We start from the raw sequence: 842,183 nt of genomic DNA on the forward strand, positions 1-842,183 counted from the left end.
CGGCGTAAGTCAGTGAATCGTGAATCGACTCGTGCGGATGTCGTTTCAAGAGAACTTTACACAGACGCGATTCTTGTAAAAGGATCGGCGCCATCTGGACCACAGCCGCGTACCCGCGTCTCCCGGTAATTCTCACAGCGCGGCGATTATCCGTATAAAACGCGCCGCGCGATTTCATCTTATTTCCTTCATCGCTCGTCATGCGCGTCCCGCGCTTCTCGATCCTCTGAAACAAGATCGGTCGGTTAAAATCGGATGGATAGAGATCCCTTCTCGGCGGCGGCGTATCGAGACGATGTTTAAGTGGTCGCGGCGGCGCGCGGCGCGGCGGTGCAATTCCAAGCTGTCACATATAATAGTTAAGACGATCGTGGATATAATAATCCCGCGGTACCTGTGTATACACACCACTTTCGGTAAGGATATTATACGTTTATCGAGTCTTCGCGATCAGTCGAGACTAGTCTCGCGAGTTGAAAGGAATCGAGCTGTTTATCTAGATCAATAGTCGAGCTTATGCCGGCCGTTTCGGTGTCGGCGTCGAGAGTCGTTGATCTTCACCTTCCTCCCGTATCGGACGTTATCGATCGCGATCTCTCGCCTTGTGCCTATCGAGAGAGCGACGCTCAAGTGCGTGTACGACGTCGTGCTCTCAGCACGTAAACTGCTCTTTACGACCTGCCAAGACCTCGCCTCTTACCTCAATCATCCGGTTACCGGTAATTACGATCATCGATCGTCCAGAACCAATTACGTCGGCAATTTTTACCGAGTAATTCGATCGCCATCGCGGAGGAGAGGATCCACGCGATGCGTAGCCAATAACCGGTACGACGTTACATTATGGTGGGACGATTATATTCGATTTTCGCACCGGCGATTGCCTCGACGCCGCGCCGCGGCCGCGCCGGTCGGCCGCGGTACGGCGGCGCGCATACGTGAACACGTGACGCCGCTGGATGAAATCATTCGGCATTGAAATGGACCGCTTCCTCGAGTCATCGTAATCATTTCTTACTTCTCGTTAGAATGAAGGGGATATTACGGTGCACGTCGCGCGAGTTACAGAAAGGAGCAAACACGAGGAGGAGTAGCAAGTTGGCGTTGCTTCACAGAAACGCGAAACGGTGTATCAATATTTGTTTTTGCGTTAGCGAAAAATAAAGGCGCTCGACCGTCACCGTTTGCCGATAGAGGTATACCTAAAACGTCGGGCAGAGAGTCCGCGAACGGAAGAGAAGAACCATTTCTCGCCGCGAGTGTTTTCTGGCTTAGCAGCGATTAAGCCATTTGTAATTTGCACAATTGGTTTCTTCGACGGTGATAAACCAGCCGTAGGTTTTCCGCGAGTGCAATTGGCATCGCCATTAAGTCGCCTCGTTCGAGCCACCTTCTTGCCGATCCTCATCCCTCGTCGCGTCGCCCGGCGAAGGCCGGGGCGCATCTTTAACGAGCGTTTTCTTTTGACCCTCGACGACGAACAATGGACATCGCGATGGCCGGAAGGGGCTGCAAGAAACGTCGCTGCACAAATCCGATTTCGCAAAAAAACCCCTCGAGCACGACGATGTGAAAGACGCGGAGCGGAGGCGCGATGAATGCCGGCTCTCGCCTCTCGGAGGAACTGCGCTTCTCGGAACGCGCTCTTGCGCGCTTTTTCCCGCGCTTGCCTCTGGAACGAACCTTTACTTGGGACACAAGTATCTACGCGTATAAAGGGTCGCTTTCAATGCCGTGACGCTTTCGCGAGATCCGGATTGACACCCGAGGCGAATCGGCGCGGCCGGCGAGTCGGCCGGTCGAGGGCGTCGAGATGAGTAAGGGTCGCGGCGAGTCGAAGAATCGCGACGTTTCTCTATCGTCGAGCGAGGATTTCCTCACTTTCCGATTTGGATTCAAAATTCGGACCTCGTAACACACCAGAGAACTCGTAACGTTCATGCCCAAAGCGGAACGGATCGGTCATTGACCTCTCGCTCGAGCGATCGCCTATTTTGCCTGGTGCGTTTTACTGTATCGTCTCATGGACATGGAGATGTATCCTGGTGAGGTGTGTGAAAAACAAACAGATGATTACGACGAAGGCGACGAGAGAGAAAGAGAAAGAGAGAGAGAGAGAGAGAGAGACAGAGAGAGATCTACTGTATGTGGGTTCCCGAGCATGTGACGAAAGTGTACGGGACATTGACTCTCTTCGTGGATGACGCGCCTCGTGGAAACGGAGAGTTCTTCCTCCTCCGGAGTTCGTTGAAACTGAAAACACGTTATTAAGCCGAAGAGAGAAGATAAAGATTGGGCAACGCGGAACGACGACGTGAGCGTGCGGTCAGTAGCGATGTGCGGTAAGTAGCAGGCTACTTGCTTATTTTTTTCATCAGTGGTCATTCCGGAAAGCGCTTGTTTATACAGCCGCAAACGTGCAAGACCGTGCAAGACCAGACTGAGTGCATACAATGCTCTTAGTCATATCTCGCTAAAAAATGACGCACGTTTATGCTTGAATATCTATTAACGTCGTTATACGTGACTTAAGCAACACGTAAGCGAAAGAGGAGTTAGAGGATACGTTCGATTTTTTGCGAATAGGTATATAAGTTACTGGAAATAGTTAATTGCTTGAATGTGAAATATCTATATCATTTTTAATAAAAGCTGTGCGGCAGTTTGAAAGGGTTAACAGCGTGCTGGAGAGGCCGTCCAGGAAAAAGAACAAAGAAGCGGACGGTAAGCTCCCCGTATCATTCGTGATTTTCCGGTAGCCGGTGTGTCGGTGAGCAATCTGATCCCGGGACAACGGTTCGGAAGCATCGGTTGACAGTAAAATATCAGCAGGTACTACTCACGGTATGGCCGCGATAGGATCGGGAGGAGGCGAGCAAGGTATATATGTGTACAGGCGCATCGCGGGGGGAAGAGTCAGGGTACTCCGATGCCTCCCCGTGATGCCAGTCCCGGGATACTGTTAGCCACCGATGAATGATAACCGCATATCGCGATACGCGCGGACGATACACAATGGGGAGTAAAAGGGAGGATGTATTGGTCAGGAAATCGCCGCGGTTACGTTTCTGAAATAGAATGCGTATTGAAATCGATAAGTAACTCAGAACTCAGCCACGCTCGCGGAACGCCCGCCCGCGTTGTCCGATATTTCGCGAGAGCCGGCGAAGTATCTCCGGCATCTCGATCAGGTTGTGGGAAATCGTCACTTTCGGTTTTTGCATTTATTGCTAGGCTTGGTTAGAAAATCCCCATGATAAGAAATTTTCGAATTTCCTGCGATTAATGTAGATAGCTTTTAATCGAACCAAACTGGCCACATTTATTGATTGATATCACAATTGATATCAATCAGGTTGATTAAAAGCTACCTGCGTTAATTATTCAATTTTATTTACCGACGAAGCAAAGTCATTGTTTTTGTTTTTTTCTGCGATTATTCCAAAATTTAGCACATTTTGTGCCGTCTGAAGAAAGTCGAGGTACGATTATTTTTCACAAATATAGCGCTTCGTTACGTAATTGAGTATGACTTTGGCATTTCACAAGCCTTTACTTTATCCTTGCGCAAAAAGGGAATCGAGTACTCGCGAGATAGAAGAGAAGAGAGAAAAATGCGCTTGTGTAATTTCACTCGGCAATGCATAACGTGTGCACGTCCGACGGAAAGAAAATAGAGACGCGTACGAGGAGGGAAAAGCGCGATGGGGCAGAGACAGTTCATCTACGGGATCCGCATAATTACGAGATCACGTCCGTCCGAGACGTCTTCGACGCGTCTCGAACGGAGTTGCGCGGAGAGAGTCTGTTAATGTAACCTAAGGGCTTCCAGGTTCATTGTCACCTGGGCGAGAACTCGCCTTTGTTTACCTCCGGTAAGTGTTCACGACCAGCGGTGTACACTTATCGCCGTCGATCTCTCTGTACGTCTTTCTTCCTTACGCCGTCTGGTTAATGAACTGAGATCCGCCCCTAAAGAACGACGATGACGACGACGAGGACGGCAATTCACGTACCTCCTCGCGGCAGGAACGCGTTCCCCGTAACTTCGTTGTAATTAGACATTGAGATTCAATTGCGTGATTGTCCTCGTAATTAACGAGATGATACCGTGTGATGGCATCGCGTCTTCCGGCCTTCGTGGATTACGCGCCGTGTGGCGTTTTGATATCACAGAATTGCTAAACTTTCCTTTTCAGAACAGAGAAGACATACAATACAAATATGAAAAAAAATTTTTTTAAACGCATACTTCATTTTTTAATACTTAATCATTCTCTCTATTTTATAGAATATACCATGTTGATAATACAATATTCAATACTATTTGATATAATTTTATGGATTTCTGAAAATAGGTGATGTTTTACATTTACACAAATACTTGACAGTTCTATAGATTACCAAAAATGTCTTGATATTAATATTATTAAGCAGAGTGCCGCGTGAGAAAGACGAAAATGCAGTTTAAAGAGCGCTCCCAATGTGGAAGTGTTTTAGAGGCACGTATAACGACCTGGATTTGATATAACGGCACGAACTGACGGCATCTTTCCCACTCTCTCCTTTCACCCGTCCTCGTTGTATCTCGCGGGCTCATAATATCTAACGGGCTGGCTTATATGAGCTCGAGCCAGCGTCACTGTGTGCGTTAGAGCATACGAAAAGCCGTAAAGACGAATCGATCGTCTCGGAAATCACGCGCAAATTTATTCGCATCGAATAATTGCGCGTATCGCGCGCGTCCCGCGCGTGAGCCGTTTCTCATACCGGTCTTAACACACACGCGGGGCAAGCGTATATTCCCACGCGCAAAGACAACGTCTTAGAAGCGCGCGTGCGTATTTCGCGCGCGGAGAGTCTATCGGCCGATTGTAATTCCCCGGCCGATAAAGGCCGCGATAATGTTCGAGCAAAATAATTGACTTCTCGTGTTTAGCGGCGGGGCGAACCGTTAGTCCCAGGCGCTTTGGGGCGATACCAGATATCCTCGTTTATCGGATCAATGCGCGTGATATTGATGTACTCCCGTAACTCCCACAGACACCCTGACACAAATCTCGATTCTCTTTTCGCCTCGTGTTACCATCAACCACGCGAATTGTACTTGGAACGCCAACTCCGTCGTCGGAATACTTCGGTCTCGTGTGAAGTATATGGAGCATGGGATATCGCTGTATCATTGACTGCCTTTTGACTTCGTTTATTATCACGAGCCTGTTCTCGAATCGATCGAGAATAATCGGCATCGCTGACGAAACAATCTTCAGGTAACACGGTAGCAAGTCAATATATAAACACGAGTCACGAGTCTTTGCGGTTCTATAATAGTGACTCGAGTTCTCAAAAGAGACCTACAAGAACGCATATTTTAATATATTTAAATACAATGTTATTCTAAATTATCGCTTCCTGGATTGGGAGCTATTTAGATTACTCGAGCTGTATCTAAATTGAGAATTTTTAAAACTATTTCTCTTCTCATACTCGTGTTAAATATTTGGATTGTATTCGGATTACCAAATTAAGCCTCTGGAGTTATCTCGAGCTTCACTTCCTTTTATCCTTTTATTGGACGAGAACCACATTTTATGCGGTGCCATTAGGTACGCCGTGTTTACGCGCCGCGCCGCCGTAGTACCCGGCGATCATTCGAGAAATCATTTGAACGGACGAGCTCAGTATGTTCCGCGTGTCCGATCGGATGCCTCCCGATAGGCGCGATACGGATTTAGCCGGTGCGACGTTATATTTAGCCTGGGAAAGATCTTATCGGGACTGGTTAGACCGGCGCTATGTCTCTACGTAACGATTATGCCGCGCCGCGCAATCGCAAAAGTTCGATTCGGACGCGTCGTAAACCGGCTTTCGATAGCTTCGTATAGGAGCCGTTTTAACGGGGATATCGAGAGTCATCGGGCGTCGTTAGTCTCGTGGGATTCCGCGCGCGCGATCTCCCTCGCTCCAGCTTCACCCGACCAGTTTTGTACTTGACGCGTTCGCCATCCCCGTCCTGCGGCGCGGAGGGAACGGCGATGGCATACCGTGGCGGCGCGCGCACGGTGACGATTATTTATCTCGTTAATATAATACAGATTATTTTACAACCTTAAGATAAGTGACGTTGCGGCGTCTTATTAGCGTGTGTTTCTCACGTTTCCGTGCCGCGCTTGTTCGAGGAAGTATTAAAGCAGGTTAACGCCGTGTAGGACGATAATCTCCGGCATCTATAACGTCGCAACCGTGTAAAAGAATCACATTGAGCACGATCGAGCTCGGAGTCGTTATAACCCAGTATTGATGCTTAACATCGAAATGAAGTGCCGACGTTGTGTACTTCGATTCGATATTTAAGATAGATAACTGTCGAGAACTTTTTGGTTGTCGTCGGTAGTTTGAAAATTAGCATTTAGTAATTAGAAGGTATCTTTTTTAAGGAGACGTTAATAGGCGTATTAAAAATATATTTTCTATAACTATTATCATACAAGATATATATATATAATCGCAAGTAAATTTTTTAATATAAAATGTCAAAGTGCCAAAAACAAAAATTTATAAATATTTAAATAGAAGTATCCTTCGCCAGCTTGGCATTCATCTCGGCTCGAGTGGGAGGGATGCGGCCGGAGATATATGCATCCGTTAAGATGCTATACGCACGCGAGCATTGTGAAATATAATATCGCCCTCCCGATAAGATTTTTCATCGATCTCGATCGCGCGTCACGGCCATTTAATTGAATACCGCCGACGACGCGGCGGCAGTCTCCCCTGCTCCTGCGGGGAAGAACTTGACGGATTAACGATTATTCGCCCGAGGCTAATCGATTTTAATTTCAATCTCGCGCTACGCGGCGGCGAAAACAGCCCGCGCTACACCCGTCTGCCGCGGAGATAGATACTCATCGCTTCTCGTATCTCGCGCTTTTCTCTCTTTTCTCACTCCTGCGCGAGGAAGGAAGGCCTGGCCTCTCTCGATTTTTCGTCTTCACGCACGCACGGCTGCTTAACGAGCGGGCGCGTACGTCGCGTCGCCGTCGTATCGCGAAAAGCTGACTGGAAAATCATCCCATTAAGGCGCGTTTAGCCCGTCGTCGGTCGACGATACCGTAAAAATAAATCGCCGGCAAATTGCGGGAGCGTGATGCGCTCGCGGCGACGGCTGCGACGCGACGCGACGCGGCGATAGAGCGGGCGTAACCCCTGCGCGTTACCTCTGACAATGATAATTGGACTCGTCACGTTCCCCGCGCCGCGGCGCCCGTCCGACGTCAATTTAACGATTAATCGAGGAAAAATGTCCCTCGGGTCGAGCGCTGCGCTGTGCCGCCCAAGTACGATCGGCTCAAGTACGCTGGTTGCGAAGCAACTAGCAAACTATGAGGCACCTTGTCTGCGGAATTAATTTCTCGGCCGATCACGCGTCGCTCATAAACGTCACGTGAGGCACGCATCGGCGGAACTCTCATCCTCTCGCTGCGAGATCAGCCTTCACCTTCACGCCGACGCCTCATGTTAAAACAGGCATCGCCGCGGCGAATCTCATCGCTGCAAATTAACATTATCGGTTGTATCGATGTGCCTTTGTAAGCATCGTTAACCGCTTTTACATTCTAGCCTGCTTATTTAACGGCTCTGTGCTCTGTTTCTCCCGTGAACTATCATATCTCGGTGAACGCTGGGTATTAGATAGGGCATATCCTGACTCCTGGTCGCTTTTCACGGCCCGGCGGGGAAAAGAACTACGAAACGCTCGTGAAACGTATCGTTTAAACTTTCGCTCTCTTTGTCGCTTCTTTTTTTCGAGTTCTTCGACTTCGTGGCCATCGGAGCGCGACGCCCCGGCCGGCCGTCGACCGTCGCTCCCGCGCGCGCGTCATTCGCGCAAAATGATAACGATCTGTTTATACAACGTGGCCATTTTTTTCTCCCGCATTCTCGTCTAATTTCCAACGTGAGAGACCCGGCTAAAACAAGTATCCGGTAGCTGATTATCCTCCCGTAACCATAACACGCATATCATATTGAAAACTCGTTCGCCCGAGGCCCTGAAGGAGAAAGAGTAGCGCGGCGACGGCGGCGGAGGAAAGAGAAAAAGAAGCGAACGCGCAGTTCTCTCTCTCTCTCTCGAGAAGGGAAGAAGGCCGAACAAGAGCAACGAGACGCGATGAAGAAGCCGATGCAGTCATGGTCCGATAAGCGAGTATCTATGCTGAGCGGGGAGAGAGAGAGAGAGGGAGAGAGACACTTTGCGCACGGCTATCTTTCGTCTAAATATAGCTCGGCAGGATTTTAAAACTGCGTTGCGTGTATCCTAGATACCCGAAGTACCCCCGCCAAGGCACGCCGCCAACCTTGCCCCGATCGTCATCGGACTCCGTGGAAAATCGCCAATCGGGTTTTACTCTCACTGCGAGGAGTCCAGGCGACTCTAATCGACGGACATCGCTAGATTATTATTATTCCTTCTCGGTTAGAGTCTAGCGATGTTGCAGCGAAATATCGGGTTATTTTTATCATACCTTTCTTTGCCAGTTTTATATGAATACAAGCGTACATGCTCGAAGTCGAAGTCACGTTGGACGCTATCTTTTGTCCGCTTGTTCGATAACGATGCTTCTCACGCATATCGCGACGCATCTATCGCGACGACGCGACGTCCGTGTAACATTCAGATGCGGAGCAACGCCACGCGATCGTACTCGCGCGCGGAATGAAAATAAAAAAAGCGGATTCTCGATTAAACCCGTTCCCGTCGACGCATCATCGTCGACGTCGGACGTTTCTTCGGTCATCGATCATGCGCGCGAAGGACTCGAATCCGATTTTTTATTTCGCGACGCGCAGCTCATCCGCACGCGGGCAAAAAACGTGGAAGGAAGCTTTAAACCGACGCACTGTCCCTCCGCTGCGCACTGCTCCGAGCTATTATGGTAAGCGAGCGTCATAGTTTATTGCACCTAATAACACGTGGTAAAAAGCAGCCGGACGAGATTCGCTCGCTCGCCGAAGCGGGAAGCTTCCTCGAGCCGCGCGACGGACGCCGCGTGTATGTACTATACGCGCGACCTCGTGATCGCCGATCGATTTTACGCACTGCACAGACTGCGCACCGCGATCCGCAACCTGATGAGCCTTTTCCCCCCGATGAAGCGCGAGATGTCCCCGCGCGAGGCGAGGTAATTATTTTATATGGCTGCAAGTTCCGCGATAGGATTAGACGCAGCTAGTAGTTGACTGTATAATCACGGTTATTCGGGCTCGGCAGTTCGAGAGCGCTTCCAGATTGCAGCATCAAAGTATCGGGAACCTGCGAGATGAGATTTTGCACTCGCGGGAAATAATCTCGAAGCGTCTAACGAACGTGACGTGTTCACACGCTTCGTTCGCCCGTGTTAGAGAAAACCAGCGCTCGTTCTACTGTCAGAAATGATTTCCCGAATGGCGAGGAGCGCGAAGTGCATTATCGAAATCGGCGTCAATCGAGGTTAACCTGGAAACAGACGCCTAATTTTTAAATATGACATGGGGCGATTTTTACAACCCCCATTAAAAGTCGTTGCTTTTAATTTCATTTTTTTTTTATTGTTCTATAATTTATCAGTATATTTAAGGACAATATGTGTATAGATATTTACTCAACATTTTTTAAAAAAGTAAAAAAAAAAATTTTAAACAGTAGAAGCACATTAAAATTACCGTAACGCGAGCATCATTTTTTCGATACTAGGATGTAAAAATTTCTCTATACGCCCGTTAAATGTGAATGAATCACATACTGACGAACATGCGAGGAACTAAATGGTGCATCTACGTGACACCCAACAAAGTTGAAAAATTTAGAGAGCATTTAAAAAGAGCTTTAAAAAAAAACGCCACATTTGTTTGTCGATTGTTTCGCTGTTAATCGAGAATAACTGCAAGGCTCGCCCAAGGTGAGTAGCTTCGCGCGTGCAAAATGCGTCACTTTTTCATCAACCGTCGTCGTGCGCGGCGAGCGCGAATCCTCTTTACCGGCTTCATATAAACGACTTCCCCGATTTTAAATAACGTACTGAATGATTTACAATACGGTGCCCGCCGTACGTCAGCCAGGCAGTACCGAGACAGGTCGCAACGCGCTACGCATACTTATATGGTTAATATTCAGATGAAAAGTTACGACCGCGCGGTTTTCATCGCGTCGACAAGTTATCACGTTTAAAACGCGCTCGCGTAATATAATGGGTGCGCATTAATGTATTCGTTGAGCAGCGATATTTTTGCACGTCCGGCGTATCCCAAGCGGCTTCTCGCGACAGCGGGAATTATCAAGATACAACGTAGCTTGTAATTAGAATACATCCCTTGTGGCTGTGCCACTCTTACTGGCGCCCTACAATGAGCGCCGATAGTCCGCTCGTTAGCATTATCGGCGTAACGGTACGACAGATAGATTTTCCCGGCGTTCGATTACGGAGTCGCGGTCGCGGTCGCGGCCGCTCGTTGTGTCCCGACGTTGGTTGTCCCTACGAGATAACGAAACGCACGTTGTATTCCGCGCGTTCGCCATTCGTCGCCAATTATCTCCGAGTCGGTAAATCACTCGCCGACACTCGCTATTTGTCAACGGCGCGGCGCGGCTATCACCGGATAGCCGGTTTCCCGCGCGGGGGAAGAGCGAGAGAGCGATAATCACTTATTTCGACGTGTCAACAGGTTGATAATTAATCGTTCGCCTGGCGGGTGGATCGTGAAACGATCGACGATGCGCGCGTTGGGCCGCTGCTCGCTGCTGTCATCGGCCGATCGCCGAGTCCGAGAAAATAGAGAAACCACGCGCGCGGGGGGGGGCGGGGGGCGGGGTGCTTGATCGATTTTGAGCAAGGAGATAAAAACCAAGGTGGTCAGACGCACGGCACTCGACCGGCACTCCGCAACGACCTCGTGTGCATGGTATACTCGAGTCACGGGGAGAAGGAGAAAAAATTTTCCCGCGCGTCGCGCGAGTTCGCGCGAAGGAGAAAAAAAATAGTTCGGCGGAGATCGCATAAATCACGTCACCGTGCGCGCGACGGAGCTAACAACGTTGCGGATGCAATTATATTATAGCATCGACGACGGATCAAAAATCGAAACAGGTTTTCACCGCGACGGCGCTTCATCATTCGCGCCGCGAACGCGTTTTCTTCGAAAACGCATTCACCCGACCGGCCGGGACACAATCTGCCGTCAAAGGCGACGACAACGCGAGAGGCGAAAAATGGACGAAAACGAAGGGCCCTTCGTAAAGGGACGTCCGTCGGTACGGACGATACAATTACACGCTATATACATAGAACTGCACGGGGCATAAGTAACATGATTAATGGACGATAACGCAATTACGCCATGATACGCCTCGCGTGCATCATTCTCTCTCTCTCTCTCTCTCTCTCTCTCTCTCTCTCTCTCTCTCTCTCTCTCTCTCTCTTTCTCTCTTTCATGCGTGCAAGTGCGTGTCGCACCGTTTCGTTCGGTCCGCCTCGTGCACGCTCGTTTTCCACGCGGCCTCGTGCAAAACGTCCACCCTTATACATCATCCGCTTTCGTTCCGCCTGTCCCGCTCTTTTACCCTGGTTTCGTATACGTCTACCCCTATCAGCCCTTAATCGTCGCATTTAGTCTTTTGGGGACGTCGTGTGAAGGCTTGAAAAGAATAGACGCGTTAAAGACGGATACTCTGATGAATCTGGAATTGATTTTGCTTCAATAAACTTCTGAAGCATCTATTCATTTTAGTATTATAAGCAATTAAGAAAGAACGATTCTGGGAACAATTAAATATTGGAAATGGATGATTGAAATCTATAGATCAGCAACTTTTTAGAAAATATTAATTATATTTTATTTTAACAGAATTTTAATTTCGAGTTTGCGATGTGTAGTGTGTAGTGTATAAAGAATTGTCGAAACCCATCCGAGAGAAGCGTACAAAAAAGTGGCTGACGCATGTGTAAACATGGATGCCCGATTCTGGAAGATGATTCGATACGAACCGGCTGAAGATTATTTATATCCGTTGCGTCGTTGCTTGCAGATGTAAGTAAAAGCGTTATAAGATAAGATAGATTAGAGATTATCGCGTTAATGTATCAAGACGCCAGAGGACTCGAACGTTGCCGAGGAGGATGACGCGGCGCGCCGTAGCCGCGGTCGCCGACGATGACGATGACTCATGCAAATGTGTATTCCTCGCGCGCGGATTCCGGATCCGGTTTTCTTTTCGTGTTAATGAATTCGCGATCGCGCCTGCAGTTGATTAGAACAGGACGGCGAGCGCACGATCGGACGGTAAATTGCTAAGAGGAAAAGTCTTGCAAGCGCGCTAAGTTACGCCGAGTTGCATCCCAGGAGAGCGCTAGATTATCTCTCCTCGCTAAAAATATTTATTATATTAGTACTTTCACGTTTCAATTCTAAAAGTACGTAGTACGAATGCCACAACGTGGTATAATTAGTTCTGATTTAATATTTCTGAAACGTGGTTGTATCGACCGATGCAATTTCGCTTGATTATTCATCGTTCTATTCGGATGGCAAGAGATGTATTTTGCCTTGGGCGCTCGTCCTTGCATTGTTGCAATATTTCTCGTTGTTTCAGAACGGATTCCGCGCTCCAATTAGTTCAGGAGTCCGATAGATCGCGAACTTTCGATGATTATTGAAAGATTCTCTCGCGCAACTCCAATGAAATCGGGTTCTCCGTCAAGAAAGGTTTTTCGTAGAAGCGATCGAAATGTCCGATTAAAGCAAAGTTTGATCTAGTTCATCTTTTAAGACTTTAAAATTAGGTCGCAATATTTTTAAAATTTTATCTTTCGGTCAAGATAGAAGGTGCGTCGTCTTAAATGCATCGCCAGTTTTGTTGTACCAAGACTCACGTCATCATCCACCAAGAATCCGAGCGAAATGGGCGAAGCGGAAGCGCCTGGATAAAGTGAGGTCTGATCTTAACAGTTATGACAAAACTGTCGATTAGTAAAACCGACCGGCGACACGAGGATGGCCAAGTCGTAAAAAGATACGGACCAACGGGAAAACGCATTCTGTTATTTGCAATATACATACAGACACGGAAGGTTGATTGAGTTCAAAGCTGGGAAGGCGGAGGAAAAGAGAGAGAGAGGGAGAGAGAGAGAGAGAGAGAGAGAAAGAGGTCGTGGTTCCTGCTGCGATAACGAAATAACCCGAATGACCGAAGACACGTAGACTCGTTAACCCTCGTGCTCGACGAACGGTAACGACGATGCAACTTCGACGTTAGTCACCGCTAATAATTCTGACGCCCAATGACGATCGAATGCACGGACGGAGATCAACTTAATGACTGGATTCATCATCGACGATAGTCGCCGTTCAGCGACTTGTCAGCCGCGGACACGGTCAAGAGGTCCTGACAGGATTATACGGCGTCTGGACGCATTGATTTGAATTCTAACATGTGTGTAATCATGCTTGCATAACGCGACAATCGAGCGCGGAATTAGCGCTTTAGCGAACTCGAAATCGATTTTCGCCTCGAAACTATATATATTAATACCTTCAGTATTATGAGCAGTTAGAAGTAAGGAACTTAACAAAATTTAAACATTACGATAATAAGAATAAACGATTGAAACTTGTGGCTTGTTACTTCTTCCTTCAATAATAAATAGATCTTGATTTCACTGTTCTTCTAAGAACAATCGTTTACATTTAGCAATTGTTTAAATGAAAGAATATTGACTTTGATTGACATTAATCAATATAACTCCCAAAGTAATAGGCACTTTGGTATTCTATCGTCTTGAATAATCGATTCCGCTTTTCTACGTCGCGATGAACAGTTAGTTTTCTGGATACGAGAGTCGCGCACATATTTGTCGAAGCGTGACTGCACGACTTTCGTCAATGGTCTCTCGAGTCTCGACATACCTTCTCTCGCTGTATGGACTGTTTCGAGAAGATCGATACTCCGTCGTCTTTTAAGAGGGCACGAAGTCTTCTGGAAGTCGTCTGGGGTCTGTGGGACCGGCCATTGTTTCTGGCGAATCGCCAGGAATCGGAAAGCGCCTACTTTCCGTCAATCGTGATCCATCGCGCCGTTTCTTGAATAACACACACACACACACACACACACACGCACACATACACACACACACACACACACACACACGCACACATACACACACACACTAGCCCCGTCACTATTCGCGCCTAGTTGGTGTACGAAGCGGCGCTGGAACGACCTGGCGTTCACCAGGGAAAAGTTTTCATTCGTCTAAACTCTTCTCTAAAGTTTTTCGCAAACGATAAATCTCCGCTTGATTTAGCGATCTTGATTTCCGAGAAGTTTGAACGCGCGGGGAAAAAAAATTGGCGACTACGACCATCATCGTTCGCAGGTTTTGCAAGCTCGACTCGTTACGAAAACCCCGCTGATGAATGTCGCGACGTTCGTCGAAGGGTATAAGACGAAACGCGCATACGACTATAAACTCAGCATGACGCAGCGTTCGCCGTAGATTTGCGATTCGACAACAGGAATTTTCATCGTGTCGTTAAGGAAAGGAATTTATCACGGAAAATCTACGCGAGTCGGGACTCGCGCGTTGTTATAACGGGACACGTATTTAAGTCTCCATTCACAGGACCGTGGACAGTCCTTGCAACGGAATCGGCATCGGCACCGCGCACGGGTTTAACCTTCTGCGCCATTAGATTCCATTAAATTTCTTTGTTCCTTCCCGGAACGCGCGCATTGCCAAGCAAATGTAATTAAGGGGATAGTTCACTATTGCCTCATTCGAGTATACGACTATAGGCGATTTGTATTATACTGTGAATATTTATCGATAATATATTAAAACGCGTGTCTTTACACCTTTAGAAATCTCATCTTACCTATTGTCTTGATAATTAGCCGCGTCATTTTAATCAAATACATTTGGATTATTTTTAACTAAGTTTGTGTTCCACGATTTTTCGATCGTCCCCAGCAAACGAACACATTCTCACCGACGCACCCTTTGTCACTCCAGACAAAAAGCAATCGGATGTCATTAATTCCGAACTCAGTGCAGAGTCGCCACTTCATAAGCTTCGTAACGGGACACGCGTCTTAATACCCGCGGATGGGAAGGTAGCCCTCGTCGTGAAAAAAAGCGCCGGCTCTCCGCGAGACTTTAACCTCGAAGCCATAACCATTAGGTTCCATTAAATTCCACCGATCCTCTTGGAACACGCATGCACTACCGTAGTTAGAAGGTTCCCCTGATACTGGCGGCGGCGGCGGGTCGGCGGCATTCCTCGTACAACATCACCGTACATTGAGCGGACGTCGGGTCCCCTTCGACGTCCATTCGTACTGCGACCCGCTCCGCGGCGAGTTTATGGAATCGCGCGCGCGCGCGCGCGTAAACGCTCCGGCGTAATCCACGGTGCCAATTAAGCTCCCGCTCTATCTCGATAACAATAAGCTTCGTTTCAATTAGCAGAGGAGAACGATTTCCGCGCATGCCGTTCGATACGCCGCTGCGTGCTTGTCCATCCGATGAAACTTATACGCTTAACTGCAGCCTACAATCCTATAACGTAGATGGACAAGATAAACGGTTGAGTTTAACGGAATTAATTAATGCCGATTGATGTTGTATCATATATACGAACAAAGTTTCTACCGTCTTTAGTATTTCGGAGGAGTAACTTCCAAAACAATTAGAAAAGTATAGCATTTTTTGTATATTTTAGACATTTTTTCAAATAATTGCTATATTTTTATTTGCACCTGTCACACGTTCAATTTGCTCTTTTAACGTCACTTATCTTATTTCAAAATCCGTATACAAGAGAAATCTGAAAGAGTAGGCCGTACACGTACGTTATATCTTCTAGATGTCAGCTTTGGTCAACAACAGTAAAGAATTATTGTTATTATCATTAGTATAGTCATCGAAGTGTGACTTGTGATGTACGCCGCTGATGTCGAAATGTGTATTACACGTTCATAATTTTGCAATTCGGTAACTGACATGTTTACGACCCCGTTATTATTCGCCATGCATGTAACGCGTCGGTTTAACGAAGAATCTGATTTCATCGTGCCAGTTCTAATATTATTAATGCCAAGTGAATGTCGATTATCTTCAGCAGCCTCCCCGACGTCACGTCCGTCGGTCCCAACGAGGAAGCGGCAAACGAGTTTCGCGTAGGTGCGAACACGCAACGCTTAAGTCAGTTATGCAGCGGAATCGCTCGCCGTGGACGGTAAAATAGAGGGACAAGTATCGCGCGCGCGTACGGGGTTTACTTTACGCCGGGGATGTACCGGCGGCGAGCGGCGATCGCCGTGCTCTCGCACGCTTCCGCGATCGCCGATCTCGTATGCTGCCCCGTCTATCTTGGTCCCGCGTACGCGGATGTATCTCGCGATATAATTGCGACGAGAAATAGAAGAGAAAGGGAAATCTACATCTTCCGAACGAGGCTGTCTTCCTTTACACGACAGGATTCTATTAAGATTCGAATGTAAGCAAGAGGAGTGACCGTTTCACCACCATTTTAACGCCACGAGAGATATATTGTGTCTTTTATATATACTTTGTTGAAGATAGTTTCCACCGTCGGAAAAATGTCAAGGCGGAATCCGTGAGATATGTGCATGCAACGTAGACACAAAGTTGTGGCGCACACGATGTGCGCTCTATTGTCGTCATCGATCACACGGCGACGACACTGGTTATACAAGCCCGAGGCATCGCGACGTGCAACTTCATCTATAGCTTCAGATGGTCCACGATAAGCTTTGTCGTCGACCAGGCAATCTACGGTTTCCCGGTTATCAGGATGGCACGATTCCGAATGCTTTCAATAACCACCGCGGGGTCAATCGAGAATCGAGCGGTCATAACATTTCAATGTCTTCACCTCAATACCCGTTCGTTTCATTTCGCAATGTATATATCTCTCATCGTTACGTTCCAACCGCTTGATAGAAATACCAACACGGCGGCGAGAGTATGGCGGAAGAGATTTAGTCGGGGGGAGCAACATATTCTGCAGATTTTATTCGCCGAGTTCAGTTTCGGTGTTCTTTCTCGTGGAAAGGAGACTTTTTTCCTTTCCCCGAAATATTTATTCTCGGAGCACGTGCGAGTTCCACTCAAGCAATTATTTGCTTTTATTTGCGGGCGATTTTACACGCGCATTATCGCGTATTATTAAAAGTAATTGTATTAGGAAAATGAATATAATAATAGTTGATCGGACGAAGAATAGAATAAGAAAAAATGTATTTTAAAAACATTATTAATGTAGTACTAATAAATCCTTGGTTTTCCGGCATAAAAGACTGCGGACGTTTTTGCGGGCTCGGGCTGTTTCCGATCGGCGAAACTACCGGCGCGGCGGCCGGTGCCGTTCCCTCGTGGTGGGTGGTTCCTTGCGACTTCAACAGACCTTGACTTCGTGTGTCGCGCCGCTAGAAGAGTTTACGAGCCTTCGCCAGCCCGTCAAAGGCGGTAACACGACACTGATTACTATTTCACGAACTAAACTACACGAGACCACACGGTGCTGCATTCACCCGGACCCACGTGGCTCCGTGCGAGCCACCCTTTTTCTTGGATCTTCGTATCATTCTTCCATCGTCTACGACTCTCCGTCAGTTCCGAATAAAACAAGATGTCCGACGATCAACCGCGAGAAGGGTCTGCTTTGGGAATTCTCAGAGTATTGTGTTACGGTCTGACGGTATTTAATAATCCAGAACTTCGTCGGCACAAAGCAAGACCGTTAGATCACAAATTACAACTACTATCATGTTCTCATATTTTTCTTTAGATGATAACCAATAGAACATTGATATTCGTGTAATAGTCGTTAATTTTATCAATTTTGTCGAATCGAAGTAAGTGAATTGCGTAATGTGATTTAACATGCTAATAAGGACGACGGCTGCGCTGTCTCTGATGCTGATGCTGCAACCGCCTAGCATTTGTAATCCCGGGCTAGATAAATTTTTAATGCCTCGTGCCTTCGTGAATCCGCCGATTCTAATTGCGGTACGCGACCGACATGAGGCGCGAAACGAGGAAGTGAGCCGCTGCCCGATTCTCGTCGACAATTTCGGGTCATTAACCTGCCGCCGCCGCGCTCGCCGGTGGAGAGAGGCCGGGGGATTAAGAAATACCATATATAATTCTTTGAAAAGGACTACCATCGCGGTAATCACCATTCCTCCTGCTTACGTACATCACCCAGAACTGCAACCAGGAGGAAGGTAGTTGACCTGCCGCCGCGTTGTGCTCCGCGCGCGATTCACGGCACGGCTCTTCGCCGAAGAGGTGTACGTGGAGAAGAGTGACGTTCTCTCTAATTTTTTGAGAAATTGGCTTTCCTCGCGTGGATGAAAGATGTCATTTACAGGAAGTAAATCCCTGGAACCGGCATACGGCGCGGACAGCTGTACGCGCGCGGTGTTCGGAATATTTTGAAATTCAAACGTCTTTCGCGAGTTGTAATCAAAATCACTGCCAGACAAATTACACGTGCCTTCATTCGTGCGCGAATGACGTCTCTCCTAATTACTGCATTAATGTGTTCTCGCTTTGGGATAGTTTGCGTAAAGCATTCCGCCTGTTGCGGAGGCCTTGAATCCATCGCGCGGCGATCCAAATTTGACTTGCGAGCCAACGCCAAGTTGCACGTTACGAAACGTATCTTTATCGTGTTAGGAAAACGCTTTGGAACGCTTAATCTTCCGTCTTGGTCATGCTACCATGTAGCGTAACATCGAAACACCAAGGTTCGTGCGACTTACAAAGTCGGTTAGCGTGGCACGACACGCAACGCGCAACGTGTAGCGCGAAGTTTCGATCGTCTAATTCTGGTCGGACACGAAATCCACCAGGGGAGGGTCGAAGACGAGCGAGGGACGTTGGATAAAGGGTAATCGTCGCCGCTGTGCATCCCTCTCTCTCTCTTTCTTTCTCTAAATCAGTAACACGGCTTTCTAACACGTATAATAACTTTCCCATGTACAACTCGGGATGCGAAGCTCACTCTCTCAAAGAGGGAATTAAATTCTCATTATATCGTACGCGCGAGTGTCTCTTATCGGTGAATCCGTGTAGCGTCGAGGCACTCTAACGCACCTTTGGCGCGTCACGCAAACTTCATCAACGCGGTTTTGCGTGCGCGTGTGCGCATATGCCTGTGACATAAACACTGATTATCCCGCCTAATATCATTTTTGCGCGATCTCCCCATGCGCGTCTGTTGGAGCTGGAAATCTCTCCGCAGTCCCGGTGTAGCTGCCGCAAGGTCTCGCGACAGCAGTCCTACCGTGTTTTCAACGTAACTGTTGTTGATGACTCCCAACATTATCCGCCCAGCGCAATGACTTCAGGGAAGAACTGTTCCGGCACCGAGAAAAATACATTGTTTCCTGGATAACGTTTCGTCGCGTGTGTAGCCATTGTCCTATTAAGATATTACTCGTACGAGTAAGAACGATCGTCTTCCGGCACCTTGGCAGACTTCCTCCTGTCAAACGTTCCGTACAAAACGTTCGTTGCCCTTGGCGCGCACGTGAAGATACGTGGGAGACGGATCAACGACGAGGGAGGTTCAACGTCGCCATCAACAATCGGTATTTATTGACCGAACGTCGACGACGGTGCGCGTCCGTGACGTTTCCCAGACATCCATTTCAGAATTTATCTCGCGGCTTTTGCCGCTTGAAATTGGTTCCGAGTAACAGCCGAGCGCTAAGCTATCCTAGAAGGGCTCGCTAATGGGTTAAGTTAGGTAAAAATGTCCGCGTAAAGCGGAATGTTACTTCCTCGGACCGAACAAACGAACGTAACGAGGGAACCTCGCGTTACAATGTGTCTCTTTGACTAGAAGCAACTTAGCGCTGTATCCGAGAGCGTTTCCTTCTCCATATTTAGGGCCGGTCTCACCAACATTGTACTGTTCAGCGACGTCCGTTATTTTTTTTCTTCTCGTTTCCGACGTGATAATTCAAGACGTATAACTGCCGACGATTCTTAAATATTCGTACAACCATTTCTACACTGAAAAGCGTCGCGAATTTATGATCCGTAAACATGACTATAACCACCGCGTTTCCGATCTTCGCGCTATGCAATAAGCAATCGAGTCATGAAACCAAAGCTGATAATTAACCGATACCGTAATCGACCGATGCGACGTCCTTGACTGTGCCGAGCATGACGATCATCGACGATTGACGGAACCCGAAGAAATTGGCGGAAGGTCTAATAAATTCGCCGGTGATTATCGAGAAGCGATCGAAGGTCCGATACAACCGCCGATGTCTGCGTCGGTAGGATAGAAAGTACCAATCGCCATTATTCGATGGAGTTGATTGATCGTAATCGTCGTAAACACGAGACACGAGTCGACGATTACGTCAGCGGCAGCAGCCGATGATAACGATCGGCGTAAGTAATTCCATAGCATCGTGATGCGTTTGACTGGAGAATAATGTCACTCTGCAAGTCAATTTTCTCCAAGCTATGACCGTATAGAAGAAGACATGTGCGTAGCAAAAAGATTTCCCTCGACGATTTTTTTGTCGGTTCAAACCACGATAATCAATTCAACACATTTGACAAGTGTAAATAAAAATAAAAATATCTATTAATACTTTTATTTTTGCCATATTTTTATTTTCTGAATCAGGGATAATGTAAGTGCGAATGTCTACGAGAAGTTGAGGAATTCTAATTGTTGAAGCTAAAGCAGGAACTCGCAGTGAGACCAGAGATCGTTAAGGAAGTCGATGCGCGCGGGAGAGGGATGCCCTGGAGTCGTTAAACGGGACACAGAATCGCCGAGCGGATACTATTTTGCCGAAAAAGGTGAGAATTCCTCGCTTATTACATGCTATGTTCTTTCTCTGAATATCATCGGCATTCTTCTTCTCTTCACTTTTCTGAGTCGGTTGGTTACATAAATATTTTTGTTTCACTAATTTCTCGTTCTAAAAATCGATAGAGATAGATTTTATAATTATCCTCAATAAGCAAATAATGGAAAATAAGTCTTTAATATTATATCCTTTTACATTACGAATAAATAAAAAACTCGTATGATTAAGGACGCTGACAGCAGATGCAATGTCCAATCGGTTCAACTCTGATCATGACCCCGACGTGGTCTCATTACGTTGCTCTACGACGCGGTATAGCATTAAAACATTGCGTAATAACGCCCGGATTCTAATCGGGGCTCTAATCAAGGCATAATACCGCACGGTCGCGGCGATATGGCGGACGGAGGCAGGATTCGATCCGTTACTCCCGCCGGCCTGACGAGCAAATTTACGACGAGGTATATCCTTCCGTCCTCGGTAATATATCATATTCCAAGATTCATTATCTCCGGATAATGCGCCTCGACTACGCGCGCGTACGTACGTACGTACGTACGTGGGTATATATCCTGGAATCCACCCCGCTGCTAATACCCTTTATTATCCCGGACGATCCCTTTTCCATGTCGCTCAAGATACCAATTAGCGCGCGTCAATGTTGTCCGACGCGTACATCGAGCGCGCAGAGCGCTCGTCGGAAGCGTCGTAAGACGTTCCGCGAGTCTTAGGATGCCTCTCCGTAGGCAACCGCGTCCTTGCCCGAGGCTGCGCGCGAGTATTTATAGTCGATGATATCCTAGACTCCTCTCTCTCTCTCTCCTGTCTCCCTTTTCTTTTCATCGCGGAGCTGCCGCTGTTTCTTCGTCGCCGTCGTCGACGTCGCTTACGTCGGCGCTCTTCCCACCCAAGAGGCGCATCTCTTCCTCGTTTCTCATCTTTTCCCACTTGCTGTCATCTCGTGAATCACCGTGCTATCGGCCGTGGCGCCCGTCGTCCGTCGTCCTACGTTCGCCAAGGTGTTCCCATCATGCGAGCATGTCAGTTTCATTCACATGCCCCGGGAAAAAGCCGACTCCCGCGTATGGGAGGGCTGAGTATCGGGGTGATATCGGGGAAACAGGAAAGAGCCCTTTGATCGCTAATAGATTATATTATACGACGAAGCGATACTTTCGTCCGTTAATACGTTTACGTTGAGCAAGACCTCCAGTCAACAAGGGGAGCGCTGCCATTGCAGTTCGAGGAACGGAAGTCTGTATATAGGTATCTTTCTTCCTCGATGCTCTTGAGAAGATGCGCGTCGCTCCTCCTCTCTCGCCGATGTAATCGATAAATAACTCGATCACAGCGAAACGCTGGCAGAGCTTCGCTTCGCTTTGCAGGATGATTTTAATATAGATTTTAATGGTATTGGTTCGTTTCGCTTCTCTCGTTAGCCGTCGAGGAAATCTGTCACAAAGGGTATTACTTCCGCGAACGTTTCTGCCGTGGGCGCACGCACACCTGTCGCGCGTTCACGTCAATGGCGCGGGACGAAATCTTCGCCGGGCACTCGAGGCACGATGTGTTTTCCCGTCCGCTCCCGGAAAGCAAAGTTCCCAATTAGCCGTGAGTGCCATTAGTCGCGGGACGATGACGCGGAGGGGAGATGGCCGGTTCGCTTTCCTGGCGAGATAACCCGGCGGGCGCGAGTTGAACGACACACGGCGCACACCGGATGTCGTCTCTTTCTTGGCCGCTTTGTTTCCTCCGCTGTTCCGAGGCGTGAGTTCTCTCGACCAAGGGAAAAAAAAACAGTAAGTACATTGTCTGCCGCCGGGCAATGTCAAGGTCCGCCACCATTATTGGGCTGTTTACACGTAAACTCGTGGGTCATTCAGCGGGAAACAAAACGTCACGCGTGCAAGCTCTCATGGAAGAGTCCGGGTTGGTGGTGCGAGATCGTTTGAGCAACACTCGTTAGAGATATTCGCTTTTTTATTCAGTCCTTTGCAATTATACTCTAAATAAATTTACAACGCGCATTCCTTTATATTTATTTGTCCATTTTACGCCTGCCAATGACTTGTTATTTTTAATAAGGAAAAGAAAGAAAAATTTTCCTGAGGCATCTATAAATATAATTTGGCAATGTTATTTATGATACAGCTCGTTTTACTCTGTAACACGCACGACACTCTTACGGGGCGTCCCCTTATAACATATTCTACCCAACTTGTGTGTACGTAGGAAACGTGTTTTTGACGAGCTGATTTTGCATCAGTGGTCTGTAGCGAAAAGTTTGACAAGCGGCAATCTCTACGGCGTGAAGGCAATTAAAGTGTAATCTTCGGGTTTATTCCCTCAGCGACGTTCGAGGGGACAGAAGTCGAGAAAAAGAACTCCGTGCGGGCAACCTAACGAGACCGGGGAACGCGACGCGTCTTCTCCCGGCGGGACAGGGGGTTGATGACGCGACCACGGGTATATCGTCCTTTTCAAAACGGAAATACCGAATGACATCACGAACCGGTCAGCGTGCAGCGCGCGATTGGAGGCTGCGCGGCAATCCGCGAGTTCGAGATTCGTCGGCGGTGTCGTAGTGCAGGATATGATTGCGATCTCCTCTGCGCGCCGCGGTGTGTTTCTTTTCTTCTTCCTCTCGCGCGCGGGTCCGCAATCGCTTGCGCATCGACGTCGCCGCGCCGCCGCCAGCCGCGCCAGCAGGATGACTAAACGTGAGCGTGAGAAGGATCCTCCTGTCAGGCGCGAACGGTCAGGGACAGTTAGACTCGCGTAGCGTTCGACAAACGAAGTCGGCATCTTCGAAAAGAATGGAGCGCCCCGACAACGCATCCGGACAATCATTTTGTAATACTCGAAAGCGTCCCGCTGCGAGGCGGGATTTAAGAGCCGTTATAACAGCCGATTCGCGATGTAACACTATGATACATTAGATAATGTGCGACCAATTTGGAATACGTTGAAATAAGATGATATCGATTTGAGGGAGAACTTAAAAGAGGGACATGTCGTTTAAATTTAGTTAAAAATTGTTTAGAGAGAAAGAGAGAGAGAGAGAGAGAGAGAGAGAGAGAGAGAGAGAGAGGATAATTCTAAATAATAGTATTTTATAAATACTAATGACTACAACATAAAATCAGATTTAATGATTAAATAAATCTTGTATATCGTTTCCTCGAGATTTTAATTTCTCAAAAAATTTAAAGTTTAGCGTTTTCCTAAAAAAGAGTAACTTCTTCTTAATATATTTTCGCAAGAAAATAATATTTCTATATATATATATATATATATATATTTTTTTTATTGCATTGGCAGACACGTAGCGTAAATAGGATTAAAGCATAACAAATCGAGTAAAATTATCTTCTACGTTTCCATCGAGATTTTCGCAATTCAAGGTGGCTGTCGATTATAAACATCTATAATTATCGACCAGTTAACGTAACTCGTCCTGAGAAAAACAGCAGCGCGATAATAATCATCGTTCATGATAAAATAAAACAGTTTTACTGTGGCTCGGAACTCGATTTTCATTAGCCTCTAAATACCGTAATTTATTTTCATTATGTCGTTCAACGAGCTATATAATAAGTACAAGGCAGCGTGCGTGTATTACACGCGATAGATACAGCACTACGATGATGTCACGATTCTTCAAGGAATCGCATATATTTAATGTTGCAATATTGATATCGTGTATTCGTTTTGTCTCGCATGAGTTTTTCATTATCGACATTTGCATATCGCGTGCGTAAACATTTTGCGATGCGTTAAAGTTTCAATATCTTTAGCAGTAAAATATGGAAAGGCCTATTTGAATCTTAATCAATATTTTTAATTAATTAACTTTTATCGTTTCGCCTTCGTTAACTATTATGGCTGATGGTCACGTTACACCTTGGTTGATATCTTATTAACACCATGACGATTATGGTCGCACATTAATTAAATCAGCTTTTAATTACTGTAAAAGTTGAATACATGCACGCACGCGTAATAATTAATAACCTACAAGCCGAAAAAAGTTGTAAACGTTCGATACGAACCGGACGCTTGTAGCTGATCCAGAACAACTTTTTCATCTCCGTCCGTTCCGTCCGTTCTTTTCTCGGTGCTCCTTTTTTCACTCGCGTCTTCGTCCCCTTGCCGGCTGTGTATCGCTCCCTCTACACGTTTTTTCTTCCCTGGTTCTCTCTGCATATTGATAAGAGATTTTAGCTGGCGCGCGCGCAAAATCTCGGAGATGAAAGGCGCTGTAAAAAATGCAATAAACTGTAAGCTAATTTTTGAGATCAAAGCGGATCGCGCGCGCGGGAGACCTCCGCGTCGCGTCGTCATGTTCCCGGCGACTTCACTCTCGTTGAGTTCGTATAAAGTGCGTGCGACGACGAGCAAACGTTGTGGTACTCCGCCCTTCGTTATTGTGCTTTCATTTCCTTTATCGCGCGTACGCGTATTGTACAACGAAATTAATTTTCCCTAATAGCTTTTAAAAAAAAAAGTAACCTAGTTATCTAAATGCTAAATGCAATTCCTACAGCAGAAAGATTCAGTTATTTAATTTGAAAAATATATATATATATTTTTTTTAGTTTTAATTTTACTCTTTTACCCTTTATACAGATATTGTTTGGAGGAAACGAATATATCGGTGAGCTAATAATGGACGGTGTGAATCCTTAAGTAGGAATTTGAGAAACCAATGAGTTTTTTTCATTTGGCGAGTGACGCGGGTGATGGATTAAATCTGGCTGATACATCGGCTGTTTTACAGGATGCGTTGTGCGTGGGCGCCGAAATTAATTTGCAATTAATTGGCAAAGCGCTGCAGGACACGTTCGAGAGTGGGTGAGGAAATCCTTCTCCATTTCCACGTGCCGGCTTAGGTGCCGGCGGCGGCGTGTCGATTAAATTTGGAAATTACGCGCATGTGTCTGATACATGCGTGTAGAATAGAGGAACGCTAAAACGAAAGGAGAGGAGATTGGCATCGCGAAATATACAATGGAGCCTAACACTCGATCCTCTTATTCGGGGAAAGTCGACTTTGAGATAAAAAAGAAATTTACAGTTAAAATGAAGAACCGTCGCGTCGGGGGGGCTATCTTTCGTATATCTTTCACCGAGCCGCCCTTTCAATTCAAAGAAGACAATTTTTTTTATCCAATGCAAGATTATCTCTCACAGCGGCCGCCTCGAAAATCTTCCAGAAACCACACGTGTTCTAACTCTCGGTTTCGACGAAAGCACGGAATATACGCCGTGAGATGCACTATTAATTGAGTCCATATGTTTATTAATCGTGCGCATCGCGCGCGTCGGCCTAATAGCGTACCTTGTTTAGAGCGATCCCTCTAATCGCGATCTCGATTTTTTGCCCGTCACCCGACGAAAGTTGCTAGTCAGACCGGGCGGGATGGTCCAGACGGTTTTTGCGGCCGAGCCCGCGCTCCGATACGCGTGTATGCGTGAACGTTCTACCGTGATGCTCACGTATATTCACACGCGTGCACGCGATTGTCGGAAATTATAGCTCTCGTATCACATTGGTTTATCCACGCCGTGTTGAAACAACCCCACGTTATTCGCGATTACCACCCCTATTAGTCTCCGTTCGTGACGTCGTCGAGCCAAATGAAACAGGATGGGAAACGAGAGCCCTCGTTGATCGCGGAGGGAATCAGTTATCCCCGACCGACCCGATGAGATTTCCACGATAATGATAATAATATAGTTAGCCCCCGTCGCGCGAGGGGTTACGACTCTTGGACGCGCGAAGAAAGAAGAATCTAATTTTCTCGCCTAACGAGATTAATTCGTTCAGCGATGCCCTGGCCGCGCGACAGTGAGACGCGAGAGATTCGTTTAATTTCAGATGATTGGGTGGCGGCCCGCTTGGAGCTATATCTCTCTCTCGTGATTCCATTTTGAAAGAGTCAACGGCACTTTATAACAACTTGCTGCAAGGTGGTCGACGGTTTCTCATGATTAAGAATTCTTGAGACATGGGAACTGATCGGAATTTATGTTAATTACGCTAAGTTGTACGTTATTTAGTGTTTGGAGTTAAGAAATTGAGTTTTTTATTACATGAATTAATTTTACATATAGCCTACATATATTGCTCTTTCGTTTCTCTCTCGTTTGAGCGACATCGATATAAAATATTTTATCTACCGTTGAATCCTAGTATTTATTTTCTTGTCTAGCGTCGAATTTACTTCCAAGACTTCGCATTATAATCATCAAACCAGATAATTAAGATAATTATTTTTATATTACGATATTGACGAATAAGATTTCGATAGCACGTCTATATGCTTTGAGAATTTTATGAGTTCAAACGCAAAAGAGAATTTTCGTTATTCTTGTTATTTATTTATTCATGTGTTTAGAAAAAGAGATACACGTTACAAATATGGTCGTAAATGGTATACATGTATAACATTACGCGGAGTTATTACACTGTTGACACGAATTCTCTTTTAAAAGTAGATAATTTTTAGAAGTAAACGGGCATTCGCATTTCGTTTCAAGTTCGTTCAAGTTGCTAATTGTCGTCGTGCGAAACGTGAGAGGCCAGCGGTCCAGGTCCGACCTTGACCACCGAGTGGGACCGGACCGGAGCGGTACCGGAAACGGCGGAAACGCACGAGTGAGACGCTGCATCGGAATGTCGCGTCCGGTAAGATGTATACGGGGTAAAGAGCGCGGCGTGACGCGATGACCGCGACCTCGCTCGCCGGACGCAATCTCGCGTGGAATCTGGCGGACGGTTCGTTCGTTCGAAAACGATGTACCAGTTAGATAGGGGGCCACTGGACTAGCGGTTCCTTTTTTTTCCCTTCTTCTCGTATACGACGCGTCAGGCAGGCCACGAGCGCATACCGGCGCGATGCCCGGTGGGGCTCACGACGACGATGGCGCGGTGGGTCCACTAGGCCTCCGCGGTATACCTGTCGCGATAGGGCAGCGCGGACGGAGACAGTGGTTGTCGTTTGCGAATGAGTAAGTTACCAGTGCCGTTGTCGTTTCCTGGAAACTAGGTAAATGGATCTGGATCATTGGAGCGAATCGTCCATCGTGAGCGACTGCGCTCCGCTCGCTCGCTCGCGTCTCCGCGCCGAGGGGTACATTGGCCTGTGCATAACGATATGCGGATTCGCTCTGAGAAATTGCTCGGGAGATTGCGATACGACGTTCATCGAGACCGCTATCGATGTATCGGCGATATTATCCGGCGAGCGGCGGGTGGTTCATTGAGACAAAGAGACCCGATTAATCTCGGGCTGGATATACGCTTTGCCGGGACATAACCGAGATGCAAACTAACGGTTAACCGACCCTTCAGGCAATATACTTGGAATACGCCGATCGGCCGATGGAATACGAGAATTAGATCCGAACGTTTATGCCGGCAAAGTCGTTGACTCGGACGAATATAATTATAAAATAAATACACAATGGTCAATGTGGGAGAAAAAAAGATGACAAATGTTAACAACAGCAAATGTATAAATTAATGCATGCAAGAGCAAATAGCAGATATGCATTAAATAAATTAGATTAGATTATTCTTTGAATTACAATTGTTTTCAAATTCGTTTTCGTAATAAGATCTCGTGTGATAAGAGAATAAGATTCACTTTCTAATGATTTAAATCAGTATCGTTTCATTTATCGGCGTTTGACGAACATCGTATGATTTTGTGTCGCTAAAAAGTTAAGTGGTTTCAGGACTGGCGCGCTCGAGTTTGTAACAATGTGTACAAAGACTTCGCAGACAGGCTCTTCCATTAAAGTCGCAGGGGTGAAGGACCGGAGCCGGAGCAATTAATCGAGAGAGGCTCTCTCGCCTGAGTCTGAAATAAATTAATCGGGCGGCGCGGGGTAAATCGGCCGACAACGAAAGATAAATGAGCAGCCGGTGGCACATCCTTATCGCCAGATTAAAATGCCAATTAATTTTCGGTGCCGGGGCTATATAGCGCGATCCCCACGCAGGTTATCAGCGTGGTACGCGGGCGTGCCCGCGGTATGCCGGCTGAATAAATGCATGAAGAATCGATCCCCGCGAGCGCGGCCGATCAGAAAATCAACATCCGCGTTCCCCGGAATTTCCGTGTGCGCATCGCGAGGTAATCAGGAATGCATCCAGGATGCCGGGATTCTTGGTCTATCCGAAACGAGAATTCCGTGAATTACGTCTAGAATCAGGGCTACTCACGGCGACGCACGTTGAATATCAATGACGATACCGCAGAGCTCTTTCCGCCGTATTCGTGGCCGCAGGGTCATACGGCTGGAGGGCCAGATCTAGAGCCCTTCGTCCTCGATACGTTATCTAATTGCTCGCATCTAATTGCCGTCATTACGTCCCTCTTCTAACGCACTTTAGAATAGAAATGATAAAAGAAACAATTCTCTCTTTCCGAAAGCGAGTACGTTTTTAAACAAACTATGCCTTTTGTTGTCAAAGTGTGCAGGTGAAAACCACACATTTTGATGCATGATTAAAAGGACTGTCACATAAATTGTTTTCCTTTTTAATTTAAACTTAAACTCGTCACATATCGAAGTTGGAACGTGTGTTCTACAATATAGTAAAATATTACCAAAGGTAGAAGAAATGTAAAGAGAGTATAGGTTTCGTAGATTTTTATAAAAATGTTCCTACAGCTCTGCCGCGCGCAAGAATTACAGGGAACGTTGCACGACATTAAGAAGGGGGATGTTATTTGGGTTCCATTTACCGCTTATGACTTTATATGCGGGATAGGTACGACAAGATGAGTTTAAATAAACGTCGCCTTTACGAATATTTACGTAATACCCCGGCCGGCATTAAAATAATTGCTCCGCTCATTACCGGTAATCGTGCCCCGCAAAGAAACTCTTTGAAGTCACGAAGACGTGATCCTCCACGATCTTATGCGGATCTTCGTGACTCGGAGAATCCGTGGAGGAATCTTCCCAAGGATGCGCCGGTTGTCCGATTGGATCCTGCGGAAGGAAGCGTATCATCTCGCGAGTTTCTTACGCGGGACGAGCGCGCGACGTCCTATAGCGTATATACGCACGGGGATAAGTACGTGCATACCGTACACGCAGATCGCCCGGCGATCCTGTTTAATTACGGGGATCGTAGTAGCGCGACAGATGCCGTGAAGAGGCGCCTCGTCGATTTTCTGGGAAGAGAAGACACAGAAGCCCCGTCGCGTTGCTTCCCGCGTCCACGTCCGCGTCCTCGTCGCCGCGCTCGGCGTCGTGCTCGTCGACGGGCGAACAGCCTGCGAGCAGGAGAAGAGAGAGAGAGAGAGAGAGAGAGAGTCTTTGATATTTATAGTGCCGTACGCCGAGAGACCCGTAAAAACACCCGGCGATTCGCAATCCTGAAATAACAGGTTACCTCGGAGCGGAGTAAACGGGAGGAGCAGAGCGCGCGCAGGGCAGAGTCCTGCAAGAACCCTGAAGAGGGCGAGGAGGATGAGAGAAGAAGGAGAAGAAGCAGAAGAAGAAGATGAGCAGGGAGGAGAACGAGACGCGGTGGAACGACGGCAGGGCGAGGGGGAGGGGCGGGAAGGGGAGGCCGTGAGTGGTTCGGCCTGTAAGAAGGAGCAGGTTTCTATTTATACCGCGTCACCGCGAATCAAAGACCCTGCGGAGTACGTAGGGAAGTCAAGAAGGGTACTCGTTCTCCTCTTTCTTTTTGCTACTCGCGCGTACTTTCCTTCTCTCTCTTTCTCTTTCGCCCATCAGCCCTCTTACTTTTTCTCGCGGTACGCCCTCCCTCCGCTGTACGGACCTCGCCGAAAATTGGTAAATGAGCCGTTGGTATTCGCCGAACGTTCGCGACGTTCCATCTTCCTGCACCCGGCTTACACGTTTAACGTGCGACAACCTTTTTGGGCAGACGTATTACGGCGATGCCCGGTACCTGACAGGGCTCTCTCCCCCCCCGGCCCTCGTCGTTGGCGATCCACTTCACCCCTTTTTCTTCGTACTTCGCTCCTCCTCACGTCCTCTTCCTGAAGCTTTTTCCGAGAAGCTGATTAATGAACGTGACAGGTTTTGGGCGCTTCGCTAATGTTGCGATTCACGAGTGGAAGCGAAGCGATGTGTCACTCTGGTGACAGGTCCGACAAGAACGAACAAGAAGTCTGCGGGAAGAGAAACGCCCGATACCCCTTGAAATTAACTATTTCTGGAATTGTCCATAATGATTCCAAGAGAGTTTATGACTCTAAAGGAAAAAGTACAAAAATTTAACTTCTTATACATTTCAAAAACTGCGTGGTTCACGTTTATATACGAATGTGATGCGCAATTTGTCATTTGACCGTTCAATTTTCTTTAAGAGCAATTTCTTATTTTCAGATTAAAATACAAAATTGCACTTCATAAGATGAATGCTCACGCACAGTCGGATCCATCCGGACGGGACCCTCCGTCGGCAGAGGAGAATAGAGTGGCATGCAAAGAGAAGCGAGAAGCGGAAGAAGCGGGAAAAGAATAGGCACGTCGTGCGGCGTACGTGATGTATCTTTATATGGTTTAGTCGCAAGCGCAAGGGAAAGACGAGTGGAAACAGTAAGAAGCGTGGAAACCTTTCGCGCAGTAACAGTTAGTCCATTGTTAGCAACGCAGAGCCACGTGTTAACACTTTGGACATTATCTATTCGTTAGCTGGATTCACTGGTGTAAATATCCTGCAGAATCGGAAAACAAGATAAGAATGTTATAATCAAATATTTATTGTGACACAACGCGTCATTTTAAAACGGTATGTACAACATATGTGCATTTTAAATAAAAAGACCAAAAAGATCACAAATTTTTGCTGCAAACTTCGTTAACGCTGCCAATATCGCGTGAAAATTTACAATAGCCCGTATGTATATATTTCTTCTTTTTCGCAGATGCTTTACTGATTAAAGATTGATGTTCATTCTTGCGTTTTCGATGTTACCGCTTTTCCGTCTTCTTGCCTAGTAACCTCGAAATCTACGAAATGTACATTCTGTTTCTCCACGAGTTCGCCGGTATCATCCGTCCACCAGCTGTCAGCATGCAGAGAGAACTGGGCAACGCAACGCGGCAAAAACCGAATTGGGAAACGAAACTCCTCGAGCGTGACGGCGACCGTCGCTGCGCTCCAGTCAACCTTGACCAGGACACATCGACGCTCGCGGAACGTCGTGTTCACCAGGCGTATGCACGACTACGTCTCTGAACGTTGCCCAAAACGGATGTATTCCGTCGATGATATGGTTTACGATCACCTCGCGAGCACCGGTACACCGCGCGTTAAGACACCGAGTCTCGCACCGAATCATAACGGTGTTCGCCAAAGAAAAGAACGAAAAAAAATATGCCAAGGACCGACTCGTCGGTCATTATACGAATTATTTGTTTCGTAAAAACAGGGTTGATTTGCAGTCCTTAATACTGTCTTATTTACCATCACGCGAAATTTGACGATGTTAATTTCTGACTGACGGCAATTGTGTGCCGTCTGACTTTTGCTTCGCGAGTAATTTTGGAGCTAACAAAATCAAACGAGAATACCAGAAAACGTTATATAAGTTTGCAAAAGATTCAAGTTTCGAGAATTGCTCAGAAAAGGGGGATTTTACCTGTCTAAATAGTTAAAAGTTGCTTTTATCTTCATTAAATGCAAGTCCAACGTACGGAATTACCGGAAAGTATTCTCGCGCGGTATTTCTTCGAATGAGACTTGTTAGATTAGGCTTCGTCATGAAACAAAATCGCGAAAAGATTCAGTTATTGACGTTTCGACGTGATCAAAGGTCCTTCACGCACGTCGAATCCTGCAGGCAGAGCAAAGGCCACCGGATCGGAAGGTGGGAGGAAGTCTAAGTCGAGCGGAAGACGGCTCCATCTAATCGAATTTCCCCCTTCGTCCCGTCCTCTTGTTCCTCTGCCTTTCGCCTCTATCTGTGCAAGTCTCGAGGAGAAGCCGCCGCTCGCCGGGAAGAGTGATTTATTCGTCAATGGGCGACGGTACAGGTAGGTCGTAAAGTTCACGATGGAAATAGGATTTCAGCGGACAGGTACGGTGTGTATACTCCTCGCGAAAGAAGCCGCGCGCATCTCCTGCGCTTCTGCGGCCTCCGCTTCTTCTTCCTCGTCCTCTCTCTCTCTCTCTCTTTCTCTCCTCTTTCACGCCAGGTCGGGGTGCCGTGTCGTAATAAGAATGACAGGTTTCCACCGGTTGCGCGTCGGTGTATTTCTACGGTTGACACGTAGAATCCTCGTTAGGCCGGAAAGGATTCGCGAATAAATCACCGGCGGTGTATTAACAGCGACGGTAATTTCGTGGCACGAATTACCGATCATACACGGAGGCTACCTACCTACCGACCTCTCAGATTCCCGGAGACTCGCGCGGTGTGTGTCGGCGATTTAAGGCGCGTGTAAATCATCGGCCGTGGACCGTTTAACGTCGATAACGTCCATTTACTTCCCTTCTTTCGCGGCACTTTTTTCCTCAGTTTTCGCTTCTCTTTATTTTCTTTATCGCGCATATGTGTCGCGGCGAACTTCGTTCGCGGTAACGTCGCGCCGCGCATGGGAAGAAGTTATTCACCAGTGGCGTACGTTCCTGTGAAATTGCGCCTACGTATCCGCCGCAATCTATAAGAGACCGCGGAAGTGGACGATAAAGCCATTAATGAGATGTTTCGATAGCGGCCTGCCTAAGGATACAAGCTGCGCGGAGGACTCTCGCGCGCGAGGCAATTTCCGCAATACGTGAAGATCTTGGCGCCTTCGGGGCCGCGCGCCGCGGTGCGAAAAGTAACAACGGAAGAATGCGCCTGGGAATGCGTGGCAGGCTCATTTAAATTCCTATCATTCGTTATCAGAGCTGCCCCCGGTGGACTCTTATTTTACCGTACGTTATCTTCGCACCGTAATCGAGCGGGAAGCGGCAAAGGGAGAGAGAGAGAAAGAGAGAGTAGACGCGAGGAGGTCGAGGGTGAGAGATGCGCGGGAGGATAAGAAAGACGACGAGGGGAGGTGAGAGGGAGAGGAAAGAGAGCAACCAGGTTGGCGCCACGGAGGTACAGGATCAGCCAAGCGTGACGGTAATATGCGAAACACATTGCGCTCGCCAACGGTGCGTCTAATCCGATCGGGATTGCCGTGGAACGTGTAAGGCCGCGCCGCGCGCGGCAAAGTGTTACGCGCGCTGCATGGTCGTGCAGCAAGTTCACGGTTGCGTTGCGCTGCGACGCGTTGCGTATAGGCGCATTTGCGTGTGTATATGCGTGCGGCGATATGCTTCGCCGCGACATATCCGGGGGTGAACCCATCTGTCGCGCGGGACAGTTTCTGGGGGGTGCGATGACGAATATGCCTTTTATAGGTATATAGGATTTTCCGAACTATGACCCGCAACGCGCGGTCCATATCTTTAAAGGGCGATAGGGTATGAATGAAGCGTATCAGTATCCAGCCGAGTCACTCCGTGATATACGTTTAGCATGGTAGCAATATATTATGTGGACACCGCGATGACTAATTCGATAGAATCACTTTAAATGCAGACTAACGATTAAACTAATCAATTTCCATGAAATTATGTATAAGGCTATATGGAGCCTATTTATGAAATTTCATCGGAATTGATTAGCCAGTCTTTATTAAAAGTGACTCCATTATAGTCATCGCAATGTTCAGACTTTGCAATACGTGTCAAAACAGTAATTTATACTTGTGCATTTTATGTTCTCGTTGCGTAAAAAACATCTGACTAATTGTAAGTTTCTGGAAAATCTACTTTCCTTATTTCTAGGAGCGAAGGTGTTTTAAAATCGAATTTTTTTAACCGCAAGCGTTCGTCATTACGTCTTTTTCTTCCTCATTTCATCTTCATTAAGGAATCTCTATAAGGAATGTTAATATATTAATGTATTAACAAAGCATAAATAATTAATTATGTGTTGAGCATCAGCGTATATTCTTGAAATGAAAGATATGGTGGAAAATCCGGAACAAGAATCACTAACGAAATTATCATGATTACCAGCGAACTTCGTTGGCAATGCCGCCAGCATAATTAAGGCGTTACGTCTGCCGGCAAAACGTACCTGTAATTACTTGTTTATCTTCGCCATTAAGGCTTACTCCTGCCGAGCAGAAGTATTCATTTTAATACATTACACGAATTCTCGCGATGCCTCGGTGACTGCCGTAACCACGCGCGGTTCCCACGCGCGTGCACTCTGGTAATACGCGTCTGTTACGCATCGTGTGCCGAATGTTAGCAGCGGGATGGCTCGCAAGTCGCGGTAATATAGGGATTCCAGTCGGGCGTATCTAGCGTGCGCGCCTCTTAACGAAATACAGGGGGCTCCAGACCGCCTGCAAATTTTTTTCTCGAGCGTGTGCCAACTAGCTGGAACGTGGAAGGCGGCTAACGTTGGCTAGCGCACAGTGTTGGCAGCCGATAAAAATAGAAGCCAGGAAGAATGCGAAGATTCTTATATCGTTGGCAAGGTGCAGCAAGCACGTCGATCACGCCGCGCTGTTCGTTCGTCGCGCTCTAAGATCACCCATCTCATGGCAAAGTCGGCGTTCGGTGTCCTTTCGTACAGGATATCTCAGAACTATTAAATGTTCTTTCAGTCACAGATTTTATGATAATTAACTGTAATAATTTTATAAAAAATTTAAAGACATTTTTTCTTATCAAAAATATTGAAAAAAATCATTATCCTAATATCTTAATATTTTATATTAAATTTATCTTATATATTTTTTGATTTTATATATTAAATTTGTGAAAATAAAATTTAATTAATATTGAATTGAAATTTTGGAAATGTAATTATTGGTGCTATTGAACAATGACTTATTTTCTCACTTTGCATTTGATAATTCTAAGATATATTCTATAGGTATTACGTATATGTATAAGAGTATACTCTTCTCAAGTTTCTCTATTGACTGAGTTCCAGTTCGATTCAGTCCGTACTCGGTTCGCATAAAATTGCTCTTTCCACAATGGTGCGACGAATAGTCTTTATGGAATCCATTCTGGCTGGATTTGAGGGGACAATGTTTTCGAGCTTGCACAGCAGGCGGCAATCCCGAAAATCAATACTCGCGTAAAATCCGGTTGTCGTAGGTTATCATAGGTTTGAACGAAAAATCCTTTTATGCATTTTTAAAATAGCAGTATTATCCTTATCGCATTCGAGAGCACTTTCGAAGATGTCACTTGCGACTAAGATTAGCAGTACGATTTAATGATATATAATTTAACAAAATACAATAGTGTGATATTTTTGGGAGTATTGATTTTCAAGCAACGTCGTTATCGACGATAAATTAATCGAATTTGGCGTCAAGTGACAGTGATAAACAGTCGGATCCAGAATGACTAGAAACCGTTTCATGAGCTTTTTAAAGCGAAACGAGCCGTGTGATTAGATCAATAATCTATAGAAACCCCATGGAGCACAGAGGATAATGACTTAATTCACGCATGGAGTTCGTTCCATTGTCATATTAGGAGAGATTATCAGCAATGATGACCGAGATATAAAAGAAATCTACAAAACATACCGTTATACCGCTTTTATTGAACCAATATTCCATTTCGCAATTTATTAAAAAAAAAAAAACATCGCGCAAGAGCAGATTAAATAATACAATAAATTAAATCATTTATAAAAGATTAATACTCGTATACGACTGTGACTAGGTTTTTTTAACAACATATAAAATATTCATAAAAATGTTGGACTATTTTTCATATAATTTTTTTTTATATACATGCTATTGTACTCATAATAATCTAATGTTAATTACTGGAGAAAAATATTTTTCTGTATTCTCACGTTATACATTTGAACTCGTGTTTGTACTTCCTGAATATGTATAATATACTCTTTTTCCAGGGATTCTCTCGCTAAGTTTTCGTTGGCTTTCCGGATCAAGATCGAAACTGAAAGCCGACATTAGCGTTAGAAGCAGGAGGAAGCGAATCCACTTCTGTTCCCTGCGCCTTCGTATACCGCGATGCGGCGCAGATTCGTATCTACGATTTCCTCTCGAAGCGTTTCAAACGTGACCGCGTGTGCATACACCCACCCACGTATATATCACGCGCACGCACCTGTATACGGACGGGCGTATGTAGGAAATTTACAGGTAAACAACATCGCGGGCGCGCACACGGACCAGCAGCATTCGCACGTACGGGTTTCGTGCTGGTGCACCCTAGAAAAATTCTCCCGTAATTTTCTCGTGCCGGTATCGTGTTTCTCGTAATGATGTTACGGCTGTGCTGTGTGCGCGCGGCGCCGCGGGGTCCGTGAACTCCTTGCTTTGATCGATACGGCGAAGGAAAATCAACGCTGGGAATTTCTCATTTATCAGAGTACGCGGCGGGAAGACCGGCGGAAGAACCGACGCACGGCGAACCGCAATGGGCAATGGGAGGAAGCAATCGAGAATGACGTGACATCTTTGTGATTCGCTTAATTTTGGAGTGAGCTCACCTTCCTGTTTTAGGAATATGATTGGGCTATATCGCTTTTTGTCACAGTAAAAAATAATCTGAATCACTGATAGTTCGTTACTATCGCATAAATATAGTTGTATGAGCGAAAGTCGTGAAATAATTCATGAATGGAGAACGAGTGCGTAAAGCATGCGTATATACAAAATTGCATTTTCAAAGCGAGCAGTACGAGTAGATTCGTTCTCCCGTTTGTTACAATTGCCCCACGTTTCTTCTGCGAAATCATAAAAATGCAAATGTGCGCGCATAAGCGCGAGCGAGCGGATGCGTTCGCGATTGTTTCGCGAAAAAAATGCAGCCGCCACGAGTCTTATTCGATTTTATGGAATCCTACAGGAGTCGACGGCGCGTCGAGAGACGTCGCGGGAAAATCTCGATGATTATTCGTGCGCGCAAGTAATTTGCCGGCATTAACCCGATAGTAAATTCCTGCAGTCGCATGAATCGTGCGAATTTCGCGAACGTGAATACGGCGCTACATACAATAAGACTACCGTCGCACTTAAATGCACCGGTTAATGCGGCCAATCGTTAGCAAGGAAGGAATTTGTTCGCGACCTGCACCGCGCCGCGGAAATACAAGTTTGATGCATTTCTGCATTTAATTCGCGGCGACGGCATTAGCCGAACTCTCGGATTAGTCACGAGACTAGTCATGGAGGCGTAAAAAGGGGAACATCACCGACGCGGAAGGTGCGAGCGAGAAATGTAAGAAACGCTTCAAACAGGAAGTACTATCCCGCGCTGCGCTAAACGAGATTTAATTGCTCATGAAGTCCTTACAAGTGCGCGCGCAAGCGTTTAATCAGTGACAACGATTTGATCGAATTAAGACGTTCAGTGCCTCGGGTTCTTTCTGGTCTTTCGTTTTTTTTTTTAGAAATGAAGTAATGATCGAGAAAGAACGAGAGAGAGAGAGAGAGAGAGAGAGAGAGAGAGAGAGAGAGAGAGAGAAATACTGATTTTTCATTTCTTCGCGTTTATTCCTATTCAACTACGCGTGCATAATAACGTCAAATTATACATTGCACCGAGTAATTGTCAGGTGAAACAAGCCAGTTTAACGGTTAGTAACCTTGCAGATGAGCCTATTGTAAAATTGCAGCTCTCGCACTTGGCTGCTTCGGGGAATATACGTGTATTATTCTATATGTAACGTATTATGAATGATATGTTGTATCCAGCAATCTCCTTTTAAAAACAAATTACTGATACGCAGATTTTAAAAGAGATATCAGCTTTTTGTACTATCGAAATATCGATCTCTTTGTTATGCATAATAACGTGCTAATAACATAAAGAATATTGACTACACATTCGACATCGATATAATCATCATCATGATCGCTTGTTTCCACTGATATGTTTTATGACTGAGCAATATCGCTGACATGAATCGGCGCATACGCGGATCTATTCATAATCGAACGGTACACCTGGCTCTCCCATTCGACCAATTTCGCCGCTGTCCCTCGTCCCGAAACGCGACGTGATACGCCTTTAATCTTACAGAGTAAAAAGAAACGGTCAACGGACTAAAAAAAAAAAAAAAAGCGAGCGGCGCTCGCTCGCGGAAACTAATTTCGTGGAGGTAATCACCTGTCGGCGGATACTCGAACGTAAATCTCACTGTCGTCGTATGAGACCCGTCGTGATACAGTTTTGTCAGAGCAACGGTACCATCGGAACGTGCGCCCGTCCCTTTTTTTGTGACACTTCTTTTACGTGAGGTTCGATTCGACCGTCATCTAAGACCCGCCCGGGTGAAGAAATTTCGACGACGTACGGTATCGCGTAGGAATGCGTAAAAAAAAACGATCCAATCGTCGACGATGTTGCAATGAAATGTATTGTGCTTCTGAAGTAAATCATGTTTCAATTTTGCTCGAGGAGACGATAGAATTGTAACAAGATTTTTAGATTTACGTAATTAATTCTTAACGTTAAATTTTTATTTTATTTGAATTAATTTAAATTAATACTTTACGAGATTGCTTTTTCTGTTCTTCTGCCAAATTGTTATCTTTATCAGATTTTTGGAAACGATTAGCGTGTTAACAGTTTTCTTAAAAGACGGAAGGCAAGGATGTTAAGGATACAATGCTTGCATCGCGCAAAGTTCCTTTCGGATGTTAAACGTCGAAATCGAAAGGGCGAAACAGCAGACTCCGCTTTGTTACAGCCTGATATACACAAAGACTCGGAGAGGTAGCCGCCGGAGTAGGGCGGTACGCGTCGGAATCAAACGGCAACCTGCGCATTGTGTGCCCGGAGAGGGCGAAGGAATTGGAAAAACGAGATGCGCACGGCACGTGAGCAAACGCAGCCACCACGACGCATGAAGACCTTCTCGAGTATCCACTTCGCGTCAAAGGGTCTGTCTGTCTTCCCCATTCGTTCTGTCTCACTCGAACGAACGTAGTAATCAAACCGCCCGCGCCCCAATGTCGTTTCCCTCCCCCTCGGCTCTTGTAAACAGAATCACCCTCTGAAAGGAGAATCAATTTTCCCGCGGGCGAAAAGGAGAGAGAGAGAGAGAGAGAGAGAGAGAGAGAGAGAGAGAGAGAGAGAGAGAGAGAGAGAGAGAGAGAGAGAGAGAGAGAGAGAGAGAGAGAGAGAGAGAGAGAGAGAGAGAGAGAGAGAGAGAGAGAGAGAGAGAGAGAGAGAGAGAGCGGCGGAAGGTTCGTATCCACCGGCGATTGGATTTGACGTTCTTCGTCCATTATCAATATTTGAATGATGCTTCAGTGAAGAATTGACGGAACTCAGGAATGACGAAGAGTGACGCGGAAAATGGTTATTGATTTGAATTTTGCGAGGCCTGCTGATATGTTTGTCGGCGATTCGCGGGAGATAATTTATGGTTTAATTTCCGGATCTTCGGCTACAACGCTGTATCGTGCTGTCGACTTGGCCCTATATAGGAAATTAATAACGCACGTCGACCGGGACAAGGTGACCGCCATGGTGGCGATAAATCAGGAGATGTTCAGCGACTAATCGCTATGTTAAAGTCTCATAGAACTTCAGTTTATAGTAGTACAGTAAAATAGTACGAAATTACTAAGAGCCGAGCGTTACCGAGCATAATTCCCTCATAAACGTCGAAATCAAATAGTTACACTCGGTCGAGCACCTAGACTTGAGCTCGAGGACCGAGTAAATACACCTAATTTCGAACGTGCTCCATTCGGGATAACTATGACAATCATCCGCCATAATTTATGACTTGAGTTCAGGGTCGCGTGGCGGTAGACGCATTGAAAGGTAAATTTTTGTATTTTTCATTTCCGACGGGAAATGTACATACTTGACGAAACTGGAGCGTGTCAAAGATGGAGAAATGACGTGCAGGTCGCGTTTCAGTGCATCTCACCTGGTATTTACTCCAAAATCCGATGTCACAAGCAGGTGCGATGAATTCGAAAATATATGCATCAGAGAGGATGCCATCTCGAATCGTTTCGTCATACATTCACGAAAACCTTCCGCCTTCCTGCCTTTCTTCCATACGCCCGACATAGCGAGGATTTACTCTCTTATGCCGGATTTCGAATGCAATGTGATGTCATTCTTCTCTGAGAGCGCGTATGCGCCCACGCATGTGTGCCCGATGTCTCCCATTGTAATCCAACCTGCCAGTATCAGTCGAAATCAATGAGACCCGATGAGACAGCTGCGAGCTAAACAGGAAAGCCTCGGATTATGCCGTCCCTCACAAGAATCCAATCACCAGTAATTGATATTTGATTCAACGCGCAAACATTTTCTGACGTGCCATTAAATTGTTTTGCAAGCCTGTGATTGTATATGAATCTTTGAAATATTTCGCTAAATGGTTTTTATGATTGCTTGATAAGCTATAGAGAAAGAGAAAGAGAAAGAGAGAAAGCGAGAGAAAAGGATAACATGGTAGAAATATTATGAAAATAACAAAAAAAAAAGAGAAAAATCGTAAATGGATATTCGGCGATCTGGCTTCCGCTTCCTGTCATCTACCCTCTCACGTATGACGCGAGTCACCCCTAAATCTGTAGCTCAGTTTGAGATTAAAGTCATTTTTCATATCGTGACCGCGGTGTTTCAACCGGTGACACACGAGAAATGGAATATTTAAAATAATGGAACCAGTTAGGGAGACAACAGAGGAGATTAAGTTTTTATTATTGATAAAGCTAATAAAAAAACATATAGAAAATATTGAATAAAAATTTATAAAAAATTAATAGAAACTGTTTGTCATAGAAATCCGAGATCATATTGTTTAGTCGTATATTTATTATAACATTAACATAGGTTCTTCAATTTAATAATTCTAATAGTTTCCTGCATAGGTAATCGTATTTTAATAAAAAAATTAATAAATAAAAGATCGCTTTTGGGGTATAATGTCGCAACGCTTTTAATTTAGCTATCTAAAATCAAAGTCCAAGTCTCGGTCAATTTTTTTCTAAATTGAATATTCGGTTATTAGCAAAGTACTTTCTCCCTTCACGTAGCCGGCATTAATATTTATTGGTCCATTTGCGAGAAGCAGCGTCGAACAGACGCCGGACGTATTACAACGCGGGAGAAGATTCGATAAACTTCAACTCCAATATCATTGTCTTCCCCGTGAAAAAAATTTATTCGCTGAAAAGAAGATTTGAGAGAGGAATAATTTGCAAGCGTGTGCATTGTGGGTGTACTCTCTCCGCGCCGTCGGAGCTCCCTGGATGCTTTAAAAGCATCATCGTCCCATGCTCTCCGACCAGCCCTAGCAACGCTATTGATTTCCTACATCCCCTGCGAGAACTATCTCGCAGAATTTACCCTCTTTCGTGGAAATGCGCCCTGCAAGATCATGATACTCTCGTACACCGTGCAATAAAGCATCCGTTAATACGAGCCCATCATATAATTCCGCTTTAATAACATGAGAAAGAAAAACTTTAACGATGATTACAAAAGAACTGTACTCGAGACTTTCTCATTTTACGTTTTCAGCTTATAGATTTACGTTGCGAGTTTGTTATGTCGTTATCCGACATGACGCGAATAATTTCTACGATAATATCACAAACTCCTTATCTACATTTCCCGCAAAGTGAATGTAATATATGTAGTGAACAATGCCTACAAGGCGGAACGATTCGGAGTGACATTTCCGTCGTGCACTCGCCAATGCAATATTTGAGAAATCCATACGGTCGGATAAGTTTGACATGATTCCGCAAAATGCACTCCGTGTATTGAAATTTATTTTTACCTCCTACCCCTATAATTGACAGCGATATGCGGATCTGCAACATTGCGGAAATAGCATCGGGCCAGGTCACGTTTGCCATCAGACACAGAGTGAAAAATTGTAAAGCGAGCCACGAAATCGATGATAATGCAGACGTCGCGAACGCGAGACGTTTATTCTTACTCAGAATCTGAAATACGTATTCGCGATAGCACGTGCGCTGCGGGGACGCATGACCGTTTTTCGCGTTATTTCAACGTTGGCAGCGTGCTCTGCGTCGTGATGTCAACGGCGAAACGGGTCCAGGAAGAGAAGTCTTCCGTCATATTCTACGTGCATCGTGGAAACCTGACGCAATCGCAAAATATGGGTACGTGTAATTGTATTGTAAATCTAATGTGTACGTGCATGTATGAACGTTTTAAATAAAATAAATATCGATACAGTTTTATCTTTCTTCTCAAATATTTAAAGAAATCGTCTGAATCGTCCATTTAAAATTCTTTTATTCCTTTCAACTTGTCAATCTTGAATGATATCTTAATTTAATAAAACAATGCCTGTATAATCCAACGTTTTCTTTAAACTATCAGTAAAATTATATGAAAAATTAAAATTTAAATATAAAATAAAGATTTGAATACAAAAGACGTAAGAAACCATACGTATTACCCAACACTCAAATAATTTTCTCTTTTCCTCGAAATAGCGGCTCGTGTCATTTTGTGACGCTCTCAATCGACGTTGATCTCAACTGTTCGCTTATTACGCGTTTCAAATGGGGTGAATCGCAAAGCGGTATTGGAGTCACCGTCCACCTCGGGATCTCGCTCGAGCGCATACGTTGCAGGGCGTGAAAATATTGTACGGTGCGCTTATACATAAATTCCGATGTTTACGGTCTATCGAGGAATACTGCTCGCGAACCCAGGCGGTGACATCCCCGTCGCACGCGCACGTGTGCACACCGATGTTCGCGCTTCCGCCTGCACACGTACGCTCCCGTAAAGAGTCCGGCAAATATATCGCCGGGTTTACACGCGACGGCGACGACTTTACCGGAAAACCGCGCCCGATCGTCCCGTTCTCCCCCTCCTCCCCCCCAGGGTCCTTTTTCTCGCTCTAGTATCGAGTCGGCCAGGAGGTCCGCATAATATCTCCATTTGCCGAAGCGACGATGTGCGGTACCGGCCGCACGTTTATTTACGAGACGGGCGTCGCAGTTAAATCGCAGATAGCAACGCAGATTTGCCGCGCCGACAACAACGGTGTCTCTCGCCGCGCCAGGAAGAGACTCCTTTAGAACCCTGATGGCCAGGACAAGGAGAAGAAAGGGAGTGCGCGCGGTCGGCACAAGTCGAGGACTCGCGCTGACTACGCGCGGTTGTAATATCGCGGTTGACCTATCCGTCCGTGAGAGCCGCTCTGCAATTCCATCGGGAACGGGATTGCGCCGACAACTCGCCGGTGAATCGCGCGGTGTCGATACGTAACGTCCGACGAACGGAGTCGCCAAGTTCGCCGCACGGCAAATGTCGCAAGGCCGTTCGTCGACTTGTTGCCCGCTCCGAGTAATATCGAGGGACGCGTCTCGGCGAGCGCGCGCTCGCGGCTGGTTTCTCTCTGTGGAATACTGAGATAAGGTGCATAATCCAATCGAGAAGAGAAGTTATACTTAGGTATTTCTCAAACTTGTCAATCTTTAATATGTTTCACATCACACATTCTTTTGCTTTGGAAATAAACAAAGATTATTTTTCTTTAGTAGAATTAGATATAACTAGATAGTTTTAGAAAGAAAACGGTTTAACAGATTGAAAGTTTTATTATATTACATAAAGAAATATAAATATTTTTTCATTATAATCTTTGCTGTAGAATTAAATTTAGAACGTTGTAAAGTTACTGGTGGATTTCAAGATAATTTCGTTTCAATGTCGAATACATTTATGGTTATCGTGTACCGTTGCATACTATTATGTTGCATCAGCCTGAATTTTCAACCTTATGCTAAGTGCAGTCTACGCATTGTGTCAAAATGTGTGATGTGTTAGCGACGCGATGACAAAAGCGACATCCTTTTCGGTCTAATTAGATAATTTCTATGTGAGATAGCGGTTTGTGTCTTAATTTGGATGGCAATAAAGTCAATGGAATTACCGTCAATGTGATGCCCACGACAAATTCATTTCACATTTACGTATAAACGACTCGATCGAACTTGAATTTTACGGTCCCCGTCGATAATCTTGGTATGAAGCGCACTACGACCGTGATACCTGCATCCGTGTTGCTCTAAACCGTCGACAGACGCTTTCTGCGAACGAGTCAACGTTACGTCATGTGAAAATTTTAAAATTATTGTGACCATTGATATATGTATAATTATTATAGAGAAATGGTAAAAAGAGGATGTCAATAAAAGTTTTGCGCATTTTCATCAATCGCGAATCTCTTCAAGATTCTGATCATCATAGCTCCATCACAATATATGGAGGTAAGACGCAACGATTGTCCGACATGTCGCGAGCGTATCAAAAAGGTCGGAGAGAGGAAGGGAACAATTTCACCCCGCGCGGCGGTGGACGAGGGAGAAAGTGTAACCGATCTTCGAGAGCTCGAAATCGAAAGTAATTTCCTCGGTCTCGCTCTTTCTTTGCCTCCTTTCTCCTTTCTACAGAAGCCCACGATCATTCTTTCTCCCTGACCGAGATCCAGGTCAAGTTCACTGTCTGTGCTCGACAGTGTTTTTCTCTCTTTCTCATTTCACTTTCTCCCCTCTCGTCACCCTGCTCAGCGCCCGTCCGCTCTCTCTCTCTTTCTCTCTTTTTCTCTATCTCACTTTCTCTCTTCTTGGTGGTACACTGCTCGATCTCCGCTCTCACCGGCGCTTATGCAAGAAGCATTATGCCATCGGCGGCAATTTCATTCGTACGTCGTGACTCCGACAAACGCGGTCGCGGTGAGTTATTATGTCAGTGTCAATGGCACCGATCTTGGAAGAGAAAGATCCCCGGATGGTTAGCGAGTACCAGTTTCGTCGTGCGCACGGTTCGCTGAACCGAATTCCCCTCCCTTGGCGTTCGATGAGCCAAGGTGAACCAAGGTGAGTCGAGGTGGATACATCATCTCAGATATCTCTCGCAAGGTACATCGCGCAGGGCTCCGCTGGCTCCGATGCTTTACGGCTGCACTCGTCTACCCGATGAACTCCTCTCCGTCGTAAATATGGACGATGCACTGTGTACGAACGTACGTACGAATAGCGGCTGGAGAGGAGGGACAATGTCGGTTAACTTCCTGGACATCGCCAAGGTTTATCGGCGAGCACCGACAATTAACGATCGCCCGGTTGTTGAGAGAATTTTTGTATGTTTTCGAAGAGGAATGTGATGCAAATATCTTACAAGGACGGAAGATATACATAATTGGATAAATTACGTACGAAATTATACTGAAGGACGCTGTGTCGAATATCGAATAATTTTTCGAGGTACGTTTTGTTCGAAAAGAAAAATAAAACGCGATGGTATATCTTGCGCCGTTAGGATAACTTTGCATAGTAATTACGCACGCGTATCAGTCTTATAATCTATAAATCTGATAAATGGACTATCGATTTGCAATTAGATAAACGCGCGTAATAAATTGCTTTACATATACGTTCCTTCTAATTACATTCTTGATGAGATCATCTTTAAAATCATCCTTTCGCAGAACGTGGCTGGGATTCTGTGTATTTTATCAACCTTTATGTGGTCGATTAATGATCGCACGGAAAGAGAAGAGCCGGGGGAACGATTCACGGGAAATAACGTTACTTCTCCGTGATACACACGAGGTATCCCATGTAAAAATCGATCAAAAGAAGCGCGTCTTGTCTCACGACGGGAATGAATGGAGGAGGTAGAAATTCGGTGAAGATTTCACCGTAAGATTTTTTTCTCGGAACGAACGGAGAAGAGATTTTTGGCCCAGCTGCGAGCTTACCGTCGCGTGTGCTCAACGATGTAAAGGATTGATAGTGAGTCAGCGGATTGAATTTCTGATGGCATTGACCAACGTTTACGTCAAATTCCCGGATAAACTTTAACGTAATTTTATTCTGCTTTTCGATAATATATAGTCGAGTCACGGTAGTAAAAGAAAATTAAATATAATCAATTCAAATATGTAATACTAAATGCTCGAATTTATTTGGAGAAAGCTTTAATAAATTACAAAAATTAGTCGATACTTTAAATTTTAATTACTTTCTGATCATTTCTCCTCTCGCGCTGGCATCGCATCTCAACTTCCAAAAACTCGAAGAACGAGCGTCACGAGCGAGAGGTCGCACAACAGGTACACTCGCATCGACGCGCGTAGCGCTAATGCGCGTATCTGCGACGGGCGTAATCCGCCGTTTCTGGCGTTTATGCGCACTCGCGCTTGCGCATCGTTGCGGCGCGGCGACCGACGGGTGTTCCTCGTCGTGCGGCTCCTCTTCGGTTCACGGTCCATTCGCCGATGACACCTAATACGTATACCAGGACAATCCGCGCGCGTTCATTCGCGAGTCGAACAGCTAAGCCAAGGATGCCGTTGAAGAGAAAGCACCGGACAAAAGGGATACCCTTCCATCCCGCGGCCGATACCCAGGACGTTACACGCGTTAGTCCTGCGAACATGCCGTTGGTGGTCGAACGCTGAGAAAAAAGGAAAGAGGGAGGACGAAAAAGAGAAAGATGAGAAGCACAGTTGGAAGGAGGGGAGGGAGAGGCTGGCGCGAGCAAGAGGTAACGTGAGAGAGGAAGAGAGAGAGAGAGGAAACGAAATAGAGTAGGAGAGGAAGTGTGTACGTGAGAGGGAGCGAGAATGGAAGGAAAAAGAGAGGATGCTCTCTCCGGTGTATAGCCTGCGGGTACACATCTCCTCGCGCTGCTCCCCCGCCAATCCGCGCGCGCGGCGTGGGGCGAGTTTAAGGTAGGGGGCCGCACGACGCGCACGGCGGTGGTGGCGGTGGTGCGCTGCGCTGCGCTGCGGTGGCGGCGGCGGCGGCGGTGGCGGTGGCGGTGGCGGCGGCGCGGCTGCCAAGGTATTTAAGGTACCGTGAACCGGCGGCGCACGAGTAGTTCACTTCTGTTCGGTGTGGTGTTGCGGTGATTTTGAGGGATCAGCTAAAGAGAGCGAAAGAGAGAGAGAGAGAGAGAGAGAGAGATAGAGAGAGCGAGAGAGCGAGAGAGCGAGAGAGAGAGAAGGGGGGTGAGAGAGAGAGAGAGAGAGAGAGAAGAGAGAGTAAATTCTTACGCTCGCATACGCTCGTCAAGGGTGCGAGAGAAGAGCCCGGGTTCCCTTTAAAAGACAATCGTCGCATCGCGGCTTCGGAGCAAGCACGTTAGTTTTACTGTAAATCTGCCGGTAGATTCGCGTCCGACACGGTGCGAAATAACTAACTAAATCGACCGTACATCGAGAGGGGATCACGTCGCCGCATCGAGCCGTCAGGGTCGTCCGCCGTCGACGACCGTGCTGGATAGGTAAGTGATCACGAAGAGTATACTTAGTGCCGGTTTTCTCCCTGCACGGCCGGTCGGCCGAGGGTGGATAAGTGATGAAGCGGCTTGGTCGCGCCTCCTTCAATGACACCAAGTGATCAAGATCAGTGATTCGGTTGCACGCGGCTGTGACAGGCCGCGATAACGACATGATCGTTGTGATCGTCGTCGACGTTTGTCGTCGCCGTGGATTTTAAGGACTGTGATGATGTGCACCACCAAAAGAATGTCCCGATTCACAAGTGATTCCGAGATGAAAGGAGAGATTTAAGAATTTGCACACGGAAATTCGGATGTTCCGTTTTCGAGAGGGGTAATAGTGAAATAACTTTGTTGCACGGAAAATCTTTCTGCACTTTGTGTTGCCGTGATTAGAATTCGTTTATCACGCGCGATTGATTTGTCTTAGAAAACACATGAAATTTGTTACGAGGATTAGGAAAGATTGCACAATTTTTGATAGCAAATTTTTAGATATTTACAGAACGTCCTTTTTACTTTTTGAAAAATACTTTCGTTGCTTTTGCTGTACATGTGGAATCATAAAGTAACAATCAATTTTTGTTGAATATTTCACTTACATAAATACGGTTGTTTCATTAATATATAATCAGCAAGAAACGATCGACCAAATTGATTGTTGTACATCGATTCTTAGATGAATAAGAAAATATCACGGGAATAATTTTTTTTCTCACTTCGCGTGAAAATGGACCGAGAGTCAAACCAAAAAGAGCGGTCCGTACCGCCTAAATAATTCAAGGCGGCGGCGGCGTACAATAGGTATGCGTGTCGATCTGCAACCAGCGAAGGATAATCAGACGTGCACGAACGCTTCGTACAATTACGAAACGATGTTTCAATACTGAGCCAAACATCAATACGTGAATACCAAGGAAACACCTCCGTTCAAATCCATAGAATACACCAGGATCTTGGGCATCCGCGATATCCGGAAGATCATGCGGGATAGTCGCGAAACGGTGCAACGAAAACAACGAAATTACAATCCATACAGTCGAAACAAATTATATTTCGTACAAAATTTATTTGAGCGAGATCAATTGCAAGTTTTCTGATCAAACTTATGAATAATAACGTAAATATTCTGAAAAATTAGAAATTTTTTCGAAACCCTGATCGAACTCGTCGCAGTTTGTGCCTCTATATGGAATCAAACAGCCGAAAGTATATCAATTTTTCTAAACGACACTATTCGGGGAGAATTTTAAAACAGGCCGCGCGGTCCTACATAATGAGTCATAGAAATGGGGATCGGAATAATGGGTCCGCGTGCGAGAGAGCGGCACACGATAACAGAGACGAAAAATGCAAACTAGAGGAATCTACGGAGACCCCTCCTCCTCCTCTTTGTACGTCGTCGGAGTAGACCGCTTAGGCGTTCTTTCCGATGATGATGGAGAGAGACACGCGTGAATAAACGGGACATTCCTACGGTGGATCGAATTCTCCTCTCAATCTCACGGAAACCATGACGGTGACGACGACGACGACGATCACGGCGACGACAACCATCGGCAATGCTGCATGACGCGGCGCCTCGCGCTCGAGCACGTGCAACCGCTGTTGCTGTTACGTTCGCGGTCGATTGTTGCTATTTTCCTGGACGGTGCGCCGCGATCTCGTCGTTCGCGAAGCAATCTTGCTCCACGCAAAAACGAACGGTCGGCAAGTCCGTCACGGTCGACGTGCGTCCGATAGCTCGCCTATCGCGTAACGATCAACGGGCGTGATATATTAAATCGCATTTCAACGGAAACGCGAGGTTTCTGCGATGAACAGTTAACTCTCTGCATATCGACCATAATAACGCTGCGATTCTCGTAGCCAAGTGCGATGTTGCGTTCTAATACACAGTACTAGTTATATAGGAGGCTTACAATATCTGCGTCGCTACCGTAACTTTTTGAACGTTAGAAGTAATGTTTCTTCAACGATTTTATTCTCGCTCTTTATTTCTTAATGTATGACTGAACGTTAACTAGAAAATTGCATTATTTATATGTCGTGGAAAGCTTTTTCCACGCTACCAAGTCATTACTTTGGCACTATATTTATTTGAAATTCAGTCACTAATTTGTTTAACTAAATTAATTAAAAATTACCAAGTTGTGAAAAGATTCAACGTCTGAGAAAATTTTGCTTGTAAGGAAAAATGGATTCCGCAGAATCCATATATAAAGGGAAATACCGGGAATACGCTACAAAGTACTCATTATTGAACGTTAATTAGGAAGATCAACCTGTGTCTACAACGATGGTCGCGCGCTTGTTACGTAGAACGACGAAAATGAAACGTGTTAATGGAGTGTAAATAAGAATCGTGTCTCGGCAGACACGCGATCTTAGGAAGGGCAATAACCGGAGAGAGAATCCGAAGTTTGTTGGTCCATAGATAGACGGTGAGAGCGTCCTTAAGCCGCTGAATGATTATTTTGCGATCAGCCCACAAGCCAGCAGTGCTGAGTCGCGCAACTTCTCGACAGGACATTCGCTATTTCCTTTCCTTAGTACTGTTATCCACATACTCGATGCTTTGACTAAGATTTTGCTGGTTCATATTTTTTTTATACATTTTTTTATTTCATAACATTTGATTAATTACATTTTATTCTGATGAGTGTAATTTTTCACTCGACAAGTCTGTCTTTTAAATAAATTTTCCTCGCTTTTTTATTTACATTATATTTAATCGTAAACAATCATCTTACGAACTAAATAATAATTTGTAAAATTAAAGTTTATGAAATGAATTAACGGTTCACGATTTTTTCCGTCGGATTAATAAAAATAAAATCACGCAGATTATCACACCTAAAATATATCGAGGTCTTAATGGTATCATTAAATTCTCTGCGAAATGTCGTACGTGTCTACGTCAGGCCCGCTTTAGATTCTCACTTGACCGAAAGCTCGAATCGCATATTCACGAAACGGTAAAAATGAGAAAGGCGAACGGTGTGTGCCGAAGCAATGTATTCGTCATGAGCACACGCTACAATAAGTTTCAAAAGGACGAGGCGCGTGTCGGATCGTCGCCGTCGTCGGACTTTGAATGACGGACGCTTCACGTGACTCTCAAAGCGATCGATCGTATGAGCGTATTGAGCCGATAATCTTCCCGATAAACAGTGTTGCGGATAAAAAAAAAATAACAACAACGGGAGACGCTTGGACGGCCGTCGGCCTCCAGTTATAAAAGAACAGCGCGTTACAAACAACGTGTATAAAAATACCGAGTTATACACATCTATATAGGCTCGCTCCTATAGCGCGTGAAATGAGCTCGCGGATTCAATCGCACGCATCAATTCTTCGGTCACGTAGGACAATACCGTAGAAATCGGATGGTTTTGCTGAATTTAGTTGATACTTTGGGAAATCGATCAAAGTCCTGGGACGTTGACCCGCAGCTCTGTGCAGACGAGACGAAATAGGAACGTGCGAAAATACCATTTGGAAATTTGGTATTGCAAAATGCACTCGGTATGTGTGTGTGTGTGTGTGTGTGTGTACCTTCGATCAATAAATCGAGTTGGACATTCAGTCGTGAAATATGAATGATAAATTATCGGGTTTCTGTTATCCGCACAACGAGGTGTGACACTGCTTCAGACACGCAAGAATTTTGAGCATCACGTACGAGAGCCGTGCTCTATCGGCTGTCGCGGTATCACAGACGCGACACTGCTTCTAGTACGCTCGCGGCAGTCATTAAATATTATTACGCGAAACACTTGTCCATTCTTCTCGACGTTTATCAACGGTATTTTTTTTCCTTTTTATTTCGCCCATTGACGTCCGAATGGTTTCTCTCTCGTCCGATCGAAATATCGCGAATGCGCGTCCGGTCGAGTACTTTTTTATTCCGCGTGTGTTCGACCGTTCTTCGATATCGAATGCGGTTTATGACTTCTGTCCGGTAACCAGTCATGTACTCGATAAAAATCGGCTACTCGGTCTCGGCGAGATCGGAGAGAATTTCAATGCGCGCACGAATCGCGCCCCACGCCACCTTGGAACCCGTCCCACGTATAATGCACGATCTCACGAACGGTTTTCAGGACGCTAATCGGCATATAGGCGCGGTTTGATTTCCCCGTTCACATTCAATATCATTTTTTACGCTTCGTGATTTTTTCGTGATTACGATAAAGTGTTAAGTAAGTACGTAATTAATGCTAGACCGAGGAATATTCGAATTATAATCAACAATGTATTATAATAAAATGTATGAAGAAAATATGCGAGAAAAATTATTGTATACTAAAAAGTTATAAGCTTCTATTTTTTTGTAATGGTTATATTACATAAAATTATTCTGCAATACGCTATTTATACGCTATTAAAAAAAGATAATTTATATAATAATTTGGAAAATCTGTTTAAACATATAATTTAAAAAGAGACGTATATATTATACATAGATATAATATGTATGTATGCATTGATTAACTAATATGCTAAACGATTATGCAGAGTACAATTTTTTAAAGAAGTAAACATAAGATACGTGGAGATAAATGTCATATAAATGTCATATAAAAGTGAAAAGTCATATCGCTTGGGAGGTCATGCACATTCGAACTCAGTTACGCGGTCGAAATATTTGAGAAATACTTTTATTTCGGCATAAACGAAAATAAAGGTAACCCAATTTGCGTTGTGGGTTTTATTTTTTCTTCTTTCAGCGAACCTGCACCGTTGGCCTAGTTCCGCTAATAATATAAGAGTACCTGTCGGCCTGTGCGTCGGTCGACCGTCGGAATTGTCATCGGCAACTGGTCGGTGACCTGTCTGCGTCTCTCTTCTTCGCGACACGCGCCTCCTCCGTTCCTTCTTTCGCGGCCTGTCCTTTCTCCTTGTGAATCAGCATGCAAACAGGGACAGGAACAGGTCGCGAATACGAGTGCACGCGACTCGCCGATGACTTATCCGCCAAATAATTCGTAACATCCGCGTCGACCTAGTAGCGATGATTTATGAGTGGGACGACAGCGTGGATAGACAGTGCAGGTATACTGCTACCGAGCATACTAACGAATACCACATAACCGTAAGATATGGGCCGATATACTATGTTAACTATGTGGATCGTCGCAGCTATCAGTGGCCTGTTAGCAGGTTGCCGCTGGTGTGTCTGCTCATATCGAGCACGATTACTCTCTCACGACTATACTTGGTAGAGGTGGGTTAACGTCTGCTCGATATCGAGAATTAATCTCCATTGGTAATCGGTTTCTTGTATGGTAACGGTAAATTATCCGTCCAGGGGCGTTCAGCCACTGCGCTCTCGCTGTTCACTGTTCACTCTGTTCTTGATTATCGTCGTGGGGTTTGTAATTAACCGGTTAATTCGCTATGTGACACGATCATATTATCGCGACGTTCAATACGCGTGAATATCCTGAAGAAACGCGAAAAATAGAGAAAAAGAAACATACAGATTTAGCCGCCGAAAAAGTAGAGCGTGACTGTGACGCACGGGAAATCCCCGCAGAGCGCTGTCACTATAATACTAAACGCTCGTGGTCCTCGCCTACCTACAACTTCCTACGATTGTTGTCAGAATATTCGCACGATTATCTCTTGCGAGGCAAATGAGATAGATATCCCGGAGAGCGAGCTAATCGAAAATGATGTAACGAGTCACGTTCTATTTTCTTCCCTAACTACTCGCCATTTATAGATTGAAAATGAGAAAATCATGAAATTTGTTTAATTAAGTTTTAGAGACATAGACATAGATAAAGAAATATCATTCGTAGTTTAATTAAAGAAATGTGCCAAACAAACATATTTTTTCAAGGAAAAGGCGATTTTAAATTCGTCGAAAAGCCGATTGTTTAAAATATTATTTGCGAATTTGGGTAATTTTTTTCTTTTTGATTTTACGAAAATTGCTTGCGACGCTCTCTCGCACGCAACTTAATTAGTATCATTTGTCCTTGACGAAGGGGATGATTCGCGACAACCCCTCACTTTTAACTTTCTTGAGCGGTTGCTCGTTCACGTGGAAAGAGGAATTGTCGCTTAACGAGCACAATCGTTAATCGTCCGCGTGTAGTATACAGGCGAAAGTCGCTCGACCGTGAAGAACGAACTCTGGAACTCGTGGCGTTGGTACCCTCGATTTATCTATTCTGGTATACGCGACGGAGCCACGAGCGTCGCTGCGCGTGACGGCCATTCCGAGATTAATAACGTCGAAGAATCTCACCTTCTCATTCTGCCTCTCATTGGCGAGTGGAGCCTCCACGGTTTCGCCGACTCCTTCACCGCCGCGGCGCGGCGGACAACGAAGGAAGAGCAGAAAGGAAAAAAAAGGAAAAGAGAAAAAAAGGACGAGGAAAAGGGGGCAAGGGAAGAGAAGGGCAGGGAGGAAAGGGGGAGGGAGCAACGGGAGGAAATGCCGGCCTAGTGGAACACGATCTTACCTTGATGAAGACCATTTACGGAGTCTTGTAATAAGATAGTAACAGACTGCAGCTCCTCCTCGATCGTTCTATCTCGAACGTATGAAGAATAGCAGCTCACCTTCTTCTCTCGTTTGCTCTTCCGTTCGTTTCCTTGTCCTCTGCCGCGCTACGCCGCGCGCCGCGTCGTTCGGCCTGTTCGCTCATTCTTTCTCTTTCACTTGTTTTGTTCTATTTCGCTTCGTTTCGCTACATTTTCTAGCCTTTCCCCGGTAGACCGCGTCCAGCTGGTGGCCGCGGTGCGCGCAACGCCGGCTGGAACTCGGTGGGGTTTCCAGAGGGATATTGAGGTAGAGAGGTTCGCGAGAGAGACTCTTCCGGGTTTCGCGTGGAGGGCGACGCGAAGCACGACCACCGAGATGCCGAACCGCATCGGGCTGATCCAAACGTTGCTACAATATCAATGTAACTGGTTCGTTTTCAATTGCAGGCACGCACTCGAGGTAACCATAGGTACATATCACAGCAATGATCCCTCGTCATAATTGAGAATCATTGAGGACGTACCTAGCGATTGCTCGAGGTCTTCTGAGATCGACAATCGTCATAAGGATATGAATCCCACAATGATCGTTAAATCATCCAGGATATATCTCCAGCAACGATAGATATCAAGCATACTTCTGATCATTTTTACGAGATATGGATTTAATCTTCTTCGTTATTAGCATATTGAGTAGTTATTAAGCTAAGACGGTAGCGTCAGTGGGACAAGAACTAATCGGGATAAAACCAGTCCGTCACGTAGCGTCCGCGCTACTTCGCACCGCAACTTAACGACGTGTCGTTTCGTGGGTGTCCCCGGCGGCGATTATCGTCGTTCCGAGGCTTGACAACGTACGAGCCTCGTCGACAGGATTTGTCGTCCCGCGAGCCCGCCTCGGAGCTATAGGCCTGCAACCGGCCAGAAGTCGGCGGAGATCATATCTCGCGTCTACACCGGGTAAGACAACTCCACAGGCAACTGGCGCTGGGTGGCTGCTCCTCGTGGTCCGCGTGGCCTCGCATCCGGTTCGCCATCGTTATATTATTTCCCGTGTGCGCCTTGTCCCCCTGGACTAGAAGGTGATCTTTACTGGCGTGTAGCCGGGTGAACTGGCAGCCTCTCTAGCGCACTATTTATTTATACAGAGAAGCGAAGGTGATCCCTTGCACCTGGGCATAGGTCACAATGACGTTTCGCTGTACGCCTTGAGCACGAGCCGAGCATGGTCGTCACGCTCTTTTACTTCATCGATCCTTCGACACCTGAGGCCGCAATGGCCGCATACGCGATTGTATCTTTGATACGCTCGAGAGCTTGATTCACGAGGAGTCTCTTGTGAAGCTTTCTTAATTATTTTCGATTTTATTTAACGGCAGAAAATGCTCGTTTGCTCTCGCGAGCTTTGCTCGAGTTATTTGTTCTTATGCTGTCTTTGTAAGATAATGTCATTATAAAACCTCGTTTAAAGTTTACCGCAGTAAAATAAATTTGATTGATCTCTTAAAGGAGAACCGAGAGAAAGAAATGATATATATAAAATAATATCCTGAAGAGTAATTTAATCTCCCGTTATGTGACCAGAGATTCACATTTTAGGAAAATAAATAAAAGTCGCGACATATACTCCAGACTTTCGCACACACTCGTGAGCGCTTCCTAGAAGTTAAGAATCGTTCAGCGATCGTCCTGCATTTCCTTGTACTGGTTTCCTAGTCGGGACGTCGCGTCGTGTCGGTCGATCTGGAAACCTCGTATAAGAAATCACTATCGTGACTCGCTAAGGCCATCGAGCGTGTTACTTCGGTAAAGCCCAGGCAGGCACAGATGCGCATGTCTCCTCCTGGCAGAGAATAGAATCACCGTTTCTTCAAACGCGCCTCCTGCCCTCGCGCTGTCCCGTCATTATAGTTCCTTCACCTCGGCATTACGTGGAAATCTGCACGCCGAGGTCACCCTCCGTGGGATTTTTCCGAATCATTTACCGTGGAAATATAGTATTTGACAAATCTGTAATTATAACGTTCTCGTAAAACGTCTCGCTGAGCAGGCGCGCTTTATCAAGTCCTCCTGCGTCTGTAATCGAAAAGGCGAAAGGAAGGAAGAGGAAGACGTTTGCCGGCGCTAAATACACTTCCACTGTGCGGCCGAAAGTCCGAAAGACTTTCCCATGGCACATTGGTGTTTGCCCAACGTCGATTCGCCCGCTAAGTGGCGTGGCACCCCGACTTGTTAAAGGACTCCGCTTTTCCGGTTCATACGATACAACGACGCTCCGCGCGCTGCCGCGTCGCGTCGCGCCGCGCCCAAAGCAAACTGGCTGTGTTTCAGGGATTCCGTGTAAACGGCAAGGCAAACAGGCGATGAACGCCTTGCGCGCCCGCGATGAACACCAGACTTGGAGAGTTTCCCCGATGTGTACACAGGCACGTCGAGGGCGAAGAAAAGAACTCCTGCTCCCACGCGCGGCAACTCGTTCACCGCTCGTTCGTCCGCTCGTCGCGCAGGGAGACACGCTGTTATGACTGCCATTATTATTGTAATTACTTCAGAACCCCTATCTACACGCAATGCACCGCGGCGCATTTGCATGAAATTCTGCGCTTCTGCTGGACGTAACCAGCATGTCGAGATAGGCTGTGTTTAAGAGAAGTAGCATAAGTAGGATAAAGGCTCGCATATACCTGCCGTACCAACGACGGCAAGTTTCATACGAAATGTAACCAGATTTCCAGATCTGTGCTCGAAAATATTAATTGTAAGTATACTCGAAGAATATACCGGATAGGACAAAATAAGCTATAGGATTAGCTAAGACAGGAGCTCATGAATTTATTCGTCCGGAAAATTATCACGGTAATAACCATAGGCGTGTCCGGTTCGCGGGCCGCTTTTACTGTTTTCTCGAGGAATTATGGGACGCAGTCCATGAAGCCCGTATACGCTTCGCATCGCGACGTTATCGACATCTGCTGATAATTATTACACTGTACGGAACTGACATGTTTATGTCACGTCGGCTCGTTATATTTGGCAATTATTTGCCACATAAATCAGGGATCTACGTACGCGCCCGGCAATTTCCGCATTCGATCTTGCGGCGCGAGCGTGTCGGCAAATATTTGCGATTACTTACCCGCGGTCATTCGCGCTTCATGTTCCTCGGTACTTCTCCTGCCTGGGTCCTCCCATTATACTCGGTTGAGATTCGAGAAGACGTTAAGATACTCTCTCGAGAGTGCTATAAGATAATCCACCATCCTCGGAACGTCCAATCGACATTCTGTGAAAATATCGAAGGCTACACATAGTACACATACTCGATGTACGTACAATCGTACAAGTTTATCATTCCACAAAGTTGTATAATGTTACGATCAAAATAACATCCAGAAAAAAATTATTTTACGTGCAACATAATGTAATTATAAGCCATCGTAAAATGATAGAGCGCTTATGAAAATAAATTCTCTCTTCCGGAGTACATATTCGATCTTATACTCCGTACGCGTCACCTAATTTAGAAGAATGACGATGGCGAATTCCATCTATAGCGGTGCCACCGACAACCCTTTTTACATATATTTAATGTTTTTTTTTCTGCCCGAGAGAATTATCATACCATTTTGCCACGCCGCACGCTATTTGGAGTGATTCGCGATCGCGTTGGCCGAACCTCGCGGCAGAGCTTCTCATTTGATAGGTGCGAAATGATGCCTAACCACAGAGAGGCCTAACATCAACGATAGATTGATGGTAGCGTTGGGCTACCAAGGCGATGAAAGCTCGCGCTCGCGAGAGCAGCTCGCCGTGATGCGTTAGAATACAGAGCAGCCGCGACGGCAGCGGCGTTGGCATCTCCTGATGCCTGGCTACGCCAAAGGACGGGGAATGTCGGTACCGCTGTACCGCTAGTTTGCATAATAATTAATCACCGGTGCTCCTCATAACGGGCGATTTCCGCCGCTCCTTGAGATTGTAGCTAGGCTACGGCAACCAATAATATCGCGGCGGTGGCGGCGGCGGTGGCGGCGGTGGATAGCGGACGAACCGGCTCTTAGCGAAAACCCGAACAACGGAGGAAGGAAGAGAGATGCATCGACAGCCGGCGCGGGAATAATCAAGCATTAACCAGTACATCCGTGCGGCGTTCGATTAGGATCGAGGATGATCCCCGTCATCTCTGAAAGGAAATCGGCGAACGATTAACAGAACGGAAAGATAGCGGGCACGCAACATATCTCGCGCGGAATTGCGCTCCCTTTATTCACGAAGCGCCTCGGACACGTTTATAGATTTCTCTCTCGAGAGGAATAAGAATGGAAGTGAGAAAGGGTACCCCAGTTTGCTTTTTCGTGCGCCTTAGGCTCAAAATGTATGTTACATTAACGCAGTTCATTGAGCAACCACGCCTTCATTTGGTGTCAGAGTTAGATCCGGAGCATTGTTTCTTCGTCGGGCTTTAAGAGAGATTCCTTATCGTTATCTACCGCACGATATATCATTCGTTTATCGCTATCGGGACGGCATTCGATACAACGAGCGTAAAATAGAATACATGCGGGATTAATCGTATTTCATTCCGCCGGGGGTTACTGTTAGCAGGATGTACCGGTTCCTCCGTTGGTGATATTACATATACGTTTGATTAAACGGCCACGATTATGTTCCTACGATAATTAAGTGGGTACCGTTGTTGTTCGGAATCTCTGATCGAAGATATTGTTCTTACCGTAATTATACGATGGCGCGTTACATATTCATCGATGCAATGCCGTAACGCATACTCGTTTTGAAATTTTGCCCACGACTGAGAGTGTGCAAAAAAATGATCGCAACGCGCGATGCGATTAACGTGTCTGGACGGTATCCGAAGATGCAAAAAAATTCTAATCGAGATTCATCGCGTTGGAATTTTCGACTGGTCCATTAAATCGCGTGCCTTTCCAAGAATCTATTAACTCAAACTTGGTCCAGCCCAACGGCCATTATCACGGGAGTATCATACTGAATTATGCGCCTTGCAGACGAGCACGAGATGCTGTTTTGTTGGGGGAAGGGTGTGTAATTGATGGGCTTTAATGGGCTGAAGATTATAACGTGCCGTGTTTTAATTACCGTGATCGTAGCGTGTCTTCTTGTTATTATGCGGCCTGATATGAACTGGCGCGATTAAACGCGCTCTAAACTTTATGATTACTCGCGACGCACTCTTCCTGCCAATAAATGTGACGGCGACACCATTCTGCTCGCCGCGATCTTCGATTAACGATTACTCTCCGCGGTAATAATTTACCACGCACATCAGCTCTCGATCTCGCGTGGACTTCTTACGTAGTAATTCATGGTTAACGTACTCCTAATCGACGTAATTGCCTTGCCGAGACGAAAGTACGAGACTAATAAATTCATATTCTTTAACGCGTTTTATTGTATATATTATTTATACGTCGTATATTAGAGAAAGTCGAATTATTTAATTTTTTAAGAATAACTTTAATTTTAATTTTAATTCTAATTTTTTTATCGCGATAACATACGTTTAGTTTATAAAAGTAATCTAATATAATTCTAATTAGCATTACATACAAAATGATGAATTTAATAGACTCTGATAATACTTTAAATGCTGCGTAACTATTTTCGCGGAAACAATATTTAGGAGCATGTGTAACGAAAATGCAGCGCAAGAATGGGCGCTACGTGCCGGATAAAACAGCCACTTATGGATTATCCGTGAAGAAGTCGTTGCATTCCCGAGGCTTTCTTCGTGTTTACACGAGCGTGGCATTTCTCGCTGGAAACTTGCCGCTTGCTCCGTAGGTTTGCTCTCAAAGGGCCCGTTCGTGAGTAAATGGTGCGACGAACAGGAAAAGACTATCAACGTGGAAAAGGAAGCAGCATCGTCGTAAAATCATTTGTCAATAATTTTGAAAAAAAAGAGGATAGGATATTATCCTTTATAAATTTAATGTCATCTTTAAGCGTGACAAAATAAAAACGAGGAGCTCCGAAATGCAGAATAGTTAAAATATCGCGGAAAGGGAAAACGAAATAGGAGGTAAAACGGAAGTTGCTTAGCTTCGCGTGAATTTTTCAGAATGAAGGGGAAAACGAAGAACGGGCCGTGTAAGTACGTCTCGTATCAACCAAGAAACTCAGGAGCATGACGGACGAACGAGGAAGATGAGATTACACCTTCGTTAATTTTTTTCTCCTCCGATATATGTCGGAGATATAAGCAGGCGTACGGAGCCTAGACGAACGTAAAGAAGTAACTTACAGCCGAGTTATGTGCGTGGTATTAATATCTAGTTAATTGCGTAGTGGCGAGAGGCGTACCTTACGCTGGTGAGTAAATATAAAATGCAATATTCCGAGGTATTTGAATGAGAGCATGTTTAGATCGAGTTCGTGTCTGGAAGCATCGTGGCTCGATTGCAATATATATTTAACGTACTTTACTAGTATCTCAGCAGCTCTATTAGTAGAAATTTTACGATCAAGCGAAATGTCTTGATCTTGTACTAATCTTATGATTTGTGATGACATCTGTTAAACCAAGGTGGTCACGATGATCGCAATGCTGATGAAAAAAAGCTAATAATATTATTATATATTTAGCTTGCGATGTAAGAAATAAAAGTATCAGGAATATTATTTATTTAAAAATGCTGGCTATGTTTTTAAAAAAAATTAGCATAAATTACTTTATTGGTGCAAATGCCTTGAAAAATGTAATCATAGAATCTTTCCGAGCGGTACAAATGTATATGCGTTTATTAGCTGCGCATTTGGCGGAAATGAAGAGAGGAAGCAGAAAAAAAGAAACGAGGAAGATGCGTATCTCGCGAGATTGTAGGCGAGGAAGATGCGTCTTTTTATGAGATATTACGATATCGATAAAGAGGCGTATCTTGCGATAATGCGCGTTATTACGTGCTGCCGAGCAAACCAGCAATCGATGGAACGACCGATCGATCGATCGAGGGGACGTTTCAATCGCGACCAGTGGATGATAGGCGTGTACCTATACCCTGTATCATAATGAGTCCTCTCGGGTTTCTCATAGCACAGTTGAACGACTGCTATCATAAAAAAATAGGATAAATGAATTTACTGCGTAAAAACCGATTAGCCTATATACCCAAAATTTATTTTTAGCTGGATATTCTGATGGCACCGCAAAGAGTATATATTAACCTCGATATTAACGGAACTAAAATTACGACTGTTTATAGTGTGTGTGTGTGTGTGTGTGCACTATGTCCCGCTAAAGACCAGAGATCATCGTACCGGTAACAAAGTAGAGAGCGTGTCTCCACAACATTTAATTTCTTATTACGAGATTTCTACCGTGCTATCATGGTTTTCTTGTCTTGATTATTTCGAAGATAGGTCAAGCATCTTTGAGCACTTTTTTTACCCCATTCTTTTATTTTTCCTGCACGTTCCGATTAAATCAAATTAACATCTCGTATAACGCGATAAATGAATTCAACTCACGAAGATTTGTGCCAAATTGGAAAAATCTGTGGCAAGTAGCGAATTTAACGCCTTCCTGTATTCGCCATAAACTGACAAGTAAAACATGAAATCGCGCGTTTTGACGTCTGAGATTAGTAGCAGGTAAAATGCGAACCGCCGTAAACGCGCGAACGGGCCTGATATGGGCGAGGGTTGCGCCGCGCCGTCGGGGACCGCGGGAGAACACGAGGAGTCCGGGTGGTTTATCCCGCGCAGCGCGTAATTCTAGCTCAGGTAGGTTTATAAATAGAGGCCGTGTACGTGTTGCTGACCTGTTGCTCGAGAGCACCCTCGTGTGAACGTCGGGGCCCTGAGTAATCGAACCCCGTTGTTCCGAGAGTGCCTTCTCTCCTCGCCGCCTCACGTACCGTCGTTCGTGTCCAAAAGCGAGCCGAGCTGAGCCGCGCGCGCCTAGGAGAGATCATTAGGCGTAATGAATACCCGATAGTCCCTTAACTCGCAATATAATCGCCTCGGAGAAACTCCAAACACGATCGCGGGCATTCGGTGTTCTGCGCGCTCCGAACAGCCTCACGCCGAGCATTACTGCGATAATGACCGCTCCGCACGAACCACGCTGCGAATTTCAACGATGACCACCATGTAATCGGCGAGGAACACGCGACCTCACAGCTTACATGGAAACACGTGCGACGTGTCTTATAACCGCGCACAAATAAAATTCATACGGGACAGCGCGGGACATGGGTCGCTAGAGTTCTCCGTGTCGCGATCTCTCGCGTCTCGATGACTTCTCCAAATAGCAACGGTCAGTTTCAAGCTCGAGAGATTGCCCGCTGATGATCGCGTAACAAGGTCCTCGCCGTCAACTTGTCCTGCCGCCGGCCGCACGCCGAGAGACTGTTCAGTTTACCTGGCACGCGGAAGTCACCTCTTCAGGGACCGCGAGGGCTACCTCGAGCGCCAAACTCGGCATGCGACCATATGTACCATGCGGCATGCGATATACGAGGGAAAAGCAAAGAAGCGAAAGAGAGAAAAAGGGAAAATGGGGAAGAATACGCGGCATAGGCATTTTCCTGTTAATTGTCGTAATTAATCGTGAGAGTTCCTCGAGACAAACGGAGGTTGGAGAATATCTCTAATAGTGGAAAAGTCATGAAATTTCATCGTTCATTCTGCAATCTGCACGGCGTCAGTCGTAATTACTCGTAACACGTTTGATACGCTACGGATTCGCCTCTTTGATCCCATGATCCATCCGTTCACTATTTGCAGCCGTAAAATTAGAAATGTGCGCTATGTTCGTAGACGTGTGTTTCCTCCGCTCGTTTGTCAAGATTCACTATCCCTGTGTTTCTTTAATCACTGCCAGTGCTGAAAATCTATAGTTTACGTCACATACACAGGAACACAGCCTGTGTATCAGATACAGTAAATTCGTCCTGCGCGATCCTCTCACTCCGACTTCCTTCGTGCCGGCATTCAAAGCGCCTTCCTATTAACGGAACTAAAATTACGACTGTTGCACTATGTCCCGCTAAAGACCAGAGATCATCGTACAGTACCGGTAACAAAATAGAGATCGTGTCTCTCGCAATATTCTTTGTACGCGCGGCTATGTAATTTTATACTCATTGAAAGATTCCACGTTTCCTTGGCATGCCGATTTTATCGATAGCTGTCTGACTTTCGTATTAGTTAAACCTTGTCATTCAGAAAATTGCTTGTTCTTTTCCCACATAACTCTCGCGCAAATAAAAATAGTAACCAAATTGTTTGGCCAATTTAATGTAAATGCTAAATTTTGTAAATTATGAGATACATAGATGCTTCGTATTAATTTGAAAATCTCAAATTATGTAGGTGATATATACTCATTCCTGTAAAACTCTCAAGGACACGATAGAGACATTATTGATGTACGCTAGACCGACATACTGTTATGCCAATAAAGCGCTCGGGATGGACCAGTACTCGCGCTGTCAATTATCGGGTTTTTAGTCGTCGAAACTTGCGTAGTCCTCAAAGAAGATGAAGCAGCACGTCGGCGGCTCGAGCATCGGATATCCCTTTTACGAGAGGCGGACAGGTCCGTTATTCATTCCCCGACTCGTACGATACCAACGTGTACGAAGTACCACCTTGCCGGAAGTACGCGCTTTCAGTCGCCGAGCATTTGTTGTCATAAATTGTTAACCGCGTCATTACTCGTGCGGACGTCGTAAATAAAACAATGTTGCAGTTGTACAAATCAATTTCAGAATTTTCAATGGGCGTTTCGTGGCACGGCGGTAAGGAAGATCCGCGAGCTTAAACAAGAGATTAAGCAGCTTCTTTACGAGAAATGTGTATTTCGTTACGTCTCTCTATATAAATTGATATGTCCACGTCGCACAGTCGCACAGTCGCGAAATCAGTTCCCGCTCCTTAAACTATACGCGCACGAACGCTCGCACGCATGCACGCACTCACGCACGCGCACACCGGTTATCGAACTGCGGATTTGCATAATGTGCAACGCGAGACGCGTGATTAAATGAACTGCGCGTGCCGATGACGACAAGCGCCAAAATACCATGCTCAATCGTTCTGTATGCAGATCTGAGCCGTCGAGCCGATTCTAAACGGTGGCGGTGATGCGACTCCTCTCTGAATGTCGGTCGATCTGACTGGTTCCAATCTGATTAGTGAACGCGAACGGCGAGCAAAACCGGGACACGGCATTCACGACGCGAACTTCGCCCACGGTCTCCTTTGCCGGTCGGTTGTATATAAGGAGGTTTGTTCCCAGGTGAAGGTAATCATATTCCGCGTTCCACGATAATGGTGAACGAACGCAGCCTCTGGGCCGTAACGGAACCTCTGCCACCAGCCTGCACCCCGGCCTCTGTGTCGGGTCCCGTGTGGGTGCACCTATAGCTTAGCTGCACCTCCATACCTTCTCTAAGCCAAACTCCTATGTTGCTGCAATTATCGCACGACCGGCTGTTATCTCGGCAAGCACCGTCCTCCTCCCCCACGATCGTTATCGTTACCATCTTGTTCCTAAGCGCGGACAAGGCGGACTAGCCTCTGAACTTGACCTGACCTCGTGACCAGCCGCAATCGGGCCTGGCACCGGCCGGCAACGTACAACGCGAACGCTAATAACAATTAATTTGCTGTTATCCATAATTGAATGAATACTTACTCCGCCATCGGCGGCTGGAAACCTCACGTGAAAAAGGATCCCGTTGCGGTTGCAGGAGCTCGATAGCGATCGTTATTATTACTCGGCGTGAGGGTTACCTCAGCGTGAACGAGCCGGAGAGTAATACGCTCGCCGGGATAATCACGACGTATTAATTAGTGCATTAATTAGAGCGGAGGCGTTGCCTTACTTCGCGTTTAACGTACTACACTACTCACTCTCGTTGTTGTTGCTGAGTGGTATTACTCGCCGTTCTGAGCCTCGCGTCCAACGTAATTTATCGTGAGCGTGAAAGTGAAATCGGGCAAGGCTCTCTTTGCTTCGACATTCGTTAGCGTTACCGTTTTTGAAGTTCCTCGTAAATTATCGTCGACAATACCATTCTCGTCGATTCAGAATGCTCGTGCTGAGAAACCTGACGACTGTTACCGGATTGACCATAAATTATCTGTGACTGTGCTAACTGTTCATGCTCGTTAAATGTGCAAGCTTATTTGAGAAGAACTCTTATTTAAAAAAGTACATTAGTTTTATGACATATTTCTTAAACTAATATGATTCAATTCTTCAATTGAGTAATTAGACTTCTTTGTTGAGGTTTATAAAAATTATATCATTTTTAATAGACGATTCTTGTAGGAATTGTCTCTAAATAAAATCTATATACAAATACGAGCTCCAGTATTTGTGAAAAATATGTAATGGAGAAGAATAGCGATGTTCTTGAATTCATTGTGCCAGATATTAAATATGTAGAGAACGGAGAAAACATTTCTCTATATTTTGAATAATTCACACGTAACCGCAGTAAATTATAATCGACAACTCGGAGAGGAGCGGATCCCGTTACGAGCGGGCACTCGAGCTCTGAGTTACGAGGATTTGGAGAGAGTCAGAGGTTTCCAGCGCGTGCATACGTAGCACGTAGCACGTATACGATCGGTGGTCGTCAGCGCGTGCTGCAACCGGAAGATGTCATCGCCGGCAATTACGACCGGAACGAACGCAAATTTATCGGCGACAAACATGCCGCGCGTAGCTCGCAGGCCAGACGCGACGCCGCCGTCTGCAACGATGCACTTGGATGCGCGTCGCGCCTTGTAAACGCGCGCATCCGAAGACACGGTGCCTTCCGTCGCGGCGCGGTCGTACCGAGAGCGCAAGTGGAATTAGTCTCGGTTCGACGGACGCGCCTACCGCTCGTTTCTGGACGAGAGCAAGATGGAAAGTAATGAATGCACCTTACGACGAATCAGGGTGAATCGACGAGAATGCCGATCGTGCCGATCGAGGGAAAGAGAGAGAATGAGGGAGACGAAGACCGGCCGGTGCCGGAATGGAGCCGGGCCGATATTTCCATTCACAACGCATCACCACACGGGTGTGTCGTTTCTGGGTTGCGAACACGGCCCGCGCGCACCTACCGAACGTGAGATACGGGAGAAATGTGGTCTTATCGGGAGTCACTTCTCGGAAGAACAGACGAATGGGTATGAAAATTAAAAGAGATTAATGACTCGCTCTGAGTATATTATTAAAAATCCCTTTGCTTAATATCTTCAGAGATTTTATTTATTAAAATTCTATTTAGGAAAGAGAGAGAGAGAGATCAGAGTTGACATTTGAATTATATCTTGAGGACAGAATTGGGTAACTTTAAATCTGTATGTATGTATATTGCAAGTGAAATGAAATAAGAACTTAGACCATGTAAGTTTAGAAGCTATAATTGTTTCGCGGATTACCGCGAATAAAGAAGCTGCAACGACAGTCGAGTATTACATTTGTAAAGTTCGCGGAAAAAATTCGTATTTCTACTATGCTCATGCGATCCGACCCTGGCCAGCACTCGGGCTGAAGCTATAGAGGTGCGTGCGCGTATTAGCGGTATGCGCTCGTACCCATTCACCGGATTCCCCTGTTCAATGGACTGTACCGTGAATACGCAATGACGTAAGGGTCCCCGTTGCTTCGCCAGATAGTCTCAACGTATTGCGGACTCAAATGTCCGTGTCGCGGCGCGGCTCATAGCGCAGAAATATCTCGCGGACTTATCCATTGGTGCGAGATTCATTACGATCGGCCGGGATGTAATTTACTGCGCGGCTAGTATGAAACGGACGTTAACGAGCGAGCGCGAGTTTAGGTGTCGCGACTCGCATTGCTTCTTTTTCCATTTCTTCTTCTTCTTCTCTTCCTCCTCTTTTCCTCCTTCTCTGGACTACAATGAGCTGCCGGTGGATGTTCCAGGAGAAGAGTGGCAGAGGAGGAAATATACGTAGGGGAAAAGATGAAGTCGACAGGTAGAAGAGAAACTACCTACGCGCTCTCGCACGCGCTTCTCTCTTTTATCTCGGTACCGCTTTGTATTAGGCCGCTGTCGCACGGTTGGTATGCGCCGCCGGCTTCGCCAAAGTCCTCCTTTTCTTCCTGCCCAGAGATTCTTATTTTTCCTCCTCCTCTTCCGCCTCCTCCGCTTCCTCCTCCTTTATCGCGTTTACCAGCTAACTCAGCGCTCCTAAGTAATTTCTTTCGGTCAAGAACCCGCAGATACGATCATCGCCCCTTTCCTCTTTCCTCCCTCTATACATTGGAACGGAGAAATGTAAACGCGCTGACATTCAATTTTATAGAGCCCACTTGAAAATTGAACTTTTATCATGAAATTTTTTTTTTACTCACGCTCTTTTTCGCGCGTCTATTCCCTTATCGGGCGAGCGAGGCTCTGCACCATCCCGCTGGCCAGCGGTATATGAACGAAGGAGGTTGAGCACACAGCGGGCTCGTGCAAACATGCGTGCTCATTCCCACGCACCCACGCCTCTCATAGCTGGCTTACGCTCCAGGTAGACAGACGAATCGCATTTAGCCTCCCGCCGCGACGCAAATGCGTCAAATGTTTTCTCGCGTTGCGAATTTCGCGTCTTGACACCGTGATACATTGTATACCTTAAGGCTAATTCTACCAACACCGATTAACTCTCTACAGCGTTTATCTGTTCTTTTTCTCGCGACTGTCTGTTTTCCTGACACTGATTACATACAGATATACTAATATATAATTATTAATATATTGTTATTGCTTTATATTATATGTTCATTTACATAATTAATACTTAGTCCATTATGTATGTTATATCTTATATTGTTAGTCGCGTATGAGATCGAGCTGTGTGCGGCCTGCATCAGGCTCGCGAGGAGCGATCGGTCAAAGTGCAGAGGTGCGTCTAGCTCCAGACGCGACCACTGTGTCCGTCCAGCTGTCATCCTGTCAGATCAGGGCGAGAGTTACATGGTAGAATGCCACGTGACGAGATAGATATGCCTTTAAGCCGCCTCATGATAGAATAGATAAGCGTACAATGGCTCGTTATACTTTCGCGCGTATGCAGATAACGCGAAAAAATTCTCAAACCCGTCGCTGAGTAGGTTTGAATCCAAGCGATGAATCGAGCGATTGCATTTGTGATCTAATACTAAATGATATAAGGCGCCACCCATGTTTGCGTTAGAGCATTTTAATATTATTCATTGGCATTTGATAATTATTGAATAATCGATGATGTAAATAAACTTTAATTATATTTAAACGAAGACATATATATGTAGAATACTTAGAATTCTGTAAGTAACAAATAACTTAAACTTTAAATAGAATTTCGTAATCCTAGCTTCTTCTTAAATTAGCTCTTAAACTAGCCCGACCGCACATTTTATATGTAGCCGCACAAGAGACCAAAGCTTAGTTTATGTTCGCATGGGTAATGTAAGCTAACGAAAGCATCATTTACGTGTTGCAGGGTACGGAAGAAGAGTGCCGACATGTCGGCGTTGAACGCCGCGCTTTGTAGACGCGGAATAATCCTCTGGCTGGCCGCCGTCCTACTGCTGGCGTCACGATCCACGCATTCTGGTGAGTTTTTGCAGAAATGCCTCAGTGTACTTCTAGCTCTCTTTCTTTCGTCTGGCTTCAACGCCTTGGACACGCTTGAGCCGCCGTACAAAACGTGAGTCATTTATTTGATAGAGAGACCGTGAACGCGCGGACTCCCACGAGGAAATAAGAGATAGACAGGCAAGAAATATTTTCGCTCGCCCGAGAAGACGCGATCGGATTATTTCTGCTTGTGGCTTGCTCGAAGTCAGATTGTATTTCCACCGAATCATACATAAATGCTGTCCATCCATAAATGTAGCAAAATATGCTGGAATCGTAAAAAAGAAAAAAAAAAGTTTTTGCTTCCACTTTGATGTTGTGTTTACTCTTTTTACACTTTGAATACTGACAAGAAGTTGAATATTGCGGTAATAGAGACCAAAGAGAAAAAGAGAGTAAAAGTAATCTCGGATGAAGATGAGAAAAGTCTTTCTCGTAACTCAAGCATGTTTTATTGCATTTATGATGGAAACTAGTTTTCTGAAGGGCAAAAGAAGAGTGATTCTATTAAAGTACGCATATCTCGCGATAAATAAAGTCGAGTCGCGTTATTTTGCGAGATTAGAATAGAAATACGATGGAAAGACTTAAATCGGGCGTAAATGCGCGTATACCGTGCATTGAAATTAATTTCTGAAAATCAGAGTCGGGAGCAGAGACGATCACTTCCGTGACCGTCTTTCTTGTACCGTCTGGTGTGACTAACGCAGAGTCGGCCAGCCAATGTTTGAATGAGCGAGCCACGTTCTGTCAGGCCGTCGAACCTATCCGTGTGTCTCCCTTCTTCTCTGGCAACGGGGAGAGCATTACCTCATAATGCTCACCTCTGGCATCGGTGGTGTCGAGGCCCAAGGTGCTTTCCCATGGACCTGGCACACCATATTCGTTCTTCGACCACTCTCGGGTCGCCTTTAGGCGGTCGGTCGGTCGCCTCCTTCCTATCGTGAACCTCGTTCCGCCAGGTTCCGCGAACTTCTTCCCTTTACGTCGAGCTGGTTTAAAACGGTACGCCTGGACCTCTCTCGAGTTCTGGTATCGATATCAGAAGAAGACGATCCAGTTAAAACGGGGCCTTCAATTGTCGTCGCTCGTGTCATGAATTATTTCCGGGTATAGAAAAACGATGATAGATTCAGTAGCCGCAGTAGTCGACCGCAAATTCGTAAAATGCGTCTCGGTGTCGACAGAAAAAGGCTTCGTCATTCCCGTAATTCGTTATTCGAGAAAGTAATTTCGCATCTTGTGGTCAAGAGGCTGCAAAGAAGACGAACCTATTTCGCACAGGCGCTCATGACGATCGATTGATCGATCGGCCGATAGGGGAGCGTTCTCAGAAAAGCTATGATACTATGAACACGACGTGCAAAAACGTTGCATCGTCAATGAAGGCTTATTGAAGATGCGTCAGTTTTGTTTCTCCCCTTCATCAATCGGCCGTCGGTGTTTCAGCGAAGAGCAGGTGTGGTTAAACCGACGGAATCGATTGAATTCCACGACTCACCCGGCGTGTCTTCCCCCGTTCTTCTTTCCCTCCTTCCTTCCCTCCGCTTGGAAATCGCTAGGCGATTCTGTGACTCTCTATCGCATGCACGCTCGTATCCTTTTTGTTCCTCGGGCTTTTCTCGAGCGGGCAGCAAGGACGATCGAGATCGACGCGTTCGATCACCGGCGATCCATCAGGCGGCGGACAAGTTTTACTGGATTATGCGTATCTTCCTTTGGACGCAGCGGGCATTTGCGAGATACTTGCATTCAAAGGAAATCAGCAATATCGCCGGCTTCGAGAGGCAACAGGTTTCCATTGTAAAAAAGCGTTTACCTATCGTGTTGTATTACCACTCGCGTAGCAATAATTTTCTTCTCAAGTCCACTGTCAGATTATCAGATTTACTTGATATATTAAATTGCATTTGACGGACTTTTCAAATTGGATTTAAAAAACAGCGAAAAACTACAAGCGACATTCGTCTCTTATGATTTTTTGCAACCGTGTCAAATTGTTACATGTTTATGCGATCATAATTATTATGCGCGATCGGAGATACGGCAGTTATTAAGTATTGTATAGATATCACTTCTCAGTAATATATAAATAAACGTTATTATCGAAATTCCTTGAGACAATCATTTATCACACTTGACCAGAATTTATGTTCGATCGGTATGAGTACGGCTCGTGAATTCCGTAAATTCCCTTCGTCTCTTTCACTTCGTTCAAAATTTACACAAATCGTTTCTTGCATTAGCATCGAAAAAAAAAGAAAGAAGAAGAAGAAGCAAAAAATACGGCACAATAAAATTTATTTTTTCGGTAAGCGGAGGAATCAATTTCGGAGTCCCACCCGGAAGTGATCTAAGTCTCTGAAGTCAATCGAGAGAAAAAACGCGTCTCGGCGCACGGTCCTTCGCGTAGCGGTTCCTCCACGGCTGCATCCACGTGATGCTGTGTGAATTCTGGTCAAACCTGTAAGCCCTAAGGAGCAATCAGTCGACATGCCCACATCGGGATGTCATTGACCGCGTACCTCACCGTTCGCCACTTACGGTCCACCGTACGTTATCCACCGGAGTCGCATCTGACCCCTAAGGCGTTCCATATTTATGCTTAATGCTTAGCAAAGTGTCGTTATCGTCGAGTATCATCAAACTCTCTCGTGGCGAGCTTGTCGCGTCGCAACGGCGCGGAGTAGAATCCGGATGGTATTGCACGCGGCGCGGAGCGCATAAAAATTCGCCGAGATATATGGTGACGTGGATCGCATACAGTTACGCACATATTAAATCTACTCGAGTGTCTTATGCGAAACGTAATTGTACAAATCAATCTATAAATCTGCTCGAAAGACTTTTACACGTCCGAAACTGGGCGCTCTGCATGGATCCTCCGAATTACAGATCGCGAATGAAATCAGATCATACGAAATTCATCCGAAATGAAATCCCCGAAATAAATCTATCGTGAAATCTTGCACGGGAGCAAAATAATGAGAGTGCTAAGGGGATCTAATGTATTTTTGATAGCGAGTGCGAATACATTTCGCGCTGTCAATTCAGACGAGAAAAAGCTCTCGCCCTAAGAGGGTATAGAAAGGACTCGTTGTAACCGGTACGTCATAAGAGGACTCCACTCCCTCGTCCTCGCGCGCGTACTCTTCAGAGCTCTTCTCTCTTTCTCTCTCGTCTATGTACCTTCTTGACTACTTACTGAGATGGTGAGGTCAGCAGCGGTCATCCGACGAAAGGTATAACGGAACGCGTGGGTGCAACGTCAGCGTGACACGGATTAAATCGGTTGCGATAGATTCATTTTGGAAAATGGGTGTTTCGCTTTCGCAAGGCATAATTTAAGGGCGATATCCGCGCATCCACGGCATCGCATTCAACGTCGGCTAGATCCAATCGCACATACGAAACATTCTCGCGCAACGAAGTGAATCGCGGTTCAAAGATCTCGAGCCCCTTATCGGAAATGAGTGTTTCTTTCCCGAGTCGGGAATTATTCTCATTACCGGACCTAACGGTGCGCGGACTCGCATCATAATGTAGGAAGTGGCAATGAACTCAATCCCGTGTGATTGGGAAGATATAATTTATGATTGTCCTCGAAAGGGGCACCATTGCGCTAGAAACAGTACGGCGCGTATTACGCCAGAACCGGTCGGCCAGGTTTCCACAGCGTTACCTTCCGGATACCCATGACATTGACATTAACATTCTCGTCGATACAAACAAATAGCGTTATTTTTCTGCTCCTTCCCCGTAGTTGGAATTTATTTCGATAAAGTTACACGGCGAGTGGGTTGCGTAATTTCCGAGTAACTGGCGGTCTTTCGAGATGGGCTTTGCCGAGGAAAGTTCCGTCATGACAAGTCTTTCTTCTCGCGTACGCACACACACACACACGCGCGCGCACACACACACACACACACACACACACACACACACACACACACACACACAAAGGGAAATTATTCCATCATCTTTTTCATCAGTGTGCGAAAAGACTGTCTTGGTGAGCGCACAACGGAGGAAACCGCGACCTTGGAGAATGCGTAATGCAGAATTTCGTGCACGCAATACGCCAGGGGCTGGCTGCGGTGCCAGGTGTTCATCGGAGCGTGTGCGGTTGATGGTAATGAACTTTCGCGAGGCAAGGCCGCCGGGAATGATTTCATAACGCGAGCGCAACAGCTCCGTGTTCTCCTGTTCTCCGCGGTGTGTAACAGCATCGTTCGCGCGCGCGTACGCGGAGAAAGGAACGGGTCAGGTCGCGGCACGTTGCGGGAGGAATCGAGAGGGTCGCCCTCGAAGCGGGAACGAGACAATTGCGGGTGGGGAAACGACACACGGAGAGGAAACAGGAAGACTCGGCGGTACGTTGACTTACATAATGACTCCCCGCGACTCCTCGAGATACACGTATATGTGCGTGCATGTGTATGCGATATGTATAAGCGCGATCCTCTGTCCTTGATTACGAGCGAGGCGGCCGAAGAACGCATAAATCTCGCGCGCGGAAATTATATTCGAGGGAAGATACGTTTATTGTTGACACCGATAAACTCCCCTACATTGTCCTTTTTCTATGTGACCAAGATTGATTTAGAGTCTACGTTCCGCATACACCTCGAGAGAAGTTTGCGCGAGAGATCTTTAGAACGTACCTTAGCCGATGCACTTCCGCGCGCGGCTTTGTACAATCTGTTTCATTCGGAATTGCATTTTTGCATCCAGAGGTAACGGAACATTATCTCGCCGCGTGAGATTTATTGGACGACTCTCACTGCACTTCTTCCGAGAGAGGTAATGCGCGATGCGCGCCTTTCGATTTCGAAAAGGTAAGAATTAAATGTAAAAAACCAAGCGGATCGACGATCGAAATCATTGTGCTTCATCGCGTTGCAATTTGCTGTTATTACAGTCAAAATGCGTCGCGATTTTTTTGTCAGCATCTCCCGGTTGTATGTGCTCAATGTCCCGTTAGTCCGTCGACGGTAATTTATCGTTACCGGTGAAGAAGCGAAGAAAATGCTTGCTCGCGCGGCAAAAAGTTGTCTTTCAGTTTTTGGTGCGCATCGTCGTAAGACTCGATGGACCGTTCAAAAGATGCGAAAATTCTCCGCTGATTCCAGGAAAGAATCGAATCAATGATGATTGCAGCAAACATCTTTCTCTCTTCCTCCTTCAATTTTCTGTCACGGTATACCCCTCGCTATCCGATAAGCTGCTTTTATTCAGTAACAGTCCAATTGTCTCATTATGCGTTTAATTACCACGAGTGCATATCGTTGTTCGTATTGAATGATCATATTGTGTCGTTGTAGTTAAACGCTCGCATAATGAAGATCACGTACAGAGATTACAATCGTGTACACGAAGCCTCGACACCTTGACCGTGGTCTCCGTGAAGGGAGGTGCGACGTAATAATTTAGTCTGACCATTGTGCGAGACAAGAATCGTCTCGGTAGGCCACGCGTACGTGATGGGTTCGTATAACGTGGAGGCACGCGGCTCGGGCTCCGGTTTGCTCGTGGGACTGACGAGACACAACCAAGCGTCCATTCAACCATCGTTGGGCTTCCCGGTACAAGTTCAGTTCACTGGAAATCACCTGCATCGCGGAATGCTAATTCTTGAATATCGCGAAACTCGCTTCCATGTGTTGTGTAAAGGTACATTGATGGATAATGAGTTCTTGGAAACGATGTATGTATCGAATATAAAGTTCATGTCGATATCTAATCTTGGAAAAATGTATTGATAAATTTTAATAAAATAATATATTTTTTTTTATGTTTGGATAATCCGTACTTTATACACATTGCACGGATGTCGTTTAGAATTTTTCATGTAATATAAAGCTAAATGCTACTTCGAAGATGAGAGAGCAAGAATGAAGGCGGTCGGACCGGTATAAATAATGCTCATTGTGCGATTTCTCGGTGAAAACATCTCAGTGATTGTACTTCGGGAAAGTATCCTGTCATGTTTCAGGAACAATCGAACTCAAGTCCTGGGCGCGACACTCCAATTTTAAAAAAGAGATTGCAAAAGGCATAGTCGCGTAAAAAAAGAATGGGCTCGCAAAGGGAGACACGCGATTATTGTACGCGAATGTCCGCACGGATTGCGCGCGAGAGGAAGAGCCAAATGGAATTCACTATTCCATGCGCACTCACCATGCAACTCATATGACTAGGGCGAGGGTGTTAACGAGAATTCGCCCACGTGTATTTCGCGCCATATGACGCTTCCACTCGTTCCGTTGTTAAGCCCCGGTACACCCTCGAGAGACGACGAATGCGTCCCGCCAGTAATTACTATGATAAACTGCACGCGGGAGACGCATTGACGTCCACCCCTGCAAATTTCCCCGAGCTTATTCGGCAATCCCGTTTTATGCTTTTTGCTTTTCATTAACTTCAACTTCACGTACACGCCCGCGCCTGTAGTCTACCTGTCGCGGCAAGCTCGATCGCATAGCACTAACAGTTGTGTTTCTTTCATTGCAGCGCCGGTATATGACCAAGATACCACACAGATTACAGAGTACGATGGAGGTATGTATATCACACCTGGTTTTGTTGCATTTAATTAACTGTCACGTACGCTAGCAATGTGACATTAATTGTAATTTGAGAAGTCCCATGCGTCATACTTTAATTCAAAGTAAAAGGATTAAAAGAGAATTATTATACATGATTTTTATACATTATAAAATAAAAAATTTTTCTGAATTTTTCGAAATTGAATTTATTCGTTTCATTTCGCAAGAAATATAATAATGTTGCGAAAATTTTAATCGCGTTGTGTAATTACGATATTTTAGAGACTCGGTATCTAATTAATGTTAAATTATTTTCTAGTCACCGCTGGATGTTACTTCAACTACCAGCGGTATCAAGAAGGCGACAGGATTATGACGAGTGAACCATGCCTAAACTGCACATGCCACAATCGAATGTTGATGTGCTACTTGAAGGTCTGCCCCTTCACGAAAGCGATCGGTCAGGATTGCACGGTGGAGAAACGTCCGGATCAATGTTGTCCCGTGATCAATTGTCCGGAAGTACCGGTTCAGTTGTTAACGTCGACGACAAGCGCACCGGCGACCTCGGACTCCACGGAAGTCGGTTTCCACGACAATTATGGCTGTCATGTCGACAAGAGGTTTTACGCAGACGGCGCTATGCTGCCGTTGGATCATCACAATCCTTGTGAGCTTTGCTACTGCATTAGAAATAGAACCACTTGCGTCATGCAAGAGTGTACTTTACGAGTGGCTGGATGTAAACCGGTCTATCAACCGGGTGTATGTTGCCCGATCAAGTACAATTGCGGTAAGTAATTGCGTCGTCCTATGATATCTCGGTGTTATTTCGTGCTGAAAAGTGCTCATAATTATTGATTCTTTGCGTAGAATACGATGAGGAACCTAGCACCACGGTTGGTCCAACTCCCGGTCTCATTATGACCACAACGCTACCTCCTGGCGTGTTACCTCAGTGTTATTATGAGGATAAAGTCTACGAAGACGGCGATCTGATTTATTCCACTCAGCCTTGCCAGCATTGCTATTGCTTCCGAGGCGAAATCGCTTGCGCGGTGCAAAATTGCGGAACGCCGATGCAAGAGCATGGAAAGAATTGTACGGCCTTACCGCCACCGGAAGGAGAATGTTGTCCGACCACATACCAGTGTGGTAAGTAATTTCACGTAATAACTAATAGTTGCGATGTATTATGTAACTCAACGATCTAATAGACGTTATTAGTCAATGAATATTACGCATTAAAGGATATGCTCGTGTATGCTTATTACAGAAGAAAAAGGAATTACCACGGTACAAGATGAAGGTGAAGAACAGCTTCCGGAACAAGTACCACGTGACCAAATTACCGAATCCCCGGCGCTGGTTGACCAGGAAGATCAGCAAGAGAAGGGAGAACATCCTCAGGAGGAAATATTCCCGGGTATAGACAATAATATACCGCAAGAGGGAGAAGAAGAAAAGAATGTTGAAGGAACTATCGAACATATTACTCAGGGACCCGTTCCGTCTACCGAAAAACCTGAACAACAACCTGAAGAACAGCCCGCAACATTACCAGCAGAAGAGATAGAAACTACTACTATTGAAAAAGAATCCACTCCTTCTCACGAACATGTTACCGAAATTTCTGCTGAAATAACATCGGAAAAGCCAGGATCAGCGGAAGTGCCCTCTGAAGTAGAAACAGCAAAACCGGAAGCACCTACGACAGTACAAGAAGCTGAAGAAAGTTTAATTACAGAAGCACCTGCCACTAAATTACCGGAAACTTCATCTATCGCGGAAAACTTACCAGAAGAGGTATTAACGACAGAACATATACCTGAAGAACACGTAAGCACAGAAGAGAATATAATTGAAAAAGAACATGGTATTTCTATTACTGAAAAGGAACAACCGATTGAACCTTCCATTACTGAAGCAACGCAGACTGAAGGTCCAATAAAAGAAGAAGAAACTACTAGCCCGCACGAAGAATTATCAACGCAAACACAAAAAGAGATAACCGAGGTAGAGAGAACAACAGAAGAAGAACAAATTAGCGTAACGCAAACGCCGGAAAGACCGGAGATTTTGACTGAAATCATTGAAGTAACATCGTCAACTGAAGAGCCTGGTATCAGCACTGAATCGGTCAGCAAGCAGCCAAAGGAAAGTGAAAGTAAACCAGAAAATATTCCAGGTGAATTCTTGGCAACGCAAACGGAATCACCGAAAGAAGAAGAAACTGTGACTGCCGCTCATGAAATATCTAGTACTGAACAAATCATCACTGAGAAAGAAAAAGAATCGTATCCAACGGAAACCGCTGTTACGGAAGAGATTCATTCGACTGAAGTAAGCGGTCCTTCTACAGAACAACCTGCCGAAGAACAGAAACCAGTAGTATCTGAGGTTGAAAAGGAACAACGACCGGAAGAGACATCTGAGCATGCAATTGAAGAGCAAGCTACTGTCGCCGCTAAGAAAGAAGATGCCGGGTTGACTGAGAGTCCAGTGACGGGCGAAGGAGAATCAACTTCAGAAATTCCAATTCAAGGCCCAACTGGCATACCGATTCCCGAACGAAGCCCAGAACAGAAGGCAGAAGACCAGAACGTGTATCATGTGACGGAAGACTATCACGGTGTTACGCATCCAGAAATTAGTCCCGATAATCTTATAACTGAGTCTCCGCAAAAAATATCTACAATGTATCCCCCACAGGAACAAGAGACTACGCTAGCCCCATCAGAAGGAACTGTAAAACCGATTGTGACGGAAGGTGCTGAAGTATCGACAGAAGGAACCGCGAAGCCGACACTAGAACAAGCTACGGAAATAAATTTATCAACTCAGCGTGAACCTGAAATCACTACAATCTCTGAAGAAACGAAAACGGAAAGCACACCTGCTGTCATTGAAGTTCAGGCTAGCACGGACTCTTCTGCAACTACTATCGCTCAAGAAGTATTAGAAGAAGAAGCTAAGAAATCTAGTGTGCCAGAAGAGACAGGAACTAAAATATTACAAACGGAAATTCAATTAACAGAAAAGACTCCCAGTAGTGAAGAAATTCCTACAAAAGGACCTAGCGTTGAAGAATCTAGTGAAAGTTCTGAGGAAGTCAGTGGCGAGAAAGGTGAGAAAGAAGTGCAACCAAAGAAGGAAGAGGAAATAGAAACGCAACCTCCAATCGTAACAGAACCAGCTTCCGAAAAACCCGCATCAATCCCAGCGGAACATTCGACAGTGCCTTCGGATCTTGAAAAAGAACATGCTACGGAAGGTGAACATGTTACTACTGTAAGTCCTTTTGAGCAATCAATGCACGTGCCAACACAAGTCGAAGAGAAAAAAACTGAAATAGTTTCTGTGGAAAAAGAACCAGTTACTGAAAAACCAGTTGAGGAACGTGTTACAGAACATCCCGTTGCAACACCAGGCATAACTGGTGAAGAAGAAAAAGAATTACAAACCGAAGAACCTGTTTTGAAAGAGGAGCAAACCACGGAAGCGATAAAGACGATAGAAACTGAAGAAAAACTTACAACGCAGATACCTGCTGTCGAAGAAAGAATAACTGAGCAACCTGAACAATATTCTACAGAGAAAGCTTTGGAAGAAGTTGTTACAGAAAGCCATGGTCCGGAGGAAATAAGTACGAAAGACGTGTCAACAGAAAGTGCAGAACAACAAACTGCAATAACGATAACAGAAAAAGAACCATTTAAGAAAACTGTAGAATTGAAACCAACGGAAGTTACTCCAATTGAACAAACAGAATTGCCCGTTGAACATCCCATTGAAGCAGGTGAAATTGAAAAAGAAGGTGAAGAAAAGATTTCTGTGCCTGTATCCACGGAGGAAGTGCAAACAGAAATACCTGCAGTTGAAATTGGAGTCACTGAGACAATGGCCGGGGAAATAGAAAAGACTGAGCCATCCGTCAGCGGAGAATATATACCAAGTCAGCCTTCAATTCCTTCAGATCGCAAGGAAGATCAGGGACCTATTGAACCAGAACAAATAACGCAGAAACCAGAAAAAGAAATAACTGATACGCCCGAAGAACCACAGAAGCCGACAGTACCTTCTGAAGAGGAAACATCTCATATTCCATCTTTGGAAGGTGTTGTTACCGAATCTGTTCTACCCCAAGAAAAACCGGCCGAGGGTAGCACAACTGAATCTGCTGCTGTTAGCGAAACTGTTATACCGGAACAGCCTGAAATACCGAGCGAACAACCGGAAAAAGTCGCAACCGAACCATCCGAACAGGAGGAACAAACTCAGGAACCAATCATTGAGGAACAGCCAGAGGTACATGAAACATCCAGTCCTGTACCTCACAAAGAGTCTTCCATAATTCCTGAAATTCCTGAAAGACCAGTTGAAGGCGAAGAAGTTAGTAAGACAACCGAAATCGCAGAAGGAAGTACGACGGTACCAGTATTAATTTCTGAGGCATCAACTGAGCTGCCTGGATTTGAAGAAGCTACGAAGCCCGAAGTTCCTATCGAAAAGGAAATTACACCTGCGACTGAATCTGTATCTCCAGAAAAAGAGCAACCGGAAATACAAGAGCAAGTCACGCAACCATCGATAAAAGAAGAAATACCAAGTAAGGAAAAAGATGAAACAACAGGCTCAGTTGAAATATCCACTGAAGAAAGTATAACTCCTGAAACATTTGAAGTGCCGATTATTAAGGAACAACCACAGAAACCCGAAGAAGAAGAAATTATTAAAAAACCTACTATCACGGAGGTGCCTGTTCATGAAGAAAAAGAGGAATATTCAACGGTTGCTCCAAAAGAAACACCTGAGGTGACAATTATTACTGAAATACCACCAAAGGGTGTACTTCAATATACAACAAATATTCCTGAAGAGACTTCTGTAGAAGGAGAGAGTACGTCGGAGATCGTGCCTCGTCCAGCGGGTATTCCAGGAGAAGGTAACTGCCTCGTTGAAGGACAATCTTATAGCAATAATTCGGCGGTTCCTCCGGCAAACGCGTGCCAGACTAGTTGTCGTTGTATCAGCAGCATTGTACAATGCGAACTCGTGCAATGTCCTGCCCCGCCAACGCACCTATCGAATTGCATGCCAGTTCACACGAACGGAGAATCTTGCTGCCCAATGTACGCTTGTGATTTCACACCGACTGACAAATTGGAATCTGACAGTCATGTAATCGAACCTCATGTTCCCGAAGCAGAAGGAGAAATTCAGAAAAATGTTCCGCCTACGGAGATATCAACAGAAACTATGGCAGAATCGAGTACGTTAGCTGGTGAGATTAATACGCCAGAATCACAACCCTTGGAAATTACTGTTACTCCATCTGAAGAAGAGATAACAACTGAGAGGCAGCAGACCACTCTCAAACCTATTGAAATAGTTTATGAACAGCCAACTACACTTAGGCAACCTATTGAGCAATATCCTGAAGAACAAACCATTAGTCCGGTGTCTGAAACATCACAAGAATCTGCCAGTCAAATACCCGAAGAAGAACATACCGTGCTACCTAAGGTAGGAGAAACTACCGAAGGAAAAGTTATCAAAGAAGGTATAACAGAATCAGCAGCTTCGACCGAGCAACCGCAGGAGGAGATTGGGGAGAAGCAAGTTACTGTTAGTGGCGAAGTAATTACTTCCACGCATGAACCTATAGAACAAGAACCTCACGCCACCGAAGAAACTGTTACAATTCCAAAAGAAAAAGAGACTTTTGTCCCTGTCGAAGTAGAAGTTACGACCATAGCCGCTGGCAAAGATGAAGAAATTATTACGCCAACCAAAGAGGAGAAACCTACTGAAGATAAAGGTATCGAAGAACAACCTACGCTTAAACCAATTGAAGAAATCGAAAAAGAACAACCAGAAGAAGAAAAAATTCCACTAAAGCCAACCTCTGAAGAACCTGTTATTGCTGAGGAACACGAAATATCTACAAAATCGGAAGAAATTGTGACAGGGAAACCAGAAATTTCAAAAGAACAACAAACTGTCAAACCAACCGAGTATGAGAGTACTTCAGTTCCTGAAATTCAGTCGACAACTGAGTATAAACCCGAAAGTGAAATAAAACAAGAGACAGTCACATCAACTAAAACTGAGGCACCAGAAGCCCAAACAAAATTGCCTGATATCGTTCCAAGCGAAATAGAAACACAGAAGCCAATTATACCTGTTGAATCAACGACATTGATACATGATCATACGGTAAGTGAAGAAGCGCCGATAGAAGAATATACGACTATAAAATCTTTGGAAATTTCCACGGAAGAAAACACGAAGACGGAGCCGGGTATTTCAACTCAAGCTCCTGTAATTGAAGAAGAGCACGTTACCATTCCTGTCTTGCCTGTTGAATTGCCTGGCGAGGAAACCACTAAACTAGTCGAAGAATCTACTCCTGCAGTTTCCCATGAAGAAGTATTGCCAGGAATAACGGAAAGCGCAATAGCAAAAGAAACTACAGAACACGCTGAAAAGCATACAGAACCATCGGTTACAGAACCATCGGAACACGAAGAAGAACCATTAGCCACAAAATCTCCTGAAGAAAAACCATTCGAAACTGAATCTCCGGTCATAACCGAAGAACCAGCAAAAACTACTGAAACAGAAGCAGAACACGAGAAACCTACTGAAACCAGCGTTCCTCACGAACCGGAAAGTACGCCAGTCTCGGTTGAGAAGCATCCGGAAACTACACCTGAAATTGAATCTCATACGCCTGAATTACCTACCGAAAAACCCACTATAGTCGAAGAAATATCAACAGCGTCTGTATCTGGAGAAGAAGCTGGCGAGCAAGCCACTACATCGATCGTAAAAGAAACTGAGCCAAGTCTGAGCGAAGTGACTAAACAGCCGATTATCCCAGAATCCAAAACACCAGTTGTAGAGGAAGAACACGTCACCGTCCCGATCGAAGAACAAACTCCAAAATCCGAGGAGTCTCCTGTCGAGGAACAGACTGTTGCTTCTCCTAGTCCCGGTGAAGAAGAGATAACAGAGGGTGGTGTTTCGACAGAAGTGGCCGTACCGGTAACGAGTCAAGAGGAACAGACAACTGAAAAGGCTATAGAAATTGTCAAACCAGAAACGCAATTGCCCGATTTAACGGAGGAGGATACCGTTATTCCTGAAATTTCCAAGGAAGAGCAGAAACCTGAAATTGGAATAACGGAAGAACCTGGTAAAGAGGAACCGACTACGATTCCGGAACTAACAGAAGCGGGCAAGAAAGAAACGGAAGAAGCTGTTAAAGAGGAAGCTGTGACGCCTGCTAGTACTACAGAGTACAAACAAGAAGAAATTGAACCAGTTGTGAAAATTCAAGAACCAATAGAAACAACGACTCTTCCAAAAGAACAGAAACCAGAAAAGGACAGTCAAGTTACCGAGGCTAGTTTACCGGAACATCCAGTGAATGAACAAGCGACAACTGTGGCAAGTTTGATACCCGAAGAACATCCAACGATGCCGGTAAAGACAGAAGAACAAAGCACCCTTGAACCTGAATATCAGACAACGTTATCTACTCCAGAAGAAGAAGTATCGAAACCAGCAACTGAGATTAGTGGAGTGGAGAAACTTTCACCCGAAGGAGAAACCGTTACAATTGAAAGTACGGAGAAACCGGAGAAACCTGTTACAAAACTCGAAGTAAGTTCAACTGAAAAGCCTGAAGAAGTTCCATTCGAAACGGAAAAGCCGGCTGAACCAGAACAGGAAACAGAGTCGCCCGAACAAGGTGAAACTACTACGAAAATAATTGAGAGTGCAGTGACAAAAGAAACATTACCGGAAGAAGTGGTTCCAGTCAAAGTGACTCCAAAAATTGAAGAGAAACCAACAGAAGTTTCTACAATAGGAGGAGAAGAAGAAGCACATGTTACGGAACCTATTTCAGTTGAAACGACTTCCGTTCATGAGGAAGAACAACCATCGATAATCAAATTACAGCCTACTGAAAGGCCTCTTCCTTCTGAGGAAGAAACTCCTGCAGGAGAAATTCAGCCTAGCCAACCTGAAGAAGAAGGAGAGGCTCATCCAACTGTACCCGAAGAGAGTCATCCGAGTACAACTGAAGAACCTCAGTTTACCACGGAACATGCACCCGAAGAAGTTATTACGCTAAAAGCAGAAGAACAGCCAGCAACTTCTTCAGAAGCTGTCACTACTGTTGAGGGTCCAATCAAGGTTTCTGATGTGAAACCAACTGAATTGCCTGAGGAGACAGCTACCGTCGGACCGGTAGTACCAGAAGAACCTGAATCTCAGATCCCGATAAAGTCCGAAGAAATTCCGCAACCGGAAACGCCAATCGAGGAACCTATCATAAAGACGCAGCCGTTACCTACGGAATTACCAAGCGGAGGAATTACGGAAGAAATTCCCGAAGAGGAACCTATTCATCCACAAGAAGGCGAAGGTCATCCTCACATCACTGACCATTTCCCGGAGGCTACTCCGAAACCTGAGACCGATTATAACTTCCCCGAGCAAAGACCGGCGACCACCTTGGCTCCCCATATTCCGGAATATCCTGATCAACCCGGAATATCGGGCGAGGACACTCATTTCCCCATGCCCGGTGGTAGTTATCCGAATCCCGACGATGATTATGGCGAGGAGGATTATGGTGGACCAGGCACCTGCCGATACGGCGGCAAGGTCTACGTTTCAGCGCAACAGATACCCAGGGACGACCCGTGCGACTTTTGTTTCTGCTTCAGGAGCGACATTATCTGTCTTCAACAGAGCTGTCCACCGCCTATTCCGGGCTGTCATGAGGAACCGATCAGCGGTTTTTGCTGCCCCAGATACGAGTGCCCTGTATCGATGGCCACGGCTCTTAATTTGACCACTACCACCACCACGACTACGACCACGTTACCACCGCTCTTCCACCCGCACGCTTACAAAGGTTCCGCGAGACGAAGTGGCTGCCAGGTTCGTGGCCAGGCCTATCGAGTGGGAGAAGTTATTAAGTCGGCGTCTGGACCCTGTCTCCGCTGCATGTAAGTTTATGAAAAAATATTTCTCTATATATTCCCTACACTGAGAAAAAAATATTTAGATATGCTGCCAATAGCTTATTTACTTAATATAATACACATATTTTTTTATTTAAAATTAAATAATTTTACTTAATTTAAATGAAAATATTTAATTCTAAATAAATATGTGTATTATATTAAGTAGATAAGCTATTGACAGCAATCTAAATAAACATTTTTTTTCTCAGTGTACCTATCTATAAATTGCCTTTTATATTAACTCTATGCGTGTTATTTCTAAAATAACCTAACGCGAATTGTTGCAAAATTTTAGTTGCGGAGGTGACGGTAACATGAATTGTGACCCACGAGTATGCAGTCCGGAACCGATGCTGAGGCAAATGATTGCTGCGACTACAGATGCCAAGAGGAGGAGATGAGCCGCCGAATTAAATCATGGGATTCATCTCTACAAGGAAGCACATAAGACGAGCACGAGGACTAGAAAGTCGACAGCAGGAAAAAATCCAGTGTTGTATAAAAGTGAATTAAAATTATTCTAAACTGTCTAAACGTCGCGCGGAACACAGACAATAGTGTGCTTCGGCGATCACGAACTGAGTGGCCAAAACGTAAACGTTTATATTAATAATATTATATTATGTTATATAAAAAGAGAAAGAGCGACGGGGTGAGAGAGAGAGAGAGAGAGAGAGAGAGAGAGAGAAAGTGAAAGAGAGAAAGAGTAGAGAGAGAGAGGAAGGAAGAAAGCAATAATACCGGTCGGAGAATCGTAGGAGATTAATTGTTTTATCGGTGCTAATATGCGAACACGGAAGAAAAAAGCAGCGTGAATGTAAAAAATACAGGCAAAAAAAGAAGAAAAAAGAAAAAATCGTGATAATTCCGCGTTCTCTCTCGCGTGGGATATTTTATACATGCCCTAAAAAGACAAGAAAGAGAAGAAATTACTGAACGTACGAGACTTATGACTGTGCCTTTGTCAGTGTCGAATATCAGCGGCACTGCTTTCGTTTCGGCAACGAACGCCGTCCGCAGCCACGGTCATCGTCGTCGGTATTAATAAAAAAAAGAAAAAGGAAACACGAAGAAAGAGAGAGAGTTGCAATCGGCGACTCCTATAGGTGACGGGAGAAAAAGAAGGTGAGAAGAAATGCGACGAATGCGTTTTATACGACGCACATGAAACGAAAAAAAGAAAAAAAAAAAAAGAAAAAAGAAGAATAAGAATAGAAAGAAAAATTTAATGCGCCAACCCCGAATGGGTCACGCAGTGATACTGAAACAGCGGAGGATTCGTATGAATCGTACGAAGGATACCTCGATTCGCAAATCGTCTAGCATAGCTAGAAGCTTTTTTAAATGTTTTTTTTCTACCGCAAACTATACATACGTCCACGGTATCCCTCCTACGACGTAACGCCGTAAATTGGGAAATATGGGAGAGAAATGAGATTACGATATCCGCGGCATGTCCTCACGGCTTTTACGGTGTTACTGCGACAATCTTAAGCGACGACGATATATGTCATTATTTGCTACGCGTGTTCTGAATCGTTTATTCAGCTGCTACGTGTGCCCCGATGATCGGGACACATTACTCAAGTTTGCTGACGTTCACGCGCACTCGGACACGATCGAGATTAATGGATCGGCATAACCAGAGCCGGCCGTGCTTCCAGTATTTTTAAGCCGCGAGGATCCAAAGATCCTTCTCTTTTCAAGGAAGAACTTTCGATCGAGCCATCTTTTTTTCTTCTTTTTTCAATCGATCCGTCAATACCATACATATATAGTGCCAACGATCGTGTCCTATGTGTGTCCTATCGCGAGTATGTGTATGTGCGTAAGTGTGATGCATGTGATATGTTAAAGAAGAGAGAGAAAGAGAGGGAGAGAGAGAGAGAAAGAAAGCCAGAGAGACGAAAGATACACGCATCTCAAAGCTCAAACAGCGGCTCGCGCGGAGGACCGATCCGAGAATTTGCTTCTCCGGCGAGCTGGCGTCATTATACATAAATATAGATATAAATATATATATAAATATATATACATTTATATAATTCTTTATATACACTGTACCCTCCTCTGATAATAATACTTAATGATAACGATGTTCTATACGTTTGTACGAAAGTATAGCTGTTAAGAGAACGAGATGAGAGATAATCGCCCGTACCGGTTCTCCAGTCTCAAAGTATCGCGTTAGAAAAGAGAAAACGATAAGAACTTTCGGGATCTCTTTCCAAGTCAATTATTTATCTCGGTAGCGATGATACTCGACTCGCACGATCGTCGTCTAATAACGAAAGCAACGTCACGCTTTGAGACTCTGGAATTCCGCGGGCTCTCTTTAGTGTAATATTGTAATAAATAGAACGAATGTTTTATATATATATATATATATATATATATATATATATATATATATATATATATATATATATAAATTGTCGCACGAAATACTGCGCATACTGTCTGTATAATAATCGAACGAAGACGAGTCAACGTTCGGTCTTCCTGATATCAGCGGCCCGTTAATCCTAGTTACTCGTTTATTAATAACTAAGCCCGTATCTGCCCCTCCAGGAGAACAGCTTCTTGCGAAGAACCATTATGAACGTGTTTTTTCTCTTTTTCTTCACGTAAAGGATCTCTTTCAACTTGAAAGACCAACGTATTCATGGAGCTTCCACGACAACTTGATCGTGATATACAAAGCGGCCATATTATTACTGTCACTGTTCTCAGACGTGAATGAAACAAATCTCTCATGCAATAATCGATAATAAATTTTTTGATATACGAAACGTTTTTGTGTTTTATGATTATAATAAAGTTACAAAAATGATAAGCGCGCTGCGACGTTCTCGTGGAGAAAAAGTTGAGCCGAAAGTTTTCAAGTACTCGTATATAAACTTTCGTACATCTTTTCACAATCGGGCGAATGTACGTTCGAATAGGTCGAGAAGAGAGAAAGTATCGGTGTCGCATAACTCTCAATTAACTGAGATAACGTTGACGAAATAAGCGCGCGATTTTCGTGCTTGTCTTCCATCGAGATGAAAATTTATCACGCCGGCGAGCAACGCGAAAGTAACTAAAACCTATTTGCTCAAGGCTCATTGAAAGTTTATACGTGGTTGTAGTCGAGTCAGTTCTTCCCAAGCCAATATTCACTAGCGATTGTAGTCCAAATCTAGTATTTATATCTCGATATCAACCCTTTTTCCCCTTCCCCTCAATCATAGCGAGATCATAATAATTATCGAAGGTAAATATAAGTGTCGAGTGTTTACGATAAGTACGATATTATGCATGTAGGCGTAAGGTGGACGTACCGTGTGCTGGATATACGTAGAACGCATGTAAGACTAGCGTCAAAGACAGGCCGGGCGGCAGCGAGGAGTCCGCACATATCTACGTACGCATCAAAGCGCACGGAGCGACCAATTCCTGTTTGTTCAGCATCAACTGCCTCACAGCGTGCGATCGAACGATCGAAGGTCCTCACGTCGGGAGACTTTCTCGCGATCCGACATGATCACTGTGACGGAAAGCTTTGAATCGGTATGCTCGCGCATATAAGCGCGCATAATCTAATATATGGCGCGTGGCGCGGTTGACGAAATGACGAGGGACGCTTGATCCTTCCGACGGATTTCTCGACCCCTCTTTTTTACACGTGAGTACGATCGCAGTCGCGCGAGCTGCTATGCGAAATGTAACTCGACATCGTTCGCCGCGAATTTTATTATACTATGTGATAAACGGGATAAATGAGAGCGAGCCGGGAGAGAAAGAGAGAGAGAGAGTCCCGGCGGTGTCGACTGTATGGAAATAGGCTAGGTTCGACAGTACGTGCTAGTATAAAGTGTCCTTTTATATGAATAAAAGATTTTGTATGTCAACCCTGTGCATCTCTGTGCGCCTCGTGCATTTTGTGCAAATAACCTGCCGTTCAAAGATTTTAGTTTGACCGAAAATAATATAACAGAAAGTAATAAAAATAATATTAACTATTTTATAAAATTTAATTAAATCGCTTTGCAATACTTGGCAATTAAAGGTAAGACTGCATATCTCGCGGTAAGGCATTATCAATTTGCTTTTCAATAAAAAAAAAAAAAAAAAAAAAATTCCGACTTACCGACCCGATGCGCAACAGGCGGAGTTACTCAGCCACGTAGCTACGATGATACTGTAACATACAAACATATAAGATTTAAATTAAAGAAGCGCTCAAAATAATCAACATTTCAAAAGATAATTCTTAATTCATTATATTGGCCTCTTAATAAGTCATCTTTGAATAAAATATTTAGCAATACAATTACTGTTTACCGAAAAAGATCTTTATAGGAATAAAATTTTAGATAATTTCTCTGTCTTTAATTACTATTAACTTATCGAAATGAAACAATTCGAATAAATAAAAACGAATTATGAATTTTATGTAGCTAAGAGATGATACTTACCCCAAGGTTGCTCCGCCGATGCCCGATGTCTCTCTCGGACCTCCTCCTCCTCTCAGGACGTCAACTGGCCAGCTCCTCTCACCGCACAGGACACAGAGGACACTCGCGAGAAACACTCTCGGATAACAAATTACAATCGCGCGCGGACTAATTATCAGCAAAAGTCTTTCTCGCGCGATGATACTGTACGGCACTCCCGTTTATAAAGCCCATGAGAAGAATATTCCGTCAAGTACGCCGTAATATTCTTCAAATAGGCTTTGAAAAAGTCTTTTAGTCCGAATACTTGTACGGCACTCCCGAAACAAACGCGACGAACCGGCTGCGGTTCGTTTGTTCAATTAAATCGGCGGACGGAGGGTACGTTAGAGCTTCCCCGTCTTTGGATTTTTGATTTTTATCCAAGCAGAACGAGAGTTTTGTTTGGGTAAAATCCTCGTACTGGGTACTGGGCCTTCCCACCTCGCCAAGATCGTACCCATGGGGAAGGAAATACTTTACTCTGTAATATAAAAGCAGATAATATAAAATTAAATTATATGAGATATATTTTTCCCAAAATATTTTCACATTTTCTAACGCGGATTTTTCAGGAAAATTTGAAAGAATCGCGACGTTGGTTGCCCCGATTCGTACCGCGTTACGTTTAATGACGACGAAATGTTCGAAGATGTCGGTAACTTGGCGCGCGACACCACGCGAATCAAGTGGACGGCTAGTAAAGACACGCAGTTAATTAATCAAAAATGCAATTAAAATTAAATGTCGCACGCACAGTACGAGATCGAGCACGATAAATCTCGCGAATGTAAAACTTTACTGTTAATACCTTGCACGAGAAGTCGCGGATTGTTAACTTAAGCGCGGCATACACGAAAATAAGAAATATTAATTAACTGGTGTTGTACGTATCACGGCGCGTGCTATTACTCGAATTACTCGATAGGATTTCACGTTGTCATTCTTTTCGAAAAGAATCGGAGGATAGCTCGCATTACAATTCCGGCATGCACAGCGTTCAAAGCACGACACGTCGAGAGTCCAATCCTGATATATATGGCGGCGAGACCGCGAGACGAACGATTATCGCCCGTGAATGCACAACGAAACGGCGAATCACTCACGAATCACATAATTACAATTGCAATTGCCATACCTTTGCCTCGACGTCTCCGTCTCGAGCGATTCACGCGACACATTCCGATTCATTCCGACATTGTCCGACAGACACTTTCGATAAATGTACATTGCGAATTGTTGAGCGCGTAGTCGACAGGAGTGCCAATCGCAGAAAAAAGCGCGTTCCGAAAAACACACAGCACCCACAGCCACAGCACGGAGCACGGACGGACAGACGATAGACGGACGCGCGAAGCAGTGAGCACGAATACTTCGCAATAACTGTCCGAAATTTACCGGGAGAATGACCGAATGATTTCCGCAGGTAACGATACTCCGAACACCGAAGAAAACAAGCGGCAAGGCCGCTCACCGACAAGCACGATCGATCGCGCGCCGACCTCGAAGGTACGCCGTTCCTACGTTCAACGATCGCGGCCGACGCGGCCTAGTATGGCCGAGTATGGCGTCTGGTTACTGCCGCTGCGCGCTGCTGCGCCGCGCCGCCGCGCCGGCGGCTCGGAGCGGCGGAACGTGATTGGTCAGATCCGGGGGCTCGACTCGCGAGCCAATCGCGTTCGAATCTCGCCCGACCGTGCGGCAGCAACGGCGCAAGTAATACGGGACATGTTTGGACATGTTCAATGTCGGTGCGAGACGTTGTCGGTCCTGTTCCTGTAATTTCCTTCTCGTGAACGAGAAGAAATTTGGTTACGGGGTGTTGCAAGCTGAACGTATACGCCGGATATTCCGTTCCTTCTTCATGTCGACTGAAACGAGTGAGATGCCGTCGCTAGACGAAATGAACGTCGAATGCCGTGCCGGACGCCGTACATATCACCCTGCCGGCTGTGATTTGGCGGGTCTTATCCTGCAGTGCGCCGACGCTGGTGATTGAATGGTGAGTGAATTATACATATGTTAGAAATAAATGATTCGCAGCGCGATATACATTCGAGTCTTAATGGAATCGTTGTTCCGCGTGTCGCAGTGAAACGACCCAGTGAGAAATGACCCGTCGAATTGACGTCTATCGACGGGTCGTCTCACTGGGGATAACCTCGGAATTCACATCTCCCGTGTGTGTCTCCGGACTCCGTTTCAATTTCTTCGAATGAGTGAATCGCGCGGGAAGACGCTTCAATAATGCGAATAACTTGAACCTCTTGTGCGTGACTTAATAATTAATTAAGTGATTGAAGAGAACGATCGCGCGTTTGACGTTCGCATTTTGCTTGCCGCGATCGCAATAACGATCGCGAACGAGGGAGCGAGCTTGCTCCGAAATGCGTATGAATATCGAGAGTACGAATAGTTGAAATGTGCATCCGCACGAATACAATTTCGTTTTTCGTGCAAAAACAGACACGTAATTCATCGTTACGTTTACAAATGTTTCAAATTTATTTATATGTGCTTTTTTTTATTCCTCCTAACCTTTACTTTATAGAAAATTAACATTAAATTGTATCGTTTGTAAAAAATTTCGTCGCAATTGTTCTTACAGCGCGGTGATCGCGCATACCATAAAAGACGATAAATCGTCGTCGTCAAGGTACTTAAAAATTATAAAACATTTTCTGTTGCTTGTTCCTCAAATATTCGTTTTGCTTACGAAATTTTTCATAAAAGATAAAAGCCTGTACTGTTTCGTATTTTCGTATTTTTAAATTGATATAAGAGTCCGAGTTGTTTGAAGTTCTGAGTTTAGATCAGAGCTGCCAACATCGGGCAACGAATTCTACATTTTCGCCGGCTACGCAAGCAGATTTTGCTAAAGATAAAGGTATATACGGACGAATATTGCTGTTTTGTGCGGATTGTCCAAGAGACAAATAAGCGAAAATGTAAACGTACGCTTCTGCAAAATAAACGCAGTTAAGGAGAGGCGTGATTGGAAAAACGTTTCAAGTCGGTATCGCGAATATCGGGTGAAGGGTTACGTTCCTAGACGAACGCGCGTTGGCAACGCGTGTTTTGACGCATATCGTATTGTCAAAGTGGTGATATATCTCTCGGTGTTCGCGCTGACGAGAGACATCGTGTTCCGCGATTTTTTGAACGAGATACGCGAAGGAATTGTTGTCAACGAGCGATGGAGGCCGGTGCGAGTACGGGTACTCGTACGACGCGTTTTATGATGGAGGGCGTCGGCGCCCGAGTGATTCGTGGACCGGAATGGAAATGGGGAAAGCAGGTTAGAACTGAGAGGTTAACTGAGTTAAACGCGATATTTTCCGGAGCACGCGATACTTTCCTCCCGCGGAATTACTCGCGGCAAATGCTCTCCCGCTCTCCGTATCTTGTGACGACGATTCGAAAATTTTTTCGAAAAAAATGTGTCTGTAAAACACTAATTTAGTTTGGTGTAAGGTTACTCCGATATTGTTTATTTCGTGTAATATTTCGTAATTAATCGAATCACAGATGCATTGCGCATTTACTTAAATTACTATTAGATTTTACAATATTATGTATAAAATATCGTAATTTTTAATAGGCAGATAATTTTACGATAATAGGAGTAACATCTGTATTTGGAGTCATGCATATTTTACTGGCAAGCATAGCCATATTGTTAGAAAGATTTCTTACATTAGCAACAGAGATCTAAAGGGTATTTTAATTATTATGGTTGTATCGTGTTTAATAGGATGGCGGAGAAGGTCACGTGGGTACCGTCAGAAATTTCGAATCGCCAGAAGAGGTTGTGGTTGTCTGGGATAATGGCACAGCAGCTAATTATCGATGTTCCGGGGCCTTTGATCTGCGTATACTGGATTCTGCGCCAACAGGAGTGAAGCACGATGGCACAATGTGTGATACTTGTCGCCAGCAGCCTATCTTTGGAATAAGGTGGAAGTGCGCTGAATGCGGCAACTACGATCTTTGTTCCATTTGCTACCATGGGGATAAACATCACCTGCGACACAGATTTTTTCGTATTGCTACACCAGGAAGTGAAAGAGTTTTGCTAGAACCTCGTAGAAAAAGCAAAAAGGTATAAACAATGACTCTCAATTTTATTATTTGGAAATTACTTACTATGTTGTGTTTTGTTAATTAATATTTTAATATAGATTGCGATTCGTGGTATATTTCCTGGTGCAAGAGTTGTTCGAGGTGTGGATTGGCAGTGGGAAGATCAAGATGGTGGGAATGGTCGTCGCGGAAAAGTTAATGAAATACAAGACTGGTCTGCAGCTAGTCCACGCTCAGCGGCTTACGTTATTTGGGATAATGGTGCTAAAAATTTGTATAGAGTCGGTTTTGAAGGAATGGTTAGTATTATAACGTTAACTGCTTTGTAATAAAAATAGCTTTATATATTGATATATAATATATAATATATATTTCAGGCTGACTTAAAAGTGGTTAATGATGCCAAAGGACAAACAGTGTATAGAGATCATTTGCCGTTATTAGGTGAGCAAGGTCCAGGCCGAACGGGTCCTCATGGTCTGCAAATTGGTGATCAGGTGAATAGTTTATTCTTTATTTACGATTTGTTACGCACAAAGCATATAAAAAATTATAACTATTTCTTCATATCTACAGGTTAATGTCGATTTGGAATTAGAAATTGTACAGTCACTACAACATGGCCATGGAGGTTGGACGGACGGCATGTTTGAATGTCTCGGCACTACCGGAACGGTCGTTGGTATTGATGAAGATCATGACATTGTTGTCTCTTATCCAAGTGGTAATCGATGGACTTTCAATCCTGCTGTACTCACTAAAGTCCAGATACCCGTCCCTGTTACTAGTTCAAGTTCCGACAATCAGACATTTGCTGTCGGAGATTTGGTTCAAATTTGCCATGATATAGAAAAAATAAAATTACTCCAGCGTGGTCATGGAGAATGGGCTGAGGCAATGGCTCCAGTAAGTATTTTTGAATAATAAAACTGTGAAATTTTTATTTCTGTCTGTTTTTATATTTTATTAGTTTTAATTCTGAATCAGCATTTAATTCTGAATGATCTTTTTTAGACCTTGGGAAAGATAGGTAGAGTACAGCAAATATATCACGATGGAGACTTAAAAGTAGAAGTTTGTAGTACATCATGGACGTATAATCCTCAAGCTGTCACAAAAGTTGCTAGTAGCGACGGAAGTGTTCCAGGAAACAGTAGTGGTGGTAAGTGTACAATAAACTGAACTAATTACCTATTTAATAAATCATATACTTCGAATTTAATATGTACTGTAATGTGTGTATTGTTTTATTTTCTAGAACGGTTATCAGCGTTATTAAAGAAATTATTCGAGACACATGTCTCTGGTGACGTCAATGAAGAATTAGTAAAAACTGCAGCGAATGGCGACGCTGCTAAATGCGAGGAATGCTTAAAACGGCCAGAAGCCGATGTTAACGGTGTATTTGCCGGCCACACTGCCTTGCAAGCTGCAAGTCAAAACGGTCATTTAGAAGTTATTAAAATACTTCTCCGGTTCAGCGCGGATGTAGAAATGGAAGTAAGTATTTTTTTTTTACAAATTGAATGAAGATATCAGATGTACACCGGACTGCATTTACTTATATCGCGTTTTTGGAAAATAGGACAAAGATGGTGATAGAGCCGTACATCACGCTGCTTTTGGAGATGAGCCAGGTGTTATGGCGCTTCTCGCTGGTGCCGGCGCCGATTTAAACGCTCGAAATAAAAGGCGTCAGACAGCTCTTCATATCGCAGTTAATAAAGGACACGCTGGTGTTGTGCGAACTTTGTTGGAATTAGGCTGCCATCCGAGTCTACAGGTAAGTGCATGCAATTTTTGTCATATTTCATATTTGTACCGATATTCTCTAGCATTCGTTTTCAGAATGTTGTGTGTAAGCGTTTATTATGTATTATACGAGTTGAAAACTATGATTGTATCAGACATATTTTGGATATATATGCAATTAAAAATATTTTAATTATAAAATTTTGCGAATAATAATCTTATTTTGCTTACATAAGCTTACGTAATATTTAGGCAGTTATAACATTTTATAGTAATTATTTACAATAAAATCATAGAAGTCATTTTAATATTTAAAATTCAATGATGATGAACGATAATGTTTTTATTTTCTTGCTTAAAAGTTTATCGTATTATATACATATAGTAAATTATATGTAAACAATGTATTAATATTTTATTAATAATTATGGTTAGAAAAATTGCATAGAATCAACTCTGATACATAGCTTAAACGAGATATCTGTTTATTCAGTCACGAAGTAAATCAACGACTTAGAGAAAACCACGGGTTTATTGTAGGAGATTGTACTGGAATGAAATCTCGTGAAATATAACCAAAAGCGGAGGTTTCGGTGGTGGGCCGCAAGGGAGGATAAAGGAAAGAGGGTGGGGGTTGTTTATTTTATTCTTGAACTGTCTGAACATGATATATTTGTGGTATTCCGCCCTCCAATGATTTATGCCGGTCTGAAATTGCGTAAACGAACACCTCCTACTACAACCCTTTTTCTTCTTCCAACATTTTGCTTCTCGTTTTCCTTCTTTCGTTTCCGACGATGTTCAGCTCTTTTCTGAGGATGTAACCTAATAGTACGATGTTTGTTTAATATATAGCCAGTTTAGTCTTTTATTTTGATAAATCTGAAGCTTTATATATCTTACAAGCCTTACAAAGAGATTTTCTTAAAGCTTTTTTAAAATTTTCGTAGTTTACTGTTATATTATTATTTATAATTATTAAATTAAGGAAATAGAAAAGAGAAAAAGAAAGATGAATTTTTACGAAGTAGTTTTTAATTGAGTAGATATATTATACTTGCAAGTTTACATGATATAAGATATAAGACAATGGTCATACACATATTGAAAAGATAAATATTTATCTTTCTTCTTTTTCGTAAAAGCATTTTTCATAAAGCACGTACATGCAACGGTACCGTGCAAACGCGGTTTACTTGGAATAAAGAAAATAAATTTGAGTCTGAGGCGTGAAGGAGACGTAATAAGGGTAAAAAGCAAAGAGAGAGGGAGAGAGCAGAAGGATTGCGAAAAAGAAAAAAAGGTGTTGGTGGGTAGTGTTGAAGAAGGAGGGAGATTCCAATCAGGATATATCGGCATATATATTACCCTTCTTGCCTCGATATTTGAGAGCGAAGTCTGCGAAGCTGACGGGTATAGCCGCGCACACAGCTGTATTTTATTATTGATGGCATCGGGGATGCTTATAAATCTTCTTCGCGTTGAATGGTCACCGTGTGGCTGTTTATTGATATTGCAAATGCTTGAAGCATTGACATCACATTTTATCATCTTCACACCCGCGGTCGTACTACATTCAGTTTATTTTCTTCTTGTATCATATTCGGTTTTATTGTTTAGATTATTTTACTCCTATAATTTTACGTCGACCATTTCTCATCGTTTTTTGACACCGACGCGATATTTGCGCACGAGTGCCGGATATACGAATGTGAATTAGTGTTAATTCACCTTTGTTACACGGGTATCTCCTCATTTGCAGGAGACTTAATTAATTCAGTTATCTGACTCGAGGAAGCCTCGAATTCCACCTGCGTTACGAGTGTCGCGGGATTGTGTTTGAGAATACGTGTTGCGCATAATCAAGACACGCTGTGTATATTTGGTGCTTCAGCAATGGGGTATAACACTGCGGATCCCTATTTCCTTTCGAAACAATTAGAAACCTGAAGACAACTAGAAACGTTTTCTGCGATAAACAACATTTACGTGCTTGGCATTTATTAACGATCGCTTTTTCCATTTTTTAAATATATTTTTTTCAAAATTTGTCTAGAAAACTAAAAAGAATTCTTAGTTTAAATGATTTTTTATTTATTTTTTTAATTTAGAAGCAGACAATTTTTTAATATAAAGTAGTCTTTTGATAAGCATTTTATGAAAGAAATTTGTTTGAAGAGTTTGTTAGAAAAGTACATATAAGTAATTACATTAAATTATCGCAAAAGCTTTTTCTTATAGCGCTCGCCAACAGTTTGGAGAAGTAATTAAGAAAGTTAGGCAATAGCCTTCTCATTTTCATAATCACCGCACAAAATGGTATAAATTAACAGTAAATGTAAATCAACGATGTTTTTACGCGATGCCAGGGTGTATTGCGACCGTCGTGATATACCGTTCATATATTTCATCAAGCCAGGAGCATAAGACTCGCGAAAATATGCTTGCATTAGCGCTCGCAGAATTACGGTTCATGTCTGTTTCTTCTCAGCTATGCTCTTATTCCACATTTACAGCTGACATTTGCATAATTGCACTTTTTAACAGCGCTAAGAAATTTTTTGATGAAAAGTTATTTAGGAGTTATATTGTTGAAACCCCAAGCTTTTAAAGAGTTTTATTATTTAGCTAATTTTTATAGGATTCTTCTATGAAATTCGCAAAGTTATAATTGATGTGATGTATTATCATTTTTATTCGACGTTTATATATAATTTTTGTTCTACGGTAACAGTTCGACGATTCTCTTGCGATCTTATTTCTTCCTTTCGCAGAAGTTTTGGAAAAAAAAAACTCCTTTTTTCCGCGTTGCGCATCGCCGAGCGTACTTTTCGCGAAGAAATAAAATTTCAACGATCACGTACGTATGTACCAGACAAGAAAGAGCAGACTTCCGCGTTCAGCACGTGCGCGAAATTCCGACAAGTCGATCCGACAATACCGGCGTGGGCGGCGGGAGGGAATGGGAAGGGCGAGAAGAATTTTTGCGATCGCGCTATCATCCTGTCTGCTTCGTTGAAGGATCGGACTAATCGAAATACCGGACGTCTTTGGAGCTGTTACGTGTATAGGCGCCCCCTGCGGGTGTAGCAACCTCTTGTTGCTACCGTTAAAATCGGGCTAGTCATTCTTACGGCTTCCACTGTTCATTTTGAGATATTCGAGGAAAAATATCGACATGGTCTAGGTTTTATCTGCGATATCAACTTCTCTCCTTCGTCCTCTTTCCTTTTTTACGACTATACGATTGAAAGATAATCGGAAAATTATCGTGAAGGTCTGAGTGAAAGAGATCATCTGTCTATTAATTTTATTATTGATATAGTTAAATAAAGAAAATATATTTTTGGTAATGTTTGTATCGTACGTGACAAGAAACCGATTGTGTCCGATATAACAATTGTCGACGGTATGTATTGCGTGCATTTCGGCCAATGAGGATTAATCGCTTTGGAGAAACGTCGCCCTCTCATAATTCTGTACAACTCAATATATCCCGACATGACGTTTCAGTCGAGACCATTCTATTTTACGAGCGCAGTCAGAACATACTGTACACGCTATAATTGAGTTTAATTGTGTTCGCTATGCGGCTAGTACCGTTGAATAAATGCCTGAAACAAATCGTAGACAATCCGTGCTACGTGAATTCGATTGAATATTATCAATAATAACTGGCACTTCGATTTGTTACAGAAATTCCTATTTGTTTTAGCACTCGTACATCGTACAGTTATCTTATCGAACCGTAAATAATTGCACGATTTATGAGATGAATATTTGATTCCTTCGTTAATCGTTTCCTTCAGGCAGTAGTATTCGCGAGAGGAAAATCTTGAGGAGTAACACAAATACAATTCGGTATAGTTCTTTACTCCATCGTGCGAATAATGCATTCGATCGAACCGATAGTCCTTGTGCCGATGCGACCGTCTTATACGTGGAGAAAAAGTGGTTGGTTTCAGAATGGGAGATGCGACGCTCTGCGCGCGGGGGGTTAAAATCGGAGAAAGAGTGCCTATATAGCTCTGTGACCCCTATTACAAATCCAATACCCACCTAGTACGTGTCTCCCTCTTTCGCTCCCTGCGTCTTTCTTTCTCTTCTCGATCCATCTCGATGTTACCGCCTATAGCCGCATTCTATAGCTACGACGTTGCTATAAAACATATTCGCTGACTGAGACAATATTCCCCTCGGTACTGCAGACTCGACAGAAGTAACGCTCTCTCGGGCCACATATTCACGCAGAATTTCAAAAGGATTCATAGCAATTAAATCATTAATTTTACATAATTTATTATTCATTTTTTAGTACTTTGTATTTTTTTATGTATATGTTGATTTAATGTCAATATAATTGTTCAATTAGAGACAAATAATTTTTATGTTCTTCAAAAACTTTGGAAATAAATATTTTGTCTATATCGTATCCCTGTCTAAACCGAAAAGCTCTTGAGGCCGATAGAATTCAGAAGCTTCTTTTTCAAAGAATGTGATATACTTTTATGCAGCTGCTGCGTACTATTCCCAGCATGCATTGCCATTCGCTTCCTTTCCGGAATAGCGAACTACCTCGTTGGTAGTCGAAAAATGCCTCGGTCCCAAGCCAATCCCTCAAGAAGAACACGGACAGAGCGTTTTAAATAAATACCTGAATAGATTCCCCGTGTAAACGGATTTAACACTTCGCTTTTACAACGTAGGAGATACGACTCGAAATGTATTCTTGCATTTTGCATGCGTTTTCGTGAGCAGAATCTCGTTCTGATTGCAGTCCTTTGATACGTTTGTACCAGACGTAAAGCAGATATATGATCTGTTTTCCATTTCTAAAATCGCGCACTTAAATTTGATGTATCTTTTAAATTGTTGAAATTTTCCTGAAAAATGCACGTCGTTGATAGAACGTAATTCGCTGAGCGGCTTGATCTTCGGACCACGGAAATGAATGTAATCCGAATACTCATTGATGGTTAGTTCATGTCGACATTTTTGTTTGAAGTTGAGCTAGTATGTATTCGGTTGATGTAAGGGATCATGACAAAAGCTTTCCTTTATACATGTATCGTAGCTAGCGTAATGTCGGGCTTAGAACGTCAGTAGAAGAGGGTCGTAAAACGGGAAGCGTATTACATGAGTAGTAACGAAGCGGGCGAAGTACACGTTGATTATTTTTACAGTTACGGCTGTGTTCTGCGTTTCTAGACCACGGGTTTATAAAATGGATATTTCAAAATAGCTCTGATGCATCGCAGAAGTTTATTATTCGATACGACGCTATAAAGGCGTAGAGTGTACCGTATTCTCTTCTCAAAATATCAGATTGATTAAAAACCCGATCCTATTCTGTATGATCCTTGTATTAAAAAGAAGCAAAAAAAAAAAAAAATAGAAGAGGAGTACAGTACATGAGAATGGTATATGAATTTTGTTGCATTCCTCTCTTCGATATTATATTGGAAAATAAAATTATAAAACGGGATATTTTTGCCCGTACGATGGATAGGATGGCTGAATAGATTCGTTATTTGCTTACACTCGAAAAATATGTTGAGAAATGTTCGTTAAAGACTACAATAACAATGCGACTCGCGTTGTTCGGAGCGACATTAAACTTGCCACAGTGATTAAGGGGTGGTTTCGCCTGGCGACGGAGGTAACGCAAGAACAAGAAACAGCAACAAACTCTTAGGCGGTGCCTGCTGTACTCAAGTACTTAGGCGGAGAGTCCCTTCGTCGAATAGCGACCGTGCAAGTGACGGGCTGCAGCACTCAACCTCCAAAACTTAAGCGTGTTTATGCTAGCCTCGCCACTTGCGGCTCTCCGAGGGGTGATTCGGCAGCTGCTTCCCAAGGATTAACACAGAGTCCTTCGAGACGTCGCTCTGATAACACGCGAGTGGCTTATTCATAAGCAAGCTTGTAATGACCATCGGCTTTCCTCCGCGCAAATTATTTCGCTTTTGTAAAATTGATTCTAGATTTTTATTCTATTGTTATGGATATATTACTGCGATCGATAATATGTCCATTTTGCCGAGTAGATAAGTTTATTCAGTTTATTCGAGGTGTAAAATTAAATATTTGGCAAGTTTACGGGCAAACGAGCAACGAGGAGAATTTCGAATTGGTGAATAATCCTCGATTGTGGTTATGGGTCGTGACATCATATTCGAAGTTTCCGATGAAACTTCTGATACAATGACAGTCGGTATTAACATTCGATATTCTACAGTCGTAAACCTAGGGAAAGGTCTGCGGATGTGCACAGCAGCTTTCCCTCTATTACTTCTCCCTTGCCATTTCTCTCTCTCTCTCTCTCTCTCTCTCTCTCTCTCTCTCTCTCTCTCTCTCTCTCCTTTCCCTTCGATTTGCTTAGGTATTTGTAAGTGCGTTTGTGTGTTGGCACACGTTTATATGACGTTATTGTGTATTAACACGGCTTGACGCGAACTCAACGAAGTCTAGAAAGTTAGCTCGTAAATTCCGCCTGATATTTGTACATGGGATGCGTCATAGTTTGCGTTATCGATGATACTAAATGAAGGTTTGTAACTTCGATAATAAAATTTTGCCTCGTAGTCGCGTAACTTGTACGAGCTAACACCCGAGCTATTGCGCATTTGCATGCAAAAATGAATGTGGCGCGAATACTGCGTGTACGAATGATCTATACCGACGTGTATTGATTACATATACGACGTGGAAAATGGTAGCGAAATTTATATTGCCATATTTACAATTTTATGTAAAACCATAATATTGCGTTAACCGAACGCAAGAGTTCTACATACATTCTATACAGATTTGCAGTATTTGCATTAACTTCGAATTTCCATTGCGCCAGAACCTTTGCGTGTTGTTCTAAAATGGATCGAGGCAGATTGCCTGAAATAACAATGGTATCAGGAGATAAAGTATTACTGCCTCACAGCCGGTTGTTCTATCTTTCTCCTCTGGTGTCCCTCGTTTCAGTCCTTCTGTGTGATCGCCTGAAAATCACAATTTCAAATCTTTTTAAATTTCAGTTTACGCATGTTAAAAATTAATATTTTTTTGTCGAGAAATTTTTTTTATTCTACGATGTTATTGCAATTATTTTTATTTTTGTTGACATTTTAATTGAATTATTTAGTCACGTCCGTATTCAAAAGAAGAATTAGGAGAGTAGAAGTGCTTATCCATGCTGTATAATTGAAATTTATTATATTTTCTTTATCATATGGAATACGGATTATATAAAATGAACGAATAGGTTTGGTCAGGACGACTAAATGTTGCTGAGATTTGTGATCGTTTTACGTAGTGCTTTTATTTCTACTCAATTGGTACCCCGATACGATGTAACATTGCTACATGACAGGATTTATTCGCGTGTTGGACATTAAATGTTTCATTGCGCGTATCTTTAACGAGATTGGATCAATTTGAGTATTTTACAGGGCCTTATATTCGTCTTTCGAATTTTCTGGCGGAATTCGTGCAGGTAATCAAATTTTATAGACACGAACACGGTTTCTTTCTCCCTATACGTGCTTTAGAACGAAGCAATTTTGCGAGAACAAAGAACGTATTAATATCTTTAAGTGAAACTCAAATCGATTTTATTATGCTATACGTTATCAAGTACGAAATCCATTTACTTAATTGGATCAAAGTTATTTCGTTAATTAGAAATATTTGTATTTATACGATGATATTTAAGTTTTATCTTGCAAACATGTTCAAAAGTAATCTTGGTATCTTGATTTATGCATGTATGCGTACCAATATGACGCATAAAATGTAAACACGGGGAAAGTTTTTAAGGGCTCTCTCGTTCAATGTTGAGGAAGTTTATTTGCCTTTTATGTGCCTTCGGAGTCTCGTTGTTCGGGCACTTGCGCTACACAGTAACAAATTATCTCGGTATCAGTCTACATTCTTATGTATGATGAAAAGATGGATAATAGCGGCACTTGAGATTGATAGTTATTGTAGGTACTTGACTTCTCTCGATTTGTTTTTGCATTTAATTCTGAAAATATACGCCTTGATATTTTATTCGCCTGTGAGAATATATTTAATTTCTTTTATTTTTAATAATTGCCAAACTACATTTCTATATTATCGTTCCTTTGCAAAGTTTTAAAATGAAACGTACATCGGCATCATTAAAAGTCTCGAGATTATAGTTTCGTTTTGTTTTTTATGCGGCCTTTTTGCACCCGCTACACTCGTGCAACGTTTCTTTCTCATCGAGATTTTTATAGCTCTCTTGAAAATATTTCACGTACTAAATCCTTGAGATAATAATCTGCTCGTTTTTGAGAAGTATTCTTACATTACAGCGGGATAAAAATTCATGCCCGACGAAACTCTTAAACTAACTTGCAACTTTGAATATCGTTACGTCACATTGGAGTTGGCAAACGGGGAAGATGCACTATTTCTAAGGAGATGGCATAAAATTGTCATGTATGTCGAGACACCATCTCGCGATCGTTTTGCCACTTTGTAGCCCAGAACAACTGCTAAACACTTAAGAGAGAAGTTTACGTAGACTAGTAACATACGAAATAGCGTCTTGTTTGTTAAATTCGCGACTCACGTGCCTTGTAGCACGTGCTGTAATTTAATGTCTTATTCTGAAATGCCATTGCTTTAATCATATCTTATTACGCAGTTCCTTGACGAATTTATGTAACTGGATTTTAATGACAATACAATCAAAATATTGGAAGTAATTTTATGTTACAGAGACTTATATATGTGATCAATAATTTTCAAGGGTATTTAAATATATGGAGCATCGTTCTTAATTATTTTTTAAGAACATGTGACATATGTTATTTTTTTATGTATTTCTTTGTATTACGTTCGCTGTGTTTCGACTTTTTTTTTATTGTGAGTAGACAAGAGAGAAAATTTAATGGAATGCACTAAAGACTAAAGCGAAATAAGAGCGCGCGGTTTTATGAAGAAACGAACATTCGGAAATATGCATTAGCATATTGTGACGGCTAAAGTCATCGGAGGGGTAAAAGCGAAATTTATATCTCTATCTCTCTTGTTTTTCATGGTGAAATTCGGGGATTAAACTAACCCCGCCGGCTTCTTTCTACATCGACTTCGCGCCGCTCGCTTTCATCTCCGATCCGGCGTCGTCTACTCTTAATAGGCCATATTATCTCTCAGCCGGAAAGCTCGGGTAATTTTAAAAGTTTTCCTCGTATCGGCCCCATAGTGATGCTCCTGGCGCTTTCCCGGGGAACGACAGATAAAAGCGTAGTGAGGGTGGACGAAGAAACGTGGCATTGTGTATGCAGAAAAAAAGAATGCTTAAAAAGAAGAGAGATACTCATATAGATTTTTAGTGTATTAAAACAATTTTATTAATTTTTATTAATTTTTATTGCGCGATTGTCAGACGAATTCAGTGTGTTGAATAACGTAGATTAATGCACGCCAACTGGCATCCAGATATATATAGCGATAAAAGTTTGTATGAGACAAGCATTAGTAATTTTATCGCATTTGTATACTTGTTGAATTCTCTATCGGAGAGATGTACCGGGCACACTCAAGATAAATCGTCGTCTATATTCTCTTTGTCGAGTAATTACATCTGCTCTGACTTGTCGCATGCTGCGCAGTGATACGCTAATGTTACGTAACCAGCAAGAAAGACTACTGTCCTATTTGTCTGTACGACGTATCCCATGTTGGCGACGGTCCTTCTTCGTCTTGGATTCGCCGGAGGCTACCTCACAAAAAGCAAGAGATACGCAGACGGTGTGTGCAAAGAGAAAAACAGCGTGTATTATACGTTGATACACGTAGCGTGGAGCGAGATAGGTCAAAGATCCGAGGAAGATGCGGCTGAGACGTAGACGAACGTTGTAGGTAGCTACCAGGTAGCACATCTTCCCGCTTGCACAGCTTGAACTACGTGCGCAAATCTACAAACGAGTAGACGTATACAAACCAGAGCATACGCTCACGCACCGAGCTGACGATATTCCGCCGGCAATGCTTCTGCATTATAATGTTTGCGCCCTTGTTTATTTTACCTTGTTTATGCTGTTGTGGTCCGTAGAGGAGTGCCTGGGATTATTTTGCACGAGAGATAACTATAATATTACTCTCTTGCTCTCCTTTTCTCTCTTTCTTCTCGACATCAATCTTCTTAATACTCTTTTGCTGCGCTATCTAACTTTTCGTTATTCCTCTTCGTTAGATGTCTCTCTCCATTTCGCAGATACAAACCGGTATACGTATACAATGCTGCAAAACAAATATTGATTAGAATTTGTGCAATTATAATAGGTAGCAATTTTAGAAGAATCTACTGAGTAGACTTTGTTGAAGCTGAAAAGCTACTTTTCTCTCTAAGTATAAGACGACATTCTTCTCGGTGAAAATTTAAAATTTCCGTTGATCCGTCGGGAAATTCCTTTCCTTCCCGTGAGGTATGTTGCTTCCTTCGTCGCGTTCATCGTGCCTCAGTGAAATGAGAAAGAAGAAACATTTTGAAATGCATTGAACGTCACGTACGAAGACAAATGTTACATTGTTAAGTCTGTTCCAAGTCAATGTCGGAAAATCAACAGTTTTTCCGTCATATTTTATCGGGACAAAATTTCGATTCATAAATTTTCCACGTGATATAATATACATAGAATGACTCACATTAAAAGCGCAAAAAGATACATAAATTGTATTTGTTTTACATCGCGGATGCGCATCGTGGTAAAGGACACACGATTACATTTACAAACGTGAAAATGATAGCACGATAATTTTTGTTTCTCCAAATGCGTTGTCGCCATAACTCGACGATGCGGGATACGATCGTGTATTTAGTGCGCCATTAGTTCCCGAGTGTCTAAACACTTTGGGACACAGTGGTAAATGGCAGACGGTAGTATAGCGCAATGGATCGTTTAACTAGGGTTTATCGGTAAGTAAGCAAGATCCACATTAATATTTCATTCACTAATGCGCGACGTTAGTCGAGGTTCTCTCCGTTCTACCACATGTAATTTAGATTTATAGCAGTAATGTTATTTTCTTTCTAAGCAATCGGGAAAGCTTAGAATCTTTTTTTCTAGTCGAAAGATTTTGGGATTTTAATAACGTTCTAGTGATATTAGAATATTTTTTATTTTGTTCTTGAAATTTATCATTTTATCAAATATATTCTTTTTTTATCGCTGTTTTTTATTTATTTATATGATAAATCGGTTATATATATATATAGAAAGTTTGCCAGGTCTGTCACGTAATTGTGAATTTATAGAGTATTCTTTATCGATCCCAACGGCATCTTCGATTCTACCCCTTTTTCCGTATTAACGCCGTAATGTTCGTTCCAATCTTCTTTGGCGCAACCGACTTTTTCAGTCCGGCAGCATTTATTTAGCCGAGACTTAACGTGGATTAATGCGTCCCTTACGGGGACGATGCTCTGTATCCGTGGAATCCCCGCGTGGCCTTTTAGGTTCCGTAGACGGTCGTGCACGCGACGACGTAAATTTTCGGAAGTTTTTCTCTCAGTTAAGATTTACCAGACTTATCGGATCACGTCGGCGTGTCTCCATAGTTGCCGCTCCGAACTTCTTCCGTATCATTTACAGAAGTATCGTTCAACGGCGATTCGAATGTCGTCTTCTGACATGCATCATCCATCGGCCGTTGCCATCGCGGACGTATCTGCGAACTTTTGGTGAGACTTCCGTTAGAATTCTTTTTACGTGACTGATGCGTGCGAGGACTGACATAAATTCTCGGGAAAGTTTCTGCGCGTACATCCAGTAGCATCGGTGTTTTCGCAGGAACTTTCTTCTGGATTTTCTCGGTCCGTACGGACGAAACTGATGCGAGTTTCATTCGCAGGCCTGTCGACCGTTGTGTTCGAGACCTCTTCAGGGGCACTCTTACCCTCGAATATCTTCTTTCGGGGTACGTTTCAGACTGAAACGTTGAGAAGGCGAGAAAAGTACGGGAGAAGTGGTCGTTGTTTGCCGGAAAATGGAACGTTTCGTTCTGAGTGAACTATACGTAATAGTGTTCTAGCGTTTACAACTTCGCTCGCTATCTTGGTTTTTACTCTACCGTTTTACAGATTTTTTCCAGCATCGTAAGTCATGCGTATGTCACATGCTTACTCTTTTTTTTATTAAACGTACGATTATTTAATTTGTTTTTTATGGTTTAAATTGGATGTCTGCAATGGAAAACTAAATATTATCGAAACGGTTATGTCACGAGTAAAATTGTTCAATAGTTGTTTGAGAATCGACCCTCAAAATGTTCTGCAACTTTAAATTTAATCGATATTAAATTTAGAGAGGTCATTTTATGTTCACACATACACATGCATACACACATACATAGAGATAGAACGTACTTTTGCACCTGTACATTATCGCGTGCATTATCGTGAACCAATCTTCATTCTCTCCTGTTACCGTTATACCATCTGCGGAATTTTAACGTAATGTTACGATTAGAATTTACTACTGCCAATGAAAAACTTTGCTACGACGCAGATCGACGAAACGAATTGATTCCTGCGTATTTTTATTTGCATTTTTTTTTCTTCGCTTCTCTGTTTCTATATCTGTTTATCGTAAGGACATTCGGATAAGGTTTTCGTCGAATACAGTAGTGCATCCGTATCGGAAATGAAATGAGTAGGAAAATCGAGTGAATTGGATTTGAATTCACTTTTCGTTAAATTATTCGTATCGTCGCAGTCAAGTGATCATTGCCGTAAAACTGAACCGGCAGTGCTTTTTAAATCATAAACAAAATTGAGGTTCAAGGCTGCATCTATAATGTCTTATATACACATGAAAAATTGAGAGATTTTTTTAGTTTACATTTATTAGCGATATGAATTTATATAAGTAAGTTTTCAACATTCATACTGATTAGATTGAAGTTATGATATTGAATGATGTTATTAGTCGCTAAAGTTTTCGTAACAGGAACAGAGAAAGATAGCGGTAATATGGTATGCCAACTCTTATGGATGGTACCATATATCTTTGCTCGAATGATTAAGAAGTCAGAATATCTGAGAAATTCTACTTGTAATATTCCGTATTTGACAAACAGGATAACTATATATTGTTGTCAAGAGACACGGTAGTGTCTCGCGTCAAGTACACGCGCAGCGCGAGACCGCCGTGACTCTTTTACGCACGAGTTGCATATTTATTAATCGAATACATTATTTCTAAGTGATGTTTCTTTAAGTAAGAATTTAATTGGAGTAATATAGGCTAACGGACAAATTTTAGTAATCGTTTGACGAAAAGATTTAACAATAAAAATATTTTGTTAAATGTATGACCGTAATCTAATAGTCTTAATTAAACTGAATTTTTTCTTTTTTTATTTTTTACAAGTTCTCTACGCAAACGCAATAAACGATTTTGTCTATTTTTACTTTTTGTTTTATTATATTTTTCGTACATTACGTCTTACAATAGTCGAGGTGACACGAATAACGATTTAAGGATGTCTCCTGGTTACGCTTCTCATTCCCTGATTTCTGAAACAAGATAGTCTTCTCGAATTGTAGAAATCTGGCCATGTTCGGCCTTTTTTCCAGATATAACTCTGCCGTTGTGGATGGACGAGAGAAGACCGTTCCTTTTCCTCTTTCCCTGTGTTCCTTTTTCTCGTTTTTTCCCCCCGTAGTTCCTTCGCCGTGTCTTCTTCTTTTCGCCCCGTCTTTCCATCTCGGCGAAGAAACAGAGGGATGCGTTTATCTCTGATGAATTTATGCCTCTTTTTATATTAAGGACACGCCGCGTTTCCGTTCGCCGAAACTTCACTACACACTTATCCCGCGCCATCCTCCGACTAGTTGAAGTATCCGGGCTTCATTTCTTTATGCCAGACTATCGTTGTTTATTCGTGTTTCGTGAGGCGGATCGCGATTTCGAGATAAAGGCTCGGAAGCCGGATAAAGCTGGTCCGCGGGATCAGGAAACTCCCTGTTTTTCAGCGGATTCTTAAAGGGGTGAATTTATTATGGGCGTCACTCTTGGCTCGGTCTTGGCCAGCTTGATACGTGATGCACGAGATTGCTTCCGCGAAAATTGCTTTCGGATATAGGAGCTCGGGATTTCGTAGCTAAAATGACGACCTATGTGGACTCCTTGATAAATTGACGTTAATAAATTAACGTATCGAATGCAGAACGGATTTACGGATGGTTTTAAAATTAAGAATTAATATTCGTTTACAAGTTTTATCTTTGCATTAGTATGCGCAAGTAATTGTTACCGCGTCGAAAATTCTGCAAATGAGTTACTGCGTTATTGTTTTATCATTTCCTCAATTAAAACTCGTTGGTATGGTATTCTCGCAGAGAGAGAGAGAGAGAGAGAGAGAGAGAGAGAGAGAGGGAGAGAGAGAGAGCTTTTATCGGGTCAGCCGTCGAATGGCTGCATAATATCTCGGAAATTTACATAATGCCGATAGCGGCTGCGAGCGAGCTTCTTTCTTTTATATTACTGCAATGCTTTTCTTCTAGCAAGCTGCCGTAAATGGAGCTGAAGTTTCGCGTGTCGCCAATTTAGGACTACGTCCCATTATCGATAGTTTGCAGTCTGTAATTAGTGGAAGCGTCGTTATCTTCGGTCCTGCCAGGCTGTTACGCCCTCTCGAAGACGAGGTCGGTACGGAGACTAACAGGAATTTTAGATTAAAGATGTCCCGTAGTCAAACTAGTTAATAAAAAGATTAATGCGCGCGTAATAGCTGAAGGCAGACGCGGAGTTTATATTAGCTTTGCGAGAAATCAATTTTCTCGCGCCTCTTAAATATTTTCTTTTCGATCTATAAATATCTTCGTTAATTACTTGGAAATTGTTTAGTGTCTTGCAAGTTTCCAGACTTACTCATTCACTCAGCAAGTGCGTATTTAAATATTATCAAGGAAAGTAACCATTAAGATATTACGCTTTTTTTTAATAATCTTATATTTTTTCTCCTTTTTCTTTATCTTTTGTTCCATTGCTTTATTAATTATTCACGTATAGGTTCTTCTACAAGATTTTTTGACGGTGAAACTTTTCGTTTTTCTGCGGATGTTATCTCATGTCCATGATACGAGGCAAATAACATTTTCGGGTACACCCGGTCGGAAGTGTCGTTCAATCTACCCTCGGTTATCGAGCTTCTCTCGATTCCTCCGAAACAATGGATGCGCTCAGCGGCTTAGTGTGTTTCGCGTCTTAAAGAAATACATCCGCGGATACGATTTCTATGAGAATGGTTAGCCTTCTCAAATGCAATTCGAGAGTATACGCTGCATCGTCAGCATTGCTTCGTTTTCCAGTCGATACGACCGCGGCCTGAAACGATGACGACGACGAAGACGACGGCGAGGACCAATAGCAGATGGCATTCCATTCGGTCAGTCACGTACCACGTCCAGTACAAGGTATTCTCGTTGATTCGGATCGTGGAAAGAGCCCGATTGGCGTTCAAGCGCAACCGTTACCGCGCTGTTGGAATTACGGTCTGAGAGCCGTTCCGGGGTTCCTGCCACACGTTCTTAACAATAATGGTAATGATATCAACCATGTGCCGCGGCGTATGGCGCGATGTCACGGGTCGCGACACCGTGTGGCGAATGTCTTTCGGATTAGGAGAATTGGATAATGTCAAGCGATCCACTCTCATAAACGACTTTGATCTGTATCTAATTTACCTTTAGAGTAGCTTCGTAGCGTCAAGTATTCGACTGTGCGTTTGTGTGTGGCGCGTGATGTATGAATGTGTCGATATTATACTGCGAGAGAAATTTGATCGAATATCTTCCTCGGTTATCGCGACATAGGCTCGGTGTGCAGCACAGCTCGATGATGCGCGCATGTGCGTTTGATATTAAAAATTATCATTTTTCTTAATGGTATGCGGTGGTTCTCTTTCCACAGTGCAATTATCGGCTATCGACCAAGGGTCGAGTCGATTTGATCTCCGCGGTTAATTTGTACGCTTGTGCTCGGATGTATACGTATGCTTGCTCTACTTTTTCTTCTCTCGATAGAGCACAGCGCGTTATGGGCGCGTGCAAACATACTGGATGAAGATTGCACCTTCAGCTTTGTGTTCGAGTTTGCTCTCCGGGTCTGCACGAACACGTACATTCCTGACGAGTTTGCACTTGTTCAACAGCGGCCAAGAGTGATGCACAATTGCGCTATACTTGCTATAGCGTCACCGGTAGAGTTTTCCCGCTAATTACGTCGAATGTTAGCCTAGTCCGGTAATGCACGCGTGCAAGCTCGAAATAATCTGCCAACTTTCCAACGTTGCTCGTTTGCATTCTACGATCCATTCATTCTGCACCGCAGCCGCGTCTGCTTTCGTCGTGGAAAATCGCGGATCGGTGGGTCGCTCAAAGTGAACTGTTGCGCGCTCCCAATTTGCAGTTACCGAGATTTAGGATTCCACGAGAGTCATGGGACGATGCCTGACGGTGTTGACGCATACGAGGATCGACGAATTTATTTCAGGCTAATTAAATCGCTGATTTTCCGGCAAGAGCACAGTGAAGTTAAACCGCAAAGTTAATCTCGTGAAAAACGCAGAAAATGAACGTTGTTATTTCACACTTATGAAAATTCACGTTATTTTATGTAATGCATAATGATATATATATATATATATATATATATATATACATACATTAGGGTGTGTCATTTTGGGGCATCTTTTTTTTTTTCATTTTACGAATAGCATATATACTTCCAGGAAGGTAAAATAAGATACCTGTTAAAATTTTAGCCCTTAATATTAATATTAACAGGTCGCTCATCGCGATTTTTTATTTTTCATTTAGTAAGACAGAAATAATTTATAACTATCTAACAAACAGTTATACAGCATTGCGCCAACAAGTTTTATAAAATTTATCAAACTTTAACTTTGAATATCTTTTGAACGGTTGAATTTATGAAAAAATGATAAGAGATCTTTTTGTAGAGCGGTAAATTTACTACAGAAAATCTATGTGGCGCAATGCTGTATTACTGTTTGTTAGATAGCTATAAAATTTTTTCTATCTTACTAAATAAAAAATAAAAAATTGCGATAAGCGACCTGTTAATATTAAGGGCTAAAATTTTAAGAGGTATTTTATTTTATCTTTCTGGAAGTATATATGCTATTCGTAAAATGAAAAAAAAAGTTGCCCCAAAATGACACCCTAATATACATATATATATATATATATATATATATATATATATATATATATATATATTAGGGTGTCATTTTGGGGCAACTTTATATATATATATATATATATATTGTTGGAACGATTAACGCGTAATGTTTTAAGATATAATTATTTTGCATCATAAATTCGTGTTTTTTTTTTTTTAGAATAAATTAGACTGCAATTCAAATTCGCATTCTCGTTGAATCGATCGATTCCGCAAACGTAATGTTTCGAATTCAACGTGAAAATTATAATACGCCATGTGCGACGCGCATTTACGTTTCGCGAGGGAATTACTCTCAATTGTTATAGATAATTCTATTTGCTAGTTACATTGTCCGAGCAGTACTAATGAGATGGGCGAATCGAAATATGTTTCGGTAATAAATTGTACGCTCGCGGTAACCGTATTACGAAATTATCGCGAAGTTAAATCAGACGGCGTTGTATCGTACACTGTAAACGTGTCGTATCCAACGTCGTTTGCGTTTCATTTGCACCCAGACTGACGCTGATTTAGAGGCGCGCGTCGTACCGTTGCGAAGTACTTCTCTTTATCTTAATACCGTAGCCGGTAATCCCCGTTGCGCGCACACCGATCTTCGGGCTCTCGTCCATTGTTGCGATCGAACAAATAGCTTCCTGATGCCACGCGATCCATTCAGCTTAGCCCAATTCGCTCGAATGGGCCCCGGGGTTCCTCTCGGCTCGGCGATACGAATGGGAATTGCTTACCGCATTCGCAGGAACGACGCCAGCGGTCGCATAGAGGCGCACGTTAAAATCGGGATGTAATTGTCGTCGAATTCAACCGCGTACATTCGCGTCGTCATTTGTTCATTCGTTAGAATCCCCGGTCTCTCCGGTGTCGCGCGCAATTTCCCGATCTCGGACGTGGCCGAACTACCGTTTCTCGTTCAACAGAATCATCGGACAAGCTGAATTTTCGCCTTCAAATTGAATCGGACACGCGCAGTAATCAAGCGAATTAAAGACGGATTGCGATTCTTCATATCTCGTCATTGTAAGATTTTATTCCATGTATTGAAATTAGTTGATTTTACTGAAATGATAATTACGAGAATATATTCATATTTTAATTTTTAATTTCAAATACAATCGACTTTTCGTTGATTCCGATTTTATTTTAAAGTAAATGAAAATTTTTCTTTTATTCGTACAAAACGTATATAGTATCAGCTGGTTACGAATTTATATCTTGATGTTTATCAAAGTAAAAATCTTTAAAAAGCACGATTTTAGTGATATTTTTGAGATCAAATTTAGAAGCGAAAGTGAGATTGAAGAATAACTTTGCGATAGGGCAAAAGATACACATGTGTAAAATAGAGGAAAGATCTCTCGTGAAATGTAAGATAAAAAGAATTCAAAGAAGAGAAAGAGAGAGAAAGACTGGTCTCGAAGGCTCCAGTCACGTGGAGGTTTAATCCTGTGCAATAAACTGGCCCGTCACCCCGTGGACTGCTGGTATACCTGCGTCGCTATCCGTTACATCCGTCGTTTCATCAGAGCCACCGTTATCTTCTTCCACCTATACTCCCGTCTCTACATCTCCTTGCACTTTGCACCCTGTTGCGACGAATCAGTAGATCCGTCGGTACCACGCATGTATCCCTCAGGTTTCTCGGATTACCTTCGCATTCCGATTGTTTCTCGCTAAAACAGACCACCGAGGTTTTGCTGTAATATTTATTTGATTATTTGATATCTTTAGAAACTCCAATTTTTATTTCTTATGAAAGATAGTTGAGCGGTGTAATTTGTATGAAGTTATTTTAGAACATCATTAACGGAATATAATTGTGAAAAGATGCTGTAAGAATTTTTTAGACGTGAGAATTTCTTAATACAGGATATGTCTAAAAATCTTTTTAGACATATTTTATATCTTAAAAGTTGATGCAAAGACAGAGAGGGAAATACTAACAATATTTGAATTAACACTTGATGAGATTAACTTGCTTCTAGATAGATCCTATTTGAAATAAGATTAGCAGTACAATACTATCCAAATATAATTCCGCTAATTGCACGTTGAAAGCAGTTGTCACCATAGTGTAGCGTTACGAATCGCTAGAATTTAGCCTTGTAATGTTATAGCTTCGAGCTTCTGTAATGGCGTAACTCATTCTCCCTTGGATACAAGGCATGGTTTACTATTGCTTTGCTGCACATAGGATTATCGGGTTACATTAATAATGCGTAGCAGCACGAGCGAATTGCGGTTATGTAGAATTGATACGGATGCTTTACTTATCTTTTAATTTTTATTACCATAACAGAATAATGCTTTTTATGTTTAACTCTATGGAACAGTATAAAAGTAGTTTTTTTTAAATTCATAATAAATGGATTAAAAGTAAGATTTTATTCAATTTTCTAATCACACTTGATTATCCTCTCTTGCGATTATCAAAAAACAGTAGTTCAACGGCTATAATTGTGATTAAATTTTATTAATATTTATTAATCTGGTAAAACGGTGCGCTTTAAATTTCGATTCGTTTTGCGTATCGATTTACATGAACGCGAGACTGTTAAAATGATAAAAAATCATGTACATTGCATTATGTAATTCAATCATCACGGTCGGATATAAATACCATCGAAAATTTTACAATTTTGTGGAGGTGATTATTTCCTCAGTCGTCGCACCACCGCGCCGGTGCAATATCGTTATCAAGATTATTGTATCTTAATAAACTGCAGAAGTATCTTAGACAAGAAAGGAAGAGAGAGAGAAAGAAATGCTTCTTTTTTATTTTTTTTTCCGCTCGTTTCGCCACTGTTACGCTGGCTCGTCTGCGACAGCGGTCGGCGAGTGCGCCGGGCGTATTTAATTCTCAAGAAAATGGCCCGATCGTTTGTCACGTCACCTGACATTTCCTAAGTCGCTAGAAATGTATCCGGCGAAAATAATGAAACCTCTATTTCATCTTTTTTTATTTCATTTTGCCGCATCGGCTCGTCGCACCGGCTCGTCTCATTTGATCTATCATTGGGGTCCGAGATATTTTGGGAAACATGATAATCCTGTCCCCAATTAGGGTGACACAGATATACATCAAAATAATTAATCTTGATTTTCTTTTTATAAAATTAAAATAATCTGTCCTCGTATTTTTCTCCTTCATTTATTTTGAGATGGGATTGTATTTAATTATTGTATGTATTTAGTTAACACAGAGTGAGTTGTTTTTTAATAAAAATGTTGAGATACCAACAGTATAGAAATTATAGATAATCAAAGATAAATATATCTTTCTGTAAATGAAGTTTATTTTTTTATTTAAAGATGAATCTATGAAGTTTATCGTTTTTTAACTACAATATAAGAAAATTAATATTCTTTTTTTGTTATTTTAACGTTTCTAACTTAGCGCGACAAATAATACAAGTTCGTATTTTTTTTCAGTTCTAACTTTGTTTGGCAAGTTTCTATTCCATGCAATATATCAGATTCTTGTTGTTTTGCAGAATAAAAATGCAACGTTTAAATAACGAAACGCAAAACGGTGCTTTCGATAATTCTCCGCGGGCTCTTTATGTTTACGTGACGCATCATGCCGAGCAAATGTTAAATTTTACCGTATTTGTCGTCATTAAGCTATTACGTTCCAACACTGGAGTTTTGCGACTGGTAATGTTTTCTACTCGACATATATGAGGAAAAGTGGATATAAAATACCGGCTATTTACTCTACCGGAAATTTAATTTTTCCACTGCCTGCGCTTATGGTTAACAAATATTAAAACTCTTTTATTTGAAAATTCCATCAACAAAATTTTAGAGTTTTTATTGTTATACACATAAATTTATGGAAATACCTTTTTTCTTTTAATAAATGAATGTTGGTATACCAATCTGTAATTGTCCTCTATAAAGATAAAAAAGATTGAGACTAATAAACGTCGTAAAGTACATTACAAATAGCCGATTGCGACTTGATATTGCAGCTCGGACGTACGTGATTGCGAGTAGTGCACAAAGCGATACCATTCTGTTGGCATTCGATAGTTTCGTTTTGTCATCTGGTTTCCAAAAAGTTACCGACATTGTCGCTTTATCGTTGGTTTATGGACGCTTTTACGTCCGATATGCCGGAGATTGGTTCTTCGTCTTTATCGAGAGATAGTGGGACGAGGATAGACCGTCATAGAGATGCAGCGAACAGACTGCAGTCCTGCCGGAATCACTCGGCGATCCGATTTGGCAGTTTCGTGGGGAAATGGGAATTCCAATAACCGTCGTCTTACAATACTGACATACTGAGAGAAGTCACTCGGTCTTAATGCATCGTAATTTTTAGATTTGTCAGTTTTTTTCATCGAAAAACTTGCCCGTTTTCCGTGACCTTTTCTCTTCGCTTCTAGCCAATTGTAATCGTTAGAAAAGCATCCTTGCTTTCTTATGCGAAAGCAGATGCTTGCTCTTTTAGTTACGCAAAGCAGAAAGATAGTTATTGCTTCGTAGAGAAGAGTAAGAGCTTTGTTTTTCGGTTGGCACACGTATGTGATAGTGGATATAAGCGGTAACACCAGGATGAAGGGAAATGAGAGAGAACGCGAGAGCATATGGGAGCAAACGCGTTCTAAGCTAGACATCTTGGCATGAACGCGTTGCATACTTTTTGCGTTATAATATTTATAGTAATTTTACTCTCCAGTTTGCATCGTTCCGTAAGGGGCAATATGCACTCTCCGAAATTAGTACATAGAACGCAAAAATATCTTGCCTTGCCGTACTCTTGGCTCGATATAATTTCCGTTTGCTCTTTGCCTTACTTCTTTTTTTTTTTGCCTTGACTTTTCGTCGTGCTCCAACTTTCCCGACGTGATAATGCACCTGCTGACGGATAAATGTTTCACGCAATACAGCGCTTTATATTCCCGAAAATCATGTCACTCGCATTTTCATATTTTTCGCTCGAGTCAACGTGGACTACGTACATTTTTTGACACAATGTTAGATCGTGAATACGGCTTGCGTCTATTTTTAGATTTTCTGTGCTGTTTTTCGAAAGATTGAACGACTCCATTTACAGCTCTCAGAATGATTCAGTCCATTATTTTTCCTTAATAAGGTAATTCGGCGATCACTTTTCGAAAGCTCGACTGGACGAGACGAGGATAATCCTGACAGAGCAGCTCTCAAGCATAAACAAAGCGATCCTGTCGCATCATTAGGGTGCTAGGTTTGAATAACGGTCGAACGGGGCCGTTTTACTGTCCGGTTCTAATTCGGTAACTCAATCTTTGTCAAGTAAATCAATTTGGGCGTCGTTGGAGCCGCATCAGTTTACCGGTTCATTGCATCACCGGTCCCTTTTACCCTTTTGCTCGTTTACTCTTCCCTTTGGTCTGCCGTTGACCACCACCCACAGCCAAAGCTGCCGGATTCTGCTGGCATTAGCGTTAGTCCTCATCTAATCAGAGACTTCGACAATCGCGGTTATACTGTAATTGTCCGAGTTTAACCTTCTCTTATTCTTTTCCGTACTTTTCAATTTTAATTAATTCATAACGATATAATACGATTAAAATATATTTTTATTTATAATTTTATAACATAATTCTTTAATGTGTGATAAACTAGTGTACAATTATTAGAAATTAATTACTTACTGACTTGACTTATTTGAACATAAAATTTACAACAAAATTAACATAAGTATTTTTGTTCTTTTAATTTTTTAAACTATTTATTAATTAATTTTTGTCATTTGTTTGTGAGAAATTTTATTAATTTAACTTAATGAGTTAGTTTTACTGAAGTCTCTCTCAATATGTAAAGTTTGATTTTATCATAATAATGACGGCAGTCATTAATTTAGATAGCGAGAACGATCGTCATGGAAATAAGAGGTCCTGATGATGTAACGTTATTTACGCGTCGGTATCCCATCGTTTTTCGTTCTTTTTATCAACCTGTTAGCTTCGCTCGAGATGAATCCATAAAGCACCTCTAGACAGAGGCTGCTGAGTGAAGCTGACGTGCGCGAAGGGTATTCTGGGTGATTTACGACGTTTAAAATTAACGGCGAGTCTCGCAAGGTAGGAGACGGTATAGGAAACGACCATTTTCTGCTGTTGTCGGTACTCTTCTTGCTGCTCGAAATGTCACGCAGTTCTCGGCTCTCTAATTGAAAATAAGCGAGCCGAAAAACGTACATTTCTTTGTTTTCTATATAACTCGCTGCTAATTATGATTCGCGCGAGAGATAAAGAAAATGCTGCAATTTTGAAGCAATAACGTTTAATCTTGTTAGATTTTAGAAAAAAAATCAAATAAAAAACATTATTTGAGCATGGAAACTTGCACTTGTTTAATGAAGGTGAAAGTATATTTAATTTTTTTTTAAGTATTACGTTAAACCAAGAAAAATGTATCTACATTGTTTTTAGAATTGATCTAGAATTCTGTATATGTAACTCGAGATTTTTCTTTTTTTTCCTGCAGGATTACGATTAATGTGTATACTGTGATAATTTGAGCATCGATGTCAATTTGATCGGCGATATATAAGTTGTATGTGTAAGTTAACGTTATAGACAAGATATTGACGCGCGACACGCGGTTAAATGCAACCGTATCGCCGTACACGCGCAGGAAAGAGGATAAAAGAAATAGGGGATGATCGATGGGCGAGGTGCGATCGCAGTGAGCGTACCATGTAGGGTTAACGAAACGAGAGTAATCCCCAGGCAATTACACCAGTTAACTCGAGCAAAAGCGTTAGCCCAATAAGCTCGTTGATTGTCTCGAGTTATCCCGGACTACTCCCGCAGGGGACGGTTTTATCAATTTTTATGACCTGGCCGTGGAGGCAGTAATATCTGGCAACCTGATACAGTTGTGTAATAGGATCGCCAATGACCGGAACCCCGCCTCGTTTTGTCGAACCAGTATTCAGGAGCGAATAAAACAGTATACTTCCAACGAAACGTTTCCTAGGCCATAATAGGCGCTCACGCCTCACCATTTACATTCTTCGCATCAATTTCTGCGAATGCTTTAGTTACATGTCATTGTTTGCGCGGTAAAGGCTGTTATTCTTCGAAGTAGCGAGAAGTCGAGATGTCGAATATCACGTTGCTGTGTAACAATCTAACCACCGTAGTATGCAGTCATATGATTTTTTGATATGACGAGGAAAAGAGATATTTTTTAAATTCATTAGGGTTTTTTGATATGATGAAAAAAGATATTTTTTTTAAATTTATTAGGGCGACACTACAATAATGACTTCTACCCCCTTTTCTCCTTTTTCTGAATTAAAAAAGAGATTTTATAAATTTATTAGGGAGACATTATACAATAATGATTTTTACTTTTTTTTCTGAATTAAGCGTCTCCCATGTAGACGCATAAAATGGTAACGATCATGCCTCCTCAGTAGAGCGGGACGCATTGTGTACCAGGGCGATCCAAGCGAGCGTTACTCTCGCGCACCATAAATTACGGCGTCCGAGCACGTACAGAGGCGTTTCAGAAATTATTCAACTGTCTCCGCGGGATTGCCGGGCAAAAATACAAAGGCATGATTTATATTCGATCGTGCTTCTTATGCATTGAATGTTCGCGATGCCGGGCACGTGCGGTTAAAGAAATGGAAAGAGCGCATAGAACGTGTTCGCGTCTTCTCGTTTCTCGACCTCACTTCCTATTACGGCGATTTCCAATATTTGACCGAGCTTATGCCTAATCATGGAGGAATGACCGCGTTGCTAAACGTCACCGAGCGAATCTCTTATGTTGAGTTTTTAACGTATCGATGACCAATCGAATAGGCGTGATCTATGTAGGATTAAAGAGATTAAAAAACAAGTGACATAGCGTTGCGAAACGAAGATCAGAACGTCTTCGTCCACGCCTTCTCGATGTAGAGAGTATCTGAGAGTAGACGGAAGAAAATAGGAGAGAATCCGAAAGGCGGAAGGTGCGGAATAGGACGAGACAGAAGTGGAGAAACATCTATCGCGCTTGCGGAGTGGCGTTACGGAGGCAGAAGTGGCTACGTAACTTATATTCTGATTTATTGTTACACTTTATGCATCGTAATGTTCGCTACTCTATAAAATGTTCAGCGCGCGGAAAGACAACCACGGCATGGATCCTCGTCTGTATCGCGAGTTTTCGCGGAAAGGGTCTCATTATTTACTTAAGGTGCACGACTTGCCTTTTACTCGCTTTTCGTCGGCCATATCTACGAAGAAAGAGAGTGTCGGGTAACGTCGATGTCGAAGAATGTAGACAAAAATTACGTAAAATATTGATTAGATTTTATGGACACGAATTTATCTTCAGTAAGGACCGTAAGTGAAACTAGATTGTTACGGGCTATTTAAGCAATATCTTTGGTATTCGAGAGATAAATATTTTTTCTTACATTTATACACTGAGAAAAAAATATTTTAATCCAAAAAAATATTTATTAGGTGGCTTCTAATAGCATTATTTACTTACTTTTTACACATATTTATTTACAATTAGATATTTTTATTCAATTGAAATAAAAATATTTAATTTTAAATAAATATGTGTAAAAAATAAATAAATATGCTATTAGGAGGCTCCTAATAAATATTTTTTTGGATTTTTTTTAGTGTATATATGGGAAATATAAAATGCAATCCAAGCTTAGGAGACAATGGATGAAATCGGAAAATGAGCGAAAATCTAAAAAATTATAGTATACTTTATTTGAAAATATGTATATTATACAGATAAATTTGTTATTTTTCACAGAGAAATGGAATTTGCTGCTGGTTTATAATAACAAATTGGCATAGGAAAAAAAGGATTAATTAGAAATTTGTGGAATTAAATTGTTAATAATTGTACAATCCATTTCGGCAAAATATTTGTGATTCACGAGGCACGACGAAAATCCGCAGAATTGGTGAAATTTCCATCATCACATCAACTGACCTATTTTTTTTTTAAAGCCTGTCGAATATTTTTGTTGTTAAAATGGACATCACCGCGTGCGTCGGCCATAATACCCCTGCGTGTTATGCGAGCAATTCGCACGATCTACATCGTCGTTTCAGCTCGTAAAATCAATTCGGCCTTTATCGACGGATTAGAGTATCTCCCCTGATTCGAGAGCGATAGTAACGCTCGGGCGGACAAGCGGTGTCACCGTGTAAACCATACAAATTGCACGCCCGTATAACAATTCACGGTCCAACGCCTCCTCTCTGGTTGCACGCTCTACCCGGCTCGATTTTTGACACGAAAACATTATAGGCTCATTATTGTGCTCATCGGGGCGTTTATCGACAAGAGAGGTCGATCTCTTGCTCGCCTTTGAAGCTGACGCGCGGTGGTTCAACAGTCGTACTGGCAGTAACGAGCGACCTTTCTAAACATTTCATTACGAGTAAAAAACATGATATAGATGATTCACGCCCGTTCGGATGAAAGATCTTGAACATTTTTTTTAATTTGTTGCTATAATATCGTTTTTTGTCACAATTTGAATTTTGTAATCTATTTTGCAAGATGAATACGAATTGCATACGAATAGTATAAATAAAGCGATGAAAAAACATCGGTCAATCTAGACCTGACCACGGGGAAACTCTTTTCCTGGTGTTTTAATAATTCCAATAATCGAGCCGGTAGAATAGTTAGGCAAACCGCAGTTTTCGCGATACGCGGTCGGTTGGCGGTCGCGATTCACTTTCTATTATTTTCTCGATGGCGCAGCGGGAGATTAATGTAGGTTGAACACCGGTGCGGAGAGCGTGCCTGCACTACTAAACCATAGTCGTCGGTAGCTCTCGGCAGCTAGTGGCAGTCGGGACTAGCAGCTATAGACTCGTCTAGTTGGTAGCTGCGGCGCGTCTCGCTCGTTATAACCACAGACTTGCTACTGGGGTTGGTCGAGGGAGGGTGGGTGGATGGAAATACAGGGGTTGGAGAAGCCAACTGGAGAGATGTATATAAGTCCTACATGCGAGGAATAAACGTTGCATGCTGGTAGCGTCCACGCCCCACGTCCAGGGCGCCTGTAATATGTCGGTTAGGTCAAGCGGATTCTGTCGTGCGAACGAAACGGTGGCTATGCTCCGACTGTATATAACCACAAGGTGTGACGGAGTTGAACTGATTTCAGAATGGTCAAAGGTGTGACTAATTATTTCCACATCAGTTATACACGGGCGAGAACACGCGGGAATATCGATTTGCAGAAACACAACCAAGCCGTTACAAATTCTTTCCACAATATTATTGACTTTATAAGAAGATAGTTGAAAATTTATATTTTCTAGTTTATCTTATACTCACGGCAACGACAGATTTCTTGATGTCGAGACCTTATACGCGTACCGTCACCGAATCTTACGTGCCGAAACTGCCGACGTGATAGAAGATCGGTAGAAATCTTCTGTGCTATAAAGCACGGAAGCTTCGAGATATTCGTCGAACCAGCGCTCGTTACAGCCTGACGCCTCGTCGTTGGCGGCGGCGGAGACGACGGTGAGGTGGTGAGTGGATTTAAACGTTCACACTAGATTACGCAAATGGGACGATAATGCGGCGAATCATTTCCGCGCGGAACCATCGAATAACTCGATCCACCTTCCACGATAGGTTTTCTACCCCTCCCTACTGAATGTTCTCTCTCTCTCTCTCTCTCTCTCTCTCTCTCTCTCTCTCTCTCTCTCTCTCTCTCTCTCTCTCTCTTTCTTCCCTCTCTCTCTTCCCGTTTCAACCTGAGTCTTTCGACAGGGATTTTCTCGATGTCGTACGGTGTTACTTACCGATTTGCATGGCATGGAAACGACTTGCCCGGGTCGCTTCAAAATTTCATGCAAATAGTAACGGCCTCGCCGTTCCTAGACCGTCCGAGACCATTTGGCCAGCATAACGCACGGCCGGGACAACTTTACGGTGTTTAACTTTGGGGAAATGCGGCTGTTTTTATTTTGCGAAATATTCTTGGCACAGATGCGCTTTCGTGGCGATAAAGAATGATAATTCCAGTTCGTGAACCAATATGATACATCTACATTATATCTCGAGATGAAACCATACATTATCATTTGAACATTCTAATGATTTTATATGACGTCTCGGAGACGAAAGTTTATTTCGATGTATGCGTTTTAATAACTCTGCATACGTCTAGAGAAGTATCTTCCAAAGCGCAACATCCAGCGTAACGCCTTTTTGAAATCCGTCGAACCGCATGATATGGAGTAAGGTTACGAAGTTCGGGCGCACATGCTGCTATCATGTTCCGCGTAGAAAGCAGTTACGTTAAAGCGTAGGAGGTGGGTGCAACTAGAATTACGTATGCAACTAGGTGCGCTCGCCAAAACGACTTACCTGAAATTTAATGCGCCAGGTTATCTTTTGGAAACTCCAATTTCTATGGATTGTCTTTACGATCTTCTTTATGACCGCAAACTGGATAGATAATCGAAGTGATTAACGTTACAAGCATATAAACGGTATCATTACGACACAGAATTTCTTAGAATTATTACTTGCAATTAATATATATATTCGCGCGAGGCCGGCATATACGATTCATTCATTTTATTTCATTTTATATCATTCGCGCTTGAATGAGCTTTTAGCTTTTAGAAATATGGAGGGACGACGAATGTGCCTTCGATCACGTAAAGACGTTACTTTGATCGAAGGAATGGCCGTCGACTTTACGGAGACAGCCAACAAGGCATTTTTCGCGGGGGAGCACTATTTCATGCAGATGGAAGACTCTCTGGAGGATGATTTATTCGTTGCACGTAGGAAATACCGAGGGAAATGGGACTTATACACAAGCCGAACGACGGAACGTATCGTGAATGTTCTTCGGCATATTTTTTTTTACGATAGATTTGTCAGGGGGATATAGTTGGTTATATTCGGCGGTTCCAATTCTGTCATGCAAATTGATAAATATTTTAAATTCAAATTTTTTATCGGCTTATTTTTATCTCGACTGTAACAATAGATTAAATTCTACAATAAATATGTTAAATTCCCAGCTTTAATGGTGCTTTTTCGTTTTTTTTTTTTTTTATAAAATAATATATTTTTAGAGATTTGCCGCAGAGAACAAAGAACAAATTTTCCTAGTTATTCATGACCAACGAAACGTAGAATATTCTTCGTCTTCTATCCTTATATGATACATTGTCATTTTCAGTTACGGTTGTAGAACGATGAGATATTCTCACGATGCATATAAGTCAGAGAGACTGCAAGGATGATAAATCCCACACGTGCCTTTAGGTTGGCCGTGTTATTGCTGCCGAGTACGGGGCGAGATGAATCCGGGGATGACGATGGTCTCGCGTGTCTTGTAATTCCATACATTCGCGATCGCCCTTCTTCGTCGCCGTCCTCTTGGACTCTTCATTCTCACTTCGTCCCTTTTCGGTAGATCTCTCTGGCTGCGGATATGTCGGCTATCCTGATATTCATCCCGTGACACTCAAACGCCCCGAATACCGTCGTCGGAACATATACAGCTCACGTACCGGTTTAATATAGGCACGACGGTAACACTGGGACTGTTCCATTTCGCGCACAGTATACGCGCCGCATACATGCGTTTTTCAAGTGGTAGGAAGGCGCCGATGTGTCCTCGAGAAGAGCGACCAAAGGACCTCGCCAAGACTCTCGCCATTATTATCGTCGAGCGTTTCGACGACTCGCCGCGTACGTGCCTCCGTTCATGCGACAAGTATTTGACAGGTGTCAACGGTCCAGGCATGCGAGAAGCACCTAAAGTAAAATCGACACGGTTGAAACATGGAATTTCTTTACGCACCGAATTCTTTAGCGACACTAAAGACTGTCGCGTGTCACGTATGCTTATACGAGTTTAGTAATTTGCATAACGCGACACGTTCACGCGCCGACGACAGATCCGCGGTTTTTGAGGCAATAGTTGAGGCAGTGTCATGTACCGGGACTATAAATCAGACACTGCCGACGTGACCCTCGCTTCGCGGCTCACGGGAACGGAACGTTGCATTGACAGCCATAAACATGTCACCGTGCGGAACATCTCTGGTGCGGGCTCTGATGTATTGCGTATTATTTTAGTTATTGGCATCCGCGAAGGGACACTCGGCCCAAGTATGATTTCCCAAATGGACTCGCTCGCGAAATGTGACGATTTATGAAATGTTCACGTGGAATTAATTAGTTGTTGCATTATTGTACTTATTTTTAACCTTATATGAATCCCAGTGTTAACAACGAGAAAGGAATGATAGTTTAGTTTTGCATTTGGTCAGGAAGCAGATTAATTGTTAATTAGATCGTAAACATCTTTTCAGCCGCGAAAGTTTGTCGGTAAGCGGTTTGCGTGAATCCGGCAGATTACTTTTGAGCAATGGTCGGTTGGGCATTTACATCCCGCGGCGATTATAACACCCGTGGAATTAAGCAGTATAAAATATTCATGGGTAAAACCTTTATGAGCGGGGGTTATGCGCGAGCGTATATTATTTTATTACCTAGTGGACGTTGCATAATGTTCACGCAGCACGTAGGCGGGGACGCGGGGTCGATTGTTACGATGTCCTCTATTGTTTTATATATATTATAATTTGTCACCGCGCTGTCCAACCGTCCAAAGCATCGCCCATCCTACCGACCTAACCGGCTCGGCATTTTGCCAGATATAATTCGACTTTTTGGTAGAGATTCACGCGTGTTTGCGCGCCGTTATAACGTTATATTCGTTCGAAATCTAATTCCGTGATAACAAATCAACTTAATCGGAAACGTGGTATTAAATGGCCGAGATAGATGAACACAGACCGTTGAATTGCAATAAATTTAGATACGTTTGGAATATTGATCACTGTGCAAATGTAATTGCACTGTGCGTTATTCAATATCATTTATTATTAATGGATCAATTGCGGATATGAATTATTGTACCGTGCATGCGAGGATTTGTCTCGCTCGAAATTATGTTATTCCGAACATGCACTACGCGCGTTATATAAGTAACCAATTTTAAACTTCAATTAATTGTGATTACCGTAGAATGGTGTTGTGTTCCAGAAATGTTCTTTTTGTCTCGCGAATACAAATATTGCTATATACGCTACAATATTTCCGTCAGCCGGAGCTGCCGGATAGCTACCGCGCCGGAACTCCGATTCCGATTTCCGCAATATTTGGACACATAAATTACAATTTGTACGTAATGAGGTAAATAATTTGGTCAACTGTTGTACGACGAATCGATATCGGTGACGATATCGGTTTTTTTTTGCCTCGTAGATCGTCAAGTATCGGTCGGATGTGGCGACGCATAAAAGCTCGACGCAGAGAACTGCTACGCGGCTAGAGGGTGATCGAAACTAGAGAACCTTTATGCGGGGGGATGAGAAAAGACGACGCGCGCGCAGCTCGTGTAGAAGTTTACGTGTGCGTATAAGGAGGTGGAATTGTGTGCGAGTGGGTCCAGTTAGGTGCTACTTTATTATACGGGCAGTAACTGCCGCCATAAACATAGCAAACACAGCCAGGGCAGGCCACGCTTCTGGCCCCATGGTCTCAATCGGTACGGTACACATTCTCCTCATGTACCTCTCTCGCCACCTTTTCCCAATTTTATTTTATCCTCACCAGCAAGAATGTCTAATCGCTACATTCGCCCGTCCGTCCGCCTGCTCGTTTCTTCGTCACCGACCGATCGGTCGGGAGATCGCTGCACCTGGGGGTGAGTTTGAAATGAACTCTCGACCCCTTTCGGACTGTCCCATCAGAGAGGATTAGATTTTATGGGTCGTTAGTCGGAATGAGACTGTCTATAATCGCCGAGAACTTAGAAATAGAGCGTGGCTGATTTTCGAGGCCATTAGTGTTTAACTGGCCGCCATTCAGTACGTTGTGTTTTTGCGTGAATTTATCTTCTCTTTTGCAAAGATTTTTCCAGATTCTCCAATTACGCGATTAAACACTGGCTATCGTGTTATGGAAGCCAGAGGAAGGTATAGAATTTTATTACTTTTGTTGCTCGATATCGGTAACAATATTCACATATTCACAGGGTTATAACCTTTGAGATATTACGGTGCTAGAATTCGTAATATAAAAAGCATTAGGGTTAAGGTACCTTTTTACAGTTCTGGAAACGAGGTCAATTGCATCCAGACTTAAGCTTTGTTCGTACGTGACGCAAACGTTTTCAGCGTTCTCCAAGATACGATAGGTTACTCCGGGAGTAATTCTGACTGTGTGACCCGCCGCGTCGCCCTCTTGCCCGTCGAGTTATCTCTGCAGTATCTGCCGCATAAATCAGGAGCCGTGGATTACGAAGCTAAGACCGCGGAAGTAACGGGATTAACGTACATCGCCGGTTAAGGGCGGGCGCGGGCGCGTTGCGCTTCGTGGTGTGGCGTAAACTCCATAATTAGAAGGATGAAACGTGGCTGCGTTACGTGTCTATGAGCTATCACTTGTCCGCTTGTCCGAATTATGTGTATCCGCTTGAAATTTCCCGCGAGCCATTATTCGTCAGTGATTATTTGTATAATTCGAACATCGCAAAGGCATCTGTAGATAGCCCTGTGGCTCGTAGATGAGAAGCGTATAGATGAGAAGTACCAGGAGCGATCTATCCTTTCAGCACTGAGACGAGTTTGTTTTCTTACGTAAGAACCGTATCGCGCGACCTGGTTTTCGTTGTTATAGTACCATGTTTCCGGCGTCGCGCGATACTCTGTTGGTTCTTGCCATTAGACCGAACTAGCGGTCTATTCTCGTAAATATCAACCCGCGTTTCTTATCCCGATTCTCTCGACTTTCTAAAGTAATTTTGGAATTAGCTGCCGAAACTGTAGATTGCGAGGAAGCTCATTCTACTTTGAACGGCGGAGTTTGCAAACATATAAACTTAGTTGTCAAGGTGTTACTTCAGCTCGCCCGCTTTCGGCTGATGAGAAGTTTCTGTCGCGAGAGCAATGCAATTTTTGAAAAAGAAGCAACGATCGATCGTATTTTCTTAGGGGCTGATGTAATTAAAATTTACGACAAACAACGATCGAGTCTCGACAGCGAGAATAAAGACTTAACGGCGATGTTTCATCGATTATTCCGTAGTCCGTACTCCGCTATCGAAACAAACTAGACACTTATATTTATGTCATGGTTATATATCGACGATAGAAGCATTGCGGGAAAATATAGAGCACAACAGGCGTGGTCGACGGTTAACAGTTGGGTCACGTTGTTCTTGCAGTCGCAAATACTTTAATCTCGTGCTCATCCTACCAGTCGCTTCGCGAGCTTTTCGTCCGCGCCGAGACTTCCTTTTCCTTCGTTCGCGTCGCGTGGTGAAAATGTCCTCGTCTAGCCGATGTCGGATAGACTGAGATAGAAACGAGCCGGTAAGTCTCGCTTCTTAGCCAGCTTGGAGAATAACGCGGCGCCTTCTCGGCGCTCGAAAATCCTTTGCGCGTGAGCATCGGGGTCTCGCGTGTATATTGTTCGATCCCCGATGTATGACCAGAATTATAGAGATTTACGCGAATTTTCCGGAATTTATGTACGTATTCGTGAAAATTGACGCTGAGTTAGAGCTCTAGTACCGCACGCTAGGCGGTGCGGTAAACTATAAGTTTCGACATTTATAGCAGAGCTAAAATTTATGTCGCGAGTCGAAATCGCGTCAGCGTACTTTATTAGCGCGACGAAAGTAATATATTTGAATAGGGGATGGATCTAATCGTATAATTGTCGGGATTCGCGTCTCTTCCAGCTAGATGGTACTCTCTCCATTATTCCGACGAAAAGTAAATTGCAATGGTTTGGACGGTTACCAAGAAACGGTACGAATGCGAGTTAGCGGCAGGAAAATAGATCTCGAATATACGCGGCAACTGCACGAGCAACGTGTAAACCGGGGTTTCTGGTTTCAGCGGATTATTTACGATAGTTCGCCGTAACATTTTTCAGAAGTTTATAATGTGGCGAAATATTCACGATTCAGCGCTCTCCCAAAAATTCGAATGAAAAGGTTCATGTTTGTGTTTTCGAAGTTTTGACATAAAATCTTCTTTATACTGTTACGTAGCGATACATTAGTGCTTTGTTGCGAAAGTATTATAGATTATAATACATAGAATATAATAACTGATTCAAAAATAAGTTGATCATAATATATAGATTTGTATTTATCTCAAATACAAATGTTTGTCTAGTTTACTTTAATGTGTGTCATTTTTTGTTTAATTTCTCGGATATTGACATCAATTTCAAATTAACTAAAACAGGTAAATATCATCTTAGAAAGAGCGAAGCAAACAACCAGAGGCAATGAAACTCCCGTGTCCGTTGTGTGCTTGATCTTTTCTTTTCACTCTATCTCTCCTGTCGTCCTTTACTCCCCTGCGCCACAAACGGACCACTTCTATTTCTCCGGTCCAGGTCGGTCACCGTTTTCCAAGACCCCTCCACTCTTGACACTCGAGAGAATAATTTAGAGAGCACTTTGGTGGTGACGGCGACGGCGACGGCGACGGCGGCAACGGTGGCGGTGGCGGTGGCGGTGGCGACGACGACAACGACGACTCTACCCAACCAGCAACCCACTCCGACCGAAGATGTCTTTCCACTCGCTTTTCCACTTTCTTCCTTTTGCCGCGCCCGCTTTATGAATTGTCTGGTCCGAAGTTATGGCCCGCCCGGGAAACCGTAAACTACCGGCAGCGCCGTCGCGAATCAACCGGAGGTGGACTGCCGGTGACGTTCGCGGGACCCTTTCGCAGAGAATCTTCGACAGACTTCCGGTTGCTAGCGTCGGTTGCACTATCAGCGGCATCGCTGTCTTTCTTAGCGAGGGTTACCTCGACTTAAATTAGAATCGAGTGATCGTCAAATGTTCATCGACTTATGGACAATTCCGACCTCGTTCTCTCGTTTAAAATAATCATTTAAAATAATCGCTCCGACATTTGTTTGCGCGTTTTCTACAATATATGACAAATGCGATTTATACACAGTATTATATTAATCCGGATTATAGACGAGAAAAAAAATACATTAACCACATGCAATAGAACGCGCAATGCGTAAGCGTCGCGTATCGATCATTGCGCAATTAAACGTAGTAGAGAGCGAAGCGAGATGACATTTGGACGTTGCAAGCTTTCTCTGATGGATGACAGTTCTTGCTGCTTTGGGCGACGCACCGATACTCGATGATATTTTGATAGCCAGATCGACGTTGACACAATGACAAGTTTGCGTCTGATGCGCGCGAGAGAACGCGGCGGTGCCGCAGAGTAGTATCGCAGAGAGACAAGAGCATGACTAAACCAATACTTTGATGGATGATGCCATCACTCGAGCATGACATCAATATACGAATGTTTGAAGGAACGCGCTGTCGGAAAGAAAATAGGTGTCGCGAGAAAACATTTGTATACCGCCACGCGTTTTATAAATGTGATGTACGTATTATTGCAAAGGGATAAAGTCTTGTTTTACATTTTGTTATTCATCTATTTATAAGATATCTCGATATCTTACAAAAATTCTTACTTCAGTAAATTCTTTTGGTAAATTAAAGTGTTGGTACTTGCTAAACATTCATATAAACATGTTGCGTCTCTGACAACGACCACGATTTTAAATTTACTTTTTCTCGAGCTTATTCGTTAATTAATCTTTGTTTTTGCGCGTGCAATGCTAAAGGGGTATCATATTTGTCCGATCACTGGCGCGGAAACGCGTGACATACATCGGCGCAACGGTCTCCGATAAAGTTACGCGTCGTTCGTCTCTCTATGACTCTCGTTTTATGAGTACGGAAAAGAAGATTGGTCAAAGAGAAAGAGAGGAGACGATGGTTTTCGTGACTACGAAATATAGTCGGGACCCTTTTGTCGCTACAAAGAGCGAGCCCGCGGCGAAGAGCTCGGCGGAGCGAGGGGCGCGTTAATACTAAAAGCAATAAGCAAGGAGTGGTCACGGTTTGGACGGGGTGCGGATACAGGGTTTTTCGAAGTTATTGTTGTGACCACCACTATTCCGCCCGGCTAGCATCTCCACTACCCTTTCTTGACTCGCCTTGCTAAATTAAATTTTGCTCCGTGTGCGGAAGACTGCGTAACCAAAGATCGGGAAAAGTTTGTTGGCATCGAGAGAAAATTATATAGGGTATAATTTTCTGATTCTCTTGAGTATTTTTACATTAGCGCATTTCTTGATTAGGAAAACAGTTTGATTAGGAAAACAGGAAAACAGTCGCTTTGCCGTTTTTTCTCGGTGTAAAATAGCAGTGCATCAGGTTTATAATAAATAAATATTTTTGCGTACCGTCGATCAACTCACGCTCACTAAAAATTTGAGTGATCCCGAAGTAGAGAAATGTCTATATACTTCTCTAGCGCATGCATGATTGTAAACCGCAGGAAATGGCGCATTCATTTGAAAAAGATATCTTTTTGACGATATAAAAATGTTTTTTCATCTTGGTTTATTCTCTGCCTTTTTATTTTGAACCAATTTCACAATATTTTCGCTTGTATGATATTTTCTCTTGAGTCCAATATTTTCCTTTGTTCTTCCTTCTTTTTATATCGCTGTATACCGGTGTATTGTACTGCGGCGATTCAGCAAGCACGACGAGTTACGGACTCTCTCTGTCATAAAGCGCAGAGCGGCGAACTCGCGCACGACGTGCTCAGAAAAAACGATCTCATCAGGATGTTTCGATTCGGGAGAATTGTATTTGGCGGCGCCGTGTCCGGGATTAAGCGTCGCGCGACTCGACTACGAAAGAACTGGGTCATCGATCCCCAATATAATTTTAAATTAGCGCACATGGTCAGTATATCATCGCACGTATTGCCTCCCCGGATTCGGAAAAGATCGGTCGAAGAAACAATTTCAATATGACGCGTCTCACCTTATTGCGTTTTGTTTTCCCTTGTTATCTGGCTCGGCATTTCGAAAATTTTTATTCGCGACGATTTATCAGCTTAATCGGCTCCCGGCCGATTCGCGCAGTACACAATGAATCGCAGCATCACGGCATCGCCGCTCTGCGTAATCCTCGCGCCGGCAATTTATATTAATTAGCCCGTTCGCGCGCGGGACCATTCGCGCTCAACATAAATTACCGCTGCTAATGATGAATGTCAGATATAAACGTAATATTATGCGACCGTGCAGCTGTGTACGAGTGCCGCGCGTCCGGGGGTTGCCTTCACCCTCACGCTGCCAAGTAGATCCGGGTCGTTAGAGGCGCGCACCAGTCAGCCATACGTGACAGCGCGTACATGTATGCACATACACTCGTCGCCAAATCAACGTTTCTGTATGATGATTACCATCCGTCGACACGCACAGTAACACGGCTATACGATTCGACATTATCTCCAACCGCGGTGATTACAAATCATTGATCAAAAATTAGCAAACCGCGCAATGATTGCCGTTTTAATAAGTGCTTCTATTTGAGCTCATTTATGTCATTCGCTCGTTACATAATGTATCGCTATAGCTGTGCGATTTTGAAGCGTATGGCAAATGTAAATGTAATGAAGATTTAAAGTTAGAGATGAGATATAAATAAGTTAATTTTTCCGGTATAATTTATGGTTTCCTAGCTATTATTATAGCCTATATATTATAGAAATTAAATGTTAATTAAAATCTTACATAACATGCTGTTTTATTCTCGTGATCAAATCTCGAATTTCTAACTGCATTGTATTTTAGTAATTTAACCTAGATTCGCTTGATGGGGCAATTAGCACAATCGCGACGTTCTGACTTGGCGGAGATAAGCAGGGAAATACACGAGGAACTTGCGTAAGCGCAGATATATCGTGAATATTTTGACAGATGTCTAGCTTTATTTAGCGTGCTTCGCTTACTGACGGACAAGGCGTCATAAACGCCTCCGTGCGCATTTAAGAGTCGAATAACAAGTCCGGGCACGATCAGTGTAACGAGTTAGCCAACTCTTGTTTTTAGCACTTGCCACTTTTATTCAGCCAGCCGAAGAATCTTGCAGCCTCTGCATTTCCACAGTCTACTCGGAAATCCACCAGCCTTCTTCTCTTCTCCTGTCTCCTCCTCTTCTTCCGTAGGCGTTCGGGTCTGTACACGACCCGCATACCAGTTCTTGTCTTTGCGAAGCGCCTTTATCCGATTTTGTCTCGTTGGTGCATCGGCCAAAGGAATCCCCGGGCCTCCTCCTCAAAAGTGGAAATACTGGGTGGGAAAGGTTGGTTGCAATCAAGCGCGGGTACGGACTTTGAGGGTGCTCCATCCCGTTTTCTCACGTAGATTCCTGTCGCGACTCGAGCCTTACCTTACTTCTCTTCCCCCAAATCGAAGAAATCAGGGGCTGAGGTAACAACGGAGGTGAAAGGGATGCTCTTCTCTCTCTTTCTCCATCTCTCAGTACTCTTATCCTCCCTTCGTCCCTTCTCATCCTTCGGTTTTAGCGAAATCGATCGTCGTTGTGAAAAAGGAGTTATAAGCTTACTGCGGGATTCGCCTTTGCGATCATTCCTAGTTACATTAGATTTGACGAGGATGCGGTCTAAAAGCTCGCTCGAGCGGATAGTCAAACACTAAAATTCGGTTTGACATTTGTTCGAATGGATTGCTTTTATCTGAGAATCGATAGTACGGAACAAGCTTCGTGTAATTATCGTCGAAATACTGAATTATGTGCAATATATTTGAAAAATGTTTCATCAATGGGAATATAAACATACATGGAATGCGATAGTAATATGCTGTCTATAAATCTAACAAGTAGTCATACAACAATTTAATTCAATGCAGTATACATTTATTTAGAGAAAGCGATACCTAGTACTTGGAATACCGTTAACTCTCTGTAACAATGGAAACAGCAGCTTCTTCGCTACGTTGCAATCGTCAGTCACGTTGAATGATTGCTTCTCCGATTTCGAATGATGACCGCATTGAAATCCGAGTTCGCTTTACGTTTTGCTGATGTCTTAGAGTTCTCATTAGTTAGCTCGTCGTCTTCGACGAGCCAAACGGCTGGGGGCGGGGGGGGGGGAAGAATTAGCGATGTCAATATTTGCGGTGCAATCAACTCGCTTCGGCTTCCCATCCCCGTCGTCGATTTATCTCCCCCTCCACTTCTCTTCCGTCCTGGCTTCGACACCGACGCTGATTGTCATCCACACTTCCAGGCTGCTCGCCTGCGTTGTTGCTGTTGTCTTTTCTCATTTCGCCGGCTCGTTTACCTGATCTATACATAGCGTCACCGATAGCAACGAGCGCCGACGCCCAGGTATCCGTTTTAGCCTGAGTAAATTTGGGGAACATGCTCTTTCGCGGGACGGATATCCGTAAACGTTTATTTGGTTTTCCGAATGTGCCTGTATTCTTCATCGTTCTCAATTTATTAAGTAGCGAGTGGCATTACTTCGCGTCGCGTAAATATTTTTTTATTTTTATTTTCAACCGTGTTATCTAGCAAACTACAACGATATGTGACAAAGTTACGCGCGGTAGAATCCGCGTACGGACCATTTGTACTTCTTACATTTGACAAGTCTCTAGCAATTTGTCGGCGTTAGGAATGATCGAGCGTCTCGGAACGGATCGTGACGCCTGGGATGGCCGGCGGCGGTGAATCGCGACGGTCGCGGCGTGAAGGAAGAAGAGAAATGTTGAAATTAAAGTTTTCGCAAGTTATTTGAACGCTATCTGTGGCGCGTGTGGTATGAATTGAATGTCATTTGTTGGACTTAAACGAGTGGGCGGCGGTGAGATATAAAGAAGGAGAATTGCTGGGGAGACGGACGGAGCAGAGGGGTTATAATGCAAACTCTTTCCCAGAAGGAACTGCGGGGGCGTTGAATGGGAGAAGGACCACATCGGTGGAAAAGCGCGCGTCAGCGTCGCAAATTGAAAGTCCGCATTCAGGGACCTACTATTTTCTCTCTCTCGTACAAATCTTTGTTTGCGGTCTAAGTCGTTGTAATCCTCAGAAATCAAGGATGCTGCCGATAGTCATCACAGTTTTCGAAAGGTAGCAGTCATTATTTATTGACGAATTGATTACTGGAACGTTATCTGTAATGTGATCGAGTCCATAAATGTTTCTATAAATTGTAATTTTTTTAAATACTGTAAAATTGCTCGCAAAATTGCTTGTTTAATTGCGTATTCATACAATAATTAATGCAATTATATCTCGCGATTTCTCTTGATTGCTCTTTCTTAGTGAGGATAATAGCCGAAAATAATGTACGAGATTCTGAGATCAGGTAAATAAGACAGGGTCCCGTGACTGTCGCACGATCTTTGCCCCCAACTAGTTTCATTCGCCTCGACGGCATTTTCCCTCGACCTCTCGCTTTCCTCTTCGCTTTGCCTCCATTTTCAGCCCTGCCTTCTTTCTCGTCCACCTTTGCTACCTCTCTTTCTCTCTCTTTCTCGTTATCTCTCTCTTTCTCCCCTTTACCCTCACCTAGTGGCGTGACACATGGCCAGCATTTATAGCGCGAGATAGCGCCGGCGGTTCTCGACAGCGCCGGCAGATTTATCCTCCACGGTTATTGGAGTTATACAAAGGATTTTTCCAACTGATCCCATAAAGTATCTGTGCCTGATGCCCTATTATTTACGCAGCCGGCAGCGGCTGATGCCGCGAAAGTGCGCTCTAGCTTTTCGCTCTTCCTAGTTTTTGCGCCGGAATGCGAGCGTCGTCATGAGCTTGTCGCAGATGCTATTTTACGCTCCGTCGTTTTCGATTTATCGTAAAAGCGGTACCTCATCGATATCGCCTTTTCATCGAGTGAATTATTGTCGTTGATGGGCGTCGACGGTATAGAGCATGCAAAATTATCTTTTTCTGAAGAGAATTTAGTAAATTCATTAGTTCAACGACGCTGAATGTAAATATATTTAACGTTATTTGTTATTCCAAACGAAACAATTATCAGTCACAGCGAAAAGAATATCTAGAATTCTTTTTTCAAGCGCTTGTTAAAAGCTTTTGTGGCAACCATTCTAAAGTCCATCATTCTTATCACGCGTGTTTTCAAACGCAAATACTTGCATTGTCTGCAAACTGCACGCGTTACACCGGCCCATCGTTGTAGTGTTTATCCCTATGCTCGCTCGTTCGTTCATTCGTTCATTCGTTCGTTCGTTCGTCCGTTCGTCCGTTCGTTCATCCATTTGTTTGCTAGCGACGAGTTCGTACCGCGTTGTTCGGCATTAATGGATGGCCCCTGTTTCCGTACGTTTTATCGCCAACTGAAGCTCATATAGGTATCGTTCGAATCGTAACCGCCGGAGCCAAAACTGGCCGAAGCATTGATCCAGTTCTGTAGAATCCAGGTGAATTGTGCGGTTCCACTCGTTGTCTACGGTGATCCTGTCTTTGAATTCTTTCGGGTTAAAAACGACTTACAATTCTGGAAAGATTAACGATACTGGTGGAACAGAGAGAAACGATATAGAATATCAGATTAAAAGCACGTATAAAATTAGACATGCGTGCATTATATATTTGACATTTAACACAAATGGAAAATATTTTAAAAAAATATATATATATGGTTAAACTATTTTTAAAAATAAAATATTTTAAATGAAATAAATAAAAACCAATATTTCTCTTTAATTAATTTGTTCAATAATACTTATAATCTCGTGTTACCAGTGATTAAGATTCTACGTCGTGTAACATATCTCGGGATATTTTATCGGTTTTTATTTTCGTGCACTTTAATTATCGGAAAATGGAATATACGTAACAGAAGAGAATATTTTCTTGCTTGCAGGACTCTGAAGGCGACACACCCCTTCACGACGCGATCTCTAAGAAACGGGATGACATGTTGGCTCTGTTGTTGGACCACGCCGCAGACATCACCCTCACCAACAACAATGGCTTCAACGCTCTGCACCACGCTGCTCTTCGTGGCAACCCAAGGTGAGTGCTTCAACGTTTTCAGATGTGATGCTTTTGTCCGCGACGCTGAACGCGCCGTCGCTCTAGAATTTAACCGTCAGGTAGCGAGAGCTGTGGCGAAGAGAGATACCAATAAACAGCTTGCGCCGGATAACAATTACGCGCGCCTCGCTTCGTAGGACTAATGGATCACCGTGTCCATGTATTTTGAGAATCCGCACAAAAATGCGAGAAATATTGCGTTAATCTGACGCACGTTTGATTACCATTATGTTTGTGCGTTAATTGATATTTTACTTATGCGCACGATTGTGACCAAGAATTTTAATCAATATGATAGAGAGATACCAGAGTCTTTTTATCCGAGATACGAGCGTTTAAGCTAAACGTCGGTCGTGTACAACGGGTTTTCTGGTACGGGGCTTTTTTTCCGCAAGAAGTTACGAGTGAGATTTTCCAACGGCATGTCCAATCGGCTCGTTCTTTCTTCCGTTTTCTTTGTTCTCTTGTTCGACGAATCATAAAAGAACGTCGAACCACAGATGTTCCCGAAGCTGTCGTCGTCGTCTCGACGAAGTCTAATCGATCCGGTCATTCTCGAGAGGTAGCGAGTCAATTTTACCTCGATTCTCACCTTCCGTTCTCCCGTTCAATTTAGCCACGCGGACTCTCGGAGCTTTTCGAGATTTGCCCACTTCTAGTTATTACTTCTCGAGACGCAAAGACGGAGTAACGAGAATGATACGAACGGATATTCCAATGGGGGCGATATCTGGTTTGAAACTACATTGCTTCGGCTGAAATAACATTATTTCGTAACGACGATTCGGTTTGCTTATCCGTCCGAAATGTCATCTTTTACAAAGGAGAAAAATAATACTAGAAATTAGAGAGTTCTTTACAGTTTTTTAAAAATAAATATGTGGCTCTGTCTTGTGGCAATCTTATTTTTTTTATCGTCTGTTATGTTTGTTTTCGTTCGAGAATGCGGATATTAACAAATTTGGAAACTTTCAACAAAGAATGATAGATTATATTGTCTTACTCTTTTATACTTTTTTGTATTTCTCTTCTTCGTCTCGTTTTGTCTGTCTTTCTTTTCGTTTTTCTCGTACGAGAGGTTTATTTCAACATTTTGCATCTGCTTCTCGATTCAGAAAATCGAGGCATTAGATGCATATAGTAGTCTTATATGGTCACGATTATTGGGTATTTATTTTCAACTTTTCAGTCGGATCATGTAAATGTCGGTGATTCGCAGTTGCTTTCGCTCTGCGACGATGTTATCGCTGAAATAACAGAAAAATTTTCACCGTGCAGCAAAAACGAGACGATATCGAAATTCGCAGATTATTTGCATAGATTTCCTTAATCTTAAGTACATTAACAGTACCGTGAAATGAAATACCGTGGAATTAGAGTAAATGTAATTCTTGCCACAATAAAGATTTTAAAATATATATTTATATGTATATATTAGAGCAGCTAATTGATTATATTATATCTTATACAAGAAACAAAACTGCAATCTTTATTAATTACAACATAAAGTTGTACTGATATGTAATTTTATCTTACTATATTTTCATTTATATAAAGGTTCCCTTTTTAGAGTTGATTGCGCGATAAATTTTTATTTAGTCGTATTGTCATGTTTTAATTGACAATAAGGAAGAGTAAAATATCGTGGAACAAATTTCTCTGATAAATCAACTCATATTTCATACTTCTATTGTCATATCAATGTACATAAGATTAACGTGCATTGGTACGCGGATATTTACTTTTGTTCCGTTATTATCAACTGGAAAACCAGCGACAAAAGTGATTTAATAAGGTCAAAAGGCGAAAGGTTTCCGATTAAATAGGCGTTAGATTCGGATATCGCTTTGATCGAATGTCCCGATGATTCAGTATATACCACCTACATTATAATTCGAGACAAGCGTTACGAGGCATTAGTGAGAACTCGATATCGTTATAATTATTCCTATCTCTCTGAGCGAACGATAAGGATAATCGTCCGAGGAGTATCTACATCGAGAAATGTCAACCTCGCCGCCAGTCACGTCATAGCTGGGGTAATTATATAGCGACTATCTTATGTAGGAAAGACGCTCGAGGGTGACTCGAAACTAATTCAGACTAGGATAGTCTGCGGTAAATGAGTACTCGAAACCGATGAGGTTTACTTTGCCTTTCATTATATAGACCGAAGAGCGAACGTTTCGCGGTGCGGAATACTTACAAGTTGGCACCGCAATCACAGAAACGTATTAGCGTCGAGATAGACGGAACGTACTTAAAGCGTGCCGTACTATCAAGGATAGTTTACTCTTCGCGAAGAAACAGTGATCTCTGATAAACATAATCATAGTATTCGCGCGCGTTCGATACAAGCGCGATACGGTTAGTCATCGTTGTAAAAGTAAGCGTCTCGTACGTGATTGTTCGGTCTGAATGCGAGTTTAAAGCGTCAGCGAATACGTGTCCGTGTTCATTACATCGGTGGCATTCCTAAAGTACATTTAGATAAAGACGAATGTCGGGTGTATTCACTGCGACCAATTTCGCTCTCCTTCGTGCCCCAGTATTCTTCAGTCTTGCTCCCGGTCATGGACGGGCCGCAGCCTTTCTTACGGCTCTCTCAGCTGCCCTTTCCTGACCTCTGCTCGTGCCCTGTCGGCCTTTTCCCGCGTTTGCACTCGCCTTCCGAAGGAGAGCCGTCGGTTTCTCTCAAGACCTATGCTGTAGCGCTCTGATGTAGCCGAACGAACGGACGTCCGGAGACGTAATTTCCTGCTCTCTGGTGCGGCCTGCCGACTCCCGTTCTCCCTCCATTGCCCTTGCCTTTCGCCAAGTCTGCCGCTTTGTAGGGTACATTCTCCGAGGGTTGTCGACGAAACTTCTCTCGTTTTCCATGCTTCTGCCCACGGTTTCTGTACGCTTCCGAATTAGGGTCGACCGGCCAAACGTGATTGCGAACACTCGCAAAGGTACTCGCGCAACATTTACAAAGCCTTGCAATTATTATAAATCAATCATATGTTAATAAATTATATCTGGTGATAGGAAAAGTTAATGTGTTATTTTTACCGAACAATAATCGAGAGATCGGTGGATCGTTCTAACTAAAAAAAATCTTTGCATTTTTAAATTATTTATATTTAGGGAAATTTTTTTTTGATTGAAATATCTATTATTAATTATTCAAAATACATACTCCGTGAAACTTCATTATTATTACACTAAATTGTTAATTATATTGTATTTATGTATATTATTACTAAATCCATTGTGTCTCTGATGCTAAACCTTTTCAAAGGATTATTGCCACAACATAATAAATTTCCACTCTACTCTGTGGGAGCAGAGCAGCGTGAAGTTACTGTATAATAAATAGTGCATCAGCGTTACATTATCGACGATGAGTATTCTATGAGCCATAATATTTTTAAGGCTATCGAAATACAGTAAACCCGATTGCAATAATGCTTTATCGTTGTAAAAATAGAGAACGGTCAATACGCGGGCGTTACAGTGGAAGGGCACTAAAATTTGTCGTTTATGCTATCTCTTTGTTATTGCCGTATATCACAATAGCTGTTATTCAACCGTGATGGTCTAATCATTATGCTCGCGGACAGAGATACAAACACGAGTTATATACTGCATTTTACCACATGAATCGGATCACCCCCTCTGGCGTTAAACATTGCGGTACCATCCGCGTGTCGATCTCTGATTGACGTAAATCACGAAATTGATAGTTAAAATTGTCATCCTTTGTAACGCCTACCATTGTAAAGAAATTGTGTAACTGCCTCGCCTGTGTAGATTAACGCTTTGTTAATTACAGTTTTTAATGCGATCGTTACATTTCGCGATATCGTATTCTATATACTTGTATTTTTCATCACCGACGTACGCGAGGTCGTGACAGTCTACGACGAAGTTATACCGCCCCGCGCTCTGATGTCTCGCGCGGTTTGATTATGTTAGTCACACACGCGGCACTCGGTGCCGTTGATCCAGTAACGTGCACACATCGCACGCCCGAGAGCCGCTTTGATCTTCCCTCGTAGAGCCGTATATTCTGATTGTGACACGACGAGTCAGAACAGCGCAAGATCCCCGCTCCGGCAGTCAATTCCGCTTGTTTTGTATTATTTCGCCAGGACGACGCGACGGTCACGTATATGTTCTGCCGAAGAGCTTTGCCAGGGGACGAGAGTCCAGTGGTGGCTCGTGATTAAAATTTTGTTACCACGTAGCCTCGCGACTGATTTCGTGCGGCTTTGTACATTAACGTGTCGTCTATCCATTCAGGTAGTTTAAGTGATCTCTACGCAAATACACTTAATTATCGCCGACATTTCTTTCAATCTGGGCCGATTTGGTTACGCCTCGCTTAAACTGTCATCCCCATTTCTTTTCTCCCGAAGGAGTAAAATACTGCAGAATTCATCCCACGTTATGCGCGGACTTTCGAGTTATGGCAGGACTTTCGTGCCGCGTTTCAATTGGTATTCCCGGGCACGCTCGCGCGCGAAGAAATAACGGCAGTAGAAAGTAGTAGTAGTAGTAGTAGTAGTAGTAGAAAAATAAAACGGAGAGAAGCACAGAGAGGAACGGCAGAGAAACTCGCGGGTATTCGGCCGTACATTTCGTTTCGCGCGCTAAGACGTTCCGATCGACAGCCGTAAACTTCGGAATAGTTGTCGGAATAATTAGCTTCGGTTCTCTCACTACTCGGATGCTTGTCGTAGCTAAGTCAGGGTTTTGCTCCATAGGAAGCACGGCGCGGAAGGATAGAAAGGGTTTGCGCGGAATGGTGCTAACGATAAAGGCAGGAGATAATCATTTAAATAGCTCGTCGAGCGCAAGCCATTTAATTTGCTTTGGCGAGGATCTAATTACTTCCAATAGTTTGTTAATTTTATTCGCCTACTTTGCCACCATTAAATAATTATTACGGCACAACGGTGGCGCGAGCGGGGGGAAGGGGAGAGAACGAAGCTCGTCGCAGACGATACGGGACGCTATAAGAGAAAGCAAGTTCAAGGAGTTTCGAAAACGACGACGACCCCCATTTCCGCATACGACTCCCGTGCGCCGCGTTAAGGAACGAGTCCGTTCAGTGCAATTCTATTCAGTTTGACTTTAGTCTTAAACGAAAAACTCTCTATGTTACATGCAATGTTACGAATTGATCTCAACCGATCGAATGCAGTCCGTTCGCTGCTTAGGTCGTAGCTATTACGCGAATAAAGGGGGAAATGAAAAGGGGGCAAAGTTTCGCGAAGCGCGTATCATAACAGAATCTTGTATCTTATAAGCAGAATTTTATGTATTCGATTTTATACGTCGCAGGTGTATGATGGAAAATGCTTAGTTTATTTTGTGAAGTTCGTAAACGAGCATGCACATTTTTCGCAGTTTCGAGTTAGTTTGGGTCACTTCACAAATGTTAACCGAAACGGAAGCGCTGAGAGAGAGAGAGAGAGAGGGGGGAGAGAGAGAGAGACAGAGAGCGTAGAGTAATACCTGTAAGATATTCTCGACGCACGATATGCTCGCGTCTGTGTACATTATATTGGCGAATGTGCAAGAATATGTCTAAGCTCGCAAGCAGAGCTTTCCGCGCGCGCGAGCACGCGCGGTACCGTTCTCCAAGGCTTAAACTACAATGGCACGCTAACTACAGTCGTAGTCGTGGTACATAATAATGCGATGGCACCACAGAGACGAGCACGACCGATAATGTGCGCCGCGAACGCGCGCGCGCGCGCGCGTGGGCGATTATGCATGTGCGCGAACGAGAGGCGGGATGCACCAACCGCGTTATATCTATATCGAGTTATAATAGTTCTCGTGTTAAATCGCATGAGAGCCAAATCGCTTGGAACTAACCCCAGAGTATTCCCACACCTCCGCGATCTCTCTCGTTGTCTGTGCCTCACCTTGCGCCTCCTCCCATCTTGCCGGTCTCCCGCAACCTAGCTTTCCCGCCAACCTTAGGATATAATGCTGCCGTTTTCCACTAAAAATTATGCATTCAACCGTTGTTGGAACCTTTCTTTCTCGCTCTGCTCCCGATGGCTCTCCGGCCATTAATTAGGAACCGTAAGAAGCCACGACTTCTCCAGATTCGATCGAGTTACAACGTTATATTCTCCAAGATATATCGCCGGTGAAATCATAAAAAGCGTCAAGCTCTTTCACGAAAACTTTTTATCGTCCCCTAAAGCCGTCTGTTCCCGTAGAGGTGTAAAATATCGCCGCAGTAGGAGTTCCCGTTAGTACAACAGTAATTTTCTAATGATGGAAAGGGTCCTCGTGTATTTTTTTGCCTATTTCTGCCACATGTCTTAGAAGTGCCGGGCTTAGAAAAATTTCGATGGTTCGAGTTTCAATTTATCACGCTTAATTCGCAACAATAAAGCGGCTATTTTTACTCTCGCCGCACTGTAGTTAGACGGAACATCGAGTTTCCAGGACCGTATTTCTTGCGAGAAAATTTATTTGCGCTCTTTAGTGGGACGGCTAGCTCGCTGGATACGCGCGTTGAGAATTACTTTCCCAGCAATGTTCATTACGACGATTCTACTATGGTGAGATTGATAGCGAATTGAGCTATTTTGCGAATATTTTTCCATAAATAAGAATTATAGATTTTTCTTCTCAAAATTTTAAATTTGTTACTTTTTGAAGACACATATTGCACACATTTTCTTTAAAATTAATTAAATGTCGCGATGTTTATCCGCTCAATACTGTAGTTTGTTCTTACTATATTTGACTAAGTAACTGTAATTTTTTGTAACTAAGATTACATTGTTTTCTAATTAACACAATTTCTAGTAATTCGCAATTGTGATACTCGTTACCATCATTACCGAAATAATAATCATTAAGAGTCTCATTAAACGATATAAAATAGCACGGTATTTCGTCGTATTTACAGCCACGGGTCCCTAATATTCTCTCAGCGAATACTTGTGAAGATTCTCGGCCGAATAATGAGACGCAATGTTCCTTGAAAGGATTCACAGGGTTAGAAAACATTCCGCGAAACGTACGAGCCACGACACGGTTTTCGTGCGAAGATTTGGCTTCGGATTAAACGACCTACCCTGAATTCGCGGCGTTCCCTCGTAAATTGCACCGAAGAATCCGATATTAATGGTAGCTAGAATCGCGCGCCCGTGGTATGGAACCTGAGCCGAGGTCGTGGATACACGAGGTCGGCGATTGCTTGTTCTGCCGAAGTAGGGTAGACGGGGCTGACAAAGCACGATCAGTGCAGTCTGGCGAGTTCGAGGTATTCCAACAAGAGGATCACGATGGTTTTAAGCGCGCGGATACGGGTACATGCGACGAGATCGCCTACCCCAGGCATAGCTCGTAAACCAAATTCGAAAGATCCAGATTACCTTGCGATAGGAATGATGTCACAGAAGATACGAATAAATGAATGATCATTGTAATTAGACAAAGTCTAATTGAGACATGCGATTTAACAATCAAATAATTGTATATTTTAGTATGCAATTCTTTAGGAAGTATGCTATTCTTGTGATTCGTAATTGCGAAATACCGATGGGTGAGAAGGTTGCATACATCTTACGTTGAATCAACGCTCATCGACTTGTATGTTCTATGTACAACTTTGCGGGATGATTGTAAGAAGTGACGTCAGCGTTTATCAAATCTTTCGAAGGTTTCGACTTAGGAAGCCAGTTTCCAGGTCGCTAGACTGCTAAGCCGCTATTCCACTTCCTTTTTCTCTTCCTGTTCTTCTTAAATCCCTTTTCCTTTCCCTCTATTTCCTACGTCTTCCTTCTCCTCCTCTTCCTCCTTAGAGTTTTTCTTTTTACTTTATTCCTCTCGCTTTCGCATCGTACGTTTCTTTTTCTCTCTACTATTTTCTCGGAAATTGGTTAGTTGCTTCCAATTCTGCGCAGGACTAAGGAAAGGAAACGCGGAGCAGCATTCCTTTGTTTCTTCTACTTTGTCTTTGGCCCCGTTGAAACTTTCGTATCCGGAGTTACCTCAACTTTTTTTTCTTCTACACCATCCGTCGATTCTTCTCTTCTCCTCGCCTATACCGCGCATCGTCGCGAAACTTATTCGGTTAGCGTCTCTATCGCGTCCGCTTGATCGTCGACGAGCAATTCTGTGATTGAACAAAGGCAGTGGTTTTTATTTAATTGATTTATTTATAGTTTATTTATTTAATTGACTTTACAATTGATTTTTTTAATTATTTAAATAGCCATATTATTCGAAATTATATATGTATTCTTATAAAGAGGAAGAATTAATCGGCGAAGTCTCTAACATTTATTTAAATTTGCTACGAAATTATCAAGAGTTTGGACGGAGCAAGCGCTCGGATAATTTTTCTGAAATTTTTGAAGTTGCGCTCTGTCACGTGTATCACTCCACGTGCGTCCGGTGCAACATCGTATTTCACGTCGTCGCGTTACACTTGCGGATAAGTGATTTCGTTTTAAATTCGCCGCACGCATCTGTAATTAGTTTAACTCCGTTCCGAGAATTTATTAAGAAGAGAAGAAGGTGCTGTGCGAGACACCCTCGCGCTCTTTTACGTTCCGCACGCGTTGCAAGCCGACGCTGCTGTTGCTGCTCAACCCCTCCGAGGATAGCTACGTGCTCGGAGATTTATCTCGACTCGACCGAGCGCTAGTTCCGTCACTTCCGCCATAATTGTCTGAGAGAGATTTTTAAAGTTCGAGAGTACTTCGGAGTCCTCATGTTGTACTCTACAATCGTGCCGAAGTGTCTACACGTGTCCTCGCGCACGCGTGCCTCGTTTGACTTGGCCATTTTGTTTCCGATTGTCTTTCTCTTATTCCCGATTGTGCATTATAGTACTGAAGATTCACTGGAAGGACAGAAACGTGGAAGAAGAACCAGGACGACGATTCGTGCATTTCAATTAAGGCAATTAAGCTATAGTTATAGCGATGCTTTTTTTTTGTTTCGTTTTAACTTAAATCGCGAGTTTTTTTTTCTTTGAAGATCGTCCGAAAAAAGATTTCACGTTGTCCGTGTACGTTTAGTAAATTCTTGACAAAGGTGCGAAGAAACGATGAATCTTTAACTTTCGAAAACGAGAGCTATATCAATGAGGCATTATACACAGAATTGCGAGAGCAGCGCGTCTCCAAATAATCCCTTTCACCCGTCGCCAAAGGAAATAGGTTCCCGAGTTCGCACGGAACATCCTCTTCAATATCTCTCTTTCTGTACGCCCGGTAATAAATCGCCAGCGAACTAATATTCCTGCGGCGATATTGCTGGTAATATTACCATGGTAAATGATCTCGATCACCGTTCTCGAGGGAGCCCTGCACATCGATATTAAAATAGGAATTCACATAGTCCTCGAGGAGATTTAATTTAATTTAACGTATGCAACATGGGTTGTTATTACAATGATCGATTTTACACTGCGTTTAATCGGAAATATTTTCGTTTAATTAAACGCGTTATTTTTTGCCAAGTTAGTTATTTATTGTTGATTTAGTTTCTGAATATCTTAACGACGTTTTCTCTCTCTCTTTCTCTTTCTCTTTAATTAGTCGTAATTATTATTTTTCGAGATAGAGCGTCCTTATTAGATAACCAGCTAATATATTTAACGAGAGGAACGATTATATAAGACGACAGCGATATTGCGCCGCGTGTTCGCGAAGTAATTGCATCCTCGGCGCGTAGCGCTTCTTGACTCTAAACGGATCGGTTTTCGTTCCTGGTCTTTTCTACTTAGGATACATTCAAGTGCCTAGTTAAATCCTCGTGATCTTAAATTTAAGTGCAGTACCGGGAGTTGTTAAGCCGCGTTTTATAGGATCCCGTTGCTGTCTTTACGGAGGCGTCATTTGCCGTTTCTCGAATCTGAAGTAGGAGGGTGGGAGAGTGGACGAGAGTCGACGAAGGCGACGAAGAACGATGAAAGATATATATAGGAAAGGGAGAAAGATCTAATCTCATAGAAATATCACTCTGCTGCTGCAATTTCGCAATCAATCGTTAATGCTCAAAGGGAACGCTTTCGGCTGATCCTTTGTCGCGGCGTCTTCCTTCCTTTCGTGCTCTCTTTGCTTTCCGCTCGCTCTCTTTGTCTCCTCGAGTGAAACGATTATTTATGATGCGCCACGTTAAATCGAACTCTTTTGCTCGCCGTGGCGATATCTTGGATTTCAGGATTGACCGAAACTTTGTCCCGATTATAGATCTAGTGGAGCGTAAGAGACGACGATCGTTTTAGGTCAACTTATCTACGAGTTTGCAGTTTTAGATGTGCATCGAAGATTCACGCGAGATTATGTTGTCAGGACCGGCAAATGGATGACTTTCGTTACGTTGATTAAAGTTTCGCGTGTTGTTCAGTCGGACGGTAATTACGTTATTTGCGTTTAATGCCGCTGAAGTTAACTGATAGATGAACAAAAGTATGTCGACTAACTCGTAGCAAGCGCGAAACAGTTTTAGATCAATTCGTTAATTCTTCCATTATTTTATATTCGCTATTTTTATGGCGATTTTAAATAAAGTTGGTTAAATTCAGTAACAAGTTTGTTATCTAATTTTGAACGTTGCAAGACATTTAATAATTGCACGGACATCAAGAGTACATTCGTAGAATTCTATTTTACCTAAAAATTCTGACGCCAAATTTTCTAAAATACCAACCAGCAAGCACGCGCACTCATCTTTTCGCTCGGATGTTCTTGCTTACTTGTTCGTTATCGCGGAAAGCGATCTCCGCCCCGGATGACGCGGAGGTGCGAAATGTAAAATGGGCCGTTTTATCAAAGACGAAATTCGCCCGGAGACTGAAATTTGTCCAACGTAGCGGAAACCCGGGATTACGATGGCGGGCCTGACTCTTTCTCGCTCCCGTCTACGGCTGTTCCGTACCTCGCTCATTTTCATCTTCCTTCTCGCGTCCCGGTTCCTTACGCCCTTCCTTCTTTGAGAAAAAGGGTAACAAAGTGTTAAAGTTTTAATCCGAGAAGGAGCGCGCCGCGCACGGACGAGGAGCGAGAAACTGCGGGTGGAAAAGACCGTGAGAAGACTGGAAAGAATGAGAAGTAGAGAAAAGAACGAAAAAGAACGGCGGCAAGAGGGGGACAGAAAAGAGGACAGAAAATGGGAGCGGTTACAAAGTTACAGACAGCGAGAAGAAGACGAGACGACGACGGAAGGAGTAAGGAACTGCGATAGAACGGAAGAGAGAGGACGTAAGAAGGAAACGGGGCGGCGTGTTGGGGAGAGGGGTGCGCCAGGAAAGTCTTTGTAATCGCAGTTTTCTACTTTTTCCTGGAGTCGTAGCGGAGGGTGAGTCGAGCCTGGGAGAGGTGAATCTAGATTCCAGGTAAGTGGGTGGGGTAGATGGAGCGACGAGGACCGGGCGAGAGAGGGTAATGCTGGTGGAGAATAGGGACAGCGGGGACGCGGAAGAACGGGGAACTCTCGGTAATGGTAAGGGTAGATGGGTCGGTGCAAGGGTGTGCTTGAACAGGGATTTACGGAATTTATCACTTGAATTCCCTGTAAAGGATTAGCAGACATTCCCTCGCTCCGGTGGAGACGTAGGGGGTTACTGCAGTGGGTTACCTACCCTACGAACTTCTTGGGACGATGGCGCCGCCTGCTGGCTCTGCGAATACGACTCGCCCCACCCATATATGCCCTCGAATTTCGATTGCGGTGACTGAAACGCATCGAGGTCCATCATTTTATATCATTAATGTATACAATTTAGTTTTCACTGTACAAAGATTGAATGTCGTCATATTATCTCACTGATTTTTGTTAGGCTAGCTTTATTATAATATATTATTCTGAGAAACGACAATGTAGAAGTTTAAAATGCTCTCTATTAAACTCTATTTAAACTCTATTAAACTTGATTAAACTTTATTAAACTCTATTGAACTCTATTAAATTTCCATAAATAAAAATATTAATGATTATGGTGATAACTTTCTTTTCCGTCGATGCATTAAAAGAGAAGACTGCATCGGTCTGATATCGTTAACAGCTGTCGAATCACTCGCAGCATCCGTAATCGTGGGGAGTGTTCGAAAACGGGTCGTATTGAAATATCTTGCGATGTTATCGGACGATACTGCCGTTCCTTCCGCCTGCATGGTATTTCTCGAGTGAGTATTCAGCACCAGTTGGATTTCTTCAGGACGACCCTTCGCGTCGTATCGTCTGCATTTTACGAGTCTCGAATTGTCCGACTCGGAACTTTCTTCTTGGATTCCGCCACACGCCACATGAAGCGACCATACGAAGTTAGAATATCTAAGATTTTTCTTCATGATCCGTGGAATTAGAGGCGACATGCAGGCAACGTGACAATTTCCGGCGATCTGTTTTCACGATTTTTAAATCTTATTTTCTCATTTGAGAGATATACGATATTGATTTCGGTGTACTTTCCAAATAATATTTTCTACGCTCAGATATTCCATCCGAATGCATTATGTTGTAATTTCAAAAGACACAGTTTTAGATGGCAAAGATGTAAAATTTGCGTAATATGCACACATTATTTTTGAAACTTTTGGACTTTTGACTTTTGACATTGATGTAATTGTTTTTGTCCATTTTGTTGCAGCATTTATATTTGTTGTGATACTATAAATTATAGATAATTTTAATATTAATTAAAACAACATATAGCAACTTGAAGCGCGCTAGCTTCGAGTTTTTTTTTTATGGATGTGTCATCGTGCGGCAGAAGGACAAAGTCATCGTGCCTAAAGAGCGCGATTCTCAGCGGCGTTGTTGTGTGTACCGGCAATTCGATCGACTCCCGCTTTTCTGCCGATTTGCTCTCACAACATCTCGAAGAGAAAATATCTGTCGGGAATAAGCGTCCGCGGCGCGTTCCTCTTTTTTTCCCTTTATTTCTTTACCGTTCCATCTCACCCTGCGTCCGTATCAATCGACGACAGTCGTGACCGTCCCGGCGGAGGCTAAAGCAAACCTTGGCCCGATCTCTTTGCGCGGTCCCATCCATCCCCTAACGTAAACGTAAACACGATATCTATATACAAGGAAGACCATTCGAGCGGGAGCGAGGTTGCACCACGTGCCGGGGTAATATATCGACGGCTAATAAAATATGAAAGGCTCCCTTCTGTATACACGATTTCTTACCTTTCTCTCTTGTCGCGCGAGAAAATCGAGGGTCGAATGCGTCGAGAGGCGACAGGTGCTACGAACAAGAGCCGTCGTTCCTCCGGCGAAAATTCACTAAAAGGATGGACAGATTGTAAATTTTACAATTTTCTCAGAGATTTCTTTTGGATGAAGTCCTAATAATATTAAAATCAATCTTCGATATTTCTTAAATTTGTTACGTAAATTTTGTCTCTAATCGAAGAGACATCTGACAAAAGCCAGGTTTTTGGACAGAGGAACTTTTTGGAAGTTTACGCGTTAATTTTGCGGGATAATTATTTTTAAATCTATATTTCTTGCTTCTTACGAATTCGTTGAAATAGCGAAGATCGAGGTGGCGTGCGCGGAAAATGAAGTAAAGCGGAACTTTACGACGATGAAGTACTCATGCATTATTAGAATTACTCACTGCTAAAAACGAAAGGACTAGGAGGAAAACGTGGTATATGCGAGGAGAGAAGTTGAGGAATTATTCCGCGGCTTTTCTAAGCGACGCGTAATGCCGGGCGAGCTCGCCGAGTAATCAGGATGCGCGTTGCGAATTCCGGGGTTTCTTCACGAACCATCAGCAACCTCGGAAGTAACCGCTCCCGCGTAGAGCAACGCACGTTCGAAACTAACACAATGCACCGATACTTCTGTTCTGCGCGCACTAAGGCGAAGGGGGAGGGGGAGAGGACAGGGATAGAACGTTACATAGAACGGCGTACATACAACGCGTATATATAAGAGGAACTCGAAGTACGGCCATATCGTGCGGCAGCAGGGCAATTCGAACTCAAAAGCTTCCAAACATCTTCAATATAAGTTAGGGAACTGTACTTAGGTTACCTCCGTAACCAGGCTCGCGCATACGAAACAGTCCTGGAATAGTTGCGCGATATTCTCCTTATTGCAAATAGTATATCGCTTCTTGCCCGTGGCCTCTCCCCTCCCGCCTCCCGCCTCGCCTCCTCCCTCTAATTAGCTCTTGAATTAGACGCGCGAATTAATTGACCGTTGTGCTTCGAAAACGAACCGAGATATGTCGATGGCACGCAACACGGGCAACACGGACAACACGGGCAGAATCCTAACGCGGGGAATGCGGACGCGGACGCGGGTCCGCGTATGCGGGTTGCGCGATTTTCCGAACGCACAGCTCGCGGGGCATCGGACTGATCGACTCGCCGTGGGGTTAATTTCGTTGCTCGCCGATTCTGCGCGCGATGTGTTGAAATGGCGTTGATGATGTTCAACACGCGCGGCCGAGTTCATTAAGTTTGACGCCCACACCGCCTGATTACGGACGAGCAGATTTAATCATCGCAATTTCACGGTCCGTCGTTCGCGGTCGGTGTTATCGTAAACTATCAGAATATTCCGGTACTATAATGTGCGTACCGGCCGGCCCGATTCGAAGATCTATTGTGCGCACGGCGACGCGTCGAATTAATTTAGCGTTCGACGAGAGCTCAACTCGATCATTAATCGCGATTAATGTAATCGATTCGCTTGTTTTGACGAGCGCGATTAATTACGTCATTGACGAATCGTGTTTTGCAAATTAAAAAACGTTCTTCGAAACTTGTTAATGGAGAAATTACACGTGTGAGCGCGATTCGTGTCGATTCGTTACCGCGGCGTTCGCGTGCGATGACAGTGTGCATTTTCGCAGACAATTATAATAGGACTAGAAGCCTGTCCTTGGCGGCATAGATGCATCGATTGCACGCATTTGCGCCTCTTTCTTTCTATCTCTTTCTCTAGCGATATATGTAGCTTATGCACGCTCGGTTCGCTTGGCGTATATCCGCATTTGCATGGCTATGTAAATACACATTATAATGACAACCGGCCGGTACAGTATTGCCTTGGCTACACAGCTACGCTCCCTCACGGAGCAAACACGAGAACGGACCGTTACTCTTGCTTCCCGGAAGTAAATCGAAAATCTCACGAGGACGGAGGAAGATGCAATCTTCGGGTTGCTGTCTTCGGTGCGAAGGGGAAAATAGCACGCGATGCAATAATTTCACCATCAAGTAACGAGGAGAAGCTGCGATAGGTAGCTAACTAAAATATTAAATCGCTGTCAAAGAAAGTTAGAAGAACTTCCGCAGTAATATATTAAAATTGTCGTACAAAAGGTTTTCAAGCTTTCAGATGAATATCCGTTAAATTACAATTTTTACTTTTGATTTGCATATCTACTTTTAATTTAAAGTTTTTCTGTTTTGAATTTTTAGTAAAATGTTGTATGACATCGGGTAATTTTAATAGGTGTCTGCTTGCGCGTAACATTATACTCGAGAATAGTTTATTATTATTACGGACTTCTGTGTGTTTAGCAAGAAAGGGTCTCGTTTTAAATTATCATACATAATACCTATCACGCGCACTTATCATTCTGGAAACTTTGACTTTGGCAAGTTAGATACGCGAATCTACATTTTTCCCCGAGCGGGACACTTGCGCTCGCTTATCTGCATTTTTTAAAGAGGGAAGCGCGATACTTAACGCTTCTTATCTTCGATATACACGGAACTGCACACGCCGGCCGAAGTCAAGAATATTTAATGGGGCGTGGAGAAGCACCGGCAAGCGCGCAAATAAATTTCGCGGTGAGTTTATCGTCTGTGAAAATGTACTTTCGATTCCTCTCAATTTCACGAATCTCTCCGGCGCATTTTCGTATCGAACGCAAAACGAATTTTTATTGTTACGCTCGGCGGGGTAGAATGGCTCGCGCCGATCGTGTTACTTCCAGGAGCTCGTTCGATCCGCTATCCGTTCGGCGTCTCAGTTAGCGATCCATTCCGCGCGGGATTCGCGTCGCCGTGAATCACCGTTTGATCGGACGACGGCGATTTGTCGTTTCGTTTGCTGACCACAGATCGCCGGAAGAATGGCCTCGGAAGTGCTACCCGCTGAAGTGTCCGTCGATTCCATTGGACTCATCCTTATATTTATCTGCCTCAGGTTTTTCAGTCGTTTCGACGGGTCGTCGTGAACTTGCTTGCTGGCGAATTCAGATAGGAGGGAGCAGGGGAAACTCACTCGCATACATCGAACAGAAACTGTTTTCCCAGCGAGCGGGAACCGGTAGAGCATGCGGATCCGCGAGGTCGCACAATGTATCTTTCCTTTCCGTCCTCCGTGCTTTCACGAAAAGTTTTTCCGCACGCCAGCTTCTGGGCAACACGGCCGGACGGACGGCGACAAAACATCTATCCGCGTCGTTGACGTCCGCGTCGGCGTCGGCGTCGTGTGCGAGCATCACGAGCGCGACGCGTGCGAGTTTTCTGTTTTGCCGGAACTACTTTCCCGGAAGAGCTTTTTGTCTCATTTCTGCCCCTTGCCGTTTCCTCTTCGTCCGCGGTATCGTCGTTCTCTGCTTCTCTTTCTACGAAAAGAGAAGCGTCCCGGTGAGTTCAAGAAAGTTGTTCCATTCCTGGCGCAAGTATGACACAAGTGAATCCACCGAAGCTTCCCGTGAAAGAGCACGGAAATGCTTTTTATCCGCGTTTCTGGCTTCCCTTCCAAGTCGCTCAGACGTCCTATGTCTTCGTGAGAAACCGTCGAAACCGCGTATTGCACGTCGATGATTGGTTTGTTGAAATATAATTTACGTACACGCCGCGGTTTACTATCCGCGATCAAAGAAGTATCTGTTTTCTTTGGTTTTTCGAGGAATCACTGATGATACACCGCGGACTTTGTTCGAAGAACTTGTTTGCCGCATTGTCGCTCGTCGGAATTCGCGCAGCTTTAAATTACGTAGCGTGACATTTGCTGTGTTCGCATCCTCCTTCACGAGACTAAGATATCGTCGCGCGAGGTGCCTGGCTTACCGAAGTTCCATTTCGCGGAACTTGGAGTAGCTCCGCTGCCGTCGATGGGAATGAGGCGGGGGCGGCCAAGAGGCAAAAGCACAACTTTGCGAGACAGTACAGCCGGAAGTTCCACGCTGAGTCTGGCGAGAATTTACTTTTGCCGGTTGTTTCTTTCTCGTTCTTCTCTCAATCCTTCCATCCGTTTTCCTTTTTTGGTTTATTCGATTCTTTTTTTTTCTTTATCTTTTTTCTACGCACCGCCGATCGTACAATTCATCTTCGAAAATTCGTTTCGTGTCATAGATAATAATTTTCACATAGTTTTGAATAACTCGGGGTTATGTACAGGCATTGCATGTATGTATACTCGGTTAACGGCCCGCAGATTCGCGCAATTACGAGTTCTACTGCTCCGCCAATTTGATCGCGTGCGATCGTCCAAATTACCTCGAAATGGCGCGCAGAACTACCGTCCGCGATTTACATGTAAATCGCGGGAACACGGTGAACAGTCTTCGTATTCTCTCCTATCGTTGCCGGTTATTCTATTTGTCCCAACGAGGTCCTCCGTCGAAGTGTTATAGCGTGCGAATGGAAAAAAGGGATATGCTCCTTCACCGTCGCCGCGTCGTAGAGAGATCTTTTCTCGCAATCGCGCGATTTAACGCTGAATACTCCGCACGTTAGAGCGCGGCGTTCGTGCGGAGTTATCACCGGCGGTGATTTGCGGCGCAAAGGATTCCGGTTCGCGGTCGTTATAGAAATCTAGGACAAGTTTTAGAGTGTGAGCGACTCTAGAAATAAGTATTTAACCTCGATCCTTGCCATATCCAACTATTCTAAATCCAGTATGCAAGTGGAGTAGATAGCTGATAGGAGATACCAGATAGCGAAGTGCAGCGTTGCATGCATCTACCTGCGACGGGAGGGAGCTGCTTCGGGGACGGGGAGCGAAGAGAACCGAGACAGACTCGTTCGAAGTAGCCTGAATGGACACGAAATAGGTCGAGTCGATGTTGCCTACGTGAGCTGCCTCAAGGAGAAACATTCGTAATGCTCGCTTTGAGGGCAGATATCGGTCGCCGCGAAGTAACCGGACGCGGAAATAAAAAAAAAAGCGTGACGGAGGTTACTTAGCGATAACGTATCGGTTTAATGCGTTCATCGCCAAAGACTTTTTTTGTTAACGTTGCAGTATTTATCCAAATTTCTTAGATTTACATAATTCTCTCTCTCTCTCTCTCTTTCTCTTTCTCTCTCTCTCTCTCGGTATACTGTAATGAAAGCGACCTGAATAGTAATCGGTGCAAGATAAACGGTGCATTTTGTTGTACAAAAAAGAGGTAGAAAATGTGCTTTTTCAAGTTAGAACGTTCCGCTGCGAAACCTTCGAGAACCTTCCACCTAGAAGAGTCCGTTGTCGAGCTATACACAGTATCGTGAAATCGCATTTAAACTTATCGTCATTTTACAAATGTCGCAAGAAGCAGACAGTGAAGCGGAAATAAAAGGGACCGGGGAGAAGTCCGTACTTCGTGGAGATCGTGATCCGAAATAACAGTCACTTCGATCCGCGTGGCTTAAGTTCCAAACTTCGGAAATGGTTCTACTGCAGATTGAACCTTATATTATCTTCAGGCAAAAGGATAACGATTTCAAGTCTGGAACCTTCACTTTCTGAGGGTCGCCAAGTTGTAGAACGATAAAGACGTTAGGAAATGTCGAGTTAATCTCAAGAGACAGTAGAGATTTCGCGCACGTGCGCAAAGAAAGAAAATGGCGGGACATTAGAAAACTAACATGAAAGTCGTACAGTTTTAAAGACGAAATCTTCTGTTATAGAATTGCTACGGTATTCTAGTGTGTTATATTATATAGCGTTTTTCACTGGGAGAACTAGTGCGCACTGAGTGCGCACTCGTCATGGGCAACGTGTTTCACTGGGCATTTCGGTGCGCATGAAAACGGTGCGTGCTGTTTCACTGGAAAGTCTAGTGCCGAGTTTTCGCACTTTAGTGCAAGAATTCGGCACGAGCTCTGAGAGACGGTGCCAGTTTAGTGCAATATGGCTGGGCGGGATGCACGATTAATATTTGAGCTGTTAGATTTGCTTTCATCATCATCATCATCTAGCAGTGATGAAGATAATTTTTTACAAGAAAAAAATCCGCGAAAAATTCCAAAGATTGCAAACTTTCTTCAGGTAGTACATAACCTTACGGATAAGGATGTAAGCATACATATATGTACATTTTATTATCTTTATAGATTATAATTTGTATTATTATTGTATTATTATGTAAAACAATAATATGTTTTGTATAAATTAGTATCAATATTACAAATAATTATATTATTATAGTTTAAAAGTCATTTTCGCGTTACACGAACAACAGCCTACAAGATAATAGAGATGTATGCACATTCTGGATTCTATCCATCTGATCGGAGCAAAGGAGGTAGCGAACCTACCACTCCAGAATTGGATATTTTGTCATTTTCACAAATTCTTTGTAAATTATCATTGATGTCCGATAACTTTAAAACTCATGAATCATGGATCTTTCTTGGAATTTCAGTAAAGACATCAATCAATCTTTTTCGTGCATCACATATATCCTGTAATGTAATTGCAGGAATATCGTGCCTATTATATATGTATATATATATATATATATATATATATATATATATATATATATATATATATATATAGCATGTATGTCAATAATTATTAACACTAATTTAAGAATTAGGCGAGTAAAGTATATATAAATTAAAATTATTTATAAAGATATATAAATTTTTAGGTTGCTGGTTTTCCTAATGTGATTGGTTGTGTCGATGGGACGTCGATTAAAGTTCGAACACCAGCACATAAAATAAAGTCCACTTACGTAAATAGGCACGATATTCCTGCAATTACATTACAGGGTATATGTGATGCTCGAAAAAGATTCATTGATGTCTTCACTGGGATTCCAGGAAAGATCCATGATTCCCGAGTTTTAAAGTTATCGGACATCAATGATAATTTACAAAAAATTTGTGAAGGGAAATTTCATATATTGGGAGATGCGGCATACCCTATAAGGGAATGGCTAATGATTCCCTATAGGGATTATGGAAATCTGTCCGATAAACAGAAAAAATTTAATAAGAAGTTTTGTGCAACACGAGTACTGATAAAGCTTTCCATATTCAGAGCGACAAATATGCACAGAACTGCACTGAGATGTTTAGCTGGAAGCGCAAGAAATTCGCACTTTCAGTGCACTCGGACAGTGCCATCTGAACTCAACGAGTTTTCGGTGCGCACTCAGTGCTATCCAGTGAAAAACGCTATTAGTTTGTAAATTGTACTTCCCTATGGCTGCTCTCGATCCTCGCCGCTTTCAGGATAGAACCGCGTCGTTTCTTAAACTAATACGGTAATCACCGTCGCGGAACGATCGTTGATGCCACGGCCGGAACGACAGTGGCGGAGGCAATGGCTGCGGTCGCCGGCATTAGGGGTTTTAGGGAGGATTTGCAGGTTCGAGGGCGCAGAGATGTAGGCGGGCAGAAGAGGGAAGCAGAATGGAAGGCCAGCTCGGGATTTTGGTCGGAGGTCGGACCGAGCTTGCACTGTTCACGGCGATTAATTCATTGCCGCTTACCGCATACCGCTTTTTGCTCCTCGAATCGCTTGCGTCCTACTTGCGTCTGCCTTTCTCGATTCCCTTCGTCGTCCCACGCGCGCAGCCTTCGTTCTTCGCTCCGTTGTCCGATTCTATACTGCCGCGGCTATTCGAAACAATCTCGGTGTTTTCTTTCTCAGGCACGTATCGCAAGAACGTGGTCCATGGCTGGCTGAAGCCGCGTTAAGCCGAAAGTGGTGGGAATCGATGCGGCCCGCTTGCCTGTTTGCCACTCGCGATGCTCGTACACACACGCGTGCACACACGTTGAATTTAACCGTTCGCTTTACTCGTGGGAATTTGAAATGCAAAACGGAAACGCGAGCGGACGCCGATAGCGCAGGCAGGCTGCCGCGTGGAATTTTCTGTGGTCGCGACGTCCCCGTGCGCTTTGCTGTCGGCGGTGGTATCGATGTGGCGCGTTAACACTTTTTGATTTCGCCGATGCTGTCGCAATTGACGAGAAGTTGATTGGTACAGCGTGCAAAAAGTGCCCGTGTATCACGCTGTATTCGCTGATAAATATCTATTGTTGTATATATAAGTCTGGCGTATTTATTCTCTACAATATTTTACTTGCATGTACACACACATTTATTCTTGCGCATTGTTTCTTTCCCTTTTCACCGTTATATACTTTTAATTATACGAAACTAAAATTATTCACATTCTAGATTAAATTATAATGAAGGAAATTATCGAAAGTAATTTTATTACTTTACCATAGATAATAGAAGGGTTAAGGATTTTTTTTTCTGCAGAACTTGGACGGATTAGTATCGATTTCTCTCAATGGTGTTCGTATATCTCGATAGAATTTTAAGGGCGTAAAAGCGGGGCAATGAGAAAACGCGCTTTCAACGACGTATCCGTCAGTCGCATTATCGAGCGTAACGAGGAAAGGAAGGGGGAAGAGAGGAGGGAACCGGGAATTACGGTTTCATCCATCGTGCCACGACCAAGTCAAAAGAGAGATTTCCGGTAATTTCCGCGCCCTAAAACGTTTCCGCCAATGGCGCCAGATATCGCGGAATAGCGAGTGTGGCACGACGTGAGTTTCCTAAGGCCGCTGATTTCTATGAACCGTGATTTATCGCCTTTCAGGAGCCCTTTCTACAACCGCGCAGCGACGACGACGTGATTCGGCATCGAGCGAAGCGTGAATCATTTCAAAATTTCTCGTATTCCGTGGCGAAAAAAGCGCCACGATTCTCCTCGTTTCGTCATTTTCAAGCGCATCGACCCCCCGATAAATTTACATCGTCCTGATATTTATGATATCCATAAATAAATAATTCCGGGACGCGCTCCATCCGAAATGTGTCCGCTGGACGCATAAATAATCGACGACAGAGGATATCAGTTTTGTAGAACGGGACATCCATCGCGATCGGGGAGCTATCGAACCTTATTTTTAAATATAAATAAACAAAGGCTGGTTGCCCAACCAATCGTTCGTCCGGAAGGCGATGTGCGAACTCGTAACGAAGTCGCGCAATAATCGCGATCAATTGATTTGACGTTAATGGAATAGACGTTTACGATGTGTCAGGTTTGCAAGATTGTTGGACATGTTCATAAAAATAATCCTGGTAATTGACAGTAAAAAAACTGTGGCAACAAATATTAATTTTATCCCCATAATAGCCGTGCCGTCGTGCTTTTTATCACTTCCCTGTCCTTTCGCGCCTTGATCAACGTATACAGCCGCCATGGCCCTTCGCGTCATTCGCGCGCCCTGTTTCAGCCCTACATTGCGCCCTTCGCAATCTTCTCCCTTTTCACCTTTTTTTTCTCGTTTGTTTTGTTATCGTTATTTCGTCCCTCCCCGTTTCGTCTCGTCTATCCGCTACTATCTCGTTATTCTTTCCTCCCCCTTCGCCTGGTCTTTCGATTCCTGGGCAAATATCTCGGTTAGCCTGTTGGCAACTTCAGCTGAACGGTGCAATTTTTCACCTTTTTATAGAAACACCCTCGATAAAAACTATCATTGAACCATATTCGTCTCCCAGGTGGCTTTGTGCACAGGGCTTTTTAGCCTAGCATATTGCTGGATCCACGCCGGAGATTTGACAGAATAATGCAACCTTATGCACAATCAGTCTAATGACAATGGATTAATTAATCACTGCGTTGGAACGCTCGACGTACATTGGAGAAAGTCGGTCGTTAGGGAGATCGATTTTGAAGTTTCTATCTAAACGTGTTTCAAAGTTTTTTTGTGCTTGACGTTTTTATTTGCGCGAATATATCCTGTTTCGTATAATATTTAGATCACAAAAAATGCAAGAAAATTCATCATTTAACTGTCTATAAATATATCGTCAAGTCGTATCTAAAAATACTGTTTTACATTTTTACATAAACCGTCATTTTATATCAATCATAAAAAAAATCCAAAAATATTAATTAATTTAAACGTACTTCAGTTTCTTTGGCTATTGAATTGAGGTAGTATCAGGTAGTCTAAATTAAAATATGCAATATTTTAAATCTTAAATTATTGATTTTTGCGGAATTACCGGTCTCTGCGGATCGCGCGCGGGATTTTATACGGCACCTTCAGGGAAATTGACTCGCAAAGCGTACGTACTGTTGGTACAAAGGAGATTCATAAGGCAGGACTGCGGAATATCTCATAAGATAAACCAATATTATAAATTATTCGGATCCATTTCAAGGAGCCGCGGCAAAGGCGAAGCTCCGAGCGAGTGGCTTCCGCATAATGCGAAATGGTATAATAACTGGCACGAAGGCGACCTTCCATCAGCCGCTGCCATCTTGAATTTACGGAAAAATTATCTTATCACCTCGCTCTTCATTTCACGCCACGAAATGAATCCCCGACCATTTTCGAAGACGCGTTTACCTTCGTCGGACAAAGACTTAGTGGTTCCGGCAGACGAGAAGCGAGATCGAGAGAACGCATAAATTTTATTGCCGGTCTTCTATTATCTCGGGACATATCCCGAATGAATATAAACCGCCGCTCGCGAAAAATGACATGCTTGATAAGACGGCCTCTTTAAGTTACGGTGTTGAGAAAAGCGCGTCGGAGCGCGACATCCATTGTCCGTGGCAAGAATCCCACCCATTGTGCATCGAAATAGTATCCGATGGCGGCTTTAACGAATCTTCAGACACCGAAGTAGCTTCTGTCTCTCGCACGAAAGCGATTCTAAGACCTTTAGATACCGCGGACGCTGTTGCGGTGAATGCACATTGAACGGCATTCAGTTAACTACGGGGCAGCTTCTCTCGCGGCTTTGTAAGGGAGGGAGGATTTCTCAAGATAGATCCTGCGGAGAGGTCGGCCAATGCCGCCACAACACCGCAAGGTTCAACTCGGATGGTCGCATGGGGATTTGGGGTTTTACGTTGGTCAGGTTGCACCAACAAGCCTCGAAACCTTATCTCGAAATCGCCGCTGGCTCGGGCCATCCTATAGGATCGCCCCGACAGCTGCTCCGGTTCGCCGCGATTAACGACGGCTTATAAAACCAATGTTCCTCCGTCTCAAATTAGAGTACGAAGTACGGCCAGCTATCGCGAAACTTTCCGCTGGATCTGGAAATTGGATCCGCACCGAACTGGGAGGAGGGGGGGGGAGGAGAGCGCGACCCAATTATACGAGAGGTTCTATCTCGGCTGTATAAGATTCGTTAACCGGCCGAATTATCGCTAAAGAAAACTTTGCGTCTGTATATATATCGCGACAAAGCGATATACAGTAAACGCGTCGCCTGGAATCTGATTAATCTTCGCGAACCGATTCAGGGCTAATGGCAAATATTGTCCTTCCGTCCGGCACTTTTGTAGTCCTTGATGCCGCGCGAGAGCTTCGAGTACACCGGGAAAGAGTAGCGAACGGCTGATTAAACAGCACGCCGCATGTTCCGCCTCGAGTAATTAAAGAACCCCCCCGGAGCCTCCGGATCTCGAGCACGCCGAATAAACTTCGTATCCCGGTTGCCAGAAACGAGAGGTATTTACCGACACTGCAAAGACTGCGGTGTCTATCTGGTCCCACTCTCCGTTTTCTTCCTATCACCTTGGCTTGCCGCACGTCCTCTCTTTCTCTTTCCGCCATTTCTGCCTCTCTTATCCGCGCGCGCGAGAAGTTGGATTAGATAAGTTTGCCGTTTAGCTAGCTGCGGATGGGCTTGGCTTAGCTGATCCGTGCCGAGTCTCTCCGATTTCGGTTTTGTTTGATTTGCCTCAGTTTGGCGCGAGAAACGAAGTCTCCCCGGCTGTCTGTGAGAAGTGCCGTCGCTCAAGTGGTTTCCGGCCTGTTATTGGCCCGGCAGTCTCGCGCGACGTCGCGTCGCGGGTTTTCCGCCTGCGAACTTTTGACTTGACGAATACCCCGGTTCCTGTCCCGATACGCCGTATTCAATTTCCATCGATACGTAAGGGCCGTATTGCGCGGTCTGTGGAAATCTCGGAGTTTCCCAATACTCGGATTGACCGGGTGTAGCGTGTAAAACAGGGTCGCTCACTCTATCGGATGTATAGAGTGAATTTGGTTTCATTGGCTCTAACTTTCTAACTTTTTTACCATTTCTACGCACAACGAGCGAATCTAAATATCCATCGACTTTTTCTAGTCTCGTCTTAGTTCGTGTATGATATCATCGAACTTTACAATAGCAGTTTACTTTTGAATACTTAGAATAAATGTTATCGATGGAATATTAAATATGAAGCAGGTAGACAAAACTCTGTTTTATCGAATACGAAATAAGAAAGAAAAAGAGTGGTAGCAACATTTTTCTCTTTTTAGAGAATGCAAGATTATGTTTTGCTTATATTTGCTATATATGAATATGCAATGAAACAAAGAAGTAAGAGCAGTCAATGTTCTAAATTTCTATACAGTACCGAACATGAATGTTACATTTTCTTCTCTATTTTTCATGTTTTATAATTTGTGAGTTTGTTTACACGTTTCTCGAGGTCTCATTAAAGAAAGACGTTAGCGCAATTAATTTATTCCACGATCGAGTGACTAATCTTCTCGAATGTCGATTTTAAAGGCGGCTACGTGTAATTTGCGAAAGTACTAAAGGAATCCAGTCGGTTGTCGAGCAACGGGATTACTCTATGCTAACTAATCCCCGTGTGGTGGATCCTGCGAAGATGTCGACTTAATTTCTCGGTCCCCCGAGTAATTTGTTCCGGATAGCGGCGGGCATTAAGTAGATGTAGACCCATCTAGGCTCCATGACGGGCTTCCCCTCATGTCTCACCGCGCTTCGGCAGCTGAAAAGGGGTCTCAACGTATCTGCGAAAGTGGGGGACGAACGATAGCCAGGAGTAATTTTACGGGGGCCGAGCAATCCACCTTACCATGACCTCTCTTCTCTAGGACCGTCCTTTCTTATCTTTCTCTATCCACCTTCGTTCTCTCTTGTCTTCCGTTCGCCCGTCGCCGCCTCGAGCTCCTTTCCCTTCTCGTATAAGAACTTAAGTGGTTATTTTCTCCGGAGATATGGGACGTGCACGACGAGCGATGAAAGCCCTCTGTAGGACACAGCTCTGTTCTTCCCGCTAACAGGTGAAGATAGCTCGCGTACGCCATCGCGAGTAAACCGAGCACCGAATGTTATGTGAGATAGGGATAATGTTTCGTGTTTTTACCAGTCTGAAAATACTTTGCGCAGTCCTAGACACGATGTCGTCTCTCGACTGACATTGTCGCGACATGATAAAATGTAAAGCTCGAGACATGCAAGGATTTGCTAGAAATGTCACAAGAGTATAATAAGGTGTAGTATTTGCATCAGGGATGTCTTGCGTGATGACATTGCGTAATTTTTTGTTAAGAAATCCTGGATTTATTAGGTTTGTTATTTATACATTGTTTTAATTCAAACTAATTATTGTTCACGATAGAATCATCGTGTTATTGTTATCATGACGGAATAATGCGATCTTGGAAAACGAGGCTGAATACCGTTAAATCTCGTTGACGAAGGTCGACCGACATTTAGTTAGCATAATTACTCTCATGTAGGCCAAGCGCTATCGCGGCGAATCTCCCGAGGTAGTGATAAAGCGTGAACGGAAGGAGCCTAACGGAGGTCAGGGAGAGACAACAATGAGAGAAGCCTCTTATCGGATTCGCAGTCGTCGTTAATTAGAAGGTTTACGGCGGGAGGCAATATTCGGAAAAAGAAGTAGGATGGAAACGCGCGAATGTGTGCTGGCTGTTTCGCTAAAACATACATATTGGCAAAAGGCTCATTGGCCGCGAGCCCAAGAGCGGATGTTTTCGCGGTCTAACTACGTTACTAATTTGATGTTACGCGAATTAAAGTTAATAAATAACACAGTTTGCGCGCAACCTGAATGCTACCGTGTTCTTGTGACCGGTAATGACTGGACATTACGTCTGCAAAACTAATTCCTTCGGTATAATAGCGAGGCTGCGCACGCCAAATCGTTAACGATGCCTGGCTCCGTATCTGCTTATTTTACACATACACGTGCGTAGTGGCATATTGATTATGTTTCTTTTTATCGTTTCCAGATTAGCGAATAGCATCCGTATACTTACTCAGAGCTGAATTAGATATTATCTTGGGTTTGATTTAGAATTTAGAATCTTTTTTGCAAAACAAAAAATACTGAGATATTTTTTAAATTATATAAACGGTTTAAAATTTTTCAAAAATTTTACGAGAGGAAAAAGCGCGATACATGATGCGCCTCAATGCATCTTATGCATGGAATAAAAGAGCTTTTACTTTTCCTCTTCGTAATTTTGTTTGACTTTATATCTCTTCGGGAAATAATATTAAAAGTAGTAAACTCGATAATCTTATTCTTAGCTAGAATTATGATGGAGAAGAGGACTACACAAGCTATTGCGATAAAAAGTTCTTGTAAAACTGTATTTATGTGAGTTTCACGTCGACTTTACACTGATGGGAGTTTTAGTTTTTAACATTATCCAGGTTACAGCGTCATGCCTGAGAGCATTAGGAACTTCAAGATCCGCGACGTTTGCGGATTTACCATCGCCGTTGAATTTTAATATTTTAAAGCAAACGGATAACGCATTATTCATAGCAGGCGCGGCGCATAATGCGTATTCATGACGATGAATGATTAATTCGATTATTACGGGCAAGCGTATCGACAAGTGCATCACCGTCGTCGTCGGTCGAAGAGTAATTACGGGCCGCGCATTTCAAAACAGCCCGGTTTCTTGCATATTAACACGGCTTGTGCCGCGCGGAGGCAGGAACGTTAATAATCACTTAACGGGCTTTAAAGTTACATCACGCCAGCCTGGCTAGGAGCTTAGTTTTGTTCGAGATTTATGGGCCGCGCGCAGTTTCGAGAACACCCCAACGGTGTTATAGGTATACATGCGCCGCCATTTCGGGAGAGCCCGGTTTTCACCATAGCTTTAGCGGATACGCACCGGAACATTCATCGGGATTAGTACCACGGAACGGTACCGCGTATACGTGTATACTTGCCATGCGGATCCTGCAAACATTTCCGTTAATATATTAATTCTCAAGTGTCGCCGAAGGAAGCCGACAGGATGCAACAAAACGTGCACGGGTTCATTGTGTTTATGGTTGTCTTGAAGTTGGTTTTGAAAATCAATTATATATTTTCAAAATATTTTCGTAATGTTTCCACGATCAATTATCTAAATTTTGCATCCATCAGAAAACCTTTCAATTTATAATGTATATACACAAAATATTCTCGAAATGGTTTAAACGTGTTTTTGCAACACTCCCGCGATTGTTTGCCTCTGGGATCTCTCACGGTGTCGAGCGGTTTCAAGGGACGCCGTATTTACTTTCTCGAAAGAGGGAAACAGGGAAGCGCTAGCTGCGTGATATGTCAAAACGGATGCTATGTAGATCGCCGAGTATCCACATCGCGTTTTCTTTCGACACTACGCAACGCGTCTTGAGAATTCAACGAGTACCACAAAAAGGGATCCCGTGAAAGAAAGTCACGGTTTCGTCGGCTAGGCGTTTCGCATGGATGTGAGATGATGCATCGCGGACCGGCTAGGTAAACGTTGCATTTGCATCTAAAAGAGTCTGCCAGTAGTTTATATGAAAATGTAAAATGAAAAAATATTTCACATTGGATCTCTTCCGCGCTATGTTCTCTCTTTCTCCCTCTCTCTCTCTCTCTCTCTCTCTCTCTCTCTCTCTCTCTCTCTCTTTCTCCCTCTCTCTCTCTCTCTCTCTCTCTCTCTCCTCTCTTCCTCCCCTTTTCTTCTTCGTTCTCTGTTCCGTTTCCTTTCGATCTCACTTCTCTCTTCTAAGCTGCTTGGCGAGCACTGTCTGCACGAACTGCACCACAAACGTAGCCAGTAGAATCAATTTTCTTCCTTCGCTGGGAGGAATTGGAAGGTTACCACAAATATTTACCCAGACCTATTAAAGGCACGCAACGCGCCGTCGCGGAAAACGATTGGTAGTCTGCAATCGATATTCGCCGGTCGATATCTTTGTGCGTACTGTTTTTTGAAACAGCAGATATATCGTAATGCGAGTTTTTCCTGCAGACTTTCGACTGTGCATTGATAGCATGGGAAAGATATCGCCTTGTATAAAATTCATCAGCGAAGTGACGCTTCACGACCAAGATGGAAACACTTTGCGTTGTATATCTTTATTATAGATACATACAGGTCGAGAGATGGAGTCGTTACCGGCGAGACACCATCTGTTCCCGGCAGAAATTTCATCCCCGCGTAAAAAGCGAGCGCAAGGATCGGGGAAGGGTGGATATAGCTAGCATCTACACGATGACCCGACAAAATGTTGTTGGCTCTCTGTATAGCGCCGCGGTAAATCCACCGGTTCGTTGGGTGCTACCTGATCCGAACCAAGTGGTGGATTTACTCTTGGGCTCTAAGAGGCGATAACTTGCGGTTATGTTATCGGAATTGCGCTTTAACGCGGGAACCACCGGAGCGTGAATCGCCGGTATCTCATAATGAAAAATGTGGCGGGACTCGTCGCTACCGTCGATGTATCAACGTATCCCTCAAATCATTCGCACAATCACTACTGATATAAATTAACGAAGGAAATTTAGACTCTATATCTGTTACCGTTACGTTGCGAATTCTTTTCTCTTAGAATTGCAGAATATCTAAATTTTGTGCATAAATTTGTATGAATTTCCTAAACGCGCACGCGAGGAGGTAGAATCGTAAAAGCGAAATATATTCGACCCCCGCAAAACGCATACGGAATACAGACGTCGTTGAAGTTAACCGGGGCAGCGGATAGCGCACGCGTTTCAGACATAATTGCGAGATGGCGTAGAAAAATAGGTGAATAGGTACGCGAAGTGGTGGAGAGAGTTCTCTTTGCTGCCCCTTGTCGACCGTAGCAGGAATGACCCTCTATATTACCCAAAAGCGCCCGAGGTAGCGCGGCGAGAGAGCGACTTTGATAACGCGCTTAACTAAGCGACTAAACGGATGTAAATCTATGCAGATTGCCTGCTGACAAAAATCTCGCGTACTTACTCGAGAGCTCGCGCGGGCTCGACTCCGCGGGCTGCTCTCCGACTCCGACGCGACGGTAGTTTCCTGCAGGCGGAGTGTGCACTTAAAGGACACCCTTGGGACGAATTAGGTCGCTAATGGCGCGTCGTCGGGTCGCGATAGGTACCAACTTCGGGGACGCTTCTCGTTGTTTAACGGCGCGTCTATTCCACGCGAATCCGCAGCGCCGTGTCTGATTCCCGCATCCGACTTCCACTTTCCAGTGTCGCGCGCGCGCACGCGAATTATCGCCGCTACGAGACACAACAATACGGAGTGTGGCTATTCGGGGACGTGTATATGTCTATGAGCTCTTCGAGCTCGAGGCTTGTCGTACGACCGCATATTTCCGGCCCGATTGTCAGCGCCTTTCTCGCTACCGCGCGATTAAACGCGACCGAAGGAAGGTTTTTCTTTGTCCCGGCAAAATAAAAGGCACCGCGAATCGACGCTTTTTCCCACGGGACTCAGATCCTAGGTGATCGTTTAATTGGCAATCCACGAGGGAGAAAGGGCGCAGCGGCACACCAACCCACGAAATAAAACGGCTGCCGGCAACCGTAGATACCGACTCTCAACCTAACTCGATGGCTCGTTCGGATTGGCGTGGTTTCACATGGGGGTGAGAGAAAAAGAGAGAGAGAGAGAGGGGGGGTCGGACCGGATAACAAAACCCGTGCAATGTAAATGTATGTAGATTGGTCGCTCTTTTTGCGGCACTGTGTGTGCAATTTAGCACCGTGGCACTCTCCACCCTCGTCTACTCTCTCTCTGTTCAGTTCCGTCCGTCCCTCTCTCTTTTTCCTACACATTTCTATACTATTATTTTCCCTCTCCCTTTTCCTACACGTCCCTTTTATCCTCACTCGCTCTTTCCTGCTGTCTCCGAATAATCACCTTCTCTGGTAATTACACCCCCGCTTATCGCTGACCCCCGAGTTCCCTGATTTATGCCGCTCTGTTCGCTGACGTCTAACGACCTCCAACGTTACGTATCGGCATTTGCCTCGGCGCTTTCCCAATGCAACGCTCCCGTCATCGTTTCTATCGGAATGCGATCATTCATCCGCGCGGTAACGTTAAACGTTGCCACGCCGTTGAACGCTGCACCCCGCTTTATTCCACCCCCAAACGTATCCCGCATTCGGACACGACGGCGCGACGTACGGCGTGCAACGATGATGAACGGACGTAGAAGCTATGCGACATTAGTCAGCTTTTATGGATTAAATTGCCCGTTGACTTTAGTCGCTCATTTTGTATGAAAAATAAGCTTAAAATTCTTATTTTGTTCTGTACTTATATATATCATTATTTAAAAAAACAAATCCATTAATTTGAACTTGATCGATTTTTCTTCATAATTCTTTGATCGATCCTCGTTCTCTCTCTCTCTCTCTCTCTCTCTCTCTCTCTCTATATATATATATATATATATATATATATATATATATTTAACGCTATGATTTAAGCGCGATGAAAATTTCATTGAATCTAATCAGATTACAAAAATCTAATCTTTCATATCGTTACTGACGGTCTCTCAAACTATCGATTTTTTGAAGCGCTCGAGACTAACGAATGCTGCACGTGACGTGAAAATAAGTCGTTGCCGTTCTTTCTTGGTAGGTAGTGTGAGATTCTCCTTCAAAGGCGATGCAACCTAGGTTGCCGTCGGAAGGTAGGATAACGTTGGTTCATTAATAAAACCTTTAGGAGAAGTCTAGCGAGAGGGACAGAGAGATTGAAAACTCGAGGATTTGAGCTGGTAATCGGCAAATAAACGACATGGACACGCGGACTAACCAGTAATAACGCGCGCAAGTGGTTTAATCCATCACTGATATCGGTGGAAGCTATATTAATGGCCGAGCACTCCCGCAGACTACAAGAAACGATCATAATGAAGTAAGTGATCTGCCATGGCATCGTTCATCACGAATTGCGGTTAAACTTTCAATCTCTTAGTTTAAATCTTCTATGGAGAAGAGAATCTAAAGAGAATAATTGCATTCAAATAATGTAGTAAAGTTGTATTAAAATTTATCGAAAGACTCAAATGGAATCGAAAACTTTGATTTTATCATATATTGTGAATCATTCCCATGTAATCGTACAAGGAATATTTTTTTCTATATAGGCAATATTTTTTACGACCTTTTAGAATCTTATTTCGTCGTCAAACTGTCGCTAATGCGTAGAGGTCGAAAAAATTGTTCCGCTTTTTTTTCTTCGAAGGTTCAGAATCACTGAACTCTGTCGTCACGGCATCGCGATTATTCGTCGGAGGACAAGAAGCCGCCGTCGAAACGCGTGCGTGTTTGCGTAATGGCGTTACCATGCCTATAGTCCTTGACGTGTCGGGTATACGGGGCCCCTACATGTTGCAGTTACGTTCCGAGTCCCATGGAATCCCAGAGTGTGCCTAGGAAGCAATTCGGTCCTAGGAAACTCCATCAATCAGCTCGCGGTGCAGACGGTTTAAAAGCAGTCACTTTTCCGGCCGACGTTACCGGCTCGTACTTCATTCGGTCTGTACCGACGCCCTCCTCGTGCTCCCTGTTCCTCTTCGATCCGCCTTTCTCATCAACCTACGCACCCATGCCATCTCTCTCCCTCTCTCTCTCTCTCTCTCTCTCTTTCTCTCTCTTTTTCTCTCTTTCCCTTTTTTTGAGATTTTGAACCGACGCAATTTCATATTTTGCATATTTTTTTAGGTACGCTAACATGTTAATATATGTTAGGTAAAGATGGAGAGATAGAGATAGATGGATAGATAAATAGATAGATAGATAAAGAGAGAACATTTATGTTGTAACATTGCCTTTGTTTCGTTGTTAAACCAATTATTTTAGGAAGCAAGGAAAAAATATTTTTTTGTGTAAAATGAAATTTAAGACTATATATAATAAGCTACATAGAAAGAAATCTATTCTTTTAAACTAAAAAATATTTTTTACTCCGACCAAACTGACTTTTTTTACGTACGCTTTTAAAGTTCTTTCTTTTGACTTGAGCGTCTATCTCGGTACATAAAGGGTAAGTGTAGTCGAAGTGCGTTTTATTGCGACATCTTGGTAAATTATTTTCATCTCGCCCTCGCGCATCTAAGTGAGAAAACGAGAGACGAAAGTGTGGCGGCGACGAGCAGGAGACGAGCCAATATTGGTTGCCTGTCGGTGACGTGCGCGACTGCATTTACAAGACTTAATGGAGGAAAGGTTGTTCGAAACGCGCGCACGTACATGTATTCCCGCGCACGATGGAAATATTCCGATAACTCAGCAAATCGATCGAAAATTTTATCTGTTTTAGCGAAAATTAACCAAATTTTGTTTCAGTTTATTGGAGATAAATTTATTTCGAGTTAAATGTAAATGTCGCGAATGAAAATCCGTAGGATTAAGGAATTAATTTAAAAAATACGATTTTCGATATTCTTGGATTTATAAATTGGAAATACCGGCAGATGTGACAATGAGGGAAATAATTTTTAAATTTTCGATTCAAAACTGATGTCGTCGCGACGAGGATACAATCTCGTTACGTCGATCCGCCGTTCGGAATCGCCGCGCGATAACTATGTCTCTATATACATATGCAACGCCTGCGTATTCTAGATAAATACGAGTTTGTAGAACTGCGCCGCTCTATTCGTGAGACCGCAACAAAAGCAATTACATATTGCTGGACGGTATGAATGGACAATGGGCACGCATAATGAACATATTGCATCGGCATCAACGGTGGTTAGTTGTGTCGGGCGACGCAGTAGTTTCGCTGAACCGCGCCGCAAAATGAGTGCGTGCCACATTTATGCGGATTCGTGGACAATTTGACCGGAAACCGCATTCGGTCGTACGGGTGTAGAATTTCGTAATTATGCGATTCACGCTTCCTGGACGCGCACTTGTCTTTTCGTTTCGCTGTTATCTCGTGTCTCTCGCTTCTGATCGTGCCTCAGAAACTTTTTTTTTACAAGGATAATACGTGCCAGCTGTATGTAAGCCTTATTGCAACGAAACGCTATGCATGCGCAAATATAGACCATTAATTTTAGCACATGTACGTGTACGTGTAGCTCGGATCAGACGTCTTTTTCCACTATTTTCGCGCCATCAGCGTCGCAATATCGCGCCGGCAGATCAGGCGTGTAAGGCATAAAAATCTCGACTCGCGAACGAGAGCGAGAGTACAAAAATGAGACTGCTCTCTCGTCTGAAGATGGGATAACGAAGAAGGGATCGAAGATCGTTCGGAGGCGATGCGGGCGATCTCGAGCCGGGTGGAAATTCGAACGGACGCGAACGGTAGAGAAATCTAGGGGCGAGCAGAACGGAGAGAACGACGAGGGAAGAGGAATACGAATGCCGCGAGTTGTCAATTCTACGGATCTCTTTGGCGAATCGAGCTTTCGAGTTTCGTCCGTAGCGAAGGGCGAGAGGGCATTGCAGCGACCGATAGTCGGCGATAGCGATAGTCGGTGAAGTTAAGAGAGACACGAGGGGAGAAAAGGGCACGGCATAGATCGCAGATAGCCGCAAAGGAAGGAGGAACTTCTCGGCAAGAAAACCACGATAAATCTATCGGCGGGACACTCCTACGACCGTGGATAGAGAGAGGCTCTCCGCCTATCTTACATCTATTGTAAGGTTCGGAACGGTCTCGTAGCCACTGCTATTGTGAGCGCGATCCTTAATTCCATCCGATTTCTATCGGCGCCGCCGAATGTAAAGAGAAAGAATCGAGTGAGGGTAGTAAGGGAAAGAGACTGCGGCGCGCGAAATCCCTTAAAGCCAGTTTCACTTTCGAATGAGACAACGTCGTCTAATCAGCAGGAAGAATGCGCGTGGCATTGGCGGTTGAGAAAATTAGTTTCAGTATACTATAAATCTCCAACATCTTTGTGTCTCTTCGTTTGTTCGACATGAAATATGACAGGAAATAAAGACTTCTGAGACATGAAACCTGAAAGGTGCGCGACGGGTGAAATTATCACCTATAAATTTTTGTAATATAAGAGTCATTTATTTATTATTTGTTCGATCTCGTTATCGTAGCAGAGAATATACCATAACTGGAACCGACTGGAACAGTGTAATTTTTAATAAGTAGTAATTATTGTTCGCACGATTGCAGCCGATTTAAATTTAATCGAGCTTGCAGTTTTATTAATAAGAAATCATTGAACGGTGGCGGGGATCATAGAACAATGGCGACGATTTACTCCTTTGATACTCCCAGTTTCAGCTCAAGTTTTACCTTCGAAATCTTCCCCGCGCGCTGAGAGAGAAGCGCCGATGAATATGCATTTTACCGTAACTTTGCACATAAAACGGTTTATCTTATATACCGGTCTTCACGGACGCTCGTCGATTCGAGATTTTCAAGTGGAGAGGGTCTAGCAGTTTGTAGAACGTACACCTCGAAGCAGACTAGTTCGCAGCGTTCGGTTCGCATGTGTGATATACGACAGAAGTTATCCGAAGTCTGGATATTGGAATTTTAATATGCGTTACAATCGACCGATCCTATCCTCCCTCGGACCCTCTCTCTCTCCCAACCACCGACGTGGTCGCCATCTATTCCCCATCGCTGTCTCTCGTCGTCCTCCGACATTAGTTTGCGATCTTCCATCTTCTCTCGATCTTCCTCGTGTGCACGTCCTCTTTCCATGTCCGCGTGGAAAGTAGGACGCCATTAATCCAAGGATTCTTTCGTTCGAGCGCTACTTTGGCCGAGAGAGTAGATAAATCCTTTAAGCGCGCACGGTCGCCGACTGTTCCGCAACATTCGGCAGCGCGGCAGCGCAAAAATTTATAGAGAATTTTGCGAAACAAGAAAGAGAGAAAGGGATATCTCCTAGGATATCTCTTTTTATGTTTATTCTAGCTATCTGAGGGAGATAAATTTCAACACATAATTTATATTATAATATATAAATTATTTCTATTAATTTTTTTTTTATTGATCTCTACAATTGCATCTCTACAACTGCCGATTATGCAATTATTGAATTTAAATCGAACTAAAGACAGAACTTCTCAATTCAAAAAATAAGTTTTTGATAAATCTTGAGAGTTTATATAATAACACTAAATACAACTTTTACATGTTGACCGAAGTGCATACGGAAGATTCAGTGATTCGCTCGGTGTGTTATGGGGGTTTTCTATTTATCGAAAAGGCGAGCGGTTTATTTCGGCCATAAATCAATTGTCCATGCATGCGATGCATCAGAATGGGTGGGTATGCATTCGGTATGCATAAAACGGCATTGGCCACCTCTCGCGCGTCCCAAACCCCATTTCCACTCCCGCAACAGCCTCCCCCTCCCACACCAATCCTTTCCGCTGTTCCGGCCCGTCTACCTTGTTATATCGACAAACGTATAGTGCTACTGCTGGTACAGTACAACGTATCTTCGACTGCAAGAGCGTGCAAAATGTTGTTGAAATTATCATAAAATTTCGTGAATCTAATTTATCCTAAAAGCTGTGCTATTCTTCACGCGCAATAAATTCTTACACTGAAATATATTTTTATAACTGATTTTGTCTTAAAATTAATAATTAAACAGTTTTCTTTTTCATCGAAATGCGTTAAATCAAAATTAGGGAATGTGATTTTGTATTATTATTTTATATCCGACGTATCGATATTATTCTTTTATTTGTTCGAAATAGAAATTTTGATATCCATAAGGGTACCATCGTTCCGGTGGATAGCCGTCTGTCTCGTCGTTATACCACCTTTCAATCTAGCGCGTCGTTTTGATATGAATACGTGGATTGCGATATGAAACGAATACCGGGTCGACGTTTTCTCAATGACCATTTATCATACGTGAAAGCACGTCGGAGCGACATAGGAAGATGCCCCGTCAGCCCCCGACGTCGTCGTCGAGGGGGCAATCTTCTCTTTCTTCCATCGCGTGGCGGACGGCGTCTGCCGGGGGGGAAAAATCAGGGCCAGGAGTGCGTCCCCTTCAATAAGGATCGATATTTTTGCGAGGTGTGTACGTCAAAGCGCCGGTGAATTATGGGCATAATAACGTCGTGCCATCGACGCGGCGCGCGGCGGGACGCGAGAGAGGGAATAAGTGTTGTGCCGAGCGCCCTGGAACGGCATATATCAAGTCGAGGATCGGGCCAGTTAACAGCTCCGCCGCGGCTGTACATCACTTTGGGCACAATAAGCAAACGTGGATTTGATGTCCTTCGCCGGCATATCTGGAATTGCGATTAGCCGGCGATGCCGCGAATGCCGGTACGTGTCCGGTTGAATTTGCAGTATCAAGAGCCGGCCGAAAACAATGGTGCATCTGGGGCAGTTCGTAATTGCACGCGGTATCTTTGCTAGCTCGTTCGCGAGATGAAACTGCCGAGACGCATGGCCGAGCGTGCATCGATCGATTCGATTAATTTCCGTTATCCCGTATCGGCATTGCCACGAAGACTTCTAAATTAATCGGCGTTTCTTCTCGGCTTTTCGATTTATGTCCCTATAGCCGTGCCAGGGAGGAACGCGAGTCCTCCAACGAGCTAAGAAAGCGAACCCGAAGGTTTCCGTAGCGAGAGGTGGAGGGGGGGGATTGTAATAGCGGTATAATGAGTTTTCTTCCGCGGCATTGTTTTGCCGCGAGTAATTCTGTGCTGCCAAGCTCCCGGGCGTGGGATTCGCGTTTACGTATCGCGCATTACGCGGGAGGGCGCGGCAAGACGTAGGACCAAAAACACGGAATTGCTACTGGACTGGTAGGTCGCAACGGGTATAGCGCGGTGCAACATAGCGCACGTCGCCACGAGTTATACCTAATGAGTAATACAGGTAATCACCATTATTTTTAAATCTCATTAACGTTTCCCAGTGTACATTATTCTCCGCGGCTGAACAAACACACGTGGGGCCAGTTTGTCCCGCCATTTCCCCTGTCGACGTCGTCCCTTTTCTACCCGGGCGCAACCATTTTCACCTCCACACCTCATCCCCCGGCGCCTCGAAATTTCATTATTTAATACAATTGCAGCGATATTAAACGCATAAATCATGATAATGAGCAACCGGTGTTTCGCCAATAGAGGCCACGGCGCGCTGATTGGTAATTCTCATATTACCGCAGCGAAATCGAATACCGAAACTCGACATGACTATTCGTTTCTCCGATCCTCGATTGTAGCACAGAACTCGATATCTCAAAGATACAGCTTGAACTTCAGACAATCATATAAACGACAAAATATAGTTTATTGATTGAAAGAGAATCGTCTTGCAATCTTTTTGTTACACTTATCACTTTGATCTAGTATATATTTTGACAATTCAGTCGAGATACTTTTTATTCTATAACAATTGAGAAGTCTGTGTGTGTGTGTGTGTGTGTGTGTGTGTGTGTGTAAGATGTTCTAAATATGATCTACAATAATCGCGCAACTGTTAATAACTATATTATTTCTCTATATATAGGTTAATTTAAAATTACTTTAAATAGGTAATAGGATGTTATGCAAAAGATTATATCTCTTAGAAATGAGAGATCCGAAATTTATATTATTTATTATAATACTGAAACAATCGTTAACAATGTTTTAGTAAAATGATGGTTCGCCCGTGTACAAGGTATACAGCTAACGCTGACCATGTCTATCGTTACGGGCTTCCGATTTCGAGCCCGCGCGGATTTACTAGGTGACCAAGCATCCAAGTAACAAGGATCAGCGTAAATGTGCGAGATCGCGTCAGAGCTTTATCCGGTTAATTAACTGCCGGGAATTGCTGGTTTCTACGATACGCATGAATTTACAGCCAATTTCCAGCAATATTCTCAATTAGGATGGGGACGCCCGAGCGTAAATTGTTACGGGACCTGCACTGACTCGATCAGCGATTGATGGTCGAAAATAGCCGTCTCGCTTATGCAACCAGCTCGCACCCAATTTGCATACATTTCTTGTCAACGCTTGTATTGCGCGTCCGTTCTATTAGGATTTTTTCTCTGAGATCCTGAATATTCTAATAATAAAGAAAAAATTTCTAATAAGTTAAATATCTTAATAATATCTTAATGAAATATTAGGATTTTCTCTGAGATTCTATTATTATTTTACGAGATCATAAATTGAGGTTACATTTTTTATTACGCATAAGCAAAAGATATCTACATATAATTTTTCAAAAAATAATATCTAACAATGTAATAAAATAGTGTGAGCATCTACGAAAGCATTCTCAATTTTTATTAATGTAACTGTCGACCAATAGATCTCTTGATGAATCTCGAGCCAATCTTCTTTTATACAGGACTTTTTCAGACCTCGTATAAACTTCTTTATATAGAGAAAGTGACGATCAAATGGTTTATAGGCATTATTCGCATGTCGAACTTATCGCGAAAGATCTTCGAAAGAAATTTCATCAGCGGCGCGGAAAATCGCGGTATGGATAGCGATGATCGATAGGAAGATCTCAGCGGTTCGGGGTTACCGATTGTAACGCGGAAAAGTTTTGGTCACACCGTTGACGGCCAGGATAATATACGGAAGCGCGACAAATACTAAAAATTGCAGCTCGCTAAAAAGCTCTAAGTGAAAAGTTTCCAAGCACTGCGGCCATCGTTGTCGTCGACGTCAACATCACCGTCGCGAAGTGGCCCAACGACACTTCCCACCACGTTACGAGAAAAACTATCGCCCCTTCGTTGCACTGAGAGTGAGACTATGCCGTCACTTAATGAAGAACGCTGGGCGGTCCAGGGATAAATATAAACAACTCCACTTTGGAGACCGACCACGTCGTACGACATAATTTAATACGTAACGAGAAGTTTCCCGCTTAGACACACACACACACTCTCCCTCTCCCTCCCTTCCTCCCTCTCTCTTCTTCTCTCTTTCTCTCTCTTTCTCCAATGGTGAAGATTTGTATTAAGGTTAGTATCTATCCGGGAAACTTGGTTGTGGACAGTTCAAACCATTCTCACCTCGTTTCCTACCCTTATAATTTGTTGCAACGACGAATCCACGATTAAATTAAATTATTTCCGAGGTATTTCTTTACGCTACTCTCTGCCACGTTGTCTTTTTTTTTCTTTGTAAATTAAAGCTATTGATAGTCGTATCATTATTTCTTTTGAACATTATCTGCAGCCTAAATTTAATAATTTTAGAAAATGTGCCAATATACGGTCCCTAGATCTTTTGTGTTTAATAATGCATTGTAATTTGCTGTGTTTTTCGAGATACGTATGGGTATCGGTTTTATTAAATTGATTATCTATTTAATTATATATTATATGATGGTACTATTCCAGCTACAGCTAGAAACTGCGTTTCAAGACCGACAGTATTTGGCGCGTAGTTTGCTCTAAGTGGACATTCTACATATAAATTAACGCGAAAAATATTACTAGGCACAAAGAATACAGCCAGATTTTCTATTTACTTAATTGTTATCTTCAGTCATGTTTCACTTATACGATCAAATTTTATTTAGATCAATTTTCGACCTGTACAGCTTTAATGAGATGTATTTAATATTTCGCGCGTCCACACAAAGATATCATTATTCTTTTTTTCTAAAAAGCATTTATATATATAATTATTAATTAATAAAAATTGATGTCAATGTATTTTACAAAAGTGTAGAAATTTTGAAATTATCAAGCACAAAGCAATATTAACGTTTATTTATTAGCGTGCTGATTTAGTTTTCATATATTTTGCATCTCATAATCAGTCTATATGAATAACAAAAAATTTTCTCTGCTCGATCATTTTATCGATAATAGGATTTAGCAATGGATAGTAATTTAACATACCTAATAAACGGTATAAAGCCGCCGGGCGCACAATAACAATTACAACAACGATTTACCGGCGCGGCAGTTTCGGTTCAGAACTTGGAACCGTAAGCTCGTTGAAAACTGCCGCGGCGTGGCTCATGATCGGTAATGCATATTATACACCGCGTGCATTTACATACATATGTAAATATGTACACGCACGTACAACGCGTACGTATGACTTTGTAGGCGTCTATTATGCAAATACATATGCATGAATACGACGCATGCGAAATACACTGTTTCGCGTGCTCGTGAGAAAATGTATGGACTCGCTATTCACCGTGGTATTCGCTGTCGTATCCGCGATAATTATACTTCTTCGAAATTCATTGAGCTCGCGGGATGATCGTATTCTCTCTTTCGCGCCGCGGTATCTCCTTTCAGGGAACGGAAGAAGGGGGGGGCCGACTGCATCCCAAATGCGATTGCTCCATCAAAATGCCGTCCGTGTCTTGGCCCATTATTAACTTTGTTTTAAAAATCGCGCGAACCCTACGCTCGGAGAATGTCGGTGATGGTTAACGATCTTTTTGGTCGATCGTGGCGGTGCTTAAAAAAAAAAAAGCTTCAAATTAATGGCTCTACGTGCTTAAACGCCAGTAAAGAAAAATGACGGCGCGTCCTCTTTCCCTCTCTCGCCGTCTCGTCCGCATTTGCTCGTTATGCTCGTCGGTCCGTGGCGTCGGCGTCGCAACCACGGAGCGAGTTCCCTAAAAAAAAGAGCGACGAGAAAAAAATAATAAGAATTAGGCCTTGCCGCCATCGCTGTCCGCCTATTGTTGTTATTTTACCGAGTTGGCTCGGCGAAATGAAGAATAACAGGTTTAAAGGCATACAAAGTGAAGACACAAGTATTGAACGTTATGTTCAATTACAAAATAGAGTGTATTTTGCGAAATGGAAGCCGAATGTGATCCGAGCGTCCAAGGAAGCCCGGAATTGCTTTTCTCGCGTATTATAGAACAGAAAGAAGTTTAGTCACTTCAGGAAGTGGAAAATCATCCGAGGGAACTCTACTTACGTATGCCAAGTAAATTGTGGCAGTTTCTTTTATCGTCCTCGTAACCGTTAAAGGAGCGGTGGTTTCGCGCGAGGGTGACGTTTTTTCACTTTTCTTCTCTCCGCCCTCTTGTTCCTTGCGTTTCGCAAGGTTTCTTCCCTGGATAGTGGTTTTTTCAAGGAAGACGGCCCGAGACAGAATCTATATTCTCGTAAATAAATCTTTATTTTGCTACGTATGGGCGTATTTTTACGCACAAAAACCAATACTTTCGCAGAAAAAGGAAGGGAAGAAATAGAAATGGTGATTTGATAAAATGTATATAATACCGTATAGATCTTGAATGGCAAGTACTAAATGAGTATATATTGAAAATGTTAAAAAATACAAGGTATTATTATCGCTATCGATTGTTCGTCAAAACATCAAGCGACGCATTTTATCTATTTCTTGTATGCGCTTTCGAAGACTGCGAGCTTCCATCTACTTTGGTGGAAACGAAGAATAACAACTCTGGAAAAAAGCTCTCTCTTTCTCTTTTACGACGGCGCTGATCCGTGCGCGAACAAATGTTCGGTATATTAGTACGACGAAATGAGTTGTGCAAGTGTTTCACCTCGCGTAAGATCGAGTGCCGTAAAACAAATGGCAAACTACGGATTGCCGACGCATTTTCGCTTCCGCCGCGCCTGCCACCGACGACGAGTACTTTTCCATCTGCACGCTGAAAGTCTCGAAGTGATATTACCCCACGCGAAATAAAGTGTCGGGTGTGCTACGAGCGACGGTCAAGTATCGGAACGAGGTAGCAAGATGACGGAGAATCTTAGCGCTTTTACGCCAAGGAACACGTCTTTTTTTCACTGCGAACTTTCGCACATGTCGCATATACTGCACCTTTTCTCCGCATTTGCAGGGGGACACGTTTTATTTTACGATTTTAAATCTTTTTTTTTAGCACTCTGTCTGCAATATTTCTAATTAGAATAATAAATGAAGTATAATTTCTCTTATGGATACTCGCGTATTATAGAAAACACCTGTGTACGTGTTTCTATGGAAACATGATGACTTTGGCGTTCATCGGAAAAGAGAGAATGAAAAAGGAGGAGAGTGAGAAATCGTGTCGCATGTGGGTCGATCGCATGACCACGGGCAATTGCTCTTCCACAATTTGAAGCTTATCGACCTGACATGGGCCAAGTTTCGATATACAATTAACGACTGCCCCGTTCTCCGTCAGCTAACAAAGGGAATTTTATTTCGTAGCGATTTAATTGCTCGCCGTGGAGCCTCTTTTTCTCTGTTCCAGTTAATTCGAAGTTTACGCGAGGGTGGGCGAACGCGGCAGGAGGAGGCAGAGACGGTGGAAAGGACCTTAAATGCAAGACGAATTTAGGTAGATTTAAATTTAACACGGTTAACGACCTTACGACGCACTTTGCTACCCTCGAGGCTGCTTTACGTTCCGTTATCTCTCTCTCTCTCTCTCTCTCTCTCTCTCTCTCTCTCTCTCTCTCTCTCTCTCTCTCTCTCTCTCTTTTTCTCTCTCTTCTCTCTATGCTCACTCTTGCGCTGCATCTCCCTCTCTACTCCCCCTCTTTTCTCTCTTTCCGTCTCTCCGTTCATTGCAATTGGCACATTCGCGCGCATCGATTTTCAGGGGCCACGCCCATAGACTTTGGATTATATACGGTCTTCCGCATCAGCACTTTGGGACATTTTGCAGATTAGGACATTTCGCGAGCGACGTATTCGCCAAGGCGAAACGAAACAGTAGCTACTTTGGATTCATTAAAGAGACCCTCTCTCCACACACACACACACACACACACACACACACACACACACACACACACACACACACACACACACACACACACACATTTCGCGTACGGGTGAGGCAACCTCGTCGCGACACCCCGATTTTCCCCGAGCGAAGAGGGGGGTTTGTGGGGCGTGGAACGCTGTTTGGATTACCCTCTCGTCGAGCACGTTTGATTGCTCTTTATCATTAATTATTCCGCCATTTAACGTGCGACATTGAATTTTCAGCAAATATTCAGACCCTTTTCCGATTGCGCAAGGGTTAAATAATTCTTATTGCGTAAAACACGATTTATTAGACTCACGTCTCATAGGATTGATCGCGATCCCTCAACCCTCCGTCTCCATTGCGTAATTTAATTAAAATCAGGTCGTTTGAAAATATGGTCGAGCTGTGAAACGTTATAAACTACATAAACGAAAGAAGTTCTTTTCGCAAGAAGGAACAACCGGATGAAGAAAGGCATATTGCGGTTACTATGTATTTTTTGTAATTATTTTTCTGCACACCTTTCTCCGGAGATATTGTCGATTTTTATGTTTATTATATTCATTATTTTTTATATTTACCGCTTAAGCTGGACAACAAGAATTTAAAGACATCGCAGTGACGCATCGGGTGGCTGCATGACCAACCAGGTAGTGAGTTAAAATTTTAATCAAGACTTTTATGTGACCAGCACCGTGGCGCCGCGCGGTCGAAGTCTGAGAGAGACAAAAGACCTATGGCAGAGAGAGCTGCTCCGCGTTCTACGATGCTGGTCCGTTGGCTGCTTCTTTTCGTCGTAAAATGCATATTGGATATTTTTACGACAACGGTAGGGAGAGCGCGCAAAGGCGATTAGCTGTTTTTAGAGACATCAGTTTCGAGGAGGGTGGATACTCCGCGTTTTTCGGATCAGGCGATTTCAACGTTGGGAAAAAACGGTCTGGTTTTTCCCTTCCTAAAGGTTAACCGTATATAACTTTGAGATTTTAATGCAGAAAAGCGGAAACGTACTTAACAATTTTTTTAATTTTGATGAATGTTATAAGAAACTCGTTAAAGAAACAGGAATATTTTATACGAAACTTTATATGAGTTTTCAACTGGAAGTTTTATAAGCAAATTGAATTTAAAACATGTCAGATATTTATCAACTTATTATTGCTCTATTTTACTTGATGCAATTATTTGAATCTAAATATTTTAGTTTGAAAGAAAATAAAAATGTCAATTAGCGATTTTAATTATTTATTAGTCAACAAGAACGAGAAAAATAACGAATGAATGGGAAGAATACGCGGCGGACTCTGCGACATTTCACGATCGTTGGTCTCCCGATATTCTATCTCGGTCACATCTTGCATGACATCGCCATCGCGGCATCGAGTTTGTTTTACACGCCAGCTCGGCAGAACGTGACCATTCTCGAGTTACTAATATCAAAGCCCTTTATACGCGGTGATGAACAAAGGCACGGAGAGAAAAAAACGGTACGTGACAACGAGAAGTATCAGGGCTCGAAGGATTAACGCTTTATTACGAGGTCGGCTTTAAGTCGAAGTCTTTTAGCCATCAGTTATATCCGGGCCAAAGACCGTTTCTTTTGTGCATCAAGTTTTTGCAAGGTACATCAAACTCGCGTTCTCGACTATAATTTTTCACATAAATACAAAGTATTGTATCGTGGGCGAATTTGAGGCGCAAGGATTAAAGTTCGATAACTTTGAGCGAATACAATACTGTTAGATGTACGCTTAACACGTAAGAAGAAACTGTATTTTTACGCTTCGCGTGCCAAATCACGACTCCAAAACTGTCGTTTGCACGATAAAAGAAGAGCGCGTCCGTAATTGGGATACAGTGATCTAGTGTATCGCTATCCCGTATTTTGAACATGATTTTGTAACTTTGATGTTCGCCTACAGTGTATAAAATAGGATCATGTACGCGTGTGTTTTATGAAATTTCCAAGAATATACATTATACGCGATAGAGAGACTCGAAGAGCTGTTCCCTGAGCGCGTGCTATATGAAACTGCAGGGTATTGTACATTCGATACTCCGTATCGTTTAATGAAATTCTATCGACGCGCAGAATGTTCGGAAAATATGAGGCGCGACAGGGCGAGAATTTAATATTCCGTAGGCGGGGGGTGGCCGGATTTGCAAATGTTATACTACCATCGGCGCCGTGCGAAAACGCCGTGCGAACTTCTCCCGCTTGACATCCGAGAAACGCAACGGCGTGCAGAAATTCGGCATGCGTCTTATGGAAGACGATTCCGGAGAGATTTAAAATATTAGCTCGCACACGAAGTTCGAGGGTAATCCTCTTGCGAATCAGCGTCATTTTCCGGCTTGTCGCGTCCAGGCGCACCGACTTCGATTCGAAACTTCGATTATCGCGTTTTCATTCGGCGGCAATGCGAAACCGTCACGCGGGAACTGTGAATCGCGCTCCTATATAGTAGTCTGCCGTTCTTAATTATTCGCGCGAGAAAGCATCACCGCGAAATTATTTCCGCGGAACGCAACGTGCCGAGATGACACGCACCGCCGCAGTTACGGTGGCGGGTAGATGCGCGGCGGGTGATACGAGAAACACGAGCCGACGCGACGCGACGCGGAAAGCGGTGTCTTGGCTTGCTGATGCTGTTTCCCCGGTATTATACTCGGCGTTATGCACCAACAATTCGGGCCGCGTTTAATCAACTGAGCATCGCACCCCAATTGTGCAGATGCCGTCGCGCGTTTGCCTCGCGTCGCGTCGCTCACATCAAGCACCGGGTTTCACAGCATGTTTCGTGGATGGATTAAATTTTTGAGATACGCGTCACCTGCGTTGCTCTGCCGACGGAGCAGGCATAATTGCACGCACCGACTGTCGAGATATTAATTATGGCGATGTCACGTAATTTGTTTGTTATGATATGGGTATTTACTGATGTGCCGTTTTTCGATGCCCTCGCTGCTATTTGAACTTGTTGAGGGACAGTAAAAGGACAGTAAACACATGAAAATTTCTGTCAGATTTTTTTTGAACATGTTTACAATTAAAATATTTTTACATATTATATTACGGAAAAAGATGCTGGATTTTAAAGATTTATTATTTGCCACGACTGCCACCTTTACTTAAATGAATTGGTTTTCATTTTGTTCTAACAAGCATATCTACTCTGTTATATTTGTTTATTGTGGCGAAAAAGGTCGTCGACAATAATCATTCTATAAAGTCGCTGGGATATAACCACGAATTGATAATGGATTCGTAAATCGAGATAGAATTCAATTTCGTTGCATATATGGAATCCTTTTTTTATAACGAGTTGGATCACATCGAAGATGAAACTTGATGGACCGTGTATACCGCCAATACATCCAAAACGTCTTGTTTGGATGTTTTTTTATATTTCTATTTTTGTATATTTTTTTAATCATGCCGATGTATTATCGGCATCGCCAACTATAACGAGAAATAAAAGACACTTTTTTATCGCAGATGATAAGTAAGTATCGAAGATTACACAAGATTAAATGTATCAGCTTTAACGATCGAAGAGAGCACTCCCTGAGCAATTTTATTTTATTCTTCTTTTTTTAATTACTCTCCTGCGTTTCATCCTCGTTTCATTTGAGGGAGGTCAAATATTTCCGAGGATGATCACATTGTCAATTCTTAGTATGAATCACGAATTTCTATTTTCTATGATTCGCCGAAGATGATAATGGACTGAGGCTTACGGTCAACGTGACGCTACAAATGCTTTGGAGCGTTCTTCTTCTCTTTCTTTCTTCATTGAAAGAAAAGAGAAGAGGAATGCTTCGAAGCATTTGTAGCGTCACGTTGACCGTAGCCTGAAACGGTTGCAGAGATGCAATTCGGAGATACAATGAAGTTTCGAGATGAAAAGTCGAGGTTTATTATTTGGTCCTATTTTTCACACCTTTATCTTCGTATTTTATTATGTACCACGGCTTTTGCATTTCTTCTTTGTTCAATAATCCAATAGTCCAATTTCACTAACTCTTACGCACGCGAGTCTTGGATTTTCTTTTATACTCGCCGCTATTAGTCACTGCTTGCACAATCTCTCCCGCTCTTCTACATATATATTACATGCACAGCCTTTTTGATTTATCCCCAATACTTTGTTTATTCAAAGATTTTTCTTTTTTTGCGTTCCTTTGTAATTTTTGCCGTACTGTGAGAAGAAATTCTATTCAGTGTGTTATATTTAATGATGCATTTTTACGCATTTTTTTTCCACGATTAATTCAGTTTTGCATTATTTTACATTTTGAGTATAGGACATTATTCATTTATAACTGATATTGCATTTTCTATAGAGATTCCGTAGAAAATGAAAATACCTATTGTTGTATTATAATAACTACACACAGCTAAATATATTTCTATTTTATATAACGTATTCCTATATTTTGGAAAATAAATCTTGTAGCTTTTAAAACGTAGAAACTAGTTTAGATTGAAAACAATAATTTGCTTCTCATCACGAAGAGTTCCAAGCTCAATCATCGAGGAAGACAAGATATAATTTCTACCCACCTACGGTACGTTAAGTACTTTTAGACAAAAGCAATGAATTAGCTGGGTTGTAGAAAAAGAAAAGAAGAACCGATGTCGCAGAGGGAAAAGTTCTCATCCATCTTTACCGCGAGGACAGCATAATTATAGATTTTTAATCAGCCGATTGAAATGCAAATATCTGCCTATAGCGAAGGTTGGTTCGTAATGCTAGGATGAAATTGTCGAGACAGAGAGGGAGAGAGAGAGAAGGGTGGGAGGGAGGGGAGAAAGATAGAGAGATAGAGAGAGAGAGAGAAGAGAAGGCATGAAATCCGTAATGCCGACATAAACTTTCAGCAGGGAGAGAGGAACGAAATCAATACTTCAATATCCGCAGTAATAGCAGCCGGAGTTAACAAGGGTCTGATTGAGCCGGAGTTTGCTCGCGAGTTAGCGATGTTTCGAGTCTCACGATCCGAGGAATCGGATTTATACGCCATTGTACCTGCTCGTTTGTCCCTTGCGGAGAATACCGTATTGCTTGTCCTCTCTGCCGTTCTCGTACTTTTGTTGCGGCAAAACGTCGCGTCGCGTCGCGTCGTGTCACGTCGAATTTGCGCGATCGACGAAAATATCGATCGACGAAAAATACGCCAAGTCGTGGACTGCGGCTGCTCTTACATCGATTTATTTAGCACACCTGCAGCGCTATACAACGGTGTGCTTCAAGCTTGAGTTTAATGCACGCTCGACACGTCCCATGTTTGTTTGCAAAACAGTATTTGCGAGCACCACGGATCGCCGGATCGGCGAGTTAATTCGGTCGATAATCCTTCCCTCGTTTCTTCCGTCAGTAAGGAAAAACAACCAAAGGGACATTGGCGAAGTTTCTGATTAATGGAAGAGTCTTTTGTGCTTTTTGTAGTTCGAAGCAAATAAGTGATCCATTGTGAGTAGCTTGCGCGAGATGGAAGTCGATGGAAGTTGGGAATACAGACAAAGCAAAAGCTATGGACCGAACGGCTCGTCAGTTCATTATCGTCTTTGTAGCCCATATCCGATAAGTCCAAGCGAATAGCGGAACGACTCAGCATCCTTCAGCATTGATCCACTCCCGCTTTTGGAGATACAAAAACATTTTTAATATTTGATAGTAGTATTCTGGCACTGACCGACACATATCCGGGAATCTTCTGTAGTGCTCGCGCTTCGTCCGTACATCAGATGCGGAAATAAATCTTCTTTTCTGCGTGGAATAAGAGAACTCCGCGACTCGGACTATTTTCAAAAGGATAGACGGGATATTTTTACAGAGCTCTTTTGTAGCGCAAGATATAATTTCCCCGTTATCTTGTGTAAGAAGTTATTTTTCCATAAAGTAGTATATATACCTACAGTAGTATACTTTGGACATACCTTTCAAAAGCCAAGTTCATTATTGAACCGTATATGTTTCGCGTGCAGTATTTTTCTCCGAGTTTATAATACTTTGTTGCAGCAAATAATTCGGTCACTCGATGTTTTTATCAAACGCAGTGACCAAGCGCAGTGACCAAACGCAGCAGCTAGCCGCGCCATCGGAATTCCGGTTAATTATTCGCTTCACTACCTCACCGTATATGCTATGCGGAACCGTAATGCGAGAACCGTATATGCTATATACGAACGAATGACGGCGGGCGCTCGGTTCTTTCCGTTGTTTTCGGATGGGCGATCCGGCGTAACTATGCCCTATTCGTTATGCGTCGCCGTAAGTCTCTCTTGCCGGACAGCGGCGCTTAATCGCGCGCAAAACGCTCTCGCATGCCGGGGAATAAACGATGCGAGACCTCGGGTTTACGAGCGTCGGCAATAAAATCCGCCGCTGGGAAGTAGAAAAATCGAGAGCAAACTAAGGTCATCGTCTCTCACGCGCCGCTGCTTATTTGCATACCTGTTTACGGAGTCGCTATGTGCAAACACACGGCGCGGTGTGACGCGTGACGGCTCAATTATACTGAAATTACCCCAGATTTTGCGCGCGAGTCTCGTAGCGACTTGCCACGAAGCGAAAGGGTGCGCGCTAATTATGGTAACGTGACGAGTCAGGCGAGTATTTTAACGGCTGATGTCTATAATAGATACGCAAGTTAAGAGAATTGATAAGAAAAATTAATCCTTGCAATGCAGCAACCAAAAAATTTTATTTACTAAACAGTCGTATTAATAAAATATATAAGAGAGATTTTACGTTATTATAGTTTTTATATTAGACTTTGCAGTATGTGTTTTACAATATATGAAAAACAAATATTAATTATACATATCCTGTGACCATGTGACATAAATCTGCAGCTGTAACTGTGTCCAGTGATAATATGGAAAAATAATAAACACCAGTGAAATTTTTCAGTAACTGCCTCTCAGTGCCATCTGCTCTCAAACTCAGCTCGTTTTTTTTTTTCTAAACACTTTTTACATTTATCCGGCCAATTTGGTCAATACAGCAGATCTGAACTGATGATTCCACCTCGCGGCTTCGCGATCGTTCAAAGATAATAGGATTGCCGGCACACTTCCGTGAGCTTAGAATCTTGCGACCCCGAAGAATTTCCTCTCGAATCCACCCCCATCGTATTAATACAAATGCGCAAGTTGGCGGGAGAGAGATGGTTGGGATGTACGGAAAAGGTGCACTAGAGGATAAACGCGCTAGAGTCTGAGGAAATTGCATTCCCCGCATCAATCTCTGTCGTGAGGGGGACTAGGGAAGGGTGCGGGGGAGGGACAGGGTAGTTGCTCGTGAAACGACGACCGGGGGCGAAGACGGGGAAAGGGCCTTTGGAATTTTTCAATATACCTATGCCGTAGCGCATTGCTCTCTCTCTCTCTCTCTCTCTCTCTCTCTCTTTTTCTCTCTTTTATCTCTCTCCTTCTCTCTCGTATTGTTTCACATAATTACGGGTACGAGAAAAACTAGCAGCCGTAGCACGCTTCGGAATCGCCGGAAAGATTTCGTTTTTCTGGATCGATGACTGCACCCTCGATTCCGCGTGCCTGCCGTTTGTTCAAAAGAACGGCGCGAAATGTTGCGAAAAGCTTCGTTCGAGTTTGTCCGTGCTTTATCCCCTCATGATATAACAGCTCTTTCTTTTTTTTTGTTTTCACTTTTTTTGCGACTTATCTGTTTTTTTTCGAAATATTCGTCAATTTCGGGAAAAAATGTGAGACCGCAACAGAGATTGGATATGACGAAGTCACGCAACTACATCAAACACGTAATGCGTCGGGGCGACAGCGAAATGTAAAATCGAAATGAATACCGAATATCGGTGAATCCGGAGTGTTCCGTTAATTAACGGTCTTTGAGCAACGGAATTACTATTGATGAGCTCTCGGATCCCCGTGATGGAAGCGTCGATGCGACCGCAGTCTCTACTAATATAGATCGACGAGCATGGCTCTTGCAATATACACCTCTACCTTTCGACGGAATAACGATTGATTATTCATATTATAGTTTTATTTACACGAGCAAGCTTTCCTGCGATATTACAGACAAATTCCTAGCGAACTTTTAATACTTCTTTCGAGACATACATTATTTATAACCAGGAGGTAGATATACTGGCGGTTTTCCACGATATTCCATTCGACGTCATTCGTTTCACCTGCAAAAAAACAGCGGGGTTTCTCGGCCACGAAGAATAGGGAGCGGTGCAGAAATTAAAAAGGCACGAAAGCGTGAATAGGCAAACGCGACGATAGGTCACGACGACGGGACTCGAAGAAACGGGCGGAATAGCTGCAATATGCGCGTGGCGAGTCGGAGGGTGCACCGGAGTTCAATATCGGGACGTACACTGGCGCGCGCGAGTGCGTCACGCACGCGATCACACGACATCGACGTGAGTGCGAACAGAAGGCGGGCCGAGAGTCTCGGTTTGCTTTTATTGTAATATGTGTCGCGACGATTATTGAAAAGCGCGAGAAAGTGTTTTCTCGCGGCGGGGGACGCACCGCTGTGCTGTTCTCCAATCGCGACCACTTCTGACCGAGAAGTTATTGGCTGTGTTTCTTCTTAACGCCATCCAATATCAAAGTTAATATTGCCGCCAACAACTCCTTGAACTCCCACCGCCACCGCGCCACGGCACCGCCGCCGTCGCACCCTTCCCGGGCCGCGTGATTAGGCGAGGTCCGCTCTCGAGTTTCTCGCTCCCAAAGCTCCCGCCCCTGGGGTAAAACTTCCGCGACTCCGTGATGTGTTACTATAACCCCGACGTGGGGTGCAGGGGGAGGATCGGGGAGCGAGTTTTATCGGATATATTGGGAAATCTTCATCAGCCGCGTGGGAGCTTAAGAGTCTCGTGGCTTCGAGGGTCGACTTCGTAACCGCCGCCGGTATTACGTGCGAGTTATAAGTTACTGATTTTGTGTGTTCCGCAAATCGCCCCCGCGATGCCGATCCCCTCGCGAGAGAGATGTTATGACAGGATTTCATTTTCTTCCTTTTTCTCCAAAATATGTCATTAAATATCGCTCTAATTGATATAATCTATAAAAAACAATATTTTATATAATTTGTTTGAAATTTGTATTTATATATTCTATTGCGACCACAAGAAATGAATAATGCACGCTTATCGAAGATCATTGTCGCGAATAATACTCGGAAAATAAATATAGTCTTCTTATGAATATCCATCACGTTTCATGAGAATTCTCCTTTATCAGCCTCATAAATGACCGTCGGTTTAAACTGACGGAAACTCCCGGGGGCGAAAAAGGGTGACGTATCACCATTCGTTGACGTGCCAGTTCGCGTTTCGCATACGATAATTCCGATAACACCTCTAACGACACTTTTGTAATTTCGGCAAAACAATTTCCGGGGAACGAGAGAGAGAGAGAGAGAGAGAGAGAGAGAGAGAGAACGCGGCTCTCCGCTGCGGTTATAATGAGCAGCCATAAGCACGTAACGCAGCGTGAGGCCACACATACTTCCGCCGCCGCCGCAGCGGGGCCTTATGTTACGACTTACGTTAGGTACGTGCTTACGGTTACCATTACGATCATGCGGCAGCTTAAGACGCGGCGGCTAAGCTAAGCACGACTTCACCGAGCACGTTTATCAACAAACAGTTCTTGCAACAGCCTGTTCCTAATAATCTCTCTAATTTATCAACCCTCTCGCGAAACGTGGGACAACTTTCGCTCGGAAATTTCTGGCGCTACGTGTTCCGATAAGTTATGCGCGCGTACAACGGGACCGAGCGTGCCGTCCGTAAATCACGGCGTTACGTTCCACACATTAAGATGCAATTCGACTTGTGAGCAGTCGCTGTGACCGTTTACGCTCGAGTGAAAAGGATACCTTTGTCCTGCTATGTTTACCCGATTCTGACAGTCTGCTATATCGTAACTATAATTCGATAAAATTTATAATATAAAATACCTTATCGTTTTAACGATGAACGGATGGTATTTTCTTAATGCAAATTTTGAGACGTAACTAATAACGCAAATTTTCTACAATTCTTTCCATTGATATTTCTCTCTCTCTCTCTCTCTCTCTCTCTCTCTCTCTCTCTCTCTCTCTCTCTCTCTCTCTCTCAGTTTTTATCTTAGACGCGATACCGCCAGCTCATCAGAAACTCGTGATCTTCGTTATCGTTCTTCGCTCGGCAGAGTCTCGGACGAATAGCGAGAAAATGTTAAAACGTGGAAAGAGTCGGTGTCGCTTAGACCGAAGAAGGAACGGAGAAGTCTAGGAGAAGACTTTATCTAAACACGACGGGGTGTCGCGTGATGGATCACTGCCAGCGTACGGCTAGGCGGATTCAGCGGAGACCACACCGCGATCTTTCTCTACGAAGATCACTCGAATGCACTTCGGAGAGTTATCTAGCCGTGATAGCGATAACAACTTGCCGTGAGCGTATACGAGCCTCGCTTCTTCGTCATTCTATGCGGCGCGCGCTCGCCTGCGGAAACTTTTCGCAGTAAAACTTAGATGTAGTCCCTGTAGGCATCTAGTTTCCAACGAGGATTTCTCTTATGTCGACTTTGGGAGCTCGTTACGTGGTGAAGTAATGAGTAGACGTTTCAACTCGCCGTAAAGGGTGATTTGCGTTTTCTTATGCTGGTTTCCCGGCTCTCTCTCTCTCTCTCTCTCTCTCTCTCTCTCTCTCTTTGTCTAACGCGTGTCTTGTTGAAATGATTTATCGATTATATCTGCACGATATTGTACAGCAGAGTTCGAGTACGCGTGGGTGCAGTTCTCTCGGAATGAAGAACTTCGTTAGAAAGAATGTGTATGTCTACTTTATTACAAGTCCGTTTGGAAATTGAAAAAGTTCCCGATATAACGGCACATATATAGATAATGCTCATTGCTGCAGCTCGCAAAGTTTAAATTGATTATACTTTCGACTTCGGGAAGATTCATTCGAGGACGAGTTGATAGTCTCGAATAAAACGTACAATGAGATAAGCCTCGCGTATGTTGTAACAATAAGATCGTAGACGAGGCCGGCCGGGAAAGAAAGTATTGTATTTAAGAGAACAATAGATTTCAAGATTGCCGCACTGCCCGACGTTAACATTTGCTTCGATTCCGTTGAACAAGCGAATTCTCTAAAGAACGCAAAAGTAAATTCCATTTCTATGATCCACTATAATTGGATTAAATTTCTCAGTGCTTGTACGATTTTTTCCCTTGCGTTATTACGCGTAGTTATACATTTGCGTGGCTTTAAATTCTCGGCACACCGAGTGCCAGGCTTCTCGATGTAGGAACTTTTAAAAATTATAACTCTGTACATCTCAATAACATAACGAAACAAAAATGCTAATCGTTGAATACGACTTATTCGCCAAAAGCAATATCATTCGGCGAGCAAAAGCTTTCCTTTTCTCGCGCGATTGCTTTTGATCAATTCAGTCGATTGCCAGGATACGCGCGCTGCTTTGATACTAAGGCCCGATGACTTATTCATCGTGTGGTTTTTGCCGAGTTTATATCATCTTTAACGACTAAGTAAGTGCGCAAAGCGAAAGAAAATGGTAGAAAATCCGAGACTCAGTCATGCCGCCACAGTTGCAAGATACAAGCTATCTTCTTTTAATTTCTTACTTCGTCCTTTTCTTCATTAATTGTAAGTGTAATTTTATAATAATTGCAATCATATAAGATATTTTTTTAGATTATTTGAGAGGTTTTGTAAATTTTTCGATATGCTGCATTTTGAAATATGTTTGTGTAATTTATGTTCTAAAGATTCACATATTATTAAAACATTTACAAAAATTTTGTGAAGATACGAAAAGTTTAATAAAGAATAATTAACTTTTTTGATGATGCTCTTAAAATACCGAAAAGCTCCCGAGTACATTTGGCTGTGAATGTTTATTAGGAATTGCATGAAGAGCGTCCAAAAAACATTGTTTCCATAAACGCAAAATAAATGAAACGGAAAGAAAGAAAATTCGCGCGCACAAACACACGCATGTTCGATGATCTCGCGCAAGAACATTACCGAATCGACGAAGCCCCAGACCATTTATTTAAAACCAACTCCGAGGATGGTAGGTAAGCGAAGGGGACCGCTGCTGGACCGTTTCGGACTGACGTACGAGTATTACTCTGCGGCATAATTGCGCCGTAACTCAGTCGACGCCTCCCAGCGACTGTTCTAATAACGATGATACCGTGGGACGAGCTAGCCAAGGGAATTTTTAACTGCGGTGAATTTGGTTAGTACGCGATGTACGATCCCCTGGTTGGTTCCTCCACGCAGACGACGCAACCCTCCTACGCGATTCTCCCACCCTATTTCACCTTTTTGACAGAAAAAAAATCTAGAAAGTTTCGGAAAAGCGTTTCTTCCTTAATGGAAAGTAGAATGGTCCAAGTTCCGACTTTCTCGTAGAAATTATTACCACGCCAAGTTCGTGGACGCTCCTTTGCCGTTATAGAAGACCAAAAGTGGCCGGGACGAGGGCAGGGTGGTCTGGGTTAAAGGCCGGCCTGAGGAAAATAACGGCGATAAAAAGCCGATCGCTCTCGCGGACTATGCATTTCCTCTGCTTCCGCCAGTGCCTGTCTAACGTAGTGATTTATTGAGAGAGAGAGAGAGAGAGAGAGAGAGAGAAGAAAAGAGAGTCGACGATTGGATATTGATCATTGTAATTCTCATATATCCGCGAATGTCACGAATAGAGAACGATGCTACATATACAACGAATCAGAATGATTCTTAATTTAGGATATTTTTTTATCGCTCTGGAACTGAATGCCGTAAGACGAGAGATTTGTTAAATGTGTTCGCTATTGAGTCACGGTCGCGAAATAAATGGACCAAAATGATCGCAAAATTTTCTTCTTCCGCATATTCCGTCGAACTTCAGTAATTCAGGAATTTTCGGAAAACATTTGTCGATGCCATCGATCAGGGTCCGTTCGCTCGTGTAACTGGATCTCTCCTAGTTTCACGATTTTGGTTGCGTTTCAGAAGATTCTTGAAAAGCCATTACGCAAACAACGCGAAAGAAACTGGAAGAAGGACATTCTTTTATTTGCGTAGAAATTCGCGGAGACTTGGTGGATCTTTAATTAAGCTTCATCAATATTATGAATCTTTATAGAAATACTTTAGTAAGAGAAGAATAGGAGAAACGCAAGTTATTTGTCAATTTGTAAAATTTTACATTTCTAGTTTGTTAATCATTCTTAACGCTATATATATCGGTATATATAATAGAAGTATATATTACATAATATACTTAAATTAAATTTACGCAAACGCATTGCTAAAGAAAACTGCAATTCAAGAATCTGCGACTTGTAAAAGCCTTATGATTTTGTGGCGATATAATCGCCATCGACATTCAACTTGGTCCGCGACAGCCTTCGAAGTACATTAATCTCTGCGGCTGCAATAGAGAGAGAGGAGGAGGATAAAGAGAAAAAGGAAGCGTATGAACGTGCGAGGAATGAAACTCGCGAGGACTGATCGATAAGACGAAGAAAAGAGAGAAAGAAAAAGAGAGAAAAAGAGAGAGAGAGTGAGAGAGAGAGAAAGAGAGAGAAACAGCTGCAACGGTAGCGGCAGTAAGGAAAACTTTTGCTCGGCGCGGATGCAGGGTGTCGCAAAAAGAGACGTCACGTACGCGGCACCTGACTACCACGCCAGGACGCATCGGGCACTATCGTCGTCGTCGTGGTCGTGGTCGTCGTCATCGTCGTCGTCGTCGTCGTCCCTCCTCCGAGGAGTCGTTTCCACCCCATCGAGATCACGAGGAAAGTACCGTCGCTAGCTGGGCTAATTCCGAGCCTCGTCTCCAAGTCCGTTCCCGTCTTCCATCCGTTTCCGCCGTTCGTTCGTAAAGTATCCTGCTACGTGACGTCGCATCGCGTACAGTTAGCGGCAGAAACGAGCGGCACCGCCCCGATGCTTCGACGAGCTGTTCTCTACGTCGCTGGTCGTCGACGAAACAAACTCCCAAGAAGAATGCACGGACAAAAGCGTAACGAGAACGATCACGCCCGACATTCGCCTCGAGGCGATGGACAGGCGAAATAGCCTTGAATTCTTTGCACTCTGGTAAAGGATCAAGGAGACACATGAGAATGATGTTTTTGCACCCAAGTGAAGAAGACACGATAAAAGTGTTATTTATCCATTGTATTTGGACATTTTGCTAGATTTGGTGTTTTGTGTGTGGTTTTTTTTTTTATTTTTTTTTATTTTTTTATTTAAAGGGATAGCTCCTTGTTACGGCATACTTATATCAAGAAGAACGAGAACGCTGAGACGGAAACGAAACGACGCATAATTTTACGTATTACACGAGTCCTTGAAACGAGAATATGAAATGTAATCTTACGGGGATTCCTTGCCGCGGTTTCGCCATCGGCTGAATGAATGTTGATTAGACTGCCAGACGCTTGCGCTTGCCCTAAATAAAGTTCGTTATCGCGCCGGTTCTTTAATATGAATGTCGATGAAAATGTAGAGAGAGATGGAGAAAGAGCGTTCCTTGCGCGCCCTTCTTCTTGTAACTCGTCTCCGACTGTAATGATGTTACCGGAGTTCAGAGACAGAGTTTATTCTCGCCGCGCCACCGGGAGGAGTACGTGGCAGCCGACGGAGGCAAGGTAAGGTAGGTTAGGTAGGTAGGTATCTCCTTCCTGGAGCTTCTCCCGGTGTTTTATAAGCCTGATGAATGTGGATTAGACTTCTCGGGCGTTCCCATTCTCTTCAGCGCCGCTCGTTTTGTCCTTGCACGTCTGGTTTTCTTCTTTATCATCGTCTTCGCCTCTTTTCTCTTAGCTTCTACCTCCTACTCCTCTCCTCTCCTTCTTCTTCCCCCGTCTTCTTCTTACACGGATTTCCTTCAAGATTATGCAGATCCGACATCCTTGCCACTATTTTCTTGCGCCACCACGGCGAGAAGCTAATTTTTGCACTAACCGTTTGACTCTGAAGATAAATGTTGGCTGGCGGCACTTCATTCTAAGGGGAAAAACGATCGATCGCCGCTCCGTCGTATTTAGGTATTGAACGACTATCGAGAACGCTTTTAACCCAGGTTCTACGATCGTCCAGCAGATTTATGCATGGCCACGGGATAAAGAACCACCTTGGGTTTCAACGTTGCGCTCGTGTTCTTACACTGATACGACGAAACGGTAATTTTCTAAAAAGAGAAAACGAGAGAATAGAAGATACAAAGATATCCTGGGGCTATGTGTATCGAGCGGCAAATAACATGGCCCGGAAATCGATAATCCACTACCGGACACTGTAGTCGGTACTCTCCACCGCGGAAATCCCTTGAAAATTCCGTTCGCTATAATCCGGAACAATTGGCGGAAAATGCTTGGGAAAATCAATTTACGGTTATAAACCGTCCGACAAAATCCGGGATAAATGCGCACGATAAAGCCGTACGGGGAGGACGATCTTCCACACACCATTGACGATCGCGGCGTAATTAGCGACGCGGCCGACGATCCCCAATCTTTTCATCTTCTGCCTTCGCTCGCTATTCTGTCCAGTCCTCCTTTCCCTCGCGGCAACCGTTCACTTCAATCTTTTCAGGAAATAACGAGGAGTCCAGCTATCCGGCCGGATGAAAAATGCTCCTTGAAACACGAAGTGGGCGACACCGGCAGATGCCGGTTAGAACGACTCTCGAGGCAGAAGACAGATGTCAAGCCGTTACGTGAGGTCCCGCTAACTACGTAATTACATCGTTCCCAGCTCGCCGGACCGCTGTCTCTTTTGCATCTCGACTATCTCTCTCTCTTTTTCTCTCTCTCGGCTCCTGTCCTCCGCGCGTGTCTCGCGTCCGTCCGAGAAACGCTAAAATTACCAAATATTCAGGGCAGAATTGCTGACGCGTGTGCTCTCCGACTGCCAACGACTCGCTTCACTCTCTCCGACTTGCCGCCGTTGTCGCGGACACGCCGCCTATGCGAGATTAAATGAAAATTTCGTTCGCGGAGAATCTCTCTCGGATTTAGGTGAATCTCAGATATGCGGTGAAATATGTTGGAGACACATATTTCGTCAGATATGTTTGTTCTTAAAATTATCGACAATCTCTTGCTAACTCGAGTTTGATTTTTTTGCTGAATAAGATTTGGCTAAATTTTACTTTAAATTTCTTTTTTTAACCAAAAAGTCTATTTTTTATGATTTAAATGTTTTATTTCAATATATTTTTATATTACTATATACTGTTTTGTCTGCGATATGTTCTCCGTTTCATCACGAAATCGTTAAGTACTACAAAAGTTTCTTTATACGCGGCAAGCCTCTAATTACTTTGCGAAGAATTTTGCAACAATTATGCCTTCGCTTGGCAGAGACAACGATTATACGATCAAACAATTAAGTATGGTTACTTGCCAACGATTCATGCATACATGCATGAAGTGGCTAAGTGCTGGTCGTGTAATCATTAGCATAATGATTAGCATAATTAATGCCGTCGGGGGTTAGTTTACCGCGTTATCGTCAATAATTAATGCTGACTTATCTCCGGCGCGCGATGATAATATAGCGAGCATTAATTATAACCCGTAGTCTTAGGACGCGCGAGCGCGCAGTTGGTTGTCTAGTTCCGGGATCTTTCTGCGAGTCCCCGAAATCTCAACGTAATTAAATTGCAAACGTTCACAACGACACGTTGAACAAAAAGCAACTGCATGACACGATTAAAAATGTCGATTGCGATCGATTTCGTTAGTTAATCATTCGGAAATCAGTTTTATCACGCTTTTACTCGCCGAGGAAAGAAACGTAGACGGGATTGAGTGGCCCGGGATTGATTGCTCAACGACCGATGTTCAATGACGAAGTTAAAATGAGCATCTACGCCGGCAGGACCGGTTGACTTTTCCGGTTAATTAATTTACACACCGTGTGCCGAATTACCGTAGCGACGCGACGTGAGCGATGGCTCCTATCGTCGGGAGCCGATAGGATCCCATGCTCCAGATGCTAATTGTTTGCCCACTTCGATTAATTAACCGGCCGTTTATCAATGAATAACTGTCGCCGATTGTAAAGTGTAATTAATTGGCCGCATGACGTAGCCGCCGCCACCGACCTGTTCGTAATTTCGTGGAATTGTCGGCTTTGCTCTCTCCCTCATTTTCTCTCTTGTCCACCCTTTCTCCAATCTCTCGCACGTTCCCACCCTCTCTTCCCACTTCTCTCTTTTCCTGTCTCTGTCTATTGGCAAAATTGCAGACAACTGTGCTTCGCAGTCGTTTCCGCGCGATAGCATCGATACCCAAAAGTTACGAGCGACGTCGCGCGATAAAATCGGCAAATTGTAATTGAAAAATCGCCGGCGCCTCTATTCCTACTAATTTATAAATTGTGTTGCTACCGCGCCATTGCCTTTAAGCTGATTAAAGCCATTAATCGTTGATAAAATTGTGTATACGCTGTCATTTGGATTTTGCACCGCCCGCGTGAAATTCCTCAATATCTGATAAATCTTCATGCAAATATTTATGCGCATAAATGAAGCCAGTATTTAAAAACATATGCGAGCACTCTAAGTACCTATTATACAAATAATTTATATATATTTTGTTGTTTAATAACTTTAATAACTGGAAAATTTTTTATTCTAGCATTATGTCATGATCACATGCACACACAATGGTTATCGACAGTTCATATAAAACTAATGCTCGAGCTTATCATTATAAAATACTGGCCATTTATGAAAAATATTGACTCGATAAATATATATACATCGAATAATGCAGCGACCCAGGATATGAAATCGCGTGAAGTATAAATAACGCGCGCCAGCAAAGATATAACCGTAATTCTTGACGTAGATTCCGTTCCATCTCAGTCGCTTTAAAGGATTGATGCAAATAACGCAAACGTTTCGCTTCTCTGAAAATCCTCGCCAGGGAAATATTCCTAGTGAATTGAATGCTTCATCGTAGTATTATCATATACTCGCGCGTTTAATGCCCGAGAAGTTAGCTCTTCAAGAAGATTACAGAAAATGCATCGAGACACGCGATTAATGATTCTTCGTTGCGCGCTTTTGTGAAGAGATCTCAAAATCGCTACTGTGACTGATTATCGCTGGAAGAAACCGCTTCGCTTTACGCTTTATGAATACATCTATAATATAACAATGCGTGCGGGCTTTCAGTTTTATCCGATCGCAGGAGAACTTTCGCTAATTTATCCGCTACGTCCGTATATTCAGCATGCCTGCATGACTCGCGAGAGACCGGAGATTCATAGGACAGACGTATCTGGCGGATGTTGAAGAGTACCTATGTCGTTGAGAAGAGCAACGCGGACGATAGTCGAGGCGGGCCACGGGATCTCGCAGTAATTAGGCAGGCTAATCACCCCCGGCCACGTTATCTTAATGGTCGCCGTTATGCCGTGACGTCGCAACTACCCCTTGTCTGTGCTGGTATAGTTTAATTGCTCCGATAGGTTTCGTGCCATCTCCCGGAGCAGAGAATATCAGACCGATGTCGATGGGTCGTCCGCAATGGGCGCGAGGCTTTATCATCTTCCGGTCTGGTATCTGTGGCGAAAACAATTTTTGGACTGCGCCTGCATTAGGAATTCTGTCGCGCGTGCGACGTGAGTAGCGTCGCAAAGATGAATCATGATTCGCTATCGTACGTGTCCAATACCGGATTCTTTCCAATTTTATTCGAAATCCTTCAGCACCAAACAAGAACTAACTCTTTTGATATTACAAACGGCCAAAATTATACAAATGCAACATATAAGAATGATAACATTTGTACGAATAATAATATATTTTGATGTTCTTGACTGTGGTTAATAACGATAAATAGATTATAAAATTGAACCAGATGCTCTGAGAAAATTACCGACAGTCAAATGTAATAATGGCTTATAAAAAAAGAATAAATATCTCTCTTAATAAATAAAGATTCAATATTGATATAATTAATAGAGCGTTATTGAATGTGCCAACGGATTTCACTGAACATTAAGACGTATCCGCTGACACGTAAAAACGACGCCGCTGTCTGCCGTTCATCGAGAGACCAACTCGCTTACACGTAAACGCAATTAACTCCGAGTCAAGTGAAACCAGGTCAAACGTAACGTTACGTCGGCACCATGCTGTAGCTAGATGTTCGAAGTTCCGTCGCAACGAATCACTGTATCACTATATATGCAAAGGAATTATCTACTAATTTACATTAATGTTGCGCTTTGTGTCTACGATAATAACCACATCCGACGATGCGCGGGAATGAAATAAGGGGTAAAATTATGCGCTAAAATTTTCACGGATTTTGATCGATGCAATTTGCATTTATTATTCATGATTTTTTATCGATTACTTCACAAATGCACCGGAGTGACAGATTTATTTGACCGTTTAACTTGCGTAATAAAGCTATGAATACGAGATTGACACGAGTTTACGCTACAGGAAAGATTGGACAACGTTGATTAAATTCTATCGCGGATTGTTTCAAATTTCCATCTCATTATCACTGACATCCCCAGACCGGATCATTGCTTATTGAAACGGGCAATATCATTCAGTCTCAGCTGGCATACGTTTGGTGCACCGTTTGTCAAATCACTTATTCTGGAAATTATGCTACCATTATCGATATTTTAATTTTCAAAAATATAAGCTCAATTGTTATTTGTTATCATAAAAAGGTAATCGTGAAATCAGAGAAGCACTGAAATATCAGTATTTCGGAGATTATCTATACAGAGAAACTAAGAAAAGTTGTAAGTCGATCAGGAAGCAATTTCATTACTTCGTCTAGAATTGCTATCCAATTTAAAAGAAACTGCAATGCTATTTCTAAAGCGAATTATAGCCCACTGATATCGAAACGAATAGCAGACGAATAGCAAAGGCTCTTATTGGATTTTATCTCACGTGCGTCCTATGAATAGACATTAGAAAAGTTAGAAATTTTTTTTTTTTGTAAACCCTAATGCTTTTTCCGATATTTGTACTCTACGTGCATACAGATTGTTCCAAAAATTACAAATTTTCTCTTGGCTACAAATACTAATTTTATTTTCTAGCAAAAATAATCAAAAGATTAAAAAATTGTTAAGATGGTATCCAATTGGATTTTTGTTACAAGTATTAACTCTGCGGAAAGTTTGATTGACTTTTGATACAAACGCGCGCTCCGTATATAGCAGCGCGATTTTTGCATTGGTCGCATTTCTCTCGCGCACAGCGCAAGACAATTCCGTTGAATTTCGAGTCACATACGCCTCATGAATCGACATTTACGAAATTGCGAAATACAGAGAGGCCGCCTGTTTTACCTCGTTATGTGTTTGCAACTTACTTAGGAAAATAAACTGCATCGCTGGCGCGTGTACAGCAGACGACGCGCTCTTTTTGTCGTGTCGCGCAATTCCGGATGAATAAATAATTCGCGGAATTTCGAATCGTGACGCTTCTTACGGGAAGGCGTAGCGCGAGATTCGGCAACGCCGAGCATTAGCATTTGCGAAGTCGACGTTCGTGTTTGGTTTGTTCTTGTGGCATAAACGCACCTTTAGGTTTCTCATTTTGCAAAAAAAAAAAAGAAGAAAAAAGGATGGAAACACTGGCGTAACTCGCGCAGAAATGCCTTCTGTTTTTTCTCCGGTGACATTTGCGCGCAGATGTCCGTCATAACCCGCAACCGTATTTTTCCGCGGCGCGACAGCGCGGCGTTTCGTAATAATAATTCTGGTGAAATTTAAACAAGAGATTTTATTTTCATTATGCGCCGGGCGTTGGAATGATTCGAAATGAAACACCGCACCCGCGGACTAGACCGTTTTATGAATATTAACAGCGCGACGGTATCGCAATGTTGACAAGCTTGCATCAACTTTTGACAATAATTTCGTTCATGGACGAATATCGATCGTAATTTCTCCTGACCCGCGAGAACCGTACGAATAAAACTTTTTTTTCAATTAATTCCAAAATTATTTCAATTACGCCGCGGAAAAGAAATGATTTTAATGCAAACAAAATTTTTGGAGTGCACGTTTTATTTTACAATTCCAATATTAAAGGTTGGTTAGAACAGCGGTCTGATGGCGCCATTTTCCTCTTTTTCTCTCAATTTCCCGCTGCTTCTATTATAGAACGAATGTTCGATTACCGTAAGTTTACCGTGGCAGGAAAAACAGAGAGCCAAAATCTAAATTGTGTCGGCAGAGCTTACATCCCTCTGTCGAGAGAGTTAAATCTTCTTTTTCCGATTCCCAACCAAGGTTCTTCGGAAAAAATCTTGTCTTTATCGCTCGCCCGCGCCTTTAAGTCGCACCGCTCTCCCGGAGCTACTTTAATGATCGAAATAATGATTGAATATTACGGTAACGGTATTTAACTTCTCCCGCGCGAGAGCGGGTCGCTAGAGATGAGAAAAGTTGAAATGGGAAATGGAATTGGATGCATAACCGCCTGCCCTGCCTGGAGTGGAGAACGCGACGAAAACTAGAGAGATTCAGGCGGACTCTCACACTCGCCACTTCCATCCTCGACGTAGCTTTTTCGTCCTCCACGTTTATATCCGTCGTCCCCTGCGCCGCGTTACGACCATAATCTGGCGCCCCCCTCACACCAATAATGTCACCCCACCGAAGGGGCGCGAGTAATTCTTTCGACTTGTTGAACGTTAATTGAAGGCGTTGCCAGCGTGACACCGTAAAAGTTTTCGTATTACCGCCTACAGCGTTGTGAAAAACCTCTCGGAATTAATTTTCTAATGAGTTACGATTATCTGGCGAATACGTGGAGAGAATTTGGAGTAATTAGTTGTAGGAGCGGCTATATATTCTCCATCCCAGCTGCGCCATGCTGCTTCTTTTTTTTGTTTTAATTATTTTTACTTTTCTCATCTACCGAGATTTGCACGGTAATTTCGTCGTATCTTCGAAACAGCGAATAGATCTTTCGAATAGACTTTAACGAAGGTTAATTGAAGGTGCTGTTAGCGCAAGGAGAAGTTGCTTGATTTCCTTGCCGTGATTTTTTAATGAAGACACAGATCACAACCCGCGTTTATTAAAAATGACAGGGCGAAGCATTATAGCGGTATCGCGCGCTAATATCATTAAATTTGCGTCTTTCACGGGTTTTTTCTGATGTTTTATGGATAGAAGAGAAATAAATATTCGAACTTCTTAATTAAATTTTCGTCCGCAAATCGTCTTTGTGTTAAGACATTAAATGTCTAAGCTTATGATTGATCGTCGCAAAGCACGATTAATATTACGTTAAACCACCTCAAGACTTAGGTGCAAGAACTTATAGCGTCAGGATCACTCGACGTATCACACTAAAACCATGATCGAGGATAGAACACAAGCGGCTCAAAGGGCAAGAGTTGGACAGTCTATTCTGACTTGGGATTTAATCAAACGAGAACATATAACGATGATAAGTTAGATGTTCTCCTAACTTAATTAACTAACATGCGCTTAACATATAATTAGATATATGTACTTTACATGAAAATATACTATTCAAAGTTATTTTTAATAAAAGAATACGATAATTTTTTTCTCTATGGCTTGGGTGTATTTTGTAGACGATAACCTTTGTTTTATTTGTCTTGAAGCCAAAATTCGGTTAATAATCAAACGTTGTTATTCTATTAATTTAAAAATAGCTTCTCCAATGAAATAAATAAAATAATAAAATAATAAAAAATGATAAAATTGCCCGAATTAAAATTCGCGAATTTGAGAGAAATTTTTGTTCGATGAGAATTTCTTAACGAAGGGATAACTTTATGAGTTTTAAAAAATTAACTTTTATAAGTTAATTCCACTTGTAGTCGAATATTAATTATCTACATGAGCCATGCGAAATCATTAAACGTCAATGTCTTCAGTAAACCTTGAAGAGGAGGCCCCCTCTATATCCCTATATATGTCCCATCGGTCCTAAAAGTTCACGGAGATTATCCTAAACCGGGATTATGTCCGTCGATATATGACTTTACCAGCGTCACATCTGTTCCCCTGCGGATAGCATCAATTATTTTCACATTTAAGACATCGTAGGAGATCGTTATTATCAAATAGACTTTTCTCAAAGCCGTTATTATTATATCATGCTCGAATCGGGTAGTTACTAATAATGTCGCATTACATCACTAATTTCGTATCCTAAGCATAAAATTATGTACACAGTTTTTGTCGTTCAGTTTTATTAATTTATTATACGCTTCTCCCGCGCGAAAGAGTACACTGTAAATTTTTTAGTAAAGATTCCTGTGAAGCCAAATGATGAATTCACGCTGTTTGTCAATGGATATCTAATTGTTCATTTGCCTTAAATATTTCTATTTTAATATTTTAATTTTAGGCTCAATTCATAAAACATTTAACATTGGAAATTAAGAAGTTGAAAAGCATCGTCTGATTGAATTTTTTGAAAAAAATCAGTTTCAAGAAATGTAACTGGTTTTACAACTTGCACATTATGTTTCTCGCGCAATTACTACTTTCATAAATCTGTTCTGGTTTATTATTTTTCTTCGTTTCTCGCGTAACCAGAGTCGTAAAATAAGTAGAAAGATATGTATATGTTATATTTTTTAATATTCTCGTTGCAATGCGCGTTCTGTGTATCTATATTAGCAAGATTTAATGTGTTTTTTGCATATTAAATCATCTTAGCTCTCGTGAATTCGCGTGAAAAGTTTTTCTCGATTCTTAACAATTTGCAAGTATCGAATGGTCGTAAATCGCAACGTGGGGAAACGATAATCGCGAACCGCTCGTAAATCCAGTGGACCTCATTTTCCAGGTATCTGTATCTACCATGAAATATGTTTTTCCATGGCCATATTATCATGCTTCTAAGCAATTTACGGCATAACATTTTTGCTGAAATATAAGGTAACATAAACACCTTTGAAAGCTCGAAACGTAATTTGTTTTTTACATAAAACCGTTCTATTCTGTTTACATTGATTTGAAACCCACTTTAAAAAATGCCTAAAAAAACAGGCTGAAAAAACCTCTGTTATATACGTTAATATTTCACTTTGCAAATATTCTCATATGCGTAATATAAATTTTTATAATATTATACGTAATAATTTCATAGTGTATTGATGTTTCCACGATAGTGCAAATATTTTCTTGGTTTTTCGATTCTGCCATAACGTGAATAAGGGGGAAAAAACGCGCGTTTGTGATTACTGTTTAAAAAGCAAGATATCCTTTTAATTGCTTCCAGTATTGGCCGACGTTTACATTCGCTTTGACGCGAGTGTAACGCGGAAAAAAGAAAGATAAACGAGCTTTGGCTGACAGCCGGCTCAAAATTTCGTTTAAAAATATCCAATTTAATTCCTGAAAATGCGTGGTTACGTGCGCATAAGCCGACTATGTAGCGCGGCTTTCGGACGGATCTTTTCAAATTTACATCGACGTATTAAATCACATTGAATTATGCGCTATCACGTAATACCATGTGATCGTTTCGAGTTGCCATCGGCGCGCCCGAATACGTCTGCATAAACGGTGTGTTGCACGATGAACGCGGTATTTAAAGCGTCGCATTTTGCAGAATTGTTGTAATAAAGAAATCAAATGTGAAAAGAAATTTATAATTTATTTTACTGTAATGTTAACGACATTATAATGTACATTATATTGTACACATTTATTGCCTTGTTCTTAATTTTTTCAAAGATTGAAATTTTTATTTATCGAGAGAAAGATGTGTAAATTTATTGTTAATTATTTCTACGTAGCTACAGAAACAGTTATTGAAGATTTTTGTATATGCTTGATCAAAGATCTGAATTATCATTGATTGGGTGATAAATAATTTATATCATTTGAAGTTATATTCGTTAAATTGTAGTACTGTTATAAGAAGATATTAAATTCTGTTCACAGAATATGTTTTCAAAAATACACACAAAAATTAAGTAACTAGCAAAGAAATGAAAAAAAAAAATCAGTGAAGCTTAATGATTTGATCGATATGAAGAAATGGAATTCAAGTCTGTAATTGAATTTTGTTTGACTAGAAGTGAGTAAAAGGAAATGTCCTAGATGGAAAATATAAGGCACGTCGACATTGGCATCAGTAGTAAAAGTCGTTGTTACCCGTATATTACTCGTTTCGCCGGTAATTATAAGACAGTTAAATTGCGCGGCATATGTCGCAGGTAATCTTGTGGAAGGACGTTGCCGTGCATGGTAAGCGCGTATAGCACGGTGGGTTTCCGAATTGTCGCGGCAGTTTCTTGATCCCGAGGCTAGCTTCGATCTTGGCAGCATGCCAGACCTCGGTGGACCAGGAACCGGACGCGCCCGTGCAACGACCGATGTCGAGCCTTGTTTCGCCACGTGTCCGGAACTCGCGCGACTCACAAGGAGAATAAATTCTTCAACGGACTGCGGTAACGATTGTGACGATGCGCGACGACGGCGTATCGAAACGTCTCCGGCGAAACGCGTGAATTAATTAATAAATCGAAGTAGTGTGCGATCAGGTCTCGGATTGTGAATATAAGAATACACGTAATCCGTTTGCGCGGGAGGATGATTTTAAAAAATTGCCGACTACTCACGGTGGGGCAACCGGCCAAACTTTTTTCCTGAGAAAGGATCGTTCGTTGTTACAGCCGCCACGCATAAACTCCTCTTTACTTACGTCCGGCTGCTAAGAGAAACACGGTCGCGTGGCAGTTGCTCGAAAGCCTGTTCGTTTCCCTCGAAACAGGACATCGCCAAAACTCGGGCGATTTAATGGTCCAAGACTCCGTTACATGTATCGCCGTTACTCTCCGCGCGCGAAACTTTTTCTTTACGGTGATCTACCTCGCCCTCACCGAACTCTCGAAACATGCCCCATTTGGAAACCAAAGTGAGTTACTGGTTTCGGCGAAACTTCTCGGCGGAATCAGCAGACTTCTCTACTTTCTTTATCCCTATCCTTGAGAATATTATTATCCTAAAGTACATTCGTAAATTGCTAACAATATAATAAACAATTAGATTTTCATTTCATCCGACTACAATTGGCAAATAATCATCGTGACGATTCGACCATTGGTCTTGGTCTCTTAATCGTGAAGACGATTAATCGAAAATGAGATGATTATATATATAAGTATTAAAGATTATTAACGTCTTGACGATAAAGGGACCAAAACCAATGGTCGAATCGTCACGATGATTATATTTGCCAATTGTAGTCGGATGAAATGAAAGTCTAATTGAATATTATTATCACTTAGAAATCTTTATGTTCATATTTATAATCATCTCGGCAACATAAGTTTTTTTTCTTGACGTCTAAACTAAATATGGTTAGAATTTTATTTATACATGAGTATATATTTTATCTCGTTTATTTATCGGAGCATGAAGTATTTATATAAAGAGATGATTAAATTTTAAATGGTTAACTATTTCAATAACAATTACGTTAACGTCTGTAAGTAAAGCTTAATAAAATCAATTAATATTTTAATTGCGGATATATTTGTAAATTTCTTTTTCTCCAAAGTTATTACTTGCTATTAATGGTACATCATTTGAGTTCCGTCCGCTATACCTGAATTTTATTCGCGGCAATATTACCCACGAATACTACCAGTCACGTCTATTTTATTTCTCGACTTTTCGCCTCAGTGCTCCAGAACGACATCGATGCGCTACAGCTGAGCGAAACAGCTCCAATCGTTTTCGCGAAACACGATGGTACCCAAAGTTCTCCGATTTAATGTGCCTTGACTTCGTTACGTATTACTATTGTGGTACGCCATGGCCGTTGCGCTCTTCGTTGGAGGCTGTAACAGTTGTTAACTTTGCGAAAGCGCGGCTTTTATTGTCGTTTGAAAACAGGCGTTGTTTCGAACTTACATTTTCTCTCGAGTGCATCAAGCATCCTTGAATAGCTAACACTTGTTCTCTTGTATCCATCGTTAAAGTATCTTAGTATTTACGATTACGATCGCGCACGCGCGACCGAATTACCTGAAGTTTCCTGCAAAGCAGTTTTTAGTATTTTATCGTTATGTGCTTTTGAAGAAAAATGCGGTTATTCTCTGTAAATGTCTCAGACTTCTACAAATCAGATCTAGCTAAATTAATAAAAGACTTATTAAATAAATCAAACTGACTTGTCATAAATCAAGGATTAGATATTATAGTATTAAAACAAAGGTCTTAAAAAAACCAACGAACTACACTTACATCGCCTTGAGTTGGGATATCCGCGATATCGTGACAAGCGATTCACAAAAGAGAGGGCGAAAATTGTTGAGGGGGACAACTGCATACAAGCGCGGAAGACGGGGAGCTGAGACAGTGCAGCGGCGACGGCGGCCTGGTAGCTTTGTCTTCGATGAACGGTAACTGGGGAAACGGTAACGTCCGACGGACAACAATGGGTTATTGTGTAAAGGTAGAGACGTGCTAGCATAGCGTCTCCGCTGATATACAACCCCGCCGGCGTGCAACTCCGGCTACGACACCGAGGAGCCATCCCGAAGGGCATCTAGGTTCGCCAACAGCTAGGACGAAACCATGCAGCATCTCGATGCAAGACAGAGAGAGAGAGAGAGAGAGAGAGAGAGAGAACCCTAATTACCATACTACATGGTTAATCTTCGAGATCCAGAATGGCGACGGGACTGGGAACAATGTTCGCTTTCCTCTCAGTCCACCCTCTCGCCCCGTTCATTTCGCTATCTCGCGATAGCTGTAACGTAAATGCTCCCTTACGGCAGCGATGGACTACGACGACCTCGATTAGAGGTCCTATAGCTTTTCACCGGGGACAACTCAATGTTTCTGCGAATGTCGATACGACGCGTAGCGTAACTTCGTATTTAAAAGATTCAGCCTCTTAAAAAGGAAAATGTTGATTTTGTATACTTGGTGTAATAATAATTCATATGTATGGGTGTGTATGTGTATATGAGTGTGTGTGTGTGTATATGTATATCATCTGCAACTTGGTGAGAACTGTTGGCGGAATTTTACGTACTACGTTTCATCTCTTCTCTTTATTTATGTTACTCTCTGCGGTCGGGACCAAAAGGGTTGCCGCACTCAACGAGTAATTATTCAAACAAGTGGTATTACCGTCTATCTCTCAGCTATTTCCACCTTTTTCGCCCCGCGTACCAAGGGCGAAATTGGTGGTGCGAAATATTTGGCTCGCCGGAAGACGTGAATGCGGACTCGCGCGGAGATGTCTGCGTTATATAGACCGAAACAGCGGTATACGCGTGATATAAAGTTAGGGGAAAATGACGGGAAAGGGGAGAGGAAGTAAGTTACAGTTATACCGGCTAACGTTGCGAATGAAGAGTTATGCCGAGCTCTCCTTGACTTACTGGCTGGCTCAGCAGGGATTAAAACGCCTCTAACACGAGGACCATCTTTATTCACCCTCCCATGGGCCACCAACCCTATTGCGAAGCTTGTGGCGTTGGCTGGCATGATAATGCACATCGTCTAATTTCGCAAAGTCTCGCTCGCGCGAGCATACTCGATAACTTCTTTGCCTCCTCTAATGTTTACATAATTTGCGTCGAATCAGAAAGCAATGTTTAATGTATATTTGTCGTGAGAAATGCCGATCAATTATAAAAAATTGAACGCGATATTTCTTAATATAATATTTGTTTATTTTGCAAAACACACGCGCCGAAGAATTAGATAATTTTACACTGTAAAATCATCGTTTTTTTTCTAATGACAAATAATTATTTAAAAAATGCTATTTTTGAAATTTATAAGTAGTAGTGCAACGTAAACTCTATCCATTTTAGAAAATAGAATTTGAGAGCCTCACCAGCATATGTCGGACGGTCTTCTAACCCCCTTCGCGCCTGTGTTAGCCGATGGTAATTAGAGTAATCGCTAGTCCTGGTGATAATAAGAGGCATGCCGAGACAATCTTGCGGCTTGCACGCTCAGATTAACCCGACTGTGTTGCCCGTAGTGTGTCGGACTAAATTTTGAGGAAGCGACTTAGGGCACAACGCCGGCACATACAGTTAGCAGAGCAATATACTTAATTGGACGCATTTTAGAGACGGAGAACCGTTAGCCACGGATTTAGAATTTATTGCACTGACCGTACTCTCCGTTAAGAATGTTATTTATATTACGTATCCGCTATCCCCGTGGCATAATATAGCAAATTAATAATTAATCCCACTTTTCGACAAAAATAGTTTTTAAATGTTTGTACATGTACATATACGTATATGTATTAAATCATACAAAATTTTGAAGTATATACGTATACTATGTATAATTCACAAAGAGATACATATATTTATAAAATATTTTCTATACTAAAATAGTTTCAGAATTTATATATTACTAAAGCGACCGAAAGAATGTCTTCGACGGATTTAAGTTGCGTTCGGGAAACTGCAATAAGGCGATGCAAAATAATTACAGAAAGGCCGGCGCGTACGCGGGTGACGTACGCTTGAATACGTAACAAAGATGATGAATGCTTTCTGGTTTCCATTTCCTCGATTCCCGCCTCGCTGATACGCCGGTGCCGGCGCGCATTACCATAAAGCATTAATATGCCAGACTCCACAGAGGCTGTCTGCGAAAGTGGCGTCGGTATCTCCGTGGAACGGTGGAAGAACTTGAGACAGAAAGAGAGCCCACCCGCCTGATGTGCTAGATACGCGCGGGCGGAGGATCCTTAAAAGACACATCCATCGGCAGTTTTTCACGCGCGGTACCTATCTGCCAGAGTATCTTACCAAGCCTGCGATATAAATGCATGCCAATGTCGCGTCTTTCGCGAGATGGAATGAATTTGTCAGCCGGTCGTAGATATCGCTCGAAGAGTCGGTTCTCGCGTCCAAGACCTTCTCGTCCTGGATTGGATCTTTTCCGATCTCACCCATCGGGTGTCCATGAATGGAAAGGGGAAGATCGATCCGCGTGATAACGCGCGTCTCGAAGGATCAAAGATCAAGTAGAAAGCTTGGAGCGACGAAGAAGTACACACGGAAGACAATGACGATGGGATTCGGAAATGTAGAGAGAACCGCGGAAAGCGGAGAGAACTAGCTACAGAAAGAAAGAGAAGGAGAGGGAAAGAGTGTGAGAGAAACTTGGCAGTGAAAACAAAATGAAGAAGAGACGAAAACGTGAGAATCGAAGAGACGAGAGGACAAACGCACACAGTAAAAAATAAAACGTAATTTTAACATTTTTTACATGTCCCAGAAAGACCACTCTAAATTTTAAGTTAAAATGACTCATTCATCATGTGTTACTTGTTGACAAATTAAAAATGTTAATTAATTGACACTATACTTTACATTTATATTTGTTCTTTTGACTTTATTTTTCAAGTTATATTAACACGTGATATTAATTATTTTACAGATTTTATTTAAATTATGTGTAAATTTTACTTAAATTATGTGTAATAGAAACATTTAATTTTAGTAAATTTAATTATTTTTTATGTCAAAGTTTACAATTATTTGAAAGTTTACGTTTAACTTTTGTTTATGTGTTAAAATAACTTTAAGACATGTTGATTTTTTAAAGTAATTGTGTTAAAAGAACTCAAAATAATATTTAATTTTTAAATGACATATATAAAGTGTCAAGTTATCACGTTGACATAAATGTAACACATGAAAATGTTATAAGAAAAAAATAACATAGCTGTTGTATGTTAATTTTACATTGAAATAATAATTAAATCTTGGCGACACAAGAAAATTTTAACATATGGACCGCTATGTACAGTACACACGTTTTTTCTTGTGCAAGGAGCAGACGCGGAAGAAAGAAGTAGTCAGGGAAGCCTAATTTCGCAGTTTTTGTGTAAGAGTGCAAAGGCTGGCTCAATCTGACTCCGCATTGGCACGAATGAACTTGTCGATCGGAGAACGACTTGTTTCTGCCTTACTTATCGAGGTGAAAGGCTTTTATTTCTGGAGAACACTGCCGCGGCACTTGTACGTTTAGCGTTACGAGGTGCTCGCGAGTCGGTAACGGGAATGAAAAGTAATTGCGCGAAATGGGGTAACCGTTCGTTGAAGCGTTACGAGACCTCGTTCCAGATTTTCGAGCTCGGCCAAATTAAATCGATCGCATTAGCGAAACTCTCGGTCGATTTCCACATTAAGAAAGTAGAGCGGCGCAATTCTTCTTCATTGACACGTATAAAAATGTAAATGAACGGTAAAATGCCGTGAGTGGGTTAATTTGCGAGATCTCTCCAAAATTAGGCAGTGCATGCAATAAAAAGGAATTTTCGAATTTATTTATAGGTACATAGTACTCTCTCAATTAACTACATCAACACACATGGATTAATATTTTATAAACATATTGGATTATATGTTTCTCCTTATTAAATTAAGTTTGGAATTTTCTATTTTTTTACCTTTATTCAAATTAAAAGTTATTAAGTTGTATTTTAAAAATATATCTGTAAATTGATCAACGATTTATAGATGAAGCAAATAGAAGGAAAGGAGATATCCGGTATAACTCAAAACCCGATGGGATATTAGACTTTAGTGGTAGTACATCGATTTATCGACAATAATCCTTTCACGGCCGCGGATTGTCGACTTAGGATAATTCGGAGCTGTAATATCTCCGGTGGCCCGACCGCCGTAACAAACCTGTCCAAAAGAAATCCTCAGACGCCAAAATTCCGCGGCGGATACGCGAGATCCAATAATATCAGCGCTATATATCTCTTAGTATTAGTGCGGCAATGTCGATCCAAGTATCCTGGCTACGGCCCAACCGACCATTGCCAGCAGAATAGAATTATTTTCTATCTTTCGTCTCGCGACGAGAGAGAAACCGGCTTGAATTATGAACGCGAGTTTCGTTCTCACGAGACAGATCGGCCGCGTGAAGCCAGGCGATATCTCGGATTAATATATATCGAATTTATCGAGCAATATGAATCTAATGGATAGTAAGTAGATATTGCCGCGTTGGTTTCTACGGCTTGGACTCTAGATACGATAAAATTTGGACGATACGCGCGTCAAGGCGACGACGCGTTCGAATCTGGCTTGAGTCCAGGCGGCAATATCGAAAAGTGAGAACACGAATTGGAAATAGAATTTTGTCATTTATTTGTGTGTTTTTTTTAAGACTAAATTACAATTTAAATTATTATGTCTATGTAAAAATTATTATCTTCATTGTTATATTTATCTTGTGATCACTGACACTGACGTTAAGACTCAACTTCAAAGATTTTCATAGATAAATCAATGAATTCCGATAGTGTATATTGTACGCGACACTTGTATACATCTGCGAGATATTCGATAAAATATTAACAATACGCAACAACACAAAGGGGGCTGGCGTGAATTCAAATGGTGATTTCGGGGGATATGGAATTGTTTTCTCTTGGCTGTACGTCGTTCGTTTCGAGCTACGGGAATCGATGTCGCGATGGGTGGCCATGCGTGACGCGGGCGAGAGAATGTCAAGCCAGGTGCATAAATCGTTCCGATACATTTGATTTCTCCTTCCTCCGTTCGCATTACAGTGGAACGCGCGCGCGATAACCGATCCGGCGTGGCCCCGGTTTCGAGCAAGTTGCTGCGGAACTGGATATCGCTGGTAGAAGATTCCGAATGTCATCGAAACGGGAAAGGGTGGCTGCGCGTTGGAATCAGTCGGGATGGGACTCTGAAGAAATCGCGAAAGAAGGCGCATAAATTCCGCGGCCTGTCTCCGGACCACTGCGAATTAATTTTTTTTGCCAATGATAATGTACGAAACGTCATTGACATTTTCATCAATGAGGAATGTAATCCCATGATAATTGAAACATTGAAAATTTTGTGAACACTGGTAATTTAAATAAGTAATTTTGTAACTCGTATATTGCGACTTGAGAGATTGAACTATATCGTATAAAAATTATAGTGAGTGCTCTAACCATGACATTTAGAAAGCATTCTCTGGCAGCACTATTATCCGTGTTAATTCAGTTTTGTTATAACTATGGCTTAGATCTCTTTCTACGTAGTTCTCGCTTCAATTATTATATGCTGCGTATCTCGGCATCGCTGAAATAGGTTGTAAAAACAAGAGACAAATGCTTTTAGTGAAGATAAAAAGCGAAAGTGTTTACTGCAATTTCTTACAAAGCAAACACAAAGCACAAATATTAATGTACTCGTTCTAATTGCATTGGTATATTTTCCCCGAAATATTTTTGTCGATAAGTAAAAGTGCAAACATTCGTCGAGCTTTATTCATAAATTTATTTTTTGCTGTCTCTGAAAGGACAAAATGTTGTTCATATTTCCCGACAGCGTTGATTTTAAACACAATGTCAAAACGCAGTGCCGAAACGTTGCGATTCCGTTCTCTGAAAATGCTAATTCGGAACTTTTCCGATTGTGACTTCGCGCACCGCTTTCGGCAAAGGCGCTTCCGCATTCTCGTGCGGAAAGGCCGCCTAGTTTCGAAATAGAACGCAGCTATTCCGCGTTGTCCCGCGTTCGCGGCAGAGAGAGAGAGAGAGAGAGAGAGAGAGAGAGAGACGCGTGATGATTTAGTTGACAGTTTTATGGAACGGCGTGTAGTACGATGTAGCAACGAAGATAAGTAGGGCGCGAATGAAACGGCGCTCCGGAGCCCTATCCTCGTGCAGGCAGCAAATAAAGATCACCGCCATCTCCTAGCTTGGAGAATGCCAGGACTTGATGAATTTAGCTGCCGGCGACGACGACGCGGTGTTTCCGGCCCTCTTGCTTCCGGTTTCCCATGTTTAACACCCTCGTATGACACGGATAAGCGCGCGTTTCCGCTAAGATCAAGCCGAAGGTTTTACTAGTTTGGGCGATGTAGCTGCAGTAGGATTCTCGCGCATGTTCGTTGTTTTTCACTTTTTTTTATTAACATAAGTTTGTTACTTGGTAAAGATATCAAGTCAAATTATCATAAAAGTAATCCATTTATTAAGTGCGATTATCTTTTAATAATATTCTGTGATTTTTTTCTATAATAGCTTACATGTTAAAATTTCTTTTAATTTTGTCTAAGGAATAAGGTATGTAGCACATTTTTTATTTCTACATTAACAATCGCAAGTATAAAATTCTTATATACTTAAAAAATATTATACTTATACTTTAAAATATTTTTATACTTTAGAAACAAGCTACTATGTTGATATTTATTCGACCATTTGAATCTTTCTCATTTCAACGAAGATTGTTCGACCGCGAAGAGCGAGATTTTACTGGCTTTTATCTCGCAGTAATTTCTTTTCGGAAAAATTCCCTCTTTTCGAAGAGGGCACGAGAGGAAAGAAAAATCGATCTAAGGAGAATCCACTATCGGCGCGGCGGTGGGATTGCTAATGAAAATAAGCGGGGTTGTCAGCTAATTGCACAAGACGGGTCGGCGGTACTCGTTAAGCGGTTCCACCTTAAAATTGTCCTGTTAAACGGCACATGGCCCGGTTCACTGCTGCGGTGGTATCAACGCGGGCACCATCGCTTGGAAACACGTCAGATTTACGAGGGCAGACGAAGTTAATTATCTAGCGGTATGCCGGCAAAATAATTACCGCCACAATTACGTCGAAGGATTTTATTTCTTTTAACCGAAATATCCAGGAATTTAATAAAATATTTGTTTCTGGTGCCCGCTGCACCATCGCACTAACTCACGATGAACGAGCCCCGATCACCCTCGCAATAATTTTTTAATTAAATCACAGTATTTTACGAACAATTTTTATCGGAATTCACAAAATTCTATTTACGCATGAAGATTTAATCCATGTGATATTCAATTAATAGTTGGAAATTCTGACAATTGCAAAAAAAAAACAAATAAAACAATATTATTTTGATGATAATTAAATGTGGATTCTTTAGAATTTTATATTTAACTCTATCGCAATTCTTAATATTACCTACTACACGTTTGCAGTATTCAACTCTCGATGAGTAGTACAGATCTACCTATAGCGAGACAATCTTTTACTACTTGAACGACTCGAATATTTTATACCTCTACTCTACTGCAATTTTCTACTGCTTTACCAATGTTGGTCATAATTTTTATATTAGTATAATTTGTTATGACCCAAGAAAACCCTGACTCCAGCATTTTTTTTTTTTTTATAACTACAAGATCAAACAATAAAATTTTAATGTAATAGATAATGAATTTTTAATTAGGTAATGAGATAACAAAAAATCAGTGAATAAATGAAGTCTATAGAAAATGCGCGATATAAAAAAGAAATTCAAGACAGAGGTTAAAAGAGACTCTGAACATCCCAGGGAAGTTAATGAAGCACGACGGTAGAATGAGAAAGCTGTATGCCGTGGATAATTAAACCGAAGGCGCTGTATCTGTCTACGTCTAACGGCCACTTGAGCGCAAATTGCAAGGACGTACGTCTGGCGTTCGCGCATCCTCCGAATAGTCGATTTGACATAACGGGCTCGTAAAACGGACGATTAAGCGAAGATTAACTTCTCGAGTCACGAAACGCGTTAGTCGCGGACAGGGGAAAACCAAAAACTATCGCTCCCTTCGTTTACTCTCGGTTTTCTCCGATCCCCTTTGCGTTTATGCCTATCGTGCTATACGAAATATCCCTACGGATAGCAATGAGATTTAAAGGATTCCATTAATAGGGTTACTCCGTTGTGTCATTATGGGGTCGTAACCGTTTCCTATGTTAGGTCTACCTTGTATATAGAATGTTGTTTTTGCTTCCAGGTGTTTTTTCTTAAATTTTATTAGCGCATTTGATAGATTTAATATGTATTGCAAAATAAACTTCTACGCAAGTAGGTAAGTAATAATGAAACTGATAATACGACAAGGCAAAACATTTTCAGTAATAGGCCCATATAGGCATTTCGTCGAGAAATAAAAAAGATTTAACATTCAAGATAATTAAATTGTATTATTTACTTCAAAATTTTTGTAAGGAATCGATGGAATTGAAAAAAGTGAATGATTGCTCTATTTTATAATATCCACTGTTAAGAATGATTGAAGTCAGAAGGTGTTGATTATAAAAGTCTAAACGATTTTTAGTAATAAGTGAAATAATAATTGTTAGACGAAAAATCTTCTCGCTATCGTTCGTCTGATCTTATCATAATGTATCCCTGATGTTGATTTAGAATTAATGAAAACGCGCCTGTGAGAATGCAAAAAGAAAGAGATCGAAAGAGGATGCGACGCTAACTTTTCGGTTTTGTAACACATACGATTGTTTGGCGCATAAAATGCCATAATTCAGAAAAATCGGGCATTTTCTCGTCTGATCGTTGCGACCAAATTTTCACGAGCGCGACGAAGGAAAAGGGTGAGGAGGAAATGAAAGGTGGCCGTACGTACCGAGGCAATTCGTCCCAAAATAGTTCTTTCTCCGGTCGGATCTTGTCCACGTAGAAGCACCGCAGAAGTAGACACATAAATTTCTCTATCTCCGCGCTCATTACAATTTTATCTTTGCTCCGTTTGATTTATTCCGAAAGTTTAGTAACTTTACCATTGTGTTCACGGACCGAGGAAGATTGCATTGTGCGCCGGGGTACCTAAGGAGGGCAGCAAAAGAAGACCAAGTTTCGTGCACGATATGCTACCGAGTCGTAGGAATATTTCGTTGTGCCATGGTTTAGAACGTGTTTTTTCTTCCGTCGACTCTTGGCTTGGCTTTAATTAAAATCTAAAAGGAGCCACGCACGTGGAAGCTGATGCGAAATGCAAAACATTCCTTTTTAATGTTTAAAAATTACTAATTATATGTTTGAAAAAACTGGAAGAAAAATGTATTTTAAAAAAATATTTGTTTATCGGCATGTTTCATACAAGTACAAGAAACATTTATTACGCATATTTTATTTTGATATAAAATAATAATATGAAAAAATTTGAGTTAAATCAGAATAGATTTTATCTTTTTTATGCACTTGTCTTAAAATAGTCAGTTTTTTGCTTTTTAGTCAGAACCTGGCAACGAAGACTTACGTATTCGCATACATTGATTCGCAAGAAATATAACAGATAGTCGTTGGTACAAGCAGTGCAAATTATCTCTCGATTTGCTGACTCGAATTACTTGCAATCACGTCGTTCGAGGTCGATACGACGCGCGACGTGTTCGGTGTGTACACGTAGGCTACAGAAGATTACGTCGATTATGGCTCGTAAACGCAACCGTAGTTCGCGGACCGCGCTTAAACTGACACGTCATCTTTAACGACCCCGCAGTCGTAAAAGCGTGTCACTGTTACTTTCCATCCGGCTCCCGGAACCCGACGAAACAATCCCTGTAAATCAGCCCTCGCTGTCCGTCCGAGCCTTTTCCCTCAACCGACCGGCTCATTCGAATAGCACTATACTTCGTAAAATATGAATGCGAGAAGGGATTACGGCGAACGCAGGAGGAAAAGGGGATTTCGAGCTTGGTCCCGGCGAAGGTCGTCGATAGATCGTTGTACTTATTAATTATTACATCAAACTCCTAATTACTAGTCGCGTGTAACCGCATCTAATTATTGAAAGTAAATCTTAAAATTTACATTCATGTCCGTGAAAGAGAAATTTTTACTACATTGCTATATTATATTTTACTTTTCACTACATTACTATTGTATTTTATTTTTTTGTGTTGCAGGTAAGAGATATAATTAAACGATGATTTTGCGAAACGTCACTAACATCAGTAACATCATATGCGGTAAGTTTTTTCTGATAATCAGCATCCGCCGATTATCTTGGATGAATTTCTGATATACGGTTTTCTTCCTCTACTTGCGAATCTCTCCCTATTCACATCACATACCCCCGGTTCACGTCGGTCGTTACTCTCGATCCTTCCCCGGAATCGTATGCATGTGCACGTCTACGAGCGACAAATCTAGGACACCATCTGTTGTTAGCGCGAGAGAAGTGGAGAGAAGGACGTCCGTGGCAGTGCCACTGACATAATTATGATTAATTATAATACCCTACGCGCTGAATGCCAGACTACGGCGACACGCCGCCGCCAAGTCGTACATGCGCTCTAATGTAGTCAACCGATAAGATATTCTCCCCATCGAGATGACTGTGTCACGGAAATCGCATTAAAAACGTAGCAGTGCACAATTGAGGTGCCATGCGATTTTACGGCTGCGATGCTATATCCCTTTTTAGAGATGGCAATTATACTCCTTATTTTTTAATTGAAACGCTTATTTTGGACGGCACATTTACCGAAATGACAAATTTCACGAAAAGCTCAAAAAGGCTAGGCCGAAAAAAGACGCTGAGATATATACTGCAAGAAATAAGTAGGTCGCATTGATTTGAACGAAACACCGTAGCGCAGTAAAAATAATTTTTATAGGATGTATTTTTTAATATTGATAACGGCAGCACCGCGCGCGGAATGAATGATTTTGACCATGCCGATATCGAAAATACATGTGATCTACTCTCTATTTGCGTATATCGTTATTGCGCATCACCAAAAGCCGCGACCATTATCGTATACTCTATGAACCACAATTTATTAGCACGGCCTGCCCCAAGCTCGTATACATTCCTACGCTATTTAAATCCATACGTACATTTATAACTCGTATATTCACAGAGCGCTTATTAATTGAATAATAACGACTAGATATTTTCGCGATATCTCTTGCGCGCGTATTATCCGGAACCGTATTTCAATGGCGTTATCGCGCATTTCGAATTAATTTTCGCTCACGTACTTTCATTTTAAGAGATGTACGGAGTTTCACGTATTGATTTCTAAATCCGTCTTAGAATAAAATTTTATCTTTGCGTGTGTTGCAACTGGTGGTACCAGCATATTTAGACCTTTGATTAGAACGGGTCGCCAATTTACTGTTTCGAACTCCAATACGATTATCAACTGTTAATACCCGAGTTAAGTGGCTTTGGAATCTAACTCAGTCTAACCGCTCTCTCTGCATGATGCTAATCTCTATTGATTAATTTCATCGATCGATTACAGACTTACGAGAAATAATCTGCCGTATCTATTTTTAGCAAAATTTCGTCATTCACCTTTGTATTTAAATAATCTTATTAGTCGTTCTCAGTCATATTTGGTTATCAGTACTATATTTTAAGTGATACAAGAATCGTATTAAATAATTCAATGTTAAATTTTTATGTTAGAATCTTAAAAATGCATCATTTTTTTTAACTGAAAATTCTATGAAACTAATAGAAATTTATTAAATAAATATAAAATTTGATAAAATATTAAACAAGTTTTTATTATGCATGGTGAAATAAAATTGTGAAATAAAATGTAAATAAAGTATAACAATAAACATATAAACAAACGTATAAACAAATAACGTATAAACAAGCAAAGATCGCGTATTTATTTTTTTTAATAATTTCAAAAATTTGTGTTTTTTAATATTCAATGATTCACGCATTTTGTTTGTTACAATATAAGGAATAAAAGTTTAATTGCGCATTCAGAGAAACTATAGGCATTTATATGAGACCTAAGCCTAAACGCCTCAAGATTTTGCGAATAAGTGAGCTTTAAAGCGTCGCTTCATCCCTAATTACAAGACAAAGGAGCAAATGCTATAGATTAGCTCATTAGCAGAACGCTTGTCTCGTAATACAATTAATTCATCCCAAGGCAACGCCTCTCGCATGTATCTCACCCCGCGCCATAGCTCGTCTTTCGAGGAGAGTAGACGATAGCGAAGAGATCGATAAAGCGGACTCAAGGCAATTAAAATCGATCATTGTACCGCGACGTGTCTATTTCAGAATCGGGAGAACGTTGCACAATCTCGCGTTTTTATGGTACTGAATAATAACATATTTTCTTGGTTGGATAACAGCCATCCGCGCGTCCGGCAGAGCTTGATTAATTAATCATGGACGAGCTGGCGCGCGAGCCCAACTATCTTCGAGTTATTACTCTTTGCATGTTCGATAATAAGAGTCTGATATTGCAGAGTGATTTATAGCTCGCACATTTGCTTGGCAAGAATCGTGGCTCTTAAAATTCAAATGACAATGAGACGGCGCGCGGGCGAACGTCGTCGTGTTCGGCAGCGAATGAAGCCAAGCGCGGCGGCAACCGTTGTTTCCGCAGGTATCACGCCGCATTGTTACGCGAATAGTAGCAACGTTCCGCAATTAGTCAGCGGTTGATGATCTCGTTTGCTTTAGTATTATTGCGCCCCGTACAATATCCGCCGCTCTCCTTTCGCCTGGCGCCGCACATCTCTCCCGATATTGCATTACTCCGCGCTTTCGAAACGCAACTTACCTCCCTCGCGGAGCTACTCCGCCGGATTACGAATCAACAAATTTCATCGAGTGTACCCGCCGCGGTAGCGTAATCCACTGTGTCGTGCAGAAACCGGCTGATGCCCGGCTGCCTTTTGATGTGCCACGGCAAAAGCCATCCTAAGTGGATCTTTGTTACATTCTACCGCGTCTCACTGTCGACGTCCCCTGGAGCACTCTGGCATTTCGCCTTTGGCATCGATATTTGTACACTTGTACACTTCTTTGAAAATATATGGAATATAATCGGGTGAAAAAAAAATTCTAACTTTGTTTTTGAAATCTAAGATAAAGTTAAAGGGGTTATTTTAATTATTAAAATTAATTATTGTCTCGCGTAAATATTGACGTTTGGATGAACGAATAACTTTGAAGTGATAGCAACGAATATTTTCAATATGAATATTTCAACTGTAATATCAAGAATAAATAGACGGAAATGTAAAGAAAAATCAACGATCACGCGCGCGTGAGTTTTAGTAACGAGCTATTTCGATGCTGCGCTGGACGTAATCGAAAGAGAATTCAAAGGGAATCGAGTCGATCAATTGAACGACAACTGCTCCGTGAGAGGCTTAATTACCTGACGTTAGCGAAAATCTCAATTTAACTGTTATTTTTCCGGCTTGTCGTTTATCTTGCCGCGGTTCTTCCGGCGAGCTGGGCCCTTAATATTCCCGGGCGTGTAGAGGCGAAGGAACGTTTACGGCGCCATAGGTATTCCGGGATGCTTTTTTAAGTCCGAACATTAAAAACATCGTTAGCCCGTTCCGTGAGGAGGGTCGGCTGAAGAGTGTGGAGAGAGAGAGGGGCCGGTTGGGAATGTAATTAAGTGCGGTCCAAGATTTACTGCCGCTGCCTCGTAGACCCGTAGCCGCCGAAGAGAGCGGCGTAGTCCCAGCAGCGGCAGACTCTCTCTCGAGTGTCCTTTTAAACGTCAGGTTATGAATTTAGCGAAGCACGCGCGATGATAGAAATTATTCGCCAAACTCGCTCTCTCTTCTCATGTCCCTGTCCAAATTTTCATTTTCTCCGGCGGAAATTTATCGGCGTGAAGACTCGTACATACGTAGAGCGGGAAGAGGTGACGGAGGCGATTTCCGAGGTCTAACGATGTCTATCAAGAACACGCGTTTAGAATAACGCGTTTTACATTAACTGGGGAGAACTTAAGTTTGTAATAAGAAATTTTTGTTGTCGGCAACACAAAATTTAATTTGGATAAAAAATGATTATAACGTTAATGCATTATCTATTATCGTTATTTAGTTGCGATAATTTGTTCGATTTTAAAATAAATTTTTCTAGTCTGCTGTGGATGATACCGTGACATACGAGTATTAAAGCGATCTTTTCCCAACATGTAGTACGTGCAGTTGTTTTCACGCTTGACGCTCAGCATAGGTAAAATCTATCATCCACTTTACTATTCCGGTCGACCGGCTAACTAATCCGGTGCCCAAAACATCTGGGACCATCCGACTAAGAGGGCTCACTGTGAAACCTCACGAACTTTCGCTCCCTAATCATTATTCACCGTCAAGGCTTAGGTCAGCAAGCCGAAATTTATCAAACATCCTTTGACTACGATTTATCATTTGATGCGCGATCTTGATACAGTTAACTGTAGACAGTTGAGAACATATTTGTGTGTGTGTGTGTGTGTGTGTGTGTGTGTGTGTGTGTGTGTGTGTGTGTGTGTGTGTGTCTCGTACATCGTGTCTTTATGATTAAATATAGACGGTTTATCTTTTCACGTGTAACTTAATTAACCCGGAGAGAAACGGAAAAACGAATCGACACTGACGTTATATTTAATGGGTATCCAGCAGCACAAGTAGCGATATTCGCTTCTCGATGTGAAACGAATATCTACTACGGGCGTCAAGTTTATCGCGAGGTGCTACGCTCACCGACGTCTCGAAAGTTGTAACAGCCACCGTCGCTTTTCCGGGAGCAGCGGGGAACTTAGCGGCGTCCTGAACCGGCCATAAATCGTGAAAGAAATTCCGAAAGTGTCGCCGTTACGCGGTACTTGTCGTGTTTCCTACCGTCCGCGAGAGCACCGTGGGCCCCGTCGTTTTTCGCATCGCCAGGGAAATCGGTCTCGCGCGGTAAATACTGGAGGATCGTCCGGGAACGATAATAGGTTAGCGTTGCCGCGTATGGCTAACGCGTCGTCATAACCGTTATCCAGTTATTGCTCGCTGTTCTCTTTTCACGGCCCAGGTAGCCGCCCGCGCGTTTCCTGAACGCGCGAATCCTGCACGGTGTTACTTGTTTCCTTCTTTTTCTTACTCCTTTCGCGAGGGTCGGGAAAGCGGTCGTAGGTAAATTTGCATGAGACGCCACGGAATCGCTCGGCACGGAATTAACTCTCGTTTTAAGAGCGTCATAATGGCGCGTAGTGTCCCGTGGATGCGTTCTCGCGCGGCTTCTGCGATGGTGGTTTAACGGCGACAGTAATTATCGAGTAAACGAAGCTATCACGCGCGTTCCTCGAAGTGGCGTAATTAGATTTTTATCGGCGCTTCAAGCGGTACATTCGTGTGCGGAATGTTTAAGGAGGAATTAATTTAGCGGCAATTCAGAGCTTGTAAAAACGTGTCCGGGATATTCTGCTCGTAACTCAATAAACGCAATTTACACGATAGAAGAGAGAAAGAGAGAGAGAGAAAAGGTATCTCAGTAGAGCTAGTTGTGACACGACGAATCTTGGATAATTGTAAAATCGAAGAAGAAAACTAATTAAATCGAGAAAGATAAACTTAATAGAAGAGGCAAGAAAGGTTTCTATCGTTTGAAATTAAAATTATGTCGGATAAAAATTTCTATTATCAGCGCACGAACCACTTAAAGGATTAACTATATATAATTGCCTGGTGATAGTTCGTTCGTTTGTACTTAATTCTCGGCGCCTTATGCATTTTATCGCTGCTTGGAGGTTACTCTTAAATTTTACGACTTCGGCCTGTACGTGTCTTAAATTAAATGAATAATTAAGGTGAGGTCGAGAGAACAAGCGAACAGTACTCGCGATGCATCTGCGACTGCGGCGGCGGCCGATATGCAGTTTCGCGCATCCGCGCCGCCACATATCACGCAACTTCGCTCACTACTCACCGGCGAGAGCGGCTTTGGCCTCTCTGTCGCCGGAAACGCCGTGGTACCCCACCGTCGTTGTTAGAACTTGGATAAGAAAATATTCGGAAGAGATTCTTCCCGCTGCTATACACGACAACGACAGCTAGGGAGATATGTGAAAACGACGTTCGCCATTTCATATCGTTAGAAAGGATTTTCTCCATTTATTATTTTTTTATTGGTAATAAGTAAATATAGACTATTTGGTCAGCCGTGTCGCTAATATCATTTTCGCAATATTTAAAATTTAATAAATTTTGTTTTATAATTACGATTAATTTAACTTGACCAAATAAATTATGATTTATGTTTGGCAAAAAGAAAATATTGCTGTACGTAATGGAGATATAGACGCCGCTTTCACATCAAAAATTGGATTGGTTGAGGTCGCTTCGATCTCGGAAAATCTAGCGCGGCTGAATACGTTATTAATGGTATCCTTAATTCATACAAATTGGATTAATGTACAGGAGTTCGTTTCGGTTTCTGTGTTAGCTAGTCTTCGCATGTAGGAAATAAAGGGAAATAAAAGAGATCTATACATTCGGGGCCCGTATGTACATGCGCATGTTGGTCCATGTGTGTAAATGTGTATCTAGAGAGAATGAAGGAGAAAGAGGGGTTAGAGGGGTTACAGGGGAAGAGAGCAAAACCATCGGAAAATGGACCAGTTGAGCAGAACGAGAAGGAACGACGTGGTTCGTTAACGCTTTCATTGGAGAGCGATTCTTCACAAAGCCAATATAACGGGGCTCCGAGTTCTCATTTACTGCCTCACGTATAGATAACGCGATGACTACGTTTATCCGCTGTAGGCTCCCGCAGGCCATATGGATTCGCTTAAATCGTCAATGAAAATCGTTCATTGCTGATACATGGCTGACATTTTTATGAAGCTTTTTGAGTTTTGAATCGCAAAATATCGTTAGATGATTCACTTCATACTTAATGAACGATACTTCGTCTACTTGCTTATATTGGACAAAGATGTCCGTTAAATTCTTAAATGTATAATACGAAATCTTATGTTTGCGAAATAAAATTACGCGACGAGATCGGCGCGGCGCGCGGCGCGACGGCGCAACAATAGAAGTTCTAAGAAGAATGAAATGGATGAGGTGAAGTGTGTGCGTAAGTGATAAAGAACTAAAATAATATCGCCATCGTCATGTTGTTATATTTTTAATGGAGAGATCGTGGGATGAAATATACGTCGTCGTATTTCAGTAAGAAATTTCTACGGCAAATTACATCTACGGGCCTTTGTGTGAGCCATTAATAACGACTACGCGAAATATAGCGAGCGCGGTGAAACATGATTCGCATTCGGATGAACCTTCGTGTAATAACGGCACGTTAAACTCGGAACAGATAAAGCCGGCGCTAAAGTTGGCGGTGTTCTTCGTTAGAGGATCTCGGGGAGGGGTGAGGGCGAGGATAGCGGCGGGTTAAAAACTTTTTACGGCCGTTGTAGATCCACTTTCTGTGATTTTACGTGACGTTTTTGCCCGGACGACTTTCAAAGTCGAACTCACCGCGAGATATTACCACGTATTTTCCATCACGAGCGGTCGAGGTGCGAGTGTGGCACGTGATTGCGACGATCTTACTTCGATTGATCAATCAGGATGCCCATTCAGTCGGCAGCGTTTTTTCCACAATTACCTTGATAGCTTACAGCGTCTCGAATCTTTTCGATTTTAAGAAAAACTTTGCTTAGTTACGAACAAATTATAGAAAATATGTAACCGACGCACTATTGCAAGATATACAGTAAATAGTCCATTTTACTAATAAACCAAAGGAGATAGATTTTGTCATGTCTGAATGATCGGTTTGCTAAAAGATGATCGCTAATCTCTGTGCCTATTTTTTATCCAATTGGTGGGTGCGCTTATTTTATAGAAATGTAAAGATACAGTTTTAATAATATTTTATTAGCAAATAACTTGTGAAAGAAAGCGAGCCATAAAGCGTTTCAACATCAACAATCCCATTATTGCGGTTCTGTTTTTATATTTTATTTTTTTTACTGTCAACGTTGCGACATCATATTGTTTTATCATCTCCTGTTTTTTAGCATCCGTGGTCTGCAAAGGGTAGCGGTGTTATGCTTTCATGCGACTGCGTATAGGCTTTATACAAACAAAAAAGAAAATTGAATGTTGACTATCCGGTCGATGCGTTTGATTTTTTTGTAATAAACAAATAGTCTTCTGCAGAAACATTGAAATAAGTAAATGATATTTTTCTATGTTTATAATTTTTGTACAATAATATAACAGAAAATATTGCTCTTTAAAATATGTCTATAAAAAATTATAATATATCTTGGTCAAACTTTATGCTAAAGATGTTATCTTTGAAGTGAATTTTTCCAAGCAAAAGGTATATTTGTTTAACAAATTTTGTATTAAAAGTTTATTAATTTATCTCAAAAATATTTCCTGCATTTTTTTCTCGAAAATAATTCCATGATTTTTAATATTTTATGAGAAACTTACGGCACAGTCTCACAGCACATGCCCGTCTTTTATCGCCGGGTTGTATCGTTAAAGTCTCGCGAGAAAAAATTGACTTCTGCGATTTCGCAGAATCTCTTAGAATGATGTTCATCGAATGCCATAATCGTATTCGATATCACCATGCAAGATGGGCGATATGGGTATGCGTCTTTGTGTATATATGTGCGAATGTGTGTGTTTAAGTAACGGCGCCACGTTACGTCGCTTTACGTTACGACGTCGGTTGTAACATTATTCATAAGTGGAGGACTATGCACACTTCATAAACATAACGCACACCAACCACGGACGCGCGACGCTGCAGCACCCTGGAAATGTCCACACTATCGGCAGCATTGTGATAACGCGCGGGAGCGAGGTACATAGAAAGCGATGCGCTCTGGGAAGATCGATGATAACGCGTTGCGTGAATACCGACCACCGCTGTGTTGATACGTATACAATAGCAAAATCATGGGAATCCATTTATGTTTCGCATAATTCACTAAGGACGAACGAGATGACTATTATCGCGTTGAGAAGCGCTAGTGACGTATACGAGAGTGATGTAGCTACAAAACGAATATTTCCCCTTTTATGTACCGAACATTTCAAAGTGGTGATTATTTGGATTGCTCTGGAATTCGAACAACAGCCTTAATTGTTTTAGGATATATTTTACAGTTCTACATCTCACAAATGTGTGTGTGTGTGTGTGTGTGAATTTGAAATCATATTTAATATGTAGAACGTCATACACACAATAATGTAATATCTGACGTTGTCACATGGGGGGAAGCGTGGTATCATATTAAATTGTTATTCCAGCGGGATGCAAATTGTCAAGGCAATTTGGGTCGAGTACCATGATTACTTAGGCGAAACTGCAAGCGCCGGGTAAAACGCAACTGCTGCCAGAAAGTAGAATGGTAGACTGTACTACGTACGAATGTGTGTGTGTGTGTGTGCCTCGCGCGAATACCTTATAGGACTTGCTCTTTCATTTCTTGAAAGTATGTGTATACGACTTCCAGAGCGAACTATAAACCCCCGCCGGAGCTTATCCTCTCGGTGACTCCGAACTTCATCGCTCGCGATATTCATAACCATCTTTTGTCGTGCGCCGTCCATTGTCCATCGCTTTTTGCTCTTGTCACTCCGCTCCGTTCACCAACGCGGATCACTTTTCCGACGAAACAAACAGCCTTCATCGGGGCTACTTTTATTAAACCCCGCGTCACGTGCCGCAAACTCTAAACCTATACGAGTGCGCGACATTACCGCGAGAAAATGTCACATATAACGCCGGCAGACGTACGATGTATTTCCCATGTGGGATACGAGGAAAATATTGACTCCGGAACTTTTCTTACGTCCTGAAGAGAAAAAAAAACACGGCGCCGCGCGGAGAAGGCGGATATGTGTATGCGTAGCACGGAGTGAGAGACGGGTGCAACGACAAAATTAACCTCGCTCGACGACAAATATGGATATTGATGTTCCATTTGGTTACACGTGTCGCAAATTGCGCGCGACAAATTCTAACGCCGCTAACTAAACTGATGCTGTTATCCGTGCTGATGGAAAAAGTGTCATTTATCGTATTCATTAGATTGCATTTATTTATGCGGCGCGCTTCCGACGTGAGTTTGCATCTCAACGATTAATAAATTTAAAAAAAGAAAAAAAGAAATACAATGCCGGAATGAGAGATGGCATATGAAGAGATTTCAGCGGATAAACGCGCCGTATATATAATACGTTTTAATTGTCAATATGCTCCGCTCCGCTCCATAGATTTATATTCCGCATAATAAACGTTTTCCGTGACACTACATCGTTGTTGCAATTCACGCGCGATGCGACGCTCATTGCAACGTTGTTTAATTATTCCGGTATCGTGAAACATGATCGCGGGACATTCTCTATTTACCGAGAGCGTTAATCGCGAGTGACGCGGACTACGGCAACTGATTTGCAGAAACTATTTTTCTTGATTATTATGAGAGAGCGATACAACCTGATACAACCTACGCGCCGCGCGCTATCGATAGCCTTGTGAAATTTAAGCGTTCCTGGCACGGATGGCGAACTGCTTTCTCCGGGTGGAATTTAGTTTAAAGCCCGGTGAAATTTATCTGAACTCTTCACGCTGGCCACGGGCGCCGCGCCGGAGCGGCCCGTATGCCCGGGATGAGGCCATAATTTTGAGAAACGCCTCCCACCGGTTACCTCGACAATTCTCGGCGTAATGTCCGCGACAATTCATTCCCAAATGGCCCGAACGGCAATTCTTAGCCGGCTTCGTGCACAAATCTTACGTACACACCGAGCCCCGAGGAAATACATTTAGGTCGCGCAGGTACGTTTTCACCTACTAATGCCCGATTTTACGTTCGTATCTATCTACCACGCCCACGCAGTGCTTCTGGATAAATTCTCCGGGAATATTTTCACCGAAAACATTCCGCACCACCACCGCGACCGCCGCAGTCACCGCCGTTGCCACCGTCGTCGCGCAAGAAAGAATCGTACGTTGTAAAAATTTTTTTGGTTTTTTACAAAGACGCGCCTGAAAATATTACAATCATATCACATAAATGTAGCAGACGTGTTTAAGGACAAATAGCTTTGAGGACACAGAACGACCTCAAAACAGCTGCGAGGATATATATTAATTAACGGTGATTCTCGCATGCGAATGAATGATCGCGCATAAATTCTAAGAGGATGAATAACTGTGTGGAACGGAATATCGATACGCCGCAAATTCCATTCACCTTCGACATGTGCGCGCACACACCTGTACGTACACACGTACGCGTACTTACACAAATGCCTTTTCGAATTAGAATTAACGCGGTCGTATGTTCAGAAAATCCCACGGTAGCTGACCTAGCTGTTAAGCTAACCATAAACCCCAATCACATGTATAAAATGTACACGTACGTATACTAATGCAGCTGCGACGCGTGCATTTATACGAATGCACGTAGAGCAAGCAGGTGTAACTGAGAGCGCGAGTCGGTTTTGGTTCAACGTTAAGTCTGAAACACGCGGGGATATCGTCTGGAGAATCCTTGTTTCAGCAAATCTCTTGGATTTTGCGTAAAATCTAACGAACAGAGTGATCCGAGCGACGTTAATCGGCGAGATATACTCGTATATACGTCACGTGGGATCTTACTTTGATAATTAATCAGGATAAGTAATGTCGAGAATGTAGGAAGGCATATGAGAAAGGTTGTTTCTAATTAACTTTTTAATTAGAAAAAAGATTAACTTCAAATATAGGTCAAGGAATTTATAGATGAAAAGATTGACGGGGTAGTTCCGGAACACTTTGTATATACACAAAGCCGGCGGAGGTAATGCTGACAAAGCGCGCGGCATAAATTTGTGCACAGTTACACAAAGAACGATTGCCAAGCGAGATGCAGAAGTTTGTTGCTTTTTGGAAAGTCCATCAAAGAGTTCTCCCTACTACAGGCAAATTATCGACATTCAGTATTTTGAATGCCGAAAGTTTTCATTTACGATGAATAGATATTCATCTTGGGCACTCGGCCGGGCGGTCCCCCGCTTGCTCTATTGTCGCCGTTTCATTTGAAACTTTTAAATTATTCCCCATTAATACTGCCGGAACTTTCCGCAGTATTAATTCCGAGGCTCCATTAGCCGTGTTAATATTGGTCTGGAAAGACCGTCAACTTTATACGACGCTCACACACATGTGAATTATTAATCCGAGTTGAGATATCAGACTAGAGAGTTGATTCAATTCCAAAATTATCTGCCCTCGAAATGCGACTTTCACGGTCGTCGAATCGATATCGCAGACGTGATAACACCTTTCGCGACTACAAGTGATTCATGGCCGAGCCAGGTGATGCAATAAGGAAAGTAAACAGACGTGTCGCACAAATGAATTTTGACGCGAGTTTTTTGGATCGTGCTTTCGCATTAATTATTGTTAGTTTAAAATTATTCGCGATAATTATCCGAATTTTAGGAAAAATGAAATTTATCTTGCATGTTAAATCTCCCGTTAATGATGGACGCATCTCTTGTCGAATAATAAGGCAGTTGTCAGCTATTTTCGTTGCGACGCATCTTCGTTTTCCATCATAGTGTGAGAAAACTGTGGCCGTATTTGTATAATGTTAATGGTAACAAGGACAAACGCGCGCATCAGAAATCATAAGTGATTTCCCGAGTGACATTACATCATTCCGCATTCCGATTCTTGCAAATAGTAGGACGTGACGGGAGAAGAGACGAAACGCGGAAGAAACCGGAGAAGAGAATATGTTCTTTACTCGTAGAGATAGGCGGGGAAAAATAGTCGAAATATCAGAGAACTGCGGAATGACGTTGCCTCCTGGGAAGACAGATGCGCGAGCTTCGAGAGGCTGTGTACCGAAACTTTGTTTCAAATCCGGTAGGTTGTTTGATTCAACAAGCTTCCCCGGATAACACCCCCCCCCTTTCCAACATTACTTACGTCGAACCTTGAATGAATATTGCATTTAGGATTGACGTTATCAATATTAAATAGGAGAGCTAAAAATGAATTTTAATTGGAATTAAATATCTATATGTTTAGTAGCGCTGTCTTAAAATTAATTTAATTGATGTAAGGGAAAAAATGAAGCCTCTTTCTCTCTGATTAGAAAATTTTCGTTTACTGATAATATATTTTTGAAAATATGCAAGTCACAAAATTTTATAAAATGATAATTCTTATTGCGACGAATCATTTAGATGAATGATTAAACTTTCATGGTCCCTAGACGACGCTGCTTCCTTCTTATCGGTCGAAGATCTTTTCATACGATCGCGTTGATAAAATATGCAGGATCAGAAAAAGACTATGTCTCGCTCCCGAGAGCCGAAACTTTCTCCATTTTCCGATATGAATTAATAAATGGCAACGGTAAGAATGTAACCCTTGAGATAAGAAGATATATATTACGTAGTGGGTAGAGAGTTTGGGATGAGGCAGAGAACGCGAGTAATGAATCTGTATGCTTACAAAAGGGATACTCATTAGCTTTTGCAGTATACACGAGAACTGTAATAAAACGATTAAAAAATTCCATTTGGCTGAATCGATGTAATTTAATTTCCGTCGAGCCCCGGCCCACGTTTCAACGTTCGCGCACACATTTCGCGGCTTTGGGCTTTAATACAGTCCAAGTAAGTTAGCGATGCAGTTGCAAACGGCAGCGAATTTAACTAGCCACGCATATATTAACCGCGAATTTGTTGACCGTTCGTTAAATTGTAACCTACATTTATACGCAGTAATACGATCCATCGATCCCCCGCTTTGCTGTGTCGAGCCGTTTATCGAGCCGTTTATCGAGCCGGGTTCTCGAACGACGACGCTTGGCAACGAATAGCGCATTAAATGAATTAACTTGGTATTCACCGGATATCGACCGATCGCAGGCTCAGCCACACCTACGCGTTGCATTTGCTCGTCAATTTAAAGTTGCTCGTTAGTTTGTCAGCTTTCAGCCAACTTGTAACTGCGCGTTGCACCGTCATCATAACCATCTGCATAATAAATAGCTACCGGTGATGCTGGTGGTGACGAACACCAGGAAGTTAACCGAATAACTACGGGTTTATCTGCTATTTATTACTGCAAGTATTAATTTGTAATTGACTCAACTGTTACGGTCATCAATTGCTTATATAATTCAACGATTTTTAGATAAAGGAAATTAAATGACCAGCTTTAACTATTTTTAGATGAAAATATTTAACCAGAGTCGGAAAATATATGTATTATTTTGCAAGAATGAATTACTGAGAGAAACGCAGATATTTAAAAAAAAACGCAAATAGAAAATTTTTTATTGTTATTACCGGAAAATTGGATTAAAGGTGGGTATTGTTGGAACGCTATTTTTAGATGCTCCCAATAGCACGCGCGACAGATCTGCGACGACACACACGAGATCGTAACTACAAACACGTACTTCAGGATGCTATCATGGCTGGAACATTCCAAATTCATGGAATTTTTCGCTGGGCGCGTTAGCCGAAGATTGGACAGAAACTCAATGCCATAAGTTCCGCTCTGGTTGTGCTTCTTTATGAATATTTTAAAGTGATATTTTAACCGATATTTAGGTCCTGCCATCTTCGTTATCGTTTCCGACACCTCGAGCGGGAAAGTATTCATGTTTTCCGTCGATAATTCTAGTTTAAATCTACGCGAGTAACTGCCACATCTAAAATTCTGCATATTTTTTGAAGTGTCAACGTTGCTTCTTATATTGTTAGAAACGATAGAGTAATTATATACAGTTATAATTTAATAGTTCAAGAAAAGCTTAAATACTGGTCAATTATGAGTAGAACAGATTTTATTCAATCGAGATGACAATCGAATGAGGTCGGTGACAAAATGAGGCGACGATATCCGTCGCACGGATAAACGGCGATTATCGCGTTTTAATTAAAGCTTTATTATCCGGTGGCGAAAACTTGTTATTGGGTAATTATTCCGGTGGCAGGAAAGTCTACTTAGCCACGGCACTCGTTGCGGTGCGCCGGAGTAGGTACTTAAATCCTGATGTAGTTTGGATGGAGAGAAGCCACCACCCGTTGTCAAAGAAATCTCTCTTTCTCTCCCCCTTTCTCTCTCTCTCTTTCTCCCTCCCTTTGTTTCTCTCATGAACCTGTTGTTTCTCTCACTCTCTCGTTCCATCACGACCACCGTCTCATTCCAAAGCCGCCGCTTCCCACCATGGCCGCTTATAACATCCCTGAACTTTAAATTGGTAGAGCGCATTCAAGAGCGTTAATATCTTCCCGCGGGAACCACTCAGGTGCCTTGCACCTTCGATGTTTCGCGAGAAATCCGCAGTATCTGGCAACGGCGATGCGTATAGCACTATCTTCCAGGTAAACGGCCCAACTTCGCACGAGACTTTTTCCCAAGAATTGTAGCGTTTATAATGGACAGTAATTTAACATTGGCGTAGGAGTCAAGGAATGAGTGTTTAATTAAAAATAACATTTATTCTATCACGGTAACAATTAAATTCACTTGAAAAATGCCACAAATTACATTTTTGTTAAAATTGAGCTATGTATACATAATATGCGTGTATAATTGCGGTTTCCGTTATTCCAATATGCCAATATATCTAAAACTCCGCCGAAATTTTCTAAGTTTTGGTCGACTATTTTTACGCAGAAACAATTCATGAAAAGTTCCTTTTTTAATGAACAAAGATTTTTAGGGGAGCTTAAGAGTATAATCGAAATTAAGTAGCTGGCAAAAGCAAGAGTTTTCAATTTACGGCAGCTACGAGTAAAGTTTTCAATTAGAGTTCACAAATAGGAATTAAACTTCGGTCCACCGAAACGAGGGTTTATCCGCGTTAATTTCGAGTTACGCTAAGCCGGACGCGCGACTCGCTTAAAATTCATATGTATTTATATTAAGCCGGGTTGACAGCGCGTCAAGTTCGCCCCAGAAACCTTATACGTTTGTAACGTTGCCGCGTTAACCCGGGCGAAGGAAGATCACCAGGTAGCGTCACCCGACCCTGATTTACTGGCTGATATTTCCGCCACGATGTTACGAAGTGGCCGTATCGGTACCTACCGCAGCGATCTTTATGAACTCACAACCATTAAACTCGATATTTATTCGGGAGGGGCGTAAAATTGTAAATCAACCCCAAAATGGGACGCTGTTAAATTTCATCGCGGTGAATAATACGGCTACTTTAAAATGCGCCGCGATAGCACCAAATAACGCACACGCGTATACAAAAAACAGCATATTGTGAAAAATATATTTTATGACAATGTATTATGCGTATATCGCTATATATTTTTGGTTACTATGTATACTGGCATATTTTATCTTGTTAATAAAAAATAAAATTTTTAACAGCGCTTCTGATATTTCTTGCTTTTAATCGGGAACGTCTATCGGTTACTAATTTGTTATAATCCTCTCCATAATCCTACTAGGCAATGAGCTAAACATTTTTTATATAATTCCTTCGTAATCTGGTCTTAAATTATTCAACCGTATCAACCAGCTCGATAAGATTAGCGAAACGATGCGTCTTCTGTCGTAGCTTCTCGATAATTCCTGATTACGAGCGGAGCGTGGCCGGCAGTATGCGATTTAAAAGAAATTATGGCCATCTTATTTACGTTGTCCGGATATCGGCTTCGGGTCGCACTATTTCATGGGGATTTAGGGTGTGCAATTAACAGATAAAATCTCTCGCTCTTTTTCTGGCTCTTAAAAGCTCCTAAAAGATAGAGTTACTTGCCGTGGCCCGCACTCTAGACAAACGCAACAATTTATACAACATTAAGCAATGTCAGAACCTTTTCTCCTACCTAGTCGCCCCGTGTGTGTGTGTGTGTGTGTGTGTGTGTGTGTGTGTGTGTGTGTGTGTGTTCTTCCGTTCTGCAAAGAGGTCCGGCAAAGCGACCTCGCGTGATTTAACGATCCCATTAATCGTGCGTCGCGAGTGTATCTCAGAAAAGTAACGGGGTAAGACGACACGATGGATTTAAATTGTCGGGATGATAGCGCGCTGGGATAACGGGAACGTCGTTATCCCGTTAACCCTCTCGCTGGCGAAAAAGGTGCATCCAGGGGCACGAAGCGATTCCCAGAAATACCCTCGGTCGAGGGTCGCAGACGGGGGGGAGGTGAAGACACCCGGTTCTCAGAGATTCAAGTATCTCATTTTTGACCCACTCGATACGAGTCGAAGTGGCGGGCAGAGACTACCCCTCGGCACTTTCGAGGATCGTAATGCGAAAGTATCAAGCGAGCGATTTCTTTCGCGTCTTCGTCGTTTTGCGTGTCGCCGGCGAGCCATTTTTGGTGTACACGTCGAATAGGTTATCTCGTTTGTTCGGTGTGACTCCGCCGCGCCGTGTCGGGACCAATCTCGCCGAAACAGAGATCACGACATTTTCGCCCTCCGTTTCGCGCATTGTTCGCACACCTCCACCGTTTAATATACGCTTGATCGGCGCTATTCACAAATTTACGCAATACGCGATAGGAATAACGGTATCGAACGAGTAAAAGCATCAATGACCTGTTAAATCGGAACGTTTCTAGCCGCGATCAATCCGATTTCTCGCGAACTCATCAATAATCGCGATATCCCGCGGAACAGTTATCGGTGGGCCGTGCGATTTACAGTTTGCGTCGTCGCAATACGTTAATAGTCTACAAATGGTCAAGCTATTACGGTGCAGATATAAAAATATTTTTCCCGGCCGTTCACGGAGCGAAATACATCCGGAGCGGTATTACCGAGAGCGTAGAGAAGATCGAACGTTTTATAGGGAGGGGAAAGGGGGGGGGAGGGGGTCATCAGCCATGAGACTTCCTGTCGTCGGGACCGGGATCCTTGAGACAAATCGTTATTATTTCGCGTCCGGAGGCTATGATTTTTCAACGATTCCGACTGAACGCCATCGACGAAACGGCGGCGCATAAATCCGCGGTGTAGGAAATAGTTTTCACAGGCGATCATACGATCGAAACGATATACCGACGTGCTTTCTCAGAACGTCGCATTGGTGGTTGAACGGTTATTCGGATATTTCCTTATAGATGCAAGGAAGAAGCATTCCGATCATCCCGGACGTTTCAGATGACTATGCAGATTATTGTGATAGATGATACATGGACAGTAACAGTAGTAACACTGGTAAGAATAACAGTGGATCCGTCGGGATGATGAAATTTTCTTAACATTAAACTCGTTAAACGACAATTCCACTGAAATAAAATTTGTTTAATAAAATTAACTAAAATGAGATTGCAACTGGAGTGAAACCAAATTCTGTTTTTAGTCAAATATGTGCTTTGAAATGGATAAAGTTTCAAGCGAAAAGTACGACTGCAGGAAGAACGTATAATCGTTTAAGCCGAGACTTAAAACTCTCGTTTAACCGAGACAAAGTAATTGTCGTTTTATAGTTACTGATATTTGCACACCTATTACATCCTCGCAATTTTCCGCGATTTATTTTAACCTGCTGTATTGTCGTGAATATATATCGAATAGTTGGGATACGATTCTGCAGAATTTTTTCGTTTAAACTCACATTATGATTTCGACATGTGTACAGCTCTTGTATTGCTTCATCATATCGATGACGCGAAGTGACTAATCAAAACGATCCATGCAACTGAAAGTGATGCTCTATTTCTAAGTTGAAACATTTTTCGAATTTTGCTCTTTGAAAATGGTACATCGCAGTGCGTAATGATTCGGCTAACAACAGCTCCAAGAAAAACAATCTGCAGAAATGCGAATAAATTTCTCTCGCCACGACACACTTATTCTGTTCCATGTTCTACATAGATATGCAAGTAACACGATCTCGACTGTATACACGAATGCGCGTATATTTATCGAGGCTACCGCAGTTCGTGACGATAGTTTACTTCGCTAAAATATTAATTAAATTTGTTTTTCAACCATTCGATATAGCTCTCATCATCTTTCATCATTATATCTCAGAACTTTTTAATTGGATTTGTCGATCAAATGTCCGAATTATTTTAATATGTATTTTAATTTGACGATATCAATTTACGAAATAAGTCGGTAATTTCAACTAAAAGATGGTCATCTGTTTGTGAGTCAACTTCGTCATTTTCGTTTTGTTGAATTCGGCGTCATCGTTGATTTCCGTATCATTTTCTCCCGAAACTCATCTCCATCAATGTGACGAATGACGTTTGACAGCGAAAGATGAGAAAAGAGTGATTTCTCTTATCTTTGTTCTCAGAGTTTTGTCATAGAAATTGCCGTCGAAATGATCGACCAAAATTGTCGCTTATCATATATAGTGGTTAGGCATTCAGCCAACTCAGGTACAATGAACTTGCCCGATCCGAACCACCCTCATTCCTTTTCCAATAGAATAGTACTGCTGAATTTGACGCATTCTCGTGACACTAGTCCGATTTTTCCATAAATGATCAATTTTTTAACTCGACATTGTGAGTATCGTTTGGTTAACATCGTATTCCACTGATACGTCGCGTTTAATAAACTTCTAAAGATTACTCTCGCCGCGTAGCCATGTATTTCCTGCTTATTATATTTGCATTACATCATGCAAAATCGTGTTACACGCTTCGAAGGACGCGATGTGGAGCGTTCTTTCTGCAGTTGCAATGTTGTTATGCGTCGTCGGTTAGATCATATGCTGTTGCGAATGCGGTAACATAACGTCCACGTAATTATTCCCGCAAAGATATTTTTATGTAGCTGCAGAGTACGTTATGTAAACATCATCGTGAAAAGTCTAATAAATTTTATTAATACATTTGCAGTTTTCTCTATTTATATACAACTGTGATACAGTGAGATTTTTATAATCTATTACCATTTTGTACTAAATTTTTGCATTTCGAAAGGAATGAAATTAATATGACGTTAACAAATAAAGAACAAATTTTACTATTTTAACAAATCAGAGAAATAAAATTCAATACAGAAAATGCTATGATTTTTTTCTTTTTCCTTGTATTAATTTTTTGTAAATTCTAGTAAATTAAAAAAAGCTAACAGTGAATTATGTCAGTTTTATTTTACAGTTACAGAATAAAGCTGAGATCGAAAGCATACAATTATATAATTCGGTATTATTATAAAACAAAGGTAAATATAATTTTTCTAAATCTAAGTTTTAAGTGAATGAAATTTGTTTATGGAATAGTTGATCGACTATTTAAATTGCCATTAAAACAGTAGATTATATTATTTGCATATAACAATTAAAATTTGCTGTGATTAGTATGCTTGTCTTATATAAGTTCCCAGTGTTCGGAATATTTATATTAAAAACAGGCCAATTTATAAAGACTCTTCATCGCCTACGTTGATTTTAATCGACGGTTCTCTTTTTTGAACGTTTATTTTTTTTTTTAAGTTTTTTAGCATTTATTATTTTTGATAGAATTTAATGTAATTCAAAAGTATCTCTAAAATATTCAATATACACATATTTAATACTTAATAATGTATATATATATACAATATGTAAAATATATAATAACTAAATATACAACACATTTAAATTTCATTACGAATCAGGTGAAAATGACGTGAAATATTTAGAATGAATGACATTAATCCGAACTATATGATAAATCTCCCGCACAATCAATATTACTGCCAATATCGCGCGATATATGATTTTATGAACTTTTATAACGATCTAATGTTATAATAAAATTAATAAATAAATTAAATAAGTAATTCTCTAATATGATACATTAACAATGTATCATATTTACAACAGTACCTGTATATTGTTATAAAATCAGGTATTTTAGGATTTCAATATTAAACAAACGAGAGTTTTCGTTCGTTTTATATTAAACGTAAATTGATAATCTATGATTATCGATTTCTGTTCCGCGATGGAACATTTTAGTGGATCACGTCATATTATTTTGTTTTATCTTATGCAAAACCAAGTTATTGATGAATATATTGTTCCATTATATATATGTATATGGAATAAATATACAATTAATAACTGTTACTGTATTTTTTATTAAAAAACTTATGTAAAATATATGTAATTAGTTATTGCTTATTAGTTATTGTATTAGTTATGGTTATGTTATTGGTTTGATTGGTTACATATTTGAGCATATTATATTTTAATTATGTTTTACATAGAATTTTTAATAGAATAATGCATGATAAAAGATCGTTATGATATCATTGCAGGCAATTTTATATCACAAATAGCTGCAGCCACTGTAACACTATAAAAGAATGCACAGGATTGCAGAATATAGCGTATTTAAGAAAATAAATTATTTTACGTACCTTCAAAAATAACAAAAAAGATTCGCATCTTGGACAATTGTCATGAATTGATTTTATTTATTTAGATTATGTATCTATCACACACACACAGAGAAAATATCTTCTTTTATTCTTTACATTCTTTAGAATTTTTCTTCTTTTTCAATTAAAAAACTTTAAACAAACTTTGAATTGAAATAATAAAACAATTGTTCAATAATTTATTCAAAAATATAATCTCATTTTTTTTTTTTTATAAAGCTGCCCCAGATAGCTGACTATAAAATTACTACAATTAAGTGTACTTCGTCTAATAATAAGTTTAATCCCGAATTTTTTTTAATTATATTAAAATGTATTTTAGTTTTAGATTTAAACTAAAATTTTATCTTGTAAAGACAGTTTATCTTTTTTTTATTATTAAGAAACATTGGAAACTTCTAAAAATATATGGCAGTACCTATAGTAAAATTTAATAATAAAAAGAAGCAATAATAATTTTACAGTCATATATTTTTATAAACTTCCAATATATATATGACCGTAATATTATTATTACTTTTTTTTATTATTATCGACGTTAGACAACGAGCTTCAACTGCGTTTTATTCGATGAATTTTCGCTCTTCTCGATATTATGTTATTCTTACCTTTTCTCTCGCAAAGTTTGCATTGTTAGAGCATTGGCAAGATACAAAAACGTGTCCGAGTACTTTTGCCGTTCCTATGTACACGAGTGGCGATTTGCATTTGCGGTAAAACCGGGAGCTCGCCGCTCAAACGAGCGTTTAAATATTTTTATGCCGGGGAGAACTTCGAAAGCATTTTCAATTAAAAGTTTGAACCGTCTTTTCTGCATGTAGCTTCGCTCTTGGACTTCTGTTCCTCAAAGATTCATCACCGCGTTAATAATGCGATATGTGAATTGCGCTCGGTCGACTAGCCCCTCGATATTCACATCGATAGATTTTCTAGTTTTAAATTGCATTACACTCTTGCGGCTTTTAAAAGAGCGCGAAAAGTTGCGAGGAACGAAATTATAGGTAATGAAACAAATTACTGTATCTCAGAGCTTAACTAAAAGTACTTTGATTTAAGAAAATAACAGATATAAAACTTTATAATATATTACAGTATTATATGAGATATTAATTTTTCTTCAAAGTATACAAAATTCAATTTTTCGACAATTTTAGAAAAGACAGTAGATGTATGTTATTTCTATTGTTAATTAATTCCTATTTTGAATATAACTGAAACTGTATCTGTTTGTTATTTCTCAATGTATATACATAAATACATATGTGATCTGTAATTTCAAATTAAATTTTGACATTAATTCTGCATTTGTATTATAATAGGTATCGATAAAATTTTATTTCTGTATTGCATTTGTATATTATATATTATATCCATGACAAATTATTTTTTCTTTTTGTTTTGAAAATTGATATAAAAATATTTAGGGGCATGATACGTAAAGAGACATTTGCGGTCAAATTTGAAATACGGACTTAATATAGCTACCTATTATTTCCGAGAATACATGACATAATGAGTCTTTGTTCTTAATAATATCGTTCTGATATTTAGCACATATTATTACGTTTGAATAATAATTACTATAATTGGAACGTTATGTCAATAGTTATGATATATAATTATCGATTTTTACTCATACAATGTTAATTAATTTGACTTTATTAATTACGTGTGTTTGTTATTGCAATCCTTAGTTAATAATGCATTTAATTAATTAAAGTAGCTACAGATTGTAACTTTGTCCACTAAATGGGATGAAGTCACGCTTCTGTCGACAGTACCGCAATTAATTTAAATTTTACACAGAACAAATTTCGAACGAATGAAATTATTGTCCCTCATTAATCAGCAGCAACCCGAATCAAATTTCCAACGTTTTTCTCGAAATGTTCTAATTTCCTTCGTATAATTTAATCGTGCTAGGCGACTCGCTCATTCGCATTCGGTAAACTTCTATCGACGCACAGGACCTGCTTTACTAATTAAAACTTAGTAAAAGCGCGCGAGCAAAAATATATTTCCATTTTCATTCTCGAATCTCGTAAAAACAACCGTGACAAATAAATTCCCGTCGGCGCGGCGCGTTACAAAGTTTAGAAGCGCAGCCGACGTAATGACGATGCATGTGCATTATGCATTAAACAAAAGCGTCAGACACGGGGCGCGCCGACGGGAAAAGTGTTAAACATCGCCCGGAGCCAACGGGTTCAACGCGAGTGTCCTCGTGACAGAAGTACCTCGACGATATAATGGACGTCTCACCCGCACACGCCATAAATGGAAGCAAAAAGCGTTTTGTTTTGCATCGCTCCCCGTGGCGTCATTTCGACCAACCGACTTGTCGAAAACTGTAACCGGTGTGTGCCCGATACGGCCCGGTTCGATCACATAGCGCATAGCGGAAAACATATAGCGGAAGGATATCGGATCGGTCGTTTTCGCGAATGCTATCGCCATGAACGTCCACAGGCAATGAGCAGCAGATAAAAGCGCGTGTAAAAAAAAAAATTTATCAGAGATCATTCGAAACTACCATTAACGGTTAAGAATGTGTTTTCTGACGTGCACGTTTTTAAATTAATTGAATGAAGAGGTATAATTTAAGGCGTGATACGTTTGCATTAAAATGTCAGATATAGAAATTATTTCAAGATATGTCACTCTGCTCTTGTTAACGAAACGATCTTCTCGAAGTAACGGCACTTCCGCAAATTAGTCGTTCGACAACCCTTTGGCATCGTTACGCATCGCGCCGGCTGCAGTCCTTTTTTCAAATTACCTTTTTGATTTATGCCTGCGCGCGGCCGTCGTATCCCCGCGCGCCCGCTTTTCCCATTTACATGCAGATGTCACCGCACGAACGATGTAATTGGACGTAGTGCGCTTATGAAACAGGAAATGCAAACGCGCTTTGGAGAACGACGAGCACTCGCGTGCTCTCGAGACCCACGTCTCTTCCTCTCGTGAAGAATCTCTCGTGAAGAATTTTTTACTCGTAATTTAATCGCAATTTTTTAATCGTGATTTCTTTACTATCGAGCCGTTTACTTTTTGAGAAGAAATCTAGTTTTCATGAACTTTTAAATACTTGAAAAACTTTTTGAAATCTTTTTACCAATCTCGTGCAATGGATCATGAAGAAAATCACTGAAAGCTTTTCAAGAGGTAACGATATTGTTTGATTCTGAAACTACATATATTTGCTACACATTTTAAATAAAAATATAAAAATGTCTTTGTTGAAAAGCGCTGAAAGTGAATGGACGGAGCTCAGCGAAAGGGAAACGAATGTCAAAATAAAATGTGTAAATTTCTCGAGAAAGTTTTGCTCGAACGAGCTGTGAATGTGTGCGTTTATATCGAAAGAAAAATTCTTATACAAATTGCCGTTATTTTCGGGATAAGCAAGAAGTAAAGCAGGCGCGTAAAAAAGCATAATGTCGAGCGTCGCGAAAAGACAAACACACTCAAGAAACAAATAGTTCTTACCTACCACCCAGCAATGCGATGTTACATTAGACGGGCACGAGCTAGTGCGCTGATAAAAAGAAATTTAATTGCGTCTAATTTCAGCAACACGTAGGAGAGAATCACGGCGCGTAGGAGAGAAATCATTTAACCGTATTCTGGCTGCATATAAAGAATGCTCCAAAACTCGCTCACCTCGTAGCCACTAGCCACTTGAATTGCTTCGATCGTTTTTCCTATTTGATCGCCACACACGCGCGAACTTTTAGATTATTGCCACGCAGGGGCCTAAAGAATTTATCGATAGTTCTAACATAGTTTCGGAGAGATATTCAGCCGTTATCACGATGCCAGTTGCAAAAGTCCCTGCTGGTCGATCTGCTTTTGAAACGTACTGAAGAATTCGCAAACTCTCCCGCGGGACGCTTCGCGATTCCGCGCTGCCGTTTTCGCACTCGGGGCGTGAAGCCGCCCTCAGCCCTCAGCGCGCTCCTTCCCCCCTGCACGCTGATTTATTATTCGTAGAAAATTTATTCGCGGCGGTCGACCGGTCGCGTATGTGCGTTGCACGCGCGCATAAACGCCGGGCCGATAACGATATACCATCGCTCGTGTATTCGGTCGGCCGTGTAAGCGAGAGGACAAAGGGAAAATCTGCCGCGCGATAAATTCCGGAAATCAATTCGATTTGCGAAGCACAGCGCGCGCGGCAGCGGCAACGACGACGGGCGGCCGCGGCGGTATATAGCGTTCTAGCCGACGGACGTGGAGTGGTGCGAACTAATATAATAGTGGGCACAAGAGAGAGGGTGGGCGAGGAAGCGCGATAAATAATAATTATTGCAACCAAGCTCGCGGCTAATGCACGATGCCCCCTCGGCCACCGCGCCGCTGCCCTCCAGCTAGCACAACCTTCCCTCCCCTTCGTCCTCCTCCGCGCGCGCCTGAAAATATAGCGCGCGCGGTGAGTGATAATTGCATTTCGAGGCTGGTAACGGTGCTGGGAGGTGGTACAATTTCCGTTACATTGTATACGCGGTTGTACTTTAGCCCCGCATGGACTGCTGCCATATAGCGCGGCTCGCTTATCGCTCATCCTGAATTGTTATTATTTGGACACGTTTAACCGTAAGGGCGGTACATGCGGACGTTTTCGAGAAGTTGGCGCGTCAAGCGTGTGGATTTTAAGTGCTTTAAACGCGAGAAAATTGGCGCCTCATTCGCGTGACGGTGATAAAATTAGAGCACTACTACGCCCGCACTCGGAATTGCTCGGCAATAGAAAATTGGATATTTTCAGCAGGACGATACAAAAAATCTGGAATCATATTAGATACTTAATTTTATAGTAATAATTTTCCTTAATTTCAACCAAATCGATTAATTATATATGTGGAACGCTCCGAATTTTTCTTATACTCTGATTTTCGGTATGGAAAAATGCATTTCGCGATATTTTTTGAAATAGCAGGATTCTGTCGAGTGGGTCTGCAGACGTTATTGAATTTGAAGCACCTCGTTGTCCGCTTTTCTGATAACCGCGGCTTGAGAGAGCTGCTGAGAACGAAATGCGAAGATCTGCGGCGCAGAGGTGGAATATAAAGGCAAGTTTTCTTATGGAAATTCAGCGAAGTTTAGCCGCGCACGAAAATATGACAGTCGCACGACCGGAATGCGTGTCTTCGCGCTAAATTCATACGTCATAATTCTCGCCGCGCTTTCTTACCATGCATCGCTATTTCTTGTACCGTGCCATTTTATAAATGGGCATTAAAATAGAAAGACAGCAGAACGAGAGATAACACACGCGATACATTTAGCGATATTATTCTTGGATTATATATATGCTTTTGAGATAGATCTGGACTATATTCGCCCTCACTTTCAACGTTTGCACCATGAATTGTAGCTCTGCAACCTGCGACGGAATCGGGTCGCGATGGTGTGCGCGGCGGTTAAAAGAATCGCCGTGTCTTCCGTTTGCAAGAGCAAAAAGGACTGCTCGCGCGGAAATGTATATCCGATTTAACGAGCCGCGACAGCGCGAGCGGCGGAGAACGCGGTCTTGCTACCGGGACGGTAAAGTTTCGTCTTCAGGAACAGAATAACAAGTTCATCCTCGCGGTCGACGGAGAATCCGGAACGCAGTCTCTCCTTGGCTTGGATATTACCCGCGAGGCCGTCCGTAAGCGAGCAAAGAATATCGTTTCATTTTCCTAAGGCACACCGCGGTCATAAATTCTACGTAGCGCGGTACAACAACCGGCCCGAAGAAAGAGGGTGGCTGGATACGTGGCTGGCGAAAGGAAGCGAGAACGAGGACGATTGGGGAAGGAGAGGCTGCGTGCTCGAAAGATAATTAAAATGTCTTGGCGTCCTGCGCCAAGGCGCGAGTTATGGCCCGAAGTTGCCACAGTGGCATAAGCGGGGCATCCGACGGCTTTGCCGAGGGAGGGGGGAGGGGGGGGGGGTACTGACTCGCGCAATTCCCGTAACGGCGCGGTGCGAGTTAACGAGCTGTGAACCCATGAACCTTGTAGCAGCCTTTGCGGCGGAGAATGCTGCGCGAAATGCGCGTTAGATCTTTCGGATTCACCGGGATCAAAGAGGAAAAAGGCATTCTCTCTTTCTTTCGCTCTCCTTTTACAGTAATATGTTACAGTAATACTAAAATTTTAGAATATGACTCTATTACGCTACTGTAAATATATGTTTTTAATTTATCTGATTTCTTTTTTAGCTGTTAATGGTTTTCTTTTTCCATTATATTTATGATTAAGAAACGAGAGGATTCAGATTTAATGACGCCCTAACATTCGCAACAGTCTACTATTTGCAGCTTTTAACGCTCAGGTTTTCAATTATGTACTTCATACATTTCACACGGAAGAATTTAATGAAAGAGAGAAAATAGAAAGTTATACACAATGCAAAAGCCTTCTCTTTCTTCGCGTGCGTACCCATCCCACGGAACAGTGTCCTAAATCTATTTTCTGAAAACGATAGAATTGACGCCAGTGCGGTTTAGTCTGATTCCCGCAACAGCGAGAGTTAACGAGCTGTGAATTCGCCACCGGTGCTCGGTAGGAAGAGAGCCGGTGCAAACGGCGACGATCTCGCGTCTGGGACGGACAACAGAAAACCAGTCGCAATTGCGAGCGGGAAGCACCGCAAAGCGCGCGGTTGGCAAAGGTGAATAGTTATAACGGGACGTGAATTCATAAGCGCTACGAGAATCAGTGTCTATGAATAAAATGCTGAATTGATATTGCAAATAATAGGAATTGCAGTTTTAATTAACGTTTCGCAAAGAGAGGCTATCGCGAATTAGATCGGATAAATATTGAAAATCGAAAATCGGATTGAAATCTTCTCGGGACGAGCAAGATGATTATTTTAAACGGTATTATTATTTTTCGGAATTTTACAAAACATTATAAGGATTTGAGGTAATTCGAATAAAAGGCAACTTACATCATGGCTTATTCTGCTACTTGCTATTTTCGTAGAACTATATGAAACTCCACGCAGCTTCCGGTTTGCACGAAACTCTTGAACGTAAACGAACCGCACACCATTTCCGCAAGTTCCAACAACGTACAAGACATTAACAGAAAAAGTAAGGCTCCCATATTTTAATACTGTCAAAAGAGAAATTTGTGCGCGACCGCACGTCGTTCATGCCAGAGAATATGTACAAGCTATGAAAGTGTAACTAAAGCAGAGCTATATGAATAACACAGTGGATTTTTGAAAATAGGACGGAACGAACAGGTTCCTTCGAAGGTTCAGTAATTCGATTATTTTATTTGAGAATTGTTTCTAACGTATTACAATTATGTTGGAAGTTTTCGATAGCCCGCAAGATAAAGATGAAACCCGTCCGTCAGTTTGGGTTTCCACGACGAGTTATCGGTTCCTGCAGAATTTCCACAACAGTCCGGGTTAACGAGCCGTGAACGCGTGAACACACCGTAGAAGTGTTACTACGTGATGCAGAGAATCCAGTAGGAAGCAAACCTTTCTGCTAAATTGAGCGTATATAATGATAATGGTGGGAGACAAGGAATCCATCCGAGGTGACGGACCCTTTTGACCTAGACCGTTAGAACACTAAGAAAATTCATTAAGGACCAACCAAAATGTTGCCCAACGACGCGACAGGATGCTCTATATCATTAGGTATCGTTATATGAAATTGACTCAAATACCTGTATCGCATTTAGAAATCATTATAAATATTGCGGTCTCTAGAGTCAAAACTTAACGAATTTGCGTGATATTGACGAGTATATTAGCATGACGAATATAAACGTTTATTTTGACAACCCGTATCAGATAAAGGAACAGTTTAACTCTCGTTACCGAACCGTTAACATTAAAGATATCTCTCATTAATTCTAGAGATCTTCTCCCATGCCTAATTATAAAGATCACAATATGTCATGAATGTTTTATGGGAATCTATTCTACAATTTGAATAAAACGATTAGAAGTTTTTTTTTTTTATTTATGTAGGTATGTCATTTTAGAATCTCTTTTTATCATAGAAAAGTGGCAGTTCCAAATTGTATAAAATCGGATATATTTTTATTGCGGAAATTTAATCAATACATTTTAATGTAAAAAATGTTTACACTATATATTCACTATTTTATCAGCAGAATAAAACGCGGACGAATTTGCTTGTTGAATTTTCAAACCGCACCGCATAGGCATTTTATTTAACCAGCTGTATTTTTGATGTTAGAATTAAATGGTTACATGGAAATGGCTGATTCAGTGAAATTTTCAATTACAGGCGCTCGTACGTTATCGCCTCTATCGAATCCTCTATCCGGAAAATGTCTGATTAAACGGACGCGTTATTGCGGCAAAAAAAAATTTGTAACGTTAACGAGTTGCATATTGAGGAATATTACGTAAAAAGTATGCGGTATATTACTACGGTAGATTACTACACTGCATTTCTCTGTGCAGTCGACGTCCATTATCGAGCCATTCAATCAGTCATTCCCAATATCACACGTACCACCCAAAGATATTAAATCGCCTGCGATGCCGTAGTACAATATCGTTACTACGTTTCTCCGCATTATACTTACGATCTAAAGTTACGTCGATCGTCTCTGTCAAATAAAGCGCCGATATTTTTCAACATATCGATGAATCTGTGTTACGATCTGTAATTATGAAAAATACGTGTCTATTCATAGAAATCAATGATCGTAGAACCTATATTATTCTCTCCGATCTCATTCGATAAAAGATTATCCGCGATTCGGATAATAGCGAACACGTCGCACTCTTCAAGTAAAATCCGAATGCAAAATGCAATCATATCATTCTCTTTTTTTATCGCGCGATATTCTGTCAATCACAAATCTCTTATTTCGAAAGGAGATGTATCAAAGCAACAGTCAGGCAAGGAAGAGTATAAAATATACTTTTGTGGTTTTTTAAGAAAAATATTAGTTAATGTATCAGTAGGTATTTAACATACGTATTTTGAAAACATTTTAACTTTTAAAACATTTTTATATACATTCGTTTATATGTTTATAGATTGAAACGATTCTTCTACTGAGATTTTTTTTATACATATATATATATATATATATATATATATATATAAATTATGAAAATAATAACAATATATAATATATTTGATGGAATTATATTTAATTCAATAAAAAATATATAACTTTTTATTTTAAAGACATTGATATACGCGTTGTTGTCGGACACAGGATTTGTCTGGCAATGGTAAAAGGCTCTTTTACAGAGTACCTTTCGACCTGACGAAGTTGTACATTCGTTCGATCGGTAGCTGCATCCTGTGTGATTTATCGCTAGCCTTATCGCCGTTAGCGGCGGCCCTTCGATAGCGCTGATCGTTTCCTATATTTTACAGCCGTCATGATTTATCGTTCGTTTCGCGAGTTCCCCGGCGCAATTATCAGTAACTCCTGCTGCGCAACAGAGATTAGAAGCCGCCCCCGATCGCATTACTCGACTCGCAATTTTATCGGCTTTAACTATCGACGCAACCCTGGCTACGATTATAAAGTGCTTCACGGTAGCAAGCTGAGCTGCAATTTTTCCAATCGTACCAGCTAATCTTTGAGTTTTCTTCCGCGAGAAGGCGAAGACAAATTTCGATAGTGTATTAGTGCAAATCCTAATGTGTTCAATAATAATTCTAATGTTATTAACAATTAAATGTATTCTGGATACTCTTGCAAAGAGATTAATTAGCAAAAAATTTTTTACAAGAATGAATATCTATTAATTTTGATGAATAATTTTGATTCTATCCGATTTAAATATACCCAATAAATGCCGCCGCACGATTACTTTGGGAGAGAGAGAGAGAGAGAGAGAGAGAGAGAGAGAGAGAGAGAGAGAGAGAGAGGAAGTAGATCATATAATTAAATTATTTTACACAAAAAATAGTGGTTAATATATAGAATAAAAGCGCTACGCACGTAATGCCCGTTCTCTTATCGAGCGAAATGTCGCGACATGTTCGACTCGTGCTTTAATTAAACCTGCCAAATTTATGTTCGGTAACTGAATTTCCTGCGGAATTAATCTCGAATAAAGTATACCGCTTATGTCGCACAACGCGTGGCGTACATATCTAGAGTATTATGTACTTAGCAAGCGAATCTAATCCTATCATAATGTATCTCGTACCGAAAGTACATTGTTTAAAGTATATAGTTTTATGAACGTAGAAAAAATATAGTTATTTTTTTTTTCATGTATGAATTTTATCATGTATGAATAGTTTTATCCCGAAAATAGTTTTATCAGAGCGAAAGAATTAAAACGATGCAGCCGAGTTATTTAAGCTATTTTTGAGCTACCCTACTCAAGAATCGCATAATTAAAATTCATTGAGCTCTGAGGAGAGAAATAATTACATTCATTGCATATATAACTTCATCCGTGCGACAGTAGTGGACAGATATGTGAAACGTGGGCATTTGTCGATAGGGTACGGCACTATTATATAGGTATAATGTTTTTGGTTTCCGGGTATATTTTCAGCGTACGAAACAAATGGATCTCCTAAATCTTTTGTCGTTCGTCACGATATCAGTAGCACGTCCATGTGCCGCGAGAGCCAAGCGTGGAAAAAAGGCTACGAATGCAAGGCAACTCGGTACGTATGGAAATTCTTTGACGGGAAGCGAGCCAGGAATCGAAGGGCGGGCGCAGGACGGCCGAGACATTATCTATGGAAAGAGCAGGAGAGGTCGTTATGGAATGGTGGTGCACGAGCGGTTCGATTCTACTGCCTTGCCCATAGCAGAAAGAACACCGGTGGCCCCGCTTTATCCACAGGGCCGGTTTAAAGCTACTGGTGCGATCGTTGTAACTTGTAACTACCGAACGCCATTTTCAGAATGCAGAGCTGAGAGTACCAGTCTCGCGAAAGGAAAATAAAAAATAAAGAGCGAGGGGAAAAGAAAGAGAGGACGCGATCTCTTGAAGTCTGAATAAATGATGTTCTATAAAGCGATTGAATTCTTTATCTTCTTTTCGCGATCTTTCACGTTTCAAATTATTCGCTGGCGTTACACATATATCCAAAACAGTTCAAACCGGCCCTGCTAACCCATCACCCCTTCGCCCGCTCTCTAGCGCCGGCGGAGGTTGCTTTAAAATGTCTAGGTGGTGTGGTGGCGTGATGCCGTGATCAGCAGGGCGTACTACTCTCCCGAACGTGCAGCGGTTCTCATTTAGGAAATCTCATCTTTATCCGCAAGGTCATCGCGATCGCTACGTTTCGTTTCATCGCCGCCGCCGGCGATTATTAATTCTGTCATGGCTTACGTAATAATATCTTTGCTGTCGTTTTTCTGCCATATCGAACCGTTCATTCTAACTGGCGATCAATCGATATTTCTATAGCATTATCCATTTCTATCGGCTTCCAATTACAATGCCAATAATCTGTCTACTTATCTTTGATATTTTTTCTTACTGCACTGCAAGTAATTCAGTTTAAAATTTCATGCTGATATTACATTTATCGTGACAAAGCTATTTTTGACAGAAACCGTAGATTGACTTCGAATATCAACGATGGCGATTGCAGTGTCGCGGAAAGTTAAATCTCACGCCCTGTTATTATTCATCGCGTGGGCAGTTTTGTTTATGGATCCTACGGAATAGTCATTTTTTACTAAGATGGATGTCCGGCGTTAAACGCGAAATGGAATGGCCAAAGCTATATGCGTGGCTGGCATCGCGAATCGGCTTGAACCAGAGTCCGTAATAAATTATCTCGATTCTGATAGGGCTTTCTATATTCATATCCATTTTTCAGGGTACTCTAATTTTCTTCCGCTTATTATATCGCTTTTGTTTCACATCTCTTTCTGGCCATTTGCCATCGCGCCTCGGTATTTCTCTTATCGACGAACGCGCGTCTTTTCGACGCGCTCAGACACGACGAAGTGCATACTTGCGGCATGCAAGTTATAACGTATTCTCAAACACTCGAGACGAAGTCAGCGGTAGTTTCAACGCGCGAGACCGCCTCTCGGCGTAGATAACGTATTGCAGAAATATGGAGGATTATACGAGATCTATCTCCGCCGTGTTTCACTTTACTACGCGTTACAGCGCCGCATGTTAGCTGCTATAACTCCGCGGACGTTCCTCTCGTATGTTTAACTTCTTCGAGTTATTATGCGGAAGTAACGCAATCTATCTCGACCTACGTAAACGGGAATACATTACGCACAAGCACGTACCGAGTCTCTAGTGCGTGACGCAACGGCTTTTATCAGTATCTCTTGCGATGAAAGGGGTGCTTCAATTATTTTTATTAATTATTACATTTGGAAGTTTGCACGCTCTAGATTAAAATTCACTATCAATATAGTATTTTTTTCACATTCAGTTATTTAATATTATTTAATAAATTTTTTTAGACAAAAATTATACATATACCGTTATCTGTGCTATTACAAAATAACAGGGTCTCTCTTAAAACAGATCAAATTAATATAAACGATTTGTTACTAAGAAAACTCCAAGTCCATTGGATAATTGAAGAAGGAGCGTAACCCCAATCAACGTTCGATTTCTGCCCATCAACGTAAGAGTATAAATCGAGATCCACCAACAGACGGACCAAACAGACGTTACATCGAAAGGACGTCAACCTATCGCACCTAAGAGTATTGCGAAATCCCACGATAATCCATCACAGGAAGGAACAACCCTTCACCCGTGCTAACAGCTTTGCGATTCTCACGATGACGAAAACGACGAGGACGAGAACGAGGGCGAGGACGACGACGACGACGTCAGCGGCTCATCCTTCTCTCCTCTGCCTTCCTCTCGTTACGACGCCCGTCTTCCTTTCTCCGACTATTATTCTATCTTCAACACTCACGTATAAACGCAATACACACGCGCGCGCACACACACACACACACACACACACACACACACAGTTTCGCGCAATCCGCGTCGGCAGAGAGATCCTGCAAGTCCGCAAGCTATACCTTCCTGGGTATAACTCGGGGAAGGAATGGCTGCCTTGGATTATTCAGCGCGGAATGGACATCTTTCCCCGGAACGTAATATTAATATGTCCTCTTCTGTGCGAGGTGGCGCGGAGACAATGGCGGAGATTGTGTTGAATACAGTAATCAGAGGGCGGATTGCGAGTCCCCATGGGACTTTGCCGCGTCTCCTCGCTCGGTTGCCTCGTTGCTTCTCCTCTCTTCGTGCCGCCGACCGTCGTCGTTGATCCCGCAAGAACGGCCTCACCGACGAGAGGGTGCTCCTCGACGACGCTCGCTTCCTTCCTACCTACCGTTTGCCTCGGTCTTACATACGTTAGACCCCACTTAAACGGTTTCCTTAAGATTTGCTCGCGCCGCGTGTGCCACTACAGGATGCTGCAGTTAATTGGAAACAGGAAGGGTCGGCGAATTTTATTGTGTCCCGAGAGAATGCCCCCGTGAGAGCTGTAACCCTTCCCCGTATTATAAGCTTCTATTTATTATTAAAGTGAAAGGGAATCTGAATTTTTCACATCTTCCACGAGGTTTTTTTATATGACCATAGACATAGACCCTTGAGGGATCTTCGGGGAAAATTTGTCTTCGCGTTTAATGGCGGATAGACGCGCTGTCCGTTCGGGCTTTCTTCGCTAATAAATATCGCTATAAATCAGACAAATATCATATTGGTGATTTACGCCCTTCATTAGGTGCGCTATAATATAACACAAAGCTACTAAATCTTAGTCCCCACGACTCACCGTAATTGATTACCGTGCAGATCTTGTTAGCGACAAGTCGAATCTCAGTGACCTATCGATGGCGCAGCGCACTTATCTTATATCTTCGCCCGTAATTGAATCTTGCTGGTGCGCTCTGTGCTCGAATATTAATTACCAAACCGCGTGACTTTGATTTACTGCGCGTTTGTTGGTCAGCGTCTCCCGATGTTCCGCATTTACACGGAACCTGATTGATCTAACAATAAGTCGCGATTCAATCACTACTTTTTCAAGTGTTACCAGCTCCGGTGCCACTCAACGCGTGTGACTGACGCGTCTTAATTACGAGTGAATCAAACGAGATAATTAACGTTCTCATCGACGGTGAAATTAAACTGGTATAGAGTGCACCAGGTAGCTCCTATAATCTTCGAGCGCAATTAACCCGCCGCGACACTGACTCCCTATCGTGCTCGCGTGATACGCGGTAATGGAACAAAACGAGATATTTCAACAATTGCAAACAGACTTGGTGCTCATGGCAGTTTACAGGCCACGCGGCATATATGATTACGATGCATACGCGTTTACGCAGTGTGCATACGGTGACGGCGGATGTGGAGAACGCGGGACGGTGTCGGAACGGTAACGAGCGCGCACAGCCTTTGGGGAGCAGTTGGCGCCCTCGAGGGTGGCAGCGCGACTTTATTGCAGCAATAAGAGTTATCACCCGGCGATAACTGCCCCCATAACTTCCTCGCGCGATGAATACATTCTCGCGTGCTTGCGTGCTCGCGTTCTCTCTCTCTCTCTTCTTTGAACGCGCTTCTGCGTTGTTCGTCGCTACAGTATCTCGCAGCATCTCGCGCGCGACACACTTTATCCGCGCCATCGTCCTCTCAAATTGCCTCTTGCTTCTTCTGTTTCTCCTTCTTGTCTTCTTTGCCTCGCCTCTTTATTCTGCTACGGACAACGAGCACGATCCCTTCTCATTTTACCTTCTACCCCTCGACGCAACGTCCTCATCCGTCTCACAGCACTCGCGCGACATGCGTTCCGACTTATTCCACCGTTCTACCGGGTAACAGCTGACCGTTCTCACATTTTGGACGAAAAATAAGCAAGCTCGAAACCCGCCGGGAAAATCAACCAGCTGGTCGGACCACCGGCCGTTGTCCTTGATGCGAAAAATACAAGGTATCTTGATAAACGTGCGTAACGCGTGGCTTTTGGCTCTTGGGTAGCCGCGCAATTTTTCTGCGATAATAACTTACACAATATGTCTATATATTAAATTAAAAATATGCGAAGTTGACAGATTTAATACGATACGACATAATTTACTGACAGAAATCATTCGGTTTCGAGAGATAAATATATTTTTACATCTTCATCATTTATATTACGCACATCTCTATTAGGCCTTTCTCTATTATATTTAAGGAGAATCTCCTTCTAAATATCTATTTCCTCGATAAACATTATAATCCACATATGTATAGCTCAACATCTCATCTCTATAGTATTAGACTTATAAGATGATCCTCGTAGCGTGATGTACCTCCATCATACGCTCAACTTTTCGATCATGTACGTGAGGCGCAGAGGTGAGCTTTATTTTATTTCACGCGAGCGAGAAAGCTCGGCGGATACGAAAGTATGGCGGTATCTCGAAGCTCGCTAAGTTCAGGAGACATGCGGGTACGCGCGCACATGAAATCGCAGGTGTTATCACGTGTCGACCGACTAGTTGTATCGGTATTAACGACGACAAGTCGGTGGCCACGCACGCAATCGCAACAGTCACGGGAGATTACTTTTTCTCAAGGTAGCCAGCCGGCGAGGCCCGCAATTAGTACCACGAGAAACTCTACCCGATTAGAACAATCTGATGTGTCATGGAAATGCCGCTTTTCACGCTGCGCAAAAGTCATGCATGTTGCACCGATATCATCGTCTCTTATTAATGCGTAACGTCCAATACGTAACGAAACGATATTCTGCATCCTAATTATTGTACAAATACAGAATTGTGTCGGATTTTGATATTGGTTTATTTGTACCGATGGCCAATTTATTTTGTATTCAGCATTATTTAAAGAATTTCTTCATCTCGATAAAATATTTATACTGCTGTTGTTTACCGCGATAATATTACAAAGCGCGGCTTGTACCTCTTCCCCATCGACGAATTCCATCAATGGAAAAACTATATATATATATATATATATATATATATATATATATATCGCACCTTCTATCGTATTTTTTGTAATAAAATTCACATCGGGTTGTTGTACAATAATTTCGCAAACATATGCAGAATTAATAAACCCTCGAATAAACCTCTCTCTTCTTTCTCTGCTGCGCGGTTTTAATTGGCACAAACAGCCAGTGTCATTAAGATCAATTAAAAAATTGCTATCTAATTGAAACTCCACTCGCGAATTTATTTACACCGTAAATGTCATTTGCGAACACACACGGCAAATATAACCGCGAGTATCAAAAATTGGATCTTGCGAATCAGAGATCGATCGCTCGGTTGCCGGGGACAAATCGGATGATCTCGTTATTCCGAGCAAGATCGTAACACACCGGTAGCCAGTTCCAGACATCCTCTCGCCCGCTTCTTCTCGTCCCTTTGTTTCCGCACACTCTTCTTTCCCATCTCCGACGTCGAAATTGCCGGCGAAATATTTCGGCTTCCAATGTTGCGCGATTAATTCGAAAAGTGAGGTGCAATATCCGAAATTACGGCACACATTTCTCTCACACCGGCCGCAATAACGAAGAGAAAACGGCACAACTGGTAACAACGTATTGCGCGATTAACGGAACTGCGAGACTGCGGGCTATGTGTGTGTGTGTGTGTGTGTGTGTGTTTGCCATCGTGCTGCACCGCCCACGAAATTTCCGATTTATCTGGAAAGCGCACATCTTGCATACTCGCTAACTCCACGAGCCACCGATCGAACTTAAACAATTTTAATGTATGTAATATAATATATCAAGGAAAACAAATATATCAGATTATATGATATCAAGGAATCTATGAAATTTATATCGTTGTTTAAGCCACGAATTCCGACAATTATGTGTAAGTAAATTTCATAATGTGATATACGAAAATTCATTATTTTTCTTTTAAATTTATAAAATATAAATGTATTAAAGAACACTTTAAAAATCGGGACTAATATGAGACGTATCTTTAGAGTCGCTTAAAATGTCTAATCTCCGTATTTTTATAGGACCATATATATTACCGACTACTGTGGGGAAAGTACTATAGGATCGTAATGATATCGGCGTTCAGCTCCAGTTTAGTCGATATTAAAGTCCGACTTTATATTGACAAAACTTTGGTAGGTTACCCCACGTGCCATTAGTGTGCATTAGAAGTCACGTAATCGATAACGGGTGTCGAGAAAGTAGCTTGGTAACCTCAGACAGAAGCGTTAAGGAACGAGAAATGGCGGGCTTGAAGTCTTCTTCACCCATCGCTCGTATGTTGAAACGTTGTTAATAATAGACGGGTGTATATTACAGGCAACCTTATATAACTATTGTCTGACGCGCTGTGTTATCTTCTGAAAAATGTTTCCCGTTTTTAACCCGATGCCCCATCTCTCGCGCACGCCTTTCCGCCGTCCTTCTTGTCGGCGTTCTTGCGCAAAATATGGAAATACAAATATTTAAGTATAATTTTCACCGTAAGGCAAAATAAATACGCCATCTCCTCGCTTTCCTTTCGCGTTCACTCTCACACATTAACTCTTGGAATAAATATGTAAAAGTCTTAGCGCGCCGAGAAATAACCGTACCCTCAACCCTTTTGGTAAGTTGACCGCGTTGTAACTCAAACACGCGCCGGCTAAAGGAACTCAATTACTCTTGGTATTAAATTTTCAATGCAGTACACGTCTCGAATACTGCTCGATCATAGCAAGCATCTTTTTCAGCGACTTGTGAAATTTTCGCGTGCATGGATTATAGATATCTATTAATAGTTTTATTTGATTTTATATGTGGAAAAAGTTAGCTTATTTGATCCAATTGACATGCTGTCAATAACGCTTGGCATTTTTGCTTCTAAAAATTGATCACTTTACTTCGAGATGATACGTTGAAACGTTTGAAACGTATAATGTATTGGCTCTTACTTATCATAGATTGATATATAAGAAGTTGCAATATTACGTCGAGACGACGTGATTAATATAGATATGTACGATGAGCAATAGGGTAATCGACGATGAGAAGAATGTGCGAATAATTTTAAAAGATTCATCTTCTGTTCGAAGGGTGATACTGTGAGGTGAAGAGACAGATAACGCGTACAATGGTATGCGGGCACGGTGCTGACCCCAATGACACAACAAAGAACAGTGGAAGAGTGCTTTCTCAGAATCGCGGCGACGAGCGCGGGTCGGGAACGATCGGGTAGACAATGTTTAAATGCTTTTCGATACGAGAGAGAGATGGAGCGCGAATTCCTACAAGCTCGAAAGAGACCCTCGTGGAACCGATGCCCGTTCTTCGCCTACCTTCAGCCACTGTAGAAGAGAAGGGGAGAGAGAGGAGGATCGGCGGCGTGGATGGCGGAAGCCGGTCTCTCTTGGTGGGAGATTCGGTGTGTCGGGAAGGGAGGATTTTCTGGGCAATGGTGAGAGAGAAGACTCGCGGAAGACGAGCTACGAAAGGCAGAGACAGAAGGACGCGAGCAGGGTTGAGAAAGGATAAAGAAGGATCCCGGAAGATAGTCAGCGAGAGAGAGACGCACGAAAGGTGTGTTTCTATGTATGTGTCTCAGAGTCTGTATGTCTGTGTGTGTGTGTTGAAGGGTGTGCGTGCTCGTGTAGCGGATAGAGAGCGGCGCTGATAAAACCGGTTGGTTGAAGCGAGACGAACAGAAGGGGTGAAACGACGAAGAGCGTGCGAACCCCGAAAGAGGAGCTCCGCTGCGGCGGTGGCGGCGGCGCGCGGCGGCAGGTGCGGAGCGAGGAGGAAGAAGAGACGGAAATCGCGACAAAGACGGGACCAGCCTCTTCCAGAAGAGCGAGCGAGAGAGAAGCGGGGACAAGGAAGGGGAGAAGAGCAGGACAGAAGGGGTGAGAACGGGAAGAAAGAGAGAGAGAGAAAGCGAGAGAAACAGAAACGCCGCGAAGAAGATCGACGACGGGAAGGGGTGGCAGAAATCGTGCGCGCGAGATGGGACGAGAGTCTCACCCTGTGCGGAACGGAGATAGGATTCTGAGGATGGCAAAGGTGGCGGTGAGGGGCGGGAGGGGGGAGTGGTTCCCGCTGTACTCGACTGGCGCACGAATGTGAGAGAGATGGCGACGGGGAGGGAGCCGGCGCGAGGGTGGCCGAGGAGGGCGACGCAGCGAGAGGGGCAACCAGTGGGATGCGGGGGGAGGGGAGGGCTCACGGGCGTGCTGGGTGGATGGGTGCTGGTACGGTTTTCAAGAGGAAAGAGAAGGAGAGGGGTGAGAGCAGCGAGTGGTTGGTGCATTATTGATCCCAGTGTATGCGGACTGGGCAAAAAGAGGAGCCTCCGGCTCGGCCCGAGAAAGAGACGGAGCGATACATCCCCGGCGTACGGGGGCGAGAAGGAGACACCGCCGCGCAGACCGATCTCGCAGACAGATATTAGAAATGCGTTCGCCTCTTACCCGGCATGCGGCGGCACCCGCTGACGAATCCGCAAGAAGAATCGAGGAAAGAGGAAGAAAGAAAGATATCCATCCGCGATGCGGTGAATTCACACCTGGCTGGATAATTCGAAGTAGGTGGCGAAGCATAGGGGTTAGCGAAGAAGGGACGGCGAGAGGAGTGCCAAGGGAGATCGCACGAGGAATAATCCAATCCTGAATGTTCCGGCGATCCTGGATATCCCGAATACAGTGAATCGCGTTTTAAGTCGCGGTATTATCCGGGGATGAATTATTCAGGGAAGACGATAGATACCGTTCTTGTTTCGAGGTCGCTCTGATGGAACTCGTATATATATCCTTTATGTGCGCCACCGATACCCGTACTCTCGAACACGCAAGGAATGACGAGGGAAAAAACGATAATGCGACGCGTTACGTCGTTTTATTGTACGATGTGGCGAGCGCCGGTTTTACCGATCGACGAACGATCGAAAAGGAGGAAAGGAGAGAAAGAGAGAGAGAGAGAGACGATTAAGTCTTTAATGGCGAGAATCCTTTTCCAGCAAATGTATATTTGTCCTCCACGATTCTCTTGTCCTCGCGAAAAGCGCTTTACCCGTTATTCCGTCTGTCTCGACATAATCTCGATATTTTTCTAGAAAAATCGCGATCTCAACAAAAGCGGATGTGGTCGAATGGACCGAACTCGCTTTGTTGCACAGGTATAGTAACAACATTATGGACATTGTGATTATCTTTTGTTTGTTCATTTCGTTTTTAAATAAGCTACTATTTCCTGGATTAATCCTTTCGCTTTCAGACACGGTGGACATATTATTTCTTTTTACGAAATAATAAATATTTATTATCGCTACATACATACAGATACTAATTATACCAGTGACATTTCTATTACAATTTCATTATTTAGTCTATTCTAATGTCAGAGTTTATTTTAATCCTAATTTTTTGTTTTTATAACTTAATGATACATTACAATAAACTAAGCGTTTTATTTCTCACAATCTATTAGTTGTCCGGAAAATTTGTTTACGTTATTAACACGAATCTTTAGCCTTTCCCATTTTTAATATGGTAGCAAAATAATATTTTTATAAGCGAATTTGTGAAGAATTGAATGAATCACCGTCTTTTAGTGGCATGACGTTTCGTTAATAAAAATAAGGTTTACTGGATTACAATATCTTTTGTTTTCGTAGAATCAGCCTCGAGTGATCTCTATCGTTCTCTCGTACGATCGAATCTGCAACGAGCATTCAAAGCCTCCTAGAGTGTCCAGCGCGCGATCAATCACTGATATAAATCACGACTGTACCGGTATACGACACTACCGGTATTCTTTTCAGTTATTTATTATACGTCGAATTTAATGGCTTCGCCACGCGCAATCGACACAGTTTCAAAGAGTATAATAAGTCCGCCGTTATCGATCTCTCCGTCGACATGCCGTTCGATCGACGTTGTTGCCGATAGGAACGCCGGCGCGCGCGAACGTTACCGGGAAGAATTATAGAAAGCCTTTGTCAGGGAACGCTATTCATAATGCCATTCACGCGCGCGCGTACTATGAAATTTATTTAAAAAAAGAAAAAAAATGTCCCCGGCCAGAACTCATTAATTAGACCGATGGACATTTTATACGACCGGTGAATAATTCAGGCCATTACCGTCAGCACGTTTTAAACGTTCCACAAATGAATGCTGGGAATTCTGCGAATTCCGGAAATTTCGCTGGAAACTCATGTGCGACCGGACATTTCCGCGCACAAGTGTTCAGCCTCCCGCGAGTATCGTGTCGAAATTCACGCAAGTTTTCCGCCGTCAGTTATTCCCTGCCATGGATATTTGACGAGGCATATAAAGCCGTATCACGGTCATAATAGCCCTCAAAGGCATTATCGAGAGCCCGGGCGTCGAATGGACCGCGCTTAAAATGGCACGCTCTTGCGGTGTCGAACGCGCACGCAAAAGCGAAACACCCGACCGACGGTCCTCTTTTTCACTTCTGATTAATAAAGCGGGAGAAATAATTGTTATTATTGCAAACCGATCGATCTGTTTCATCAATCCCCGAATAATGACAAGTCTTTTCGTGTCTTTGTTATAACGTACTCTTATAGGTACGCATTTGATACGTATATATTGACGGAAAGTTATGCATTGCCGAAAACGATAAATAACGTACGCCGTTGCGCAAATGAACAGCGCGTTTTTCGAACATGGCGAAAGTAAATCGACAGCTTCCGAAATACGTCGCGAAAAATCTCTCGCTCTGCTCGGCTCGGTCGAAGTAAACGCCGATTTTTCTCCTTCCTCGGGCTATCCATTTCTGCCTCACGGCCTTACAATCTGGACGCGATAAGTGGCGAAGCACGGCGAAATGGATTTTCCCGACGAATCCGTCCGGTGAGTAAAGATGCATAGCTTTTCTATCGCCGTCCTTCCCCTCCCCTGCCGCGCAAGCTTCCCTAATTAAATTCATTAAGTAATTAGCGCCGAAACAATAGGGATTTAGAATAAGGTGCATCGCCGTGACCATTGGCCCGCCGGAGTCCACGCGGACCATATTTCATGGACTTTTAAGCAGTGTTTCCATGTCTGTTTCGAAACACAATAGAGCTACTTCGCTTTGAATACGCTTATCTGTACTCCCTGCATCCGTTCTACCTGAAATTTATAACTGGTACGTACCTCCTGTACGAGTCACAAGTTCGGCGCTAATAGTCGACTATTTTCGCATTAATATTCAAATTTCAGATTACATTCTTCCGAGCAATGTGTTCGCGTATTTTATTTTGACATGTAAATCCACGTGCGCCTAGTTTGACGTGAAAATTTTATTGCTTCACTTCTACCTACATTTTCATTAGTAGAAGGCATCGCGTATGTGTATGTGTGAGTGTGCGTGAGACATGTCGCGCGTCGTATATTAAAACTTATTACACGCAACGCTATTTGCATCATTGCAGGTTTGCATCATACATATATTCAGCAACGTAGAATAAAAAATTTAACTTCTTTTTTAACTTATTTTTCTCCACTTGTTTTTTCACTTATTTTACCCAAACAATTAACTAATTAGTTATTATTTGCAAATTTTTTCTTAAAGACTTTCGTGTCCAAAATGTCCATCATACAAAGAATTCATGAGAAAAATTCATTTTTTACTCAATATTTCGATTCATATTGGAATTTCAATGGTTCCGAAGCCATGCTGATTTGATTCGAGCTTTTTGTAGTAGGGAGAATATTAAAATGCATCACGCGTTAGATTTATATAAAATGTACGCCGCGCGTAGCACGAGAGTGAATAAACGAAAACGTGAACGAGACATTTGCAATCGATACATTTTGCGACAGAAAAGGATAAAAACAATATTGGATATCTTATACATTTTTTATGTACGACCCAGTTTTCAAATACTGCGCATGGCTGCAAAACGTTATGAATTGCTATGCTACGGTTGCTATTCTTCAACAACAAAATATAGCGCATATAAAACTTGCCTGGATTAAGACTAATGCACGAATAAATTTTTCCTGTCATGCAATATATCAGTTTAACTTGATTTTTCATTCAACATTTCGCTCGACACACTTATAGAAAAGCTCGTCTTATATTTCTGTTGAATCGCACGCGTGTAAAATTCATTTTTTGACGTACACTGACGCTTGTTTGGGCATTTACTATTACACGCACTCACGATATTGCGTTTTTCTTCCTTTTTTTTTTGTTTTCTGCACTGCGTCTCGTCAGTAGCGTCAGTGCCTTCATGCGCGGATGTTTTTGAAAACGTTGACCACGGCGCGGCGAACGAACTCGACTTGGGAAGTATAACGACGACCCTTGTATTGAGAGCAAAGAGTTTTAATGAATGAGTTCTTTATGCCCAACCGTCCCTTTTATTTTCCCCCGCGGCAGATTAAACGCGGCGCCTATAGTTATAGTGCCAGCGCGATGAAGCAAGATACAAAATGCGCTACCTAATACTAATTTATATTACCGATATTGGTTACTGATATCCTATATAAAAAAGCCGGTAATATTTTATACAAAAAAGTATGAAATATAACTTAAATATGTTAATCGATAAATCAATGTCACGCTAATTACATCTCTTACCTATAATTCATTTTTCGTCTATCGATTCATGCACATTGAGTTTTGTGTACGCTGTCTAAGTATATATTTACGAAATGAGCACAAAAGCAAATACGAACGTAGATAATTGAAAAAAAGAAAAAAAATTGTACGGTGGTCCTCGAATTTTGCATAGACGTGCTTGTTATTTTTAACCCACGCAGATCTGCGTCCGTTCCGGTAACTGTTCCGATTTAAGGTAATGGTCGTTTTTACTCCAACACGCTTGTATATTGCACGCTACCGCATTTAATACACCCTGCGCCTTCTGCACAGAGATGCGTCGCAGCGCGTCTATTTAATTCTCAGCGCCGAGCCGAGGATATTAGGCAAGCTGTGCTTTACAAAAGATTTTCCTCCGCTCATTCTGGAGAGAATTCAGCGTAAAGCATAGGTAAAAAATTTTTTGAATAACTTTTGGACTGCATTAATGAAGTTTGTTTTAATCTCACGAAAATCACAGTGGAAGATAAACGCAAGAATAATGTTATTTTTTAAACAAATTTTTCATCATAAATTTTCGGTGTCTCGTAACTTTCACTTGAATTATAAAGAGTGGGAAATACGGATCTGGTACTGTTTGCTTTCTCTCGAAATGCTGACAAACGCAGGCCACGATGGCAAAGATATAAACGGAAGCCAGCATGTAAAACTAGTCGTAGGTGCGAAGTGCGGACTTTACGAGCGAGATCTGCGCCGAACGACAGGCAGACCGAGAGGGATGGGGACGGTCCGTGTCGCGGTCGCGATGATGGATCAAATAAACGAGCATTTCCATAGCGATTCTGTGTCCAACATAAACACTATCGTTTATCATTCGCATGTTGCGCTCAGCCACTTTTATCTCTATTTCATTTTACGATGTCGAAGATCATCATTTTCAAACAAGATTTACCAGCAAGTATGAAGTCCAGAAAAGTTTTTTTTTAATCTGGAGACGAATTGAGTTTTCAAGAACAAAATCATTATTTCTGTTTATTAATATAGATGGAACGTTTTTAGAAAAATGCATATCATTATAAAAATGTTATTTGTATGCGCTCATATATAATTATATAAAAATTTTGAGATTTTAGAAAGAGAATATTAATTGTTAGAAAAATTAGCTTCAATATTTCATTACTTAGCAATGCATGATTTTATGTATCATATTAATAATAAATTATATTAAATTTATTGAGAGAATCTGTGCAATATACGCTCGTTTATGTCTCACGTCTCGATCTCCTATGTTTCGATTCTTCTTTTCTCGCGTTCACACAACGAATGGCGAATACAATCGAGAGAAAACGCTGACATACGTCGATAAGGACATAGAAAGTCCGTGCAAATTCTCTCCGAGGCAGGAAGCGGATACTTTACTAGCGAGGTCTCGCTATGAATGACAATCACTAAGGTAAAACCGACGTCAACCGAGGGCAGAGGGTAAAGAAAGCCGAAGAGGAAGTGGGAGCTCTCATAAAGGATGATCAGCTCGTAAAACTGATCGCTCCTCGATAACCTGGAGCAGCACGATGGCAACCTCAGGGCTGTCGGCTTATCTTCGCGGTACAACAGGTTAGCTAGAAAATAAGCAAGGTCGTAGCCCTGCAAGTGCACCACCATCTCACCCGCCACATTAAAGGATCTCAGAGACAATCTCGAAGAATATTGACCGGGTCAGTCGATACGAATATATAACATAATTCGATGGCGCGATGCATGCATGTCTTCGTCAGATAAGTGGTTGCAATTGTATTGCACTTGATTGTATTCGGTGCACGATAAGAACGACATTCTGGTGTGTATCATCGTGTTTTTCGAGACGTACGACTAATCGGGGGGGGGGGGGGGGGGGGGATTGAACGAGCACGCACGCTCCACGAAATTCTCATTTAATTCTCGTCTAAAAACGATTGCCGGATAAAAAGACAGATATTAGAGTGCGGTCGCGGCGGTTAGGTAACCGGAAATACGCGGCCGCTTAGACTGCCGAGTCACGTTCTCGTACGGGGAATTAAATAATGCCTTAGCGCGGTTAGATAGTAGAAAAATGTGCGGCACGTTCGCAATTTTATCTCCTGATTTGTTTACTTACGTTTATTCTCGTATTCCTCCTGGGAGAGATCGTGAATTTATTCAGAAAGACGACGGTGGTCGGGGGAGGAGGGTGTACCGGCAAAGGGTGTAGAAGGGAGAAAATAGCAGTGGGTGGCGAGGGTACCGAGGAGGGAGGGGAAGTTCGGCGAGGCTGGAGGATGGTGTTAGTCACGAGTTGGAGAAGCAACCGAAGGCAGCCTTTGCTCCATTTTTAAAATTCTTTCCGGCCTTCTTCGACGCTCCTCCGCTTTGGCTGTAGTGCGGGTGAAAAGTCACGTAAACGACAGAGGGAAAGGGCAATTTCCCTCCCCTCCCCTCTTTCCCCCTTCCGTTATCTTTTTTTACGGGGTCGCGGAATGTGCATACCAGGAGCGTGTATCCATATCCGGTAGACGTTTGTCAGACCGTTTTCGTTTTTACTTCCCGGCTTATCGCGCCGTTATACGCGCGCGCTTCTTATTTTTGCCCCGATCATTTTGACTTTTGAGAAATGCAAATCGTATCATGATTCGATTAAATGCGCCGTTTTATGGTCGTGTTTTATTAACACGGAACGCCTATAATTCGCAACCCGCTTATAATGCAAAATTAAATTGTTATCACGGTCCGCTTATTACGATTTAATAATTATTTTATTCGCTCCATGTGAATTCTGATTAAAATGCTCCCTTGGAAATATTATCATGTTTGGTTTAATTTCGCCATCATGAGTGCATGTTATTGATTATAACATAAATATACGTCTCTCGATGGCCGCAATAACGTCTGTAATTGAGGATATCTCGAGTTAATTATTGTTATGCCATGCGATATCGCTCTTCTTTGACCATATACAATCCTTTGTCACTATACCAGTATGCTTAATATTGCTCCGAGAAAGCTTTTCGACATTTCTTCCACCTGACTGATGAAATTATCGTGTTCAGGAACACATTGCCCTGCGATAACGCTGTCGCTGCTATTATACGTTTGGTTTTCCTCGCTCCCCGAGTGAACTATCGCTACGTCTTCATATAACGCTCGTTAGGGTCAACGACCTGAAAGTCTCCGCCGAACGCCACGAAGGTGTTCGGCATGTTGTGAGTAATTGCTGCAGTTGCAGCGGCAGCGCCGGCGTGAATACAGTAAACTCGCTTGAAATTAAATCAATGTGAGATCCTGGTCGGGGTCGGCAGGTCTTGCCGGTGTAGTCGCAACGTTCCACGGCGCATAGCGCTTACCTAAACCATTTTGTGTCTTGGTCGCTTACATCTCCTGTAAGATCATCGTCATGGCCGGCGGGACGACGAAGTTTCACGGTACAAATCGCGGGACACCTGTGATCCAGGCGATACGTAAACTTCGTCGGATCAGGGTCCGCAGCTTTCGAGATCGACGTTGATTCTTGCTCGACGTAAGCGACCGCGGACCTGCGTTCTCTTTCACTTTCTCTCATTGTCGAGATAACTCTTTTTCACTCTTTTACTCTCTCATTCTCGAAAGCGCTCTCTCCCTTACTCTCGAAGGCTCTCTCTCTCTCTCTCTCTCTCTCTCTCTCTCTCTCTCTCTCTCTCTCTCTCTCTCTCTCTCTCTCTCTCTCTTTCTCTCTCTTTCTCTCTCTTTCTCTCTTTTTGCGAGAAATATATTGAATTCACAGCTTGTTATTTATAATTCCTTGTTACAAAACGGGCCAATATACGGCAAAACGTTTTGACGTTAAATATCGTTGGATTCGCGATTCGTCAAAGTTGACTATCGATTAAGCCTCCGTCGTGGCGCGAGCATGACATTTATAGCAGCAAAGGGAGACTGCGGAAACATTTATGCAGACAGTCGACGCTTTCCCGGTTGATGTAACACCCCTAACGGAACGCACGTACGTACATTTCTATGACTGATTCACGAATTTGCTGATATGCATGATTCATGCACGCATACGAGTTCGCGACATCATACATGGTTCTCTCTCTCTCTCTCTCTCTCTCTCTCTCTCTCTCTCTTTCTCTCTCTTTTTCTCCTTCTCTCTCTCTCTCTCTTTCTCTTTGGATGCATCCCTCGACTCGATTTAATGAAATCCGCGATTAATTTCTTGCTGTTTAATCTCTACACAGCATTTGCGATATTAAAGTTTGATAACAACATAATTCAAAATTTATAATTATAAATGCGACAACGACAATTTAATTCGTAACATATTTATTTTGTACAAAACTTAACGATGTCGAATGAATCCTGATGTAATCGCTAACGATCATTATCTTATCGTACAATGTAGGAATCGAGAAAGTATTGCAGAGGCGACTGCATCGGGGATTTAGCGGAATTAAGAATAACATCATTAGAGAGAGGCTAAAGTGGCCCGACGTTTTGTGCAACATTTCAGTCGAAAACGTTCGTTCGCCGAGTCTAATTACACGATGCCGCGCATACAGCAGCTGCACGACGCATTCCGGGATGCAATTTCTGCAAGTTGACCGTATAACGGCTAACTCATTTCGCCGCGATGAAATCGTGTAATTATCTGCAAAACATTACTTTCATAAATGTGGCGCGATACACTTTGCAAATGCAAATTGCGATGTATATTTAATTGTTTATGAGAGGAAAAAAAATGAAGATAAAAAACAACTCTTATACTTTATTTTTCTGACCGAGAAAAAAGGAAGAGAGAGAGAGAATCTCTTCTAAATATTATAAAATAATTGGAAAATACGATGCTTTGTTAAATATGCGAAATCAACATCCGATATCGATCTCAGGACTACGTTGTATCAGGTTACTTGCCGGTGCAGTTCCGGCAACATAACTCGAATAGAAGGATATCCGCAAACATCCTGTGGGGAATCGTATTCGAAAGGAACATATCGCCGTTCCCGTATAGCCCAATGATATGCCCCAGGCATGCATACGTTCCATCAGCCGCGGCGCATATCTCGACGCATTTCGCGCATGGCTGATCAGCGCAATAGATAATTTATCCGCAATATATTGGAGCTATACGAACGCGGATGCTGTACATGGCACCCGGGTACAAATCGGTTTATAAGGAAACGACGAGGAAATGGGTCGTCTAACCGAAAATAGTGATATTAAAATATTAAACGAGAGAAACGATGCATTGAAAATAATATCAAACGTTATTTATTATTATTTTCATAACAAAATTGAATTTATTGCAATAATTAATATTAATTATTGTAATGTTTTGGTTTGATAATTAATATTTAATTAATTTTATTGGAGGGTGTGTTTGCTTGCTATTTATATTCTTCAAATTACATAGCGATTGCTCGACACACGAGGGCGAATTTTTCAAATTATACTCAACTTTTTTCCCGTCATTTTATTTTCAAATAGCTCGATTTCTAATATACTCGATTCGAATGGTGACTGAGGAGCGGTGAACGCGAATGCTTATATCTCACGTTACGTTCATTGCCATTTCTGCAACGCGATTAATCGTGACAATGTTCCTGAAACAGAAAGCGATTGCGCGATATTCCTGAAACGGAGTTATGTGTCCATTTGTACATGTACACGTGGCATCTACGGCGCATCAGTGGTACATCTCACGCATAGTCGATCGATGCCACGGATATTCCTCGAGGCACGTAATTTGAACGTAGGTGAAGCGCGATTTGCGACCTAACGTAAGAGATGACAAGCGAGATGAGCAGTCACGTCCTCACGTCTGATTGTCACGCGTAACTAGCTGCACACTACATGCTCACTCGACATTTTATACAATTACATCGCTTTATCAGTCCGTTTGCTGTCCGGATGCTGTTAGTCGACTGAATGAATATATATGTGATACATAAATCACGAATTATTCTTGCAATACAATGAGATATAAAAGTAAATAACGAAATATCAATAAAATATAGAATTATTCCGCGTCATCGTCTGGAACGCGGTCACGTGTATCCCTCATCAGCATCAAGCACGCGCTCGCCGCACGTAATGCATTTCGTGTATCGATTGTACGAGATTATCCTGTGCTGTGCGGCGGAATTCGGACCGATCTTGCGATAACTGCAGTTCATTAGCAGCTCGAACCGGAAGCACCCGAGGCGGCACATAATTCGAGCTTTCTCGTGCCGCGCGCCTCACGTTGCCTCGTCGTGCCTCGTCATGCACAAGGCCATACCGGTAACGCGAGTCGTGGAGCGCAAAGCACACGGCCGACAATGACGGTGATACTTAGGACGACAATCCGGGGATTGATTACGTATACGATTAACGTGGCTGCGGTGGCTGCGCGCCACCCGAGCCGCGAGATTACAACGCGGCCAATTATTGCGCCTACGTTTTGCAGTCCTATTATTACGGTTTTCGTTTCGGGATTATTAGATTTAGGTTCCCGATAGACCGATGATTGACGCTCATCAGCTATATCTAGAATTTCGAGTGTACCTAACGAACGAACCAAGTCACGCTATATCTGATACTGAAGGTATACTCTAATTTGAAGTTGTAATTGCGCGCAAAGCATGGAAAATATAATATATTAATCAAATGGCATTTATTATATATTAGAAAATGTGATTATGAGTAAGACAAATAGGCTATGAAAGATTTAAATTAAGAAAGTATAAAACAAACACATTTTAAAGTATCATAATTACACATTAGCATGTTTTTTATTAAGTAATTAATAAATTAATTTTAAAAGATTGCTACATGACACATAAGATATTCCCTGTTCTCTTATTTATTCTTATATATGACGTGCATATTGAAAAAAATTTGAGTATTTATTTTTTTTTCAGCAGTTTCTATGATATTTCATCCTGGAAAGAAGCTAAATAAAAAAACTTAAAATAGGATTTTACTTATAATTTTATTTTACTTTTTTTTCTTGCAGTATTTATCAAAGCAATAATTCAAATTTAATCAATTTTAACATATTTAATATTATAATTACCCAAATATTATATTATTAATTTGTCATAATGACACATTTTCATGTGATCTCTAGTTTATTTTCTGAAAATCTGTGTATAGAGTGCTAAAAAAAATATAAGAAATGTAATGATATCTTTATCGGACTTGGAAATAACATATTTGTTAGATCATCATTTATTACTTTTTGTCGAGTTTAGTCTATCTATTAGTATCTATTATTTTTCTTTTTATACTCACAAATTCTTCTTAAAAATTTTAGACTATAATTGCTATCGCGTAATTAATATTTTGTCGTATAATAGGACATTAAAATGTGTCAATAAATGATATTAATATAAACCCTATTCTATATAAGCTTCATATGTGTGCATCCTTGCATGCGCAATAAATCAATATCATGCACATATAATCCAGGATTAAATATCACTATTAATCTATTCTAGCCCATCCATTTCAAGGCAGTGGATATCTATGAGATATGGCATTTTTACGTGTAATATTCTTATATTCTTAACCTGATACACACGTCAACATATATCTAACTGTATATTATGCATGTATATTCGATACAATTTTCAAAGATCCATTACCTCAAATTAAAATAAAATATGATTCATGACTCACCGATACGATGTGCAGCAGCGGAGTTGTAGACTGCGTTGTCATCTGTAACATACAAATATTCAAATTATAGCAATGTCAAGAATAATTAATTATTTCAAATAATGATTGTTATGCGGTAAAACAATTATTATGAACGATAAATTTCGTAACAATTTTGTTTCGATTAATTAGATAACAGAAGAGTGATACATCACACTTACCCTATAGTTGCTCCGCAGTTGCCCGATGCCTGCCAAACCACCACCTCCTCTCAGATTTCTTCATTGAATACACACCCGCGAAAACACAGTTAATTACGATCACGCGACAGTTTTACACTCCTGAGTTTAATTATATACAACGTGCATTATATCGTAATTCGATGGAAGATCAACGTGAAGAAAGTTAATGAACAAATCTAAAACGGTTGAAGATTTTAACAAATTATTGATATAAAAACATCGTATTTATATCGCTTGGTCGATGAAATTAAAGATGACGTTAAAGTACAAGGTTGAGATTAATAAATACAGTTGTATTTATTAATTAAATCAGGACGTTTGTTTCGAAGCCAATCCATTATGTACTCGCGATATTCCGACCGACATTAATGTCCCAAAAGAGATTGATGGCTAATTGTATTTTAATCGCTCGGTTCAATGATTCAATTGTCACTCTGCGCTCTCGCGATACAAAAATAATAGGTACATTACATTTGAATGAATGAGAAATGATAACTCTTAAATATACGTAAAAAACGACCACATTTCGATGAGCAATATAGACGGCACTCGAATATGATCTCTAAATATCCGTAAAGTACAAGCGTATTTTCTCATGGTATTAATCGTGAACGTGTTTCAACGGATGATAACGCGAGCGCGGCGGCTTGTGCTGCCTGTAGGCTCGAGTGTCGGTGCCTGAATGATAGCGCGACCTTTTATATGTACGCAACAGTCCGACGACTTTGTGTACGTAACAGCGCGGCGAGCTATGTATACTCCGCGGGAGATAAGTGTGGAATTTTTCTGTGTGTTGACCGAATTAGATATACGTTAAATATATTTCGTTCTCCCGTTTCGAATTAATTATTGATCAACGGTCTATACAACCCGCGACTTTTCCACTACTGTCGAATTAATCGCGATTTGTATATTTATATTTTATATTCACACTCCGTGCTTTCAACGCGAAAATGATAAGCACATTACATCCAGATCGACGAAAAGTTCGCTGCGCACGAAATGAAACGCCGTTTAAACCCACATAACTTTATAACGAGATAATTATCGCCTTGTAAATATCGCGGAGCAATAATTTATAATTGTCGTTCCACTACGCGATTTTTATTCCAAATTAATGAATCAGGTGAAATATTATACCTGTTTCGACAGGCTTGCGAGAGTAAATTAATCGCACGGAAGTACAGAGTAGCTAAATGCTCGTAGGGAATGATCGCTTTTGGCGTCTCCTAGTACCTGTCACTATCGCGTTTCGAGAGATAATGCGACAACATACGGAGCGGCTCGCGCTGCTGCTTAATTGTAGGTCCGAGACTACGCGAGAATTCGTAACACGTCGACTTTTATACTTTATATAAAAAGCAAGCATCGTGCATCATGTATTAGCCTGTTTATCTCCTGCGAGATATTTAACGTATTACAAAATAAACGTATAATACGCTAAATATTCCGTACTTTATAATACAAAATAATTATTAAACGGTCGCGCGGCTTTTTGTTACTCCACCGACAATTTGTATAATTCAGCATTCTTAATCCGAAAATGGAATTGTGTTTAAATCGGTAAAAAACATAAAGAATTAAATAATTGGTAAACAGTTAAGCTCTTTACTGTTACAGGATTGATTGTTGTAATTTATGTAGTGTTTATATGTGTAAAAACAATTAAACAATAAAAATCAGAAACGTCAGAACTGTGAAAATCGCCAATAAATGAAAAATCGTATAAATTGCGGGTTTGAACACGTAAATTCCAGTATAGTTGATCGTTAGTCGATAATATTTGTAGTTTAAACATTTTTGAAATTTTCATATTTGACATTATACTCGACCCTAAATTAATCTGCGCTATATTAAATTTATAATTACTAAATTATTAAATTTATATTAAAATATTGTAGTAGCAATGAGATAGTCTGTACAGAATATTTTATTGTTAGACACATGATATGATCAATGTAAGAAATATTGATTTGGCGAGAAGATTGGATTCCTAAAATGTTTGACGTCAGTGTCTTGTAACGAATATTCTTGAAGTAAAAATAAAATAAAACGGTATTCCAGAGATACATCGAAGAACACGCGATGGAAAATATATTCTACATTCTACAACAGTGAAGCGAGTTTCACGGGTAACGTAGATCGGAAGAAAACTCGTTATCGCATTCTTACAACACACGTACGACGCAATCGATACGCATCGCGATAGGGACGAAGTTTATGGCTCCCGCATGAATTATCTCTTGCGTGCCTTCCCAGTTTCTTCGGCGCATACGACAAAACGCCGATAGGCGCCACTTTGTCTCGGGGATCGATATCGCGACGGTGGCACCGCCGATATAGAGAATATCGCTTTTGATAGATTAACCGCTCGCTGCGCCTTTGTTATCCTACGCGATCTAACGAGGTGCGTCTTTGAGATCTGCAGCGAGACGATGGAAGCTGCATCCGCTCGTTATCAACCAGACGGGGATGGCTAATGCGATCGGAAGTAAATCGAGAAACGAGCGATTCGTATGATTCGCTTTTGTGTGCGGTAACACGTTTCGAGTCGATTAGAGACTACTGTTAAAGAAATGCAAATGTCATAATTGAAAGAAAATGTTTCTATATGCGTGAATCGCATTTATATATATATATATACGCGCTCCTACTCCATTTATTCATTATGTTCATTTTATTAAGATTCAATGGCTTTCGGAGAACTGTCAATAGTATTGCGTCTTTGAAAAATAGCGCCATATAAGATTGTAGTAGGAAACGAACGGCGACACGATTTTTTACGACGTGATTACTCGCGCGAATTAATCCATCGTTTCCATTTGAAAAATTTACAATGGAATTGCGCGAATAAGTATATAATAAAGTAGAGAGACGGAAGCCCCCCTCGTATTCCCGTCTCATAAATCGCTGCTTATCTCGCGCAACGTGATCCACACGGAGCCATTATCATGCTAATTCACGATTACCTGTCCTGCACCCCTCCGTACTCGCTCACGCCTCCGAATCTGCCGTTACTATCTGGCTGCGCCTGGTTACGTTAAATTGATGTCGCAACCGTGATCCAAGAGTCGATTACGATGACGTGCTATTAAATTGGCACTCTCAAATATAATCGTGCAATCAAATATGTGCGCTACCTATACTTGTTAATAAGATACGCGTGCATGCTTCGTATGTGGTATAAATTTTTGATATTTTTCCCCACAAAAACTTATCAGTCTCATTATATGAGAAATTCTGGCGTTAGAAAGATGTTGAGTTTAAAGCTAGATATATGGATATAAATTAACTTAAATAACTTTTTTCTAACACGTACTCGACGTATACAAAAAAATTTGCTGCAAAACCTATTTTTGAAGTTTTCTAAGTTTTTCTCGTTTAACATCCTAGCAAATCAAATATAGAAGAAAACTTACTTAAATATAAACACTTAACTTATTTACTGGAAACATTAATTTGATACTAAATGCTATAGGTATACCTATAATATTGCAAGTGTAATGGTAACTACTTTTAAATAATGTGTGTGGTTATTGTTAATCGTCGCCTTGTAAAGAGATCGAAAATTTCTGTATACACTAACTACCTATAGTCTAAGATTTATTAATTATAATATCTAAAGAGAATAAGACCTAAAAAAAGAAAATTTTCTAAGAATGTTTAAAATATTTATTATCATGAAGAAACAATTTACGAGAAAATCAAATTTTCTTCTTAAAAGATGACAAGATTTGGGTAGAAGATTAAATTAAAATTAAAATTCAACGTAAAATTTAAAGCTGCTACGAGAGACAGAGCAGTTAATCAAAAGCTCAGCTATTCCCATATTCTTACGTCGTTCATCGCGACGTCCATTCACTGTTAATTAAGCGGATAATTAACATGGTCGCGCTCTTTCTCTATGTTCCGAAAATCTAGGATCCTCGTAAAGCCGCAAAAATATAGCAATTAGCCCGTTGAGGCAGATCCTGTGCTATGCGGTTCTGTTGTTGTAGCCGGGCTAGGGGCGAAAGTATATGACCGAGAACGAGTCAACCGAGAAAAAGCTCCGGGCAATTTCCGACGTTTGTTTTGTACGTGGCTGTTTTTCGCGCGAGCTAATTCCTTCAATTGATTAATAAATATCTCCTCTGCGGACCTTCTATTATCCGCATTCTAGAAATTTCGCCTCATTTTTCTTCACTTATACTGTCGTCAAGGCATTATTTCGCGCAAAAATTTATGCACGTTATTATCGAAATACTCCTTTGGTTTTTCTTTATCCATTATTACATATATATGCAGTATATTAATTATTTAAAGAATATAATATTAGATACGATTATTATATATCTTTTTTTTTTAACAATTAATCTTTCGACAATTATATTCATAGTGATGTGAAAACTAAAACATATGTATATCATATATATAATCTGACTGCATACCATTTTAAACCATATTAGTTCAAAAGGCTATGCGCACCATTGTTAATTAATTGCATAATTAATAAAACTATATTATTGAAGTTATTAATATCTACGAAACGCAATTCGCGCGTACAATATGCGAGTCGCCAATCAATTGCGTGCGATATCGAATCAGCCTATCGATTTGTACGAGGTACCTCGTGTAATATTGATTCACGTATCGGTTGAAGTTACATGAGCATCGAAGCAGGGTCGTGACACGTCGAGAACGAGATATTATCCACACGCCTACGCATGATCCCCGAAGATGTGCGTGCGTGCGTGGCGTATAAGCATGGATACCGATTATTTATTCGATAGCAGCTAATGCCGGGGTTTCCGCGTTAAATTCCACGTTTCAGGCTATCACATTTCTTAGTCGTGTGAAAGATACGCGTAGGGTGTATCAAAAATTGCGGCAAAAAGAGAAAATATTTATATTCGAGTCTATCTGGCGCCGCGACTAGCCGTTTTCCTTTCCTTCCCTTCCTTCTTCCGTTCCACTCTCGTTTTAGGAAAAAAAAATGATTTAAATCTTGCGACTCCCGCAGGCTGCAATTTGACAAGCAATATCATCCGTGCAAGAAGAGGCGCGTCGAGCTTAGCCGGATTCTTATTACTGTCGGATCTACCAAAATAAATTAAAGAACTAAACGAGACTGCTGGATTGCATTTTTACATCGCCGGACTGCGATATTTATGCGATTTTAAATAAACGCTATTTATTCTAACAGTAACTATTTTTTTCGAAACGAATCAATATTCAATTCTAAATATAGTGACAATTATTTATATATTTTTTTTAATATATGAGGAGAATTCTGGCTTCTGTAGATGTTTGCTTGCCAAAAATGGTATGTGTTCCTGCCAAATATGTTGGTTTTTTTTAGATGTGTATAAATGTACAATCGATATCGCAGATCGTGACTATCAGTTTCCAGCTTTAAATGTCGAATCCGCGGGCGATCTTTACGAGTGTCATACCGGAAGCCAAAGGGCGACGGTATACAAAATCCGCCAGGGAATTTCGCGTTGACAATGAATTACGGAAAACAGGCAATTTCGCGGGAAACTCGTACGGACCGACTTGCTGCGGGGGAGGACAGGAAGGGTGCTCGGGAGTGGGTCGGTCGGGTGGCCACAAAAAGTGCAGCCAGTGGGACGACAAATCAAATTTTCGCTCCGGCTGCACGGAGCCATGGCCCATTGTTGCTTTTTATATGCAAAGCAGGGTTAAATTATGGCGGGGGAAAGGAGGCGAACGGTGGCGGCGGATCCTGCGGCCCGGGTCAGACCATTGTGCTACTTGCTGACCGGAAGCATCATTGTACTACTACTACCGTGAGAGCGGTAACCGCTATTTAAATGTATTTCGTCCACTGTTCCTAACCATGGCCGAACACGCGCGGTGCACTCCGGCGAAATACTCGAGATGCACTTTGCCACTTCTCCTACTCGATGTATCGTAACAGTAAATTATGACGGGAAGACGGAACGACGGCAAATTTCTACGAGAGGCAAAGATAAAGGTCTGGCGATAAAGAAGAATATATTAGAACACGTCGAGCACCCTATTTTATTAAAGTTTTTTTCTATTATAAATGGGTTTCATAAATTTTATTTTCTGTCTTATCTACTTCTTGCATATTTGTATCTATGCTTTTTTTTTATTTAGATACTTTAGGGGAATATTTATATATAAATACTGTGCGTGTATTTTCGCTATTGCTGTTGTGACACCGCATGCACTCTACCAAAATTGCAACATAAGCGCATGTTTATACGATGCACTATATAGGGAAGAGTACAAACGCGCGGCGTTTTACGCATTTTTGCGCTTTCGGTTAAAATGTTTGAATGGGCAACCCAATAACGTAATAAACGAAACGATATAAATGCGAAGCCATGTTCGCTGGAAAGTGCAGAACGATACAATTTGTCTGAAAGTAAATCCGCCAGATTTTTTGTCCGCGGCAATGGCGTTCAAAATATAGACGATCACCTGGTGAATTTTCATCAAGCTCGATGTCTAGCGTATTTGAAATGGGTACTCGTTTACTCCTCGAGTTTAACGATAGGCGATAATTAATCGTTAATAAATAGCTTTAGTTGAAACAACTTCCCGAACGTGCTACCGTAATCACTTTAAAGCCTCTTTGAAGGCCCTTTCACGATCGCATAGCGGAGACCGATAACGCTATATTAAAATTGACGCGGTGATACGATTAATGCAAACGCAGTTGGATCACCTGCAGATCGATCGAAGCGGCTCGTTCGTTTACACGATCGACCAGCCGACACACTCAGTATCCCAATATCACGATCCATGCACTTGCAACATGCTTGTTGCAACACACGCTGCGGTTACGCGCATCATCGTCACCGCCGCAGCCGCCGCGGCCGCCATCGTCATCCTCTTCACCCGATCATCGTCATCATCGCGATCATCATCGTTATTGTCGTCATCGGCGGTGGCATTATCGTTATTATCGGTCGGTCACCGTTGCGTTTCAACGGCGCCCGCGGACACCCGCCGTATTTATCGATTGAATTTAGCATAATCCCGTATTCTACGGACGGCACATAACTGGCCGCAATTCACCGCTCAATTCCATATACCGCGATGCGTCATGCCGCGTGCAACGCGTGGACAAGACTTCTGCCCACACTGCGTTTCACGCACAGCTGTGGCCACGTTACAGTTACGAGGAAGGCCCAGTTTGGTCGCGCGAATTATCAAGCAAATGCTTGGATGGATGTGCCAACGATGTAAGAGATTAAGCGAGGAGAGATGGTTTTTATATAGTCAAGATGAGTAAGAAGACGAAATTTGCGAATTTATTTCAGGGAACGAAATGAATGGACATCAGTTCTTCGTAATACAAAACTTATACTAAAAGTATACAAGTTTTCTGTTATTGAAAACAGGACTGAAAATTTCGAGTTTTGCCCCAATTTTATAAACTCCATTAAGTTCAATATGTGGAGTAAAGTGTCCTGAGGAAAACTGGACCAAAAATGGCATATTGTTTTCTTAAAAGCTACGAAATATCGTAACGAAACACGAAAACACTCGAAATTTTCGGTGCCGTCTTCAATGATAGACAACTCCAATATTTTTAATAAATTTGTATTACAAATTAATTTTCTACATTTCAAATATAGTAGCAAATAACACCTAACGGAGACCTGTGTATATATTCAGTCTTTTTCCTGAAACAGATTCGCAAATTTCGTTGTCAATTTGACTATACAAATCTTCTGTCCTTTAAGGACAAGACGTTTGAAATACGAAATGGCAACAAATTGCCGAACGTCATTCCCTTCTGCTCAATTTGTAAGAAAATCTTGCACGCGCGCGGCGCACAAGAACCAATGTGTCAAAAGTGTGAAGTTGAAAACAATTCCGATGCCGTTTCCAACGAAGGAAAGGTTGCCGAGCTTTCTAGAAAATTACTAACTATTTCATTTTAATATGATTTAATGGAGGGATTGTGTTAAACGAATTTTCAATGGTTTCGCGATTTTCTTATTGCGCTAACCCGGTTTCGCGAAGATCATTGAGATATATCGCGAGAGATCAAATGCTTTCGCCTGAAAAGTTATTAGGTGACATTTTGTAATCTTTTTTTTAGTATTTTTTAAGATTTTTTTTTTTTTTAGTGTTTTACACGACAATGCGCGCGGCTTAATATCTTGAAGATTAATCGTAGCGACGCGCGTTTAACCTGCAGTCGGAAATTTGCAAATCGCGTAAACTAGTATTCTCCGCAAAAAGGAACGAAGAAGAAAGTCGATGCTCGCGCGGGTTGGGTTTTGGGATGGTATAGTACGCGTTCTCGCTCACAACATAACTCCCGCAAAATTTACTGGCTGCAGAACCGTGCAGCCCGCCACCACGATTTACCTGCACTTTTATCGCGCCGTATATATATAGAAATACACATGTACGTGTATATACGTATATACGACGGGGGAGACCCAGCTGTCGGGTGCACGAGCTCGTAAGTATTTCCGTACACACAGTTCACAAGTGGTATTTGCACGCTCGTGTACATCGCACGTACGTGTACATAAATACATCAAAATAAAGGAACGAGAGAAGAATCAACGAGGGGCAGGAATGCGATTTCGTGCAGTAGGTCGAAAGCCGCTTTAACTGATATTAAATATATACTTATACGTACACGGTAGATTAGAAGATATCGAAATTACGTATACCAAATATAGTCGCAAAATTCAATCTGCGTTCTTTGATAGCGCCGTTAAAGTTTTCCGGATATTGTGAAGTTTATTCGCCGTTTAGTGGAGCCGCCAAGCGATACGTGGATGAATTGTGCGACCCGTGGATTTTTATGAGTTATAGTGGATCGACGGTAATCACAAAATTTCACGAGTATTTTTATATCGCTCGCCCGTGCAAAACGCATGTGCGAAATACATACGAGTTATCGATGGGAAAATTTACGGCCTATTTATGGTGCTTTACGACATCGCGATATCTGATAAATTGCAGCGGTACAGCGCTGCTTCTTGAATGAAATTCATCCATCGAATCACGCTCGAATTAATACTCTTTTTTGCGTTTCGTGTTTCACTTGCGATAATAAGAAGCAAAACAATAAATGGATTATTGGAATAAGTTAAAATTGAAAGAACTGTTACGCCGTAAAAATTAGTTGTAGTATATTATCCAATCGCATTATTGATCAAGACAAGTTACTTTAATCGGAGCTTGAAGCGATAATCGAAATTGAAAGTTCAAAAATGATAACATGCAATTAACGATAGAGCGAACGCAGGAGTGACGAGCATTCGCGTTTCACGTTTAACCAAACGATAACGCGCGCTCGCGTCAAACGCGATTTTCTGCCGTGCGGTTTAATTACTTCGCTTGCATGCTTTCACTCGCGTGGCTAATATTCTGTCAAAGAGCATCACCGTATCTATAATGTTCGCGAATTCCTGCCTCCGGGGCTACCCTCGCGATAACGAGGATCGAAGGTGGAGCGCTAGAAAAAGAGAGGAGAAATGCGGAAAGAAAGAGAAAAAGGGAGAGGGAGAAAAAGCATCGAAACGACGCGGACAAAAAAATCGCTCTTGTGCGATTGAAATACGATGAACGGTTTGATCGGGTTTCCGATGGACGAGCGAAACTCCACATAAAGTTAATACTCACAGCGGCTACGACACGCTAAAATACACACGTGCGCGGCTATGTATATATATCACGCGGATTTTCTCATGGGATTTCTAGCCCGGTGACGGAAGTCGGTCGAATTTTTTTTTTGTTTTCCTTTCTGTCGTCCGTTTCTTTTTTTCTCTTTTTCCTTTTTTTTGTGTGTTATTTCCTATCAGTCGGAGAACTGAACGGATGATTATTGGGTTTTCAAACGGAGTACGCGACGCGAATTTATTTTTAGATTTCCAAGGCACACAGGCGAGTTATACCTGTAACCGTAACTAGCGTCCAATTACATCGTGAATCTTTATATTAATCGACGAACGCGTTAAGCGGGCCGATATATATCGGCAATTTGATTTCTACTTGGATTTTTTTTCTAATATTTACGAACGCGCGTGCAAGCTCGCTAATTTCACAGAGCGAAATGGTACCGTGAATTTAGCTTCTACACGGCAAACGGTTTGCACGTTTCTGCCGGCGATTGCGTTACAGTTAACGAATCATTCCTGATTCTCTGAAACGAATAGTTGGCTCGTCGTTGCAACGTTTCAGAAAAAAACGGATGCAAACTGAATCGACAAAAAAGACTTAAAAACAGGCGCATACATGTATACGCGAGAAAACAATAATGCAAACGACGATCGTGGAGAATAATAATGAAATATTACGGACTACAGATATCGTTATAAATCATTTTTTTATCTTGTTTCTGTTTATCAGAAAATTTTTAAAGCTCGTCATATTTTACTTATTTATTTTCTCCGACTGTTTTTTAACTTCCCCCAAGTTTCCAAGTTTACTTGTCATAAGGCCGCCGGTGGTATCGGCGATACCAGAAGATAACGGAAACTAATCCGGTCGATATGGATCGAGTTCAAGCGCGAAACGGGCGCGGGAGAGTTCGCGAGATGCATTAAATCCGCGCCGAACTCTTGCGCCGAAACTTGCCAGCAATACCACCGCGGTCTCGTTTCATCGTTTTCGCCGATCCATCCACCCCTGGCGGCGGCTGGCTTTAGGTGCCGCGACGGAGTGTGTACATAAACGTGAAATCCATTAACGCGAGATCGCTCCACACATTCGCGCACATACCTGAGATCCGTCTGTGTACACGCGCACGCTCGCGCTCGCGCGAAAGACATATTACGGTCGTCCTTCCGACGTGAAAGCGTCGTCAACGGATCGGGGCGCGTCGTGTTAGCGAATTATTTCCTCGCCGTATAGTACAAATGTCCTTTGCGCGGATCACGAAGAGAAATTTCGGAAAGTCGATTTCTCTGAAAATTTTAAAGTTAATTATAGATTGACTTTTCAAGCTGTTTTTCTTTTACGACATATTAGATCTATCAAATCTGTAGGAAATAAACTTCTTAATAAATCAGTTCTTGAAATATTTCTAAAAGCTTGAATGACCCAGAAAAATATTAAGCGATATTAATATCACTTTGGATTGCTATTAACGATTTTCACGTATAGGCGGCTTGCATTAAACTGATTGTACTGTAATATTTCCAACGCAACTGATAGCCGCGTCTGACCAATATCGGCCGCTACTACTTGCGCTGCATTAAACTGACACAGGCCACAAAAAATACTGAAAGAAAGAAATTAAATTTTTTTGTTCCTTTTTAATCCTTTAATAATGTATTCTTTTTTTCGCGCACTGAACACAACAAAAGATTTAATAAAAAAGAACAAATAATGTGTAAAAAGTAGAGTCACGGGAATCGCCGGAAGGTTCTTATCATTCACAATGTCGAATTGCTGCAATTGCGAATGGCGCGACGAAACTTTGAAACACAAACGAATTTTACCAAAAGCATCGCCGAGGGAATGCCAGCTTTTCATTCGGTCAGCTTCAGGCGAAATATCATTTCGCGGCGATAAGCTGGCGCGATGCGGCCGGGGCCGGGACCGTGCGCGCGTAAAAGCGCGTATGCGTAACGCACACACACCCGTGTGCTAATATCTATCCGACCGGCCGCGGTATATATTATACCGTCGCGTCGCGGTTTCGTATTTGCATCGCCATGTTGCGATGATGTTATCTCGCGAAATTGCACACCGCGCCGTGTAACGAATGCAACTCGATTCGCTCCGCGGATACAGATGGATATTTTTAATACAGGCTCATTACAAGAACTGTACGGAGAAATATATGGTAATTACACGCCTACATGTGTAATACAAATCCAGTACGTCCGTTATTCGAGGAAGAGGGGTTAAATGCCGCCTATACGTCATCGATACGATCACATCCAAGCCGTGGGGGATATTTCGAATTCCGAACGTCGGATTAAAACGCGATCGCTTCGGTCGAAGGAGTACTAAATACCAATTCGTCCAAATCGGAGATTCCTTGGGGAAACGTTCCGATGGTGCGCGTTTTCACATGCGTTTGACCTATACGTGTGCTGCTCGGATTCTCTCTTTCCGGTGAAATTTATTCCCGGATCGGGCACACGTCGAAACGGAAGCATTTGAGCGACACACGTAGAGCGTCGCGACATGGAAACGAGATTTACAGGTTCCGTCAAAGACGCGGCATCTGATGAACGATAGACGACGACGAGAAGGACAGGTGTAGGACGGACCCTTCGCTTTTCGATAGCGTGCTATCGTTCAGTTTGCTTTCCATAAACAGGAAAAACCAACGTGTACCAATCTCCCTCGCCCTAACCACGCTTCACTCCAGGAAGCTCTCTTTTCCTCCCTTTCCCTCTCTCTCTCTCCTCTCTCTTTTTCTCTCTCTCTTTCTCTCTCTCTTTCTCTTTCTCTTTCTCTCTTTGACAGCTCCAAAAATCTCGCATGTGTACTACCCACCAGCCTACCGCATTTATCTTGGTCATCCCTATCACGTGGGAGAGAGAAAGAGGGAAACAGAAACCAAGGGTGAGAGGGATGGAAATCACCCCCGGAATGTAAATCACCGGCATTTCGAAAGCCTCGCGGGGTACTCCGGATTTGCGGTCGATCCGATCTCATTTATCGGCGCGCCGTCATTTTTCTCGCTTCCAAGTTGGATCGCCCTACAGACGACACGTTCATTAATCGCAATTAAACGCGCTTGCGTTACATCGTGGTTCGAACTGCGTGGCGAGTAATTTCTCCAACGATGCGTGAGAGCCGACACCTGTCGTGTACAACGCGTTCTAATCTTCAAAGCCTCAGATTTGACGACGGAATTTCCCGTGAATTAATCTTGATTGAACGAGTCTTTCTCGGCTATGTCAACAATTCATGTTAAATACCCTCGCGGTCGGAAGTACCTTCTCGAAACATTTGTAATGGAAAAATCGGTCCGAAAAATCGATCGAAGGATTCGTGATTAAAGTTTGATGTAACTAAAATGAAGTACCCTTATAAGTTTTCTCTCTCTCTCTCTCTCTCTCTCTCTCTCTCTCTCTCTTTCTCCCTCTCCCTCTCTTGAATACATACGTGTATCATTACGCAATTCGTAGTAAGGTATTAACATAGCACTAGAATACATAATTTATCCCCGCGGACTTGGTTCGTGTGCGCCTGCTGGATCTCTCCCGGGCGAGTCAATATTTGCCGACGTCATGGAATTTCCGCTAGTGCAGCGTCGCGCGACCAGGTATCTGATAGATACGCGAGCGAACGTTAGCTTTGCCAGATACGTCGCTGTTGCGAGCCGCGACTGCCGGTGAAGCATGTAAGACGATCCTGATCGACAGGGATCGATCTGAATCTGGAAACGATCCGAATTCGAGTCGATCTGTATCGCGCGGACGCGAAAGCTCCCGACTCGACGTCGTCGCGATAACGATTGAATTCCGAAAATTAGTTTGGGAGACTCGGACGAACGGACGGAATCGAAAATATCGGGTGTCGAAGCGCTTATTTGTATGCATTCTGCTTCATATAGCCGGCCGCATGTAATTATAATAAATTGCGATTGCCGGTCAACCGAGTCGTGCGAATCTGCGCATATGCGCGCTCGAATCAACGTTAATCAATAACGTTAAATTGCTGCCGATAAATTATATCCTGTGAAATTACAACGAATTACAAAAATTAATTAAAAACTGACGGCCCGGTGCCCCCGCGCCCTCGCGTAATCCCTTTTCCCCGTTGCACACCGACGCACTCGGCTTATTTGTAAATCGCATTTTGCGCGTGATTCCAAGTTTATTTCCCGAACAGATATTTTTCGCGTGTATTAAATTAACGTATAATTGCTGTTACACTGACGACGCAATCGTTCCATTTCATCATTCACTCTCCGCGCGCGCTTCTATATGCAGTAGAAACAGTAGAAATAAAATAAACACGCGGTGTCCGTCGAAAGCAATCGTCCGACCCAGCGGATAATTCCACTCAGCGTTCGAGGATTTTTTTTTGTGAAAAATGAAAGATATACGAGCGCTTACGGAATAACGGTCGTATCGGATTTCCGCGTTTGTTTTACCGCGTATTTGTTAAGTGCGTACGTGCGTGAGCGCACCGTGCTTTTTCGACTTACTCAAACCTTACCTCGCGTCCCCCAGGAAGAAGAGACTCACGGTCGCAGGATCGCATCAGGATACCAAAGTTCATCCATCCGTCCATCTCTTCCTCCTCCGTGCGGAATCGTGCCGGCGCGGCGCGTCGAAAACGCGGCCGGCGACGGTGACAAATAATTCCAGGGTTCATCACTTTTCCGGCAGCGACAAGGGGTAGAGAAACGTACATTCGAACGTTCCGCCCTTTGACTGTATTTGTGACTCGTCGAGTGCGGATCCGCGCCGCGGCTCGGCGCGTCACGATGCACGTATACGCGCGCGAGTATGCGCGCGAGTATGTGTGTATTCGCGATACTCTCTCGTAAATGCGCGATACTCCCCCGCAATTTACATATTGTCGCGCGGCAAAAGCCGCGCCGCTCGCGGCCATTTCTCGCCGACCTCCTTTTTCCCGCGAAAAGTTCCCGCCCGCTTACTTTACCGACGCGATCCTCCACCCCTTCATCGATATGCCGAGGCAATCGCCTCTCCGTTCGATCACCTTCGCTCGACCTGTGTGCTGATTTCGCGCGGAATGTGCAGCCACAGCCTGGAGGAAGACGCCGTCCCGATAGAGGGATATTCTGGATATTCACCGTCATCGTCGCCTCGCGAACGAGAATATTTCCCATCTCGGCGTCCTCGATCGCACGCGCTCTCTAAGCGAGTTTCTTAAATATAATTAGTATCCGCCACAGACATGCGACGTTCCTCTGATGTGAAAATAGGTGAGAACGATGTTACCGCGCGCGCGCGCGACGGATTATCGGGAAATATTTTGATGACGGATTTTTCTTCGTGAAAAAATATGGGCGAGCGTGCGATGTATTTCGTTTTCTCCGCTTTCTTTTGTGATGATAGATACCCGATATGTGCTTTTTTTTTGAAGGATTCTCTCTTCCTCTCTTTTTTTCTTTCTCCAGTTTTTTGTTTGCGCGAGAGCAAATAAAAAATAAAACATTTTTTTGTAATAGTGAAACTTACGTTTAATTAAAAAATGAAATGTGGAATATGTAAAGTGTGTACAATATAATTAGGGAATATAATGTTTAAATTTGTAAACCTGTGAGAAGAAGAAAAAATAACTGTCGAGTAAGAAGGAGCATTAATCTAAACGAAGAGTTGCTTGTTCGAGTACGAAGGGTGTCAGCTGTGAGTGACGCCCTAGTCACCCTCCTTTGATTCCCTTATTCCTGCAACCGTTTCCAACCAAACCGCCGCATTACTTTGCGCTCCAGTATTATTAATGTACGATTTCGAATTGACGCATTTACGTCTCTTTTTCACGAATGTGTTTCCCTCTTTTAATTTACCTTGTCCTCAGTAGATCCGCAAAGTCCTTGTGACAACAAAATTCTTAATTAAAATCTGGCTTGTTTTTTTGCTTTCATCAATCTATTTTCAGAGAGACAGGAAAAAGAGATTTGACGAATTAATATTCCGCATTTTTAATGTTAAGAATAGTTAATTTCTTAAATTTATTTATGCGTTACATCCCGTCAAGAGTGTGTTTTCGATCTATTTGTTTCATTAAGTATGTCTTTTTGTTTATACTTTAAAATAAACACGTATTTCTCTTGTTTCAGGTAAGTGAAGTATCGAAACCTCTGCCGAGGATGCATTTTGACATCGCTGACGCGGTGAGTGACCAGATTTGTCAAGATACTAACCCGAGAACGCGAAAGACAATTCTATCGCGTTCCATCAACGCGCATTTGCATATCAATCTTTTAGCAGGGTGTTTATATATTACAGCGACTATTTATCGTCGAAATGACATTAATCGTTCTCGTACCGAAATATGCCGGCGCGTCCGCGTTTTTTGCGAAATAAATATTTTAGCGAAACATTTAACGTTGTGGGGAAATTAATTCGCGAAATCGTGGGAAAAAATTAGGAGAGAAATGTACGCGCTTATAGGGCGTTCATTTCGCGTATGGCCGGAAAGGAGAAATGATTATTTTACTTCTGACAGAAATAAATAGATCGAGTATTTTATACGCGGAACTTTAGTGACGTTGCGCATATTACGGTATCGCAAAGTTATTCTGCTCGCGAAACGCTGGAAGCGCGATTTACTGTTTTGTGGAAAGTACTTTCCCCCATTTGCGTCAAAGAGAGAGTTGAGGGAGAGCCCTGAGAGAGAGAGAGAGAGAGAGAGAGAGAGAGAGAGAGAGAGAGAGGACAGCAACGTGTTAAAAAGCGAGTAGAACGAGGGAAATGCACTCAGAGCAGAGATGAGAAAAGTTTTGTTGACTTGGCTGAAATTTAATTTCGACTGGGAATATCGCGCAGAGTCCACCGACATTTATATTAATTCAAGATTCGCTCGCGTATCATTCTGCCGATTGATTGACCACCCTGACAAATTAACGATTTTATTCAAGGTAAACGTACCTTTGCGTCCTCCGATATCCATTCCAGAAAGATAAAGCGAAATATTTAAGAATATTTTTACACGCGGTCCCGCTCGCTATTTTTAATTCACGTTTAATTGAGCACATACACCGTTTATTTTTGAAGAGGACTTCTCTCTTTTTTCTCTCTCTCTCTCTCTCTCTCTCAATCGTAGAATTTTATTTTCATTACATGGAAAATGTCGCGCGCGTACTTCATCGCGAAATCACGGTGACGGTTCATTTAACCCCTTTATGCCCAACCGATATCGGTTTCGATGCAAACCAGTTTCCAGGACCAATTTCCGTTGTTGTGATAACATCAACTGTTTGTTATTTCTTTATGAATCAGATGTTTTTGAGCTTAATAAAAAGAGAGAAAGAGAGAGACTATTTGCAATGACATTCAGTGCGTTCGTACTTGATTGTAGTTTATTTACACGTCTACAAATACAAACACGTAATTCTTCTTTCTTTACGTTATTTTATTTACGCGCGAAAATTAAATTTTATATTTTATATCGGAGGAGAGAGACGGGGAGAACGAGAATTCGAAATTACCGCGTACAAGTGCAGATACGAAAGAGTTAATTATCTGTAGTGCGATGCTTTTCTTATCTATGTGGAAGCCTCTAATGCCGCTTGATCGCTCTGGGCATTGTCCTTTTCGGACACCAATGCCAATGCTGCAACGGTGGCATTTGTGCGCCCCGCGGGATACCGGGCACCACGCGGCGCGAAGGCGGTTCGCGTTCTCGGCCAGCAAGACTACGCTTCAACATGGTGATGACGATTAATTGATCGCACCTCGGACAAAGGGCGAAGCAAAATGCGTCCCGCGAAATACCTGACTAAAACGCGACCGTAGCGTAGTGCCGTTGTCGTCGATGTTAGATCATCGCTGCGGGTCCGCAGCAGTAAAGTCACGTTTTACGATCGCAGTTATAACGTGAATTAGAACGCCATGTCGTAAATACTGCGGTACATTTTCCCCTGGTTCTCCAACGATGCGAGCAACAACACGCACGCACACACGTCGCTTTGTAAACGTATAAATCACGTTGCGTATTTGCTAAAGAGATTTTTATTAAGCTTCAGTAGTGCGCATATGATATAAATTTTTATTTCGTGTTATTGGCTCGGAATGCTCGGATTGCCATCCACGCTATTTGGAAAGCATCAGTCGTATAGGCAGAATCTACAAAAGGATTCTCCGTGGAAACTGGTTCGCATTTCCCTCTGTGAAGGAAGGAGCGCGACGGGTAAATAGATAATAAAACCTTATATTATATTTCTTACTTAATTCCAGGAGAAAAGTTAATTTACAGGATTTTATCTTGAAGCTTAATCATGCCATCAGATATCTAACATTACAGATTCACAAATCGTGAAAAAAAAAATATCATATGCATCATGTTTTGCTTTGAAGGTAAAAGGTCGTTTCAAAATTTAATAATAAACCTCGGTTTCACGACTATGTTGCTTTTTCGGGGACATTTCGTACATGATATGGGCAGGGGTCGAAGTTTTCAATCCCGCGAGACATCAGACACTCGCGCAAAACGTAATCGTCTCGGATTGAATTTCAGCCGCGGTCGGAGAATCTGATTCAGAACAGCTTCGACGCGACGATGGGACGGGTTGGCGGGGTGGCAGTCGGGTGGTGGGTAGGTGGTAGGCGAAGGTTGTAAATGCCGTCGTATTTAGGGAACCGATCCCACGCTCAAGGCTAGGGCTCGGCTGGCAGGCAGGCAGGCAGGCAGGCAGGCAAGCAGAGCTCGCGTGTCTAGACCGGAAGTGGTTCTCGTGTTAGGCGTGGCTCCTTGATATACAACCCCTTGTATCTCACGCAGCAGCAGCTACCCGAGTGCCCCCGCGTCGGTATGCTTCCTCCTGCTGCTGTGCACGTACGGGATGTCCAATAACCTTTGCCTAACCCCTTGAGGCGGAACGAAGTCGATCGATCTCGAGTCGGCCGACTCGGAAGTTATCCGGTGACCACTGATTTCTGTTCTCCCCACGGTAGGAAGAAGGGTTGCTTTCGTTCTGTCTGCCATTCATTCTCGTCGAGAAATCTCGCGCTCCGCCTCTTTCGCGGTGAAGTTTACCGCTGTAATTCAGCATCGATCCAAAATGAGTCGCAGTTTTTAGAAACACTCGCATAACAAAACGACCGTAATCGTTCCGACGATCAATTCCAGGATGTTGAACGTTAAGAATATTTCGAATCATGCGGCGTAAATTTCGCTGAACATGGTGAGCCTCGAGTGGCAAAGCTACTCGTGCAGCTTGTATATGATCAAAGAAAGTATATGATCAAGAGTTTAGTAAACGAATAATTTCGTTCTACTAATTATTACATCATATAATATACCGTTATATACATACATATATCGTATAGCGTAATATTACCCAATTACCTGATGGTGCGATCTACTGTAATAACAACGTCCTTGTTCGTATTGACATAGTGATCAACCGCAGCTGTGAATACCTAGGGCATTTATCGATCAAGCATAAATTGTCTGCATTTGATTTGTCCCATTATCGGGTTATTTCCACAAACTAACAATCGTGCTTTGCGTCGACCAAGTATGTCGACACTAATTTACTGGCGAAACATTTCATTAACTTTATTCAAAATCAAATCCTTATAAAATACACACAATTTTTTATTTATATATATTAAATAGTTCTCTATTTTTCTCTAGTTCTTTTTTTAATCATAATTATTTGAAAACAAAATATTGAAGATTAAATTACTTATCAACAATTGTTAGATCATAATGTGACTTGTTATTTATCATACCACTTCAAAAGTTGTAGCTAATTCTAAATAAATAAAATTATTATTTAAAAGATACAATTCTCCTTGAAATTATCTGTTTGCATGTTATTGTAATACAAATAAAAGAAGCCTTATCTACCATAACAGATGCTGGGAGATAACGAGCTAAGTACTGATGTTGAAAATCTTGTCGAGTTTATTAATTTAAATTGATTACAGTTGAAAAAATTTATCATCCAGCCTAATTATATTACAGTTGTTTTATCAAGTCGATCTTTCCTCATTACGTGTTCCACATGAGGCATCCAATTAGCGAACGTATAATTAACACTTTTTTTCGTATTTTAAATACTATAGCTTAAAGTTGTATCATGTTTCGATCATGCAATAATTCAATGCCTATTATTATATAGGTATAAAAAACTTTGCCGTAATATTTGTTAAAACTCTGAACGATCAAAGAACCATTTAGCATGCACCTCAAAGTTCTTAAATTGGTCAACTACTCGAAGTTTTACTTATTCATACGTTTGTATGTTTCCTCAATGATTTTGTATCTTGAACGTGAAAAACAACTTGAGGTAATTCGAGTTTTCGAGATGAAATAACCATTTATTCCGCAACAAAACGTAATTGAATAATGGCGTGATCGAGCCGCGAGCTCCGTCGAACGATACATAAATTGTTTTAACCGGAGAGAATGTCACATTGGTCGGTTGATCACAATATATATCGTAATTTGATAATTAATAGTAACTAATGCCTTCAGTTATCGTGCCAGTAACACGTATCGATACGCATAATTTTGCGCTCGCACGCGCGTACTATTTGGACTAGAAGTAATTTGTCGCATAATACGACTTGTACTTGCAATAGGTACACTATGGGTATTGTACATAATGCTATAATGTGTGTGATCGCCCATTTCATTACATTTATCGTCGTGCGCTAACTTTTGGTAGTCTATATCCTGCACATATTACAATTCGACTCTACTAGCATTTATATCATGTATCGGAATATTAGCATCTTATCTGAAAACAAATAATATATATTTATAATAATAGTTATGTATAGATTATATTTTATTAAAATGGTGAAATCAATGATCTTTTACTGCAAACTATGTACAATTCCGCTCATTACGCAACATCATACAAATCATGACGTTCCATGATAATCTTTATAAAAGCTACTCAGAATAACGAGATGTATCAATATTGGATACTTCGTACTTCAACAAAGAGCACTAGGATCAAGATTAATCAAGTTTCATGAGAATATGTCACATAAAATGAAAAGATATTTCTCAATAATTTTAGAATAATAATTATAGAAATATGCGACAGATATATATTTTTAATTTTTCAAAATGTTGAAATAATAGGGGATGTGCTAAAACGATTTAATTACGATTTTATTCCTAAATTCGAAGGAAGGTGCGACGAAATTAAACGTTCGCCTGCAGACGAGTTGAAACTGAGATCTCGGTCGGAAATCCGAAAAAAAAGCGCGTTTTGCTACAGGATCGCGTCCCATGTAACTCATAATGCGTGTGCGACAAGGGCTTTTCTAATTCCGGTAGCCGCAAGAAAACTGGGACAACGCTGTCGGCGGTACTTATATCACCCCCATTTACCATCGCACCGGCACCGCGCGCCGGCTTCGCCTTCGCCACCGACACGGCAGGCGACATCACCGCGGACGAGATTACATTACTTAGAGGCCCCTACTTTGCGGTCTTGTGAAATGCACTCAAACTAATTTGCGCCCGGGAGCTCAGCACCATCCCCCTATCTTCCCCTCTTTTTTCTTCGTCACTGCCTCGCGCGGTGGCTGCGGACGCAGATGAATCCTTTTGACGCGTTAATCCAACTTTGCTCTCGCGGCTTTGGACTCATTTTGAGCGAGAGCGAAAGGAAGATGGAGAAGAGAGCGAGAGAGAGAGAGAGAGAGACCGTGCTTGTGGGTGGTTAACGAGGAAAAATTTTAATTGGTCATTGAGAATGTGTATGGGTCGAATAAGCACGCAACTGAGAGATCTTGCACGGTCTTTTATGTTTTCAACTTCTCCTATCTTCGCGTATCTTTCACGTTCTTCAATGTCGTTGAGAGATAAGTAATTTTCCGTTATGCCTCCAAATTTCCCAAGTTCATTGATACACGTACCTATACTTCCTTCAAGAGTCTCTTAAAATCAGACTGTTGTTCAAATTACTCACTCTTATTGTCCTCAATACATAACTTGTTACGTAATTGAATTTATTTATATTCTGAAATAACTTTTTTTTCTGCGGATTGATATTAATAATCTAATTAAATAACAAAATTTATTAGATAATTCTATTTGTCCGCATATTCTGATCATTCCATATATGTCGTTTGACATATATTAATTTAATTTCTTGATTTATGAATCGAGCACGCTTTTCTGTATTTTTAATATTGAAAAATAATCTTGGGATATATCTATATCCGAATTTAAAATATCTGCCAACTTTATCTGCATAAAAGCCATTAAGCACGATTACACCACATTAGCAAATATTCCGAGAAGGAAAATGGAAAGAGAGATTAATCGCTTCGCTATCACTCACCATTCCATCGACGATACCTCCCGACGCGTTAGGATTATCAAACTGCAGTAAATGCGTTATCGCTTTCGTCGATGAGTATCAGATCGGAGTAGTGAATGATCGTCCGCGATTTTATTCGGAAACTGAATATCGGCTGTCCGAGATTTTTTTCGGTAAAAGTGCATATACGCGCATCAATAATTAACCTTTATTAACTTGTCGCGCTAATGAAACGTATATCGGGGTGAAATTTAATTAAAACAGGTATTTAGGTCGAGTGACCATCTGACTACCATTGACATCATCATTATCGTCGTTATCATCATCGTAGACGAATTAGAATATTAGCTTCTTGCCCTGTTTTCGTTCCTCCGTGACTCGGAAGATGCCACTTAAATCCTTCAATTACCATATCTTGGCGATGAGATGGCCACTATGTGAAGAAAAACGAAATTTTTAAAACATAGGAGCCGTACAATCATGCCGTTCTACATTATTGAACTTCCAATGCTGACTTTCAATTGTTACTTGACTGACTGTAATTAATTCGTAATTGTTATTCGCGAAAACTAAATATATCGTAAATCGTAAAATTAGTGTTCTGTTTTCTTCTTCTGTTATTTTTCGTTTTCTTCTGTTATTAAAACCTCTACGAAGTTTATATATCGCTCATAAAGCGAACAGCGGATACACATTACACAGTAATCATTATACACGAGAAAGATCGTTAATGTCTTTTCCTTTCTTTGCAGTATAATAGAATTATTAAAAAAGTATTCGACAACTGTGCGAAGCCGGCGACAATAACGCTATTACGAGAGGTCCGCATTCGACGCCTGAAGTGCCGCAAATTTATACAATTAAGTTTAATAAACGCTGGAATAATCAGAAGCGTAATTGTTGTTGCGACGAATAATTAAAAAATAATTGCACTTGTCTCCTACCAACGACAAGAGACGCGTATTGTTTTTTTTTTTTTTTTGCATTCGCTGCGCCATTCCGCGTTTTATCCTTTTACTATATCTCTATGTTCGTTTTCGTGCTCCCTTTTACCGTAATTCTATGTAAATTTTAAAATTATCTTTTGTTAATGCATTCTTTATCTAAATTGATCTGAGATGCTTAAGAATGCTAATTAATGGCTAATAAAACTGTTTTGTATAAAAGATTTCTTTTTTTTTTTTTAATATTTTTTATGTGTGAAATTATACGTCGAATATATTGAGATCTTTGTCCAAGTATCTTTAAAAAATGTATGTGTATGTTTGATTTTTTATTTTTTATAAATTATAATATGCGGAGAGACAAAAAAAAATACACACATATATTTTAACAATATTATATCTAGGATTCTTTTTTGCTTCTAGGATTACTATTTATCTCAGTTACTATTATTCGAGATACGTGCAACGAATCCTACTTATCTAGCGTACTTGGCCTATTTAATTTTTTTTTCTTTGAGAATATTCTATATATTAACATTATATTTCTACGCGTTTCAAACAACTTCTTCTCGGAATATAACAGGTTTTTATTATTTTTCTTCTCATTAATTTTTGCCCCCTCAACTTACTTTCGGATTTGTTGATTTACTATATGTTTGCGCGATATATATCACATGTCGCAATAGCAATTTGCTGCACACTACGAGACTGCTCGCCGGAACAGCCCGCTGTAGTTTCCAGTACCGAGAGAACCGGCCACAAAAGGGGATTTAATGACGAAATCCGGATTTAGTGAGGCGATTCTGTCGGATATAAGTGCCCGGAGAGTCGTAAGATCGTTTATATACTAGCCGTTATTCGTAGACTTAACTTTTATACAGGCGGCAGTTATCGCGCGGAACTACGCCGCTGCAGTAAATTTTCAACAAACGCCGTGACTCAGGGAGCTTTTAAAGCTCACGGGAAAGTATCGTTCCGACGAATCCTGTCGATGGCTGTAAAGCGGACGTAGACATGAACGTCGTCGCTATAGCAAGCTCAAATGAAATGTCGGATAATATGATGGATCATTCATTTGTCAACTCTGTCAAATTGATTCTGCACCGAATCCCCAAGAGAGGCTTAAATATATATAAATCTTAATTTATACATATGTATACATAACGCTTCTTACAATTATTTTATTATTTCACTGATATCGCAGATATCTTATACGTAATTTTTCTTTTCTTTCATTCTCTCACTCACTCGACGCTCGACAAAGAAATTCGAAGTTAATAATACTTGTCCATTTTAGAAAACGATAAAAGCGAGCACGGTCGAAGTCTCAAAGTGGAACTCAATGGGCCAATATATTTTAGAATTCCACTGATATTCCTTACGTTACACGTTACCTTCTGCAAAAAGCCTTTTTTGTCAAAACGTCACCGATTTGATATTCTTGCCTGTCCTGTCCACAAGTGCTCGATAATCTCAATCTCGCCATACACAAGAGCACGCTAACACAACACAGCCATTTTATTGCCTGCGTACCAATGACGGGCGTTTACGATCAACTTATGGATCTTATTTCCCATGCCACGTGTGTGAACCGGTACGCTTCCACGTGCTACTAGAATATACGTAAAAATCGCACACAGTTCAGCTTACATAACGCCGCTTTAGTTTTTTCGAAAATGTATGCATCTTTACTAGTGTCTCGTGAACTACTGTCCAAGTTGTCCGGACGGTTGGTAACTGTCACTTTGTTCTCACAGTCACGAACTCGCACTAACTGGATGAACGGCGGCGGCGATCGTATGTCGTGTCGGCGATCTCTCGGGGTTGATGTCTAATGTCAACTACAGCTGGTTGAAGGGGACCAAATGCGTCAATTGGCGATATATTTGACCCGTGTTCAACCAGCTAAGCTTAACATTACATGGGGGCTCTCGCTTGCGTCCATCTTCTCTCTTGCTGGTTCGCGTAGGCTCGCGTAGCTTCCTTCCCGAACGAGTCGCGGAATCCGCGCGACTTCGCGTTACCTCTTACGCTCACTCGCTCTGTGTGCTCCGTGTGCTCGTCCATCCGTGAATGTCGAACGCAGAATCGTCGGCGCCTCTGATTCTGCTCGTGACATTTTGTGCCTCTCGATCCGTACTAGCCGATAGCAGCGCGCACCGCGTTACATTGTGGCTAATTGCTGACCTTTACTTCCGGACTTTACCCGACATTATGACAGACCGTCGACGTTTGGGATCGACAGGCGGGCACGGCGGTTAGCCGAAGAGGAAAGAAACGTATCGAGCGCACAACGACCACTTGAAAAAGTATCGTTTCGTTATATTTTTGTTCTTTGCATTTTTTTGAAAATGTCCGTACGTCGATCGTCGAAGCAAAGAGAATGAAATTCAAGCAAAGTGACACTTCCGAAAGTTACACAAATATCAATGTCGACAATCCAGAGAGCGATCGATTTCGGACACGGTTTGAAGTGGATTGACAGAGACAATAGCGTTATCGTATACGTTCGTTGCGGAAGGGAGAAGCGGGATCAGAATCGTGTCTTTAAGCCGCGCCGGTGCCTTCCGGGCGACCATTAAGGATGTCTTTGTGCGCGGCGACAGAACGAAGGGAGGTTATTGGCAGGAAGAGGGACATTAAGACGGCAACAATGGACCTCGACTCGAGCCGCCGAGCCATCCTCACCGTCGTTCTACGCCTTCCGTCCTGCCGCCCTCGCGTTACAGCCATTTCTGCAATCTGCCGATACCAGGTCAAGCGAGCTTGACAGAATCTCACGTGAAGAATCAGCGTGGAATTTCGAGAAAATCTTTCTTGACGCGCCGAATATTGAAGATGGTAACGTTTGTGAAGCATGCTCCGGAAAAAGGTATCATTTCGTATGCGACAGGATGGATCCCAAACGTCGACGATCGCGCCGTTATTGCGTCGAGAAGAAATCGGAGGGAATGTGACGCGTGCGTGCGCGCGCGCGCGCGTGCGAATAACTATTCTAGGCCCGGCATGATGCGCGAGTAACACGAGACGCGTGCGTTTAAATATATCTCGCGACCATGCACGAAGTCTTGTCGCTGGTCCCGCTCGTCCGTAGCCGTCGCGCGTTTCATCGAGAGTAACGAATTTCTAGTCGATTATGGCAGTATACCGCGGAAAAAAACGAAAATCAGCGGCGAATGGAGCGAAGCAGAACAGAGGGTGAGGCATGAGGAGGAGAGGATTCTGCGCGATCCTCGCGAACGGAAGGAGAGTCGAGGGTCTCGATAAAACGTCTCCGCTCGACCAACGTCAAATATGGCAATGCGATACGCCTCGCGTACGAGGCGTCGTCCATTGATCTCGAGCTCATACCTTGATGCCGATCCTCCGGGCTCGCCGAACGCCCTGGATTCTGCCCTGAATCAGTTTCCGATGCAAAGACGGCAACCGAGAGTTGCATCACTCTGAAATAGGCACAACACGTATACCAAGCTTCGCGTTCTTCTTCTTTCGTACGAAACTCTCGCGACACTATTTTACAGCAAGACAATAACCACCATTCACAGTCGACCATCGTATATCGTCGCCGAATTATTGAATGTAGCACTGCACCATTCCGCATTCGTGATTACGCGAGCCGGCGCCGAGTGTCGTCGTCGCGACGCGAATATTTCAGACGCTCGCGCGATTCTCTCGCGAACGTCCCGTTTTCGCGTATTTTTAGAAAAATTATGCAACGACGCGCGATGTTTTATGCCAGGGCGCGCACCTGGCTTCGTACATACATACTTCACTCCACGAATCGGATAAAATAGGCTCTCCTTGGATTCATAGCTCGATAGGGTACAAAGAATGTCGATAACAGCAAGGTCGTTGTCATCGTGAAGAAACTTTTACACCGTTAATACGATAAGCGCAACAATATTTCTTTTTGCATCTACTTGATGTTGTTCTTCAAGAGGTTTGCGAACGGATCGAGGCAACAAATTGAAAAATCGCCTTAACGAATCACGGAAGATATTGGACGGTCGTCGAAGTTCCCAGTTTCGTTGGACTGTTCTGCGGCACTCTGCTTCGTTCGCTTCGTTCGCTTGGTCGATGATATTTTCGTCGACGACGGCGAATCGCGACTGCTGCGTGTATTATGTGTACGCGGATGTGCGTGAGTTGTGTGTGAGTAGAAAGGGGAGAGAGAGAGAGAGAGAGAGAGAGAGAGAGAGAGAGAGAGAGAGAGAGAGAGAGAGAGAGAGAGAGAGAGAGAGAGAGAGAGAGGATAGATGAAGGAGGGGCGGCGACGGAATATCTACCGGCCTATATCCGGAGCGAGTCTTTTCATAAAATCACTTTTTTCCCCGTAGCGAATTTCGCGGTGTTTAGTGTCAAAATCTGCACTTGTGGCAATGATCAATCTGCACGTTGATTATAATTATAGCCAATTATCGTTTCGAAATCATTGCTACTCAAAGAGATTGACAGCGCGCGGTGCGAAAACACCAATTACGCTAACGATTGAACTGGCTCGAATTTACGAATTAACGGAAGTTGACTGACGCAACGTTAATATTCTAGGTATTCGACACGCGAAACTGACAAACTCTCGAGCGAAAAGGCGCATATACCCAGCGAATTCTCATGCAATATTCCGCATAGCGGAATATGCATACGCGCCGGGTAAATGTCGATAGGTAACGGGCTCGATATCGAATACCGTATTTTAAGTTCCATTCAACTTTTAGCCCGTCGTCAGTCCGCTTTTACCGTTTCACTTTTATCCAGTTTCGATTTTCTTGCCTCGTGTCCGACGATAATCGAGCCGTCTCGTCCCGTATATCGTCCCGTAACCGAAGTACCGAGCTTGGTGACGATCGACGAGGAGAGAGACGACGAGAACGGCTCTTCAAGGCCCGACTCGCCGCGGAGAGATCGGTCGGGATTTCTATTTGGATGACACGACGTTATACCGCGGTCTATAGGAGCGCGCAAAAATAAGCGATCTAAAGTTAGACGCGGTCTTAGGACGTTGCGCTAATTCTAACGCTCGTCCATCACCTTCGATTCTCAAGATACGCATCGGGTCATCTCTCGCGAGTAACCTCTATCTTTCGAAAATATTCTAACGATATCGTGGAAAGATGTCAAGAGCGGGCGATTATTTTACTTGCAGCCGAGAACCGTTCATGTAAAAATAAAGTCGGAGATATCTCGCGAAGGATTTTTCCTTCGGAATAAATAACGAGGGAACGATCGAAAATATTAATGAATGTTTAACGCCTCTCAACCGAGAGCAGACTTGGCGCAGTTCACGTTGAATATCGAAGAAACGACGGTCAAAGTTGAATTGAAGGATTTATCTCGGCTCTCTTAATTTTTGCTCTAACAAGAAAAGTTTAGGCTGCTAATGAAGTTGAGTTTTAAATTAGTCTCGCAGTAAAGCAAGCCGTTTGAGATTAATAATTCAGAGGCGCTTGCTCGGCCGGGTGTAAAAGCGAACGGTGACGAAGAGAGCACAACCGGATGAGTAATTTTGTTTACGCTCGGAATACTTTGCGGATACGAGTCAGTTAGGCGGATGATTTTATCGAAGAAATTCAATGACAGATTATCACTGCTTATTATTTTGTCCGATGTTTGATTTACGATTTCAAAAATCCAGTACCAACTGTTCAAATAGTAAAAAAGCATATTCCCGCTAAATGTGAGAATAAAACAGAGAAAGTATTTCGAGAGAGAGAAGACGTATCTGACTGCAAACGATAGGCATCGAGTTCCGATAGACTCCTACGCACAGTTACAAAAGCCGAGAGATAGAGTTTGAACAACTTCCGTCGCTGTTAACTTAGACACGGTTTTGAACTTCCGATTCGTAGGGTTCCAATATCCAATGAGCACGAGCTCAAGCTCTTTGAGCGTCAGAAATAGTTTCCGACGCTTTTTAACCTTGACTCGAGCTGCAACGAAAGACGTAGCCGTCATACTTGAGGAAACAGTTTGATGCGCTCACAGTTCAGATTACTACCGTGATTTGAGACTTTATTGCGAGGAAATGGTAGAAGCGCATCTCGTCGACGTCCGTCGGACGTCGTCCGAAGCGTCCGCGTGTTTTAAAGTCGACGTGCCCTCGAAGGCCAGCCGATATCTCTTCAACACGCCGCTATTATTAGACTGACAATGGACAAACTCCGTGCCCAACAAGTCCTCACGCCGCGAGTCGTGCTATTCTTGTCAATTCACCACTGACTGCACGCACGAAAAGACGTGCCTCTTGCCGACAATTCGAGGCTCGTTCCGAGATCACATTTGTTATCGAACGATCGAAGCGAACGCGCCCCTTTAAGAGACGTCTCAAAACCCTCCGGAATACGGCAATCTTCGATGTTTGACGTTTTCCGTTTACGTCAATTCTATCGTTTTTGTACATCTCTATGGAGAGCCGCGATTTATAACCAGTTGCGCATAAACATCAAACGTGCTGTTCTTGAGACGCGTCGAAAAAATAATTACGAATATTTTATTAGCCGAATATTACATCGCGATCTTTGTTTGAAACACACGCGTCGTTTCGTAATGCACAGCCTACGGCAGTAAATCGTCTGGTCTGTTTGTGATGGCATATCTATTAGTGTGATACGCGTTCGACCACACGCTACTGTCTCTCTTGCGGCACGTCTGACTTGACGTTACCGTCTCTCCTTGTGCCGTGCTCGGCCGTATCCAGCGGCGTTTCTACTGTCGCGTGACGTTTCTACTGCGGCGCGCGGTGACCCGTCACGTACGACCACGCGTCGAGTGGCGGCCGTGACTACTGGTCGTAGCGGTCTACCGGGGAAGCGCGACCCTTTAGCTTCGTCCCTGTCGAGGGTTCGTCGTGGATGTTGGCTTACACGCTGGGCTACGTCTCCTTGCAGCAGCACTCTGCCGCAGCTGCGGCACCGCTCGAAAAATTGTAGGATGCGTATGCGTGAGTATACGTGTGTGTATGTATGCACGGAGATAAATGTATGCATCGGAAGAGGAAAAAAAGGGACATAGAGAAAAACAGGAAGATAATGCATCAGAGTAAGGCAGACGGAGAACGAAAGAGAAAGAGAAGATGAGAAATGGACAGAGAAAGGAAAAGAGAGGGAAAGAGGAAGAGAAAGAGAGGAAGAGAGAGAGAGAGAGAGAGAGAGAGAGAGAGAGAGAGAGAGAGAGAGAAGCGACGATAGCGAGATCCTCGACGGTCCGATCAGAACGTGAACGTACTACTTGGTGGGCGTCCGGGCCCGCACTGTGCAGCCGACGGCAGGCGTCGCGACGCTTCCCCGCCCGAACATGCGAGCTCCGTGCTATACGAGGGGTAGGGGGTGAGAGGGTAAAAAGGAGGGAGGGAGACACCGGCGCCCCGCACGCCTGCGTACCAGCGTACCACGACCCTTCGTGGCAGGAACGCACCAACCCTGTCCTATCCACCCGAATACCCACCCATTCCACGCGCGCGCACACACTCGCGCACACGTACACACAGACGCGCACCACCGCTTTCGCCCGCTCACCCTCGGCTCAACCCCGCCATACCGCTCCAACCACCCACCCCCGGCGTGCTCAAGCAAACCGACCACCTACACACACACCCGACTCTCACCCTACCGCTCCCCTCCATCGTCCCACGCCCGTCACTATGGAAAATATGAATTTGGGTCAGATACCAGCCGCCGTGCCCTAATGAACCTTTAATGTGACCCATTTCTTTCTTTCCTCCGCTCGCCGACGTGAAACAGCTTTCTCCCTCTCCCTCCCGCGCTCTCGTCGTTTCCCCGCCCTCATCTTCTTTCGTTCTTTATACCTGCGTGCGTCTCGTCTGCTATGGCGCACGCATGTTTCGAACTTTCTTCCGAGATCTTTCTCTCTCTCTCTCTCTTTTTTTCGCGTGCCACTCCTATTCTCTCTGTTCCGCAACCGAGCGAAGGACGGTCCTAAGGGTCGTCGTCACGGCTGAGTTTGTTGGCACGATTGCGCCGCGTCTGGCTATTACGTTGTTGAACGACACCTACCTACCGCCCTTTGCGCGGATGTTAGCCCTTGACAATTGTTCTTTTTGCTCCAGTTACATATTACAACTTACACCGCACGCTTGTATTCGTTACGCATTCTTGTGTAACCGCATCCAGCTTCGAGAGTTTTAGTCCTTTCACACAAACGCATGCGTTGCACATGTTATATGACTAAAATAGAACTACTATGATATATTTACAGTATCGTTGCGTAATGTTTCTCTCTATCTTACGAAAGTGTAAAAAACACGTTGTGTGATGGTGCGATAAAGGTTAAAATTTATTCCACATTGTTAATTGTGGGACATGAGCGCGGATAACGTCGTTCATATTCAACGATCTATAATTAAATATTGCATGACAGTCAGCACCGATACTAATATTGGTGCGCTATTCTCGGCTAATATTTCTGAACTTATTCGCTCGTGCTTCGCATTCCAGCGTATCGATCATCTCATATGATTTAGCTTGATAATCGAAAGCGAAAAAATTTATCTCAACTTTATCTCATTAACGCATGACATTGACGACTGAATAATTTTCGTTAAAAATATACATTTTCTTAGAATAATGTATTAAATTTTGAAATATCTGAAGATAGTATTAAATTCCAAAAATGTATAGATAATATATGAATTTGAAGGAGCATTATATCTTTCAATAATAATTAGTAAAATAAATATTTCGATGTTTACCTACTTTCCTTAGTTATTTTCATATTTTGCAATCAAGAGAAATTGCTTTGATGCGACATAAGTAAAGGCCAAAATATGACGTGCAACGATGGGATTTTACGAATGGTAAAATATTTGTAGTGTGTGCAACGACGCTCGTGTAAAAAAGCGACGATGTGCTTTTAAGATTAGCTTTATTTTTTCGGAAGCAATCTGGACTGAAAACATGCAATCGCCGCGTTAAAAGATTTAAAGTCATGGACCGTACGTGTGCGCGATCGTCGTAAAGGAGCACTTATACGTTCGAGGATCGTATTTCTCGAACATTAAATTCAACTTTTGTCGGACAAAATGAGTGAATATCACCCTTTTGCTAGATTTTACGAAATTTTTCTGCTTAATCATAGTTTTTTAAATTTCTACATTTTTAATTACATGTCACAAATACATGCAACAAGATACTTTAGAAGCGGAATATTCTATTCTATATTTAAGAACGAACAGAAAATCATTATTGCAATTGCTTTAAATAGATTTCAATTAAAACTAAATTGTGGTAATTTCTTTGTACGTTTCCTGATGTACATTTATAACCGACTAAAAGTCATATTTTGCCGGCACAGAGCAAACTTCCGATCCGCAATTATGTATATTTGTATTTCTTTTTGTCGTTTTCTCATTTTGCTACAAAGTGATTACTAGCGCATATTTAACAATTACTTTTTGCTTTCCTTGAAACATCTTCTATTTATAGTAAGTAATTAAGGAGCGTATATATACACATCGACAACGCCCTATTATCGATAACGTCGACCGATTAGAATTGCATTTTCAACGCGTTTGCAGTGGCCTGTTGTATCGAATTAAAATCTGATGTAAATCACTTATAATTATGGTGCGTCGCGTGTATATTACACGACACGAGAGTTTACTCGGCACGCTATGTTCGTTAAATATGGCTGATGTAGGGACGAAAGAAGTAGATGTCCGGTCGTATTTCGCGATAAAAGCTTTGCGATCAGAATTATCAGAACGATCGATTAGTTCACGCTCTTTTTCGGCAATTAAGTAGACAAACTCGTTGCGATGTATTCGCTCTCTTTCGTTTGACATTTCGCACTGTCGATGAATGAAAGCGCATCAGTGAATGGGACATGGGTTGAGCATCGCGTGACTGTCGAGCCACACATCCATACACAAAACACATCTACGTAGGACACACACACACACACATATACATGGTTTCTTTTCGAGGAAAATACATGCAGAAGATGATTCACGAAGATTTGACGTGACTGCAAAATCTGATTTTCGAATAGAATCTTACGTAACGAAATGCAAATTCGACTATTCAATTATGAATGTGTAAAAGATTATGACTATTAACATTTCAAAAGAAATTAAAGCAATTATATAATGCATGCAATGAGATAACAAAAATAACAACACTATTATTCTCTTTAAGAACAAAGTCGTATTTAACTTAAACTTTATAAATTGCTGACTTATTTTATTCATTTATTTATGAACGTACACGAGAGTTACGGGGATATTGCAGTCTCATTTGCTTGACTAGAATTATTCGAGAAAAATAAGGAAGACAGAGACAGCCTAGACGTGGTACAGTGGAAAACAATGGTCCTTAACGAGTCCGTAAATAATTGATTTGGAAAAGTTACAGAAACAACACCAGCATCCCGAGCTAATGCAGCGTACAATATACCAGTATACCTTCCACCCGAATCTATTTTCCTATCTATCTCTCTTTCTCTCTCTTTCTCTCTCTTCTCTTTTACTCTCGACCTCTTTTTCCTCTCTTCAAAGCGGGTTATAAAATCCATTATCGCCGCGATAAATATTAAACTTCTCTTTTCGCTTTCGTTTCTCCGCGTGAAATTGCTCTGCGCCGTTAATGGCCTTGTTATCGATTCGCGCCGTCAAAGAAAACACCTTTTGCGAGGGTGAGCCATGAGGCGCGATAGCGCACCCCGCAAATAATCCGTCTTCCGTCGAATTTGTGCCACGCGCGTTCTCATTAATTTCTCACGTCCCGAGCGACGGAAAACCCTTCGGATTCGCATTAAGACGCTACGAGCCGAGTCGAAGCGTGCGAGACAAAAAAGTAACATTTGAGATAAGATGCAGCAGTTGCGATTCACGCGATTCCCGTAATAGCGCGTGTATAAAAACGTTATAACGCCGGGCATGATTTTTTTCCATCTTCGCGAAAAAGCTATACATGGTAAGAAAAAGTAGAAACAGATTCAAAATTGAATATTCTAGAAAATAATAATAGATATTCTATAAAAAGTATGTTATATTTTGTTCCTGCGGTATAAAGAATGTTACTATTCGTTGCAATGATGAAAATATATATCTAACGTGACAGGCTTCATTTAAATTCAGTTCATGCAAAACGATGTCGCTACCAAACGGACAAAATTAAATTAAACGTCTGAAAGACGGCTTAAAGTCGGACATCTGCTTTCGCGAGAAACGTAATATCGCGCTCTCGTATCTCGAGTACCCGTAATCCCACATCGGGTCGCGAAAAATTGCGTTCTTTTCGGCGACAATTTCTTCATCGTTGTGCCCGACTATACGAACTCTCGATTCCTTCGGAGCTGAGGAGGAAAGGGGAAAAGGGAGAACTAAACTCGTCGTTACAGGGTTAATCGTCGTTCCGTCCTTAATCACTGCGCTCGATGGCACGGATATTGTTTGACAATTTGTCATCCGGCGCACTCGACGTTTATTGCGCTCTCGCGCACATTTATTACATCGGCGCAGTCCGATCTTGCGGCGGGTAATTATGAGTGCCGCTATCACTGTCCGTGCAGTATACATCCATTCATTCCGTTCGCGGCGCAATGTAAAAGCTCGCGCGGCGCAGCGCGGCATGAAATATGCATCGGTCTTCATTGATAATTATGCAACCTGATAACGCGCGCGTCCGGACTCGCACGGGCATTTCCATTTCTCTCTTATTAAAAATAAAACCAACAGGCGCACGCTCGCCGTCCTCTGTCGTATTTTTCGTTCTCCACCATATTTACCGCCTTTATCTCTTCATATATTTTGTGCGCAAATGCGCCTGATCGTTGCTTTAATTCGATTCTCATCTTGCATATTATGATCATGGATGACCAGGTTATTGTTGAAAACTTTTATCTCTTTTTACCTTTTTTGTGCGCTAATTAGCTATTTAAATTGTTTTTACAAAGCGATATAGTACACGCTCGAGTTATCTACTTGTCCTATTTTACGCGCTTTTTCGTTCCTGTTCTTTACATTATTATATATTCCGTTTTATTTCTTTTTTATACGCAGATCCTTTTTCTCTTAGTTTTTTTCATTTGCTTTGCATTTTTCTTCTATGAACTGACTCTCTTTTGTTGCTCGCCATTGCGTTTCTCTTGTACTCTATTCTCTTTCGGCTCTTTTACATGTATCTTTTCCCACACACACATCCTCAGTCTTCTCTATTTTTTAATGTACAGTGATACAGTCGTGAATCGTTTTATCGTCGACGAAGAACGCTTTCCCAGTCGGAACTTCAATTCAATCGCATCGTATGTCCACAAAATGATATACGCGATGCATTCCCGTTCGCATGTGCATGCCCATAGCGCGACGTAGGCACGAAAAGGAGAGGATAATGTTTCGCCTCGGCTTTATCTTGGCTTTGTCGATGGCACGTTCGTTACTTTAACGAGCTCGCTCCTTTTTTATATCTTTCCGCTGTTCCAAATACGACGTCGGGAAAAACGATTTACTGGAAATTGAAAAACGAATTCAATTTCATAGAGTCGATTTGCACTCTCTCTCTCTCTTTCTCTGACATTCTTCAAAAAATCAATCGCACTTTACATTTCTATTCCTGAGCTAAAACATCAGTCAACGCACCTACTATTAACTTCTTATCAAAGTTAAATTCACAGAGAAAGTGGTTCAGGTAGACTCACGACGAGGTCGGAGGGCGTAATCTGTGACCTCGTTACGTTTCAACGATGAGTGGTGACTTTTCATCGACCTTTCGCGCAGATACAAAAGGGGCGCGCAAGCGAGCCATTAAGTCGAGTTAGCGACGTCGGTACACACCCTTAGGAATCAGGTGGGGACGTGTCCGATAAACGTAGGCGAGCACAGCACGAGTCGAGACCCTGTCGAGCGACTGTACGAGTGGCAGTCGGCCACCACCGACGTGATTAGCTAAGTGATTGGAACCCCACCCTGCCGGTTGAGGGCCGATAACCCATTACGCCCTGTGATTTCCTTTCTTCCGCGCGCGACCAAGGATCTCCTTCTTCATGACTACGAATATTTTATCGGTTGCTTTCGACAACGGCATCGTCGATCGATTGGTTAACGGGAAAATTCACGGTTTTGTCAAGCCGTATTTTCTTCAAGATTAAGTTAATCGACAAGCTATATTGTACAGCTTGTTTGATGTTAATATTTAAAATGTGAATCTTTCGCAAAAGTTGCTATAATGATTTGCATCGTTACACGACGCTTGTAAAAAATATTGAATATAAACGTTGAACTTTTCACGATGGAAACAAAGATTGTTTTCTTAGAAATTTTACACTGATAACAAATCTGTCGATCTCTCAACATTGTTTCCTATATATAATACTCAATATCATCGTTGATTTTTTTTTTAGATTCTTCATCTTCCTGTCTTTATTTTTTATCTTTTTTTTTTATTTTCTCATGCTTTCAATTGCGATCCATGTAACTCAGGATACATTACCGTTTGTAAAGAGGACTTGATTTTACCGCGACTGTTTACCAAATCACGCGATCGATCCCGTGCATGCCGTGCGCTCTTTTCGAGCTGTCCGTTCGTCGTCGTACATCCCCTTTAGAAGATCACGTTACAAGCCGGTCGACCCGCAACCCGATAGTTACCAATGTGTCGGCTGACACTTTTCCACCGTGCGATAATGTTACGAACAAACTTGGGCTCCGCTCGCGGAATTAGATCGTGCGCGTCGAATCATCGCTTTAAGTGTCATTCAAATCGCGTTGTGGCTCATGGGTGCAGTCGTTTCGATAAAAGCTATCGATAAAATCGTGGACTTTGATATACGCGCGACATCCTTGAAACCGATTATGGCGCAAACTATATGTCACACGTCGCATTGTTCTCCTCAAACTATATACACGAATCCATTCGCCATCCAATTAGCACGTGCCTCTCGCCATGCAATACGACTTCCAATTATTAGATTTATTACATTGTCAGCCATCGGCCGGTAGGCGTCATCGTCTTTCGTGGCCAATTCTCGGCGCGAAACGCGATTTACAATTACGACGCAGCCGAGGTTTGCGAGCCCGCGCGAGAGCTCGTCCCACTTTGTCTCCGTCGTTCGCCTTCGGAAAATTATGAATTCCGCCGATTTAATTTGATTCAGAAGTTTCGCATCGGCGGCACAATTAGTTTACCTCGTTATCCCCATAATATAATGAGCTAAGTTTGCGAGCAGTCGATCACGCTCGAGCTGCGAAAGTCACTCGAACAAGAATTTCAAAGCCGTCATTCTCGTCGGCGGGATGGTCGCTAATTTTACACGTACGTCACACCCGAAACTACCGAAACGTCGACTTACAGTTCATCCTGCATTTGGCAAAACTAAGGAAATAACTGTAATGTATTGAGAAGTGCTCGCGCATTAATTTCTATACAAATCTATAAGATACAAAATATTTACACATGTGAAGATGAAGATCGCAAATCTGGATGGTGAAGAAAAATGGAGATCCATCTTGTACGTCACTTTAACTAAACATAGAATTAAAACCAAATTAACCTCCTCACTTTGAGATGAAATCTCTGCATAATGTTTCCTACGTCATACGGTAGAAGCTGCACGGCGTCATAAATACTTGGCGACGGCGGTTTCGCGCAACAATGCAATTGCTGGTCGCATCTCATTTGCGACGCGGGGCAAATTTGTAATCGTAAGAAAGGGATTTGGGACGCGGGCCAACGCGATAGTCGTTCGATCGATCGGTTGGCCGGTGGTTTTGAGAGATATGCTTAATAAAGCGTCGAGCGCGCTCGGCGACGCTCTCTGAGCGCGACGGCCGTGGGTCTAATATCAACGTAAATGCAACTGTTTTGTATGCTAATTGACTCATATACATATACATATGCTACTCAACCCGCATCGCTACCCGCTAAATAGATAGACCTGATGCGCCGAGGGTGCATAACGGCGCTCCGCCCGGTACTCTCGCGCGGAGACACGACAGGCGCGCCAGCGGAGCCCATTTGTGTCCAGCAGCTTGTAACTCCGTGTCAACCTTGCGTCCACATACTCCCGCCAGGATGTCAAGCCAGATATACAATTTGTTAGTGCCGCGATATTAGAGAAAAGGAGAGAAACAGAGATCGAAGAAAGACATGCGTACGCGTGTTGCGCCGCATATTTGCGTTGTATCGAACATACGGTAGCCGAATGAATTATTGCCGAATAATTAAAAAAAGTAATCAACTAATTTTTTGAAATATTACAGTTATATCGCGACACAAAGTTGCTAAACATCCTATTTCTCTACTTTTATTTAGTGTCTTTCACATTTTAATACGATGAGTAATGTTGTCTAATATAAATATAATTTTATTTATTTATAAAGAACGCACACACACACAAAATACATATTAAAGATTTTATATTTTGTACATATACAAAATACAAAATATGTACGTATACAAAATGTAAAATCTTTGCTAAATATGTATTTTGTGTGTATATGTGTGTGTTCTTTATATATAAATAAAATTATATTTATATTAGACAACATTACATACTTATCATACTAAAATGCATATATATAATATATATATGTGTGTATATATACATACATATACTTATATATAGGAAGAAGTAAGAAAGATAGAAGAATGACAAATTTTACATACTTCGCGTCGTGCGAGAAGTTTCAAAGGGCATAGACATTTACGGAGCTCCATAGCAGTTCGATGCTATTACACAACGAACGTATATACATCGAAAACGTACGCCACGAGTGCTTTCCAACGGATGTACACGTCGCGAACAAGTCACATGTGCCGAATGCAGCTCGCTTTTACTGAGCTCGCTGGCAACTCGATGTCGATGTTGTTGCATTCCTGTTTTCATAAATGCATCCGAAACGTCAAACATACCGTATGCGCCGTTTACAGCCGTCGTAAGTTGGAAGAGCGAGAGTGTTGACTAAATAAACCATACTTCTCCGACGTTTTTACGGCCGCGTCTCCCGGATTGTACGGCTAACCATAAATTTACAATTTCTCTAATGACTTAATTGGAAGGCTAACATTTGATTTACCTTTGGTATTTTATTTAATTAACAAACGAACTTGTAATTATTTAATACTGAAATTAAAAAATAAAATATATCTAAATATATATAGAATTCACAAAAGTGACAAACATTACGAAATTCTTTACGAGGTTGTTTTTTTTCTCTTGCATATAATGATATACCATGATCAGTCACTTTGTTGATGAATTCAATTTTGACAAACGATACGAAAACACATTACTCAGTTTCCAATGTTATGTTTATTGCCCGAGATTTATTGAACAGACCGCCGTTTTTACCAATTGCCATGTTTGTTTACATATTCAGCGGTTATATAGAGAACTATTTGGCCGAAAACTGAATCAGCGCGTTACTGTTTGTTATACAGCCACTGGCGATAGCATTACGAAAGCCAATCGTAGTTTATATCATTAAAAACAGTCGTCGCATCGTCGGTAATTTCAAGATTATACAATTTATCAGGACGAGAATTATGCTGTAATAACGCATCGTAAAACATATCTATCTGCCTTGAATAATTCGAGATTTTATTTACACAGAATACATCGCATTTAAATATATTAATTTAAAAGAAACTCCGTCATTTCTAATACTTTTTATATCAGAGATAATTAATTAATTAAATTAATGTAAAAATAAAAAAATAGATGTATTTTCTCAAGCTTAATAGCTCCGTGTTATTTTAAGTTAAATTTTTTTTCCAGTAAATACAACGCGCTTTCAATCACGTTACATGTGACTTACTGATATACATTTTTAAAATTAAATTTAAATAACGTTATCGTAACACTTTATGTATTTTATACATTAAATTAGATAATAATTAGTAACTATTACACAAACTTTTTCGTCTATCTTGAAAAACATATAGTGTGTCCTATCAAGCTATTTGACGTCAGTAAACGCGAGCGAGAGCAAAAGCGAATATGTCAGCACAAAGTCGCCTCATTTTACATCCCAATAAACCGGTATTAGCTGCCGTAATAAATACTCGGCGCGCATTGTTTGCGCCGATAGCAGCTTCATCCGTTTGTTGATTAAAGCCGACGTATAATTCTTGAATAATTCGAAATGAACCCGCGATTATCTGCGATTAGTTACACTGACGCGTATTATGAACGAGAAGCGAGTAATTAATGCGAGTCGGCACATTAATTTATCGCAAGATACGCATATTCAAAGAACCGTGTAATCCGTAATACGATCGTCCTAAATATCTTAGAACTTTTGAGCTACATAATAGCGAGCAGTTGCGGCTTAAGTCGAAGAGAATTGGCCGAACGAACCGCCTCAACGGATTTACTCTCTGGCGCTTTATGAACTTTATAAAGCCCAAAGGCCATGAACTCGGTTCTATCCTCATCATTGCTCGTCATCGACAAGCACGCTGCTTCGAATCGTGATTCATCCGGATCAGCTTTTATCCCCGGCTACCGATTCTGTTGAGTGCGCCGATTTTAACGATCACCATAAAGACCGATCGAAATTTATAGAATAGGCTGTTAATGGTCGATGTGCCATTCCCCGACTGCAATCTGACTCCGGACTTGCTAGAGCCACTGCAGAATTTCAAACGGCTCTGTGCTACGCGAATGGGATCCATTAAGATAGAATATTAATCGCTCCTACACGATCGTATCATGGCGAGATGTAATCTCTCGTCGTCGTGTTCTTTCTCCTTTACTCGGGCAAATATAATCTGCATTTTGATCTGAATTCACACGATGATAGTATATCTAGTTAAATATTTAACACGTTTGCTGCGTGAGAGAGAAGATATATAGTTCGCTTAGCGCGACAAGATTTTCCAGATTTTATCTCGATATACGTGACACATATATATGTAACAATTTTAATCGCTCATTAGGAGTTTTAATTGGCTCCGGGCGCGTGAATGTGGACATATCGATGAAAAATAAATGCGCCAAAACGCATTGAAGCATAAAGTATAAAAAATTAATTGATCACACACAATGTACTAGCGAAATATAGTGATTCTAATTCAGAGAGCGGTTAAACGTCGATCAACGTGTAGCCACGCTCCATCAGCGGCCGGCGCGTCTGACCACAGCGTTCCATTACTACTGCCGCGTCTCTTCGGTCGTTCGGCTCGCAGCTGGCTGATAAAAGTACTCCATAAAATGCTGTAATGGCCGTAACTGCATCGATGCGGGGAAGGAGTGAGATGACGGGTGGAGAGTGCCGCTCATGCGATATTCTGCCTTTCCCATGTCATTACGGCAATACGCGACTTTATTCGTCATGCGCTATTTCGGGCCGTCTGGATGCATCATATTCATGCACGCGTGTTATATTCAGTCTACTTTAGCTATGATCGCTAGATGTATAAGTTACAGTTCTGTCATTCGTCGTATTTATATTTTGGAATAAAATTAACTATTAATTACATCCAACTGTATGGGGAAATATGTTAAGTTAAATGTAACATACTCTGATATAATTAATTGATAGAAAAAAATTGCAAAAATACAGAGAGAACTAATTGCGCGATCCGTATTAAAATACGGCTGTTGGCTTTGCCTGTTTTCTAAGAAAATTCACGTCTACAGAGATAACGATAATGTAGTGTTCCCCCGTCGAGTTTCTTTGTGTTTTCTCCGACGATTGTGTTTGCGCGGAGTGTATTTGATCAGACCGCGCGATACGCACGCGTTACTCTCTCACGCCAGCTGACGAAAATAAATCGCGAAGACACGAAAACACGCTTATCTTGTGCCCAATTATAACGTATACGCAATCGTAATTAACAGTAACATCTGGCAAAAGTGTCGGGGGTTTCTATCCTGGGAAAGATCTCGCGGGAGCCGCGTCTTAACTGGCGGAATCGTTAAACATTTCTAACGAAATTTAAACTTTGCTCGAGCCTCCTTCGGAGGCACGCGGGCGCGCCGCTATCTGAACGTCGACAGAACGCATCGGTGTAAACAACCAACTTTCTAATTACCCACATCTGCTACCGGCGGACGCGATTCTCTCTTCTCCGATACTCAAGTTACCTACTATAGTTTGTCTGAATCGACGCTGAACTTTATACTCGAGATAGAACCTCTGAAGCTCTGAGAGGTTGCGCGATCATTAGAACAAGGCTCTCCGGTTCGGTTCATATGCGAATCGTTTGCAAACGCGAAGGCTCGTCTCGGCCAATCTTAAGCAATTGAACCGAGGTTGCAAACGCAGTTTGTGCGTTGACAGCGACGAGCGACGTCGCACTGTTAGACCGTTAAGGCTCTGTTTCGACGAACCCCCAGCCGACGCCTATCGGCTGGTGCGCAAGCTCCCTTGGCTTGCCCAGAGAGCCTGAAACACGGAGCGCCTCGTGTCCCTGAACACTTTGCTCGCCGCAAGCGTAAACCCGTCCTCCACCACCACTACCGCCGCCGTCGTCGTCGCTGCCACCGGTAACCGTCCTCGATCCTTCTCTCTCTCTTTCTCTCTCTCTCTCTCTCTCTCTCTCTCTCTCTCTCTCTCTCTCTCTCTCTCTCTCTCTCTCTCTTTCTCTGTCTCTGCCTCTCTCTTTTTCTCCCCCAACTGGCCACCACTGCCGCACAGCACACCCTGCAGACACGAACGGGCTCGTTCTTTCACCCCAAACAGTCGAGAGCAACGACGAGTTCTCGTAGTTTTATTAAGGCTTGTAGGGTGTTTAGGATGTTGAGTGAAGTGACGCTCGCGACTGTCGACTTCTTCTGCCGCTAGTTTAACGCTTATATCATGAGGGCGGGATAACACGATCCTGTTACCGCTGCTGCATTCAGTAAGCAAACCGTTTAATACTCTCTACTCGTTGCTTTTTATCCACGTGGAAATTGGCGCAATCGGTTTTCGATCGCCACGATACATATAAATGTTCAGAAATCGAATTTCCCAGGTCTCGTGATGAAAAATGCGAATTAATCTCGAATATACGAAAATACTTTCGAGAATACCTCTATTCGCCTTAAGCGCGGTTCTCGGTCATTTGCATTCAATGTCAACGCAGTCGTACAAGACTGACCCACGTGTACTCGCATTCGTCGAGCATATCTATGAGATGAGTGTGCTTCTGATCCCTTAATGGTTCGTCCTAGATCGTTTTGCAGAACGGCGGCGAGGATTCGCACGCTCGGTTAGGTCGTTTGTACGCGTTAAAATCGCCCGACGTCACGCGAATTGCCATTCTCCGTCACGTACCGTACCGTGATTTTAGCCAAACCGAGATAAAACAGGCCGGTGTGTCTTACGTGTCCCCCGTATCTCCATCTAGTTTCTCCTCGTAAAGCGTCGTAATGGGTACATGCAGTCTCCTGCTCACGCGCCACGATATAAGAAGTTTATCCTTGCATTTTCACCCGCGGGAAAAGGATTTGCCACGCCCTACAGGACCGTGAACTATAACCATTATGCCAAGATGCACCGTGCTCGTTCTCTATATAAGCTGCGCATATATCTTATGACAATATTAATGCACTGTGCTCAATAGATTCGCACTCATTTTGATCGAGCTTCTTCGATATCTTAAAAATCTGATATCGAAAAGCAGCAGAGTCGACCAGAGACGCATTAACTATTTAAAATGCTTCTCGAACTTGCCAAGTAGAATAAAATCATGTTAATGCGCACTCTGATCGCACATATTCGTATCCGTTCGCAATCGTGCCCCCTTGTAAACCGTTTCGAAGCGGAAAAAAGGATGAGAAGGGCTAGGTAACGACAGGGAACGATGGATAGGGATGGATACGAGAAAGGGAGAAATAACATGAAAATGTTGGCTCCACTCCAAAGAGCTTGCCAAGTCTCAAACGACTACTAAATCAAAATACCTAGCTACCCGGGGCCGGTCGGCGCACCAGCCGAGTTAAATTTTATTCCAAATCCTTTTATCGCAAAACCTATTTCCGCGGAAAAATGTAAATCTTGGTTACCGAGCACCCTGGCGTCGTCCACCTTCGTTCAAATCGCGTACCGTCCGCCATTTCTTTTTCCGTGTCCCAACTCTCCGACGATACCGTCGCGTTACGGCCTTCTTCCGCTCCTCGTCGGAACGATACTTAAACTTTTCCCCGGACATACTTAGAATATTCCGCGTGATACATGGATCCTATTGTTCCGCGTGAAATAAAATCGCGCGAAAAGCGCCCGCATTACTCGTTCACGATCGAAATTTCTCATATGACACAAACTACTTCTATTCTAGATTATATACTTTATAACATAGCCTCACAATCCTTTTGATTTTATAGTCAACATTCCATACCTAACAACATTTCCGTGATATGTCTCTTAAAACATATTCGATTCCCGATAACACAATATGAGAGCCACTAAATCTATTTCTCTTTGTCATGTTCTTATTTTTCTGAGGAAGATCTAAATTTTTACGAGTTGCTTTTATACAATAACAATTTTTTTCGAGAAATTTTTTATTATTAGTTTTGAGTTCTGCGCTTCTATCAATTATAAAAAGATTAACGTGGAGCTCTCATTTTCCTAAAGACTTTTAAAAAAGAGAATACTTAAAAATTGAGAAAACTTTTCTCAATTTAGTATTACATTTAAATATCAGAATATGTTAAATAACTTGAATTCAAAAATATCTAAAACCCAAAAAGTTGTACATTATTAGAAGAAAGAAAAAAGTACATCCATGATTGGGGACGCTGTCGATAAAAGAATTCTTAAACTCAACGCGCGCACCTGCCGCGTGATATTTGTAAGATTAAAGTCGAACGCGAAAGATAGTAGAGCATCGGGTGCCACGGAAACGCGACAGTGCCAGGGAACTCAAGGATGCCACAAAGCACGACTTGGAAAATCCCCAAGATCCCCCCCGCATCTAACGTTACTCGACGTAATTGAGTCCACGGTCGTCGTGTTCACCGTGAAAACATGTACAGCGGAGAAAGGTCATCGGTTCTCGGGCCGGAATTAAACGAGCTCTTGAATAAAGTCGAGTTGTACCGATTTCGAGGTTTTTTCACGCCCACAGAGGTGTGAATTCGAGATTCGAGGATCGGTCGAGAAGAGCCATAAAGTACGAGCGTTCTCGAAGAACTTGCGGCACTCGAAGTGTTTGAGTCGGATCGAGTGTTTTAGCTCGCGCGGAGCTTCGAGTCCGGTCTTCGGGCGTCTTTCTGGTTACGAAAACTTCTGCTTTTAAGAGGGATTCTGTAAAAACGTATTAACTCCGAGTCGAGTGGAATCACGTTAGGTCGTTTCTTCCTTTCTCCGTCTCTTTCCCTCACCTAGGTTACCTCAAATTTCGTCCCCCTGGACAAGATATATTTTTATCTTTAGATGGCTGTGCTTTCATATATAGCATCCTGAGGCGAGCCAACGAGAAATAATTTCTGTAGATTTGCGTTGTTTTGTTGCCCGCAATTTGGTCCCACGATAGAGCCGTGTTTCAACGCGTTGAGCGTGTTGAGCGAGTCACGAATGTAAATTCTCGGGAAAGTTTTGACCAGTGGAAGGAACGTCCTCACGTATACAATAGCGAGACACCGGAAATACTTGGGATAACAAAACTAATATTGATTCGAATCTATTTTCATTCAAGAATTAACGGGACACTTCCAGTCATGAATTTCCTCGAGTTTTGATTTACCGCAGTTTATCGAATCATAATTCGATCCCTGAATTTGCTGGTATATTCAATTACTTAATAACTTGCATCTAATTTCGAGATATGTTTGCTGAGTTTATTAATGTAACGTGGAATCGCAACAACGATATAATTACATTTTTAAGTGTAACAATTTTTTATTTTTTAATATCTTTTTTAAATTTTGCAATTTTTAAATGCACTGCATTATGCACTTATTTAATTGTTTAAAGTCTATTAGTCTAAAACAATTAGATTTTAAAAACTGCGATTTGCGAATAATCAGTGCCACTTTATCTGCAACATATCGCGCAACTTTTAATAGGATGTAACATTCGAGGTCTTTGCTGCGTCACTCTCTGAAAGAAAATGAGAGAGAGAGAGAGAGAGAGAGAGAGAGAGAGAGAGAGAGAGAGAGAGAGAGAGAGAGAGAGAGAGAGAGAGAAAACAGAGTTCGGTTACGTCCGCAGGAAGAAACAATTTCGACGAAGTAGCGATGTTTTGCTACCTTCGCCATCTCATCGTAAATGCAAATTCCCGCGAGAAGTTCCGATGGAAGGAACTTCCGAGTACAACGCAAGGCAACAGCGAGGCGCTTTTGGTGGAGGGCGGGCGCGGGGGTGATGAATTTTTAATAAATTATTCATTAGGGGCGGAGAAACGCGCAGCCGAATTGTCGGCTGCGAAGAAACCGATCGAACCGGGCGCGTCCATTAATCGGATATAAAGATGCGAGTAGCTCGGCGGCTCCTTATCGCCCTGACGGGATGGAGCAGAGATGGAGAGAGACGAGGTAGCAAGAGACGAAAAATATATCCGAAGCGGCGCGGGATAAGGGCGAAAAATACGTCTCAGTCATCAATTCTTGCTCCCCCTTTCTCGAGCCCAAGCTAGATGGATCCCATTCATACGTAGGTGATTAATTGATCAGCGAAGGCTCGCAGAGAAATCGTTCCGATGATCTCGATGATCCCGACCGACAATCGTGCCGCGTCCGCAGATGCATCGCTCAAGGGTTCGCGAAAGCGCGAGTTGTTACGCGAGAAATTTTAATTCTCAACGTTACCTCCGTCGTCGACGCTACCAGGCGCGTCGTCGACGAACAGTTAACCGATCGTTCGCGAGATTTCCTTTCCGGAAACCAGGAAATCTTAGCGAGAGCGCGCAAACTCGCGAAACTACTCGTCGATTCACTATGACAAATTAATCGTGTACTACAGTGATTGATCGCCCCGATGCCCCCAACGGACTAATACTCGGTAAAAAGTAACGTTTATGGAAAGTGGATGATCGATCAATCGCTGTCCGCGCTCGCTCTCACCGGCGAATTTTAATTTCGCGTATTTGTTTGCGTGGGAGTTCCCGCGAGCGGAAGTGCATTTGCATCGTTACAGAGGCGCTCTCTCTCCTCGCTTCTCGCGCAACGAAACAATTTACTATACCCTTAGACGTCGCGCCAATGACGGATAGGTGGTGTAACGGAACTCCCACGATCGAAGGAACGGAGGTGAAGAAAAATAGCGTTCGTCTCCGGCAGCGTTCGCTCAAAAATGCGATTATGATCGAAATTTCATTATCGGGGCCCCTCGCCGTCTTCGAAAGCTTGTCAACGCCCGCCGGCGTGCCACGTTACATAACCAGGAGGCTATATCGGAAATCCCCAAAGTGTACTTTAACCATCCTCGAAAAATTCTCGCGTCTTCTTCCAAGTCCGCCTCTCGCCGCAAGTAAAGGCACTAGGAGGCGTTCTTTTGCAAAAGGTACATCGTCACAATTTAAAAAATAAAAAAACTAAGTGCGATAGTTTTTCCCTCGTAAAATATATTTATTTGGCATCGTTGAGGAACACAATACGGTTCTGTTTGACGAAGTAACATTGGCGTAGCGAACGTCAGGATCGATGAGCACGATTCTCGCGAGCAAATCTAACTTTCAACAGTTTCGCGAAGTAATGCTTAGAAGTTTCTTTGCTAAATACGGTAGTAAACATATTTTCGTAACGCTTCGTTACATATATGTAGACATGAAACTTTTAACGTCGCAGAGTTCTATAACGGCGTGTTTAACAAACAGAACGATATTCTTTATCAAAAAGTGATACTTTGTTCTTCACAAAAATATTGTTTTTATTTTACTGCAGTAACCACGATTTACCACAGCGATTACTCAATTAATCGTGCTAATTTTCATGGTGACCTTAATTTCATGGTCCGCGAGGTGCGAGAACAAATCTGTCAGCCTGTTTTTTCTCGCCACCAGTGTCCCCGTTGGGTTTCGGCGCGGGCTGTAGGGCGCGGACACTCTTGGCGCGGCCATTCATCAGCGTGAAATATTTTATTAAACGACCCGTCGCTTTTCGCTCCCGGCGGCCGGCATACAAATTCGAAGAGCGTCAAGCAGCGGCCTCGATTCATCACAGCTATATACGTCTGCTGCCGCCGCCGCCGCCGCCTGTGTTCTCGGACCAACCGGAGAACTTTGTATCGTATCTTGCATGATTTGTCTTCCGCCTTGTGTTCTTGATTACGCGTTTTAAATCCCCGTTAATTTTCCGCCACGACGCTGCTGAATTTTTTTCGAAGAAATCAATCGTTGCTGGATTAATCCAATTTGCAGCGAAATGGTACGATAATTATGAGCCGAAGCTGCGAAAAGACAGATGGGTAGCGCTGATAAAGAAATTTGCATCTTTTTTTTTCTGCAAAGAAATATTTTTTAAATTTTTTAACTTTAATCTTCAACATTTCTTGCGATGCATCTTAAGAAATCTGCATTGACATGCTAAATTACTAACATTTTTTATGTACACTATTATTTAATGTATATTATTATTTTTTTAATGAGCAAAGCGTTTCTCGAATATATAATAAAATGATCAATTTGCCTAAACACATTTCTTTTTTTTTTTATTCTTATATGACTTAAAATTTATAGTAAGTTTTGTTACACACCACGAGAAAAAACCGAGGAAAAAACATTTCTGGCATAATGTGAAAATAAAGAGGAATTTGCGTGCTAGGACAATCAAGAAAGGAACATTGACACGATTACATGATACCGTCTAATAGATGAAAGGACCGAGAAAGCAAGAAAGAAGCAGGACGCCGCGGCGCCCTGGAGCAAAGGCGAGGTGTAGACAAGGGGAGCGAGGTAGAAAGAAATGGTTAAGGCCACCCGAGATTAGGGGCGAAGGGATCGGGTCTCCAGGGCGAATAGAATAATAGAATAAGATTGATGCCGGCGAGTAAATTGAACGTTACGAGTGACGACAGTGCGACAAAGCCCGCAAATAATTCTCCTCGGCGGCTGTAATTTATTTTTCGCGCGGAATGGAGGCGGCGGTCTCGCAAAGGTGCACCGCGGCCGACGGAAGTGCCTTCGTCGCGGTACGATTTGTTCGTTCGGCATAGCGGAAAGCTCTTCGGCTGCTGGTTGGGATTGAAGGGTCTGGCGCGATAAAGAAGGTGGGCCTGGGATCCGCAGCGAGAACGGATTTCTTTCGTGCTTATACGAAAGGAGAAAGAGTTATGCACACCCGCGATACGAATCCCCGGGCGCATCGCATCCGGTGCAAATTCGGACGCGTCGCATAAGCGATTTACATTCTGCGATTTACCGACCCTGACACTTAAGCGGGGGGGGGGGGATTGAGAGATTTCCAGAATAGTTTTCTATATACTCTAAGAAATGTGCGGTAAAACGGACTCAAGCCCCTTTTAACGCCGGAGGCGTCAATGTTAGGGAGGCATTTTACGGAAACGCGTGTTTTTTATCGGCACTTCGCACCAGTGGAAAATGGAGGAGTGCTCTCGGACAGTATAGACTTCGGTATTATAAAATGAAGGCTGGAACGTAAAAAGTGGAGCGGAAGACTTTTGGACCAAGTCCAAGTTTTCCTTAGGTTGCGCTACGAAGTACCGTAAGGGAATAAATTCGGCGTGGCGGCGGTCGAAGGACGTTGCGAGAACGCCAAGTCGACTCCTTCGAGGTTTTCCCGAAACTTGAAAAATAATTGATGACACGTTGCGAGGTAGAATTCGAAATCAAGTCGGATTAAAAGATCAGAGATAGTGCCCGTGGTTTTCTATTTTGGCGAATTTGCGAAGACGCAAAGGAGAGATAGGGAGGGAATAATTTAACGAGAGGAGTATCATCGGGTCGGAGCTTACTAATGTAAGCGATAAGAACAGTTTAAACGAATTCAATGAAGTCGCTCGTCTACCGTGAATTTAATGCCGGCAAAGTACCGAAAACAAAGAAAAAAAGACCGCCGAAAAAGGAACGAAAGAACTCAAAGTGAGGAGGAAGATCAAAAGAGACTCGGCGACAGGATCTTGGTATTCCATGCATTCCCTTGTAACTTTTATTCGCGAATGTGTGTGAAAGAAAGCGTGTCCCGAAAGAATCAGAAAAAATAGCATAGGGAATGAGTTAATTTTTCTGAGACTCTCGTCTGTTCCAAAAGGAAAGAATTTTGTTAGTTAACACGTTACTTTATATCGCTTATTAAATGCTTTTTTGCTACCGCTCAAGTTTCTAACTTAAGAAATTTCGAAAGAATCTCAGAAGCATCCAGGACTCATGAAAAATTCAGAAAAATTCTTTCCCTTCATAAATAAACGAGCCGGATCCGGAAGAGTTAAAAACCTGAAAAATCGTATGCATCCGTCTTGCCGTTTGCAAAGGCGTTTCTTAGAAGAATGTCGCGGAGGACGCGACGGTGGCGTAGGAATTAAGAATACTTCTCAAGGAAGATTTCGTTCTAGTTCAAGAAAGAGACGAGATGGTTTCGCAGCGGTAAAAATTCCAAATTTTAAGCCAGCGAAATTTCACGCTCGCGAGATTTTCAATGGAATCGGGACACCGCTGTCTCGCTCTTGCGAGAGAAACGTTTGAGCGAATGAAGAAAACTCTAATGTCGACGTGTCTCTTGAATGTGCAGTCAGATAGATACGACAGGTGGGTCGAATCACCCAACTGTGAATAAAATCGTGAGTGGTTTCGATTTAAATCGTAAATAGGAAACATTTTAGATATATTTTTCGTAAATTATTTCAAGTGTGATTTAATTTCTAAAAGAAAGCTTGCCGAAGAAACGAATTAAAAGAGCATGAAAAGGATACAACACATAGATAAATTAGATTGAAAATGGGAGGTCACAAAAATCACACTAAAAATCTTTTCAGCAGAAAAGTAATCCAAAATTCTTAGGAAAAATTCAAAGCATAGCTGGTCCTGTCTTTCATGTCACTTCTGACATGATTGAAGAAATAAAGGGAGAAAATTTAAAGAGAGAATTAAACGTCGGAAACTAAATACCGTTCTTTGCTAAGAATTTCTCGAAACGTATTGAGAAGGACAGAGTCGAAATAATTCACGCGGAATTCTCGATGTCGTTCCCGCGGTTACTCGTCGAAGGATCGAAAGGAAGAAAGAGTACTCTGGAAAATGTACGAAGGCGAGTTCTTTTAAGACGAGAAATCAGAGCGAGCCTTATCTAGATAGGCCGCCATTCCGCCTCGAAGGAGAGGAACGAAGGAAAGCCCCATGCGACAAAAACTCACGGCAAAAAGGAAGAAATAACAGGATGCTGGGAAAGAAAAAGGAGGGGAGATAACTGCTGTATTAAGATTGCTAATCTAAATGAACGCTCGTTCCGGTCCACCGGCGGTTTATCCGGCACAACGACCGTTCTTTTTAAAACGTCTTAACGGTATCCTCAATGATCGTTAGTCCAAGTTTTCAACTGTCACCGACGCACGATAATCAATTTCGTCGACCTAGCTCGGGCAAAGTCCGTTTCTGCAAACGCGATATAAGCGATCGATCGATACATCACCAATTAACGCAATTCGCGTTTAATTTTTCAGCAGACGACACAACTTCTGCCATAGGCGTCCTGGACTAATCCACCAAATCCACGAGGCAACGGTAATTACTGCGGATTATTGCCGGTTGCCTTGTAGCTAAATCCGTGTAACAAGCTACATTCAAATGCACACAGCGATGAATGTGTTTGTCATCGTAGCAATTATATTTACTATTTACCTGTAAAGCGTGAAACGGAAATCGAAAAGCACTCAGTAGCAATATTAGTAAAATATTTTTGATACTAAGAAATATATAGAAGAAAGTTTAAAAATTCTCTCTTTTCATGAATTATCTATATAAGAATAATTATAAAAACTTGGAAAATTTTTCGAAGAAATCGGCTTTGAATGTCTCGCCTTGTCATTTAAGAGACGAAATGCGATACGCAACGTCGATACGGCATTGATGTTGGCAATCTCGGTGAAAACTAACTTTCCGGAACGAAGGCTTGAAAGCGGAGCAGCCTGCGTACGAGTGCGCGAGCTGCGAACGAGTTATTTAAAATTGAAATATCGAGAGTGCTTCGAAGAAGCAGTTTAATTGAATTTAGATGTATTCCACGATCAAATACCGTACCGTCCGTGCCGCGTGATCCGCGACAATCGGCTGGCTATTAAATCCGACCGGGGCTCCGACTTTAATTTCGCCACGTGCGGAACGGGAACGGACGCTTTTACCGCGACCGCATCAAATAATTTGGCGAACGCACGTTGACGGATATGCGGGATTGGAAGCGACGCCGAGCAAATAGAATCGGGCGTGACGAAATTAATTACTTTTTTCCCATCTCTTACTTGCTCGCTCGCTCGCTCGCTCGCTCGTCCCTCGGCGCTCCGTTTCGTCGTACAACTACTTTGTCTATGTGATCCTCTTTTCGAATCTCCAGTTTCCACCGCGCAACGTTATCTTGCAACGTCGTTTTCCACTTCCATGTTCATTCCCATTAGAATGATTCGCTCGGCCGTTTACTCGGCGGCTTCTGCAAGTCAAACCTTGTAATCGAACCGTATCCAGCCAACATTTCCATTGTTAGTCCAACTCGTAACGAAATTAAAGAGAATCCTTTATCTTGCTTGGTTGACATTCATTTGTTACTCGTTGAAAAATCGATGAGTCGCGTTCGATAAAAAGCTGAACTATTAAATAACCAATAAATTTCGATAACTTATATTTTTATAAATATATATTATACGTGATCTTTCGAGATTGCCATTTGCAAAAATTAAAATATCCTGTTTTGATTAACTAAATTAATAATTCTGTTTATACGGGAATTTGTCATACACCTTGCGGTAATAATATCAATGCTCGTATATCAGTACTGCACATTTGAGGCGCAATCAATAAGCCATTGTTGAAATTTGTAACCGGATCGTATTGCTTTTTCGTTTTCCTTAAAACTTCCTCGCGCCTGCTCGGGTGTGCTGCAAGTCTCGACGCGCTTTCTTACGCTTCCGCTTCGCAACGCACGATCGTCGAGAAAAGACGCCGTACGGGAAGGCAGCATGTCGGGGAAGGAGGGTAAATTCGCAAGGCAAAGCGGTGGCAAGGGGTTGGTCGGAGAGAGGGGTTTCTCGCAGAAAGGACCGAGCGAGCTATGAAATACGACTCAGCTATCCTCCAACGCCAACCACCGCTCGACGTTCCTGGAGGCGTCGGCAGCCACCTAATGCGGATACAATGGTCGACAGTTGTTGCCGGCTACGGTGCTTCTTGCGCGTCGCTTTTTTACGCCGCGCCGCGTTGAGCGCGTCGGGCCAGCTGCGTTCCTTCTTCGTCGCGGAGACGAGAAAAATCTATCCGCAACGGAGATAGGCGCGCGCCTTTTGCAAAGTATACTTCGTAGTGTCCTCAGCAAAACAAAAGGGAATCTCTAATTAGACGGCATTATCTCTCCCACGACTTTAATCGTTCTATAATTGTTGCTCTAACTCTCTCGTCTCTATCAAACATGATGGATGTAAGATATCAATCGGAGTAATATGGCACAATTTGGGAACATTTGATGAAGAATCAGAAAAGCGGTAATTATTTATTTAACCCGGGAACGAAAACGTGATTTTTTTTGCGTAAATGATCATTTGGAGTGATTCTTACACCCCAATTAAAAATTATTGTTATTAATTACATATTTGTATATTTTTTATTGTTCTGTAATTTAATATTTGAGGACAATATGTACATAGATTTACTTAACATTTTCTGAAAAAAGTAAGGAGAAACCAAAAGAATTAAAAAATGAAAGAAGAACATTAAAATTACTGTAACGTGAGCTTCATTTTTTCGATACTGGGGTGTAAAAATCACCCCAGGCGCTCATTTTTCCTGGTTAATATACATTATGAAATTATAATAAAGCGCTGACGACCGTCAATTAAATACCGTCAAAAAATACGACACCGCTGCTATCAGAGTTTAAACTCACAATTATTATAAAACTAAACAGTTCTAATAAGAAGTCTGCAAGTTTGAAAGAATAATTCGTTTCATCGCAAAAAGACTATTTACGTTTTGTAGTTAGGAATAACAATAACGAATGTACTTTATTACCTTGATATAGAACGAGATATGCCGGTTGGAAGCCTAGAAGGCGTTTAAATCACGAGGGGTATAAGTGAAATGTATAATATAAAACCATTACGGTTATCCCGGGCTAAAGCCGGCAACGTCATTAGGATCCACCCGATGGTCGCGGCCGTATTGTTGCTGCGCGTTCGCGAGCTGCCGCACGTTCCATTTTCACGTAACGCACACACATTTCCCTGGATAGGGCTATCCCTCGCGGTCGTTTTATCGATACGAACGACGCCCGCGTGCCTGCAGATCGCCTGATTACGCTCTCCCGGAAAATCATCAGCGAACTTCCTCAACATCCTCTTCGTTTGTGCCCACTTTGCTTTCTCCTCCTCTCCCTTCTCTCTCTCTCTCTCTTTCTCTTTCTCTCTCTCGCTTTGTCTCTATTTATCTCGTTTCATCCTTGGAAACTTCGCTATTCGAGCATGGCCCGCAAAGTAATTATGTAGCCGACGAAACATCTATCGTGCGGAATGCAACGCGACTAGAAATACGTGATGAGGTGAGGGAATTAGATGCTCGTATTTCTGTCGCGCGAAATCTTCAAAATTGTTGGGAATTACTAAACAATCTAATAACTGATAAATTAGTTTTTGATAATTGGTTATTTCTCATGACTCTTATCTCTCACAACGAAAATTGTGAAATAATTGCACGGGAAAAGAGATTTCTATATATTAACAAAATAGATATGTATTGGATCAGAATTATTCTGTGAGAATTATCACTCTTCGTCAAATTAGGATTTAGTCCTTAGAAAAAATTCGTCGAAGACTTACGTTAAGAATTCAAGTCATAAATTTCAGTTTCCAGCCACCTTCTTAGAACGTCAGCCGATGATTAAGCCCCTAAGGTTTGTCTGAAGGGCAAAAAAGAACGGTGGATAAAGGGGTAATCCATGGTCACTTAGAAAGAAAATCGACGGGAATGCGGTTTCTTGCGCGATTCTTTCTTCGCAAGCAAACAGTTACCGCGAGACAAACGCACGCAGCATCTTCCGTAAACGACACTTGTTGTCGCACGATGTCACGCGTCGATCGCGAGTAGTTAAGATAATTGTCATGTAAAGAGATAAGAACATTCGTGATTCGCATCGTATCTGCGATGGACGGTAATGTTTCCATATCGACGAAAAGAATGTTTCCTCTTGCGGAAAATGTCCGATTTTTCGAATTCGATACTTCTGGCCGTTTAAATTTCGCGTTATCGAGACCGAAGTTTCCATCTTCCATCTCATTTTTCGACGAAATATGGACTCGTTGGCCGCGCAAACACTCGCGTATGTTTCTTTTAATATTCCTGTTTGTATATATATTTCACGTAATTCGCGGCAGACCGGCATTATTATATCGAAATAGATTCAATATTGTATCGAGGAATACGATACGAATATTGAATATTAATTATTATCAAGAGATATACGGTAGTGCCTCGCACCAAGTGTACGTTAAAAAATACGCTACCTGATATTACAGTAATTATTTTATATTATCTTACATCGCTTTATTATTTTATTCATAGTTTCATTATTTTTTAATATTTCTGTTCACAAAAACCACATATCGAAGAGTCATAACAAACTTTGACACAGTCCATCTCGCTCCACAAGCTTAGCGAGAGCCGCTAAATCGGTTACGGTCGCATTCCTCTCGATGACGAGCTGAGGAGCGACGAGCGACCAAGTGAAAATCATCCCCGTCTCTCACGGAATGACTCGCTTCGTCATTTCTTTAATATCGCGATTTCGAGGCCTTGCTATCCTCGATAGTATGATTGCGCGACAAAAGCGGAGCGTTGACGAATAGGCGAGAAAAGTATCGGCGCGATTCCTCGAAACCGCAACTCTTTCTCCCTATCGTTCCCCTTCGTTCTTTCCGTTCTTTCTCGTGCCAACAAGCAAACGGCGTTGGTAGCAGTCCCGGTGGTGGCATCTCCCATCGTACACACAGTGTTTTATAACCAACGCTCCTCCCGGCGTAAAAACACACACGATCGCCAACGGTTAACGCCAGAACGTCGCTGCTGAATGTTCCTGCACTTTATTCCTTGTTCTTCCTCTCTCTTTCTCTCTTTCTCCTCCGATGTTGTCGTTTCTCCCGGATTTTATACGACCGCTATCCACACCGACAGCGAATGCGCCTCTTCCGCTTTTTACTGCTGAACAATACACAATTCTGTCCTTCCGTAGAGATATCCCTACGGTGAACACGCGCTCTAGCTTGCTCGCGAAATGCGCCGCGTCGCGCCGCATCGAGGGTGGCTTCGTTTACATTCGAGTCTACTGTTCATCCCGAGCACGAGCGCACTCGAGGGTTGTTTCGAGTGATCGAGAGCGTATATATTGCACGTGCAATGGGGAGCATATTAATACGGAAGCTTTATGAATATCGGATCACTTGTTATCGCTTTCGCACGATGAATTTTTTTTGTTGGAGAACGCTTTGATAGGTATCGCCTTCTCAACTGTTGGTGCACAATATAGATTTTCAAAATCTTTAGAAACAACCTAATTACAAATTTCTTAAAACTTAATTATATAATATGAATTATATAATATATATATAACCATATTTTTTTTAATTGTAACATTAATAAAGTATATTCTAAACGTTAAGTATAGAAAAAATCTTAACATGAAAATATCACTATTATAATAATTTCCGATTTATAATTTATAAATTAAAAATTAACATGATTAGAGTGGACTAATATAATAATATCACGTAAAATTTAGTCGACTTATATAACTGTACCTGCATGCACATCGATTTATTATCTACTATTAGTTTTTACAGTTCAAGTAACATCGATCTTTATCGTTCAACTGATTTTGCTTTTTAGTCTTATAGTAGTAAGTATATAATAGCAATTAGAGTTGATATTGACAAATTGCTAATTTTAATTGTTAATTGCTGTTTTAACCGTGCAAATAATGAATTAATATAATTTTATTTTTTTTTAAATTATTAAATCCAAAAAAAAAATCCAAATTTTTAAAGATACAGTTTATTTCTATTTTAATGAAAGAATTTCTTTAATTAAACTTTTGATTTAAGTTAATTTATTAACGATGATGCGTAGATTAGTCCACTTATCAATATTAATTAGAAATGCAGGGCACAACATTTTTACAATACATTTATTCATTTAAGAATCGAAACGATCGAAAATAAATTTACAAATCTTTATTTCGTAACTTTTACGATCAGCTTTTTAATGTCTGGATTGGAGAGTATCCCGCGCTCTAAATTTCTCGTAAATTCAAATGTAATTTTATTATATCTTTATATATCTATTCTAGATCTATTCTTTTTAGATTAGATTAGATTAGCGCGAAGTAATAGAGACGAATCGCCAAACTGTATGGCGAACGTCAAGCCGATAAGCTGCGTTATGAGTCACTGCGTGTGTCGCCGTACCATCCTTCGAGACGCGATAGCTGATGCTAAAAGAAAATATGATCGTTCTCAACGAATGTTTAATGAATATCGATCGGTCGGCGTGATTAGTTATCTCCGACGATTAATAACGTGAAATCACATCGAGTCGACACGCTTTAGTAAAGCAAATATAATTTCGCGTGATATATTCATCGGAAGTAGAAGCCGAATTGTTTTATCGCGATATTTGTGGCAATATTAGGGCAGAATAATACATGGATTACCGTCTCGAGCGATTGAAGTAACGGAAAGCCGTGATACATTACGCGTGATTTTCACGCGAGCCTATAATTTCGAACAGTCCAATCTATCTCGATTGGCGAATGTGCAGAATAGATCGAACCCGAATCGAACAGTGCTGTAATTCACATTTAATTAGTAACTGTAGCAATTAATCTCGCGCCCTGGTATTTATCAAACATGTAGTGTAAATCCGTCGAGTTTACACACATCTCGTTAAAATTCTGTACCGTTTTAAATTTATCCATGCCGTTAACTATCTCCGTGTTGTAAAGTAATAAAGTATATTGCGTCGAGGGTGATGAGCATCGGGAGTGTCGTGCAACGTGTCGCGCGATCGTAATTAACCGTATATCTTCGCGAGTGAGTGTTTTGTGAGTGCCATGTGAAGGGACAAAAACTTGAGAGGAGGAGCAGGTCTCGCGGACATCGGGCGACAGCGGAGCAATCGTGATGTGACTTATACTTTATTATTCACTTGTTATTTGCGGAATTGTATATAATGATTTTCTATACGCGTAATAACAATTTTGGAAAATATTGATTATTTTTGGCGTTGCTATAATGTGGATATATATTTTCAGTCGAGTTGAACGCAATTTCAAATTTCAACGTAGTTTAACTCCGCTGCTGCACATTATATCGATGAATCAAGAATTTTAATTTAATTTGAGGAAACGGATCTGCGAAAATTGCAACAGATTAATATCTGCAAAATATAATACAGAACAATTGTTAAGTATATATATATTTTTTTTCTATCTTTTCTTTTTCTTTCCTAAATATCTCTTTAATAGAATTTAAAGTCTGCCTCTCTTTATCAGAGTTAAAATGGTTATATAAATTGGTGCAAAAGAGCAATCACATATTTTTAACACATATATTACAAGCAAAAATAAAAGAACAGAAAATATTTTGCATCCAACTAGTACAATATAACTAACTTATTTGATGAAAACCCTAATAATTATTGATTGTATTTGTTTTTACAACGCACTAATTTATTCTCTTAATTTTCAATAGTTTATCCACTCATCGATTTTATAATATTGGAAAATGAAATGACGAGAGAGATAATAAATATTTTGTCACAACAGAAGAACTGTTTATTTAAATTATTTTAGAAGTAAAAATAGTTACATATCAATTATATGAAAATATTTGATACTCTAAATTTTCAATATGTTTTTCAATATATATCAAAAATAATTCTCTGGAAATAAAATAACGAAATATTTATATTGACATAAAAATTTGTAAAGATAGATAGAAAATATGAAAAATGAATATTAATAGCAACATTAAAGCGTATGGAACATTACTGCGTTATTTCTCAAAATGAGTAAAACATGATATACTGAATTTGGATGAGTAACTGACTGAAAAGTTTATCTTATTTTATCTGTACCTATTGATAAAATAATATTTATAATTATCATGTCTTTACTATCTAATGCGTTCTTGCGTTAAACGATGTCAATCTGCTATGAATCAGTATGGGGTACAAATAATACGTTTAATACTGAAGATGTAATACTCATAGCCAGAATAAAAAATTTTTGAATTTCTTATGGCATAAAAAATCAATTATAAACAAAACATCAATTAGATAATAAATCAATATCCATCAATTAGTAAAACAAATTGATATGTGCGTTAACACAATTATGGGCCATGCGAAATTTACGCAAAACCATGACTTTAGATAGCTTACAAACTGAAAAATGTGCAGTTTTCAACGTTTTTATAGAATTTTCAATTTTAATTAGTCTCCAAAATGCGCTTTTAAAGTACTGTAGAGATGTGTGGGATATTATGTATAAAAAATACACTATATTTTATTTTAAGTTACTTTTTCATTATAACATAACCGAAGAGAATTTCTTTTCAGAGCCGAATACTCATAGAACCGAGATGGAAAGGATTTTTTGAATGCAATTTTTGACTTTTGATAATAAATCGTAGATTATACATAGTTCAAGGATGACTTGTTCCACCGGTGCGTGTTCCGGATTAATTTTTATTTATATTCCAGCTACCCCACGACGTTATTCTACTCTATGTTTTAGCAGGCGAACCGCAGCTCCCCGTAAATATCGCACGAGCGCACGCATTTACGTACATTCGCAAACTGCAGTTTGGCAAACGTCCACTTCTAAATTCGAATTTACGTGAGTTCGCGGTAAAGCTGCGCCCCGGCATTATTTTAAATCACCGTCTATCGCCCGTATATCGATCGCGCGCGCTCCACTTCGAACACACACGCGAACAATGTAACAAATTAAATTCACGTTACACGTGTGTAAGCTTCACATTCACCGCTCTTCCGTCGCGCGTAAAATTAGCCCTTTTGTTCCTGACGTTTCTAACATGGACTTAATTTGTGTTAATTTCATAACAATTATCTTAAATTCCTATATTTAATTCACACACATTTTTTAACTGAGAGTCATAATATAACGTTATAACTGCAGTGTCTATAATTATTTGTGGAAAGCATGCATTAGAGCGAATAAAATAAATCAATAAATGCTAGTACTTTTTGCGAACTTACTATTACTCGATTTGTAATATATACAGACACAAATACAGTTTTAGAATTTAGAACTGGGAAAATGGGTGTCAGAAGGGTTAAATTATAACGACCTTTTGTCTAATAATTGTATATACGCAGGTGTCCGATTGACAATTTTAATCGATCGTCAGACACAGCGCAAATAGTCTATGCGCTAACGATTGTTCGATTTGAGATATTTTACACGAGTACAAATACAATTCCCTATATACGAATACAAATATTCTATATACGTTTTCGCAAATACACCAACAAGCGCGCCATGTATGCTTACGATTCGCCGCTTTGTAAATGGCCCACCTATTTACATCGTTGTGATTTGTGCATCGGAATTCGTTTACGATCTATTCTCGCGACTCGCATATACTCGTACATATGCCACACGCAAAAGGTATAACGCGGTAAATCCGCGTTTTTTGCAAAAGGAAAAAGAGAGACGAGAGAAAAAGTACCTCGGCACGTATACGCAACCTTGTCTGGCTTATCATCGTGACTTATCGGTCCACCTTTCACCGACATGGGTAGTGTTCGAGAAAGTCGTTATCCGAGAGCAACGCTTATCTCCTGCTAACTCTTTTACTCGCGTGGCAATAGCCGTACGAAGATCGCCGCAGCACTAAATCTGCTCCGCGATTTGCCGCGCCTCCATTCTCCTCGCGTAAACGCTGCTTTCACGCAACGTCGCTTGATTTTTCTCGCGCGAATTCTGGACGGGAAAAACAATACGCCATTCTGCATCTTGCAAATGTACCGACCAACGCGCAACCTCGTCCGATACGATCGCGAATTGCAATCGCCGATAAGTAGTGTACGTACAGTGTCGTGTTCGAGGGATACTCGAAACAGCAAAGAACGAGAGATTGTTCTCTTCCTTTTCTGTTCCCTTTTTTTCTTCGATTTTATCGAGCAGGCAATTAATTCCAATTTAAAGATGAATTAGTCCGACCAATTGCACAGCAGTTTCCAAGATGTGATACATATAGTATGTATAAATTGTGTATGTATGCTATACATATTTTCTATCAATTTGAGTGCCATGTCACTCATATCTGGGGGACGCGTACTGCAAAGACCTCGTCATCCATTTGTGAGTGACGGTCTTAATTACTCGATTAAGAATAATTTTACTAAATGTTTAAAACATCTCAAAGCAATAATATATTAAAATAATACATTATATTAAGTTCAATGCCGAAATCAGCTTAGCACTCAAAGTGATATACATATACAATATACATTAAGTCACTGTATGCATGTATATATACTTTCAAAAGATTGAATGCTCTCTGGATATTTTGGTGTTCAAAATCAAGAGCATCTCAGCTTTCTATCGTGAGATTTTCTTACTAAAATGACGCACGACCTCATAAATCAGAAAATAATTATAGTAAAACTTGACACAAATTTATAACATATAATTTGCAATTATAACATTATATAGGTAATTTCTAAATTTTAATTATTTACAGATTTTAATACGATTCCCCGATTTTTTAATTTGATCAATGTCATTCTTCGCGTATACATGGCAACAAATGTTTCTTGAGGCAGAACTCTTTCCACGAACTCGTTCCATCGATGGTGGCTATGAGTTATGGCTGATAATTATTTGAAGCCTCGGAACAAAGGAGGGTCGTATCGTGGCAGGAGGATTAGAACGGGAGAAACATGTAAGCCGCGTAAATGATAACGGCGAACATCACGCGGAGCAGTACGATAAGACTTAATTGCGGCCTTGTTGTTCTTCCTCTCGGCCTCCTTCTCGTTTGTTCTTTCCCCATCCTGACGAATATCCCAGTCTTTCAATTTTCCGCCGCGCAACGATCTTCTACGTCTTCGAAGGATATTCGTTTTCCTCAACGTTGCTCGGACTTTTCTTTGCTCTCGCCTGCGAAATTCAATAAAATACGAGAGAGCGTTACTCGCCAGTAGTTTCCAGATAAAGTTAGGTCCCACACCGAACGCGATGTTGTGCCCTCCGCAAACGATCGGGATTTCACAAAATCGGAAAATACAAAAATGCCAATAGGATAGAACGCGAAACTGTTTTAACGTCCATCGCGCAATCAACTGCGACTGAAGAGTAACGCGAGTTTCCCGTGACAGGAATCACGCGTTGGTTCGCGTGTTTTAGATGTTATTCGTTTCTACATTCGTGCGAGATGCTACTGGTTTTACGACTAAAGATTTACAACTATCTTATGTTAAGTCGTTTGCGTATTTCGCGCAAATCTTGACTTCTCGTCTTTCTGGGGTATGTAGTTTTTTATTTGACATCACTCGAGGACACGCCGGAAGTTATGCACTTTATTATACGTTACGTAACATGGTAGCGCATTTCAATTAAATTAAATTGCAACGCGCATGCCAAACTGTCCGCACGCGCGCGCCCGCGAAATGCTCTAACCGCTTTAAAACGGTCGTTCTCCTCTTCGCCCGCGTCCGCTTTATTCCATTTTGTACAACGTCCGCGCTATGTCCGCAGGACAATAGCACGGAAGAACCGGATCCCATTGTATATAACCCTCTCTTTCCTTTCCGACTCCCGCGGCTACCAATTTAAAATTAATTGCAAAACTCGCGAAGAGCGCGAAGAGCTTCCTGTTCCCTCTGATTTATACTTGCGTTTCCTCGCGTCAAAAATTCCGCTCACTCTGACCGAAGGCTACTCGTTTTATCCCGGTCACTTTCAAATTTATGAACGTCACAAAATGTAAAATATAAAAATAAATTTACAAAATCGAAAATAATAAATGTTTATTGAACGGTTTATTTTAAATTGAAACTCCAATTGCGCGTTATACGTAGATAAATTCTGATGTCAAAATTCATCATCGAAAATCGTTCAAAAACGGAGATGGCCGGTCACCATGGCAGGATCTTCAATTTTGCGAACGTCTCTCGGGGTCGATGGAGATTCCCTTTTTTTTTAACGTTGAAATCCGATCGCATGCAGATGCAATCGTCAGGTATAAATCCGACGTGATGACGTGCTGGTTTCGCCGAGTGCAGGTCGTGCAATTCGATCGACTCTCTTCACGCGCGCGAGCTGTCCGGAAAATAGCTGGAAAAAGGCGTATGCAAACGCGAGCCATTCGAAGATACGCAGATGTTACCATCAGTGATACCGATGCGCTCGATCGTGAATCGGGATTTTTGCGACCGTCCACGCGATTTAGGAAATTAGTCTCACGTTGAAATTAAGCGCGGACGCAGTTGTTCATGCACTTCGAATCGCAGTCGATTCATCGCATCTTTCCGTTTTAATCAATCTCCCATAGGAGGAAACAAAAAGATTAGTCCGGACGGAAACGCACATGACGAAGCTGTAACAATAAATAAATGACGTCGATACGTCCACTCGAACGAGGTCCCGATACAGACGGATATTTGGTTTTATAAAAACGCGAATAAAATCCGATTATTTACGAGTGGAATCGGAATCCTGCGATGCGCGATGTAACTGTACGTGACATTTTTCCGACGCGATATAACTCTTTGTAAATGCCGCTTTGACATCGAATTAAGTTACGGTCTTCACGTTCCGATTCGTATTTCGTTTTTCGAGTTGTCTTCTCTTTTAAGCTCCGAGTTATTCGCATCCAAACCCATATTACGCGACGTTAAAATTCTCATTACTTTTCATTTTTTACAATATATTTTATTCAATTCTGTATTATAGAAATTGCAGATATTACATTCTTTCTAAAGTCAGAAGATGTAACAAATAAAAACTTGTGATTTATGCTTAGACATGAATATTTTTAAATAAAATTTTCATTGCGGAAGAGTAGGTATAAATTTTTTCGAGACTCGAGCTTGTGACTTAAAATGTATGTATGTTTAAATAATAATACTTTCAGGAATTCTTGAACTCTAATTTTAATCAGAATTTAAAAAAGTTAATATAGGTAATATATATAATGAAAAATTAGAGACAGAGATTGAATGAATAATGTGTTTAACAAGTATGGCATAATCATATTATTTGCATTACGAAAAAGTGCTTGATGCGGAAACTATAAATCGGATATTTAAATGAAAAGCGGTGATTAGAGAAGAGACGTAATGAAATATGGATTAACGAGCGAAGATTCTATCGTTCTGATGAGAGAATCGCGCGCGCGCATTTATTTTCACCTCTTCAGCAAAGCGATTCTAGAGAATGTCAAACAGCGCACCGTACGAAATACAAGAAGAGTGTTTCATATGTCATTTGGATTTCAAAAAAAGTATAGTATTCTCATTTATCCCTCCGAAGAAGGGTGCATTGGTAATTAAATCGCACTGTCGGCGTCACAGTATAATGAAGATTAAATCACACGAATGTAGATAATGAAATTTATTTTTACAAAGGCTTTTCTGTATAATTAAAGTCTACTTTTTTTTTATCAAGCATCATGCCTGATAAGTTTCTGGAAAAATATGATGTATGATGCGGTCTTCTTACTTTTTAATATTTTAGTATTGATTATTTTAATGAAGTCCTAATTTACGTCGGAAATTCTAATAGGGATTATTTGAAATTATCTAAATTATAAAAATTCAATTCTGTTATTTTTATTTATAATGTGTTTATTAAAAACCCAGGGATTTTTGACACGGTATATCACGCGGGATTACGCGCAAACCAACACGCTGTATCGATTTTGAAGGGATTTTCGCAAATTGGATATTACGTTGTATATGAGTGCGCGATTGAGGATTACGGAACGATAAGCTGATCGATACGTAATTGGAAATATCTGGTCGCGGGTTCAGTTTCGGTTTCAGGCCGATTTCATAATCTCAACGCAACAATGAACTTGTCGGCGTCGTTACACGCTCGACTTGCCTACTTTGTTCGTGCGGTAATTTCTATTAGTGAATCAACGATCCGTACTATGTGATAATTAGCCATGCACCGGCATGCGATGCAATTGCGACTTACATTTCGCGAAAACGGTTGGCTGTATAATACGAGATAAAACTTAACGCAAATGCACCCTCATCCCGCACTCAAATGAATATTAACAGTTGGTTTACAGTTGATTTTAATACAGAAAGAGAGAGAGAAAGAGAGAGAACGTCAAACATTTAAAAGGATACATGATAACTAATAATTTTGACTAAGACTTAAGTTTATAAATAATATTCTTTTATAATAAATAATTCTTAACATCAAATATTTCTAGTATCTCCATTTTTACTATATTCTAGTATCTCCAGTGAATAAAGTTTATTGTAAAATCGATATTGTAACGACTTGCCATAAAAACCAAACCGTGAATAACTTTAACGAACAGTCACGTCTTCCGAGTACATCTACAGCATCTTACAGCATCAAGAAAGAGACGCAAAATTTCGAAATTTCGTGAATTTCCGGGTGCCAGACGGAATGCTTCGAATTGCAGTCGAAGCGAAAGTTAAATCGATATGACTAGCATGCTGTCGCTCGGTGACGTATGTGGTTCGTTTCATCCTACCCAGCAGCCTCTCATCCTCACTCGAGTTCCTTCGATCTCTTTCACTAAGATCAACCGACAGCGATGCTAGTCGATCAATTCGCTGCACTCGTCTATCTCTAAACTCACTTGGAAAAGGGGTCACACCGAACACTTTCTTGCGTCTCCTCTTCGTCTTATTCGCCTTACTATCTTGTAGCTCCTTAACTGCTTGGAAACGCTGATGCCACAATCGTCTCCTTAGAGTTCTCTAGCTCACGTCGCAGAAATCTGCTGATCCCGGCGACTTCCTTCTCGAGCAGATATTTAAGCAGATCAATTACATGAAGAGACATTCTAAACTTGGCTGTCGCTCGCGCGGAAACAGCGCAGATATACAACGAGAGACCGCTTCTGTACAGATTATCATAAAACTGACGTTTACTGTGACGTTGATGAGAAGAGAGGCGAAATCGGGGCTTGATTCAAATGATCGTTGATATCATAATTGACATGTTTTTCAGGAGAAAAACAATTTTTTTTTTTGCGTCATATAAAATTTTATTTATTGTTTTTTTTGCTGGAAATGAAAACACTCTGTCGGCGATTTCCGCTGTACTACATGATCGGTACACGGTCGCTCTCTCATAATTTTAATGGATACTTCATAAATTTCATCCCTGCCGAAATTATTCAACGGCGCACTCCGCTTTATTCAACGGGTGAAAAAAAAAAATCTCGCGAAATCATAAATCCGAACTCGGGCGCGTGGAAAGTTTCGCCGGCTATTCCGGATCCGGGCCCGCCGAGCGTAATCCCTCCCTCGCAAACGAGCTGACATTTTACAACGTATCGCAGACAGGTCATTATTATTCCGTATCGAGTGCGCGCGTCAGTAGACATTGTCTATTCTCATCCGATCCGACCGGTCGCGATGTGCTCATCTGGCTGACTCAACGAAATTGCAATAAAAAAGAAGCAAGAGAAAGAGCCATGACAGAGTGCACGAAGTGCCTAACTCCGATACGCATCCATAAACGCGTTTATCGTCAGGCAGCGTCGGTACCGGGCCGCGAGTGCGGCACACAGCCTCGCAGTCAACGTATACCCGCGGGTCATTATAATATTCAAGAGACACTAGATCAGATTTTATTCACACCAGCCATCATAAACCTCGGAATTGATGTCCTCGCGGATACGTTTGCCCCATGTCCCGAACGGGTGCGACATCAAGTAGGACGGAACCGTGTGGGACGGTGCCCTCTTGACTTCCGCGATACTGAATGGTAAGCTTAAAAATTTTATTTCCCTATACGTATTTCCCTACTTACATTCTTAAAAGACGGAATTGATTGTATCGCGAAGCATATTGATCTTTATATATCACAGAGATAATATTAAACATACATTGCGTATATAATGCGAATTTAAAATAACTTGTATTAACTTTTTAATACTCGAATCGGATCGAATGGATTGTGATCGTGGATTGGATGGATTTTGAATCGAAAATTTCTGCATAATCCGTTGCACAACCGTAGCGTACAAAAATGTTAAATTTTACGATTTAAAATTAAATTTTAGTCCGCGATTGCAATCTCATTTATATTAGAATAAATATCGCCTCAATGGCATCGATAGCAAAAATTATTATTTATATTCATTTACTCTTTTTTTTTAGTTTTTTTAAATTTACATTTATGAAATTAATTGTGAAATTTTTTAAGTAACGAATTTAAAAAATGTAATTTTTGTACCCTATACGCCTTCTTTCTTTATACGGGGTGACGGTAAAGAAATGAAAAGGCTGACGACGCGATCGATTGAAATAAAAATCGCCAGTTTTCCTTCTCGAAATGGGATAATAGCACGAGGGGAGAAAATGACGACACGAGGCACGAAATAAGCAGCACCAGACCCCAAGAGTCTCCGACACGAGCCCGCAATAGCATCGGCGGCAGATTCAATTTAAGATAGCCGCGAACTCTGGACTCTGAATGCAGTCTACTATATTAGAGTTCATAGAAGTTTAGTGTATATAGCACAGTACACTGCCGGTGCGGTGCGATGGGAGTCGAGCTGAATTATGCCGCCGCAACCTTATAACCGCCCCTACGATATCCACTCTACGAATTTATAATTTCACATAAATGGACGGATGGCGTTAAACGGCGATTAAAGCTACCACGATGTAATCCCTCGAATCCTCGAACAGTGAGCTCCTGTGGGAAATTCTCACGGAAGCTTCTTCATGGAAAATCCGCGTGATACTACCTCGGCGGTTAGCCCAAAATTGCTCAAAATTATTTTGTACGATTAAATTTTTCCTAAATTATAAGTAAATTTCATGCAGCATGAGGAAGTAACGAAAACGAATTACACACACAGCCGCGTTCTTATAAAAGTATAATATCTTGAATCTTTAAATATAATTTAAATATAATTTAAAGATTCAAAGATTTTTATATATGTGATGTATACACTTAAGAATTAAGACATTTGAAATCGAAATCTGGGCGATCTCCAATATCGTTTTGCAATTATCCGTTCTTGTACGTCGATGGGGGGGGAGGGAGTGGCTGACAAGATTAATAGTAGCTGCTTCTTGTAACGTAAATCCTCGTCCCGACGCAATTTCCAAGGGAGATCCCTATTTCGACTCTGCATTCTCGAATTGATCAGAATTTTAAGTCCGCATGGTTTCCACGCGATTTTTCTTCTACCTATCTACTTTAGAACGAGTCTTAAGACGGTACCTTTTAGGATAGATACCCTGCGCGCTGACCTCCGTCTTCATCGCGAAGAGATTGGATCTCGTTTATTTAATCGAAATTGCGATCGCGGTTTAGAGACCGCGTGCGATCTTTGTTGCCGGGCCAAATGCGCCAAGAAAAGATTGCTATAATAAAGGAGCTATAATAAGAGCGAAATAATGAAGACTACATTAATGCATTATATGCATTCTATATAGAATCCACTAATATTGTTACAGCTATTTTACAAAAGTGTCTCACGAATGTATATTAAATATTTATATAATTTAGATTAACTGAAAAATTCGCGCACGCAAAAAAGTGCAGTTTTTATATTGCGCCTGTTAATAACTCTATAAAAGCACGGATCATATAATAAAGTAATCCTTTTTCATAAGACTACAAAACTTTCCGGAAATGTTAAATAACGATAAAAAAGTGATAGAGAGGAGCAAGGAAAGATGCGAATTGTAAGAAAAGCGCGTGCGGAATGCAAAAGCGGAGACATATCGGCGAGCGCGCAAGCGACGAGCTTCATGAGAAGGTTTTACGGTGGGAGCTCGCGGCTCCTCCTCGGCACGCTCGAGCAACCGAGCGGAAAATCGGAAGTAGCAATATAGGCTAGCCAAGACAGAGCAACGGCGTCCTCGGGGTGTACGGTGCCGGTTTCAATTCGGGTGCCTCCGTGCCATTCGGAAACAGCCATTAAAGACAAACCTGTCCCCGATCGAGTCGATCGAGCTCATCGAACCTTTCGGAATTCTACCGTCCGCTTCCTCCCTCTCTCCCGCCTTCTATCAAGCCAAATACGCGGTAAGGATAGAGATGGGAGTTTGCATAGGATTCCCGCTGATCTAAAATTCGAAAAAGGCCGCGGAGCGGACGATGACGGATCAATACACGCGCACCGGGCTCTCTTCCTTGGCCTCTTCGCCTTTCCTCCCCCGCCCAATCACCGCGAGGAACTCACCGCGATTCCTTTCGTGCACTCCGCCCCGTATAATGAGGCCACTATATAAGCTTTCTCCCCCTCCCCCCGTCGCAGTTGATCCTTTTATATGATAATTGCAACGTATTTGCCACAGACTGTGTATAAACGGACGGGGTTTTATTGAGAAACGAAGCGCCGTATTGTGCTCGCTAACGCGGACTCCAACGGATTCGATACGACTTTCTCGCCGCCGCGGCCGGCTTTAGCTCGCTCTGAACCCTCCACTCGTCTGCCCGTTCTGCAAATCTTCCCATCGGACGATTTCAAAGGGGGAAAAACACCTTTACGCACCCTGCATTTCGCACGCGCGTATTATGGCTGTGGAGCTTATCAAGGCAGTCGCATATTGTTTGAAACTCGTTATGTACAATTCTCGCTATTGACAGATATGATCGAGTATGACTGAAATCATTACAGTTCTTAATCCTTTAATGAACGCGGCAAATCGCTTACTTGGAATACTATGGACTTGTTTATCCTTTTCTTTTAAGTGGTAGAATCTTTGTTTGCGCGCGCAGCCATCAAGATATTAGATAATTAAAGATTTAATATATATATATATATATATATATATAAAATAGTGCAACATTAAATTTAGTTTCCAAATCAGTTTTAAATTTTCCGATGAGATCTTCTTTGCTCGTCTAACACCACAGATCATTCTGGCGGGGCCAATAACGCGTCTAATTTATCTGCAGCGTCGCTTAGAAGCGCACTTTGCCAGCGCACTAAATATTCATGCAATGTCATCTTAGGTGCTTGGTGACGGTAGTTTAATGCCCCGAGGGTTCTAAGCAATTTCGAAGAGAAGATTATGTTTCCGCGGACAGAAGCGGCCGCTGAATGAAGGCGCTCGCCGAAGTGAGAGGTTTCGCGAGGAATAGGGTGCGAGGATGGGCGGACGAGAGGGGTGCGCATTGCCGGAGCAGGGTAGCGAGCAAGGGAGAAATGCGGGAAAAAGTGAAACTAATTTTTGTTCGAGCCTGAGCTTTCACCGGTCTCTTCTTTTCCTTTCCATCCGCGTCGGCAGCCCTGCCGCCTCTTCTAGCTATCCCTACCTGCCCTGCTTGCCTATCCACCTCCCTTTCGTCTTTGGAAAGTTTCCTCTGCTTACCTAGCAGGAAGTTGGTATCCGTGGTACGTTAATCCCGCAAATAGATGACTTTACGAAATAGTATGGGGGGAGGGGAGGGCGAGGTTGTCTGGGAGATCCGGGCGTATTCCACGGTAAAAAGGATAAGCTCTGTCTCGCAACTCCTCTCTCTCTCTCTCTCTCTCTCTCTCTCTCTCTCTCTCTCTCTCTCTCTCTCTCTCTCTCTCTCTCTCTCTCTCCCCTAAAGAAGAGATACCTCGTCGCTCCCTATCGCCCGCAGTATACTTCGGGCATGGCGTTAGGGCTGATACCGTTCGTTCGTTCGTTCGTTCGGATACCAGCCGCATCCGCGGCGCCTACGCCTTCGCTCTTTCATACACCTCTCTACGTATCGTCAAGGTTACTGCGTATTTTCGGGACTGAGTTGAAAATTTTGCGAGCTCACGCAAATCGCACGATCGTAAATCGTAACATAAATAGTCTGGATAATCGAATACTGTGCGGGATCGTAAAGGTTGGCAAATCGAATTATTTGAATACCTATGGTATATATGGAAGTGCGAGAACTCACTATAAAGTACCTTCAAAATTATTCGTTGAAATTTTGATTTAAGTCATTCAGGTAACAGTTTTATAACGTAAGATTATGTTGTTTTCGTCGTTTGATAATAATATAGAACTTCGTGTATAAAGCGTAACACGTTTGACGCACGGAAGTTTATTAGAATCCTTTTTCTATAATACGTATCGTGATCCAGCATATATCTTTTCAACGATTATTATTATTATAAGCCTAAATTTCGTAATATTCTTCGCAATTCTTCGTCTATACCTAATTTTCGTCATTAGGACCTTAAAGCATGATACGAAAACTGTACCGAATCCATGCCGTTTCAAACTCTGTAAGGTACCATTGTAACCAACCGAACAGGAAACCGACAACAAAAGGACACTCCTTGCGCCGCGGGCTCTGGGCGTCTTTCTCGGAGAGAGTTGAGAGAAGCGTGCGAGAGGCGGATAGCAGCGGAAAGGGCGAGTTAAGCGAGCATTTAAACAGTCTGACAGTTAAATTTAGACTATCCCCTACTGTACTATCATATCCAAAGCCTCTGATCTACAACAATCTCGAGACTTGAAACCAGTATTCCCTCCCTCCTCTCCCTCTCTCATTTAGTCCCGGGCGTCCAATTTGCATACAATTGCACCTGTGTTTCATTAACCCGTACATATTTACACGCACGGTACAAGCACGATGGTATACGAGCGTCCAGTCGCGTTTACGAGATATCGACACGTTTACGCGCCCAAAGCAAAATCCGATGGGATTGACGATTGACCATCTCGCTCTGAAAGAACCGGCAGCCGCAGACTTGTGCGTATTTCAAAACCCGTCTGTGTTAATTGGACGATTTCACGTATAATACGTACGATGTGACATGACGCAGCTCCGTGAGATTATATTTGTACATTTCAACGTGTCCGCTAACGAGTAAACCGTATATCTTTGCATTTCATTCTTTGTTCGTGCAACTGAATCAAAATTGACAAAAAGATTTCTTTTGGCAACATGACTCGTCTGAGACAATTAGAAATATTAAAAATATTTCTAATTTCGACTGTGCGTGCATCGCTTTTTGTGTTTGAAAAAAATCTGACTGTAATTCGACGGCAGCGAAGGCAACGCAAGATTATATTGCCGGAGAGAAACGTTGCTAGTAAAGTCTTAATTGAAAATCAGATGACAAGGTTTGTCGGCGCATTTGATTACTCGTCGAGCGTTTCATCCGGCATGATTTTGCGGCTGAGGTTCAACGTAGACACATCGCACGACGGACGAGTTAAAGGCGCGCCGCGCGAAATTACACTATAAATTATATATCATTTCCGCGTATACGTCCGTGCATTTGTAACCACTATAAATCAAGGGAGCTCCAGGTAACGGCGCACACGTACGTTATGCTTTCAGCTTGCATCCGGTAGAATGCGAGCAGTCACTCCCGCGCCTCTCCCGCGGATAAATGTCTTTTTGGTCTAACCGTCTTTCCGAGCACGCGGCGATATATTTCTCGCAAATTATTTGGAAATTGTGACGCGTGATATTTGCAGAAAGCGGTTGAAATCGAGAAAAGATAACGCAACACTCTCGAGAATTAATTGAAAGAATACCGATCCCGATTGCATATATGTAACTTGCCATCCGTTTTATTTTATATACTAAAATTACGCATTGTAAAAGTAATGTGTAAATTACTATAATTTTTTACAATATTATTGGCACTAGACGTATCGAGTGCCGACGTCATTTCCAGGGTCGTATTCCAAGATGTTTTACGTGTACTTCCGCTTTATATATCCGGCAACGTAAGTATCGTCCCATCTATTTGCTTCGCACGGCGAGTATCTACTCAATCTGTCAGACTCTCCGATATCTCTCCTCCGAACACATTTGCGTTAGCAGGACTGTAAAGCAGATGCAAATACGTCGGTATTGCTGTGCTTCCGTCTCCCGTCGAAGAGCAAAGCATATAAAATATTTAATACCCGCGACTGAGATACAGACAGACAAAACGACCGCGTGTCTCATAAATACTTCTTTTGCATGCATGTATTTTCCGCGAGAGAGAGTCGGGGAGTTTCTTTCCTCGAGAAAGAAATGAAATTTCGGGAAATTACAATTGATTATCGATTACTCAAGGATCTCCGTAATGTCTCGCGCAATTTGTACGCATCGAAGGACTCGATATTCTCGGACGTATACGGATTGGAATGGTAGACACATAAGATCGAAACTCTCCCGGTTTCGCGAGCGTCGCGATTTTCTCAATGTTTGCAATATTTCAAGGAAACCCGTCACCTCTCCCGCCGCAACAATCTCACGGATTGTCGCGGCGACAATCGCCGGCGATATTAAGCGATAAATTTCGAAACAGACGGCGTGCGCGCACCAACGTTGACGGCAAAAACAATAAACCCGAAACTACATTAATCCTTTGTCTCGCGATGACGAGCAATTGCTTCGGGGCTATCCTTTTGTCCCGGTTTCGATCCTTCTCGACGCAATAGCGAAAGGATTTTTCCGAAGAATAATTCTTCTCTCGTCGTCTCGGTATCGGTATTTAATCTTGGACTGTCTTGGAGTATTCACTTCGCATTCTCGACACCTCGAGCTACGCATTTCTGTACGTATTCGCGGAGCGCATGTCTATGTTTACAATAGCCTCGCCGATGTTTTTTTTTTATCGCACTGCGAATCAAGCGAAATCTTGCACCTATATCTGTGATCTTCGAGCCGGTCCAATTCGAGCGTGACGAAAATGAAAATTCAAAATTTTTAAGACAGCTTCTAGCACGTTTTGGCGTACACGTTTTTCGAATGATCGATTCGTTGCAAATTCGTTACAATTATTACAATTGCACAACGCATTATCAGTTTAATTAGTTTAACTATACTTTATCTAAGCACATTATAAATTTGATAAGTTGATTCTCTTTTCACTTTTGTTTTGTAGTTTTTACATAATTTTGATCAATTTGAATTGTCCGATAACTGGACAAGAGTGAAACATTTTATTTAAACTTCACGTAAAGCTGCGCACAATCTTGGACATTGCGAAATCCTTCTTCGAAGGTAAAAAGAAAGTCTGAAGCGAACCAAATCCGGTATGCGTCCACTCAATCACCTCGGATTACATCCGGGGCGAATGCACTTCTTACGACCCTATGAAGTCGCAGTACTAAGACGTTAGAGGCGAGATTTTCGCTCGCGCTCACGTTCGCGTATGCGCGAGGAAAACTTGCGGAGAGATGACGAGGGTACCTTGTCAAAAGGTACATTGTCGTAACGAGTCGTAAAAAAGGCCCTAAAGGCTAAAACACACCGTAAGATGACCGGTCGGTCATCCAAATGGAAAAAGGGTCTTCGACGGGTGTAAAAGCTTCCTCGGCATGTCGTTAAGAACATAACGTTGCGTTGAGTACTTTTAACAGACGCGGAAAATGTTGAGAGGAACGCGCAGAACTTTATTCACGTTCGTTGAATTTTGCATTTACGCGAATAGCAGAAGTTTGAGAAGAAAAACAGGGTAAAAATAAGGGCGATGCGTATAGAGTAAAACAGATAATGCGTTTTATTGCGCAAAAAGCTCGGCATAATTTAGGAAAGTTTCAGTTAAGTGGGACAAACTCGTAGAGAGTGTAAAAGCTTTCCGCGAAGTTCGCGTAAAACCTCAAAATCCTATTCTTTAAATTTCTTAAACGCACATCTCGCAAAACACTCCGTATAAACGCCGAAATTCATAGTGGCATTTTTACAAGCGCGCGCGATGTATGAGTATGCGCCTGTCTTTGCGTATAATATACAACGCTATTCCGACTTTAGCACCGCGCGTGCTCGCGTGATTCTCTCAGATATCCTGCAAGGACACGTTGGCGTCCGAAATAGGAAAAGTGTTGGCGTGCAGCCCGTAATTTGGGCAGCTTAAAAAGAGATTTATTAGAAACAGGAGAGCGACGTAATAACCGCGTCGACTATCGACTTTTTTTGCATAACGTCGTAAGGAAATTTGGGGGAATCGATAGAGCGTGATTTCCTCGCGGAAGTGAAAAGATAAAAAATGAAATTTTTCGCACATACTCGCCGAATCCTTTCTGTCGCGAGGGTTTTGAATTAAAGTGAGAGAAATATATTTATTTTTACACGATAAATTATAACTATTATTTACCAGACATTGAATTCTTATGACATGAAGTGTTCGCGGCGAGCGCGATACGCGACGAACAAATATCGACGTGGCAAAGTGAGATGTGGCGCCTGCCAGACGTTAGTTGCCGAAGTGGGGTGTAGCTCGTATTTTGCGAAAGTTAAGAAAAATGCTCTCGTGCACGTGCACGGCTTGTATGTATATTTTATGCTTTTCTCGCGACTTGCTGAGGTCGGTCGTGCAGTTTCCCGTCGTATGTGAAGCACGGGTTGAAACTCGTTTGCGTGAAAAATTCTACGTGCGACTTCGAGAATAGTATATAGCTGCATATATTCTACTTAATCGTAAATTATTTCAATAGCGAGTATGGCTATTTAAAGAACTGAAACGACTTGTGATGACAAAATTAGAGTTCCGTATGGCAAACAATAAGAAATTTGTATTTTTATCATTTAGACACACCCGGTCCTAAAACTATTATATTTAAACATTATATTATCTTACATTAGATAAAAGTTTGACTCTTAATTTACTAGAATACAATTATGTTCAATCTTGCTGCTTAAGTTTTCTAAAAAGGTTTTTAATGCTTTTAATATTATAAAAATGCACAAAAGACACGAATTTTTTCGGAAAACTCGGACTAGAAGATGGGTTCATCCACACACGTGCAACTCCCATAAATAAGCTTGCTTGCAAGCTAAGGCCCTTACTCCCGACATCGCGTGATTCGAATGTTCGCGTAACAATGTTTCGAGGACGAGTAAAGCAATTGATTTCTACGTGGCAAAGTTCCAGTCGGGCGAGAAACGGAATCGAGGGTTGAAAACTCTGTTTCCACCCCCGTCCTTCTCGCCGCGTAACTTCCTGTCGACCCTTTCGAAAGGCGAAAGCAAATTTGTCATCGGCTCGGACAAGCAGCGACGCCGGACCGCGCGTCTCGCATCATAATTCTTCGACATCCTCTCCAATTCCCCGGGCCGATTCGCCGACGCCGATTTGCCAGCCGATGGCGGCGGCACAGATCGACGGCTGCGAGAACTTTTGAACTCGAAAACTTTCGAGCGACTCGGTGATTGCCCTCGGTCAAAAATTTCGATTAAATACCCGGGATTAAAATCAATTATTTAAAAAATACTACGTGAGATATATAAATTGAAATATCAGTTATACAAAAAAAATTACATTTCTACTCGACTAAAATTAAGTGAAAATTTCGTAACATATTTATCTTAATTTGTTTATTTATTTTAAGTTTTGTGTAATGTTTTATACGATTTTTTTATACGGCTATAAGTACCATATAATGTATATAAATGCTTTATTTCGCGAGACAGATCTTGTATTACACTGATTTAAATTACGTATCTTCGTAATGATCAGCGTGGAGTTAATAATTGGAAAGCTACCACGAAGTGGAAAGCTACTCCGTGCTTACGCAGCTTTTCCTAAACAAGTCAATCAATCACGCAGATTAAATCCTTGTCAGCAAAACTCTCGAGGTGGTCGTAAATTTTAAACACGCGAGATGCAGCGTCCTTGGCTGCGATCGATACCTCGACATCGGCGTCCCTCAAGACTAAGACGCCTCCTCACGTTAATAACGTTATGCGCGATAACCGTTTACGTATTAAAGATATTATTAGATTTGCGAAAGTAGAGCCACTTAACTCCTTAAAGCGCGCATCGTCAACTTGCTGCGATCCTGTAGCCATCTATCTTTTCTAAACAATAATATTATCAAACAGGAGATATTATCTCAACCGTGCATTATACTCAATTTCTCCGATTCTGACAGTAAATTTTTTGCGAAGAAAGATATCGAGGAACGAACAGAATCTTTGTTAATCGTTTAGTCACGCGAAACGAGTACCTATACATATATTGCGTTAATATCGCGGCCTGTTCCTAGTGGGACCCGTCCGACTGGAACCTGACCGGGGGGGACTTGGAATCCCAGAATAGCTGGCGGACCGAGGATAGTTTGTTATAATTAGCGGTCCAGACGGTGACCGCGATACCGTATCGTCGTTTCGAGCCGTTGTGGCGCGCGATGGGGCTAATGCCCGCATTCAAACACTAATTCCGACCAAAGTGCTGGACGAACTTTAGCATCGCGCTTTCTACTTGAGTTCGCTATGGCTCTACTGGGACAATAGCGGATGAGATCCGGACTTAACGATCGGCTTCGAGTTCGTCGCAATGCTGTCCGCGGGCGTGATCCGAAAGCCCATTCGAAATTCAGGTTAATACCGTGGTACCTTGTAGACAGTATAAGAACGGTGTTTCTCGCGTCAACTAGTACTTTTATATTGCTGTAAGCAAGAAAAATTAGTCTTCTAATATAAAAACACTTAAAACTTTTAAAACGAATAAATAAAGTGGCCAAACAAAATTTTGAGAGAAAGAGAATATTTTATATAATTTTCTAATCTTCATAATGACAAACATCTTATTTATTTACATAATATATGCAAATAAATTTATATTATAAATTTGCTCCGTGTATAGTTATTGCGCTATATTTTTCAATTGTGGCGAGCGGATATTACTTATGAAAATGATTTGTATAGGAATATCTTCTGTGTGCGATAAATCATTCCACATAGTGCGCCGGACTACTCTAGAATGCATAACGTAATATCCGGAGGAAAGAAATTGTAACTTGTCAAAATTCGCTGGCTTGAATTAAATTCCCCACTCGGATAAAGGCCAAGGATCAACTTAGGATGATCGTCATAACGAAATCTAACTATCGGATAAAATAAAAACAGCGATCGCATCTTAAAAAGAATTCTTTTGTTCGACGTGAAGTCGCAGGCGAGAAATGATTTGCAATCGCAGAATCCTTGCGATGCGCTTCGAGATTCCATTTCCATCTGACGATGGCAGCTTATCGCGATTACGAGGAATAGAGAAAGAGAGAGAGAGAGAGAGAGAGAAAAAGAGAGAAAGTGGGAAGGAGACACGTAACAATATTAATCTAAAACTTGGCCGCTGAAACTTTGCCCGCCGTCATTTAATTTTCTTCGAGTCCCACCGCGCTCGAAAAAGAAGAAGGTGTGCCCCGCAAGTGAAGATTTCTACATCTCCCGGTATCCCTCTCACGTCATCCCCCGTCTCGGTGGGAGAGTGCGCGAGGTTAGACTCTGACCCTTATTTTAAAGTCCTCCTACCCGGAGCTCTTCGCCGGGACCTCTCGAACCCTTCTCGCCTGTGGGAGCTTCTTCGGCTCGGCTCTGCTCCGCTCGATCATTTAAAAGTACAATTTGTCAATTTCTTCGACGGTGCGACGTAGCATGTAGCCGGTGAGAAAGAGAGACCGTGAAGATGAGAGAGAGAGAGAGAGAGAGAGAGATAGAGAGAGAGAGGGAATGAAGGGAGAGCGTAAATTGCCGTATTTTCGAGCCGACCTGTCAATGAGCCAAGATGAACTGCCGGCCAATTTTACTAATTAATGTTTACCGACGCCTTCCGGTTAACGTCGTAAAAAGTTCAGTCCACTTTGCTCTTTTTCCCCGCTTTGTCAGCTTCTTTCATCGGAGTTGCTACTGCTACCGCTGCTATTGCTGCTGCTGCTGCTGTTACTACTACTAGTAGTAGTCCTCTTCTCGTGCTCTTCTTTTCACGGCGAAGCCTTCGACGGGGATTTTTTGTTTCTCGCAGAATCCTGAAGACCACCAAGAAAATTCCTTCCTCGGACGTCGATGATTAATGCTCGGTCGGTGACGTTAAGATTGCCAAGTCAGTGACATAAGATTTTTACCGGACCGCGCAACAAATTTCAAAGCTGATTTACGAGATTCCGCATTATATCACATTCGGCGCGTTATTGGCAGTTAATTATATTTAATTATTAATCCACGATGAAATGGCTCGTTGACGAAGGCGAGCTTTTATTTTATATTTCTTATTTTATATTTACGTTTACATATATAATTATCGTGTCAAAGCTGAATTATTGATGACATTTTATTTTTAAAGTTATTTACGCAATAACAGCGATCATGTATACGGTCCGCTTTTAATTTATCGTATATTTCTGTTCTATTAAAAAACGGCAGCTAATTATTCATTCGTGCTTTCAAGAAAACAAATTACCTTAATTACAGTGATTTCTTCTTTCTTCCACACCGAGCACGAAGACGAACGATCTTGAATATTCTTAATATTCTTAATTAAAATTAGTCCAACCTTGTTGTAACTTTGATATTTTATTTTACTTATTATATGGCGATTTAAATCAAGCTCACAAATTTCGCCGAGGAAAGATCAGAGCGAGGATCAGAGTCTCCGCGCTTCCAAAAATATGATCTAATTAAACGTCGTAAATTATATTAAAAATTGTAAAACTAAAACTACTACGAACACACAATCATACGAAATTCTTTAATTTCTTTCGTAATAATGTCGGTGTCATTCGGCATAAATTTAGCATCGCTCGTGAGATATTTGTCTCGAAGTCGCGCGCGTATTCCACGAGTAAATTTAACGAAGGCCAGGTAGTTCGAGGATTTCGAATTATGGCTTTCGTGCACAGGGTGATCGGACTGGCGAACTTGCCGACATAAACTTACTAACCGACGTCGGCTGGACGACCATAAATTTCGTATCACGCTGCCTCCCTTCCTCCGTTTACCCTCCCGGCTTCCTCTTATTCTTGGCATCCCCCGCGAGAACCTGCCCTGCCACACGGGGTCGGCAGAAATTCCGCGGGAAATGCCTCCATCCGCGCGCCCGTGGTTCGCGTTTCTCATTGATTGCATTCTTTTGTACTTTGTGGCAGTATGAAGTTACTGACTGTCGGTCGGAAACTTAGTTGCTGGCGATCGGGGTCGTTACGAGGAGGGTTGGCACAGGATATACGGAAAGGGGGAGAAAGAGCGTTGGAAGTAGATGGCGGCGGAAGTTTTTCCTCGTAAGTTCCGTTCGCGCGAGTTTAGGCTCTCGTAAGAAGAAGAGGAATGGTTTGATAGTGCAGAGTGTAAAAGAGGAGGAGGAGGAGGGGAAGAGGTCTCGGCTAGGGAAGTTACGCGAAATTAGAGAGCCGATAAAAGAGTCCGGGATAAATGGCGGACGAATTTCATTAGGCAACTGTTCGGTTGAATATTCTGTCGAGTCTCAGCTCGTCTCTGTCCCTCCTTTTCTCTCTCGGCTCTCTTTATCCCGAATGCCTTTGTTCCTATCGCAGTCTCGATGGAGCTCTCTCGTGGCGGTTCTAATTGATAACTCACCGCCAGTCGAGCAAAACTTTCGGTAAATACAGAACGAAGGCGATGCACCGCCCATCAAGTTCCGTAGCAGTTGAGCGATACCGGAATATCGATCGCGGAAATGTGATTATTTAAATTACGACGTCGGATTTATTGTTACTGAAATCTTATGCGTCGTAATCTAGATCGCCGGGAACTCGTCACGAGAATATAACCGTGGAATTTTAGAGAGCCGCCGAAATTGTATAAATTAGATTTCTCTATAGAAATATCTCGCGAATAGATAAAACGAATTTATTACAATGGTCAATTTATCTACTTTAAATGCTCAAAGCGTGCGCATCACTAAACGAAGAAAGAACGGACGTTTTCGGATTTTTATGAGATAAAAAAAATCACATTGTTAAATGGTTAAATCGCATCAGAGACATCTGGTCGCAAGTTGATTGAATCACCGCGCTTTCAACGCCAATGTCCATGTCGTAAAATTCGCGTTATCCCGCGCAACAAATTGCAAATTATACCACGCTCATTATGATTCATGCGGAGTATTCCCTAAAGCGCAGCGGCGGTGTATATGGCCGCTCGTTCATTCGCCCACTCTCGGCCGTGTATTCCCCGCCCGCGCGGGGCGAAAGACGCGGAAGAGCAACAACGAGCGAGCCGCAGAGTTTCTGCCGTCGTCATCGTTACGGATGTGCGGAAACATTGAAACCCTTTTACATTCCGCGCCCGCGGTGATCCAGCGCCTCGCGGAGCGCACAAACCGGGTAACGCGCCGCTGTAAATTTTCCAAGGAATTCTTGCGAGTTATTCGCTTTCGTGCACGCGCCCGCTGCTTTCAAGCGAGATGATGTCGGGCGCAGCCCCCGAAGGCTTCTCATTAAAATTCGTTGCACGCAAACCGATGCAACGCGTAACGCTAGGTAGCACCCATTCTTTTCTATTTCGGTGCTTTCTCACAAACAAACGTCATGAGGATGTGCTGTATAAAAATTCGGAAATTACATTTTTATCCGCAATGAGATAAATCTTGTTATCTTTGTTATCTTTGAAATATAACACATAAAATGTTCTTAAAACGAGATACCTATTGATATTATAGAAAATTAATGTTCCCATTTAATATAAGAGTGTCAATTCCGAAAGCGAGCGTTTGCTCTTTAAGTCCCATGATGCACGGAGATAGCCGGCAGGTTTACAACCGCTGCTGTAACCATTTTATCCTAAACAACCGACGCTCGTCCGAGGTCGTCCTAAGCGTCTTCGCCAGCAGGTGCACCGAAACGCTTGCACGCGCGGCGAGTAAGTGGCGCATCTTTGTAACGACCGGCACATACAAGTTTCGTCGATAGAAGGGAGGTCGTTCTAGAGCAAGCGGGTCGATCTTCCGGAGTTGTGCAAGAGAGGTGAGAGAGAAGGAAAGAGAGAGAGAGAGAGAGAGAGAGAGAGAGAGAACAATGTGATACGTCGATGCTGTCCATGCCACGGATGCTGTTCCTCGCGGTGGGCAAGCGGGATGCGCGCATGTTCGATATCTCGCGACTGCAATTCCCGGAATTAGCAGAATGCGGAACGGCCTCCACGAATGATCGAGCTTTGACGCTATTCCCGTTACGATCGGGTTTCCTATCCTCCTTCTCTCCCTCTCCTTCTCTCACTTCGAGGCCAACCGGATACATAATCGTGACTAAAGCGAATCCGACCCGAATCCCCGTGTCCTGTACAACAGGTTGCCATAAATCCCTCGCGGCAAGCAGACGTGGCCGTCATAAATGCGATATTAATTCAATTCGAATTAACGTATGTCGCGATATACGTTTATTTCGCGCCACGAGTGACTTTCATAAAGATTATAGACACGCTAATTATAATTTAATCGAAGAAAAATTATTTGAATCAAAAAGTATAAATTCTCTTCAAAACAAGCAAAGAGCTGATTTTATTATCGAAATATGGGCAATAATGAACACTTTAGGGATTTTCAGTTTTATATATTGCGATATAAAGATTGTAATAATTGTAGAATATTAATGTCGACACGAGAAAACAGATGGCTGTATTTAGAGTAAACTTTTGCGACGAAAATACACATGAGATAATGAGTAAGCTAACAATAAGTCAATAGTCTCCTTTCGCAACGTCATCGCGTCTTAAATATGGATGCTTAATTGTGCGCTAAGGAGAAGCCCATTGGACCTGTGCGCGCCATACAACAGGTTGCCATAAATCATTCATTCGCCAACCTGTCTATTATGATCCCCGTCCATTGGGGTCGCGCTTACGTCAATAATCAAACGTTGACGTTATTAGGATAGGATGGAAAAATTAGTAAAGGAAGAGATTCGGTTAATACAGCGGCAACTCGATCGCAATAGTATTTGTTCTATAATATATAGATTTTTACAAAAGGAATACATATCGTAATTTTACGCGTATTCTTTTAAATTATTTAAACAGCTTTTGAGAAGAGATTGATTTATCTTTTATACCTTTCATAGTCCCATATGTATGTAACCCAACACCGCCTAGTATTGTATATAACATACTTTTCTACCTTTTGAACGAACGAATATATCGACACGGTCGAATGATGCTCGTCGAGGAAATATCTCGTCCCAGTGAACGAACGTACATAAATCGCCTTTGGTAATTCAGTAGAATAACGTCGGACTCATAAATCCCATAAACTATGATATACTGCCGGCGTACGCTCGACCAGTCTCTAACGCGCGAAAGTGCATCTACCTAACTGGAAAAGCCAATATCAATTGTTTAAGTCTTCGAATGGAAGCAGAATAAGCACTGAAAGTTATGCTTGCCGTGATAGAGATTTAATGCGAGTTTTTATACCTCGTATACTATTTGTACGTGTCGAAAAGTTACAACTTTGAAAGAAGAAAAAGAAAAAAAAACAGAATGGTACATAACAATGCTCACGTTAATGTACAATTGCAAAACTGTTTTTTGAACTTTTGTGTATCTCGTACACGCGAGTTAAGTTTAGCAACAACTTTGGCGGAAAAACATGGTCGAAACATCGACGATGCGGTTGTAGCATAATAATTGGTACGATAACAAGTTTATATACTCTCGAAACAAACTACAATTCGTTATCGCGACCGCAGCTCAGATCGCGGTTTGACTACGTTATCGCGGCTTGCAAAATTGTAAGCATATTCGCCATTTTGTACGGTAGTTTGTCAAGACCATTAATACTACTGTCGTACTTTTGATCGCATATTAATATCGGCCCCACGCCAATGATACGAACGATACGAGCAAAACAAAATTGCCCCGCGGTCTTGGAAACGAGGAAATCGCATTAACAAAGAACCACTTCTGCGTTGCATCAAGTTTGAATCCATAAATTCTGTAATATATTTTTACCAGATGATCTGTGGACTTTTTATCAGTCAACTTTTTATCAGCAAAAATTTCCGGAAACTTTCGATTATATAAATGTCCAATGGAAACGAAAGTTTTTTTTACAAATTAAAGTTTAAAACAATAAATAACCCGCAGAGCTTTATTTCTCGGATAACTTCAGATCAGCTTTAGCTTACTTATACAATTAGCTACATTTTATTCTTTATTGGTTTCTCTTATCAAGACATATAACTCTTGGTGATAGGAAAGTTGCGATAAGCAATAATTTCACATAATATTTTTGAGAGAAGTAACGTAAATTACTTTGAAAATATTCGGAATGTAGAAATCATTAAAAAGAAGCTTTAGAGAGAATGCTTTGAGTCGACGGTAAAACTGTATAATATTCTGTAATCTCGCGGAGACGATATTACTAGTAGACGTCACGCTTTCGTTCCAAGTGGCAGGCTGACATGTCGGGATTATATTGAGAGAATACATGGGTGATTCTACTTTAATTAAATCTTGTTGATACGATCGATAATACCACCCTGTTTTCTAATAAAGGGGGCTCCACCGTGCAGAATACCTACCGACAAGCAGGGACTGCCTGACGCAACGCAAAATCTCATTAGATCTTAGATCTATCCTTACCTCAGTCAATCGCACCACCTGACACAGAAACTGCGGTTAACATTAACGTAACGCTGTTAACGCGCGGCTGATCAGCTCCTCTTCGCACTGCGGATTCCTCGCAATTTGCAAATTTTGAGTTACAACGAGACAAGCGTGTTCGCGCACCGCGAGAAAATGGCGAGACACAGAAATTAATCCGTGTCACAGTTATCATCCCATCTGAGACTTGCCGACATTGAGAGAGTTTGCACAAAATTAATCCGAAGAATTAAATTTTATCTACTTATAATATGTCTATACTATGCAACTGTACTTTCCAAAACCTCTCTTTTCCATTTATATTTACAAAATTACCAGAAATCTTTTCTAATATTTTTTTCTTCATTGAAATATTAAAATTTAGCGTTATAGACTTAAATCGGAGCACGATTTTTTTAGAAAGTTTAGTCCTGAGTTTAGCCTGAAGAGGCTATTTTAATAAATTAGTGAAATTTATTAATCGCGAATTGGAAACTAGAGCGAGGTCTACGTTTCCAAGTAGTTCGATGCACCCTTCATCCGGCGTCGGTCGAAACGAATGGAAATGAAATGGCAGATATAACGAAAGCGCGAGAGAAACACGCGGTCGAAGAGGGTGCATTCCAGGGGTAGAGAATGAACGGCAAAGGGAAGCAAAGGGAAACGAAGAGAGCGAGAGGGAACGATAGAGTTTATGATACTTCCCCAAAACGAGGCGTATCGATCGCCGAATAGAGCCGCGGTTCAGCGGCAGACCTATTTCCTCTGTCAGGCCTGTTTGCCAGTTGCCTACACGGTGTTTTGTGATGAGGATTTTGGCGGCCGGCCAAATTCATTTCAAATGGACGTATTACATCATGAGTTTAGCGAATCAATGTTTTGTTGGCACATAATGTGACTACGTAAACGCATATCATCGTGCTAGTACAGTTCGCATATATTTATTAAAAGTAAGCTCTCCTGCCTCAGGATATATTTATTAAAAGTATTCAAAGTAATATTCAAACTACGGAAAGAATTTAATATTTAAACTACGGAAAGACATGAGAATCACCTATTATTCTGCTGGAACGAAGAGTAGTCCACTGTTTGTTGCGATTTTCAATTCTCATCGTTGACTTGCTTTTTCTAAAACTAAGATATGCGGGATTTAGAGTAAGGATTAATTTGGAACTTACGGGAAAGTTAACGCTTGCCTTAAACTTCATATTAATCCAAAGGAAAGAAGTTAGGAAGAGTAGAAGATACCTAATCTGCTTTAAACCAGCTTCAGTCTTGATGGAAATCGATTTATCCATTTGAACATGAACTTCAAACTTGATTTCTACGGTCAAGACATCGCGGAGAATGTAACGATTTCCAGAGAGAAAAGTTTTACAGTTAAAGATTGATGTATTTGAGATATTTTAATTAATTATTATAATAAGATTAAAACAAGTAAATTTTACCTCCTTTAAAATGAGGTCAAAGTAAAGTTTGTTCAAAAGCGCGAAGATATCTTGAAGACAAAACGGATATTTTAAGTTTCGAACTTATTCAAGTTATTCTTATAATTTATTCTTTATATATAAATAATACAAATAATTTTTCGACATACAAATCCCGATAATATATCTCTCTAAGATTACGTGATAATTTTGCGTGTCGCTTCCGCCCATCTGAGAAATCCGGCAACGCCATGACAGGCTCTTTCCATAAAAATGGAATAAAGATGAAACGAAATGTTTCCTTGATCGGATACGATACGAAATGCAGCTCCGCCGATTGTTTGCTCTCGCATAACTTTCGCTGTCCGACACCGTCCGTTACGTTTCAAAGAAACTGCCTTCCTGTTTACTGCTCTGTGTCGCGGGCGATTCGCACAATTTTCGGGTCCCGTACACGAACGAGGATTCGTAAATTCCTACCGATAATGGCTTTCACACGATACGTGGATAACAGTAATCTCGCGAGAAGGACGAGCTGAATCGTCAATCGACACAAAGTATGGCGCCACACTAGATAACTCTGAATAACATCTACAAAATTCATACGACCGAATCCAAGATTGATCTTTTTTTATCAACGTAGTCGTTTATTTATCATATACATTTTACATTACGTCTTAGTTAATTATCCATTGTTCATTAATTGTTTTAATCATAAAACTTAAAATTTTGTTAAGCTTATTTCAAAATAAAATGAAGGTGATAGTTTTGTTATCTATTTACACAGACTTAATGGATCATGACAATTCCTAGATTTTCAATAGAAAAGATAAAGCATCAAACTTTTTAGGCGCGAAAAGTAAAGTAGATAGGAATCTCGGAGGTATACTTTTTTCCCCGCAACGATCATGAGTCTTCATCCGAGACATTCATCTTCGCTCTCATCAATTTTTCAATTTTGCGTCGGCTTCGTCCGACGTGATGCACGCTCAGAAAGTCTATTTGCCCTTGATATAGGATGGGAGTTGCAACGAAGTGAATTTACCGGAAGAAGGCACTTACCTCGCGTTACATCGATGGTAAGTCTTCTTTTTTTAAGTCGACAAATGTGAGTCGCATCTTACTGCGATACACTCTCCTCTTGTTTCTCAATATCAAGCTTCCTTTTTTCGTTTTTATAACCTACTTTTTTACTGATTTTTAGTACAATATGTAAAATACAAGGCAATAACATGACCGTAAATATCACGTGTTTACGAGAATAAAAATGTCTTTGTATATAAAAAACAAGAATAATCAAAGTTTCGAGCCAATTTCCTTTTATTTTTAGAAACAAAAAAGATTATTTTTTTTTACCTGTCTTTCGAAAGAAATTTTAAAAATTCAAAAAATTACTAAAATATTTTTTACATGTGAAGTTTTCAAATATTTTAGTCAATAATATGTTTTTCACACAAATCATGTGTTAATCCACTAGTAATCCAGAGCTTAGTATCTTTATAATTTAAGGTAACATTAGATAATTTCAAGTATAGTAAGCGCTAACTTTTTGATAAAAATAAAAATATTTTATGGAAAGGGTACATTCTAGACATCAAACGAAATCGAAACGTGATCATTTTTGGCACTGCAACTAACAACTAACGAACAGTTTCTGTACAACCGGAAGTCGCGTCGTGTGCAATTTTTATTTTATTTTATGCACACGTTGTTCCTTCGAAAGAAGCGCCGGCGTAACGGCGGCAACGTGACCGTTATTAAAAGGTTCGGCATCGCCAGATTTCGTGAATCTAGTGTTTTGCCGGCCGATAGAATTAAATTATATATTCACCATCAGAATCGAGTTTTGCCCTCCGAAACGTCGCGTCGCGTCGCGGCGCAGCATGGCTTTGCCCGCGATGCTCATCCTGGCGCGGCATTCCTGTTTGTTTCGTTGATTTATGAAGCATGGCGGGGACACAAAACACAACGAGACTCTCACCCCGCACACGCTACGTGGCCCATCTCTCTCTCGCTCTCTCTCTCTCTTTCTCTCCCCCGTTCCCCCGTTTCACCCCCGTCGACTGCATCCTCGCAATGCCACAGCAAAATAGAACAACGGTGCGGTGACGTCACGTGTAACCACGCCTATGCTCAACCTGTTCTCTCTCTTTCCGTCTCTCTTTCTCTCTATCTCTCTAGCGGAACTACCCCCGGGTGCATCGCCGCCACCCTGCTACCCTCGCTCGCCACGGTATAACGCAGCCACCAATTCACTTTGTGCAGTTTTATGCATATTCATTCGGCGTCGTAATAGCCCCCGCCATTAATTCGTTGTCCCGACCCTTGTGCCCCGGCTACATGTAAATCCAATATGTCGGGTCCGTGTAACCGCGACTTGCATCCGCTTTCAGACGCTCTCGCAGAGTTACGAAACGAAATGCGTTTACCGAATTATCGCGGGGAGGAATTTTGTACAGCTTATTACAATTTACAATCATCGATAAATTTGTTCACACAGTTAAAAAAAATTCTTTTGATATAGTGAAAGATGAATGAAGATTGTAAACATTAACATTGTAACGCTAACAGACAGAGTGGAATTTAAAGATTAAAGGGTACATATCTTCGAGAATAGGAAAGAGAGAAACGAGATAGACGTGGGAAGATCACGGTAGAAAGAAGGGAGCTCATTCTAAGGTTTCAAACAGCACGACCGTTATCCGTTGTCGGACTCGTTACCCCGAAGTAGCCGCCGTTGCAGAGAAAGACGGCTACGGCGTCTGCAACGGGCAAGGACAGTCTAGGAAATTTAACGAAACACCGAATCGATTTGGTCACGGAGCAGCTGGCCAGGGACAGAAGCAATCAGAAGTCAGGAGGAAGCTCGTATCGGAGAATGAGGCCGGTTGGTCCACCCGAGGGGGTAGCTGAAGGAAGAGACTAGGGGCGAGGGTAGAGAAGAGGACCAAACTGGGTATACACGGTAGAAGGAGCCAGGATTCCGAAGATCGAAGACGACCGAGAAGAAGAGTGTTAACTGGTAGGACAGAGGAGAGAGAGAGAGAGAGAGAGAGAGAGAGAGAGAGAGAAATGGTTTAATACGAGATAGGAAAGGGACGAAATGAACGGAGGTTAGAGAATAGGTTGGTTTAACTCGCGCTATTTGAGATAATTGATAGCCAGGAATGGGCTCACGTTCCCTGCTCCAGTTGCCCTATATATGTTGAGAGAGAGCGAGAGAGAGAAAACGCTGCATCTAGATGCACACTCGGATCCGACGCAATTTCCTCTCTCCAACTGGACAGAGAAAAAGAGAGGGCGAGAGAAAGAGAGAGGACTACATTAGCGATACCAAGCCACACCATCGTCGACCGTCAGAGAATTCCGTTTACGAATCCCGGGTACGCGATCTTCTTTCGTGATTCCGCGTCACTGACCGGAAAAGGGCCCCGTTGAAATATTTATTGCGGACTCAGAGTGAATAAGAGCGCAGACTGACTCGAGCGACTCGATTCTCACCGCGCGCGATGGGCTAAAAGCGATGTCTTGCTTAATAACGCGTTGTAACATCGCGGATGATACGGGAGGATTATTCCGGAAGGAGGAAACGCAACCGAGCGCGAGGATAATCGGCATATTTTGTCGAAACGTCAGCGAGAGAACGAAATTTTCGGAAAATTTTTATGGGCTATCAAGGCAGATTTTATATGAATAACACATAACATTCTTAAGCATGTTAAAGGAAATGAAATCTGAAAGGATTATGAAATGAGTTGCGAATATGGAAAATATATCGATTTAATAAGAATAAAATTATTATCAATTGAATATTGTCATGGCGTTGCAAGTTTCGCTCAAAAAGATAATATAGATAATTTTAGAATCGCATTAATATTCAAGAGTAAACTAGCAATTTGCAATTGAACGTAGGAATTCTCGTTAGAGAAGATCAGTGAATTGTTTTGAAAATTTTAGTCCATTGAAATAGTCCGTATTTTGTATAGTATCTTAAGATTCTCTATTCTTTGATCTTTGATTTCCAACAATTCTTTGATTCTCTAATTCTGAGATTCTCTAATCCTTTAGATTCGGTATTCTTTGATCTTTGAATACAAACAATTGCAGAGTTTATTGGAACTTAATTTAATGAAATTTAATGAACTGATTAAGAAATTCGTTTCTACAGTTTTCTTACAATTTCTAATATCTACGATCGACATTACAGAATAAAAATAACATATTTAATTTTTTTTTATTTAACGAAACATAAAGGCGTAATTATGTATATAAAATTTCCTTTCTTTTGCTTCCTATTACAGAGAACACATCGATTGTTCTCGTTTCGAGGTATTGGTGTATTTCATGATCGCGCGATATATTAACTATGCAGTCGGGCCATTATATGACTCGGTGATTATTCGCGTTGAAATTAATTGTTAATAAAGTAGCCGTTAACTGAAGCGTGCGCGCGGTACACAGAGAGTGCGAGTTTTCAGCATTTATCGTGGACGGACGAGGTAGAAAAGCGCAATGCGGGCCAGGAAGAAGGAGGAGGAAGATAATGAAAATGGAGGGTGGAAAAAGGACACGGCATCCACCGATAACGTAACGATATTATCCTCGACGGAGGACGATGATTACCGGCACAAAGAGATATGCGGCCGGTATATTCCGTGTAGCCGGCAGTCCGTAACGATCGAGACAAACTACTCCTAATTCCGGGCCCGCCCGCTCGCCATTGTGAAAATGCTCTTGCTACACAACGGCGGCTTCTCTCTCGCTTGTTGTTGCTGGTAGGTGGTGCGTTGTTGCTGGATACCGGCGGTGAGCAGCAAATTGGATTACACTATCGACACCCTGCTACCAGCGGCTACAAGGTAACAAGGCCGCGCGCACATAGAGAAATCAACGTTCTTATACATTCACGATGTCATTTTCGAAATCGCCGGACGTCATTTTGTTACTTCGCGATCGATCTCATTCCCTTTGGAATCTTTTAGGACCTATTCAGAGAGAGATCTCTGAATTTTTCATGCACCGTTCTTATGTAAAAATTTCAAGGACTTCTAGACGGGGAATGTTTGAATGAACGACCTTTATGATAAGAGATAGTCTTTATCAAAAATAAATCAATTTATTAACTAAGCTAAATATATGAAATTAAAGATTATCTCACAGATTTTTTTACATGTGTACGAAAGGGTAAAGCAACAAAAATTTTGATTCAAGTTGATTATCGGTAGCATAATGAATAATTAACTGCGAAAGTTAGTGCATAATCGTACTAAAATACCCCTCGATGGTTCGAGGGTTAATATCGCATATCTCGAGAAGTATCTCGAAAATGCAAGGCGCGATCTGACTCGAGGACACGAAAGTATCCGCCAGGATTCTAATTGAATTTATCGTCTAATTAGAGTATCTCTAAGATTAATACGCAGATTTAATTTTGGAACGTAATTGAAAGACTATTCTCGTCTCCGCGTACTTTCCTTCTATTAATAATTCAGCGATGAAGATATAGATATAGATACAATATGCATAGCCGCACTCATCGCTCTCCCTAGACAATAATTGCTTTTATCTACATTGATTAAGATAACTCGATGACAAATTCGCCTTAGTCCTGATGGTAACTTCATCTCAACACTTAATACGCGAAGACCGAGAGAGATACGAGACACGGTCACACCTTCACGAGAACATGGGAAGAATTAAATTGGGACGAGAGAAACCACATTTAAAGATGGTTATAAAGTTGTATAACATGTCATGTATTAACAACTACACCAGAATTAAGAAAATCAATTAACCAATAAAGAAACTTGTTTATTGTATAGTATACCATTTTACAATGGTATATTACTTGCAAGGAAAATGTGTATGTAAATATTTATTTGAGATATTTTACATTGCCTCAGCTGTATCATTCTCTCTGAAAATAGCTATTCTTTGGATTCTGATTAAATAATTCCTCGTGGCATTCTTGCTTGCGGCGAAGTGTTATTTTCAATTACAGCAAAAGCAGCTATTTATTAAATTCTACACATTCAAGTTTTCTCTTTGTGAGTATTTGCGTCAACGCGGAAAGTGGGTCAAGCATATTCTCTTTCGATTGAATCGAACAAAATAGGCGAAAGTTTCCGTATACAATGTGTAAACTCTTGAATTGAACTATTTAAGATTATCTGTTCAATTTTCAAGAACTCGACTTAACCACACGGTACAAAGGAACCCCCAAATTTTATAGAAAATTTCATCAGACTGGAAGAGCAAATGGTGAGAGAATGCATATATTTTGCTTTCATATCTTATTTTCAAAACAAGTTTATCGCTATATGTTGAGCACGCGCTCGCATAATTCCGCAAAAAAAATTTATAGTTGCGTATGAATATACATCAGTTATGTTATTTCGCGAATTATTCGCATTATATTCCGACTTAAATTTACTTCGTAGCTATCATTCTCCGTATACGAGACTGAATTATTTCAGTTGGTAGTATGCTAACTATTTAACCGGTTCCATGCATTATACCGTGTCTAGTCTCTCAAAGTCTTGCTGTGCGCTCTTCAAGGATATAGTGCCGAAATTTACGATACATGAAACAGACGTATCCTGATTTAAGAGGTACACGTATACCACGATTATTCCCTCAGGTCACTCCAACCGGACGTTTCGAGCGGAATATTGACCGTATCAGAAATTAAACCGCAACACCGTCATTCCATCCCCAAGAGCGTATACCTCCATCGTCTCTCTTATTTATACGACGGGAAGGACTATGCGCGTGATGATCATTCCGATGCACATGAATGTACTAAGTTTTGTCGAGATGTCCCCGGGTTTAACTAACTAAAAATTTACGACGTGTAAAATAGAGAAACCCTAATTCGGGAAACGGGGGCATCGTGCGCGACTTTACCGCTCGGGCTTTCTGCCCGGTAGCGGAATACGGAAGACTACTTGCGTTCGGATAAGTGGATAGTTCGTTCTAAGTAGCCGTATCGGCCAACCACTACCATTTCCGGGATAACGACCGATCCATGCGGAGAATGTGTTGAACATCAACGTGTATTAAAGGCGGGTTGCATAGCCGAAAGTTCCAATCTTTATCGCGAGTAGAATAAAGCAATAAACGTTGGAAAGGAGACAACCGATATCATCTGACTTGACTTGGAAAACAAATAAATGAAATGGAATCGACGTGATAGAGGGCCTCGTTTTAAATTTAAATCACGGAATGGATATTGCCAAGATATTAAAATATTTACCGATACGCAAGTGTTTTCCGTTACGTTTCCGGCATCACGCTAATCGTGCCCCGTTCCGCGGCTGATCGATGATACGTGGGGCTGTACAAATTATAATTCGATATCATACATGTAAACGACTATATTGGATTTTATAGATAAATAATGCATGTGTGTGTGTGTGTGTGTGTGTGATCCGGCTGGGTTCTCTAGGTCGTCCCATATTGCGCCATGTTTACGTTTGTCCCGGCGCAGACGTCGATGAATATTCATACGCTAGTTTATACATACCTAATTTACCATTTTCCGTTGAAGCGTTTACCCCCTCTGCACCCTCTACTCCTCCTCGGTCGATCGGGTCGCGGGCACGTTCATCAGACCGATAAAAGTAATAACCAATCTCTCTATCTGTGACTTTCTCTCTCTCTCTCTCTCTCTCTCTCTCTCTCTCTTTCTCTCTCTCTCCTTCTTGATGTATCACGCATACTTCTCGTATAACGTCGCAGACCAACGCAAGCCGCATTTTGTGCACGATAAATTGCTAGCGCACAGTACGGTAATAACGATGACACAGAGTAGCAGCTACGCTGACTACGACAGGTTCGACTCATTTTCTCGGGCGTGTGCGCGGCGTGTAAAGTAGGAACGTCCCAATTTGGCGCGAACGGTCCGTCGGAGCTCGGCTTTACGGCCGCACTTCCGGCATCATAACCGGAAAGTGGCTGGAGGTCACTCTGCGCGGAACGGGTAAGTGGACAGCTTTGTGCGGAGGTGACCAGCTGTATCGGAACAGGAGAGTTGGATATTAAACCGACCGGGTCCCGCATGGGCGACTTACGGGTCGACCTGTGCCAAAACCTGCGCACGCACGCCCGACCTCGTTCTCAACGCTAAACCTCAGGACCGCGTATTAGCTTGAGGTCCTTCCGGCGAGTTATCGCCATCCGGAGAAAAGCTACTCGCGAACCGGCCCGTATGTCGATGGCCACTTCGTCGTAAAAACACTAAAACGTCCTGTTTAGTCTAACACATGGTGTTAGACGGAGCAGATGCCACCGTGATTAAGGTATATCGCTGATACCCTTGTGATCGATTTCATTCTCAAGTACCGTAGCCGTAAAATTCCTGAACTGCATGAAACAATCTCGATAATTCTGTACACCGACTATCTTTCAAACAGAAATCGCGGCTGGCTATAATCCATATTCATAACAATTTTATTACAAGTTCTTCGCTGGGAAAATAAGTAATGTAATTTGTTACCTTTTTAAAAATATGAATTCCAAATAATATATGCACATATATAGATTTTTAACATGAATAATATTACAACGAAAAAATAAAATCAAAATAAATAAAAAGTCAGAGATTAGATTAGACGCTTCCCTGAAAATTCATGAAATTTGTAGTTAACACGATTTGGAATTCAGATTCTCAGTTATTATATACTTATATAGTTTAACGAGAATTGATGAATGCATTAACACACTTTTCTAACTTTATATAAATTGTGCGCATCACACATGCGAGTTACTTATGTATACTTTTGTCATGTATGTAACGTGCCCTTTGCACTATTTTCTGAAAGCAAGGTACGATTTACCGGTCCGCTTTTTATTGCGCGGGTCTACTTGTATTCCCGAGCATACGAGAGTCGGAAAAATCGCCGACGTGCATCACGAGAAAGGAAACTGGCGCGTCGGTGCTTATACGCTCGTTGCATACTAGTCCACGTGATAACGTTAACAAAAAGGCGTATCGCGTGTTACTTTAGATGCGATCTTCCTCTCTCCCCCTCGCATACGCGGTTGGAAATATTTCACAAATATTTCAGTCTCGCGGATTTACGTTGGCGGTCGCGCTGTAGTTCTCGGGGAGACGTCGACGTAAGAAAATGTAACAAGTTTATTCTCCCTGCTTACTGGAGCAGACTGTTAAGGCGCATACCGTGAATTACCATTCGACCCTGTCCCTCGTGCTTGCAATTTGAAAAGTCTCCGTCTCCTCTCGCGCCACGACGAACAAATTGCCTAGGCAGATAAAAACGAGTCCGTTTTCCCGACTAAAATTAACTATATACCTTCTTTCCCGAGACGCGCGACAAATTTCATTGTTCCACGCGCTCCGCGTTACGCTTTCGAAAGGGGTCAGAAGAAGCCGCGATAGTGCTCGTCAAAAAGTTTCTCACGCGCAACGGAATAAAACGGAGAGGTAATAATGTTATCAGCGCGATAACTTTACGAAGTAATTACGGCAGCCATTTAAACACCGTTTGTTAACTGTAGCCGTTAAAAGAATGAATCATCGCGTGCGAGCAGCGCTTCTAACGATCGCGTGTTCACCTCGTGGAATCTCGTCCGCGGTTAAGGTCTTTTTTTTTTAAGATAAGCTACCGTCGCTTGTCGCTTTAACGAGAACGGAGACGTATCCCCGCAGGGATGACTGATCCGCATAGCGGCATTGACATTTGGATCTGGTAAACCCGCACGGATCCGAGCTCAGTACACTGCAGCACTGCAGACGTCACATACACGCTCATATATATACACACGTTTTGAGTGATGTAATAAATAAATGTAATAAATATTTGAAAAAGAGTGGGAAGCAAAATACAATATAATTTAAGAAGAATAAATAAAGTAAAGAGCCCCATACACGTGTTTAATATAAATGGAGCAGAATAGTGAAACTTAAAACTTGCTTTTAATCAATGTTTCTTAATATAAAGAATGAAGATGCAATCTTATACAGATTTTAACGTTCTTACTGATATCTGGACGAGCATTATTGAATGTTTGATTATGTCGTTTATATGTCGCAATTATTAATTTGATTTCTCACTAACAATAAGATAAATATTTGATATCTCTTAAATTCTCAGATTACATTTTCTCACCAAGATAGATATTTAATATCCCATTACATATTACATTTTTATTTTATTTATCAAGAACCTAATTTTGCGCGATGCTTAAAGTCGAGTTGAAATCGAAAATTAAAGTTAATGGAAATTACGCAACCCGATGAAATAAAATAGAAGCGAAATCCGTGCAACCATCACTTTTTTATGACGGAAATTATGATGCTTGTTACGGATAGGTATAAAGTTGAATAACGTCGTGACCAGCGAGTGAGCGAGCGTGATAACTTACGTCTTTGCTTTATATACGCCTTCTGCAAGAAACGATCTCCGTCGTATTATTTCATAAAACCGTAACGCACAGAGCTTGCGTTTCATATTTTTTCGCAGTCGACTCGCGGGAATCTCGCGCGATATTCGACGAGCTTTATCTCGCCGGTGAGAAGAAAAAAAGGCGGCGCAACGAAAGCGCGCCAAGTCTGTCGATGGGGAGACGAATTTATGTTCTACCGGGCAAAGAAATTAATATATCAACGCCGCCGGAGAATCTTCGCGGCTCTTTTCACCCCGACGCCCGACGCCGCGATATGTCTGACATGAAAAAATGGATCGAGAACGATCGCACTCGGTATTGATACCGTTCTCCTTTTCACGAGGCACGCTATCCCACGAACCACGAAATTCTGACATCGATGAGAACTTCGCGCGTATGCAGAAAATAGATAAGTCCGTCTTTTTATCATTGCGGTCATAGAACGCTTTCAAATTCAACCCCTGTACGATTTTTTTGGGACTCGAAAATGAATTTTGCAAGGTTGAGTATCAGCCAATAAGCTGCAGTAGCAATATCGAGACATCGCGAGGATGTATCGATCGGTGATCGGACGAGCGAGATAGAATAGACTAGCGAGAAGCACGGGGAGTTTGGAAAGATACATTTGTATCCTCGACACCATGTAGTTTGCGCGGAAAGATAAAAGTGCAAGACATTCTCGGATCATCAGCATAATCCCTTTCTCGCATCACGTATATCGGTTTGTCTCTGACCTATCTTTTTTAAGGAATCACTGCACTGAATCTTTTTCTCGTTCGTGATATAGAAAGAGATATAGAAGGAAAACGGTCCGTGGAAAAAGAAAAAAAAATTACATCCAGTTGGACCGTAACTTTTCTATCGGGCGCAGAATCTCGGACGAAAAATGCTGACGTTATCAAAGATTTTTCGTATGAAGACTCGTTATAAACCAACCAGAAGTAATGGCACGTATTTAGGGGTATTTGTCGATTCATTAAAATTCTTTGCAAAAGTGCGCTTGGTTCACTTGATTGTTATCGATAAATTTTCCCTCAGTCAAAATGAGAGACAGATAATCCGAGAAATTAGAGATCTATCGATGATTAGAACGTATGGGCTTTGTATAAATCGGACTGAGCGGCTTCACGACGGAAATGGGGAGCCGCGCTTCTCCACGCTGATGAACGCTAGTGAAATTCGTGCAAAGGCAACATCGTCCGAGGATAAGCACGTTTGATCTCGCGAAACCAAAGACGGTGGAACGCGAAGGATTCGCCCGGCGCGGGCGGTTATGCGTATGCGTAACCATGGGACTCGTGGGAGTAAATATTGACGCAAGCCGCCCGGCATACGTTATGGTGATTATACGGCCGTAACCAACAGCCTTATCCGAGATCTCCGTTACACGCGCTTAGTCCGCGCTTGGTCCAACGAACCCACGTAGAATTACCTATTAAGGGAAGAAATCTATATGATGAGGAGAATTTTTCTACACCAGGAAATTACTCGCAATTCGTATCAGATTAGCTTCATCCAGATTTCACCTTACTTTATACAGTGACACCTAAATAAAATATTGCCTTCGCAGCGGGACACCAGAAAGCGATTGAAAATTCCGAGGGGGCCACGCCGTATTAACACGCCTTTGAGTGTCACGATTATGACGATTAGATCGGATTGATCGAGGACTACCGTAGCGTTGATCGATGGTTTCGTTCAGTGAGGTGACCGTGAATGAATTTTATCGCGCTCGTAGCGGCGTACGGTCGTAATAATGTTGACCGCTGCGATGATAACGCGGTACGAAAGGTACACCTGGTATACCTGGCCGACCGATATAATAACAGCGAAGTATGAATATATTCAGGCCTCTCGCACGTTCCCTACCGCGGAGAAGGTTGATATACATATCGGTGCGTCGGTACACGCATATATGAATCGAGTATGCCGCGGCGCGATTCTGTCAGCGACGTAGTAACAAAAGTTAATGTTTTCACTCGTTTCCTTCGGAGCCGTTTGCGGGAGTTCTGACGGCGACATATGGGAACGTAACGTATAGCGTTATTATTCAGCAGACACGCTTGTGAATATCGCACCCTCCGCTTCGCGCGATAATGCTACGTCACAATCGTTACGGAATAAATAAGCCTTGAAACGACGCCGCGTAATCCGCCGAGGCGTTATCGTATATCCCTAACTTCCGAATTGCATCTATCACGGGACAAGCTAAATCGCGTTAGTCACAACTGTTAATGCGATACGGCTGTAAAAGGAAAAAGAACGACGGGAGACTTCAAGAGCTTCTCTATGACGATATTTTTTTCCAAGAACGGAATGTACGAAATGTTTCGCCACTGATTCCATTTTATTACGCACTAACCATTATTTTTTTAGTTACGCTAGCTTTCAACTTATAAATTCTTTCCTTTTCATGGCACATAAAAGCTGTTACATATTTAAAACTTATGTCTTTATATTTCTGCTGCACATTCGCGTGTATATCTTTGTTGATTTTACACCGTATGTTTTAAACACACACATGTATATATATCTTTCCTACGCGTTTCTCGATAAGATTCTATAATGCAAATTTCTCCGAGTACTGAATTATTTATCAGAGAAAGAAATCTCGTATTTTAATTTATGAAAATGTGCACGAATAACAATTATGCAAGTACGTTTAGCGCCAATGCAAACTTATCTTCGTTCATTTAGTCTTTTCAGCCAAGCGCCTTAACAACACGAGCAACAGATTAATCGGGTGCGTGTATTTGTAGCGGACATCGATGCGCGATAAGACGTTCGTAATATGCATCGATCCATCTTTAGTCCATCCACGCGTAGCCAATCAGTTCGTCGTCTTCGCTTGTGAAACGACGTATCTGACAAACGGTAATTAATATACATCGCGTCCGATATCCCAACGAGTAAAACTATTAATCGCCCCGGATAAGACAGCTTGTTCGCTACACGCGGCACTGCATGATAATATCGAATCGTTAACCCCCGGACGTCACGCCTCATATAACACCCGTCACACATTTAATGTTTAACGAAACTGTCCAAATCTGAATTTTATATATTTTAGGAAACAATAATATGAGCCATAAATAAATCTCCCATTTTGGAAGACAGCTGTGTAAAAGCGCGTAATGCAAACTAATTGCTTTCGGTGCGATTACTTTTGTGATTTTATAAAGAGAAAATTTTTTACTTTCTCTTTTCCTGCATGCGTTAAGATAAATAGCTACGATGTGTAATTCACTTTTCATCAAGGCGGTACCCTTTGTATCCTTACGTTCGTTGGCTACCGAAGCAACAGATTAGGCAGCTGCGTATATGCTTAGCGGCAGAATGCACAATGTATCAAGAGACACGGTAGTGTCTCGCGCCAAGTACACGCGGAGCGAGACCGACCGTGACTCTTTTACGCGACGCGACGGGTTGCGAGTACCCGAGATGTTGAGATCTCGATAACGAGTGAACGGATCAAGTTCTAAGTAGGCTTGATCGATAGCTTGGGGTCCAATTAGGGGGGGGTTTCTCTTATAATATTCCGCTACGTGCCCTACGAGCGGAGATATTGCGACGCAAAGTCCAAATATGAAAATTTATTTTTAAGATACTCCTCCTCCTCCTCCTCCTCCTCCTCCTAACGCCGCGATCTATCAGAGAAACGTCACTTTCACTTTTTCGCCGCTGGCGGCGCTTTCGCGCAGTGCAGATAGTGCGTTCGTGGTTCAGTTAATAAACGTGTGTGTACTGCGCGCAGTGCAGATAGTGCGTTTAGCGCGCTATCAGTCAGTTCAATTAACTATCAAAATCGAGAGACACAGAGTGCGTTCCGTTTCATGCATGATGCGCATAATGCATAATTTATCCTTGTCGTTCACTATTGAGTTAACGGAAAAGAAGATTCTCTACGCTTGGCAGAAAATGCCGCTAGGGAATTTTTAAGTCGATTCTTATGAATTAAGCTTGAATTCGATGTCTAGGTATCCCAGGTTGCCAATTACGAGGTCCAGATAGTGCGCTTCATAGTTTTCGGTGTCCAGGTGTAATAACACGTTGAATTCGATGTCTACGTGTCCCAGGTTGCCGATGACGAGGTCCTCATAGTGCGCTCCGTAGTTTTCGGTGTCTACGTGTATTAATACTTTGAATTCGATGTCCACGTGTCCCAGGTTGCCGATGACGGGATCCAGATAGTGCGCTTCAGAGTTTTCGGTGTCCATGTGTAATCGTACGTTGAATTCGATGTCCAGGTGTCCCAGGTTGCCGATGACGAGGTCCACATAGTGCGCTCCGTAGTTTTCGGTGTCTACGTGTATTAATATCTTGAATTCGATGTCCACGTGTTCCAGGTTGCCGATGACGGGATCCAAATAGTGCGCTTCATAGTTTTTGGTGTCCAGGTGTAATCGTACGTTGAATTCGATGTCTAGGTGTCCCAGGTTGCCGATGACAAGGTCCACATAGTGCGCTCCGTAGTTTTCGGTGTCTACGTGTATTAATACCTTGAATTCGATGTCCACGTGTCCCAGGTTGCCGATGACGGGATCCAGATAGTGCGCTTCATAGTTTTCGGTGTCCAGGTGTAATCGTACGTTGAATTCGATGTCTAGGTGTCCCAGGTTGCCGATGATGATGTCTAGATAGTGAGTTCCGTAATTTTCGGTGTCTACGTGTATTTATACCTTGAATTCGATGTTTAGGTGTCCCAGGTTGCTGATGACGAGGTCCAGATATCGCGCTCCGTAGTTTTCGGTGTCTAGGTGTAATAATACCTCGAATTCGATGTCCACGTGTCCCAGGTTGCCAATGACGAGATCCAGATAGTGCGCTTCATAGTTTTCGGTGTCCAGGTGTAATCGTACGTTGAATTCGATGTCTAAGTGTCCCAGGTTGCCGATGACAAGGTCCACATAATGCGCTCCGTAGTTTTCGGTGTCTACGTGTATTAATACCTTGGATTTGATGTCCACGTATCCCAGGTTACCGATGACGGGATCCAGATAGTGCGCTTCATAATTTTTGGTGTCTACGTGTATTAATACCTTGAATTCGATGTCTAGGTGTCCCAGGTTGCCGATGACGAGGTCCACATAGTGAGCTCCGTAGTTTTCGGTGTCTACGTGTATTAATACCTTGAAATTTATGTCTAAGTGTCCCAGGTTGCTGATGACGAGGTCCAGATAGCGCGCTCTGCAGTTTTTGGTGTCTAGGTGTAATAATACCTCGAATTCGATGTCTACGTGTTCCAGGTTGCCGATGACGAGGTCCACATAGTGCGCTTCATAGTTTTTGGTGTCTAGGTGTATTAATAACTTTAAATCTGAAGGGGTGCGTTCAGCCGATACTCCGCTAGCCTAGCAATTGTGAGCAGTCGCTCGTTTTCGCTCGTATCCTCTCCTTTTAATCCATTAGGTCAAAAGAGAGGAAACGAGCAAAAACGAGCGTCTGCTCACGATTGCTAGGCTAGCGGAGTATCGGCTGAACGCACCTAATGTAGGACACGTAGATATCGAATTCGAGGTATTAATACATGTAGACACCGAAAACTACGAAACGCACTATGCAGACCTCGTCATCGGCAACTTGGAACACGTGGCCATCGAATTCAAGGTATTAATACACCTGGACACCGAAAACTATAGAGCGCACTATGTGGACCTCGTCATCGGCAACCTGGGACACCTAGACATTAAATTCAAGCTTGATTCATAATAATCGACTTAAAATTTCCCTAGCGGCAGAATTAGAATTATGTCATGACATAATAAAAATCGCTAAAGTAAAATTATGTCTAGACATAATAAAAATTGGATGAATTAAAATTATGTCTGACGTAAAAATAATTATCAACAATATCGATACCTGAAGATATCCGGTACATATACAGTTGCAAACAACATTCAGTAAGACACGCAAATAAAAATAAATAAAGAATTTTACAGTTAACGACTTATTAACATTAATCATGCTTTATTGAGATTATGTTTTATGTTGAAATTGAAAAATATATACAAGGTGTACAACTAAAAGGGTTACAGATTATTATTTAAAAAAAACTAAGCAAAATATTAAATTGTTGTTTTCTTTAGAAATAATAGTCCGTAACAATTTTAGCTTCATACCTTGTATTATATACTGTTTATAAGATTATAAGATATATTGTTTATAAGATTAAGATGCGTAACACTACAAAAAAGCGTGATATCCGTACAATTACCTTTTTAAAAAAAAGGTAAATGAGAGCGCCAAGTACACGCATAGTAGTGTATATGTATTATGTTGTTACCCTGTTATGTTGTTACCTCGAAAAAAACAAAGTGGTAGTATTATACCTCCAAATAGCTTTACCCTATACATACTGTTTATAAAATGCGTAATATACTACAAAAAGGCGTGATATCCGCACAAAATTACCTTTTTTAAAAAAAGGTAAAAAAAGGCGCCAAGTACACGTATAGTAGTGTATATGTTGTTACCTAAAAAAAAAAGAAAGTGGTAGTATTATACCTCGAAAAAACCTAAGTAACAAGTGGTAGATCTTTATATCTCGAAATTTCTCGAAAAAATTAAGCAGTAGTATCTTTATTTCCGAAAAATTATAACCCAAGTGATACACGTCACAAAATTATGTTATTTTATCAAAAAGAAGAGTCGCGTTTTAAGTGATCTATTACAATTACAAAAAAGAAATGATATCTCTTTAAATTAGAGCGCCAATTACAGAGAGAACATGTATATTGCCTCAAAAATTAATTGTTGCACTACTTTGAAAAATCTTTACATTGTGTCAATTAGAAAAGAATGTATGATAACAATTTTATAAGATTAAAAAATTTTATTTAAATTTAACAAGGGAATACAAGGTATTTAAATACAAAGTTTACATGTGTATTTTTTAATGGTCACAAAGAATTACAGAGGTAACAGTACAAAATACAAATATTTTATTAAAATATTTAATCCAACGAGGGAATACAATTTGTATTTAAATATAAAGTTTATATATGTATTTTTCAATAGAATAAAAGATTTAATCACAAAGAATTACAAAGGTAACAGTACAAAATAAAAATATTTTATTAAAATACATAAATTTTTCTTGTAAAAAAACTTGGCGCTGTTAGACCTCGAAATTTTAAATAAATAAGGACAACAGTAAATAAAAATAATTCAGAGAAGAATGCGATGGGAGTAATATTAAATGATTATCAGCGTGGATGTGGGAGTGAATGATATGGGTGTGCGTGACGACGCGGACGGCGGATAATGCGGCTTATAATTAAGTATAGAATAAATTTATTTATTTATTTAAAATTTTGAGGTCTAACAGCGCCAAGTTTTTTTACAAGAAAAATTTATGTATTTTAATAAAATATTTTTATTTTGTACTGTTACCTTTGTAATTCTTTGTGATTAAATATTTTATTCTATTGAAAAATACATATATAAACTTTATATTTAAATACAAATTGTATTCCCTCGTTGGATTAAATATTTTAATAAAATATTTGTATTTTGTACTGTTACCTCTGTAATTCTTTGTGACCATTAAAAAATACACATGTAAACTTTGTATTTAAATACCTTGTATTCCCTTGTTAAATTTAAATAAAATTTTTTAATCTTATAAAATTGTTATCATACATTCTTTTCTAATTGACACAATGTAAAGATTTTTCAAAGTAGTGCAACAATTAATTTTGAGGCAATATACATGTTCTCTCTGTAATTGGCGCTCTAATTTAAAGAGATATCATTTCTTTTTTGTAATTGTAATAGATCACTTAAAACGCGACTCTTCTTTTTGATAAAATAACATAATTTTGTGACGTGTATCACTTGGGTTATAATTTTTCGGAAATAAAGATACTACTGCTTAAATTTTTTCGAGAAATTTCGAGATATAAAGATCTACCACTTGTTACTTAGGTTTTTTCGAGGTATAATACTACCACTTTCTTTTTTTTTTAGGTGTAATCTATATCGATCCATCTTAGATGCATTGACACATAACCGATTAGACCTCCTCGGCCAATGAAACGATGTAGCGAGTAAACCAAAACATCTTCCCAGCTTGCGGTTCTTCTCAGGTTACATCGAGTATTATTAGTCGAGCATTACAACGATCAATATTAGTCTATTTTAGTAATAGAACGCATTGATATTTCAGGCCGACGAATAACTATCAATAGGAGACAGTGATGTTGATAAAGATTATAAAAATAGAAGGGAAAAAATGGTTTTTTTTCTTTTAAAATTGCAACGATACATCGAAAGTACTTAGGTACTTTTATCCTATTATATATCATAAAACTTATTTTATTCATAATTATTCTCGATTTCTGTTAATTTTTGTACCACTTAATTATACAATAACCTTTATGTGAAATAATTTCTTTGTGTCAATACAAAATATACTAATATTGAATTATTTTATTTCAATTTTCATACGAAAAATGAGAAAAACGTTGTGCTCTCACTCGAGGGAAGCTCGACAGGGGCCGTCGCAGCGATCGTAAATTAGTGATATCAGAATGATGCCGCGGCTTCTCGGCAACACGAGTGATGGAAATGGAGTAAGGGTACACACATAAAAAAAATCATTCTACAGCCAAGGAAAGCACTTATTTATTTTATTTTATATTTTACTTCTTTTATATATAAGTAAGTTTTCTTACAGCAAAGAATATTTCCTTACTAATAGTTTTCAAAAATATCTCGATACAAGTTTTTTTTTGAAAACCAGAATATTGTTTTGAGCAAATGTAATTTTTACAATGACTTTACGGTAGATTTGCGGATACATAACTTTATCAAATACTTAGTCATTGCAAGAATTACATTTACTCAAAACAATATTCTGGTTTTCCAAAAAATACTTGTATCAAGATATTTTTGAAAACTATTAGTAAGGAAATATCCTTTGCTGTAAGAAAAACTTACTTAAAAGAAATAAAATAAAATAAGTAAGTGTTTTCCTTATTGGCCGTAGAATGATTACTTTTCTCCGTGTAGGCTGACTGGGCATATACCAACCGTGATTTTAGTTATCGTTCGTCAGTCGGGATACCGGAGAAGCCACACGGTCCCATTCGGGTATCACTATCACCGAGTGTGCGATAACCTTGTGTAAAAGAAAAGTCGGCAGAGAATTATAAATTATAAAAATATTTTTTCCAAGCTCTAGAGAGAGAGAGAATCTATCCATTTCGGGGCAATAGATCGCAATATATATTACGCAATATATTAGTTTATTCGTAATATACTTCCCTCGACATCGAAAGAAAAAAATAACTCACCGGTCGAGATGCGCAACAGCGGAGTTAATACCCTGCGTTGATCTGTAACATATATAAATATTTTCAGATTAAAACAGTGTCCGAGAATCGATACTCGAAGTAAATAATTATATCGCACTCGTTAAATATTTAAAACGTTATTTTAACGAATATCTGATTTTTAAACGCTAATATACAAGAAACGATCGCAGTCACCGGCTGCATATTTCCGCCTTAACTCATTTGCATAATTAATCCGCGAAAAATCGTACGCAAGTAATACGACCGTGCGAGTAAGAGAGAGACGCGACGTTCGCGACGCGATGTAGGCTGCGGTCCACTTGACGCTACAAATGCTTTGGAGCGTTCTTCTTCTCCTTCTTTCTTCATTGAAAGAAAAGAGAAGAAAAATGCTTCGAAACATTTGTAGCGTCAAGTGGACCGCAGCTATAGTATATCTCTTCTCCGAAATTGCGGCCGGAGTTAACCCTCGAACGAGTAATGAATATCACGTAATGGGCGAATCAAGACGCGCTTGAGAAAGTGACGGAATCCGTTATATAGAACAGCAAAATAATAAATGAAGAATAATTACTCACCTCACGGTTGCCCCGCTGTCGCCCGATGCCTCCCAGGCCTCGTCCTCCTCTGCTCGAGCCTCCTTCGTTGGTCCACCGACGCACTCGCGACTCACGACGCGGCGTCCGGCGTCGTTCACGCGCGAAAATCGACGATATCGTCGCTCGTGATCGCGCGACAGTTTCGACACTTTGCACGGCACCACACCGGTATTAATCTCGCGACCCGGCGCGTACTTCTGTTACACGGCAACGGACAAATTGTAGGAACGACGCCACACGATCCGCTTGCCGTCCCGCAGGTAGACGCTAAATGGCGTCGAGAGAATTTCGTAAATCGGCCAACTTCACTCGTCACTCTTGCCGGGAGCAACCGTCGCGTCGCGAGAACGCTGGTTTACTCCGGTTAAATCAACGATTTATGTATATGTACGCAGCGTAGCTACGCGGCTATGCCCCACGATCGTCAAATATCAAAACGACGCGATTGAATACGAAGTTGAAACGTGCAACGTTAATAGAGACTGGTGATCTGTGATCGATAATTAAACACGTCGCCGGTCACGGCGTTGCTCGATTTTAGAATCCGCCCGTATCCTTTTATCCGCGTGTTCCGAAAACTTCGTTCCGAAGACCGCGCGAGAACGCACGACACGTTGACGGTTGAGAAAAGCGAGACCGATCGCCCGAAAGAACGTAATCGAACGCGATGTACCTCGGTATATCCGTATAAATTCCGCGAAGCACGTGTATCGAATGAATATTCGATAGATATATCGCACATTTTTCGTATTAATCTGAATCGGAGCCGGCGATTCTCGTGTATTACTCCGGGCGATCCGAGAGCGAGAGCAACGACGTCGGAGCGGGCCGCGAGCGCCGCGGTAACACGAGACACGAGTAACGGCGGGTAGAGAGAGGAAAGTCAAAGGGAGTAGGGGGAGTAGGCACGCGCGCGTTTGGTATGCGTAAACAACCTGAGTTCAGCCTACCCCCCCCCCCCCACTGCCACCACTACTTACGTTACCGCGGCGCGCGCGACCCGCTGTGACGTCGTTATACTCTCGGCTGACACGAATCGCCAGTGCGGCAGTTGAGATTACGAAAAACTGTGAAGTGTGATACACATCGAATGTTCATTTGATACATATATGTGCTTCGCGGAATTTATACGCGGATACCGAGGTATTTCGCATTCGATTACGTTCTTTCGGACCGATCGGTCTCGCTCTTCTCCTCAACCGTCAACGTGTCGTGCGTTCTCGCGCGGTCTTCAGAACGTTTCGACGAGCGGTTTGTCCTGGCCGTTTTCGGAGCAGCACTGCTTGTGAAGGCGAAGGCCATTACTTACGTAGGAAGAAGAAGGTCTTCGGAATGAAGTTTTCGGAACACGGCTGGATTACGAACGCACCCTACATCGAGTAACGCCGCGAGTGCCGCGACATGTTTAATTAGTGACCACAGATCACAGCCTCTATTAACGCGTCGTACGTTTTACTTCGTATTTCATCGCGTCTCGATATCCGGCGATCGCGGGTGATGGATACAGTGTGGGTGACGGATACGGATAGATAAATCGATGATTTAATCGACGAGTTAACCAAAATTGCCTCACAAGCAGTTAAGTGTAGCGTTCTCGCGACGGTTGGCTCCCGCCGAGAGTGGCGAGTGAAGTTGGCCAATTTACGAAATTCTCTCTCGACGCCATTTAGCGTCTACCTGCGGAACGGCAAGCGTCTGACGGGCGTCAAGCGGATCGTGTGGCTTCGTTCCTAGCCTCTCCGCCGTAATTTTTCCGTTGCCGCGTAACAGAGTACGCGGTACGCGCCGGGTCGCGAGATTAATACCGGTGGTGCCGTGCAAAGTGTCGAAAGTGTCGCGCGATCATAAGATATCGTCGATTTTCGTGCGCGAACGTCGCCGCGTCGCGTGTCGGGCGAGTGAGCGCGCAGACGGAGATGCGACAACGGACAACGGAGGAGGATCGCGGAGAGGAGGACGGGCTGGACGGGTCCTGGGAGAGGCATCGGCATCGGGCGCGACAGCGGGGCAACCGTGAGGTGAGTAATTATTATTCATTTATTATATTTTGTCATTCCCCCTTAACGCGATTCTCCGTCACTTTCTCAAGCGCGTCTTGATTTGTTCGGTTACGTGATATTCATTACTCGTTCGAAATGGATATAGGCTCGGAAATGGATTCCGTTTCCAGACTGGAGCCTTAGAAAATATATTTTATAATTTATAATCCTCGGCCCACTTTTTATTACGCAAGTCTAACTCGCACTCGGCGATCGTGATATACCTGAATAGAGAACCGCGGCTTCTCCGGTATCCCGATTGATAAGCAACTGCGAAAATCGCCGAGCAAATGAGCGCACCGTGCCATAATCCAGAAGTGACGGGACAATGAAATGGGATAGCGATAAGAGGATGAATTTTAGCGCAAATAATTGCCCCTATACGGGGCGAGATCATCCTCGCGCGCCGACCGTAAAATGCGCCACGTCGCGTCGGGCGAATCTCGCGAGCGCGATACTACCGCGTTTGTCTTGCGAAATTCGCCGTTTGAGTCGCGTCGCGACTGGCGACTGCTCATCGACGAACTTACGCTCGCAGAAGTCAGGAATCCTTGTTTGTTCTGGATGGTTTGCTCCATTTACGGCGCGCGGATAGAGACAGATGCGATATTGCCGTCTCACTGTCAGGCAGTTTGCCCGCCCCTCCGTACGCTTCGATTTCGATACCTTTGGAATCAATCTCCTCAGGGATTTTACGGTTAAAAGAAGGACACGGGGACAAAAATATTAATTAAAAATACTCGTATAAATTTTTTAATCTGTAATTTAAGTATTTTATTCGAACGTTTCAAAGTAAAATATCGATACAGACTTTTCTCTTTACTTTCTTCTTTCTACTTGCGAGTTACAGGCTATTTCAGTTGTACAATTATAAATTTAATTAAGATATTGACGTCGAGTCGGAATTTAAGCGACGTGTTATCTAGAAACTTTAAATTATAACAGGTTATTACGGCACAAATTCGAGAGTTCTTCGTGCAACCTTCAAGCGACTCGAATTTATAATTATGCAGCAAATCGTGAAAATTGAAAATAAATTTCCATCGCACGCGGTCGTCATCGTCAGAGTAACCGACTATATAGAATGTAGAGCCTTACTATGCCCGTACGCGAGGGCCATCCAATTTGCGAAAATGATTTTTACCGTGCAACGATGGGCTCTGGATGACGAGTGGTCCGCTTGTTCGTAAATCAAGGAAACTCCGTTTCGGCGCGCGATTGTTAATTGTTGTCGTTGCGCGTCGTCCGTTGTTCTTCGCAGTTTAATGAATCCGCGCGACTTGAGGCAAGCAATCAACTCGCGATAAAATCGGAAGATATAATCGAGAAATCTAGAGGCCATCGAGTCGTTGAGGATTGTCCGCCGGTTCGGAAGCGGTTCCGACGAAAAGTAATCGTGGCGACAACGGTAAGGGTAGTATTGGAGCGGGGAGAAGAGTCCTCGAAGTTCAATGTAGCGACGATACGATCGAATACGCTCCTTCGGCGCATTCGGGGAACGAATAAATCGCGTGTCCATACAAATCGGCGTGGCTGTTTGGTGCATCTTGTCCCGGATTGCTACGGTTCGTTTCTCTCTCTCTCTCTCTCTCTCTCTCTCTCTCTCTCTCTCTCTCTCTCTCTCTCTCTCTCTCTCTCTCTCTCTCTCTCTCTCTCGTTCTCGATTTGCGAACACATTGTGCATTCAATATTCAATCAATGCAAAATTCACCATTTTTTCAATATTTACGTGTTGATTTCAGAGAGCTGGGAAATCGAACCATCGTGCAAAAGTCAGTTCTTACGGTATTATAATGAACTAGTCATCAATTGCGATTGCATATACATACATACGTGATAAGTGACACGAATAAAAAATCTGTTAGAAAGCTATTGTTTTGTCTGGATACAATGTAATTAAAATTCAACGAAAGTTATCGATTAAGACACAGATGAGATGTTGACTTGTATCTCAGAATGTATTGGGCGCTCGATACTCTTCTGTCAATTTCAAATTTTTGGCGGAATTCTTGTTACATTTGGTTGATCGATTGGATTTGGTTGATTGACGTTTGTTGCGTATGTGCTGAAACGCTAGAAAACTCGCTAGGAAAATAATTTTTCAGATATAAAATGGATTTACCGGAATCTTTTCACTGTTAAAAAGCCCGCTCTCTTACTGATTCATTTATTCGTACTATTGCTGCTACAATCGGATCGCAATACAAATCCCGGTCGATTTTAAAACCCACCGGAAACTCGATATTACCCGTTGATTTTCTAACTATTTGGAGTTTCAATTGCGCACATTTTATGTAAAGATTTTTGCACAGTTTATTGTTATGTCAATATCACGATACAAGATTGCAATTGACAATCTTTTTCAAAAATATATAACACATAAATGTTTTCCAAACATTAAAAAAAATTAATTTTAACAAAAGATGTAAAAAAATATTATATCTTTTTAAACCGAGATTTAAACTTTTTTTTCGATATTAGAAAAATTATATAACATACAAGAAAGAAATACAGATTTTTTAAAAAGGTTAAAAAGTCGCTACTTTCTTTTTTCTTTTAGATTGTGTATAGATGTTTAAAAATATTTGAGACAAATATGAGACAAATTCTAATTTTTTTTTACACGTTCCGTATAGTTTTCTGTTAAATCGTTCGCTCTTCCCGTCGAGATTATATTCGACCGACAAAGTCCTAACGAAGAGAGAGTAGTCGAATAAATTGCGGAGTAAATTCGATTCGCGTATACCAGTGGCGTTTCCAAGTTTTTGATCTTCCAAGTTTGCGAGCGAAGCGCATACATACGAAGAGAGCGATGTTTCGCCCTTTGGTATATGCGCGCTTAGTCGCGCGCCCCACGCATCTCAAATCGCAATGTAATCCAGAATTGGCTCCACCTCGAATTTCGAGGCATATTCGATATGCGATGCTAATGCAACTTTCGCCCGCACCACCGTCATTTTCGAATTGTATCGATAATAAAGCGTACTCGATCATCCGCGACCGAAATACTTCAACGCGAAACTCGCGTGTCCCTCTCACTTTATTTCTTTTGTTCTACTTTCTGGAACTCCAAATTTTAATTATTGAGATTTTATTTTTAATTTTGTTTATCGCATCGAAATGAAAATAGAAAGTTATTTTATCACGTTCAGTTTAATATTTTATAAATCTTTCTCTATACATAGATATAAATTTTATATACTTATATATATATAAGTGCAAATAATTTTTTTACTTCTTTAAGATGAATTGTAGATTCTCTCTCTCTCTCTCAGTGGAATATCGTGAATAACCGAGCTGTTGTGAACTAACTTTTTAGCATAGCGCGCTGAAAATGGAGCACAATCTCAAGTTCCTTACGCTGGAAACGTTTTGGAAATTCGATACCTCTTCGCCGACTTTCCTCTGCTATTACTTCCGCTACCATCGAACTTCTCCGCACTTTCCCGTCTAAAGGAAAGTGCCGCGGTCTTTTCCCTCGGAAACGCACTTCTCTGATAGCGGCAAAGTTTTTTCGTTTGCGGCGAGCGTTTTGTCAAAATCTTGCCGTCGGGTCAAATAGTTGGTAACGTCGCTTTTTTCATGGGAAAACGATACAGTCGGGGACGGGTCTCATATAAAATGTCACGAGCACGTTTCATTCTGGCGAGTCTTTAAAAAGATATAACGGCGCGCAATAGATAAAGACTTTTGCTTCTTTCTCTCGGACCTCGAAAGTATCGCAAATATATACATCTTCGCGATGTAGAGACAGAACATACGAGATCGCCGGAACGTCCGACATCCGCGGGATAAATGTACGACGGAACTGGAAACATGCAAAACGGTACATCATCCTGTCTCGCCGGCGAACAAACCAGATCCGCGGACGAGCGATGGATGCTTCGCCGGCGAAACAAACCGTGCGTCGTGCGGGGGAATACAGATGGAATACACCTCTCTCCTTTTCTTTCCTTACCTCTCTCTTCATTTGCCGACAAGCAGTCTTTCTGAGAAAATAAATTTATGTAATACAGAGTTACAAAATTTAGACTTTGTAACGTTGATCTTTTTTTTTTTAATTTTAGTATTGTGTAGCAACTATCATATAAAACTATAATGTAGACCGGCCTCTGACAAGTAAGTGAATAAAATTAAATCGATGTTATCAAGAATGTGCATCAAGAAAGTGTCAGAAAAAAAGAACTAGGTATTGAAGTCAAGCGAATCGAGTTTGCCGGACAAAACAAGTGGCTATCGGATCCGCGTAAATAATTCGCGAGAGGGTGAAATACGGACCGCTCGATATCGGGGGTCGAGGGACAGGACGCCATGGAGAGATTATGTTCTCGAATCGAGCTGCTGGTCGCGCACGCACGTTTTCTCTATCGGACGAGCTCACTTCGCATAGGTCGGCGAGGATCTACCGAGGTGAAGGAGAAAGAGAGACGCGTAGAGCGCTTTTCCGTGCCGGGATAAGCCTGGAAAACAGCGATTTTGTAGCCCCGGCCACGTAGGCCGCTCTTAGTGGTGCCGTGGATACTGACCTGAGTACTCTCTACCTCAAGGTACCCGATTCGGGCTTATATGGCTGAAGTCGACCGTCTACTTTCGCATACGTTCACCGTAGTACCGTGGGTGGTTAGAGGCTACTTTATCGCATGGGCTCCGAGTGGAAAATTTAGTAAAGATAGCTGACCGCCACAAATTGACGGCATTCATTCTCGTAAACTGGGTTAGAGGTGGCTATTTTGGCCGGAGAATAATAATTGACGGCGATAACTGCGGGGTGCGAATCTTTCTGAGCGGAATTCTCGTCGATCTCTGTCGCCTTCAATGTCCTCAATCGTGGACATATCTGTTTTGTATACGTAATATGCAAATTTATGATTTTAGTTACTGCCATACATATACATCTTGTCCAGATGCATGTCCTGAATTGTTGATTTACGTCTGTCAAGCTTAAAATTGATGAATGAATTTTTAGTCTATTTATCTCTTCAGCTTTGAAATATTGAAAACAAGAAAGATAACTAATTATCGTTGCGTTGAATATTAATTTTGTACAGTTTAATTAATTCAATTTTAAAATAACATACGAATAACTATTCTACGACATAACTGTTGAAATAACAATGTTTTACTTAAACTGCCTTCTTACTGCGGGCTATTATTTTTACGCGAATCTAATGGAATATGCGAATACCTGTATTATTTTCGAAGAGTTATATAAACAGTATATTTTTCTGAGGGATCGGTTCGCAGTTTATAACTCCATACATCTATTATTCTTATATGAAACAATAAACAGAAAGTCACATAATATTTACTGACGATATCATATCTAATATATCGACATTTGATGTAAGATATCTTTCGTTACAATAAACAGAACAACAAATATGCATTTTTCTATAAATTCCGTAACTGATAGACATAGGCCCGGGTGAATTTGATCGATCCCCGTTGTTACCGCGCGATCTGACATTTCCAAATCATTAAGATACCAACGAACATCGCTAATTCAAATATTGTTTTACACGGTGACGGATCTTAAAACGAAGTCCTTACTCGCGCGACTCTTTCGCCGAAACGTCGCGAGTCGTTCGCGGTTTTTCGTCACGTCGAACAAAGTTGCGCCGTTAGTTCTGGTAATTAGAGAAACGTCGGCTGACGATGACGGGACGGTATTATCTCGCGTATCTCTCTCTCCTTCTTGAAACCTACTGCGATCTTGACAGAGCGAAAACGCGCGAACGAGATTTATCCGCGCGAAGATACCGGCGTGCGTCAGACCTAGGCGGACGGACGGAGTCGTTGTTCGGCGAGCGTCGTCGAAATAATCGTCAGTCGAGATAAAAACCGACTGCAGACAAAGCAAGTAAGGGGATGAAGGAGGAAGAGAGAGAAAGAAAATTCCCGACGACGACGATAAACATGGAGCGAAGACGGGATGATAATATCGCTCGCAAAAGAGTCGACAATGCCGGCTCGTTATCGCATTCATACCGTTCTCATTCGTGCGACGGGCGTCAAGCTGCGATGGACCAAAAGCGTGAGAGATCGGGAGAGAAAAAGGAAGACGGCAAAGAACAAGCGGCGCAACAGAAACGAAGAGATCAAGCGCATTGCGAGAGCGCATCGAATAAGGAGAAGCTGCGCTCGGTTGCCTGCCCGTTCATCTCACCCGCGCGCTTCAACTTATTGAAGCAGATTGGCCTTTTTATGAGGGCGTAAAAACATGAGATAACAACGACAGGGGCGAGCCCTCGCGTTATGTCGTTGATGTAGAGGCCGGGGCCGTTCGTGAGTAGCTGTATAAGCTCGACGCGGTGCTGCCGGCAGCATGAGAGAGCTACGCGGATGAACTTAACGAGGCGTTTCGCTTCACGGAGCAAACTACCCGCCGGAACTTTCGTAATATGCGAAATTTTTGCGCGTGCTCGCCTTCCAACCATTTCGAAAACGCAACTGCTTCTCTGCGAGATCACATAGCGTTAAACGAGAACGGCCAGGCTGAGATGGATCAGTTTTCCCGACGATAGACATAGTTATTTTCGAGGCGTGCAAAGAATATGAGTGAACCGTGAGTTTTTAGTATCATACGATTAGAAATATGGGCTTTTTATTTTGCATTACATTATTAATATGTTTCGGTGAAATATAAACAAATGTGTATCTAAGTTTCTATTAACCCTCCGTGAACACCGTTATTTTTACCGGTTTCGTTGTTTCCCTGGGTCCATTTTGTCCAGCCTGCCGGATCCTGGCGTCCCTTGGCGAGTGAGTTCTCAGTACTAACAACTTTTTTTAGAGAAGCGAGGCCAGACTTCGCCCTTTCATTATTTCGGAGATATTTGATGAGCTCAAAATTTCGTTTGGGCCCAAAAAGACCCAGAGGGGTGACGGAGGGTTAAATTTTACGAAAGTATATTGTTATTTGTTTTTAAACTAAACATTTATAGAAATCTGAATTTATATTCATAAATTTTGATGAGTTTTAATCGTTGATAATTATTTCTTCGTTTTCAAGATACTAATAGAAGATGGGAGAATTTTCTGACTTGCTGTCTGCAGTATTTATATGCAAAAATTTTATTGCTATAATATTTTAAATATATAATTAAAGCTGAATCTATTTTTAAGACATGAGAAAGTTTAATATTTTAACATTTTTAAGATTAGAACGCAAAAAATCTTACTTAAATATGTCATTGCGTTAAATAAGTAAGTTTAGAGACGGGAATCAAAAATAAAGAAATATATGTATATAATGCAGGGCGCAGTTTCTTCAATATTTCTAGGAATATAATTACTTTACAGTATGTTTAAAGTTAGCAGGTTAGAGCAACGATGCCCGATCGATCGAACGAGCGTAATGGATGTCGATCGGTAGTGGTGGCGCGATTTTTTAACGCGTTCCAACGTTTTTCACGATGACGTTCCCCGGGAAATCGGAAGCTGCTCGCTGCAGCCGCGACGCGCTCGGAATAGCGGAATGCGAGGAACTCGCGGAGGCTTTGAGGGAAATTGAATCGTAAAAATGCAGTATTCATCGTATGACGAAGCCCCGTTGAGGCGTTCACAACGGAATTCATCCTCTTGTCGGCGGAGATGTTAAGGCAAGGAGCTAAGGATAGCCGAAACGTATACAGGCTATCATTCCGCCATCAAAAAATCTTTTAATAACACGTTTTCTCTCCAGATGATTTGATTTTTTCTCAGCGAAAACTTGTAAGAGAGCCTGATTGCAGAATTAATTTTTAGCGAAAATAAACATATTTTCACGAACTAAATTCTAAAAAAAAATCAAGTGCAGTTTAGTCGTTTTCGATTAAATTTTTTACCCTTTTCCTTTTTTGTATTACTCATTGTCAGATATAAAATTATTTGATGAAATTTGAGGCTATTCTTGTTAAATCTAATATCGAAAATGTGGAATTTTGTTGCAAGTTTTTTCGTTCTTGTTAAAAATAGTATTCTTTAAATGCAGAAATCTTTTATCTCTGAACAAAAACTTGGAACACCCTGTACATATTTTCACGACGTAAGCATTACAGTCACAATTGTAAAAAGACAAATTTTCATAGGTATATCTGTCGCGCAGAACGGATACGCGTGTCTTTTTCCCTCGTTAATATTTTAAAGCGTTCATATTACGGTTATCACAAAACCGTTATAAAATCTTCGACCCGGAAATCCTTCAAAATTTTGGCGACACTCCAAGCCTTTACATTCCGTTTGCTTTGATTTCTCCGTGCATGAATACGTCGACAAACTTACAGAGATGCCGAGGCGTGACCGTTGTGATGTGCGTCACAGAGGCAGAAATTAAAGTGGCGAAAATAAATTATATATCAACTATTCTTTTAACTGTGTCATTCTGAATATCAGTTACGATGGAATATATCTTCATTTGCAATACGAAACATATACATATATGTTTATCGTTTGATACGCTGAATAGAAAAAGAAGATTCACTTTTTATGTGAACGCGACCAAGACTCTAGCTTACGAATTCGAAATGATGAATATCGTGTTAGAATCGGGATCCCTGTCAATCTTGTAGTGTATTGATTGCTCATAATGGCCATAATGAAAGAATCCTATCCATTCTGTTATATCAGTTAACACTAAGCTGAAGCTTGGCGGCCAGGGAAAACACGAAACACCGAATGACAAAAGAATGACGGAAGATTCAAGGTGATCAGCGTACAGCATGTATGTACGCTGAATAAATAGTTTATATTCGTGCAAGTGAGAGCGTTAAGTAGCCAGGTGTTGCGGCTTGAATTCGTTGTTTACCACATCGATACCCGTGTTGTGTGTCCTTTTCTTCGTTGTTTACATGCAACGTCTATGCATACCCCAGAGGATCGATCAGCATTAAAAGGATACGAACACTCGCTTTCTCATCAGAGTCGTTTCGTATAATTCCGCAATGTGTTTTGTACTTTGATAATTAAACGATCGGTACCTATTGTCTCGCATCTCGCGAGACACAAGATGTTATCTCTTTTATTTCTTAATCTATTAGGAATATATAGTTTTTCACTTCTTATATTATAACATGCATAAAAACACAAAATAACACAAAATAAAGACCAAAGAATTTATTGTTTTTATTGTAATAAAATAATAAAGATCTTTTATTGAAATAAAAACTTCACGAATTATGAAGGATATTAGAATAAGAGGCTGAGATAAATCCATTCTATTTGTAAGGTTTATACAAAATCATCCCATATATCGCTTGGCTGACAATTCGGTCTGCATTGCTGTAATACTTTATTACGAAGCATTCGAGCATAAGTGGCTCCTCTTATTTATCCGAAAGCGAAGGAGACTTCGATGAGTCGCATTGGTCGGCTATAAAATATCGGTAAAAGAGCGTGTAATAAAAACGGTCGAGTAGCGAAATCGTGAGCTGCTTTATTGCCTTCGTAAACTCTAGCACATTTATTTTGTTTATCCTATCCAAATGTAAATTTACAATTGCAAATACCTTAATTGCTCATTTGGTCGCTAACACATCGCGTATTTCTTTTTGATAACAAAAAATTTGACGATTGCTATTTAAAGTCGTATTTCACATTTTGAAGACTAAATCTTAAACTTTGTATTTTTATTTGAAAAATATCCCGTAGCCCCCTATACTTCCTCTGGAAATGGATAGTATTATATTATATACGACAATTCTCTGTTTATATCGTTAAAATTCAGGGGATAATTTATGCGGCACTCAAACTGCGCATAATCCCGTGGTCTAATCGTGTGATCGCGCTCAGGCGTTTGACACACATACGGAATCGATTTCAACCGGCTTTTGGCGCGTGCCGATGCTATCCAAGTGATTTATTCTGTTTACCTAAATGTGATTTCTCCGGGATATTCAATTATAAAATTGATTCGCAGACATCCGAAAGAATCGTGCTTTTGGCCACGCAATCGAGACGAAATTGTATTTTTAACGATTTTCCATTCTGGGATTTCGGAAGGACAGTATATCTGTCGGCGAAGCACGAATGGATCTCGCCCGGATTTCTCGGGAAATGAAAACGTCAGATGATTTATTCTGTTTACCGAAGGTTATGATAATCGCGCAAACAAACGTCCGTATGCGATAGGCGCGTATAGCGTTTCCATATAACACGCAACTCCCGGCAATTAATAAATGCCCTCGTTCGCCGGCATAAAGCTAATATTATTATCAATTTTTATTATTGCTCCGCGGGAAATTCGATATATTCTCGAAGGGAAAACGGGGCCTCGATGACACTCGCGCGACGTACCCGCGTCGACAAATCGAATCGATTCCCGACCCGGATTCCGGACAAGATAGAGGCGGACGAATGATTCGTTCAGTAGCAAGGGCACGGGACGCAACTGAATGTCAAACATCTCGCGGGCGAAATCGGGCGACGGAAGTGGAACAATGAATTTATCGCCGCGACGCATTTCCGCGTCGGAATTCGTGTACGTCCATCGCGATGTCCCGTGCTGTGAAGTCGGATGATGAGTAATCCTCTCGAGTTATCTTCTACAGCACGTGCGAGAGTTCGTATATCTCCGACTCGAAGAGAAAAACAAACGCAAAAAAAAAATATATATATAGTACATATGTATATATAGTGTCGCGCAATCGTTATCGCATTTCTCTCATTTCAAACTCTGCGTTGTAATTTTTTGTACGGCAAAGATATTGATCAAATTGAGTGACGCGCGATATATAATTATATACAAGAAATATATTATCCACAATAACTAACAATACTGTTGTCTTTTCTTGCAGGTAAGTTCGTAAGACGTCGAAGATGATTAATTACTCGAGCGCCGTTAATGTAAGTAAACTAATGTAAGTCGATCCCTAATTGATAAGCTTCCAGCCATCCATATATTTTTTGCGAGTGCCGCGTAAAGATTTTTTTTTCTTTGAAAAGGAGAGAAACGAGATACACAGCCTCGTCACGGCAGTGTTTTATAGGGAAGGCCATCATCTTCGTTCCGTGATTTATGAGGATCATCGCTCGTTTCCTTCCCTCAGTTCACTATTGTTACGTCTCGGCAGTATTTTTTGGTTGACACCCTAAGTGGTGTTCTCGCGCATAATATACGTCAGGCTCTCGTAAAGATTCCGACGGCAGGAGAAAAGCTCAATCATAGCGTCGGACACGCGCTCCCCATCGAAGCGGGAACCGATTCCAGCCTAACAAAATCGAAAAAAGTGAAACGCTATTGAGACGGATAACATTATCTCATTCGTGGAACACGCGCAATACACTAAAAACCATGTTACTTCGGATAAAAAGAAACAGCACCTGCCACGAAAAATAGTACGATAACGATGATAACTATAGCCTACGAGAAACACATAAAATTTTTGCAATCTGGCGAATATTTACGCAGCAAATCGGATTTTTTTTTAAAGAGATACAGCAAATTCAATTGTGTATCTCGAATATCAATGCCATCGCGATAATTCAACCGCGAGGATAGAACGCATATATTGCAAAATACTGCAACGCTCACATCGCAGCATCGATGTACTATTTATAATTTCGGAATGTATTTGCGATGATGCCTAACTTAATCTCTTTTAACGGAGGTGTCTTCGCGATGGAGAGAGATCTCGTTGCAATATTTATCGGCGCGTCGTCATCGAGATGCAGATTATATCGCGTTATCGCTCTCTCTTTCTTTCTCTCGCTCGCGCCGATATATAAATTTCGCCGAGGCGTCGAAAAAGGTGCACGTCTATCAAAATGTAAATTACGGCGTACCCGCCGCCGAAGATCGTTTTTCCGACTTCTCGTCGCGAATTACCGTTTGATTCCCGGCGGACGGACGCGCGCGTCGATGACGATCGGTCACGAACGCGTTGACATAGCGCGCAATGACTTTTTCTCCCCCTTTTAGAAAAGCCATTCGTATCGGCGTACAGTTTTACGGCTCTATGGTTCTATCATCTGAATTCCGCCAGCAGCGATCTGTTCCACCATTCTCCTCTCTCAACTCTGTCTCCCTCGTTCTCGCACCCTATCTATCTGTTCCGTCTCCCCTTTTCCCCTCTCGCGTCCCGCCTCGCCATCGCGCTGTCGCACGAGACACTACGTAACTATTGTCCCATGAAATTGGACGTCATTCATGTACCGGATGTCCATGACTCTTTCACGGCCGGCACCGCATCGAACGCCGTAACGACTAACGACCGAGCACGCGAACCAACGGACACTGCTCCTCTGAAAGACCTAATTTCTGATATTCCGGATATAAACGCGTGTAATCGGATCCTGTGCATATCGCACCAAATCGCGTAACCGCGGAGCCACGATCCGAAAATAATTTTAAAAAACAATAACATAGATTCACCTTAATGCGCGCGAATTATTTTTATATAGTTACTTACTTTTTCCCGAGCTATCGTTATTATCAGTTTTAACCCTCCGTAGTCACACCTATTTTTTCAAACAATGAAGTCACTCTGGGTCATTTTGACCCGAGACGAACTTTGACCGTTCGCCATTTGACCATTTATTCACCGATTGTGTTGAAAAAATTCTCGAATGCACTTGCGATATTGCTAAATTGATTGCTATAAAAAAAGAAGGGCCTCAGGAATTTTTAACATATAAAAAAAATTTGCGAAAAATTTTTTTTTGTTTTTTGAACTACAGCTAGAGGACGTCATGCCCGCCAATTTTCAAGTTATCGCGCTAGATATTTACGAGCAAAGTTGAGGTTCGGGTCAAATTGACCCGGTGTGACAACGGAGGGTTAAATTACATCCCTGGAAAATTACATCAAAAGATAAGAAAATTTTGAATTTTTCTGAATTTTTTAATTGAGAGTTTTATATATTTGTGAAACGTTCCTTATAATCTTTAATTTTTACATTCGCTTCCAAGTTTCGTAGAGTTTGTCAAGCTGTCGCACGACCGAGACAACAGTGCGGGGTGCTCCGCGGTGTACATATACATATATATACACACTTATACATATATAATATATATATCACGGTCTCTCTAGATATTTGCAACAGTGTTGCTCCTCCTCGTTGCAAGGTGCACGCAGCAGGGCTCGTTCATCACGACGATCTAATAACCTCCGCCCTGACGACGGCGTATATAGAAACGTGCCATCTAACGCTGGCTAGATGGACAGCTCGCTTTGTCGCAGAAATTACGGGATTCCAAGCACCAGCGAATTCTCCGCCTCTCCTCTTCGACATCTCTCTTTCTCTCTCTCTCTCTCTCGTCTCATCTGCGGTGTTACTCTCTCCCTTTCGATATTCGCTATCCGCCCTATCTCCGGATTTCTTCTGCATGGTCCTCTTCGACGTTCGCCGCGTTCTTTTGTGCGCCTTCTATTGTCTACGATTGGAATGACCCCATCCGTGTCCACTTTTCGAGGACACCGTATGAAGCTCCACGCTTGTTCTATTCAAACCGCAGAACGACGAGGCTCGATGGTGGCCCGTTATATACGGCTCTGAAATACAAGAGACTCTTTTCTCTACTCTTCTCTCTCTTTTTCTCTCTCCGTCTCTCTTTTGTCTGGCACGAGTGTTTACTTTCGTGCATTGTTTCTACGAGAAGACGAGATTTTTCCTACGAGCGAAAGCGATTGTACAGGATTGCGTGGAGTAAGACGCAATCTGCGATGTTTAGGTTCTATAATACTCGGTTCGAAAGAGACAAAATCAGAGGAAATGATCGCGATTCGAAGGAATCAGGGTGCTGAGATAGTTGTGGAGAGGCACATACGGTTCTCTCTCTTTCTCTCTCTCTCTCTCTCTCTCTCTCTCTCTCTCTCTCTCTCTCTCTCTCTCTCTCTCCTCCCCTCAATGCGTAAAATCGAACATTCCGTAAAAAATTCTGTGAGTGATTTGTTCAATCTCCATGCGAGCCTGTCCCAATACACCATAAGCTTTTTATCGTGAAATATATTTTCAACTGACATATCGGGCGTTGTCTTACAAATACACGCTTGAAATAAAACTCTTCCACATCCCTTCCACATCCATGTTTCTGTTTCATGATGCGGAAAAATTTTATCGCCTCAAAATAAATTCGATTTACATCATTGTCGCATCCGATCCTTGAAATGAGTATAATAAATATAAAGATGCTCAGATTAGGGATTATGCGCGATAATGAGATGGCTACAAAAAGGACTTTAGATTTGTTTCGCGGATATAAATGTTGTTTCCGATCCTTTTTATATAAATTATTGTCATTTAAATTAAATGACAAAGCATTAATTTTTAATGCAAAATATAAATAAAAACTATAATTTTTATATAAAATTTATTTCAAAATTATTTTAAACTAAATCTATAGCGAATGAAAGACTCGATATTTTTATGTCAGAAAGCGTAAGAAAATAATGAGATGGGATGAGGTAAGTGCGTCGGCGTCAATTTCCGCCGTATGCGATTGAAAGATGTACGGGGATGAAATCTCGGGAAGGTGCCGAGTATCGATAGATATTATCTCGTAGTTAGTCGAGATCCTTTGACTTCCTCTCGGCACGCTGACTGGCATCGCAATCGGATCAGGAGCCATGCCGCATTGCGGGGTGCATCGGCGCATTTTCCGAGTACCACCTTTCGTTCGTACGCTTTCTCTCTCCTGCTTTCTTTTTTCATAGACCCCCCCCTTTCCTTTCTTTCTCTGCTCATCGTTTTCTTCCTTTTGCTCGTCTTTCGTCCGCCCCCTCCTATTGCATACTTCTCTAAGACTAGACTGCCGAGCATTCCACGTTCTTTCAGACCGCGTGGTTCTTATTCGTATTTGCCCCGTAATTACCAAGAAGAAATTCTCGGAAAAAGGTACGTCGTCAAAAGACCAGATCTCGACTGAAAGAAGAGAGAATCGGCGTCTGCCGACGAAATTTCATTATTTCCGCGAACGAGTGAGCGATTCTTTGGTCAAAATGACTCGGCTCGTAGAGTATTTCCGCGGCGATTCAATTTAAAATTAACAGGATAATCAGCTAGCAATATTTGTTCATGTTGTATCGCTTCAGCGCTTCGTTTTTCTTTCTCGATTTTCCAATATCTCGCTGTCTTTATCGACCTGACATATTCGATGTCCATTTTCGTCTCAATTATTTGCAAGATGTTTTCGCGCTATTCACACGAAGTATGAAAAGATCACGGGTCATAACGATTATACATAATTTTCCGTCTACCAATGAACATTCATTCGTAATTCGATGCGTTATTCTTACTACCGTCCATATTACGGACGAATGTAATGACGTTAATTGAAAGAGAAACTTGCAAGAAGTTGATAACTCGCCGACTGGAAATCTATGTACCTCGATAATAGATGCTGGGATTGATTTTTCCGATTTTCTCGTAATTACGTTGTGAATCACGTGAATGTGATTCGGTCGGAGCGTTAGAAGTCGAAGTCCGGTTATTTAAATTATGAATTCAGAGCGAATTCAAAAGTTCCGTGAGAGGGAGGTGGGAAACTACTTCACCGGCACCTTGCGCCATGATTTACGTTTGATGAGGAGTAACCATTTGTAAAGTTCACGCCTGCAAACACGGTAAGACGTAAGCGAGAAACTTGCAACTGAACTTCCGCGAATAAGCGGAAAAGAAGCGTCGATGTGTTTACCGCGCGGCAAAAATGTCTGAAAAACTTTTCATAAACACGACGTTGTTTATCGGGAGATTCAAACGTTTTCGCAGGCCCTTTCTTTTTGAGCGCGCTGCAACTTTATTCTTTGTTTGACTTTGACGTCAAAAGGGCCGGTATAAGCACCCAGAGATAAAAACATAAATATCTCTGACGCGCTACTTTCCCGGATGGTATTTTATTCATTCGAAAAAAATGCGAAATAAAGTACGCTCTACTTTCGTTTTACCTCATAAACGTCCGCATAAAGATATCACGTGAAGCTTTTTACAAAACTTTTATTAATCTTGTACAATGTACAAAGCTTTCTGGTAATTATATAATTGTCTTTAGAACATGATAGTTTTTACATTTTTACGTTTTAAATTTAAAATTATTTTAGAACTCGAAATAACAAAATTACGCGAAATAAAAGGTCTAACTGTAATATAAATTACACAATATGATTGTGTGAAACATTGAATGTTCGTATATAGGTATTTGTACTCAGTTCATCTAAACCTTGAAAAAATTTCAGCAAATATAGCACGTATGTCGATTACAATACAGGCGCATTTCGGATAAAATAAATAAATGTTTATTTTATCCGACAGATATCTTAAACACGTTTTTTGTTAAGATAGAAATAGCACGCTTGTTTTCTTTTCTCCGCCGCAAAATTTACGTCGCCATGTCGAAAAAGCGGGACGATGACAAATCATTTTTCCTCACGAGTGGGAGATCCCCCCTACACGTATCATTCCACACAAATCATTTCCATTTTTTACGACATTTATCGATATATTTTGATACATTGTGTATGTGTGGATATTATTATTAAAAATACGCTTAATTTTGTAACGTATCCAATAATCTTTATGCACTTTGTGATTGTACAATAATAAGCATTTTATATTATTTAATGCCTTTGTACTGTTCTCGATGTAATGTTTTGTATAAATTATGATCTTGTTATAGTAACGTCTCTCTCTTTATATCTTATTATTATAAATTAATTATTTCAATTAATTGAGATTATATGGAGAGAAAGAGAGGGATTCGAATTCCAATTGAAATACAGCAAATAATATTGAATTATATACAATAGGAGATAATTAAGATACAGAATGTAGATAATACCATTTTTAATATAATAATTGAAAGATATAGTTAATTATTTCATTTGAAAGCAAGATAGGTGTTAGCTAGCGTTGTTTGGTCCATCTCCATTCTCGAAGACAAATTCAAGTGTCATGATATTCTAATGTTAAACGGAATATTCCTCGGCACTATCCGGAGCTAGTTAACCGTGTCGCGATCGTCACCCAGTATACCCTGCAGTCGTTGCGTCCGTCCGGGTGCAGCGGTGCCAGCCGGCGCGGAGCTGCTGAGTATTGAGCGTGGGATCGGACGGAGGGTGGCTGGCCGACGAAGGGGTTGCTGATGGCGCGAGGGTGGGGTGCCACGCTGTTCTGGTACGCCAACCCCCGCCCATGTTTCGTCCATCCCACCCGCACGCGCGTACTGTCCTGCAACCCTTTTCCGTCCGTGTCCTTCTCTTCGCGACCCTCGGACCTGTATTTATATCACGGGACTAAGCCAAGCCGGACCCTGACCATATACAGGGACCGGTTGGTCGAAGAAGCGTGCCATTAGACCCTGGTGAACTTCAAGACAAGGATATCGGTTCCGATGCTATCATTACGACGATTTGTCATTGTTATCTTTTGAGAGAAACCTGAGACCTTATTTTTACCTTCCACTTTACGCTATGACCTTCTTTCAAACTTCGTATCATTTGCCCACGAATTTAAAATAATTACAGATTTTGAAGGAATAGATTACATTAAGCTACTATTTAAAGTGTACTTTTGTGTTAATTGTTACTCTTAAGAAACAATTCAAACTTCTTCGATAGATTATCTCTTATTATCTCAAAAGACATTAGCCTAGTTTTGTTGCAAGAATTCTATATCATCTTTAACGTTTGTAAAATATCGTAATAACTCGGTTTAATTTTTTTAAGTATAGATAAAACAAATTATTGTACGTAACGTTACGCTTAAGAAAGGAACATTCCGGACGAATATTCGCATCCGCGTGAGATGGACAGACGATATTGCCAACAAGAGGAACATCGAAGGAACGTAAAACATGAAGAACGCTGGCTGCTTGCCTCCTAGCGAATTCTTAAGCGGTAGGGGGGAAGCGAATCTAAGAGCGCGAGGTAAAGTTGCCTCTATACCTCGACCGGGTCTGTAAATCAACCGAAATGCTTGGGAATTGAGTTGTGGCACCCGCGGGGCCAACAGTGCCTTACCACAAACTACGCCTGCAGGGAGGGACGCGGTACTTCTAGTTATACATACGTGTCGCTGAAGTGCGGGGAAGGAACGAAAGGTGGTCGCCCGGGAACCTAGGTCCCGTCCATTGGAATCCCGACTTTACCTCCATACCGCACGAACAATTCCCCCACTTTTGGCGAAAGTCTCGAAAATTCTGACAATACTCACGCGAGTAGGTGCATGCAATATGATATCACTCGATATCTATTCGAAGAAGAGAATTAAATTTAAATTTTCGGATAAACCCCGATTTTCTCTATACAACGATGTTTTTCTCATTTTCCTTCTATTTTTAGAAATTAACATTTATATGACAATAGCTAACACATCTACGTTTGTTCGAATTTTCTATTTCCAAGTCTCTAATAGAGACTTGTTACGTCAATTATCGCTGTTTCTCTTTTCCTTCATGATGCGTATTTTGCTCGTGTTTATTTTTACTCCTACAATTCTTTTTTTTTTTGTGTGTGAAACTGTTAGCGAGCCTATTTTCTTTCCAATTCTAACGATAGCTTGAACCATTATGTAACTTTGCCGATGTTTTACCCGATTAAATGGCAGTATCTTTTAATAACCAAATTTTCTACGTTATCTGGCCCAGGTATCTCGTTTCGCAAAGCTATTACGGAACTTGGCTGAAATTACGGTCACATATATTCCGTAGATTAGTGTCCTATAAAGAACTTTTGCTATTTTCCAGTTTGCCATTCGACATTCGTATTTTTCTATTTGATTTTAGTTCTTTTAACACTAGTGAGTATTCGAATTACCTTGTCCACCTATATTACCTATCATTATCATTGTAAAAAAATACTTGAAAAGTTACAATATTTTGAAAATCAAATATTACGTACATTTATTTTTGGTTTTTTATCAATAAAAATATTAAATATAGTACATACTTAAAAATGTAAATTTTTGTCGTCGTTGAGAAAAACTGAAATTGATGAAAAGTACAAAACATTTAGAATTATCCCGTTTCCGAGATTGTCGTTTTTTAACATCGTATTATAAATAGAGAAATATAATCGCAAATATATAATCGCACAGCGACCGGTCACTGGTCCGCGTAAAAATTAATTACGTCGGTGTGACGGTAATTTATCATCGTTGACACCGAAATGAATTTCACAGTGAAATATCCGCTAATTAGTCAGACGTAGAAGTAAAAATGAATGCGACAATCGAACCGGTTCATTTAAAATGAAGCGATGCACAATGATCTGTACACAATGCTTATGTCATCCTATTTATATATGCGTGTAATCATCCCTAAAATTCACGTTTCGCATATACGTATGTACATACGTATAGCGTATTAGCATGGAATACACTACAGGCATATAGGGTCCATATAATTAAGATATTAATATTGCAGCTATTTTAACGGATAGAATTTGCACGGAACAGCGTAAATAAAATTTACGATAGCATAGTTTATGGACTAACTACTATGTATAGTTTGAAATTTGTAGCGTTTTAAAAGAATTTCATTTATTTACGACACGCAATTCATGTGCTCGTTATATTTTGCGGTACATTTGATTCCCTTTGTTAATAATTAAACCTGCATACTGCGTGCTACTGGCGCAGAATTAATGGACGCAAATATTGGCGGTACGCGAGTATGGCTCATCTGATGTCAGATAATTCAGTTATTATGTCCTACGAACGACGAGATAATTTTTTATTTTGTCGAATATAAGCGTTGAACGGGACACTCTTTACTTGGCCAATTACGTGGTTACGTTAAAAAGGGACTTTTATATTCGGTTATCAAATATTATTAAACTTCGCGCGCGCTATACACACAGATGCGATTTTATGGGCTCGCTATTACAGCACGCGCGCTTTCGCTCTTGTGCCCTGCAGGGTCACAAAAGAGATATGCAGAGTTCACACGAATATGTACTACTATATACCCTACCACCGCGCACCACACACCTCCGCCGGATATATCGAACCCTTATGCATAATGCATTAAGGGATGACGGGAAATATGGATATATTACTCGCCAGAGGCCAATGTTATTCTCCCTCGCGTCTCACTGGCTAATGTTGATAAGGAACCAACGGAGCCACACAAACGTTCGCAACGGAGACGAACGACGTTCATTAAGGCGAACTTTACGATCATTGCCGTTATCCGACGACGTCTTAAAAGACGTGCCGCCGAGGTTGATGTGACTGCAGATCTTGAAAAGTCGCGATTTCGTAAAATCGACTTAAATCGGACTCGAACGATTTTGCACTTGGAGTAAAGAGAGCTTTTGAAACTAATCAGCTTTGGTACTGATCGAGATACTTATTGTTATAGATGTCAAAGGCTGATAAATTTTTAGTATTAAATGTAAATCGATATTTATTCTCTATTAGCGCAAACCAATCTCATCTTATAACGATCACTCGTAAAGATCGTTTTATACTAACGTATCAAACACTACGAATGGTGATCGTAGTTCGTGAAAATAACGTGAAAATTTCTGCTGGACGTGACCCCGCGCCATGCAAATCCCACAAGAAATATTAACGGGGATTTAACCGATATCGGGAGCATAACGCATAGGTATTTTCTGCACGAATTGGGCTATTTTGATGGGAAAAAAACCAAATGCCTCGTTGCGTATGTTTTTTTTCCCTGGAATACAAATCATCAACGAATTTGACGCGAATTTTGATCCTCGCAAGTTCTGTTCGTTTTCGATAAGATTGACTCAATTAGCAAATCTAGCCCGTTCAATTAAACGACCGTTGCGAGTTTGAGCCTGTTGAGAAATGAATTTTGTCCCGATGGACACGCGACTCTCGCAGCTGCAGCGCCATTAGAAGATATGGCAAAAGTACGGCGATGGTCTCGGTTCTGATCTCCCAGTGGGGACCTTGGTTTTCCGGCTGGCCACAATTCATCGTTAACATCTAACACGAGCTCGTCTCTGCGGGCGAGTCAGTTTATTCAGCGCACCCGTACCATGCGCGCGTTTGTACCAGGAATGATCGAAAAACATTTTTATCCGAAAAATCAACCTTTAACTGTAACGCCAAATATTCTTTTAGCGATCGAAAAATACATGTAAAACATTTTATTTGGATCAAACAACATTTTTGCAGCTCAAATCTTATGAAGTTTGTACATGTGCATATATATATGCATATTGCATTTATTATTTTTGATAGTATGGTTGTAAAATGTTATTTTAACGTGAAACCGCAGATGCGAAAATATTTACTGAAACTAGAATTAGTACGACATACGCAATACAAATTGTTTTTTACAAATAAAATGTTTTATCATATTCCAAACTGCATCAACGGCAATAAAACAACATACGATATATTGACCACGATGCGAATATAATGTTTTACGTCTCGATAAAGGTATATTTCTTTTGTATAATATATAAAAGCAAGTGTCTTTTGATTATCTCTATAAACGTTCGTACAATCATACGAGCACGTTCGATGTGGCGAAAGCAGCAGTTTCTTACGGCGATCATTATTATAGCACGCATTTGATCCATTTTTCGCGTTATCACGGTGAGCACGATTCAACGAGCAAGCCCCACATTACGGCAAGTAGAAATCGGTAGGAATGAAAGAACATGGGACCATTGTTTGGATTAAATGAAAGAAGAATCTCGACGTGGTTTGCAATCTACACAGAGAAAAATCAAAACGTGGCTGTTACTCACAAAGTACGTTGAAAAATGCGGGAAAATAAGCAAGATAATATTATGATTGTGACGTATCTCGTTGGGTATATCCGTTATAAATTGTAATTACGCGGGTTCAATAAATATCCGGCACGGCCGCAAATTAATTAGTCGTGTAAAAGCCTCAGGAATGATTCATCGGCGACATAGTCGGCCGAGCGCGGCCGATGTTTACACGCATCCGGCTTTGTGTCGACGTCACACCAGCCGTGTGTATTGGCCTGTAATTTGGACAGCTGATTCTGGATAACCCCCTGACCGATCGCGTTGACCGACCCGAAAGGAAATTATGATTTTCGTTGTTGATCATTCAACTAATCCTGGCCGGTAATTATCCAGTTCTGTCGCTTTTGCCATAATCCGCGGCGAAGCAAGCGCATGCAAATTGCAAAACGACGTCGGATATCGTAAACACGCTTCGACACACGGAATATAATATTTACGGCACTAATGCGAGGGATCGCGAAAATTTGCGCTATAGTGTTCGGTATCAGTGGTATCACGAAATATTTCAAATAATTCAGAATCTAGTTTTTTACTTGGCCAATGTTGGTCGAACGCCATTCTCTTTTGAATTTTTATGACAAAAAATTACGAAGAGAGAGAGAGAGAGAGAGAGAGAGAGAGAGAGAGAGAGAGAAAGAAAGAGAGAGTACAAATTCCGCAGTATGCCGCATTTTTTAAAAACTCCAGACAAATCCAGGCCAATCGAGATAATCCGTCGAGCAAGACCGAGCGCTCTCGCTTATCGATTTCTGATCCGATCAAATCGGAACGGATTTGGAAAACGGCTCTCGAGCTCGCGCGACAAACACATTACTCATCGGGAATAGTGTTTGTCAGCCTGATTTCCGCGCAAAATTTTCCGCCGGCTGCGACACGGTCACACGGTATAAACTCCAATGTATAATTGTCGCATTATCTGGTAATGCGAATCTACGATGGCGATGCGGATCGCGAAGTAGGCGGTCGTGAATCGCGCGCGTATTACAAATGGCAAAAGCCCGGCGGGCAGAGAGGGCAGTAAGGACGAGGGAGGCTGGGGTAATAGGGCGGTTCGGCGGTTATTAAAGGGGATCTATATTGTCGGTCGCAGCGATCGTAAATCTCCTCTTCCGCGACGCAAAATTGTGGGAGTTAAGCCACGATCGGCTCTTGATCTATCGATCAAAGGAGCTTCGGTTACGTTACGAAACATGCTGTCGTGAATGATAACTGTCCGATAGAGACTGTACTCCGTAGCTGACTGACAACGCTGGATGCTGGATATCCTGTGACCTACTATCGCCACTCGCAATCGAGGTCGATCCATCGTAATTATATAGGGATAAATCGCGAGCGCATTTCGCCGCAACTCCGAAACGTAAATTGTTTTGCAAATTGCATTGTACCGGATGAGGGTAGTGATAAAGAGATACAAATTGAACGATGTTATTGATATATAATAATATTTGTCGTTGGCAATTAGACTTTAATTGGCCTGCTTTAACAAATGTCATTGCTCGAAACAGATTTCATAATTGCCATAAATTCTCTGAATTTTGTTCCGTCTTTTCTACCGACACTCCGCGCGATCCAGCATGTACACTCTTATAATATGAATTTCATTATTTTTTAGTGTAATAATAAAATCTTATAATTAACACATACGTATATGTGTATTAATATATATATATATATATATATATATATATATATATATATAGTACATGTTAGAAAAAGGAGTTGTGAATAATCTCTTCAATTTCTCCGATTAAGAATTTTTTTCAATTTTTTTGCTTGACGTTTGACGGTCATTTTATGAAACGCATGGCATATGAAAACAGTTTGAAAGAAAGTCTGAGATTTTCAACAAGTTGGCGACTTTTTAATATTCCCCGCATAATAAGCGATCCCGCACCGTTTGCTTCTCGTTTTCGCTGAACTTTCAACAACCTTAGCGCGAGCGCGCGGTGTATATTAACGAAGACGACGACGAAGAAGACGAAGTTAGAGCAGGCGGAATGTCAAATGGAACGTATAAGCCGGAGGTCAGGATAAATGAATTCTTTTTTTTTTATGATTTTCCTCTTCGCCGAGTCTATATCTTCTCGTTCTTTTCTCTCTTTTCTCTTAAGTACGTAATGTCATTAAAATGATTGCTAACTTTAGCATCGAAATACATAAACATAATATTAAGCTTGTTCTTTATATAAGGTGACTTATATAAAGAACTCCGCGGAAAGCTAACTTTTCCTTATAAGACCTCCAATTAAAGTATCGAGTAATATAATTCGACTTACATTTATTTTTTAAGCACGGGATGCAATTTCAAGATTGTTTCACAAAAATCACGTCTCTAAAACCGTCGCGATGCTTCGAATCGTTCGAGTTCCATTGTTAGGATTGTCCGGACAATTTATGAGATCCCATAGCGCACCTTTATCCACTCACTGCCTCGATCGTAGAGAGAAAAGGAGTCGACAACGGTTTCTCTTATTTTCCTACTCGATCGCGGCGGCAGCTATCGCCGGCGTTCTAAAACGGGCCCGCACCCAATAGCCCTTCGATTCCCGGGGCTTTCCGTCGATCCAGCGGACGATAGCGCGAGCTGGCAGGCCGTTGACGCGTCATCGATGCCTCGAAACAGGCGATAAATTCGGGGACCAAGGGCTGTAACATCGAGTTCGCGCATCGTCAGGCGAGAACAAACACGAGTTCACTCGAAACTGCGGCGACTTTTACGGCGGCCATCAAAATCGCGCGATTTAGTTTTTTTGTTCAACAAGATTCGCGGATGACGATGATGCAAGAAGTAAAATTGTCCCTCAATTTTTTTCTCAACAACAGCCGCACTAAATCTGAAAAACAATGAACAAAAATCATTTATTTTCATCGATCTTTTATTATGCCAAGCACACAAAAAGGTCGTCTGGCGACGAACAAAGAATTTTCCCCGGGTTGAAAAAATTCGACGAATCCGAATTTGATTATCGGAACGTGCCGGCGGCGAGTATGTTGGTCGAGGGGTAAGGGAAGAAGGAGTAATCGAAGAAGGAATTCGCGAAACGCATCCCGAATCCGACGTGATTGTCTTCGACTTCAACGGCCACGATCGCTCGCTCTTGCTCTTCATTCCCATTCACGTATATTTCCCGGGTCACGAGTTTACGGTCAGAGCCGTAATCGAACCGGCGGGCCCCGACTGCGACTCCTTTCATTGCCCGCGTAAAACGTTTCGATTTGCAATTTCGCCGCACTTAACTGCCGAGCTGTCTTTCGAGGCCGTTTAGATAGAGAAGGTATTCGGTCGAATCGGTCCCGTGCCCAACCATTCCTCTCGTATTGTCTATCCGAGAAAAACGGTGCACCACCCTCAATTCTAATGGCCCGCTTTCGCCTCGAAACGCTAAAAGTGTATTACGATCGTGCATCGGCTTGCATGACAAATATATCTGGCTTTTTACAAGCGTCCAGCTGACGAGGCAAACACGTTGAATCGCGCGCCTGACGGGCGATTTCGATCATCAGTTCAATCGCGAACGGGAAAGCGATGTTGGAGTCAGCGGAAAACGATATTGGAGGGTATTTAATTGTTAACATGAAAAAGAATTCACTATTGCAACGTTTGCGATACGATTAAATAGTCGTAATTGTATGATATGGACTTTTTCAAAAATAATGTAAGCGTTTTTGTTTTTGTTTATACGCTTTTGTTTATACGTTTCTCGTTTATATTCTCGTGCTTTATTTTATTAAGCAAATATTTAATTTAAAATTATTATTTTGTTAATCAAACGTTGAAGCAACGAGTGCTCTTAGGGTAAACAAAAAGAAAAGTTTTTTCCGAAGTAAACTTCAAAAAGATGTACATATAGATAGATAAATTAACAAAAACTTTGTTTTGTCCGCGAATTTTAATTAGAAACTTTCATACTTACATATATGGAATGACGAAAATAAAAAATCGCGAAAGATGATTTGATATTACAAGAATACTCGACAAAGGGGTCAGTTCCATTCCAAGATCCGATCGCTAAAATTTGGAGAGGGATGGAAGGGAGGGAAAGTGGGAGATTTTGCGTATATGCATCATCGTTGCGAACGATAATGGGTTATATACACGATCGTATAGAACCGTATTTTCCGGTTTTACGATTCCATTTTGCCAATTACGGAGGCGAGCATCGCCACTTGATTCGACTGTTTTGGGGCTGGGGGGGGGGGTCGGAGAGCGGAAGGGAAAAGGAGAACTATCGAGCGAGGGCCAGCCCAGCGCACTGACTCCACTAACCGAAAACTCCGGGCAGACTTCGGGACGCCTGGACGAGACAGCGGAGCGCCACGAAACCGAGGGTAAACGGAAATGGCAGAGTCTTTCTGAGGGCGCCTCCACACCACCCTTTATCCTCTCACAAACCCCTCGCTCGTAAGTGGTACCGAGGGCTGGTACACCACCGATAAATTACGCCGCGGGATTATGGTATCGTTTATATGTCCAACGTTTACAGTTTGCGATATTTGCGAATCAGTTGCTTCGCAAGTAAATTTGAATTAGAAATTATGTGTTAAAAGAGTGTACACATTTAAGCTCGATAAACAACTCCTCGTTAACGAGGAAGCGTGGATGTGTTTTACTTTTAGAAGTACTTTAGTGTATTTTACTTTGCCTGCTGTATTTGTCATTGCATAATTTCAGCATTTATTATTTAATTATAAATTATATGATAAGCATTATTTATAAATATTTTATATTAATAATTTATATTAAAATATTAGTTTTAAAAAATTTCCTAATAAATTTAACATTTTTGAATGGGTCAGCGACATCAAAAGTACCGTTTTGAATACAATATAAAAGAATTAATTCTAAAATGATATACTCTTGAAACATTATAGTGAAAGATGTAATAAAGATGAAATTGATTGAAAGAGGATTAAATATGTCAGGTTCGATTATAGCTTCATAACAGCTGGATGTATCTATCAAAATGATTAAAAATCACAAGACACGGAATGTAAAGCTACGACCGTAAACGCGCCGAAGTTTTTGTTTATTCGAAAGAAATCAGTAATGATTTTTCGTGCCGATCTATTCTATATATTTTGAACGTGAAATTGCACGACTGCATCACAGATAAATTTGGCAAAAATTTGCAACTTCATACATCGCACTATTAAGATTTAAATTAATTTTCCAACGATTGTTAGGGAAAATGCAAAAAAAATAAAATAATATACAATATAGAAACCGACACATTTGACAGGCGTTGTTTTTCTCAATCGTGAGAGTTACTGATATCGTCGACAATAATTATACTTTTAATCTTAATATTTAATCCTATAATATCATCTCTGAATTAATTGTAACGGTGAAAATCATTGACGAAATATAATCAAAATCTTTTGCTTTTGTATTTTGCTATACATAAATATAAGGATGTTTGTTTTTGTAGTATTATTCGAAAAATTAATTAAGAAAAATTAGAATTAAAAGTAAAAAAATCAAAATTTTTAATTTATATTCTTAATTTATTACTGCGATAGCACTACTTTTTTAATTATTTATTCGGACAAAATTTTATTGATAAAAAGAACGAAATTTTCCATATATTAAATACACCTTTAAAACATCAATTGCATATATCATTCTTGGAAGGAAACTGCGCCATATGGCGGGTAAAATGGAGTAAATAGAAATTGCCTCGCGTTTGGCCACTATTTCATGAGAGTAGCACAAATATCCATTTTAGTTTAGTAAGAGAATTTCGTGAGAAACTCTGTAGTCTTGCGAATGGTAACTGCGATCGTCGAGATATGGAATTAGGTAGGACATTCGAGATACTAGGTTCTGAAACAAGAACAATTCCGTGTATTACATGCGAATAGAAATTTTAAGGGAACGTGAGAAGAAATCTTATCTGTGGATGCAAGTATCTTAGGCTTGTACTTATAGTCATATTTCTGCTGAAAAAGTTAGCTAAAACCAATTTTTAGACGCATGATATACACAATTTAATAAATAGATCTTGAATGTCAATTTGATATGATATTTGCAATTGTAATGGAGGAATTCGGATAAAGTTTATCTTGAGATACTGCCTCTGACAATGAGTTGTGTTTCTCACGGTTCAATTATTGATTTTTGAGGGATATATGTACATGTATATCAATAGTTTTTAAACTTTTTGCGGAGATGATTTAAGAAGAGAACTATTATTTACATAAAAAATTGGACTTAAAGTTCAAGAATTTTTAAAACATTAAAGTAACATCTGAATATATCAGCCGTAAATTTAATATTTATATGATATTTATTTGGAATTATTTGTTTGAGGAATAAACTTGAGGAATCTTTGTGTTACTTATTTGAAAAAATATTCAAGGAAATTATTAGGGGTATTCAAATAAGTTAAAGTTTAACGGTTTGACAGGTTATGTCGAGTTAAAGTCGAGTAAAAAGTTAATTAATTAACTTTGGGCGCGCTACTCTTTAAGGTTATGCAAAATACATAAGTGACTCATTAACCTATCACATTAATCTTTGGGTTAAAAGTTTAAAAATTAACTTATTTTTACCCGATTTTAACCCGACATAACCTGTCAAACCGTTAAACTCTAACTTATTTGAATACCCCTATTGTGTTATGTAAGTCTTTTTCTTTATACTATATCCGCAAAGCAATATATATATATATATATATATATAAAATCGTGTAATTTTAATAAATTTAAAAAAGGAATTTAATAAAATTACACATTTTTGCGACAATTTATAATTTGATATTTCCCGTTTTGTTAAAATTATATCTAATATTTTATTTAATAAAATTACAATGACAATTTTTCCCTTTTTGGATAAAATCTGGAAATAATATAACAATAAATCAATTTATATAAATAATTTTTCGATTAAAATAAAGATAAACTTCATTCTTTGAACAATAGATTTAATAATTCTTTTTAAATTGGGTAGATTAACATCGACTATTTAAAGTTGTTTAAAAAAAAAGAACAATTCATATATGCTATTAACAGAGTATACATTTATATGTACATCAAACAGATTAAAGCAAATGTTGTCCTCAATTAGATTTCGAGTAACAAAATATTTTCATTTCAAAACGTTTTTTTAACCGGAACAGAATTAATTGTTATTTCAGGCAACGCTAACAAAAGTTTATAAAACGAGGTATAAAATATAGTAACATCAAGAGACACGGTAGTGTCTCGCGCCAAGTACACGCGGAGCGAGACCGACCGTGACTCTTTTACGCGACGCGACGGGTTGCGAGTACCCGAGATGTTGAGATCTCGATAACGAGTGAACGGATCAAGTTCTAAGTAGGCTTGATCGATAGCTTGGGGTCCAATTAGGGGGGGGTTTCTCTCATAATATTCCGCTACGTGCCCTACGAGCGGAGATATTGCGACGCAAAGTCCAAATGTGAAAATTTATTTTTAAGATACTTCTTCTACTAACGCCGACGTCTGATATGATGACGTCATAATCAGAAACGTTACTTTCACTTTTTCGACGCTGGCGGCGCAGGTATCGCTAGTTTCGATATCGCGCGCGTATTTCGAAATTAGGTCGATAGACTTATCGGTCAGAAGGAAGATTTCTATTTAGGTAAATTAGGTATATATATAAATAATATATATTGAGTTAACGGAAAAGAAGATTCTCTACGCTTGGCAGAAAATGCCGCTAGGGAATTTTTAAGTCGATTCTTATGAATTAAGCTTGAATGCGATGTCTAGGTATCCCAGGTTGCCGATGACGAGGTCCAGATAGTGCGCTTCATAGTTTTTGGTGTCCAGGTGTAATCGTACGTTGAATTCGATGTCTAGGTGTCCCAGGTTGCCAATGACGAGGTCCACATAGTGCGCTTCGTAGTTTTTGGTGTCCAGGTGTAATAATACGTTGAATGCGATGTCTAGGTGTTCCAGGTTGCCGATGATGATGTCTAGATAGTGAGTTCCGTAGTTTTCGGTGTCTACGTGTATTTATACCTTGAATTCGATGTTTAGGTGTCCCAGGTTGCTGATGACGAGTTCCAGATATCGCGCTCCGTAGTTTTCGGTGTCTAGGTGTAATAATACTTCGAATTCGATGTTCACGTGTCCCAGGTTGCCGATGACGAGATCCAGATAGTGCGCTTCATAGTTTTTGGTGTCCAGGTGTAATCGTACGTTGAATTCGATGTCTAGGTGTCCCAGGTTGCCGATGACAAGGTCTACATAGTGCGCTTCGTAGTTTTCGGTGTCCAGGTGTAATAATACGTTGAATGCGATGTCTAGGTGTTCCAGGTTGCCGATGATGAAATTTAGATAGTGAGTTCCGTAGTTTTAGGTGTCTACGTGTATTTATACCTTGAATTCTATGTTTAGGTGTCCCAGGTTGCTGATGACGAGGTCCAGATATCGCGCTCCGTAGTTTTCGGTGTCTAGGTGTAATAATACTTCGAATTCGATGTTTACGTGTCCCAGGTTGCCGATGACGAGATCCAGATAGTGCGCTTCATAGTTTTCGGGGTCCAGGTGTAATCGTACGTTGAATTCGATGTATAGGTGTCCCAGGTTGCCGATGACAAGGTCTACATAGTGCGCTTCGTAGTTTTCGGTGTCCAGGTGTAATAATACGTTGAATGCGATGTCTAGGTGTTCCAGGTTGCCGATGATGAAATTTAGATAGTGAGTTCCGTAGTTTTAGGTGTCTACGTGTATTTATACCTTGAATTCTATGTTTAGGTGTCCCAGGTTGCTGATGACGAGGTCCAGATATCGCGCTCCGTAGTTTTCGGTGTCTAGGTGTAATAATACTTCGAATTCGATGTTTACGTGTCCCAGGTTGCCGATGACGAGATCCAGATAGTGCGCTTCATAGTTTTCGGGGTCCAGGTGTAATCGTACGTTGAATTCGATGTCTAGGTGTCCCAGGTTGCCGATGACAAGGTCTACATAGTGCGCTTCGTAGTTTTCGGTGTCCAGGTGTAATAATACGTTGAATGCGATGTCCACGTGTCCCAGGTTGCCGATGACGAGGTCCACACAGTGCGCTTCGTAGTTTTCGGTGTCCAGGTGTAATAATACGTTGAATGCGATGTCTACGTGTCCCAGGTTGCCGATGACGAGGTCCACACAGTGCGCTCCGTAGTTTTTGGTGTCTACGTGTATTAATATCTTGAATTCGATGTCCACGTGTCTCAGGTTGCCGATGACGAGGTCCACACAGTGCGCTTCGTAGTTTTCGGTGTCCAGGTGTAATAATACGTTGAATTCGATGTCCACGTGTCCCAGGTTGCCGATGACGAGGTCCACACAGTGCGCTTCGTAGTTTTCGGTGTCCAGGTGTAATAATACGTTGAATGCGATGTCTACGTGTCCCAGGTTGCCGATGACGAGGTCCACATAGTGCGCTCCGTAGTTTTCGGTGTCTACGTGTATTAATACCTTGAATTCGATGTCCACGTGTCCCAGGTTGCCGATGACGAGGTCCACACAGTGCGCTTCGTAGTTTTCGGTGTCCAGGTGTAATAATACGTTGAATGCGATGTCTACGTGTCCCAGGTTGCCGATGACGAGGTCCACACAGTGCGCTCCATAGTTTTTGGTGTCTACGTGTATTAATATCTTGAATTCGATGTCCACGTGTCTCAGGTTGCCGATGACGGGATCCAGATAATGCGCTTCATAGATTTCGGTGTCCAGGTGTAATAATACGTTGAATTCGATGTCTACGTGTCCCAGGTTGCCGATGACGAGGTCCACATAGTGCGCTCCGTAGTTTTTGGTGTCTACGTGTATTAATATCTTGAATTCGATGTCCACGAGTCCCAGGTTGCCGATGACGGGATCCAGATAATGCGCTTCATAGTTTTCGGTGTCCAGGTGTAATAATACGTTGAATGCGATGTCTACGTGTCCCAGGTTGCCGATGACGAGGTCCACACAGTGCGCTCCGTAGTTTTTGGTGTCTACGTGTATTAATATCTTGAATTCGATGTCCACGTGTCTCAGGTTGCCGATGACGAGGTCCACACAGTGCGCTTCGTAGTTTTCGGTGTCCAGGTGTAATCGTACGTTGAATTCGATGTCTAGGTGTCCCAGGTTGCCGATGACGAGGTCCACATAGTGCGCTCCGTAGTTTTCGGTGTCTACGTGTATTAATACCTTGAATTCGATGTCCACGTGTCCCAGGTTGCCGATGACGAGGTCCACACAGTGCGCTTCATAGTTTTCGGTGTCCAGGTGTAATAATACGTTGAATTCGATGTCCACGTGTCCCAGGTTGCCGATGACGAGGTCCACACAGTGCGCTTCGTAGTTTTCGGTGTCCAGGTGTAATAATATGTTGAATGCGATGTCTACGTGTCCCAGGTTGCCGATGACGAGGTCCACATAGTGCGCTCCGTAGTTTTCGGTGTCTACGTGTATTAATACCTTGAATTCGATGTCCACGTGTCCCAGGTTGCCGATGACGAGGTCCACACAGTGCGCTTCGTAGTTTTCGGTGTCCAGGTGTAATAATACGTTGAATGCGATGTCTACGTGTCCCAGGTTGCCGATGACGAGGTCCACACAGTGCGCTCCATAGTTTTTGGTGTCTACGTGTATTAATATCTTGAATTCGATGTCCACGTGTCTCAGGTTGCCGATGACGGGATCCAGATAATGCGCTTCATAGATTTCGGTGTCCAGGTGTAATAATACGTTGAATTCGATGTCTACGTGTCCCAGGTTGCCGATGACGAGGTCCACATAGTGCGCTCCGTAGTTTTTGGTGTCTACGTGTATTAATATCTTGAATTCGATGTCCACGAGTCCCAGGTTGCCGATGACGGGATCCAGATAATGCGCTTCATAGTTTTCGGTGTCCAGGTGTAATCGTACGTTGAATTCGATGTCTAGGTATCCCAGGTTGCCGATGACAAGGTCCACATAGTGCGCTCCGTAGTTTTCGGTGTCCACGTGTCCCAGGTTGCCGATGACGAGGTCCAGATATCGCGCTCCGTATTTTTCGGTGTCTAGGTGTAATAATACCTCGAATTTGATGTTCACGTGTCCCAGGTTGCCGATGACGAGATCCAGATAGTGCGCTTCATAGTTTTTGGTGTCCAGGTGTAATTGTACGTTGAATTCGATGTCTAGGTGTCCCAGGTTGCCGATGACGAGGTCCACATAGTGCGCTCCGTAGTTTTTGGTGTCTACGTGTATTAATACCTTGAAATTGATGTCTAGGTGTCCCAGGTTGCTGATGACGAGGTCCACATAATGCGCTTCATAGTTTTTGGTGTCTAGGTGTATTAATAACTTTAAATCTGAATGGGTGCGTTCAGCCGATACTCCGCTAGCCTAGCAATCGTGAGCAGTTGCTCGTTTGTGCTCGTTTCTTCTCTTTTTAATCCAGTAAGTCAAAAAAGAGGAAACGAGCGAAAACGAGCGACTGCTCACGATTGCTAGGCTAGCAAAGTATCGGCTGAACGCACCCAATGTAGGACACGTAGATATCGAATTCGAGGTATTAATACATGTAGACACCGAAAACTACGAAGCGCACTATGTGGACCTCGTCATCGGCAACTTGGAACACGTGGCCATCAAATTCAAGGTATTAATACACCTGGACACCGAAAACTATAGAGCGCGCTATGTGGACCTCGTCATCGGCAACCTGGGACACCTAAACATTGAATTCAAGCTTGATTCATAAAAATCGACTTAAAATTTCCTTAGCGGCAGAATTAAAATTATGTCATGACATAATAAAAATCGCTGAATTAAAATTATGTCTAGACATAATAAAAATTGGACAAAAATTATGTTTAGACATAATAAAAATTGGATGAATTAAAATTATGTCTGACGTAAAAATAATTTTTGGAAAAAGTTGGTAAGAAATAATTTATACAAGCAACGTAATATACATGCATATTATACATAAAAGCAATGTCCGGCAATGTGTATATATATATATTTACAACTTCAGACACATTTCTTTATAAGGTGTAATTTTTTTTGTTAAGATTAAGATGCGTAACACTACAAAAAGGCGTGATATCCGTACAAAATTACCTTTTTCAAAAAAAAGGTAAAAAAATGCGCCAAGTACACGCATAGTAGTACATATATGTATTATGTTGTTACCTCGAAAAAAACAAAGTGGTAGTATTATACCTCGAAATAACACCTTGTACATACTGTTTATACAATGCGTAATACTACAAAAAGGCGTGATATCTGTACAAAATTACCTTTTTTAAAAAAAAGGTAAAGAAAGGCGCCAAGTACACGCATAGTAGTGTATATGTTGTTACCTCGAAAAAAAAAAACAGTGGTAGTATTATACCTTAAAAAAATCTAAGTAACAAGTGGTAGACGAAATCTTTGTATCTTGAAAAATCTCGAAAAAACCTAAACAGTGGTATCTTCACCTAAAAAAAAAACAAAGTAGTAGTATTATACCTCGAAAAAACCTAAGTAACAAGTGGTGGACGTAAGCTTTGTATCTCCAAAAATCTCATCACAAAATTACGTTACCTTATCAAAAAATGAGTCGCGCTTCAAGTGATCTATTATTACAATTACAAAAAAGAAATGATATCTCTTTTTAAATTACAGCGCCAATTACAGAGAACATACACTGAGAAAAAAAATTTGTCAATCCCAAGAAATATTTAGTCCGATACGTTCAACTAAACATTTTAGTTAGTTAACTAAACATTAGTTGAATTAATTAATTCTTGATTAAAGAAACGAAATAAATTGTTGAAACAACTAATATTTAGTTAACTAACTAAAATGTTTAGTTGAACGTATCAAACTAAATATTTCTTGGGATTAACAATTTTTTTTCTCAGTATATTTTTCGAGATACAAAGATTACGTCTGCCACTTGTTACTTAGGTTTTTTCGAGGTATAATATTACTACTGCTTTTCTTCGATTAGAATAAAAAATTGAATCATGAAGAATTACACAGAGGTAACAGTACAAAATACAAATATTTTATTAAAATATTTAAACCCAACAAGGGAATACAAGGTATTTAAATACAAAGTTTATATATGTATTTTAAAAGATTTAATCGCATCGCAAAGAATTACAGAGGTAACAGTACAAAAAATAAAAATATTTTATTAAAATACATAAATTTTTCTTGTCAAAAAACTTGGCGCTGCTAGAGAGAGAGAGAGAGAGAGAGAGAGAGAGAGAGAGAGAGAGAGAGAGAGAGAGAGAGAGAGAGAGAGAGAGAGAGAGAGAGAGAGAGAGAGAGAGACCTTTTACAAATGTAAATATTACTTATTCTATACTTATTCTATACTTTTAATTCTAATCGCTTTAAAAATCTAAACTTATCCTAACTTATCCTATACTTAATAATAAGCCGCATTATTCACCGTCACACACATACACACACACACACACACACACACACACACACACACACACACACACACACACACACACACACACACACACACACACACACACACACACACACACACATCGCCCACACACACATCGCCCACACACACATCGCCCACACCCACTCGCTCGCACACACACACCAAGCTGACCTAATTTTAAGGTCTAGCAGCGCCAAGTTTTTTGACAAGAAAAATTTATGTATTTTAATAAAATATTTTTATTTTTTGTACTGTTACCTCTGTAATTCTTTGCGATGCGATTAAATCTTTTAAAATACATATATAAACTTTGTATTTAAATACCTTGTATTCCCTTGTTGGGTTTAAATATTTTAATAAAATATTTGTATTTTGTACTGTTACCTCTGTGTAATTCTTCATGATTCAATTTTTTATTCTAATCGAAGAAAAGCAGTAGTAATATTATACCTCGAAAAAACCTAAGTAACAAGTGGCAGACGTAATCTTTGTATCTCGAAAAATATACTGAGAAAAAAAATTGTTAATCCCAAGAAATATTTAGTTTGATACGTTCAACTAAACATTTTAGTTAGTTAACTAAATATTAGTTGTTTCAACAATTTATTTCGTTTCTTTAATCAAGAATTAATTAATTCAACTAATGTTTAGTTAACTAACTAAAATGTTTAGTTGAACGTATCGGACTAAATATTTCTTGGGATTGACAAATTTTTTTTCTCAGTGTATGTTCTCTGTAATTGGCGCTGTAATTTAAAAAGAGATATCATTTCTTTTTTGTAATTGTAATAATAGATCACTTGAAGCGCGACTCATTTTTTGATAAGGTAACGTAATTTTGTGATGAGATTTTTGGAGATACAAAGCTTACGTCCACCACTTGTTACTTAGGTTTTTTCGAGGTATAATACTACTACTTTGTTTTTTTTTTAGGTGAATTCTCATTTACCGAACAAATTGATTTATTGTCGATAAATTTATTAATCGCGGCGTGTAAACCTTTTGGTATTTATTTATACGCGGGCGTTCTAATATATATATATATATATATTATATATATATTATATATATATATTATATTATATTATATATATATTATATATATATATATAAGGTTTTTAATTTTATTAGATATAATTTTTTATTTACGTCGCTTGAAAACAAGACATTCTTTTTAATATTTACCGTTTATTGTGCGTATAAATATATCACCATATGTCTCAGTGATCGAATTGGTAAAACATTTTTTTCATCAGTTGATTGATTTATCGAAGTTAATCAAAACAAAAAAAAAATATTTGACGTATAGTTGTTTCATAGAAAAATAACGTTAAATATTTCGTTTTACGGTTTGTGTGTATTTGGCTTTCATATCTATTATAACATGCAAAACGACGCGACGTACGCAAGGTTACTGCCCGCCGTGCTGTCATTTGCGCGACGAACTTCGAGCGAGCTAGTAAGAGACGCGTGTTACTCCGTGTATCATCGTGTTATCTGTCGAAATACACGGTCGCAAGTACCGGGAAACGCTAAACGAAATATTATTTCGTACGAATGATTGACTGAGGCATCATAGTCCCGCGCGTAATTTAGCTCCTGCGATTTAATGACTATCCAACTATTTGTAACAAAACAAATATTCCGCGCGATTTATTAATTTCATTTCGGAATCGATGGAGATTATAAAGTATTGTTTTGTCGCGATATTTTTACGTGCTTGGTCGACAATGATTTCTTTGATAGCTAGTACCTAGATTCGAACGTATCTTGCATTGTCGTGTTTTTGAGTTTTTTGCAGATTTAAACGTAATTTGTTGTTTTGAATTAAATACGAATCACCTGCAGATGATATAACAAAACACCTCGAAATATATTGCGCATACAGTATTAAATTTTGATTGTATATTTTTGGATGATCGGGTTTCGATGGGATTTCGTCGCGATTTAAAATAGTAAAATACGTCGCGTGCGATTAACTTTGGAAGTGCCGTGCAAAATGCGGGCGATTATTCTATTGTGATGTTTAATACGTGCGATTGTAATTAACTGTGTTTTCGCGAATGCTGTGTTATATGAGTGCAACGAATTGAAAAAATTTGAAAAAAAAAAAACTACTTAAATGGATATTACACATGCGTCTCGTGCGAGAATCCTCGCGGACTCCTCGCGGATTTGCAAGACAAGCTAAAACATCCAACATTCTTAGCGACTCATGATTTATTAACGGCCTCCTGCCGCCAGGTGTTTGGGCCTTTCACCGCGTTGTGAAATATCGCACTTCCTGATTTAAAGTTGCAATAAAAAGGGAGGTAAAGAAATAGAAACCACCGTCGGCCTAAGAGCAGAAGTGCACACAGATGGCAAGGCATAAATTAAACCTCAATAAAACGGATCGCGTCAGCCTTTTCACTCCCCTACATTTCTTACCGACATTATCCCGACCGATGTTTGACCGGGAAGCGCAGAGGCGGTTTTACCCCGTTATCGCGCACCGTACAGAATTTCAGTGTGGTATTATACGCAACGTTTATCCTATATCCGCGATAATTTATTGATGGCGATATAATAAGACTCAACCGCAGGAGACGGATCGATTTTAAATCTTCTTTTTTCCGAGATCAACTCTAAACTTGGTGATGTATTCTACAGGAAAGGTATCTATATTTCATTCTGCTTAAACTTATAATTCCTGATTTAATTTCTGATGAGTTTTTCTATTTTTAAGCAATACAATAGGAATTATAATTTATCAACAAATAATAATCTGTTTTTGCTACACCATATAAATTTCACAATATTGATGTCATAATCTGTAATCTTTATTGTTAGTAGAGAAGATTAAAATGTGTATACATTAATATATCGCAATTGATATAATATTTTATTACTCAAAGAATACAGTTACTCACGAAATTGATAAAATGTTTTAAAAATTTTATGAAAGTTTTTAATATTGCAAAAATGGAGAAGAGGGAGCAGACATTAAAAACAAATTTTTATAATTTATATATTATTAGAAAAATATAAAAATAAAAGGTATAGGTTAATCTCTAAAATAATAAGCTTCTATTAACAAATAATAATAGTAATAAATTGTATTTTTCGAAATGCTTGATCAATTTCGTGAGTTACTACATTTTTCTGGAAGCAATTAGATTTTTGTTTTGGGGAGTTATTATTTGTCGCGACCATATTTTTGTCGTTTGCGAACCTTCGGTAGATCCTCGAGGTAAGAACGAAAATTCTCGGTTTTCTTGAACGTATATGTCGTATAAAAGAAGTGAGTTCTATTTCGTAAGAAAAAAAACAGATGAGGATCTAACGGCAGCGAGAAAGCACCGATTTAAATCGTAACAACCTGGTCACGATTTCATTTTCTCACCTCTGTAAACGAAAAAAGGTGTCGGTCGTGCAGGTTACACTTACAAAGACCCGGGAGTAATGTTATGAGCACCATTAATTACCGCATAATCTACTTTTCTCGCTAAGACCGAATTAAGACTGATTTTTACCGTTATTTCCATCGTCGAGAGAGTTATAAATAACAAAGAGACCAGCCGTTAATTCTAACAATGTCTGCCAAAACGCATTTATCTTTTTCACTATTCGCTGTCCATTATATTTTATCGTCTAACACGCCAATAAATAATAACATTTAAATAAAATACTTAAAAATTAACAAATTATATAGGCAAATAAAGCTTCCTATTATATCGCAACGGAGATTTTTGATTTTGATATAATTTTTTTAGCAATATCAAGATTATGTTTTTTATACATGTATACATACATACATATCGCATTTATATATATACATAAATGTGTATTATATATATATATATATATATATATATATATATATGTGTGTATGTATGTATATAAATGCGGTTCTATTCGTTTTATGTTATTCAAATACTGGACGATTTCGCTTCCACCATTAGCTATTCGTTTCGCCCGTTTCCACCCCACTATCCGATGACCTCATAAATAACGTTATTTATTCGCGAATTTGTTTTTGCTCGTACGCACCCCAGCACGATACGCTGGAAACGCCGACGGAATGCATAAATACGTTTTCCCGTCGTTTCCCATCGTCGGTACCGATTGGCTCGCGTATCGAACGCTTCCAATTGGCGAACCACGTGTCGTCCGTAAAATCATGGAACCCAAACAAGTTTGGAAGTTTAATATCTCTCCTCTCACTTTTATGAGATACTTTCGCAAACTAATTTTGACTTTCGACTTTTAACTTTATCTAATTTTATGGGCTAGAAATTTTAAATTACTATATATTTTAATTCTTAATTCAGTTGACTTTTATATATGACATATGATCAATATATTGATGCAGGTCAATATATCTGAAAAATATTTAAACTTTTATATTACTATTTATACGAGAACGAGCACAGCTTATTTTACGGTTTATTAGCCGCAAAAGTTTTATATCATAAATAAATTTTTTGTTTGAAGAACGCGAGAATAATTTACGTGAGAAATAAAGCATTCATAAAATTTGTTAAAGTATGAACGCAAAAATCCTCGGAGATCAAAATAATCGACAAGAAATAGATAATATGGGTTACATTCCATCGCTTTAACCGCGTCGTTGAAAATCCGTTTTCCGCAATGATTTTCTAACTATCGTAGGTATATAGAGGCATTCTCCGGAAAAGCAGGTACTTCACGGATATTAAAGTACAAGTAGATTCAGATCCCGCCTGACAGTTATTTATCAGCCATGAATCATTCGTGAAGCCCAACGTGAAACGCGACTTTTTAAAGAGTAGATGATGCAGAGTTCGGACGACGTTACTCTGCAGCAGTCAAGCATGCATTTGAACTTCAACGATGAGACTACACGCGTATCTGTCGTGGAAAAATTTGAAAAGAAAAAAAAAGGAATATATTAAAGTAACGTTTAGAGTAATGTCGAAATTGTTGCTCTTAATTATCGGAACTTTTCATCCCCGTTTTCTGCAACCACTTATTGTCGGCGATAATACAATAATTTGTTTTCGCGCGCAGTGGATTAATCGGCAGATCCGATTTTTTCCGAAACAACGCGCCGACAGTCGCGCGTACTAATGCCACGCGGATTCTGCAGCGAAATAAAATGTGTAATCGAGCAGAGACGCGAAATGCTCGAATCGCATGGCATACGAGATTCTCGATCAGCTAAAACTTTAAAACCGTACACGTTCCATTCGCTCCGCTATAATCGTTAATCCCTCACATTACGGTAAAATTTTCTTAATACTTGGATACTTCAATACATTAGGTACTTTTTTATCGCCATTTTTGGGTGTTAGATGCGTACGTGTGACACAATTTTTTTCTGGGGGAAAAAAAAGACATATTGTATTATTATTTTTGTAACACACGCGTGTCCGTTTACCGCGACGAAACCGCACGTCAGCGCGAGTCGCCGAACGGCGGATAAATTTTATCATATACATATATACAGAGCCGTTGCCTTCGTTTATCCGGAGCTATCGATCGTGCCGGCCGCGCCCGCGATGCACCATTCGCAAGAACGGTCGCGTTAATTTGCAACACATGCGGAAGTTCCGAACTTCCGATGCGCGAGGACGAATGGTGCGTGCGAATGCGGTTGCGTTCCGACTGCGCGGCGGGATTTCGCAAGTAGAAAGGGAGAGCGAGAGCGAGACGGAGAGAAGGGCGCGATCGCGCAACGATTCGGTATCGATCCTACGGACTGTATCGCCGAGCGGCATTTAATTAATGCGCTTTAGGTGAGCGTGCAGTTTTGCTAACGTTCGCCGATACGTACACGACGAATATCAATCTTAAGTCAAGCGAGGAGATAACCGAGTCCATGGTATAGCGCAAAACGCGGCCATCATCCCCTCCGTACCGCCGATGTTGATGACGATCGTCATTGTACACGCTGGATGACGATGTCCAGAATTGCCTCGACCGGAATCGATCGCAAATGATAAGCGCGGATATAATTATATGTTCTTTTGCTAGAAACACATTTATAAAAAACATTATATAAAATTTTAACGCGCACACGTTGAGATACAAGGATAAAAGACAATTAAATTAACACTTTTCTCGTAATTATGAAAATATAATTAGATAAAAATATTCTCGGGGAAATATAATATGTAAGCAAAGGATATTTCAATATCGCTGCCTATTTCTTGGCGCTTCTTATTTTACCTCCTTTAATCGCTCTGATTTCATTTCGATTAGCTTCGTCGATACGTTATTAAGTATACGAACCATAAACGGCGCGAATCAATTTCAATGAATTTTTATAAACTCCACGCGCGTTATCGCGGCGAAATTAATATTCCGCGAAGACACAAACGTCGGTATTAATAAAATAAAGGATCTATCCGGAGGATCATATATTTTTTATTTTGCAGTGCGAAAAAAATGACGTGAAAGGGTGGAAATTGGCACGATCGATCCGGCGCTATTTAAATTGCGCAACGATTACTCCCGATAGCCGCGCATTGCGGAGACAAGTATAGGCACACACCGGACAGACAGGCGGTTTTGAGTCATCGTCTCTCCCCCCTGATCCCTTCTCCCTTTGATTCGCGCCGCTAATTGATTTAATTGATTTTGCACGCGCTACGTCATTATTAATGCGTGTAAACGTGAACGCGGCCGTGAGCCCCCGCCTCGCGACACATTAAAATCAGCGATCCCATCGAGTTGCTGGGCAATAACGCACGATACCGAGAGACACGGTGGCCGTTCATCCAGCAGCGGCAACTGCCGCTTCAGAAACGGCCTCGCGAATCAACGATGCACGAACGCTCGTTGAAACATATCCAAAACCCCGACCGCGACACGTTCGATCGTTTGTCTAGCTAATTTTGCTCTTTTTTTTTATTTGCATTTTATTTCGTGATTTCGGTGATATTTAGCTCATTTTTTCAGCAGGTGATTACATATTTCGATAGAAATTAATCTTTAAGCGAAAAGGGAAAAATGTTAAAGAATTCTAAATTTATGTGACAAAAATCAACCCGAAAAGATTAGAAAGATATTTAACACACATATACTATAATGCGTTGTTTGTTTTTTTTTTTTTTTATGTTTTGTACAGTCCGAAATTTATTTTATATTACGTAAAAGATATAATTATATTTTCTAATAACAAACTTACATTCTATACACAGCGCGAATAATTGTATAAAGATAAAATAGCGCAAAATTAATTACCAGCATGATATGATCAGCATGAAGATCCTATCCGCAAATAATATTAAAATAATGCAGTTGAAGTGCATAGGTAAGGAACATCTCTCCGAGTAATCGACTTCGATTCATCCCGAAATCAATTACATTTGTGGCGTAAATGCTCGATCATAATTCAACACCGCCTGTTTGCCAGGCTGTCCATGCTCTTTACGCCTACATCGTGTCTCTGCCGACAGCAGAGATGATGCCTACCATATATGACAAGGCTATAGTGAACAGGTCATGTCTCGCTTATATTACCACATTTTCCCTCAAAATTACAGTACACAATGTATGCATAGAATTAATTAATTAATTAGCAGGTTTGTGTAAACTGATATATGAATAGATGTATACAGAGTAGTCTATAGTTTGCTATTTTAATGTTTATGACTTCGGTATATTCAGATATTTTCTTAGCGAAAAATGATACACACATTCCATACACATATATATATATATATATATATATATATATATGTATATGGAGAATGTGTGTATCATTTTTATATATAAACGTATATATTTTAATAGATAGATAAATTTATTATAGCTAAGACGAATTCCGCAAAGACATGAAAATTAATGTACCTAATTAAATAGAAAATATATTATGCATAACATTAAGGTGATAAAGCTACTAATTACAAAAAAGCTTTATTAATTGCATCGTAATTAATGTTAACGACAAATACGCAGCCAAATATATCTTTCGGAGATTAAAGCGAATCACAAAATAATCCGCTAATCCAAGTCGCTCCGTCGAACACTGGCATGATGAAAACAATAAATCCGCGAGAAAGTTTCCTCGGATCGACCAAACGGGCGAAGCAACCCGGTTCTCTTATTACGGTGAATTTCTGCCGCAAGTCGCTTCATTTCAAGCGTGCATGCCGTATAACTTACTACCAATAGAAGAAAGAGAGCATTAATTATCGATATTATCGTCTTTTATGATCACTAATTTTAGCGAAAAAGTAATTATTTTTGCTTGAAATTTTATGATGCTTGCGATCTCTGCCGCTGCTTTAAATTAATATTTAAACATATCGATTTATATGATATTATATAGAATATAAATATGATATATTATACAATATTTAAATATATTATACATATGTATACTTTGCACATATAATCGTCCATACAAAACTTAAAAAAGAAATGCGTTGGCGCATTTTCAAGTGACGCATCTATCTTACTGCATGTTAACTTTACGCGACGCGAAACGCCGGCCGTCTGCGAAACGCACAACGCGCAACTGTATTGCCATGAGCGCCCAAATGGCTAACAAGACCGAAATCAAGGAGCGGCAGCTCAGTTCGCCGCGCTGAAAAACGGTAATTAATTTCTTGCGATCTCTGTCGCACGACGCGAGAACGACCCCGCGGGAGAAGTTCTACCGAATCCGCAAGTCCGTTTTTATGAGGTGCACATCGGCGCGGAAACAATTAAAGGCAGTAGGATTCAGCTCCGGAGGGAATTAAAGGACGAAGCTCAAGTGTGCTGAGATGTCTTTCCTGAAAGAGTGAGAGAGATTCCTCCGCCACTGTCGATTATCCGCGCAGCGATCTGAGCCCCGGCGCGGCGCAAGAAATTCCGTATCGATTGCATCGACACGGAATGTCCGAGAAATAGCGCAGTTTGTCCAAACAATTAGATACTAAAAAGCTGAAGTAAGGGAAGAGACGATTGTTTCTTCGCGTAAACTTCGTCTCGCGCAGTAATAATTTCTAAAAACATCGCAGTCCGTCGAGGAAAATCGCCAAGTTTCGGGCTACGAAAGCATTGACGTCAAAGGGAATCCGTGCGGAACGGAAGCTTTCTCGATGTCGTCCCGGTATCGATCACGTTTTTGGTCCCGGAGATGTCAGAGCGTCTTAACGTTCTCAAAACACGTCCGACTTGCCTGGCAAAGATCTAAGCTATACCCCTGAGATTTCGTATTAGCTGCGCAGCGCGAATGCCCGACACGAACCCACAGGCAGCTCTATGTAGGATTTAGCCTCTTTCGGTCTGCGGCGCCGCCGGGTTCCCGATGCTTGCCGAGCACTCGGATGACGTCCTCGAGCGGATGCAAGTCCTGCGGGAGAGCCAGCTGGTTCTTGTATCCGGAACACGCGGGGATCGACCCGCTGGGTGTAGCACCAGCGCACGGAGTAGTCTGCAAGTTTTCATTGGAGAATCAAGTTTGCGCGTTATCGATCATCGGACGACTCAGAGGTCGAGAACAAAGCGCACACCTGATCGATCGTTTTCTCGGGAGGAAAGATTACTCGCGACCTGTCGACCCCGAGGAGCGCAGCAACTCGTTCAATGCATTTACGGAATTTTTCCTGGGAAAAAAAGAGAGAGAGAGAGAGAGAGAGAGAGAGAGAGAGAGAGACTTCGTATACATATATAAAGATGTAAAGATAAAAAAAGTTTTCTTTTTAATCTTTTGTTTATTAAGTATTAAATGATTCTTTTTGAACGAAACTTATATTCTCTCGAAGCTTAAGAGATCCATATAATACTAAAAATATCAAGTTTATAAAACAAACGTTTTGCAAAATTTTCTTCATGGATGCAAAAGAAGAGCCGAAAGTTATGGAACAATTTAGATATCAATCTAGATATTCTGTAGTGTAGATAGTTCACGTAGTATTTAAATTCTGATGAACTGAGCTTAAAATCATAATTTTCATAATTTTATAGCATAATAAAGTGAAGTATTATATTTCGCGTCGTATGAATCTGGTTACCCCAACGAGGCTGTAGAGTGTATAGTGCATCAAAACCGATTAGTAGAGCGCGTTTCGGTCAACTCGCGCTCGCGGATTCGAGTTAAAACCAATAACAATCGGCGTTGTTTTAAATTACCCTGTGGGAGCGGATGGCGATAGGCAGACGGACATCGCGGGTAGGAACGTATCGCCGTGTGTATCCATCTGGATCAACCGTACTCCAGGACCCATCTGGGATAGATGGTCTGGCTCCGGCTGCGTCAGCTCCGGTAATGTCGTTACCGCTATCGTCGTAATCATATTTCGCCGTGCAAGACCACCCCACCAAACGAGATTACGCCACTGACGGCGAGGATAGCGAGGAGAAAAAGAGTGAATGAAAGAGAGAGAGAGAGAGAGAGAGAGAGAGAGAGAGAGAGGGAAACTGAGCGGAAAGGAAACTATTAAAATAAAAGGAGAAACGAGGGAGGGGAGGGAAATAGGGAAGGAGGGAAAAGAGTGAAAGAGAACGGGGCTGCGCGCATTCAGCGAGCGAGGGCTTGGAGGGGGCAGCTTACCTTTGGCTCTCATTTACATCGACATTATGCATTCAGACCTCATGTGCCTTAACCCGGCCATGCGGGCTTGATTCAATCTCGCGAAACGAGCTGCGAGGTATCGCTCGGGGTGTACCGCGCACTTTGCGGTCGAGGAAAACGACGAGGAGGAGGCGCGTTGCATATGGTATATTCGCGACGCGCGCATCCGATGACGAGGCGAAAATTGGATATTTTCGGGGTGTTTCGCGATCGAGCGCGAGCGCCGAACGTATCATCGCCGTTTATCTACATTTGCAGGCAATCGTTCCGCGTTCATAGTCAATCGCCCGTCGCGTTCTTTCCGCGAACGTCTCGCCGGTATTTTCATGTAGAAGGAACGGAAGTAAAGCGATCCCGACGTTTCGTGAGAATTATGCGTGTTGGAAATAGCGAGAGAATCGATTTAGACGGCCACGATACTCCCGACAGAGATTAAAAAATTTGCAGAAGTTGTGATGCATCATATAATCACAATTTTACCTTTTAGGGATGCGTTAAACGCTATAATTGGAAAACTGGTGAGAAACAGTGAAGGAAAAATAGGAAGCTAGCTATTTCTTTTATTCTCACATTTTTTTAATTTTTTCACAAAATATATTTGAAATATAAAACTTGAGCGTTATTTTGCTGCATATAGAATTTGTTTATCGACAAAAAATCGCGTATTTTTGTAGAGAATGATGAATTTCCCGATTCGGCGAAGGTGTGGCGAAACGTGCGAAAGATAATTCGATTACCGTGCGAGAGATCCGTTCGCTCGTGGTCGCCACTTTGTTGTTTACTTTGAAACCTCCCCTTCTCTGCCTGCTTAAAATGCATTGGCTCGTGCATGGCACATCTATCGGGCCAGCAACATTTGCCTTGCATAATTTTACGACCGAAAATTGATAATGTCATTTCTCGCGGTACGCGACGGTAATCGTTATTTCGTTCTATCAGACACGTCGACATTAATTAGAGTTGCACGCGCGAATTATCAACGATTGCACGCCGCGCTGAACGTCATTTCGCGGAACACTTGCCGATCGACACGAACACGAAACGGATGTAGAGCTGCGTGCTGGAAAGCGAAATAACGGAAATAATAATTAAACATATGATAAGGGACGACTGTACAGGTTGTGATATTGATTTTTTATAATCAACTAATAGTAATTTATATTTACGAAATTATATTACATTTATATATATACTGCACATAAATATTGAAATAATAAAATCCATAAGGAAGTGTGTGCTGAAAAAATTATATAGAGCACGTAATACAATTCACATATAGATTATTTGATATATAGTTTGCTTGTGTGTTATACTAATATTATTAATACAAAATATTATATACATATTTCATAATTTTTTAAGTAAATTTGTATAATAGAGAGATTATAGTTTAGAGTTTTCTCTTATAATATAGTAATATAAAACTACGGCGTTTTCTCCCTTTGATTGCATAGTAATATATAAAACTAAAAATAATAATATTTTAGATTTTTGGCAACATTAATTAATGTTTTATTAGTAAATGCTAATTAAAAATGAAAAATGAAATATAAATGGTATATAATAAATATAAATTAAAAATAAAAATAAAAAATCCGACTTATTTAACAATGCGCACAAAACAATTATGTCCATTTTCATCAACTTTATTTATTTTTAATGCTTCTCACTTTCGTGATGTTATGTTTAACAGATGTAAGCGTTAAGGCATTTGCGATGTATGTAATAAACAATGTCTTCTTTTACGATATTGCAAACTTCCGTGGAAATTGCGGTTTTCATTTAAAAAAAAAATGGAAGGAGAAGCGTTGAAAGATGGCATATCCGGAGCAAAGCGCGATAGAATACAGGACGAAGAAGGCGTGCAGCGGGCGTATAAACCGGATGTCCCGGGATTCCACGGGCAGCGTAATATCGTAAAGCCGATTTCGCTGCCCGGATAGGAAAAGGGCGGCGGCGGTGGCGGTAGGAACGGTAAAGCCTTTTCCACATGCGCGTGTTTGCCCATGCGGATGTGTAAGTGGAATAAATTTCGCGGCAACAATTCGACGACGATCCCGCTCCAATCGGCGGATACGCGCGAGAGGATCCTTCGCCGGTTGCGCGGCGGTCCCCGGGACCCAAACGACGATCCCCGCGCTTTATCGGGATCTCGACTGGCTGATGGATTCGGCCCCATTCTGCTGTCGCGTTCTGCCCCAAATCTATTCCGTTTTATTGCCCTTCTGATACATAAATTTTTATTCAATTTGATTTGCCGCCATTGCTATGGTAATAGGACGGGAAGGGGTGCGCGCACAACTTTGCTTTCCCTCCAAATCTCCCTCTCTCTTCCTCTCTTCCTTTCCCTCTTCCTCGCTTGTTCTCGTCTTTCCTTGTCGTCACTTCCTCGACCCGCTTTCACTCTTTCCTCCTTTTTCGCGATCAGCGATTACTCGAAAAGGATGACATTTCGCGACTTTCGCTCACTCTAATGCGTCATTATAGCTCGGCGACCCTTCTGAAAGACGATGTTATGTCATGCGCATTAAATAGTCTTTCAGATTTACGAAGCATAATGTTTTCACTTTTTTTTTCTTCAAATCCTTTTCTATATAGCTTTGATACTTGCAATACCGAAGAAAGTACTTTGGAAAGCCGTGTACTTCTTAGCCATGTTAATTATTTTTACGCTAATTTTTTCTTGATTAATAGAAAAAACTAATTTTTGTATATCACAAAGAAGATATGTGCACTCAGTACGAAGAACTTGTTTGATTACACGACTATTTGAAAATAAGTCTTATTATAACACTCATGCGTACAATTCTACTTTTTTGTAAGCTTTTATAAGAAGAAAGTATTTATTTCTTAAAAATATCTGCATATATTTTAACATTCTTTGTTTATATCTTTTGAATTGCCTTTCTCATACTATAATACTCTTTGTGAATACGTCATTACAATAGCCTTTTAATCGTTCTACTAACAATTATTATTACTAATTGAAACTTTACTATATATAAGACGGGATTTATCGGAAGGCAGAATGTTAAAAAAGTGTTTCTCATGCATCTTAAAAAACGGGACGCGTTTTCCCGACTGATCGAGGCGTAAATAGTCGAGGAATCTCGCGGAAGATCGAATTTGGATCGGTGCCCATGAAAAATCCGCCGCGATCGTCGTCGCCAGGAAATTCCGGGATCCTTCGATTTTCACCGCGCGAAGTCGCGTCGGAGTGTCGGGGTGTTTATCGGGTCGCTGCTGCCGGATTTTCGGTATGCGGTTCACGGAGAACAACCCATCCCTGGCCAGCCCGAGCTCCTACGTCGCCCCGCGGCCCTGACGCGCAGCACGTGACCCGTGGAGCCCCCGAAAGGGCCGTAGACAGGGTGGCGAATGGTGGAGGGTAGTCGGAGGCGCGAGGGAGGCTGCACGAAGCGGCACGTGACACACATATTGCCATACCTTTCGGGAATCTCGAGCCAAAAGGCGGCTTTTCTCCGTCCTCCTGCCGCGAGAGAGACGTAGTATGATAGAAAAACTAATCTACCCGATTAAATTTCTAATTCGCGCCCGCGGTTTTCTCGCGAAGATCCGACGGCCGATAGCGACGATAGAGCTCGAGGCATTTATGAGAAGAGCTATCTTTTATCTCGCGGTGAATCAGTCACCGTGAATCAGTCAGCTTATTTTCATCGCACTCGCGAGGAAAGGAGAGAAAGGAAATAGAATAAAATGGAATAAGTGTATTATATCTGAAGTTTTTTTTAAAAGAATATAAAGAATTCCAGATATGCTATATGAAAGTATGAAATACAAAAGAATAATTAGACTCAGAATTCTTTAACGATCTTTATTTTACCGACAATCTGTCGATCTCTCAGTGCACAGTCGATGTTTTCTTTATTAAAATCTATCCTAATACAAAAATAACTTTTTATTTGTAAGCTATTGCAAATAACATTTCTCTAGATTTATTTAGCTCTTAAAAATTAATTGAATATTTAAATGAAATATATAAAAAAAATTATCAAGAAAATTAATGGCGTTCAGATTGATACTAATATGGGAATTATTTCAAAATGTATACCAGAGAACTGAAACGGCGAATTCACGAGACGAATGTCGATGATTCAGAGCGACGACCGTGCGATAATTCGTCAGAGACGAGCAATATCGGATGGTAAGAGCGTAATTGAATTTGTTTGTTCGACGATTCTACTTTTTCTGCGGTGCGTCGACGGAAACTTGTTTTCCGATTAATCAACGTGTCACGGTGTATCTTTCCGCGGTTACCTTACGTCCTCGCGCCTTCGAGTTACGTAGCCGCTAACTTTATTCCATTAATATCGGTCGCGGCTGTGTGTTGACGCCCGGCTTTTTAGCGTACCCGAAACTTCGCGCAAAATAATTATTCTCGCGTAGCTTTAACGCGCTGTAAAACATCTCGACTCGATGTTGTGATAAAAAAACTGTTAAAAACCTACCCGATAACAACATTCTTCTCTTTGCTTCCTTCACTAGAAACACCTTTTTTTTTTTAACTAGTGCGAGTCATAAAAATTCCGATGTCACAAAAATATGAGCAATTAGAAAAAATAATTTGGCGATTTATTAGGTTATATTTAAAGCATCTTTATACATATATATATAAAGGTACGCATGATAATCGGAGCTGGAATGTAGAATAACGTTCAAGAGGATTGCATGGCCAGACGCCAAAGCGCCTTAACGCTCGGCAACGTTCCTTACGTTTCTGAAACGCATTTCACCATGTTGCTTAAGTTAGGAGCCGCTGGATCGAGATTCCGTATGTAGGTATTTATATTTTGTTATGCGTTTAATGCAAATTACTATCTGCCGGCTGGTTATTCAGCATGGAACAGCTCTCTTCGACCGTAAATCTTATTGATTATAAGACTCGCGATCTAGCATTTCAGTCTCATAATAACGACGATGATGGAGAAATTTAACTGTTGCAAAGCGCGAATGAACCAAGTTCGTAATTTATGAAGAGATAATGAACACATCATTTAAACTGACCGTAATTTGTAATATAATCAACAAAAATCGCAATATACTGTTTAAAATAATTGCAAAATTATCATGGGTAGTAATATTGTTCTACATCCTTATTAAAGTCGTATATCAAAGGTAGGAATAAAAATTTCCAGTAAAGGTAGAAAATACGAGATAAGATTCGTTATTAAAGTACAGAATATAAAGTGAATCATGCAGATTGCAGACCTGGCGACCCTTGCGCTCTGCAACCGTGGAAACAATTCAGAGAAATAATGACTCCGTGAAGAATAACTCGGCCAAAATGAAATCATTTTCGATATCGTTGAGGAAAACAGGATGATTACATTCTCCAATATGGCCGACGAGGCCGGAAGCGTATTATATCAAGTGAGTTTACAGATTAAATATTGAGGGCCGAGCCCAGAGATTTGACGGGCCATAATTTAATCCTTCTCATAATGTCGTATTCTATTAACGGCGGACGAGAATTGATGTACAAACCGGGATGAATTTTCCGTGCTCGATTTACATGAGAATATGAAATATGCATCTTTAATTCTCTCTCTCTCTTTCTCTCTCTCCCCCCTCCCTCTCCTCCTTTCTCTTCTCTTTCATTCTATGATTAAAATATTGAAGCATAGTTTTACTGCTTCCCAACGAGCAAAATAATTTTCCAAGTAACCGAGTTTTGGCCGAACTTAGTTCTTAACGTATAGATACATACGCAATCTTTCGTATAAATATAATTTTATTTTTGCAAATTTAGTTATTTTCTTGCGAAAACATTTGAACGTAATTTATTCCTCAATCCGTGAAAGAGGTCTCTTTTTTTGTGTTACTCTTATTTGAATTTTAAAAAGATTTAAGTCATACGTAGAGCAGGAAAAGCTTGCGCATTTAAGTTGCGCATTAAATTCTTCGTGAAAAAATTGTTGAAAATGTATCTTGGAAAAGCGGAGACGGACGCTTTTTGATCTTTGAAATGCGTTGCCGTGCTGTGCTTCGAATTAAATCCTCGGCTGAAAATTAAAGCTTTTACTCGGGCTCGCCGAGGTTACGCTTTAATATCGCGAAACATCGCGCGAAATAGCTAGTTTACGTCGGTCCGTTAAAGGGACTAATTGCGCGCGCGAATAATACAAAAGTTCTTTAATTAAGCGAGACCACTGTTGCGGCAAGTCATTATCGCGATATTAGTAAAAAATTCGAGGACTCTATAACTTGCGTTACGCGCAAAGCACCGGCGGAAGATTATTATACCGTTATACTGGATTTAATGCGAGGTGCTCTCGTTGTCAGCCGGATATTTCGAGTGGTTTTCCAGGCTGCAATTTTATACCGTATTAAGCCCGCAGAACCGACCGCTATGAACGATGCCTGCTCGTAAGGTTTCCATCAAAATTGAGAATCGTGTCCTACGGTAAATCCAGCGTATGGGTATTAGCTTCGATAAATTACATTAATTGTCGCTGAAGAAAAATCGTGGTAGATTACAATAAAACACAATACATTCAGGCGGAGTAAACTGTCGCTGTAAGAATTGCATCACGACAAACTCACCCCGTCGCTTTTCGTCCTGTGTGACAAGGATAGATAAAATAAAGAACGATTCGCGCCGCTATTTATTATCGGATGCATCGATTATGAAGGCCGAGCGTGATAAAATATGGGTCGCGACCGAAGATTGCGAGCGAGAGTGGGAATATAAGATTCATACGGGCCACCGTCATTGATCCTTATAATTCATCGAAAGCCGTTCGAAGCACACTCGCGTGAGATATTACCATGTGAAGTAGAAACTGCAGGGAGAAAATAAGCAGTAGTAATAACAGCAGTAGAAAGTGTTTATTGCTGTCCTAAAATTAGCCTGCTTGTAAAAAAATAAGAGAAAATAAGCAATGAAAAATTCAGTAATGTATCTTAAGAATGGCTATAACAGTAATTCATAGCCATTAATCTTTGCCTAGCGTAGAAAGGTAATTTAAAGTAAAATAAATATTGATAAAGTATTATATGCAGAAGATTAAGGAGTTTATTTTTGAGGACATTGAGCAAATCGAGTTTGTAAATAACGATAGATAAGTGAACCCCAAATAAAAAGGTCGTTACAGAAGAAACATCAATAGCTATATCGATCAATCTTAAAAAAATTTAAATATAATTAATAAGTGATTAATAAGATGTGATAAGATAATATAGATAAAGGGAAACGCGCGGAAGGAATTCTCGCGATTACCAGAAATAGACAGGATCGCCTTCTTTTTCTTGCAAGAGGGACGTGGAAGATGGTGGGGTTGGATCCCGGGCCCGGGCCAAGACAATTCAATAAGCTCGGCGGAGTGTGGATTTTTCTGATTAGCCGGCGAAGTTGGATGGGTGGCCGTGCGTGATCGTCCTGCCGAAACGTCGGCGGTCGCCGCAGGAAAGGGCCGCGTTTACTTTAAAAGTTCAAACGCGCGTCTCGAGCCGCTCGGCTATTCGTGTCATGCCCGGAGAAGTGCACTCAACGTCTCCGACCCGGAGGGCCGAGTTTCAATCGGTGTCGAAGCGCCACTTCGTGAGCCGCTTGCAGTCTTCGCCATCGCGCGGTTCCATCGATCGCTCTAGTGAACAATTTAATTGTGACATCGCCACTTCTCGTTTGAAATCATAGTGTAATCGTGAAATCGGTATCATAGTCGATGATGGGGAGTATTAAAGACTAGATAATGGAACTTTTATTTATATATATAAAAGATTTCATATTTTTAATTTTTTAATCTTATACTTATAATATTGTATTATTATAAATAATTATTATAGAGGGAATATTCTTTCATCTATTTTTGGAACTAATCTATATTATAATACAGTATCTCGAAATATGCGGGACCACGGCTCCTTCAACGAGTAATCAGGGTGTCTTTTCGGCCGCGTCTCGAGATGGCCAGATATATCGAAGAATCAAGGGATAGCTAGAGCGAGGAGCGGGGAGGTAAGCTTTGAGAGTTAGGCGGCGACTCGGCTCCAAGAAACTAGGAAAGCTGACGTTTCGCTTACGTGCAGAAACTGGCAAGCGCGTGGATATATTCTCTCGTCTAGATGGATTTATCGAGCGAGCATCGAGAGCCTCCCCCATTGAAAACGACGAAAATTGAACGGACGTACGCAAAAAAAAAGGAGGATGAGAGAGACGGAACTCTCGAGTTTTACCATCGCGCTCGCGACGTCGCAGTGAGCCGGTTTTTCCGAACGCGCGCGAGATAGTCTCGACGGGAAAACGCGTTCCGTGACTCAATCTGGAGATCGTCCATCCGTTGACTTTGATAAACGAACATATGCGGCGCGGGCGATTCTTCCCATAGGAAAGTTTCGTCCGGCTTGGGACAGCCCCAAAATTCGTGAGGGCGAGCCAACACATTAGGTCAGCCTGCGATGTTTCAACGAAACGCTAACGTTCACGTAATCACTCACCCTAAGGTAGAAGAGAACCAACTTTTGGAAAATTAAATTTATCTAGGTTGCGAAATAGAATGTAGCAACGGGAGTTCATAAATATTTCTACACGTATATATTTACCATTATTTTAGAGCGATTGTTTTTTATTCAAGATTTCATCACACATGCATGCGGCGCACAGAAAACGTTTGTTGAGAAAAATTGTTAGAGTAATATTTAAACTTCTATTTTAGCTAAAATGCTTCTAAAAGTCCAAAAATTCTCGTAAGATTTTTATCCAGATAAAAATTGCGACTTTATAAGATATGTAAAAGATTTATGTATTTAGATGATATCCGCTTGGAGGACCCTGCAAATGGCCATTCGAGCGAAGGACAGGGGAGAGAGAGAGAGAGAGAGAGAGAGAGAGAGAGAGAGAGAGAGAGAGAGAGAGAGAGAGAGAGAGAGAGAGAGAGAGAGAGAGAGAGAGAGAGAGATTTGTTCACGGAATGAAACATGTCGATATCGAAATTCGGTTAACTACTAGTGTTCGCAGCCGCAACGACGCGACGGGCGGCGGCCACTGACAAGACAGGAACGCCGGCAATTAATGGGAGGTGGGACTTAATTAGTACAATCTCAACAGCGTCCACCTACCCGCGTCCTTTCTCGTTGTGTCCCTAAATACCGCCTGTTACGGGACATTCTCGTGGGGATAAGGTAATGTTCTCTCGGAAACCCGACTAAACGTGATCCTAACGAAGCCACATACTAAAACCTATGATTATTCAAGAAATAATATCTCGTAATTAGATTTCTATCTGGAAAATAAGTACTACATTTTTTACATGATAAACAGGATATTTCATCGACATCTCCTTCGTTTGTTGTTTCTTCGACCGACTTAAAATCGAATTAGTAAAAATTTTGCACATTAAACTTGAGACTTGCAAATAGACAACATACATGTATGTACATATAATAAAACACAGTGAATTTGAATTATTTTCGCTGTTATTTTAAGTTCTATTAAACTCTCAAAAATTTCCACGGTATAATATGATCAAGACTTTTTTTAATGATAACATAATTATTAGATATGGTATTTTTGAAGGGGTATGCAATAACTTACATTTCTCTTTTGCAATAAAGATTTTAAGAATTAAAATCAAAGAGAACGAGGGCGTTACAAGTCTCTTCGCCTTCTCGCGCTACCCGCTAATTAAACCAGTTTGATAAGGTGTCGGCGCACTCGAGTCTTTCTGCAGTCCGACCGCATCACGTGGACGCGTAACAGTCGCTATTCCAATCGTCATAAATTGTCGCGCTGAACGTGACGATCGTACCGAATAGCCAATACACCCCGCGCGATTCTGTCATTCGATCCTCGTAGCCGCCGCTACCGGGTGCTACGTAACCAACGGACCCCTTTTCCCGGGACTTTTGACCACCGATTCATCTCTGCCATGCTGCGTTATCGATCCGCCGGAAACGTGCCAAGGTTGCATCCAAGCTATCCATGGTTATCATGAAGCGCCGCCATATAATGCATCCTTTAAATCCTCTCCACTATTTCCCAACCCTCGAGATGACGTCTTTGGAATGACTTTTGCGCGACTAAAGTTTAGCATTTAGGTAAAACGATCTTTCCTCGCATAACGATTTTAGAAATGATTTCAGAAATTCTTAATCAAAATCTATAAGCAGTTTCCCGGATTTCCAATCGACTTTAGATTAGGAAATGTGTAGACAAGGAAGAGACTATATGGAAAAATATTTTTTCTCACGAATATCTCTCACCAAATTAGGTAGATTCATTTAAACGGCAGACGCGTTATTATTCGACGGTGATTAGCATAATCGGACGGTCTGTGTAACACGTACGGCAAATAGACAAAACGCGACGAGCGATGCCAATTAGCAGGTGCCGACGTTAATGCAAATGGCGGCATTAGCCGATAATACCGGGGGTAATATTATTATTTCACGGCAATAATATGAGCGTAATTCATTCGGCTTAATCAAGAACATTACTGCCACGAGAAGCGCAAATCTATTTTACCGTCGATAAATTCGTGCGCACCTATGCAAACGTAATGTACTACCCAGTGAACCTCGAGTCAAATTGCGGGATTGTTCGCCAAAATTCGCGAGACCGTTGCGTGAAGTTATATAGAATAATCAACAACGATGTTGTAAGAAGATTATTGGAAATACATGTATGCCACAACATAACACACACACACACACACACACACACACTCTCTCTCTCTCTCTCTCTCTTTCTTTGAAAAAATTATAAAATTATATCAGAGAAATAAAACACTTAATAATAGAATTTAATAGAACTTACATAATAATTATATATTATCTAATATATGATAATTATTTGATAATTGGAATAATTTTTCTAATAATATTTAATAATAACAGCCTCTCTTTAATGATAGAAATTGCTGTCGCAGAGTAAAACTCTTCGTGCAACAATTAATAATAATTTTTGGGAGGTTCTTATTTCTTGACGAGACATAATCTTGGGCTGGAATATCAGGGGAGGATCTGTGACGAATCTGTCCCAAAGTTACAACGCGAATCATAACTTGCACATTCACCTAATCGCGTTACATGGCGCGCTCGCTCGACAATCAGAATATACGCTCTGGTTCTCGTTACGTAAACCATAATCGATCGCACCGCAGTCACTGACGTCACTGGCTGACCATCGTTATGACCGACACTGAATCTTTTTTCGAGCACCAAAACCAGATACCGCGCGATATTGTATTCCTATGCAATACGCGAGATTACACCTGCAGCCGAATACGTCACCGATCGCCGCGCAACCGGGCACCGGTCGGCGGCCCGCACACCGGAAATAGACTCTGTAACCGGAGAACTTATTTCTGGAAACATGGCCGCGGTTGTACGTGGGGTCCTATTTCGGGCTCGAAAACAGCGTCCAGCCGCTGTTGCGTCCTCTTCCTCGCCCGCTCGCCCGTTTTCTTCCGTGTCTCGCCCTCCTCGGCGCTGCAATCAAATCGAGCGATTGAAAATCAGAGGAAACAAATGGCAAATCTGACGCGATTAATCATTAATGTAAAAGATAATTTAGCGAAAAGATAAGCTATCAGCTATAAAAACTCGGGCGATACGAAGAAGGATACGAAGAGACGACGAGCTCTCTGTCATCGCGCTAAGAATGACGAAAGAGCTCGTGAGGGTAATAAAAGTGGTGACCACATGGTAGCGGCAAAGCCATAAATAGAGGCCGCGGAGGACCATATGTACGTGGAACGATGCCTGAGCCATATCGGTGTTGGTTACGCGAAAGCAATCTATTTCTGGCGGCTGGCTGCTGCCGATCCCCGAATCCGTAGCGCGGAGGACGCAAGCCCGCAAAATTTTATCTTCGCACCGTTTATTACTAACTCCTTTACGCGGCACTATTATCTTCTCTGTCATTATCCTTTTGATCCTTGTTCCTATCCTCGCCCTTTCCGATCATCACGAGTCTCCGTTTTCGTCAACGTCGACGACAACTCCGGAAATCCCTCGATTCTCCGACGATGACTTCCTCCTCGCGACGACTCACCAAGACGCAGCTCCATACTTCTTTACATTCCATACGTCACATTCACTATGGGAAGTAAGGAAGCACGGAACGGTCGCCCGGTACTACAGGCAAAGCTTAGGTCATCCAAGTTCCGACTTGCTCTCGAAGTGAGAGCTTTTCTATTTTGTCCCAACTGCTGCCGGATACGACACTTCTCGCAACAATCTCTCTTTGCGAATGCACCGGTATTACGTAATTTGTACTGCGGATCCTGAAAGATCCTGAAACACACTCCAACGAGGAGTACCTGGCGCGTCGGGAGCGCTCGTACCCTCTCGTACCCCGGAAGATCCTTTCGACTCAGCATTCTGGTTCCTTCCGACAGGGAAATTATTACTTGGCGGCCGATCATCGAGAAAGTTTCTGACTTCCTCGAGACTTCGAATCCTGCCAACCCGGGTGACCGCTTCGGACTGAATGCTACCAAAGCCTCTAGCACGGTCTCTTCGGAACGAGCCCTCTAAAAATGGCTGCACAGATCCCATTGGCCTTTCCTCTCGAGTGACGAGGAGCCGACACCCCCCTCGTCGTCGTCGTGTGCAGATGTAAGCTTACACTCGAGACGGCTACCATGCGACGGCTCGGCTCGGCTCGGCTCGGCTCAGCTTCTCGGCTCCCTCGCGTAGCGCCTCGCCGCGCCAAATTTGTCTTTACCCGAAAATAGTCAGTCCCACGGCTGCCACCACATGGTGTGACTATTCCTGGTCCAGACTCGAGTGATAACTTACCCAGGCCTCTCTGTCTCATTCCTCTCCTCCTCTTTCTCCTTCATCTTCTTCTCCTCCTACCCTTCGTCGTTTTCTTTATCTTCGTGTTCTTCTCCGCTTTCTTCTGCTTCTGTGCCGTACAAAGGCGTGCACGTGATCTCTCGTGTCTCTTGGTAGACGCAAACCAAAGGTGGACATTTAAAGCGGAGTGGAGAGCTTCGTTACATGACACAGTAATTTATTGCGAAAAATATCACCTCAGCCTGGATTCGAATCTGAACCTTCCTACATTCTGTACGAGCTAAACCATTGAGACGTGTAGTGATATTTATCGCAATAAATTTAAGGTGTTAAAGTGAATAAACAATAATAAGATCGACACCAATAATTTTTTTTAAGTTAACGGTGTATAACCAAATCAGTAACTTCTACTTCACCAGTGAATAATCAACGGAAAAGATTTTTTTATTTGACCTTTTAATTTTAATTGTAATTAAAATCTCATGGTCGAAACGACGCGACGTGGCGATTATAACTGATCAAAATCAATGGTATTGTCGTGACAATTATAATTAATAAAAATAGCAAGTTAAGTCAAGTAAAGAAAATTTTTTTTAATCTTTACTCTTTTTTATAAAGTTAATGATCCTTATAAAAGATTATTTGAATACCGTTTTATAACGAATTTAAAATTAAAAATTCCTGCAAAAGAAGAAGTTAATTTTATAAATTTCTCTGTGATGAAACGCCGCGCGTAACTCACTATTTTTACTTACCTCGCGTAATCAGACATGACACAAGGAAAGTTGTAAGTTGCAAAAATAAATTTGAAGAAAAGTCGTGTTTAAAAAAAATCCTGTTTTACCTTTCAAATACATACTCCTTATGTTTATCTCGCATTTTACAAATGCTTTCGCAATTGAAATCTTTATATAGTCTTTAGTGGCGCTATCGTGCTTGACATGCAGTGATTTCTTCACCAAAAAGTGACTTTTTGAAGATATCGTTACGTCAGCAGCCATGTTGATGTTAACTCTATGCCTCGTCGTCACCGATTACACTCATCTACCACATATCGACCAGATTGTATATCCGACGTAACGGTATGTCGCGATATTTCGGGGGTGGGACATTTGGCAGCTGCCATTGGCGACCAAGCAGATGTCTAATTTCTGGTGAACTTCTTCGTGCGAAAACAAAGTTGGACCGCTGTCGACGTTAATTCTCGAGGTGTCGCGCCGTCGATCGTTAACCCGATCGTTATCGGCAACGATCAACGTCAATGACGATTCTCTCCCGGTACTAATGGCGTTACGGTCGTGGACACCGTTAAGAACGATGATAAATACAGTATCGTAAATGGGCGAAAGCTGAATTACAGGATCATACGTCTCGCGGTATTATTTATAGAAAGATATGCGCGACGATAATGGCTGCTGGCGTGCGGCCAGTGCCTCTGCGATTTTAGTATCGCGCACAGAGCGCGGCGATTAATATCAATTTTATACTTTACTACTCGTCGTCGTTTATGTCACCGATCGATCACGCGACTACCTTGTAATCGCTTGCCTCTTGCATTATACCGTCGACGAATCTCCGCGTTGTAGCGCAAACCTTTTACGAGACAGAGAGAGAGAGAGAGAGAGAGAGAGAGAGAGAGAGAGAGAGAGAGAGAGAGAGAGCTTTATTTGCCAATGAATCGGGGAACGTCGGGCGGAAATCAGAGTCTCATGAATGACACTCGAGCTACGGGATCAGCGCAAACTCGGTCCCACTATATTTGCAATATATCGTCCTCGTATCATCACGCTTCGCATACATTGTTGCAATTCGGTCAAGAATGTTGTTTTGATGATGTGATACCGAAATACATCCCGACAAACAGCCTCGCCGAGCGGCATTGCAAATTCTCCGGCTCCCAAGTGGCGCGAGTCCAATTTTCGCGTTGCAGGAAAACGGCAGAAAAATGTAACGATAATTCTTATTTGAAAATCTTCTTGATATCCCACTTTGGGACCTACAAATTCTCTCCGTTCGGCGTGTTTATGTAAAAAACGCCGGTGTCGAGAATAATTTTCCAAGAAACTTTTACATTTTATTAGAAATACCAAAATAAACTTACATCACTTGACAGTTAATAGACTTCTCAAGCATGATTTATTTTATAACATTTTTTATGAAAAATTTATATAACGGATTTTGCGTCATCGGAATATCAATCCGGATAGCGGAGATTAGAAAACTTGTCACCTAGCTTGCCGACACGTTACAACACATATCGCTCCGCTGCCTAACAGTCTGCGGAGACGCTCGTGGATTCTCGCGCAAGTTGAACGTCCAACTTCCCTTCGCGGCATTAGCTGCTTGCGCGTCTGTCAACGACAGATTTCTCGGTGAATTCGGAATCCATTTTTCCCGGCGAGAAGTTCAACGGAGCGCTCGGGCTGCACATCTCGCACGTACGATATAAACTTACGGTGTCACTTCTACCGGACGACTTTCCGAGACGAAGAACTTGGTCGCGACGGCCGACTCTCTGGCGTCTAAAATTACTGGCAGCCGAAGACGTTGCACATCCGCGAAAGTCGACGCGGTCCGGTGAGCCGTGCGAAACGAGTCTACGCGCTAATACCGTCTCTATTTTTGGGCGTCGTCGTCGTCGTCGTCGTCGTCGTCGTCGTCGTCGTCGTCGTCGTCGTCGTCGTCGTCGTCGTCGTCGTCGTCGTCGTCGTCGTCGTCGTCGTCGTCGTCGTCGTCGTCGTCGTCTTCGTCGTCGGCACCGGCATCAGCGTCGGCGTCATGACGGAGATGACTTTCGAAAGCGCAAGAAAAGGAGCAAACGAGAAAATGTCGCTGCTCTTTCTGACCTTGCACCCGAGGATTATTCGGAATGGGCAAAGTTTACTTGAATGAACATCAGCTAGAGTAAGGTGGGGCTATTTGAATTAGTTAAAGAAAAAATCGAGCAAAAAATTTTCAAGATAAAATCAAAAAAGCCCTCCCTATTTTAAAAATTGAAAAGCTCTTCGAATCCCCGTCTTGAAAATTTGACCCAAATAGCCCCACCTTACCCTATGATATAAGTTATAATCCCGAAATTTGATAAGTGAAATAATGAGACAAAATGCATTTCAACCAATAATAATATATATATATATTCAGAGATATTTTTTTCTTCTTTCCAAAATAAAAAGTATGCAAAATTCTTTTGCGGCTAACATAACATTGACATAGCTATAATATCTTTGTAAATTATGTTGAACGCGAATGTAACAGCAAACAATATTATTATTACTTTTTTATAATTTTTAAATAATGTTATTTTAATTTTGACCCGAGAGGCAAAATGAATATTGAAATCTTACACAATCTTCCGCTCTTGAAATTCATCTTTTTAGTGAAAATCTTATCCCGCGCGCTTATTTCGACTTTATCAGAATTTTAATCCATCAAAACTTATTAATTAACGTGCTTAACATGGGACCGGATAAGTTGTGAAGAGAATGACGTCTGATCGAATTTATTCCGAGGGGAAAATTTACTTCAAATTTTTGTCAAGGAGCCACTAGACACTTGATACATCCTCGTATCTATCGCTGGAGCAATTTAATGATTTTAGCATGCGGCACATGGCGGAGAATAATTAAAGAGAACGTCGTTTCCTTCGTTCTCCGGGAGGAGGAGGAAGACGGGGAGCGCTTTTCCTTAGCGGAGGCGCCGCAGCCCCCGCCGCTCTCGTGTATCGGGTTACGAGTTCGTCGTTGAAAATAGCCTTTACTTGCGTACTAATGGCGAAGACTCGAAGTAACCCCGACTGAGATACACGGCGCAGGTCGAAAGCCGCGCACACTTTCTCTCTTTCCCTCTCTCTCTCGCTCTCTGTCTCTCGGAAGAGAGATGTCGGTTGGATCTCGCGCTAATGAAAGAAAACCGCGAGGAAACCTCGGGAAAAAGAAACGACCGCGAGTTGCGGCCTCGCTAATTATCGTTAACTTAGTACAGGAAAAAGATGAAACATCATCCTGCCTGGAGTGACGTAGTCTTCCTCGATTTTTCCCGATTCCGCCACGGTGTTTTCGACGTCCAAGGAGAAATCGCATTCTGAAGATCGAACATACACGCGAGTAATTTACATGCCGAATTCGATACATCCTCTTTTCTTACATCAGAAACAGAAAGATGATAACACACATATACACACTCCGCGTCTCTCTCTCTCTCTCTCTCTCTCTCTCTCTCTCTCTCTCTCTCTGCAATCTCTCTCGTTGCAATTTCATTCTCATGGCATTGAAACAGCCGCCGGCGCTTCTTCGCGAATAGACAAGACGATGGCGATAGCGCGAGGTACCTAGGAGATTCCCGATATGCCGTTGGAATTCTATGCACGGCCGGGAGGATGGTATTTACTTACATCGAATCATGCCCCGAAATTACTTTTACCCCCTTTGGATACGCCACGAACGTTTCACTTGCAATCTCTCAAGCCCGCAAGAATCCGCTTGTTATTAGACCGAACGCATCCAGGCTTCTCCAGAATTATTTTCAAGTGACTAGACGTTATTTAGGAAATTCTTGACTTCTGACATCAATAGCTGAAAGAGCTGTACATGTATTGCTGGGAATACAGCAGCGCTCTTTTCCAATATCCGGATCATATCTACGAAACTTTTGACTTTTGCGATTAAAGAAACATCCAATGATATTGGAATAACCTCGTTATTTTTTTGAAAAAAAAAGAAAATCACGAAGTTCTGAAATAGCTGAGTCTTATTTGCGACTTTTTATATTTCTGATATTTGTGACTAAACAAATTTTCGGTGATCGTAGAAAATGTCGTATAAAGATTTTTTCTTTATCGATTTGAGAATAAATAAGTTATCGTTATTTCAAAATGTTTTTCGCATTATTGTTAAAGATATACAATTCTATAAGTACATCAAATGGGGCTTCTTGTTTTTTACGTATAGTGAGACGTTTCTTACACATCACAATCCTTTGACTCCTTTAGAGAATCCTCACGAAATACTTTTCGCTCGTGTGCGAGAGAGACAATCGTGCAATTTTTTAAGAGGATTCATATTGTCATCGAAATCTAATGTACTTTTTTTCTTGAAAATATCATTTCCACGCGACAGATATCTTAAAACAACGACAGCTCGCGTCTTTTGTTGTGAGAAAAATCGAGAAAGTTTCACTGTTTATTTGTTAGGTTGGAGACATAAATGAGTCTCGGTTTCGATTCCGGCGAAGAAAAAGCCCTTTCAAAATACTTCAGAAAATACTTTCTGGCTCACGTTATGTGGATTTTTTGGAACCGCCTATATGTGCGGGAAGAAGCGGAAGCTGCGACAGGAAGTTGGCGAAACGCGAGAGAGGAAAACATAAAGGGCCCGAAGGAAGCCACTTTTCAGGCGTCTAGGAAATCCGAATAAGAAACCTAGAAGTCAACCCCTGGTCATGGGGGCGGAACGTGCTCGCTTTTTGTCTCGTGACAAATCTGTGTAACTTTATTTGAGAGCGTCGCAAGAGAAGTTAATGCTGTTTGTCTCGCGGTAGCTCGGGGGAACGCGCGAATTGCGCGACCAAAAAGTTTGCGAAACACCGAAAACAGGGTGAACTACCTGACGTGCCCCGCTTTGCCACCGGAAGCGGACCAAGAATGGACGTTTCTTTATTACGTCCTCGACGATCCTTGTTTGTATTATCTGACCCTTTTTATTCTCTTGTTACAATATTTTTAACTATTGATAAAGATGTATCTATATAATTTTTCTCGCTTTTATAATCGTATTACATTAATAATAAACTTCCATTTATATTTTGCGAAATTTATTAAATTCTAAAACTTATAAAAAGGGATATGTATTATTACATTCAAATCTGTATTCATGATGATATTATAGAAACAAAAAAAAGTAATTTTTGGGGAGTTGTATGCTTTTTTTATTCGTGACTTCACATAATAACTGTTGAGGAACTAAATGGTTAATGGGGGTTAATAGGGAATGGATTGATTGACTGAGCAAAATAAAGCATTCACGCTACAACGACCTATGCAAAGTTACAGGTATATGTACGAGCAAAAAACGGGCGTTTATGCGGATAAACTCTCGAGTGTGCATTGTACCACGGAATTCGATATCGTCGGATGGATACATTTTTTTTTTTTTTTTTTTTCCGGCACTTTCGCATTCATTTTTTTGTGGACGCGATCCAGATCGGCATTTGTGCCAGAATATGCGTATTCGAAAATATTTATCGTCAGAAACACCGAATTAGACGGAATTACATGATTTTAATTACGGTGGATGCATGTGATAAAATTGTAATAAAATTTAATTTGATGTTAGGTAATTCATTATGTGCACATTGAGAAGGAACAGGCTCTGTTTGTCGTAATTAATTACGCGTAGTAATTAATTACTTTTAGTAATTAATTCTTAAGTAATTACGACGAAAACATGCCAAAATTCTTTCATATCTATGTAAAATTCGTCGCAGAGCTCAGCAAACGTATTCGTCTCTTTTCTCATTTCCTTTTCTATAACTTCTGGAGCTTCGCCAAAGCGCGACAAACCGGAAGAGTTGCTCAAACTAATGACAAGAGCGATTCAAAACACTGGATTATTATAGCCATTATAAGAGTCCGATCGCAGCCTCTCTGTCGCTTTTACTTCGGGGAGACACGGGGGCGAACGCTTTGAAACTCTGCACGAGCATCCGAGACAGCAATTTGATGATGCAGTAAAACTTCCGGCGCGTACTACGAATTTAAGGCGAGTATTAATGGGCGTATTAATTAAGAACGCATTAATTCCGATATCACTGGGAAACTTTGCGCATATCTATATGCGATCTCGCGTATTTTTTTTATGCGCTGCTACCAGAGACTCATTTTAAGGTCTACTTAATACGTTCGTTGTTAGTTCGTCATTTTGAAAAAAAAAAACGTGCATGATAGATTACTTCTTATAAACTGCAATATAAAAGCGCAATTAATTAAATAGTTTTTACTTCGACATAAAAAATTATTCTCTCATCGCGTCATTCCAAAATAGTGATTAAACCCCAATTTTAATTTTAACATTCGCTATTTTAACATAACGTTGTCGCAAAATAACGCGAACCGGCATGTATCAAAAAACTTCTAAATGTATTAATATGCAAATTATGACAGAAGACATCCCGCATCTCGCCGTTTGAATATTATACTTTTTCGTATCAAATGTCATCATAAAAAAATCACATCCACGCGCTCATAGCTGGCGGAAAAAGACAAGATATAAATTTACGAGAGGAATGCGGGCCGTGATTTTGCCATCTCGCGTGCCACGACGCGACGCGGGAAAGAATTATTGCGAAACGATAAGGGACAAAAAAGAGACTTGGATGCTCTCCCAGCTCGTATAACTGCACGGTGACATAAGTCTTTAACGATGGTGATCGTGCGGAAAATTCTTTTGTGTCCGCAGGACACGCTGTCACTATTAACGATCATTGACCGTCATCTCAGGGAGAACAATGAACCGAATTAATTAACGCTAAACTAATTATCAAGTTTCACAAAGGCGATTTAACGCATCGTGTTTTAAAAGCGTTTGATACGTAACTTTACGTTTTCAGTGCCGTTGAGGAAGGTTTGAAATAGCGTGGGAATACCTTTAATTAAAGGAGCTTGAATTCACTTATTATTGAAATCGATGTTATATAATAAATTTGACGTCACTTTTGTTAGGTAATATTCGTTAGATACACAACGAACAGATATTGCATGCCACTTTATACGTATACGCAATTTATTACCGATCGTGTAAGCGTCCTAGTTAATCTTCTCTTGACCATTTTCCCGATGTTTTGCGTAATGGTGGTGTGCTTTCGGTGTTTGGAGCACAAGCTTATACACTGCTTCAACATCATCGACGCCTTCTCGATGTGTTCCTGCACATGACAAAATTGTTAAAGAATTAGCTAATCTAATGCGATTCTAGGGTGGACGAATACAAAAAAATATTTGGAACATAACGGAAGAAACATAATAAACAATCGGAATACTTGTTCGAATGTAAACATCGCCTCTCTATAGGTACGCGAACACGCTATAGCCCCCAGAGAATGGTACAGGCTACTGTCCGCCCATGGCTCCATAATTTTTCTCGCCTCGTCGAAGTCATTGTTGGAAGAAACAGTGAATCGCCTTTTTCGACTCCATTATCGCTGTATCCAAATTCATAGACGCGAGTCTGAGACAAGATTTTTCCTCTTAAGAGGTTTGCAACGTCGAAAGGATCGAAAATGACGACAGATTCATTCGTAATCGAGTCCGACGGGCGAATCGCGAACTTACGAGGACACGGGCGCGAGAGACGTAAACACCCTCCAGCAGACGGGATGATATGTTTCAGAGCCAAAATATCTCTTCCTCCGCACCTACCTAAGGCCGACCGACTAAAGACGGATAGACGTGTTTTCGTCGGAGGAATCGAATAAGCAAAATAAACGGGACGGAATTCATTCAAGAAAAACGCGGCGTCGCCGACATCACCATCCGTCGTACTTCATGCCGGAATCATTTTCATTCCTCGTACTCTTTCTTCTTCGCACCCCCGCCCCCCTCTTTTTCGGCTGAAAACTTCTCACTCTCGATTCGGGCATATACATTGTCCTAGCGCGGCAAACAGAATTGCTTAATATTAGCGGTCGAAATCGTATACATTATCGCGAGGATGCAGATAATTTCTATAATATAATAACGAATTTAAATGTGATTAATGTAGATGCTGGACGTTATGCCCAAATATAGAATTGGCAACAAGAATTGTGAATCGAGTATCTATAAACTGTAGATCATTATATGTTTATATATAGACATTCTAGATTTCTTATGAACAATTACTCAAAAATTATCGAATTATATCATAGATATATTAAAATGATTGAAAAACGATAATTGCAATGCCAATACAGCAGTACAGTGTAACTGTTTTTATTTTTAACAAATGCATACGCGAAAAAGCCGTTTAGCGCAATATGATTTGAACATTATTGTAAAGATTAATAACACAACACGTTCTCTCTCTAAAAGAGTTCTCTAAAAGAGTTCTCTCTCTAAAGTTTTTAGTAATAACACACGCTGCAACGTTGCATTTTGAAAGTAAAGAGATTACGGATACAGTTTGGCAATTTTACCGAAAATCGAGTATCCTTGTTATGAGTGCTTTTACAAGAGAACAGAAAATCATGATTAAAGAGATTTATTCGTTGCCAATTTATTCGTTTATTCGACCAGAAATACCATTTAAATGTGGCTACAGCTAATGGAGGTGTTTAAACTCTTTCACAGTTTGTTAAGCTCTCTTTTTGCACCGCAAAAATTACAATTTCCTGCAGAATATGAGGATACTACCAGGCGCTTGCTTTATGTACATAGTTAAAGAGTTTAACGTTTACGCGTGTCGACGCGAAATATACGGAATTCGGATAGAGATTAATTTTGATCGTAATTATGTATGAAGAAAATAAAGCTAATAGCGGTAACGTATATATTTGCACTACGTAATCAACGATGTTAATAACGATAGTACTAATAATATTCGCGGTAAAATAAACAACGTTCGTTAATAATTACAATATGAAAATACTATGGACGGTAAGATGATTGTAATATACTTGTCGTACTCGGCATAACATGTCATATACTATAATGGAACTTTGGCATAAAGATATACATTTCAAAAGCAATTAGCAAAGAGAGTAATTATCAAATTACCGTAAAAGTATTAAAATTATTTAGAAAATGTTAAAGATAAATACGATAATGCTACAACTTAAAAAGCGCTAATGAAAGACTATAGAATCAAAAGATTTAAAAAATCTTCTAATTTCAATGCACTCATTAAATTACGATTTCGAGATGTTTAGCGTTGGTTTCCAGCTTTGGTCCCGTCAATCCTTCGATCGTAATAAAATTTATATATTTGGGAATTTAATTTTCCGCTTCGACAGGCATCCCCGTGGAAGTCACTAGATCCATCCGTGCGGGCATGGGGAATGAGCTCGCGCCGCCCTTCCCTCCCAGCCCGAATTAAAATGACGAGTGCAGCTATCACGGGTGACTTACCCCGTGGTGCACCTGCGACTCGTCTGGCGGTGCCATCGCCGTCATATTTTATGCCAAAGTCATTTCCATCGCCGCGGAAAAGTTCCACCCGCCCCGTCCGCCCCCGCGCCTTTTGCAATAACTTTTAAAGGAACTCAGAATTAATATATTTTTTTCAGGAAGACCTTGGTGCTTTCTCAACCGCTATCGCTCTCTTTCTCTCTTTTTCCCTTACCCCCTTCCCCCTTTTTCCCCTTCTTTTCTTTTCTCGGCTAGGTATTGAACGCATAAATTACACGATTTTACCGAACGCGATCGAAGTATTTTCTTCCTTTTCTTTTCGTTCTTTTTTTTGTGAGTTTTTTTCCTTTTCTTTTCTTTCACGTAAGTTCTCTTTTGTCATGAAATTTTTTTTAGCATTGCGCTTTGTGTATGCGATTATTGTTCTGCTCTTTCTTACGTCAATACTGTATCTTTCAGTTCATCTTTATACTTAATTCAAGGTTTCTCGTTTTAGTACACGAACCGCGATCTACTCACTGCATAATATATTTGTATAAGTTAGTTTACACATCGTTACATTTACACTCTGTATGTAATTTCTTATGGCAAAAGCGCGCCCAAGGAAATAATACACTTTAAAATAAGTTTAATTTAATAATTATATTATTAATATATCTCTGATTCTATATTATTTATATCGTTGCATAAATAATAATAATTCTGTCAGATATTTCCAGAATTAATAAAAATTAATGTATTGTTATTATATAGTGGCTAGCAATTAGCATTATATTACAATTCAAATAAATTTATCATTAATAGTTATTGATTAATTAATTTGTTATTAATTGCTTTTAGAAATTGTTTTACTACGAAAGATATGTTGTATAAAAGATATTCGTTTCACCACTGTAATCGCGAGATTCAATCGTTATCGTTTTCATTTCTTATATCGCGACTCTTTTCTTTTTTCCCTCTCGCTAGCATTTTTGTTCTTCGATCGCAACGCCGTCCATTCTGGCACCAACCCGGAACGTTCCAACCCCGCGACGTCCAAACTTTACGGATAGAATTAGTTGGTAGTTGTGATTTAGTTTTGGTTCGATTACCTGCCTTCTCGAAGTCCCCCTCTCCCCGTTTCAACCCCCGCGGGGTCCGCCGACTAATCCTTTCATAGGTACTATCCTCGGAGAATTTCAATTTTCATCACGGCGGCGGCTGCGAGATTTCGTTAACCCTTAACCCTTCCAAGATAAGCCAATTCACATATACAAATTTGGCAAACGACTTTCATTTAGATAATGACTTTCAAACATAATATCTTTCAGTAGAAAAGAAATAGTTTTCAATTAGCATGCAAAAAATGAGAAAAAATATTTAGTTAAATTTACAGTTTAATTTATACAGCTGTTGTATATTTTGTCAAATCCTTTTATTACAAAAAATGTAACATTGCATATTAAAGTAATGATGGCACTGCGTAATGTTGTGTATATAAAGTAATAAAGAAAGAAACTATAGGCTAGAAATTGCATTGCGAGGCAATCTAAGACGTAAGTCAAAATATAGACACGTGAGAAAAACGCGTAAATTCTGACATTCGTTTCTCTAACTTTTCGCGGAGACTTTACTTGGTTTGTTAGTATTTACGGGAATGCTCTATTCGGGACACCTCGCGCGAAAGAATCGGAAATGCCCGTCGAAAGAACAACGTCACGAAGTGGCAGCTTCGGCAACGAGGCCGGGGGAAAAATACGGAGGAAAAGCGCTCCAGTAAGGGAGAAACAAAATTAGAAGGACGCGGAAGCACTTTGAGAAGTTCCTCGCTTAATCCGGATCTAACTTCCGGTATTCGGTACTCACGGCAAATTCCAATTTTCGTCGGACACTTTGCCGATGAAGTTTCGCGAGACGACGGCGCGGCGTGGAAGAAAACTCCCGCGCGCAGGAGATTTCGATTTTTCTCCCGTGAGTTTCCTTTGGTTTTAATCCCGCCGCATAAAAGGAGAAATAAAGCAAAAAGAATGAAAAAAAAAGCGAGAACGTGACGGGTCGAAGTATTAAGAAGAGGAGGAGGAGGAGGAGGGGGGGGCCGACGGGATCGGGGGCACCGGCTCTTTCGCTGGGTGCGCCAACTCCGATGGAGGCGCCCGGAAATTGCGTCACGGTATAGCGACCAACGTTTCTCATGGTTTCTGCATATTAGAGCGCGTCCATCCTCTCCCCCTTTCCCCCCCCCCCGCACGATATCGTCCCGTCACCCACGAACGGACATCGCCGATTCGAACTGGCCGTGCGTTCCTTCCTGATTCACCGAATCGGCTGGATTCGCCGAATTTAAACTCAGAGACCCGATACAGAGGCTGTATGAAAGCTTATATAATCACGCGATGATTAGAGCGTCTGTGGAATTTCTTGAGATAATTTACTCTTAGAATTCGTGATTCTCTTCGCAGTCTTTCATTATTACGCGTCTTTGCAATTGACCTCGAATTAGAGTTCCATTAACATATAAAGGCCCGCACGAGATTATATAATCAAACGTGACGTTCTAATCGAAATGAAATGATAATGAATCAAGCACTGTGTACTTGCATTTGAATTCGTTTTACGGAAGTATTTGTTGCAGGATGAGAAAACGAATTCAGAAAAAGTATAGAGTGCAAATTTTCATTGTTTATTTTATATTGTCTTTTTCTTTGACGATAAGAGAGAGAAAAGAATCTGCTGTCGTCGAATATTAGAAACTAATTTATCTCACGCACGATCGACGGACGGGAAGGGCGCGGCGCGAAAATCGGAGCTCTAGTTTATTGCGCAAAGTTTTTGATCGAATCGGATGTCGCGCGAATGACTGAAAGAAAATCCGAATACTTCGGAGCCATCAGCTGAGGAGTGCCGCCGTCGCGTCGGGGCGGGCAAACGAAAGGGAAGATAAATGGAATTCCGCCGGAATTCCGCGAGGCTGCGGCGGATAAATGTTTTAGGGACTGGAGGCCCTCGTGGTTTCTCAGTAATCCGTCGGTGAAATGCCACGGGAAGACTCATCTCGCCGAGAAAGATCGCAGTTTCCGATTTTATCTTAGCGCTAAATGAACGCGAGTGTGCCATTATCCTATTGCGATCGGAGGTGCAATCGGTTGAAAGAATCGCACTTCTGATATATAGTACAATGATTGTCGTATTTGACGTATTTTAATAATGTTTTTTTTTTTTATATCTTCAAATCAAGAAGGAATATTTATATATTTTATTTTCTGAAGTATTGTCGCGAATAATAATTTATTTATGGAAAAGCTAATGGAGAAAATCACGATAAGTTGTAAGGAGTAAAATATAATGTTACACGAACACATAGTAAGATAACAAGGTACAAAAAGCAATTAATTGGAAGGCAAAGACATTTTTCTAATATTGCGATTAATTGAAATATAAGCAATAAACGCATGTCTGATAATATGCATGTTCTGTCAACAAATAAAAGACACGTGCACATCTTCTGGAAATAAATTTGAGACGAAAAAGGACAAAGAGACAGGTTCTGCAATAAAACTTGCTTCATTCTCCTTTTATATTTCATTCTGCGTTTCGCACATTATACTTTCATTATATTCTAGTCTACTTCCTAAAATGCTCGATTTCCTTTCTAATTATACATATCTATCGCTAGAACGTACTTGACCAATGACATTGCGTTTTCGTAGGCTATTAATCCGTTGATAATTCCCCTTCCCTTCCTTCCTGAGTCGGACACGAAACAATCCCGCGTTTCGACAATGATAAGCGGAATTATTTCCCGCCGCGGCTCGCTCGACTCACTGTGGCCGCTCTCGAGATCATCCTCTCTATATCTCTTTCTCTTTCTCTCTCTCTCTCTCTCTCTCTCTCTCTCTCGCTTTCTCTCTCTCTCTCTCATCTCTCTCTCTCTCTCTCTCTCCTCTCTATCTCTTTCTCTTTCTCTCTCTCTCTCTCTCTCTCTCTCTCTCTCGCTTTCTCGCTTTCTGCATTCGGCCTCAAAATCCTCTCGATATCACTCGCGACGGACGGACGGAGGAATCGCAGCTGCGAGAATTCGCGACGGCAACGACGACGGTGGCGGCGGGCAACGAATACTGAAATAATCGCGAGTCCGCGCTATATTTAGCGAAGCGTTGCGTGCGGACGGAATGATTCCGCGTGCGATCTCGCGCGCCTTTAGCTCATCCCGACGACGAGCTTCCATTCCGCGATCGGCACGACGAGGAATTAAGCGGTATCGATCGTCAGCGATCCGACGATGACGACAACGAAGAAGCGTCCGGTCTTTCTCTGTCTCTCTCTCTCTCTCTCTCTCTCTCTCTCTCTCTCTCTCTCTCTCTCTCTCTCTCTCTCTCTCTCTCTCTCTCTCTGTCTCTCCCTTCCCCCCTCGGGTCAACCGCTCGTGCTCTCATTGTCATTTTGCACACGCTCGTGTCAATTATATTTAGCGTGTCACCGCGTGATCTCTCACTGACTCACTGCACGTCGCGGATCGAAGCACGGGAGACGGCGCGAGCCTCTCGTCGGATCGGACATTCGCAGCTCTCCCATGCAGCTCGGGAGGAACAGAGGCACGCGTGTGTGTCGTTTGGGGCCCGCCGTGGCATCGGGTTCTCGGTAGACTCTGCCGACCGCGATGATGCCACGGCCGTCGCTGACTCACTAAATGCCCGATATATGCGTGCGCGAACCGCGCGCGCGAAGCGCGAAGCGAGTCCGACTCGCGTCTCGCTCGTGAACGTGATCAACAGTTTTATATATATATCCGGAGATTTTATTTCAAGTCTCCTCAAACTCCGTAAAATTGCGCCTGATTTGTCTCCAATCTGTCAAGATTAATCTGCTAATACACGTCTGAGATTTGCCAAAATAGAAAATATTGAAAAATAAAGCTGACAGAAAATCCAACAGAGAATTTTTAAGCTTCTGATAAAATAAGGCGTTGACGAAATTAAATTCACGAAGAGGTCAATAGCAGAAAGAGAACGCACGTATATACTCGTATATATATATATATACGCAACAATCTATATAATTTTGAAATTAAATTATATTGTTAAACGAGGAAAACTTGCTGAAGCTTTTTATATAGTTAAAAACCAAGAAAAAATATTAAAGTAAAAAGTTAAAATTTTTATAACAAGATTATAGATTGTTAAGTTTTGATTTAAGAAAGAAGCTCTTCTCTTTTCCTGTATCAAGAAAATCCCGTGCGAATCTATATGTTTCGCCCTCAGATCATCTTCGTTTATAATCTGAGCTACCGAATGACGTCGGTGTCTCTAATCCCGACACGATACGTCAATAAATGGTGATTTGAAGTCGTAATGATCAGCCGCGAATTGGTGTGTCAGCGTAACGGTATATTAAGTAGTACGTCGGGAGTGCCTAACGACGGTTCATTGATGCCAATAAAGGAATAGAGACGTCGACGGCGGACAAAAGTCCTCGTCGACGAGCGACGGGAAATTAATCGCGGTAATAATATCGCGCGTCGCGCGATATACGCCGCCTAAAGTGAGGCGGGAGTATTTATGCGGGTCCGGGCCCGCGACGATTGCGACGAGTTTCGTCTTTGAGTGCCGCACGAAATGCGACAGGATGATATTAAAACCCGGAGACTGACAGGAGAACGCAATAACCAGAGCGTCGCTCGCTCGCGCTCGCTCATTTCTATTTATTACATCGCGTGAGGCTGCCGTTGTAATTGCGATAATTATCAGCGACCTTAAATCAACGTCGCGACGCCTTTCATTCGTGTATACGAGATCCTACGCAAAACTCAACGCGAATTTTGAATGAAGGGCAATAAATTCTCTCGAGCGACGTGTTAGAACTAAACAGGAAAACACAAAAGTCAAAATTTATATCTTTGTATCTTCCTAGCCGATATTTTGTAATTTGGTATACTTATTGTTTATACATATGTGCATACCGCAAAATAGATATCATTTGATTTTAAAATACATATCATTTTATGTATCTTATTGTTTTAGATCGGTTAAGACTCATTAAGATGTACTTACACGTTATGAGAGTGGACTAATTATTGCATCTAAAAGTGATCGAAATGATATCTATATTATTCAAGACACAGATACATATATTTTTTTAAATTGCTTTAGAAGCAACGCTAGTGAACCAGGCGACCTTAATCGCCACATTATTCCTATCGTTTCACTCGTAATTATTTCAGCAAGCCGTGAAAATTGAGGCGGGAAGGAAAAAAAAAGAGCCGCGGTACAACGAGAGCGGAATAAAATCAACGGGGGAACCGGTCAATGACGCAATAAAATCGCGCGCGCGTCGTCGATGCCGGGCACGAGTACGTACCCGGACATAATTGGCAAAGTAATCGATTTATGGTTATTAACGCGGTAACGGTAACACTCGCGATCATTTGCATATATTCATGACAGGGAGAGTCGGCTGTGACTCGCGGCCGCTGTCGCTGCTGCTCGAGCCGCCGCGGGTCGAGGTGCCGCAATCGCACTTGGATGCAAAACCCGCATCCCTTAGACCGCATTAATGAAAAACGACGCCGCTTACGCGCCATAAAAATTTGATGGTCTCCCACGGAGCGAGACAACGACGGTCGACATCTATAACAGCATCATGAATTTAACGCAGATATTATTACTCCCGTATACGCCGCGACTCCCGCAAGCACATTATAATACAATCGATATATGTATAGACAATAATTTTTGACAGATCATTTTACTTTAACGCTAAGAATAAAATAAATATGTGATTAGGATTATTAGACACAAATTTTGACCATTAAATCATGCTTCGCTGATTTTTCTTCCCGTAGCATTCTTCATAATTTAATTTGTCATGCGTGAAAAAAAAAAATCTTTTTTTTTTAATTTTTTTAAGTAACTGTGTTACTTGTACTTTACAACAACACAGAAATATTATGAGCCTATTTACTAAAATTTCCGCAAACTCCTGCAGTCGGTTTTCTGATTCCGCGAAACTATCGTGACGCATAACTGACGAGGCATCTCTCTGAAAGATGGGAAAGAGAACGCGGGATGGCCTCCTGAGCCGTTTGCGAGATATTTCGAAACATATGCAGGAATCACATGTGTGATGAGACACACGCGTCTATCCCCCTCATACCACAGCAATGGCAACCGCCTCGAAGAGGTCCCCTCGACGAATGCCCTAAGAAACAGCTGTCCCTGTCTCTCTTCGCCACCTTACCATGGGGTCCCATCTCTACCATATCGAATAGTTAGAAATATACGCCAGATACACGGAAGTGTATCGTCTAATAAGAAAACTTGGAATAATGTTGTAAAGATGCGCAAGCAAACGAAAATTAACGTATCATATAATCTCGAAAAAATTTCTTTTGTGGTGTGTATTGATATATTGATATCAAAATATGTTAAATTATAATTAGTTCATAAAAGTTAATAAAATTGAACAGTCTATAAGAAAAAGAGGATAATAATAGAACGTGCATATTGTATACAAATGAAATAATCATATAAAATAGAACAAAATACGTTGCAGAAAATAGAAAACATGTGTGCGCGCGTCTTTATGTTTTATTCAGAACGTTTCTAGAGAGACGTGGAAATTAATTAGGGCAACTCGTTACAAGATAATTTGAACTAAAATTGCGAGGGTGGCGGGAAATGGATTTTCCGCTTTGAGGGTGCAATCGCGGCTTTTTGTCTTAATGCCTCGCATCTCGTTTAATTTCAGTGCGATGCGGGTGCTGCTGTCGAAATTGCCGCGACCCTGGATCGTCGACGAGAAGAAAGATGATGGTTACACTGCCCTTCATTTGGCTGCCCTTAACAATCACGTGGAGGTTGCGGAACAATTGGCACGCGCCGGAAAAGCTGATCTGGATCTGCAGAACGTGAATCTGCAAACCGCTCTGCATCTGGCGGTCGAGCGACAACACACGCAGATCGTCCGGGTACGGATTATTGTCTATTTTTTTACTATTGTTTATTTGTTATTGTATATTTTCGCGAATACCTGCGAAAACCGTTCGCTCCAATTTCGACGCTTTCAATTTGGAACATTTTTGTAAAAAAATTGTGGTATTTAATGGTAATCAAATTTATAATAAACACTAGAATACATTTTTTTCAATCGACATCTGGTAATGGATAATTCGAGTCGTTGTTCTTTCCCCGGACGAGGATCGATAGTTCATTTTACGATAATTTATCCGATCGCAGCTGTTGGTTCGCGAAGGCGCGAATCTGAATGTCGCCGATAAGGATGGAGACACGCCTCTGCACGAGGCCCTTCGACATCACACGTTGTCGCAATTGCGGCAGCTGCAGGACGTGCAGGACGTAGGACGGCTGCTGATGGGCCTGGGCACTCAGGGCCAGGACAAGAAGAGCAGCTCCTTCATCGCATGCTTCCTCGCGGCGCACGGCGCCGACCTGGAGCTCAAGAACAAAAAGGGCCAGACACCTTTGGACCTTTGTCCGGATCCGAATCTCTGCAAGACTCTCACCACCTGTCACAAGGATAAAGAGTCGTTAGTACCTATTTGGGAGAGGAGAGGAGCGCTTTCGAGTCTCTTTCCCCCTTAACTTCAAACTGGATTTTATAGGAACGCCCCCCATTTATTAAAAAATGTTGAACATAATTTCTGAGGTATAGACCTTTTTTTTCAAGATTTTGCTCAACATAATAATCTGTTGGTGGAATTTGTAGGAATTTATCTTTCGCAAAAACTTTGATTTATTTAATACGATTTAATAAGAGAGAGAGAACAAAAGATTTGATCGCGAAGAATTAAAACGCGAATTCGTACAATTGATTGCCTCGTTACGTGCTCCACGTCTAATTCCCTGTGCAATTACACCATACATCGCCGTATCTCTTAGGATAATAATATTCGGTAACGTGTAGCTACCTTTTCCAGGCACGACATCGACGAACCCCCTGTCCCATCGGCGGCGATCGACGAGTGTCTCGTATGCTCCGATGGCAAACGAGAGATGCTGTTCGGTCCCTGTGGGCACGTTGCTTGTTGTAACGCCTGTGCGCCGAGGGTGAAGAAATGTCTGATTTGTCGTGAAAATGTTCTCTCTCGAGTAAAGGTAAAATATTGACGCTATTATTGTATTTTCCTATTATTACTATTATTATATTATACAATGTAATATATATAATGCCATTTTTATTTTTAAAACTTGCTTTTTTAATAACTAATTTTATATTAATATTAGATTTATAAATTCCCTGTCAATTGTGTTTTAATAATGTCCTTAATAATAATTATTATCCTTTTCGACGGTTGTATGAATTTGTTTATAGAAAATGAACTTTTCTCTATGAGAGAAAAATCAATTTTATCTTTATACATCAGCAATACGTTTCCAGTGGCCTCAATTTAATCTTTTGTAAAGCCGCTGAAGTTTTAGTCACGCAATAAGTTACTCCTTTCATCGATATGACTCGATACAGCCGCACGCTGCGCTGTCACTTCGCAGACCGACGATTGTTGACCGAATAGTCCCGTTCTGTCCTGGAATAGATCCTCGAAACTGTAAACGCGCATTCTACCCATCTCCTGCCTTGGCGCAATAATGGTCGTTTGTTCCCAGATCGAAGAATGCGTGGTGTGTTCGGATCGCAAGGCGGGCGTGCTGTTCCGCCCGTGCGGACACATGTGCGCCTGCGAGAGCTGCGCGGCCCTGATGAAGAAGTGCGTGCAATGCCGGGCCCAGATACAGCACATGGTACCGCTCTCGGTCTGCTGCGGCGGCGGCGGTGATGTCACCTACGTGAAGGGGTGCAACGCCTCAGGTATCAACGTCCCGCTTCGCACAGCCTCTCCTCGCCTATCCTCGCATCTATCTAATCGCACGGAATATATTGAACTGCTCCCACATAACGATTAGATAGCCTCACCTCTAATCTCGCTTGGAATATACACGGACTATTCTCAAAATCGTATCCGCACGGTTCACGCGTGCATTTTCTGCCTTCCAATAATTAAGATAATGAACGGGATCGAAGGGTGAATCGGATTGAAGATTGCCTTTAATCCGCGAACGGCCTGATTTCGTTTTTCTTTTCACGTATAGTCATTTGGAGTGATTATTACACCTCAATTAAAAGTTATTGTTATTAATTACATATTGTATATTTTTTATTGTTATATAACTTATTAGTATTTGAAGGCAATAGATTTACTTAAATTAAAATATTTTGGAAAAAGTAAAGAGGAACGAGAAAAATATTAAAAAACGAAAACATTAAAATTGTGGCGTGAGCTTTATTTTTTCGACGCTGGTGTAAAAATCACCAGGCGCACGTTCCTGGGTTAAAAAGTGGTCGCAAAAGTAGCTAACACACGTATATATCTGATACTCTTCGAATTATTAAATGTAAAAAGTATTTCAAAAATTATAAAATATGTCTAATTTTTCTATATTTACTGACAACCCATAATGCAAACTTTTTGATGTAATCTATTGCACAACCGTTTTGTATATTAATTTCGATGTTTTCTCTAGTTAAAATATTCATTTTGCTATTGAGATATAACGTTAATGATATTGCGAGTAAAAATATGAATTGCGATAAGTAAATATAAACGCATCGCTTAGCGATGCTGCCGTTGTTGGGGAATTGGCGAGACTTTTCTTCTTTATTTTTTCTTTCTTTTTTTTTTTTTAACCAACTATTATGCTTCGAAGGAACAATATCCGAAGTCAAGGCGGATCCCGAAGAAGAGCCGACGCCCTTGAACAACACTGGGGCTGGGGAAGCTCTCCTAATGAACAACGGCAGCCGAGATACTTCCCACAGCGACATACAAAAACTACAGCAGCAATTGCAGGACATCAAGGAGCAGGTACGTGTCCCTTCCGCGTCTCGCTTCGTTATGCGCCGCTTTAATGAAACGAATAATTTAATTTGTGTCGAAGAAAGAAGTCCGCACCGCGCTCCGTACAATTACCTCTCGCTCTCGAAAAACCGGAATACGTTTTCTCGGGCTGTATTTCAAGCCTTCTTGTCGCGAGTGCCGCAACAACTTCAACCGTGACGCTTCCTAGTTTTTACTTCATTAGTTTCAAGAAAGATTCAAGAAGTTAGATTATAACTGAATTAGAAGAATTCGATTAGAAGAAATTAATTTTGTTTTATTCGACTTCGAGCGGGATTTTAAGAAAATCTAAACTTTCTAAAAGATACAGAATGTTATAAATAAAGGTATACGTGACAAGAATCGGAAACTCCTGGAAACCATTCGAGTGTAATAGCGCAGCTTGAATAAACTGATTTATACTCATGACGGGCTACTGAATTCGGAACACCGTGCAGAATAATTTGCGAAAGTCCTATTCTCTTATTGTTGCAGACCATGTGCCCGGTTTGTCTGGACCGTCTGAAAAACATGATCTTCCTGTGCGGACATGGTACTTGCCAAATGTGCGGCGACCGGATGTCGGAGTGTCCAATATGTCGCAAGGCGGTAGACAAACGCATTCTACTCTACTAAAAATAAAAGACTGTCACCGGCCACATTGCGCGCTTAAGTTTTTCCGAGAGAACGATTGTATGACGGACGAATTATAATCCACGACGATCCACGACACTTCGCGAGAGAAAATGTTTTCTCCTTCGTCCCGTTTATTTCTGACAGTATCATGCCAAGTTGAATCGCAAAGTAACGTTGTTTAAAAAAAAAAAATCACGATATTCGATGGCGTAACATTGAAGAATAGTGAAGATATTAAATGTCTCTCTTCTCTCGAGCTGCGGTTTATAGATAAAAATGTAAACTGATTGATAAACGACCCGCGATAAGTATAAGTACGCACAATTATTATTTATTATTCACATCTCTAATAAGAGAAACTCGTTGCATGATAGATAATGTATTATGCTGTTAAAGTTGCGTTTATATGTAGCCGTACGGCTATCAATATGTAGGTGTAACATATTTCCAATAAGCTTCCTACAAAAACCTTTATTTACCATTTATGAATACTGTCGTCTTTCTGCATTGATAAAAAATTCAGAAAATCCTCAGTAGACGTTAAAAAGTTCTTCCGAATATCAATAGAAATAATAATTTTATATCCATCTTGAATAATTCTCACATAGATTGCCAAAATTAATAATAAGTATAAAAATATTGCATTTTAATTGTTTGATTTTTCAAAGTATACAAATAAAAGAAGAAATATAATAAGATGATTTATCGTTGTTGAGTAGCTATTATAATCTGCTAATATACGTGATGTTACATAAATTGTTAAAAATATTTTCGATACAATGCAGTGATGGATCTACATCTACAGCGGCAAAGTAACGAAGCTATATGTTCAATTTCTTTTTTCTCAACTTTATAATTGATATATTAATTATATATTTGAACGTAATAATTATATTAATTGACATAAAACTTATATTGATCATATTTTCGAAGTTTTAATATTTCAAAGATAAATGACTTAACATATAAGTTTATATTAATAATATTGTTTATATCAATTTTGACAGTAATGAATATATATACATATATACACATATACGAAAGATATATACATAAGATATACATATGCATATATGTATATGAGATACGTATATATATGTATATATGTATAATTTTATATTTATAGAATGGATCTTTTTTCAGAAATATTAGCTTTAGCTCTAAAAACACTGATCCTATCGTATACCTATGTCTTATGAAGCTATTAAAGACATATAGTATATCCTCTTTTCTTTTTTTATGTCAGTTTTGATGCATTTCTTGTATATATTTCATGTAAGCGCTTTTGCTTATAAATAATTGCCGAATGTGAATGAGTGAGTTTTATGTTATTTGATTATCAGTTTGTAGTCAAGTACTTGATGATTAGCTCAATTTCAAAAATTATTTATATTGGTATATATCACGACGCTCGATAAGACGTAATTTTAGACGAAAAATATGAAGTAATGAATATATAAAATAGAATGATTTATATTTGAAAGCCATTCCTATTTTGACAGTATTTCTAATACTTATTTTATTACTGTCTTTCTCGAGGTTTATTTCAATATATATCACTATATAATCATCAATATACAATGCGAATTATATGATATTATAAATAATATAAATAAAATTGTGTGACAACAGTCTGAGCTGCGATAATCATGTCGCAAATGTGTCCCCATACAGGGGACAGGAAAGATTATATTATCGCATTATCGTTGATTGCTTCGATGTATTTTATCTAGTATAATGAAATAAAGGAATTTTGTATATACAAATTCGCCGTACGAATTCCTTTATTAAATGTCATTCAATAGAATTGTAATTAAATTGTATGATAAATTAATTATTGCTCGGACTAAAAATAAGTGTAAGAAACAAGATATACGAAAAATTATTTATTTTCATCGAGGATTTGAATTTCATATACATAGAGCCACATTTATGTTGATAATCGAATGTACATATCTCCGCTCACCTGCTTTCTTGAGTCTACGGATAACATACTCAGCTAGAAATCCACAAAGGAAGTATAGAATTTACACGCGCGATATATGGACATCTATTCCAGTCTCATACCATTATTTATCCCTAAATCTGAAGACTGCACTGCATCTTCCGTTAAAAGGATTCTCCCATTTTATTTTATGAACAATTCGTATAAAAGACTATCTCATGCATTCGCACAACACTTTCGCAACGCTAACGGCACTTACGTTGTCAAAATTAGACCGAATGCAGTGACAAGCCAACATGGAGATCTATCTCGTAAAGAAAATCGATCGAGTATATAAAACATAGAGTATTCGCTTATGAAGAAGAGAAAAAAGATGTGCATTCATATGTAAATATATAGAACGATAAAAAAAAATCGCGTTTCCGTTTTCACGTACACCGGCGTTGCTAAATAATTTACTATGACCAGGCGCTAAGACATGTGTGCGTAAGCATAAATATCTCAGTAATATTATTATATTAAATATTTTAATTACATTAATTTAATAGCTTTCTAATTGTTTTCTGCTTCGTTATTGATATTTAGTCGATTACGACATTCGAAGCTGTCGCAAAACTGCAAGACAGATTACATATTTATTTATTTATTTTTTTAATTTTTCTCTTTTGCGATGTGATCAGGTTACATTATCATCGATTAGATTAGAGCTAAATTTTACCTCTTCGCAATCCACATCTTACCATTATATTACGATCGCTCCCATTATAACGAGTGGGCTACAAGGTATTTCAGATTTGTGTTGGAATTCTGTCTAATGACAACGAAGCTTCCGATTATCATCTTCATTGTATCAATGGATCGCGAAAAAAAAGCGCGCTATTTTTAACATTCAGACGACGAGTTCAGGTTGGGTGGTGAAAGTTTCTTGGTCCGAGTAAGACGATCTAACTCCGCTGCTGCGTCATTACACATCGTTGCCTTGTCCACCGGTGTAGCATCTGAAGTACGAAATGTCTCTTTCAGTACATTTTTATTATAAGTAGAAGTTATTATTATACATACCAAGTTTCATGGGACTTGTTCCTACGCTACCCGGCGCTCCCGGTGAACCGGGCTGCACTCCAGTCTTCTTGTAGAGAAGAGAATTGAAGAAATTAGCTAAGACACCCTCCCCGGACGGTGTCGCGCCGCTACCCTTGGGATCCAGTTTTTTGTTCGGTGACGCGACCTATTCGCAAAATCATTAGTGTCTGTCCATTGTTGAGAAAAGGAGTTTTACTACTCGTAATGGACAGATCATACCACATAGATTAGAACATGCTTTCAAATGTTAACTGCAATAACCACAAGAGATGACGGCTGGAATTGAAATTACGTGGAGAGTTAAACGACACATGTACAGTGGACTGTCGGGAATTTTTGTACATAATTTATCGTCGTGATTTATCGGCTTTAGGATTAAATTACTGTATGTTAAATGGAATAAATGACTTTGCACGGTAAGACACTTTTGTCACTATGTTAATGAACTGCAACTACATTGTCATTCTATGAAGTGACTTCATTAGATACATTAAGCAGGTTTTCTAAAAGGCGCGTAAGCTCTTAATACACGAAGGACAAAAATACATTTACTCTTAACATCAAATAAATGGATCTGTACAAATGAACGAAACAGTTACGTGACAATTATGTATAATGAATGAAATAACTGGCACAAATGTATATCGGGTTACAGACTTAATAGTTCCGTATGTAAAAGATGAGATTAATGAATCACTCGCACGATTTTATAATTGCAGTGAGAAAATTAGTGACAATGCTGTGGTTCTTTGATTTGACACGCAACACGAAGAGCATGCTCCATTTGTAAATGGTATAACCTGTATAACTGGTCCAGGGCTTGCCTGATTCCGAGTCGTTGGAGAACGAGTAGGGTCTTTTAAGCCCGACAGAGCTGCTTGCTGCCGCGCGAGAAAAGCTTGCTCATCTTCCGCCTGAACCTCCATTTCTCTAGCAACGCACTATATCAATAACAGATAAAATATTCAGCTAGTACATTTGCATCATGTCAGAAAAGTTGTATATATTAGGGGGCGCAAAGCAGTAATACGAAGCGGTACGACAGCATACTTTTCGATTCGTTGCTGGCTGTGCGATAACATCGCGATAGTAATCGTTTGCCTTCATGGATTGTAAATTCTCGTGCAAAATACTAATCTTCTTCATGTTATCCCAACCAGCAGGTCTAAAAATAATGCGCAATGCAAATAATTTTAACATATGCACGCATGAAGAAAAGAAAAAAAATTTTTAGTCGCGTCAATCAGATGGTCTTACATAAGTACTGCATCCTTTTCGACGACCAATGCCGGTGTTCTGAACGGTAAAGAGTAAATTCTATGCGTTAAATATTTATAAAGCAAATCACAGTTCTTGTCTTCCTTTGCCGATGTGTAGAAGAGACCCGCGCCGTATTGTAAGCAAAACCGCCTGATCCATTGTTGCATGAAGTCGAAGTGCTCGTCTCTGTGAACAAAAAGGAAATAACCGATGCGAGATTAACGTTTGTTAATGATTTGCATTACCACTTGAATTTTTCACTCGATACTCACTTATAATCCTGTTCCTTTTCAAGAGTGGACATATAATCAGTTTTCGTTACGACTACGACGACGTCTAGGCCTAAATTGGTTGTAAGTACTCCTTCCGGTAAGGGTAAGCCTTCGGCGGTATCGTCGTCCAGATTACGACTTGTACGTCGCAAAGGACTTCCAGGATCAAGTTCATCTCCTGGTTCTGTATAGTCTTGCCACTTCTTAATATCTAGCGAAATAAAACGTATGTAACAATGTTTCTCAAGAAGCTTGACATTTACTTTCTACCAGCAAAAACACGCATTGCAAATATTAGTCTTAACTTTGATCATTAAAAATGAAAAAAGCGAGAAGTAATCAAAGTGGCGAGCGATATTTACATTATTAATGGCGTTTACAAGCAATGGTACAGCACTACATAATCATCCTACTTTTATCCTACTTACTAAGCTGCCTGCATCGTTGCCTAGTATCATTATCTAAAGGTAATTTGTCAATGTGATCGCCTAACAATGCCGCCCACGATTGAAGCTGATCGAGAATGGCCCATGGTGTGGTCATGGCAGCGACCAACATAACAAGCGTATGTGGAAACCTCTCTTTGTTCAGAGCATATCTCAGAAGATTTGCGTGACCCGGGTCTCCATCTAGAACCCATACGGACAGTCTCGTATGATCTGCAAAGAAATCAAACATCACATTATTTGTCAATATCAAGCTGTAATTAAGCAACAATCCAAATATCTATCTTATCAGCCGTCTAAACGATTATCTTAATTTCATGCTAACCGTCTCTGTAATCATCTCTCACGTCGATATATGCAAATTCTAGCCCAGAACCTTTCTTCGGGTCCTCTACACCTTGTAGTTTAGCTATAAGCGTAGTTTTCCCGCTCTCATTGTCACCTGAAAAAATATGTAATCCTATTTCTGCAAAAATCAATTAAAAACGTAACATTTACCAAATTATTGCTGTGTATTATATTTGCCGTTAATAATTTGTCGAAGGAGACAGATACGTTCCTTTATACAACGTGCTCTAAATGTATGAGCACAACTGAACGCAGATAGCACGCAGAATGCATCTTGTCGATATAACCTTACGCGCTTCGACAAAACGTCACGCGCGAATAAATGAAATAATCGCGACGAGAGGACGGATTTGTCTCCTACGAGCGAGTAGCACGGATATGACGACAAAGCGCTTTTTTCTGTCGATGACACACGCGTCAAGCAACGGAATAGCTACTTAATATGCGTGCTACATCGAGCGATCGGGGACCCGTGCCGAGTATTTTACCTAGAACGAGGACATTTTTGTTCGACGGCAGCTTGTTGTTGCCGCTGTTTTGCACTTCCGCCAGGATAGACGACCTGCAAAGCATACGATAAATGTCGAGTGAGGCACGATCGAGTCAAACGCGTAATTTTTCTCACGCAGCAAAGATGTGTCACGCGAAGCGGAGAGCATCTCACGCTCGCTCTCTTTCTCTCAAAAACGAAACGGCCGTTTCGCGGCGTGATCTCAATATATATACGGTTAACGTCGCGCGGGCTACGGCACGTACCACAAGTTGTCCTTATTCTCGATGTCCTCTTTCTTTTTTGTCTGAAAGCCATTGCTCTGCACCATCGTATCAACCATCGTCGCTGCCATCATCCATTTGACAGGCACAAGGATATCGATTGCAAGTTGCAAGCGCGCGAGCGGCGGCGCGGGTGTGGTGGAGTCCACAGTCGCGGCTCGCGAGGTCGAGCGCGTATCGCATTTCGATTCCGATTCGACCGGCGCCGAGTAAATCGACCTCGGCGATTGTCGAAGCGCGCGTTTGAAATTGCAGACACGCCGCGAGATCTAGGCTGCGGTCCATTTGATGTTACAAGTTCTTCGAAGCGTTCTTTTTCTTCTTCTTTCTTGAAAGAAAGAAGAAGAAGAATGCTTCGAAGCATTTGTAGCATCAAATGGACCGCAGCCCTAATCCCGTGAGATTAAAAAAAAAAAAAAAAAAACACTTGTGATGTGCGCTACACGCGTTACTTTATTCTACCTAGTCACCTAGTGGTTAATTATTATATACGGTGTTTGATAATATCATAATATCATAATTTTAATAACAAAACGATTGTCGTTCGCATAAAGTATCATTTATTAAATCTAATTTATTCACATATATATTGCAATTGTATGTATCTTCGTGCCTCGTCTCAACTCGCGTAGAACTCCTTCAGATACTCGGCCTTCGGTTTCAGTATGACTCCATCCTTGAGACTGACCAGCCAGCCCGGTTCCAGACCGTAAAACATTTGCCGCGGATCCTTGCGCTCGCACAACATCTCGTAATCGGGATCGTCCTCGATCTTCGGTAATTCGTAGCCGTACTTTTGCGCCAGTACCAGTCGTTCGTGAGAGATCTTCTCGGGATCGGCCAGGTACCCTCTCGAAGCGGCGCTGGAATAATATTCTAAGCAATCCGTCGGCGGCGGAAGCCTACGCGGTATTGGTTCACCTATACATTATGGAAAAGAAGGCACGTATAAAAAAAAGGCACTTAGATTATTTTCCAGAAGTGAAAGGTATATCCTTAAAACTACCTCTGTTGAAGAATAATTCTGTATCGGACATGGCATGAAGGCAGTGCGTGTCATAGTAGGCGGTTGTAATTACACCACCATTTCTCTCAATCGCGGCGATTACAGGCTCGCTGGCCCACTGCACCTCTATGTTTATTTTGGCATTAAAGCAATGTGCCCCCTTGAAACAGAGAGTTCCCTTATTACATTCTCAGAATACACAATATATCACAACCTATATATATATATATATATATATATACATATATATATATATAATATATATATTGTAAATCACACACACACGAGACATTACCTGATCTGTTAAATGAACTCCGGCATGTTTATGGTGCACATTTATATTGTACAAACCAGTGTTTATCAATGATACGAGATCGATTGGTCTACTGATATCTAGCCGATTTGTGTCGATATACATTTGCAGCATTTGTAAAGAGAGCGGTGGATATTCTCGTCTCAAGCTGAAAACGCACAGAATTTATTTTCTTAGAAGAGAATCCAACGTGTATGGTTTCTTATAAATCCATCAAACTTACTGGTGTCCTTTATAATAAGGTTCCTTGCCGAATCTCAGATAAAAGGGGGTATTGCCAGTCTCGTAACCCAGACGCAAATAATTTTGTCTTTGGGTGGCGCCCTTGTTTCCACAACCATGCTTATCACCACCGTGTTGACCTCTACCACGTTTCTGTACATGAGAATAATCAGGGAGATTAAAATAAAGTAACATCTTAGCGTTATATTAAAAGTGTACGTGTAATGTAACTCAATAATTCTTATTTCGTTGCACGCAAAATATAAATGTATAACTATATAATATATAATGGCATATAAATACTGTATTATATATAAATATTATAGTTACACTATATTAAATATTATAATTGATAAATCATAGAAAATGAATCCGGTCCGGCGTCACAGTGTCACGCCGGATTAACATTCTAATTGCATAAATTCGTGTATTTAAACTTTCGTAAGCTGAAAAATTGTGTCTTCTGCGTTTTTGCGTTACAATTATCCTGTATAAAGACTACATCTTACAGGCTGTTTCGTCGAGCCAGGATTATTTTTTATGTTTCCTAACGACAGTCTGGGTAGCACTCTCAACATAGACAATGCCAGATCTTTTCCTTGCTTCCCAGCCATGTCGGTGTCGGTAACTCGTCGTTAACCAATTCTTCGATATGAACAAATTCGTATTTAATAATTGTGCACGCCGATATTGGAGCATCCATAAACTTTCTAACCTAAAAAACTATCTCGCGCGACATCCACCATGCCACCATCCACCATCCACCTGCAGCCTGCAGTCGGCCGGTATCGATCAGTATCGATTGATGGAAAATGGAAAGGAGAATGAATGAGGTGTAGTCGGTGTAGTCGGTGTAGAGAATGCAATTGAAAGTGAACAGGTGACGGGAGGTATTTAACAAGCCAGCCAAGGATGGTGGGTGTTTTGAATGATTCCGACAGCGAGGACGAGCTGCCGCCTGGTTGGGAGGAGAGGACGACATTGGATGGAAACGTCTATTATGTGAAGTAATTATACGACAGTGCACTTCCATGCGAAATGACCTTTGATCTTTCGACGGAAATCAAAGGTTGTTTTGCACATCGTGCAGCTGGGATATAAGAACGTAATTTAACGAGATACCGTGTTGCAGTCACTATACCAAGGGCACGCAATGGACGCATCCTAGAACTGGTCGTAAAAAGATCGTCAACGGAGGTATATGTTTGTTTTCTCTATTATTCATCATTTTATATCAGATGAGATTGATAGCATTAAAACAAAAAAGTAGAACAATATGAGTATAATGTCATCAAATCATATTTCTTAACTTATTTGAAAGTGTTTTAAAAGTTAATAGATATAAGTAGATAGAAATAAAACACAAGATTAAATTTAAAAATCAAATAGATTTGCCAACTGGATGGGAGAGATGTGTATCAGATGACGGTAAAGTTCTATACATCGATCACGCAAATCGTACAACAACCTACACTGATCCACGATTAGCATTCGCTACCGAGTACAGAGAGATGTCTCAAGTATTGCGACAAAGATTTGATGCAAGTAGCACTGCCCTGGCGGTGTTACATGGCCGAGATCTGCGCAACAAAGTTGCTCTCGTTACGGGAGCTAATGCAGGCATTGGTAAGCGAGAATAGTTATAGCAATTATTCTTATCCTTTAACTAATTAACACTTTCTGTATACAGGATATGAAACAGCAAGATCATTAGCTTTACACGGCTGCGATGTGATATTAGCTTGTAGAGATGTAGAAAAGGCCAATGAAGCTATAAGGCGTATTCGACAAGAGAAGGATACTGCAAGTTGTGTAGCTTTAAAAATGAACTTGTCATCACTGAGCGGCGTACGTGAAGCTGTTGAGGAGTTCAAGCTAAAATTCAAGTACGTTTGTAACGCATAGCTATAAATTATTTTGATATTACTTTGTTACTACGTGAAATTTCCTAATCTTTCAGGTCTCTGCACATTCTTATATTAAATGCCGGCGTGTTTGGAATACCTTATCAACTTACAGAGGACGGTTACGAGACGACGTTTCAAGTCAATCACCTGGCGCAGTTTTATTTGACGCTTCTGTTGAAACAGACTATACAGAACACCAACAATCCTAGGATCGTAGTGGTTTCCAGCGAATCGCACAGGTTGTATCTCGATATATTCTCCAATGTAATATTAATTAAATCGAGAATTTTTGTAACCAGATACATTTGTTGTACAGATTTTCATTGATACGGACTGTAGAAGACCTTCATCAGTTAACTTTGTCTCCACCGGCATATAAGTATTGGGCGATGAACGCATACAACGTATCGAAGCTCTGTAATATTCTATTTGCGCAAGAACTGGCGCGGCAATGGCCCTCCGTAAGCGTATTTGCTTGTCATCCCGGTAACCTGGTGTCTACATCCCTATCGCGTCATTGGTGGCTATACCGATTGTTGTTCGCTTTAGTACGGCCGTTCACGAAATCATTGGTATGTGTATGATATAAATCTCATAAATTCGAAGTATAGGTTCCAATGGAAATCCGTGCGAATATAGAAAACGGGCTAACTTTTACATATCTTCCTTGAATTGAATCGATTTAATTAGGTGTAGGAGGGGGGGGGGAGATTTTACTACTCCAACCGGAGCTGTGTTTCAAGTCTGACAAATTTAGTCGGCGCGCAGTCAAGGTTGGAAGATATGTAAAATAGAAATAAAAATAAAACTTATGCGCATTGTTTACCGCGCCTGGTTCTTAGCCCGTTTTCTATATTTGTAAATCTCATAATTTATGCATAGTGCTATAGGTTTAAACTTCGAAGAATGAACTTTAAAATAACACAAAAAGATAGATTTGTCCATCTTTTTCTTTCGTACTCTAACATTTCATACTCGAATGATATATTTATAAGAAGTCAAAGAAAGTTTTCAGGTCTAATATAAGCTTATTCAGAGTTGCATTTTTCAATGCTTCATTCTTTGTATTACGCGCGTTGTACTACGCGCTTCTGATTTATGTTTATATTATAATCTTGAAGAACAGATAGGATAATGAATTAAATAAAACTCATTGCAGCAACAAGGAGCGAGCACGACAGTATTCTGCGCTACTGCACCCGAGTTGGAAGGTGTAACAGGTAGCTACTTCAACAACTGTTGTCGTTGTCAACCAACGAACGCTGCGCTGGATCCTGCATTAGCTGCGCGATTGTGGACTCTCAGTCAGGATATGATAGCAGATGCTTTAAAAAGAGATAGGGATAATTGCGGAGACTAAAGCATTAGCTTTATAGATGAAATCTAAAGAAATACTAATATTTTTATATTATCATACTATAATATATAAAACCCGAGTGTTTGTCTGTCTGTCTGTCCGCGAACTTCTCATTCGTTAATGGACCGAATTTCAAAGCATTGTATCAAGAGACACGGTAGTGTCTCGCGCCAAGTACACGCGGAGCGAGACCGACCGTGACTCTTTTACGCGACGCGACGGGTTGCGAGTACCCGAGATGTTGAGATCTCGATAACGAGTGAACGGATCAAGTTCTAAGTAGGCTTGATCGATATATGAAGTATACATTGTATAAAATGTATAATTTTTCGTTACCAATCTTTTTGAAAACCGGTTCCGACATTTTTTCAATTTCTCGGGAAATAATTGACCGAATCTTAAACGGGGATTGCCATGATGTGTATAATAATGTAAGAAATAATTAAACTATTGGTGATTTGTAGTAGATTTTGGTAAAGATGAAAGAATATTATTGTTGGAGTTTGAATAAAAATGATAACAGCACAATACGATACTATCTTTGGCTTTGAACTTTCTTATATTCGTTGAAAGATCATGTAATCCATTTACTGCATTGACCCACTTTTCCAACAAACTTCTCTTATCTCTCTAGTGAAACCGAGTGCGTTTTTTTACATCAGTGCAACGAGAATGTATGTTACGCATGCCGGATTTTATAGGTCAGTTGTCTGATGAACTCCGCAACCGCCAATTACCTGAATGTCATGTCGCACAATGAAACGTTGGGGATCGGTACCCTGAACGCGATGGCTGAAATCTTGCCTTTCAGCTCGGGGATAATTTTGGTTAATGACTTGGCCGCGCCGATCGCGGTCGGAATGATATTCTGGAGTGCGCTTCTACCGTCCCTCCACAATGCCATAGGTCGAAGCTGCAACAAAATATAATCGTGCAAAGCACACACATGAAACTTTTATAACGATTATTTAGGTTCTTTAACCCGCTGTGCAATAAATAATTATATATATATATATATATATATATATATAATTATTTCATATATTTTAGTATTTATATATATCATTATGTTGCATCATATTAACAATAATTCATTTATTATATATGTAATATTTCTTAATATTTTAATTTCTTTCATTTTTTTAAGCGCGCATTGTTAACATTGTACATCGTTAACAATAATTCTGCATAATTTTTATTAAAACTATCAGACACGATTGTATCTCGCGCCAACTATGGACAACGAGTAGGAAAAAGAGAGATAACGAAGAGAGAAGTGAGACAGAATACTGCTTTATTTCGCGCATGCGCACTTCATTTTTCGAGAAACCTAACCCACCTGACCTAACCTGATGATTCACAGAACACAAAAATAAAATAATATAAAGGAAAAGCTGAACAAAATACATAGGTTTAGCAACGTTGTGTTATTGTGGAGATACTTTTAAAAGCAAAAATTGTTCCTTGAAAATGGTGTTTTGAGACAGTTGGTTGATAAAAATAAGAAAAATAAAAGAAAATGGATTATCGCGAAGTATTATCCACTTTGCTGTCCAGTTCTGATGGTTAGAATTTAAAGATATTTTACTGATAGTAAATCAAATTAATATTCTGATTAAGACAATATATACAGCATTTTTTAGCTAAATCTAATTTATATAATAATTATAGATCAGGCTACAAATTTTGATGACAGGGTGGCACAAATAATTCAGAAGGTAAAACCGCTTCTGTCAGAAGACGTGAGACAATCTATCAAAGATTTTTCTATAAGGTAAAATTTGGTATTGTGTGTATTGAAGTACTATATAAATTATATATAAATTTCTATACACATAAAAATTCTATTTATAGAAAACAATACCTTCACATATTAAGTTACATATTGCACGGTATTAAACAAGGAAATGTAAAAGTAGATACCGATGCACCTTTCAATGTGAGCCAGTATCAGTCTTTGAAAAATGCTGTGGAATTTATAACATTAATTGGAATTAAGCCCTTTCTATTACCTGGTGTAGGTATAGATATAGATAAATTATGCGTAGCTTCAACAATTACTCAGGAAGAAGACTTGAGCAGTCTGGAGGTAAAGTATTGTGTAATTTATGTATTATGTAATTTGTATAATCATTTTTCTCTATTATACGGACTTTGTGTTTCAGAAATATGAACGATTATGTTTTTCAACACACTTACTCTTAGATCTTTTCGATGATCTCAATTTACGACCGGCTGTACTTTTAAGAATCGGCCCTCTAATAGCCGCTCTATTACAATTGTCTCATGCTCCGCTAGCTAAACCATCGAACGAAGTTCGGCCAATGAATTTAAATGACCAAGAGTTTTATATGACAGTGGAGGAATATCAAAGGCTACAGAATCGTCAAAAGGCATTTCACACTAAATTTATTTCGCTATTAAGTAATTGTCCACGTAACATATGTTTTCGGGAATTAATGGCAATTTGTGGAATGCAAAATACACCAAGGTGGCTACGTAGAGAAACTCAGAACTATCTAATTAACATGCTTATGCAACCGGATGGAGTATCATCGTTAATCGCCACAATTTATAACGATGGTTTAGACCTGGGTGCGGATTGGAAAAAATTAGATACTCTTTCTCGGCTGATAACAGCAACTCATGGAAAGAACGTCGATCAATATTATGAAGCCGTATGTCCGCAGGTAGGCTAGGAGCTATTTAAAGAAATAATGTATATAAAATACATTATATCTATATATATTTGTATATATAATACAAAAGTAATTCAGAATTACATTTTTTTTTTTTTTTTTTTTTTTAGATTTTAGATCTGTTTTCCTCTGATAAGTTTAAGCATGGCACAATAATTGCAAACTGCTGTATTAAATCCCTGTATGATTACAATTCACGTGCTTGTCAGAAGTTTATTATAGAAGTCGTTTGTGCACCTCTAACAACGAAGAAAGAACCACATGTTATAAAATCTGAAAAAGAGGTTGAACGGTGTATAGAAATATTAACAAAATGTTTTTTAACGGAGGACGCCAAGTTCAAGCATCTACCTTGCAAAGTTATTTTGCACGTTGCCACGCCTCTATTTTGCCTGTACGATAAAGTCCGTGAAAGTGCTTGCTCATTAAAGACGAATTTACGACAATTGTTATTAAAAATCTTCGAGGAAGATACAACGCGGGAAAAGCTTTATTCAGCTTTTCTAGGACACGACACTTCAGCGGGATTTGGGAATTATGTGTCATCAGAATTTGGGCCGACTGGCGGTATCGAGATTATTGGTTTGAATGAAAGTTTGGACTACGAAAAACTAGCTGATACCATTTTCGACCTAGTGTCCACCGCTAGAGACTTATCTCCCAGCTTATTTTGTTACATGTTAAAGTTCCTGTCAAATCAAAATAAATGGACCTGCGAAATTGAACAACCGAAAACATTGGAGACCGAAGATGATAAAATAGAACGCATCACGATGCAGTTAGCGGCTCATAAACTTCTGTCACAATTAGCCAGCACAAGTACCGTTCAAGACGCACAGGTGAAAGATCCCGAACCACTGCTGTCGTTTATAAAATCATTGTTCGACGATTATACAAAAAGCCGTTCGGATAAAACCGAAGAAAACGATTGCGAAATGCTGTACATCAGCTTAATGTGGATCAAAATGATTCTGCTTGAGAAGAGTGCAGCAATCAAGATCGATCTATTCAAAGATTTTAAAACATTTTTAGAAGATCACCTGAAAAATGCCAATATGCCGACACAAATTAAATCGTTAATCAGCGAAGTGGTTGCCTGTATCACGACACATGATTCCCGACCCAGATCCGAAAGGAAATACTATCAAGACTTGTCCAGTTCGTCGGACAAATTTGATGAAGCCTTGAAGGATCTCGCGGACCCATTACTTCCTGTTCGGGCGCATGGTCTTGTGACACTCACGAAACTGATCGAGACTAAAGATCCTTATGCTATTGCGCGTAATGCGACCATTTTGCGTTTATTTGAGGTAAATATTTCGATCGCTCGCTTACTACGCGTTCTGCAAGTTTGTAATTGTTTGTACTCACTTACATATTTGGTTACAGGAGAATTTGAAGCACGAGGATTCGTTCATATATCTGGCATCTATCAACGGACTATGCGCATTAGCAACTGCATTTCCAGAAAAAGTTATAGAAACGCTGATGCTTGAATACATTGATATGCCTAAACGTGCCGCAATCTCGGAAATAACTGTTGAAACTAGGATAAAGCTCGGGGAAATACTAGTCAAGACAACGAGAGCCCTGGGTATGTAGAAATTCCTTTTTTATTATTTTCATATATACAGCTAAAATTTCCTATAAATCCCTTATCATTTTCATTAATTTTATTCTATACGGAACGTGATTAAATTTTACGTGGTAACAAAATTGTTAATAAATTATCGTTATTCGAAATACTGGACATAAGTCCGATAGACGATAGAAGAAAATAAAACAGGACGTATCAAAATGCGACAAGAGCGAGTCATAAGATCTTGAGGCAAGTTTTTAATAAGAATCAGGAGTAATCAGAATATGAAATTTTGCAGGTGAAATGAGCGTGGTTCAAAAAAACACGCTGGTTAACGGTTTTTTGTGCGCAATCCGCGATACAGATCCCTTTGTACGAGCCTCTGGTCTCTCTTGCTTAGGGGAACTCTGTAAAGTATTGAACTACCGTCTGGGAAACATTCTCACCGAAGTACGTATATAAGAAACTCGCAGAGCACAAGATATCGAAGAGATCTTTAAACTTGATCTTAACGTTTTCAGATTCTCTACTGCATCACATGTATATTGAAAACAGACAAAGTACCTGAATGTCGGCGTGCCGCTGTGCTGGTCGCAACGCTTCTGTTTCGTGGTCTCGACCGGGACTTGTTGAGCACCTGTACCAGCGATATGATCGATCTGTACCGCGAATTGCGCATTTTGCGAGACGACAAAGATCCCGTGCTGCAGCTTCATGTTCAGTTAGCCTTAGAGGAGATCGACCGCATCATGCGGGACTCTCTATTCACGGGATTTCCCACATTAAAAAAGACGATATCGGAGTTAGATTCAATGTCCATTCGGTAACGCAATAAAACGCACATTTGATCTTATGATCGCCATTCCACTCCCGATTAAAATAAAAAAATAATTAACTAAATCTAATAAAATATTTTCTGTAAATGATATACTTAGGTACCTAAGATGCACGCGACAAGACAAACGAATAAATTATTGAAAAATATCGCATGTTGCATCATGTACATGATTATTTCTTGTACCTATTTTCGTCCTTAAAACGAACGCGAAATCGAAACCTAATATATCGAGAAAATTAACTACGTGATGATCGTTCAACAAAAAGAACAAAGCGAACGAAATATGATGCATAATCCAGTCACCGTCGCGGCAGTTCAAGGACGCATACGCTTTTTTTCTTGCAAAAATTACTTAAAATTTATGGCGACGACACCGTCCGATTGACATTATAAGAACGTTGTATCTTCGGAAAAGAATCCAGCTAAACGAATGTGATCTCGTTTAAGGCAGACGTACAGCCGTTGCGGCTGCGGCGTGGAAGCTGGCGAAGGTCGCGGCATTATCGCCCGTAAAATAAATTCTTTGCACGATGGTTCGGGAAACATTCTGTATCGACTATCTTCCGCACTTGTATCCTTATGGGTGTTACCGACGGACGTCATCATATGAGCGGCCTGAAACAAAGCCGAAATATTTTATGTTTGAATCGTAAATTCTCTCATATATGATGTAGGCTACGGTCAACGTGACGCTACAAATGCTTCGAAGCATTCCTCTTCTCTTTTCTTTCAATGAAGAAAGAAGGAGAAGAAGAACGCTCCAAAGCATTTGTAGCGTCACGTTGACCGTAGCCATAATAATGTATAAAAATATACCTTTTGAGCGTCGCGGAACATCGTCGTTATTCGAGCTCCGATGTCTCCTCTGGAAGCGCCGGGCACACTCACCTCCTTCCCCCGCATCAATTGAATCAAAAAGGACGTGAATTCCTTGGAGTCGTTGTTACCGCCCAGCTTGTGCTGCAACGAATTTACTTGCGCGACCAGCGCTTCCACGCTCTCGACGTCGCGCGTGATGTCCTGAAGAAATTGAAATTAAAAATTAAGTCATCTATACCTATCTGTAAAAATTCTTACTTATATATATATGGAGCCTGTATATATTTTATTTCAAATATATTTATATGCGCGCATTAATATGTTATATATAAACAATTATGACAAACACTGACTAGTTATAATCGAAATCGACCTAACAATAAATTACTATATGATCGAAGAAATGTCATGTCCTACCTCATACACTTGTAGCTTTTGATGAATTGGCTTCGTCGCGTATTGCAATTTGTTGAGTATGCTCTGTGCTACATCGGGCAGGCTCGGTAGAGCTTCCTGTTTCTGTGAGGTCAGAGTATAGAGCGCGGCGTGCATTAGAGTCGGCAGCAAGAGCTGTGCAACCTGGCCTATTCGTTTCGAACACAGGTAATGCAGAGCCTTCTCCGCCTCTCGCGTGTCGTCGAACAGTCGTTTCTGCCGGTGTGCGGGAACTGGCTGCGCCGATGCCCATGTCGTTGACCACGGATTATCCGGGATCATCATCCGTGGTGACAAGTAACCTGCGTTTCGAGATTCAATATAAAAAAATATTGCAAGCGTTGGAAATAAAAAAATTACATTTATATTTCAATTGCAAATTGACGTCCCTCGGCATTTTTGTTGAGGAAAAATCGACTTTGTTGAATTGAACGTTGAACAAAAAAAAATCTGTCATTAAAAAGGTATTTAGTATTAAGACTCTCTGTCTTGACTTTTAGCTTGTAAATATTCTTAAAATTAATATGTGCAACCTTTCACATCGCTATCGATCTTGGCGTAGAATAACCTGTCTCGAAAGAAATAATTTCCTCAGATATTATAGAAAAAGAAAGAAAGAGAATTATAATATTCCTTAGAAGTCAAAGTCTCTTCGATTACTTGACTGAAATAACCGAGGTAAGTTAATTATAGATAACGAGGATTGAGCGGTGATATCAAAGTTTCAAATTTGGAATATTCTTCATAATTTTGTATGTATTAGAAAAAAAATACTGACCCTTTCCTTGTCCCCATTCGTCAACACCTTCTTCGTCGATCCAATCCCTCGGGGAATACCATCGAATAAAATCCTCTAGCACCGCGCCAGGATTTGCCGCCTACGTTATATTATCATAATGAAAATAGATGTACTCGTAAAATACGTTGCCGGGTTTAGGCTCAATACATTATGCATACCTTGAAGGATTCCATGTCGGACAACAGGGATGCGCTCATCATTCGAGCCCGCATCTCGGAGGCGTACTTGTCTGTACCGAGCTGCATCATCACCTGCGCGTCCTCCTCTAGCTGGTCCTCCGTCTTCGGTACGGGATCCTGCGTGATTGGTAGATAAAGAGGGTCTCCAGTTTGAATCAGCCTACGCATCATCAATTCCCATCTCATTAAGTTACAAATCGTGCACTTTTCAAGCCTACTTTATCAATATTTAATATTCAGTTATTGAAAACGTAGTTTATGCGATATTTTTTATACCAGCAGTTAGTATATTAGTCAATAGAAAAATCTCATGTATTTTGATACTACTTTTTTCTGTCTTCAGCTAGTAAAGTTGAAAAATTTCTATTTTATAAATCTAGGAAATATGTCTCTTTGATAATATGTAAGTAATTCTAGGTTTTAAGCAATTGACGCAAATCTCAGCCAATTTGCGGCCGCTATCTCGTAAAGAAAAATCAACCTGAGCGAAGGGTGTTTGGCCAATCTTCCCGCGGGTTTGTTCCACAGCAGGTGCTTCGCCTTCAATTGCGGCTTCGTTGACGAAACCTCCTCGCTCGCCAGCTCCTCGCTCGTGCACTCAAAAAATTCCTCATCCTCCTCGGACTCTGCGACAGCCAGACCGGGAATTTTCAAATTTATGCCGCCGACCGCATTGTGTAAAGCATAATTAAATCGCTAATGGCTACCTGTCTCCTCCACATCGTCCATCTCCGTGCTCTGAGACCTGTGCGCGTTCTCCTCCCTCGCCTTTTTCCTCGTTACACAGCAATTCATCATCTGCGCGCACAAAACGTAATAAAGAACAAAGCCAATGGGATTTTCACCCAAGGGAAGTACATATAAAAGTTACATAAGCGTTACATAAAATATTTGGCAATTCGCGTCACCTGTAACTTTTGATGCAGCAAGCACGTGCGAACGGAATCTGGAAAGCCGGGCCCGACTCTGAAATGAGATATGAAAACCGATTGTATATCGTTAAATAACGAGATTGTCTACGGAGAGAGAGTCTTTCATTTCATTGTCTTTCATTTTGGAGCACCTATCGCACGATCCCACGCGTCTACATTTTCCGGCAAAGATCAACTTTCTAAACGCCATCGACACGAAGACTATAATTATAAACTTGATGTACACGAGAGTGTTTTACACGCGTAAATTTATCGATATCGGGAGCGCGTATCTACAAATGCAGGACAAAGGATCGCCGTGGTCGCGTGAGACGGAGAGATGTGTTGAACGCCGAAGTCAAACGGGCAGGTTTGTGGTGCCGGTCGTTGATTCAGTAATCACTTGCGCCTCCCGCAAGTATAATTTCAACATTTTAACATGCAAACGCACAACGGTATTCCGTATTTCTGCGATCGACGAGTTGTACTGCACATTCACGTTCCCTATTATACCGGTGATAAACATTTAACTATATGCTTATTCCATCTATCGACTTGATGTTATTAAAATCATTAAAATTGATTCCCGTGCATTAATAGAATGATGGAATTGTAATTAATCCTACGGCCTTACAGTTGAGTGCACTTTTATTTTTAAGATTTGTTTATTAAAAAAAATTTTAATTAAAGTTTATATTCTGATGTGATCGGCACTTAAAAATCGCGACATGATGGCAATAAATTAAAAATAAAGAGTCGATCATTTCTTAAATTCTTTCTCTTTCGAAGATTAGTTATCCAATTTCTACAAATTCCTTTCGATTATCCTTATCTCGTTTTTACAGGTCACAGCTTTTACGAACACTGAATCGAAGAATCTAAATAAATTTAAAAAAAAAATAAAGATTTAGTCGAACGTGTTGATTACATCAAATCTCGCGATAAAAAAAACAGCATGCGGCGCAAATAGCAGCGCATGCGAAGCCAAAGACACAATTGCATCGGCCATCGGAACATAAGCAATGCGCTTACAAAATCTTGTCGCGTATAGGCTGGCTTGACGACACGATAGCCAGGATGAGGAAGCAACAGGTGAGCGACAAGAGAAGAGTGCTCGTCCCCTTCGTTTTATTGCCTAAAGGAAAACACGGGGAGACGCATTTACACGCTCGGTTAGATTTGAACAATTTGACACTTGTGTATCGCAATAATGAAAAATCTCAAGTACCCCTTGCTTCGAAGGATTAAATGTCATTCTACGAAAGGAAGGAAAAGAACTTGAAAATTTTAAAACCGTACTTATTTAACATGATAATTTTTATAATCATTTCTTCTCTTTCATTTATCGAATACACACACACACACACACACACACACACACACACAACCGGAACAAAATATTAAATAAACACAAAACTGCATAAAGATTAAAGTCATATTTTCTTGAAACAAAAATTGAAGTTATTGATGAAACAGCGTTGGTAAACAATTATAATTGAAGATGTTTAAATTACGAGTTTTCGGTTAAACACTCCCTTTTTCTTATTAAATCTTTTTACATATATTTTTGTAATAGTACAAAATATGCTGCAAATTAATCATGTTATGTTATCATTTTACTTACGGAATATATTCTTCGACATGGAGAATGATTTAAGCATCGTCGGACCGAAGGATACCCGATATACCGGACCTGGACCCTGGACGGCAGGACCGCCGTCAAGGGTCAACTCCGCCCTCTCGGCAAGGTTTTTCCACCGGTGGCAAATCTCGTCAAGACGCTTATAATCCCATCGGAGCCTACGGGAAAGCCTACCGCCGAAGACTCGACCGCCCTACCACCGGTTACGGCGGTGTTGGCACGAGACAGGATTTCTATACGGGGGCCGAGGACGGACGCGGCCGTACCGCTTGGTTCGTGCAGTCGACTTTAAGACCGCGATGCGACGGTCGAGCTAACGGTCAGGAGAAGCCGGAGCGCAGTCTTCCACGTCCGCGCGCTCGCGCGACTCGCAAGGTCCGCCGACCCGAAGTGCAAAATCGGACTTCCGTTTTCCTCCTTGCTCTCGCGTCTCTTGGAACATGATCGACTCGTAAGACGATTTCGACCGGGGCTTCGCGCATCCCGACTACGCCTACGATCCTCGAAGAGTCTAAGGAAACGCTCGCTCGCTCTCGTGCGAGCGTTGCGTTTGTACACGCGGCAGTCAGGTGAATTTCCCAGCAAGGTGCGGCCGGACTTCCTCTTCGGCACCATGGCCTAAACTGCTCGTTCGTGGAGAAAAATATAAGCAACTATGAGTGAGTAATGGATATTCTCTCTTAACAAAAGCTCGCGTGCCTTGAAAAGCGTTTCGTGCCCGGGAGAAGAGAATTTCTTCATTTAATATCAGAATTCAATAGCTTTTTATATCCAGTTCTATATAAAAAGATTGTAAAACCGGAATTCTCTTTACAACTCCCAATGCGCTCTCGTTTTATGTTGGGCATTACAGCGTAGCATTTAAGACTTACGAAAATATTTGAATCCTAAAGAAAGATTCGCTGGCAATTTACATGAATTTACGCGAAATTATTGAATTAGAAACTCTTTTGGTGAGGGATCTCTTTACAAATATAAAAGAAACAAATGGGAATTATGTCACAGTGATGTAAACATTTGTCGTTCTTAATTTTGTTAGTATTTTAGATATTATTTTCAGACTAAATGAAAGCTAAATTTCACAGTCGAAGAATCTTAGTCATTTCGCTCATTTATATCCCGAATTTTCTTGACTCGTTAATAGTAACGGTATTATTAGTTCGCTCACGGTACCAGGAGTTATTTCTCGCCGGATTAACATCGAGACACCGGGCAAAATAAGCCTGTATTGGAGAAACGGGACGATTAGTCCGAAAACCCAGTTTTTCAAAGAAAATTCATAAAGATCCAAATTTAATGCACTCGCATATACTCATCAAGTCAAGTTAAACAAGGATGTATTTAGTCATGCTAAAACTTATGCGTCTATATGTACTTGTTAGATTGCAAGTATTTTCTATTGCAACAATAGAACTTTCTTCGAAAATTACCGATTCGTAAAATATCTTTTTCTCATGACAAATATAATGAAATCGATAGGATATTAGATTTATTTTCCTTTGCCTCTCAGCTATAGGAACATTCGTTAGTCCGGCTTGCTCTCTTCCAAGCGCCAGTGTTATACTATTCTTTATGAAACTATAGCCGCATCGCGTGGCGGTGGAATCTTCGAAGGGTTAATGCACCTACACGCGTATCTTACGGCTATCGTCTTCAACGTACACCGTCCGACCTTGAACCGTACTATAGATACACGACGTACACGCTGGGTTCCTCCCATATCCAGACAGAATACTGAATACTTAGTTCACGCTATGCTCGAAAAGTTCGCGCCTGCATCCTGCATTTAATTCATTACAAGGCGCGAAATCAGAAATTCTTCGAGACCGAGTTGGTTAACTCAAATGACATTATTGGAAAGACATAAAATGTAGGCTTTTAGCAAAAAATCCATATATATATTGAGAATTATTGTACTTTTATGTCAATTACACTGTCCAGTTATTTGTGCATAAATCATATAAATATTATTAGACAGTATACAATGCTTTGTAATTTAAAATATTAAAAGGGACTATCTTACTTTAAAATTTGTTTTGCTTCCAAAAATGATTTGAAGTCTTAAAATAAATGTGCAAAAAATCCCAAGCGGATATTCAAAATATTCTTCGAGTTTGAAGCGAACTCGTGTACCTATACGTGCAGGTAAACATTACACCCACACAATTAAAAAGAGTGACGAATAGAGCGACAAAGGATTAAATTAGGACTAAAATAGCCTTCGAAGATGCTAAAAGAGAAAAGTCCATTGTATGAAAGGTGACAAGCGATAAGATGAAAAAAATTCATGATATGACTGAAGTAACAAGTCAAACTTTTAACACATTTTTCTTGAAACTATGTTTTTTCAGACGGTGTACATGATATCTCAGGCTGCAATTGACGGATTGTCTTGAAATTTGTAACATACATTCAGAGAAATAATAGTTTTCGCCAGACCGACGATTTTGTTGGTAACATTTTTTGTTTAAAAATTATAATAAAAATTTGTATGCCAAAAATTGTATTAAAAAAAATCAAACACTTTAATCAAATTTTTACTTTTTCCGCAATTCAAGCCTAAAAAAACCTTCATTTTTTAGGCTGGTCAAAGTATAGGATAACGCTAAACAAGATATTTCTTATCTGATTTAAGTTTCTTGCTTAAATTGGACAATTGAAGAGTTTAGTGTTTAGAAGAAAACAAATTAACTCGTCAAGTCTAAGACTAAAAGTGGATTCTATACAAATCGCGATTTTATTCTTGCCTCTCAATTCTCTTCTATGTCTATATCTCTCATCGATTAAGAATTCATACAAAAATTTCTACACTTAACGTTTAAAGACGTAGTAAAAATAACGAAATCGTGAACGAGCTGCGGATTATCAATCACGATATCTTCAGAGATCGTTAACTAAAATTACAAATCAGGAAGCCGATTGCCAGAATTTATATAGCAGGCAGCTGCGACGGGGTATTAAAATTCTTACAAAGTCACGAGGAACGCGTGGAATTCCTTAACATTGAAAGTAATACAGGTTTATCGAGGATCGCGCGACATCATCGAGATACTTTGCATAAAGCGAATGAAGCGATCCGGGACTGAAAGAGACGAAAGCGTCTTCGTGATTCGTTTTCATTTCCGCTCGATCGGTCGACCAAGTGATCGGGAACAATATCGCGGATCTGCGTCTTCGGATATCGAGGAAAGGATGAGAGGATGCGAAATTTATATGCGTGATATAAAAGAAGCCGGATAAAAGCCGGACGAAAACGAGAAGCAAGATAAAACAACGAGAATAGAAAAAAAATCGGATAGCGTTTCTCATGAGTTGCATATCCTCTTATGTGGTATTGCTAAATTATCAAGCGTGTTGTGTCGATCGTTCTGCGCGAGTAACAACATTACGTAAACGTTGCATAAGTAGATCGGGAAATATTTTTATATAATAACAAGTGGAGAAATATATAAATATACGGTGAAAATATACAGTCTCCTCGCTAACACTGTTCGGAGAATTAGCGAAGTGGTTCAGTAAATCCACGGCCAACATGTTATACTGTCCTCGTAATTTTTTAGGTCGATAATCTTATATGTTTATCAAATAAATTAAGTATCAAGTCAATTAAATATTTTACAAAACAGTTGATTAAATTAAGAATGCAGTTAATTATGGCAAAATAAGACGTTCAATTAAACTTAAAATAATCATAGTGCTTCACGAACATATAAAAGTAAGATGTATGTGTGTGTGTGAGAGAGACCTTCAATTTATTATTAATTATAACTATGAAAAAATAGTGTAACGCAACAAGTAAAAGTCACAAAATGCATACGATATATTCAAGAAAGCTACGATATATTCATCATCAGCGCGAAGCGATGACTCTTTGCTTCGCATTCGCGCGTATTCTCTTTCGCGAAACGTTTGAGAAAGGTATAATACTGTGAGTTATTTACGGAAATTACTTTTACCGGGAAACGTTTATAATAAAAAATGTATCGACACTTTCACATGCTAAACGGCCGAACGTTAGAATTTTCGCGAAAGCTCGCCAGGTTCAATGCACCGAGCGACTTTTGGGATCGCATGCGAGCGCGAGCAACGTTAACCGTCACGGTCGGTCTGACGGGAAAAATCAGGGCGTATGGTAATGGCGTCCAAGTCTGGCAACCATTACGGAGAAATTGCCGAGATTTACTCGCGAATCGGCCGACGAGCATGGCAATGGTGGTCCGTTTGTCCGCGAGCCGTGACCAGCGGACCACGATGCTCTCCTGCCTCGATTCCCGCATCATCCCTCTTGCATTACTTGCACTTCCTACAGCCGCCACGATCGCGAGACTCGTTTAAAGCACTATAGTATATTAATTGAATTGTTCACACTAGCAAAATTTTATCAATTATTTCTCACAAATAAATGTAAAAGAAAACCTTATTTTCTCAGTGTAATTATGTTAACATAATTATATGAATTAGCAAGCAATTAAAAAATTTATTTCTAGAACATAACTGAATATGTGTAAAATGTATGTCAATTTATTCTATCATAAGTATAAAGTTTTCATATATTTTGGAAAGTATAATAAAATTAAAACACTTTCAAACAAAAATATACCTAAGTCTGAAATCGTAAATCGTCAAAAGGAAATGGTTGTCATCATCGCGATAACAGATGTCAACTCGTTTTGTCGCTCTTTGACGAACCATGCCGCTCTTTTGCGCCAATTGCAATTAATGAGCGTCATTGTTCGTCTACCATGAGCGTCTACCATTTAAAATTTAAACGTTAAAATATACACTTGAATGTAACGCGATATAGCTTTTTTCTAAATCTCATTTCGTGACACTTTGTAATATTAGCAACGATTCAAATTAATGCGAGCCAAATACTCTAGAATTTAATTCCATATAGTAATCAGATACTAGAACAAAATATTGGATAGTACAATCATTGTAAAAAAATCTTCAAAACTGGTGCATCTCAAAAGACTATAATTATCCTAATTGTTTATACATATGTGGTCAGTCATATTGAAATCAATTTCCAAGAATATTGCGATATCTCAATTTTGCATCGCTAAAAAAAATCTAAAATGGCATTGGAAAATCTGAAATGATTCCTAGTTAAATTGGTCTCTAGTTGATATCTAGTTAAAGTTAAAAAAAAAACCACCGGTTCTAAAATCCCGCGTGTAATATGAGCGAACGCACGTTTCGTTACGATTTACGATTGCGTAGCGAGAGCCAACGGCTTTTCTATTGCGGTCTTCGTGAGTTTTATCCACGAAGGAACCCTTCGAACGGCCGCCACAAGCCGCCTGCGATCGGATTTGCGCTTTAGAAAGGCACGTGCACCGGTGCACGGCACGCCAGTGCCGTGGTCGCGTTTCTCGCATACTTCGTTACGAAGGAAACCACAAAGAGCTAAATTGTTCAACGCAAAGCCCTCGTAGGGATTTCTCTCTCGCGGAGAGACGAACAGTAGCGTGAAATTCCATTAAAATTTCCTGATTATTGTGCGTATTATTAAAGTATCGTATAATATAAGAGCTCAACATAGTATTGCTATATTACAAGTATCCTGGACGATTACCATCTCATCCAATCGTCATATTTATTTTTCATTTCACATAAAACTTGTCTGGGAGATAAAATCATCGATGTGCGTGAGGAAATGCCGAGAAAAATTGTCGGCGAATTATCGCGCAGATTATCACCTAACCGTCGAGATTGTCCCGGCGAAAAAGAAGAGTGTAACCCAGCGCGACCTAACCCACATCCCAGAGGCCGAGGGAAACCGAGTTAACGCCGTAGCTCTCATTTCCGGAACCGCTTCTCGACTTCCGTCGCGGGCACCGTCGAGGCACCTGCCGCCCAATATAACTATTCCGGTCACGAATCGATCGATCAAACGTTCACCCGACGATCGTAACTTCTCCTTACACCACTCTCTCGATTTAGCGAATAAATCCCAGAATAAATCTTTCTCGGGAATACATAATGAATATTTGTTTTAACAAAATCTCAAAGTTTAAGTATATGAAGCATATGATGAGGATATTAAAAATCGGATGTAAAATCATCGCCGACAAAGGATAAATCTTTTCCAGATCGACTAAAAAAAGTTGAGAATTAAAAGATGTCCGGTGATTTATGTAACGTGAACGCGCATAACACACGCCTTGGAGATTTCAATGCCCGCGGCTAAAGACTGGGGACACAAACTCGACACACGACGCGTCGCGTTCTGATTCACATTGCAGTTCTGGCGCGAACGAACGATTGCTCTGTGCGGCGGCGGATTTTAAAGTCGACAATTAACTGTGCGACGGGCTAATTCATGCTTCCTCGTTATTGTGTCGACCGGGCCACCCTCGGGCCCGGTATTGTGCGACAATTCTCACGGCCCGCGGCGTTAGCGTATATATAAAGTGAAGCGTCGCGTAACCCGGTGCAATTCGGCGCGGACGAATTCTCTTCCACGAGAGACTGACAAAGAGTATGCGAAAGGCGTGTTTATCTTTCGCGGTAGATTTACACCGGGTCAGTAGGGGAGTAAGAGCAGAGTGGATCAGTCGTTTTGCAAGCTATCATTGTTATAGTCAAAGAAATTGCGAGTTACGCATTGTTCGCACGTCGCCTTTCCGAAACGTAACGCGCGCGCTTTCTTTTAGCATAGGTGTTCTTAGAACGTGCAGAATTTCTCAACATTTACAGACATTTTAGAAAATTGATTCTGAACTTTTGACATCAAATATTTCGATATTTTAAACCTCCAATTAAAAATAATTTGAAGTTATACAAAAGTATAACATCATAATTATATAATCATTTTTATTTTAACGTAACGAAATACATTATTGATTATTCTGTATAAAATAACGTAACGAAATTAAACAAAATATTCAATCTTGTAAAGTTTGACTCGCCAAAAAACGATTATAAATGTAGATCTCGTATATAAATGCTAATAGAAATTTCTAAACCAAAAATATTAAATACAATTTCGACATTTTTACAAGACTGCTGTTTTCAATGTTTTAAATTAAAAACAATCGATGTGAGTCAATAATTTTGGCATAGTCGTTCAGAGAACGGCGGTTGCTCTATGCTATCAATACTCGTTCGTTGTCGACGTTATGCAAGTCTTAGCTGTCAGTGATTAACTTATCGATTAATCAGTTATCAGAAAGGTCTTCAAACAATGGTCCGAACGTATGTAATGGTTCCGTATGAGAATCGGGCATTGTTGTCGCGAAATCGTCGAAAGACGATGGAATGTCGAAATCCTCGAGAGACGTTCTGGACGATGACGCTTCAGAGAGAGAAAAAAAAGAGAGGACAAGACACCACCGATGGATCCCCATTCATATGTCACTGTTTCTGATGTCGAAGCCGCGTATGTAGTATGTACCTGCCTGCGCGTTTCGGCATTATGAAATTAAGCAGCGCTTGAGAAATACTATACGAGCGAACGTCACTCTGTCGTGCCCCAGGGCAGCTCTCGTACGTACCTTACGAAAGCAAGCCTGCCTAGAATAATGAATCGAAACATGACGTTTACCAGCGTTATATCTCTATAAATGTAGTTAGATAGACATTCACGACATCACACGGTTCTATAAAATTAAGTCCGCGCGCGTGCTACTCTTTATAAATATTATTTTATTATAGCATCACGATATATATAAATCAATATCTTATTTTTAATACAACTTAAAACGTAAAAAAATTGCAAAAGTGTCGTCGACTTATTAATTCATGTATGATAATATTACAACAAGATATACCATCTTCATGTCCTAATCTGTCGATCGAAGGTCGAGACGCGTCACCAGAAAAATATTCCAGATTTCGATGAAGCGCGAAGGCGGCGAGAAAGCCAATCAAATCTCTCGTTCTCGCGGATCAACGATCGCGGGGAAAAAGGCGCGACGAAAAGGGAGGAACAAGGATCGAGGCAGGCCGCGGGACATTCTCGAGTGAAAAGCGAGCGTCGATCGTGCACGGCTGGCCGTAACGCGATGATCATCGGAGTACAGTGATCGATGATCGATGGATCGAACAGATATGTCTTGCCGAGCAGAACGAACCGAGCTATACATAACGTGTTCCCTCCACAGCGTCGTTTGCTCAAATCTGCATAATGCGTGCATTTTTTCCTCGGTAACGGAGCCTAATTCGTTACGATTATCGTTTTAGTTATACTTATAGAGACAAATTGCTGAAATTATCCACTTATTGTTAGAGTATAGTCATGGTCGCGAATAAAAACATGAACCATTTTTTATTTGCCATTGTGAGCAGAATTAATTAATGATTTATAATTCAGCACCTCGATATCTTTTCATAGAGAAAAAATTATCAAATTTATTAAAAAAGAATCTTCAAGCATTAGAAGCAGCAAAAGACAATATATTTCCATGGAACTCTCTCTCTCTCTCTCTCTCTCTCTAGTTCAATATGTTTTAATAATTGTTTGTGGCTTCCCTCTAAACTCCATTTATCTTAGAGAAAAAATTTATCTGCTCGAGCGTAAATTTCTTAATGTACCATTTTCTACATGTAATTTAAAAACATAAACTAGTCCACCAACATTAGCAATGTTGAGAACCATTTAGATCGATCCGGAGTCGTTTCTTCGTCGGTATGTCTTCGCTTTTTGCGCGGAACAATAGTTGACGAAAAAAAAAAAAAATCGCGACGCTTTGCCTTCTTCCGAGTCGGAGGCCGTGAAATGTTAATTGTCGCGGTCGACATTGCAGCGATCAGCCACGATTTCGAGAGCCGCTCGCTCTTTTTACGGAGGCATTCGGAGAAGAGACAGCCGCGACGACTCGTATTTTCGCAAATGAGATATGTCAGCAACGGCGAATTCGTCGCTAATTTGCGGAACGCGAGGAGAACGCGCACCTAATCGACGACGAGTCCGAGATCGCTTCTTAACTCGCGGCGGCTTAATCGTCGGCGAGCGAATCACACCACGCCTAAAATACCAGAGATTTACGGAAGCGAAACATACTGAAACGCAAATAGTTCGTTAATTGTCCGTCGGCAACGCATTCGAGATGTGACGGTAAAAATTGAGGGCTTTCGCCGCGATATAAGTATAATTGAGACGTTTAAGATAAAGGAAGGTACTATTCGGTGTCGAGAATCATGCGTCGCCTCGGTTACAAACCAGGTCGAGAGTTTCGCGAGAGTCGCTCTGCAAATAGAATCGTCAGTCACGAGACTCGTTGTGGAAATTAAAAAACTATAACTGCATTCCTTGTAATAAGTGTGTGTGGTTTATCCTATAAGTTATACCGAGAATTACTGAGAAGTGGAAGAATTTTAATTCTTGGATTTTGCATTCAAGCTACGGCTTAATATCAGATGCTTATATGTAACATTGCATACTCTAGACATATGATAATCTGAAATTTAATAAAAATCCGCTGGATTCCGCTGGATTCAACGGCAACAAAGTTGTCGTCAAGCGGCCGATTAATCTCGACGCGGCCGCGGCGGGATGCCATTGACGAGGAATGCGGCATGCGTTACAGTCGCGGCGCGATTCGCTCGAGGGAGCTCCTCGTTGTTCGCCGGTCCGTTGGCCGCGTATATGCGTGTCCTGCGAGATGGAGCGGGTAACAGTACTTAGATAGTCGGTTGGCATACTGTGCCGACTGCGATGGTAGCGCGGACCGTTACAGGCATATGGAAAGTTCGGCGGGTCGTAAAGTAGCCGCGTGCAAAGTGCATATGGGGGACCCACGTAAAAATCCTGCACGAGAAAGCACGAGGAAGAGACCGCGAGGATAAGCTCCCGCGGATATTCTTTCAAAACTGGATCCAACGACGTGTGTTGCATCCAAAAGATAAATTGCGCCGGCGCAATCCCAGTTAATCCTTAGTTAACGTTACCTTGTGTGATTTCCTATCCTTTTCATACGTTACTTCTTTTATGTTTTTTTTCTTATCGAATAATATTTGTGAGAGCTCTCGACTAGTTTGAGAAGTGAAGATGTCTATTAAATATAGATAGATGGTAGATGGGTGGATTAGATATATAGACAGATAGATCCGCTGGAGTGTTTTGCTGTCCGATGGCTCTCCAGACCTCTGAAGTGGACATCTATAGTCTCGCAGATAGAAACGACAAGCGGAATAATGTTGCGGCTGGTTCGCGCTTGTGTGCGCGCTTGTAAAACGCAAATGGTGGAAACTCATGAGGAAAGACACAGTGGAAGGCGCAAAATGCCATTTACAGAGAGGATTCTATACAACCGGAGTCAAGTTTCGCGAAGTTTCTGCGTCAACGAAGGATGTATCGCTTGTAAATGTCGAATGATCGTAAACAACGATCTCTCTATCTGAGAGAATTGCATACGAACGAATTCACATTTACATCGCACGCGCACACATTTATAAATCTTGAGTTTCAAATCATCGGCTAAATATCTCTTTTCAAAGAACACAGTTCATTAACTTCAATATAATTTAAAACTTCAAAATAGTTTTTTTTTCTAATAAAGTAGATGGAAGATTAATTAAATTTCAATTAGCTTTAATTAACGTTTCTAAATGAACTACTTGTAGAAGCTTCGTTCCGGATATCGCATTTGCCGCATGAAGCATTTTTAGCGGCTCTATCATTGCGGAATGATTACGATGCGTATAAGGATGATATCATCTTACGTCTATTTATAAGCACAAAAAAAGTGCGAACGCTTTCTGCTTTCGCGAGATAAGACGCAAGATGCGAGAGAAACGGCTCCGATGTATTTACAGACGATTGCGGCAATCTAAATTAGAGCAGATGTAAAGTAGGCGCACTTTCTCCGTATTTGCTTAATTCGATGCGATTCCACGATAACGCCGCTATTAGTTAGCCAAAGTACGGCTGTTAAAATCGATTTCGCTTATACGCACTTTCTTACTCTTCCCACCCCGCGCACAGATCTAAGGTTCATTAAAAATCTGAGTTCGAAAACAATTAGACAATTTTTTATGAAATTTGATAAAATTGGCTTCTCTAAATGTACATTTCACAAATCACAATGTTATAGAATCGTATAATTTTTCTCTAATTAAAAAAAATTGGAAAATAATTTAAAAAAATAAAATAATTAAAAATATATTTATATTATTTTGAATGAACTATTAATAAAAAACAGTGTTCTATAAAACCTAAAAATAATAGAAGATTATAAGTAAAATTTGTTAATGATTAATTTTTGCCATTTTTTAAAGAGGACATTAGATTGCAGATCGCAATTGTTCGAATGTTAGGGGAGATATACATCGCATTTTAGAGAAAGTGTTATATGCATTGTCCGATACGAGGAAAAATGCGACATATTAATCGTGGGAAACTATCGTTGATCGTGGGCTAAACATTGACACGAGCTAGCGTTCGCCAGCCCTTGATCACTATAATATAATGCAATTTTCTAATCCGCAGCTCGCATAAATTTCAGCTAATATCCGTCGTGTGGAATAAGAGGGGGAGGGAGATAAGGAGGGAGATAAGGAGGACCAGAAACGAATAGAAAGAGGGAGAGGGATGGAGAGTGGCAGAAACGGAAAGCCGAAAGAGAACGAAAGTGAAAGGATCGGATTCCGTGGCAGGTACTCATAGGTGCATGCGGCCGTTGCACGTGCGCGCACTTGCACGCGTTTGCGCGTGCCACGTGCGAATCGCCGGAAATGCCAGTTTACGGAAACTATACCGATCCCAGAATCGCTGGGAACGCGAATCAGTCGCAAAGAAACGTATACCTATATTGGTAACGAGTTGCGAGGAAACCTTCGCGTGTGGCATCGGTATATGCATTTTGAAAAATATATTTCGTGATCAGATTCTTTCGCGCGCATACCTAGATATCGATCGAATAGATTTGTAGTTATTACAGCTAATTGGTTACGAGTATAATTAAGGCAATTAATGAAAATTATATTACTATAATTATATCATAGATACGATATATAGAATAAATTTGATGAATAGATATAAAATTTTGAAACTGGAAGGTAAATGTTCTTCGTGTTATAATAGTTAATAGTCAAAATCGTTAATAATTTAAATTCCTCGACCGATGTTAAATTAACCAGATTTAACTATATTCAATCTTTGGCATATTGGATAATCGAGGACGTCGCTCGCCCTTGCCGATCCGCGCACAAGCGTACATCGCGTTTCGCCGCGAACGGCGATTTCTCCGCGCGATCGGTCGCATTCTTCGGTGAAAGGTTATTCAATCGGCCGGTCAGTCTCGCCCGAAAGATGTCGTAACGCTGTAACGATCGACCGACAGGTTTCCCACAGGGACAGCCGCGAGAATTATTTCGCTCCGTGAGTAATCATGCTGTCACGCGAAGAGGAAGCATCGCCATTTAGGGAGATCTGGTCCGTTAAAGCCCGTCAAATTAATCATTCTGGTTCGAAGGAATATTATTGAACGCAGCGTACTTTCGCAAGACACGTATACAATAATGCAATCTACTGTATCTCTTAAGGAACAATATATCTCGATGAAAAATGTTTCAGTCAATCGCATTCAACTGGCCGTAGTCCAGAGTTTTGCACAATTTTTAAATTGGGGAATAATAATTTTATATAATCTTTAGCTTAAAATCAACATCGTAAGTCATTTGATGCGTTCAGAATCCCGATGCCAGATGATTGACAATAAATTGATGGTTTAGCACAGTCAAGGTCCCCGACGAGGTAGATGCCGGTAATCCCGCATTGTCACAGTCTGATAATCTTCCGCGTGCACGCGATCGCGATCCGTGACTCACTCGAGCCTTCCAGGATGATAATGTCGGCGTACTCTGTACATCTTTATAATGGAATTGCACGAGAAAAGAATTGCGGTTTCTAACAAGCTAAATTATTTTATTATTCTATCTATTTATAAGAAATATCAATTTATATAAAGTAAAAAAAAAATGTGTGGGTGAGAATCCACGAACTTAATCGCATATTCTCTCAATAACTTTCCCCCCACGGATGGAGAACTATTTTCATCGTGAGGGGAAAAGTTTTTAAGAGAATATGCGATTAAGGTCTCGGATTTGCCATTTGATTAATTGATTAATTGATAAATATCAGATGACTAAGCGTTTCTATGTGTACAATCGTCACTGATGCGTAAGGTCACTAGCATCAGGAAGAGAAAGATGATCGTTCAGTCATACTCTGATAACGTTCACGCACCAATCACCGATCGCTAGAGTGATGGAGGCACTAATTGTGCTCATTACGAATTAATTATTTCAGCAGCTTGACCGCGTAATTAAGTGATACTCCCGAGATTATCTCTCTCAATATATAAGAAGAAGTGCACTGCACGCAGAATGTATATCATTAAGATATATTAAATTAAATTAAAAGCATGTTCCAATAATTTCAAAATTCAGCTATTAAAATTAAATTTCTACAAAATTTTTCTAATAAAATTAATAGGACAAGAATGTTCTTCGGTTAATTATACTTTTTCTTTCTGGATTATAGAATTAGATTGAACCGGAAACTCATCAGAGATCGCTTTTCAATGCTCCATAATATGTTGTACATATACATATATAGGAATAATCTCTTCACGCGCAAATCGTTCGTGATGGCGAATAATAATCGATAATGAGCCACGCGCGCTATAATTAAAGATATAGTGCACCACGCTAACTAGCAATCCGTTCCCATTAACAAGTGTTCCGGCGCCGTAACGATGGCCAGTTTAATTAATTCATTACTCGCACACACCTGCGCGTTCTCGGTTCTTGTCTTTCTTTCTTTTTCTTCCCAAGTCGCTAAAGAGATCTAAATCGCCCATTGCGCTCTGAAAATTCTTTACTTATCGCGAGATCGTTCCGGATATCGAATATTACGAGCGCAATTGAGATCTGCCAACCAGAATTTGAACTTCAATTGCAATCTCGTCACACATATGTAAAAAAATATATTACATGATACTTAAATAAAATATAAATCATATAAATATTTCGCAAGATAAAGAAATCCTATAATTGGTTTGATGATAAAGATATATAAGTCAGGAATGAAGTAAAGAACGTAAAAAAGAACTTATTATTGGTTGATTATTTGAATTAGTGAAAGAAATGAGGCTATTAAATCAATTCTACGAGGACAGCTCATTACAAGAAAGAATGCAGGATATCAGGACGAAGAAACTTGAATGATCGCCGTATTTTGATATAACAAAAATGGTACAATTTTGTTGATTTTTTTATCCAAACGGTAAAAACGTGCTCAATTCATAATTTCATATAATTTGTAATTTCATTTATTAAAATTTTTAGACCGTTTTACGCAAGATATCCTTCATATAACGAAGAATAACAGGAATAAATTAGATAAATCAATTAGATAATTAATTAGATAAATTAATTCACGCTGATGGCATCCTACATTCCGACACGCATAATAGCCTGCTTTCATAGGGTTGCTGTTTACTTTTGCATAAATTAATCTCCTCGGAATTTGAACTCCAGGCATTCCCTGGTTTACGCTCGTATACAAGTATAATGACGTTTTACTTTAGACTAGTTATACACACGTTGTTGTTTCTCATAATATTTTCCCAGGCCGGCTCGCGCCAGGTGTTTTTTTTCTTGTCGCGGCGCGGAGGAAGGAAAAGAGCGTGATATCCGCGATATCCGCGTCTATCGGAAAAGAGCACGTTTACGTATTTGCGCGGAAATAATCAGATCGTGAGTGAAAGGTCCGCAATGTTCCTTTCGTCGACCTCGAGCGCCGAGATCGGGAATGTGAACATTATATAGCCGCACACTTGCGATCTAGGTGACTCCGCGCTGCCACACGAACTCTTTTTTTTTTTAATCCGGAAGTCGATCGCCGAGATATCGCCCGCGCCGCGGCGAGCGCGAAAAATGTGAAAGGTGAGCCGTTTTCCCAGATTTTTACGCCTGTGGCCATAATTGTTGCACGCGCGTTTATGCGAGAACGCAGAGTCGGAAGTCGATCCCATAAAACGGCGAAGAATATCTAAGTATTCGGCTAATTACCCGCGAACCTAAATGGCTCGTGCAATTAAAACTGGGCTAGATAGTTCCGCGAAACTTGAATAGATTGATAGACGTTCTCGGCGTGGCGTAAAAAAAGGCGGGGGGGGGGGGGAATTCGCAAGCGACAACAATTAAAAAATCTCTCAGAGGAAGCTACTTTTGTAAGCACTTTATTTATGTGGGAATATCGCGGAAGAGATTCCTTAATATTCATCACGTTCGCTTCGTCCTTCATAAATATTCTTATAAACGCGCTGTCTTTTGCAACGTTATCGGCCTTGACACACACCGAGGCTTTCTCGATACTCGAGAAAGGGATGTTCCCTCTCTCTCTCCAACTGTGTTTTCGCGATTAACGTGTCGCACGCGAGTGTGACATTTCTTCTGCTCGACGATGAAGTAATGTATCTCAGGTGGAAGACGCAGACCTACTTACGCCTACCTGTCCGCGTTCCTAATATCTATCCGCGGTTACAGATGCATTACCGCAATCGCGCGCAGGGTGCACGATATATGCGCTCACGGGAATTCATATGGGCGTGTTAACGCGGGCAACGCGCGTGAGACCGGGAGAAACTCGAAAGTCCGGCCGCGCGATGCTACGGAGAGTATACCGAGTGTTGAAACGGAAATGCGGCGTAACATGTAATAGTCCAACAGTCATTACCGTGCGTGCGCGTATAATATGCTGCGTGGTGCATCGACCTGCTGAGAACAGCAGCACGCGTAGCGCGAGGAGAAAAATCAATCTTCGGCCGACAGGAAAAGTCAACGTTCGCGTATCTCGAGGAATTAAGAAGAGCTACAAACTGGAAACTATAAATAAATATGTGACACATTCTTCTTTATTCTTTTCCTCAAGATTAACTTGCAGAATATGGAATGTTTCAAGAATTTATGCATTATTTAAAAAAGAAAGTAAAGATAGTATATATTAAAAATTAAATAGTTAGAAGGCTCTAGGCGCCCCGCGCTGAAGGTCATTAGGCCACTCGTGCGGCGACACGCAATTTGCGAGACGCGATAACCGTGGAAAATCGCGTCGGAGTAAGAAAGCCAGCGTGACCAGCGCTTGAGAACGCCTCGTTGAACGAAGCCCGAGCCCATAGACCGAACCCGTTACGAGTCAACGGCCGAAGCGTTATATACGCGTGATACGTGTCCTCGGCTCGATCTCGCTATCGATAGCCACGCACCTTACGGTGCACGAATTCCTGCGGGTTTCGATCATGACAACTACTCCAGCTGACGTTACCTGTCTCGAATCAAATTTACCGTTCATCAAAACGAAGATTCACCTATCAAAATTGTTGGCCTCCCAAATCGAGAGTCCAGAAACCAGATACGCGAAAGAAAGCTATATATGTACATACATAAAACAGTAAAGTCCGTTTAATCCGTTTCTTACTCCGACTTTTAGATTTGAGTATCATAAAAAATAGAGATGGCTCTATAGGATTTTCACATAGCTTTGCTCAAAAATACAAAAAAAATTGTACATGCTTTTAAAATTGAATAATTTTTTAAATTTTTAATAATAATGTGTCGAATTTTTGTTGCTTGCTTGACCTTTTCGAACCTGTCTCTACCTGCTGCGTCACAGAAAATAATCTTTGGTTACCATTACCCATTGCCATTACGTAGTTATTACACCAAGCTGTCATTAAGAAATTGAACTGCTCGGTTTCTGAACTGCTCGTGAAAGTCCAATTACGCGGAACGTTTTGAATCAAAATCTGATGTAATAGGGAATATAATTGATTTCTATTTACGCGAAATGTAGTCGTTTAACCCTTTAATTCTGTAGTTCTCATCGTGCGCGTTATTTCTTGAATCTCTAAATATAATTATATTTATATAAAACTCCAATTTAAAAATTTAATTGTTGATTTTCGAATTTAGATCGCTCGAATAACAAACGGGACCTATTTAAAAATGTTAAGTGCATCCTAAGTGTCTCCCAATATCGATTATAGCACGAAATATTGTGATTTCCCTCTGTCTTTTCGCCCACGATACGCATTTGGCAGATTAGGTGTCGCTTTAATTAATGGTTTCGGTCGCTCGTATATGGGGAGAAATGGATCGTTCTCGTCCGTCATCGTAACGAACAGCCGTGTACGGTCATAACGTACTCACAGTACCTTTCAGGAAATTCAATTACTCTACACAATCTGGCGATTGTACGTATAATTTAGGAAAGAACGTTTACGAGATGTTTACAGAAGAAAACGGAAGATTTCCCAACGCGAGCACGCTGTGAATTTTCACCGGTGCCGGGTTAATAGAACGTTACGCGAAAAAAAAAAGAAAAACACGGAATCGCATGCTCCGTTTCGTCGATATCCGCGAGGGAATAATGTCGATAGAATACGGGAATAATACTCCGACGAAAATGGCCGGATGACATTTCACGTTCGTGGAACGGCCTGTCCCAAGGCGAAGGGAGGTGCGAAAGGCGTCATAATGAAAAGGACATAATTGCGAGAATGCACAAGCCGACGGTGTTGCGACACGTTTCGAAATCACGCGTGTACCCACGTGTGGCCCAAAGGAATTGGCGCTTTCTCTAAGGTGATGCGCGTTCCCTACATCCCATGTTACAACGTTACAATGACAATCGCGCGCTATTCGGAGAATTTCAGAATGCGACTCGCGTAACACAAGCGATAATATTATCACCTTTTGTAAAATGTTACATAATCTTTTGGAATTAATAAGGTCTTTTCGTATCGCGCAAATATTCTCGTATGTTACGCAATACATGATGTAAAAAATTATTACATTAATTTAAAATTCAAATATTTTCTATTCAATAATTATTTGTTTCATTCTTTCGTATTTTTTACAGACTTAAATAATTGTCATTACAATTTACTTTTCATAAAATTTTTCGTATTTACGAAAACTTAACAATCTGCTTGTCGACTTACTCTGTAGATTCTGTGGATCGTTTTATCCGTTTATCATCGTTTTATCATTTTCTAAATTGTTTTTGTTATCCTGATTTTCAGATGCAATTCCGAAGGAGCTATTGTTGCTGCTAGCAGGCGCGTTCGTCGTCGCAGCAACGACATCCGCCTGTCCGTGGTCGCAACACGCGGTGGATCTCGAGAATTCGTGCATCTGCGACTACAATCTAGCCGGCGAGCTCTCGGTGCAGTGTGACATCGTCGACTATGAACAGCTGCTGTCGGCGATGCGGCGCTACGCCACCAAAACGCCGATCGATCTCTTCTACATCAATAATAGCACGATCGGTACCCTAAGGAACAACTCTTTCTCCATCCTGAAGATCAACAATATACAGCTGTCTGGATGCCGCATAAGAAGCATCGAACCAGAGGCCTTCAAGGGCCAGGAGAATCACATGAGGAGCTTGAATCTCAAAGATAACGAGCTCACGGAAATCCCCGGTATCAACCTGAAGACCCTGAGAAACCTCACTGTGCTCGATCTCTCGATGAACAAAATTACAAAAGTCAACGATAATGCCTTCGCCGGCATGAAACTGATCACGCTGAAACTGTCCGACAACGAGGTCACTCTCGCTCCGGGATCGTTTCGTGGCCTGGAGAGAACTCTGAAGAATCTCAATCTCAAAGGAACGCGGCAGAAGAAAGTGCCGGAAGCGCTCAGGGGGCTGAGGACTCTGGCCTTCCTCGACCTATCGCAGAACAGCATACGCGAGCTTCCCGGCACATCCGGAACCAAAGCTTTCGAGGGTCTCGATTCCCTCACGGGATTAAACCTCGAGAGAAACCTGATCCAGAATATAGGCCCGGAGGCGTTTCACGGTATCAGAAACACCCTGAGCTCCCTCAGCCTGCTGAACAATCTCATCCCGGATTTCCCTACGGCGGCTATCAATAGCATCCACGACCTTAGGGTAAGTAATCAAAAATTGTATAGACAATCCGGTAAGCCATCAGCTTTAAAGACGAATACTCGAAAAAAAATCATGATTTGTTAATAATATCTAGTATTTTTCTGCGCAATCTTTCAATCAATTTTTAACGGAACATCCTGTTAAGTTAAAACGTTCATTTTCCTCTATTTTCAACTACTTCTTTTTGACGATTGATCAAGCCGTATTATTTTCAATGAAATGAGTCGATTATCTCCAGGTATTGGATATCGGATTCAATCTGATCACCGAACTACCGGTCAACGCCTTTCAAGGAAACCCGTCGATCACGCTGCTAGCAATCGACGGTAACCCGTTGTCCACGGTACCGGAAGAGGCGCTCGCCGAACTGAACGGTACCTTGCGCGGTCTGAGTCTGGGCGGACGATTCCTCGTCTGCGATTGCCGCTTACGTTGGATCGTCGAATGGATTAAGACGCGAGACCTGCAGGTCACCAGCCGTGAGCGCAAGCCGCAGTTCTGCGGCAGTCCGCAGCGATTGCAGGACAAGAGTTTCTACAACCTCGATCCCGACGGTAAATCCTACGTGCACATCCATAGATTTCCTCAAGTTTAAAAAATTAGATTTCCTCGAATCAGAAGATTAATATTTATTCGAACAAAAATTAAATTATAAATTTTCTAACTTGGAAAATTAGTTCATACAGGATATGTAATTTTTCCTTATTGCGAAAAATTAATTAGTTGAAAGATTTAATACAGTCTTCATTTAAAAAAATGTAATTCTTTTAATTCAAGAAATTAAGAAAGAATTTTCTCAACTGTAAGATTAATTTGAAAGGAAGATTACCTAGAGTAATTTCTCCGCATTTAAAATTCAATGTTAAAATATTATAAACGTATATGTTATAAAAACTAATGTCGCAGACATGAATTGCGAGCGACCGTCAGAGATAATCGGAATCGGAACGGTGGAGAGCGTAGACACGAGAGAACCGACGGAAACGGCAGTTGGAGATGTCGGTACTCATCTTCCGACCGTACGACCCACGGCTTCCACGACCGAACTAATCACCAGCACGACACTATCCACGACCACGGTGACAGTATCGTCGACGACCGAGCAGAGAAGAACGGCACCGTCGGCACCACCCTCGACCTACGTTCCGACAACCCGTCCGACTGTCGCGCGAACCGGAAACGTCGTGGTGGTGAGGACCACTCCGTCGCCGCCAAAGCAATCGCAGGAGCATATGCAACAGCATCAGCCAAGACCGCCGCTGGTCCTGGGATCGCCGTTGTATAAATCGAAATCGAACGAGAAGGACATTGTCGTGAAGGATGTGCTCAGACAGGACAACGCCGTCATCATATACTGGGACACGGAGGCGACTAACATTCTGGGCTTCAGAGTGATCTATCGACTGTTCGGGGATAATAGTTTCAAGCAAGCGCCGCCGCTCGAGGCCAGCGAACGAGAATTCAAGATAAAAAATGTACCCTCCCAGGTAAAGTTTTTTTACTAAAAAAAATATATTTAAAAAATTAAAAATGAAGAGAGAGAAGGTAACTAATTGGAGAACAATTTTGGAATGTTAATTAATTTGTTCGTAGACTCAGTTTAGTTCTAATAACTTTCTATTTTAGAGATAGCTTGTTTTATTTTTTTAGTAAATCGCGATGAACCAAATTAGTCGAGTTTGCTAATTAAAAAGCACTTTGAATTAAGTTTAAAATTGAATTAATTTAATTAAAATTTAATTTAATAAAATTTACATTAAAGCTAAAAACATTTAAAAGATAAATTGTTAGTCTGAATTATATAATAGATGACAAGATTTATAAAATCCTTTAACAATAATTTGTAAACGTTAACTAGTTTCCACTTCTTGAAAATATCTCAGACTTTCAATATTCAGATCACGTTTTATCTGAGACAAAAATTAATTCAAGTCACTTTTCAACTCCATCAGATTCTTTAATTACATTTTTTTTATTTATTAATCTATTCATGTCAATCTCTCAATTGCAGGAATGCATCGTGGTTTGTGTAGTCTCGCTGGAGGAGACTAACGTCACACCGGCAAATGTGCCGTATAACCAGTGCCGCGAGGTCAGAACGGAGAACTCGCCCACCTCGAACATGGACAAGATCACGATCGCCGCGAGCGCGGCGATTTGCGCCACAATTGTCGTCGCGGTGATCATCTTCGTGGTCGCGAATCGACGCCGCGCTCGTAAGCTACACACTCTGCACAGCATCGATCAAACGAAGATGGGCGGCCCGATCGCCGGGCTACCGGTCAATTGTTGCTCGAACGTGGGTCCGACCCCCAGCCCCGGCGGACCCCTGTCATCAATGGCCACCTTGAGTGCCTACAACGCTCAAAAAGAATGGGATCAAGTGTCGGCCTACAGCAACAGGAGCATACCACGACCGAGAATTTTCCCTATTGATCGACAAGGTAACATATTGTCTCTCTATTGTTTATAAATATTTGCTATCCATAGAATTTACAATCTTTTTTATTCTCTCGAAGTAATTTTATTTTAAAATCTCAATATAAGTCATCAATTGTATCTGATTTGATCATAACTTTAACGTAAAAAACCTTCTTAAAGATTTTTATCATTACTTTTGTCATCTTTGAGAATTATGTAAAAATACTGGATGGACAAATACTTATAAGCAGTAATAATTTCAAAGTTGAGTGTCTTGCGTAGCAAGAGTAAGGTAAATTACGCGGAATGGATTTCAGGATCGATCACCAGGGCATCCTGCATCGACGACGTGCGCTCTCAGACCGGACACTACAGCAGCAAAGTGTCCGCCCGATCAATCGCCGACGGCCAATCTCAGCACAGTTTCTCCAACAATTCCACGCGGTACTTTTCTAACACCGCGCTAGCTTCTAATCTCGTCAGTACGAGACCAGGTCGGTTTCGGTTTCGTTTTCGTAGCATTTGTCACGATCCTTAATCGTCCAGTCTTCCATGTTGTTTAACGCATTTGCGTCCCGTTTCAGAATTGCGGCAATCGCGCCAGTCGCTGGCGGCCGCCTCGGACCGGATGTCGCGGTCGAATTTCACCAACAATCATTTGCCACCGCACTCATCGGCCCGGCGGCAGCGACCACGATCGCGTAACCGTAATCTGGACCCAAATCCGCCACGACCTGGCAGCCGATACAGTCTGGCCGACTCCACGCATACTCTCAACAACTACGACGAGAACAACTGGACCGACCACGACATGGATATTTACATGGCTCGCAACCCTACCACGAGGAGCGGCCTCGTGCCGCTCTAAATATCCGTAGCCTCCATATCTCGTCGTTCATTCTTGCTCAAGCGTGTTCAGCGGAGTTCAGTCTCAATCTTAACGAACTGTTCTCGCTCGTGCGGCGCTTTTAAATCTAGATAATCTTGACAGACGCTCTGATCGAGAAGAGCTGGGTCTCAAACGCGTCAGACGCCCCTTTTTGGAAAATGTTTGTCGCGATGATATAGTAATACAGCAATATACTTTACACAACTTCATATCAAATATTGAAGGAGTGACTGAGTCTATTAACAGAGTTCTGATGTGTTTAGTGTGATAGGAAAACATTTCTTCGGCATTTAACACGTACGAAACTTATTTGGTTTCGATCATGACATTAACACAGTGCGACAGGCATTACCATGTAATGCTTGCGTAAACGCGTGCAATCAATTAGAATTGCGAGTGTTAGGTTGAGAAGCGGCTTTTTTTTTTAGATGTAAGTTCTGTGTAAGTTCTAAGCAACCTTATGTAAGAATACTCTTAATTACCAAATCGTTGAAGCGAGCGAGCCGAGAGTGTTCTTTCGGACGGTTCGAGCGCACGCACTTCCGAATGTTTATTTTTATCGATATTTCGCACGAACGGACTTTGCGATTATGTCATCCAAAGACTGTAATCGAAGTGTCTGTCTTTAGAAAAATGCTATCGCGACCAAGTGAACCAACATATTGTGAGAATGATGTCGATGATTCCTCATCGTTTTGAATGAAAGGCAAAAATGTAATGAAAGACTCTGAAAGTTTTCCCCATTGACTCTACCTTATTTTATAACACGTGTATTCGCACGTGCATTCGCATGCACGCGCATCAATGACGAGAGCAACTCGTCGCATGACAAATAAAGAAATTACTTTACTACTTACCCAGGTATCAAGATACTCCTCTCCCAGCGAAATCTGATCTCCTGCACGAACTCATGCCAGAGCTGGGCCAAAGCGGTTGCTCCGCCAAGATTGTGCGTGCAGTGCGCCGCGACGATTGATAGACGCCACACCAAGCTGTCCATCGCGCAAGTTTTCACGCCCTTCCACTGGTCATCTTCCACACCCGCAGTGATATCGTTGTAGGGGAACTTCTGCAAAGATTTTTAATCAACGATTTATTACGTCTATATATTCGAATGGATCTTTCACAAAAGAAACTAAATTACCAATTTTAATTATTTTAAAAATAATTAAAATTAAAAGGGACATAATTATTAAACAATAACCTTTTATATTGTATTTACTAAATTATTATTTTTATAATAATTTATAATTATTAATATATTTCATAGTAATACAAATTATTATAAACATAATAATTAGTAAATTAAACAAATTAAGAACTTAACTGTTATTTTATATGTTATATATTTATGACAGGTCTACCAAGATATTTTTTCACTATTGTGAAGTTTGGTTTAAATATGCTTGTCCCTTTTATAATAGAATATAGTCATAAGAACTAATCATAATCCGTCTCTATTAAACAAAGTATTGAGATTGTAATGAAACTTAAGCGTACCGTGTTTTCATCTGCATCCGGAAAAAGGAAGTAAAGTATAGGTAGCAATATCTCTTCTGAGATTGGACCTTCGATGTTCTTCTTTTTCACGCTCGATCTGCCCACAACGGTTGAAATCGTGGGTATTCTGGACTCGGTGAGCACATTGAAAGCCGAACTCAGCATCTGTTCGTCATCGTGAATGTAAGACGCGCTCTCACCCAGTAGTTCCACCATGGTCTTCCGATTATTGCATAGATACAGAAAGTCTGTCATATATTCGCTGAGTAGACAAGCCGGCAGGGCTACCATTTTCACTTGTACAGACCATTCAGGAGCGAGTTGCGGATCGAGATCCGAGTAACCTTCGCTATCCACTACTACATTGTCTGGCATTTGCGGCCACGTAACAAACAGGTGAAGTTCCCTGAAAGTATTTTAAAATAATGTATACCACATATAGATTGTTAGAACTTTTTATAATAATCAGGAGACATAGAGTTGATTTCAGAAGTAACTTTAAGATGGATTTTTCATAACAAAAAAATTAATCAACTTATAGCAAGCCTTTTTAAGGTCAAGAAAAATGCTTTTTCTATGCTCCTGACGATAACATATTCAATCTAAGTACCCGACGGGGTCGAAAGTCGCTCCAAAAGGAAGTTTACCCAATTCGGCCACGCCTAACGTTTCTCCCTGCATGAAATCGAAATCCGGAGGTTCTTGCGTCCACGTGCTGTTAGTCCAGTCTTTTAATAGATAAGAAAATCTAACGGACACCATTACGGAGTCGATCTTTACTCCGCAGCCCTCCCCAATTTTCTGCTTGAAAAGAGCAAGTAAACCTGTAAATGATATTTTTCTGTAAAACATTTGTTTTTCTACGAAAATTGCAATTGGAGAAAAATATTATTTAAAGATAGATTAAATAAAAACGATGCGTACCAGTGAGGTATCGGCAATGTGGTGGAACTTTCTTCAAGTGTACCATATCGAGATTCGCACACGTTCCTTTACCAGCACAGCAACCGAGATACATTTTCTGCCAAGGTTCTTGTACCTGCACCAATGCCGGTACGTAACTAAAATGCATAAAAATAAATTACAATGACTCTCTAGCGTCAAAAATACAATTCAATCGTATCGCGAATCGGCTACCTACCAATTTGCATTGTTAGTCGCAATTGTTAACGAACTGAGTACAATCTTGATTCGAGTTTCATCTGTCAAACTACCGTTTCGAGCTGGTATTAAAACAAGGAATTCTCTAACTCCATAATAACGAGCTATTTCCAGGCAATTATCATTGAGCTTTACAAAATCATTGGATACATCCAAAGCGTCCTTTTGACACTGTATCCATTCTTCTTCACTTTCCTCCTTCGCCGCATCCTCCTCTTCTTCTTCCTTTTCTAGCTTGTAGTGTTTCAGCAAAAATTCTACATCTGAATGATAAATAATTTATAAATAATAAATTAAGTTATTAAGAAAGCGATGAAAAAGTTAAGAATAAAAATAACATTTAAAAGATATATATTATAATGTAACAGATAAAAATTAATTTCACAGAGTATATAATATTGAATCGATAGGATGTTATAAATTTATGTACCACTAGTATTCAATAATCTATGCAGAATCTTTCGTATAAAACGTTATACATATTGCGATTCAAGATTCGTATAACAAGGGTGTATTTAAAATGCTCCCTTATAAAAAATCTTTTACTTATTGCAAACAGGCTTTTTTGACGTTCGGCCGTCCATAACGTTTCCTGTGATATATTTGTCAAACCGTGTCAGACACACACACACGAACCTGCGAAGTTCAGCTTCTCCGAGGCCTCGTGCCACTGACAGTTGACGAAATCCCCCGGTTTGAGGGGGCTCGCGACCTTCATATGCGGCAGCCTCCATTCGTGCATGATCTCCTCGAGTCGCGCGATAAACACTTCCCATTCGGAGACGGTGGTGAAGTCGTGATGATAAAAGTCCTCGATCTCCACGTGATTCATTTTCGACGGCGCGACTTCCAATCCGAGGTGGCGATGTTTTGAATGTTTTTACATCTGTTAATCGCGCGAGCCTTCGCGCTTCCTCCTTTCTCCGTGGATATCCGCCCTTATCGGACCACAATGCTCTTCACCCTTTCTTTATGCAGTATAAATTCCAATTTTACGTCAGAATACCACTCGGTAATCTTTCAATTCTCTTTCTATCGGGCATAAAGTCCTGGGAGTTTCGTAGTCGTGCGCCTTTGACGTTTCTACTGGGCGACTGGCGAGAGTGGCGAGTGGCGACGACCGACGACCACATCAGCTGATCGCCTTCGTGTTTGGTGGTTTTCCTCGCAGATGACGTTCGAGTCTGTCTCCAGGACGTGGCGACGTCTTGCGGCGGCTAGGCACTTTTTGAATAGAGAGATTTGAAAATGATAGAAAACGAAAAATATATACAAATAAGATGTACAGGATTAATGATAACACTTGCAAATAATAAATTTACAATTTGACATTAGAAAAGTCTACATTTGTCCGAAAATTCAATATAAAGCAATTGTCTCTCATTTATTAGTTTGCAATAATGATGAAAAAATATGATATTTTATTTCGATCTGTACATATATATATAAGTTACTCTCGATACAACGCAATCGTTTCTTACGGGAAAATCACGAAAGTGAGGGTGACCGATGATAACGACGGAACGCAATTATACGAAATTATCTATATGTTCAATCAAGGAGTTGACGGCCAATTTGTCTTATCGCTTCTCGAGTAGTGTCGACGTGTGTGTATAATCACGAATCGCGCGTTTGCGCGAGTAATTATCGATTACATAATACTTCTGCCCTTGTCAACGGGGAGGAGAAGCCGTGTCGTGTCGTACTTCGTCATATATTGTTATCGCGTAGCAACGGCGGAATCCCCGCGTCGATTTGTGGCGCTCGAGATTTCGATATACCTGTCGCCTCTATATCATATCGTCGGGGAGGGAGAAGAGCTCATTCCCTTCCTCCTCCATCGTGTTGTCCCGCCGTTATCGCCTCGCCAACTGAAGAGGGATCGGAACGACTCTAATCGAGCCGCCGGAGCCGCGCCGCTTTCGCCGATCGTCGGTCGTGCATCTCGCGCGCTGGCGTCAAAATTTATTTTTATATAGCCGCGGGGAGAGACCCGCGCGGCGAGGATTGAAAAGGGGAGAAACACACGCGCGCGTTGCGCGGAAGCCTGCCGCGGCCCGCGCAGCCGCGCAGTGACGCTCAAATGGCGTGGCGGATTCTCCGGGGAGCGAATCGGCAGATTCACGGGGCGGCGCGCGGGCGCTCGGGTTTCCTAAAGATAGGAGGAAAAAGAGTCTACGGGCGTTCGCCTCCTTCTGCAACGCGGTAATGGGGCAGATGGTGGCGGACGAGCGCATAAGAAGGGAGGGACCACCGCGCGTCCCACCGATTGAATAAACGTGTGTGTCTATCCTCCCCCCTCCCCCACCCCGTCCTTTCAGAATTCAGCTGGCGATATGAGAACGAAGGAAGTCATATAGAATTTCTGTAGGAACTGCGTACGTCGACTGCGGGAGAGAACGAAATATTATTTGCGAACAATTGTTGTATTGCGAAGTTGGGCGCGAGTCAAGTTCCAGTTTAAACTTGAACACACGTTTGAAGTTGAAACAGCGATTTTGAGAAAATAATCAGAGACTTCCCGGACAGCACCATGTCCAAAATCAGGACATAAAACGTCTTTTTAGCCATCTTTTTCGTAAAACGTCTAAAATATGTCTAAAAGATGTCTTTTAGACGTCTCATGTCCCGCTTTTGGACATGCGTGCTACGTCTGGGTTTTTTCACGCGCGATGCGTAAATTTATATCAAATATAATAAATGTATTTTCTATTTGCATTTTTATCGTCACTTAAATAAAGTATGTACATATATAGGGTACTTCAGAAAAATATTAACACTTATATGGAAATGGAAATGCCCCTCAGGGCTCCAGAGATCACTTGGAAAAGATTCCAAGAATGTATTTTGACAAGGAAAGTGGAGAGAGAGTCTTTGAAGACGTATTACATTTGTTACTGTGTGATATCTAGTGTTATCTGCCATTTTCTGTTTCTCTAAAAAAAGTTACTTCTATATAAGTGATAACATTTTTTTAAAGCGCCCTAAGATTAAAACGAATAAAAAGAAAAGTGCAAACATTTCGAAAAAGATTATTGTCTAGTTTAAAAAATAGAGTTATCCAAGCCTTATATTTTCTATATAACAAGAGAAAAGAAGATATATATGTATATATATTAATTTATTTAATACTATTTTATTTAATACTATTTTATATAAATCCGGGTTATTTTCCAAATTTTTACACGCACATTTTAGAAATATATATCTCACAAAAAATAGATTTGATATCAATAGAAACACACGACTGGAAACTCTATTATTAACTCAATCGTCACGGCGCGGCGGTTTCGTTCACGTATTTAAGTAGCACGTATAATATAAGCGATCGCGCATACGAATAGGCTACGCGTAAATGATAATGCGACGATAATGACGAGAAGGTTGCGCAGCACTGACGAAACGGACGTGCGGCGCCATTGGCGTAGAACGCTTTGTAGCGAATCTATAATTGTAGTTGGAATAATACATTATCACATGTATAACATAGAACGAAAAAAAGAAAAAAGGAAATAACATTTCAATAATAAATTTGCATTTATAATCTTTTTTCTTGACGCACACACAATTGTCGCGAACGTCGCTCGCATACAATTTAATTCGTGTGTGTGTGTGTGTATCGCAATTTCTTTTCCGTTTTCTTTCTTTTTTATTCGCGTCTCTTTGTATCCATTTCTATCAATGTAGATTAATTTTAATCTCAGTTCATCTTTTTATCTTTCTTTAATTCTTAGAAATAAATATAGAAAGGTAAATAGTCAGCCAAATCGAGATTCGAGTTAATTTGCATTGGAAGCTTTCTCGAGGAAAACGAAACCCGCTTATTTGCACGCAGGATCTCCCGCGTGGTGCTTGCGGCGACGTTCACGGCGTTTCGTATCGAATCGCGCCAATGCCGAGGGGGTGATGCGCGCTCCCGGCGAGCGAGAGGGCTCGCTCGGACGCACGGGAGACGGGAGACGCGTGTACTTTAGTACACCGCCAGCCTCCCGGTATCTCGCGTGCGCGCGCGCGCGCGCACATCACCCCGATCCCGCTTTCTCACGGGGAAACAAAATGATCCTTCGTTCGCGGCGGCACGTGTCGCGACGACTCGCGAACGCGGCGTGAAGATTGCCGCGAGACGCTGCGCGCCGAGACGCCCCGGTCCTCACGTGACTCGCGCCCGCGGGATCGCCGCGCGATCGGCACACCGATCGAAACGCGATTCGATCATTGTTGCGCGGGGTTGCAAGGGCGGCAGAGAATTCTCGTGGGTGAACGTTCACGACGAAAAAGTACAGCGTTGCGCTATTTGCCAGTGCGTAAGGGCCGATATTTCATGTGTCGTATACGACAATTAAGCTTCGCCAGGCGTACTAATTGGCTGTAAAGATATAGAGGATTTCTTAGAAACTCGAGAACTTCTCTAATTAACATGCTTAAAAAATTTGCCGTACGACCCACGAAGTCGAAGTATCAGCCTAATTTTGCAAAATACAATAGATTGAAAGATGAAACGTGACGGAAATTTGACCGCCGCGCGAATCCACCCCGTAGGTACTCTGCAGACTCTGCAGTAATGCAATACCGGTCATTTCGGGGTCTGTAAACTGCAGGATTCTCGATTTGTGGAGAAATTAATTGGAAAAATGTATGTACGATATAAAATACTTATTCATCGAAAAAGAAAAAAAAACGCCAAGACCGCGTTGTTATTGTTAAATTTTTAATCGGCACTTGGACACTTTTCTATCGATTCGAGGAACGAAATCGAGCCAAATTTTTCGTAGTCTCGCAGCTCGAATTTTTTTCAAATTTCTATCGCGTATGTAACATTTTCGCGAACGATAAACATTTTCGCAAAGATAATAAGTCTAATTCCCAGATAGCACGTATATGTCTACAAAACGTATTAAAAACATCTTTGAGACCTCTTGTAATGATCTTTGTGATCTTTATAGAGATCTTAATGATTAATAAATGTACATTAGACTTGTTAATAAGCCTAATGTATAATGGACTTATATATTATCTTATTATGTTCATATATGATAATAAGTCTATCGATTAACATTATGAAATCGTCGACTTTTCTGGATGGGCTCTTGACTCGACGAGCAGTCTCGCGTGACAGAATTGCCGCGAGTGACACGAACGCAGTCATCGATAGGTCTGTTGTTTACGTTTATAGCTGCACTATGTCAATCTTTTTGCACATGGGATGTAATTAAACGTTGGAGAGGGAAAGAGGGAGGATGAAAAGTGGAAAACGTTTAGTTACGAAGAGCAAACATTATATACCCATTGTACTAATGCATTTTATCGATATATATGTCATCGTCGAGCCTGAGGGGCTGCCGGCTGATGCGACATCCTCTCTTTATGTCAAAATTTTCATCGCTCCCTTATCACCTGTTTTTAAAATATGAAATATTGCCTGTTTTATGTGAGATATTAATTATCGCCCCTCTTGTGTAAAATGTAAATTATATCACCTGTTTTATGTGAAATGATAAATGTCGCCTTTCTTTCACATCGTAAATACACATCGGAAAGATACATTATCTTTTTCACATCAGGTGTGCGAGTCCCGTTTGGCGGTTCATGATGCAACACGGATCGAGACACCCGTAAGACACATAGAACCTGAGGTGAGGGGGCAGTGGCGCAGAAACGGTGGGCACTCGCTCATGAAATTGGAAGAAAAAAGTTGCTTGCGTTGTACATAGCGTATCTTGGAATGTCGAAGTTTTATTATGGAGAAACTGCGGAACAGCGCTTGTACGTGGTTCGTGCCGTTTTTACCTAAGTGAACATTATATACGCTGAACGTATATACATTTCTTAAAGCGACGGCACAAAACCGTGCATGGTGTGTGAATACGACGAGAAACCACGTTCGCGTCAGGAAACGTCGAATTTCAGTGCGATCATCAGTTTTTCGACGTTACTTCGAGATTGTTCATCGTTCTTTTAGCGAAAGGCGGAAGAAGACCGTGGAATGTCGACGTAGCAAAAAAATTCGCCGGTGGATCTTTATTTATTTCCGTCGCGCGCGCGGTCTTGATTTTTCATCGTATACTTTCAGGGGAACGCGAGGGGAGAGAAGGAAGGCCGGTGCCCCTCGAATTTCGGAGGCCCGCGTATGCCGCGGCGGTCGCGGTCGCGCTCCGACGAAAATTTTCGGAGCGCGCGTGTCCGCGCCAATGGGCGCGCGTGTTCGCGCGCGGGCGGCCGGGCGCCGCTAGCGTCGCCGGTCGCGTCAGTTCGATCGGCGAATCACGTCGTTGTCGAAGGGTAGGAGACGACGACGGTGGTGAGCGTAGCCGTGGCGAGCGCGAAGCCCGAAGCCGCGAAGCGAAATCGCGAGGCGAGCGGCAGTTCGGCAATCGCGGCCCGGCACGCAAGTCGCGCACATCCGTCGCGCGAGACGCTCCTTGCCACGTGGTTGATACGCGGCGTGAGGGCGCGCGCGCGTTTTTTATCTTTCTTTCTCTCGCTCTTTCCCCTGTTCTCCGTTTTTCTTCCGCCCTCTTATCTTCCACTTATCTCCCTCAATTTCCGCTTTTTATCCGCCTTGCCCACGTGCGTCGTCACCGCGTCGCGTCGCCACGCATTCGCGGTAATGCCCACGCGGCACGCCGCCGCCGCCGTCGCCAGAGTACACCGAGTCGTCGCGTGGAAACGTGCGTGACGTTCGAGTACGCGCGCTCGCGCGCGCGCGCGCGCGCCTGTTTCGTATTTTCAAAAAGGGCTCTATAAAGATGCCGGACAAGGTAGCGCCGGCGGAGAAGCCGGTCCTGCGGCCGGACGACGCCGCGAAAACCAAGAGCGACGGCGAGGGCGTCAAGCTAAAGAAGGAGCTGGGTCTGTGGAACGGCGTCGCGATCATCGTCGGCATCATCGTCGGCGCCGGTATCTTCGTGTCGCCCAAAGGCGTGCTCAGGAACAGCGGCAGCGTCGGCCAGGCGCTCATCGTTTGGATCTTCTCCGGGATCCTGTCCCTCATCGGGGCTCTATGTTACGCCGAGCTGGGTAAGCGGAATTTCGAAATGATGAAACTTTTTGGGACGGTTGCTTTTCTTCGCGAGCTCCTCATTCATTCAAATCGACGCGCTCGGCAAAAGGGGGAAAAGAACCGGTTCGATGCTCCCATTGTCCGACGTAAGATTGTATCCCGCGAAAATAAATGTGTAGAGTATAATCAATACCCTATATACCCCAAGAAAGAAAAATATATTATACCTTTAACATTTCACACTATTGCAAAGAAAAAAAAATATATGTGATATAGCAATTTACAACATATACACACATGTTTTGCTGTTACAACAAAAAAGAACTGTGAACGTTTTTAAAAATAATTATGTCGTTAATATGTCATTAATGCTGTAGAATGTAAATTTGAAAAATAGTAATTATAAAAATTTGATGGCTTTTTTAGAAATATAATATACCGCTCCGCTATACATCGTAAATTTATGTATTAACATATACGTATGTCGTTTTACGTATATCTTTCGATATATACATGTATCTTTTTCATGTATATGGGAAAAAATAAAGTGCATTTAAATAAGTACGAGGTAGAGTAACACAATTTTCTCTCAAATCAGTTTTACATGAAAAGTACAGTATGTAATGTGAATAAATAACGACAATTTTTCACATAAAAAATTGTCTAAAATTGCTTAAAAAATCAATATATTAAAAAATTCTTTACTTTTATATATAAATATAATATTTATAAATTGGAATATTTTTCCAAACTCGATCCATGTTTAAGATTCGAGATAGTTGTACTTGTTCTCAAGAGGCAAATACGTATATACTCTTTTATTTACCTTATATTCTATTTGTTTGATACATGATTTTATCGTTCCTATACTAACGTTTATGCGAGCGTTACTTCTGTAGTAACTTACGATAATTTACTCCGCGGTTTAAACGAGTGAATTATCGTAAATTACTACAGAAGTAACGCTCGCGTAAACGTAGTACTAGTCAACGATACTATTTCGATTATAAGATATACGACAGCGATACTGTTTTGTATGCGCACGTGATATATATTGCTATGTATAACTGTGTATGTTGATATTTACATTCTCGTGCGACATCTCTGTGACTAAAATTTCGCCGACAATATGACTTAAGAAAAGTCCGCGAATGCGAATACGTATTTCACATGAGCTGTTTTTTAATAAGAGAGGAAAAATGGAGTAAATAATCGTCTTTGGTAAGACATAACTAATATCATTCTTGAACCACAAAAATTTAGTTTTGCGAAATTATGACCTGAAATTTTACGATAAATATAAAAAGTGAGAAAAAGTTCTAATTATTTTCAAATAGCGAGATATATTTACTCAATAATTATAAATTTTATTCAGAATATAATATAATTTATCGATATAATTAATAATTTTTTTGTACTTTGTCGAAATATTCTTGCGACAATAAATTTCTAAATAAAAATTTCACGCGACCTGTTTTCGAATAAGAGACGAAAAAATTGAGTAGATAATGGTCTTTGATAAGATATAACTGAACATTTTTTAACTACAAACATTTCGTTTTGCGAAGTCATAATAGCCTGAAATTTTACAATAAATATAAGAAGAGAGAAAAAGTTTTAATTGTTTTCAAATGACGAGATATATTTACCTGATAATTATATAAATCATATTAAAAACTGAATATAAATTAATAATTTTTGTACTTTGCCGAAATATTCTCGCGACAATGAAGAACCTCTAAATGAAAATTAACATGAAAAACATGACATATATTTTGTTAAATTATTTTATCGATAATTCTTAATCTAAATCCGTACCGTCCAGCGCAAAAAGTTTGATTCCTGTTCTATCTAAACTAAAGGAAGATAAAATTTATCAAGATCGACGTTTAATTTTGTAACGAGTAAGTTTGCCGCAAATTTTGCAATTTTTCGTTATCTTGTTTTTATCTACTGATAAAGAATATCGTACATTTCTTATATACTAATTGTAAGTTTAAAAATAGTTATTGAGAGAGAGAGAGAGAGAGAGAGAGAGAGAGAGAGAGAGAGAGAGAGAGAGAGAGAGAGAGAGAGAGAGTTTGGTCATATATTGTGACGCATTCACCGCTTTGTTTCCTGTAATGATACATGTTATATTTACTGTTATATTCTTAATAATATAAGTATTAATTCATAGCTCTCGACCCGCGAAACATCCACGTATTACTGTTTTTCGCGCCTGAACTTAAATCCGCGATCTTACGTTAAGAGCGACACAATGATGCGTAACAATAGTCCTGATATCGGTTATAAGAGCGAACTGTCGCGTTGCAAAAGACAAATTGATCAAATAACGACGTACTTTAATCATCGACAACATAACGAATGTCTATAAGAAAAATGCTTACTTTGCACTATTGATACTCTGTTTTCGACACAGCCTATTTTTAGTGCTGATATTTTATCTCCGATATCAGAGCTAGATATCGCTCACTGCATGTTTGTGCAATTGCAGACGTTCTCACGGTGCTCTCAAAATTAAAAAAAGAATATTGAAGCTGACATAGTGCATTAGCCAGAACATTCGCAACTATATAATAAATTGAATAAATTCCATAAAAGTCAAGACTAAATCGATTCTTGATCAAGCAACGTACAAGTTAAGAGAGAACTTGGGAGAGAACAGAAAAAAAAGAGAAAAGTGTAAAAAATATATGAAAAAATGAAAAAACCAGATGGACCGCAAAATTTGGGCGGATCCGATGATAAGCGAGAGAGCCTTAGATATCGCAAAACTGCGGAATGGAACGGGCATACGATAAAGCGCATTGTATATCATTGCAGGGATGATTTGTGAGGGAACAAAGTCGATTCGCGCGCGTGATGCAGATTACGTGTTGGAAATCGACGAATACAATAACGCAGCTGGGCACACGTTATACCCGACTTGATCCCTGACCTGATGATAATTAAACAATGTTACGCGCGTTATTGCATGATCGACTATCGATGACGGATAATAGCGGTAATATTTTCTGTCCGAGTGATCTCTGACACGTCGAGATTTTTCCGCGGCTTTAAAAATAAAAATCAATTGAATTGGACATCTCTCCGCTCATTCGAGTTGATTAATGAAATTTTATATAAGCTCTAGTACACACGTAATGTATGGATAATCATACAAGACATAATAACGTAAAGCATATGATTGCATTATCTTTTTCCTTAGGTTTTAGCCTTTTTTTATGTTAATTTATTTTGTTAAATTTATTTTTATGTTAATTTATTTTATCAGTTTATTTTTAGCAACTTATTTCTTTGTCAATTTATTTTTATTTTATTTTTTATTTTTCATTTTTTCCTATATCTTTCTTTCATGCACATCTTAATTATCTGCCTTAATCCCACTCAGTTTTAATCACTTTTCAATCTGGATTACTCTTTAAGCGAGATATAATTTGTCAACTGAAATAATTTCTATCAGATTTTATCAAATTTTCTATTATTTTCTTTTATTTCTAATAGGAATAAGTCGGCTAAATTAATAAAAAGATAAGATGAGATCCATCTTTTTGCATCCATGCAGGTACGATGATCCCCAAATCCGGTGGCGATTACGCGTACATCAGCGACGCCTTCGGACCTTTGCCAGCATTCCTTTACCTCTGGGTGGCGTTGTTCATCCTGGTACCAACGGGGAACGCGATCACGGCACTCACGTTCGCACAATACATATTGCAGCCCGTATGGCCCGGATGCGAGCCGCCATATGCAGCGGTGCGACTACTTGCTGCCGTGATTACATGTAAGATGAATACATGTTTTTCATTTTATTTATATAGTCTATAGTAAAATATATAGAAATACATGATGTGATCTAATAAAGTAGCCTTCGGATAACTTTTATAAAAAGCTTTCAGTTATAATTATGTCTTTTAATATAATATTGATTGCATTAAATTTCTGTCAGCTTTTCTTTCTATTCAACTAATTGATATCTCTCTCTCAGAAAGTGCAGACGATTTCGCATCAATGGCTGTAAACAATTGCGCGATACCTGTGTAAATGTTTGTTGAACTGGCTAAAAGTATCGTGACGCACGTATGCAATGAAATTTTACGATCGCAAGAAAGATTCGCGCGAAAACACGATGCAAATGTATGCGACTTTTAAATATAGCCCGGACAAACGTTATTCATATACTCTCATCAGATTGTTTTCACACACGCGGTTGCGACGTGTGCGAATGCGCAGCGAATAACAGCATATGTATGGCAATTTCACCGTTGTTCGCGTTCGCAGGTCTGTTGACCGCCATCAACTGCTACAATGTCAAATGGGCAACCAGAGTGCAGGACATCTTCACCGGCACCAAGATCTTTGCTCTGATAATTATCATGGTCGCCGGTTTCTGGTGGCTCTGCATGGGCCATACGGAGAACTTTCAATATCCGATGGCTGGCACCAACACCCAACCCGGTTACATTGCTTTGGCAGTTTATTCCGGACTGTTCTCCTACTCGGGGTGGAATTACCTCAACTTTGTAACGGAGGAACTCCAAGAACCCTACAAGTAATTTTCGTGAATGTGTTGGAATTAATCTCTCCCTGACCACTTTGCCGCGTCTCTATCGCGATTCTTTTAATTTTGCAGCAAGAGAACAGGGTAATACCGGTCAGATCATATCGAGCATTTTCTTATTTTCGGCGGAAAATAATACGTTGCGTTATTATTAATTTATATAAAATTAATGATATTTTAATAACATTTTAATATAATTAAAATTTATTTATTATTTATTTGTAGAACTTTGTCTTATATTTTATTAGAAATAAATGTTTTTATTTTATCGAAGCGTCTTGATATCTACGAAGACGATAACGTAAAATTGTTAACAGAGACTTGTGGAAACTTTCATAATGATCGTTGTTTTTAATCACTTTCGCAGGAATCTTCCAAGGGCGATTTGTATATCATTGCCGCTTGTGACAGTGATTTATGTTTTCGCGAACGTCGCCTACTTCGTCGTACTCACGCAGGATGAAATACTCGCGTCGAATGCCGTCGCTGTTGTAAGTATACGCTTTTCTACGTTGTTAATAACGATTGTAGACACGTGAGGTATCGATCCACGATTGATTCGTTGCCAAGTGATTGCGCTCGCACTCGCAGAATATTTTATCGTCAAAAGAGAGTAATACAGATTCTAATGTATAAAGATAACACAAATCTTGAAAAGTAAATTTTAGAAACTTTAGAAAAGAAAAAAAAATTATAACAACTTCAGTTCACGCAATTTCCTCGTGTTAAGTTGATCATAGGAACATTATATATTGAGCAATAAATAGAGGCGAGTGCGCCGAGCATGGTTTCTTGCACGTGCGTTACTGGTTTTCATCGAAGCAAGAAATGCGGTAAAAATCAATAAATTATACGGTATCGCGAGAAGTGAAGTCGATCCGATACACTCTATCTGATACAGAAAAAAATGATGCAGTCTTGTAGTCCGCTATGATCAAGATGCTGTCCCACTTTCGATAGCCTAGTATTAATCGGAATTTCCTTTCTAGACCTTTGGCGACAAGCTGTTGGGCGTTATGTCGTGGATCATGCCGTTCTTCGTGGCATGCTCGACTTTCGGAGCATTGAACGGCGCGATCTTCGCATCGGCCAGGTTGTTCTTCGTCGGCGCCCGAAACGGACACCTCCCTACTGCCATTGCCCTCATTAATGTCCGCAACTTGACGCCGATGCCATCCCTCATTTTCCTCGTAAGTATCACATTTTCGTGAAATTGCAAAAAGAAAAAGGTTAATAAAAAGGAATTTACTTTATAGAATTTATTTTATAGAATTAATTCTATAGATTAGGTCATGACATTTCAATAATGAACGTATTTGTTTTGCATATCATTCTGATCATCACTGATAATTTCTTATAAATTATTTCTTTAGTATGTTATCATCAAGTGTGTAGAAGATCGTGTATGTTTGTACTGTATGTTTGTACTGTATACATTCGTCTGGCGATAACGGAAATGGGATGTGACAATGATTCACGTAGATAAATGATAGACACTTCATTAATTGGCAAGATTGAGTTGCAACGTTATTAGATTTATCGTGAGATTTGTTTGTCCGAGTTCGAATTGATACATTTGTACATTTATGCAATGATATCAAATCCGAATATTTCAACTATATTACAAAAAAATTATGCTTATACAATTTTCGGCTGCAATTATCCATCTCTTCGAAAGTTTTTAGGACTCTTTAATAAGAATATTAAAAGAAAAGATCATACGTTTTGCAGCTAACTTAGACATGTTGCCTCAAAGAAAATTCCTCTAAAGCAAATATTCAAAGAAGGCGATCGGTGCATTTTGCGCGCCTTACTAAACTCGACGTCAAAGTAATCTGCGCTTCGCGTGCGATAATTCGGCCCATCCAATTGTCGGGAATAGAATTAATTGACGTATATAAATTGGGCCCCGGGAAATTACATTAAAGCTGGTGTCTTAATGAAATAAACGAATCCAGCCGGATCAGAGCGACACACGCAGAGCGGCATGCTACTATGCAGCTTGACATCTGGATTTGCGGTTCGTTAATTAAACGCGGTAAATTGATCCTTTCACGTCGCTCTCTGGCCCCGTGTCTCTTTGACGATCGGTAGCGGAAGTCTGCTCGCGATCTCCATTCGTTTCTGTGAACGAATCAAAAGGATCGACCGCGTTAACTCTGTTCAAAGTCATGTCACGCCGTCACGAGTTATGCAAACTATTCGATTTCTAGTAAAAATATATTATATGAAATTTAATTAATTAAGAGATTATAATTAATTCTGAGATGTTGCTCATCTTTTTAATATTTTAGCAACAGCTTTTGAGATACAAGAGATTCAGATAATCTATAAGATCTCCACGTAGATTCCATTTTTCAAAATCTACTTTACTTAATTAAAAAAAAGATTCGATTTTCTTTTTTCTTTTAAATGAAATATTAATTTTAGATTTTGTCGCAAAATTATTTAGAATCACGTGTTAAAGCGTTTTAATTGTCGCGATTCGCGATGAGTTCTAAAAGCGCCGATATACGCACGCGGAGCAATTTTTCTATTCTTGTAGTCGGACTCCAATTCCGAGCGTTAAACTATAATTTCCGTTTCTAGTGCATTATCACCCTGGTACTCCTCATCATAGAGGATGTCTACGTACTAATAAATTATGTCAGCTTCGTTGAGGCTCTATTTACCACACTCTCCGTGTCTGGTCTGTTGTGGTTACGCTACAAAAAGCCCGATCTCCACCGTCCGATAAAGGTATGCGCGATTTTGCCATTTAATTTTTTGAAATTATCTAAGCGTCTTCTACCTTTTTATTTGATTGCAAGTGAAGTCTCATATTTTTGGCATATTTTATCCTTCAGGTTTCTATAATTTTGCCAATCATCTTCTTCATAATCTGCGCATTCTTGGTCACCCTCCCGTGCTACGTCTCGCCGTGGGAAGTAGGCGTAGGCATAATCATAATCCTGTCTGGCATTCCCGTGTACTGTATCTTCATCGATTGGAAATCGAAACCCGCCTGGCTCATCAATGGATCCCGTAAGTTATACGCGAGCTTTGGAAGCTTCTTAAAACCTGCTGCACATAGTCATTCGCGTTTATGAAACGTACTGTTATTATATATATTATGTACTATTTATATATACTATATGTCATTACATTTATATGTCATTACATTTTTTGTGCAGATAATTTGAATATGGCGTGTGCGAAACTATTCATGTGCGTGCAAGAAGACAAGACGGAGTGAGTGCGCGAAACTCGCGGTAATTATTACGAAAAAATCCATAATGTGACACCCGAATTTAAGAGTGCATTTCGCACGCATCGTACTTTTTCTTAGGTAGGTGGAAAGTTGTGAATAGATAAAACGCCGACCATTATCATCTATTGGACGGCCGCATGATTGCACAAGTATTATAATGATAATGCGTGAGCGAGCGATACAGCGAGTACTATCGTCGTTCGTAATTTTTATATTCTATTCTATATATATGATATATATATATATATATATATATATATATATATATATTTGCGGAAATAATTTTTATACATATATATTCATGATTATTTATTGTTTAACAAGTGCCTGTACGCGCCATTGCTATGGTTTATTAGCGTGTAAATTATATTCAAGTGCCAATTTTTGACACTGCCCGGCGTATTCGAAATGTATGTTTCAAAGATACATTTAGGATAAATATTTTTTAATTACGTAATCCGTATACACACATATATGCCACATTTTCATGTTGGATTACACAGGCATAATATAAAATAATAGAGCAATATTTATGAAGGCATAATCTAGCAATTAAATAACGATATTGTTAAATAACGAATCGATATAATTTCGAGACCAATTTTTTAAGACTTTTATGTCAATTATAGCGTTTTATTTATTCGCATTTATGGGGACTGTTATCTAATCATTTAAATCTGAATTCAGTGACTATACTGATTTCGATTCCCGAATTGTATATATAATGGAATAATGTAAAGAGAGAGTTTGTATACATTGCACGTAAATATAGTCCCGATTAAAAGTTTACAAGGGATACATAAAGAACTCTGCTTTGATTATTAATTGTACGTACAACGTTATGTGATTTTGATAATCATTGATGAATTAGTTAGTTTAAAAATTTCCTTTCCCAACGAAAAAAAAGAGATCCTAAGGAAGTGGATCTTTTCTTACTTTCAATTACCTAAGGAATGTATGTAGATCTTCTATTTTAAATGAATTAATCATTTGTACGATATTGATTAATCATTCACACGTTTACAGTTCATTGATCCCGAAAATTAAATATCATGAATGAAAAAGCATTTAAAAAGCGTTTATAAAGCGTTTGAAAAAAGAACGGAATGTTTATATAACTGTATGGAGAACCTTATTATCTCTCGAAATGTGCGAATGACATTCACGCTTTCAAGTATGGACTGTGAATGCGTCAAATATCATTAAATGATATTTGTATTCTAATCAGATAACTGCACAAGTAGGGGGTCATTGTAGAATTGCATTCGAGAATGATTGATCATGTGCCTTACACACGAGCAAGCAGATTTACATATTTTGTGAAACAGAATAGGGTATTTTGTACAAAACGCACAATAACTAAGTTGTACTAATGGCAAATTGTGAATAAGAACAGATACGTATGTACACCTTAAAGGAACTTATAGAGACAAATAACAATCTTTGAATAGCAACTTTATTCCAACAGATTTGATAAAACAGCATTGTAAATCGCTTTTTTAAGTATAACTTGCAATTAGTTTATAAGCTGTTAACGGAGATAGGAAAGAGCACTCTTTCGTGCAGTACATTTTCATTCCTAAATACCTAAACGTAGAATGTGATGTGTGGTGGAAAAAATTAAACTAACTTTACTATGGCAAATAGGCCAAAAGTACTGTTAATATGCGCCGAAATAAGACTAATAACGGTTTCTCACGTATTTGTAAATATTTTATTTATATGTAATCTTTATCTCTCATCTTTATTTTGGAAAATCTTGTACAGATATTACTTCTCGGCGCCATATTAAAGTCAACCATTTGAATAATTATTTGGGTCTTTTATTAATCTAGATACGCTTCGTGATACGTTTCATTCATGATGAGCTGTAGAGTCTACAGTCGCGCGAACCTTCGCGATAAAATGTTAATCTGAAGTTTTGCAAAGTTTTGCAAATAGACGTTAATATTTCGAACTTGTATTTATTTGGCACATACAAGTATATGTCCAATATAACGACTGTACAAACACTTCTACGAATAATTGGTTGAGAAACATATAGAAAATCGTTTATACATGATAGTAGATTTTTGAGTCTTGAAAAAAATAAGCTATCGTAGAAGCTCATATAATCATGACTTCAGTTTCGGCGGAAGAATTTGGACACAAATATCTTTTCTTTAAAGATATTGATATAAACTAAAACTTTACAAAGCGAAAAAACAAGCCATACTATTTAGTCATATTTTCGTTGTTCGTATTTACATATGCCATCAGTTCTTAAATTATTTAACAGCAACAGTTCAGTACACATTATTGAGCAATTTGTTATCTTCATTCATTTAGTGAAGTTAATGAAATAGATTACTTTGTTATGAGCTTCCGATATTCAACGGGTAAATCTTATGCAAACTTTTACCGAAATTTAACGCGAATAAGGATAACATTGCAACGATTCCATATTTATCTTAATAACTAATTTGGCATAATTATATAGAACTTGTGTAAGAACTTATAAGAAAACTTCGAGATCTTTAAGAAATGTCCTTTTGACGTTCAGGAGGTTTTTAAAAACGTCTTTGGTATAAATATGATCAAAATTAATACTTTTGTATCTCCGCGCGGTACTCGTTTCTCTTCGCACTGCACAAAGAGGACAGGTTATTAAATAAAAAATAGAAAGTTTGTATAAAGATCTTGAAATTCTCTTTTTTATAGATTCCTACGCATTTTTATTACAAAAATTAAAAAATGACTAAAAAAAACTTCCCCGCGCGCTTTTTATTTACCTGATAAGCTCGGTGCTCTTCTTGGCTACATCTGCTTGTGCATTCTTCTTGCGACAATTGGGCAACAAAATTACACTTTGGTTTTCCTAACGCAGGTCAAGTAAATCTCTTCCGGCTTTCTACGATGAAATATTCTGCGGTCAGCCTTCAGCAAGCGGCGGAGTCACCCAGCCGTATTTTTCATGTGTCCTCACCAGGTTTTTGAATGTCTCTTCGGCCAATTGCCGATTGTATTCCTTGTTCGGCTTTGGTACCCTCGCCACTTGTGCCTGCCAAAATCAAAACTCACATAAATCTGAGAAATTGGTAAATATAAATACGGTTAGTAACTAATTTTTTCCTAATTTAATCTTTATTTTCTTTAATCACAAACAATAAGATAAAACTGATTTTTTTTAAATTAATTGAAAGATTATTCTATATTGGACTAACATTCTCCGTGTCTAATATTGTGCGATTGAAGGAATTAGTTATTTGATGCAGATCAAAACACGCAATGCTTACCTGTCCCTTTACAACACTGGCCGCAAACTGCATAATCATCGACTCGACGCTATACGCGCAGCACCATCCTCTCGGTGTGAGAAGCTCCATGCAAATAGCACCGCCATGCATCACGAAGCCCTGATCGATCCTCGGCGAGATTACTCTCATAAAGGGCGGCGCAAACGGGAACTCCTTTGGAAAAATCACGTGCAACAATATGTGAGGTATCTTCAGTTCGCGCATATCGGCCGCCAGCTTGCTGTCCGGATCGATCTTGTGCAATCGAACAAACCACTCGAAAACATTGTCATTTACGAGTTCCACGGTGAAGGCAGAGTCGCCACGCTGTGCTCTTTGGATCCTGTTAAACTCCTTCATTAGCCGACGTAAACCGATGTCCTTGTCGCAGGCGGCTTTGCACTCGTTGTTGTCCTGCACGAGTAAAGCTGGTTTAAAATTCTCAGGATATCCCAAGTATAACTACAAAACTATAGATAAAGAAGCTATTTTATCGTGCTTGTCCATTAAAGAAAAACAATGATTAGATCTTGTAATTTTTTTTTTTTTTTTTTTTTTTTACTGAACTAATTGAGAACTCCATGCACCTTTGCGGATTTCTTCGCCTTGAAGAAACAACTACGATCGGCATGAGTGGAATCCGGATTTTCCAGTATCGGTCCGTCCACTGGAATGACGGCATCTGGACGGTGATGGCGATTTAGAAGTCTCCTCGATGGCGAATTAGTCGAGCTGCTGGCTACCTCCGGTTCGGCTATCTTATCGGAAGATCGGAAGAGCTTCCGGATGGCGGCCACCACTTTCTCCTTGGATTTCGTGGACATGGTGAAAGTACCGTGTCGCTACTTTACTGGGTCTCGCAACTCTGCGTTCAACACATTTTTATTTGTGAGAGACACTTCCAAGACTATATCACGCATAAGATTATAATGGTTTAATTCACGGTCTTACACACCGTAAGACCGTGGTTTAATTTATCAAGTAATACTCTCGGCTAAGAAAAAGAATTAAATGAATATTGCAAAGGAAAGAAAAACGCATTTGTAGGAAAGATTTTTAATAAAGTGTGAATTATTTGGGTTGTAATGAGAGAAATCAACGTAAATAAAAAAATATTTACTTTCATAGGAAAAAATAAAATTTATTAATGTATTGTATCATACGTATCATAAAGTAACTCCCTCAATTCATTAATTATATCAACTCTAGGCCTTATTCCGATTAATTTTCCTGTCAAATCAAATGCGTACTGCTGTAAACATCGTCAATCAAATCATACATAACAACACATTTTCAGAAAGTGATATTTTCGTCTAAATTTCTTATATCTTAAAGATACATTACAAACTTTCGATAACAATTTATTCCACTGGATTTTAATTTTTCGAAGTATTTTTGTGAAAACATTTATAATATATCTTCGATTTTTCGTAGAACTTTACAATGTCCTAGCTGATCTCTCAGCAATTGATTGGGAAATTCTTATCCGTCGTGTCAACTCCTGTCAGTCAGTCACCCTTAAGTTATCAAATTATTTATTTTCATAAGAAAATCCATCGACGATGTCAGAATGTTTTAAAGTCGCACGAGGGTGTGGAGTGTCGAAGCAGCCTCTCTTACGAAACGGTTTAGCTGCTCGGAACGAGCCGAATACTGCCGATTCACTGACTTGTAATCTAACATCTGACTCACCCATTCTATCATCGGTCCTGCAGTGTTTACGGCTGACAGATTGTCAGCGTGCGGCTATTGTGTACTACTTACGTAGGTACATGCGAGAACGGTGAAGATGCGAACGCCGAACATGGCGCAGTCTCCACCCTCGTCGAACCACCAATCGACATCAGCCACGAGAACGAGTGAAGGGATAGACCCCGACGTCAACGACGATACCGGCGCTACCGTCGTGAACGGCATATAGTCGGCTCCCTTTTATCGATCCAATTTGTATGACCGATAGCGTACCTGATAGCTGCAATAGCGCGCAACCGGCAAACGCTGCTTTTGTTCACCGATAAAGGCCGACTTCTCTGATAAATTTTATCAGAAGTTAAGAATGTTTATAAATATTTTCCGATTGTTTACAATACGGTCGTTTACGTTAAAACTTCGACATCCAATTGTTTTCAATAAACGGATTACTGTACTCCAAATTTTTACCAAAACAATATCTGCAAATGCGTCGAAGAATATTATATTATTACAATTGACTATAATAGGAACGGAACAATCCACGCGTAGCGCGAAAAATAAAAAGGAAATCTATGATCGTTTGTAGCGCGCAAGATGTAGGTTTTATTTACCGGATATAGATTTATTCTCCGTTTATTTTTATGTATTTGCCCACGGTCTTACAATATACGTGTTCAGGTATCTATTGGTGAATAGAAACACCAGAATATGCTTAGCCACATATGCGAACACGAGTAGACACGACAGATATTGCATCCACGCCCATTTCAATTCCTCCCACACGCTCGGCTGATAGTAAATAAAATTCTCCGCGTAGAACAACTCGCCAATGACGACCACCGCTTCGTCGTTAGAGAAGCCGGTTCTCCACGTTACCCGTTCGTTCGTGATTCTGGCAGAAACTATAAGAAAAAAATACGCCGTCAATAATCCCTTCGCGTATGACAATCGTTTGCCGAAAAATATGGGTACACATACACTTCCGGTTATAATTATGCAACAGCAATTCGGGTAGAGAATAATCAGCCAGCTCTATGCTGTGGTTGTACGTTTCGTAGAGGCCCTCGCTGCGCAAAAGTCCCTTCTGTCGTAGCTCCAGATCCCCGAAAAATCGAATCTCTTGAGCCTCCTGGGTTAACATCCGATCAAACACGCCGATAGATTCTATCGTCGCTTGGATGAGATGCTATAAAAAAAATCTGTTAAACAGGAAGCAAGCTTATGTATGAACGACGCAAATGTACCTTTAATTGAAAATTGAAGAATAGCAAGAGTCGTAGAGATTTCACTGGCTTATCCGTATAAAAATGAGCTTCAAATCTTAGCGAATCCTTTTGCCCATCTTTGTTTAAATCGGTCTCCCGTACCTGAATAAAAAAGTATAAGTGTAGAAATAACACAATTAAAAAAATAATATTTGATAATTAATAAATAATATAAGTAACCAATGGTGCTTTAATAAGTAAAAATTATATAATATTGCATACAATCTTGCATTAGAAACAGAAGGAAAGTCGGAATCAAAGGCTTGTATTTAGCATTAAATATAAGAGACGTAACTAAAGGCCGAATAAAATACGTTGACGTAAATGGTTCGCAAAAAGTTAATTTCTATATTTTTAGCACCGTTAATAAACAACCTTTATTCTAATAAACAACCTTGATTATTGGGCAGTGATCTTCGATATCGTTTTCCTTGTACGTCCTAAAAGTGGAACATACAATGGGCTCCTTAACAGAGTCGACTTCCGCGAGTAACAGGTATTTGTATATAAAATGCACATCAGGCATTTCCGCGTGCATTCGATTTTTTATCCAAATACCTGAAATTTAAAATATTAAGTATAAATTATCGTAAATTACTGCGCGTATCTGAAGTCCGTGATACGAAAGGCGAGTCGATTCTTACCTCCCGCATTGTAAATTATAAAAAGCGGCGTGATCAAGGATAACACGATGAACAGAAAGACAACAATCGAGGCGCAAGAATGTATTCTACTTTTGTACTTGTAAGTGACGGAATTTGAGAATATCTCGATCGCTGCCATTGTGATGCCACGTTCGTCGCCGCAGCAACGTCCACAGGTGCGAAAGCGTATAGACGCAGGTGGACGCAGCTGTCGTTGTACGTGGGGATACGTTCTCATCCATGTGTTTTTCCTTCCAGAGAAGGATACGGCTTGGGGGAAAAAAAGCATTTTGTTGTAAAAGTATCTCTTTGTTTTTTAATTGTTTGCATTTTAAAGTATTTATCGTTGTTACTTTGAAAATGATATGACCCAGTTACGTTCTTGTAATGAAACTAGAATCTTAAATGCAGATCTGACGATTTACGAAATTTACAAAGTTAGGGAATTATGAAAGTATTTGAGATTATATATTGGATATTAGAAAAGAAAGACAGTAATAAGTAAATAAATCTTAATGAATATTAGTAATTTAATAAATAAAATAATAAATAAATAAATTTATTAATTATAGTAAATAATAAACAAGTTAATATATAAATATTTTTCCTTCAGAAGAAAATGAATTAATACAATAATTTTCGGCGCAAAAGTATTCGTCGTATATCGTTTCTGAAAATTCGAGTCGCACCTTGGAAACATCATGCTCGAGAGTCGCGTTTGCACGCTGACGTCTGACGGTGATTCGCCACCTGACCGCTGTATTCGATTCCAAATCGCGATCTTTCGCATCCCCCGTTAGCTCTATAGACTTATCCTCCAGAGATTCTTCAATGTACGACAACGATTTGCCATCCACCCCGAGATCTCCGACGACACCCTTCGCGGGTTTCGCAAGATCGAGGGAACCTCTTCGTACTCGAAACGGCGACACTATGTACTTCCGGTTTCGTCCAGGGACAAATTTATCTCGCTCTTTCCTGGAGGACGCGTCTCGCGCTGCCTCGTCTCTTTCCGCGCGCGGCTCTCTTTCGCTTCCAAAGAGAGGATTAAAAGATCCACGATGAGCAGAGTCGTCCCAAGTTGGAACATCGTCCTGAACAGTTGCAGAGGATGTTGTCCAAGAGGTAACATCGGTTTTTGTACTGGACGTCACTTCAGAGATATCCTCCGCAAACAACCGTCTATTTCGGGAAAAATTTGGAGGATCCTCGAGCGGACGTTCAGATTCCCTCAAGTCTGGACGCAGATCGTTGAATTTACTCGGAATCCCGTCTCGCCAGCCTGAAGACTTCGCTCGACAATCCAGCCTAAAAACAATTTTAAAACTCAAATAAGTCAATTATTTAATATTTATTTTCAATCGCGTCAAAATTAAATGTTAATTAGAACTCATATAAACAGATATTTTTATATTTTCTTTCTTTCTTTTGTTAAACTCTTATCGTATACGTTATCGGTAAATAATGTTATTTGTACTGTTTCTAAACCCTTTTAAAGCCGAAAGACACAAAATAAATATCTACCTATCTAATCAGGACTCACATTTGCATAATTTAATAATCCAAACCATTTCCAATCTCATTTTAATAAATTGGATCACACAAATCAACTTATCTCGCGGATGGACTTGCCTTCTGTCGATCGAGTCTCGACGCTTGTTGTTCTTGTTCGCGAAGCGCAAGGTCTCGTTCGTCGCCGATCTTCTGTCCGTCCCGAGTCTCGTCGACGCTCCTCGCGTAGCGTTATCCGCGAGATCGGCCGGGATCGCGAAGAGGGCGAGCGGCACGCGTCTCACGACGAGCTTCTCGACGACATAGTCGCATTCATCGGGATCGTACTCGACAGTCCCGTCCGCGCGTGGTTCGCCACCGCGTCCGAGGCAGCAGAACAGCGCCTTCAACCTCGCCACTCTTCCGTTCGTTCTGCCACCGCGAGCCCTCCGGTTCTCTTGCTCCTCCTCCTCGTCGTCGCCGACATCGCCGACGGTGGAGTCCGCGGAGTCGTCAGACATTTTCAAATCCTTTGAAACACGTGCGGCAGGCAGGCAGGCGCGCGCCCGCGCGCGCGCGCGCTTTCGCGACGGCCGGCCATCGTGACATTTCGGCTTCGGCTTCGGCTAGTCTCACGGTCTCCATAAGAGAGCTGCACTGTTCTACACTTTCTGCACTTAAAGTGAAATGGCGCACAATATTAGACGTGGCGGAGAAAAAGAGAAAAGGTGAAAAGTGCGTACAGTTCAGCTCCCGAGTTACAAAGAATTAGGCCCTCGATCCGCTTCGATCTTCGTGATCTCCGGCAGCGAGGTTGCGGCATGCGGTGTGCCATCGGCGTTCGTTTTCAGCGATCGTTTACGTGTTAAGAATCTCGATCGAACGCGCACCGTCCGTACGATTCAACGAACGAGCGAGGGACCTCTTCGAGCCGAGGTGAGCCCGGTGAGCCGCGTGGTCGGTGATATTTTTTTCCAACCCGATGCCGACACCCCGTCCTCTCGACGAGAGGATAGCAATGGCTGCAGTACGACGCCCGAAACCTTCGTCGCGTGTCGTTTGACGCTCGTCGCGAGGCGAAGCCGCCGTCGATCTAAACCGGTGACCGAGTCGATAATCAGACTCGCGTTTTCGTTTATTTCGAACGAGATTACGCGTGAGAACGGTTCTTGGGTCACACGGCTTATCTCGTTCCGCGATTCTTCTCGTTCCCGTCGTGATAAAATCTCAACATCACGAGTACTCGCGACTCGTCGCGTCGCGAGTAAAAGGAGTCACGGTGCGGTCTCGCTTCGCGTGGCTTCGCGTATACTCGGCGCGAGACACTGCCGTGTCTCTTGATATCGGAGCAAGGAGATAATAGAACGATTAAACTCGTTGATCTCTTGTCGATCTTTAACGCGAACCCCGAAACGAGCGAGCGTCATAGGGGCGTCAAAGATTCAAACGCGCGAATCTTTGATTTGTCTCAAGTATGACATGACACTTTCCAATGTGGAGTAAAAAAGATAAGCTCTGAACTAATGCAGCCAGTTCAGTAACAGAAAACAGACCCATTGTAAAAGCTGGTCCTGCAAACAATGAAATTATCTCCTAACGAACTTTTCGATTCTTGTTGACGTAGAACGAATGTAAACGCGTATATTTCTGTTGTTACAGGAGACCTGAAGCAAGCAATGGAATCTGAATCCAGGCGCAAGGGCCCTAGAAGCCCCAGCGCCGATTCGGACGATTCCTCGCATGCCAGAAGAAGAAGGAAGTATGATCGATCCCCGTCACCGAGACGGAACCGATATCGCAGGTCTCGCTCCAGAGACAGAAGATCTCGTTCGAGTTCCAGAGATAGAAGACGGAAGGACCCCGGCAGATCGCAGGATTGGAAGCAACAAGCTCCTCCTCCACCTCAGGCTCCAAGTTCTGTACCCAATCCGAACAATTCTACCGGTTATGTTCCAGCGGTACATAATCAATACCAGGTATAAACAGCTTTGTAAACTTGGTAGTAGTTTTATGAATAAGATGGAAAATTGTGTTCTGTTAATTATATCAATTGACTCTATTGTATATTTTGTATATCGCTTTGCGTTTCATCTACATAGGCACCACCACCGAACACGAGTCAGCCACCACCGCCTATTTCTGCGTACAATTCGGGATACAACAATTACGGTTACAACTATGGTCCAGGTCCAGGTTACGACTACGGTTATCAACAACCTGCTGGCTATCGAAGTGTAAGTCGCACTTGGAAAACAGAGATCAATATATTCTTAGCTTTACTTACCGTTAAAAAGAAAGATTAATTGATTCTGGTGTCAAAACAATGTGAATGTTGGAAAACGATACGCATTCTAATACTGGAGCACGTACTCGTGGTCCCTTAAAAAACTATTGCGCACTTTTGCAAAGCATTTCAGAAATAGTTGTACTGCTACGTTACCGATTATGATTTATATTCGGTGGCGTATAGTCGTTTCCGCTCTCTTGGAGCGTTACAATTATACTTCTCTGTATCGCAATATATTGTGAATCTGTCAGTAAGTATAAATATATTCGCGTTATGTATTTTACTGGCACTGATATTGGAAACCCATAATATTGACTACATCGTTACATCGTCAAGACTTCCATGTATTAGCCAAAGTCCTCATTTGAGTATCGTCCGATAAAGGTAAGGGTCGATAAGAGTGCCATTGAACGACTTGAGATCGATTGGATGTATTAATTCTGTTAGGATTACCCACCACCCAACTGGCAAGGAAGTCAAGTGTCATATAACAACCAGCAAGCACCGCCGCCTCCTTCTTTGACATCGCAACAAGAATCGTCGAGGCCGATTGACAGCGGTTCTTCTGGCTTGGTAACGTCCTTAACCAGACCTGAGGATGTCAAAAAAGAAGGCAAGCAATTTTCTTTTTATTTACAATAGATTCTATTTACATAGATTCAAATTGACGTTGTTTATTTAATTAACTTGATAATTTCTGCATATTTAATAAGAGTCAGTATCTTAAACGACCTTTATCAAACTCTTCAACTTTACAGCAATTGCAGCTGAGGTGAAACAGCAGAAAGCGACATTGGCCAAACAACGGGAGGAATATGTTAAGAAATCTGCTACGTTGCAACGCGAACTGGAAATTCTGCGTCAGCAATGTGACGAGATAGGCAAAGAGGGTGGCCGCGAAAATAACCGAATTTTAAAGGAAAATCAGAAATTGCAGGTAATTAACGCAATGTGCTTTTATCGCTAAGTTCCTTCGTGATTAATATTTATCTAAATTCAATGCGTTTGCAGATTGAAATACAAAATAAAATGAAGTCTATTCACAATGTCATCGATATGCTCACCGGTATTATTGGTGACAAAGTTACCGTGGACGATCTGAAGAGCAAGTTTAAGCTAGAATTGAGTAAGCGTTCGAGAAGTCCAAAGGAAGATTTTCCGAAAGGGAAGTCTCCTTCGCCCGACAGATCGTCGGCGTCTGATTCAGATAAGGAATCCAAACCGGAAAGAGATACCAGAGAGAGAAGATCGTCGGAGGACAAGCCAATGTACAATTTCGTTCACTACGACCCTGAAATGCATTGGTGTAAAGTCTGCGATATCTTTCCTAAAACAGCAAAGGAATATTTAAATCATCTACATAGCAATGAACACAAAGAGGCTTGTTTAGTAAGTAATATTTTCGAACAGTACAATCGTGCGCGCGCGCGCGCTTCAAAAAACAGATGGAGATGCTGAAGTAATCGAAATGTTAGAGAAAATAGATATAATCTAGAGATTTTTGTGCAAATATAAATTGTTAGTTGCTATAGAGAACAGGTAGACGAAAAAATATACACATATATATATATATATATTGTTTTGTATGATAAAAAAAATTGATTTATAATTGAGCTATATATGTATTTGTAGTTCAAACTATATTTGTAACTGGATGATATATTACACAGTAACAATCACGACAAGCAGGTACTTGGTACATAATGTCATTTTTGATGTACCATATATCAATACTTATTAAAGAAAAAAAAAAGAGTACCGAGTTTCTTGCGCCTGATATAAAATTCATTTTTACTTAATATTCTGTTTTATATGATAGGAACGCAAGATTGTTGATATGCCATGGCATGAGCGAAATGGCGAAGGGACAGAAAAAGAAGTACCCTATTATCACGGACTACCGACGAAAAGAACACCTATTAAAGGTAAGGTCAATTACAGTGGGCAATTACTAATAGAATATAATTCCGTAGCTTGTGCACAGATAACTGTGGTGTTCGGTATGTATTGAAGAGATCAACAATCACGAGTTGCTTGAAAATTTGTCTATCCCAAATAAGTCGAAACGTTCGAACGCGTTGATACTGTCAAACGACATCGATTAAAATGTTATAAAGTCAATAATTCTAATTTGTATTACATAATACATCGAAATATGGCGAATATGACGAATATCGCGTAAGTCAAGACGATCTTGATGGTTACAAATTTTCTAGCAATGTCGCAAACACCACAGCGATGCATTGGATTTTATCTGGATTCAAGAAGCGCACTTTCCGAGCCGACTTTCTGGCAATAATCACTTTATCGTGATCACGTGTCTAATTTTATTTCCTACAACACTTTGTTTTACACAATTTAGGGTGATTAGCTATCTTCTGGACTAGATCTATTAAGATCTTATCACCGTGGAGTGCATTACTTGGAAAGTAATGATATAAGATAATATATATAAACCATTTTTGTGTTGTTGCATATAACTGAAAATATATACACATATGTGTAAGTTTTGGTGAAGTTTCGCGAAGAAAGTTACGACTATGATTTATATTGAAAAAATGTGTATTATCTTTTTTCAATATTATTAATTTATTAAAAAAATATATATTTGTATTAACTCTTTGTAAAATATACTGCAAGTGCCAATTCATATAAACTTGATATATAATTGTCACGTTACAAGTCATATATTCAATAAAAAAAGCCTTAATCTTGGGATTAAATTAAAAATAAGCAGTTGCAATATATTCATAAAAAAATATAATGTATTTTTAATTTATCTATATATATATATATATATTTTTATATATGCATTATTATTTGTATCGTGTACTGATAACATATTTGAGAAATAAAACTGATTTTTTCTTTCCTTTCTTCCCTTTCTGTTTTTCTACAGATCATCGTGCGGGAATACACAAGGAAATTTAATATAATCGGCCATTTATATCGAACATCTTTTAATATATTATTTTTGTTTTCAGTGACATGAATGTGTCGTGGCAGAATATAAGGTCATTCTTTATGAACTTATAATGCTTATCCGCTTCGAAGCTTAAATAATGCTAACTACAGAATTGTTTGATTATAGGGCTACAGTTCTTCAGCGCAGCAACCGCCTGGTATTGTAAACTTTGCGACTCCTGGATAGGGGATCTTCATTGTGCTAGTCTGCATCTGAAGTCTAAACGTCATTCCGAGAATTTTTCCGTAAGTGATTTTTGTCATAGATAATACTTAATAACAATGATTGGATATTAGAGCAAAAGATTTATCTTACTTGTAAAATAAAATTGAAAACAGTATTACAATTATAAGTTATTTTTGAAGTAATTTTTATTAATAATAAAAGTTATTTAAAGTTATTGAAAAATAGTTATTTAAAGCAATTATGTAAAATAAATCTAGTAAAAAGGTGATTTTTTACAATTCCTTTTTTTACATTAATACCATATGTTTGATGCAAATAATTAAACTGAATAATGTATTGTTACAGCGTTTCGTGGAGCAAAATCCGCATTGGGAAACTGACTGGATGGCCGATAGGGAGAAGGCTTTCTCCGAGGATAAACACAAGCAGATACAGTTGGAATTGCAAAAACAGAAGGATGATGATCCTCCGATAAAATCGAAGAAATCGAAGAAGAATAAGAAAAAATCAAAGAAAGCCAAGAAACGCAGAAATAGAAGCAGCGCTAGTGATTCGTCGAGTGAATCAGACAATTCCGATACAGAATCCGATCAGGATACCACCAAGAGTATACGCGTGGCAATGCGAAATAAGATGAAAGCGTCCACACAGGCGATTCTGAATGAGGAGATAGATTATCAGCGTATAAAATTGAAAGGGCATAACTGGTCGAAAGCACCGCCACAGATAAATCAATCACCGCTGCCCGAGCAACATCCGGCAGAAGCGGACGAAAGACAACTCTTAAATTCGATCAGGGACAAATTGAAAGCTAAACAGGAGGAAGAGATGAAAAGTCGCAAGGTGAATCAAGATAAGATGGAGGACGAGGAAGAGGACTTACGTCAAGACATCTATTTGAAGAAATCAGAAGATTTGGAGGCTTGGGGCCCAAAGGAGCCACCTAAGCCTTTCTGGATAAAGAAGGAAGAGGAGAAGCAGTCACAGCCGATCACGACGAATAAACCGATCGAGTTGCCAAAACCGGAAGAGATGCCGAAGCCGCACATGGGATTCTGGACTAAACAGCAAGTGAACATGACGGTGAAGCCACCCGAAAGTAAATCGGTGGAGAAAGAGGAGGACAGGGACCGCGACAGAGATCGTTACAAGGATGATCGCGATCGCAAGTATAGCAGATACGAGAGAAGAAGCCGGCGCGATAGAGATCGGGATAGGGACAGAGAGAGGGATAGGGATAGGGATCGTGATTACTATGACGATCGTCGAAAGAGGGATAGAGACAGGGACAGCAACGATTCTCCAAGGCGCGATAGAAACTGGCGCGACAGCAGCCCCAAGAGAAGCTACGATAAATACAGCAAAGACAGGCGGGGAGATGACAATTCATCGAACGACGAGTCTAAATTCGACAAGAAGTCGAGCGATTCGAAGTCAAAGAAAGGTGCCGCCCCGGGCAAGAAATCTGCGCCGCAAGTGGCGGCCAAAGGCAAGTTACCGTTCATTGGCAGATTACCTCTGTTCAAGAAGAAGGCTGAAGAACCGAAGTTACCGGAGAAAGAGATAGCTGCGTTGCCCTACCAGCAAAGCAAGTTTGAGGATACGCCGAAGGTACCTAATGAAATCATCAATCCACCTGGTGTTGCGCACATTACCAAATTAGCTACCCCGCTGAACTTGAATAACAGCAGCAGCACTACAATTCCACTGGCAAATAAAACTAGCAATCAGCCTATGAAGATTCTAGTGGCACCTCCACCGCCCGTGCTGAATGAGAGCAAGCCGACCCCGCAGGTGGTTGACATGGAGATAGACGATCAGTCCGAGGAAACGGTCATAGAGGAGCAGCTGATAGTGGAACAGCAACAAAAACAGCAGCAGCAGCAAACTTCGACCGTGTCGAAACTACCGTTACCCCCGCATCCACCGCCGCCGTTGAGTAGACCACCGCCCAGTTTCACCCCGGGGCCGCAACAGCAAGCCGCAGCGCAGAATAGACCGCCACCGGTACCAACGCCGCACTTTACGCCAAATCGACCACCTCCGCCGTTCATATCGAATCCACCGCCACCATTCGTTCAGGCACCACCGAGATTCCCGCCTCGTCAAGCTGTGCCGCCTGCTCCCTTCATGACGCAGCCACCACCGATAGCGAATCCGAATTTCGTGCAAAATCAGAATCCGCCGCCGCCGATACCGACAGCAGTAGACTCGAGCGCTGTGGTGCCACCGCATTCCGAGGTGGCCGATATACCGGAACCATCGGAGAAGCGTTCGGCAGACCCGAGCATTCCATTGCCGGATGATCTACAAGAGGCTCTCAACATAATCTTTCCAAAGGAGGAGTCCGCGGAGACCAAGCAGCAACAACAACAACAGAACCAACAGGAGTCGAACATCATGTATTCCTCGATGTACAGTATGTTGGGCTGCGTAGGATACGGTCCTGAATACATGGATCAACCACCACCCGAGATTATGCAAGAGGCAGAAGCGGACACACAACCTGGACCCGATGATCTTCGCATGCTGGGCATCGACGAGGGGGATACGATCTTGTAAATCATTCTCGCGATATATCTATGTATCCGTACATTTATATCGATGTATGGCGCTCCTGTTAGTGATTCACATGCAGAAAAAATTCTTATGCCACGATAGGAAAGATTAATCTGTTATTGATCCATTTATCCTTCATTTCGATGACATCTGAAAAGTATTTCGTCGCTACCTATTTCTCACGTGTTTTAAAGTCGAATGTGATGAAAAAAAAAAAGAAAGAAAAAGAAAGAAGCAATTACGATAGGTAATCCTGAAATACTGTGAATATAAAGCCAGCGCCATGAATCACGAATCGCGCATAAGTCTGGACAGCAGCGATGCGTATGGTCCGTAAAGATTACTTAACGATCAGTAGAATTTACAAATTGTCCGCTAGATTGTAATGTTTGTTATCTCGTTAACACAGTGACTGTCTTCGTTTGGTAAGATATTTTCGTCAGTTTTATTTTTTTGGAATTCATGATATATTATTGCACAATCAATATCACATCTGAATATCAGCGATAGCAACGATTGACGTATGATAAGTTTTGAACTTCGTCTATTTCTTAATAAGAGTTATAAAAAGCATTTGTTGAGAAAATCGATAAATCTGAATGACATTATGGAATGTTATGTTATCGATACCCAAGTCAAAAAGTAAAACAAGATGTGTGTAATATCAATAAAAAAATGCAACTTTCATATTGTGTATCAACATTGATATTGTATAATGTATATCTTTGATATTGCAAATATCCGTAACTTTCAAGCTTACGCTGTATATGTACAATACACTTTCAAATGTAAAAGAAATGGTTCACGTCGACTTTTTATATAAGGATGACAGACTAGAACAGTGGAATGTAAAATCGTAATATTGGAAACATTTAACATTGCGACATTTCCCGAGATTAAATAATTCTTTTTCTTTTTTTAAAGAACCACTCTGTCTCTGTTTCTTTAAATTTAGTCTTATGATCGATTCCTAAAGATAATATCACATTGCCTCTGCTTTTCAAAGTTAATATATAACGATTACGAATCTATTGCTGCGAAATTGTGTTGAAACTATCGCTATTGAAATATTGATCACATGGCACTATTTAATTGTTGAATATTCATTTCTACTCAAGTTTTCAGTACTCAGGAAATCTCACGATTTTCGATTTCGTTAATAGTGTTCTTGTAAAAACGCTTAATTCTACCACAGTATCGATTAGCTTACGTAATATAATATCGGAATGAACTTTCGATTAAAATTAGTCTATAAATGCGAGAATAACAATGCAATGTTCGCGAACATTGACGATAGTACCAAATCATCGATAATCGTATATTAGGCAAAGCGTCACAATTCGATAAAACGCACCCGAGTGCATAAAAGGATTAAACCGTGCTTTATATAGTTTAGCAATTCGTAATTAGTCCTATGTGCCCAGTCTCTATCTTTCTTGAATTCAAATGGAATGTAAAAACCAATGTAGATTCTCACGTGCTACACAAACGTGATTAAAAAGGCCTACTTTAGGTTTTCTGTTCGTCGTCTACGTGTATGCAAATGAATGAGAGCTATTAATTCGTAATGCGAACACGGCGGTGTAGTAAAACGATCCCGTCGTATCGATGAATCCATTTAGATTTGAAGTACTAAGCCTGCGCTGGAAATGTTGTCCCCGCCGCCTGCAGTCTGACTAGCTTGCGTGCAAACCAACACGGGAGCGACGCACACCTGAATAGAAATATCTTCCTGCTCCACCTTCAGTATCTCGTCCCAACAAGATACCGGCTTGTCGATGTTCAATGCTATTCGAGTACCGTCAACGATAGACGTCGAAAAACTGTCGTCCATGATCAGCGTCGCTTTCTTCACATCGACCTGCATAAGACAAAATAATTTTAATATCATCGAACGCGTATGACGACCTATTGCACGTACACGAAGCATCTTAATATGTAAATAAGTGCCATATATGTTTATCTTAATAAATTCTAATGTTCCATTCGAAACAAAGTTGCGGATTTGATAATTATAATTTATCAAATATTGGAAACGGTAAAATATTTATGAATCGTTCTTATAAGTTATTCATATATCTGAACGACTTACATTACTCGATGCACATACGTGTCTATGTGCAGTCAGCGATGCTTTAGCCACAGCGGCCATAGTATTCTTCCAAACGGAATCCTTGACGGTGAATATGGCCTGATACGCCAGCGTGTGCACGTGAATTCTCGTGAGCTCTCTAGAATTTGCGATCGACTTGCCTCTCAGACGTACGAGTTTGAACAACGTTCTCATCTGATCTAACACCGTTGCGACACGCGGAGTCGAGTTGGCCACTAATGAGATATTACCGTAATACATGGTATTGTACAGATTCGCTATCTCCTGTTCATTCATTCCCAAACTATCGGCAAAGGGAACCACCAGGTCGCACAGCTCGAAGAGCAATTTATCCTCGGCAAACGAGGCCATCTCGAAATGAATTCTGGTAGAGCTCGAACGTTCCACCATCTGTTTCTTTACGTTCATCAGCAGATTCTTGCGTTTATCTGTAAAATTACATGAATGTGAAAGATATTTCATTTAACATATATCTGGATATGTTCGGTGACAAAAACCCACCTTCTTGAAACGGATAATTGTCCATCATCTGGAGACCGCCGACTACTAACAAATCGGGATCATAAGTCCCCAGGACTTTGTCGAAAGCATCGAATGAGCTAATCATTGGATTATTCACGTCGTTATGAACGATGTATCTGGAAAAAAGTGCCGAAAGTATGCAGTTCCCCATCGGTTTGCATTATTTACTTGATCATGCATTTACCTTGTTATTACTTTTATATGTTACTTTATTATCATCAATACCTGTTTGCTCTCGCGCTGGAATAAGGGCCCCACACTTCACCGTGCTTATATTCCACGATGAGGTGAATATCATCGCGTTTCACCTCGCCGCCTACTATATTTATCACCTGAGGAAACATCTGGTGTAAGGATCTGGTCATTTTAGCCGCGAGAGTCACGTCGCATCCCTCCTGGGCGAATCGCATCGCCATAACCGCTGCATTTCCTCCGATCGTCGAGTAAGACGAGGGAAACGAGCGCGCTTTCGACACCAGTTCGTCGAATAAAGTTCTGTTTGCCATGTAGCGTCTATAGACAAAATTTTCCGTTACTCTATGTGATAAATATAAGAATTAGAATTGTGTGTGATTATGATATATGACATAAGGATGATTTAGAAGTAACGTAATGAACTTGGATGATCATGTAAAGTGTTTTTTAAGTAAATAGAAACATCCTACTTGTCAGAAAACAAGCTAATCGCAGTTTTAATATATTTACTCAATGAGATATTCGAACCATTCTCTTTAGCAGAATAATTTTGTCAATCAAATGGCACGGTCCAGATCCTCTAATACTAAACATCTTTTTGTAATACATCTCATGCAATTGTCAATCAATCAGAGTTTGTCAAATATAATCGACTTACATAGGTATAATTAATATACCTAAAATAATTAACATATCCTAATAATTACTATGCTACATGTGGAACATGCCATGTCAAAACGATGACGGAATTCGAACAAATCTTACTCGGCCGCGGCTCCATGGCGAAAATAATAGGCGAAGCTCTTGAGCAGTTCGAGTTCGGTGTTGATCTCGTCGAAGTGTTCAGGTCGGCCGATCTCATCCGAGTACCTCAGCAAGTGTTTCGCGTCGATGAAGACGTCGGTGCACACGCCATAACCTATGGCGACTTTCGGCCTCCTGGTGATGACGTACTTGCTCTCGAGCCTCTCGAGGCCGTGCAACAGAGCCAGCAGTCGTTTCTGCAGGACGTCGTCGATGTTGCGGTAATAGATCGCCGCCAGGACGATCAGCACGGTGAGAAACGTTCCGAATCCTAACCTCTTTTTGTACCCCATATCGACGCCGCCAGCACAATGGAATCGGCCTCGTGAGAAACGTTTCCGAATTCTAACCTCCTTTCGTACCACCCAACCTCTGAACCTCTTCTCCTCCCTCCAACGCTAAACGTTGAACGCGCAAATGCCATACAATTGACCGTGAAATCTGCATACGTGTACAAATTTTAGGGGTCGTTGTTAGCTTTTGCCGCTTGAAAATTTCCTCCGATCAAAATCACATCATGTCTAGATATCTGTATATTACGATTGTCAGGATCGTCAAATTGCACTTGAGAGTTTTATAATGTATATACACAAAAAAAGTGTTGTTATTAATATAATTATATGTTATTATTAGTATTATAATATTAAAATGTAATATATCGCAATATCTTATATCGGCAATTCATTGAATAGCCAATATGAGTCTACAGTATAGTGGCAAGGCAACGCATTGGCATTTCTTCTTTAGCATATGCAGATAATCTCTCTTTATATATATAAATATACTTTTTTAGAATATCAAGTGACAATACACCAAAGCTTTGACATTTTCAAGTAATTTATTGAGCAATGAGTATTCATATGTGTTATGTGGTAAAATACTATTTGTTTGAAAGTCTTTCTTTTGCACAAATGTCTCTTTAACGCAATGATAGGGGACGATAAGTTTTATGACTTATTTAGAAAAAGATGACTTATATATAATTAATGATTCTGTTATACACATTTGTCTGTCTGCTTTAAGTACGTGCAATATATAAAAAACAGTCTATATATCGTAGAAATTCACTTGTATGTAGCATACGTATTGTATGTACGTACAATGTACCACATACTTGTACGTAGTACGCCAATGTTTTAATTTCTGATCAAAGATATTTTATATCTACATAAGTATAAAATTTAAAAGCTTAGGTATGTCGCTCGAGCTGTCAGTATTCTGTAAATCGTACAGAAAAAGAAAAAATATTTTACACTTGCGTATCGCGCGATACGCTACACATAAAAAATGTTACTAAAGTACTTAGGTATTCCGTACGATGCATAAAAAATTGCGATAATAATTACATATAAATATAATTAAAGCGATATTAAAATATAAGTTATAATATAAATATCTCTCGTAATAACTGGATCAAATTGGAAGCAACGAACTAATAAAAGGGAAAATACTATGTACAATATTCTGTGATTTATCTGCAGCGATGCTCCTCGTCACTCCAATCGTCCAATTATCTCAGATCTCGCTATGTATAAGTTTTTGTCAGGAACTTACATAGAACTAGAACACAATTATATTAATTTCATATTTGATATTAGTATCTGCAAACCCTGGTGGAAAAATGTTTCAGAAGTTTTTGTGTTGTTATCAGAATTTGTATAAAAATTTCAAGATTTTCTCAAATTTTTTTTATAAATCTAAAATGTGCGAAATTTTTTCAACGGGAAAAAGTTCATTCACAAGATACACATTCAGTTCAACGTTAAAAGAATCTGGCGTGATCATATCATTCGTGCCGATTGCTACAGAGTTAGTAACTTTTTTGTTAGCTCTAGTATAGCGTTCGGGTGTCTCGGACAAGATATTAATTCGCCAAGAAAGTCATATATATTTCTTTCACTCCTTGTTCTTCATATGGAGGCGCATATGCTTCTTCAGATTGTCAAGCCGATTGCACCGGCGGTCGCAGTAATCGCACTTGTAGGGCATCAGATTGCTGTGCACGACCACGTGGCCGTTCAGATGACTGATCTGCTTGAAGCGCTTGCCGCAGATGGTGCAGGAATACGGACGCTCGTTCATGTGCGCGGACGAAATATGCGTCTGCAGATTCGTCTTCCTGACGAACGTTGCCTTGCACACGTCGCACTCGAACGGCCGTACGTTCGCGTGGATCGCCAGATGCGACTTGAGCACGTTCTTGTGCTTGAAGTTCTTCTCGCACAGGTGACACTGGAACGGTCGTTCGTCGTTGTGCACCTTCTTGTGCACCGACAGATGTGCCAATTGCTTGAACATTTTGGCACAGATCTCGCACTGATACGTACGACCGTCCTCGTGCGCGGCGCTAACGTGACGGCGCAGAGTGTCCGCCAAGGTGTAACGTTTGCCGCAGATCTTGCAGCAGTACGGACGCTCGTTGGTGTGCGTCAACAAGTGGCCGTTGAGGTTGCGCTTCTCGAGGAAACGCGCGCCGCACACGTCGCACTGATACGGCTTCTCGCCGTTGTGCACGTACATGTGTTTCTTCAGCGAGTTCGACAAGCTGAAGCGTTTCGAGCAGACTGTGCACTGGAAGCGACGCTCGCCCGTGTGCACCAGCATGTGCGACTTGACGTGACCGGCCTGTTTGAACCGCTTGCCGCATACCTTGCAGTCGTACTGGCGTTCCTGCGTGTGCGTGAATATGTGCCGCTCCAGCACGCTCTTCGTCGTGAACACTTTTTTGCAGCAGTCGCACTCGAACAGGCGATAGACGTCGCGTATCTTGGACGACGTCGTCGTTGTCCAGCCTTTGTGCGTGGACGCGTGTTGCTTCAGCGAATCCAACGAGTCGAATTTTACGTCGCACACCGTGCACTGGAACGAACGGTAGTTGTGATGGGTCAGCGAGTGCTGACTAAGATGGCCTAATTGTTTGAAGCTCTTGTTACACACCTCGCACACGTACGGCCGTTCGTTCGTGTGCGATCGCATGTGTCTCTCCAGCACGCTCGGGAAGCTGAACTTTTGTTTGCAATACGTACATTGTAAAGATTGTACCTTCGACACGCGACTCTCCGCAGGCAGCTTCCGTCTGCCGGTTTGGTTTGAGTTCTTACTGACCTTGCCAGAAAACTCTTTTGTGTCCGGTGACGAATCACAATCTTTGTTCCCGGGATCGGATGTCTGGTGTGTTGTTTGAATCACAGATCTTTCCTTGTTAGGCGTAGCCGTTAATGCATTGGCCTTGTTTCTCGTATTTCTACTAACCGGTATCTCTCTTTCCTCATCAGCTAATTTATCCTGTCCGTGTGATTGCTTCATATGCTTCGCGTACAATCTCGGAACGCTAAATGTTTTATTGCACAGCTTACAATGGAGAACTTGTTTCGCTTTGTGAGTTCTCATGTGGTTCTTCAAATGCCCTATCTTCATGTACTGCTTTTGACAGTACTTGCATTTGAGAGATTGAGTATCTTCGTTGACCTTCAATTCATTTTTCGCTTTGTTTTCCGTTTCATCCGTAGACAGCGAATCCATCGCGCGCGCGTTATTCCCCAGAGATTCGTTCTTCACGTTCACGTAACTGAACATATTTACATCGTCGGCTTTCGAAAGTGGGTTTTGATTCTGTGTATCTCGTACATTTTCGTTTTCTTCGTACCGCTGAAACATTCGAAATAGAATAGTTTCGATCATCGTGTTAAATTTATAATACTGAGATATACATTGTATTGCATTATTACATTAATACTGTTTGATGTATTCCGATGCGTGTCTCCCGTCATTGCAGCCCCATCTCCGTCCTTCTTATTCGACAAATGTTTGAGCCATTCTTCTTCCGTCCTCAGACCCTCCACATCTTTTTCCATACCTTGAAAATTCTCGCGTACGTTTTGCCTGAACAATACGTCGTATGGGACCTTGCCGTTCTGAGGACAGCGATACGTCGAGTTATGAACGATCTGTATGAAGTTCAGCCCTTCGCACCAGGTCCTAGTTGGATTTTTTCTCATCCAGGATTCGAGCGAGGTCTTAAAATCCCTGTAGCTAACTTCACCCTTAGATGCGTCCCCGTGCAATATGAACAAATCATTCCACAGCGAACGTAGTTCACGTACAACTTGTTCAGCAAACTTACGCCCATTGCCGCTCTGCAGCACTCGTGGTGCCCCTATGATCCCCAATACGTCTAACAGATTCGCCGCGACCTCTTTGGCTGTATCGCTACGGAGAGCCTTTAGTACGACAAACTTGGACGAATGATCTTCATAAACGAAAAAATATTTATAATTAAATGTCGGGTCTATTGTCATCTCTATTACGTCAATGCGACCTTTATTATATAATTTCTCTGAAACGTCGGTCAATCTTTTGGGCGACCGATTTAAAGAGTCCGTTTGACAGGCCTGAAAACAAATGTATGAAATAGTTTTAATTAAACTTTTAGCATGTATAACGACGTTAACTTATGCATATACATCAATAATAATAGAGTATAATAATTAATTTTAATTCTTTTATTTTAATTTATTTGCTAACAAAGACAGCAAGGGGTAAAAGATTGAAACTTACTGTCGCCAATACATCTGAATAGCTGTTCTCTTGCTTGATCTCCTTGTCCTTCTCTTTAGATAAGACTTGCAGATGCGCTTTGTTTTGCGCAGATTGCGAGCTCAGGGTACTTTGAAAAAAATCCGCTTCCTGCTTTATGATCAAGAAGTCCTGATTTCTGTCTCCCGGCAGCAAGTGATCCAAAGAATTGTGCGTGTACGCGTTTTGTGGCATCCATTCCACGCTCAACGGCATTTCTTTATTCATTATTATTTTTGTCATGTGTGTCCCGTCTAACGCTGTTTTCCTCGTTCATGCTGCTCTCTCTCTACCATTCCCTGTAATTAATTAACATGGTTTTATCATACAGTTATTAAACAAACTAATTTTGTTACGGAAACTGGCATCTTCATCAAAGTTTCTTCTTTATCGCGGAAAATAGACCTGCGATGCAAGGGCACTAATTTGCCTGACAATGATTATTTTCATTACGACTTATAAGGATTAATTTAAACGCTTTTACTCCTTCTTGTGCACTATTTACATATACTTCTTGCACGTAAAAGATCAAGCCGGCACAATGGAACGTGCAATCGTTTCTCGATTGAACAATTAACCTACAATCCATACAAATTCAACGTGCATCAATTCTCAGTTGCTGCATTTGTTTGAAAAAAAGTAATCAATTGTATCTGTGTACCATATTAGAACGTCCCACATCCTCTCACGCATTTTCCCGCTTCGCTTTGATAAATAAATAAGTCCAATTCCGTTCGTAACCGAGATATGTCAGCTTCTCAGCGTTTCTTGGCACACCATGGCATATGCCTTGAAAAAAAAATGTACTGTCGATAGTGTCGATGTCAAGGCAAATTTCCATGATATTCCGCGACGAAAGTCGGAAACCGCTGTCGGTTATCAGAAATTCACGAAATCGACAAAAGGACGGGAAAAAAAATCAAATTTCCAAAAATTCGGAATTACGGATTCGTAAAATCAAAAACACAAAAGCTCCATTTATATTGTGCATGTGGAGAAATATTTAGGTATGACGCATGCTCCGAATATACCAATTGATGTGACTGTGTTGACATTCGTGTTATAATGCACACCTTGCTGACCTTACCTCTTGCCCTTACTCTCAATAGTTCTTATCATACACGAGTGAATATAAATTTTTAAGTAAAAAATAGAGCTCAAGTAGTATTTTGTTTCAATAGGAACGGAAATTCACAACGGAAGAAAAAAAAGAGAAGATTTAAATTGCGTGGAATCTCGAACACAGCAATTCACCGTCGAGCAAACCTGGATTCTGGATCATCTCTTTTTGTTGTTCGTCAAAATGACTCAAAACTTGGATGATGCGCGACTTGCTGCTCGTAGAGCAGTGCAATTTGATAGTAATGGCCGATATGAGCAAGCCCTGTATTATTATGATATCGCTATTAAGCTTCTTACCATATTGCAATCGGATGGTATGTATGAAGATAAGCTTGCGGAGTATCGTGAGAGGATTTCGTCGATTCAACGTCTTGGTAAGCTTGCGCTACAAAATTTTCCATAAAACATAATTTGTTACAAGTGATGCTTTTAACAGTCTCATTTCTGAAACTTTTAGTTCGCGAGGAGGAACAGAGTCATAATCCAGAACCTTCACACCAATCCGAATTACAGAGATGTAAATTTCTCATGAATCAAGCGTTAGATGCGGATGAAGCAGGTTTGAAGGATATTGCAGTAAAATTGTATACAGATGCCGCTGAACTTGGCCTTAGCACGGTAAGTGTGTACAGTTCCTTCTGCTAATAAAACATATTATTACATACCTTTAAAATTGTTTTTATTTAATCTATATGATATATTATACACAGAAAACGGCTGACCCAGAAGTAAAAGCGAAATTAACAAATCTTGTTAGAGTTGCTGTTGAACGGGCAGAGACTTTGAAGGGAATTAAAAAACCTACCGATGATAATAGTGTTATGAGAAGTCTTGCTCAACTACCATCCGTACCAGAAAGCAGTTTTCCAGAAGCTGACCAGCCAATACGGTCAGAACAGCCAGTAAATGCGTCGTCAACTAGACCAGGTAGTAAATATATTTTTAAAGGCAAAAGTTAAAACGCTGTAAGTTACAGCCTGTAACATATTTATTGAATAAATTTCAGCAAGGGATACCAGATCCTCACTTCATCGTGGAAACAGTGCGCATCTTAAAGTAACTGGTAGTACCAATTATACTGAAGAAGAAAAACGAGTACTGCTTTACGGCTCTCACATAAATGATAACGAATTTGTACCGTTTATGAGTATCGATCTTGCTGAAAAATTCCAATATGCCTTTCCATTTACTGATAAAGACGGATTATTAGAGCTAGCACCAAAGCAAAAGCCTGATTTCGGTGGATGGCGCCGACCAGAAGAATTATTTTCTGATCCCAAAATGGTCATTGGCCATCATGTTGACTACTTCAGCATAAAACAGACTGTTAGTAAGACATATTAATGTAACAGATATTAAAAACATCGATTCTCAAATTATTACTTGTCAAACTCCAACACATTTGAGTAATGTCTAATAATTTTTTTGTATTTTAGGTAGTTTCTGATTGTTCGTTTGTTGCTTCCCTGGCCGTGAGTGCTCAATATGAGAAAAAATTTGGACGGAGACTCATAACATCCATTATTTATCCTAAAAATAAATCCAAGGAACCCATATACAATCCATTTGGTAATTGTTTAGTTTAATTTAACTGGCATACTATATAACATAAGTATTACTAATTATATACACTCTATATGATACACTCAGAAGGTTTACATTAAGCTACATTTTGTACGAGCACTTTATCCGATGCTTGTATTTTGGTTCGTGGCTTTTTAACAAATACAATTTTAAACATTCACACTTGATGGTTTTCTTTAAATTGAAATTATCGAAAGATACATTTAAAGAGCACAATCATTCTTCACATAAGAATTCATCATACGCATCGTAAAACATGCGTATACTTTAATATTTATTACATATTAGAAATGATGAACATATAATATCAGGAAAATACATGGTGAAACTACACATCAATGGCATTCCACGTAAAGTAATAATAGATGACCTTCTGCCTGTAAGCCGGTACAACCAATTACTCTGTTCCTACTCTAGCAATCGTGGGGAGCTATGGATTTCTTTACTCGAGAAGGCTTATATGAAAGTAATGGGTGGTTACGATTTTCCTGGATCAAATAGTGTAAGTTTGTGTTTCCTTTTTTATGTATAATTAGTAATATTAAATTACCAATCGTACGTAATTTATTACCTCTTTTCCATTCTTTTAAATGTAATCACATTTGTTTTTACAGAATATAGATTTACATGCCTTAACTGGCTGGATACCTGAGAGATCGGCGATAAGACCAAATGAAGTAGATTTTAATAAGGATAGTTTATTTGATGTATTACTATTACGACTTCATAAGGGAGATGTGCTAGTCACTGTAGCCACAGGAGAGTTATCAGATTTAGACGCAGAACGTACTGGCCTTGTACCAAGTCATGCATATGCTGTTCTTGATGTGAGAAAGATTAATGTAAGGAAAGCAAAAGAATTGTCCATTTAACATTTGTTTTAAACGTATTCTAATAATATAAATATAAGCAAGGTTTTTGCTTTTTTAAACACATTATGAAAATTTTTTATTTATTTAGAGAGAATATGGAAGTATTTAACTTAAATTGTATTAATGCACATGCAGGGAGAGAGATTACTGCAATTGAAAAATCCATGGTCTCATTTGCGGTGGAGAGGCAATTATTCTGAACTTGATACAAAACATTGGACTCAGGATTTGAAGGAAACATTGAATTATGATCCAGAATCTGCTTCGGTATTTGATAACGGTGTTTTCTGGATTGATTACGACAGTATATGTCGGTTCTTTGACGTATTTTATTTAAATTGGAATCCAGGATTATTTAATTACACTTATTGTGTACATCAGTATGTAACTCTTATTACATCTGTATTATGTAATTGCCCTTTCTTCTCGTATACTATAGCAGTGATACGTTCAAGGTAATTCCATTTTATTACAGAATGTGGAAAGCTGGCATTGGACCTGTGAGAGATGCATACAATATTGGTGACAATCCACAATTCTCATTAGAAGTACAGAGTAAAGGCTCTGGTGCTATTTGGATACTTCTTACAAGGCATATTACAGACATAGCAGATTTTCGACAAAATCAAGAATATATCACAGTTTTAATTTATCGTAATGATGGGAAAAGAGTATACTATCCACGTAAGTGTTATAATGAATTTTTTTATTCGATGTTCATCTTCAGTTACCAACAAATATATCATAAAAACCTATTTAGACGATCCACCACCGTATATCGATGGTGTGAGAATAAATAGCCCACATTACTTGTGTAAAATCAAACTCGGTGATCAGAGTGACGCAAAATATACTTTGGTCGTATCTCAATATGAGAAAACAAATACTATCTATTACACGCTCCGTGCATATGGAAAATGTCCGTTTATATTACGGAAAATACCTCAACTTTATAAATATGAAAAAGAGGTATGTACTATTTATATAAACACTTCTTCAGATTTTTTCTAAATCATATTTTTAGATTGTCCTATTCTTAGATTAATTCATATATTAACGCGATCTTTCATAGGTCACAGGTCAATGGAAGAACGTCACAGCAGGAGGATGTGGCAATCATCCCACTTATGTGAATAATCCGCGATATCAAATAGTGCTTGAAAGCGCTAGCAATAATAATTATTTATTAATTATTTTGAAAGGACCTAAACAGTATCAAATTGGCTTTGACATTAACACCGTTGTACTAAACGATGCAAATGCAGCAACTGCTTTTAAAACAAAAAATTCTGGACCATTTAGGTCTGTATTTTATCTGGATTGTTTCGCATTCTTTTTATATAATTTTATATTTACTATTTATTTTTATTTCTGTTTACAGATCCGGATTCGTATATTTGGAACTGGAAGATGTACCCGCAGGAACGTACCATATTATTCCATCTACATATGTACCTGGTCAAGAGGGACCATTCTTTTTAATTTGTAAATCTTCTTGTAACTTGCAGCTACAACTTCTTTAACAAATTAAATAAATTGTTGAACTATAAGTACACAATTTTTGAGCTGCATTGTACATATAGCTGTATCATATGCGCGTACGTCGGTTTGTTGACGTTTGTTTCATCTAGAACCTTTTTTTTTAAATCGATCTTATTCGTAATCTATCTTTAATAAAAGTTTAATTAGGCGTTAGTGATTTTTGTTATGACTATTGTTCAATTAAAAAATTCAAATTAAAATATTTTCTTAAAGTTCGGATCTTTGTCACCAAAAAAATAATTTTTCTTAAACTAGTCAGCAATCATTGAGTGAGAACTATAGCATTATCTGTATCGATATGTACTTAACTATTTATAATCAAATACAAATAATTATAAAAAAGAATTTGGGGAAAAAGTAATTTACAGAGGACTATCTCATAATAGTTTTATTTTATATTTCAAAAGTATATATGAACGAGACTAGACATCTATAAATTTTATTACCATCAAGATTTGTGACTTACTATATTAATGGTTGTTTATATGTTAATTTGTATTATTTGAAAGTAAAATTTTACAACACAAGCAACACATAAATCGAATATTTTACTTCGTATTTAACATGACTGTGTGTTCGGGGCGTTCGGGGAGAATATATATAAGGCACTACAGTCTAAAATTTTGACTGATCATGGTATGTAAATGGTATCTAAAATAAATTGACAAAGTATTTTTATTACTTATTTCTATATATAATCGACATGCACAATATATCGAATAAATTTTGGAAAAATATTTTAATGCAATATATTGCAAAGTGTAAAGACATTGATGTAATATAACATATATTTAATTAAAATATTTTCATTTGCATATATAGAGACAAAAAAAAATATTTGGAGAATTGCATATCGTGTTTACACAGACAATTGTACAATTATCTTAAGTTAAATAATAAGTGGACCTGTGACACATAACTCTTAATGTACATCTGTAAATAGTATAAATATTAAATCCATTACATATTGCTTTTATCGTCTTTAATGTATTCGAAATTTTTGCTCCACGCATGCACATCCTTTGCACCTTTTTATGGCATCAACTTGTTTTATCTTAATATATTGATAAATTTAATTGGTTTATATTGTTTGTGTGTGGGTTTGATTTATACATGTACAAAATGTTAATTTTTGTATACAGTATATAATAAAATATAGATAGTGAAAATATATTATAGGACGAACATAAAACAAAGAGGGAAAGGTTTATGATTTACACACATATACATACATGATAATTTTGTTTTCTAATATGTACATATTTTATGATATACGTATATATATTAGTGGCGTTTCTTAATTTTTTCTTTACATATTAAAATAATTCTCAGCAATTTTGATTAGTTTTGCCAAATTAGATTTATCATATATCGAGTATATTGACATAAAGACAGATGTTTCACTTTTCCGTTCTTTCATGCACTGTAAAAAGAATATTAGTCAATTGTTGATGGAAAGTTTCGCAAAAGAGAAAGAGCAAGCAAATGTAATAGAAAGAAAAATTTATTGTATGTTCATGTAATTTAAAGACAAACTTCTATCCTTTTGACCACGCATGAAAGATTATAGACTATTGTTCTAATAATGTTTTATTGTAATACGAGTTTGTATCAATACAAAAATAGATTATAAAATGCTGATGTTAATACATACGATGAAGTATTACATTATTAAAGAGTCCAGTAAATATATTGAAAAGAGCTCGTGAGATTCGTGAAATTAACTAGAAAATTGAAAGCTTCATACAAAGAGATATGTATGTTAGTATATCCATCGGATTTACACTGTGTAAAAAATAAATAATATATAAAATCGCATATCTATTAGATAATACAGTGTCCCACATTTATAATAAACATTTAATAATAAGAAAAGAATTGTAATCTTGTAATTTGAATAGTATACCTATCTAGAGAAACCAGTTACATATAGATTTTGATCAATGCATATTTTTCAAAGAATGTAAAACGTTCTTAGTTAAAAAGTGAGATTTTTAAAGTATTTAAATTGTTTGACTGCTTTTTTAATATCATATAATAAAAAGAAGCTGCAATAACTTTCACGCTTTTACATAACTTTTTGATTAATTTCGGATACAACCATGTTCTTTATGTATACAAGATAGCTGTAGTTAGTCCGCAAGAGCTGCCAATATTGAAGATTGTACTTCGCCCTGTGCCTTTAAATAGCTTCTGTATGATTATTTCTTTATGTAGGATGAATAAAATTTCGCAATTACAAAAATCGTAAAATTTTTATCGCGTCAATTGTTATTGATAGCTTCTATAATGGCCAGTCTACAATGAGTCGTTAGTCGTTAGTCAGATGTCGGAAGAAATAGTTATAAGCGTATCGTAAGGCAATCGGAGGCCTGTAATCGGTGATCGTAAGAGATGGCATTTGGCCAATCGCTTATGATTGCCGATTACAGACTTCCGATCGCCTTATGACACGTTTATGACTTTTTCCGACTCTCTTCCGACATCTTACTAACGACTAACGACTCATTGTAGACTGGCCATAACGAATTTGGAGTCAATTGATGCATGACAAATATACGAGAACATCGGTTGTCGCGTCTTTTCGTTTTTTATTTCTTCATACTTGTTTATCTATTTTTTTGTTACAGAGAAATTATCTCCAAATTCATCCAAATCCATTGACAGTTGACGTGATAGCTAAATATCTAGTATATTAAATTTATTTAATTTGTGTATATTTTGTTTACGTCGCGTGCAATACTCCTTTTATTTATGTCATTGTATCTAAACTTTTTATCCATTATTTTCATAATTGTACTTCAAATTTGTAATGTAAATATATTAATTTATGCATTAATATTATTTTGTTGATCTCATGATTTTTCAATATATCTAATAATGAAAATTCGAAGTTTTTAATCAAATTTTCACAAAAAAAGAGATTAACATATAACTGATTAACATATATGCAGATATTTGCGTTATATATGATAGCAGTTTTTAATTAATAGCAACTTCCACTTAATGCATTAAAATTGAATTAATTAAAATAAATTTAAAATATTTCTATAAGATATATATATATATATATATACAATATCGAAGAGGACAAAATATAAGGCAATATACGCAGATATATATAAATATAGATATATTAATTTTTAAATTAATTACGATCCATTTTAATCTACGATTAAACTTTCGTAGATATATGTTATCTTACAATTTTTGTTATATATATATAATTAAATCTATTTTTATATTACAAATTTAGTAATAATATATCATAGTACATATCATTCTTTTAAGGCTTTCTAAATATGCGTCTCATAGAAATATTTTAAATTATTATAAAGCATTAATACTCGCGACAAAAAAATATGATCACATTTTGTACAAAACAATGTTTTGCATAAAAAAATAAAATAAATCACTAAAATACTAAATAGATCTTCTGTGCATAATAAAATTAAAGAGAAATGAAAATTTTACAATAGTGTATGAGAACTGGACGTCAGTTATGTATAAATGAGAGATATACTTTACGCAGAGTAAACACATCTCTGCTTTTTTTTTACTAGGATATGGTATATTAAATATATTATATTATACGTTATTGTCAAAGTATAAAACTACTTTCTAATGGCATGATGCTTGATGCAAGATGTGAGAGAAAAAATGGTATAATTACAAAATGCTGCCCATCTTGAATTTTTATTTTCATCTACTAAACTCGGGAAGTGGCTTGGCTATCCCTTCACTATAGGCTTTATGGACTGCTTCACACACAAATCTATATTGACTCTGAAAAAAATATTTCATTCAAATAAACAGAGAATTTTATATTATCTAAACAGATATAAATTGGTAAAAATAAATAAGACTTACAGCATTCTGTATCATCATTGCTCTCTGATCTCTCATAGAGCGTACAATATCTAATGGATACACTGGTTGATTAGCTTCAATTAAACACAATGCAGTTTCCATTAAAACTAATACACCGGTTCGCCCTATTCCAGCAGAACAATGCACAACCGCTGGTTCGACTATTCCAGTACGAGCTGCTCTAACGCGTTCTGTAAACGTAGTAAATTGTCGCCAATCACTAGGCACTCCATGATCGGGCCAGCTGCAATACTGCATATGTGTTATATCTCTTTCCTCTCCAGTCTGTAAAGAGATATATATATATGTATATAGATACCCCACGTGAAAATACGCACATTATTATATTATCCGATATAAAACATTATATATACGTACTAAGGAATACAATAAATTGTGACAATATAAAGCTTTACTCACATTAACATCGCGAAGTATGAATTCTCTAAAAATAAATGTATCCTCGACATTTTCTGCGGTCGATGTAAGCGTGAGATTCCTTAACGTGAGAGTCTCATTATATCCCGGCCAGTATTGGTGGCATTTCGCACGACCACGTTCAACTAGCGTTGTGAGCATAACGACAAGTGTACTACCCGCTTCTAAAACCATTTGCCAAAAATCGGCAACGGTGGAAGACAAGGGACCCTGCGTAGCAATATACCTATTAATAATGCCTGAACCTGGTATTTCCATGTTTACATAATTGGCATTGATGTAATCTCCATTCGCAGATCCCATCAAGATTACTCGAGTAACGTCATCTATAAAAAAAAAGAAAAAAAAATACACATGTACAAATTATTTCAATAGTTACTTTATTTCAGATGGATGTGAAAATATCTTTAATAATTTATTAATATAATTAATTCTTTTTTTGTTATAGAGGAAACCAACTTACACGGTGAAATATCCCGATAGCGATTTTTTGATTGATTTTCTGGCTTTTTCGATTCAAGTGACGTAAGTTCCGGATTTTTTCTATATAACTGCTCATATTGCGCGATAAGAGCACCGCTTGCTAGACCGTCCGCAAGCAGTAACATAGATTGGGCCAGTGCGTCAGATCCAATAGCTGCATGAGGCGCATCAGGTACATACCTTGCAATTCATTATAAATTAGATTTAGAGTTAAGTTCAATATACATAGGGAGAAACAATTATGATTTGGAGTTCTATACCTATAAGGCGGTTCCTCTTCGGACGTCTCGTCAGTACCAGCTAATGCATTATACAAGGCGTTAGGTCTGACGGTTAAAGTAAGTTCACCAGACCCACGATCGCGTGATTGCCGTATTAAATTTACTACGCGTTCATGCAATAAACCACTCACATCGATTCCATTGATGTAAACAACCTGCGTAAATAAAATTTGTGTTTAACAATACATAAGAAAGAAATATTAAATTATTGATGCCGATAAAAGCATGTATTAAATGATTAAGTACTTGATCTCCTTCATTCAGTTTTGGGTAACAACGATCAGCGGGTGTATTCGGTGCTACTCGCGATACTAAGATTGGCATATCCAAATCTAATCCACCTTTTACATTAAAACCAAAACGACCTTGTTCGTCTGGCGTTAGAGATATGGTTACTAAACCATCTTCTAATATCTAAAATAATAAAAAATATATTTATTATATATCTATATATATTTGTTAGATATTATGGTTCATATTTTCAACTCTCTTTACCGATAAAAACGCGCATTTATTTCCGAGATGTTATAAATTCATATACTATAGCATCTCAGAAAAAAGCGCACATTACCGATAAAAGTGCGTCCAGAATACGGACCTATATGTATTTTCGATACACGTACTTGTGGAGCTGGTGAACTCGTAGGTTCGCTGTAGTCTGGCAAATCGTAAATATTTCTTTCCGCAGTTGTATCATCGTCTGCATAACTGAACACTCGAGATCCTAACGCTGGAGAAAACGCTCCACCTTGTGTGTAGCTTCCTGTTATTTCTTCCCTCAAAGATAAAAAACCACCTTCACTATAAGAGGAGATAAATGAAACTAAAGATGCTAAATAAAAATAAACGTCAACTACAAGTTATTTTTACTGTTAATTGATTTTACAAGTTATATAAATCATAATGTAAAAAATTATGTTGCATATTCCAAAACAATTATCATTTCTTTCATCAAATTTAGATAAATTTCGTAAATAAAATTTTAATCATTTACTTGACCTTCTGTTGATTACTTATGTATACTTAAAAGGAGAGGAATTCAGGAATAGTTTTAAAATATCTTATACATATATTATTATCATATGTAACTAACTCGTCACTTGGATTTCCTTCACCCCATGCTTGACGAGGTTCGCGAGCACCGAGGGATTGAACCTTATTGTCATAAGATCGTGGAGGTCTTCCAGGAGGTATTGTCAGTTTTCCTTTGTCCTCATTAACAGGTGCCGTTGCAATAGTATGAGCAATTTTTTTACTAGGTGAACTAAATGTTTAAAAAATAATAATAAAAATCCCTGCAGAATATAGATTTGACAATATTCAACTATTGCAAATTGTTATAGTTACCGTATAAATGTTCTTTCTACACGTGCTCTATGTTTCCCATCTTCAACCGTTTGAAATTCCGTACGTCCTGAATATGTAAATCTACTACTTAAAGTAAGAGGAAACCGTTTTGGTCGCATTTTCGGACTGTGAAGTCTAAAGAAGGTATGGTGCTCAACACAGGCTTTCCACAAATTTTTGGAACTGCGATAAGTTTGCATATTAAAACCCAATAACGTGTCGTAGTTTTCAGACTGCAACATAAATTAGTTAATTCGCAAAAGTGACAAAAAAATGTTTGTTCACGTTAAACTAACTAACAAATAATTAAACTCACTTGTTCTCGTCGAAGCTGTATAAAAAACTGCTTTCTTTTAAAAGAGATTTTAACTATTTTTGACCATGAAAACACATTGATTTTTATGCCATTCTGAAATACAACCAGACCAATCGACGTAACACCCAACTGTATTTCTTTATTTGTTGAATCCTGTAAGACAAGCAAAGTATCTATGTACCTTCTATGTTTATTTTACTTTACAAAAATACTTTTCGATCTAATATATAGTTACGTACCCTTGCTTTATGTAATTCCACCCCATACATGTCTAAACGCTTGGCATGATCTAAAAAGTTAAATTCTGCATCAGCTGGTAATTGTCCCCTACGGATAAAAAAAGAATACATTTAATATTAAAGCAAATTATATAAGATTTACAAGACATTGGATATAAAGATATACAAACTTGTGCAGTTTATGCAGCTCTGATATTTTCTTCTCCATTTCTTCTGTTTGACCAGGTATCAATTGCAGTTGTGAAAGATAGCCTGGCCCATGTTCCTCTGGATGATAATCTCCTAATTCAGCTGTATATGCATCAAATAAAAAGATTTCAATTATCAACTTATTTTATTGATTTGCAGTCTAAGATTAAAATTATCGTATTATCTTTAAATACACTTACACTGAACTGTATAACTAGCAATTAAACAAGCAGTACTAGGTGGCAACTGAAGTTTTCCTTGAAGAATATCTCTACGTATTTGTAAATAGAACTGATATCTGGTATATTCTTCCTGCAGTTTACTAGGGTCGGATACATAAAATTTTACTTTAAAAAAGAAATGTCCGCCTGTAACAAACAAATATACATTGTATGTTTGCAGCTGTATAATATATGAGAAAATTGATTAGAAAATATATTTAGTTTTCATATAATTACAGATGTTTTGTTAAGAAAATAGGATCTTTACCCTTACTTCTTATCTGCTTTTTCACAGGTTTAGAAGGATCCAGCCATCTCTGCAAATATTTGTTTTAAAATTAATAACTTTTTAAATAAAATATTTTTTAACTATATTATTTTACAGACAAATTTTATATATAAAATGAAAGGAAAAAATGTTTGTTATAAAGTTTGTAATAAAGTAAATAATCTAAAACTTTTTAAGATACGTTACCATCATATCAGACGTAGGAATAGTTGCGCTAACTCCATTTTCGGCATATTGTAAACCAAAGTAATCCTTTTCAATAAGTTCTAAATGTTGAAACACTAAGTCCAATAGGACTTGTCCTTTTGCTCGTTTCTGTAATGCGTACATTCATTTTTACTTGAATATAATTATATTAGACCTTTTGAACGGATATTATGAACTTACATCTAATTGAAATGTATGCTGCGTTTCATCCAGGAAAGTAACAGTGGCTGATAAAGATTTTAGTCTGCGATTCCTCGCTAATTCAGCACCACGAACGTGGTAGCTCCCACTGGAGCCACTCAACGCTCTGCGCGATACACTCTCGATCATCTCAAATATACGAAGGCGTGTCAACCACCTTCTCGACACCACCTCTCTGCTATGCTGACCACCTGCGTTGAGAATTAAACAGATTATATGTTACGTCAATATATTATTATAAAAACACACAATGCTTTGCTGACAATTATTTCATATAATTCAATCGATAAAAAACTTGTAAAGAATCCTACTTGATATCTTTATTTTGTAAAATTTAATATAATTCATACATATATTTAAACATAAAAGATAGAAATTAATGTTACGTCAAAATTACAACATTATTATATCCAAAAGTAATACAAACAATTGTACAACCAAGGGGGGGTTAAAGATTAGTATAAATAAGTTGAAATAAATATAAAACAGCACACAGTGATTTTAGATATACATGTTTCATCAATATATTAAGTTGGTGCATATAAAATGTTGGATATTTGAATGAGTAATATAATCAAAACATTATATTCTTTAAAAAAAAAATAGCTCATTTAAACGAAATAAGGTTTAAACACGCGTTTCTTTTTTAAGCTTTATGAGCACAATAACTATAATGATCATAACTATATCGATAAATGATTAATTGTATATAAGATTGTGCTATAAAATTAATATGACCATAATATTGATACCAATATTTTCAATTGGCGACAATCCGACATTTCGTATGCACCAACCTAACATTTAAAAGTACATAAGATTATTATTATTCAAGGTAAGCTAATATAAGCTATTTAGCTTAAGCTAAAGTTCGCTGATTATTAGTAATAAAGATTTATGAAGGCATATATCTTTCTTGCACTCAAATTATTCATCAATGGATATATTTTTTATACATAAATAAATCAAGTTTTTGTTAAGATATATACTATAAACATATCACAGAAAGGATTATGTTTTTCAGCTGCGCTTTTCAAAATTCCAATACACGTTTCTCTCTTCTTTCCTGTATCCCTCACTTTTTGTACTTTTGTAAAATCTGAACTATACGTATGTACCAATTGAAATATAAGAAAGTACAGCTGAAAAGAGGTCCTCTTGCAAAAATGGCCTTATGTTAATTAGCATTTCAAATCACAAATAGATACGAAAGTATATAATTACGTTTCAGAAATGTCATTAGATACAAGTTTACCAAGATTTTGGGTCAACAGTCCAACGTGAGTTACATAATCAAATTGCCAGAATAATGTAGAACGGGAATATTCTGAAAATAATTTATATACAAAAGAGAAAGAGAGAGAGAGTAGGACTGCGACTAATCACTATCGCATAATCGGGTCCTGTAATTTTTCCACGGCTGGCACATTGATATTGACAGGTAATATTTATATGTTTACATATAATTACTATAATAAATAAAACAAGTATACGTGAAATTATTCGAACAACAATTGCATAATGATAACGCAAAGATATTATTGTACCGTCGGCATGCAAAATCATTCCTCGACCAGGCGCACGACCAGTCGGAGCAAAAGATACTCCGCGAATAAATATAATTTGAGATTCGGCAACTCAAGCCGACTAAATATACTCACATTCATGATACGTGCGACACGTTTCACGGGCGATCGCCGTGAAGCCCTGTACGCGGGACACGATAAATTGTTCCAAGCGTACATACGAGCCCGGGGGCCGCGTTCCCCTCAGAACAGCATTGGACTCTCGGGCGATACGCGCACAACGGGCTCCTTCTCATAATTGCGCGGATCCGAGCGCGGCATGACTTTCCGTCGTCGTCGTCGTCGTCGGCGGCGGCGGCGGCGGCGGCGGCAGCGGCAGCGGCGGCGATGGCAGAGCAACACGGCTGTCGCGCGTTCGTTACGCGGCACACGCGCAAAAATCGCAAATCGCACCTCGCGCGACGCCCCGCCGTGCAAAATTTCTAATCCACCACTTTCCACGGCCCCGCTTCTCTCATTCTTACCAACGTATAAGGTAAACGTCGGAGCGGTCGGAGTCGGAGGTCGGAGTCGGCTCTCGGCTCCGTCCGGCGAACGGCTACGGGGGCGCGTGCAGACGCGTGCGGCGTGCGGCGACGTTGAATCAATCGCGGATAAAAGGCATTTCCGCGCGGACAGGGGCTTACAAAAAAAAAATATATGCGCTATATAATGCGGGATCTATTCAGGTGCGGCGTACGTATGTATGCGTGCATATACATATGTATATACGTATGCATATGTGTGCGAATGAAATGAAAGCTAAGTAGCGCGCATGAAATAGCCGTGTTTTGCGAGTTGTGGAGCGAGGGCTTTAATCGGTCCCCAACATCCCGCAATTACGCGAGAAACGTTTGACGTTTGACGCTTGGTAGAAAACGCGGTTGTCAGGTATGTGTGTGTGTGTGTGTGTGCATATATGTGCATATGTATGGACATATGTAGAGCGCACGCACGAATGCATATGTGTGCGTGGCAGAAGGAGATCAAGCACACATAATACTATATATATATATATATATATATAAAACAAAAATGATAGTTCAAGGGTATGCATAAAGGCAGTAGAGCGTGCTGTCGTCGACGGTGCTAGTAATTTTTGGGCCACGATCGTGTGTGCCAGTCCTTTCTCATTACGAGAATTCGATTGGTATAGAGCGAGAAGCGTGCGCCAATCGCAAAAGAGTATGTTCGTAAAATTCGTAGGTCTGTTTGTGTCGCTTACACTTTTTGCACTTAGAATCTCTCTCTCTCTCCCTCCCCCCAACGTTCGCAAGCAACACGAACAAACCTGTCGTTGTTGGCGCTACCACGCATGCGCGGAATCTTTCTCGTTCGACAGGAGATATACCACCTCCGCTGCACGTGACCACGCGGGCAATAATAAGTAAATTCGAAGTATTCGAAATTCGAACCCGGTCGACCGCATTTGTTTGGTGGTGGGAGTCATCCAGGACGGACGAACTTCGCTTTCTTGGGCCGGCCAGTCTTCCGTTCTTGGAGTCCCGAAGGATTCTAGATTCTGCGACGAGCTCATAATCAGTCAACATGCTTTGGTGTAAGGCACACGAAAATTTATTCTGTAAATGCTAATAAAATCCGTGAATATATCGCGGCCAGGCGATCGCTATTCCGTCCGCTTTGGAATCGAGGAATCTGGCTGCACGTGTCGACTGCGTCGAGACGAAAATCGTGAAAGAGCTCTCGTGACGTTAGGCCTAAAATTCCGCGTGTCACTTGTATTACAGCGTTGGTGATGCAGTCGCGCAAGAAGTACTCGCAGCGGGTGGAAGAGCCGTTCCACGTGACCATGGCGAGTCTGGACATCTCGAAGACCGGTAAAGATATACAACTTACGACGCTTTCGTGAAATCCCAACAGCATACCTGAAACCCGCTTTGTTTCCATCTTAATACGTCACACGTCACACCGCGTGTATGTACATATACATCTTTACGTGTTCGCGCGTAACGGCGTACACGCGATGCGAATTCGAACGATAACAACAAATACAGTTCGAAAAAGCCTTGCCCTGGGGGCGTTAATTTTTTTCATTTTATTTCGCTCGGTAGTGAAAGTATTATCCCAAAACTTAACCCCTCCTCCTCCTCCTCCTCTCTAATGTCATTTCAAGAGAGGGTCTGTTTCTCTATTGCTGCACTAGCTTCAAGAATTATTCACGTACTAAAACGTGTGACCGCGTTATTTACTGTCAGTATTGAAAATGTACGGTGCGCGTGACATGCACACTTCTCGAACTAATGCAGCCAGTGCAGCAATAGAAAAGACTTCCAAGATTTCAGCAAGTCAGGATAAATGTGCGTTGTATCGGATGTTTTTTATTTGCATCGCGAATTGTATCCCGCGCGACAATGGCTGCGTTCAGCAGAGAAAGCTTTGCAACTGTTGTTTACAATTTTCGTGAATTTGACGAGTGTGTTGTACTCTTAGCTCCGGCTAAAATTAAAAGCGTACACAAATCAGATTCACGACTTTTACAACTTGTTGCAAAACAGTTTTCCCTGCTGAACGCAGCCAATTGTGCTTGAAAATCCTTATCGTCTCTATTTTTTTTTCACAGATGATCGTCTAATACAAGTAATGGTGGTTTTTGGTGGGAATCCAACGAGATATCTGCTTTGCTCTTTAAACAAGAAGAACGTGTGGCAAGTACCGCTCAACTTACACATGGAAAAGGGAACTTTTATAACACTTTCGTGCAATGGCGGAGGTTACGTACACTTAACTGGGTATTACAAAAATCCCAAGTTAAGCGATCCGAGCGCTGTGATATCGAAAGTTATACCTGCGCATATACATGAAGACATAAATACTATAGACGACACAAAGGACTATTTGAAACAGAACCGTGAGAAAGTAGAATACCAAAGAATAATACATGGATCCTGGCTGGTACAAAAGATAAATGCAGACGGATCCTGGCTGGTACAAAAGATAAATCCAGAAGAAGAATACGAAGAAAATGAAAGAAAAGCCAAGTCGAAAAGAAAAGCAAATTCTCAGGAAGACCAGGCAGCAAAGCGCGCGAAACCGTCGGCTAACTCCAATGAGAATCGCAGTAATGATGATAATTGTGATCGGAATATAGAAAATTTAGGAAAACTTATTGAGGAGAATAATTATTACATTGAAAATGGGGATAACTCCGATTGCGATGAGAACGAGGGCGACTCAGATTACGACGAGGATGAGGACGAGTTTGATTGCGATGAGGATGAGGACGAGTCTGATTACGATGAATCCAGTAGCTTTTCCAGTGATACTACTTATTATATGTCAACATCGTCGTGCTGCGATAGTGATGATGATGAAATGAAGATGCAAAATGAAGAAAACACATCTCAAGGGGAAGAAAAAAATGAAAAACGGCAAGGGAAGAAAGTAACCGGAGAAGAAGCTGTCGAGAAACAGAAAGATAAGAAGAAAAAGAAACGGGAGCGGAAAGGAAGTAATAAATGGATTATGTCCAGTGGTGTACGAGTGGAACGGCTAAAACCTGGCGCCGGCAAAGTCGCGGAAGTGGGCAATTTTGTCACAACTTATTATATGGCTCGTTTCATGCTTGGGTCTGAAGTAGCAAAGGTCAATCGGTGTTTAGAAGGACGTGGCTTTAGATTTAAACTCGGTGCGGGTTGTGTGACCCGCGGTGTGGACGAAGGAATAGTTGGAATGAAAGTTGGCGAAAAACGTCGTCTTATAATACCACCGAGAATGATGGGGTATGTATAGCATTCGCTTATGCCGCTTGATCGTGCATTCCAATTCGTTTCACGGTTCTATATTTTAATGAAGGTTATCTTCACGATTTTTTTTCAATCTCTTTAATCAAATGTGATGTCTGTCACATTACTTTGAAAAATATGTAAATTTCGTACATTTTTCTTTTACAGAAAGAGATCTAGAGGCGCTAAACCACGTGTCCCTCCTTGTTCCACACTTGTATATGACGTCGAACTTTTAAAAGTCAAGTAAATATTAATAATCTAGATAATTCTTGTAAATAGTTTAAGGATCTTTTTTCAAATACGTTCCTCACGACTAGTACCTCAATAGGATAAGAGACATTTTTTTATCTTGTGTTTTAATCTTATTTATGTAAAGGCAAGAAATATTTTCTCAGAAAAGCGAATAAAACAAGAAAAAAAAACGTTTTATATAGAATTATCGACATGTCTCTTGATACTAATAGCCGTTGCACAATGCTAGGCAGTAGCGATAGGCGATAGCGATTGCAATAGCGTCAAAATACAAATATATCGTAGACTCGAAACTTTTAAAACTGGAAACGCGTGTCTCAGCACAAATCTGAATGCTGATTAGTTGGCTACAAGGCGATAGATATAGAATTCGTCAGAAATTTCATCGCTATCGTCGCATTGTGCAACGGCCATAACTTGGTACTAGCTATCGACGTATCTCCTTTTTGTATCCTCTCAAAAAATATTTGTCAAGTCTAAAGATTATCATGTACAATTTTTAGAGTAAACATTTTGAAGTTCCTATAGATTTTAGTCAATCATCGATAAGATAGCGTTTATAAGAATTGTTCAGAATAAATATTCATGATTATTAATTGGCAAACTCTTAAATTATTGAAGAGATATTATATAAACATCGACTGTCTCAATGATATTTTCGTAAATATCAGTGATTAACTCATGATATAACATTAAATTTACAATTTATCTTTATGGATGTTTAATAAATTAATATTTCTCTATAATTGTGCAATTAGATTGTAGAACCGTTCTTTTTCTATAGTTACCATTCATATGGACAGTACGACATGGACAATAGCAATTCAGTGCAAATTTAAATAAAGTATTTCACATTGTAGATGAATATACATATAAAACATCCAAGTAATAAGTCATAAATTTAATGTCATAGGTTGACCGTTAAAACTTTGGCAGTCGCAGGAAGGTTGATAACAGAAGATCTTGGTGTTTAGTATTAAGTAAACTATGTTTATAAGTCTTCAATAGTGATATGTCATTTTGATATTTTAACACGCACATTTTCTAGAATTTCTATTGCTCCAAATTAAATATTAGAGCATTAAAGCAGTATGAAAGTAAAATGCACATAACACAGTTTATATACGTTATATATTTATTATATTATATATATACATGAAATAATTATGTTCCGTTGAATGAATCGGTCTCTGTCATATGTGCATACGTATATGTAACAAAAAATTTCTTACAAGCTACACAACCGATAGTCTTTATACGATTTAATATGCGCTAATACGTTGACATATACAGAACAATAAATATAATTTAATTAATCGAAATAAGAGATTACCTTACTTTTTAGTCCAATCATATACAAATTGATCAACGTCCTACGCGATTCCCGGACATGTCAATAGACTATCCTATTCAGACTACAAACTTTTGATTGTTCAACAAAATGCAAGTGTCCAAGTGATAAGTACATGTTGGTTAAGCAAACCGCGTGTCCCGGCGAAAAGACTCGACTGCTCCTCGTTCGCTTTTCTTTACCGCGTCACTTTTTTCTTTCCACGACGGGATACCCGTCTCGTTGTTGCTTTCCTTTATCAAATCTGGACACGGTTGATCCTTCTCGGCCTCTTGTCCCTTATTCCTCAACTGCCTCTATCTCTCACCACTTGACCAGTAACGGTTGTATAAGGAACCTCCACATATATTAGGATTACAGGGACCACAAAGCATGGCACGCGCACCATTCCGCGTCCAACTTATTTTTACGATCTAAAATTATAAAGAAAAGCAATATTTTCTTTGTTTATAGAAGAGACAGAAAATGACAGATATATCCAGCACAGCATCCGATTGCGTTCAAAAAGCCCCCACGCGGATGACCGATAGAGGGATAGGTGGAAAACGCTGGGCGTGCGCACGAGCAGTCATGACGTCACGACACTACGCATTGCTACGCATTTAGATCCCTTCCCGCCCAGCATCAGGCGTTCAAGTGATTCCGAGAGAGCCGGCGCTCGATTGGTTGTCGCGCGAGTCGTCGCGCATTGTTCCCTTGTTCCCTAGCGTGTTGGCGCGCGGCGAGGAGGGATTGGCTCAAGCCAATCGGCGTCTCGCTTTCACGGCACTGCTGCGCGGGACGCGTTCTCCATTTCCCCGTGCGTGAGAGGAGAGCGACGCGAGCGTCACGTCACGACGAATAGTCACGATTGTCGATTCGCGGCATCCCTAGCGTTGCGTGTGTGTGGTTGCGTTGCGGGGTTTGGTTATAAATCCCGCCATCTCCGCGTTTGTGTGGTCGCACGAGTACGAGCTCACGGTGTCCGTCGCGGTCTCCGTCGGCGGTTGTAACTTGTAACTCGCGAAATAAAATCGATCTGTGTACCCGGCGCGCGAATTCACCGAGAGAACCGGGAGGGAAGGTGTGATAAACGCCGAGGCGCTACGTATACGCGTCTTCTGAATGTTTTGTTTCCTCCCCCCCCCGGCGCTTACGACGCAGGCGTTGATTATAATTTCGCGTTGAAGAAGGCGAAGGTGTCCGCGTGAGTAAAAATCCACCGCCGAAATCATGGCAAACGTGTCCCTCGACAAGGACGTGTTTTTCCGGCGCATGAAGCGCCTGTACGCCGCGTGGAAGGTAAGCGTGCCGGAAATCGCGTGCACGCGAAATCCCGGCAACCGAGAACTGTTGCGTTATCTTATACAATGTTTTATTTTCAACAGGACGGCGAGGTCGGCACCGACGACAGTTTCAGTAAAATGGATTGTCTCCTTTCCGCCGTCGGCACTGATGAGGATATCGTTTACAGCAAGTCCATAGCGTTACAGGTGTGTGTGTGTGTGTGTGTGTTTTTAAGAATTTGAAAGAGCATCGGCAAAAAATGCCCGTTTTCGGTACCTCGATTTTTGAAACTTTTTTTTATGCCAAATGGTTACTTAGGGTTGGTTTATAATAGCCGTAACCGTTGATTTAAGCTGTAATCTTTAAGAAATTGACCAATCACAGTCGAATGTGAGAAGAATAATCGACTGTGATTGGTCAATTTCTTAAAGATTACGGCTTAAATTAACGGTTACGGCTATTATAAACCAACCTTTATGATGACCCAATAATCCCTGCAAAATTTTAAGAGGAGCATACGCCTCGTTTAAGAAATATAGGGGGTCAAAGTTGACCATTTCCAATAAAAAAATATAGCAGCTTCACATTTATACTCTAATAATAATGTCCAAAAAATTCAGCCGAAATGGTTCTTTTAAGATTTTTGGCTGCTGATTACGAATCTGAAGTCAGATTTTAAAAATTCAAAATGGCGAATCCAATATGGCGGACTGATTTTTCTTAAATTCATCGGATTCACTTGAAACTCGTTACTCGGGGGTTTTGGGGGTCGCTGATTGCGAATCTGAAGTCAGATTTTAAAAATTCAAAATGGCGGATCCAATATGGCGGACTGATTTTTCTTAAATTCATCGGATTCACTTGAAACTCGTTACTCGGGGGTTTTGGGGGTCGCTGATTGCGAGTTAGATTCGTGATCAGCGATCCCAAAAACCCCCGAGTAACGAGTTTCAAGTAAATTCGATGAATTTTGAAAAAATCAGTCCGCCATATTGGATCCGCCATTTTGAATTTCTCTAAACTGACTTCAATTTCGTAATCAGCGACCCCAAAAACCCCCGAGTAACGAGTTTCAAGTGAATCCGATGAATTTAAGAAAAATTTGTCCGCCATATTGAATCCGCCATTTTGAATTTTTAAAATCTGATTTCAGATTTGTAATCAGCAGCCAAAAATCTTAAAAGAACCATTTCGGCTGAATTTTTTGGACATTATTATTGGAGTATAAATGTGAAGCTGCTATATTTTTTGATTGGAAATGATCAACTTTGACCCCCTATATTTCTTAAACGGGGCGTATGCTCCTCTTAAAATTTTGCAGGGATTATTGGGTCATCATAAGTAACCTTTGGCATAAAAAAAGTTTCAAAAATCAAGGTACCGAAAACGGGCATTTTTTGCAGGGGGCTTGCCGATGCTCTTTGAAAGCTGAGAGGACTCTCCTCGCTATGAGTATTTTGTAAAATAGACGCGCAACATGTGTGCTAATTTCTCCAAAAATCCTTTGTGTATCTTGAATTATTTATTCACTCGAAAAGGACGTTACGTAATAAGATTTTATACTTAATATTTGTCAAAGATATATCAATGACCGAAAATTAACTTACTGGAAATGTTAAATATAAGATACTGTTTTATTTTTATTGATTTAGAAATAAACGTATGAATGTGCTTTGTTTTAGACATGGCTGCTTAGTTACGAACTTACGGATACTATAATGTTATTGGCAGAGGATTCCATCAACTTCTTGGCCAGTAAGAAGAAAATTGAATTTCTGAGAAAGGTGGAAAATCAGAATTCCGAAGATACAGGAGTACCATCTGTGAAATTATTTGTGAGAGATCGGGTATGTATGTTGCACGACTTGTCCGAGAACACGTTTAATTTCGAACGCGTCGGTAGCATATTAAGGAGTACTTGAATATCTTGCAGACTGACGAGGACAAGGCAAATTTTGGAAAACTCATCGAAGTGATGAAGCAAAGTAAAAAAGGCAAAACTTTGGGAGTGTTTTCGAAAGAAAATTACCCAGGTGCTTTCATGGATGCATGGAGAGCCGCTTTAAAGAACGAATCTTTTGATACGGTGAGCAGGCAAAACAATAGAAAGTTTTACTACGTGTAGAAGTTGAAAAAGTGTAATGTCTTTATCTTCGTGTGATTATACAGGTTGACGTAAGTGCTGCAGCTGCTTATGTCATGTGCCCAAAAGAAGACAGTGAGATAATTACCATAAAGAAAGCTTGTCTGATATCTGTGGACGTTTTCACCAAGTATCTTAAAGATCAGATAATGGAGATCATAGATTCGGATAAGGTATATTTTCTACAATTCTACATGAGCTGTATTTGTAAATGAAGACGGAATGCGGAGAGAAACATTGCGGTTATATATCTCAATTTTAGAAAGTTAAACACTCAAAACTGGCAGAAGGTGTAGATACAGCTATCACAAATAAGAAGTATGTAACTGGAGTAGATATTACGCAGGTAGATATGTGTTACCCTGCAATTATACAAAGCGGTGGGAATTATTCGCTTAAATTTAGCGCTGTTAGTGACAAAAATACTACTCTTCACTTTGGTGTTATTGTTTGTTCGTTGGGAGCACGTTACAAATCCTACTGTTCTAACATTGTGAGAACTCTGTTGGTTAACCCCACAAAAGCAATTGAGGTATGTAGAAAATACGGAAACATTACGAAAGATAAATACCTGTATTACTGAAATGAAATTACAGACATTTTTAATATTATAATTTATAATATATTGTTACAGGAAAATTATAATTTTTTGTTACAATTGGAAGAAGAGATCTTGAAAAAGTTAATTGCGGGAACAAAAATAAGTGAGGTATATGAGGCTGGTATTAAATTTGTGAAAGATGAGAAACCAGAAATGTTAAATCATTTGACTAAGAATTTTGGATTTGCTATGGGCATTGAATTCAAGGAAAGTTCTTTGCTGTTGGGCCCGAAAATTCATGCGGTAGCTAAGAAGGGCATGGTATTTAATGTTAACGTTGGTCTTGCAAATCTTGCTAATCTAGATGCAACGGATAAGGAAGGAAAATCATACGCCCTTTTCATAGGCGATACAGTTATAGTGAACGAGGGACAACCCGCTACTAATTTAACGCCGTCAAAGAAGAAGGTGAAAAATATAGGCATATATGTGAAAGATGAGGAAGATGAAGAAGAGGAGGGAAGCGGAAAAGAAAATGAGCCAAAGCCAGAGATCTTGGGACGTGGAAAAAGAACGACCGTAATAGAATCTAAATTGAGAACAGAGCATAGTTCAGAAGAGAAGAGAAAGCAACATCAGAAAGAGTTGGCGCAACATTTGAATGAAATTGCTAAGGCTCGATTGGCCCAGCAGTCCGGTGGTAAAGAACAGGAGAAGATACGTAAATCAACAGTATCGTACAAAAGTTTGAGTCATATGCCACGCGAAACGGAAGTCAAGGAGTTGAAGTTATATGTGGATAAGAAATATGAAACTGTGATCTTACCCATTGCTGGTATTCCAGTACCTTTCCACATATCAACAATTAAAAACATTTCACAGTCAGTAGAAGGAGATTATACGTACCTTAGAATAAACTTCTTTCATCCTGGCGCAACCATGGGACGAAACGAAGGTGGATCTTACCCTCAGCCTGATGCAACATTTGTTAAGGAGGTAACATATCGAAGCACAAATACCAAAGAGCCCGGCGAGATCTCCGCACCGTCGTCAAACCTGAATACAGCCTTTAGGCTAATTAAAGAAGTCCAGAAGAAGTTCAAAAATCGAGAGGCGGAAGAAAGAGAAAAGGAGGATCTTGTTAAGCAAGATACCTTAATATTATCACAGAATAAAGGCAATCCAAAATTAAAGGACTTATATATTCGACCGAATATTGTTGCAAAAAGAATGACGGGTGGTTTAGAAGCGCACACGAACGGATTCCGCTATACTTCAGTTCGCGGCGATAAAGTAGACATTCTTTATAATAACATTAAGAATGCTTTCTTCCAGCCATGCGATGGTGAAATGATTATACTACTTCATTTCCATTTAAAGGTATGTATCACATTGTTATCTTAAACAAATATTTTTTAACATCTTACCATTTTATCATGTAAGAATGATATTAATTTTTAATGAAGAATATGTGAATTGCATATCTATATCGTCAATATGTAAGTACATATCTAAAAATATTTGTGTATTTTTTCAGCATGCTATTATGTTTGGTAAAAAGAAACATGTAGACGTGCAGTTCTATACCGAAGTTGGAGAAATTACTACAGATTTAGGTAAACATCAACATATGCATGATCGCGACGATCTCGCAGCTGAACAGTCGGAACGAGAACTGAGACATAAATTAAAAACCGCTTTTAGAAGCTTTTGTGAAAAAGTGTGTATAAATTTGACTTAATTAACTTATTGCTTATTGATTTACTATTATTATTGATTTTACATTTATTTCTATTACTTAACGATTTTTGTCTGCGTTGTATAAAGGTTGAAAGCGTGACAAAGCAAGAGATAGAATTTGATACACCGTTTCGAGACTTGGGATTTCCTGGTGCACCATACAGGAGTACTGTCTTACTTCAACCAACTAGTGGATGTTTGGTTAATCTCACAGAATGGGTAATTCATCTTGATAAAACTAAGTTAATATTTTCAAGGCAAAGAGAATATTACATTAATATCATGTTCGATTTTAGCCTCCATTTGTCATTACCTTAGAAGATGTTGAATTGGTTCATTTTGAAAGAGTACAATTTCACTTAAAGAACTTTGACATGATTTTCGTTTTCAAAGATTATCATAGAAAGGTAGCGATGGTAAACGCCATTCCTATGAACATGTTGGATCATGTCAAGGAATGGTTAAAGTAAGTGACATTATTTAATGTACAAAGTTGACAGTCTTTATATTAAACAGTATAATTTACATAATTATTAAATTTATAATTTCTTGTTTAGTTCGTGTGACATTCGATATTCGGAAGGTGTCCAGTCTTTGAATTGGACAAAGATCATGAAGACTATAACGGATGATCCCGAAGGGTTCTTTGATAGCGGAGGATGGACATTCTTGGATCCAGAAAGCGATGCTGAAAATGAAGAAGTTGAAGATGAAGAAGAGGAAGAAGATGATGCATACGAGGTTCGAGATTTAGACAAATAAGATTGTCTGAAAACATAGGACTGATAAATATATTTTATATGTATTTAATTTATTTACAGCCATCCGATTTCGAGAGCGAGGAAGAATCTGATGATGATTCTGAATATTCCGAAGCTTCTGAAGATGATGATGATAGTGAAGGTTCTTTATTCGCAATTATTGTATTATTTTGTATTTATTTTCTAATTTATTCATTTTTCTTATGTATTTTTTACGTTTTTTTTTAAGAAGAAGAGTTAGACAGTTCTCAAGAATCGGGTAAAGATTGGTCGGATTTGGAAAGAGAAGCGGCCGAAGAGGACAAAGAAGGGGATAATTGTTATCGTGACGATTATAGTTCTAGCAAAAAGAAGAAAGCGAGCCGAAGACAAACTCCATCTCCTTCAAAAGATAGGTAGGCATAGATATATTTGTTATTTCAATGTACTTATTGAATATTGACTTCAAATATCTATTCTTTGTTTCATATAAGACATAACTCTAAGCGCAAGAGTTCCTCGAACTCAAAGAGTAAAAGTTCATCCAACAGTAAGGATAAACGATCACCGGACAAACACAGGTAAATATAATCCCTTAGAGAGCCGATTTCAAAGTCTCCGATTAATGTGATCCTCCGATTAAACTCACTCTGCATCTTTTTCTAACTGTCCCCCTAGAAAGAGACGAAGAGTGAGTTTAATCGGAGGATCAAGTTAATCGGAGACTGAAATCGGCTCTTATAGTTTACAAATAGTAGATATTTCCACGTAAAATAAATTTTCCTGTTGCGAAATTATATCGAGTTTTGTGCTTGATAATTAAAGAACGGATCGATCACGGAGTGGGGGCTCGCACAAGAAAGGGTCTCCTTCCAAATCATTCAAACACAGGTGATTACCGACAAGTTTTATGTTTTTGATGTTACTATAATTGAAATTGATTTGTTTGTTTAGTCCCAAAAAGAGTGATAAACACGATAAAAATAAGTCGCATTCTTCGTCCAGCGGCAAGAAACGTCCTCGTGAACGGAGCTCGGAAAGAAGCGACCGATCTAAGAGATCTAAGTAAGTAATAACTCTAATAGATAGTAATATATAATAAATAGTACTCGTAATGATTTTAAGTACTTGGTTACATGTTTAACTATCAAATTTTTACAGGAAGTAAATGAAGGAGGTCTGCACGGTGAGAAAAGAGCACACAGGAAATTACTGCAAATACCATGCTGATTCCAAGTAAAGCTTTCTTAAGATATAGCAATTTGTAAGAATAGTACATTTTCTTGCATTGAGTGAGCAGAGCAGAAACGAATCAATTAGTGTTATATTTTAAATAATTATTTTTTTTGCCGTTCGAGTATTGATACTATTTACGTTCGTACGCACTTAGTTGATAGTACGTAAAAACTTCACTTAAAACAATGGTGTATTAATATTCTCATGTTTCTGATATTTGAGATTTCAAGTATACATAATAAAATTTTGTATGAAGTCAAAATGTGTAGGGATGTATGCGTATTATATTTTAATTTTGTTTGTTATATTTCTTCGACAAAGTTTCGGGAAGAATATGGCTTTTCGTTTTCTGTAATTTGTGCACACACACATTTAATATTAATATAGTTTCTAAGATTAAGTATATCTCATTCCATCTCTTATTCGATAATATAAGAGGACTTGCATTATAAATATATGTCTCATAAGTTTTCCGTGACACATACAAGGTATATAAAGACAAATGAATTAAGGAGGTTCGATGGCTACAACAAAATGCAGTTTTATGAAATTTTAATATGTTGTTCTAGAATGCAAAATAGAATTATGTGACTTTTTTAGGAATTTTTCATCGTCCCGTTTTGAAAAAAATCTACTCCAAAAATTTAAAAAGTACAATTTTTGGATTAGATTTTTTTTTAAATGGAACGGTGAAAAATTCCCCTAAAATTCACATCAATTCTATTTTGCAGTCCAGAACAACATATTAAAATTTCATGAAACTGGCTGCATTTTTAACATAGGTTTTTATGGGAAATGATATATTGCATATACCTTCAGAATGAAATAAGTGCAAGAAAAAATGCAAATGATAAGGAAAGAAAAATATGCACATGTAACTTAATAATTTACAAATAAATGAGCGAAAGAAAGGGGAAGGTTACCGCACATTTCGTAGAAAAATTAATTATTAAAGCATAAATTGCTTGATTTTTCGTCTGCTAGATTGCCACGGTCATGAACGACGTAAACAGCAGCACGCATTATACGCACGCGGCGATCAATCAGAGCAATCCCCTTCATTTCCACTACTTCAAACGCTAGTGCGCTGTTTCCAGAACCCCCGCGTCCCACTACTCCCTCCGATGAAGCCATCGAACCTCCTTAATGAGATAAATTTGGAGTATTTGTTGTAAAGAAATTGGGATTTAGAAAAAAACGTCTCATGGCTTGCCATGATATCTTAGAATGTATGAAAGATACTCAAATTTGCATCAGTACTGAGATAAGAAATATAATATAGAACAGCATTAATATATAAGCATTTCCGATGGAGCTTAATTATTATGGATGGTAAAGAAAATATAACAATAGAAATGCAAGACAATGTACTACTAATAAATGCGATTCATCACGTTATATGGGTCCTGATAGAATTTTTCTTGACGCTTACTAAAAATTTAAAATCTCTGCGTACTTTAAAGTGTCGTCATTGGGTTTATAATTATAATACTTAATATTATTTGAGAAAACAATACGTCTTCTATGACTTTTTGTATGCTTTGATTACTCAGAGAGGTGGAAATACACTTGCAATTCCCCTCGTCGAGCCCATGCATTATGTGTGCTGAGAAATGAGAGGATCATCGATTCGAAAGATGAAGAAAGCCGAAATGAATCGGAAATTGTTCAAAACTCATTTACATAGTTCTCAGATTTGTACTTTAACATAATAAAACCGTTTTTAAGTTATTTAACATTAACGTAAATGTCATTTGTGGTTTTTATATTCCAAAATGTATGTAATGTTGATACATAAAAGTGATTGTTTTTATTAAAACGCCCCACTTACTCGTGAACGAAATTCATCATTGTTATACGATAGTGTTGTATACTTCTAGAAAAACAAATGATCTGAGTACAATGTATGTGCGAGAAATTGCAGGAAAAAAAACGATACAAGAAACTAATTATGGTAACTATTTTTTATTAAACTTTTGTAACAGATAGCATAAGATGATCAAAACTGTATATTGTTATATAACGACTTTTCTGGTAGATTTAACCCCATTTACATACGCACGGCTGTGTGTATATATATATATATATATATGAAAGAAAGTGAAAGTGCCACACAAAGAGTATGAATCGAGACCTTCCGTTCTCAATATAGATATGTATTATAATAATGAGACAATAAAATTAGCAGAGCAGAAAACGGAAAACGTGATCTCATAACCCCGTCGTCGTGTCTTGATTATGCTGAAATTTCCGATCTAGCTGTGTCATGTAATAAACGGCAGAACGGAAAAGCCATGTTCAGTAACACGGTGAATAGAGGTGAAAGTACGCTTCTTCGATGAGTAGTTCTGCAACTTTCTCTATGATATATCGCTAGCATACATAATTCAAACTAAGAGATCCTTACAAGAATACATGATTAATTTCACGATTTGCAAATTGCGCGTTTTGAGGAATGCCAATTTTAATGCTAAATAGTTTATGGCGCTATCACAAGACCAATGAAATTACGATAGATATAAGCACACAAAGTACTTTATGATATTTACTTCTTCGCGTACTGCAAATATATCGACGTCATCGATAAATTATTCTCTATCTATGAACGAATGTGTGAGATGTAATCGTAAGCAGAAGATAAACACATATACAAGCTATTTTCTCATACATTTATTTATGAAAAGTATAAAAAATTCTTTCTACATCATAAAAAGAATTTTGTCAAACATAAAAGCAAGATACAAAAGCGAAGGAAACAGCTGTTCATAAATACTTTTCTACAAAGGCACTTAGAATACGATTATTTTTTACACAACGATGACGACAGATGACAACGGCAATGCAAGAGGAGAGAATTTAATTTCGACCTATTTGATCGATCTGGGTCTGAAGATTGTTCACCACTTCGGGTGGCACGTGTTCGCCCAGGATCTCGAAGAGATTGATCCTCTGGTCTCCGGGGATTGATTCGTAAGCGGCCAGTTCGATGCCCTCTTGGACCTTTTGTATGGTCGCATCCTTGGGGATAAGATAGGTGTTCTGAGCTTGCCGTATCGCCTCATTGCTAAAGATTTGCCCGTCTTTCTGTGGGTACGCCGTAATCACGCCCACTAGAAGCAACGTGGCTAGAACTACGGTGTAAAATCCCATCTGGAGAGAAATAAGAGAGAAGATTATTAAACAGCATTTACTTGATGAACGGTTAAAAAACATAAAATTCAAAGGCTTCGAAATATATGCAAGTATAGGATGAAGACTTCAAAGAAACTATATGATATATATATATATGATCTCTTGCAGAGAGTTTCGCAATTCTATGCATAATTCATCAGCTTCGCGTCACGCTCGGGACAAAAATTATGAAGCAATTTAAATATTACGTGAACATAAGATTGTCATCGTGTAAAATGCGGAGGAACGAGATGCCAGTTGTTGGCGAGAGTTTTGTGTGTATCGAAAGTGATGTTCGAAGAGCGTTGGTCCGATCTCTCCTTAATGGTCGAGGTCGCGAAAATGGAACAACGTTTACGGAGAATTTCGTTGCGCAAAATCAAAACTTGTGACCCGATATAACAACGGATATTCCGCGATAAAAATATCATTTTTATAGAAATTTATAGGCATGGTTTATATTGCGCGATATCAACATTAATATTTCTGACTTGAATTTGGAGTTATAAGAAATGTGAATATTAGTGAAGAGAGAGAAAGATGTGACACGTTATAAAATTTTGTACGCTTATTTTTTTTTTTTCTCATAAAACGTGTGGTTTGCACTTTAAGCGCAATAAAGCTTAAAAGGTAAAAAATAGATAGAGAACTATAATTGAGTAGCAATGAAATACTACATATACACAAAATTTGGTCGAAAATGAAGTTCGCATTTTTTCTAAACAAGGAAACAACATGGGGTTTTTTACTATGTGGAGTGTGGTACTCACGTTGAAAATGCGTTTCACAATCGCGGGCCACTCCGAAACGAAACTAAGCGCGCTGCAACGCGGGTTGCTTTTATACCGCAGATGCGTGGTGGCAGAAGAGCGGTGAATGCCACTCCCATCTTCCTCAAGGAAGACTCACCGTCCAAGCTTCAAACTATACGAATATTTGTTACACGTTATGTATTTCGAAGAATGGAAAAAAGTCTTAAAGGAAAAATTATGAAGAAACATACAAAAGATAAAAAAGAAACAAAGATATAGAGAGAAAGAAAGTGAAAATTATACAAGTAAAAAAATATAGTTATAGACATAAATATTTTCACTTGTATTTTTATATACTTATGTCATACGCGGATATCAGATAAAGACGACATAGAAATATTCTTACGTTTAATATTTTGTTTGTATAATTCAATGTATCTTTTTGCAAGGATAGATTTATAATAACATTTTGGATATTACATCGAACACGTTTCATTGTTTATGCAAATCAAACTAGAGTAAATGCTTAGGAACAGTTGTCGCGAAAAATCGACGACGTAAATCTTCGGGCCATTTCACTCGGTACGTTCTCGAGGAACGTCGTGCGACCTGCTATGAATATCGGTGCCCCATTGACCAATATACGACACAGACAAGATTTGCTGTTATACCTGTATCGGCCGAAGAGTTTCACTTTTATGAATATATGTTTCTTTCTTGAGTTTTGAAATTGTTTCGCAACATCACCGTCGGCTATTTCTAATACTGGACGAGCAACATTTGTGTGCCTGTAAATACCAACTTTCGGCTGTTTAGAGGATACGAAGAAAAAGAGTTTGACTTACTTTTAATAATATAAAACAAGAGTTAATAATGTGAACAAGTATTCTTCATAATTTATTATTTGTCTTATCTTTCTTTACTATTGACAATTCATATTAAAACGGAAACGAAGGAATAATAGATTCGTGAGCTACGGAATAAAATAGAGTGTTTATCGGGTTTCTATATCGTTTGCAAGATATTTGCATTTAACAATAATCTCCCCGCAGGTTTATCGCAAATTTTTCCTTCTTTGAAAACAAATCGTCCCCTAAGGACGGTTGCAATTACTTTTCCAAATAGGACCTTTCCTTCGTACGGAGTCAGCTGTAAAGTTAAATATTTTTAGCGAGACCTTTCGTGAAGAATCGTCATGTTTTTTATATTTTAAATCGGCAGCTTACATGCCACATTTACTTACTTTGTTCTTGTGGTGAATGTCACCTGTCTCGATCTGCGAAAATACGATACGTTTTCTAATGATACTTATGTGGAATGCTCTCTACTTTTCAAATTAATATCTACAATATACAGCAGAACTGACCTTAATAGATTCTTCGGGATTCCAAATAACGAAATCCGCGTCCATTCCAACTGATAAATCACCTTTACGGTCTTCGAGACCGCACAACCTTGCGGGCTGACTGCTTAATAGCTTCGAGACATCGGAAAGTGGTATACTTCTCATTCTCGCGGCTGTCCATACCAGCGGTAATCCTATTTGTATTTTTGAAGAAAAATTCGTATCTATCTCACTTTCTCTTTCTCTTTCTTTCCTACAATGTTCTCATGCTCTCTGTGTGTTCTCTGATAAATTTTATATAAATATATACCGAATTGCAATGAGGAGATTCCACCCCAAGCAGTCAGAAAATTTCCGCGAGTTTTCAATTCTGGCACGCAGGGAGAGTGATCCGAAACGATCATATCTATTGTTCCGCTTTTAACACCATGCCACAATTGTTCCTGTTAATATATCATATAAGATTGAAAATCGACTTACTGTAAGAATAAATTCGTCTCGCGATATTAAATGCCGAAGTCACTTAAAAGCTTGAAAAATTTGTTCGATTAAAATAGCGAATTTTTTCGAATTTTGTTTCGGAATATCTGAATTCCGATTATCGAAGCAAAGATACATTACGATTGAAATTGTTAAATAGGAAGGACTTAGCTGGTTACAGGCAAAGGAAAGATTTGTCTAATTACTCGATTACTCTTTCCCCTGATCGGCGGGCAACACTTGAATTCAGTGGAACCTGCCGGTATCTCTTCCGCTGCTAGGGTCAGATAGTGATAACACGTTTCCACGGTTAAAGGTGCACCACGAGCCTTCGTATCATTTACTAATGTCAAACATTCCGCGCTTGACAAATGCACTATGTGGCATCGAAAGCTTGAAAGTTTTATGTAACATTATTTTTATACAAAATATCGAAACGAACGGCCAAGTCTCTTTCTCTTTCTCCGACTTACTTATATTTTATACACCAATCACAAATTAATTTTACGGCATCGAGTTCCATGAGATCAGGACGAGCACGCAAGAAAGTGTCGTACAATTCTGGATTGCCTGAAAGTTTGCGATACAAAAAAATTCGATGCCGCGAAAAGACGAAGAAAATATTACTCGTACGTACCGGTTGGTCGATTCGTTTTTTCATTTCGCTCGTATTCTGCGTGAAACTGCAAATACATTTGCGATTAGTCGTCGCGAATAGATTTAACGAAAAATGTAAACGCAATGCGTGATGTAATAGGTATACCGCCAGCACGGTCTTCGTAGGCAGCAGTTTCAAAAGAGTTTCCCTCACATCGTCCACGGAGACATGTGGAAATTCGTCGACTCCGCTCGGGCACAAGAAGCACTTAAAACCGACTACACCTGCGTCTATCAACGATCGCAACTCGTGCTATAAAAATTGCAAGAGATAATAGGGAGAGTCAGTCATGGGAAGACTAGAGCCCAGAACGCTTCCTGTCTGTTACAGTTTTATCATATTTTCAGGCGACTCTCAATTACTACCTGTCGAGCCGATAGACTTTGCCACGTCGCGTCATGCAATGTTACTATACAACGCACGTAAATGTTGCGGTAGGAAAGATATTCCCGAAATGCTATTTCTCAGATAATGACTATAGTAATCCGAGACTAGCCTATAGAACAGGTATCTTTTTACATTGGCAAGAGTAATTGGTATCCGCCAACAATTTCTGACATTTTGCAAGTTTGAACTTATGCCTCGACTTGCGTAGCAAAATTATAGTAAAAATCGACGAGCGTTTATTATTTGTGCCGCAACTTTCAAGCGTGAAATAGATGCCGAGTCATGCTGGCGCATATCCAGCGAGAGCACAGTATCAATAAAATATTTTTGTCGTGCTTAGGTCTCTGGCCGTTTCAAAGTAATCTCGCGAGAAGTCTGATACCGATTTGCTATCTCGCGATTGAAATAAGTTACTACCCGCTCGAGGTAACGTGTATCGGTTAATACATTTTAATCTGCAAGTTCGATTAGCATTTGAGAAATATTGTTACGCTAAATACAAATTTTTTGTTGCATAACATATTTTACGGACCGCTATTGTGTCAATACTGCGCTCAGGTATTGATGATATATGATCATTGGAAGGATACCCGATTGCTTTTCGACTGCGGTTCTCAACTTGTTTTGTTGACTACCTTTGTCGCAAAACTGTTGAACGAGTTGTTGAATCACGATAAGGTAAGGACCTGAGCAGAATAGTTGACTTATAATTTTAAGACAATGTTTTGTGCTTTAAATGTTTAAATCTTTGTTTTTAGTAACGCACAATATACTTCTTGTGCCTCAAGTCTTAAACGTGTGTACGAAGTGTCAATATTTGTAAGACTTGAGACACAAGATATAATATTGTGCGTTACTAAAAAGAAAGATTTAAATCATAAAACGTCTTAAAATTATAAGTCAGCTATTCTGCTCAGGCCCTAAATTTACAAAACAATCTTGCTTTCCAAGTGACATTTTAATAAGATCCTTCTTTCGATTCGTCTTTAATTATTTTCGTAATTATTGTTGCAATGGTCAGATTCAAAGTTTATACGAGACTATGGACAACCATTGGAATATATTTAAAACTGAATCGGAACTTCAAATTCTTAAAAATTATTCCACCATATCACGGAAATTTACAATATTTTACGCGTGTGAGTATGTCATGTTGCAAAATAAATATACGAATGACTATAGATACGAGTAATTTAGCTAGTAATTTCATTCTAATACATGTATAAGCATTTAATAAAGAAATTCCGCACGCGAAGCGAGTTTTCCGTGCATGTACATATAATTTTTATCCAGAAATTAACAGACACATAAGAACATGCTTCTCATAATTTCATAGTGATGATGTACTCTATGGTAACGGTATTTATATTAATCCCATTAACACCGGTTTTCCTCGACATTATATGGCCTCTTAATGAATCACGTCCACGACTTTTCGCGGTCGCTGTAGAATTGAGGATAGATCAAGAGAAATACTATACACCGATTTTTTGCTACAATATCAGTATAATAGTGTTGGGCGTGATTATCATGGTTGGTGTCGATTCTATTTACGTCGTTTGCACTGCACATGCTTGCGGTTTATTCTCCATCATCAGGTGCGTACATTTACACGATACTTAATCTTAAAATCTTGTGAAATACAAATGGGATCGTTCTACTTCACAGTCAGCAATTCGAGGAGGTACTATCAAAGTTGGATATCGCAAAACAAGTTAGCAAATATGAACGTTGCTTGAACGAGAAATTTGAATTGTCGAGCGAAAAAGAAATATATCAGCAATATATAATATGCTTGAAAAAATATCAGCTTGCTTTAGAGTAAGTTTTTCCGAATAATCTTTACAATCATTGTCCTTTACACAACATTAACCTACATCAAAATATAATATATACTACTGTTTTCTCATAGGTTTGTCAATATATTAAATTCAATATATCAAGTCATTGCATTATTTCTATTATTGTTGAATGGTATAACTATAAGTCTGGTTGGAATTCGAGTAAGTTTTATATAATTATTTATATGTGTTACATATAAAACATGACACATATACGTTATGAGTTTTATAATGTAATATAAGAGTATGATCGAAAAATGTAAATACTTCGACAAAAAATAAAGGTTCTTCGTAAAGAATGTTTCCAATTATCCGCTATTTTATTGATGTCATTAAGTCATAGTTGCTTTCCTTTGAAATGTTAATGCTGTCATTTATAATAAGAGTCTTAATCGAAATTATATATGTATATATTATATATTATTTTGAAGATCACATTATATTTCACACAGATATTTATATTTTACACAATATAACAATATTGATTTATTATAGGTCGTTTACATATTAGATCAATTGAAAGAAGTAGCGAGATTTGGTTTTATAATTATTGGCATGTTAGTACAACTCATGATTATTTGTTATTCTGGTCAAAAGCTAATGGACGAAAGTCAGAATGTATTCTATCAAGCGTAAGAATAATTTTATTTCAATTACTTTCATATATATGTGAAATATATGCCATGTAATAATTATATGTCCTGGAAATAATCTATTTCAAATTATATAAGTTTCTCTTATATATTCTTCTAAGATTTATAAAACAACTTTTAATTTTTTTTGCAATTATAATCATACAATATTTTTTGTAATGTCAATCAATATAAATAAGATTTGTTTAAAAAATAATAAATTTTACTTTGCTTTCAAAAGTTAGATCGCGATTTATAATGTTTACTTGTCTGCATTAAATAAAAAAAAAAGATATACAAATAATTTTAATATTTTATTGAAATAAAAATTTTTTTTAGAAAATTTTCTCTCTCTCTTACGTGAATAAATTCGTATATTTATTCTGTCGTATATGTATTCAGGTACGCTGTGAAATGGTATAAATTCTCACCGAGACTGAAGTCGCTGTTAATTATAACTCTTTATAGAAGTATTGTCCCCTCTGGTTTAACAGCAGGCAACATGGTACCATTGTCAATGATGACTTACGCTACGGTAAGAAAGAAAATTTACAAATTGATATTGCAATGTATATAAAATAATTTGTGCATCTGTATATGATTAAAGGTGGTACGGGCGGCCTTATCTTACTTTACGACATTTTTATCATTCAAAAAATAGTTATTTTGTATTACGTTTATCTCATATTGTTAGATCTTTATGGATCGTGTTGTGAAACTGCCGAGTAACCAACTCTATATGTAGACTCCACTTAAGCACTTAAAATCGATTGCACCTGCGCTTACTAGAAGGTGCTCACGCTAAAAATTGTAAGCGAAAAGTGAAATTGATCAATAAAACGATGAGACAAGCACGCGATGTCTGTGTGTGTGTGTGTTGTCATTTTCACTATTATTACTCGCATAGCATCTTTACTGCGTTATGCGATACCATCATTTTGTATATATAAGCGCTATGAAAAAGATATGTTGTAAACGCTACCTGGTATATACACACGTTGCCGCGGTCTAATTTCTATAAGCTATTATTCTCTCATTTTTGAAGAAATAGCTACTTCGTGCTGAACGGTGTTGTTGACAACCCGTAATTTTATATCTCTGGAAATTTGGATTTGACAAAGGATTGACGGCACACGTGCAGCACATGTCAGTTCTATCGTAGCACTCAAACGGAAAGTAGGATATCATGCTGGCGCATGTTTTACGAGAGCATAATCTCAATAAGATATTATTGTCATATTTGGGTCTCTGGCCGTTTCAAAATGAACTCGCAAGAAGTTTGTTACCGATATCCTATCTTGTGCTTCAAATGACTTGCTATCCCTTGGTGGTAATACGTTATTAACACAGTTTTATTTGCACGAATACGATTAATATTTTAAAAATGTTAATTCTAAATATTTTTTGACATATAACATACCTCATGGAGTTATATAATTAATGTTACACTTAGATAATAATGTTGTATGATCATTGGGAAAACTCACGATTGGTTTTCGAGTGTTGCTCTCAAATTGTCTTATTAACCACTTTTGTCGCAAAGTTAACTAATGACTTTTGGAACCACGACAAGGTATATGTTACTCGTAATAAAAATCACTCGCTTATTTATATTTTTTAATTATTATTACAATAAGATTTTTTTTCTTTTTCTTTTGTCAGACTCGACAATTATGTGAAGCCATGGAGAAACATTGGAGTACATTTACGAGTGAATTTGAAATGCGCGTTCTTAAAGATTATTCTCTCATGTCTCGAAAATTTACAATATTTTACTCGAGTGAGTAATTGCAAAGGATATAGATTAGCGATATTTATTATGAAATAAAACTTCGTAAAACATTTTTGTTGACGATACAATTCTATCGATAAAATATCTGTATAATTAACAAAGAATCAATTTCAATCTTCCTAATTATATACTAATTGTCTAATTATATATTAATTAAATACAAATATATATACATACATATACCAAAAATATATCTTTCATAAAATTGCAGTAATAATGTTCTCCATGATAGCAATATTTTTAATGGTTCCATTAACACCGATATTACTCGATATCATACGGCCCCTTAATGAATCACGGCCGCGATTCTTCGCGGTTTCTATAGAATGGAGAATAGATAAGGACAAGTATTTCGTACCGATTTTCTGTTATAACATGAGTATAATCGTGACAGGTACAATTATCATGGTTGGCATCGATACTATGCATGTCACCTGTACCGTTCACGCTTGCAGTTTATTCTCGATCATTAGGTATGCACAAAAATAATTTTCTTCTTATAATTTTATCGCAAAAGGTAAAAAAGCGTCATAAAAATTATATTTCACAGTCAGCAATTAGAGAAGATAATATCAGAACTGGGCATCGACAAATTAAGCGAGCAAGTGACATACCAGGAATATGTCATATGTTTAAGAAAGTACCAACTCGCTTTAGAGTAAAGAATTTCTTTCGATCTTTCTACAATTTGCAAAAATATATTATCTATAATATTATCGTTTCATTATATAGGTTTGTCGACGTACTGAATTCGAAGTATCGAACAGTGGCATTAATTATGCTATTGATGACTGGTGCGATTATAAGTCTGGTTGGAGTTCGAGTAAGCATTTACATGTATTTTTTATAGAGAAAAGAAAAAAAAAATAACATTATATTATCAAAATCTTTCACATACCTATATATATATATATATATATATATATATATATAATTCTGTGCTATATTTCTATATGTTATTGTAGATCGTATATGTATTAAATCAGTTAGAAGAAGTAATGAGATTTGGCCTTGTAATCATAGGCATGTTGATGCAGCTTTTGATCCTATGTTATTCTGGTCAAAAACTAATGGACGAAAGTCAGAATGTGTTCTATCGAGCGTAAGAATTTTTTTATTTTGATACTTTGAGCCAAAAGTTTACTAGGTAAATGCAGGTAATTACAATTCCCGTAGAGTGTTGTGATCGTTGTATATATTTTTACACATATTGTAAAATTTGGAGAAATATGTAATATTTCTCGTTGAAAAAGATACTTAATAATCTCTTTATAAATATCTTACAAATTATCTATTATATTTTAAAACTGACATAAACCACGGGTTTAATTTTTTTTATGGTAGAACAATAATATAAAATTTTCGTGTTTAATATTGTGAATAAAATATATATATGTTAATATATAAATATAGCATTATATTTTAAATACCCATTTTATACAACAAATTTTTCCTTGAAAATTTAATTTATAATTTGCAATACTTACTTGCTTCTGTTCCAGAAGAAAACAATTTCAATTTCTTTATTAGATATAATTACTGACAAAAATATTATGTGAACGAATTCTTAAATTTATATTTACAGGTATGCTGCAAATTGGTATAAATTCTCACCAAGATTAAAATCGCTCTTGATTATAACTCTTTACAGAAGCTTTATACCGTGTGGTTTAACAGCTGGTAACATATTTTCATTGTCAATGGCGACTTATGCTGCAGTAAGTACGAAAAATCTTCAATTTTTATTTGTGATATACAGAAGACAATTTATGCTCACATCTGTATTTGATTTAAGGTGGTACGGACGGGCATATCCTACTTCACGACATTGTTATCACTTAAAGATTAAGTAGCTCCATACATTTTGTAGTTCTTTCTTAATTCTACCAGAATTAAGTTTGAACGATTGTGTTATAATTTGGTCAAGTGTTCCGATTGGGAACACCTTAGATTTCGCTTAAACACAAAAAACACTTTAAAATCGATTGCATCTACATTTATTCACTGACACATTTCATGCTAATAATGTAGGTAAATGAAATATGTAAATGAAATATGGATTCTCAAAACAGATTATCATTCATTTCCTCCTTTATTCATAATCATTAATTTTCAATCAATCTTTTCTGAAATCAATACCTATCTAAAATAAAAATGAGAGAGTCTTGGAAATCGAATCTAAGACTCACCTACTATTAACCCTTCGGGCGCCTGCCTGGTTGAGTTTGACAGACCCACTAGGGTCTGAATTCTGAACGCTGTCGCCCAGCCCCGCTTCGGCGGAGGCGACACCCCGGACGTTCCCCTCGGTCGAGCTACCGTCTGGACAGGGGACGTGACTATGTCACGTCACAATTCTTAAGAATAAATAATGAATTGTGCATGACATTGTTAGAGCGTCACGTAGTGTTATTTTGTGTACATAATGGCATTAATCTCGTTATTATCTGTTGCTGCAGTCATCAGTCTGGCTGGAATGCAAGTAAATATTATAGGCATTATTTACTTTTTGCAGAGAGAAAAAAATTAACATTGCTCTAATAATAAATATTAAAAAATTTTAACAAATATTAAAAAATACATTATATAATGCAATGCATTTTATGTACTGTAGATGGTATATGAATTAAATCAATTAGAAGAAGTAATCAGATTTAGCATTGTAATCATAGGCATGTTACTGCAGCTCATGGTTTTATGTTATCTTGGTCAGCAGTTGTTAAATGAAAGTCAAAATGTGTTCTACCAAATGTAAGAATTTCTCTATTTGAGTTGATGATTGCGCGCGCGCGCGCGCTCGTGTGTGTGTGTGTGTCATAATATTTATCATTAATGCTGGTGGTATTAGCAATTCCAGACGCAAAATGTTAATTGTCACATATATATTTTATGCACATTTTAAAAAATATATGATATTTTCCGTTCAAAAGAGAGAGAGAGTGAGAGAGAGAGAGAGAATTTTTAATATTTTGTTTATAAATTAATTATATTTCAAAATCGATAGAGTCTGATATCTTTTCTTATAGCAGAATCTTAGTGCAAAATTTTTACTTCTTCATATCATGAACTATAACGCAGTCTCAAGCTGAAGCTAGAATAGTATATACAATCATATATAATTAATTTGATAATTATTTTAATATAACAGTGATGTGCTTTAATAAGTATCTTTAAAATCGCTACAAAGGATTTATTGCTGATATTGAAAAATATCACCCTAGCCAGGGTAGCCCAGCCATATTTCTATTTATTTGTATTATTCACATAGCGGTCGAGCTCACACTTAATTGTTTAATGTTTAATTTTTTAATCGGATGTATGTAATTATTCATGAAATTCTTATATATGAACGAATTCTTAAATTTTATATAAACTATATTTACACAGATATGTGCTGTGGAGTGGTATACATTTTCACCGAGATTAAAATCGCTGATGATTATAAGTCTTCATAGAAGTTTTATATACCTTGCGGTTTAACAGCTGGTAACATAATTCTTTTATCAATGATGACCGCTGGTTCAGTAAGTATGGGATTTTGAATTTTTACATTTGCGATGCACATAAAACAACTTATATGCATATACATCTATATTTTATTCAAGGTGGTGCGAGCAGGCGTGTCCTACTTCTTTTTTAATCTTGCTTAAAAATCTTTGCATAATCTTTGAGTGATTGTCGTTCGTGTTAATAGGAAACTGTTTCAATTTTGCTTATCAAAAAGCACTTTAAAATCCACATTTACCACCACATTTGCGATTCTAACGGTCGCAATTCGTGCTAACAACTGTGAGCGTAAAAGAAGGCATCTGATCAATAAAACAATGAGACAGGGCATAGGATGTGCGTTCTCACTCTCGCGTTATTACTCGCGCGTCTTTACCGCGTCACGCGATATCATTATACTAGTATGTGATATGCTGAAAAAAATATGCGATAAACACTACTCGGAATATGAGAAAGGAAGAATGTCAGTTGATATAGTAATACGATGTCATGGCGGAAACAGCTACTTTGCGCTGACGATTTTTTACTTTCCAGAATTATTTCTGACAGATTATGGACGTAACAAAGGAGTCGATGTAGCACGCGACCGCGCGTCATTCGTATACCGTAGCTGTTAAACGGGAAACGAAATATCATGTTGGTGCATGTTCTACGAGAATACAATGTCAATAAAATATTATTGTCACGCTTAGGTCTTTGGCCGTTCCAAAGTAAGCTCGTGAGAAATTCGTTACCGATGTTTTGTCTTATATTTGAAATAAGTTATTATCCGTTCGAGGTAATGTGCATCGATCAATGTTCAGATCAATTTTGTACAATATAACTGTCTTGCCACATGTGTTTCGGTTTAAAACTTGACGTTACACGTACGTAGATTTTAATGTTGTACGATCATCGAGACGATGCGCAAATGGTTTTTGAAGGTTGCTATCAATTTGTCATATCGACCGCCTTTATAGTAAGGCTGTGGAATGAGATTTGGAATCGCGACAAGGTATATTTTCTAAACAATATGTGCATCACCTACATCTCTTTAACCACTGTCTCAATATAATTTTTATCGATATATTCTACTGTTGCGACCACAGTTCCGTCGTTTATACGAAGCCATGAACGATCATTGGGATATATTCACGAATGAATTAGAAGTTCGTGTTCTGAAAAATTATTCCGTCATATCGCGGAAATTTACGATATTTTACTCGAGTGAGTACACAATAGTATTGCGCAATTTTTAGAATAAGCGGCGAGAATAACGATAATTATACGAAATATGAGACGCGTTTAAGATTATTAATGCGGAAAACATGTCTTTCACGAAATTGCAGCTATGATGTACCTTTTAAGTTCAATGTTCGTAATAATCCCGTTGACACCGACGTTCCTAGATATCGTGTTGCCTCTCAACGAGTCGCGTCCACGAATCTTAGCGATCGACGTTGAATTTAGAGTAGATACGGACGAGTACTTTGTGCCGATTTTTTGTTACACTACTGCTATAATTGTGGTGGGTATAAGCATAATGATGGTGGGTGCCGATACAATGCATTTCACGTGTACCACTCATGCATGTAGTTTATTCTCAATTATCGGGTAAGTGTATATCGCAGGCAATGCGCATACGATAGGTCATTTTGAGAAATACTTCGTAAGAATCACACAAGTATTTCGCAGTGAGCAAATTGAACAGATTACGTCGACGCAACACACGCGAAAATGCGAATGTGGTTCGAAAGAGCATGAATGGTCGAAAGAGCAGGTGATATATCGGAAATATGTTACGTGCTTAAAAAAATATCAACTCGCATTAAAGTAAGTCGAGTTTTCTCGAGAGTCGTTCTTATATATTTTGTATATATATAATGCAATAAGTTATCTATCATTGTGTTTCACAGGTTTGTCGATATATTGAATTCGACGCATCAAACGGTTGCAGTATTCTTCTTGCTGTTGATTGGTGCAAGTTTAAGTCTGATTGGAGTTCGAGTGAGAATTAAATAATTACTTTTCAACAAAATGTATTATAGAAAAGTAAAAATAAATAATACAGGCGTATTTTTTTAATGAATTCCGAATAAAATAAATCTTATTGAATTTTATATAAAATATATTAAATGCAGAAAAATGATATTCTAATAGTGAAATTATTATATTATTACGCAAATTTCCTGAAAACTCTTAATGCATTATAGATTGTCTATGTATTAGACCAGCTCGAAGAAATGGCTAGATTTACGTTTATAATTATGGGAGCGTTATTACAACTGATGATCATGTGTTATTCCGGTCAGAAATTAATGGACGAAAGCCAGAATGTATTCCATCGAGCGTAATAATTATTCAACATTCTTAAATATATTTTTAAATAGTGCACTTTTCAGAATATAATTTTGTTAAAACAATATTTCAGATAATAGATTCAATTTTATAATTTTAATAAATCGAGTTTTAATTGTTAATAGTTTTTCGTCCGTAAGTGAGAAAAGACGGAATAATTTTAAAGTAAAATTCATCGAAATCTCGCGCGCCTATATTTTAAAACTTAATTTTTTTTTTTCAGATACGCAGCGGAATGGTATTTATTCTCACCGAGATTAAAATCGCTGCTGATTATAACTCTTTACAGAAGTTTTGTACCGTGCAGTTTGACTGCAGGTAAATTATTTCCGTTATCAATGTCGACGTATGCCGCGGTAAGTGTGAGATTTCGTTAATTTATACGCATTTGTGGAAAAGACTTACGCATTTTGGTATTCGATTCAAGGTGGTACGAGCAGGCATGTCTTATTTCACAGCATTTCTGTCGTTTAAAGATTAATTTATCCGAATTTCCAGTCAAAGATAGATGAGAACCTTAGGCTAGTATCCCGTTATTCTTCGAAGATAATTTTATACATGTTCATGTGTATTAAATATATTTATTTAAAAATTTGCGAAAACGTGCGTACCTGATTCCCTGGTATCACTCCGCCCCAGAAGGCAACGTCCACAAATATTTTCGCGTACGCTTCCCTCGCTTTAGCTTTGAGATTATCCAAAGTGGTGGTGGGCGGAATAGAATTCCTATACAACATGAGATAGATATGTATACGTCTGGATGTAATTTCAGACGTATAATAGGAGAACATAGATTATTACAAAGGCATATCCGCGATCGTGGTGACGCCGCCAGCCGCGGCCGCACGTGTGGCGGTGTGAAATCCTTCCCATTCGGTTCTTCCGGGCTCATTTACATGCACGTGGGAGTCTATTATTCCAGGCATTAGCACTAACGAGCCGCAATCGTTAAACGGAATGCCGGGATATTTCTGAAACGCGCGTGTCGATTTGCATTTCGTCCCCTCTGTCTCGCGAACGATTTATGCGAGATTTACCTGTGATAAATATCGTACAACGTGTTCACCGGTGTCGTATGATATTTCCTGGATTTTTCCATCGCTTACGACCAATGTGGCCGGTCGGACGCTATTTGCGAAGACTGCTCTTTGAGACGCGAAAGCGCAGATTCGCGAATCTTCGTGAAAACGCATGTTTGAACGTGCACCGTCGAGCAGTAACTGCGATTGCCTCGCGTAATTCGTGGGTCTATAAATAGTTCAACAAATAGTTCAGATACTGAATGATGTTATCAAGCGACCACGGCAGAGCACAGAGATGACACACGCATGAAGCTGCGATGTCATTGGTATGGCATTGTATTACGTGCGTGTAACGCAACATTGGCTAATTATTAATAAATATAAATTACTATAAAAATATAAGTATCGTTTCGCGTAGACTTGTAGAGCATTTGAAACCGACTGAACTTGCGCCTGTTGATGTTGCAGCTTGATCGAGTAAATGTAGAGAAATAAAAAATAATTTATTGATAAATTTAAAACGAGGATGTCTCTCTCAAGACATGGAGAGAGACCGCCCTTCATTGATATATCATTCTTGTATTCTCGACTATTTGTCGTGTCACGCGACATCAGCGTGCGGGTGTCCGAAGAGGTATTATATGCATATGAAATTACGGTCTTACGACAAACGGCATCTAATTTTCGAGATCCGAGCAACGTGATCCGCGCTGTGACGATGCGTGACATCCCGCAATTTAGAATTTTATAATTCTACGATCGTGTTCCGATTCGTGCCGAAATCGATCGATACAGAGGGGCTCATGTCGCGCTCCCTCTCATTTCCGTCGCAGCTCTCAAATAAGCAGAAGCTAAAGTCATGCTGGTGAATATACTTCGAGAGTACAATGTCAATAGAATATTTATGTCGTGCTTGGGTCTTTGGCCGTCCCAACCTAAGCTCACGAAACGTTTGTTATCAATGTTCTGCTTCATACTTGAAATAAGTTACTTGCCATTCGAGGTAATACGATTACTTTTTTTATTTTCGAATACGTGCAATTAGCCTTTAAAACATATCCATCACGCCAAAATATATATTGCTTTTTCCTGTGTAATATATTTGGCAGAACGTAATATAATTTATCTGGTAGATATTGACATTGTACATACATAGACACAGCGGGCAAATAATCTTTGAATGTCTGTATCAAATGGTCATAACGGCGGCTTTCCTTGTAAAGTTGTTAAATCAGCTTTGGAATCGCGACAAGGTAAGTATCCAAAACATCAATTACGAATTGTAGACTTTCTCATTTTCTTCGTTAATATTCATTGAAATAAACTTCTTATATACATCGTATACTTAATCACTTTAGTCATATGTTTTTTTCTTTACGATTAGTTTCGCCGTTTATACGAAATCATGGAAGATCATTGGAATGTATTTACGAGCGATTTGGAAGTTCGAATTTTAAAAAGTTACTCTCATATATCGCAGATATTTACAATGTCTTACTCGAGTGAGTGAATTATATCGGAAAGAAAAAAGAGATTATAAATTATGTTATTAATAGTGGCAAACGTATTTTGTGCACATAATAATATTATTGAAAGGAAAATATGTATTTTGCAGTACTAATATACTTCATGATGTCGATGTTTATAACGATACCCTCATTAGGGCCGATACTTCTCGATATCGTACTACCTCTTAATAAATCACGTCCGCGACACATTGCGATATATAGCGAGTACGGAATAGATCAAGATAAGTATTTTGTACCGATCTTTTTGTACACTTCTGTTATGATCACGGTGGGTATGACCATTATGGTGGCCGTTGATACCATGCACATAGTGTGTACCGCGCACGCATGCAGCTTATTCCAACTTATTGGGTAAGTACGGAGGAGTAACCCAGGTAGCACATACACGTTTCAGAAATGTTTTATGAGTGTTTATCCGAAACGTTTTATAACCGATTTCTAAAAACGTTTCTCATGAGTAAAAATGTCCATTCGAAAAACGTTCGATGGAACGTTTCTTTTCCGACAAAATAACGTTTAAAAGACTATTATGGAAACGTTTTGTTTTAATGATAAAGATAAAGACATTTAAAATTCCTACTTTAAGTCTTTTGAACGTGTTTACGACGTCTTTGAGATATGCGTGAGAATGTTCTAGAAGCTTTATGCATATATTATCTATGACGTCTATTCTTTTTCGAAGAAATTCCTGAACTGGTGCACATTCGTGCAATAAGTTAAAGTGAAACAAAATATAGTTGTCTCACTCTAACTTAATTGCATTACTGATGTGTGCACCAGTTCAGGAAGTTCTTCGAAACGGAACACACATATAAATGTTCTTTCAATGGCCACGTTCAGCAGAAGGTTTATTTTGCAACTGTTGGAAGTTTTCTAAGCTCAGATTTGTCCGATGACAAATATAACAAATAGGTATTTTTGTTAACTGTAGAAACGTAAAAAAAAATACGTTTCTTAAATCATGGTTTCAAAAACATTTTTGTTCCAACGTTTCTTAATGGTTCTTTACGGTTGTGAAACTATTGTATACGTTCAAAAAACGTATATGAAACTAATATGTGCTACCTGGGAAAATACGTCCACGTATTTTTATCGTAAAAATACCGCAAAACTCGTATTGTAGTCAACAAATCGAGAATGTGATATCGAATGTGCATAACGGCGATGAAGTCAACGAAGTCGGACATTGTACGAATGTGGAGTATAAAGTGTTCAGCGAGGAAATGATATATCGGGAATACATCGTATGCTTAAAAAAACATCAACTTGCTTTGGAGTAAGGGACTCCGTGCGATCTTTCGAGATCATTTTTGCGCTGAAGATACAATTATCAAAGTAATCTAACGAAAACATGTAATTAATTAAAATCGTTGTTATTAGATATATCGATCTATTAAACGACACGTACAAAATTGTCGGAATTAGCTTCTCATTACTAATCGCTGCAGTTTTCAGTCTACTTGGAGTTCGAGTAAGCATTAGGCATCAAATAATTACGGATGTATATCGTTCATAATTAGCATTAATATATTACATTTAAAAATATCGCCAATTCGTAAATTTCGTGAAAATATGATAATTATATTTCAGATGGCGTGTGGATATATATAATAACTTTGATATATTATAGATCGTCTATGTGTTAGACCAACTAGAAGAAATTATTAGATTTTTGTTTATAATCGCGGGAGCGTTGCTGCAATTGATGATCGTGTGTTATTCCGGCCAGAAAGTAATGGACGAAAGTCAAAATATATTCCATCGAGCGTAATAATTATTTTATATTCTCACAAATTTTTCCGTCATTTCCAATACGTTTCGAAATCTAAAAATTGATTTTACAGTATTTTAAGATAGAACCAATGATTCAAAATATTTCTTAATTGCGTTATGCATAAAGTATGTTAGGCAAAACTCAAACACACACACACACACATATATATATATATATATATATATATATATATATATACATATATATATATAAAGTTTCTGATATATTATTACATACGATTTTACTTAAAAGATTTTTCAATTTATATTTTCTAGAGTTTTGCATGACGTGTGTTGATGGAAATCTAAATAAAAACTAATTTTAAAAAATATATTCTTTCAGATATGCAGCGGAATGGTACAAATTCTCACCAAGATTAAAATCATTATTAATCATAACTCTCTACAGAAGTGTTGTGCCGTGCAAATTGACAGCAGGTAATCTGTTTCCGTTGTCAATGACGGTTTTCGCCGCGGTAAGTACGAGAAGATCTGTAAAAGTAATTTATAACATGCAGAAAATGATTCATACGTTTATAATCGTTTTAAAGGTGATACGGACGGCTGTATCTTATTTCACGGCATTCTTATCGATACAAAATTGATCAATTTTAAAATAGATGCTTAACTAATTTTTCATTGATACGTCTTCGATCCAACAAAGTGTAGATAAAAATTTAAAGATCAGTATACTGCACTTTATAAGATGAGTATAAAGTATTTGAGATTGAAAGAAGAAAGTTTGCCAAGAGTATGCTTTTATTTAACAAAATCACATTTATTATTAAATATACAACTCATATAATATCAGCCGATGCGACTACAATCAATATCACAGCATTTTGCAGGTAGACATTCGTAATGTCAGTCTCTTAACGAAATAACTTAACGAGAATTACTAGTTACTGTAGTAACATTACGCAATACGCAGTTGATGACTTTCGTGCTTTCGGGCGCAACTAACTAGCTTTTTAATGTTCGTGTAGGTCGATTTACACAAGAATATATTTTCAAATAAAAACATTTGTTAAATCCCACGATGCTGTTAAGTTAAACCATATTCCAAGCTGTTAGCGTACCACATCTAACAGGACATGGCTATAAAGCTGCACAATACCGTTATTGTTAACTAATTCTACTTCATTACTTTACTTAACATTTCTTTAACGTTAGAATACAACGTTCATATCTAAATAGATATGTTCGGAATAAGAAATGCAAATGTTTCAATAGCGATATAATTTAATAATTATTCTGCAAAATTTATCTCTATCTTTCTCCTTTTTTTTTTGAAACAGAATAGATTAATTTTGAGTATGAAAGAGATATATGAAAGCGTAAATAAATACGGATTGCTCTTATCTCTGAGATCTTATTTAGAGAGTTTAAATATAATATTATACATATTATATATAATGCAAGATGTTCTTATTTATCAAAAAATCTATTAGAAAAAAAGAATTGTTATATGAATATTATCCGTTAGTGCAAGTAATTGATGGCTATCACAATTAGAGTTCAATTATGTGTGTATGATTTATATACATATATATCTCCCTCAGCATACAAAATATTATCGAAAGCACGTTAAGATGCTAACCGAAATGCATGAAATATTTAGAACGTAAAATATCGATAGTTCAATTTTTTTTAATGTAAATTTTGTAATGTTTAGATGTTAATTTTTTATTTAATAAACCCAGAGGGTTTAGGAAATTATATCTAATAGAAAATTTCGTAACTTCTCGTAGTAATTCATCATATTTTTTAGAAACAAAATTAACAATATAATAATAATAATATAATTAACGCTATAATGGCAATAGTTTTATTCGTCGGTAGACTTCGTTAATTTGTCGAGGCAATCATATGACTTTGATTGTGTGACATATCTGCAACATAGAAAACTTTTTCGTTAGATTTCATATACTTATATGATATTAATTACAATCATTTAACGACGCTCTAAAAGCAAGAGGCAAAGAAAGATTGTAAATGGGGTCAGTGATCGTTAATAGAGCAAAGCACAAAAACTAACCGTGTTAATAATTAAATATTAATCTAAACTGCATGGCTTGCGTGACACAACCGTTTATGCGTTGGATCTCTTCGGGCGACGTGAAGTATCAAGTTCCCAGCTTTGGCGCTCTTGAACATCTGTAACGCCTTGGCGTGCGTCAGTCCATCCAACGAGGAGCCATTGATTGCTAATATTTCATCTCCCACTCTCAGAGTACCTTTAACATTACAGGTAAACTGCTGCAGACATTGTTTCCCTTTTATATTATTTTACGTTGTATCTTTTTTTATATGTTTTGCATTTTAATTTATTAATTTTACATTCTATGGTAAACCTTATGGCACACTAATGGTTCGGTGCAAAAAAAATTCGATACCTTCTTCCGCAGCTTGTCCACCGAGCATAATATCCTTCACAAAGATACCCATGCGTCCTTTATTGCTGTCCACGCCGCCGACGATGGAAAAACCCAATTTCTTCGGCGCGCCCTTTTCCAATATGATCGTTAAGAGATCGATAGATAAGCTGGACCCTCGTCGAACGGGGGGCGCCTCTGCGCTTCGTTTCCTCACGACCTGGAACTTCTTCATACCCGTCATCTTTTGGAAACTAACAGTCGCGTCGTCAACGGCGCGGTGGATTCGAGCGTTCGTTGAAGATAACGTATCGTCGGACGGAACTGACAGTTCGAGTCTTTTGTTCTTCGAGATCCACGCGTCGGGATCGCTTCGCGTTCGCGTCAAGGCGTTGCCCCACGTGTCGCCGATTTCTTCGCCGAAAGACGGAATCGGTTCTCTCGCGATTTGCAGCTCGACCGTGCCAACGCAACTCCGCAAGGCGTTTCGCGCCTCCGCCATCGACATGCCGCGTATCCTACGCCCGCAGACACGAACGATCTCGTCGCCGATGCGGAATTGCCTCGACTTGGCCGCTTCGCCGTTGGGATCCATCTTGGCGATCACGTAGAATGGCCTGGCCGCCTCGCACCGTTCGACCGAAATACCGAGACCCGCCGCGTGGCCCACCGTCAGCTTCATCGTCTTCAATTCACGTCGTACCAGGATCTTGTTAGCGGCAGTGACAGGCTTAATAATGGAAGCGATAGGAACCGAGGACACCTTCTTCGCCGCGTTTCTCGGCACGTCTAATGTGTCGAGTTCTAGAGTGGAACGCGATCTCTTTGGGCTATAGTATCGTAAAGGATTAGTTATCGCGTCAGATAAGGAATGGATTTTGTTACCCGGTGGAGTGTCCTTGCACGGGGACGCCGCGTGGTCCAAGAGGTGCAGTACACTTGGACTTGAGCATTTTCGATTTTTAGACTTCTTGTCCTTCAGTAAATTTTGAAATTTAGCCATCTGGGATACGTTAACATGACTTCCCGGCGTTACACAAAGTTTCCTCTCGTCGGAATCGACTTTTATTTTGACATCATCGGTGCCACGCGCATCGGCATCGTCACATTGCGGTGTAACGCCGAGATCTTTACGGTTTGTCACGTGGAGTTTCGTTAAATCCTCACCGAGCAGAACGGATGTCGCGGTCGCTGCTTTCGTTAGAGCCTCGCGAGACTTTGGCAAGAAATCCGCTTCCGTCTTAGAATAAACTTTCGTTAAATCCGGTCGGTATTCCGGAAAATCGGCAAAAGTATCCTCGTCGCAGCTGTCCGTGTCGTCCTCCTCCGACATTAACACGGTGGATTGGGTTGCGGTCGACTCATTGAAGGAAGGATTGTTCGCCGCGACATCGACAGCGGCATCGGCGGCGTTGACCTTCTCGATCTTCGAATCGCACGTTTCCGACGAACATGATTCGGTCACGGCACTCGCGTGTTTTTTCTGCGAACCCTCGAGTAGAGATAAGTCAATACCGCGATAATCGTCCGATGTTATCGAGAAACTGCGCGGCTTCAACAAGGGAGGCACCGCCGATTTTTCGCTGTCCGGCGAGTCCGCGCCGGCTCGCGTGCTGTCCGAATCGTAACCGCTTTCGTCGCAACCTATGCGCAGATTGCTCAGCAGATCTTCCAGACCGGTCAGCGAGCCGGCAGATAATCCTTGCGGACACGAATTTCCTTTAGCTTCGTTGACAGTCGCGTTACCGGCAGACTGATGATCAGGCGTTCGCGTCGGGGTCTCACTTTTCGTCTCCCCCGAAGATTTCGGACTCGCGCTCGTTCCAACGTTCTCCAACGTTTCTCTCGCGGACGCGTCACCCTGACGCGGCTTCAGGCTCTCGTGATTCTTGAGTATGTAATCCAACAGTCGCTGTTGCTCCTGCAGATCCTGTATGCTGCGACTCAGTTGCAATTTCTTTTGGCGGAACATTTCTCGATTGATTTCAGTGACCTCGCGATCGTCGAAATTCTCTGCGCAAATACCTCGAAATGGGAGCTTCTTGATCGCTCCTTCGCTGAGGGTCTTCCCCATCGGGCAATGGCTAACATTGACAACTGCATCCTCCTCCTGGATCGTCGCGCTTCTCGTAGAATTCTTGCCGTTAAGAGAATGATCGCCACCGGTTCTGAAGAGATTTCTCAACGATTCTACTCTGGGAATTCTCTTTGGTTTCGGGAGTTCGCTATTTCCCTAAAAAATGTTGATTATTCATGGTAATATTTCTCGAAAAGAAAGTTTTATTCGCGTCTTAGCTCAGCATGAAGCTAACGCGAGTTAAGCTACTGTTATATGTTACGTTTTCTTTCTCGCTCGAGATTTCATCGTAGCCGCTTTTCCGATGCGGGCTCCACCGTCGCCGCCGTCGCGGCACCGAAAGCAATTCGGAGCTGTCCGACCTCTTCATTTGATCCCATCGTCGACCCATTTTTCGTCCCCACGTGGAGATTCCTTTCGAGTGGGGGGAGGGGGGGGGCAAAGGTGCAATCAATTTTAAGATGTCAATCAAGATTAACCTTAACTTTGCTACTGCTTATTACAGACAAGAACGAAGCGATATCAAATACGGATAGGTATGTTGCGAGAAGTTTTACGCGCACTTTACCGCGATGTCACGAGTGTCTTATTGCAGTCCTACCTTTACGAGTCAGGATAGAAGGGTCCGTCGGTTCTTTCGGCGTGTCGGTGTCTTCTTTGACTGGAAGTATACCTTCCAATCTGTCGTCCGCCATCGATTTCTTCTCCGATCTTTCAGACGTATTGCTTTCGGCATTATTCGCAGCCGCAACGTCTTGAGATATAGGCACAGCCGAAACGAGCTGCGGACTCGTATCAGCCGTGTAACGTTTGAATAGACGCATCGTGAGGGTATGCTGCAAATAAAATTATTAACTAACTATAACATAAATCATAGCACATGATCGGAAGATGTTTCAAACAGGCAGATATGTACACGGAAAAAATTATGTTGTATCAACAGCAATAACAGTATGAGATCTAATTGGCAATAATCTAGTTAAGGAACAGTGTATTAATGAAATAAATACTTATTTTATTAAAACAAGAGCATGACGTATTGAATTAGCAAGATTGTTTCCAATTAGACTAATTCTGTTAATATAACATAATTTTTTCTATGTACAAATAATACATTTCGCAGTTAATAATTACATGTTCTAATAGCTGCATAACTATTATTTTTTCCTTTCTTTCTTTTTCCTTTAGCATATCCTATTTATAGTTAGTGCTCATAATGCTGAAAATTAGACCGAGAGAAACACCTCTGAAATTTAAAGATCCTACGGTATCGGCTACGGTAATTTCTACGGAACACCCTGTAGGTATAGAGTAAGAAAAGAGCAAAGAAAGGAGAGAAACGTGGAAGGGAAAGGTGGAGGCTTCGCGAGACAGCCTCGGACTTCCTTGAAAGGTTTGTCGTCGGGTGACGTCAGCCCTCGTCCACAAAACGGTCGCCGTCGCGTATGTACATCTGTCGCTCGCCCATATGTGTGTTCCGCGTTTTTGAATAAAAAAAAAGGAGCAAAATGAACTGCGAGGAGAGCATCGCAGGTAGGTAATCGGACAATGAACCCGTTTACACGTTCTCTTCCTCCTATTCCTCGTTTCTTTTTTTCGCATCGCATTTGCACTGCATCTCCTCTTCCACGCGAGATTTGTTCCATTAAGAGTTGTCTCTCACGTCTATTGAACGGATGTAATTAAGTTTAAACATTTTAAAATGTTGCTCGGCGGAGGGACTGGTGATAAAAAAAAAGAATAAGAATATTGAACACGACGTGTTAGTAATTGATAAAATTTTCAATGTGCAACAGAAGTTTAAAAAATAAATAAGTAAAACGTTATTGTACTATTATCTCGCTATTGTTTACGAGAGAATGCGTCTGCGTAAACTCAAGCTACGGAAACTTAAGCTGAGAGCATTGGTCGAGAGTATATCTGGAAGAGACTAAGATAACGGTTGATATCTTCGGTATACGATCTAGGCGATTATAAATTCGACGAGTACGGACAACCAGAATCTACCTGGCTTTACGGTCGAACAAAACTATTCATTCTGGCAAAATTAACATATTTGTATCTGTGTATCTACAATTGTATAAAAGTGCGTAAGTTAAGTTCTTAATTATTAAGTTAAGCAAATAGAATCGTTACGCTTCTTTTAGCCGATTATACTTTATAATTCTCGCAAATAAAACAATTATAATTTTTAAGTTTTTATTAATGCGAAAGTATTACATCGAACTGTTACCAAGTAACAATGAGTCGAAGCTGTTAGCATAGCGGAGCCAGAGCGAAGTCCTAATTTGGACTCGGATTACGACACAGCCTCTTCATTTTCCCAATTCGAGGCTACCAAATATGGAACGTAAAATTAACAACCCGCACAAATATATTTCGCCAATAAACGCGAAATAATCCCGTGTACTCTAACAGGAACTAGTCACTGTAAAACTACGTTTTCAACGCAGGAGGTTTAACGGTTCTGCATCGTTAGCCTGAAAAGTGTATGCTATTTGCTTAAATACGGGATTTGTATAAAGTCAGTTATATACAAACGTATATAAACACAGAAATAGAAAGAGAGAGAGGGAGAGGGAGAGAGAGAGAGAGGAAGAGAGGGGGAGAGAGAGAGAGAGAGAGAGAGAGAGAGAGAGAGAGAGAGAGAGAGAGAGAGAGAGAGAGAGAGAGAGAGAGAGAGAGAGAGAGAGAGAGAGAGAGAGAGAGAGAGATGCGGTCTGATATGCTCTTTGCAGGGCTCGCGCTTTCACGTCTGCGCTGTTAGGCACACCTGACTCTCAACCATGGGAACCTGCCGTGCCTTTCGGGAAACGCGCGGTACGTGCCAGGGAGCAGATGTCCATTGTCCTTGCGAACGAGGGACAACAGCTACCCATCACCCTCATCATTTCATCGATTATACGTATAGCTCTGTATAATAACGTGCGACCGCCAACTACAGCTCTTTTTTTTTATATTTATACGTCTAGCTAGAGGGTCTGGTTCAAAATCCGGTTCTCAATATGGTTCGACTAAGTTCTCGGATCTGAAAGATACAAGTGTTCGATTCGACAGCTCGGTCGCAGGAGGAACGAAATCGGTGTCACGCACCGACGTAAAATGCGACAAATATCTCGGTCGTTCGACAGATCTCTTTCTCTCTTTTCTCTCCTCTCTCGAAAATTGCCGTATCCCTCCCATCCTGTTATTTTTTTTTGCTCTTCACCGAACAGCGTCTCGTAGAAAGTAAAACTATCGGCCCCGAGGCCGCGTGTCCTCGAACAGCGCCGGTCTGGCACACATTCGTTACGCGAATAACGCAGACAGATCTTTTTCCGAACACCTTGTGGATTTGATAAAAAAAAAGTCGAGGGTCGATCGATAATCACCATAGTCAAGGAGACTCAGATATCAATTTATTTCATTAGCTGAGGCAGATGCACTTGCAATAGAGCCACGTACCTTGACTGGATACATTTTTATGCATTTTCTCGGCACATTTAGGCTGCGTTCGGGGAGCGCGCTATTAGCGCTATTTGCTTATTTTATCCTTGTTCTACACTTGATGAGCGATAAAGATAGAATGATGCAATAGCGCTAATAGCGCGCTCCCCGAACGCACCCTTAAACTACAAGTAGGGAAGTAATAGGGAAAAATTTGTTCGAGAAGCCGGTGCGCAATATTAAATTTCTCTTCGCGCCGCACGAAATAGATGGGTCGATATAAGTGCATATAATCATTAGTATACTGTGCGGAGGGTAAAAATGCATGCACCTGCACACCCTTGCATTTTCGTACAAGGGGTAGAAAACTCATTTGAAAAAGCGCTATTACCTTCCCGATTAAAATTTTATAGAGTATAGTGGGTTAATACATATTCATCGGATATCAAGGTGAAATTTCTGGATACTCTCTATATAAGTCGATCGCACGCAAGAATCATTTTATAAATAATTACACACTTATTTAATACCGCATTTCCCGGTTGTCCGTCAAAGTGTTGAAAGGGGCGTGTTTAATCCGATAGAATAAAGCGGGCGTACTGCATAACTGTAATGCATCTCGCGCACCGCTTACGATCTTATACCGTTATCTCTTGAAATAGGTGAGTTCGCGGTGCATACGTAGCGCGCTGCGTACATCTGACAGTTAATTACGTTGTTTGTATTAACATTGTCGATATATACGATCGAGCGAAATGGGTTACGCGTGACTTGCGACGTTATAAAGCTCCGCCGCAAGCGATGCTCGGTGTTACTGGAAAAAAAAAAAAATATTTGCCATAGATTTTGCCGCATTTATAATGTACGATTCGAACGTTATCACATCGACGCGTTATCATATCTACTGCTTTATTCGGGATACGATGCTCGTATCGATTTGTAGAGTACTTATCGTTTGTGTGTGTCGTTTGAAGGCGCGAATATGTAATATCGTTACGCACGATATAACGATATTAACGATATGGTGCGCAATATGCGCAACGTTAGTAGTAAGATTTATTCCGCATATATGCACTTGGCGTATGTATTCGATATACCGTGAACATCAAGGTATCGCCGCTTCTTGGTCACGGATCATTGCCACAGTGAAAGGGTTAACGTTATTCAGGTATTCGCTCAAGTATTATCGAGAAAAAATATAATGATACGTCGTTAATAATACCTAGGATGGCCTAGAAAACCTTGACCTTCGTGCATAATATGATATTAATGCAAATAATAATAATTAAATGAAATTGCATACTTATTTACCACATGGGGTTTTTAACTACGAAGAATACTCGCATATATATTTTCGGATTTATGCATCGCGGTCATCGTAGTGACTTGATACCAATTTCTTTTTATGTCAATGTAATTTTTTTTATATTTAACTCTCTCTAGATGAAGTAAAGCTCACATAAATAACCAGTTAGTTACTTTCCGTGACAACAAATTAATAGTAATCCAAATAAATGTATAAGTAACTAGATAAGGATTAACTCGATAACGAAATTAACGAGTAAAGTAAAAAGCGAGCTTTGAGAGTATAATGCAATTAACGTAAATTTATTCACTTTTACTGTACTTTTACTTGTTAACTTTAATTCATCATTCATCCTACCGAAAATTGAATTGGACGAATATTCAAATTTAAGATAATCGCGAAAAGTTTCAGTACATTCCTTTTTACAACAACTGTATGAATTAAGAATTGCGGTGTTCCAAATTTTCAAATTTTTTTCAGAGTTTTGTGCAATTTGTAATTTGAATAGATAGACGATCGAGAGCGTCGTGACAGAAGCTGTTCCGACTTAAGTCTTAGCTGAGCTAACGTTTGTTTTCGGGCCCACGGTTTCGTAATTTGTATTGCAGAGAGAGAGAAAGAGACAATTTATTACAGTAGATTTATCAATAACGAAATCTCTAGTCAGATCACAAAAACCGGCAGTTTCTGGTGTAACTGTGTAGCATCGTATAGATACGTGACTTGTGTATACATATACTGTACTGGAAGATTAATGTGTGTCGGAGCTCTAATTTATGCGGAACTGGCTGTGTATATATGACGTTTGTTGTACGTCAATGTCCTCTGAGGAAGCATCTGTTGATATCTAGTAAGCATTAAGCACGGCTGAATGTAAACCAATGAGGAACAGACGAAGCGCTCCAATATTGTACAGCTCAAAAGCGATTAATTTTCCGCACAATTATACAACTGTTAAAGTGGGAAAAGCTTCGTTAGTCAATTTAACGTAACATTTATCGAGAAGAGATATCGAAGAGCCTAGAGGTGTGCGTGTGCAACCATCATTAATTACCAATGGCGAGATAGAAGGTAAAGCGGATGCGAGAGAAAAAAACAAAGAGACAAAGGTACCGTGACAAATGTGCGGAGACTTGCCTTCGATCAAAGGACGTTATTGCTCCTCGACCGCGCGAACGTGGTCCCGCGGATGAAACGGTGCGTCATCGGCTCCCACGATCCGATCTCCGAAGTCCGATCTTAATTTTACCCGCGCGCCCGCGAACCCGGAAACCGCGCCGACGAGCAAAACGGTCGACGACACTGCTACACGGCCGTCCGTATCGCACGCTCGCGCTTTGGAGGCGACGCGAGGCAGCTCCGAGGAACGATGCACCGATATCTGCCACCGGTCTCGGCCACTCTCGACGAGAGGGAAAGAAGCCCCGCCGCTCGCTCGGCCCGTACGAACGCTCGCCGGCAGGACTCGCTCGAAACTGCCGGTATCGCGAGAGCACCGATTGCCTGTGGCGCTACCTGCACGGGGAGCTGCATGATCCCTTTACCTCTCCCCCTCTCTTTATTCGTCTCTCTGTTTCTTTCCCTTTAATAATTTATATTAATGATAATGCTCCGCGATAACGGTGGTAACATCAACGATAAGAGCTCCGCTCTTATCCTTTGTCTAACCGACCTTGAGCCCCGTTAACTTGCAGCCCGTTTCGACCGAGCTATGATAACAACTTCACGACCGCGCGTTCGATGGAAATAAAAGAAAAGAAAAGGTTGCGGTTCCTTAAAATGCTGACGAAACAACGAGGAACGTTGTGCCACAACGTAGACTAAGTCCGGGCGCGATAAAAAGCGCTGGTATAACGCTATTTTCAGTAAAATTATCGCGTATCGCTCGACTACGTGCGAAGAAGTCGGGCAAGTGTGAGAAGAACCTGTGGGGAGAAACAGGTTCTAGATTCATTCACATCTCTCGCGCCGAGGCCTTGAGCCGAGCAAAAAGCGCTCTCTCTATGCGATTCCTACACCATAGACTCATCTTGTAATCCGCCATGGCTACTGGCGAGATGAGAAAAACGAGCGAGCGGCGTTACGGACGGAGGGTGTCCGGCGATTAGAACCGGGAAGAAAATCCGACTTCTCTCGTTACAGAAAAAAAGCCGACGTACACCGGCGAATCGAACACCCAATACATGTCGCGCGTCCTCCAGAAGCGCTAATCTAAAAACGTAGGCTGTCCCAGTGGACTACGAAACACTGGCGTTTAAGGAACACCTCGACGTGGCCCACGCATTTCTCACTAATCTCACACGTGATCAAACAGAGACGATAAATTAATGCTAAAAGCGTGGACACACTGCTGTATACCTCGATGTCGCGTGTACAATATATGTATAGACTATATAGAGCGTTGAGTCACGAGATGGCCAAAAAAGTGGTGATCGCTTACAGCATGGTAGACTGTTAAATATTGAAAGGTGAAATTTAAACCAATGCCTTGAGTTAAATAACATTTTGTTATTTTTAATTACCATGCGTGTCAAAATTTATTATTTTAACCCTATACTTGTTTAATTACATTGACATTGTTTTAATTAAATTAACCACATATTGAGTAGGAGCAATGGAGACCTATAGGAATGGTTAAAACGACTGAAATTGAGTATAATTTGACACTACGAATTTAACAGTGTAAAGCCGATTTAGAAGACTATTTTTGGGGAGCTATTGTTCCGGGAAGACTTTCCGAAGCTATGCGTATAAAAATCGAAAGTTGCTCTTTTCATTTGTCGCATATTGTAGCCGAGTTACCTCACTGAAAAAGAGTATGCGTACCGGATCCTACGAGCGATCCTGTCGAATGAAATCAACAATAGTACCGGACTCGGGATTGGCCGGATCGTGTGGGCTACCTTTCCTTGAATAAATTAAAATCGACATCGAAAAGGAAAAAAATCCACGCCGACGTCGGCGCCGACTTATTTAGCAATCGGCGAACGATAAGCAATGTAGAACCAGGATCTATAAAGCAACCGTTCCCCCCTTCCTCCCAGCTGTAATATCCAGCAGCCATCATTATGTCCCGCTGTTACGCGCGGTTGTTGTTCTCATCGGCTCAATCAGAAAGCTAATTAAATGTACCGTCGCGCCGTGCAATTAAGGAAAATGAGCGACCCTCCGAGACGCAAATAGTTAAAACGGACAACGACAAATGCAGCTGATCGTTTGCAAAATGATCACGACGGATCCGTAATAGCTTCATAACGAAATGCATTTTTCAATGGGAGAAGTGCCTTAATGATCGCCCGCATCTTATCACAAGTTTAAAAGTATGCGTATTTATCCATGTAAAGCTGCTCACGTTTCTGATACCACGCCTACTGCTCCGTTCATTTTGGCTCCCTCATGTTGCCGATGTTTTCCATTTGAATACGTATCAATTTTGCGCACTCAGTTTCGATTTTTAAATTTATTATTTTAAATTATATATGATCGCACGCGTGTGACTCATCGACATATTAGTATAAATATAACTCATAAATATGTATATAAGAATAACGTTCGTGAGTCACATGTATCTCGTGGACATTAAAAAAGTTAAAAATATAATCCGAATTTCTAGGCACTTAAAATTTGTACTTATAGCTCGTATTTTGAACTGTTCGAAAAAGATTGCGTTTGAAAATTTTGATTGCATCGAGCTTAAAATGTGACACGCAGGTGTCCGTGCGTGTACCATCGTTCAAATCGATTACCGGTCATTTCATTAGTGCTCCTCGACTGAACGATTGCTTCAAGGAATAACTGTAACGGACTTTTGCTAACCCTCGACTGTGGGCCGTCCCCAACGAACTTCCACTTCGCTCTCGACGATGCGATGCCCATAGTGGTAGTCATTTTACGGGCCAGCGACTCCTCGAATTATTCAACCGATGACGATCTTGATGCGACCACCGACGGACCTTATGTAAATAATCGATTAGCTATCCGGGCTATCGAATGCGCTACATAAATTCAGCCTTGTTCAAAGATTACATAACTGTTTTTACGTAGAGTTCCGCGCGAAAGACCATAGAGAGAGAAATGCGCGAAGATGTTAAGTAGATAAGCTTGTAAGATCTCTATATATTTTTGTCTTTGTCTTATTTCCCTACTTCGCACGCTCCACTAATTTAACATTTTGCCCAGTGTGTTCCGGCAAAATTCTTAACCGCATCAGGAAGTCGACCCGCGCGGATGACATGTGCTCGAGTTAATTGGCACGCGCCGCGCGACTTCGAGGGGCGTCTTCGGGCACCCTGCGAGCCTTACAGGGAAATAAGTTCACAAACCGTGAAAATTTAATGTTCTTTATGGTGGGGGGGGAGGGTGAGATAGAGGGGGGCAGCGTATTGTTGGCGCAATATCATGCGGCGTACCCTTCAATCCTTTTACGCAAAGTACACACAGAGAATAGACGGAGAGTTATTAAAAAAATATATATTGTATAGAGCGAAACTTGACAGCTTGACGGTATATGACTTTTTGATACACCAACCGGCGGATGTTAGCGGTCTGCTATACGCGCCGATCTTTCGCTCTAATGATTCCACCTGGGTTCCGATACATATATCCGTGGGTGGTCCGTCGTCATGCGCTTGATAAGCCTCACGCCAGGTGTAGATCGAAAAAAGGAAAGGAAGCGAGAAATATATATACTTCCTCAGTACTTGGGTTACAATATAGACTATAAAATGTCTTCCTTAAATAAGTCATGACGTTCTATAACTCTCATCTTTTCTATGCACACAGTATTAATTATTTTTTTCAAAAACAAGCAAATTAGAGATCTTTCCCAATACAGGCTACGGTCCACTTAACGCTACGAATGCTTCGAAGCATTCTTCTTCTCCTTTCTTTCAATGAAGAAAGAAGAAGAAGCAGAAGAGAAGAAGAACGCTTCAAAGCATTCGTAGCAAATGGACTGTAGCCGTAGAGAGGTCGTTTTTAAAAGAATTTCGAAAACGGAAGAAGAAATTGATTGGCGATCGCTGACGGAGGAGTGGGCTGAAATAACAGGAACAATCCTCTGCGCGCTCGCAGTAAATTTGATTGTTCGGAGGCAAGACGGCCCACGCTGTCCGGCCCGTGAGTTCGCCACGGGGAAACGCGGCATTCTTATCATTCGAGAAACTGGCGTGGCACAACGTAACGTATACGGTGACGGCATCGTGTGTACGTACGGACTAGCTGTCTCCTCTAACAATACAATAACGATGGAAGGCGTCGCTTAAGGGCAAGTCCGCCTAGCGTATAGTTGTTCGGGTTGTGTATGTACCTATCGATGCCGGTAAAATATTGCGTTTACATGTTTTCCTCGCGTGAAATACTCCCTCGTAGAATATTATTTCCGGGTCTGCTCCGATATGACGTTTTCAATGCCGACCAGTAAACGTAAGCGCCTCGGCTTTACAACAATCGAATATTTTATTACACATTCTATACGAAAGAGTCAACTGTGACGTTTATAATTAATTTTGTTTCTTGTAACTTTCTATGTTGCAACGATACTTTTACGCTGACGTTTTTACAGATGCGAAGAAAGACGGACTACATTTAACGCGCGCTAAAATCGACCGATGGAAAACCGCGTTTTCCTTTCCCCTGGTGCATTAAAATTTTTTATCGCCTCGTCGTGTTATCCGCGGAACATGGCAAGAACCATGCTAACGACGCACTTAACTCTCTTAGAAAGGGATCCATCCACGCCTCGGAATTGAGAGAAAAATGGTAGTAGGAGAAACAAGTTGCTATTCCCACGCTGCGCCTGTTCGGGATGCTACAAGTACTTTCGCTATCCAACCTTATCGAAGCTGGTGCATTGCGAAAGGCAGGTAATAGGTTCACGTCTGCAAGTATTTTTTGTCTGGGCGGCTCGGACTCGCGTTGGAATCTCCTCTCGAAGTACGTGCGAACGCGATAATGATAAAGTGATCGAGTAATTATCGTAAATACCGATTGCTTTTAAGTTGTTATTTTGGCTCGTAGAAAAAATGTTAAATAATTTTCTGACAGAAACAAAAAACAAATTAAATTACTCGCCACTTACTCATACCGTGTACCTACTTCCCTCAACAGAGTGAGTAGATTATCATTTAACATTTTTTTTTTACCTGTATACACGAGTATCAGTCAAAGTAATATTCTATGGAAAACTTCGAATATTTCTCGTTCTCGTATCGTTGATCGTCTCGAAGAAAATCTCTTTCAACATCTCGCTTTGATGGCACGATGAAAAATGCGAATAAAAAATAAACAGTTCCGTTCGTTTTGCGCTCAACCTTCTCGTAAACGTTGTAATGTCACAGTCTTTCGCTACGATGCACCTGAATATTGTGGCTCTACGTTTCCAGCACCTGTTCCCGCTTTGACACCTGACGGAGCCTTCTCGCACTCGCTTGTCCGTATAGTCGTATAGGGGTTCGAAAGCACATCGCTTGTCCACGCGACGCAGTCGATGCCGGCGACCAACGTGCTAACGGTTGTCGATACGTTACGCATAACGCAAGACAAATTTTGCAATCGCGTCTGTGATTTCAATTCTACTGTTCATTTATTTACATACATCACATTCTAACGCCACTTCCAGCCATATGTCGAAATAATAAATCTGCAGACAATTTTTTTAAACTGTTTCATATCGTTACAGATTTTCGATTCTCATGGTCCCACACACATTCGGCTATAAGAGAAAGAATATATAATTTAATTTATTTCTAAATAATTTTAATCGTTACTACTTAATCGCGACGGAAGGTCTTTGTATTGCGCCAGGAGATTGGCAACCATATATACATGGCCGCGCTCTTACCAGTATACTCTTTTCTACATCACAACTGACCAATATAATTCACCAACGATATTTCAACGGGGACATGATCGAAACAAGATCTTTATAAAAGGAACAATAATAATAGGTGAGACAGGATCGATATGATGTACGATCAATTAGAGAAAACGTCTTTACGGTCAGGATTGAGTCTTGGTAGTCTAATAATATTATTTGCGTTTTATGTACAATTCTTCGCCCTAACAAACCACGCCCACCGTTAAGTACTAACGATTTTAAAACGCAGTCTCAACTAAAGCTAGAGAACAGTTCGATATATCATTAAATTGATAATTAATTTAAACACACTAACACAAATCATTAGAATATTATAGAATATTAGAGATATACGATATGTAAAATACGGGATGTATACAGGATAAGATACGGAATATAGGATATATATATTTATAAAAGAAAAATAATATTGCCTTTATTTCATAAGTTAATGTTGCGAAACTGATCGTCACATAGGTAATTATTTCGGCGAATAGTATATACGTGAGGGATTATTTTATGGTAAATCTATGGTTACTTCACGGCTACAAAATCTCTGGTCGAGTCCACCACTGTTAGCGTGAGCTATACATTGCATAAATATAAACAATACGAGCGATCAATAAAATATTCTTCGTTCCTAAAATTGTGCCCTTGATCCGAGATGTTTTTACGCGGAACCTAAAATATAAAATAATATTACGTTTGCGTAACGCGCGTAAATAAAAGTAGAGATGTCAACGCTATTGATTACGGACAAAACAGAATTGATGGTAATTGGCATTGATTAATGATAGTTTTATGATATTGGTATTGATTAATGATAGTTTTATGATATTGGTATTGATTAATGAGTTAATAATAAACGCTCACCACCAACGCATTCCGGGCTCCTACAAGGTGATTTAGTTGCTGTGTTGGTGTAAGTTGCGTAACAATTTACATCACACTTGTAACGCAAGACAGGATGGCCGCATCCCGAGCAATCAGGCTGCGCACTTGGAAACTACGATTATATATTGTCTTTTAATATATAAAGGATACACTTCTGACTCGATACAATATGTCTACCTGTACTCCTTGGATGCCAGTTTGTTGAATGCAAAGCCACTGATTGTACGCGCATCCACCTGCAGTTCCGATTCCTACTCCGTATGTAATTTGCGGAACTAACGAGATTTGAGGTACTATAGGAATCGATGATACGAGTCCAGTACCGGGGATACCGGGGATACCGGGAACACCGGGGATACCAGGAATACCAGGGATACCAGGGATACCAGGAGTATCAGGGGTACCAGGGTAGCAAGGTGGAGTACCAGGGTAGCAAGGACGACCGGGCGCTGTCGGAAATGAGCCCAATTTTATTAAAATACTCTTTGTCGCACAAATTATATTTTATATTAATAAATAGAGATTTTAACTCACGACAGCAGCCTCCGGGTCCAGTACGATTGTCAAAAATATTGATTCCAGTACCATTAACGCCTCCAAAAGGATTAATGATATTGTTAATGCCGATATTCGTCGTTATGTTAGTAGTCCTTAACCCGCCGTCAGCTGAACCGCAGTTTCCCGATTCGCATTCCGTCTCGTATTCCGTAATGATCTGATGCCTATGCCTGGTTCTCTTCGTGCAGTAGCCACATTTCTTTTCGCAATCGTGATCCAAGTGATGATCGCACTTTTTTAGACACGTTTCCAGACAGTGAGCGGCATCTGCAGAATTATATTGCTTATCGCCTGCGGCAGTACGGCACAATTTTCTTTGTGTCGCGAACAAAATGAACGGCACTTAGCTAGTATACGGCATGTAGATAGCCAAGAATAATTAAGTGAATAACAATAAAGGCCGTCGCGGTATCGCTTATACTTATTCACCGTACTTGAAAGCCGCGCTAATGACCAACCGCGTTGCGCAACTGCGTCTGCTACGTTATAAAAGTTCCAGTAATTTTAATTTAATACGACGGTTTATCTCTCTAAGTGATCGTGCAACAGCTGCAGTTGCATAATATGTTTGAACGGAGGCTTCCGAGCGGCACGTGAATTCCCATGTTTATCTCGATTGTTATAGCGATTAGTTGATCTACCAGTTTCCGGCAGCCCGTCTCCGTGGCCCGTGTGATGACCGTGCCTCTTCGGCCTCATTAAACACTTGACGTATTTTTTATAGTCCGGATTCCGGCATTCGTCGTACACCTTTTGCTGGTCCTCGGTGATCGTTGTTTCGGTGACTCCCCCGGCGTTCTTCTCGGCGTGCACCAACAGCGTGCTCAAACCGACGAGAAGGTACACGACGAGCGTATGCGTCACTTCCATAGCGCCGAGATTCTCACAACGGAGTAATCGGGCGGGATGAGCGACGCAACCCTTTATACCTTAAGCCGCGTATACCCGGGGCTGCGGGGTTAATGACCATTATACCAACAGCGTTTGCGCTGTCAAAGTCTTAGTTGGAAATGTTTGCGCCGCACGCCCTCGTAAAGATACGTCGTCGCACGTCGGCTAATATATTAACGCGTAAATTGTTATCTGCCTCTTGGCAACGGAGTGCAACGTCAAATTTGCACTGCTTATCGCGGAACGCCGGCCGCCGCGCCGCTCCGCGCCGCGAAGCTGTCGTCCGCGCTATGTCCGCAGCCTCTCCGAGAGCCGCGGTACGCGCGGCGCGCCGCGGCGTAACGAAGGCAGGGGTTGCAAAGTCCTAAAACACACTTTCGTAACGATAATGATATTGCACTGCCTGGCAGACACGATGCTTTCACGATGCGATCATAAATAAACATAGTTCAACAAACGTTTGATACGGCGATACGAAGAAATTATTAATGCAAACTTTTCTACTTTGCAGCGATGCATTCCGAGCGAATTACCGCGTTTAAATGCTTCTCTATTTTTAGTTGTCCGCGCTAAGACGCGTCTTGAGTTCACTACTTGCACCTTTCTTCCTCGTAATATTCCTCGAGCGCTATCTCGTAACTCGTTTGTTCCGCAAACACGTGTATTCAAAACGTGTCATTATCGCATCCCGCGTAATGTGTACTACCGCGCGAATTTTTTTTACGCGCGCTCGAAGGAATTACATTTGCTAATTGCGATATGGTACAGCAGAGTCACGTTGCTCGCAGAACGTTTGCTTCATTACGATCGAACGAAATTAAATAATTTTGTACCGTCTTAATTAGAGCTTCGAATTTAAGATTTCGAAGGTAGATGGTCGATCTCCTGGTAGCAAATGAAGAAACGATGAAATCGCTACTTCGAATAGGTCAGCGACACTCGGTCTTATCATAATCATCTGGGTTATAGAGCAGGAAACATATCCTATCGTTTCCTTTATTTACGTTGCTCATCGATAAAGTCGCTCGCGAATAAATACACTTTTAGAATTTTAATTTATCCTTGCACTCTTGGGAACGAACTGTTATTTGAGCAGCCTGATTGCAGCTGAAAATTGCATTATCAACTTGATTTTTCTCGATGTACATATTCCGTTTTTTCGCTCCCGGCGTCTTAGTACAGTTATTCGTGGCAGTCGTCACGAGCCGCTTTAATAGGTCGTACGATTATAAAATCTTTCACGCTTGCGTTCACGTACGTGATTTATCGTAATTTATAACGTCTCTTCCGGTCATGGAAGTCTCCATTCAAGGGAGAATACCGCTACCAGATATTACGTATATACAAAGCTGTTGACGAAAGGCTTAGGGGTGGCGACAAAGTAGGAATTAGACCGCTCGTACCCTGGTACTCCTATCTTCAATACTCAAACTTTCCATTGTCATATAATATTAGTATTAGACAACGTCTCAAGTACAATGTGATTCGCAACTTTGAGGATTACGAATTGCTAAGATACAATATAGTTATTAGCGAACATATGCGCACACACACATGACACATATCGCATCAGGCATTCCATTTAACAGTGCTTTCAAGCGAGCTAGAGGCATGTTGGTGAGGTCGATGCGGACTTTCTAAACGCCCTGTATACGAACGACTTCCCTATACCGATGGTAGGGGGACCGCAGGCCTCTCTCTCTCGAACGTACTGGCCCCATCCGTGTGCTCGAGGCTTACAATGGCTGCCGTGTAAGCCGACGTGCTGCGTGCCTTAAGTATTAATCGTCCTCAATTTTCCCGACTTAATTTGCCGGCTGAGAGACGCCCACGAAAAAAAAAATGCGCGATGCCTCGCCGCGGTGGTACCATTCGACGCGAGTCCGTGCGACTGCGAGCTCCGATAGACGACGCCCGCGTCCTGACGTACCATCGTCATCATCATCATCATCATCATCACCATCATCATCGCGTGTGTCGTTGACGCTTCTCGGCGAAAACACAGTGGTCGGCAGGACGCGTGCGATCGTGCCCGGGCGCATCACGTCGTCGCAAGACTGCAGTTGTTAAACTCTCGCGAGAATCTCGACAACCGAAGCGAACGTTTTGTGCTACCTTGATACTCAGTGTCGTGAAGTATCACTCGTTAGATTGGTATACGCGATGTTGTTATGCACATGCTCTGCTCCGCTTGAAAAAGGTAATTAATACTTCTGCACTTCCGCGAAACACCCTTGATCTTTAGGAATCAATATTTGTAAGAGTTGTTTCCGCTTTCTTTCGGAACAAGATGGTATTTTCGAAAACAATCGCGGTTTCCCATATCTTTTAAAATGTCAAAATCGAATAAAATTCAAGTATGCGTTAGTCATCAATAATTTCGAAGAACACAAATCTGCGTAAAAATTCATTTAAAACTCCTACGTAGGTAATTCACCCAATCTAATCGGATTAATACGCTCCAGACGATACAGTCGTTATGTCTTATTTCTCGCAGAAGCGTTTAAAAAGCGAGAAATAGATATTTAATAGCATATATTTCTAAGAAAAAAAGTGAAATCATTGAATTATACGCGCATTATACGCTCTGACGCTATATTTTCCTGGGTATGGTTAACTAGAAGATTGTTCCGATAGATAGGATACGCTTACGTCGCTGTAAAAGAATGTACAATTAGCTATTCGTTAAACTCCTTCTGTAAGCTGAAATTATTATGCTCGTAATTTGCACTCGCTGTTATTCAAACTATTCAAAGTCTACACTGTCGCCAGAATGTGTAACTCAAGCTCGTTTTTAAAAACGAGTTTGGAATCCGTGCGTGTATTAGAGTTTCACTTTTCGAAAATTATATGCCTTCGAAGTCGTTTCGAATTATTCGACCGTGGAAAGAACGCTTTCGTTTTTTTTTTGCGGGGAAATCTTACCGAATACGGGGAACACGCAGGAAAAACGTTGCAAATCGAGAAAGTGCGCTCTTTGCGCAATAAAAACTCGCCGATCCATAATTATAACGTTAGCAATCCAAAGTGTATTGAGTGGTATTTGGAGCAACTGCGGTAGCGATTTCGTTGACAGTTAATTAACCGTTAAGGTCAATGATTGTTAATTCATAAGAAGAGTGGGCTGAATACGAAATTTTCCACAAAATTGAATAAATCGTTAAACAGAGATATTGTTTACTTACTCAATTCAGGCAATTGCAAGGAAAATACATCGAAAAAACAATACAAATCTTGATTTATTTAGAGAAATAAAATTGAGATTTTAGAACTAAATATACGCACTAAATATTGATATTATTTATTTCACAGGCTGCGACTTAGGAAATATATAAATACGGTGCTATGGCAGTCGCGTGATCGGCGTTTCGAAAACCGGCTATTATGCTGCTGTATTTATGATTCGGCCGCGGATCTCGAAGGAGAAACGATGGCAACGGAAGTAGAGGAGATCCCGGTGGGGTCTCCTTGGTACGGCAAGGTTTTCGAGTGCTGGAGGAATCGTTACCGAGTCAGTCCCGGCAGAATCGAGCTGCCCGACTGCGATTTCTTTATCGTGGCACCGCGACGCACGCTGCGCGTACTCAGGCCGGCCCTGAGCAGCGGCTGGTACTACGAGAGTACGGCGGTCGACCGGCCGGAGTCGGTCAACGACAATTTCTTCAATCGATGGGCCAGGAAGCCGCATCCGTCCGGAAACTGCAGGTGCTCCTTCCGCCAGTCCGCCGGCGCGCTGAGCACCACCGAAGAGCGAATAATATCCGCGGAATTGAATCGCATCCGAACGAGCCTCTGCGAGGCCGAGAAAAACGCGCGCGGCATCGAGGAACTGGAGCAACGACTCTCGCTGAATCTGCAAAAGTTACGGGACAACTCGGAACTTGACGATCGCGCGAACGAGACGACGACGGTGTCTTCGACGGATCGTCAACCGTTTGAACACAGCGCGAAGCAACAAATTGTCAAAGATTTGGAAAGGTATATAAGTTTGTCAATTTAATGAGGACAGTAGATAAAAATAAAACGCTAAAAAAATCTGCTGAATTATCACTAAAGAAATATTTCTAATAATAAAATGTCGCATAAATATATTTTAAACGCAATATTTTGAATTTTCTGTTATTTTTTTTTGTCTTTTTTTATTTTATTTGATAAATTGAGAAGGTGGACGCATTATAAAGTTGAAAAATAAATGTTATTAGGTATATCAATACACTTCTGGAAGAGGTGCTTGACGATACCGTTAAACATATAACTGATACAGAAAAGAATACTGTTCGACATTCTTGGCAGCGAACGAAAAATAATTTGATAAAATCGCAACCTGATAAATCCAAAGAGAAAATTTCGACGAAGAAGGACAGAGATGACACTTTTCGAATCGATATGAATCCCCGTCTCCTAGCGGATAAGACGCAAGAACAATGGACTACAGAAAATGACTGTAAAAGGCAATTCGCTAAAGTTTCAATGGGCGAGGGTTACGTGAATCCTGCTTTCGTCGGTTCGACGGATGAACTAGCTTCTCTAGAGTTCGATTGTTCTGCGAGAAAACACAGTAAGTGATACATTTAGGGAAAATGAGATTATTTATCTCTCTCATTTCATTTTTAATATCGAATTCCTTCTTACACGCAATAAAATTTTTCATTACTTTTGTACTTTTTTTGTGGAATAGCATGTTTGTACCTTGGAATACCGACGGAAAACATTTCTCCGGAAAAATTGGATGGCGTGGACTCCGGAATAAACAGCGTAGAGATCGAGTTGCAGCTACCCGATCAAGAACCTAGCTTCGAGCAGTCTCTTTTACGAATCATCGATGAGAAGTTGGGAAGAGGTCCTTCGACGAATAACGCGGAGGAGAATAGTCTCGAGAAAAATTCGCAAAAAGCGGTTCCATTAGAAGGGGAACGTGGGACTGACTCCCAGGATATTGTACTAACTTCGTCTAAACTTGGGACATCGTCGACTGATCCCGAGTGGAAAGTGGAGCGACTGGAAGACACCGTCGACACGGAGGCTGATTTCAAAAAACTACGCCTGGAATTCCAAAGCAATGGCAGAGATTCGTCTCCGAACGAGGAAACTCTATCCAAGATCGGTGTAAAATTAATAGAAAGTCCTCCCATCGAGCTCAAAGATTGCAAGAAATGGATAGAGTTCGATGAAATCTCTTCGCAGAAAAATACCGAACAAAGTCCTCGCGGTTCGGTAACGCTTCGAAGGAATAGGAAACCAACGATAGTTTTCCTACACGGTTTTGGTTCCTCGGCAGAAGTCTTCGAGCATCAGCTGCAGTATTTCTCTTCCCTCGGTTATCCCTGTATCGCACCCGATATGCTGGGGCACGGAATGAGCTCAGCGCCCGGACGTTCTAGAGATTATCATTTCGGCAAGTTACTCAAGGATTTGGACGCGGTCCTACATCATTACGCTTTCAAACCCGGGGAGAAGTGCGTTTTAGTCGCACATAATTACGGGTAAGATGCGGTTTGTTTAAAATCGTGCTATGTAAAATGTTTCTTTTTTTTTATTTTTAAAAGTTTTAAATAATTTTTTTATCTCGAATGATTACTTTTGTAAAAAGTAAACAAAGTTAAATTTTTTTTTATATCACGGCAATATTAATGAAATTTTGATATCCGAATATCCTAATATGTTATAAATTTCAGATGCAGCTTTGCTACAGCGTTAGCTTGTAAGTATGACAGCAATATCCATCAGCTCGTGCTAATATCGGGCGGCGGTCCAACTCCTCTTGCTCCGCCGAGCGCGGAATGCGCGGGTCATTGTTGTCTCAGGGCGATTCTCGCGCCTCTACTAATGTGCGGACTTCATCGAGACATTCTCTATTCTGCGCGAGGCCGACAACATCCTTATTGCGGTCAAGAATCGATAGAGCAATGGCCCTCGCACATGAAATACGTATTGAAAGGCATGAACTGGCCGCAGGGTGACTATGCCTTCCACAGGAAGATATGCACACCTACGCTTCTAGTGCACGGACTAAGAGACAACAAAGTATCGCTAGTACAAGAGTGTCAAATGGAAAAAGTAAGTTTATATCATGACCGATCATCCAATTAAAGATTATACATGCCATCTAAAACTATATATCTATAACTAGATAACTTTTTTCAAAAAGACAAGATCTAATGATTTTAATTCGAACTTTTTAGACAATGGTCAAGGCTTTCCTCGAAGCTATTCCAATGGCTGGCCATAGTCCAATGACTGAATGTCCCCAACAACTGAATCACATGATACATTGTTTTATAGATTTGTGGAAGAACAAAAAATGGCAGTAGTAACATCCCGATTCTAGAAATAATGTCTAGAATGCTGTATTATATCGAAATTGATTCAAGCGATTAACAAACTGCTTAGCAATTAGTTTAATCATCAGTCGGATATAATATTTAACGTTTAATTATCAGTCAGATATAATATTTAACTAAAAAATAAGATACTTTATAATTCAAAAAGACTCAATTCGGTCGAACGATACGATAAATCAATAAAGTTCGTGTGGCCTCGTAAAAATGTGCCAAGTTTTATACAGAGATATACAGAAAAAATGTACAGATAAAATAAATACAAAATGTCTCATTTGTCTAGATCACTTGAAATAACTTTTATATATTTAAAAATTTCGTCTTTTACACTCTCAATATGTACTGTCAAATAAGAATATCTTTATTTAATTCTGTTTTAAACTTAAATCTTTAGTATATATATATATGCCTGAGAGAACTTTTTCAATATAAATATCCCCAGTGAACTGAAGACATGAAATATACGAAACATTGTGTCTTTTCATTTAAAATAATTTTAATTCAAAATTTATTTCGCTCTCTCGCTGTCAGATAAAAAAGTTATTCAAAGTGATCCAGCAAATACTGAACAGAGGCTATGGAACAGCATATAGATTTTACCAAAGATGATTTATATATCGTTATTTTTCATATACAGTACTTTTTAATATAAGTTATATGTTTTACAAATAAAATTGTATACAGATGATTATATCGCAGTGTTGCAATGTCATTTATTTATTTTAACAAAATTAAATAATCAGTCAATGCTGTGATGATGTGCAAGTATATGTGTCGCGTTTGATATCATGGTGATCGTCAGCGATTCAGTAACGTTTGATTAAGCGGATTTTCAGCCGACTTCATCCATTCTTTTCTAAGTATTTGCTTCAACTGACTCAATCTCAGAGTAGGATTTTGTTCTTTAATCATCGGCATCATTCGTTCCTCGAAGCTCGCGTATGCGGCTTTCATCCGTTTCTCCGGGTGTCGATCAAGTTCGGGATCCTTTGAGCTAAAAAAAAAAAAAAGATAATAAATCGAGATAACGAAAGGAATGAAATATAACTGTTGTATTCCTATAGGAATATAAAATATCGACATTTTTCAGAACTTAATTGTACAGCCTGTAATCGCACGTAGATTTTTGACACAAATTGCCCTCTAATGTCTTGAACGTAATTACCTCAAAACAGATATAGCCTCGTCTATACCGTGAGCCGTTTCACCGTCCAAAATCAATCTGTTCAAATTCTCCTCGATCGGCTTCTCATCCTCTTTCTTCTTCATAGCCACTTGATTTCGTTTCTCAGTGACAGCAACGATTTCGGCTCTAGTAAGTTTCGAGGCTGGCTGCTTACCACCGACTTTTATAGTTGACATTTCCTTTTCGAGCAAAGCTTTCGCCTCCGCCTTCTTTTCCAATTGCTGTTGACGTTTCTTCTCGACTTCTTCCTGCATCATAATAAGATGTGCATTACGGCTCTCGTTCCGAATACCGCGGCTGTCTTTTTGATGTTCAATGTTAATATTAATTATAGATGCATACTTGCTTCTGTTTCTTCTTCAATACTTGTTTATTGTTATCCTCCCATTCTCTGTCTTCCGCTTCCTTCGCCTTTTTTATAGTTTCGGCTTCTTTGGCCGCAGCTTTTCTAGCTCGGGCGGCAACTGCCTTGCTGTTCTCACCCACAAATTTCTTCGGCATATTGACCTGTGATATGTAAATCTTGAGATTGTTATTCGCGAGTTTGAGTTTGATTTGTATTATCGTATTTTTCTTGCATTCGAAAATAGTGGGCACGTGTTTCACGATACTATATTGTTACTATACTGTTTACTATATTTGAGTTGGCAGTAGACATGCGCGGAATCACTGTGTAAACTATTAAGATCCAGGTTAAGAGACATCAAAATGATTGACATTCCAAGGCCGTAATAGTACGAAACTAATCGCGCACGTGTGTGTATTTTTAATCTCGCGAGAGCGGACGATAAGCGGTTTCGCGGGGAGCACATGTTTACGCGGTTTAAAAGCGGCTGCGGGTATTTAATCGTCACGCGTGAGATGTCGAAACAGCGGTCCACGAAGAGCGCGAAGGCGCCGAAGACGGCGAGCACCGATGTGAGTGATCGTCTTGACGACCGCACTTACCGATTCCTCGCTCGCCGCGATGCTCGATCACCTATCGCGAAAGAAACGTGACATTTTCTGTTATGTACACTTCACTATCTCCGGCCGCTCCGTTTCGGTAGAAGTGACTAGCCACGTCTGCCAACCGTATACGACTGATTCTCGTCGTCACCGCGATTGCGAATTTGTTGCGCAGACTTCTCGCACAGTTCATCTTTTCTCTCTTTCTTTCCAACGTGAGAAGAAAAAGAGCAAAAATGAACAGGCCTATTATTGCACGTGGATGGAATTGTGGCATCTGCTGTCATTTAGCACGTGGCAATAAGCGCGGCAGATCGCGCGGCACGTTGAAAGATCTCACCTCTCATTTAATTCAGGAACGGGCGCCTGGAGTACTTTTTACATCCCTGCAGTATATAAAAAAAAATAAAGCTCACGCGTCACAGTAATTTTAATATGTGCTTCTTTCATTTTTAAATATTTTTTTTCGTTTCCTCACTTTTTTCAGAAAATATTGAGTAAATCTATATACATATTGTCCTCGAATATTAATAAATTATAGTATATATAATTATAATATTAATAAATAACAATGACTTTTAATTGGAGTGTAAATATTACTCCAGGTGATTATATGTGAAAAGTCAGGCGCCTGGTTGATCTATTGTCGTATCCTGTACGCAGGATGATGCGGGAATCATTACAGATTATGCATATTACTCCAAAAATAAATATCTTTCGACCTAATATTTCAATGGTGGATACCGAGGGCCATACAAATTTTTATATTGAAATGCCGAGGCTACTTTTCAGCGAGAAGCGTGTACATTGCTAAATGTGATGCTAATAAAGACGTATGGTTCTTGCACACAAGAAAGCAACAAGGATCTACTATATGCTATAAGAAACAACGCGTAATTTATGCGGTGATCACTCAACCTCTCGCTTTTCCGGGAATAATAATAGATACCGAACGGGACGTTGATTGCTTGCTCGCGCTTTTACACACGCCAAGTGTGTCGAGAAATTGCCTCTATTAATGCATTGTTTTGCAGGTTCCATCTACGGGACCTGTGGTCTTAAATAAAGACGGAAATGTGTCGATTAAAATTCAGGCTAAACCCGGAGCGAAATGTAACAATGTAACCGGTAATAAGAAATGTCGTTCAATAAATTTAACTCTTTTTTTTTATAAAAAAGCGCTTCTAGCGTTATCGTGCGTATTCTTTATAAAAGAAGGGAAAGAATTTTATTGACGGAATCGCATAGTTTTTATTAAAGAAATGAATATATCCATAGATATTTCCGACGAAGCAGTAGGCATTGCAATCTCCGCTCCGCCAACGGAAGGCGAAGCTAATGCCGAACTCGTAAAATATCTAGCTTCGATTTTTGGAGTGAGAAAATCCGATGTATCCTTAGACCGGGTTAGTGTCCCAGTTAACTTACTCCAGTTCACTAGCTCGTATATATTTTAAACTTTTCTTTTTTTGTTTTTCAGGGATCTCGAAGTCGGCAAAAGATAGTTGTAGTGTCGGGAATTACAAGAGATCAAGTTTTGGCGAAATTGAAAGGAGAGATGGATAATTGAATGTTTTTTAAAATAAATTTTTCTGTCATTAAACGATTTTTCCTTTATACATATATATTCTTTCCTTATAAATGTATTTTAGTTCGTCCTATCTTTATACTTGTTTTCCGCATATTTTGTGTAAAAGATGTTATTCAATTATTTTATATTATACAATATTATACAATTTATACACCTGTTTCTTCATGAACGCAATTAGCGATTAGCGTATTGGCAGTATTTGTAAGATTTAATGCACATTAAATTTTTTTTAGCAGCTACATACAATTGCACCAGATACGGTATTTTCAAAGATCGCCATCGATTCTTCGAAATTTTATACGAGCGTTGCTGTGACTAGCAATACAAGAATCGGTGAGGATTTTTGACGGAATAATCGTAAGCTCACGGACGCAGCTGCGGTCATAAAATTTTCTATGATCATAGAAAATTAGTACCTTTTTACAAAGGCACTAATTTTGTAATAATCCAATAATAGATACGTAATGTTAAGCTTTCACTCTTGTATTTCGAAGGCCTTGTCGTCGAGCCAAGGTCGGAAGATGGGTAGCGTCGATGGGTAATGAGCGCCCCGTTTGGATGGCGCCGTACCAGCTGGTGCACCCTCCGGCCTCAGGGGGTACGTGGCCAGCACGATCGGTATTTGTAACTTGATTTCTTTGTCCAAACTCTTCGGGCTTATGACGAACTGCGAGGAAATGTTAATCGTGCGAGATAAGTTTCAAGAGTTCCAACGCGTTTGCGACGATTCTGACGCAATTGCGTCACGCTTGAAAGTCAAATATATACATCTTTTCGGCACTCACATAAACGTGGTAAAGAACGTTGATCAAGTGGCACCCTCTCAGATTCGTCGGCGGCAAGGGAGGAACGTACATTTGTTCGTTTAGCCACTCCTCGCCCTCACCCGGCCGAATTTTCCCCCTAGAAACGCTAGCCAGCTCGCGAGTCTCGCTGGCGAGTACTTTACCCCGACACAGGTACTGTATCGTTTCGGTGAGTGACGCCTTGGTCGACTTCATCGTCACCTGTTAATTCGAATTCTCAAATTGTTCTTCGTACTTCGACGCGGCGAATGTACTTATCAAAAGCGTCGAAATTACATCTATTATTGTGTGCTTTATAGTTACAATGTTACCTTGCTGCGATTGCTGACAGTCGCAGAAATACCAATTGTTTCCCCAGGTACGTATCCACCCCGATCCAGACTCACTCTGCAGAATACAGGACCACCCGATACGCAAGAGACACCCACGCGCTGTTCGATCTCCTGCCTCGCAGGTTGCTGTTCAATCACGAAGGCGTTTTATTTGTACTCAAAAACAATCGCTTTCAAATGATTCGAGTTACATTTTCAAAATCAAAATTAAACGATATTTCAGAAAACAGGGTGCGTCAAAAATTACCGATCGCCAATATTCACCGAGCGATATTTATCTACTTATCTGCGATTGAATAATGCTCGTCACGATTGAATGCTGTCCGCCAACGCAAAAATTTTCTCATGCGTTTTTCTAAGAGATGCAAATGCATCGCTGCCAGAGTATATGGGCGGTAATTCCATCACGATCTAGCGAGTATCGTTATGTTGCAACACTTGTAACTGTGGCGCAGAACACAATACAAATATCGCGCAATTGGAATGCTTCGCGTTTTTTTTTTATCGAGTCTTAAATTCATCTGTATCAAATGTCGAATATATAATCGCCTTAAATTCTTTACTTTGCGTCAAGATATTTGCAACGCTTTCCATACAGGTCGATGACCAGTATTCGGGTCTCGGTTATGGTAATGAACGCTGAGTATACTCATTTAATTGCACGCGCGAAACACTTTCTTTGGTCTGAATCGGTTATGTGAAGATGTTTATCTAGGAAACTGCTTATTCGTAATAGTTAATTTTTAGTGAAATTGCTGACTGTCGGTGAGTCGACAAATTGAAAACACCCGCTGATAAATTATATCTACTGACATATTAATCTGTCGATCATATCATAATGCAAACGCTCACCGCTAATATCGGCGGTTCCAGATTCAAGTCGATCGGATTCATGACGATGAAGACCTGTTGATTTTTGTGAGTAAGTCCACCCGGCTCGCGAAGAGCCGCTTTACAATAATATTGCACCCATCCGTGTTTTCCGAGAAAAGTAGACGGTAGACCTAATGGTAACCCCAATTTGAAGGGAAAGCTATGTATTCCGGGAGAGAGCAATGATGGTCCTTCGCCTATTAAAAATTGCGTTTTACAATAAAAAAAGCATACAAATATTAATTTTATTTTTTTTATTTTTAATTTAAATTTTAATTAAGTTAAAGAGATGTCAAGATGTCATATTTTTAATTATGTCGTTGCGAATTATTATAGAGAAAATTTTTGTCAAGCTATTATCGTATGTACAGTATATATACATAATTTATTTAAGCGCGCCACTTAAAGACAGAAACGTAGTTTAAAAACGTTAAAAAACAATCATCGAATTGCGTAAACGCAATGTAATCCGAAGTAATAAATTCACCTGGTTCACCCAACAGCCGCATGCGAAAATCGATGTAATTCTCTTTGTCGTAAACTCTCTCGGCACGTTGACTGCGTACCCGGACTACACCTTCTCCCACAACATGGAAATGAAGTCCCGAGACGCTACGGTAACGTACCCCACATTATTAAACTTGTGTTACTTATTAGATTTAGCGCGTATCTACATAAATCTAGCTATCACGGTAAAAAAAAAAATTTTTCTCCAACGTATACACTTCTTTACGCGCAAAATAATTATTTCGACCATGAACTCGATACCTTCTTTGACTTTTGATAAGGCACTACTTACTAAGCTTCATCGTCCAGCTCTATGAGAACACGGCCGGACAAGAAGTGGCCAGGAAAGTACAGTAGATTCGTGTTATCGAAAAGTATCAAGAACTTGCTGAGTTTCCTCGTCATCTCGCCGACGAAATTGGGAAATGCTGCCTCGTTATGTGTTCGCGGACGAAGAAGGACGGTTCGTGCGGGCACACGTTTACGTCACCGCGGCTTCACGCTCACTGAATACACGTCGAGGCAGGAGGCAGCCTTCTTCTTCCATGCGTTACCTCGTGATGCGAGGTGAGAATCACTGGCTTGCATCGCATCAGCAACACGTTCGTAACATGGCACGCGGCTCTCCTTCCCTTTCCGTCCTTCGCAATCTCTCTCTCCTTCCGCGCGTGCTGGCGGATTGGCAACCAGCTACGATACCACGATACACCTCATCGTCGCGCTTTTCTCAACGGCGGCACATTCCGGCACGCGCTTTGTTTTCCGCCTTGTTTTTACGATCGATAGGCGATCGAGGGAAGACCGATCGAGTAGCGATACTCCGGACTCTATCGTCGCCCACCGCGAAACTTTCTGTCACCGTTTTCGCAAAGTGGTCACCACCGCACCTTCTTGCCCATTCTTGGAGACGCGCTCACTTTCGCTCCCTACCTTCCCACCTGGTTGCTTCTCTACCACCTCCCGCATCCAGTCCGGTCTGGACTGGTCTCACTTGCCTGATACTCGGCCAATGGCAGTATTTTAATCAACTACTGCTTTTGACATTGAATGTTTAAATCATGGTATACATTGCATTAGTCTCACTGTTGCGTTAAAAAGTTGCAATTATCAATAAAAACGATGAAAGCGCTAGTTTTTTTTCCTATGCGGTATTTCTTATAGTTTTTAAAAAAGGCGCATTTATTTTAATAACGGAAAGACAATTTATTAGGGATCTATAACTTTGGAATAGCCCCCGTGCCTGGAGTTTTTCCCCGAACTAACCAATCAGATATTTTTATTTTAAATCAATTGAGGACGTGGTCAATTGATTTAAAATGTACCCGCTCATGTACTGTGCATGCAGTGCGTGCATACTGTAGAACGAGGACAGTCACGTAATGTTCTCTCTCTTTTTCTTGCGTTATAATGCGGAAGGTATTGTTTATTGTATAGTCTATAAGCTCCACGTAAATTAGAATATGATTATTTATGTATTTTTTAATTAAAAAAACAAACATTGCGTCTAGCCATAAATATAGCATTACATATAAACTTGTAAGAAAAAACGTTTTCCAACTATTAAAATATTTTTACATCGTTCAATATTTTGTATGTATTTTTTGAATTAAGTAATATCTAAAAATAACTTTCGAAATTCTTACAACTAATAAATATAACTCCGAAATTATACTGTCGGTCTCTTAATTCCTTAAAAAATTATGATGTAGAAATATTTTAAATGCTTTCTCGAAATCGCAATTCTTGGAATTTTAGATAGTGCATCCTCTTCGTCGATTATTTCTCTTGATACTTTATCCATTTACAAGACTTTTAATTTTTCTGATTTAAAATCCCGAATTCTGCGATTCTTAGATTTTAAACAGCACATAATCTTCCCACAGCAATTTTTGTTCTCCTGATACTTTGTCTATGTTAAAGATTGTTAATTTTAGCGATAATTTGTAAAAATTGAAATCACAACTTGCAATATTTAATTTATCTCGTTGGTTTAATTGTCATTAATTAATTTATTTATTTAAGGTTTTATTATATTTCTCATTAAATATATATTTGAAATTTTACATGATTCACGCATTTTTATTTCTTATAATCGAATCCACTTTAAAGTGAGCGCCTACAAAACGAGTCGCCTCCTGATTCGTTCAACCGCCAAACCTGCCGCCATTACGCGCAATGCTTCACCTGTCTATTTACACCATGGGAACAACGAAGTTATCCATGCACGTTGCGCAACGTAGTGCTGCGTGCTGCGTATGGCATGGCTAGTATGGCCGCGTGTTATCGATGTGTCAATAGTACAGCGTAATACTTTATTGTTGTTGTTTATTATTGATAGCAAAAGAAAAATAGCTAGAATTATATCACGGTGACTGAAAATTTAACGATTCATTATATCGCGCGTTTTAACTGTCTATAGTTTAGAAATTTATGATGGAGAATAAAGCAATCAGTCAGAAGGAATATTTGAAAAAGTATACCTTGGGCGATAGTGACGAAAAAAAGAAGAAAAAGAAGAAGAAGCATAAGACGGGAGCGAAAACGTAAGAGCCAATTTATAAGTATTTTAATTCGCTTCAGCAATGAATACTTTGCATCGAAGTTAGGTTATGTTGTCAGCTGTGCATGATGTTTCGGAATGCAATATAGGTAAACGGAGGCTGTGTAAACGTAAAGTTAACACGTTCATGTCACTCGTATCGTCGCGAATCATTTTTTACACTTTTTTTTACATGATTTTACATGAAATTATTGAATATTATTTTTTTAATAAGCCTATTCATGATTTTTACGACACCTTAAAAATACCTTGAATATAATGTTGAAAACTTCTGATTACATAGCGACTAATAATTGCACAATTATTTCAACATCTAATTTTGAAACTAAGATCTCTTAATTTTACTACAGCTTTCTTCGTCTTTATAAAATATTTTTCGGAAAGGGAGATTTCTGACCTGATCGTGAAACGGGTGGACGTATTTTTGCAGAGTGAAAATTATAGACGACGATATAGACTTGAGGAATATGAGACCCATTGAAGACGGTGAATTCGATATCCTTTTAGAGGGAGAAGACGCTCCTCAAATTGCTGGTATAGTTGACGAACGTGGACCGGTCGATTTTACCGATAAGAGAAGGTGGAAAATTATAACCGAGAACGACGAAGGCGATTTAACTATTATTAATCGTCCTATCGATAAAGAAACAAGAAATCTTAACGAGACAAATGCCAAGCGGATTAATGATAATCTCGATTTGAGTCCACCTAGAGCTAAGCATTCTAAAAATAAACGTATGGCTTCAAGTTCAGGACGATCTAAAGATGACGGTTCAGATCTGAGTCCACCTAGACCTACGCATTCGAAGGATAAACACATCGATTCACGCGGACGATCTAAAAATGACGGTGATTCAGATTTGAGTCCACTTAGACCTACGCATTCGAAGGATAAACACATCGACTCACGCGGACGACCTAAAAATGACGATGATTCAGATTTGAGTCCACCCAGACAATCTAAAAATTATGATTCAGATTTGAGTCCACCTCGACAATCCAGAAATAATGATTTTGACTTGAATCCGCCCAGGAAACATCACGATAAAAAAAGTTCATCCAGATCAGGTGGACAAGATGTACCAAGGTAATTTTTACGTCACATATCCGATGAAGATTATTATGATCAAATATTATATATTCTGTCGCCATATGAATTAAAGTGATAAATACAATCTCTGTTGGCAGGTCAAGCAGAGATAAACGGGAGAAGAAACACGAAGATAGAGATCGTGACTCTCGATCGTACTCAGATACACAGGAAAAAAGGAAAAAGTCGCGTTGGGACGAGGAAACAGACAAGTCCGAACGTGGGCACACGGAAGGTCATTCAAAAAATCATGATAGTCGAGCGATAAAGACATTAGACGGAAAAACAGCAGGATTCCAAGCTGCGAGAGCATTGCGAGAAGAAACTGAAGCCATTAAACGGCAAGAGGCAGAGCACTTCAAAAAGGTAATGTTCTCTATAATATAAAGTTATATTTATAGAAGTCGTCATTTACTCTTGGAGGATATAGATAATATAAGTTAGCGAATTGTTTTTTTTTCCTTTCAGCTAAGTAAAGAGATCACCGGAGAAGGACAAGCTACGATTGTGCGTGACAAAAGGGGAAGAAAACGCAATTTAGAAGCAGAAGCAGCGGAAAAACGAGAAGAGGAAAAGAAGCAACGAGAGATAAATGAGAAATACGCTAAATGGGGAAAAGGGTGAGCGATTTTTCTTTTATCTCTATTTTGTTTTTACTTTTCTGGTAAATTCTTTTATCTTCTCGTGCTAATATACGTCCATGATAATAGATGTCCATGTTTTATTCTAGCTTGAAACAAGTGGTGGATCGCGAGGAAAAATTAAAAAATGACTTGTACGAGATGAATAAACCTTTGGCGAGATACGCAGACGACGAAGATCTAGAGAAACAATTGAGAGAAAGAATGAGGGAATTTGATCCTATGGAGGAGTATTTAAAACAAAAACAGATAAAAGAGGGAAAAAGAAAGCCAGGTATACATAGATCGATAGGGACTTTACACTTCTCTTCCTATCGCACATCTAAAAAGAAATTGCCATTTAATCATTCAATTGTAGATCCGCCGCAATATCACGGTTCGTACGCGCCAAATCGATTCGGTGTTAAGCCCGGTCATCGATGGGACGGGGTCGATAGAAGTAACGGATACGAGAAGAAGTGGTTCGAATCACAAAACGCAAAAGTAGCGTTACAGGAAGATGCCTATAAGTGGAGTACAGCCGACATGTGATCACGTTCACACATGTTACTATAGCAGAAGTTTTCAGTTCTATCTCCATCGATCGATCGTTAGCAAAGAAGCGTCAATAAAGAAGATTTTAAATGTTTCAATAATACAAATGTCCTTTTTTTTCTATTCCCGTGCACGTGTGCGATTGCTCCAAGTGTAAAAGGATCGTTTTTCCCTAATTCTTATCTTTATGTTCTCCGCAAGTGGTAGCCTACAACGACTGAGATATATCAGTAACGTACACGTGTGCGGAAACCGCGAGATCGATATTCGTTCCAGAAAACGAGAAGAACGGTGAGGCTGGCGCCGGTCTGGCAACGGTCTGCCGGCGATGGTCTAGACGGAGCGGAATACCGCCGTCTGGCGAAATCGATCGTGCGCTTTTAAGGTCGCGGGGAATCCACTCCGGATGGCGGGTAGTATGGGAGTTATTGGGAGTGGCGGAGCGCTGCACACATTTGACATAGTCATTCGCGGCGCGCGCGATTACCGGATCGAAACGTTTTCTTTTTTTACGGTTTCGCCGTCGCAATCGCGCCGTGGCTGTATCGAGTCCTGGCGCCGAATCCTCGCGGAAAGGACGACCGTCATACATTGGTAACACTGAGGCTTGCGCTTTAGGCTTTCGTCGCCTAAAGCGTGTCGCTTCGCGCCGCATCGCGCCGGCTAAAAACGTGACTGGAAACGTGGCGATCTCTTCCGCGTCCCGTCGCCGTCGCCGTCGCCGCCGTCGCCTCCGCCTCCGCGACTCTTCCACGGCGCGAAGAAACGGGGGTGCTGCGTGGCGCGAATATATATCGGCGTCATATACATAGACTTGATACAACCCGGCTTGGTTGCCACGCGAGCAAGGGCAGGGTCGTAAGTGAGCAACGCCACAGTATCGTTCGCGACGTCGAACGGGATTTCTCGGTCTCTCTGCGTGTACAGCTCGCGGTAATGCTCGACTTTCGGTGAGAGCCACGATCGGTCGGTGGAATCCTTCCTTCGTCGAAGAAGACGACCGCGGGACGCCGAGCGTCGCGTGACAGTGAGACGCATGAGGGAGTCTCGGATTACTTTCGAGTGTGAAGGATTGTCTCGCAGGTGCCGGCGCCACGCGACGTGTCAGTAACCCCCGAATAACGGTGGGAAGCAAGGGGTGGGCGCAGGAGGAACCTGACACTTACACATTTGCGCGCATATGTAGATAGAAAGAGAGAGAGAGAGGGGGGAGGAAAGTAATTTCGAATGAAAATCGTCGAATTTTCACAGTCGGTTAAACGTGCAAGATATATTTTTAAAATTTTCAAAGAAATTTTAGTCGCGACTAGAAAGATAACTATTTTTCATTACCACAAGGATAAAAAGAATATCTGAAGCACAGAGAAAGAGAGAGAGAGAGAGAGAGTACAACGCGACGTTTTACATTCGCGACGAATTCTCGGACAGTGCGAAGGATAGAAAGCGAGCGGAAGGGAGAAAGGAGTGAGTAAAAAAGGAGAAAATAGAAAAGTGAAAGGGACAAGAAGAAAATTTATACTCTTTAGTATCCCAATAAAATAGAACGTAATTACTATATTTGCTACAAGACTTTTCTACTGAGAAAAGTGACTCAACTGTTTTTCTTTCGTAACGCGATGTTAACAAGGGAACTGCAATAATACGGGTGCCTCTTGAAGTCTGATTTAGTTCGATACAAGAAAATTTAAGAGAAGAACAGACAGGGAGAGACATGGGGTGCAATACTAGCAAGGAGAGCGTTCAGCCAGCGGTGGAGGAGGCGAAAGAGGGCGATTCCGTCAAGAACGGGGGTGAGCGATTATCCCTTTCGATTTGTTAATCGTGCGTACCATCGTCATGCAAATTTGTAACGAATTGTGCGATAAACACGATCTAATTTTCTGCCATATTTCCGCTTTACTATAGAGTTTGCATGATATTGAATTTTGTATCGACGACGATGACGTATCGTACGATGCTTTTTGTCGTTTTTTGTGTCTTGCACCATTTTAATCTCTATAAATTGCAACTACCACAAAACTCCGGCGTTGTTTATCTTGACAATGACAGAGTCTGCTTTGTTTCACAATGATAAATGTACCTCTGTTCACTTCGTTAGATTCTTCGAGCTGATTGCGTGCACGCGCTTCAGTAATATCAACGCAATCAGTAGGGTCGGCAGAACGAACGACTATTTTCCATGTAACAAATGCGTTCGATGCGCACAGTGTTGAATGTACAAATTTTTAAAATTTTATTCTTCATACTTTGCGAGACTCGAACCAATCTCAATTAACTTTTCAAGGAAGACTTCTCGACAGAATCAATCTCGATTAACTTCTCGAATGAAGACTCATTCGAGTCATTAATTAAACAATCTGTCGATTGAAATTAAACGAAAATTCTCGGAAGAGACTATTTTCTTTAATATCAATAAATTGTTTTAGTTTAATTATTATATGGAATAAATTTTTTGTGATGTAAACAGTTTTTACTATTTGAGAATAAATGTGAGAATAAATTTCGTTTATCTTGTTATCTAAAGCGGAATCGAACACATAAAAAAGATAGACTTAAAGCGCTCTCATTTAATAAAAGAAAACGATTGATATTAATAAAATGGATATTTTTGTGTGCTCATATGTCAAATCTCGCGTTATATGTATTTTCTGCTTTATTAGATTTCTAGAAATTTAATGTTAAAATTTCCTCTTATCTCGCGATAATGTACGATCCTCGATAACGCGCCAGAAAAATAAATGTATTTTGGCGAGCGTAAAATAGGGCGTTCGTGAAATCCGATGGGGGTGTATCGAAATACCGAATAAAAGTGATCGCGTGATGTGTGTCAAGGTTTAACCCTTCACTGTTTCTACAACTACGAAAGTTTCCTTTTATAATCGATATATGATGGACGATGACGTTGGTTAAGAAAAAGTGGAATAATGGATTTAACAGAAAAAACATTAATAAAAAGCTCATTATTTGTGCGAATACGTCGGGAACTCGTTGTTTTTATTAATGAAATAATCACAAAATGAATGAAATAATCATAAAATGGTATTTATGGAATAGTAATAGACACAAAACTGTGTTTTCGCAAGTATTATAAACGGGAAAACAGCTCCATCATTTGTGTGAATACGTCGAGAGCTTGTCGTTTTTATCACGAATGAAATAATCACAAAATAGTATTTATGGAATAACAATAAGAAGCAATAACTAAGTTTTCGGAAGTATAACAGACGGAAGATCGAAATTTGTCTGACAAAATAATAATCTCTTCGCACGTGAGTTCCGTGTATTGCAGTTCCATGTATCGCATGATTGCACGAGCACGTTGATTAATATTTAAAGAGCTCGACTTATCAGAAGCTGATACGGCAAGTTTAATTATTGAGTTTCGGGAATTCCTGCTTTACTGGCCGGTAGTAAAAATCCGTACAGCCTAACTTGCTTCGAGCAGAATCAATTACTCCGGAGCTTCGATGAATTTCCGCATGTGAGATACTGGATTGTTTCATCAATACCGACGCAACACTGCATGGGGATTCCAACCAGTGTGTGGCTCGCATAAGAATGCCGATCGAACAGGAATGCTACTGCGGGATGATGAATGGTATCGATATATGTATAAAGGTCTTTTGCGAAGCTGATGCTGGTGTAGCAATGTTAATCGATCTTGAAAATAGAGTTTCGAGCCCTTTCAGGTGCAAACGGAGCGGAAAAATCTAAAACGACTACGTTTACAAGTTTTTGTTAAAACGTAGAAAAATTTTTGTGAGTGGAATTTCTTGGAGTGGAACGCTATGGTTCTCATCGATGATGAATATTTGAAGTATCCGAAATGACAGAAAAATTTTTTGGCTCATCAGACGTAACATAACATTCCAACAGTTTATGAATACGCACGCGTATTCTCTTGTGACTAAACTAATCTTGTGGTTAATCTAATTATAACAATCTATACATAAAAAAAATAACACGTCTGACCTAGTTCTGCCGTGTACAATTGCGGATCGTTATCATTCCCAGGCTCAAAGTGGCGATCGTTTTCTTGTTAAAAGGAATATTTCACGCGCGGTGAACGAAAGTGTAAAAGAGAACGGAAAGAAGGGTAATATTGATGACGTAAACTGTGCTGCGATTGCATTCTTCTTGTTAACAAAAGTTGAATATAAATGAAACGTTGCATTTTGATTGTACATACTGTATATAGTACTTTCGGTATTCGCGATTAGCGCACGTGGATTCGTCGATAGAATCAAGTTATTATAGCAATTAACATAAGTAGCTTACGCATAATGCAACGCAATTTATCGTTTATTGGCGCAATTTTAATAGAGTCTGTAAACTGTTTATATCGGTTTTTCCCTTAATCCTCTTTGCCAACTTTGTTGGCTTCTTAACGATTTGGATGCCATGACAGTATTCTCATGCACTATTGCGATTAAGCCGTTCGCAAAAGGCATGCTTTATATATTCTATTTTTAGAGAGAATAATGCAATATTTTTTAAAATAATGGATCGTATTTGCAAAACATATTATCATACGATTTTCTCAAGGTTCTGCGGTGAGTGCGTAATGGTGCAATTGCTCAAATATTCACGACTTAATAGACCGAAAGGAAGGAGGGAAGGCAACAAGGCATTATAGTAAAAGAAAAGCCACTATAGACAAAGAGAATTTCACCGCAGTTGCAAATGCGTAATTAATTACAATTCAAAATACATATTATCAAAAGCACAAAACGTTTCGGCCCGTTTTGGATCATCCCCAATACCTTGAGAAGAAAAAAAAGAAAAAAGATCAATATCTTTTTTAGGCCGGGAGAGTCCAAAGTGGAGCGAAACTGTGTGATATTTTCGACATTCCTCTTATACATTCGCGTGTTAATGGAGCTCGAAGACGTTCGGTCGCGAATCGATGTGCTCGGCCAGGTTATTAACGGAGCGGGCGAGCGAAAAAAAAACCGCAAATATAAAAAGTCCGAGATACAGAGGGTTGAACGACATCCGCGACGGCCCTGTTTCGCGGCGTGTACTCGGTCGCGGGGCGAGAATCCGTGGACTGCGACTGCGAACGAGCGGCGCGGCAGGGCCGTGATCGGCCGCTATTGTAAACGGGGTCGTCGGGCGTCGGGCGCGGGGCGCCCGGGAACAGTCAGTTGCACATCAGACCGAGCCGCGCGTGGATGTGCAGGTGAGAGAGGCCGAGCGAGCGAGCGGGCGACGCAGGTGAGTCGCGGCGCGAGTGCGACCCGACGCCGCCTCCTCGCAATGCAACGATCCTCGCGTGCATGCTTAACCCGTCGCGTCGGAGGGAAAACCGGGTTAAAAGAGGCGGGTGGCGGGCGGCGATGACCGGGGCGGGGGCCTCAAGTGATATCGTCTCGAGCGACACGCGACACGCGACGCGCGACACGCGAATCGCAATCGCCACACGCCGTTAATATCGGTTGTAAAGCGCGAGGTAAAAGCCCGAAACGGATCATTGGCTCGAAACGTACGTGTTTGTCAGGTGCGACGCGAGTCTCTTCCTTGCACTTCGAACGCTTGCACATCTGAGGACTGGTCCGTATCGAACGCCCTGTGACCGGGCCGGGTCAAGTAAAATGGGAATCTTTATGATAAGCGACGGAAATAATCGCACCCTCGAAAACCCGAAACCTATTTGAGATCAGCTGTTCGGCTGACCGACTGTTATTTCGCAGGAGCTAACGGTTGTAAACCGATTGACAGATGCGCGAAATAAATTCTCCCGGACATCCGCGAAAAGGAGCAATCTCTGTCTCAAGATTTGTAAATCTTCTCGCCAAATACACTTGGATATTTATCGCGCTTTTAGAACACAACACTTATCAAACATTGCTTAATTTCTAAATTAATCTCTTCTTCATTCAGCGAAATATAAATTATTTTGAAATTAATTGACATTTTAATTAATATTAGCAGGTCAATGTTAAAGCATTCCGTTTTTTTAGAAGTGATATTTCATTGCAAATTATTAATTTATAAATCATTAAAAAGCTTATCATTCAGGAATTACTTTAATAATTTTTCTCGACAGAAAATTGTCGCAATTGTCTATAAAGATAAAACAGTTTACGATTTAGCCAAATTTATCTTTATAGTTTCAATCGATATATAAAATTAAATTTATCTATTTAGAGTTAAAAGAGGTTTCATAATCACGAGATAACGATGTTTCTCTGGCAAGTTTGATTTCCTCGAGGGTTCTGGTAACAAGGTCTGGGTGGATCGATGGCGGAACATCCTTGCGTGATATTATTATAAAAAAGAAATAAAAGCAAATCCAAGCATTTAAGAAACATTGTCAACATATTATAAAAATATCGAGACAGGCTCGAAGGGAATGTTCGAAGATGAGATCGCGATACAAATAACGGCTAACCCTCAGATAAGCATTTTTAGTTTTTAACTAAAATTCAACGCGCGCTTTTTATCCACGTGCATAAGACATGTTATCCTTTCTCCTTTTTACTTTCTCTCAGAAAGCCTTACAGCACGTATAAACATAAACGTCGATGTAAAATTACCGCGAACCTGTACGATCGATCCGCCAGCTTTGCACAATGTGACAAAACAACGAGAAGCGCAACTATAGGGAAGAATTCATTGCTCGTCACGAAAGTGTCTCGCTATGTTTCCTGAATTCCCACTTGCTCTGTCTAGCTCTATCAAGTAGTAACCTAGGGAAACAGTGTCGCGCGCAAAAGCGCTCAATAGCGGTGTGTTCTATTTTCTAGAAGAAAAATCAGTTTCCAATGCTGTCACGCTTAATCCTCATATCTTACATTTAATTGTTTTATTCATTCGAGCTCGATGGAACTTGAATAAATTAATAACACATAATTGGAGAAAAATCGACTTAAATCGCATCAATCATGACGCATTATCCTATTTCTATATAAAAATATTGCAGAGATATACCTGTAATTGAGTTAAATTGAGATATAATGGAACCAAAAAGACTTTGGTGTAAAGTGCGAGATTCGGTTGCGAGGATTAACTTTTATTACGATTGTTCCTTCCGTCGGAGAGAAAAATTATTTTTTACGATTTTTTAAACGGAAAATTTTCGCACCGCGTGAAATGACCGCTTAAAGATATGACAGAACCTTTATCTCCGTCGATATACGTCGATGAGTCATTGGAGAGACACGGAGATTTTTAACTTGATTAGCAAATAGATGTAAGAGCCGATTAATATTTGTCGCATCATTACACATCAGAGCGTGAAATATTAAAAATGTATATTAGGCGTTGTATAATCTCGAGCGCGAAAATAGAAACGCTAATCGATACTTGTCGCTCTGGAACGTGTCTGTGGAAGGTGAAATGTTCGGAATAAATGTAGGTGAACTGTGGCTAACACGGCGGCCATTTCTAATATACGGGATGTATCAGAAGCCGCGCCCTTTCTCCAATCTTCTACGGATTTTCGGGCAATTTATAGCCGCTTTTTCCTTAAGAAAAAATCAGGGAGCAATTACCGGCTGATATATTGTATCACATAATTTATGTGTCGTTTGTATATCATTATTTATATGCCCGATTCTTTATATTATCTTTATACTCATTGTTATCGTTGAAGAAACTTCTAGCTGTATTCTGTATTAGGTGCAGCATCTCTAATTCACGTTTTGCATAAAATTAAGCCGAAAGCGAAATTATTCTTTATTATTTCTGTTCGAAGATATCTCAAAGGCGGCCGAAAACAGCGCAGAATCCTCGAACGAGGGGAACGAAAACGCAGAGGAAGATAAAGAGAAAGAGGCAGCAGCCACGAAAATACAAGCAGTTTTCCGTGGGCATCACGCTAGAAAAAGTCTGAGAGTGTCGGAAACAGCGTCGAAGGAGACAAAAACTGACGAAGAACCCTCCGAACCTACGCAGGAACAGCTGCAGGAGGAATTCCGTGCCGACGATCAGGGTGAGCGACTATATATGCCGGCGCCGCGGCGCTCTATATAAATTCGGAGCTCGAGGAAGGATATCGTTATTTAAACAGCTTCTATTCCATAGAGCTCTGTGACGCGGCGAAAAAGATACAAGCGACTTTCCGGGGCCACATGTCGAGAAAGGAAGCTACCGCTGCCGCCAAGTCGGCGATGAACATGGTTGAGAGTGCGACTGCCAAGATAGAAGAAAAGGTGAGTTAACTGTCAATCTCGTTAGATACCTATACGTAAAGGCTTACTATCTATTGATCAAAGAGGGTTAGAAGCTGCTCTATCGAGCATCTGCCTTCGGCCTTTCGTAAAAATTTTAAACGCGAGTTTTATTGACTTTTCGCAGAACTTCACCCGACCTGATATAATCCCTGGGTTCCGTAAAGCGAATATGCGCGCATTTTCTATAGTAAACGCGTTACGTAAGCTATATAGATGAATGCGCGCATATGCGCTTTACGGAACCCAGGCTATATCTGATTGCCAAGAAAAGGCTTTATTCAATTATTGGCCATTTTCTATTATTTATATACGTATTAATAATGTTCTAATTTTCGATTGAGTCATTTAATGCAAAGTTTGATTTATTAAAATTTGTTTGAGCTGTACATATATATTACGTATATGATAATTGTGTATATATAGAAAATAATATATTCTCGATATTCGGTTTTTAAAATCTTGTACAGTTTAGATCAATTAATTTCGCTTAATGAGAATTAATTTCTTGGTAAAAGTTTTATTATGAATTGTCTACTTGTTGATGTGAGAAATGATCAAAGACCGATAAGGCCAACTAATTATGATAAAGAATAAGATGTCTTTGTGTGTAAAGCAACAACTCCATCTACACTGGATCAGAGCTCCCTATAGAGTTACAAGAAAAGTTATAAGAAAATATTTTTTATTAATAGGCAGTTTTATTGATAAATAATGAATTAATTTAATAAAAGTATTAAGAATTAATTTTTCAGCAAATTCATGACAATGTGTCACACATTTTTCGTAAATTATATTTCTGGAAAATAACCGCTATGGTCGCGTAGTATTCGTTGCGCGTTATATTAAAACAAGAATAAATAGCTAAGAGAGCTGTTGTAATCAAAGTAATTTTTTTTTCTCAATCTGATACGCCAATATATTGATTCGATCGATGAAGCGGTAATGACAGGTTTTGATGCACAAAGTCGCCGTGATCGATCATTTCTGTACCGAGGTCCGTGAGAGAAATAAGCTATTGTTAGACCCTTTGACATTACGTTGATCCACGAATGCCCGGCGAATAATCGACAGCTGCCTTCCAAGCTAAAAATGATCATCTGGGTACCGAAGCGCTACTAAAGCTCGTCTCGAGACCAGTAAACCGGTATGGCCTACAACGTTTAAGTTACTTTCGTGTCGTATCGATTAATTAAGTACGAGCTAGTTGACGCACAGCGGGATTCCGTGCAGTCTCAGTCTCATTTAAGATAAGAAGGCTAACTTCGATAAACGCGAGAGAAACACATTCCGTTCGCGATCGAATAAGTTCCCGTTTTGGAAAGCTATATATTCGAGGATAAAAAGATTTAGGGCGTCTTAAATTAACAAACGGCTATAGCGCTCTACGTTTTACGTTTCTGTTGTCAAATTCTGTTGCAGATGGACGACGCTGCCCAAGAATTAGAGGGGATCGACTTGGCCGATCCGGACTTGCACAAGGCAGCGACTAAGATTCAAGCGAGTTTCCGCGGTCACAAGGTCCGTCAGGAGGTCAACATCCATACTGCCGACGACATTAAAAAATAAGACGCTTACTCAAACGCAGGGATGCCGGGAGATAGAATATTACTTATTACAGTCAGTGCCATTCTTAAACAGGTTTCGAACGCCATCCCCTATTTCTTGTACCTTATAACGTAGTGTCCATAAACTAGTAAATTATGCGCGTAATTATACGAGGCATTCCAGACAAGCCGAACAACGGACAGGCGAACGAGTTTTATTAGTTCACTTCGGGCCGCTAGTCGTAAACAACGATACCGTTTATTTTACATTAAAACAATTAATCCAGCCTTCGCCCGGGACCAGTGAGATTTAAGCGCTTTCTACTTTGGCTAAAATGAGGATCTTTCGAACGAGATATTTACAGGCTGAGGCATACAAATGGGAACATTCAAATGTTTTTATTATTTATCGATATATAAAAAAAGTTTTCTCCGGAACAAAGTTGCACTGTGTAAAGAAGGATTACAATGGCAAATAAAAAAAAAAGATTGTTCCTTGAGCCGTTTCCTAGAATCGATTCAGAGTGCATTTCACGCACAATTCGCTACATGACTACATTCTGGAACTATCCTCATAATATCGACTTACACTTACATTTTTTATGAGTTATTACTGCCATACATGAGCAGAGAGATATATACAGGCAGATTTTTCAAGACTTTTCAAAGAACTTTTCTCAACATGGTTATATAATACTTCCTATGCAAAACGCTAAAGAAAGATTAAATGTGATATGGTGGAGAAAGAACGGACAGTTTCCTATATAATATTACCCGACTTAATATTCAACATAAATTGTGATCTACAACAACAGAATGACAAACATGCAAAATCCTCGTATCTGGTAGGTATATGTTAAGTGGAACGCGACGAACGCGATAGCGTATAACTTTAACAGCCTGCGCATGATAAACGGAGCATATATTAAGATGTACCAATATCAATAATATATGCATGTTAACTTTTATAAGTTCCTGTATCTATGTAAAATAAACGGTATGGTTGTAGCGTTTCCAATTCTAAAATTAACGATGAAAGTCTGTTTTTCGAATATCTTTTATTACGACACACAAATGTTGAAAGCATGATTTAATCTTTTTGTTTCTAATTTATTGTTGAAAACGGAATGTGATAACTAAAAAGTATATTTCTCGACTGCACTTTTTACATTTTCCTACATTTTTTTACCTTTCTCTTTCTCTCTTTCCCTCTGTTTCTCAAAAGTTAGATGTATATCTGTTTTACTTTAAATGTGGAAAGTGTAAAAATGTGTACGATTGCTTCTCCTTTGAGAGTTTGGAAAAAAATATATCGATCTCAATGCAAAATAAACTGGTTAGTCCCGATCGTCATACTATTCAATTTATCATATTTAGAGGGACTATAAATTTAAAAACGTCTTTCCCATATTACTAATTATACATAAAAAGATAATTAAGAAAGAGAAAGTTCCAAACTTTCAAATAATTTTACAAACTTTGGACATAAAAGATATTGTATTTTATCATTATTGTATTTTACGTTATTGTATTTTACGTTATTAATGCAGTAGAACTTCTATTTAACGCAGAATATGGAATATTTCAGCTTCAAAATAAAATTTGTGGATATATATTATAATCATATTAATCTGTAAAACTTTTTATCAAAATTTTTCCGACGTTATTCATTTCGCGTAAATGACTCTTTCTAGATGCTTTTCACGTGTTATTATGGCGGGGGCATCTAAAATAATGTAGCTGCACTATTGTCGGCCTATTGTCAATAATAAAGTAATTATAAAGTAGCCATTAATCGAGGTTCTACTGCATCGATTAAAAGCGTGCGTCATATATAAAACTTATAGTTGTTAAAAAAAAAAAGGCTAAAGAGTCTCGTCGAAATGACGAGTTCGGTCTTTTTAGTAATAATTTGGAGCTTACTTGCTCAAAACCTTCTTACCAAAGCTAATTCTGCTCTAATTTTTCTTCTTTAATGTAATATATAGTAAATCTTTCCCAAATATCGACAGCTACCTCCAACTTTGTTGCGATCTAGTCCATTTTTCATGAATTAACGTATCGATGTACCGTTGAAATGGAAATTTTTTTTAGCAGGCCTAAAAAGACTCACTTGTGTATGCTATCAATCACTTGTCATACGTGATTATAGCAACGATCGATCGGTAAGCGATTCAAGGTGCATAATACGAAGCAGCGAAGCAGCAACTAAACTACTCAAATAATTGTTTATTCTTCAGTGCTAGCTTTACTCGTCCACAAAGCAGGGTACTGCGAATTTATTATTTTCACGTTCGTCCACGTATTTTTCTACAAAGCGAATATTATTTCTACCTTCTATATTTGTAATTTATACCGATGTTTATACCAATTTTGCTGAAGATGCTGACGAATTGCGTATTAAATATAATATTACGCGACATTCCTGTACTACACGTTTAACGCTGACTATGAGCAATAATTACACGTATTTATTGTAACGAAATTCCGCAATTTAATCATTACATACAAGTAAATGATATACAAGTAAACGTATCGCGGTAATATTGAAATTTTCTCGAATATATAATATGCACTATTCTACGCGATGTTCCTGCGCGATTGATATTGATTGCAATATGGTACGTGCAACTATTGTTCAGTAGCAAGCAGATAATATGAAACAGATATAGTCGAACAGCATGTCTGAATTTCCCGATATCCAATATATTTTATTTCAATTCCCGATTCCTATACCCTATATCCGATATCATTAACTTTTAGCTTCTAAGATCAAATCTCGAATTCGCAATAGCGAATTCTCAATTTACCGTAAAAATAAAATATTCCCGTGGATATTTCCGCTTTCCATTCTCGCAGTTATATCCACGATTTTTATTTACCAAGTTTCTAATTTATAAACAAATATTACCTTGGCTCACACGATTACGCATTACTCATAGGTTATCTACGATCGTCGCTTGTAGAAAATTAAAGCGAAGCTTCGGTATCGCCGAAAATGGTCTATCATCGAGTAACGTCGTCTAGTTTATGTCGGAGTGTGAACATTGTGAATGAAGAATATTTATTGTATCGAATTAATGTATAGAAAGGAACGTTGCGCGACGAATAATAGACATTCTTGTCGATACGTTACTTTACCACGTATGAATAGTTTTAGCGGTGCACAAGAACAAGTTGTGGTAAAAAATATATTGTAAGAATATAATAAAACGATCGTACCGCGTTAAAACGGGCGGTACATTACATGTAATCCATTTGTTTAAAATACATACCTACTTAATATGTACGGACTAAATATACTAAATATTAGGACATCGTCCGCAAACTCATTCGGCTTATAATTGGGCTTATAATTGGGCTTATAACTGGGCTTTTAGTTGAGCTTATAACTGGGCTTATAATTGGGCTTATAATTGGGCAAACACGATGATCCTATTACAATATTCAATAATGATTTATGCAATAATAATTTATTTATCTTTTTACACAAAAAAAAATATTGTTAACGGGTTTATAGATTCAATATTAATATATAATTCTCTCTCAATTGTACATCAAGTGTAAACGCGAATTTTTAAAAATTGTTTGGAGTCGACTTAGAGTCGGCTCGGAATTTTAGATATAGATATATAAATATTTTTTTATTAAAACTAATGAATAACACATCCTTATTTATTTTCCAAAAGTAAAAATGGTTAATATAAATTTGTTTAAAAAAAAAAAAATATATATATATATATATATATAAAAGTCATGTAATATTAAATAATTAAATCCAAATTTTTAATGTTGAATTTTGAATAAAAGAACTTGCGTTTTTCTTTTTTATCTGATGCGTATTTGAAAGTATGCGCGTTCTGGTTAGTATAGTTATAGTTAACATCCTCGTTGCTAGATGTCGTTTCACAGTAGACACAGTAGTATTTTTCTTGAGTGACTTGAGTGTCTTAAGTCTAAACTACTCCAAACACGATCACGTGTTTCTAGTTACTGTGTTGCTGAGTACATTTATTCAATTGCCATTACAACATAGCTATTGATAAAACTTATATTCCTTCTACAAGCTAATCATACACGTGAAGATCATGGGCAAGACATACTATTGCGATTATTGCGACAGATTTTTCAAGGATGACGTCGAAGCTCGTAAAAAACATCTATCCAGTTTGCAGCATGTAGCAAATCGAGAGAGTCATTATAAAACATATAAAGGTAAGCATTAAATAACGTTTTTCTTATTTAATTCTTCAGTTAATGTTGTTGTACATAACCTCTCTCATACTTGCATACAATCAATCGCAATCGGACTACGCACTAATTTATTATTAACATCTTTAGACCCAGAGACGATATTGAAGGAGATATACAACAAAACTCCGTGTAAACGCTACATGACCGTTGGAGACTGCGCTTTTGGTTTGGGCTGCCGATTTTCGCATTACACCCCACTGATGATATGGGAACTTCAACAGCTAGGTAATTATTCTATCGACCGTCCTATCATTGTCGCGTTAACTCTCAGTAGATAAAATTAGTACATAAAATTCTATTTCCAGCTGCAATGAAAAACTCCAAAGTCTCGGCAGCACAACCTAGGGACGGTTGGCCAGATTCAGATGATATTATCAAGGAATATTTCGAGCACAGCATTGTTTCGAGCGGCAGCAAGGACCCTACTTCGACGTGGTGTCCATCGCCAGCGGTCGGCTGTCTTTATTTACCACCGTCTTTGCAGCCCGTCACAGCGGAAAGAATGACGGAGTGCAATTTTAGTAAATGGGGTTGAACTAAGAATATTTCGAACATATGATTGTTTCGAGCGGCACCAAGGATCTTACTCCGATGATGTGTCTATCGCCAGCGGTCGGTTGTCTTTGTTTATCACCGTCTTTGACGCCCGTCACGTCGGAAAGAATAAAGGACTACAATTTTAGTAAATGAGGTTGAACTAGGAATATTTCGAGCACCACATCGAAGAGAACGACGGCGACTATAATTTTAGCAAATGGGATAAAACTTGCAGTCCCATTCTAAAAATAAAATATATTTGCAATCTTATCGTGTTGAATTTCTCGGAGTTACGATCCCAAATTGTACATGTTGTCCCGCCGAGCTTCGAACCAAGCGACGCTCGCTATCGTCCGAACAAAGTCCCCTCCGTTCTCCCTTCCAGAATCGTTTACACCAATCGCCAACCGGACCCGCCTTCGTACGGTGATGTTGCTATGGAACACAGTGGCGGAGCACTCGTTGCCACGACAGTGTGAGTCGGCACGTGACGCGACGCAACGCGACGCGACGCGCCGCGTCTGTCGAATCGACGTCGGTTTTTCGAAGAAAAAAAGAGAAATAAAGAAAGTCCTTTTTACCGAACAAAAAGGAGACGAATCGATCTCGCGAGTGTATTCGTTTGCGCCCGGAAAAAATATGAGTGTTCGCGAGCGCCGGTCCGGAGTCTATCTCGCATCACTCACGAGCGCCTGGTGGACGCGTTAAAAAAATCGGAGTGCCAAGGCCTTTGGAGGGGGCCTTTGCCGATTTAACGAGATAGGAATTCGTGGCTGGACCCTTCCAGGTCGCGTCGGTGAGTCCCACGATAAATTCCTTTCCACTGTGGCGTGGGCCCCATGGGAGCGATCGGGATCGTAAAAATCCGTAAATCAAAGCGGAAGAAAGAAACCTGAACGTATGAAAAATACGATTACGGTTAATACTTCAAAAAAGAACAGTTCGGTCTCTGTATCGCGTGTTGAAGTGTGGGAACTAGCAGAATAATATCCCAGGAAGAAGTGGAGTTTAGTTTACGATAAAATTTTAGGCGAAGGTATAGTTCTAAAGTTGTTTCATGTTAAGATTCAATACATTTTAGCGAATATAATAAATATTCAGAGCAGATGTATAACAAAGGTTTTACTCTTCGTTTAATTCCGCGTAAATTTTAATTTAACTGAACTGTAACTCGAGGATTGGGGTTATACTATAAGTTTACAACTCCTTCGAATACGCTGTGCGGTTACGGAAACGGAAAGTTTCTCGCGCGCCGTCAACTCATTGCAATGTACGCTCCGTTTCACGTGCACATGACATCATGTCTTGAATAAAAAATTTCTGATTGTTGGATAGGCCAAGGACGCGTTCGTCTGGTCAGCGCTATCATTGGATATAACTTTCCTCTTGTTCGGCAAGAGTTGACTTGAAAAATTTAAGAGAGATCAATTTGGCAGGATAAATTCTCGCCGATTCTTCCCGATTCCACGCGCACTTCTTACTAGATATCTGTTAAGCTGACAAGTCTACGGGAGGTATTTGCATTCCGTTCGCGAGTGCTTGCATTCTGGCTCGACACTGACACGCTGAGCCGGACATAGCGTGAAATAGAATACCGCCTTACGTCTTGCGCTCGGAATGCACATTGAAGCGTAGGAAACCTTAATCGGATTTTTGTCTATAGAGAGCATTCCCGGACTATTCATCCCCCTTTGATATAGGAATTCTTTTAACGTTGTCAGATGGATCTAAAATTGATTTTTTCTCAGTGATTGATAACGAATGATCGATTTATTATTTTGTAGTTTCGAGCTTATTGAGACAAACGAGATTATATTATACTTTTTTAAATATATATATATATATATGAAAACTATGAAATAGACAAAAAGCAAGACTGGCAGGACGGTAAACGCGGCGTGACGGCGTGATGATGGCAACGACCTGAAGAGCTTTGTGCAATCCAGTCACGATTCTCGGTGGAGGTCGTGACCTTGCCGATATGCAGGATACGAGGGATATATAGAGAATGCGGGGAACATGGGCGATGGTCCTGTATTCGTCGGAAATCTCGATTATGTCGAGTTAGTCCCACGCAAACATTCATTAGATAATTATAAGAAAATGGGTAAATCAGACGGACAGAATCGCGATACAGGATTTATCTTGCATTGAGATGTTTAGTAGAATAAGCAAGAGTGCAAAGATTTGTGAATCGATCGTCGATCGCCAAGAACAAACATTCAATTTTGCTGAAACGAGAAAATATATCTTTCTTTAAGACTTTGTAAATCGACCTTAACAAATTATGTTACTCCAGAATGAATTTCACCGCGGTAGTAGTCATAAGAAAGACTCACTCTCCAAGTGGTCTTGAACGTTAAACCTGGATCGATTTGACAAACCGTTCTCGCCCATTGTTGCACCCCATGAATTGTCCGTTGTGAAGCAGCTGCCTATATTGGCCTACGGTGCGTACGTCCCTTACGCACAATGTTTTCAACAATGGGAGATTCGCGAAGCGCGCTACTGCGAATCTCCCTTTCTGCAGATTTTCCTTTGGGAAATAGTTCGGTCGGAACTATCTCGGGCTTGTTATAGTAAACTTCATTATAACCTTAGAAAAAATATACTAAAGTTCACACACACTTCACACATGTTCGAAAAGTATAATCCATATTTTATTTTACTGTGTGTAAAATATAGTAAAAGAAATTTATACGTCGTAAGAAATTATGTTTCTAGCTTTAAAGCAGCCATAATCTCATGTATAAATACGCAAGCTTCGTCTTGATCTCGCGTTTTCGAGTTTGTCTCAACCTCCAATAATGCTTATACCAGTGTAGAACCCGCTAAAAACGAACCACCCAACAATTTAACGTCATTTATTTCTATTGCCTTTATACGGGTCGTTACGTCATGCCGATTTCTCCGCCCTTCGTTGCCGTTTCTCATTCCGAGTCGCAGTTGTGCCAATAAGCGAAAATTTATTGTCAAAATTTTTCGACGCGACGCGACGCAAAAGAACGCGCAAATAAAAATGGATCGATAATGTAATCGATGTAGCGAGCGTTACGAATACCGGCTCGTAAAACCAGTTATACTTCGTTAAACATGCCTCGCTGTTTCTCATCAAAAGGTTCGTAACGCCGCGCGCCGGTAGAGATCGACCTTGAGAATAAATAAGGCCTTCTAAACATATGATTTAATGCATTATATATTCGTTATGTTTCCCTCGATTTTTATATTTATACAATACTTTCGCTTTGATTGCTCAACAGCGTAAAATACTGCCTTGAGGATCGTGACGAGGCGATATTTTTCTCTGTTCGATTTTTACCTAATATTCTAGTCGATCTAATACGTATCATTTAAATCCGAGAGGCGCGGCGTTAATCGATGTCGATTATAAAGCGTGCAACGCAAGCCGGATTCTACATCTGCCCACGTAATCTCGTTTGGAAAACGAGTGGGAATTTTGTTTGGGTGGAAAGTGAAAAAACGAACCTACGCGCGCTCTTCATACTCACGCGAATACAATTTTTAGAGAAAAGAAGAAGAAATAATTGATATATAAATAATTTAAAAGAATCTAAAAATATATAAGATAAATAAAGATAAATAGGTGGACAAGATAAATGATTAAAACTGAAAAAGATAGATGTGCTTGTATAGAAAACAACTTGTACTGGATACAATGGAGAAATTAACATAATAAAACACTTTGTTATATTTGCAACAGTTAATTAAACTATCCGTCCAAGATCACGTAAAAAAATGAACGCGAAAATAATTATTTCATATATTACACTTCTATCCTACTATATTCCACCGTTTTCGATATATAAACATCTCGTCTATAAGTTCTACATCGGCGTTAATGCTCGACGGGAAGCTGTCGAAAGGGTCTGCGTACGAGAAGAGCGGTAAAAAATGAAGCTGAAGAAGCAGGCGGAGAGAAAGATGCGGTTTGCCAGGCAGATGTCGCCGCCAGACGAGCGAAACTGGTGAATCGTGAAACGCGCGCGTTCGCACGAAACGATTGTCACGCGATAGCTATGATATTACGCGTACATGTGTATGTATATGCATCTCCTCGTTTAGTTACATTGGGCTGTACATTTCCAAGTTAGCTCGGAGTCTCGCTCCTTCGCCCTAGATCGCTTTCCTTTAAATCGTTAACCGCTGATGTTATACGCGTTTAGATTCTGCATCGCTTGGACTCAATTGCCTCGAATTTAGACAATTACCCATGTCTCTATATATCGATATAGCGGCTGACAAGCTAACAGGCAAGCTGTCTTCGTCAATGACAAACTCTACAGTTCGATCCTTATCGGGTGATGTGGCCATTTACAGTAAAACCGATCGCGCCTTCGAGACGCACGCGGTCACCCACCCGTCACACGCAGTTCGGCAAACCCACCGGGGCCACCGCGGTGATATTTTCGTCCATTCTCTTTTACCTAAGTATAATTTCTCGGAGAGCCGTCGTGGAACGTAACGTAGTGAGTTATTCGTGAAATTGAATCTCTCATATACCGTGACAAAATCGCATGAGAACGTCGGGAGACGCTTCGCGCATGAAGCTTGCATGGCACATACGCGGAGTTCTGCCGCAACGGATGTTCTATATGCGGCAGAACGGAACGGAGCGGATAGGGCCGGACGCGAAGCGCTTACGGCCGGTACCTGACACGAACGTGCTCCTTCCTGCTAAAACGGTTTCTGTAAATAAACCAGCATCCGTCGAAGCTTAAAGCTCGGAGGAGAAAGGGTGACACCATCCTCCGTCTAATTCCTTTATATACTGATCTTTCAATTCAATTCAGAATTTCGTAACCGACTTATCAATCGTTCGTACCGAGACTTTCGCGTTTAAAATCACTCTCTACGAATGAAATTGTATCTTCGTTATGAGAGAAAATGCTAACTCCATTTATCGAAAATAACAATGACTACTACATTATAATACTAACTTGTTTCTGACTTGACACCTCGCTTGACACCATACTGTCAATCTCCTCTAAATTTTTCTTCGATAGTATAATAAGAGAATTATTTCAAACGAGTATCAAGTTGGTCCACCCATCTCGCGAACGATAAAGATAAAGCTCATATCTCTGTAGGCGTCGCGGATGGCGGGGCATCTTTGTAAATCATTCGCGCGTGTGGCGCAACTGACGTCATCGGTAAACGTTTATACTGGCGCGTTAACTGTCGCTAATAGAGAGCAAACCGTTGACCCATTGAGACAAGCTCTACCAAAAAAGTGTGTCGATGGCAGCGGCCCGGATTAATTAACTTACTTACATCGTCCCTTGCTGCGTTCGTCACGGAAAATCCTCGCGTTTTCTTTACAAGAATTATAACTCACGCTGTAATCTAATCTAAAATTAAGATACCTAGGTGTAATTTGCACGTAGAGGCGTGATTACATGTTTTTTATCGAAACTACGTTATCATTGTGTGCTATATCGTCTCGCGTGCGAACAAACATTTGCGTTCGCCATTTGCCTGCCGTGCCTCGCTCCCTTCATATACCTATGTATCTCTACGCACCTTTTTCGGTGCGCAAGATCTTACATTACGCTGTTTACGTGCGGTACGAAAAAATATTTTCGATCCGTACGAAAAAGACTGACGCGACGGAAAAAGATTATCATCGAAAAACGGGTGAAATGAAATATCCAAGGCCGTTTACCAACTGTATTTGCAGACGTTAATATATGTTGTCAGAAGCTGGTGACCGTATATAGCTGAAAACTCGCGAGGAATTTGCTCTTATTTATTTTCGATATTTGTCAGGTTTATCTTCGCGAAAATTATTCGAAACTCTCGATAATTTATGGTACACACGGATCTTTCAATAATTCTCCTTTTCCTTCTTAATTATTTTAAGCATTCTCTTTTAATGAATATAAGTTAGATATCTGGATTACTAATGAATTAATCTCAGATTATTAATTTAGCATTTTCAACTTTTTCATACAGCATTTCTTCATACATTTTTATCAATCATCGATTCACCTGCACATAGACAGGTGTTGGAACAGTCACGCGAGAGCGAATTCGCAAGGACGATAGATACACCTGCACTTTCGATGCCTCGAATAATTTTAATTAAGTGTCATGATAAATTTGTAATGTATTTATATTAATTGTAGAGTCTCTCTCTTTTCTAGAATTATAATAGCATCCCTTTCGCGCCTTTTTTAATGCTTTTAAAATTATAGCGAATTAAGCGTGTCGGATTTCATTGATTTAACGCACTCCATGTGCGTGCGTGCGCGTTATTTATTATCGGGTATCTTATCAAATGCTCCAGTCTGGTATTCCGACCACGAGAGACAGCGCGAATATCGATCCGACCACGATTTCCAAGAGCGCTCGTTCGCGCGTTCAGCCGAAGAGATTGAGCTGCGCAATAAGCCGATGACCTACCAGATTTCCAACGTTGACCTATCAGCAGTCTCCGTTAGCATTCGCGAGAGAATAAGTGACGATGTCGCGATATTCGGTGCACACGCAGAGAGCCCAGAGATAATGATAAGACTTCCTCATAAAGATCTCAGCTTCAAGCTAAGAAATTCAACGAAACCCGACGTCTTAATCGTTGGCTTTAAATTACTTACCGATGAAATCCGAGGAGGTGTAACTTAAGCAGATTGTGGGTGCAGTGCACAACTGTACATTATAGAGCCACGAGCTGGCCGTTTAGTCGTTCAACCGCAAGGGTAAACCACTAAAATTTCGCATATGAAAATATCGTTCTTCATAAAACGAGCAATAATAAAGTGGAATCAATAAAAAAAAAATGTATTTTCCATCAAATTTAAAATCAATTTTTTCCTTACTATTTTGAAGATCTTTTAATTATAAAGTCAATAGTGTAGAAATTGAAAAATCTTTAGAAATGTTGAAAAATGATCTCCAAGGATTTTTCTCTTTCCAACATGAGTTTGCGAGGATAAATAATTTATTGCGTTACACTATTTTATCCTCTATGCATTTTTATACGTTTTCACTGCATAAGCAACATGATATAAAAATTGCAAATGGGATGCATTACTTCCTCGTGGCCAGACACGTTAGCAAAGTTCAACGGGCCGGCCTAACGTAATGCGCTTAATTAAAGTTGTTTCAACTCGTTAAGATCCTTCACATGAGATGAACAACCCTTTAAACGACATGCTAGTGTACCGTCAACTGCAACAATAAGCTTTCAGCTTGACCGAAACTTTCTAAACATCTTTTATATCCGAATGTATTAATTTTGGCAGACTCGAGTAAAAGGATATATTAAGTAAAATAGAGTAATGACCAACAAAATTATCTCAGTATAGGCGTGATATATTACAAATCTCTGCAGAAGATGCAGTAGGTCGCAAAAAGGTTAAGAACCCCTGGCGTAGACGAAGCTTATGATGGGGCAAGGAGCAAGAAAAAAAGAAGAAGATAGAAAAATCCTTTCCCGTCTCGGAAAGACCGGTTTTTCGTCCCTGCTTTTTCTTTTTGGGCAACCCTCCCCATTCTTATACGCCAATGTGAAGCTTCGCTCGTAGAACTCATCTGGATCGATCTCTCTCTCTCGAAACGATAGCCATAATCTTCGACGAGATCGTTCGTTGTAGCTAATAATATAAGGCTCGGTAAACCTTCTTCCCGCTATAGGTGGTATATGTCCGGCATCGAGCAGCGTAATTTTAATGGTGTCCCCCGGTGGGCATGCAAATTCTCAGAGCTATCAACTATTTCGATCCTGGCAAAACTATTGCAGATTATTTATAATCTCGTGAAAATTCTTTGATATTATATTAAAAATATCGCGCGTTTTCTTCTCTAATATCGCGTTTCTGTGAATCATTAATATATACTTGGCTACTGAAGTCAATTAATTGCGTGGCTACAACAAGAAACGATATGGGATCTCGTTTGCGCGCGAGAACTGATGGAATTGGATCGTTACATTTCCCATCGCCAGTCTCTCCGCTTCACCTGCTAATTTATTGCGCATTTATTACGAATGCTTTCGTTTTGCAGGCATGGCGAGCATAGCGGCCGCCGGTCTCGAGGTGCACGAAGCGGGCCGGGCGTTACGCGTGCAAACGGAAACACCGCATCTCGTCTCCATGGGAAGCGGTCGACTGTCGACGGCCGTGACTTTACATCCTTTACCCGAAGGTTAGATACAAATGCGATCTGTGACTGTTCATTTTGTTTTTTTTTCTTTCTTGAACGAGCAGTCCCATCGCGTGGACTTGCTATTGATCAACTTATGACATTTACATTTAATCGTATTAAATTTTGAAAGCGCATATATATTAAAAAGCCAAAGAAAAAAAATAGAATGCCTTACAGTTAATAATTTATTCTATTCGTGTGAGATTTTCCTGTTAACTACGTGAAACGAACGAAATAAAATCGGGTTGGTAGCAACAGATAAATTTTCACGTAATCAGTGATTCATCCGCTGTTTTTAATCCCAAGGCTCGAATAGCGTTGTCCAAACTGATAAAGCTTTACGGCGCCATCGGCTTTACTGATAGAAGTTACTACTATTTGTAGCAGTAAGTGGAATAGCTTGGGAAAGAGAAAAATCGAGCGCAGATATATCATCCTCTCGTCCTCGTTATTGTGAGAAAATTAAGTGCGCCGAGAAGGATCGACGATAAAATCTTTATTTCATCATGCAATTTTAAACATATGTTTATCAACGAACGACCACAGACATTACGGCCAACGTTGAAGTATCCACGATAGGAAATATCGAGACTGTAACATCCGCGACTGTACAACCCGAGGTACAACCCCTCGAGCTCAGTTTTAGCCTTTATGTGCCATTAATACGTGTGTGTGTGTACGGTGTGTATGTAGACACAAAAGAGACTTGCATGGTGTATAAATGTACATAAAGGTTGTTCTCTCAATGAACAGAGCCGTTTTAAGAAACTCAGGGAGCTTTACCTACATTTCCGTTTCAGTAAAAACAGGCGACGATAGTGAACTGAAACAATATCGCGGTTCGTAAAACGGCGAACAGATTAAACAAACACAGGCAACATTATAACGGAGTTAAATTATACTGATCCCGGAACTTGAAAGTAAAATAAGATTCTATGGGAAACGGGTGCCGATTACAAGAATTGGGCAGTTTGTGTACTGCTTACTGTTCGTGTATTTTAGAGTGCCTTAAATATACTCGATGCGTCATACAACCGAGCGTAAAATAATCGTTTGGAATCAAAATTCGTATTGCTTCAAATAATTTTTAGATTGTTCAGAAAAGTTTTCAAGCTTAGGTTTTATAAAATAAAGGAATAAACGTGAATAAACGATCGAGAGAACAGAATAGAGAGCAGAAAACAATACAAACAAGTACATAATATGGATCTGACGCGAATAAAACTACCTGAGACGGATGCATGTACCTGTGTAACATTTGTATGAAGATAGGACGTGTAGGATGAAATTGATTGACAGGAAGTTATCTTCCGTTCGCTATGACGACCGAGTAACGCAACTCCATCGGCAAATAAGCTTTTCTTATAAATCTGTGAGTCCAATAGATTCAATAGACTTTAGTTTATAAAAGAATAGAATAATAAATTATAAATAATAAACTAAAATTATTCTCTCATGGAAACTTTTGGGAAATTTTTGCCCAAGCGTTAAAAATGTCAAGACAAAATTTTTTGTTTTTATCGTTTAAGTGCGAGAATTACTTCTAAAATATAGGAACTCTAGCACTTTTTGGGCAAGAGCCAGAATTCTATCAATTATATCGAGATTTTGAAAATGGGACGCTAACGTACGTCGTAGACGTTTACTTTTTCTCTGTGCACCTGTCTGTCTAATCCACCAGCTCGTTTACGTACGTCGGAACACCGCATCTCCTTGGAATTTATGACCGTGTTTCGTTTTGAAATCACGAGGAACTTTCTCCGAACAAGACAATGTATTTCCACAGCAGATATCGGTCTTATCTTCGTGCATGATTTAAATAGATTTTCATGTTAAAAATGTATTATACATGTCTTGACTGGACGTAATAATTAACGGTTGCAACTTACAAACAAGTATTCGGGAAATAAGTATCTCTAATTTAAGCAACACATATCGCATATACTCTTGCGAATGTCGAACATTTTCTGATTCACCCCGGAACACGGCCGGGAGAGAAAAAATTAGTTCAACCGTCGCTTAAATTATGCGCCTAGGTACTGTCGGACACTTATATATTCTCTACAACGCGCATCGTGGCCAACACATTTCCAAAAAGACCGAAAATGCAACGAGAGAGTGCACGACCGCGCTAAAACTAAATATAACTGCAGTCCTTCGTAGAATGCACCACGATTTACCCGCGTCGCGCAGAACAGAGCACATCTAGAATTATTTTACGGAAATTAAGTGCGAGTTGTTGGTTGATCTGTCGAAAATCGATTTCATACGGCTGTGAAAAATCCTGTCTGCTCTCCGTACGCATTTACGATTACAGTATTTTTTTTTTAAATCGTCAAAAATATCACATAGTTTTAGCAAATTCAGTTTCAACAGTGCAAATGCATAATAAAATTGTACTTGAATCGAAGTGTATTTTAGTTTGACAATAATTCGTTTCAATTCCGTACTTATATATACACACGGTGTAAATCGAAATTCTGTATATCTGGCGGAGAATACATCCGGCAATCCTCGCCGCGACCGCCAGGTCGTTGACATTCCCAGAAGGCTCAAATTAATATTGTAAAGCCGAGTTCCATGCGCCCTTCGTAATCGGAGCTTCCGTGAAACGGTACCGCGGATGAGCTCAAGAATCCGATTATATCGATGCTAAAATAAATGTATCTCATATTACTCATATTACGTGCGGGGAAGTGCGTTACTAAGCCCGCGAGAATTTCGATCGGAATGCGTACGCGCTCGCCTGGTTTCCATTCAACCGTAAGATACGCGCAAGCGATATTTAGTCACGCTTCCTGATTTTCTTCGCGTCGCTTTTTTTTTATCTCGCGCATCTTTACGTTCGAAAAATACAAACCGTTTCTCAGAAGTGAATGACTCTGGCTGTTACCGAATTCAAGACGAAAGAAGTTGAACGTTTTTTGCCTCTTGATATTATTCGAGAAATAAATTTATTCTTTTCCTTTTTCGTTTCCCACACAGGTAAGATCACGCTTGGATCAAACCGAGATGCGGACATTTTGGTGGCCGGTACCGGCGTCGAACCCGTGCATTGTGCTATCGAGAATAATAATGGTGTGGTCACTTTGTATCCCATAAATGGCAACACATTTGTCGATGGTGTATCGATAAATTCGCCAGTGAGACTCGCGCAAGGTAAGAGACCTTGGCCTAAATACGAATGACCGTGACCGATTCGCAGACGTCCTAAAAAGACAGTAGAGTAACAAAGAGAAGGTCGTTCATAACGGCAAAAATAATATTTCGATTACAAACGTCTCGATATTGGTGCAACGTTATTGCGTGAAGAGTAGAAATATTTTTTTCTATTTATTTCTATTTATCGTATTAAAATCCGTTTAGTTAAGTTGAATAAAACTTATATTCTTTATACAGATGAAAGTTACGAATGTACTTAAAGTTTGTCGTAATTATCGATAAAGACAAAAGGCATTAAATGTTTCAGGTTGTATGCTATCAATAGGTCGGTCGAACTACATGCGTTTTAATCATCCAGCCGAGGCTAAACACCTACGATCTGTCTTTCCCCACTCGAGAATCTCAATGGCGCCGATAAGTTTCGCTCTTCCCGATGGTCAGCCGCAGGAGAATCATCACTTAGAGCGAAAGCCGCCAGTTGCACCGCGGAAATCTCCCAGGAACTCTTGCTCCGACGACGAGATGGGTTTTCTAAGTAAGCTGACCAAGTTCGAGATGCTGTCGAAGCAAAACAGAACCAATTGCGTTTCGCCGAAGGTCTTTCCCGTCGGTGCTCTCACGACGAATGTGCCAGCCGACCAAATCCTCGGTCATTCGAGATCGTCGAGTCTGGTATCCTTGACGAAATCTCCGGTGAACGGTTTCACCGCGAACGGTAACGTCGACCCGGCATCGAAGCAAAACTCGATCGGTTATCACGACGAGGCTCGTCAGCGATCGGACTCGCGTCTCAGTACGCCAACTCGATCGAATGCAGTCAATTTGCAGTGCCAAAATCATAATCAGATTAGGATGTACGCGGCAGAAACGTATCTGAAAACGTGCAAGCCGCATCACGAGAATAACAACAAAAACGCACGATCGCCGTCTTTCGGAATGACTTCTCCAAAGATCACCACTCGAAGCGATGACTTGATGTCTCGAAGTATGACTTGTCAGAGCTCGAACGAACTCGATCATCTCGTCGACAGGGACTTCGATATGAGCCAAAGCCTTATCGTCACGAAAACGACTACCACAGAGTTTCTGCAACTGGAGAAATACGGATCGAATCCGAGTATCTGTAACGCTAAAACCAGCGGAGATGCTAACGTCGGAATCTTGAGGCCATCCACCGCTCACGGGTTCGGCTCGAATCCACATGTTAAGCGAATTCTGCCACCAAGTCCGGCATTTAATCGGAATCCAAGATATAGCGAGCAAAAGAGAATATGCGCGAGGGTCAAGAGTCCTACCCCAAGTGTCGGCAGCAATTGCTCCCTTGAAGAATTGCGAGAAAGGCAAGCAGACGCGGAGAATAAACGCAGGGAGGCGGAGACCAAGCGGAAACAAGCGCAGGAAGAGAGGTTGCGGGAGCAAGAGGTCGAGAGGCAAGAGAAAATGAGGCTCGAGGAGATCTTGGCAATGTGTGCCGAATACGAAAGACAAAGCACCGTCGAAAAGCCGAGGCAGCCTAATCGGTAACTATCGTATTTCATTTCAATTTCATTTCCTTATTCCCTTTATATTACAATTAATTTTTTTCTGATAATTTTCTTTGTCGTTTTTTGAAATAGAAGATGAAAAAGATTTATAGAAATTATAGAAAGTATATAGAAATTTATTTTATAATATTAAATGTCCAGATATTTGTGGAGTCATTTATTTGCAGAGGAAATACAAAATATATTTATCCAATAATATATTTTGCAGGATCATAACAAACGGTTCTCTTCCGCGTGACAAGAGACTTGGCTATACTTCATTCGACAGTCCGAAAAGCCCGTCGAAAAATCAACCGCATTTCTCCTTCGATGTTGGCAAGCAAAATTGGAGTACCTCGTCGTACGAGAACATATCTGTGCAAAATTCTAAAATCACCTTTCAAAATGGCAATTCGCCCGCCAGTCGTAAGGATCAATCTGCTCAAGTTGAAAATCATTCGTGTGACGTTTCCGCAGGATCGCTACATGCAACTACACCGAGTAATAGTCAATCGGCGAAGTACTCTAATGCTCATAGTACGAATGGCAGCTACTTTTCAGGCTCAATTTCTCGTGGCGGCAACTACGAAAACGTTATCATCGGCAATAATGACAAAAAGAGCGGCAGTTACACCGGAGAAACAGGGAACTGTATAAAGGCTGATGACGATACCAAAGGCTCGCCGTCCGCGTACGGAACTATTCGACTGAACGGAGCGAAAATCGAACCACAGCAAGCGACACATAACGGGAACGCGAGTATTTACGAAAACATCGTGTTACCTCCGACGCGGAATAACAATCGGAGCCATTCCAGGCTAAAGAAAAACAGTCAGTTGTCGAATTCGTGTGAGATGATAGAAAACAAACTGGCCATATCGAACGACGATCTTCTTGAGGCGATCGAGCAATTGTCGATGCTCTCGAAATCCAAAGAAATCTGCGTGACACCTAAGCGAAACAATTCTGAAATGGATAATACGAAGTCCAACGAAGCGAAAGCCGACAAAGAGAGGAAACAGCTGGAAGAGGAAGACAGGAAAAAATACATCGAATTTTTGCAGAACGAAAAGTTACACGTTCTTGGCAACATGGATGCTTTGAAAAGAAGTGTCGCCGAAATTGAAATTCAAGAGGAAGAAATTAGTAGAGAGGTAATTTTTTCATTCTTACGTTACTATTATATGTATAATATAAGCAAGACTGCGAACAGATTTTATAGTTCTCTCACTGTTACATCTCTCTCTCACGCGTATCGTATATTAAATAAGTTGTTTATTTGTTCTCTTTGTCTCTTTCTGGGCATGTGGGATACTAAGACATCCGATTGTAAGTATCCGTTCTATTAGATAATAAGATATATATATATATATATATATACATATATATTTGTAATTAATAATAGAATTAATTATCAGCGCGACGAACTGTAGATAATCTTCATTATCTACATTTAAACGTCGTTTCTCCAGTTAACATGTAGGATGTAGGTACACTCTGTAATTTCTGTGGTATCTAGTTAGTTGTCATTTAATATTCAGTATACAATATTCATATACAGAGTGCAACAGTAACAATGATATAACAGCGGATAGATAATTTTCTCATGCAAAAATAAATTGAAATTGTAAGAAGAATCTTCCAAAGCTTTGATTTCAAAAAAATTGATTTTAAATATGTGTCAAATGTGATACATTTACGGATCAATAAGTCAGTAAGGTAATAGAGAAAACAAAACAGGTCAATGTTTAGAAACTCTCGAGGTCAAATATAAGAATACTAGTCTGTAGAGACACGGATTAAAATCTTAGTCAAGTGTACACACACTTGAACGGATTTTTAAGCTCGAATTTCTCAAGAACAAACTATTAAGAACATTTATTTCGATTTATTTCCGCACAAGGAAGCTCATCCGTGATTATATCATCGCCGTATCATTTATCATTCTTTTCTCACGCAATCTACAAAACAATAAAACGATGTAAGCGATTATCTTGCGAATGTCTGTCTTATTTTTCAGTAAAGCTGGATTTAGAAAACTAGTACAATGGGTATTGGATACAAACTCAAAGATATTAAAAATCAATGTTTGCTTACTGTTTGACAGCTCGAATTGGAGAAAGCGCTTTTATCCGCGGAGTATGAATCGGAATCCCTGAAGCTCACGCAAGATGAAGGAGAAAAGATAAAGGTGCAAATGCGAATAAATGAGCTGGAAAGAGAAATGGCGGAGGACAATGCGACTCATTCGAATTTGCAAGCTGAAGCGAAACAACGTGTTCAAAAGGCACAACAAGCTTGCGCTCGGTTAGACGAACGATTGACCAATTGCACGGATGAGATTATGCAGCTGGATATTACGAACGAGTTAGCGACACAACAAGATATCTTAGAGAGCGAAAGAAAAGCTTTCGAGGACTTGGAGTTTCATCATCTCGAAGAAGAAGCGAGTAAATTGGCCACGAGAGAAGAGCTACAAAGGTAATCATCATAGCACATTTACTTTTCCTAATGTATACGTCATATACATGTTTTTTTTTGCAGATACTTGAGCGACCTCACAAGCAAGATCGAAGGCAGAAAATTGCAATTAACTCATCTAGAATCGCAGCGGTCCGAGGCAAAGAACACGGCGACCAAAGAGGCTAGAAGTCTTGAGAGACAGAAATTGGGACACTTGAAGCGATTAGAAGAAGTTAGTAATGAAATAACATTAATATAAGAAACATTAATCCACTAAAGTGGATACGATACCAATTCAAGCATGAACGATAAATCAGACTATAAATGCAACTCTTTCATAACTTTCTGCGGTATAAAAAAATTATCAAATTACAATTAAACATATCGCATTACATGTTGCATCTTAGAGGGTTAATGTATCGTGCGTTAATTAATTAACGATTATGATTGTGATAGGCTCGAAATCGAGTACGAGAGATAAATGAAGAACTCGGCTATCTGGCCCAAAACTCGGCTGAATATTCCGAAGAAAAACGGTCTCCGAGTAGAGAAGACTTTGACAGAATCTCCAGAGTGACCAACGATTCTCCTATTGTAAACAATCAAGGCAGCTTAGGAAGAAAGACAATCGAATCGCTGAAAGAAATCGAGAGAAATCGGCAACTGCATTTAGCTAAACAAGGTGCGAATTATTCCAATCGATAAATTTTACAATACATGTAATATAAAAAGAACGAGCAAAAATAAAAATATTTTATGATATTTTTCCAGGGAGTCAAGTAATCTCGGAAGAGAGACGTAGAGTCGAAGAATTGAAAAGACGAGTACAGGATGAAGTCCGTTCGCAGTGGGAAGAGAGAAAAATGAACTGTGCGTCTTTTAACAGCGTTGAATCTGGCGAAGAATCTTCCAGTTATTCCACTGGACCAACAGAAAGGTGAGCCTAACGAAAATAATTCGTTTTTTTTATCTTACGTGTCACATGATTCGAAATTTTAAGAACAAAAATTTAATAACTCTAACTTTTTTAATTAATTCAATATTTAAAATTATTATTATATTACGATTCTTCAATCTTCTTCATATCTCTTTATATAAATAGACGAAGAATGGTGTCAGCACATTTTTTATTTACATTCTTTCGCAATAATAACACTTAAATGTATACTAAGTATGTATTATTTGTAAAAACGATGAACATTATCCCGTTACAAGTGGAGATTTATTATGCCTCGTAAAAATCAATGCATATATAAATATTTTTGGGTGCATTGATACATTTGTGCCACGAAGTATGTGTAATACAAGACGCGCACATTATCGCGCAGTATATTGCAGTTAATCGCAACGACCTTTCTATCGTTGATTGAAGCTTATTACGAAACCTTCCTCATCGACACGCCTCGAACATTGTGTGTGTCAGCTTAGAGTAGTCTGAGTGTATCCGATACGTCTGATATAAAATCAAAGTTTTTCAACGATGCAATAAGCATAGATGAATAAGCACTTGAAATATTCCATGATAAAATATACCCACTTGCCCTCAGTTTCTTCGAAAAACAATCTTCTTTTTATCATATATATATATATATATATATATATATATATATATATAATGTAAAAGATATATAAATAAATTAGAAATTGAATCAAGAAAACGGTATTTTGTGAAATTTATCAGTGAATCGGCGAAATTTTATTATTATTATTGGTCTCATGTTCTCACTATTAACATTATTGTCAATATCCAAGATACTGTTAAGAGCAATTACTAATTACGTGCGAGGGCCGCGTATCGTGTTAGTTTGATCGGCACTCGGGGCTCGAGTCTTCACTCGTGGTGCAAAGTAGGCGGGGCGTTATCGCGCGATACGCTATCTGCGTGTAGCTGTATGTCTTCTCGCGGTTCTACTCGCGTTAACGTGTCGTGTACGGAAAATCTACGAAAAATGCGGGAATGTTCGAAACATTGTAACGTGATAAATATAAAAAACGAATAACGACTCGCGAGTAACAAAAGGAATTAAGAATGTGTAGTATCGTTCGGTAGCTATCGTCGACAATGATCCAAAATGAACCCCAGAGAAATGGGTGAGATGGTGCTGAACGAGGCCAGAGTTACGGGATGCAACCTGATCACTTTCCTCACTAGTAATCGTTGTTACCTCTGCACTAAAGATTGGATCTGCGACAATTGTTATCGTCCTCTGGAAGTTCACGCGCGCGATATTCGTCAACGTTATTTGTGAGTCACTAATTTTTGAAAAGAATCCGTCTTTTTTGTCAGAAATAATACCTGTTGATAATTTACGAGACGATTCAAAATCTTCAAAGGATAATTTAACGCGAGACTATATAAATTCTAAAAAGCATGCGCGTTTAATTGTTTTTAAATAATTCTCTTCAAAGTATTTATAGGTATATTTTGTAGAAAATAAAGAAGTAAATAAAAAAGAATAAATCGTTTGATAGAAAAGCTAGAAATAACAGTTTTAATTAAAATAAAATAAAAATATTGCGTTAATTATTATGTAGATAATATATACAAATATGTACGTTACACGTTACAATTAAGATAAGATGAATCTAACAAGACGATACGTTGCAAAAAGTAAACCAACACTCACCTTTTGACTCTTAATACGTCATAATATATTTATGCGCGCGACGCAAGTAAGTGAATGGTAGACACAGACACAGTTGCATTCAAAGACGATATGATCAATTTGTGTGTATGAATGCATGTATGTATGTGTATTTGTGTTTGTGTAATTTATATACTGCATATATTAATAATTTGCATATAAACATTAACAGATGAGCTATATTCTCTAAAAAAGATTTAATTACAAATTACAAATATTCGTCAAAGAATAGGTTTCTGCTACATCATCTTTATAAACATATTTAAATTCTTGCATGACTAAAATATTTGTACCCAATCATGGTAACTCTTCATTCAGGATCACAAGATATATCTTTAAGTAGAATTGTCTTAAGGCGACTTAAATGGTTTAGATTATGATACATGCGTCATTGCACACATACTGTTACATATATATACCATGCAACGCGTTGTAGCACGCATGGCATAAAGCGTTGTTCATTCAAGAGCCGTTAACGAATGAAAGAAGAATAATATAGAAAAATAGAGAAAAATAAAATTATAGAAACGAACTGTATTAGAATCAGGGGTCAGTTATCGGGAACAAGGGAACGTTTCTAGTCAACCAAGGCCGAGGCTGGCATGGCAACGAGATCGGAATGTTCGAGTATCGTTCGCGCTGCATTTAACATTGTAGAAGAATTAAATGCTATGCCGGTGGTATCGTCGAACCGGTCTACCGAGTCACTTTGTACTTGTTAGGTTTTAATAATACCTGCCTTTCGCTATAGTCGACTATGGGCCTCGTCCTCTCCTCCAGTCTCGCGATGCTCAGGGGCTAGGGCTGAGGTTGTCGAAGTGTACCGTGTTTCTTTCACGAGAATGTCGAAGACGCCGTATAAAATTCGCGACATTCAGTGTTCACGCTCTGGTTAATAATAGCGCCCACTAAATGTGTCAGCGAGAAGTTTCATATCAAGTATAAATAAAGTGTAAACGATTTGACAGTACCGAAAAAACTGCAATGCGATGTGTTACGCGATGACAATAAGAACCATCAATTGAATTATCCATAATTTTCTATATTTTTAAACTCGTATTTAGGGTACATTTTTTATATTAATTTAGTAAATCAATTTATTATTACTTTAACATTTTGATAGTAAATTAATCAGTATTGCCGAAGATGCAAAAGATAATGACGGAATATAGATTAATTTTTGATAGTTTAATTAAAAGTTTTACTATGATTAAATCATATAGACTTGCAACGTAATTGAAACTAATTATTATCAATTTACTTTTCCAGTGGTAGCGGAAGCACTGACGGTGCGGAAGGTGGAAACAGCGAAAAATTATCTCCTAGCAAACTTTCGGAACTTACTTCATCCAGTCCGGGACCGTCGAATAATTCTTATAGTTTACTTCAAAATGACAACGTGAGTATATAGCATAAAAAGCATATTTTACGTTAGATCAAATTAAAAGTTTATATCTTAATTCACTTCGAGATGCTGTGCATGGAATGACGAACGTATACAGTTCCTTTCCAAGAAATTTGTATTTTAACAGGTACACGTTAATCTCCAAAAATATTTTATCGTTCAATCAAACGTTACCAAATACATACGCACGTAGGTATACGCGCAAGACGTTACGTCATCAAGTAAGCGAGAGAGTCCATCTTCAGTCTATTTCTGCTCGTGTGGATTTTATCGCACACCTGTTCAAAGAAATGTCTCTCGACACAAGTCTGCTCCTCTAAAACTTTTCAGTGTTCCCGCAAGTGGGATTTCTCTTGTTTCGAGACGCATTTGTGTCGTGGATTTATTTAGTGTGCGAAAACCGTCAGTTATTGATCTCTTTTTTAATACGTAAAAAAAGCAACTTTATATATAATATAAATTTTGAAAATGTAAAACTTGCATTTCTAATGTGGAATCTTCAATTAATGAGTATGTTTTTAGGAGATATTATATATAACAAGAATAATATAGCATAAATAATTATAAATAGTATCTTTTTGCTCTCTTTATCTTTACTTCTCTCTTTTTTCGTTTTTTTCACAATTTTTTTTCTCTTTTTTTTTCAATTTTTGCGCTCTCTCATTTCACGATCGGCGACACTGAATTATATATATACATATATATTTTTGCTTTCTATTCTATTTATCTCATAATTCTAAAAAAATTTCACGTGCCAGGCGGTTGCAAAGAATAGCCGTGTTACGTGTCCAAGAAATTCTGTGGGTGAATAGCTACTTGTACGGGGCGGTTTACGAGAAGTGTGAATCAACTGAAATACTCGAAAGGAATGTTGTTAACATTTGAAATGTTTGGAAAATAACTTGAGTCATCGGGGCTAACGCGCGGAAACAAAAATTTGATAGTAAATTCACTGTATATATCAGCTGCGCTGAACGGACTATGCAATTTTCTCTCGTGTAGCGTTCGCGCGTTACAATTCTCATACATTTCATCAAATGTTTTGACAGTTGAAAGAGATCATCTTGTTAGAGTACAACTCTCGTGTGTGCATTTAAAAACAACGTATTTTTGTTGCCGCCGGAAGTCCGCGTAGAATTTTGGCCCACCATCGCGCCGGAGACGTACGCTTTTCGACACTGACATTTCGCAAGTATATCCATTTGCATTCTGGAGCAAGTGTTTTCGTTATTGCACACGTGTTTTTCCCAATGCGGCATGTGGCATCTGAGCCTTGATACGCGAACATGCCGCGGGTTGGACGGCATTCAGAGAGTAGCTTGTACTTCGATTATAAATGTGCTTTTGTAAAGTCTTGATTAAGCCTGCAGCGATAATTTATGACGACAGATGACATCGAATTTATAAGCCTCTTTTGCAATTGACCTCTTTCTTGATATAGATATATTTATCATAGACGTACGACAAGCTTTTTTGTGCCATTTTTCAGGCATTTAATTAAATAGACATTTAAATTTTTTAGCAATAAAAAACAGTAGAAATTTTTACGAATTAAATTTTTAACGCGCGTATAAATATACTTCTTATAGTACAGTCTAAGTTTTATTTCTTCACAGAAAAACGTTCACGTATTACTCCTTGCGTTCCTACCACTTTACTTAGCATTGAGTTAAGCTGAAGTGAAATGTCTGCAGTAAATTAGTATATTTGTGATGAGTCACCGCGTTTGCCGAGCTGACAGAATTTCTCATCTTGCCTAAACCACTCAACAACTACTAATAGCAAATCACTTAAGGAAAAAAAAAAAAAAAAAAAAACCACCAAGCTTTTGACGTGAATGTTATATATAATAATATTGGCTCATTGATTAATTATCTAAGGTGTAATGATTTTTCGATAATAAAGATTTAATTAATTCGATCGATCTTCACTAATTTCTATCAATCATTTGTCGAAATTTGATTTATTTTTGACAGCAATATCGGATATAATCCAATTGCATTTATAGAGAGTATTATATTTCATGTTATAGAGACGAAATCGTTTCTTATCGTATATTTCAGCAATCTGTTACTCGACACCTTTCACGTGGCATGTTTTATGAATGAATAATCGAAACTTATTGTGCGGGAGAATTTTGATGCTCACGGCATGTGGCGTGTGAGTGGGAGTCCGTATAGCTACATTTTACGGCGGGAAATATATCGCTGGACCGCATTGAGTCACCAGCGTCAGTGAGCGTCAGTCTTTCTCCGTCATCTGTTCGGATCTGTGTAAACGAAATATCTCCGCATAGTTGTCATCGATTTTCGCAAAATTAGATAAACTTTTTGAATTGTGTATAATATGATGTCGCTTATATGGATGAATTACCTAAAAGGCAGAACAAAAAAACGACACATCAGACGGAAACGTGAAATTTGCAAACATGTATGCGAAAAACTTAATGCAGGAATAATATTAGCTTTAATACTAAAAATATTATTAATTGAAATTATATATATATACTTTTTTTAATTTTTTGTTTAATATTGAAAATTGCACGCAGCAAATATTTTTGGGAGACTACTGAAAATTGATAAAACAGAATAACAAGAATTCGTGAATTATTTCCAGATGAGAGACGACAGGAGAACATCGATGGAAGGTGAGAGGCTTAGTGACAATAGTGGCGGTGGTGGTGGTGGTGGCGGTGGTGGTGGCGGAATTATCGACGGAAATGGAAGCCGCCCCCTTTCTCAGACATCTAGCGAGATGGATACCCTTGGACCATTGCAATCTGTCAAACATCGCGAAAAGGCAAAACTTCAGGTAATTCCCTAAAATTTATTGATTAGTTATTTGTGTAAAAACATGATACGATAGACAAGAACTGCTAAACAGTGATTGGTTCACGAAAGAAGTTCGGCTTTTACTCGAAGAAATTACCACAGATATACTTTCTTAATATCGCGATTCTGTTTTATTTGTATGGAGAAAGCTTTAATTTGTTCAGCGTATTATTTCGATGTTAATGAATCGAAATTCAACGAATGACGAATTTTACAGAGGCCACTCACGAGGTACCTCCCGATCAAATCTGAATCCCTGGATCTAAGGCATCACATAGAAACTGCCGGGCATCAGTTACCTCTGATTTATGATGTTACGGTCGATACAACAAGTTGCAGTGGTTATTTATCAAAGATGAGCAAAAAGTTTCATCACTGGAACAAGCGATGGTTCGTTTTTGATCGCAGGCGGAAGACATTATCTTACTACAGCGATAACACGTCCAGGAAGGCTCGCGGTGTGATTTACTTCCAGGTAAGGAAGGTCGAGAACTTCTCTATTAAAAATTTTAACACTGACGTCAACTAATTCGGCATTAATACATCGTAGTCGATCGAGGAAGTCTATGTGGACCACATGAACACCGTCCGATCGCCACAACCGTCCCTCACCTTCATCGTCAAGACTACGTCAAGACTTTACCATCTCATGGCACCCAGCCCGGAAGCTATGCGTGTTTGGGTGGACGTTGTGTTTACCGGAGCAGAAGGATATCACGAGTTTGACCACGGCGTTTGATCGATATCTATTTATAAAGCAAATTTCCACGAGAGAATCGAATTTTCTATCTTGACGTAACACGAGAATATAGTGATTTCTGGTCTTTAATAATTATAACGAGATATTATTTCATAAGAAACTGTGCCTAAAATCAGAACAATTCTTAACTAAAAACACAAATGAATAATGCATAAAGTAAATGAGATATAAATTAGAAATACCACAATTACATTTTTTACAATTAATGAAATGTCTAATGATTGTACGTTATTTTATAATAAGAAATTTCTCCATACATTAGATAATATACCTTATTAGAAAGCATTTCAATGTATGGAAATGTGAGCACGCGCGATAACTTCAGAAAATCGAAAAAAACGCGAAGATTGAGCTGCTGCTAAAAAATAAACGAGACAGCTAAACGTTAGATTAAAAAATGTGTAAGCTATTTATATAACAAAAATAAGAGATACTTTAATTGAATATTATAAATTTAAAAGTTTAAACGTAATTACTAAACTTTACATAATTTTATTAATGCAATGATATAAATTCAGACTACAATTTGTAGTTTCGCTGGTACTTTTGAGCAGTTTCTTTTTTTTAAACTCGAAGTAATTTTTTTCAAGAATGCCATATGCTTATTCGCAATAGTGAAAGAACTTCGCAAGAAGTCACAGATATCACCATAAATCATTATGTTCATTTTAATTTAGAAACAAGATAAGATTGATTTCACAGAATGAAATCCTTCGATTCATTTGTGTTTCTCTTCTGCAGAAAAATAATGGATCTAAGTAGTAAATGCAAGACATACGAAAAATTATTTCAATTGTTTCAGTATTTGAAGTGTGCATAATTTAAAATGATTCATGATAATAATAATATATATAATATAATATTATATTATATTATATACAAATTATATATTATATAATGTATAATAATATAAAATATATTTTTTTAATTATTGAATTTATTGAACAATTCAATTTTTATATTCTGACTAAAAAATGCACAAAATTTATAAATTGTAAAAATAATTATATATAAAACGTATTTAAAACTTAAAACTATATTTTTAATGAAAAAAATTAATACAAACTAATAAAAAGTGTTAATAGAAGTTTCGAAAATTTTATTGAGAGAAAATATTTTATATATATACTAATAATATTTGATATTATTTTGTGCATCAGAGACATAAATTTTACTTTCGACAGTCTCCTAATATCACTTCAAACACTGAACTATTCGAGCTATTTGAAGGAATGGGCATTAATAGTACGTCATGCGCAAGTATTATTCATTACCATTCAACTAATTATAAATGAACTTTTACCAACCTAAGTAGATAAGTGTTATTAGGGTTTTGTTAAATTTTATAGATACTTCTAATCTAGTCTTCCAGCGTATAAATACAAGAGGATTTGTGAAAAGTTAATTAAACGAATTGTAATAAAAGGAAACTTTACAAAAATTTGTACGCGTTCGAAAACCGGAGGAAACAAAAGCCAATATTTGTAAATATAACACATAATTGTATTGTTACTTTAATGCGTGAGATTCATATTTTGATATCATGCCATACATATGCCAAGGATTAAATGGAATAAGACTCCTTACTATTTTATAAAAGGTCCTTATGCGTCTTAAGCTGAAACTTATTTTACGTAATAAGAGTATTATAGCAAAACCAATATCATTTTTATTTTAATAACGCCGCACATATTTAATTTACGCAAGATTATGTAAAAGATATACTATCGACAATCAAATAATACAATGCTATAACTCGAAGATTTGATAGTCTGCTATACCTTTTAAGTGAAAAATATAGATAAATTGATAAAAAAATATTTTTTATTTCTCTCTGTATCCTATTTGATCCCTAATATATGTATATTGATAATATACATATAATTTATGGCAGATAAATTCATTATATGTATTTCGCCTTTTTTTTATTTCGAATTCAGAAAAAAATAATACATGATATGCAAGGCCTACGAATCGTCAATTACGTCACTGGAGGTAGCCAAGCATGCCGTTGTCACATTGATTTTCCGTTTCTATAAGAAGGAACAGTTAAATGAGTATCCAGAGTATCAGATACGCGAGAATGCTTCATCAAAAGTGTCGGCAGGGTTTTTATCCGTCCAGTAACGTAAAGAGATTTGCAGTACCGGAGGAAAGAGTACCGTGGACAGTCGATTATCCCGAGTACAAACCGGTCGCATATACCGCTAATGTTCTCAAGGGTAAACCTTGGGCCGATCCAGAAATCAACGAGCCCACCTTCAAACCAAAATGGAACACGGTGGACGGTAATTACCCTTTTTCTATTCGTCTGACTGATAAATTCAGAACAATTGTCACGAATTGAAAAACTGACGGAAGAAAAATAAATGGTGGAAGTCACGTTTCTTAGGTTAACATCAATTTACGTAGACTAGAGCAATATTGCGCATGCGAGGCAAGTTATTAAACGTCTGTATTTGAAACGTAATTCTTGACAGACAGGGTGAATCGAAAGAGTTTTACGGGTGACTACATCGCGAACGCGGATGGTTACCCCTTAAATCCAGTGGGACGAACCGGTATCGTTGGCCGAGGACTTCTCGGCCGTTGGGGACCGAATCACGCTGCCGATCCTATCGTCACACGATGGAAACGCGATAATACGGGGACCGTGGAAGTAAACGATAACACGGGAAAACCTATATTACAATTTGTCGCGATACAGAGACGTGATTCCGGAGAATGGGCCATACCTGGGGGTATGGTTGATCCAAATGAGACAGTTTCTGCCACTCTAATGAGAGAATTTATGGAGGAAGCGCTAAACTTTCTGGAAATGGATGACACCGAGAGGAAGGTCCTACAAAATTCTATAATGGAGTTCTTCACGACAGGCGACGAGATTTACAAGGGATATGTAGACGACCCACGAAATACGGATAACGCTTGGATGGAGACAGTGGCTATAAATTTTCACGACGAGGAAAACAATGTCGTAGGGAAGCTCGCGTTGAAGGCTGGAGATGACGCGCGTAATGTAAGGTGGATGGACGTAAATAAGGAAATCAATTTATACGCCAATCATAGCGAGTTTGTAAGAAAAACTGTGTTGCAACGTAATGCGCATTGGTGAAGCGCAGACTACAATTGCAACTGCAGTAATCTCGTCTGGGAGGAGGATAATGTTAAAAAAATTGTACAATTATAAAAACATTATTTTTGTATTATGTATATACTATGTGTACTATACCCGTACATACACTTTCTGCACTGTGCATAGCACAAGCGCACATCGCTAAATATTACTGTTGTTTGTGCCAAACAAAATTTTAAATCTAGTATACGTCTTCAGACATAAAATGAGATTTTTCAATGTAAGACGAAACATGCATCCGACAAAAATGTCGATTATAATCTATCACATGTCACACTATTACTGTTCTTACACGGATTAGAAAGTTTTTGTGAGGTATAATACCCAATCTTCGAATTTCAGTCGTCTTGTGTCATGTATATTTTCATAATTCTTTTGATCGCACATCACAGTCAAGTTCAAACTCAAACACGAGAATCAAGTACTATTATATATGTATAAATATAAAGTCATTGAAAAATCACATCATCAATATGTATTGATATAATGTATCATTATAGAGAATAACACGTTAATATAATTAAAAAAAAAAATTTTTTTTTAAGCACTAAGCATAAAACAATATTTCTTTTCGAATTAAAAATAATGAAGGTAATGATACGCAAAAAATGTGGGAATGGGATTTCGAATCGACAGCAAAATTCTGAATATATTGCGATATATTGTAAATTGAGCAAATATTGCATCGATATCGCATGCTTATAATATATTCCTGCAAAAATACTATGCGCATAAAAAAAGAAAAATAAAAACATAGTATTTGTATAAAATAATACTAGTAGGAATTATCCTATATCACTATACCTGATTCCACTTGGTCTTACACTAATTGTAAGATAACAAATGTACTTTTTAATATGGCACGCGACAATCGTTGGTATTTATCATAATGGGTGCTTGACTAGGTTCTTTTAAGCCAAGAAACTCTAAAAATACTTTGCTGGACTTTGTGATTGGACTGAATGTGTCATCAGCATTTGTATATAACATGAAATCGCTTAATTTAACGTGCGTATCATTTCCGTCACTCTTATCTGAACCTGAATTTTTAAGACTTATGTTCGGTACAGGAGAGGTATTTTTCTTTGATTGAATTTCAGCTTTTTCTAAATCGAGGGCATGTTGCGCTTGTACCTGGCCCAATCTTGCTGCTCTGGTGAAATAAGTGCGTGCGGTATCAATATTGATTGGTAAACCGCCCCTTCCTTGGGCATGGAAAACTCCCAAATTATATAACGCATCGGCATGATCGTGAGCCGCGGCATCATTGTAATATTTTGCAGCCTGAAGGAAAATTATACTTTTATATAATTTTTTTTTGCAGGTATATATCTCTCTTCACGTTTTAAATCGTCCATATTTTTTAATTTTATATAAGTCGAATATCTTTCTTATCTTCGTGCGGGGATCGAAGAGATTTTCGTGATTAAATGACGTATATTTTAAAAGCTGTTTCTCGCATCTCTAAATATTATCTAGATATTAGAATGTACCTTTGCCTGATCTGCCAAAGTTCCAATGCCTAATTCGTAACATAGACCTAAATTAAACATGCTTCCGGGAGATGATAATTTAGCACCCGCGGAAAAATGCGCTAAAGCGTCTTTATAACGTTTTTCTTCTAAGGCTTTAATACCATAACGAAGTTCGTATTCTCCTACCACTATTTTATGGGTATTTGTAAATTCATCAGCTGCCTCTTTGAATGCCTATGGATATAGAAAATCTATAAAAATATGAAACTCTACATTGGCCTCTCTACACATACAGGGAATAAAATAATTTTCCTAAAAAAAAAAAAAAAAAAATTAAAGAGAAAAGACTGAAAGAAATAAATGTACAAGTCTTCATTTATTCTATAATTTTTGTAATGCGCTTCACTAAATATATTACAAAATTTAAATCCAAACATATATATTGTTTACAAAAGACAAGAAAATAACAAGTCACTGAATTATGATAAATGTGAATATAAATTATTATCTGCATGGATTACAAAGATAATATCGCGATAATTACAATCATATCAAAACAAATAAATAAAAGAAATTTTTGTTAAAGAGAAAATATCTTCGAATTTGTCAGAAAATAAATAAGCGAAAAAAATGTATTCTGGATACTTGTAACTACAAAATCAATATAAAGAAACGCGATTAAGAACATTTTTGCATAAAATACTGAGTTTTTTACATATGCTCGCATACATTATGTATACAAATGCTTTTTGAAATAATTATTTAGGAGAAATGTAGACTGTTGTAAGCTTCCACTCAATATAATTTGTGCCTATAACATTACAGAGTATAAGGTCTGCAAAATAACATCCTCACCTCTTCAATGGTGATAGGACCAAATGGTTTCTCTGCAGTCCATTGTGAGTCTGATTCCTGCAGATTGGATGTTTTTGCTAGTTTATTGCTAGTGCCAGTACAGTTAGTGACCGGCAGGATTTTTCTTGGATGTAAATTTAATAATTGCATAAGTATGAGTGAAACTCGAGAGCAACCACGTAATTTGCTTTTCGAGCAATTCTCATTGCTATCTCTGTCGAAGACTCTTTTGCGGAGACAAAGCGTCTGGCATACGACCCATCCAGCCGCCAGTACGCTGGACTAATAAAATAAAAATATAGGCCACATATTAGCGATAAAGACTTCCTAGTGTTGCAAAGATGTGTGTTGCATAACATTACAACAGGTTTTGTTTTGAAAAACGTATTTACCCAGCCGACAGCCTCGGGCCAACTGTGCTTGGTATTCCAATCGTGTTGCTTGTTTTTAGCACCGGAGCTTTTAGCTGATCCGCAAAAGCCTTTGTCACAAGTGATAAATACTGGTGGAAGAAATTTCTGTTGGCATGTCAAGCTCGTCTTGACTTCATTTTTCGCGTTATCCTGCGACGATTGTGAGTAAACGTTGGTGCGACAAACACGTCGCTCCAACGTTTCTCGGATTCCGCGAACTACGACCTTCCACATTTTTCCTTCGTTTCTTCCTTTTATATATTGGAAAGATGATATACTCTTTGTGGAAAGCGAGGCAAAGAAACTCCCTCGGAGTTAAATCTACGCTACATTAAAAACGAGTGCACTACTGCACTGATGACTGAAGTCGTGCACAAATAGTCCACCACGTGCACAAACATGCGAGAAAACGGATTGACATCCATATTAAAAAGTCCCTACTCGAGAGCCAATTAGAATACTCGACAACTTTACGGTCCTACCAATAAACGTCAAGATCACGGAAAAGTAGTAAAGTAGAGTATTTTGTCAAGTTGGCACACACACAAATATTAATATCACATATCAGCATATTCAGGTGGAACATTCCTAACCTATATCACGAGTCTCGTGCGATTGAAGACCACGCTGTACAGGTTCTTAATAATAACTATACGCAATTAATACATGCGTATTTACCTATTTAAAAAATTAAAATATCTTGAATTAAAATGGGGAAAAAATCAAAGATTGGAAAGCAGAGGAAAGATAAATACTATCAACTAGCCAAAGAAACAGGTAATATTAATTACTTATACATACTTAAATTACTAAATTAAAAGTTATATTATCTTCAAATACGGTAGTATTTTAATTAAACGTTTAGCAGTTAATCGTATCATCTAAATAATTACTAAAATTGAACGTTTTGTTCAGGTTATAGGTCACGTGCGGCTTTCAAGTTAATTCAGTTAAATCGTAAATTTGAGTTTCTTCAAAAGTCCAGAGTATGCGTCGATTTATGTGCTGCACCTGGCGGCTGGATGCAAGTTGCCAGGCAAAATATGCCAATATCGTCGATAGTTATCGGTGTAGATTTATTTCCGATAAAGCCTATCCCGGGATGTCTCAGTCTTGTAGAGGATATTACAACGGATAAATGTAGAGTTGCTATCTCACGTGAATTGAAAACATGGAAGGCTGACGTTGTTTTAAACGACGGTGCTCCCAATGTGGGAAAAAGTTGGCTTCACGATGCATATCAACAAGCTGTTTTGACATTATCAGCTCTTAAATTAGCTACTCAATTTTTAAAAGCTGGTGGTTGGTTTGTAACAAAAGTATTTCGATCCAAAGATTATAACCCATTGGTCTGGGTGCTAAAACAATTGTTTAAGAAGGTAAGATTAATATCATTTAAGGCATATTTACTAATTATCTATTATTTTATTGCTATGATTTAATTAAATAATTTAATTACAGGTACACGCTACTAAACCTCAAGCCTCACGTAGCGAATCTGCAGAAATTTTTGTAGTTTGTCAATATTATATTGCTCCTGATAAGTTGGATCCCAAGTTCTTTGACCCAAAGCATGTCTTTTCTGACTTACAATTAGAAACTGGAAACAAATTAAATGTTTTTCATCCAGAAAAACAAAAGAAAGCTAAAGCAGAAGGATATCCAGAGAATGATTACACATTACATCATAAATTATCCGCAAAAGAGTTTATTGCCTGTGAAGATGCATTAGAAGCTTTGCAGAATGCTTCCGAAATAGTGATGGACGACGAAGTTATCGACAAGCACGAGAAAACAACTAAAGAAATTAGGGAATGTTGCAAGGATATTAAAGTACTGGGGCGAAAAGATTTGAAGCTTCTACTTGGTTGGTGGAAGGCGTTAAAAGAGTCGCAAACTGAAACGAAAGAAGTGGAGAATACGGTTAAGGATGAAGTTACTGCCGCACCTGCAACCATTACCCTCGAGGAACAGGAGGATTTAGAAGACGAGGAAATTCAAAAACAGATCGCCGAGCTCCGGGAAGCAGAAGCTAAAGAGTTAAAACGTAAAAAGAAGAAAGCTAATAAAGAAAGGCAGAAGCTGAACGAACGACTCAATTTGAAAATGATTCACAAGAGCGACGAGGGACCTAAATTAGAAGGAGACGATTTGTTTAAATTAGATCAGATTCAGACCTATCAGCAATTAGAGCAAGTTACAAATCAAACGCCTGACGTCTTAGCGGAGAGCGACGTGGAGTCGGACGAAGAAGTGAAACCGAAAAAGATTCAGTATGAAAAAGATACGGGTCACTTGGACAGCAAGGATTTATGCTATAAATCGGAGGATAGCGAGGAAAGTGATACCGATGCATCGGGTGACGATACAAATAGCGAAGAATCTGGACTAGGTATTATGCGTAAAATATTAATACTGATTTCAATATAATTAATCAAATAATTCTCTTCCAGCTGAAAGATTTATATCTTGTTTCCGACTTACCGTTTGAATTTGTAACAGAATCTATAAAGTTTATTATTTTAATACAGGTTTGGACGATTCGGACGATGAAAGTACAAGTAAACCACAAAAGAAACGACAATTTAAAGATCCTGAAAGCACGCCGTTGTTAACCGATCTAGATTTCCGGGACAAAGAAACTAAAAGAGCTCACAAAGCAGCACTCTGGTTTGAGAAAGATGTATTTAAAAACTTAGAGAATGAAGATGACGCAGATTATGAAATGGATAAAATGATCGAGCAGTACAAGAAGAAAGGTGGATGTGTCCTCGGAGAAGAGAAAAACATGCAAGAGAAAATAGATGAGGAAAAGAAACGGAAACGCAAAATCAATGAAAGTGATGACACAGATTCGGATTATGACGTGGAAGAAATGATGGCGCCTGATAAAAAAATGAAAAAGATCGGTGGAAAAGATGGTTTTGAAATAGTGCCACGAGAAACAGGTAAAGAAGTTTTATAATGCATTTTACCGATTGAGACTATTAATAATTGTAGCTACTCATATCAATATACACGTTTGTTTATAATTTAATCAGATAAAAAGCCGAAGAAAAAGAAATTGACTCCCGAAGATTTAGCGCTCGGATCGTTACTAATTCAAAGTAAAAAATCTCGAAGAGACCTGCTTGACTCGGCTTGGAACAGGTATGCGTTCAACGACGAGAAATTACCCGATTGGTTTGTGAAGGACGAGGAAAAACATATGAAGAAGGACGTGCCTGTACCTAAAGAACTTGCCGATGAATATAAAAAGAGGGTGGAGGACTTGAATGTGAGACCTATTAAGAAAGTGATGGAAGCTAAAGCAAGGAAAAAGAAACGCGCAGCGCGCAAACTTGATAAGGCCAAGAAGAAAGTAGAAGCATTGATGGATAATACGGACATCGGTAGTAAAGAGAAGGCCAGACAAGTTAAAGCGTAAGTATGAGATGTCTTGGAACGTTTTATCCTGAATATTCTGATGAACGCACCATCGTAATTCACTCTTCAATTTGACCTAGGTTGTACAAGAAAGCACGTCAGGAGCCAAAAAAGGAAGTTAAGTATATCGTAGCGAAGAAACATACCGCGCAAAAACGGTCCGTTCGGCCACCCGGGGTGAAAGGTCGATATAAAATAGTCGACCCGAGGATGAAGAAAGATTTACGCGCGGCGAAAGCGAAGGAAAAAACTAAAGGACGTGGAAAGAAAAGTCGAGGCGATAATCGAGGCAAAAAACCGAGGGCAAAGCCTAAAACTATGAAGAGGAAAAGTAAGTAACCTTTAGCCTCACGTTACGAAACATTTTTTATTCGCAAAAATTATACCACGCATTTATTTGTATAATTCAGTTGTGAGACATGTAAATAAATATTGTTTCTATCATGCAATGCACATTTGAGAATTCTGGATTCCTTCCTTTCTAAATTATTCCATCGATTTTATACATATTTTTCTTTTCCAACTATTAGAAATGAATCGTTTTAATAGATATCGATGCGGAACGTGTACGTGTGATGTATAAGTTACTGGTAAAGAGATAAGTTACGGAGAGAGAGAGAGAGAGACTACACTTAGATATTGTTTACACATAGACGTCCAATTCTGTCCACTTCAGTCACAACCGACGCGGAATGTAACCGCGTTAATAAATAGTAGTGGAATACGATCTTATTCGCGTTGTACGAGATTAGTCGAACTTGTCCTCGTTTTATTTCGAGCAAATTCTGTTTCGTGCACAATGTCGATGTAGAATGTAGATACAGAAATAACTCGAAACTCTCCCTCCACGATAAAACAGCCGGAACGAGTACCTAGTCGCGGAGTTGCAAATCGCCGTTTCTAGCGCATGGCGCGAAAAAAAAAAAAAAAAAAAAAAAAAAAAAAAATCACGAAGGAGAGAGAGCGAGCCACTTATAGATGGCAAACAACCTATTATTTATTACGCTCATTAACATCTCTCGTTACTTGTCCGTGAACGACGAAGCTCCCGAAAAGTTTTACGTAATCTTATGAAATATTCCCAGCGTTCGGTGTGATATAGATCTAGCGTCCCCTATATCCCTCTTTAAAATACTCCCCCATCCGACGACGGAGGTGAACCCCTCCACGGGTACACTTCTCGGCTGTGTTCCGCGTGTATCGGGTATCTCGATGTGTAACCGCGGGCCGCCTGCGTATCGTCGGGACGCCGCGGTCGATGTCAAGGACAAGGTCGACGGTATCTATTAAAGATCGCCTCGCGTCGGCGTCGATGCACCGTCATTCGCGAAAGTATATAGTCGCGAACCCCGATTGCCGCGCGCGGGGAGGGTGTTCACCGCCACGGACGCCAAGATTCGTCATCGACTATCGACTACACGTTTTTCGCGTAAAATATGGATATGGATGGATCGCGTGGCGGTGTTCGCTCTTTACACCGCGGCAACGATAATTGAACAGAAACTCGTCCTACGTCCCCCGCCCCATCGTTCTCCGCGGTCTGGGTCGACGCGCGGAAAATGTTAACGAGATGATGCTCCAGCGAATTCAGACCTGTTGTCCCGCGAGATTGTTTACGCTGTTCAAATATACGATCGGGTATTCGCGGTGCCCGTTCCTAGGAGGTGGCGGACGTCGGTGATGCCACTCGGTTGCAACTGCGTAGCTGCAAGCAATCGGCACGGTCGATGTCAAGGCCGGGGGGGGGGGGGGAGAGATGTAGAGAACCGTTCGTCGCAGCACCGAAATTGACGCGCCGCTATATTCCGATATTGGGACGAAGAATTCGAATACACGGCCTTACATATCTACCGCCTACGCCTAAGCGGGACGTTTCGCTTTTATTTCGAGGGGGATTTGTTTGACGTAGGTATCTGATTCACCCATAGAGGCGTAGATACGCGACGCTCCACTGCGCAGCGAGTTGCGTCGAGTTACGCGGACAGAGGAGAGTGGGAAACGCCGGTTTTGATTGCAACGCAGTTTAATCCGTTATGCATTTAGTTCAAACGTCGTTTTATTACACGTTTGAATACCTGAATATTAAGTGAATAAATCGAGGAAAGATTGCATCGACTCGAGTCTTAAAAAGCGTAAAAATATCCGGAGCGATCTAAAACCCACTTGTTACCGCCCGTTTATCGCGAGCCAACTTGCCGGCGCCGGCGCCGGCGGCACTCGCGTCAAAGATCGCGATCGCGCGTCGCGGCGATCTCGGCGCCGCTGATAAATTCAATTAAGGTAAAGCCGGAGCGCGCGGGGTGAACGATTCCCGTCGGCTCTCGATCGCGATTAATAATAACTCCCAAGCCAATCGGCGTCTCAATACCGCCCCGCGCGTTATCCTGCGCGAGCGTGTCGCGCGTGCTTCTCGGAACGCGATATATAACGCGAAAAGGCGCCAGCGTATTTGTGTATCTACGAAGCGCGGTAGGCGCGCGCTTACGTCAAGGGCGACCTCGACTTTCCATCGCCTCTAATCCGCGCGAGAATCGCTCCCGGACGACTTGTTTCGTTCTTCGTTCCGACCTCACGCGCGGCACACGGCACGCGCGACTCCGGAACTCCGGACTCCGGGCACCGTGGAACGCAGGGCGGGCCTGAAAGCCGCCGCGCCGGCCGGTGTCCCTCCAAAATATTGTCGGACGCTCCGCCTATTCTTAGCGGCAGTTTTGCTTGATGGATGGATCTATTCGTAGAACGGACCGTCGCCCCCCCCTCTCTCTCTCTCCCCCGACCGTACCCGATTGCATCTCGGTTCAAAGGAAACGGGAAACCTCCTGCGTTTCGCCATGATGGCGTAAAAGGACTGCTAATGCTAATCCCTATGACGCAATGGCGTCGGGTCGTCCCGACGGATCGCCGAACGAGACAAGCGGATAATTAGGCTCGCGCGAATGACATATATATGTGCGTGATATATATTCGCTCACCGCCCGATCGCCGTCGCGGTGGTTATTGCCGTCCCTTCCGGGTACGCCGCTTCTCTCCCTTGAAACACGCCACGGTCGTCCCTCGATGCTCCGAGACGCTCCGTTACGGTTACGATGCCGTCGGGAACGCCGGGATATTTCCATCGCGCGATATACGCTTCGCTCGCGCCCGTCGGGAATGCGCGGCCGATCGCCGAATTTGTGCAGGTTAATTGCCCGTTACACTTCCGATCGCTCGCGACGCACCCGGATCGGATGGAATTCGACGGGAAATGCGGGGAGATCACGCGCGCACGTCGCACTCGCGCGAGCGCGATTACTCGCGACGTTCGCTAGTACTGGTCGACTCCGGAAAATTTGAAATCTACAGCAACTTCGCGACAAAAAATTCACGGGGCTGGGGGAGGGGGCGGGGGGGCAACCGCCCGCCGTTGGCATCCCTCGCGACACGGGCCAATGAAACGGCGATGCCCGCACATATCCGCGTGAAGTTGTCGCCGCGCACTTTGAATTTTTCGGACGGGACACGACGGAGAAATGCCGCGCGCGTCGCGTCATGGCGTCAGGCCGTGGTCGAGATCGGGAATCGCGACGTGAGGTACCGCGAGGTTAATAAGGCAAGGTACGATATGTTCCCGTAGATGCGCGCTTGTTCACGCAGCGATGGTCAATCGGACACTGTCAAATTGTCGTAGTTAAATTATACTCGATTTCAGTCTTTTCCAGCCGGATTCCTGTAGGCCACCGCTGCTCCCGCTCAATCAATCGTCGTTAATTTAACTGAACAATGTTAATTTAACTAAACTTACTAAACCAATGAAGTTAAAATAATACGTTTCGACACACACGGTAGTTAAAATTTATTACCTTACACAAAACTATTATTGAGCAAGTGCACATCTGTGTGAAACATAATCCTACCCTGTCTTATTACCTCACGATTCCCCGATCTCGTTACGCCCGATGACGGGACGCGCGATACTCCTCCGACGAGTCGAGTCTCGTCCGGAAAGTTCGTGGTACGCGGCGAGATAATTTCACGCGGATACGCGGACATTGCGGAAGAAGCGGTTATTCGCCCGTGTCGCGAGCGTCGCGAGGGATGCCAACTGCCAACCGCGAGCGGTTACTCCCCCCCCCCCGCCCACCTCGCCCCGGTGAATTTTTTTGTCGCGAAGTTGCTGCAGGTCAGTACAGGTTTCAAATTTTTCGGAGCTCGCGGTCCCGCGGTGTCTAACGAATTGTAACGAATGTCGCGAGTCGCGATCAGTGACCCAAGTGATCGCGCGAGGGCCGAGGGCGATGTGCGCGATTTCCGCGCATCTCGCGTCTCGCGTCGTTCTGTCCGATCCGAGTGCGTCGCGAGCGATCGGAAGTGCCGCGCGAGTGAATTGACGGGCAATTAACAGGTAATTAACTCGCAAATCCGTGGACAGGCCGCGTCTTCCCGACGGTCGTGAGTGAGTGCTATCGTGCGATGAAGATATCCCGAGATTTCCGACGGCACGTCGTAAAGGAGCGTCGTCTCGGAGCATCGAGAGTGGAGATGAGCGTCGTGGCGTGTTTCAAGGACGAAAAGCGGCGTACCCGGAAGGGACGACGACGACGGCGATTGGGCGGTGAGTGACGTGTTATGTATCGTTCACGCGAGAGTCGAGACTAATTACCCGCTCGTCTCGTTCGACGCCATTGCGCCACGAGCATCTCAGCATCGCCTTGATATTTGATAATGGAGATTCATCCGAAGAGTTTTGAGAAGCGATCTAGCCGCTAACGTTATTGGCCGCAGATCAGGCTCGTTGAGATTTGATTGGTTGCCCTGTCGATGTAATACCGCCATTACGCACAATATCGCGTCTAGTCTTACGTCACGATCGAAGGATCGAAACGAACGGTGGAGTAAGTATCGTGCAAATGTCGTGTGATGTTTACGCTCGTTTGCGCGTATCACGAGCGTGCGACGAATGTCGAGATGAGTGTCGTATAAAGAGTGGTGGTCGGTCGGGTCGGTCCTGGCGTCGCGTTAATCGGACTGGTATCCTTGAACGAACGAACGAACGCCCGAAATAATTAACGGTGCAGCCGGCAGAGCCGGTACAATGAGGTTATATCGGGTGCGTCGGCCGGTGAGTGTAGTCACCTGTTATATTCGCGCGATTAATTGTTCGTTTGTTTGCTCCCGCATTGCCCTCCGCTCTTTGTGCGCTACTATACGAATTAAATTAAAGAATGGCAAGTTTATGGTAAGCATAGCGCTACAATGAAATCGAAGCGCGAGGAAAAGCGAATTGATTCTTAATTTCTCGATTGATAAATGACTGCCCCCCAGGGGGACACTGGGTTTGATGACACGGCCACAGAATCAATTCTTGACTGTGGACATTATATACACTAGCCGCTAGAGAGAGCGAATGGGTCGAGCTCTACTCTTAAATGTGAAAACGGAGAAATAAAAATAATTGCTTTTCAATCTGAATACATGCTTGTTGCTGTATTTTCTTGTATTGATCTGCAGCATTGATGCGTAGAATCAAGCTTTATTTTCTTGAAAGAAAAACACGATTGGTCAACATGGCAAATGAGTCATAGAGATTCACATCCGAAGTCGAGAGTTAATTTTGATACATGTATAACTTGATATACGTGTAACTTGATTTGAAATCCCTTTACGACGGTACTTGCGACCAAATTTAACTTGATCGACGATTAATTTGTCACGTAATACTTGTAGTGTTTTATTAACAGAATTATTAGAGTCATGTTGTCGTTTAACGTTTGAGAAGAAAAATTATGTTAGAGACGACGAGGTATATCGTCGAAATTTTGTGGCGAACAATTCTACTAATTGAATTAAATGAAATTAATGAAACCGCGTTAAATTAATTTGAGTTTCATACATCCCTGAAAATAACCGCAATATTAATGTTTTTAAAATTTTTTTTTTAAGAAAAATTGTTTCTTTCATATTTTAAAATATATAAAATGGCTTTTTGATAATTTTAAATGTGTAAAAAACGAGGTTGAAGCAGTCGGGAGTAAAATTTATATTTTTTTAATTTTGTGTATGTTTTCCTTTAACATGGATGTGCCACGGTTCCGTCAAGTAAGCTCCGTGCGATCGTAGTCGTTCGTAGTCGATTTTTCAGGCATTGATTATACAAGCAAATTATCGTAATATACGCTAATAATTAACGATTGTTTTGTGAATTAATTATGATTATAACTTGGAACTTGCTCTGTCGATTAGACAATACAGCAAAAACGCTATTTAATGTATAATCGTTACATATATTATACTATTGATTATAAAATTGTTTCAGCATATTCATATTACGATACTAAATTTACCCGAAGTAAATATTATATGAAAATAAATACGTGATGTGTTGGAAGCAACGATAAAAAATTGGATAATCATTGTATAATGTGTAGAATTAGTTGAATCTTTCAGGAAGTTTCAAACTTATACTAATGGATTTTAGTACTTTGAGACCTTTATTAAAGATCTTTGCAATATCGAAACTTCAGCGTACGTCTACAAACCCTAATGGAAAATCCTCCAATGAGCACTCTTTATTTCGCCAAAAATACAACCTACGAGAGCGTATATACTCTTGATGTGTTCCCTTTTATAGTCTCCAAGTTTTTTATATAGACGATAAAAGTCCTTGTATGGGAAGGGGGGGGAAAGTGGAAAAGAGGAAATGAATAGTCCATAAAATAAGAGCGAGGAAAAGAGATCGAGAGCGCGGAAAAGAAAGAAAATCGAGGAGAGGGAGAGAGAAGAGAGAAAAAGAGAGAGAATGGGCGAGGGAGCTGACGAGGGTGCGGTAATTGAGGATCGTTAACGCGTCCTCGAGAGAGAGAGAGAGATCGAGCGGGGTGGCTGGATTTCGCTAGGTCCCCCTGTTTCTACTCTCCCTCTTCTATCGCGCTTCCCCTCCCCCCCGCCTCCGCGGCCGCGACACCGCCGACCTTCATTCGTTCAGGAGTGGATGGACCTTGATCGTCACCGGGCCGTGGTATAAGGTCAAGGTTGTCGCTCCCGGCGCGCGTGAGCGCGACCTCCGGGTGCATCGAGCGAACTGCGCGCGCACTCGACGTCTGCGTCGCGACGCTCAGCCCTGCCGTCGCTCGTCCGTCGCCACGAGCCACTGCCAAGGTCCCCGTTGGTCACGGGCAAACTCGTTACGCGGTCGCTCGTCGAGAGCGGAGCGCGAGGTCGGCCCGTAGATTGGTAAGGATCCTGGCGTGGGATACGTTATTTAACCCTTCGTATTACGGATAGGACGATGTTTTATCGCGTGGGACACGAACGCGGTGCAGGAGAGTAGAGGCGGGAAGTTGCCGGAGTCGGTAAACGAATCTCGTAAATAATGTCGCATTTGTACAGAATGTAACGCCGATGAATATACGTATTATCTTTCATTCCGATCACCTTCACATTTCACGTATTCTACGAAATAAAGAATACATGTCCGTACCTACTCTGCAACATCGATCTCTTTTCCGTTGCTTGTCACGATTATACTTATTGTGAAATATCGAACATGTGTATGCTTTAAGTAGGGGAGAGTAGAGATATAGGGGAGGCGTGGAAGGTCGGAAGCTGAGGGTGAGTTGTTCAAGGGAGCGAGCAAGTTCAAGGCTGCTCAGTCCGGGCCATGTCCGGGCCACGTCCGGGCGTGCCAACGCAAATACGATTTCGTTTCGAGGGCATTCGAGTATCGAGACAACGGATTTCAGTCTTGAACGAGTGATTTCGCTGGAACCGAGCTTCGTGTTCGCTGGCTGTTATTACACCATAATACTAGATAACGAATTGTTGCATTTATCGACGAACACGTCGTGAGAAATTTGACGATGCCATGGATCCATCAATTAATATTTTTCGCACACTCGTTATACTTCGATGCCTATTGCGTCGTACATTCGGAGATTACTTACGATATTACGAAAGCGATATCAAGTTTTCGACGCAATCGGCCGGGTGTCAATCATTGCGTATCGGTGACCATCCGCGTCATTATTCTGCGTAGTCAGTGAATTATCGTGCTGCAATGATGTCATGAGACCATTTTCTTACGAAATGCCTATTGAGCACCAACTTGCAAAAAAATTAATACATATGGCAATCTACTTAAAATCGAAATATTGTCGCCTGATCGATAAATTTCTCATATTTTATTTTATTTTTCAAGTTTTTTTTTTGGTCAGATAAAGTAAATATTTTTCTGATTAGATTTACTTTTCCAGAAAATAATATTTTCGCTCAACAATTTTCTTGAACATTAAACTTTCTCGACTTGATTTTTATTTCATCTTCAACAAACGCAATATCTTATCAATTTTATCGTCAAAAGACGCGCCCCTTTAAAAGCGTAATTCCTTCTAATAAGCTCCGTTACGGATATAGTCCGCCTCTTCTAGGCGTTGACGTTTTTCCTTGGACCTGGAAAATCCATTCGCCCTCTTTTCCTATTTTCCGCGTGGGACGTGCATTCGAGCGCGGTAACCTTGAACTTCATCACTTCTTTCGCTTCTCTCTCTCTCTCTCTCTCGCCTGCGCGAACCACTGACGTCACGGCTATCGACCTGAAATCTCGAGGCTACATCTATACCTATCCCACGTGGGCGCATCAACGCCCGTATATGTCATTCGTATTACCGTTGCGATGTGCAATATACGGATGATACGTAGAGCTGATTTACCCTAGTTAAACTTATTGTGCACACTATTCATATAGAGCTTAAATTTAATCTTATATCTCGCTGCAAATAGCTGTAAACTACCACGGTGCATTTAGCAAGAAGAATCTTAAGTACGCTTGCAAACTTTAACTTTCTGTAATATAGAGTTTCAAGAAACTCGTATAGAACTAAAATAGCAGATGAAGCAGTGCTTTGCGTGATACTTTCTTTATATATATATAATATCATAATCTACTTAAAGTTCAAATTAATCCTAGACTGCCTTTTCTTCGTGTTTTGAGATAAACGCAATAAATGTATTTTATTTGACAATGTCACATATGAGATGTCTTTTTTGTCAAGCCGTTTTAATCAAAAGATCGTGAAAGAATGCTGCAATTCATCAAAAGTCACTTCACGTTGCGAACATAAATATCCGTTTTTTACTCATAGCCAAACTCGTAAATTTCGCATTTATTTTAGACGTCTTGGTGGGTGGGGTGATACCTTACTTTTTTTACGAGCTAAAAGACGGAATGGCTTAAAAATTGAAGGTCACGCTGTACTGTTTCGTTCTTTGACTATTTGAGCCAAAGAATATTTCATTATGACATTAGGGTTGTGGCTTGGTGTAACTTACAAAAAGAATTAGGATATATGGTTTTCCCAAAATGTTTTTTCGTGCATTGCATAACTTCTAAGGGTAGGTACGAGCCAACATCGTTAGGTTACGGTCGTCAGTATTTCCATTATAGCCGATTATGAGTTAAAAGATAGATTGCGGTCGTTACCGCTTTTCGACCTTCGTATTCAAACTGTGGTGGTGCTAATTTCTTTAGATCTTCGAAATGATAAGTCAATTCACAGCTTTCTCACTCTTAGATATATCTTAAATAATCGAAGAAAAAATATTTTTTTATTTGTTCTTACGAAATCGAACTGATTAGAAAGTACGATTTTCGTGAGAATGCGCACCGCATATTAATTTCTAGACTGGCGTGCAAACGGAACATTTTCTTGGTGTTATATCGATCGACGCGATCTTTGCGAGATTTGTATACGTATTTCGTGATTAAGTACATTTTCTTTCTGAATATACGTATTCAAGGCCGATTTCTCATTGAGCCGCTATATTAATAGTAGTCGTCATCGTCTAAAATCACGCGGTTCAAGTACACTTACGGAAATGCCTACGATTCCGGAAGGATTGGCGACATGCATTCATGCTGTATACAAGAATTTCTAAGAAGTTCGTGTGGAAATGCGAGCTGTTTTAAACATAGCGCTGTTTGTCATATAGCCGCATATTTTTCATATTACATATATACACATAGAACATAATTAAAACACGCGGCAAGCTTTGTAGAACACGTGATATGTTGAAAAATGTGAGTTATTTATGTAAGTATATTTATACGGAAATGCTAATTTTCCAAATTATTTTATCGAACAATCTCGCGATACATCTTGAATATTGAGGGAATATTAACGATTTGCCTTGGATATACGTTAACTTTATAATTCCATTCTCAGTTCCCCTTTCATGAATATATTTCCATGATATATTACCAAGGAGATTCGTGTTCTCTTGTGAACTGAAACTATGAGATTACATCTTCCGCAATAATGTTTTAGAAGAAAGAATAACCTTACATATGTGTGCCTTTACGGCAGAATGGTTTATAGATGATCACGAACAAAGGCCAAAGCGCATCTATGTCCGTATTTTGAAACTAAAACCGGAGCCAAGGATGTCGAAACTAGCATAAGGAGAGAGCGAACAAATACAATAACACGTTATTCTTTGTCCATTAAACATCTTGCCACGACCGACGTCTGAAATTATTTATAGGACTATTCGTATAATCTGCTATGATGCATCATATTTCTTTTAAAAATTGGCTCAATAATTGAACTATCGATACTGTTCAATCGTCTAGTGTTTCACAAAAAATATAATTTGGTGATAATTTTTACGATTCTTTAAAATCTATTGTTGTTTTGTCGAAAGTTGGACAGATGTTTACGAATACGAATTACGTAAAAACTCAAGGATAACATTTCGAAATAAAGTTTCCTCAACTTGGCCGCAGTTGCTGAATATACCGCGTGTGGTTACGCACTTTAAGTCTACAGTTAACATTTCAGCATAATTCAAGCATTGTATTTTTTTTAGAAAGTGAATTAATTACCTGATAATTTTCAAATTCTTGAAAGTTTACCTGGAAAAAAATTAGAACTTCTCACTTCAATAATAAATAATAATTATGCTGTTGGATCTCACAAGATCGGACAGCATTCACTGGCGTCTCCATGTAACCTACTCTTGAATTGTTGGCTTTACATTAGTCACGGGTGACGAATTTATCACAATTTGCATCAAATGTCTTCTACTTGTAAATTTCATCGTGTTCTAAATGTAAAAAGTGATGCTTTTCACTTTCGTTGAGGCAAGCGAGAAATATGTGTCATCGGGTTAGCAGGCCATTGGCCGTGTTCCACTTTCTCGTCTCCTTTCGCTCTTCGAGAGAGGGCGATGCCACATATATCCTGAATATCTCGCGATCGAAGGAAATCCGAAAAGAAAATTGTTTTCTTTTGAAAGATTCTCGCTAATATTGTTTCATCTTGTAATATACTCCACGATGTAAATACATTCAAATCTTGATAGTTTAGTGTGTTCTCTTAATTGGTTAATTAAAGTTTTTCTTTAGACTGTAGATTAGGTAATTAGAAAAAGTTGAATCGTTAATTTATTAATTGATATTGCAAATTAGTCTGACAATGAGTGTCTCGCACTTTAGTTCCAAAATGTATGCCGCGTCGGAACATAGTAACATTTTCTGCCATAGCCCAGATCGCGTACGATATTAACGAGATAGAAAGCGGTTCAGTTTTTGCCATTTGGAGAACAAGCGTGGTTAGTAAAAGTGTGCTTGGGTTCATGACGGGTTCACGAATCATCACGAGCGCGAAAGAGATGGGGAGACTCTTTGTCCCATCGGACGACCTAGAAACCCGATTCTTTCCCCCTTTCCCGATCTACAAGAGCATGCGTGCGTACGTCCGCTCATCCGGACTCGTTGGTGACGGCCGATATCAGCGTCGCAGCAGGGAAAGTTAACTGGTCGAAGCGGTGAGGAGAAAGTGAAAGCTATTTCCGGGATATAGTAAGCGCCGCAGCAAGCAACGGCAGACTCAAAACGACGTCGCGAAGGTGGACTGATATTAACGATCGTCTGATTACAGCGATTAGCGTGATCGTCTACAACTTTCTTTGGATCCAGTTCCATTGGAGTTAATGGTGACTACGTTGACATACAGGATTTATGATACTTACAGTTGAAAGCAAGGGTGGGAATATTGAATGATAAATGATAGTAAAGTATATCAATTCATGATTAATTACATTGCCTTATAGCCTTCGCCAAAATTATTAGGCATCTCGTTGAAATAAAGTTTTTTTTTCTAAATAACATTTATTTTGGAGAGAAACAAAAAAATAAACGCATAAAATGAATTTAGTAAACAACTTTTAAACAATAGGTAAATAATAAAAGTCTTTCCCGGTATTAGATTCAGTAAAATATAATAATTGTAAAAGTGCCTAATATAATTTTGGCCAAGACCAAGGCTGACATTTGAGACATTGATTATGTGCTTAGAGTATATTACTCTGGTTAATACAGGAAATAAAGAAATATATAAATATCTCTTTAGCATATTTTTCAAATTATCATAATTTTTTAAATCGATTTTTATAGATTTATAAATTTTATTACAATTATATATTAACAGAGAAAAAAGTTTTTCGATGCACGAATAAAAGTAATAGATATTTTATTAAACACACGTTTTCTTTAACACTCCGTAAAATCTGTGTTGCGTTATTATATATACAAGCCAATCGCAATTATTGCCAATCATTGGTGCCATTCAGTAGGCCCTATATCAACAATCGTAAATGTATAAACCGTGAACGACGTGCGCGAAGTGGCACGCGAGGACCACTCAGAAAAGACGACCTCGTAAAAGCGGAAATATCGCAAGGCATTCGTCAACGTATAGATTGCCATACGCGAAGTCGTCCCTGACAGTTATTGATTTAACCTTACCGAGTTTCTTCATGTCGAAGGTTGACGTAATTTCACGGTAATTTCAAAGGGTTTTCGAAATATTCCTCGTTTTTCTTTTGTACCTTCAATATTTTCATTGTCTGCGTCAATCAATTGATTTAAAGGATCAAGGACTTGTTTGAAAGATTTTTTTTTTCAATCTACAAAGAGTATTATTGCAAACGATTAATATAACTAATACCGTACGAAGTTCTACACGTCTTCTAGTTGTCCATTTATTCTCATCGCGATATCATATATGGAGCCGAGGTAGGCCCTGCCACTCCTTTAGAAAGAATTTCTCTCGCACAGACAAACATAAAAGCAACGACGTTCATGGCAGCGTTCACTTTCCCATTTGGCATGGAGCAAATTGTGTCGTCGGAAACCGGGTCGATAGCAATATCGCGGCAGAGAAAGTGAGAGTACAATCAAGCGCCACTCGATCGTGATGCAGCTGTTATTTAAATAATCGTATTCGCCGCGATCTCTCGATGTCTCAGGTCTCAGCATATCGAAGTGAAAGGTGTTAATGTTAAACAGAGAAGCGTCGCCAGATCAAAAGTGACGCGGCGCGCGCCGAGCCTTCCGAGATTTCGACATTCAACGCGGAACTCGTTATTCTATCTCCAATCGTGAATAATGCTACTTATTTTACGGTAATATAAGCAATTCAAACGCGTGTGCTTTCTGAGATTCTTTCTAGAATTAGTTTAGTAAAAGAACACACGTAACGTCAAGTAATAAATTGCAAGAGAAAAAAATTAAATATTGTTATACCTAAATGTCGAAGTTAGCTCAAGATTTAAAAATCTATTTACACGAAGTGTCGACTGTGTCCGTGTGGCGAAAGCGATGAAATTCAATAGTGTATCGTTCTTGAAGCTTTCCCATATATATGTATATATATCTGACTTTCGATATGCTCGCGTCTCTCGTGCCTGTCTGACTGCGGAGAAAGAGCACAAGATACGATACTCCGTTTCCACCGCGTGACCTGTTCACCCACTTTGAAGTTAGTTTACGTCCCATTGTTCGCGCGAGCACACAATCAAGCTGCTCGACATACCTGTTTGGCGCGCGAATTATTCAGTCGGCGGCACAACTTAACAATCTAAGATACTCGTAGCGAACAACCAATATATCATTTAATTCTCATCATCAAACAATATATAATTATATTAAAATTAGAACAGAATAATTAAAATTGAAAATCGATAAAAATTATATGATAGGAATGAAATGACTGCTCGTCTTAAATTTTTTAACGTATGTTCGGCCTTGCTAATGATGAAGCTTTATTGCTCATATTATGTCAATAACTTTTGTGTATGAAATACATACCGCTGTAGCGCGGAATTAGGACGAAGGTAATTGCGTCCAAGAAGGACGGCATCCGCTCATTTATATCGACGAAGATCCTATACGACTTTTGTTTAACGCAATACCAAGGCATTACACAAGGGAGGTACGCGTGATATCTGATGATTTAGCCTTTACGCACAATGATTGTCCTTGTGCTTCAGTAATTCATTATTAACACAATTATTGCGATAATAAACAAGATTAAGTGTAATGATTGTTCTATATTAAATCGTTGATAAGTTCATCGATGATATTCCGCATCATTGAATGCGTGATGGTTAAATTACGAATATACCCTATACGTGGCGAACCTTCGTGTTTATTAATTTTGTGTGCAATAGTCGCGAGCGGTGGCGCTTTAGAAATGGTCTGGAAACCGGAAGCGTGTGTTGGATTCGCGGATAAATAAAGAACGTCTTCGACAATGGTTGCTCCCGGGTTTCTCTTTCAAGCCACTCTCCCCGAAGGACGAGCATCGACCGATTAAGACGCAGCAATTATTGGCTCGAGACCAGTTCCCGCTATTCCAGTTCCACACGGCGCGTCTTACGTAACTGCCATTGTAAGATCGTATAAATAATCTCGCGGATCCGTTATACCGTTGCAGGCGTGAATGAGAGACGCGATCACACACACACACACCTCCCCTCCGGCTACTTTCATGCAATCGCATTTTTTCGAATCGAACGTCGGCATGGGACTCTCCTATGTGTCTTCGCGATCTCGTAATGCATGCAATGTTATTCTATCTGATGTCGCGAAGATGTTGTCTAGAAAAAAATTTCTTCGAATTTTGCAAATCTCAAGAGTCGAATATGCGAAGCGTTAGGATTGATTATCGATCGAGAATCAGTCTTCCGTTCAATCCAAGGTTCAATCCTATTGTCAAACTGCAGTTAAATTCTATTGTCTTGCTTTGCGAGACATCAATCCGATATACGTTTTTCAAATCGTTCCGAGTACCGCTATCCTCTCACTTGCGTGAAGGTGTCCTTCATGTTAATGTCGAAAGACGCTGTCATTCTTCTAAAAGCAAATATCGTTCATTCCTTGGAGGCCGTTCCGGATCCTTAATTATTTAATTTACAAACCGAAACATTTTTTTACGGTATTTTTATTCTAAATAATACAACCCCGAAGGAGAAGAAAGACATTCATTTTTCAGCGTATTATTTTACAGCGTGTTAATAAATGCAAATTTTGCGAAACCGAATGAATCAAATAAATGAAAATTCAGTTATTTCGACGTAAACAAATAGTATGCGATTTTCTCCAAGATTATGAGGATACGTGGAAAAAGAAAAGGTTGCGTTTGTATGTGTACTCACGTTTGCTTTGCGGGAAAAAGTTTACTGTCATGCAACAATACCTATTCGTTGAGAATATTTCGATAATACTTATCTTCATTTACATCTTGAAGAATGGCATGCGATATAGAACGTTTCGATCAATATTTTGAAATTGTGCATCATATGTGATCGATATGTGATGGTTATCATGCTGACAATCGAGGCGACCTTTGTTACGTTCAGATCGTGCTTATACGCAATCTGCGTTATTTCATAACATAATTGAATGGACTGAATCTTAGGAAGGCATTTTTTCCGGTTATCACGCTAATATAAAATTTATCAAACAAATTATAATGTCAACTCAAGGATCTCGCTTGTTTTAGTTCATTGTAACTTATCCTTAAAGGATGTCATATATACACGGGCGGAAGCGTCGGTAAGAATGAGATAGCTTCTCGCCACAACATCCGCGCGACGCGTCGCGTTTCAAGATCGGCAATGATCTCGCGATTGCGATGCACCCATGGTGGCATTGTGGGAACAACGATCACGCAAAAACCGCAATTTCCTCGTACAGCTCGCCAATATGGGAACATGTTTATTTTCCTTCCGCAATAAGATCCAAATATGCTCATTTAATTTATAATTTAGTGACAAAATGAAAAGTAACGAATTTATATATCTTATGTTCCGAAACAATTTAACATTTTTTTTCTATGTAAAATTAATTCGTACCTTTTTATCGTTATTTTTTAATACTTGTTGAAAGAATAGCAGTTCTATACTTCGCACATAAGTGCATAAGCTCAAAGAATAGAGGCAGATACGGTAATTGTTTCAAAAGTGAAATTATTAGTAGAAGAAAATAGATGCGAGAGAAACGAAAAGTAGATGTAGGTATGTAATTAGGTGAACAAATATTTGACCTATGTTACGTCTCTGCTCAAATAAGAAGAGCGAACAGTTCTTCTGACCTTGCGACGGAGTTTAGCGACGGGAGTTAAAGCGCGATAGCAGTACCATAATCTCGACCAATCAGCGAACAAACAGATGCGGCGGGAATAAAGGTGAGTCTAATTGGTACAATTTATATTCAAACGAGAGGTCCGCGACCTTGACTGTTCTTCGGGTGTCGGCAAAATTGATAACCGTTTGCTTAAGGCGGGATTATTACAAAAGAATATACTTGTTAATTAAATTATATTTGAAGGGAAACACATACAAAGCTAAAACATAGATGATACATCGTGTGGATGTGTCTGAAACGATGAGACGTTTTTTAAGCTTTATTTAAAATTATTCTTAGTTTATAAATACACGTCAAATATAAAATTATTAAACGTGAAAAGTTATCGGGAAAAAGTTTGATTAAAATCTGTAGCTTAAACAATAAACTTAGAGTAAACGCGAATTCACTCGTTACAGTTGAGAACAAATTTAAAATATTACAGAGAATAACTCTCTGTTATAGTTTTGAAAACTCTATGAGCGCAAGGGTTGAGAGAATTTGAGAAAGCTTCGAAAATTCTAATTTATAATAATTTAAAAATATCGAAGCGTTGACTGAAGACGTTTGATATACTGCTTCATCATGTTGTTGTCATTGAAATGTTCCGATAAAACACAGGACAATGTTTTATTCCGTTCCTATCAATAGGATATCGTCCTCCGCAAAAGGTCGTGACTGGACTTTGGTCGCTTAAGGTAGTCGTCTCGTCAGGGCGTGTATTAGATAAAGTTTTCGATTTCGGATTTTATATCAAATTATATGATCAGCTTTGCAGTCGATTTTTTCTGTGGCTCCTTACCGACTATTTACTCTAGAAAATCGATCTCGAAAATCACAAATTTTGCATTACTTCATACAGACGGCCAGAAAAAGAAGGCTTTATCACGGTTTCAATCACATATTTTCGCATTTTTCGATTAGATGAAGTGAGAAAAAAACATAGCTTTTTGTACATTAGATTTCGAAGAATCCGATGCAACCATAAAATATAATAGTTTACCGGAGATTTCGCTGCTAATTTTTTAGTTCATTTTAGTGAAAATGCGGTAATCGAGCAGACATTTTTTGGTCGAGGTGAGGTTGGGAAGACTTGGCAACGCCGCTGGCTAATCACTGTAGTTGCAGGTTATGGGGCTTGTCTTTCTTAGCCGACGTGGATAGTGATTGGCACCCCTGTCATGCGTTTTGAAACCCTTTCTCGGTACGTGTCAAAATTCAATCGAAAAGTATTTTTCTCACTTGTAACCTTTCTCGACGACTCGCGTGATCAGCCGATCAAAACGGAGTCAAATGAAAAAAATCACATAATTTGGAAAAAGTAACATACTTTGTTACATGTGAAATTTTACACCATACGTCATAAAATTATTTTTCCCTTAGCAAAAATTGCCTGAAATATATTTCTGAACCGTAAAAACCTACAAACAGTCACATGACTATAGCACGTAGCGAGACGCCTACCTTAACCGCGCGAAGAGGCAATATTGGCAATAGGCATACGGTAACAACGCTTTCAATTGATCGTGCACACGAATGAATGTATAATAGGAGAATTGCGCTTAATATTTTACGAATAATGGAACTAATGGAATTAAAATAGAAATACTTTCCGTGTATTATCTCGCAATGCTAGTCGGCCAGAAATAATCTTACATAGTGCAGCCATTCTTCTGCTTCGTAATTTATGATTAATCGACGAAAGCTTTGTTATTGCGTTATTCTCGTATTCAGTCTCGGTCACGTGTACGTCTATGTTGGAACGCGTGCGACCGGTGGTGTATACGTGTATGCTGTTAAAAGAACGTCCGCGAAGGACATCTCTGATGAGACGAGTGTGCGTAGGACATCGTGTGTCGCGCGCATTGCTCCAACAACAACGGCTATTTTCAAGTAATCGACGTATCGTCGAAGGTCGAGAAGTTTAACCTTCAACGAGCCGCGCCGTTAACCCGTGAATGTTCGCGCTAAATAAGTGCCGCATACTCAGACCGGTGTTTTTCTTCTTCCGCAGTGATTATGCAGATTTTATCGTCCTTATAACTTTCTACTTCTTAGCGCCTAATCCTCTATGATGGACAAAATTTTATGTATTTGTTATCTAAGAAAGCGCCGGGCAGACTTTTTATCAAAATAATATATGATCGAGCGGACCGACATTGTATGTAATCACGAACAGATTGGTGCGCGCGTGCGCGTTCGTATCAAGATGCACCTGTCATTTAAGGTGATTCTTTATCATGCGAAAGAGCTCTACACTTTTCAGAAATTAGATCTCTGTATATAGTTTTAATTTCTGGGAATTATACACGCGTCATGTTTGCTTTCTAGGCGATCGGAGAATTCATGAAAATGTATTTGTAAATGTAGTTTGTGTATATTCTTTGTTTTTATGTGATATCGCGGTTCTCTCATCATCGATGCTGATAAAAAATTCATGAAATATTTGCAGGCCGATAAAAAGAGAAAATTTTCCGATAGTACAATAGTATCTTTATAGCATTAACACGTGAGGTTTACTATTTTCATGTGATCTACATGATTTTTCAATTAATATGTATCTCTTTCGATTACACATGTAAAGCGATAGAGTAGTCACGTGTTCTACATCCTTGAACTTAGCATCGTGTCGTTTTTCTTCGTTCTCGCATCCCTCCTCTCTGCATTCGCTTCTTTGCATTCAGTCCGTTTATTTGTGCCACACAACTGATGATAAGGCCCGATTGTCACCGGTGCGCATTTTCTGCGTCACTTTTCCTGGTATGGTTCACGGTCGCGGTCGAATCACGTGCCAACGTGACGCACATCACTGTCTTGAAGTATTAAAATATGATATTGTATTTTCGAAATAAAAGACTTATATAAAAAAGAAAAATAATTAATGAAAGAATAATTAAAGTGAAGCAGTAAGCTGTTTGAAAATGTATTGCAACGCTCTAGCTTAACATTTTATAAAAAGAAATTCAATTGGTCGCAACGTTATTATTTATATATTAGATACAGTAATTATCGAGATGAGATAATCAATATTTACTAATTTCTAAAAAACGCTTGTTTGTCCAAATTTTGGGCACATCACAATTCTTGATATTTATAGAAATATTTACGATTTGCAAATTTCATTCTCACATGAAGCACGATAGCGTGCTGTATAGGCATCATTATTTTTGATAATTCGTAGGCGAAAGGACGACTACTTTTACGAATAGATTACGAGATAATATACGTAATAACTTGACCTTGACAGAACTTGACAGAACAAGGTCTTAGTCATTCATCATAGAATTAAAGAAGATATCTTATTCATAAATATTTTTTTAAATTAATACAAATATTATATTAGAATAGTTGTTTGTACTTGCTGTGAGATATTAATAACATATTGAACAATTAAAAATGTACGATATGTATTAGCATTATAGAATATTACGCTAATTTGTTGACAACAAACTGCAGTAAGGTGCGGGGCAGAAAAATTACGCAGTTTAGTAGTCACGACCGTTATAAAACTTCATATGATGAGTGTCGAGTGTCGAGTGTCGAGTCGAGAAGCTATACACAAGCTTTTGAATGGATAGGCACTCCCACAGGGCGAATTTACTCGGCCTTGGCCTCTCCGACCCGCCTCACTGCCATTCTGGTAGTAGATGTCGTCGTAACACAGAGTCGGTCTCCCAGAAAAGTGCTTTTACGAGGAAAAACATACGCGAGAAGGAGGAAAGCACTCCCACACACCGTTCTTTAATTAGTTCATCGGTGAAAATGTAGTTTGACCGAAATAAAAGATACGATATAAATTATATCGTTTTATTATAAAAGGTATTTATAATAAATAATATGAATTTCTCTTCGTCACGCGATATTACATAAATCAGCGAAAAAGAAATATACATCTACGGTAGCTAATGAATCTTTTTCTTTTTCAATGTTAATGACTTTCTGATTCCAATCTCGATGTTCAATACGAGGCCTCCTCGTTTATAAAATAATGGTTAGGCGAAAATATTTCGTCCTTGACAAGGAACGGGAAAGAAGATATTATATAGGCACGTGCGCGTTCTTGGGGAATTTGGAGGTCACTAGCTGAGAAAATGACCCCACCCTCTGATACACATTCACGTTATCTTTGCTCCTCTCCCTCCCTACTCGTATACCATTAAAGCTCTCGCCACCCTCTCAGACAACTTTGGCTCTTCGAGTCAAGGCCGATTCTGACTGGTTTCATTCTCATCTTCCTTATCTTTTTCGTCTTATCTTTGTATTATACTTACAAGTGCGATTATTCAAGATGTTGGATGTTAAAAGTTGAAACAAATTATAGTTGCTCGCATTTATGGTTAGATTTGTATAATCTTAGCGTATCTTATATCTTGAAAATTCTACAGGGAAGATCTCGTAGGGTATATAATCTTGAAAATTAATGAAAGAACGATAAAAATATGTGGCACAGTTTTCCCTCTTAAAGGTGCTAGAACATATCTTCGCATTAGGAGAGATGAGAACGCACGAGATGGAACGAGGGATGAGAGTACTCGCTGTAACCTTTTACCTTTAACCTTCAACCCATTTCCTAGTTGTGACTTGCGCTTCCATCCACAATGACTCCCACTTCCAATCTGGCTCTAGTTAACTGAGTTTCTGGAAAGGTCAAATCGCTGCCCTACCCAGTAGACATTTCCGGATACTCGGCGGCGCCGACCACTGGTTACAATTTAATCAACGGGACCTCATTTTCCCATGTCAAAAATTATTCTACATCTCCATTATTTTTCCTCAGATTTTTATGAAAGCATCCGGAAAATAGCTCTGCAATTACTTGCAGCGTATAACAAGTAACGTTTGATTATTTAGACACGCGGGTCGTTTTAAACGATTCATTTTACAATGTTATAAAGATTTACACGCTACTTATGCTGTTTTAGATTTTTATATGGAACAGATATCTAAAAGTATTTTTTTATTTCCGTAAACTTATTTGTTGATACCACTCAATCATAATTTTGATACCGAGAAAATTTATTTTCTAATGTTTCTGAGAATACGAAATAAAAGATGCTGATTGCGCGGTCATCATTTAATCAGAGAGTGACACGCGCGTAACGAATTAACCTGGCACGCGTAAATAGCTGCCTGTTGCTATGGATAGGGTGGTGGGATGTGATGGTGGGTCGTTGCTAGCTGGGTTGTGCACCCCGGTGCAAGCTGTATCGATTCGACAACTTACCCGGTGCAACAACCCACGCATACTGACCTCACGCGCCCTTGCCTTGTAGGTCGCGGAAGAACCTTAAGAGTACATCTTACATTTTTCTTTCCGAATGTTGTTAATGTATAATTATATCGATAAATGGCATTTATAACAACCATTTGAATATTGGCGATTATATTTGTTAATAATGAACAATAGTAATGACAACAATTATATGATGATTAATACCGAGAATAAGTTTATGTCAGCTTTATTCATGTATTGAATATATTAATAAGTAAATTTATTTTAGATTATTAATAATATAATTTAGTTAAAAATTTGTAATATTGAAACATACCACTAGCAATAATTGATCTTGATACTTGATAATTGATTTTTGTTGTCTTTACTTTAATTTTATTTCTGGCCTTCGAACAGGATTCCCATAATAATAATTATGTCTTTATTCGCAAATAAATTTTCATGTAATAATACTTATTAGTGAAAGAGGATATAGATTAAGAGAAGTTATTATACGTAGTATCAGATATCAAAATATAACAAGTGTGTGTGAGATTAACAAGTGCGAGTACAGTAATAATAATAATCACAGATGTAATGCAAATTCTGATATTATTCTTGGTTGTGAGCCATTTTGACTGAACTGTATCGTGTATGACAAAACGATCCCGTGGCCCAATTTGATATGCTGTGCAGATTTAATCGTCATCTAGGTCGCTGCGATGAAATCATTCGGAAGAGTAGTGGAAGTAGGAAGAAGAAATCTTAGTCACTCATCATATTACTTATAGGCATCATTCAGAACGCCGCGAAATGCCAGATCGATGTCAAGCGAGGTCAATATTCAATTTCCGGTAGTTTAAATTAATCAAAGATATCTCTCATCTTAGTTTACTCATGCCCTATTTTTGTATAAAAAAATAATATGAATATATATGTAGGTATTAGGAGGATAGGGAAAGACATTTATACATTTTCTCATAATCTACTGCTAGTTTCGTGAAGGCGTGAAATCAAGCATGAATCCGCGGATACAGTTTATCTTTATATTTTTTTTTACGGCGTAACAAGCATTGAAACAGAATTGTCCATGTCGACATCGCGTGCAACTCTTGTCATATATATGTGTAACATGTATTGCAAGAATCCTTGACACGATTTTTTATTGTCGAGGATATCAACAAGATCGCTGTCCGAGATCGTGATTAATAATTCTTAATCGTTGATAATTTTACATTAATGAAAATATGATGTCGACTAATTAAATTAAACGAATGGAGTAGCTGCATCACGCACATGCTACGTGACTGTTATAGCACGAATGGGCGAATACACATCAATGAATTGACCTATTCCAGACCATTGATAATAGCAGATCCCCAGGGAGTAGGGTTTCGTCATCTGTTACAGGCTACAACTAAATTGCATATTATTCGAAACCTTTTTTTCAACAATAAACGCTATAATCACGTCTTAAAGCCTCGCTCTTTGTCGTCATTCCTTCTAGCTCGCAACCTTGCGATGGTGGAAAGGAAGCGACACCTGTCTGCGATCGAAGGGGTCGCCTATTGGTCATTTCAGACCATCAATGGGACCAATGGTTTATTTCAACGCGAAGGACGATTTCTCTTTCTCAGTTTGCCTTGAGAACTCAAGATGCAGAAGAGACCTCATGAAAGGGGTCGCACCTGCGTACAATCAGTTTTTAGGAATATCAGTTTTTATCACTTTTCAGCATTTTCAAATAGATCAAATTTTTTTAATTGTTTAGAAGAAGTTAGTTTATTAATCGATTGTGTGTGTGCATTTCGTGTATGTATATCGTGAATGAGAATTTATCGAAAATGATGATAAATGAATTGTTCTTTATTTATTTTTCTATTGGCTATAGTTTAGAGTTATTGGTGAGTGTGATTCATGTGCCATTGTGTGTGTCATTATATAAAGCATTATAATTAGTAATCCTCAACCGTTAGACCGGTAAATGAAAGATGTGCGAAAACATCAGTTCCGGCTTTCTTCGGAGCATGTGGTTTGAAGCTACCTCATTTCCTTCTGCACGTGGACGAGCGGACATGTTGCCCCCGAAGTGTGAATGTAATGTGTGTAATACGCTTGATAAAAATGGACAGGTGGTTCAGCTCTTTCGGCAACGGGTGCTTCGTTACTCGTAACACCTGCCGAATAAACCGCATTACGTTATGTCAGGCTCGTGTCCACGGTTATGAAATTTTGTGAAATTTTTCTTTTGGACTGGAACTTTTACTGCATGACTTTTTGACGATTTGTTGATTAGAAGATTTTTTGTCGTTTAGCAGAATTTAAAAACTAAGAACTTTTTTATCTTATTGGTTTTTTCGCAGGATACAATTAGGCCTGAAGTAATACAGTTTGCTTTAGATATTAGTTATTTCGTCATCTGTCGGTGAAGAAACTTTGGTTCGGAATTTCCTCAGTATAACCATCTGCCTTCAACAGAAATTTACCGAGAAAAGCGTATTCAAAGCAAAGTTTCATTTCCTTAGACATATCAGATGATATATAACGAAGTAGCCGATGACTGTTTCGGCTCTTACGGCCCTGAATGTTATAACCCCGCGCATAACTTGTGACCTACATAAACGGGGCAAAATATGTTGCCGCCAGTCATGTGCCGAACGCCACGACTCGGGGTGTCTGTCTGTCAGGACGACCCACAAAATCGGCGTACGCCGTGGAACACCTGGCCCTTGGCGCACCCGCGTTTACGTGTACCCACGACAGACGGTTGCACGGTAGTTCGTAGTTGGGGGATCGTTAAAAATCAAATGACCCCGTTTTATCGAGCAAATATCAAAATTATTATATTTGAATATTCCTTTTACTGTTATATCTACTTCAAACACGGATCGAAAAATAAATGCGTTATTGTAATTATGTAATTTATTGTCTCAAGTTAACTACTATTTATATTCACGTATAATCTTTGATATAAATTACCGTTTATTGTGCAGTGTGACTCAATATATTTGTGACGTATGATTTTCTTTGATATTTTGTTTTCATAAGGAGGCTCTCATTTACATTATATCATTTTATATACGGGAATCGTTATCTTTCCATTACTAATGGCCATTAAGATCGAAGCATTATGAAGGGAGGGTGGTGCGTAAGCTCGGCTGTATCAACGGCAGGTGGTACGGCACGGGCGATGGGGTGACCTCGAAAAGGAAGAACCGTATGTATTCGCCACCTTTGTCCGCGGTCTGCGGTTTGCCGCGGCGTATACTTTGTTCAACGAATAAAATTTAAACTAGTAATCAAGCTTGTGCTACGTCGTATTCACGAAATATCATAGATTTTTTTGTGGAGAATAGGATTATCTTACTATTCAGAATTAATACGAATTAGGTCGTACTGTTTTCAAGGTAGAAGCACAGCCTTCGATTTTGGGCAGGTGCTCGAATTATGATTCGCAAAACGAAAAAGAAAAAATTCGTTGGCCATCTTCGCAGCTCGTATTGAGTTCGACTCGATCGGAACTGCGCGTGCAGCTTTTTTCTCTTGGACCACCCGAAAATCGTCCAATAAGATCAAGGTAATTCGATACCATGTGTTGCCCATACTGGTCACCCTATACATCTGTACGTGTCCTTTGTCTTTAAAAGAGATGTTATTTTATTCATTGAAGAGGATGTTTTTTCAATGAAGATGTTAGAGCAAAAATATTTATGGGTTTTTTCTTGCAACAACTTTCTTATTTTAAATCTTTTTAATCTTTTCCTCGTCATCTTCCTTTTTGTTTACTTTTTTTTATTTCCTGTTTACAGTATTGTTCTATTCTGCTTTAATTATCATTCTGGGCGTGGAATAATCCATGAAACGACATAAATAAAATTTTCAAGATAAAATGTAACGTGCCTTTGTTCGCAATTCGATAATTGTATTAATATTGCGATAAATTTTGCAAATAAAATTAATATGCTTGCTTTGTGATATAGTAACAGTTTACATCATAGTTCTAGACATTTAGTGGCGCTTATATAGCAGTTTTATACATTCTTATTGTGTTCAATTGTCTAACTCATTTATTCACGGTCTATTAAAGAATTAGTCAGAGTGAAGCAGACACTATCGTTAATTGGGCGAAATTTTATCGGTTCTTCGTTTTCGATGACGCTGACGGGTATAAATCGATACCTGAGAACACACGCTCGTGCCAGGATCACGGTATTTTCCATAATGAGGGATCGAGTTTATTCTCAGCTAGATCAACAGGTTGGATTGACGCGAAGGTGCGTCCACGCCGCAGGTTGGACGAACCGAACGCGGGGTGAAGGGTCGGCCGTTCGTTGCAAGGGTAAGTCTCGGGGCAAATCTCTGGCGGCAATGAAGGGGTTGCTGACTGACGTCAGGATGACGTAATGTCAAAGGCTGCTGTTGCTTTCCCGTCTCCCGGCGCCGGTCGCATCTGCCCTACGGCTGACATTGACACTGCTCGACGCATCGATTTGTTCTTCAACGAGGTAAGAGCAAATCGAGGGTCACCGTGACCGTTTTACTGACGCTATTTAATCGGAGGTCGTCTGAATGATTTACCTTCTCTGGTCTCTATTAAGAGAATCACTTTAGAAAGATGATCGATCCTAAAATGATATTTACCGGGACATAAAGTGTGCGACCTTAAACCGTAGTTACAGCTCTCATGGTCGTAGGTTCGCCGGGTTGACTCTTTAATTAGTCTACTCGTGGCAATTTATGATATAGGAGAAATGTCTAAAATTGGGGCGCGCGTAATGTTTAAGCTGAAACTATTTCGCGGCTGATCGATAGTTCGCAACACTGTCCGTTAAAACAACACATAGCTATCATAATATGAGTTTAAAAGTAGATATAACGCCGCTTACGTTGTTGATTCATGCATTAAGCCTAACAATGCACTAAATTTAGATATGTACAAAACTACAAAGATAATGTGCGAATCTGAAATATAATTTTCGCGGATTTTATACTTGAAGATAATCGAAAGATAATTTGATGTACCTTCGTGCTCCGCATGCTTTTAGTCGTATATTATGCGCGTAGTTATAGAATCATTGTTGTCTTTGGCTTGCTGTCGCGCCAGTATATGCCATAGACAGCATAAAGAGGTACTTTAATTTATTTCTTGATAACCGTTTAAAACCTTGACCTTGTGCGTCATAGCCGACCGTATATTCGGATTATATTTCCAGTGACTCATATCACGAATCATCTCGACGCGGTCGCGACCGAGCGACGTACGACGTAATGTCTAATATGATAAAATCTCACTTTTAGGACATTTCTCTGTTTAAGATATTCAAATTAGTTCAAAACGACATTTCAGTCCGTTCACTCATTGATGCCAGACCATCTAAAATTGAAATTCAATAAGTATTTTTAAAATAAAATTTCGCTAATGGAGTATCAAATCGAAACTTTGTCAAGGAATTTATAACATATATCTAAAAAGTATCTTTTCGATATCCTCTCGATTGATTTGAATTGTATGGAAGTTGGTGTCTGTTTCATTATCTTGTAAAAAATTTTGGAGCATTTATTTGCGCACTAGCATTGTTAGCGGAATGCACCGACTGTGTGCTCTTTTTCGATATTTTTAGGATCGAGTCGTGACTCGGGATTAACGGTCGGCCATTCCAGAAATCTGCGATCGACGTCGCGTCGCAGGGAGGAAACAATACTGTTCGACCAGAATACACCGTTCTTCGGCTGGCTCGTAATAATTTAGAATGAATCAGAAGCCTTTTGCGTTAGAGACGAAAAGAGACGCAGAGAATTTATCCACGATGGCGATTCATAGATCTCGACAATTCGAGTTAAAAGTTTTGATCGCCGTCTTTTTGTATACTTATTTACGTCGGTAGCGAGTGCATTGTCCTACGGTCGTATCAATAAGGAGGAGATAGCGCGCGCTCGTCTTATACTTAACACAGAGCAAATGTCCATCTGGATCATTGGCCCCTCTATTTGCGACAGTCTAATACTAAACGTAGTCTTAATGTAATCTTAACTACGATTTATTAGATTTTGAACTCTTTAAGTTCAGAATCTAATAAATCTGTAAATATTATTGGGAGATAATTCTCCGTAAATTGTTTGCTGATCGTAAATTTTATTTCTAATTGCAATTAGTTTATAGTCTTAATCATTGTCGACAGTACTCGTTACATATAATTTCTAAAATGAATATTAGGAAATGTTTTATTTAACTATTGTTGAGTAAAAATTCTATCAGATTTTCTCTACCCGGTATGTATTAGATACCCCTCAATAACTTATTAATAACTATAAAAATAATATGAGCGAATTTCTACCACTTTTGTTCTACTAGTTCCTTAATTGGATAAGAGAACATGGTAGGCCGACGTTGGCAAGAAGCGTTGCACGGTTATTCGACAATAAAAATAATTTGGCGATGAATGAGGGTAGACGATAGTCAGGAGAGAGAAAGACTAACGTAAGATATTTTTATTGGACGTCTGCAGTCTGGATGCACCGCCGGCCGTTCACCCGATGCACTCGTCGCTTCATGCCAATCCATACGCGATCCCTGCTCTCGATTATTCTTCTCTTCTCCTTCCTCTTCGTTCTTTCCCTACATCGTACGGTGCTTACGATCCAAATTCGCGATTGATAAAACAAGGTTCCCGCATTCGCCAATTCTCAGCCCAGTTTTTAGCTCGTTTATTCTTTTGTGAGATTATTATCGAAATAATTTTTTTTCTCACACGACATCATACACTATTATGCTTTTTAGATCAGAATTTATTTTTTTATGGAAACTTTGAGGATTATTTTGTTACTAAAGTTTCAACAAAAAATAATTGTTTTATATACTGAAGAAAATGAATTTGGCCTGATCGATGTTTACTTGTCTCGCATGATCTGTTCGAACAGATTTCTGTGCTTTGCGCGACTCTGAAGTTGAACAAGATCGGTCGCGTGGGTGCGCGTTTGTCCCATTGGAGGGGCGCTGGATGCTGAGGGGTTGTCCGAGGGGTGGGGCAGGAGACGGTCAACCATGAAACGGACGAACCAACAGACAGGGATGCACCGACCTTGGGGGGATTTTTGTGTCTACCGTGGTGCGTTAACCCCGAGAGCTGAGAGCGAGTGTGGCGTGCAACGCGTTAAAGGAATGAGGGCTCTTTCAGTTCTTTGTCTCCCTTCCCTCCTTTTCTTGCAGATCGCGCCGCCCTTTTTCCCGTCCTACTCGTTCTTCGCCCAGTCAAGGTTCGGCCCAGCCAAGCTCGCACCAAGAATCGGTTACCTCAACCCCTTCGTCTTTCGAAACTGCACTCGAAATCTGCCTTGGATCAATAAAGCAGTATTTTCTACAGTTTATTTATGCCATAGCCTTTCTGTCCTCGAAAATCTACCGTTAATTGCACAAAAAATTGAAATTTACATCATTATAGTTATTTAAATTCTATTATTACAGGAATTGAACTGATGAGATGTTTCTCATCTAGTAAATGATAGTAGCCATTTATTCTGTTCGATAAAGTGCAAGTGGAAATTTCTATTGAAATAAAACTAAAATGAAGATACCGAATTTTTATTTGATTTTTTTGTTTCATAATTGAATTTGAAACAATCTATCGTGATCGATTATTTATTTTGTCCAATTTCGAAAAAAGTTTGTTCGCCGAAGCATTGTCTCTTTCATCGATAGGACCTTGATCCGTTCGTCATTCTCTGTCGCGCGACGTCCAATTATGAAGTGATTCGATACTTTTGGAGGACGGGAGGAGCGAAGGGGATACGCGCCAGTAGGCTTATCTGTTCTACCCAACAAGCAATTAATTCAATGACATTGCTCATCGAGCTTCTCATACGAATTAAGCCTGACCTTTCGGTTCAGGGAGAAAAAATCTTTTTAATACAATTAGAGCTGCCATACTGCGATAATTGACGGAGCAATTTTTTTTATATCACATTGAGTGAAAAAACTTATATTATTATGCGTGCTACAATTTTTGACAGAATAGAAAATTATACCTATGATTGTTATGCTTCTATAAAAAATAATAAATGTCGATCTGATAATAGAAGATAAGTGACGGTGATTAGTATAGGTTAAATAATCATCTAATTGATCTATTCATACAAAGATTGTCGATTCTCAAATTGATTCATCTTTCGTCTCGTTGTTCTCGAGCGCTTGAAACACAAAGAAACTCCGGTCGTGTTGACTTGTCGAAGGAAAAATAAAGATGCGTGTGCGAGAATGGGATGGCATGACCTCGAAGGGCGCGGTCGAGTTCACACTAGACTGAAGCTGCCCTTGTGCCTAACCGGCCTTGAGACGGCTCGACCTGCCCTACCCCGACGATCCGGCATTCTCATAGCACATATGCGATTTCTCGTCCACACGAAGATCAGCGTTTCCTAAATTCACCGTTCGGTTAATATTCTTTGTGCGAAAACACGTCTACGTCTACAAGTAGACTTTGACAGAATTTTAATTTGAAAAGTTCAAATCACAGAGGCCATTCAATATTAAAAATTTTGAAAATGAAAAGGTACAAAAGAACATGATTTATTGAATTTACGATCAAGACCATGTTTCATCGTTCGTCTTCTTATAATAGGAGCGAAAAGTTTCCAAGTTTCCGTAGTGTAGTGGTTATCACGTATGCTTCACACGCACAAAGTCCCCGCGGCTCGACCCCGGGCGGAAACAATGTTTTTTGGAAGTATGAATTTTTGCAAATAAAAACAAAAAAAAAATAATTTATCCTACTAATAAAAAAAAAGTTATGCTACTGCAAAAGATGTTTCCGCCCGGGATCGAACCGGGGACCTTGTGCGTGTGAAGCACACGTGATAACCACTACACTACGGAAACGTTGAAACTCTTGGGGTTAATTCAAGAACATGAACATAGACGTTTACTTTTATCTCGTATGACATGTGCATAACATTCGAAAATGTCAAATGTGAAATAAATCGCGTATGTGTATTCATATTCTCACTTGCATAATTTTATCTCATACGCCTTCGTATATTGTTATGTGAAATATTTATTGATTATAGTGCGGTTAAAACTTTTAAAATTAATTTAACATTAAAACATTAAAATATTTACATTAAAAAGCTTTTAAATGATTTCTGTACTTTATATGATAATTAGTTTAGTCAATTTTTATAATCAAGTGTAAGAGAAAGCAGCTTGAATAAGTAAAATACTGAACTCATTGAATATATGCATTTGTCGCTGGCAATATCACAACTCTTACTTTTACTAGAGAGAAAGTGCACATTCATGTTTCTTGAAGCTCTTTAGTTGTTTTGCTAATATATCGTTACATGTCATGATAACATTATATACGGTCAAATACAATAATATATGTATATAATTTTAATTACATTTTTGTTAAATTTGGAAATCTGTTATTTAAAAAAATTCGGTAAATTTGTTTAACTTTAATATTAATTACGATTAAACTTGTAAAACATTTCAACCTTTTAGAATCCGTTGAAATTTCCGTTTCATTATATTTATCCGGTCAATCAGCTTTGCCCTTTTCTCGTTGTAAATCGGCATACTCTTTCAGCAGTCACGATCGCAAAAAATTTTCAATTTTACTTCAGTTTATTTCCTGGTTGCAGCAATGAACGATGTGTTGCGCCACGCCATCATTTATGACATTTATTGGAAATTGAATTCTCTCTAGCTTACGAATGTAATAGAGAAAAAACTATGCAGTTGATTTCCAATTGGCTTTAATTAAAAGAAAACTTACACGATATTTGACGTAAGAGTATAGCAACGACATTTTAAATTAAATTTCTCTGTCGTATTCGTTAAAAGAATACGCACGGCTTCGTGATATATATCCCGGAATCATAGTATACCAATCAAATAACTTTTTTTAATATGTCCTATATTTTGATAGAGCTCGAATATAGTCGAGGCGCGTTGGTGGCCCGTCGACCTGACGATCAACGAGAGAAAGAGCGCAACCCGCGCAACTCTCGGTGATCACTTCATCTTCCTGTATTTCAACGTCAGAATGCTCTTAATCGGCGCAAAAATACCTCGGGGAAAGTGCGCTCTCTGCACGATTCATAGTTCGAACGCTTGCATCAACATCTATGATAACAAGTTTCACAAACTATTGCTCCATAGAAAATATAATCAGAATAATAAATATATAAATGTGTTTTTGACGCGCGGATCGTAATCGCGTCTGTGTTGCATACACATAAAAATGTTTTTCACAATGAGCGTATAAACTTCAATACTTGAAACTCATGTGTTTAAATTACAAAATATTAATATCAGAGAACTCAAAATACCTCCCATCGTATCTCTGCTGTTTTCGTTACGTAGTATCGCTGTAGTATCGCTGTAGCATTTTTATCTCGTTATTATTTCAAGTTAAATGTGTTTTCGTTTTAGACGGTACGCTGAACTTGATTATGATATCGCGAATTGCGTTGAAGCTTGAATATTGCGAAATTTTGATATCGCCTAATACCATCCCGCGGCTAAATGATTCAGAATTAATCGCAAGGCCACACTTCGAGGAATTATTTATTTCAAATTAATCGATTCAAGGCTGCACGAGTCGTACACACATAGCCCAAGGTTACGATATATGAATTACAACTCTTATCAATTCCTCGCCCGACAAGGTCAGACCTTTATCTTCCAACTTTATTTGTACCGGCGTCCTATATGGATTTCATTGCGCGCATTAAATGGAAATGTGACACGCACATTATAGAATAGAATAGATAACGCAATACAATTAGAGTGTAATATAACTAGCAGAGTATAATAAGGTTATACATAATTATAGCTAGGCTTATCACGACAATGCTAAAAATAGCATGAACGCCTTTGATAGTGAATTTTATCTTAAAATATTATTTTATGCTGAAGAGTGGGATGCTGACTGCTGAATATCTTATCTTCGGCACTGGTCAGTGTCAAAATAACTTTGTTCCAAAGTTCTGTAACTCTGGTTCAAAACTTATATAATTCAACAACCGCGTTTACCATTCTCATTTTCCCCTGATGCGATCATCGATATTTTAAGTCAGCCATTTAAGAGTAGAAGAATTAGAACGCAGACAGGGAGAGGAAGCGTCCAATATGATAAAGTCGTAATTAAAAGAGAAGACTATCCTGTTCGTAACATTTTTTTTTCGGCCAACGGACCGCGAGCGTGATGTAATCAGGCGGCAGACCGAGGCGAGCAAAAGCGGGAGAAATAGGCGCGACCTACATATTGTTTGGGTTCGCGTTACACAACCTGCATATACGACGACACGTAGGAGGGCAATGACCCGCCATATCGACGCGGAACAGGGCGGCTACACGCTTGTGAAAGCGTGAGACGGCGGCGTACCACGTGGCCCACGTGAATGGCCGCTTTCGAGTTTCACGACGCGTACGGCACGCGGGCGCGGTATAGTCGCGGGTGCTTCCCGATCGTCCATATGAACGACGCGGAACATTGTAATTATCCCGATACTGAACTGGCGCGAGGGAGCGCGGCACGTGCCAGAGGCCTCAGCCAGAATGCTGCCTGCGTATAGGGGGTAAGAGTAAGTAAGGCCACACGTGTGACGCGCCATGCCGAGCTCTCTTAAAGCTTTAAAATCATAGTATAGTACGTGATACAGGCATATATATGTATATTGCGTCTTACTAATATTAGAAGAAAAAAATCCATATTTTTTAGAAGAAATTATGTATTGCAACATTAGAAATTATATTAAGAGATATAGAAGAGATATATAAGTAAAAAATTCATTACATGATGATTAATATAGCAAAAAAGGGAATTAAAATTAGAATTTGCGACAAAAATACAAAATTATATATTTTTGTTATATTCCCTCGTTCCAAGTGAAAAGAAAATAAGTAGGACGTTTGGATTGTCGTGTACCAATCGTATGTTTGATGACGATGTTTAATTGTTTAATAAGGTTAAGCGTTCGTTCCAAGCCATTTCGCCACTGTATATTCCCGCTTGTAATTATTCTGGCATTGACTTGCCACGGGTAACCAGAGCACGTGTCAAGGGCGCCGATCGATTAGGGTTCCACGCGCTGTTGTTCAAGATTCTCTCGCTTGTTTAGATTCGGAATCTGTCACCGATCCAATAGAACACGTTCGGAGAAATTGACGAGGCGCAAGTGGCAATAAATCAGCGGCTGATAAAGAGTACCTTTTATCTCGATGATGTTATACGTTTCAGTTCCTTTGAATTTAGTGATTGATTCAATTTATACCCCGATTCATTTTAATAGTGAAAGTTTTAAGTAAAGCGATACAAAATTCGTAATATGTGTGTGATGATTGGAATAGATAGTAAAATTATTTTGTTTATTGTTATTACGACATTTTTAATTTGGTTTTATATAAAATTTAGTATTTTAAAAAATGGTTATTAGATATCAAAATATCAAATGTGTGAGATATTAAGAAGTAAAAATGATAGGATTTAAATTTATTCTAAAAAAATAAAGGAAGAAGTTTGGTTCTCCGAGGTGTAAAATTGTATATACTGGCGATACAGACGACTCTCACTGTCGGAAATACACGTTATCGCGGAGGCTCGGTGAAAGTAAAGTAGATTATGCTCCGTCCTTCCCCCTCTCTGTGTGTGCGCTACTACCTATATATTGTCCACAACGCAGTTTTGCAACAACAGTTGCAACAGCTGGCGGTCAATTGGCGAAACTTTCTTTCTGGCTATCGCGTATTATACTATGAATCTAAATCAACAACGAATTTATTGAAAGTCTTTTAAGAGTGTAAGCGGATTAATACTTTAATTCTGATTATGATCACCTAGATAAAAATATATAGTTATCAAGATATCATTAAATATATATAAAGGTCATTAATGAAATTAGAATATTTAATCATAATGTTTGTGTATAATATTAATAAATAAGTATCTATACATATACCTAAAGTGTATAAAGTATATAAAGATATATAACTAATAATTAATTTGTATAATTTATAATTATACAAAAATAACATGCTACATCGTTTATTTGCGCTACATAGATTGGAATTATTATAAATTTTTGTTTGTGTAAAAAAAATATAATATCTTTATAAAGCATGTTTAGGAATCCTAGATTCTTCGTATTCGTTTTTTGCAAAGCAAACATTAGGTCGTGGCTGTTGCCAAGAATGGTGATCGTAAACTTGCCAGCCGTTAGCTGTCCATACTTTTCGGAAAATTGCGCGCCGAATGCCCGAGTCTAAACGAGACAATATCGTGTTCGCAAAACATGATGCGTCCGCGTTTTTTTTTCACCTCTTTCGGCCGTCCCCATCACAGGGGATACCAAAAATATCGCGAAAACACTTGCGCACCCAAAGCTCGAACAATGAGAAAGCCAACGTTTATACTCCTCGCCTTATTATTATAGCCCGATCGACCGTAGAAGCGTACTCTGAAGGGTACGCGTGGGCGAGGACCAGCGAAAATGTACGCGACTGAGAGGGCGCTGGAATAGTGATGGGATCGATTGAAGAAAAGACCCGGTTTGAACGTTTACCTTTGAACTGAACACATTTTTTAGTTAAAGAGTCCTTAATGAAACCTACAGTTACCTTATCTCTCGATTTAAAAAGTTTAAAATATTTCTGGAGCTATCTTACACAATTTTTTTGCTTTCGCGATGAATCACGGCGATCAAGACAGATCAAGACAATTCGCGATGAGCTTGATCCCGTCACGCGGTGCGTACACGGGCGGTCGAACATGTCTACGTGCAAATGTCAATGACGTCTAAAAATAGCGGTCGAGTCGGACCAAGAAACGTCTCCGTCCCGATATACTGGAACGGCTAACGTTTAACGGCCAAAGATCCTAGAATCCGAGGACACGAAGGTACAAGGATCTCCGAGGTCACCCGCACTCGATCGAAGAGATTAAAACCGGGTCTGAGAACACGGAATTGAATCAATCAAATCGGCTGAAAATTGATACTTGTAATTATGCAATAGATTAAGAAAGAGTAATTTACATTTGCCGTGGAGGAAACGAGTTCTCATTTCTTGAAGGCGCGCATACATGATATTAGCGCATTCTTGCGGTTAGCCTTGAAGAATCGCCGTCAGAAATCAATGCGAGTCGTATTGTTCGTTTAAACAAACGCGTCACGCGGCCTTGGATCCGCCTTGGTTCTCTAAATTATTGGCGCAACAAATGTCGAACGATCGAATTTAATTGGCCGAATAATGCGATAACGCAATCTCTCGTTTCCACAAGAACGAAACTTTGCCGATTTTCGTTTTGTTTTTGCCAATTTAATTATCCTAATGGTCATGTATGCGCAACACGCTTGAGCAGCTCAAATTTTCCTAATTATTTTTCAAAAAGTACAGCACGTAGAAACTTTTAACGAAAATTAAGAGAGAACGCATATATAGTCCCCTGGCAAATTCTATTCTACCTTCTATTTTACATGAAAAGGTAGAGAAAATAAAATACAAAAGATATATAGTTGCAAGTTGGGTCAGTCTACCGTACGTCATTTATAGTCATACTATTCCATGCGCATAGCGCGTTGATTGAAATGTTAATTTCGTTGTATACTAAAACGTCTGATAAGCTACGAGTACCTGAACGGCAATTGTAAACACGTGGCTAAAAGTCAAGCGCTTGTTTGCGGTGCAACCTTGATCCCTCGAACTCTATATTACCCTTCCAAAGCGAGCTTATTCGCATAATGTGCAAGAACAAAGTTTGTTATTATTGTTATTTGTTGCTGTAATGTTCTTCGTGTAGAATCTACTTTGTATTAGGTGATTAGATTCTATGGTGATTATTATTATTATTATTAAAAAAGATCTAACAATATAAGTAAAGCTTCTCTTATAATAATACATTTTTTTCGGTCTCGTTACATTTGCGATATTTTATCTTGTTTCCTTTTCGGCAATTTAAATTATAACTGGGATGGGTCAGGAACCATCCAGACAGTTAGTCATCGACGGAAGTGAAGGGGCCAAGACGTGATGACCCTGAAAATGTGTGTGTAGTGTGTATGTATGTGTAACAAGTTTCAGAATTTTTAGAATACCACGCTGCTCTATCCACGAGACGCCCCAGTCTGCTTTCGAAGAAGATTTTATGCTAGACGTTTAAAAACGCTTTTCTGACAAACAAATCATTCTCGAGGCAAACTAGCACTTTTTTTACGGTTACCAGTTGTCCCGTTAATGAGAAAACATTTTTCAAAATACAAATTATGTTTACTTTGTCTCCTATTTCTTTATGAGACGTTATACGTGTTTTAAAAGACATGTTAAATTTTGAAGGAGTGGTCTCGCGACTATCATAAACTATTGAGTTCGTCTTATATGCGTCGGCATTGTTGCTCCAGCCTATTTGATTCGCAAACGGAACGGCCTCTTTACCCGGGTTACGTCGCTATAGCTTTTGTGTGTCAAGGATGCAAAGTTTTAGTGAGAATAATGTCGGCTTGTCCCTTCGTGTCCCGAAATGTCCCAAACGACAAATTTGGCCATCTAATCGAAATCATAAATGTAAAATATTATAGACTCGTAGATGTATAACTCACAAAACAAACATACATTTTTATACCATATTAAAATCGTTGTACATTCCGTTAAATTTTCGCCTAATTTAATTGTTGATAAATAATGATTAACATTATGAACATTTTTTTTAAGCATAAACAAAACTTTATAAAATTTTATAAATTTTGACTTAATATTTGTCAGTTATAGAAGATTCTAATTTTAGCAAGGCCCTTATTTGCGTTATATTGCTGCCATATTATGCCAATCATGCGATGTCGCTATACAGTTACGATATAGATGTAATAGTTGGAGCAAACTTTTGCAAGGTTTCGAATCCTTGACTCTTCAACCACAGACATTACTGTCATTGTGACCTCAAGCGATAACCCATTTGTCATGTGTTCGAACTTGCGTAGAGAAACCTTGTTTGTGTGTTTTGTGTACGTGTGTGTTGTTTGTGCATATAGGAAAGTCCCTCCGTTCGTGAACTAGATCGAATTTAGCATTTTAACGTGCGGTGAACTGGTCTTAAGTTAGGATCTAATGTAGGCTGCTGTGAAAAGATACGGCACAGTGGCACTTTTGCCAAGAATAAATTCTCTGTAGGCATTCGGCTTTATGTCTCGTCCGACATGACATTATTATTCTTAATTACATTAGAAATCATAAAAACTATAAGCCAAGATGAGAATTTCTAGCACATTTAGAGCAATGCAAAATTTGAAATTAATTAATTTGCAAATTATAGCCATGAACTATCGGCACTAACATCTTTTTACAATTTATTTCAACAACCCACAAACAAAATTACTTTTATCAGTCGACAATATTTATAAATTTATCTTTATTATCGTGCTTTACGATGTAACAAGTAGCTTAGTACTGATTGTACATTACAGATGATTACGTTCCAGCAAAGTGATTCTCAATAGTATAATGGTCTTTTACGGTAACACCTATTTGCAGTAAATTGCATTGTCCGGCGATCTATCGTGCGATGACGTGAGATGGAATCGATAAGTCGGCACTCGATTTGCATCAACTGACGTCAAGTGACCGCGAATCTACGAGCGAGGTCGTTCGACAAACGAACCGATGATATCTCACTAGACTCGGCTGGATCGCGCCGGTGCTATATTGGAAACAGATTGACAATTCTTAAATCGTGGTGCAACAATTACGATACTAGTTATTTCATAATTTATTTTGAATTTAATCAAAATTTTTAATAACTTGTCGAATTTGCCTCATAATTTACAACGTGCATGTGTAGTATTTCTTATGTAGTTAAGCATCACGCGCGTGGCAAAGTCCAGCTGATTAAAGCGGCGAGCTTGAAATTTAGCGCGGAGCAACCAAGGCCTCATCTAAGGTCGCATTTATAACGAATGTCCGTGATCGAATCGTCAGGCCGGAAGTAATTAACGCGTGTTCCTAATAATGCGTGTTGTTGTATCACGCGAAGTACGACGCGTGTCGACGATATCACCGAAGATAAATCGAAATTGGTCTGACAGATGCCGGAAATTAATAGCAATGACAGAAAAAATATATTACATTTTTTTATATATATAACACAAATAATATGTTAAAGCAAATTTTTTCTATATAAATATTTATTCTCTATATTCTATAATATGTGTGGACAGGTAAAAACCATAGTGGTGTAAGACAAATTTTTAAAAATATTTTCTTGTGTGCATAGATGCAATTTATATATTGTACCTACAGATTGCATCTATGCACACGAGAAAATATTTTCAAAAATTTGACACACCACTATGGCTTTAACCCCTCCATATATTCTACATAAATATGTATTTTTATTTATGGCTATAAGAAAGAGAGGGAGAAAGAGAAGAAAAGAGATCTTACATTGCACACATTTCCTTACATATTGCCACAAAATCATTAACTACGCAAGAAACAATACGAATTGACAAAAACTGAAATTCATTCATTCATCTCGAAATCGATACTTCCGCGGCGACAAAAGATGGTATGCTTCTTTAATTCATCGCAACGAGATTATTCGCTTCTGTCGGACTGAAAAGAAAAATTGGTGCGCGTGTTTGTCAGGCGGGGGGCGCGAGACGATCTCCTTGTCTGCGCAAAAGATGCGCAACGAGTGCGAATGCGGAAGAAAAAGAAAAAAGAGGGAAAACGGAATTATATATGCCGCATGCCGTCGTGTCTCGCGTCTCGCGTAACATTATGCAATCTTTCGACAGCGCCGCGGAGAGACGTTATTTCCTCGTGCCAAGGTCGATGGTGCGCATGCCCGTCGGTGTGGATCTTTTCGAGATCATATACCGATTCCCGCACTTTTCTCACATTTCCGTCGAAGCAGCGGTTTAAATCACAAACGAAATGCCAAGTTCTACATAATATTACACTAGCTGATCGCCGTGACGTTTTGAAGATTTCGGATTAGAAGATCGACATTAAAAGCCGTCTTTGAAACAATCCTGTCCTTCACTTTCCGACACTGGTAATTATACGTAATTTGTATCTGCATTATCCCATATCATCGATAATAATGATTGTGTTTCTTTATTATCGTATCATCGATAAAGAGTAATGTTCCACAAGAAGTATGTAAACATCTTGAATTTAAAAAGGATTTGCTCTGCGCGGGAATATCGTAGCGTCGCCAAGCTGCGCAATATGCTACAAGCGCGATTATAAGTGAAGTTATATTGCGCGCGCGATTTACGTGAAGAATCCAAGGATCAAAGCTCAAAAGACGACAATGACGCGTGACACAGTTTTCAAGCGCGACTGAACTGGACTGATCGTCGTAATTGATGCACGCGATGTGATCTAAACCGGGAATACGTGAGAACCAGTTCAGATCCAGTTCCCCTCTCGCTGCACTTGCACCGGCTGATAGTCGCATCGATCGGCCGCCAAGGCCGCGTCTTATTCGGGCAAGGCCAAGGTCGTTGGCTGGCATTGCCAGCCGAGGTGAGATTGCAATTTCTCGCGCGGGGTTGCGCCAGAACTGCATAAACCTGCGTTTAGTAAACGTTTTACATAATTAGCAAGCAAGATATAGATTCAATAAAAAGGGATCGGAAGGAGTTCGTTTCGCGACGTTTGCGAGGGTACAGTTTATTATTTTTTATTCGTTCGACGTCGAGAATTTGATAGCTTTTTCTATTTATAGTTTCAAGTGTCAATACATTTTTAATTCAATCAATAAATTTGACATTTTTAATCGATCGTATAAAACTTCTCTTATATAATTACACTCACAAAAATATTTTCGAATATAGCTTGCATCATGCGGTTTTTTCCGATTGGGACAGCAATCTTGTAAATATATCACGATCCTCCCCGTATGACGAGATGTTGCGACATGCCACATTGACCTCTTCCACTAGGCGTGTTTCCGAAAGCTGGCCTTGCGATAAGACGAGTCAAGGATAGAAACATGCGTGCCCTGTCTTTTATCGGCCGTTTCCGGGTCTATTCCAACCCAAACTCGATTTTGTATCGCTGATATGAGTTTCCGGTTTTACCGAACTGACAAATAATTAAAAACTTACGCTTCACATATCAATATTGAATATGCTTCCACGTGTTACGTCAACAAACGTACGACAGAGATATAATATATTATAGAAATTAACAATCCAAACATTACGTAATGTATTTTCCACCTTGTTATTTCTGCATGGCAGCGCTAAGCTGATATTTTAAATTTGAATGAGCTAGCACATCGTAGAAACGCGACGTAGAAACGTTTCTAAAACAATGCATACAATTTTGTGTACCTCGCGCTTGGCAATAAGTCAATAATGTGTATATTTGTCTCTGTTCAATTCGTTGTGAACTCCTCGTATACCGAAATATTTTAGTCTAATTTCTCGTAATTTCTGTTGGCACTATAATATAGCGTGCGGCCTTCTACTAATACGTGTCACGCAAATCTGAAATCTGTTCGCAGATAATTTTTCAATATCTTGTAACCAGATATCGCTTTTCATAAAATACATATATTACGCATTACGTAATTTCGTTTGCGCGCTTAAAGTATGCCAAAGGAACATTTATATACACGTAAATCTTGAACGAACTAGATTTGAAACGAAAAATTAGAGTTAAAACTATATTGAAATGCAATATTTTTAGAAATTGTAAGATTTAGGTCAGTGTTATTGCTTTACTCGATCGACTTAGCCTTATAAACGTGCACAATGACTTACGCTAATGGAAGAAGAATCACCTGAAAAATTCTGTGAGGGTCTCGCGGCCATGGTCTATCGCGCTATCCTCGTTTAGTATTAATAACGACTAAAGGATCGGCAACACATCTCATCCTTTGTTACGCTACCGTGTTGCGTGACCCTGAAAATCCACGAGACCGCGACGTAGGGTCAAACGACGTGCGCGTGGTCGCACACATTGGCGATGTATCGTTCACATTTAGTCGTAATATAGGAATGCCTTCGATGGTAGTGGTGGTGGCGGCGGCGGTAAGAGGCAGAGCGATGATGACGATGGATGGCAGGAGGAGGGGGTCACGACTAGTAGTCGATATACATATATATCTATACAACGTGTCCGCTCCGGCCGCCCGTGACCATGTGGCCTTGTCCTTGTACGACGTCGCGCATCGAACAGCACTACGTGCCACCGACCACCGACACTCGTCGGGCTCCGGTGGAACCTTCCTATAACAAGCGCGAGGAAAGGAGAGGAGAGGAGGCGCGGAGTAGAGCGTGTGTGCACACGCACGATATACATACACGTGACAATAAATAACGATGAGTTGAAGCGCCACGCCAAACGAGTGACTAATGCGGAAAAACTAATTTTTTTTTCCACGGCTAATGTTTTTCCGATAAAGACAGTGGAAAATCCTGTTGATTTTATGCTGGTAGATATGTACACATCGTTATTGAAAAATATGTAATCTTTAGTCTACGATTGTATTATAAATTCATCTGTAACGTTTTGTTGATGCAGAATCTACGTATTAATGACTCACATAGATACTTCATACATAGTCTGATCTTATCCTCGGTAGATCTTTTCCTTCCTCCCCCTCCTAGTGTGTTTAAACATTGTTTTTTATATTCTTCAATATTTCTAATATATTTTTCGTTTACAACAAAGTTTATATTTGCTATCACAAGTTATCTCTTTTAACAAAAGAATCTTCAGCGCGATACCTAATGTCACAGCAATTATGTAAAACTTATTAGTGGTTATTAGTGGTCGATATTATACTACTAAATTACATCGAACTCATTGCGCGCCTCTGAACGAATGCCTATCCGAGCAGAAGTTGGAATATTCGTCTGATTGCGTTTCGCTAACACGAGGAAGGTTATCTTGTCGTGTGTTCATCGTTATCAAGACCGATGATAATGCGCTGAGTGACTCAGCGAGATGAGTTCAAGTACAGATTCGAGTGGTCTTCATCTCGAGCGACGCGTGCGATTGACACTTCTGTAATATTAGCGACTAAATACTGAAGATCTTTAATTTTGATCCAGCAAGCTAGTTTCTTTTTATATGTCTGTACACATTTACCATTTAATGATTTAAACTAAACTAAATTTTTTTCTGAAAGATTCAAGTGTACAGCGTTGATTGCGTCACGTTATCTTCTGGTAGTTTAACAAATACGGTTATGAAAGAAGGTTATACAAGAGCACAGTGCTTTATGTAACAAATATAACAGAACTGTGGAATTAATTTTTAATTAATTTTTCATTTTATTCAATGATTATATAAAATACTTACTATATATTGTGACAGAACTACTAAAATTGCGAAATATTTAAACAATATAATTGTCTTCCGTGGACATTATCAAGTAATTTCAAAAAGTATAATAGGAATGAGAGAGAACAGATAGCGGAAGACCGATACGAGTTCTTAAATAAACTTTGTACAGTGCTTGCATAATGCTGTTTGCGACGAAACTTTGTCAAACAAGGTTGCAATAATAATGAAACCGAATCCTTCTGATATCAGTAACTATTGTGTATCACTTACAGTTTTTTAGCTTCCTATTCGCTACTTTATTTCTTTTATGAATTTCGAAGGACTTATTCCAGGCTTTAAGTTGAATTTTCTGTTCTATTCCGTCTCATTCCCTATCTCATTCTGCTCTCTCCCGTAACTCAAAACTCGTTTCCTATCCTCGAAATCGTCGAATTTTATTTAACTTTCGTCTGCGCGCCGTATAGCGAATCGCGTACAGATATTATGTCAGCATTATGTATAGATAGCCGGCCGATGTTCGATCTTTTTGACCAGAAATCACACGTCGAAGGCCGAGCGGCCGAATACACGACGTACGCTTTAAAACAGCCCAGCGCCTTTGGTCTACGTCCTTGCGACAGTTTTAGTTTTCGGGGAGTTCGACTCACTGTTGCGAGGGAGGCATGGTTACGCGTTGCGGCTAGTTTACATTATTTTTACGTATAGCCGGTATAAGGTTACTCCCCGCAAGTTAGCTGTCGTGTGCGAGCATACATAGTCGCTTAAAATTAGAGACATATCAAGTAGGAAGCAAATTGCGAGGCACAAGCTGTGGACGGCGAGATAGCCCAATAGAGATCGCCGGCTATTTTCGGGCAAAAGCGTACTTGCTTTCTGCAACGTCAGACCGATAACCGATACTTTAAGAGTATGCGCGATTTAAATAAGATATTAAATTTATACAAAAACCTCGATGAAATTTTGGCACGCCTACGATCTGTACTTTTTTGGAAACCAACTCTCCTTTCCATCGACCTTTTCGATCGACGTTTAAGAGGCAATCATAGGAGGATTTTGGCACATCTAAAAGGCTGTGAGCGCCGACGTACTTTGGAATTCTGGTTGACAGTTTGTTCTTGTTGACAATCTCACGGAGGTGGTGGAGGTGGTGGCGGCGGCGGCGGCGGCAGCGGCGGCGACGACGGCGTCACAAGGACGACGGCGCACACATCAATGTTGTATATCGTCACGCATGTGCGCAGCATGTTGCTACGTGCACGCGTATATATCTCCGCCTCGCGGATTTGTCGCAATGTCTCGTGTCGTTTCGGAGGCATAGAGCCGGAGCGAACGCGGCGAGACGTGGCGAGGCAAGGAGCGGAGCAGAGCGACGCGACGCGACCTTGTCCTTGAGCATAATCTTTCCTCGTTATCGGACGCGGCGTCGAGGTTGCGGTCGCATCGGACCGACTGCAAACGATTAGTGCAGCTCCCGAGACCGTGCGTCAGCCTTCCTTTTATATTTGTGAATAATAATGCGCCCGATATCGCAAAAGTATACGAGAGTACGAGCTGCCACGTGATAATGTTCTGGGAAAACTCGTTTCGGAGAAAGCTCTATTGTTTGCAACTATAGCATTTTGTTATACTTATTTAAATCGTCGTTAATTTAAAATCGTCAAATTCACATTCAACGTGATAATTGAAAGGAAGAAATTTCTAATCTGTCGCCGCCGCGCCGGCGCCGGGCCGCACCGCGCCGTCACATTTCCGTTGCAAATATTATTGACTTCATATGTAAAAGCTATTATTCGGTCCAGATCTAAACAGGGACTGTTTTCCCGCGAAGGAAGATAATCCGAGTACCTCGCGCCACGAGCTCGTCATCTCGAGCGAGCGCCATTGGTTTTATCAGTGATACCCCTTTGATTCTAGGAAGCGAAGTTGCTATCGCTGACCTTGACTAGCGAAATACTTAACGCAGCGGCACGTGTGCGACGACGTAGAAGCTGACGAGGCAGAAGAGACCCGCGGATAACGAACGAGGACGCGCGAAAGAAAAGGAGCCTGCGGTCGCGCGATGTTTAATTAAGATGACGTTTATCTATTTTGATATACAACGCACAAGCATCTTTAGATCGTTATAGCTGGTACGGATTAGAGTGCCATCGATCGGTATACGCTAGAACTTAAATCGATAAAAATAAAAATATATTTTTATTTTATTCTTTTATCTTATCGTGTACGCGTGAATTTCATTATTCATTTGTTACTTCAACGTAAAATTTCAAAGAGTTAGGAAGTAGAGTAAACGTATACCGAGTCCAACGCAAGAGGCAAGTTGGACGAGGAAGAATCGAGGGAAGAATAAAGAGGGCTAAAGGGAATTCCGACACGCGCGCAACTTAGCGTTTCCGAACGTGTGAATACGTTCGCTATATTATTATTAGCCGGATCGTTGGAAACACGCGCAAGGTCAGCTTTCGCGTCTCGTTCCCTTCACCCCCTCTACCTCTTTACCCCTCCGCCGTTCCACCCACCCTCTTAATCATCGTCAAGCTCATAAAGATGAATCTGCCGTAAGTGTGTTTTTTATAGGCATTGACGTCGATGACAAACAATCGCACGTATTTTTTTCGTTCGAGCACGTGTCAGCTACGTGTATATCTGTTGCTAAAAAGTGACTCTATTCACTGTTCGGAAATATTCGTTGAAAATTACGTGATACGCGCTTAATTGTTAAAAGCACAATCTCGACTCGTGTTACGCACGGCCGTTTATCCTATCGAAATGATAATTTAGAGCTATTTAAAGTGAATATTTCGGAGGCCTTGACGCGCCCAACTGGTTTATGTGGCGTGACTTCCGGCGCGCTTTCACGAATGACTCGTCCCTCGAAGGGCTTTTCGAGGTGCCTCACCTCGAAGCGCTTGACCGACTGTTTTTGACATGATAATCCACTTGTGCCTCGCGACTCAATCTGCGCAGTTCCTACCGCAAACAATGGCATTGAGCGATTAAATTATTTTAAGAGCGAGATTAAAATTAATTTAAAAACTCTTAAAATGATTCTTAATTTTGAGTGATTCCAAACTTATTTCGACATTAAACTTAATCAATTTACATATTATTTTAATATTTTATTGTATTTTTTAATGTCTTAAATTATTCTTAATCGGGTAAATAAGACCGTCACTCACGACAATTATCAATGACATAACTATTGGAAAAATTAAGAGACATATAGTACACAATATTGTGCGTGTGTATAGTATTGCAATTGTCATAAAGTAATTAGATATTTCTGCCCTGGCATCTCCACGTAAAATGAAAGGTTAAATCTTTTTTCTTCATCGTTCTTTTAAAATCTTGGCAGCTTCGTGGCTGATAACGAGTGTGAAAAATAAAGATTTCTACTCTTTTTTGCAAAGCGCTCTGCTTTCTTGCTACCCCGCAATTGCGCAATTACGCAATTATTACGATCGGATACTGATCTTTTGCGGAAGAACTGGAGTTCCGTTACGATGCAACGAACTGTAGCCACGACGAGTAACTGTAAAGGACTTCACAGCGTACTAACCTGTTGCAACAGTCAGCAAGGACGCAAGAAATACACGCTGCAACGAAATATTTTATAAATTTCTTTACTTTTGTGACATTTGTATCAAATCAAGCTTAAATTGTCCTGATCAGCTCATGTTTGTGACACGTTCTGATAATCGCTACGAGGGTGAGGGGAGGGGAAAAATTTCTGCTTCTTATAGGTTTGAAAAGATTTCAGCCGATCGATTCGTTACCATATACACTCCCGGCGTAGGCTCCGATCGATAAGGCTAAAAATATCAAACGATAGCGTATGTATGCGTGCACGATCGGATGGTATCAGGATCGTCAGTGTCATGCGGTGTCAGGGGGACGGACGCCCCGTCATGGAATAACAGGAAATTGGATACGCCGGGCGGCGAGACCTGGGTATCGTCGTAGCTGGGACCTTAGTTTGGTAATTGCGACACCCTCGTCGCGATAGTGCCGACGACAGGTGATCGCGCATATCGTGTGTCTTTATACATCCGTTATTCGCGGCACAACACTCTTCCCTGCGTTTCCATTCGCGATAAAGCATCGGTCGCTTCGACGCTCGAACGTTTACGATAAACACGCAGCAGTTGATATCCACCCGCGAAGTCCTTGAGAGCAGGAAACGATTTAACAGCACAACGGTTCGATCTCTATAGGCGGGTCACTCGCTAATGATTAAAATTATGCGTCATTATCGTTCATGATCGAGATTTAATCGGCTGAATAAATCGGTTTTCGGTAATCGAATCGCGATCATCGTTTACACATACACGTTAGTTAAAAATTCGATTACGCGTACTTCTACGTAGATCGCATTAATCGCTCGTGAGTATTATCCAAGGACGATGCTCCGCCGTAAAATGAAAACGATATTACGTAATTGACACAACGCATTTCGGGTCGTTTATTGCTTCGGGAGGTCATGGCGCAATTTTATTGTTCTCTAAAACTGCCTGGAGTTCTTCGGGGATTACAAGATGTACATCTAACAAAAAAGACGATGATTGAGATACGTCTAAAGTCACGCATACGTTTTTTGCGCGTAATAATCCTCAAAAATATTAAAGCATAGAGTTATAAGGACTTAAAATCATAGGCTACCTCCGAGTGAAGCCAGTATCTATCGAATAGCGGTAGGAACTGCGGTAAGTGCACCGAAGCATCGACGCTATTTCTGCACGCACATATACGTACGTAGACAAGTGTCAACGGCCTCGTCACTATTCAGCGCAAGTGCGCTTCGCTGGTCAGGCATTGGCGCGGACGTCGAGTCGAGGCGAAAGAGTGCCAGAAGTACGAGCGCCCAATTTCCTTCTCGTTCATGCGCGAGGTCGAGCATGAGATTGTATAAAATATAGTAAGATAGTCACAGTTACATAGGTAAATGTAACAGCAGACTTCTTGAAAATTTAACATTGTTGAATTTAGATAGCTTTTCCTCGCGGAACATTTCATCGATGTTATGATCTTAGAGCGATGAAAAGTTTTTGCGATATAAAAAACGTACGAGAGAGAAGGGGGAGAGAAAAAGACGGATTGATTGTACTGAGATGGTGGTGAACGAACCGTCAACTCGTTTTCGAACGACAGACCGTATAATTATGCATGTTCGTTGTGGTTCAATCGACAAATGGGCCCCGACAGAGTATCACGTGATGCTTTCAAATTATGTCACAGTCAATCTCCACGCTCGCGCGTTTACTGAACCATATAATATATTCGAGCGTATATAAGCAAAACGAACTTACACGTTTGAGATTATTAAAATATGAACACAATTGCTTTTACAACTTACAATTTGCATATCTTACTTATAATTTGATTTTTTTGCAAGTCAAGATAAGTGAGAGTGAAGCTTCAAAATGCTAGCATAGTGCTGGTCATAGCATTTTTATTAGCAAATATTTTTATTCGAAACTTTTGTTATGAAAAAGTGATATTGTCGCCTGTCACATTCCTAGCATAAAAGAAAATTTCGGAAACATATCCCTGAATTTATTTGATTAATTTCTTATATAGATGTCTTTTGATGTTTTGCTTTCATTAGTATCTATCGTGATATTTCGGGCAGGAACATCAAAGCCGCTATTATTTATCAAGATAAAGTTTTATCAATTTTATACATCCCTCAATTACAGAGATTCTCTTCATATGTAACTTGAAAAATGAAGATAAACTAATAGCATCACTTACAGTGATGGTTCTTTCAAAACGGGCGATACAATCTATGAAAAGTAAATGTGAAAGGAAAATAAGAAAGCAAATGTGATGGATGGGGAAGTGAAAGCTAAAGTTGGTTTTTTTTTGTTAGAAAAATTATTGATTAGGTTCATTGCTCTGAACGTCTTAATTAAAACCACATAATTGTCAATATTTTTGCAAATACTGATAGAGCGAAAACTTTCGATTAATAATTTTCACATATATATATTTGCGAACACTTTACAAAATATTTGTCACAAAATAACTGTTTATTCTTCTCGTGACGCATGTGTATTCTCTATTTGGAGTGTAGGGTTAAATGGCGCGTAGATACTGGGTTTGATGGTTTACTATAGCAAGAGGTCAATGATTCCGCGGTCCTGTGAAGGCGGTGTAATCGTCGAGCAAACTAGCGCCAGTTGAAGCGGGCGCAAATGTGACCTAATACGCGCGGGGGCAGTCACCTCTACCCGTTGTTATACCGCTGCAATCGCGAGGGATTCTATTTGTATCTCGTTACTTCCGAGTCTCAACGAGCTCATCCCATCGTTGTACTCTTTCTTGGAGCGAGCAAAAGAAAAGTAACGAAAATTTATGAATTACAAGTAAATTATAAATACATATTTGAGTTTGAGTAACAATATTTGATAATATGAAAATCGAAAAATGGTTATTTAACTTTGCTGTCTAGAATCCTTTCATGAGAGAAAGATTAGATGAGATGAAATAAATAATAGATTAATACTTTTCTATGCACTATAATTAATATTGCAACGTTGCGATGATCATATTACAGGTTTTCGGGTTGTATAAAGATGATCTAATTGACTATTACTTGTTCTTTCTTTAATTTTGATTCCATCAGCATGCTTTTATCCTGTAGCGCATATAGACCTAACAACCATGTGCGATTTTTGGGCCAACGACCTACTGCTTATGGTTGCGATTCCGTCAAGCAAGAAACTCCATGAACTTACGCTAAGTTATCTTGTTGCTCTGTATTGTATTAATGTATTTTATGTACCTAGATGTATATGGAGGGGTTAAAGCCATAGTGGTGTAAGTCAAAGTTTTTAAAATATTGATTCGTGTGCATAGATGCAATCTATACAATATATAAATTGCATCTATGTGCACGTGAGTCAATATTTTAAAAAATCTGACTTACACCACTATGGCTTTTACCCCTCCATATATAGAGAAGAATTGATCTTCTCTATAAAAACCGTAATAAGATCATGGAATTTTACAGAACATGAAAGAAACATACACAGAAATCGGAACATCTTAAATAACGAGATAAATTAAGTATTTTGACATTTTTGTACAAGATAATTGATGGATTTGCTGATATCCTGATAAAGATAAAATTGATGGATTTTAAAATAGATATTTTTGTTAAAAAAAAATCAAATTAAGGGAAAATTTGATCGGTTTAACGTCAATTCGAATATCTAAAATATAGTATATGTAAATTTCATATGTTTTAAATCCTTTAAATTTCTGTATAAATAATTTATAAAAATTCTTCAAGTAGCGATATGCAAGCCCGATTGTATTGCGCGTGTAGAAACGAGCTCGTTCCGAGATCGATATCGCGCAACGAAACCGATGATCACCTCCCACCAGATAAACTCTCTCCTTGCAACGTTCCCGTAGTTTACGTGTATCAGTCGTCGGTTCAACGGCCGACACGGTTTCGCTCGCGTTCGCGCCACGCTATACGTACGTACATACGTAGCTTTACTCGACCGGCGAAACGTAAAGACCCCGGGACTGGCGAGCGTTTCGGGAAGATGACGAAAATATACCAGTTAAGGAGCACGGTCAATGACCAGCTCGGTTCTTCCCGCCGTGTCGCCGGTGCGACGTAATCCGATGACGAGTTTCCGGGCACCGAAAGCCGTCAATTAAAAGCAACGCGAACTCGTCCCCCCTCTCTATCGAGTAGCTAATACGAGTTTTTATCTTGTCCATCAACATGCCTATATAAATGAGATACTATGGGAGATACTTGATTAATGTTTCATGATGGGAAAAATTGCAAGGAGCAATGTGACGATAGGCCAGCAATATGAGCTAAATAAAAAAATTTTCCATTAATAAATAGTTTGTTCACACAAGACAAATATAAAAAGAATAGGGAGAAATAAATGGTAGAAATTGATTAATGTTTCATTATCTCGGTTAAATCGCATTTTTTTTTTAGAATCTCAAGTATCATATCATGTAAGAATGTAGACTGTAAAAGAGAATGTAGATAATAAATATGACAATTTTATATCGTGTCATAATGTACACATGATAAAGATGTTGCGTGCGTAAATGGCTCAAAAGAGAGTTAATATTTTATAAAGAACACAGTTTTGTCTTAGGAAACTGCACGTAACGATCTTTTATTTTGTGTGATTTACTTAATTGTCACTTATCTTTTCGTGGACCCGTCAAAATTTATATCTTCTCACTTTTTTTTTTATACTATTGACCTCGAAGGGAATAGCGACGATGCGTAGTAGGTAAAATCATTTAAGAGAGCGGTCATTCACCCCGACGTTCTTGAACTTTCAGGGCCGCTTAGCGCGAAGCGCTCGACATGAGCCTTATCGTTTCAGCAAAACGTCGGCTCGAATTACGGCTAGCTCTTTATCGCATCGCCACGACTATTTCTATCAAGGACTGTGCTTACGTCGAACGTTGACCGACACGTGGATGGCTGAGCAACCTAAATAAACAAGATTTAGGGCCAGTTTCATTAACGATGATCAACGTTGACCGTAATTAACTAAATTTCCTTCTCGTGCACGCTACGGTCAAAGCGAATCTAAAACAATACACGAAATCGCTAATTAGGGTTAATAATAGAGGCCATTGGTGCAATTGACTTTTAGTCTCGTATGAATTGGTATTCACTCTTTGTATAGTCTGAACAAAAACTCTCTCGTTACAAGAACTCTCTCTCTCTTCCCGATCTTCTTTGCATTAAAATAAAAATTTATATAAAATTGGCATATATCTATACATAAGTTATACATTTTTACGCATACATAGAAAGAAAACTGTTTATTAAAAAGTGAAAGATAAAATTTTACTGAAATATTGCGAATTTTGCTGATAATTAAAAGAGTAATCGATTACTTTCGAAATCGCGGAGGACAGTATAGGAATTCCTCGAGCTCGAGGTATAGCTGGAACTGGAGCAATGACCTTCGAATTTGGTTCGGTCGACAAGGTTCGTGAACCCTGCAATGAAGGAAGGAGTTGGCAGGCCTCGGGAAAGATGGTACAGTTATACCCTCCTCCTCCATCTCTTTCTTCCTCCTTCTCCGGCTGCTTCTTCCTCCTCTCTAACAATAAACGCGCGTTCGCGTTCACTCCCGCGCTCTTGCCCGACCGAAAGGAAATACCGTATGGTCACCTCGGCCTCGTCACCGCAGCGAAGACAAGAGGAAATCCCGCGCGGGGCGTTCGTCGACCCTGAAGTCAGATATGACTCGAATCGAAAGGATGACTGCGGATAACAGTAATGAAAGCAGATTTTTTGAAAACATATTATACGTCGTTTTTCTTTCAATCGAAGTTTCATTGCTCGCGACTTATAAATTTTCAATATTGAATATACCGATAACTGAAGTGTCATACACAAATTAAAATTTACTTCGTATCAATCACAAAAAATAGTCTAAGCTTTTCTAATGTTTTTTATGTTTTTTATCCTCGTGAGATAACACCCAACACGCAGAAACACGCGTTTCTTAGCTTTTGATTAAGCAAACGAAAATATCGCGCGGTGACGGTGACGCAAAACCGAGACTCGCGGAGGTCATCGAACCTCGAAAACGTATAAAATACCGCACGTAACAGCACACAAAGTTCTACGGGTATTTCGTGAAATGTGGGACTTACCTAAAGGAAATGCGCGATTCGAGGTAAGTGGGTCATTGAATCGGATTAGTCAGGGCCGCTTCAGAGCCGATATCAACGAGTTTTAACGGGACTGTGAGTAATCGACTCGTACTGTAGAAATGCAGTACCGAAATGAGTTTCAGAGCGGAAGAAATGGAGGAAGTACTATACAGAGACCTAAGAATATATATTATTCGATGAGAGCATTAAACTCTTACCCTATAGCCTTAAAGCCTTAAACCAATAAAAATCCTGAAACCAATCCTAAGAAATGTTTCATATCAAGTTGAATTCATCCTGAATTATTCCGCTTACTAATATTGATTATTTGCGCCACTTATAAATGCGCCACATATTGATTATTAATATCTAGTAATCGCAAGAGTTAAGCTCTTATTTCTAATAATGTAAAGATTTACAAAGGTTAATGGCCGTTGCAGAAGGGGAAAGAAAGTCATTGAGATAAACTCATTCTACGGTTAATTACGATTTATCAATGTTGTTTTTCCCGCTCGATTGAAATTTCAACCGACTGCCACGCGAAATCATTAATACAGATAACGCGAGTACTTGATATGACTGAAGACGCTGTGGATCTTACCATTGAAAAATTAATTGTTTTTTTAGTACTAGGGGAAAATAATTAGCGTAACGTTATGTATCATACCAATTTTTTTCAGTTTGGAGAACATAAAAAGATCTGTCTCTGTGTATTTTCTTTGGGGGGATATGTCTTGTCAATACGTTTCGCAAGTTTACAAGATCGGTTTATAAATTCTAGCTACGTAAGTATTGCTCCATGGCATCACGAGATACGCGTGTTTGGAAAAAGTGGCTCACTTGCGAGAGTGAAAGCACTGGAAAAGTGAAAACGCATTCGTTGCATTCATTAAATGCGCGTCTGCACAGCATATTGCAATTAAATTGTCGTTTTAAGAGCTCATATTCGAAAGTATAACTGAGACTCTCGCACGCGAGGTACATCGCGATATGAAATGTCATGCATAACAACTTAAACAGATTTGACATAACGCTATTTTATTTATATATATTTTCAATTTTTTTCCTCATTCCTTGCCTTTTCATCATCTTTTTTGATTCATATTAATCGATAATCATATATTAAGTCATCTCTGGAAACGCAGCAAGTTACATTCCGATCCTCAGGAATGATGGCTTTACTTTTGTGCGTATCTCTTTTGATATATCGATGGTGGGAGTGTTCAGAGTGCCACTTCCGCGTTTTTCCCTTAATAACATTTGTTTACATCTATTCCTCAAAATAAGAGTCAAGTTTGAGACTTCTTCCACGGCTCTTTTCCTCCACGGTTCGATCGTGAATAATAAATTCTGCAAGTCCGTGAATAACGCGAACCTAAATCATTCATCATCGCCGAATCTTTGGGATCATGTAGGTGAGCAAGATAAATCTTTCGCGAACGTGTTTCGACGTTATGAATTATATTTCGGCCATTTTTATGCCGAGCTGAAGATTGCTGATAGATATAATAAATAGTAGTATGTATCTTATGTACTAAAGGAAAGCGAAATTTTTTTTGACTCTCGTGCTTTGACGCTAACGAAATGATTCTTTTTTCCATCCACAATTGAATCTGTGCTGCTCGACATACTTACCATATTTTTTTCGTAACCCTGGTTTTGATATCTTATTTCCATTAACCTCAACATTCTATCTGATATCTGATCGGCCTAGATAAGACATGGGTTAGTGTATCCTCGCAGTCATTTCTTCTGTATCACTGTCCTTGTGCATAATTATTGTTGTCAAGCTAATCTTCTGTCTTATTATTCAAATTTGAATTGTTTCTTAAGAACTTGTATGAATACATTAACAATTTTAATATGCTTTGTTAATTCTTTGCTAAAACAGCTTCCATAACACATTAATTGAGATAGAACCATTTGTCGTAATATTTCCTTTTTAATACCGAATATCTTGGCAGTTAATGTTTTAACGCGATGATCTGATTATTTATAACATTTATTTATGACAAATAATAAATGTCATGTGTTAAAAATGTGCTTACGTATCTCAGTATAGAGCGATAATGTTTTTACCAATACCTTCCGTATTGCAAAAGCTTAACAAATTTCGCGATTCACTCGAGAGACAGCGAAAAGTGAGAGGAGAGAGACTCACTTGTCGTTTGACATTGCTCGTGACTGATAATGAGTGTTTGCTCATTGTTGGTTCAAGGCTTTAGCTCCCCCTCGAACTGGTCAACTTTTTATGCGCACCGTCGTCGGGCACAAAATATTAATCCACGCCTTGTATGATGGCCAAGGATGGTAAGGTCAAGGTGTAACTCATTGCTTTCTATATATGAAGTTTTAAGCTTTTCTTTTATCGTATATTATATTTCTATTCTGAGAATAATGTGAGATAAGGTGACGTTCTTTATTAAATTAAAAAATTAAATATATTCTTATTGTGTGCCTCACGGCTTTACAAGGCGTTTTTGAAGGGACGTACCCAACCCTATGATGACGTTCTTTATTTTCCATACCAAAATTTGTAAAATTTGAACTTAAAGAAACATATTAATGCAACTTGAAGAAATTTATCGCACGAGAAAACTAAAACGTTTTGTATGATTGTTTAACTTTTAAATTGCCGTTATTTTTATATGACTCACGATTATTAGATTTTAAAAGAGTTTAGTTATTTATTTCCCAGTTATTTTCTCAATATTATTTTCTATATTTTATTAAATACTTAAGACACGTTGTTTATATAAAGGAGATGTTCCAAATTCTACAGGCTACGTGCGTACGTGTACGCACGCACATACATGCACACACACACTCACACACACGACGCTCACACATACACAATTAATTTAACGAAAGTAAATTTAATTAAAGTGACTTTAGCACGTCTAAAATCTTGCGATGAGACCTATGCTACGTGAATTCGATCCTTAAGGGATTTACTGAAAGGACCCTGGTGAATCGACGGGGGGGAGACTCGCGCGGAGGGTTCTATGAGGCAACGCACGTGCCTCTTAAAGACGGTCGAAGGCCATATCGCTCGTAAATTTTCGGGGTCGGTGAGGGGTGAAAAAACCCCGTGCCGGGCGAGCTTACTTTGTGCGTAAGCGTGGTGCGTTTTTTCGCGAGGGTCGCGACCTTCTGCTATATACGTGGAAAACTGGAGCGTGTGGATGGAGCGATGAGGAGGGCGTCGAAGGGCGGAGGTTGACGGGATAAATCATCAAAGGACGAAAGTGCGTTAACCCGGAAGAACGTTTCGAGAGTAATAAAAGAAAGCATCCGCGGTGTTATCATTCTACACACACAGCAATATAGTAGGATCGCACTTCGATCTAATGTATTTCGGATGAAATTATATTCTTAGAAACACGCTTTTTGTTGTTCAAAGAGACGGAATCATATAAATTTGTAAAAATTTAAAACAAGTCATACACATTTATCTTGTTTTATAAATAGGTTCTAAAATTAGAGTCATATTATGATTGCAAATTATTCTTTGGGAAGTCCAAAAGTGGCACAAATGCATAATTAAATTTGACATTTTAATTTTGTCCGCAAAATTTTTCGTAGTTTAATTATTGCACAACGTATACAACAGGAGTTACGATCGCGAGAGTAAATCCGCTGGGAATCATCCCGATTGCGTTCGCGATTTACGTTTGTGGGCCGACTTTATACTTAGAATCCAATTATCGGAGAGCCACGATGGCGGGCATTGTCTTCGCGATGGAATCCTACCAACGGCGTGTGCGGCTCGAGGCTACCTTCTACTGGTGTTGGAGAGAATGCGCGCTGTCCCTGGGCAAGCAGAGTACATTCCCAGACTGGGTTTCAGCCTCCAGGACGCCCTCACATTACGAGCCGCGCATCCAGCCCCCGCGTCCCCCGAACTTCCGTCCCCCGCGTCACCCTGCCACGCATAAAAGCCTTCGCACTCTGCGTCTCTGCTAAGGAGCGCGTTCAAGGTTTCGAACGAGACCGCAGACATATCCGACAAAATCGGCATCCCCTCTTGTGATAGTACTCTCCCCTATGTAAACATAGGAACGGAGACAACAAGACAATACTATATAGTACTTGAAACCTGATTTTTATACATCTTTTAACGTTAGTAGAGAGTTAAAACAGAAATGAGTTCAGTATTGTTGAAATATTTCATGTTTTCGAGATAACTGAAAATAAAAGCAAATAATGTTATTCACGAGTCAATATTTTGTGTAATTACTGTATGCGGTTGTATATTCATAACGCAAGCGCTAGCAGGTTAACGAGCGACCTTCGAGTTAATCGCATTGCTCTCGACGGTAAGTTCTGGTCAGTGGTTTATTGTTGGTCGACGACTCGTTGTCGATCTCTGCCCGACAGCTTCCTCTTCGTTTTCTTTTTGCCTGCTTAATCCGTAGCCCGACAATACGCTGACCGACGAATGGAAGTAGAAGCGTAGCTCGAAAGAGCTCCCCGACGTCTGAGAATTAACGCGGATTAACGCGGATTAAGCGGCTCGTTGCAGCTTTGCGATGCATCGATGTAACGAATGCACGGTTGACAAAACTCGCATCGCGATTTATGCACGATCTCAAATATATAAATAATAACAGATAAGCACCCATTTTTTAAATCTGAGGCATAGATATGATACAAAGTAGTTCATCGCATATTATTGGAGTCGAAGCTAATCGTGCCGTAGCACACATCAGACAGATTCAAACGTGGTAGCTAAATCAGAAGGCTAATTAGTTTCCCAATCTCGTCGGTATTTTTAGGTAATAGCTCTATTTTCTTGCCCTCTTTATTCGAAAATACAACGCCCTCGCGTGACATAGCAATTATGATGAAGCGCATCGACATGATGATGATGTTGGTGGAGGCGAAGTGCAGAGTTCACGATAGGACAGTTCACGTTAGCGAGAACTAGGTTGCGTGGCAACCGACGCCCACGGGACGCCACGCGCCTCCAATGTAGGTATTTACGCGAGCGGGGTGGTTACAGTTTCTGTTATGCCGCACCTCGTCGTAGGCGGATTTGGTGGATCAACGAGAGAGAGATCGTGTATCGGGCTCCACGCGGAAAAAGCTCGGGAAAATACAATTACACAATTAGAGACCAGCATTGCTCGCGTTCCTGTCACAATTAACTTTCTGCATATCTGTTGCGATATTAAATTTATGCCTGATCGAATTTTTGTACTCCGAACATATGCACTACATTTTTTTTTATTATTCTCTTCTGACCGGTAAAACAAGTAATTAGATAAGCCAATAAGGGATAGGAATAAATAAATAACCATTTTTTTTATCTAATCGATTATTTGAGCAATCGAGAATATAATAATCAATAAGAAAACATTTTGATTCAAGCCTTTAGCTGCAATCGAGTCGGTATCTTCGATAACGTATCCGCATACTCCAATCGTATTCGTATCTAAATATTATACTTACCAAGGCTATGTAAAAGTTCAAGGTAGCGTAAAAAAAAAAAAAAGATTAAACGCTAGGATGTCCTGCTCAAATGAATATATCGCATGATCACGGAATCGCGCAAGTCAAATTAGTATTTTAATCAAGTAATATAAATTGCTTTTTTTTTTTAAGATATTTTCTGAAATATTTGACATTCAAGATATTTGATTATTGATATAATTGAATGATTACACATCTAATGACTACAGTAATAATATAAGAGCAATTGTTCAGAGTCGTTTTTATTTTTATGCATAAATATAATATTAATTTTAGAGATGTACATACACACATTATCATATTAATATTGATTATATTAAATTTGAATTTTACTCCATGCTTATATGAATAAAATAAATAAAAATAAAATTGAATTTGTCGTCGGGTAAGGGTTTGTATATTTTTGGAAGACAGGATAAGATCTCAGATTTTTTGGAAAAATCGGAAGGCTGTGGATTAGAGGTAAAAAAAAAATAAGAAGACGATATTTATTTTATGTATAATTCACCAGACAATGTTTATTCAGACGACCTCACAACTCCCAAGCGTACAAAATGACGTGCTCACTGGGCAATATGCGGGGCTGCATTTCTTGCTTGTAATAGAGTACATTTTATCCATATTTTTCGTTTTTTCACCAGAAACAACAGCTGTGTTTGTATTCTTCTTCTTAATGGATAGGGAAATATATCATACTTTATGTATCGTTTACTATAATAATTATGTGTAGTTTATGCATAACAAGTATTACGAATATCAACGCTAGGTTGTCTGCGGGGGGAAGGGGGGGGGACAAGAATAAGTGTTCGCTCAATGTGCACATATGTCGCTGTCGTGTGTAAATGTGTCCATCTTGTGTGTATATGCGTGTTCTTGTAAGGACAGTCAGAAGGATTCTACGAGGATTTGCTTGGACAAACGGGTGGATGTGGTACACGCGACACGGCGAAGGAAAATGCATTCTCTCTTTAGGTACAATAAATACAGAGGCCTCTAAGCTGGGGGGAAAGGGAGTGGGTGTTTAGGGGACACTCTGGCTAGGCTATATTCTAGCCGGAAGATTGAATGTGCTTTTAATGCCCCATTCTTGACGAGTACTAGCTTCCCTTTAATCTGACCGAACTTCATTGCGACTCTATTTAAATCGTTAATCTGAGGACCAAGCCAATACGAAACTCAAGGCGGACTTGTAGGTCGAACCAAGAGGAGAATCTAGTCCGTCTCAAAAGGAGGCATAAGTGTTTCTACAACTGGTTTCAAGATCGGTTTTATCTCGCTCGCAACTCAGCGTATTGTGAATGTAATGCATATTCGATGCGATGTTCATGTTGGAACTGGGATATGCAGGGTAGTTAAAAGGGAGCGGGCGGGGCGGGCGTCTCAACAACACGTCGGCGGTGGCCCGCCGCGTATCTTCTAACTTTTCATCACGAATTTTTTTCAGAAGCAGAAGAGGTTCACTCGCGCCTACCAGGACATAGCCTTACGAATCTACTATTTACATTGCGTTTCGCCGTTCTAATCGGAACTCCGCTTCGCTCGAGCGCTTCGCGGCTTCTCTCTTTCTTCTTCTTTCCCTTTCTATCTTTCTCTATCTCCTCTCCACTCTCTTTCTTTTTCTCGCTCTCTCTTTCGCAATCCCGTCTCGATCTATCTAATCTGACTTTCATGCATGCACACACGACACATAATATTGTATAACGCGTTTAAGCGGGCCTACGATACTTATCTCGCTATACGACGCGATTAGAGGATATAATTACTTCTCGCGTCGTCTTCCCGACGAAGAGACACGACATGTAATATAAAGGTACGGTAATTGCAAACTGGTGGCCGCGGCGGGCCGATCAGTCTCATAACAAAACGCTTAATTCTTTAAAATCGCGTACGCGATCTTCTCGGTTGCCACCGCGATCAAGAAGCTTTTCGATTTGCCCCGACTCATTTGCACAAGCACGCTCATCCGTCATTCATTCTCTTTTTTTTTCCCCATTCATTCTATGCCTGCCTCTCATCATCGCACAAGAGTATCATACGCGTCTTTTTTCTACACGTACACGAAATGATAATTTTTTACGGTTATGATACCTTACACATATTACAATAATATTAATTAGTTTCATAATATTTAATAATTATAGTAGAGTAGATGATCAATGAATGAGGTGGAGACTGTACAGGATGCGCGATTTCCATGATTATCACATGTAGATAGATTATTAATTTCTGTAACACTCAACCTTTCTTTTTTTTTCCGTCGCAGATGCTCTATCTTCTAGATGTACACCTAGAGCAGATAGGTTTTTAGGTAGGTAGACAGGTAGATAGGTAGTTTTAGGTGGATAGGTGGCTCTAATACACGGCACTCTGTTGCTTTCATTGAATCGGCACTTTCGTGCAAGTGTCCGTCCATCGTCATTTCGCGCACTCGGAGAAAACAACTCGCCACTGAACGTCTGTCTTCCTCGTGATTATACACGGAGATGTACCCTGTCCATTCCTCCGTAACCTCCACCTCCTTTCTCGCGCGATTTTAGCGATAAGTAGTTTAAATTAATAAATTATTTGGTTTTTTACGCGCTCAGAGCGTCCTGGCACTTTCATTTCTAGTTAAGGGCCGCGAAAGGTTGTACCGCGTCACGACGACGAGTTTTCGCCGGTTGATGATTAACGGATTAAACATCTCGGTCTCGCTCGCGCGCACGTCTGTGCTTGTTACGGGAAATCACTTGAGCTCGCGAGAACACTACGCCTCGAGAGAGAGAGCTTTGCAAGGTCCAACGAGCGGTCTGGGTGACGGTGATGGGGATGGCGACTTTTTGGATAGGTTCAATGGTTGCTGACTATCCGCGATATCGACCTGCAGCTCCATCATGTTGCTCGGACAGCCCGCTAACACCAACGTAGCCGCTGTACTCGAGGTCGGCCTCGGACTCGTGCTCGTACTACTAGTTGCCGCCGCGGAGAGGTAACGCGGTGACGAAGCCGGAGAGTTGGCAACAGCGAGATAGTCTGAGGAAGACTGTTGCTGTTGCTGCTGCTGTTGCTGTTGCTGTTGCTGCTGCTGTTGCTGCTGTTGTCGCGCACCTGTCGTCGTCGTAATCACTGAGGTGGCCGGCCATCTGTTCGAATAACTCGTGGTGGCGCATTGCAGGAGACCCTGAGATCCTTGCGTCGAGCGTGTGGTCACGGTGGTCGTCGATGCGCACTGCTCCGCGGGCGATGGCGATACCGTCGGCGACCTAGGACTGGCTTCGCCACGCATTATATAGTTGTGTATGATGTCCGTACGCTTCAGTTGTTCCGCCGTCATCCGCGGGCCCTCCATCAGGCTTCTCGCAAGGGTGGAATGCGTGCTGCTCAGCAAACTCGCGGTTTGCGGGCACTGAGATTGCGTCGTTTGAGTGGGTGGACTGCGCGCTGGTGGCGAAGTTAGATGCAGATGTAACTGAGACTGCGTGTGCTGAACCACCACGGCCGGCTCGGCCTCGGCGCTATCCTTCTGGCGCAAAGCGCGGAACTTCTTGTGGGGCTTGTAAGCCTCGTCCATCAGCGAGTTGGTATCGTACAGGGGAGGTGCCTGAAGTACGCGCTTCAGCACCGGCATGTCCTCGACTTCCTTGTCCTCCGAGCGTGGACTCGAGCACACAGAAGTGGGAGCGCTGCTGGCACTGCTGCTGGCCGGTTTGTCGGGTTTCTCGGTGCCGGATTCGATTCCGCTGTCGCTTGGTGAATCCAACTTGCGAAAACTGCGACATTGCGGTGGCTGTGGAGTCTTTGACATAGTAGCACGATGGAGTTCGTCATCGCCGGAACTGGTACTGCCAGAGTTCGCACGGCGTCTATGTGGACAGAGTCCACCAGCTAGGGTAGCAGCCAGAAGGGGCGCACTCGATGCATGATGACCACTGGCCGGGGTTACGTGGTGGTATTCCGTCAAAGAGGCAACTTCGCCGCTACAAGTGCTCTCGGTGCTCGATACGCTACCCAGAGGGCTCTTCACCGCTTCGTCTAAAGTTACGTCCGAAGCGGAACCCCAAGAAGCCGGGGGCTCCTCTTCCATTGGCCAATGCGGCTGTTGTTGCGGTGTGATGTGTTGCGTTTGTTGCTGCTGTTGATGCTGCTGCTGGGCCTGCAACTGCTGTTGCTGTTCGGTCATTTTGAAAGCCAGCAGTTTTTCAGAGTGGAGGGTATTCAGAGTTTTTAGGTCGGGTATTTTCTTTAAAAGTTCGCGGAGAATGTCGGGATGCTGGGGATGGTTCTGTGCTAGTACCGTCTGCAGAGCGTTTCGGAGTTTATTGTGCATACGCTCAACCAGTTCGGTATTGCGTAGCCCAGGTCTGTCGGCGGCGATCACCACTACCGAGCAGAACAGTCCCAACTCAGCGTCGGACAATCGCAAGGCGTTGACTCTCTCGGCGAAATCGAACATCGAGTCCATTAGGAATCGCGCGTTACTGCTATTATGGATGGACTCTCGTTTGAGCACTTGGCCGTTTAAGCAAATCATACTGTTCGTTTGAGCATCGAACATGCAGGCCAGTCGCACGAGCAGTACCTCGAAAACACCGGCCTTCAATAGAGTGACCTGGTCGTCCTGTGCCAGTAGGTTGAACCCAGGTATGCGTTTCGCGAACTCCACGACACCGCGTATGGCCGGCGAGAACCTTTTGGAGAAGTCTTGAAGTAATTCTTGCTGTCCGGTCAATGGTTGCGGATTAGGATTCAAGGGGCATGCCTGTAACAAAAAGAACCAAATTCCGAGGTCAGGAGGCGACGAATCGTTAAATCATGCCGAAGGTCGCCCAAGTCGCTATCATTACTCGGAAGAGCATCGCGTGGCGAAACGAGGCGCGGGACGAGACGATGCGAGGCGAAACATTTACGCGCTCTCGTCGGGTCTCGCTTCCTCCTTCGCGGCAGCCGAGGTCGCCTGGTTCTCGCGCGATTTCCGCGTAGAACGCTTGAAAGATCAAGACGGCCCAAGGCCCGCGTAGTTATTGACGTCAGCGTAGATGCCGACCGTTCAAATCTCAAACGCGGATGGCTTGCATAACCCGCGTCAATGTCAAGAGGAAAGAAAGGTCGAGCTTGCTTACCAAGGTTGGTGGACACGCGGTGTAGTTAGGGGTCTCGCGGGCTCTGGCGAGGATTGGGGCCACTTTGTCCCTGGTGAAGTCGCATGTATCGATGTGGGCTCGCACAACGGTTTGTAGCAGACGCTGCTCGTCCTCCAGCTCGGCCGCTACCGCCTTTTCCTGAGAACGGCTGTGGGAGCTCTGCTGCATAGCAGCCAGAATCCTGGCTTTCTCACGCTTGGGCACGCGGCCGAATCGTACCGCTGTAATCAGAAACAGGGCAAAATGGGTTAGACGTGTGTGTGTGTGTGTGGGTGTGTGTGTGCGTGCATGTGTGTCATGAGGCTCGTACGTCGCACGCAAAAGGAAGGACGACGATAAATAGTTAATGCGATCAAAATGGGTGAATCATGCGACGGATCCGACCGCTATCGCGGGGTTGACCTTCGCGCGAACGAATGTCGGTACTCGCGTGATGTTCGCATCGGGCCGGGCGCGCGCGAGAGAGTCGAAAGAAACGCGACTCTCGATCGCGGTAAAACCAACGACCATTCAAAGCGTGAGTACCGTCACACCAGATATGGTTTCGCGCCAAAGGTGAAAAAAAGTCAGAGGGGAAAGCGCACGACTTTCTCGCGGGAGAGATGAAAGTGCCCACGCGCTCACGCGCGCACAAGCACTGCTGTTGCTTCGCGCGTTGCGAATCTTCAATTAGAAAGTGCGCTAAACGTTCGATCGCTATCGCCACCGTTCCGAATGTCAAAATCGTTACCGAAAGGACACCTACGTGCATTATGATAGTTGACTACTCCGTTGAGGATCCCTTTCAGAATCGGCAACTCGTCTCCCATGACGGTTCAGGGAAACGTGCACCACGTTAAAAAAATCACGGATTAATTTTCAATTCTACTCGCACTTTCACGCACGTGGTTGACTTCTCTCTATCGGCACCAGATCACTATCATCTGACACCGCGATTGTCACTCGGCACGCGAGGGTTCCTCGACTCTATAATGTTGCGCGTTCTTGACTGACAAGCCACGAACGATCCTCTCGGCTGACTCGCGAAGTCGCGGGTCACTCCAAGCGATCGCACGACGCGAGATAGCGCGTGCTGCGACGGAGAGGTTTGCCGCTCGAGGTTTGTATAACGAGCGCGACCGCGGTACGCGTGCAAACACGAGACAGCATCACCGCCGACTGAGTGATGTTCCGCGGTTGCGTTCAACAGCCCCTCCACTTATTCAACCATCAACGACCCCCACCATCACGCGCGAATGTGGCCTTTGCCGAGCCTTTGGCCTTGAACTTGGTTTCAGCGACAGCCGCACGAGGCGTACCGCCGACCTATATACAGTATATAGCGAGCAAATGTACGACGCGTCAAGCCGTAGCACCCGGCGTGAGGAGCGAGAGAGATAGTTGGACTTGTCTATGCGCAGATGCGAACTTCCTTTGTTGGGGGTAACTTACTCTCGGCGACCTTGTGCAACCCCTTGCTAGCTACCTGCCCTGTCACCAGCTGTCGATAGCCAGCTTTATCTATTTGCGGACTATCGATCTTTAACGTTGAAGACATGCTCTTATAAGCTAAAACGAACTACTGATTTGGTTTATTTTCATCTTGATAGAAAGTTTTGTATAATTGGATTTACCATTAGTCTATTCACGAGTAACGGGACCCGCATCTGATATAATAACTTGGACAAAGTGACTTGATCAGTATTCAAAAGTGCAGTTATAACATTTTTGTTCTGCCAGTTTGGAGTTTGTCAATTCCGCCCTGAGCTTGCTGCAATCGTTTCATCTCAGGGTGTAAGCCGGGTTGCGTTTACAAAGGTTTACGACGCAATTGTGGGTACAACGCGCCCGGTCATGATAACGACGATGACGAGGACAAGTTATCCGTAGCGAGGCGTGAAGCGCTATGACCAGTTAGTCACGTACGGCGTACGGCTCTGGCCAGACGGTAGCCCGCGACGGGAGCATGCGCCTACCAGCCAGGTGAATTCAGACGACGAGGAAAGTGGGGGGGATTTGCGGAGGAGAGGAACGTATTGAGGAAGGGAGAATGTAGTTAGGAAGCAAAGTTCGCGAGGTCTCCGCATGGAGTGTAGCGCCACGCGACGGCGCGCCATCGCCGTCGGTGGGGGATGGCTGCGTTCCACGACCGAAGAAGCCAGGCGAGCGACAACGATCGTTCTTCGAGGTGGGGAACAAGAAGGACGGTGACGAAGCGCGGCGACAGGGAGGTGCGGTGCTGGGAAAGGAAGGTGGAAGAAGGTGGGAGGGTCACCGGGGGACGTAGCGGCGAGTAGCGGTACTCTTTCTACGGACACCAAGTCACCCGCCAGACGAGCAACGGCCGTCTATTGACCCCGCGAATCGCGTTGATATCAATAAGCGCACTTTTTCGCACCGATTTTCAAGACGAAAGATTTTCATGCCACCGCGCGTTGTCGTTTGATAAAAATATAAAGTTTTATATCTATTTGGAGAAGAGCGCGTTCTAATTTCGTCGAAAGAACTAGATATATGTATATATATTGGCACTCGCACGACATGTCGACGACCTAGGTCAATGATCCGGGCGGGAGATGCTGTGCAGCATCCCGCGCAGCTGCGTTACCGATTATTCGACAAAAGGCGACCGGGAATTTTATCAATTCGTCGGAAAGAAAGCAAGCTCTGATTACGCCAATGAAAGATAATCGCCGTTGCTTTCTCAAACGGCGAATTGGCAACTTTCGCCCGTTGCGACACTCCATCGTGTCGATGGGAAAGACGTTACGCAAACGGTCAATGACCCGGCAAACTAAATTTTAGAAACTCTTTTATGAAGTGCATAAACGCGCGAAAGAAGAAAGGAAGATTATGCGGCGCTTTACCTAATTAGTGTGACAACAAATTTTGATCAAAAGAGCTCGCTAATTGTAAATTTGCGAATATGCTTGCAAGATTGGCGATAGCGTTTTTGACGTTTAAATATAAGAGATTAATTAAGCTAATTAGGTCTCAGATATCAGATAAATTTACTTGAGATAGCTCGCGACTTATCTTTCAACAATAATCGATTCACCAATTTCATTTAAGGCGACAAAATTTATTCTCATGCATAAAATATTAAGAGACTTACCATCGCGACTCATGCCGACGGCGATGCACTTTTTGAGACGGCAATACTGACAGCGATTCCTGTTGATTCGGAGAATGCTGCACTGTTGATTCTTGGTGCACGGACGATATTGAATCTTTTGCTGGATGCTCCGACGAAAGAAGCCCTGCGAATCACCAACAAAACCCTCGTCAATCTGACCGTCGCTGTCCGACGAAGACCCCGATGAGCAATCGGTCCCCGAACGCGGGGCGGCCAGATCACATTCGCACAAGCACCCCATTAATTCACTCCGGCTGAGATTAAGATTCGCACGGCGTCTGACGAACCGAACGAATACGATAAATCACCGCACCGTTTAGTTCGCGCGGATTAACCAAATGATTATCACTCGCTACGTATCCTTCGGTTTGAAACTAATGGACGCTACTTAGGTAAGAGTATTCTCCGCGAAAACGGGAATTATATCTTTGGTAGCTCGCATCGGTCACTGTCCTCACGTATAATTCGCGTTCACCAAACCCGCGTGGAGTCTCTTCGCGGATACTCGGCTCCACGATGGACGCGCGTACCTTAAGTACAACGCGAGGTTTCGTAGGGGAAAGAAGCGACCGTTTGTATCGAAGCTTGGCTGTGGACTGGCTCTTTCTAGCACAGAGAACATAGAGCCTCGGCACATTGCCTCTGGCGTACCGAGGTGGGGGACACTGTGACCTAATTCCCGGACGTTCACCCGCAGTTCACCGCGTGAAAGTGAGAGTCCCCCTTGCGCGGACTGGCGCTCCTCGGCCGTCTCCCTCTTTGGTTTCTCTCTTTCTCCAGTTCCCAGTTTCTCTCTCTCGCGCTGGAGTGAACCCTAGATGATGTCCTCTTCGTCGTATCTACTACGAGCGCTACCATAGAGGCTCGCGGGCGCTCTACTATAACGGGTTTCTTCCCTCCCTCCTCCCCACCTACCGACCGGAGGAGCCACCCTCTCCGAACGACCTGCCCTACCTCCACCTCTTGGTTCCTACCCTCGCGTTGATACTCCTATGTAATATCCACCCACTCGCAAATAAGTGTGAATATACAAATTCTTTGCCTACTTGTGTATCATTTTTATCTTTACTCCGGAATCTGGTTCGTTAGTTCGCTACGGAGACACGATGAAGAAGACGAGAGGTCGAAATGAATAAAAATTGGGAAAGGGGTAGGTTAGTGTGAAGGTACTTCCCGTTGTGTATCGGTCAGTGACCTCGCGAGACGATTACGTAACGCGCAACGCGTGGGGGACCCTTCGCGAAGCTTCTATATGTTTCTGTGCTCGTCACGTTGTCGTCGTCGTCGTTGTCGCGTCGACGGCCGCGTCGATGCACGTACGCGTACGAAAAGTTAGCGATGCTCGTCGCCGAGTAACTCTGCCGTGACGTCAGACGCGCGACCTCGCCTACCTCAACTTCGTGCGGAGCCCATCGAGAGAACGATGTACCGTTGCACCTCCGCGCCCGGGCTGTCAATCGGCGCGAGCGTTTGATGCAAGTCAATGAACTGTCAGCGTTGCCAATGTTAAGCCTCGCTACCTTCGATCATTCCAATCGGTTGAGTTCGGTGGCGAATTACGTCTTCGATCTTTCGAACGAGAGAAGGTAGCTCCATGAGATGGCGTAACGATAATTCGTAGCTTGATATTCTACAATTAAGATTCGTTTTGAAATTTAGCTTATTGTAATATATCTCAAATATTGTTTGTTGTTTCGAAATATAACTATGAAAGTACTTCAATATAAAAACATTTTCACACCCTTTTATAGATCTGAAAAATTTATGATTCGAGATAATTTCTTTTTGCGAAAAATCATTAGAATCACAGCGAAATCGGGCCACGAGTTATCATCGTGGATGCCCGGACGAAGCCAGCAACCCCTGTTGAACCTCTCGGTCGGCGGGAATCCGACGAGCGCAGGGTGAAGGAGGAGGTGTGTGGGGGAATGCGGTGCATCGATCTCTCGAACCGTGCATGGCCCGTGACGGGTCAGGGGGCGACCACCTTCGCGCGCTACCTCAAGTTGCGAGTGTTCCTTTTGCGCACGCGTCTTATTCTCAAAATCTTTATGAAATAGGCTAGAGAATCTATGATCAATATTTTAACTCTGCTCTAAAAATTATACTTCAGATTTCTCATTAATTTCGGTGCTAATTTGATTTGTACGAATTTATATTATTATTAATAATACTATAATTTTAAATACCGATGATAGAAATATTTTTCTTTGCTTAACAATTCGGACAGGGAACACTGAATTCAACAATGGTTTCAGGAAAAATGCATCGAGAGGAGAATCAAAGGAAACTTTCGCCGGGTCGAGAAAGTTCTGTTATTCTCCGTTCTCGATCCAGCAGCGAGAAAAAAATCTCATTTCCGCGAGATCTTATTAACTGAAAAATTAATTACTATCCTAGTATCTCTCTAGACTATAATGTTTAAAAGAATTGTAGAAAGAAATCTTTAATTTCTTGAAATTGAAGCTGAGACACGCCGCGACACAGCAGTGTGCGGTAATGTGAGATCGATAAAAACTGACATAATGGATTTTCTCGATTCCAATCTGGGATGGAATCACGCGAGGATTAGCCTCGCGATTTAGTGGCATCGTCGTTGTCCGGCCGGCGCGGCGGCCGTTGAAGTTCCAATTTTATTTTCCGTGGAAGTGCAGCGACGACACTAGTAGCTGGCAGAAGAGACGTCCGCCACGCGTCGGTCGGTGACGGTGGTACGGGGTTGTATACGCGTTATACGCCTGCATATATGTGCACATATATAGGTGAAGAGAGTGTGGGATATACACACGATGTGGTCGCGGGGCCAACGACCGGAGCGCACGACTGCTGCAACGAACAGGGGGGAGGAGGGATGGCGATCTGTCTGAGGGACGGTAGGGGAAGGTGAGCGTATCTGCTACCACGCGAGGAGAGTGGGGGCGTGAGGTACCATAGTAAAAGTAGGAGGTTTGATGCCAAAGAGGGAGAGAGGAGGACGCGAAACGGAGTAACGGTGACGTACGTAACGCGCGCGCGTGCGCGTGCGCGCGCCGCTCCAACAGTCGCAACACTCTCCGCTCTGCTTGGGGGCATTAACCGCTCGCTCGTTCTCTAGCTCGTTCTAGCACTCTCCTACGACCCCAAGAATTTGCCGTTCCGTTCTGTTGCCCGGGCATCGATATCGGTAAAGTCGATCGCAGAGGTCAGAGATGGCTGCTCCCGTGCGCGTAGTTTTGTACTATGCTGGTACTGCCGAACGATATAGCGGCGATATGATTTAGTTATAACATCCAGGTACCGATCCTGATTGCATTTGCATAAATGAGATTCTTACCAAATTATGCCGCGGTCATTTATTGATTATCATGGATCGACCTAATCAAAAGACTTATCGATATTTACATCTCTGAAAAATGATCTGCAAAAGATTTATAAATGGTTAGGAATTAATTTAATTTAATTTTTTTCTGGAAATGTCTTTTTGATCCTTCTATTATTAACAAATTAATGTCAATTTGTGCAACGGGATTTACCCTTTTGAATTCTGAATTCTTCTTCGAAAAGTCATTGGGTGTCGCTAATCGCATCAAGCGGAATGACGCACGATCTTTGAATGGCAGAAGTGATCTATTATACTTTTGGCTGATGATATCGTGTTTCACAAGACGAATATATCGGGTGTAAAAATTACGGCGGTCCGATTTTGCCCCGTGGAGAAGCGTTATCTCGAAGAGCTCCCGCTTCGGTGGACAAATACCACGTCGAGCGAACACCTACCACGATAATAAGCGGCTGACCCGATTCTAAAGTAGATGCACCGGGGTCGGTAACCTCAAGCGAGCACCGAAATACTCGCGCAATCAAATGAAAATGAGATCGCGACTCGTTACGACGTCAAAAATGACGGTTACCCGAGAGAGAGGAGGGGAGAGTGGGGGAAGGCTTCCCTGTGGGAAGGGGGTGTGCGGCGAGGGCAGCGGGATGAGGGAGGAGAAGGAGGAGGCGGAGGAGGTGGAGGAAGAGGGAGAGTGACGTAACTGGCTCGGAGGGTCGACGACCGGAGGGTTAATGCACTGGTCGCCTGATTTCAACCCTCCGGAAAAAGTGCCGACGCCGACGTGCACCTCCACCGATTGTTTTGTATTACGGAAATTTAAAGAGGAGCTCCACTAACTAAAAAGTCTCATTCTTTTCCGAAATAATTTCTAATGCCTTCGAGAAGATTAGCCACGTAAGAGTTCCTTTGCGGCGATTGATTTTGATGAAGGTTTATATGTATGTCAAACTTTAATTTTATATTTTCTGACTTCGAGATAAAAAATTTTCTAATTAAAAATTCGAGTTTAATGTTAACAGGATGAAAGATGTTTAACGAAATCAAACTGTGTTTTATAAATCAATCGAAGCACGCAATACTAACGAAAAATACTGTGTGAAAATTATATTTATTTCAAATCTAATTCGCTGTGATATGTACCGTTATAATGGCAGGAGTAGAGCGATAATAGCGCCATTCGACTGTTCTCGAACTGCAATCGATTTAACTCAAATTGATCTAAAATATTTAAAATACTGCATCTATTTTATTCTCCTGCGTGATCCTTTAATGAATTTATTTTTAATTTGAGAAGAACGAGATACTCGATATATTGTTATCATAGCTTTTGATGTGATTCATCTCATATTAGAAAGGGTTTCGATATTCCCGATTGTTGAATCTTAACAATTTAAAACTTCGATTTTTTTAACGGCATTTTTTGTCTATTTTTGAAATATTTCCGAATTTATTGAATAACACAAAGTATTCAAGTATGCAAAAATATCGTATTCGCTTTCTTGACAATCATATGACGTTTTACATGTTACGTCAGCATTTTTTGTTCTTCTGGCGAAATTAATATTTCAATACTGCAGTCTATGACGCGAGGAGAAAAGTAGCGTTCTACTGATGAGACAGTAGAGCGAAATAGTGCAACTGTGTAGTAGTGTGACCGAGCGACCTAGTCTTAAAGATATCTAACACTCTTCCGCGTTCTCTTCCCTTTCCACAAGCCCCTCTTCCAGTACCTTAAGACGCTCTACCGCTAGCGGCTAGGTCACTCGGTGGAGACTCGTTCGGCTTAGTGCCTCTTACGGCGCTGCGGCTATAAGTTACTGACCTAGTCAACCAGTCGGGGGCCATGACTCTGTCCGAGCGATTAGTCTCCTCAGTGAATTTCAGCCGTCGGAACGGCGAGCAGAAGCAGGAGGATGATCGACGAAGGAGACGGAAAAAGGAGTCCTTAGTCAGGTGTTTTCATACAAAATGCGGTCGATGTAGTTCCTTTTTTCCGTGCCTACAATAGGAGCAATGAAAGCAGAAGTACCTGCCGCTGCGCTATTGATCGAAAGATCTTTTCGATACTTTCGCTTCCCCGCGGTTGTAATCATCATCTCGGTTTTTCGGTAGGCCCAACTCTCTCTTTTATCTCCTCTCTTTTGGGGCTCTCCTCTGGTTTCTCCGCAGCAGGATGTCTATTGGAAGCTCCATTACCTCCGCTCGATTATATCGGTGAGAAAAGCCGCCAAAACAATTATTACTCATGTATTGTGAACACTTTGAAAGAGATGCATTTAGTGCCCAGCTATTTATTCAGTCTAATTTCAAAATTTATGTTCCGTGCATTTGTCCATTCATATAATCGTTTTTGCAAAACGAGAATAGATACAAATATAAATAAAGATTAGAAAGATTTACAAATGTTGAAAGATTTTAATCTCTTTTAATAATTTATCATAATTCTGTGCTGTAAACATCTATCACTTATCAACAAGTTTTGTAAAAGGCATATCACATAATCCATGTGACGATTCGATTAGGAAATATCTTGAGATCATAAATACATATATATTTCGTAAAAAAAAAAAATCAAAATAAATAACGTGAAACACGAGATGAGGAGAAAGACGATGGCACGAAGTTATCGCGCGAGCGGTCTAAGTTGATCTGCGAGCGCGAACGATCCAAGGTACCTGGTAGCATGACCAGACCACCTCCACCACATCGCGTGGTTATGGAGGTGGTAAAGTCGGCGGTGGGTAGTGGCGCCGTTCCTTCACTTCCTAAAACGCGTCGATAGCCGATGCTGACCCTACTATCCGCTTCCGGCCGAGTCGATGCATACAAACGAAACAAAAGATGCTGATCTGACGAAGAAAAATTCTATGTTTCTCAACACGTACAGACGTTGAGGAGACAATTAAAATGCAGAGTAACTCTAGCCTGAATAACATTTTCAGAATTCTCAGATCTTCATAAAATGTCTTACTCGACAATTTTGGATGGAACATTAGCCTGACACAGGAACCATTTGAACCACTGGCTTTGAAAAAAGGACTTTGAAAAAAGAATCCGACATGTCTACCTGCTTCGGACCTTTTTCTGAATTTCATTGAAACGGAAATATCGCGGGTGGTAAAACAAATATGTCGCATTTTTTCCGCCTAGTCATATCCCTCCCATAACATAACGGCGAACGTCTTGTAACAAAAATGGCGCAGAAACAGGACTGACATTGACTAAAATCTATATAAGAAAATGATTGATGATCGATGCTTTTAACTATGATGTATTGATCGCTTTATAGTTAAAAAGTACATGCATAATGATCACGATGACCATGACAATACAGAATAATCGAAGGAGGCCTTCACGAGATCCTCTGCCGATGCGGAGGAATTGCCGGGTCGTGAAATAACTTCAAGGACCACCTCAAATCTCTTATGATTTCCGCGTGACCAAGGTTAATCCGCGTTTGGCCGCTTGGATAGCTCCTATTTAGCCTTGGTGGTCTCATATCACGTATTTACATTCACTCACATTCACTCTGGTCGCGCCGCACAGCATCGCGCATCCGCGATTTCGATATTCTTAGATGGAAGAAGTTATAACATATCTATAGCTGCGTCTTGAATCTATGGATTCTTTAAGCAATTTGAAGTGAATTTTAACGCAAATATGATTATATTTCTTTTCTTATAATTTTTTCATTTTTTAATTTGATGCATTTTGTTTTGTAAGTGTATTAAATTTATAAAATCATTCCTAACTTTTATTTCTCTGATTATGAATCAGTCGATGTTTACGCTAAAGCAAGATCGGTTCTCTTGACAAAACTGGGACGAATTTACATATCGAAATCGCTTGGCGCGAAAATACACGGCATTTCCGATCGCTCATGCGAGATTAGATTCCGTCAGCGTCTCCGACGGAAAAGTTCGAACAATTGTAATGTAAGAGTTCGAAGAGACGATAGCCAGAGGAATCGGATCGTTGTGTAACAAATAAATGATCTGCTGCGGTACTCACCTTACATCCCTCGCAGGAATGAACTCCATAATGAAAACCGGATGCCTTGTCACCACAGACCCGGCACAACACAGTGGTCCCGTCGAATTCTGAAACAAACGAGAAAAACGCGTTCCGTTAATGCAGGTCGTAACGATATCCTCTCCCGCGGCTTCTTCTCCTCTCGCGCTGCGCGAGAGAAAGGTGGGAGGGAAAGAAGAACACTTTCTCCTCCCTCGCGCGTGTAGCGGGTTACAGCATCGCGCCGCATTACAACTTTCTGCTTTCACCCACTGTCGCGGCATCGCGATCCCGTCCCGTTTTACGCTTGCACGCCAGTCGCAAATTTTTGCTATTTGCATCGTCGCTTCGCTGTTATGAAGAAAAAAAACGCGTACCTATGTTGAGCTCAGGCTCGGGTTTAGCGGATGAGACGGTCGAATCCATCGTTGGCATACTGGGACTAAGACGATGATGATCCGCTAACTGCATTACATGATACGGACTAGACATGCCCTGACTGGGTACGCGCGACACGTTGGACGCGCGGGAATCGTGCGAGGATACGCTGGGGATCAGCAATTCGGTTGTGGGTGACGTAGCCAGGGTGTCCTGCGCGCTACTGTCCGGAATAAGGATCATGATTTGTTCAGGAGAGTCTCCGTCGTTAACGCTCTCCTTTCCGACTGATTTAACATCCGTTTATTCACCACACTACACTGAGAAAACGATTAATAAGAGTCCACATATTGTCCCGGAGGTTTACGATACTGTTCCACTTGTTCTCATCCCGCTCTCACTGTCACCACGCTCACTGACCAATCACCAATAAATATTGATTCGCACGTGCGTATACGCGCGCGAGTCCACGTGCAACTGCAACGTTCAACTTTCCGAATATCGAAGCACGCGAACGATCGGCGCGATCTGCGACTGTTGCAAAGGTTACGGACAGACGCTGCAGTGAAGCTCGCGACAGACGACGCGACGGATTGGTAGCAGAGCTGAGCGCGAGCGGATAGTAGCCTGAAGAGAGAGTGAAAGTAAGTCTTCGCTCGAGGGAGGTTCGCGTTGGTCTGACTCTTGTTCGGCGCTGCCGAGTGTTGGTTACCTGGGGGCCGTGCAGCCCTTACTCTGAGTTACTTGGAGGTGGAGGGGAGGGATTGATGTGCCTGCTCGGCTGCCAGGCTATCAGGCTGTGCCTCGACCATCTACAATGTCTACGCCCTGGCTACCTAGTATGTAGTAGAGGACACTCAACACATTGCTCCGTAAGCTCTCTTACAGGGCCCCCCGAGAGAGTTCATCGTATTTTCAATGCTGGAGGTCACTGACAAGTCGCTGCGGGCCCGTCACGGTATGCCGTGCTGTCGCGGCCGCGACGGGCCCGACCAATCGGCCGTCAGCTCGGTAGGCCCCGCAGCCGCGCGATTGGTTCGACTCGTCCCTACCACGGCCGGCCGGAGTCTCCTTCCTCCCGTTGGAGGAAGTTCATCGGCCGAAACCTTGACTGAATTACCCCGCAGCAACGGCCAAGGCCATGCGCCCTCTCGCTCGAGCTAACCGCGAATGTAGTGACTGTCGCATTGCTTCTCTTTCTCTTTCCCCCCCTCTCTCTCATTCTTTTTCTCTTCCTCTCGCTGTCTTCTTGTCTTTCTTCTTATGTCTCTTTCTACTTCTCTCTGTTTCTCGTCTCTCGCTCGCTCTTTCCTCTCTATATCGCGTTCTTTCCCTCCGCTCTTTCCTTCTTTTCTCTCTTTCTTCTCTGTCAGTATGCTATATAAGTCTCTCTTTTTTTGTGGCATATGTCGCTTTGTTTCTTCGTAATGTGTCTTATTCTCGCAGAAAATATTGATTCCCGCGCGAAGATTTACGCCCACGACCTTTGTCATTGTAAAGGTATACCAACGTAAAGGATTATTCGTAATGATTTTCGATAACATTAATTGCGTAGCGTAAAATTTCATTTAAAAATTTATTACCAAGATACTTCATATCCATGAACGAAACACACAGTCACGTGCATGTTTGCGCGAAAAAAATGTGATGACGGCTCGACGTATCCGCTGAATCGGCTGATAGAAGAGATCAAGTTAGTGTCGATATTCTACATTATAAATTAACATTTAGTATCCCGATCGTATTCTTGTGACTGTTTATCAGTTTTCTTACGTTGCGTCGAATTACTGCTGATAAGACCGAACCCGATATTAAACTTAGTTATCAAATCTCTTGAATAATGCAAAAAGAGTGGAAGAATTTCGTGTAAATATTGAAATAAACAGCAGATGTATTTTTCTTATTGAATTTGTAAATGAACAATCCTTTTTTGTATCGAACATTAGTATTTTCATCATTAAACCTTAAATCAAATTATTATTAGCCAATTATTATTAAATTACTGTTAATCCAAATAAGATTGATTACGAATCATCTTTTCAGCGGTACCTCGTATTTTGATTACCCAACAATGTGCCAGGATAAGATATCGAGAAAGAAGAGTAAAGTTAATACTTATAATGGCACTGTTGGAAAATTATCATAAAAGATAAATTATTGTATCAATGATGAAACATGTTAGTTTGCATACTTGAAAATTCTTATCTGTTTGCACACATACTGGAGAAAGTTAATATTTATAAAGCAATAAAAGTTCATAAAATGAAAACAAACATTGATATTTATGAGGTCATGTTTTACGAAGTGTCTCAGTAGGGTCAACAGTCAAGTCTCAAAGGGATGCCCTGGCGTAGGGAAAGGAATTATATGATATTCCCCTCCATCGATTTTCTTGTACTATGATTGAATCGATATAATTACTTAAATAATTTTTTTTTTTTCAAAATATTATATGTTTGCAGGATTCGCGAAATTGCCTAATTTTTTAAATATACTTTTAGCTGATCCACGAAATCTAGGCGGTTATGGATCGAATACGTATATTTAAAAACGTTGAATTACGCGAACGTTTCATAGACGCGTGCCAACTTTACTTTTATTAATTAGAAATAATTCATTGTAATTAACAGTTAATATTCCAGTTTATATAATTATAGTTAACGTATGTGTGCGCGTATGTTATATAATTCATAATAATATAATTATATAGTACAACGTTTGCACACATTTACTATTATGTCATGGCACTCGTAAAGTTATGTGAAACAAAAATTAAAATACGCAATCTCTAAGTAGCATTGGATATCTATACAACTTCTTTGTTCTGTTATATTTCTCACAAATCGCTGATATATATTCGGAAGGGAGTTCTTTAATTAATCGACGCTTATTAACTATAATAAAACTCCGTCTCTCCGTGAAATAGATTTACGCGTAGTTCGCCAAAATATTTCTTCGCGCTCTCTTGGCTACTAGCTCGGCTACGAACTCGGACAGACTTCGAACGTAATGGCCGCGACGACGGAGGTCAGACGGCGTTTCCTTGAAATCGGGTAGCGACCTGCAGCTATCGCCCATTTATATATGCAATGAATGACCATGATCCTAGCATCTATTTTTAATGGGTCGCAGTATAAAGCTATCGTGCGTGTCGTTTTTTTTTTACTTTAAGCATCGTATCAAACGAAATTAATTTTTTGGTTGTAAACTGAATTTGGAAATAAACGCAATAGTTTATTTTCACTAATAAATTTCACAGAATGTCGAAATAATAATTTTTTTCGGAATATATACGGGTGATCACTGGCGTGTTTATATCGACAACCTTCATGGAAAAAAAAAAAAAAAAAATGATTGGCTCGAACGATAAATTGTATTTTACGACGCTGAAGGAATATTAATTGCGTCGCATCCATACATCTGTAAGGGTGCTGCTTCGCTTTGCCTAATTATCGCCCTTGAATTACATGACTTTCCGGCTTCGCGTACGCTTAATGAGTACGTTTTAGCAATTATGCAAATGGGATCATCGGTATTTGCATTGTATTGAGGCGGTCCGTGATTCTTTCTTCTCGCTATAATAGAATAGTAACGTGCAACGATGCATGCAGGGATGCAGGAGAGAGAGAGAGAGGCGCAGATTAAAATGTAACAAGCAGGAGCATAATTAGAGGTTTGCTTCCTCGCGGCAACCAAGACTGCATTGTCTACCGTCCGTGTCCTTGGCACTGAGCGACCGGTCGCCGACTTCATCGTCGCTTTACTGCTTTCAAGATTCTCAGCTTCCTACCAGCTTCGTTATTACACGATGCTTCAAAAGTTCTAGACGCTATTTACATCCCTACAGATTGTTTAAAAAATTATTTCTATTTCACAAACAAAAAGATGCATCGTAATAAATATATAAAGTTACAGTATTATATCTTGCATAATATAAAAATGCATATATCCCCTGTAGTACGTTATGTATACGATAATCGGTTCTCATATCGTTGCGCTAGGTTTATATATTCCCGACCATTTATATTATATATGTAATGTATATAAAGGAAGGAAACAGTTTTCGATCTGGTCGCTGCGCTGGACGATCGCGAATACTCGCGGGTTAACGGCGAGCGTAATCGCAGATACATAGGCTTGGTGCATCAGCATGGGCGCCGATCGTCGCGTATATGTCGTACCGCTGAGTAATATGGCGATACTTCCGCAGTGGGCGCTATGGGGCAGGCTATGGGCATAACGGTGCGCACGGCGCGTCACGCATATGCGTGCGTGATGTCACTGAACCTGGAGCAGCAGCAGCAGCAGCAGCATGCAGTAGCAACAGCGGGTGCACGTATGTACAACTCGCAAGAATACCACGCGACTGCTCTATTTCGTCGCTTTATGCGTCGCTTATGCTTCACTGAACTGGATTCTGCGTTGCACGTGCCTCATTAATTTTTGCAACGCGTTCTTAAGATTGTGTAACGGGTAAGATGATTGGAAAACTCGCGAGATAGCAATTGGAGGATTACTATAAATGCACGTTTGCCCGTTTTAAAATATCATTGATTGAAAGAAAAGAGATCCGGGCGCTTCACGTTTGCGAAATTACTTAAAGATTGAGCCCAACCTATTTACGCAGCATTCGGAAATGTTGTAGAATCTATTTAATTGAATGGCATGCTTTCTCGGTAAGACGAACGTCGACGAGTCAGTTGTCCCAAAAAAGAAAAGAAACGGAAGGATCGGTGGGCGTGGAAAAGCAGCTGCGTTACATCACGCGTGCACTCGCTGCACATACATTAACATGCGTGTTGTATTTCGCCGGCGTAATCTTTTTAATGCGGCGCGTGTCTTCGATCATATCACGCCCGGGAAGCAGAATGACTCAGGATATATGTCAACGATGCATCGATGTGTCGAACGGATGCGTAGGCACCGAACTCCTCCGTTCACGAAATGTCAACGTAATCATTTCCAAATCATTATATATTTTTTCAGCATACCAATTTTGACTTTAATTAAAATCCATTTATCAATCTTATTACATTTGCCAATATTGGTAAATTTTTAGTCAATTTGAATTTAATTCTGATAGTAATGAAATTTTTATTTAAAAAATAATGGAAAGGAATGCAATTATTGAATTTGCTTCTATTCTGGCGAATACATTCTGTCACATTAAAATGAAATCGGCGCAAACGTGATGTCGCTCGTTCGCAGCGAAAGAAAAATGGAAAAAGTAATTTCTCTGCTGGCGCCTCGCGTCGGCCGATGGACGACTTGTGCCGCGACCTGCAAAGAAATGCAAGGAGGCCGCTTGACCACCTTGTTGCGCTCGCGAGCGAGCACACGTACCCAATTGACTCGCGTCTATAAATGGTGAGTATGGTGACGCGTACAATTCGCTGCCGCGAAAGAAGCATCGCATCGTCCAGGTGGAACCTGAAGGAAGCAGAAATGAGAGGATGGCACGTAACGATGCGATGCAAGTAATGTGGATGTCTGCGTCGAGTACAGTTGCAACAAACGGCGAAGCGAGATGAGCGATCCGAGACGCGCGTCCGCGATTCGTGCACAGTTCGCGCTAAAGAAAAAAAAATGCAGTACCGTGCGCCATTCTGATTGTGCGTCCTAGGAAGACTTCGATTTTCAAAGCCTCAGCATCTTGCACCGTTAGATCTTTGATGAACCGAGATGAACAAGTTTATAGTAAAGTTACTGTCAGCCGCAAATCCCGTCGTTTCAGTATAAAGTAAAGGAAGAAATAGAACATCATGATTGAGCATCCTACGTTCATCATTCCGATCGTGGTGTCTACGAAGGTTGCGATTTTCAAAATCTCATTTCCTTAAGTCATTATATATTGTCGACGGGGAAAAATGATCGAGCTATAATAGATTGCCATCTATAAATCGGATCGCGTGGGTTAAGCGAACGCAAGAAGTGGGATAGCCGTGTTATCCTAGCTGTATTCTAGGAACCAAGAGTGCTCCAACCTGCGAAGTCTTAGCTCCTTGAACCGTTAGATCCTGTGCCCCTTGAATATCGCGATCTTTACATACTGAATGGTCAATGCATTCAGCTCTTGTACCTTAATATCTTTGGAAATCTAGAAACATCAATTCAAGGATGTTAGAACGCATAGCGAGTGGTCAAACCACTATTTAGGCTTTAGGCTAGATCATCCTGTTAGAGCTATCATCGAAAGTAGTATTTATAACTGAGAGAAGCCAAAGATAGGCAGATGCGGAAGGAAAGACATTTTCTGCGGAGGAAATAACATGGAACGCGAAGGTAAAAGACATCGGCATCGGTAGAGAAGGAGAGAGAGAGAGAGAGAGAGAGAGAGAGAGAGAGAGAGAGAGAGAGAGAGAGAGAGAGAGAGAGAGAGAGAGAGAGAGAGAGAGAGAGCAAGGCAGAGAAAAGGAGGAAGAGAAAGAGCAAGGAACGTGTGCCACTAGCCTCAGGCTGGCCTGCTTCGCATTGCTACTTCGAGGTGCAAGTTGATTATAGCGAATATCTTTACCCTGATCCCGCCTCCTCTCACGGGCTGACGAACGGACGGCCGCGGCCGTGGCAAACTACTTTTTTCTCTCTCAATTGATCGCGAAAAGCGAGGAGAAACGTGGAGGCCGATGGTACGAGTCTCCTAAATCGCTAACTGGACTGCCTGTGAGAACGACGAGACCGTGTTTCTAGGACTTGATTGCGAGAGGTGTAATCGACAGTTAATCGATTAATTTTTCTCTTTCTCTTCTCTTCTCTTTCTATTCTATTATTTTTTTACTAAATTTATAAAAGTTATACATTTATATAATTATTTACAAATTTTATAAAGATAATAATGTAAAATAAAATCTATTATAAATTTAATTTATAAAATTAAATTTAGTTAATACTGCCTACATGTAAGAATGGAGATATCTTATTACATATCTCTTCGCTGAGAGAAAAATCCAGGTTTAAATAATCGGACAATCGTTTGATCTATGATATCCAATTATCAATGATATCTGGATATCATTAATTGGACATTGTTTTGGCCTTGATCGACTTTTTATAATTCCGACTGAAAGTTATCGGATTACCCGTTTGTTAATTTTCAAACGATTTATTTCTCTCAGTGTCGAAGTTCATCTATTATGGTACAATCGTGATTTAATTTATAACCGATTGTACACTATCATTTATTGTGATTAAAGATATTCATTTATCTAATCTTTTAATCTATGGTAATAGTCATATATCTTACAATGATATATGACTAAGTAAAGCCATATCTTTCACAAGTACATATTTTTATTTCTGTCAATTCGATAGATATAACGCACTTATTAATATTTAATAAAGTCTCCTTTAATACCGTTTTATCATTCGGTTATTATTAAAAGGAGTAAAAATATCTATTCGGAAATATATATTTGAAATGCACTCTGAGAATGTAAAATTTGTTATAAAAATTTGTCCACCTATTTATCTCTAGATAAATGAGCGACAGTAAATCATACCTGATAGGTAATAACGTGCAACCGACGGAACCAACCAATCAAATTCTCGATTCGCGTACCAAAGGTTAATGCATTTAACATAAACGAGTAATGAGGGGGAAAGGTTATTAAGATCCTGAATTCACGGTCATCGATCTTTAGAACGGCGAGAAGCCCACTTCGCGAGGCGTGGTCTTCAGGAAGACAATGGATAGCAAGTCGGCGTCCTCGCGGTGCGTTGACCCAGAGAGTAGTCTAGATACGATTAATGGGGCTTTTACATAACCGGCCTTGTCGCTCTCGAATCTCGCGAGGTCCCGTCGTGATCCGCGACGATCTAACTCATCGTCTGGCATCTGCATTGTGAGCTCGACGACAATACGCTGCATGGGAACATTGGGAACCGGTTTCGCAAAATGCGGGTATAGCGATGTACAGCGCGGACGCCGCGCCGCGCCGGTTGCATCTGTTGCACCGAACGCAAGAGCGCAGAAGAAATATACTGTAGGTAATAGTGAGAAAGAACGTTTTAACACATACGATATAAGGTACCATCGTCTTTTTGCATAACAGCGCGGTAGAAGGCCGTTTCTTGCAGAATTATATGGAGATTCAAACGCATTCGATAACTTGATAACTCGATGTTCTTTTAATGTGCTTTTAATGTGCATTAACGATGTGGTTAAAGAACTGATAAATAGAGAGTGAATTCCGTATTAGATATGCGTCTTAATCTTTTATTATCAACTTGCGACTTTCAAACAACGAAAAATCTTTCTGCGGAACATAAAAGAGAGGTAATCGCAAATTATCGATTCAACGTACAGTAAATTTAATTGGAGTAGAGAACCGTGTCGCGCCTCGATTCACTGTCGATGGCGGTTCTCGCCGGGGTCCTTCACCAAGTGGGCCGGAAAGCGAAACCAATCGCGATTGGCGCGGCGCGGCGCACAGCCAACGTGCTCCCGAAGAACGACCGAAAAGCTTAGCGCATGCATGGGAAGAATCAATGACCTCGCGCGGTCGCGTGGCGGAATGCGTATACTTTTCGCCGACGACCGACCGATCGCAGCCACCGCTCTTTGAGACTCCGCCGAGCATAGGAAACGAGGTCCTCCACCTCGACAGTGCAATGTAATTGGGTATGGAGAGAGGTAGGGGAAGGTCGGTCACGGGTGTATCGCAGTATCGCTGCGATACAGTGGTTGCTAAGTCAAAATCAGTCTATCCACGGAGCGAAGCTTCACTCCGGGATGGAGAAGGAGGAGAAAAGGACGAGGAGGAGAAGGAAAGAGGGAGGAGGCAGAGCGGCTTCCGCGAATGTTACGGGACTGCATAGCGACGTGGGAGTGCAGCGACTGCACCAGCGCGCGCGTCTTGCATTGACGTGCACGCACGTGCACACACGTGCACACACGCTGATCTTGGGAGTGCGCCGACCCCTACCAGCTCGCGAAACGGTCACTGACCTCCGTGCCGTTCGTCCCCATCCCACCCCGCGGCTCGCCACCGCGTCGCGTCGCGTCGGGCCGCGCCGCGCCGCGCCGCGCCAGGCCGCGGACGAGCACCTGCGTCGACGCTGACGAAACGACGCACGACGCCGCACCGGGATTGTATGGGCGTCGCGACGCCCGGCACAAAAGCCCGGGATCGCGAGCGAGATACAGTGGCAAGTGCTCAAGCATTGTTAGGGAGATCGATTTTTTCACGCTTTGAAAGAAAATTATTCTTCAGTCACCGGTTTCCTCAAAAGTACAGACAGCATTGGTATAAATACGATTTCAATTTATTTTATTTTTAATTTTTTTTAATGAGATAAGTTGTACAAAAGTCTGAGTAAATCGGAAAAGAGAACGGAGAGCTAGAATGCAGTTATAGGAGAGAAAATTTGCGTAACAATTTGCTTTGTCACTTGAGAGTCTTAAATTTTTGCTATTTTCTGCACACTTCTACAGTATTATTTAGCACGGAAAATTAATAAATATCGGCAATTCGCACGGTCCGAGGTTAGATAATCCAGGTGTTGCTCCGAGAGATTGCGAGGTCAATTACATTTAGCTTAGCGCGAGCTTTATGCGGCGCGAACAAAGTCGGAGGAAGAAGGTGAGTTAGTTCTTCGTCCTCTCCCTTCGGCCTCGTTAGATAGATGCGCTTTTGCTTCCCGGTGCTTAGGAACGCTGGATATGCGAACGTGGCAGAGGAGAGGGCCGCTCGAAAAGTGCAGGGAGAGGGACGGGGAGGGAGAGAGAAGCGCAGAAAGAGAAGAAGAGAAGAAAGAAGAAGTGCAAGAGGAACAAGAAGATAGAGGAGGCAGAAGAAGAGGGGAACGCGCATCCTCGGGGCCGTCCTAACGGTAGGGCGGGTCACTGCACGCGGCTATGCGAATGCAACTCTTTGCAGTTGCACTGTGAGCGCCGGGCAAAGACTTCCACCACTGTCGTGTTGCACCGGTGCAATGCCCTACCTAGGTGTAACGCTCCCAGCTGCCCTTACGTGCATCCTCGCCGTCCACGCGTCCTCTTTTCTCCTCTCCTCTCGTTCTTCGTCCTCTATCTTCCTTTGAGTCCTTGAACTCTCTCGCGAAGGGCCCCGTTGAGAGCACCAAGTGGCAGTATCTCCGGCAATAATAGCTTACGAAGATGTTCGAGGGCGCACCTGACTCTTCGAACGACTCATGTCTCACGAAACGATCGATTTAGTCTCGCAAAATCGATTAATAATCTCTCTCTCTCTCTCTCTCTCTCTCTCTCTCTCTCTCTCTCTCTCTCTCTCTCTCTCTCTCTCTCTCTCTCTCTCTCTCTCAATAATTTCAAAAATAACATGTTTACTGTAAACTCGCATATTATCGGAAATTGATTAAACAGAGCCTCGCTTTACAATTGATAAATAAAAATTTGTAGAAAGACCCATCTTAAAGAGGATCTGACCGAAAACCACAGGTATGATATCTCGAAAATATGAATGTGACCTGTGTCGTCACATGGTCGACGATATGAGATCTTTCTGCTTACAAATAACTCGTTGTCGAGAAAATTCGTTGTGTTTCGTGGGTACGAGACGCGACGCGTAACAGTACTTCTACGTTTCTACGCTTAAGTACGCTCAAGTCCACGCGCTCGTACGTTCGCGTAGCAAGAGGTACGTGCGTGCGTAAGAGCATGAATGACATAACGATTGTAGTGTCGGCCGTCGACCCTGGATCGCCGATACATTATTGGTATTGCGCTAGCTTCGCTGTACGATTTGTATCTTTTTATTTTTTTTTTAGCTCCTACGCGAGCGGAGAAGAGTCGCAGTTGGTGATGTCACGAATGGCCACTAAATTCTGCATTGTATGCAACTTTCTTATCTTCTTTTGTCTTAGACATGTATACGTTAGAGTACGAATAACACGAACGTGTTCGGTTGTTGACCTTTGGCAAATGCACTAGCGATGCGTTGCGTTTAAAGAGCTCTCATTAAATACATTTTTTTACGAGTAGACTTTTTCTACAGCATAAGGTTCATATAAGAGTTTTTGATTGCTATAAATAAATATGTGTGTGTGTTTGTGTGTGAATTATTTTAAATTTATCAGGAATTTAAGAAAGAAATTTTATATTCACATAAGAGAATATCAGTCTATACATTTAATATAGACAGAAGATGAACTCAAGACATTAAATTAATGCCTTGAAGAACTAATATGAAAACATAACTTTATCTTTTCAGGCTATAAATTTGATTTATTTTAGAGAATATTTAGCGTGATAAATAGTGTGATAATTCTGCTAGTAGTCAGAAATGGGCATCGTAGCGAAGCGTGCTTGGCGCGCGAAGCCTGTTTTTGTGACCCACATCGTCGAAAGTTCGTTGCCACTATAATACAGACATGGCAGTTACCTGCGCAGTTTTGTTAGTTGAATGATCTTTTGCGTCATTCGGTGTGACCACTGTTTTCGTAACGTCTGTAGTAGTGGAAAGACGCATGACCGCCATTGCGCCACCGATCATGAAACCGGGAATGATTCTTTGTCCGTGTACAACAATCGGTCTTTCTTTTCGGCACATTTTAAATTAATAAATAACAACCAAGTTGGCTCACAGTTTTTCAATGTTCATATCGGTAAAGACGTTATATATTGCCAGTTACGGTCGATTTAAATTACTTTAATTGTTATTCTATTCACTGGCAAAATAAATTTATCATTCTGTTTAATAAATAACGTTAAAAGGTAGAAGAAAATCATAATCATTATTACTATATCAATAGCGTGTTAAATACTGACGATTAATTTTTATTTTTATAAAAATCGAAGTGTATCGAAGAGAGTATATGCAATATATTTTAGAATACGTACACGAGAGTACCGATTATGCTTTCTAAAATACTTCAGGAAAAATATTTGAAAAAGAAAAATATATATATTACCTATTTAATTTCTTATATTATAAAAATAACATTTTACAACGTTGTGTATGTCACTACAGCGTGAGAATTATAATTCTAGACCACGTGGCAGCTTTCACGACGGGAGCCGCTTTTTCGATTTCCTTTTCCGGCAGCTTTCAATGAAAAAGCGAGTCTCGTTTCGCGACTCGCTCGACCATCGAAGATTCTCGATTTCGGGGCACTGGCGTCGAGAAGGAGGCGATGAACTCGGTCATCGGGCAACAAACTGCAAGCCCCACTAGCTCGCCGTCGTGGCTTCCTCTTTGCCTCTCGCTCGTTCCCTCCTTCGATCTTTTACTTCGCGTTTCTCTTCCTTTCCTGCTCTCTCGTTGCCTTCTCTTTCCGATTACACGGCATATACACGCGTACGTTCGCTTTATACGCGAGGTAACGCTGCTTCAAGGGACGCTTGACCGTGAACTTCTCGACGCTTCTTCGAGGTTTCTCGCACGGAAACTGGGAGGAATCATGCCGACCGCGTGACGCTTCCTTGCGATTTCTTATACCGCCGCATCTTGAGAGAAAAGCGATGGAGTGGATACTAAGCGAATCTTTTGGTTCTGAAATTCGCGAGGACGCGTGCAGTTCTTTCGATTCTTAAAATTATTACAGCAGCCTCTCAAATCTTCCATTATCCTTTAATTCTCAGAACTTTGAATTTTGAATCGTCGGATTTTAATATTTTTCTTTAGGTAAGTCATTAGATTAAATTATTAAACAATGACCTCATTAGTATCAATTAATATTATAACTAAAAAAATTGAAAATGTTACGTTATTTTTCCAATAAAATATAAATATGCTTTCTTCTATCCTAAATCTTTCTTGTCGTGTGATGGATAGATTCGTATATAAGTACAAAATAGAAATTTCTTTTGCAATCTGGAATATTTCCTTAAATGGATGATAGCAAACAGGTCGATAGGTTATAAATAAATTCCAACTTTGTGACTTACAATTAGAAACAGTAAGAAATAAAGTTCTCATATCGTGAGATTCATACGACGCACTTGTTCTTTTATTCATCTCGCCAATCTTTTCCCAGACCTAACTATAAATTGATAAACCGCGTGGATTCCGCCGTCCCCGGAAGAGGCGAGAGCGGTGTTGACTCGGCATCGAGGTAATTCCCTGACGAAGGATGTACGGGAATATAGGAGGAAAGGACGAGAGAAGGCTGTGGGGACGGGCAGGTGGGGGAGGGAGGTTAGGCAGAAATCTCGTGTGCAATTACTTCAAGGTACACCTAACCAGGGCTATGCACTCCGCGGGCGAGGGCCCCCTGACAAACGGTGAAAAAGCCCGTAGCGTAACCGTTGCTGTTGCTGCTGCATAGCACATTGACGTCGTTGCTAGTGTGGGTTACCTGGTTAGTGACCGGCCAACCGAGTTCACTGGCATCGGCCCTCTTCCAGGTTGGCTAATCTTGCGATGAACGGAGAACGCCTGCTCGCCTCCTTGCCTCGCTCCTCCGCCTTCCTTCCACGTTTTCTTCTTCCTTCTGCTTCTTTCTCCTTACTCCTTACTCCTTTTGCTTCTCTTTGAGGGAAATTCCCTTGACGATTTCTACCACGGTTTTCCATTGTTTCCGACACATACCACCGATGAAGTAATCAGCTTAATCGGTTCTTACAATTAGACTTATGTATGAAAGATGAATTTTATTGTATAATTACTTAACGATATAAATTCGTAATTGGAAAAAATTTTATCATACTGAAGAGTCAAGGTAGAGACTTGCTTCCATCTGTTGAAGGTCTTTTGCTTTTTTTTTTGCCAGTCACGATATAATTAGGATGCACGGTTTTCGTTTATTCTTGTTAGTATTTGTCCTTGAATTAAATTTATCGATAGTATCTCGCGGTAAAGATTTTACATAATTATTAAGCAATAGCAAGAGACCCGGAAGTCCGGTCTGGCAGTAAAGAGGTTTACGTGCGAGGTTTACGTATGAAATTCACCAGTGAATCACGGTCTTTCGTATCAATGTGATTCGTATCCCATGCTAATCTATTCTGTCCGATCTGCTCAGGCCAGTGACGCACCGGGTCATACGTTTCAACATTTATAGCTTCGCACGCTAGCTGTACGCACGTGCGTGCGACTCGTTACAAGCAGGCTGCAGGTGAAATAGGTGTAACGCGTGTCATCAGATTTACCGTACATACACGTGGACTCGTGGAATTGCGGTCCAGCGATCTTTCACGGATGAAAATTTCCTTAATTTTCAAAATGATATACGAAGGCAAGATTAGATAACATTAAATATACGACGAATTTTTAGTGCTTCGACGAAAAAGCGAGAAAAAAAAGGATTGCATTCGCAAAATTTGTCAGGGAGTATTGCGTAAAAATTTAACTGACTTGACCTATAACTCGTGTTAATCGCGCATCCAGTCGCGACGTGTATTAAATTAAACGGTGACCGTGAATCTATTTTTTGCGTAGTTTTTTGTCTATCAGTCCTTGAAGTCGTCTACCTTGGGATTCGATGATCGTCTTCACGCAAATTGTCCTCGGCAAGCATGAGAAGGATTCTAAAGGACATCGACTACCAGTTTTTGCCTTTATCTTTTTCATGAGAAACTTTGATCCATAGATTTTTATTGAATACGATCAATACTGAGATTGAACAAACTTTTGTCATTTATTTTTAGACTTAAAATTTAATTCGCTATTTATAATTTTCATTAGATGAAATTCTTTTTGACTAAAGCTCTCGTTAAAATGTTTGATATCGTAAATAGGTCCGGGTGTCCGTTCCTTGTTTTGTGAAGCGCGAATGCAATAAGTATAATATAAGTTCGGTGCTGGGGCGAGAAATGGCGAGGACAATGCTCGGACTGAGCTGCTTCGGCGTCGGTCAGTGGCCGTGTGCCTTGGACGGTTACGTATCACGTATTCACAACGCGAACTCTTCTTTGATCGGTCATCGGCACGACCCTCGACCATCATGTGCACACACGCGAAGCGCCGTCAGGGCGGTGGGTTTCAGCAATCCGTACGCATGCACACTAATGCCGCGTACGTTCACCCCGCAGTACTAGTAGGGGGGTAGTTATCATGTATCCCCTATTCAATTATTAAATCATAAATTTTATCACAATAAAATGGCAATTTTTTATTTACGATCATAACGCGAATAATTTTATTTTATTGCGAGATATTTACTCCGACAAAGAAAATAATGAGATAAATGAACTCAAAATTAGACCGCGAATAAAAGTAAAATGTGCAAAAACTTAATCAAATAGGATCGTAATTTCTCCGAATTATTAATATATCTAGTAGGTACATCTCGACGGCGCGAGATGGAACGGAAATTCTAAACGGTTCACTCATCGGTATTCTTCAGGGAGCGTAATTGTTCGCCTTGTTACGCGCCAATGTATCAAATGTAATCTAGACTGTAACTGAAATGATCATTCTGATAATCGAACGTTTATCGTGGCAACGAAATTTCGATTGTTTCGCGAAAACTTTCGGTAATTCTCAGTTTAGAGATGTTTGCTTAGATTAAATGCGAAAAGACCCTTGAATTTGTGTTGCAATTATCGACTTTACTTTCCGATCTAAAGACGAAAGATTTATTATGAAAAGCAAAACAATTGTTAAAACCACTATAGTCACTATTATATATATTATATAGCTTCATTCCTCATCCAAACAATGTTTGGCATATGTCGATAGGCTGTTGAGTTATACTCGTACTAGTGCGCAGAAACGTCTCGAGCATCGATTTAACATCCACGACGACGGAGCTATTGCGAGAACGAGACGGATGGCTGGAGTAAAAATGAGAATTCTCCGTGAGGAGGGGAGGAACAAAGACCGCGTGCGCACGGCTAAACCTGACTGTGCTCCAGATCTGCCGAGCGCTCTAAATTCATAAGTACCGGCGGTGCAATCGAGTCCACTCGGGGCATCGAGTGCTCGCTTATTCGCGTGCTTGGAGTGCTGCGCGACGAGCGCGAGCGCGAGCGCGAAAATGGGAGGAGACCAGCCGTGGCTGTTCGCGGGTGTAGAGGAATGGGAGGAGGGAGGTTAGTGAACGCAACTGGACGTCGGTCAGTCACCTCCAACCATATTGCTCCACATCCACCGAAGATAAAACGCGCGGAGACGGGGCGGACAAGAGAACGCGGTGGTTGGACTAGATGACAGAGAGAACGGGGACAAAGTTATGCGTCGCGGGACAAAAGGATGCGCGAAACTGCGGGCTTGTGTAATCGCGCGAGATTTCGTTCAGATTTCATCCTCGTCCCATCTTCTAAAATAGGTTGCGCGCCGTTGCTATTTTCTCGTGATCCCGCCTTGACGAACGGGAAAGGAAATTAAACGGCCAAGCGCGCGCGTCGACGTTGCTTCATCGACGTATTAAGTTACGCGTCTCAAAGATAGAGCGTTTGTATAATTACACGTTACTTCGTAAGGCGAATGTTCGCTTCACGGCGAGAGTGTCACGAAACAATGTGCGATAGCGTGCCGGAGAAAGTCTCGTGAGAGAGTATATCTGGGAAAGCCAATCGCCGTCGCATGACGAGTACGGCTTGGCGATGCGACGCGTATTTTTCGTATGCCTACTAGCGAGCGACGAGATAATACGAGAAACAGGGAGATCTTATCATTTTCTTGTTTTCTTGGATCGGGAATGACTCGAGAGTTATTCAGCAGGTTGCCTATTTTGCTCGCGGAGTGTACGAGGAATCCGATCAAATAACAAGCCTGTAATAATTTTCTATAGATACGAGCGCATCGCACGAACTCGCCTATAGTGTAATAACTTGAGCTTGAAACAGCTACGAATCCGGTATTTTAAATTTACGAACGGCCTATTCCCGTTTCAACGGGAGGACGACCGCGCGTTCGCGACTTTCTGCTCGCGAACGCGTCCCTTCCGAGCTGTTAAGCCCGGTCTACATAGGCCGCAGTTCGCAAAACGCAAGACACACGCACAGTCTACATGTCAATCTAACAAAGAGGTTAGAAACGTGTGCTTGCGTTTTGCGAACTGCGGCCTATGTAGACCGGGCTTTAGGAGGCCCGCTTGCGGTAACGAGCGGCCGATGGGACGGGCACCGGTCGGTCCCCATGGTGCGTTGGCGTGGTCCCGCATTAGCATCGATATAGCGAGGGTCAAGTCGGGTTCACTGAACTCGATGCACTATGTCGGTGCATCGTGCGAAACACGGCGCGATGTCTGCGCGAGGAATGAAGAGTACTGGACGGGGAACGTTAGAAGAGGTGTCAATTCACCCGAGAAACCACGAGGAACCGCACGACCTAAGGAATGACAGCCATATTGTAAAACATCGATGCGTAAAGTCGTATTTTTATGGAATAAGTAAACGAAAGGAATATATTGTAACAATATTGAAGTTATCATAATTAAATGGTATATAGATACTATAATATAGATACATATGTACCTATATTATTATAATTAGTGAAACTGTGAGATCCTGCAGAAATTCCAATGCGACTGAATACTTAATATTTTTCGAATTTTAATATGAAAAATTGGAAAGTAACACATCTTTCTCATCCACTTTTCCTTTCATGTTCAGCGATATATGATTATTAATGTTGCATTAATAAAGTCTTCTTATCGACAGTCACGATATATGCGATAGACAATAGGTGCAACTGGATACCCTTGATTGCAATATAGTTTAAAAATACTTTTGAAATTGTAGTAGAGTTACTCGCGTCTCGACGCGAGAGCACGTGGCGCCTTGCAAAGCTGGCCCGTTCCGTGCGCTCATTGGCCCGCGACGCGCGCCGCTGACCGAATAACCAAATTTGCGCTTGCCTACTTTGGTCGTTACGTAATCACGTTGTTTCAACTGATTTCGTACTAGCGGTCTTCGAGGGACCTATTTTAAATAAATCTCATATTTTATTAATATCCATAGTATATTGCGATTGATCTTAATACGAAAATCATGGATTTATCAAACTCTACGATATTTTTACAACACCAAGCGTATAAAAGGGAATCTAGAAGAATATATTCTGTTGAATACAAAAAAATTAATAATTTTTATATTTATATTTTATTTGTTGTGATTTTTAGAGAATTATGGAATCTTATGACAGTAAAAATTGAAATCTTGTTTTAAACTCCAAAAATATAAAGAATAATTTTTTAATTTTATTATTTATTTATATTTTTCCAAGCGATTTTATTCATATCCACTCGAGTTATGCGTGTCTTTGTGCTGGAGAGAAGATTTGCAAATCGGAAAAGTTAAAGGAACGGCAGAAGCTCATCGGCTGAATGCAGCAAGTCTTGCGCGTTCGCGCATATACACGGCGTCATTGCGGTTGCTCCTAACGATGCATCGACCTCTCACCATGTGGCATGTGCACGGCTAGTGCACGGTGGATCTACAGTTAGGCGAACCGAATTCGCGACAATGAACGAGGAAGTTAGCCGCAGCTTGCCGACCTATTTTTAGATCACTAACGGATGATTGCATGCCGATTTAAACGCTCTATTTTCTAATTTCTGTCGCGGTCATTAGACTGCGATTTATTTTTATTATAAAAATTTAGAATCTTTCTGAGCAAACTAATTTTTTGCAATTTTTTTCTGTTTGATGTAATAAATATTTTTAACGTAATTTTTTATTTTAAAAATTAGGCGTTATATAAAATTTTTCTACAATGAGTAAATGAAAATTATATTTTAATATCGAGATATAGTTCTAGAGCCATAGTGATCGTGGCTATTTTGTTGATTTTACGTTTTCACATTTGCTGGCAATTTGTTATCAAGTCTCGTCCTCAGATCGATTCTTTTGTTCACGTTAACTCGTGAGACGTGATCCTGATTCGGATTGACCCGCTTCTATCGATCCAGCTTAAGAACCATTGGTATTAGATCTCACCAACGTACCGCCTACGTGATTCGGCCGACTACGTTGGCAAAAGGGCACCTGCCAACGAGATCCTCGATTCGGATGAAAGCGAGTCTGAGGGATCGTTCAGCGGAAAATTAATCGCGAGATAATAAATAACTGGTGTACGATTGTACGATTGCGGTTATGCAAGAAGGAAATAACGATAAAATGCCACGTGTTTTCGACCATAATAGTTTGAAGTAAACAGTATAACATGATATTTGGTAAGAATTATGTTCAATTAAGCGAGTGAAATACTATCGGCTACGAAGACTGCTTACCAAACGTAATTGTCTCGGCATTTCGACATCGTAATTCGAGATCGACGATTCGAGAACAATAACAACCGTCGAGGCCCTTGACCCCTCGCGTGACACACTACACCGAAAGGTAGATTCTGCTTGGTGGCGTAATATGTCGAAAGAGTTAGTAGCCCGACGACGAGCCATTGACCCAACAAGGCCGAGCCGGCCTATAATATATAAGTAGAAATTTGTGGTAAATTCCGGAACCATTACAGTTGTCTTGATTAGCATATTTCTCTGTAAATGGATTTAACCAATCCGATCGCTCAGACGTGATGTAACATCTTGAAAGATCCATTCCGGCAACATCTCTATATCTAGTCGGGATGATCTCACCCACATTTGCGCTACGAGAGTGCCCAAACTCCAAATCGGAGTTCTTCCTGTCTGGGGCACCGAGATATTCGCACGTCGAATTCAGCCACGTGACTCGGCGAGATCGTTTCCTTGGTTCGTACACGCGCGCGGCCTCCACACGCGGAGGACATTGTCGAGGATTTGGCGAGTCTGCTCGAAGCGTGGCGCGAAGAGAGAGGTGGAGAGGGGGAGGGGAGAAAAAAAGAGCGTCCTCATCACGAGGTGTCACTGACTCCCGTACGTAGGTGATCGACCTCCATAGTCTCCCCGCCTCTCTACATTCGTCCCTTGCCGCCTTCTTACTCCGTCGCTGCTTCCCGTTGGCACTCTTGCCCCCCTTTCCACCTGGCTGTCTGCAAACGCGTACCGCGGTGACGTAACGCCGGTTATTCAACCTGGTTGGCCAGTGACGAAATGCCAATGGCCACGATCCGGCTCCGCGAAAGTTCCCTCCGCCTCGCATACCCACCGTAAAATAAGACGCGCTCCCATTTCTTTTTCTTTTCTTTCTTCCTTTATTTCCCCTCGAAGGAAGCATGTGCACGCCGTCCCGATGTTAAACATCGATAATTAATCGTGAGCTTGCATTTTCGAAGATCTGCTAGTGGATAAAACGTGCGATAAAACAATACGTTGATCCAGATGAAAAAAAAACCGAAAAAAATAAGCTAATCTCGCAATGTTAAAGTATTTAAATAGAAACAGCGAGAAGAGTTCAGTTAATTTACTGACGATTTGCACGTTAGATCATATTCGTGTCACGCAGCCTAATGTGAATCTAACGTCACGAATTCTGGGGATGAGTCATGCGGGTCATGCCGCGGACCTCTACTGTTTGGCTGACCGAAAGTGTTTTGGTGTTTACAAATGTTGCTTTCGTGCGTTTTCAACCGCTTCATCGTGCTCTGATTAAAAGGTGCGGCGCTAGAACATTCGATTGTTAGCGCGTCCCCAAAAGTAGTGGGAGACGCGCGTTTCTTATTACATCAAGATTATTCATCTTCTTCAGGGCGCGAGGACACCTCGCTCTGATACAGAAATTTTATCTAATATATTATAATCTAATATAAAAACAAAAGTAAAAATCTCTTCGGTAATGTGTAGGATGCTGACGTTGTCAATCACAGCCTTGATAGAAAAGTTTTAAATTTGACTAAAATGATTCATTATAATTTGAAACTGATTCGCTATATGAATCATATAGATCGCATACCAGATAAACGCACTGATAATAACGTAAATAGCGAAATATAATCGTTACATTAAATATAAATCAACTTCTCGATCGTGATACGTTCATCTCGATCAAAATTAATTCCCCGAGAAAAGCTCTCGCTACCATCGATCGACACGCTCGGACTTTACGAATAGATTCTGGCACGTGTACTAAACGAACTCCGTGATTCCGTTATACGTGGAATCCTGAGACGAACGAGAAGGTAGGTGCACGCGTCAAGGATAACGCGTGGCGGCGACGGCGACGGCGGCGGATGTTCGCGCGCTAGCTGTACGTGAGTTTAACGCGTGTGAAGAAGAGAGTGAGGGGCGACGCGCGAGCGATACACGCGGCGGTGAGTGACCTATGGCTCCTCTTGTCCCTGCCCTCCGCGAATATTGCGTGTCAATGTACTACTTGACTCACGTACGAATGTCGCGCAATGGTGCGCATACGCGGTCACGCTGGACGCACCTTATCGATATGTCCACGGTAGATCTTTATCTTTCTCCTTTCAGCGCGTGGTCAAATGACGTAACCGGAAATTGATTGATTAATCTTTGAATACCCGCGATCACGAAAACTGGCACTTGAACACCGCGCCACAATTTCTTTCGTCGAACAGAGATTTTATCGCAGATCGAAAATAAGGTCGAGCTCGTCAACAAATGGACAAAAGAATATAAAAATAAAAATATCCGTAAAATTATGTAAATATAAAATATAAAAATAAATATTGGCAAAAGTATCATAGTATGCGGAACTAACACGGATCTTGGGGTGATATTCCACGCATTTTGTTTTTTGTCGTGCATCGGTTTAACGGTGAATCCTTAGGCGAGATTACGGGGAAGCAAAGTTGCGGTTCACAATGTCATTAGTACGGCGAGATAATAATGGATTTTCTTCGCAGAGATCGTTCTAACAGAGTGTGCGTTTATCACGCAACGGCTGCGCTTAGGGTATGACCGGGAGAGGCGAACGAACCCGACCAAGAAAGAAGGAAGAACGAACGAAGCGAGTATCGCGTTAATGATTTTCCATCGTCATTACGTGTAATCGATATAATCTCGCACGTCGGGCAAACGTGTACGAAGAGTCTGCATATGATGTCTGAGAAGTTCGATGGCGTTTTATTGCTCCGCGCGCCGCATAATGTGGAAGTTATTATTCTTATCGCGCGTACATAATCGTTTACACGGGTACACTCACAAAGCTATCGCCATTTGTCTCGCCTATGTATTTCTTAATTAATCTGGAGCGCACAATGAGAGTTCGATTACCTCTTTCCTATAAAGTTTTTATTTTCAAAATTTGATATAAAAGACATTATCCGAGCAACGATTATATATAGATGCTCGATTAAACGTGAGATAAATCCCGTCGATTTCTTTTTATAATTCACCTATTTTTCAAAAGAGGTACAATACGTATCGCCACGCGGTACACGGGGAACGGCGGGGAAGGGAGGTAGGAGAGCGAAATAGGGGGAGAGCTTGGCCGCCGAGTTGGCGCGCAAATAGGTCGGGGGCAATGACCAGCTCGGCATTGCTGAACTGAAAATTTATTGAGGACGCTGTCGCCGCACTCTCGCACATTGCGCAAGTCTCGCGTACAGTCCGCAATCGGACACGTTGCCCGCACTCATTAATCGTAATTGAATCCCGGAGAAAAGCAAGAGCGGCGCGCGTCTTTGGTGCGAAGCCTTTCCGCGACAAGTCGCAGCCGCGTAAACTACTTTCGATTTTCACTATCTCCGAAAACTTTCTAACCCGATGCGCGATGGCAGAAATATCGCAGACGGACGACAAGTCGGCAAAAGTATTACTACATACGATCGATGCGATGCAAACGCATGAAACTTTCTACGTAGAAAGGATAGAATCGAGTTAGAACACGGAAACGGCAGTTACGCACCCGGTCGTACGCCCGGCCCGTTTTAAATCGATTTGCCGAATCTGCCACGTGAAAAAGATATTTGATAAATATTCAAACGCATCAAACGCGTTTCGGACAGTTTCATTTTACGATCATTATTTGAAGACGGTGTCGTTTTTACTGTCGGACGCTCCGGACAGTCCGGACATTACTTTCGGTTCGCCATTTGATAAAAGTAGGTGTCGCAAAAGCAAGCAGGATGGACGAAGAGAGGTGCGATCGAAAATAATCGAGCAAGCCGGTTTCGCAAGACGACGCGGTCCAACGCGTAAAGCAAGGCCATCGGGTCGTATAGGCATGGCCTGGTTGCGCCTGTTGCTGACACGAGGAGTACAAACCACTGTTTACCGCGGAGTTAACAGATTGCCGGAGGAGAGGTGTTCTCCGGCACCCGCAGTCTCTGCTGACGTAAGTGGTGCTAAGTTATTCGTGTTAAGTGGGTAATAGCCGAGAAACTGGCAGAGACAAAAAGAAGTCTGATGTAAGAGATGATTTCTGATGTCCTAAAATGATTTAACGTTTTTAATATATATGGGACAATCCACGTCACTTTTACCCCCCATCTGTCCAAAATTGGTATGGACGGATTTTAATGACTAGGGCGGAAAATGTTCGTCTTGAAAAGAGCTTTCGAAAGGCGTGTGGCATATATGCGCACGTCAACATGGCGTCATGTTGGATCTGAAATTTTGAATTTATCCCTTTAAGCAGCCATAACTATGACGCCATGTTGCTTAGTCATTAAAATCCGTCCATTATTTTGGACAGATGGGGGTAAAAGTGACGTGGATTGTCCCATATATATTTTTTTAACGAATCCGTTAATCATAGGTTTAATTTGCCTTAATCGTGATCCCAATATTTTTGATCAAATGTGATTAGAGTTCGATAAAACCATCTTGAGACTTTTTCTAATTTCTTCTTTATATTGCATATCTAATCTAGAAAATTGCACCATTTTTTATAATACACGTATGAAATAGGTGTGTAAAATAATATAATAGAAAGGCCATCGCGTAAATGGTTAGCAGCTAGCATTGATCCACGTTGGTGACCAAGCATTTAGGTTGAGCTGCAGGATGACGTTACGTCGTCATCGATACGTGGAGTAGAACAAACGCCGTCTAACGCGTGAAAGTAAGAGCCGACAGCGTCGGTGTACCGCGGCCTTGATTCGGCCGGGGTTACCGGCCGACATCCAGGACGGCCGAGGTCCGTTTGCTGTTGCTCAATACCACGTTGGGCATGCTTGACTGTAAAAACGATCGCCTCACTTGCGAGACGCGTCGCGCGAGGAAGTTTCGCTCTTGTCTAAGGACGTTCAAAGTTCGTCGAGTTTGAGTCTCAGCAGCTTGACCGCTGTTGAGATACCGAGCACGTCTATAAGTAATCGTTAAAAGTAAAGCGCTATATTTCATTCTCGTTGCAAAAACCATTTACAAAATTATAATACCAAAAAATAAGAAAAATTTATTCTCAATCATCGATACATAATAATATCTGCCGTATGTTTTTTTTAAACGATTAGCTTATCCATCTATAATTAACAATAAATAATATTCCTGTTTTTGCCTAAAGATTTAATAACTATTTCCATTTAAAAAAAAAAGAAGTTTTGCAAGATGTAACGAAATGCGACTGATTAATGCGTCCTTGGTGATTGACTAATCGTTCGCGTTAAGTCAAGAACCATTTGACTTTACGAGGGACGCGTTTAAGAAGTTTGGCGATCCGTTTATATAAGTGATGAAAAAGGTGTTGCGCACGCGGATAAAGTCTGGCGAAGTTGTACCGAGGCTGCGAGACGTGACGCAACTCCATAGGTGGGTCGATAAAATGACAACAAGTACGAGAGGATCTGCGAGAGAGAGAGAGAGAGAGAGAGAGAGAGAGAGAGAGAGAGAGAGAGAGAGAGAGAGAGAGAGAGAGCAAGGAAGGGAGAGATCGAAGACGAGAAAGAAGAAATGTCGCCGCGAGCGCGAGGTCAGAGCTGCAGCTTTCTCCAAGTGGCAGAGGTAGCGAGCGATCGAGAGTAAAAGCTGTCAAGGGGAGAGAAAGAGAAGCGAGCGAGAGGCGAGTCGCACGGCCGAGAAGAGAGACAACGTCAGAGAGAAAGGTGAAAGCACTCTCACCTCGGCTCGCGCCGCCCGTAGAGGATCTTTGGATTTTTATCCATCTAGGGCGTTTGATAAAAGGAGCAGAAGTCATAAATTCGGGCTTTAATAACGCTTCGATAAGATGGTACCGATAAGATTACTGAAACGGCCACTTTTCTTCAACGACGATACTGAATCAATAAGTAAATTAACAGCAAATGGGTATATGTATGATGTATTATCGAAAAGAGCACATTATTGACAGCGGGCGCAGACCTCGCGCTCAGTCAACATAGCCATAGAACAACGGCCATGAGCCTTTGCGAGCAATTGCGAAACCTACGACGACTGGTACACTCTCGTATCTATTATTGCCAGACGGTTTTTTTTCTCTCTCTAGGCGTGCTCAGGCATGTAGCGAACATAATTTTGCATCGAGATTAGATGTCGGATCACGCTCGAAGGAGAGCATTTGCCGCGAGAGTGAACACTGGTTTGATAAAAATTACGATTATTGGCGCAAAACTAATGCTTGTTGACTTCGCGTGACGATTAGGGATGTATTTCGATATACATCCTTGAAACGAGAAAGTCTGACGTGCGATATAAGATGAGAAGCAGAGCACATTTAGATAACATTCATTATCGTAGGTTTCCTAAAAACTGATAAACGAGCGAAACTACTGAACACCTAGGAAGCTGTCGAGTCATTAGATTTTTTTTAAACAATAAATTTGAAATCACTGAGTATACATTTAGAAAGGAAAACAAATTTTATCGAGATAAATCTTAGGGTATCGATGACAGTAAGAATATCTTTCCTTATATATATGCAAATAAAAAATATACTTTTACATAAAGAACGTGTTTTTTTTTCCCCGGCTTCTGCGAATTTAAAGGGACGATATTTTGAGCGAAGCAACTGCCATCGCGCGGCACACCGTGCAAGTCAATCGTCAGGTGTATGTAAGGTTCGCGGTCGACAGATGGCAGGCCCGCGTCCGTGCAAGCCCGCGAACAATGTCAATGTCAACGAGCACGTGAGCTCCGCTCGAGGTAAAATCGATACGACTCAGTGTCAAAGCTTTTCCCGGAGCAAGTTGCATACTCTAAATGCATCCAATTGCGTGTGAGAAGAATGATCCTTCGCTCGAAGAAGCGCACTGATGGGTGCTTCAAGCAAAAGCTAAAATCTATAACGCAATCGTGGGATAACAAGCTTTAATTCTAACACGCCCATGATTGTTGCGATTAACGACAGGGACTTTATTTAGCCGACAAATATCTTTTCGCAATGATAATTAGCATATCAAGTATCCAGCTAATTTCAATGAAAATGTATCTGAAAGTAGGCGGTTTAGTTGTTGCGTAAATGAACGGAGTAATAATTTGTAGTACAGTCTCCGATGTTTTGATGGCTTCACATATAACTGTGATAAAAATGGATGATGCGCAAACATTCACATGTTGGGAAATATGTTTAATATCACATCATATGGTACCCAAGAATCATTAGACTAGTCCAATCCTACATCAGCGACCGATCCTGCGCGGAACGGCGATGTTGAGCAACACATCCTTCTAAAAGAAATGACCTCGCCGAGACAAGAAATTGTAACAATAGGAATAGCAAAGTAATTGTAATAATATATAGAGCTCTCTCCATAATATTGATGAATAGAAGGGATACGAGATTCCGGCAAGATCGGCTAGATGGGACAATACTATATATGTTTACACTCGCTGAATGAGCACTATTTTTTTCACGCTCGCTCAAAAGATCCCAACTATATTTCAAGAGTTTATGAACGTGATAGCGCGCCGGTACACTTAGCAGACATTATGATGAGTAGAGAACGAACCTTTAACGTGTTGGTGACGTCTCTCGGCTTTCTGCGTCTCGGTGATTACGATCGCGGTCGTCCCGCTGACGACGGCCGGATCCCGGCTGCTGTATCCGACGATCGGTCCGCGAACGGCCGCGTTCTCGCTCGCGTTATCACGCATCACGATTGCCGACATACCCGCGCCGACGACAACGGCGTCAAAACGCTGCTCCGCCGCGACGGAAAGTTAATGCGTATCCGAGGGTTGATATGACCATGAATGATGCAGCAGGGTGTAATGCGGGATGAACGCGGGGCTTTTTGCGCAGGCGTCAGCGTGCCCACGCTATTTGGGGGAAGCTTAACTTGGACGCGGATGTGTGTGCGCGAGTGTGTTTAATTCCTTTTGGAAAATTGCAGGATTAATGGAATGAGCGAATAAAATTAAAACGGATCGAATAAATTTGAAATTAAATTACCGCGCCCTCGTACGCGATATAGGATTTTTCATCGCGTCACAAGGATACCTTTTAATTAATAGCTCAACGATTATGAGATTACAATATAGATTATTCTTCTACTTTTCGCAATCTTCAGATTCCGCAAATTACCGATGCACATTTATAACATCCGTTCGCGAGCGATATAAACCCAGCGAGAAATAGCGACGGCGAAGGATAAAAATAGAATAGAAGGCTATAAGTGGAAGAGTCATCAATAACTAACAACAGATTGTTAGTATTGAACGCACGAACAATGATACATTCAGCGATGTTAATCGATACGATCGTCCAGGATGGTACCTATTAATATATATATATAGCTATGTATTAATAAATATCAATGAGAGGGCAACGTTTCAAAGAGAAAAGAAGTATCATCGAATGTTATACTAATTTTATTTTATCAATATAATTTATATAATTATTTTGTTAATATAGTTTATTGTTTGGCAGTACATATATATACCTATTAATATCGCGAGTTTGTTAATCTTACAACAAAAAGATCAAGGGCGACTATTGGTGTAATTGAACCATACGAAAGTATGCGATAAAACCCGTTTATTGAAAGCTATAATCGATTTAAAAGTTCATATTATATTTATTTCACGCGCAGGTGATACTTCATATCTCTCGCCATTATCACAAACTTGTATGACCGTATACCGTCGCAAGTGGGACACTCCCGACACGGATCAACTAAAAATAGATACCATATGCAGAAATGCGTTCATCTATAGGTATTGCGTAAGGGTTTAAGCTTGACGTCAATGTATCGCGCAAAGTCAGCGCTCTAATTATTTGCTACATTCACCGACCTTTCGCTACATCTGTCAAGTCACTGCTTTAAGTAATTTTTTCCCCTTTTTTAAATTTTGTTTTCTTATCCTTGATACGTCGCCGTTGCGTAAATCAACCAAACGTTCTGTACAACATTAAGTTGCGGTAAAGCTCGCACGTCAATAGAAACTTTGGCGCGAATCAGTGCACCGAAAAAATACCATCGCAGGACGAAACTGGTAAATTATAAACAGTTATTCGGAAAGATATTTCTATTCGAAAGGCTCGAAACAAGTCGTAACACAATACAATAATAAAACCTAGTCGTCATAAACCTATATTTTCGGCTGTTCTTTTTATGCTTAAATCTTGTATTTTAGGTAGAAGCACGTTATACTTTGACAGGCTAGTCGGAAAAATAAAATCGTGCGTTTTTTCGAAAATCAGCCAGGATCGATGGGTCCTTTTTCAACGTTATAACATTTTACATTATCTCGCTGTTTTATCGCATCGATACCGACCCGCGAGATGTGAATTCTCTGTTGTACCGACTTTTCCGCGGAGATTCGCGAAAGGCAGTGGCGCCTTCGTACGGATCGCACGCGAACCGCGAGGCCTTTAGCAGGAGATCCTTTCATGCGTGTGTGCGTAGCGAACGCACACTCGCGCAACTTTATACAGGATGACTCAAAATTCTCGATAGGATTGATATCTTGTTTTCCGTTCTTCGTCTTGTCATCCGATCGTTAAACATAGAATTTACATTTTTTTTTTCGGAGTCTTATGATTTATTATACGTCTCGCGCCTAGCATGCACCATACCGGAACAAAGTCCAAAAAAGGATGCCTCATAAACTATGCATTTCCCCGTTAGTCCCTTCGAAGAAGTGACTTCAGTTACGCGGCTATTCGGAACAAATCGGCTTTTTTAATCTCCGGATGTTACACGATACAATAAGATGGCATGCACTTTTATTTCCGGCTAATTTTGAAACCCTTTTTATTTACGATACGCGGCAGCGACTTTTACATTTAATTTATTGATGCTATATAATATTTTTTTACAGTCCATTAGCTTACTTTTTGTTAGTAGTCTTTTACGATTGGACCATTTTGACGCAGCGTCTTTCTAGGAAGACATCGCCTGATATAACAGAAATGACGTTGAAAAAGAATATGCAACAGATACTTACATTGCATAAAAAACGTAATGAAAATGTCGCGTAAGAAGTTGTTTGGAAAAAATGTGCAACTTTCGGGATTGCAACATTGCAGCATTGGCATAAAAAAAGTTAATGATTTCAGTAAATCTCAGTATATAATCTTCGTCAAGCCAGATTGCTCATTCATGAAGATCGCGTAGAAGATATCTCCTTTTCCTTTCTTCTTAAGCTTATTGTCAGAATGTTATATAGGATGATAAACGTTCGCGTGATTTCGCGCGGAATCGCGATGGGTTTGTAGTTTCGAGGATAAAATTTCACCGCTGACGTATAATCCTTTTTTGAAACAATCTGTAGCAAAAACGCGACAGAATCGCGAGCGCGCGGACACTCGCGTATATGTAGTGTACCACCTTGGAACACCTACTACATCTACCTACGAGGTCGTTGACCGCGCGCGAAGGAAAGTGGGACGGTGCGAACGCTACCGAACGGCTAATGTGCAAAGGCCTTGAGAGATCACTGACGCATGCCTCCTCATACAGACGAACGCGCGTAACATACACGTGTCCTCTCTCTCCCCCTCCCCCCCTCTCTCTTTCTCTCCATTTATCTATCTTTCTCCGTTCATGAAATAGCTTTTTGCTGACGAAATTCGCCCCAGATTGTCGATATCTTTAGAGATTGCAGAGAGATGAGATTAATTTTATGTCGAGCAGAAGTAACTTTGCATTAAATTGAAAATTCTGCTGTTACCTAATACTTTCCCATTTGCCATGAACATAATTAATTTTGTAGTTATTGAGAATTACTTAAATTACGACCAAACAGTTGAGTTTTATTTTTCTCATATCAATGAAATTACATAATCAAAAGACTTCATAGAATAATCAAAAGAATTCATGGAATATGTGTATCAGGAATCGATGGAAATGGTCCAAAACATTGCTAGTGATATCAATCGGCTACTCCAAGAAAGTGAAAGCACAAACGAGCGTGGGTCTTACGGTTACACGACTTTTCTAGCTACATTCCAATTAAAATTCCTGCGCTTTGTCAATTAATGTTCACGATATCTCGTGCTCTTTAAGTGCCATTACCCTCGCGATGAAAAAACCAATTGCGCAAACAATGCTTTCATACGAAAGTGATTTTAACGTAATGAAAGAAGATAATAAAAGAATGAACTGTTTTCTATTTTGCATGCATCGAATATAATCCTTTGTCTTTCCATCTTGTTTATAAAAAGTTGTAGAAAGTACCGTTTCTACGTAAAAAGAATTCATTCGTGTAAAACATCTATTTTAGATGATTTATTCGCAGCAATATTAATAAGAGCGAAATGTGTAAAATTCACCGTTACATTCGAAATATCAGTCCTTGCTGCCCGTTTCCGGCCCCCCGTTCTCCCGCGGAAATACCACCACGAATCCCGGGGTTGGTGGTATCGGGTCGTTGGGGCAACGATCTCACCACGATTCCTAACCCGGTCAACCGCGACATGGATTCGACGCAGCAACCTCCACCTACCCCCGATTATGTGTTGCTGTAACATCGATTGCTCGCAGAATACTCAGAACTATCCTACGGATAATCGCTCGAATTATGCAAATTGCGACAATGAATCGCGGCTACGTTTCTTCGTGAGATTGTATATTTCTCGCGTCAGATATGACAGTATAAGTATTTAACGAGCTTTATATGACCGTTCTATCAGTTTTCATGAAACAACAAATAACGTAGCTTTTTCTCGTATTGCGTAAGCTCGCGTACGCTTAGATAATTAAGATAATTAAAAAACTTCTGACTGAAAAGAAGTATGACAGTTCTGGAGCAACCTGCATATTATCTTGCGCCCAGCACTTATGTATCGATCGTATCGCTTTATCGGCAGGCGGCGGCATTATGCAACGGTTATTATCATATTTATAACTTGCCCAATAGTTGCAATTTGTGTGATTAGCGCCGCGTAAGAGACAAACGGGTATGCAAATTAATAACGCCGATATAGCGACTGATTTGTACGTGAAGTTCGTCGCGGATCGGCGATCTTGTGTCCTTCGGAGCCGGAATCCGCGTCAAGTGGTTCATCGACATCGAACGAGGATAATCGCTCTGTATGCGCGCACCTTCGACGTTCACGCCGCCTCTCTCGATCGTGATTCAATATTTTTCCCCTTCTAAGCTGAATGCGCTCTCGGCGGTTACTTGGTGTGAGTGATTAAGTGTTTACGCGTCACGGTTAACCGTCGTGCGATGCATTTTATTAGCCACAGATATGATAATCACTTACAATGTGGAGAAACGTGCATGTTAAAGAGCGTAGAAGCATATAGGTACGACGCGATAAATGCGATTGGCATTATTAGACGAAGAGTAAACGCAATTTAGTGAAAGTTGCAATCGAAATCGAATCTTGAGATTTATAACTTTCTCCCTGAGAAACGCGCGTAGTTTTGCTGACAACTTGACGTAGGTTTTTTTTTTTTTCATACGTGTCGAACAATTAAATAATAGCATATGAAGCCCGGAGACGCTTGATGCATTTTCTCTATTTATTCTATGTGACGCATACTTTACTGATAGACTGATATTGTTATCAATCAAATCGATGCGAGTCGAACGTGTTGCAATAAATATCATATTTTTCAGATCGATAATAACTAAGAGGTAATCCTGGAATAGTAATCGAGTAAAAATCCAGATACCGAATACGAACCATCTGTTCCGGGAAAAATTACGAAAGGAAATAAAAACTAGGATGGTTATATGCTGTTCGTAAATTATTGCGCGTAAAAGTGAAAGGCACGACACTATTTCATATTTTACTTTTTTACGAATATTTACAGGAAAATTTATGACAAAATTCTGCTAACCCTTTCTTAAACCTTTCACAATAGCAAAAAAATCCTTTGGGTAACCTCGTTTGCTCTTAAAAAAACTATAACAGGCAGAATATTAGCCCGCGATGCGTGTGGTATTTCTAAAAAAGGGCTAAAATACTCAGAAACCGTCTAAATTCCTAACGGGATTCCCGAAGACCTATTTGGTGAAGTTATTTTCGATGCACCTAATTTAAAAAGTCTTTCTCTGGATTGAAACCTTTTGCGTGAGGATTTATTGGATTAAAAAAAATTTTAAACGAATTTTTTGCATGTGCATGCATGGTTACAAAATATTTTATTTTTTTTTTAGAATAAAAAAGTGAACATTGAGTTATAATTGACTCCAGAATTTTTTCCTATCTTTTTGTGTTCGTTTTGCTTTGACTTTTTATTGATGCCGCAAAACCATTCCCGAAAAAAATTATTTCTACAACTGTTCATTTTTTACGCGATAGAAAGAAATAAAAAATTTAGATGAGTAAAGTGATAAAGAATATTGCTAGATAGTGTCATCTTAGAAAAAATATTTAATTAAAATTAAAATTAAGAGATAAAAAGTAATTATCTATTATTTCAAATTAAAGAAAAAACAAATTTTTAAAAATGTGTTTAAATTTAGATTATAACTTCGATACACAATTATGCGTTATTAGATAATCATATAGTCTACATATACTCGTGAACTATTATTGTTTCGCAGCTGATTGAGAATGATTGACGAAAGAGGCAGGCGAATAATAGCAGATCTCAAAGTATCATCATTATCGTCATAGTAACATGAGATATTTTCGCTTTCAGCGGTAAGAAAAGGATCAAGTCGCGAGATATAAGGGATATAACGGGAGGAAGTGGTAACTTCGTCCTCGCCAAGCAGGGTGGAATGACCTCGATAGCGCAAATTATCCCGCCAAACGTAGGTGGCCCGTGTATATCCGTGTCGAGTGGCCCCGCGAAAATAGCAGAACCATGGAACCCGTCTCCGAGAGGTTGCGTGTCCTGGTGGGGATATCATTATATATATCGGGTGGGAGAAACCGGGAGGGAAGGGCGTATCGAGAGAAAGGGGGATGGCAGAGGGAGAGAGAGTAAGATAGATCTGGTGGCCTAGTTAGGGTGAGTGCCACCCTCGGCGGTCGACGACCTCGCGACCTCGACGCTCGCGAATCTCCCTTTTGCCTCTGAAACTATCATACATACGACAGTTGGCTAAAAAAGTGTATGTTATTTGAGAGAATCTATCTGCGACGGAATTGTATGGAATTTATTTGATGACGTATGTCCTCTCCTATATCGATTAGATATTTATCTGATATTCGTTCTATATACTATTTCAATTCTGACGTAAAGTTAATACGTGATATAAATCTGTCTCCTCTGTGTTATATCTTTCAGTTTCTCTCTCCTATTTTTAGAAAAGTTTTATGTGAGATTTAATTTCCTAGAGTGGCCGTTTGAAACAGACATTTTACAACGGACAAGAGTATTTTACATTAAGCTTGGTAGCAAGAAGAGTGGAATTAGCGAGTTTTCGAAGGGATGGCCGAGCTACGGTCAGGAGGTACGGAGGGGGGATGCATAAGTTGGGCTGGATGTAATATCTGTAGCATAGGACGACAGGTTGGTAGAAATGCTATACTTAGCACCGAAGGGAGGGATGAACGATACCGGGGCTGGTTGGTGGGTCATAGTTCATTGGCCTCGAGGTTACCGGCCCTCCCTTCACCCCCACGACCTTTTCCCCCCACACCACCCTAAGCTCCGAGGGTTGGGGCGCGTGAGTAATCGCTCAGTTTGAATTTCTGTGAAATACTTTAGATCGTAAATGGTTATTCGTTTCACTTCTCGCTGATCTAATCGAACAAAATAAATGAAGTGTGCAGCTACGTTGAAAACGAGATAGGTCAGGGATGGTGAAGTGGCGACGATATAAGACTTTCGCCCGATCAATTCGCGACCAAAATTTGAGCAAGATGATTCGGCGCAACATGATAGAAAACGTAACGCATTAGAAATTTACTCTTCTTTTTTTTACTGCGAACCGAAAGAGACATGGTTCACCAAAAAGAAAGTAAGAGTGGTCTGGCTAGGAAGTTAAGGCAGCGGCGAAGGTGGCTCGTCCGGATGCCAATGAAAGGGAAATACGCGTACGAGAAATAAGATGACTTCCTTTCTCTTTCTTTCCGTTTCATTTTTTGTCATGTACTTTTCACTCGTTTACTCGTGTTAATTACGCTGCATTCTGTATGTAATATCGCGTGACAAAAATAGAGATAAAAAAAGACGTAAATACCTTTGATTGATCAACTATTATAAATGTTGTCTGCGATCGACTTTTTCTTATTGAAAGAGAAATCTATTTCGCGGTTCTCCTAAACAGTCATGTTGCTTGTTTTACTTATTATTATTAGCTTTTGAGGTTTACGAGACTGCTAGAAAGCAAGTTTTCTGTTCTAATAGACTGATGTTATCTGCATCGAGCCTCTTGACAAAAGCGTTGATATTTACTGCGACTAGCCAAACTGGGTCGTCGGTTCCTCGAAGTATCACGATGTTCCCACTCCATGCGCTAATACAGGACGAGCGCTCGCATTACGCGGGGTGACCAAGAAAAATTGTCATTTTTGCCAGCGGTTCGGCGAACTCGAACGAACGTACGCTTACTCGATAAGGGTTCCGAGCTCGCGGGCGATAAGAGTGCCGACATGATTCGAGGTTGTTCACCTCGGCGGCAGGAGGGAGCGAGAGAAAAGCTAAATGGAGGGAGGGAGCGAGAGGAAAGAGTATGTGTGTGAGAGAGAGAGAGATGAGAGAGAAACAGAGAGAGACAGAGAGAGATAGAGAGAAAGAGACAGAGACTGGGAGAGAGGGAGAGTGAGAAAAAGAAAGAAAAGCATATATGTGTAAAGAGGATGAGGGAGATCGTACTCTTATCGGGCTTCTCGTCAGTTTGGCATAGGGACGTTGCGAGATTAGAACGACCCCGAGAGAGCAGCCCGGAGAGTCGACGAACCGGCTTCTGATTGGGCGATGTCGAGTCAACGCTCTGCTTAGAGGGTGTAGGGTGGGAGAAGAGGGGAGGGAGAAGGTGGACTGGGAGAGGACACCGCGCATCAATCGAGGTCACTGGGGACCGGGAGGAGGCCAGGCCATTGCCCGCGCGTCTTGCTTTTGTGGTTAGCCAACAGTCGGCACAAGCGCAATTAGAAAATATCCAGCCGAGGATGGATACGATTTTATTATGACATAGGCTTTCTTTCGTCAAATTTAGGCGTTGTTCTCTTCTTTTTCTTAAAAACGTGAACGCGCGCTGACATAACAGCCTGGAATAGCTATTCTTGGCGGCAGCTTTCGCTTCAACATCTCTAATAATGCCAATTTTCGAATTGAATTTTTTAATGTTAAATAATATTGATTCAGGGACACGGATTCTGAAATACTTTTTGTCCAAAAACAGTAAAGTTCAGAAGTCATTTGAAATAAAAAAAATCGAAATTAAAATGTACATACTGTACATGCATTAAGCGTCGGAAGACATGCTGGAAAGCAAATATGGCTTCATATCCAAATCCAAAGAAATTTTTAAGACTGGTAGCATATAATTTGTGGACGTAAACTATTTCGTGTTATAAATAGAGCGTTCGTAGCGCGTGCATCTAGCAGTCCCCATAATCAACGATCCGCCCCTTATACGCGCAGCACACGGTAGGTCAGTGCTCCGGAGATGATAATAATGATGCACCGTGCGGCGAGAGGATGACAACTCGCGAAGAAACGGTGAAAGCATTCTAGCAGCGAGAGTGATCACGGTCCAGCGATGCAGCTAGCTAGTACTTTCTCCATGTATAGCGAAGACAGTCGAGAGAGAGAGAGAAAAGAGAGATTGCGGCGAGAGGGACTCGTGAGTAGGTAGTTTACTGCCGTAATTCACTATCGTGTACGGTTACGTAATGAAACCCATGCCGACGAGAATTCCCAGCCGATGATAGGCCAATGGTGGCGCGTACGCTCGTACGTACATACGTACGTCACCAAAGTACCACCGCCACCGTTGCCGTCGTCGCCGTCGCCGTCGCCGCCGTGCGCTCGCTCTCGCGCGAAGTCACGCGTCACGCACGTCTCACTTGTGTGTAGTACGCGTATATGCAAGCAGTTCGGCCAATCTTCAACACGCCGACGGGACAGTCGTCGGCAGTGTTGGTGACCTTCGCTAGTGGATGTAGGTGGGGAGATTTAGTCGTCGAATAGCTCTAAACTGGGGTGGGAGAGCTACCGGGTAGTGGGGCAGGTGGGGAGACCCAGTTGGAGTTCGTTGAACCGGCCCGACAGCGATTGGCCACACGAGTCGCGGAGTTCACCAACAGCTCTACTTGGCGAACGATGGGACAGGGAGAGGGACGGGGAGGGTCGGACTGCTCGGTTAATTTCATCTTGCCCCAGTTACGGGGCAGGCAGGGTGAACGAACTAGCCTCGCGCCAAGGCCCCGTCGACCCACTTTCCTGTCGGTGTCGGGAGAGAACGAGACGGTAGATCGCGAGCGCGCGATTCGTCAAGAGGGGGAGAAGCGAGACAGAGCGAGAGAAATAAATGGAAGGGGGGAAACCTCGGGGGGAAAGAGAGAGAGAAAGAGAGATAAAGAAAGAGAGAATAGCGAGAGGAGGAAACGCCCGCGCGTGTGTATGCGTGAAAGAGGGTGGGAGACCCTAGAGACGTTCTCGCACTATCTAGGCTAGTGCCGACACCGCGAACAAGAGGTGCGCGTGTGTGAGTATAGTCGAGCGGGGGAGGGGGAAAACGAGAGAAGAGGGAGATGAAAAGAGACGGAGAAAAATTGCCGGAGCGCCGAGTGGAAGGCCGCCGACCGAGGGCAACGAACTCGGCCTCGTCCCGGGCCCCGCGACCTACATTCCTGCCCGCGCTGGAAAGTGAAAACGCCTCTTTCTCCATTCCTTCCTATATGAATAGAGCGATCCGTGTGTGTTACGTTAGGAATGTTTCCGCGAGTCCGTTAGGTGTACTAACGGCTAAGGTCTAATGGACAGGCGCGTATTGTAGCGTGTTTGGAGGATCGCCCGGGGGCGAACTCTCCCTTTCGTCGGGTCTTTCACTCACCGGCCAAGACGCATCCCAGGAGATTCTCGCTGTCCTGTGGACCGGTCCCGCGATAGCAATTTCGCGCCGATTGTTGCTCCTTGTCATTCTCGTGGGGTTCGCCCGACGGTGAGAGGATGTCCGACGCCGAGGGTTGTTGCTCCTCCGCCGCGGTACCGCGCGGTTTGACCTTCTGCACAGTCATCGCCCAGCCACCGGAAAACGTTGCGAGTTGCACCCTTGATGATAATCGCGCTATATCTCCCCGACGTGCGTCTTCCTCTGACGCATCCACCCGAACGTAAACAACGAACAGTTAAAGCACATGCCACGCCGCGGGGACATGCGAGAGTAACTCGAGACTGTCCCGTTCTCACTGACAGCGACTGTGACAAGTCAAGTCTCACTTGAAACGAACCCGTTAACGATGTAGCCACGCACTTGTCCGCCGATCACTGTCCGATCGGCAATCGTGATCCAGAAATCGGTAGTCCGATCACTGTTCTTTCCTCTCGGTACACCGATTTTCAATCGGTGCGCCTCGCGTTCTCGTGTTGTGTCGCTGCCAGACCGCAGCTGTCGGCGCGACCGCGTGGCTGTACCTACAAATCGGCGCTGATCCGCGCTCGTGGGTTCGTTGATTAGTTGGTGTGCTGTGTGTGCCGTGCGATGCAGTACGCGAGTGAGTTCTTCGCGGCGTGGTGTGCCGTCGCACCGTGGCGCCTGCGCGCCGAGCCGCCGGGATCACCGAAGTGCCACCGCCGCGCGTCCACCCTGCGCGCTTGGTCGCTCGCTCTCAAGAATTAGCTTTTGGTCCGAGAGATCTAAATTCCGGTTTCAGAAAATCGGCGGAATTAGCCAATTCAGCGGCCTTAGGTTGGACAAGTTCATTTTCCTTTTCGCGTAAAATGATCATTTTATTTTCGGAGATTAAAAGTCGCTCTATATATTTTTATGCATTAAAACATATAATATGTATCGTGAATTCTAATATATATATATTTTGTCTGATGTATATAAATATCTGCAGATGATAGTTTCAAAAGATATATATTAATCGTAATCTTCAATTAATCGTAATTTTTAATTAATCTTAATCGTTTAAGGAATATTAATCATTTTTAATGAATCTACAGCGTGCAGATATTGATGCGCGTCGTTTTCAGGGCAACTAGTAGTCTGAGTCGATCTTATCGGATTGAAATTAAACCACAATCATATCCTCGGGACAGAACCGCTTTATTCGTACGGCCAATTGGCACGGTTGACCCGTCATTAGGATCAAGGATCTAAGTCGACAAACAATCGACCTAGGTTTCATTGTACTTTGACGATTCACCAAATTCACTACATTGTCCACTTAATGATATAATGCTGAAAACCTATTTTAAACCTCACTAATGATATTAAAACGATTGAATTCTTCAATCAGTCAGTTTGTCATGCACGATTCTTCGAAATTTATAAGAGTTCTTGTAAAATATTATATTTGTATGCGTACATTTAAGCCAACTTCGAAAATCTGTAATTGATATTAATTCAAAGAGTTGACGAAGGAAAAACGATTATGTTTCTTTAAATATAAGTGATTATTCAGATTATTGTTTCGCCCTAAAAAAGTATCCATTTCTCTCCTTAAAAATTAAGAGCCCTGATTTAAATCTCTAATTTAAAAAAATTTGTCGGAGGGTCTTGTTACGGCCCTGTGGATGTGGTATACAATCGGGGAATATAGCGTGTTCCCCTGCCAAGTTGTCGTTGACTCACCAACACTCGGAGAGTGAAAGCCGTTTAAACCCTTGCACTGACGGATACGCGTGTGTGCGCGCAGCGTGAACACGTGGGTTACATCTACGGAAAATACAAGTTGGATCAGGTGAGTGGTGGGACCGAAGCGAACAACGGTGTACGGATGCCAGCGTAATCTAAACGCAATCGCGGCCTAACCTACCCCAACTATGGCCTGTAAATATAATTACGTCGTGCTTCGGAATATATATAATAGGAATATTCTTCATTATACATCATCGAGAGAACTCGCGCTTTTAAAGTGAACCATATAAACATTCCATTGACAAATCGAGAAATAGAATTTTTTATGTCTAGGACGTAGAGTTTACATACTTTTTTTAAAGGCTATTGAATAAATCACTCTATGTATTTAACTGGAGATTCGTCATAATCTTAAGATTGTATTGTGCAAAATTGATCCTTCCTGTTTCCCGATTTCTTGAAAGAGCTATTTGATACAACGCCCAAGAATATAAGAATTAAACATCACGAAACTAAACTAAACACGTTTAGCAATTTTTCACGTACAATTTAAAGCTATGGTTAGAATTAACAAATACATGTGATTCATAAAAAAAGGGAGTTAATATTCAATATTCTATACGATTAACTGCTCAAAAGGTACTATTGTCTATATCAGACGTTATACGCATCATTATCTAGTATTACAGTTTCTTAAAAGGAAGACTTTCTATCCGCTTAATTAAGCCATGCGAATATAAAGCTTCGAGCATTGGTAAATAATAAAGCATAAAAACAATTCTTCGCGAAACTGCAGTTTGTTTAGCTGAAATGATTAAATTCATCTTGTAAGCGTCATATCGGTGACAGGAGACGATTTTATTGCATTCTACTATGCAGGCCTACTTGCATGTGCAGACAATGGACAGGCTGAGATATGCAGCCGGTCAGAATAGATGTCTATGCAATGTCAGCTGCCTAGCGCGGAGTTCGCGTGGGACACTTTCCGCGTTGCAATAACTGCCCACTGTCCGCAAGAATTTTTCAGGTGCAGTTTGCACCGCTTGATTCGCACGCGAGATAATGTCCTAGAAGTAAACCTGTAATTACGAAACTCGCAGTTCACTCCCACGTGCGATGCTTATTGAGAAAGTGCATAGATGTTTGAATATCTCGCGCCGATTACCGATTCGAAACTAGCTTCCATTCTATTCATTTTTCACCGAAGCTCCGAACGGGCAAACCGGAGTACCATGGCGGGCATTTTTATCATCTCTATCACCCACAAATTGTCCCACGCTTTGCATATGCAATGTGTGTTGCAGACACATATGTACCGTGAGTATATGGCTTGTACTGTTCCCGAGAAAGAACGAGAAATAGATAATAGATAAACACATGATTTGTGAATTTAAGCGTATATTTTTCTACACGAGCAAATTCAATAAACATATGAATACAAATATTCTTTTCACGTAAAAAAAAAATGTGCGAATTGATAGAGCTATTTAAAAAGAACTCATTCTTTTTAGCACTATCATAATCCAAATTTTTCTGTAGAATCTTTCTTGTGTGCCATTCGCGTTATAATGTCTCGGAAATCTCGAAATAAGAACGCTGAATCGTCTATTGTTTAATTAGCAGCCGATATATGTGGCACAGAATGTGGGTAACTGGGACTCGTACTTCTTTCGCAATGTAACTATAAGAGTGTAGGTTACCGAGGTAGGTTGACTGGAACGATTAGGTCGGGGGAAAAAGTCTATCCTACATCCAAACTTGAAAACGAGGCGAGATGGAAATGCACATTGACGAGCAATTTTGCGTGAATTTCGTGCGATAAGCAAATAACTTTTTTTTAAGCAATAATAAGGTGAACTTCAGTCGCACGCAATATAATTCAACCGATTCAAAAATCAATTCTTTATACATACTTATGTGAATGCAGATACTCTTTCTGTACCAAAATATATTTACAGCTTGTCTGTTTCTATAAATATATAACATCTGTAGCTATCTGTAGACTATTTCATAACTTTTATGTTTCTCAAAAAATATGTCTATCACCTTCCCTCTCCTTTTCGCGTTCTTCACGATCAACATTGTTCGGCCTACAATTTTCCATTGCACAATCAGCGCTATTCTCGATCAACAATGCGACATATACAAACGTATGAGCACACACAAACACAGCCGCTCCGGATGCCGTAGCGCAAACAACAGTTTGACCAAGTAAGCGAAGCTCTCGGCATGTGAATCTGCAGACGTTGGGAAGAGCTGACCAATGCACATTCCATCATTGGTTTGTTAGTCTATTACATACACGTACACAGTGTTAAATATCATTCTGGAAACTGCAGATTCACAAGTTCAATCTATCCTACGCGATGTACTTTCGATCTGTTCTACTTAATTGATGGAAGAAGAATCGTTTTCGCCGATAAAAATGTTCGTCAAATTGTACAAAATCAATCTAATGTTATAAATAAAATACAAATAAATGTTATTTGAAACAGCCATTAAATAAGTGAAAAATACATTTCGCAGAGAGATAACGTCTCAATAATTTACAAAGTAAATCCGTAATCATAACGTCGCCTTTACATTCTATATTGCGTTTCATTGGATATCCATTGAAATTCTATTCGGCTTTAAATAGCGCGCGTTCCTGAGCTTCAAATAGATCGAGCGTGGCATAAGCTTGTTGCATGGTCAAACTACTCTTGTTGCCGGACGCGAAAAGGCGGCGACAGAATTCAGAGAACTGGCTCTGCCAGGGAAAAAGAGAAGAAGCAAAGAAATTCTCAGAGAGATAGGATATGTCGCTGCCTAAACTAGGCCGAAAGTGCAGAAAGCCAGACGTCGTAACTTCTCTACGTAATGCGTTAGCAGGCGTTACGTTATACCAGACGTTATACGCTACCGGATAGTCGCCAGTTAGATAAAGTTCCTTCACCCTGGCTGTCAACGGCGCGCTGGCGCTGCCGCGCTGTCGTAAGTGCGTTTTCACCGCTTCGTAACGTGCCGACCGTGCCGTGCCGCGCCGTTTATCGATCGATCGAACCACGGATTTATGCGACTGTCGAAATGCTGTACCAGCCAGTTTTGGTTGCACGACGGTAGTAGCACTATCATTATATGCCTGCCATGCCAATCTGTTCCGCTGATAAAAAGCGGCCGCCTTAGGTGGCCCGGATGATGTAGTAACGCTGTTAATTGTGATCCAGACGAAGATAAGATACATTTTGCGAAAGTCCGATCGAACTGTTCGACTACGAACTGATTCAATGATTAATAACAGTTCAACGTTCCTTTAAGAATATTATTTACAAGATTGTCATTACGAAAATACTATTACGAGAATAATTTCTCAGGATCAAAACAACTGCAGTTCCTCTCTCAATTTTGCCCCAATTTTGTCTCTAATAAAAGTTTCATCTAACAATTCCATTTGATACGCACCATTATTATTTTCATCGTTGTACGCAAATATGAAATTTCTATCCTACTTTTTTAATTGCATTTTGTTATTTCGTTGTTCGTTATTCCGTTTTTGTTTTATTCTCGGATTTGCTTCGGTTATTTAATTCTGGCTATACTATCAGTAGTGTAGAGTTGTCATTAAGAAGCGAATAGTAACGCGACATTATTACCTCGTAATACTTATAACGTTACACTTAATTTCAAACGCACGAAGTCCTTTCACTGCGCACATAACGGTCTTCACGCGGTTGCAATCGTCACGCGCACGCCTGCGCAAGAATAATATAATAATAGCTATTTAAACCTATCCTAGAATTATTCATGCAAACGATACATAATGTACTTTTCGCAAAAATATGCCAGATTCTTTTGAAAAGGCAGCAGAAAATATATCAGAGTGTCTTTAAAAAGCTAAATTTATTTATATTTAATTTAAAACTTTATTAGATAGGCAATAAAAGTAACGTCTAATTCCAAATTATCCCGATGGTATTATTTTAATCGAAAAGCTAAAAAAATGTTTGTATAAAACATTAAATCCAGCTGCTAAGTCTATAAGGATCTTTTTCAGGTAAGTACGAGAGCGTCGACGAAAATGCAGCGATACGCTAATGATTTCGTCAACCCTATTAGTCGCCGTATTTATACTCGCGTGCAGTGTCTTATATTAGATACGGTCAAAGTGCAACGTCCTCCGTTCTCCGTCGTCGAGGTCGATCGCGCCAGCCGAGAGCACGGCGTTTTGGAATATTCAGAGGCGGGTCACAGCATATCTTTACTCGGTGCGAAATACAATTAAATTTAAATATAAGGCACAAGGATTATGTTGCCGCAACAAAATAATTGTAATAAATTTAAGTATAATTGTGCGAAGGCCTTGAAACGAGAAGTGAGTCAAGTGCACTTTTTTCTTGCTTATATACAATAGTCTATCCGATCAGTATAAAAAGTCTTACAAGTAACGTTTAACGCGGGGAGAAAGGCTGACGTTATAGTTTCGTTAGACGCGATTCTCGCGACAATTGTGCAGCCTATATATAGTTGAACGCGACAATTTCTACGCTGCCGTCGAGAGGAGTGCACGAGAAAAACTCTAAATCTAGATTAAAAAAAATTTTCGCAATATGCAATCAAGTATCCGGCCAATTCCTCAGAAGCCTCGCGAACCCTCGCCTCTGATCGGCGATCTTCGACTCGCGGGGGTGAATGTCCGCCCACTAGGACAAGCTGCATCGAAATTGCATACGCGGTTCATTCGTCACGGAACGCAGTTGTGCGCAGGTAAACATGATCTGCCCGAGCAATTGATCGCCCGCCACCTCTTTTCGGCGAGATTCACACGTTGGGCCGGTGACTCTTTGCTATTTTTGCGCGCGCAGACTTCGTTAATATGCACCGTTTGATTCCGTTTATATCCCCGTTGCCTTTCATACAGAGCAAACATTGATGAACATTATGTGATGATTGAATATAATGAAGCACGATTATATTCATCGGTCCATTGACAGTTAACGCGATATCTGAAACAAAATTCGCTGAAATTTATAGCAAACATAATTTTTGCGAGAGAAATATAAGTTTATTTATCTTTTCTCGATTCTTTTTCCGACTAAAAGTAATGCTATTCAACCGTTTTTAAATTCATCGCCGAAAGTGCAGGCGGAAAATTTAAAGCATGAGCGTACGGAAAAAAGCTCGTTCTGATAATACATCAGTAGTTGCGACACGTCGCGACGGTCTGCCAGGGATTGTTGGAGCGGATTAAGGTATGCCGAGGACCAATATAAGCGTAACCCATTCGCTTGACGGTGATACGGCGCGCAAGCCGCCGCCTAACTCATCGATTTCACCATAGGCGATATTTCTCCATAGATCATATACTAGATTGCAGTTAATATAATATTTTACTATCGAGATATCGGTAGATTTATGGCGGCTCATTTATTAATTTACAAATTGTTACGTGACTTTTATGTATTATATATATATGTGTATATATATATATATATATATATATATATATATATTCGACTTTTTGCATCTTGCATCAAACAAATCAATTTTTCAATTATACAACTCTAAACATTTTAAATGATTTTTTTAGTCTGTGCACAATGCGTGGAGATTAAATGTTTCATAACGGTAAAATTATGAAGACAAAATATTTTGCATTTCGAACAAATGCATTTAACGAGAATGAATATGAAGAGAATGAGATTAAGCAAGCCGGGTTTCGCTTGGACGGAGTTAATCCGAGCGTTTATCCGCAACGTATGTAGAGCATAGTAGGAAAAAGGGACGGCTGGTTTCTATATTGAAAATTGCCAAAGCGTTCATAAATCAAATGCCATCGCGCGCGCGCGCGCTTAAAATCATATCTGTTAAAAGAGCATTTATAGGTACTCTTGATGAAATTGATTCGTTCATGTTCAAGATATCACCCATCGTGGAAATTTTAATCAAGTTTAGAGGAGATCGTGTGCGTTGAACTCCGGCTCGAGAGCAAAATCGGAGAAAGGATACGATCGCTCGCAACAATCGCCTCGTGATTCTAAGAGTTTCCAAATGACAAATGGTTGCACTTTGTACGCCGCCACACCCGCTCAAGGGATTATACTGACGCTAATGCGACCGATGTATATAAGCTTGAGACACACGCGCGCGCGCGGAGATACACAAGCAAATACTCGGCGGCGCCCGCTCTCCGGGAAAATTATACGTCAAGCATAAGTGACGCGTAAATTCTAGTGTAACTTCAGTAGAGAAAAAAAGATATCTCATTACGTTTCGTCACGATCTCCTTCCTCTCCCGCGCGTTGCACGTTCCGATAATTATATGTCAAACTGGATAAGTAGAATTCTATCATCGCTTGCGCGCTCATTATGAAAATTAGAGCCTTACGAATTTCAATTTACAGGATTTCACGGCAACGTAATCGTGCTGTGCTATCAATGAACTTCCAGCCATCATAACATAAAATATAATTTATTTGTTCTATTTCTTCACTCAGTACAATTTATAAATAAAGAGCAAGGAGTATATAGATTGCATTGATTTAAGTCATTTAATCTCTTTACTAAATCAACAGACAGATTTTTCTATCTGATGCCTCTATTATATGTGAACAAGCGCAACGATCGTTCGCCAATCCGTAAACGCAAACGCGGGCAGATCGCGGCGATCTATGTTGAAGATTCTCTCGGGACGAGCATGCCCGCGTGCGAGCATCTGCAGTGAATGCATCTTTGCACTTGACGTATAATACATGACACGCGATTCCGCGGTGGCACAGAGACGCCGAGAGTTCACGGCGGTACATTGTTCCACTGGCAGAAGGTTCTCTTCACCCTTCACCGCGGTTCCACGATCAAACGATCGTGCGCGACGATCGTCTCCGCGAGGGCGATTCTTTTTTATTAAATATACGAACGTGTACATACGCAATCTATGACAAGGACTGCTCGACCGCGATAAATGAGAAATTAGGTGACGTTTAATCTTTCGAAAACTAAATTTTTTTTGTACGAATCTTTAATTAAAATCTCCAAATCTTTATTCGCTCGAGTTCTCGGATCCGCGAGATTTACTTGCTCTTTCGAATTCCTCACAAAGTCCTCTCCTAGTAAATCGTAGAATATCTCAGAGGTTCGCGGGTTTCTTAGAGCTCCGTAGAATCTTTGCATATTTATATAATATGATAATTATTGCTGTCTTCAACAAGAAAGAGCAGAACGATCACTTCTTGATCTCTTTGTGATCAAGATGGCCGCTTCTCGCAGTACCTGGATGACCTAGAGCATCATACATAAGATGATATATCGGATTTCCGAGGCTGCACTCGGCGGCCTCCCACGTTCTGGAGACGTAACCCAACCTAGCCTAGAAACGGCTAGACGAAAAGCGTACTCGGCGCGGAGAGACCGAGGGTACGACCTCGGCGGGCCATCGGCCTGGCACACCGGTGACCTCCCTCGATCTAGGGCGCTGCAACCGTGCTCTGACGTCATCTTCGCTCACTCACTCAACCAGCCGAGTTAACCTGTGCATTCAGCTGCACGATGCATGCTTTCTCGAGTATCACCATATAGCTGTGTACAGCAAATCGATTGATTAGAGATGAGGAAAAGGACAATGGGAAAAAAATGACGTCGCCTGACAGTTACCTTCTAACTCGAATCATCTATATTTCATAATAAATATCCATTGAATACTCAGAAATAAACAAGTGTTTTTATATATCTACAGATATAATATACATATATTTAATAGTTTAATAAAAAAGCGATAAGGAAGAATTCATTGAAACTTATTTAATGAATGCAAAATATTTATTTTACGTTAAGCAGATAAATGAAGCTTGTACACACTTTTTTGGTAGATAAAAGATAAATAAAAGCTTTTTAATCAAGCTATATGATTATAAAATATATTATCCTTATTTTTATAATCATTAATATAATTATAAAAATAAGGATAACCATCAACTCAGATACGTAGAGAAGGCCAATAAGAAGAAAGCGATTTGGTGTGAGAGAGCCTTAAGAACGACGGTTAGAACAGATCATTCCGTTGACCGACACTCAGTGCGTTGCCCGCGCGGCCTTCGAAATCGGGGGCGCATATTCCATTTGCGATTAAGGGGTTTGAAAGGACATCGGACACACAGACGCGCACACACGGACGGACGTCATCGACAATGATAACGCGAAGGCGAAAGACAACTTTCGCGTCGTGGCGGCTCGCGTTGCCGCAACCGTGACTCGCGGGAAAAAAATGCAAACTTCTTTCTTTCCGCACAGCTTTTCAGCCCTACTTTTTCAGTTCTCGGCCTCGGTGTCGCCATTGATTTATTCGGACACCCGCGTCCCTGTCGAGTCGTTACTCTGTCACGACATATTTGTCGCGTAATATATTTACGCCATCCAGCGACGTTGTGTATTTATGAGAACTATTCGTAGCGCCGAGTTATTGTGGAAGAGGAGGAGTGGAGTGCAAAGAAGGGATGGAAGGAGGAAGGGCGAGAAGGACAAATATCATTTGACCTGCGTGCTCGTCGCGCAATTAATGCTCAGCACCTACATCTTCTTTTAGATGATTTAATTGCTGGTTTCAGAATCCGTTCAACATAGCTTCGCTCGTGTCGTACTTATTTCGCTCTCCCCGCGGATTGTATAAAACGGCAAGTTAGATTGCACGCGATGCGTAACTCATAATGTCGCCGACACTCCGGCTTCAGAACAGCGCAGCGTAATCCGTTGAAAGCCACTGGCCAGGACAAGGTCTCGCCGAGAGTGCATTGCGCCCCGATGCGGCAAGGCGGGCAGAGCTCTGTTCCGTAGAAGGAGAAACGGATATGTGTATATACATATACATGTGTTAGATTGATTCCATCCTGTCTTCCCCGCCTCCTTTCTTTCTTTCGGGTGGTTTTTCGCGAATGGTCGAACGAAGCGCCGAGTGAAAATTGTGCCCTTGTGCGAAGATATTCTCTCCCAGCGGAACCTTCCCTTTTTTTCCTCTCTCGTCTTTATCTCACATCTCCTTGCCTATCTTTCTCTTTCACTCTTGCTATCTCCCGCTCGTTCTGTCCGACTGGCAGTGTCGCTGGTCGCCGTTCCTCTTTCGGATTCACGAGACTGCTAGCGAACGTCCCCATTTCCGAAGGCCGTGTGCGGACGTCGAACCACCGCCGTCGAGGACGGGGTGAGCGGCTTGGCCGCGCAGCTCGCTTTTGCGCCTTAGGGTGCTTTCACAGTCTCGCTGCACCGATAGACGGCGAATGTGTTTTTCCTCTCAAAACTCGCGCTACTCAAAACTATTTCTTTGTTATTTTGCAAAAGTACGAGATATCCTTGAATTCATAAATTTTCGAAACTTACCGATGCTGAGATTTTCGAATGTTCAGAATTTGATATCTTGAAGCATCTTAAAGCATCCGTTTTAATCATATTCTTAAATTACTATAGTATTTTATTGTTAAAAGAATAATAATCTTGAACTTCGAAAGAAAATGATCTGTTGTAACGTATGCCTATCTAGGAAATATATAAAAGTTTACTTTACAAAGCACGAAAGCGCATCACGAAGACTATCTGTAACATATATGTATGTGCGTGTTATTAAGATGTCAGATAAAAAATTATATGTTAGCCAGTTAACGAATGATTTATTAGGTACAGATACTTTCATGTGTCGGAGTTTGAAAGTTCAATTATATAGTGATAAAAATATTGAAATCAATAAAATATACTTGTGCCATTCTAGTACTTGAATAACTCCAGAGCATTCGGCGTAATAATCTGTTATTATAAGATATTTGCGTTGTGCCCCGTAGAGTGGAAGCAACGACCGATAACGAGAACAATAAACGATATCTGTATAGTATTGAAACTCGAGAAAACTGGCATTCAAGACCCGGAGTGAAATTTAATAGTGAAATTTCTCAATCCTCGATTTTTCGAGCGAAAATATATGGCATTTCTTACAATAGAGAAGGTGATTCAACAGATTAATGAGTTATATACTCAATAAATTCGAAATATTTAGACATCTCGTTTGCTCTACCCAGAGCAAAGATACCGCAAAACGAACGTGGTTTTCTCATCGAGTCAGTATTGTATAAATGTTCGCTTCTATATCTCCGGATTTATGCGTGACTGTGTGAATGCATAAAGCGAGCAACATTTAATGAGTTGTCCCATGTGATATTCATTTCTTCGTGCGCCAAGTAGCAGTTTTAGCAATAAGATTGGACTCTCGCGCGCGATCAGGTCTGCGTGCCTGCATTCAGCTGCTAATGAATTTCACAACACTGCCGTTTCGCGACTACGAACCGCTTCGCCTGTCCGTGGGCGGATTTATCCTTGGTGCTTTCTAGCGCAGATGGAGCTCAAACGATGCACTGAACAGAATCCGTTCACATAGAACGCTTCAGAAGCGATAAATGTTTCCAGAGTATTCATTTTCTCATTTGACGTCTGAGAACTCGGAGGATTTGAGGCTCGGGGGACTCGGAAAATCAAAGAAGAACCTCAAAGATGCGAGATCTGGAAATCCGACCAAAGAACGAGGTGATCTATATTACGCTGATAGCGATGACGCTGATGTCGCGATAATTGGAGCGGCGCTGCAAAATTAATAATTCTATCTCGTCACTTTGAGATTACATTCTTAGAAATTCAGTGTGGTGTAACAAACGCACACGCGGACTCGAAAGTTCCTGATTTCGTAACGTCGCGAACGGGCTCGAGTTCGATGTCCGCGCTACGCTCCGGCATGAATTCGCCGTTTCATAATAGTCGATCGAACACCACGAATCTATCCTCCGCCAACTGAGAAAGCCGGTATGAGCATTTCTAAGCTCGAACCGCGGCCTACGATCGCGTCGACAACCAAACTTTTTTTTTTGACGAACGACTTCCGCTTGCCTTGACGATAAGAATAGCGACTCGTTCGATAAGTGCTTTAGTAAAGGAAATAGAAGCTTTCGGAGCCCTTTTCAGAGATTAATAGGATATTGATCCGAAAAAAGAGCAGTGCCAATCAGTATAGAAGCAAACCGTTGTATCTCGATTTTATTGTACGTTTTTTTTTTAATTAAAGAATCATTTTGTTTAAATTTGTTGGTCCCTAGATCCCTAAATTGATTTTCAAAGCTCCGCCTTTTTCGTTCTTCGATAATCATATTCGCTCGCATGTATTTGCATATATACAGATTTCAACGAGTTCCGTTTGTGTGACCTACCATTGCAATGAAAGTGCTCGCAAAACCGAGCGCGGAGCGAAATTCTCCGCTAATTCTCGCGAGCGAAACGGGTCGGGCTTGTATCGAGCCGAGCGACGACGACAGTGCGTTATTAGAGGCGTTTGATGACGCAAAGTGCGGAGGACGGAGAGGATAGGCAGGGTATGAGGAGAGGAGAGCAGGGACAGCGAGAGAGAGAGAGAGAGGGGGGGGAGGGAGAGAGAGGGGGAGAGAGAGGGGGGGGAGAGAGAGAGAGAGAGAGAGAGAGAGAGAGAGAGAGAGAGAGAGAGAGAGAGAGAGAGAGAGAGAGAGAGAGAGAGAGAGAGACTTGCCAGGTCGTTGTTCTCTCGCGTTAGTGGGACACTTTCGGCGTTACTGGCACGCATCGCGCATACGCACGTACGCTGCTTCTCGTACTTTCGTTCGGCCTGTGCCGAACCGACTAGTTCACGATGCAACTGACGATTAATCTCAATTCCCGAGCCATAACAATTAAATGACTCGGCCTTGATTTAATACAGGTTGCAAGTGACCGAACATCCGGGGGGTGAGGGGGGGCTTTTCGTTCGAGTATCTCGGATAATTTGAGAGAAAACAGCGGTAGATTCGAGAACGGTAGCAGATATCCGTCTAAAATTTTTGCAATTAAATCAAAGTTTACCCGTTTGAAAATCCCTGACGATTCTCGATACATCCATTTGTTCGTGCTTGCATGCACATACACACGGCACCGGGCTGATACATATACGGATCGACTCGCATGTGTTAATACGCTCGCCTTTCGTATACGCGGTGTGTCAGTGCGCCGGCCTAGATTCTCCCGGGTTCAACACTCGCTATCGAGGTGACTGCTGCTCGCTCTCGGCTTGCTCAACGCAACCCAACGACCGAATAAGCTCCCACCGAGCGCAGCCACTGTTCGTGAAACGGTGTCCAACAGGACCTCCTCGCTGTGAACGAGGCGATCACGCATGGTATCGTCAGAAAGTAAATGTTTCAAGGCTTGGGGAGATTTCAGAGAGAGTGTGCGAAAGTGTGTAAGAGAGAGAGGGGGGAGGTGGGAGAGAGGGAGAACCAGAAATTCAATTTAAGTGGAATTTTAGAAACATAATTAGTTATTACAATTTATATCACTTTGCTCAATTTTAGTGTAAATTAATGCGGAACTTCTTGGTAAGTAGCTAAACTCTCGTTTCTTAATGAAAATTTAATTTAATATATTGAAAGCGTTTTCAATGAATATATAGTTATGAGAAAGAATTATAAACTTTCGATCCAAGCCTGCGCTAGCCTTAGTGTGTGAGATGTAACGTAACGAAGTGTCGTCGTGGAATGAAGTTTTTTGGGATATATATCTCGAAGCATTCGAGAAATTTCTGAGAGCGAAACTGAACTACAGTTACCGGACTGATTGCTCAACACGGAGGCCGGGGTAACTCCTCGTGGTGCAGCGACCGTTCGAGGACGCGTTTCAAGCAGTTGAACGCGTGCTCTGCCCGCCTACTTTTACTTTCGCGCGCCGGCACCGCGTTCCGACCGTCGTAACGGGGCTGTAGGGAGCTATCGATCCTCGATCAGATCGATAAAAGGTGGGGAAGCATGATGAATTTTAAGTTCTTCCGATAATGAGTGCGAGCAGACGTGATTTTACTCGAACGTGACGGCGACGAGGGCAACGTTAAAACGTTCGTAGACCTGAACATTGCCTAAGTTATATTTAGGCGGCTTCTGCACATGAAGTTTCTCTCGTATATAACTTTAGAAGGATGAACAGTATCAACGTATCCTTGCTGTTTTACTAAAACGTGAATCATCGGAGATTTTTATACTTGTCTCCCTGTTTCTTAGGATAAAGGTTCTTAGGAAGAAATAGATATCGATGAAACTTGTTTTCTTCAATTTTCTTAGTACCACCGCTTATATCAATTTAAAATCCCTATAAACTACGAATAAAAAAATAATAAATCATCGAATGCCGGTCAACTTGCTCAGTTATGTCACTCTACATATCGTTCCTTATGCGCAATTGCAAGTGACGAAATTGAGGGAAGTAAAGTTTTATTACCTAACAAGACAACGAACAACGCGAGAGAGTAGTCGACTGTGATTGCAGTAGTTGCACAATTTCCGGGATAGAATCCCGTAAGATTAGGCCACGTTATAGATTTACGCGGAGCGCGATTTGAATACATATCTATTACATGTCTCGGTAGTTCGGTAGCTCGCGGTACGTTTCGCCATCGGCCGTGTGCCACCGATTCGTGTTTATTTTCCAAGTGTTTCCGCGCTTATTTCCTCGCATTGAAGTAACGCGTTGCACATGCGATCGCATTTACGTTCGATCGTATGTGCAATTAGGCACGACGGTAAATTTGTTTTCCCCATAACATCGATCTCGGTCATTAAAATCATATCGATTTACATAACGAGTTAGATTAATGAGAATGTTCCTCGTGACGCGTGATAGAACTTTAACCGAATCTATAGTTAGATTGTCTGATCCTCGGATATTCGATTATATGCAGATGCAGAGGCTAATGATCATTAGAGCATCTTAACCGCTCAGAATGTTGCAAGTAATTGTTCCGCGCTACGTGATACACGCCGTGTGTTCTGCAACATACATTCATCCGTTATGTCTTGCGGCTTAAATTGGGCCGCACGGTCGCTTGCGTTCTACTGTTTTCACCGCGAAAGCGAAAGAGAGTGAAAGCGTTTCGTGAAGTACATTAACCTAATGAGGGAGTGGCATCTTCGAGAAATTGCGCGACTCGATTGCAACTCGGAGTAAAATTTCGGCCGCCCGGTGACGTAATAAATCCGCGACTACTGTTGAAGAAGTAACGGCACTTGCGGGACACTTTGTTAGCTTTGTTTACGCGCGCCGTTTCAACCATCGGGAACGGGAGCGTGATAAAAATCTCTCTCATATGCAATAAACACCGCGCATGTGTGAAAGATATTTCGGGAATATACGCCTCACTCGAGTCGCATCAGATTAATAAAGTGTTGCGACGGTAAAAGCGTTTGATGATTGCTGATACGATATTGCGAAGCTTTAACGAGAATGAAAGTAAAAAAATAAAATTATCTGGCCGGTTGAGAGTCGCTGGCTAGTGTGTAATAGTTTCGATCGAAAGGAGGTTACGGAGTGACTGAACTTTGACTTCGCTTGTGTGCGAGAATCGGTTACTTGCACGCATATACGCACGCAGGCACGTTTAGCAAATACCATCGCAAGCCTGAACAAACCAGCCGGCGCACTGACATCGTATATGCACACCAGTGCATCGGAATCTATATACAGTTGATCAACGAACCACTCGAGTCGCCACGTGTCGTGAGTAATTGCACGTATTGCATTACGCGTAAGAATTCGCAGATGCATCCTGCAAATCGAGTCTGCCGGGTCTAGCTTTAGACCGTCTGAGATTTATTTGTCGCGGAGATTAAGTTGATGTCGATACGAGATGAGCGCCAAGCACACATAATAACATATTAATACGACAAAGTCTTAATAATGTAAAGCTAAATGTAACTAGTTCTAAATGTGAGACAAATAAATTAATAGATAGGAATTAGATAAGGATGTTAAAGAATTGTTACATGTAAATGTTTATAATTCAGATAGTTACGAATTTTATATTTAATATTTAAATATTCCTTTTTGACCATGTAAACACATTATTTAAAAATTTTACTTAAATAAAGCTGTTTAATAATAATAAACATCAGAATAGCTTATTTAAATGAGGATCACTTTTTTATGATACTTTTAGGAACTATAGTATGCCCTTCTAATAACGTTCGAATAAGCAGTATTTATAAAAATTAATTTATTAATTTTTTTAAGTTAAATATGATGCCATGCATTTCATTGTTATTTAGGCCAAAGTTTTTTGGCCTTTCCAAAAGATTCAAAGCGGAAGACGGGAAAAGATTTAAAAATAGATCCAATAAAACTCAAAAAAGTGTCACTTGCACTTGAAAACTAAAAAGGAGGGAGAGAGAGAGAGAGAGAGAGAGAGAGAGAGAGAGAGAGAGAGAGAGAGAGAGAGAGAGAGAGAGAGAGAGAGAGAGAGAGAGAGAGAGAGAGAGAGAGAGAGAGAGAGAGAGAGAGAGAGAGAGAGAGAGAGAGAGAGAGAGGATAAAAAGAAATTGTGCAAAGTGAAAATTCTATCGCGCTTCGCATCAACTTTCACGTTATTAACTGGTGGGTGCCGTTTGGAGAAGTTGCATTAGTAGTGCCTATAAGAATGTGAGCATCAATGATTGGAAAGATAGGGAAACTTCACACTAAGACTTGTAGTATGTCATTCATTCGGTCTAATTGGGATTATTTATTTTTAACACAAACTAGTTCTAAACGTGAGACAAAAAAATTAATAAGTAGGAATTAGATAAGTATATTTTAAATTACATTTAATCACATGTATAATAATTACATGTAATTTAATTTACTTATATATAATTTACTTTTATTTAATTCCTATACCTATTAATTTTTTATTATTACATGCAAATGTTTATAATTCATATAGTTGCGATTTTTATACGTAATAATTAAATTAATTTCTTTGAGACTGCAATATTTAAAAATTTTAAAATCCATCCTCTTTATATAATATGTATAAGTATACTCGCGCATACACGTACAAACGTACACAAGCAAGGTTTTAATTATTAAAACTGTCTAGTGTATACTTCAGTTTTATAAATGTTAAAGTCAAGACTCAATATCTCGTTCTTTAATTATCGTTAAAGTTATATTATGCCTGTCATAAAATCATTTGATGTGATTTGAATAATTGGCCGCGCATTCTACGCGTTACAACTTGCCTCGTGTGATTGTGAATAGCAGGTCTATTAAGGGCCGTATACGCTAGCTAAAATGAGACTCGCACACGCGCGGAACATACTATGCCGTTACCACGCAATTTGCAGCAATGCAATTGCGTAACATGCTTTTGCGGTAAGGATACTTAATCTGACTGTCTATCCTCTCACTTCGTCAACAATACGGAAAGAGTGCGGCGTGAGGGTGCGTTGACCTGGCGTGAAAGAAATTATCGTAGCTTATTTGTAATGCTTCTCTGGAGAGAACTATAGAGCGTAATTATATAGAACCTATAGACACGACGCTGATAAAACTAAATTGAACTTTTTGGAGAAGCTTTGATGGATACGTGAGGTAATTCGACCTAAAGAAAAAATTCTGATAAAGAAAATTAATACATAAAATAAATAAAATGTAGTAAATACTAATCTTCTACTATTTGCCAAAAGAATTACACGATACAGCGAATTCCCTGTTTATAATTAAAAATACATAAATTTTGATATAGTCTTACAATGCGAGGATTCAAATAAATCAAAGTAGTCATATTTTTCATTTTTACTCGCTGGTTTTACATCCGTAAACAAAACAGTGACATATTCGTTTAAACAGTTCTCACTTTGCGTGTGAGAATTGTTTCGCGCGACTGGTAAGAACATCAAAGACGCGTGTAATCAGACTGACCGAAGTCAGTCAAGTAGGTAACTTCTGTATCGGGCAGATCACTCTCCCTCAACGGGTCGGTCAAACTAGTAGGTGGCAGTACAGTTCAGACCGCAAAGAGAGGAGAAAACGCGTGAGAGGCTTGCCAGATCATTCTGCTTTACAATACGTCCGATAGAGTCTGCTAGCGTCGTATCGCTGGGCGACATCTGCTTTTCAGCATGTATACTACTGTTCAAACACTGTTCATTTCATGCAGCAACAGGTTTCACGTGTATACGCGCGCACGTAAGCGGCCACGTGGTTTTCCGACACTCGTTTTCGGCATAAGCGCGATATTAACGCGAGATAATTTTATATTGTAACAATGACTGTTTTTAACAGTCCAGAGAGTACGCATGTCCAAAAGACGTCGTAATAATGTCTTTAAGATGTCTTTTAGACACGTATGTCTAAAAGATGTCTTAAAAACGTTATTACATCTGTTAGACATGCGTACCGACTGGGAGATTAAATCAAACACGATACGAGCGTGTCAAGCTGATGTCCGATAACGCGAAAATTATCGATGTTTTGTAGATATTGATTATAAAAAAAATGTAATTTTTTTAAATTGATTTTTTGGATGTCGATTTATTTTTTCAATGTCGTTTATCTTTATCCGATCTGTACCGATCGGGCACAGTGGATTATCAAATATCATAGCAAAATATTATACAAAAACATAACACTATTTTATCAATGTGATTAATATATTTATTATAAATAATTATTATATAAGAACTTACTATCATAGTTTGATATAAAATCGTTAGGCACCAAACAGTCATCACGAACTTACCTGAAACAAAAAAAAGTCATCATATGAGAAAATTATATTGCTTGATCGATCGTATAGAAATGCTTTATTTTGTTATTTTAAATCGAGATAGTTATAAATTATGGCTAATATCACAAGGGATGTAATATTGCCGTAAGGGTTATTGACCCGAGCATCCCTTGAGTTTATATATGCTTGCAGTCGCAGGCGTGTGTCCGCGTGTAAAGCACGAGAGGGCAAAAGTGGGAATGATCAGGAGGGCGGATAACTACGACAGAGAGAGGGAAGCGTATAGTTTCCTACAAATACATTACCAAAGCCATGCAACGTTACCATCTCGTGACAAGCGTTTGACGCTACAAAAGGGGGAACGTATATCTACATGCAATTGACACTATGATACCGCTTGCTGTAGGTTAGGGATATCTTTATAAAACCTGACTCGCACTATGGAATTAGTATTCGCAATCAGCAGTCATTCTTTCAAGTAATTTAATACTTTGATGCTGAAAATAGGATCAAACGAGCTGACGCTTTTTTCTATGGGAAGACATTACCGTTTACTGTTCGAGAGCTATACATTTCAAATTTATTTTATAACATTTATACTATCACACAAATATCTATTTTAAATATATTACGATTCTTTTTTTTATATGCTGTAAATCGTATCTCCCGATATGGGTCGAGCGTCATGCGGGTATGATACGGTGGTGAGAGATAGCAAAGTCGGAAACAGGGGACTACGTTTTCCTAAATAGATGTAGGATCCGGAAACGAGCTGCGAGCTTGAAGCTTATATAGAGTTCGAGGACGCGCCGTCACCACCCCCCGACCCTTCTCGACCAAGTTCGATCTTCCTCTCCACTAACCGCCCCTAAAGTCCCGGCACGATTCCCAACCCCGGAGACCTTCACCCCATTTAGCCTTCACCGAGCTCCGCCGGATTCGGGGCTTTCGAACGGCTATACATCAACGAGGACCTCTTTGTCCGCGAAACGTCGCTGCCCCCACGACCGAAATATTGCGCGACACGTGGAGCCAACAAAGACAAAGAAAAAAGATTGACTACAACCCCACAAGCTATCCCGGGGAGGGTGTTCTCACTTCGCATTCCGCTCGACAACGCTGATTTCGCTCTCTTTCGGCGAGGACAGTCTTTGTTTTCTTTTTTCTGACTCTCGACACGTCTTTCGATCGGATTTTCTTCCCAGGGTTTCGTCGCGTATATTATTTTCCTCTCAATATAGCACGCTAACTGTGTTTATAGACTGTGTTACATTACAGGAAAGATATTTTTATTTTATTTGAATACATCAAGTAAATAATATAAGGGGGCGTTACTCAGCTATATTTCTCTTCATAACTGTTTGATCTATTACACAGGCCGTCGTTCCATTATCATCGACCTTCAGCGAACGAATCCCTTTCTTAAATCTATCTCTCCAATTTTCATCTGGTTGAGTGTATATGAATTAATATCTTATGATTACAGGAACGGAGCTGGATTTTTTTCCCGTATGCCTCCGGCGCGATATTACGCCGGAATCGCTCCCGCGTCGCATGACAATAACAATAAATCCGAAGGACGAGAATCGATTCAATATTCTCGATATTTTATCTCCGCCACTTCCTATCTAACCCGTGACAGAGTAACCCAAATCCCACGAGTACGTCCGAAGTGATCGTCGCGCGCACATTTTGGGGTCAGCAGACGAGGAGGAACCAAGGCAGCACGTGCCGCCGACCATACCGTTGTCAGGGTAACGACGACCTTGTCCCGCGCAATCAGCCCCGGAATCCCGATACCCTCTCTTCCGGTATCTTTGCCAATCGACGAAAACTCGCCATATGGCGATAATGCTTTCCGAACGCCGTCATAACGCCGGAAGAAACTCGTTTCCATGCTAATAGTGCGGTATCGCTCAATATATCGACCTCGCTAATTCGTCGTTTATTTCATTCGCTTTACTCATTTTTCAGGAATCATGATTCTCGAGTGGCTTTTTTGTAGAGAACTTCCGGTGTATATTATAAAACGTATATTTTTAAATATCGCATGACTTTTTATCGAAAGCTACTAATAGAGACTTAGAAGAAGCACGTTATAAAATTTGTAATAAATAATATTACCAATTTTTTTTAAATTTTACTTAAAAAATTGCAATTGGGACTAAAATGTTTATTGACGTTATATAACGTTGAATAAGGTACATACAATGCGCGAATGATACGGTAGGCGACGAGAGGTTGGAAAATTAAAAACGAATATAATCTCGCACGTGTCTCCAAGTGGAACGAACAAAGCATCACGATCGAATTAGGAATTGTCTTTGTTCCGAGATGCTATAGGGATGGCGACGAGAGTCAACCGACCCTTTTGCTTCGCAGGACGTCGCGAGGGACCGCGAGCCTGATTTGAGGGAGAAAGGGATTGCGTCACCCCGTCTGAGAAGTGGAGAACTTCGGAAATTTTAGGACGAATACTTTTTCAAATTTAACCATGAACTCATCGAGACCTTCCGTGTCAAACTATTCATTCTAATTAACTGATAGTATGCGATTGATTACATTCAGTTAAAAATTATTCCTTATGAAAAAATACGCTGACGTCACTTTTATCGAAGTCCTCTCCTATCTTTCGGACTTTATCTTTGTAAAAATGAAAGTCACGTATAGTGTCTGCAATGTCACAGTTATATAAATCAATGTCACACGAACGAGATATACATACATATCTATATTTTTCCTAAATTTATACATATGCATATATAAATTTGAAAAATTATACACACACACACACACACACACGCATATACAAGCACGCATATACATGTGGAATACATTACTTCAAGTGACATTAAAACAGAAGGGGTTGATTACGGGGTTTGACGATGTTCTTCCGGCTGAAGGCAACGTACGTCTGCATTTACGTCTTTGTTCATCGTCAGGCCCTTCGTTCTGTCGGTGCAAACGCGCGACGCAAGTATACGGGGGTGCATCGTAAACCGCCCTATAAAAGCCGCGTATCACACAAGGGCGAATGTTGCAAGGGCCGAAGGTAGTTTTACGGTGTATTCGCGTAGTCATAGCAACGCACGTCTATGCCGTCCAATCGATAATGTGCAACATTCAGGCTGGCGTATGAGAATATTCGATTGACTGACATATATTTCCGTCTCCGCTACATCCTATAATTTTCAATATCTTATAAAATCAAAATCATAAAGTATATTCGAAAAATCACGTGGCGAATATAATATCTTATCTATTAGTAGGAGGATATATTGACTTCTTGATTTAAAAATAAATCTAGAAATATGTAGAAATGTATCTTATTTTATAAATTTGTGCATGTATGTACATAAGTATGTCCGTATAAACTTGTGTAAATATATATGAACAATTTTTTTATAATGCAATAGACTTTCTTTAGTGAATAAAAGTAGAAAATAAATTTAAAGTTATTTTAACAGGATTAAAAATTCTAATATTAATAGAGCAATTATTCTTCAATTCTAGATAAGCGCGACAGTCTCGTTACGGGATCTATATCGCTTTCTTTCAAGACGATTGCAAGCGCGATAGCTCTCGATCGGCCGAGACAGAGGGTGTAGAAAGTAGAAACGCAGCCCTCGGGTGGGCGTTGCAAGGGTAGTTTAGTGGCGGTCGCTATGGAAACCCCGAAGAGCCGATGTTCACTGCACCCCCGTTGTGGACCTTGAATGAGAATCGAAGGGCATATCACAGACGAAGGTACAGCGAGTTCGCGAGCATTTTTTTTCCTTTAAATTCGTCATTTATCATAGAAATATTGGAAGCGGAGAATAGACATTTTTAGTCCTTATAAACAAGAATCTATAGATTCATAAAATATCCCTGATATACTAGCTCTTTTTACGAGGAAGAGAAAGATATTAAATTTATGTTTTTTGGATAAAAAATTATTTTAAGACAAGCAATATTTATATAGAATCCGACCAGATACAAAAAGATTCACGTTACTTTCGTCCGAATCTAGGAATGCTTTTATTAAAGCCTACACTTCCCGCGAATTTGGACGCAAATCATCAATTTGCGAAAGTGCCGTAGGCAGCCGCACGTGTTCTCTTTTTTTTTTATATTACACCGTGCGGATGCCGTAGTCCTCTATTTCGCGGTGCCGAGTAGTTCATGGAGGTCTTTTGCCTCCTCTGAGGAATCGACGTCCCGGTCACCGACATCGGGTGCAGTAACCAAGGAGTAGGTTATCCGCGGACCTTCACCGCACGACGAGAGGTCGAAGACCCTACGGTACCTTCGTACGTCGAGTGATCGATTCGTTTTAAGCCTTTTGAGTTTCCTGATAGTAAGTGTCGCTACTGCACAGTATTACGATCTTTTAACACAACGATGCATCGAATAGGCATAAAAAAAAATTAATAGACAGTATACAAAAAATTTTTGTCTTCTATGCAGTCTTTGAATGCAGATTCGAGATTATACAAAATGCACACAATTAATAAAGTTTAATATATAATTTACTATATAGAAAAAAATGACATACGTATGTACATATATGAAATTAGTTTTGTATAATTGCCAATGTAAATTATTATATTACAATAGGAATCGTATCGTAGGAAAGCTTTTGTTTAAAAAAATTAATTTACTGTAAATTGGTGGAATTTCGCGAAACTGTGCATGCGAAATTAGAAAGCAAGCAAAAAGGCGTCTCGCGTTCCTAGATGGGGTCTCTGTCCTTAACAGCGTAGGTCGAGGACCTTCAACGACTCATGCAGCCTTCTATCGTTCGCCTCCTCCTTCCCCTTTCTCTGTTACCTCTCCCCCTTTCTCGCTTATACTTTTTGCAACTGCCTGCCCGATCGACTGTTACCGGGCTAGACGCCGACGCGAGCGATCGAAGACGTATCTAAGTTCGTTTTCTCAATCACAATTTGATAATCGCGAAAGTTCCGACTCATTGCATCGATTTTTAACATTTTTTCTACGAATGGAGGACAAGTCTAATCTAAATTAGATACCGAAAATACTTGGATACGAATGCATCAGATATTCGTATAAAACCTGATCAACACCGAAATCCTTCCTCGCCGTTTGAATCAATAAACCGAAGATATAAAATGGATGGGGTGTAGAGGTGACGAGAGAAATCCAATACAAGCATGGCGATGTATATTGCCGATCATGCGTTACCAAAACCGTCGTCGTATTATATCGCCACAAAGAGTCTTGGCAAGTCAAATGGTGATGCAAATTGCGACGTGCAGTCGGGCTCTATATGTATTAATGGGTCAGTGGCATCGCGCGAACCTTGCTCGAGCGTTGCACTTTTGTAGCTTGTCTTACCTCCCCCGCGCACGTCTTGCCTCTCCGCTCTCGGCATTTCGTTCTTTCTCTCCATCTTTTTCTGTGTATCTTTTTTCTTTCTTTCTCCCTCTTTCTCTCATGTATCAAAGGCTGTTACGTACTTTAACCAAAAGTTTAATATTAGCAATGTTGACAATGTTAACAGTACTGACAATGTTGATATACGTATAATCTTTTGATACCTTTTATAGTATTTTGTAATATCGGTTTTACGCTAAAAGTATTATTAGATTAAAGACTCAATCAAAGACCCCTATGCAGCCCCTCTGTTGAAAGTAACAGATAATTAGAATAGATAATTACCTAAATACCCGTTATACTTTCACACAGCTACCGTGCGGCGTGCTACCGTAAATTGAGCTGCTCGTAAATCAGTCCTAAGAAGGGTCCGATGATTCGAGACGTAAATAGCATTATTGGTTTTACGGCTATCTAATTCGTTATAGAGGATGGTACTGATCTCGATTTACTATGAAATGTTGACTCTAATTTACGAGCCCGCCGTGAAAGAATTCGGCCTCGTTGCTTTCGATGACATTGCAATGACTTTTATATAAACCCCCCTCCCAAAAACGGATTTCTGTAAAAAAAATTGGGATCTCTATTTTTATAATATAAATTTATATCTGCTTTTATAGTACTTTAATATATATAAATTGTATCAGCTACATTTTTTTTACTTCCAACGATTGAAAATATCGAGCTTTATAAACTTTCATAAAGTGGCAGGTTGATCTAGTTATTAGTTTGAAGGAATAAGATCGGCAAAAAATCCTTTCGAGCGTTGAACATATCGAGTTTCACGCGATCAATGAAGGTGGGAATAGAGATATGAGCTCAGGACGTCTCGATGACGGTTAGTCTGTATTGTACCTTAAAATAGACCTATAACCCCTTTCGTATTTCCTTTTTTCCGGAAAAGAAAAAAGAACGGAAAGATCTCTCTGTGAAGGTTTTTATTGGTTTTATCCGAGGAGGATGTGCGAGTACTTCGATGTAAGATCCAGCTGCCGAAGATTCAGGTAAACTTTTATACCCTTTCAAACGTATTTATTTCGTAAATTCGGAACCCTTTTCACGTTGATCATCGTGATCGCGCACAAATGCATTTTGTGCTTCGTATTGCTCATTGAATTGTAGGGTTGCGCACGATGAATAAGAGGTCTACTCCAGATTTACGTTTAATAAGTAAATAGAATAGAATTGCGTTTAATAAAAAAAATGCGCAATATTTTTTATCGCATTGTCGAAAAACTACTTCTTCAGTCATCAAAGATGAAAAAGGTTTATGCACCATAAAATTTTATTACGAAAAATATTTTTCTTTAAAATTCGACACGACAAATGGGTTAAACTACAAAAGGATTTAACTTTGTGTCAAGAGTTGAGAAACAATGTTACGGATTAACTAACATAAAGTACATCCTTACCACGTCGTTTGCAATTCTATCTGCTCACAAATCAAGTATCCTTGAATTTTTTCCAGTCTTATGCAACAAAAAATTCTCAACTAATTAGGTCCGAACCTTTTTCGTGTCATAATCGGCTTTAAAGCTGTAGCAATTTATTCTTCCTTTTTGAAATTTTTTTCTCTGAAATGTAGTTTACAAAACTCAGTGCGTTATTTACGGTATTTTACGGTAATTCAAAAGGGTGTCATATTTCAAACTTGAGATAAATAAATCATTCAGTCAGTTTCGAAAAAGGAAGTGTTAAAGAATAGCTAAATAAAGGAACGTTATCTAATTCAAGGGTAAATCGGAAGGGAAAAGAACAAAATACAAGATGAAACGAACTTATTTTCTATAAGATTTATAAAAATTGTTGACTAAGTTTTTCACTTTCATTCGTGTCAAATGGAAGATAATAAATTAGATTGCCTTCTTTTTTCTTTACCATCGTATTCGCTATCCACGAATTATTAATTTGGTCCTAATCGCATTGTCGCACGACGAGATCGGCCCTCTATCGAGAAGAGGCAATTTTTTGCGAGGGAAGACGTTCTAGCTGCCTAACCAAAGAAGGGAGAATAACCGACAAGGGATGATCCTCCTTCTTTGGTCGACGGGGGTGGTTGCGCGAGCGTGGCCAAGGTCGGGACCGATAAACACAACCGTTTCCTTGGTAACCGTCCCTCGAGATCGTATAACCTTGAACATCTCGCGGAATCTCGAATCTTTCCTGGAGTCACTCAACAAGGAAGTCCCAAATTGAACATTGATACTGTTACGAGTTACGATCAAATCTCAATAAGACTTTAGGATTAAAATGTAAAAAATGTGTAATGTCGAAATAGAATAGAATTAAAAGTATAATTTCACAAGAAGAACTTATTACCTTGAATACATCTTACGACTGATTCATGGTTTATAATATCTGTCTCGCAGATTCTATATTATAAATACTTTTTTATCTCTTTTTCTCTTTTTGTATTCTATTATTAGATATCAGTTCTCAAAATCATATTGATCTATTTTCACAATTTAAATATAATATAATGGAAGAAAGAAATTAACGTCTTCAGATATGTAAACTACCTTCCTTTATCCGAATTTTCATAAATTATTTTATACAAAAGAAAATTAAGTAAGGCACCCCTATATAAATATATTTTTTATTACATACATATTTATATATAGTTTTATGTTATTTTATAAATGTCATGTCAGTTAATAGGTTGTTTCAATAATACCGCCACGCACATCTTAACGCTAGACATTACTTGATAGCGTGACTTCTCGATCACCCTATACACAGATAAAGCGAAATGAGAACGTAAGAAGAACCGGGTTCGTTTACCCGCGTAGTTATCGCAACAGGACTCTTTCGGACATAATCGCGTTCTTGTCTCGTGCAATTCTTTTTGCACACCTCGACATGTAATGTTCAGCTTGACAGCAAGCAAGCGATCGGTAGCCATTATAATGCGTCAAGTAATTTTAACTCAATTTACGACTTTTTCGCTTATCTTGTGTTGTGCGCCAGAAAACTAAATAAAAAAATAAAATTACAAAAGCAAGATCAAAATGTAAAATATTAATTACGTCAGTCTTTTACAATATAATGTATTTTCGTGAAACATCTGTAACATTCCAAATTTATTTTTACGAAAATTAGCATATTGTTGAAAAGTGCGAAGGAAAAAAGCGTGTTCGTTAATTTGACCGAAGCCATATCACTCAGGAAGCAAAGTTTTTCAAACATAATTCAGCTCGTGGAACATTTTGGTGAAATCTGAGAACTTTATTCAAATAGGTGGAAAGTTCGGATACAAGAGCCGAAAACAAAGATCTCTTCGGGCTCGAAAGCGAAGCCCTCCAGTCGGAAGACAGGCCGTATTCCCTTCGAAAGGGTTCGACGATGATCGTGGTGTAAGGAAGGAAGAGTGTGAGAATGTGTGAGAGAAAGAAAGAGAAAGAGAGAGAAAGAATGAGCGAAGAAGCACAAGAGGGAAGAAGGAGATGAGGGCGAAAGAGGGAGAAAGAGGACACAGACGGGGAAGTGAACGGAGAGAGGAGGAAATAGTCGTCGAGAGACAGGGAGAAGAGAGAGAAGTCGGGTCCGTGACCGAGCAGGATCAATGCACGACGCGGACCTTGAGAGTCCCTCCACCCTTCGCCCACCCTCCCCTCCCACCCCCCGTCTAACTCTCACCCAGCGACGATCCCGCCGCCCTCCTCGCGTGTCGTTCGCAGCCCTTGCACAGGCGGCGGCGGCGACGGCGGCGACGACGACGACGACGACGACGACGACGACGACGACGACGACGACGACGACGACGACGACGACGACGACGACGACGACGACGACGACGACGACGACGACGACGACGACGAGGGCGAGAGGAAGACGAGACGGGCCTGGAGGACGAGCGCAGAGAGGGAGAGACAGGCAGGCCTGAGAGGAGAGGCGCAGATTGTGCACAGCACCGCTCTGTCAGCCACACCGACAACGCATAACCGCACTAGCACACCGCCGTCGGCTGCTGATATGCAGGCCGATGCTCCGCCATGGCCCCTTACTACGGCCAATGCTCTTTGAGATCTGCCGAGGCTCTAAAAATTGCATTATTAACCCTTAACTGGTGTAGTACGAGCTTCTCGCATGATTTCATGTCCAATTAATTACTGAAACCGCTGCTCGAGACCGACTTCCTTCATATTTCATCGTGCCATTGGGAGAATGTTTCTTTTCTCCCTTTTTTCCTCTCTAATTAGTGCAGTTAACTGATAGCTTTAGTACCTACAATTCGTATGTTTACAGAACAACTGAAAATCTATAAGACAGATGTTTATGCCAAAGTATTATTCTGCCACTTCCGGTACTACAATCCCATTTTTGGAAATATACAATATGTATTATGTATGCGCGGTAGGAACTAGGAAGTTACATCAGGGCAGCTGCATTCTGTCAGGCCATCAGGTTAACCCTTTTCAAAATCGATGACTAATTCCCGGTATTCCGCAGTCCCATGCAATGGATATTTACGTAAATTCTCGTCAGGATGACGGAACCTTCATGCATGAGCTTGGCAGCTGGACTTGAGATCCGATACAAGTATGCATAGGATTGAATCTCTATTGAGACATTTGCATCTGTTCGAATCCTTTTCCTGAATTTTGTGAATCAGGGTAAGATTGACAAACTTCAAACTGCCAAACGTTTCGCAAATAAGGTCCGATACCTAAAGGATATAGATCAGCTGCCCCAAAAGCGAGGATGAAGTTACGTCTCACATATATACCAAAATGTGATTGTCCAACTTTAAATTCAGTCGTATAAAGTTTACGAGTTAGTAATGTCTGATTAACGTGACGATCGTAAATCGAGAATGGACGACTTTCGATGCTAAACTTTTAATGCGATGACGGAACACTTGTTAGTGAGTCTTGATAAATACGTTATTTACCGTATCTTTTCCTGTAACAGTTGAGATATGCCGGTCACAAAATCACGGCGAGCATCGTCGACGAGATTGATTACACCGGATATCGATAAGAGAATCATGCGCACATGTGCGTGTTGGGTGGCACGAAAGGATGTACGCGTGGCAATAAATGAAGTGACAAAAAAGAGCATAGCAAACGAATAGAAAATTCGTTTCTTTTTTTTACATAAAAAAGCTATTCTCCTGTGTTTTTTTTATCATCTTTCTACGGTATCTCTTCCGGAGGTGGACACGATGAAATGCAGTAACATTTCTTCGTGTGAGCTCCGAAGAACAGCTCATTGTTAAGTATTACGTGTCCCTTTCCCTTTTTTTTGCTATTACATAAATCCAAAACTATTGTAACTTCTGGATCTGTGAACAATGTATCTATAAATCAAATATGTATCCCGAATGCGCAAAAAAAGTATTATTGTTCAGTTAATATATATGAATAACACAAAAAATGTAATTAGTTTAATTCTCATAGCTTTCAACTTAAAAATCTTAATTATACTTTGTAGGTATCAAGGGCGAAGTCATAAAAACGAGAGAGTTACGGATTAACCCTTTTTCTCCCTATCTGAGCTTTTTAGGTATGTTGCTACGAAACAAATAACTCTTCGTTCCCACACGCTACTTGTTTATTTCCCCAAGAATTTGACATTATCCTGAAATTCCAGAAACCGTGAGACCTGTGCGATCTGTATTTTTATATACATGTAGTGGTACAGAGAAATATACATGATTTTTATCCCTAAAGTTTATCAATTTTAAGTCAAAATAATAAAGTTAAGAGTTAATTCATTTTTTAACAATGGGTTTGATCCGTGCGGTTGATCTTTCATTTTTTGACGCTCCCTACAGGCACAATCTTTTCACAGGAATTTAGTGTTTCACAAGAATGTGGGTATTCAACGAAATTTCTATAACCCTGCCGGCGCTTTCCGTTGGCACGGCTCACAAACAGATTTATGCAACTCATGCACCGGCCCAACCGTGTGTAGACGCGTTTACGGAACTCTGTCAGGATGCATCTGCCGGGGTCGGTAAGACGAGAACGCGACACGCGCAGCGTAACGCGAAACTTTTTACACGAGCGATTTTACGTAACAGATGTAACGATGTGGCCACGTGAGGATCTTTCACTTTCGTTTGAAAGCACCGGAAGGAGACCGAGACTTATTACAAAACGTTTCATAACGTAATTGTATTGTACGTTGCACTATATTTACGAAGAAGTAATAGTTTCTCTCATCCGTTTCTTTCCAATTTTTAACATTTCTTCTAATTTTTGCGAAAAAGATCGAAGCCGAAAAAAATTAAAATTGGCGAATAAAAAACAATGAGTAATAAATCTTGATATCTGTGTATAAGCGAAATTGTATATTTGCATTGCTTTCGATAGCGAGAGAGATTAAGTGATGCGTGATAATTAACTATTTTTATTTAAAAATATCGAACGTTAACCCCTAGAGTCACTTTTCTTGTAGTTGCCCAAGGTGAACGCTAGGGGCTCCTAGTTACCTCGTGAGCGTACTTACAAGACGAGTTAACGCAAAACGCGGCAGCGCTCGTCGGGTGCATTGCACCCCCACGTCCGTCCGACGGGGGTTGGATCGATCGCGGGCGTTGGCGCCGAGGTCACCGGCTCGCCTTGCTCGGAGTAATGACCCTCACCCAGTGCAGAGCAATGGCATCGGCAAATGGCACCTTTCCTAGAAAATCGCGGGGGTGGGTCGTCGTAGAAGGGTGCCTCATCGGCGCTATGCGATTGCCGTCTCGAATGCGGCGACGCAGCGAGGAAGGGGTAAAAACGCTATCGCGCGGTCCCATCGCCACTGCAAAACGCGCAGAGGTGGTACTTCCACCCCCGCTCTACACTCTCCTCCCTGCTCCCTCCCTCCTTTCTACGCCGTCGCTGATGTTGATAAACCCTCGCGCAGGATCGCTGGAGACCGGGGACCTTAAACTTGGGGGAGAGGTCGATCATCGAACTCAACCTTCGCAGTGACCGCGATCGCGACATATTTCCGTTTATCTCGCGAAAAAATAAAAAAAAAATTCACATAAAATCGTCTCATTTTCAAATAGGTAGAAGATTGGAGATTTTAATCTATTAAATCTAGATTCCTTTTAGAGAAATTTTCCATTTACTAAATATACAACTGAATATTTTTAAGAGAGGAAAGGAGAGAAATCGAGCTTCAAATTATTAAACAGATTCTTCAAAATAATTATAAGGAAAAATCTTCAATTCCAAATATTCTTCAAGACTTTGTTTGCTGGCGTTCGTATCTTGAAGTAATAATCGTACGACAAAGGATTCAAACTCGAAATATAGATTAAACAAAATTTCGCGCCCTTCGGTATCTTCTTTGCGGTAGGCAAGAAAACGGTGAAGGCAATTATCGTGGGGCGCAATTACTAAAGTGACGCACGTATACATTCACCCCTGGCGGAGTTCCACCGGAAATTCGCCACCGCGCCAGAAAGTCTCGATTACCTGAGAGTTGCAGCTCACGCGAACTCTCCCCTCGACTGCAGTTCTACTTTTCGTAGAAACGCGCCCCCGCGCAAAGACGAATGGAGGGAGAGATGAGGACCGTTGGTGCGACATTGCATGCAATAGCGATCGTAAGGATATTATAGGGGGAATACAGACTGACTGGGTCATTCCACCCTGTTTTACATTACCTAGCGAACGAGGGTCATTGCGAGACGGCGAACCTTTCGAATGGCCACTCTTGTTCTACCACTTTCGATCCACTTTAACGACGGGAGCATCAGGATGATAGCGCAGTGGTAATGGCCATCGGAAAGGAACAATTGAAGAGTAATTCGCGTGACACATTGGATCGGTACAGGAATAACATCTGTTCTTCTAGAAATGTATATCGTATTCCTATTTTTATCTTATTCGATTAAACGGGATTGAATAACTATCGCAGATGTTCGTTGCCTTTTTGAATGCGCTGCGTGAATTTTATCTTACGTGTCCAAATGTAATTTCAAAAGATAAACTCTGAAACCTTGAAATCTGAAACGAAGAATATGTGCTCGAATTTTTGAGATATAATTTATTAGATTATAGGTATATAAAAACTAAATAAACACAAACTTTATTATCAATTAATCTTGATTGATAACGAGATTTTCATAGATAAATTTAGAAATTTTTCTATCCATTATCGTTGCTGAAATATGTATATGTATGTACACACACTTACGCGCGAACGCATGCACGTAAAAGTTGAATACCGCAGATGTCAAATTACCGCACGGATCAAAATGAATAAAACGTTGCATAATATTACCATTTTATGTTAAAATATTTTATTATATTCCTAGATAAAAATTATAGTCAAATGCATGTTACACATGCAGATATTAACATTCTTATTCAAAAATAACTACGAACTATAAACTAAGAAAACTGGAACAATTGCAATGCCTTATCCTGTCTGGTTTCATCATTATAGGACGATAAGATACGATAAAAGGTAAAAACGCTATATAGCACATAATGGTAATCAACCGAAAAATGTAATCGCTTAAATCTGTTTAAACTCTCGAGTTTTTATCGTCAACAGGAAAACTGACTCGAAAAAAGACATCTGGAAACAGCCAGCAAAATAATTCAAGAATCGTGGACGGAAAAGGTTTTTTGGACGATTGCATTTTTTAAATAAACACTTTGCAAAATGTAAACTTAATTCAACAAAAATTTCTGTGCTTTTTAATGGCGTTTCGATATTTATCGAAGAATACATATTTTATGAAACTGATGACTACGTCAAGTTTATTTCATAAACAAATCGTACGAAACGAAATTTGTGTAAAATAATTCGTGTAAAATGCATCGTACTAGATTACGTTTTTTTCAAGTTCATTGTGACACGTCCGGTTGGGAGAAAGTTTATCAGCATATATATCAACTTGTTTCCGAGGAAGTACCTACACGCGCGTTTTCATCCTACGAGGACCGAAAGATAGAGACTTTAGGTCCCAACTGTATTTGCCCTTCTTATCATAGCGCATACCATAGCGGACACTTGACGCGCACATGCCTGCAATGCGCGCGCGTGCTCGGGTCACATCTACACATGACGCACAGACAAGTCTTAGCTGAAGGGTGTCTGCGTCCATGGTACACGTTGCGAGATGCAGCGAAGTGCACACCCTTTCGTATTAATGTCTAAGAGCTCGAGTAGTTCTTTCTTAGTTTTTTTTTGTAACCAAGAGATCTAGATCTTAGTTTTTATGTAACATTTTTCTATCATAAATTACTGGACCAAAATTTTATTAAGACAAAATAAGAAATTGTTAAAAGCGATTCAAGTAATGGCGACTCGCGGCCGACTAGGATTTATCTTTTGATCGAAGGAATAAGAAATGATCATTTTCTTAACCTACGCACAAATAATAAATAAAAGTGAGAGAGAAAAAGATAGAGAGAGAGAGCAGAGAATAATTAAAAGACGTTAGAACTTAAATAAAGCAGATAAACTCGAAAAGGAAACTTTTTGTTTTATCCAAAAGAAAAATATTTCCTGTTCAATGGAAAAATTCCCTTGCCCTCATCAATAGCTCTGTTGAAATATATATGATGACACATCGAATCGTCACGTCATTGAGCCTTGGCCTCAAGTTAGGAGATAATGTGGAGCTTGATAAGAAGCAGACTATTTTAAAGCATAATGATTTGACCCACTCGGGATCAACGACGGCAACTGCATTCCCTCTACCTGAAATTCCTTGCCCGAATAACCGCTCGAGTCAGCGATATTGTCTCTTTTCCTTTATAAAATATTTAATTATTTAAATATTTAGATAGTTAAATAGTAAAAATTTGATTTTTTATTTCCAGCTCATATATAATTGATAAACTATACGGACTTGTTGGCCTAACTTTTCATGGATCAAATATATGTATGTGCAAACATATGGAATACGCTATGAATTATGGTTACGAAGTTTGAACGACGTAAGATGACACCTTTCAAAGCATCTCTTCGTTCACACGATTGTATATCACGAAATCATTTCTTGCTATCGCGCACGTTATCATCGCGATAACGTGTGGCCCCGTTCAAGATCGCTCGATGTATTTTTACAAATTGTGCGACATCGCTGCTGTTTATCTGTCATCCATCGAGTCATCAATGGTAAGCCATAATAAAGGCTGCAGTATATTGTGTATATCAACAACAAATTTGTAAAACTACTCATGTATTTATGCACGGATTGTGCCATTACGTCAGCTCCTGATAAACGTGAGCGATTGAGGAAGTGAATTTTTCAATTTTACTAATTTTAACGAACTATTTTAATTTCACCTGAACTTTCTTTGTGAGTCGCGCGGTTTTTAGTTTTAATAACAAATAATATATATTTCTTTAAAATAAATCACCTCATCTCTCTCCTTGCATCGGAATATTCAACTTCTCGATCGCTCTAGCACGCTTGGATAATTTTCGCGCGGTTGGTTTGATTACGCATCTTAATGCATAGATAAGAATGTTGATATGTTGCACAATGTGTCGCGGCGGATCTTTCGGAGTACTTTTCAATATTTCTCACGGTCAAGGCCGTTCTCTGCGTCACCGTCGAACTTATATTTAGAAGAATGGTTTAAAGAGCCCGCCGCGGCTCCTTTTCTTTCGCCATCGTATTAACATAGATCGTAGACGTCGGCGTCCTCGAACTTTGCCGAATTTTGGTTCTATGTAGATGCGGGTTTCGATTTCTTTCGCGAATAAAGTCACTTAGCCAACGGAGACGCGGAATATAAAAGAAATATCGCTCGCGTCATAATCCTTTCGCTGCAGACAGCCTTGATCATTTAGCACCTCGCTTACGAGGACAGATCAACATGTTCCGGGATTAAATTACCATAGAGAAAAATTATCTGTTTGCTTCCTTGCGGCTTAATTATTATTCAACCTATAAATATTTTTGGACCGATCGACTCGATATAATCTATTTTTCGTCGGCATTCTGTTCAATTTCTTTCATTCTTTTCAATTCCTTCACTCATTACTACACCCGACAAACTGCGACAAACAGACAACAGTGCTTAGCGAGACTTATCGTTAATGAACCTTACCAACGTAAATACAGTCGTATCATCTGGAATATAAAGCAGTTCTGCGAAGTCTGACGAAAGAAAGAGAACGGCGATCCGCCAAAGAATTTCTCGTCTACATCCGACCGCAGTCGACGCCTCGAAATTTATAGCCATCGTTGCATCGCAGTATGCAAATTTCGTTCGGATTTCCCGGAGAAGTTTATCTTTTTTTTTTTTAACCATTTTTTATGGGCCGATGATCTCGTTTTGTACCACGAAACAGTGCATAAGTCCCGCTTGCGTAAGCCGTTACTCGTAAATCAAGTGTGGATGTACTCACGAAGTATGTATCAATATAATGTCTCGACAATCAGTAAAAAGATTATGCACACAATATGGGAAGGCGCGATGTTTTTCTTGTCAATGTATTAAAATGATAAGCCGCGTGAAAAGATATTTCATAATTATCTCGCGTCAGATGTAGAACGGTATTCGTATTTTCTCGCGCGTCAGATTTAAAACGGTAATTATAAGTATTTAACAAATTCCAAAAATTCCAAAAATCCAAAGAGTTCCAAGTCGTAAGAAACAAGTTGATAACGAATGCACTATATTTAATGCAAAGTTAAATAATTCATCAAGAATTATTTTCGAAGAGAAATTTGGATAAAGAGATGATTGACAAACGATTTTTAGATCTTACGCCGGAAATTCTAGGCACCTACATCTAGATACGCATCTCAGAGTAAGAAAAATAAAACTGGACAGGTTCCTCACCGAGATCGGGAATAGAACTGGTGGGCTCCTCGTGATGGCCTTTGCTCTCGTTGGAGGTTCTCGCTCTGGGAGGCGGCGGTGGCGGCGGCGGTCTCATGCTGGAGGTCGAGCTGACTACGACGGTCGCGGGCGGCTGCGGAGGCGGACCACTGTTTCTTCCGTGATTACCACGTATCTGAGACTGCGGTGACATCAGCACCGTTTCGCCCCGCGCGTGCCCCTGCGGTGGCCGGGGGCACCAGCCATGACCATGTAGCACCCTTATGGCGCTGCGCACTTCCGCCTGCAGTTCGGCGGCCCTGTCTCTAGCCGTGTGAGCCACCTTCGTTACGGGAAACCCGCGCTGTCGCGGGTTGCACGAGGATCACGTGAAAGACAGCACAGCTCTCGAAGGACTGAGGTCGTATCGGTCCACTTCACTCACGTAACACGTTGACACGATGCACCGAAGTCACGTTACGTGGACTTGGATTAGTCACCCAGTCTTACAAAGGCATTCCTCTCTAATCTCTGTCTACCGATTGTTCGGGCCGATTCTCCACCGACGTTTTTTTTTTTACCGACAAAAAATACTTCGGACTTGTTGCCACCAGCGACGCACTTTTATGTCTCTTACATCCACTAGTCGATCTTAATTTGGGAAACACTCTGTACCAATCACTTTTCGAACGAATCTTCCTTGTTAGTTTTGTCGAGTGATACTCCAATTTCGGGAACACCGTTAATCATACTTTTCAGTATGTCAACTTCACTCTATGTATCTCTAGATCCACCGACTATAAATTAGATTTATGGAACACTTCGAGCCAGACACTTTCTCTCACAAACGCAGCTTGTCATAGTCTTCTCTCGTCGCTGATTAGAACTTCACCTGAACCGATAGAGTCACGTACTCGCTCTGTCTCTTTCTCTCTATCTCTCTCTCTCTCTCTCTCACGCGCACTCCCGCCGAGTGTCACGGTCAATGTCTCATAGTGGCGCGTGGCAGGTGCCCGCGGAAACTCTTGTTCGCGCTTTCGCAACTCGCGAAGGAAGCGTGCGAGCTGTCGGGTTCGGCACGGAGCGAAGCGGAAACGCGCGTTTCGGAGCTGTCGATCGTATGAATGAACGTTTCTTAGCGGTACGCCGAAAACAACAGTCCTCGGCACGCGCGTCGCCTCTCGCGAGAGTCAGCGGCACAACCTGCCCCTCTCTACTACCACCCACGCACCCACCACTTTCTCGCTTCCCTCCCGGCGCGTCACTCTACCCCACTCACAGTCTTTCCCCGTGTCGCTCACCCTTGTGCGCGCTAGAGCGAGAGAGACGTCGGCGCCTCCGCGCGCCGTCTAATGCTCTATCGCCGGTACAAAGGCGAGCGTCAACCCCCCCCCCCCCGGGCCCCGGTCTCGCCGAGTCACGGTTATCACGCTGTCAAAACAAAGCGCCTAACGTCTGCAAATCGACGCGGCACGTCGTCTCTCGGACGACGACGGTGACAACGGACGATGATGTCGCGATGATGATGATGTTATCACGTGGTCGCGCGACAGCTCGGTCCAGTCGGCCGGTCAGACGGTACAGACGGAAACGCGGTGAATTCGCGCGATAGGCTGCGCGTGCGAGCGCGCGCGGCTGGCGTGCGCGTGTACGTGTATACGCACGGGTGGGATTACGTATGCGCGATCGCTGGTCGCTGGTGCACGACGCTCTGACAGCGACTAGGCCGGACGATGCCGAGAACCGTCATCGGTGCCGGCGAAAGTGAGAGTGTGCCGGTCGCGGCGGATTCAGTGGTGCATAAGAAGCGCGGCGGGCGCCGTCATCTCTTTCCCTCGCACGCTCGCCGCTTCTCCCTCTCCTCCGATCCAGTCTCCTCTCTCTCGGTTCTTCCTCGCCCTCTCTTTCCCGTTCCTACGGGGCAGCCTATAGCCGCCGGCAAGCAAAAGCGTGCACGCTCCTCGACCTATAACGTCCGATGTGCCGGCGTGCTATCCGGTGCGCGCGTGTATATAAAAGCGGCTGGCTTGCCCGCGATACGACCCCACACACCAGACCGTCCAGACCACGCAGAGCACGGGTCTCTCCCTCCGGGAGAGAGAGACTTCGCCCTTCGTCCGCCTCCTTCTTCTCGCTTGCCGCCGCTTCTCGGGCTATCCGCGCCACTCGAGCCTCTCTTCCTTCCGTACGCGCGAAAGACGCGACCCCCGGATACAACCCTTTGCCGCATTAGACCCGCTTTCCTCGTCCGCGAAACGATCGCTCGTACGTGATGCAGTTAACGTACCGTTATTAACGGAATTAAATTATAAAATTAGTATCAGGTGGCTTTTTTCCGAACGGAGATAGATATCCTGATTAGATAATTATGTTAATATGTATAAAGTAAGAAATGGATGACTTGTTGACCCTTTTTCGGAAATATGCTTAGAAATGTCTTTAAACGTCTATCGTCAGGTGGATACTATTTTCATTGACGAGAGTAAATTCTTTGTGGCATCAACGCGGAGGGCCGCGCTGCGCGTTAATCCGCCCCTGGGTCAGCGATAGGCAGGGGTGGTTCAGTGCGCGCCGCGGTTGCGCGTCTGCTATCACATGGCCTTGTCCTTGAATGAGGCTTGTGAACCCGACGCCGCTTTTATCGATCAGCCCCCGCATCCCGCTTCGACGCACTCGCTATAACCATCCATCTATCTCGGTGCAATGGCGTATCTAGCGAAGAACGTTCCCAAGATTATTCCCGACTCTGTGTTTTTTTAGCTTATATCTATGAATTTCGAAGATCCATATGTTTGTACTTATGTTACACATTCCATTATTAAAAAATATACGTAATTCTTAGTTTATGAAAATATTTTTATAATTACATGTGTATAGGTATAATTTGCGTGTAAGTAAAACTTGGACTCGAAGACTTAGCAGGGAGGGTTGATGCTAAAAAAATGATGAAAAGAATAATGAATAGAAAATCCTGGCAACAATACAGAATACTTAAATAGAAACAACAAGTCAAATGTAAGTTGAAACGATGAGATTTGCATGCACTCGTGTACGCGGTCGCGTATCGTATATTTTAGGGTTAAAACGAGATCCGCTTTTTAACCACCGCGTATAACTCAGCATAAAGGATTCACGCTGAAACTGAGCATGCTTCGAAGGAGCCACTAAAGGGTTAAACGTAATGTCCGATTCCACTTTTCGTCACTGTGAGCTAAACCGGACATGCATCGTGTAGCGACATCCGTCGTGTCTCTGTATTCTTAGGACGAGCCGTAATTTCTAAGACGGGTCCCCCCCCTCGAGTCGCGCCGCAGAAGAATGGGACATAATAAGTAGAATGGTGTGAGCATTAAACCCTTCTAAATTTCGGCCGAGAATCTCTTTGGATGGTAAATTCACCGAGCGTTCTAGATTGGCCCAACAAAGGTTAAGGTCTTCCTGAGCAGAGAAGATCTTGCGAAAGTTTTACTATATCCTTGCGACACGACGTCCAGTGAATCAGCCAACTCGGATTCCCGCAAGGATATGAATCTCGAACGGATATGAATACGATAATATGAATGTGCATGCTCTGAGGAAGAAAAGAACTCTTTAATTTTATCGATAGAACATGACGGATGTTTATCTATACGATTATACACGATAAGTCTAAGGATGTCCCAGGCCGATTTAATATGATAACTCAGAAGATAGATATAATGTGAGATTAGATATAATTGAGATATAAAATTAAGTAAAATGTATAAATAAAATACAGAATTAAAACAATGGATAATTAAAAATCGTCCCAGACGATTGGCCAAACACTTGCCTTAAATCAATCGTCGTTTCATATATATAGCTAGCTGTAAATTCCGGTCAACAAAAGGGGAGTACTTTTTGATGCAAATATCAAGTTCAAGGCGAGCCCAAATCCGCCAGCCGTGACTCTCCTCGTGCGACATTTCAAAACTATTCTCACGAGGAAGTACATAAGTACCATGTCATTGTCGTAGGTATGTGAGGAGAGAGAATCGCGGGTAGCGTATTACGTGACCGGGCTCGTTGTTGTTTAGATCTAGATGAACCTGAATCATCAAACCGGTCTGAAACGCGCGGTCGCCGTCGTGGTGTGGCTCAGCGCGATTCTGTTGTATTAGGTTAGGGACAAGACGCGCATTATAGCACGCATGAGTTAAAATAGAGAAAGAACGACGGCTGGAGAGTCGAGGGGTTCAATGAGGAAAAGGGATATGGTTACTGTACGTCAGAGAAAGATATTCGTAGGTGGATAACTCTGTACGTATGTGTGTGTCCCACACCTATGGACCATACATACACATTATACACATATACGTATACATAAAAATATATGTATGTATGTATGTGTATGATATGTATATGTATATGCACGTGGGTAGACAGATAGATACATAGATTGTGACAGATGAAAAGAGACGATAATGAACCAGATATTGAACAAAGAAGAGAGAAATAGTAAAATATAAAAGAAGTGAGAAAGGAAAAGGAGAGGGGAAAGAGAGATATATGAGGAATGTGGAACAACAGAGAAAGAGGAGGATTAGGTTTAGAATCACGTTTTCGAACTATTTTTGAAATTTCCCTGCGTGTTCTCTCTCTCTCTCTCTCTCTCTCTCATAATCCTGCGATACGAGCTTATAAACTAACGTAAGCAGTTTTGTGGACTATAAAAATAGTTCTTCGTCTTGCTGGATGTTGAACAGTCACATTATACAGAGATTATAGACCACAAAAATGAGATAACTTAGTTACAATCTTTATTGATATGTAATATCAACCTCTACCCTTTCTTATCTTATGTTTTAATATTTTACATAGAATGCAACAAATGCATCTACTATCATGGACGTCATTGATGCTATCATTGATGCTATGTATGAACAAGGGAGGCTTCCTCCGGTAGCCTTGAACCTCTGTTGAAGCCCCGCAGCTATATGAACTTGAACCAGTTTTTCGCTCTGTCCTTATAACTACAGTTCTGGACAGTATTCACGATATTTAGTAAACGGTAGCATCAGTATTTATCAAGCAATTAAAATCCAGTTTACAATAATATACCATTATTTTGATTTCCAAAGACAAATTCAAAAATGTAAGCCATTTTTTCTTATTTCAATAAATATTTTATTTTAAAAATTATCGAGCATTTTTTGATTCAGATCTTAATAACATTCAAGTTTAAAAACGTATAAATGGTGTTAAACCATTAGGTGAGATGTTCAAACTTGGGTTTTCATTGCTTTGGTACCAAAAAATCTGCACTTCGACCAAAGCACTCGTCCAGGTCGTTCTCCACTTTCGTTCTCCGTTAAAAAACGCCGATGGCGATCACCCAACGAAAGCGAATCGCATCGGCGAGAGTTTTAGAAACCGGATCGCGATCGACGGGGGTCCATGAAAAGTCGTCACGAGGCCAGCGAACGTCGAGAGCGAATGTGAGAGCCGCTCAAGAAAGTGAAACTTTGTTTCTCCTTGCGCGAATCATGACAAACCAGCTTTGACTTTCATCGCTATCACTCGCCAAGACCAAACCGGAGGAGAAACCAGCACGTTCTGTACTAAACAAGATCTTCGATCTGTGCCATTCATTGCGTCTTAAATCCAAACAGATGCAAGAAGCATGCGTGAAGACGATTCTAAGACTCGTTTAATCACAAAATTCAAGAATCCAGCCTATGTTTGATACCAGAGTTTAACAATTTAAAAGTTCAATCATTTGGGAAAGATAAAGAAAAACAATTGTACTAGAAACATATCACTTGTTAATTACTCTGATTAGTGAACTTTAATTTTTAGTTTGACTTGATTCCATCTAGCCAAATAGCTTATTTAGTCTCGAAAAGATGACACGTAGCTCGCAGCTGCGAACGCGTTGACGGTTGACGTATGTGATACTATGACCTACTTCTACGCACACGCACACTGCGCTTTCTCCTTTGCACGGGTCAGTTCGGTTCGGTTCAAAACGAGTGAATTATTCGTCTTTCTCTCTCTCTCTCTCACACACACACACACACACACACACACACACACACACACACACACACACACACACACACACACACACACACACACACACACACACACACACACACACACACACACACACACACACACACACACACACACACACACACACACACACACACACACACACACACGCACGCACGCACACACACGCACACGCACGCACGCACACAACCTTGAACCTGGTCGAAAGTGCAAGTGGATCGGCATCGTGGCAAACCGTGGCAAGACGTCGGGCAGGGGAAGAAGGTAGGAGAGATTGAGAGAGAGAGACATGTACAGTTCCTGCCCACTGAAACGGTTTTTGGTCGCCTTCGACGAAAGCGAAACGGCCTTCGGGAAGGAGCTCGCCGCGTGCATATGGACGCCATTGAACTAGTGACCTTCATATGAGAACCGGTCTTTGTTCAGGGCCCTTAGAGTTAGCGACCTAGCTCGCCGTAGGCCCTACTGCCCAGGCCGGCTCTTTCTATAGACAACGAATCATTTACATGCGGCCAATTTGGATAAGATTATCCTTTATCCCTTCGACTGATCGGTCGTTCGTCAGTTCGATTTGAAAGTCAGATCCATGACGCGTTTGAATCTTCTTTGGAATCGACGGTAAAGATGAAATTATTTGACAGCACATATTTATGCGGCAGTTTTACGAATTTTACCAAAAAAGCAGTTGTTTCACTTTCAAAATAAAATTTTAAAAGCGATAAAAAAGCGAGCGAGATAAATTCTTTTGCGATAAAACGTCAATAAAGTCAGGGTTGGTGTCTGGAAGGTTATCTAGGATTTCAGTGTTTTTGGCGATTTATATAATTAATAACGTGTTCAAAACTCATCCGATTTTCTTCAAATATGATGTCGATCGCGATACAAATTCAAGTAGTCTCTCGATTGCAATAAATATCCCGGTATGCATTATTGCAGATGGTTGCAGATAGCTTATAAGAAAAAAAGTAACCACTGCTTTCGCTATGATTACCTGTTTATGATACATATCTGGTCTATTCTCGGTATCAGAGTAAATTGCGATAGAAAGTATCTTTATCCACACGAATATCATAATTCGAGAAAGCACGAAAGATTTATCTTTAAATCGAGATTAGCACATAAAGCAATTATATTATAAAAGCATGTTTGTTTTGACAATTAAACGGTATTGATAAATCGGTTTACGTACAAGAAATAAATTTGTTATCAAAAGCAATTTTTTTTTTAAATTGATAGATATGTTTATTTGCGTAATCAAGCTTTTCTAGAATAAATTTTAATATTTAGTTAAAAATTTTATTTGACCCAGTATTTAATCGAATTAATTGTATATATAAGTGATTATATAAATTAATTAGATAAGATATATTTTCAATAAAGATAAGACATGTCGAATTTAATTCGTGCAATGATAAAATATGATTAATATAAGGAAAGTGTGTCGTTGAAAGATTGATAAGGCTTTGACTGACAGGTAGCAAACCATGACCTGACGCAATCTGTCTTGCTCGATTTTAATGAGGTTTAGTAGCATCAATACATATTCTGTATACTTACGTATTAAATATCAAATATAACTATTTACGAAGTGCAAAGGATACTCTTGCATTTTTTTTTGTGATTTTAGGAATTATTTTAATCGGATTCTCATCTTTGACATTTCTGCGCATCAGATAATGACTTCTCGCAGCACTTGCGCGTTATCGATCAAAATGCGAATTCATAACGGATTGAACGACGATTAAGATAATCTAAGGATTAATCGACTCTGAAACACGAGACGGTGGAGAGACGTTAACGGAAAAAAAAAAATAGCAGCGCGGTGGGATTACGAAACCGCCGCGCCGTGTAGACGTCGGCGTAAGCTGTGTCGTATCACCTGCGATAATTTGCGTTAACATTGAGACGAAGCATGCGGACGGTTAGAGGACGGTTCGACTGATATCGTATCTACAGACATGGATGCATTTGGTATCAATGTTTTTATTTCCTTAACCTCGTGGCCTTCATCTGTTTTAAGCAGCAAGTATCTCGCGGGTGGTGACAAGTACGATGCAAATGCGACTTATTTGCTACACGGTTCAAGCTTAAAAGATATTCACGGTACACACAGAGTCTTTACACATAATTTTAGCCGAACCGATAAATTCGTGCGAGTTTATTTTTACCGTAGCGATAGACTATGCGCTACGAGGAAGTTACATGAGCGCGTAGGAATTTATCTCTATTGGATAAAGCGGTATCCCATTAATTTTTTTTTTTTCTATATGTATCTGATCTCAAGCTTGAAATGAATGTTATACTTCTGTATCGTTCTACACTTCTGTATATTAAATGTTAACATTGAATTAACTTTTATTTGTTTAATGAAGAATGTTAAAAAGTATTATCATGAGCTAAGAGACACGTAAATATATTGAATGCTAAAACATTAAATTGTATGTCTTAATTACTGTCTAAATCCGATTTTCGTTGATGGAAGTTTTAACTGTACATTTCTACATAGTCTTGTCAGAGTGTTACGAGGACTGCGAAGGCGGGGCTTGTATAAAGTCCTGACCTACCATAAAGTGACGTGATATAATGTTAACAGAATTTTACTTTTCCAAATCATCATATGATACCATGATATCGTATTCCAACTTTGGCATTGAACTTCTTATCGCCAAGCTGCTTGGAATAATCTGCGAAAATAACGAGCATTTTCTTTGAAATCGGAAAATAATAATCTGCTAACGGAAATGCAGATGTTGAAGTTCTGAAATTATTTAAAAGTATGACTGAACTTTTTTTATATTAATTTTTATTTTTACGAAAAAGAGATGATAAAATTTTGATAACGATACGATAAAAATTTTTATAAAAAAAAAAGAATTTATTGCTTTTGTACAGAAATTGTATGTGTATATTATATCTATACATTTTTTAAAGATGCATGTTATTATTATTATTGCATTTTAGACTATCGCGTTCTTTTCGTTATTTCCCGGAGAACATCTTGCACACGGATAGCAAGTCCACCGGCGAATGCATTACCACGACGATAAATCGACCCTTTGTGACAGAAAGTCGATGTAATTTTACCCTCACGCTGTCGGTTCCGATGTCTTTTGCAGATATCACGGTTGATAGTGCAGTAACTAATTCGTCGGAAATTATACACGTAAATTGTCATATCGTTGACTCCATCGTGGTAATGGCCGGTTGATAATGGCTTGAAATCTGGTATCAAGATTGCGATCATTCATATTAATTATCTATACGTCATAGAGGATAGTTGCCTTGAGAAAGGCAATATAATTATGGTCTCGATGATTATCGTAAGATACGAATGTAAGTGGTAATAAGTGTCAAAATGTAATTGATCGAGGACGTTTTGACGTTTGCGATGGGAAATTTTGCCAGAAAGCAAATGCATCCATGAGTTTAGCGTGCACGCCTTGACGATGACGTGACCGGATTCTTGTCGCGGGTGGAAGTCTTGCCAAGAGTGATCCGACGTTTTACGAATCGCTATTGTCGCCTCTACCTCCCCCTCGCCTCCCATCGAACTCACGAGACGACGGCGCACAATGTGCCACACACCCCCGCAAAAAGAGCTCGCGGTATAGCCTTGACTGCACGCGGGGGTTGCTATGGCGATAACCAGGCCCACACATACACATGCCCGCCGATCGCGCGCAACAGCCACCCCCGCGCGGATATAACTTCCCCGGTCTGCCCTCCTGTCGACTCCCTCTCTCGCGAGCGGCGACGACCAAGAGTGTGACCCCGACCTTTCAGGTGGATGACCTCCGCTGCATCGCGGATGCGCGCGCAACGGCGGACCTCATCTAGACGCGAACCACCCCCTCTATTGCCGGAGACACCCTTTGGTGCGGACTTCGCTCGAGATGATCCGCTTGTAGGCATGTTCAAATTTTGATAGAATACCGATGCTTTTAATCAATCGAGCTAGAGCACGTTATATTTAGAGGGAGAGAGAGAGAGAGAGAGAGAGAGAGAGAGAGAGAGAGAGAGGAAAAAAAGAAAGAGAAAGAGAGAAGCACGATAGATCAATCCATCAAATTGATCAAGCATTGCATGTAACACATATTTATAGTTAAAAAACTAAACGGGTTATATTTAATAGAAAAATTTATAAGAATTTTAGAAAATTAAATTTTGTAAATTGGCCTTAACATATTGTAAAAAGTTCTGATATAAAATGCATACAGTTTTATGTATCATGGTTAATAGGTTCAGCCTAAAAGACCGAAATTTATAAAAAAATTAATCTGTTTTATTTTTAAAATTGTATATACATAGCAAATGTTGCTATTTCCAAATACTTTATTCAGAATTATCAATATTTTGCAGATTATAAAAAATAAATTGTTCGTATTTAATCTCTCTTGGAAAATAAAAAAAAATGTTTTGCGATAGTTAGATTATTCAGACTTTTCTTCAGGGTAGTGCTAGTGCACCTGCGTCCCTAGTACGAATCGACAGGTGTAGAAAAAAGTTTATTCTCGTTGGGTATCATTGACCCGGTCACTACCCGATTGTATACGCGGTGCACTACGCCTATGCGCCAGACGCCGAGGGGTTGCTCACCCCTTCCTGTCTGCACCCTCACATGGAAGCGCGACCGAGGCTTTTGCACGAATAGTATACCATTCGAGTATTCGACCCTACACTCTCTTTCTCTCTCTTCTACGCCATATCCTCGATGTTTCTATCTTTTTTCCCTCCGGTTGATTTCGCATTACTCAGGGAATTAAAGGGCTTAGTGTAAATTTTCACAGCTTTAAAATTATACATATATTATTTGAACTATCAGAATAATCTCTATTATTAGATAAATAAAATGAGAATAAATAATTAGACGAAAAGAAAAAGTTTTGTTTCTCTTTTAGACGTTTCATATTGGAAAAATGTGGACTGTAAGAGGTTCAAAGGGAAACAAGATTGGATTCCATAAAGCCGTACACAATTACTCTTATCTCTTTTCCAGCTATTGCACATTAATAATATTTAACTTGATGATATCTAATCTACAGTAATGTAGCTGTTTTTCAGTGTTGGTAGTAAAACTATTTTATCTTTTATTTACTTTTTGAAATAATGTATAAAGAATAAATATTCAAAAATATATTCGATTATACAGTATCAATGTTAGCAGCTTATATTTTATATTGTTACGACGTTCATTACAAAATTCTATCAAAAGTTACTATTTCTGTAATAAAATATCTTAGATCTCTCTGGCAGCTCTCTCATAGATAGAGAAACATTCGACAGCAAAAAACACTTGTATATGTTTTCGATTTTATCTCGGTCGAGAATTTTTCGCAAATCGAACAATAATGTAGCGACAATAGAACAGGGAGTTACATCCGACGACGAAGGGTCGATGAATACGTATATGCGAATGCATTCATGAAGATGTAGCTGACGAAGCCCGAGGCCAAAGGGAAAAGATGGTAGGTTTTTGGAGGGTGTCTGTCTAGACGGATTGTCTGGAATAAGCCATGACCGCGAATCGACGCCTTGTTACCGTGGTAGGAAGAAGCGTAGGATTATGTGAGCAACGCGTGGGAGATGCCATTGTCTTCAGGCTTCGAAAGAATACATTACATATAGCCCTTAATCATTGTCCGCCAAGTTCTATAAAATTCTCCAACATATTGTTTGCATTATTTTAATCTTTATATTCTTTCCGAAAATGAATTACTTCCCGTGTGCGAAAGTAAACGAGAACTCTGTAAAATTTGAAGCAGCCTTTTGTACCGCGAAAGGAATTAAAAGGAAATTTGTAAAAGAAGAATATGTGAGAGAGAGAGAGAGAGAGAGAGAGAGAGAGAGAGAGAGAGAGAATGAAAAGAAATGATTATCTTACCGAAACTTTTCTTGTAGCAAATTATTAATTCAATTGAATTTTTTGGAATAAATAATACATTTATTTCGCTCTGCGATCAAAATTTTTTGTTAAACAGTTAATAGGATGCATTCGAAATGGTTACTGCTGGCCAATGCCCCTGAAGCTTAATGACCTCGTGACTGTGTACACCAGCAGCTGGCCAAAGCCTGAACGTCGCGTGCACGCCAAACGAACATTGCACGCATAACGTTATCGTCGAGATAGGTATCTGATCCGCGAATCTCGATTAAACTTTTAAATCAACTGTATTATCGATTACGATTCAAGTCTTAGAAAATGTGTCAATAATATTACAATTTCAATAATATTTTTTATTTTCAAAAGATACTTATTTAAAATCATAAAATTGCGCAAAGAGATCTAATATTCTCATAAAATGTCAATATTACATTTGCTTAGTACTTGTATGTGGCGTATTTTATTTTTTTATTAATTGCTTTATTATTTATTTTAATATTAATTACATTTCTATTTCAGTGAATATTTAGTGTATGTTTAATGAATATAAGCAAAGAACTAACTTCGCATACACAGACTTGGAAGTAATACTATATTTTTTCACGTTTCAATGATTTTTAAATAATGAGAAATCTCTCTTAGTATTATGACAATGAGTTAAAGTTTTTACAAAATTTTAATTTTTGTGAAATATGTAATTTTACTAGTCCTTAATTGTATTAAACAGTCAAAATAGTCTAACGTAGGACGTGGCAATGGCATAGTGGCACTGCAGTACGAGAGAGCGAAAGTTCGCCCTAGTGCCGCCATCCTGTCTGCAGAATTTCGTCCTCCGTGCCCGGATACCCCACCGATATTCCCTCCCGTTGCACAACTTCCTCGCAAGCTGCCTCTACCTCGTCGCGTACACCGAATAAGCGTCGCGTTGCATTTGTGCTTGCTATCCAATGCCAACGTGCGTACTTTGAAAAACCAAATATTTGATATACTATTTATTACTGTAGATTAGAGTGGATAAAATTTTAAGAAAAACATAATATCCTATATAAACATATTCGTCTGGTTAATTGACGATAACAGGCACTATTTATAGCGCATACTATTTCTTTCCATAAGCAGATAATTCAAGATCTTCAGAAAAATGTCACGATAGAGCTACTTTATCACGGCACAAGCTTTTAAACGTTTAGTCTAAAGATCCTTTAAAAAAGAATGTTGATGAAAGGAGCTTAGCTCAAAGGGTTAATGGGTCTTCCAGGTTGGCAACCGCCCTGTCTGCGAGCCGGCGGCCCTTTTTGCTCATGCTAGTCGGGCAACGAGGGAGTTATGGCTACGGAAGAGCGAGAGGAAAGTTTGCCCCAGTACGTTGCACCTTCCTTCTCTCTCTCCGTCTCTTCACCGCGAGCCCTCTTGGTCCGGGGAGCCTTGCCACCCCTCGACGACGCCATCCCCTTAGTCCTCTAAATCCCCAGGTTCCCTTCCGCCACCGAATGTCGTCCCTCCGAGGCGTCAGCTTCCTCTCGCCCTACCTCCCGCCCCGTCCTACCCGGCGCGGCGTCCCGGTATTCTCGTATTCCCGTTTCGCCGCCCCCGAGTCCGCGCTGCATCGCCGACGAATCAATACCGGCAGACATCCTAACTCACTCGAGGTCAATGCCTCGTTCCCGTGAGCGCCGACGACCTCAACCTCCTACCTTCCCTACCCCACAACCTCCTTCCAGAAGCCAGACGAGGGCTCTCGGCCGCGTGGGGAGGCGACTTCCACCTCTGGCGAGGCCTCTGTCGGTCCCGATTGTACAAGCGAGACCGAGCGAGACGACGCGACGAGACCACGGCCGGCGCGATGACAAATATCGAGAGTGCATTACTAAATATTCTGTTAGCCCTTCCAAACGATTAGGCTTTTTAAATTCAAACGAGGGAAATGCTTATTACACAATTTGCGACCATGCGCAAATATTTAACAGATTTCTTTCATTCTCTTATTAAACTATGCAATTATTTATCTATCTTACGAATAAATTTAATCGTGATTCATTAATTGCTGCATTATAATTTAGAGCGATTTCTTTATGCGGAAGAAACAGAGATGGAGAACGTACGATGCACAAGCTGTACAAATGGAAATTATTCTCTAAGAATGCAATGACGCGCGGGACTAAAACAAAGATAATGATATTCAAAAGCTTGCTTTCGTATTCGTCTTCATACTCGACAAACCCCGCCTTCGTTTCTCCAGTGGGAAGACGCGTAGCTGAAGCCAAAAGATGCGATGATACTACGTAGGTATGCCATTGCAATTGCGCACCAGCACCACATTTAATCTCGCATTTCTTTTGATTTTCAACAATTGGATAGGCACTTGCCTATCAGAAGAGTGCATGCTTTTATTTTTATAAATTCACATTTAATTGTGAATAATTTCCGTTGATGTCGATAGATAGTTGGCGTAAATGACGATTTTTATGCGCCTGATCGAGAACATCTGGTGATGGAGAGACGCGGTATTTGCTCTAGACCTAGAGAAAAACACTGTCGCACGGATGAACGTAAAATTAGACGGTGCGTTCAACTCTCCTGTACCCGTGCCAAGAACCGCGACGGCTCTTCTTGCGACAGTGGATGCTGCGGCACTACGCTGCGGCAGCCGCGATGGCACCAATGCCCTTGTTCCAAAATGAAATCAGCCCCATCGTAAACGTTGTCGACGAATGTTTTTCCGCATTGGCGCCATATAAACCAAAACTTATTAATAACAATAACACACGAATACGGCGAGAAACTATACGTATGTTGCAATAGCAAGATCGAACTTTTGAATCTCGAGTTCTTAAGCTTACTGTTGAATATTTATAAATTCGCTGTGCTTTTGAAACTGTAAATTTCTGCAACTCAAAGTTTTTTTTATCTCAGTAGTCGAGATTAGGATTAAACTTGGAAACCGTAATAGAAAAATTTCTTGCATATTGAGAATAAAAATGATATTGGATTGATCAGCGCATTTTTACAAGATGTTTTATGGCCCACAAATTTCACAGTAATTGTTCATTAAAGATTTTGCGAATCTATTAAAGTTTGCATGCTTCGAGTGGTAAATTTCTCGGTCGAATTTATAGATTATACTAGAATTTGTCTTTGTAAAAAAAAAAAAGAAAAAAAAATCAGGCGCAAAGAAAGGGAGATTGACTAAGAAGGCAAACACGCAAAGGGTGTCGTCCTCATTAACAAAGACAGCGTGAGCAAAGTTAAACTGCGGTATCTAGCCAGCCAGGTCGTGCACCCTTGGAGGAATCTCGCTGTTTGCCTCTCCGGCGTAGATACTCGGACAGTATAGAATGCGCGACCACAAAAATGTTTGAACGATATAAGACGGCCGACTCCTCGATATAACATTCTACATATATAATTGTATAACCAAACGTAAAAAAACGTTTTCTCTCTCATGACTTTTTATCATCAATCAGCAAATCAAGGATACAATTTTATGAAATTGTAATTAATTGATCATAATGAAAAAAGTCGATTTAATACGGAATAAATAAAACTATGATAGTTATAAAATATATAATCGTATATAAGTCGATAATATAAATCGACGAAATATTATTCGTCTTTATTTATCCAGTCTTTATTTACTTTTTGTTATGTATCCAAAATAAAAATTCCATTTTTTCCCACAAGAGAATCGATAAATCCTTATTATTTTTATTGTTTATCAATAATTATTGAATTCTTCGCATGTTTCAAAAATTAAATAAGGCATCGTGCTCGATAAAAAAAAACGTACGACTTATAATAGCTAGACGAAAACACACGAAACGCATCAACGACGCGAGATGCATCGTCCTCCAGGGTGACGTTCCAGAAATAACTCAGGACATCGCAGTCCAATCGTGGCTGTTTTCGTTCATCAGTTCAAGGTTAAAAGCGCGTCGCCATCGCGTGGTGGCTACAACTTCCATGGACCAAAATACATCCCCCCTCGCTGATATATATATATATATATATATATATATATATATATATATATACACTTACGGTGAAAAAAACCAAAAGAAAAGACGATGTGTGCTGATAACCTTCTTTCAGATGCGACAACGTGGTGATGGCGACATATACAGGAAACGAAATAGAAGCTCGAAACACAGAAGCTCGAAGAGAAGACCTTGCACGCGATGCCTATATATCATCGCGTGTTAAATTTTCCTCGTAACGTCTATGCGACAATTTAGAAATGTGTTCAGACGTATCCTCAAAAAACTTAGGAACCTCGTAAATAAATTGTATCACGTTCTCAAAACGTTATACGTTAACGATATAAAAATTTATAAAAGCAGAGACTTAGGGAAAGCTCGCTCGAAATTCATTAAATTTAATATCTATTTAGATTGAATTTGAATACTAAACGTTACACATCAAATAACATTTCTGAGTGATGTAGTACCTGCGAAATTTTTAAAAGATGTTTTAACTGCCTACGATAGAATAATCAAAATACGAGCATTATGCTGTGCGCCGAGCGATATATAAGCTCAATTGAAATACATGAACGTGTTGCGTGCCTGTGAAAACGAATTAAACATTCCGTGATCGACGGGCGCGATGGTCAATGAGGTTATCCACAATAGATGCGTTGACCTTTACAATGGATACACCCTGTGGCATGTCGATGACACTGTGTTCTATAAAGATACCCTGAGAAGGTGTGTATATATATATATATATATATATATATATATATATATATATATTGTATATATATAAGGGCCTTTCAGTCTTTGTCTCACTCTCGTCCAGCAGTCGTTGAACTCGACCGTTGGGGACAACACACTTTCAACTATGCACAAACGTAAATTAACTGCATAGTCCTTTAGCCGCGGAAGGATACGGTATCGCCAGCATGCAAGATCTCTTTCCAATATGAAAAACGGCAAAAATTACGTTATTTACGATACTTTAACCGTTGACCCACTCGTATTTATGTGTAATATATCGCACATTGACTGTTTCGCGATGTACTACTCTTTTGCAATGTTTACTGCGGATGTCGTTGTTCTTCGCCCGTCCACCTTCTGCGAAGGTCACGCGAGCTGCATTAACTTCTCTCGTGATAACGCGGAGAATAAGGCATTATATCTCTATTTGCGCGACGACTAAATAAATCTAGCGCGCAACGAAGGAAACTCTCGCGATTGTAAGTACCGATCACTATATTGTAAGTTAAATATCCAATTGTGTCGCGCGATGTGCAATTTAACAGTGAAAGTTCTAAACTTTCGTGAGATAGAGTAAACGAACGGTATTAGAGGACAGTAAGAGCAGAATTTGCAAAATTTCCAACGCACGAGATTCGCACGAGTGGCGACATATTTTGTTCACGGTATCAGCGCGAAGGTGCGATGCACCTACGTGCAGCCGGGTCAAGGTCGTATTCCTCGTGCGCCGGGCCGGCTGAGTCATTCGTGCAGAATCGTGCATGCACAGAGAGAGAGAGCCTGGGCGTGCGAGTGCATCGAACCCGAGATGACCGTTGCAGCTGCAAGCGCGACGCTGGTAGCCCACTTCGGCCGTCCCCGGTGCACGTCGGCTGCCTTCGGCTGCATTCCGCGTGCATCAACCCGCGAGACCGCCCTCGAGAAGCGCCGCCGAGTGCAATGCCCAATGCAACGCGCGAAGACGCGCGCCGCGCGCGCGAACAGCTGCGCAAGGGCGAGAGACGGAGAAAGCCGCGGAGAAAGATCGGAGACGCGAGGCTGGGCTGGGACGGGCGAAAAAGCGAGGGGAACGGGCGGAGAGAAGAAATGCAGGGTCAAGAGAAGCGAGGAGACGTTCGGCGATTATCTCTCATCCAAGGGATGCCGCTCGACGGCGACTGGAGCAGCGCCCGCCAAATGGGTGCTAATACGTCCCGTCAGATATATTCAGGAAATCTCTATTTGCATCGCCCTATATCGTACGCTTGGGTATTCCTAAATGAGTATCTATTAGATCTTGGACGCCACAGATCCCCGATTTCCACAAATCCTAGCTTTCATTAATCTTACTTCAATTAACACGACTGAGGTCCATCGTGTTCTCTGTTCTATAAGACTTCAGTTATTTCGATGTTACTAGATTTTAAGAAATAAAGAACTATGAAGAATCAACGACTACCATTAAATACGATCTTTTTATAATAGTAGTCCCATTTCTCATCCTATACACATATCCCAGACACTTCGGAGAACTTTGGATACTCGATCGCGTCAAGTGGTAGCCGATGTATCGCTAGGTGCACAGTCAGCGGCGACCTTACCTAAAGAGACCTCGGACGCCAATTGACGGTTTTGCTTACATTTGAGAGACGCTGCGAAGGGCCGATGCACCAGTCAGGGTGAACGTTCTCCGCGCGCTAGCTCGCTCGTCGGCTTTGTAGAGCGTGGCAACGTTCGCGCATACACGCATCCAGGCGCGGCGTGCGTACGTGCCTGCCAGCTTCCAGGGATGGCTAATGTTCCTCCTGAT

The 842,183-nt window shown here is 40.9% G+C and overlaps 40 protein-coding genes, 3 long non-coding RNA genes, 1 other non-coding gene and 1 pseudogene across 78 annotated transcripts; 23 read left to right on the forward strand and 22 right to left on the reverse strand.

The window, feature by feature from the left end:
* Window positions 1–18,453: 18,453 nt before the first annotated feature.
* Window positions 18,454–34,785, forward strand: LOC143901896 (uncharacterized). Its single transcript, XR_013258219.1, has 3 exons — window positions 18,454–20,891; window positions 31,286–31,691; window positions 31,828–34,785. It is a non-coding gene; the product is annotated as an uncharacterized LOC143901896 (long non-coding RNA).
* LOC143901780 (uncharacterized) lies at window positions 24,221–90,936 on the reverse strand. 2 transcript variants are annotated; one of them, XM_077414454.1, is made up of 5 exons: window positions 90,537–90,936; window positions 89,381–89,882; window positions 89,053–89,103; window positions 57,844–57,990; window positions 24,221–25,102 (listed from the first exon to the last, which is right to left on the reverse strand). In XM_077414454.1, exons 1-2 carry the CDS (start codon window positions 90,626–90,628, stop codon window positions 89,654–89,656), a joined length of 321 nt encoding a protein of 106 aa, XP_077270580.1. In that variant the 5' UTR covers window positions 90,629–90,936; the 3' UTR covers window positions 24,221–25,102; window positions 57,844–57,990; window positions 89,053–89,103; window positions 89,381–89,653. The 2 variants fall into 2 exon arrangements, with proteins under 2 accessions (XP_077270580.1, XP_077270500.1); XM_077414374.1 differs by having other exon boundaries at window positions 24,221–25,161.
* On the forward strand, window positions 47,798–88,822 carry LOC143901729 (uncharacterized). The gene is made up of 7 exons (XM_077414246.1): window positions 47,798–48,209; window positions 69,189–69,301; window positions 75,839–75,886; window positions 76,193–76,666; window positions 76,747–77,028; window positions 77,150–84,902; window positions 85,216–88,822. The coding sequence occupies exons 2-7, from the start codon at window positions 69,211–69,213 to the stop codon at window positions 85,319–85,321; spliced, it is 8,754 nt and encodes a 2,917-aa protein (XP_077270372.1). The 5' UTR covers window positions 47,798–48,209; window positions 69,189–69,210; the 3' UTR covers window positions 85,322–88,822.
* Window positions 90,937–92,481: 1,545 nt separating the features above from the next.
* Window positions 92,482–461,772, forward strand: Mib1 (E3 ubiquitin-protein ligase mind bomb 1). The gene is made up of 15 exons (XM_077405990.1): window positions 92,482–92,696; window positions 93,153–93,500; window positions 93,580–93,780; window positions 93,859–93,978; window positions 94,058–94,387; window positions 94,496–94,643; window positions 94,740–94,981; window positions 95,067–95,264; window positions 137,274–137,425; window positions 455,903–456,122; window positions 456,391–456,701; window positions 457,092–457,269; window positions 457,777–457,978; window positions 458,875–459,032; window positions 459,540–461,772. The coding sequence occupies exons 1-15, from the start codon at window positions 92,595–92,597 to the stop codon at window positions 459,678–459,680; spliced, it is 3,051 nt and encodes a 1,016-aa protein (XP_077262116.1). The 5' UTR covers window positions 92,482–92,594; the 3' UTR covers window positions 459,681–461,772.
* LOC143897439 (uncharacterized) lies at window positions 113,724–301,727 on the reverse strand. Its single transcript, XM_077406129.1, has 3 exons — window positions 297,803–301,727; window positions 271,386–271,427; window positions 113,724–114,143 (listed from the first exon to the last, which is right to left on the reverse strand). Exons 1-3 carry the CDS (start codon window positions 298,050–298,052, stop codon window positions 114,103–114,105), a joined length of 333 nt encoding a protein of 110 aa, XP_077262255.1. The 5' UTR covers window positions 298,053–301,727; the 3' UTR covers window positions 113,724–114,102.
* Window positions 156,333–157,814, forward strand: LOC143895794 (uncharacterized). Its single transcript, XR_013256466.1, has 2 exons — window positions 156,333–156,682; window positions 156,815–157,814. It is a non-coding gene; the product is annotated as an uncharacterized LOC143895794 (long non-coding RNA).
* Window positions 436,062–437,205, reverse strand: LOC143908625 (uncharacterized; annotated as a pseudogene).
* Window positions 440,137–452,067, reverse strand: LOC143893577 (tetratricopeptide repeat protein 39B-like). 2 transcript variants are annotated; one of them, XR_013255860.1, is made up of 3 exons: window positions 451,840–452,067; window positions 445,867–446,001; window positions 440,137–444,826 (listed from the first exon to the last, which is right to left on the reverse strand). XR_013255860.1 is itself a non-coding variant. In XM_077399115.1 (3 exons), the coding sequence occupies exons 1-3, from the start codon at window positions 446,206–446,208 to the stop codon at window positions 444,734–444,736; spliced, it is 321 nt and encodes a 106-aa protein (XP_077255241.1). In that variant the 5' UTR covers window positions 446,209–452,067; the 3' UTR covers window positions 440,137–444,733. The 2 variants fall into 2 exon arrangements, 1 of the variants encoding a protein (XP_077255241.1); XM_077399115.1 differs by having other exon boundaries at window positions 446,116–452,067.
* On the reverse strand, window positions 461,552–465,946 carry Dlic (dynein light intermediate chain). Of its 2 annotated transcripts, none has more exons than XM_077406094.1 (10): window positions 465,791–465,946; window positions 465,523–465,596; window positions 465,012–465,128; window positions 464,669–464,899; window positions 464,241–464,451; window positions 463,966–464,154; window positions 463,759–463,873; window positions 463,533–463,649; window positions 462,688–462,853; window positions 461,552–462,623 (listed from the first exon to the last, which is right to left on the reverse strand). In XM_077406094.1, exons 1-10 carry the CDS (start codon window positions 465,880–465,882, stop codon window positions 462,508–462,510), a joined length of 1,428 nt encoding a protein of 475 aa, XP_077262220.1. In that variant the 5' UTR covers window positions 465,883–465,946; the 3' UTR covers window positions 461,552–462,507. The 2 variants fall into 2 exon arrangements, with proteins under 2 accessions (XP_077262220.1, XP_077262212.1); XM_077406086.1 differs by having other exon boundaries at window positions 463,509–463,649.
* A 399-nt stretch (window positions 465,947–466,345) lies between these two features.
* Mrpl15 (mitochondrial ribosomal protein L15) lies at window positions 466,346–468,111 on the reverse strand. Its single transcript, XM_077406120.1, has 5 exons — window positions 467,859–468,111; window positions 467,351–467,502; window positions 467,110–467,275; window positions 466,815–466,974; window positions 466,346–466,729 (listed from the first exon to the last, which is right to left on the reverse strand). The coding sequence occupies exons 1-5, from the start codon at window positions 467,961–467,963 to the stop codon at window positions 466,428–466,430; spliced, it is 885 nt and encodes a 294-aa protein (XP_077262246.1). The 5' UTR covers window positions 467,964–468,111; the 3' UTR covers window positions 466,346–466,427.
* A 9-nt stretch (window positions 468,112–468,120) lies between these two features.
* On the forward strand, window positions 468,121–471,141 carry Wwox (WW domain-containing oxidoreductase). The gene is made up of 7 exons (XM_077406108.1): window positions 468,121–468,356; window positions 468,482–468,546; window positions 468,739–468,975; window positions 469,040–469,235; window positions 469,310–469,495; window positions 469,573–469,828; window positions 470,416–471,141. The coding sequence occupies exons 1-7, from the start codon at window positions 468,262–468,264 to the stop codon at window positions 470,614–470,616; spliced, it is 1,236 nt and encodes a 411-aa protein (XP_077262234.1). The 5' UTR covers window positions 468,121–468,261; the 3' UTR covers window positions 470,617–471,141.
* An 820-nt stretch (window positions 471,142–471,961) lies between these two features.
* Tango6 (transport and golgi organization 6) lies at window positions 471,962–476,062 on the forward strand. The gene is made up of 8 exons (XM_077406017.1): window positions 471,962–472,178; window positions 472,285–472,387; window positions 472,468–472,702; window positions 472,779–473,303; window positions 473,423–474,622; window positions 474,702–474,906; window positions 475,190–475,341; window positions 475,413–476,062. The coding sequence occupies exons 1-8, from the start codon at window positions 472,133–472,135 to the stop codon at window positions 475,716–475,718; spliced, it is 2,772 nt and encodes a 923-aa protein (XP_077262143.1). The 5' UTR covers window positions 471,962–472,132; the 3' UTR covers window positions 475,719–476,062.
* On the reverse strand, window positions 474,908–506,601 carry Rab3gap1 (RAB3 GTPase activating protein subunit 1). The gene is made up of 14 exons (XM_077406004.1): window positions 506,032–506,601; window positions 505,376–505,658; window positions 505,159–505,295; window positions 504,845–505,058; window positions 504,235–504,640; window positions 503,592–503,803; window positions 478,870–478,927; window positions 478,669–478,759; window positions 478,443–478,587; window positions 477,941–478,121; window positions 477,762–477,861; window positions 476,966–477,285; window positions 476,546–476,749; window positions 474,908–476,344 (listed from the first exon to the last, which is right to left on the reverse strand). Exons 1-14 carry the CDS (start codon window positions 506,225–506,227, stop codon window positions 476,117–476,119), a joined length of 2,775 nt encoding a protein of 924 aa, XP_077262130.1. The 5' UTR covers window positions 506,228–506,601; the 3' UTR covers window positions 474,908–476,116.
* On the forward strand, window positions 480,516–503,590 carry Haf (leucine-rich repeat and fibronectin type-III domain-containing protein hattifattener). 6 transcript variants are annotated; one of them, XM_077406037.1, is made up of 8 exons: window positions 490,042–490,820; window positions 497,687–498,109; window positions 498,550–499,424; window positions 499,663–499,978; window positions 500,331–500,911; window positions 501,436–501,868; window positions 502,163–502,339; window positions 502,430–503,590. In XM_077406037.1, exons 3-8 carry the CDS (start codon window positions 498,735–498,737, stop codon window positions 502,711–502,713), a joined length of 2,481 nt encoding a protein of 826 aa, XP_077262163.1. In that variant the 5' UTR covers window positions 490,042–490,820; window positions 497,687–498,109; window positions 498,550–498,734; the 3' UTR covers window positions 502,714–503,590. The 6 variants fall into 6 exon arrangements, with proteins under 6 accessions (XP_077262156.1, XP_077262163.1, XP_077262171.1 ...); XM_077406045.1 differs by having other exon boundaries at window positions 497,751–498,109; XM_077406054.1 differs by having other exon boundaries at window positions 497,761–498,109.
* A 2,774-nt stretch (window positions 506,602–509,375) lies between the features above and the next one.
* On the forward strand, window positions 509,376–522,281 carry Mnd (L-type amino acid transporter minidiscs). Its single transcript, XM_077405740.1, has 9 exons — window positions 509,376–510,028; window positions 510,957–512,412; window positions 515,964–516,182; window positions 516,680–516,950; window positions 517,327–517,450; window positions 517,949–518,149; window positions 519,549–519,698; window positions 519,806–519,983; window positions 520,133–522,281. Exons 2-9 carry the CDS (start codon window positions 512,142–512,144, stop codon window positions 520,192–520,194), a joined length of 1,476 nt encoding a protein of 491 aa, XP_077261866.1. The 5' UTR covers window positions 509,376–510,028; window positions 510,957–512,141; the 3' UTR covers window positions 520,195–522,281.
* LOC143897318 (ubiquitin-conjugating enzyme E2Q-like protein 1) lies at window positions 521,650–525,657 on the reverse strand. 2 transcript variants are annotated; one of them, XM_077405907.1, is made up of 4 exons: window positions 525,177–525,657; window positions 524,072–524,349; window positions 523,485–523,898; window positions 521,650–523,249 (listed from the first exon to the last, which is right to left on the reverse strand). In XM_077405907.1, the coding sequence occupies exons 2-4, from the start codon at window positions 524,306–524,308 to the stop codon at window positions 523,121–523,123; spliced, it is 780 nt and encodes a 259-aa protein (XP_077262033.1). In that variant the 5' UTR covers window positions 524,309–524,349; window positions 525,177–525,657; the 3' UTR covers window positions 521,650–523,120. The 2 variants fall into 2 exon arrangements, with proteins under 2 accessions (XP_077262033.1, XP_077262040.1); XM_077405914.1 differs by having other exon boundaries at window positions 523,074–523,249; window positions 525,249–525,657.
* On the forward strand, window positions 523,164–523,655 carry LOC143897367 (uncharacterized). The gene is made up of 2 exons (XR_013256905.1): window positions 523,164–523,301; window positions 523,464–523,655. It is a non-coding gene; the product is annotated as an uncharacterized LOC143897367 (long non-coding RNA).
* A 136-nt stretch (window positions 525,658–525,793) lies between the features above and the next one.
* LOC143897300 (transmembrane protein 231-like) lies at window positions 525,794–527,224 on the reverse strand. Its single transcript, XM_077405860.1, has 5 exons — window positions 527,086–527,224; window positions 526,836–526,999; window positions 526,421–526,543; window positions 526,155–526,362; window positions 525,794–526,078 (listed from the first exon to the last, which is right to left on the reverse strand). The coding sequence occupies exons 1-5, from the start codon at window positions 527,222–527,224 to the stop codon at window positions 525,816–525,818; spliced, it is 897 nt and encodes a 298-aa protein (XP_077261986.1). The 3' UTR covers window positions 525,794–525,815.
* On the reverse strand, window positions 527,220–529,233 carry LOC143897284 (uncharacterized). The gene is made up of 3 exons (XM_077405818.1): window positions 528,718–529,233; window positions 527,775–528,393; window positions 527,220–527,355 (listed from the first exon to the last, which is right to left on the reverse strand). Exons 1-3 carry the CDS (start codon window positions 529,095–529,097, stop codon window positions 527,320–527,322), a joined length of 1,035 nt encoding a protein of 344 aa, XP_077261944.1. The 5' UTR covers window positions 529,098–529,233; the 3' UTR covers window positions 527,220–527,319.
* A 59-nt stretch (window positions 529,234–529,292) lies between these two features.
* Window positions 529,293–537,926, forward strand: LOC143897103 (uncharacterized). 2 transcript variants are annotated; one of them, XM_077405445.1, is made up of 9 exons: window positions 529,293–529,311; window positions 530,236–530,552; window positions 530,676–530,810; window positions 531,311–531,476; window positions 531,622–531,800; window positions 531,875–532,252; window positions 532,683–532,788; window positions 533,955–534,073; window positions 534,360–537,926. In XM_077405445.1, the coding sequence occupies exons 2-9, from the start codon at window positions 530,253–530,255 to the stop codon at window positions 536,574–536,576; spliced, it is 3,600 nt and encodes a 1,199-aa protein (XP_077261571.1). In that variant the 5' UTR covers window positions 529,293–529,311; window positions 530,236–530,252; the 3' UTR covers window positions 536,577–537,926. The 2 variants fall into 2 exon arrangements, with proteins under 2 accessions (XP_077261571.1, XP_077261562.1); XM_077405436.1 differs by lacking the exon at window positions 529,293–529,311 and adding an exon at window positions 529,334–529,512.
* Window positions 537,927–538,191: 265 nt separating this feature from the next.
* Window positions 538,192–539,624, reverse strand: LOC143896107 (ADP-dependent glucokinase). Its single transcript, XM_077403676.1, has 4 exons — window positions 539,434–539,624; window positions 539,188–539,324; window positions 538,666–539,114; window positions 538,192–538,434 (listed from the first exon to the last, which is right to left on the reverse strand). Exons 1-4 carry the CDS (start codon window positions 539,622–539,624, stop codon window positions 538,192–538,194), a joined length of 1,020 nt encoding a protein of 339 aa, XP_077259802.1.
* Window positions 539,625–540,170: 546 nt separating this feature from the next.
* LOC143897148 (calpain-7) lies at window positions 540,171–549,910 on the forward strand. 2 transcript variants are annotated; one of them, XM_077405522.1, is made up of 13 exons: window positions 540,171–540,459; window positions 545,964–546,278; window positions 546,362–546,522; window positions 546,615–546,831; window positions 546,911–547,230; window positions 547,341–547,473; window positions 547,800–547,990; window positions 548,103–548,330; window positions 548,496–548,740; window positions 548,836–549,044; window positions 549,121–549,329; window positions 549,433–549,662; window positions 549,742–549,910. In XM_077405522.1, the coding sequence occupies exons 1-13, from the start codon at window positions 540,183–540,185 to the stop codon at window positions 549,881–549,883; spliced, it is 2,877 nt and encodes a 958-aa protein (XP_077261648.1). In that variant the 5' UTR covers window positions 540,171–540,182; the 3' UTR covers window positions 549,884–549,910. The 2 variants fall into 2 exon arrangements, with proteins under 2 accessions (XP_077261648.1, XP_077261658.1); XM_077405532.1 differs by lacking the exon at window positions 540,171–540,459 and adding an exon at window positions 545,652–545,789.
* Window positions 541,663–545,796, reverse strand: LOC143897182 (uncharacterized). 2 transcript variants are annotated; one of them, XM_077405592.1, is made up of 4 exons: window positions 545,444–545,796; window positions 544,765–545,081; window positions 543,936–544,598; window positions 541,663–543,855 (listed from the first exon to the last, which is right to left on the reverse strand). In XM_077405592.1, the coding sequence occupies exons 2-4, from the start codon at window positions 545,023–545,025 to the stop codon at window positions 542,104–542,106; spliced, it is 2,676 nt and encodes an 891-aa protein (XP_077261718.1). In that variant the 5' UTR covers window positions 545,026–545,081; window positions 545,444–545,796; the 3' UTR covers window positions 541,663–542,103. The 2 variants fall into 2 exon arrangements, with proteins under 2 accessions (XP_077261718.1, XP_077261727.1); XM_077405601.1 differs by lacking the exons at window positions 544,765–545,081; window positions 545,444–545,796 and having other exon boundaries at window positions 543,936–544,250; window positions 544,331–544,468.
* Window positions 549,911–550,275: 365 nt separating the features above from the next.
* Ptpmeg (protein tyrosine phosphatase Meg) lies at window positions 550,276–559,924 on the reverse strand. Of its 5 annotated transcripts, XM_077405570.1 has the most exons (18): window positions 559,645–559,924; window positions 559,208–559,310; window positions 557,963–558,174; window positions 557,762–557,890; window positions 557,555–557,603; window positions 557,266–557,433; window positions 557,047–557,167; window positions 556,877–556,964; window positions 556,638–556,790; window positions 556,322–556,554; window positions 556,068–556,238; window positions 555,598–555,775; window positions 555,221–555,388; window positions 554,954–555,129; window positions 554,674–554,873; window positions 554,193–554,536; window positions 553,773–554,057; window positions 550,276–553,688 (listed from the first exon to the last, which is right to left on the reverse strand). In XM_077405570.1, exons 2-18 carry the CDS (start codon window positions 559,221–559,223, stop codon window positions 553,605–553,607), a joined length of 2,775 nt encoding a protein of 924 aa, XP_077261696.1. In that variant the 5' UTR covers window positions 559,224–559,310; window positions 559,645–559,924; the 3' UTR covers window positions 550,276–553,604. The 5 variants fall into 5 exon arrangements, with proteins under 5 accessions (XP_077261696.1, XP_077261679.1, XP_077261688.1 ...); XM_077405553.1 differs by lacking the exon at window positions 559,208–559,310 and having other exon boundaries at window positions 557,561–557,603; window positions 557,963–558,166; XM_077405562.1 differs by lacking the exon at window positions 559,208–559,310 and having other exon boundaries at window positions 555,598–555,751; window positions 557,963–558,166.
* LOC143897252 (46 kDa FK506-binding nuclear protein-like) lies at window positions 559,909–564,828 on the forward strand. 4 transcript variants are annotated; one of them, XM_077405761.1, is made up of 5 exons: window positions 559,909–560,044; window positions 560,891–561,106; window positions 561,297–561,386; window positions 562,130–563,288; window positions 563,460–564,828. In XM_077405761.1, exons 2-5 carry the CDS (start codon window positions 561,097–561,099, stop codon window positions 563,539–563,541), a joined length of 1,341 nt encoding a protein of 446 aa, XP_077261887.1. In that variant the 5' UTR covers window positions 559,909–560,044; window positions 560,891–561,096; the 3' UTR covers window positions 563,542–564,828. The 4 variants fall into 4 exon arrangements, with proteins under 4 accessions (XP_077261887.1, XP_077261877.1, XP_077261905.1 ...); XM_077405751.1 differs by lacking the exon at window positions 559,909–560,044 and adding an exon at window positions 560,274–560,439; XM_077405779.1 differs by lacking the exons at window positions 559,909–560,044; window positions 560,891–561,106 and having other exon boundaries at window positions 561,342–561,483.
* An 865-nt stretch (window positions 564,829–565,693) lies between these two features.
* On the forward strand, window positions 565,694–574,512 carry Dre4 (SPT16 homolog, facilitates chromatin remodeling subunit dre4). Of its 3 annotated transcripts, none has more exons than XM_077405458.1 (17): window positions 565,700–566,178; window positions 566,265–566,369; window positions 567,846–568,010; window positions 568,097–568,249; window positions 568,333–568,479; window positions 568,569–568,838; window positions 568,941–570,227; window positions 570,385–570,567; window positions 570,675–570,806; window positions 570,884–571,053; window positions 571,145–571,328; window positions 571,409–571,490; window positions 571,578–571,743; window positions 571,822–571,908; window positions 572,153–572,218; window positions 572,282–572,392; window positions 572,489–574,512. In XM_077405458.1, the coding sequence occupies exons 1-17, from the start codon at window positions 566,110–566,112 to the stop codon at window positions 572,493–572,495; spliced, it is 3,384 nt and encodes a 1,127-aa protein (XP_077261584.1). In that variant the 5' UTR covers window positions 565,700–566,109; the 3' UTR covers window positions 572,496–574,512. The 3 variants fall into 3 exon arrangements, with proteins under 3 accessions (XP_077261603.1, XP_077261584.1, XP_077261592.1); XM_077405466.1 differs by having other exon boundaries at window positions 565,707–566,178; window positions 571,581–571,743; XM_077405477.1 differs by lacking the exon at window positions 572,153–572,218 and having other exon boundaries at window positions 565,694–566,178.
* A 699-nt stretch (window positions 574,513–575,211) lies between these two features.
* Window positions 575,212–576,638, reverse strand: LOC143897358 (uncharacterized). Its single transcript, XM_077405971.1, has 2 exons — window positions 576,505–576,638; window positions 575,212–575,713 (listed from the first exon to the last, which is right to left on the reverse strand). Exon 2 carries the CDS (start codon window positions 575,711–575,713, stop codon window positions 575,420–575,422), a length of 294 nt encoding a protein of 97 aa, XP_077262097.1. The 5' UTR covers window positions 576,505–576,638; the 3' UTR covers window positions 575,212–575,419.
* On the reverse strand, window positions 576,543–592,882 carry LOC143897222 (allantoinase-like). 6 transcript variants are annotated; one of them, XM_077405710.1, is made up of 12 exons: window positions 592,253–592,412; window positions 590,503–590,713; window positions 590,267–590,436; window positions 590,077–590,191; window positions 579,075–579,221; window positions 578,949–578,994; window positions 578,785–578,881; window positions 578,518–578,704; window positions 578,142–578,274; window positions 577,853–578,025; window positions 577,730–577,762; window positions 577,358–577,635 (listed from the first exon to the last, which is right to left on the reverse strand). In XM_077405710.1, the coding sequence occupies exons 2-12, from the start codon at window positions 590,656–590,658 to the stop codon at window positions 577,492–577,494; spliced, it is 1,401 nt and encodes a 466-aa protein (XP_077261836.1). In that variant the 5' UTR covers window positions 590,659–590,713; window positions 592,253–592,412; the 3' UTR covers window positions 577,358–577,491. The 6 variants fall into 6 exon arrangements, with proteins under 6 accessions (XP_077261826.1, XP_077261836.1, XP_077261812.1 ...); XM_077405700.1 differs by lacking the exon at window positions 577,358–577,635 and adding an exon at window positions 576,543–576,658 and having other exon boundaries at window positions 577,730–577,784; window positions 578,785–579,221; window positions 592,253–592,882; XM_077405686.1 differs by having other exon boundaries at window positions 578,785–579,221; window positions 592,253–592,413.
* Window positions 579,178–586,068, forward strand: LOC143897206 (uncharacterized). The gene is made up of 15 exons (XM_077405656.1): window positions 579,178–579,782; window positions 579,915–580,034; window positions 580,378–580,495; window positions 580,693–580,954; window positions 581,025–581,177; window positions 581,269–581,359; window positions 581,693–581,829; window positions 582,232–582,364; window positions 583,492–583,609; window positions 583,833–584,094; window positions 584,172–584,279; window positions 584,354–584,444; window positions 584,587–584,723; window positions 585,207–585,339; window positions 585,417–586,068. Exons 1-15 carry the CDS (start codon window positions 579,639–579,641, stop codon window positions 585,468–585,470), a joined length of 2,061 nt encoding a protein of 686 aa, XP_077261782.1. The 5' UTR covers window positions 579,178–579,638; the 3' UTR covers window positions 585,471–586,068.
* On the forward strand, window positions 586,709–590,032 carry LOC143897271 (odorant receptor 63a-like). Its single transcript, XM_077405793.1, has 9 exons — window positions 586,709–587,906; window positions 588,003–588,122; window positions 588,217–588,334; window positions 588,457–588,721; window positions 588,803–588,940; window positions 589,024–589,114; window positions 589,321–589,457; window positions 589,689–589,821; window positions 589,893–590,032. The coding sequence occupies exons 1-9, from the start codon at window positions 587,763–587,765 to the stop codon at window positions 589,944–589,946; spliced, it is 1,200 nt and encodes a 399-aa protein (XP_077261919.1). The 5' UTR covers window positions 586,709–587,762; the 3' UTR covers window positions 589,947–590,032.
* Window positions 591,326–619,203, forward strand: LOC143897192 (odorant receptor Or2). Of its 3 annotated transcripts, none has more exons than XM_077405643.1 (9): window positions 591,326–591,490; window positions 591,621–591,740; window positions 591,872–591,989; window positions 592,103–592,367; window positions 593,140–593,292; window positions 593,397–593,487; window positions 593,647–593,783; window positions 594,133–594,265; window positions 615,485–615,633. In XM_077405643.1, the coding sequence occupies exons 1-9, from the start codon at window positions 591,347–591,349 to the stop codon at window positions 615,494–615,496; spliced, it is 1,173 nt and encodes a 390-aa protein (XP_077261769.1). In that variant the 5' UTR covers window positions 591,326–591,346; the 3' UTR covers window positions 615,497–615,633. The 3 variants fall into 3 exon arrangements, with proteins under 3 accessions (XP_077261769.1, XP_077261760.1, XP_077261756.1); XM_077405634.1 differs by lacking the exon at window positions 615,485–615,633 and adding an exon at window positions 594,341–594,550; XM_077405630.1 differs by lacking the exons at window positions 591,326–591,490; window positions 591,621–591,740; window positions 591,872–591,989; ... (3 more) ...; window positions 593,647–593,783; window positions 594,133–594,265 and adding exons at window positions 613,926–614,372; window positions 616,375–616,730; window positions 616,851–617,655; window positions 617,848–618,229; window positions 618,355–619,203 and having other exon boundaries at window positions 615,485–616,150.
* On the reverse strand, window positions 594,544–680,548 carry LOC143897126 (uncharacterized). Of its 4 annotated transcripts, none has more exons than XM_077405488.1 (6): window positions 679,320–680,548; window positions 598,843–599,077; window positions 598,504–598,655; window positions 596,186–598,397; window positions 595,879–596,026; window positions 594,544–595,681 (listed from the first exon to the last, which is right to left on the reverse strand). In XM_077405488.1, the coding sequence occupies exons 1-6, from the start codon at window positions 679,461–679,463 to the stop codon at window positions 595,618–595,620; spliced, it is 2,955 nt and encodes a 984-aa protein (XP_077261614.1). In that variant the 5' UTR covers window positions 679,464–680,548; the 3' UTR covers window positions 594,544–595,617. The 4 variants fall into 4 exon arrangements, with proteins under 4 accessions (XP_077261614.1, XP_077261623.1, XP_077261636.1 ...); XM_077405497.1 differs by having other exon boundaries at window positions 595,828–596,026; window positions 679,320–680,547; XM_077405510.1 differs by lacking the exon at window positions 679,320–680,548 and adding an exon at window positions 604,087–604,655.
* On the reverse strand, window positions 610,234–612,324 carry LOC143897295 (uncharacterized). Its single transcript, XM_077405846.1, has 5 exons — window positions 611,923–612,324; window positions 611,258–611,548; window positions 610,901–611,172; window positions 610,703–610,835; window positions 610,234–610,510 (listed from the first exon to the last, which is right to left on the reverse strand). Exons 1-5 carry the CDS (start codon window positions 612,149–612,151, stop codon window positions 610,500–610,502), a joined length of 936 nt encoding a protein of 311 aa, XP_077261972.1. The 5' UTR covers window positions 612,152–612,324; the 3' UTR covers window positions 610,234–610,499.
* LOC143897335 (coiled-coil domain-containing protein 124) lies at window positions 619,101–620,800 on the reverse strand. Its single transcript, XM_077405923.1, has 4 exons — window positions 620,645–620,800; window positions 620,039–620,203; window positions 619,676–619,944; window positions 619,101–619,504 (listed from the first exon to the last, which is right to left on the reverse strand). The coding sequence occupies exons 2-4, from the start codon at window positions 620,195–620,197 to the stop codon at window positions 619,309–619,311; spliced, it is 624 nt and encodes a 207-aa protein (XP_077262049.1). The 5' UTR covers window positions 620,198–620,203; window positions 620,645–620,800; the 3' UTR covers window positions 619,101–619,308.
* LOC143897344 (UPF0235 protein C15orf40 homolog) lies at window positions 620,352–622,247 on the forward strand. 2 transcript variants are annotated; one of them, XM_077405951.1, is made up of 4 exons: window positions 620,352–620,614; window positions 621,679–621,772; window positions 621,923–622,050; window positions 622,125–622,247. In XM_077405951.1, exons 1-4 carry the CDS (start codon window positions 620,507–620,509, stop codon window positions 622,212–622,214), a joined length of 420 nt encoding a protein of 139 aa, XP_077262077.1. In that variant the 5' UTR covers window positions 620,352–620,506; the 3' UTR covers window positions 622,215–622,247. The 2 variants fall into 2 exon arrangements, with proteins under 2 accessions (XP_077262077.1, XP_077262086.1); XM_077405960.1 differs by having other exon boundaries at window positions 621,679–621,757.
* Vdup1 (arrestin family protein Vdup1) lies at window positions 622,232–625,813 on the reverse strand. Its single transcript, XM_077405832.1, has 6 exons — window positions 625,046–625,813; window positions 624,734–624,858; window positions 624,226–624,443; window positions 623,353–623,499; window positions 623,021–623,242; window positions 622,232–622,902 (listed from the first exon to the last, which is right to left on the reverse strand). The coding sequence occupies exons 1-6, from the start codon at window positions 625,156–625,158 to the stop codon at window positions 622,711–622,713; spliced, it is 1,017 nt and encodes a 338-aa protein (XP_077261958.1). The 5' UTR covers window positions 625,159–625,813; the 3' UTR covers window positions 622,232–622,710.
* Window positions 626,995–651,169, forward strand: LOC143897214 (uncharacterized). Of its 2 annotated transcripts, XR_013256881.1 has the most exons (7): window positions 626,995–627,296; window positions 627,744–628,400; window positions 628,502–628,769; window positions 628,872–629,023; window positions 629,134–629,318; window positions 629,403–629,628; window positions 651,159–651,169. XR_013256881.1 is itself a non-coding variant. In XM_077405669.1 (6 exons), exons 1-6 carry the CDS (start codon window positions 627,184–627,186, stop codon window positions 629,573–629,575), a joined length of 1,548 nt encoding a protein of 515 aa, XP_077261795.1. In that variant the 5' UTR covers window positions 627,027–627,183; the 3' UTR covers window positions 629,576–629,685. The 2 variants fall into 2 exon arrangements, 1 of the variants encoding a protein (XP_077261795.1); XM_077405669.1 differs by lacking the exon at window positions 651,159–651,169 and having other exon boundaries at window positions 627,027–627,296; window positions 629,403–629,685.
* Window positions 631,275–642,552, forward strand: Igl (IQ calmodulin-binding domain containing protein igloo). 2 transcript variants are annotated; one of them, XM_077405899.1, is made up of 4 exons: window positions 631,275–631,368; window positions 637,278–637,514; window positions 637,607–637,734; window positions 639,175–642,552. In XM_077405899.1, exons 1-4 carry the CDS (start codon window positions 631,290–631,292, stop codon window positions 639,319–639,321), a joined length of 591 nt encoding a protein of 196 aa, XP_077262025.1. In that variant the 5' UTR covers window positions 631,275–631,289; the 3' UTR covers window positions 639,322–642,552. The 2 variants fall into 2 exon arrangements, with proteins under 2 accessions (XP_077262025.1, XP_077262015.1); XM_077405889.1 differs by lacking the exon at window positions 631,275–631,368 and adding an exon at window positions 634,439–634,760.
* LOC143897340 (zinc finger matrin-type protein 5) lies at window positions 643,101–644,360 on the forward strand. The gene is made up of 3 exons (XM_077405938.1): window positions 643,101–643,514; window positions 643,641–643,778; window positions 643,859–644,360. The coding sequence occupies exons 1-3, from the start codon at window positions 643,388–643,390 to the stop codon at window positions 644,086–644,088; spliced, it is 495 nt and encodes a 164-aa protein (XP_077262064.1). The 5' UTR covers window positions 643,101–643,387; the 3' UTR covers window positions 644,089–644,360.
* Window positions 644,600–668,483, forward strand: LOC143897093 (uncharacterized). Its single transcript, XM_077405431.1, has 13 exons — window positions 644,600–644,886; window positions 652,113–652,253; window positions 655,239–655,412; window positions 655,723–656,935; window positions 657,168–658,092; window positions 659,046–659,419; window positions 659,483–659,633; window positions 659,858–660,083; window positions 660,173–660,338; window positions 663,316–663,445; window positions 666,068–666,262; window positions 666,500–666,757; window positions 666,833–668,483. The coding sequence occupies exons 2-13, from the start codon at window positions 652,115–652,117 to the stop codon at window positions 667,019–667,021; spliced, it is 4,140 nt and encodes a 1,379-aa protein (XP_077261557.1). The 5' UTR covers window positions 644,600–644,886; window positions 652,113–652,114; the 3' UTR covers window positions 667,022–668,483.
* Window positions 669,057–670,417, forward strand: LOC143897306 (ADP-ribose pyrophosphatase, mitochondrial). Its single transcript, XM_077405873.1, has 2 exons — window positions 669,057–669,330; window positions 669,523–670,417. The coding sequence occupies exons 1-2, from the start codon at window positions 669,096–669,098 to the stop codon at window positions 670,155–670,157; spliced, it is 870 nt and encodes a 289-aa protein (XP_077261999.1). The 5' UTR covers window positions 669,057–669,095; the 3' UTR covers window positions 670,158–670,417.
* On the reverse strand, window positions 670,227–673,294 carry LOC143897278 (uncharacterized). Its single transcript, XM_077405805.1, has 4 exons — window positions 672,901–673,294; window positions 672,509–672,790; window positions 671,672–671,887; window positions 670,227–671,462 (listed from the first exon to the last, which is right to left on the reverse strand). Exons 1-4 carry the CDS (start codon window positions 673,153–673,155, stop codon window positions 671,031–671,033), a joined length of 1,185 nt encoding a protein of 394 aa, XP_077261931.1. The 5' UTR covers window positions 673,156–673,294; the 3' UTR covers window positions 670,227–671,030.
* Window positions 673,492–676,800, forward strand: LOC143897189 (pre-rRNA 2'-O-ribose RNA methyltransferase FTSJ3). Its single transcript, XM_077405616.1, has 6 exons — window positions 673,492–673,698; window positions 673,837–674,300; window positions 674,383–675,313; window positions 675,453–675,869; window positions 675,963–676,344; window positions 676,428–676,800. The coding sequence occupies exons 1-6, from the start codon at window positions 673,632–673,634 to the stop codon at window positions 676,684–676,686; spliced, it is 2,520 nt and encodes an 839-aa protein (XP_077261742.1). The 5' UTR covers window positions 673,492–673,631; the 3' UTR covers window positions 676,687–676,800.
* Window positions 680,549–706,799: 26,251 nt separating the features above from the next.
* On the reverse strand, window positions 706,800–706,872 carry Trnav-cac (transfer RNA valine (anticodon CAC)). The gene has a single exon. It is a non-coding gene; the product is annotated as a tRNA-Val (tRNA).
* Window positions 706,873–734,920: 28,048 nt separating this feature from the next.
* E75 (ecdysone-induced protein 75) lies at window positions 734,921–750,687 on the reverse strand. Its single transcript, XM_077417954.1, is given in 6 exon segments — window positions 734,921–739,171; window positions 739,533–739,774; window positions 742,648–742,792; window positions 749,996–750,084; window positions 750,373–750,616; window positions 750,619–750,687. Coding segments are annotated over 6 exon segments (2,766 nt in total). The 5' UTR covers window positions 750,673–750,687; the 3' UTR covers window positions 734,921–737,179.
* Window positions 750,688–842,183: the final 91,496 nt, after the last annotated feature.

The sequence above is a fragment of the Temnothorax americanus genome, unplaced genomic scaffold (assembly GCF_048541705.1).
Source record: "Temnothorax americanus isolate GAGA-0224 unplaced genomic scaffold, ASM4854170v1 Scaffold1, whole genome shotgun sequence".
In the NCBI taxonomy this organism is placed as follows: Eukaryota; Metazoa; Arthropoda; class Insecta; order Hymenoptera; family Formicidae; genus Temnothorax; species Temnothorax americanus.

Coding starts and splice junctions, on each gene's coding strand:
- LOC143901729 (XM_077414246.1), top strand. CDS start 69,211: ATGTCGGCGTTGAACGCCGCGCTTTGTAGACGCGGAATAATCCTCTGG. Junction 69,302..75,838: donor GTCACGATCCACGCATTCTG/GTGAGTTTTTGC, acceptor CTTTCATTGCAG/CGCCGGTATATGACCAAGAT. Junction 76,667..76,746: donor CCCGATCAAGTACAATTGCG/GTAAGTAATTGC, acceptor TTCTTTGCGTAG/AATACGATGAGGAACCTAGC.
- LOC143901780 (XM_077414454.1), bottom strand. CDS start 90,628: ATGTACATTTATCGAAAGTGTCTGTCGGACAATGTCGGAATGAATCGG. Junction 89,883..90,536: donor ACGGAGACGTCGAGGCAAAG/GTATGGCAATTG, acceptor TTTATATTACAG/AGTAAAGTATTTCCTTCCCC.
- Mib1 (XM_077405990.1), top strand. CDS start 92,595: ATGGAGGCCGGTGCGAGTACGGGTACTCGTACGACGCGTTTTATGATG. Junction 95,265..137,273: donor GCTGCCATCCGAGTCTACAG/GTAAGTGCATGC, acceptor TCTTGCTTGCAG/GACTCTGAAGGCGACACACC. Junction 456,702..457,091: donor TGTCACAAGGATAAAGAGTC/GTTAGTACCTAT, acceptor TACCTTTTCCAG/GCACGACATCGACGAACCCC.
- LOC143897439 (XM_077406129.1), bottom strand. CDS start 298,052: ATGCGGAATGGTGCAGTGCTACATTCAATAATTCGGCGACGATATACG. Junction 271,428..297,802: donor CCCGGAGGATCGGCATCAAG/GTATGAGCTCGA, acceptor TGTATGTTACAG/ATGACAACGCAGTCTACAAC. Junction 114,144..271,385: donor CGCTGCTGCACATCGTATCG/GTGAGTCATGAA, acceptor GGTCTGTTTTAG/CGAGAAACAATCGGAATGCG.
- LOC143893577 (XM_077399115.1), bottom strand. CDS start 446,208: ATGGAGCCATGGGCGGACAGTAGCCTGTACCATTCTCTGGGGGCTATA. Junction 446,002..446,115: donor CGATGTTTACATTCGAACAA/GTATTCCGATTG, acceptor TGTCATGTGCAG/GAACACATCGAGAAGGCGTC. Junction 444,827..445,866: donor CTAGGACGCTTACACGATCG/GTAATAAATTGC, acceptor TTAAATTCGTAG/TACGCGCCGGAAGTTTTACT.
- Dlic (XM_077406086.1), bottom strand. CDS start 465,882: ATGATGGCAGCGACGATGGTTGATACGATGGTGCAGAGCAATGGCTTT. Junction 463,874..463,965: donor GAAAAGGATGCAGTACTTAT/GTAAGACCATCT, acceptor CATTATTTTTAG/ACCTGCTGGTTGGGATAACA. Junction 462,624..462,687: donor AACAAGTCCCATGAAACTTG/GTATGTATAATA, acceptor TTCGTACTTCAG/ATGCTACACCGGTGGACAAG.
- Mrpl15 (XM_077406120.1), bottom strand. CDS start 467,963: ATGGCTGGGAAGCAAGGAAAAGATCTGGCATTGTCTATGTTGAGAGTG. Junction 467,276..467,350: donor CCTTATTATAAAGGACACCA/GTAAGTTTGATG, acceptor GTGCGTTTTCAG/CTTGAGACGAGAATATCCAC. Junction 466,975..467,109: donor GAGTTCATTTAACAGATCAG/GTAATGTCTCGT, acceptor CTCTGTTTCAAG/GGGGCACATTGCTTTAATGC.
- Wwox (XM_077406108.1), top strand. CDS start 468,262: ATGGTGGGTGTTTTGAATGATTCCGACAGCGAGGACGAGCTGCCGCCT. Junction 468,547..468,738: donor TAAAAAGATCGTCAACGGAG/GTATATGTTTGT, acceptor AAAATCAAATAG/ATTTGCCAACTGGATGGGAG. Junction 468,976..469,039: donor GGGAGCTAATGCAGGCATTG/GTAAGCGAGAAT, acceptor TTCTGTATACAG/GATATGAAACAGCAAGATCA.
- Tango6 (XM_077406017.1), top strand. CDS start 472,133: ATGGATTATCGCGAAGTATTATCCACTTTGCTGTCCAGTTCTGATG. Junction 473,304..473,422: donor ATGAAGCCGTATGTCCGCAG/GTAGGCTAGGAG, acceptor TTTTTTTTTTAG/ATTTTAGATCTGTTTTCCTC. Junction 475,342..475,412: donor TGGGAAACATTCTCACCGAA/GTACGTATATAA, acceptor TAACGTTTTCAG/ATTCTCTACTGCATCACATG.
- Haf (XM_077406030.1), top strand. Junction 499,979..500,330: donor CTACAACCTCGATCCCGACG/GTAAATCCTACG, acceptor CTAATGTCGCAG/ACATGAATTGCGAGCGACCG. Junction 501,869..502,162: donor TTTCCCTATTGATCGACAAG/GTAACATATTGT, acceptor AATGGATTTCAG/GATCGATCACCAGGGCATCC.
- Rab3gap1 (XM_077406004.1), bottom strand. CDS start 506,227: ATGAATCACGTGGAGATCGAGGACTTTTATCATCACGACTTCACCACC. Junction 505,059..505,158: donor ACATTGCCGATACCTCACTG/GTACGCATCGTT, acceptor TATCATTTACAG/GTTTACTTGCTCTTTTCAAG. Junction 478,760..478,869: donor TGCTGCATCAAAAGTTACAG/GTGACGCGAATT, acceptor TTGTGCGCGCAG/ATGATGAATTGCTGTGTAAC.
- Mnd (XM_077405740.1), top strand. CDS start 512,142: ATGCCGGACAAGGTAGCGCCGGCGGAGAAGCCGGTCCTGCGGCCGGAC. Junction 519,699..519,805: donor ATCTCCACCGTCCGATAAAG/GTATGCGCGATT, acceptor TTTATCCTTCAG/GTTTCTATAATTTTGCCAAT. Junction 519,984..520,132: donor CTGGCTCATCAATGGATCCC/GTAAGTTATACG, acceptor TTTTTTGTGCAG/ATAATTTGAATATGGCGTGT.
- LOC143897318 (XM_077405907.1), bottom strand. CDS start 524,308: ATGTCCACGAAATCCAAGGAGAAAGTGGTGGCCGCCATCCGGAAGCTC. Junction 523,899..524,071: donor AGGCGAAGAAATCCGCAAAG/GTGCATGGAGTT, acceptor TTACTCGTGCAG/GACAACAACGAGTGCAAAGC. Junction 523,250..523,484: donor CCAGTGTTGTAAAGGGACAG/GTAAGCATTGCG, acceptor TGATTTTGGCAG/GCACAAGTGGCGAGGGTACC.
- LOC143897300 (XM_077405860.1), bottom strand. CDS start 527,224: ATGGCAGCGATCGAGATATTCTCAAATTCCGTCACTTACAAGTACAAA. Junction 527,000..527,085: donor TATAATTTACAATGCGGGAG/GTAAGAATCGAC, acceptor TTTAAATTTCAG/GTATTTGGATAAAAAATCGA. Junction 526,544..526,835: donor ATCACTGCCCAATAATCAAG/GTTGTTTATTAG, acceptor TTTTTTATTCAG/GTACGGGAGACCGATTTAAA.
- LOC143897284 (XM_077405818.1), bottom strand. CDS start 529,097: ATGTCTGACGACTCCGCGGACTCCACCGTCGGCGATGTCGGCGACGAC. Junction 528,394..528,717: donor CGAGACTCGATCGACAGAAG/GCAAGTCCATCC, acceptor AATTGTTTTTAG/GCTGGATTGTCGAGCGAAGT. Junction 527,356..527,774: donor TCGAGCATGATGTTTCCAAG/GTGCGACTCGAA, acceptor TTTTCCCCCAAG/CCGTATCCTTCTCTGGAAGG.
- LOC143897103 (XM_077405445.1), top strand. CDS start 530,253: ATGGAATCTGAATCCAGGCGCAAGGGCCCTAGAAGCCCCAGCGCCGAT. Junction 530,553..530,675: donor CGGTACATAATCAATACCAG/GTATAAACAGCT, acceptor TCATCTACATAG/GCACCACCACCGAACACGAG. Junction 532,789..533,954: donor GAAAAGAACACCTATTAAAG/GTAAGGTCAATT, acceptor GTTTGATTATAG/GGCTACAGTTCTTCAGCGCA.
- LOC143896107 (XM_077403676.1), bottom strand. CDS start 539,624: ATGGCGATGCGATTCGCCCAGGAGGGATGCGACGTGACTCTCGCGGCT. Junction 539,325..539,433: donor TCCAGCGCGAGAGCAAACAG/GTATTGATGATA, acceptor ACTTTTTTCCAG/ATACATCGTTCATAACGACG. Junction 539,115..539,187: donor CAATTATCCGTTTCAAGAAG/GTGGGTTTTTGT, acceptor GTAATTTTACAG/ATAAACGCAAGAATCTGCTG.
- LOC143897148 (XM_077405522.1), top strand. CDS start 540,183: ATGGCGAAAATAATAGGCGAAGCTCTTGAGCAGTTCGAGTTCGGTGTT. Junction 540,460..545,963: donor CCGCCAGGACGATCAGCACG/GTGAGAAACGTT, acceptor TTGTTTCAATAG/GAACGGAAATTCACAACGGA. Junction 547,991..548,102: donor ATTTTCCTGGATCAAATAGT/GTAAGTTTGTGT, acceptor TTGTTTTTACAG/AATATAGATTTACATGCCTT.
- LOC143897182 (XM_077405592.1), bottom strand. CDS start 545,025: ATGACAAAAATAATAATGAATAAAGAAATGCCGTTGAGCGTGGAATGG. Junction 544,599..544,764: donor ATTCAGATGTATTGGCGACA/GTAAGTTTCAAT, acceptor ATTTGTTTTCAG/GCCTGTCAAACGGACTCTTT. Junction 543,856..543,935: donor ATACATCAAACAGTATTAAT/GTAATAATGCAA, acceptor CGAATGTTTCAG/CGGTACGAAGAAAACGAAAA.
- Ptpmeg (XM_077405546.1), bottom strand. CDS start 559,728: ATGTACGCTTGGAACAATTTATCGTGTCCCGCGTACAGGGCTTCACGG. Junction 557,168..557,265: donor TGCTAGTTATACAGTTCAGT/GTAAGTGTATTT, acceptor ATGCATATACAG/CTGAATTAGGAGATTATCAT. Junction 556,239..556,321: donor GTAGAAAGAACATTTATACG/GTAACTATAACA, acceptor TTAAACATTTAG/TTCACCTAGTAAAAAAATTG.
- LOC143897252 (XM_077405761.1), top strand. Junction 561,387..562,129: donor TCTGGACATCTCGAAGACCG/GTAAAGATATAC, acceptor TTTTTTTCACAG/ATGATCGTCTAATACAAGTA. Junction 563,289..563,459: donor ATACCACCGAGAATGATGGG/GTATGTATAGCA, acceptor TTTCTTTTACAG/AAAGAGATCTAGAGGCGCTA.
- Dre4 (XM_077405458.1), top strand. CDS start 566,110: ATGGCAAACGTGTCCCTCGACAAGGACGTGTTTTTCCGGCGCATGAAG. Junction 571,744..571,821: donor CCATCTCCTTCAAAAGATAG/GTAGGCATAGAT, acceptor GTTTCATATAAG/ACATAACTCTAAGCGCAAGA. Junction 572,219..572,281: donor TCCAAATCATTCAAACACAG/GTGATTACCGAC, acceptor TTGTTTGTTTAG/TCCCAAAAAGAGTGATAAAC.
- LOC143897358 (XM_077405971.1), bottom strand. CDS start 575,713: ATGGGATTTTACACCGTAGTTCTAGCCACGTTGCTTCTAGTGGGCGTG.
- LOC143897206 (XM_077405656.1), top strand. CDS start 579,639: ATGCTGGCGCATATCCAGCGAGAGCACAGTATCAATAAAATATTTTTG. Junction 581,178..581,268: donor AAATATCAGCTTGCTTTAGA/GTAAGTTTTTCC, acceptor GTTTTCTCATAG/GTTTGTCAATATATTAAATT. Junction 585,340..585,416: donor CAATGGCGACTTATGCTGCA/GTAAGTACGAAA, acceptor ATTTGATTTAAG/GTGGTACGGACGGGCATATC.
- LOC143897271 (XM_077405793.1), top strand. CDS start 587,763: ATGTTGGTGCATGTTCTACGAGAATACAATGTCAATAAAATATTATTG. Junction 589,115..589,320: donor TAAGTCTGATTGGAGTTCGA/GTGAGAATTAAA, acceptor AATGCATTATAG/ATTGTCTATGTATTAGACCA. Junction 589,822..589,892: donor CAATGTCGACGTATGCCGCG/GTAAGTGTGAGA, acceptor ATTCGATTCAAG/GTGGTACGAGCAGGCATGTC.
- LOC143897222 (XM_077405686.1), bottom strand. CDS start 590,658: ATGCGTTTTCACGAAGATTCGCGAATCTGCGCTTTCGCGTCTCAAAGA. Junction 590,192..590,266: donor ACGATCGCGGATATGCCTTT/GTAATAATCTAT, acceptor CATGTTGTATAG/GAATTCTATTCCGCCCACCA. Junction 578,705..578,784: donor GATTGGTGTATAAAATATAA/GTAAGTCGGAGA, acceptor AAAACTTTCAAG/CTTTCGATGCCACATAGTGC.
- LOC143897295 (XM_077405846.1), bottom strand. CDS start 612,151: ATGGAAGTGACGCATACGCTCGTCGTGTACCTTCTCGTCGGTTTGAGC. Junction 611,173..611,257: donor TGGACCCGGAGGCTGCTGTC/GTGAGTTAAAAT, acceptor CATTTCCGACAG/CGCCCGGTCGTCCTTGCTAC. Junction 610,836..610,900: donor CTGGCATCCAAGGAGTACAG/GTAGACATATTG, acceptor ATATAATCGTAG/TTTCCAAGTGCGCAGCCTGA.
- LOC143897192 (XM_077405630.1), top strand. CDS start 615,603: ATGGCAACGGAAGTAGAGGAGATCCCGGTGGGGTCTCCTTGGTACGGC. Junction 617,656..617,847: donor TTAGTCGCACATAATTACGG/GTAAGATGCGGT, acceptor TATAAATTTCAG/ATGCAGCTTTGCTACAGCGT. Junction 618,230..618,354: donor AAGAGTGTCAAATGGAAAAA/GTAAGTTTATAT, acceptor CGAACTTTTTAG/ACAATGGTCAAGGCTTTCCT.
- LOC143897335 (XM_077405923.1), bottom strand. CDS start 620,197: ATGCCGAAGAAATTTGTGGGTGAGAACAGCAAGGCAGTTGCCGCCCGA. Junction 619,945..620,038: donor TGAAGAAGAAACAGAAGCAA/GTATGCATCTAT, acceptor ATTATGATGCAG/GAAGAAGTCGAGAAGAAACG. Junction 619,505..619,675: donor GAGGCTATATCTGTTTTGAG/GTAATTACGTTC, acceptor TTTTTTTTTTAG/CTCAAAGGATCCCGAACTTG.
- LOC143897344 (XM_077405951.1), top strand. CDS start 620,507: ATGTTTACGCGGTTTAAAAGCGGCTGCGGGTATTTAATCGTCACGCGT. Junction 620,615..621,678: donor CGAAGACGGCGAGCACCGAT/GTGAGTGATCGT, acceptor ATTGTTTTGCAG/GTTCCATCTACGGGACCTGT. Junction 622,051..622,124: donor CCGATGTATCCTTAGACCGG/GTTAGTGTCCCA, acceptor TTTGTTTTTCAG/GGATCTCGAAGTCGGCAAAA.
- Vdup1 (XM_077405832.1), bottom strand. CDS start 625,158: ATGACGAGGAAACTCAGCAAGTTCTTGATACTTTTCGATAACACGAAT. Junction 624,859..625,045: donor GAGCTGGACGATGAAGCTTA/GTAAGTAGTGCC, acceptor ACGTTACCGTAG/CGTCTCGGGACTTCATTTCC. Junction 624,444..624,733: donor GCGGCTGTTGGGTGAACCAG/GTGAATTTATTA, acceptor AATTTTTAATAG/GCGAAGGACCATCATTGCTC.
- LOC143897214 (XM_077405669.1), top strand. CDS start 627,184: ATGATGGAGAATAAAGCAATCAGTCAGAAGGAATATTTGAAAAAGTAT. Junction 628,401..628,501: donor GGTGGACAAGATGTACCAAG/GTAATTTTTACG, acceptor CTCTGTTGGCAG/GTCAAGCAGAGATAAACGGG. Junction 628,770..628,871: donor AGGCAGAGCACTTCAAAAAG/GTAATGTTCTCT, acceptor TTTTCCTTTCAG/CTAAGTAAAGAGATCACCGG.
- Igl (XM_077405889.1), top strand. CDS start 634,454: ATGGAGCTCGAAGACGTTCGGTCGCGAATCGATGTGCTCGGCCAGGTT. Junction 637,515..637,606: donor ATTCCGTGCCGACGATCAGG/GTGAGCGACTAT, acceptor TCTATTCCATAG/AGCTCTGTGACGCGGCGAAA. Junction 637,735..639,174: donor CTGCCAAGATAGAAGAAAAG/GTGAGTTAACTG, acceptor ATTCTGTTGCAG/ATGGACGACGCTGCCCAAGA.
- LOC143897340 (XM_077405938.1), top strand. CDS start 643,388: ATGGGCAAGACATACTATTGCGATTATTGCGACAGATTTTTCAAGGAT. Junction 643,515..643,640: donor TCATTATAAAACATATAAAG/GTAAGCATTAAA, acceptor TAACATCTTTAG/ACCCAGAGACGATATTGAAG. Junction 643,779..643,858: donor ATGGGAACTTCAACAGCTAG/GTAATTATTCTA, acceptor TTCTATTTCCAG/CTGCAATGAAAAACTCCAAA.
- LOC143897093 (XM_077405431.1), top strand. CDS start 652,115: ATGGCGAGCATAGCGGCCGCCGGTCTCGAGGTGCACGAAGCGGGCCGG. Junction 660,084..660,172: donor ACTGCATTTAGCTAAACAAG/GTGCGAATTATT, acceptor ATATTTTTCCAG/GGAGTCAAGTAATCTCGGAA. Junction 666,263..666,499: donor GCGAAAAGGCAAAACTTCAG/GTAATTCCCTAA, acceptor CGAATTTTACAG/AGGCCACTCACGAGGTACCT.
- LOC143897306 (XM_077405873.1), top strand. CDS start 669,096: ATGAGTATCCAGAGTATCAGATACGCGAGAATGCTTCATCAAAAGTGT. Junction 669,331..669,522: donor AAAATGGAACACGGTGGACG/GTAATTACCCTT, acceptor AATTCTTGACAG/ACAGGGTGAATCGAAAGAGT.
- LOC143897278 (XM_077405805.1), bottom strand. CDS start 673,155: ATGTGGAAGGTCGTAGTTCGCGGAATCCGAGAAACGTTGGAGCGACGT. Junction 672,791..672,900: donor GGCCCGAGGCTGTCGGCTGG/GTAAATACGTTT, acceptor TTATTTTATTAG/TCCAGCGTACTGGCGGCTGG. Junction 671,463..671,671: donor CTTTGGCAGATCAGGCAAAG/GTACATTCTAAT, acceptor ATTTTCCTTCAG/GCTGCAAAATATTACAATGA.
- LOC143897189 (XM_077405616.1), top strand. CDS start 673,632: ATGGGGAAAAAATCAAAGATTGGAAAGCAGAGGAAAGATAAATACTAT. Junction 674,301..674,382: donor TAAAACAATTGTTTAAGAAG/GTAAGATTAATA, acceptor ATTTAATTACAG/GTACACGCTACTAAACCTCA. Junction 676,345..676,427: donor AAGGCCAGACAAGTTAAAGC/GTAAGTATGAGA, acceptor AATTTGACCTAG/GTTGTACAAGAAAGCACGTC.
- LOC143897126 (XM_077405488.1), bottom strand. CDS start 679,463: ATGGAAATATCCCGGCGTTCCCGACGGCATCGTAACCGTAACGGAGCG. Junction 598,656..598,842: donor TTCTATCCTGACTCGTAAAG/GTAGGACTGCAA, acceptor CCCACTCGAAAG/GAATCTCCACGTGGGGACGA. Junction 598,398..598,503: donor TCTCGAGCGAGAAAGAAAAC/GTAACATATAAC, acceptor AACATTTTTTAG/GGAAATAGCGAACTCCCGAA.